At 37.3% G+C, this 1,153,433-nt stretch overlaps 2 protein-coding genes across 2 annotated transcripts; one reads left to right on the top strand and one right to left on the bottom strand.

Moving 5' to 3' along the window:
* Positions 1 to 69,049: 69,049 nt before the first annotated feature.
* NR0B1 (nuclear receptor subfamily 0 group B member 1) lies at positions 69,050 to 74,152 on the top strand. The gene is made up of 2 exons (XM_054215736.1): positions 69,050 to 69,771; positions 71,088 to 74,152. The coding sequence occupies exons 1-2, from the start codon at positions 69,153 to 69,155 to the stop codon at positions 71,330 to 71,332; spliced, it is 864 nt and encodes a 287-aa protein (XP_054071711.1). The 5' UTR covers positions 69,050 to 69,152; the 3' UTR covers positions 71,333 to 74,152.
* A 126,323-nt stretch (positions 74,153 to 200,475) lies between these two features.
* IL1RAPL1 (interleukin 1 receptor accessory protein like 1) lies at positions 200,476 to 953,722 on the bottom strand. Its single transcript, XM_054188558.1, has 11 exons — positions 953,607 to 953,722; positions 862,811 to 862,916; positions 543,837 to 544,116; positions 480,872 to 481,058; positions 479,105 to 479,258; positions 367,396 to 367,470; positions 228,371 to 228,503; positions 226,894 to 227,039; positions 215,883 to 216,026; positions 202,488 to 202,658; positions 200,476 to 201,194 (listed from the first exon to the last, which is right to left on the bottom strand). The coding sequence occupies exons 2-11, from the start codon at positions 862,890 to 862,892 to the stop codon at positions 200,476 to 200,478; spliced, it is 2,091 nt and encodes a 696-aa protein (XP_054044533.1). The 5' UTR covers positions 862,893 to 862,916; positions 953,607 to 953,722.
* Positions 953,723 to 1,153,433: the final 199,711 nt, after the last annotated feature.

Below are 1,153,433 nucleotides of genomic sequence, written 5' to 3'. Positions count from 1 at the left end.
CAGCAATTGGGTGCATTATTCTCCATTCTGGAAATGACAAGAAGTCACAAGCTTAAATTGTCACAAAAAGGTGAAAAGACAAGATGGAGAACTGTGCAGCAGTAAAGCAAATTGCCCTGGGAAGTTGAGGGAAATCCGTCCATGTAGATTTTTAAGAACAGGATAGACATGCCTCTGGTTGGAGTGACATATACAGCTTTAGTTTCCTCAGGCAGAAGAGGAAAACTAATCTGTGTAATTCCCATTTTGCACAGAAGTCTTAATCATCAAACTTCCAGGTGAAAGGGAACGAGCCATGTTTTGTGAAGTCTGCTTCACATGCTCAATTGCGTCTGGAAAGGGAGGTACAGTTGGGACATTATTTGGGACATTGTTTGTTTGTTGAAGTGAGTTCTTATTTTTCTGCTTGGCACTATACAAGCGGGTTTTTTTCAGCACATCCTGAAGTGTCTTCTATGTTCCTGTGAATGAAAGCGGGTAGTTTTAGATGTCCTCAAAGGTAAGGTGAAAGCAAGTCAGAATTTTGGAGATCTGCACTTTGGATGTAGATACTTAGCAGCTTTTGGTCTCCCTGCATCTTTTAGAGCAGGCTGTTTTGGAAGGATAGTGGGCAAGAAGAAGATGCAGGGAACTACAGGCTGCTCAGCCTGATCTCAGTCCTTGGAAAGCCTGGGGAAATCTTCCTTGAAGTCATTTCCAGCCATATAAAGGACAAGAAAGTGATTGGGAGCAGCCAGTATGGATTTACTAAAGGCAGATTGTGCCTGACCAACCCGATTGCCTTCTCTCAGGAGATGACTGACAGCACGGATGAGAAGTAGAGGTTGTTTAACTTGCCTTTAGCAAGGCCTTTTACATGGTCTTCTATAGTATCCCTGTAGTTAAATTGGTGAGTTATAGACTGGATGGTGAGTTGAAAATCGTCTGGACTGTTGGGCTTAAAAGTTTGTGATCAGCAGTAGAAAGTCCAACTGATAGCAGGTTAATAGGTGCCACCCTCAGGGTTCATAATGGGGACAATACTGTTCAACATCTTTATTAATGATCTGGACGTCTGACTCGGGGAGCAGTCAGTATGAAGGAGGAGGGCAGGTTCGTTCAGAGGAACCCAGACAGGCTGGGGAACTTCATGAAGTTCAGCAAAGGCAAAAACAATGTGCTGCACCTGGCGGGGAATAACCCTATGCAGCAGTACAGGCTGTGGGCCGACAGGAAAGGACCTGGCGGACGAGAAGTTGAACGTGAACCAGCAGCAGGTCCCTGAAGCAGAGAAAACAAACAGCATCCTGGGGTGCAGCAAGCAGCTGTAGCGAGATGATCCTTCTCCTCTCTCTAGGCACTGCTGAGCCCACAGCTGAAGTCCTGTGGATGGTTTTGTGGAGTACAAGGACAAGAAGGCCCCAGTACAAGAAGGACACTGGAGCCAGCCCAGCTCAGAGGTATTATATCAGACAGGGGGCTGAAGCACACAGCATGTGATGAGTGGCTGACAGATGTGTGTTTGTTCAGCCTGGAGAAGAGATGGCTCAGGGGCGATCCCACTGCTACCTACAACTAATTGATCAGAAAAGATGGAGCCAGACTCTTCTCAGAAGTGCACAGTGGGAGCACGAAATGGCAAAAAGGGAAATTCTGACACGACGTAAGGATGTTTCCATTATAAGGGCAGTCAGACGGCGGAACAGGGGCCCAGGCAGGTTCTGAATTCTCCATCCTCAGAGAGATGCAAAATATGGCAGGACATGGCCCTGAGCTACCTGTATAACCAGACCCGCTTTGAGCAGCAGGTTGGGCCAGATGGCCTCCAGAGGTCCCTTCCAGCCCACAGGGTCCTGTTGTTCTATCAAAATCACTGGACTGGAGTTTCCTTAAACAGTTTACTTAACATGGGGTTGTGTTTTGTACATCAGGATGAGTAAAGGACAGCAATATCCATGTAATCCTTCTGTTTGAAACTAGTATTTAAATGAAAACTAAATGGTCAGGCAATTGGGGATTAAGATGTTTTTCCAGTATTGAGGCTGCTGTCATGTGGTATAAATGAGCAAAGAATCTACCAGCAAACCCCGATGATACATCCATCTTAATGACATTCACGCTCATATCTGCTCCCTAGCTGTTTGCCTGAGAGGTACGAGGAGAGAGAAAAGATCTCTGACATTAGATGTTTTCCTTTGATGTTTGATTAGGCATGCTCGAATTTCTTAGCCTTTTCTATCCTGGGAGCACGTTGGTGTGCATCCTGTTTTGCAGGAGGCGATATATGCCTGCTAAATGTGCATCTGCTCCTCTGCCTCCCTTCCCTCTCTCACTTCTAGTATAGAATCAGGAATACACAGCATGAGTCCATAAATTTTTTAATATTATTGCATATGTTTCACAACGCAATCTGGCTGGCTTTTCACAGCTAAAATACCAATCTTCAGGTTTCAGCAACATTAAAGTGTATCTTTTACTTGAAACAAGTTTTAATTTGAATCACAAATTCTTTCATGTCTGATTTATCAACAGTGTGTTGTACAGTAAGGGTATCCAGAAGTGAATCAGTTTCCAATTCAAGCTCTACAATGCTATCAGCTTATTGAAACTATGTATATCACACCCTTTAGGCATTTCAAGTGCACTGCTAAAATTTCAGTAGACAATTCCACAGCATGCACTATTAAGATGAGCTGGTGCTTTATTTGAAGTTCATGCCTATCAGCCATAAGGCTGTGCCTGGCGCATGGCTCCGAATGCAAAAAGATTTTTAAAATATTCCTTTTAAAAGTTTTTGAAGGAGGACTACCAGACTGAGTCATTTGCAGCTGGACATAGATGACATGCCATGACCTGATCAGTGAAGGTAACTTCCTCAAACACACACTATAGAGCCCAACATAATCTCAACTGGGATAAACAAAGCTTTAGGAGCCATCCCATGCAGGGTTTATAAACTGATTAGGAATGAGCTGACAGACTCAGGAGCTCCTGTCACATCTTAATTCAAACTCAAACAAAAAAAACCCCAAAAAACCCATAATTCGTGACACTAGAGTTTGGTACATTTTTTAAATTCTCCAGCATAGTTTCCTAGCAAAACGAAGATTTTTGTGAGTTTTCCATCTCCCTGTTTGTCCCTGTTAAACATTTTTTGAATGTTGGACAATTTCAGCAACAGTGATAGAGATTTAATAGCCTCAGAGAGGTTGCGTTTCTGTCTCTGGGCCACATATTTTATCGTCCAAAGCTATTATTTTTGATTGGTCTCATGCAGGATGTGCTTCCTGGGCCAAGAAATGAAAGAGTAGAAATTCCATAAGAAATGACATTCCTATAACATTTCTGAGACAGAAAAAAAAAGTCCCACATATATGCTATTCTGTAAGACTCTCAGCATAATTTTTTAGATTTCTGACCTTCATCCGCACAAAACCACATACACAAACACACAGATATTTCTACTTACTTTCAGTGTTCAGTCAAACGTAAAATATAAGATTTAATTATTAGTATTCTTGGTTTTAGATCAGAGCTGCTGTGGGGAGTAGATACCAATAAATATAATAATTGAACACTATAAAAAATTCTGCAAAACTCTGGGCAAATAAGTCTTTATTGGCAGACCTCCCCTTCCAATTTCTGTCTTGTCTACTTAAATGGTAAGCTTTTCTAGAAAGGGACTGTCTCAAAATACATTTTTGGACAACCCTTAGCATCTTGATCTTGTCCCTCTGGGCATTAAAATAATAACAAAAAAACCCAATAATATTTTTTCACATTATTATGTGGGGAAAAAAGACAAATCACTGATATAGCTAGGATTAATGTTCTGTTAGGGTGGTAGACTCATAGCTTTGTCTTGCCTGTGGCTGACTCGAATGATGTGTTTTCTCTACAGAACATAAATAGACCTTTGTAAAACGAACAAAATAGAAATCTTAATTTAAATCTCAGAAAAAACCCAACTTCTTATTTCACCCATCTATTCTCCCATCTTATTACAATTCAAGTCTTTAGGAAAACCTAAATATTTCCAGGCAGTCGAGATTTTTTTACTTAGTGCTTTCACAAAAAATAAAAATGTAGAAACAAGAAAATGAAGAAGAAAATAATTTAATGAGGATTATCTCTATGAAATCAAAGTGCTTTAATGAATATGTTTAAACCTTTTCAGTCATTAACTGTAAGAGAGGCATGAGTTTTGCAACAATTATTAATTTTAATTTTAGGGACGTGACATGTATAGGTTTGACCCAATCATTTCATGGTTTTTCTTTAATAAATTACTTGCTCTTAGCCTGCGGCCTCTTTGGGATGAGAGCTGTTTTGGAGTCTGGTGTTTGCAGAGCCTAGCAATAAGCAATATAAATAATCATAATTTAGCCTAATCTATCCAGTTAAAATAAAGGTGATATTTGGGTCATCCTGTCCCAGAAACATTTTTCTTACCACTGCTGATTTAAAGCATTTTTGGCATTCCACTTCCTTTTTTTCTGTTTTTGTTGGGAGTCATTTGCCTGGGAAAGATTTCTTGAGGCTTGACTGCTGGGCGTTGCGAATGACTTCTTTTTCCTATCAGGAAAATAAAGGAATGGGACAATATGATTCCACATCATCTCAGTTTTGTGGGACCAGGGCTTGGAAGTGCAATATTCAGGTGACCTTCCATAACAGGTCAGGAAATAGCAATGTGCTCTTTCACTCTCTCAAGTGCCTAGGAAATTAAATAGTCTCTCTAACTTTGTGTAAGATATTAAGATATCTTTGGCAGTTATCATGAATTAAAATATAGTCCCCATGCATACTTTCTGACTTTGGCCTTTTTTCTTTGGGATTTGACATGTTGGACCATGAATCAGACTGAGTCTAAGGCATAACTTGAGGTTGTTTTACTTCAGCCCTCATGCCCTCCCGGAGAAATGTTTAACATGCTTCAATGCAAAGACTATTTTATTTCCGGATCTGAAGGTCTCTCCTGCAGCATTCTGGAAAAGAAATCTCTGAAGTGCTTCCCTGACTTCAAGGTATATCCAACAAGAACCAAAACAAAGTACTGAAGTACCCGAGGAAGTAGCAATTTTTTATATTTGTCTGTCTGCTGAGTTGAATCTCCTTCTTAGCAGCAGACAAAGTCAAAGGTTGGAGGACCTGTGTACATTTTAAAAGGTGTGGAAAATGCCCGTGATGTCACTGCATGAGTGGGATGCATTTTTCTGAGATAACATGCTGTGGGTCGTGCCGCACTGTTATTCTCTCATAGATGTGTGTTCTCCTCTTTGCGATACACTCTGTAATATCCTGTCCTGTCCTTTGTCACTCTGATTATCACGTAGGCCAGTAGAGGCAGGTGGGAGGCTGAGTGTGTAGTTAGATAATAACAAAATGTTCTTTCTAATTTTTCTGTGTGTCCAGTCTTTCTCTGGACAGAAATATGGTGATGAATTCAGGGTTTGGTTTTTGTTTGGATTTTTTTTTCCTTTTCTTGTCTGTTTTGCACTTTTAGCTATATACTTTTATAAAGAAGCATAGCCAGAGATGGACCTGAAACCCTTTCTCTTTTTCCCAGGTCCAACAATCCTGAATTTTGTGCATGTTTAAAATAAAGTCTGTATGTAAGGATGATAAATAATCCCTATTTTTACAAAAAACGCAAATAAAAAGAAGCCTTAAGCTGGAACTGCGCACACCACTGATGTTGGAAAGGATGGAGTTGGGGGTGAGCAAAGCTGCCGTATACTATCTGAGGGCCTTGATCCCATGCTGAAATCCATCAGATTGCACCTTGAAATCCAGATTCATATACCGTGGCTTGTATTTATCTTATGCTTTGTGTGAGTAGAAGTTTTAAAGAACAGAAAGATAGCACCTGGCTATTTAGACCACAAATTTCTTCAGTTTCCTGTCTATTATTAAACTGAGCACTGACAGGGATCTTGTTAGATGCAAAGAAATGCTACATTTTACAATTCAATCCTGAAAGAAGCTGAACACAAGCAGACTGTGTGTTCTTCATGTCAATAGCTATACAGGTTTGCGTAGCTCCCCTCACCTTATGGCAGGTTAACAGCAGCTTCACAGTGTCTTAGTACTGGCAGCAAAATGAGATTGATGTTAGATTGTCTTTCCTCTTTTATTTATTTATTTTTTTAATTTAGTGACCTTAAAATTCCTTCAGAATAACAGTTACTTTGGTTTAAACTGTGAAAGATTAATGCATTATCAGCTCATTCTACTGCTTATGCTAAGCTTTTCAGTTTTAATTATCTCCTGCTTCTTACAAGATTAACCACAAATGAATGAATAGAAATGCCAAAGCGGAGTGGATAACTGTGTTAATCAGCTGACTTTTTTGTTTTTTCTGCTTCACAATTTTTATTCATCCTAAGAGAGGACAAAAAATCATACAGATGCAAACGTTTAAGGCACGAGGCTAGTCTGCAATCTGGACACTCATTCAGCTGCTTGCTTTGAAACACACTGCTTGAATGACCTTAGGCTCTTGTAAAATGAAGATGATAGCACTCTGTAGCTCACAGAATATTGTGAAAATGAATACATTCAATTTTTTGAGATGCTTCAAATAGATGGGGATTAGATGGGCAATGAAGGTAAACCGTCAGGTGAATTTATATCTTGTTTTCTAAGGAGGAAACAAACTCTTTAAGAGCACTGAGGGGATTACCTAATAAATCAGTAAACCTCTGTTTCACAGTTTCGAGTTCATGTAAAGAAACTGGGATCAGAAATTCCATCAAAAGATGACAGGTTTAAGTTTTCAAACCTGTGGAAAAATATACCTTTTTTCTTTCCCTTGTCCCTATAAAATGTGAAAGATGACTTTATCACAATGTAAAAAAAAGTACATCAAGATTCAGAAGGAGCTTAATGCAATTTCAGTTTCCTCCAATAAGTTTTTCTGTAACACCACAGGTAATTTAAAATGTATTTGGACTTGTGTCCTGATAAAATAAACTTGTGCGTATTAGAAGGTAAACCCTGGGTCGGATGAATGTGCAGAATGGAATACAAAAGTCAGTTTATTTGTCCCTTCACGTACTGAACAGCAAAGTTTGGAGTATCAGAGGAGATTAATGAACCGCAGATTACATAAAAATGAGAGCTCAATGCAGAAGCATAAAACAAATGACACAATATACTGAAGAATCACGATTTGTTTTAGAGACAATTTCATTTGAGGAGTTCTGCTAGTACTTGTAATTGATTAAGTACGGCCTCAGCATATTTGTCAGGAGGAAAAAATAATAAGCTTGTTTTCATGGTATCTAGGTGAACAAGGTCAAACCAAAGCATGAAATTAGATAGTACCAATCCTACTGTAAATATGAGAACACTTTAGAGGCTAGTTAAAATATTATAATGACTTTTCCAAACGCTCCCCTCCTATGAGAGGTTTGACTGATATTTCTCTGCTATCTTTAAGGGTATGTGTTATCCACAATAAAACCTTGAAATTGTCCATAATAAAACCAAGATGTTGTAGTTTTAAGCATAATCAATATTTATTATTTAAGTAATCAAACCTAGCTTCTCTTCCTTGGAAAGGAGAAATGCTATCTATTTCAAACCCTTCGAATTCCTTACTAAACAATGCTGCTGATGATACTGTTGCAGGATGTGCCTACTGCTATTAACAAACAAAATAAGAAAGGGCGTGGTCTTCCCTAAAATTTGCCGTTGAGTACTGCTGACGATGAGGATGGCAGCTGAACGACAGGAACTGCAAAGCGTGGCAAGGCGCAGCTCTCCCCTTCATTACCAGCGTGCTGGCTCTGGTGATAGCTCACTCCAGAAGTGCTTCAGGTGAAGGTCCAGTGCTTTATTCTGTAATATGGCTAATGTTAGCCTATAATAGGTCATAGTGAGAAGACTGACTTTTTTGATCATGGCAATTAGTTTATTCTCCAAAGCATTAAGATGAATAGTTACCGAAATTGCTGTTTCTGCTCTGGCAATTGCAGATGCTGTTCTTTGCGCGTTGTAGCCTTTTAAAAATCTAAGTCATTTGCCTCAAGTGTTTTCTATTTTCTGTTTGTTACCTTGTGTTTTTATAAAGTGCCCTCTTGTCCTTCAAAACAGGAAGGCTCGGTTGGCCCTCTCTGTTCTCTTCATTCTGTTGTATAACTGGCTCGTGTCTTTTTTGTGCTTTCTTTTCCCAAACTGAGTAATTAATCTTTTTTATCTTGTTTTAAATGGGAAAACATGCCCCCTTCATTTCTGTTCATCTTCCCACACTCTCATTTTGCTTTTGTTTTGTTTTTAGCTTGGCTTCCTAAGGCTTGTATGTGCACTCTCTTTCTCTGTAGATGCGTATATACCCTTATATGTCAATTTATAATGGCATTCATTTCACTGACCAATTTTATCTCAATGTGTCAGGGGACAGAGGTCTCAAAGACAATTAGTTTCCTATAAATAACTTTTAACCAAATGGTTAAGAAAAGGTAGCAATGGGACCTCACTTTAGCAGACATTAGAGAATTCACACCTGACAGGGCTTGAGATTGCTCCTGGGGAAAGTGTCATTCAGAGGAGCTCGGATGCCCACCTGCAGACAGTCACCAGGACCTCATGGAAGTACCTGTTTTTAATGACGGGCTTAACTGAGAAAGAATGAGGAGCAGCCAGTGTATACTGGAAAAATACTTGTATTTTCCCTCTTCTTCACCTTAAACAGCTTTTGAAGTTTTGACTTTTAGCTCTCTGCTGTGCAGTAAGGGGTCAAATCCACCTATCATCCAGTTCCTTGTGAATTCCTTTAACAAGACGACCCAGCTGTACCAGCCCCACATGGCCAACCTCCTTGCCTCTAGCAGAAAGTGAGACCAGTGCAGCTCTCAGGGGCACTGGATACCTCTGGAACCCAGCCAGTAATGGTGACAGCTGTGAGCAATTCACAGCCGCACTTTGTCACTGCGCCTGCTCCTCAGTTTGCTCCTTGGTAGTGCCAGAATCAGGAACCTGGCAGTCATATAAAAACAGACTAGCAGTCATATAAAACCTGGTGGCTGCGATGGGGACAGTGTCAGTGCAGCAGAAGTGCTGTGTTATGAAATCAGTGCACGTCTGATGTCTAAGTCTAAGTGTAAGTCTAAGTGTAAGCCAAACAAAAAATAGGAGGTCGAAGAGGATGATAATGCTCGCTGTGTTGCCTGTATGCATCCTTAAGGAATATTTTGCACTTATTTTTTATTTTTTATACCTTTTGTCTTTTGTTCTTGCTACTACGAAATTTCAGCTTAGGCAATATACTTGATTATTCCTGGTACTGCTACATGCTTCTTTGTGTTAACCTTCGAGAAGAGATGACTCTAGTAAAAAATAATGCAAAGACAGGGCTTGTGAAACTGAATAAGCCTTACCCATGTGAGCAGTCTCAGCGAAGACAATTTTTCTAACAGTTGACTATTCAAGTACTTTTTGCTTTGTATCAATTATCTTGTTTGCTTACTTTTTTTTCATACAAAACCTGTTCTAACTGCATGTGCTGTTTGACAAGTAACTTGATGTTTATTGAGAAAGGCTAATCCCCACAATATAAGCTGATCGTAGCAAAGAAGATGCTATTTTTCTATAATTGGAAAAAAAAAGGTTGCCTACTTCTACTTGAAACACACTAACTGCTTTCACCTCTTCAGTCACTAATACTCATAAGGCAACGTTATCAGTTACTAAGGTAACGTGGATGAGGAAATATATTTACTTATCTTCCAAGGCCAGTAGGTTTTATCATAGTTAGGAGAAAATGTTCCATTAGCCAAAAATTTGTGCTGTATGTAACAGAAAACAATCTGAATTGTTTTGAATGTTTATTATTAATTATACATGACAATACAGCTTTTATTCTAATGACATCGGCGGTGATGAGGACTTGTAGCATTGGGTGTATTTAAAACTATTCCACCCATTTGTATATATTTATCATCGATTTTTCTTTAACATTAAATGGCTTTTAAAAACACATTATTCTGGTGTGCATTCAATTCCTTTTGTGCAAAATTTGCCAGACAGGGCCCCTCCTCAAATGCCTACGGAGGTTTCGGACTGGTCTGGCAGCCCCTGCAAATGGGAAGGGTAGAGCTGTCAGCCACGGCACCAGTTTACCCTTTGTGCAGATGATTTGCTATCTGCAGGGGCCCCGCTGGGTTCCCAAAGAAGTCAGTCTTACCAGCCTGCTTAAGCAGGTGAGAGTGGCTGTGCTAGGAAAAAGAAGACAGGTTTGACTTCTCTAGCAGTAAAATTGAGACAATTTTCAACATTATTTTTTTTATTTTGACAGCTCCAATAAATGTCTTGCCTTCCTCACAGAGATGCTTCTGGAGCAGCATTCCCTTGAAAAACCATTAGAATGACTATACCCATCAGGGTACTGTGTAAATCTTCCCAAGCAAGTAACATTCGTAGAAATAAATATAATATAATCATGTCAACATCTTTAAAGGGCTCAACAAATCAAAGGCATTTTCTTTGGAAAATAACATTAGGGTCATAGGGTCATTCAAGCAATATTTTCACAATCAGGGAAATTTGAATGTATGCTTTTTTTCTGTACCTCAAACAATTTAAGTGATTTTGCCTTTTCTCCACAGAATTTAGAAGAGAGTCGCATATAAAAACCATCATAGAGCAACAGATTTCTTTGGACCTGTTTCCATAACATGTTTTCATTTAATGTAGTTTTGTAGAGACAAATTCCCTGCTGCTAAAAAAGTCATAGCTCTCCTAAAGCCAGTGCTTCTGCAGTTGACTCCTGTTGAGGAAATGCATAAGATTCTGAGCATCTTCCACACACAGGTAGTAGCTACCTATATGGAGTCCAAAAGGCATGCAGTCCTGCCGCTTTCCTCTGAACAGGAAAACCGTTTGTCTGAAGCCTGTACTAAATGAATCAGACAAATTCGGATCTATTAGGAAGAGCTTATATTTCAAAATGTGGCCATGTGCTTTTTTTGAAATGTATGAATTCAGCATAATTTTATGTTGTAATGATTTAATTATTTCTATTCCAGAATTTTTTCTTCAAAAATAAAAAAAAAATGTTTTAAAAGTTGCTGTAACAGAAAGACGGTCCCTTTCCAGAGACTCAGTGGTAATGCTCATCTGGTCACTGGGTCAACTTTTCTTCTGGCAAGTTAGAAGTTTTTGCATTAGTCAAAGATCTAGGGAAGTAGAGCAGGGAAGAACAGCAGAGTGATGATACTGTTCAGAATGTCAATGACTGAGCAACAATGTGGGTGGATCATCTGGCAGAAATTCCAGTAAGGCTGCAGCTGGCCTGCCGAGCGGGCTGGGACTGTGAGCCTCCTGCCCCCAGAACAAGGTCTAGGCCTACCAGCAGCAACATGGCTCCAAGAAGAACATCTGCAAGACTCTTGTATTGCCAGGGGGAAGCTGTCCAAGTCACTAGAGAAGCCACAGAAGGAACAAGGTGAAATACCTAGAAATGAGAAGTCTTGATCCAATGGCTAGAAAGACCATTTAGGAATCTGTTGTCACTAGAAAATTTTGCTGTTTTATGAGAGGAGGCAAAGTCTGGGATGCTCCATGGACCAACGCTCAGATGTTGTGCTTAGAAGTGCCTGAAAACCACTGTTGGTGTTGGCTGTGCTTGCTTACCTGAGTATGTGATTTTTCCCTCTGACGTTCAGAATTTGACAGTGTTGGGAGTATTATGGACAGCGTGTGTTGTGGATCACACCCAGCCAGGGGGCTGTAAATGCAGACGGATGCATTTGGGCATTGGTCACAGTAAATGGGTATTCAAACTGAAGGAGGGTAGATTTCGATTGGATATTAGGAAGAAACTCTTTCCTGTGAGGGTGGTGAGACACTGCAACAGGTTGCCCAGAGAAGCTGTGGATGCCCCATCCCTGGAAGTGTTCAAGGCCAGGTTGGATGGGGCTTTGAGCAGCCTGGTCTAGTGGGAGGTGTCCCAGCCCATGGCAGGGGGATTGGAACTAGATGGTCTTTAACGTCCCTTCCAACCCGAACCATTCTATGATCCTATGATTCCTTATTTGATATTCATATGACCTATATTTTTAAAAGGATGAAAAGAAACACAGGTGATTCACAGAGCCACACAAAGATTTCTTCCTCTCGGGGCTTCCTGTGAGCACAGTGACAGGAGCCTGCGTCCTGGAGCACTTTTTGGGGGAAGAGTCACAGTCCTCAATTATCTGTGAAATGTTCATAGCAGTCAGCCCTCCACCGCCCACCTTGTATGGTTCCAGGTGTGTCATGGGTGGCTCCTGAGGTGGAAGGGTAAATTTGAGATTTGGTATTACCCATTCTGCTTCTGACACTTGAACTGGCTTAATATCACTGCCTACAGTGGATTGCAATCGTGCACGCCCAGCCTCAGGCACTGAGTTCGGGCCGCTTTTCCTGAGGGGATAGAAGTATCTTTCACCATGAAGAAGCCCGACACCTAGACTGTTCACACCCATGATTCTGCTAGAGAAGGCCTGCAGGAGGGTGTCACAGCGTATCGAATGCTCTCTGTTCTCCAGGAACAGCTAGTGTGAACCAAACAGCTCTGGTGTCCTACATGCTGTGCCAGTGAATATGATCTTTCTGCCTATCCTCAGGAACCGCTTAGGGGGACGGTTGTGCTACATGAAGTACTAAGCACAAAACTTGTGTCCAGATTTTGCACTTCAAGCAGTACCTTCATGAACTAAAAATCCCCGTGTTTTCTCTGGAGAACCTGAGCTCATCCAGAAATGATTTCCACTCTTACTGCTTTTGTGACCACAGTTACATCTAAGTTTTGACTTCTAGTCCATGTATTATTATTTTAATGTAGAATTTATTGAAATTCAGCTGTGGTTACACCCAAAGGGATACTATTTTTTTTTCTGTCTACCTTTCACACGTGTTGCCAAAGGGAAATTAAGAGTGCTCAGTATAGGGAGCACAGACAGAAAATCTATGGCACATGTGTAAGAGCTTACTCTAGGAGACTACAGTGGTTCGTTTTAGCTTCTGTGAACATATGAAGCTATTACTTACCGTTGTAGTACTTGGTAAGACAGCCTTATATTTTCTCTCATTAGCTGTTTTTCAATAAATATCAATGGTCTCATGATGGATGTTACCTTCCCTCCCCTCCGAAGAATTAACCATTAGATTTTTCAGTTTCAGTACAAAAGTCAGGGAAGAGAAAAAGCATACTGTTATGGCTATATTAAAATACTTTTACAGCTGTTTACTTGAGAAGATTTATTGTTTGGGTCTTAGAACAGTCACTTTAAACAGGGCTGGAGGGCAGCTCTGCTGTCGAAGCTCTGCCTATCATGTATAGCATTCCCCAATCTGGGTAAGTTTAAACAAAAAAGAAATCACATGTGTATGTGTTTCAAAGACGTGTTAGCCACATTGACTTTGTTAGAGATTATCAGAGTCTAGAATTTTTATTTTTTTTTAGTTTTCTTTGCACATGGGACACTGCTGCTCAGAGATTAGAGCACAGGCCTTCCTGATAGTGGTTGCCTCTGGCTGCAAGCATCCTTCTGCTCTGGATAACAGAACTGGGAAGAGGGTGTATGTCTCCATTATGTACTCATCCTTCCCCCTGGCAGGACTTGAGCAACAGGGAGGAAAAGAAAGAAGACGTTCCTCATTTTGCAATGTTCGACTTCAACTTATACAAAGATGCAAGCAAAAGATGACATTTAAAGTAAGAAACACTGGAAAGGCTTAAAGTTATGAGAAGGTAAACTATCACCATTCCTTCTTTTTGTTTTTGTCTTTTACCGGAAAGCAGTAGCAAAGTGCTTCTTGGTTGGTGATATTGCTCATCAATCGCTATTGAAAGTCTGATCAGGTGGTGAAGATACCCTTCAGCCTGCAAGAAGGATTACAGTGACAATGACTGCTTTTGGGACACAAAGTAAAATTAACTTCTAGGTTATCCCCGTCAAGGACCATTAAGTCCTGAACTATGAGGGACACTGTGAACAAGTCATATTTTAACCTCCCGTGAGCACAAAAGCAGCAGGTTCTTCTCCTCCCCCCAACAAATCTGACCTTCGCTGATATTTATGGGAAAATGAAAAAATAAAAGAAGGCTGTAGCCCTGCCAAACTCTGATGATGTGACTCATTTTAATTACTGGTATTTGGGAATTAAATGGCCTGAGTTTCATTCGGTAGTTTGTTTCAGGAAGAATGATTTAAGCAAGCTCCAGAGTTGCAGCACCTTTTACAGCAGGTGTGAAGCAAGGCGTTCATTTTTCTTTTAGCAGTGTCCTTGTAAGCATAATAACAATTAGGAAGCTAGGTCTTCATATCAGAATCTCCTGTGTGCTCTGACATTACCTTCTTGGGCTATTTCATCACTTCTCATTTTCTCAACAAGTTTATCAAGTACCAGTTTCAGTAAAATGACATTGAACAACATTAGACGCACATGATTTCTCTAAAGGCAAAACATGTAAGAGACATAGACAGCTAGAACACATGCACTGTTAATGTAAGCTTTTTAATTAACTGAACTTCTTTCCCTTTGAATGCTTTCCCTTTATCAGCTTCGTTAAACCAGAATATCCACTACACCAAAATAGCAATTCTTCATTCTATGTATAGAAGAGCTGAGGAAACAAGAGTTGTCTTATGAGAGCAGTGGTGGGTTTCTTGCTATTGTTATTGCTTTTTTTTACATAGTTTTCTTCAAACATATGGAAAAAGAGAAAGAAAGGAACAGAGGAATATATAGTAGCAATAGTAACACAACCAACTAATTCTTACAGAAGTCACAATACATTTGTTCTTTTTAAAGCTAATCTGCCTATATTTTAAGAGTGACTTTTCATACATCTAGCCTGTCATTAAAATAGCACAAATCAGCTTCAAAAGATACACGAGTTTGCAGTGCTATCTCAAAGAGAGATGATGGACTCTCTTGGAGAGAATTTTCCAGTAGTTTTTACTGTTTCTTATAATTCTTTTGCAGAAATATAAATTCACACTTTCAAGAATATAAGAAAATGAGGCACAGCTTTCAGATTTAGGGTGGGGAGGAGGGTGTTAAATGTTAATTAGCTTGTGATTCTTATGTTTATTAAGGATGCTGGAATTATTTTGAATATTTTAAATACATTTAGACTATAATTTACACTGATGTTTTCAAATATGATGGTAATGATTTCTACTATTTTTATTACTGAGGAAATTGCACCAATTCAGATTGTTAAACACATCTTGTTGTCAGCTTTTGAAACTGTATTCTGTACATCATCCAACAACAGTAGGGGATAATCAAGGTATTTCTAACTGTTTGTTTTGTAAACTATGCTTTCAAAATGATAGGAGAAGTGAAATGTGTACTTTTTATTAAAAGTCATGCTTTCCTCATTGCATATCAGATTGAAGGACAAGACCAAAGGACTGAAGCACATTTTTAGACTGTTCACTAAAAAAGCTTCTTAAAAAGAAACAAACAACAAATCAGATTTATGAATACAAACAATGAAGAAATAATGAGAATCTTTAGATATGAGACAGAAGTGAACGTATATGTCTGATGTGTGTTGTTATTTCATTTTAGGAATCTGCTAATGTGAAAAGAACAGCATATATCGCAACAACAAAGAATATATATTTTGATATGACTCTGTACATACAGGTTTTGCAAAATAAACTCATTTCCTCATTTTCCTGCATCCTCATTTCCATGAGAACAGGAGGTGAAAAAATGTCATACAACCTAAAAAACAGGGAAAGAATTACAAATGGGCTTTGTAAAGAGAGGTAATGAAATAATTTCAGGGAGACATCATTGTAATATATTAGTCTGTATGTTCCTAAGCTTACGCCTGAAGACTAATTAGGAATTATTTATGAAATGAAAGATTTTATGGAAAATCAAACACATTTTACTGACAATACATAATTATCTCATTATAAAGAAGGACCTTTCATCCTCAGTTCCATACAGATTAAAACTTATTTTCTTTAAATGTTCTTCAATACTCTTGCACCATTTCAAGTTTAATTCTAAAGAAGAGTTTATGAGGGTCATGCTGGCTAAGTAGAAGCCGTGGAATAGTACACATTGCACATGAGTCCAGCAAACTGCAGAATCCTGAAGCATCTCCCTTCAAAATAATTTTTGTTCACAAGTTTTAAAAATATTTTAAGCAATATATTGCCAATAGTGGCTGGCTGAGATACGTACTCCCTTCCCTGGCGTTTCTTCATAGTAAGGTCTGAGGAACTGGAGTTGTACTTTTGAGCAACGGCAGCTCAAGACAGGATTTGAAATGGAAATACATGGCTAACAGTTTCTAACAGAGCAAAGATCTCTACTTCTCTGTAGAATGGTTATTTGCACTGTTATCACTATATTCACATTTCCATTCCTGCATTTTTGGAGGGCTGATATTTTCCTGGTGTACAGTACGAATTTTTGGGAAGGTTAGCAGATAAGCACAGAGGAATACACCAACAAAATGAGGTGAGTCTGTTATATGGTAGATCTTATGTTGGGTTGATGGCTCTCGAGTCTCAGCGAGCACCTGGTCTGCTCCCCATCACTACTGGGCTTTGGAAAAAAAACCCCAGAGGGCATTATTTGATAATCCCTTGGGATGGAAACTGATTAAGTAGGAGCATAATTTCCTTTATACAAAGGGTAGCTTAATCATAGTTCTGGTGACTCTACTTTGACAGCTACATCCTCCATTGATTCGTATTTTACTTGTATTCTTTGGCAGAAAGAATTTGATAATCAATTTTGAGTTGAGTCTATAGTTCGGAAAAAGAGTACTGAGCTAGGTCTGATGACTTTGTTCAGCTAGAGATTCATTAGTGTCAGGGGTCTTGTGATGCACACACCTGTCCTCTAAAGCTGTAACTCTGCTCTCAAATTGAATAACCGCATAATTCATTAAAAGCCACTAATACAAGTATCAATGGAGATTATTTCTCCTTTGGTGACATATGAATTAAGGTATTCTATTAAAAATCATGCCACCGTGTTTCCTAGCACTGGGAATGTCAAAAGACTGATAAATTTCGCTTTTTCCACATTTTCTGTTGACTTTTGAAAAATACCTAATTCAGTTCTTGCAATGCAAACTGCATCAGGAAGAAAAGGTAGGGAAGAGGACCAGCCTGTGTTTATTGACATAGTGCTGTGATGAGATATAGCCTGTCAATCTTAGGTGCATACTTATATGGCCATTCTGATGACATGCACATGAAAAGAATGATTTTTCACATGAGGTAATCACCTTGAATTATTCAAAGTGCAAGTTCTTCCTTCCATATCTATCATATATTACTGCTGGGTCAGATAAGTCAGTGTTAGATGGTGGTGACATATTTCAGTCCAAAGTGGGCTTTTAAAGATGAATTATAAACCCCTAAAAATAAAATAGGAGTTTATCATGGGACCTTCAACTACAGAAGCACTAGTAAGCATAATTAATACTGAGCTCAAGAATGGGCAATCTGCTGCAGTCCTCCACTGGAGAAGGAACGTTACGTGAATTAGAATGCCTCGTGTAATGAAGAGAAAGAGATCTATTATTACTATAAACTCTTTCTGGTTCCATTATCTTCACCTCCAAATCTGTACCAACTACCACAGCGGTATCTATGGAAGGAATATGATAATTGCCTCAGGAATTCTGAAATAAGTACAATCTGTGCTAAAGCTACAATATGTAGTGAGATACCAGCCTTTAGTTAACGTTCAAAAAAGATACAAGCACCAGAAATTAATGAAAGGTTAACATCAAGGATGAAACTGGGATAATTCTACCTGTGGTATAGCTTTATGGAGGGATAAAATTGGACCGGCCTTGCCACTCAAGCTACAAGGACTCTGATTAGACAAGCTGAGAGCAGGTAACAGGAGAAGTGCTCTTAAGATCAGGCTGAATCATAGCTCTTTGGAAAAAGCACTTTTAACAATGAAGAACTCTGTACAGCAGGATTTATAAAAGAGAAGCATCTTTTGTTTGGCAACATTGAAACACTGAATGTCAAACCTACCTTGAGCCTCATCCATGGATTCCTGAATAGTGGATTCCAGTCATACTTGACCCATCAAAACACAGCTCTCAGTTTTTCACACACCTTGCATTATTCTTGTATTTGTATCTATAGTTCTATGTGCACCATCACATATATTTCTAAATAAAGAGAAGCACAGATAAAGTTTACTGACTATTGTATTTAAGCCAACTGTAGATCTTTATTACCGTTCACAAATATCAGCACAGGCTATCTGAAATATCTGGCTAAAATGTGGGTAGTTTTTCTTTGGAAAACAGCATGCGCAAAATAAGAAATATATATTTTTTAACACGGCTACATCTTTTTCCTCTTTTCTTCTAAGTTGTCTCTAAAAATTAAGCACAGGGAGAAGGAAAAGTGAATCTTACTATTTGGAAAAAAATGATAATACAAAAAATGTTTTCATTCTTTTTTAAAAAGATCCCCACCAGCCTCTTCTTGCCTCTTCTGTAATCTCCGCTTTACATGGAGCATGTGATCTAGCTGTCCCTCACTTCCATGTATTTTTTATTTTAAGTTGTTGCGTGAAAGGGGCCAAGCAGTTTTGGCAGAAGATAAACCCCCTTGCATTCTAACACTCCTCACCGAGGTGGGAGGCCAGGTGCGTCTGGGTTTAAATTCTGAGTGATGCCCAATTGACCACTATTAGTCCAATTGCGTTTAATATGTATTAAATTATTACGATTTGGATACACTAATAGTGGACTGCACCTTCAGTCTAGTCGTGCTCCTGAAATAGCACGGCCTCTCTCGAGTCTTTGGTTGCGTTCAGTGAGAAACCAAGAAGACTAGCTACTTAAACAGTGCAGTTTATTTAAACAACAGATATATAGGTTCTTAGGTTTGCCGGTGATAAATACACTGTCTGCAAAGCACGTGCAGATAAAGATATTGTTAAGTATACAAAACACGCAACAAAGTTATAAACAGTACAGCCTGGCTATAAATGTAGGAAAGAGATTCTCTAGAGAAATTTCTAAGTTTCCCGAGGAAGGCGTCCAAAGGCGTCCCTATGGGGGGGAAGAGAGACTCAGCCCATCGGCTGATCTCGGAAGTCAGTGATGAGTTCTTTGCGATGGTGTCTTCCCTGGATATCCCCCCTCTCTCGGGCTATTTTTATACTATTTGTTCAAGGTGGAGTTTGAGTGACTTTAGTCATACATACTTTTATTATGATTGGTGTAAAACTCTCTCGCTTCACAATTAAAGGTACAGTTTACGAGAAATTCAGGGCGCAGACTCAAGAAGGAGTGGTCACACCTTGAAGGCGAGTAGCCTTCGGGATGGAGGTGTGTTTTGGTATTATAATGACATTATAATGAGCAAAGTTTGCACAAAGGACAGCATTTCATCAAAATTTGACAAAATGTTGGCTCTGAGTATTGAGCAGGCAGCTAATTGGCAGCTTATCTGTTTCACGGTATCATCCCATTCCCATATCTGCCATACATCATAAGGTAAAGCTGCGGAATAATTGCATCCCGTCCCGTACCTCATGTAGCTTCACAAGCATCCTTATCGGGGAAACACAGGTGTTGTATTCTTCATGCCAGCTGTGGCTGTTTTCTACCTCAGAAGCCTCTTGATTTTATACTTTTCCTTAATGTGTGAACAATGCTGTACTTTTGTATTTTTAGCCAACTTAGTAATTACTCCACATAAGTGTCCTTCATTCTTTTTTTTTTTTCCTCATTTATACTTTCCTTGGCCACAAAACACCAGGATTGTCTCCACTGCACCATATAAAATATATAGCTTGTTTTGTGTGTATTTTTTTTGCTGCAGTTGATACCTATGAGTACTAACTTTTTAAGTACAACTTGTTTTGCTATACTCTTGTAGTAGGGAAGATGCAAGGTTTACAGGAGAGAGATATCTTTTACTAGAAAAGCCGGAAAAAGTGTATGTATTTTCAAAAATAAAATTCTCAAATGTAACCTAATCGCAGAAAATTTCCTTAGATCATTACAGCTGCAGCAACATTACAACTGCAAAATTGCAAACATGGAAGTACAAGAATACGCATAAAGGACAAAGAATCTGAATCAAGTATCATATTTCTGAAGGACATATTTTATATTTATGTTATACTTATTTTTCCAGACATCCCAGTTGGTTTTAGTTAAAAAATTTCCTTTAGTACTTATAGTATGCCTTGCTTTTATCCATTGCGTCTGCATCAATTCTACTACTTTTTTAATATAGCCTTTACTTTAACTGATCTTAATTTCATTGTTCCTCATTTTCTATATTTTATATCTCTTACTATACCAGTAACTTTGTAATGTCTTACAGCTATTTCACCTTTCTAAAGCATCTACATTTTTTTTTCCTCTTTTTTTTAAGCCACCCAGCACTTGAATGTATAAAAGCTGAAGCTTGAATTTTGTTACAGTTTAGTACAGTGCCCTTTTATCAGAAAAGCATAACATAGCTATAGGCTTATGCAACTGTATTATTGCTGTAATAATTTCTATTTGTCCACAAAAACACTGAAATCTCTGCAATCCCTGGAAAAGGTTGAATGCCAAAGGGTGATTTTGAACATTTAAACACTTTGAAATGTTTAAAAGCTCCATTTAGCAGTATTGCTCACCTTGCACCTTGGCACCTTGGAGAAGAGGGACTTGGGTCAGAATGATCTTATTTTAGATCTATTATTACCTCCTAAAATGTCTTAAAAGTTCAATTTGAAAAAAAAAAAAGAACCTCAAGCATTATTATTCTGCTTGTGGTTTATTGTGTTAGGATGCCCTATTGCAGGCCTTAGAAACAAACAAGGAAGAAAAGACAGATGCATGTTCGGTTCTATCTGCCATTTCATGTCAAAGTGAACTAACCCCATGAAAAGCAGTAATTTCTCGTCTCTGCAGATAACATGATCACTGAAATCTCAGCCAGTGCAAAACTTCGGTACTGGCCAGAAATTTCATCTGTCTTTGGAGTTTTAATAAGACTGTCACCAAGTCCCTAGAACTGCCACTCTGCAACACCTCTGTTGTTAACATCAGCAGCAAATTGAGTTTGTTCAAAGCCTACTGAAGATATCACACTGAGAGAGGTGCTGCCCCAGGTGCTCCATCACAAGACAGTTCAGCCAAAAACTGTTCTATCTCCTGAACAGGTTCTATAAATCTCTTCTACTGGACAAAATGTCTTTTTACCTGTTTTTAAGAACTGTTTAAGTCTGTGTTGGACAATAAGAACATTTATTAAATTGCTGCACTGGAAACTTAAAGAATCTCTTCTCCTTGATGAGATACATGAAGCAATTGCTCATACCCCGTTACTGTTGGTCAGACGAGATCTGCAGGAGTGACCCTGTGAACTGCAGTAGCAGCTACACCAGCTCAGTTGCCTCTACGAAACAACAGACATTACTTCTCAGGCCACCACGTCCTTCTCAGAGGCAGTACAAAAATGTAGGGAACAAAAACACTTACAGAATGAAGGAATGCCACCAGAACAGGAATACAATACATGAGAAGACAAGCTCCTAGGATGGGAAGGGGGACTGCCTAAACATGAGACCAGGAAGCACATCCAATTTGGCAGGGATAGGGTAGGGGCTTGAAGTGAATTCTTATGATAGAGGGGAGATAGGGGCTTTTAACCTGGCCATCTCAGAGGTTGTGGATCTCTGTCCTTGGAGACACAGTTTGTCTTTAAAGACCCAACTGTACAAAGCCCTGAAAAACCTGGTCTGAACTCAGTGTTGAACCCAATTTGAGCAGGAGATTGGACTAGAGGTGTCTCAAGGCTCCTTCCAAAATGAATGTTGCTGTAAGTCAATGACAGCTGTACGCGTGCAGGTCTGCAGTGGGAGTGCTGTAGCAGCAATAGGCCAGGGCAGGCTGGACTGCCTGTGTGGATTAATCTGTTAAAGCAAATGGAGTCCTACCCTTACCACAATTATCCAGATGGTAGTGAGACTGCCTACACAGTTAGAAAGGAGACTGTTGTGGCACAGGAAACTGAGTATTCAACATGTGCTATATGTATGCAAGGCATTTGACCTATAGAAGCAACAGAATACACAATTTTCCACTTAGGAACACACATTTAATATCACCTGGGATCTTGGAGGGGTTCTGCCCTTTGCTTCCTGTCTCTCTGGTGCCTGAGTTTGAGAGATGCTGGACTGACAGACCACCCTCTGCACCTCTGATGCAGCCAATGAACTTATTTATGTTATTACTCTACAGACCCAGCTGTGGACCATTTTCCTATTATCTACTGCTTTTCCCAACATTTTTGTGCCGAAGCTACTGGCGCTCTTTTATTTGATGTCATGTTTATATTTCTTGACACATTTGTCAACTTCTGGCTACTGTTCCATTTTCTCCACCTAACCCATTCTCTCCTCCACCAACCGATGTGTTAGTTAGTATTTACGTGAGTTGTATATTTTCCCCCTTCTAAATATTTTTGTTATTTTGAATCAGTTAAAGTTTGTTTAGCTTTCTTTCAAGGATTTCCTCTTTTCCTTTCACCTTTTCTCAGTAATTTTTCAATCACATCAGACTGACACAAAGCCAGTTACAAGTAAGGGTTACAAATGTAAGAAAGCTGTTTAACTTGCCACCCTTCTGAAAGTATATCACCACCTGTGAGAACATATTGTGGGGACCATATATGGCTGCAATACTGCTTAAATTTTATCGTATTGCAGGTAAGATACTGTAGACCACAGCCTTGACTAGAACATTCATAATGAAATGTGACGGAGGAGATGGAGAACCCTGTCATCCTTGTATTCTATATTACACATTGTCATCCTGTCAAGTCAAATCTAATATAAATGAATCACATTAATCAGAAAATGTGAATTTCTATTTGACAAGCTAAAGGAGCATAACATCTTCAATTAGACCGGCTACCTAAAATTAGCTACTGACACAAGCAAGTATACATGGTCAATTTGCCTGCCTGAAACTGAAAATCAAGTAAGACATATTAGATAATAGATAGCCCCAGAGGGAATGCAAGGCTGTAACTCATCCAACAGGCCATGCTGACGTCACATGAAACCAAAATTAATTCCTCTATACATTCAGTTTGGGGTCATATGTTGGTGCATGATTTATAGTACATATTTTAACCTTAAATGCTTCAGGCTCTGTTCATCAATAATTCAGTTCTTTGGTTAGAAAAGATGCTAGAAGGTGAGCTCCATCTTGCAGGTGTATTCTTAAATCTTGTGCTGCTCTAGGATCCCAACTATGGAAAAATGATAACAGGCTAGATAGGCATTCTATTTATGCAGTTCAGTGCACAGTAGAAACATATTTTCCACAAGTTTATTAGGGTGAAATAAATGGAGAAAAGAGAAATAGGGGGAATACACTGCAGATATACATGAGCAAGGGCATAAGAGGCTTGAATGCAGAAGATAAGGAAGAATGGTTTCTAGATGCACTCACCCCGAAGCCGAGGCTAGAAATTGTGGACAACCTCACAAGGCAGGGTGCTAGCTCATGATCAGATGATCGCCCTGTGGCTGCCAAGTATTCTTCAGACCCCAGTCCTTGGAGAGCTGTGGGTATCTGTTCCCTTTTCAAATGGACAACACAAGACCAGTTCTCGGCACCTCTGTGCTCCACAGGTATCAACGTTTAGACTGTCATTAGCTAATTACTGACTTAGAGGTGTGTAAATCAACTTCTCAAGGCTAAGTTAGCTCTTACTATCAGTGTGGCAGAAAGAAATTAAACATACACTAGACTCTTAGCAAAGATTATCAGATATTTCTAACCTACATTCAGAGGATAGATTAATTGCTTTTCTTACCACTTGCCTGCTGAATCTTCAGAAACTAAATGTGTATAAGGCTAAAAATCTCTAACATTTCCAGGTTGATAATAATTATAGAAATAATAATTATAGAAATAATAAATATAAATTAAAAACCAAATAATAGTCCTGTACTTGCAACATCAACTTGCTTTACACTTATGCAGCCATGATTGTGTCTGATGGACACAGAGAGCTCTGTACCACAGCTAAATAAATATCTGCCCTCTCCCTTTTCCAGTTCTCTTTCTTGTCAGGCTTCTTTTCCCTCTCCTTCATGTATTCCTGGTGGCTCACTGTTTTTCACATATTTCTTCTCTTTCTTTCTGAGAGTAAATTCCTACAAGCTGTGACAATCACTTTGATCCAATATAGGCTACTTCCATTTCCAGTAACAGCTCAAACTCCTTGATTAACCTAAACCTCAGTTAGTCTGGCAGCTTAATCACTGCTAGAGAAATCCACTTCCAATAGAGAAGAATAAGCAGAATAAAGATGTATAGATTTTGAGCCCTTAAGGGTCTACAATGATCATGTAGTTTGACCTGCTGCACAATGTAAAACATCACCTACTGATTGCTGCATCAGGTTCCTCACCAAGCTTCAAATCCCTCACTGTAGTCATGTGTTATACAGTGAAGAGTTTTCTCTCTAGTTAGCTTTTCTAGTATGTCAACAGCTCTTCTCGTTGTGTGAATAGCTACTCATCTGCACTTTAAAAGGGAGTTTGATAAATATCAGAACTTGTCCTGTGAACAATACATTAGGAAAAAAGAATGGCCACAGGCAAAGATTAAATACTTTGGGCATAAGGTGGGCAGGCAAAACATTGTTTTCCTTATTGTAATTGGACAAGGAAAACAGATGAATCAAGAGACCGAAGTTCAATACAAGCTGAGACAGTACATGTGTAGATGACCATGCCCTTTCAAATGTCTGTCTGCATCTACCATTTGACAGAAATGCAAGAATTTTGGTCGTGTAACATGGCAGACGACAACAGGAAGCAACTTCAGATGCCAGAAATAACTCATTAAGCTGCCTCTGTCCACTCCAATACAACGTTGAAGGGAAACTTGGAGAACAGAGTATCAGTCCAGTTGTATGACAGAGGAGTTCTTCTCCATCCTGCAGGCTGCAGACCAGTTTGAAGAACTGCTTCAGGGTTCAGGCCCATGAATGACTTACAGTAGCCCACCATGAAATTTTCCAGATTAAGTTTATCACGCTTATCCTAGGACATCAGTCTAGGATAGGATGAATGATGACAAAGGTACCTCTCTCTCTGCACTGAATGGCGCCTAAATTACTTTGATTAAACTGCCTTTTATTTGAGATTAATTCCACTTCATGCTCACATGAGGTGTGAGCTCATCCCTGTTGTAGTTCTCAATTTAAGTATCAGAGATTTGCCCTGAATAAAGGAAGGGTATCATGCAGTTACATTAACCCAGATGATGAGCAGTAATATAATAGGAAGCTACAATCTGACTGTCAGATCCTTACCAAATGGAGTTCTTACAGCCCTTTGAGAAGAATTTGGACTTTTGTCTGCCGTGTCATCTTTTCTTTGAGAGCAGCAGTTCTTTATAGATAACACTTTCTGCCATAATTCTTTTGAGCAGTGTACTAGCAAAACAGATAATGAAGAGCTTCAAAACTGTACTTGTGATCTAAACCCATAAGACCTCTAATAACAATATCATTTATCCTTTTCTTGGCAGGGATATGCAGTATCTTTGGAAAGTTGCAGAAAATCCCACAACTTGGACGCAGCTTGGATCCCATAGTTAAATCATTCAGTGGGGTTCAGGGGAGACTAAAAATCTCACTGGAAAGTTTGCTTTAATATTTAATATTTTTTTCATGTACTTTACTGAGGAAAAAAGATTAATTAACATTAATTGCACACGTAAAAAGGAGAGCTATCATTTTCCATTTCAGTATCTTTACAGTTTTTAATCAAATCCCTCTAGCATCTTCTGTCAGTTTTGCTTATGGTTTTTAACAAGTTAATTGAAGACAGAAACAAGCTTAAACAATTTTTTTACTCCTTTAGACTTTCTCTTTTGTACTTTCTTCTCTCTGTATCTCTCATAAGTATATAATTGTGGGTTGTCGGGACAACCCTCGTTATCAATACAGGCTGGGGGATGATGTGATAGACAGCAGCCCTGTGGAAAAGGACTTGGGGATACTGGTGGATGAAAAGCTGGACATGAGCCAACAATGGCACTTGCAGCCCAGGAGGCCAGTCGCATCCTGGGCTGCATCAAAAGAACCGTGACCAGCAGATCCAGAGAGGTGATTCTCTCCCTCTACTCTGCTCTCCTGAGACGCCCGCCCTGGAGTACTGTGTCCAGCTCTGGAGCCCTCAGCACAAGAAGGACCTGTTGGAGCGAGTCCAGAGGATGACCATGAGGATGACCCGAGGGCTGGAGCACCTCTCCTATGAAGACAGGCTGAGAGAGTTGGGGTTGTTCAGCCTGGAGAAGAGAAGGCTCCAGGGAGACCTTATAGCAGCCTTCCAGTACCTGACGGGGGCCTACAGGAAAGCTGGGGAGGGGCTGTTTGCAAGGGCATGTAGCGATAGGACGAGGGGCAATGGTGTTAAATGAGAGCAGGGTAGGTTTAGATGAGACATTAGGAAGAAGCCCTTTACAATGAGGGTGGTGAAACACTGGAACAGGGTGCCCAGAGAGGTGGTGGAGGCCCCATCCCTGGGGACATTCAAGGCCAGCTTGATGAGGCTCTGAGCAACCTCATCTAGTTGAAGCTGTCCCTGCTTACTGCAGGGGGGTTGGACTAGATGGCCTTTAAAGGTCCCTTCCAACCCAACACATTCTATGATTCTATGATAATACCATTATTACTTCTTATTTCTAGTGCCTCCTTGGCTGACTGCTCCTCTCTTAGGTTCACTGAAGTTACAAGAAACCCTATGTGACATTGCTAGAAAAACAACATAATTTATTTGAACTACTTGTGAGTGATGCCGTTTACTTCTGAGCTATATAGCAGCTCACTGAAGAGCAGACTGTTCAGGAGTTCACTGTTGTACTCCGTTCTACTACAAAAAAATCAGTTCTGGCCAAAAGTCTGGGATATTGTCCAGAATCTTAATTACCTGCATTGTTAGCAACTAATAGGGATTTCTACTGTTTTTATATTAATTTCTATAAGTAGCAGAAGAACTTTGTCACGCCTGTTTTCTGACTGACAATGTAATAGCCAGCTGTAAACATTTGCAATTCTATGCTGTTTGCATCTGTCAAATGATTGCACCTAATTGCATTTACATACTTTTCTGAAAATGGGATAATATATATGTCAACGTAAACAGGACGCTTTACAAGTTTTCTTGCACTCTTCATAACAGCCATTTTATCTTTCATTAAAATAAACCAGACATAATTGTTGTTGTAATATGTTCCTACTTTTTATTTTCATATTCCTTAGACTGATAGTGCAATTAAATTTGTATTAAGAAAAGGAACAGTTAACATGAATCAAAGCGAAATGATGCTTGTGGCTCAGTTGTTTGATTGTTATTACACATAGAAAGGAGAGGATACTGTCTATACAATAATTCATGCTATTATTAGCATGGATCATTATAATACACATTCATCACACAATCTTCACAAACTTCATTTACATCAACAAAAAGAATTCCCTATACCAAAGTCAAAATAACATCATCACGACACTGACAACGGTAGTGGTGTAAAGCTATTCTTGTTTTTTTGGCAAGTTGAATTCTCCATGACAGGAAAGTCAAAGATATTCATAAGCTAGCAAACGATGAGAAAATCATAAAGGCTCTTGCAATAGGGATCTTCGTATTTTCAGCACCCTCAGATTTACCCACTTCTGATTCTTCACAGAACTGGCAATAATAAGAAAAAAATGACTATGATGTAAGGTTAATTGCAAATATCTGAAGTGAACATTAAAAAAAAATCAGAAAATATTATTTTGAGAATATAGCTTATCAGTGGTGTCATTTCACGTAGTTGCTAGGGCTACTATGAAGACTGGGTGATGGGTCTGTAGAATATCACACTAAAGAATAAAAAACTCCATAGAATTTCAGCCTCTTATGTGATACAATCTCATCTGTACACAGTGTGGAGGATCTACTACGTCTGCTGAAATCAAGAGGAATCCAAGGCACGAGCACCTTCCCAGATAAAGTCTCCAAGTCTATACCTTGTTTACTTATAAGGAGAAATGGACAGGCCTGCCCTGTTCCAGTCAGCTCCCTACAATTTTAGCTCATGTTTTAGAAACCTCCCTCTCCTGGAGTCTGTGTGGAAGGATTGCTCTACTATGGATTGCCTAGGTTTCAGAACACTAGGCTTCTGTTGTAGTAAAAAATGAATTTTCCACCGTATTAAGACAGCTGTTAACATTCAACTTTGTCTTCACAAGTATGGGTTTTTACAACCTTGAGAATAAATGCATCAGACTGGAAACAATTAAACATACATTCCTTTAAAATTGGTAATGACTGTACTGCTCAGAAGGAAAAAAAAAAAGCACTTTAACTGCCTTTATGCCAGTTACGGTTTTGAGAAAAAAATAAATACAAGAAAAATTATATTTACTTGACTCGTATTATCAGGCACTGAGGACAAAGGAAGTTTATAGGCTCATTTGAGGATATGAGAAAGTTTGAAGAATTTGAACTACTATTTCCATGACCAGTTTGTTAGATTCTGAGTGCATGGTATTGTGCCAGTATCTGGTCTGAATGAGAGACAACACAGCTATAAAATATATTAATTGGAGATGTCTGAGTGAGTCAGGAAAATCTCATATTTAAAAAGTACTTTTATCACGATAAACAAAATATCTTTAAGTGCATTGAAACACTATGCTTTCCTTCTCCTTTTTTCTTCTGGAAATTCATCTGGCCTGTATCTCAAATTCCAGGGTTGAAGAAAAAAAAATGTTTGGAGAGGAGAACTCAATATATTCTTTCCCCAGAATTTTCTGATAAGAGTTAATCAGATACAGTCTCTGATTTTAATCAAATAGTTCAAAAGATGAGCCCCAATATTTTCAACAGCCAAAAAAATTTAAATAATTCAAATAAGACATTAAGAAATAAGATTTTAAGTAATTTTATCTCTTACACTTATGCATGACTGTGCCCTAGACTTTCACAGCTGTTTTGTGAGGTTCCCTCACCTAAAGAGAGAAACACCCAAGGAAAGTGCTAGGTAGCCCTCCAGATCAGCAGTTCTTCCTGTTTTCCTGACTGTTTTAATTCCGTTCATATTCTTTTTCACTCCTACCCAATTAAGCAGCCTATGCTTCAATTCCTTTAATTCAAAGGGATTTTCATTACAGCTGTATGCGTCTGAGGATCTTCAATTCTCACACAAACTCTGGAATCCATTGCCATGTCAATAATGTCATGGATTAAATAAAGAAAAACCAAGACTGACAAACCAAAAAGCCAACCAGCAACAGCCATAAACATCAAAATAAACTGTGACACAAACAAAGGAATTGCAAGCCTCTGAGCTGGAGCCCACAGAAAGCTTCAGAGATCATATGGAACTGAAAAATTAATAAAACTCAGTGGATATTTCAAAAAGGATGATGCACTTTTCACCTAAGACATCCGCGACCTTAATGATGTGACCATTGATTTTATCTTCATTACTGCTGGATCTCTGATTGCAGTGCATAAAACCAGGAAATATTCTGATGGCTAGTTCTTTTCCACAAGTTTCTTTCCTCTGCAATACTACCCACAACTGTAAAAAGTTTAAACCTCCTCGGCCTCAGTTCCTTGAGTGTACGGTTCCAGCTGTGACCTGTTCATTCATCACCACAGCTTTCCTCTCAGCCTTTACACTTTGGCAATAAATTTTGTTACGCAATTTTTGCCTTTTTTTCAGGAACCTTTTGTACCTATTTAACTAGGCTTACAACAGGGCAAGGGTTGGAGGGCCAAAGCTAAAAGCAGGCATAAAAATCCATCCAAAGTCAGAGGAACCCTAGAACACTGCATAGTGATGAAAGATTACAAAGTGAGCTTCACAGACTGGATGCATCTCAGCCACTGATAATGCAGAAAAGATCCTGTGCCTGTTTGCTGAATAAACATCACATGGAAGTCATAGAAAACCCTGATATGGCTTATGCAAACACGTTTATTTAGTTCACCTTGCCCAGGGATTTTCCACAGTGGGTTTGACAGGAAATAGATTCATTTAATGAGCTTTCCATTCATTTACAATGTGATTATTAAGGGCAAATGAATGTTTCATTTTCTCAGTCTATGTACTTCAGGTAACATACCACAGAATAGCTGTCAGCTCCACTTAGAATATAATCTTTAATTCATAGGAGAACAAATAATGGAGGAGAGGTGTAGGTAACAGGTATAAATTATTTTTGCAACTGACAGTTTTTCTGTCTCAGACACTGGAACTTCTCTCTCCTCTTCACCCCCAGAAAACCAATATATTCTTCAGTCGAGTCTCAGTTTTCTCTTGCTACCTTTCAGAATAGAGGGCTGCTCAACAATGGTTCTTCACAGGAGAACATTTCTGCATCTGCCCTACTGCTTGCTCAAGCTGTGGTTTCACTTACCTTTAAAATTTCTAATAAAATTTCTGCCACCGCTCATAGGATCTCAGCTACAGGAGGAGAAGCCAAATAATGCTGATTATGATTTTCTCTGCTTTGAGGGAATTCTTGCAAAATATAGAATTGCTGAAGCTCAACTTCTGCTTTCACTTTGATAAAAGCACCAGGTCAGTGATCTTTCCTAATGTCGAGGATATAATTAAAAATCATAAAAAAATTTATTTACCTGAGATTAATGGGATTTTTTTTGGTAGCCATTCTCTTTATTCTCTCCAATGGCTATGAATGTCTATACAAATAATTTTGATGTTGATAGAATTTATTGAGTCTCGCAAAAGCAAAGTAATGAAGTTAAACCACCTCGTTAAAACACATCCTTTCATCTGACCACAACACATGGTTTATCTTAGAAAATAATAATCTACATATAGTCTCATCTCTCCTTACTCAGCCTTCTCATCATACAAGCTATTCTCATCACTTGCTGAGGAATCTGGCACAGAAGCATGTTGACCTGAGAGAAGACTGAATGGGAGAGGAAATGACATGAATTTAATGGTCATATTAAGACTAGTATTAGTGTGTGAAGAAAACCTGCTGTTGTGAAACTTTGGCATTACTGCTCTGTGCAGGCAGGTTCTGTGTCAGTAATTTTGAAAGCTTCAAAATATAGTTTTCCATATATTAATTTTTAGACATTTTTTAATGCTTGATAAAGACTTCAGACCTACTGATGTGAATGGATAAAGCAGATGTTGTGAGTAGCTTGGAAAAAAAAGAGCAACGGCTGTCTGGAGATATATGGACCGATAACAGTTGCATATAAAGTCTCCATGAAGTATTTAAAATACTGTTCTGTTATTTCTATCCAATGCCATAATTCTATGTGAAAATTCACAAAAATGATTTTTCAAAAAAAGAACTAGATCTATGTTTCACAGAAAGCCTATGCTGAAATGCAACCTTAGCTGTAGAATCACTCTCAGAACATTCTGCTACCTACATATCTTTGTCAGTCATCCTCCTCAGCATATTGAAGAACACACAGTCAATCCCTTTATCTTAAATAGGATTGTACAAGTTCTCACCTCTTTTTTTCTTCCTTTGAAGAAGTTTGGTTCAGAGAAGACAGCAGAGGTTCAGCTGCCTTCTCAGAGGAAGTTACACAAAGAAATTTAAGAAAAGATTTTTTAACTAAAACTGAGCTGTTATTTTGTTTCGTACTTATTACTGAAACAGTGTTCAGCATTCATTTTCAAAGACCAAACAGGATTTTTACAATCTATTTAAGATTTTCCATCTTGTTTCTAACATTTTTTTCTTTTTTTTTTTTTTTAAAAAAAAGAACCCTTCAGATTTCACTAGATTTTACTTACATTTTACTTCCCCTGTTCATCATTAGGTCTGGCTCTGACAATAAAATATGTACTGTACTGAGAATATAAGAACTTTAGTGTTCAAATATGGCAACGTAAAGAAAAGATCCTAATTTGTTTGTAAACTGATGTACCTCCACTGAAATCAATGAAGCTATGTGAGCTTCCTGTTAATCCTAAAGAGTTTTCAACTGAAATTTAGAATGAAATGAGATTACATACAAACTGGAAAAAATAATGTGATGTCATTTTGTGATGTTATTTCACGATGTTATTTCTTTCAAATAAATTGTATTACCTATCCTTAAAATGGAATGTAGTCTGCTTTTATACCCTACGACAGCAGAGAAAGACCTATTTTAAGGTCATTAACAACAGGCAGTACCTGATATAACACAAACTAATCAGGCTAGCACCGTGAGAATGCTACGACCCTGGGAAAATGCACCCTATAGTGTTTGTTGACACTATATGTGTGATTAACAGAAGTAGGGACGCATAACTTTTGAAGGACACTGCTGCTTGCAGGAATAGTTCATCATATATATATATATATATATCCATCTCACATATAACCGACTGAAAGATAAGAATATGCAGCCTCTCACAGCAAAATATAGGAGCTATTTTGATTAAGGCCTGGGCAAGGTAAAATTACTTCATTATTTACTCATTGAAAGAAAATCAATGGCTGCAACATAATCCTATTGACAAAACCTGCATGGACACATGGCCTATCAACAATATAAACAATTACAACACTAAAATAAATAAGCATTCAGACCTTGAAAAAGACAAACTAGTCATTTTGGTTTTAGCATTAAAACTATCACACTACTATGTCAAACAGCCACCAGGTTAACAAGCATTTATTTCAATTAATTCCTGAGAATGAAAAGAATTCTGATTCATCTCTGCTGTCCTTCAGAAGTACTCCAAGCTATGACCAAAGGACTCTTAACACTGGTTCCTCCTAAAAGGAATACTATTGTTGGTGTCTGTAGTATGTATCACAGAAAAGAGAAAAGGCTATTTTAATTGAATGTGTGCTGAAATAACTAGCGCTTTCCACATCAGACCTGTCATGATCAACTTCTAGAGTGGATAATCCAAACCGGCTTGGCAACACACAAATTTTTTAAGCAACATAGGACTTGGACATTACTGTAACATGCTTTAAAGCAGAATCATTTTGGCTATAATCCAAGGACAGAGGTGTGTGAAATATATGGTAGTCCATTATCAACTGTCACGCCACCTGCATTTTAATCTGCTTCCCTAAGGAAAAAAATAATAATTAGGTGATCACCCTAAATTTGCTCATAGTCTAGTTGGCAGTAGCCCATCTTAGTAACTTTTAACTGTTTGTCCAATTTCAACCAAAGTTGACGCAAGTCACAAAATCACTACATTCCTATAATATGTGAAATAAGAAGGTGGGAGCACCAGGAAGGAACTGTGTTAACCATCCTGCTTCAAAAAGGGCTGTTTATGTGTTTTTCTCTCTTTAGACCTCAGAATAATCTGTACTAGTACTTACTCATGAGACCCAAAGGCAGACCTTGTTTTATTTTTAGCTAACACTGAGAACACTGTGTGGGATGCATGTTTGCGCCACAAACAGGAAGTATTTAAACACTTATTCTGGGGGCTTTTGCCTTTCTGAACATTTCAGAAATGCCTTGCTCTCTGATAATCCTGAAAATGCTTTTGCAGTATCTGGATGTCCTCCAAGAAACTCTTCAGGCAGTCTTTGAAGAAGTAATCTAGAATTTCATCTTGCAAGATAGATTCACTATGCTACTGAAGAAGTTTTTTAATGCATGCATTTAGCAGTTCCCAAACCCGGCAATTTCAGAAATACACCCACAGTATTAGAGAAGTTAAGAGGCAGCACTGTAACTTCATCCTCCAAAGTATAAGATGACTGGAGCAGCACTTTGGGGACTCCATCATCACAGCCCCCTGGAACACATTTGCACTGTATAGCACCTATACAAAGATCAAGCATGTATGGATTTCAAAACTGTCTTCACTATAGAATTCTTGTTTGAATCCTTGACAACAATTAAAACGTTTCTTGCCTTCAATACAAAGGTCACAATTCTTGGTAAGGTTTCACTGTGCTTTTTAAAGGCTTTTGAAAGGAAGTGGCATTAGTTTTGGTCATGTAAAAATGAATAAAAAAATTAATAGAAGTCCATCAGATTTGGAAAAATGATGTGAAGCAATCAGAAACTCAGTCAGCTGTGAGGGATTCTTCAAAAGCCTCGTGAGCCATTAAGTGCTATCACAAAGGCATATTTCTTACAAACAGTAGATTCTAAGCATAATTATATTATATTACAGAATTTACTCTAGATCTAATCCATTTTCTTGTACTACCTGTTCAATGACTACATTTCCTGGATAATTCAAGAAAGTACCTCTGCATTTTTCACACCATGAAGGGTTTTTGGAATATCATACATATGTTCATCTTGCAATTAAGTATAACAGCTAAGGGAAAGAATTGTACTTAAATAGAAATTGGATGTTGATGTTGCATCCATCAGAGATCTCTACAGCATCAATGAGAAATATAAAACGATAAGTAGGACAGCTGAGAATGCATGAGCACATGTACAGTGTTGGATATCAGAAGTTTCAAAGAAGTAATGGTGTGGGTAGTGTAAGGGTGACTTTGGGAGTTAACTTTCTTATTAACTTTTAAAATTAAGGCCTGCTAAAGTTATTAACGGAAAAGTTTTTAATGACTCACAAGTTTAACTAAATTACTTCAATGTACTATAATACTAATTCACTTTGTTGTGATTTATTTCACATAAGAAGCCTTTATAACAAAGACTGTTACTGTCTGTTGATCGATCATTGGAGGAATAATATAATTTAGGAGAAGAATCCAGTTAGAGAAAATACTAAGTGACATGAAAATCTGTGCTTCAGACTCTTAAGGCTGTCCTGAATTTTGAATGCAGCTAGAGTCGCAACTGCTGTCCTCTCCAGAGCTGAACCTAAACTTGCATGCTACCCAATAATATGAGAAAAGAAGGATGGAGATGAAATTTAGGAAAAATTAAAACAAATTTTAAGCTGTACACTGTGGTTGGAATTCTTCAAACCGCCTGGGCTAACCAAACTGGGCTAATTCTGTTCTCATCATCATAAGGAAACCTGGGGATAATGACTGGAAGGGATTACTCAGGCAGTGTGCACTGTTCACTTCTGTTGCAGAAGACATTGTTATACGGCCCTATATGTATCTGTTAATGGATACAGTTTAGGCCAATTCCAATGTGAAGGAAACCATTCCTAATGCAGATTCTGTATGAATCGTGAAGGAGAAGATTATGCATGTGATTGTTCTGGTTCTTCGTGGATTTGCTAATTTTGTTAAGGCTTTTCACAGTGCCTTTTGTTGACTCCATACATTAGGGTTGTTGCATACCTGTCAATTCAGTAAGCTACTCAAGAAACAGTATAACTCCCATATATGTGTTTGTCATTGTGTGCAGATTCCTTAGGGACAAGTAGTAACTGTTCATCTTCTTATCTATATTTGTGTAAAATGTGGCTTCAATAGGTGGGTTACAAAATATTATATAAATATATGGCAACTGAAAAAGATTTAATTTTCAGGTCAGGAGCAGGAAGAATTTATTTGTGATAGATACATTTTTGTTATGATAGTCCAAATTAGAATACCGTTACTTTTTTCATTAGCATCAAGTGAAGGCTAATGAAAGACCTCATCGGAGGTCGTCTTGGGTTTAGTGATCATGAAATGGTCAAGTTTTCAATTTGTAGTGATGTAAGGAGGGGGGTTAGCAAAACCTCCACCTTGGACTTCCAGAGGGCGGACTTTGGCCTGTTCAGAACACTGGTTGAGAGAGTCCCTTGGGAGATAGTCCTAGAGGGCAAAGAGGTCCATGAAGGCTGGATGCTCTTCAAGAAGGAAATCTTAAAGGCCCAGGAGCACGCTGTCCCCAAGTGTCGCAAGTTTAAAGGGCAGGTAAAATGTCCAGCCTGGATGAATAAGGAACCTCTGATGGGATTTAGGAATAAAAGGAGGGTTTACCACCTTTGGAAGAAGGGACAGGCAACTCAGGAGGAGTACAGAGATCCCATTAGGTGACACAGAGAGAAAATTAGGAAGGCAAAAGCCCAGCTGGAGCTCAACTTGGCCACTAACATTAAGGACAACAAAAAAAGTTTTTACAAATACATCAACAAAAAGAGAGCCAGGGAGAATCTCCATCCCTTACTGGATGCGGGGGGGAAAGTTGCAACCAAGAACAAGGAGAAGGCTGAGATACTTAATGTCTTCTTTGCCTCCGTCTTCAACAGTCAGAGCAGCTATCCCCAGGGTGCTCAGCCTCCTGAGCTGGAAGATAAGGATGGAGAGCAGAACAACCCACCCATAATCCAGGAGGAAGTAGTCAATAATCTTCTTCTGCACCTAGATGCACATAAGTCTATGGGGCCGGATGGGATTCACCCAAGAGTACTCAGGGAGCTGGTGGGAGAGCTCACCAAGCCTCTCTCCATGATTTATCAACAATCCTGGTCAACAGGGCAGGTGACAGATGACTGGAGGGTGGCTAATGTGACGCCCATCTACAAGAAGGGTCAGGAGGAGGATCCGGGGAACTACAGGCCTGTCAGCCTGACCTTGGTACCAGGAAAGATCATGGAGAGGATCATCTTGAGTGAGCTCTCACAGCAAGTGCAGGGCAGCCAAGGGATCAGGGCCAGCCAGCAGGGGTTTAGGAAAGGGAGGTCCTGCTTAACCAACCTGATCTCTTTCTATGACCATGTCACCCGCCTTCTGAACACGGGGAAGGCTGTGGACTTTGTCTATCTGGACTTTGGTAAGGCCTTTGATACCGTCCACCACAGCATTCTCCTGGAGAAGCTGGCAAATCATGGCATAGACAAATGTACTCTTCACTGGGTTAAAAACTGGCTGGATGGCCGTGCCCAGACAGTTGTGATTAATGGGGTGAAATCCTCTTGGCGGCCGGTCACCAGTGGTGTCCCTCAGGGGTCAGTTTTGGGGCCAGTTTTGTTTAATATCTTTATCAATGATCTGGATGAGGGGATTGAGTGCACCCTCAGTGAGTTTGCAAATGACACCAAACTAGGTGGGAGTGTTGATCTGCTTGAGGGTAGGAAGGCTCTACAGAGGGACCTGGACAGGCTGGATCGATGGGCCAAGGCCAACTGTATGAGGTTTAATAAGGCCAAGTGCCGGGTCCTGCATTTTGGTCACAACAACCCCAAGCAACACTACAGGCTTGGGGAAGAGTGGCTAGAAGGCTGCCCAGCAGAGAAGGACCTGGGGGTGCTGGTGGACAGCCAGCTGAACATGAGCCAGCAGTGGGCCCAGGTGGCCAAGAAGGCCAACAGCATTCTGGCTTGTATCAGGAATAGCGTGGCCAGCAGGAGCAGGGAAGCGATCGTGGCTCTGTACTCGGCACTGGTGAGGCCTCACCTCGAGTCCTGTGTTCAGTTCTGGGCCCCTCTGGACAAGAGGGACATTGAAGTGCTGGAGCGTGTCCAGAGGAGAGCCACCAGGCTGGTGAGGGGTCTGGAGACCAGGCCATATGAGGAGAGGCTGAGGGAGCTGGGCATGTTTAGCTTGGAGAAGAGGAGGCTGAGGGGAGACCTCATTGCCCTCTACAACTACCTGAAAGGAGGTTGGAGAGAGGTGGGTGTTGGCCTCTTCTCCCAGGTGAAAAACAACAGGACCAGAGGAAATGGTCTGAAGCTGCAGCGGGGGAGGTTTAGATTAGATATTAGGAAGAATTACTTTACTGAAAGAGTGGTCAGGCACTGGAACGGCCTGCCCAGGGAGGTGGTTGAGTCACCATCCCTAGAGGTATTTAAGAAACATCTAGATGTGGCACTTCAGGGCATGCTCTAGTGGCAGAGATTGTAGGGTGGTTTTTTGTGTGTGTATGGTTGGACTCGATGATCTCAAAGGTCCTTTCCAACCATGAAGATTCTATGATTCTATGAAGTAAAAGTATGTTTACCATTACCTAGCTACTGTATTTAGTTGAGTCTGTCTAGCACAAAAGAGCATTTCAAAGTTCTTTTTATGTAACAGACATCCCCAGTATTACAGGATAAAGGAACTGAGACATGAGCTGATGACCCCATGAAATCAGTTATCACATCTAAATAAAGGAAAGTCTATAGGTGTAACTTTATCTTAAAAAGACCCTCTCAAGACAGGGGTACTGAAAAGGGTGCCACATCATGTCCTTTCAGGTAAGAAGGAGGATTTTAAGTATTTTCAGGATTTTCTACCATTAAACACTGAGCTCTTATGACCCTCTGGTAAGATACAAGTGCATCACCCAAGCAGAAGCAAATCAAGCCTCTTTCACCTGGCCCTCCTTGAGGGACACCAATCATTACTGGTTTCTACTTGGACGTTAAGCTGTTAACTGTAACTCTCTGGATGCAGCCACCCAGCCAATTCCTTATCTATTTAATAGTCCACCCATCAAATCCATCTCTCTCCAAATTAGAGGTAAGAATGTTGTGGTGGACAAAAGGCCATTTAACCACAAAGGCTCCATTCACATAGTTCCAAAACACCATTAACTTTATCTATGAATAGGAGCACTACCAAAAAGAGTAATCTTCATATTGATCATTCCGTATCTTCAAAATTTACTGCACTTACTGCAGAAACATCCAAAGAAAGAGAAGTGTTAGGTTTCACACTGCAGTCAGTTGATGATATTGTGAAGGTCTTAGTGATGTTGACTTTGCTCTCCTGGGGAACTGTTCCATGTTTGTTTTTGCCGTGAGGCTCTTGGGTATAGTACAACTGCTCTGTGACTGGGCTACAAGCATTTCAGCACATGTGATATCTGTGGCTTGGCAGGTCACCACACAGACTGATTCTGCGTCTGCAAATCGTGATACTTTTTTTCCAGCCTTCAATTCAAAATCTTGCTCAACACCAAGTTGTTTTTATAACACGTTGAAGAAATATATGAGAAACTATGCATGATGATCGATGCTGCTGAGAAAAACTGCATGCAGAGGAAGAAGCAGTGCCCTTCTATGACTGTCTATTTCCTCTAACAACTTTATTCTTTCAAAAATCAAAATAGAAAGTATTGGAGAAAGCAAAAATATTGCTGGCTTCTGCCTGCATCTATGCTTTTTCTTTTCAACCGGTTCTTGAACCCTGGCCTCGTCACATAAAAATGCTCCTTTTCTGAAGAGTTGTCTCCTACTGCTGATTCATGTCTCTCATAGGAATCCAGTTTATTCTCTTTTTCTCCCTGGATCCTCTATATAATAGAGTTCCAAGAGCATCTTCTACACTGAGCAATTTTAATTCTAATTGTTGAAATGTAGCCTTAACCTTCCTCCCCCTGGAAGGATTTTCTTTCTCATCTACCTCATACTGGGATCTACTACAAGAGCAGTCAGGCAACAGCTGTGTATGAGGGATGGATAGACAGTATTATATAAAGTAGGAATAGAATCACGCTATATCTACAGTAGCAAGTACTGCAGTGTAGCACAGTGGAAGACAGTGTGTAGAATCAAACAGTGCTGAGGATTTGGCATAGATACTATATGCATTTCAGGGGTTTTACTTTGGGCTAGCTCCAGTTTGGTGTGTAGAACCAATCACATTAGCAGTTGGAGAGCATCAGGTACATTTCTGGGGGAAATCTTTCAGTTTAGCTTCACCCAGAAGAATCTAGTTTGCACAATTCAAAACCACTCTGCAATGCAAACTAAAACATAGTCTGTGGGGATATTGAGGAGATGCATTTTGACAATGTTGTTCTGAGCTAAACTACTGACTGGACTGCTGTATTAAGTTCCTTCCTTGAACTTCCTTTCTTCTTCCTTCTTCCCTTCTTTTTATCCTTCAGAACTGGGTGTTAAACAAACTCTCTAAGATAAATCAATACAGCGTTCTCTTTAGCAATAGCACCTGTGATGGTGGAAGGAACAGCTGAGGTAACATTATTTTCATCTCTATTATACTTCTCTTGATTTTCTGCTTAATATTTGCGAAGCACATAGTACAGCACTGTCTTGAAGAACATTGTTTTAAAAAAAGTGTCATGCAAAGACACGCATCACAAAAGACTAGAAGAAAACAGCTAAATCATTGTGAAAGAATATGTATACAGGAAAGCAAAATATATTTCAAATACCATCCTTAAATTTGACATTTATTGTGCCTATATCCTATTTTGAATATTTCTGAACTGTTAGACATGGCTTGTTCATTGGTATCAGAGAATTAGCTGTTTCTTAAGAAACATGATTAATAAATTCATGTAAACTGTCAGAGCTGTCTAACTTAAAAAGAAAGGAAAATAGTCGACCCATAACTGTCACCAACATAAAGTTAACATGGAATGGCATAGCATTAGCTATTAAATGAAGCTAAATTTTTTAAGAAGGAAAACAAGGCAAGGATAGTAGATATGTATTCGTACTCGTTTACCATCCTGGGCAAGGCAAATGAAGCAAAATTCACATTTAAGCTGACACACACAGTAAGAAGGAAGTAGAAAAGTGAGTGTGACTTGAAACTTGTTACTTAAAAGTTCAGGAAACCAGGTACATCAATTAATAAGCAGACAAAGGTCATTTTAAAAGTAACAGTCTGTAGACATGTAGGAAAACTTATTCCCGTTAAAAACAGACTGATCTGTAGCCTCAGGCTCAAAAGCCTGAAAGCTGTTTGCTGTTCTCACTGGAAGTATTGCTTTTACTTTTCATTTCACTTGCACTCAACCACGGATGAACCCAATAGGGAGGATGGCACAAGAAAATCCCAGGACATACCACAACTAAAGTGTCCATGTTTCACCTCAAGTCACTGGAAGAAATTATGAACAAATCAATCCATTAAAAATTAAGTTGATGACTTTTTTTCCCCTTATAAATGTCACTGGCTTTATTACAATGTTTTTTTTAAATTGATAATGCCATTTATTGAAAGATAGCTAATCTAGGCACTGACCTGATTATCTCCGATAGCACTACACTGGGCAGTATGATTGTATTGTTATGGCTCAGCCAAGCAGCAGACTGGAAAGCCACACTGGCAAAACTATTATGGATTTCACTTAGAGCTATTTGGGGTATATCTGTGCATAGCACTTCATTCTCCTGTGCTCTAGCATTTCTGAAGAATTTGACCACATTTTCGTGGAAAAAAAAATAATCAAAGCTAAACCAAAACAACCTTCACTCTGACCAACTCTGCTAGCTAGTCATTAAAGAGATAAGCTTTATAATGCCCATGAAGTGTCTGCTGCAGAAAGAGAACGAAAAGGCAGAAGCATTTTCCATAAGGAAAAATAACTCTTTTCATACACCTGGTTGCAACTATGTCAGCTACCTACTGCTGCCTGTTCCTTCTTCCAGGTTATTGCCCCCAGTAGCCTGGGGGCTCAGCTACTTATCCAATCCCTTCTTCCACTGTTTCAGTCAAGCTGAGTTGAAGCAGTAAGGATCACACATTTGTATTTTATGGGGGAAATAACACATCACGAGGTGGTACTGCAGTAAACTGCCTTGTCCTGGGCATCAAATTTGCAACCCCCTGCCTCTTACTCTTCCCTCCAAAAAACATGGATATTCAGTGCAAGACCTCCTTTGGATCACGTAAAAGACACATCAGAAGAGAAGAAGAGATATATTATTGAATGTATGCCCAATATCTAAAACTATATGAAGCCAGTAGAGCTTCACAGTTCAGGAGATTTGATACTTCCCTTATGATTTTTCTGCTCTCCATTACCTTTCCTTTTTTAAAATACATATAAAATAAATGATTTCCAAACACAAGTTTAGAATAGAAAAATTACATGGTATCATGGTTTAAACATGTAAAAGACAACTCAGGTTTCAAAATTTTGAAAACCTCAATAAAGCTTTACATGCACGTTTACTGATACACTTTTTTATGTGCATAAATACAGGCTGAGATAAGCATGCCCATGACAGACTGTGCTAAGGAAGTAAAGGGATTCAAAACACAGACGTTGGAAAAAAGGCAAAATCAGATTCACAATGCACCAGTGCACATGCATTTCTCAAACAGATAAAAAGTATAAATTGGCAACAAATTTTCAGAAGAAAGATGAGGTCAGCTTGCCCTCATGTGCTATTGAATGCTCTCAGTCATGTAAGGCTAAGAATACTCTAATAGGTTGAACTTGTTGGGTGAAAAACTTTTTCCCTTGATGGATTCAGATTAAGATTTTCCTGGCCTTGACAGAAAGAAGCAATTAACTAGGAGTTTTTGCTCATCTACAGCCAAATTAAGGTTGGTCAGGCATGCTATTTTAGTATCTTTGTGAAGCAAACATAGCAACAGTAGACTAACTCTTGAACAAAAAATTATGTTAGGAAACTGGCTGTGTAATTCCAAGACCTAGGCCTTGCCACAATTAATTTTTTTTGTCTGCATAAAATTTCATAGTTAAAACCAAAAGATCCTAAAACTGCATTTGACCCAAATAATGGCAAGTTCTTTTTCTGTGTATCAATGTGCTCTATAAATTCCCTAAAGAAATGAAGATTTCATATTCCTAATCTTTTATCATAATTACTTTTGAAATAGAGAGAATTAACCACAATCCAGAAAAAATTTAGAAAACATAACTCCTTATCTACAAAAGAACTGGGCGATTTACTGATTTAATCACCTAAAAAGTAATTTCCCTCAGCAGTTTTTAGACATTTTCACTAGTGCAAACATTAATCCATATATCCCTGTATTTTGAGGAGAAATGTGGTGAAACTCTTCAGAAATGCTAAAGCACAGGAGGATGAAGTACTATGCATAGATATACCCCAGATAACTCTAAGTGAACTACCTTATACAGGGAAATTGGTAATAGCTTTGGTGGCGTGGCTTTCCAACCTGCTGCTTGGCTGAGCCATGCCAATACAATTCTATTGCTCAGTGTAGAGCTATCGGAGATAATCAAGTCAGTGCCCAGATTAGCTCTGCTTGTGTTAAGTTGTGCTATGTAGACTATTTCACATTGAGAACCTTAACTCTGTTATTTGAAGCAGATGGAACCCCAGATTCAAATTTTGCCCAGTTCTGGCAAATTTCTAAAGTAAATTCTGAAACCAAGGTGGATTCAGGCAGACTCCATCTGGATTTTCCATAAAATCTTATTCACTTAATTGTTTTCATTGTTTTGTGTTTTGCTCAAAGCCTGGTACTCCCTGCTAAACTTTTTTTTTTCTTTTTTACTTAGGTCTATACCTTTTTTTATGAAACAACAATATTTTTAACACTGCCACATAACAGTTTGCTGTGCAAATACTCCCATCTTTTAACACATTTTGATGCGAGTCAAAAGGCGCGAATCATGAGACTGATAGCAAGAATTTAGGGAATGCCTAGGGCTATTAAAGTAGTAGTAGGTCTCATACTCTCTGTCAGGTATGCAATTCGGAAAGCACTACTAGGAGCAAAAGGCAGTACTGGATTAAGGTTAGTATTCAGCTCTGCAGCTGTGATTAAATGCACATAGAATTGAGCTGCTGAGTGCACTTATTTTTAACGTAGTCTTTCATTATAGCAGACTCTCACCTTGAACTATGCTTCCTCCAGAAAGTCTAATGAATGGTTTTCTCATTATAAGCACAGAGTCTAAGGGGAAAATGCCCATAAATTCCATCCAGTCACAGTATGCAAATATTAAACAGCAGAAATTCTTAACATACCCACTTAAAATATTTCTCTCCAACCTCTTCCTATGTCCTACTGGAAGCTCATGAGCAATATAAACCACAGATATCATAGTGACCCATGACATCTTTGGCCTAATTACTAATGAAAAAAACCTGTGGCTTACAGATAGGAGAAAAATTTACAATAATAAAAAAAAGCTATGAAGCAAGGGATCTGGTGAGGTTATCCATTGTCAGCTACATTTAGAGACATCTTAAGTGTTTGGCCACATTATCTTTTACCTTTGTCTATCACAAGATATGTACTCCACATAGATTTGCTTGCAATCCTTAAAAGGAAAGGTTAGTGAAAATCAAAGGTTTGTAGAGATTGGTAACTGAATTTTCTATAATTAATGCGTCTTTTTCTTTAGAAATTACTAGTGCATAGTTTGGAATCATAGTTCCTGTTAGAAACCCACTATGAAACCTGTGAATTTCAGCCTTCAGACAAAGTCCCAGCTGCGAACAAACTTTATAGTTTTGAGTCTGAAACATTTGATAGAAAAGACTGTAACTGTTCATATCTACCATCCACAAAGTGGAAAATACCTTGAAAAAGATGCATTTCCTTCCTTCCCTACTTCCTTCCTTCTACTGGGGGTGATTTCTGACCCATACTGACAGACCAGCTTGTCTTAGTAGTAAGAGATGATTATTCATCACTGTTTGGAGGCAATCCTTAATCAAGCACAAAGTATACCACTTGCAGTTCCTGTCTGGAGTGTACTCTCCAAAGACATGCTTTTATATTTTGAAGTCCATACATGAACCGCTACCACAAGATAATGTTAACAGTTGCCCTTTTATGTTCTTTTAAATATAATGCAAATCCTTACCCTATTTTGGATTATTTTGGTGATCAGAAGCTAGTAAGACAGCCTGAAAATAAATGAACTTTTGAAGTACCATCTAATGCTGCAGTGTGTTAATATTCATTTTTATAATTGGTCTTTGTATGGAACACCTGTTTAAGATGGTACAGTACCAGCTAAGGCCTATATTAGTCTGACCATTTACATTTACATACACCACCGCAACTTTCTTATTGCCAACAACAGCATCTCTCATCCTCTTGCAGCTCTTGATCTACAAGATGCCGGCCACCTAAAACATGAAGAAACGCAAACAGAGCTGCCAGAAGATGGACTCTGCATAACAGCTAAAAACTTTGCGGTGCTTAGAGAACTGCTCTGAAAACAGAAGAGAAACCCTGCATGTTAAAAGAAGCCATCAAGTTCAGAGATCAAAATTGCTGACCGATGCCTATTAAAAGGCTGACAAATACCTACTCCAAAGTCTATTTTTAGTCACTTGCGTTAGCCACCACTGTCTTTCATGTATTTCAGGAGCTGGGCGTGAATTAACGTCAAAGCCTTAATACCGTCTGACCAGCTTCTTTTAGATATTTCTCACATGGAGAGTGTAATGTTTAATATCAAATTTACTTATTGAAAGATTATGTTAAATGGGATTTCTGGTTTAGCAGAGTGATACAAAATATATTGCATAACACAATATAAATGTAAGTTACGCTTAGCAAAATGCACATATAGCAATTGCAACACACAGTTCAATCACAATACCAATGTGATTCCCATTACTGGTCTCTATGTGTTCACCACCATGATGCTGGTATCCCCTCTCACCAGGAAAGCATACGTCAGTTGAAGCCCATTGCTTTCTTTGAAATTCTTTTGTTAGTTGTTCAGGTTTTATACCCTATGTTTGGCTGAGCCAGGTATTCCCACTCCCCACACTGGTCTGGCTGGTGCTGGTCTGGCTAACTCAGAGAGACATTCACACTCTTCTAGTGAACTCAGGGAGAAACACTTACACCACCAGTTGATCCACTCAACTATATCAAGCTGTTTACCTAAAACAAAGGCCACTCTCTGGCCCCCTTGGTGTTGAGATAAGTCAGCTTCTTTGCAACGGCTGTGGTCAGTCAAACACTGAATTATCGTCTGAGCTTCATGGGCTCATCTCCTTGCCCCTCTTCTCTGAGCCTTCCTCCATCGTAGGTGTTTATTGGTCAGTCATAATTAGTCTTAATTTGTAGACTTAAAAAAAAAATCAGGGAGAGTAAATTCAAATACAACTGAAAAACATGGAACAGAAAGTGTGAGAGTCAGTGGATAAGGAAAAAGAAACAACATAGTATGCATATAAAGATGATAAAGCTGGAATTTAGCCATGCACTGAGGTGATGTACAGGAGCAACCTGCTCTAGTAGGTGGAATACCTCCTTCCAAGGCATGCTATTCATTACCTGAGTCACCGCCTGGCATTACAGCTGGTGAAACTATCTAGTATCTATATAAACCTCACTGGGTAACAGTCTCAGTGTCATGAATAGACATTATTTTCAAAACATGCCTCTGTGGTAAGAAGATATTAGTCCCCCCTCACAGATGGGAAATTGAAGTCTGAGACAGACTGTTTTATCCAAGGTCAGTCACAGTATCTGCTGTCCGAGCTGGGAAACGAACAGACATCTCCACTGTCTTACACCAATACTCTGCCAACATCCCATCTAATTCTATCATTATGTTTATATTGAATATGACCTTAATTGAGACTTGCTATCGGCTTAAAATAAGCTGCTGCTTGCAAGCCTCCTTGCAAGCTTGTAAGGAGTTAACACGGTTGAAGCTAAAATTTTCAGTAAGTGTGAGTTATTTTAATTACAGCCCACAACAGTCTGATATTTTTTCTCCAAACAACAAGGACATATGTCTCTACACAATAACTTTTTCAAATAATTAAAGAGAAAACTAGGTCAATGTCAAGGATTAAGCGGTACAGCAACACGAAGTTAATCAAAGTTAATATTTAATTCACCAGGAGAATAATCCCGTTTTGTTGTGTTCCAGACTATACTTTTAAACAAAGTGCTAAAAAGGAAATATAATAGTGTTTCACTTTATTTCTTTTCAATTCTTAGCAATTCTAACATGAGCTCTGTAATGTCACATCTTCCAGTGCTGTTAACGCACATAATACCACAGGGGTCCGTGATTCCTGTAGCACAGTAGAATGTCTTAGATTTAAAATCTGAAATTTATAGTGCCAAATTCATGTCATTAAGCCAACTATACGGACCTTTATAATCAACATAACTGTTAATAACACTTTCAGATTGTATATCCGTAATTTTCACTTTCCTTGCATGAAGAAAAAACTTCAGAAATAACTATAGATAAAATCTCTTACTTTATGTTTTAAGATGGTGATTATCTAGACAGCCATTAACACATGGGAAAAAAGTACATCACCTAATGACAAGCAGGTGAAATAGCTGGTAAATAGAAATGAATAAAGGTGTCGTTAGGAAAGGACAATAGGCAAATTTAAGTCACTATTATATTATTGTGAATTTCTTTAATTCCTTCAATGCAGTGCCAGGATTTTTGTTAAATGGTGTCTTTCTTTTCCCTCTCTGAGGAACATTATATTTCTAATGTCCTTGGTATCTCTTCAGATTTTGTTATTATGAAATCATTTCAGAAGAGTGTTTCTAGTGAAAAGAACACTTGGCTTGTCACTGTTCTTTGCTTTTTGAATAGTGTACATCATGTTTTTAAAAGTCATAGATGGAGCTTCTAGTAAGCAAACTTTTATTTAGACAAAATCCCCTTACTTAGGTGTACAAAGTCAGAAACATTTTTTGGTTTTCACTTTTCTTTACTAGACAGTCAAAGCATAGACACTGAGATAGAAGATGAGCTTTTCCGACCATAACCATTTTAAATCTGAGAAAAATAAACTCAAAAAACTCTCAATACAATCCCTAAGTCAAGGAAATCAAGGAAAGTGAACAATAAAAGAAATGGATAAAAGATGCCATTTTTCATTGCTGAGTTACAAGGAATAAGGCAAATCACAATATTACCATCGAAGTCCTAGTCTCTGTTGTTGCTGTATGTTATGATGATGTAGCTAATGAAAGTCATAGGAACTTAGGAACTGTTACGCACAACGTCCAAGCAAAGCTCCATTGATGCTACTGGAGCTCCGAGTAGCCTGGCACACCTGTAACAGATGCTATAAACCCCTCTGGACAGCGGCCTACGCTTTTACAATTCTGTGAATTACCACATAAATTTATAACATATTGCAAATTATCATATCATATTTTAAATACAAAATGCCTCTGCTTTGAGTGATTGCTTTTCCATAAAGAAAACATATCAGTCTGTCGTGCACAAACCATTAGATTGACAACCAGGTACCATAAACTGCAGTCTAAAAATATCATTGTTAATGTGCTAAAACATTATCTTGTTGATGTTATTCAGAGCTATAACGTTTCCCTTCACCTTCCCTGTCTCTAAGCTCTGTGGTGCAGTTCTCAAGCACTGTATTTCTATTGTCCAATGATTGTCACAAAAGCGGGTATACAAAAAGGTGAATTTCAAGTAAACAGAAATGAAAAATTCACTCAAAGAACTGTGTCATAAAAACAATAGATGTGGTGCAATAGACATTTATGTGATTCATCAAGGAGTTGTGCAAGCTAATCAGAAAAAAATAGTGATTTTACGCACATTTCATGCAGTATGGATCAACATAAAATTGAAGAAGTGGCTCTAACAAGTAATAAGAATTTATTTGCCTATTCTGTTGCTTAAATTCTGTTTCCTGAGCTGATGGATGAATTTGGTTTTAATGCCATTCTACAGCAGATACAGTTTAAATGATCTGTTATTATTTTCCAAAGCCAAAAGAGACTATAGTCTTAGCAGTGCAAGATTTGGCATACTTAAGACTTTAATGTTCTACTCTGAGACAGTATTTGTGAGTTTCTGGAGGGTTTAATGCACTGAGAAACATGAAACTCTGCTGTATCCTTAATTCTGTTGTTGTCTTGCTCGGAATGGTAGATAAACCACAGGTACCTATTTCTCTTTCTGTAATTTGTTATAAACAATAATGAAAAGGACAGGCTTTGCCTGTCCCTAATTTACAACTTGTAAATAAGGAATGACAAGCAATACCAAAATGAGGCACTGATTTACAGTGAAAAAAAACCCCAACAAATAAAACCCAATAAAAAAACAGAGAGGTAAAATTCCAGGACATGTTGGTTTGAGTAAGGAGAGACTGATGTTGTGTCATCTTTATACAGACACTAGCTACTTACCCTCTACTGGCAATGCTGAATATTTTTCCTAAATATTACTAGCTTCATCACTAAGACTGCAAGTTGCTCATTGTTTTTTAGGAGACATAATCTTCTAATGAATCAGCTGCAGTTTTCATTGGAGCATGGACAAATTCTCTACAAATGGAATTTCAACAGGTAATTTACAGACAATAAGTATAGCAGATTGGGTACTCAGAAAAGGTGCAAGTCACCTACAGTTGCCTATATGCTAGCGCCATGCAGTTTGGCAGCGTTGTTTTTTGCACTTAAGTACATAGAATTTGCCCTTCCTTTGCTGATGTTATGAGAAAAGCTTCATAGGCTTGTATGAGAAGTAAGAGAAAGCCAGCACATTTTCATAATGTGCTGCTGATAAGAACGTCTGAACTATTACAGTCTAGTTGAAAATGTCCTTGGAGCTTTAACTTAAGCTTCTCAGGGGGAAAGAAAAGTCCTAATAGATCATTCTTCTAATAGTAATGATAGCAAATAGAACTGATATCAGTCAGCTGTTGTATATCAGGAAAAATTGCCTCCTGTTTATTTTAAAATTACACAGTCAAACCACATCTGCACTGTCTCATCTCACACATGTTCTGGAGAAAGGGCTTCTCCTGCTCATTATTTAGTAAAAGAACAATAACAATAAGAAAAAGTCAGTGGAAAATGGGCACTAGAAATAACATGTGGAGATTCATAGTCTCTCTGCCTACGGGAACACTAAGTTATTTGAGACAGTAAGTGAAACACACACTATAGTCCTGCTTCAATGGTGATGCACGATGTAGTCTGCATTTCTCTTTACCCAGTAATGACAGGAACATATTACTGTCTACTAACTGAAAAATGGCCCAGGCATTTTTGTTTACAGATGAAATTTTTTTAAGGAGTAAAAAAAAGTTCTCCGTATTGTGGTAAAACAAATGGTTTTGAGTTAGGTTGAGTTAGGCCTGGCTGGAGATAAGTAGGGAAAAGCAAGCTTGAATAGTGAAAGCTACAGAGAACCCTGAACTAGGAATCATGAGGGAAGAGAAAGCTGAAGATAGGGTTACTGTCTTGCTTTGTTTTCTGATTATCACTAGATATTTCAAGTCAAAATGCATGAAGCAAACGTGTCTGACACAAGAAAATGTGGGTCTTTTTCACAATCCATGAGAAAAGCTATCAACAGCATCACTAACACAACAGTCCCTGCTCAGAACAGAACAGAACTCTGGGACAGAGTCAAATCCCTCCTTGTGTGGAGACACAGAGGAAAAGAAATACTCTTTGTTATTGAAAAATCACATAACAGTATTTTTGGCCAGTGACATGCAACAATCTTGCCCAGAGTTTTATATCCAGTGAGAAAAAAGAGAAGCTAGTTCATTTGCTCTTTGCATGGAGACTAACTAAAGTATATGGCCTTTTTTCTCCCCAAACCTGAATGCAGGAGCAATCTGGTTTTACTCTTTACATACTTCATGGCAAAGTCTTGTTCATGTCAGTACACTTCAGAGGAAAGGCTAAAAGGGGAAAAAAAATATAAACCAAGAGGACAAAAAAGTAGTGAATTTGCCTCATGAATCCTCTTGGTACAATTTAACCATCAGCTGATCAAAACTAATTGTATGTGTAGACATAAAAGCTAAAGACTAATGATACAGTATGAAACTGCATAAACAGATTCTGGGGTACCTTCTGCCTCCCTTAGGTCCCTATCAGTACGAGTAGTATTACAGATTTCAGAAGAAAGATATGGAGCAAAGGTTACTAGATGTGAGAAAATTCAGCCTTAAAAATGAGAACAGAAAGTTAAGTTTTTGAAATATGAGAATTCTGCGGGACAAAAAGTACACTCAAATGGAATGGATTTCATCTATACACATTTACAAAATATCATATCTATACATCTCTCTATATATAATTACATACAAACTATATGAACATATTTCAGAAAACTGAAAATAAAGTCCAGCCAAAAAATCACCTAAGAACAAAGTGCTGCAAAGACAGAATGGGAGCAGGAGAAGCAAGACTGAACCCTGAAGAGTACAAAACATGCAAATAGGACAGTTACATTGCCTTCAATAACAATAAGCTGTAACAGCACAGAACACGGAGAAACCTGTAAGCTTTTTCGCCTGAACTTTGAGATGCCAAGAGTGTTTTCAAGGTCCTCAGTGTGGATACATACTCCAGCTGCACCCTGAATCCAAGATATGATGTGATTGTATCAAGACACATTTCAATCCTCAATCATGCCCTCATCCTCAGTGCCCAGGCTCGGTACTCGGTGGCACCAGAACTTGAGGACACAGAGAAGTTTGTACTTGCTGCTGAAGCTATCATCATGTTCTTATTTCTAATCAGTCCAATGTGTGGCAATTTATGTCAGACTTTCTGTAACTGCAGGCCTGAACATCGTATGGATGATAAACTTAAGTAGTAAAAGAAGTATGTGCATGAAACCAGGCTCCGCCAGCAATGATGCAACCTGTCAGCTATGGAAATGGATCTATTAACAGTTAAAAATCAATACTGCCAACCATCAGGGTGGAGAGCATCCAATTAAAACAAGTGAGAACATATAAGAAAGTACTTTATTTAATTTTAGTAAATTACTCTTTCTTTAAAAATGAAATTACTACTCTGATCAGAGCAAAGATGAACATTGATTATTTAGTATACTATAGACACAGCCTAGTGCCACATAAATATGGGCTGGAGGAGAAAGCAAAATTGAGTAGAACTCTAGCTTATCTATTAGTGATCTTGGATTTTTTCATACACAACATATTGTAGTGTTTCTACAGTTCTGAATTCTAAACAACAGAATGGTCTAATGCTGTAATGAATACGCAAACTATCACAGAATCACACAATCACACAATCACAGAATGGCAGGGGTTGGAAGGGAACTCTGGAGATCATCTAGTCCAACGCCCCCGCCAGAGCAGGGTCACCCAGAGCAGGTTGCACAGGAACGCGTCCAAGCGGGTTTGGAATGTCTCCAGAGACGGAGACTCCACCACCTCTCTGGGCAGCCTGTTCCAGTGCTCTGCCACCCTCACAGTGAAGAAGTTCCTTCTCATGTTGAGATGGAACTTCCTATGTTCGAGTTCTTGCCCATTATGTCTTGTCCTGAAAACTATGCATCTTTTGCATTCTTTTGCTAGAGCTTCTTTTGCTCTAAGATCCTCTTTGTACCATTCCCATCTGCTCACAGTGATTGAAGCCAGGGTAGAAAAAGCCCAATAGGACAGGTAGGTTTTCTCTGTTACACTGGTGAAAATGTCTCTAAGCAGAAGCACAGCCAAGAAATTTGGAATAAACCAAGTCAAATATCCAAATTTGTTTGAATCATTTGGTTTGAATTTAGGTATTACAGGACTAAGTTGCAAGGCTATGATAAAGAGGTGAACTGAGAGAGAGAGGTTTAATTTAATTAAATTAAGTCACAAAGGCTTGTTCTCCAACATTCTAAGTTTTCAAACATTATGCTCAGACCAGATTTGTTGAATTCATGGAAAATAATCATATGCCTAACGTTAAACACTGACAGAACTTTCCAAGGGTCTGGGCCTTAAGTAATACACTTAATAATCATGATAAAACACAGAGCGTGAAATGGAAAATTAAGGACTAACTTGACCCCATAAAGGTAGGATGCAATTTATATGAACACTGGTCAAGCTGCTGCTCCCCCCGATTACTGCCTGAGCATCTTCTAGGACTTGGCTCACCTATGAACCTTTTTGTACTGTACAGACTCTGCATAAATCAATAAAAAAACTCACCTTAACTACAGGATTAAGTAGAAACTAATTCAAAGACATCAAGAATATTAGCCATAAAACAAAATACTAGTTATTGAGGGAAAGGAATGGATGGATGCACGGATGCATGGGTGGCTCTCAGAGTCAAAGTAAAATGAGCTACAGGGCAAATCTAGGTGTTCACAACCTCTTAGAACAATTTTCTGATACAACTATTTGTCTGAATCACACTGCAGGTCATGAATTGTTTTTCAGTCACTCTTGTTATCCTGATGTTTTTTTCTGTCACCTCATAATCTGTTTTCTGGGTGGATGGGTTTGGGGAGAGTTTTATTTCTTTGTTTGTTTGTTTGTGTTCGGCCTTTTTTCTCCACCCATCCACCCCCATTTGAACATTGACCTACAGGTTCAAACCATTTACCTATTCATTTTCAAAAATCCTACTCCTGTAACCACTGGGAAATGGATTTGTATTGTTATTACACACTTCCGTGATCTAAATAAAAAGACAACCAAAGCTGGCACAGAAGGTTCTATGAAAAACTTTAAATCTGATAATGAATCAAATGAATCTGTGTTGCTCTGTGATCTTCACTCTAATTGATTAGAGTGTTTTAAAAAGCAATCAACTTTTCAGCAGTCATCAGATCTTGAACTTTTCAATTCATTAATACAGTCATGATCTGCTTCAGAAACATATGCATTGTTTCAGAATGGATAAAGTACATCCATATGGTGATATGTATGAATACATATTTTTGAGGCATATTTAATATCATCCCTGGCATATAAATCTGAAATTTATGGAAATTGCTTCTTTTGCCTTGGCATAAGCAAAAACCAAAAAGCTGGTTTGCTTCTTGAATGAGATTTTCTCCACTGCCCAGAGTTAGTCACTTAATTCTCAGCACCAGAAAAAAGGACTAAGCGCGTACGACCATATGACCATAGAGGTAATAAAGCTACTTAAAGTAGAATATAACTGTACTAGTTTATGGAAAAAAAGTCAACAGAAGAATTCAGTCAGAAGCAACCATTTAAGGGTGAACTTAATGAAAATAAAAAAACGCATAGATTTTTCTGACTATTTGGTGTTTAATTAAAAAAAATCACATATCTCTTACACAAAATTAAACACTAAACAAATCTTTTGATATTCAGCAAACAGTCTTCTCTAGTGGGAAACTATAGATATGCTTTGACTATACAAATTTTGCTCTGCCTACTTATTCTATCCATCTTGTTTCCATTCCCTTCTGCATGGCTCTTGGCCTGTAATGAAGCAGCTAAACAAATGTAAAGCTGCTAAAGCAAAGAGCAATGTTGTTTCTCCAGGGCTCATTATTTTTATACCTGTTTACATCGGTTCACTATGGGACTGTTAAACTGTACTGTTTCACGGACCAAAATTGTTAGGCTGAGCAAAGTTACATGCCCTGACAGTAGATATGCGGTATGCAACAAGGTTATCATGCAGGTACAGCTTTAAAATGGGAAAATAAAGTCACTCCTTCTTCATTAAACACACTATTTATCACCAAGTTAAAACACTGAAGTTTTCACTCATTTTTTGACACTCAAATAAAGGATAATAGCATGCAAATTGTGTGTATTAAGTTGGAGTCTCACAATGTTGGCTTTTTTTTCCAAATAGTATCCTTGAGGATATTAAGCATATGCTTAATTTCACCATTATGCTAGGTTTCTGCATTGGAAAATCTCTGTCGCTTGATCTTCTTCCTGTTTGTTTATGCTTTCATTTAACATAAACAATTTAAGACGAACTAAAATACCACTCTGATGGCTTTAGATGATTATGAAAGAATAGGACCACCTATCCAGCTTTTCTAATCATATTTTCTTCTCCCCCGCCCCTCTTCCCCAGGAACAGTGCATGTTTTCAGGACATGTGACACAGATGAGAGATAGCATCTTCTATGTTTTGGAGAAACTACAAATATGACCGGATCCTGAAGTTAGGTACCCTATAATGCTACACAAGCATTTTCAGAGAAGAACTCAGGCTTTTGAGAATGAACATCCGCATGAAACCACCATACAAAAAAATAAAGAAGATTCAGGAAAGTGGAAGGGGAAGTTTTGCAGAATTTAATCTGCCCTGGAATATTTACTGCGTGCAAAAGGGCTCTGGCACATCATTAGCGGAGGACAAATAGGCCAATGTTCCTGACGGTGGTACTAGAAATGCTGATTACTCCATTGATGTTAACTTCCACTACTTCTTTGAAAGTGGTACTTTGATCCAGAACATTTAATAGCGAACATGATTCAGACCTTTGTGAATAGTGCTCACATTTCTCAATGCTTCATTGATGAGGAAATTGGCTGACCTCTGTTTCAGCTGATTAGACAATCAACTTTCCAATTTGTTTTTGTATGTTCAGTCAAATGAACATACCGTATTGAATATGGCCTGCAATATTTTAAAATTAAGGTGTATGCTAGGCCTGGTGTAGAATGGGGAATGAAGCAAAGAAGCCATAATATGTGGGAAGAATCTTAGCCTTATTGAATCTAGGGGAAAATTTGCTGCTGGCTTAAGCAAAGCCATAATTCCACTGGTAGATTTGTTTCTCAATTCTGTTTTTGATTTGTTAAATAACCTCAGGCAAATAATTTCACCTCTTTGTTGCTTGTCCTCTCTGGCTTTGATCCTCTTCAGTCAACCGTGATAATTGCTGTGCCAAACTGTTGACAGTCCCTTACTACTAGCTACTGAGTTCCTAAGCACAATGGCACCCTTACCTCAGTCTTCACTTATCATCATCCTGCTTAAATGACAGTATAAAAGCAGACTGCATCAGGAAATCCATGAGCACTCTGTATTTTCACTGGGGCCAGTTGCAGAATTGCTGGGGATAATGATGACTACTTACACACGAACGCTCACTGAAGTCAGTCTTTTGATAGCTACAGACAGCAGCAAACACCTAACACAGAAAACTGCAGTACTCTGAGATGCACAGCATTGAAAACTGTATTGATACAGAGTACCTATAAACCAGACAAGGTGAGAGAATTTAGAATAGGCTCTCTCATTACATTCTTTCCCTTGCACTTATAGCACAGATTACAGATGACATGTCTGTTTCTGTGTCACAAAGCCTACTGCATGTCAACACTTACTCAGAGCAGGGCAATTTAGGGTGACAAGTACTACTTGAAATATGTCCTTTAACTTTCCTTAATTGTCAAACTTTAAGAGTTATCTTAAATTTAATTTTGTTGCATTTAAGGTCTAGCTTTACGATGATATAATTTATTTTGGACATTACCGGTGACATTGTTCTGCCTGTCAATGGAAACATGAAAGAATATCAGTATAATGAATATCCATGGACTCACATAAATCACTCAAAATACTTCAGATATGCATGGAGATTTTCCATTGACCCTGTAACGACTTTAATAAAACTGTTTCAACATGAGCTGTGTCAGCAACAGAGATGTGAAATGATGGTGTTTCAGCAACATCACCTCAGCTTTTAAATGTTTCGGAAAAACACTGTTAATTTTCTTTTAGTAGTGTATCATCCTTCCCAAATTACAGTCTCACAGTACAGCATAGACACCATATGCCAGGAACACATGGGATTTCCTTTTTATGTTGCTTCATAACATCAGGGAGCTGTAGTTATTACTTGGATCAAACCAAAGATATTAGGAGTATGTCTACTTATCAAAATGAAGATGCGAAACCACTATCACTTTAATTTAGCCATAGGAATGAAGGTGATATAACTGAGAGCCTGGAGGACTTGGTCAGTGACTATCATTTCCAGCATGTTATAGCCACTCCCTCTAGACTTACTAAAACTAACCTTGTTTATTTTTGTGGGGTGGATAAAACCTTAGAGGATGGACTTTGAACAGTCAGAGGCACTGCAATTTTACATCAGCCCTAACACTGGTGTAATTCCAGTAATCAGAGAAGAATGCCATGAATCAGGGTGCAGTTCAGCATCTACCATGGAAGGGAATCTGACTCTTCATATCCTTTGGTGAGCAAGACCTTTGAAAAAAAAAGCAACCACCACTCACCCAGTTTCAGTTACAGTAAGGTAATTTTTCTCTGTCTTCTTTCCACATTTTTATTATAGACTGACCTGCTTCAGAGCGAACTGCTCTTTGTTACCAGGAAAGACTGGCAAAGAGTCACGATGGATATGATGTAGAAACTTTTATAAGAACTGAACTGCTATGGGATTTGAAGGTGGAAGGGAAGAAGACTCTTGAGAGGAACAGGAGGTTTCCAGGGAACTTCTGGGATTTGTGTGTGTAAAGAACTAACCCTTGTCAAGTTTAGTAAAGAAAATCACACAAGTTGGCTTTAGAATAATTAAAAAGAAGCTACAAAATAACAGATTAAGTTTTGTATGCTTTATGTGGTAACTAGTATTGTAAGGACAGAACATAGCTAATTAAGAATCATACTTCAAATCAAAAGTAAACATGGCTGTTTTACTCCAAACTATCCCTCATGTAATTGCTAAAAATTTTAGATATTAACATCTACAATCAGCAACATCCTCATTTCTCATTCTCAGACCATGCTCCTGAAGTTCTGAGATTAAGAGTCCAAGGTAATGATGTGATTTACTGCGTTACAGGTGTATGGAGAAAACTTGTCCTTGAAAAGAGTGAAAGATTTAAACTGAATATGTTTCTGAATACAAGAAAGAGACAATAAAGTGTCAACGATGACATTTTAGGTTTTGTTTTTTTTTTTTTTTTTCTGATGTGGATCCCCTGCATGGTGCATACTGGTAAGCAAAATAAATAATGAAGGTGTGAAAGAAGGAATTCCCAATCTTCCTCTTCTAAGGTAACCACATTTTCAAAGCCAAAACCTGGAAAGACATGCCTTGAGGTGATAGCAAAATTAGTGAAATAGTGAAATAGCCATATTTTAGTGAAATTTCACTAGAAATAGAGGGGTACATCAAGCATGATTTCCACAGGTTGGAAGGAGAAAAAAAGGATACTTTCCTTCTCTAAATCTAACTCCCTATCCTGTTTCCAAACCCAAACTAACCAACCCCCTAACAACAGGTTACCAAAAAGCAGAATAAAGGGAAATATATTTATCAATCTTTCTTATTTCTACGGACCAACTATCTTTATTCCGTCTGTCCTTAAAAGGTCTCTTCCTCTTGCAAGCTCTATTGTATTTTCAGTTCTTTTTTCTTTTCCTTTCTTTATTTCTTCTCACTTCAAAATTTTCCACTTCTAGTTTTCTAAGCTAAAGTTTTCCTCAACATGCCCACTTACTGTCCTTCATTTTCTATTTCATGTATACATTTTATGGCTACTCTGTCACCATCCAGTAGCAGTGCCTTTCATTCTTCTTTGCAGTGACCTGTTCTTTTGCTCATTCACACATTTCTCCTCCATCATCAATGTCTCTCACCCAGCAACAACATGCACATGTTTCACTGTACCTCGTCCCTCTGAACTAAAGCTGCTAGTATGGACATTGGAGACTAGCAATTTTTTGCTCAGTAACTTTTCTGTTCAATGTTTTGTATTTTCCCAGATATCCAGGAAAAAAAAAAAAAGCCTTCAGTAATGATAAACAAGGTCCCTCCTCTTTTAATTCAACGTTCAGCATCTCTACCTTCTCCTTGTCATGGTCACTGAAAAAAACATAAACCCTTCATATTCACCAAATGTAGGAGTATAACTCTAGTCATTAATATTAATTTAAAGCTAATTAAATCATAAGAACATTTTATTTTTTATTTCTGTTCCCTGAATCAAATTGAAATGAGAAAGGGATATATATACATCAATACCATAGGCTCTTTTTCATCATTGCTTCTAAATGAATCCAAAAAAGATAACACATAACATGCATTATCTAAAAGTTAACACAATAAAAATGGCATTCTCTCATGGAAACACACTAATTTCTAGTTCTAAATTAAGTTCCTTTATTGCTTGATTAGTATTCATGGCAGAACAATCTAAACATTGTTAAACTGATTGCCTATGACACCTTTATTGAACAATTAACTCTGAAATAGCATATGATCCTTGATTCATGTGGGTTTTTAAGTGAAATTTATGCTATTGATTTCAGTGTTACTATCCCAGTATTTAGAGGTTTCAGAATGTTCTAAGAAGTGGACCTAAAAAATGCAGGCCTAACCACTCAAGTCTGTAGACTTGAAAAGCATCAAGAGATCCTGGGCTGCACCAAAAGAAGTGTGGCGAGAAGGTTGAAGGAGGTGCTTCTCCCCCTCTACTCAACTCACGTGAGACCCCACCTGGAGTACTGCATCCGGTTCTGAGGTCCCCGCTATAAGGACATGGACCTGTTGGAGCGAGTCCAGAGGAGGGCTACAAAGATGACAAGAGGGCTGGAGCACTTATGCTATGAGGACAGGCTGAGAGAGTTGGGGTTGTTCAGCCTGGAGAACAGAAGGCTCCAGGGAGACCTTAGAGCAGCCTTCCAATACGTAAAGGGGGCCTACAGGAAGGATGGGGAGGGTAGCGATAGGACAAGGGGTAACGGTTTTAAACTGAAAGATGGGAGATTTAGATTAGATATTAGGAAGAAATTCTTTCCTGCGAGGGTGGTGAGACACAGGAACAGGTTGCCCAGGGAAGTTGTGGATATCCCATTCCTGGAAGTGCTCAAGGCCAGGCTGGATGGGGCTTTGAGCAGCCTGGTCTAGTGGGGGGTGTCCCTGCCCATGGCAGGGGGGTTGGAACTAGACTATCTTTAATGTCCCTTCTAACCTGAACCATTCTGTGATTCTATGATGATTCTACGATTCAAACTCTCACAATTTTTTCTTTTTTTTTCTTTGGTGTTTTTTTTTTTTTCATAATACTGTGTGCATCTTTCTAACACAATGCATTGCATGCAATTTTTCAGTTATGAGGTGCCTAAATAAATTTTCTTCCTCTTCTCTCCAAGAAATTACTTGCAACCTTTCTGTAAAGACAATAGCATAGAGATATGGTGAGGTTAAACCCTCTCCACTGGAAAGTTTTTTTGCAGAAGATAGATGAGATGGCAGGTACCAAGAACTTGTAGCAAAGATTCTACAATGAACAAACTGCCCTTACTACAAAAAATAAAGTAAGAATTTTCTGCTTTATTCATTATTTAGAGAAACTAGAGAATTAGTGCTAAGCAACTCTGCTTTCATCTTCTGTCTTCTAGAAGCATGAACCACTGTCTTTTTAGGTGAGTTCATGATTATTGCTCAGCTAAGCCAACTGTGTGGATAAAGACACCAAAAAAAGATTTGACATGAGAGAGATACTAAAGAAATGCACACTCATGAAAGTATAATACTTCAGTACTACTCCTTCAACAGAAGTTGTTTACAGAATCAAATAGCTTCAGCACACGCCCTTCTTTAAACTGACTGTTTAAGAAGTCTGAGCTTGGTAAGCCAGCCACAGATCTTTCTCCTGTACTCTATTGCCAGTCTCACTCAAAAACATAATCCTTGTAATTAAATATAAAGTACCATGAACAAGCCACAGCTTACTCGCATATCTACCACTCTTAAAGGAGATACTGCAGTGTAATTAAAAATGGCAAAACTTTTGAGACTAAAAAGATAACAAAATGAAAAGATCTTAAAGTATCAGTGTATCACTCCCGATGTTTAATTAATACCAAACAGTAGAGAAAAGAGGATGCACACAGTCCAACATGAAAACAGGACATGAATAAACAGAGACTTCTAGGTCCTGCCATTTTCTCCTGTCTTGTTTTTGCAGCTAGTAATAATGAGAAAGGAAATTATCTGTCCACATGACTCTGCTGGCTTGGCTAACATTTTTTCTTCCGAAGTAGTGCTTATGATGTTCACTAATGATGCAAGGTCACAGAGTAAGCATTGCAAGGTAGTATTAGCGCAAACCTTGGGGTGAACATCTGAGATGGAAGTGCCTGGTGCAATAATATCTACAACCACACATACTAGCAGCTACACAGTAGAAGACACACAACGCTTTTTAACAGCTCAGGAGATGCAAGAGGAATTACACTAAAATCAATGTACTACTGGAAAAGTGAAAGAGGGTGTCTGAGAAATAACACGTTTAGAGCTATTGGCAAGAAGTTTTACAAATGTGGTGGTAATAGTTTAAAAAATAAAGGATATAAGTCAAACAATTAAAGGATTTGAAATAATGAAAGTTACTGTAAAATAAGACATACATTTGACTACTGTACTGAGTTACTGTGTTCTAGCCAAACCATAAAGGTATTTTTAAAAATAACTGGCAAGTGTTGAGTCGGTGTTAATAGTTTCGCAATACTATCCACAGTATCTTAATAGTTATCTGCCTTTTAGACAGTTGATGATTACCACTTTAAGGTTCTGAAATGGCTTGAGTAGCCACATCTTAACGCCCAGCACAAAGTGGGAAGAAGTTTGCAGCTTTGCCTGCATTCTATACCAACCAAGGCGGATTTATAACAATTCAAGTGATTCACTATAAGCTTGCAGCTCTGCTTGTCATTACATTTCTTAGTCACACTCTAGCTGCAGATCTACACAATTGTATCTTAGTTCAGCTGATTCTGAGAATGCTTAAATTGTCAGAGCCAAGAGTTCTTCTGAGATCTTTGACAAAAATGTCCAGCTCTTGATTTGGGTCAACACCAAGCATGCAGCACTTCTTCCTCTTCCCTTCTTATTCCTGCACCTTGGCATCCATGGGAAGTAGCCTTGTTTCAGGAAGCAGAAGGAGCAGCCTTCTCTGCAAGGGAAGGTGAGCTGGAGACTGGGATCACAATGAGGTGGACAGGGGCTGTCTCCTCATCGACAAGGTGTGCATTCCCACAGTACCCCAACAAGTAGAGCGGAGCAGGTCCAGCGATGATGACCAGGGTCAGCTGTAGTCTGATGGTCACTCAGCAAACTTGTAGCAGGTCCATGGTCAAGCCAGGAAGTCAAGGCAGAGGGGTCAAAGTCAGGATCAGCAAGGTACGTGGCCAGACACAGGCATATCTACAACATAGCTCAGACAAGGAACAGAGGTCTGAGCACAAAAGCAGCTCCTGAACAAAGTGGCTTCTTACAGCTCTGATCTGAGGTTACACAACTGCACGTATCAAAGCTCTCTTTGAGCACAGGCAGCTATACCCTAAGGGTGGGGGGGAAGATCTTGCAGAACCTCTTCACCTCACTAAGGGCCATGACACCTTGCATGCATGGATTAAAAGAAAAATACAGGGTGTTGTGGCCAAGTTCCTGATCTGGATAATGTGAACAAGGAGATCATAGAGCACACTATAATATACCACTCTGTCTAGGTCCAGCCAAAAGTAACCCCTCAGATACAACATTCTTTAGATTTCTGGTAAGGCATTTTCCTGAGTGACGTGACATACCATTGTAAAACATCAGCACTATGCAATACACCGATAAAGGACTTAACAAAGTCAAAAATTAAATGGACGAAACACACTTATCTAGAAGAATATTTCCATCTGTAACTCAAAGGATGCCTAGACATTCTTGGATGATGACGATCAATGGTGATGAGAAGAAGTAATCCTAGGCCAAAAAACCTCTCCTCTTGGATTGCTAGACCTGTTTATATGAAATGCATTACAATGCAGCCAAATGAAAAACTGAAACAAGAAAGGCATCCTACCTCTGTTAATAAACAGCTCTCCTGTGGAAAGGAGATCGGAAAACTATTTAGGGAGTTGCAGCAGACAAGCAATCTAACATGAGTTCCCAGTGCAATAATGACTTAAAAAGGCTAATATGATGCTTTAATGTGTGAGGCCTAGAGTAATGAATGTGAGTTGGGGAATAACTGTATCTCTCTACAACACTGGTGAGAACAGTATAATTGGAATACTCCGTGCACTTCTGATGTTCACACTTCAAAGGGTGTTAGAAAGTGGCAGAAGTGTTGCAATGGCCACAAAGGTTATCAATGGAGTAGCTAAAATCTGTTTTGCTTATTAAAAAAGGAGTTACTATTGGCAGGGATAATTCCTGTGTTCTTAAATTAGTAGGGAAAGGTGTATCAGGAGCCTAGAAGTTATAAACTGAATCTGGAAAGTAGTAGCACATTGTTAATTTTATATAGCAAGAGTTTCCTGCAGAGGCACAGAGATAAGCAAAAGTTGCACTTCAGTCAGCAAAAGCTCAGTGTTTAACAGTGCCTTTAGGAAGTCCAACAAGGGGAGCTGATGGTTCCAGCCAGCCTTAAATTCTCTGAATCTCAGACTTGCCAAGGATGTTGTCTGGCTGCAGCTGAGATAGATTAAGATGTTAGCACTTCTCACTGTACTTTGGGTTATCAATGACTGCAAGTACACTAGATGTACCAGCATAACTGCTGGGTCACTCCCTAATCTAGTTTTGTTGAAATGATCTAGGTTAGCAAAATCCTTTCTTTAAAGATGGTAAGCTAACTGGATTATTTTGACAAAACTGAAGATCTCATCCGTCTATCTCATCCGCCAGCAGAACAGAATGCCAAATGACTTTTCTGTTAGCTACAGAATGTGTACAGATTTAGAAACCTAGTGAATTGTGATTGAAACAAAGAATGTAGCCGAAGAGATGCATATGCTATTTGAAGATCACAAATATTTGAAATATAGATTTTAGGGTGAACCTATAAATCATTTATGCACCTGTCAAACTCATATATGAAGAAAGGTAAAAAGGAAATGAATACATCTTCTAATACCATAACATCAATCTGATTTAATGAGAAATTATATCACTGATTCACAAGAAAGACAGTATTTTTAAATATCCAACTTGGGTGAAATATATCTGAATTAAAACCTATGGAAAGATGTATGGATTTTAGAAGCCCTCACATTGATTTTCAGATAAAATGCATGCTAACTTATAAGCCTATTTGAATGTAAATTTTTTATTAGCAGCATATCCTATGATATTACTCACAAATGTAGGTCTATTTTTGAACTTCTTAGTCTCAGTCAATCAGCTGCAATGACATACATATTTATACAGAAATTTCAACTTAAGAATTGATGTAATGGATACATAGTGTCCTATTGCCACAGTACTGCTAGAATGTGTTTTATTCTTTATGTCACAACCTTGAACAGTGTATTGAAAAGCTTAATTTTCCAGCTTTTTGACTGCTATTCCTCTGTTGTTCTGTATCAGCAATGTACTCCTCAAGGCAAATGAATGTAATAAGCTCAATAATTGAAAGTTATTTCTACACTTATATTTTATAACACAATTCCCTTATCCAAGTGTCATTAGCAAGAGTACAGATCAATTTCAGATGGTATTTAAGAGATTAATTTAAAAAAAAAGATTGCACTTGCCCTCTCTCTCCTACCCCTAGTTTTTCTGCTCTCAAACTTTAGGTTTTTAACCTCCCTGAGGGAGCAGTTCCACATGAGGCTGAGTGGAATAACAGCTTGTAGCAGTGGTCCTGCTCTTTCCCCTTTCTCCTCCCACTCCTGGAAGGGAGGACAGGCCACTCCTTTCCACCTGCTCTGGCACTCATCTGATCCTTAGCTGAATGAGTTCAGTTCAGTAAACTGGAAGAAAACTACATGTTTTCTCTTGATGGGTTAGTTTTTTGCTGATTCAGCCAAACAGAATTCTGCCATATCACATGAGTGTTACAGCTTCTCAGGTTGGGCAGAAACTTCAAAAGCATCACTGGGGAAAATAAAGCAAGGAGAGCACATTTGAAGGTATCTCATTTCTCTCCTACCTTTCTTGTAATGACTGTTACAGAAGTGTTGCCAGCTTAGTAAAAAGATTTGGCTCACCAAGGAGTCAGGTGAGTATCAGAGCTGGCACAAGGAAAGCAGTGGCAGCAAGTGCCTATGCGGGAGTCACCTCTTTCAGCTCCAACGAGCTACTAGATTGGCTCAGCCAGTCTTATGGGACTGCATCTTTAAGCATGCCACACTGGCAGATGTTTGGGAACCATATGAACTCCCTTTGGACAAAAAAAAGAAATGATTACTTATATTTAAACACTGAGGTGTTCAACCCTCAGCAGCATAATTAAATGTATAGTTTTAGATTGCTGGGAGCCACAGCTCTTCTTTACAGCAGAGGTGCAAAGGACCCCTGTTAATGCTAACCTGTTAGAGCCCAAAGACTGATTGATCTTTTTTAATGGTAAGGAGCTGAGTGCCTTTAACTGGAAAAAGTTTACAATGTTGCTTCTCTTTCCCTAGTTTTGACTCCCCCAAAACCTAGTTGCATTAGATACTGTGAATTAGCATATGGATGTCAGAAAAAAAGGTCTGGGGTGTGTGAAGGCCTCCTTAAATTGGCTATTTGCCAGTGGAAATATGACAGTGAAGTCCAGTAACAGTAAATTTAAATTCAGAATTCCTACCTCTGTATCCAAAATTCCACGGCCACATGATGCAGAGCACTGATATGACCAATAAAATAAAATAAATTACAAAGAAAAATCACTTTAGCAGGTTCAGACTTGTTTAAGGTATGTTGAAGGGTTGTTTTTGCATCACTACAGTTTGTACCAGACTAGATATCACCTACTTTCAAGCAGCTGACACAAAGATCTAAATCTGGTATAAACCCTTTTTTTTATATACTCTGGCTAATTCCATAAAAATGTCACCATATGCTCATCCTGATCCAGAATAAACACATACCACTAGCTGAGCTGGTGGTGGGATAGAGTAACGCAGTCAAATCACAACCTTAGGGCAGCTGTAAAAGCTCTGTAAATTCAGGTCAGAATCCCTTGACCAAGTGCACATCAACTGTCTTTGGCTCAGGCAGCATCAATCAGGCTTTCAATATGACCCTCCCAAAGAATCCACTTCCCATCAAAGAAGGAGGCAACAGTGCAATCAGGAATACATGGTACAGCGTATAGTATCGTGAGACTTCTTCCTTAATGCCCGCTTATTTTCAAGTAAACATCCCAGTAAAATAGGGAAACTACGACTGGTGGTCAATCTAACAAATGGACACTCACAATGAGAAATGCATGAAACACAACAACACACCTAAAATCCAAACCCTTGTTTTAATGGAGTATTTCTCTTATACAAAAGACCTCTTGCTAATCATATCCTCATAACAATATTCCACAATCAACTCTTTTTTCTCCAGAGAAAAAATTAATTTATCTTGTGCTAATCACCAAATTGAGCCTTAGTTCTACATTTGATCTTAAGATCAAACTTTATTTTTCAGCACTTATACTGGGAAGAATACTAGGTATTTAGAGGATATGAGCATCCAATTCCTCACTGGAAAAAAGCTCCCTCTCAAGCTACTAAAGCACTGACAGCATAAAAACAAATGCTTGTTTGGTCTTGTTCTGAAACTGAAGTCTTGCCCTCTGGCCAAGAACCAAATGTGCTACCAGATGAGTGATATGGAGACAATGAAGAGCAACACCAAACAGTAAGACTGCCAAGACTGCACTGTATCACCTTCATATCCAAGGCTTTTGTTTGGGTTTAAAAAAAAACACACAAAACCACACACACAAAAACCCACCCAAACAAAAACAACCAAAAAAGACACAAACAATTAATCCTTTGTCTGGAAGCATGTAAATCTATTCAGGACCGTACCACAAGAAGCTTGGTAATACTCACATAACGTTAGAACTTTCAGCAGAAACTGGACACATCTGCTTTTTGCTAAAAGTGTTTTCACGGATTTTCCATCAAAACACAATTACCTGTCTGAGAGGGGTTTTGTTTTCTTTTTGGTTTTAAACAGAAAGCTTTGCTGCCTTTAATTTAGCTTGAATGCTATGGAAAGGCTTGAAAATAAAGACTGTTCAAATTGTTAAATATCAATGTGAAAACCACTAACAAATATTTCTAGGACATTCTTGATGTTTTAACTGGGAAAGAGATGATCTACCCTTAATAAAATGTCATGTGCATTAGGATACGTTAAGATACATTAAGAGTTAGAAAGAGAGAAATGAGTGCTTACCTGCACTTATGAGAGAGAGAGATACACTTACAACTACCGTAATGTGATTTGTGGCACTGCATAGTAAATCAAGTTTCAGTTTCAGTATGGGATACTCATTCTGACATAGTTATCAAAGGCAAAGACTTTCTGTGTTAGTTGGTTTAGCAAATGAACTGTGTCAGCAAAATCATTTTACGACAGTAGAATTGCATCTACATTTGAGACTTGGTTGAAAGAGAAATGCCTTGAAAAATTAAACACCTGCAACCAATATTGCTACATCAGGAAAAATTTCTATTGTAGACCTGGTAGAAAAGTTAAATATTGCCTTTGCTGCAAGCAGCATCCTCCCATCAGAAACTGAAAGTTCCCACAATTGGGAGTCCAAGGTTGAAACTGCAAAGGCAATGATCCGAGTCTTGAGTGTACAATGCTTTCCCACAGATACTTTCCAAGTTACAAACTCATAAAAACCACAGTTAGATCCCACAGTCAGTCTAGTAATGTGTACCTCATAGGAAAAGTGCTACTGAAGCCAACTAAAAGTTTAAAGATGCTCATTTTCTAAAACTTGGCAGGATTTATCTCTGAAGTTAGTGGAACACACCCTCCCCCCCAAAAGAAACCCCCCACAACAACAAACCACACACACTAAGAAGGAAAAAGACTAAAATCCTGTAAAATCCTAACATAACAATGTTGAGAAAACACTGATGAATATAACAATCTACAATGGTAGATTGGAAATGTTCTAGACAAATAAACGAGTGTTTTCCTATTACCAGGGATACTACTGAAATGAAAAATTTGGTAAAATTTGATATTATTGAAATTGTTTTGGAATTCTAAGCATTTTTTTTAAAAGGATGTTCAGTGAAACATCATTGTTTCCTGCTCCAGGGACCCAACTGACCTGCCTGCAAGCTGTAGACATCATTTCACTGGTGCAATGTAAGAGTTCTCCACTACTGCAAAGCCAATAAAGGGCTCTATCATATTTGGGTTTGCGGAAAAAAAATGCATTTCATAGGTAAAACCAAAGGTACAATAATTTTGACTTTGGACAACCTGCATTTGGAAAAGAAGATTTACCTGGGCCAGCTAACCCACCAGAGCTTTATATAGCTTTATATAAAAGTGACTTCTGTGTTGTTCATAAATAATATCCCTTCTGAGTCCTATTGTGAAGAAATACTTAAAGAGAAAGGACTATATGACTCTATACCTATGTAAGCTGATAGGGTAGGACTGACTTCACAGGGAAAAGAAATTGCTGAGATCCAGTTTAAAGTTATTTTGTCTCTAAGAAACCCAAAGCGCTCAATGGTATTTGCTTAAAACACACGTATACTTTCATTGAGAGAAAATACGGCTTTCCAGGAGTGATTTAGATATCCCTTGGTAGCAGATACTGATGGAGCAGGCACAGAAGGTTGCTTGCAACTGGCTACTTTCTCTAAACCTGTGCCAAGGTTCTTCCAGATGACAAGAAACATAAAATGTTTCTGGTTTAGCCCATATGCAGCAGGCAGAAGTAACTCTCTACTTTCTGAAGTGGCTAAGCACTCCTCTCTGCTGCATCCACTTTTAGTTTGTCCAATTGAGAAAGTAAATGTCCTTATTTTTCATTCAAGAGTAAAATCACATTTGGGCAATCACTGTTCCCCTATCCCTCCTGTGTAAGCATCAAGGCCTGGAAGGATTATTTTCTTGCTTTGGAGTCAGAGGAGATGGGTCTCAGAAAAGTGGGTAGGTAAGTCTAGGAGGAAAGATTCACTTTGGGACAAGCAAAGCCTGAAAGGAAAATGGAAAAGTTAAACTGATGGATGGAACAACGTGAGATCAGAAACGTGGGCCACACATTGCGAAACAGAGGAAGGGAATTACTCACGGGGGATGGTTTCATAGGAGATCGACATTGATGCTGCAGGGGCACCAGCCCCAGGGCACCCTGATGGAGCCTTGCTTCCACCGCAACCTCACAGAGCCACCCTAGCTTGGTCAGGAACATGTCTGCTTCTCCTTCCCCAAACAACAGCCCAAAGGTGTTAATTAGCCACATGGGGCATCACTCCTTAGGACAGGCATATGCAAAAGCCCTTGGTATCATTAGCTGCATCTCCGTTTTCCCCTCCTGCGGGAATTTTATTCCGTCCCCCCCCTCCCCGGCCTTTTCTCTCTCCTGCCTCATACCGGCCACACACCGGGAGGGCAGCGGGGCCGGTAGCCATTTAGCAAGGAAGCCCCGCAGGGGTCTCGGGGGGCGGCGGCGGCGGGAGCTGCCCTGTACGGTGGCGGCACCCGGCGGGGGCCCGCCCTGCCCAAAGAGGCCCGGGATCATATAAACCGGGACGGGGACCCGGGAAGAGGGGGAGAGAAAGGGCGGGGAGGGGGCGTTTGGCCGCTCCTCACGCCGCAGCCTATAGGCAGGGGCGGCAGGGCTCAGCGGCTCCCTCTAGGCATCGCTGCTTCGGGAGAGGAGAAGGAGGGTTTTCTTTATTCATATTGTTTTTTTTTTTTCTTCCCCTCCTCTCTCTCTCTCTTTTCCAGCCAGTAAAGAGTGTGTGCCCCTTTGAACCACACACACACACACACGCACGCACGCACACTGCCGGCGGCTATAAATCAGTTCGGAGCCGGGCAGAGGGCGAGCAGTGCGTGTCTCCCCGCGGGACGAGGCGGCAGGAAGCGCCGCCGAGCCTGCCAGGCGGCTCAGCCCGGCCGCTGGGTGCCCGTACCCCCGGGGTGCCATGGCCTGCGTGGAGCGCTGCTGCCGCTGCTGTGCGGACGGACGGCGGCACAGCAGCATCCTCTACAACATCCTCAGGAGCCAGGAGCGGGCGGCGGCGTCGCCGGCGGAGCAGGGGTCGAGGCCGAGGCGGGGGCCGGGGCAGGCGTCCCGCGGCTGCCCGTGCGGCGGGTGGCGGCGGCGGCGGGTGGCCCTGAGGAGCCCGCAGGTGGCCTGCAAGGCGGCCTCGGCCGTGCTGGTGAAGACGCTGCGCTTCGTCCAGAACGTGCCCTGCTTCCAGGAGCTGCCCCTGGACGAGCAGCTCCTGCTGGTCCGCAGCTGCTGGGCGCCGCTGCTGGTGCTGGGGCTGGCGCAGGACCGGGTCCACTTCGAGACGGTGGAGAGCGCGGAGCCCAGCATGCTGCAGAGGATCCTCACCACCCGCCGGCAGGGTGAGCAGCCCCCGCCGCGGGGACCGGCGCCGGGCCGGCCGCACCACGGCCCCGCCGGCAGTGGCGGCCTGCAGCTGCCCTCGGCCGGCGAGATTCAGGCCATCAAGGGCTTCCTGGCCAAGTGCTGGAGCCTGGATATCAGCACCAAAGAGTACGCTTACCTCAAGGGGACGGTGCTCTTCAACCCGGGTGAGTGACCGGACGGGGGCGGCGGGGGGCTCTCTCTCACGGGGCGTCGGGCGGCGAGCGGGCTGGCGGGAGGGAGCCCGCCTGTATCCCCAGCGACGCGGGGCCGACCCGGGCTTTTCCCTCAGGAGGAAAGAGGTGGTGGAAGGGGGCGGGGGGGCGCGGAGCAAGGTTTCACCCCGCTGTCCCCTCCTCAGGGCCCCGGCTGGCAGGCGGGCAGCCGTTAACGGCCACCCCGGCTGCCGTTACCGCCTGGAGGGGGTCCGGCTGCGGGTAGGTCGGGGGTCCCGGGGGCCGGCGCCTTCCGCAGAAGTTTTCCGCCAACAGAACAAACCCGAGGCGATGGCTGAGGGGAAGTTAGGGGACGGCAGCCGTGCCCTGCTCGTTTCCGAGCCTGGCGGCCTCTCCTCAGAGCGGGACCCTTCCCGCCGCCGCCGCCGGGCACCGGCCCTCCGAGGGTGGCGGGTCGGAGGCGTGCGCTCCCCGGGGGGTTTACCCGCCGCGGAAAGCAAGCCAGGCGAGACTCAGGGCTTCCAGGAACAAACTGCCGTTTCGCCTTTGTGTCTACCATTTATGAGGGTTTGGGGTTTTTTTGCCATCGCGTTACTTTATGGAGACTTGCATACGTGCAGCTCTGACAAGTGATTGCGTATCATGTTGGCGACTGACCTGAAAGGTAGTTGCCAGGTTGGAAGCGGCGCTTCCTAAATATCCCACTACTGTGTGAAAGTGGGTTATGGCTCTTCCTGCACTCCCACTGGCAAACTGTTAGACCGAAAAGGGCAATTTCTGCACTCTCCGTCCTTCAGTATCTTTACTATAGTTCACCAGGAAACTTTCCCTCATACGTTGCAGTTAATGCTTCTTGCCACTTGTAACCTGGAGCTACTCAGAAACAGTTGTCAAAAGATGCCTTAAATGTGAGCTTTGCGGAAGTGAACACATTAACAAGTTTTTTTTATTGCCTTCCCCACTGTTTACAGATTGCATTTGTCACTCTAAAGGTGTTTTGGAGAGCATTCTTCAATCAAAGTTTTTGTTTTATCAGCTGATTTATTTAACACTTAAGTGAATGTTGGCAAACATTGTATTTCAAGTTTGTGGAGTGAAGAAGAGTATTGAATGTCCAGAACACCAACATGATAAAATTTTGAACTGGCCTATGTGTTGATTTTGCATACAAGAAGTCTTCCAGCAATTGCATTTGCTTCGTATCTTGAGTGATAAATAGAATCTGTAAGCTGATAGTACTTGTTCTGTAGGCATGTTGTTTTATAGACAAAACCTATGTAAACGAAAGAATTTATTTTTCTTTTCAGATCTACCTGGACTGCAGTGTACACAGTACATTGAAGGACTGCAGAGGGAAGCACAACAAGCTCTAAATGAACATGTCAGACTCATTCACAGAGGTGATGAAGCCAGATTTGCCAAACTGAATGTTGTTCTATCCTTGTTAAGATCTATTAATGCTAATGTGATTGCTGAACTATTCTTTCGGCCTATCATTGGAGCAGTGAACATGGATGACATGCTTTTGGAAATGCTTTGTGCAAAATTATAAAGGCGTGTAAAAGAATGAAAATAAATCCAATGCAAAGGAAGCCCTAGAGCAGAATAGTGTAAAGTACTGTAAATAAACTAACTTATTGTTTTTACATAGATAGTATTTTTGTATTCCATAATAAAATATTCTTCAAGTTCTGAAATTTAATTTTTATTAAACACAGTGTTTTTGGAATAAGATTACACCAAAACAAGCTTTAAGGTTGTGGAGAATGTTCGTATCCGAAGTCGACTGGCTTTTCTTTTACCATGTCTCTGAATAAAGATCACACTTACTATATTGTACTTTCAAGGTGAGTAATCCCTCCTCTTTCAAAACAAGAAACAGTCTAGGTTTACATTTTAAACATAGTTGGCACACAGAAGGGGGAATGAACAAGCCGTTTACTTTGCATATTTCAGTAATATTGAACTAGGGTACTACAGTCAGTTCTGCTCATAGTTCAAATACTGGCTGTATGAAGGGCTTACTGCAGCCAGTGAACTACTTCCATTGACTTTAACAGAGTTGAAGTCTACAAAGAATATTAAAGAAAATATTCACCTAACGTTTTCTTCCGTATGAGAAAAATGTGTTGGGAATATTTTGAGACTTAAAGTAGCTTGCTCAACTCTAACACTTGCAGTAAAACATTTAATTTAAGACTTTGGGCTTCAGGAGAATAAAGTAACTCTATCCTCCAAAACAACAAGCAAACAAGAACACCTCTAAAAATACCCAAACAGCAAATGCTGAATAGGATCAGGAGAACTACTGGTGTGGACTCCACACGTTTTTTTTTGCTTTCCATCTAGGTAATTGCTAGCTAGGTTTTCAAAAGGCAGATTCTTCAGACTATTTATTCCTATAGAAACACAAAATTATTATGCTTAAATAGTGTTTACCACTGGTACATCCATCAGAATTTGTCAGCTGGCATGAAGACATTTTAATTAAGCATCCAGTTTTTTTTTTTTTGTCTTGGACTTGATCCTTTCTCCCAAAGCAGTTGTGTTTTTATTGAAAAAAAATCCTGTTTCAGAAGGGTAAATCAGTGATTTAAGGGGAATTTTTTTCATGGTTTTCCTTTTTCTGGGTGCAGTTTTCTAGCCTTTCCCCTGGGGAATACTGGTAAAAAATTGAGAGAGAAGTGTGACAGTGTTCCCAAAGTAAAAAAGATCAGTAACTTTAGGTATCATTCACATAGATATTAACTACTAGCAATAAGAGGTGTTTTTTAAAACACAATTAATGAAGCTGAGGCAGTTACTCTCCCTAATAGGAGGTGTGCAGGGGAGAGAGGCGTGAGTTTGAAGAGCTTTCTTTTGCTGCCACCTTGCGCGGAGGATAATCACAGCTCCTGCACTCAGGTAAGGAGCAGGGGGGACTCCTGTTGTCTTGTACCTACCCTACCTTTGGAGAGGTAGCCAAACATTTCTAGGGGGACAAGTTTGTCCATAAGTATTGTCACGGAGATCTGTATTGCCATGGCAATAAGAACCTTGTCATCGATTAGGCTACTGTCATTGAGCAAACAAAGGAAGAAACACAGCCTCCATCCTGAAAAGCAATGGTATAGCTTAAACACACACTCTTATGGTGCTCACGTAACTCTAGGTAGTGTTGTGTGCCCTGAGGAGGTCCCCAAAAATTCCAAAGAACAAAAAGTGTGTAAGTAAAGTGCTCGTCACTACTGGTCCAGACTTCGGTTCAGGCCATAATAGAGCAGGCTTAGTCTTTATGTTAAGTTGATGCTTTTATATGTACACACACATGCACGTAAACATAGATAGCAAATATAAACATTTGCATATGGAGAATATTTACTGTGTATGTATAAATGTTCTCTGAGTTTGCAATAGCTTCTGAGCTTATCTAACATCTCTGTAATGTAAATATATGTATATGTTTGTCTCTTTCTCTGTAAACAGCATATGAGCTTACAATAGTTAGCTTTCAAGGGTGCCTGACAAAGAAATGTCTTCACAAAAGCACAAAGCATGGTGATAAAACATTTAAGTAGTGATTAGTGGCAGAAGATGAATCCTGGGTAAGGACTAAAAATAATGAGACAGCGTCAGATTACAACTTCATGGCCACCGAGAAATTGTTAGTACGTACACTAGCGTTTGGATTTTCTGCTGAGTGGCAGAGGAGTCTTGTTGGCAGTACCCCTAACAATGAATCGTAATAACTGAACCTTGGTCACAGGCAAGGATTTTCAGCTGAACAGTCACCTTGAGACAGTTTGGATCTATTGTGCCACTAAATACGAAAGTTTTCATGACTTGGGTGGACCTGCTTTCATCTCCAGGGTTGATAAGCAGAAATACCCCACTCTGAACAAATTCTGTATTCTGCTCAGTTTTCTGAAGCTGTCATGAAAAATATGGCTTCTGTGTGCAATGAATCCACCTTGAACTTGCCGTACTCTATCATATTTCTCTTGGACCAGCAACACTGTTAGTCATTTAGCTGTTGTCTATTTAAATGGAACCACCTGGGAACAGTAAGTAGGAAATCTGAACAGGAAAACCAATTTATGAAGGCTTTCTGCAGAGAACTGGTGAAAAAAGTGTCTCTTCATAGGTCAGAGGAACAGGAATGACAGAGCAAGAAATTAAAAAAAGATGTAGGAGGAACAAAGCTGAAGACTTGGAGAACCATGCAGGAATGGGAGAGATTAGACCAGTATGGTTCTGGAACAGAACGGGGAAGGGCCTGATTTTTAGTGTGGGGACAATGTGCCAAGAGCTGACTGGAATCAGGTGAAGAGACTGTAACTCACAAGATAAGCCAGAGCTTGGGCAAAAGGGTATCTGTGGGAGGACTCTGTGTCAAGTCCAGAAAATACTGCAGAGCAAAGAAGAACCAACCCCAGAAGCTGACACAGAGGAGGACACAGGCATCCTCACGAACCTGCTGGGACTGGGTGGCCTGTTCTGCCCTCCACTGGTGCCACTGCTGAAGAAGGGGCCATAGCGGCAGCTATGCAGGTGCGAAGAGCAAGCTGCTCAGCAGTTGTGAGCATCTGGTGCTCACAGAAGTAAGCGAAAGCACACTATTGCTCCAGACCTTTAACCCTGGGTGCTCTACAGCAGCTTTCTACTGGGTAGGAAAAATATTGGGCTAGATCCTTTTCTGCCCCAACTCTGTCCTGTGCAGGGTGGGTGAACTCTGAATTGGGTAGCCTACGTGTCCACTGCCACTGCTGTGACACAAGAGGTGATGTCTCTGGGTATCCTTGTCAGCAGGGGCAGGACAGCCTGCTGGAGCCTTCAGGCAGGCAGGGAGAAAGGAAGGCTGGGCAAGGGATGCTTCCATGGTGATGTAGCCTTTACGGGAAGGAGGGGGGATCAAGACCCTCCTGCTTCAGGCGCCCAAAAGGGTAGTGGATGAGACCTCTCGCTGTCAGCTCCCTGGGACTCCTGGGGAGGTGAAAGCCTGCCTCCAGCCCCGTCTTCTGCTCAGCAGTGCTGCGCTGTGCTGTGAGCTCTGCGCTCTTAGGCGCAGCATTAACATTTCTCCTCATGCCCTTAAATGTACCAGTAAAGATTACTTTCCAGTTCAGGTTTTAACACGATTTCTGAGGATTTTAAAGCATTTTCTCTGTTTGCTTTGTCCCTGGCACTCTGGGCACGAATTTTTTTCATAAGCACATTTTTATTTATTTTTTTTTTCAGCCCTCCAGGGTGTTAGAGACGTTTTAACTAAGAGCAGCCTCCTGGGCAATTTAATCCTGCAATTCCCACAGTGACTGTCTCAGCTAGAGACAAGCAGCACTGTACGAAATGCCATCCCCACCATTCCTCAAAGTAGATGCCTGTTGCTTGTGGTCAGGACAGCGACACCAGCAGTCCAGACACCGGCTTCTAATCACAAAGCACCATTCAGCAGAGGTTACTGCTGGGCGATATCCTTTTCTCTGAAGAGATCTGAGAAAGGATAATTTAGAAACCAACTTGCATTTTTTAGTTAATATGGTTGTGAGTGTTTCTTTCAGATAAGGAAAAGCATGGCATTTATTTATAATCTTACTTTTCCAAGTTTAATATATAACCTTTGTTTGGGTATAGACTTTCTAATAGTTTATTTTAAACTTTGCAGCAGTTTGCTGTTGTGGATAGACTATGAATGTTGTTAATGCCCAATAAGGAGTAACTTTGCTCCCAAAGGTGTGATTCTGCAACTTAAATTTTCTTGTTTTGAAGTGGCATCATATACTGGCTTGAATACATTACACTGTCAGTCATTTTCATTTCTCTTCAAAGACAGAATTTATTCCTCTAGTGGACGCTACGGACATTGCAATATATGGCAAAAATTAAAAGAAAAGAAATTAAAATAAACTAAAACAAAATGTCAGAAAGCCGCTTGGTGATCTGTTTTGAAAAAAAAGTCCCAAGCAGTGTAAGCAAACATTCTATCAAAACATTTTGAAATTTTGAGATGCAGCTTGAGATCTGCATGCACACATAGCCGTAGCACTCTTATTTTAAATTATGGAGGTCTAGTATTTCAAATCTGAAATGTACACCAGTAAGATTCCATAGCTGAAACCACTAGAGACTGGCAGAGGAACTTTGACAAAAATGTCCTTAAATCAACAAGCACTGTGAGGACACAGGGCTATAACCTGTTAGACGGCACTGTGTGCAAATCCACAAATCATTCATGTTGCTGATATAAATCAGTAGTCGTTTCACTGCTTATGTCAGCAATCAAATTGGCCCAACTTCTTGTAGATATTCACACCATGTCTAGATGTAGGTAAATAACCACACAAGTGTTTATACAAGCACACATGGATACACAGACACCTTTTCTTCTGTGTATACTTATGTTATTTACTTATTTTACATAAGGAAAATGACACTAGTTTCAGGTTCAGAAAAAAACAACCCTGTCCTTTCATTTTATATTACCGCTCACTATTTTGTCACGTGGGATGAATTTCACCTTGCTTAAACTGAGCTGTTGGAAAATTTGACATCCAGTCTAGTTGGGACATCTAGGCTCTGCCTGGAGTGGATGGAAAGGCACAAAAGACCTCCAGATGGCGTTTGATCCCAGCATACCTATTTTAGGGTGGAATGGTTGGTTTGTACTTGGCAGACCAGGGCTAGATTCAGGTCGTACACTGAATTGTCAGGCACTGCAGTTCGGCAAAGTGGAACTTGGAGGCTTTGGAGTCACCCTCACCTCTGGAAAAGTGTTAGCCGTCTCCTTTCAGCTGAGACTGCCCTCCAGCTTCTCACATATGCACGTGCCTGTATGCACATAGATGTACATAGCAAAATATAGCAGGACAATTCATACCTTCTTTTTCTAATGAGGCTGGGATAAAAGAAAATACAAAGAAGTCAGTAAAGCCTGCAAGAGTAGAAGAGAGAGGTATTTAGAAAGGAAACTTCGATGTACGTAACTACATTGATGCCAGGAGCCAGCATCTTCCAGGTTTTAAGTACACAATGAATATCTGCCAACTTTAAATAAGAACTAGCTAAAGAAAATTAATCAATTTCTCAAAGAAAGAGAGAATCCAGTTTATTTTGTTTCAGTTCACAGATCTTTTTCTTATTTTTGAAAATGAAATAAGCAGTTAGGACTGAGTGACCAAATGGCCAAAATGATCAGTACTGGAGTGAGGATGCCTTTTATTCTTTTTTTTTTTTTTTTTCTCTTTTCCCATCTTATCATTACCAGGTCGGGAAGCCAGCCATAGGAACAGATATATGACTCTGTGTTCAAAAGGTCACAACTTAGTAGGCTGCAGTCATCCAGTGTGCTACTCCTTTGTCAAGGACTCTGGTGTCCTGATGAACCAGAGCTGGAGGTGATCTTTAGGGAGGACTTCTGGGAAGCTGAGGGGCAGTGTTGCATTTCTACTGTCTGGAACGATTAGGTGGAAACCCTCCTTCTCTATCAGTTGACTCTCAAATAAGGTAAAGAGAGCAAAATCCTGTTGCAGGTGGTATCTCAGCTGATCTGAGCTGGGAACAGCTCAGCTCTTCACCAAACAAGGTGAAATTAGTGAGGGAGCATTTATGACTTTGTACTGTATAAGTTATTTCTATCTAATTTCCAGACAAGCTAGATTGTGCAGAAACTGAGGGATGTAAGAATGACAGCTGAGTGGGCTCTGATAAAAGAAGTCCCAAAGCTCAAGAAGTTGCCACTTTTAAGCTGATTTGCAACACTTCTTTCTATCATTTCTGTGATATCTTAGTTGCAAATAGAAAACTTTCACTGGCATTTGCTATGGACAAATTATCACAGCCCAGTTAACACGCAGTAACTTTAAATTCATCTAAGTGGATCATACAGATGAACTCTAAGACACTTAATGGGAATCAGTTGGAACTAGTTATTCTATGCAAAAATCCTGCTCAGAAACAGCTCAGACATTAAGACTCCAGCTCAGTCAGAAGAGCTGCGGGTGTTTCTGGGCTCCTGTGCCTGGATGCACATGCTGACTACAGTCCAGCTGTTCTCTGGGGAGAAACCACAGCGTGTGTGCCAGCAGTTTCCTCTCAGTTCTCTATGTCCTACTTGCTACCAGTAGTACAGTGCCTTGGTTTTGTAGGAAGGACATCAGATGTGTGGGCTGAAAGTAAGCTGTGACTCTTTCTGGTTAGGTTGTTGAGCTGGACAACCAGGAAACTGGACCCTTGGAGCACGCTGCAACCTGCACTTCTTCCTCAAGATGCATCGTGGAAGGGGCAGGTGACGGCTCTTTTCAGTATTGAGCAATACATTATTCTGTTCTGCGTATCTTTCCCTTTTTGTCACTTCCTCACATGTTGGGACAAACATTTGAGAGTATTTGCTACCTTATTTATGGGACAGACCCGGAGCCTTTATAAGTGTAAAGCAGTTACTGATAGCATGAAGTAGGCACTTGAAGTTTTGCCTGGCTCCCAGAAAATTCAGTATGCTTGGACTTGGTATGCTGTCAATGTTTCCTTAATATAAACTATAGAAGGGTAGTTCAACAAAGAAACCCTTTTTCTATCAGTTATTTTATTGCAGAACAGTAAAGGTGACAAGAAAAAAAAATGAAGAGAAGCAGTAAAGCTGAAACAGGTTATAAATTATAGTGGGTATACGTTCTGTTCTTCTGAATAGTCATATGGCTGGAAGGGATTTCAGGTGATCTTCTAATCCATCCTCCTGTCCTGACAGGATGAATTATTTACCATGTCATACCCGACAAGAGCTTGTCTAACCTGTCTTTAAAAGTTTCAGTGATGGGGTCTCTAAGACACCCCCACTCAGTCTGTTTCTGTGTCACTACCCTTAAAATTCGAAAGTTGTCCAGGCATCTAAGATGACCCTTTTTGCACTGTAACATAATACCCTATTTTCGTAATTTATTCACCAACCACATGGATAAACTTTATGGCAGAAAACCCTCGCATAATTGAAGGCTATTAATCTTAAGCATAATTTTGTAGAAAGCTACTTGCCTGGATTCTTTCAACCACCAATGTTTTCTAGACCTCTTACCTCCTCTGGACACCCATTTGGCCAACATCATTCCTGAACTACAACTTCTAGATTTTCTATTGGAATGGAAAAAAACCCAACAAAACACTTAGGAATTATATTCCTCTACAATTGATTTACACTATTTTGTCCTATTTTTTTTAAACAGCACAGTGAATCCTTTATAAATAATATTTTATACTCATTTATTTTGTATCAGTCTAGCACTTTCTGATAGTCAATAACCAGGGTTAAAACATATTTTCCGGCTGCAGTTCTAAACATTCTGCATGGATATATATTGCATTTTGGTAAATCAGAGCACTTTTCTAACCTCATGGTTGTAGTACTTGATGTTAAAGGGAGATATATTTGAAATATCTCTTGGATTTTCTTTTTTCAAAGTGATCTTGACACTTGTGACATTTAAAAACTAGACTGGTCAAAACACTTAGAAATACCCTAGAGAGACTGTTCTTAAACTGTCAGTGTAGGGGGGTAAACTCGGTGGATGGGTAATTTTCAGTGCCTAATTGCCCCAAGTCTGTGAAATGCAGTGCATGACATCAGTTAATTACAATATCAGCATGTGCCATTGTCTCAATGACCATTATTATGTTTTCCAGAGAGAAACTGCTTCCACTTAACAGTGGATTTTAATTCACTTCCTCAAACTGTCTTAAACAATAGAAGGGAAAGAAAAGGAGAAAAGAAACCAAGTGCTTGTGTAACATAGCTGTTCCGCTGGAATTAGTATGCAGAGAATATGAAAGGAAAACAGCTAATCTCATTTGCAACATGCCCAAAGAAGAATGCTTCACATCAAAAGTTAAACACTATCATTACTGCAGACCTTTTACTTCACAAATAACATAGGCTGTTGTACATCAGAAATTTTGCTAGAGTTGAGGAAAAATGAAATTAAATAAAAAGCAAGCAGAAAGATTAAAGGAGCATATGACGGCTGCTATAGAGCCTGGCAAAATCTGCAACACAGCAGGTCTCTCTGTGTCTGCTCTGCTGTACTCTGTCAAAAGCAGCTCCCAAATGTGGTGAAGGAAATGTTAACATTTCTAATCTTGGAAGCGTTCAGTGGTGCCATCTCAGTTTCATCAAAAACCTGTAATAAAAAGCATCCAGAACACTTTCTCTCGTGAGAGCTCAGCGAAACACAGATGTTGCTGCTCCATATTTTCCTGGAGACCCTCACTGACTCCTTTCACAGAGAGTCTGGGCTTCCCATAACCTCATCACCGCAGCTTGCCATTTCCATCAACATTTTGCTCTGCAGAACTGCTGACATCGTGCAACACCATGCTTTTCTGCACATTAAACTGGTTAAAACTAAGGCAGTAGTAACATGCTATTGCAGGGGAAGAAAGCAGATACTGTTCGTATGCATTCTAAGAAATGAGAAAAAAACCCAACACCTAACTGAAGCCTGTTTCAGAACTTCCTTACAGAAATGTAAAAAAGCAGAGCCCAAAAGGCAAGAAAATTACACTAATCAATATTCACCTTATGGCTGTGAAAGAGCGATTGGGATCCGTGCTGACATTATCAAAAGCTTGCTTTCTTGCTCACGTACTTTTCACTATCAGGCTTATTTTCCTTCTCTCTTGAGACTGGAATAGCCAATTAAGGTTTTTAAACATCTATGGATTTTTCCAGTAATCTGCACAGTGAATATTAATCATCTTCTATATCTTACTGTGCTGTTTCATGAAAGTCAGAATTTTTAGCTATTATGTTCTGTGACATCTTTCAGTTTTTCTTGAAAACTGATTTTTTTTAATCTCTATTGAAGTATTATTTTTATCTTAGTTTAAATAGTTTTCTCCCTCAAAATATTTTGCATATGAATATAACGCAATGATTCCTATTGAGCAACATTTTCCAATATTATATGCAATTACACAAATTTTGGGTATCTAAGCAAGTTATTAATTTAGAAGGGCAATCACTGCTTACAGAAAGTGTTTTGAAAGGTAAAAGTACAAGGCGTACCTTGAAGAACCTTCTTCCATTTGTAACTGAGCTCTGTCTGACCTTTCATAATCTAACCCTTAAATGGCAGGATGTACTAAGATGTATTATTGTACTTGGGTAGCTTTAATGAGGAATTTAAAACCTGCACATTATGGTTGCCAGCACTGATTGAGGATGTCATGGCTATCATGGTGACCAGTGGACTCTCAGGGCAAACATTACTTCCGACAAGTGAAATAAATCTGTCTTGTCAAAGGAAAAGACTGCATGCAGGAAGCTAAGCAGCAGACCTGCTCAGATTTATTAAAAAATGGTGTCTGTTCTGTTAGAGGAATTTGGAATTGGAAATTCGCAATATATCATGATAAAGTATGTCATGCCAGATCTGATAGCTCGAGGCAGGCAAGGCTGCTGCCACTCTGGGTCCTCAGGCCCAACTGGTGGTGAGGGTGAAAACGTATTCCCAGCAGGCACCCGGACACAGAGCACCCACATGCACCACACATACACATATACAGACAGACGGCTGGCCGTGCACGTCACAGGCGGACACTCAGGGCATTCACAAAACACAGGCAGCACCAACGGCCTCATCCTGCTTCCCTCTCTGGCTGAGCAGGACAGAGGACCATTAGTGGGAGTATATATACATACACACCAGGTGCATCCATCCAGCAGCAAGGCTTATTCTCCCCAGCTGATGGCACCTGGACGTAGGAGCTCACAAGACTGCAGTCCCATTCTAGTTGCTGGCACCACAGTCCCCAGACAGATAGACAGACAGACAGACAGACAGACACATACACACACACACACACAGAGTAAAGAGCCCCTTACTGGAAAACAGTTGAAGGTGGACTTTAATAAGAAGAGAGGCAGACTGTGATGATCAAGTGCAGGGCAGGGCCAGACAACTGCACTGACCAGCTCTTGCTTACTTGCAAATGGACCTTTTTACTCCCTTATCCCTCCATTTGTTCCTCCCCAAATTGCCTAAATCCTTTCCTTTTCCTCACCTTTCATTCCTCCTTTAAACATCCCACAGTAAATCCTGTGCGATCCTAAAATGTTCTTCCCTGCATCCCATAATGTGTCCCACCCCTAGACAGCAACCACCCTTAGTCCAAAAAGTGATCCATAGAGCTGTTCCCAATGACTCATGGTGATGGGTTTCACATCTGGACACTGGGACCGAGGCTCCGCTGGGGCAGCCCTGGAAGGGGACCAGACAGGGTGTCCTTCCCTTTGAGTCTTCAATTCAAGTTCCCCCCTGCCTGCTGTTGTGCCCCTGTGCTCCTCTGGGCTTTGATGGGCTGGTGGCTCCTGGGATGGATCTGGCACTGACTGGGCAAGGTTTTATTTGGACTACCCTCCACTGTGCCTCTGAGCCCCTTTGTGGGTGTACAGATGGGCTTATATCAGATAATCCAACACATTCAGTTTGTTTTTTAACTACAGTGACCAAAAATTCAGTAAGACTGAAAAAATAGCTCTGCTGCAAGACAATAAAAGAGATAGGACATCCTAACCACCTGCCTTCTGAGACAGATATGGTATCCCGTGGGCATTTGTTTTAGTGATAGATGATAACTATGATTATTCTATTATGGATATAATTTGCATGTTAGGCTAGTTTAATTCTTGTGTTTCAAAATTGTGGAATCATAGAATGGTTTGGGTTGGAAGGGACCTTAAAGACCACCTAGTTCAAAACCCCCTGCCATGGGCAGGGACACCTCCCACTAGACCAGGTTACTCAAATTCCCATCCAGCCTGGCCTTGAGCATCTCCAGGGATGGGGCATCCGCGGCTTCTCTGGGCAACCTGTTCCAGAGTCTCACCACCCTCACAGTAAAGAATTTCTTCCTGATATCTAATCTAAATCTTCCCTCTTTCAGTTTAAAACCGTTACCCCTCATCCTGTCACTACACTCCCTGATAAAGAGTCCCTCCCCATCTTTCCTGTAGGCCCCCTTGGAAAGCTGCAATAAGGTCTCCCTGGAGAGATGCGCTCCCACCACCACAGAAAATATTTTTTTCTTTATTTCTTTGAAAGGATGCAGGATGACAACATCTCTTGAATAAATTTTGGTAGATCATAATTTCATCACCAAATTACATCAGTTATCATCCTGTCTACATTTGTTAGTTTTGGGGGCGACTTACTGAGGAGATGTGATGATGGTGTGTCAAAGTGTGCAAAGGCAGCTTTTGATTCCTCAGTACTTCTTAAAAGTAATGTTCCTCCATGTAACTTCACAGCGTCATTCTTACCAACTCCATTATACTTTGTCCAGCTCATTTTTACTGCAAACAATGTGAAGAAGAAAAAATTCAATGATCCACTGCGTAATTTCAACGCGAGGTCAGTAGGTTAGCAAATGCAGGCTAAGACCATTAGTTAGTATACATTCATGCAACTCCAATGATTTTTCTACAGGCAGGAGAGGTAACTTGAGCAGAACTTGGCCCAGTGCATGACTGACATTTCACACAGCCATGGTGCCACATCGCCCACCCCCCAGCCCCAGCGGTATTTCAGCATAGCTTCTGAGCACCTAACTCACTTTCCAGCTTCCATGCACAGTTGTGGTGTGAGAGAGCTCAGTAAAAACCTCCTTCATGTTTGAAGAGTTTAACAGTTTCCTAAGAGGCAAATATGTTAGAAGTGGATCTGAAAGACACCTATCCCGGCTTGCAAAGTACTGTTAAAACCAATGGGTACGACATGCTATCGAGCACCTGAAAAATGGCCTTTTCTACTCTGCCCCAGAGCAGTCCATAGTAGTTCTTGTTTAACATTGTGTCTAGCGGGTGTGCAAATGCTTCATAGAAGAGTAAGCTGTAAGTCATGTTATATGCTGACAGTATTCCCAGCTGCAGTGCAGCTTGAACTTGTAATTGAGGTCCTCTGGCACAACTGAAGTCACGGTTCAAAAAATAAAGCTTGATTTGAACAGCAAGACGCAGGATAATTTGAAGAGATTGTAGAGATTATACTAAGAAAGTAACAGTCATAAAGTTAAGAGTTTCTCAACGGACATGTATAAAAGTGAGCTTTTGCAGTTGGTCATGACTCGTGCCCAGAACAAAATCCCCTTTCTTCTAATACAGATAGCCTCAACTAATTCTCTGAAAAATGCAGTCATAGCTGTTTTATATTGACAGCAGTTCTAATTTGCTCCTTTTGAAAATGAAATGGGAAAAAACAGACAGAAAAATAATATAATATAATGCAATTTCTTGAGCTGGAAGCTAGATGGTATCAAGGCTAGTACTGGAGAACATATAATAGGATTTTTGACTGATAAGGAACCGGTCTTATCTCTTATCTTCAAAGGAAATACCTCTAGCAAGCTGGCGTTTGCTACCACTGTGAAAGGCATGGATATAAGGAGCAGACCTGAGGGAAGCATACTGCCTAGTGAGTTACCAACACCTACACATTGCAGCATTTAGATTTTTTTGGAAGCTTCTCACCCAGATACTATCCAGCCCCATCTGTGCTCAGCTTGAGAGCTCTGCTGTAGCCAGAGCTCAAAGCTGCAGGCCAAATTGGAGATGCATGAACTGATCAAAATTTCCTCTAATCCCACCTCAAGAATAAGTGACTGAAATGAATTCCATCAACTCTATACATTTGCAGCAGTGCCACTGGCGCATTCAAGCTGATTGGCTTATTGCCATAATGGTTTCAGAAATATACTGCACTACAAATGCATGAGTTCTTCACAGGAGCGCATTACAATCAAAATTCCTGCACATCTACACCTGCTATAATTTAAATCGTTCACTGCAACTCCATTGAACATGGCACTTTATTACAATGGATGCTTAGCAAGAAAATCAAATAGGAGAGGACAAAGGGATAAAATTGCAAGAGAATGAGAGCACATAATCGAAGAAAAAAATATATAATGCTTTGGGATCTCCACTTTTATCTTCACAATATTAAATCATTCTCTTCTAGTCAGTAGGGGAGAATCTGAATGACTAAGAAGGCTAAATGCAAGTTTGCAATGCTGAAATAGACACTAACGGGGGAAAGAAACCACGTCTACTTAAAAATCATGATCAAGCCTCCCAGCAAATTCAGCATATCTAGGATTTCATCCCAAGTGACTAGAAGTGTCCAAAAAGGATTCCAAATAAGTTTAATACATTTTCTTACTCATAACTTGTAACACTATGCAAATCATACCCTGCTCCTAAAGAGGGAGAATAGATTCAAAAATATCATATGTATCTACTGTATTTTCCAGGGCTACACAGAGAAAATGTCTCTAGGGGGCCCATTCAGCAATCCAGCTGCCTGAAGTCTTCTGCATTTATAGGTAGCACAGGTCTGTGATTCCATTGCTACTTTTGTTTTTTCCTAATATATGGGCCCTAGTGGCTACCTTTCTTAAGACGGAACTTTTCAGTCAGAAGAGCTAAAACCTCTGAGAACGCACAGTTCTATCAATACTGAAGTTTCAAGAATTGTGTACGTTTGATGGTAATTTTATTTGAAAAGAAATCCATGAATTTTTTTTGATAGTCAAACATCCTTCTCAATATCACTGAAACAGGAGATCCATTTTTGTTTTCAAACCTTTTGTCTAGTTTTGTCTTTAACTTTATATTTTAATTGTGATGAGCACCAATATGAAGTAGCAAGAAGTAGGTTTGATTGATTCTTTCCCTCCCCCCTCAATGAGCTCTTTTACAGATTGTATTATAAAATGCTGTATTTCATTCCAGTTCAAAACAAAGACAATTTTGAAATTCTCAGTGAAACAGAATTTCCATATCTTGTACAGCTTTATCATTAGACTTCTCTTTCACTGATTCTCTAAATATCCAGTTTTGGTGCTCTCCTTACACCAACTAGCAGAGAACTGCATGTCTGTGTAATAACCTGCTGTATGCCTCTTCCTTTGCTACATTCATTCCCCTCTTTTAGGAATCCATCTGTATTCTCCGATATGTAAAATGAACATATCAGTTTGTCACTATTACATTTCCATGGCATTTTCATTGCTGACTGTTGTTGAAGACTCAAGGGCCAGAATCACTTTATGCCTGTATTATAATTCTTAGACTGAAAAGACTAAAGCTCAAGTTTTTGTATATTAAGGAAAACATTTTGTTCCTATCTGTGTATCAAATGCAAACAGCAGAATATGTCAGACTCTTTCTTGATTACTAAATGTAAACTCTTTCTATATCGTATACAAATAGATTTATATCTCAACCCTTTCCAACTCCTTCTCTATAGGCAATCTGTCTGGTATTGTTTTTCACAGCTTAAATTGCAGGCATTTATGTCTCAATAATGTTCAAGTAATCAACTTGAAAACTGGAGTTCTTCTCAGTTTTAGTGTAAGTCTCTCCAGGAGCTGAAGTTATGCTGAAGTTATATTGAAAAAAAAATTATGTGAAAAGTTGCCCTTCTCTTTGTATTCAGTAAAATTTTCGCTGCATCAATTTGCCCCCAGGCCTGCCCCCTATTTGTAAAGCACTCGTGGGCAAATCAAATACTTGATGTCTGAATTGTTTAAACTTTTTCATGAAAAAAGTGACATTATTACTTGAACAAATATACTTTGTGACTTGGCAATAAAAAGGGGCTATAACTGAGATCTATGAATTGCTAAACATCATTTGAATTACGCATGCAAACTTTATGGAACAGCCTATCAACTGATCATCTCCTTTTTGTCATTTGATGCATATTAATTTTATGCTCTACTGCTCCAGCTGCTATTTCATTAGAATGTTTACTGCTGTTTAAGGTATATTACTTCACTACAGAAATAAAAGTTGTTGTTACATGCAAATATTCTTTTCCCCTTCAGCATTGTAACCTGTGTAAAATTTATTTCCTTCAAAATTAAATACAAGAAGATAATGGCTACAATGATGTAAATTTTGTGATTATGCAGGTATATTTTTTCTTTTCTTCCAAGTTTTTTAAAATTAATTTAAAAATCAACAATGGGAAAAATCCAGGACCTCCTTCTTAGGTTAAGTTCTGAATAATTTTTTTTTAAAGACGGGAGGTAATGGCAAAGTTGGGAACCAACAGAATTGACTTGAACCTGGCAACACATAGACAGATGACATAAATATTTCACTCAGAGATCCTGGATTTTTTAGGCCTAAAGGAGAATTAAATTAGACATGTGGAATTCATATATATAGATATACCCTACCCAAACACAGTCTGCCTCCAATCCATCCTCAGACTAGTTTAAAATATCTTCAAAGTGATATTGCAAGAAACAAGTAATTTTGCTTTGCACCTAAAAATAACAAATTTCTCTCAATATGGTGCTTGATGTGCAGTCCTATTTTCAAAAAAAGAATTTATCTGAATGTCCCTGTGCCTTCACATATGAGCGGTCAACATTAGCCGTATCATTTCCATTGGGAGTGTACTTTTGAAGTGAGTTCAAAGTAAAGTATCTTTAAGGCCTATAGCACGAACAATAGGTCTTGAGCACAGTGTTTCACTCTACAGGTCCTCCTGTGCTGCTCTACTTCTAGTGTAGGCTTGGTCTTTGACCCTGTCTTAGCTTCTACCACAAGGTTTTGCTGCAGTCCTGGAGGCTTCATTCTTTCCTGACACGCTCTTGTCATCCCCCCCCAGCAATAATCTTAGAGAGCTGGTGGAGAAAACCAAACAAAACTGAACCTGGTGATAATTGGTTAGGTTAATGCTTTACTAAATCTGTTTTGGAGAAAACAGCATTTCACTTAGTCATAGGTCGAAGAGATTATTTCCCTCTCTCAGCTCTGATTTTGATGCTATACCAAGGAAAAGGAGAATGAAAGATCCTTTGATCTTTGTTATGCCCATTTTGTGAGGAAGGGAAGACACTCTTTGCCTCTTTCTTTTCCCATTGCCTTCTCTGAGTGCGTGCACTGAACAGTCCTTCCTGTTGATACCTTGGATAATCTTCATGACAGTCTATCTGGCTTCATAAACAGGCTGGGTCAAAGCACTTGCAAATTTGTTCCTTTAGTGTAGGTATGATCTCCTCCATTTTGTTATATCCTTAGACTGATGGATGGAAGCTGATGCTTCCAACTAAAAAACCTACATGCCCAGAGGGAAATGCAATTACAAAGTCTGCATAATGAGATGACATCTACATTTGCATGATTGCCATAAGAAATTAAAAGAGATAGCTATCATCTACAGAAAGTACATAAACAAGGTATGTAACCTGGAAAGCTGAGATGTCTTGGGGAAAGGAGGGAAGGGAATGCAGCTTTCGGTAATTGAGCACCACAAGTTCTGGTGGTTACAGGGCAGATGTGTGTGTGGACCAGGTCAGTGGCCACCTGCAGATCACCCCACGTTGGCCAAAATGGCTGGGTCACAATGGTTCCCTCGCCAGGAGGTCCACTGAAGGTCACACAGGCTCCCAAACCAATGGAAAGTGACATTTGTATGGCATGCTGAGGCTAAAGGTCCTTGGAGAAGTTAAAAAAATCCCAAAGAAACCTTATGAAAACTGTTTTCTTTTGATAGTTATGCCTAAAACTAGCAGTTCTCCGTATTGCATATACTTCTCTTAGAATATTAGGCATATTCCTGTAAGTGAAAGAAGATATGCTGCTGCCATCAAAAGATACAGAAGAAACGAGGACCATCTTGTTAAATACAATCACTACCCTCAGAGGAAATTTGTGGTATTTTACTGTCAGTGTTTAAACCAAGAAGAACATGGCTTCTCCTCAAGCGGTGCAATTTGTCCCAAGGGAGTTTAACTTTTTATTTTGTTTTCTCACGCAGTATTTCATGACCGCTGTTTCTCTTGCTTCAGTTGGAACACTAAATTTCATGGAAGTGTGCCTTTTCCTTTCCAGTTGAAATACTAGGCAATGTGCATCACAGTCTGTTTCACAAAAATAAGCAAGCCAAAGAGCTCAGAATGTATTGTTTTAAATATAATATTTTCAATTTTTAAAACAAAACTTGTATTTTTAATTTCTAAAGGAAAAAGTTGTCTGAATTTTCTGTTGTGAGAAAAAATCTTCTTGAAATGTTCCTTTTTATTCCAGTAATGTTAATGCAAATGGGAACCACAAAAGGCATGAAAGACAGTGAATCATCTGCATACCTGAATTAGGAATACTTCGGTTTTAATTCTGTATTCTATAGTAAATTGCCCAAATGATCAAACCTGACATGAAATAGTTCTGTCATGGCTGCTTCTAATACAGGGAAGTACTTCAAATACAGTTCATTAGATGAGTGTCCTATGGAGTATTGTTTTTTAAAGTATATGGAAAACATAGCTCTGAAATTTCAAGAAGTTATTTCAAGATAAGCATTTATATTTGTATACTTATATTTACTTTTTCTAAATAAAAATATGTAATGTATTTATGTAAAAATAGCTGTATTAAATTAAATTTGTATAAAGTGATGTGTTTGCCTACGTTTACATTTATATGATACTCTTGTAGTGGCATTTTATTCTAGACTCGGTTTGGACTGTAATGCCTTATAAATAGCAAGCGGCAGGACTAGGAAAACAACTGAGCTTTTAGTTTTGGCCTTTGCAGCCCTGGCCACATGCTGCTGCACTGTGATGAGAAGGTCTGGCCCCTCACAAGTGTGTAGTTGCAGCACATCCCATGCACCTCTCTTAATTGCTGAGGATATGCCAGGTCCTGTCCACTCACTCTCTTTAAGGTCCAAGACCTCTGTTTTAGCTGCAGTGTAAATTTGGCTTTGATTTCTTACTGGAGCATCATCTGTATTTTAGTTCCGCGAAACAGTGATGCAGGATAACGTCACTGAACACGTACTCAGCAAGTAAAACTAGAACAAAACTTATCGCCTGCTTTGGAAAAGTGAAGCCACGCGTTTTGTACACCCACACCTGAAATTTTCGACAAAAAATGTAGAAATGAGCTGACTGCATTCAGGTGTTTGCTGTTTAATTTTGCCTGAAGGGTAGAATAACCTGGCTTCATAACACGATTGTACTACATCGTTCTGGTAAGGATCTGTCAAACGGCACCTGCCTGCAGACAGGCTGCTGAGGAGCAGGGAACTCGAGTGTGTGTGGGAAGGGGTTAGAGGAGGTGGTTGGAGGATGCCTTTGACATCTATGTCTAAATTGTCTGAGGACTCATTCTTGTTTGGCATCCATTTATTACCATTAGCAAAGCCTCCCTGCTTATGGGACACTGCCCTCTCAAGTCCCAGGCCTAAATTCCATTGTCTTGCCCCCTTGCCAGATTTCAGACACTAATATACCACTAAGACACATTTAAGACAGTAATTGTCTTGTAAGCTCTCTGTAGCCTACTGAGAAAGTACAATGATCTTTGCTGCACTCGTAGTAAAGAAAATAAACATGCATTAAGAAGGTGGCAGGGGAGAGAACAGATCACTGATTTTGTGAAGTACAATTAAACAGATTTTCTTCTCTTCTGCTTCAGTGTGGCAGATGTGAAATGTGAAATGGGCAAAAAGCAGGTTTTGTACCTTAGGCAGTGCTTTGAAAAGTGAGCAGGTGAAAGAGTCAATGCTACGCTGCTAAAATAGTGGAACATGGATCAAGAAGTGGGAGGATTTGCGGTATCAACATGAGAATGTACTTGAAGGCCCTGTAAGTACAATTTTGAGACAAACTAACTAACAAATAAAGAAATATATCCCGAAATACGACATTTGCAGGGGACTGACAAGAAATGCTCATTGGCATATGGAAATGAGAATTTTGCAGACATGTTGGAACAAGAGCGACAGTAAATGGTATTATTAAATGGATTGTTTATCCATCACCTCCTCTCCTGTTCACCTTCCTCGATGTTTTTGGATGGCTTATTACAGCAATAAATAAGAGTTCTGTATGCTCAGGAGGATACAAAATGAGCCTTTGACTTCCAAATCTTAAGGATGTTATTTATTGTATGCAGTAGTATTCGGGTGCTATTATTTCTCAAGCATCAGTAAAATATTTGACTCCTCACAGGTAACTCTCCAGATTTTATGCTCATTATTGACTTTAATCTATCTTGTAGGGTAGGCAGGACAATTTTTGCTTTTCATTAGCTTCCTAAATCCTCAGTATTTTTTTTCCCACTTGATCAATTATTCTCATATTTTTTACAGATTTTATAAGAAACAGTTACTGCAAATTATTACAAGTTATTTTATGGTCTTCTTTATCATTTTGTTAGGGTAGATGAATACTTTTATTACTTTACCACAAAGCCATCCTGTTTATACTAGTTAGCTCTCCTTCCCCTAAGATAATATTGTTTCCATATCTACTTTCTAAGTCTATAATTTTTATTTTTTAAAAAAGCAGAATTTGCACATATCAGCAACATTTTCAGAACACAGTAAGCAAGTACTTCAGAGCAGTGAGGGAAAATGTCAAAATGTAACAGAAACTTAAAAATAGCGTACCATTTCAAAGGACAGAGAAGCAACCCAACCTATAGCAACCACACAAGGCAATCACCTTGCTGGCTGTTAGATTTAAAAGACACCCATGAGAACAGCAGGCTGGGAAAATCCCTGTCAGAATACAAAGCCATACTGAAACATTCAGTGATACCTGCAGGGAAAACTAATTAAAGATATGTTACTGGGTTATAGACAATCTAAGTTTGGCAAATTGAAAAATTTGAGATGATTATGTCACTTTGTTTCTAGGTGCTATTATGATTGCGTAGTAATAAAATTTAGATTATTTTAAACGTCTTTTTTGTACTTAAAATTCAGGAGCATAGTATATCTCTTGCTTTAGTATATGAAACTTGCATTCAAATACAGGATGTATCAAAGTCCTTACTTCACTATATGCTCAAATATAGCATAAAAATATCTACTTAAATACTGTATCTACTTGAATACATCATAAAATTGGGTTTTTCTCGTTTCTCCAAGAATCTTAAAAGAATATTTAAAAGACTGAGCAAAAATAATTTACTCCATTCTAATTAATTAAAATTTTATCATTAAAAGTCATATCTCTCTCTCTCTCTAATTTACCATAATTAATAACTTTAAAACCCAATTTCATCAGTTGTAGCCATGATCCTGGGGATCTACACAGATGAGTCTAAAAATTTGGAAGCATATTTGAAGAAATATTTTGGTAAAAAAGTAAGCTAAATAAAACTGAATCTTGTCATAGCAAGCTTACTTTTTCCCCCAGTAACAACAGAATTGTAAAGTAAATTAACATTTCTTCCACCATCTTATCTTTGAACTTTTGTTCCTAAATATTTCACTGTTGGTTAATTATGATGGTGTTGTTTTTATAGACTGTAGTGAACTAAAGTTTTTTATTATCCATTACTCCATACATTTAATGAATTTCTGTCTTTTGGCAACTGTAGACTCTCTAGCTTTTCAGTTTTATAGGTTCACTATACTTTGGCAAATTACTGTCAAATACCTAATCTTCCAGAGAAAAACATAAACAGCCAACACTGTATAATATCATTATCATAACAAGACTTCTATTTACCAGTTGACCTATTACACAGGCTTACAAGATTCATTGGTAAGTCTTTTCATACTGTAAATTACAAAAAAAAAAAAAAAGGGAAAAAAGAGGAAAGCTATCAGCAATGTAGATTTATTGTAGATTGAAAAAGATATAAATTATAGCCTACTAAGCTATCCAGAAAGATTGCTATATAGGAATATGTAATTTAACAATAAAGATATGTGATAATAAGGGGAAGCGTTGTCTCTATGACCCTCTATGACCCTTTTTGATTTCATCTTCAGTCAATTCCTTATGCACGTCTCCTTAGTGCATTCAAAACCTCTTCATGGCTGGCAAGGTTTCACACTACTTTCTGATTCAGAGCGGCCCAGCTTCTACCCTGTGAACCACAATCAGCGTATGAAACTGCACCCTTCAACCCATACATAGCTTCAGTTTTCAAGGGATGTATAGGCACATGCCAGGGAATAGTTATCCATTGCTCAGGTGGTGCCTAAAACCTACTTTTTGGACAGCCTCCATTCCTGAGCTCTGTTAGTACGTGGGGCACCACTGCATCCATATGAGAAGAACGGATGGTAAGGATAGTGTGTCTTGAAGGTGTTCCTAAAAATGCTTGTACTAGTTGTAGTTCCTAATAGTTCATACTGGGTGTTGTTCCTAAAAATGGCACCTAGTTCCTACTAGGTGTAGGTAATTACTAACGAATGACATCGACTTCTGTAGCCCAGAATCCACAGTATGCCTCATAAAATACAAATAGTTGCTTGTTCGTTCCTTCATATCTTTATGTTTCCAGCACAAGGAGGCAAAAACCTGATGCTGTTGAAGCCAAATAGCTGTTTTGCTTTTGCTCCAGCAGTGCCAGCTGTTAGGCTCCCTATTTCCCTTAGGAATGCAGCTCCATTCCTGCCTGGAACCAAAGCACAGATTTTCAATTTAAACTTTGAGATGAAATTTCAGAAAGAACATGCATTCACCCACACGCACACTGCAAACGCCCCCACAAAACTAGTGTATATTAAGCGTGATGGTGGTGTCATTTATTTCTGGATAATGAACAATATTTTAAAGAGGGAGATTTTCTGCTGTAAAAATGGAATTATAATAATGACAGGGGAATGGAAGTAAAAATTGATGACTAGTCAGGAACATATTTGGGTGTGGTGAAAAGATATTCAACTACCATTTATTTCAAGGTTAAACTATCAAATGTTCAAATATGACTGCAACTGACTCAACAGCATTATAGATGAACAGACACTATGTGATCAGAATACATTATATACCTACAGAGGAAGCCCAGGAGGAATAATGCTGATAAACATGCCCAGATTAAGAGGAGTGGCAGAAAGACTAAAAATAAAGGTTTACGACAACGTAAAAGTGCATTTTTCTAAGTGTTTTATTGAAAAAGGCCGCATTGCATCTGCCAGCATAAAAGATTATATAAAATTAATGGATTTCAGGTCCTGCTTCTTGTTCTGACAAAGCATCTGACTAAATTACAGCACCAAGCAAGTATTTCAGGGCAGAAATCAGGCCTCGAAAAATCTTAAGTTGTCCTGCAACGCTTGGTGTGATTCTTCTCACTCTTCCCCCACTCTTCCACTCGTTCCCAGGGAGGTTCCAGAGAAGGCTGTGCAAGGTTTCTTCAGTTGACTGTAGGCAGCTTCCATACGCTCAGGTTTTCTTTCAGTTCAGGCTTCCCTCAATGACACCTTGTGCTGCAAAGGCTCAGGAGGGGCAGAATCAACTTCTAAATTTTCACGTTTTCTGAGGCAGATTCAATAGTGTTGTCTCTAGCCTGACAGAGAGGATAAAATGAAATATTTATAGGTAGGATAATTTTTGGCTAGTGTTAACTTGTCTGGAAAGTGCAGCAGGAGGAATGTAAACTCCGTAAATTTTGTGTGGTTTTTGTTCACTCCTTTTCTCTTCTGGTATAGTTTAGTGTCTCATAGTTCACTCATGCAAATTTTACATAAACCAAAATGGTATTACAGTTAATTTGATAATTGAAAAAAAATTAAAAATGGAAAGGTATTAGATGAGAATGACTAGAGCAAAATAACCAGAACATCAGTGAATTTATAACGTCATCTCGGGATTACATTCTTGTTCTTCAGCGTCTGAGCTCTGGGGCTCACATAACAAACACCTTTGCCCCATTCCAGTTTGGATTCAGTTGTGACTGCAACTGTTTTTTAGTTTCAGTTCCAGTATAAACCCATCAGAACTTTGAAATAGGGTTTGGCCTTGTTCTGGTTCAAGACAAAAAGGAAAAAGAAAAAAAGACTGCTGTTTGCTCAACTCCCTGTTATTCATTGCTCTGAAATTTGACTTTTTTAAACACGCATATTTTTAGGTAGAATAGGTGGTAGGACACCTTACTGTTACTTTAAAATTTGTGTCTGTGGATTGTGTACTTCCAAAGAATACTTTGGGTGAGAGCCAGTGTGTCCCAGCATGGATGAGATGACTAGATAAGTAAAAAACTCTTCCATAAAGTAAGTTTTATCATATTTGAAAGTGGATGGCATATTTGTCAACTTAGATAATAGAACATCCATTCCCAGCTTCTGTTTATATCTCAGATTTTTATTCCTGCAGTAGATTGAAACACGTCCCCGATTCATCAATACAAAGTGTAGTTTACACAATTTATTTACTGTCAGTCATAATATTAGGGATTTACCTTTGCATAACACCGACAGCTTATAGTGGTACACATGCTACTATGAACCTGGAAGGATCTAAGCAATATTGAGGGAAAACACTGAGCTTTAGTTTGGTCAAATTCGGCAGGCTATTAATCATCTACTTCTGCCCCCACAGTCTGATGTCTGAATAGTTGGTTCTCCTGCATATCTCCATGTTTTAGCTGTCTTCGGTTAGCATTCCCATCCAGAATGGTTGCTATGCTGTCATTCGTAGCAGCCGGCGAATATGCGAACAACATTAAGGACAGCAGCAGGAAATGCAGAAATGGTCCTAAACAGAATGTAGACTGAGCACCTTCCTTGAAAAGCAGCGTTATTTTTTCAGTAACCAGAAACATGCATTAAGAATTGAACAAGTCCATACACAGCAAACACTGAGGTCCATCGTCTTTACTGATTACTACTTCCAGACCAGATATATGTAGTTCACAATAGAAAACATACCCTGCGTTACATTTCAATTTGCTCCTAAAGTCCCTAGCAGGGACAAAACGGTTAGGGAAGAGGATATATATAGTCTTTGTAATAAAAATGGCCATTCAGTACTTCTACTGTGCAATCTAATGATAATGCTGAGTCAAACATGAACATTATCGGTGATGAAGATAATAAGGAAGGGAAATAGGGTGGCAACTTACAAACAGAATAAAGCTATGAAATATTTCTACCCTGGCAGAACAAGCTGAGCATAACCCTTGTCCCTAAGTAGTAATCAGCCCTGCTGATGTCAAACCGAGATAGGGCAGTAAAATTTGCATTCTTTTGATTAAGAGCACGGAGATTAACATTGGAAGTCTCCTCTGATTATATCTGAGAAGAGGGGAAGTCAGATGAGAACTCCAGAGGGAATGTGATAGCCTTTAAATGAACACATTTTAAATGGAAGCGATCGGGTCTCTCACTCCTTTGAAGGCAGGAAAAAGAATAGCTTCAGACTGGTAGCAAGCAAATCTCATGCAGCTCATCTGATGTTCACTAACTATTTCAGGGCTGCTGCCATTCTAAAGGCCAAAGGACAATGTGATAGTAAGAAGCAAAACAAAGTGGAAAACACTGGTGGTGGGCAGCACACCCTTGTCTGCTCAGAATATGGAAGAATCCTGAACTGAATAAGAGAAAAATAGAAAGTCACTTTTATGATTAGTTTTGCTGATGTATTTCATGAGTAACAATGAGAATTTGCTTTTAGGCATAAAATGAAATGAAAGGAAATGAAAGAAAATATATAAATCCTATCCAACAACTTTTGATGAGAGAGGGTGTCTACATTTCTATCTCTTACAAAGCCAATTACAGACTCCTCACAACTTTAGAGTTGGGGTAAATGTAGGAAGACATCTATTTTGGTTTCCCAAAAAAGAGGTAATAGACTTATTAATGCAATTGCTTTTATCAGTTCTTTTTATCACTCTGCAATAGAAATTCAGAGTGACAAAATCTCTTTACTCATGTTCTGATATCTTCTATTGCAGCAGTCTTCTCAGCCTCCAAGCCTGCACGCCAATCTTTTCAGTTTTTTTTGGAGAAATAACCAGCAAGATAAACTGTTTCTTCCTGCACATAGAATCACAGAATGGTTTGGGTTAGAAGGGACCTTAAAGATCATCTAGCTCCGACTCCCTGCCATGGGCAGGGACACCTCCCACTAGACGTGGTTGCTCAAAGCCATGTTACAGTGGAGAAAGTTCCATGCATAGTCCATTATTTTGCTTAACATTAATTATAGTTTACTAGACCTTTATTGGCCTTTTTTTATTCCTTTGCATTTGAGATTTTAGTATTGTATTAGGATTAGTTCCTGCAAGTATGCTCTGCTTTTCCTACAAATACAAGTGTAATGGATGCACTGTTAGGAGAAAGTCCACTGTACTTGGTTATCATATCCTTGTTAGCAGCAAATACGGATGTCTAGAGAACAAATACAAGAAATAGTGCACAAGAAGTCACAAAGAAGCTCAGAAATTTAGGGATTTCCTTGAAAAATTGCATCTAGACTATTCTCTTTAATAGCGTTTAAGGACCAGCTGCTCCCATCTGTGAAGCGGCCTAACTGTTTTCTGAAACCATATAACCCTGGCTTCACAGGACCCTGTGGCAGTAAGTTCCACAAATCAGTTGTACTTTTTGTTTATTTAAATAGTCTTCATAATTATCACTTTGGTGCCTACCAGGGACTTTTTTTCTGCTGGTAGGAAATCCTGGATGCATGTTACTGATTTGACATCTCCTCACCACTGAAGATTTTTATTTTTTTTTTAATTTGTGTTATGGAAAGAATTATTTTCCTTTCAGCATTGAAAACTCTTCCTTTCAGAGCACTGTGCAGCTCTTCAAACAACTCAATTCGAAAGTGCAAAATAAAATGCTCTTCCTTCTTCAGAGAAACCCTCAGATTGCTGGGCATGCTAGAAAAAGCCCATAGTCAGAAGAAATAATGCAAACCACAAAATTTATTCTGCGCACCCCCAACAGGTATTCAGGTACATACTGCAGACTGCTGAGAGACACTGTTTTAGTTAGACATGGCTCTGCCTGAAGGAGACGACGGCGGTAACCAGCCCTGTTGAGGGATACAGGAACACAGCCTGTAGATGGCACTGCTCCCTCACTATTTCTCCTCTCCAGTGAGCCATGACTCACAGTTTGTACTGAAGATAACTATTTTTTTTTTTTTCTCCTAGGGAGATGTTTACTTTGTGCATTCCGAGCCACAAACAGAAAAATGAGCTCTCCTTCAATGTGATATTAGAAATGAAAATCCCGTTAAACCTTTAAAGATCTGTATGGGCCATGTTTCACTTACCTTTTGCATCGGGCTGCTCATACAGTTTTAATAGAATTGCTCTCCCTGGTTCAATGGACTAAAGCCCTTGCTTTCTGTGCAGTTTAGTGTGGAATTCCTTTGTTTCTTAAAAAAGAAAAAAAAGGCTTGGAGGAATCCACTTAAAAAGCTTACAAACCTTGCAGTAACATGAAGAATCGAGTGTTCCTTTAAGACAAGTAAAAATAATCTTTCAATTGATGAGCAAATAGGTGCATTAATGAAGGAATAAATTTACACACAGACAAAAAAAATAAGTAAAACTAAACCAATGTGTCCTACTTAAAGCAGCAGCTCATGTTTGATCAGGCTTTCACTGGAGATACAAAGCTAGCAAGCATCCAGTAAATTGGACAAGGAAGAGTTTTCTTCTCTGTTCTCTGCAGTGTGGCACCTCAGTAAACAACACTGGGTAAAATTTAACACTTGATTGTGGCAAGGGAACCAGCATACTGTAGTAATATGGTGGCTGCATGCTCTCCTTTTATTTATCATAAGCAGGGATAGCAGTAATGCTTGCTGCTAACATTTCATCATGTTTTCAAGACTAACATTAGATAAAGAGATGGTTTGCCTAAGTTACAGTATCTCCAGTTGCTTCTTCAGAAAGCCCTATTGTCTCTGTTTTTTAGACAGTGGATTTCTATTTTTGCAGAGGACTAATCTTGAGGACATAAAGGTGGCCATTACTTCTGCTTGATTATTTACACTGATTTGACCAGCTTATAAAGCCTTTCAAAAACCGTGTCCTTACATGCTTAGTAGAACTCTTTAGAGACTTGTTGTAAAGATCTTGGAGCATTCAATTTGCAGGTGGCATACACTCAGCTCTACAGCAGGCTCCGCAGGTCATCTATCTTGAGCATAGCTTAAAAAACAGGACAGAAGCTTGCCGATGCAAGTGCAGCTCCTAACACTGCACAGACAAAATTGCAAAATCTGACTGCCTTAAGTGAACATGCACCGGGAAGGGTACCAGGAGGGGATTTTTACACCATATCCAGATCCCAAGGAGCTGATACAAATAGTTGCATTTAAGGGCTCCTAATAAGGCAGTGACAGGTAACCCATTTTATAAGGAGCCATAACTGGAGAGGTATGTGCACTTTTTGGTCCTTATTACCTAGTAGTCAGTGCTGACGCTGTTGCTGCTTTACCATGCTGCTTATCACAAGCTGTTTGCCAAGTTCAGGCAAATCCATCACCGCTTCTGCTCCTTCCCGTACCCAGAAGAAGAAGGGGAAACCCAAATTCATGACTCCTCACATTTCTTTCATGTCCAGTAAGTTGTAAACCACTGGCAAGTTAGGGGGCCTGTCTCCTGTCGAAGACAGAAACTCTAATGGTTAATTTGCCCGGCATTTAGCCAACCACAACTACAGTTGAAGTTATACTAGCAGGGTAAAGCTGAAAGCAGATTGAATCTAAGATATTCCTGCGGAGCTGCTGAATATTTCCATCCTTTGCCTTTTCCCCTCACGCTCCTATTACTCTTTTTCTGCTCCCTGCTTGATTTCCTTTTTCCTTGTGTTTGCCTAATGATGGCTGCCATTTCCCCTCTCCCCACTCCTCACCATGAACAAACAAGCTTACCATTTTCTTTAATGTTCCTATTTGAATTCTCTCTGCGTAAATTCACCAGGATGATAGAAGTGTTATTTTGCTATCCGCCCCAACTGTGAGTCTTGCTGATTTAAACCCAAATACACTAAAATGAGTTTTAGATGATGATTCTTTGTTCTATCATCTCTACAGAATTCACTGTTCTAAATGTATTACTTTGGGAAGAAAAAAATAATTAATATTCTGTGCATGAGGCACTCTTGGAAGAAGCCAGTGCCTCATGTGTATAACAGGGAGATACTAATCCAAATGAAAATATGTCTGTTAGACATATGAAGACATTCTCTACGCATTCTCCTTTGAAAAGCTGTCCTAGTCTCCTCCACCCCACCTCGTTTGCCTCTGCCTCATTCTAGTTTGACTCCTCTGAAGTTTCCTTGACCCTCCCTTACTATGCTCTCTTGACTTTTCCATTTCACGTCTTTATATACCGTAAATGAACAGTTTTCTTTGTACCTCTGACATCTTTTTTTATAGCCATCCCTGTGGTTTTGAACAGCATTTATCTCGGGAAAAATGGCTTTTAACTGGATTATTTAAACACAGAAAAACAACAAAACAATTGATATGATGTTGCAAACTGAGGTTTTTAAGCAAGGAAAAGGAAAATATTTAGCAGGGCTGAAAGGTAAGCACTTCAGATAATGAAAGCAGATTGAAAATTACTGTTGTCTTTAGAGGGAACAATTGGACTGAGGTACTGGGAACTTAACTGATGCACTCACAAAGGTAAGTGCTAATTACCTTTCGAAATGAGTAGGTTTTAATACAGAGCAAAAGCAAGTCGACAGAGGACTTGACAAACTAGGACATGCACAGAACTATACATACATTGTTTTGTTAATGGTGTATCTAGGGTTGGCTTCAAGCGTACAGAAAAAAGGCAGTGGAGTGGGTCAGCAGACTAAGAGTAGGGAAAGAAAAGAATGGCGAAGTGTCCGTGCCCCACTGACCACTTTGCCTTGGTCAAGGTCTTGCAAAGACAAGGTGACTTCTACTGTGACTGTGAGAAAGCCTGCAGGATGCAAGGCTGTAAATATGGCTGTGAAGAAGTAAAATTCCTCTTGGAAGTGTCAGTTTTTCTTTCCGTCTCTCCTGCCCTACCTCTGGTTGCAGCAGGAGCAGCAAAACTAGTTCTCCAGGATCCATTCGAATCTGCTGCTTCCAGAAAGTAAAAAGTTTTTCCTTCTGCCCTCCTCTGAGACCACCCTCATAGCTCTGCCTCTTCCTCCGGCTTCCTCTATCCCTCTGGCAAAGCAGCCCAGGTTTGACTCCACCGCCTTGCAGAAGCACACCATCAATTCAACTTGACTCTGGATTTATATCTTTGCAACTGCTGTGAATGCATTACACGCTATATAGAAACAGATTATCAAAACTACCAAATCATAGGCTGTCAAATTCGTAGGGAAAGTTGTTAGCAATTTTTTGACATGAATTGTTGCATGTTAAAGTCCAGAGCTTTCTGTAGAATGGGGTTTGTCTCCTTCTTATCTCAGCCACCACTGCGATGATGTGAACACAGTAACTGTCAGGCATTGAGATGCTGTAATGCAGATAGCTATAGAAAACCCTGTAAGGAAAATAATAATGCTTTATTTTCATAGAAAGGATTTAATAACATGCGGTAAACAAAACACAAGGCCATCATTAAACAGTAAAGAGAAATATATAATATATAAATACACACAAATACACACACAGCACTCATAAATAAATACATAAATACATCTATAAAATAGTTGATTCAGTTAAAGACCACCAGTCATCTATTGCTGTTAGTGAGAATGGGTTCCTGTGGAAAAAAAGAAAGTGTGTGCAACATGTAAATAAAGATAATCATAGCTGCAATATCCACATGCAGTAGGCAAATTAAAGTCATACACGGTACCCAATTCTTACCCAATCATTAACAATGGTCTTTTGCATTTTTTAGTTTCTTGAGTTGAAATTGGCATTTTATAAAAAGAAACAAAAAAGAAAAATAATCATCTGGCTATTGCAGTCTGTGTCTCCGTTACAGAGACCTAGGCCCTCTGAGCTGACAGAATTTTGGATAGAAGAGTTATCCCCTCCTCGGCAGAGCAGCACTCAGCTTGGGGCAAGATCCTTTACAGCGGGTTTCACAGTTATCAGCTGACAGCAGAGGAACCTAAAACTGGAGTCCTGTTTTCTGTTCCAAGCTCTGGGCATATGTTCTGCTGGGTATGTGTTCCTCTGCTTGTTTTTCTCTAGTACCATCACCTCTTCTCTGCCGCCTTCAAAGTTTCCCTCCCCTAGTCCTGTCTCCTGAGATGCCTCAGCCTCCCCCTCCAAGGATTGCTCACCTTCCCCTTGCTGCCCTGGGCTTTCCCTCCCATCCCACATCCTGTGGGACCCTTCCTTGGTCCAGCCTCGGACTGCTCCCTCCTTCCTGCATGAGACCATTCTGCACCTGACTCCGTCACAGCACTTGTCAGGCAAGAGAAGGTTTGGGGGAAGAAAGCGCAGGTTTTTATATCACTCTCACAAAGTATGAGAGAGAAACAAGAGGGTAAGTTTTCCACATTTAATTTCATAACCTGAGTTTCCTCCAGCACACCTGGGAACAGTCCCTGCAGGAAAGATGTCCTCAAATCCTCATAGTCCTTTGCTGCAAGCTGCTTCTCTTCCTGCAGAGATGGTGCAGTCACTGTCTCCTCATCTGTGTGGGTTGAGAGGGGACGAAGTTATTTCCAGCTGAACAACCTAAGTAATTCTTCATATTTTCAAAAGCTTATGTTAGTCCAGATGTCAGCATATTTTCAGGAGAAGGCTTGTACAAATCACAAAAGCCACTCCTGATATTGTCAGTTACGAAACCACAGCATTTCAAATAAAATATTTCTGCATTTTTTAACATTTGCTAAATAATGCGTTTTCCCTAGCTGGGAATAGATCAAATTTAGAAAGAACACTACAAGCACTTGAAAAAGGGAATTCTTATAGGGAATAGTGAACAATTTTAACAGTAGAAGTTTCTACCTTCCCTGTTTTTGTTAATTAAATGATGATATATTGATTATCTTTACCTTCGTATCCTTCAACATTTTCTTTGGATTTGGAAGGCATATTTCTAAGCAGAGCACTAAAGCTATGTACTGGTGCTGTCCCATGGAAAGAAGAGGATCACTTTGTAGGTAAAGAACTGTAAAGGATCACAGAAAATTAAGTTTTTCAGCTCCCACAAATATAGACTTAAGAATCTCCTTTAATCTTTCCAATCTTTGTTGCCAAAATACAAACTTTCTTGTATTTACATCTTATACTATCCTTCTAAAATAAAGCCCCCCTGCTGATAAAGGAAAGAAAAGAGAAGTCATTGAAAACTGAGCTTGCTAGCCACAGTTAGATGTTAGGCACCTCATTCCTTTAGGCTCCTTTTGAACTTATAGATCTAATTTGCAAGCTTTTAACAGGAATTACGTTTGCATTTGCTTGTATTTATTTTTTTGGTTTTACTGTCCGCTACTTTTTGCATTCACAGTAGTAGAGGAATGCTAAGCTAAGCTTAGACTGACTCCTATTGCAAAATAAACAACAGACAACTTGCAAGTGCAAATGAGCATTTTGATGCACGCCTATATAAAATCCACCTAAAAATGGAGTTGTATATTTTCCCACAAGAATATATATCTCTTCAAATCGCTGTCACAATTTTAGACAGTCTGCTTGTAGTTGTCCTCAATATCTCAGGTCTTTCAGTCTTCCATGTTTCAAAATATCTTGCTTTTCTATCTTAAATTACAGTATGAAAGCCAACTGTACAGCATACCAACTAAGAAGGAAACTTTGCAAATTACAAATCAAATCACAATCTGACAAGATTGTAGGATTTAAAACACCTGATTTCCGTGTTTATCTACCTGTACTTCTGTATGCCACACTAGGTAATATCTGAGTTCCAAAACATTTCTATCACCTATTCAGTCAATTATACAATGTTCAATATTGTGATGTTGTCCTTTGTAGTTGTATTTCTGTATTATCAGCAAATTACTTTCTTTGCTGTGCCTTTAATAAACCCAGTACCAATAATGACACATACTGTTTCTCTGAGACAGGCTGAGGCTGAGAAATATGCAGAGCATGATTAATTAGCCAAGTGAAAGAAACTACCCAGCTGACAAAAGTAATCATTGGCCTAAATGACCTTTGATGTCTCAGTGCTTTTGGCCAGAGGGTTTGGCAACTGCATGAGGGGGAATGCTAAAATAATCTACAACTAGCACACGTATTAACATTCTGAAGACAGGCTATTTTCACTGCAGAAACAGAGTGTTTTCAGAGAAGCCAGTTCAGTTGTTATAAAGCCTGGTGGATTTAGTATTCTGGAAAAAGAAAGAGGAATTGGTACCTTAGTTTTTAAAAATATATTCTCCATTTCTACCGTAAAAAAGAAGGACCTAGACTTTTTATGACAGTCAATATATTTTCAGGCTCTGACACAATGTTAAGCCTGTGTGATGGTAAAATCCCACCATGTAGTAGTCAACTGTGAGAGTGATGCTCTTTAATAATGATAAACCAGTTTGCACCGAACTGAAATACCACATACTTCTAGAAATGATGAAGTTGAAAGACGGGATCTTCAAAAATGTATATAGTCAAGATACTGATCATTAGCTTCTATGGTTGATGAAACAAAGAAGCATTTCTGGAGAGTGTTTTGATGTACCTGTCTTAGACATAGATTTAAGGATGGACTGAGCACACTTCTGGTGGTGTTTCTTTTCCTCTCCACTGATACGGAGAATGTAGATGTCTCACCAAGACTAGCTACCTGACTTGTAGGCGTAAAGTTTGGTGGGATGAATCCACCCAGAATTGCATTGGGGCAAGGGTCTGTAATGTATACGTGTGTATATACACACTATATATAATTAGTGTACTGAATTGTTATTGCAGAAGGCCCTATGCAATGGAGTCATGACTCTTCGTTGGATCTCTTGTCACCACAGTAAAATGAACAGGACAAAAATATGTAGCATGTAGTGAGGCTAATATTGTGTCAGAACATCTTGAAAGAGTTTGCGGGAATAATGCTGGGAAATTGGCTGCTATTACCACTACAGGCACCTCAAACCACTACTGCGTGCTTCTCACTGGAGTTCAGTATTGGTTCGGGAGTGTGCTTTTGACTTGAATCTCATGACCATCCCCACCCACTGCACTTTTTTTTATAGCGCAGAGCTGTCTTGTCGCATGAATTAGGCTCCTTTGGGATGAAATTAAACAGGAAGGTGTGCTCCAGGACTGCACCCCATGTGCTCCAGCCATTACGGGGTGTTTATTCCATGGAGCTAGAATAGAGCTAGCCTGAAGTAAAACTGAAAAGCACATTCTGTGTGGATGCCATCCAGCTGTTTTTGCTCTTTTGCTCAATAGTTCTGCTCTTGTAGGGCTGAGCAAGCTGATAATGTAGGCACAGCCATAACTTACTGCAGATCATGCTTGTTCAGTCATGCCCATCCAAAAAAGGTTTACTCAGCACTGCATGTGTCACTCAAGCTTGTTTCATTGGAGGAAAGGTGATGTGTAGGAAGGTTATCATTCCAGTGATCAAAAAAGAGCCAGTTTGTAGAGCTGAACCAGTCACTGGGAGGCAAAGATCCTGCTTGCCTATAGAAGCATACCTGATTATCTCAATTTAATCCTGACGTGCATTCAGTGCTTGGCTATCAGCTCCTCTCAAGTATTAGTTATTTATTTCTTAATAAAGTATTTTACTCAGTAATTGGCTTAGCATGCTGCCCAACTAACACCATGTGTTTGGTCACGCACATGCCGTGATGCTCTGAATGAAACACTTTGGTCATTCCCTGGTCTGCACATCTGCCTTTAAGCCCTACTCTTTCCATGGCTGAAAAAAGACATTTACAGGCAGGCATCCTTATGGGATTGGTACCGACTCATCAGTTTGCTGTGCTCAGTGCCTTCCCTCCTCTGTCAGTCAGCTTTAAGGAGTTAACCACATAGATGACTTAAATCCTTTTCCACCCAATGTGTTAAGTCTCATCTCCTTTCTGCCAGTTCTCTGTTAAATCACAGTTGTGAGCGTAAAGTGCCCTGGGCCACTGTGAGTCTGTGTAACTCACCCACCGTATTAAATGAGAGTCTTGGCTTTTGTGTTGCTACTGGCCTTTGCCTTCTAGCCTGCATGGTGTAATGGAGCGACATCCTAATCTGTAAGTATTGAAAGATGAGAAAATGGTAACGTTTGTGACAAGTGAGATAGATAAAAAGTGCATCTAGCTTAGATTTGGACCGTGAGAAACAGGTGGCCACTGTTAGTACTCCAGCATCTCCTCCTGTATAAAATTCGTCCAGGAATGCATGTACCTAAGTGTATATATAATGACATTTGCAAAGTTCAACAGAGTTAACCTCATATTTCTTAGGAATGGCTGACTTACAAAGTGCAGCTCAGCATCATCCTTCCCTGTGACAGCTTAGAAACCTTTCTGCTAAAATAAAATTTAGCCCAAGCGTCTAAATCAAGCCTTGCTGAGGCAAATGGCAGACTTTGAGAGAAGTCAGGCAGTATTTTTACTACAACAAGTAGTTTCAAAAGACTACAGCAAATATCAGCTTTAAACTTTGCATAATGTACTGAAGGACTACATCACTGCAGTGCCCCCATTAAAGAGTCCAATGCCACAATTTTATACCCTGTGTCATCTTTGTTTTACCTTCCCCAAGGATATAAATGCAGTCTCAAAGCCAGCAGGTCCTGAAGATACGCAGTGCAGGAAAGGGTGCCCATTAGCATGCAGCAAAGAGCAACGACTCTTTTACTTGCTTTGTTGCAGAAGTCACAACTCATTAAGACTGAAATGTAAGTGTTGTATTAGGGATTTGCCAATAAACAGGATGTATATTGTTGCTAAAATCCCGAGTAGATCTGCAGGTATAAAAATCAGTAGGCATGACTTGTGGATGTTGTAATAAATCATGATTTGAGAAATTCTGTCTTACTTTAATATCATTAACTGACATTTTGTCTAAGGAGGATTTTTAATTAAGAAATCAGAGAAACTGAAAAAGCAGGGCACCAACTCTTACTGTCCAACACAAACATCTCCAATTCTTTGGAAGTTGACCTTTTTTTGATGACTTATGCCTCTCATTTGCTACCAGGAATGACATAGTGACCTCCTTGGTATTTAGATAAAGGCAAAGCATTTCCGTTTATGTGAAGAAGGTCTTCTCAAGACTATAACATTTTCATCAGTACTGTTGAAACTTGTGGCATAGCTGGCAGATCATCACTGTTAAGCTAACAAAGCTATTTTCTTCTCGCAACTTGTGTTGTCTTAGAACCACAGCCCTTTTATGCTGCCCGGTTGGCCTTGCTCCTTTTTTCCTTCTTAGAAAATACCTGAAATTCTTTAAATATTGAGGGTCAGAGAAAAGCCATTATTTCACTTACCTTAATTGCGTCTCTGAATGCCTATTAATTCCTTCCCTAAACAAACTGACCCACCTCAACCTATTGCTCAGATTTTTTATTTTTTTTTTAAGTTGTGAGAAGGTTCTGCAGAACATTTGATATTTTGCTAGTTAACCAGAGCAATACCTTGGACATACTTCATAATATACCTACAAAGTATCTACCTTGTGAAGCAAGTGAAAGAGCAGAAGGATAATTAGGGTATAAAGAATTCCACTATGCCGGTGTTATTCCAGACAGCAATGTCTAATGAATGAGAACACAAAGGCATGCAGCAGCTGTCAGTTGAATGCATGCCACAGTGTAGAGCAGCTCCATAAATGCTTCTGAAAGATTTATAGACTTCTATTTCTATTCTGGTATTCTGTGAGCGTATTTTATTTGGAGGATAATGCAGGGGGAGATGGGATAAGGGTGGAAGAAAATGAGATCCCAAATTAGATCACAGATTAAGATGAGGGGTAGAACTGCTCGTGAATTATCATGGGCTTCATAATAGAGCTACTGTCTATTCCACACCCCAGAGAATCACTTAATACCTTCTACTCAGTGCCAGGGTGATTTTGGCCAAAAAATTAAAAATTAGATGGAAATCCAGCTTGCCTTAGCTAAGTACACATTCAGTAATTAATGCATATTTGGAAGTGTTGCTCAGGGCTTCGTTACACTTGTGAAGCTGTTGGGCTGTTGTCCTGGAATCCCATATACTGGGATACACATACATGTCACAGTATGTGCGCTCAAAGATCAGAACAGGTGTCTGTGCATGAAGCTGTGTCTGCAGGATGATTAAGGCAGTGACTACGATTGGAGCATATGGCTATGGAAAGATGTACGTGCTTCTTTTCAATTTTTGTTCTCATTTCTGTCTGGCATTCTCTGTCAGGTTTCCGTGCTTAGCTTTGTCAGTCTTCATTTCCCTATTAAGGCTCGCTGGGAGGAATTCAGCTCTGGAAATCAATCTCTGAAACTTGCTAAATCAGAGCTCAACTAAGCCACATTCATCTGTACCTCATCCTTTTTGTGACAATCACCAAAATAATATCTTAGGAAAGGTTAGCAGGAGTTATTTAGTTTATCCCTCTGCACTAGGACAAGATTTGCTCTCAGGATTAAACCTGTACATGTTTTATCTAGTCTAATCTAGAGTATTCCTAGTGGTGGTCCCCCAATTACTCCTCTTGGCAAACCTTTCCATTGTCTAATTGGCTTTGCTTTTAATATTTTTATTCCTTACATGCAACCTAAATTAATTTTTGTTCTTCAAGTTTCAGCCTGTTACTCCTTATTATATTAACCTTAATCACTTGAAGTAATTCCTCCCCATATCTTATGTTACTTCTCCTGAAGTAGTTAAATACAGGTATCATATCTGCTCTTTGCCATTCTTTTCTCAGCTGTACACATTACTTTCCTTTCCTGTCACTTCATAGATCATGCCTACTGAACTATTTATTGTTTTTTGCTTCCTTTCTTGCCATTTTCTCTAATTTATTCCTGTCTTTTTATAGTCAGGAAACCCAACACACGTAGCCAAACTAAAACCTGTTAAACAAAGGAAAAGTGAACCCGGAATCTCATTTCGTAGCAGCCATTTTAAGAAACTGTTTTGAAGGTTTATCAAGGTATTCTGTACCTAATTGCTCACTTTTACGAGTACTAAATCACTGTGTTCTGTGTCAGTGTAATTAACTTATGTTAATGAATCTAATAAGTAGTCTGAATAATCAACCTTCTTAATAGTAAATATATCATTTAAGACGAAGTTTTTGTTTGGAAGTTGCTGGGTTTGTAATTATTCGGAGTTACGCAAATAGTCTTGGAAAGAACAGAAATTTCTGAATTAAGGAGGCTGTAGATGACACTCAACAGGAAGAGAGAAAATTCACAGGTGACAGAAGTCAGCTGGCGCCCGTAGAGATAACTGCACCTATGGCAGTGGGGAAGCAGCCCTCATTTATGTTGAGAGTGTCTTTCATGCAGCTTCAACTTGAGAGGGAGTCATATGTCAGAGAAGTCTCTATTAAAAAATAAATGTTATATAAAAGTAAAGCTTTGATAATCTTATTTTGTATGACCTTATTTTGTCCCGAGGCAGGCAATTTCAGAAACCTGCTTCATATTTCAGAACTGGTAGTCGTGTTTTAAATCCACACCGGCACTCTAGTCAACAAGGTATATGATAAGCAGCAGTTTAGACGGGGCCCGTAGCGGCACAGAAAGGCTCTGGAGATCAGGCAATTGTCTCTAATGCTTCTTGAGCAGTTTTGTATAATCCAGAGTGAAGCTGGGAAGGTTTCATTAGGAAAGCTGCAGCAATTAGGAGCCCTTTGATGTTACTGCTGGACACTAGCATCAGGACAATCTCTTCATTGATGAGTTTATAACCGAAATATAAGACAAGGGAAGATGCTCAGGAGGACATTTGGAGAAACTGCTCATTACATCTACTTTGTGTTCCCAGATTCCTGTGCATGTTGGATTATGTCTCTATGATGTGGGAGGAAAGACAGGTGAGTGTGCATCTCTTCCACTTATAATTTTCATTTCTACTGTCAGAGAGGGGCCATGGTATACTCACAGTATCCTGGTGCTGGAGCCTGACAGACACCATCCAGAGCAGGAGATGTGGCCTGTCATCTAGGAGAGTTCAGAACTGCCGCCGTGCCATTGCAAAGAGCACTTGCTAAATACTTCTTCACTTCCTGTAAATGGCAGTGAAATTTGTAAAAGAGACTTCAGGGATTTATTTTTCTTGTATTCCAGGAACAAGAATTATAAGAATGAATCATAGCTTTACCCCAAACTGTAGGTTCTAGTGACAGGCTCCAGGATGCTTCATTGCATGGCTCTGATCAGAAGAATGACTGTGTTTTATATTTTAAAGAAACAAAACCAGCAAGACATACTAAAGTCAGGCTGAGTTGTATGAATTTGCATTTTGATAAAAATAGATTGTGTCTTCATAAAAATCTTTTCAATGAAAGTAGATTTTGTTTTGGGTGTTCTGGTTGTGTGGTTTTGGGGTTTTTTTTTGTTTGTTCGTTTGTTTAGTTTGTTTTTATTTTAGAGCTAATGCTCATGGAGACTCCCACATTGTCTTTCTTTCAGTGGAGTCATGCCTTAAACATCATCACTTAAATAGGCACCTCTTATAGACCGGTGCAATTACATGGTCAGTCTTGCAGCTCAGAGAATTTGTATGTCCTCATTAGAAAATAAATTGTAGCTTTGCTCTCAGGGCCATTTAATACTGCATTAGTTACACTCCCCAACCGTTGGAAGGTGCCAACTGTATGTGACAATATGCGATTTCTTAATTGAAATCTAGAATATAGCGTTTGCAAATGCTACGCATGGCATTATAGCACATTATTTCACTGCTGTTGAAGCAGTTCATTCAAGAGACACATGCCTGTTTGGCTGCTCACTGGAGCTGGCCTGACCTGAAGCATATGCTACATGGACGAGGGAAACAGGATGAGAATGTGTGGGTGGGAGACCAGACTGAGATTTCCCCAGATTCAGGTCCTTCAGAGAAGCAGGGAGGCCATTTCATCTAATTTAATGGCAGTGTACCATGCTGGCAGCTTGCAGTCATTTCAGAAAACACAGTTGTGAGAAATGAAAAATCAACAAATATTATTGTCCATTTGAAAGCAACTATAATTCAGACAGAGCTCAGCAAATGGATTGCTGTTATTTAAGGTCTGGGGAGAGCTGCTCATAATGGAGAGCTGAGCTATACAGGCTGTTACTCCACAATAGCTGATGTGTTTCACACCTGGCCAGATCCAGATTTACTTTCCAGACCAGATAATTTTATCTAGAACCATCAGTCTGATTCTTCTTGCACATATACCATCAAAAAACCAATGCATCTCATCATTTCCATTGGAAACCTTCTGATTTGACTCAGAAATTTAGGTTACAATAATAATGGCCTAAGAACATGCCTGATAGTTCAAGTGGACATTCCCAATTAGTCTGAAAGAGAAAAGCTTAAAAGAGGAGCAATAACTCCAATATTCAGCAAATAGCATCAGTGGAATTTTAATCCACGTTAAAGTCAAGTTTCAGTAGTAGTAGTAGTATGGATAGAACAGAATGACTATGCCATCACACTGTTTTGAAAAAAATTCTCTACGTATTCCTCTATGTGTGAGTGTGAGATAGAAGAGTCTGAAGGAAAAATCCATAGTGGAAAGGAACACAGTGTTTATCTGACCAAGAAATGCTGACAATACTTGGCCTCCTCTCTGTTAAAAATAACTAATTTGGATAACTGCTTCATAAACTCGATACATGAGAAAGTTTTTAATAAAATATATTTGTAGTTTCATAATTTATGTGAATAATTTTACATGAGAGAACAGACAATAACTTCTGGATTAAGAAAAAGAGAGGAAGCATGTCTTACTGGATAATGTTCTCAATACTTCTCAAATTATTACAGTTAATTCCTTCTGTCATTGTCATCATATTGTCACGTATTTAACAGTGTTTCATTGTTTAATTTCTATGGCATTGGCCCATGTGTATTTAAAACATATCAAGCATATTTCAAAAATTTTTTATTTCGTCGTGGTTTAAAAATCATTTTACTGTTGATCATGACACAGTTTTTCTAAAATTTGTCCTATTTGGAGGTCCAAACTCAATATAAACAGTGTTTGGATATTTGAAAAATTTAGATGATGCTGTCTTTTCACTGGTATCAATAAAGCCTCATTGGCATTGGTTTCTTCCAAATCTTTATATTTATATTTTTATATTTATTTACCTTGTAGTCAACTGCTGTAGTTCTGATAAGTAACTAAATTTGAGTTTAAAATAATCCTTGATGAAGGCCTTGAGTTGGCAAATGCCTTTTATATAAAGTAGCAACTGCTTCAACTTAGGTTTTCATTATTTCTGATGGAAAAGAATTAGTAATACACTGGAACTATGATATTCCAAATCGAACAGATGGAATTGGATGAAAATGACATAAAATTCTGTTTAATTGTATTTATTCCTTTTTTCTCTTTTACTTTGAAAGAGTTTAGTTGTCTGTCCTTTAAATGAAAACAATAAAGAGGATTTTGTAGGAGATAATAAAATTTAATCATATTTAATATGAAATAAGGCATTGCAAGTAACTCAGATATTATTGAGAATAACTTGATAGGGAAGTCCTCCACTGTACTTTCCCTCAAGAATACAAATAGGGTATAAAAGCAGCAGTCTGTATTCTTGTGAAGTTTGTTGATATTTCCACAATAAATGTTAATATGTTCATCAGTCTCAGAATGAAGTCTCTCTTGTTTTCTTTTTCATGTTCCACAAACTTGAAAACATCAATAAACAGAATCATATTTTGATAGTAAACTCTTTCAGAATGATTAAGTCATGATTGTGCTCTCATTTGTGCCTTTATAACTGCAAATTTATAAATCCAGATATCCCAGTGTGCATTATTCCCAGCTTACATTACAGAAGAAAAATTAAAAAGATCTTTTACAGTTCTTCTTCTTCATACCGCATTAAGTAGAAGCCTTAATGATCTATTCCACGGTAACATCTGGAAGTCTCAATTAGATAAAATGCTGTTCTGTTAGGTCTTCTACAAACACACGGTTGGAAAAAGTCCAACTCCGAAAGAGCTCTCACTCTCAGAAATGCTTGAGGAAGGAAAAATAATGATTCACTTTTGGTAGCTGCAGATACGAATCACAGAAAGGTGATGTGACTTGCCCAGGGATATACATGCAACCTCTGGCAGAGCTGGGATTTACGCTTTCATCTTGCTGCTCAGTGCCTTAATCAGAAAAACCTTCATTCCTCTTGCAGCCTGAAAGTGACCCAGCTTTGCTGAAAAACATTTCTGTTTTTGAGGAAATAGCGTTGTCCAGCCCTTCTGAGCCCTAGTGTTCCTCGCGATCTGTCCGCGTGAGTTCCCAGTCTCAAAATCTCCCTAGCTGAATTGGGCAGAATGTAAATTTGAAGGTCGATTTGCGGGATTCACAATACACATTATTAGAGACTGAGGGGCTTTAGCCCAACTGTGAGAATATGTTTACAGCTGCCATCACATACATTAGCTGTAGGCACTGTCTGAGATCTCTCAATCTTTAAATTAGAAAAAGTGACTGAGTTCATTTTAAAAGCATTTCTTTGTTTATCTGCACTTGTATAGCTCTTACTCTGTGTTCTTGGCAAGCTATCTTGTTCTTTTGTAATTAATAAATTTGTATTCTATGGAATATAGCAGCTGGGTTTAGCTCTTGTTATTACAGTATTTCCATTGATTACCAGCCATTGTCCTACAATGAGGTTTGATATCATATCAGGGCAAGGGGGCTGAATTTCTCTGTGGTTGACATGCTAACAGCAAGGTTTGAAAGGGCAGATTTTTAAAACAGTGAGCAAAATGATTAACACGAGACTGAAGGGCAAAGTAATAAAACTTTAAAACCACTAACTAAGCCTGGAGGCCATGTAAGAACACTGTAGTAGAGGCACAGATGGTGTGCATACCGATGAGCGGGAAAACATAAAAGAGAGAGCAAAACTGTATGGCTAAATGGAGAATTACGTAACTTTTACTGGGGCAACAGATGCATTATTTTCTAAAGCAAAACCCCACTGCAGACAGCAAAGAGAAACTCAGATGGAAAGCTATAGTAGATTGACTACCAAAAGAAAATCAGGGAATGTAGCTGTGGAAAGAACAAAGAACAAAGTAATGAAGTGACAACAGGAGATTTTGAGACACAGAATGGAGTTATGCTCCCGGTTAGCACTTCTGGGAGCATACCTCTGAGATTTTGGAATCTCCATTGATGTTGTTGACTCTGTCTATAGTCACCTTGTTGGGTTGTCTTGGCTGAATGCTGAAGTATTGCAGACATCAGCCCATGATCTCTTTTCTTCTAATCTTCTGAAGGTAGTGAGCTGCTTGGCTTCTGCCTTTGGCTCTGAGCTGTATGTGTTGGTCAACTAACGACACAGTAATCACTCTGGGAGGGAAATTTCTAAATCATTCCTTTATTGTCAGTCCAACTAAAAAATGCACAACTCCATCCATGTTATAACAGTAACAAAACATTCTGCCCTCCTACTCTCCTAATAGTGGTATCTTCTCTATTTTAAGATGATAGCTCTTGCCATCTACAGAGATGAAGCTAATTACAGAAGGTAAAGATGCAAATTTCTGGAATTGCCTTGTAATAACTGCCACTGAGCCTGGTCTTTCATTCCAAAAATCTAAAGATATCTGCAACATTTACCATCATAAATATTCTCAGGTGATTAATAAAATGGTATTTATTCTGAATCTATGCTGCCAGGAAGTCCTGAGAGCCACATTATTATGGGACACACTTTTCTACTTGAAAGGCTCAGGTCTGGACGGGAGTACACCCCTGGGAGTCTCAGCTGTACATGTGGGAAGCAGAGCAAGGGGGAAGGTCAGTCAGCTACAGATATTACTGATCCAGCATTTCCCTTGTTTCCAGCAGATCTTCTGAAGCACCTGACAAGCCTCTATTCATTGGTTAAACTCTTAAGTGGCTACTGTCTCCAGGGAGCACCATCAACAGACGTTAATTGCAACTCTTGGGTTACTATTACTTTATCTAGCCTATCAAAGGGCCTGCTTCACAACAATAGAAAAAGATTTTCCATAGAAACGGAGAAAGTATCCCAGTCCTTCTGTACAACTTTATAGATACAGCGTGGCTTGCTTCACAGGCTTTCTTTGAGGCATCTCATTCTAGTCACCAGCTGTGTTCAGATCCTCAAAGCCAGTTCCTAAGTTTCCTTCATTTTTAAGCTTATTGCTAATCTCTGCTAAAATTTAATCAGTTCTTTCATCTCCCTCTTCACAGTTCAGTGCCTACACATGTGGAGCTCTTTTTGCATCTCCAATTTAGAAAACATTAAACATTAGCAATGTTACTCCTTCTGTTCTCAAGCTGACACAGTCAGTACTCCTTGACCCATGGGCATTTTCTGAGCTTCTCAGCTCTGCATCTGAACTCAGCACGGGGAAGTGCCAAGCACAATGGGAGAAGTAAGGAAAGGTGAAGTTAATGCAATTTCACATTTGTCTAATATTATACTGGTAATAATTGATCCGTGTCCTTGTGGATGATGCACTTGGGATCTGCAACTGGATTGTTACCTTATAAAGATGACTCCTGTTTTATTATCCCTTAGCTATCTATGGATGCAAAATAAATTATCTAACTATATGTATGTGTTGTGATTTAACCCCAGATGGACCACGCAGCCACTTGTGCGGTTCTTCCCCTTTCCCCAGAAGCGCAGGGAGAAACGGGAGAAAAAGAGGGGAAAGGGAAAAGGAAAAAACCTCTCAGGCTGAGACAAAGACAGTTTAATAGAATAATAACAGAAAAGGAAAAATAACAATGAGGATAATAATAATAGTAGTAATCATCATCATAATGGTAAAAGAATATACAAGACACAAGTCACTCTCACCACCTGGTAAACTGGTGAATTAGCATAGTCCCAAGCAGTGATTGTGAGTACCCCCCTCCCGTGGATATCCCCATTTGTATACTGAGCATGACATCTATGGTACGGAATATTCCATTGACCATTCCATCATTCTGTCTATGCTCCTTACCAGCTTCTACGGGAAGCTGAAAAAAAGTCCTTGAAAACTATAAACATCACCTGGCACCAACTAAAACAATATGCATTATTGACATTCCTTTCATACCAAATCTGAAACACAGCAACCACTAGAAAAGAATTATTAACTCTATCCCAGCTGAAACCAGGACACTAAGTGATAAACAGTACTGCTGAAATGATGCAAAAGCTTTAGAGATGTCATTACGATCTTTGTTAATGGTCATGTTTTCAGTAGAATTTTATTTTTATGTGTGGCTTCAAATTTCACAACACTTTAAAACAGATAAACAATGTTAGTAGCATGGGTGAAATATACTTAATGAGGCTATTCTGTGCCAAGTTACTCTGGCTGTAGCTTCTGCATGCTTTCCATGTTTTAGGCAGGAGGGATGAGACCCAGTGCTACGACTTGGCCAGTGGCATTTATGGAACTTTCTGCTATTTTGAAGCCATGTGCTAGTGTCTGAGCTCTGAACATACTCTCTGATCCCTGTGCTGAGAAAGTCCAGTTATCTATAGTCCTCTACCTTCTTATAGTCCTCTACCTTCCACATATAGTACAGCTCACTGGACTGTGGCATCAGTACCACTCTGGATGTTGCGGAGGGCTTTCAGCAAAACCAGAGCATATTACCAGAAGTCTGCTATGGAATATGGTAGAGAGCAGTATGAGTTGGGCTTAAATAGTGGAGATAATTATTAACAGTATAAACTTAACTACATAGCTTGCTTGGTCCTTCCACACAACATTTCTGAATTCACTAAATTATACTCATTGGGTGCCTTTTAATAGGCAATACAGCTCTGTTCATAAGCACTTACTTCTAAAAGGAAATACAAAAAACTTTCTTAGGAGACAAAAGTAGCAACAGTATACCTGAATGATTGCTAGGTGAATCACTCCTCTACCATAATACTGACAACAGTCTTTTCACGTGTTTCTCCACCTTATCACAGGCTTTCTCTGTTCCATTTATAAATCACCACATGCAAGCCTATCTCAGATGTCTACCACCTCAGCACCTAGTAATACATTAGGGCAATCCTGCTCTGTTAGAGCTCACTTACGTGCAGCGCGCAGCTTAGCGTGAGAGCCTCCTCCCTGCCGTCCTCCGACAGACAGCCTTCTCGCTGTTGCAAGGCCATTAACGCAGGGAGAGAGCAGTGAGCAGGATACTCAGTTACTAAAAGTCTCTTTCTTGCCACTTCATTTTTTCCTTCCCAATGCATTTTACTCTCTGACCAGTATACGGTGATTTACCTTGGCTCCTGAAGTGGTTTTGAGAAATCCTGGGTCAATCCTGTATGCACTGAGATGTGGGAGTAGTTCTTGGTGTGACCTGTCACTATCCCTGGCCCAGTTCTGCTCTTCACAGCAGGACAAGGCTTCGAGGGAAGGTCCCTGCTGTGGTCTGTCCCATGGCTCTCGCTGCTACCTGCCCTGGCCATGCTGTACCTCGACAGAACAGTCATGGGTTGCAGGCAGGAATCCAGAGTGGACACTGGCAGTTCTGTGCTGCTCATGGACCATGAGGCTCTGTTCACAGTGGGTCAGAAGAATGGCCTGTGAGACAGTCATATAGATTTGCTTTGTCTTAGCCTTCCTTTCAGAATTGCTCCTTATGGTGACAGGATGGTCTAAGCAGGCTAGCCATCCACACACAGAATAGCACACAGAAAAAATACCACACAGAAAGAAGAGAAAAGCATTGGGGGCATGGCGGCTGGTGGATATTTATGGCAAAGGAATGGCATTTTAGAGTGGATTTTGCTGCTTAGTTCATCCAGCTCATAACCTTCTTTCCCTGCGTATCTTTCCCAAGAGCTCCTCAAATACCATCTGCAGGCATGACAAACTGCTCTGCTGGCACTGATACCTCATTCTCTGTCTTCAGTTTTTCCTGGGGTCTTGTGATTGCTCTTGGTCATATGACATGCCCAGACAGGTAGTCATTAAGGAGAAAGGAATAAAGGGTTTTTGGAAAGATAAAGTCTATGAAGGAACTGCCTCTACCATTGCTAAAACAATTATTCTGGGTCTTCCTTGCATTGTGTCTCTGAGTAGTTCCCAGGACAGAGAGGTGCTTGCTGCAGATCATGTGGATTGCTCTGCTGGCTGCAGCTTATTTTTGGTTGCTCTCTACTCTGGTGCACCTCAGACATGGGCATGGATGGATACCAGGATGAGTGGACCTTGTATGGAAGCTCTGGAAATGTCATGGGGTTCCTGTGCACAGGGTTGTCCATGGAAAATGGTCTGTGGCTCTTTCAGATGAAAATTGAGCACACTCACCTCTAGCAGCCCCTAAGAACTACCTTCTGTTTAGACCTCTGCAGTGTCAGGCCCCAAAGACACAGCCCAAGTTCAGCATTTTCTCAATTTGTGAGGGGTCTGCTAAACACTTCATGTTGATTACCCTACCTGAAAAGAAACTGCACCCTAAAATGTTTATCTGCCATAATTTACTTCTCATTGCTTAACTATTTCCCAAGTACTTTTTGTTTCTGGAAAATAACTATTAGATTCCTACCAGTTTGGGGTGTTTCACTTTTATGAAAGGGATGGTTACTTTGCTTTCATAGATTGGCTAAGTGCTGAACCTTACTTGTTAATACAGGTGTTATTTAGTATATATAAAATTAATTTAAATGTAACTATAGTAAAAGATGTATCTTGCTGGTGTGTGTCTGTGTATCATGTATGCACCTTGTTACCTTACAGCAGGTTGTATAGTTTAATATGCAGATACTTTATAGAGGTCTCATATTCATCATTTTCTGTTTGAAGAGAAATTAGTGAGCCAAATAATAATCATTCTAAACACATACAGCAAAACATCTCAACAAAAGAGGTTTTCATGACTAGAGCTGATGAAAACGCAGGACTGTGTGGCTTTGGGAAAAAGGAAAAAAAAAAAAAAAGACTTGGAGGGAAAAATATTCCTGGATCAGAAAAAAGGCACAAGGAAACATGCTGATTAAAAAACGAAGCGTGCCTGCCTTTTGATTGTTCCAAATTCTTTATCAGCCAAAAAAAAATTACATGCCTAAAAATTCTAAATATTCCGCATTAGATAACATTATCTTCTGCAGAACACAGCTACTGTTTCCAGCTGGTGCATACTAGGACTTCCTACATCTTCATTTTTTCCCTGGATGAACTTGATGAAGTATAGTGAATAAATAGAGTTAAAATTTCAAATATTTTAAGCTAAGTAAACTAATTACCTTTGCTTAGTCAGAGTCTAGATATCGATACATAAAGATGTAATTTTTGGAACCAATATGAGTAGTGGTGCCAGGTGGTATATCTTGGAAAGCGCTTTCCTTAAATTTTATAGGTAACATTATGGAATTTCTTACTGAATATGTTACAATTACCTAAATATTCTGCAGCTGTAGAACCGAGAGCCTGAGCCTTCTCAGTTCTTGTTTTCCTTTGAACAGTGTATCTCTGCTTACAATCTTCTAAGATTTTGAAACAGCAGAATAAAATATTCAGTAGAAAAAAATCTTGAAAAATATTGGTTTATGATAACGATATTAATAATTCCAATACTAAACCAGATCTTTTCATCTCTTCATAAAGAATTTATAGGTGAAAACAGCCTTTTTGATTATGCAGTAGTTCTTAGTCCTGCCAATGAAAAATCAGTTTGTGCTTTCGTGTTTTTACAAGGTACATGCTGTGTATCCAAATATTTGAATACATCTCGTCATCCTTTATCTGCATCGTTATTATCTTTATATTTATTTTCAGCCTTCACCCGGCACTCCTTTTTTATTTTAAACATTGGGGAACTAATAAAAAATGTTAGCTTCTTCTATATGCTTAAGGACATTGTTGCTAACTTCATTAATATAATTCATAAAATCTTTAGCGTTTTGCCAAGAAGTTAATTTTTTAATTAATTCAGAAGCATTCAGGGAAGAGGAATTGCTTTTCTTTTAAAGTTGATGCAGAAATTCAAGCTCCATTTGCAAAAAGTTGGTCATTGTTGTCTAAAATTTTTCATTATCCCTACTTTTAAGTCTTGTAATTAGAAAAATCAAACTCTTCTCACACTTCACAAGCCAAAATATTATCATCTTCTGTTTTTTGTGATTATTGTGAAAAATATCTTCTATCCACTTCAAAAAGATAATGTAAAGCCACAGCAGGATTGTTGAACAACTCAAAAATCTTGGACACCTATCCTGCAAGGGGGAAAAATATTACTTACGTCAGTATGTTTTTTGACTCTTAGTTGCAGAGATAACCATCCCTCTTTATATTTTTCGAGCCACAGGGGGAACTGGTTTATAGCAGTTAACGGAGCTGTGGGGTTTGGGGAAGGAGTACCTATTGCCACACTTCCTTGCAGCTGATGGGAGCGACCCAGAAGACTGGCTCAAACTTGGCCTGTCTTGCTCAGCTACCGCCACAGCAACCTCCCAGCAATGGTTTTGGCAGTGGGAGGTTAAAAACGCAGCCGGCAACTGACCTGTTTTCATTGAAGGTTTGACACAACAAAAGGATGGGCTTGGTGAGGTTACATCCTACTGGACCATGGCTTTCAGACAGACTGTGTCTCTCGTTCCGTGTATCTTGCAACGACTGAAAGACTTATCCCAGCCCTGGCTGAAGACGGAAACTGGTGGTGTTTCCTGGGTTACAGACTTAATAGACTATTATAATTTCTGCAGATGCTTCCACCTGGGGATGGAGACTGTATCCAGTGACAGAGCCCATACTGTTATTTGAAATGGCGTATTGCATGTAAAGATTTGTCAGCGCTCAACCTGCCATGTGCTGAGGCAGGAGCTGAGCAGCATGTCTGGCTGAGTGGGTACAGCAGGAAGCAGCATCAGCTGCCAGGCTTGAAAAATACTTCTAGGAGTATCCAGTCTTTGTCTCCTTTGAAAGCGTGTGCCTTCTGAGGTAGGATTGTCTCTAGGGAAATGATTCTGAGCGGGTTTATGCAGTCCAAGGCAGGCCTTTCTAGCATATGGAATTTCATTTAGCAGTGAAAGCTCCAGATAATGGCGGATATTTTTGCCTGAGGATTCCAGAAGCAGACATTGATGGCCAAAATAATGCCTTGTGTGGATCTTATGATGTCCTAAAGACGTGAATCTAGCCAGGACTCTCTATTATGAAATGAACAACTGTGCTGCATACTGCAGGACCTCCAGGCCAAGCAAACTGTGGGATGCTTTCAGAAAAAAACTGATGAAGGCCTGTTATCACCCATATTCCTGTGTGTTTTTAAATGTGGGAAATAACAAAATAGAGCTGAAGCACAGGGCTGAACAGAAATTCCTCTGGTTCGTATTTACAGTCTTGCAGGCTTGTGCTGCTCAGGAAGACCAGTTACAGCTGCACAAGAGGGACTATTCATAAAACAGAATGAACAAGCTTTGATACCAGTGGCAGCTGCCACACAGGTTTTTTGATCTTGTCAGGCGACATTTCTTTGACCCAATGTCAAACTGAAACTAAATAAACCCATCTGTGAGGTCCTCAGAAGGTCAGTGGGCTCTCAGAAGTATTTTTGGAAAAGAAATGAGAGCAGTGCTGGACACGGTGGTGACAGAAGAGTTGGCTAGTGAATGGCAGGGATGACTGATGCCAGGACAGTGCGGTACAGCTCAGTCCCAGCTGAATGCCGATGACACCAGTCCACACCTCACAAAATCAAAAAATGCATTCAGGTTAGAAGGGACCTCTGCAGGTCATCTAATCCAAACACCCTGCTCAAAGCATGCCTCAGGATAGACGTCATATAAACATATGACTGCAGTGAAGATAGTTTATATGCCGAGCTTCCTAAGGAATACCTCCTCCTGTATTTTGTTACACACTACAAGTCTCAAAACAATTTTTACCCTACCTGTGGCTGTCTTGCAGGCAGTAACGGGCACAAACTTGAGCATAGGAATTTCCACCTAAACATGAGAAGGAACTTCTTTACTTTGAGGGTGGCAGAGCACTGGAACGGGCTGCCCAGAGAGGTGGTGGAGTCTCCATCGCTGGAGACATTCCAAACCCACCTGGATGCGTTCCTGTGCAACCTGCTCTAGGTGACCCTGCTCTGGCAGGGGGGTGGGACTAGGTGATCTCTGGAGGTCCCTTCCAACCCTTGTCATTCTGTGATTCTGTGATTCTGTGAAGTGGCATGGCACCATGCCAGGAAGTGGGCTGAGAAATAGATTGCATGTTATGATGGTCAGAAGCTATTTCTACCTGACAGCAAAACTAGTTACATGATCTCCCAAGTAATACATCCGTGCTGATCAGATATTTTGCATGATGTTGGTGGCTGGATTGCACGAAGGATGTGAATGACAAAATTATGAGCCGGCATATTCATTTATGGTCTGTCAGCAGGCAGCGCAGGCAAACCAGCACACTCATTATAGTAATTTTTCCTTAGAAGAGTGAACCTGACAACCACATCTGAATGGAGAGTCTGAGTCTTTGAGAGACAAGCCACATAACTCCATGCTTCTGGTTCAAACGTTGCTGGATGGATAGCAATTCAGGCTGCAGGTGGTCGGCTGGGCATACAGCAGGTGACCCTGCTTACAGCATCCCCCAGCCAGGGGGGAGCAGCTTCCACCTGAAATGGACTGACGACGTTCAGAGCAGGGAAAGGGCTGTTCAACTGAAAGGAGAAGTTCTGGCAGTTCTTATAAAAGGTTCCATACCAGGATACTAGGTTTCAAGTTCTTGTTTAGTTTTGCCAATATGCCTGTTGTGTTCTTTCTTCCTGACCTGTGGAAAACTGGGTTGAGATTGTCATCTTAAAAGGCAGAAATAAAATCTGTCAAATAGCTTTCTTTCCAAATTTCTGTAGCATACCTTTTGCATTCTCACAGTTCAAATCTGAAAAGCAAAAACAACTCAAACAAACGTACTTGTTTCCCAGGAGTACAGCACCTGAGTAGGTAAGCTGATGCAAAAATATCTGAACTTGAGTTGAAGCAACATCTGAGAGAGGAGCGTATTTCATAACACAAATCATCCCAAACTTCTTGCATAGCGTACAGAATTAGTATGCTTATGTCTACACTTTCAGTTTTAGACTGAGGTCTTTCATCACCCTTCTGATGCAGGTAAAATCTTTTCTTTATTGTGTGTTAGGACCTAAAGTATGCCAGAGTTTTGAGGTGAGTCCATGCAGATCTTTCCCACAGAGACCTATTTTGTGTTCTAGTAAAATAAAGTATTTTCCTTTATGTTAGAGGATGATTAGAATGATTAGCTAGAATGATTAAATTAGAACGATTAGCTTTCTGAACAGAGAAAACTAAAACTAACTAGTAAGAAAAAGCAGTGAGAAATGTCTTAAACATGATTATTCCTCTATCCATTGTGTCCTTGCTTCTAGTCTTATTTTCAGTCAGCTCATTGTCTTGCTGAGTTTCAAGAAGCTCTACATACACAAGCTTCCTTCATGCCTTGAGAAATTTGACCTTGAGACCTGGTTTGTTTGCTTCTTGCTGAGAATTTTATTCTCCTGCCACACTCTGCAGCATCTAGAACGGTTTCTCTCCTGAGCAAGTTCATCTGACCTCCAGGGTATACCAGCTGCTGATTTTTTTTTCTCTTCTTTAAGGGAACCTAAAGCAAACAATCCAGACTCTGTTCTTCCCAGTCACATTTTTTAGGAATAGAATTAATTTAACGATGACTGCTGAGTTTATTTATGTTGCATTAGGTCCAAGTGACTTCCCTATTAAAACAAAAATATTCCTATTTCATTTAAGTCTAAAACTACCAAAACAAAATTTCAGCAACTAAGATTCCAGTAAATTATCACATTATGGTTTATCTGTGTTGTACTTAAAAAGTTATAATAAACTGACAAACATACAACTAGGAGTCAAGTAAGGCCCAGGCCCTCAAAACCACTTACAAAAAGCTGCAGAAGAAAGAGCAAATGAAGCAAGGCAAAACCTTCATTACAACACTCCGGGTCTGAATACAAGCATAAAACCCAATCATCCTGCGTTTTAAATCTGTAGATTTTGGTATCATGCCAAGATAATTGAGATAATTGCCAGCTTATTTTTTTCTAACGTTAAAATAAAATCGTTCAGCAAGCTTCTTCATGGTAATCAGGAGCACCTCACATCTGCATTATGAAATGGACAATTTAAAATATTTAGCTTAAAGCGACAATGCAAGGCAAATGGCATCCTGTATTTCACTCATTGAAACAACAGGACACCTGACTGCAAAAAAGAAGATATCATCATATCCAACGAGACAGCTGGCCATCTTACTCTATCATTTGAATTGCAGATATGCTTCTCACTTCAATTTTATCAGGTAAAGGCCAGGAATGCCTTCTCTTCCTTACTTTAGTTTTGGAAATGAGAAGACTTTTCCAAATTTCTGAGAAGAAATATTTCTTGATATCCCCTTTAGGGATGCTTCAGGATATCGTGTGCTTGTGGCTGTGTGGAGGCAGAGAGTGTCTGTTTCTACAGAAAGACCAGGGGCAGGCTCTCAAAATGAGGGCACCTCCTCCCAGTTGGAAGCCGCCATCCCAAGTTGAGATGAAATCTCTAACCTTCTCCTGGCCAAAGGGGCTTTCCTTTGTATTATCAGATAACGTTAGCTCTTGTTGAGACATTACCCAAGTCCTGTTTCTGGAGTTGGAGAGTGGTGTCCGGGATTTTGTGCTCATCCAGATCCCCTGTCACTAAAGGACATATGAAAGCTCCACCTGTGCAGGAAGGTGGTAAAGTCCCTTTGGCACTTTTCCATGCTGCCTAAATAATTATTTCTTGGGTTTGAGAGGAGCTTTTAGTTACTCACTCCATATCCTGATACACAAAATAACCCCTGGATGTGGATGATCTGCGTTCAAATCAGCATTCCAGACCAGAAAGAAGGATTCAGTCCCAGCCCGTGTCTTTTACATGAATGAGTGAGAGCCAGTTGTCAGCCACGCCGGAGTTGCCTGAAGGCTTTTTTGACAAATGTTCATCACACCTGTACCTTTCTCATGGAAAATTTTAACTGTTAAAAGTCTCCACATTTAAGAGGCTATCAGTGTGCAGCATGGCTGGGACGAACAGTGGTGCGGTAGTGGGGCAGGGACCTCCTGCAGTGGCCCCATCCCACCAGAGGTAGTGAGCAGAGTTGGTTCAGGGATGGTGACCAGGGCAGGTGAGGCAGGGGCAGGCAAAGGACTGGGCTGAGTATAGGGTTGACAGTGTCGTAGCTCAGGCCAGGACCAGAGAAAGGCCTGAGCTTAGAGGCAGCTCCTGGGCAAACAGGACAAAGGAGCATGAGAGGAGGCCACTGGTGAGGCTGCTCAGGGTCATCAAGACCAATTAGTGTGCTCAGGATCCTGACAATAAACTTGGTTTAGAAATATTCGTCGAAGTCAGCACCAGACTAAACATCATTTCGTCTCCTACCAAAAGGTGATGGTGTCAGTCAAAGGAAGAGTGCAGAAGAAAGACTGGGACCTCTTGCCATAAATGCAAATTAAAATATGTTCAAAGCAAAACATGTGCATTAATAAAACATATCCTACTGAGATAATTCAGCATATGAGATTATCTGTACAATAATGCAGCTAACAAACTGTCGTCTTCATTTTCATGTAAAAAGAAATAAACTAAAATCTTTTCAGACCAGTATGTAAATCAAAACCTAAATAAAATCATGGAATTGTTGGCCATCTGCTTGCAGAGGACGTTTTTGACTGTGATAAGCTATTTAATGATGTTGCCCATGCTAACAATGCCTATGAATTAAAGGAGTCACGTGCCTTGCAACAGTTTGCCCTTAAGTGTCTTTTCCTAAATACCTTTATTGTCGCTGTTAGACCTGACACTGGAATTTATCCAAAGTAGGGTGTAATTAAAGCTGGCTGAGAGCTCGGTTCTCAGAGCAGAATGTCAAGCTTGGTCAGATGAATGCTGTTTCAAGCTCTGCCAATGACCACTGGCTGATATTTCAGCAAAAGGCAATATTTAAAGTAATATAATGTACCTGGTCATGTTTTGCGGTACTGCCCATGGCTTATAAATTCTTACTTGAACCCAATGTGGTTTACTTTATGCTCTGTCACATAGAGTTTGACTATTCAGCTTACCACATGCAGCTGCAAACATTGCTGGTAAGATTATCCGCTTCTTTTTAAACTCAGCTGTAGCATATGAAGGCTTGAGCTCCTCTAGCAGTGGATTGTGGAAAGCCTATCTGAAAATCATAAGTTATATTCACTTTAAATACACACACTTGTTATTAAATGTATAGCATGGCTTACATGATTGCAAGAGAAACTGAATAAGAGATTTTGTATTTTCATTTCAGGACACAACATCAAAGAAGGTGATATTACTGCCAACACATGGCAGCAGCTGAAGCGAGCCCTAGGCTCAGGGACCTAACTCCCAGGGAAAAAGAGGAATGTCGACTCAACAAAGCAGGATTTCTGAACTTGTGGATAGTATATAGGATGACGTTCTCCAGACTTACCTCTAATCTTCCTAGTATACTTGAGTTTTTACCTGTGGAAGTCAAATTAGTGGGTTTTATTAAAGGGCTGCTTCAGTCACCACATTACTAACAATGGGGAAACAAAACAAAAAGGAAGGATCCAGCAAAACTCATCTCCAAAAGGGTTCTGGGCCTAACACCGTCTCATGCATGCTGCGGTCAAGTCTTGTTGTTAATTACTTGCTTGGCTTGCAGCAGAGCTGAACAAAATGTTCCCAGTAATACTCCAAATGATGTGAAATATGCTTGTTTCTTAGGTTTCATTGCAAATGAAATCATTACAGTGGTTTTGTTGAGATTCACAAAAACCTTTTGAGTGAAAATGCGTCTTTGTTGAGAAAAGAGGAATTGATATTTATAGCAAAAGCACTGAAAAAATGCTAGTCTGCCATTCTGATATGAAAGACAGTAAAACTTGCCTGAGCTTTATTTTGTACTCTCTGATCCTTCAGATGAACCTCAGGAGTCATAAACATAGGTGGAAAAATGAAACATGAGACTTTAAATCATAATTTATCACATTTCACCTTGCTTTATTCCTACTACTTATAACTAAATTAGTAAGAGAAGAGAATTAACTCATTAAAGGGGTAGAGATGTTGCCTTACAGAACTTGAAAAATCTCATTACTTGCATGCAAGATAGACTGGGCTTAATTTGCATTTATGTAAATCTGCTGGAAGAAATGCAATTATACTAGCATAACTTCATGGGAAGATGAATCAAACTTGATGTCTTTCTTTATAGCTTTGGGGAAAAAAGCTGGGTTTCACAAAGACCCTTTAAGGTGAAACAGGGTTTCTAGTTGATGGGTTATTTCAATGTTTCTGCCTCAGGAAAACAATTTAAAAATCCTCTTTTTTTTTTTTTTTTTTTTTTAAAGGTAAAATGGGGGATTTACTGGGAATTACTTTTAGGTTATGTGCATATTGGTCATGTATATTTTGTAACTGAGCTAGCCGGTCAGCAAAGCTCAGGTTTGGTTGGGCTACCCTGCAAATTCTGCCCTTTGCAGCCAGTGACATCGGGCTCTTTTTCGCAAGGGCTGAGAGATATCTGGCCTGCCTGAAAACCACCACATGGTGTCACCTCAAAGTCCGATGAGAGACTGCACAATGCTGGGACTCATCCCAACAGCAAATGAGTGACGCACGCATAAAGCAGGGATCACAACCACAGTTACCCTCACATACTGCCTATGGCTTAACTGGACCAAATGTCACCTCTGAAGGGAAATAACCAAGGACCTGAGTCCACCCTTGGGCTGCTGCAGCCTAGCAGTTGAGCTGCAGCCTTTTTCGGGGATGATAATTCCTGGAAGACAGGGCAGTGCCGTGCCAGCGCGGGGACCCAGAGCCAAGGGTCCTGGCTCCAGGCTGGGTCCTGCAGAGCTGCCTTGTTTCCCACAGCTGATCACAAAAGCAAAGCAGTCAAGGTTTTGGGGGACTAGGGGAAGGAGAAAGAAAGACTATCTAGTACCCACTAGCAATTAGTGGGTAGGTAAATGTGCTCACCCTCTGATAGGATGAGGGGCAGTGGTTTTAAACTAGAGCAGGGTAGGTTTAGTTTAGACATTAGGGTGAAGTTCTTTACAATGAGGGTGGTGAAACACTGGAACAGGTTGCCCAGAGAGGTGGTGGAGGCCCCATCCCTGGAGACATTCAAGACCAGGCTTGATGAGGCTCTGAGCAACCTGACCTAGTTAAAGATGTCCCTGCTTACTGCAGGGGGGTTGGACTAGATGACCTTTAAAGGTCCCTTCCAACCCAACACATTCTATGATTTTATGATATTAGAGTCCCTGTTTGACAGACTTACTCACCAGGAATAGGCAAAGATGGACAGATGCTACCACAAATGCCCCTGATCCCTCACCCAGCACTCCCTCCCTCCTTACAGCCCCATTTATCCCTCTGCCCAGAGTACCTTCCCTGTTGGGCTCTCCGAGCATCCTGTCTGAAGCCCTTTGCACCCAGAGACCAGATAACTATTCATTTCTGTCATTCTGCTTATCCCACCACTGGTTCTACCACCCCTCTCCACTCACAGGGTTTTCTGGTGGTCTCCTGGCCCAATTCAGTGGCTCACCCACATTACATGTCACTTGACTAGATAAGCCCTTCTATCCTGGAGGAGTTTACAAAGGTCATAACACAGGTAATTATGCAAAGTCTTCACAAATAAGACAAGAAAAAAAAAGTTTCCCTCACCATCATTAGTGATTATATCAATGCATGGATGGACAACCATCCATGCAATTTTTTTTTCCTAAGTAAGAACACATGTTCTATATGCCTAAAATAAAAATTTTTGAGAACAGATGTTTGAAAACACCAATCTAGGGAGGTGCGTCTCTCTTCCCTAAATTATCATTGTTAGGGAACAGAAACATGGAAACCTTAGTCCCTGTTTACTGTTCTAAATCTTATAGAAGACTAGTTCTTTAAAAGAGGAGCTCTTCAGGACATTCCTACATATTTTTTGCTTGCTGGAGTTATTATATGGTGTTCTTAGTTACAGCCAGTTCTCAAGGGAATTTTTGAGATGGGGGCAGAATTGAAAGAGCTGTCACTCATTGAAATGACTCCTTAGAGTCAGCAAGGAAGTAGTTATCTGGAGCTATATTATTTTCTTCATTTCAGACCAGACTTCTAAACCATCATTTTGCAGAACAACTATGTTATCACTCTATGTAAGAAGCAAACATTTCAGTAAGTAAATTGGGCATACTGTATTCTAGAAATTAGGGTCAGGAAAAGGATGCATTGTCTCCAATAGACCTAGCCTGAAGTCACACTGATGTGTATCTGTCTGCCTTTTATATATATGTCTAATCTTTATTTAGATACATATAATATATATATATATAAATGTATGAAGAGAGACATATCAACATATATCAACAATCAAATACATCAACATTTATATATATGTGCCTATATCAATATATCAACAGAGATACAATAGTATAAGTGAGAATAGAATCAGCTTCTTGGAGCTGGTTATTTTACCCAAACAGCAATTCTAATGTTTCATTGATTTTACGACCAGAAAGAAAGGCTGTTAAATAATCTCCAGCATAACACAAGAACATTCAGAAGCCACCTGTGAAACTCAGAAAACATGATTGCAACAACAAGCACTAAGAGGCTACTTCTATGTTTCAGTGTAGTCAGCTTTATATTAGTTTAGCTCAGGTACCAGAAACAATCTCTTTGTAAGATACCGATCACACTTTGGGGTTTCCTCAAGGTTTGTGTTGATGAAGAGACACTATTTTTATGACTCATACTGGTGTGTTTATAACTATCTCGGTTGTCTCTAGGTGAGGGTGAGGCGTGGACAGGTTCCATCCTTTGATATACTTGGTTTAATGCATTAAGCCAAGAAAAAGGAAACCTAATTGGCACTCCATCCCAATCACCACAACACCGCAACAGCATCCTTGAAGGTGCTGCAGAATCCAATTAGAGCTTTCTTGTCTATGTATACTAATTGAGCCTCATTTTTTTCAGGAAAATTTTAACAGGTAGGTAATGGTAATCCTGTACATGGTTCGTACATAATGTCAGAGACATAATAATGTGTACAACCATAACTAGAAGAGTACTGTAGCTTGTTGCAGTCTGAGAACTAAATGATGATTAAATTAAGTAACAACAAAAAACTCAACAATAGGAATGTACGAGTCACCTGATCATAAATTGAGTTTCTTACTACATTACCTCTCAGCATAATCCATACACAAAATGCCAGATTTAATCAAGTTAGACTAGTTTAAAACCTCTATCCATTTTATATGTCCTCTTAAACTCATTTACTACTCAAATATAGCAAACATGGTTATGAAATTTTCATAGACTTTCATGTACTGCCTTATACAAGTAAACACTGTCTCATTGTTTTGACTGGTGAAATAAGAAAATGCAGTGCAGAAATCATGGTGGGAGAATAAATGTAATATCCTGCAATGCCATTTTTACTGCCACTTTTCTATTACTGAGCTTTAAAGATGCCCTGGTTTTGATCTGTGACAGAAGAACTGTTTTAAAAACAAACTTTATTTCCCCAATGAAATTACAGGTTTCAGGCAATTCTCCTCTGGCTGCCATTCTGGCTGTCCATATGTAATAACATGTGATTAAGGTAACCTGGAAAACCTGTATTAGCAGATGTAAAGGTCTACTGTTTTTCATCTTTTCCCATTTCTTGTTTCATCTCATCTCAGAACCATTGATATAGTATGTAATACAATTCTTGCTATTGAACCAACAAATATAAATGTGTTATAATACTCAGGCTGTTGGGGCAGAAAGGTTTCTTCTCCAGGTGTGCAGAGAAGATATGAAATGCACAGGGGATTCAGAACACACACATCTATACAGCTGTCTCAGGAATGAATAAGGAAGGTGTTTTTAGGATAGCTGCAATCAATGACAGTTCCAGCTACAACTAAAATGCTGAAAGCAGGGAACAGAAAATGATTTTATATAGCTATACTACAAGAGACTGAGTATAGGCTGATTGGGTTGATCATCACACACTAACCTTGTGTGTGGATGAAAACACCTTCCTGTTGATACAAAGACAAGACTCTGTGGTATGCAAGTTAAGAGCCGACCAGAACATTGATTCAAATACAGCTGCTCTTTTCTAAATAGCTCCACCAAGTTGCCGTGGTCAAAGAAACAACTTGGAAGTTTGATTGGGGGACCTCTTGCTTTCAAGGGCAGGTGGAGGGAAGGGAAGCTGACAAATCTACTGTTCTCCCACTCCCCACAGAATGAGTTGTTCAAGAGGAGAATAGATAGCTACCAATTTCCTGACTTAGTGTCCCCTCTTAGTGACAGTGTGTATGCAGAAGGAACGTTACGTGTCCCACTGTGAGAAGTCTCTGGAAGCCACTGCATCTCCATAGCTGTAGAGCTGACTACTATATCTGTACTTCCACTTACATAATAATTACTGTACAACCAGGCATTGACAATTTACAGCTCAATCTCAACAGCAGACTAAGCAATTGCTTTTGCAAACAGATATTTTTAGTGAAATTACTGTTTCAAACTGCCTATTCAGTCTTCAGTTTGAACTGAAGTGTGGGATATTAGATGGCACATTAATAAGCAGTTGACCAATATTGGCTCCAAAACTTAACACAAAATTAAGTTAAATATAATAAAGAAGGAAAGAAAATGAAATTTTCTAGAAGTAAATATAATTTTCTAATTGTATCTGATATCTGTGGCATTGAGTTACATTTTTTCCAAGTATAGTTTGTTGCAAATTTGAGTCTTCTTGAGTAGGTGTGCAAGAATTATATAGAATTTCATTGAATTATCCAGGCCTACTAAAGCATGGCTCTTCCTACAGGTAATTTCCTAGTGACAAAGAGTACGTGCTACTTCTCAAGGCAGTAGGAAAAGATTAATATAGCCTGTCTATGGCCATGATTCCTGTGTGGATTTGATCTCTGAAGAATCCCTACAGGCCTGTCAAGATCTTAGAGTGAAGCACCACTGAGACTTAATTTATAATTAAACACGTGCATTCCAGTAGTAGCTTTGACCTGAGATCTATCATACCAAAAGCTGTACAAACACAATTTGAAACAATTAATGGAAGAGGTAAACTGAACATACAATGACGGAGTGTGAACTGCATGGTAACATGGTGGGTTTGAGGGCTTTCTTCTCTACGATTCCCAGGGCTCTGCCACTAGCCCAAGTATGAACCTTTCTTAAATTCAGTGTCAGTTGGGGATGTTTGTTCAATTTGATATTCCTCCTTCCCTCACTCACTCATTGTCTGGGTGATTTAAACGCCTAGTTCTCCCTTGCTAGCTTTTCCATTTCTCCTCCTGCCACCTAATTTCCTCAGCTCCTCCTCCCTCCTGCAACCTTAGCTTTCTCAGAAGTTTGAAGCACACATAGCTGAGGAAAACAGAAAGGGAAAATGGAGATAGGAAACACTAATTTAATATCATCTTTTGTCAACTTCATCATTTTAGAAACTCATCAGGGAAAATCATATTGCTTAGGCAGAGATTAACATAATTGAAATAAACTACCCTAGCATAAGTGAGCTGCATGATTTATTCTAATATCTCCAGAGCCAGAAAGAACCCAAAAAAATTAAAGGCCCAGATGGAGATCATGGCTTGGTCTCGAGATGGCTGTGCTTTGAAATGTGGATCTTCACAAATTTCGGATCTTTTCTTCGGCCTGAAACTTGATAAGAAGGACACCCACCAGCATACTGTTTGTATCCCAGAAAAGATTTGAACTTTCCTTGCATCCCACCAGGAAGCTGCGCTGCTCCAAAAAACCTGGATTCCCAAGATATTCAGTTCACCTTAGGAGAATATACTAGTCAGGAGGAAAACCTGAGTTCATACCACAGTATAATACAAACCCCTGGTGCTTTCAAGTTAAGAGTCTGATCACAAATATTTGCTGCTCCCTACCTACAGAGTTGACCATTGAGATTTGTTAGATGAAGGAGAGCTAGCACAGGCAGAAAGCTATAGAACTCATGGTACTCCTTCACAGGAGGAACAAATGGCCAGCACTGTTTTTTTTTTGCTGCAAAGGATGCTGAAATACCATTTCTGCTCCTCCAGAAATCCTCCAGCAGACTCCTGCTCAGCAGAGCAGAAGAGAGTTTCTCTTTTTTGGTAAGCAGGAACCAAGCGATGAAGTGCTGTTGGTGTACTTTGTTTGACAAGGCAAAAAACCTCTAGGGAACCTTGTAGTACAGTGCCAGAAGACAAGCGGGAACTAGCTTCAGAATAACTTTCTCTGCCCTCCATCTCAAAAAAACCTATCCCACAATCCAGTAAGAGGAGACTGTGGGAGGAAGGAAAGGTCTGACTCACAGCAGAAACAAAAAAGTAATGCAAAAAGAACAGCCTCCATATGCCATAATAAAGAGACCTCATATGTCTTTAATTAGCTCATTATAGAAGGGTGTAAAGCAGATAAAGGAACACAGTATGGAATTATTAAATCAAATGGTATTTAAAAAGCAGGGAGGAAAGAAGTTGTTCATGAAACAAGTTGTAGTGTTACTGTGATCTTTTAAGCAGAAGGGAAAAAGAAGCGATCTGTAAAGGGTAAGGAAGAAGAAGGATGAAATGGAATAAAACAGTTTGGACATAATCTGATGTACTGGAAGTGTCCATAGGAAGTGAATGGGGAGATTATATTACTGCCACCATAATTTTGCATGCATGTCTGTATCCCTGAAGAGGACTTCTCTTTCCATACCCATATTCACTTTCAGCTTTCCAAACGCCGTAATACCACAGGTTAAAGAAATGTTAAAAAATAATGTGGTGTAGCACGATGTGTCAGAATGTAGACATCAAGAATGTAACATTATCCTGACATTTAAAGATAAATGACACTAATTTCATGCTGTATCTACCTAGCCTCTGCTGTTGTATGATCTGCAATTCTGTAGCAAATGAAAGGAGATGAGCACTTTATGTACTGTAAGCGTTCTGGCTGCAGCACACAATCAGCATAAGTTATACTTTTCAGCTCTACTCTCACAGAAATGACCTGCTAGATATTTTGGCACATGCATGCTTCGTGCTACTTTATATTACTTTGAGTTGCCAAAACAAAGCAATAAGGCAAATAGGCTTTAGAGAGCATGGAATAATGCATTTAAACAAGTTCAGCAGCTTTTGCAAAAACAAGCAATCACAGAATAGTATAAGAAATGCAAAGAGCTGCCTTTGAACTTACTCGTCTCTACTCAATGCAGATGGAGTGGGAAGGTGGTGTAGTAACCTCCTCTGTGCCTCTCGATATGAGCTATGCTAGATAGTAGTTGGCTTAACTTGGATCCAAGATGGTAGGTATTTACTGCTTTGATCCTTTCGTGGCTACATAAGGGACTCCAGGGTTTGTACTGTTTTACTCCTTTGGCCTGCTGAGCTCCTGCACAGGGGAGAAATGCAGGAGTTCCTTCTTCCAGGCAGGAATGTCCTACTCATGAGTACGTATAGGACTTCTTACAATACTTCTACTATGTAGTACTCCCTGCTGTCTTCATTAGCAAATTACAAACAATACTGAAAAAAATTACCTAAAAAGGGGAAGATGTAAACTCTTAGTCTACGGCAAGGGAAAGCAGGGGAAAAATTACAGTTCTCAGCTGGCAGCATAGCCCTGGGTGCACCAGATCAAGATGGATGACACAATGCTAATCTGTCCCTGTTGTACCCTTTACTAGCTAAATTACAATGCTGACATCCTACTGGAAGGAAACATAGAGCTTTCCACTCATTTTGGGTGTGCGCTTTAAAATAAATAAATGCTGAGGACATTAGTACCTCAGAGAGTGACTTGTGAGGGCCATCTCCTACCCTTCAGCATCTATGACCCTGTCCCTGTGATGCATCCCATCTTGCAAAGGGGCAATTTCTGGTTAGTTATTGAGAGATTAAGCTACATGTGAGCCAAGTGGTATCTGATGAACGTACGGTATCCATATCAGTAGCGCAGGGACTTGGTATGCACATAGATCTGAAAGTATGTGACAGCCTAACACTTCACGTAGATCTCCAAGTACCCTACAGGCTAACCCTTCACACTTGCTCTGCACTGACTGGAAGGAGCTGGATAGTGAATAGGCAGTTGCTGAGAAACGGTGCACTCGATGTTACCCATACATAAATAAGTGAAAGGATGCAGTGCAGATGAGAAAAGGATCTCACAGTCCACAGTCAGGACTCGTGAGTCCCTTGCTACTCTCTACACATTGTGTATCTAAAGAATTAAGATAGGCAAAGCACCGCTTACCTCTTAGCTTCATCTCTATTTTGGTGACTCTCTTTCCACACTCCCTGGTCTCATTAGACAGTTTAACCAACTGTAAGAAGACCCAAAAGAGGCAAATTCATCCTAACATAAAAAACATACAAATTTCACACTGCACATAAAGCAGTTATTTAAATTGTGTGTGTAGCAAAGTATTTTAAAACCAATTCCAGTTATGAATTCAAAGTGTTGTGATTAAAAAAAGCATGGGTATTATATTTCAGAATTGAAACATGATCCATTTGATTTACACTAATTTACTAAAATTTTAGATCACTGTATTTTGAATACTGAATTTGAAAGCTATTATATCTTAAAATTCCTGTCTTTCTTTATTTGGATAAATTTTTCTGATGCTGCCTGGATAAATCTGGAACTTTTTATTCATTCCTCGCATAAGCAATTTAATTTAGCTTTTAACTAAACTGGTTACACATATTTCATGAGTCTCAAGAGAGAAGAAACTCTTCAAACAGGAAAACACAATCTGTGGAGCTGCCTATGAATATGACTTTTTGCTCCCTTCTTTTTCTCCACTCTTCTATCTGTCAGAAAATGGAGATGAAAGGGACTTCCAGTTTCTTCTGTCACTGGGAACTAGTGTTTAACCTGTGTCCAGCCATGGCTGAGAGTTTCACTACTGGTGGTTTCACATCTAATTACTAGATTGGCCCGTCACCCCTCAATTCCCCCCATTCATCTTAGTGCAGTCAAAACCACCAGCTCTTCTTATATAGAACATTATAAACCATTGCCCCCAATTATTGCAGCTATAGGACTTGAAAAACATACATGTATTTATTCGCACAGTTCAGTGCCAACAGTGAAGACCCAGCTTTGCTGCAGCCCACTGCCACTGGGCAGTGAGAAAGCCCCATTTCCACACCCCACTGAATGAGTGGGGGCACAGCCCCATACCTACACATCTTATAGGTGCTAACTTGCATCCTCTTCGTATGGAGCCTTATTAATGCTAGCGTGAAACTGTCTACACATGCCTTTAGGGAAGAAGCTTGTTACGCTTCAGTGGCTCTTACCAATATTTGTGCCTTGTTCTTCCTCCCGTCAAACAGCATCACAGACCTCAAGGTCGGAGTAGCCCGTAGGAGGGTACCTTGCTCACTTCTCACCTGTCCCAGGCTATAAGTCAATATCTCATGTATGTTACAAAAAAAAAAAAAAGAAAGAAAGAAAGAGAGAAAGAGGCATAACTACTTCAGAACAAGAAAAAAGCCCAGATACTTTTAGACATCCAGGAAAAAAAGAAAAAAACATGCTTTGGTATGTCAACTTCTAAAAGAGCTCTTCTTTAAAATGTGCGTATCCTGGGGAAATGCTAGGAATTTGTAGTGTCTTTCGAAACCATGGCACACAGATATATTATTTAACTACATGTGACATTCACAACAGCAATATGGAAAATGTGAGATAAATATCAAGGGCTTGATCCTGCCCTTTGGAATAGCAGCTGAGCATCATTTCCAGTTGTTTAAAGTCAGCTTCTGACTGTATATGCCCTCAAAATGTGGGAGGCAAAACTGGAAAAACTCCTTTGGCTGTGCATATCTCGGCACAAAAGGTGATGGCATTTTATTCGGGAATTGCTGCAAGTGATTTTACCTTATTTTGTTATGTGAGAAATGTGATATTCAGTTTTAATTTACACTGCCAACACAGAGCAGTAATGCCACCACAGCAAAAATCTAAGAACAGGCTTTGTAAAGAAAACAAATCCAACCAGCCAAATGAACACTGCCCACACAACACAGTATCTCTCAAAACCACTGGCATTGTACTTATTTTCTCCCCAGCATTTTTCAGAGATGTTGGTTAGGCTTCTTTTTTTTTTTTTTTTTTTTAACATGATGATCATTCCTGGCACCACTGAGCTTCACAAAGGTCTGTATTTTCAGAAAAATAGTTTTAAAATAACTCATAAGCACAGTTTGGGTGCAAAACAGATTTATCCTTATGCCTGGAGCTTCCGTCTGTGTCTGACTCTATTCTCCAAAAAAACTCCAGAAAATTACGTTTTTCCTACATGTGGCCAAAAATCCATAATATCTCTTGTAATGGAAGAAATATAAAGGGAGGGAGGAAAAAGGAATGAGTGAAAGGAGAAGTGAGACAGGACAGATTCAGACAAGTAACACTAATAAAATACCTAAAGAAAATGTATGGGAACGGGATGAACAGAATAGTGAGCAGAACAAATGATGTACTGAAACAAGCTAAGCAAAGGAGTTAAAAATCTAATACGGGAACAGAGGTGACAGAAACAGAAAAGAAAAATGAAAGAATTAAGTAAAAAAAATCCCAGAGGAGAAGCAGAAATCCAAGTGCCTGTTCGTTCATTTGTGACACAAGCACTATTTTTCCACTTACTTTGATGAGAATGAGATAAGACTCTTAATGAAAAGTAGAGAAATAGAAAGTTTTCTTGAAGATGAAGGAAAGACAAGAAGAAAATGCTCCTAGAGAAAAATAATAAGAATTAATTCAACATTTTGAAGATGAAAAGTACTCTAAACCTGATATATATTTTTATTGGGAATTGTAAAACACAAAACTTGGGAAACAGAGTTTATCACTCTATTTTAACAACTTACAGTGGTTTCTCTTTCTGTCATAGAAAAAGGTCTCTCAAGAAGAGCTGAAGTGAAAGGATTGCAGCTTACAGTTCTACCTCTTGTAAAGTTTTTGCCTTTTGTGTCTTCTTTCTTCTCCCTCTCCCTGATTAAGATCGACGGAAAATGGGTATCAGTCTATGGAATTCACCTGGTACGTTGATCAACAGGGTATGTGTCCTTTTTATGCTCTTAAAGTATACTCAGAGGGCACAGGAGAAAAACTTGCCAGTTAAAGCTGCTTCCCTGTAGCAAACCTGGAAAAAAGACCAGTCCCTGACACGCCTCCTGAGCTGAAAATACTGTTTTTATGATTACCCTCCTATAAAACAGTGAGGCATGTGAACGTGATGAGGAAAAGGTGTTTTGTTGCTGTTACTGTACAGGCGCTCCAAGTGTCAGTGATCCAAACATAAGGGACAGTATAAGAATAGGAGAGAGAAGAAGTAAAGGGATACATCTAATTCAGTCGTGGAGTTCAAAACACACCCAAGCACAATCCTTCCACTGACTCATGGATGTATTTGTATATGTACGTTTATTTATATTTTTGTATTTTATATATTTATATGTGTATGTTCTTATATGCATATGAAACTTCTGTCCTGCCCTTCCCATTGACTTTGCCTCTCCATAATCAGGGTTTTCTCTTTTTTCATCTTTTGTAACTACTTTATTTCCATCATAACGGGTGACAGACCCCCAGAAGTAACGGGGGATATAGCTATCTGACCACACTGGGGAAAACACAACAACCTGAGAAGCCCTGCAGGATTGCCTTGAGAGGGGAGGAAAGCAATGGACATTAGCTGAAAAGGCAGAAGCATGAAATGCGGCAGGGTCTGAGTTGCAGAACGAGACAGAGAAGACAAAGAGGAGTTTGGATCAAATCCCTTTGCTGAGAGGAATGACTATGAGCTGGGTTTAATGACAACACTACTAAGTGAACTGTTTCTGCTGCAGCAAAGAAGCAAAATGTTGTGGGAACACATGTTTTGCTGGTAGGGACAGAGAGGAATGACTGGATTTCTCAGATGTATAAGAAATAGCAGCAGGATTTAATGGCAATACTGAGGGGAAAAGAAATGAAGAGAGAAGTTAAAAAAAAAAAGCACCAACTTTGTGACACTGATGACTACAGGAGATGAGAGAGTTGCCAGCGGTGACAAACAAAGCTGAGGATTTATGTGAAAAATATGTAAGTTAACCTCCAGCAAACTGTGAAGTATCAGCAAAATCTGGGAAAGGAGGTATCTATTGGATGATTTATCTTGCCGAGGATCATCTAGACGTTGTGGTAATTAACTTCTGAGGTCCTTAGCTTCAAAACGTTTTAGACACCTACATTCCTGGGTTTTGCATTATTCCCTGTTTAACCAACAAATCTGTAACTTGACTAATTTTGGTTTTATCTGTGTGACTTCCTGGGTGCCAAGTGAATTGATGAAAGGAAAACAACATCACAGAAGGTTGAACTTGAGAAAGTTCAGTCTCGTAGCGAAAGCAATCATTTTAAAATAACTCCCACTGTTTTCAGTACTTTTTAGCCTAACTTCTCCTTACTGACTCAGTTTTGCTGTGTTTCAAGTGCTCCTTTTTGTCTTTCAGCTGCCATTATTCCTATATGAACTGCTGTCTCGTGATAGGAGGGAAAAGCAGCGATATGGGAATGTCTCAACATGGCATTCGCCTTACTTCAGGAAGCATTTGTGAGAGGGACTTTGTGTTCAGTTTGGGTAACTAGAGTCTCACATAACGAAACCACCTCAGATGTGACCAGTGCTCTGGGCTCTGGTCCCTTTTGTAGTATGCAGTGCTGGAGAGGTGTGAAAACAGTCTAAAATATTATAATCCTTCCTGGGTAAGATCCCCCTAGAGCAGCTAGAAAGAAATAGCAGCTCAGTGGAATCAGAAGTTTTAATGACTCCTTCTGCCTCAGTTTACCATTTGAAAAAAAAAGAATGCTAATTTACTGGCACTTTAGAGATACTGTGGGAGGTGACCTACTTGAAGTTTGCAAACCATTTTCCTTTATAATTTTTAAACAGTGTTATTTAGCTACGGGGAGGGCACTTATGAACAATTGCAACCATAGGCTTGAAATCATAATTGTAAGGTATCTTTTGTTTAATAAATTCACACTGAGAGCATTTGTATCACCTTCACTGTTTTCAAGTACCTTAGTGAAGGCTTCAAACCAAATATATGCTCCCATCTTAGAGAAAGACCCTTCTCCTCTCATTGGTAGCCTAAAACATGAACAATAAAAATAGTAATAGTAATAGTGATAGCAATAGCTGTAGCAATAGCCATAGTAGTGATAAGAATAATAGTGACAATAATAATAATCATCATCATCATAATAATGAAGGACTGCTTTTGGTGACCAAAAAGCTTCCCATTGGTTTCAATGAATACTAGATATAAGCTCAAGTAATCTAAATTTAACCTCCTTGACTGGATGTTTGTATAAAACTTTATGTAGTACTGTTGATGTCACTATTGTAGCAGGAATTCACAAAATATATTTTTCAAAGTCTAATGACGTCTAATGATACTAAAAGCCATAGATTCAATTGAGATATTGGTTTTGTGGCACACTGCAGTTTTTCCCAAGCCGTTTCCCCATACCTCGGTATTCCATAGGTGATAATTACTGATTTCTCTTTTCATCCCACAGGAGCCAATGACCTTATAATCTCTTCCTTTCCTAACAGCCCCTTTTTCCTCACTGGTGCCATCTACGTTTTTCTCTCAGATTGTCTAATTGAGTAGCATAATTAAATTAAACTCAAACCAGTTATTTCCACTCTAGAATTGCTTTGAAATTGCTACTTCTATTCCAGACCTAAAAAATACCTATTCTTTTCCTCTGCTTTTTTTTTTCCCCTTCAAATTTAGCTATGTGGTAGTTCAGATACAGTTATCATCTTTCTTAAAAATCTTGACTCGCTGAAGTCATTATCATCGTAACAGTGTAAAAGAAGAAAAAAAAAAGTATCTATCCATGTTTTCGACTGTATACTTTTTCAAAATGTTTTCTATAGTCCCAGTTGCATTCTGAGCAGTGTTATTCCGGAGAAGGGTGGGAAGGCCCTGTTCTGTAAGTAGTCAGACTTTATATAATGCTGACAAAAAAATGAAAATGGAAATGCCTGGAGATGGTCAATCAGGGCACCAAGTTTCTGTGGAAACCTTCAAAACTCTATATCTCAATGGAGGGGTTTTTCCCTATAGACAAGTACAGTTGTAGAAAGAAAGAAAAATTAGGACACAGATCTAACCCAAAAATATAATGACATTAAATTTAAGTCCAATGAGCACTTCTGATAGAAGTCTAACATGTATAAATGGAGGTATCATATTATTATTATGCTCTATTACATTACTTGTTGTGACCTGAAATAAACATTTGTGAAACTGTCTACTCTGGCTCAAGGACAGGACAAAATGAGAAAGCAGGGAAATGTTAAGTCTTGTAAAGGAAAACCATGTTTTGGACTAACAACTGTTTTCTTGTTTGTTTGTTTTCTCTAAATCACATAGCATTACAATTTTTTTGCTACTATCGTATATCAATTTCTGAGTTAGTAAGTGATCTGGTTTCCAAGCTATGACATTTACATTATTGGTCGTCCTGGTTTCCAGGAAATATTCTTTCTCTACTGTTCCTCAGGGAAGTTAAAGAGCAGTAAAAAGAGAAGCCACAGTTACACTTTCTTTCTCCCTGCAGCTGGTGGAAGGAGCCTGGCTTGAAGTGAACCTCTGGGAGCAGCACTGGGCCCCAGAGGAGGAATTGCCCAGACCCTGTTTATGCCCTGGGCTTGGAGCGGTTTCACGGCAGCTCGGCACTGCTGCCATCCTGGCAGTTTCTGCTGTCAGCAGATCTCTCAAGACTGAAATACAGCCCCATGATTGCTCTCATTATATCTGTTATCCCAGATCCAACCAGATCAACACAGGAATAGAAAAAACACGGTGCTAATTACTCCCTAGTTATGACTGTGGTGGGGTAACAGATTCTTTCACATAAAAAGCTGTATCAGGAAAGCTGGTGAAAGTTTATGGGAATATAAACAAAGTGCTGACTTCCTTAGCAAAAAAAAAATATGTCTCATTCCGCTTTTTAAAGAGAAAAATTAGCAAGAGTAGAGAATATCTCCCATGAGTCTTTATGCCAACCCCATTTATTTACTTTTCTGTCACTGTTGAATGTCCACTAACCCTGCTTCTGAAAGATGTTTTATTTTGGAATCAGACTCTAGATCAAAAACTTCATAATAATTTTTCCAGTGTACCATGAAGTATGGGCTTGATATGCTAACAGGTTAATTCAGACACTGGTAAGCCCACCTATATCAGCTAGGTAATGATTGCCTTCTCCCTTTTAATTTTATTAAATTAACATAAGAAAGAAACTGCGATGCAGAGGCATGGGCATGTGCAAAACATGCTACAGTGTATGAATTTACAGACAAGTAATTAATCTATAGTAACTGCCCTGGGCAGATTCCTCTCCCAAAATGTATTTTGGGGTGGCAAATATATTCACTCAAAGGCCAGCAACTTAACATGAATTTGCAATTAGCACTGAATAATTGTGCAAACGACCCGACTTTGTGAATTCACTCTCTAGCTTGCTTTGTGATAGATTGTTCATAATTTCACATGCTAAAGCCTGACTACGAATGAACCTCCACATCTTCATCTCTCTTAGCAACACAAAAAGTTGCTTATATCGGGAAAGTTTGTATGAGAAAGTGGGCAAGTCATGACAGTAGGAAGCACAGGTACACTGGTATAACTGCATTTTCACTGGAATTGTAGCACAGTATTACTAGCCCTTTTCATGTTGCAATCAATGCAGACTAATGCGAAACTTGTCCATAGATCGGCACTAATATATATGCTAATGTACAATAGAAAACTGCCCCTCCTCTGCTTAAAATGATGAAATAATAAGCACACAGATAACCTCTCTAAGCAAACCCCCTCCCCGCATTTGGCTTTTGAGTGAAGTAATGATGACCAGAACTAAGATGGATCAAAGTTCATTTGCACCTTGTCACCTTCATAAAACTGACTGCTTGTATTTTTCACATGCCAAATTTTTTTTTGTAGATTGAAATACAGTTTAATTTCAAAAAAATTGATCCACAATGTATGACAGTAAATGAAGAAACAACTAATGAGCAGGTAATTTTTCCTCATTGAAAAGCAAACAAACACCAAATAAATATTTTCTTCATTATTTGAAGAGTCACTAACGAACCAGTTCCCCTCAGCTTATTTGAAATGCAAACAAACAGTTTTACTTTACATGCACCAAGTACCAGCAATTTAATGGTATACACAGTCCTAATTTCAGCCCTGGTGTTTTGTCAGTCTAGCACAACGTTCTCAAATGCAGGATTATAACTTTTTCTGGCATCAAGTAAAAATGCGGAGAGCTGCAAAATGTTAGAAAAAGCAGTACTTTTCTATTTGCCTAACGCCTACTTATACCACAAAGAGGAGATGCTGCTGTCATTACTAGCTACAAATATTTACATAAAGATATATCAAGGGTACTGCAAAGTGCCTTGGAGTGCTGCCCCTAGTACAGATCCCATAGGGCAGGGGAATGAGCATTTACACCCACACTGAATATCTGCAGAGAGTTCTCACTTTCCTGCCCTGGGGAAGCTGATTTCCAACCATCCCAGAGATTAGCTGAGAAGGGACTGCACTTCCGGAGAAGTCAGAGATGTTCTAGTACATCCAGTGTAGCCTGATACTCAAAAAAAGTCAGGTGCACGTAAGAGCAAAAAGTCAATGGCAGTGGCAGGTACTTAGGACCTTGGGCAATCAGACCAGAAGGCGTTCAGCTTCTCTTAATCTTCCCACAGGGGGATCAAGTGGGTCAGAGGCCATGAATGGTTCAAAGCTCTTAGAGGAATGGGTGTACTTTGTCACTTTTTCGGTTCTGCACTCTCCCTCACCTCTCATTTCTGACATCTTTTCTAACTAAAACAGCAAGGGAAACAGCCTGCCCTGTAGCTGGTCTCTCTAGTTTAATTAAAAGCTTTATTTCTGCTTTGTACAGATTGTGCTAACTGGCATCAGTTTCAGCAAAGGAGAATACTGTCTTCGGTCCCACCAGTCATCTCCAGGTCAGCAGCAGAGGTACAGTCCAGTGGAGGAACAAGGACAGCTGAGATTACTTTCCATACTCACATACTTCTGTTTCATCTTCGTTTCACTTCTTCCTTCTCCCTTTCTGTGGAGGGTAAAATCTTTTGCTCTGCACGTTTTTTAACAAGTGTAGTGCTTTCTATATGAATAAACACTCATTTCCCTTGTTGCTGCCCAACAACATGTTCTCTTTAGCATGAAAATGATGCAGTGGTTAAGTAGAATTACTTCTCCAAAGTCTCTCAAATGGCTTGGAGTGGTTACAGTCTTTGATGACTCTACAGCTGTTTCATACTCACCGTAACTCTGGCATGCAAAGGTGCTTCTTCCTCTTCTGCATCTCTGAAGGTTTAAAAATAAATTTACCAGGAGCAAATATATATATAAAAAAAGCCCTCAATTGTCTTACCATCGTAAATTCTGTTGCATCCTAATGGAAGCTAACTGGTGTGAGACAATGCCTCACATGGACTGCATGTGTTAAGAATATCTGAAATATTTGCAACAATAATATCACAAATGCCAATGACAGTTTCACGTTTCAGCCCCTTGCCTTCAATCCATGCTCCATTGCAGCTCCATTTTTTTCTGGGCCATGCCAAAGCGCTCATTTTGCCTTACCTAAAGCAGGATGCCAAGTATCATGGACTGGCTTTCTGCTTGGATTTGATATTTTCTCTCTCATAAACATTCAATGTTCACTGCTAGCTTTGAACAGTAAATTCAATATAAAATGATAATTCTTTTTTGGGTCCAAAAGCTGTTTACTTTCTTAGTTTTAAATATGCAAATTTGGCCTCAATCCCACAGATTAATTTGAATAGCATTTATCTTCAGGTTGAACTTCCAGTATGCAAAAAGACTTTTACGATACATAATAGATTTTACAACAGGTTCATGTAGATTAAAAATGAATATTTTTTGCTGGACTAAGAATAAAATCAATAATGTGTTAGCTATTCAAGTCTCTCTGTTTCGTAATCCATTCAAAAGTCATCTAGACATGGTCCTAGGCAACCAGCTCTAGGCAGCCCTGCTTGAGCAGGTGGGTTGGACCAGATGACCCTCCCAGAAGGGACCAGATGAGGTCCCTTCCAACCTCAACCATCCTGTGATTCTGTTATTTTTAAGGATTAAAAGGCAGCACAAGAAACGAAGGGAACATCTCAGTATTCTGAAGATTTTTTAAAAGAAATTGTCAAGACCACAAAAATAGTTGGTTGTTAAAACAGAATCACAATTTTTGTTGGTGGTACCCAGATATTGATGGGTTTTGTGAAGAAGAATGATGTTAAAAACAGGCAGATTAGGGTACTTTTTCTAATCAATGAGGATTTTTAACATCATGACTGTTTCTGTTCTTATCTCAAAAAAATCTTTTGAAGATTTTCTCCCAGACAACCAGAAAGAGAGAGACAAAGTAAAGATCCTACTGCTTAGGATTTTCAGCTGACATACAAGCACATGTAAGTTCTATGCCATATTAGGACTTCCCACCTTTCTTATAAATTGATATACTGAGGGCTTCTTTTGGGTTAGCGATTTCTTTTGCATGACGCAGAGTACACTGAAGCGGACTCTTTCTTGTGATGCAAGGTTAACTGCAGGTAATGGTTCACAGAATCACAGAATGATAGGGGTTGGAAGGGACCTCTGGAGACCATCTAGTCCAAGCCCCTGCTAGAGCAGGTTCACCTAGAGCAAGCTGCACAGGAACGCATCCAGGAGGGTTTTGAATGTCTCCAGAGTTGGAGACCACCACCTCTCTGGGCAGCCTGTTCCAGTGCTCTGCCACCCTCAAAGTAAAGTTCCTCCTCATGTTTAGGTGGAATTTCCTATGTTCAAGTTTGTGCCTGTTACCCCTTGTCCTCTCCCTGGGCACCACTGAAAAGAGCCTGGTCCCATCCTCCTGACACCCACCCTTTAAGTATTTATAAGTGTTGACAAGATCCCCCCTCAATCGTCTTTTTTGAAGACTGAAAAGACCCAAATCCCTCAGCTTTTCTTCATAAGAGAGGTGTTCCAGTCCCCTAATCATCTTTGTAGCCCTCTGCTGTACCCTCTCCAGCAGTTCCCTGTCCTTCTTGAGCTGGGGAGCCCAGAACTGGACACAGTACTCCAGGTACGGCCTCACCACGGCAGAGTAGAGGGGGCAGATAACCTCCTATTCATCCTGTTGTTTCCTCGCATCCTTTCTTTACACTGAAGGCTGCTGTACAAAGAGTTCCAGCCAAGAAAGTCTTTGATTTTTGTCTCCTGAAAAAATGAATGGGATTTCTTACTAGCAAAATTGGGTCTTGCCCCTAAAGGCTTTGGGGACATGGGGCACTTTATCATGGGGCACTCGAGAACTAAAGGCTGCTCCTGGATTTAGTTAGGTTAAAAAAACAGGGATGGAGGACACTGAGGTTCAAGACCCTGGTTTGAATGACAGAATGACAGAATTGATTTGCAATGTCAAACCGTTGGTTTCCTCTCTTATCACTAACCTACTGACTACTATGGAGGTGTCTACTGGTGGGTGGTTTGGTGGGGTGGAATTCCAGGAGTCCAAGATCCAAATTGTGACTATTTTTCATGCACTTTGAAAACAGCTAGATTGTTTTTGACACATCAGCATTTTCTGATTAAAGATTTATTCAATGTTTTCTAATTTCTTCCAAAGCTAAACATTTGGGACTTATGGGATATTCATATTAGGAGATTTTTACAGTGATCATCAGTGTTAATTACTGTTCTAAAAATTAAATGTATGTGATTACCATTCAGAACTGAGACAAACAGGGCATTTCCTACCAGTACATGATATTTATTTTAGACACCAAACAGGTAACTTTCATAAGGTATTTGAAAGGATATTCTTTCTAAAGATAAATTCTGCAGTAATCAAGAACAAAGAAAAGGATTCTCTCACAAAGAACAGATTTTAGGGCAGCTGCAAAATCACTAAGGACAGGGGTAGACACACATTGCAAAATTAAACAATTAACAGTAATTATTTAGAATAACTTTGGAGTACTCTTTTCTGATTTCTGACTTCACTAGTGATTTTGTCTGGGAAAAAAAAGAAGCAAATAAGGACTGAAGAATCTCAACCACCTGCCGCCAAAACTGCAGACACAAAGACTCCATAATGAGTTGCATCTTACTCGCATCTTCTTCAATGAAACTGCTGTAGCTGAAAGCCCTGACTGCAACAGGTCAGCAATCCTATCCATTTAGCCTTACTGGCAATAGCTGAAGAAAATCCATGATGAATACCTCAAAAAAGGTCATCTCTTGTGCTTTTGATGAGCTGGTTTATCCAAGTCTTACCTATGCTGAATAAAAATTTATGTTAACTATGTCAGGAGAAATCTTGCTGACCACTCAAACAGTGCTGGTACATGTAGTAGAATATGGCTATGTTGGTATGTGCAGCTCCTTGCAGAGCAAAGGGACCATGACAGACTCTGCCTTAACTAAAAAAAATAAAAAAGTAATGTCTGCAGCTGCATATGAAAAACAGATATGTTTCTTAGGTAACAGAGCGAAGGGCAAAAAAAATATAAAAACATATTTGTGACTGAGATTGTACCTAACCTCAAAAATTTAGTCACAGATGTATAGATATGTTTCAGAGAAGTCAGAAAACCAAAAGCTGACATTACAGCTCGTTCTGTCTCCCAGTCAGCCATCTGTCCTCGGCCTTTGTTTCTGCTGAAGCCTTGTTGTCAGGCCCTATTTTGCCACTTGAGCTGTGATAATCTGTTTTAGTTCTACATCCAAGACAGCGGTATTTCTTCAGTTTCAATATCTCCAGGTGAGCGAGTCAGTATTTCCGTTCCTACTTATCTTCTGTCTGTCCCTAATACTAGCTGGAAGCTACCTTGATAGCAGTTTTCATCCAGGGCTTGGAAAGCAATTTTCTCAGCACACGGGCCTCTTCAGGGCCGTAAGAATTTTAACTGTGAAAGCTTTTTACCTCCTGTTGGCTTTTTCTCCCTAATGAAGTCCTGATAACATTTATGTGGTGTCCCAGAATGACGCACCTATTTCATGAGATGGATGGGGGTGAGGAAACTACTGAAGTCCTCTCTTGTTGGCCCCTGCTCTGCGCTACTGGCATAATCAGATGGGCATGGTGACAAGTGCACTCCCTCCCTCCTTACAGCACATTTGGTCCCAACATCCCTGTCTTTTATGGGGGAAAAGTTCAGCAAACAGGTGATCTACTCCCGGAAGAAGAGCAGCACGGAGATGGCCCTCAGCCGAACCTGTAGAAGCCAGTCAAGGAATGGGGAAGGAGGGTGGCAAGACTGATGCCTCGATGCATCATTACCAGGGAAGTCCATTTGGGGACACTCTGACTCTGTGAGCATACAGATGCTGATGTAATCGGTGACAAATGAAGGCTGATAATAATGATTATAATTGCATTCAGTACTGTTTTGCTCAGGTGCAGAAGCTTTTAACTTCCCAAAACAATTGTAAATGACTTTATTTAATTAAGTGATTAAAAAAGTCCTGAAAAGATCTGCACATAATGTGAAGCTGTGTGCAGCGTGTGCTGGTTTGGAGGGCTGCCTGCAATCACAGACGGGTTCAGTCCAAGACAAATCATACTGAAAAGTCATTCTGATGTCATCTGATACTTCTCACAGTGTTTGGGGAGACAGAAATGACTTTGGGCATTGAAATAGACATTTTTTCTCCCTTTGCAATATAATTTATTATTCTCAGCACATAATCAATCTAAAGGCTCGTTTGAATACAGGGAGACGTGCCATTGCTCTGCATCAGGAATAATTTCTTAGGCTGAAACATTCCCCCTTGCTACTCCCCTGCCTGAAGGAAAAAGTGGGTAGAGCAGCCTTCGCATGCCTTCTTTCTCTCTCTCCAGCCAATTATTTCACATAAACCTGCAGAAAAATGTTCTGTCTCTTTTCTCTCCTCTCCTTTCCTCCATTTGTTTTTGCTCTGGACTGTATTTGGTGCCTGAATTACACAAAGAGCCCGAGGATGGGGGAGGAAACACATCCTGCTGTGGGGCTGCCCAAAGTCCTGGGTCTGCTCTCATCATGGGTCCAGAGTCCACGCACCACATGTGCTCCAAAAGCAAATTAGCTTTGGGAGTGGAAATGCAGTGGTTTTGTCAAAACGGTACTGCGCTGACGAGCCCTGCACACTGGGGCAGGGCTTTTTGTCTCATGGTTATGCTGCTTCTCTGACTAATATTTCTGCTTGAGCACCAACAAAACTGCCCTTACAGGGAATTTCCAATGCAATCTGTGTTGGTATGCAAATGCTGTTAGTGATCATAATTGTGATCACTGCAAATAAATATATATATATAGTATATGGATAAATTCATGCGGATCTATATGTACACTTATATGTACGTACATATGTACACATTCCTACACACATGTACTGGCATGCTCCCTATCAGTTGTGCTGACACAAGCAAACCAACTTTATGATCAGTGACACAGATTAACCATATATTACATGAACAGAGGCATTTGCCTGATCGAGTGGAACAAGGAATAAAGGTAAATTTGCCAATTCGAGGAGAGCATCTTGCTGCACTTAGTATATTAGATAGGTATTTTTTTCCACCATCTCTTCTATAATGCAGTTAAGTCTCTCATTGATTTGTACTTGGAAGTGTCAGAGTTCATCTAAATAATGGTATAGAAGTTGCGGGGGGGGGGGGGGGAATCTTTTCAGAGATGGTATTTAAAAGCATTTACAGGATTGATTCAAGGAGGGTTTGTTGGTGATCAGGATCTTCTACAAAGAACAGTAATTTCAGTTCAAACAACAACTCCCATAATTGTGAAAAGAGACCACTTTACAGAGGGAAAGCTTTTCTATAGTCCACAAAATCAGTTTTTAAAATTGACTCTAAGAAGTTGAGTGTTTTGTTCTGGGAAAGTTGCTTAGTAATGTTTGAGGTTTCCCTGACCTTTACTTGCCTAAGGGAAACTTGAACTGGAATAAGCACCAACTGTGCATGTGTGCATCGCCATATATTATGAAATAAAAGCTTCCTTTTATCCTTTTATTTGTGCTTGTGAATTAAACATTTATGAAAATATATGCTACTTGATCTGAGGTGTGATTTGTGTTTTGTTTCCTGAAAAAGACTGCAGCTCAATTCATCCTCCATAAAGCTGCCAGATTTGTTAATAGAATCAGCAAATATAAGACCCTGGTACACGCCAGCAGGTATTTTTTATAGTGGCACAGGAATTTGAATGATAAACCCCAAAGAAATCCTCCTGTCCTGCAGATTGAGTAGATATTGCAAACAAGCTCCTTAAATGCGAAGACCTGCTTCTCCCAGGAGAACTGGTGGAATCCCCAGTGGTCGACCCACATCAGACGTCGTCAGCAAAACACTGGAAAAGGTTGTAGTGTAGGGAGGAAGTCTGCACAGGCCAGGGAATAGACTGGTGGACTGAATAGTCTTTTGCAACTCTTCTTTGATGAGGTACCATCAAAAATCTGCTGGAGAAATCATGATGGAATTGGTACCAAGATAAAATTTTAAAGAAGTTTTAATGAAGAAAAATGTAACAATGGAGTCTTTAAATACTCTTTACCTTCTTGGCCTATGGATGAAAATTCAGTGTAACAAATTAAAGTCTTCCATTGGACAAGAAGTATCTTTGAGAAGCATGTTTTGGGGAAAAGAATAAGAATTTCAGATTCTATCTTTGATTTGAGATATGTGCCTTGGGTTGCATCTAATGACTATTGTAGTCTAAAGGAATAGTTTTATTCCATAATGTTTAGTCATTCCAAAAGCTATATGTTAAATTTTCAATCTTTTATGCTTCAGGTTGCATATCATATCACTTGATTTCTATGAAGATGAGGGTTTTTTTCCCACTTTGCTCATTGCTTGGTGAAGGAATGAGAGGGGTGAAGTTTACATACAAGTACTTGATGAAATTAAGACTATGCACATGAAAAATAATTACCCAGATACAGAAATGTTTGTGATGACTGCTGGTACTACAGTGTTATGAAGGTGTGACTAATGTAACAGCCACCAACCTGACCAGCAGAATCACAACTGGAAGAACCACATGTCCAAGAGGAAGGATAAGAGGTCTCAGGAATAGGGTAGGGGATAGCAATATAAGCCTGGTAGTGGAGGTAAGGGAAAGAGTGTCAGGCTGTGTTTCTGCCATGAAAATAACCTCTTTGTTAACATGCCCAGGTGGGAGCGGGAATGCTCCTTTTGCCCCAGAGCAACCCGTGCTCCTACATCCAGCCCTTCTCCTGCTACCACCTAAAAAGCCCATAATCCTTTCCAAAACACTCTAGACCAGCACCCCTTCCCCCTAGAAACTGCCTGCATGACCTGAGCTTGGTCATACCCTCACGGTGCCAGGGGACCTATCACATACTGTCCTGCCCTCTTCCCAAAATCTCTCACACTTTCTGTGCCAGTGCCACCATCTGGAGAGCCCCCTCTGTAACTGTTGGCCGGTGTCAGACCTCAGTGCAACACATAACGTCATGGGTGTGTGGTCTTCCCTGTTTTATAACAACACACACGCAGAGACACAGAGACTGACGGGGTGAACTGGAGGCTGGGAAAAGGAAGTGGTCCAAGTAACATGGGATGTGTGCCGGCTCTGCTCTCACTGATGCTACAAGGCTGCAGACCAGACTCTGTTTTAGTATGCTCAGTGTCGTGGCTTTTAACATTCTGTTATGCTTTTGAAAACTTTCAGTCATGAAGAATATTAATCTGCATTTTCAGACTTTGGTCTGAGAGTCCAATGCAGTTAGACAGAGGGAAGGGAGAGGAGGGGAACTGTGAAGCATCAGATACAGTCAATCACCGTATAATGTGTGACACAGTCCACTGGAGAGGGAACGATAAATTACAGCTCTGTGAGCACCTCCACACCTTGCAGTAAGTTTGTGCCTGCTTCCTGATGAATTGGCACAGCTGCTTTGTACCAGGCTAGAAAAAACCACGCGACCTAGTCCCAGGATATTTTTCCTCATAATCCAAAGGAATTATCATATAAATTCCACTCTAAGGGTAGGGATTATATCCTCACGTAATGTCACCCTTTTCCTTTGGGATTCCCCTGAGTCACTGAAAGGATGTTAAGTATTTTCTAGTAATACCTTTCAAAATAAAAGTAAAATTTTCTTGAAAGAAGCTTGCTTTTCTAAAAAACATGGTGGAATAGCTGGATCAAAACAGCCAAAACCCCCTACTTTCTCCTCTGCCTTAAATCTTTGTACTCCAATTATTTCAATTCTTCACCTTTTGAAATTAAATTAAAATAAATAAAAAAAAAACATGGGAAAATAAGTAAATAAAGACAATAACAATCAGGAAATAATGAGTTGGAAAAGTTTGAATTAAAAAGCATCGAAGCATTATTTTTTAGTTTGCTTCATTTCTCTTACAAAACTGACATTAAATCTTTCTACTGTAAAGGGAAAATCACTACAAATAGTGAAATTTTCAGCATGTTTGAAAAGTTATTTTCCACCAAAGAAAGCATTGGTGGAAAAGCTATAAACTATAGTCTATACCACTTAGTTTGTACCACAACATGAATTCTACAGATTAGCTGTAAATTGTCTAAAATAAACATTTCCTTTCACCAGTTTAGAATCTGAAGCTTTGCAGTTGCATAAGTTGGAATAAAGAGTTACAAAATGATTCATTTTATTTACTAAATACATACATTTTTATCTTGTTCGGTTCATTTCCACAGTAAACAGTCCTTATCTTCTTAATTAATCTGTTTGTGACTTTTTTATGCTTATATAATTCTTATTGTTTGTCACTGAACAGTCTCAATTTCTACTATGTTATATTTAATTTGGATAACCAGAGCCAAATACAGCATTCAGTGTGTGGTTGTACAATTTTATCTGAAGACTTTATGGCTTCAGGATTATTTCTATACCACTATTTATGCTTCTTGCAGATTTCCAGGTGCATGCATGTGATTTTACTGCCACAGCCACAACTGGACTGAGGTTTATTTTGAATGTGAAATGGTCCTTTACATTTATCTTAGAGGTTTGTTAACTTAGACTTCACCAAATCTACTGGGGTATGTCCAATTATTGTCTTGCATTTACCGATATGGAACTACAGCTGCCTCCATACTCTCTACGAGATCTAGCCAAGCAGCTTGGGGGTGACTATTTTTTCTGCTTTGTTTTCTGTCTTTAGCTTTTCCTAATCCCTGACAGTACTTTATCTTTCATATCATGACAAGTTAAGTTCCTTAATAGCTTCTTGTAATGTACTTTTTCAGAAGCTTATGAATAATATCTGATGAATCACAGATTCAAACTGCTCTCTGAACGTGCAGGGGCCAGGAAACAAAAAGGGAATCAGTAGATGAAAGTAATTTTGAATTGTGCCAGTAAATCCAAAACTGACTAGGCTGCTTCCTTAAGGAAATACTCTGCCCACTGCAGAAAAGACATAGGCTCTGAAACATGAAATGGAGTCTGAGGATTTTATTTTGTCATGGGCACTAATGCACCAAATTGTTGATCTCTTTAAAAGCCAATTGAAAAATATTCCACCTAACTGTCTAAGTCGTGTCTCTGGTTTTAACGTGGCAGACCTAGGTCTGTGTGTCTGATGGGTGATGCTGGGAAGGGCATGGAAACAGCATGGGAAATTGAAGAAGGGAGATGAAACACAGTCCTCATACTATCTAAAGCTTAGGTCCACAGATATTAGTGACTGAAAGCCTTTGACAGGAGGAGATTTGTAGAAACACAATGGGAAATATGATTACTGCTAAGGGCAGTCATGTGGTGAACTGTTAATATTCATGTTATTGCAGTGCTTGGGGGGGTCTATTTAGAAGCCAAGTGTGTATTTTGCTCTGTGCCTGCACATAGAAAACAGGTGTCTCGAGGAATGGGTCAGCCACCTGAGGTTTGGAGCCATACCTGGCACAGAAATGGGAGCCAGGAAATGGGAGCTATGTACACCACCGGGTTCATCAGGAAGCTGAGGGTCACCAGAAACTAGAGTGACAAATCAGACTGATTAGGAAACAGTTATGTCCTTCCTTCATCCTCTTCTTTCACAGTTCAGAGAAACTATGACCTTTTGCTAAAAAACCAAACACTTAACAAATCCATGAGGAAGCAAGCGTATTTTACCTTAAGATGATATCACCACGTAATCTGAAAGTTGTAGTTCATGGGCTTGAAAGCCTAGGTGTCCCTCAAGGGATCAGTCAAATATTAAGCTATATGTACCCAAATCCACTGTTGTTTCCTTACTGTGATGGCCTCTGAGACATTGTCAGCCCTGGGGTGCTACAGCCAGCGTGTGGGAAGGAGCGGGAAACCCAGCCCAGAAGAATTTGTTCTGGGAATACACTCGTCTTTCTTCTATTTATACCTCAGGGCAATTTAAAATTTCTTTTAAGCCTTGAAAATGGTATTCATCTCCCTTTCACTGTTCCTTTTTCTTTTTAATGTTAATTCTGTAATGAGATCTTTTAATGCTCCAGCTCTCCTTGAAGATTTTTTTCCCCTGGTTTCCCGAGTATTTATCAATGCAAACTACTAAATGAGAAAAATACAGATATGGCTGCCAAAATAACGTCTGCAGTAGAGACCCTACAGTAGCTGCAGATTACATAGGCATACCCAAAGTAGCTCTAAAATTTGCAAGTTTGGATGGTAATAACAGCTTCTTCAGCTGCTGAGTCTTACTGAGCAGCTTTTATAACCCCTGCAGAATCCGCTGCTGCTGCTGCAGACTCACCCTTGCCCAGTGCTAAAACCGTAATCAGTATTCACTTGGCCGCTGTGACTACACTTCTAGGAGGTGCAATGGTACCTTTGACTACAGTGTAGACATAACCGAGAGAGAGGACAAATCACCACAAGTAGTAAAATTCTCCATAAGTTAAGAATACAGAATAAAGCTGTTCTCACCTGCAAATTTCCATTACAAGGATGAGAGCTTTTCTAAAACATAATCTTCTTGAAGGATAAAAAGACAGTGGTTCGCATGGTGATGAGAAGAAGGATATTGGAATGAAAATGTGGAGATCTCTTGAAATAACTAGCAAACAAATGATCAGTAACGTTGATGTGAGTAAACACAGAACTACGGAAATGTATAGTTGAATCCAAAAAACAGGCACAAGACATGGGCTGCTCTGAGGGTCAGGAAACAGTTTATTTTGTGCTGGTTAGATATATATGACTTCCTTTTGTGTGGAAAAGCTATGTTAAGTTTAAAATAAAAAACATAAACCTCATTTTTATTGCTAGATAGGAATGTATATTTTTTACTTCCAAGTATATTTATCCTGAATTGTTTTGGTTTTAAAGAAAAAAAATCTTAAATTTTACATGAAAGTAGTTTATATTATTCTATTAAAGTCCTATTTTAAAAACCTTTCAGCAATTGCCATAATTATATTGCCTTTTCGAAGGTCATCAAATATATTGAGTCTGAATTTACACATTTGGGATTTCTCGAGATCGTAGTAGTGGTGTAAAGTTTAAGATCAATTCTTGAATCTGCTAAAATTTTCAATATAGTTCATCCTGTAAATGTCTGTAAGCAGACATGTTGTTAACAGAATATTTGTGTAACATTTCTCCCCCCGGTTCTGCCCAAGGAGTTAGTGCATATTAGAGATTGTATGTATTTGGACTTTTAAATCATTTGGCTGTAGCACGGTAAATCACCACCTAAGTTTCAACTTTTCAGATATGTTCAATGACCAGATTTGAGGCGTAACGAAAGAATGTGATTTTGGCAGAGAATTCAGACAAATCAAATATAGATACAAAATAATTTGGTAGAAGGAAAAATGTCTTTTAAAGGAAAGATAAAATCCCTTCCAGTGTAGGTGAGAATGTGACTGAGAAAAAAACCCAGGGAGCTAGAAGAGAAGAGCAACCTGAGATCACATATCCATATCCCTAACTGGTCAAAAACTTCATGGATTAATCTGGCTTTCGACAACATGAAAGAGAACTGTTAAAAACATGCATCCTTTCTTTGAGTCTCCAATAACCTGGGGAGAGCACTGCAGGGATTTGGGTTATCAAGGGTGACTGCAGCCTCTTTAAAATATTAGCTGCTTCCTTGCTTGCCTTATCGTTCCTCTCCTATGAAAAATCCACCTGATTTTGTCTTGGACTCTGTCAGCTGTTGATGTATTTAACCAGCCAGCCTTATTCACATCTTCCTGCTTGTCTGTTCTCCAGCTTTTAGGACCTCATGCAATTCCTGAGAGACAGTATTTAGAACTAAATCTATCAAATGACCTCACACAGGAAATAATCCATTTTATTCAATTTCCTTTGCCATGGATTTAGCTTGCAGACTTGATATACAGAATCCTCATTTTGGTGTACTAAACAAGATCAAAGGTGACTCTGACTATTCCAAATTCCTTTGAAAAGCTAATCTAAATCATTATGCTTTAGACAACTTCTCTCCTAGAAGCCTTTTCTTTAAAGAACCATTATTCTGCATAGCACAGGATCCGCTCAACTAAAATAAACTGAAACATCTTAGAATTTTACAGCTGCTGCAATTAAAGAGACATTGTCAGGCCAAACTTTTCTAAATCCATGGAGCAGAATATTTTTTGTTAGATTTTTATATATATATATACACACATATAAAATTTAGTGGATCAGTCAAGAACATCTTCAGAAATATTTTAAATCCAGATATCATTGTCTGTTGCCATATGCAAAAACTGAATAAGGAACCTAATTCAGTGTTCATTATGACTAAAAGCACTTTCGAGTTCATTGCTTTGTTCAAGCAGAATGCAAGAAACAGTCTTATGAAATTATAGGCCCTGATCCAGTGGATCTGAATTAAATTGAATTGACAATTAAAGTGAATTGAAATCTTTAAGCTCTTTGTCTTTCAGCAGGTGATGCTGCAGGTAGTGGTAGCATTAAGAGCATCTGATTTCTTCTGAAAATATCTCTGGGTAAGAATATCTCTTTAGTACTCCAAACATGGTAGCCGTAGGTACTAAAACATTCAAAGTATTGTCATGAAAATATTCATAAGACTAGTGCTTGAAAAGACAAGAATCCATTTTCCATAAGAGAAGCTGATTCCATTATCTGATTTCCTTTAAGAAAATACATGGATAAGTTTTCATGTTTATTTATAGCTGTTGCTTTCATTATATCTTGCCTTCTTATGTGCTATTCCATGCATTATGCAGGAGTGAAAATGAAACAAGACCCAATGAAAATTTGACTGCAGAATAGCCCTGAATTTCACCAACTTAAATCTCCTGAAAGTGCCCTGTCTTTGAAAAAGGGTGTACTTTCTGTGGCTGGTGAGAGAGGTATGGGCTGAGCCAGGGCGGTACCCAGGAGCTGGCTGGGCTTCCCGTCGGCAGAGAAGGCCACCAGTGCCCCGTCCTCTGGGGAGCGTGCTGAAGAGGCACCACTCGGGGGTTTCAGACAGAGCAAACCCATGTCTCTGTGGCAATAAACGGAGAGACATGTCTGAAATATGTCTGTTTTTCCATACACGAGGGAACATAGCATAGTGGTTTTCTCTCTTGTTACCCAGATAACCTTCAAGTATTACTGCATCTAAACCGATGTATAGAATTTCCAGTGGTGGGTAGTTGATGCCTCCTTGGGCACGCCATTCATGCAGTGCCACTGACAGGACGTCTTCGCAGATTAACAGTGCTGGATATGAGTGACCAACTCTTACATCCCCTTTAAGAGTCTAGGGATACCCTTTGTTTTTAACAACTTTTAAAATATACATTTTTCTCCATTTTTTACTTAGCTGGACTTCCAGGAATTTAAAAAAAACCCACAACAACATAAATCACACCCCCTAATTCACTTGACTATTTCTAATCCTTTTTAATCTGGCCAGACTTCAACCATGAGAAAGATAATTTTATTCTTTTAACATTTGGTTTCACCAGTCTTCTGTAACTTTTCTGTTAGCTGAGAAAGCTCCATAAGGCATTTTATTACAGGTATTAATATGACATCTGACTAATACAGTCACCATTATAATTACAAAACCCTTGTTCCGAGAAGATAATTACATTTCATTTTCTTTTGATTCAATTATATTAGTATATTACACTTGCATATTAATTTTCCATTTTAAAGTGTTACATTATGATAAGAAAGTTTTATTTCTTTGCAATTTTGAATGTTTTTAAAGATTATATTTGATCTCAGTAATTAGATAATCAACAGAAAACATATAGCTGTATATAGAACCTGCTGTTACTGATATTAATATATTTTTTTCTGTAATTTTTTACTTCCAGACTTTGGCCAAAATCCATGAGAGTAAATGAAGTGCCCAATAAAATGTTAAAAATGAGTCACTTTCTGCTATGTGGCAACTGATATTGAGCTGGCCAAGAGACTGTCTGAAGTTATGGCAACCTTCGGTGTAGGTTCTGGGAACAGAATAGGTCTAAATAATCATTTGGGTAACTTTCTGTTAAATACAAGAACATTATCATTAACATTTTAACCTAAGCAAAACAATAAAGTTACTGAGAATAATGTCTCTCATCTTCAGCTGATGTCTTCGCACCGTAGTTACATGTTTGGGTAGAAGAATGATGCTAGTCTTGAAAAGGCACATGCACACACAAGAAATTTGGGGAGAATCCTTTACATAAATAACCTCCCACGAAACATGTCAAACATACAACCTTCACTTAAATCTCAATATCAGGCACTTCTGACTGTGGCAAAGCTTTAAAAGCCAAAGACCTCATGAGAATTTCTCTGGGCAGAATTAACGATGTCAAGATTTAGTAGCAGCAAGTAGCAGCAAGATTTAGTTAAAGTAGCAGAATAGTTAGAAGATTGATGAAATCAAGGTTGTAAGCATCATATGCAAGTTAGGTATTTTTTTAATAACTTGAAGGCTTTTCCTTTTCCTTCCTGCCCACACAATAATTTTTGTTAAAACCCTTCCATAGGGTGTTCTGGATAAAAGCCAAATTGACATTTTGGAGACATTATGGTCTCTGCATCTGCACAGAACAAGAAACAGCACAGAAACAAAAGTACAAATATCAATGTACTGCCCCAGAAATGAAGTGTCGGTCTGACTCTGAACATTTATAAATCAAAGAAGTGCGAGATTACTATCCAGTTGGAGGTTTCCCCTCCAGGGTACCCAAAAGCATGCCAATTAGTGCCAGTTGTGATGACAGCTATTCATTAAGTCTATCAGGAAACCGCTCTGAGATTTAGGGCTTTCATTAATTCCTCTAAAAGCATCAGAGCGGGTGCTTTATCCATAGTGGGAAACCCGAATGCTTCTTTTTAAGATAGCTCATGTATCAGTGTAGTCGATAGCAATTTTGGTGAGGGTCATAAATGGCAGAATATGCTGCTTGACTTGCTCTTGCCTGCTGAACTAAAGCAACTGGCACTTACTGGCAGTTCTGGCCCTGACAGCGAGTCCTCTCTTTGTCTGAACTTCATAGCAGAATCTCACCATGCACACACTGCGCCCCAGCATGGGATGCGATCTGTAGTTTTCAGGCATAAGTTCAGATCATTCAGGCAAGCAAGAAGAGTGACAGGAAGGAAATTTCCACTCTTAAGTGTTTTCCTATACTCCAGGGAAAAGTAGCTGGTATTTTCCTCCCTCCCTGCTTCCCAGATGGGTGCCCTTAGCACCAGCTGGCTCACCCTACAGAGCCTCTTCTCTCGTGAGGCAGCATTCATCAGTGCAGACCTCGACTACTTTGTGTTCTGGGATTCAGCTGGCTAAATTCTCCTTAGCAACAGAAATTACTATGGATGATTTTCCTCTTTAGCTTATGACATGAAGGATGGAAGTTTAACACTCAATGCTTTTTCCTGGCTGACACAGTATGGATGCTATTATTATCCACATAAAGCTCAAAGTTTCTTCTATGCCAAAGTGTTGAGCTTTGAGTCCCAATGATTGCATTCTTCTCTAGAAGTAAAGAAACTCTGAACACTGTATCCAATTTTTACTTATTATCTTTCCATTTTTTTGTCACCACTTTCCCTGTTTTATGGAACGTGTAAATTTGCAATGGCATCTGCTATTTTATGTGTCTCTATCAATGTATATGCCTTGTATGTATCTCTGTCATATAGCCTTTGTCGCATAAGCACATTAAACAGGCTTGGCCCTTGAAATCCTCACAAATAATTAATTTTTAAAAATTATTTTTATTTATTTTCTCTTAATTACTTCTTTTTCTGTGCTATGGCTTAAGGCAGGATGGTAGAACTGAAAATACTACTGGTACTAGGAAAGCAACAATAACAGATAAAGTCTAAGCATATTCATCTAAGATCATCTCTATTTTTCTTCTTTCTTTCTTCAGGTTTGCAGAAAATTTGAGTTAAGACTTGAGAAACAGAGAATAAAGTTTGCCTCAATGGGAAACAATGTATATATGGGTGATAATTTTTTCTTCTCATTTTTTTTTCCCTTTTAACAAAGACATTTCAATTTACTTTTATTCATTCAAATCCCAAGAAATGTGTATTAGACAAAATGATTTCCATATTGTAGTTTTATATTCTCATATTTCAAATCTTTCTAAAAAGAACCAGCATATTTATTATTAATAACGCTAACTTCACAGGCTCCCCATTTGCACGTTGCCATGGTCTTACATAGCTTTAACTGAAATAAGTGTATGTATACACATATACACATATACACATATGGATTACATGAACTCAAGAACTACTTAAGAAAGATGGGCTGCTTCCCCGCCCCCCTCCTCCCCCGCCCCAAAAGCATTAGATAGAAGTATCTACTTTGATGCCATAGTTTCAAAAGCCATTATGTAACTCTTCAGGATACACTGTGAAGTTCCCGTTGACACTAATGGGAGCAGAATTAGTTTCATGAACCAACACTTCTGAAAACTTTGTGAAGAATCCACGGGTACAAATGCTTGCATGAACTCTAGAAGGGACCCAGGGCTTTTATTTTCTCCATCTACAAGTTGTTAACGCATTAGGCTGTAATAACTTTGACTTTTTTTTCCTCTTTCTTGATGTTTATGACATTTTTCTGTAATTTTTCCTCAGCACTGGAAAAATAGACGACTTGAGAAATCATTTAACATTCAGGCAAGTGTAATTGATATCTCTTTTTGTCTAGAATTTAAAAAAAGCTTTAGGTTGAGCTGCTTAGCTCCTTCTTTCTTTTCTTTGTTATTTTGTAATTGTTTATGCCCTTACTTCTTTTAAGTGATTCAGAAAATGACCTTGAAAATTGAGAGAATAAGGATTTTTAAAGAAATAAAAGCACTATATAAGCAGTAAAGCCTTGTATTACTATTTTGAAACTGTGTAACCACCTTACTGTCAGAGATCTAGACTGGCCCGTGGGGACTGGATGCCAGGGAGAGCTCAGCCACTGAGGGTGCATTCTCCAGGGACCACTGCTTTAACTCTTTATTACCTCTGAATCAGATTGTCCTCACAGGCTGCAAATAACCTTGCTCAGGAAGGACTCCCAGGGCAATGTCTTTGACTTTCTCTATGTCTAAGGCCAATTAGGGTCTGTTAACGACATTTCATGCCTTCTGGTCTCCCGTCCCCAAGAGCGTTACCGAAGTGTGAAGTTAGGGACAATTACACACAGAATTCATCCCTTGCTTCTTTGTTTTCGTAGAATCATAAAATAGTTTGGGGTGGAAGGGACCTTTAAAGGTCATCTAGTCCAACCTCCCTGCAATAAGAAGGGACATCTTTAATGCGATGAGGTTTCTCGGAGCCCCGTCCAACCTGACCTTGAATGTCCCCAGGAATGGGGCATCTACCACCTCGCTGGGAAACCTGTGCCAGTGTTTCACCACCCTCATTGTAAAAAATTGTTTCCTTATATCTAGTCTAAATCCACCCTCTTTAGTTTAAAGCCATCACTCCTTGTCCTATCACAACAGGCTCTGCTAAAAAGTTTGTCCCCATCTTTCCTGTAGGCCCCCTTTAGGTACTGGAAGGCTGCTATGAGGCCTCCACAGAGCCTTCTCTTCTCCAGGCTGAACAACGCCAACTCTGTCAGCCTGTCCTCATAGGAGAGGTGCTCCAGCTCTCTGATCATTTTTGTGGTCCTCCTCTGGACCTGCTCCAACAGGCCCATGTCTTTCCTGTCTGGTCAGTAAGACCTAAGTAGATGTAGTCCAGGGCACACTTTCCTGAGTGGTGCTTTCGGGTAGGCTTTTCCACATAGCAAATGCCTAAAAGGATTTGGAATGGGACTGTGGCCGTTTTTGTCTAACTAAAGGTAATTTATGTCCATTTCTTGCTGGCTTTTGTTCAATTGTATCTGTGTACTCAGGTGACATCATGTATCCACAAAAGACCTCTTTATTCTTAGTTGAAAACTGCTTTACTATTGAGAAATATAAAAGCAGAAACTAGCTGTGGGTCTGGTAATATTTTGTTATAACCCTGTTCTTTTCCACTATAGAACAGTGAATTTCAGCTGATCAATTTATTTGTGAAATGCTTCCTTATGCCATAAAGTAGTATAGGGGAGGATGGACTCTTTTCAAGATATGCATGGAAACTGCTGCCAAAATGTCTTTTACTTAAATAGAATTAGAGTCCGCTTTTAATAATTAAAGTGCTTACATGTGACAAAAGGGCATCTATAGTTGCACTGCCTTTCTGATTAATGCTTCCCAGCTACAAACCTAGCTGACCAAAATTATTATAAAAGATAAGATTTACAGTGCTGTAAATCTTTCCCCTTCTCCTAAAAGAATGAAACACTTTGTCTAAAATACTAAAAGCAATAATTTCTTAAGTTCAGTTGATAATGGGCATTTGAACAAAACGTAACCAGAAAAAAAAATTAAAAAAAAGAAAAAGAAGAAAGTTCCCATGAGAGATGTAGGTTTCCATTCTTCTAGGAACCACAGTTCTGCCTCAGATGTCCACATCCTGAGGCCCCCTTGCCACAAAGGGTAAAGGAACAAGCAGAGCCGCCCAAGACAGCTATTAAGAGATTTTGAAAAGCAGGCATCTCATTCTGACTGTGGTTCTTGCTCTTGAATCTGGTTTGAGCTTATGAGCTTGTGTTGCCCTTGTCCTGTAGTATATGGAGAGCTGCGTATCTTTTGAGGTAGAGAGAGCAGAAGTGGAGACGGGCAGAAGAATGACAAATTTAGGAACCCACACCGCCATGGTGCTGTTTACTCAAACAGGGACGCCTTGCCTGCCTGTGTGCATGTGCCTGACTAAGTCATTTAAGAATAGTCGAAGTCTCGGCCCCTTCGTAGCCTATGGGAGTTTATGCACTGACTTTAATGGAAATGGGTTTTCAGTCAGAACTAGGGAACTTTCTTCACAAGGACATTTATTAGATTGGAATATAGTTTCCCATAGGAAGTGTCAAAGGCAATAATACTAATTCACTTCAAAAGCTTTTTTCCATTCAGCTTCTGTGATCCTATGAATATTTTGGTTTCCATTTCACTTACACTAATATATTTTTAACTCCAGCTTTGAGTCTGAGAAATTACATGTATTATATGCCCTATTTGGAGACACTCTTCCTTACTAAATACCACCAGATTAAACGGAGCAACATTTTGTTTAATAATCATGTGAGAATATCCGTAGTGTATATGGTTAAATATATAGCTAGAGCACTAGACCCAGCTCATAGTAGAATATAGTAAAATGGCATTTAAATTCTCAGTCTTATAGCGAATTGTGGTGACATTGCTCAATAGTTGTTACTAAATGAAGAATTTCAATTTACACTCAAAAAAAAAAAATCAAAACTTTCTGTAGAGGAAGTAATAGGTCCAATTTTCCAACTAGCACTGCTTCAGAAAACTTCAATTATGAAGACCATTAGCCTGACCTCATTTACCATTACAGAACTCACATAAAACTGATTATAGTAGCAACTTATCTGTCATGCTCTTTTTAAATACAAAGAACAAGAAAAATCGAATCAATGTAGCAATTATACTAAAATATCTTCATTTTTCATAGTTGTTTCTATACATTAACAAGAAAGAACAATGTAACCAATGATGTAATTACTTGTTTTTATCTGATCCCCATTTTTGTAAGAAAAAAATTAAACCCCTGAACTAATTATTTTTAAATTCTTCTTTTACCCTGCCTTACTTTTTATATCCTGGAGGAGAACAAAAATTGATGTGTTCAGTGAAATAGGTAACCTAAATGCTCCTCTTTTCTGCATATATTCTTGTAACGTGTGTTGAAGAGAGGAAACAACAAACAAGTCAATGAATGGACTACTGTAGGAATTGAAATCTTTCTATTCTTTCCCTCTTGGATGACTTATCCTAGGCTGAAAGGAAGTGCAATTTGATGCCTTTTCTAACACAGTTTTAGGTAGGGTTGCAGCTGGGCCTCACCAGCAAGGCACTTAGAGGTGTTTGCATTCTGCTCCCTTCCTCCTCCTATGAGCTGGTCTGAGAAGAGCAGTACTCTGCAGACAGTGCTTAGACACCCATGTGGGCATCCACACAAATACTGCTCAAAAGAAGTATCCCCCTGAACTGGAATGGCTGCAATTTTATAGGCCGTCATTGATTTAAGCTGAGTTTAAAGTCAGGATTTTCATTAGATGTAGGTTAAGGGAAGTAACCTGTTTCAGGAGGATGCGATGCGCAGGGCAGGATCGAAGTTGGCGCTTGTGTTCACTGGTTTGTTGAACGTTGCAGTTCTCTTCTGCAGTGAACACAAGTCTCCAGCTATGGCTAAAGGTGGTGCTGAATTTTACTGAATGTACAGCTGCAGATACATGTCTCTAGCTGAGTGCTGTACAAGTCAATGTCAGAACCAGGGGATCCCTCTTTGGCTTCCGAAGTGTACGTAACCTGTTTCTGTCTCAGAGACACGGTAGGACTTTGAGAATCCAGCAACAAGTCCATGTTCTGTGAAGGCTGCCAGCTTGAGTCCTACTTCCGCACTTAATAACACAGCCCACCTCAAAACCACTCCTCCCTTCAAGAATTTAAGGAATTACAGATATGATACTCACTTATTCATCTCCTTCAGTTTGGAACTGTTCCTGAAACTTAACTTATATTCAGTCCTAAGTCAAGATTTAACTGTGTGAATGCATACATACATATGTATATAGACATTTATTTTACACATACATATGTCTTTACATATGAACACACACGGAAACACACTCATGCAGCACAGTGACCACTATTACCCTGGGAATGACAACAAAGTATTCAACTTACTGACAGTTGCCCTCATCCAGTCAGGAGCAGCAATGAGCCTAACTCATCAGTCCCTGGTCCTCCAAAATGAATCCTTAATGCTGAATTTACTGCCATAGCCTTGTCACTCCACTCACATGTCCCTCCCTTAAATATTCCTGTTGTCACTAATCCTCATTCTAGTATTAGAATTTAGAGTATTATCCATGTAGGCACTTCTGGCTCCAAGCTTGACTATAGTACACACTACAGTAAAATTACCATTATAGTAGAGGACCTCATTATCCCCTTAGTTAATGGTAATACATCTTTACAAACCCTTACTCTTGTCCTGTGGTACTTGGGTAAGAAATCAAGCATTTCAGGTTCTGCTGAGTCCTAACCCTCGAGTCTAATACCAAGATCAGTATGAAAATCGATTTTTCCAGAGATGCAGTAAATCCTACCTGCTGTCAGAACTATGCCACAACTTTTTTCACTTTCCAACGATGGGCTTCACGTGAGCCCTCAAGTCCTTGCACTTCCCAAAAGGAGAATGATGTCTCTTGCCTTAAACTCGAGCCTCATCCATAATGTAACTTTAAATATAATCAGTCTATAACTTTCCATAGGTTACTACCATACCCCTTGGAATCGGAACAGATTTGAAATTATTTGGTCCTGCTGATGTCCCTGATCCTCGTATTATCAGCTTGAGAGGATCTAGAAATTAATGTGCCTGACCAGCTGCTGCTTTCAGCCTGAGATCTGACCCATGACACTCCAAAATCATAGTCTAGTTGCACCAATGCAAGCTAGAACCATAAATCGTAATCTCAGCCCCTGCTGACACCCAGATTCTCAACCCTATAAATTTAGAAAGATACAGAAAAGAACCTAACTCCTAAACTGTAACCTATGTCTGAATGCCAAGTACCATCCTTTGCTTATTCATAATCCAGCAACCCTTTCTTGTTCAGGACTACCCTTCAAGATGCAACTACACCACTGCAGCTCGGCCCAACCCTGCAAGCCTTCTACCTTGCTTCTATCAAGAAGAAAACACTTTTTCATCTAACCTCTGCCTTTACACCTAAGATTATCATATTCCTTGTTACTAAATGTAAGCCTTTGTTTGACCACAGCAATAATCCTAGCTATTCATTCTTTCCTGACCTGAACCCTAAACTGAAGCTGAGCCACATCTTCCTCATCCAGAAATCATTAGTGATGCATTAATTTTTTCTGTACATTTTCATCATCTTAACCACAATAATATGATTTAAGCAGTAAAACCATTTCTTTAGACACTACTGCCTCAAAGTTTCACTCTGATATGCTTTGCTGACAAGGGGACCTTTCCTGGTCCAGACAACAATATGACACCTATTCCTCTCAACCAGAGCCTTCTCACCAGCCTAGCATGACCCTGTTTATTCACTATTCTTCTTTCTTTGGATTGTATTCAAGACACAAATCTAACTGCAATATTTAATGTAGCCCAGTGACCAAAACTCTCCTAAAATATAAACCTAGGGTAATCCTCACCCAGAAACAATTGCACGTCTTAAACCATTAATTTTCTTTCACATCTATGAACGCTCTTCCTTCCTGCTTTGGCCCTAACCTTCAAGTTAACCAACATCAGAGCCTATCTTAGCCAGTGACGGTTACTTGACTACTACCTCTAATAAACATGCTTGGCTCCTGCTTTTATGAATGCTAGCTGGGTCTTCCCTGAAACTGTGAAACTGAAAGCACATGTTTCTGATTCTGGTAACCTGTTTAATTCTATAAAGCTGGTATGACTGCCTCTGGGCTAGCTGAGGGCTGTGGCAAACAAGAAGTCTGAGGATTGATAGAGAACTGGAGATATTAACAGTAACGCTAGGATTTCATCGGGCAGAATTTCTGTTAGAGTTCATTATTAAGACGGGGGTGCTCATGACTGCTGCCCCTCATGAGAGCAAAAGCTGGTTTTCCCCTTGGGGTCTGTAAGAGCTATGGGAAGGGACTGGTGCTATAAGCATATAAAAATTATATCCTGACTCTGTGTGTCTGGCATGATATAGAAACACTTGGTTCTTTAAATCCTGTTACTTCTAGTCTTAACCCTAATGAAATTACAGTGCCACCACCCATCAGTTCCTGACAGTGTCTTAAAACATTCACTTGTGAAAAACTCCTACCCCAACCTCACAGGAGTGAGCAATAAATCTCCCAGTGCCTTCTTGCTCTCCTGTCCCCTAATTCTGTCTTAATCTATCTGTGACAGTATACAGCAGAAACTGTCACTAGCTCAAGAATTAACATTAAGCCACCCATGTTAGTGCCATGACTGACTTCTGTGAAAAAGCCCGAATACTTTTTGTCAGGCCAGGACCTGGCAGGAGATATCTGCTACTGCTGTTAGAGCTGCAATAAGATTTAGAACAGCAGAGCCGGCTGTATATTTTGGTGCTGCTAAGATCAATAAAGTTTGTTGCTGACATGGGCAAATACCTTACGCAGGAGGATGAATTAGAGTGGTTTTCATTATGGCTGGGGTTAGGTGTGGAACAATCCCATGCTTCTGCCTCCAAATGCTGCACGTCTAACTACGATGAGCAATCCTGTAGCAGGGAAATTAATCCTGGGGTGTTTGAGGACTTCCAGATCATCCCTGGAAGGGGAAGGAAGGCTGGCCTTAATCCTGCAGGACACATGGAGAGATTTTTTTAACCCAGGGTTAAAACTAAGTTATAGCAGAGGCTGAAGAACTAGATTAATTCCTGGATTATTGCTGCCAGATTGAGTTTATAATTGAATCTGAGACTGTAAGGGGTAAGTGCTTCATTGCGTTAAGGCTATGTTTAGGCCTGTGGTTGGGGTTTGGGGCAGCTGAAGTAAGAGAATTAATGTTAAGTATGAATCCTGCCTAGCACACAGAGCTGGTAATTTTAGAAATATTTCGTGGTAAGGTCTGGGTAAAATGGAGATAATAGACTACTATATTAAATGTAGGTTTGGTATTAGGCTTTAGGATCAGAGGGAACAAAAATTATTGTATTGTATTGGGCTAAGTAGCAGTGAATGCCTACGGAGGTAAACGCACTGTGATTTCTGCCAAGGGGAGGGTCGCTGGTCAACTTTGTTGAAGGCAGGGTTACATTAGAGTCAGACTTAATGTCAGTCTTTAGGAAAACAGGCTGAATTTAACTAGGGGTTAGATTAATTGCTTGACTGTATGGGAATAAGCTAGCATCTAGTGAAAAACACGTTTGATCTTAAGATCCAGATGACTGCCACTGGAAGAAGAGTATGACTGGAAAGTACGGAATAAAGGGGAGCTGTGTGTTTGTGATTACTCTTTGGCTTAATCAAGGTCATTAAAGTATTATGTTCTTATACTAATGTCAGAGTTTGCTTTAGGATTAGCATCAAGTCTGACCATTGTGGTTCACTAACAGATCCTACAAAGCCCACAGAGCTAAGATGAAGGCCAGTGTCAGCCGTGGCATTTGGCTTTTGATTGATGCTGGGGCTCAGGAAGGTCACTGCACTTGTGTGTTAATGGTTGTGTTAGGACAGGCATTTGAAACAGCAGAGCTAGGTTTATTGATCGAATTCGTAAGATGACCAGGGCTAGGGTAGGTCATACTTAGTGCAGGGACTAACAAGAATTGCTGTTTGCTTGTTAAGTTGAATGTTAAGTTTGTAATTAGAATTTACTGTGTCAAGGACTAAAGAGCTGAGGCCAGCAGGCTGGAGAGGAATCAAACTGAGAAGATAGGTTTGTTGTTTGTTCTGGACGTAATTATCCCTGGGCTGTGGGATACCTGATAGGATAACTATGTGGATAAGTCTCCATTAAAAAAAAAAAAAAAAAAAATAGGTGGGGTGGGATAGTCCAGGTGATGGAAAAATTCTGATAATACCCATGCCCCGAAACTGATTGCATAACCTTACTTCTAGTCTATTACAATTTATAAAGCTCAGACTACCCTGAATCGCTTTCACTTCAGAGCTGGAAATGTTGCCTAGCTCAAGTATAGTGTAGCAAAACCACATTTATCCTGCTCAGGTACAGCTCTGAATTCTAGCTAATAAGCCTTCTGAAATTCAGAGCAGTGGACAGCTCTGGCTGGGCACAGGCTCGTTCTGCACCTGAAGCACATCAGGACTTATTATTTCAGATGTAGCTGAGATTGCCCTGAAATACTTTTCTGTTCTAAAGCCTAAAGTTCTGGTGAGTTCTGGAGCATATCTTGGGGAAAAACAAAACAACACAAACCACCCAGCCTGTCCCGCCTCCCTCCCTGCCCCCAAAAAAACCCCACCACCACCCAAACCACAAAAAAACCCCATGATACAGAAGTTGAGAACAATTTTTCAAGTAATTTAAGAATAGGTTACTTTGCAACCATAGTGTAACTGTTCTAACTAAAATACTACACCTGTGCAGTACTCAGAGTTGCCTTCTACACATATGGATTTGAAAGAGGATTTCTTTCCTAATGGTTTTTGTGAAGGTAAAATAATAAACAAGAAGAATAAATGATATTCATAATTCCATTACTGGAAACACTAATAAAATATTACTCCCTGGTTTTGTTTCAAAATGAACTTGCACTTTAAAAAAATAAAATAGATATTGCTAAAAGCCTAGAAACTTTTAATTTTGCTTCATCATTAATACGCAATTTGTAGCCATATAGCAGTTGAAAGGATCTGAATTAAACTGTGAAATCAGAGAGGGAAAAAAAGGTCCCAAATACTTTGCAAAATATTTTTAAACACTTGTTTTAAAGAGAGGCAAACAATTAAGATGAACTACTTGCTATTTCTCTCCACTGAAACAAAAACAATTGCTCTACATTAAGAAATAAGGTGATGTAATTTTGGGAAGGTTTTGCTGCCTTTTACATACGCTCAGTAGCTGAAGCCACACTTCCAAACCAGAAAAATTCAGATGGTTAACCAGTAGGGATTCTCCGCCTTTGATTCTGTGGCAAGTGACAATGTACATTTGTACCAAAGCAGCACAGAAAACCCTCATTCCCCTCCATGGTGAAATGATAAAAATACCGGATGATCTCATGTTTAACATTCCAGGTGGGGCAATGAGGTTTAGTACGATGTCCAAGGCAGCAGTTATTACGCTGGTTTTATCTTTTCCCTTTACCATTGGTACCTATGGTGTTGCAAGAGAATTAGTAGAGCAATGAACGTCATGCAATGATCTGAGGATTATAACACCGTAAAAGACACTGCCACCTGATGGTCCACTAGTAGCCCAGAATACCCTGGTTCTTCACTGACTCTGGTCTCATCTGAGCATCAGAGAGCAGCTGACATGAGCATTTCCAAGCAGCTCAGTCAGATTATGAAACAGCATTGATAATCATGTTTAGTTAATGAGGTTTGGGCTCGTTCTAGCTGTAAATTACAGGGACGAGGCTGGGAAGGAAAGAAAGCCAATGGTTAATGGTGAACGGCATTGACCTGAGCACAGAAATCTGGCCAAATGCCCGTTCAAGTCAATGGAGTGATATCATATACTTGCGCCCCTTATAAGTGAAAAAGAGGAAAGAATTTGGGCTGGAAAACAGAAGTTAGCACTGATAGTAAGATTTTTAAGGAAATTTTTTCATCTGCCACAAAAAATTTAAGTAGATGCTGAGAATGCGAATTTTCTTACTGAACTATGGTTGCCTATCTATTCAGCATATATTACAAGTTATGCTCCCTTTTCAACTAGAAGAGAGAGATAGGCATCCTCAGAAGGGGATTAATTCTTCATGTTTTAGCTATTGCATTACATTTGGACAGATTACTCTCTGGAGACACCTTAGCCTCCCAAATTTGTTTAAAGTAATAATGGAATAGGGAAGACAGTGTGTATGTTTTTACTTGGAATTGCCTGTTTGATTGCTGGAATTGAACCATAATGTTGCAGTTGCAAGCACTCCAATATTAGCATCGTAACAAGTTCAAAGAGGTCATAATCCTGTCTCAGACATTTGGATAGTTTCCAAATTAAAAAAAAAAAAAAATAATCTGAGGAACAGGATATATTGTTTTGATCTTTAGTGTAGCTAGATCTTCTGCAGCATGCTTCCTTTCTTGCATTATTAGTGCATTCATCATCTTACAAGTGCATGCAAGTACTTTTGAAAATAACATATGAGGGTTGATGGGGTCTGCTGCCTCTATAAAACCGTTTTGTCTGACATTTTTATAAAACCTGCATCAAAAGCTCTCCCATTACGCTGTACCCATTTAGGTGAGGTCAGTATGTTCCTGTGGCTGTATGGTAAACCTACTCATCTTTCCAAACATGAAATGATTTTCTAAAAAAAGTCAATTGTAAAACAATCTTAACTGAGGTAGTGCAGGGCATGGTAATGGCGGCTGTTCTCCAAAAGAATTTGTGTCATCTTGTTCACTTACGTGAAAAGTAACAGGTACATATATCGGCTATAATCCTGATGTTTCAAAAATACCAGGCCAGCAGATATTAAACAGTACCCAGTCGCACTAATTTTATGAACATATATTTCATATGTATGAACTGTATTTTATTGCACTTATGTTAGTGTAGAACGGTTGGCACTGGCTTTTTCCAGAGTTCATGTTTGCAGGCAATTTCATTTCCATTTCGTAACAACTTTATTTTTTAAGTACAAAGAAGGAAAAGGAGCGGTTATGTCTTTGTTTCCCAATCAGGTGTATCAATGCAAGCAGACCTGGAGAGCAAACCAGCTGGTGCTGAGCTCCCCATGGCCACGGTATTCATAGTTCAGGCAGGGGGAGGGGCATGTTTCAGGCCAAGTCTTCTCTGGTTCCATGGACTGACCTCCCACTCGCATGTGCGGCGCTTCATGTGAACTCCTGGAGAGTTCACTGATGTTAAGTTATATCCAAAGGGAATTCAGATCAAGTGCTCTGAGCCACCTCTGTGATGAGCATCAAAGCATAATAAACAGGGAATGTTGGAGGAACACTTTGAAAGAGTACTCCTGACCCAAGTTAAATGCTAATGGAGACCCTCAATGAGAACAGGCCTCAGGAAAGTACTAATGAGAATAAAACAAACATTGTTTTCACCCACTTTCAATTTTGGAGACGTAAGAGTCAATTTACCTCTCACCGTCACCAGCTGGCAAGTGAGATGAAGCAGACAGATTCCTTGCCTGTTTGCCTATAAACATCGAATTATCTTAATCTTCTTCTTAAATTCCGCTCCCTGGGATTATCATAGGAGATTTTGAGGCTCAGACTAACACTTCTAATTGCAGGCATAATACCAAAACATATCCAGATGTGGAAAAACAGTCCTTATTAGGTAGACAGCTGTAGAAATAGTCACTTTCTTATTGAGAAAATTGCTGATGCAGAGAGTCAGGTTATCCTCTTCTTTGTTTATCATCATGAGAAGAGCTAGGTGTAGCAAGGCACTCTGGTACTCAGGTACTCAAGGCAAGGTTTTTCCATTGTGAACTATTGAAATGCTAATGCTTCCTATTCTATCTGTTCTCACAAGTCTTTGGTGAAATCATCAAACTGGTAGTAACTGAAGAAATGTGTGTTATAAGAAGCAAAATGTCATTTGAGCTGGGTATATAACATCTGACCTGAGGACAAAATAAAATATGAAAAAATGAATTAAAAATATGTTAAGCAGAATAAATAGAAACCATGGAAGATATCTATATGGAAAAGTCTTTTTCTGATTAAAAATTTAATTGAATTTCAAAATGTTCCTCTCCAGCCAAATGCTGAGGAAGCTCTGTTGTGTATTCACAGTTTCCTGGATGCCCTAGAACTGATTGATGACAAGCATGTTATCATTTTGTCACAAAAGATGGTTATATATGAAAAGAAAAAGGAAACATTTTCTCAGCATGAAAACTGCAGGTGTATTTAGCAAGAAACTTGTTTTTAATATAGTGCCATTGCATTTTCTTAATAGGTAAGAAAGACATCTGTAATCAATCACTTTGGCCTGAACACTCAGATAGATTTTGAAATGCTCACATTCAGCAGACTAGCCCGTAATTACACTGGGGATATGAGTTTAAATGCTCTCATTTAGTTAATAGTAACATATTATGGTGTAATCAATACACACAAGCAATTGTTTACTGTTTGTGATAGCTAATGATGTTTAATTCTGAGAACTAATGACTTGGATAAAATGAAGAGTAAAAGCAGAAATCTAATTTGTGAGTAAAGCAAGTTCCAGTTTCATAAAACTACAAACTTCAGAGAGTGAAAGACAAGAAAATGCCACTTCAATCACTACACATACATAATTTCAAATTAGAGGCCTTTAAGTACTGCAATAAGCAGCAAAGAATGATGAAAAGAATATTTATGTTAGCCAGAGCACAAACCAGGTTTTTAACAAAGTGTAACTAAGTCTCATAGAAGCCACTGGAAGGTTGTTTAAAATGTACAGTTTTGCTTAATGAAATTTACAGCTGTCAAGGACATTTGTTTTAAAGGACTACATGTGACTTGCAAGTCACACAGCCAGACATAGTCCATCATGAAATCTGAAGTATAAGCATCTTTACCTGATTTGAGACAGAATCAGGGGGTTTATCATCAGCTCCCTTATTTTTTTGTAGGCGGGTTTGTTTGTTTCTTTTTTCTGCTTTGGGAAGATATGCTGAACAGACCATAACCTCAAATGAAGAAGCAAACAATAGTATTGTTTTTATAGTTACTAAATCATACTTGCTATTCCTCCCGCGTCAACTTCCATTTTCTTTCCCACAATCTACTGCATTCACTTGTGATTTGCTATGAACTTGGTTAGCTATCAAAATAAATCAAACGTGGTAACTTATTGGCACTAGATTGTCATTGTAAATATCAGTTAGATGTGCACTATTTTTAATTTTAAAGGGATAAGTCAATAAAAGCCAACTTCATATGCTACAGTATGTCCAGAAATATAGGCAAAACAACAACTTTTTCTCTCTAATGCAGAAGAAAAATGTAGGGTGCCATTGTGGTTAGTGACTACTGATACACTCTGTGCCTGTGCTTTTCGGGAACTAGTAGATCTGAACCTTTTTGCTATTTTAGGTTTAAACTTTGGAAGAATAAAATCTAAGGGACCATAAACAAACACCAAAATGAGCACGATTCTGATTAACTTTCTCTTTAATAAAGACGTTAACGTCTCTTTACAACAAGCGCACCATTGGAACTTGTCAAGTCAGCTTCCTGTCAGGAAAAAACACAATCGGTGACATGGTACTGGGGTATGTTCTCAGTGTCACTTGTTTCATCTAGATGCTGTGCATGTCCTTTGTAACGTGGATGGTCATAAATGTCAAATTCCACTGTAGGTTGCCTCCCAGGTTGGGTAGGCTGCAGAGGAGGACGGGTGGCTGTGGGCAGCCCGGCCGTGCCTGCCAATTTGCCGAGATGCACACGGAGCGTTCTTCAGAGTCCTCAGCTTTGACAAAATACCCAAGGACTGAAAATAAATACCTCTGAAATTCCCTGTGTTCTAGGAAATTAAAGCAGGTAGCCTTCCATCTTCCCATATCTACCTTAAAGAACTAACTATACAAAATCTAGTAAGGAGAAACATTTTTTTTTCCCGAAACCTTACATGTAAACGCTACGTGCTTTCATGTAAAAGCTATATAACTATTGCCATCACAGTTCTGTCTTCAGGAGGAAGAAGGAAGTTGTGAAAATGAGTAGCAATCACATGACTGCATGATGGCTTTCACGATAACCAGCTTATTCGTGCTTTTAGAGACTAGTTGTATCCACAGTGAACACAAATCTAAGCTGAAAACGACCATGGACAAGAGGAGAGAAGGGAGGGGAGAGCAGCACTGTCCCCACTGCTCTTCCCAGCAACTTCCCACATCCCACCAGTGGCAGAAACGTGTCTCGTGCCTCTCCATTACCCTCGGGCGGATATGTACTGCCTTGGCATGCAGAGAGAGCAATCAGACTTCAAGACCTTCAGGGACACCAAGGCAATCTATGCAGGCTTCTGTGCTTTCATATTCGGATGCTTCTGCTCTAAATCATAAGGATGAAGGCAATGGGTTAAAAGCATCCTTCTTGTAACTGCTCTGAAGTGGAAGCAAATCCTTAGCCAAGGATTTGAAATTACAAATATTTATCCTTTATTCATAGTCTAAGTTCCTCCAAAAATCTGGAAAGTTATTTTTTACCAAAGATTAAAGAGAAGCTAGTCCTGGTGACAAAAAAAGAAAACAGAGGAGGCAGACTGAAAGGGGCAAAAAAAATGAAGATTGGCATGGAACTGGAGCTTCCATCCTCTGCAACATGTATTTGTGCCTCATCTTATTTTTAGTTGGTTTTTCCATTACTTATCTAGATGTTCCTGTTATTCCTAGCAAAACCAGAAATAATACCTTTGCCTCAGCTGCATACTTACCATTAGGGGTTCTTGAGGGATAATTCTCTCTCTGAGCTCTCCATAGCGTATAATGGAAAGGCACTGCCACTGAAGCTTAATTATCTTCTATTTTAAAAAAAGTAACATATTTAATCCAATTATATCTATGATACACTAGGATACATAAATTAACCAGCTTCATATACAGGCTCATTTTCAAACAGATTAAAGAAAGTACTGACGTATGCCCACTGTTGTTGGGATTGTTCCCCAAAAGACCTGTCACATTAGATCATCGGTCCATGGCATGCAGCCTGAGTTCAGCTGAGTTCCAGCTGCTGACTGGCCCAATGTTGCTGCAGCTGATATCAGGGGGTTTCTAGGAAAGGATATAACAGTCTTCTGTGTTGGATGCATCACTGCAAGGGCATTTGGAGGTTTCACGAAGGGTCAGGAAAATCCATTTGGTAAGCGTGTGCTGGAAAACATCCTGAGGGGGACAGAATACAGTGGAGGTTTTCCCAAGGAGTTACTAGCAGGGGTTACTCCAGAATGCAGCTCAAGAGCACTTGTGAACAAACCTGGCAGCTAGCCTGCCTGGAAGGCAAGTCACAGCATTTCCAAAGTATGACCATTAAAATAATAATAATAACAGCCAACCCCCTCCACACACTAGAGACTGCTTGTTTTAGAGCCCACGTTATTCCATTTCACCTAATGCGCTGGCATAGGAAACCATAGGCAAGACATGATAAAAAATTAGTCTATGGAATTATGTGCATATTTCACCTGAACTATACTCCCCGACAGTTCACCTGCGTGTTAGGTTGGACCCTGAATGGCTGCATAAGAAGTAAGGCAGTTTATAATCAGACCCACTGTGTTTTATACATAGTACAATTTTTGTTATTGTTTTATATAGCACAACAGGTGCATCTGATGCTTGACAAGCAGGGAAAGAGCTACTCTGTTAAACCTGTCAGCATGTTCCATACAGCTCTTTTAAAAATTGTGTGGAATTAAGCCACTAAAAAGCAGAAGTTTCAGAGACTTGGCGGTGGGTACAGCCTCGTGCTGAAGATGGCATCCCATTCCGGATCCTTTGAGTGCTTCTGGAATGGCCCATAACCAGGCTGCTCACAGCCCTCCCTTTATTTCTCCCAGACCGAGACCACAGTGTTTTAATCTAGATGGTGACATGGTTTATGGTAATAGTCTATCATGATGTTCATTGCTTTTCTGAATTTAGGCTCTCATCAAAGTTATGCCATTAGGGTCTAGCGAATGTATATCACATTTCCTAGTAAGGATCATGTCTAGGGTATTACAGTGACTAAAAAGGATGGGAATGCCTGTTCTGTTGCCTCTCTCTGAATACAAACGAAATGACAACCGCAAAGTATAGTTTAGTTTTGTTGCTGTTTTTTAAAGGATTACATGCACGTAAATAGATAACATCTAATACCCCTGGCTACTTAAAGGTAATAATTTTTAGAAATATTCTATGTCAGTAACATTTAAATTCAGTCTGGCTTTAGTTCCATTTTCAGCACTGCTGAACTGAAATTTGGATTCTTTATTTTTATTGAAAACAGATACAAACTCTGACAGAAAGTGATTAAGCTATTTGTCTAGGGTAATTTAACATTTTGGAATTTTAGAGGGTTCAGGTTTTAAATAACTATAATCACTTCAATTCTTCTTAAAGTTATATACTTTTACATTTGAACTTCTACCAGTGCTTAAGTTTAAAATTGTGAAAGCAATTAAGTTTTATTAATTTATTAAATGGATTAAAATGTTATATTGTAAAAGATAATCTTCTAAATAAACTCTAAAACCATGAAGTTTGCTCTTCAGTTAGTTAAGTGGGACTACTGAAAATTGCTTAGGTCACGTATGCGTTATAATTTAGTAATTACTGCAAAATTAGTTTGAGACATTGTATTAAAGATGCTTCAGAAACACAATGTACTGGCCATTCATGTGAACACAAGAATGATCACCTAAAGAACTTATGGCTTTGTTTATACTGCTTATGAGGGTGATGAGTTAGGTTATGCTTTCTGTTGGCCTGAGAATCACTCTCCCTCTGTTACCAAAATGGAGTTTTTCCTACCTGCAAGCAGATGACATTGGCAAATATGGAATAGTGAGGGGGCAACAAGGGACAGATCAGTGTTATATAAAAAATCATCCATCTGAAAAAGGAATGAACACAGTTCTCAACAATAGTCTCCTCTGAATTACCTTCAAAGTACATAATCTCTTGTGAAATTTCACTCTGACCGTCCTAATTGGCAGACTCCAACGCCAAGCGTGCTCCTGGGAGGTGCGTTCATATTCATTACAGCTGCAGCAAGAACTGTCAGAAAGAAGAGGGAATGTGGACGCTGAGGCTGAATGTGAACCATGAGGACTAGAAAAACAAAATCATTTAAATACACGTACACATGCATTTTCAGATTTAGTTTTGTTGCTGACTTTATCTAACAAGAGATTATGTGTCCATACATAATGCTACTTAGAGCTACTTTGTAGAGTTCTTTTTGGTATTTGGACACTTACCAAATGATCGTTTCATGCTTACAGCGCTTTAGGTTGATGCTGCATTTGCTCAAATCAGGGTCTGTTCTTTTATTCCCTTGGATTTTGTCATTCTTTCTGTGAACCTTTCATATTTGTGCTACAATAAGCTACTCCTTTACAAGGTATGCCATGTATTCTGCACCCGATAGATGCCAGAGAGCTCCAGCTGAAGGATGCTGTTCTTGGTGTAAACACTGCTGAAATCACTGTGCCTTACTCATGCCAGATAGCTGTCAGATCTGAGCTTGCTTGATAGCACAGAGCTTGGGCAGAGTGTGTTTTACAAGGCTGTGTACAAAAGATATGCAAAACCTAACATAAGAAACATAAGTCTGAATGCAGACTTTATTTGATTTTCAGTTCTCTATTTGTAGGACCAGTACTGTGGTCACCATTAGTGTCAGTACAGTATTACCCAAGAAAACAAGAAGCTAAGTGTGGTAAAAATTAGGGGTTTTCTGAAGACAAATATGAAGTCAGAAGCAAGACTTTTTGTCCTATTCTTACAGTCCATACCATTGTCTTCTTTAGTGCTTTTGCATCTGTGTCACAGTAAGCCTTAATAAGTTATTTCTTCACGTATCTGAACCTAATAACAATGAAAAGCTCATTAAAATATTTATCTGACTCACAGCAAATTACAAATTATTATGTAGTCATCTCCCTCCAGTTTAATATATCAGTTCTTGTGTTTGTTTGCATTATTATTCCTGTCACATAGTTATAAATTCTTTGTTCCTGTTGAACATACTTTTTGCTGTTTAATCTTTCAGGAAATTCAGGAAGGGAAAAAAATCCAACATTAAAACTAAGTCACTTCTATTCAGAGAAAACAGCTAGCAAGAGATTCAGAGGCATTAGAGGCAAAAGGCAGGTATGTCAATAAATGTGAAACGTTCTTTAAGGTAGGTAGTCTCAGTATATGTATATTTTTTTTTAATGCCTGAACTACAGAATTTTTCTCAACTCTAAGGACACTAAATTAATGAATAAGTAAATTTGCTAGGTTTTTATGAAAACCCTCTACCTTTTCATAACAACAAATAAATCAAATGGAAGAAAGCACAATAAAGTAGTATGAGCAGAAAAGAAGGACTCTTGGGAGTTTGTAACCTTTAATCAAGGCTGTAAGAAATCCCTTCTGTTTGAGACAGATTCTCAGACATGCTTCTGAAGAGGTAAAAAGTCCCACCTGTGGGATTTTCTGTATCCTTACCTCCCTCTGAAATCTTTGCATGCTTAAGTATCTCTTCTCAGCTATTAATCTCGTAAGTTGTCCCGTTCAGGTATATATTGCATGGATTTACAATGAAGTTATGAGGAACTTTTGGTAACTCAGCAGTAATCTGGTGTCAAATCATTAAAGTAATTGTGTCTAGGTGTCTTAAACTCCAGACAGAAACAAATTAGGGAAAAAAAACACCAACCCAGCAGTATTTAGCATCTTGTCTTACAGAGCTAAAATTTAATGTTACTAATTTACTTAATTGTTTAGGAAAAGTACATGTTTTCCTATGAAACAATAAGTGGATGAAACAAAGAACATTGCAAAAAAATCCATTTACAAAACAAAATGAAGGCTAAATTCACTGAAAAAACCCCCAGTATATACTGCGATACAATGCCTCTTGGCATTGTCCCATGTTGCTTGAGAAAAAACAAATAGTTAATTTGCTAGGGAGGGTGAACCTGCAGACTTTAAGCAAAGTGGGAATGGAATGAAGGGAGAAGGTATATGAATTTAGACATAAACAAGCTCCTTACCCATAGGCTACAACCCCATTTTTCTTATGCTTTCTTTGGACTAGTGTATATTTAATTACTGTATGTGAAGTAGAACAGCTTCAATGGAAGGGATTTACCCTGCCTCAAAAATCCTTACCTGATAATGCTTAAATGAGTCCCATCACCCTAGGCAGGAACGGAGGAGGAAGAGAACGAAGCCTTCACAACCCTTGTTCCAGTCTGAGTTTGAGAAGTTTTCACAGACGCTCTGCTCAGGGGCTGAATTTCTGTTGAGGTCAGACAACCTGTGCTGGCCTGAAGGGAAATGTCTAACTCTGAGGGAAAAGTACACTATATTACTTGTGTTTGTTCTGATTGTTTCGTATCCTCTGGCGTAGATGTTCATTACTCCATGTTCTATTTTCTGTGATTCGCCTTCTTTAACACAAGGTTTTCTTCCTGCACGGTGCAAAGAACATAAACCCTCAGGAAGGGCTGTGAATGTCAGTAGGTAACTGTGTACTGTAAAGATGGGCAGTATATTGTCAGTCTGCACTCTGAGACTAACTTCTCTTGAGCAGTCTCAAATTCCTCCACAAGGACACGATGTACACCTGTGTTTTGACAGGTGGCAGTGACCCTGGCACTGAAAGATCCAGTGATGGGCAGAGCATGCTAACAAAATTATACTTCTGTTTTTCCTTCTCCGTCCAACTTGAGGTACCAAAATCAATCTTTTCCGACCTCTTTCTTCATTCTTTGTAGTAAGTGTTCTGCAGGTCACATCATACCCCTGTGTATATTTTTGCAACCCCGCTGATTTCCCCATTCCCTTGGTGACAGCTGTGTAGTCACATTACCTTCATTTTATGTCAGCTGTGGCACCTAGGTGACCCGAGGACATCAGTAAATTGGATCATTGCCTCAGATTGTCTTAGACTCCAGTCAGTGATACTTTGGTTATTTCTGTGGAGAAGCCTCCACTTGTACCCAGCTATAGCTGGCTCTGCAGGACTGATAACAGCAGAAGCAATAACTACTACATTTGTTACCACATTTAACAGGTATTATTCTGAATAAGCATCAGAAATGATCCTGCTTCATAGGAAAAAAGAAACATTTTTAATTTAGGCACTTTGCAGAGCCACCTCCCTGTTCTCCGCCCCAGTACATTTCAAGAATTTGATTTAAGCTGACAGAAGATAAGAAGATTTAAAATAATGCCTGACACTTCATCCATAATCCTCACTGTGGTGCCATCTTCTTGCCCTCTTTTAATTTAGTTTAATACAGTGGCAGGTGGCAAGGACATGTTAGGTGCCTTCACTTTAGATTTCCTGATTCTGTTAGACCGCTGCGGTCATTTGCATGTCATTGGTACACTTCATAACAAGAAACATACTTCCACCTGTGTGGAAAGACAATAAACATCGCCACACAGAGCAAATAAATCAATTCTAAACTGTCGGTATGGTGTTAAGATAAGTAGGAAATTAGGTAGTTGAAAGTTGCTTTACCCAGGTGAAGCAAAACAAGATAAAGTTGTATGACCTGTGCACAGATTTTGCAAGAGAAGTATTGAAGAGTTAAAATTCACTTAAAAGTACTTTAACTGATATTTCTTTGCCTGTGATTATTTGGTCAATATAAAACCTAGATAACCAGAGTAGGCACATTTTCTGCTTTCTAGAGAACAGCAATCATCTTTCAACATGATTCTGACTATATAACAACTGAACCTCTGTAAATAGGCACTGTTTTCCTTGATAAATACACAATGACAGTTTAGAAAAGAAAAAGGAAAGCTTCCAAACAAATGATCAGATGGTCTCATTGCAGATCACACTAATGGAATGTATTGGGTGTACCTGGCAAGGTCTTGGTAGCAGGGGGGCTGCGGGAGAGGTGGCTTCTGTGAGAAGATGCAGAACCTGCCCCTGTGTCAGACAGAGACAGTTCCAGCAGGCTCTAAGACGGACCCACCGCTGGCCAAAGCTGAGCCCATCAGTGATGGTGGTAGCGGCTCCGTGATAACATATTTTAGAAGGGTAAAAACTGCTGTGCAAGAGCAGCTGTGAGAGACAAGTGAGACTATGTGAGAGAAACAGCCCTGCAGGCACCAACGTCAGTGAAGAGGTGCTCCAGGTGCTGGAGCAGAGGTTCCCCTGCAGCCCCATGGTGAAGACTGTGGTAAGGCGGGCTGTGCCCCTGCAGCCCATGGAGGACCTCAGGGCTGAGTGAGTGGATGTGCCCTGAAGGAAGCAGTGACCCTGTGGAGTGCCTGTGTTGGAGCAGGCTCCTGGCAGGACCTGTGAACCTGCGGAGAGAGAAGCCCACACTGGAGCAGGTATTCTGACAGGACCTGTGACCCAATGGGGGACCCATGCTGGAGCAGTCTGTTTCTGAAGCTTCTTAAGAAGCTCAAAATTCTTTTCAACATAATCAAATGGTATTTTTATGTAATGGGAAGCAGAGAGGCCACTCATGTCTTGGAAAAGCTTGTTGGATAGAACAAAGGAAAAACCAACCCCAAAACCCTGCTGACTGTTTTTTCAAATACAAAGTGCAAGATTTACTAACATGTGACAGCTTTTTATCTCTTTTTCTCATATTATACTACTAATAATATATCTTTGTTTCAATCTGTGAATTAGCAGAGTCTGAATTTTAGATAAAATAAATCTCTTGTTTGGCTTTCCAGTTTTTTTTGGTTGTAGTTGGCTGTTCTTTGAAACCCAAGAAAAACATATTTCACAATATTACTTGTGTTGTTGCTTTGTGCTTTCAGTTAATCCATAACCTGTCACATTCTGATATTTCACATCAGAAGATGCTGCAGGCTTTGAGAAGTATATGTGCTGGTTCATGTCCTAGTTCAGTTTTCTCTGTAAAAAGCTGAAGATTATAGTTAAATTAGGTCAGTAGTTGCACTGAAAATGCAGAAGAAACTACTGAAAACACTTTTCTTGTTTCTTTGGTCTTGATTCAGTCCACTGGCATAGAAATTAGGAGAAAATAACAAGCAGAGTTCAGAATACCATTCATGGAAAGTTTTGTGTGTATGTAGTAAGTGATAATTCTTTTTCTCCACTGGTAAATTTAAAAAATAACCAGCCTATCAATGACATCATACCGTTGAGCTGGAGGCAGCTACTTTCTGTATACTTTTGAATATAACATAACATTAATTCTTTCCATCAAATCGAAATATGTTGAAATTTTATTGCAATACGATTTCAGCTCTTATAAACAAGGAGAGTGCCAAGGGTTCTCTAGGCTGTTCCAAATTCCTTGCTACCTATTTGGGGACAGAAGATACTACGGCCTTCGTACTTGACCCCTACATACAAAAGAAGGTTGACTGTCGAAGAACTCATCTGAAATCTGCTTGGTTGCAAGATGGATGATGCTTAGCAATGTTGAAGTTTTATGAAGTCTGTAGTCTCAAGTGGTTTACAGTCTCAAGTATTCAAAGTTGTAAATTAGACCCCTCTCATCAAATTCACAAGACTTTTACTATTATATTGGGAAATATTTCAGTCTCTAAAGCTTCAGTATGTTGCTACTTAGTGTTTTCCAGATAATTTTTGAAATCATGAAGATTGGGCATTTTTTTCTAAAAAGGATAGTAAAATTATCCCAAAATATTTCTTCCTGAGTGTTTAAGCTTTAGGATATACTCCAAAATGTGTGAAGCTCATTATAAGATTGTGAGAATTAACAACTTTCTGCCCTCGTTTGCAGTGAACATGAAGGAAGACCTGGGGAACACAATGACTCATCTGCACGACTTAATTAAACATTGCCTGTGGTGCTCTATTATCTCACTCTCACATTGTTAAAAGGTTCTCTGGCATGATTTTGCTCTGGGCCACCAAGGGCCTCTCCTAGTCAGTGCCTGAGCAAGTCTGCGTGACCATTCCTAGTAGAAAATTTGGATAAGGCACCTCTTTTGCATGCCAAGAGAGTTTGAGTATTGATGCACCCATTGGCCCCAGGGCCAAAGAATGGGCCCAGTCACTCTTCAATTTGCTAGTTTCAAGGTGACCAACATGAGGAAGACTTGTGAAAACATATGTGGAAAAAGTATAGGGAAGAGCAGTAGGCTTATTGGGAAAATCCCTTCCTCAAAAAGAATAAACAAAAACCTCACTAAGGAATGGAAAAAAGACCTACATACTTGCAAAGTAAACTTAGAGGTCTCTACGGCCAGATAAAATCAACACTGGCAAGAGACAAGCTGAGTTAGAACTTGCAGATGAACTTATACAATAAAAATAGTAATATAAATAAACAAGAATGAGACATCGCACCCCCACCTCTGCTACACAGTGAGGATGGAGTAAAGATTAAAGGCAGTGTTGGCAAGAATTCAAATGCAAATCAAAGCTTTTCCTTTTTTCTGGTATGATTGATGAAGGTGACTAGCCAACTATCCCAAAAGATAATAGGAAAGACAGTAGGCAAATGGAATTGCTAAATCCAAGACTGAAGTAAAACTCAATTAGAAGATCTCCATCCCAGAGGTCTAAAAAACCTGCGCATTAAATCAAGGTCAAATAGTAAGAGTTGTTAATACAGTCGAGAACTGTACCTCTTGGCTAAAGAATTGGAATTGTACTACCTACATTTAAAAAATGGAGAAAAAGTGACAAACGCATACAGACTCCTTTATCTGACTTCAGGATTTTGAAATATTTTAGAAAAGACTACTGAAAGTTATGGAGGCAAATAAAAAGGAAGTTGAATAATGTGGGTCTATCATCTATGCATTGTGCAACACTGTCCAGGTAAGGCCTCAGTTTTTTCTAGAAAATGGAAAGAAAATAAATCTCATCAATCCAGATTTCAGTAAAACAGTTAGCATGATGCTGTGTGGGAAATTATTGGTCAATAAAGATAAACTGATAAAAGAATGGATAAATGAGATTATGTTAGATTATGTTGAAAAGCAAATCTTTCTGTCAGGAGAGGCTGGTAATGGAGCTTTTAGATCAGTTTTGTGGACAGTCATCAACAGTGGCTTTGCTCTTAGCTGTGCTAAGGAAAAGTTCTGATTCACAACTTTGGGATGCATTTTCAATAAATAAGTCTAACAATAACCTGCATAAGCAACAGAAGACTTAACTAAAAGCTGGAAATTGGTGAGGGATTATAACAACTCCCTCCAAAAAAACAATGCCCAAAACCAACCCGTAACCCCAAACCCCACTGTAAATTCATTTGTAGTTCTGGAAAGAGGGTGAAGTTCTTCCCCTCCTACAGTTAAGTCACCTAAAAGTAGGAGTCAAGAGGAAAACCAAATTCTTTTCTGCTGTTTCTGAGTGGATTTTTTTTTAATGAAGACTAATATAAGGATGAACAGTTGCATAAGTTCCTGATCTGTGAACATAATCTCTCCAGGAACAGAGCTCTCTCTTTCCACATTGGAATAAAAACTCCGTAACACTATCACTTGTGCTCCAGATTCTGCTGATGTACAAAGCATATTAGGTGGAAAAGCTTAAAAAGTATCAACTTAAAGTTAATTCAGCTTCAGACCACAATAGTTTTTGTAAAGTTTTTCCTGTAAGTTTGAAGGCCAGACCTCATTTCTCAGCCCCACAGGACAAACTCTGAAGGGAACCTCCAGCAAACGGCATTTTATTTTAGCAAGAAAACAGAAATCAAGGATGGAATACCCTTCTGTTTTTTAAGTCTGATGGCTTTTGTCACTTTTGAATAAAATTCTTGGTGATATTTAAGTGCTTATTTAAAAGAATTTCCACTTCCATTTTTAATTTAAAATTATAAAATGCATTATTTACTCAGGAGATTAGATCAGAGCCATTCCATCCTATTTACAACAAAGAGAGCCTGTAATAAGTCCTTGAAACCCCTTCTAATCTATTATATAAATATTTATTTAATCAGTTTAAAAATGCTAATTATTTACCAGAGAGACCGAGGCAACTTCTACAAAGTTACTATGGCTGAAAAGAGTTTTTGAGGGTTTTTTGAATGTATCATGTACTTAATAGCTTGAAACTGTTCCTTTACAAGATGTTAAAATCTTTTTGGCAAATGCATATTTAGGTTGCTATCTTTTTATTGTGTAGCTATAATCTAAGGAGATTTTTTTTCCAGGCATCTATTGTTTACATTAATTGCTAATTAACTATTTGCTTATAAGTGTATGTTCTGTGATTTCAATCATCAGAGGAAATGCTGCTCTTCACTGTTACTTATATTGCAAACTAGCCTCTGCTTTCGTACCACCACACCCTCACTTTTGTATGCTCAAACAAATGTACAGTCCTTAACTTTACAACCAGTTTTCCATGATGAGAATGTCCTTGCAGATGTATTAAAACAAGCAGGATATCAAAAGCAAAAACCATCCTCCCAGAAGAAAGCAAAGTAATGCAGTATATTTTTAGTACACGAAATGCTGCGGCCAAGTGGAGTATATCGTTAGGAGGTACATTCAGATGAGTTTTGGAAGTTAACTTGGAGGAGGTCACCTCTTGTGGTAGGGAGTGTACGGGTGGCTGAGCTAGCACTGTGTGGAGGAGTTCAAATGGTGTGGCTTGGCATTGTCTCTGTCTCTCATCTCTCTGGGGCCAGAAACCTGGACCAAGCAAGGCCAGGTAGAGGCAATGAGGAATTTATCACGTGGGATGAGATGTCAACAAGCATAGGAGGAATAGCTCTTTTTCTTGCATCCCCTTTTGTGGTATATTCCTCCTTTCATGCTTTGGTATTCAATCCAGTACATGTGGTGCTACTGTAGGGTGCAGGACGACACTAGCTGGAGTACAAAAAGCCTATGGTTGTTGTTGGCAGCGTACCCAGTGCTGCTGACAGAGAAGCCACAGTGTATTCCCACATCAAATATCTGGGCTATGTTGCTTTTGACAGCTGTCTCCACCATAGCCAATACTAAATCTGATGATAGTCAACACCTAATTTCTCAAGACAGAAATGAGAGTGCCATATAAAGTAATCATAAAGGGCACAGGTTTTGTCCTAGATTCACCTTGCTCAGTGCATATTCCTCTGCAATGTAAGTAGGAAGAGCATACTAAATTGGTTAAGTTTCATCAGCGTTCATAGCCTAGAAGAACAGTTATTTGATTTTGTGGCATGCATATTGATTTAAAGGAACGAACTGGATGTAACTGGAAGTAAATCACTTTAAACACCTCTGACATTTTCTGGAGCCTATTTTTCAATCTCTAGACAATGCATTTAGACATCACTCCTATGTTACTGTTTTATCTCCTCTGCTAGCATTATTCTCAGTACCGTAGCTCCTGTTCTGTTGAAAAATATGCTTACTGTTCATTTTACTTCTGACATTTGCTTTCACTGAGATTTAAAACTAACCTGTGTGTAATCCATGAGCCTATTTCAGGTGAGGATGTGTTTCGCAGATATTTTGGAGAGATTTTGAAAACCTAAACTGCAATTACAGATCAGTTTGCATTGTAACGTTTCTTTTTCTTATTCTCAGCATCACCTTTGGTAGCATATGACTATCAGGCTGTCTTTTATGATTCTTAGCAGGTTGTTTAACAGAAGACCTTGTATATAGTCCTCCGGTTGAAATAAAACAGCTCTTTACTTACAAACAGCAGCTTTATTTGCACTTCAGTGGATATGTTAAATACCTGAGGATTCAATTTTCAGTTATGTACGTATTACTTCGAATGACATTCTGAGGTCCCTGATGCAGTAATTAACACAGGCTCGCAAGCGTGTGAATAGTTGCATTTCAGATCTCTGTTCAAGAACCCGTTTCAATTGCAGATAACGCACTGAATTCTTAAGAAGGCAAACCTAGTACTTAAAAGATGCATATTTTTTCATTTATTACCAAATTCAATTATCTATGCAAAATAAAGTAAATATGAAAAAAAAGCATGTCGGGAAAAATACAGTGGGAAAATAAGTACTCGTAAAGTAGAAGGAAAATCTATAATCCTATCAATGAATGAAATTGATTATAATAATAATTTGGTGATCCAAAAGACCCTTGAAAGCAGAGGTAGTTTCCTATGCTCCAGAACTTTGTTTCCAGTATTTGAGTTACAGCATGCTGAAGAGGAAGACTGTGAGAGGACGAGAGCTCATAGCAGAAGAAAAGAAAATAAGAATGACTCTATGTTTTTGTCAGGAAAAAGCTAACATGAAATGTAGAGTTCCAGGTAACCACTCTACGTGGTGCAGCTCAGGAGTTTCCAAGGAAGTTTTCCAGATGTACTCGAAGTATTTTGATCAGTACTGCAGCTTGTTGGTGCTTTTTCTCTTTCTGTTTGTTTGCCTCTTTCTCTGCCTTTTTCTCTCTTTATTTATTTATCTTTTGGAACCAGGACTCTCGAGTCCTTTTCCAAGCAATCTTCTTGTTTACTTACTTTTTCCTGTGGTTGTGTCTCTTCAAGCATGCAGCCCTATGTGGCTTCCCAGTATGTTTACATATGCATAATTTTGGGAAGGAATACCAGCAACTAATAAAATTTTTGCATTCATACTTGTCTCAGTCACGAGTCTAAGAAATGCAAGGAATGCAGAATAATGCAGTAAAGAATAGAGCCCTTTGTCTTCTTGATTTTTTTTTTTATTAATGTGTATTCAATAGCAATATTTAAAAAACACAACTAAATATTCATAAGTAGTTTTTAAGTAGACACTATATTTCTGTGCACTTGACATGCTGGTAGTTGAGTAATCATAACTCTTATGATGTCTAACAGAATGCCAAATGCATTTTCTGCCACCATACCAGGCCAATGAATCGTGTCGATATTGGCGAAACCATGGTCATTTAATCAGATGATCTTACTGGTTTTTCGTATCACAATGATAAAAATCTCATGAGAAACAGGGCAGCACACAGCTTCAAAGTTCAAAAAAGTGGCTGTCTGTAGAAACAATATTTTGTAATATAGGTCATCTTGACTCCAGGCTCCAGACTCCAGGTACAAAATACAGTGGTTGTATTAAAAATCTATTTAAATATGAGTCACTGCAGGTAAACTGATCCATTTGTCATGTCTTAAAAGTCTTGTGATGCTCATGAGCTACAAAGACACAGGGTGGTCTATGGCCTGAGCCTCCAGGGAAGAAGATCACTACCTCTTTTGCCAACTTAACCTCTAGCTATGGCGTGTGATCAGCCTTTGTAACAGCTGCTGTGCCCTGGTGCCTGTTTCTTATTGCAATGTCCCAAATTCTTGTGTCACAGAGGTTCAAATTTGGAGCAATTTCCCTGGAATCTGAGGGGATACACAATTAAAAAAAAATAATGAAAAAGTGGAAACACGTTAAGTGTTTCTCGCTTCTTTCAAGGAGTTGAGGAGATGAGGGTCTTGATAGAAAAGCGAAAAAGAAGGTGATTGCAATTCATGTGACTGGTACAACATGTGTATAAACCCATTGCCTTGGATAATGACACTCCTGATTTATGACGCTGCAGTTGAGAACCACAGAGCTTACACTCCATTCAGAAAACCAAGGATGGAATCTGTCCTGACCCAGGCATGATGTCATATTCAACAAACTTAGAAAAGAAAAGCATTCATACAGGTTTTCAATAATGCCTTTCTGCACATTTTCTTGTTAGCTTTCATGTGTACAGTGATAACATTACTGTGATTTGAGCTACTTCTGTTCCACTACAGTTCCTGTACCAGTCGGTGTCTTCCACTCTGCTCACACACAGCACACACACATGTTGCTAAAAAAAATTACTCATTACCATGTTACTCTATTCCCCTGTCACCCTGTGGTTCCAGTGGAGCTAAACAGTCATAAAACTGGAGCAATCCAATAGTAAATCAAACACACACGCGTGCACCCGCACACGCACACAAAATCTTTCCCTCAGAGAGTTACGAGACTGCACTACTTGCTTTCCTATGAGTAAATCCAAAACACTTCATATTTTTAAAAGAAAAATAATATGAATAGAATACATATGTCCTAAAGAAATATTCTTAAGACACTAGACAGCAGAATAAGAGGAACAACAAGAAAGACAATATTAATAGAGGGATATTTACTGTTAAAAGTATTCTTAAGGAGAAGGTCAGGTTCTCAGCTGGTGTAAGCTGGAGCAGCTCCATTGCCACCAGTGGAGCTGTGCCAGTTTATCCAATGCGTATGCTCTGGCCCAGTAGGTCCTGAAGGTCAAATCACTGAACTGGAATCTTCAAAGCCTTCTCTACCATGCTATTAAATTTTTATTGCTATTAGCAACAATTTCTCTTAAAAAAAGTTTGCATACGCAAATTATTCACATTGCTTTATTTTTTCTTTGTCAGTTCACAAAAAAAGTATTTCAAGTTGTCATAACCTTGCATTTAGCCAGTGAAAGAGTAATTTGAAAGGAGAACATTTTTTTACAAACTGGACACATACCCTGTTTATTACTCTCTAAAATTTGCACACCATAAAGCAAGTAGGGTTTTTTGTTTTGTTTTAAAACTTTCTTCAGATATTATTATACAAAAATATTCATATGCAAGTAATAAAGATTTTTTTTAAACATCCAACTTTTTTAAACCTAAAGCAAAGTCACACCAAAAGGTTTTTTTGTTGTTGTTTTTGTGGTTTTTTAATCTAGACAAAGTACACCTTGTGCTTTAACAAACCTACGGCATCATGTGCTCTTTACAAGTATTGTGAATATGCTCATGTGTCATTATTCATTAAATAACGCAAAACTTGCCTATTTTGTGGATTTTATTTCCCTTAATCTTCTTTTTTTCCCCTCTGTGTGTCATTTGTGTTTGTATATATGTGTGGAAAAGTTAAGGCAAGTGCAATTAAAGTTACAAAAATCAATATTTCTATTGCTAACATGTGCAGCATTCGTATTTAGTGAGCGATGTCTTTTCTCCTGTAAGAATAAAAATTGATGAAAATACAAAAATGTTTAATATGTTATAGTCGTTACAATAAGCTGTTCAGTTTTATATACCAGGCTTGGTGATTTTTTCAAAGGTTAGGATAACATAAAACATATTCTTTTTAAAGTAACATACACTGAAACTAGGTAACATTTTGATCACGACTCTCTTGTTTCTCAGCAATGTGTATAGTATTACTACAAAAATGCAGTTGCTTTTAGCTATGACCCATCTAATTTTTTTTAAAAAATAAATATAAGTTAATCTCTTTAGGTAAAATATTTAATATATAGTAGGCATAAATATAGGCTGATGCATCTCTACTTAATTCCAGTGCTTATATTTTAACTTCAGTGATTTTGCACAAAGTGTATAAATGAAGAGGCATATTTTCCAGTTTTCAGTCATATCTGTAACCTTAAAGAAAGCCTTGATAAGAATGCATATGTTAATCTGTGGATTATACGCCAATAGTAATGAACATTTGGAAAAGGTAATGATGCTGGATCTTCAATTATAGAATAACCAGAAATCCATATTCACAAATTCTGGGCCTGATTCTGCTCTTTTTTGCACCAGTTATGCACAGCATTAATGATGCTGACTTGAGTTGAATTATTTTTGAATTTTATCAACCATTAAGCAAACTAAGAAGAATGATCCCAAAGCCTAGCTAGCATGGCACTTGTTTGCTTCATTCCATCAATGCAAAATGTTTTAAACTTGGTAAGTATACATTTATATCCTCTGTGTGTGTGCACGTAGTCGATAGGAGCTACAGAGCGTTGCAGATAGGGTTGTTCCCAGAATAACAGATGAGAGTTTTCGTAACAAAGCGCTTTATCGAGATTCTTATCCAGCTATTAACTTTGAAAAGCAGGCTCCCAAGAAGGGAATACTGCTACTTGAGTTGTGCTGTGCACTCTGCTCATGGACAGCCAGCTCCTCCTCAGCTGAGTAAAGGAACTGAATAACGTTAAAGCAACTAAATCCCCTAGGCAAATTGTGGCTGGTAAGAAGAGGCTGCAGTTGACAGTAAATCAAACATTTCTTTACAGGTGCTTATTTCTTTCTTTGTATTACCTTTGCAGCGTTTTTGTAAAAGTGAAGGCAGTGAAATTTTTCTTCTACTATTGCAAGTAGGCACATGTCCTTTCTTGTAAAGGTCTTTTTGGTCATTTTGTTTTCTTATCTTCTGAATAAAGTGCAGTTATGTACAGTTAATAAAAATATTTATCTATGAAATGGTGCATAAGTTTAAGTCTATATATTACAAATAGTCACAGGACACTAGCAACTGCACAGACTTAATAGTGTGCTTTTCTTGCAAAATTCAAATGTGACACAAAATTGCTGAATCACAGCAGTGGATTTTAGATGTAATGCTAGGAAGATAATTTAATTCCATTTTACTGTAAAAGCTACGAAGAATATTTTGTCTTTTAGGTTCCTTAACTCACTAAATGTGTTGGCTCTTTCACCACTGCCCAGCACTGGGCAGCTGCCTACTTTAATTTTATTTGCTGCTGAACAGGGATAAAATAAAAGTGATTAACAAGTCTGCAAACTTTTATGATGAAGCCAAGATGTTATATTAAACTATTTCTGAGTTTGCTGACTAACATAATAATAGAAAACCTAGATTCTATCTTTACAGAACATTTAGAGTAAGTCATAGCTGGTGACTGACTAGGGCAGAAGGACAGGAGGAAAAAGAGGAAAAAGGGGCAGATTTGTGTGTTCTAGTCAGCTACTTGAAACAATCAATGATTGAAACAATCAGTGATTGAAACAATCCATTGATTTACCTTGGCTTTGAAATAGCCAATTTTATTTTATTTTTTGAGTCTTAGGAGAATGTTAGCAAGCCAACAGATGTCAATCAGAAGGCCAAAATGAGAAGGAAACCTCAGAACCTCTCACAGAAACCTGGTCTCTCAGTGAGCATGTGGCATCAGACTCACTGTGTCTGAGACTCCATGTATTATGGCACCTGAAAGCACCATTTTCCCTTTCCAAAGCTCTTTGTTGGAGGGTCTATGAAGTGGAGAACTGACTGAAGTGGGAGCTAAGAAAATCCAGTAGCTCTTTGAACAGGTGCAATAGGGACAGGTAGGAGATTTATTCCTCATGTCTCTTTCTTTATGAAAACAAACAAACAAAAAAACCAACCAAACAAAAAACCAAACCAAAGCAGTATGAGGAGCTACAAGAAACAAAAACATCCTTGAAAATAATATGCACATGCAGTTCAGTCTGTCTCCAACCCTTTATACTCTAGATTGCCTTTTACCAGGGTCTTGAAAGAAGCATGGCAGGTGCGGTGCTAAACAGGGAAATTTTCTGCAAAATTCCATAAAGAACAACTTGACAGGTAGTGTCTTTGCCGCTGTTTCTCACTCTTCAAATATCTAACAGTAAAAAAGAAAAGTGTACGAATGCTGTTTGCTACATGGCACTGAAAGCTTTTCACAATCTCTTTTGTTTAGGAGAGTGAAAAGGTAAGCAGAGAAAACAGATGAACTGTACTGACACTAATTGTTATTTACAATGATAGGAACTCTGGCAGATATTCCTATGATTCAGGTAGATCCTGTCATCTAGAAAAAACATTTCCTACCTCTAACAAGGTTATACAAATGGCTTCAGATAGCACCCAGCAGGTGAAGGAAGTACCCCGTAAATTCGGCTATCTAGTGTCCTACAGGCAAAGGATGTCTCTAATCTCCTGTGGCAGCAGGACTAGCAGAGTGCTAGTCATGTAACACCTACCTGGTTGTGACATGACCAGGAAACATCTTATCCATACTTCCACTCCATGTCACCCCTAGCTACCTACCTGTGTCACAGTGCCACCTAGCAATGGCCTGCTTGCAAGTTTGTCTTCTTGCAGCAGATGGAAAATATGGTCCTGCGAACTAACCCAGGTTTTTGGGACTTCCTTGAACTTTGTGAGACTGCTAATTATTTTATTTTGTTGTAATGTTCTACGATTAAATGATTACAAGTTGAAGTATCTCTATATAGGTATTAAAAATATATAAAGTGCTTTTTGTAATGAAACTAAAATTTGAGAGTGCTTATTGCAACAGTTTTTCCCCAGATACCTGCACATTTTGCAAAGATTCGTGTGTTTTGCTGGGGAAGGCATAGGTGAGTGATCTCAAAGAAGGAGCCTGATGCCACTGAACCGTTTTGCTAAAATAGATGGAGAGACAGTTGTGTCACTGTTTTCCTCTCTGCTTTGTATTTACATAATTGTTCCATTTGACGCTGCCTGGGTTTTAAGAAGACAAATGTACAACCTTCTAATGTGATGCTGAAGGTACCTGTCTAATACTAATTGTTTAAATTTTCTACAGAAATGTCCCTAAGAACTTAATTAGGGCTGCAGTGAGCTGTTCACCAGAGAATATAAACTCTGGCAAACAATTTCTTCTAAGTCTGTAAAGTCATTGCCATTTGTGTTTTAAACTTGCAATGAAGAATGGGACTTTCTAAAAAAACATAAATAAAATCTCCCTGTGATTTACCTGTCATGCAAAGAATGAAAAGAAATTCTAAAACAGCGTCTCACGTAATTTCCTACAAAACAGCAGGAGAAAATAACCTTCCCTGAAAAAAAGATGTTTTAAATAGGTTTTAGTAATTGCATTGCTATTTTGCCTTTCTTTGTTTATTTTTGCTTTTCAAGTGTATTTGCAGGCCCTGCAGTTTAATGGCAGATGCACGAGTGAAGGTACTTTGAGCTCATGACTGATCTTTTTAAGACTTTCTTTTTGCTTCAGAGAAGGTAGAGGACAGTAGCGGGATGTTGCCTTACACGAGTATTCTACAGGGATGTGAAAACGGTGTGTGAACTGAGAATAAAAATAAAATAGTTTTACCAACTAAAGCTTTGCTCCTGTAAGTCTCTTCTCAGGAGAGGAGACATCTACTCACCCTAAACACCTCTGCAAAGAGTTTTCACATGTACCCCAACCTGAGGGCTCACAGGAAGCTTTGCATGCTTGTACTTTTAATACAGCCTGCAAGGTAAATGGAGAGGAGAGGATGGGACGGGATGGGACGGGACGGGATAGGATGGGATGGGGTGGGATGGGATGGGATGGGCTGGAAGCTGCTGTGAGGGAGCTCAGGTGGAGTGCTAGTTGATCAAGATGGCCATTTTCTGTAAATGTCATTTAGTGGATTGCACACTAGCCCAGCTAAGCTAAGCTAACCTCTTTCTATGCCCAATGCTGGCTTTTGCTTTGCATACCAAACAAATGGGAAACATTGTCAGCTCTTTCTACTTTTCTGTCTGCTTTGCAATAGGGTATCTGTGCTCAGCCAGCTGATGGCACTCACGTTTACTGCCACTAACATCAAGGCTCACTGCCCACCTTCTCTGCATGTTGCCTACAGCAGGTAGAAGAGTGATGGTGTATTGAGCCTATAGTTCCTTTTGCACCCACCTGACATAGGAGTAACTAAACACGAAGGCCAAAGGGCCCTGTGCTCCCCCTGCACGGGTGCAGGTGGTCTGCCCACTGTAGAGCTTCTCAGTCGTAGCCATGTAGTGCAGCACCTTCCTTTGGCTTGCACTTCTTTATCTGCCACCAAACGTGTTTGAGAGTATGGGCTTGGTAGGTATTCTTTTTTCCTGGATGATTTTTTATTTTTGAGGGGGATAGAGAGAGAGCTAATATTCGGGTAAACAGAGATAGAGAAAGTTAAAAAGCACATCCATTTTATTTTTGGAGTAATTTGTGTGTTCCTTCTGTCATGCCTTGACGGTTAAGAAAGATATCTTTATAAAAAGAATCAAGAATACCTCCATCAAATTCTTAGCTTTCAAATTTTGCTTCAAATGTTTTTCCTAATACTTTTGACCCAGCAAAGAGATGTTTGTACTTTCTGTAAGTTCAGTTCTAGGTAAAGATTATCTATTTTATTTAACATTTCAATCCTAGAGAATCATGTTACTCTTAATCCATCAAAATAAAAATCTTTTAATTGACTAATAAATGTTTCTGAAATTACATTATCTAGGATATTGGCTATTTAATGTAAGAATGCTGATAAGCTTTTGGAATGTGACTGGTTGTAATAACAAACAGAATACTTTCCTCCAGCAACCCTCAATCTCAATTTACTCATCTTTTAGTAATCTGAGCAGCTTCAGAATTTATACATTTTCCAAATAAGGCATCAGGCCTGCTTTTGTAATTTCTGCTCTAACTACTTCATGACTCTGTGGACTCTTAACCTCCCACCCGCAGAGCTTATTAGTCCAGAGCAAAGCTCAAACTTTGTCTTAAATAGAATTTAAACAAACAAAAAAGCATAGGAAAACTCTTATTAGTTGAAACATTCCTATTAGTTTCACTCCCCAGGGCAAGAATTCCAAGTTCTGGATCTTCAACCCCAGGCCAGCTGGAGAAGTGCGATGCTGCCAACAGTCTTCTTGGAGGATATAGCCAGAGTCGATGGGAAATCGCCCAGCAAAATTACATCACAAATGAAAACTCAGTATCCATACTAAATTCAGTGAATCTCAAAATGAAAGACATAATGGTGTTCTCCAACCTACAATCAATGGACTATTTAGGACGTGAAGAGTTGTGATTATACAGAAAAACGCAAGGGAACTTGCAGCATTTATTACACGAAGAGACTCACTGCTATGAAATTGCTTGCATTTTTTCTGATGCCAGTCACATTAGTCTCTTGCTCAGATGAGAAATGGATTAAAAAAAGTGTTCTAATAACAGCAAACCAGACAAGGGGTGGGTGTGAAGGAATATAGTTACTCTGGATAATAAACTAAACCTGTTATGGAGAATTTTTTTTAGTGCTGACAGATTTCTGCCATCCTCTGTATCACAATAGAAGACACATCAAAAGTTCCCTGTGCTCGACTACCAAGTACAAAACCATTCGGCAGTGTATTAGACATACAGGGACATATTTGTGTTGCTGATCTGTCTGGATGGCCCCCAAAAATCCCAGTTGCTCCATGTAGGTCAGCCAGAGTACAGAGCTTTGCATGACAAAAAAAGCCACAATACAGTCAAAAACCAGGTGATTATTTTGACCTTTCTTCTCCATTGGCCTTTATCCTATTTTTGAGCTTACTTAACTGCTGTGATTTTTTTTCTTCTTTGGATTTTAATTAACCTCTCCTTAGGCTTGCTAGCTTTGACATTTTCTTCTTTTTTTTTTTTTTTTTTTTCAATTTAAGAATGGAGGAAGCCTGTTACCAGGCCAGTTTTCCCCAAATCTTACTGCTTTATCTATAATTTACATGTGTCATTAATGCACAATATCCGAGTAAAATTTTTTGAATTTTAATCAGGCGGGTATAACAAGCTTCCCAATTATTTTGAAGCTGATTATCACCCATTATGTAACATACACAAGGTTTTCACAGCTGTGCAGTAATAGAAAAATCTTACTTTGCATCTAAGCCTCACAGTATTTAGCTCTGAACCAGATCATATTGAAAGTGTTTGATGTTGGCTGCCAGGTGAGAACTGGGTCCGTACTAAAATGCAGAAGATATTTTGCTGCTGCTTTCCTTGCAGCCAAGATTTCAGCTTGTCACAGACTGCAAATATGAATTCCTTTTCTCTTTTCCAATTTTCTTCTCCCACAGAAATCAATCCTGCACTCATTCACCTTTATTAGATTTACTCTCAAATCATACTGCTGCAACTGAGAACAGAATCAGACCCAGCAATGCACTTTGCCTTCAAAATAATTAGCTGCATACTATACAGTCCCCTATTTCTGTCCAGCTATATGTGCTGTCCGGAGAACCTATATACTGAATTTCCACAGGTTGTGCAACAGAGTCCTTCAGTTTTATATCAAGGACTACCCTGATTGGAGAGAGCCTTATAAAGACTAAGCACCACACTTGGATAATTCATGTGCATAGAATCCACACACACACCCGAAGTTATTGACCAGGCAGGGTAAGTTTTTCCGATCATCACGCTGTGCAGTTTTTAAAATAAAGTGCTATCTGCTTATGGCTAAACCTTATATGTGGCTATTGCATGCACACTTCAGGCTGCATTGTCAAAAAACTGGAACACCTTCACCAGAAAAGGATGGAGCCTAAGCACTAGGGCAATGACAGGTTTAGTTGTGGTTTGTTTTTTTTTTTTAAATTTTATTTTGCGTTCCAACAGAACTTTTGTCAAACATAGAGCACGTGAACACACAACAGTTTCCTTCACTGTTTCCCACACAGCTGTTCATAGAGGAGGAAGAGTAAGGAGGAATGTTTCTAAAGCCTTAGACAGCTTCTCCATTTATTTCAGGTTTTGTTTTGTGGTCTGTTTCTCTTTTTTTTTTGTTTGTTTTTCTTTTTTTTTAATATTGTGACAAAACATTATAAGAAAAACTTTTTTTTAAGTAGTGTGAATATCAAATAGTATCCATCAATCCCTGAATCATGCTATTCAAAGTGCTTAAATCTACACTAAAAATAGAACAACAGAAAAGTACTCCCCATGTGGCTAAGGAAACACCTACCAATCGTCTAAATGTGACTGTGGTCAGACAGTTGCATTCTACATTTATTCCACATCCCAGTCTTTACTCCAGGGCATGTAAAGGAGAGGGAAAGGGGAAAAAAGAATGCATTGCTTTCAGAGGGTACTGGGGTATTTGGCATCCAGTTGAATGAAGTTGAATGCCATCAGTGCATCCAGTCGAATGAAGTTAAATGCCATCAGTGCCTGACAGGTGTCTGTAGGAGCAAATAAATAAGAGTGTTCTTACACTATGAAGATAACCAAATGTGCAAAGCCCTCTTAAATGTTTATCATCTGGCCTGGCAGCTTCATTTCCATTTTGTGGATGTTTTTGGCACATGTCCAGAGGGAGACACCATAATAAAGAAGAGATTGTAGAAAAGGACTTGAGCAAATTGTCAGAGGAATAAACATTTTTAAGCAAATAAAAATCAGTGCACATCCCAAAGCTCTATTAGCTTGTTATGCAGATACTGAGATTTCTTTGCTTTCACAACAGGAGCATAGTCATTTCCTCCCACACTGTCGGTTCTGGATTACTCCCACAAACATCCCCCAAACTGCTGTTTACGCACTCTCTACCCATCACTTCTCATTTAGAATACCAAAATTTTATAAGCTGTACTTCATTGTGACAATCAGGATGAACAAACCCCACACATCCATTATATTGGCCAATATCATTCAGCTACCATAAAAATACCTAAAGTTAATTAATTACATAAATAGACTATAAAGGCTGTTTGCCAGGATACCAGTTACATTTCTGCCAGGGTAAATCAAACCCATGACTATATGACAGTGTGCTGCAACCAGTAACTCTACCCCAGCTCCTCTGCTTCTGCTAGCAGAGACTAGCAGAGAGCTTGGCCTGAATATGTTGTAGAGCTACAACACCAGTCCTGTCTCTTTCTAAAACCAAAAGGGACTTCTCCATTATTTAAAACATAAGAGTAAGATGCTTATTTCATTTGTCTTAAAGATGTGCAGATATAAACATAATGGGTTGGTTTTTTTCTTCCCTGGCAGCCATGGTACACGCATTATTTGCAACTTCTCAAAGATAGAATCATACATAAAAAATAAAACTAATTTATTTATTCATTAAAGTGAATAAATTGTTTGTAATACTTCCAGGTCTGATTTAAATATTAATTTTGTATAAATAAAGTTTATTCTGAAAACAATTATATTTGTTGGCAATCATGTCATTTTTTTCTGCCTGAGTTCTTACTGAAATCATGTTGAAATTAATAAAGTTTTACTTATTGTTACAAGCTAAAACCAAATGAAAGACGACTTCTTAATCCTGAATATAGCATTTTAAAGCAAATACAGGTTTTGGAACATTAAAATACAAGGGGACTCTGTAATCCACAGCAAAATAATGTTTTGCTATTCCTTTTTAGAAAATAACACTTTCTATAATACAAAGTGACAAACCATCTACAATATTGTCTTTTTATTCCCCTTTGGTTTGGAAGTCATCACTGTAAATATCAGCAGGACTCTCTGCACTTCAGTGCCTATTGCCTCACTTGTCTTACTTGCCTGATGATTGCAAATGATCTTATTTGCAGGATTTTGAAAGGGGGAGAAGAAAAAGTTAAATGCTTAAAAATAAAATCCACAACCACATTAATACTTTTCCAGGAAGTGTTAAAAATAGGGTTTGCTTTTATATTTATAAAAGGGATACAATCAACTCATTCCTAAAATAATAATTAAAAAAAAAACAAAACAAAAAAACCCAAACAAACCCAAGAAAGCAAAAACCAAACCATCTCTAGTTTCTACACACTCTGTAGTGACTACTGTGAAGCAACCGATACAGATTGGGTATATTCTGTTGTTCGACAGGTATCTACCACGTTACATGTTAGATGATCAGACTGTAGTGTTACCCCAAATGGGGGTCATTGTAAGGGCAGGGAAGGAGCAGTGCACATTACGGGAGTAGAAATGAAACTGGAGCTCTCAGTGAGGGATGGGGTCCTTCTAAGAACAAATATTCTCCAAAAGAGGTGAACTGCAGCAGGCATGGCCTTCAGGAATCAGGCTAGGCAGGCCAACAAAATGGATGGTGCTTCTGATATCAACATAGCTTTGTCCAAGCATTCCCAAGAGAGGTTAAAAACAAACAAACAAAAAGTCTAAAACTATACTAATGAAGCAAAAATGTTTCCTATCTATACAGCAGTCTTTTCATTTAAAAAAATGTAAATATACAAACTCCAATGACATATAAAACAAAGTCGAAAATGTGAATGGGAAGAAACATGGGTAAAACAGGAAGACTGATGCTACAAAGAAATTGCAAAAAACATATGTACAAGACCCTGTTTTTCCTCGTATGTTATCGATTGTAATGCATGTTTAACAGCAGCAGTCGAGGATGTAGTTCCAGGCACCGGACTGCAGACTCAGCTCCTACTCAAGGGGGTTGATGGCCCCTTGCATTTCGGTCACCAAATGACACTTGATATACTGGTCTCCCGTGGCAAGAGGGGCAGTATCGCACTGTTTGTGTGAGCCTCTTCCGGATTCTGCTCCCTGTTAGTTTTTGTCTGTGGCCGCTGCCCGTTTATAAGTGTCATAGGGATGTTGCAGTAGGTATGCTGGTTACCTATTGAGGTAAGCGGCAGGGTGCCAGTAGGAGGTACATCGTATTCATAGCTTCGATAATAGTGTTTCTGGCGCATCTGTGAATGATATGTGTTATGAAAGGTGGAGCGCAGGTCTGGATGGGCAGTGGCAAGAGCAGTGGAGGTGGCAGCAGCCATGGAAATTGCGGAGACTGTCTGCAGTTCCCCAAAGGGCCCCTGCTCACTGACATCTAAAACCTGCTCGTGTGTGATGGGTTCAATCCTCTTAAAAGGCATTTCGTACTGTAAACGTTTCCAGAACTTGGAATTCAACTTGTTGCATTTTGGTCCGTGCCATTTAATGACAGTGAGGAGCTTGATGGTATGTTTTAGGGCCTCCACCTCCTGGTAGTTCATAACTCCCCGTAGTTCACTGCATTCAATCAGTATCACTTTGATTTCGCCCGTGACTAACATGTTTCGAAGCCTTGTTTCCAGTTCAAAGATGCTCCATCCTCTTCTCACCACATAATTTGGAGTCATGACGATGATCAGTCGCTTGCTTTGGTCTACACATCTCGCCACGTCTTCAATGTAGGCTACAAAATAAGACAATTGCTCAAAATCCAATCTAAGAAAACACTCTGCTTCCATAGACTGGGGAGAAACAACAGAGGCAAATCCCTGCTCCCAGAAGAGCTCACTGAAATACGCAAAAACATCACGTGCAAATGTGCCAGGTTGGTTTGCCAGGATGCGGTCCTGGGCAAATTGCTCTAGGTGGCACTGCTTGAGCAGGGGGACTGGACAAGGTGACATCCAGAGGTCCCTTCCAATCTCAACCACCCTGGGATCCTGCAAAACAGCTATTCCTGCATGCACTATGGATTGTGAGTGTTTGTTCATGAGCTGTGGTTTTGTATCAATATCTATATCTTTATTGGAACAAGTGTGTCCATCATCATTTTTTCCTTTAAAAAGGCGAAGTAACCCAGGTAGGCAACAGAGAAGCAACTATGCGCTTCAGGGACTCAGTCTGAAACCCAAATGATACTCTAAGGTATACTATAGGCTTGGATTCTTCTTTTCCTTTCATGTCCCCACCACACATGTTCACAAAAACAGTGTTGGCTCCTGCAAATTAGTGTTTAGTTTGCTGTAGATTTTAAAAATATCCATGTGATTGTTTGATGTTGTGCTTCGCCTACACCAAGCATCCTTTCTTATCATTAGTCAAAGATATTGATCTTAGCGGCTGTATATATGGTTACACTGAAGTTATGAAGAATACTGCAGCAACTTACAAAAAATTATTGTACATAGGTTGGAATATGTGAAAGAAATAAGAAAAAGATCTACTTGTACCAGCTGGAATCAATTCTTGTTTTCAGCCTCTGAGAATGATCCAATACCTCCATTACACATTTATCTGCAGCGGACACTAACAGCTCTGCTGTAAATATTATTACTCAACCTTTGCCTTAGTCCAAACACAACTTTTTCCTTCCTGTCTGAATTTCTGTAATACATACTTAGAATCATGGATATCTTTCCGGGCAAACTCTATGCAATAGAAAAGAAAGATCTCTGTATTCATTCCTAGATATGCAAGCTCTCAAAAAAATCTGTGTAAAAATGCTAGTCTCATTCATTTCCTTTCCTTATGCATGTCCTTTCTGCACTGTCTCACTTTCGATCAATATAATACAATTACTAAAAAATAATCCTCTTATCTGAGAAATGCATATTAAGTGTGTTTGGTGGCTTATCTTCACCATAATGTAGGAAAGATGAAATTCTGAAGGAGCAGGTATAGAAATGATACTAAAACAATCACCGCAATCACTGCATTTGCTGTTTAGAAAACACACAAGAACAAAGACATGACTCACTTCCTGTGGGAATCAAATCTCTGTCTGGTATGAACAACTTGTATCCGTAATGCTTTTCAAGCATATCTGGTAGGATCTCAAGAGCAAATCTTTCTTCTTCTCCCGTTTCTTGATTCCACTGGTCAGGATCCACTTTGGTATAAGATAGATATGCATCGTAGTCTTTGTTGTCTAAGGAAAGAGAGGAAGAAAGTAAGTTCATTTATTCATTATTCTTGCAGATTTCCTAGATAATTCCTCAGGAATTATTTCTGGGAGAATTCCCCAGGAATAGGAAATTGTTTAGATAAAATGGCAAGCTTTCACCCAATCTCCAGATATGAATCCATTCACCTTTCCTCTTTCACCTGGTAGAGGTAATCCTTATTTACACATATGCAATGGAGAAGGGATCCCCTATCCATAAACCGAAGTCAGTTTGTGCATAAACATTTGTGTAAGAGGAAATCCACTCAACTATGGGGTGACAGCTTGTGAGCACAAAAGAAAAAAGTCACTGAAAAGAATTTGAATTCTTCTCTAGCTTTAAAAGGGAAAATAAAAGCATGGAAATATCTAAGCTAATGTGCAATTATCTCTGTTGCACAGCAAAAACATTTCAGTCTTGCCAGATTTTTACTATAAATTTAGGGCCTGGGGCTGAAGTGTTCTAAGCGTATGTGTAGCTTTACTTGTAAAACTTATTGGCTTTCCAGGTCTGAAATTATTGCCAAGCTGAAATCTTTGCAGCATCAGCTCCTGATAATGCAGTTTAAATCTCTTGAATTATGTGCACTTAAATTTGCAAATTTAATGTTGCATTAATGTACATTTCGTTACTTAACAGTGTGTTATTTCATTTCAATATGAGAAATAAATGTGCCTGTTTCTTAAATGTACTTGGTGTGCCTATTTGAAAGACTGAATCAAAAGAGCCATCATTAATTTTCATTAGGAGGTCAATAATGCCAAGTGCTCTGGAACTAATTCAGTGGAATAAGAGGTCACGTTTTGACTTTTGTTGTGAAGAAAGCAGAAAAAAATCAATGGCAAGAGTAATGAAATGTTAACATTCTTCTAACTCTCTCGACAACATTATGCACAGGCTACGGAGAATATCAATTGCTTGTAAAAGAGACCTGATTGAATACTCGACTGTGTGTCATATGTAACGTTCTATTCAGTCAATGCTGACTTCACTTATTTACTGACCCACTCCTTTCCTCATTTTACACCTTCTTGTACTCTGGTAGCATTATTTAGAAAAGCCTGCCAAAAGTAGGGTGGGTGCAAAAAGTATATATGAGATTAATGAAATGGTGTTAACCTTGAACAGTCCACTCTTCCTTCCGAGGAACCATACATACTATGCTCATTAACATTTGCAGATGACAAAATTAAAACTGGTTATACTGTTACTACTTTCAAACTTTCCAAACCCGTGAAATCACCGTGTGCTCATTCTCTCCCCTGCATGCTTTTTGTGCGATATTACCTATTGAATTGTTGTACCTACAGAAAACAAAATAAACAAACAAAAACTACAACAACAAAGAAAAATAAGAAAAAGAGCAGAAATGCTTTCTATGGTTGGTTCATTTTCCATTACTTTTCTTTGGAGTATTTGTGGAATCATGATCTTTAACAACAGACAAGGACCTAATGCCTTTGACAATGCCTTGAAATAACACTGAATGGATCAAGTATGAGATAGAGGGAGATTAAATAGCATATTTTTGCTTCTACAGTAGGACACTGTTAACCCAGCAACTGAGTTAACACACAGAGAGGTCAAGAAATATATGGGGAAATAATGACAACCGACAAAATAATGATGTGTTAATGCCATTTTCTCTTTCACCTTAGTAATGGTCATAACCATAGTACATGCTTGAGAGCACTATTGCTCTGTTGAAAGACTTTGAGTAAAGATGAGAATGTATCATTTCTCAAAGGGATAAATAATAAGAAATAATGCAGTATTCAAACTGTTTTAAAGGCTCAGGGTATTGTCTGTTAAGATGGTTTGCACATTCTTACTTAGAGGGAAAATTATTCATGCTATGCACTGTTTTCTTGCATATGTAAATATTGCACTAATGCATTTATTTGAAATACACATTTTTCATACCATGGAGGCTCCAGCAATTCCACTGACTACAACTCCATTATCCTGTATTGTAGGGAACATTTATTACCACCCTAGTTCCCTAATTTTAATAGCATTTGAAGCGCAAAGAATGTCCAGGATCTAGGGTATGTCTACACAGATGGGTTCAGGCATTCATGAATTTACTGAAACTCCAATCCAGCAAGATGTGTAGTCCAGTTTGGGAAACTGTTAGATCCATTAGCATTGTGGTTTCCCTGAGCTATTATACTCCCCATCTGTCAGTTGTTTTCTTTTTTTTTCATTTTGTTTGATGAAAAGTAAAAAGTTCAGTTTTCAGCAGAATTACCTTATGTGGTAATTTTGTTATCCGATGGTCTCACATACTGACATGAGTGGACAAGTTGCAAAATTTAAAATGCCTGAGATACACAGGGGATGATCACATATGCCTTTGTTTTAGTTCTATGATATTTATGTATTAGTCTGCTTTTAGTTAATTAAATCTATTTGGGTTGCATTGTCAACTCTGTGAAACATTTTAAGAACTACAGCAGGCAGATAGCTATGCAGCTATCTTTTCTGTGATGTGATCAAAGGGCTATGGCATTATTTACTGTTTTATCTAATTGTTTGGGTAGTCAAATAATATAGAGCTTCAGCTGTAATGAAAAATGGGAAAACCCATAAAGTTTTTGAAATCTCCCATCTCGGGGAAAATATTTAAATACACAGTAGATTAGCGTCTCTGCCTGTGTTTCTTCTCAGTTAAATGGTCCCACCTACTCCTGCTTGTAATGGGTGGGACTGATGCCTACATTCTAAAGAACATTTCTGATCTTAATTCATGTTTTTTGATGTGCTGTCCCAGTGGACTGAGAGGGAGAGATGGGAACCTGCAGACATCCAGATCTTACGGCTGGGAGCTGGGGTTCGCGTCTTGCCAGTCTTTTGGCCACGTCACATGGAAGCAGGAGGCCCTCAGCTTTGCTCTCAAGCTCTTTGCTCTCAGGCTGTTTTCCACATAAGCCTTCCTTCGAGCAACACATCCAGGAGTCCCCAGACTTACAGCAAACATGGAGGAAGTCCACCACAGATCTGTGTTTTCTTGACCATTCAGTGGAGCTGATATTTTACCCATGAAAATATTTGGTGTCAGCGCATCTGTCTTCTCCAAGAAAAAAGCCACTCTGACAGAAAAAACTTTCTAATCTGCTCCTAATCACAAATCAATTCATAAGGGACTTGATATTACTACTTATATTATTATGTAGTATGATAATTACATATTTGACTATGCAATAAGTTCAGATACTGGCTGGATCTAATACTCAGTGTCAGAAAAAAAGGACAAAACCCCAAATTGAAAACTAATAAAGCTGGTAACAAACTAAGCTTTTCTTTAAAATGAATATTTCCCTATTTCCCTTCATCAGCAAACAATTAAGTCTTCTATCTGAGAATCCTCGGAATGAAAATGTGATTGACTGTTGTTTGCACTTTGGCTTCAGATATAGATTATGCCATTTCAAAGATTTGTTTTTGTCAGGCTCCTGTGCATTAGCAATAAACCTGAATATAGTTACTCACTACCTGTTTCCTCCCACACTTAGGAAGAAAAATACCTGCTAATAACCAAAGGCAGGGATGTTGATCATTTAATCTGAAACTTTTTTTCTTTCCCATGAAGATTGAAAGCAATTATCTACATATACTTTGGTACCTGAAAGCACTCTTATTCCCTTAACCATTTCAGGATTCTTATTTTAGAAACATACCAGAATAAGTTCATCTCACATTGCCTCCAGGTACGTTGCAGAGCTGTATTATGTAATGGCTGTCCTTTAATTTAGCGAACACAGCTGAGTGTGACATACAATATCATGCAACAGCAGCATTTTGAAACATTTTAGTGTAATAAGTTTCCTCTTCCCATTCTTTGTGGATAGACAAGTAATCCTTTTCAGTTATGTGGCTTGTAGTTGCTTTCTGCTGACTACAGGTAGTGTGCAGCTAGGATGGAGCTCTTCAACTCAACGGCCTCCAGTTCTGTGAAGTTTTGTTGCATACATTAATTGAAAATATTGAAACAAAACCTAAACCAGACCTTGCATGGCCAAATTCAACCAGACTTGGTGCAAAAAAATGTCTTTGTTATTGTACTGTAGACAACCATGAGAGCTGGAATAGTTCATCACAATGGGGTCAAATACAGCCTGTGCTCAAGGTATGATGCATCCAGTCCACAAACTTTTCAGTCAGCCTAAAATTACTCATACTGCAAGGCTTTGGTCAAAACAGACTGTGAGGTACAAACTTTGCCATATGATTTTGACCATTCCGTACCATTGAAACCATTGAAAGCAAGGACACTGAGTATTGGTCATGGAGCTGCGCTCTGCCATAGGTCTGACAAAATTGTTTGGATCCCTCTTAGGGGTAAAAATTGAGGGTGAAATCCCAGCTTCATTAATAATACATGGAAACATTACTTCACTTAGTAGCCCAGGATTTTAGCCAAAACACCTGTTGCATCATTGCATCATGAATTCTTTAATGCTGTCCATTCCTTTCGGTACTCATCTAAATGTGGAATATGGTATCGTACTTCCTCTAACTTTCTACAGTGTTAATCCAGCAGAAGGGATATAAACTTTTAGGGGATGAAGTTGCAAATGCTGCTTGTTATTCCAAGGATGTGCTTAGCAGCAGCCACTTAAAGGCTCGATATAACCATAAAATGAAATCCAGACTCTATACGCATCTACTTTGTCACATGCAAATGGGATCTTTGGGTAAGTAAATTGCTATCAGACATCTAAGAACTCATCTGTATGCATGCTCTTTTAACAGCTACACATGAAGAAATGGTAAGCTGGTGCCTACAGAAACATAGATAAAACTTCCTCTTCTGCAGGGACCAGCAAACCGATTCAACTTTGAATTTGTATTATAGATGTACATGTTTCCTAATGATTTCCATGTTGTCCTTTGAGAAGCCAGCAGTTTGGGCCTTTGAGGGTTTATTAAGCCTTAAACATTGCAGATATTTATGCTAACGGGGGACAGAAAAAATATATATGGATGAAAAATTAAAAATTAAAGAAAAACTTCATAGAGTTGTTTTTTTCTTATCAGCCACGTTCAACTAGATGGAAAACTCTGATTTTCAGCTGGCACGATACGCTTTACCGCAAGACAGATTAATAGATCAAAACAAAGAGAAATCCCACAATGTCGTATTTCATAGTGAATCTTACTTTAATGAAGCTGTAAGACCTAGACACCAGGGCCAACCCATGCCTCTGCGCATCCTGAAATCCTCCAGAGTAATTAGCAGTGCCTTCAGAAACACTCAGTGCACTGAAGGCAGCTGACCATACGCAGGCTGCTCTGCAGCTAGGCGTAGCCAGCAACACATCTGGCTTGATCTGGCTTTATCTTCCATTTCTAGATGTCCTGGTTTGAGGGCAGATCTTCCCCCTATGGGGAACTGGACAGCTGATTCCCCTCCTTTGCCAGAGCACATGCCAGCCTAGTAAAGACTCAGATACTCATTACTGGAGTCCAGGAGCAATGAGCTGATTTAACTTGGAGTTTCAGGATTTCAAGTGGGTTCTTAGAACTGACAGGCTGACTGGATCCTCCCAGTGCTGCAGGGAGCTGGAGTCAAGCTGACGCAGGAGGCCTTCCTCTTTAAAAAACGTGCTGTGTTCAGGACAGTTTGCAAAGTACTGGGCTTTCAAAATTTCCCAGACTGTCATTGCTTCAAAATTACAATGACTATGGCATTTCATAATCTGTATTTGTTTCATTACTTGTGGGGCGACATTTAATGTACACATTGCAATAGCATTCATCATCCCTAATGTAATGAAAAATGTAATTTAAATCCTTAGTTAAGTAAAATGCCCAAATCCTAAGACTTTCAAAATGCTTATACTTTTTCTCACACTATTTACTGTTGCTTATGAAGCTCACCTTAACATTTTCTTTTACTTTTAAATGTCAAGCCCTTTTACTGTTAATAAAAATTAAGAACTAACAGCCCTAGCTTCTTCTACGGCGAGGTATTTGTTAAGTGTAGCATTCGTAATGATAGTTCATATCCTTGTGCAGAGTGGGTAATGGTGAATTGAAGGGAGGTTTTGTAAATGCAACACTGGGGAAGAGGTTAAAGAAACGTAATCAATCCCAAATAGATTCTGGAGTATTCTCAGCACAGTGTAGACCGGGAAAAAAAAAAGGTCCTTTGCTCGTAGTAGGCATATTTATTAAAAAAAAAAAAAAAAAGCAATGGACGTGTTTCTTTCCCCCCCCTCCTTTTCCCCCCTTTTTTCCTTCTCTCCGCCCCCCCTCCGCCCCCCAATAAGCCATATTAAATTTTGGAAGCCTAAAGACCATGAAAAAATAAAAGAAATACCAATTTAAAAGTTGATTTAAAAAGAATATTATTTAAAAAGAGTATTTATGAAAACCCCAAGATATCAATGCTGCATTTGACATTTCATGAAATTTGAGAGTGGTTCCTGGCAGATAAAAATTCATCCAAAATATAATTCAATGGCATGATTTCAAGTGTAAAATAAATTCTCTCTGTAAGCTATATTTTCCCTGGTTTTCTATAATTACAGGTAAATTTTGTCATTGATAGATACATAAGATAGAATATTACTTATTTAAACTGAATAACCTATTATTAAAGTTAATTTTTTGTCTTACATTTAGTTTGATTTTGTATTCCCAACTAAATGAAGAGTGCACTTCAAATGTTTCTCAGTCGTTCTCATCAACATGGAGGTTTAAATTTATTACTACTATTGAAGCCATTCTACTTTCAATATAAAAAACTGATGAAGCATTAATCTTAGAAGTTGCTCTTGACAGATATGAAATGTCAGAAGTCCTTATAAGAGTTTCAGCATATTAAAAAATTATGAAATTTAAAAAATAGTGATAGAAATTATTCTCTTGGTTGCTATGAGTTATTTGCAGGTCAAACACCAAACGAAGAAAAAATGTATTATTAGTAGACATTGAAAGACTGAATGGTGACTACCTAGCTGAAAACATAGCATAGCATAGTAGTTATCTATGAAAGACTGGAAGAAACTAGCTACTATTTAAAAAAGAAGAAAGTATAAAGAGGCACTAATAAAGAGTGTCTTGTAAACCCTGAAAATGGAAGAGTATAATTCTTTTCTGTACTAAAGAAATTTCTTAAATAAAAAGTGTCAAGAAGCGATGGTATCATTATGGTCCTAATTCAACAAAGCAAGTAGTTACCTGTATAAAATACATGTTTATTTTTTGTATATTACTTAGTTCTGTTGAACTCTGATGGTACCTATATCTTATCATTAGGTTAAATATTTGAAAAACTGGAGTTAAGACGGCCTTGATCTAGACAAAAGCAGTGAAAAGTTAAGTAAATCATTATAAATACAAGCAAAACTCAAGGGAGAAATGGTTTGGAAACTGACTTTCAATCTAAGAGTCTTGACATCAGATGCAAATAAGCTGTGTTCATCTCACCTACCTCAGAAACCTGCAATGTGCCTTGGGCTTTGATAAAAAAAACTTCAAAGCTTAAAATGATTTGACAGAGCTGCTGGTTGAGGAACAGGAGATACCTCAGTCTTCATTGTTTTGTATATGGTAGTCTCTTTTTTTTCTACTTTACATCTGGACTTTCTAACCCATAACAATCTTTTAGTTTGGAATCTAAAGATGTTCTTGGTGATATTTTATTTTTTAATATATATATATTACACACGTACTCTAGATGCTATAAAATAGGAAGAGAGAAAAAAACCCAACAGGATTTTTTCTTTGAATTAACAAGTTTCAAGGACAGGACCTAGAAAATCCCATATTCAGTGGAGACATAAATTGAGATTTTATTGTTTAATTGCAATTCAAACGTAAATAAATAGCATAAACAAGAAGAGTTAAGAGAAGCAGTTCTCCAACAATAAAACTGTAATTAAGTAAGAGGAAAATCCCTTTTGTAACCAGTAATATTTAAAAAGATCAATGCTGCATTTTTCTAAAGGTAGTTTTAATAGAATTTGAAATTTGTATTCATAGAGCAGGATTTCTTATTGCCATGATTTGCCAATAAGAATACATATGCAGTGGTGAGGCTGCTATTGCAAACTTATTCTATGGGTCCCCAGGGAAGATTCTGTAATTGCAAAGTCACTAACTTCAGCAGTAATTTCAGTCTAGCTATACCTGCATAGCATAATCATTAACACAAGTGCTTTGGCAGTGCCTAAACCATTGGTAAAAGTTATATTTGAAATTATCAACTAAGTCACACTGAAACATAAAGAATCTCAAAGTGTTGCCTTTCCTTGCTGTGTAAGAGGTTTACTGGGACGAAACTCAGGAAACCACCAAGAGGTTTGTATTACCTGCTCTTGTAGAGTTAATAAGATATTATGTGGGCAATCCCATAGGTCTGTCCATGAACCCTGCTAGTGTTTTGCAGCTAACTAATAGTAAGGACAAAAATCAGTATTACCTCAGGGCTCCCAGGTGCAACAGAGACTTCAAGGCAGAAACTGTTTCATCAATCTCCTAATCTGAGCATTGATTTGCTTCCCCTCAGCAAACAGTAGAAACTCATCTCTTAAGAAAGTGCAACAAGCACAGCCAAGAAACTGCCACTATAGACATCATGTACCAAATCCAAACAAGATTTCCTGAATTTAGAGTGCCCAGCAGTGACACATTTTAATCAAGTTAGGAGCACTTTGTTTTATTTCAGGTGCCTTCCCTGCCTGCCCCGCAGCTGCACAGAGGCTGTGTCTTCCCTCAATTCACCAAGGTTTCCTTGGCAAGGAAAGCTGCGAATAAGATTGAGGACACCACGCAGAGCTCCTGTCCCACATTGCAGAAACAGCTGATGGGACCTACAGGCATCAAGGGTCATTGTGAAGGTCATCATATCAGCTACTCAGCAAAGCTCTCACTTTCTAGTTATCAGCTGCCTATGGGGCTTTTTTGTTCTTGAGCCTAGAGCTTACCTTCTCGTCAGCCTAGCTGTGAGAAAGGATATTTATGTAAATTTCATTAGAACTCTATTTACAGCATATTTGTTCAGACTTTCTCTTTAATTGATAAATTAGATTTTTTTTCTTATCAATTTTAATGCTAGCCTTTTAATTCTACCTTTCTTCTTTTTTATGATAGTGTTCACCCCTTGCTTATTAATTCCTCCATACAAAAGCTTCAATCAGTTTAAAGGGTTACTAATGTACCCAGGTAATGGTAGGGGCTGGTGCCTGCAGAGTGTTTCTACTGCTAACTATACCATGTGGTCTTTTCTCTGAAACTGGGATTTGGAATGTAAACGCGTATATAAGTTCATGATTTTGAGTAATTTTGCCCATCTGATTATGTCCAATGATTTTCAGCCTTTTATCCACAGACTTCTGGGTTTATCCTTAGTATACCTTAAAGCTGAAATACAGACACCTGCACATCCACTCTCAGGTCTTGAAATGTCAAGAAAAAGTGGAAAATAGCTGTTTTGGTGACTTTGAGCCTCCTGGCCACTTTAAGGCAGCATCATAAATGGTGCTGCTTAGAGAAGTGCTCTGACTCCCCTCTCCACCCTCCCTGTGCCTGCTGGTGAGGAGGAGCAGTAGTCTCACAAAGGAGAAAGTTGGCCCAGGTGAAATCCTGGGAAAATTTCCTTAGATTTTAGGGGGCCTGGAAGTCAGCTTGTATGTAGGCAAAGAGCAGATTTCTATATAGTAGTACTATCTCCTCTGATACAAGCAGCCTTTTAAGGTGCAAGGTAGAAAAAAGTTGGGGCATGTGTTGATTACGGGTACTTGTAAATGTCTACTTGCATTTTTACTCTTCTTTGTTAGTTAAAGTACGATACCTGGTTTGTTCACCAAGTCATCTAAAAACTGGGAAAGGCAGCAAGAGGAGATCCTTGGAAAATAAAAATTCATAAACAGTAACTGCTAAAACGCTACTCAGAGGGTGAAGGTGATATAAAATATCTTGTATTGGAACAAAATAGAAGATATCATCACTTCTAAAAGTGGCCTTCACTAATAATGTGTTAGTTCATAAAGTGCACTTTATGGACAAGGCTTTTTAAAATAAGCTTTTAAGTTTAAAGTTGCAAACCTAAAAAGGTTGACAGACATTTAACAATGATCTGCTCTCAGAATTTCTTTTTGTTTGTCAACTTTGATGTTTTCAGAATAATACTGGACATTTCTTTGTTTGCATACCACTTCAAGGTACCATCTTCATTGTGTATGTGGAGAGAGATTGAACTGAAATGCTCCAGTTAAACATACTTGGGATTTTCTGCCCACAAAACTGGTAGGGGCAAGTTATATCTCTGAGATGCAAGGTCTGGCCAAACACCTTCTTTTCTTGTCCCTGTGCTCCAGCTCACAGGGGAATCTGTCAGACTTTCACAGCGAGGTCCCCTGACTGAACACCAGCACGTTGTGTTGCTCCACACTGAAGGACACAACATGGTGTCCATCACGCAGTCTCCTGGGATGGAGTCAGCTCCCAGGCGGCTGGAAAGCAGGGCCACTGAGAGGGAGGAAAAGTGGTAAAATGTGAGCTGCGTTTGATTATATTCCCATTTAGTAGGAAGGGAATTAACCATGAAAATGAAAAAGGGGGCTTCAATGCCCATTCCCAGGAAACAATAAAGGCAACACTAAGCTAAAGTGCTTGCAGGAGAAAGAAGAAGAAAAAACAGAAGGATAGTCTAGTCCCCAGGATGAGAGTAAAGATGGGGAAATTCAAAGCTGCAAGTTAGAGAAATGAGGAATCAGCAGCTGTGATCACTTGCTTAATCTGCAGTACCCATAAAGAAAGTAATAAATTAAGTTGCATTAGCTGTAAGGGTTAAATGCTTTGTTTTCAAATATTTCTCACAATTTACCCATGCCTCCCAAAGAAATGCTTATGTTAGCCTGAGAAAAACTGATGTGTTTAGGGCTTGGAAAGGAAAGAGGAATTGTGATGAGATTTGACATCCTGAAGGGCTTGTTCTCTGATCAGGGAAGAAATGAAGCGTTGCATTTTAAAAGAGATTTTCAACTGAAAATTTTAATTGGACCTCACCTTTAAAGTGTTTCAAATCCTCTCTGGGTACAATACAGTGCACACAAAAAAAGCCTGTGATATTTTGATGTTTGCTTATCTACATGCTGTCCCGAAGTATGACAGAACACGGTGTAAATTATGAATAGCGTGTGGGCGCTCTGCTATTGCACTGCAGGAGATGGGGTTAGGAGAAGATTTTAGAGTTCAGCATTTTGTGTCTGTCAATAACAAACTAAGCCAAAGGAAAGAATCTGGATGTATGTCCGCAATTTATTTCTGCACAAGCCTTGGCTTGGTCTTCTGTGGGGCCTTTTCTCTCTGTTTTCTTGCTTTTGCAAGTGTGTAAGTGAAAGAGACAGCGTAAAAAGTCCAGCTGCAGTAACTTCATTGGCACAATGGGTTTTATCCATGTTGCTAGTATACTGAATACAGTAGATGCTACAGGGTTCCATTAGGAATCTGCAAGTAGTATTTTTCTTCATATATTACTGCGGATAAGTACTCAAGCTATCAGTGTTTGCATTGGTCATCTAAGGAGAATCCATTCTTTATCTTCTTTAACAATGATCATTGGAGGATGAAGGATAAACTAAATGGATATTGGTTTTCCTCCTTTTGAATCCCACAACAGTATCCTTTAGAGGTCACTTTTGTTGTTTAAAATGCGTGATTGAAGTACGGTTGTTCCCAGGTGACCAGTGTTTGGGATGGGAGGAGGAGAGGCAAACGTGTAACACCTGGTAGAGTAAGTTTGCAAATGAATTGAAATTATTTGAGATAACAATAAATGCAATAAATGACGGCCGCAAAAGTAAGAATTACTGATCCCTGAGAGTGCATTGAATTGCGTCTATTTAAACAACTATTAATGAAACTGACTTTTTCTGTGTAATGTAATACGACTATTATTAAATTCACACAATTTATGCAGGTAAGCATGAGCTTTAAACCGGGCACAGCTTTGTGGAGAAGTGAGGATCTCAGCTCCTAAAAAAAAAGGTGTATGCCAAAATCTTCCATGAGTCACAGTCCCTCTGGGCCTCAGTTTCTTCCTCTGTAAAATAAGTAGAATAATCTGATTTTTTCCCCCACTGAGCTGCTATATTAATGCATCCTTTTTGTAAACCCAATAGAAGGATACAAAATGTTCTGGGGCTTGTTGTTCTGAGCATTTTCTATTTTGAATCCTTGTGCATTTTTAGATGGGAGGCAGAAGTGGGTCATTCCCGAGTGATCTTATTATGGAAGTCTTTCCCTTATATAAGGACCTCTAATTCTGCTGCCGCTGTTCTCCCTTATCGGTGACAGATTTGGCCAGCGCTTGTTTATCAGTCCGCATTTATTTTAATGTCACAGTGGCTTCTGCCCATAGGCTATTACCTTGAACTGTAAAATAACTTTTATTAGTATTTCAGTAAAAAAAAAGGTCCTGTCACCAAAGACGTAGTGGTAGCACAGAACATCAGGAACTCTGACCCAAGAAACCAAACCTAATTAATCAGCGCCTGCAGCTCAACCCAGTTCGCTGTTCAACAGCAGTTTTGATTAGTAGGGCTAGAGGCAAAGAAGACTTTTTCCTTCAGTGCTTAAAAAAGAGAAGAAAAGAAAATGCACGTATACCTTTGAAACAAGCTGGTGCATACTGTAAGGATTACTTTTGTTTAGGCTCGCTGGCCTTGAATCACAGAACAACTGTAATGGCCATTAGCCGCTTTCTCAGTGATTAAGTAAATGAACTCAAGAACATGAACTGCTGGGTACATTCCCAAACACTCGGTACAGTTTATTGAAACTGATAAGTTTAAACAAGCAGTAAATTGAGATTCACTTCAACCTCTACCTACTTGGCGAATACAATTAGGGAAGACACTCCCTAGCTTACGGAGAAGTGAAGCTGGCTCTCAGTACTGACAGAAAGCAAAAACCTTTAATGCATCAATATTGGTAATTTACATTCAGTGTCAGGAATAAAAATCTAAAAGACACGTGTGTCTTCTGGAGCTCCAGAGAGCAGCATTCACATCAGCTCAGCTAATGCTAATGTGCTGCGTGAGGATCGCGTATTCAAGTCAGTGCCTAACGCAGTGAGAAATAAAAATTGCAGTTGTTAACACATCTTGAACTGAAATGAAATTTGGCCCTTAGTGGAGAGAAATAAAAGACAGGCATACTTTGAAAGCAGGAAACATACCAAGAAGCTGCCTTACCTCCGTCTAGTTCTTCAGCTCCAAAATGATTCCTGTAGAAGAGCATAATCTCTATCTTGTAACACTTGTAGATAGTCACTAAACAAACAAGCAGCAGCAGAATAGCACCAAGCCCACCAGCAAGCTCAACTGTGTACATCAGCTCTGCAAAGAATTACAAAATGCAATAACAACCACATTCCAAACCAGCGAAAGATTAGCAGCCGACCTCGCGCTTACGTTAAACATTAAAATAAAATAATGAATGATAGGTTGTTTATGTATTTATTTAGTTATTGGGCCCTTGAGGAAATATCTAATTAATAGATTTTTTTTTCATTAATAAACTAGTGTTTCCTCTAGTACGCCATCTGAATTGCTCATTTAAAAAATAACAATCACTGGGGAGGGGTGTGGGGCTGTGTATGTGTATGAGAATGTGCATATATCTAAGAGATATTTGATAACTCCGTTTTTCCTCTCTGTAGATAGATCATAGTTTGCTTTAAACAGATAAAAGTTGACATTCTACTTACAATAAAAGCAGAGGTGAATGTTTCTTTTTTGGGGACTATAATGCAAACAAAACTCCTCCCTTATTCCACACACACATAAGATGAGTTTCAGTCTACTGGATAAGTTTACACTAAGGGGTTTTATTTTTTCCAAAATAAAAATATTTAAAACAAAAACCAAAAACTGAAGAGATATGAAGACAAATTATCCAAGGAACCCCACAGTCTCACATCTCCGTTATGTGTTAATATCTTTCATACAGTTTCCCAATGATCTGCAATTCGTCTTTATTCTCCCCTTTTGCCCATTGGGCTCGGCTTATGTGAAGTCACAGCAAACCACTCCGATTTGCCCATTCTGACATTCCCCTTCAGACCATGACTCCCTGGTGTCTCTGCTCCACTCTGACACTAGAGACTCACATGATGGATTGAGATCGTCGCCATGTAGCTCCGTTCTTGAGGATGAGGACTCCAGTCAAATGTGGCCACAACACACCACAAGTGTGGCCACAACTGTGTCTACCACCAGCAGTGTCTTCTGTGGGGCCACTTACCAGTGCATAAGTAATATGCCGTCATGAGCTTTCACCTCCCCCAGCTCAAGGAAGCTCACACAGGTATGTGGCATCCATTTTGTTGTTACTTTTCATTTGCTTATTGACTGAAAACAGGCAACGTTAAAAAAAGGAGGGTGGGAGGAGGAAGAGCGTTACTAACAATTTTGTAATTTGAAATGAATAATAGATGGCAAATCTTAAGACCACCCATACATTTCCATTATCGCTCCATTTTGAGGAATGCCAAGAAATCAAGTCTTCGAAATCTAAGACATACAGTTTGTTTCTGTAAAAAACCTGTACTGGAGAAAGCTCAGTTCCATGTTATTTTCACAATACCCTCTTACAGTGGGCAGCTTCTGTCGGAGTGCAGCAGGGTAGCCCTGAAGTAACCTTTTTTTTGTGTGTGTGGTTATGCAGATATGATACTCCAGCACAATAGAATTCAATTAGAGGAATAAAAGGTTAGAGGAAAAAGTGACAATTCCATTTATTTTGACTGTGTCTACTGAGAATCGCATACTTTTTTTATTATTTTGAGGCAACTGTAAGAAGATTTCATTGCTCTCTGGAAGACACTAAAAGTGTAATAAAATAAAATAAGGCGGCATTTATATTCCATGTCATTCTCTCCAAAACTGTGCTGGAAACTCCTTTGTGTTAGATATTTTTAAGACCGACATGGTTATTTCAGACTTTCCATACTTTTCTGGTTCAGAGAGGGGAATGTTATTAAAAACACCCAACAAAAATTTGTTTGCATAGACAAGTAATACAGTATTTTAGAATATAAGTGGAAATGGAAATTACTCTGCACTGGCTTACTATACCCTGTTTATCATTTTGTACTGCAGGTGATGCAGCTGTTCAATGGTTACTAGAAGAAAGGCTTTAATATTTTGGGTTGCTAGGCACAAAATACTCTATTTATGTGCCTGATGTTATGACTCATTAAAGGCAAGGAAAAACTTTACAGATGGAAAAAGAAAGTTTTTCCTAAATTAATGATTTTGAGATTAAAAGGAAAAAATAACTGCAGGTAGTCATCTGTTCTCTGTCACTGTGCATGAAATCAGACTAATGCACTGCATCGCTTTACCGTCAGAGTCCCTCTTAGTTATCTTTTTCCCCTTAAAATAGTTCAAAATTATGCCTACATTTTTTACTTCAGTAACGTCAGTCTGAACATGCATAAAACTGTCCTGAATTAGTCAACCAAAGGAAACAACTAAATTCTCTAAGTCACCCTGAAACCTACTAGAAATTACCTTTTCACGTGCTGCTGCTGAGCCCACCATGATCACCTATGAGCACAAGGATAAGATGGTTCTTTCTTACAGCAGATCTGTTTGCACAGTAAGTTTCACGCCCTATCCACCTAGCACAGCAAGCCTGTATTTTCCTCTGTGCTGAGCAACGTCTACCAGCACATGTCCGCTCTCCGTCTGGGGTGCTATTAGCCAGGGTTCAGAGGCAGAGGGGAGCAGTGAGGAGCCCGGCAGACTGCTGCATCCTTACCCCGGGCCCCGCAGATGCCCGAGGTAACCCCCGGAGTGCTGGCAGGGGGACGGCCACATCCGTGCAGCGCGGCGGAAGGCGGGAGAGGTTGGCCTGGGCACGGCGCCCCGCCAAGCCCGTTGCTTTCAGGCCCAGCGTCAGTGTTCCTGCAGGATGCTGAAGAGCGGGCAGGGGCTGGCTTCGAGCCGCCGGCGGGGATTTGGTGAACAGCCTTGCCCTGTGTTGGGCCAAACCGGAGGTGCGAGGAGCGGAAGGCTGGGTCCTGCTGCCGCTGTCGGCCCCTGGGGTGACCGAAGCCATTCACATTTCTGTGCCTCCATTTTCCCAATGGGAAGAGGGGAAGGTGCTTCTGACTCCTTGGTAGGAGAGGTTACTCCTGAAGGTGCTCTGCGAATGCTGAGGGCATTGGTGACGTGTACGTCAACAATGACGTAGTGACTGCTAAAGCTAAGCTGAAGTGTAACAGCAAGGTTGGAGTGTAAGGTTACGTTCACAAAAACAGTTTTTCCTGCTGCTTTATTCTGCCTTTTGCACTGGGATTTGAGCACCGTTGCTGCGGCGGGCATTACACTCCCTTTGAAGTGTGATATGTTTTTCCTGCTGAAATTCAAGTTTCCTGTGGTGGCTCTACACTAAAAAGATTCAATTTCAGCACAATTCCACATCAGAGGGGAGAGACGAAAAGTGCAAACCTTTTAAAATCTATTTAGACCTTGTGTGAGCGTTGCTCAAATTACAGACCTGGCCCTCCTTAAGGAGCTGAAGCTGAATGTAGAAAATAGTAGAGGAAAATTACTTGGCTAACCCTTAGGGGGACAGGCATTCTGTTAAACACAACAAATGAGCGAGTGCCAGGGAGTTACATCCAGAAGCACAGCAATCATTTAGTTACAGGCAATTAACAATAGTTCTCCAGTAGCACAGGAACAGTTCTACTCCAAGGAAAAACACATTGATTACTGCTGCAGTAGTAGATTGGTTTCTGAATAAATAGCTTCAACTTAAAACAAGATTTGTTACAAGCATTTTGACCAATGGCTACAATTTTTATTTTTTTTTCCTTATCGGGAGGCTTTGGCCAAGCAACCCAGTGAAAGAGACAGCTAATTAAAACAAAGTACGCGTCCTCTCCAAATATCCGGCACGATATGGCTGGTAATAAGCGCGCTCTTTTTATACTGATTCTATCCTAATTATTGGGCATATTTGTAGGATATGTCTTTGATCTTCACCTGGCTTCTATATTTGATAAACTTCCTTTCTCAGTGTCATGCAGGTAATTCACTTGTTGTAGCTGGAGTTGTAACAGGAAAGTAAACAAAAGGGTGCCTTCAAAGATTCATATCTTTTGACTTATAAGACATGCTTCAGGGACTTTACATTTAATGATCTGTGATAATTTAAAATTAATCTTATTCTATTCATTAGTCCACACACAGCTGAGCTACTAAGAAAAAAAATTATGTTTCAAACATTCATTTTTTGTGATTTATAACTCTTCGAGGATGTGTGATTTATATCTGTGTATTCAATGTCTGAGCCTTTTTCAAAATCCAATTACAGTCTATCTAAGGTTTCAATTTTGCAATCACTTACGCAGATTGCTTAACTTCACAGACTATAAGTAATCCCTCTGAAGTCAACAGGACTATTCACAGAGCTTCAGGTTAGTGCATACATAAATCTTTGCAACTTTGTGGTCTACAGTCTTTCCCATTCTCTGCTTGTCTTGGACGATTTAACTCACAAGGCTACAAGGTTTGGTTAGAGACAGTTCTCAGTTTGTCTAGGTATACTTTCATAGACTTAAAACATTAAATGAAACATAAAGGTAATTAATATAATTTGGAAGGAGGGCAGTTGAAGACAACACTAAAGCTCTCGTGACAACACCTGAGAGAAGGTAAAGAAGGCAGATACTGACAGCCAACACGTCATAACATGCAGCTTTGGTTATAAAAGGGTGTGTTTCTTCTAAAGAAAGAAGGAGTCTGTCTAACACAGCATTCCTCATCTGAGTCTCATTTCAGACATCAGCAGTAAACCGTAGGCAGAGTTTAGGTTAGGAAGAAAGAAATCTATACGCACAGTTTAAAAATGGAGGAGTACGTGCTTTTCTTCTCTCCCCCCACCCGCCCCCCGCACCCCCTTAATACAGTATTCATTATGGCATGGCTGTAAAACAATTTGTCTTTCCAAAGTATAGCATATGGAACCACAGCTTTATACAGCATATGCATATCTAATATGCATATATAGATATATATGAAATCTATTCTCTATTTTTTAGGATTTGTATTTGTTTGTTTCAATGTGCCAAACAAAATCTGTTTGTATTTAAGGTGTCTTTATGGATGCTGTTGCAGACAATTACCGATTGATATTGTAGGACAATAATACTTCTGATACCAGTAGAAACAAATCTGGGATGTTCATTAGTTTGATTATGAAGCCATTTCTTAGCATAAAGTATATGCTTCCTGCCAGCATAGGCCACGCATGCCTGTAGATGTCTGCAGAATTGACTTAAAGTGGCTAAATTTAGTTACAGTTTTTAATATGGTTTTTAATGCGGTAGTTTCGTTTTATTTATAAGAACTATTGAGACTTAGTTATCTCATTTTATTTTTTAGATCAATATGTAATATATATTCCCAATTCATCTTTGAAAAACAACTAGTCGGCTTCAGGATTCTGTGTACATAGTTGTGCAAATACTAGAAAGGGAACTTGTTAATCTGTTCATTAGTATGTCAGGCAGTATATCTGAGCCTTGGTGCTGTTGGATTTCTCAGTGTTATTAGAATAGAGATAGTAAATTATTGTAATAGAAGTATATTCTTACGAATGACATTTTTATTTCTTCTGAGAAGTGTGGGATACCTGTTTCCAGCAGATGAATAATTACACCATCCCCAACAGTATGTTAGCTCAAAAGAGGATAAGGTTGAAAAAAATATAGACGCTGCAATGTTACTGTAGTTTACCACACTTAAATACAGAACACTGCATTTTTAAGGCAGTTTATATTTCAGGTTGAAGGAAAAAAGTCATCATGGTGCAGAATTGCATTAATCTCTGGTTAGCTTCCCTAAATAAATGAATTGTGTGTGACTTAAAACCTTACTGATTAGGAGAACTTCTATTTGCTTATTGAACTACAGAAATCAGACAGCCCACACAATTACTTCTTTTAGATCTTCTGAAAGAAATGAATGTAAGAAGAACTGGGAGGTGCTAAAATGTTGGAAAAAATGAAGTACCAAGTTCCAAGGATGTAAGATCATCAAACATACTGTTTACATTTTTTCTGAGGATAGCATTAATGAATAATTTAACTCTGCATGGATTATGGGAACAATTTGTGACATTTTATTTTAAAATATTTTCATCCCTGCCAATCAAGGTTAGAATTGCACTTAGACATTATATAAAGAGAAAAACTATGATAAAAGTGGTACAAAACCTGTTTTAAAAAGGAATCTGTTAAACAAACCAACTTGTTTGACACTTTGTCAGAGGAATGTTAGATTTAGGCACCTGCTAAGCAATCTGACTAACCTTTGTACTGGAGATGTCTTTGTCCATTTTTCTAAAAGATGAGAAAAACTTCATTGATGAGGAAAATGGTCTTATCAAGAGTTTCTGTCAGGCAATAGTCTTTAGTATTCTACAAATTTACTGATTTTTAGATGAGATTGAGTGTAAAAAGAACAGTCTCTTTTGGTTAGGTTTGGTTCAGGAAGGGAGGTGATATAAGACTTTTGTCCCAATGTCATAAACCTCTTGGGTGACTGAACCTTTGCACTGCCCAGCCCAGTGACAACCTCAAGGCTTCTTCAATGGCCACAGGGGGATGAAAAATCGATTTCCATCAAATCAAATAAAATTTCAATTTCAATTCTAAAACCTGGTTAGGAACTCAGAAAAGCTTTTTCTGCAGTGCAGAATAAAAACTGAATGCTTTATACACTGGAAGATATACATGTGTAAGGTCTTAACTGACCAAGTGTGTCAGAGTTTTACAACAAGTTTGTTTCCACTGAGACCCAGAGATTTGCTGGGAATGTTCAGGTAATTAGGACCAATTAACAGAAGTTGAAATATAAAGCTCATTGATCTCATTTCTCACATGACGAGCTCCCATTCAGAAACTTCAGAAGCATCGTGAAGCTTTGTGGCAAAGGGAGCTATAAAACCTGCAGTTTCTTTGCAGAGGTTAGAAAAGAACTAGTGTCTTTTCTCTTTTAAGTCTCAGTTGTCACTCATCGGTATACCACTGATGGAAATCGTGTCCTAATGACTGAAAATGCTCATGAGATCAAAAACTTAACTTAATCAAGTCCTTAAGTAATAAAACAGATTTACACTATTATGTGAATTTCACTGTAATTTAAGGTGCTTGTCAGCAATTCCGTTATTGTTAATAACTGTATGAAGAAAATTCAGAATTACTTGCTATTCAGAATTTGCTATTAAATTGTACAGGAAATAAAAATATGGTGTTTTTGCGTTAATAAATTATGAGTTTAAAGTATGCCTACTCAGTTGTATGTTTCCTCAAGATGCACTTGCTATAGGAAATATTAACTTTTTTCTTTTTCAAACATATATTCTCATGGCCAATTTCAAACAGAATAAATCTCTTCCTCTAAACAACTTATTTCAGTGAAAGTCTTTTTTTGTAGCAACAGAAAAAAAAGTTGTTTTAACCATCTCTCATTAGCTTATAGTCAACAAGACCCATATACGTCCATTAAGAACACCTATGACAGAGGAAAACAAACTCCAAACATAAAAGAGGCCCAGGACAGGAAATTAGACAGCACTGAGAAAATGGGAAGAAAGGGAAGGAGATACTTTGAAAAACGCATAAAGTATGTTACCTGCACTTAGTTCTGGTGTCTGTCCCATTAAAAATACAGGTATATTATTAAGCTTTTAAAATCATATCACTAACATTAAAAAAATAATGCCAAGATAAAATTTGAGCATTCTTTCTCCTTATGCATTACATTTTTGTCTGCTACATTGATAGACCATGGGCTTGTCTTCTTGCATTAAAAACCTGTGAAAAAAATGGGATTATAGTGTGTGATCCACCCCTTATATCATCTGCAATTTGTGGTCTGTCGTTAATAAATTTGTGCTTAGCTGCTGCCAGTACCACTCTCAAAATTAATTTCTATAAAATGCCTCTACCTGGCTGGAGATTAACCTGTAACTGCAACAGATGATCAATGATAGCTATCACCAATAAGTAACAAAATCAGCCTTGGATTATAACAAGTAGATTTCTCTTTCCTCACACAAAAGAGAAAATAACTTGATTATTGTAAAGGTGATAGAAAGAGATTGGGCCAACAGATGGAAGAAGAGAATGAAAGTTAAATCTCCTGGGTTCTGATCCCTCTCTTTTTCTGATTATTTATGGATAAATTTTGTAGGAATGGACCAGAAAAGGAAACAGCATTGGCATTGTCATGCTTAAAATGCTCTACTGCCTTTAGCTCTGAGTTAAATGCTCCCTACGCACAGCAACTTAGGAAAGTTAGCAGCCTAAAAATGGTTCGCTGGCTGCACAAAAACATAGATCATAGGTTTTCTCCGCTGGCAGTCAGAAAGTAAAAGAAGCTCAGAAGAAAATGGGGGCTCAGCTTCCCGAGATGCAGAGTGTTAGCTTCTGGGCTAGAAGGAGGTGCCAGTGGCTCCAGCTTTCTCCTGGTGCTGGATGCCCAAACTGGGTTCACTATTCGTGCAAGAGTAGCGTTGGAGTCTGAGGGAGCAGTGTTCTGCTCCCCTCCCAAAGTTCCTCTCAGGAAAGGGCAGGCTCTGGGTTGCCATTCATGTGCCATGTCAGGGAAGGCGCAGAAGCCCCCTCTCCCTGGCAGAGTGCGCCAGGCACTGGTTTGTGGTGGGGACAACCATCGGATGGACCCTGCTTGTGTTTTCTGTGAGGTGAGTGTGTGTCCCTGTTGGGCTGACCGGCGGGAAGAGTGAGGAAGACACATCCAGGTTTTTGCTGATGATTTAGACTCTGAACTTCTTGCCCTTTCAAGGCCTATGTCACTGCAGGCATATCCAAAAGCTCCCCCTGGAAGTTTAAGTTTACAGAGAACATATTGACCCTGGTGAAGCAGCAACTGCAAGGGTGTTTGAAAGGATTAAATTGTGTACCTGAATCCCCACTGCAGCGTTTAGCCCCAAATACCTCTTTTCCCAGGAATGCTCTTTGTTCAGTAACAGAGCTTTCTGCTTTCTTGTCCCTTCTGAGATCCTGGTGATCACGGACCACATGTGAAGTTTAAGAAGGATTATAATTTCTTTTTCAGGTATCCAGTGAACATTTGAGATTCAGCATTTTTGTTGGCTTATACTGCTGGAAAAAAAGATCACCACCTAGAAAACCAGCCAAAACTAATACGTCTGCAAATGCCTCAGTGTTCAGGAAGAAAATTTACCTAACTGTTAGGTCCCAATTGTTCTAAGTGAGCCAATAATCAGAAATTAATAAACAGCTAGCTCATTCCTAGCAGAGGCTAAATGTGGATCTAAACAAGGAAACCTAAAATGAAATGTTGTCATGGTGATATACAGGAGACTAAGCAAGTGGTGCAAAGCTCCTCTTCCTAGGAGACCTGAGAGACTAGCTCAAATTTTTCTCTGTCATGGTTAATTTATCATTTCACTGAAACAGTAGTCAACGTGCAAAGTATGTAGAAGGCCTGTAACAAGTACATTTTGTTTTTTGAGGGCACAACAGATTTTGTTTCCAAATCACAATTTCAGATTCAGCCTTATTTAAAGAGGAAGAAAAAATATTTGGGGGGGTGGGGTGTTTGCTATTTTTAGCTTTTTACCATTTGTAAGGGCAATTAAATATTGAGATTACTTCCTCTTAAGCATGTCATCATGAGGCCACATACTGTGGTGTGTTTGACATACTGATTTCTCTAAGAAAGGAAGCAAGGAACGTAGACCCTTGCAAAATTTATGCATGCACGCTGTTAGATTAAAAAGCTGTTGGTCACAGAACAGAAAAGACTTACGTGCTGGCAGTCTTGGAGCTACTGCTTCTATGGAAGGGAAAATAAGGACTCATCATCAGCATGTGACTTAGTACATGCCGGTTAATTAAGTATTGGGTTTAAAGTATTTTAAGCCTTAAAAAAAATCTTTATTCTCAGTGTTCCATGCACTAATTTCATTATTAAAAAACAAGACATTAGATTTCAGTGTTTGTGCATTTAAGCTCTGGGTTCAAACATCTCTGAATTAGGAGTATATGACTACTAGCTGGTAAATTGTTGAGGTTCAATTACTTAGTAAGTCAATTTCCCATCTCAGTAAATTCTGGAAAATATGGCAAATGCCAGGCTAAGCAGAACATCTGGTTATTTACATCTGCATGTCTTAAGAAGCAATGATAAGAGTTCAGAAAAATGTCTAAAAATTAGTTCTCTTAAATTAATTGGAGGTAGACAAAATACATTTAAATAAATGAGTCACACTACCTTGATTTACAGCTTCCTTTTAAACTTAGCCCAGCTTTGCATGCTACAAGACTAAAACTAGGGAAGATATAACTGCTTTGATGTAAATTGATATGCCACAAGTAGTTCAGCACCACAGTAAGGACCTGGTTTGCTCACCTTTGCAAACAGTCTAAAAAAAGCACAGTAATGACAGCGAAGTACAGACCCTACTCCTGATTATTCTTTGCTCTCTTAAGCCAGCAGGATGCTGCGTGAGGGTGGGGAGCATCAAGCCGCGGCATGTGGAGCACCCTCTGGGAGGTAAAGTGAACAAAGTGGATCCGGGAACCTTGCTTTGCAAGACATTCTCCACCTCTCCATAATTATCTCCGTGGGAGATGGCTGTGGCCGTTAGGCAGGCTGGAATCACAGGATGTGAGTGGTGAGTAGAAACAGGAAGGTCCTTAGAAGTTTCTGTTGTGATACTTCACTTCAGAAACGTTGGTGTTAAACAAATGTGTTAGAAAGAAAATGCCCCTCGTCAGACTATGCAGGAGCTCCCCTGGCATGGGGTTTAGGTGGCATTTCTGATAGGAGTGCATTTTGGTTGGTTTTTCTAATATTTGATTTTATTTCTTACAGAAAATTTTTACAGTTTTATTACCTGTGGCTTCCTATTTTTTTTTCTCTATTGAGCCTTTATGAGCTTTAAAGTTCATGAATTATTAAATGCATCTTTTATATAAATATAATTAAAAGGTATTACTCTATTTTTCCCAGTGACAGCCATAGTTAACAACAACCTTTCTGTTTTATTTTGGAAGTTGTACAAATGCTTGGGGGAAAATAATCATTACATATTAATATCTCAGGAAGTCAAATTGCCTGCTTGTATCAGAAGGAAGCTCTACAAACTGACCACCCCTATAATGTACCATTTCATGGAGAAAAGCTGAATATTTACCCCTTTTATGTAGAAGAATACTGGCATGTCGGCGTCCATTCCCATTCTCAACGTAGCATGAGTAATTCCCCAGGTCTGCCTCTTCCACAGAGTCAAGGATCAATGAGATGGAAACCTCCTGTTCCCCAAGATGTTCCTTGAGAACCCTGAGAATAAAGCAACCAAAGCTATTCTGCTTGTATCATAGCAGAGCATTAGATAATCATGACATAATAATGCTACTTACAATTCACAACTCTCTGTCTTTAAATTTGGCTATGGTTTGATGAAATCTTAATTAAATTATATCATGCCCTTTTCTTCCTCACTTCTAATGAGGAGATTTGGCTTTGTAAATGTTAATGAGAGCTTCAGTTAATTGTCTTTAAGCAAGATGATGTGCACACTGATAATATATTATTGCACACTCTGATGGAGACCTTCATCAGTAGTGTGTGAAGTCTTGAAATGTTAGAAAAGAAAAAAGTGCAAACAGTTATTTTGGGTGACACTAGGCGTCTGGGCCAAACTATTTGGTGCACTATTTGTGCACTTTCTGAGGCTTTTCAACATGTCACTCAGAAACAGCGTGTTCATGCCAGGGTCTGAAAAATTATTTTGAATGTATTATAAAATTTGACTGTGCATTATAAATCATAGGAAGAACTGCAGAATCCCTGCAGATAACACATCTGTGATTATTTAGCTTCCTTTGTAATGCACACTTAGATTTGCCTTCATTTCTGGGTTTATCCATGATATATAGGCACAGTGATACACACACATGCAGAATTATAAATGAAAAAGGAATCTCTTCAGATCCAAGTAGATACTTCATATTGGAAAGGAGTTGGTGCACTATGTCAAGCATGTAATTCCCAATACAAAACCACTTCTTTCTTAATTTGTAAATGAGGCAGCACTTTCAGGAGCAGTAAAAGTACATGATGTGAATTGCCAGATCCTCTCCAAAACAAGAATTTCAGCAGATATAAGCAGCCCACGTAACAGGATGCTTGGCTCTCACAGGCCACATAACATCCCAGGGAACTCAGTTTTTTCCTTGAAGAAAAGAAATCAAAACATTTCAAAAAAGAAGCCAGACTTCAGCGTTTATTTAGGGCTCCATGTTTTAAAAGACTTCTTTTGAGCTGTTTCCCTTGATGTATTTATTTTTCTTTGTTTCATCTCAGTAGCTGTCTTAATGGTTCTTATTGTAGATTGCCACAGCTGGAAAAAGTCACTATGCAAATTCCAGTCGGTTACACTATGGTACTTGTCGAGCAGCTATTCTGCTTTTGCAGCTCTCTAACATCAGGTGTGGCTGAGGCATGCATTTTTCTGTTCTCTGCTGGTGGAGTTGAAAAGGTAAATAATGTATTTTGCAAAACCAGGGATCAGACCCAAAGTGTTCCTGAGTTAGTCCGTGACAACAAGTATTACATTAACTATGAAAAAAAGATATTGACTGAAAAAACCAGAATATTTTTTCTTTTACCTGATGTCACTTTCCCAGACTCGACTGTCATCCAAATCTTCAATAAACTTCTCCCCTTTCATCCAGTAGATTAAAGGACTGACATCTCCACTATATCCAAAGAAAGCTCGGCAGGTTAGATTAGCAGAACCGCCTGTTACAAAGAATGTAAGAAAAGATGTTATATTAAAATTTATAACAAAAGTTTCAGTTTTGAATCAGTTGCTTTTGTTGATTTAAAAAAAAATAATATCTGTAGAGACCCTCAATTTCCAGCTCCTGTTGGAAACATCCAAAAGTATCTATTGTCTTGCCACTAGTGTTAAATATATTTTCTGAAAATAAATACAATAAAAATGAAATTAAATGTTGCATAAGGATTCAACTTTGTATGGTTTCACCAAGTTTCTATGCTTGGTAAGGAAATTAAAGACACTGTTTTTTCAAAAAAAAAGCTAACTTAACCAAAGATTTCCATGTTTTCTCTGAAAACAGATAAAGGTTAGGTAAAATAGACATGCAATCGCATTTGTGATAGTTCAACCTCGCAATGGTTTCTGCAAAGCGGTCGGTAGATTCCTGTGGGGTAACATTGCCATGGGACAGCCAGTAGAAGGATGTGCGCTCATGGCTACATTACCTTTGCAGGAAAGTATTAAACACTGAAACCTGAAAAAAGAACACACGCAAACTCATCCTGTACGTTGTGGGACATGTGTGTGTCTCGCTGTGCGAATGGGAATAACCATTAGGAACATGCAGCAAGGAGCAGAAATTCTGTATATGTGCAGCATTACTTATTTAATTGTTATAGTGAAAATTAAAAATGCAATACGCCTTCACTCTGGTTTATTTTCATTGCGTAGTCTTATATTGTGTTAGTACCACTTGGCTTTGGGGTTTCAGCACATACAGGGATCGAAACGTTACTTTGCACATGTTTTGTGTGTTGGTTAGATCAGATAAAACTAACTAGAGGACAGCCTCATAGTTAAAGATCTCCCACTCACTGCTGTAAAGATGTTTTTCTCAACATGCACTAACTCTTCTACACTGCTATGTGTGTTTCTTTAGTGGATAATTACGCAGTGATTTAAGGAAGTGTTGTGATTTAAGGAGTGTATTTTTTCCCCCCTGAGGAGTGTATTTTCATGGAGTTTATATTACTGCTGAGACCGAACTCATATTTTATTTACACTTTCAATTTTTTTGATCTTAGGATTTTAAAGCTTACTGACCACAGCTCCTGGGGAAAAAAAAAAAAAAAGGCAGAAAAAAAGCGTTGGTGACACTACTTCATTCTGTACTGAGATGACATGACAAGTCCACGTGGGTTCAATGAATTTCCTCAAAAATACACTGCTTTGGGTCAGGACCTGGTCCTTCTCAAACATATGACATTAATATTTGCAAATTCTATTTACTTTTTAATACAGAAATAAATGCAGGATGCTGTATAAAAAGAAGATGAGAATTATTAAATAAATGTCTTATTTATCTGAAATGCTTTTTGGGTTTCTGTAAAAGCATCTGACTCCTCTATCTGGCTTGAACTCTCACATCCATGCCATAAAGTGTGCAGAACCAAATATTCTGTAATCAAAATGTGCAACATCAAGGCAAGTACCACCTATGTTGCTTTCACAAGCTGTTTAGGAACTGAGTTGCTTTTCGTCATTTCATGAACTTTTGGTTGGTGCCACACTCTGCCAGCAGCGCCCGCTAGAGAGACAGGAGTAGCCCAGAATTTGAAACTAGGATGGAGAGGACAGTCTTATTTGTAATTAAAAGGTATGAAATTGAATCTCTGACTAATGAGACATGTTGATAACCTCATCTCATTTAGGCCAAAGTCACCAAATGGAAGCTGAAAATTCTCAGTGAGAGGGCAAAAACTCTCTTTCTAAAGACAAGCACAGCTCCTGTTTCCACACCCTGGGGAGAAATGGCCAGGACACCTCCCTGGAAACCGCCTCCTCAAGCTCTACACAGCTGAAGAAGTGCCATTTAGAAGCACTGGAGAGAAAAATTTTTGCGATCTTGAAGCCATTTGCAAGGAATAACATGAGCCTTGGGACACCGCTTAATGTGGGTCAAGTGCATGAAAACCTGTAATGGAATATGGTAAACTTCCTGGTTGTGCCCAGGACATCTTAACAGATGCAACCCCATTTTCTGACAGCGGGTGCATAGCAGATAGAAATGAAATAATTTTTTTTTCTTTTTTTTTTTTGGTTTTGCATCATAATTATGATAGATGAGCAAGTGAAAATGAAAATACAAAACGTTATAGGATTATGAATATCTCAGCCACAGTCATCCAATCTAGCATGTATTCAGGGCTGTGAAATGCGTAGTAACTGCAGAATTGATGGACTCTGATCACTCTTGAAACAGGAGAAGGTATCTAACGCAAAAGCAGGCTCCTGTGAGAATTGGATAACCCCTATGCCATTATCTACCAATCTCAGAGAAAAGAGTGCTACCTAATACATCACTGTCACTTCTTAGGCTTTTTCTGGAGCTTTCCCACCAAGTCAAGGCCCAGTTGAAACTTTTTAGCTTTTAAGAGCTGGCAAGATCACAAGTAGAGGGACTGTAGCTTCTGGCCAACTTATCCAAGAATCACAGAGATTAGGCACCACAGGTGCTGAACCATCAAAGCTCTCCCGGCTCCTGCAGCTAACAGGCATCCACTGAGAGCTGATTTTTGCACTGTGCAGGCCTCTGAGCCTTTTACAGCTGAATATTAATGTGCACATGTTTTTTTATTTAAAAATAAACATCTTTTGTTAAGGGCAAAAAATGCCAGAAAAAACAGAGTTTGTAAGATTAAGGTTTTTTTCCTCATTAAATTCTTAAGTTTCCCGCTCAATAAAATATGTAATCATATTTTTAAACACAGAATCCAAATTTTCCATTCAACATGAAATATTTACACCTGAGAAATAAATTAGGAAGGATGTAATGCCTCTTAGTAGTACTGTGTCGATTGCGGTCGCTGAGCAAAGGCCATTAGCACGCTGGGTGTTCAGCTATAAATTACCTATAGTGTCTACCTTGACCAATCTTCACAATAAGCCAATGGGAAGTTCATTAGCGGGTCATCAAGAAAGATTCAGTGACCAGCTAATGACCAACTGTGACCATTAATGAGGAGGTCTGTTACTCCAGAGCTCACAGCTCTTTGCGGAGGGCAGCGGAGCTCCTTTGGTGAAGGAGAGATGCTCGCAGCTGCAGGCACATGTAAGTAACGGGCAAAGGCTGACTGAAGGGCAATATTATGAGTGGACAGAGTAGTTTGGGAGCGCAACTTGATCTCTGCTCCAGAGCTGCCCTCATATGAGTGAGCATACTCTGTAGGGTGGGCTGTATTTTTCCCTAGAAGTGCACCTTTGAATCGAGCAGAGAGGATGCCCAGTTTGGCACAGAGCGGCTGCTCTGCATGGGCTGTCTGTTTTTAAGAAGTCTGCAGATTTTTAGAAAGCATGCAAAATTTAAGTAAATAAATACAACAGCTGCTTTGCTTCATGTTTAAGCTGATGTGTAAAACAACGTGTCAGCCAATTAGTAGAAATCACTCACAATTAACCCTACAGAACTACATCCCTCCATGTGTTTTCTGTGCTGAGAAAAACTACCAAAGTGATATGAAAACTGTAAAAGTTTGATGAATGGATATGTAATGCTTTCTATGCCATTAATTTAAATTTTCCTGTAAATGCTGGATTATTACAGTTTTATAGTCTGTCTTTGAAGGACTTTAAATACACATTTTAGATTAACTACATGTTTTAAATTAAATTACTAGCGAAATACATCTCTCTCTCTCTGTCCCCTTTGCTGTGAGGTGTCGTAAATTCTTGAGAATGTTCTATCTCAAGTTATGTCCTGGGTAAACTGATTTTTTATGGACCCTGGAAAAGTCCAAAGGCACGAGATAATTCTAATCTAATTAAGTGAAACTCATAGTGTTGGTGTTTTTATTAACACCTACCCCCAGAAAAAAACCCCACCCCAAAACACACTCAAGAAAGGATAAAAATAAAAATGACGCTTTTGACTTTTCTTAATAATTATCATATTTTACTGTGAAATAATGCAATAGACACGTAGAAGAACACTGAAATGCATATTTCTCCATCACCCTCATTTCTGAAGTTGAATATGCTATCATTGCATTGAGCTGATTTTTGTAAAAATTGGAATATACATATTCCTGCTGCTCGCTGTGATAAAGTCGCACTGCCAACTCTTCCCAACTGGGTTCAAGTTAAATTAATAAAAAGCTCTTTGCCATCTAAACTGACAACAATTTTTGTTACACAGTGCGCTTTCAAGTAGAGCAGAATGCAAGGAGGGACCACAACAAAGTGTACTTCCTCGAAATCAGCAAATCCCTTCAGCAGAGCAACACAGCGTTTCTGTGTCCATTTTCTCTGATTGGCCACATTTGGGGCACTTTGCAAACTACTGCTATGGGAGCCTACGTCCAGGAGAGGGCACTGTCTAACTTCTAAACATTTTTAAAAAAAAGACAAAACAAAAACCAAACAAACACCTCAAGTAAACTCCTAGTGCATAAGCTCTAATTAAAAACATCAGCCTGCTAAGAACCTGCTAGTTGTAATTAGGAAATAGTGAATGTTTTGTGGTTAGTGAAATGTCATCTTGTACGGGCAGTCTAAATTACACTTGCACCGTTAGTCATACAAGTTAGCACACACCATGATGGCACCTGTTCTAGCCTTTGGTTTGACAGATGCTTCAGTGAAGGACAACCATTTTTGTTGGAAGCAATGATAAGTATCAGACGTCTTCTGCAACTGCTTTTTAGAAGAATCCTCAAAGACATATTATGGAAGTGAAGCGCTTGAGACCCACGCTCAGCATCCGGTAATATTGAGGGCCAAGAGAGGGGAAAGGCTGCGTACTGAAATATGGGACTTTCTTTTACTGCACAGTGTAAACCATATTATGCACAGACAATACCTACACACTTATGAGTATGCCATTTATTTGTAATGTCAACACCTCAAAATGAAATTATAAAAGGCTGAGGCAAACACAGTCAAAACGTCTCACACACAAATTAAATACCATTTTTTCCATTCACATTAGAGAAAAAGCACTGAAAAAATGTCAGTCTTCCAAGTGGAGGGGTGTAAAAGCTGTTAGCTTCCTAGATGTGACGGATAGGTCGTAATTCCTCATAAAGTCAATGACCCACTTGCTTTGCCAATGTCATCTGCCGAGTCCAGTGGGCAGATAGGTAGATGCTGCTCATGTTTTCCTAAAACAGTTTTAACAGTTCTTGAAAACCTTCTTGTAAACATGATTAAGAAAAAAAAAAAAAAAAGGAAAATAAGGTACCATGTAGTTTTAGCCATGACTCTTGGTCATATGATCATATCTCGGAATCTGTAAATCTTCCCTTAGAGAAGGATGAACCACAGAGATTCCTCTTGATTCCTTCCTTGCCTACGCAAAGCATAACCTACTGCTGTGCTACCTTCCAGTTTACATACATATTTTCACATCTTGATATCTTGTACGCTCTTACCAGATTGCAACTGTCTTGCTGCATGTTTCATATAGCAGGTAAGGCCAAATTACAATAAATAAATGCTGTTTTCAGAAATATAACTGCAAGCTGGGAAAGGCTAAATTCTAGTCTCATTACTGAGCAGCAAGTTGTGAAGTCTTTGGCGAGGCATCAGGTCTTGCATCCATACTATTGTGAAGACACAATGTGGAAATTCCCTCTACTTTGAATTCAGTGGGTGTAGGTTTGAAAGGGCTGGGTATTATCATTCCGCTAAATATTATCATGCAAGCATCATACAAAGTGGTTCAATGTGATTACACAGCTATATTTCTTCATTAATAGACCTGTCCATATTTTGCTGTGCTGCAGAGCTGAATGTTGATTGCACAGGACTCTGAATCACATATCGAATCAGTTCTTCAGGCCATAAACGTGTAAATTTAGAGTATACACAACCATTCCTCCACCAAAAAAAAAAAAAAAAAGAAAACCAGACATCAGCAGAAGGTTTGTAACAAGATCAAGGAGATATTGTAGCTTTTGAACTTTCACTGAGTTTGTAAATATCTCTATTTATTGGAGAGGTTAAAAAATTACTTTCTTGAATTTCTGATTTATATTTTTAGTTGGGAAAAAAAGCCTAATTCTGCTTTGTTAGGTTTTTTTTTGTTGTATTTTTACTTAGAAAATAACCCTCCTTCACCACAGGGCTAAACTCCCTTGCCCACTCATAGCCATTCACTGCCGTATGGCATATGAAGAGCCCTTTATCCTGCAAGGCTTCCAGCTGCTGAATTGCAGTTCAACAGCGGGACACTTAATGGAGGTGTCTGTATGTTGCTGCTTACATGTTCCCTGCTATCAGCCCTGAGATATTTGAGTCTGCAACGCTTACTAAGGTGCTATGCTGAAACATACATCATAAGATCTAAGATTAACCCAAGAATATTAAAATTTTTTGGTAGACTGCTTCATAGCTTGTGAAGGAAAAGAAACCCAAATCCTTTCTGCTTTGAATGGGCTCTTTAGCAGCAGGGCTGTCGGAGAGAGTCAATGAAGACAGCAACCACTACAGCAGACTGCAGAAAAAGAAGTGATGTATGGGACTTTGGGCTCAAAATGCCCAGGACATCTCTCAGGTATGGATATTGTTAAACTAACCTTCATTTCACAAGAGGTAACAAAACCCCTGAACCAATAATCTTGATTTTCCTAACAGCGGGCCTCTCTTCTTGATAGATGGTAATGTCAGGCTGATAAATTAGTTGTTCAGCAAGTATTTTTCATTCTTTCCTCTTCAGAAGTAGAGGCTGGAGTGGGAGACGACAACTAGCACAAAGCATAAAGCAAGAGTTGCTAAAGAAAGGAAAGTCACTGCAATTGTTTTACAAGCTTGACTTAACTTTTACTCTAGAAGCTCATATTTTCTCATGGGTTTTCTTAGACAAATGCATTTCTCAAACACTTTTTTCCTGTGCCCTCTCTGTCAGATCAAAACCTAATATCTGTTTTAAAAGTCTAGCTGCTTTTAGATATAAGTCACAAGAAAATATCCTAGGTAACAAAATAACTCCAATGGAAAAAAAAAAAAAAAGAAAAAAAAAAAAGAGGTGGATCTAAATGTCAAACTTCACATGGTTTTTGGCTCTTTTAGACTTATGACTTGGGAGCTTTAAATTTGTCCACACAGTGCCTAGCTTAATAATGTTCAGTGTTTTGTTTCGGGATTCTTTTTTCAACCACACTGCCTTTGACTATGGTGCTGTGGCTTTTGCATTTTAATGATGCTACATGGTAAAAAAACAAGCTTAGCTAGCAGCCTGAAGTTCCCTTTGCCAAAAGGAGTCCAGTAAGGAGTCCCATATGGGAGACCATGCTCCTTATGGTCTCTCTCTATGCCTCAAAAGCGAGGCAGGTAGGTCACGCACCCAGGGATGCCACTGCCCCTCAGCAGACTCTGAGCCCCAGAACTGCCTCTCGTGGCTTTAGCTTTGTGAAGTTCTGCTCTGGGTCACGTTTTGGGAAACTCCTAGAAAAGCAGGAGGGGGTTTCCTGTTTATCTTTTTACACTTCAGGAAGGTTAGATTAGGAAAAAAATTAAACTAATTCAATGTGTGTGTCTGTGGTAAAGAATATTTGTTAATAATAAATATATTAAGAACAGTAAACTCCTGAAGTTCTGCAGATGACCCTGGGCCCCAAGCAAAGCTGGAATAATATCTTTATTAGTTAAGGAAGACAGTTTCAAGCCATTGCAGCTCTCAACATTTTCCTCCTTCCCATACAAAATCCAGAGGCAAAGCAGCAGCAGACTGAAAGTGGGATTTAGGCATCCCCTCTGAGTTATAACGCAGCTGTTGCTAAACTTGTTTTGCTAAATGTAATGATAAATCCAGTCCACCCATGCCTACAATGACAATAATTTTCTAATACAGTATACTTGCAATAGCACAGCTCCCTTTTCATTTTGCTGTCTTTTACCTGTGCAAGCTATAGAAATAACTGGCCTTTTATTTTATTTTTTTAACCTGAAGAGTGTTGGCCCAACGGATGAAAACATTCAAATCTCTTGCCACAGAGGTTTTGTTATAAATCCTGTTTTCCCGTTCTTTCTGAACAGAATATAGTGGGTTTACAAGTGGGTCTCTTGTGGGTGCTAGTGCGCGTCAAAAAACCCTGCACACAAATCATGGCAACCAGCTGGAGTCCCAGTACCTTTTCCCAGCCTCCCCCTCAGGTGCACCACACAACACTTTCTGTACAAGGGAAATGCAGACTATGTCCTCGATTCCAGATAATGACAAATAACACACTTTTTTTTTTTCCCAAAGAGGTTAACTCTGGGGAGCTTTAGCAAACAACTTACTGTGTCAGATCACATTTAAACGAAAAATTCAATAATCATAAAGAACAGATTCGGCAATTCAGTTTACACACAAATTAACGGCTATTCAACCTCTTGTGGTTATTGCAGCCCCTAACTGTTCAGCCAGTTTATTTCTTCAGACATAGCACTTAATAAGCAGTGTTAGAAACTGTGTTTTACAAGAATGTCTCGTAATACCTGCTCTTTAACTGCTTTGGGAAGAGGGATTGTAGTGTTTGTGCAATCATTAGATAATTCGAGTACATATAGCAAATTCTCAGCTTTGGAGTCACGCATATATATTAAATAATAAGTTCTGGTTTTATTTTCCATTGGCCAGCCTGACTAATCCTTTCCCCCTTTTTCTCTTTCTTCATAAACAAGCCTACCATGGATTGACTAGGTTGCTGGGAATTATTCAGGCAAGGAAGTATTCTGAAAAATACTGTAGAGATGGGATGCATATGGAAGAGTTTTTATTAAAGTAGAGCTTTTGGAAAGTAGCACACACAATGTCACCTACACCTGCTAGGTAGGTGTTAAGGAAATTGAGACTCCAAATAACGAACAACAAATAGTTAAACACTATATCTTCCTCTGGTGATCTTTACTCTTGATCACACACTGGAAACATTATCAGTTTCATGATTTTCATGAACTAACCAGTTTTATCAGCTCCTACCGTATGATGGAAAATGTCATTTGGAAAGGACCCAGACTAGTTTGTCAAGCACATGGATGGGAAAACTGCCACTCTCATGAAGCAATATGACACAATAGTATAAACACAATTGAAATAAAATGCATCTTTTACATGAATCAAAATATTTCAATTTGGTTCAAAATTATGTGAAACCACTTTTCTGTTTATATTTTCACTAGGAAAGCCATTAAGCACCACTGAAAATTGGAGCCCTGATGAACTGAACCTGTTGATTATTGATAAAACAGATGAATAAAATCAAGGCCAACTTTCCCTTTTACTGCAAGAAAGCCTCTGAGGGTAGGAAGGCAGTTCATGCTTATTCATACTGGGTTTTTCTATGTAAACAAAAGAATGATGTAAGTGTAGTTTAGATGTGCTTCTGCTTTAAATCGTGGTGTTCCCACCTTATGTCAGGAAGATATGGCAAAGGACAGAGAAAATGCTCTTAGCATATCCTCAGAAATAGCTTGTGCTTGCTATTTAATTAAGTATCACATGAACTAATATCTGCTTATATAATGTAAAAGTCCTAACACATCAAATATTTCTATTGCATAAACACGCGAATGCATGCGGTTTCGAACAGCACTAGGTTTTCCATTTTTATATCGCAGTCATTACACCATGTAGTCTTGCTATTTCTCTTGCATGTGTGAGTTAGTCCGCTGTTTTCCAGAGAACCCTTGAAACAAAATCCCTGAAAACAAAACCCTCTCATTCACAAAGATGCAAATGGAGAAATTCAATTGCTTGTCTGTGACAAATACGCTATACTCTTGGACTACACACGTGCTGGAATCTACTGCTATTGATCAGCTTCCTTTCCACATGAAAGCCGACAGCCTTTTTCAGTATATACCTCTATGTAATTGCATATTCATAGATAACACTTACTGAGAGCAGCTACAAAAATGCCACCAATGGAATAAATAGAATCCAGCTAGCACTGCACATGGGCTACTTGACTTTAAAGTGAAAAAGTATAGAAATGGCAGCAAGCTTGATTTCTTGATGTTGGACCCTGCTTTCTGACCTTCAGGCTCACAAGTGGAGTCGAGGACCTGTGTTATAGCCAGAATTCCCACAGGAAAAGAGATGGATCTGTCCAAAAGCAAGATTACTGCCATGCTTTCCTGGCCACATAGCACCTTCTCCCTCCAGGTCCTTGCTCTGCATGAGCTTCTGCTCCATGGCAGGGCCTGCCCGCTGCTCCCAGCCCCAGAATCCTGCCATCTCTCGCTCTGATTTTGGGGTGGGTGAAGACCTGTGATCCCCATCACCCTCTACATATAATAGCTGTTCTTGCACCACATGGCTAAGAGTGGGAGCGTTGTTCTTGCAGTCCTTGTCCTCGTAGGAATTAATCATCAAATTGCTTTGGTTTCTTGGTTCTTTGGTTTCTTGCACATATTTGTCAAAAGGAGATGTTCTTGAGTACTCAGGAGTCTGGACTACAGCAAGGCTTAAATGATTTATCATCTTGCAGCAGCCATGTGGGCCTCATTTCTGTGGTCCACCTTCATCCTCCTCTAGTTGTAATTTCCATAGTTGCACTGTACAGGTTCCTACCAGCAAAACTCCTGAGAGATTTAGGGCTCCTGTATCTGAAGCCAAATACCTGAGGTCAGCAAGGAGAATATCAACCCTCATTACTAGCATAATCGTGAATTTCCCGATCAATTTACATGACCTACCCTCCCCCTACTGCACGCCCACCAATACTGTAATCTTTGTTTTAATTTTCTAAGTGTTCTGAGAGGCACGGGAGTTGTGACATTTCTTAAAAGCGTTAAGAAAGTGAAGGGAAATTTCACCTTTCTTCATTCAAGCCCCAGCAATGCAGAACGTTGTCTACAATGTTGTTTGTGTTTTTTAACAGTTTTTGCAGGTCTCAAAGCAAGGACTAAAAGCAGAGTTTGAGTGACAACAGAAATACAAGGTACGACAGCTGCTGGTTATGGGAACAGAGACAAATATTCGTTATGCAATATTTATGATACAAACTGTGCAAGGAGAGAGGTGACAGGCTGATGTTTCTGACAGCCCAGCTCTCTGCAGAGGTGTGGGGTGCCACCCCCAGCAGCAGCCCCACTGCTCACACAGTCCTCTGCCTCTCCACAGTTGAGGCTGCCAGTCACTCCAAGGTGCACAATGGCTTTTTAATGTGGACCCCTTTTCCCTTATGTCTTGGAGCTAGAATTTTTAATCCAGGTCTGGGGAAGATGAGGAGGGTGTGTTAACCCTTACACTACGTAGCCCATCATCATCAGATCTAAAGAATACCATTGCAGCTACAGGCTTTGATTTTTATTGATGCAATAATTTGTAAATGCTGTTAAAAATTACTGTGTAATAAAACAATGATGGATTTTCAGAAAGTGCTTAGCACAGTGTTTACTTTCAGTCCTTTGGCATCTAAATGGCATCTCTTTAAAAATGTGTTATAATTGCAGACATATGAAAATGAATATTGTTTATAAAACAGTACAAAATGAATGCCCTTAGGCATTAATTATTGCATGATTACATATCCAGCCAGTTTCCTAAATGTATAGTGTACACTCACAATAGAGTTTAAATCCATACTTATTTTAAATGAAGTCATATGGATTATCTAAAGTGAGAACAGTGGGGGGGGGAAAACCACTTTAAAATCCTCCATTACAAAAATTATTTTTAAATGTTAATTGGGGATCATTAATATTCAAACACAAAAAGTGGGAAAGAGTAAAACAGCCATCCATACTGAATCAGAGAAAGATCCACTCTCCCAGCATCCTTTACCTGATAGTATTCAATAGCAGGAGGGCAAATGTCTAGATACAAGAATCATAGTCCCTGAAAGTAGCCTTAATTTTTATGATGAAAACGTTGTCAGACTTTAAGCTACAGCAATGCCAATAATAAAAAGCAAAATCATATGGCTGTCTTCTGTAGGCAATTAATCTGTTCTAACAGGATGCACATATAAAACAGGACTAGTAATCAGCTTCATTAGGAGACAAGAACTGATAGAAGTTCAACAATGTGTTTTCCAACAAAAGCATGTGCATTTATGTGACAAGTTAAAAGATGGAAATGTATTGGTATGATAAAAAGCAGCTAGGTGAACTTATCCAGTTGAATGCTTTGCCCCCAACTTGCTATCTTTTATTTTCTCCAGGTTTCAGGATAATCAGAGATAGTTATGACTAAAGCTTGTTTGTCTTGTTTTGTTTTGTTTTGGTTTGGTTTGGTTTTTATTTCATTAGATTTTGGCTAACAAGTATATTAAACTTTATTTTACATAAATTATTCTCCTAAACCACTTTGTAGTGTGAGATGATAAAGTTCAGGTGTTAAATAAGAGAGAATTCAAGAGGTGTGAAAAAACAGGAGAAAATAATAAAAGGCAAAGGGAAAAAAGCAAAGTTGTTTCTACTCTAGGTGGTCATTTGAAGATGAAGTGAGGATTTTTTTCAGGACTTTGACGGCAGGTAGTGTTTCCTTGGTGTCCAAAGCAGGTAATGGGATGACATGGAGTGGCTGGTCCTGTAACTTTTCTATTTTCTCTGAGTCAGTGTCCAAAATAAATACCTGTCCTGATGAGTGTGAGAGAAAAGCTAACTCAATGGGAACCCTCGTAACTTTTAAATGTCCTCATGAGTTGTATCCCCTTATACTACAATAAGGGATTCTTGTAAAATCTATTTCCATCTTTAATGTTTAAGTCAGTATTGTGTGAAAGGAGTAGCTGGGAAGCAGAAAAAAACTGTTGCTGTTGAGACTAGGCCATGACCTCTTTGAGGGTGTGTATATGGGAAGCCAGAATATGGTAATGAGAAGATATCCTCTTAGAAATGGGTGGCTGGCACCTATCCAGTGACACTGCCATAGCCGAAAAGCAGGCTGCAGTAAAAGGCTGAGATGAAACAGGTGGATATAGTTTTTCCTCCTCAAAACAAAAGCCCACAACACTCCTGTTGCCCTGTGTTTACACAGTCACCCTTTCTCATTCCATCTCCTCCTCCTCATCCTAAGACATCCCCTGCAATCGCCAGCACCTTCCTGCCTGGAGACAACTCCAAGACCTAGATCAGGCGAGAGGCAGCCTGAACACTGTTAACATCGAGATACATCTTACACCTCTGTCTTCACACATAAAGTTATGACGGCTGGAATCTGCTAGGCCCCTAACATAAAAGATCATCAAATATTACAAAATTATTTTGTCTGAGGATTGATCAGGAAGGAAAAAAAAACACCCAACAAAATAAAGCAGAACATTGCAAAAGAGATGTGGGAGAACTGGCTGACGGCAGCTACTTTCCTTCATCCATGAGAAAGATTCTTCTGCTGTAGGTTTAAGAGTGGCATTACGAACAAGAACTAGCTAAGAGAAGCAGTTTGCCATCCTGAACAAAATGAATCATTCCTAATATGATTAGCACATGTTACATATTAGAAAGAAACTGAAATGTAAGCTTGAAAAGAGCATTTGTTGAAAAGGTAGAAGAAAAAGGTTGACATGACATTTTCTTCATCATAAATGAAGACTTTGAAGGAAAATAAAATCTACTTTTTATGTTCATTTTAGAGATATTTCTATTAAAAAGCTATTAGTTACTCAAATGTCACTTTTATGAATAAAAACTTATCTTGGTGACATGGGAGATATTGCAGATGAGCTGTTGTTTGTGTAAAGAGCTGCAAACCCCCAGGTTTTCACTAAGAAAAAAAATGCAGAGCTATTAGCTCACTCTTTCACTAAGTGGGAACATAAAAAGCTACGATAGATGATTTAAAATTACCAAGGCAAATTGTTAGACTGGTTAGACAGGAACAAAACCATATGTCCCATGTAATTTTTACAGTTTTATTTATGAAATGACCATAAATGAATGAATGATTCACATACTGGACACACTGGGTTAAATAGGATTAAGTTTCTGTAGTTTAGACAGTGGGATGGAAAAGCAGAGGTTTCCAGGAGACAGGATTTCTCATAAAAAACACTTGCCATTCTGTTTTCTTGGATTTTTCTTCTGTCTGTTTATTTAATTTGAATAGACTAGCACTTCAGAACTGCTAGCCCAGGATAGTCCCAAGAGCAAGGCTGGCCTCTTAAGCCAAGATGCTGGGATCTCTCCCAGGACTTGAAGGTTCTGAATTCAAATGCTGCAGGAGGAGACCGGGAAACCCTGTTGGACCTTGGCTCATCTATGTTCCAAAAATTTTTAAACTCTCTGTTAAGGAGAGTAACTTAGTTGGGGCTGGGGATCCAAAGGCTTTACTGTTATCATGGTTCACTTCAATGTTCTTGAAAATTCTATGTCTTTCTGCCTGGGAACATGGACCTTGGAAGTCCAGCTCGAGCTTCTTGAAGCTGTAGCTTCTAGGCTGCCTCCTTGTTGATCATCTCAAGACCAGGGATGCAGCAAGATCAGTGGCATACCAGTCATGTTGCACAGTAAGTCTGCTTCTGAGATGATGGTCATAGCCCACAGGAAATTCAGACTTCCAGCCTTACTGATCTGGTGTGAAAGGTCCCACGTGACTGTCGATATTAAAGACTGGGGCATTGTAAGCTTGGGGATCTCCACTGACTTGACATAAATCTAAGATGTTTGATTTGCCAAAATGCTGTGAAGCCCATTTGTTCTTGATAAGACTATTTTTTACCAAAAAATTTCTCACCTTGACATTTAGATGCAATTCCAGTGCTGCTACATGTGTTCTGTATGACTTTGGGATAGTTACTGACACTTTCTATTCTAATTTACCTGCCACCAGGGCTCATAGAAATTTGTCCTCCCATCCTCTCTTTTGTTTTTTGTTTAATTAAACTGCAAGGGCAGCAAGTCAATGAGATTCCACAATCGAGACTCCCCAGCATCAGCTGAATGAATGAGTAGGCCTCGTTAAATTACATAGTGAAACAATATGCAGATATAACAGCTGAAGTCCTGAAAGAAATATAGCTGTAAAAAGCTGTATTAGATCATCCATACTGCTTCTGTACCAGATATCACTCATTCCAAACCACATCAGTGTTATAACTGTAGGATGCATTGCATATTGGGGATGTTTGGCATGGAGAAAAGGAGGCTGAGGGCAGACCTTATCGCTGTCTACAACTACCTGACAGGAGGGTGTAGCGAGGTGAAGGTCGGTCTCTTCTCCCAAGTAACAGGTGATAGGACAAGAGAAAACACCCTCAAGTTGCATCAGGGGAGGTTTAGATTGGATATTAGGAAAAATTTCTTCCCTGAAAGGGTTATCAAGCATTGAAACAGGCTGCCCAGGAAAGTGGTGGAGTCACCATCCCTGCAGGTTTTTAAAAGCCGTGTAGATGTGGTGCTGAGGGACATGGTTTAGTGGTGGACTTGGCAGTTAACGGTTGGACTTGATGATCTTAAAGATCTTTTCCAACATAAATGATTCTATGATTCTGTGATTCTATACTGTGGATCTATCATTACTCTTTATTCTGTAGGAACCAGATTAAAATGGCAATGGGTCCTCCTTCTGGCGGAGGTCAGTAAATGTCACTGTGATAACAAGTATGGCTAGTTACATCTGTGATTGTTCATTTCCTCATCCACTATTTCTTCATCTGTTCCTCAAAGAGGTTACTTGTTTTGGCAGGCTATGTAAAGAAGTGTGAAGAAAGGGGAAGACTTATTAATGCATTTATATACAGTGTGTCAAGTTTAATTCAGTATAATCTGCAGGGCAATATTACTTGCAATTTATTAGGAAAAGAAGAAATAAAGCTTGAATGGCTAGGCACTGGAAAGAGCTCTAAACAAATTGCTAGTGAAACCTTACCAAAAAGCACCCTTGTTATCACTGTGGTCTAGGCTACACTTCTGCACTGAGGAAACTGCTTAACACTCTGTATGCTAGGAGATGACTCATATGCTTCAAATTAAGCATTTACATAACTGTTTATAGGCTGGGGGCGTTGGATCATAAGCTTCATGGGGGAAGAGAATAATTTCTCTCATGCTCATCACACACCTAAAACTTCATTCCTTTTCTAGAAATCTTCCTGCTTCTAGTGGGAATATCTTTGCAATATCTAACATCCCAGATACCTTTTTATGTCCTTTCCTTTTCAGTATTTACTTGTAGCAAACATAGTGCTTTCTGGATGCTTTTGGACTAGAAAGAAAGGCTTGGGTAAAAAGAAAAAAGGCAAAGTAGTAAAGATAAAAATCAGCGAAAACATTTTGTCATTTAATTCAACGTGCTAGAGAAGGAATTATATGTGGAATAAAAAAAAAAGTGTGCTGGTAACTAGTCTGTTAATCTTATAGTGATACTCTATGTTATTAACCTACAATCAAGATGAAAAATCTAGTTGCACGTGATATAGAAATAGGCATACATTCTTATATGGGTGTTCACGTGCTATTCAATGGTCCAGGTACTATGATTCCAAGTTTCTTCAGTCAATACTTGTGTAAGTCTTTTAAAATACAGCCTGGAAGCATAATTACTGCTGTGAGTGGTTTTACAATAGGGATGAATTTGGACCCTAATGATATAATCTGATGGAGTTTTACTGGTTAGAGACAGTATTTGCTAAAAGATGCAGATGTGAAGAAATTGGAACATTCATCACAAAGTTAGAACAGATATTTGTGTGCTCCATATATTAATTCATAGAATCATAGAGTAGTTTGTGTTGGAAGGGACCTCCCAAGTTCATCTCATCCAATCCCCCTGAAATGAGCAGGGGGGTTTCCTATTTTTTCCTGTTTTTCCTTTTTTCCAGTTTCTGCAATCCATCTGGAAAATCTGGGACACCCAAATTACATGAACTTTGACCTGTTTCTTTTCACAAAAAAATTCATTTAATCTCTGCTTTTATGGATAGCATTTTGTATTTCTACGCTGCCTTTGTACGGACCATCCAAGGTATGCTACAGTGCTCTTAAACAGCACAACAAGTTCTCTGATACAAATGGCTGGCTTTCTGTTTTCTGCCCAGTAGAACATAATTAATACACTTTTATGATTGCTAGCATGATGAGAAACCAATTTCTGAAGTACTGCCCAGGCTGACAGCAAAACTCCCATCCTAGTCTGGGATTTCACCTACTGTCTTCACAGCACCGCAGCATTTTGCACAGTAATATGCCATCTGTTGATGGCTGGCAAAATAACCCTCATCATTACCACTGCCCAGCTCAACAGCTGTAGTAGTGTAATGAAATATAAAACCATTTAAGGCTCCAATTGCTGTGAGATAAATGCATGAGGACAGTCCATATTACTCCTTCCATGCAAAAGTGTATCATCTTGCAGTCTTTTATTATGGGTGAGCAGCAGGCAAATGGAATTTGAGTGTTTATGTGAACTAAAAAGAAGGGGTTTAGTCAGTCTTTCATGCATGGGTCACTGAACAATTTTCACTGCTCGCAACAGTTAGTGATGTGCTTCTTTTATTTTTTTCTCGTGTTATCAAGGAGAGCCCTGTCAAATGCTACCTGTCTTCTACCCCTAAATGCATTTTTGATGACCGCACAAAAAAAGAGCGTGGTCAACTGGGAAGAGTAGCTCTATTGAGAACAGACTAAATCTTAGTCAGCTGGAGAAAGTGACTAATTGTGAGGAAAAAAGAACAAAATCAACCCATACCTTTCAAGAAAGTATTTTATTTCTGGTGTTAAGGGGTGAACACTTACTGTTAATCCGAAAGTAGTCATGGAAACACGGTGGTTGCAGCAGAGACCTTTCAGACCACTGAGCCCACATCCTTACTGCAGGATTCATACTTCTAACCTACTTAGTAGATATTAAACTGATGTTTCACTGGAGCTTAGCCAAAAGACCATCAAGAAAGTTGCATAATTATGTGAGAGATTTGGACAAAAGCCAAGTCAAGTGCTTTTGGATTAAATACTATATAATTAGTTTTTATTCACTATAATGCTTTAAAATTCTCTGGACTGTATCTCCTTTATTGGTAGATTGAAATATGTCCCCTTTGGGAGAATACTGGAGGGAATATTTGCCCTCATGAAGTAAATACTTAGTCTATTCTCAGCTGCCTGATAACACAGTTGTGGATTGGTTTGTTTGCCAGCTTTTCCACTAATCTCCGTGGTTTTCTTGGATTCAAGCTGTATCTTCTTGGAGGGGTACGGATAATAATTCAGTTTAAATATTAATTCTTTCTGTGTCTTCTTCTGAATTCACAGAGAACATAAGGTTTCTACACATTAAAGATGAGGTAATAAAATCCTTTGTTTTTTAATGCATAAAAAGGAGGACTATCTAGAGACTATAACATCATGAGAATTGACCTATTTAGTATCCTCCTAAGAAAAACATCTTAAGTGGGTTAGAAGGTTCATGTATATAGATTGCCTGGAAGCATTCAAGGATGATGATAAAAATAAGATGAAATTTGTAATTCTGTTGGTAGAGAGGGGAACTTCTTTACAGATGGGAGAGACCAGAGTTGGTAGAAGGAAGAAATACCTACTAGTCATGAAAGGTAAGACTAAAGCTCATTCAGAAACAGAGAGAGGCAAGGTTTGTCCAAATGCTAAGCAGGGTGCATTAGCTCTCATTCAGAATTTTGACAGTTCCGGTTACTCAGGAGACCGCAAAGAACAAAATTCCCAGTAAAAGACCATATAGACCATGACTAGGCCTCCTTCCTTGGATGTACACAAAGGTTTTATCCAATTCACTTTGCCTTGACCAAGGCAACGTGTTTTCAGTGAATATCCAGTTTTAGAAAACAAAGGAAGAAAGATGCAAAATTGTTTGTAAACTCAGATGGGTTTTAGCTGATAGACTAGAGAAAGGTCGAAAATATCAATAGTGTTCTTTTGACATTTTCAAATAAACTTAGTCAATATTTCTTATTATAATTTATTCTATTTTGAGAAATTACCTAGCCTAACAAATGAAAGATTTTTCAAAGGGGATTAAAAACTGTAAAGGAAATGCAACTTATTGTTTTGTGTTGAATGAAAGAGTTGGCTATTCCAAAATGTAATTCTGCATGACATCGTTGTCGCACCAAATATTCCTGAAAAGATTATTTAATTTCAACCCTAAAAACTGCACTTTTATTTCTTATCCATGTATTGAACCTTGACAGATTGATATCAAGAGGGCTGAACTGTGCTCACTAAGGTGTTAAGCTCCTGTATCTAATTTGTCCTTTCACCATCTCCTAGACTTTCAGGCAAATGGTATTTGGGAGAGCAAGAGGGAAGGGAGAGGTATTGTGTCTCTAGATGTTTGAGTTCTGTCAAGAGATGAAATATGTAAGCAAAACATAACACTCCACGTGCTTTCAAGTGCCTTAGACTTGTACAGAAACATGAAGAACTTTACTAAAAAACTGTATGGGATTTTTTTCTGCCAGCCTTCATATCTCCAGATGTGACAGAATGGAAGTGGTATATACCTTAATCTTGCTCAGAATACACTTACTGGAAAGACCCCAATCTGACAGTCAAGAAATCTGCAGAGCAAGGTTTGTCTGGCAAAACCATCATCTCGTAGTTCAAATTGGCTTTAAAATATGCCATGCAAGTGATTCATAACAGATAACACGTTTGTATGGACATTTTCGTGCTGCTGGGATGAAGAGCAGCATGTGGACATTAAATTACACAGAGCCTAAGAAATCATAGAGGAGCCTGCATGGATTTTACTTGACTGCTCAGTATTCTAAAACAAGAGACTGAACCAAAGGACTTGGAAAGACAATATGGAAAGATTTTCTGTAGGTCCTGGTTTTGTCTGGGCAATGTATCACCAGAACAACAAAAATTTTACATTATTTTAAGCAAGAGAATATTGTCTGTTGCTATCTATAACACAAAAAAAAACACATGAGAAAAAAGCATTTTGGTGATGTATCAAAAGCGAATTGGACTATGAATCCTTAGGCTTGGAGCAAAGCGTGCCCTCACAGAACATTTTCTACACAGCTTACTGTGCTTTCAACACTCAAGCAGAGGTCATTTTGACCTTTGTTTTATCACTTCTATTCTAATAAAAAGCCAGGAGAATTACTTGTAAATACCGTAAGAATAGACCAAAGGTGCTAAAATTTCCTGAGCCATTGAGACAATGGTTTGTATATGGAGTTTGACTTGCATTTCAAATAAAAAATTGTTTTCTGACCTATTCCATGCACCTCTGTCATTCAGATTTAACCATGTCAATCAGAGTATTAACTGGCATGAATGACTAATGCTCACCATGTGGATCATTCTATCTGTTTGTGCCCCATGTACCTACACTATATGAGCTAGATGATAGAATGATATTTTTAATAAAGTTTTGCTTGGAGATTTTTTTTTTAATGTTCAGACTACTTTGGATTCATATTACAGAAGCTGGGTTGAAGAATTGTCCTAGGCACTTGGAGTGCGATGCTGGGATTTCTGCCCTGTCACTCATCAGAAAAGTCTCCACCACAAAATGAGGTTACTAAGAAGTTTTCCGTGTAACTGTTGAACTAATGAAGGGCTTATCAAAATTCTCACGTAATCACATAAACAAAGAGATAATTACTAAAACATGCAGCTGATTTTTTCCTGATTCCAAGGTGCTATAAGGATAACCCAGTGATGTGGTGAAACTGGCAAACAGCCATAATTAATCACAGATGTAGGACACTACCTTTCACACTGATCAAGTCTAAATACTCTGCAGATGAATTCTTGTTTTACAGCTGATCAAGGTTTTGATCCAAAGATGTAAGGAACATGCTTTTCTTTAAACATCTCCCTCCCATCCCTTCTGTACTCACACATATGAAATAAATTAGGCAAAAATCACAGTTTATAAAAGAAAGTATATAATTAGGAGTTAAATTGAACTGTTAGCAAACTATCTTTATCTAAGGGGAAAAGGTAATTTCCATCCACATCTCACTGTTGGTGTAATAAACATTGTAACAACACTACAGAATTATTAAAAATACATTTCACATTTTTGTTGTTGCTTGTAACAGTCCTTATTAAAGATGTTAAACTCATTCATCAAAAGGTTAGAAGTAAATTATAGAAACATACTAAAAGATGTACACAGATGTATGTGTTTGCTTAAATTTAAGTACCCGGCTGCCCCTACTGAATTATTCAGATTCTTTAGATTGAACAATGTTTTATTTTGTTGGTCAGCTATCTCACAATTTTGAATTCTCCCAGTAGAGACTCTCTATAATTAAAGCTACACTGGGCTTTTCAAATTCAGTTGTTCTTAACTTCTGGAAAAATCCTTTCATCCATTTTTAAAATCTTCCAACAGTGGTCTCAGTCCCACTCATGACCATTACCATTGCCTAATTAAGAACAAATGAACTTTATACATTAAGACAAGAAAAGTTAATCCAATAGAAAATTATACTTAATAAAAATAATTATAGGCTATTTCTAGCATCATGAGAAGAAAACACTGTTTTTAAATCAAACTGAAAATTTTCATTCATGACCATTTCAACACTTTTCACTGTGACTTGAATTCATATAGTGAGAACATAGCCGTGGAAAACAAATTTTAAGCATAGTTTACTGTATTAGACATACCATATATCTGAGTATAGCAAAGTAGCACAATCTTTCAAAAAGAATGAATGTCAAATATTTGGTAAAAGTTACCATTTTAATGATGCTCAGGTTAACTAAAAGTGTTTCAGATAATCAAAATACATAGGATTAAGTATGTAATGTAGGGTAGACTCCACTGTTCTTTCATTAAGGATATTTAGGTCGTTCATGTCAAGGAAATACAAAGAAATACAGTTTTATGTTCTAAGCATTGGCTTATTTAATAAAGATTTTCATAATAACAGGAGACTGTCCTTGCTAATCATGAATTCCCTCCAAATCTGTAGTCTAATAATGTTCTTTTTTTCTTGAATGGAGAATAATTAACAACAAAAACATACCTCATATAGCACAGTAAGACTTCTATTTTAGAGATCCCAAAGACAGGAACTTAAAAATAGTAGGCTCAGCTGTGCTTACATGCCTACCCCTTGGTTTCAAATGGAAGTTGTAGGTGAAGAGAGAAAGACAGAGTCTGCTCACATGCAAGTTACTCTGAAATTTTTAATTTGTATAGTTCTGGCTTTCAGTGACTAAAGGCTAAATCTTCGGGTTATTAGTATGTCTGTATTTAATGTGTCCTTTATTAAAATGTGAATCATTTCAAATGACTGAAAAAAGTGTTATAAAAAGCCATTTAATCCTCCTCTATCTTTCCATCACATCCTGAAAGGTATGAGTCTATTCAGATACTATTCACATATGACACCATCTCTGAAAATAGACAGCATTAGGCTTGAGGGGTACTGTCATTAATAAAATTCTGAGCAGAAGGTGATATGTACCCTATAAAAAGGGGATTTCAGGCAAATACATCTGAAAATTTTCCATTGCTTGGAAGTTATTAGCTTTGTTGTTGCTCTGTTAGAAAAAAATAAATAGTTGATTTCTTCATGACCACAATCTGTGTATGACATTGGTTTTATATTGTTATAACAGGAAGTTTGAAATAGATTGACATACTGTGGTAGATACTACCACAATCTTCCTGGCACCAAACACTTGCAGAAATGGTTCTGTTGCTAATGCATGCCATAATTTCATCTGAACACTGGGTACCGTTTAAGCAGGCATGCACTCACTGATTCCTTTTGACTCCTTATCTGTTTTTTCTGAGTAACTTCATAAAAGAGTTTCCCAGGGAAGAAAGACTACAGGCAGCAGCCCAGAAAAACAGGCAAGAAAATAACTACCTACCTACAGTGGTCAGATACTGTATAGCTCATGGAAAGAAATAAAAAAGAAATCTACTAGTACGGAGGAGAATTTTATTCAAAGTAAATTCTACATGGCCACAGCTTCAACAGTCTTCATTAAAAACCATGCTACTTAAAAATAAAGCACCTCACATGGACTTAAAAAACATGGGCTTAAGAGCAGAGCAGCTGTTTTCCATAGATGTCTACGCAATCATGGTCAACTAAAGAGAGACTCCATAACAATTTGAAATCAATTTACGTTACAAGAGCCATTGGACATCACTGTCTCATCATTTGTCACTAAATGAAGAGATCTGCTCTGTTCCTATTATTGAACATAAATTGCAAATCCTTTGCTAGTCCTAGACTTCCTTTGAAGTATGATTTAGGAAGAACAGTGATCTCTAGTACCCTGGGATCTGATCTCTTTGAATTAGAATGCTGTAAACACACTGCTCATAAAAATGAAGAAAAAGAAGACTCCACAGAGGGTAGATGACGGGGAGAGTAAAAGGGGAAATTACATTAAAGAAGTCAAAGGGAAATAGCTTAACACCTTTAAAGATTTGAATGTTTAGACATTTCTAAAAATTGGGAAGTCAAAAGTGAAAGAACTGGGTGGAAATACCATTTGCTTTCTGCGCCCACCTAAGGGAAAAGAAAGCATAATGTGTCCCTTGACTGATGGCAGTTGCTTGTATGTGACAGAAGGAAAGCAATTGTGAACAGATCCAGCTCTTGCTTTCTCATGCCGTGAACGTAGAATGAGTCTAAATCTTGTTATTTTCTTCCATGGCATTTGTGATATCTGCCCTTTCCTAACATCCCTAACCTCTGAAGATCCACAACATCTCGTCTAATTTTTACAACAGCTTTCTCTCTAGCAGTCCTGTAAAACGTTCTCACCCATTGCCATAAAAACCCGACTACTAAAAATAGCTTCTTTGAAAGCAGCGTTGACTATCAAAATCCTTCATGTCCCCACCTGCAGGGCCATTCAAAAGCACTTCCATTTTCTCCTTATTTAATCTTAGCATTTATTTTATTATCTAAACAGTTTGCCACTCCTAAATTGCCCCAAATAATAAAGTCCAGCAAAATCTTTTAATAAGGTAAACCTTTTGCTGGAAAAAGAAATAGATGTTTTGTTTAAAAATGAAAACAAAGTTTTAAAAGGATGAAATCAAAACTATCTTGAAAAGCTTTGACTGTCTGACATATCTTGAGGTTTCAGTTCTTAAAAGCTTTTTTGATTTTGATTTTTTTTTATTCCAGTTGAATAATTTTTGAGGGAAAAAATCATTGTAGGACAAGAAAACTGCCTCTTAGCCAGTTATGGCTCCTTGTATAGATACTTGATTTTAAGTGGATATGTACACTTCCACTTGACAGAAAGCGCTTTTACTACTTCGTTTTCGTCTTAATCCTTTCCATTAACCAAGTTAAGAGGGGTTACACTGGCAGAACAGAAATGATTGATGTATTACCATGGTTTCAATAGATTCAGGATAAAAGTATAAATATCTAGTTCATAGCTTTAATTCCCTCCCTCCTGCCTCATGTTGCTGGTCTAATGATTTGTAGTATCAAGTAGAACTGCCATTTTTGTCAGACTGTGGTGGTGTAATGTTGCAGGCTCATTGTGCCTTCCAGTCTCTAGGTCAAGCAGGGCACTTTGAAAATAAATGTTTTTTACCCAAATTTCCAGTGCTCCAAACTCACAGTGGGATCCACTACACCGCTTTCACGTGCTTACTCTTCAAAGTGGAACAGTGTTTTAAAGGTAGTTTCATGAACTGAAAAATTGACATATCAGGAAAACTTCAGCGTAAGTCCCCAGCTGGATAGTATTTATCTCTGTCACACCAAATATTTGATGTCTCAGTATTCAGCTTCATGCCAGCATCCCTTCACCCACCATGGCCCCTTAAATTAAAATTCATATTTGAACTGCTTAGCTATATTGGTACCTGAGTAGAAATAGATGATATTTTCATTTTTTCCCTCAAAGGATAGCTGTATTGTCACACTATGGAGTTAATCTTACACAAGTTTATCATATGCAAGATAAAATTGGAATTATTTAGACCAGTAGTTTTAAAACTGTACGGTTTTAGTTATCCTGAAATATTTTTTTTTCCTTCATAACAAAACTCACTCAAGGGATATTAATATTGCCAATTTTTTTAACATCCACTTGCAGTTTGAATAAGATGCAAATAGCTACACCCTGAGAAATGAAGAAAACTAGGTTGCCTTTATATTTTACAGCACAAGGTTGAAATTAAACGTGCCATTTTTCACCAAAATATTGTTTCCCATTACTGAAGAGAAGTGATGGGCCTGAGGGCCTCATGCATTACAAATCTCATGTGCTTTAAATTGCTAGTAAATCACTTGCAGTTTTGCCTTTAGTAGTTTCTGCAGAGCTCAGCGTTTATTGCTTACAGCTGAATACAGCCACCTAAATCATCCATCATATTTTTATAACCTACTGTAGCTTTCCATTTCATACACCAAGGAACTGGCACATCTTCAGAATGGGAATAGTTGAACACACTCGATATACACTGAAGAGTACTGCACGTGCAGTTCGATGCAGTGTGTTTAATAGTACGGGGCAAAAAAAAAACCCTGGAGTTTGAGCCATCAGCAGCCGCGGGCGTTTGTGGTCACCTGCAGGGATAGAGATCCAGCGCCTGACTCTCCAGCACAGACCCTTCCCCACAGGTTGAAGTTCACACCTCTCGTGCTTGCTGGCATCACGTTGCTTAACTGTACATGAACACTTCTCGGCCTCAGTGGCCCCACACAGGAAATAAGATGAAACTTCACCCAGTGGTGCCAGAGATGCCAATGACCACGGAATACCAAGCAAACACACTTGGACCTGGTTTGCATGATAGGCCAAGATTTTGCCTGGTTTAAACTTCAGATTCCCTTGGCAGGCCAAAGTCTCTCACTGGTTGTAAAGTTTCTTGTAGCTGGAGGCAGGAAAATGTCTGTCGTTAGCATTTAAGTCTCCCAACAGGAGAGGTTCAGAGGCTATGGTTTTCTGAGGCCTAATAAATTGGTAGATAGCAAAAATTCAAAAGTTTCAGTAGAACCAATGTTTTACCAGGTCCAAAGTTGATGCCACTATGTAGTGCTCGTAGATCTAATTTAGCTTCATCACTTGCTGTTGAAGGCTCTCTTGCCATATATGTATTTTCTTGGGATGCTGGCATATTAACTCAACCACATCCAGTTTATGGGCTTATTGCAAAAAGGTCTGATCCGAGTTCCTAAAATTATTTTTTTCCTCCTCAAATTGCACACCATCCTTGCATAACAGCAGTTGAGTTCAAAACTCTGAGGTTACACCTTATTACTCCAACTCTGAATTTTTCGATGGACAAAACAGGCTGTTGAATTTTTCAGAAAATTTTGCTACAAACATCATTGTAAAGTCTCATCTATCACAGGCTTTAAAAGCTGCCTTTTCATACTGTGTTGAACTGACCTTTTTTCATGAATGGGAAATTAAATGCATAACTTAATGGACATTTCCACACTTCTATTTTAAAATATTACTTTAGATTATTGCAAGTACTTTGCCTGAACAGCAGAATCACATCCTGTTTGCTTAGAGTTGGTAAAAAATTCCAAAAGGAATTACAGAGACTTGATATCCAAATGGATATTGCAGTCAAACCAAAGATTCCATCCATTTACCCAACAATTGTAAAGTCATTTAGACACATTCTTAAAGAGAATAAGGGGTTTACTTCCCTGTAATTTGATTAATCTGTCCTTTAGATGCTACAGGTATAGATACTTACTGGTAAGGGATAAATAGTTTTACTGCAGATACACTATAAGTGGAATTTATAATTATCATCAATAATAATTAATAACTGCTATTAATCATTACTCAGTTACTAATCAGTAATAACCAATCATTTTTAACAATTAATCACATTCACCTAAGTATTAATTATTCATTAATTGATCAGTATTAACCAATTAATAGTTTATAATAAATTATTATTAACTACTTAAAAGCAATAAACTCTTCCTTCACAAAGGGATGTTCTTCACATTTTTCAAAACTTCTTTCACATTTATTTTCTTCATCATACTTTTAAAGGGGGTACCCCTGCTCCCAACGATACGTCCTCTGATCCTTTTGGGTGCACAGTCTGTGTTTGGGTCAGTACCAGCCTATCACAAAAAGCCCTATATCCTTAATTTGTCCTGGTGAATTAACACACTCCAATAGACAGTGATGCATTGAAAAATACGTTAAAAAGTAAAAAAAAAAAAAAAAAGTAAAAAAACCAAACACAGTCACTGAGTCGGCACTTCAGTATTTCAATATAGCTTTTGGCATACTCCAAATAACCAAGTGTCACTTTAGGAAATTCCAAGACATCTTCAATCAAAGCCCGTCAGAATTCTTTGGTTTTTAGTGTTCTGACATACACTTTTAGCTTTCTTAATTCCGACTATCAAAGTAATATCTACAGTGGTGCTAATGGGATATGCCACCCAGAATGCCCCTTTCAATGTGCTATCCAGACAGAGGCAATCTGATGTTTAACAGACCTTGCAGATTAGTTTGTGGAGAAGTGAAGACCAGAGTATCTGTTTCTTCTAAGTATTTATATAGCTTTGCATGTATATCCCAGTGTGCAGAGAGTCTATCAGGAAATACTATCTCATTTTCTCTGGGCATGATAGAAAAATCTTAAATTTGTGGGAGTCACGCTGAGCATTCAGGCTGTACAATGCCTACACAAATACACGAGTCTTGATCAAGAAGACTTTACTAAGGAATAATAATATTGAGGTTTTGTTAAGGAAAAATAATATTGACATTCATTTCCATTCTTTAGTTCAAGCTGCTTCTGCTCACTAAATTCATATAAACCAGGATGCAAACAAAAGGAAAATGGATGTAATAGAACTTGGAACTCTGATTTCAGAAACCAACATGTATTACCCAAGGTACCCAAGGTTAGACTAGGTTCATAAATGTAATAATACAATTTATTGATACTGAAAAAAATTTACATTTCAAAAACCAACACAGGAATGCAGGCTGGTATATGACGACCCATTGATTTAGGGATGAATAAAACCCAAACCAAAACAAAAAAAAAACCTGCACAGAACTAAACACACAAGAATGAAATTTGCTCAGAAAAAAATTCAAATTTTCAATTGGTTTTCTATAAATAAAATTAAGGTTTAAATGATCCTGATTTGCATGTACCTGCTTATATGGCAGATGGTTAATGACACATAGCATGAGGGAGATCTCTGAATCTCCGATTAACTGACTTTCAGTTGTGGTTTGGGTCTTATCTTTTTCTTCAAGTAATATAAATGCTATAGCCATGCTGGATCTGTTTCAAACTATGTTTATTCAACTGCTTTTTAGACCGTAGTAGCTTTTCTGGCTATACGTTCATCCAAATATTGGAAAAAAAAATAGAAGGAATAAACAAGCCTGGTCCACAGCTGGTATAAATCAGCGCAGCTTCTCTGTCTTCAGTGGAATGACACCAATTTATAGCAGCTGAGGATTTGGCTCTTGGAGCCAAATTATGAGCCAGATGAGCACAATGGGATGAAAAAAGAAGGCATAATGTGACCATAAATTTGCTCAAAGGCTCTTCACATTTCAATGATAGTCTCTTTGTAGAATTCAATTAGCATTGCTGTTTCTACTCATAAAATATATGCCCTTCCTGAATCATTTTTTCTTGTTCTTCTACACTATCCAGAGGCCAAATCTTACAGCTGCTACTGAGGCTAAGTTCTATTGATTTCACATGATGCCTTCAGTACATAGACTGGACTATTAGAATATCTATGTTAAACGTTATAAACTTAGAAAGCAGTCTGTAAAGATTCTTTGGAGACCAGAACCTAACATTTGTCAGATGTCTCAGTCCCTCACAGGTTCAACCCACAGTGATGTTTTATTGCAGTAATTTTATTTTTGCAATTTATCAATTACGTTTTATGTCGCGTTAGATTTTATGTGCTGTTTTCCTGATGTTGTTTTAAAAAAGTGTTTTTGTGTGTGTGAAGCATATGCTATAAATCAATAAATAACATAAAAAAGAGTCAGAACCAAGTATCTTATTTACTGTGTTGTGATATTGTAAAAAATTGAGAAAAAACTACAGGACTAGCTTTTTTAATCTTGTTTGTGGTACAGCAAGTGAGAAAGTCATTAAAAACAACCAGTTTCTGTTAGTATGCTGTTCGCAAACACCGCTGCCTTTAATGGTTTATTAGAATTTTCAATATATGTAATGTTCAAAACAGAGACAAAACCCAGCAATACATCATTACTGTTTTCATGTATTTTCCTGCCTATTTAATCTTAATAGCTAGTTTAAGCCTTTTGACTGAGTCTACAGCCTAGGAGGAGCAGTAATTGTGACCGAATTACAGTCCCTTCCCTGTCCTTCCTGGGCTGAAAAGTCATAGCAACTGTAAAGGTCAGATTGTTATCCTCCTCCTACTCTGCCATTAGCTGCATTATTTAGGTGCTAAATCAAGACTCCCTTTCCTGTCCACCAAAGAATGAAATCCCCAAAGTGGCTGATTTTCTCTGGCCTCTTCTATGTACCACCCAGAAAGTTTTGCAAAACTGTACTGTAGGAAGGAGACAAAGCCACCATTCCTTGTGATACCCTAATATTCCATTTAGGGTACATTGTATGTTTGTCCTTTTTCCAAGTACAGCTTAAATTTCATCTTTCAACTTTTCCTGTCCAACTTTCTCTTTCAGTCCACTTTTTCACACACTTGCTAATGCAATGTGTGCCCGGTCTCTCCCCTCTCCTTTCAAATTCCTCCTCAACAACCCTTCTTAGATATCATCCATAAATTCTAGCCAGATGTTTTAATGGTATTACTAAGCAACTGACATGAATTATAAAAATAGTAGGCTAGCATAGTCCTCTGGATATGAACCTTTCTAAGAGCACTAGGAAAGAAGACTTATCAGCATTTCTGTGTGTAACGCGTACGTCCAGTCATTGCCTAGCTACTTTATCTGTAAGTTTTTAGGGTAAGAGCTCTGTCTTCTTTTCTGTTCTACAGAATGTGGAGCTGGTTGTGAGTGCTTCCTGAAGACAGACAATCACAATAAATGACAAACAATGCTCAGACTCCTAAGCAGTCCTTGGGCTGGGAACACACAAAACTTAAGAACATTCCAAAAGAAACTGCAAGATCTGGAGGATGTGACTAAACCACTACAACACAGGCCACCAAACTGTTGAAGAGAGACTAGATCACAGGGTGTAACATTTAGGAAACATACATCCATTAATTTATATAATATAAATATATTATAAATAAATTTATATATAAATTTATATAGATTTTTATAAATTTATTTAAATCACAGAATCACAGAATGGTAGGGGTTGGAAGGAACCTCTGGAGACCATCTAGTTCTACCCCTCTGCCAGAGCAGGGTCACCTAGAGCAGGTTGCACAGGAAGGCGTCCAGGTGGGTTTTGAATGTCTCCAGAGACGGAGACTCCACCACCTCTCTGGGCAGCCTGTTCCAGTGCTCTGCCACCCTCAAAGTAAAGAAGTTCCTCCTCATGTTTAGGTGGAACTTCCTATGGTAAAGTTTGTGCCTGTTACCTATAAATAAAAATTTATAGTGGATTGGAAAATACTTGCCCAACACAGAAAACTTCAGAAAGCTAATTTTATAACCAAACCTAAAAAGTATGAAAAAAATATTGGAAAGAAAACCAAATATTAATTATGACAGAATTAACAATATTCTAACAGTAAAAATAATGACAAAATTAATAGCGCAAGAAGTCATAGTGAGTTCTAAGATGAACTCCACAAGACTTTCTGTTCAATTTTATCTGGGCAACAGAAGCTTCTCAGAAATATTTTAATCAATGAACTTCCCTTCCAAAAAAATGCTCTGGTTTGCAGGAGCGAAGCTGCCATTTGCTTCTGTGGTTTGTAGTTTTTCATTATGTCTCCCAGTCTTACAATTCTTCAAACACACAAACAACTTGCAGATTTTGCATGTTGATTTATGTTAAACCAGTATTCAAAGTGAACCGCTGTTTTTGTTTGGTGCTATTGACTTTGGAACTGGCCAGGCAGCTCAAAATGAATTGCAGCAAGTTTTGGATGGTTTTATCTGGTCAGATAAATTCCAATCTGCCTCTTTAGACATATATATCGGAAATGGTATTTTTATTCTCTTCTCTGACAAGGGCTGTTACATACATAAGCAAAGAGCTACTTTAGCAAACAAAATTGGTTATGTACATGTGATCTTACTCTGGCCTTCATTCTTCATTGCTTGTGGCCATTTAAGTCTGTATAAAATGAACATAATGAAACTGTTTCATCTTGGCAGTATTTTATTCCCATACTGCTCTGTGAGCAGCCTTTAAGCAACAGGGATATGAGCACATCCCTTCCTTTCACCCCATTTGTGCAGCTAGGGTGCTACTCTCAGTATTTTTCCTCTTCAACAAACACGAAGACAATCCTTTTAAAAAAACCCTGTCAGAATAGGAGCTAAATTTCAGTTTCCATTTCTTTTTATTTTCAGTGATACCAGTTAGGCTCAGAGAATCCAAACAAAAAAATACTATACTTCCGTTTCCCGTACTTAAAGCTTTAATCGTGTGCCAGATTCTAAGTGAATTTGTTCTACTGGCACTACCTAGATGCCTGAAAAGAAATCACAGGAGAACCTAAGTATTTTCTCTTCATCAGGCAGAAAAAGAAAAACTATCTCTTTCCCTCTCATCTTAACTTGAACTCCCTAAACTACATTTGGCAAAGAATGTCCTCCAATCCATTTGATTTTTGAATCTGATATTACTAATTAACTAAATTAAATAAAGAGTGAAGAGACTAAGAGTGGAAAATAAGTTATTCGCAAAAACATCAGTCAGGTGAAGATCTGTCTTTTATATTTCATTGGAGGCTAACGAAGGCTATAAATAACATATGGTTAAAAAATATTCAAATGAACATAGTAAATAATTGGGATTCACCAGTAATATGTACTTATGGCAGTTTTCTATGGGTCTGGATTTTGGTTATATGGCAATTTTAAAACAGGAATTTCTCTTATTTTACCAGTTTACTTCCCATTACAAGCTTATACATGAGATTAAATCCAGATTGTGAGTGAAGCTGTCAATTTTCATGTCCAAATTATTAATGTTTGATTAAGAGGAAATATTGATACATAGTTGTGACCTTCTTTTACTAGGCTAATTGTGGCTATATCCTGGAGTCCCACAACTGACTATAAAAATTAAAATGATGATATTTTAATGAATCTTTCACAGAAATGTTAAAATAAAAATTTCCTTTTCTTTTCTTAGAAAAGCCATTAGAGATTTGTCTTTTCTAATGAATCAGGTTATGAAGGTTTTTAAAAATTCTTTTTAACTTAAAGGTATATATAATGAAAGCATTGACAAAGTCAGAGTCCATCATTGTTACATGAGATTTTTTAAAAGAATTCAAGTATGGACTGCTATACAATTACTACTCTCTCTCAGACATTAGAAAGAAATAAATGAAAAGCAAAAATTGAAAGCTTTTGAGAAACAGTTGCCACTTAATCATTTCTATCTGCTCATTATCATCTTGGTGTCTCAACCTCTGACCTGAAGGTAATGCTTTACATCTTTTCTTCAGGTTTTCCCAAGAGACCAGCATTTGGAATAGAATACAGATTCTAAAACCACCACCTTCTGAAGCTCACACGAGTGCTTTGATTCCTCTGCAAGGCTTGGAAACAGGAGAAAATCATTCCCTGGATATCAGAGGCTCTGCCTGGCACCACTGAAATCGGGGTGCCATGATGAATCCCCAGGTCCACGAAAAGTCACCCTGTGAAATCTGCAGAGAATTGGTGTCCCCCTTCCCTGGCTCTAACAAGATTTGGACCTGTGTGTTTGCAGAACAGTTTATGCATTCAAAACTGCTTCCCTCTAAGTTGTTTTAATAAGTAAGTCAAGGATGACCTTTATATTACCAGTCTTGGTTCATTTTCTGTTGTTTGAGTGGTATTATTTCGTGAAGTTTCAAAATAGTTATACACCTAATGCAATTAATTTCTTCACACGGAAACCTTATTTGTCAAGGGACGTTTCTGTGAACAAGAAGACCCTTGTTCCTGAGGTATACATCATTTTGTATTGTGTGAGATGTGAAAGGAGAACACCATAGGTCATGTGCATGCTTAAAAACGTGCTGCTAAACACATATTGAGGTGTTCTGCTAGATGGCATCTGAAATTCCTGTGGCTATAGTAACATGGTATAAACATAAAGGGATAACTAAAGAATATTGGCAAATATTATGCCTTTTAAACAATTTCTAACTTACAAAAATGAAGGAGTTAAACACTGAATTTGCATAGTGACATTTGAGATCCTTACAATAACATTTTAAGTAATAATTTAATGTAAATACAGATTAGGCAATAGTTGGCTAAACTACAAGTTTGATGAGTTTACTAGATTAATAACTGCTTTAGGGGATTTTCTTCATTTTTCACTTTACATTTTTATGTTCTTGAAGTTTTTGTATCCAGTTCCACAAAACAATGTTACTGCCATGCCAGTGAAATCACTCGTATGTTTAAGGCTAGGTATAAGCTTAAGTGCTTTGCTTCATCAAAGCATGTCACACATTGTTACGGTCACACATCCCTGTACTTCCTGTACTTCTTTTGTGCCTTCTTTTTCTGTTTTTACTCATACATCTGTGACGTATTCTGAGATCTGCTCAGTGACTAAGCTCCCTGTATCTGCTTGTTGTCTTATTTTACACTCTAAGCTTTCCTGGGGAATGGTAATATCTCTGTAATGTACTTGTCTGTTGACTAGTACAATTGCCCCAGGGCACTAACACAATGCAAAGAAATACGCAAATAAAAAACAAATACAATGTTGCAAGTCTGTTCAGACCTTTTTGATATGCCCCGTTTTTTTTAAATCTTGTAGACAACTGGGACTAATAATCTGTTGCTGAAGTTTTGCTTCAAAAATTCAGAGAAATATTCCTGTGCATTGAATTATACATATACATCATTTTTTATTCTTAGTTTTGACTCTTGTGCTAATGTCATACTGTCTTTTCTTTTCAAACAGATCACCAGGATGAGAACACTTCTTCTCTAACTCCATGTGTCAGTGTGATTATTTCCAGTCACTGAGTGCCACATAAACTCTGTCATCTTGGTGCATTGGACTCACCAAATCTTTAGGACCCCTGTGTTGAAAATCTGTCTCAGAACAGCTGGATTCTATCCACAGGCCACCGATTTCAAACATGTTTCAGACAAACTCTACTATTTTTCATCTTTGTCATTATATGACACTTATCTGCATGAACCACTAGGGACTCTCCCTTACAAGCTATTTCATAACTACTTTGGCTACTTTAAGCATGAATGATGTTCTAGCAGTATTTTTCAACTATAAAAGTAACCTAATTAAAAGACCTATGAAACTTTTCTTGTCTCTGATTGATTGAACTTTTTGGAGGTAACTTAAGGTAAAAGGATATACCTCAGATGCTTAGGAAGAGCCTTAAAATCATCTCGGTTCCTTTCATTATGGTGTTAAATTTTTTAGTTTCAGGGACCTGAACATTTGAAACCATGCTATTTTGGATGTGGGAGCGTTGGATAAGCTTTTGTCTGTAATAAGCCAAGATGTTTTTAGGGAGCTATAGACTGGCAATGAAGATTTTTTTTTTTTTAATAAATATTTATTAATCTCCTACATAAAGCTATTGATGGATCCTCAAGTGATGCAAGCTGTCTGATCTTTACAGGAGGAATCACACGGTGAAGATATGACAAGATTGAGCAACTGGAAATATGTCCTCCTGACATATTCTCATTTATAATACCTCTGATAGCAAGGGTAGGAAAAAATGATGTTAATAAGATAGAAAATGCTGTTGTTCAGTGAATAATTCCTAAAAGTCTGTAAATTTTACCATTTTTTTTGTGTGTCACTGCTATTTCTAATAAGAGATATTGCTTCTTACCCCCGACCTCGTTTAGCGCTCGATCAGTGCACTGTGAATGCTGTCACACGGGCTCCCGTATCCTGAAGGACTCTGCATGCTGGTAATGCTTGACTGAAAACAGCAAAAATGCTACTTTGGGGCCAGAGCGGTGGGCTTGTGAAGAAGGATGATATTCTTGCCTAAGCAGCAAACTTCTGCCTGGCTGTTCCTGGACCACTGGGGAGCTGTGGTACCCCACTTGCTGCAGGCAGGTAGAGCTACACACTGCCACAAGTAACAAACATATCCATGCCCCAGAGCTAATTATTCCAAATTATTATAGAGCTTTGCCCAAGCTAAAAATCTCTAATTCCCAGCATGGCTACTTCTGCTGCCTGTCCCGGGCGGTGCTGTGACAGCATGCTTGTTTATCTTCCATATCAACTGTGAAACACCTCTTGCCTGCTTTTCATCTGTCACATCATTAAAATCTTCATCTTGAGTTCATCTTTTAAGGCCATTATAGTAACAACCAACCTGAGATAGTCATTAAAGATACAGTTTTACACCCTTTCTACAGGGGGGAGGAAAGAACAGATTGGTATTTTACCCCAACAATTTCGGAACTGCGAGTTCTCTTTTGGAAGACGTCTTTACCTTGCTCCATAAAATCACTGGTTTTGGTAATACAGGTTTTAAATTCAGCTCTCACTGTGGATGATTGATAACTAGAATGAGTATGCAAAACAGAAGGATTATGGAGAAAAATACTGAAATGTGTAAGAGGTCTGAAGGGATTGACGTACAAGAATAGATTAAAATTTTAATATGTGTAGAGTAGCTAAACAAAAACTAAGAAGGGATTGATAGTCATGCAGGGAGTAAACACAATAACTGGAGGCAACTGAAGGAAATTAATCAGAAGAAAAATTAGTCAGAAAAAAATTAGGAAAAGTAGAATCGATTAATTTCCCAGAACAAAAGGGGAATTCCCAACACTTCAAGTCTTAAGTCTGATATAGAGGAAAAACATAATAGGATGTTCTCTTGGGAGAATTCCTGCATTGCAAGGAGATATTACTTTCTGAACTACTAGGTCCTTTTTATCGCTAATTTGTCTGTATATGTAATTAACTTTTGGAAGAATGCCAGAGAGAATACTGCAGCAAGTTCTGTAGAATACTTTCTCCTAATTTTCATATGGGCAAAGGTGATAGATATTAACTGTGACATACTATGGGAAACATGTACTGATTCTGTGATTTTTAATAAAATGATGGTAGACTGTAAGCCAGGCTGAAGACTTCATGAATATTTGAATTAAATTACCTTTTTTTCTTATCCTCCCTACTTTGCCACCTGTACATTGTAATGTCTGTTGCTCAAGAGGTTACCTAAATACAAGCTTTGGGAATATATTGTCCCTTGAGAAATGTAATTAATTACTATTGTTTCCCCCAAAGGATTTCACTTTCAGATCATTTATTTTCTGGAGTCACTGATGAGCTGACTGGGAAAATGAAACACTTGAGTTTAATTACCAGTTAAAATTACAGCTTTCTAAGCAGGTACTTCATCTCATACCCTTTTTATAATTGTCTCTTCTTATGATATAATATGCAGCTATATCTGCTGCCTTTCGCACTGTTAACAATGTCTTACTACCGCTTTCAAGGCAAAATGAATATAAGATGATTGTAAGATGACTTAAGTGTGGCTTTAGAGCTACTAAGCATAGCACAGTTTAATCTCTCACAGATGCTTACAAATTTTCCCAAGACTGGTGCAGAAATGAAGAAAGGAAATGAAAAAGTAAATTACCTGAAATGGCATATTGACATTAAAACTTTAAGGTCTTTTCAAATTTTAGTTTACAAGATCTAATGCAAATGAGACAATGGATATAAATTGCATTATTAATTTCAGTGATATACTTCAGTGACCACTGAATGTAGCACTTGAAGCCAGATTCCCAGTGGAGAGAGTGTGCCCTCAGGACCTGACCTTGCTCTGCAGTGTGAACATCTTCAAGGTAGGGTCATTTATAACAAAACATGTATCAACACTGTTAGCTGCAAAAAGACCAAATATGTCAAGGAGTAATATTTTATTCACCCCTGGTTTTATAAGATCTAATTTTCTTCCTAAAGAAGAATAGCTTTCTTCTTCCTTGCTAGCTTTCTCAGGTATTTACAGACATGTTATTCTTTACATTGCTTATGCCAGATGATTAAATGGAGTTGCAGCTGATTAATTAGCTGAACTAATAGTTCTGCAGTCTTTTGACTTCCATCTTCTCATGTTGACAGCCTGATATTCTCTGGTATGACCTTTGCAGCATTATTCCTTCTCCTAGGAGATGGGAGAGAGGAATTCAGTGCGGATGAAACTGTTAAATTCAGGAATGGAGCACACCAGAAGCCCAGTTTAAAATGCAACATTTCGTCTACTCCAAGTAAGAAAATGTGTATTGCTATGAACTATACCTTATGATTAATTCTGGTATGTATCTAAACATACTTCAGGAGTCTTAGCCAGCTATTTTATTTTATTTTACATGTTTAGTTATGAATTAGAATTACTGGAGCTAAGCAAGCTGCTAATAGGATGGAGTTATCATACAGCTAATTGCATACCTTTAAGATGATAAACATTTTCTTTTTCAGGCATGGATAAAATTTATTCTTATTAATTGCAGATGTGAATTAATGAGACAAATATTATGATTTGAAACCATGTTGTCTTTTCATTTGTGTTATGTGTTGCCTAGGGAGAGCAACATCTAAGAGAAAGACATAAGACCGTGTAAGTGTAAGGTCAATCCTTCGGATGTTTACAAACCATTGGATAATGCGCAGTTTACCGAGCTCTAACAGATGCACTCATAAATCAGAACTGAATATCTCCAATAGCATTACTGTTCATCTAACTGACTTCCAAAAAACAGTCATTTCAAATTATTGTAATCCTTCTACAAATAAGAAAAACCTATGATGCTCAGTTGTTTGCTTATGTACCACTGACTACATATCACTTTACCTCTGTCTCCAACAAGAAAATTATATGTGCTTTTATTCCTCCACTGAGAAAAACTCTGCCCAAATCCACAAAGGACACAGATGTCTCTCCAACGTACTGTCCATTGCTGCACATTTCTTATTATGCACTACTTCTAGCTAATGTACGTGGTCATAGGCCTGTCTCAGGTAACCTCTTGAGTTTTGCTTTTGTTGGTTTTGGGCTAATAGGAAAAAAACCCCAAACCAACAACCCCCCCAAAAGATGACAAAATGCTGAAGTCAGCTGTAGAGACCACCCAGAGGAAAAAAGTAACTCACACACACATTCTCTGCCCCATCTCTCCTTGGTTCTAGGGTGTTTATTCCTTTTATTTTGATGGTGTAAATTTACCAGGATTTTTTTCAGTTGGGATTTTTTGGTTTTTCTTTGGTTTTGGGGTAGGGTTTTTTTGTGTGTCTCACACACACGATATTTCTTAAAGTTTTTCACATATAAAGCTGTTTATTTGATTTGCTAGATTTGAAAGAGTGTACAAGAGTTTCAAGTGAGCAAATGCTCAGAACAGAGAATTTCTCATGGTGAGTAAGGGATGTTCTGGGTAGTTTTGTTTGTCAACCTCTCCAGCCTCCCTGGTCTCCCCTTTAGTTTTCATTATACTATGCTTTCAGATTTCTGATTTTTTTTATTTGACTTGACTATGAATATTTTTGAAGGCAAAAGTAACTTTTTCACTAGCTTTTATATTGTTTTACTTTCAGAAGACAGGAGAGATAACATTATCTTAGCCACCAGGAAGGATACTAAAATCCTAAATATACAAGGATCCAAATTAGGATGACAAGAAGCAGCACATTACATGTGAATGTGTTAAATTAAATAGAACCCTCTGAAACATAAGGTCATAGCATATGATCTATCTTTTAGAATATTTTGCACAAAGAATGGGTTATATATCTATTATTCAAGTTCTTTATAGACTCCAGATAGATCAGCGAGGACTTAAGTAGGAGTCAAAGTGCTCAAGAGAAAACTCCACTTAAGATTTCGATCAGGAGTAATTTGTGAACAGAACAACAGAAGAAACGTCTTAGGTCACCAAATTTAATTCTCTCATCTTGTTGGCAAATAAAGCCAATAGCCAAAATTCAGCACAGTTTCCACAGTTCCAGCATCTATACCTTCAGGTTTAGATTAAAAACTTCACTAAACAGTGGAGACTCAAGAATTCACAGCATTTAACTAAGAGGCAGAAATGAAAGAACTGGAAATGTGATTGCTATCTGCTTCCAGTTATGATAAGAAAATGGTTTTGTCTCAATAGATCATTAATAACCCTTGCAAAATGGAATATCACTCCTTCAGAAAGCAAGAAATTAGGCTTTAGAAAGCCTAATTTCCAAAGCAACTTCTCCCCCTTTCCCACTTCCATTACACCTGCAGTGGTTGAGTACTAACCTTACGGATAGTTTAAAAAATTTTAAAAAACATTTCCAGTCATTGCAGACACAGCAAGCTGGAAAATCTTGTCAACCATTTTGGTACGAAGATGCAACAATGTCACTTGTTAGGCCGAGCTAGAATTGGATATTTCACATTCACCAAATGAGGAATACCTAACTGTGAGGAATTTTGACCTGCCTCAGGCATTTTCCAGTGTTTGCTCAGAACCCTAAATCTGTTTGATTTTTTTTATTAGTCGTAAAATGTGCCAGACAGTAATGCAGCTGTTTATGTTAAAAAAGTGTGTTTTTTCTTTTTATCTTGCCATAATAATGGAAAACAGGGTAACAGCAATTTTATCATTATTATTTTTACTGTGGCAGCATTATTATTTTTACTGTGGCAGGACGACTGCCACATTTCTGTTGGCAGTGCATAAGCCCAGAGACACCAGAGACAGACATATTCCCTACCCTACAATGTCTAACGTCACGTGCCATTAAGTGGTAATCAGATACAGCATCTTCCCATTTTGGAATCATGGGAATTTCAAATCTTAGGTAAGGGATTCTTTGGCAAACTTAGACCTAACAAAGCTTTCCTTTGCCTCCTGTTTTCAGGAAGGCAAACTCCCACCTGCTGCCATGTATTTCTGACCTAACGCGGTTCCTGCATGGCTCACAGAGGGCTGCATTTTCCTCATCCCAACCTACCTCATTTGAATGTGCTTGTTGGCACGATAATATACCATTGTCATTAATAATTAATTGAGGTGGAGTGAGTCAGTGACTTTTCTGTGTTATTCTTTTCAGCTCAGATCTTGCCCTGCAGAGGCAGCTAGTGAGCCATCAAAGGCAGCAAGATGTTACGAGACCCGTAATGCCCCATAACTTTGATATGCAGCTCTCACTGACACCTCATTCAGGCGATAAATATTTTAGAAGGGAAGCAGACAGATAAGTGAATAAGTGAATTACTTCACAGATTCTTATTTATGAAATACTTGCTCCCAGATTCTGTTAAAAATTTACTTAGAGAAATGGAAATTTGCTTTCATGAGATGACCATAAGCCTCTCCCCACCACAGACCCGGTGCTGCAAACGGCACGCAGGCTAGGGCACGATGTCCTTTTGAAGGCAGAATGCTCGCCCTGCATCAGAGATCGAAAGCCCTGACAAAATTGTTCCAGTCTCATCACACGATTTGTGTAAGCAGATATGCCTACCATTTAAGAATAAAAAAAAGTAATTTATTTTATTTATGGCTCATTCTCCTTGGACTTTAATTAACTTATAGAGGGTCAGAAATCCCGTTTATGCTTCAAAGAAAGCTGCGTTCCCCCTCTGAGATAGTTGGTCTCTTTCAACTTGTTCCCTGATAAACACATGGTTGTGTTGAGGCCACCCTTGTATGAAATACTCTTTCTTCTTTGTCTATCTGAGAGTTCCCTCGCTTGGAAGATATTTTTTTCTGCAAAATGTTTATCTATCCCTTCGTTACTGGTTTTGATCTGTCATGGAAACTGAATATATTTCCATTTCTCAAAACATTTACCAGTGAGACCTAATAAAAGATCCTTATTAGAAGCCAAGAGTAATGTATTTTAGACCATTCTGTTACATGAACTGAGTAGGAAAGTCTTCCCCTGACCCAAAGCAACAGGTTCACCTGCACCATCCCATACAGGAATATATCGTTACTTCCAAGCAAGAGGACCTATCTGTACCACGCAGCTGTGCAGGGATGGCAGCTCTTGTACTAAAAGTGTTATAGGCGTGCTGGCAGTTTGTGTATGAAGCCTTCTACCCTGAATGCAGTTGCTAACGCTACCACAAGTTTTTGGGCTAGTCCAGGTCTGTTCATGCAGATGCTGCAGCACATGGTGCAGGTCTGCTCAGAGAAATGCCTTTCCTTCCAGCCAGGACTATTTGCCTGAGTGGTAAGTGGTAGTAGCATAAGCAACATGTCTCAACGTTTTGACTGATTTTTTTTTTCCCTTTTTTTCTTGTCCTTCTTTGACTTTGGATATTTTTAAATTCTTTCTAATGGATATTTCCCACTACTGCTTCCCGTTTCTGAGCTGTGACTCGCTGTCTCAGCTTTAGTCTGTGCCCTGTAACATCTGTCTGTTATTAGCTGTCCCATGGTCCCCCTGTTCCATAGATAATTTTTCCTACTTTCTATTGTCCTTGGGAATCTAGCATCTCCCCCATCTCTCGCCACCTTCCCACAACTGCAATAAATGGACAGTACGTGAAATACAATCAGTAGTCTTGGGAGCCAGAGCTGCTCATCAGGATTTCTCCCTTTGAGGTCAGTGCCCTCATTGCAGGCCGGAGAATCATGCTCTTTCATTTGCCCTCTTTCTGGCGCATTAAATAGTGCATTATTTCTTGACAAGGGCATATAGTTCCTAGGAACTTGCAGCTAAAATCCAGCAATCTTTTGGAGATAAAGGCAAATTTGGACGCCTGGAGTCTGCCCCTACTCCTTCCAGCATGCAACAGGAGAGGTAACAGCAGAAATGGTCCCACCTGCATGTTTCAAAAGAAAAGACTGGTCGTCCACTCCATTTTTTTAAGAGAACGGCTTCAGTTTCAAACTCTGTGAAAGAGTTTAGGTGCACGAATCCCAATCTGACAGGAATGCTTCTCTGCAGACCTGAGTTAAGCACCAAAGCCTCTGAGAAGAGTGACATTTAAGTTAAATCCTGCTCTTCAGTATTCATATTAGGTACTTGAAGTGGCTCTCTGCTGCTATGAAGCTTATTACAAATGTCTCTTTTTCCTCAGATGGGCAGTTTATGGGACCGTGTTTTCCACTTTGGATTCTAGTAACTACAAAATTGGATGTGGTAATGTTTATCTCTGCAGTGTTTAATACACTTTTTGAATTATTTTTGTGTGTTCTTTACATTCTTTAATCTTCATACTACAATCTTAATGTTTTCACTGATTGGTGCCACAGTGGTTTGGAAAATCTCTTCATTCAGTTGAGCTGCACTTTATTTTCCAAATCAAAATACATACCACTGTAGACAGACTGATTAATACAAATAATTCACCAAAAGAAACACCTATAAAGCTCTAATTGGTTTAGTGATTAGGACCATACACTCTAAAAATAAGAATAAAGATGGAGGGCTAACAAGCAGATAATAAACTTAACAAATTTTTAGATGAATTACAGTTCATTTATGTTTTTCTCTGTACAAAGCTGAAGACGATAAATTAATTTTCCATTTACTTTTAACATTTTGCAGCAGAGTGATGTTAAAGTAAATACACAAGCATTATTTCTGTGAGCATAAGTCTGTAATTAAAAGTTTGCATTATTTTATTTGTGATCACATGGACTGTGAATAACCCTACAATGTACAGGGTGCGTAATATTTCCCTATGAGCAAATGTCCCATGGCAAATCTTCTGTCCCTGCAGTATCCCTTCAGCTTCAAAATAGAAACAACTGGGAACAGAGAACCTGAAGCTGAAAAAGTCTAAATTCTGAGAAAATTAGGATTTGGGGTTGGGTCTCTGGAAAGTATGGCTCACATTCTCCAAGTAGGTATTTCAACTGTCCTTTGCTTTCGGAGAAGGAATCGAAGAACTTCCTTAACAGTTGTTCTCACTTTTCAGTCCTGTTTATTTTGTTTTTAGTAAGCCAGTAACATTGAGAAATACTGGTTCATTGTAGCCATCACTCCTTGATCAGTCAAGAACTTTTCATACTTCATCTGTAACCTTCTTTCTTCTTAGGTTGCCTTCAGTTTGCAGCATGGGCAACAAACACATATATTTTTATGTGAATTCTGTAGTTGAGACTTTCTTTTTCTGAACTAACTTAATAGGAACCGTCAGAATGATACAGCGAAAATTTCTGATATTACCTTCATCATGCTTGAGGCCTTTCTTTCACATCCCATGAGGTATAAACCGACATTACAATTTAAAAAGAAAATAGCAGCCAGGATTAAAATTTGTCAGCAGGAAGAAGCAGAAAGCATTGCATGTTTGTAAAGTTTAGCTGGGACAGGGATCTTTGTTTCAGTGATATGAAAAGACAGCAGCTGGACTGATATTGTAAGAGAGAGTAAATGAGAGAATTCTTAGCCAGATTAAATTATTTGATTTTATTTGAAAAGCAGGACCATGAACTCATAGCTACTATGACCAAAACAGAAGAACACCCACATTTTTAGGATAAATTCTCATTCCTTTTAGCAATATATTGTTATTTAAGTGCATGTCAGTCAAATCAGGTAGACACTACCCTCAGCTGACTGAATCTGGGGACAAAGACTGTTCTGCTATGTCAAAAGCAGAACTAGTTACCTCTCCTTTTCCTCCACCTTTATAAGTCTCCACTTGAAACTGTAATGACAGTATCACACATTTTACGTATTTAAAAAAAAAATAAATTCTGCAGATTCCAAATGTATAATGCATACGTACTCCAAAAACCCTGCATGTCAGCTGAATTTTTAGTGCAGACTATCTGTACTTTTAAAACAAACCTTTGGAAAAAGCTCTGTTTTCCGGTAATACTACAAAGCAAAATAAGCAAGACACAGTACAATGACAAAAGGGGAAAATGCCACCTAAAAGTATATAAAAGGCAAAAAATACATCATTGTGAATTCACAGCAATATTTCATTTCAAACAATCTCCCATTCTTGAGTGCTATAAATGACCCATTGTTGAAAACGTATGTGATTTGTGACAGTGTAGTGTGAGAGTTCAATGTAGGAATCTGTAAACACACTTCAATTCCATTTCAGTAATTGCTGAAATGAGTATAGAAGACCATTTTTAAAGATTTGGGATTTTTAAAAATCTTTTTCTGTTTCTTAAATCCAAATTTAAGCAAGCCACAAAAATCCTTACTTTTCATCCTCATGTGGCACTCCTCACAAATGACACCACTCTTCAGGAGAGCATTAAATTGACAAGTTGCAACTAAAGCTCCCCAAAAATAAACACATTGCAATTTATTCAGGGATACAAGCATGTCTCACCTTGACAGCTTTCAGACTGTTGTGCTGAGAAAAATAGGTGCAACTTTCCATTAAAGGTCTGCTTTAAGTCTAGTCATTAAGAACATAAAAATGGTACCTTAAAAATGGTTCTTAAATCCTAACTATGAACTGCTTAGAGCATTGATTTTCTAAAGTGCTGAGCACTCTACAGTTCCCTTTAAAGTCATAGCTTGGTCAGGGCAAGATAACTGCCTAGTGATTTCTGGGTGTCCAGCTTTAGATGCCCATATATATGAGTGCTTTTGGTATTTAGGCTACGTGCATAGGTGCTTAACTAAAGACATTCCTCCCTTCTTACTAAAGTTGTTCTATGGGGATTTGTAGGCTACAATCTGGCTTTCCCAGCTTTTCAAGGTGTCGGTGTGGTCAGCTAAAAAGCCCTGTTAAAAATTTTCAGATGTGAATTCCGTGAGTGTAATCAAGATGAAAACATGCAATAGAAGGATAATGGAGAATGACTGCAATTTGTTTCTCTTGTTTACCTGGTGGGCCTTGAGCCTGCTGATATTCACAGTGGACCTAGCTGTTTACAGGCAATTTTCTGGGTAAGCTGTAATACCTACATAGTGTGCTTGGTGTTTACACAACATTTTACAAATATATTGCAAAGCATTTTCTTAAAGAGCTTGCAGTGATAGTCAACTCCAAATACTGGGCAATACTAGATGGGACGGTTATTCGTGATAACAAGGAATGACCGACTGAAGGAAGCTTGGGGGTCATCTCTGAATACTGGGAAAGAATAGCTGGAAGCAGAGGACTGAGTTAGCCAGGGGACGAGAGGATGATAGGAAGTTAAGCCAAGAGAAGAAGAAAAAGAAACCAAGGGATAAGAAGGAGTAGGGAATGTGCAGATGAAAAGAAACTAGAAATAGAGGTATTAGCAAAGGGTTTTGTCATCAAGAATTAATAGCTTTACCGTGATACAAAGGAGAAAAACAGTCAATAAACGGATTCAGAAAGGAGGGTGACAGAGCAAGAGAGGAAAAGAAGATTCCACATAAAAATGAGAGTGGCAGGCAGTGGGAGTGGATAACTTTGGGTTATCAAATCCAACCATGCTCAGCTCATAGATACATGGATTTCAGCAAAGCAATATAGTGGAACCAGCGGCTCCCAGAGATGTTAGAGGGGAAGAAATCACATATTCTAAGCGTCTGAGTATGTTTGTGTTTTAAAAACACATTGAAAACATACCACCAGTGGGTCCATACTTCACTGGAAGACACGTTTACATTGTAACATTAAATTTCTTCCAAGAACTTTGAATCAGGGACATACTGCAGTCTGTCATCTTGAACTCTAGCCCTCATTACCTTAATGGATTTAACTTAGACCCTTAATTGCATATAAAACTGTCCATTGCTGTAATGATATTCCTCAGTCATAGAAAGAAGATATATGGTCATCAGCCTGCTAACAGTACCATTGGCCACAGCAGGCTGTTTCAGCTGGTGCCATGGCATGGGGTCAGGAGGACACAGCCCCGCTCACAAGTCCTTCTGTTCAGCAAAGATGATAACAAGGAAGCTACACTCTGTTTGGTGGCCTGGAACCTCATTTTTCTATTTGCAAATTCTTTAAGACTGGGTTAGGGAAGCTCTGGGAGAGTTGTAGCTCTTATCTGCAGGAGGTGATGCTGCTGCTGCTGCTGCTGCTCCTGTTTTCTGAGTGAGTGAGTCCCGGGTAACTGCCATCCGCCTTCACGCCCCAGATACCTGCAGGCTTGTATCGCTACTATGGTGGGATTTTCCACAACGGGAAAAGGCGTCAGGGGAAAGAGGTTAATTAGGCAGAGAAGACTTCTGTCCCTAAACAGTGCCATAATGAAAGTCAATGTAATGAGGCAAGTAGGATGGACTTTGACACAGTGATCATGTCAGGTGGGTAAAATTACCCTGCTTTCCTTTGTACATAATAAAATATAATTTTAACTAACAAAAGCCTTAGCTCAATGTAGATCTTCCTAAATATAGATAATAAAGTCGTTCCTTTCCCTTTTTATTAATTTTTAAAATGTTCTCTCCTGTGCTCTGAGGCTATGGGCCACAGGTGAAAGGACGACTGCCGTTTATTCACATCACCTGGTAAAAGACTTGGCTGTTAATAGCGGTGTACAGGCCTTCCTATTGGTGGTGTGGATAGTTATGTTCCAGCTGACAGTTTATGTTTGGGAAACCTTACCTAACTGAAACCATTTGGCTCAGGTGAATTGTCTCTTTTAGCTCTGCTGCTGTCTATAGACGACTTTTCTGTGAAAGTATTACATGTAACTTAGCAATATGGTTTAAATTCAGAGAATCTTTTCCACCTCAGAAATGTCTCTGTTATCCCTACAGTGAATATTATTGATTGTTCCAGTACTCAAAATAAAGTCAGTAAACTATGTAAGTATGTTATTATTTATTTTGTTGAAACAGACTGACTAATTTTTGAGGGCAAAATTAGCAAAGCATAACAAAGTAATAAAGCAATCAAATCCCACCCCTTTTTAAAAAGAAATGGGAGGAGTCATTTTAGTGTAAAAGTAAATGGGGGGGGGGGTAAGTATCTGAAGTATCTGAGGTAACTGGCAGTAAAGTCAGGTACAAAAGCATAAAACCAAAGTCTCAGAAGAATCTGGCCTTCAGGTGTTGTACCCGTCAATTCAAGAAATCACAGAACTTGCTGTGACAAAGCATTGGTACGACATGACAGCTTCTGCTGTATCTGAACCCCAGTCAGGTTTCAAGGTTAAAGCCATATTTGTGTTTTCAGAGTTTTTCTTCGTAATTGGTAAGGTTATATCTATGAATATTATAATATCTAATCTGAAAATTTCAAAAAGGTTAAAAGGCAATCTATCATCATCTTTAAAACGTGATGTTAACAGCTTTATAGTTAAATTAGGCCATGAAAAATGGCTAAAGGTTGTCTGTGAAAAAGCTCTTTTTTATGACAAAGATAATTGAACCCATATAGAGGAAAGTATAAGCTGAAAATGATTTAGAAAATTCATCATGAAAGTGTGTCGTTATATTAATTTAGAGAGAAAATAACTTTTTTTTTTTATTTACCTATCTCTAATGAATTCATCTTTATCCGTACAGACAGGCTAAGAGAATGTCAAAATGTTAATGATGAACATGTCAAAAGTTAGACTTTAACCTTGTCACATTCTGCGTAAGACTGAGCAGTTAAAAACAGTATTTCTGACGTGCTTGTAATGCAACATGAGATGAATCCATGGGCCTTTTTTTTAAGCATAAGAGAAAGATGTTTGGGAAAAATTGAATTCAGTCAATTCGTTAGCTTTTCTTTTTTCTCATTTCAATGTATTATGCAATGAAAGTGTTCTAAGAGCACTGAAAATTTCACTTCAGCCTGCATATAAAATAACTTAAATTATTCTCAAAGTGTGGTTTTTTATCACCACAACATAATGAAGATGACAGAACAGAATACGAAGAAGGGCATTTCAAGTCCTGTTACTGTTTTTTAGCTCTGAATATTACTTGCAGTGCACACTGACTCAAAATTTTTCCATTTTATCTGTGTTTGTCGAGTAATTTGTAGTCAGCACTATTAATTGCCCCAGTAATGAAACCACCGAGCATACCTCTACAATGAACAATAATGAGGCAGAACATCCAAAGAACTAGATGATAACTAAGCTGTATCAGACCCTGGAACACGTAACTTCTTTTTAAAATGAGTGTTCAAATATAATTTAATTGTTCCCTTAGACATTTTTCATAATGAACCTTCATTTTAATTCTTCATTTTCTTAGTGTTCAAAGATAAAAACCATTTTGAGTACCTCCATCTAGTGTTAGGACTCCAAAGAATTTTGTGACTTCTCATAAGAAACAGGCATTTTCTTGTCATGACAAATGAGGGGTTCTAAACAATGAGCATGGGTAATATCTCATTTGTTAAAAAAAAGAAAAAAGAGAGAGAAGAAACTAAAAATTTTATTGAACCTAATGGATATTTTAATGTTAAAAATGTTGCTATTATTTCTTATTTCTATTTTACTGAAGTACTAGTTCAACCAGGAAAGAAGTTCTCCTCCTGAAAAAGTAGACATATATCTGGGGGCATTTAAATTTGACCTTGTATATCTCAAATACTCCATAAATATTGCAGTGTATTACGATGAACTGCTGACACTTAACAGTAGAAAACTGAGGCTGTTTCTGCTCTCATTTACATTGATTTCATATGTGCTTTTACTTCTGTTAAATCTATTTTAATTTAAATGAGAGTATGTGAACGTGAAAAGGGTCCATTTAGGTTATTTTTTTTCCCCATTATGTGCAAATTTCCATACCTTTCATTATAATCAAATCACATCTGAGGAGGTGTTATAATGCACTTGGTCAAAGTTCAGGACTGTTATGCCTCTGCCCCCTCCTCCCCCAGTTTGCTAAATTGAACAGACCAAAAAATATCTGTTCAGAAAAGTGCAGGAAAATAAAATACGTTGTTCTGCTTATGCTTCTGTGTCAGTAGCTGAATGTATTGTAAAGGAATTGCTGTGGTGATCCTGTAACATCTAAGCTTTTCTCCACAGAGAGAAAATCAATACTTGGATCACATCAGTTATTAGGACAGCAGAGAACAAGTTCCCAAGATACAAGGAAGAAAATTTTTGTGATGAAGGTGTTGAAGCACTGGCACAAGTTGCCCAGTAAATGCCCCATCCCTGAAAACGTTCAAGGTCAGGTTGGATGGGACTCTGATCAACATGATCTAGTTGAAGATGTCCCTGGTCACTGCAGAGGAGGTTGGTCTAGATGACCTTTAACGTTAACGGTCCCTTCCAACCCAAACTATTCTATGATTCTGTGAAAATAACTTGGTCTGCAAAAATGGTTACACTTATGCATTGCCTCATTTTTGGTGTGGATGGAATTGTGTATACAGGGACACAAAAGTATGTCTTCCATGCACAGTTGATTTAAATCTAATGTTTGTCACTGGGGTACCTAATTAAAAATACATTTGTAACCAAGTTCAAGTTCATACAGAAGGAAGTATATAGAACAGTACTCAAAACTCTGTCAAATCCCTTTATATAAGTATGTAAAAAAATATGAGCTTGCTTACTTCAAAGACAAAATAGTTCAATGAAAGATTTTAATTCATTATTTTTTTCATAGATGATAAAATTTTGCCATAAACAGAGGGTCAGATGAGCCAAAGATATTATCACAAGTATAATCTGGGAATACCTTCGATTTATTTCCATAACAAAGAACTATGTATTAGAGATAAATGAGATGTTGCACCTCACACTTTTAGATGACACTACCTGTGGAGGAGAGCTAGCTGCAGATACTGAATCAATAGCCCACTGCTCTGTGAAGCTGAGTTCTAAGTTAATACAGACATATATTTTGACATCTCGATGTAAGCACAAAAAAATACATTTCAAAATAAGGTGTTTATCATTATCAGATAGAAAACAAAAATATCACTGTTAAAAATGAACAACTTGTGAAGTGCTAGTGATGAAAAAGGGACCCATGCCCCCAAATTTAAATCCACAAAAAATGGTATAACGCAATAGAAAGGAGAATCTAGTAATTTACAGTAATTCTCTCAAATATGTTGTTCCAAAAGCAATTTTGCTTTTTAATTAATAAGTAAATAACCTTATTAAATAATGTTCTTCAACCATTCAAACTAGTTTTCTCCAAGAAACACAATTGCTGAAGTCTCCGAATGAGTTACAGAGACAATTCCACCAATCAAAAAGCAAAGAAAATGTCATCTTTTATGTTTCATCTTAGGCATACTTTATCAGTCAGTACTGTTAAATTACTTTTCTGTGGATTAAATTCCTGGTAACTGGTTGATTTTTGCATTTCATTAACTCAGATCATTATTAATGTCATGATAAGCGCTAATGAAATACAGCTTCTTTCACTAATAGACTGTCACAGTAATGCTCAGATAGATCTTTTCCTTGTTAATATTTCTCTGAAGTAAGCCTGAAATGAGGAAAAGCCTGAACATGAACATGCTAAGGTAATCAGAATGTATCTCTTAAAGCTATGCTTTCTTTCATAAAGATCGATTCATAGAAAAGCAGGAAAGCTGTAACTTCATTGGTCCTCGAGAAAGTGGAGATAGTACACAACCTCTCCTTCCTGGGTACAATTTTGCTTCTAACAGGGAACGACTTGAGGTACTTCAATCTTTACGTTTCTGTGTTTTTTCCAAAGATGCTTTTAAGCGGATAAACTTCATGTTTTGGAATGTAAAGAAGCTATACCGACAGAGTGGTCATCCTCCCTCAGATGGTCAGTGTCGTAAGCATCTATGTGTATTTTGGGTGTCATGGATCTCTCTGAAAGGCAACATTGTATGTACATATATATCCTCTTATGAATTTTAGACTTGTTAGCATACCTACTAGGAATTACCCCATATCTAACTACCTTTTTAAGATTTTCTTGAACACTTCAGCCATGAAACATGGTTATTTAGTCTTCTTTGCATCTGGCCATAAGCACAAAAGGTCTCACTGGGTGTCTCAGAATGTTGTATTGAAAGAAAAATGGCTACAGAAGCTTAGCTTGAAATGTGTCAGTATGGGTAAGCTTCTAATGAGCCCATGACGTGTTTACCTTTCATAGGCAAAGGAACTGATCATGTACAACTGTTTCTCTGAGTCAGGAAAAAGGCAAAAGATATAACTAGTTTTTACTGGTGTCTAATTAAGAATGAGATGAATAATTCTCTGGAGTCCACTGTGTTGACTATACTTGTATTGACTACAACAGGAATGTAGGAGCTTGGCTCACATCTAGGTGCTCACAGGTAGTTATCTTACTCTGTCAATTAAATATCAATAATGAAATTGCAATGTCTGAAGAATTATTATGAGTGATTTTACGATTTATGAGGAGATGCTGAGCAAAAATTATTAAGCTGTGTAAGTACTCAGAGAACGAGGTAGTGGGCATAGCATCAGAACTTAAGCAGAATATTCATTTCTGAACCTTTTATATCTCAGGTATTTTGTCACAAAAAGTAGGGAAATAAAATGCACGTGCATCCTCATAGTCTTCCAGCTTTTAACTAAAAAAACTCAATGTGGAATAAATTGTTTATTTTTCGCAGGAAAGACAAACTGAGTTCATGCCCAGGATAGTCCCAAGAAACGTATGGAAGAAATCACAACCTATAGCATTTCAAACAACTTATTTAGAAGCACTGCATGTTTATCAAAAATTAATTAGTGACAGAAAAAAATAATAGTAATAGTTAATTCATGTTCAATCTAATAAACGCACATATCCTGTGCCCTTGTAAAACTATCCCCAAACCTGCTTCTCAGAGGAAGCATTTGGACATTTTGCTTATGAAGATACCTGGAAACTCCCAGATTATTAAAAGATGTAGTTTCAAGACATGTTTTAAAAGCAAGATGGCGTCAAAAAAAAACCAAAGTTTTTTTTAAATATTATTTTCTTTCCTTTCCTTTCTTTTTTCCCTCTACTTTTTCACCACCACACCCCCCCCTCCCCCTTCCGACATCCTCTTCCCACCTGCCTTTTTCATTAACTGGAAAAAATGCAGGAAAGTTGAATATTATGTTAACTGCAATTAACAATTTTTCTCAAAGTTGTTGTTATTTGAACTCCTTCAATTACACCTGAAATCATTGTAATCACAGCTGTCCCATGGGCCTTGCCTTTTTGTCTTCTCTTACTCAGATCTCATTGTGACAGTCTAGATAGAGGACGCATTTTGTAGCATTTTTTCGAGCTTTTTCTTCTGCTCTATCTCCTACTGCTCCAAGGGCAGCTTTACCAGTGTATCCCAGCAACACAAGTGACACTGTTTCTTATGGATTTAATTCAGTCTTTCTCTTTGCTTCATATTCCTCTTCCCCAATCTTACTAAGTCTTCAGATGATCCATTTTATTGCCTGCATTTCAGATTTCAGACCCTTGGGTCTGTTGTTCCAACCAAAGACCAGTCATAAAGGTTTCTATGCAACCAAATCCTAAAATGCAAATCCTATTTCTAATAGGGGTAAATTAAGAGGAATTAGAGTGAAGTACTATGGACCTCGGCCAAAGTGTCTTTTGCTTTCCACTTGAGATTTTAAGAACCCAGTTCTCCATATCAGTTCTATATGGCTGGAGTGATGTTGACCTGAGATAAAAATGTGTTCTGCAGAACAGGGGTTTGAGCACCAAATTTATTCTAAATCCTATATTTCCTACACCCTTCTTACAGCCGTGTGGACATTGGAGACATCTAATTCTTTCTGCAGGTGACTACGTTTAACCATGCATGACACAAGAGAATCATGTTCTCATTCTGCCTTTCCCCTTTTTTTGTGCATGGATCACTCCAAAGCTTTTATAATCGTGACATCCTAAAGAAGCTTGTCTGACAAAAGAAGGCACATTTTTTTGACACAGTTACACACTCCAATTAAACAAGTTTAAGCAGGATGTTTTACTGAATGGCACCATTCTACCACAGAACAACTCTAGCCAAGTGAAGATGACTTTAAGTAAGTGAATACAAATAAAGTTTCCCAAACAGAAATATTTAGTACTTTTTTGGTGCATTTCATTTACTGTAACTATTCCATGTAAAATATTTAAGAAAAAAATATTTAGACTAAAATAAATCCTAACATAAGTGGTTATTGAAACAGTCTTTTTACTGTTGTGTTCACCTGGTTCAGACTGAGAAAGCATTGGGAGCCCTATACAGAATCACAGAATCACAGAATCTTCATGGTTGGAAAGGACCCTAAAGATCATCGAGTCCAACCAAACAACCTACAATCTCTGCCACTAGAGCATGCCCTGAAGTGCCACATCTAGACGTTTCTTAAATACCGCTAGGGATGGTGACTCAACCACCTCCCTGGGCAGGCTGTTCCAGTGCCTGACCACTCTTTCAGTAAAGTAATTCTTCCTAATATCCTATCTAAACCTCCCCTGCCACAACTTCAGACCATTTCCTCTGGTCCTGTCATTATTCACCTGGGAGAAGAGGCCAACACCCACCTCTCTCCAACCTCCTTTCAGGTAGTTGTAGAGGGCAATGAGGTCTCCCCTCAGCCTCCTCTTCTCCAAGCTAAACATGCCCAGCTCCCTCAGCCTCTCCTCATATGGCCTGGTCTCCAGACCCCTCACCAGCCTGGTAGCTCTCCTCTGGACACGCTCCAGCACTTCAATGTCCCTCTTGTCCAGAGGGGCCCAGAACTGAACACAGGACTCGAGCTGGGCCTCACCAGTGCCGAGTACAGAGGCACGATCACTTCCCTGCTCCTGCTGGCCACGCTATCCCTGATACAAGCCAGAATGCTGTTGGCCTTCTTGGCCACCTGGGCACACTGCTGGCTCCTGTTAAGCTGGCCGTCCACCAGCACCCCCAGGTCCTTTTGTGCTGGGCAGCTTTACAGCCACTCTTCCCCAAGCCTGTAGTGTTGCTTGGGGTTGTTGTGACCGAAATGCAGGACCCGGCACTTGGCCTTATTAAACCTCATACAGTTGGCCTTGGCCCATCGATCCAGCCTGTCCAGGTCCCTCTGTAGAGCCTTCCTACCCTCAAGCAGATCAACTCTCCCACCTAGTTTGGTGTTGTCTGCAAATACATAACCTTGTGCGTGCTTAAATGAAGTGATCCTTCTTGAGTCACTAGCTAAACCACTTCTGTGACTTAAGTGAAAGTTTGCTCTTTTTCACATTCATGTTTTACTCATATTTCTACTTCATGATCAGCACTTGACCTTAGCGCATTTGCTGTCTGACTGCAGAGTAATGTTAATTGAATAGAGGAGGATCTGGCAATCACACGTTGATGAGAAGTATCTGTACACAACTATTAGTGCTTTGCTCTTTTCAGTGTTTGATCATTCCATCATGGCAAGAGATACTGCCTATGATTCAGTTTGGATGTTAATGCTTGTGCATGGAGTGCCATTTCAGTTGCACTTCCACGAGACACTTTGTGGAATGTGTGTGTTTGATGCAAGAGGTTTGGGAGATCTGTGTCCTTGTAGCTGCAGAATGGATGGGATACCCTAGTCTGTCTAAAAAGTTGATTGAATCCTTCCCTACCTACCTTATAGGGCCATTCACCACCCACAATTTCCCCTTAGTCAAAAGTTAGAATTTTAAGTTGGTTCTTCTGTTTATATTGCAGTAATACTTTGTTAGTTTAAAAAATGGACTGTTGTTTAAACCTTTTTTTAATGGAGATTTTAAAACTCACCACCACCTTTCTCTTCAAGGAAAACGTTCTCCACAATAAACTAGAGCAGTGGTTTTGGTTTTGTGGGGTTTTGCTTTGTTTTATTTGGTTTTGTTTTTAATATTTTGTTTGTTTTGTTTCTGAGATACACGAACTAGAGTATGCTGGAAAAGACATCAGTCATTTCTGGAACTTTAGTCACAATGTAAGGACTATGAAAACAGTACCACTGCCTTCACTGTGAAGGATTACATAGTCAGTAATGAGCTCAGGACACAAATTATACACATCCTATAGTCTGGCAAGCTTTGGCGCTTCTGATGAAGTTCCAAATTTGCAAAACACGATACTAGTGAGTCTTTCAGTGATACCTGTGACTCTCCACACACAATCATTTTTAAAATGTCTGGTTTAAAGGTCACCATGATTGACTAGGGCTGAGACTCCTCATACTAGATCAGATCGAAGTTCCCTCTACCCCAGTGCTGAGGCCCCACTGAGGGTAAATAGGAAGTACAGAGGTCAAAGCTACAGCAGAAACTATGCTTGTTCTGAGATTAAGAAGATCTCACAGTGCATGTCAGGGCATGTAGTTTCTTGCTTGACCCTGCTCTCTATTTAAGCTTGTGAAAGTCTCCTCTTCCCTTAGCATTTAAATCTGAGTTATTCTGTTTTAGCTCTTCCTCTGCTATTTTCTGTATGGTGAATTAATACAAGGAGGGCCATATTAATAAACCATTAATCTATACCCCATTAGAAAGATTCTTCTTACAGATTTCATGAAGCTGTTCAGAGCTGCAGTGCAGTTCTGCGGGTAATCCTCTGCTCTGCTATATTTAGCATGTATAGACAAAGTTTTCAGAGGAGTCTTGATGTGGACAAACTCCTTTTAAAGAAAATCCCACATGTGCCCCAAAACTGCTCCCTTTTGGCAGCTTTGAGCCACATACATGGAGGAGACATGCAGTCACAGGGAGTGGTCTAAATCTATTCTGAAGTAAAACTCCAAAATGCAAGCACTGCCAAAATTCAGGCCCCAACACACACCAGGTCAGTCTATAGGACTTCTGATATTACCCCAAATTGTTTATCAAGGTAGGGATGCTCACTGCCTCCAAGCTTCTGATTTCACTTTATAAGTTCCAGTATGAAAGGGATTTTCAGCTTCTTAAATCTCAGAATTCCCCACACTGAAAGAGGATTGCATATATTGTATCTATCTTTCAGCTGCCAGTATTATTAAACCATTCAGGGGCACAAATACGGCTTTATATTTGAGATGAGAAAACAAAGCAGATAAAAGTGACCCTTGATGGCAAGTTGTATGCTAATAAAAACCCAAAAGATGATTTATGATTTGAAGTCCTTCCCAAACACCTTTCAGATTACTGAATTCACTCTCCATTTTTCAGCGTTCATTTGAGCACAAAACACAGTATAATTGTATGGAGGCTATCAAAGTTGTACTGGAACAGAACATTAGCTACAGATATAATATCTTTAATGGAAACTGGATCAAGATAAAATTGATACATAGGAGACACAAGGGCACTTGAGAAAGCCAGCAGTTTAAAAGCCTACATGTGAAGTGGTCTATGAAGTTTTGAGAGGAAAAAGAATATGTAATACTATATTATGTAGTCAGATCATTGGAGAAGACAATTTTCCTCTGTAGGAAAAAAACATTTGCAAGAATGGTGGTTCACAGGAACTATTTATTCTTTTTTAATTCTCCAGTTCCTATAATTATATTAGGATTGGGAAGTTATGGAAACATCGGTTACCAGCTTGCTGAGTGGCACGGTGTATTCCAGTAATAGCTATAATGCATTTTCCTTTATAAAATTAATTAAGCTTTCTTAAACCCAAAGTAATTTATTTCAGAAAAAGACATATAGTATCTTGTGAAAGAAATCCATATAAATGCTGGAGGAGCTGCAATTGTGAACAATTATATCCAGTTTAGAATAGAATATCAATATCCTGTGGACACTCTCTGATAGCATGAAGAGGCTTGCATTCCCACCGTTTTGTCTGGTGCTAATTCACAGGGCAACAGAGCAAGAGACATTGCAAGAGGAACTTCACATGCCAGGAGGAAAAAAAAAATCGATATAAAAGTGACAGAGCAAAAGGTCACCAAAGAGTGGCAGTTATACAATGGCTTTTGAATCTTAAGTAGCAGCACGAAGGATTAAAAAACCAGGCTATTGCAGTCCTCAGTCTCAGACTTCATCAGTAATGGAGAAACAGGGAAAGTTAGTAAAACTGAAAAAAATGAACAGCACTTTTCTTGGCACCATTCAGATTGAATTAAATGGTATCAATGCAAAGCTGTTTGCTTGTTTATTTTGTTTGTGCTTTGCAGAAAATGTTCAGAAGTAATTCATTGTCATGTTAAGAATTTGCAATTTAAGATTTACTGTGTAATATAGCCAGTGAGATAATGGTTTATCTCTAACCTGAACATCTTAAAGCTTGAAAAGATTTTTCATACTTTTTTTCTCAGAAGAACTCTTTCTTTATTTCTCTCCCTTTCCTTTTACTTTCTGGTTTAGACCACTTCCTATTCTGTACTTGGAAAAAAGAGAGTGTTATAAGGACTCTTAATGACAAAAGCTGGATTCTGTTACATAAATGTGACCATCACCTCAAAGACACTAATCTGCAATCACATCTGGTCTCAGCTGTGAGCCCGTAATGAAGTGAAGTATTAATCTCCTTTATTTGTATAAATGAAGTTTGAAAAAAATCATATCTGTTGTTTTATATCTTTCCGTAAAATATGACTTTTGACAAATGGAAATAATTTCCAATTGAAATATCCATATTGCTGTACTAGGTAAGAAAGAACATTTTACTAATAGGACTTGCTAATTGTTTAAGGAAGAGAGAGAAGATGCCTGAACCAACCCTGTCTAAAGGATATTAGCATTTAAAGAGAAATAAGAGCAACTGGTAGTCCAGGAAGGAAACTTCTTCCTGGTAAATTGTCTGTCAATATTTTCAAAGACAAGAAGAGATTCTTAAGTTAAATAAAAACATAAGCAATGGCGTAAGTATGCAAGTTAGCATTCTCTTCTGTCCAAAAGACCTTTGGTATGAATGTGGTCTGAAGACGTATGGCAGGAAAATGTTCCTGACCATGCAGGGTAAGTACGTGTCTACAGTTTAGCACTAGTCCTAGGGAGGACTTCACCTAGCGTTACAGATATTTGATTCTGAAATAATCCAAATACTTTCTTTTCTGACACTTCTGTCTTTATATCCTTTGCTGATCATTTTTTTGCTTTTGTAAATTAATTTGTTTTCCTAATGGCATGGCTTTTATTTAGAATGCTTTCAAGATACATGGGTAACATATACCTGTAGGATATTGTATACTTCTAAGACATTCCTATGGGACACCAAATTTCTGCAGAGAATCCACAGCATACTTCTGCATAGATGAGTTTGAGAGTCAGTAGTGCAATGTCTAAATGGATGAAACATGAACTGGCAACTATTCTCAGCTAAGAAATTTCTCTGTTCTGAAGGAAGTTACATTTAAGGAGTACACTTAACTCTTGATAGGACTAATGGAGTTTATAATACAAGTATGCAAAATAAAAACTAAGATGAAGGAGTCTCATCAAGATTGGATTTTTCAAACTTGCTGGATTTCTCCAGCTAAGTCAGAGGACAAAGATGTCATTTTATACTTCTGAAATTACATATTGCTAGAGAGGAATAACAGCTACTTTTCAGCTATATAAAATAATGAATCTTCCATACTGATACTAATGTTTTCTTCTGCAAAGGTTTTGTAATGCTTTCTTTTGGATTGCAGTGTTGTTAAAGATGACATGGTAAAACCAATAGTTCTGGGGAAAAAAATATTAGAGGCAAAAGTTGTATTTCTACAAAGACATGTCAGGTACATGAGTGTAAGATATTTCAGAAAGAATTAATAACATAGAAGAAACACTGATTTTTTTTTTTTTAATAGGAGCAAAATAATAATTAAAAATAATTTTGAAGGGGAATGTTTGTAGCTTACATTAGATGTATCAAATTTAAGTGTACATAGATGAATGAATTCTTCACTTTTGTATTTTTATTATTATTATTATTTTTCATCTTATAAGGAAACAGAGCAGTGCAATTGCCCTGCTAAGTAAGCAAATATTTACATTAGGCTATCGAAAGATAGAACAAGTGCATAAGAGAAAGAATAAGAAAGAGCAGTGATATTACTGTCTGTACTGACTGCAAAGTTATGGGAGGTTGTATGAGTGACTGCTTTGGAGACACAGTGTGATTTTTCTCTGCAGAGGAACTGGTCAAGGTGGAGCCAGCTGGGCTGCCTTGTACATGCAACACAGCTAAACCGCAATGTAGATCATCCACCCACAGATAACTGAGAGTTAACTGCTTTATACATCCTCGTTATCACTACAGCTATCTCACTTTCTTTTATATTTAGTATGAGCTAAATATGGGCAAAGAACAGTTTGGCATTCAGAAGATTTAAATTAGGTTGTATTGCTGATTTGTCTATGACTGTCTAATGCATGGGATGAGAGTGGGTTTATAACAATCACGCTCAGAATATGACTAAGAATTAAGACACTTTTAGTTAGGAAACCCTGTGCATTGTGTCCCTAGATATTTTTAGGCTTCTGCTGTTTGATACAAAGGGAAGTACTGAATGTATATGGGATGAGGCAGATCTATTATCGTAAAAAAATTGATGTTTAAAAGCACTAGATAGTTTGAATGCCTACACGTTTGCATATCTAACTTGCTATCAGTTTTTCTAAAGGGCACCTTGTCAAGATTTTGTGTAAGCTGTTCTACCCTTCCCTTAAGTTACCTTAGAAGCACCTTAGTGTAGACAAAGAGCACTTAAGTGCTCCAGGCCATAATCTATATGGAATCTGAAGCATAGGAGTGAGTAGGGAGGATGGCTCTAAACTCACCAAATTAATGCTATGAAATCAAATGTCCTTTTCTTTCTTTTTATTTTTTCCCCCAAAGCTCCCAGTCTCCTAAGGGTGAAGACAATGGAAAAATAATAGGTCACTTCTAATCAGAGTAAACAGGGAAGAACATATGCAAAATTTCATGTCATAAAGAGATAAAAAAATAAGTTACAAAAAAAAAAATTATTAAATTAACAGCGGCTTCTCATTGCTTCAGATTGCTCTCAGTCTCAGTTAAAACTACCACTAGGAGGAGACACCACAAAAGAACAAGAAAATACAAGGACAAAAAGAAAGACAGGTAGAAGTCCTAGAGCAAAAGGCACTGTATGTAAGAACCAATGTCTCAGACAACAGAAATAATCATTATTATTAGCGCAGATTTCCCAGCAGCATCAGGCTCTAAAGCAGATGAATTTGGAAAAGTGACAGTAGTAAATGGCCTGCAAAAATGCTACTGACAGGAGGTCTTCCAGGCTGGTGTCCAAATGTTGGATGATGCCACATCAAAATAAACATTATCTATTAAGAATTTCTATTTCAGAGATCTCCAACTTTTAAATTTTAACATGAACCTTCTGTATATACATAAATCTTACCTAATCTCATGTACCAGTACTGAGCTCACAATTTCTTGAGCCTCAGTCACGTCTTGCTCTTTTGTAGCGCTGTGTAAAAGATGTGGGCAAATCTCCCCTTCGCATCCCCACAGCTGAGATTTGAGCCAAGGCCTGCAGTGGAGCCCAGTCACCATTACTTCTTGATCCAAAAGACTCAAAGGATCTTCAAAAAAACACCTGAAACTGTGTTTTATAAGACAACTACTTCTCTGGATCAGAACCAACCTTGAGTAAGAATAAGTAATGTGTAAAGCATTACTATCCACCTGTAATTCCAGTTTCTAAATCTCAACAGTTTAGAAACTTCCTGAAATAGTTCTTGCATCTGTTGAGGAGCCCTTCCATGAATTTCCTTCTCCTTTTTTGAAATCATTTGTATTTTTGCTCTGAGTCACATCCCAACGCACTAATCTTACAGCTGTTGAGAGCTGGTCAAAAGCAAGTAGTGGGGACAGAAGTACGTTATAGTATCCACCACCATGCAGATAGTAACTATGTGCTGTGATTTTTTCCCTCACAGTACCCAAAAATTGGTTATGTTTGCTTTTTTTTTTTTTAAAAAAGCAACTTAAAAACAAACACAGCAACACCCCTTCCTCCCCACCCCTAATTTCTTGTCTTTAAAAACAAGGACACTATAAAATATTTAGAAATTAGATGAGACCATAGCTCAAACCACTCAATTCCAAATCACATCTTTTGTCTTTCTTTTTGTCTCCTTGATATGTAGGCTAAACCACTACCACTTTGCTGTCTTGAAAAAAACTCCAGGTACAGGAAAAAAATAAAATTCCTTGGATGTTTACTTGAAAATTTTGCAGGTGGGCGAGAGGGGAGAGGAAACTCCTGAGTTTAAGTTAATCTTGCTTGTGACCCCTTCATGAAAAACACTGTAAAAAGCCAGGGCATTTCAATTCCTTTTATAGTAAAGGAATAATTAATACAGGATCTTACTTTTTTAACATTTCCAAATCTATATTTCCAGTCTACCTTGAAGCAAGCTGACCCTTTGTCAATGGAATTAAATAAGCCCTTGTAAGATGCAATTCATCTGACCTATTTTGGACACCCCTTGTGTGTTTCTGTTTACTCCAAAGAACATCCAGATTAATATATCAGAAGAAAATATCTACACTGCAGATTCCGTCATTTGTTTAGATGACTTTCACCCTTTCTTTGGACCCTGAAGAACTTTACTTCACTGTATGGCAGAGATGGTTCTGAGCACGTGTGGAGTTACAGATGTGACTGGTAACCAAAACAAATAACTGCTCCCAAATAAAGCTGAGACATGCACACTTGAGCAATGAATTGCTATTTCAAAGATTACAATCGTCAACATAGAAGGCCTGAAGATTCCCTACACCTTTTAGTGCCTAAATTCTTGTATCTGAGTGTCTTTTGTAGGAGGCAGAAATAGGGTTTAGGATGCTTTTTTGTTTATTACACCTTGTTCTCAACCTCAGTGTCAGAAATGGACACTACTGGAGACAATCAAGTTTGGCAATGTGTCGATACATGGAAGGTGAAATACTCAGAGGTTAATGATTTGACCCTTTCTCCATCCCAAATTATCTCCTGAGGCTGTTATACAAGCATGGTTTTTGTTATTGCAGCTACTTCTAAAAACTATATTGTTTAGCTTTAAGAGCCAAGATGAAGAAGAACTATAACAATCCTTCAGCAACCTGTGTATTTCCTGTTATTGGGCAAAACTCCATTTTTTATTATTTTAATTTTAATATGTAATAAAGGTTAGAAAACCATATTCCCACAGAGATGAGCACACTCTAAAATTGGCACAGCTAGGGTTTGCTGTAGGTTCCAAATAAGACAGAACTGCCTCATTTGGTTTTAAAATGGATACATTGAATACAGCACATGTAGGGAAGAATTAACTAACTGTAGCAAAATGTTTTTCTCAATTGCTTCTCTCTGCTGGAAATCCCGCTATCACACTTAAAATTGAAGATAATGAGAAAGCCTCTAAGCTGAAAAAGGACTACCTCCAATCATTTCAATCTTAGTTTAATATACAGTTTTATAAAACAAAAGAGCCTTCCTTACCCCAAATTCAGATTGAAATATTTTCTCTTCAAATTTTATTATATTATTTTGTTCCAGATTCTTGCAACACATTGGTACCCACACCGGCATCTGAGTAACAGCAAACAGAGTCTTGCTACTCTTGAGAGACAAAAGTGAACATGAATCATAGAATTGCTTAGGTTGGAAAAGACCTTCAAGATCATCGAGTCCAACCATCAACCTAACACTGCCAATTCCACCACTAAACCATGTCCCTCAGCACGACATCTCCATGGCTTGTAAATACCTCCAGGGATGGTGACTCAACCACTTCCCTGGGCAGCCTGTTACAATGCTTGATAATGTTTCTGGGGAAGAAATTTTTCCTAATATCTAATCTAAACCTTCCCTGGTGCAACTTTAGGCCATTTCCTCTTGTCAAGTGTACAAGAGCTCAGTGAAAAAAAAAGCTGGAGGTAAGACATGGGGTACACTTTGAGGTGTGACAACAAACAATACAACATGCCAGCAAAAGGCAATGAAAAGATCACGTGGATAAACACATTAGCAGGACTTAGTCTGAAATAGCTGGGGTAAGTGAGAAATACTGCCAACTCCAATGAGAGTTCTACTTAGTTGAGAGGAATACTCCAGTATTGCAGAGGTGGTGACCTTCCTTTTCTGTTTATGGCATCAGGGGGCACTAGGGACAAGCACAGAGCACAGAAGTATAGGATTTTCCAAGTATGCTACGTATAGTGTCTAACGTTAGCCATTTAAAGATAGGGTGTCCAGTTTAAAAAAATCTAGGTTTCTTCTGTTATCATAAGTAAACACTTGCTCCTTGGGGGGAACTTAGCCTTTCCAGGTTCATGTTTAAGGTGTGGTAATCCTCCTTTGGGAGATGTTCCTCCCTTGCCCTTAATTGCTATATATTAGCAATTCTAAATGCTTAACTTTCAGATAGTCAAAGCTAGGAAACTGAGCCCTGTCAGGTTTGGGGGCGGGGACCAGGAAAGCAGAAGAAGGGATGGAAGAGAAAAGGAAACATCTTTATATTCTTTTCATCTAGTATCTGATACTCAACTAGTAAATATTAATATTAATTCCAGCTAATAGCACATATGGCACATGAAATAAATAGTACCCTCAAACATACTGAGAAACATTAGTATTTTGACGTCATGAAGAAGTGAAGAAGTTCTGCATTCCTGAAAAACCTGGAAGCCACTTTACTTCACAGTCTATTGACTGAAAGTAAAAATAACTTTCAAAATCCATTTCTGTTCCACGCATTTTGTCCTATGAAGTGGCAAAATGGAAGATGGAGTGTATTTCAATAATGCAGATGAAGTTTCTGAGTAAATCCAAGCCTTTCTGCACACTGTGCCTTCCTGATGTCCTGGACCACTGTGAGATAGCATGCCAGGAGTCTGACTGCCATACTGGGATATGGACTGGAAATTTATTTATATGTTAAGTAGATCAACCTGACTTTCTGACAGATGTGAAATCACTTCTAAACCACTTTCAATGTAGCTGAAGAGAGTACTGAATGCTAGACATTTTGGTCTTCATTGGTGGGCTTGAAGGATATAGCTTTCATAGCCTGATAGCATAATAACTTTTAAAAAAAAACTCAAACTTTTTTCTCACCAAGGGGCCAGTGTTTATAAAAGTTTAATTTCACACTGTATTTGCAGAAACTGCATTACTGATCTGGATTATTTCATTATTGTAAAGTTAGACAAAACCATGTTTTCTCCTTGTTTTGGTTGGGATAGAGTTAATTTTCTTCTTAGGGGCCCATAAATTGCTGTGTTTTGGATTTGTGATGAAAACAGTGTTGATAACATAGGGATGTTTTAGTTATTGCTGAGCAGTGCTTACACAGTGTCAAGGCCTCCTCTGTCTCTCACACTGCCCCACCAGTGAGTGGGCTGGGGGTGCACAAAAAGCTGAGAGGGGACACAGCCGGGGCAGCTGACCCCAACTGGCCAAAGGGATATCCCACACTGTATGACGTCGTGCTCAGCAATAAAATCGTGGGAAAGAAGGAGGAAGGGGGGATGTGGAGTTATGGAATTTGTCTTCCCAAGTCACTGTTACGTACGATGGACCCCTGGTTTCTTGGAAATTGCTGAACACCTGCCTGCCAATGGGAAGCAGTGAATGAATTCCTTGTTTTGTTTTGCTTGTGTGTGTGGCTTTTGCTTTACCTAGCTTTATCTCAAACCACGGGCTTTCTCACTTTTATCCTTCTGTCCCACTGCAGGGGGAGTGAGGGAGCAGCTGTGCGGTGCTTATCTGCCTACCAGGGTTTAACTGTATGCTGTCTCATTACCGTCTTTACAGAGGCAGAAGTTTTACATCCAAACATGCTTTATGGAGTGCAATATCTAGCGTGAATCTAGCCAAGCTTTTGATGGATAGATTCTTGTAGTCACTTGTTTGCAGAACATTCAGACACAAGTTGATATAATTTTATATAATTATGTAATAATATCCAAATCTGAGGGTATTATTATTGAATTGCACAACAAACGTTTAACAAGATCAAATCTTTATGTAATAATTTGACTCTTCATATTTAGAAAATAAAATAAGGAATAATTAAGTAAACTTAAATTAAAATAATGATTTAAGTTAAGAATAAAAGAGATATCATCTGCACATATTAATATATTGTATACATATGAATTGGGCTAAACATTACATGCTTTAGATAGAGCAGCATTATAATGCAAGCATAAAACAGGGAGACAAGTTAATAACATTTGTGCAGTATATTCTTTTAGAAAAAAGTGTATGAGCTATTTCAAAAACATGTTGGCGGTTTGCTAGTTATTGCTTCTGGAAATAGTCCCGTAAAATGAGTGCAAGCTGCCCTCTAAATCATAATGTAATTTTCTTATTTTAGTGAAAGGTAAGCATTTGGAATACCATCTTGTTTATCACAAACAGGGAGCACCACATTTGCTCAATGGAAAATTTTAATCAGTTAAGTGAAGTTTGTGGATTCAATTTAACCTTTGTTAGGATTCTATTCCAAATATTATACTACAGAATACACTCCCGTTCAATTGATGAAAGTGACCCGTCCGTAGAATTATCATTATTGCAAATGTGAAGCTATGCGCTGCATGAGAATTTTTGTACACTGTAGTATCAACTCTGCCTACTGGACTTATTTTAACCAGTTACAAGGAGAACATTCCAGAGTATAATAAAATAGGCTCCCAGAAAGGATAAATAGTATCCTCAGATCCAACACATAGCCTTGTCTTTCATCTAGTTTCCCTAGAGGGGGAGAAGCAGGGATCTGGCCATTTCTCCCGTTACTGCACATTTGAATACTTACTTGTCTAAGATGTTACTAAGGTATGTTGGACCTACTGTCCTTATATGACACTGAATAATAATTATAATTATTCGTATGCAGTTAATCCAATATATTTGCCCAGGCAAATTTAATGAGCATGCTAAGATCACTTTCTTTGAGAATGAACAGCTACAAATCCCCCCAGATATATCAAAGCCCTCTTCACTATAGAGCCCTCTTTATTTTGTACTTGTGTTGCACATAAGAACTAGGTCTTTTTTGTCCCAGCGTACAAGCTCATTATATATCCGCTACTATATTCAAGTATAGAAGCTCAAGGCAGAAATATGTTAATCCTATCTGGAGAAGTTCTGGGCCCCTCTATACAGTTCTGGGGGAGCATGTCCAGAGGAGAGCTACCAGGCTGGTGAGGGGTCTGGAGACCAGGTCATATGAGGAGAGGCTGAGGGAGCTGGGCATGTTTAGCTTGGAGAAGAGGAGGCTGAGGGGAGACCTCATTGCCCTCTACAACTACCTGAAAGGAGGTTGCAGAGAGGTGGGTGTTGGCCTCTTCTCCCAGGTGAATAATGACAGGACCAGAGGAAATGGTCTGAAGTTGCGGCAGGGGACGTTTAGATTAGATATTAGGAAGAATTACTTTACTGAAAGAGTGGTCAGGCACAGGAGCAGCCTGCCTAGGGAGGTGGTTGAGTCACCATCCCTAGAGGTGTTTAAGAAACGTCTAGATGTGGCACTTCAGGGCATGCTCTAGTAGCAGAGATTGTAGGGGTTTGGGGTTTTTTGTGTGTGTGTGGTTGGACTCGATGATCTCAAAGTTCCTTTCCAACCATGAATATTCTATGATTCTATGATTCTAAGCTGAATCACTACTCTGGACAGTCATATCTGGGTGAACCACAAAAGGTGCCACTATGCAGCTCTTGTAGCACTGAAGTCCAGAGTGAAGGAAAGATTTCCCTGTAAAAGGAACATTCCAGTGGCTTCATTGGGTGGTACTCAAGATGGCTCGGTGGCTTAAGTAATCCTGGGTAATCAGGGCTAAAAAAATCTCCAAGGGCTTTCTTCTCAGTGAGCAGTGGTCAAAGATTACCTTGCCCAAAGGTGTGCAATGTATGCAGGCAAATAATGAACTAACACTAGGGACAGTGCAACGATTTCAGTTACAATCATAATACACGTGAGGACTATGTGTTTTACAAATTTTAATGTTATCTATCTTCCTTACTAGTGCTAAAACAGAATGAGTTTGCAAAGCAGTATTCCTGAGAGCCAGAATCTGTTACACACATTGGACATGCAGTGCCAATGGCTTCAAAAGAGATTAATTGCAAAGGAAGATAATGTTCAGTATGCGAAAGGACAACAGAAATAAACCTCAGAAGTTTACCAGGTTTTTATCCAGAGGGAACCATTATGATCGTCCAAATTTGATTCCCAGCAAAACAGACCTAAAAGCTTCAACCACTAATTCCTTCACTGAGCCCACAATTCTAGTGGAGTTTGGGCATATCTTTTAAAAAGACAGGTAATCTTAATTTAAAGACTTTAAATGATGGAAAGTACACCACAACCCTCAGCAAATTGTTACACAGTTTAATTACGTTTTACTGCTGAAGAAGTCTACCTCATTTCAACTCTGAATTTATTAAACTTCTAATTCCAGCCACTGGGTCTCATTCTCCCTTCATCTGTAAGATTAAAGAGCCTTCTACTACCAGAAAACTTTCCTCATGTGGGCAGCTGCAGACTACAAACAATTCACCTCTTAACCTTCTTTTTGTTTAGTTAAATACATTAACTTTTTTTAGTCTTTTACAGTTGAGACAGGTTTTTCAACCTTACATTATTCTTTGAGTTCTTTTCTAAATAATTTCCCAACTGCTGACATCCCTTTTACACTCTTGAAATGAGAACTGTGCAAAGAATTTCAATAAGCTCTCATTAATATCGTTGATGGCGCTAACCACCTTACGCCTACTTGTTACTCTCACCTTTATAAAAACAAAGTCTGTGTTTGGCTTCAGAGCCACAAAATCACTTATGACCTCAGGTTCAGATGCTTGTGCCCTGTGGCCTCCAACTGCTCTATTGGAACGGCTAATGGTCCTTTTGAAATTCTTTCATTTTAGATAGAGATCCTGTTAAGCTACACTTCTAAATAACTTTCAAATAGAACCATATTAAGAAATGCTTATATATATATATAAAACTGGCAGACATGGAAAAAGCCATCTGCTCTTATGCATGTATTATCCCAGGAATAAAACCATTCATTAGCTGAATAGACAAAAATACAGTGCTAGATATAATTAATATATTTATTAATTATAAAAATTTACTTAATTAATCAGAAAAAAAATCAACTGGTTATAAATCATTGTTTACTATAAACAGTTTCCACTTGCATAACGTTAAAGCTAAAACCAGGGCATTTAGCTGAAGTTCTTATCCATTAAATGGATAAAGAACTTTATGTATCTTGAATAGTTCTGATGAACAGAGGTTTTAAACTACAAACGCCAGTCCAAGAAGTCAATTTATGTTTTTAAATATCTTCTCTGTATCTAGAAATTTTCCACTTACACTCAAACTGAAAGGAAAGCATTACTCCTCCTCCAAGTGATAAGCAAGCCAAAAGGAAAGCAGGTATTTTCAATTTTCTCTTTTACATTTATACCACCCATGCTTTGGTCCCTAAGCAGCAGAGAGTTGCTAGTTATAGTGGTTACTCACAGCAGGGCTGTTTAGAGCAGAGTTTCTGTCTTCACAGAATTTTTATGATTTATGCTACAAGACAACTTCTTAAATATGAATTAAAGTTTGAATCAGTGGCCGAATCAGTTTTGTTCCAATGCAAACAACTTTAAACGTGATTTTGCAGTTGTTATTTCTAGAGATAATGAAAAATTGGTCTTGGCTTCTACTACAATGATTGTCCATTTTCCTGAGGGCCAGACTGATCCTCTCCTCAGCAACATTTTGGTGTTTACTTCTTGTGAATGAGAATCTAGGGAATATATTTTCCTCTGTATCATACTTCTCCCAAATTCCTTCTTACTCTGCTGCACTGTGTCTTGGAGGGATGGGCAAAGGGCAGTAGTTATTAGCCTACAAATTCTCCCTCAACTAAGTTTGTCCAGAACTTGGAAAGAGAGTCATCTCCCTTACGTTTTTTTTTCAGATTCCTTATGGACGCACACCCACACAAAGTTCAGTACAAGAGCCACCAGGAAGGAACATTATTACTTTCCTATTCCTACTTTCCCTCTTATTGTAGACATCCTAGGAGAACCTACAGGTTAGAAAAGCCAGGCTTGTGCTGCCCCATCCTCCACATGTCTGGTCTGGTCCTTAGAAAGCAATACTATGGTTGTTCAGCAGCTTGTATTTCTTCAATGTAATTACTGACATTTTGATATTCTGAGATATCCTCTTATTTTCACAGAGGTGAGAGAAACTGCTGCCTGTCTAGGGACTAGCGACATTTGGTAAATGAGCTGTGTTTTTTCTGTTCTGTTTCTAAAGAAATTAATAGAAATTGCTTCAATGCCACAAAACTGGGCACATTTTCCTTCCCTTCCCCATGACTTCTGTCAAATATTTAGAAAAAATATTAGCTGCTTTCTCAGCATTTTGTAGAGCTGTGTGAAACTGAATTCCTTACTTGCTGGAAAGAGTGTATTCAGGGTTTGGGGTTTTTTTTATTTTTTACTTTTTCATTCATGTTCTGCTTGTGCACGTTGAGATCTTCCGTGAAAGCCAGATTATAACAGATCCTAAACCTCAAACAGAATTGACAAATTTTAGTTGTCTTTGCATATATAACTATGTAAAGCCCTGAACTCCTCGCAGAATTGCAAACAGCATCTTAGTACACGGCTCACAGGCTTTGCAGAGCAGAGCCAAATATGGATGAATTCCCAGGGTCTGGACAGCCCTCCAGCTCCCCTGTAACTTTGTGAAATTACACTTGTCATATAAAGTTCTGCATGGTGCCAACAGGTAACCCTTTTCATAGACAAATATGAGATTTGCAACCCTGTAGAGTTTTAAGGTACTCCCTGTGGGGCCTATTTTGCAAATATCAATTGCAATTGATTAAATAAAAAATAATTATAAGCAATGCCATAGTTAGAAAGATATCTTGATCTTGGGTCCTGGTTTTAGTAATAGAAAACAAAGCATTTCTGTTAAGAAACATTCAAAACCACTCAATGAATTCCGAGTATAAATATTTTCTGCTATTTCTAAGGATTACTTATCAAAACACCAAAGGATGCTCATCTCAGAGCAGTATCCTAGACTGAATGCATGTTCTGCACTGCTCCATGCTGAGATATATATATATATATATATATATATATATATATAATGCCTGTCAGGCTCAGAATAAAGCTTTGTTTGCCTTCTGAGCACTTGTATTACATGGTAGATTGATTTCACCCACTGTCCATCATTATGGTCTCTGGAATAAATTTTGGAATATTGCTAGTCTGATTCCTGTCCTTAACTGATAATGTGCTATTTTGCTGGAAGTGTATTTGTTCAATTTTTTTTTCAAGTTCATATTTTTAGGCTAAATTTCTAATCTCCGTACATATACTAAATCTCAATATAAATTTTATTATTTCTTCGTAGTAATGTTACCACTGATATTAATTCTCTCTCTTGTTTTATATATCATCAGTAAAGACCGTTCATGTGAGAATCATTCCAACTTCCACAGCAAAAATTAAGTTATTAATCAAGATGGATAATAAAATCTATTCCTGTGGAAAGCCACTAGACACCTCCAGTCAACAAAATGCTATTTATCCTAACAATTAGCTTAGCTGTCTTCTGAATAACGTAAAGCAATTTGTTGGCATTTCCTGCACAGAATCTTGCACTCCATAAAACAACCAGCATCTGCTGTCAGGAAAGCAAAAGGAAAAAATAATTTGTGAGAGTACCACAATCAGCTATTTATAGTTACTATGGAAACAAAGCAGAATCAAATAAGCAGCAGAGCTTGTGTGATCACACTTTCGTTCATTTGACAGTGTATTGAACCATAGGCCTGCTTCTAATAGCATTTTCTTTCAAATATTAATATAATATAGTGTGATGGATTTCACATTCAGGAGTACCTTATTTGATGATAGTAAGTGGAAAGATAGAAGATAGGAAGGTTTAAATTCTGCTAACCTATAAACACGAGCAATGTGCAATGTAGGAAGTTTTATGTGTCTAAAAGAACAAATCCCAAAGTAGGTTGTAGAACAGAAAATGTTGCTCCTCTTTGCCAGATGTTCTTTGTTACAATGAAAAAAAGATATTGTTTTTCAATTTATGAAGATGATTTCACTATCATGAAAAAAAAGCATTTATGCAGACCTTATTAAGCTGCATGGATTAACTGTGTCACAGATAAGAAGTTGGAAGCTTCTCAAGCTATGCTGAATCTGAAGAATATTTTTATGAATGGAAGAACTTAATCAAAATGCTTCGTCCATTTTAGCTTCTTTTTGCTAATAATACAAACATCATAAAGACAGTGATATGTGGTGGAAAGATTCCACACAATACTTTTGTTCCAGAATATGTTTTTGCTTGATAATGAATACTAATCTGATCATTGTCAAGCCTTATTGCAGATGCTCATGAAATTAACTCTTTAACTGTGTAACAAATTGACTGAGAAAATTAACTCCTTAACTGTGTGAGAAATTTATAGCAACACTATAAAAAATTGCTTTCTTTGTCATACCTACCTATCTACACACTTTCAAACTAAAAAAAAGTCAGTTTTAGCTTTTCACATGGTTTTCAGACAAAAGACAATATACAAAGTGTATAAACACATACAAATAAATTGCATATATAATATAAAGATTGCTTTGTAGTCCAGTTTTCAAATAATTCTTCCTTTCTCAGTTTATATTCTTTGCTTGTACTATATTTTTGTACTATATTTTTATACTATAGTAATATATTATGTGGTAGCATATTATTTGCGTACATAACTTGTGTGCAGTAATAATGTGTGTGGAAGTAACCAAAGAAAAGTTTATCGAGTAGTTCTGTCACTGTCACTAGTACAACTATTTGTCTCTGATCCCTCTGGCCTCTGTTGATTGTTTGACAGGAGACTTATTGAATGATAGAATTTTGAACCATAGTACTTCTAAAACTGTGAAGGATACTAGTGAGATTCGTACACAGGAGTCTTTCCTGTAGACTGCAGAAATTGTTACCTAGTAAGGAAATTAGGGATTTTTGATTTGGATTTTTTGCATACATTAATTTCTCTGTCAGAATTTTAGGACTATCATTGCCTATCATGCAGGATTCATGAAGAAGTTAGATTGCATCATTTCTGGTTTGATTCTTGAAAGATTTCAAACATCACGTTAGTGAAATAAGGCCATAAAGAATACCTAAATCTTTTTGTCTAATGGAAATATTTTGTGATATAATGTTTTCACCAATACTTTAGGAAGGAATTTGCCATCTAATAACTTCACAATTTTTTAATATTCTGGTAACAGCTATGATCTTAATTTCAACCAACTATGTAAAATGTAGCAGCAATATGATAGTAATTTGATTTTTGGATTAACTTTTTTCGCCAACTGAACATTGTCTGAACAATGCATGGATATTTTACTTAAATATAACAAAAGATTGTGGGTTCACTTCCACAATAATCAATGGTCTGTTTTTTTTAATTCAAAACCCTCATATAGCTCTTGGAAAAAGTGACCCCACAAAGAACGAAGAAGACTGGAACTCTTCCAAAAAATTAACATTGATCATGAGCAGCTGCTACCTATTGTAAATGTTAGCTCAAGCCCTGGAATATGGCATTAACTTGAAAGGGAAGTTACGTGTAAAAAAAACATCTTAACATCAGTATAGAAAAGGTTTTCTTAAGTGTGGGAGGAGGGCTTAAAATTTCATACTTCCTGACACCTCAAATACATTTGCTTTTTTTGCACTGAACAATTTAAGTTGATTCATAATTTAGATTATGTATTTTAAAAATTTCTAAAATTTTACATTGTGCCTTTGTTCATATTTTTCTAAGCTCAAGATAGGCAAAGGATGTGGCATGGATTTTTATTTTGGGACAGGGGCAGGTGTGTCCAAATAAAAGGCTTGGAAAAATACTGATGTGTGAGGTAACCTAAAACACGTGGTGCTAATGCTATGTAAATGAGTTACCAATTGTTGAGGAATCCAGTGTTGTTCCTCACATAGCATTACACCCTGTCACTGATATGGCCCATGTAATTAGTACATCTCCTCCTTGGGCCTGAACAAGAGTATCCAGTTCATGGAAAACAAGGAGAATGCCATTCTGTTTCTTTGTGTTTCAGGATATTTACATCGTATGCACTTTGTGTACTAGGCTTCTGCAAAGCATAAACTCCAGGATTAATGCTTAGGGGGAAAAAAAGTACATGCTTTAACTATTTGTGTTATGGTACAGGTGAAAGTATGGGTTTACATATACAATTGATGCACCCAGTCATGTCACTAAAGATGAACCAAGCGGCAGATTAAAGGGAAGATGTACTTGGTGACGTCTACGAAACATTAAAAAAAAATGTTAAGAGCACAATTTAAATGTATGAAAGTAATTGCAGTATTTTACACGGTCCTTAGATGCAACTAATTTTAAATATATGAATTATTTAGGAAATTATCTCAATTTAAGGGAATTCAAATATGAAAAAGACATTACTGTCAACTTACTGCAATTCATATGTCCAGGCAGGCACAGGAGTGACCCTGATATTCAGCACAGATTCAGATGTATTACATGTATTTACTGCTTTCACTGTTGTTACTGCTCATGGGCATTACCATGGCAGTAACCCCTGGGGATCTGTATCATGAAGGACAGTCAGCAACAGTTTGCTGTCTCACACATATGCTATCCATCATCCTGCTTTCCTGAGACTCATTCTAGCATCTTAAGTAGCTTCTGATTTTTCTCAGTTTTATCTTTACTCCCTTACTTGCAAGAGGAGGGAGTTCATCTCCCCACTACTGACAGAGAAGCACCAGGATGCTGCTGCTGCACTGCTTCACTGCTCCTTCCACAAAAGATCACAGTAATAAAATGTTCTAAAGGAAAGACCACGTTATGGATCAAAAATGGTGCCCCCACACACAGAGGCCATGAGTTGTAATTGTAATGGCAGCTTTATGGCAAGAAGAAACAGAAGGTCTTGGTTGCTAGAGTCCAACTTGCTCCCACACTCAGAAAGATTCTGACTACAGCCTATTCTGTATTTCAACTAATCACCAGTTTGAAGATCTCTTTCAGACACGTAAAGTGAATTACAGTGATGGCAACACCTAACTTTTCTAATTACAAGGGACTTGTATGTACTAAGATTGTAATCAAAGTTTTCAAAAATATTTTGACAGCATATACAGTGCACACATTACTGTGAAGTGGTGTACCACTTTTATTGTTATGACTTTGGAGAGCATCCTATCTCCCTTCCCTCCCTTCATGGTGATAAAAACATACTAACTCAGATTTCTTTTTCTTTACCACAGCTCTTGGTTCTGGTTGTCAACTGGGCTTGTGAAAAGGTCTGTATTTAAATCAGCTTTTCTATTAAGAAGGAAATTACTTTATGGATGACATCCTGGTTCAATTTACATCAATAGCAATATTCCTCTCCCTTCATTGGAGCCAGAATTTCATAATACAAGCTCAAATTAATTTTAAAATTATTACTGTAAGAAATGCAGCTTCCAGAGGCAGAATTTGTCTTGTTTCCAAATTCTTTTAATAACATAATGATGCACAATTCTTCACACTTTCACATAAGTAAAGCATATAGTTGTCCAGAAAAAAAAAGGACAATGAAAGACAAAAAAATTCTCAATTTTCTATGGTGATACCATAAAAAGGGGAAAAACAATTATTTAAAGAATAAATTTAGAATAATTGTGTACCACAAATGCTATACCACACTAATCAATCTGATGGTTTTTTTGTAATGCTATTTCAGAAGAATGCTATGGGTTTATCTATGACATATTTCTGTATGTCCTGGTTTTCCATATTTTAATACATTGGATTCATTTTCACTATGATTAGAACTCCTGAATTTCCTCACTTTGGAAGTGTCATAAAATCCTTGTGATGTACTTTCCAAAGAACAACAGCTTTTGGAAGCCCTACTTGAATTCTTTTTTGGAAAACATACTTTTATATGTTTTAATGTTACCAAATGTTGACATCAGTCAAATCCATGCTTGAAAAATATTCCTATCATTTTGGTGATGAAATTGCTTTGGAAGTGTTGCTAATACCTTAATAAATAAATCACTTAATATCAGATTATTTTAATATTTTTTTTTTCCAAACTGGAACTGACATGCACACAAAGGTCTTTGAAGGCCTGAAATTCAATAAAAATAACTGCATTTCTTCACCTCTCTTTCAGGTCTTTTTCACATTTGATTCTCATTTTTCTGTCATCTTTCTCCTCTAATTTCTGACAACATCATGTTTGATGAAAGTGAGTGAATCAGTAAGAAAGAATGTGTTGCAGAGTTCTGTTTATAACCCAACATCTGACTGATTTATAATATTAGAACATCTTGTCAGCTATGGAAGAAAGTATACATAATGTGTTTGTTAGCTGGATTCTTCATTTAGAGTGTTTCTGGTTTTGTTGATAAAAATCATTATTTTTCCAAATCCTGTATCATGAGGGAAAGGAAAGAGAAATGTTTCCTCATCCTATTACAATTAAAGAAGGCCTTCTGCTGCCAACAAATGTACATGTGTTTGCTTCTAAAGGCACAGTTCTTATGAAAGAATTACAATAAATATATTTTGGTTGGTTTAAACAACAGATGGGTGACATGTTTTACGCTTTCATTTTTCCATGGTATTTTACCACCATCTGAAAAGCTTGAATTGTAGCACTTCTTGCGTTTTTGTTGATTTTGCAATAGGAACCAATCTGGGAGTAATGACATCTCTGTGAAGGGTAAATGTTTTGCAGCAGTTTTCTGCACGTAAAGTCTGAGATAGTGAAAAAGAATAGGTAATCTGAAGGGTTTAGCTTCAGTTATGAAGCTCAGCTGGTGAGAGACGGGAGCGAAGAAAAACTAAGTTGGTAGGAAATTTCTAGAAATGGCAGTGTGCCTCTTTTTCTCCTTATTGAAAAATGTGAGAAATTGCTGTAAATGTCCAGTTCTTATTGCTACACCAAGACCTTTGACTTTGGAAATAATTGACACTGTAAAAGCTCCTTTTTTCCTCTCTAAGCAATTTAGAAAGCGGAAAATGTGATGGAAAGCAGAATAGGGATGGAAAAACTGAAAGGTTTTTCGATGAAACAGAAACGTTTGGTCTGAACTCAGAAAGTCCTTAGGCGTGGAGTCCCCAGTGAAAGCATTCGGATCAATCAGTAGAAGTAAAAATCTAAAACTTTTTCATAGTAAACAAATGTTAGTCTGACAGACCTTCCTGTGAAAGGAAGTCATGCTACACATGACTACTTTCATCTCATGCTTCGAGTCAGGCAGTGTTGTGCTCAAGCGTAGCTCTGCAGCAAGCAGAGCTCACGTGTCACCACGAAACATTGGCAGCAGAGAGAGGCTGGGCCAAGCTGCCTCCACAGGCAGGAGAAGGCACCCCACCGTCACCATGTCCTCCCACCCCTTACCTTCTTCTTCCTCTCCACCACACCCCAAGCACCTTGCACACTTCTGTAGGCTTTAATCCGTCACAGGTTATGGACCCTGGCGAGGCTTACACAGAGTACATCATTGGCAAAAGCAGAATAAGTTGCTTTAAAGCAGAGTTAGTAAAAAATTTTTGGCAAGTGAAATTCCATCAAAATGTTGTTTTTTACAAAGCTGTAAAGCTGCCCAGAGATGTGTCAGTTTAGACAAAGATGAAATTTTTTAATAAGAAGCGTGTGAATAGAGACAGAGAGACAGAAATGATTCAAGGTACAGGCATAAATGTACCCACATTCTCACCCAAAATGCTCAGACAGTATAATTCTGTCCTTTGAAAGTGTTCAGGGAATTTGTTTACCTTCCAACAAGCAATTTCAAAAGAAAGAAAAAAACAAAACCAAAAACCCCCAACACCTTAAAATTTGATACAAAATAGAATTGAGACTGCTCAATTTTGAACAACTCTTCTTAAGGTGAGACAACTGAAAAGAAAAAACAAGAATTTTTTTGGCATCTTGCAAAAAATCCTGTAGTAATTTACCTGCAGCAGTATTCAAACAGACATTTTTAAGCTCAATTACTACAACCTTTAAAACTTTAAAGATTTCTCTCATAATTAAGAGAGGAATCTTAATTATATTATTTTCTTACAAATACAGGGGAAAATATCCAAGTATTACCTCCCTGTAAGTGAAAATTAATTTAAGATTGTGATAATTTGAAAAATCATGTAAAGGAGTAGGATGAAATAATATTGCATTTGAACATATTGACATGTAGCTGCTTTCTTTTCTGGTTCTTTCCCCTGTTTCTTCAGCATTGCTCCTTATCAAAAGTATATCATGTTATCTGAGCTAAAGAACAAGCTGGAAAGGAGCTACATATATATCATACTCTTTATAAGTTGTCATCTTTGGGGCAAGGAAAACAAGAAGATCGAAGCACTGCAAAGTGCTTCAGTATCCAAAATATCCATATTGATTCAATGTAAAGATGTGTTAGGAGCTATGGTAAGTGATGTGAATTTACAACTCACTCAGCAAAGGAAGAAGTATCTTGGAGCTGAACATTTCCACCGCTCATTTCTCCACTGCTCTGAGATGTATAGTGACATTTTTTAATGGAAATCAATTGGCTTTAAAGACATTGGATAAAGGAGAGCAATATGGTGCACTAATCTCTCAGAAGTACAACATTTTGCAGAAGCTTTTGGGAAAAGAAGTCAGCCATATTGATTTGGAAGGCAAAGAAAGGAACTTCCCAGTAGGAAGAAAGGATAAAGAATATGTACACAACTCAGAGACCAGGGTAGAATCTGGGCTGCCCTATACCTATGCATAGTCATGGATATACACTGTTTTTCCAGTGAGAATTCAAGGTAGCTCCTAATGTTTAGTTAAAACAGAGATAAATACTCTTTCAGCATTATTTTGGTTTTGTGCTATATTGTGTAAAGCTGGCTTGCCTCCCTTCTTGACAGAAATTAAGAGAATGAATAGCAACGGTTGTAGAAACCCTTTACAGGTACACCCTGAGAGAGGCTTGGTGCAGTGGCAACTAAGACAGCTACAAAGAGATCGCAAAAAGAGTCTGTCTTCATAACAGATGAGCTGTACCAATGTGAATTGGCCATCACAGTGATGGCAAAATGAAACAAAGAGGGACACGCTCTTTCCATGACATACAGAACACAAGCCACTTTGGAAGGCCCTAACTGGAACTCCAAAGCAGACCCATTCTCCTCTTTTCTGTAGGAGACAGATGCTACTCCAGATGCAGACTCACAGATGCCCAATGGAGGGGGAGGATCACTTCCATGAACATGCTGGCTCCACCACTGCCAATACAGCTCAGAGTGCTGAGGCTGCCTTTGCTGTGGGGCTCACTGCTGGCTCATGTTACACTTGATTAACACCTGGGCTCTCTGGACCTTTCCTTCAGAGCAGTTTCCAAGCAGTCAGCCCACACCTTGCGCTGCACCATGATGTTATTCCATTCCAGCTGCAATGTTTTGCATTTTGCTTTGTTGAAATTCCCAAGATTTTCTCCTGCTTATTTCCCCAGCCTCTCAAGTGCCACCTCCCAGCCCTGCCCTCCAGCAGATCAACTGCTCCCCAAAAGAGAGATGGAGGTAACAAGACTTCAAGCCTGATAACAATGTGTTTTCCAGACCAGGGCCTGACATTGATGGCTATGTGCTTGTGCTGTAGTAAACACTGCAGATAAAAGGTGTTTCTTTATTAGCTGTTAAACTTAAAAATAATTCTGCCTTTCCAAATCAAACCATAAAAGGATTCACGCTTTGCCCATATAAACCGTCTTTCAGTGCAGCACCTTCAGCTTTTCCTTCTCACCTTAAGAAGGGTCCATAGGTCACATGAAAGTAGGATATGAGAAAAAGCAGGAGGCAGCATTATACCAGCCCCAAGCTAAAGTTACCAGTTTGTTATGCGTACAGCCTCTTTAGTACACAGAGCACAGAATGGATTCTGCAAATAGTTAGATGAAAGGCTGTCTGATGGTACCTTTCACCCAACATCTTTCCACACAGCTCTGGGAAAATGCATTTTGTTCTGCAAAACATGGCCTTACAGGTACTGGGGGGTACTTGCCTCCATAGATCCAAACTTTTATCCTTGGGATCAGTGAGCAGTGAACAATGGTTTGAATTCATTGTACTGCTATTTGTGCATGAAACTGTGACTACATGAGAGAATGGGCATGTGCAAAGCATTTTCATTGCTTCTTGTTAAAGCTCAGGACTGTCTCTATTTCTGTCCCTCATAAAAAGATACTGGATAGAAATTCCAAATGTAATATGTTCTCCACAGCTAGAATAAATTAATCATAAAGATATACCTGTTTTTAGCAACTTTTTCATACTGAGGTAGTATTCCTATAAATGTTTGTTTTAAAGTGTGGGAAGTAATGGAGTACTTTTATTTAATTGTGTCTGGATTTATTCAACAAAAATATACAAATTAAAAAGAGAAAACAAGAAACAATATGAAGTCTTGATGAATATAACGCAAAGGAATATTTTGATTTAGAACTTTAAAAATGAACTACTTCAGTACTCTAGTGTACTGAAGTTATCAAAATTATTAATAATGACACACAACTACTATTGTAATTGCTGTACCAATCATAGGGACATTATGCAAAATTCTTTAACAGGAACAACATCATTTACATGAGTGCTATTGCTAATTAGTTTGATGCTTTCTGCTAGCAGAATGATCACACACTAAGAGCATATATTTAGAGTATTTGTAACAAGGAATTTACTTAAGTATAATCTTCTATGTTTGGTTATGATGGAAGACTTGGGAACTTTGTTGAACACTGAATACTGTCATTGCCCTTTCCCGACTATGATAAAGGAGGGCAATGCATTCTCTGTAGTGACTGATGCAAAGTGGTGACAAGAGCCATTTATGCAGTTAGGAGAAAATAACCCCTAGCACTTTGTAAAAATTACATTAAGCAAACAAACATAGAAAACAATGACAGCTACAGGCTGTTCAAATTCATATCAATAATATCCTTGGTTTTCCTTAGCAACTAAGAAATAAAGAAGAAACACAGTAAATTGGATTACAGAAAAGGTCCTTCTAAACCTTTGGTTCTAGGGAAGGACACCATTACCGGGAGGGTGAATTTGGGTTGGTATATTCAAGACATTCCTCCAGATGTAGGCTACATCCAGATAACTATTTAAAAATGTTAAGAAGATATACAAAAACATCATGCTGCCATTAAAGAGTTTTCAATCTACTTTCAGTTTTGCAGAAAGCAGGGTAACATTAAATTAAACATACATGCTTACAGTTACTTTGAATAAGGAATTGATTGTTGTTGCATTGAATATTTTAATAACTTTCATGAAGTAAACACTGCAAAGAACATTATAGCAGTCTCATTCACTTTAATTAGTCATATTATAAATTATGCGAGTGACACTGCTCAGCTGCCTAGCAGTAAGTTAAATGCCGTTTCTGTATTCACATGTAAATAACTGTGGGTGACAATTAAGAAAATGTTGATAAAGGAGTATGTAATTACTGCTATTAACATCACATCTTGAAAACAATTGAGGACTGAGTTATACCTGTTAAAATAGAAAGGTCCTTTGAAGACAAAACCCAAAAGATTCTTTTCACATGCTTGTTTTAATCTAGTTGATTATTATATGTTTAATGAATGCACAATACAAACCAGTATGGAAGACAAAGCAATAAGGAACAAAGAAAAATATTTTCATTTTCCTGATGACTGCATAGAATGAAGTCTAACTTACTGTAATACAGATTTTAATAAGTCTATGTCTGATACAAAATGTGGATGAGAGGCAACTGCCTTTTATTTAGGTTTTGCTTTTCTGTTGACATATTTGATTTGGTAATTGTAGAAGCTTGTGAATAGATACGGACCAAATTTCCGTAACCAAGAAATATTTTGTTAATCCATTAATGAGAGACACATGCTATCTACTGATTTTCCCCAACCCTCCCTCCTCCAAAAAATCAGAATAGGATGAAGCCACAGTTCTTTGCCAAGCACGCTAAGCCCATCTGCATCTAGGACATCCTAATTGCTTCTTACCATACCAACAATGCTATCATGACTCACATGTTATTTATACTCCAACAGTTCTGCCCTGAACTTCTGCCAAATTTTCTTCATCACATCAAGTCACAAAAACACACTGAGATATTTCTCTTGATGTGTAGCAAGGATACATTCAGCTATGTTGTACATAGAACTATAGAATCATAGAATGATTTGGGTTGGAAGGGACCTTAAAGATCATCCAGTTCCAATACCCCTGCCATAGACCAAGTTCCACTAGACCAGGTTGGTCAAAGCCCCATCCAACCTGGCCTTGAACACTTCCAGGGATGGGGCAACCACAACTTCTCTGGGCAACTTGTTCCAGTGCCTCACCACTCCCACAGTAAAAAATTTCTTCTTAATATCTAATCTAAATCTACCCTCTTTCTGTTTAAAACCATTACCCCTCCTCCTATCGCTACACTCCTTGATAAAAAGTCCCTCTCCACCTTTTCTGTAGGCCCCCTTTAAGTGCTGAAAGACTGCTTGCTATAAGGTCTCCCTGGAGCCTTCTCTTCTCCAGACTGAACAACCCCAATGTGCTCAGCCTGTCTCATAGGAGAGGTGCTCCAGCCCTCTGGTCATCTTCGTGGTCCTCCTCTGGACCCGCTCCACAGGGTCCAGAGCCGGACACAGTACTCCAGGTGGGGTCTCACGAGAGCACAGTAGAGGGTCAGAATCACCTCCCTTGGCCTGGGGGCCATGCTTCTTTTGATGCAGCCCAGGATGTGGTGTTCTCTCTGGGTTGTGAGCACACATTGCCAGCTCATGTTGAGCTTCTCATCCACCAACACCCCCAGGTCCTTCTCCTCAGGGCTGCTCACAAGCCATTCTCTGCGCGGCCTGCATTTCTGCTTGGGATTGCCCTGACCCCTGTGCAGGACCCTGCACTTGGCCTTGTTGAATTTCGTGAGGTTCACACGGTGCCACTTCTCAAGCCTGTCAGGGTCCCTCTGGATGGCATACCATCCCTCCAGCATGTCGACCATGCCACACAGCTTGGTGTCTTCAGCAAACTTGCTGAGGGTGCACTCAATTCCACTGTCCACTGTGTCAACACAGATGTCGAACACCAGTCCCAGTACTGACCCCTGTGAAATGCCACTCATCATTGGTCTACACTTGGACATTGAGCCGTTGACCGCAAGTCTTTTAGTGCGGCCATCTAGCCAATTTCTTGTCCACTGGGTGGTCCATCTAACAAACACATGACTCTCTAATTTAGAGACCAGGGTGTCATATGGGATGCATGACATTGTGAAGGATGGAACACTCTGTACCACTACTGCATTTCACTCATCTCTTAGCATATGGTATGCTGAACTAGTCTAGTTGGTATGGGTCCACACTCAATTATGGGACATGAAGCTATGCCCAATCACCACATTAAACCTGATCTGTAACTATTCCTGAATGCTTAAGGTGTTCTATCTGAAATATATTTAGAAATACAGTAATTCACTCTTTTTCAAATTGCCCTACATTTATTTAGTTGTCCTTAAAAATCTGATATCAAATTGCCATTACTAATAGAAGTGTAGAGGAAGAAAATCTGTAGCAATTCCAAATGGAAGCACTTCAAGTAGAAAGATATGGGAGCCGCTGGGAGCACTTGCAGCAGTGACTGATGGGTAGAGATTGATCTCTTCTGTGCAAACCAAGCCTGCTGTCAGCAATAGCTTGTCTCTTTTTTGGCTGATTTCAAAAGCATTGCACAGAAAATTAGGTAACATGAAAGGTGATACTTCTCTCTTCTATATCCCACACCATGCACGATACAGAGCTTTATGTGATCTGGAAAATGAATGCAAAGCAATGAACTTGCAGGTAAAATTTGAGCGCACAATGGCTTCTAGCTGGGGAGCAGCATTAGAATTTACAGTATCTGTAGAGACAAAACAGGGTTGCCTGTGTCCCCTGGAAATATGGGAGTAGTTCAGGTAGGGCTACAGTAGTCCCTGGAGTAATTAATGATGACCAAGTAAAAAGAAATGCAGGAAAGATAGTCGAATATCTGATTTTGAGGACAGAGTGACAATGCCAATATCCTTGTGGATCATTAAGCTCCCAATTCAAGTATCAATGGCAGTGGCAGCAGACTTTTATTAGCCTTATCTTACTTTTTGACATATAAAACCCAAGTTTTTTGGAAGACCTTGTTGGAAAATTATTTATCTTAGGTGTTCCTTCATATTCCTTTATTTTGGTGGAATTCAAAATCTTTGGGAGTGGGCATGAATAACAAAGTAAATAAGTAATTTGGTCAGTAATTTGACACCTTTTCTTTGCTAACAAATGGTACAAACAGTAACACCAAGACATATATTGCAGCACTATACTATCCAACTTAATTTTGGATTCAAATGAAATGGAAAAGAAAATCAGTATAAATTCTACTTGTAAACTTTCTGCAAAAAGCAGATGAGATGTCATCCTAAAAAGTATTATTTCCATGTTCTTTCTTTTCTACAGAGATGGAAAGGGATCATTAGGAATATATATAACCCAGCAAGCAAGGGATTGTTATATACCTCTGCAAATAGCACATAATAAATCAGTGAACAAAACCCATGAAGACTCCACTGTTCGAAATATTTTTTTTTTTAAAATACCTACCCCTGCTATGACAGATATGACTGGGTGGTCTAGCTTAAAAAAATATCCCAAACAAATGAAAAAGGTTCTTCCCAGCAGCAGAGTCCTCTCATTACTTCAGAACTCAGGTTTGAGGCTTGAAGAAGCAGCAGTAGGGTTATTATCCTCTGTAAGATTCAGTCTCCTGTGACAATTTTGTGACAAACTCTAACAGGATAACAAGGTATGCAGGGCTAACACAGGAGGATGATAATGCACTTGAGATTGCCTTTTGAGTAATTATGTGATCCCAATTAAATTATTCTAGTTTAGAAAGTCTTAAAAGGCAGGTCAAAATTTGGTATTCATTGTCCATCTTTCTCTAGGAGTTGAAGTCCTGCTCAATACACTGCATAATTGCCATGAAAGTAATGATTACAGCCTCATTGTCAGGCTTCATTACTGAGCTTCCTTTGCAGCACTCACAGCTTAGGTTGCTCCCCAGTTTTTCTCACATTCGAATGCATCAGGTTCTGGTAATAAATGTCATTTAGGATATATAGAAAGGTACTGCCACACCAGAGATAATTCAATCCTAATTAAGCACTTGCAGTATTTCTAAAAAAAAAAAAAAAGGGGTTACTATTTATGCTGGTTCTTTTAATAACTTATGAGTCTGGACTCTACACAGTCAGATACACCTTCTGATCATAATCAGAATGTGGATGCACTTTGGGAAAAGATATCCTTTGGTTAAAAAGGAATTGCTTTGCCAATTTTGTCTCAGAAGAGTTTTCGCACTAGTATTCCAGAAGTAATCTTTCAAAGAAGCACATTTCATCATGCAGGCATTTTTGATTACTTTTCTACACAAAGTACATAGAATATTTGTCCTAAAGGACTGCAACTGACAGTAAAGAGACTGTTTCATTTACTTTAAAGAAAAGGATTAGCATTCAAAGTATCATGGGATCTTGGATGCTCTCTTTTTTTAGTGAGAGAGCAAATGACTTGTATTTGAATATATGCATAACTGCTATCTAATTATTTTGATCAGTGAAAAATAACTAATCGGGTCTACAAGAAATGTAGGCCAGAAATGGTCAGTTAATTTGTTTTCGCAATTAACTGTACCCTCCTATGGTTCTCCAATTTTGCTACTAGAGCCCAAAAATATCCTTTTATTTAGCATCAGTTATATAGTTTATCATTCAAGTAGAAGAAATCGGTCCCTCTAACCGCGGTGCATTTTCAGCTCAGATGTCAGACAACGAGATGGCACCCAGCTATTCAATAGCAAATTGGATGCAACTCCCACTAGGCATGCAGTGTCAAATTGGTCAAGGTCCACAATTAGAACTTCACTTAAATGATGCCTTTCTATAATTTGAATTCAAAATATCAAAAGCTTCATCAGCCTGCTTGTATGGTGAACAATGTTTACCTCTTAGAAAACCCTCAAACCATTCCTCAGATAACAAGACAGAAATGTGAAAAGGTCACTGACAAAAACCTATGAGGGGCAATCGAAAAGTATTTATTAACATTTGCATTAAATAATAACTTCTTCTGGAAGGAAGAGCTGCTGACCCTTTTTGCGAATAACATTGTAAAACTGACTATTTAAAAATACTAGCTTCTCACAAAATAAATCTCAGCAATTTCTTTTTTGTATATGGGTGTATATATAATCTTACATTAAAAACATAATTTGGCAGTGTGCTATACTGTTTAAGCAATAACTATCTACAACAGTTCACACTTCTTAAAAAGTTTTCATAATCCCAAGTATCCTGTTAGATGAAACAAAACAATCACAACATTGTTTAACCAAAAGCTTTTCTGAGTACATATACCTGGGCTGCACAACCTGAAGCTTACACCAAACTCAGAGACAGTGATGGAAAGGGCTCCATGGGCTCGGGATATGGCTTGGTACAACCCTTGAAAATGAATTGCTACCATTGATTTTATAACTCACTTGTGAGTTGAAATCCAGAGGTGAAGCTAAGGGCATCTTCTAACCCCAAAGACTGGAAAGCCAAGTTTGGTACGCTATTGTTATTTCCTTAAATAATTTTTCAATTCTATTAAAAATAAATAAAATCCATCTTTTTTTTGGAGCATGTCCAGTGTGTGCAGCTGGAATTTTGTGATGGAAAAAGTATGGTGTAACATTTGAGTTGATACAAGATTGGCCTTTCCCCAAGAGAAAATTATAGATTTTTCCACCAATCACAATGTAACACACAGTTTGCCAGGCTTAAAGTGCTTAGCAATATTCTTGGCAAAGGCTGATATATAATCATCTGTCAATTACACCACTGCTGTGTGTGGGAAAAAGAATTCATTTTGACTACATTAAAATCTGAGCTCCTTAATCCAGGCCTTGATATCTTTGTTCTACAGGAATACATTTTTCTATGCAACATAAGACAGAGATTTCAAGCTTTTCAGATTATTTCCACCATGTATTACCTGGAGTAAAAATGAAAAGTGAGGGGAATACTTTGCCATTCAGGTTACAATAAAGCAAACTACTAGAAGCATAATTTAAATTTTTTTTTGACAGAAAAATGCATCAGTTTTAGTCCTAGCCTGTCCCAAAGAAGGAAATCCAAGATCCAAAGCTTAAGGGAAAAAAGCTGTTGTTCACAGTATCACTTCGCAGGCAACAGAAAGTAGCCTATTGCAACAATAAAACACATTTGTGCCAGAAACAGAGCTTTTTTCCTCTTAGAATTAAATAATGTTTCCTTAATGTGATTTATGTCCATTGGTATCTGTGGAAAGCTTTGTGTTTTTCTGGTTTTGTGCCTACATATGCAAGCACCCCTCTGTACTCATCTCTAATAAACTAAACCTGTTCCTACTCCATGCTTGAGTTTCACACAGTTGAAGAGCTTGTGAATCTGCCATGGTGGTTGCATGTTAAACTTCTGATCCAACTTTCTGCATTGAAAAATATTAATGTGTCCTCAATATAATGTCATTGAGGAATTCTGAACTCTCCTGAGCCTCCTTTTTTTCAAGATTTAGATTTGCCTCTTATAATCTAACATACCAGTCCTTGGAGTTTTAAATTTGCTTTCTTTAAGCTTGTTGTCTCTGCTGTGGTGTCCTTTCTCCTTTTTTCTTTGAGAATCATGAAGCCTCTTGAGTCCGTGGTCAGTAGTCAACTAATTCATTTCAGTGATCAGAGTCAAACTGAAAAGGTCTTCCTGTCCCTCCCTTCTGCAAAAAAACCCAACAATTTCAAGCACTGTCAGACACTTTGTGCTTTGCTGCATTCTCCATCTGGTAGCTGTCTGTCAAGTCCCCTCTTACTACTTAATCATGGATTTCTTTAATTGCTGGGAAATATCATCTTCATCTGTAAGATTCCTCCCTCCATAGGATTCTCCATTTTAGCATAAACACACATCTTCTGTTGTACTAATGAAATGAGAATTCAGTGTTACTTCGGGGGGGGGGTGTTGGTGCACACAAAAAAATAAATCAATAGGTAATTAGGAGCTCAAAAGATTTTAAGTAAACTTTAAATGGAAACCTCAAATATTTACCTTAGCACTGGAAAGAAGAAAACATAAGTTGGGGAAAAAAATGTCTTGCTCACTCATTACACTGAAATAGTATGTTTAATAGTCTATTTCATTTTAATCTTGCGGAGTGTTAATAGTCTTTGCATACATATTACCTTAAATCCTACAATTTTATTTGCTTGAACACTATTCATATAGTGCTGAGTTACACAGACTATTTACATGTTGTATAAGGTAGAACATCTCATTTTAAACATGTTGCATTTTAATTTTGAACAGCCTCTTCTTCTGGTACTGAAAAGGGTTAATAGAATTTAGTCTATATCATTGATGATTTTATATATCACATCATGTAAAGTTTTGCTTTTCTTACCACAGTAAATAGGATTAGTCTACATAATCTCATAAAATAAAAGCTTCTGCTGTTCCTGCCTCCAGACATATTTTTGCAGTACTTTTCTGAACTTTTCAATTCTATTTCTTTGTGAAATTAACTAAAATCAAACATGTTTTCCTATGAAGACTTGCAGTATTTTAGAAGAGGCCATCCTACTAGTTGAACGATGTTTCTGACTGTTGTTTGTTCAAGGTGGGTTATTTTGGAAAATTGTGCTAGTAATAATTTTCATCTATAACTTCATAACAAAAAGTCATTTTTTGTGACAGTTATTTAACAGACTAACTTGTAAGTGTAAATCCCATTGCAAATCACTGAGACTAGGGATTAATGAAACTGCTGCCTCAGGTATTCCTCTCCTTGCAAGGTGAATATAGTCTAGCATCTATTGTCATGGACTAATGAACTTAATTTCACGACTAGCATGTTAATTTCAACTGCCTTCTTGCTATTAGTCCGTCTCTTTTGAAACGAAAGAAAATTTAGGATTTTTAGAAAAACAGGAGATGGGGTACTGGACTTCAGGCGATTGAGGTCCAAATCACAGATGCAACTTGAAGAAGGAAAACATATTTCAAACTCTACTTCTTTTATTTGCCAATTTCTCTAAACAGCTTAAAAGGTCCCTGCTTGCCCTTTCAGTCTATTCTTTCCAGGATGGCATATAGTCAGTCCCTTCACCTGAACCTTATTTCCTCCTCGCTAACTGTGAAGAAGGATCTGTCCCTTCCTTTTCTGTAAGCTTTCTTTTTTGTCTTGAAGAGAGGGCCTCTTTGAACTCTCACCTGCATGCTCAGGTCTCTGTGCCACGCTATACAGGACTGAGGACCTGCAGGAGACCCATGCGTATCCAAACAGTACGTGCTGTTACAATAGAAGCATAGAATTGCCCAGGTTGGAAAGGACCTTTCAGATCATCTGGTCCAACCATCCACCTAACTCTGACAGAAACCATCACTAAACCATATGCTTAAGCGCTATGTCTACCCATCTTTGAAATACCTCCAAGGACAGTGCCTCAATCACTTCCCTGGGCAGCCTGTTCCAATGCTTAACAACACTTTCAGTGTAAAAATTTTTCCTAATATCCAGTCTAAACCTCCCCTGGTGCAACTTGAGGCCATCTCCTCCTGTCCTGTTGCCAGACTTCATGGTGTATCATGGTATTTACAGTTGTACTCAATGATCTTAAGGGTCTTTTGTTTTTGTAGTTCAATTCCTTCTTGAAGCTTTCATCAGGTGTGCATATTGGCTCCCTCCTAAGAATAAGTAAACTATATAATAATAGACAACAAATGTGCATCATTCAAGTATCAGTAAAAGGAATAGAAATAACATATTAAGCAATCCCTTCCTTCACACACATGAGCACAAACACGCACAAACTGCACTGAAAATCTTGGTTTCCCCTTACAAGTAAACCTCACATGAAATCTCCAGGACAAATTCCTGGATGAGTGACTGTATATATTTTCCCGAGCCACTTTGTTAAAATATAATAAAAATAATAATTATTTGGATTTAAGTAACTCAGAAAAGCTGCTCATTGTTTAATATTCTGTCATCACTAATGTTATCTTTCAATTAATTTTCTGCCATACGGTTATATGAGAAAAATATTTGTATGAAGTCATCTTTTTAAAATTCATTTCATTTTCCTAGCTGAAACAGACCATCTGCACAAACACGCTGAGAAAATGAAAGGAAAACTTCACATATTTAATTTTATAAATCAGAATTATTCATACGATTAAGCTTTGTTGAGTTTAAATAACAAGCTGATTTGACATGCCCCTAATCAATTTGCATAACTGTTATCTCAGGAAAGTAACTGAGATACAGACTGCCCGACTGTACATGGAATTAAGCATAGGAAGCCTCGCCGGAGGAGAACAGGGGTGGAGGGAGAGAGGGAGGGAGGGAGAGGGCCTCCACTCTTTCTCATTGCACAGGATTTTATATTTCCAAGGTGGGTGGTTGCCAGGAAACAGTAAATACAACCGAAGAAATGGATTCATTTGACGTGATTCCCATGAGTGGGGCGAGGGAGCAGAACAGCATGCAATGACTAAGCTGAGGATCAGTTTGAGAAATCCACATTTGTTCAGGTGATTACGGAGCAAGCTACCCACAATAATTTATTTTCACATCCTTTCCTATTCTGTGTCCGTCTCCTGCAAAAAAGCAAGATGAGTGTAGCGCTGGAAGCCTCGTGGATTTTGAGGGCAGCTTTTCTGGGGCAGCTTTGCCTGGCACCAAAGAAGCGCCTTGATTGCTCTCACATGCCAGCGGGGACCTGGGGAGAGAGGAGCTGCCTGGCAGTGCCGATGGGGCAGCAGGGAGCTCCCCAAAGCCCCAGCTTCACTCCCACCCCTCTGACTCCTCTCCTGCCTACCCTGCTCTTCCCTTCTCCCTCATCTCTTCCTCCTTCCCACACTTAAAACTATGGAATTAACATCACATTTGCTTCCAGCTCTGCTTACACAACATTCATTTCCCATGTGTTTGTTTCATCCAGACTGAAATCTGCTGGATACAAAGCCCATATCCTTCTTGATATTTGGTTTTTTGGGTTTTTTTTATCTGGTACAATCAGGCGCTATTCTTATTTGTTTCCATGCATCATCACTGCAATAAACGTAAATAATAACAGTATGTGCACAAATTATCCATGATTAACTGTTTCTGGGGTGAGATTATCAGTTCTCTGGGCTACACTCCTCCCATAAGAAGTCTGTAATCTTATAGTAATATTAAATCATTGAAATGATTCAGAAATGTTAAAGCAGGAAGACTTCAGCAAGGGAAGCTGAAATCTGCAACTCCCTAATAACTGCTGTGACGTTTTTATGTAAAATTATGATGATAACTGGTGAGAAAATCTTGTGTCATGGCTCATATTTCTTATTTGTCTTTATTGTAATGTTGTAGACATAATGTCCTAGGAAAGATGTTTTGAGTTGGGTAAAAGTATATCTCTATCTCAGCAGCTAAAATTACAACTACTTTTGCTCCCAGAGTTACCATATTTTATTCAAACACTCTCAAAAGTTTAGTTAGTAACTTTGACCTAAGTAGGGATAATATCCTTTATGTATTCAACACTTACCTGTAATTTACACAGACTGAGGACAGTAGGATCTTCTTGACCTTGAATTATTTAATCTCAGGAATATCAGGTTTAAGGAGTAGTAAAAGAGAAGATTTTTCTTTAGTTAAAAGCTATATTACACCTATAAGAAACCAAGTTTTTCAGAGAAATTGGAAATTGAAAAGTGTAAATATATTTTGCACTGCGTAAACAACATTACATCAGTTTTAACATTAATGCATGCCCTCTTTTACTGCACACATTTTGCAGAGTTTAAGACTTGGAAAGGAGGATCAAAGCATAAAATCTACTCAGTATTTATACAACCCAGGCCCATGAGAAAGGGGGAAAAAAAAGCATAACTTCTCGTGAAGTCTGGATAAGAACTGCTTGTATGTCTTTGGTGGCTCACAGAGCTGAAAAAGACACCATTTCCTGGAAGTGGTACCTGCCTTGCCGCCATAGGACTCTGAGCTATGGAAATCTGGCATATGCTCATACCCTGACTAATGTGGATGTCTACCAAAATAGAGAGATGTCATAGATGTATGACTTACCCCAAGTGACTTTCCTCATGTCAACGCATATACTGACAGGAGCACAATGACCAGAAATCAAAATTTCCTGAATTGCAACCCTGTATTACTTCTCTCAAATCACATTGCCAAAAGTGTTTACAGTCTTTACAGTAAGATTTGCCATAGGGAACTACTATCAAGGTAGGTCACACTTCAAGCCTAGCAATTTTGACAGTATCCTTTCAGTATGTTTCTTTTTTCAAAGGATCAGTGTGAGCGACTGCCACTTTTTATCATGTAAGAGCACTTGCTGATTTTACTAGAACCAGCTTCTTCATTGCTTGCCTTACTGAAAACGTGGTGACAAGGTAGAGCTGTCAGGAAACCATGTCCTGTAAAAATAGCTGACTTTAGCAAAGTACTAATTCATACTAATTCCATACTCTATTCGTATTCTATAAATATATATGTTCCAATGCATGCTTAATATACAAAACTATTATTTATACAATACAAACCACCATGGAAAAATTGTTAAAGTTTCATGATGTATATACATAGTTGCGCAAATTACATCTCTATAGTGTTCTGTTATTGCTATTTTTGTTGGTGGTTTTGTTGTTCTTATTGTTATGAAATCTTACTTTGCAAATTGCTTGTAAATTGTCTCTTTAGTGTATGCACATGTGTGCATATACACAAATCCCTGGAATTACAAGGACAAGAACCTAAGAATAAAGCACCTTTTTGGTACCTTTGATGTTGTCCTCTGTTTATCATTGTGCTCATCAGGCTTTTCAGAATACCACCCATATTTTATTTCATTTTTTATTTCATTTTTAATCTTTACACATGAAAGTACTTCAAAAAAGAGCTCACCGTTATTGCCATTTAGTTGATAGGAAAAACGAGGCAAAGGAAGATAAACTGATCTATTAATGGTCATACAATGTCAAGCATGGCATTTGTCATGCCAGAGGTTCACCTTTCACTCTTCCACACATGTCAAGGTGGTGCCCTCCTCCCTAGCTCTGTCCTCAAGAGTTCAGCATCTTTTCTGGACTGTCTAGTAGACTAAGTTCTTAAAAATTGTTTAGGACAAGAATCATGCAGAAAATCCTGGTCTAAGCCAATTCCATGGGAGTTTTGCTGATGACTCTGATGTCTTATTTTATTTTTTTTTTAACCTGTTTATAATGTCCAGATGCCTTTTAAAAACGTTTAATAGCTATTTAAAACAGGGAAGGTGTTTCCTTCCAGGGAAGAGAATTCATTCATATTTGTATGTGTTTTCTTGTTCAGTTAGGCATTAGGCAGTTAGAATTTCATTGATTCCTTTGTTCCTGATAGTGCTCTTTTCCTAGCATATGTCACAAGAACAAGGCTGTGCATTCTTTCACTCATTTTTTCGTCCCTGCAATATAGGAAATACAGTGTCACAGCTGTGGAAAATAATTTCAACTGCCTGCCTGTAGTGGAAAAGCCTGGATAGATTTGGCTTCAATAATTTGGAGATGTGAGCGTGCTGAAGTGAAGCAGATGTGGGATGGTTGAAATGCATTGGAAGGAATGTGAAGGGAACGAAGCAGAGGAAATGGGGACCCCCATTTACTCTGGCACTTTCTTCTAGCTGCTAAACCAAGGATACAGATGTCAATAGCATTCTTAGACAGTTCAAGCCATAAATCTATTAACTGCTGCCCTGCCAGAGACACTTAGATCCAGGACAATCTGTTCCTATAGTTATTCCCATTGGCAATTAAAATCAGATGCCATGGAGCTTGATGGTGGTAGTTTCTTTTACTATTGGTATAACCTAAGGCTTATTTGGTAAAATAAAAATAAAAAAGCTATTATTTGCAATTTTGTATTATTTCAGAATACACTTTGAGAAAAAGATACTTCTGCTGAAAAAGAAACTAAACACAGCCATATGCTAACTTAAAAAAGGAATCAGTTTTGGGTTTTTTTTCCAACTTCCCTTTACAAATTTTTGAATCTCTTTGTATTTTGGAACACATGTGTCAAATCAAGAGTGTCTCTAGGTCAGGACACCCACATTTGTATGTGTATCCACATGTGTATCTAATATAAAGAAGAGTAACCTCAGTCTACGTACATTTTATGTTCGTGTACCTTTTCTGTAGTTAAACTGTCACTTGCTCTTACTTCAAAGACCTTCATAGAAAAGCCAGATGATGTCATCCTCTGCTGAAATTTGGCATAAACATCAAATGTTTCTGATAGCACATGCTGACCTTGCATGTTACTTTTACTTTTTCTTAATGTAGTATATAATCAATGGCTGTAGCATGGTTCCAAAGCAATTTAAACTACATCCCGATTTTGATTAACCCGGGAAAAGAAAAACATACAAAACTCTTTCAACAATTATTTTTTTTTGGTTTAAATGATCAATTTCTGTCTCAGTAATAAGGGATGGGAACTTAAAATAATTCGATTATTTTAAATATTTATGGAAAATTAGGAGGTAAAATTTGCTTGCTTTAAATGAACACTTGACACAAAATTACAGAAAAAAATAACAGGTCTCTGGGCTAAATATAAATACTCAGATAAATACATTTGCATATATTTCAAAACATCTGTAAAAGCATCAGTAAATGTGTAACCTTAGCTTTCCAGAAACATACCCAGTAAGGAAAGTGGGGTCCTTTTATGAACAACTTTCCTCTGTATTATGGGCTTAAACTGCTTATGATACTGTAATGTAATGTGCAGTGAAAGCAGAGAAAATATAAACCAGCAAGACTACTAGAAAAAAATATGTTTTTCTTCTGAAGTCTGCTGAAAATTTATTCTGGAAAGGGGGTTGCAGGCTGACCTTTTGCAGTACCATACTATCAGCTTGATGTAAGGGATGTAAGTCAAATTCATGATCTCACTGGTATACATGTTTGTGTCTCACCCATTGAAACCAGTATTGGAAAACCTCAAATAAAAATCATGCCGATATAAATCTGGGAAGTGACATTGGTTTCACTGTTATCTATATGGTGTGAAACAAAAAATACAATGACAAACTTTTTTGGTATCAGTCGAGTTTAAAGGATTGGCTCACGTGGTGTGTTGATCCCAGCCAGCACCTAATCACTCACATAAGTGCTCACTCACTCCTCCCCCATGGTAGATGGAGAGAGAATAGGGACACAAAAAGCAAGAAAAGTTGTGAGTCGAGATAAAGACAGTTTGATGAGCCAAGGAAAGAGAAAAACATTAGCATTGCAAACTGCAAAAGTTGAAAGCAGCCGCTAACAATCCCTGGAATAGAATGTACAGTAAGAAAGGGAGTGAGCAACGGATGAGGTAAAGGAGCAGATAGGTCAACATCGGGACCAGCAACAGAAAGTAGTAGCATGCCAAGTCACAGCTAAACAGATATAACAGCTATACGTTCAGTCTAGCACACTTTGATCAGGTCGGTCATTTTCTTGAACCCCTTGAGCAGCACTTAGGGCACCAAAAAGAATTGTGGTGGGTTGACCCTAACCAGCAGCCAAGAACCCACACAACTATTCATTCACTCCACACTCCATGAGAACAGGGTAGAGAAAATGAAGAAAAAACAGCAAAAAAAAATTGTGGGTCAAGACAAGACAGTTTATCAAGCGAAGGAAAGAGAAAAAAACATAAGCAATGCAAAGGAAATTGCTCACCATCTCCCATAAGCAGTCTGATACCCAACCAGTTCTGAGCAAAGGCCACCTTGGAAGCCAAACCAAAAATCCATTTTCCTCTACCTCAATTTTTGTTGCTGAGCATGATGTTGTATGGCATTGAATATCCCTTTGACCAGTCTGGAACAGTGGTTCAGGCTGTGCTCCTTCCCAACTTCTCACCCACCCCCAGCTTGCCTACTAGCCTCAGGGGGAAGGGGTCAGAGCGGGAGAAAGAGAAGGCCTTGATGTTGTGCAAGCACAGTTCAGTGAGAGACAAAACATTTGTTACGAATACTGCTTTAGTCACAAATCCAAAACATAGCACCATACCAGTTGCTATGAAGAAAGTTAACTCCACCCCAGCCAGAGCAAGTACAACTTGCTGCAGATGACACTTAATCACTTATATTGCAAAATGAACAAAAAGATTAGCAATTAGCAAAAGGGGACTGTTATATATGTCTATCAATGCAACAGGGTTTGTAAGCAAAGAGGGCCAAAGCAAGATCTTCCTAGGCCCTGGACAAGTCCCAGGAGGTTCTTGGACAAGTCCTGAAGGCCCCATCACCTGCAAAGGAGGGGGTTGTTTGAAGGAAGTACTTCCCCATGTGGCAGGTGCTTGGATGACTACAGCATTAGTTGACCAGACCTCGCTCACATCCTGCTACATAAATATCTGACTTGATACAGAGTCTGGATTCTGGGCTTTCTTGAATTTGAGTGAATTACACTAGACTCTTTTAATGGGAAATGCAGTGCTAACGTCACCTGACTTTAAGTGCCATCTTCAAGCTAGCATATCAAGGACCCCTCTGTAGTCATTGAAGGGTATAATGTATTTCCTTAGGGAATTCAGCCAATTACTTCACAGAGCTGTCTTAGGATGGGATGAATCACCCACTTTAGGTACTTATTGCTCTCCAGGTATTGAGGTTAAGTGCCAAAAAGCAGTATCAGAAAGAGAAACTGTGAATATCACTAATTGAAGAACTATCTTGAAAAAAGGTACAGCTCCAAAATATAACATTTAGCAAATCTGCCCAACGTAATCACAGTTTATGATTGATTAGGGTTTATTTGCTTTTGCTGGCTGACCTTAATGCTTTATTTTATTTATTTCTCCAAAGGGGAAATAAAACCCAAAGAACAACAACAACTCAACAATCAGCCAACAAAACCAGGTCAAATCCATGATCAAGAAAGATATATATAAATGCAAAACCAGAAGGCAGTTGAACTTTTCCAACTATAAAGTAAATTTTGGCCACCATTTTCTGTCACTTGAATGTGGTTTTGCAACACTAGCAAAATGTAGACCAGTCCTTTGTATATTGTGAATTTACTTCCAACAAACTGAATTGAGAAATTGTACAAAATGAACTGTTATCAAAACCAGGTGAAAAAGAATACTTTTAGGCTTATTACCCAAGACATAACATTTCAAAAATTGAGTTAACATTTCTAAAAATGAATTAACTCATTTTGCATAAAGAAATAGATGACAAAAAGTATTTCGATGGTTCTTATCAGATTCCTTTATTCCAAACACCTCAGTGCATTTATTGCCACTAATTAGTATGCTGCAATACTGTCAGAATAGCAACTAACTTACACAAAATACAAGCAAGTCTGGTAAATAAAATCACTGGCTATGACAATGCTATAATCATTAAAGGTGAGCTGGCAAACAAAGTTATGAAATTTTCATCCACTTAAGTAATGCATACTCACACGGGCCTGGTGAAGACAGCTGTCCAAGCACATAACTGAGACAGACTGTTCTTTCCTCAGGCTTAGAAGATTTTTTGTTTTCACTACATTAAACCCCTGTTCTGTTTGGAATTAACAGTATCACATGATTGTAAAAATAATTTGAATTATTCTAAAGGATGTAGCATAGGGCTGGGACTGAAAGAGGATAGGGAGTAACGCCTAAAAGTTTATGAATATTACCTCAGTGACCACTCCTTAAAACCATGGGCAACTTTAACCTGGCTCCAGTCTCCTTTCTTAATTCGAGATAGCACGGAAATGCTCACAGGAATATACAGTGAGGGGATGCACCAAGGCTAAATGGAAGCATAAACTTTTGCAGTCAGCCTGTACAACAGGGGAGAGCACCTATCTGCAAGCTGTGATGCCGGAGCCATGCAGATTTGCCTTCTGGCCTGCGCTGCTCTTCCATTTAGTTTATATCTTGCTAACCTGAACTGGGACTGACGATAGAAATTACAGGTATGGGCAAGGTTTCTTCTACCAGTTGTGTTTTTTATATCAATAATATTAAAATCCTTATTCACAATTAACCTGGATTGTTTTTCTGGTAATTTCTTGGTTTTGAAGAAAATGAATAATTAATAGTCACAATTATAGCTAATAAAATAGCATTAAAAAGGGATAACAACATTTTTACAAATTAGAGCTGAAAATTTTTCAGATGACAATGACAACATAGATGCTTTACTGCTTGTAAAACATAAAACTAAATCACAGCATAGAAATAAGATAGTTTTTTTCTTAAGTGAAAGATTTTTCATAGTATTGTTTTCAATTATAACCTCATCAGTTTTATTTTTATTTTCATTCTTGGCATTATTTTGGGGGGAAAAATATTCAGTAAAAGGTACAATGAAGGAAAGAACAAGTCACGGTTTCATTAATATGTACTGCTGTAAATACGTAACTCTGGAAAAACAGTCTGTAGGCACAAAAGAGACAATGAGGAAAATAGAAAAAATATAATCTATACTGTTTCTGTAATATTTTCCACAGTTCTTTCAGAAGTGTTACATGGTCTGTGAGAACCTGCAAAAGTTGCAGACAAAGCGTAAATGGTCTAGTAAATCCCAAACCTTTCATTTCACAGACTATCAATTGTCAAATGCGTGGGCTGAAATATAAGCTTTACAAGGCAATAATTCCATTGCAGTTTTTTTTGGAAATGTGACATTATCACCTGTCTCCCTTTTTTTGCTTTGGGTAAATTGAATAAAAACTCAAAGCTTTTTCCATGATGCAGCCTTTATGAGAACTGTTTTCCATAAAGTGGTTAGTACTATATCTAAAATTAATGGTTCTCTTCTATGCAAATATGCAAATGATGTTATTATAATGAGAGTAGAAGATAATAAAACACTTAAAAATGATGTGACTGAGAAACTACACAAAGCTCATCATACTCCCAGAGAAGCTGTTCAGCAACTACTAAAATGAAAATCAATCCTCTCCATCTTGAAATTTATGGCCTGCTGCTTCTGCTGTCTTTGAAGATACCATCCTCAAGGGTCAATGTATTTCCATGCAATGTTGGCACTTGTTTGAGAATAGGCTATACTGCAACTCCTAAACCAGGCAGCCACCCCACGTGAGCTCCAATCTTTCCTGTGTTCTTCACTTTTCGCTACCTGGAGAACCCAGACAGAATTTAGGATTTTAATTTAGACTGTTTGGTAGTTATGTGTGACAAAAGAGATAAGATTTGCTAATTAAATTTACTTTATTTTCAAGGGCAGGTTTCTGAAATATGTTATGGATGTTCTTCCTTTTCATAAAATTTGTAGATAAAACAAATCCAGGCCTAAACTAAGGCCATCTTTAAATTGCTGGTCTCTTTCCTCACCTTTTGAGATTTACAGGACAAGATCAGATTTACATTCTGAAAAAGAACGGTAATTAGTATTTCAGTGACTATTCATTCTCTTCCAATGAAGGATACAGCTCAACCCCAGTCAGTCTAGACAAAATATGAAGTGGATGGCACATGAACAAGCAAATTTATTCCTAGCCAGTCAGAAAGAAACCAAGAAGATTCTACGGGAAATTAACAAACCACTACCAGTTCACCTAGGATTGATATCCTCTGCATAGAATTTCTGAATCATCCTATAGAGAGCATACATAACTACAAAAAGGCTGTAATTTTTAAATGAATGTGACAGGATCATCAAAAAAGTTTAAACTACTATTAAAAATCTTTTGGATGTCTGTGGGCTTTTACATGGAATAACACAGCTCATCGAATTTGTGAATTTGGGTCCAATTATTTCAGTACAATTAATGAACATTACCTTGTTTTACACCCTATTAGTATTTAGGCTATCAGAATATATTTGGTACTGCTCTGCAAAAAAGACACATGCAGGACATTCTGGTGGGGGTGCGTGCAGAGCCTTATGTTCTCTTCATCTTTCTCATTAAAGCAAAACAGGACAAATGAAACTAATTGACGCAGGCACCATGAGATCACTGCACTGGTTTTATACATTTCCTAGGTATTAAAAGAGAAAAACAGTGCATCATTAAGATACTGCTTTTGATAAGACCAGTAAAGTCTTATCTGTTGTTTTCATCTAGAAGAGCTTTATTATTTCAGTAAAGGTATTAGATACCTTCCAAAATGAAGTTGTTATTCTCACCCTTGAACTCAAAAAACCACATAAAACTGCAACAACAAGTTTCTTGGCAAGATTTGTCTTAAATTTACATATAATGTAAACACCACAGACACCTTAGTTTTCCAAAACTCAAAATTTCCTTAGTATCTCACATTGACCTCTGAGCTTATTGTTCCAGACTCTCACAGCTTTTGCAGTTCCTGTCATGCCACATTCACAAGACTGAGGAGCTGAAGGTTTTCTAGGAACATGATTCTAAATGTTCATCCCTTACAAATAGGATTTCCAAACCTCAGCACGTTCCTGAATGTATCAAAACATTGAGAACTTTGCAAAGGAAAGGGAATCGGAGCTGTAAGCCGGTAATATTGGCATCATCCTGGCTGACAGGATAGTGAAGTGCTTATGAGATAAGAAAAGCAAAATAGTATGTTTTTAAACTAAATTCAGGATTCCACAGCAGAGAATGAGTGGTGGAGTCCTGCATCTGCAAATATCAGTGGCCTGGGCCCCTGCAATGGCTCTAGGTAAGCTCTGCAGTCCTGAAACTTGGAGAAAGAAGAAAGGGTCCAGGAACCATAGTAGAGTCTCTGGGAGAAAGACATATGTCTGCATGTCAGGGAGATCCAGATAGTCACCAGTCCTGACTGTTATCCGCTTACCAAGTTGGAACAAAACATTGGCTCAAAGTAAAACAGAAGAGTTCTGTTCAGGAAACAAAAGCTGAGGTTAATGTTATCTAACATTAGATGGGCACACTACAGACATTTACAGCTGAGCTGATAACCCTATTTTGTCTCTACAGTGAATCAAAATAATCACATTTAGACTATCAGTCATCTGACTTCTTTTAGTCATCGATATTAGGATGAAACATGTATTTCTTTCTGTTGGTCATACAGAGTCCACACAAGTCAAAACTCTGCTTTGCAGCAGTCCATATTTGGCCAAATGAATGACCTTCATTTCTAAGGTCACTTTCTATTTGGTGCAGTGTGGAATAATTACTAAAATAGCCAAAAATACAGCATTGTTCACACACTAAGGAAAGGTATAAAATCAAAAGGCTTCTAAGGTAGAATACAGCCGCAGCTGTCATGCAAAGAATTCAGCATCTGCGATTCCCTGTACAATATTGCTTGCAAAGCTACACGGGGGATGGAATGGAATGTGACCTTCTGTGGCCTTGCCCTGTGATGTATAGCAGATATGGGAATGAGCTGGTACTATGGAACCAATAAGCTGCCTATTTGCTACCCTGAGACAACATTTTGTCAAATTTTGACGAAATGCTGTCCTTTGTGCGAACTTTGCTCATTATAATGTCATTATAATACCAAAACACACCTCCATCCTGAAGGCTATCCGCCTCCAAGGTGCGACCACTCCTCCTTGAGTCTGCGCCCTGAATTTTTTGTAAACTATACCTTTAAATGTGAAGCGAGAGAATTTTACACCAATCATAATATATATTAAATGCGACTGGACTGATAGTGGTCAATTGGGCATCGCTCAGAATTTAAACCTAGCTGCACCTAGCCTGCCACCTCGGTGGGGAGTGTTAGAAAGCAAGGAGGTTTATTTTCTGCCAAAACTGCTTGGCCCCTTTCAAGCAATATGCTGTTACAGGAACTAGAGGGATACAAAGTTCAGAATCTTCCATAGGCAAAGTCATTTCCTTATAGAAGAAAATCAAGAAAGAACATTTGTAGCGAGACATGTCTCAAACTCAACAGAAATGTAAACAGTTAGGGAATACAGTAATTTTTTCATATTTTGACTTTTGAACAACATATTGAACATGTTGAGATTCTTGTTCAGACTCAAGCTATTATTTTACAAATTCTGTAGTTCCTAGAGTCATTTTGCAAACTTCAGAATTTTTCACTAATATTTCTCTGCTTGTATATGTTTACTTTTCTTTGTGCTTTTCATTATATATTCAGTTTATATGCATTTATAAAAATAGGTTTCATCACATAATTTTCTGGGTTTAACATATGTCTCAGCTGTATTTCCTCCTTTGTCAAATATACTGATTGATATAAAGTCCCAGCATTCACCAACAATTAAGGATGTTCACGCAGTTTGTAAGAAACCAATATTATATATTTCAGACACCTGAAACAGAAGTCATAGATTTAGGACACAAAAATGTATCTGAGTAATATGCGTATTAATCCTTCTTTACTTCATGTGAGTCCTGGGAGTCTTCAGTACTTAGAAAACATTAGGATTCTTGAGTAAGTAGTAAGACAGCAGTGTAAAGCATTTATCCTAACCAGAATACTGTGACAAATGAGCTACTCTTTAGAGTATTTTAACAGTTTCAGTGAACTGCAACAGAAGGTGAAGAGACACCCCATTGTCCAACCTGTATATCTCAGGGATAGACATCAGCATGATTTATTGCAAGAGCTTGAACTGAGCCTGCAGCAACGGAGCAGCAGTTTCTGATCAGTAGGGAGGGCTGGGCTGGGATGACTAACAACTTCACTGAAGTCGATCACTCTTACACAAAGCATCTGTCAGGACTTTGCTACGAGACATTTACAAATCGCGGATCATGACAAGTACAGAATGTTCTGTGCTTCTACTTCTGTTTTTTGCCTGGCTGAAGTTAGCAGTAAGATGATTTGTATTCAGTACACTTGTTTTTCACTATGTTACGCCCTATTTTGCTTTAAGTACAGTTCAAAATTTCTCACCACAGCATAGCCAAATTAACTCAAATTAGCCAAATTAACTCAAGTTCTTTCCTGATTTTGCTTATGTAAAGGTATTATAGGAGGGACCACTGGGAACAGACACACTGCACATGTGCAAAAGTTTTTTCCTCTGCCACCTTTGCCCTGTAAACTGATTTCGGTGGATCTCCTGAAGCCAAAGTCTGCCACAGAGTGGACTTCATAGGTCGTGGTTAGGGGAAAAACATACTATATGGTACCAGTTACTTAGCTTCTCCCTAAAAAATATCACCATTTTAACATCCACATTTAACATCCACATTTACCAAATCCTCTGTGTTCCTCCGTGCTTTTATCTAGTTTTCTTTTTTTTTCAGCAACTTCTGAATGTGATAAAATATAATTATACATAATGAGATACAAAGTATAGCACTATTACTTTATGATGGTTGTCAAAATTGCATTTAGAAAACCATATGGGCTGCACTTCCATTGCTGCCCCAGTGAATTTGGCACTAAATTTTGCTAGTGATGCTTTAATGGAAAATCAGGAGATGAGGTATCAAAATATAAGAACTTGTATGACCCCCAGGTGTTTTTAAATGAAAGATGGTGACCCGGCCAGAGATTTTCATGGCTAAAGTTCAAAAAAACACTTCATAATTAATCCATTTAAACTGTGCTATACTTCTAGTATTTCACCTTTTTTTTTCCCTCTGTTTATTTGAATGACAAACAGTAGGAAGAGAATTGGTATGGCACTTCCATTATCATTCAAAATGCGGTACATATTTTATAAGGCAATGTACCATTTATTTGGTATGATAAATGAGTGATAAATGCCTATAATAATGTAGAATGAATCATGCTCGTTATCATATTCTTGATGTAAGAAATAAGAATGTTTTAACAACTACTAAAGCAACAAAAACAGATTACATTTTCTAAAAGCATATATTTACCCCAGAAAGAGGATGAGAAGGACAGTTAATTTCTATTGTTCTTATACTGGGCCGTAAAAAAGAACTGGAAAATTAGGTATGAAATAGTTTTATATTCTTGATGGATTCATGAATAGTAAACAATTCTGAACCTGGCTGAATTACAGAATACAGACCACAGTTCCTTCAGTGTGGATGATAGCACCTTTACTCACTCTGAGTCTGTAAGGACAGGAAAAGGCGACAATTGTCAGTACTTATGCAACACTGTCAAACATTAAATGTGCTCCCTGCCAGGATTTGTCTTTTCAGTATAACCTCAAAATGTCAAAATCTCTCTGTTTCCCAAGTTTCCTGATCACCCCTTTTCCCAGTGAAGCCTGTTCCTAGCAGAAGAAAGGAAAGAAGAGTTTTAGTCTGAAGCAGAATGTGTCTAAGAATAAATATTCTAACACTGATTTCAAGAGCTTAGTTCTTGTCTCCTTTACACCGATTTTATAGTCCCGTGGTACTTTCAGCAGTGATCTTTGGGCCATTAAGTATAAGAACATCGCAGCTTGAAATATATATAGTTGCTAAAAAGTAAGCTAATGGACAGAATATAGTGTATTTCTTGCACAAAAGATGATAAAGAAGAGCTGAAGGTTTTGGTGGTTTTGTGCTCTAATTGGCAAAAGCGCAAAGTGTGCACTCGAATTTTAAGAACTGCATCCTGATTTCAACTAAGACATCACATTAGTTTGAGACAATTACCTAATTGACCTTCTCCCGGTGTCGCCAACAGATGAAGTATTCATCCCAAACTTAGACACAGGGAAAAAGATTGACAGCCAATAATGCTGTTTAAGGGTTTTCTTTTGTACTGTTTTTTGTCCTTAGTAATAAGACTAGCTTGCTTTCTATTCAATCTTTAGTACACAGGTTACATTGCAGTTAATATTCTGCGCTGGCAGATTGAAAGAATAAGAACTACAAGAGCTATGTTCTCAGGGGTAATCCCAGATTTCATTCTACATAAGATCTTAATTAGAAATAAATAAAAATGATGGGCATTTCAACAGCTGAAACAGCTTTTCTAAGTTGTTTGGATTTACCTACATTAAACAAAGACAGAGTATATTATTCCTTGTGAAAAACGGAACATGTTGAAAGAATTTGCTTTTGTTCATCCCTCACGCACAAGCTTTGGAATGAACATAGCAGAAAGAGAGGTAATTCTATAGAGAAGGTTTGGATTTTTCTACTGCAAACCTAATGCCAATAGGGACACAGTAAAATATAACCAGGTTATCAATAATCAGTTTTGTACAATGGAGCCAAACTTTTTTGCTCTACGCTAGAAAACAGGCTGCAGCACTGAAATCACTGCAGTCGCACAGATTTATACCAGCTAGAAATATCTACCAGCTTTTATTAGGCTGCTAATATTACAGCTTTCAATATGTGCCTTTTAGGCTCGAATCTGTGTTTTACAAAGAAAAACCTTCCCTAAATCTGCTCCCAAACTGATGTTTTTTAATAGGATTTTTTAAAGACTTTTGAATGGGGGAAACATCATGCATATTTTTCCCAATGGGATATTTGTAGAATGGCCTATATTGGCTGATACACCATATAGCATTATTATTAGTAATGTATTATTAATGATAATAGTTGTAGCACCACTGATGTATATTTGTAAATCATAGAATCATAGAATTCATAGTATATTTGTAAATGTTTGTATTTATTTACACATACAAACATATATGCAAATATACATACCATATATATACATACATATATGTATACATATGTATGCATGTGTATGTCTACGTATATGCACTTATATTTACATAGCTAGAAAAGCAACTATATGTTTAACCATATATATGTAGACAGATCCCAGGACCATCAAAGTCCTTAATATGAGGAAATGTGTAAAAGCAGACACATAATTCCTGTGGCAGCCTAAATTATACACTACGCATGATAAGAGAGTCAGTATTACATGCATCTGCGACATGACAGATCACAGCTTCCTGGGGCTTTTACAAGCCTTTCTTATTTTGTGTGTTCACTGTATTTAAGTGTAAGTGTATAGTATTTCTCAGAAATATGTCAATATTAGAAACTAAAAGAATCTGCTGAATTTTATGGAAGAAACTTATTACTAACACTAAAATATTTCATTTTCTTCCATTTTGATTTCTAAATGAATAATACCATAAAATAGTTACTTCCAACATAACCATAATACTGACATGCAATATAAACTCTGGTAGAAAAATACATAGTATATATGAAATTTCCCATCAGAGAGACTTTAAATCTTACATAAATGACTAATCTTACATTTTGTCTTTTAATGTGATTTATGACAATCGTTTTTCTTACAGAAATAAAAACATTATTAACTGAAAATGAATTTATGTTAATAAACACTGGTTTGAGTAAATGTTCTGACTCTATTATAATTTATACATATGTGCTTATCTGAGAATTTAATAAGTACTTTCTTCACTATTAATTAAATATTATATGAAAAGATAAAAAGCCATAATAATAATAATAATAAAAAAACTGAATTAAAATATTATATAATTCTTTATTTAAAATTTTACTTGAAGAATAAGAATATACTAGATACCTCATTCTGTTTCTTTATAAATTGGCTTTTATGTCCAAGGAGATGGAAACTATAGCACAGTGGGGAAAAAAAAAAAAGGCAAAACAAAGGATGCATCTTCAAACATAATTTCCTTAAACTGAATTCCAAAAGGTATCTCTTTTCCACAACTTCATAAACTCTAGTAAGAACATAAAACTGGCCAGAAACCATTTCAGTGGTTTCTCTTCCTCCTAACAAATTGAATTTCCTTTGTGGGCAATGGCTGCTAAAGGAGTCCCACTTGCTGTCTTGAAAAACAGGACACCTCAGTAAAGAGCTAATCCTGGCTTCCACCAAATCTCTGGGGGAACTGAGAACCAGCTCTGTCAGTAGTGAGTAAGATGGAAAAGATAGCAGATAACAGTCATATTCTGAACAGAAAATCCTTGACGTCACTATCATGGAATCATAGAATCATAGAATGGTCTGGGTTGGAAGGGACCTTAAAGATCATCTAGTTCCAACCCCCCTGCCACGGGCAGGAACATCTCCCACTAGACCAGGTTGCTCAGAGCCCCATCCAGCCTGGTCTTGAACACTTCCAGGGATGGGGCATCCACAACCTCCCTGGGCAACCTGTTCAGTGCCTCACCACCCTCACAGGAAAGAGTTTCTTCCTAAATAAATCTCCCCTCTTCCAGTTTAAAACCATTACCCCTCATCCTATCATTACACTCCCTGATAAAGAGTCCCTCCCCATCTTTCCTGTAGGCCCCCTTCAGGTACTGGAAGGCTGCTCTAAGGTCTCCCTGGAGCCTTCTCTTCTCCAGGCTGAACAACCCCAACTCTCTCAGCCTGTTTTCATAGTACAGGTGCTCCAGCCCTCTGATCATCTTTGTGGCCCTCCTCTGGACCCACTCCAACAGGTCCATGTCCTTCTTGTGCTGAGAACTCCTCCAGAGCTGGACACTGTACTCCAGGTGGGGTCTGATGAGAGTGGAGTAGAGGGGCAGAATCACCTCCCTCGACCTGCTGGCCACGCTTCTTTGGATGCAGCCCAGGATGCGGTTGGCTTTCAGGGCTGCAAGCATACATTGCTGGCTCATGTTGAGCTTCTCGTCCACCAACACCCCCAAGTCCTTCTCCTCAGGGCTGCTCTCAAGCCATTCTCTGCCCATCCTGTATTTGTGCCTGGGATTGCCATGGCCCAGATGCAGGACCTTGCATTTGGCCTGGTTGAACTTCATGAGGCTTGCACAGACAAACCATTACGTTACACTATATAGTGCTACAATCTGTAATATCACATCAGGGATTGCGTACTGAGGGGAAGTGGAAGGAGGATGTTGGTCACTGCAAAGAAAGTTACCTCAGAGGTGCTTTTGTGTCTGGCAAATCTCTTGTTCTTACATTATTGATAAACTATTTTTGTCCATTCTGACAAACTTTAAGCAATGGTTCTTAGTTCTAAAGGAACAAATTTGTTCTCCGCAGAAGCACAGAGTTCATAAATTGAGGGAGAAAGTGTTGCAACAAGTAGTTCTCTACTTCTTTTCAGAGTTGCTTATTTTTATTCGACAAGAGTACTGAACTGAAGTAAAAAAATAAAATTTTCCTTCACACACAATAACAATCAGTTCTGGAGAGATTAGGTGCTTGAGGTTAAAACCATATACAAATATTCCTTATTGTACCCTAGGAAGCATCTTATATCCACATTATAGAGCCGAGCACTTGGCCTAGGGATGCTGAGGTGGAGGTTTTATAGGCTTCAGAATTACCTTCCTTAAGGTTATGAATTTGGCTTTGGGAACAATCATGAACACTAAGAAATACTTCCTGAATCCTATAGAATCAGGAGTATCTCAGAGGATGCTCCATGGCAAAGGTGAAAGGAAACTTTCTCATTCCTCTGGAAGGCAAGAGTGAGGAAATTAGAGGGATTTGTAACTCAGAGAAGATACCTGTTTTCTTGCCTAATCCTGAGACTAACTCTTTTTGTTCAGAGCACGTTGTAGTGTTGTGAAGTATCCCTAATACTTTTTCTTATGCAACAGCAATATAAGGAAGCCTCTTGTTCTGGATGATGGTTATAACAGGAATGCAAACAGGGATACTATGGTTATTATGAGAATGACCTATCTTTCAAAAAGAAAAAAATGTTGGAGGTGTTTCATTTAAACTTTTTAACATGTTTCAGAAATGCACAGTTGTTTTTCTGAAACAAAAATATACAAATTTCCTTATTGACTATTAAACACTAGTCTGCTCCAAATGCTTCAGGGAAAGACTGTTAAATATGTTAGTTATTTGAGAGATCATCTGCTACACAATAGACATGTTTCATATCTTTTTGTGAATGAGTGGTTTGATACCTGAAGCATAAGATTAACATCTTCTTTTCTAAAATTCAACTTCTCCAAAATTCAAATTACCATTTAACTACAGCAACTCTGGATATTTTATTTCATAATAATTTCCCATTGCTTTTCAGTTACACAGCATTAATTTTTACAGATCTACATCATTCTAACCTGCATGTTTTGATTAAACTGGATTTCAGTTTGTGAGCTGTCTCAAATGTTTGATTTTCCTCTAGTGTTTAATTCGCTGTCTTTGGATCTTGTCTTTTACTTGAATCAATATGTTTATATTCCTCTTCCTGAACAAAGCTGCTAATTGATACATCGTTTTTCAACTATTAGCTCCTCAAAAGGCAAGTGTTTAAGGAATAAATAAAACTGATCATTATATTTATCTAAAAGAGGAGGCTTCTTTGCTGTGGGAAATGTGTCAAGCACCCTGTGTGGACAATGAGTGTGAATGTAAAGAGGGACCCTGAGGTTGGAGAGAGCAAATTCCTTCCTGCTCTTCAGGACGCAGGTAGATGCCAGCCTTTCCTCCTTGAAGGGGCAAGCACCTCCCAAGCACAGGGAAAGCAGTCACCAGCACTGTCAGGACTTGCTTCCTAAATTGTCATGTCAACTTGTAGATACTATCTTTTAGGAGCTTCTTATGTCTAGGTTAACAATTTACAGTTAAAAGCCAAAATTTCTGATTTGATTACAGACCTTCTATAAACATGACCTGATAGTAAAATATAGAAAATTAAAAAGATTTTTCAAGCAATTTAAACTGAACATTCACATTAGTTATCTGTGCATGAACATTAGAGTATCTATTCTGCAATAATTATTTGAAAGAAAACCAATAAATTGTACATAGGAAAGTTTGCAGATAAGAAGAAAAATACAAACATAAGTTTTTAACTGAACATGTGTTCATGCCTTTTTTCCCCCCTCAATATTCATTGAACTCTGCTGGCAAGCTTTAGAAAACCTTGCAGAAATATAAACAGAAACAAAACCAATTCCTCTGTGTAATTTTGTATACATCCCTTACATCTCTGTACACTGTGTAAAAGCATGTTGCTGGAGGGTTTTCTGTAGCTCTTTTTAAACTGAGAACCTTTCAAAACACAGTGAAACATTTCCAGACTGCTGGGTTGCAAAATTTGTTGATTTTGGAATATATTATATATTCTTATACTTAATTTATATAGCCATGAAAACCATAATAAAATAATAAAACCCCTGTTATTTTGCAGTTATTAAAATATTTTAATATTAAGTATATGTCTTTTTAAAAGGTTGAGTGCATGTGATTTTGGTATATTCTGCCTGAGGCTCTTTAAGTGCTTTTCAGACATTGATTCTTTCTCACAACACTGCAACAGAGATGACAGCAAATTATTTTCCTCATTTTGTCACAAAGCAAACACATTAAAAAAAACAGATACGTTTTATTAGATGATGGAACCATTGTATAAATTTGTGATGAAAGATTTCTATATCAGAACAGAAGCTTTTTATTTAAATTGTTAATTTTAACTTTTAAAAATCTTTTTATCGTCTGTTTTTTTTCTTGACTGGGAAGGATGGAATTCTGGCCAAATAAACTTCTGGTATTCTATAGGTCTGCATATAGAAATAGCATAGATAGATATAGCTTCATGCTTCTGTTTGAATTTGTCTCCCTCCTCATGTCTCTTTTAAAGATATTTTGCTGTGTGTGAATAAAAATATCTTTTTTTTCTTTCTTTTTTTTTTTAAACTAGAATCCGCCCCCCACATCACACAAGACTTTTCAGAATGAGGCAACTGTGATGAGGCATGATCCTTCCTCGTTGCTGTCTTTTCCACAAGGTTATAAACAGCTTTCCTCCCCAGTGATGAAACCTTAAAACATTTTATGAAACAGAATTCTCATTTTATATATTCCAGCTTTCAGCTGTAAATGCAGGGGAAAAAAAAGTCCCGGAAAAAAAATCTCTGGACTTTGACAAATGATGATAATTGGCATTACCATAATGTCTAAGAATTCCAGCCATGTAGCAGAGCATTATCATGGCAGACACTCTACAACACTCATAGATGGTTTTAAGCTTGGTGATCTTAAATCTATAATCTACATTTAAGATGAGAAGCAACAGATTGAAATAGGCAGATGGAAAAATGCAAGGGAAAATGAGGCGATGGCATTAAAAACAGCAGTTTTCACAGACTAGTAATCTATTTTCCAGATTTCATCCAAGCATCATAGTAAAGAAGAGTTTTAAGGAGGAATTTGAAAGAGAATGATAACGTAGCTCTGCGGAAAACCTCCTTAGCAGCAGCGACACCAAAAAAAAAAAAAAGGCAGAAAATATGTTCTTGATAATTTGCACCAGGGAAGTGAAGCATTCAGCTGAGGGAAGAAGAAAAGGTCTGAAGTCAGGGCATTACCCATGGTCTTCACCAGCCAGATGAAAACCTACACTGAATTGAAAGGCAAGATATATTAACTTACTCACTGTGCCAAGTGCAGCTGCATTTCTGGCTAAGCTGACATTCAGGCAGGTAATGTTGGCCTCCATTTAGAGGATGGAGGACATGGCATTATGTTTCTTGTGAAAAGACCTTATAGATGTGTTATAAAAGTCCTGATTGTCTAATGTCCAGACTACATTCTTTGTGTTTGGTATTTGATTTCCCTCACAAAACAGTTGAATAGCACCTAACACTAGCACACAAACAAAAAAATTTTTTTTTTCTTCAATGTAACTGTCAGCACTTGACAGAAAGGTGCAGGGTTTGACTTGACCTAGGGTGATGGATCACTGCAGGTGAATCACCGCTACTTCTCCTTAGTAGGTGGCAAGGTACTTCTTTGACTCCCTATGGGCTTAACAGTTTCATCTGAACACAGGAGAGGAGCCATCTGCCAAAAGGTAACTAGTAGTTTCCATAGAATATACTGTATGTCCTACTTGATAGCTGAAAAAGCATTTACTTTTCATTTTCACAGCACTAATAAATACACTTTGTACTTATTTCCCTCTTTCACCCTTTTTCACTTAGTTCATCAGTGCAAAGTTTATGAATATACTTTTTCAAATACTGAGTATATGATTTAATTGTAATTACAAAGTACATATTTGGTAGAAATATTGGTAGAATTGACTTACAGCAGAAAACATGAAGCAAAGTTTAAAAAAATGTTTAATTAATCATTATCACTGCCACTGAGATCCTTATTTACATTGGCACTTGCATTATCATTCAAATGAAATTAATTCTAATATAAAGCAAAGCAAAGGATATATATGGCTAATACTAAACATTCATGATACTGCTAATATTTAAAAGGCCTCACCAGCCCAAATGCTTGACTAACTTCCAATTTTTCTTGCTTTTCCTGGAAATTCTATTAGATGTTAGGGAAAACAGAAGCATAATCCATTAACTCACACTATGGTACTCTGACTAATTCAGTGAACACAAAAAATGTCTGTGCTTTTTTCCATCTAGTTCCACTTGTATCTTAAAAAGATGGAATTATTATTGTACTCCAGAGGGTCATGGTCATGGATGTTAAGGAATGCTTTCTTGTTTTTTCTTTACTGAAACTTTTAGTCAGAAAACTTTAACGGAATTGAAGATTTTACAATTTGAGTTATGAAAATTTAGGTTCTGAAAGGAAAAATAAATGCTTTGTTACTGTGTTTGTTCCTTTGAATAATAAACCTGGACCCCCTGAATACTTCTTTAAAATGGCAAACTTGATTATTTGGAGCTGGAAGGAGTCTATTACTGCCTTGCAGTGCAAGTGAAGGTCCTGTAAATGTGAAGTGCATGTATCAAGGTGAGAACAGATTCTTCTTACATGTGGAGCGATGAAGCAAATTACGTATACCATCTTGCATCAATACTGATAGGAGAAATATACGAAATGTATAATTGAAGCTTGCAGGTGAAGCTGAAGAAATCATAGGAGTTCAAAGGTGCAATTTATGTGAACAGCTTGCTCTTGATACTAAAGCGAGAGTTTGTCACCCACTCCCACAGACTCCTACTAAGAAAAGTGGCTTGATTTAAGCTTATCTCCTATCAGCATTATTCTGTATTCCTACACACTGGACTTCATCCATCTCCTTTTCTAGCATTTCAAAGCTGACATCAACCCTTCTTGATAAAAGATGCTCTACTGGATCCTTACATGTGCCTCATTTTCCACCCTTTTCTACCCTGTGCTCCTTATCTCCCTTTCACAGTATGAGACTGTGTCTTCTGAGAGAAGTGGATTTTACCTTGAGTTAGTCCCTTCTAGTATAAAGGGATGTTAACCTTACTGTAGGGCTTATATATGGGCAGCTACACTCCACTGTGAGAATGTGCTGATCTTTTCACACTGCCTGCAACATTGCTCTGTTCACAGGCATACTTCCAGCCTCTGCCATCCAGGGCCAAATTCCAGTCCACGGTTTCCTAGTATAAGGTTTACTTTCCCATTGCCGCCTTGCTTAACCTTTACTTCACAAGGCTGTCTGAAGAAGGAGGCATGGTGTCTGCACAGCCTTTCTCATGGATCTAGCCTCTATCTGTGAGCCTCACGCAGACAGTGACAAATTCCCTCTAACAGGTTACATTCCTTCATCCCACAGGTCACCATGTGGTGTGTAGAGGATGGACAGCTAACAGAGAAAGGAGTAAATCTACAGATTATTAACATAAGAAAGACAAATAGCTGTGCAGTTTATGGGCCTAATGTAGACGACCTAAATAAGTACTGGAGAGGTATTTCCAGAGAGGGATGGAGAGTAAGAAACTACTCAAAATGCTCTGTGCTACTTTTTGAAAGTTTTTGGCTCTCAAGGGAGATGAGGCACCTAAAGAGCTGCACAGAGGAGCGAAGAACAAATATCCAAAATCCTTCTGAACTGTGAAGAAACAGCCCATAGCATATCCATGGGTGAGAGAGATGGGTGAAAAGGTCATATATAAAGTACTCGGTAAAAGAGCTTTGGGCTTTCCTTATAATAATGCAGTTCATTACTGACTGAGAAAGAACCATGCTCTGTCACCTTCCCTAAGGACCAGACACTAATGTGTGACATGAATCCATACATTATGAAAAGAAGGTAGATAGGCAGCCAGGGCTTGTGGGCTGTTTTGACTGCTGTGCTGATGTTGCTGGCTTTTTTCTGAACTGTGAAAGAAGTAATGCCCCCTGCAGTGTCAGCATGTCCCATAAAACTCAGTATAGAAAGTTTATGTTCTTGAACATTGAGCATGAAAAATCATTTAACTGCTAAAAAACAATGGAATTTGACCTCAAAGTTAAAAAATCACTTTAAAGTACAGTGTTTATCAGTTGTCAAAATACTGCATGTTCTCAGTGGTAAAACGATATTATTCTCTAATTGACCTAAGTTAAGAATTATTATTGATGACTGAAATTTATAAAGCAAAATCCCATGAAAGCAAATTCCAAGCCCTAGTTAACAGACAAAATGAAATCTGAAACCTATCTTGGTTATGTTATCACAATAGCAAGCAGGGATTTTTCTTTTGTCATTCTGTGTTGTGTTGCAGGGCAATGCATCATGTAGCCTAGAGCTGAGGAAAGAACAACCACAAAGCAAGAAACTGTGTTTTGTTGTAACCTCCAGTCTGTATGTCTCTTCTAGTTTCATTGTTGGTTTCCAGAGTACAAGGCATTCTTATTCTTCCTCCCTGAAAGGTAACAGTGTCATTTCTTGATAGTATATCAAATATGCTCTCGTAAAATCTATTTTAGTTTTGCTGGCCTTCTTTTCAGACTTGAAGGCTGCAGGTTTGTCAACTCTTTCCAACCCCTCTGCAGGAAACAGAGAAAGGGTGATCGAAACATTTCTACTGCCCTTTTTGTTCTGTCAAGGGAAAAAAAATCTTTAGCATTCCAAAATGTTCAGGTAGACCTATTCACTGATCTCATGTTCTCTGAAATGCAGCAGCAGCGCAGTACAAAGATTCAAGCAGACATTGATCTTGTTTCATTACTATCCAGCTCTGATAACTCTGGGTCAGAATAAATTCCAGAGGGATTTGAACATACACTTTCATTTGCATCTTCCAGCTCTGTAACTTCTGCAATACGCTATTCATGTAAGGCCAGAATCTATGCATTGAAATCAACAGCGTTGTGTGAAGAACAGTGGAATTGGCCTATAAGTCGTCCTCATTTAAGGTTTGTTGGTTAAGGAGATCATCTTCAGCTGAGTGACTCCTATGGCCTACAGTGCTAATACTGAGGTGGAATATGTAAAGGCCCCTGTGATGTTCGTACATGGTGAAAGGCTTGCTTTTACCAGTGGAGGTACAGTCACTAATACTATGGAGACTATAGCTACAATGTGAACATGTGTACAAAATACTTGTGTGATTCAAAGAATACTCTGTCTCTTACAGTTTGCGCTGAATGACTTAAATTCAATTGATGGATCACATAATCTGCTCAGTTTTTTGCATTTGTGTCTACATTAGAATAACTCATTGTCTGTAAGTTTCATTTATAAATGTATTATATTAATACTGAAATAACTGTATAACAGTTTGCTCAACAAGGGCACACCTGAACTTTGAAAATTCCATTTCTATTAGCCAATAGATAGTACTTCAGTCTCAAAAACAAGGCACAAAAGAGTGCCTATGAAGGCAATTGGCCACAAAAAGTAGTTACACAAAAGTGGTTACGTATTTTGCCTATGTCTAAACCTAGGAAAACCGAAACTTTTCCTTAATCTATTAATGCTAGTCAGATAATATAACCGTGCCTATCTCATGGTTGCATGTCTAACTAACAATAAATCAAAGAAATATCTTTCAAAGAATGCAAAGAAACCGCTTTCAATTACTCCGCAAAAAGAATTAGGTATTGCTGACTTAGTTTTCAAATCTACTGTCTTAAGCAGGGAAAGACTCATTAATATTGCATTCTAACTTAACAGATTTTAAATTAATTTTTCAATTATCTTCATGCATTGAGAACACGGGAAGAGCTTACAAAAAAGAAGACCCCTTAGGACAATAAACCTAACATACTTAAAGGATGTATCCGAGAGCTACATTCAATTTTTTCAATTCATGCTTGTGATATGTGTTATTACATCTGCTTAGGCAGCAATTAAAGTCTAATTAATCTGTCATTGCAATTATACAGAGAAATTAGAAAATTTAACCTGTTTAGCCAATGGTGGCTTTCTGTCAACTTTAGGTATGAGTCCATTTTTAATAGCTTTGTTGTTGTTTACTTAATCTGTTGCTCTGTTCTTTCCCTTGAAAAATTATCTCAACCTCTGAATAACGCAAGTCCCTCTTCTTTTCTTTCCTGTCTTTTAGTTACATTGGTGCTGCTAGCAAATACATATGGACTATATACAGGTAGGAGCCTTCTCTGATGTTGTTAAAGACTCTTCATGGCACAGAACAAAGGAAACAAGCAGTTACCCAGAATAATCTGCATTTTCTTGTTATCCACTGAGACAATGTGTTTAATTTTCATGACACTTCTGATTTGAAGTAAAATCTGTTGTTATATCCTCATCCATTCTTCATTTTTCCCCCCAGTTTTAAATTCAAATGGATTTTGATTTTAAAGTGAAAGGACACAGTACTTGAAAATGGTTAAATATTTTTTGGGGTGGTGTGATATTTTACATCATCGTAACAGAACGCATAGGAAAAAGAGCCCAAACGATCAATAGCCCAGTGAGAAACATTACTGTCCCATTATGGGAATGAACTTTCAAGTGTGTACTTATATTTTTTAAATTTGTGCATTAATATGTACAAAAAAACCACAGTTCTCTCTTTTGTCAACCTGATTTAGTTTTTGCTTTTTTCTTTGAGTTATCCAGAACAGGGAAAGCTCATCACAGCCACCACTGGCAGGTAGACAGAGATGTTCCTACCTGTGCTTGGTGCTGACCCTCAGCCCATATGGCCTTTAACAGCATCACAGTGGTATCATCTAGCATCTTCTGTTTCCTGCTCACCCCATGATTGCACGGGCCACTAAACACCGTGTCTTTACAGTGACCAAAGACTATGGATTAGTGAAGATACAGTCCTCAGAAGCACATTTGCACATCTTATACCACAAGATAAGGCTGAGCACCATGCCTCTCCATTGGGCTAGCAGAGGAGACTTGTTCTTGCCTCCTGGCCCTGAAAAATGCATGGCTTTTAGAGAGACTTCCCAAGATGGACACCTTAAAAGCAGCTTTTCCTGAGCTGAAAACCAGGACTCTGCAAAGAAAGCCAACATCATATACACTTAGAAATGTGAGATCTGCTTTTCGGGATTTCAGTGAGTTGGTTGTAAATCACAAAGCTCCAGCTTCCTGACAGGGCTGTTCAATGCCTCGTGCAAGATCCTCCAAACCTCAGCCTTAGTACAGGCTGGCCAGTACAGCATGGAACCTGAACAACCACAAAAAGCCTCAGCAGCCTCTTGGTCATTTTTAAGTCCCTTTTTGCTTGCTGATGGACAGTCCGAGGGTACACACACATAGTCACTAGGGTATAAGCACAAGTCTATCGTTTAAATGTGCTCAGGGTAGTGATAGGATGTCACCACTGAGATGTTTCTTGACTTTCATATCCTCCCAAACACCCATGACTACAACCACTGATGCTATCAACATTATTTCTTGTTGAACTTCTTGCACAAAGTACTAAGCTAGGTCAGGGAATGATGGTGTACTGTGGCCAAGGCCATGTCAGTCTCATCCCTAATGTCCTTAAGAGTAGAACATGCTCCAGGGGTAAATTTCTCCCATAGCCTATGATGGCACTGGGGGTCCCTCCTTTCCCACCAAGTTATTGAACTCTACACAAACCATCCTCAGGACCCAGAATCTCCCCTGTTTGTGCAGCAGCTCCAGGATTTTGATGAGGACGAGCATTATTGCAGCAAAGGGGAAACAGCAAATGTAGCTTCTGCATCCCCAACTCCTGGTATGGGGTGGGAGTGAGAGGGTTATTGCTCTAGATCTGGGGAAAGAGAAGAGGCACAGGGCAAGGCTAGCCTATGTGGCAGAGCATGGGACAAAAGCTGAGTGGGACACAAACTTTCTTTATCAAAGAGCAAATTGGGTGTCTTTCAGCTAATTCAAATTTAAAATCACCTTGTCGGTAGATTGCTTGTCACTAGTTTAACAGCTCTTTGAGACAAACCATAAAACAAATAATAAAAGAACAGCTTAAGAAGCAGCCATAAAGCCAAAGAAAGTAATAGGAGAGCAAATAGGAAAAGAAAAGAAATCTCTCCAGGATGGTGACAAAACATGGTATGAATATAGTGGAAGCATCCACCACCTCACTGTTACTGAGCAGCTTGTATAAATAGAGCATGTGGCTACAGCATTCTATTAGAGGAAGCCAGTAACTATTCAGCTGACACAAACACTCAGAGATGCAAATGGAGCAGGCAGAAGTATTAAATAGTTGTGAAGAAAAAAACGACTGCAACACAAGTGTTGATTCTATTAATTTACAATATGAAATTATTGAATACTTTGAATGCTTATCTCCTCTATAAAAATAGAAAGACATTGTTATAGTGTGAACTACTGAATTATGATTTGTTGACCCTTTTAGAGTGACAGGCAGTTCCTGTAGCTGTTATCCATGAATGGCCACATTGGACTTCTCTTCCGCAGGCCACTCTGACACATGAAACTGCAGACAAATCCTTTGGACCTTGGATACGATGGAGCAGATGGAAGTTATTTGCTAGTATAAGAGAAACACTGACATCAGGTTCAATGAGAGCATCAGCATGTGGGCTTGCATAGGTAGAGCTGGCGTGGTTCAAAAAAATACATCTGCTACTCCAAAATGCAGAAATGTAGGCATTAGCATGCCGCATGTGGTGACCGAAACTAAGGAGTGTGAGCCGTGTTTACCAATGCAGGTGGCAACCTCAGCTAAGCAATAGGAAGAATCAGATTAAGGTAGATCTACAAGGCATTTTTTTTCCCCATGTTTTCCAGCTACTTTCTTTCACTCCTTCATCTGGAATTAGGCATAGATTTCAAGAAAATATTTCGATTGTAAAGTCTAGAAATATCTATGGGGTTTAAGAAAATCCAGGTGCACACAATACGTGCAACCGATTCTTCAAATGAAACTGCTTGATTTAGATTCTGTAGGGAAAATTTGGCTAAAAGCTGGAAGACTTTAAGGTTTTATTTAACTTTAAAAACAAGGACCTAATATAAAAGATTTATCTTTGCTACACTAGTATGTGCAAAAAGTAATTTATATCCCCATAATTCAGGACATAGGAATTGGAAAATCCCTAAACTTTTCTGCTATAAAGGAAGGAATTTTGTCAATGCATCTGGGGAAGCATTGTTTCAAATGCTAAGGACAAAAGTGAATAGTGGTCTATTTTTCCATGGGGAGGCAGCATGCCCATAGATTCTCTAATGTCTTTCCATGCTGCGTGCACAATAGAGCTTCATGTCCCAAGTTTTCCCAGCACCAGCATGACAAGTGAGCTTTCTATCTCCTTTTAACTCAGATTTTTACTCTGTGTAAAGAAGGACACATCTTTCACATACTGTAAATCAACAGAGAGAATGCTATTGCCCCCATTTGGGTCTTTTTTGACCTTAGATCACGTTTTAAGAATTCATTCTTCATCCTCTGAAAATCATGAAAGATCACAGAAAATATAGCATATGGACAAACTAGTTGATAGTTATTCCACCTACAGACAGGCACAGAAACCCATAAAAGCCTTGTATTAAAAATGAAAAGAATTTGTAAATATTTAATTGAAGTTTATTTTCTAATTGCATTTTTAAAAGAACTTTTTACTGTCTGAGGACATCCTACAATAAGTAGCCACACTAATATAACTGAGGCTTCCCATTGTGCTTCTGCACTGTACTTCTCTGATGTTAGCCCTTTATCCCTGTAATGGAAAAGAGGTGAGTTGTTAAATATGTAGCTTTTATGTCTTACATTCTCCTGACAGAGATCTGTAAAAGCCACACAGATTACAAAACCCTTTGAAATGTTGCATTTATAAAATCATTTTCTAAACATTTTAGCAATTAAAAATGGGAAAAAAACCCAGTAATTTTATATACTGTGAATATTTATTAAATTATGTTTAAATCAGGAGGATAGAGTGTTGCCAGTAAATATAATATGGCCAACACTATCTCCTATAGCTTTTAATGGACAAAAATTTCCCAGCTATCAAACCCTGCAGGTATAAGAGGAAACAACTACTTAAACATGATTTTCTAGTATTTTTTTTCTTTCCTCCTCTTTTAAAATATGTGTTTTTATTTTAAAAGTATGATTGTCCATTAAAACTATATTTATCCTATTTAACCACTTAGACACAAGCATCAGTGTTTCTCTTTCTGACATATCTCTTCCATTGTGTCTCACAAAGGTATCACCGCAACCAAACCTAGCGCTACAGGGCACTTTTTCATCAGGATTTTTCAAAATAGATTATTACGGGGAAACTGAAGAATGACACCACTAACCTTAAAGAGCAGCACTATGCAACTAATTAGTCACCAGAAGCTCTGCAGCGGGTCTTTTCTGCTCTATCCTCTTTTCTAAGAAGGGGATAGCCCTGTATTTGTACAATGGAAGTGGGACTGTGGTAGGAAAGGGAAAGTCGCTTGCAGTCCACCACCAGCCTTGCTGCGGAAGTGTCTGCAGCTCCTGACCCTAGCCCATCTTGGTAGGTGACAGTAATTAATTTTCTCTATCTAACCTAAGTCTTTGCCTTTCTGTGAGGACTGCAAAATGAATGCTGATGGCTCACAGTTAGATCCCATGTAAAAGCCTTCAGTTATTGCCTGTTGATTTACTGAGTTGGATTCATACAAATGACTCCCAGTAAACGTATGTCACGTATTTCTCAACTGTTCCAGTCAGATGGACCGAACCTTTAATGAAGAATTAGCTCCTGGAAATTCCAGGACTCAGGTTATCAAAGCTTTGCTTAAGTGAGGATTAACATGACAAATCTGCTGACACAATTCCTCTTTATTTAAGAATTGTTTGTGTGTGTCAGTGGGTGAATACATACATACAAAGGGGCAGGGATGGATACTGAAATGTTAGTAATGGACTCCCTATTGCCCTCTAAAGACATTCCTGGGCTGCATGGATTTGACGTTTGCACAGATTTTGCTAGCAAATACAGAAAAAGTGTGAGTAACATAGATTATCCAGTAAAGACTATCACAGTTCCATACAATATCAAATGCAATTTCCTATGGTCGATGTAATCCAAAGAGGTACACAGTCACTAGAAGGCAAGCATACCCTTTTGTAAAGGCTAGTGCGGAGTTCTCCTGGGCAGGGTCTACATCATCCTGCATAGTTGATTTTACTCGTGAGCAGCCATTCTTACAAATCTTACATGACAGTAATAAGCTTAAAACTGAAAATGCATAGTTAAGATAAAAGTATATGGAAATGCTAGTGCTTCAAAGGCCAAATGAAGAGTGCCCTATCAATCATTCTCAAAAGACAGAGCACTTGCTGACTGTCTTTTCCATCTTTTTTCCTTTTTCATCTCTCTTTATTTTTTTTTTCCTTTTTTTTTCCCTGGCCAGGAAATAGAAGAATCGTACTTTCTGACACATGCATCATATTTTCTGATACTTATACTTACTGAAATATGCTTTTATGTATAAATATTCATCAGAAACACAACTGGATAATTATAACCCAGCATGGTCTAATATAATTAGAAAATGAGTATACTTCATCCAGCAGAATTTGTTTACATTTCTTTCAGTTTTCATTTAACAAACAGAAGGAATCAGTATTAGCCTTGCAGGCTGGCATTAACCCAATTAGAAGATTATTAAGGAATCTCTTACATGATATCTGTTGTAATCCTGGCAGCATGAGCAAGAGAGATTTTTTTCTGCTATGACCTTATGCCCTTCCATTACAGGCATCATGCAGTCCCCCAATACATATCCTCCTTCCCTTCTGCATTTTGCTGCTTCTTGTGGCACCCTACACCACCTCAATGAGGCAGTCTGGGGATTTTCCTTTCCTCTGTCACACAATGGGGACCATGTGTTGTCCTAATGATATTCTCCGTAAAGGGCTGTGGCTATGTTTTACATCACAATTCCCTCCTCTTGTTCTGCTCTTTCACAGTCTTTGCTTGTTTTTCCTCAACCCCTGTGAGGACCATTTTCCTTGTTAGCAGAGGGTTTGTGTTCTTGCATTCTCACTGCCTGATGCCTGAACTTTTGGTTTTGAATAGCTTTGATTTTTCATTCTCCTGGAGGCTCTCTGTTTATGCCCGTTATACCTAGTCTCCCAATCTACTTATTTCCTACACTAATTACCAGACACATCTTTTTTGCTTTCTCAGAGCCAACTGTTTGGTTAGAGGTCTTTGAAGGATACCTTGATTATCTTTGAAGTTATTTCTAAAGTTCAGGCTGTTTACTGAAATTTGGACAGAACTCCAGACATAATATATTGCAAGATTTCAATTCTAAATATCATAGCTATAATTAGAAATCAATGTCTGATAACAGAGATAAGGAATACACAAAGTACTCAGGGGAAAAATCTGCCATGAATATGGAACACAGCAAAAGATGCTGTGAGCATATAAAAAGCGCTCACATGTTTCATTAAGCATTTCTACACAATGTTTCTTTCCATAACTACGTAAACTGCTAATGAGGAAATTTGTGTGTGATGTCTCACAAGTTCATGCATGCATAGCTCATTAAGTCACAGAAACTATATTGCTGATACAACGTGGTCTAACAAAAGGCAAGAAAGTGCGCTGAATTCAATAGTATGCATTTTAGCATTTCTTATCAGTTTAGTCCATTCCAGAAGTGAGGTAGCGCCAGAGATGGGAAGACATTCTCTGTGTTGGTGAAATATGAATAGGCTTCTGCCTGCACATAATGATCATTTGGGATCAGTGTGGAGAAGAGTACTAATAAATACTGCCTTGAAATCTGTAATCACTACATGTATGCATGAAAAAGATTTTCTTTACATTTTATTTCCCATGAAAAATGGTAGTTTGGATAGATGATGGATGCACCCAAACACATGGTCTGATTCCTTGCAAAGCTGTTGAAATAATAAATGCAAGCTATGCTAAACAGCATATTTTTGTATCTTAGTGCAAGGACTCCTTAGTTTTGTATCTTAGTGCAAAGACTTACGCTATGACCTGACAGAGTTTTCAGTAGCCAGAAATGTCAAATGAACACTGCAAAGGATCACTGGTGGCTTCTCTTTTCATGGAGTCCTGTGGGGTGACTGGCATTGCAACATGCCTTCTAATAAGAAGGTTATTCAATAGATCATGTAGATTTTTTTATTTATCTAGTATCATTTCCAGAAATATTTGTACTGTATGGAATAAATTTTGCCCTTTTCTTCTTTGCCTTTCTGTTCTTGACTGGGAAGATGATAGTGAAGGAAGAAGGAGAAGACAGCGTCCTTTACAGTGTTGAGGGCTTTATAGGGTTCATGGAAAGGTGAGCACAGTGGAGAAGAGACTGAGGAGCAATAACTGTAATCTAAATCTCTTTGCCAGGAAAGAGCAAAACAATTATTGCTATTGTGATAACAGCTACTATGACCAGGTGTCACTAGTTGGGCATTGTTGTAGACAGTCCATACACAGTAGAATAGAAGTCTTTCCTCCAAAAGCTCACAGTTTTTGTTTGTGACAAACCAAACATATGTAAAAATATGTGGAGACTGTGAACCCAGAAAGTTTTAATTATTTCAGTTATAGTTTGCTCTTCCTGGCCGTCACTGGTAAATGTATTTCAGCAACGAGTAGTCTGAAAGAGGATGATACTTGCATTAGCTTTTTTTTTTGCCATGTATGAAATGTACAGGTATCTGAGTGTTGGAGGATTTTTGATGCTCCTCTGGTGAGTTCAGGTAAGGATGTGCAAAGATGAAGAGGCTTCTGAGAAAATGACTTCCTCTCGTTCAATGATTTATCTGTCACTTTTATGGAGGATCCTGGAGAAGGAGAAAGTCTCTTCTACTCTCAGGGTATTTGGGTGAAACGTCAGCAGGAGGGGAAGCCCCTTTCATCACAGGAACTACCATTTATGAAGCTTTTGCTGTTCCAAAAAATGTTCTTTCACGCAAATCTTTCTTGCTTTACTGCTGCCTGTCCCAGCTCTGCTAGCGGTATAGCCAAAGACTAATTGGAAACTGAATAGTTGTCTTTTAAATGTCTCTCAGATAGAGAAGTGGAGAGCAGTCCATCACTGGCAGGTATGCTAGGAGTGCAAAAGGCACAGTGCTTGAATCCCAGATAATCCTTTGCAGTTACACTAGAATAACTCTCGGGAAATAAGAGTAATAAGTAAGAGAAGGAAGAGCCCAGACTAGAAAATCATCATTATTCAGCACAGGAGAAAAAAATTTATGATAATAAAATTGATTGAAAATAAATTATAGTTTCTGTGATAAGGAGGAGGTAGGCACTGTCGTAATAGAGAAAGCCAACTATTTGCAAAGAGAAATGTAAGAAACAGAACTGACAGAAAATTTGGTGGCTTTGGCCTTTATGTCAAGGATGCATATGTCAGCAGTATTGTATGTAAAAGTCTCTATTTCCAGCATGCAGGGAAGATTACCAAAGAGAAAAGAGTACAATGCCCTAGAGGGTGAAGCCTGGCAAGGAGAGAAGCCATACTTTACATATAGATCGAATAAAATATTGACAGTGCTTTTTAAGTCTTTTTAAAGAAACAATTATATTGTTTTTCCAGTACAGAAATGATTCATTTGTCCTCAGGCTTCTGAATCATTTACATCCGTAGAGAGATGCAAAATCTTAAATCTCTATGTATCTTATGTAATTGGAAAGGCTTTAAATTGCAAAGATATCTGAAGTTGATTGGCTAAAGAGAATCAGAGAAGTTAGGGAGTGGAGAAACTCTTAGAATTCCTTTCAGTGCAGTACTTCTGAAATTAGTTTTATCATTACTTACGTATGCTAGACTTCCACCTCACTTTTTTATTTTCAAACTTATTACTGCAACCAGTATGTTTTTAAAAAGTGAAGTTTTACAAGAAACATATATAATTTAAACATCCTTAAAAATATTATCTACTTTAATCAAAATTCTTGCAAAGATTCTGCCAGAGACACTTTCTCCCAGCATTAGTCACTATTAGAAAAAAACCCTAACATTAATGCAAAAAAATTATTTCCTTTAACTGCATGTAAGAGATTGTCCCTCAAGCCACCTACTTTCAGTTTATTTCTGTTATCGTGTTTGATTTAGAGAGACAACACAGATCTTTACATCTTGACCTTTACTAATGATTAACTGATTCTTGATTCTTTTTCTTTCTTTCTTTTTTTTACCTTCTCCAATCTTTACTTAGAGCAAAATAAACATTCTTTCGATCAATGTTTTAAGTAGGCAGAACTCAGTAGCACAGGTGCATAAGGAAGAATGAAACCTATTGTAAAAAATTTCCTTTTATTGTCTTTCCCCAGTTTAAGTTCCCATATTAAACTCCGTATTTAACAGTAATGTATTTATCTTTTTTCTTATTTATTAGAAAACAGCCAATTGATAAAATCCAACTTCTTCTTGTCTCTTAAAACATTTTTGTTGCTTACTACCATAAGGACAATGATGCAGGATGTGATTTCTCATCTGTGTGTAAGATAACATGTATTTTATGGATTTCTTGCTATTCCACACAGCCCGTAAAATCTAGAATTACTGTAATCTGCTCCTACTTGTGCCTTGAATCTACACTGGCAACATGTGGATGCCAGAATTCAACATTTTACCTTTAAAAAGCTACATTTAAAGGTAGACTGCTGGCTTTAAAACAATATATCCTTCTATATCCTTCATAAAAAGAATAAAAAATATTCTTATGTATAGAATTTACTAGGGAATAAAACTGATGACACTTACATATCATGTTGGCTTTTCATTATTTAGACTGTATAGTTTTACATTTCCTCTAGTTTGAACTGTAAAATTATAACAAAATACCAGTTTTACTTTTATTCCGATTTTGTTACTTTTATCTTCTGATCTAGTAGAATATATTTCAGTGCTGCAAAATATGACCTACAAAACCGCCCTGAAGGGATGCACCTGAGAGTGCTGAGGGAGCTGGCGGAAGTCATTGCTGGGCCGCTCTCCATCATCTTTGAAAGGTTCTGGAGAACAGGTGAGGTGCCTGAGGACTGGAGGAAAGCCAACGTCACTCCAGTCTTCAAAAAAGGCAAGAAGGAGGAGCTTGGGAACTACAGGCTGGTCAGCCTCACCTCCATCCCTGGAAAAATGATGGAACAGCTCATTCTGGGCGTCATCTCAAGGCATGTGGAGGAAAAGAAAGCTATCAGAAGTACTCAACATGGATTCACCAAGGGGAAGTCACGTCTGACTAATCTGATAGCCTTCTATAATGGCTTGACTGGATGGACAGATGAGGGGAAGGCGATAGATGTGGTCTACCTTGACTTAAGCAAGGCGTTCGACACGGTCTCCCACAGCATCTTCATAGGGAAGCTTAGGAAGAGTGGGCTTGATGAATGGACAGTAAGGTGGATAGATAACTGGTTGAAAGACAGAGCTCAGAGGGTTGTGGTTAGGGGCACAGAGTCTAGTTGGAGGTCAGTGACGAGTGGTGTTCCCCAGGGGTCAGTACTGGGTCCAGTCCTCTTCAATATATTCGTCAATGACCTGGGTGAGGGGATAGAGTGCACCCCCAGCAAGTTTGCTGATGACACAAAGCTTGGGGGGAGTGGCTGACACACCAGAAGGCCGTGCTGCCATACAGAGAGACCTGGACAGGCTGGAGAAATGGGCAGAGAGGAACCTTATGAAATTCAATAAGGGCAAGTGTAGGGTGCTGCACCTGGGGAGGAATAACCCCATGCACCAGTATGGGTTGGGGGCTGACCTGCTGGAGAGCAGCTCAGCTGAAAGAGACCTGGGAGTCCTGGTGGACAACAGGATGACCATGAACCAGCAATGTGCCCTTGTGGCCAAGAAGGCCAATGGCATCCTGGGGTGCATCAAGAAGAGTGTGGCCAACAGGTTGAGGGAGGTCATCCTCCCCCTCTACTCTGCCTTGGTGAGGCCGCACCTGGAGTACTGTGTCCAGTTCTGCGCTCCCCGGTTCAAGAAGGACAGGGAACTGCTGGAGAGGGTACAGCAGAGAGCTACCAAGATGATTAGGGGACTCGAACACCTCTCTTATGAAGAAAGACTGAGGGATTTGGGTCTCTTCAGTCTGGAAAAAAGACAGCTGAGGGGGGACCTTATCAACACTTACAAATACTTAAAGGGTGGGTGTCAGGAGGATGGGGCCAAGCTCTTTTCAGTGGTGCCCGGGCACAGGACAAGAGGTAATGGGCACAGACTTGAGCATAGGAACTTCCACCTAAACATGAGAAGGAACTTCTTTCCTTTGAGTGTGGCAGAGCACCGGAACAGGCTGCCCAGAGAGGTGGTGGAGTCTCCAACTCTGGAGACATTCAAAACCCGCCTGGATGCCTTCCTGTGCAACCTGCTCTACGTGACCCTGCTCTGGCAGGGGCTTGGACTAGATGGTCTCCAGAGGTCCCTTCCAACCCTATGATTCTATGATTCTATGATTATTGTGTTTGGTTGGGTTTTTTTCTAATTAACTTGAAAATAAAGCCAAAAGTTTAATTCAAATACAATATAATGTTATATTTTAATAAACAAAGTAAATTCATGTGCACATTATTTACCCGTACGATATATAATGCATTTGGGGGTAGGTAAATTACAAATGTTTACGGTATGGAAATACACCCTTCAAATCTGACATATAAGTTATCATTGTGTATGCAAAAGTCATAAAAAATACATATAAATAGCCTCCTCTATTGAATGCATTTTTAAGATAGAAAGACTTAATGGTATGACTCTGCTTTAAGAAGAGCTAAGAAAAAAAAAGGAACTTCCTAGAAATCTCATTCATGTATGATAAATTGCTGTACTGCTAGCAGATAACAGAAATGAATATGAAAAAGATTTTGAGGTTTCAAAGTAGAATATAACATCTGATGTACTTTTGATGTACACAGCAGCGTGTGTGCACTTAAAATTCAGTGCTTTCCAACAGAAGTAAAAATGGCCCAGTCATTTCAACTATTTATCTTTACTGATTGTGAAGGAGCTGTATCTTGTTACATTCTGAATAGACAAAATAGATATTAAGAAAAATAATTCAGTATGGATTCAGTATTATTCTTTAACTCATAAATGTGTTATCACAGTTTAAGGCATTGCATAACATCTTCTGTGCCACCGTAAGTGATAATGTGTACTGTTACCCATTTGAAAAGCATAAAAAATCCTGCTGTCTTAAACTTCATCAATGCTTTAGCTTGTATTTACAATGTACTAAATACATATTTCAGGAAATGCTGCTTGGGGCCAGTTACTGAGGCTCAGTTGATCTACAACAACTCAGTCACTTTTGAGACCCTGATTAAGTGACTTGGAAATAACCAGCAATTATACATATGCCACAGTTTCCATCTTCAGCCATGTCTAACTAATGAAGTCCTACTATTCATCCGTGATTTGCTTGTAAACTGCTACTGGCAGTCCAACGCTTTTCTCTGTGTGTGTGGGTTGAGGAGTTGTAGAAGTAACACCTAACACACCAGGCACTTGTACTGAAGTAGAATCAGCTCCACTCCCAAATCTCTTTGGTTTATTCCTTACCTACATCTACCTGGGATCAAGATTACCAAGGAATCTTACAGTCGCTAACCACCACTGTCAGCAGTCTGGTAATTAAGGCTTTTCTTATGGCGCATTAGATTGGTCTGCTGTCTCTCTCAGCTTTGTCTTTCTACTCTCTTCTCCATCTGCCTGAAACCTCTACTGTCCTGAGGATTTGGACAACTCCTTGAAAAGCTCAAACATGCTGAATACAGACCTAGAAACAGGCTGCTTTAAATTCTCTTCTTTCCAAGAAGTTATGCTCATTTCAACCCTAAAGCATGGGCTGCCATCTGGAGGGTAATCCAGCCCCCAGATTAATATGGCCTTTTTATAAACCATGCTCCAGTGGAGCCTCCTCCACTGTGGCAGTTGAGAGCTGCCTCCAGGCACAGCCTCAGCAGTGAAATATCCGCCCAGTGGGGTGACGGCCCACACAGATCCCCTCATCCATTAGGCTAATTCTGAACGAAGCATACTGAATTTAGGACACAAAACCTCATGAATTACATTTCATGCCTTGGGATATTATGACAGCTCAGAGGAGTTGGTCCACACCCACACTTGTTAACAGATTGCCACAAAGCAAAAAAGGAGATAGGGGCAGGGATACTTCAGAATACTAAGTGATAGATCGGTCAGTGGCACCATCTTGCCATAATAAGGCTAACGGTTCTAAATGACAAGCAAAGTTCAAAGGAGGAGATGTTCAAGCTCTGAGAGATACTGACTTCTCTTGGTACAGTCTTCTCTTTTGATCTACTTCAGGCTGGAACTCTACTTCTAATTACACAAAAAGCTTAAGCAAAATGGAGTTGAGAAAAAGGATGTGTGCAAACACTCGCTGAAGGCAGTGAGGGTGGGGGTTTGATAGTTTGGCACGTACGATGCAGACCACAGCAGCTCACTATTCTTACAGAACACTCTGGTTTCCAGTATAAAGAAAAAAAGGGAAGAATTTCAAAAGCAAAGTGACTTGCTTTTAAAATGATTAATTTGGAACCCTTTTCACTGATGATTGCCTATAACATAAAGTCAGACAAAGTAAAAATAAGATAACCCACAATCCTCAGATTAGTCATACAATAACTTTTCAGTGTATTGTACAGATAAAGTAGAGCCAATAACCTTATTTGTGCATGTTGTATTAAAGTCAGTGTATTTTTTTCCCATAACAAAGGAATATTTTAAAGACAGGAACAATCTTGAGATTATTTTTTTCATGCCACTAAGAGGAACAACTAAAAAAAAGTCTGAAAAATAAATCTTCTGACATGACAATATTAAAAGACTGAAAGTTTACCAGTGAAAATATCATCTGCTAAAATTAAAATTGTCTTTGAAGTTTGATGAGCTATATATGACTAAAATCAACTCTTAAAAAGTATTTGCTATGTTGTTCCCAGTATCACTAATTTATCATGTATATTTCTGCTGAAAAACAAAAACCATCAACTAGTATGCTTTTTACTTATATACAAAGTACAAAGTACAAAGAAGATGAAGCAAGAACAACTGATAAACAAAATTAACTGAATATCTAATTAAAGAGTTTATATGACTAATATACTTTTTTCTTTTATCACAGTAAAATGTGCTCGTTGCTCTCAAGTTTCTGTAACTGGATACCAGATAGCCAATTAAGCAACACTGTGATTCATGTATAGCTTTAAATTACATCAAAATAATAATGGAATTATCTCTTGTGTTTGGTCATGGTAAATCATTAACATATCTCTGTTTATGGAGTTACATTTCAATGAATTTATCAGTCAAAAATACAAACATGCTAAAAGACCTGGGCTATAAATTTCTACGATATACCTTACCTATGACATTTCCAGTTACAAAATTCATGGTGTTCAAAGCTCTATTTAAAATATTTTTGAAAGCCTAGCATTCACCTCCAATGTATAGGTATCATGAAGGAAGATATTCACAAACTGCAACTTCAGGTATGTCATCCCAGATGTTTAAACAGAGTCTAAAATCCTATGCAGTGAATGGAGTGAGTTCTCAGTGTGCCAGAGTCCAGACAAAAGCCACCTTGATGGGAAGACAGGTAGCTGCAGAGCAGTTCCACTCTGATGTGACACGATTTATGCCACACAGGTGCCTCTTGATTTATACCGACCCTGTGGGGAACCTATTGTGACCAACTATTGAGTGATGTTTCATAATCAGTTTGGGCCAAAATACCTTTACATTATCTTCTCCCCACTTTTCTCCTGGCTGTGCACTCCCTCTCTCACCATGTCTTGTCACTAAGGTTTGTTGCACCCCTGTCACCATCAGCATAGCGAGCCACGTAGCAAAAATTGTTTTGTTTTGTTTTGTTTTTTTCCTTTGGGATTACTTTTCAGCCTTCTCATAATCCCTGTGAGGATGAGTGCTGAAGCTGGCTGAAAGAAGAGGAGAGTGACAGGGGGCAGGAGTCAGGGCAGCACAGATTTACACCCCATTAAAGCAATGGTGAAACATCACATCATTACTGGCTAACCTAGCTGCCAGGTAAAGTTGTGTGCCCTCGAGAGGTTCCACTGACCAATTCAAGAACCTTTCGAGCCAGAAGTCTCAGGCTGGACAAAGTGAACAGTCTTCATAACATATAAATAGCAGGAACACAAAGGTATTGACAGCAATGGAAGTTAGGCATCTACATATTTTTTGTGCATCTGACTCTAAATGGTTTTTTATGTTTTTGATAACTTCATCTTTCATGGTGACTGTGTCAGAAGCATTTTAAACAGGAAAAAAAAAAGAACAAAAAAACAACAAAAAAAAACCACCAAAAAAAGGAGTTTTCACATCCAGAGATTCCAGGAAACAGTACCAAAATGCGCCTCTTTCCCAGACTTCTCTCTTCTGTAAAAATAGAAGTTTGTACAGTCCTTTTTCTGTTGAACTGTTGGTGTGTTGGGTCAGGCTGCCCTGGAAGCCAAACACCATTTTCTGATTACCCTGTTCTCCAAACCTCAAGGAGAGACTGATATAAGGAACTCCCAGAATAAAATAACGCTGAAAAAGGATGCAGTATCCATATAACTAAATCAGCAGTCAGGGTACCAATGCTTATAGAAAAGTCTTTCAAATATACTGAGTTATTCTTTGTATGTGCCAATCCAGTATATAATACAACAGCATTTTAATCCTTATTTTAATTTTTGACTTAAACTAGGTCGAACTGTAATTGTTGGCAATGCATTTGCATATATGTCTACTATAGTAACTAAATCATTCTGAACACTCTGGGCCAACTAAAGATTTTTCATTCCTCAACAGTAATTCCAAATAGTTTCAGTTTTGGACTTTGCCCTTTTTGTTTGTTTATTTGTTTGTTTTTACAATGAAGAATAAACTCACTGATTTGTGTACTCCCATGATGGGAGGTATTCATGTTTATAATAAATCTCTTGTTTCCAGTGATATTTTACTTTCTTGTGTGGAAAAAAGAAAAAGTAACTAAGTAGTCCATTGTCAGAATTATACCTTAGGCAAAAGTATAAGAAATTAGAAGAGGACAGATTGTGGAAAATACTGTTGTGTAATCTTTTTCTTATAGCTGTCCAGTGCATTCTGAGAAGGATCTAGGGCACAAGTTATGATTGGATGTAAGTGTTAACACATTGCTGTTAATTTTTTGTCAAATATGAAATTTGGGCGAATGAACATATGTATCCTGTTATTCTCAAGCCTAACCCAAAGCAAAGGAGTTCACTGACCTATAGTTCTTAGTCATGCATTCGTCATTAGCAAAGTGTTACATGAAGGTTTACAATACATACCGTAAATAAACTATTGCTGAAATTCTTTTTTTTTTTAATCAATTATGCTATGTAGCATGAGTCTTTTTTTCATTATTTACAAGTTCTTCAGATATTAAATATAATATAAAATTAAATAGCTAGTGAATTGGCCACTATACGGCCACAGATTGAGTATGTCTGGAGGTACTATATCCTGTGTATTCATCCATAATATGCTACGTAAACAGACAAGAATAACACCTAGATATGAACAATATGAACTTTAAGTGTTACACATCTGTTAGTAAATATAAAAAGGATCCTGTTTAATTGATTGTTTCAGAATATTCATACTACTATCAGAATATTCATACTACTATGATGTTCTAAACTGTAAGAATTTATCACAAGTATTTAAGTCCCTCAGTGTTCCTCCAAATAACTTTCCATTTTGTATTGACATGGCATACTCTCAAATCCCCAATAATTATTACCGTTAAGAATGCATGCAGATATAGATGGATTTTTCAGAATGAAACCTGTGTACAGCACTAAACCTTAATACAATCTACAAAGCTATGGTACATCTAAGACAAAAACAATGTTCAGAGCAGCTTCTTGTAAAACCACTCCTAATTTGGAATGCATGAGCACATGCTTACTTCACCAATAATGCTGGAAAGCACTTACTCTAGAACTGGAAAGCAGACTAATTCTTGGGGAAAAAAATCTGTACTAGCATTTGTTGTTACACCACTAGCCCAAAGGCACCTTTACTGAGATCAGCTTTATATGCGAAGACCATTGCAGCTCACAAGAGATCTGTATCTCTAAAGCAGAATATTCTGAAGGACTTCATTAGTTTAAAATTGTTATCAATCATTAACTTAAAATAGATATCAATGATAAGTACTTAGGACACAGTATTAAATTTTGATTTTGATATTCACTAATTAACATTTTAATGTTTTTCCACAGTACCATTAAGCGTTGTTTGTTTTGTCTGCAAGGAAACACTTGGGTGTCTTTCAACATTAGATATGATGAAGCGCCTACATATAATTTAGAAACACAAAGTGTAGCTTGAAGCCAAAACTCTGGCAAAAATGATCGCAGAATAATGTGACTCCTGATGTTTCAAATTTATGCAATTACAGTCTTTTTAGGACTATAGTTTCACACGGCGTAAATCATATACAGTATGCACCTACTTCTAAACTGCATTTCATGGTATATACTATTTTGTATTTATTATGATTCTGGTTTCAAGAAGTTGTATCTTGCTGTCTCCCACAGAGAGTTATTGTAAAAGTTTTGCTGTACCTGACTATGTTTTATTCTGCTAGTAAGAGACATACGATTTTTGACTGTTTAAGAAAGTCTTTTCCAATCATCCAAACTTTTGGATGATTATCCAACTGATATGGAAAATCTTTTGAGGTTGCACAGTTTTCTCTCACATTATAAAAATAACTGGATGTTTACCACTTTAATGGGAAATGTGAAAAATTGCACAAACAGTCTGAAATAGAAAATTCTCATATATCTAATCTGTACATAAAGAATGAAACATACATAGTCGCAGAGAGACTGAACAGACACTTTTTATTGCATTAAATCTTATTTAGATGCTTAACACAGAAAGTACCTCAGATAAGTATGGTGTATAGTGCCCTGTAGAGCTGACAATTCTCAATGGATTATAATCTAACATGAATAAAGAAGTTTTATTATTCCATCATTAATTCAGATAAAAGTTTTCTAAAAAAAGCATTAATAAAGTGAGATAGAATTTGTACAAATGTACTGTCAAGTTTTATCTATATGGGAACATATATATGTTACATATATATGGAGAGATTAGGTATAGATGTATATGTATTTATTCTCAGATGTACATAGAGATGGAGAAAGAGAGAAAAATAAACATTTTAAATACACAGATATGCTATTTCTAATTATCTTAACTACGATCTTTTAGGGTTTGATTAAATTAGGAAAAAGAGTGGAAGGAAAAACTGTTGACAAGTTGTCACTGAGCTGTAACTGCAAACTTTTCATTTAGTGCATTTTAATGTCTCTGACTCGCTTATTCTCTGTTTTTTTGTAAACTATGTTTGGCCATTCATGGACAGCCTCACCTACAGAATAGTTGGATTAACGCAATCTGAAGGTTGAAAGTCTAAAGAAGGGTCTGTAGGGTTCCTAGGAAACATATTTCTTTTTTTTTAATAATAATCAGATCTTAGTGATTAAATTCTCCCTTATTATTTTCTTCCACACTAGATTTTTTTCTTTTCTTTCCCCCTGAGCCAAAAACTTTGGAAGTCCTCAGTCCATTTTTACTTTGGGAACATACTTCTATGCTATGCTTCTCCAATTGGAAAGCTCAGCTGAAAATGCCAAGAAAAAATTTGAAAATTATATTCTGTCTTTCCAGTAGATTGTGTAAAACAGTAGGGACCTGGAAGAAGTGCTCACCACGCCATTTTCCATCAGCAGTCCTGGCTAACCAGGGAGGTCCCAGCTGACTGGAAGATAGCAGATGTGACCCCCAACCACAAGAAGGGCCAGAAGGAGGATCCAGCGAATTTACAGGCCCCATCAGTCTGAACTCGGTGCTGAGGAAGGTTATGGAGCAGATCATCTTTAGTGCCATCACGTGGCACACACAGGACAAACAGCCCATCAGGCCCAGTCAGCATGGGTTTATGAAGCGCAGGTCCTGCTTGACTAACCTGATCTTCTTCTATGACAAGGTGACCCACTTTGTGGATGAGGGAAAGGAAAACCCCAATAAAACAAAAAAATATTTGATATGTTTGAAGTAAATTTTGAATTTACAGTTTTGATTATTCCCACGTGAAACTGTTGTCCATATTATGTTAATCTAATCATAGAATATATCAAAGAACTAAAGCATCCAACTGAATCACATGATTGAAAAAAAGATCAATTTGGTTTAAAGAATGTGTGTAATCAAATAGATAAACTTAAAAATCCCTATATCATAATGAAAAAAATTCTATTCCTGTTACAGAGTGAATACAGTGTTTAGATGAAATATGTAGAGACAAAAATTAATAATTTTAGATATTATTTAATTTTAATTCTTATCCTGAATTGAGGCAGAGATTGCTAGTTCTTTCATATCACTTTAGTTAATTTACTTATACAGCTACTGATTAAGCTAGGTAAGAAGGGCTTTTATCATTAACAAGGCCAATTTGTAAGGAAGATTTTTTTGACAACATAGTGCTATAAATGAAGTAGCATTCTATTCTCCCTGATGATTTACCTCTGGAACGTCTTTGTATTCTTACTTTTGAAATAATACATTAAAAGCTATTTTAGTGATATTTTTTTCTTGAATGTGTGTGGGGAAGGGGAAGAAAGAAGGAAGCTCCAATTCACTAAGTAACAGTCAATTTAATTTTATTGAAATAATGCACTAAAATCACATAGGAAAAAGCATCCACTGCATATTTGGTCACAAGAATAATTTTCTCACGTTGGATGAAATTCAGGAAAATTCATTTCATTCAGATGACAGAATAAGTGCTTAGGTGCCTGTCCAAACTTATCTTTTATGTCCATTCATATAGTGTTGGAAATCCTTTACTTCTTTTTAGTTTTCTCTAACATCAAGCCTAGCTAAAAGTAATTCAACAATTGCTTTATTTTTCTAGGTGAATTTTGGCATTTCACATTACAGCCTTGTGCACAACCAGGAAACACATTGAAAAACGGGGAGGACAAAGGCTGACAAACTTGTTAGGTGTTTAAAATAATTATTGAGTTTGCTTGATTGTCTTTCTGTTGTGTTTTTTTTTTTTTTTTTTTAATTCAGATCCATTACTGTCTGTTGTGGAGACACACCTGTCTTCTTTAGGAACATGAAGATGGACCAACTGGGTACTAAAATCAAATTTTCTTGAGTCAGACTAAAAGTGTTCTTCCTGTTTCCTTGAGGAGGACAGATATTTCACAGTGCTGATGGGAAAAACAATGTTGCCTGAAAAACAGGTGAACCTGAAAAGACTCAGAATTTACCAATATAGAAAAACAGAACATAATTTTTATATAAATATACATATCATGGATATGATATATTTATATCATAAATATGTAACATCTACACTAGTCTACAATTAAAAATAAACTTATCTGAAGTTTTAGGATTTTTCATATGTAAGAAACAATATTAGTTGATTCCTTTCTGAACAGGTCTGAACTGAAATTTTTGTATTTTTATTATTATTATGAGGGGGTTTTATATTAGAAGGGACCTGTTCATTTGAGTTTTTTAGAGTGTTGAGGGTAAGAGGAAGAATATTGTGGAATGCAGTTCCTTTGGTCATTATGTGGTTCTTTACCTGTGCCTTGCTTCCCCTTGCCTCTTGTTCCTTGCCTGCTTTTCTCCCCTCCCCAGCATACGCTGCTGCCAGCCCACAGAGCGTCTCAGAGCTGAGTGGGAAACACTCCTCATCTCTTTATAGCTCCAAGCTTCTTGTAGCCTGCATACTTCTGAATACTGTATTTGACATAATATTTTATCTGGGGTCATTATTTCCAGGGAAGCAGTTTATATTGAGGTCACCACAGCTACGTAAGAACCCTTTTAACAGGAGAATAGCTTAAAAAGAAAACAGTACTTTAACCCTTACAACGGGATTAAGTTATTGATTAAAAAACTGGAAATGAAGTTACACACAAAAAACATTAAATGCAGAACAGGATAAGTGGGGAACAAATCTTTCGTTCCTCATCTAGGATTTTTCTGCTTTGTGTCTTGGCTGTGTCATGCTGTCTTTTAAGAAAAGCCTTTGAGAAATGAATTTCTCCTTCAATTTCTACCCTGTGCTTCCACCTTCTGCTTTTCTGGTTACTATTCAATGTGATAAGAAGATATTTCAGACGAGCTCTCAAGATTTCTGTGACTCTCTAAGGTTGCTTGTTGCAGTGCAGCCATTCTTAACGCTCTCCCAAACATCAGGTGAACAGCAGGACGCCTTTCCCAGGACTGACTGCAGATAGCAGCAGTCTGATGGGAGCCTGTAGGTTCATGAGACCGAGGAGTGCAGATTCTATGGCTCTAGTTTCTTTCCTTTTGTCTTAGCAAGTCAAACTGCATTTGCTTGTGCCATAGCACTCTATCAGTCACCGCTTAGAGAAAAACATTCCTTCCTCTGATGCTGTTCTATGGAAGCCATGCAACACAATAATACAAGTACTTGGTCCCATGACATTAGTTTTAATTGCTGGTGTATAGAAGAGACTAATGTACCTCAACAATAAATATCAGATATCTCTGTCGCTCAGCAGTGCGGGAGCCAAATGAATGAGATATGCCTGGAACCTTCCCACCTTGCCTTAGACACTGCATGGAAGTACCCTGTTTAAGAACTGAACTCCAGTAGCTCCTTCAGCAGCAAACACACCGGAATTACTGAGGATTTCCTCAAAAGTGTGCTCAGCACCATTCCCCAGAGGCCTGCCAGCAGGGGAAAATTTTGAGGTGAACCATCACTATTGACGTTTCAGCACACCATGTACACCTGCGGAAGCACATCCCTGTAAATCATGTATCCACCCCCAAGGGCATGCCCTGACACTTGCAACCTGCTTCATTTCCAACTCAAGGTGGAGGACTGTGAGGTGAGAAGCAGAGAAATGTGGGGGTGAACGGGGATTGCCCCAGCTCCCCACCGCACTGACTGGTGACCTGCTAATGAAACCCCAAACTACCTCAAGCTTGGTTCCTTGCCCTCCCTTTTCTGTGCCACCCATTCCACTTTTCCCCTTTCCACCAACACGTTTATTATCCAAATAAAGACAAACACATCATCCCAAACGCATTCTGGAGGACCAGCATGTTTTTTGGCAGTGTCTAGACCAGTCTGCAACATGTGGTCACCCCTAGCCTCTATTGAGTAGGAGGCTGCTGGCTTAGGTTACTGTCTAAGGTTTGGCTAAGTGAATCTTGATATCTTTCCAACATTAAAATATTTTGCATTTTTTGCAGGGTATGAACTGGCCCCTGGAAATGAACACTAGTTTTCTTCAGTGAAAATGAAACATAGACCTTTCAAATGTTATCCAGCAGAACCAAGACATTAAGTCTAAGAGCGGAACAACATGATTTTCTTGTCAGGGAACTATCACTTTTTTGCACTTGCTTCAGTTCTCACAGGCTTTTTTACAGGCTTTTAATCAACAAATTAATATATTCTTGTAGCTTCTTGATATAAAGCTAAATATTATAACTTCACATTCATTTACGGTCAGACCTTACCATCTGTATCTGAAAGTCATGTTTGCAAATTAACTCTTTCATATTCTTCAATAGCTATTTAGTTTTCTGAAATGTGTCTGTTACAAACCATGCACTTCTCAAATTATTTAATCTGTTTCTTAGAACTATGAGAAATCAAATATATGCTTGATTCTAAAAATCATAAATAAAAAGCCTCTAGTTAGCCATTAATACTTGCACTCTTATTGAAATATTCTCATGCATACAGTATATTTAGCAAGACAACATCAAACCCTAAAAAGGTTCTGCCTTTTGTTTTCTTCATCAAAAATATCTCAGTAAGCAACAGTAGTTCAGAATAAAATGTGTGGAGTCACTTCGCTTTCTGTTCCCCAGGCTTATGTGCAAATGAAAAGGTAAAATCATCTAGGATTGTCATACAGGAAAAGTTTTCTGAGTTGGTATTTCAGAAAAAATACTTCAGAAGAACGTCAGAAATTAGCTCCAGAAGGAAATATGTTACATCTCTCCTTTTATATAATTGTTTCTGAAAACATGTATAACAGGATCTCAGAATATTGCTTCAACAGAATGAATCATTTAAAGTAATATTTTATGAAAATAAAAAAAAAATAATGATGTATTATTCTCTGGCCACTATTGGCCATAGGCTGGCAAGCAGCATAAAATGTTCTGCCAATGACTGTCAGAATTAATTTGCAAGCCTTCTGCTTTTTCTGGTGTTGTGCTGCACAACGTACTGAGTTTTGCTTGCTTTATTTATTTTTTTTTTCCTATGAGATTTAGACAACCACCAGATTTTCTTCCATTTGTTTCTGTAGCTAACATGCTAGAAGATCTATCAACAGGTTACTGTTCTGACACCAAAGCCTAATTCCAGTGCAACCTACCGAGGATTGTTTGTTTCTTACAAGTTGCCCTCTGTGTCAATCCACAAAGGAGATGGATTGTTATACCCTGCAAACTCATGCACTTAGCTTTGGAGCCTTAATTACCTGTACAGCAGCAGGAGACCAAAGTGACAAAACATAACCACCATCAACTAGGCTAGAAAAAGTGAAACAAAATGTTCTTCGTGCATCAGTTTCTCTCCACTCATCTTTGCATATATATTTGTACATTCAGAATAATCAGATGCTATTATGTTAACTTCTGAATGTTTGCTGGATGGTTTTAGACCAGCATAACGTTTATAATTACAGAACATCTTTGCAATTCCGTAAGTAATCGCCAAAGTAAAATTTAAACCACAAAATCCCACAGTAAATATATATATATAAAAATGTACAGAAAAGGGGAAGTTTACAAAGAAAAGTTCAGGTACACTTATAACTATAGATTTTCAGCAAAGGTAAAAACCAGTATCAGTAATATTAAAAAGCTTAGTATTCAGTGTTAATTACTACCATTTTTTTGCGAACAACAATCATCTAGATATTATATGATACCTGTCTGCATGGAAATAAAGTATGTTTAATGCCTTTTCAATTAAATTATTAATGCCAACATACCATCACATTACCATCACACATTAACGTATCAAATACCTTCATACAATTTGAATAGAAATGATGTGTTTGCTACTTACCTAACTGGGTCTCCTGAATTGTTAGCTTAGTCTCCAAGGGGTGTAAAAGCTTTGGTGGTTTATCTGTTAGTGGTGCTAGAAAAGAAAGAAATTCACATATATATTTTTCTGATTATGATTGGGTAGAATAAGACTTGATTTTATACCTAATGTTTCAGGAATGCTTCAGTTTTTCTTTTTTTTCAATAATGTTCATGCCTTCAGTAGCTGTAAATGTTTTTGCTTAGAGAGTAAATATAGCACCAAAATTTAGTGTCTTTCACATGCTAAGGTATTGAAGGCATTTTTGTTAAAAAAAGTAATCTCTTTAAACCTTCACAAAAACCATGCATTGACATGTTACAATTTTGTCTTTTCATAAATATTATCCAGCATTTCCTAGTTTGTTATTTAATTATTTTTTTATCAAATATAGTAATTAATTGAGAAATAATATAAACTAAATTGCTGTCAAAAAACCTGAATATTTGATAAAATTTTTATTTAAAAATATATTAGTCACTGAAACTTTTGAAAGTGGAGTACTACAAAAAAGCTCAGTTTTCAAAATCCAAGGGATGGATATAGTGAAATAATGTCAAGATTCCTAATAAGATGACTTCCTTCCTCCCTTTTGATCTACCCTGAAATGATATTAGTAGACTTAAGCAAATTGGGAAATAGGAGTTTTGTAGTGGTCAAAAATCTTCTGAAGATTTGATTGAAGCATGTTCAAACCATACAGCTAAATAGTGCAACTATTCTACTAGATTCATCATCTGTATACTTAATTCATAGAAGTGACATTGATTATTACTATTTTTGTTGTTGTCAGCAAGCATACTCTTTACTGATCTCTGACAGATGAGTGTATACTATATGAAAAAAGGACATTCATTTATTTTTTCTTTAAAATTGATAGTAAATGTTCATGGGAAAGCTCCAACTTTTGTAGTCACCTGGAACATTTTGATATTTTGCTTTTCAACATTAATTTGTACTTCAATCTTTAACACAGATTATGGGCTGTCAGAGATTTAAAGTACATTTGACATTTTGATATAACTCTATAATATTTGTTCCCTCCAACTTGTCAAAATCACTGTTTCCTTTCTTACTCACACACACACATCCACGTGTGTATGGGTTTAATCTACTAAACACTCTCGTCTCCTGTCAATTGAATTGCAGAAGAGGTTTAGTTCTCTTTACTATGTTTCCTATGCTCTTTGATTGAATTATCAGTGCCCTTCAAAATCTACAGTATTAATTTCAACTCTGCAGCAATTACAGAATGGATCCATTATCAACTCATATGTTTCTGCTATACAGAGGTTCTCCTTTTTCTGACCAGAGCATAAACCCACCCAATTGGTGTCTGGGATGTTGATCCATCAGATCTAGGACTGAATCAACATATCTCTTCAAGCATGGGAAAAGGACTGGATTTGATCCACAGACCCTCTTTCAGTTCATTTTTCCAACAACAGCTTCTACTCTCTACAGGAAATCATTCTGCATTACACACTTTGGAGAGAGGCACAGCTGTGAAAGACTTTTCAGCAACATCTCTGGGCTGTTACTTCTCTTTACAACAATTTGAATGCTTTTTAGCTTTCTTTGTCTCTTTTTTTTAATGTTTCTTTTTCTTGGAGGCTAAAGTGGGTGGAAGGGAAAAGGATTCAAAATATACTTTTTCTTAAACTGCAAAATTAGTCATTCCCATTTCTTAACTTCTCTGTAAAGGCTCATAATTTATCAGCACATTGCCATATTTTAAACACCATCCACTATGAATTTAAATTTAGTTTTGCAGTTCTGTCATTCTCAACTCAATTACCATTCATCAGATAATGTCTTCTGAGTCACTGTTGTTCTAAATCTGTTTTGAAACTCTTCGAGCAAACAAAGTTCTCTCATTGTAAGTAAAGATATAGTAACTGATGATATTATAGTAACTATAATAATCCAAGTGTAACAAATAAGTAGATTATAAAACAGTATTTTCCTCAATTTAAGCAAAGATCGACATTATTTTTGTGGTCCTGTACTTCAGGTCTCTAAGAGGCTTCCTACTTTTAAACGAATAGGCACAGAATATTAATATATGTATTATGAAGTTATTATAAAATTTGTGCCCAATTTAATTTTCCCATAACTTGTGAGATTCAATAGATAATATAACAGAGAAAATGTTACTGAAAATAATAAATTACACGCATAACTGATGTATCAGAATCACAGGAGCATGTAGGTCAGAAAGACCCTCTGGAGGCCAAGTGGTCCAACCTTCCCCTCAAAGCAGGTCCAATAGAGCAGGTTGTGAGGACCTCATCCAGTCATATTTTGAACATCTCTGTGAATGGATATTTCTCCACTTCAGGCATTCCAGCCCCCAACCACCTTGTGGCCCTGAACTAGACTCCATCCACTATGTCCATGTCTTTTTGTACAGCAGGGAGCCCAAAATTTGACACAGCATTCCAGATGTGCCCTCACAGATGCTAAATACATGTGAAGGATCATCCTCCTGGACCTGCTAAATTCTTGCCAAGAGCTGTGCAGTTGGCCTTTGCCAACTCATGTTCAACTTACTGTCCACCTGGCTGCCAGGACCTTTCCTGCAAAGCTTTTTCCTATTCAGTCACTCCCTGGTTCTACACTGTGCGCAGGGTTATTCCAATTCTAGAGCAAGACGTGTCATTAGGCTTTGTTGGACTCCATGACTTTCTGCAGTTTGTCAAACTCTCCCTAAACAGCAGCCCTACCCTTCACTTTGTCACCCATTCCTCCCATTTTGCTGAGACTGCACTCTGTCCCATCATCCATGAGTACGTGAAAATTCTAATCAACATTAAACCAAGATACACCAGAGATTAACTCTGTTGTATACTTATTTTATAGTGATAGTTACCAATATTTGTGGCCAGGAAGAATAATGCTTAATACAGCAGTGCATCTCTAAGCTCTCTAAATTGGGGCAAATATCAGTATTTCAGTGTTGCATTCCCTATTGATGCCTACCAACCTAACAGCGTGGTGGGTATATCTATACTACAAGCAATCATATCCCCCAGAGCCAACTCCTTCACCCATCTGGAAAAGCAAAAGCATCCCTGGGTGTTCTGCATTCCAGAGTTTTAGGCTGTAGAGGAATACTGTGAATGGGAGTAATATAGGCAAGGAAAATAATTTTAATAACTCGGTACTTTTAAAATATCAGATTTTCAAAGGAAATGTGTCCTCAGTCAATCAACACCTTTAGTGTCTGTTATTTTATTTTTTTATTAGCCTGCAAATGTATGTATATGGACTGAGGCAGAGGTGGGAATTTTGCCAGCTCCCTTTTAAGTTTACACTCTCCACAGATAGCAACATTAATGGACAGCACAGAGTTTCTGTAATCCTCATGTTGTTTAGAAACTCTGAAGCAGACTTATGTGTCTCCTACAAGCTGTTTCATATCCTTCAAACCATGGGGTGTGACTTCTCGACTTGGTCAACCAATGCAACAGGCTATTCGAAATTAATATAATTTTCTGATGGGTATATAGAGGCACAGTTATCTACTAAACTGAACAGCAAAAACAGCTTTTAATCCTTTCTTCCTAAACTTCTATGAAATAGCAAGAATCCAACAAAAATTACAAAACTCACAACTGGTCTCTTAAACAGTTACAGATGGTCTCTTAAACAAGTTAAATACCTTTTTTTCTTTTTTATGAATAGGTGTAGGAAGGCAATAATTTTCACATCCTACAAAAATATCCATGATATAAAAGCACTTCCTGTTCTGTACTGTATGCAAAGAACCAGAACTCTTTTGAATGTATTGAAAAAAATAAAGAGAGGGTCCTCTTCCCACCAGGTAGTAGTTATCAACATGGTTGTCATACAGGAGGAACAGCGTGTTCAGGTTCCTATTCTTGCATAAGGGAATTCTCAAGTGTCTTGGCAACAATCTTAGTTTCTGGATGTTATTATCTACTGATGCATGCGTGCACTTCTCCCTCCTTCTCTTCCCATGCCCCCTCCCCTTTTCCTTTCTCTCTTTCCCTATTTTTTTTCCCTTTCCCGTTTAAGAGTAAAGAACCTTATCCAAGAAAAAGCTAACAAAAACTGGTATATTCCTTTCAAAAAAATGGGGTTTGACAGGTCAGATTCTTTCAAAGAAAAGCTGTTGGATCATAAATCAAGTTTGCAGCCCATCTTATGTTTGATTACTGAACCTTCACTGATGAATGGTTTGAGAACAAATATGTGTCAAACTTGTTTTTCATTAGAAACAAACTACAGTAAAAAAACCCAACAAGCATAAGTGAAGTAACCAATTCTGAGGCCATATTAACAATTAATATTTAACTTCAGAGATACCGTTCAGCTGCAGAAATATTGATCTTGCTCAAAGAGAAAGTGCCTAAATTCACATTCCATGTCTATCAGATTGGATGTACACTTAAAACACATTCAACAATTTGTCTTGCGGTGATGAAATTGAGAGCCACCACAATCAGTCACCCACTGGAAACTAGCCAGAAGGCAGTATTTTTACATCAGCCACCTACTTCCATACATTTGCTCTATGCAAAATTCTGTTATTTGAAGAGACCAGCCACCTGTTAGAATTTAACACAGCTAATGAAGAAAAGCTTAATCCAAACTGTACCTCAAAATATCACTAATCTGGACATCAAAAAATGGAACTGCCTCAAAACCCACAAGCTTTATAATAGAAAAATAATAATTCCAAAGATCTATGTTCATGTCTCTTCTACAAAGTGCTCTCAGATTCTTCTTTGCAAATTGTAATGATTACAAATAGTCTAAGTTTCTTAGAGGTAGACAGGGCTGAGTGGAATTGTCTGCAACTCAGAAAGGCAGTTTATTGGCTGGACACTTCCTGCAAGGACAAAAATTCACAGAAATGGCTCCCTTACCTGGCCAGTCTGCATTATTTATATTTTTAGAACATTTCTTCTTCAACTTTTTATTGAAGTAAAACTTACTTTCTGAGGATGAAAACCCTTCTGATCTCTCTGAGACTTGAGATGATACAATGAGATTAAACTTCTTATGTTTATGAACTTAGGCCATTTTTAGAACAAATGAATGACATCTCCCTGGAAGACACTGCAACTATAGCACAGGTTAAATAGGGGAAAGAATTAATTACTATGATAAGGTAAAATATTCCTACATTTTGAAATCAAGGGAAACCAGAGAGATGGAGTTCTTTTCTTGAAGTCCACACTGTTTGTTTGAATTCACACCACAGTTCAGAAAGATCCCCCATCTCTTAGCTTGCCTCTAGAAACTGAGAGAATTCCTCATTACAATTTAATTTCCTGCTGATTTTCTGAGCCTGGGTTTCCTTTTGTCCTTTCTTATTCTGCTATTTTTGGCACAGGCAAATGACCTCAGGGGACAAGGCAGCTCTGTCAGAGGAGGGTTATTAGGTCTGATTGACTAAAAAGCTGAACCTTCAGGCACTTCTCAGCATAGTGCCTGGCACTGCTGCTGCTCCTCGTGCCCTCAGAGTTGGCCAGTGCCTGGCTATGAAGCGCATGTGGTGTGCTCACCCCTCTAACCACTGCATCTCAACATTTAACCAAGCATTGTCAAGCATGATGAACTCATACCAAGGGCAGTGGAGAGGATTTGAAAGGAGTTTAAGGCAACAGATTTTATTTTTTGGTATGTTAAAATGTCCGCTCCATGCGAGGGCTCTTGAAATAAAGCACTGTCATTGGAAAGCCATCATTTATGAAAAGCTGCCGTAGATGGCAATATTTAGCAATCACAGGTAAATTTAGAGAATAGGAGGAAAAAATATAGCTTTTCAGCTGATAACTGCAGTACCTTGGAAAACACTGGTGTATATTTTCGGGTTTGATTTCTTTTTTTTTTTCTTTAATAGTGATGTCTGTAAAAGAAACAATGCAGTAGCGGTAGTCTATACTAGGTTGCAATAAAATTAATTATGCGCAGCCTGAACCTGCAGTCTTGAAACATTAATATACACAGTCACTATCCAGATGAATATTAATATTGAGATCTCTGAGGTTTCTCAGAGCAATTGTGAGCAGAGCAAAACTGAAGTTATGCAATGCAAGGATGTTGAGTTTTTCTTTATTTCTCCTAACACAGGTATATATCACTAGAGAAATCGTTGCCTTTTAAAAAATAAATCTATGGCAAAGTCTTTCATAAAAAGGAAATTCTTTGTACCTGCTTGAGACTTCTAACAACGTTAAATCTTATTTTTCAGTTACAATCAGATTAGTTTTCATCCACAAGGGCATAATTTAAAATCACGTATGCCATGAATCACACATCAGCCCGGTAAGAATATTCTGCCTCACAGTGTGAACAAGCCTGGTTATACCCTGAATCAAGCAGTTCAAACTGAGGGCAGACACATATAAGGATACTAAAGATACGTGTGTGAAGCCATAGGCATATGACTGTAAATGAGCTGCTTAATGTGACTTAGTTATCACTATGACTGATTGAAGATCAGCTTTTATCTTCTGAAATGTTCCCAAAATCTTGCACTGAGAGACAAAAAATCTGCCCTCTTCTTTCAGTTTATGTCTTTCTTATTGTCTTCTCCTTACCACATTGATGTCCCTGCCCATGGCAGGGGGTTGGAACTAGATGATCTTTGAGGTCCCTTCTAACCCAAACCATTCTATGATTCTGTGGTACATATTAAAAAAAAAAAAAACACCAACCCTACAGCTCTGGGCATACAAATGAAAAAGGTCTTTATTTCTCATACCTAATCCTTTCTTCTAATGTTTTTCACAAACTGAAGTTATAATCCTCAATTCTTTTTACCTAAGAAAATTTTCCTAAAATAAGTATGTAATGCAGTAAATAGAATATTATCACTTCCTAGGAGAAGGTGCAGAAGCAGTTAAAATGTAACTAATAAAGAGGCCATTGTTATGTAAAAGCTTCAGTGGTGCATATTGACAAAAGAAGAGGCATTGCTAAAATGGAATCTTAGAAATCTTAGAAGATGGGAATAATATTTCCAAGAAGCCTTTTAAAATGTTTTAAGCTTTGAGTCCCCTGTGATTAAAACCAGGTTGTGTACTGGAGGAGAAGAGCAAATACAACCAGATGCTGGGGTTTTCATTATCTGCTCATCTCTAATTGAATCTGACGCGACATTTGTGCTACACCTAGGACTTCAGAGAAGATGTATATATTGCTCTTTTGCTTTTTTCCTGTTAGTTTTGTTGAACACACAGTGGCAGTTCCCAGTGGTCTCCCAGGAAAAAGTACAAATAAGCAAAATGCTGTCATCACAGATGCTAATGCAGTCTTGAAATACAAAAAAAAACAACAACCAACAAACCAGTATATGCAGTTAAAACTATTGTGTGAAATATCAGTCGAACATCTTGACAGTATCAGTCTCTTTGTGTGGCAGATTTAGAATTTATATTTCGATCTTACAAAGAGGAAAGGAAGGAATAAAGCAAGGCTTTGATCCTAGAAGACTTTTTATTATAGGGACAGGACTCCTTCTCCCCCACAAAAAAGAGGAGACACAAAATACAAAAAGACAAATAAAAATATTAAAGGATCAAAAATATCCAAAATTTTTTTTTTTATCTCTTGCATAAAGTTCCTTTGCATTACACCATTGTTTCTGTACAAAACTAATCCCTGAAGCAAGATAATGGAAATCAGATTTCCTGGGCAGGTCTCTGAAAAGCATGTCATGCTGAAACTTGGTCTGCCTGCTTGCTCTGTTAAATTTGTTCCTTCACTTCCATCTAAGACACATCAGATCATCTGAAAAAAAATCTGAAAAATGGTGAAAAAGATGGTTGCTGCTGTTTTCCTATAAACAAGCATGTGATATATTATCTGTGCATTTAATTAAAATAAATACTCTTGTTAGCAAAAGAATGAAACTATGCATCCAGGGGCACTTCCACCAGGAGATGCTCTGATGTTTCAGCTTAATAGTGAAGCTCACCACCATTTCATTCAGCGGGATTTTTTTTTCCTGTTTTGTCATGTTTATACTAATGGCTCATGTGAGTCCTCTAGGCTAAAATAGCCACGTGTCTTCCTGCCAGATCGCCATAAGTGGACGCTTTGTGTGACCATTTTTATACTCATTGAGGAGGGCACCCACACCTGTTGCTTGTCACGTGTAACAGGGCACTCTTATAAAACGTGTCAATGGAGTCTGACATTTTGTGTGGTCTCAGACTCTACCTTCTCCCCTTGTAGTGGCAACACCTCATAGAACAAAATAGGACAAGGACAGAGAAGACCACTACAATTGGCATATTTTAGTTCTTGTGCACTGTGCTCTTGGTTCAGGTTCAACTTATTGTACAATTTTATCTACATGGACCTTTGCCTAAAACATCCTTGTCTTTACCACTGTGCGAGAACAGGATTAAGCTAATCCAGTTCACCTCAGTTAAACTGTATATGCTGCAGTTTCTGCTGCTGCTCTATTCCAAGACAAATGAAAAATTTGGGGAGGTTGTTTCCTAGTACTTATTAAGTCTGGAAGCCCATGCTAATGATTTTTGGAGGGATCTACATGAACCATGACCTTTACTGTAACTACTTGTAGACATATTTATTTGCAGTTAGAACCCATAAGAGTATTTTTTTGCTCCTATACCTGCATGTTAGGTTATGCCTTTGTTTAGAAGAGTCTTCGGTGAAGTGGTGTGTTGTATGAATCTTGTATAAGGCTTGTAAAATAAATAGAAACATACGCAGTGTTCTTAACAACTGGGCTACCTGAATAGATTACATATTCACGAAGCAAAACAGAGAGTTATATAAATCATGAGGTTCGGGCAAACATGTAAGAAAAGCCAGACTCACACATTTCACAGCAAGCGTGCGTTCTGCAATACACACTATTAAAATTTCTCTGCATATCATTATAGATTCCCTTTTCACATCATTCGCCTTCCTCTATTCTCTTTCCTTTTCTCTATAGGTTAAAATATAGGAAATATAGGGGGGACAGGGGGAGTATCACAGGGTTATATTCTCTGTGACTAGCCCAAACACACATTTTCTAAAGAATTACTCTATTATTCTTACTGGATGACTCCCAGAAAATCTCATTTATATTGTCCGATTAATTACGTATACCTAGATTTTCTTGTTCTGCTTCACTTTCATGTTTGCCAGTTGAATTTTACTATTCACTGTTATTTCTTTTCTTCAATCTTTTCACAATCATTAAAATTTTCCCCTGCATTTTATCATTAGTTTCCACTTTTGGCCTATTACTTTGTATACCCTGCCTCAGATTTAGGTTTTAAACCCAACTAACTGGAGTGTACTTTCCCTCATTTAAAGTCATCTATTGTAAGACACTGATTTAAGGAAGCGAATAGTAATACGTGTGAATCTCTTCCTGCCTTGCTTTTATTATTCTCTTTTTTTTGAGAGTTAGGGCAGATAGTTCTTGGAAATACTGTAGCTCATGACCTTTGAACACGAATTCTAGATATTCTATGCTTTTTTTTCATAACTAAATCTTTCTGCTGATAATGCTGACATTTCAGAATAAGATTTCTCAGCCTCTGAGGAGGCCTTTTAAAGGAAATAGGACCCTATGCACCCTGACCACTTCAACCCTTCCAAAGAGCTGACATTTAAAGGCTTTGCAATTAAAGTTTTTAAACATTGCATAGAGTTTCCTCTTTCTGGATTTGCAGTCAACCTTTTAATTCTGTTGCTTTGTTTCAAAATCCTCCGATATAAAAGGCAACCTGTTCTCATTCTCTCTGTTCTGGTTCTGTCATCAACCTGCACACCTCTTTCTCCAAGTAATTTCAGTATTTTAGTCTTATGAATCAAGGAAGACCAACAGCACCCTGGGCTGCATTAAGCAGAGAATGGCCAGCAGGTTGAAGGAGGTGATCCTTTGCCTTCACTCAGCTGTGATGAAACACATCTGGAGTGCTGGGTCCTGCGCTGGACTCTTCTATACAAGAGAGATGTAGACATACTGTGATAAGGACAGTGAAGGACCACCATGATGATTAAGGGATTGGAGCATTTCATACAAGAAGAGGCTGAGAGATCTGGGACTGCTAATCTTGGAGAAGAGGTGGTCTAGTGGGAGACGTCCCTTCCCATGGCAGGGGTGTTGGAACTAGATGATCTTTAACGTCCCTTCTAACCTAAACCATTCTATGATTCTATGATTCTATGGCTCAGGGGGATCTAATCCATGTGTAAAAAATATTGATGGGGGAAGTAAAGACAACAGAGCCAGACTCTTATCAGTGCTGCCCAGTGACAGAACAGGAGGCAATAGGCACAACCTGAAATACTGGAAATTCCACATAAACGTAAGAAAAAACTTCTTGTTTCTTGGTCACACACAGGAACAAGTTGCCCAGAGACGTTGTAGATTCTCCATCCTTGGAGATATTCAAAAGCCAATTGCACACGACTCTCAGCAACCTGCCCTCACTGACCTTGCTCTGAGCAGCGGATTGGATCAAATAATCTCCAGCAGGTCTCCACTTGCTTTTTCAATTTTAGCAAGTATTTGCACTTACAATCAGGTTTAGAAAGTCTGGAGAATTACCAGGGTGTCCTGGGTGGTTAGTGACTATGCAGTAGACAGGATGGGGATGGAGTTGGGGGACACGCTGTGCAAATTGCACTGCACAACTCTACAGTTTATCATACAGATCACAGAATCACAGAATGATAGGGGTTGGAAGGGACCTCTGGAGACCATCTAGTCCAAGCCCCTGCCAGAGCAGGTTCACCTAGAGCAAGCTGCACAGGAACGCATCCAGGTGGGTTTTGAATGTCTCCAGAGACGGAGACTCCACCACCTCTCTGGGCAGCCTGTTCCAGTGCTCTGCCACACTCAAAGGAAAGAAGTTCCTTCTCATGTTTAGGTGGAAGTTCCTATGCTCAAGTTTGTGCCCATTACCTCTTGTCCTGTCCCCGGGCACCACTGAAAAGAGCTTGGCCCCATCCTCCTGACACCCACCCTTTAAGTATTTACAAGCATTGATAAAGTCCCCCCTCAGCCATCTTTTTTCCAGACTGAAAAGACCCAAGTCCCACAGCCTTTCCTCATAAGAGAGGTGTTCCGGTCCCCTAATCATCTTGGTAGCCCTTTGATGTGCCTTCTCCAGCAGTTCCCTGTCCTTCTTGAACCGGGGAGCCCAGAACTGAACACAGTACTCTAAATGAGGCCTCACCAAGGCAGAGTAGAGGGGGAGGATGACCTCCCTCGACCTGCTGGCCACACTCTTCTTGATGCACCCCAGGATGCCATTGGCCTTTTTGGCCACAAGGGCACATTGCTGGTTCATGGTCATCCTGTTGTCCACCAGGACTCCCAGGTCTCTTTCAGCTGAGCTGCTCTCCAGCAGGTCAGCCCCCAACCTGTACTGGTGCATGGGGTTGTTCCTCCCCAGGTGCAGCACCCTACACTTGCCCTTGCTGAATTTCAGGTTTCTCTCTGCCCAGTTCCCCAGCCTGTCCAGGTCTCTCTGTATGGCGGCACAGCTTTCTGCTGTGTCAGCCACTCCTCAGTTTTGCATCATCAGCAAACTTGATGTTCTGCCTGGTTCTGTACTGTGTGTACAGACTCTCCCATTGTAACGGCAGACATCCTGGCACAGGGGACTTCAGGTTTGCATTATTTTTATACAAATCTTGTCTGGAGTCTAAGCCCTGAAGTTATAGTTTCCATAGCTTTTCTGTTTTGTAACACATTAAGAAATCAAGGTCTACCATAGGACATTGAAACCAAAAAATTTGCACAGTTCCTGTAAGGAGAGGGAGGGAAACATGCCTGAGAACAATAATATCTGGCACTTATTGTCCATTTGATGTACTAAGCTTTAAATAAGGCGCTGGCTAAACAAACCCAGTATGGCAGATGTTATATTAGCACATATCACATGGTTACTTGGCAACAAACAGAGATTAGACATCATAAACATTTGGTCTGCAGAAATGTTACCAGAGCTGGTGGTTACACAACCATAATTTAATGTTTGGTGCATAAAAATACCCGAACCCTAGTTGTAATATCTCTATATACTCATAAACTAAAATATCTGTAAAATATTTTTTTTTAAATAAACACAGTACCCCCCCCCCTTTTAATTACAAACAAGTTGATAAAAAGCACCATTGCTGGCAAACAATGTATATCACATTGGATTGCTTGTTTTTCAGATACTGCAATTGGGAAATGATGACAGACTTCTATCTCTTTAGTTGACTTTTTTTTTTTTTAAAGAAATCTTCTCTTACTTTCCTTTGGAAACAGAAAGCAGTGTTCGGACAAAGTTCATTTTATGAATTAAGGCAATTAATGCTTATTAAAGGATCTGCACATCAGTTTTCTTTGGCCAGAAACTTATATGTTTTCTTTGCTGTCCTATTTCTTTGCAGAATCACTAGCATCATGCATTCTCAATAAGTCTTTTGATTGCCGTTACTCACTCTTCAGAATCAAACATCTTAGGCCAGAGGAAGTGGGAATGGAAAGCTTCCCCTTAGTTTTCCCCAAACCTGTTATTTCTTCTGAACATCAGGAGGACTTTGTAATGAAATGTACGGATTGTTTACACAGAAAAGGAAGGGTTATTCAGAAATTTTCTAGTTCTGAAATTTTCAGTAGACATGTCTACTTTTCTTGACAGAAATATCTAAAAAAAAAAAATAAATCTCATTACACATTATTTTGGGGTCTCTGGGGTTAAAATAGAAGTGTTCATTTTGCATACAACATTTAGAGTAAACTCTCCTTGATACTGCTCTTCATCTGCCAAGGCTTCTGCTTCTTGGTTCTTGTGGTACAAGCCTTTCATATTTCATAGTATTTTGGTTTGAATCAAGGCCAAAGCTAAAAGACCAGAAATACTATAAACACAAATTTAAACTGAGGGACTACCTACCTATGTTAGAATTTCCTAATCTATCTTGGAGTTTTTCAACAAGGCACTATTCAGTGTCATAGAGAGATGTATATGCACCATTAGAAAAAACATATTAGGACACCATTGTGTCTGGACTAAAATACTCTATTTCAGAAATTCAATAATCTGTGCTGGTGTGCAAGGGAAGAATGCCCTGCTAACAAAACTATGCTGCTTCTAGCGTGCGAGCTAATTGCAGGTGTACAATACTTCACTGTAACGTATCATTAGTGATTTAGGAGTCTTAATTCAGTTTTCAAAATTGTATAGGTAATTAGGAGCCTAAGTGTCATGCCAGTTCTCAAAAACTCTTGACTTGATACGGATCCTGTTTGTATAATTCCTGTGCTTTTATAAATCACACTTGGTACCATAATCCCTGTATATATCTAGAAGCAGGAACCTAAATATCTGGAAAGCAAGTGAATTGGCTGAAAAGCTTTCTTTGGCTGAAAACCCAGCAAACTAGACTCTTTCCCAATGAATTAAAAATCTGTAATACAGAGTCTGTGTAGAAAGTATCAGCATAACTCATTTTGCACACAAATATTCTTTGCTCTTGGCTTATATGGCTGACTTCCTTTGCATGTTCAAATAAGTGCATAACCTGCCATGCTGGAGAAATGAGAAAAATAGTTGTCACTTCATCCACAAGATAATCAAACCAAACCTATTTATAACCTAAAAACGTAGAGCTGTAGCAACCTCTTAACAATTGAAATTGTTTTTACTGGAAACAGAGAAAGAAAAAGATTGAACCAGAAATATTGTACATTTTACAGATGCCAAACAAAATTGTAGAGAGAATAGGAAAAGTTTTTTATCATGAAAAAAATCCTCATTCTTATATTGATCGGAAGATTGTTCCTTGGAAATATTTCATTCTTGTGGCTTCTGTGTTCAGTTTTGATAGCAAGGAAATTTTCATCCCACAAACAGCTGTGAGAAGTAGATATTACATTACATGGCTCCAGCTCCTGTAGGCAGAGAAAGGCAGCAAATAACATTTACTATCCAGCTGTAATAGCCATACCTTTGCTATGCAGTGCACTGGCTAGGAGCAGTCTGACCAAAAGACTGGCATCTCAGAAATCAAAGAGACTCTATGTTACTATTAATATTTAGGCAGTAAACATTAGGACACAACACTTCCCCAGACAGGACAGCAAGCTACTACATTGGAGGAAGAGAAGAGGATCTTCTGAGTCAAATGAACAACAGATGATATCTTCTGCTCCTACATTACATTCCAAGACAAAGGAAAATGAATTCAGAAAGAAGTAATGCAGCCAACAAAACCAGAAGACTAGCCTGCCCACTTTTTCTTATACTTTAAATAAAAAGAGGTATACTCTAAGCATGACTTTATGGATGTTTTATATTCATAGTAATTATATTAGCAACTTCATGTACTGACAAGGGTGAGGGAAAAGAAATAAGCATTTTAAAGGTGTATGTTTCAATTACTAAAGTATGCATACAGACACCTAGGTGGATTCTCAAATTCTCTGGATATCACATTCCCACTGTAGCCCACAGGTACTGGGTGTTTAGGAAAACTAGGCACTCTGTATCATGTACAAATGGTCAGAATATGTGTCAAAAGCATAAAGACTGTTCTAACATTTCCTTTCTGACTCAGTTATATCTCAGTTATGTATAGTCACAATATTTGTTGTTTTCTTCCATGTAACTTCTCCCACAGAGGATCCAGAAATTATTGCCTCCGTCAGAAGTTTAATTTACCTGTAACACTTGTTGGTGGCACATATGGATGTTTTCTCCTGTATTGTGTCATACTACCATCCATATCAGATGGGATAGTTTTTACTATTACAAGTGGGTTTCACTTCGACTTCAAAAGCTATCACAGGCCCTTCTCATGACTGATTCATAATATATAACCCTGGGAAGAAACACTGAAATTATCAAATCAGTGCCAAAAGTAAATAAAGACACTATTTTTCAAAACAACTAAAAAAGGTAATTACTGTTACTTTATTTTTTTAGCCGTTTGAGAAGTGCCATGCTTACAGTGTTCATCTCTGCTTCCTTCCCCTCTGCTCAGCTTCCTTTTTTAACTCTGTTAAAGCCTCATTATAGTTGTTTAATGCTGATCACTGGGGAACACACAATAAAAGGTGATGTAACAAGGAATGATACCTCAGCTAGGATGGTGGCAAGCTTAATGGGCTGTAGTGCACTAACTTAAATTAGTCACTGGGTGGACTAATCACAAATCGAAAATGTAGAGACTGCCACAATGGAGTCTCAAAAGATAGTAAAAAAACACGAGTATACTTTCTGTGTTACAAATATGTATCTTTTTCAAGCATACTCAGTGACAGAGAGTAAGAGAATGAGAATGGAAAGCAAATCACTCCCAAATTCACTTTGCATAAGGAAGAGTGGAAGAAAGCATGATAACATCACACACTTCTGCTGAAATTAGCTGCTTCGTGTATAAATGCAAAGCTTCAAATTCTTGCATCACTTGAAGCTTTCTCCCCTATCATTACTTTGCCACTTATTTTGATACAACCAAATTTATCAAGTGTTTGTGGCGTCCCAAACCAATTCCGTATGTATGTATTTATCCTTCACATGTATTTAAAAAAAATTCATCAATATGCTATAAGTTAAGCATTGTTCAGCCAGACTCACTTCTGATAAATTTGAAATGAATACATTTCATGTATGCCAGCAACAGAAAAGCAAGTAAAGAAACAGATAATAAAAATGGTATGAAGCCAGATATATTATTCCGTGTTTCAGTTCTGGAAGTATAACTAGTTTTGAAGAAGTACAAGGTGGATTCAAGCTATCAGAAATCAATAAGCAAGAAATTGGAAAAATTTGTGGTGTGGAAGAACCCTGGAGCCGTGCCATAGTCATTTTCTTGGGGAAAACCTTATGCTAGGAAGCAATGTGGAAGGCAAAAGAAGTCACAGTGAATGTGTGTCCCTTGATGTACGCACAGCTTTCCTGCTCTCCTCCATCTCCTTTTTTAAAGGGAAAGGTGAGAAAGGAGGAGAATTAGACTTAGTACATATTTCAAAGCAAACCAAACCGTATACACCAGAAAACAAAAAATGCAGTTGAAGGCAAAGCAAGGATGAGTATATAGCAAATCTTGCTAGGAAATTATCATGTGCAACATTGGACAGATTTAAAAAAAACACATTTCACAAACAAATATTGTAAAGATATTAAAAGCAGGCTGCAATAAGTCTTTTTGAACAGAAAGTGTTCCTGAAAGATTTGCAATTTTTGCAAGTATATGGTACCTTATTTATATATTAATCAGAATGCCTCATCAATATGTGGATATTTCAAAGAGGGTTTCTAAGAGTGTGTTCATTATGTGAAATATCAGAATCACAGAATGGCTGAGGTTGGAAAGGAGCTTAACCTGGTGGTCATCTAGTCCAAAACCCCTGCTGAAAGCAGGGTGAAATAACCAGCTCACTTTCAAGGGACCTTAAAGAAATAATCTTTGTTGTATTAAAAATTTGTTATCTTCCTAATCGCCTTGCTGTATTTTCTATAATACAGATGTTTTGGGTGAAGAAGGGAGGCCGTTTTGTTCCCGTTCACCTCTGCTTTGCCCATGCCAGAACACCCTCGCATTGGAGTTCTGACACAAGAACTCACACCAGAATGAGACTCTTTCAAACTTTTCTAAAACAGGTTTTTGACTGCTAAACTTTTTGCAAACAAAATAGGAGCCAATTTCCCTGCCAAGTATTGTCATTTTTTGAAAAAACAGACATACTAAAAGCTGCTTGTAAGTGATAGCCAAGTTATTAATAGCTGAGCTATTGGCAGTGGGACTTAGGAACATCTAAAATACGTTTTTAAACTCAAAAAATACTTCATACAATAGACTTTCTTAATTTTATGAATCAACACCAGAAAAAGGTACTTTGAAGTTAAGAACAATCAGATATTCATTCAGACAATCATTTGCATGCATCTTAGCATTTTTATTATTGTAAATGCACCTTAAAATGCACTTACTAAAATGGATTTACCTCATTAATAGGCATTTGCACTTTTATACTCTTCTGTATAAACCGCTTTCTTCACAGTCTGCGGATATGTTTTTGCTTCTCCATTACCAGATATTTAGGTAGCTATAATATGCATTTTTATGGTGTTTTGGAAATACACAAATGGAAAAAGACAGGAGTTGAACATAGAAAAGATAGACAGATGTCTATGTGCTGATTCTAAAATAAATATTAAGCTGTTAAAATAAATAAAAGACGGTCAGATGAGGTTAGCAACTACAATGCCACATTTCCGTAATACCAGGAAGGCTAACAGTTGGAAGAATTAGTAGACAAATCCTACCGACCTCTAATGAAAGTAAGCGACTCAAGGAAATAAAATAGATTTTCTAATTGCTTCTTTCTATTAGCAGAAAGAACAGTTGTTTATGAGAAGTGAAATTTAAAATGTGCAAAATCTCCATCATCCTTCTATCTGCTGAGAATTATTTGCTTATAGAACTATGAAACTACTCTGTCATAATGTAACTACTTAAATACATTCATTTTTCTTAAAGATTTTCCTGCTGCTCAGCACTTTTGTCTGTATTTTATATTCAACACTATAAATATTCATAGCAGTCCATACTGAACTCCTCAGCAGAAGTAATTTACACAGATTTTTACAGTGGAGCCATATGCAGGACCCACAGCCCTACCCGTGGCTCTTTAGACCTAGAGAACTTTGTACTAAAATCACGAGCAGTGCTTACAACTTCCCTACTGATGCACAGAGAACAAGTCCTGCCTCTGGGCCAGTTGGTCCAGGCTGAGACCACTCTCACAATGTGTTAGCTGTTGCAAACCCAGTGGTCTGGTCTTCCTCTGTATCATCTGTGGGTAACAGGTCCACTGAGCAAACTAGCTCTTCAGCATGGAGCTCTTCTTAAGTTGGTTGTTTCACTAGGAATGGAAGTCCAAGGTCCCAGAACAAAATAAAAAGGTAAATACAATGTTAAGAGAGAGAGATGCACACTCAAAACTTATTTTCCTAACCATACTGCAGGGGCAAAAGTTGAGGGCAGAGAGGAACCTAATGAAAATCAACAAGGGCAAGTGTACTGTACCTAGGGAGGAATAACCCCATGCACCAGTACAGGTTGGGGGCTGACCTACTGGAGAGCAGCTCTGTGGAAAGAGACCTGGGAATCCTGGTGGACAACAGGATGACCATGAGGCAGCAATGCGCCCTTGTGGCCAAGAAAGCCAACAGTCTCCTGGGGTGCATTTAAAAGAGTGTTGCCATCAGGTCGAGGGAGGTCATCCTCCCCCACTACTGTGCCCTGGTGAGGCCTCATCTGGAGTACTGTGTCCAGTTTGGGACTTCCCCATTCAAGACAGACAAGGAACTACTGGAGAGTCCAGTGGAGGGCTGTGAAGATGATCAAGGGACTGGAGTACCTCTCTTATGAGGAAAGGCTGAGAGACCTGTGTCTGTTTAGCCTGGAGAAGAAAAGACTGAGAGGGGATCTTGTCAATGCTTGTAAATATCTAAAGGGCAGGTGTCAAGACGATGGGGTCAGGGTCTTCTCAGTGGTGCCCAGCGACAGGACAAGGGGCAATGGGCACAAGCTGGAACACAGGAAATCCAATCTCAACATGAGGAAAAACTTCTCTACTTTGAGTGTGGCAGAGCACTGGAACAGGCTGCCCAGAGAGGTTGTGGGGTCTCCTTCTCTGGAGATATTCAAAACCCACCTGGATGCACTCCTGTGCAACCTGCTCTAGGTGACCCTGCTCTGGCAGGGGGATTGGACTAGGTGATCTCCGAAGGTCCCTTCCAACCCCTACAATTCTCTGATTCTGTGAGGGGATGGATTGAGGAGGAGAAAAGTCTTAAAACCACCTCAGTGAAATCAGAAGTGATTGCCAGAAGTTAGCCCCATTTTTTTTTTCTGGTAGGCATCACTGGCTTAGGCATTTTGAAAAAAACATACATAACAAATGAAAACCAAATCCTAAATTGGAATTTGGACTGATGAAGAATCATCAAGAGATCCACATTTCCAAAAACTGGGAACAATACGGGGCTCAAAGCTTAAAAAAAAAACGAAAAAAAAAAGTTCCCAGTTTGGACTCACAGTGAGAATATGGGAAATACTTTATAGGTCTTTTCTACAAATTTCTGGATCTTTTTATTCAAGCAATGAACATGATTAAGTACAGTTTTCCCATTTGATTTAATTAACTGTAATCATACCAAACTATTGTAAGTTGGGCACCAAAGATGTATGACACATCTTTCCAAATACGTGTACAATTATTGTGAAAATGAGTGTAATAGTAGCATTCACTAGCCCAAGGCAATTACGAGAAGTGCTTGTTTGGTAAAAGGTCACAATGGGATGTCTTGCATTTGCCTGAAATAGTCTTGTCACTGCTCAAGCTCTAACAATGAAAGCATAATTTTAAGAACCACGATTTAATAATTTAACTTTAGAACTAATTCCACGTGCTTCTGAATATTTTAACAGTGAAAATTTGCAATATATTATCTTGAAAGAAATGATGGCTTAAACTTTTAAACTGTTTTTATTTTTGTACTCAAGCAGTTTATACCTTTACCTATAGGCATATTGCAGAATAAAGTATGCCAGTTTTATGAAACAGCAACGCTATGACAATAATTCCTTAACGCTATGTGAATTGCTAAGAACTTTTTTAACGCCCCTTTCAAAAACACATTCATCTTCAAGTTTCTCCCCACCGTCTCCTGATTAATTCACTTGCATTTTGCTGGAGGCTGCTTGCATAGAGCCTTTGCCTTCAGTGGAAAGGCTGGGGAGGCTGTTTTCCGTACAGTTCACATCACATCAATCAAGTACCAGCGCTCTTCCTCCACCCAGCCACTGTGTATTAGTGACCTGGTTCTTGAAGCCAGGACTCTGCCAGAAACCAGTTTTCTAGCCTGCACTGTAACACACTACAGCTGCAGAGGATGTAACGTAATTAGTCACTTTAACATTTGCTGCCAGCAAGTTGTCAAACAGCATTTGGGGAGAGAGGAAGAGGAATAGTATAGAAATTGAGAGAAATCTTAATGTAGATTATTATGAAGATAATTATTTTTTAAGCATCATGTGCCTCAAGAAAGAAATGGAATGAAAATGGAAACTAAGCTGCCTCCTGTTTGAAAATCATGCATAAAATGACAATCCATAAAGTTCCTGTTTCACATAATGAATTAACCACAATAAACCCAACAAACACATTCAATATGTAAAGTCTAATGGGGGGGGGGAGGTGTTTATGATAAAATGATACTAAATTGATGAAGCATCCTTACTACAGCAAATGCTGGTTATTTGTAGTTGATTTTGCCAAATCTGTAGTAAACTACAAACTCCTTAGGAGATGGTTTCATTGCTTGCGCTTTTTCCCTTTTGATTTATGAATAAAAAGCCAAATAATATGCATAATTTAAAGATGTCATTACAAGCTGCCAGCAAAAAGTGCTGCAATATAAGTGCATACTGCAAAAATATGCTTTACCGCTTGCTAACTACACATACAGGTGAAATACAACACGCAGTGCTGTGTTTAAACAAGGCGTAGTCTACTAAGGCACAGTACAGATATTTGGGGTGACAATGTATCCTAACTGCACAAATAAGCAGAAGAGAAGAAAGAGAATACAATTACAGAATTTACATATTGGACAAAAGAAGGGAATCTACAACTTACTGAATTAAAAGTTTATTACCTTGAATAACATATCACAGGTGGTGACCCGTGTCATTATTTTAAGGACATTGTTTCATCTGTTTCACCTCCTCTTTCATTTTTCTTTCCATGTAACTAGTATATTTGACGCCACCTGCCTTCCTATGAAATCCTGGATCCTTTCAAAGTTCTGTTTTGATGAAAACCCATACACTTCATTTTCCTTTGGAAGAACGATTCGTCACTATCTTAAACACCTCTGTAGTCTTAAAACCTAAATATATCCAACATTTAATACACAAAATGCTTTAACTTGTGTATCAGAACAAGCAGCAAAATATATAAACCCTCATATTTTAAATTTTTCCAGATATTGCCCACATATGTCCCCTTTTTCAATGGGATTTTTCACACAAAGGAAGAAGCAACAAAACCAATCTGGGGATTTTGTTTACATCTACATTTTCTGAAATACAACCAAAATGTAGACTATTTGCCATTAAACTAATATAAATGTCTGGCTAATTTTCTCTGTGATCAAACTATTTATTGATTCACAGACAGACACACTGTAACTAATAATAGCCTTCTACTTCCCTCTGTACTTTCCTGTAAGTAAAAATAACATCAGGAAAAGTATTTAATCTTTCTATAAAAACAATTGGCAATGACATCTGAATGCTTTACTACCTCAACAAAAACAAAAAAAAAATCATCTTTTTCGAAAGGATATGTTCTTCTGCATAAGAATCTATAATCTCTGTTTTCACTAAAAAATAGGCTTAATTCATGCATGATTTATAAAACTGTTTTTGTATTTTGAAATCATTTATCTTGCTTAGACACCCGGGACAAACAGTGATTAGTGTTAATGCACTTCCTATTCATAAACATGAATGACAAGTATTACTGGGGTATGTAAGTGAGAGCAAATTCATGAGGAATACAGGAACATCAGAGCAAAGCTACACCAAGTAAATTATTTTACCAACTTCTTTATGTGATATCCAAACACCTGGTCTCATCTGGAATTGCTGGAACTGGAGCTGTTAAAAATTTTATTTGAATTAAAAGCAGTTGTAGTTCGTCTATATATTTGAAACCTTTCCTTAGTCATATTTACTTTTCTGAGCTCAATATTCACAAGATTGCGCCTTAAGCCTACACATTTGTTCACTAATTCAAGTTAAGCAATCGTTGAAGATGTGATTCTCCCATCTTTACCAGGTAATTAATCTGAGCACAAATGAATCCTTTCCAAACAAATTTTAGATACAACAAATATTATCAGATTGACCTGTCTTCTAAATAGCCAGGTTACAATCTTGAACATGAGGTTGCCTTTATTCTGTCACTCAGAGAAGAAAGACAAAGCTGTCACTCAAGAGTTTTTTCTTTTCTTCTTGGGAAAAAAACCAAACCAAAACAAAAATCTCCTGACAAATAATGTTTTTTCTAACACTGAAATGTCAAAGCTTATCAGAGTGCTGCTTATCAGTATTAAAACTTTGAATTTATTTTCATAGGTATAACAGATAGGAATGTCAAATGTAAATGTAAAAGTAAGTCAAACAAAGTAAGCAACAAAACAGCAAACAATGGAGGACAAAAATCCTAATATACTTCCTGTTCCACACAATATCCAAGTTCCATATTAGTGTTGAAATCTATATCAATGACAGTGCTGAAAAATATCATCAGCGCATGCACAAACACGTGTTCTTGGGGCAGATGAAAAATTTGGTAAAAAAGCCATAGATGATTAGTAACAACCACGTGATTATAAAATGGAAAGGACTCGTGAATCCTTATCGTAGACAACTACCCTTACCTGATGTGCAGCGAGCCTTTTTGGGGAGTTATATTTTTAGCATAATTTTATTTTACTGCTAGATAATTAAAAACCAGACAAATATATATTTCAAAACCAAAATATACTATGTAGATTTCAGGAGCTCTGTTGCCTGAATGTAAGCCCTGTTTTTCTTTAAAGAGACTCTAATTGAGAGGAGACCATGACGTTAGAAAAAACAAAACAAACCCAATACTTTAAGTACCAACACTGGGAGCATCTTTTCCATGGAGTGGTGGGGAAGCAAAGACCAGGAATTGTTGTAAGGAAATATGTAGGCACACACACACCTGCTCCTAAATCAGACATTTTAAGGGCGGGATGTGAGAAGCAGGTTGCTGGCAGGTTCCGAAAGATGGTTAAAGACAAGTTCTAGAACTAATGTTGCTTTCTATCATCGGCCACAGATTTTGAAATGCAATCACTACAGACAGGAACTGACCGTCACAAGGGTGAGCAGGAATCTATGAAGATTTGTTCCACTGCACAATATATATAAACACTCAGGTATGTATATATATATGTATATGTATAGATATATATGTATATATATGTATACAGGTTCAAAAGCACATTTGCACAGGAAGTTCACTGCAACTCAGATAACCCATTTTTTGAACAACTGAAGATCAGAGAGATTTCTGAGCACTGGAACTACTCTGGATTAAGTCCCAAACAAGGTATACTCCAAATTTCTGACCATGTGAGAGGCACAAAGCTCATTTTTAAAATATGGCTTTTCTTTCCAAAGAAGATTATAGAACTAAGGTTGGGATACCTGGCACAAGGCTTTTTCAATACATATCTCTCTACAAATTTTCCTCCATGCATCACCATCCCTTGAAATAAACAAGCTCCTAAAGTGTAAGATTTCTTTTAGAATAAGAAAAAGAGCATTCTCTCTCTTGCAATTCTGAAATAACATACAATATGAATCAGAAGTAAACAGAGCAACAAAAGCAGTCACGCCTCTAACAGCCTGAAATCATAAATGCTGAAAGTATGTGCTCTGATTCATCGCAATGAATTTCACCAGGAATTTGAAAAAGGTCATTCAAATATTAAACACGCTACTATTTCACTGAAGACAGACAGCCTCAACTCAAAGCGCGCCGTGCCTCTATTCAATAATCCTAAAATGGTATCTCAGCCGACAAATGCCACCTATACTCCCAGTTGCAGCTTAACTAATGCTAAGCCAATGAAACTTAGTTTTCTTCAGTACTGCCAAAACTACAGCTAAACGTTATGAGACTGCCAGTGGTTAATATGCCTGACAGGAACAATTTATGCATTTAAATCTGGGGAGTTATTTGTAACTGAGAACTAGAAACGCATAGGCTGAGGTGCACCTTCCTCCCTTCAGGGCCAGGAGGGTGAGCCTCTAGAGCAGCAATCTCTGGCATGGCTCACTCCCCACAAACTGACCACGGGTCACCCTGTATAAACAGAAATTAAATATGCTCTGGGCTAAGGAAGCTTGTTCCAAGTTTTATAGGATTATGATATTCGAAACCATACGCGGTGCAATAGATGTCTGGCGGCAGGACTCCCCCTGCCCTCTCTGCCCAGGGACTGCAGGCTGCACACGGGCATGTGGAAAGGTCAGGCGCCTTTCCAGCTTTGAGCAAGTCTGCCTGAAGACACTGGCCACACGGACCTGAAGTGTCCTGTTGATCAGGTTAAGTTGTCTGTTACTGTCTTAGACAGATGACTGATTTCTAATCACAGTCGCACTGTATTAAACTTTTAAAAGGTTCAATAGATGAGCTTGAGTAGTTTTAACTTGATGAGACATTCTCAGATCATTACATCCTCATCAAAAAGCCAGGGAGCATTATACTGTCATTCACTCATCAACAGGTTGGGATGGAGACAATAGGAAACGTCTCGAATACAATTTCCTTGATTGCTTTCAAATCTGCTGCCATATACTACACACAGATCACATTCATTTAATCAGCTAATTAGATGCCAGCAACCTTTGATCTTTGCTACAGATTACAAATTATTAAAAATATATTTGTTAGTGAAAGCTGTCTTTAATAGAGCTCTTTGGATCTAAAAGACCATGATGTTTTTATCAAGTTTACCATGGAGACCGAATTTCTACAGTTGTAACACTACTATGTCCTATATTAAAGTCCAACTGATAACCGTTGCCATGGTAACCAAAAAGCTTCAGCGAGCTTTAAGAGTTTTCATACAAGACTTTCATAATAACAACTTTATACTTTGTTTGGTTTTTTTTCCCCAAAGACAATCAGGTCTAAGCAAATGGTTGTTTTATATAAGTATATATATTTATAAATATATTAAAATATGAAAGTGTCTTGCCAAATTAATTCTGTTCATTTATTTATTGGTAAAGTAGGTAGTTATGTAAATTCTTATTTGCAATGAAGTTAAAAAGATGTATTGTCTCATTTAGTCCAATAGGAAGGTACTTATAATTAGCTCAAAGCTAATCTTCCACCATTTGTCGCAGGCAGTTAATAATATAAATATTATGCAATGATATTTGACTTAAGTGGTTGTACTGTTTGTCATCAATTACATCAGCAGACTGGGGATTTTTTAGGTTATCAAAAATTATTTAGGCATGCAGTACAAAACCAAACGGGATGAAGGTGTATGTCTTTGCTGCAAACACTTAGCTTCCCATCACTTTTCTGTTTAATGTGACCCCAGTTGGGAAGAAGAAAAGTTTAATAATTTGATGTAAAGTTAACTACCTCTATAAATCATGAAATTCATTATTTAACATTTCCTATTGGCGCATTTTCAGACCCTCAGCTATTATAATAAAGGAATAGACTGGTTCCAGCTTCTATTTAACTTCAGAAAATACGTAAGCCATAGATATATTTTCAACATTTTTTTTCTCCTCCATGAGTCATTGTAACATATATTCTGGACTTCACAAGGTTAATCTCCTTTTTAAAAAATCAGCAACAATAAACATCTATACATTATATATAAAGTCGAGTATTGTAGCTAAAACCAACCTTGCATTTTTTATCTATCATGTTCACAGCTTTAATAATACGCCTCCTGTAAAGCATGTATAATACATTGTATGCATTATATTTATATCCCACACAACATTCCCCATACATACAACTATACATTCCTAAATTTGATATATTCTGTTTCAAAATTGTAAGCATCAAGGCATAATAATTTATATTAAAGCTCAAATGAATACAATAAAAAATTCAGTGTCGTACAGTGGTTCTAGATTATTTTATCAAACGCCCATAAAATGCAATGTTTCTATGCATGGGTAAAGAAATTGAGTAGAATAAAATATGGAATTCACCTTGAATGACCAACCAATGTTCAAAATGCTTGAATAGAATTTTAAAAAATAATTCCTTTCATATTTTCAATTCTTCCTTGTTCTACTTCTCCTTGTTCCAGTTTAATGAGAAGTGAAGGGAAAATTGTTCTTGAAGGATTTTCACATTCATGCTGCAAAAGCAGTGGTTTAGAGTAACATCCAATAAACATTCTATATTTTAGATGTGCATTGAATCAGAAAGATATCTAACTCTGTGAAAAGCAGACTAACAATAATTTCTAGATATGCAATAACTTACATGATGCAGATGAATACAGAAACTTTACTTTCTTTTTTTCTGAAGTCAACACTGTCACTCAACAGTGTTAAAAGAGTTGATACAGGCAAAAATCATTTAACTACTCGATTCCTGTACTTCAAGCTCTTCATACAGGTTAAAAATAAGAGCTATTTCAATGACGTGGTTTTGATGACATTTTAGACAAACAGTTGAACACTCATGGTCTAAAATGATATGGTAAAAAACATAATGAAATGCTGAAGTATTACAAAATTATGACTCATTTAAAGAGCAATAAGCTGAAATCATACCATCATGCATGGCAACCATATCTAGAGATTTCCTGTATTTTGCTTATAAAAAACTATTGCTGCGTAACATTAGGAGTCTAATATAAATGAGCTCCTTGCATGTTCATTAACTATCATATATGCAAGTGGAAATGAAAAGAGTTTAAAAAATATGACCATCTATCATTTTCTATCAGAAACCCACACAGAGTTCCCTCCAAAGTAGACATGGAGGATTAACTGGTTCTTGGCCTCGTGACTCCCCCCTGTAAAAATCTCTCAGCTACCAAATCATGATTGCCAATGAAACCTTGGTCCACCTCAGAATAAAGTTTACCGGGAGGCTGTCTTCACATCAGACAAGACATAGGGAATATTTTTTTCCAAACTTGCCCCCTCCATTCATCTTGCGTGCATCTGACTGCAAGAAGCCTCAGTGCTTAACATGGACACTCAATACAGATGTCAGTGCTTAGGGCCTATTTTTGGGTGTAGGAAGACCTGAGTTAGCTGCTCAAATCAGCTACTGTCTGACAGAACTGTCTGTGCAAAACCCAAAGTCAGTAAGGTGCCTTCTTCTAACAGAAATGAAACACAGTCCTTAAGATTCGTTCTTTCTCAGGTCATGCACGCGACAGGTCCACAAACAGGCTAACTCAGAAAGGCAGTCAAAGGAAAGATGAGAGAAAACAAAAGCAAACAGAAATCCAGTTTCTTTAGTTTGGGGAGATGTTACAAATACGCAATCAAACATCAAGCAAACAAGCAAAAGATAATTTTTTTTTTTTTTCCAGAAATGGCTGGACCAAATAGAGTATTAAAAGCTGTATGTTAAAAGTGGACCTATTACCAGAGTATATGTTCTTAAGTCAATATATGTTTATCTTGTGCCAAAAAGCAAAACATCCCTGAGCGGCTCAACACACTCACTACATTTGTGTAGTTTGGTCTTTGTAAGTACTCTGTTAATTAGCTAATGATTCTGAATTATTTTTAAGTGTTATGAAAGAGCCAATTACCCGTATGGTTATATTATTATATTATGGATCACTTAAAATACACATGTATACATGGTTTTCTTTGTTTAAAATTTTCTAGTGGGTTAATTTTCTGGTTCTGATTTGCAACAGGAGAACGACAGGAAGTTGAATTCCCTCTGAAAACTAGTGAACCCAGTTCTGTTCTGACAACAAACCTAATGATGCTTTTCCCATTATATTTGTTTAGCCAGTTTGTTGGAATAGATATATTTGAAGGAGAATGATATCCTTTTCTACTATGTCCTGTACAAGGCTGAAATCACTACTATATTTGAAATTTTACATGATAATAATGCTTATACTAACAGCAAAGATACATAGTTAGACCTATTTGAAGAGTAATGTATTTAATAACTAATACCATGTATAATAAAGGATGGTAGACAACAGTTAAAAAGAGGGCATTCTAGTTCTAAACTCTATCCTGCTAGAAGCAGATTTCTCCCTTATACCTCCAGTCATCACAGAACGTGGATTATTAATTACTCTTCACTATAATTCCCAAAATAATCGACTTCTACACACTGGTATCTTTGGTCTTATCAAAATATCATTGCTATTAGGCTCTTAAAAGTGTGAAACTGTCTTTGACCACGTGATTTAACGTATCTGAAATGAGAGAAGTTACTTGTACTGAAGTATTTGAAAAATCAGATGTTTTACACTTATTGGAATGCTAATGTCAGAGTTGCTGAAACTAGATCAGGGTACGGGACTGTATGTGGCTATGCACAATGTCCAAAGATGTATCAGTATGGTGTCCAACCCAAAGAAAACAGGAATTTTTGTGATACCAAACAGTTGTAATCAATAAAATCCCTGCCACCACGAGACTAACTCTCCATGTTAGAGACCAGAATAGATAAATCCCCCAGATATTTCTCCAACCACATTACACCGAAAGTTACTATCAGTATGAAATCAGATAGCATATTATTTTTATTTTTTATTTATTCTAATTTTAGTTCTAGGCAGAGTAAATGACAGAACTTATTTTTGCTCTATGGCTTTTCAATTTGCATCCTTTTTTCAAACTAGTTCTACTCATGAGCATTGCCTGTCAGAGTTCAATTGAACATCATTAATCGTAGAAACATCAATCTTATGTTTTAGATTTTCACTAAGTTATCAATCCACTTTTAATGCTGCTTGGAAGAAACATTCTGCTTTTGAAAAACATAAAAAATTGAAAACACGATGACAGTCATAATCATGGCAATCTGTACTTTTTTTTTTTCCAATTAATTATTTAAGGAACTCTTCTTGCACCACTGTAATTGGTGATCACACAGTGCTGTTAGCATATCACCTACCTTGTTCTGAATACCCTGCAGCAGATTTTCTATGTATCATCTGCTGAGGTGATCAAGCTGGGACTTTTACTTCTTTCTCCTAGACTTTCCAGCATATGTGTAAAATCAAACTGGCTCAAACAGCAGGAAAAGTACCGGATTTTTCTCCTGTTTGAGCCAGTTTGATCTTAATCCCTTAAATTGTTCGTGAAATCCACAATGAAAAAAGAACAAAGCTAGCTTTTTCATGCTGGAGGATCACTGGAACATTAAGGGCAGCCATCAGGATCATCTCTCATCATCTCTCAGCATAAGCAGCAACGTTGCTTCCACTTCCTTCCCGGTTCTTTCACAATTTCTGGTCTTCCCGTCCTGATGCCCAGAATTGTTCCTTTCCTACTGTGAAAGAACTTGCTCTAAAAGATTCAGCTGTGTACTTTGAAACACAACCAACTGCTCAGCAATCCTCTCTGAGTTTGGAAAGATAAATATATAAAATATTCCTTAAAAAGGGTCACTCGCTATATGAACAGTTCATTATTCTCCTCCCAGACAAAAGTAAAACTGTAAATACCACACCAACCACTTCTCTACACTATTTTACAGTTTGAAGGCATACGTAAGCTCTGTCCAGAAGCAAAAAACATGGACATTTACAAAAACTGTGAAAAGAAATGTTCCAATGTTGGCTTTCAACATCTAAATGAAATATGTATTATATTTAAATAAAGCTTTAATAAAGGATTTGTGCTGAAGAAGGGCATCTAACAATAATATTTGCTACTCAGACAAATGTTATAGGTGAAGATGTTTCATTAGAGAACTCATATGCCATTTCCTGTTTCCTACTCACATGGCCAAATCAATCCTACTTAATAAAAGTCTTTTCTGGAAGTTTGGGAGAAAGGCTAAAATGATACTCTTTCCCGGGTGGTTTCTCCACAATTAAGTAGAAGTGATGCTCTGTGCAACAGCTGTTTTAAAGCACAGTATGTGCTTACATTAAATGGAACAAATAACCCATTTGGGGGGATTTTTTAAAGTTGCCAGTGGCCAGTAAAAATTGTATAATATAACTACAATCATTTTACAGATGTGGTTTACATTGAAGAAAAGTGCATTAGAAATACATCTAATTAAATACTTTCGTTTATTAAAGCAATTTTTTTTTTTGCACTAACAGAATAGTATTTCCTTAGTTGCTCAAAAATTATTTGACATTTCATTTAGATATCATTGTGAATGATTTGGCACAATGAGATATGAGCTGAAAGTAATAATTTGGAGGTCAAAGGTAAAACCTTTTATACAGCAGCATTGCTGGATATTCTTTGTGCAGAAACAATACTGAAAATAGGATATACAGCTAGGATATATCTCAAACCTCCTATGAAATATTCATATTTTGTTTCTTACAGCTTATAGTGACAGGAGCTTGTGTCATGAACCACATATTCTGCTTGCTAAAAGTCTATATAACTTGTCTGTTGTTGTCTCCTAGATGCAACTGTCTCCCATGTCAAATACTCAATAAATCTGATGAAGTATTTTCAGAGTGTAGTATTCATCCTGTGGAAGTTCTGCAGAAAATAAATAGTAATTTCTGAATTGTTTTTCTAGCTCTCTGATGCAAAGGAGCTCTAAATTGATTTTGTACAGCTTTTCCTATTTACTTGGATTGGACCTATTGTTGCCAACTGTGTGTTAATAGTTCCGGGAGACACAGGATAGCTACTTGTAAAGTTCATCACAAGGCAGGTATTTCAACTGTACCAGTGTCCTGTTGGTTGTTCATCAATGGCGGCTATTCTTAAGTAAACGTAACCCTGCAAGACCAGTAGGAAAGTTGCAGAAGAAATTCTTCACAGCAGTTTTTCTGAGGAAAGGAATAATGTCTGCCAGCATGACAGATATAATGGCAACATTACTTTTATCTGCCATTTGTGTCTGAACTCATTATTTTTTTATTCAAGAACTTGCTGAACACTGCTTGGTTTTTTTGATTACATACATTAAGCAAAAACAGTGAATTCCAGCCTTTGAGTAACTGAAGACAAATATTAAAAAACCCTCGACTTTATGACAAATTTATGAATAAAAATCTCACCAATACTGTGCTGGAAGAGATTATGTTGGCAATCTAACCATTTTTACTCACTGTGAATCAGTTAAAAGAAGGGAAACAATAAATCAGAAACACAAGAGACTGTCCCCATCATCACAAAATCTAATGCTGCGTAAGCTGCAGCACTCTAAAATGAGTGGTAAAAAGATTAAAGATGAACAATAAGCAAACAGCCAAACACAGTGATATGGCAGAAAAATGTGTACAGTAACAAGTTGCTTAAAAAGGCTAGCTGGAAATAGAAGAACAAAATCTGAGCATTGCCTGTGTTTTCTACTTACATTCCTAGGTGAGCTTCTAAACAACCTCAGACTTTTCTTTCTGACCCATGCATTTCACTGAGCAGTATGCAATATGAGTAAACCAGGTCTACGTGCTCCTTCTTTCATGAAACAGTAAAAAAAAAAACACGTTATGATGTTTTCAGAGAATGAAAAATCATTGTAAAAATAAGTATCTGACATTCCAGATTGGGAATGTTTCTGTGCTCTTCTCGGTTTTCTTCAAGTAGGTTGATTTTCACAGGATGATCATCACAGAGGAGACATATTTTAAAAGCTTTCTGAGAGCCAAATCTTGCCCCTTTGCCTGCATTGACTTTTGGGTACATTTGCCATGCAGAAAATGCAAAGGAAAATAGCGCCCACAATTTTTGTTGAGGGAGGTAATATAACCCCACAAACATAAATGAGAAAGTCTGCTTGAGACTCTTCCTTAAAGAATATATTTAGGTTACTTTGCTTCTGGAGAACCCCTAAAATTGAATGCTCTCACTGAGACTCGTGTAAGGGATGCTCATTTATGCCATAATTTTAAAGATTCAAATACACATTACAAATGTGGGCTGAGTTTAGGCATCCAATTTTAATTTATCTGTGACCCTATCATACCTGGACTTTGTTACAATCTGTATTCAGACATACAGCATAGCTGATGTATCGGAGAGAAATCAGGGAAGACGCAAGTCACAATTTTATTCAGTTGATGTGACACATTTTGCAGAAATTTGTCCATGATGATCCCATGGAATTTTGTACCATTTTACTTCTTTTTTTTTCTCATGTCTGTGCCAACAACAAAAGGAATGAGACTGCCTAGAACAACTGTTATAATAGCAACAGAAAAATCCCTCAGGTATTATGGTACATTGGAACTAAAGCAGAAAGTAATCACTCTGTGTGCACAAGTCTGTATACATTTATGCATATGGTACTTTGCCCCATGGACTTCAGACTTATTTTGCTTTCTATAAAAAAAAACCAAACCTATAATTTTACTTTAATTTTCATGTGTGAATTCACTGCAGTGTAAGTTATTACAGAAACTATGTAATAGAATTTTTAAAATGCTATCAGTTCTATCTATCCTATTTTCCATCTGTAGCCTGTTCCTACAACCCTCTCCAGATGAAGGCTTGCTGGGGAATTGAGGGGAATAGAGTGACTAATTTCAAAACCGTAAGCGATAAACAAAGGACATCACACTCACAGCTCTCTGCTCCTGTTACAGCTAAACGATAAAATTTTATGCTAATAACTGATGGTGCTAGTATGGCAAAATTTTACCACATAATAAGTTTATTTTGATAGTATTTTTTTTTTATTTTAGTTTGTCTAGATAAAACTATGCTGTAAGGCTCCCCAGCTCCTGTACCATAAAACAACCTTCACCAAGCGTTGCAGGACAGAATCTTTGGATAATCTGTTCTGGAGTATGCATACCAAATACCTCCTTTTCAAGTTGTATTACCACATTATTAGTAAAATCTCACAGCCATGTTGTGCTGTAATCAACTTTGCTGTGATGTGCTGCTATTAAACAATGGTATTATGCCTGCTTTCTTTGTTTCATCTCTGAAGTCATTTACACCACCAGGATACTTAAGTGCAGCTCACAGTTCATCAAAGCTTTCCATTTAGATTAAAGTAGTTGCAAGACCTGAATGTGACCGGGGTGGAAATCCGTGGAAAAAATATGCAACTTAATAGTGTTTCTCTGTTAGAGCCAATGAAGCTGTTATCAAGAAGCGTCACATTACACACACACACCAGGTATTTCTTTGGTTATCGGTTTCTGGGGTGTTTCAAAATTACTTTCTCAGAATTGAGAGGGCTTACTGCAGTACAGAGAGGAGCAGGGGAGGCTGAAAAGAACTGTGAAGAGAGGAAATCGAAGACTGAGAGGTCTCCTTCTGAGTCTGTAGAACCTGCTAAGCCCTACTGAAGTACAGCTGGGAACATAAAAGGAAAATTGCCAGGTGGGGAGAGACAGAGAAGCTGTCCTACACATTAAAGAGGATGTATTTAATTTCTAACCAGTATAATATTTATTTAGCCAGTATTGACCCTTATAGAGGAATAACGTGTGTGAAGTCACGGGGACACAGGGTGTATATGAAAATGTAAAAAAAAGGTTTCTTTTTAAACAAAATTATTTTACAAGGCAAAATCCACCTGCTGCTGCCAGACTAAGGCATTCCTCTTGTGGATCTGCACCTCACCAGTTTGTTAATCTCTGGAGAAAGAAAACACAGTGGACACTTTCTGTTGCGATGGGCTGACTGAAATCACAAGAACTCATGTTCTCTGTTTTCGCAGATCCTGGAATCACGGAATCACGGAATCTTCAGAGTTGGAAGGGACCTCTAGAGATCATCTAGTCCAACTCCCCTGCTAAAGCAGGATTGCCTAGAGCACATCACTCAGGGCTGCATCCAGGCAGGTCTTGAAAATCTCCAGAGAAGGGGACTCCACACCCTCCCTGGGCAGCCTGTTCCAGTGCTCTGTCACCCTCACTGTAAAGAAGTTTTTCCGTGTATTTGAACGGAACTTCCTATGTTCTAGCTTGTGCCCATTGCCCCTTGTCCTGTCACTGGGAACCATTGAAAAGAGCCTGGCTCCGTCCTCCTTAAACCCACCCTTTAGGTACTTGTAAACATTAATCAGGTCCCCCCTCAACCTTCTCTTCTCCAGGCTAAAGAGTCCCAGCTCTTTCAGCCTTTCCTCATAAGGGAGGTGCTCCAGTCCCACAATCATCTTGGTTGCCCTTCGCTGGACTCTCTCCAGTAGTTCCCTGTCCCTCTTGAACTGGGGAGTTGAAGAAAATCTCCATCTGTACATTTCCAAAAAATCAAGCTTAAATTACATATATTTTCAGAATGTAATCACACACTACGGGTTTGTCAGCACCAGATAGAGGGTTCTGCACCAGGTATCTCCTAAAAGTAGGCAAAATAGAAAGGCGAGTTATCTAACATCGTGCATTGACACCTAGGGACAAAGTGGCGCTTTGATTACACTCTGTGTTGCAGTATGGAACTAGAAAAATCAGAGATTGTATGCCGAAAACAGCAGTCTGGTATGTCCAGTAAGGATGCTTCATTAAGGTATCGATGGAAACATAATGAGATAATGAGTATGCAACCTCCATAGCAGGATCAATGACTGTCCACACGCTAGCTTGTGTGCTAATCATCAGTGAAGAAAGATGGATCCAGACACAGTGCTGTAGGTTCTCTTTGTAATGACAATAAGATATTAATTCAGTTTTAGATGAGAAATAAATTATACTGGTACAAGCTACCTGAGAAAATTAAAATAATCAAGCATAGTATCAAGATTTATATAATCTTCAGTGAAATGAAAAAGGAACCAAAATGCTATGACGTTTTTTCCTCACAGAGGAACCCACACAAAATATGGGTTTATATGATTTTTAAAAAATAAAATTAAAAGAACCTGAGATGCCCTGAATTCTGCATTTTGCAAGTCCTTCAGCAAATAAACAAATTTGGTCCTCAACAAAATTACTCAAGTATATTTGGATAACACATGAACTTACGGACCAAAGTGATGACTCTCTGTTTCCACTTTGACAACAACTCACACAATGTACATTTGAAACACTCTGATGACACAAATAAGCATATATGTTATACAAGCACACAGCGTATCATAAAATGTAGCAGATGAGCTTCACAGCTGCATTACTTCCTCTTTGTAATGGCAACATGAAATAAATACACAATTATGATTAGTGCATAAACAAAGGCCCCAGATTCATTAAATTGATTGTTAATGGCAAATTTCTTCATTTTCCTCTCTGATGGGCACTGAGAGGAGTTTTCCTCACTGCAGGGCAGAATTTAAATACGTCTCTATTCCTTCACATACTTTAGATTTTGTTTCCACTTAATCTAAGCAATGGATTTTCCTCAACTTACAAGTAGAGTTCTACTAATAACTACTTTATGGGTTTCCCTTTTCATTCACGAGCAGTTCCATCCGTAAAACAAAGGAGATGGAGATGTTGTGTAGCCCAATATGCATAGCAGTCATAAAGACAGTGTCAGGATGAGAAGGATTCCAGGCACTGTGACTGGAACATCTGGCGTGGGCTGGAGGATATCAGGATCCCAAACCCTGTTCATGTTAATAACTGGACACTGCTAACAGCAAGTCTGCATCAGTGACAGTTAGTTTAAACTGAAGAAAGTTTTGCCCCACAGTATTGGGGAAATTGCTATTGACAACTACTTTAATGTGTATTGTAGATCTAGATTGATAACTAGATTTATTTTTTTTATTATTTCAATTAATTAAATAATTTAATTAATATGAAAATTATTTTTAATATTTTAGGAATCCCTAGATGACATTTAATAGCCTGAAAACAATTAGGAGGAGTGCAGTCATGACAGTTATATAATTATTTTTTTTCAGTAACCAGTACTTAAACATGAATAAGTAATTAAGTAAAGTTTCTACTAGTCAGTATTTTCGAAGAATTGTTTGTTCACACACATATCACTTTTAAATGCTTGATTTAAGTAGAATTGAAACTACTGATACATGATTTCAAATCAAACTTTGTCTTAATAGCATTTTTTTCTTTAAATATACTGTAAGACTACTGAATATATTTGCAATCGATATAAAGTGGAAACAAACGCTAAACCTTCCCTCAGAAGACGTGCACTCAAGTGAATAAATAGATTTTTATGAACTCTTTGGACATTAGTCAATTATTTTAAAATTACTTAAATGTATGTTCAAAATTCCTAATCACTTTATTTTAAAGACCTATTTCTAGCTGTCAGAATTGATGAATTTGTAACTTCTGTCTAAATGTAGAGTTACACTTCCTTATTCAATAACGTAACAAATTTCCCGCTGAATAGGAAGTAAACTGTCGTATGCAAGAATAACGAACTAATGCAATATGAAAGTGATGAGAGACATCAGTTGCTTTACTCTGTTTATAATCAGCTTCAAGGCTTCAGGTTTTCTATAGCAGTACTTCATCTGTTTTCTACTTTTTATACATTAATTGAAACAGACATATCTGGACATGCATCTCAGGATGAACAGAAGTGTGAAAATTGAAATAAAAGCTTCATTTTGGTCTTTTAAAAACAGCAAATCCTTTCAGGAGACTTAATCAATATTAAGAACGATATGAAAATCGTAATACCTTGACTGAGAGTAATAGATTGATAGCTAAAGCAGGATAAAAAGGAAATTTCTCTTTCAGTTTGAGTTGTGGGTATGGTATACACCCAGCTGCAGAAAATAATAACATTGATTTACATTTGCTTGGGTGAACTAATGGAAATTCTGATCAAGGCAGTGATATTACCATCTTCTGTTTGACAATACACCTTTACATTTGTCAAGAAGGCCTGGAAACAGGAAAATAAAAATGATTGCATGTTCAGAGCCAGACATAAACTGTAAAATCTTTGTACCTATATAATTAAATGAGAAAGTTCCCTTTTAGGCTAATTGCTGAAAAACAGCGCTGTTTTTTACCACCTTCCAAAGGCTGAGATTACCATGCGCGTTAGTCTCTAGAAGATAGATGTCCAATTTTTACAAGACACTGACAAATTCCTCTGTTCCTGTAGTATTCATAGCAAATCAATCCCTATAGCAATTGGGATGAACACTTGCCACTCAGTTTCTCTGAGGCAAGGAAATAAGATATCAATTAAAGGCTTAAGGAACAAAAAATAAAAACCAGAAGATTTTGAAGACGATTATGGCTAACAGACATAAGCTAAGATAATTCATACTTTGGTGGAATTAGTTTATAACATATTGTCTAAATTCCACAAAATGCTGTAGTTCATTTAACAGGACTTAGAAAAGTTGAATGCAAAGACTGGTGGGCCAATGTAACAAGAAAGTCGATGAATGAACCTGGCATGTTACACGTCTTCAGTTATTAGGTCCTTTCAACTTTTTAATTTGTGTGTGAACAAATGTCTTGATACAGACTAGAAAGAACCAAATTAGAAAGAACAGAAAACACTTAATTCTTTATGAAAATTCTGTCCCAATCAATTAAACCAATTCGAGATTGTCTGCTTCAATCATGGAGCCCTTTTTTGGACCTGACCAAAATAAAGGTAGTAGAACAGACAAAAAGAGAAAGCCACACAAAATCAAGCTAAAAGGAAAAGATAAAATAGGTGTACAAGTAAATTGATTTTTCCATTTAATAAAATAAGAATTTAATCCTAATACAGGTTTTACTGCCAAAACCCTAACTGATTCATTACACACTCACACGGCAAGTGTTTTTTTGTTTCACTCCTAGTCATGATGGAGGTGCTTGGAAGCATGTGAACACAATAATTTTCTTAAATGAAAAGCCACAGTCTGATAGGATAGATTCAACTGCACCTTTAAATAAAGATTATACTATTATACATATACACACATACTCCCTGCACACATTACACTGTCACAATGCTACAATAAGTAACATGATAGAGACCTCATTTGCATATATTTCAGATTTGTTCAGTACAATCAAATATTCCTCTGTTGCATTGTCCTACACTGCAACACACCAAAATAACTAGCAACAAGAAGGTACCCACTTGGATGATTTCGAACCTATCATTTTCAGCATGTTTCACTCAGTGTTTACCAGACGTGAGTATTCATCAGACAGTATTGTTCTTTGTCCTATCTTGTATACAATACGTGGATTTTCTATCACAATTGCATAATCTGGAAAAACATATTTTGCAACAAAAAAAATGTTTATGTTGAAACACAGTAGCCTTCTTTCAGCCTTTCTTCTACATTCATTACTACCAGAACTCAGTATTACTAAACATTCCTATATTTTAATAGCACACTTTCTTTTTATAAGATGTCCAGCATGAAAAATCTAAGAGTTACCAGAAAAGGTGGAGATTGCCTTTGCACGTTGTTACTGTGCCAGCCTGCAAGAAAATGAAAAGGGGATGGCAATACACACATTCCTGCATGAAAAAGACAGTAAGACAATCTAAAGAGGTAAAGAATAATTGAAAGACCCAGTCATGTGAAACTATAATAAAATTAAAACTCTGAAAACAATCCTTCCTCTACCTTCTCAGGTTGAAATATAATTCCAAGAACAAATGCTAGGATCAAATAAAATTATTTTGTCTAGAGTTCAAATTGTGTAAGAAAGTTTTCTAAAAAATAATAGGAAAATGAAGATTAAGATCAAGATCCTGATTATTTTCTTCACACGTATACCCAGATTTTAGTAGGCAGTAGTTTTATAGCATCAAATACCATTTAAATGCGATATCATAATTTCTAAAAGAAACAAGCAATATGAGAATTCTGAGATTTAAGTAATTAGGTAATTAGATTTTTACAAAAATAGAAATACTTTGTTCGTTGTGTTTGGATGCAGTATTTTTATTCCATTATCTTAATCAAGTATTCTCCCTGGAGCTAAAGGAATAATAGTGCAGTGCATTTTTTTTAGATTTCTCACTTAAAAATGTTTTTAACACACACATCTTGATGATTTATTAGAAACATGATTCATGATTCCCTTAGACTGGTACTGGGATTAGTATGATATGGATACCATCAGATACAACTAATTATAAAGCCTGTACATAATCTTGGATCATTCTATGATACTCTCATTAATATAGTTATAACACACAAAAAAAAAATCTCACATGAATAGTGTGAGGTGCCCACGCCACCTCAGGGTGTGTCCAGCAAGACCAAATTTCTACCTTGGCAGAGTGGTGAGATCAGTGTGTGCTACAGTACTCAACCATTTGATCTCTCCTGCTGATTCATGTAGAGGAAGAAATTTTGCATTTGTTTAGAACTTATAGTCTTTTCTCCTTTGCAGCTGTGCAGTTTGGGAAGTTGTATTACAAAAGAAATCTGACAACAAAATACATATTAGAAGTATAAATTAAAAGTGAAGAACAAACATCATATTTTAAGTGGAATAATCAGAGCACTCATAAAGTCATATTGCCTAAATAACTGTCCTTTAAGAAATGTTTTAGGTGTTTTTTTATTAGTTTGTTTTTTTCCCTCCTTTAACTTGATAAATATTGATAAACAGTCTCACACCTTATTTACAATTACATTGAATTCTCCAGTTCAATAGCTGGATTTTGGACTCATATCTTGGAGTTACCTTTATACATTTATACTTTTCAAATCTATCTCATTTTTTGCAGATGGAGTAATTCAGTTCAAATAAGACACGGCCTGGACATAAGAATTCTCCTGAGACTTCTCTCATCCCAGTTTCTCATGGGCAGAACCCTAAGTCACTACATTTAAACATGGTTCAGTACTATACGTTTTGAAGTATCTTGTCTCAGGAGAGACAAGGCTAAAGTGGCATGAAAATAGGATTGTGGCTCAATAGTATCTGTAACTTGTCTGCTTCGCTTCCTCAGAACTGTGATCCCAGGACACAAAATCTAAAGGTGCTCACCCCTAACTAATCAGAACAAAATAAATAGCAACAGAATATTTTTGCCATTTTCATGCTTTAGTCTTTGAAAATAAAATTGTTTGTACATAATACAAAAGTCATGGAAAACCAAACTGTAGTATTTGTCTGCTCAGAATTGTGAAGAAAAGACATAAATGAAACACAGGACTTAATACAGGAAGAACAGCGTATAGTAACTTATGTGGATTTAATTTCTCCAATTCAAGTTTTTTACTTATTGAACATCTGCTGTCCACAAATTCTAAAATGAATCTTTTTTCAGTGCACCTGCAGGATGACTCTCTCTTAAATAATGATTTGTTTGGAAACATATGAAAGGGAAGTAGGATTTAAGAGAGTATACACAAAATGTTCCGAACCAAGATTTCTGGATAATTAAAGAGAACAGAAATGTCACTGAAGGATTTTTGCACTATGAATAAGAGGAAATATTCCAAGACATAAATCTCACAGGTTTTTTGACATGAACTGTAATTTTTCAAGTTCTAGTCTAATTTATCTTGTGATAATTATACATTGTTCTGGTAAATAACAACCATTAAATTCTCCTACAAGATAGTGACGTTGCTATGCTCTTGGTAGAACATCATAATGCCTTCAAACAGTTAAATTTGATGGATCTTGCTGAAAAGTTAGTTACATGCCCATATATAACCATGGTAACAATGAACATGTTTATCTAGCTAACAGGTTCAGAATTAGAAAACTGTCTTCAGGAATGAAAATTTTACTCTTAACCCACTAGCTTGATGTTTTATAGGAATAAGCTAATTAGGAAAACGTTAATATTCAAATTAGAACATGATTTGCATATGCATTCCATAGATAAAAATGTCAAAAAACTAATTGTTTAAGGTGTTAAAAGATAATTGCAAATTATCTTGTAGGAAGTGAAGATAAAACACAAAACAGAAGAAAATGCAGAATGATATGTTTACGGTGCAGAGCTTTCAGAAATTAACTTTAAAAGATTGTCAGTGTTTTTCCCCCTCAATATGCCAGCTTCTTTGTAGCAAACATAGAGGAATGAATGGCTCATCTATCCTTCACATTTCTTATTGATTCATTAGCATTAAACATGAATGGTTGTGACACAGTAGCAGTTAAAGACTATTTTACAAGGACACAATCAACATTTTATGTAGTAGAAAGACACTAATAGAATAGATGCTGGTTTGTTCAAGTCATTTCACTATTACTGTTTTTATAGTAAAACATGAAAATACGGTACAAGATGTACATATTTGCTACAATGAGTTTATTAGTTCAACAAGTACTTTCCCAGGTCATTTTTATATACAATGGACATTTAAAAATATTTTTTCGGCTTGCCTTAAGGAAATTTACTTTCTTTTTTTTTTAAAAAAAAAAGCAAAACAGAACAAAAAACCCAAACAAATCTTGGACTGTACAAGTTGTACAAGACGAACAAAAATAATTTCCACACTGTAAACTTAACCATACAGGTATTTAAAGATAGTCACCCTTACAGGGATAATTTCAGCTACATAAATGTCACTCAAATTCATTTAAAAATGGGAGTATCTTAATTAAATTTATGCAAACATCAAAGTATTTTTCTATTGAGCAAATATTTTGTTTTTGTAGGAAAACATATAGTTCATCTGTGCCATAATAAATAACATTTTATGGTCAGAGTAACCATCAGTTCAAGAAAGGTTCAAAATAATGCCATATTCAGGTCTACAAGTTAGAAGAATTTAAAAAAATATATGTTTATTTTAAAAGTTTTTTCAATAAAACTATTTTACAGTATAGTAGTATTTTATAGTATAGAAGTATTTTTATACTTTAAAGTACTTTTAAAAAGTATTTTACTTTAATAAATGAAATAGTAGCCATAAAATTAATACTAAAATATTGAAAAGCACTAGTCAAGGCAACAAGATCTTACCCTTATGTTATTAAGCTCAAGAAGGCATTTCAGTGCTCTGAATTCATAACTTCCTTTTACTATTGAGGTATGTAGGGAGTTGTGGTAAAATAAATTTGCTGTTATGTTTAGTCCTTAAATTTTCCTGAGTCTTTTTCAATGGAAATTATGGAAGTGAAACTGGTCTCAGTAGTTTATTACCCTTCTATGATGAATAAAATGTTAGACAACTATGATGATTTCACATCTGTCAGAGACTTCCATAAATTTTTAATAAAATAGCATCAATATGATGAGTCTTCCACAGTTAGACGGTATTTCTCCATTCTTTTCTCCAATAAGATCTTGGAGGATAACAATGATCACTTGCTCAGAAGCAATGATATCTCCTGAAGTTTGGGAGCTGTAGAGATTGCATCACCTTTCTGTTTATTTCCTGTATGAGGCCGTTATTTTTCTAATGCCCCTGTGTGTTGGCTAAATTTGGGTGGGCCTTCTTAAGAGTTGAACTGGGATGGATTCTGAACTGAATGATAAACCAGTGAACTGTGATGAAAACATAGAGGAAAGTTGTTTTGGCCATTTTTTTCAAAAGGACCATCCTCCTTTTGAACACATCAAATGTAGTGTTAGATTTTGGTATGAGCCTTTTGGCATCTGTGGACATCTATCTCTTTTATCAGTTTTGAAATTGCTTGAAAAATTTGCTTATGTTGAAGGCTTTTTACCAAAGCCTGCTAATACAAACATGACAAAGCAGACATGATAATACAACTCAGTGTCATGGCTGTGTCTACCAATAGCCAGGGAACCAGTGTGAAGCAAAGCTGCTCCAAGAAAGATTTCAAATACAAGTAATGAACTTCAGCTATTCCAAATCTGAGAGAAGTTATAAAAGCACCTTGCCTGGCTGCAATCCCTGAGTCAAATGTGCAAAGCACACAGTGGAGAGACGAGATCAAGCAAATCTCGCAAAACAATAGTATTCTCATGGTAGACCAGCAAAACTCCCTTTGGTTAGAAGGCTTCACTTCAGACCTCCAGGGTTCTCGATGGCTGATGCACTCTTCCACTTATTCCCCAGTCTCAAATACATAGATTGCATCTAATTACTAATTTTCCAATACAAAAAATCCTGTCAGATCCTTCCAAAGTTTGCTTTGATGAACATCACTTTCTGCATCCTACAATACAAGAGATACTGGCAAAGAAGGAAAGGATTACCTCTTTTTTTGCCTATTACTACAGAACACAGCTGATCATGATCTGAAGCACTGACCAGCTAGATTTTCATGATTTCCCACTGACATAGACAAAAGAGGTCACTGGAACATATTCCCATCCCTGTACACATTTGGAAGGAAATGGGAAAGGAATGAGAAAAGAGGGAAGGACAGTGTGGGCAGAGCTGTGGTAGTACTGGCACATTATTTCCTGCCTGAGTGTCCCTCTCTTACACATCATCCATTTAAAGGAGAGGAGAGGTTATCAAAGACTTACTAAGGACAAACAGCAATTACTGTTTTGACAAAACCCAAACACTTCTGATAATTCCACTCAAAGGGCTATGCTGAGTCCTGTTCACGTTTTTTTCCTAATAAAAAACTACCACAATCAAACAACACAGAAGTATCCCATGAAAAGAAGGATCTACAGGGGGACCAATCCTCTCCTAAACAACTGATTCAAGAAAACATAGCAAATCTCAAAATTATGTGTACATTTACACATTTACAGTAGACAGAAAGAATTTGGAATTTGCCCAGCCATCCAAAGAACAGTGCTGCTTCCCTTTGTTTAGCAAAGATTTGTATACTTAAGTTGAACCTAGTGGAATGACCTTTCCTAGATAACCGACAACATGAGAATAGTAAGAGGTGAATAGAGTGGAAAACAAACTTTCCTATCAGTCCCAAGTCATAAAAACCATAAGTATCTCTGTTACGGTGCTGCATGCAGGCAGGAAAGTCTCCCATGGTCCACTCTCCAAGCGCAGAGCAAGGAGAAGGTCACATTTATTCATGTACCCTGGCATTAAAGAGGAACAAAAGAAAGGCAGGAGGCACCTGTGAAAGCATAAGGAGTTGGCAGGAGGGCAGCAGCAAATCATCACGTATGTCTGCAAGGCTGAAGGGCAGGGAATATATCCCCCCTGTTTGTGGGGCTGCGCACCCATCACGGACAGCTGGGGACAGGTGGGACTGGGACAGCAGCGGCGGAGGGTGGGACACCCTCAGGTGGTCAGAAACACTGTGAGACACTGTGAAAGAGAAATGCACGGGGGACATAAGGAAAAAGGGGAGAGAATGTGCAACCTAAGAAATGGAAAAGAAGGAGGCAGAGAGTTCTTCTAAAAATGACAGTTCTGGTATGTAAACAGGTTTAGCGCTGCCTGTACGGTTTGTACAACCCCCAGCTATAGACGACTAAATGACAGCACCAGGTACTCGCCAGTATTTTCTCCAGATTGGATTTCAGTGCAGAGCTACCACTACAATGCTTTTAGCCCATCAGACTCAGAAAATGGATGAACAGTTCATATTTAAAACAGAATCAGATACTAATGTCATTCTATGTCCAGGGAACTTCACAACGCAATATTTGTTTATCTCAGACATGAGGTAGGAAATTCTCTGACTGAGTTTCAGAGACTTTAACTCATGTACCTAAGGTGCTACAGGAAGTCTTTGGTAATGCCGGAAAGCAAGATACAAGATATGTCACGCTCCTAGGCTAGTGTCCTAACTACACACCAAGCATTCAGGACAGACATGGTGTAAACTCAGTCAAGCACTCTCTAATCTATTTGTGGCTTTTCCTCCATGCTGTGGAGACATGTATTTTACTTTCTTCATTTAGATCATAATGTAATGCAAAGCACACAAATCTTAAATGGAAATTTGTCAAGTATAATTTGAAGGAAGAAAAGGAAAAAAAAAAAGTTATACTCTCATGGAATTGGCTTGCACTTAAGTTGACCTTATTGTTTATATGTCAGAAAAAAATCAGTGAGTAGGAATTTTCTGACAAGACATTTTATAATGAAGCCCTTGGTGGAAAACACTTGTCCTATCAAATGCCTGGTAATAAGTTCTGCAGCCAGAAACAAGCACAAATTTGTCACTAATCAAAGGTATCAGAGATGCTGTTTGAACTGCCAGTAGATTTTATCAGAAGAGGAATATTAAAAAAAAAAAAACCAAAAACAAAAACAAACAAACCCAACATTACAAACTAATTGTAAAATTCAGTGAGGATGGTCTCCAGAATTCATTCTCATGTTCTCTTGTCACAGACATGGGCAGATAAGACCTGGACCAGAAAAGTTTACGCATCTTTCTCCAGCTGCAAGGTCGTATGCAACACAGTGCTACGTACGTATGCAGCTCATGGAACTGCTGTGAGGAAAGGTGGACTGGGGATACAAGGCGACATCAGCAGGCAGAATAAAATGACAGAAGGAAAAGGACCTTACTGTCACATTGAATCAGGATTAAACTGTGGCATATGGAGTTGTACCCTCTTGGCATGGACCCTGGATACAGAAGTGGAAAGGGAGAGTCTGTGTTTAGTTATTGCGCCTTGCTCTGTATCAGGGAAAGAGAACTGGGTTGGAAAAAAATAACTAGCAGAAGATTGAAGTATTTTTAAATCACTTGTCAGAAAAACCTGAAGAACTTGAAAAAAATCCCTCTCTATTTCCTTTTTATTTCAACTGAGGAAAATTTTACTATTGGACTCTCCCAGCCATCCCACCTCATTAGAGTTTGAAAAGGGAAAGAAAAAAAAAAAAGTCATTTTTTGCTCTGCTTTCCCCAGGGGAGTGTCCGTACGAACAGCTTTTGCAGGCAGGGTATCGCTGCACCTGAGACTCCTGAAATTAGGCACAGCTGGGTGACTGAAGCCAGCTTTCAGGAAGTGGCTGGCAGAGTGCGTCTCTCTAGGCTAAGGAGGGAAGGAGCAAGTGAGATGAGAGTGAACTAAACCAAAGTTGCGCTGGAAAGCCTGACTTCTCCATCTGTCTTTTGCTTAGCTACAGCTACACTTTCATGTTCACTTCAGTAGTTATGGACACAAATAATCATTCCGTTTAGAAATAACTCCAGTCTCTTTAGCGGTACTAAGTTTCTAGCAAGCTTATCTTATTTCCAGTGGCCTGTGTGTTATTCCTTTTTGGCACGTGTTTAATATAGGATGTTCAAGATTCACATTAACAAAGTAATTAAAAAAAGTTCAAAAACAAAAAATAAAACAAACCTGGAAAATGGATCAAAACCATCTTAGTAATATCAAATATCTGAAGATAAAAGAAATAACAAATTTAGGTAGTAAGAACGCAATTAGTACTATGTGACGTGGTGAGATTTCTGGTTTTGATTGTTAGTATTCCTACGGCTTTGTCAGCTCAGGAATAACGAGCATAATGGGGTGTTTTTCTCTGACTGCAGTCACAAGGTATGGAAATTAAAGAATTCTCTAGAAAGTCTGAAATCTGAAACTACAAATAACCATGGAAGTCCTTCTGGACCCTGGAATTAACTAATGACGCATGCACTTTTTCTGAGAGGAAAACAAGCTTGCTAAGTGTCTTGCTACTGGTGTGTAAAACACTCTCCAGCTCCCATTCTCACTCTTACTATGGAACGAGCAAAAGGTTTTACATGGCAAGTCTATCTAGTTCATATTTTCTGCCTCACGATTTTTTTTTCCTGTTTTCCTGTATAGGTCATTTGAACTAAGGGTCTCAGCTCTACAGGAAGATGGACACAAAAGCATGGACCCAAAAGGTAATTCTGAACATGGTGTAAATGTGAGAAGAGGGCGCTACTGAAACCTCTCCTTAATTCTCTGAGGTGTGATGACTCATTAAGGAATCATTTCAAGATTAGGTTGAGAGCAGGGAAGAGGCACCTGTGGCTCATTGTCAGGAAGAACGGAGAGATTCTAATAAGACCTTGGGTTGGAGACTGTGAAGATAACAACCTTTCTGATGCACAATGTAATTTTTCTATTTCTTTTCTGGGAATTTAAACAGCTGTCTTCCCAGAACTGTTATACACCATATATTTTAAAACACCTTTTCATTTCTGAATTGAATTATTTGCTATAAAAGACTCTTTAATGACATTTTTGGATGCCTCTGTAAGAAATAAGGCAAACATATTATTGCATTCATGACATATAAAATGTAATTCTCACTGGACTTTTGGAGTTTCTTCATCTGCCTATTATCTTTTCCTATGAACGATAGCAGGAATTTAACATTTTCTCACCAAGATTCTTATGCAAACCATTTTTAAACGTGTCTTTTCAGACAAAAATAAAAGAAAATAAGGGGATTCTAAAACAATTACATAAACAGCTTCCCTTTTCTACTTTTTCCTTAACAAAGAGGTAGAATCAAAAAGTACCCTTCAGCCAACAGTAAGATTCTAAAGGTGTTTTTAGTGGAGAGATTTTTGGGAAAACCCTTACTTGCAGAGATAGAAAGGATGGAAAACAGGCACCTCACTGAATGCACTTTTTGCTCTTTTACTTTCTAATGTCTAGGGAATGCTTATAAATCAAATGAACATCATACTTGGTCATCTAACATTATTCCTTATCATTTGAATTTTGAATATTGCCTCCATTCACATATATTTCACAAGACCCAGCTCGCTCTAACAAGGCTAAGCAGTCATCCGAAAAACTCGTAAACAGTAATTGGAAGTAATTTTTTAAAGAGTAAAATTAGCTTAAATACACAATTCCCAATGAGTATTTGAGAAAATAACCCATTGGGCTCGTAACTTTTGCACAGCTTTGATTTTGGACAGCAGCACAAAGAATTCCCCCATTACACTCAGGAGTCTCAGACTTTTTGTGGAAGTGTCCTCTGTAAATATAATATATATATGCTCAGAAAAAAAACCCTAGTGCAACAGGACAGAATATGAGGTAAAAACTGTAACTGGAAGCAGTAAACCATGTGGCGGCTTGCCCACTGGGAACCCTGGGGAAACCATTCACCTGATTCCACGCGTGGCTAATGCATCTCTGCAAAGGTTCCCCAAACTAATTGGTGTGTGGGCATTTTGATTGCAAGTATAGTTTTTAGCAAACCTGCACTTTTACAGAGTTTCTGTTTAAATAGCTCTTAAAACAGGACATCTAATTTGTCCATTTTTTGTAACCTTGTTTAAAAAAGTTTGTGTCAGTAGTGGAGGGAGTGCAAAAAGCCAGTGAAATAATAAGATAATATAGAAAAAACCTTGTAAGGATTACAAGACAGGAATACCTCTGAAATACCTCTAATGAATGACTATCGCTCTAAAGGACAAGTTATGTTTTGGACCAGTGCACCATTTCAATTCACAGCTGCAAAACAAAAAATAAAGTAGGAGCAAATACTTAGGTGTACATTTATGTGTAACTGATTCACAACAGATACATAACTATATGTACACATAACTATATAGATACATAACTATGAGCTCAATTCTGACATCCAGTCACCTTGACCTCTTTTTCTCTGATTTTACTCTCATCACAAATCATCTTATATTAGTAGAATCAGACATATTAAGCGTATACCTCAAACTAAATTGAATGCATTTCATCTTAGGTGTACATTGCTTTAGTTTATGTTTGTATACGTACATCCTCAAAAGAATTAAACGTCGCAATATTAAGATTTTTAAAAACTACTGGAAATAATGTGATTCCAATTAAAAAATCAGAGAATGACAGAGTTGTAATTGGGCATGTGCACAAGGTGTAGATGAAATGGAACAGTTTTCATTATTATTTTATTTTTTCATTTGCACTTATTTATTCTATCCCCTATCTTCACTTTTCAAATTGTGGAGTGTTTGGACAGTAATCATTGATTTCAGAAGTCTGGACAATAGTGTTACATTTAGGCTGCATCTTCTAACTTTATTGACTAAAAATAATCAGGATATTCTGAAAATACATACTTAATCTAAAATATATTTTTATATGGCTGTTGAAAATTCATGAAAAAGTATAAATTATTAGGAAGCACTGTTTGATACTGAAGAACAGACAATGGAAAGCAAGTTGGATAATTATTACAACGCTAATGGAAGGAAGGTTTTCCACTTAATTTCTGGTTTGATAAGGAATGGAAATAAAGATGGCGCCTTTGAATATACTACAGATGAAGCAAATTTAACAGATACTAAAAAATTTTGAAGTTTTGTCGTAGTTTGACCTTTCTCTTGACTGCCTTCATGGTATTATCTTTGTGAATCAAATAATTCACACAAGTTCAGGAAGAGGATTACTTTTGTGTAACAAGGATTTAATCATGTAATTTCACTGAATTGGAACTAAGTTGGTTAAAAAATATATATAGCATAGAGAAACAGAAAGAAGGCAGAATTAAAGAGAAAATTAATCTTTTCTGTGGAGGTGATGTACAATATTATCATAAATGCAAAAAATACTGTTTTGCTGCAATAATAATTCCTATTAATCACCTGATAAGCATTTAGAAAGTTCAGAATATTTCTATATACCATCTAAGTTATCCTCTACTGATACAAAACATGAAAATGTTATTTGGCATGTTGTTTTCTCAAGAGTTAACATTTGCAACCATTTTGAACCATTTAGAATAACATACCTTGTCTGAGGCATCCAACGATACCTTCACTGAGCCTAGTACTTTCAAAGTTGAGTGTAAAAGTGGCCAAGAAAGGATACAACAAAGGATACACAATAGATGTGTAATTATTATTAAAATTTGAATGACACAAGTAAAGACATAGTAGGTAGACAGTGTAACGACACCTAGTGGATTGAGTTAAAAGAAAAACCTTGTCACCCAGAGGAGATACCTAATTCAATAACATTCAAAGTAGTCCCATGACTCTATTACGTAGATACACCGTTTGGAAAGCTGGTTGATAAGGTTGCTATATCTACCACAGCAATTTAAACCTGAAATCCATAACAAAGTCCTTGGACTCATTCTGGAGATAGTTTGTCTTAAATGGACAAAATCCATAACTACAAAGCAACTAACAACTGCTTAACAGACAAGACAAAAATCTTTTGACAGGAGAGCTGGGTGGCTCTGCCATAAATTCTTTGCTGCGTGTCCTAAAAGTGCATTGGTGCCATTTAAACTTTAAAAAGAAGTTTAAAAATTATATAAAATATCATTACCTTTAATTCAGTTCAACTGTTCAGCCCATGTATGGGTTGTTGGGTTTTATTTAATATATTTCAGTATTTCAGTTACTTGATTTTATCATGTTTGTAGTTTTGATTTTGTTTTATTTTTTATTTTGTTGACAGTTTTTAGCATGACAAAGCATGCCCCTGCTGTGTGTGGGTTTTCCTACAGTGCGGAAGGGACTGAAGTGTGTTTCAGAAAGTGGTGGAACTAGTATGATGTAGGTGGCTTCAGTGGTAGGGCAGTCTAAAAACGGCTGTGCGGAACTCACTATGGGCAGCAGAATTTTCCTTCTGAAATTAGTGCAGTGATATAAGGAGGTTTAACTGAGCTGGGAACAATTTGTCTTTGCCTGAGCATACAAAGGGAAATTCCTGAAGGTACATGGCTTTGTCTTCAGATGCCAAAACACGTTAACAATTCAATTCTAGCAGACTATTGCAGGACATCTGACAGAAAGCTTACAGCAGACAATGGCATTGTGCCCCAACCCTTCATACAATTGTCTTGTTTGTCCATCTGCTGGAAATTCTTCTTGAAGTTACGGGTTTCTATGGGTTAAGAAGGCTTTGTACATTTTATCAAAACTATTGCATAAGGTAACACTTAGTGATCTAGACGTGTGTGTCTTCACAGCCATATAAATATAGTTGTCTATGAGCAAATATAGAATATTCCTCATATTCAGACTCTTGATTGACTACATGAATCAGTGCTAAAAATACAGTTAATCACTTTCTACTCTTCTGCAACTGACAGACCAAATGTGGCAAAGATTACCCCATCATAATGTGTTAAACATGCTCTAAAGTTCCCACTGAAATGTATGATTCAGCTGCTTTGATATGCACATTTTGCTGAAACAGCACAATTAGTTATCTTCAGAAAAGTGTACAATTGAAAGAGCAAAGTCTGCTTTTGATCACCACTTTGAAAGCTTCATTAGCACATTTTTATTCAGAGCTGCAGCTGCTTCTTTTTGGTGGTGGAAACTAATCAATCAAACTGCAAACTTATACTTCTGAAAGACTACAAAGCAGCATCCAAGTATCAGTATATTTTTGGTGTGGCTTTAAAGCACACTAATAAGGATCAGAATATGTAATTCTCTTTATACTAAATACACTATTCACAGCAATGACAGTTAATTAGCAAGTAAAACACAAAAGTAAATATTTGGCAAGATTACAACTTTTAAGAAAAGGAGTATAAATGAACTGCTGGGGCAAGTAACAGATGTTTCCATATTGTGTACCTGACAGGAGGGCTTTTTAAATGAGGTCAGTGACAAATCCTTTAAATTATGGGTTTTGTTTTCAGTAAGGTCAGAAAGGATTACTAACTTGTCCCCTGTGATAGTCTGTAATTTATTAACTGGAAGCTGCTCTATGGTTGTTGGTTTTTATCTCTTGACTGCCTCAGGCTATAGGCATAATTGAGACTGCCAAAACCCAGAATTAACAGGAAGGAAGTTTTGAAGAAATTTGTCTGGGTTTTCGTCAGTGCATGTCTATGTACTAGCATGATCAAAAATTCTAGTGTGATCTTTGGCTGGACAAAGTTGACTTCCATCACTTATAAGGAAGATGATAACCCTTTATACAACATTGATGAGGATTTACAAATATATAGCAAGCAGCAAATTCTATTTTGGATACTTCTTTGCATGAAAATGTTATATAATCCCAATTAGTTCAATGGAACAGTGCAGATGTCAACTCTAGCTATGTATTAACTGGTTATGATTTAGATATGGGACAGGTACAGGTTTCTCTATATGGCCAGGTGGTGCACAGTGGAAACATAGTCCTTGCTAGACAGAATAGGGCTGGAAGTAGAGACACATTTTGCAGGACACAGCATCCTCAGAAAAGGGAATTATAAATTATTCAGGAGGGGAAAGTATTGTAATTTTGAAATAATTAAGAGGGGCAGAACTAGCTTGATCAATCAGGCTTCAGCTAACTCTTCTGCAGCACTCAGTAAACACTATTTCACCAGTAGAAAGGCAAACACAGCCACAAAGGGAATTCAGTTTGATACAGATCCCAGCCTGCACCTGGCTGTGAATAGAACAAGCTTGGCTGGGCCTGCTGGCTGTCCTGCGATGCAGGGCGTACCATCGCCCAGGGCCCTGCAGCAAAAAAGGCCCATGGAGTCTAGGTTGATTCCATGATGACTTCCTTGGGATGCCACTGCAACACACCTAGCCATTTCACCTGGGCGTCTCAGCCCTCTGACTTTATACAGCCAGATTCGAAGTAATGAAAAACAGCAATAGGAAGGAAACTTCACAATGCTAATCAAGTATCAAACACTGTAGATAATCAGTGCAAAACCATGGTTGCATAGAAATTTTGGATAATGTAGATGTCTCCTTGTTTTCATTATGAGCGTTTAAAATAGTTACGGTAAGACTGAAGACAGCTGAGACTGCAGACGTTATATTCCTTGCTCTAAAGCATATTTAAAGATGCGAAAGAAGCAGGTATATAAATTCATAATTTTTAGGCTGGTCACTGAGAAGTTGCAGTGATTTTAGCAAAATTTTTAACATTCTGCAGTCACTGAGCAAGTTGATAGCATGCACTATGAAATCATGTGACACGGCAATAAATTCTTTTGCAGCTCTGCAGGTCAAAATCCTTGTGTATCCTCGCCTCTATTCTCTGAAAACAAACAGTCCACTGATGAGATTTCCTTTATGGTAATCTGCTTTACCGTACCAAACCCACAAACTGGTAGTGATTTGTGGTATTCTTTTCTCAACTTCAGCAAAGAAGAAATAATACATCACCTGAAACTAAAAACTGTGGCCTGCACATATCAGGAAGTTACAAGGCACTGAAAAAAGCCTTTCAAAATGAAAACAGGCAACATGAAATCCAATAATACTTTCTTGAAAGAACATATGCAAGTGAATAACCCTTGTTCTGATATGTAGTTCAGCTAGCCCCTGGGATAAGTAAATGCTATGTGAATGAAGAAAAATTTGTAGCATCTGAAATAGTGGTTTTTATTAATATAATAGGCATATGAATAATGAGATAAAGCCCTCCCTTCTATTTCCCTCTTCAGGACTGTTTTCAAACAGTGATTTGGTTCTGTCATAGGCAATCTAATAAAAGAAGATATATTTTTCTTTAGATAATATTAAAGTAGCCTGTATAATTTTTTTAAAGCAATTTGCATCAGACATTTTATTGTTCCAGAATTTTCATAGATGCCAGCTACTATAAAATAATGGTCATGTTACTCACAAATACAGGCTGCAGACAAACAGTTTTTCCAGAAATCCTGATCTCATTCTGTCATTCAGAAAGAACTCCCATTTTTCTAATATGTAGAAATCTTCACATTTAGCACAACGTGTACACCTATGATCAGAAGATGTGTTAATTTAAATGAACAGCAAGAGGTCCAGCAGACTTTGACCCTTTTCACTGATATTCCTTTGAGGATAACATAAGTAATGAACGGGGGGAGATTTAATTAAAAAAATGAACTCTTCCTGGTTATGCATGATTAAGTTCAGAGACCAATAAAGATTAACACTTAACATTTGCTTGTTTTAACAATGCTCCACGGGTCTGTAGAACCGTGTGAGGACAGCATTTTCTCCTGTAAGAGCTAACAGTATTACAGTGGTGAATCCAGGCTGATTCTGAAAATGGCTGGTAGAAGACTTTTAAGGTGAAAAGTTATCACGGGCATTCAAAATCATTCTAAGATTTTAGAAAATTTATTTTCAGTTTTGAAATAAGGAAAAAAAGAACTACAACAAAAAAACAAACAAGCAAACAAAACCAGTCAGGCTTTTGATGTCATCCTTCCCATAACACATCTCACCACCAAAGTTACAGCAGATAGAACTGTGTCAATGGGGCAGGGTTCCTTAATCTTTCCTATTTATGTGCAATTTCATATATATGCTATCAAGTCTGTATTTACAAATGAAAACCCCATTTTTTTGGTGTATATTCATTGTATGTGATCCAGATATAATTTCCAGCAATAGAGACAATCCAAATTAGATTTGGATTTTTTTTTTAAACATATATAAGGCTAGGTAATGCTGTCGTCAACACATGCAAATAAGAAAAACATTCTTTCCATATGAAATTAAATAGTGTTTACAACCTCATGAAATGCTACATTGACACAGAACTCTAAAGCTGTAGCAAAAAACCCTAAAATTAATGCATTTTTTGTGCCCTTCAGCTTCAGGGATATAAAAGGTAACCAACTAAATTAATGTAATCAGAAGGTTTTCTACTGGAGTTCCTAGCATCTTAACATCCTAACAACCTACTACAGGTGTAGCAGTTAGATATTATTAAGGCCTTGTAGAGATGCCTGTCTGCGTCTTGTGAATATCGCAGGACTTATACACCAGATGTGTTCAACTCCCATCACAAAAACATAGTCCTTAAGACTCCTCAAACATATTAGACTATTAGACTTTCAAACATATTAGACTATTAGACTTTCAAACATATTTTACTACATATCAGACTATAATACACTAATAAATAAAATTTGCGTAGCTTACAGATTCTATGGAAAGCCTGAGTTACTGTTCCCAATCTAAAGATCGTTTCTGAGTATGAAACCATTGTTGAAAAACAATTAAAACTGCTAAATTATGCTGTCTCTAAAGAGGCTCAGAAAGTTTGTCCCATCATAAGGAAACCTGAAGAGATTAGCAAACATCTGAAAAAGTCACAGTTGTGACTCAGCAGCTTCCGCAGGAAATTTCAAAGTACATAAAGTACAGCAATAATTCAGGAATACACTGCAATATTTGACCATCTTGAAAAGTCTCTGCTGCCTCAGGTGATGGAGAAGCTCAGGAAGGAAACTTGCATGTAGCCCATATAGCTCCAGACCAACCAGATCTTTCACAGTAAACAGGCTTTTCTGGGAGTTGGTGAGTGCACTGCATTCAGCTTCAGAAAGTATTTTGCTTTCCGGTGAACTGAAGCTAGACCTACAAACAAATTATATGCTTACTGGAGGATTTTCCATACTGGACTTTAAAATTGTACCATCCATTTCACGCACTTTAAATGAAGAACAAAATGTACACTAAGTACTTGTGAGGAGTTCAGTTCTAGCTGAAGCCTTATCAGGATTACAGAGCTCCTTGCAGCACTAATGACAGAAATATTTGTGTAGGAAGGGGCTTCTCCCCAGTAAGCTGCTCTCAGGATTCATTTCCATCGTATTCTGCCAATGATAATTTTACCAATGCAACCTTCCTTGGTAACATGATCTATTGCCAAAGTGTTCTTATTGTTATGAAGACATTCTTAATATTATATCTAACATTTGATCTGCAGCTCAACCATATTACTTCTTCAATGTATTCATTGGAAAATTAGAATGACTGATCACTCGCCCATTTTTTAAGAATCTTTTAGGCATATCATCCCTGAAGGGAATTAGTTCCTTTAACCATCCCCAAAAGTGGTTTTTTTTTTTCCTTTATTCAGATGTTATACCATTTTGCTGCTAAACTCCCTTTTTTTTACACGCCTGAAATGTGGCAATCAGAATTGGATATAGTGATATAGTGGATGTTTGATATAAAAAATAGAGAAGTACACAACACAGAAAGCTATTTAGATGTTGAGTTTTAGAATTAAACATATTTTTCTGAGTATGTTGATCCTGAGGAAAAAAAAACAACAAAATACTAATGAATCTAAAATTCAGTGCAACTTACGGAAAATCTGTGTGAAAATGATACTACAATTAGACTAAAATGTAGAATTTTTCAAATGCTGTCATATAACTTCTTTTTAAACCAGACAAAAGAAACCAATATATCAAGAAAAAGGAATGATTTCATAGAATCATAGAATCATAGAATCGCTTAGGTTGGAAAAGACTTTCAAGGTCATCAACTCCAACCATAAACCTAACACTGCCAAAACCACCACTAAACCATGTCCCTCAGCACCACATCTACACGGCTTTTAAATACCTCCAGGGATGGCGCCTCAACCACTTCCCTGGGCAGCCTCTTCCAATGCTTGACAGCCCTTTCATTCAATAATTTTTTCCTAATACCCAATCTAAACCTCCCCTGGCGCAACTTGAGGCCATTTCCTCTCATCATATCACTTGTTACCTGGGAAAAGACACCGACACCTGCAACAACATTTCACAAAATTTTCATATCCCTGTCTTTGAACTACATCAGCATGGCAGAGATTTCATTTTTATAGACTGAACATCTCTATCCGCACAACTTCAGTGGAATAATGCTAGGTTAACTGGGATAGACCAATTTACACATACTGAGTATCTTGCTACATTCATGCTGATCAGGCATGAATTTTGAACTCTAAATCTTCCTAACCTAATACAAAAAGAGGTCTATAACTGTTTTTATCTAACAATCACAAAAGGTACCACACGGTCATCAATTGCTTGTTTGCTTGCCTATCTGGTGAAACGAAGTGTGATCCTAAAGTTATATATCAGAAATCCATAATACCTCTGAGCTGCTGTGGCCACTTCTGTTAGCTTCTGGTATTTTTGTTAGCTTCTTGCCTAACTGGATTACAGTTAGGCACATTATGCACTTGCTTGACAGTGAAAGTATTTTCAACGGTAATCTCAATAGAGGTTGGTAATCAATGGAGACATCTCCACATATTTAAATAAGCAGCACAACCCTGACTGTGTAATGCTGTTAGCATGGACAGTCCTCTGTCTCCTTTCTTCACTGCTTGATGTTATAGTGATTCAAAGGTGTATGTTGTTAAAGTCAGACAAGGAAGGCAAGGGACAACCACAACCAAGGTTGACCCTCTGTTCTTCTGCAGATTTTTTTATGTTTAATATACTGGTCCACCTTTGAGTTTGAATTTTAAAAAAGCTGCCAAATTTGATATGCCACTAAGTGAAAGTTCTGAAGTACTGCAAATTCCTACTAACAATAGAAGACGTAGCTACAGAACCCTAGTGGGAAACCCAAATGAAGGCAAGTTATCCCAGTGTCAGAGACCCAGAAGCCTGCAGGATGGAGATGGGTTCCTCTGGACAGGGAGAACTCAGAGGAACCCAAACAGGAGCCTAAGCCTCACTTGCTGAGCTTTGTCCTGACACATCAGCTGAGCTGAGCTGCTAGCAATGTCTGGGGGAAGCAGATCATAAGAAGCTGGGCTACAAATGGTTTTTCAAGAAATCAGCAAATCAAGTATCTTACCTAGGTTCTGATGAGCTAGGAAGAAATCAAGTACTCTAGGAAAGCTCAAAGAAGACTCAAATACTTAAGATTAGTTTAAAATAATATTTAACAAGAATTAGCATCCAAATTTTTACAGATTATGCTATTTAGAGAGTCATCTATGTATCATCTATATACCATGCATACAAACAAAGATTGTTGTATACCTAAGTTCACCACACTCTCTTTCATTGATTCACGTGCTCATTGATAAAGTGTGTGTGGGGGGGAAATGGCTAAAGACTAATCTAAGTTTTGATAGAGACATAAGAATTATATTTAAAGATTTCATCAGAGTTCCTGCTTCCTCACAAGAAGAGATCCCACAGCAACAGCAGTCTAAAGTTTTGCTGACTTGGCAGAAAATTCAGGAAAACGTTTTGCTGCAATACAATTAATAGTTGTGACAGCAAAGTTGACAAGCCCAGTTACACTTACAGCCTCCCTCTACTTTGTGTGTTGAGAGAATGAAAGGAACTATTACTTTCCAAATAAACTAATAAATATTAAAGTTACAACATTAAAACAGAACTTTCACTTCTCTAACTTAGACCCATTTACAGAAAGAAAAAAGTATAAATTGGTACAAAGTTGCTTATAAAGGTTAAAAAGTGTACAAGAGGACCAACACTAAACACAGTGATGGGACTATTTTCTTTTCCCTCTGATTTGGGATGCTATAATTTTGGGATGCTATAATGGCTGCTATAATTTTAATTTGCTCCAGATTTATTATTTATGGTGCCAAAAGATGATTCAGAAGCCCTTTTAATCTCTTGCTACAGTGCCTTTACAAATAAAGTTAAAACTCTGCAGATTTAAAATTGACCGAAACTTAAAACAATAGATATTAACCATTCACTTATTTTTTTAATATAATTTTTTTTAGGATTTTTTTCGGGGGATCAGACCATTGTTACCAAAATGTCTTGTTCAAAAGAATATGCCACTTTTTTGATTAAGCCCAAACAAATTACTGAAAGCACAGAGTATTCATTACATATCTGAAATAAATTTTAAAAAAGCAAAACTCTTCCCAATAAAATAACTAAAACAGCCAACTGATGTATATCTCCAGAGGATGTCTTTCCATGAATTAATTTGACAACTGCTCTTATGATGAGGGAATACATTCTGTTCATGTAGGTACAGATTTTACGTACTCAACAAGACAATTTTCACTTTTTGCTTGCTCTTCCACTGGGAATATTGAAGCTGATGGGGAAAAAATGTGGTGAAAAAAAAATAAAATCCCTGTAGGAAAAATGAAAGAAGTTTCACTGCCTGCAATATTTAACAACTGCAGAGGGCACAACACTAAAAACTACAACCAAAATAACTCTCTCTATAGATGATTTTGATCTTGCATTCCTTTAAATAAGTGTCTACTGACTGAGGAAAAAAAAACTTGCTATCTCAAGCCAATATTCAGCAAGATGATTACACAAACAAGCGAACACATTTTTACACTATACAGATCCCATAGAGATTTGTATCTACTTACCATCTTATACAAAATTGTACCTTTATCTTCCTCTCAGATTCTAAGATGACTCTAGGAAATTAACTACCAGAAGAACATTTGTTCAAACCTAGACAAGCTGTGATAGTATTGGTGTTTATGGAAAGATTAGGAAACATCTTCTAAGACAATGGCAATGGCCTAACTTTCAAAGATGGTTATGGCTACACCTGCCCTGTGACATCTTCAGGATAAGTTGAAAGTTTTGCGTCTCAGTTCTGCACTGCTAAAGGCTACTCAGGCATCAAAGACAGCAAAGCAACAGCCCAGGCCTGGACAAGACTTCACCCCTTCTCGTATCAAAGTCCTGAGCAGACCACGTATTTTGTGCCACAAGGCTTGATTACTGCAGCTCAGCACACCCAGGTACAAAAGCACCCATCTAGAAGAAAAGCCATAATTAGCACAAATGCAAAAGGCCATCTGCTATAGCAACCATGAGAACACATTATCCCTCCTTCTGTACACTTTCTCCCAGATGAATTGAGAGATCAACTCAAACTATCCGTTCCGATATCTAAAGCCATCTGTAGTAGTTGCCTCCCCATGGCAGCTATCAGCTCTCCCCTTGTAACCTGCTGCATTCTCCCATAATAATCAAGCTGTTGACCCACACAAAAGCCCCGTGAGCGCAAGGGGCAACCTTTGTATTTCAGATGGAGCGGCGTATGACATTTCTGTTGCTAAGATGCAAAGAGGACGCAAAGTTGCACAACTCCCAGAACCAAAAATTCAATATTTCCAAAATTCAACTGTCCTTTCAAAATCTTTACATAGAAAAAAAACCAAACAAGCCTCATCGTGCCTGACATAAAAGATCAAACAGTGAACTAATAAAGCTAATTTTATAGGCTAGAGAAATTTCTATTATAAATCCAGGCAGCAGAACTTTGTATAATATAATCTGACCTCTCGCACAATACAGGCCAGGAGACTTCATTGTATTTCCTTCCACTTGAAATAAAAATTATCTTCTGCACATATTAAAAAATCAAATCCTCATTTAAATGGTATTAAAAAAAAATTAAAAAGCTCTAATCACTATTCTTTCCAGTCAAAAATTCATACATATTACAGGAATTCAATACTCTGATAGATTCACTTTATTCTCCATCGCACTGCTCTTACGTAAAATATTATCTGCCAATTAAGAGAAGTATTAAAAAATGACTACTTTGTAAAATCAATTTTGTATATGCTAGACTTCTAATCTACACCCCTCCTGAACTGGAGGTTCAGAAAGCACGTGGAAACAATATTAAGCTAGTTGCAAAATAAGTTTACTTATTTACCAGACAAAGAACATAATTGTTAATTAGATGTGTCTGTTCAAATGGAATGATGCAGCAAATCTGAAAACATTTTAACTTAAAAACAGGAAGGTGAGGACTATGTCTGTCCTAACCAAAACTTCTAAATAATAAATAAATAGATTATAGTAAATGACTGGACCCAAATACATTAAGATCTCAAAAAAACAGACACCTGCCCCCGCTCCGGTCCTCCATCCAACGCCCCTTGTTTTTCAACTCAGAAGTGCTTTGCTTTATTAGATTAAAGCTAGAAGGTTTAGTTATTTTCAAATAGAAACTTAAAGTCATTAGAGAAGACAGAGATGCAGCAAGCGGTTTTCGTCCTTCTGTGCCTTTCTGCATGCTAGAAAGCCCCGATTTCCCTGTCTTAGTCAAAGGAAACTTCTCTTGACACCTGGGGATGGATGTCCTGCTCTCCGTAGCCCTGGGCTGTGCTGGTGGCTGCCCTGGGCATGGTTTGGCCGCTTCCTCTGCCGTCTGCAGCAGGGACCACAGCAAACCCACCAGAAGCTCCCCAGACTTTTCAGACAGAAGTGAAAATACACACCCATCCACCGTCATTTTAATGATAAATAAAAGTCTGATCTTATATTCCACACCAGTCTTTTAGCTTGTCATTTTTGAAATACCGTGCTACTCAGAATTAAAGCCAATCTTTCATCTTATTTATTTTTCTGCGGATTTTTTTCAGAACACAAATATACAGTGTAGCTCAATCTAAGTATATTAGGATAAACATAAATAGACGACAAAATAAAACTGTTTCTAGATTTTCACTGTAAGGATCTAAAAGTATGGAAACATTTACTCAAGTGAAGAAGTCTTACAACCTTAGTATCTGTATTGGTACTGATTTCTTGTCCTACGAAGACATTAACCATGAATAAAAATGGGCCATGCTATTAATGATTTACTGAAGCTGTTTTTTATTATATTATTCCTGTTTTCATTTTGAGGAGCTTCATGACTCATTAAATCAGCCAACAGTGCGAACACAATAGAATGTCAAGAGGAAATTATTTAAAAGAGATACAGATTTGTTAATAACAACAACAACAGAAAACTCACTATAAATGTTAACTTCTCATTAAAAATTGCTTTTGTCTTTATGATGACTGTTAAATCTTTTTCTATGCACTGCATAGTCACTTCTCCATGTCAACATAGGATGCTGTACATCTGATTGTTGGACCATTTGCAATACACACTGTACTAAAATGTAATCACATTTTAACTTGTAAGGAAACAATTTTAAAGCAAATGCAGAAATATTGTGCCAACCTGAGAATATTTTTATTTAATTCTTTAGACAATTAATCTGCATGATATAAGTATCAGCATTTTGATGTAATAAAGATTATAAATAAAAACTGCTTAGGTTAATGCAAAGCCTGGATGGTGGCAGTGCAATTATCTTTTGCAATGAACTGTCATTCTTGTTTCATTCAAGATAAGTAGTAGAACTTCTAATACTTTTGATTTCCATACAGAATTTTAGAAGAAAAAAGGCAAGAGCAAAGTCAACAAAATGCACAAATAAATCTGTTGTATTAATAGTAGTGATTATTTCTTTTCTCAAAAATTTTACCAACATTTGTCATTGCAGATACTGATGTTAATATATGAATACCAGAACTCAGTAGTTTGTTTATTTAATTGTATATACATTTTAAATAAAAATGGGGGAAAAAATGTTATTAGGTATTCAGAGGGATACATTCCTAAAACAGTTTTAGTGTTAAATATCCAACTCTCCATTGAGTATTATATACAATTATTTGAGAGTCCTTTCAACATTTCCTGGAGGTTACATTAAAAACTCCTTGTGCTTTTATAATTCACTCTTCATTTAATTCATATAATTCATTCTCTCCTACAGAAATAAGAATTTGGCATGCATACTAAGATGTAGAAATATAAGACAGATCGCTCCTAGTAGGAATTTATGCAGAGCAATAAGTGTAATATGGGCTTGGGGAAAACTTTGCAGGGTAATAGATAAAACCACAGAGATATTCACCAAAGACTAAAATCATTGTTATATGTAAAGATGCGTTTATTGTCATTAATGCAGCCTCAAAAAAGTGGGTATTAAATAGAAGCACGCTCGTGTAAATTAGCTTAGGAAAAACATTCTGTATGCAGGGGATGACTTGGAAGAAAGCGTTTCGTATTTCCAGACTGATGCTGTGCCTAGAATTCAGAAAAGGGGATAAATGATACTGTGAGACATAAACTAAGTGCTTTTTTCCAATTGTTTCCAATTAAAATATCTTTAAAAAAAGATAAAATGAAGTGTTAGATATGACTATTATGTGTGGCAGACAACTGAAGTTAGAGTGGATTTGTTTATAATAGATTAATTTCTGTTTAAATGGTAAATGGAGGCGTTTGTGTAGATCATAGCCTTGTTTAATCCCTCTTTTTTTTTTTTCCTAATGTAAAAATCTGGATTTATCTGGATGTAAATTCTCAATTTGGTAGTAAATATCTGAGATATAACCAAATACTCCATAATAATTTTCAGTCTGCGTAGTTTGGTCTAACTTTTTAGACTTTTCAGGTCTTAACTTTAACTTGATTAATAACATGAATCAAGATCTTAGAGACTACAGATATTTTCCCCAATATATTTACATTATCATGTAAAAAATCAATGTGTAATTTATGTATGTTGATCAAAATTAACAGAAGCAGTCATTACATCCATACTACAACAAATTTTACAAACAGATGAGAGAAGAGCTGTCAAATAAAACAGCTGGTGCTGAAGACCTGACTTGAGCACACACACCCGCATTTCAGGGTTCTGTTTTGTGTGTGTGGATGACTGCCTTTTTTAAAAAACAAACAAACCCCCTCAGATTAGCCGTATTCTGATCCCATAGATTGAATTACCATTAATAGCTTTAACAGCTGCAGTGCATTAACATGTGCGATGCAATGCGAGAATTAATGTTCATTGGTTGAAAGAAGACTTAAAGTTCCTCAGGTATTTTTTGTAATCTTTTTCTCATGGGTGTAGCATTTAAACTAGGTAGATAATGTCAGAATTCTTTTTTGGCTTGTTTGGACTAAGATGTTTTGGACATTTTTGTCATAAATCTGTATGATGTCCCAGACTTCAAGGTTACTGCTTGATCAGTCACTGTTTAACAACTGTTTAACAACCCCAGCATAAAAACAGTCATGGCAATATGTATTGTGAAACATGGTGAGCACAGTGTCACTGCTTCTTCAGAGTTATACAGATGATAAAGAGTTATTAACAATTTTTAGGGTACTGTAGTCTAAATATGGAAATCTGCTATGGCATTTGTAGTTACATGACACTTTTAGTCCAGTGCATATTTAGTGAATTATCAACATGTGAATTTCTACTTTTGATATTTTTACATTTCACAAGAATAAAAGAGATAATTTTAGTTTACTATGATTATTGCATAATAGTACTGCAGTAATGTAGGTTTGAATCCAAAGAAATTACCAAACTTAAGAGTTAATTTAAAATTAAAAAGTGAAGAATACTCTAAACAAATTGTTACAGAACAAAGTAACAGAATAAATAAAAAAAAACCCAGTTTTTTATAAATAACTAACAACTATTTAAATGTAAGCTGCAGACAATAGTTAAAAAATGTATAAGAAATACCACTCTATAACATGTGAAACATACTTATGGAGAAAATTACCCCTAAACCCACTGTTTTAATTGTAATATATTTGAACTGTAGTGAGTATTAATTAGTTTCCACTAAATGTAAAACTAACATTTTTTTAAATAAAGAAATAAATGGAAACATTATTTTGCACTATATCTATGTAACTATTCTATGTCTATATTCTATATTTTTTGTGCATATTGGATAATATAGGCACACAGCCAAATAACAAGTAATACTGATCTAAAAGCCAGAACACAATACTTTAAACCACTTTCCCTCCCTTCTTTCCAAAGAGACTATTTTAATGTAGTGTCTAAATCTTCCCTCCATCTCATCTAAAGCCCTTAGGTTAATCCAGCAGACAGTTATGTTGAAGCTGATAGTATGTTCTGCTCTGGATTTATGGGGCGCTAGCAGTCTGTTTTGTTGAAAAGGAAGAAAAAGAGAGATTTATCAAATGTGATATTTTGAAATGGCACTGATTGCTTACCTAGTGAGAGCTGCACTAGAAGCATAAATGTTATAACACATACATAACATCAGTTCCACGAAACCAAATAGTTTTCTGAATACATAAATAAAACTACTGGACTGATGTAGACAAGTTTAAGAAAAGCCACATATGAGGAAAAAAGGTCAAAAACTCTGACTTATGAGAGAAAACATCTGAAAGATCATCGAATACAATATTCTGCTGACAAACAGAATTTCCCCCCTTCCCTCCAATCCACTTCCCCAGCAGCCACATCTCTGGCTTTCATCACATTTGTACTCAGAGTGGCAGTGACTGCCCACTGCTCCTGTGAGATCTCTATCGCACCATCAGAAGAAAAGATTTTGCTCAGTGATTTTCGCATTCTAAATTATTTTGCTCTAAATTCATTGTAATACTTGTGCTGGACAATGAATGGACAGCGTCCATGCATTCTGGCACTTGATTTAAAATCTTAATAGAAATGAACACAATAAATAGGAATAAAATATTTTAAAGCACTATTTCAAAACAGTGAAACTTCTCCAAAAGCTACTGAAAGAAGATATTTGAGATGCAGTTTCCTCTTACAATTTTTTTTTAATATTCAAGTTTTAAAATTTAATTATTTACATTGACTATATCACTGAATATCCCTGTTATGACTAGATGTGACTACTATTGTCACTAAATATCACTGAAATATCATTATTTCAGATAACTTAATTAGAATAAATTAAATCATATTAGTTTGTCATTTGGGGAATAGTGTGGACTGGATTTTATTTTCTAATCCTGACTACATATAATAAATAATTTATGCCAAAATGAAAATGTGACTCGATCTTATCTCATTACAAGCTGTATTGTCACAGAAGTGACTGCTTACAACCTCTTCCAAATTGGATCTATTCAGAAAGTGATCAAATCTGACATCTCAAGAATCACAATATGTTAGCAGCACAGTCCAAAATTATTCTTGCTGCAATTTCTGAAGGTTATTGCAACCAGCTACAACTTTTAGTACTGCACATCAGTACCTAGGAAAATGACAAAAGCAATGATAATCATACTTTACAAACCCAAAAATATTTTTGAAAATTATTAAATGTTTATACTTAATGTTAACTTCATCTATTTCACTATAAATGTGCTCGTCATTAGTTAAGAAAAACTATATACTTAGTTTTGCAAAAATTGAATGAAAATTCAAGTGTACATTTTAAGACTTGAAGTATAGCAGAAACTATCCTTCAAACTTTATGAACCTGGATGAGCTTTTTTGCAGTTTCCTGACTGAATCAAATAAAGCACTTAGCCAAGAGCAGATGTGTAATGCTGCCATGGCAGTGGGGGCAGGAGAGCTGAGAAGTAACATTATTTAGTTGGTTTTCTCGTTCATAGTCTAAAGAATAAAGTCTTTCATTGACTGCAGTACTCATGACTCCTTCAGAATTTCCAAGGCTAATTATTTAACAAATAAGTTATAATAAGTTATTCAGACATTAGGCTGTACAATAGATGCAAACCCCAAGGGTGGAAGAAACTAAGTATTCTATAAGACAGAAAAATTTCTAAGTAATAACATCACAGTTTCAGTGTGACTCCATGAAGATGTGTTTTTTATTTGTACATTTAGGAAACTGTGTCCAGAGAAATACAACAGTCCTCATTAAAAAAAATCACACAAAATCTGCATATATTGCAAATTTTATTCTCGAGATAGTAGCTTACCAAAGCATTGCACAGAAATTGTTCTAGAAAAAAAAACCATCAGCATCCTCGCCTTAAGTATGAGCATTTGAAATTTAACTTTAAGGGTAACAGAGCCTCCATTCAGGGTTACAATAATTCATCCACCAGCAGGTGTTATCTATTTGACAGGATGCTTATACTCCAAACACAACTGCTAGAAAGAGTGAGAGAATACACAGTGCTTTAGTGCATCTGAAAACTGGAAACCAAATGAAATTCATATGGGTTCATGCCCTATTTAGGAGATGCATTTTTAAAGGCTACTTGGAAATAACTAACAGAATCTTGGAAGACAAAAAACATCCACTGTATGGCACCACTGAATAATGAATTATCCGATAACATGATACTCTAAAAGACCGCAACTTATATAGCCTGGATGAAGCTTGAGCTGCAGGGCGTTTTGGACTGCCCTGTGTGGGTGTGTGTCCAGGAGGGAAGTGGGGAGATCCCAGCAAAGGCTCACATTGAAACCCTATGCCACAGTGTGTCAAATTCTAATAGGCTTTCCAGGAAGAATTCATCTTTCCATTTCTACTTTTCTGGTGAAAGCAAGAAAGGGAGAGAATTACAAACAACCTTGGAAAACAAAATAAGTGGGTTTGGGTTTGGGTTTGGTTTTCTTGGTTTTCTTTTCTCCAACAAACAACTGTGGATAAAACACGGAAGACATTAAATCCCACTGTGCCTGGCACACCTTACATGACTCAATCTGGGTCTGCCAGAGCACAAGTTCGTGCTGTTCCCCACACAGCTCATTGATGGATTTTTGAGGGATTTTTTTAATGAGAGTTTTTGGGGGTTTTTTTGGTCAAAGTTTTTAAGAACTATTCATATTAGTAAGTTTGCTGGGCAAGAAAAAGAGAGACCTATAATTTGCTGGCTAAGATACCTCACTAAAGAAGATACTATATCAAGTAACTACCCTACTTTTTAAATATATATATATTACCATTTAAGAAGGAATGAGAGACATCCATTCCAGAACAGCAAATCTCTTGTGCTTAGTGTAGGAAGTTTAAGTTCAGCTCTTTGATATGAATTTCTAACGTGTCTTTTAGTCAAACAATTTTTTTCAGGAAACTTTGTCCTGCTCCTGGGTTCCACTAGCACAGTTACTTTCCAGGTTGTACTAAACAGAAATAAAATATTTTCAGCCTCTCCAGGTTTAATTTTCTAATCCTTTCATGATATGTTTCTAACTTTCCCATCTGTCTTGAAGCATAGACCGGCTCCTGGACTTAGTCTGTTCTTTTTTCTTCCCTGTCTACTTTTAAAAGAACGCAAAGGCAGCAGACAGTAATACTTTCATTACCTGTCCATATTCTTGTGCTCCTGAGAAAGCTTTTCTGGCTCCCATTAACCTTTCCTTTCCCAGTGTGGGGATTAAGCACTCAATCTCTTTCACTCTAACACATATTGCTTCTGCTCTGACAAAGGAAAATGTTGCAACCTTATTATTTTTTTTTAACATTTGCTAACAGCAGAATCGATAAAAAATGGCCACAGAAAAGGTTCTAAAATAGCTGGGTTTAAACAAATTTGTACATACCATCTTTATCTTTTGGAGGTGTAAAGCCTATAATAAACATAACTGCAGCCTTGGTAAAATGCTGAGATTACAAACTGTTTATGATGATGACTTATTATACAAAATGCATTTTGCCATCACTCCTTGTAAACAGTACCATGCTGATTCATTGGTCTTTTTGTCTAACTTTCATATCAGGAAAAAAACATTTCGGTAATTGTATGTTCTCTGAGGTGCTTTCCAGAATAAATGTACTCTGTTGAAACAAGAATATGCTAGAAGATCAGTGAACTACAGTGGAGGAACAGGAAATAAAGCAAGTTTGACTAAACGTGGCTGCTTAGTCAGAGTCTCGTGTCTTCTAGAAAGGTGACTGGAAAATAAGGGAAATGTACACTGTAATCTCAACACATCTGTAATGTGAAGAGAGTTACATGTTTTGTACACTTAAACGTACCTCCAATAAATTATTCAAATACGTTCTTTCCACTTAAAACTTTTCAAAAATATGTCTATGCAGAAACTTAGTGGTTTAGACTAGGTGGCACTAAAGCCAGACCAAGCCAGCCAGAATTTCTGGGCCCATCAAGTGTATCAAATTACATTTCAGAAAGATGATGGTCAGCAGTAAGCTACTAATGCTAATTCTTCCAATTTTGATTATAGATTAGATAAAAATATTTCTTAGGTGAATCATTATTGTTATATTTTTCAATTATTTTTTTTAATATGAAGACAGAAGGCAGTTGAGACAAGCTGCATATATATACTGCATATATGTTTACATCAACTGTCATTATGACTGCCACTCATGTCAATCAGAATCTCTCCTATTTTTCTGCTAGTTCCATCCGGCAAACTTGTTTCTTGCCTGTTTCCACTTTTCATTGTAATCTCCAATTCACCTTTACTGCATGTTTCTTTGTCCTCAGAATGTGTTTCAGTTAGCCTACCTGCCTCAAGAACCTTAATGAAACTGGATCTTAACCTTTAATCTTTCTATAGCTTCTATAGCCTCAGTCTTGAAAAAAATCTCTACTGCCACAACCTTTCCATGGCAAGATATACTTTCCCAAGTGTCAGCTTTGTCTCTCCTTTCTCCTGCTCTCACATCATACTCTCTTTAAAGAGCATGACTCCTTTACATGCCATTTGCATATATTGTGGCCCAATAAAGTGGCAGCTATGTTTATGCAGTAATTTAGCAAGCAATGGTTAGCTTCTGTCTTGTCATGATCATTCTCACTTTGTGCTGAGTTGACAATTTGTTTGCAGACCCTCCTCACTTCAGCAGCTGCCATTTCCCCAAGTATGGGTCAGAGGCCTTTCCCGACATCAAAGTAGATTTAAATTTCCTATTGCCACTTATGCCAAATCTAAATTCCTCCCCTCCTCTCCTTTAATTTTCACTCTCCTTAATTGCGTCTTACTCTAAGAGTATAAGAGATGTCCAACTGTGTCAGAACAATGTTGCATCTAGCTCAGCAGCCTGGTTGCTTCTAGCTCGGCAGCAGCAACAGGAGATGTTTTTCAGAGCCTTGCCACTTTCTACAAACCATTCTCCCACAGAGATTATCCCTTTGTCCCCTTTCACATCACAGCACAAACATGCTCAAGTCCCCTCCACTTTCTAAAGAAAAAGGCATTCAACTTTCCTCTCCGGCAACTTTTTTTGTGTACTTTCTTTTCAATTTTTACAGCCACAGAATATTACAATGTCTACCCCTAACTGAGTTTCCACATGTTCTCCAGAAACTATTAAAACAAAGTCCTTATGATTGTCTGTATATTCTAATATTGACAATTGGTGCATTTTCCTTCTTTCATTTACTGGCTTCCTTAAGCCAACATTATTCTCCTGGTTTTGTGTTTCTTTTGATTTTCTATCCTTTTTGAATTTTCTTTTTACCTCACCTGAATCACTATTTCAGTCTATCCTAAACACAAAAATATGAGCTCAAATCCTGTGGCAATTTTCTCCATGGTTACCAGAGTCCTCTTGGCCTTGTACATTTTCTCTTTACATTATTTCTTTCATGAAATCTCTCCAGAGTAAACAAATTTACCTTCTATTGTTACATGGCAACACATCCCAGCGCTGTATTCTTGCTGAAAATTTATGACGCGTAATTTCAGGTATCTGCAGTTTACATATCTTATACTTGTATTAGTAAACCACATCTCTCCTTACAGTTATTTCAGAAAAACCACATTTTTAGGCACTGATCTGTTTTAATTGACTGTTTTGGAAGGAATGGTTTCCTAGTTTTTTCTTATTACTCTCAGCTATAAAAGAGTTTGGGTGGTTAGCTCAGATATTAATGTCAGATAGCCCCACTCAGATTATCAAAGCTAAGAACTCTGTTTGACTTTTTGATACTTGTTTTGCTGGATGCCTGGCTGTAAGCTTAAGTTCAGTTGCCTAAAACAAACTTTCCCACTGTTCCTCCTTGCTACCTTGTTCTCATCACCAAAAATCTCTCCTCATCTCCATCAATCCAGGCTTTTAACTTGGATATCATCTTCAAATCATATTCCTTACCTGATTCATCACATTGAGTCTATCTATGTCTTGACAAGTTTTATTTTTACAACCAAGACAATTTTGAATTTTTATCATTGTAATCTTTCTTAGCATAAAGCTGTCTTTTCCTTCTCAAATGCAAAGATATTCAAGATGCTTGTGCCAAATTCATAATTCACTCTTATAACTTTGACAATATGAATTCCCTTTTTTATTTCTCTGTAGAATTCCCCTCTCTATCATATCATAAATGAAAGTGGAGAAAAAAGGATTCACAGTATATTGACAGTCTTATCATTTCTCCTTCACTATCAAGGATTCACCTTGCACTTCCCACTTATTTACAAGGTACTTCCTGCTCTGTCTCCCCAAGGGCAGTTAACCATTTATAGTTAACAATATCTTATTGTTTCCTTCTGACCTATTATGTATTAAACATAATACTATTATGGATGTTTTTTCACCCTTATGTGGCAGGATACTTAGGGAAAGAAGAGCTTTTCTTCATTATACAAACACCTGTTAAGTAGACCTGGACAAAACCTTCTTCTAATGTGAGAAGTACAAAATTATATAATTATATAATTAAAATATATCCCATTTTGATGCCTAATTTTTGGGTGCATACTTTGTATAACAGGAAAGATTCGTACCAAAAGGTCATTCCAAGACAAGGGGAGCCATTAGCTCTCTTCCAGCATGCCCAGAGGAGAGCTACCAGGCTGGTGAGGGGTCTGGAGACCAGGTCATATGAGGAGAGGCTGAGGGAGCTGGGCATGTTTAGCTTGGAGAAGAGGGGGCTGAGGGGAGACCTCATTGCCCTCTACAACTACCTGAAAGGAGGTTGCAGAGAGGTGGGTGTTGGCCTCTTCTCCCAGGTGAATAATGACAGGACCAGAGGAAATGGTCTGAAGTTGTGGCAGGGGACGTTTAGATCAGATATGAGGAAGAATTACTTTACTGAAAGAGTGGTCAGGCACAGGAGCAGCCTGCCCAGGGAGGTGGTTGAGTCACCATCCCTAGAGGTGTTTAAGAAACGTCTAGATGTGGCACTTCAGGGCATGCTCTAGTAGCAGAGATTATAGGGGTTTGGGGTTTTGTGTGTGTGTGTGGTTGGACTCGATGATCTCAAAGGTCCTTTCCAACCATGAAGATTCTATGATTCTATGATGCCTCAATGGATGTTCCATGGCCCATGGCTAAGTGGATTAGCTTCACTCAATTGATATTGCCCAGCCCTATATTTAAATTCTCAGTTGCTATTGGAAAATTACTTTAGTTTTAGTAACACTTACAAAATACAATGCACAGGTATTCTGTGAGTTTTTCTACTATATTATGGCAATTACTTCCATATAGATATTACATATTAATATAGTATTGAAAACGAATTAATAATCTTCTCACATGAATGCAGCATTTTAACTTTCTAGGGTTCTTCTCATTTGCAGGAAATGAAATCATTCCAGTATTCTGAGAGTGAAATGAAATACAAGTTCTTTTTGGTTTCTTTTTCCAATAATTGTGATGTAATTTTGAATACTAAAGTAAAGGGTAAAATAAGTGGAAAACACTTAATTGTTTGATTAATTTAATGAAATTAGAGAAAACAGTCCAGAAGGGAAAAAATGCTATCTCAGAGTGAAGAAACTTGTTATAATCTGTGTTTCTTTCCTATCATTGGAAGGGTACAGTAAAAGAGTGTGGGATCAATAGGCTGAAATCATGGGAAGGTTTGAAACTATTGCATAGGGAGATTATATGAAACATTTGTTTGGGGAATAACTCTACCTTGGCATGATGCAATACATGGATTTGCATGCAAAAACACAGAAAGGGCAAGTCACTGTACACTTAGATCACCTCTCGCCAAATTCACTCCCTTGACGGCTGACATCAAAGAGCTGTCATATGCAGGTCAATTATTGACATTCTGAGTGGAACTTTATTTCTGGTAACTACCTTTAAATTAAAAAATTCACAACTGGATTTAGTTTCAAGGCAGTTAATACAGCTTATGAAGAAATAACCACAAGATTGCCAGCCTGGCCATCACTATGATGGAGGAACAGTTCATATATGACTAGTGTCATATAGTTGCATGAGGCACTCAAGGAACATGTACGTGAAGCACAGCCACGTTTTGCGGCGACAGAGCGGGAAAATAAGTTTTAACTAAGAGCTCAGGAACCATTCTTGAATGGCAATCTTGATGGCTGGTTCTAATTTCTGAATCCTGGTTAAAAAAAAAATCTGCTAAGAGCTGAAGAAGGGGGCACCTATGCAAATCAGATCAATCTCTATACTTAACGTTCTGTGGGAGATATCAGTAATGAATCAATTGATATTTCCCCTTACAATTTCCTGAGTAGGTCGTATAATGTACAAAAGCTGGCTCTGGAGATAGGAGGTAGGGACAGGAGGTATATCAACTTTAATATACAAGTTTCTGAGTTTTCAGAAAAACTGAAAAATAAAACTGATGATTGATTACAGATATTTTCTTGCAACTTGCAGGTTGAAACATCTCAGTATATTAAAACTATGAGTACATTCCTTAAAACTTATGCCTGTTATCAACCTAAGGTTGAAATTAAGAAAATTATTACTTTCTTTAGAATGTTTTTCACATATACATATAAATTAACTTTTATCCCCATCACAGTTTGTTTTCACAGCTGGTCTCTTGACTTCTAATCCTCAATTTGGCTCCTGAACAGAATACACACATCAGGTTTTTTATTTAATATTCAATCCCCTTCTCTAGCCCCTGTCAGAAACCAACTTTTGAAAACTAGGATTGGATAGTATATAAAAGAGTATTTTAATTGTTCATTAAAAGCTTTCTGTGCAATTTTTTGAGTACTAAGAGACCAGCAAGAAAAACCTGTGCAGTCATACCCCCTTCCATGAACTTGTGGATTCTCACACAAAAGTAATTTTGCAATCTTTTCTACTAACTGTAATAGTCTATTCTTAAGACAACATATAAATGAAAGGTTTTCTTCTTAAGTACTTCATTTATATAAACTATGTCTTTCACAAGATGGATTAATGAGTAGACTATCGAGAGATGATGAAATACTCTCAACAATATTTATACAAAAAGTTCATTAAACAAAGAAAGATGCACAACAGATTTTGATATTTTTTTTTCTTTTTATCAGAGCCCAGCTATCAATATTTATAAACAATTAAACTCTAATAATAGCCATTCTGTAAAAGCCTGTTGTGGTATTGCAAGGCAAAGAACTTTAAAATTTCAGATTTCAAAATAAAAAATAGCTTTAATTATAAAAATTCTCTGTTAGTGGCAAAAAGACTCCTGAGAAATAAAATAAGAACAATGGTTGTGAGATTATTTGATTCACAGACTTATCAAATATCACTTTTAATTATACAGAATATACCAATAAATCCATACTTACAAGATAATGCATTATTACTTTAATGACTTATTGTAATAATCACTTTTGATAAGACACATGAACTTTATTTATGTTCTTTGTTTCAATTTGTTAGTTCTTCCTTTTCATCAGCAATTACCAAAGTAGAGCAATAATACAAATGCATCATGTTACTTTACCCTATATGAAATACATTACGTATGTAACTTGTCAACTTCTTTCAGATGATGAAGAGAGATCCAGAAGTTGTTAATATTTTCCTTAGTTATTTTAATGGATAATTTTTCTCTTCTACCAGCTAAAAAAAAAGTTTTAATTTTCATGATGCAGTTCTTAAATTGCTCTTTTTTTGAACCATAAACTAGGAATTGAAGAAAAATTGCCCATTCTTTGAGAGTCAACATCTGATCAACTTCAAAAATGATACCATGTAGAGAAAAAAATTATTTGGTTTTTAAGTATATATTCTTCCATCATTATTTTCCAGTTTTTTTGTTTAGTTTTTTTGTTTTGGTTTGTTTTTTTTCTTAAGTATAGCTATGCCTACAGCATTTCTGCTTTGCTCCTCCAAAGGCACTATGGGAGCTGAAACTCATTAATCATGAAGGGGCTGTGCTTTACATCGTGACATTGGACATGCTAGCCCCTAATCAACCAAAAGCACTGGGGGGGCATTTAACTCAGTTGGAGGTCTAGAAAGGAAAACCATACATTATTCAGAGATGTCTGGAACTCAAGGGTCAGGAAGATAGATTGCACGAAGAAATACAAAATTAAAATAGTCTTAGGTTTTGGACATGGATGCAGTAACTTCAGAGTAGATGAAAAGTGTGGAATAACAGTAATGGAAACTTTATCTATTGACCAAAACCACTGTAGTACAAGTTTCCTATCTTAGTGAGCTATCAGATAATAATGATCTTCAGATGCAATTGACCTGGGCAAATTTAAACTTGTGACCTGAAGGTGACAGACCATATATCCCACTATGAGTTCTTGAAGACAGCAATTTGACTTTGGGGATTACTTTTTTGAAATAGATAAAAGCATAATAAACTTTGTGTGGCATAAACAGGGATCACACAATAAATGCTAAAAGGTTGATTTTCAGCAACTGTTTTTGATAAAGATAAAAGATTAACAAATTGAGAAGCGGCAATTGTATAACAGAACTATTAGATGTTTGGTCATGTAAATTATGAGGACACAAGTTGAGAAGCATTCATAAAGCCATCAGATAAATTCCAATTATTTGTTTTATACAGCTACTTAGAAATACTTTAAAAATTCAAAGAAAAAAAAAGATCCATGGAAGAGGGTTATCTCCCTTTTTTTTTTTTTTTTTTAAATCTCTCTTTTTACCTTTTCGTTACCATTATTTCCTGGATTTTCCGGGCTGCAAGTCTGTGGAGGCACCTGGTCCACCCATGTTACAGCTATATCATTCTGTTTTTATTCTACTCAAAAAAATTGTACAGATTATAAGAAAATAAGCAAATTGGTATTTCTGTTTGAACGGAATTATAGGAGTGGCATTTGTTACCTTATTGGACAAATAAAGATATTTTTCCCAAATGTCTTTAATATGATGTAGAAAAAGTGGCAAATGGAGACAAAAAATCCCCAACAAAACCTCCAACTACCATCCATTCATTCTATCTACTTCTATAAAAATCTACATAGAAGTACTAATGAATATGTTATATAGCTATTTTAATAAGTAAAAGTAATTATATTAATAGAGTGATTCCAGCGCCTAGGCAGTGTCTTACAAAGGCTGTCAAGATATTCAGGTCACTGCTGCTCCCTTGTAAGGTATAGCAATACCTTGACCAGTGTTGCCAAAATCACAGAATCTTAGAATGATTTGGGTTGTAAGGGACCTTGAAGATCATCTTGTTCCAAGCTTCCTGCCGTGGTCAGTGTCACCTTCCACTAGATCCAGCTGCTCAAAGCCCCATCCAACCTTGAACACTTCCAGGCACAGGGCATCCACAACTGGGCAACATGTTCCAGTGCCTCACTGCCCTCACAGTAAATAATTTCTTCCTAATATCTAATCTATATTTACCCTCTTTCAGTTTAAAAACCATTACCCCTTCTCCTATCACTACACTGCCTGATAAAGAGTCCCTCCCCAGCTTTCCTGTAGGCCCCCTTTAGGTACTGGAAGGCTGCCATAAGGTCTCCACGGAGCCTTCTCTTCTCCAGGCTGAACAACTCCAACTCTCTCAGCCTGCTTTCATAGGGGATGGGCTCCAGCCCTCTGATCATCTTCATTACAGATCCTCTGGTTACATGTAGTTATGAGAATACTTTTTGTGGGACTGATTCGTGCCTGTTATCTGCCACACCACTAATGGGAGGCCCTGCAAAAACAGGGCACAGAACAGAGAGTTAGAGGGTGGTTGCTTGCCAGGATTCACATCTGAGGGGCCCCTGGGAGGGCAGGTGGCCAGGTGGGCACAGCCAACATGATGAAACACTCTGATGGGTCTTGCAGGGCCAAGCCATTGCCATGCCAGACACTCAATGCAGGTCACACCAGTGTAATATCCCTCTTGCAAGGCAGATTTCAAAATCAAGATTCATTTAAAGTATAACTCCATAATGGCATTAGGTAACTTGTCCAACTTGAAAGCACAAACAAGATCGATGCATTACAAAAGAGTTTTGGGTCCTCTACAGTTTTAGTGAGTAAAGAAAAACAACATAACCCATTTTATGTAATTTTGCCTGATGAGTGTTCTCTAGATTTGTGTTTAAAAAAGGCCACTAAAATATAACTACTAAGTTTATATATATAACCAAAAATCTAGGTCTTTCCTCATCTGTCTCATCACCCTTTTTCATTTACCAGGCCCCTTCTTATAACTATATCTCACTATGCTACACATCCAAATGAGCTTCACAGAAGCAGTTTTATAAAAGTAACTAACTCTATATTTCAGACTCCTTGGCTGTTGCATAGTACAGAAATTTCCACCAGTGCAAACAAGTATTTCAGAACGCCGTGTTGCTATCTTCCTTCGAAGATTAAAGCTGATAATTTTCTCTTCTTGTACAAAGCTCTTTCTTTACCAAATTTCAGTGCTTGACCTCTCGTGTTATGGCTGACAAGCTTGCCAAAACTTTTTTAATGTGTTTTATTGAAGGGTACCTGAGGTGATCATTATCTTGGTCTGATTATATTGAATTAGTCTACTTCAGCATGAACAACCATTCTGCTATTCCAGTTATTCTATTCCTATATGCAATTTCTTTAATTGGCAAAAATGGACAGAAATTGACCTTTTCAGCCTCCAGAGAACATTCAGCACTCCAAATGACTTAGTCTGCTTTCTTACTGAAAAATTGATGGTACCAGCTGACCAGTCATCTCTGATCAGGTAGCCCATATTTAAACAAACAAACAAACAAACAAACAAACAATCTCTCTTCAGGAAGATTTGCATGTACAACAAATAAGGATATGAGATAAATCTGAAATGAAAACATGCACATGGTAAACATTTAAGACATAAGAAGTTATATCTCTCAATTTGTCTTTAGAAAAATTTTACTAATTCCTTTGCATATGTTAGAAAATGACTACTTAGCCTCCCCAGATTTTCTCAGCTAGTCTGCTTGTTCTCATTTATTTATTTGTGTCTGTATTACTATTGTTCATTGATAAACAAGTAAAACATCCTTTTCTACACGTTTCAAGGTCACCAGCAGCACTTAAAAAGCATGGATACCAAACTGTTCTTCTATCCTTCAAGTATACAGGTTGTCCTACTACAGATTTTTAATAGAAACTTCAGTTGAAAAAACTCAGGTCTTTATTTTAATCTCATTTCACTTCTAGTTGCTTGGTTTCTTGTTTCAGTTTATTTGACAGACAATGACTGATTTTGTTGACTGTTAAAAACCCTGATCAAATCTTATCCAAGAGAGCTGGACCTCTTTCTCTTCCTGTGACGCAGAATTATGCATAAGACGACAAATCTTGATGCCTTCCAGAATTTTCCTGTAACCCATTCTTTTCATTTGCTCTCATAAATGGTGTTGGTAATGAATTGTCACTCTTCCAATTTACAAAACAGTAAAATAGCAAGTGTTTTTTTTTGTTGGTCACTATAGGTGAAATCCCACCCTAGGATGATCCAAAGTTTTCATTGACTGCTTCTGATACAACTTAAATGAGAAAGAGATATTTGGGTAGGCCTTTCAGCAACCATTTAATTTGACCAACCAGTAAACTCTCTCCCACGAAATCATCATTCCCTATTCATATCCTCAAATGAAAATCAGTGGGCTTTTCAGCCAGCTTTCAAAGCACATTATCACTCAATATATACTGTGGCTTTACCAAAGCTCTGAAAGTCACCCAAGGTACCTCTAGGTATCCTCTGCTCTGCCTGTGCTTTACAAGCACCAAACACTCGTTCAGTGCACAGTAAAACCACTGTAAAAGACAAAAGTTAGAAACGGCCACACGGTTGGCACTTCTTTTTCTAGTCTGCGTTTCCAGTATTTGGAAAGTTTCACAAAAGTTTAATAACCCCACCATTAAACCAGGCCCTCTATAGTAGCACAATATTTCTCTGACAGAATTTCTTGCAGCTTGGAAGATGTCTCCAAAATTCCTGTAAGTGAATTTCCATTTAAATCACTGTTATTTACATCCTTAGGATATAGAGATGCAAATACTGAGAAAACCTCTTTCTTAAATAAAGTATCTTTACATGATAAATTGATGAACATTTACAGAGTTCAGACAAAGCTCAACAATATTAACATTTGTGAACTAAACTGCGCTAAAAATTAGTAACTGCTTCACCTTCCAAGTCTTGGGAGATTTTTCATGAAGCAAAGTCTCATATATGTATGGAATATATCCATGAATATATCCCTCATATATACAGAATATATCACTGAATTAATTCCGAAGTTAAAATCTTTCAGCAACTGCTCCCATAAATACAAAGATGTACTTAATGATTACTGTCACATTAATGCATTTACAAACTACCAACAAAGGAGCCGCACTGGCATACAGAGAGAGAAAACATGTTCCTTTAGTCATTACTAATGAAAGGTCAAATGAAGTGCATGTCCAAGTTCTTGTTTGTGCAGTACTGAAGAATATGGGATGTGTTTCTCCATTTGTTATAGTGGGTGCCCTATAATGCATTTGTTGATTTATTCCATCTTTGTTTAAAAAACAAGTGTTTCTTAAAAAAGACATTACATGATATTTTATTATTTAAAGGGTTCTAGTACAGAGAACATGAATGGTACTAAACTCGTCAGTGCCCTCCTATCATCTTTAAGCAGAAGGATTATAGCAAAGAAATATTTTTTTTCTGTGCCTTATCTGCAGTCTCACAGGGAGAGGACCATGGCAGACCTAATTATATTCACAATGAACTCAGAGGAAAGTGGTTCAGAGGTGAAATTTTCATTAAAACAATTACTCATATCTCCATATGCTAATTCACATACAGATGCTGAACTGTAGAACAAGGAGTTTCTAAAATATGTATCAACTGTATTTGAGTGTTAATGAGCTTTCTGAATACTTGTCATGAGAAGTCATGTACTAAGAAATTTGATAAATCCCAGTGACTGAGAGGAATAGACTCATTCAGACAGCGAACCTTCAAATTACATTCAAAGCATGACATTTTCCTCTATGACGTATCCAAATTACCCATTAACCAAGGTAAGTGGAAACAATCTGACACCAAATGTCACCAGGAACATGCATAAAGGTCATTAGCTTGTTAATGTTGTACTAAGCACCAGTGCAACATAGGATGCTATCGCTTGCATTATATGCCACAAGAAGGGTATGTTTTTTTAAAAAATGTTTTCTCTGAAGTGACAGAGAACAATAAAATATCAGGAGAAGGAGAGTTGCAAGTGAGTGTTCAATAGTAGAAAAGAGAATGATAATTGTACTTCACATTCAGAAGTTAAAATTGAAGACACAATTTTTTACATAAAAAACCTCCACAACTTCAAGTTAAGAGTTTGTTAGCATTTTCTTCATGGTTATCTTGAATGGTATTTAGTGATATCTAATATTGCATGGCAACATACATATTTTTTATCACATTTGAAACTCAGGTCTAATAGTTATTTCTCATTGACATGACTAGGACATTACAAAGTTTTGCATCTCTCTTCAAATGAAGTAATCCCTTCAGCCTAGTTGATATTGCAAAATCTGCTCCAGGCATTTTCTTTTTAGCACCATAAATGAGACAGTATTCAGCTCTCTTGCATACTTATGCTGCATATGAAAGTGAGGAATGCTTATAACATGCTGAAATAAAGTGATGCTAAAAAGTTTAAATTTAACCTTAGAAAAGTGAAAATCGATACATCTATTTCTAGATTTGCACTCAGACTAAAGATGCTTACAAAATACAGAGGATCTGCAAATGTCTGGGTGAGTTCAAAGAAGGATTAAGGAGTCCTGATGTCCTTAGCTGTATGTCTATGACCAAAATCATAAATGGGATTAGGTTACCAAGAGGCAGGGAAATAAGTTGTTCCTACATTTGTAAAGTTTTTTGTTATTGTCAAATGCATATAAAATAATTGAAAAATATGCCATTTCTTTAAAAAAAAAAATAACAACTTATAAGTTTTATTTCTTATATAATCATTTAGGGTCAGATCCTCAAATGCAATAGGCATCTAATATTAAACTCGGTTTAAGCAACTGACTCTCAGTAAATATAGACCGCAGTGGAAGTTAGGCATTTTGGTATCTTTGGGGATTTGAGTCATGGTAAACAATAACAAAGCAAATTAAATGAGGTTCACAACATCAATCAGAGACAGCTATTTCAGAGGAATTAAAAAAACCAAACACTGTGGATTGTGATAAATACTGTTATTTTTTCCACCAAAATCAGCATTCTTACTTTAGGGACTCTATTGTGAGCACTTAAGCACAAGCTTAAGCCAAAACATGCGGTTCCTGAGTGATTTATATCTTTGGGAGGAAGCACACAGACAAATTTCAGAACAGGCTCAATATACGTAATAAACTTTCTCTATACTCATCTGTGTTGGAAGTATATAGTTTTGGCCTTGTTTAAAAAGATAAATTACTTTTCCCCACCAACCTCCCCTACATTTACCCCTGCAAATCAGTGGTTGATATCTATGTCCTCTCTGCTATTTAGATTTAATTTTATCTTCTATTAAAAATGTACTTTGTCTAAAAGTGTTCTATATAGGTATAGAGGTATTGTAGTTTACTGCAGTATGGCTAAGGTTGTGTCCTCTAAATATCAGTTTCATCAGCACAGAATGAGAAGACTTTGAAGTGGCCAGTGAGATACACAGATGATGCAAAACATTACTTGCATTTTTCAACAACGCTGCTATAACTGTGACACAGCTAAGGAATACCACTCGTATCATTGAATATAACTAAAACATGCCATGCTTTCTGCTGCTGGAGAGCTGAGATATTGCCTATTCCACTGCCTGCTCTCTAATTCTCTTTGATATACTCGGCAAGGCAGTGAATCTGAAAATTATCAAACTATGTATCCTAAATAACTGATAAGATATATAACATTTTTTATTTACCAATAGCTTGTAATAAGAGTAGCCAATTATGTTAATAAATATACACACATGTACATCCAGAGGGAGAGGAGAGGGCAAAGGGAGGAAGGGAGGGAAGAATCATTTCGTTTTCTACTTCAGTAGAAAATACAGATTTCTCTGGAATGAAACGAAACAATTAACAACCGTTCGCAAAACTGTGTAAGACCGGAAGTAAATAACACACCAAATTAAAAGTGCAGGGGATAATTACACTCGGCAGACTGTAATTACCCCTACCGGAACCTGTCCAGAGCACAGGGTCCAACCCAGCAGCTCAGTTGGCCTGAAATCTGGCAGCAAAGAGGAAGTGCCCAGGGTGACTGTGCTCAACACCAACTTTCAGGCAGGCAGCTACTGACTCCTGAGCTCAGAGACAGCCCCATAAAGCCTGGCCAGTAAAGCCTGTGACCAGAACGGTGCAGCAAAAAGAGACCATCAGCTTCTATAAGGCAATGATAAAACCTCGTCTTTTTATTTTTTTCAGGCACACCCTTTCCGTGCAGCAGCTAACTAAATGATAACTGTCACAATTAAAAATTGCTTCAGTTAATAGACATCGCATCTGTTTGATAATTTCAGTCAAGTTACAAAAAGCTGCCACTGACATAACTTCCTCTTTTTCCAACTGGTATCACCAAATTCTGGAAGCTATTATATTTACAACCAAGTTTAACCTAATATTTTTTAAGTGCAGCTGTCAGACATTTATTTTTTGTTATAACATTTACATCTTATTTGCTCTGTGTATGGCTACCTAATGTCTGTAAAGAACTTACCAAGAGAAAAGGAACATAAAAAGTTCAGACATAACCTAAAGTCAGAACTTTTTGTGCTTTTCTACCTGCTTTTGTATTTGCTTGGCCCTGACCTCAGCAGCCTCTCATTAAATAAATGAAAAGGATGAGGCAAGAAGCAAGGCACAGGGCAATGCTCAACAAAGTCAGGATTTTTGGATTGAAACTTGTGATCCACATCTATTCATTTTGCCATTTTTGGCTCATTAATAGATTTTCAAAGATTCACAGACCAGATGAGCCCGGGAGGCACCTCTGGAGTTTGCCTGGTCCAAGCCTCTGCTCAGAGCAGGGACCATGACAGCAGGTTGCTTAAGGCCATGTCCAGTTGAGTTTTGAATACCTCCAAGGACAGAGACTCCACAGTATCTCTAGGCAACCTGTACCTGTGGGTGACCACCTGTGCAGTGAAGAAGCTTTTTATGTTTAAGTGGGATTTCCCGTGTTTCAGTTTGTGTCCACCACTGAGAAGAGTCTGGCTCTATTGTCTTTACCTCTCAAACAGGTATTTATGCCCACGGATAAATCCCCCTGAGCCCTCTCTTCTCCAGGCTGAGCAGTCCCAGCTCTCTTAGCCTCTCTTCATATGTCAGATGCTCCAGATGCTTAATCATTGTGGCCCTTCACTGGGCTTGCTCCAGTAAGTCCATGTCTCCCTTGTACTGGCGAGCCCAGCACTAGCTTTATTTTCTAAGGAAAGAAGTAAAGCTGCTCTGTCATAGCCATCTGAGAAGTAGCTACAACTTAATGTTATGGTCTGAAAACTGCAACAACACACCTAAAATACTCGTGCTGAAATTCCTTCATACTGTAAGTAAAAACACCATAATATTTTACTAAGGATTTTTCTAAATAAATGTATGAACATATTTTGTATGTAACTAAGTTTTTTAACAAAGTTTCTATTTTTGTTATCCACAGTTACTCATTTTATTGTGAATCTCTCTTAATTTTGTAACTTTCTTCTGGTTTGCTCCTTAATGGGACAGGTACTTTTGGTACTGCCGATTTTGTATATGCCACTACGTATGTAATAAGTTATTCAAACCTCCCTGATTAATTTTATTTTCATAGAAAAAAAACTTTACAAAAGAAAAGGCTTAAAGGGTATTCAGTCTCAAGGTATGTTAAACTGTGACAGCTTTATGAGTTTTCCTCCAGTTTATTGCTGAGGTAAAAGAGTATTTGTAATGAACAATGAATGGGTTTGGCACTGTAAAAATATATTGATTATATGATACCTGAAGGTTTATTAATATGTTTCAAGTTTGGATTTACTAAAAAAAATCATAGAAGTATCTACATAATTTTCTCATGTAAGCCCCGGTGTTTTGTTTGCCTTTTGCCTGGAAGTTTCAATGTTTCCAGAGAAAGAAAGTGATTTGAGGAGGAATAAGAAAGGTAAAGGGATAAAAATGCTTGTTATAAAGTAACCATATTGATGTATTCTAAAGTATGTAAGAACAATATAATTATAGCCATGTCTCTTTTTTATCATGTTTATTCAAAAAGCATTGCCAGAATTAATTACCATAAGACCTATAAGTGCTGGTAAGAAGTACCATAAGTGCCGATAAGAAATTAGGTCGTTAATTGAGTCAACTATGGGAAGCTTTTCTTTCCATTCCAGGACGGATCTAGCAGAGTATTTTGGAAAATGCAATAGGTATAAGGGTATGTACTGCCCTATGTGAACCCCTTTGACATACATATGGGAATATATTTATGAGAAGATGCAGTGTTGCAGAACTGGAGCAACAGTGTCCCTTTCATGCCCTTCTGAATGTCATCATTGGTGTGACAAAGCATAAGGAAAGACATTTCCACCGAAGGATTTCAGACACTTTCAGTCATCAGCCTCAGGGAGAGATGCTGCAGACTGGAATTCCTCCGTGAAAGGGAGTTAAGTGAGAAGGATGAAGGAAAAATGGGGTGGGGGGAAGGAAAAAAGCACACAAGGGAAAAATAAAGGAAGAGTTTGAAAACTAGTATTAGGAATTTTACTGCTAAACACATCTGTAACATTTATCGGAAATTTCATTGCTGCAGTTAAAATTATTTCATATGGCAAATTCAAGCAGGACTTTATGTAACGTTTCAGGATGGCATGGAAACATTTTAAAAATATGTTAGAGAGCTTGTAGATTTCACCCTACTGTGTTTTGTGACTAGCTGGGAGGTGTTGCTAGTATTTATGAAGTCATCATACCAACTACAGACCCCTACTGGAGACTATATGCCCTCTGTGAGAGCAGGAACAGAGCTACGTTGCTCTGTACAAACAAGAACCCATTTTCTGTGGGTGATTCTAGAGTATCACCAAAAACAGGTCACAACTTCCATCTAAAAATGCCAATAAAACTCATGTTCTTAAACACGTATTACAATGGATCCATACAAATAAAATGTTGTTACTACATAACCTATTGAATTCACTGTTACCTTCTCTGAAAATCACGTACAACTCCATTTGGTTTTGCTAATTTGATCATATTTTCAGTTGCCCGGTAATTCAACTTTCTCATAAAGGTTAACAAGGACATAAATTGTAATCCTAATGATAAATCAGCCGTTAGGAAAAATATTTGTACTATCTTCAAGATAGCACTAGTATAATGGAAATACCTTGTAATTCATGCACTTTTACTTAAAATTATTTCATAATTTCATTTGAGTAATTAATGAGAGTAGGGAAGTTGTAGATTAGGACTTTAACAATATGAAATATATTGTACTTTGAAAAAAATAATAGTATCTCTCCAATCCCATTTTCTTGTCTTTCTGTAAAGTTATTGGAGAAAGAGGACCATCTTGACAGCATTCAAACCCTTCACAGGCTCTTCATTCTGAAAATGTACTTGTTGCTCAGTACTTTGCAGTTCAGTCAGAAGATGCTCCTCCTACCCACTTAAACAGTAAAAAGCACTGGGAATGTATAGAATATATTTTCTATTTCCTTTAACATGCAGCTAAATCCTTAAGAAATCTTACTCATCTCACATCAGAAACTATACATGCAGAGATGACAGTTTGGAAATCTGGACGTTGGATTGCAAGCACCTCTAGACTGCTGCATGTTAATCGGCACAGTGAGTTTAAAAAGATGCTGCACAGAAATTTACCAGGGATCTTGTGTGGGAAGCAGAGGAGTCATGTGGAATTCTGCCATTGGTCTGTTATTGTATTGCAAGTTAGGAGCGCCTAAGCTAATTATTTCATCCCGTGGAGCCCAGTTGATAATATCCACTTTGTTTTCAAATATTACAATGGAGAAACCAAATAAGAGACCTCAAAACATTTTTTTTTCCTGACAATGTTTTGTACTTTGTTGGGAAAAATGAACCTGCGTTTACTATTTAACTGATTTCAACACATAAGAGTTCAAAAGAATTCATCAAATGACTAACAGTTGCTCTAAACCTGTAAGACAGTCTTTTTCTTATACGCATGACACTCTTAAACATTCATGCCAGCACCTGAACTCAGTTTTTGCAATTTGATTGATCCCACTAAGAGATATACACTGTTTAGTGTTCAGGAGATAGATATACAGGAGGCAACAGTTGAAAATATGACATAGGCATTCAGTGGTTAACCACAGAAACTAAACACAACTAGATAAAATTAAAACTTTTGTGCTCATACGATTGTCACCAGATGACTATTAAGGAGTAATGACTAAAATTCAGCTTGTTTGTGAACTGTCTTTATTGTACTGAATTTTATTCTACTAAAAAAAAAATAAAATCAAAGTTTTTGTATATCATGCAGTTATTATAAAAGACGATAAATTGCATTTGAATAAAAAATAGTGCATATTGGTAAACTCTATCTAAACACCTTTAAGAGTGACAAAGGTAAACAGCAGGGTTCACAATAAAGATACTTTGAAATCTTCATAGATACTTGATTTTCTACTCCTAGCAAATCTTCAAAGCCACTTCTCCATCAACTGCTTTATGAATGAAAAATTCCATCCCCTGCAAATAACCACAGCAAAGGAAAATGGTGAAGAGAGAGATGGATTTGAGCACTGTTGTTAACACCACCTTTGATTTTTGAAAGCTACTGCATTTCCAAGAAGTCTGCATGCTTCAGTATAGTTTACAATTTTGTATCTGGAAAACACTGAGAGGAATAGCGTTATAGTCTGAAAGGACGATCAGTGAGAGCTGGTAGGAAAATATACATTCTTTGGTCCCAACTGCATTTTTTATCCTTTATGCCATATGAATTAATCAGCCAAACTAATACGATAAATTTATTAGGAATGTCAAGAATTAAAATATGTCACAGTTGTAATCCTTGAAATTCTTATTATTGTCTCTGCTTTTATTTGGAACAGATTTAAGGTTTCCATTACAGAAATTCTCCAATATTAGTTGCACCAAGTAGCATCTTTTGTAGGCATCAGTATTTAATTTTCAGACATAAGCCTGAGCTCCATTCATTGAGTGTTTAATGAGGTTAAGATACATATTACCAGATGGGAGTATTTCTTATTAGTGTTCTCCTCATAATAACAGTGTCATACAACAGCAACACTGTAAATTGTTGATCAGTTTCAAATCCTGGGCTAATATATTCTCTTTGAGTAGTCATCTTACGGGACAAGATCTCAAAAAACCTTTAATTCCTATATCCCATGGCATCCCTACATGGGAAGTACACGGCCTACATCTCTCCAGGGTGCTACTACATTTATTTTATGCTGGTCTAGGTATATGAATGACAGTAAGAGTAGAGCAGGAAAAGGAGGAAACTGCTAAAATAGAAAAGCTTGTTCCAGTTTTACCATATGCTGGACCTCTTTTGTCTTGCTTAGTGACAGTTGTACATTGGTCACTTTTAATGAACAAAAAAAAGGTGCTTCATTTTTCTTCATTTGATGCTGACTCCTGTGAAATCCTTTCACAAAAACAGCATCGAAAACTCAGATTATTTTGTGGATTTGGACATTCAGATATCTGAATAATTCGCTGTGAGCAACTTGATATTTAGTTTCTGGGTTGGGAGCAACAAGGAAGAGGGTTAGATGAAATATTGATGATTTCTGAGGAAGGTGATGTATCTTCAATCCATCGTGTCTGATAGGGAAGACTCTCACTTAGTACTTATGTTGCAGAACTTGCAAGAAACCTCAAACACAATAAAAAAGTAGAGAGATATACTGTCTGACAAGCAGGAGAATGAAACTACAATTGTGTCCTTTTTTCAAAGAGAAACAGAAGTATAAGAAAGGTAAATGTCAGAATGAAAAACAGTAGCAGAAAGCCGAGAGCACCTGGGTACTTCAGCCATGAGTATGCTCTTCATCTTATAAACAAGAATTGAGTTGCCATCAGTTCTAAATGACTGATGATTTCTGCTTACCCCGAATGGATATAATTGCACTAACTGCAGCCATGTAAAGTGTATACAGTCTCCCCTATCTGAGGTAAGAGAGAAATGGATGCCTCTAAGTGAGAATCAATCACAAGATATTCCCCATGATCCTTTGTTGCTCTCCACTGTCTATGGCAAGAAGCTAGATGACTGCCTCAGACTAAGTACCTAGTGTTTTTCTAGCCTAGTGGCTAGAAAAAGGTGAGACAAAACTACACGTTGACTACCAGCATACACATTATGTGTGTTTGTCTGTACTTTTGTGGAGTTTATTTCTCCTGAAAGTCTTCAAGATAGCTTCAGCCTTTGGGAGCATATCTAGGTGACTGACATATTACTGGTATTTTAAATTGATCACTATCTTATCTGTATGCTTTAACTTCTGTGGCTCTAAAAATAATGAAAATTTTAAGTAAACCTGGGCATAAATGCTGACAGATTGAAAAAATCCAAACCTGACAAACAAATACTGCCTTCACTTCCTTCTTGAGCACATTTAAAAACCCAGGGTACAGACTTCTTGAGAGATAGTTTATAACTCACAGAATTATAAAGTATTTTAATTGGTTTCAGCATGCTGTGCACTAACATTTAGTTGAAGACATTTGAAATCACACACTTTTAGATCTGAGAACCAGAATATTCTATAACGTCAGATGCATGTCTTTGAAGCCTCTGTTACAACTACAAAATCAACTTTGTTCTTGATTTTCAGCAATGTAAATTAGAATACAATCATTCGCTGTCGATAACTATTGACAAATTTCCTCAGAATGGCTTGTACTGATCATAAACATCAGTTTTACAACTAGCATGCCTTCAACAAGTGTCTTAAACTTTAAGAACTAAAACTGACCTGTCAAGATATTCAGCTAGACAGAATAGGCACTTAGGACCATGTATACATACTATATTATTATCTTATTCTATCCTAAAGATGATATTGGAATCTCTCATGATGAGAAGAAAAAAGTTTTAGGTTTTTCCACATGAATTATTTTCACCATCAAAAAATCCTCAGCTACACAAAACGTGAAAAAATATATTAAGAAACAGTTCAGAAATAACTTAAAGTATTAATTTGATCACTGAAAGATTACGGTAATATAGAAAATTAAAAAGAAAAAGAAGGCACAGGTAATGGAAGAAATGGCAAATCTCAAGTAACATGTTTGATCTTGTATAATACCTTCCTCAAATATTCATTTTCAAATTTTTATACCTGAATATTGTTTTACAAACATATATTCTTATATTCTAACATTCTCTTCAACATAAGAAGCAATGTTCATATGAGGAATGAGTAAATAATCTGAGATTTTTCACTCAGAGAAGAGATGGCTGAAGGCAGATATTAGAGAGGGCTACAATAAAATCACGAATGGCCAGAACAGCTCGGAAAGAACATTCACTAGGTTTTCTTATAGAAGAACTGAAGAGCATCAACCAAAACTAACAGAACAAAGTTTCAAAACAAACAAAAATATCATTTTTCACAAGATGCTTCATTAAAATAGTGGGATTCCTTCCTGCAAGATATTGTGGAGGCTTAAAGGGTACATAGGACTGGACAACTAAGTGAAACAGATTGGAAAGACTATTAGGTACAGTGAGCAGTGAAAGAATTCCCTGAACTTCAAGTAAGAGGAAACTGGAAGATATTCTCAGGGAATATCCTGGTCATACTTACTCTGTTCTTTCATTTCTCCTTATACAACTACTATACTCCACATGTGAAGATATGGGTTGATTCAGAGCAGAATTAATATCTTTAAGAAACGCTTCTGAAGAGTTCTGTAATTAAATCCCAGAATCCTCTAACAGAAAAACCTTTTCCCAAGACTAAAAAGGAGAAGAAAGCCTACTTCCATGAGCTACAGTACATGATAAAAGGAGTTTTAAATATTAAATGATATATGCAACCAAGCATAAACAAATTCTTTAGGAATACGTGCCCTATTTAAATTTCTCAGCATTTGCCTTCAATGCAGAATTCAGTAGCTACTTCATTTGTCTTAGACAAAGCTTAAACACACACTGTAACTGTTTTCTTATTACTTCAATGAAAAATTCATGCCTTAGACTACAAATCTATGTTTTGTTCACTAAGTTTGTTATCTATTGGGAACTTAGAATGTTGCAACTCTGCATATTGAATATATTTTGGTATTCAGGGAGAAGGTTAAGTGAGAACACGAAGGAAAGATGATTATTCATCTCATTTTACATACATTTAATCCAATACCACTCATACATACTATTTATCTATAGCTCTATGGGCAGTATCTCTGGTCAATACTGCCAGTTTTAATATGAAATCACATATTATTTAGTTACCACTGAAATACAAGATATCCTTTTTTTTTTTTTTGTAATCAAAATGTTCAGAGTTATTCAAAGATTCTTAACCATGCTAAAAATACAGCAATCAGGACTTCTGTCTAATTAGAAAGTGAAAGAGGTGCACATGAAAATTTAAAAAATCAGTTACATCCCTTGAAACACTATTATGTTAGAGCGATAAATAAACCAGGAAGACTTTATAAAAATAAAACCAAAACTTGAATAAATAAGTTTCTGGCATTGCTATGAATTAGTATCTTAGCATTAAATATATGTTTGCTTTTGTATTAGAATATATTGTCTCTCTAAGTCATGTCATACCTGCTGGTCCAGAAGCTACTAATTTAATACAGATGGTCAGTATTAAAATATATCAATTTGTTCCCTATAAATTATTTATTTAAAAGTAAAAGGCAGGCTAGCTTCCTTGTATTTCTCTTTTTCACTACTTTATACACTACTACCAATTCACAAGCAGAACACATCCATATTGTTATTACAATAAGTCTAAATTTACACTTTGGTTCTGATTTAACTGAAAGAATAAAATGGATGGCAACAGGGAAAATAAGGAAAGTAAAAAAGATGAATATACAATGCATATAGTAAATACAAATATTATGCACCATTAAAAGTTATACTGCACATCTATTCAAACAAGTGGTTGCAGTTTTACAAAAGCTCACATAAAGATCGTTAATGCTTTTTCTTCCTTAACAAAGTTATCTAAGAGCCCTTTCATACTTTATGATCTGTACTAAAATTACTAATATATCTCTATGTGTTACACATCTTCTGGTTGAACTAAAAAACTAAAAATCAGTAACAGCTCAAATTCATGCCAGCTATTGGCAGCAGACTTTGTGATAAGAGGGGCTTCTACTCAGTTGGATCATAGATTTATCTCCCCAGTGAGGATCAAACCATGCTGGAAGTAACTGATAGATGCAAATATCAGTCAATTCCAGGGCCAACTAACAAATAAAACAGTATCACATCAATACAAACCTTTAAAGGTTCTTTTGCACAAAAATATTTTTTTTCTAATGGAAGTTTAACAGAGTACAGAGTTTCTGATGAACTTAAACACCTCATGAAGGATGCTGGTAATTGTAGCACAGATATCAGTATAAACAGGCAATTATGAGGTGTTTTTTTTCCCTTCTTATAGCTAAACCTTATAAAAAATCACAATTAGGGCCCAGCTAGAGATCTTACAGTTTGAAACATAATTATGATACATACAAGGTAGTAAGTTCAGTGCTTATAAGGAAGCAGCCACCAATCAGTTATGCCAGTGAGATTTGGCTTGTCAAACCATGGCCCTACTGTCTAAAATTGACTCCATAAATTCCTCCATAAAATATGCTGTTGATACTAACATATACTCATCTGAGGAGCAGTAACTTTTCAGAGAGGAAATGCCCTACTGACTTCCATCTCTCACTATGAGGAAAGAACTATCATTTCTCAGATACTGCGAAACAGTAACAGGGAGAAAGCTGTTGTCAAAGGGACCTTTAATGCCACCCTATTTTTGGCAGCATAAATTTCTCTTCTTTGAGAATACAGGTAAGATAATACACAAACTCATGCTCCTTTTTTCCCCCCTCTCTGTAGACCACTATCATTACTACTTTAACATCTATACCTCAAACAAAGCAATGAGAAAGAAACTGCTTGGAAAACTTACTGTATAGTCTCCTAACAAAAATAATAGTCCAAATTCAAAATGATTTATATATTAAAAAAAACACAAAACCCAAAACAAAAGAACAACAAATGAAAAAAGAATCACAAACCAACAAACTTCCTTGGAATTTCAGTTGTGATGGTTATTTTTAGAAATAACAATTTCAGCAGCAGTTTAGTATCTCTAGTTAGCTGCAGCCTATCATATTAGAAAAGTATTTTGCCAATCTGAGACTTGTTTTAAATACCAAATACAGAGGAAATAGCCCTTCTACTTTCAAGAAGTTCAAGGAGTTCTGCTTCATATTTTCAGTTAATTACATTTTACTACAATTTTTGTGTAGAGACCAGAAAGAAAAATGTACTTTCTTTAAGGAATAGAAGAAAATGGTGAAGAAAATATATTTAGCCTAACATCATGCCATTTTTCCCATTTCACTCTATTTTTGGATTTTTTTTTTGGTTGGTTGGTTGTTTGGTTTTTGTGAGGAACTGGAAAATATCGCAGACAGAAAAAAGATGCACTGTTTTGAAAAGATAGGACTGACATTCTACTTTGCTGCATCACCGCTTTCCAAGGTTTATTTTTTTAAATAACTTCCTTCTATGTTTATAAAGCTTATTTATTTAGTTATTTATTGTAAAGCAAATTTTAAAAGATCAATCCCTTTTTCAATGTAACGGATAATGCTACTCCCCTTTGATTATGTTCTGCTCTTTTATGTGAAGACAGTTCTAAACCAATTCCATGAAAATTTATTTAAACAAAATCATAAGAGAATACAGTGAAACAATTTTATTTTTTTTAAATTTTTATTTTGCTGGTAGGTTATTCTAAACAAACCAGCAGTGCCGTAGTGAAGGGAAGGACTAGAACCAACTGGGTATTTAGAGTTATTATATTAAATGTGAGAATGATTGACAATTTAAAAATGTTTGCTAAGAGCCCAAATTAACATGACTAGCACCAGAGATGACCAGGAAAGATGTAGTCTTTTCAGTTTGGGTCAAAACTAGGGGAAAAAATTGGGTTCATAGGAAGTACAGGTTCAAACAACTGTATTATTTATTCTTGCTGTCTTGTATACGAGTGCGTGTCTTTGAATGCATACATGGATCTATGAATCTTGTGCCTGTTTTTCACTTTATAAGGTATCTAGTTCGTTGATAAGCAAGAGTCAGAGAGGAAAGTATTACCTGAAGAAAAGTCAGAGTTTACAGACATCTTGTTCCTGATCCAAGGGTCATCTTTTGCTTGCCCCAAAGCAGCACTAGTGGCAGAGAGAGAGGTATTTTTTTTAATGCTAAGCCTTGACCTCCTGGGGAAGCACAATGACAGTTGCATTTGGCCAGCCTTTTCATTGCTGTGTGAGAGGAAGGGAATGTAGTTCTAGAAATGGTCTGAGGGTCAGCGAGGGGCTAAGGGTTTTCCATGAAGGATGATGAACCAGAAAGGAACTGTAGCATCCAGGCAATGCCTACTGAGTAAATAAATTTGTAACTAACTGTCCTGTGGCTCTTCATATTTCTTATCTCTCCTCTTCTATGCCCGCAGTTCTGAAACTAAGAGTAGTATTAATTAAAGATCCTTTATTTTTTTAACTAGTTGGTTCAACTTTTAAAAATAAAAGGTCTTTCTATAAATCATTCAGGGTGAATGCTACATTACTTTGATGCCCACATCCTGTTTGGAACATAATAAAGTTATGAACCTAGCTGGACTTACAGAATCTGAAGTAAGTATCTGGAGAATTTTCTTTCCCTCAGAATCCGATCAGAAGAATTTGTGACTGGAAAGACAAGCACACAAAGAAGCATTGCATGTCTCTATTTGTAATAAAGCAATTGAAAGATGCTTCAGAGAAAATTTTCTGCATTTTACTGAGTACAAAGCTAGTGGTCAGTCCATCCAACCTGTCGCATCCAACCTGTGTCCATGAAAGCCTGCAGCTGGCTAGAAAAATCTAGATTAGCTAGAAATGAGTGTCTCTTTCCTGACAACACCACTCCTTGAGGTTTACCTGTTGCATCAACTGCAAAAGGTTTGACAGCTGCAGGCAACTGTGTATTGTACAGTTTGACATGTTGCTTGTCTAGAAGCACTGGCATCTTTAGACAGAGAAACAATTACCAAGTAGGTGCTGCCGGGAAGCAATTTGCAGAGCTCGCCTCAGAGGAGCGGGGCTGTGGGCAGCCTGAGATCCAGCAGGGAGAGAGACTGCAGCGGCACGGGAATATTTCAGCTGACCTTTCTGGAAAATTTCGATGCCTGTCTCAGATCTCACAGCAAAGTTCAGTGTTTCGTCTTGCAGTAGTGTTGATGAGATAGGAGCAGTAGAAGTGTAATGCAGCCGTGAACTTTAAGGCAAAGACTTTAAATTTGGGCAGAACACTGACAGCAGAGTACAAATGTTCTACCTTCCCTTCACATTTTGGGATAGGCAGGACTGGCTATCAATAACAGTTATTCTGTTAGTTGGTGGGGTTTTCTTGGCTTCTTTGTTTGTTTTGAAGTAATGTTGCCTTTCTGAATGCTAATACTGAGTTTCACCCTATAAATTGCTATTTGAAAACAATTATCTAAAAACTGTGTAAAAGGACTAACAATTAAACCCGTTTAACACCATGAAAAATATATATATACCCACACTGATCTCATAACTGTCTCCAACTTAATTTTAAACCTGCAAAATTATTTTGTGAAACAACACCTCACAGAGCCTCCAGAGTATACCAAGTGAACTTCAGAATTCTGATTACAGCAATGATGAGTTTCAAATGCAAATAGCAAAGACCAATCAGCTCTTCAGGTCATTGTCAAGAGTCAGTGCACAAACTAATTCCTACGGTCAGCTGCTGAACTATGTGGCTGCAAAGTACAGCTGGGCTGAAGGATCTCCTAGTGACATAAGGGAATACCACAACTATTTTCTTCCTTTCTCTGTGAAAAAAGATAATTTGAACCTAGGCAACACTTTAATAAACATCTCGATTTGACATTTGAGAGTTATTTTTTCAATTTCTGTAACAGCCACAGGCAAACTATTGAAAAAGTTTAGAAACAGGACACAGCCCATTTAATTGTAAATGAAGTTATTCGTCCTAAGTAGTGAATGATCACGATATTGCCAACCAAATTATTTTATTTATCTACAAACCAGAGCATAAGAGAAGGTTTCTCCATTCCTCCATGGCTAATGTACATTTGGGAGTCTGCCTCATAGAGAGGCTGGTAGCATAGCCCCCAAATCTATTCAAGTTTCATTTTCTCTGCTGAGATTACCAATGAGGGTGCCAATTATTGCTGACTGTAATGGTGTTTTCTGTGATGTAGACATTAGTCATACAAGAATCACAATGAGTCAAGCCTGTTTATTTATAAACAGAAATGTAGCATCCTTTGCTCTCTCTCCTTATGCATCTGCTACAGATGACTGAGACATTAAGAGAGATTTTGAGTTTTGAGTCTGGATTCATCAGCAGTGAACTTAAAAGAAAATTTTTTGAAAGATCTCCAAACCTGGAACTGTCTAGACACATCCAGAAAGCTCCTGCCTATTACTGCTCTTGTAATGCAGTATTATACCAGCTGCTTAGAACATGTTATTTATTTGTTTCGTTGGTAAAAAACCACTGTTTTTCAACAATAATTGCCAGACAGGGGTCACACTTCACCGACTTTAGCAGTGTCACAAAAGTCATCATTTGATGGAACCACTGTACAAGTAACAGAATTCTGTCACTCAGAACAAAGACTTTGTGAACAGTGTGATCTTTCAAGCAGCACATCCTAATAATTAATCACCAGTAGTATTACTAAAATTTTTTGAGCCTCATTTGCTGCAGTATCTGCCTTCTCTAACATATGACCTCCTCCCAAATTTCCTCACTTCCACACAGTTTAAGATCTTGATTATAATTTTTTCCATTTACTTCTGCATTCATGTTTCATTGACCATTAAGACTTGACTCATGATTCTGAAAAAAATGACATTAAATAATTTTACCTAATTTTTCCTGCTGTGTTAGGCAGGAATAAATCTCCTAGAAAGAAAACAAGGTATTAGCAAGGGATGTTTAAAAGCCTGATTTATAATGTAAGCATTCACTTTCTTACAGATGAAACATGAAAAAAAGATTAGAAGAATTCTAAGTGCTTGTCTAGTCGTCGAGCTGCTTCGGACTCACATTTACAATTTTTGCATCTTGCAATCTAACCCCTATAACGATGCCTGAGTGGAGTACCAGACATGTGGACTGAAATTCCAAAGGCCAGGCAAGGTTATTTTAAAACAATGTGATATGTGGACGCAAAAATACCACCTTACTTTTATCAGACAAAGTAAAAAATATTTCTCATTTTGCCTAGCTAAAGTGTTGGGCTCTTTTTTCAGTGTAGCAGGGGGAGGATGGAGGATGGCTTACAGGCTGTGACAGGCTATTTGTATAATAAAGCCACATTAAACATTAATTTCATCTTTTAAAAACCTGCTCTGATATTCTTTATGCATTTACATTTCTATTTTATTCAACATTTGTGTGTAAGATGCACTGGTATTTCTCAAATGTCTGTATAGGTAGCCAACAAAACCTTAGGGAGGGAGAAAAATAGGTTCATATATTTGACAGTGGTGTATGTTTTGCCATAATGCCATTTCCAGATTAAAAGCAACTAAGCAAGTAAATCAAAATCATGCAGTACGTTACATAGTAACAGTTTCAAAGGCCATTTGGAGCTTCTCACTTCTTATGTTACTTTGATTGAGGACAACAATTATAAAGCTTTTCAAACAGGAAAATGCTGCATAATGCAGTTGAAATATTTCATGATGACAGGTAAAGGCAAAGCTGACAGGTAAAGGCAAAACTCCAATGGATTTCACATAAATTCTAAAATGATTGTGAAAACTACCCTTTGGGAGGGAAAAATCATTATTTATTAAATAAGTAAATGATCCTAGCCCTGCTTTTAGCTGATGCTTTCACTGGATCAATCTATACAAACCTTGGGCAGTAAAATTACATGGAAGCATCATTTCAGTGAGATTCAGGTAGAGTACATTCTTCACCAGCTGAATGCAGAAATACATAACAAAGAAACTTAACTAAATATCCATCCCCTTTGAACTGCTCCCAGAATCTGAATAGTCATAATTCAACTGATAAAATCTTGTAAAATACTTGTCATAGAGCCTGTTGGTACTAAAACAAGAAATTAAAAGCCTAACATAACCTTTTTTTTTTTTTTTTAAACAGAAATTGGAATCAAAACTCAGTGTGATATCTCTGATAATCACAACAGTATCTCAATATACAACCTTCAAAACCAAAATCCATTTAATAGTTTAAAGAATGCCAAATAGTCTTCACTGTAGCTGTAGCAGTAATTTACTCTTCCCAAGTATTCATATCTTTAATTACTTTTCACAGCAGTTTGCCCTCTTGTTTTTCTCTCTGCTCTTTCTTTTATAAATCAGTTGTACAGAGTTAAAAGAAATCTAAGCATATTCATTCCACTTGTATTGTTTTCTTTAATGGAATGTGGACAACTATTGTACTTCTGGAGAGTTCCATTGTACCATGGACTGTTGAAAACTACAATGGGTTTTAGAAGCTGTGATTACAGCAGCCATTCACGATGGCAGATACAACTGTATTCACTTAAATGTATTCCCAACTTCTGGCTAGTTCACCACGGTCTTCGGTGTCAATACTGTCTTGTGAAAAATGGTAAAGATTTCCACAGTAGGGAAAATCATAAACACATTTACAGTAGGCCTCCTTCGGAAAAAAAGTCTTCTCTATGTGTATTTTTCTCATCCCTACCAGTGGAAGCTTCTTACTCCTTCCATCTTTGCATATTCATTTTCTCCCATAACCACTAAACTTTTCATGATGTATTGTTAAACTCTCCCGAGCTCCTTTTCCATGGTAGAAGGAAAGATATGTTTGTCTCAAACAAATACTCTGTTTATCCATTCTTGTATTACTGTCTTGCTTTGAATTCACAGCAACAATTTCCCCTGCCAACAGCAAAACTGTCGTCTTATTCAGGAAAAGGAGTTTGTGCATCACTGTAGGCATGAAAATATGGTTCTTATCTCATAGAAGAGCTTTCTAATAATATATTTTAAGCAAGATTTTTAAATGATCTTTCTCCTGTTAAAAGTGTCTTTTCCTTCCAGGACAGAAAGTCCCATATATTTCTTCAAAGACATTTTACTCAAAATTTGGTAAAGGTTAAATACAGCTAAATACTGTCAAAAATATAAACAAACACACACAAGCAACTTATTGTCCTCTCCTCTCCTCTCCTCTCCTCTCCTCTCCTCTCCTCTCCTCTCCTCTCCTCTCCTCTTCTCCCAGGTAAAAAAAGTTTACAAAGATTTTGGAGAAAGAAAAGAGGACTTGTTTGAACCGGGAATGTTTTCTGTTGACTGGTAATCAATAAACTCTATCCAGATTGAGTCAATGGGTATGTGCATGTGTTTAATTCTGAACACTTAAATATTTTTAATTAAAATTACAACTGGTAAAACTAATTCTGAAAGTCATGTGATTTTGAAAGTCATGTGACTATGCTTTATATTTGAATAAGTAAAAAACCATCAAATGTCTCTTAGTTGTAGAAGAATGCACTTTTCAACCTCTTTCAAACCTTTTAACACAACAGCCCCCCCCTGCAGTGCGAATGACTTTATTTTTTATTTGAAAATCCTACAAGATTTTGAAATAGACTACAAGACTACAGAATACAATAAAGCAAGAAAATGCATATAGTGTCAATGCTCACCCACCTTAGTATTTTTATTCTATGACAGACCTATTCCAGCACTGGCCTAGCTTCTCTTTTAATGCCTGAAATTGCAGAAAACAACTTTTTTCTATCCTAACATGCTGATAATGCTAAAAGGCCTCTAACAAAATAAATACCCTTTTGCTATGCATGGTGAAGAAACAATCCAAAAATTTAACAGTATTTCAGTTAATTTAACTTGATGCTATCAACTGACATAAACAAGAACTAAGACCTCCTCCAATGCACTTCTTGAGTCAGAATTGCAGTTTGCACTCTACTCATTTCATTTGCTCTTCCATAATGTACATGAATAGGAACTATAAGGACTTTCTACACAGGTAGCTATTCATTCTGTAACAATTTACTTATTAAAAAAGTCTCCTTTCTGCTCACAAAATCCTTTTAAAAATCCCAACAGTAGATTCATCATTTTCCTATTGACTCAGTATAGTATTTTTAATCAAGTTAATGCAAGTTTTCTGTCCTTTGATACTACGAAGCACTCAGTTTAATAAGGAAACTAGGTCAGCTGGCATGTTTTTTTAGAAGAGTTACTTTGCCATACATTCAAAAACGGAAATAAAATTTTCAAGTCATGAAAGTCTTCTAATTTGGCCTGGAAGACCTAAGAGCATCATTTATATTGTCTGGGTTTATATTATCATTGCTGAATTAAGTAACATTTTTCAGAATTGTTGTTTTAAAAAGATATGTCATAAAAAAAACAAGTAACACTGATGACTAAAAGAAATTATCAAGTTTCTTATGGAATTATTAAGTAATAACAGGACCCTGAACTTGTATTTAAAGATAATATTTTCTTCCAACTTAGATAAACTACAGCATAAAGTGAGATATTTTCAGTGCTTTATGTTTTCAGTCCACCTCATAGCAGGCATATATACCTGTTTAGCTTCCTGAGTGGAGTTTATAAATCGCTGTACCCTCAGCTTTATGTGCATATCAAATCTATTATGACAGATCATGAGGATGTTCATGAACCACATAGACAAGAAGACACGTAGAGCAGAACAGTACAGAAATTACCTTTTGAAAATACGAGATGTAATCTGTCAACTAGCATTTATAATACATTAAAATAAGGCATTACAGAGGACATGCAAAAATATTTTGAAATGTCCTTGACTTTTCAGAAGCCAGAATAGCTCTTTCAAATATTTTTCTTCTTCAATCTTTAGAGCCTGCCTTTGTCAGAACAATAGCTGTATAAGATTACTTCTTATTAAGTGTACAGCTTATTTGTGCACAAGAGTAGAGAAAAATAAATGCTTTTCCTGTTATGATCACATAATTTCCAGTAAATGTCACATTATCCATATTTTTCAAGTGTCTTTTCTTCCTTAATCTCTGTTCCTGTCCTCTCATTCATCCTAAGAAACTGTCATTCCTCAAACGTGACCAAAAAGTCTAGATAGCGCTAGCTGTACAAAAATGACAAACGGTTCACCTAGCCTTATTTTCCTTTTTTCCTGAAGGTGTCGGAGTAGCTCCTCAGAAAACTGAATTTGCTCATAAAAATCTAGGTTTTTTTTTTAAAGCACATGCAACCCACACAAAGGAATGAACCTATTTCTATTTAAATTAGCTTATCACAATGCATTTTTTGCCCTTTGCCAAGTTATTCATGAGTGACTTCTTGAATTCTGAATGCTAGTTCAAAAATTCAAAAAAACTAATGGAATTGTTTTGAAGGAACAAAACACCTGAAAAATCAAAATACGATTTCAGCAATGCTCTACCACTGCATGGAGGGGTGACTGCTCAGCCAGAGACTGTGGCTCCTCTGTTTCTCAGATAGAGGTGCGTGGGTGTTCACTTCAGCCCGGCAGAAGCAGTGGTCCCTGAGGTCTCCATCTGAAGTGGATTATTTTTGCACTGCCTTCCTACTAACCCTTGGCTTGTCCACTGTCGCTGTTTGAGTTTCACACAGGGGCAGATTCCCAGAGGAGTGGTTTGCAGGAGGGCAGAAACAACCATAGCAGTGTTTGTAGTGAGGCAAGGTGGCCCCTGCGGAGGTCCCCACTGGTGCTGCTACTGAAACACATCTCGGAAGCAACACCAAGACCCAAAGTGCTTTCAAAGGGCAGGCTTGGCAATGTGAGAGATGCCCATTTTGGTCATTGAAATCACAAACTGTGTCAGATTCAGAGGGGCTGTCATATTAGGACAAGTCCAGCACGGGATGCTATAAGGCAGCTGATGCTTGGGCTCTAGCGCCAGGCACAAAGCCGTGGAGGAAGTAGGAGGAAGTTCATGGCAAGTGATGCTTGCCTCCCATGCTGAGTGTGGAAGAGACAAGGTTTCCTGGCAGAGCTATATGACAGCAGAATGAAAATCACACCTCTCTCCAGGTTCTTCACACACCTAGGCATTAATGCCAATTGACAACGACATTAAAAATGCCCTGTTAGAAGACACACGTAAGTAGTGAACGGAAGTAGTAGTTTAAAATAAATTTACCATGTCTGCTCTGAAACATCGTAACCCACCTACTTACTAATAAAACACTTATTCTGTTCACTGCTGCTCTGAAATCAAAACCTTTGCTTTCAGAGAGGACTCAATTTTCTTTATGTTTGGTTTGAGTTGTATTCAGAATAGTGAAACATAAAAGGAAAGCTTTCAGTTGTTTTGTAACCACAATCATCACTTTCAAAGAAAGCACAGAATGGAGAAGGGTTGCATGTGAAGCACAGTTTATTCTAGCTGCCAAAAGGAATCAAAACAATAATATTCTAATAAAACCCCCTATACTTATTTTGCACAATGCAGCTAGCTTAAAGAAATACATGCTGTGATTCCATCCTAAGAAAACTTAAATACCATGAAAAACAATAATAGTAATGTTGTTGTAGACAGGATGGCTTAGACAAAACAAGGTAGAAGCAATATATTTTATTAGACCAGCTGGTGTATTAAGCCCATGAGATCTGAAGACAGCCCTGTGCACCCAAAAGCTTACTTATATTTTTCAGCTGTACATCTATGTCGAAAAAAAAAATAACATTTCTACTACAGATTTGTTCTTGTCTGCTTCAAAAAGCTGTCATTAATTTTTAGGCTTGTTTTATAACAACAAAAATATTATGTAGAGCCCGCTTACCATTTCCAAAGATTATAAACATACCAACTGTGAAACCTTAAAGTAGGATTTATGTAATTTAGATACCTATATTATAAATCCACCTTTGAGTTTCTCACCTAAAGTTCCTTTGAGAGTCAAGAGATGGAAGTGGGACTTTGTGTAACACAACTCACCTGGTATTTTGTGCATTGGCATTAGGAGGAGACAAGTCATTCCACGGAATTGCTACGAAGAGCAACTAGCTCTTGGTAGATGCAGATGGGTGGAAGTATTAAAGTTAGGTGAGAGGAATCTTACCTCTAGAGAAAAAACACACAACAGATCATACACTCACCATAAATAAACCTCCCACAGCTTGAGTAGAATTATGCTGTGGGACCGTTAACTCCATAAAGGTCTTATTAAGGACTGTGTCTGGAGAAATATGATTGTCTTGTTTAACATAGGAAGGATGCAGTGAGGAGAGACAGAATGATTTAAAAAAGGGAGAAAACTCAACAGGCATCTTTCTATTCTGGTTCCTCCCTCTCCAATTTACTTAAAGAATATGGAGGAAATCCACTGATTTATATCACTCCTCAATCTTGTTTCTATAAAGTTATATCTCATATTTTTAAATTAATGCAGTTCTGGATGTGAATATAATACTCCAAAGTGAAAGGAAAAACTGTATTAAAGAAATTAAAAATGTCATTGCTAGTTCCAATTTCTTTCTCATATCCAAACAATTACCGTGTGTTATCAACTTCCCACAGAAAAAAAAAAAAAGCTGGTGAAATTGTTTTCCTATATTAAGCTCTCACACAGATAAGTAAAACATCAGAAGTTAAATTATGATATAATTTTGATTTACTCATTCCTGTTCCTTTTCACATATCTTTCAGTTTTAAACTTTTTCAGATAAAGTACCCTAGAATGGAAAATTTGTTCTCTTGGCTGATTTATTTTATCCCTGTACTTTTTCCAGTAAGCCAGTAGGTATTTTATCCATACTGATTCCCGTAAGAATAGGATTAAACTATTCACCAAGTGAGTAAATTAAGAAGAACTATAGTTTCAGCCAGATCCAAAATTAAAACCTGTATTTCAGAGTCATGTAGAAATAGATGGGCAGGTTTCCCCCTTTTACTGTGGTAAAAAATATTTCATCTACTGTTCTTTCTGTTTTGGATGGTCACTATGCAGCTATTGTGCCTTTTTTCTTGTTAATAAAACATAATTAAGGTATTCTTAAATTTTGTTTTTAAAAGTAATTGATTAATTAACTAAAAGAAATTGCATAAGAGAATAACCAGTAAAACATCAAGGTGATTTGCAGAGTTGGATTTTTTTAAAATCTGATTTCACTTTTCTAAATGAGCTGGAGTTCTGATCTTTCTTAATAAAAAAGTCAAAAGATTAAATATTGGCTCTGTTAAGTCAGTGGGCAAATTACCACTGACCTCAAAGAAACCAAGATTTCACTCTTGATTCAACTTGTAAGTAAGACTTGCATTTGAGATGCACTGTTTTGCATCATTTATATACTGTGATGTTTTAGATGGTTAATCAATACTGAGGCAACAACATGAAAAAAAGCCTGAGCACTTATTTTTCTTGGGTGTGGTGAAGAGGAGAGGGCAATATTTCCAAGGTTATCTCAAGACATGAATACTATAAGTGTACTTTTGATACAGTGGGATACATCTCAGATACTTTCTACATGATTTTGAGGCTACTATTCTCTTAATGCTGTACCCAAGCAGGTAATGCTGCAGTAAAAGTGAGATGTCTTTCTTCTTCTTTAAACAAAGTTGTTCTGCCTGTAATAACAATTGCAATGGTTTCAGATACACGTATTATCTGGAATTTCTTGATGAACATATGTACTACCAATATTGTTTCACTTAGTAGCTCTGAGTTAAGAATTTGACTTACCTAATTAAAAGATACTGAAAGCAATGGAAAATTGCCCTCGAATTTAAAGCTAAATATTCAGCTAGTGTAATTGTGTACATATTGTTTTTAAGGATATGTACACATTTTTTTAAGGCTGGAGGCAACACAAGGCCTATATGCTATTGTACTTACACATTTTATACTCTAGTTTATTAAAATACCACCCTGGAAGATCCACTGTACACATAAATTATTTAAAGCTTTCAAAGAAAAGCTAGGGAAATGATAAATGCTTGGTTAGGACAATATTGTTGGATTTAACATACTCTAGGGGAACGTAAAAGTAAAATGAAGTCTTCTGATTCCATAGCAATAATACGAAACATTAACATTGAATGTCATTTAACTACATTTTAAAAGGTTGCTTAACAAGCACCTTGGGTGCCTTAAGAACAGATTTATTTAATTTTTGTAAGATCTTATTGAACTAAGGGTTTATAAGTCTTTTATGTCTTTAGTAGTCACTAAAACAGTTTTGTGATGAACATTTTTGCCTACAGTTTCTTTCTCCTTGCAGAATGGAGCTCATCTTAACTCCACCACACTGAACTGAAACATGGGAAGCAGCACCATGGTAACAACATCCACTCAAAATGTTTATATTTCAATATTCTGATATGACTCATGACGAAAGGGAAACTGACTCACACAAACAACCTCCCATCTCACCAGGAAATGGCATTTCCCTAATTTTTTCTCAACTGATGTAAAAATCACATTTGTTTGGAGGTGTTTGGGTTTTTAAGGAAGTTTTTAACCTTACACACATAGCCACAATTGAAAAAAAAGTATAACATAAATTTAAAAAGTCATCAGGTTTATAATAACAATGCTGCAAATAGAAATAAGCAAAAATGTCATAATTTAAACAACAGTATACACAGCAACACACTGAACTTGTTACATAATATCTAATTTAAGTGGAATTTTTCATTTTCGTCAGGGAATAAGAAGATTTCTTCTCCTGATTACCAGATGTTAAAACAACCCCTTAACTTTTACCGACACCATATTTCAAGAGGGAGTACAGGACTCCAAAAGAAGTCATGACTGCACCACCAATTACAGTGTTTTGTAGCATCTGCCCAAGTAACTATCACAAGTTAGACATGTTTTCTTCTATTTGTTAACATAATATGAGATAAGCAGAGGCATCAATGGGCATGACACACAGTGCAAAAGGATGATTAAAATAAGTTTTTAAATACTGAAATTTACTGTAACATACTAAACCTAAAACTTTCTAATATATCTTAGGATTTTATAACTAATATTCTATTTTTACATTATCCACATAAAAAGCCACAAGAGACTGATCACTTCTCCTCTTCTGAGCATACATTATCAAGTAGAGAGGAAGATCTAAATTATAGCAAAGGAAGTGCAAAATAAGGTGTACTTGTATAAAAAGCATTAGTAAAATAAGAAAAGTCAGCAATAGCGGCCATGTCCTAAGGGATTTTTTGATAAATAGCAGAAAAAGATAGCAAGTAAGAAGGAAAGAATGTTATAGAAGGTATACTGTGCATGAATTAGGACTTCGTCCAGACTGACAAGCATGTAAATGTATCACCCAAAAGGAACAAGTTATTCATCAGATCTAATTTTAAGCAGAGGAAACTCTACTCCTCCTAAAGCCCACAGAGACTGACTTCTAAAATAAGTTCTGACCACCCAACTCTGACTACATCTCTGAATTACTGTCTAGAGGAGCTTCTCTCTCTCCAGTGACCATGGATGGGAATGATCTCCAATTATTGAAGCTGGCCTTTGTGAGCACCCCGATTTAGCATATCACAAAGGTAGAAATGTCAGAAGCTCACCAGCAGCAAGGTTCAAAATAGAGCTGGGAGGCTTTCTCCCTTTAACTTTTGCATCCATTCTTTCGTTAAGTTGCTGAAGTTGGCTTTCTAATTCGTAACTTCAACCTATCACATAAAGTACATGACATGATTTGCACTAACTTTGAATTAAAACACATAAAGCTTTGCTCATTGCTGTCTTCACATAAGGCTGATTTTGAATAACCCACTAAACCCATTTACAATAAATATGTTAAATGACCATTTATAGAGAATGTTTTAATCAAATCTCTACATAACATTCTGATTATTATTACTCAAATGCACACGGGAGATTAATTTAGACCCTTGTTTTCAGCCACACAAAAATGATTGCACTGTAAAAGAAGATCACTCATTTCTAATTAAAAAAAAACCTTCCAACACACTCTTCAGCCATGAATTTGTTAAACCTACAGGATTTTATGTGTTATAAAAATGCTAGGTTGGTATTTTGAACATTCTGCTTTCATAATGAGTCTATTGTTTGCTTTATATTTTATTAGTCTTTGCACAGAATAATGGTAAATAGAATTTCGATCTGAATATGTTCTGGAGTTGAATTAAATTCATGATGAACAAAAGGAATGAGCATCAGCTCTGATAATTATTAGGATCAGCTGAAGCAAGGAGGGGCTGGGTGCATTCAAAATGGTTCATCCCTGTCATTAACTGCAGAAACCAAGCGGAATCTGTTCTCAACCTCTAAATGCTTGGAAAACAACTCCCTTTGTTCTTTAACACTTTTCTCGCTTAGCACCTGCTAAAAATAAAGAGGTACATGCTTATTGCAGCACCTTTCTGCATTCCAATGTACTGAGTGAGAAAGAGCAGCAGAACTGGAAAGATTTAAAGCCAACATTTTTGGGGAAAAAAAAAGGTGCACATTTTAATTAATACGGTCAGAATACAGACTACTTAAAGCCGGCTAAAACCTTCAAAGTTGTCCACCCCCCTTTTAATTTTCTTCAAAAAATATGGTGACCGGCCATGAATACAAGTTCCGAAAGTAGTGAGCTGTGAGGCTAGGTATATAATTTAATTATAATTATTTCTTCACACTATTTCTTTTCACAGTCGACTTTTCAGCATTAAAAATACATACGTACATATAGTCATTTAAGATTTCCTACTATGATAATGAAGATTAATTCCATCAGAAATCAAAAGAGACAAAGTTTATTCAACAAATCCCAACCTTTAAGCAACACTAACAGAGTCAACAACTGTATAACTGTGAAACAGACAAATTGCATTCCTTTTTTTGCCTAAAAATCTAAAGATGAAAAAAGTCGTGGGTAGCAGACAGGAAAGAATAAACTGTCACTTTCAAGATTATTGCATAAATAATTTAACCAAGTAGGCTAAATTGAAATAATAAAAAGACTTGTATCAATTTACATTAAATTTCATATTGCTGTGGCTTGATTTTGAACACGCTCAAATCTCTAAATCTAAACCCGTGCTAATTCCAACAGGAGTTGTTTTTAAGGAAACTAATCAATGAATAAAGACAATAAGGGGTATCTCTGAGGAAAGGCTTCAGGAGTAAGAACCTACTGAGTAGCTCTGATTCCATCTGCGAGGTACAAGGGCTTCTGACTTTTAACAGAATGGAATAAAGATTTTAATATTTAAAACTAAAAAACTCATGGAGGAATTGAATAAGCAATGCTCCGACTGCAAGACTGATGGATTCTGTTTGCTTTATGACGTTCATCATGGAAAACTATTTGGTATTGCAGTGGGGACACATATACTCTCTCTCAGAGCCAAGCTGGATGTCAATTGACCTGAATGACATTCTGCAAAAGTGGAAAGAGTTTGTGCTTGCAAATGTCTTGGTACTGTAAGTAACAAAAAGATTATTAAACCTAACATTTAATTAAAAGAAATCACTGCTGGAAAATATTTTTGACCCATGTTGTGCACTATGACTAAATTAATACTATGCTGTTAAAATATGATTCTTTCCCAAGTCTGAACATACACTTAATTAACTATGTCACGGAGAGCAGGTATGCCTTAATTAAAATCCTACATATAAAAAGACCCCTGCTAATCTGACCAATGTGAAGGCATAAATGTCTACAAATGCCTTTGTAAATTGCAGGACTTTTTATAACATATAATTACATAACCAGAAACAAACAACTATCAATTATGCTGTTTATGTGAATATTTTCATTAGTTACAAGCTAGAATAATCAGTGCATAGTTTGCATTTTGCAAAGCAGAAAAATTCTAAGTCAGATCTCAGAACAATAAGGAAATTTATTCAAATCACTTTGGTGATAAAATATTTTCAGTGTGAGATACAGATATTCCAAACAACATTAGAATCAAAGCAAAAAGAATTACCCTAATAAAAACCTGAAAGATACATCCATATTATAAGAAGAAATCATACTCTGGAAAAGAAGTACATACTTATTCTTGGTAAGGAATAGGTACATAACATTTGAAGATTTTGTGTATTATTTACAAATGTTAGTACAATGTTGCTGCCATTAACAAGACATTTTTCATAAAACCGAAAATGTGAGCAGTAAATATGGTTGTCACTTTAAAGGTGTACCTAAGGTGGCATTCAGTGCTTATAATTTAAACTAAGAAAGGGCAATTTGTTTTCTCATTCTTTAAAAGGAGGGAAAATGATCTTTTTCCATGGCTTAGGGATTTTCAACAGCTGTACTTACATGAGATGGATACCATCTATAAAGTGAGTTTGGCCTTTTTCAAAATGTGTGAATTTCCTTCTCTTTTTTCTTTTTTTTTTTCAAGTTTAATTCTAAATCAGAACATGAACCATTCAATATTTCACTATGAGGCGCATAGGTATGTAAGGTGTAAAGCACTGAGGTTATCATAACAAGCATACATAAGATCAATATTGAAAATAATGTGTGTATGTAATTATATCCATAGTTTAATGGTCTGCAATAGCAAAAATGGTTTCCCTATAAGAGGCAGCAGGGCTGCCAAAGTGCATTGTGTGGAAAAATAAAGGGGATCCTGAAGTTAGCAATCTTCCACAGTTGTCCGGAGAGAAGGAGAGGAGAAGCGAGGAAGGCAGGCTGCTGCCTCGTCCCACCAATGCCGTAGCTGGCTCACCCTGCCTGCCTGAAGTAACACAGGAGCTCCTACTTAATTTACAGTATTGCAGTTGCTTGTACATATGGCCCTGTTCTTCCAACAAACTCTTGCGAAGATGTTCTACCTTCTGCTCTAATTCCTATGCGTAATACTAGAGAGAGAGTTTTTTACGACTGTTTATAAGGTCAAGAAAAACATTTCTATCCTTTCTTATATTGTCTGAAGACATCCTATCTTTTCTTCTTCAGTAAGATTTATGTTATTCTTCCTTTTTTATTAAGGCAGCAAACCACTCGTGTCTTACCAATCACTAGGAACTTCAGGTTACTCTGAACATCAGTGTACTTTCAACATACTTACAAGATACTTTCCTCGTATGTAGTTATGTGTGCATAGCACCTCAGTATTAGGTCTGCCATTCTAATTTAGGTAGATCCATGGTGCCCATGACTTTAGAATTGGAGATTCAAACTTGTGCGTATTTGAAACAAAGAACAGGTGTATTATCTGCATAAAGTAGCACAAGTAGTCTGTGAGAGAAATTTTTAGCATCTCTCCTACCCCACAAATTCAGCAAAGGACCATTCTCAGGAGGTCTCAATAGCTTTTTATTTCATTTTTAGAACACCTAAATTATCACTTGCAAAAAAGACTGTTTACAACATCTTTGAGACATTTGTACAAATGACCACCTAGACCCAAACTTAGTTTCCAATTGGAAGGAAAGTCTTCAGTAAAAATTGTTCAGAAATAGGCTATCCACTGAAATAATGGTACTTTCCAAAATCATCATTTTTATGTTTATTCCAATCTGAGTTTTCCAGAGCCAAAGGAAGAGGAAGAGTATCCCTATAATTGTGTAACTCTGTGGATATTCTGCCTGTTTCTCCTTGCCTCTGCTAGGTAGAAGGAAGGATGAGAATGCTGCTTTAATCCAATTCTATGCTCTGCTTAACACACTGAACCCTGGTATGTCAACAACCAGATACTTATGATTTCTTAGCAAAATAATTAACCATTTCATTTCTTACTAGTCAACAGTAATTAATTTCTTGCAGCAGAGGTGGGTTTTTTTCTGTTCCTAGAGGAAAGGTAGTATATTCCAGGGGAGAAATGTAGAAAGTCCAAATTCCAATCTTAAACACAGACATAGCACACAGAAAATGGAAAAAAATAAGTGACTGTGTTTTCTAGTGATGGGTGTATGATGGTGGCACACCCACCATTACCATACAAGATCATACTAACAAATACAGAGAGCTATTTTTCACAAATTCCATTTTGATAAGCACATTACAAGTTGATAAAGACACTACAACTTTCCGTATGTTCTGAGAAGTCTGAGGCAAATTGGTAGTTCTTACTCATATTTTTTAATTTCTTTTATTCTAACTAAAAAGTACGTTTGGCAGAGAAATTTCAAATGTGTCAGAAATAATTTTTTCACTCCTTGTGGAGCTGGGATTTATTGATGGAATTTGTCCTTAGCAATGGTTCACACAAATGTCATCATTTATGGATACTGCCTGGAAACACGTTGGAGACTATGTCAGAAAGACACATAATTCTTTTGTTTCAATTAATTGTTTTCATTAATACAGTAAAGCAATCAAATATCAATTTAATTTTCTACTTTTAATTTTCCATTTGCAACATTTATTTTTCAGTTCCTGAATTAAAGTTTAATTCCTTTTTCAAAACAAAAAAAACCCAGACCCTTTCATCCCCTATTTATTCTATAAATTCTTGAATGTACGTCCAGGGCAGCTCAAACTCTTTTCCAGCTCACAAAGAAAGCATAAGACAGGTACCAAAAACGTGAATCTCTTCCTACAGGTCTTATCAAGACATCAATACAGATGTAGTATAAAATTAGTAGTACTATGAGTAATTCTGTTTGTTCTGCTTAGCCACATAATACTATAAAGATGATATGAAGACCTAGAGTACTACCCAAGCAGTTTACTAATATGGAGGTTGTCCTTACATCTGCTGGGTTTTGCAGAGGTGGAAAATGAATAATTCCCTCTGTATGTATTCATTCATTTTTAGCACATCAAAATCAGCCAAGTGTCTTTCTGTCTCCGTCTAGTTAAACATTAACCACTGAACTCCTACCTACACCACAAGTGATGAATTACATTTTTTGAACTATTACTGCAAATAGTAACATGCATTTGGTTCCAATGCCTTTTTCTTTCTCCTTTCTGTCAATCTGAGTCTGTTTGAAATACTGCTGCGCAGTGGAGCACCAAACATAGGGGCAGAAGGGATCACCTGAGGATTGAGGGAATATGCACTCTTCGAATTCATACATCATATATTGCAAAAGATATTTGACAACATCCTTCTGGTATAAATCAAATTTCTGAAGACTCTGTCTCTACTTTCTTCATATAAGAGTCAATCAAACAGAGTATATGGATGTTTACTGTGAGGTTAATCACTAGACAGTAATTGCCTGTCTGTAGAGACCAAATAGATCAATTCCCTACCAAAAAAAAATTATTAAGTGATCGTGGATATTGAGCTTAAACAAATATGATTGATTACTTGAATTGTCTCAAAACAACATAAACAATATGATTTCCAGACTAATCTACTGGAAGAAAATTACAAACCATAATTCACTGTAATTTCTGTTAATGTGGAGGGCAAATGGGGTACATCAAAATAGAAAGCAAACTTTTCACCATAAAGGAAACTGTTGCAATTCAGCCTAATGCACAACTTAAGTGCTGTTACTAATTGTCGATGTGCAATAGATTTATATATTGGATACTAAAAAGGAACATGAAAAGCCCACAAAACTCCTTCTCTAAGATTTGTTTCTTGGTTTATTAAGTATTTTGAAGGTGCGAGAACTTATACATGCAAGACTTTTTGCCAAACATATGGATCTAGTTCACCTCCAGCTTGCCAGGAAAATACTGTTTCTGTCTTCTTTCAGGGAATGTACTGTGGAACTACACTGCATTACATAGATCATAATTCTAGAGGCTAATTTTCTGCCTTAGGTATATATTCAGCTGTATGCTTTACATGCTTGTAAAACAGAGGTTCGAGGTCTGGTGAGGAATTGAAAATTTAATGCACCAGTCTTCATACTGTTCTGCCACTGCGGACATCACTATTACAGTATGCATTTTGTTTTCATCTATGATGGATTTTACATATTGACATGGCAGTTTTAAACGCAGATTACATTAAACGCATCTTCTTCAACTGCTGTTTGCTAAATTACAGACTTTATGTGACACAATTACTCTGTGGAATTTGATACTTCAAAAGGTTTTTGAAGGCAAGAATAAATGGATTAAAAAAATAATCAGACTAATGGAAAATATGTTAATTTGTAACCACGGCACATGACAATTGAGATCAGGAAGTTCTTGAACTATAAACTACAAAATGCTGGGAGAGAATAGCAGAGGAAGAATGCTACCATCCTACAGTCATGCGCTGCTCAAACACTAACCCTTGCATACTTGTCACCTACTTGTCTCACAGGGCGACAGCTACTGCTATTGGTTCTAGCTATAGCTATTCTCATGTCCAAAAGCAATTAGAGCTACTGCTATTGAGCTATAGCTGCAGCTATTTTTATGTCCCAAAGCATTTAGCCACATGAAGAAATATGATAGACTTAATGATCTTATTATCTGTTAGAGGTCGCGCTTGCTGAAGTTACCTGTTACTTGACCACATTTTCCATTCAAAAACAAGACCTACACACAGGCTTTTGCAATAGACCAAAACTCAGACTTGTTCGACATGTTACACATACTACTGTGAAGTATTCAGGACAGTTTTAATTTATCAGCCATTGACACCTAGGCACACAGAAAACTTCTGCACAAAAGTGGTTTATGTAAGTACGACTCAAATATGCACAACTCAAATCACAATATTCAAGGTTTTTTTCTAAATATAAGAGATAGCAAGAGCCTGTAATTACCTGTAACTGTTAATTCCGTAGTTCTTCTGACAACAAAGAATCCATATTTTAACTCACAAGTGTAATTTCCAATGTCATCCTCTCTAACTTCCCGAATGACAAGAGTGTCCTTTTTAAACACAATACTTGATCTCCACGTCTTTGACTTGCATTCCTGTTTAAAGATAATATAACACTTCAGTGATTGTGTTCTTGCACTTAAATTAGACCACTGTTGACAATGCTACTCAAAGCCAAAGCAGCTAGGCAAGAGCCCAGGCTAGTTACGAACTTTGCATACACTAAATATCTAAAAATCCAGTTCCCTTAAGCGCTGATTAAAAAGAAAAAAAGACTATAGAACTTTATCAGCTGGCTTAATACTTGCCCTCTGACAAGAAAAAGAAGAGGAGCTGATTCCTTTGATGGTTTTCTTTTGACATTAGTTTGCTAAGGGGCTCCTATTTATTTTAGTTATTTGCCATTACTCTTATGTCTGTGATCCATGACTGTTATATTACCAGAAGCTACAGGTTGCAGGGGAGATTTTTTTTAAATCTAATCTAATTTAAAAAAAAAATCATAATTAAAAATGTAGAGAAATGGAAAAATATGAGAATGAGGAGAAATGAGGATAAGTTATATATCTCTTTGTAAAAACATCTTAGAATAGAAGTTCTCTGAATTCTTAGTGAAAGGTATCTACAAAATAATATTTCAGTTATTACTACCAAAACATTACATTTTATGTTACAATAGAAAATATACATTTTTCCATGCATGTTTCTTAGGTCCCTAAAATGATTAACTTGTTTTTACTTATTAGTAAAATGGTTTTTTACTTACATGTTTTTACTTATTAGATAGCATGGTCTTGTGTACAATATTTAAAAGCATTTATGTTATCAGGTAAATTATCAGACTTTTAAAAAATAATTAGAATGCATACCAGCACATACTTAAACTAGGACTTCTATATACACAGACATCTACAGATTTTGTAGACAGAATACACATAATCTAAATTTTACATTTCCTGAACTGTTTGGGGACTTAAACTTGTGTGCATTACTGTACTGAAGTACTGAGTATTTCCTGCAGACAGTAAGAAACCCAGAACTCAAGCTGCTGTTCATGGGAGCTCTAGAGCACTGCCCACAGGCATCACCTTTTGCAAGAACTTGTCCCTTAAGTAATGATCTAGAAATCGCTACACAATATTGAAATAAAGTTACTGATAAAAACAATGAAATGATATTTGCAAGAAAAGCTCATATGTAAAGACCAAAGTTTTGGAAGTCTATGCTGAATTTTATGCTGCAAAATTAAGCCATTAATTTAGATAGTAGCACGCATAGCTATCCTATGCATAGGTATCTAATTATATTTTTCCAAATAGATTTTACGCCTGAGTTTTTAGAAATAGATTCTTTAGCCTGGTATAGCACAAGCAGTTGCTGCACAAGCAGCTCACATGGCTTTACCTTAGCATATCAAACTGGCCCAGACTACTAGCACTTTTCCTTTTTAGCCCTCTTGTTAGCAGAAAGCTGCCAATTTTTTGTGACATCCATAAATGGATATTAAGAAAATACCAGCACTGAAGTTTACCAGAGGAAGCATTTGCATTTCTCTCACACTTAGTTCATTCTTTGCTGTCTTTTATTCTGTTGCTTGTTCTTAACAAATTTTAAAACAACCTAAGCTTCATACCATATTTAGATCATGAAAATCATAAGAACATTGCATAATATCTAGTTGAAGGTGAAAATCTTTTGCATTCCTTACCTTATACCACAGAATTTCAGGCTCCCTAAATGGAAATAAAAAATCCTCAATTTCAGGGCATGAGATTTCCTTGCTTTTGCTAAGTTCAGCTTTTTCAAAATATTTCATCTTTGAATTGTAGCAGAGTCCAGTGTCATTTTCACCCACCGTCAGCGAAATGGACACTTTCATACAGTAAGTTGAGTTTCTGTAATGCAATAAAAATAGAAATAAAAGTCTAATATGAAAAAAAAATAAATGCCAATGTACATGACATTGTTTTTAAGTCATTATTTTCATTTCAGGCAAAAGATATAAAATCAGACATTGTATTTTGTGTATGTTTTATAGCTATTCATGACAATTTTTCTTCTTTCTCAGCCACTAATTACAATATTTAGAATGTGTTTGTTGGCCTTACTCTATGACTAAGGGCTCATCTCTCCCTTTTGTCAAACTCCTCCTAACACCACTGTATTTGAGAAAAATTTCACCAAAAGTAAATGCACAATAAAAGCTCCATGTATTCAACAGTGACACTAGACAACCAACTTGCTGACAGATACCACTGTGACAGCTCTCAGGGGGGAACAGATCACGTTGCAGTACCGCGGGCAAATGCCAAATTGGAACCATGTGAAGAGCCACCTATTCATCAGATCTGAGCATGCTTTAAAGTGGAAGTGGTAGATTTTTTGCAGCCTTTAACTAAAATGAGTCTTGCGACCCTTCCAATTATAGTATAAAGGATGTTTTATCCTAACGGACCGCTAACTCGTTTACCCTAGCCTTCAATCCCCATACTCCTAGGCCAAAACATTGCTTCTGCATTACCTACAGCCTTTATTAGTTTCGGCTCTCTCCTGAAACTTGTTACTTCCTCTGCTGCTGGATGCTGATGTGCCAGGCAGCCAGAGACTAGGGAACAGTCTTCCTTCCCACATTTCACTATGCAGTTTAATTAGGCTCAAAGACAAAATTACTTGAAATGATTATTTTTTTTTTTTCATTTGAGTTTCCAGGTGGGCAGCAAATGAATGTGTAAAGTTGAGTACTCCCCAGGAACACACTGTGACAATGCAAGATTTCTCTCCTACTGTTTTGTAAATGCATTTGACCCCTGATCTGCTGAAAGAGGATCCTGCAGAGAGCACTGAGGAAACATTCATTTTCTTATCTCCTTTCTCAGACTCTATGAGCTGATTGCTGATTTGCAACAGTCTTATGTGTATCGGACATGGCAGATTCTGAAAGATGGCTACATTTTCTCATTGTCTTTAGATTTCTTCATATCTGTTTCATTTTCCTATTCAAGAAGAGGGGACAGAAATGCTTAAGGACAAAGAAGAGGAGCTTCATTCAAAGAACTCTATTGTCCAATTTTCTAGAGAAAATGTAAACCTGAAAAGGAAGCTACATAAGTACCCATCAAATTAGAGAATATTCTTAGAAATGTAAATTCTGGAACAAAATGACCCTTAGCTATCCAGCGATTTCATGGATTTAAAACAAACACAAAATTACTCCCTTATAAGGAAACTGTAAGTATAATTTATTACCCCATTCAAGAATCTGGCTGTATAAAGCAAATAAAGTTGTTTGAACTTTATGCAAAGCAAAGAGTGCATCTACTGAATATGGGTCACTCTTGCTGCTTTTAAGCTGTTTAAGAGCCAATCACCATTCTTACCTGTACATGCAATTTAAAATCATTCATTTTTTTATAGAACATATTTTCATTACTATACATTATTCCTCAGTTAAGGAGCTACTTGGAATACTTATTTATTATGTGGCTTTAAAACATCATAAAAAGTCATCTAAGAGAGTTTTTCCAAATCTGTAAAATTCTCTTTTTCTGTTCTTGAAAGACCTATACCTTGGAAATAGGGAGAAAGTGTAACAATTCATCTAGCTCTGAGGGTCAAGGGTACACTAACCAGTGTAACTAATTCTGTTATTGAATGACAGGGAGCAATAAATAGGGAGGTAGTGGCTATTAATTTGCACATTTAGATATTCTCTTTTATTCCTTTCCAAGTGTTTGAGCATTATGTTGGGTTCACATTACAGAATCTCACAATTTAAAAACTTGTAGAAAGAGTTGGGAGGGGAAAAAACCACATAAAAACCCACTTAACTGTCATTTCTGTCTCTGAAGAAGCAAGCTAAGTAAAATTGTTATATATGTTTTTTTGTCCTTCTTCAGTATTCAGAAAAAAATGGACAAAAATTCTGATTTCTGTTTTGGTCTGCCAAGAGCTCTGTTCTGCAACAGTGGCAATGTGAATTGCCAGAGCTAGAATTCCTTCTGAGGCACATCCAAGTTTCCATCGCAATAGCAGATCCTTTACCAGATGCAGCTTAGGCTTCCTGCTCCATAAGAAGAGAGGTATTGTGGAAATATCTCAGAATGTTTAAACCCATTGTTTGAAGAGGATATTGGCATTTAATGACTCAAAGTTGTGTGTGTCTGATTTGAGTCATATGGATATAAGCCTCCTGCAGACAGAAACACAAATTGAGTGGGCTTTAAGGCAATTATGTTCCAAACTGTCAGATACAAGGTACTGAAACATTTTGGGTGGATACTTTGTCAGCTGCGTTCCCTAACAGAATTTTCTCTCAACAACCCAAAGTATCATCTAAAGAACCTAAAGCTCCAGATGCCCCCCAGTGACACAGACTTCCTTATTGCGACTCTAAACACTAACTGCACTGTCAATCTGACTCATCTCATACTCTGTCAGAAACTAAGGCTGTTGAGATGAAAGAAAACGCAAAAAGAATGATATAAAAAGGCAGAGCAACACACAGTATGAACAAAGGAAAACATGCTAATAAGCTCACAGAACAGAAAAACAGAAAGAAAATTAAACAGTCCCCAAGTACAAATGAAGAAGAAGAAAGGGGAGATGAGTTTGCTGGTTACAGCTGGAGCGTGATGGATACAGTAGATGTGGAGCCCCTCACGTAGCAGAAAAAGTAGCAGGCAGCAGAGCCCTCCAGCAAGCATGCATATACTGCAGAGGGTAAAAAATGCTCATGTGTTAGAACTAAGAAAATTCCTAACACTGATGAACAAAAATTATTTCACATGGTATGACAGAGGCGCCCCAGTATTTGACATGGACCCATGTGGTCATCTTCCCCCTAACATGTCATCTATAAACTACTGGTCTATAAGCATTAAAGTAAAAACAATATAGCAATCATATCTACTAAATACATTGATTCCATCATTGGGCTTTTACTTTTGTAGTCATCCTTAAAATTTTAGGTCTCCATAGCAATGGATGTGTGATTGGATCCTGTGATAATGATAGGACAGAAAAGTGTATATATAAATGGCTTAAATTCTCAATGACTTCTATATCCCAGGAGCAGTCACTCTAATGCCCAGCTTCCCACAGTTCCCTTGAATCAATGGTTCACCTTTTCTTATCGGATATTGGTTGTACAGTTGAAAAGGTCTTCATAGAGAATGAAAAGAACGTGGTTAAGTTTTACAGAAGACCATGAAGTATGGAAAAGTCTTGTAAAGAAAACAAAAGTACAGTTGAGTAAAGAGAAGATCGTGACGAAAAGCAGGAAAATGTAGGTTAAACAGCCACAAATACTGCCACATTACAAAATCTCTTCCTTCTCCAGACAGTGACCCAGAAGTCATAGCAACACCCTGAAGACTCTGCTTAATTCGTGACCCAAGTTAGTAATTTCTAAAATAAGTTCAATGTTTATTTACATTCTTCTGAAATTCTCATTAGAATATACAGTTATATCTGCCTTGAATTAAATGGAGTTATAGCAATTTGTAATAGACGGGCATCTGCAGTGCTTTACTCTTGCAGCCAAATTCATTAGGTAGACGGCTTTTCAAAAACCTTAAGATTACAGTTAACTATTTCTACAAAACAAACTTAAAACTTGAAATGACTATTAGCCTCTGAAACCGTTTTACAGCTATCACACATTCATCAGCTCAAGGAATTGCAGTACTTCTTGCTATTTAAAAACTTCATCATATTACGCAATTAGAAATCAAAGTGAGCCAGTGGAGTAAAGCTTCTCATCTACCTACATAAGCCATGTTTCATATCAGTATAATTACCAACAATAACATTATTGAGAACCTCCTGACATTTTGAAGAAATTTATTCTTTTCCTTCCTCTGTTCCTTTTCTCTGCTTAAGTTGACATCCACTTCAGGATGCTGTTTCTTTGAGATGTAGGCTGGAAAATACACACATGCATTTCATGTTTTTTTCTTAATTGTAGAGAAGATGGTCAAAGTATAAAAAAAGAAAGGAATGCATCTTGTCTTTTAGGAACCTAGTCTAGAACCATGGCCAACGTTATTGATGTGGATTTCTACACAAAGTAAAAAACACCTAAAGGAAAGATTGTGTGGAAAAGTGTGGGACTCTTCTGCTAAAGTATCTGTCTCCATTGCTATTCATGTCTAGCAAAACAAAGACTCTTTATAGAGTTTATAGAAGCTTTTAGAAGTTTATAACAAAATACCTATGAAATCAACAGTGTCCCAAGATCTAGAGACTACCAGAATGCACACGTAAAATTCTCTAAATATTTTTGAAGTCTTAGCTTTTGAACATTTTTTCATATCTGGAAAGGGAAAGATGTACACATTTCACACGTACGTATTTTTCTTTTGAAATAGCATTGTGATTATGAGAACATCGCAGAGGATACATTTGATCACTATTAGTCAGTCAAGTAGCAGAAGAGACATTGTTGACAAGAATCATGGATGGTGAATGGACCTGCAAATACAAACTTCCACTGATTAATATAAGGCTGAGATCTTGTCTATTCAAATATTAGTGAAGTGGTTCCTTGTTGAGCACAAATGATAAAAGCGTACAAATGATAAAAGCATACATGTGAAAATCTTATTTACAATGGATTTTTTTTGTTTTTTTTTTTAAAGCAAAAAGGCAGAAGTCTGTACTGTAATCCAAAATATCCATGAATGGACATAGATCAACTTGTCAAACTCCAGACAAAAGTCTATACAAAGAATAGCTTTGAGAAGCTTAACGAAGGTAGAACTTCAGGAATAGAAAGCTTGAGAATGAGTTTGCTTTAGTAAGATTAGATTATCTTTGATGGTTGTTTTAATTTCTTTGGGGTTTTCCAAAAGCTTTGCATTTACAAAGACATGAAAAAAACGTCTTTCTACTTGATAAAATCAGATTATCTATCTTTTTCCTCTAATACTAAACAACGTAACACATAACATTAATTCACTCTTAAAAGCAAGAATTGAAAAATAACTTGATGAATAAATAAGACAGGACATTGGAAAACTCTTCAGAACAGCCTGTGAGGGCAAAGTTCACACACAGCTGAAAATTACCTTTGCCTCCTTCTTCCCCATGGGAAAGAATACAAGGAATATGGATTAACCATGTTTTTCTAGAAAAACAGGAAACTTGTCTTCATATTTACAGCATTAATATATACCTCACTTCTCTTTTTAAAGGTAAGTATATAAAAATCTCTTATAGCTTATATACACTCTTTTTATCCTTTTTGTAGTTCTCAGGAGGCTTCGTGTATCTTTTCCCCTGCATTTTTCACTCCATCCTGTATTTCACCTGTACACAAGAACTGATCACATGGAAAGCATCTCCTGTAAACTTGGTGAAACAGCAAGCAGAAGAGAGAACAAAAAGGGACGGATTTATCACTCCGCAGAGAAAAAAAAAGTATCTCTGAAAAACAGCATTTGACCGAGCAAATTGTCATTTAATTGTAGTAGGGAGGAAAAAACACACACAAACCCCCACAAATTAACTTGTGAGCCATCAAAAAACATTATCAACTATTTTTTTTAATAAAAAATCAATAGGCAGATAGCCAACAAAACAGTAGAAACAAATCTCTTACAAATTACGTATTAAGTCACTGTATTAAATTCTTTGTCATGTAGGCAATAAACAATATTAACATAATACTTCCAGGATAAAAAAAAAAAATAAATTAAAAAGAGAGTGGTATATAAAAGTTAGGTATGTTTTTTTCATTTGGCTTTGCCTTGTCTTTTTACATTGCTTGTGAGTCCACTGAACTCTATGTAATCAGGAACATTCTGCATGTCACCTTCATACTTTATTTTTTGCCAGGCTGCTGAGTTTTACATGGCACTGGAAGATACAGAATCCCACAACACTGGATGTGGAATGTACAAATGTATTTTTTGCCCTCTTATGGAAACCATCTGGGGCCAGCAACTTATGCATCATCACAAGAAAAACCTGGGCATGAAATTATTCCAGTATTTCTAAATTCTACCATGTCAAATATCTCCAAGACCTTTTTGACCTTCATATAAGATGTTGCAATTACATTTTCATACACTTACATATCTTGAAAATAAACACTGGTCAGCACTGACGGTTGCAGTAGTGCCAACACCATTTTGAAGTTAATACCTTCATAGGCCTGCCACCATGCAAAAAACTGTTTCTACTTTCCCTGTCATTATCGTAAGCAAAATTAAAAGCAAATAAAAAATGCTCATAGGCACAGATGAGAAATTCATAGGCAGTAACATCAAAAACCTTGGTGGCTTTGATACAACATGTTACTTCGGACTTTTCTTTTAATACTATTGTACATAGGCCAATGTGGTATCAGTTAATCCAATATAAAAGTGTCAATACATCTGTACAACATGAAAATACAATGAATGAAGGAACATTAGGAAAGAAAAAAACCCCACATTTTTAATTTCCTACAAAATTCAATTTTGTGTATAATAGTGTTATAATATGTAGCGTATAAAAAATTAAAAGCCATTGTAAAGTCTATATAAAAACAAACTAACGAAAAGGGGAGGTGACAAAATTATTACAAGTCTCATGGTCAGCATAATGTTCAATGTTTAACAGTTGCTAATGCACTAAAGACTCAACCAAGTTGCTAACTTCTGTGTCTAGGAACAGAAGAAAGAACTATCAATCTGAATTAAATTTATTTCATTTTTGATACAGATAGATAATGAAGACAATCATCACAGCACACTAGTAAATGCTAATAATCTATTACTAATAATTTTTTCCATCAATTACTACTGCCTAGTGATACCTGTACCATGTTACCAAATGCAGTTATGTTTAAAGCAGTAATAGATCCATTTCATCTGAATTCAGTTACATTCAAATGCTACAATATTATTAATAAGTTTTCCATACATACACAAATGTATCCTAACTCATCGACTGATCGGCGATCATTTGGGTTGTAATACGATTATTTGGGTTGTAATAGTAAAGAGCCTGTGGGGCAGGGAAAGTCAGAAACTAAGAAACTTAATATTTAATTTTTTTTTCCCCCACAATGTCTAATCTTGGATTTTGTCTGTTCCCAATCAGTCTATCTGCCATGATGTGGTTGCCGTGGAAAAAGGGCACTGGGTAACCTGTATTGGCTAAACTAACTGTGCTTTAACTCACTTACCACAGGATACTTTTAGGAGGTTTCTTTTGTTTGTTTGCTTGCCTTTTTTTTTTTTTTCCTGAACAGTGTAATAAAAAGACTTGACAAGCTAGTCAGTTAATTGTTTCCTAATCTGTCCAGTCACAAATGTTCAGAAGTGTAAAATTACCTAGAACTTTTTCTTCCATATAAGTGAAGCTTTTCATTTACCTATTTTATTCAATAGATTTTCCAGCACTAAAAAAAATGAGATCTAAATCATACAAAATACAAAAACAGGATGCAAGAAGCTGCTTGGGGATTTTTATTTAAGACAACAAATCCATTTAAATCAAATCTATCTGCAAAAGAAATTAAATCAGCAGGTAATTTGTCAGAGAGAAAAGAACAGGAGGAGGAGGAAGAGGAAACAAGGGGAAACCAGACAAGAGAACACACAAAGAGCAAGAACACTTTCTCTAAACTGTAGCACTTACAATATTGACAGCTGCATTTAAAGGAATTGCTTAGAGAAATAGGCACTTAAAGCATAATTTCTTTATAAAATAGATCTAAAACGGGCCAGATGGGTTACTCTTATGAAACTGCTTTTTTCCTGCATTAAATAAGATCTTGTAATAGTCAATCTCCTCTTCAGCCTCACCAGAGAGAACATGTTGGTGGTTTTATACAGCTCAGTACTCCTCAGCCAGCATCCCTCATCATCCCTATTCATGAGAGAAGGCGGGAAACTGGGACTTGTCCACTCCCGTGCTTTGCCATGCGGATAAGTCGGGGGGGATAGCGTACAGCTTATACTGAAGACACACTGTCTTTGGGACTAGAAAGAAGTGCTCTTTGAAAAGTCCTCACCACTCTCCTGAAGAGGGAATTTTAACACAACCCCTGTTTTGTTTTGTTTTGTTTTGTTTTGTTTTGTTTTGTTTTGTTTTGTTTTGTTGTAGAGTGCAGCCAGCTTGCTTCTTTCTGTGTAAAGAAGCAGTTCCTCTCATCAAAGGTGTTCAGGATAAGACTACCCTCATCAAGTACACAACGGCAGCATTTGAAGGAGGGATGAACAGGGCAAATAGACCTCTGTTGGTCCTGGCATTGATCATCAGGCACAGCAACATCTTTATGAAGTTCCAAATAAAGTGTAATGCAACAACAGTACAATAACGATACCTGCAAATGTAGCTGAACCCTCTAACAATGGTTTTCATTTAAGACAGCAGTCTTAAGTCTTTGCACTCCTCTGTATACCCTTTATTTCTCCTTCATTTTAAACGGATGTAATACTTGTAGTACACGGCCTATCATGATTTTTGCAGGGTGTAGTAAACATGATGACTAATCAAGAAGTTAACTGGCAGCAGAGCAGACATGTTCTTTCAGAGTACATCAGGACAGCAAATTCATTTTTTACCTTTTAGGTATCGCTGGAAAAATTGCAAGTTTTGCATTAATAGAGGTCAGTTGTTTGTACTGAGTTATGCTATAGTATGCTTATATACCAGGTTAAATGAAGTGGAGAGCAAACAGGAAGCAAAAAAATCTCTTTTGTATTTCCCCTCATCATACAGTATGAGTGGGAAAATAACTTTATTTCCAACTCCTCCTGAACTGGACACTAAAAAAGAAATTCTGAGAAACGTCTTTTCTTCACAGTATTTTAAATTTTAATACTTGGTCACTGATGTCAATATCCACTTTCTAAAAATGGTCCACCCCATTTCAGGGTAAAATTTTTGTTGACTTCATTAATTTGATTTTTCATGTTTTTGCAGACACAATTCGGTCCTTTTTCAGTCCAAATAACTTCTGTTAGAGTTATTCGGATGCCTGAAAGCTGGAGAGAAAAGGATTCATTCAAGAGAAAAACAAAAACATGTTATTGATAAGCTACTTGTGCTCTTGGCCAGTGGCTCCAAAGGCTCTTTGTGAGCTTTAAAACTTTCGCACAAAAATTTTTAAAGCCTTTAGGTAGCAGTGGGGTTGTTCGAGGACATGCCTGAAGCTTTGGACCACAGGACGAGGGAGGAAGGCCAGTGTACCCTACTGCAGACAGAATTGCTGCTGTGCACTGAGGTCCCCTTGGTGGCAGGGTCTGATGCCCTCAGCAGTCTATGGCTTCTGGACAACTTTTTCAGGAAAGCAGTTTTCAAACTTCTTTATGAAAGGTTTCCTTTTGTTGTTTTGTTGGTTTTTAGACCCCCACACCCTAAACTCTGGAATGGATGGCTCCCACACTCCCTGCCTCTGCAAGCTGAAGTCACAGATTACCTTTTCGACAAAGCTTCCAGAGCTAACAGAGCTGCAAGTGCTGGGGAGTGCTTCAGGAATCGGGGAAGAGTGAAGAAAAGTGGAGGGAGACAGACAGAAGCCAGGTGGAATTTTCCTCTGTGCTTTAGAAATTATCTCCTTCTTCCTTACCCTGGGGGGCTAACCCAATTTGAAAACTGCTTTTGACCTCAATTGAATTACATAAGCGCTGATTTCTTCCCTCAAGGGTCACCTAATTATGTGCATGATACTATGAAATAACCCACTGCACATGAGCCTCCAGGACTATTTGAATATCAATGCTTTGCAAGATACTGGTATTACTATGTTAGAATTAGTCGCAACAAAAAATATTGTTTGGTTTTAGTGCCCGCTCCCATCCTTTTTATCTTCTGACACAAGTGTTATATGCTGACATCCCAAGTTTTCCCTTCTCTTCCGAACCATGCCAAAAGAGAATGTCAAAGTACAAAGTCTAACTGCGTTAGAATAAGGCTTTCCTTGTGTTAGAGAGAGCTACTGACTGATGTGAAAGGCCTTTTATTGATGTTCTGGACAATAAAAATGAAATACAAATTAGCCTTTAGAAAGGGAATTGAATTTTCTCATCCGTATAATACCTTAAAGCTTCTTTTGTGAGTAAGCTAGAAAAAATATATATGTGTACACTTTTATGTTATTGACTTTTCTGTATAGTCTCTGCCTTTTTTAAAGTACAAGTAAAACCCATCCCTTTGTGAGAGCTGGAATCAATCCGAAATTGATTTCAATGTTTTAATAAAACCTCACTTTCTTAGTACGAAATGCTTGAACACAATTATGACAATAATCTTAATTAAGAACTTGTACTGACAATTAAATGGAGGGCAAAATTGCATAAAATTAACTAATTTCCCCCTAAAACATTTTCCTTAAAATTAAAGCTTCCTTTCAGATAAATTTAAAAAAACCCAAAATTCCATACTCTTACAGAACAGGAATATCTAAATGTTCCTACAGTGTAACTCTACTCCTACAGTATAGGAATATATATCTAAATACATTTTATTTGAAGTTAAAGCTTTCTTTCAGGTAAGTTTAAAAGAAAACTCTCATATTCTTAAAACATATACTCCTATAGTCTATGTCTATATACATATATATGTATAAATCAGTCATATGGGTATATTAGGGACTCCAGAAATTATAAAACTAACTCAGAGAGAGTATGCGATTTAAGAAAGTTATCATATAAAGGTTTGTAAAGCATATTAATACTATACCTGTATGTTATTTATTGTGAGTAAAGCCCAATTTTTAAAACAGCTTTCTATTAAAATGTTTGGTACGTGAACTCCTTCAGAGAATAGCGCTTACATATGGATTGCAGGCAAAAATGTTACAGGTGGTTAAAAAGGATGGAAATAATCAAAAAAACATTGTACTTCACAAAGTATATAGGGTGGGTACTATATGAATTACCACTAGTCTGAATTTAATAGTACATTAAATATTTTAATTGTGGTTAAAAATTTATTTCTAAATTAGCTACCCCTTTCAGTGAGGCTTCTGAGGTTTGTTAGTGAAGAAATTTTGGGCCAGTGAGTCATAAAGGGCTAAAATGGAGATGTGTCAGAATGATACTGAATGTTTTCTCTGCAGCAGATCAATGTATATTCCCAAAAGAGAGAGAATTACGAGGAGCTGTGCGAGCGTACCTTATAGATGAAAATCCCTTTAGTTTTCTACAAACTGCAGTAGGAAGACAACACCTTAGCATGAAACGCCTCTAGGTAGACTGTCTCCTCATAATTCAGGAGATGATAGCACTTGCTTTTTCTTGAGAACCAATGATCATCAAGAGTAAATTTTATACCTTACCATACGCCAGGATAGCAGAAATGCAGTACTATGGCTTCTTTGGAAAACAACAAGTTAACAGATTTATTATTCCTCCCATTTCTTTCATTTATAGAATCACAGAATCACAAAACGGTTGAGGTTGGAAGGGACCTCTGGAGGTCATCCGATCCAAACCCCCAGCTCAAGCAAGGCCACCTAGAGCTGCTTGCCCAGGAACATGTCCAGATGGCTTTTAAATATCACTAAAGAGGAAGACTCCACAATATGTGCCAGGGCTCGGTAACCCTCACAGGAAAAAGTGTTTCCTGATGTTCAGAAGGAACCTTCTGTATTTGTGCCCATTGCCTCTGGTCCTGTCACCAGCACAACACTGAAAAGAGCCTGGCTCCATCTTCTTTGCACCCTCCCTTCAGATATGTGTATACATTGATGAGATCCCTCCTGAGCCTTCTCTTCTCTAGGCTAAACAGTCCCAGCTCTCTCAGCCTATGCTCATAGAAGAGATGCTCCAGTTCCTTAATCATCTTCATGTGTCTTCATTGTACTGTCTCCAGTGTGTCCATATCTCTCTTGTATTGAGGACCCCAGAACAAGACACTGTACTCCAGGTGTGGCCTCAACCAGCATTGAGTAGAGGGGAAGGATCACCTCCCTTCATCTGCTGGCAATGCTTGTCTCATGCAGCTCAGGCTGTCGTTAGCCTTCTTTGCTGCAAGGGCACATTGCTTGCTCATGTTCAGCTTGGTTTCCACCAGGACCCCCAGGTCCTCTTTTGCAAAGCTGCATAGATTGCTATTCATGGAACATGTGTTTTCTAGGTTTTTTTTTACTGGCAGGGAGTGGAGGGGAACTGTTAAACGAAAATACTTTTTCCAAATATTTATATAAAAGGAACAGAAAAAAATAACGGTATGAGAATGAATGGAAAAAAATGCTTACTTATTGAAGAGAGAGGCCCTTCAAATGATGTCTACCATTTGGTGCAACAGTGCATGCCCAAGCAGCTGTGCCTACACGGGGTTCTGCTTTCAGGAACAACTGAGTATTACTACATCCTGATGACTCAGAAGGTCATAAAATATTGGAACATCTTCACCACAAAATCATCACTTTTGCAAATGCAATCCGCCTTCTTTTATAGTACTAAAACTGAAAGCATTTTTGGAAACAAAGATGCTGAATGGCTTCTCCCTTGTTCCCTCTCTTTGCTTGATGAATTAGCTCAAGTGCAACCTATGTTCTCACCTCAAGCTAGAGGAGGACAGATCCTATCATTCAGTCTCAAATGCTAAGTTAGATTCTTCTGTTCAGCTGTAAAGCAGCTGCATAAAGAATATCCCTTCAAGGTTTCTGTCTTGTTTCTGAACAATTAGATATTTATCTCTTGATAACTCTGCATGTGTTCTTTTCTGAATAGAGATTTCTCATGTTCCATTATCAGCGTTACTCATTAAAGGTAGATATGGGCAGAGATATCTAACAATTGTAATATTTATTATATATACTAGAAGAAGGACATTTGCACATCAATAAGATTGCTTTGAAATTCTCTCCATAACTGTTTCCGATATCTACCCAGTAAAAATGGGAATAAGTATGACATGCTTTGAAAGCAGACACTAAACAAGAGAAAAAAATCATCACATTTATTAGGTTACTGCTTCAAGGCTGACTATTTCCTAGTATACTCATGTCACCTCTCCAGACTCCTGGAAATTCTCAAATGAAATTGTATTGCAACTCTCAATACAAAAAGTAAATAATTACAATACTCATGACTGCTACATTTGTTAAGAAACAATTTTAGTTATTCTTGTTTTACACTTACTTTCCTGTGAAGAAACAACAATTCAGAAAACAGTCAATCTTGTCTACCAGAAGCAGAATTAGAGAGAAAAAAGTCTCTTAAGTAGTATGACATCCCACAGATGAATGTAAGAGCATTGTTCTGTGCAGATGGAACTAGAACTCAAAAGAAAGTACCGCGTTTCTGCAGAAAAGTCAGTTTTTGGCAACACTTAATTCTTCTACCAATGAAAGGTGCAAGAACTTGATGAAATTTATACAACTGAATGCCTCAGAGGAAGTCCTGAATTCTCAAATGAGAAATTTACATGCTGAAAAGAGAGCAGGATTTGAAGAAACAGGTTAATAAAAAAGGGAATATAATACAATTTATATGTGTCTGTTATCCAAGGACCATAAAGTACACAGGAAATGTATCTATTAACTATTTTTGGCTGTATTCATATGAACAGCTTTACCACAAAATAGTTTCCAAAATTGCCTCAGTGTGACCTGTATCAACATAATAAATATTTTTAGTTCACTCCAATTTTCAGCCTTAAAATGTGATCCTGATCCACTTCAGGCTATTGCTGAAGATCAGAGTCATGGAAGCTCACGAAACAGAAACCCAAACTCAAATTGCATTCATACTATGTTCATATCAACAGCATCCCTGAAGCCAAACATAGGCAAGCAAGCACTTCCACCCACCCCAGCTACCTACCCCTTCCGATGTTGAAAGTATTAGTTCTCACTCCAGCCTCCAGTGTTTCTTTCCAGTCTGCCTGTCTGCCCTTAAATGTACTAAAAGCTATCTTTATGCCCACAAGTTCAAAAGACAGTGCAGAAATGCAAGCTTTAGCAAGCACTCTCTCCATAGTCAAAGCCATAAAATCTCTTTTGCCAAAGAGACAGAGCGTCATTATTTCTTCTCACACCAAGAGGAACTGTTGCCCTATGGAGCACCTCCTAAAAATGTGATACGTATACCTGCACATTGTCCATGGTCTCCAAGACTGTAAGCAGAAAAATATACAACACCACAGAGAAGAAAACAGAGCTCAGTGAGCCATTGTAGGTAAACATTATTCAGGGATCGCTTGGAACTAATTTCTTGAAGTGGCTAGGACAGCCAGAGGGGCACACTTTTTGTTGCAAGGCTCTCAAAGCACAAGTGACTTAAGACTCCGTGTTAAAGAATGAGCAATTCCCTTCCTTTGTGGCATCCCCAAATAAATTTGTTCTTGTTTTCCTGATCTTCTTGACAAAATGTAAAAAACCAACAGCTGTGCACCTTCACCCCTCTCAGTGCCTGGTTTCCATCTCCAGTGGCCAGCCCCAAGGAGAGTGTGACGCTTTTGACAATTTAGCAGAGCCTCAAGTTTCAAATATATGAAACCATGCTATTCTCTGTCTCATATTATTATCAGCCACCAAGGCACATAACTCTGAGGTGAAAAATGAGAACGTTACAGAGGTTTCAGCTGCCCCAACAAACACAGAGATATGGGGATAAGGTAAAGACAGGTGCCAGACACAATAACTATATATTTTCATTTCTTGTTTTAGTTTTCAAGCTTGCTGCTAGCTCTCATCCTCAGAAGCATGAATCATCCAGACATGAAAATCCAAACTCATGTGAACAGTGGCAATATGAATGTATGAAAGCATTTCTGCACAGACAGCTTTGAATGATTTTACCAAATTCAAGCGTGCCTGTGTAAGCTATTTTAGTTTGACGAAAATTAGTTTTGCTTTAAACATTTTAATTCACATCTCAAATTTAAAAGGTAAACTGAACAAGCCTAAATACATTTCAGAAAACTGAAAGTCACTGTCTCTTCTTTGTCGCTTGGACCCTGATCCAACCTTTTTGTGTCAGTATCTTTGTACAGTGCCTTTCAGCACAGATATGTGAGGGACAGTAGCAAAGACCTCTCACATATTGTTTCTTGGTGGTGGTCTCATAGAAAAGTCCACTTCATTTGTCAGAAATGCAGAATCTCTATTTTGGCTTGTCTGGCCGCTTCCTCCTGTAGCAGGACACAGCTTCCAGCTGGGCTGGTGCTGCCAACTTAATCATCTGCTGTCTCTTGTAACCTAGCTTCACCCCCAAATTCTCCACTATCTAAATATAGGAATAGCTGTATAACACAATTTAGTTCAGTTTATAAATACACTACGGCTCAAAACCCTGCCATCAATTTGTATAATCGGTAGAGAATTGTCTGAATATATAAACTCCTCCTGAATAGAAAATTTAACCCATATTGTCATTTATGTACCATATTTTCTGTTCCACATTTTTGTTTCTGTAATCTATTTCAGTCACAATTTCTTTCTTCAGGATGGGAAAGAACAAAGAGACACTGTAAATTCCTGTACTGATTAAATATTTTGTCACATTTTTCATGGATGAATTCGTATCTATTTGCAAGTATTTTAATATCCAGAACAATTTGGTTTAGACAGCTATTTTCTTGCCCTTTGCTCTAAAGCATGACTTCTGCATGCACTCTTGATGTCTTTCTTAGAGGTAGCTCAACCCAGTAACCAGGTAGATGAGAAGATGCTGCAGCTCCGCGCACCAGTGTACACACACAAACACACACACAGCTGGTCACACAGACACCTCCACAGATGCCCAGTGCTCGTAGAAACATGAGTTGCAGAGCTGGCCCAACCCAGTTGCTCCCCTCCACTTGGTCAACTTGAAGTCAGCTAGTGGAATACGTACATATACATGCACAAAACAACATGGGTGCCTCCAGCAGCTGGCCTTGGGCACGCAGCCCACGAGCAGGCCCCAGGTCCGCCACTCTCCCCAATTGCTGGCACTGGCACATGAGGCTTGCAGCCCCCACCAGCTGCTGGAGCTCAGACATCTTACCCTGCTCACCAGCCAGGCCAGCCTGAAGTTCAGTAGCATGCACCAACACCTGCTTAGCATAGGCAACACAGCCACGTGGAAAATAGAAATGCCCTGTAATAAGATGGAACAGGCTACAGGGCTCACACGAGAGTACTCACCGTCAGCCTATTTACACTGCACAGCCTTATATTTCCTTTTCCCCCTATCCCTTTGCCTTTTATCCTCTATTCCATCTATTTCCGACACTTGTTCTCAATATACCTTAGTCTCTTTCCTACCTATGGTCCTTCCCCTAAACATCCCAAAATAAGTTCCATGTGTCCCCAGAATCCCTTCAAAACATCATTCAGCAATATTTTTTACATAAACAGAAAACGCTTTTCCTCCCTGCATCCTATAGTAAGTCCCATGTGCCTTTCAGCCTGAAGATCTTTCCAGGAAGGAGCCTCTCCAAGTGATTTCTCTGGGTGGTTTCCACTCACAGGTCACAGCGGTTTCTTACCCATCACTGCTCCTCTGTTCCTATTTGAGCCTTTGTGTTTTCTGCAATCATCTTCAGGCACTAAACAGTCTGACTAACTTGATGCTACATGTATGATAGCAGACAAGATATCAGTAGACTTATGTTAAAACTGAAGGCCACCAACCAGTTCTCAGAGACGAGACAGGGTGACATTCTTGACAGGCTGTAGGTATCTTCCAGGTCTCCTTTGTTTTCCCAGCTGGGTTTATCCCTGCCTCTCTTTCTAACTGGTCTCTTCTGCTCACTTGGTCACTCTCCTGGACAAAACTTCCCTCAGGTTTCTCTCTCAGACTATTTTTTCTATAAATTTTTCACTGTCCCTTCTGTGCCATTCAATCTAAAGACTTTCAAATCATGGTATCTTGTGATTAAAGTAGTCACAATGTGTGCGTGTGATCATAACTACTTTTGAATGCATCAAATTCTGGTAATCCTGTTGTCTAATGATTTTCTGAAACTTTCCAAAATCTAAAGTAGAAGCCTAATCAGTTTTTGCTCTTCCTAGAAAACGCGAAATACAACTTCTGTTCTCTTAATGTTCAGTTTCACAGTAGTATTTCTTCTACCTGATTCTTCTCTGAAAGTTATGATTTTCTTTTTACCTACCATTTTTACCCCCACTCTAATCTAATTAAAAATAGATTTGTTTATGTCTCTCATTATAAATATATAGATAATGTATCATTATAACTTCCTGAAGTCCTAAATATTCTCAAAACATTTATTTCTTAGTGGCCAAGAAAATAACAGAAATATTTATCTTCTAAGATAATCAGTTTTGAAATTTCATTTCAGTTTTGGAGCTACTACAAAAAACAAATACAAAATAGAAGCAAAAACGCCAGATAACATTTCAGGATAGCATAATTAAAAATGTCACCAAAAAAAATTGTACTGTGAGGAGAGAGAGAGAACATATTAAAAAAAAATCAGAAAAATCTGTTTCTTTCTGAGCAATTTAGGGGTTGTTTGTTTTTTAACAGAGCTTTTTATGGGAAATCTTCCATTGCAATTATGGATCAGCAACTGGTACTCCATAATAGTGAAGTTTTCTGTATAATTTCCCTTTTCTCTTTCCCTTTTTTTAGAGGAGAAAAATAACTCATAAATATTTCAGTTTCCAATTACTGAAAGATAAAGAGCAACACTGAAATGCTGAGATCTTGAATAACAGCACAAATTGTAGTACACCAAACAAAATACGCAAGGAAAGGGTTTTGTGGAACTGTGCAAGGCACTGATGCAACACAAATGTTTTAAGGAACATGATTTTGAAGCCCTCACATTATACCCTGCTTCCTTCTTCTGCTGGTTGAAATTTCTGAGAGACTCTTGCTGCTATTGAGATCAATAGTAGAAGTCCTACAGTCTTCAGTCTACAGAAGGAGATTTTTCCTTTTTACGTGTATGCATTGGTGTTAGTGACAAGAATATCGTATATTATTCTAAAATGTGTTGACAACAGAATATTTGGCCCTTAAGAATTTATTTGTAGCTTCTTCAAGGAGCCACATAAAATTACAGACTTTTTCTGTTATTATATGAAATCATTTTTGAAATAGCTAATTTTTGAATCTTAGTCATTACAAAATACCAATGACTGTAGTACAGCTATTAATCAAATGCATAAATATATGTATATTGAAATATAGATTATCTCAGAAATGAAGGATTTGTTATCAAAAGTGGAACACTAATTGGAAGTTTTCTACATTTTATGTATGTTTGAGCCAAGGAATGAATAAGCTCATTCCTCATAACACAGTTAGAACATCTGAAACATGGCAGCTTTATGTAAGAAGGCCAGAACTCAAAAATATGTTCAAATATATTGCAGCATAAAAAGAAGCATCAATTTTAACATATGGTAGCTCTGATAAACATCGTTGTTACCCCAAGAGCCCTTTAGCATGACAGCAACCCAGTCTCGTATTATGAAAGGAAAATACTTATAAAACCAAAGTTGTTTTCACACAACAAAAAGCACTCATAGGAAAAATGTATGAGAATAGCTTTTGTGGTTTCATATGTGTTTTTTAGTTTCTACAGCTATTTTTTAATGAGTGTTAATGGTATTACTCTTTCACAATAAACACGGGAAACTGCAAAAAACTTAATAAACTGAAAAAAACCTGTACCTATAAGTACTATTAGCACTCGAGTATTATTTGTTACAGCAAGATGGAGGTTCAGTAGAAATAGAATATTTGATTAATCCGTACTCCTGCAGCTTCTCATTGCAGACTACCCAGCTAAACCAAACTACTAGGATGACTTAATTCCACAAATTGTGATTTTCGGAAGGTGTTCCTACAGAGCATCATTATACACAATTATTCAAACAAGATGTATGTTCGAAGGAAAAGCCATATCCCGTGGTTATACTTTGGTTAGAAATAGTTGAGGCTGTCTCAGCTGTCAGTATTTATAACCTAGTCCCAGAAAGCTCTTGAATTTCAGGCAACTGTCCCTCATCCTTAAATTAAGTGTAAGCTATCATTTCCGGAGAAGCAAGACTGAGCAGAAAAAAGTAAGTCTTTTTTGGGTAGATTTTCCTTATTTGAGCAGATCTTCTCCATTTTGGTGAAAGCTAATACAGCTTCATATCAGGAGTTATGAATTTCCCTGCAGAGAACAGAATTGAATATTTTTTTTCATGGGAAAAGCTGTGTAACAGAGTTCTGTTTCCCGTATCAGTTCAGTGACAGCTCATCATTACTTTGTGACTGAAGGCCGCACTGAGCACACTGCAGAACTGGGCTTACTCTGTTGACAAAGCAGAATTTTGCTGCAATCTGCTGAAATGCCTAACCAGAGGAGGGGTAGGCCACCTCTTCCCACACACAGGTTCCTCTAAGACAGCTTCCTGCTGTAGTTTCCCTGGACAGTTAGACTTGTGGCTTAAATAAAAATATCATCGGTGGTGATTTCAAACAGCAACATGGTATGTGATATTCAGAAGCAGAGGAAAGTCCCTACAGTGTCATGCAGCATAGGCACATTTATATATACAGATATTTAATGTTTTAAAGGTAGGAGAATTTTTACAACATGATTTGTAAAAGCATTGCCTTCATTATGATGTCATCAATGCAAAAAATAGGAAAGCCCTGACTTAAATGAATACTATATAGGAAGAAATTCTTTCCTGTGAGGGTGGTGAGACACTGGAACAGGTTGCCCAGGGAGGCTGTGGATGCCTCATCCCTGGAAGTGTTCAAGGCCAGGCTGGATGGGGCTTTGAGCAGCCTGGTCTAGTGGGAGGTGTCCCTGCCCATGGCAGGGGGTTGGAACTAGATGATCTTTAAGGTCCCTTCCAACCCGAACCATTCTGTGATTCTATGATTCTATATGCTTTTAGCTCTTCCTTTCTGCATACTTACAGTATGAATCAGTTATTAGTTATACGATTATACATTATTTTTCACTGTGAACTTAGCTCATTTACATGCCCAGTGTAGACTAACATTTCCTAACTTTCTAATGCTTAACATTTCCAACTATGAAACATTCCTTTCAATACTTTCTCTAAAAACATAATTCTCAATTATTAAATCACATTGGGCATGTTGGAATTCAGAGATGTGGCTATCAGACATGCCATGGTGAAGCTCAGGAGCCCCTACATATAGCTTAGTTTATTCTGCGGGGGAAAAGAAAAAGGAAAAGGGTAAAGCGAAAACGGAAAAGCGAAAGGGAAAAGGGAACAGGAAGCTACTTCAGAGCAGAGAAAAAGTCACATTATTCTCCAGAAGGTCCCCTGGGCTACTGAGGCCCTCAAGTTAAAATACAGACATGGAGAGACCCTATATATCAAGTGTAGCTCAAAAGAGAAGAGAGTGGTTATATAAACCTTACATCCTCTTTCCCCACCAAAAAATCCAAGAATAAGATTGTTTTTGTGGAGAGAGTGACAGATCTGACTGCAGCACCACTAAAATATCATTCTTTTATCACTTGCCCTCATTTCAGTTTTAATAAGCTCTCTTGGCTCTCTTATCTTTTTATGTTCACTCCACAGCAATTAAACAGAAATGCAAATGTCATACCCATTTTTATAACTGTGCCTCTTATAAAACTGCAATAAAGTCAAGTAAATGAAATATTTGTTAAATGATCTGTTGTCTTTTTGTCAACAAGATCCAGCTAATATAAAGATAATGCCTGTGTATGTACCATATGTGTGTTTGCATGTTGTATAAACATGGGAAGATTATTAGTTACAATTCCAGCACAACTTCGGAGGAAGCATTAGACTTTGAAAGCACAAATCAGTTAAATAAGGCAGGAAGAGAGTTTATGAATATTCAGTTTGGATTTCAAAACAGATGTTCTATTTGACCATTAAAAAAATTACCCCCTTTTTATTTACTATATGCAAACATCCAGTAAAGTGAGATTGCTTTCACACAAATATCTGGTAGCTACTTTAATTCAGATGTGTTTTCCTACAACCCTCTTCCCCCTTTAAAGGGAAGCCTCATCATAGAGCAAACAAGTGAATTCATATTTATTTTTCTCTGTTTTTCTATGAAACGAATTTAGAATTCCAATCGAGAGAGTATAGCACACAAAATAATTCATTGATCATCTATCTTGAATAATGAACTACATGCTGTCACAGGGATGACAGTTGATCACTACCAGCAGTAGAAAAGACCTCACCCAAAGTATGAGGAGTGTGCTTTGCCGATCCACCCACCTCCAGCTCAGGTATTTGCCTGTGACCTCAACTAAAGGCAGCCAAGTGTTTCACACTGAAATACATTTGCCTCATCATCCGTGAAGTTTAAAAGTGTTATTTTGCAGAGGAGGAACTGACATGGAAAGACTACATCCCCACTCATCCCAAACAGTAATATGACTAAGTATCACAAAAATAATTTAAATCCAATTCTGAACACTTACTCTCTGTAATCAACTCCCTTTCTGAATTAGCATGTTACAGGATGAAGGGGCAGGAGCCAGAAAGAACATATAAAAGAAAAAGCTACATTCCTATTTTATTTGTAGCATATAAATACAACCCTTCCTTGTGACTCCGTCATTTTTTCCTCCACTTGTTCAGCCTTTACACAAACTATTCACAGGCATGCATAACAGCAGGGTGGTAACATCAGGAAAATGGCAGAGGTGAAATCAAGATGCAAGTGGCCTAAATAGCAGTGACTGAGCCTGTGTCAAACAGCAACACATCAGGGTAGATTAGAAGAACCAGGCAAAACGTAGGACCGTATTGGGTTTACATGACAAGGTGTTGGCAGCGGAGGGCTGCGGAGGTGACCTGTGTAAGAAGAAGCCAGGGGCTGCACCATGCCAGACAGACACTGTTCCAGCTGGCTCCAATAGACCTACCTCAGGACATAGCTGAGCCCAGCAGCCAAGCTGGCCATGCACCTGGGAAAGCATATTTAGGAACGCATTTAAGAAAATCACTGTGCAGCAGCTATGAGAAAGAGGACTGACAAAAAAAAAATCTGTGAGAAAGAGCCCTGCAGACACTAAGCTTGGTGAAGAAGGAGGGGGAAAAGGTGCTCCAGGTGTTGGAGCAGAGATTCCCCTGCATGGAGAAAACCATGGTGATGCAGGTTGGCTCCCTGTAGACCATCGATTATCATGCTGGAGCAGATATCCGCACTGCAGCCTGTGGAGGACCCCATGCCGCAGAAGGTGGCCATGCCACAAAGGAAGTTGCAGCCTGTGGAGATTCTGCACAGGAGCAGCAGGTTTTCTGGAAGGGGCTGCATCTCATGCTATAGCAGTCTGTTTCTGAAGGACAATACCCTGTGGAAAGGACCCATGCTGGAGCAAATCTTGAAGAACTGCAGCCCATGGGAAGGAGCGAAATTGGAGTAGCTCGTGAAGGACTGTATCCCTTGGGAGGGACCCCACACTGGAGAAGGACAAAAGTGCGAGGAGGAAGGAACGTCAGAGATGAACTTTTACGAATTGACTGCAACCCTCATTCCCCGTTCCCCTGTGTCACACCAGGTTGGGGGGGAGGAGGTAGAGTTGAGAATGGAGGAATGAAGTTGAGCCTGGGATGAAGGAGGAGACTGGGGGAAGTTGTTCTTAGTTTTGCCTTTGTTTCTTACAATCCCACTCTTTTTTTTTTTTTTTAATTGACAATAAATTAAATTAATTTTGCCCAAGCCAAGTATGTTTTGCCCATGAAGGTAATTGGTAAGTGATCTCCCTGTCTTTATCTTGACCCCCAAGCTTTTTAATCTTATTTTTTTCCCCCATCCTCTTGAGAAGGGGGAGAGAGAAGCTGGGTATCTGACAGCCAGCCAAGGTTAACCTTCCACAGAGGCAAATCATTAAGTCCCTACTGGCACTCAAAGTAGTCTTGATTCCCAAAGGTATGAGAAAAAAAAATTGGTTTTAATTTTTACTGCCACTTATTCTCTAATGATATTTTATTAATCTCACTATCCGCCTCAGCAATATCCTCATACACTAAAAAATGGCTTTGTTTTAGATAGGCTATTATATACTGTAATCTTCAAAAAGTATATTCATTAGACATGAGTTGTATGATTTTCTGCAGACTTATAGAAAAAGAAGACGGAACCAACACAAAGATGACATGGTAGGCAGGAGTAACACTTGTTTAAGCATCACTTTCGGAGACTAGACAAGAACATCACTTTGATGTACCATACCAAGTATTATGTTATAATTTTGAATACTAAAAGGCAGAAAAAGACCATAAAATGTAGCATGACTGAAAAGCTGTCTTTAAAAAGATCAGAATAACACTGCATTGCAAAAGAAATAGTTTGAATAAAATGTGGGGGCAACTATGAACTGAGAAAGGACTATAAAATACATTACCTACGGACAAACCAAACCAGAGTTCGTCTTTTCTAAATTCAAAGTAATTTATTTTGTCTATTAAGTTTTAAATGTGTTTGCTACTTTCTCTTCATCTTGACTCTGATGTGACATTTTGTCTTCACAAAAAGCTAGTCTTCTCTGCTTTGCTCTCACTTTTTTCTTTTCCTTTTTTAAAATTTACACGTCATCAACAGCAAAAACATTTTGAATGTAATCCTAATCTGTCATATAATGCAATGAACAGAAAAATAAATGCAGAATCCCACAAGTTTTCAGTAGTACTTCTCAAATGCTTTCAAAAGCAGTGGTAGCACAACCTCAAAGACTCTGTGCCTTGAGGTAGTGGAGCAGCTGGAGGTACAAAGCCATGTCTCCAGTATGCAACCAACTATAATAGCTCATTAACAGATGTAGTGAAAAAACCTGGGGTTTTGACAGAATATTTGGTGTTTCTCATAATAGATTTCAACCTTCACTTCTGTAATTAGTACATAATATAATAATAACAATAAACAACTAAAAGGCATGAAAATAATTCTAATCAACGCCTCGTCCAAAATAAACCACTTCCAAAAAATGGAGCAATCCTCCTTAGCCATACTTCAATGTTATCGTTCAAACACATTGCATCTGTCCGTGAAACTTCTATTTCTTCTTATATTCTGAGTAACACACAAGAATAACTGAAAAGGAAGCCAAGCGGGATTACTCTACAGCAGAACTAGCACAGAATGGTTACTGCTTTAGGTCCCGAGAGGTAGCAGTGTTAGACTGCATGCAAACAATCCCGAGAGAAGACGACTGAATGGAACGTATCGTTCAGTATTTCTGAAAGGTTGAACCAAGGGTTTGGATGCTTTCATTGTCTCGCCAATTGAAGCAACTTGAATGCAGCTGCTATTTACTAAGCAGGCTGGCCTTTATGATCTCTTTAATAGGTCACAGTTAGATACTTAATGGTAGAGGCATATAAATGTTTACAACGGAACATAGATTTTACAAATCTATACCTTTCTGTACACATCAATTTTAAACCCACACTTACAAATGCCTTTATACTGAAAATAAACTTAAATCCCATGTTTTTCCTGTAGTTCAAGTCTTAGAATTGTAACATATTATTTGTATTCTAGTAGTGTCAAAATGTTCTGGTCAAAATGAATGCCTCCCTGTTTTAGGTGTTGTGTATAAACACTCAAGAAGAAAGCCCATGACTGAAAATTTTACATTAGAAAACAACTGACCTTTCAAAAAGAGGAGGAAGAGTGTTTAAGATACAAAGTTACATGGTTTTTTACTTCTTGTTTCTGAAACTTTACTTCTTTTTTCCTAAAACTGAAAAATAAATAAGGACGACTGTGCAGATTATAACTGCTGACAGGTAGATCACTGAGAAAAAAAATGAACTTTTAAAGTGTTTGAAACTGTTTGTATTTTGAGGAGAAGCAGAATGTAGGCAGGCCAGGCAGAAAGGCTGGCAGGAAGGGAGGCCTGAAGGAAGCCCGGCACGGAGATGAGTGATCTCTTAAGCAACACAGGAAAGGATTAAGGTCACTTTGTTCCTGATCTAAAGTCGGTTTGCAGTGAACAGGAACTTTTCCACTTAGTTCAACAGACTTGGAGCAGCGCTGGTTTTCGGTAAGTTTCTTTCCTGTCTGAGGAGGAAGAAAAGGTGGAATAAATTCTTTAAGAAGTCAGTCAGCTCACAACCATGTGCCTTCACAAGGGCTTAATTAGGCTTCAGGTGTCCTCAGCTCACTCTGCAAGAGCCGACATCCAAAACAGGAGTATAAAGTCTCCCAATTCATCTCTGTGCATCTCGTCCTGCAGATGCCATAACGTCGGTGCACTGGGGCTGCTCTGAGACCAGGCTCCCACTGGCACGCACCGTGCAGAGGAGACGGCACTGCCTCATGTAAACAAGACCTAGGCGTCTTTGAGGCTGTTTCTCAGGTTGCCTTTCTGAGGCTTTCAATATCCCAAAGTGAAATAAGTCTTGTTACAACCGGTACAGTGGTAGGGAATCGGATTCTTAAGAAAAATATTTCTCTAACCCAAGGAGTCAGGAGAAGCTGGTGCATAATATCCTCATTTCCAACAGCATTTTTGCTGGAAGAGCTGAGGACAGAAAAAATGAAAACCCTTAAAATAATATTAAATTGGTTTATAAAATAACTCCATGAAAAGTTGTTACAGAACGTGAAGACCAATATACCACTTACATATTTTAAGTAGATAGGAACATGATCAGCTGCAACATGGAGCAGACAATGTGTTCCAGAAACAAGGAGGAAAATATGTGTTTGTCTGGTGTGTAAGTTATAATTAAGTCAGCATCTCATGAGACACAAGTTAAAGAGAGATTTACACTTCCAGATAGGATACTTATAATATGGGAAAGAGAATACAAAGATGGCAAAGATATCCTAAAATAGCTTGTTATGTGGAATAAAATTTTAAATACCTTTCTGTATCATGTTAGTAAAAATGCTGTGACTATACAATTTCTTGTTCTCAGAGAAATGAAACAAACAGCTTTGAAAGCAGAGTGAAAAAACTCACTTTGAGAATTATTGCCTGTGTCAGCAGCTGTTATTCACATTTCTTACATATGGTGCCAAGAAAAAATATGCTTCTTCAGACATATTATAATACTTTGCATCATTGTGTAATTTTGACAGTCTGAGAGATATTTGTTTCTTGAATTCTGTTTAGAAGAGCACATATACCAAAGCTGAGCAGAATTTAAAGTGAACAGAGTAAAGACCCTTATGCCAATATACAACCCCGCCCCCCAAAATAGCAGTTGTGTACACAGACACAAAATCATACAGGACATACTAGGAAAAACATGTCTTGAATGACTGCAGGCAGACACTCTTCCACGGAAAAATCAAGGATTAAAAAGAATACTATTTTTTCATAAGAAAAAAATTATCTGCAATTACTCTGATGAAAACTATTTCCAAGAATATAAAAAAAAACAACCCAGACTGCTTTGCCAGTAGTCCATTCGAGTATGCTTTAGAGTTATCTGTGTGAAGACCATTCCCATGATTTGCAGCAGAAGGTACTCTCTAAGGGAAGGTGAATAATTTCAGTAACCTGGGATGAAAGCATTAACGAGGATTGTGAAGCTTAGCTATGGAACTACTCAGAAATCAATACAGACTATGGAACAAAAATTCAAAGTACAACCAAGCAGACAAATGGTGAAGGAAGCACGATAGCTCTAGGTGATAAGGTACAGGCTCACGAGACCTGGGAGTTTTATACATTTTTTCCTCCACTACTTCTGCTGGTCTGTTCTATGATAATCTGCTTTTCAATTTTCTTATGAATATATGATTAATATTAATGCTTACATATTTAAGATAATAAAAAGAACTATGCAATAGTTGTGACTGTTCAGTCTTAATCTTCTTCAGTTTATACTGAAAGAAAAACAACTTACAACCTTGCCAAATGCAGAAGGAAAAGGAAACTTCTTAGCTTTAGTAATTATTTGATCAGCTAAGAATATAATGATAGTTAAAAAAAATGCACCAAAGCATTTTCTTTGGTGACAAAACTTGTTTTGCAAAACTTAACTTAAGTATTTCTGGTTTTAAAATGAAATAGGATCCCTAGGCTTTGCTGAGTCTTGAGTACAGTAGTCATAAATGATGAAAACTACGAAGAAAAAAGATCACTAGTTATTAGAAGTCTATTTGCTTTGACAGACCTATGGTGTTAAAAATCTAGGGTACTGGGAATGTGATATTAATCATCAGATAGAAATGCATTACTAGTATTCAAATACATACAATCTAAATACTTTGTGAATCTGTGACTAATGTTTCTTAAAGCCACATAATAGGTGGTTTTCAAAGATACCAAGTTATAGTCTCATACGTTCTCATAGACCTCTTTGGTAATTATAGCAATTAAATATAGTTCTAGAATATGTTAGAGACAGAAATGTAAAAAATTGAGTATTTATAGTCAATTTCCATAGATTAAATTATAATACATGCCTTGAGTTTATTGAAAAATTTAATTTAAGATTTTAACTATGTTGTATATTTTTCAGACTGTAAACTCAGAGTATTGCTACTGATACGAAATACTAATTGTAAATAACATTTTATTTATTTTTCTTTCAAATAAATGCTTGAAAGGAAATTATTAGATTCTTTCTTTTTTTTGGCTGTAATGTATAAAACAGAAAATACTGGTTTGCCAATGCGTCTTATTCCTTTCATAACCAGACTTCATAATCTCCAAAATTTTCCACGGAGAAGCAGTGTGTATTTCTTTAAAACACATTTCCACGAGTAGAAACACTGAAAAACACACTCCACTACAATGATATGAGCACGGCCACTGCTGCTGAGCCATAGCTGGGGAAAGACATCTCATCTGCCAGTACATATTTCCTTGTTTTGTATTGTTATGTTTTCTCATTGCCCCAAATGCCCTTCACTTTGAAGTGGAAAGGACTCGTTACAATTATTGTCACTTAATCTGAGAGTACTAGGAGTCTTGCACCATCATTTATTAGCAATGTCCGTCGCACCTTGCACAGTTTAATAATAAGTGTGAAGTTTAATACCTTTCAGTGTAATAGCAACTTTGTTCATTCTCAAAGTGACTAGCACACCAATTTTTTCAACAGATGTCTAATAGTACAGTGGAATAGCATCATGATGCATGTATGACATAGGACTAATCTGATGTAATGAACCATAATGGACAAGACAATACAACATAGACTTTAAAAAGGGGTATGGACATATAATTTACATGATGCATAGCATCATTGTAGTTTATGGAATAGATGATAAAACATTTTCAATTGTTTACGTGCTTTTTTCTAAAAAAAAAAATCAGTAATTGTTCTGAAGAACACTACCCTTTCTAAACCATAACCGTGCACCTCAGATTGACAAGTCCTTGAATAAACAGGAGGCTGCCATTTGTATAAGCATCTACCTGAACAATAAAGGAGATCAAATTATCTTGTTATTAAATAATACCCACACGTATGACTAAAGAACTATACTTCTGGAATTCTTTTAAATACTACCTAAGTGTAAGAGAATTGTATTAACATCTAAATACCCACCATCCCACCCCCATCGTAGAAATCAATATGTTTTAGTGACATTTTGAATCTTGATAAACATTTCAGAAATTGTTAAATTGCAGGTGGTAAATGACACTCAGAGTATTTCAATACTTAAGGATCATCATGCCCTTGGGGATGTAGCACTTGAAGATTGTATCACTGATTCTGAAATCATGCTTCCTTCAAGCCAGGTTAAGCTAAAAACAAATAATATTTCTTTATAAGATATAAAAATAGAAATATATTCAGAAAATACTATCAAAAGGGAGTTTTAAAGGACTGAAAAGACACTTAGACATAGATCTAGCTTGTACTTATATAAGTTCCAAACAATCCTTTCACTTTTTACCTGTTCAGCTGACAATCTAGGAAGAAATGCTTCATAGTGCCTTGTCTGAGAAGACTGTTGTTCAACAGTCCACGACCTTCGTGTTACTCTCATTAATAATGTCCATTTTTCGGATAAATACAGCTTTCCAAAGCCTAAATTAATCTTTAAGGTTCCTCAGATACTAGATCTGTAGTTTTCTACATCAAGTTTCTGGCTCTTTAACTTTATAACCAGAAATTTCTACCTGTAGATAGAATGTTATCTGCTCATTCTAGCTTTAGAAGTCATCATGCTTTTATATGACAATGTGCAATTATTAACTGGTCAGAGAATAGCAAGGATAAATGCCACAGCTTGGAGACTATTAAAAAATCATTAAAGAGGTAAGACTGACATTCTTGTCAAGGCAATATCAAAAACTCACTCTGAAGCCTTTCAAAATTTAATTTGATTTTTTGCATAGAGAAGGAAACTGACATTTTATAAGCAAAAAAATGAAATTAACGTCCATAGTTAATATATATAGAATATGTTAAACTCAGGAGAATAAGCGAGCATTTGAGAGGTGAGGCACTTGGATAAGTTGAGCAAAGCTGAGTTAACAATAAGGCTTGTTTGGCCTTTCCTGAACATTTCTGTGCATATGCGTTTTAGAACGTCAAAACTACAACAGCTGAACTATGAATTAAATACCCTTTTGAACTATGAGATCCTTATTCCCTTCCCAGAAAGAAACCAAAGCAAAAGAGTGCCTACAAAGCAAAATACTCAGTCTTTTAAAGTCTGTATTGCGGAACTGAAACTCCCTTTAGTAGCTTTTTGAGTGTTGTTATTATTAGATGGAGAAATTTCAGACACAGCTTCTTATTGCAAATTTTTTTTTTTTTTCCATTTCAGAGGAAATTTCTGAAAAAATATTCCTCCATTTTCCTCCGGAACAAAAATATTAAAATATTGTCAGTTTGTTCAAAATAGAAATCACAGCTTTGGAATTTGTCAAGTTTGGATTTTAGTATTGCTTGATTCAAATTACTTGGTCTTATGGTTGAAGAGTTTAAGAAAAGCTATCTGAATAAAGTAACTCAGTTTTTCAGAAGGAATGGTATACTGGGAATCCTCAAAGGCAGTTGAAACACAGTATTTTCCTCACTATGAATATTCCCTATTTCCCCATTGGCATCTGAATCCCTTCCAGGGGAAATTGGATATATGGATAATGTTACACAATACTTCACTAGCATAGTCTGAATTTTACATTTTGTTTGGAGCTCCCTGCCATCCTCAGACCAGGGATTCAACTGCCTAATCCATAGCCAAATGTGTGCATTGCAGCGTTGAGCCTTTGGCTTAGTTCTACTGAGAGAATTGTTTTAAGATGTGACAGTATATGTAATCTAAAGCCATACAAGATTGGAAAAATAACTATAATTGTTGAGAAAATAATAGCCTACATTCTGCTTCTCATCAAAATTCCAGAGGAAACAAACTACCATGAAAGTTGTGATATTTTGAAAAAAAAAAAACAAAACCAAAAATACCCCAACCAACCAACCAACCAACCAACCAACAACCCAGTAACAGAGCAACTCAGCATGCCTGAAGATCAGCCCACCTCAAGGAGCAACAGAGGCCAACTTTTCCCTAACCCATGGCTGTCTCACCATCAGTATCTCACATGTGTCAGGGGTCTCATTCACGGTGTAGCTACATTAAAGGTTAGCATATTACTGCCAGTTGTCTACTGTATGCCTTGGTCAATAAATAACTGCTGAACTTCTCTGCACTCTTAACTTGTGCATACACCGTATGCAGAGTCTGCATGTAACAGAAGATGTCTTACTAAACATGACCCACTCACACGTAATTTCTCTCTCCTCAGTGAAATCTTCTTTGGAAAACTGAGGCCTATTTGTGCAAAATACAATTAACCGGATTATTAGATACGTAAAGGTCTCTTGAAGATCTGGATTTTAGTAGGAAAAATTACATCTCTGTATGTTTCACAGTCTTGTCTTAAAAGTTAAGCTTTTCAGCAATATTTTTTGAGAGGGAGGAAAACTACACAGTTAATCAAGGTGCTGGTCTAGGGATTTAGTAGAGGCAGTTTCAACTTCCTCTGCCACCATAAATTTTCTGTGCAATTTTGAGCTAGTTCAGTTAGATACTTTTAAATGTTTAAACACTTGAGGTTCATACAAAGCAACAGAATTTAGGACCCTAAGTATCTAATTGCAAACTGCCCTCTCTGTGGTTCAGGTCCCTCTTCACTCTCTCTGCCTCAAATGCTTGTTGCAAACGTGAAAGATCAAAAGCTGTTCAGATAATGTACAAGAGCACACACTACATTAAAAGTACTTAAAATCAACAGTCTTGTGTCAGGATGTATTTTGAATGGTATTTCAGAAAATAAGGTTTTTCAAACCACTAGGGGAAAAAAATAAATATCTAAATACTGTGTTGCAGAAAAAAGTTGCCAAAGGAACTCAGATACATTGTTTCTAATGTTTACAAGCATAACGAATACAGTCAGTCAAAATACAGTAAAGTGATTGAGACTCTTAAGATCATCAAGTTCAACCATTAACCTAACACTGACAAAACCACCAATAAACCATGTCCCTCAGCACCACATCTACACGGCTTTTAAATACCTCCAGGGATGGTGCCTCAACCACTTCCCTGGGCAGCCTGTTACAATGCTTGATAACCCTTTCGGTGAAGAAATTTTTCCTAATACCCATTCTAAACCTCCTCTGGCACAACTTGAGGCCATTTCCTCTTGTCCTCTCGCCTGTTACTTGGGAAAAGAGACCGACCTCCACCTTGCTACAACCTCCTTTCAGGCAGTTGTAGAGAGCGATAAGGTCTCCCCTCAGCCTCCTTTTCTCCAGGCTCAACAACCCCAGCTCCCTCAGCCACTCCTCATAAGATGTGTCCTCTAGATCCCTCACCAGCTTCGTTGCCCTTCTCTGGATCCGCTCCAGCACCTCAATATCTTTCTTGTAGTGAGGAGCCCAAAACAGAACACAGTATTCGAGGTGCGGCTTCACCAGTGCTGAGTGCAAAGCGGACAATCACACGTAGTTGAAGAAACTCTTTAAATTTATAGATAAAAACTGTAAACGGACTTAAAAAGACAGGAAGACCTGATCAGAGAGAAGCCACCAAGTTCATCAGGCTGGATATCAGATTCAGTGAACTTTCATAAAGTGAAGCTCATTCACAAAACATAGACCTCAATGGAGAATATAGTGAATGAGAGTACTATTTCTTTGCAATTTAAAGGATACACGAATGTTGCAGTCATCAGAACAAATAATTTAAATATTTTAAAAAATGGAATAATAGATCTCACTATTTTCTTTCTTTTTTATTTTTCAATATTATTACTTGCAATTTCCATCTTTTGCAAACACAAATACTTAATTTTAAAAAATTATTGGAGAGTACAATTCTAATAAACTATGTTCATGAGAATCTATAATGTTGACAGGAAAAATATCTCAATTGTGTTTGCTTGTCTGTTTGGTTTTAAGCTATCAGGAAGAATCATAAAAAGCTCAGAAAAAGACTTATATGTTAATGAATTTCCGCTAATTCTTCAGCTCAAATCACATCAGACTACTTTGTACATTATATTTTGATGCTTCATGATATTTAAAAATTGAGATTTAGCATCTGGTCTCACTTTTCAGTATATTTTCTCTAGGAAAATAAGGAGACATTATCATATGCCTCTGTTTAACGCAGCTTATCTACTTCATGGACAAGTGAAGTTTGTCAGTGAAAGGCTTGCAGATCCTTATCTGCAAGGTACCGTATAATACAAATTACTATTACTGACAATAATTTTTGCTGACAGTGTTTATTCACTGCACTAACAAACAAAATTCTTGAGAAAGTTTGGCTATCGTGTTTAAACCATTAGCAATTTAGGATTCTTCAACTGCTAAATACAAAATGTGGGCAGTTCTGAGCACTCTCTTCACTTTGATTTTTTGAACTAAAAGCCTTCAAAGATGGCTTAGATGGAGAGAATATGTTCTTTTTAAAAAACAAACAAACAAACAAGCAAACTTTGGTAATATATTGTCTCAGACTGCCTAGAAAACTAAGCAACAAAATCACTAGCATATGAATAATTTTTGTCCAGTACATACTTCTGTCTGTTTCTTTCTTTTTGTTTCTTTTTCTTATATAATAATTACGAAAACTTGAGAACTCCATGCTGGTCCTTTCCATTAGGACAGGAGAAAGTAACAGTTAGAATCAACTAAAACCCTGAAAGATACCCTGCAAAGCAACAGAATGTCAGCAGCAGCAGAAAAAGCTTTGCTGACTGGGCTGCTGTCTACTTCTGCAGAAGCCTATGCTCACTATATATATCAAACTGTGTGCTGGTGTATTTTGCTCCATGAAAACTGTTTCTTCTGTCATTATTCTTCCCTGAGCATACACTTATGACTGCAGCTCCTATTGATTTTCCCAGTTAGGGACAGGAATCAGGCTGTACACAGAAGTACTGCATTATCTCCCCTCATTCCTCAAATAGGGAAAGGGAAAGCAACTCAGGGAAATCAAATTATTGTTGGAGGTAAAATGCGGAAAAAGCAAGAAGGATGAGGGTGAAAAGTGAAGTGTTAGGTATGCCCAAGGATCTGACATAAGAAAAGAGCCGAAGTGAGACTGTGGGATCTCCCCACTCCTGCTCCCTGCCCCAACCCTCAAGCTTCTTCCCTTTTGTCCTATTGAGACCCAACTTTTTAAGGCAAGGAGGAAATACAAGAGATGATGGGCTTTCAAAGGGAAATTAAAAACTAAAAAAAAAGGGAGGAGGAAAGCACAGCCAGCAACTCAACAAGAGGTCCTAGAGAAAACAGTAAGGAAATACAAAGCAGGATACTCAATACCTGTGTGCAGTGATTAGTAAATACAGTGGAACAGAATATAGTATTGAATAATTGAATTGCACACAGACAGGTGTATGCTGTAGCTTTGATTTTCGTAAACAGAAATTTTATTTAACTTTTAGAACATAAAAAGGTATGTGATCTCTCTGCTGCTATATAGGTAAGCAGATCATTGATAGTAAACAATGATAAAATTGTTTTTCACACAGGCAGTTCCACAGTATAAAGCTGGTTCCATGCTGAAAGAAACATTGGATTTCCCTCATGTAATTGCTTTTACAAAATATATTGAGTGGTAATAATTGACTGATAACCTCAGAAGCTCAGTGCACTATGGTGAAAAGACAAAGTACACATTTTTGACTGTATGAAATAAAATTTTCTTTAGGTTATCAAGTGACTTACAAAAGCATCCGTTTCACAAGGGGCCTGGTCATAATTCAAAGACAATATGTAGATTGAGAAACAGCCACGTATGGTATTAAATTTGTATTGCCTATACAGCTGCTACTGTACTGATTGGCAGTTGAGCGCGTGTATTGCATATGGATAAAAAATAACGAGTGCATTCATTATAATGAGTGATTCACAATAAAAGATAATTAGGAGGTAAAAATCATGATGCAATACCTAAGGAAGAGTATGCAAATAATAGAAAAAAGGAGGATTCCAGGTTTGAATCCCGGCTGTTGGATAGTTTAGACTTCACTGATCACTACTAATTTCATCCTGAGAAAAGAAGATAGTATGTACGTTTGCTACTAGCCATTGTGTCTGAATAAGGTGCCCTGTGTGACAAGTCCAGATTTAAACCTGTCTTTAAGGTTTACCAAGTAAGCTTAGGATATTTTTTTAGTGTCAGAACAGAATACTGGAGCGATCGGTATTGACAGTAATTATTTTCCAAGTAGCTGATCCTGAAAGATCCCAGAGTAGTGCAGGATCTTCAGTATGCTGAGAGAAGTACCAGCCAAAATCCTAAATTACAATCCTATAAAAGGACTGCATGAGAAAGATAAGCCTGAATACATATTAAAAAAAAGAAAAATATTTCAGAATTTAAAATTCATTATGATGAAAAAAATTTCATTAAGATGTTAGTTTAGGTCCTGTCAATACATCATTACTGCTTGTGCCAGGAGAGACAACACCCAGGCCATCTGTGACTTCAGAAGTGTGGGCTCCACCATTACTAGAAAAACGGCACACTCATACCCCAGCTACAGCTTTTTATTTTAGGTTTCATGGCACAGCTCAAGAGAAGAACATCTCACCTTGCCTAAAAAAATACTTCAAGGAGCAGATATTGCAAACTGGAAAAGAAGCATGTTCAAATCATGGGAAAAAGCAATAACTGTCATGGAATATTTCTCAAGATTAAGCCATTCATTTTTCAAAATCTCATAAAACTTTTTTTAATCTTCATGTTTTCTAGGTTGCCCTCAAGATCAATCAATTTCTTAAGGTTGTATGATGAATTAAAGATGAAATTGCTGCTATCTGATCCAAAATTATAAAAACACACCCCCCGTGCAAGTAAATATACATGTAAATGGTTATGACAAAATTTGAAAAATGTAAGAAGAATTTATCATAGTCACTTTATAGACTTGCTCTAAATGCCTCCACTGACTGTACAGGCAATGTCATTGCAAAACTATGGAGACATCATTATTTGCATGCTTTTTAGAACCATTTTCATGTAGCATTATGACTGAAAAACAATTAAAATTCAGGTCTTCAGAGACCCAATGGCAATGCCGTCACAATGCAATTTTAGAAAATTCAATTTAGATGCAGCAGCTGCTTTTCAATGAGATTTTGATGTTTACCCAATTTTGCTGCTGGGTTAATTGAGTCATATTGAGGTCAAGTGGCTTGTCTGCAATCACCTAGATGTAGGCTCAGTGAGAATTACAGCTCAGGACTACCACAGCTATAAACTTCTGTTTCCTCTAATAGGGCAAAAATACAAACTGAAATAAAATAATCAATGAAACTCTGTCAGTAGAAAACTATGTCAGCTGCCACAGCAGAAGATTACTTGGGTTACTTGTATTACTAAGGAATAACTATTAAGTAAAATGGAAGAAAATACATTAACATGAAAATAAGAATAAAAAAAGAGCTAAATACTTTAGAATTTATCTCATCTTAACAAACTGACGTATTTTAAAACATGCCAACAAGTTAAACTTGAGTAATAACCCAACCAGCAGAGCTTAAATAAAATCTCTTCCTTTTGCCACAGGACAAAACAATTTCTTACTGAACTCATTACATAAATTGACTGCTCCTCTGTCTGAAAGCAGCATCAAACATTGTAGGCAATGTGAAAAAACACATGCTCAAAGAAAAACTTGAGCTTCTCAAATTCATTGCTGAATTCAGTTCAGCTGAAACTATTCTGTGAAAAGGTGTCAAGGAAAATGGTCCTATGTGCAGCTGCAATCTCAGCTGCAGCAATAAATAATTAAAAATTGTAAGTTTTACAGTGGCACACATAAATAATTAAAAATAGCATATTTTCACTCTGAGTATCATATTGCTCTCACAAAACCATATTTTAAACTGTCAAGTAATCCTAGTCTGGAATTTATCTATCTATCTATCATTAAGCTGGAAGTTACAGTATGCATTTCTAGCGACAAGAATTTTGATAGGGTTTTGGAGTGAGGGGGGGAAATTTCGAATGAGTGTGTTCCCATGCACAAGTACAGGTAAGCAGATACTCCAGGACAGAACTGATGGGTCAATTAATAGCAAACGTGATGGAAAGAACATGGCTAAAAAGTCCAAGGTCCGAGAAGGAGAAGTGGTATATTTTTTAGAGGAAGAAAAGGTAAGTAGGTTGGTAGTGTCATCAAGACAATAAACTAGCAGTAGTGGTATTTCAAAATGCCTTAAGATAGGTGACACAGTTAACATCAAAATGAGGAAAAGGAGTCACAGAGATGAGGGAAGGGGAAGAGCTGCACACCTACATTACCATATTAATTTGGATCAAGAGTGCACTTTCAAAGATAATTTCTTGATCATGTCAATTGCTGTCTCAGGGTGTACAAACCAGGCTTTTTCAGAAAAAAAAAAAACAACCCAAAACTGAAAGATTGGTCCAAGATCACCCTTAATGTTCTCTGACCACCACCACCAGAAGTTCAATTCAAGGTGCTGGACTGCATCTAGGTTAAAATAAAACACCAGAAATACATGTAATGTAAATGTCAGATCCACAGCACGAGTTGCTTTGTTCTACATCAGACCCTACAGCCCTGAATTGTTTGCAGTCAGCCACAATCCTTTAAGAGCACTTAGGAATAGGTAGAACCTGAAATAGTTTCATTTTGAGAAAACTAGAGAAAAGCAAGGCAAAATTCTTTGCAACTTGGGATGACCCTCATCTTTTTAAAAAATAGAAAAGGAACGATATTAACCATACTTAATGTAATCATAACTTAGGATGACCTTCAGAGGCCATCAAATCCAAACCACTATTTACAGTGAAATTTAATAACAGACAAATTTGCAAGAATTTGACCATCTCATTTATTTCTGAGTGCAACAGAAGCCTATTAGCCCATCGTAGCCTACTCTGGCAGTCGAATTTTTCACGAGTAACGTTCATGTTATATGTGTATTACCAGTCTACCATACACCTATATGTACATTCCTCAACACTTATTGAAAGCTATGGGTTTTATTTCTTTCTTAAGAAAAATAAAAATCCAACTTTGTTTGAACAATTATTTAATCACCCCAAAGACACTTCAACCTGCATGCTTCTGTAATTAATGACTAAAAATTATACAAGAAAGGTTTATTTCAAAAATCTATTAAGAGCCTTCCATAATAAAGCAAATATACATCAACATTCTTTTGGAATACTTTTATTGCAGCAATTCTTGGAAATAGTGCTGAATCATTAAGTAATGCTATTCCTTAGAGACCTACCTGTAACACTGAAACATTAAAAAGTTACCATAGCAATTATATTTTGACATAATAACACTTACTTTTTACTTGTTGCAAATCAATAGTTAATACACTGATGAATACAAAGCTATGCACAAGAGGCAAGGATATAACTAATAAAGAAGCAGAAATCAAAATCTGCCACTACCTAGTTTATGTTTTCACACACACTTATGTATACACATATTAGAATACATATATAAAAACACACATGCACATATATATACATGCGTTCTGGTCTCATTGAAGTCAATGAGGGAATATAAAGCTTAAAATTCATTAATCAGACAAAAAAAAAAAGTCATTAATTAAATAACTGTGGTTTCTGTTTCATTTCCTGGTATAGAATGTTTCATCAGTTGAAATATTCTTAATCACAGATTTTAACATTTACTTGTAAGCATGAATAATAAAGACAAACAAATGAGAAATCATTGTATTTTCCTGTCTTTGCTACTTTATTTTAGAAGATACTTTAAGAGTTATTATAATAATTTTTGGGGGGTGAAATTGGTGCACTTGAGAACTGGCAACTGACAGAAAGAAGTTCAACTATTTCCAAATCCTCAAAAACGCCCTCGTGTGCAAAGAATCATTAACAATCTGTTGTTGAAATATGCTTTTAACTAATTTACACTATTAAAGTTTCTAGAATTTTAGAAATCTGAACTACTAAAACTCTAAAATGCTTCTATCACAGAAACAGATGCTGTAATATCATACAATGAGTAAATATCACCTAGACTGATAGTAACATGACTGTATATACTGGGGAGAAAAACTTTCAAACCCCCTTTCTCCTCCCCACTTGCACTCACTTTGGTTAGTGTTAGTAGTTTAGTGATTAGTTTTCTTGAATCACTCAAGTATTGTCTAAACTAATCCTGAAATTTCTTGGTGTTCCTCTGAACAAAAAATTTCTCTTTTTCAGGTTTTCTATTTTTGAAACACCTTCCAAAAAGCTTTATGGTAAGGTAATGAAAGTCCTTATTGGGAAATGATGACCAAAGATTAGAGAGGCAAGCAGATCAGAGAAGCTATTACAGACTTGAGATCAGAGACTGATGATGCACAAGCAGAATTATTAGTGCATGATCATTATTTCACCGTAACTTTACGATAGCAAAACAGATAATCAAGCTTTTAAAAATGATATGGCCATTTCATTTTTCAAAATCCTCTATGTTTCTTTAGTGATTTTAGTTACTGACAGAGGAGAGTTTGAAACTTTGCTGTTAGAGAAATGTAGGAAAAAAATAAAAGTACTTGCACAAGAAGACCTTGTCGGTTGATAGGGTGCTGTTTACTTCATTCTTTGGCACAGAGTTAAGCTTTCATGACAGCGGGAAAGAAGAGGAATAGAAAGAATGAAGCCACTTTGTTTAGCAACTGAGTGAAGCAGAGTCCCTTAAGAAAATATTGGGAAACTGCAGGCTAAAATAGCAGACAGGTTCAGAGAAGGATGATAAGCTATCAGTTATTTTGTTTAACAAATGGGCAATCTGCAGGAATACCTTCAGTCAATTACAAATCAAAGAAAGACCCTTTTCTTCTAGTTAAAACTTGTACTGCTTTGAGTGGAGATTCTATCATTCCTTCCATGCACCCTGTGACACCTCTTCCCTTTCTAAGGTGGGAACCATATCCTTAACTATGGTATTGCTCTAGAATATGACAGCAAAAAGTAGTTTCCATTTTAACTCTTCATTTGGTAGAAGAGGGAAGAGAGGCAACCACAAAACTGTTTTATTTCAAGAACACTTAGCCACAGTAATTTAACAACTTTTTCTTTAAAAAAAAACAACAACACCACAGCAAAAAAAACCCCAAACCAAAACAAAAAGACCAACAACAAACAAAAACTTATTAAAAATAATAACCTTATTCATATCAGGTCTATATTATTTAGTCCAACAAGGAGAAATGAAAAGTCCTGCAGCTGAGGAGGAACAAGCCTGGGCACCAAGATGTCGTGGTAGAATGACCTTGGCTGGATGTCCTCCTCAGCATGACAGGGTGGGAAGAAAATAAGATGAAAAAAAACCTCATGGGTCAAGATAAAGACAGTTTAACAAAGTGAAAGCAAAGTCTGTGCACAGAAGCAAAGGAAAACAAAAGATTTATTCTCTACTTCCCATCAGCAGCCGATGGCCAGCCACTTCCCAGGACGCAGGGCTTCAGTACACGTAGCTGTTCTCCAGAAGGCAAACATTGTAAATAATGAATGCCCCTGCTTCCTTATCCTTTCTCTTAGCTTTTATTGCTAAACAGACATTATATGATACAGAACATTCCTTTGGTCAGTTTGGGTCAGCTGTCCTGGCTATGTCCCCTCCCAAGAACTCTTGGGAATGTTGGAGATACAGCCTTGATGCTGTGCGAGCACTGCTCAGCAGTAGCTGAAACACTGGTGTGTTATCAACACCTTTCTAGCTACCAATACAAAGCACAGCACTATGAGGCCTGCTATGGAGAAAATTAACTTCACCTCAGCCAGACCCAATACAGATGTGCTGAGGGACACCCAGCTGGAAATTAGCGTAGTAGAAAAGGACCTGAGGGTCGCTGGGAACACCAAGTTGAACACGAACCAGCAATGTGCCCTTGCAGCAAAATAGGCCAATGGTATCCTCAACTGCATTAGATGAAATATTGCCAGCAGATCAAGGGAGGTGATCCTTCCCTTTCTACTCAGCACTGGTGAGGCCACAGCTGGAGTATGGTGTCCAGTTCTGGGTTCTCCAGTAGAAGACAGTCATGAACACACTGGAGAGAGTCCAGTGAAGGTCCACTAAGACGACTAAGGGACTGGAGCACCTCACATGTGAGGAAAGGCTGACAGAGCTGGAACTGTTTAGCTTAGAGAAGAGAAGGCTCAGTGGGATCTCCATGATGTATATAAATACCTGAAGGGAGGGTGCAAAGAGGATAGAGCCAGGCTCGTTTCAGTGATGCCCAGTCACAGAAGAAGAGATGGTGGACACAAACTGAAGCACAGGAAGTTCTGTCTGAACATCAGGAAACTCTTTGACCGTGAGGGTTACTGAGTCCTGGCACAGGCTGTCCAGGGAGGTTGTGGAGTCTCCATCCTTGGAGATATTCATAAGCTGGACATGGTCCTGGGCAACCAGCCCTAGGCTACTCTGCTTGAGCAGGGGGTTTGGACCAGATGACTCCAGAGGTTCCTCCAACCTCAGCCATTCTGTGATTCTGTTATTCTGTGATCTAATCTAAACTGATATCTAATCACACGTAGGAAAAACATTCTCGCTCACATTAAAGCCTGCATTGCTAGACATGCTCTTAGGAGTCTCCAGAACATCTATCCTGGCTTAATAGAACAAGAACGCTCTCTTTTCTTTTCTGATGCAATTACAGCATTATATGTAGGATATCAAGCTGCATCAGGATTCAGGAAACATGGCTTCTATTAAGCCTCCTCCACCTGCTCTCTGATCACAGGGAAATCAGTGTACTTTTCCTCTTAATGCTAACCTTTATCTATCTCAGTTTTTATGTCCCATGCTCTTGAAATCAAGGCTGTCATTATGAGTCAGGTCCCCATTTGGCATAACATGTCAGCTGCCACAGGGTTTAGTTATAGCAGATTAGGATCTTTTGCTTGCAAACAGCTTCATGTCAGTAGTTTATAAGTGTAACTGCAAGAGAAATAAAGCCTAACATTAATTGCTTGTTCTTAGCACATCACACACACTAATTTTCGTGATACATGCTTTATATCTTTTTTGGGGTAGTTTGATACATTGAAGAAGCTCGGTTATTCTGGATGAGAGAGCATAAGCTGCTATTTTATTTAATGTTTGCCCTTCTAACTCGTGTTGCTGATGCCTCAAGACTTGGATGGGTGCCTCTTCTTTTGTCATTGAAATTAATTCATAAATTTCTGTGTCAGAAGAACCAGTTTCAACCAGAAGATGCAATTGATCACAATTTTTAAAAATGTAATAGGAAACGGGGTGGAAAGCTTATCATTCTGACCTTGTAAGTGAATCATAAAAATAATGTTCAAAGGGATCCTCAAGTCCAGTGCTACATAGTGCATACCATGATTTTTTAAAGTTGTATTATTAATATTTGAATTTAACTTTTCAGCTGCAAACTTTGATCTCTGCTAATGAGAAATATGGTAACAGTAGTAGAACTGTTCTGATGGAGAGTAATTTTCTTTATTAATGCATCATGACAGCACAATCTTATCTTGACTTTTATGTACGGGCAAATGTATGTATACACAGACAGAACATATATACTCAAGCACTTGATTTTTTTAGCTTGCTAAGTCCAGAAACTTTAGCATTTGTTTTCTCTGTACTAGTAAGATTAAAGGATAATAATCATGTTGCTTCGGTATGCTAGGCAATAAATTGTTCTGGCAGTTGATTAAATATTAGACCAAAGCCAAGACATTTAATCAATGCATAAAGCCCTTTGTTGCCTGTACATTCCATCGTCATGAATTTTACTGCTACTCTGACAAAAATAAAATACTTACGGATAACATGGTTTTATAAGCTCCCTCTCTTTACAAGCTCCCTTTGTTATTTTCAAAGCTTTAAATGTGATGTGATAGTGACACAATTCGTAATCCACAAGGTACTCCACAATCCAATCTCAAAAGATGAATCTATCCGCATACGTAAGATTTTTTCATTGATTTCACATTATTTTTGTCCCTCGCATATACTCTCACATGTGTAAGAAAAAAAGAAAGTATATTTTCAGGTAAAATCACAATGAATCAATCTACTTTATTTGTTTAATTTCAAAAATCCATAGTCTATCTTGGCTGCCCGTCCATTAATTTAAGTAAAGCATCTTGTTAAAATCACCTATGCAGTTTTGTCTTTTCATCTGTAATATGAATTATGTGCAGATCACAAATAACACACAACATGAGACAAATGCATATAAATTCAGGATCTGTCAAATATTTGCAAGGATCTGCCTTAGAACTCCTGAATTTCTTCAAATGATGTAGGAAATATGTTCTATGTCCTGGAATTCTTTGGATCCTTTTCTTTTTCCTGTTTATAATTTCTTTTTTCATCTTGTATGACTGGACATTTACATGTTATGATACATACATCTGTCTATCAAGGTTCTCAACCTTATCCCCATACTTTCCCCAACATAAATCAGTTTATTAATTACCTCTGCTGGCCATTATATAACTGGTGCACTTCAACACATACTTGATTTCAACTGAACTCCTAATATTTCCTCATTAAATAAAAAATATATAATAATAATTAAGTAACTACATATGTACAGTCTTGACTACACACTTAAAATTTTTGGAAAACAAAATTTTCAAGTTAATTCCAAGATCCTTGTCTGCTACTTTTTCAAGTTTGTAATAGTGGCAGCTGTAGTAGTGTTTGCACAATAAAGGAAAGCCAAAAAACATGGACCACAGTATGGTTATGTAAAATAACTATTTTCATATTATATTACTTTGAACTTAACATATCACACTCTTGATTTCACTTGGACTCAAAACAGCAGTGTATAAATGACCAGACTGTTTTCCACAATATATTACTAGATGTTTAGCCAGATATTTTTGTTTTGTTTTCTTTACTGAAATTAAAATTGTTTTGAGACATGATTAAGATACACTTATAATATGTTTTTAGGGTCCCTAAAGCTCATTCAAAAGCATTAAAATTAAATAAGACCATCGTCTCTAAACTGCCTAAATCACCGCTTAAATCATCTTCTATGAGAGTACTACATACTAGAATAACTAACGGGCTGTGCACTAGAAGAGAATACCTGCAACTGTCCCTATTTCAGTGTGTGTTAACAACATAGACATTCTAGAGAGTTCTAAACATGTATATTCTCCTCTCCCTCCTTACCCATACATAGCCCAGAGAACTGGAAACTTTTTGAGTTACTATTTGCAGCTAGATAACCTGTCATATTTACAGAAGATAATCAGGACTGTGCATATTGCCTGATCTCTGAATCGTGAAAGATTAAAAAAGGAGGAATCATTTTCATTGTCTCTGAGGAGAAATTTTATCTCTTCTAGGCTATAGGAAGAAAATTCCACAGAGATCATAGAATATCTCAAATTGAAATGTATCCATAAGGATTGTGTCCAACTCCCTGCTCCTCACAGGACTACCTAAAACTAAATCATATAGAGATACAGTGGTAAACATAGGAATTCTCAATAAATATAAATAACATTAATTAGGATATCCTTATTTTTTGTGATCTTTGGAGCTTTGGCTCATTTTGAACAAGACGTAGATTATTTTTTGCATAATTTCCACTTCCATCACTTATCTAAATGCATTAATTCATATAAAGTTCATGACCTAGCCAGGATCACAAATACCGTAAATATGGAAAGACTTTTTTGAAATACTCTGCATGTCAAACCCCTCAAATTTCTTTTAACTGAAGTGATAATTTCCTAATTAATGAAGCCGAAATGACTGGAAAAATAGATCCCCTTAAGCATTTAAACTGAGAATAGAAAAATGAACTGCAACAATTCTAACTGTAGTACAGGATGAGTAAATCACCCCCATTTGCTTGTGATTGCTAACTATATTGCAACATGAAAATCACTCTAAACAAATGAAAATTACTTCCTTACCAGTTTCTATCAATTGTTGCATAACAGTTATTGAGTACCAGATAATGGTCCCCTTACAGTAAATATTTTATCCTTTATTTGGTGACAGAAAATCAAAATCATCATCCTACTCACAGTGATTATTTATACTTTTAAAAGAAATAGCACCCATGATGCAATTCAAATTTACACAAATACAAAGATATATTGTTTCTATATTGTAACTTGAAAAATTTGCAAATTTGATATACAGTGCTTCAACCAACATAAATTTGGCTCTCACATCTCTTCCAGACAGAGCTATTGAAGAATCAGAAAGGTTTAGATGTTAGTGCATATAAAATGCTCAAGAATTTATCACTCGTATAGCTGTCCACTCAAAAACATTACTCCCTCTTTAGCAGTCTTCACACTGTTTAGAGAAGAGAGTCTATAATAGTAATTCTGTCACTCAAATTAAATTTCTTTGATGCATTGTCTAAACACGAAAGAGTAAAACATGGTGGTCAAAGTAAGTACTGCACATCGATGATCTTAGTGTCAGCGAAGAACTGAAACACAAGCAGATGGCTTAGTTAAAGTCACTGTTTAAATGAGACTTCGAGAAGAGAGACCAACACCAGCATTTGCTGTAGTTTCCCAAAGTTAAGGTTTTCATGCAGTCTTTGCTGTTCTGTTTCATGCAAGAATGTTACACTCTAGTGTGCTATAGAGACTCATCCACAGTTTTATTCACCCCTCCCAGCATTTTAGAGGGAAGACATACATGCTTGGACACCCTCCGTACCCCACATAAAACAACACTTGCTATCCCATGTAAATCACTTTATGTGAAGTCTTATATGTGAGATGCAGCAGGCACAGCTTAACTCATCCAGCAACCAGCCATACCCGCTCTGCCCTGGTGGGACTGGGAGATTCTGATTTTCAGTGCTTGAAGAATGCCTCAGAAAAATCAAGATCATAACATATTTTTCTCATATTATTTTGTCCATGCAATTGCATCTTACTTTTTTCACTCACAGAATTTAACAGTCTTGAAAGCAGGTGCAAGTTACATTTTCAGACCCTACCAAATCCACAGAAACAGCATATACTGATTAATCTCATTGGTCTTACTATTTTGAATATAACTGCATATTAGAAAAAGGGAGAAAAAAAATCATCCAAACTCTTCTGGTTTAGCTGATTTCATTTCATTTAGCCTTTGCCAATTTTCCTCATGCACTGAACACCCACAAGATTTGAAGACATGTGGGAGGATTTTTTGCATAAATAGGAAAGTACAGTTTAAAAGTACCACTCTAAAGAAATTGTAGATTATTACATACACTGCTGGTTTATTGCTCTAATTACCAACTAGGTATTTTCTCTCTTGTGAACAATATGAGAGGTTAACAGAGTCCCTGTTTTCATTCATTCCCTGTTGGAGACTCCCTGTGACCAAGAAGTCTAATGTTGGGACCTGTACAGTTTTAGGATGATTTCCAAAATAAACTTTCCTGCAAAAAATAAACAAACAAAAATCTGCTCTGATAAGGAAAACTATCCATAGTGGAAAAACTGACCAGTTTTTCAAAAGCAAGGGGCAACATTTCAGGCCAGACAACTGTTCTAATATAACACCCCTTGAATAATGAACGGACTTGAAGTTGAGTGTTCCTGGGGCCCATAAAGGAATCTGCACGCTGTTTTGGCTTCAGTGCTTGAGACCCAAATGGAAATTTGTATAAGTATGAATGGATTATTTACTGTCAGTGTATTGTAACAGTCCCATCTATCTTGCATTTATCTGAGGCCATTCTTCTCATTTCAACTGATGAATGGATCAATACGGCACTGCTCTCAGCAGGAAAAGCGATGCTACTGTGAAGGAAATCTTGTGGGGAGAGGGTATTTTGGCATGTAGCAGCCAGCGCTCTGCAGTGGGGAGATCGGACGCACCCTCAGTGCCACCACTGGCATCACATGTGCCTGCCTGGGAACACTTGCCCTGCTCATTCCTATGCGGAGGCCTAAGAGAACAACACAGCCTAGAAATGGGAAAGCTGCGTGTGTTGCTATTAAATCTCATCACCATCTTAGAGAAGTTTTTTAAGAAGGACAAGGACTCATTATGATTTTGTATAACATTAATTCTATACAATTTTTTAATAAATTTTCTACCTTTAGTGCTGTAGAGACTGCAGTAAAAATTCATAGGACAGAAGAATCGGAGATGACATATTAATTTTAACAAGGTATACACACCCCATTAAAATTAAAACCATACAATTTTACTGCCATGCAATCTGTAGATTTAAAATGCACGAACAAAAAATGTGAAGTAAAAAAGTTAGATGTAAAGGAATGCAGTAATTAAAGTTTCCTTAATCCTGCTGCCCTGTGTGCCTGTATTACAATGTTATCTTTAAATAGCATGAGCACATTTCTTTTTCCCGTCTTTCCTCCACTCAGCCACTTCCTCTTCATATTTGGTACTCTGGAAGTACAATGGATGTACAATCCCCAGTAAATGTGCTCTGATCTCATCTTTCTTTCTATCTTGCCACTCAGTATGCAGGTCCCGATTTTACTTACTGCATATCCTGAACTGAATACAAAGGATTTAATTTCCTTATAAACTTGTATATAGTTTTATCACTGTACTATCAAAGTTTTTCATTAACCTTTCAACTTTCAAACTAGAATATTTGACTGCAAACTCGCAAGGAAGTAATTTTTCTTTTTTCTGCCCCATCCTGAAAATGAGAGCCAAAAAACTCATATAAAGCTACTTGTTTTCACTGGAGAGTTAACTGAAATTTTCTATTCTTAGATTAAATTCTCTCAAATAAACCTTGACTGAGTGAAAGTGAGCATTAAATGACATGTACTTGGAATGACTGCATGAGCAGCTTAAAAATCTTAGCTTATTCCATGTGTAACTTATGTAGACTCAGTTCCTGAGTTCCAGCTGCTTAAATGAGTACCCTTACATTCAAGTTAAGACCCTACGTGGTTAACAAGGACATTACCAGCAACACTTGAATTACACTTCAAATGAGAAGGAATGTGTTTGTATTTTATTAACAGCTCTGCAGGTTTTAATACAAGCTGATAACTGAAAATCCAGGTTCCACTGGAGTTATCAGCCAATTTCCAGTGACTAAGAAGTCAGAATCTTAGGCAAAACTCACACACTTTGGGAGGGAACATTTTTCTATTGAGGAGTACTCATATATTCTGCACTTTGGCAATAGCATAACCCCTTGCTTATTGGGGAAAGAATTGTTCCTAAAGTAAATGAGATTCAGGTGCCTTGAAGCCAGAACAGTGGCTACAGTTAAAGCCTTTATTTTGCTGCCACATTAGTTTAAGTGCACATTCTCAAGATACTCTTTTCCAGCTCAGCTGGGAGTAGTGGCAAAAACTAATGCCTGTTAGTCCTGGAATATTGCCTATCCAGTGCTCCTGTAGTGAACAGAGTGAAGATGTTTGTTTAGAAGCCTCCTCTTTTGATTTTTACACTTATTATTAGTGTTAGGGCAGTAACATACTGCAGGACGCTGCATACCATGTTTCTTGTCTGTGTTCTTATAGAAAGACCTGGGGTTTGATGAGACTGAGGATGTGCTCTGTTCAGGAGGATCTGCTGAACAGATATAAAGCCAGGAGGTCTAGGCCTCCTTATCTTTCCCCCTTCACTGAGTGAAAAGGGATTCTGGAACCACATTTCCACTAAAAGGCGAGGTTTTTGGTTTTATTTTTCATTTGCCTGAAGTTTAAATATTATGCTGAAATAAATTTATTTTTTGCCAAAATTTCTCTTTTGCCAAAAATCCACAAGCAGAAAAACAATATAAGAAAACTGTAGCCAAAAGCAAAGATGTTACTAGCAAAGCTATTTTTAGTATGTAACACTAATCACGAACACAACTTCGAAGGCATTTGATTCAGTCTTTGGCAGTAAAATACCATATTAATAGTCATACTTTAAACAATACCGAAGATACAATGAGCCACAGTTATTTTAGTAGATATAATGTTACATCTAGAGAAACTGCCTGTGACTGCCATTTACCTATTACCTGTAAAGAAAAAACTGTGCAGGTGTATTTGACTATGTGCTCTCCATTTAATAACACACCACAGCTGGAGGTCACATACTCCTACTGGTAAGAATAATGTTCATGAAATCTAGATTGAGAGTAGCTGTGAACCTGAGCCTCAAAGTCATTAATCTTATTATTGCCTGCATATACATATGCATGCATGTGTATCATACATAAATGTATTTATCTTCAAATAATATACATATATGCATATTCAAATCAATGCATGAAGGAGAAGAGTTCCAGTTATTAAGGAAGCAAAAATGCAGACGCATTGTGGGGGAAGAGAAATAGTTCTTGCTGGATCAAGAAAAGCAACATTAACTGAAGCCCACTTTCTCAATGGGAGAGCACAATGTTAAATACAAGAATGCAGAACAACAGATGAAGTAAGAAGAACTCAAAATGGGGTCAATGGCAGCTGCTACGCACAGGTGAAAACCTGTAGTTTCTTGAATTTTGCCCCTTGTCATTGAAAAGATTTCTCTTGAAGTGCCAAAGAAATCTTCACTCTCCTTTTCTTTACAACCATTGATACCAATGAAACACTTTCCCTCCCTGAATCATCCCTCTGTCTTCTTCTCCAGGTCCTGGATAAGGCTGACCTGCCTATAGAAGAAAAATCACTTGTATCTTTCCTAATATCTTATAACTGCCAACACTTTTCCCTGCTGCTCTCTGCAAGCTTTTATTGAAATATTGTCCCATCAGTTATTCAGGACATGTTTTGGTGCTACAACACACAGCAAGACAAAGAGATACAGTGCTGATGTCTTGCATGTTGGACTTCCTCCTCCTCCCCTCCCCCTATGGGGTTGTTATAGTCATATTATTTGGGCCTTGAATGCATAATCCAAACGCTGACTAGTACCATGCAAAAATCCCCAGCCTGCCTGGCCTTGGCGCCACACATTAGAAAGAAGAATTCCTTTCAATTGTCATAAAACTTCATAAAAACACAGTAGATATTGAGGCAGAACTACACCTGGGACCAAACACTAAACCGAGCTGTTTATGTGGAATGGGGTTAATTGTAATGTCCAGAAAAGGTGGACAGACATTTCAGGGAAAAAAAAAACCACAGGAAAACATAACAGAAACATGTCATGAAGATGTCACTGAGAAGACATTAGTACTTGTGCTTGTTTGAGCAATTTCTCTGTCACTTTAGTAACCCACAGTTGAAGGTGATGAACTTTAATCTGTATGCTCTGCCCTTAGAATACAGCCAACTTGGTCTTAAAAAAAAAAAATCAAGAACATCACAGAAAGGAAGCTGATTGTGCAGTTGATCATTCCTTGCTGCTAAACCTATCCAATTCACCTTGTGCTTGAAAGTGGAAAGATTTGTTTGAAAGGCAGGAAAAAAAAATCATAACTGTCCATTATTTGTTCTTTTCACCACATATTGTAAATAACTGAAAAGAGTTTATATAAAAATCAATTTCTGTTCTTCAAGGCTATCATAAAGAAACTTAACATATCAGACAAAAAGCAACCTTTTTAACTTTCCTTTTTAGACTACTTTTTAAAAAGTTTATTTATTTTTACACACAACCATCCAATTAAATTTCATTACCTAATTGCATTAAATATAAAACTTTGGGATCTTTTTCACTGTCAAACAGGGATATGCATGAAAAAGAATCCAGATGAAACAGCTAAACCAGAAAAGCCACCTTATCTCCTTACACGTTGCCATGTATTTTAAACAGTTTCTGTCAAGATTTAGCATGCAAGGCTGAAAAAATAAATGCCAAAATCATGGAAAGGTCATAGTATAAAGATTTCCTGCTGATTGATAAGTTTAATCTGCATAGTTGTTACTATTATATCAAAGAAATTGTTGAAATAATGCCTTACAGGGGTGCAGCCTGAAAAAGAGTGGCCAGAATCCACAGCGCAACCTCAAAAAGAGAAAGGCCAAACTTGTTCCAATGACTTGGCCATATTCACATAAGAAGCCTGTGACAGATAGAAATTAAATCCAGCTTTCAAGCATGCCCTCATCAACTGTATTCAGACCATCCCCTCTTGTCTTTAATTCTTTCTTGTTTCACTATGCACATATATACGTATGCATATGCTGGCATGCAACTATGGATATGTGCGTATATTAGTCCTCCTCACTGTCCAATCTTGATTAATTTTCTAAATGAAGTCCAAGCTTAGCACTCAAAGGCTATATCATAATGCTTCCTGCATTAAAAGGCTGCATTAAGATTATAGAGACAATCTTGACCTTTGATCATCTTCTCAGCCTCTGCAATTAAATACCTCAAGATTTGTTGGGTCCGTCTTGGCACCTTTGAAATTAGCAGCACCAGGCTAAGTTACTTTGACAGACGGTAGCACTAAGGAAGGACTAAATATGCAAGTGTCATTAGTTTTCCTCTATAGTGGGAATATATGCACAATATTATTTTCAGTTACAAGTAATTTTTACTTGCTAAGTCTGCTTGTAAGCTTTATGTCTGGAAGACATTAAGAAAATAAATTGCAGAGTCACTGATTTCAGACTACCATCAAGTCTGAACATATTTACTAGAAAAGAGTTACACTGTAGTGATTTTACATCACCACTGGAACTGATGAAAAAATTCATTATGAAATATATTCATTGCAAACATGGATCTTTATTTGTCTTATGCTTACATGTGAACTCTGACTTTATCGTAATAGAACAAGAAAGAGAAACATTATTCGAATCCAAACAATTTCGGTATTACAACATCTCATTTTATTACTTCTAGCACATCAAACCTGAAGTCACTTTGAGGTCTCGCATGACTTGTCCAAGTACACTACCCTCTTCATGCTAGACTATTGATTCATGTGCATCAGCACTTCTACGGAAAACCTGCCACTTGACATTGCCAGACTTAGTAACTCACTTCTCATGCCCTACATTTCCAAGGCAATATTTCATTAACATACAGGCTGCGTAAATGAGTATCTGCTTTTTTTCCTCTAGTTACCAGCTATCTCATAATGAGATCGTGAACCATTTGGGTCAAACATTTTATCCATATGTACTTTAATGGAAATGAGCATTTGCAAATGGATGCTACTAAAACAAGCTATTATTAACCAAAATATTTTTAAAATATATTTAATTCAAATCCCCCTCTTTCTCAGTCCTAGGAAATACACAAATGTAATAATACCCATTAACTGTTTTTCAAGATGTTTGTTATTTTGAGCGACTGGATCTTCATTTTTCTTCAGCAAGAGTATTAATAAATAACTATACCATCTCCGTGAGATGTGCAGCATCCTTTTTTTTTCAATAAGAAAAAAATTACACTTAAGTGTTAAATGTTATTTTTAGCAGACCAATGATGTATAGTGTTTCCAGTAGCAGCAGTTTATAATTATATATAATATATTATCATCATGATATATATTTATATATATTGTTACTTAAAAATGTGTATATAACACAGACTTGCTTTAACACCTATTCTCAAGTTTCTATTAGTAGACTTTCAGATAAGTAAATTTTGATGAACCCATCTGTGACTATTGGAAGATAGCCTTAAATACGGGATAATGAATCTTAATAGCCATCACTGTTTAAAACAATTCTATGTAAAACCCCTTGCCACAGTGAAAATAGATAAAATTCACAGGCTTCATCAATATAATCTATTCGAAAATTGTTTAGAGACATGATTAGAGAAACAGAGGGATTTCTTTATCTCTTTGAGACTTTAGAGACTGAAAAGACAAGCAAAACAAAATTAAGTCAGAACAAGGCTTTCCAATAAGAGAATATTGATAGCTTGCCTTCAAATTCTATAGGCTAACACATTTATTCTTCAGTTTCTTCATCACTTGTTTATCCCCCTCCCCTCCCTGCAGCTCATGTTGTTCCATCTTTTTGATGAGAGATACTATTTTTCTTCCGAAAGGATAGGCACAACATTTTTGGATGTTCAAAACCAGTGAGATAAGTCCTCAAAATAATCAAAACAGTTTTTCAAGGTCCCAATTACTCCGTTTATTATTATTTATTTGGTCTTCTTATATTAAAAACTTTGCATTTTGGTCATGTAGCATAGCTGATCAATTTTCACATTAACTTTTTTACAATGTCTTCTCATTAGCAATGAGTAGCAGGTACTTTTCTCCCCAAAAAAAAACCCAAAACAAAACCACACAGAGAAATCTGGAGCCATGTGTATGAGCTGAGAGATATCTTATAAGCTTTCTACAGTTCTTACATTTTTATTTTTTTTATGATTCACTGCTTTCAAGATTTTCTCTGGAACCATATTATTACCATTAAAAGTTGTTTTTAAACAAATCAATAAATTAAGAACAAAAAAAAGAAACCCACACCTCAAAGTCTCTTACTAGTGCTTTTGCCTAGGAGCCAGAATTTCAGTAAAATTATTTACTGGACTACCAAAACAAAAAAAAAAGTCTGTTAGATGTACAGGAAAACTTAGATAAAAATTATATTATTTCACTACAGTCTACTTATTTTTGCTTGATACTTTTACCGCTGTTTTCCCCCTCAATGACTTTGTTTTGACTATAACAAGTTTCTAAATGTCCACCTGATTTGAATCCAAATTTTCTTGAAATATTTCTCAAAGGTAATAAAAAACCCCGAACATTTTTCTCTTTTTTTAATTTTTTTCACTATGCCATCCTCTTACATTTACTGAGTATTCCACAGCATGAATGAACACCTCCTTGAGGTGTTCATAAATAAAACCTCAGCCTAATGACTTGCAACAAGGATGTTTCTCCTTTCTTCCTATATCAGATAAAGAGAAAGTCATAGGATTTTTTGTGATTTGATCAAAAGAGGGGAGAACCTTGAAGAGAACAGAAAGAGGGGCAAAGGCCTCTACCTTTCCAATCTTCTCTGCACTAAGGACCACACAACCTTTTCTTCATTTTTTGGTAATATTGGGTGCCTTTCTCTGATTTATGAAGAAAGAGAAGATGAGAGAGAAAGAAGAATCAGAACAAGGACTTATGACAGAACTTCTGAACACTGATATGATTGCTTTAGATCAGTCTTGGTTTGGGGGAAATAGTGTAATTGCTGTGGAAAGCAAGAGTTGACGGAATCGCTCCATAAACATCCTGAAAACATAGCACCTTCTTCCCATCTTTACTCATTCCTACCATAGCAGCAGCAGAAAGTAGCCAGTATGCAGGTTCTCTTCAGTCTCATGACTGTATTTGTAACCTTTCTGGGTAATGGCACACACATTCTTTTCAGATTCGAGCCTTCTGAAAATATCATGCAAGATTTCACCACAGATCATCCAATATTTGATGCTTCTTGGAGTCTGACTAAAGAATCGCAGCTGCTGCTTTTCTTTCCCTTTTCTAAAGGAGCATTTGTAATATTTATTTGTGCAGAAACCTTGGAAATGTTAATCTAATTACTAAGAAAAAGTCTTGTTTGTTGAACTGATGGTTTTTAAGTCAGTTCGATGAATTTTGGGAGCCTCAACCACTATTTTAGATTTGCATTTCAGAAGAGTTTAGATTATAAATTAAATCAATGACATTACATTCTTACATTATAGACTCTTCAAATAAGTTTAATATTCTAAAATGTCAGTTTCGTGACATAGCAATGAGTACAGAGATATATCCCTTAACTTTCACATCAGCCAGTGCATTTCAATGTATGTGATATGAATACACAAACAAAGCTAATTTAGTTTGGGATTCATTTTAAGACATTTCAGTTCTGTTATACCCTTACATTAATATACCTGTATATAATAAAGTCCTACTGTAGCTGTCAGTCTGGCTGATGGAGCCTAGCAAATGGTTTAGCTGAAAATCCAAAAAAGCTCATTTTATTTGCCTAAAAGTGGGTGTGTAGTGGCATGTGTCTTGCCCAAATGTATCCCACATTCACTCTCTTCCAGATCCAGTGCCATATATGTCATTTCCTTGCAAATGTCTTGGAAATGCCCTTAGTGCCTCTAAAATAGTATTAGAGACCTATCTCTTTGTAACGTAATCAAGTCTTGGCTATATTTTAACACCAGCTAAATTGCTCTCTGGCCTTAGAAGAATGGGAATTAAAGAAGGAAAAAAAAAAATCACATGCATCTGTGAAGCCTTACCTAAAACAATTCTCCAGACTAACACTTTTAATTCTAAAATTTGCTTACATCAGTCTACCGAGGCTCTTCCCTTAGAATCATAACTCTACCCACTGTAAAGATCATATGGCTCCTTTATCTACTTACCACCATGCTTTGCTTGTTTTTCAGTGTCAAGTTCTCACTGAGCCAAGCAAATACACATTGGAATTTAGCACTATGCACAGCTTATATCACCTTAACAACGAGAAGAGTTACCCTGCACTCACCTCTTTATTTCTTCAGTATTCATTTTGTCCTAACTGACAGGAAAGGTATTTATCACGTACAATAAAGATGCTAATGTCAGACAGCTGACCTCCTGCAGGGTCAGAAGGGGGGTGTGGGGATGGGGGGAATGGAGAATGAATAGATTTCAATCACCTGACTTCCAACCAGCATTAACTTCAAGAAAATTCCAGATGTCATTTATTGCTAGGAATTAGCAACTGCTTTTTCGCATCTGTACAGGACACTTAATGTAAGCTCCAGCAACCCAACCTGTGTAATTTCCTAATGTTAGAATGAAGGCTTTTTCTACTCACCAAGGCATCCCTAAGTTACAGTGAAAAATTTCATGGATGTCTTTTTCCATATGAAAAGGAGATGGATCAAACCTTGATTACCGTAAGAGACATTCCTTGTCATGGTTACAAAACATTTTCACAGAAGAAAAAGACCTTGGAAAAAGCTCAGACAAGCTTACAAATGGAGTGTAGGAATACTGAAGGCACAGCCAATTGCCTCCCCTACTGCCTACAAACCAAATCAACAAAAAGGAGGGGGCCAAGGAAAGTCCATCTCCTCTGGGCGATAGATGTTCTCCTCTACTTGCACACCACTTCAAGAGGCTATCAGAGTTGTTGACTTCTGTACAAAGACCTGTGATGGTGGATCAAACATTTAAATAACTCAAATGGTGCAGACATCTCCATCCTTATTTTTTTTCTGTTTTCCTTTTCCATCCCCTCAGCCATATGGTTATGAATGCCTATTTGCTAAAAGCTTACATAACTACTTTCTTTGTGTGGGCCAATGCTCTAAACCAGGACCTCTGGGCTTCACTCACAAGCGTCCCAATAAATGCAAATCATGAAAACTTGCAAATCTGCATTCCAAACTACTTTGGAGCAATTTTAAATCTGTTTCTAGTGCTCTTTTTCTGTTAATTACCTCTGTGATGATACTTACTTAAAGAAATTAATAGAATAGCAGGCTCTTCTGGGAGTTATTTCTGTGTATCGCTAGCACATTTGGTCTTCCTTTAAGAATGTTTATTTCTCTCATCCATTGTTGGATTTCTTTTTCACTAACACAATTAAATGTAACCAGGGATCCCATGCAGATCTAGGGAACACCATGTTTTTGAACTTATGAGATAAACTGCTGAAAGGCTTAATTTTCAGATATTTTCTCTTTTTCATTGTTTTTGATTTTCATTCATATTTAACTTCTAGTTGGTATCTGAACACTTACTCTTTTCTTAAGATAATAATTGGTAAAAACTGTATAAAGAAATGAAAATATTTATAAGCATATATGTCCAGGGTAAAAGCCTTTCCTACAGTAAGACAGACTTTAAAAATGCTTGGTACAATGAAATGGTAATTCTCATTTGTAAACATGCTTTATATTATTCAAGATGACAAAGAAATTGTGCTTGCACAAGGTTTATGAAAAATTAATTTGCCTTCTTCTTTGCTCGTCATTTCCTTCTGTAAAGCAAAGATTTCCTTACATATTCTGTATTCAGGATTTCTGATAATGCATTAAACAATTCTGTGCATACAATGCAATGTATGTTTTTTAGGAAACAACAAAAATATATAGAAATGGATATTCTTCTTAAAATGAATAGGAAAAGACTTCATAATATCTGGAAAAAACCCACTGGTAATTCAACAACTTAATGTAGAGGATGGTTAGGCTCTATAGCCTTTTAAAAAAAAAAAAAAACAAACAAAAGACTAAGGGAATTTTCTCTAAAAATAAGTTGCATACATTATTATTTTAAACTTCATGTTTATTACCATGTTTATTTCACAAAATAACTATGTGCTGATAATAGTGCATTGTTCATATAACTGCAATTATTTTATCTAGCCATACATAAACAAACAGTTAAACAGCTACATTTGTTAAGCTATAATTGACACAATCTGTCAAAACTAGGTCTGTTAAACTACAGAAAAACAATATTTTTTAATTTGAAGATGATCAGCACAGGAACACATCCTACCTAACAGAAGAAATTTATGTTATCTTAAATTACAATTAATTTTCATATGATGAAGATAAAGGACTATTTTTCATAAATTCACAGCTATCTCTGGATTCCAATCATTCCTAGGAAAAAAAAAAAGTATTATATATTGCCCTACACTGTGATGCTTTTCAAAGATAATTTGAAGCAATTAGTTAAAAATTTTATAGAGAAAATTAAAGTTCTTTTATCTATATGTGTATATTTATATGTAACTTTAAAAAAAAGACCAAACCTGCTGCAAAGTTGAGTATAGATATTTAAAATACAGCTAAATCGCAAAGATTAAAGCTCACCTTAAAAAATTAGTGAGAAACACTGTTATATCTGAAGCCTCAACCTTCAGATGCACAAGGCCATAGCAAGGATAATAAAGGTAAATACAAGACTAGAAAATAATATGACTTCCTTCCTTCTCTCACTCTCTTTCTCTTTCTTTCTTTACTGCTTTCTCTCTCTCTCCCTTTCTTTCTCTCTCTCTTTCTTTCTCTCTTTCTCTATTTCTTTCATTCTTCATGCACTAAACGCAGAAAACTCTTAAATGCTTCACTGTATTTCAGTCTTTACGCTGTCTAAAATGCTAGATTGTGTGTGACTAATAGAAATAGTGGTAGACTCTCAAGCAGATGCTCAGGTTTGTTACTGACTGAGGCTGCAAATAGATTTGGACCATCTCTATAGTTGCTGTTATTCCCTGTTTGATTCTGGCAATCATCTGAATTTGAAATTTTAAAGCTGAATATCGTTGAATGAACGATATTTTTTTGGCTGATAAGTACATAATTAATTTATTTAAATGTGTTAAAGCTGGAGAAGGTTTTCATCTGTAATATAATTTATAATCATAGAATCAAAAAATCATGGAACGGCTTGGGTTGGAAGGGACCTCAAAGACCATCTAGTTCTGACCCCCCCTGCCATGGGCAGGGACACCTCCCACTAGACCAGGCTGCTCAAAGCCCCATCCAGCCTGGCCTTGAACACTTCCAGGGATGGGGCATCCACCGCTTCTCTGGGCAACCTGTTGCAGTGCCTCACCACCCTCGCAGTAAAGAACTTCTTCCTCATATCTAGTCTAAATCTGCCCTTTTTCAGTTTAAAATCATTACCCCTCATCCTATCACTACACTGCCTGATAAAGAGTCCCTCCCCATCCTTCCTGTAGGCCCCCTTTAGGTACTGGAAGGCTGCTCTAAGGTCTCCCTGGAGCCTTCTCTTCTCCAGGCTGAACAACCCCAATGCTCTCAGCCTTTCTTCCTAGGAGAGGTGCTGCAGCCCTCTGATCATCATTGTGGCCCACCTTTGGACTCTCTCCAACAGGTCCATGTCCTTCTAGTGTTGGGGGCCCCAGAGCTGGACGCAGTACTCCAGGTGGAGTTTCAGCAGAGCAGAGTAGAGGGGTAGAATCACCTCCCTCGACCTGCTGGCCACGCTTCTTTTCATGCAGCCCAGGATGCAGTTGGCCTTCTGGACTGCAAGCACACATTGCCTGCTCACGTTGAGCTTCTCATCAACCAACACTCTCAAGTCCTTCTCCTCAGGGCTGCTCTCATTCAGTTCTCCTCCCAGCCTGTATTTGTGCTTGGGATTGCCCTGACCCAGGTGCAGGACCTTGCACTTGGCATTATTTAAACTTCTATTTTTACTTATTTTTGTCTCGATCTTATGCTTACTTTATAGCCACTCTCATGTTTCTGAACAAGACTTCATTGCTTGTATGCATTTTTCTCCACTAAATATTACAGCTTACCAAAGCAATTAATGTTTGTAAACATCCAAACACATTAAGTCTGCACAAAGGCTCAACTACAGAAAAGTAAACGGGCCACTACTACTACCATTATGAAGAATAAATGGAGGACAAAGGAAGATGTTACATGTTTTAAGTCCAAACTGGTTTCTACAAGGGAAAATACATCATCTCTAGCTCTAACGTGAGAACAAAGTCATTAGTTGGTAAGAACATACTCAGATTCAGAAAGATGCTGTAATTGCCACATACATTGTATGTGGTGGTAAAGATGATTTCTAAACACTAACTGACATACCAATGCAAAACTCTAGATGAATCTACCATAAAAACCTATTTTCTCTTTTGCAATAGAACACATTCTATTATTTAGCATAAACCCCAGTCCAGCCTTCTTCTCGGGCCCTAATGACCTCAGCTGATTTTAGGTTGGGCCATTATTGGAGATACTGTAATAGAAGTTTCCGGGCAGGGAAGGAAAAATGAAAACACAATGGAAATATCTATTTGACAGGAACAATATTTCATCTTTTTTGTAACGTTAAAGCAGGCAGAAAATTTGACAGAAACTACTTAGAACATACATAGTTATAAAGATGTATGTAGATACATAATTTCTGGGAGCTTGAGTTGAATATATACATTAACTCTTTGTGCAGCTTATCTAGTTATATTTACTGACCATATATGATAAACAACAAGCAACCATGTGATGTGATGTCCACTGAAAGATTTAATATATCTTTTACTTCCTTAACATTGCAGCACACAGACGTTGCAGCAGAATGATAGAGCGCTGTACCTGAAACAAACTACATTATTTTCGTCCTTGAAAGCAGAGTATAAGCCCATATATTTTGTACCAATCATCTCATTGACTGTAGTAAGCTGAAAGCTATTTCTAGCTGTCTATCTCCTCTTCTTCAGCTATGGGTGTGCTGCAGTGCCTTGATAATAAGGCTGAGTCTTGATTTTCTCAATTCGTTTATGGCAGCCAGCTTCCCAAAGGAAGAAAAGCAGGGATGAGAAATTAAAGGTGAGAGTATTGCGAACACTAGTGAATGAGGTTGTCTCTTTGCTTCTGAATGAAAAAGAGCCAATCTTCACTACTATCCGTTAATTTCACTGAAATGTAAACATTTCTGCTCAATGAAACCCCTGCTCAATGAAACACCATGTTTCTACTGTGATGTAGTCACTGTAGAAATTAATTTGGTCCACTAACTACCCTTTTAATATTGTTCATTTGAGTCCAGACAGACTGTTCCAGCATGTTGTTCCCTACACGTCCTGCGCAATGGATACATTTCTCTTCTTTACTGTTGGCACAGGTAGCAAAGGCATAGAACTGTGAAGAAGGGAGCTTCTGAGCAAAGAAAATAGCAAGCACTGGACTGTTCCACCCCTTCAAATAAGTTTGAAATAAAAAACTAGGCAGAACCATTTATTCAAAGTGCAGTTCTGCTTTTGCCCATTTGCCCTTTACTGCCTTTCTTCATTACCTCGGAGGTACATCTCTTCTCCCTGCTCTCCTACTCAAGTTATTGCAAGCATCACACTGCACATAAGTTTGCTACTGGATAATTTTAAGCCTCTCAACTGAACTTCAAAACTACAATAGCTTATAACATCATTCTGAAGGCGTTTAAAGCCCTTGTCATTAAAATAAACAAAAAACTTCAAATCTGTTCCTAAATCCCATCCCTGCAATTTTCACTTTGTTCCTTGAAAGAAATTACAGCTCTTGTTCATGAATCCTTCTCCAGATTCTTTGGTATATTCTACCAGTATCCAAGCATAAAGTGACAGCGGGGCTGAGTATTCTCATTTCAGTGATGAGACTAAAGAACAGGAAAGAGCAGTAGGCAACTATTTGATGTGAGAGGGTTTTTTAGGTATTTCTGTAGCAATAACTTTGGAAGTACAGATAGAGTACATAATTTTGCCAGATGGCATCAGTTCAGCCTCGCTTTTTTTTTTTTGTCAGGTAATCACTTTATAGTGTAAGAATCTGAAGGACTGAGGGAAAAAAGGGAACCATTATGTTGTTGAGTAATTAATTTTATTTACTTCAGATTAAAATATCAAATACATATTTATCTCTGGAAAACAACGGATTGTTTTAAATTTGATTCTAAATGGGCATTCAAAATTATTTGAATGTAACCTTTGACTGTATGTACAAAACATGCATAAAAATATATTTCTTTGATACTGAACTGAGGATTGTGTCTGGTACCAGTAACCTTCTTGATCATATGTTTGAAAGGTTCCATCCAACAAATCTAAATCTGAAACACTGATATAACAAGCACGGACTTCTTAGTCCCTTCTTAGATCCTTTAACCAATACTTTCTTATTCTAGTGGGTCTCCTCAAGGTGAAAGGCTTTGTAACTGTTCATCTTCAGGATCACAAGGTAATTAGGAATGTATTTTTTAAAATCTATTGTCAATCTGCAATGTATAAGCACTGACAGGTGGAAATTAAGCATGTGCTAAGAAACCAGGATGTAGTTTAAAGGAGATTAGAACATGCCCTTACCTAACTCCAGAGTAAAAAATCCATTTAGAAAAAGCATGAATACAGGTTGACATGATAAACACATTTTAAATTATGACTAATTATCTAAATTCAGCATTTATCTATAATTGCTAGAAAGTGCTATATTTATTTTTTTCTTTTATTTATTTATCTAAACAGAGGGGATTAATTATTGTATTTTAAATAACACTGGAGTAATTAAAAAAAGTTGCCATTTTCATGGCTACTGTTATACACTTACCTGAAAAAATATTAATCTAAACATAATTAAATATTCTCAAGTAGCATAACGTGCAGGTTTTTGTCTTTTAAAGAAAACCATCATCAGAAGAAGAACCATGTTGAAAGTGCTATTGAACAAATGATGTGATACAAAATGTCTCACAGGTTATGCAAAGAGCTCAAAGAACAAATGTTTTTAAAAACACATCATCTAGTAAAAATCTCTTTCGCCGTACACAACCCAAGCAGCATTCCCCCTGACCCCGCAAAAAAAAAAAAAAAGAAAAAAAAGAAAAAAAAAGAAAGAAAAGAAAAAAGAAAAGAAAAGAAAAGAAAAGAAAAGAAAAGAAAAGAAAAGAAAAGAAAAGAAAAGAAAAGAAAAGAAAAGAAAAGAAAAGAAAAGAAAAGAAAAGAAAAGAAAAGAAAAGAAAAAAGAAAAAAAAGCAGCAGACATTAAACACCTCCAGGTGCTGGTAAAATAATTTTCTTATTTTCCTTGCAACATCAAAATAGCTTCATTGTGTGTTCCTTGTCTAGCCACTCAGTTGCCTTACTCTTTCTTTTTGACTTTCTCTACTGTGTATGAGTAGCAACATCATTTTTATAGATATGCAGACGGAGAGAAACACTGCTTCATCTGTTCAGCTGCAATAATCAATTGTTTTAACAATTTGAATAATTAGTAGCAACTCTTCTCTGTACTTTTTATATCCAAATTCTAACTTGCATAATTTCATATCTAGTGAAAATCTAGTCTAAGGCTTTGAGACAATATGATGATCTTTTTTAACTGCAAAGGGCTGGAAAAAATATCTCAGTGCAAACCATTTTAAAGATGCAGAAAGAATCTGAACACCTCTTTTAGGAAACCGGAGGAAGAATCTAGTCCATGTTATGGTGATGGAGCTTGACGCATCAGAAGGTTAAATACCTTTGGAAAATATCTGGCACCCAGCTTCTATTATCAGGTTAAGCCAGATGTGACTATAGAGGATATATGTCTGCAAAAATGCTGAAATTTCACCTTCCATTTTCCTTGATGCATTTACTTTACATCAAATAACAATTTTTTACAGAAAAAAAAGTGAATTAAATGAAACCATTACATAAAATCCACATAAAATTAAATCTGAATGTGAAAAAGAAACTTTTTACTCTAGGATAGTGATTGTAAGTGTTAAATTAGAATCAGAAGCAGGAACACATGACATATATATCCACTTCCACCTATGTCATAAATTTTGGATTTTGCTATAAATGACCTAAATTTTTACCAAAAAAAATTTGAAAATGTTCAAGAAATTAAACTGTAATTTCTACTTAGGCATGGAACACTTCTGGGAAGGGAATACCAGGAGGAGAAGAAAAAGGAACACACTCAGAAAACACGTTTCTTTGACACTATTATGAGCCGTGTTTCATATCTGGTTAATTAAAATATAGTATATTGAAATACAGTACCTTATAACACATGCATAGAGCCCGCTGTCTTGTACCACTGTTGGTCGGAACCAAATGGAGTCTTCTTCTTTGCTCATTCTCGTTCCGTCAAAAGCTATAGGTTCCTCAAAATCTCCAGGTCCAGAGCTTTTGTACCACATCAAACTAAGTCCAGCACTTTGGGCTAGGGAGTAATTAGCCCTAATATATCCGTAAAAGAGCGCACATTTTATACGAACGGGTTCTCCCACTAGAACTTGATATTTCTTGTAATCCACAGACCAGTCAGTGCATCCATCAGCTAAAAGAAAAGAGAAAATGACAAGAGATCATCAAAGGCTTCAAAGACACCTATTCAAACAGCAACCTTTATTGTGGGAAAGCACTGCCTTTGAGAAAAGTTCTGCTTAGCGAGCAGTACACTTTTGATCTCTGAAAAATTACCTGCATTTTCACACCGTTAACGTAATGTACTTGTCTATGCAGAACAGAGTTATTACGAGATTTTTGTGTTAAATGCTCATAATTTCTGAAATAACTGAGTAACTGCCCTTTTTTCTTTTGTGGAACTCCAGCGTGACCAGTTAAAAAATACTGGAGTGAAATTAGTGCAACACAGGTGCCATGTGGTATGCAAAGTGTCACAATCTGTGAATTGCATTAAACAAATACCTTCAGGGTAACCATATAAATGAAAGAAGATTTTAGTCTCAGAAAACATTAGGACAAAGAGCTCTGGCCTGAACCAGAAAGTGTGAAAGTTCAAGTTAGATTTGAAGGAGGAAAAGAGACCGTCTTAACAATAAGAGCAATAAGAGCAAACGTGCAAAAAGACAGTGCCAGGAAAATTATTTTCAGTGTTTTTAATGGATTATTCAAGACCAAGTTCAGATGATCTTACTTGGAATTCCTGACTTTCTAGAAGTACATTACAAATTACTTTAAATTAATAATGTTTTTGTTTATTCCCGTCCTGATTAGCAATAATTCTAGAATAATTTTCATATTCTCCACTTTTGAATAACATCAGCCAGTACCAATACCATCCCACAATAACTGTTCATTAGAAGGCAATATTAGATTTGTTTGACTTTCAAAAAAAACCAAACCCCAACCAAAAAAAATTATCCATTATTTTTAGTTGTAGCCCCATTATTTTTAGTTAAGAACACCAAAACAACAAAAGGTATAGAGATACAATGGTTTCCTTAAAAAAAGCTTATGTTTTTTTACTAAGGAATTTCAACCATGGAAATACACTGTTAAATTAATTCACTTAAAAACTTGATGCCCAACCTCAGCTAGGTAATGAGGCCCCCATTCCAGTCAGTAGAAAGCAATCAGTAACGCCAAAGAACAACTTATTTCATCTTAAAATGCATGTCTATGACTCATATAAATATTTGGTCTTTGAATTTGCCACTTCTCTTTGTTAACTTCAAAAGAGCTTGGGCAGCTAGCTAGTTTAGAAAACCAACTTTCACACAGCTAAAGTCAAATGCCTCTCACCCTGGAGTTGGTTGAATACTGACTTTAATGGAGAATTCAAGCTACTGTGCATGATAAAGCACTATTACCACTTTAAAGATAGAGAATGTTTTAATCTCTTAATTGGGAGAATAGCATGCCAGTTAGTGACATTTGGATAATACCACAGCACTTATTATATGTAGTAAAATAAGAAAGACACAAACATCTGCACACATCCTGAAAGATGGAGGAAGTAAAACACCAAAACTTTAGAATCAATTTGCATTGTGAACAGAATTCACACAAAGAAATATTTGATATGTCTTTGGATTGTCTCCTCCTGTGTTTACTTTAAGACCAGGAAGGGACAGCAATATGTCCCTGTTCCAATTTTCCTACCCAATAGTCCCTAAAAATCAGTAATCATTACAAGGCCCTAATAAGACATAGATGTACTCTTGCAGAAATTGAAGTGAACCAAGACAAGGCTATGCTATTAGCATCCCCATAGGACTTAAAAAACTAACTTCCATTTATTTCAGAATTCATTTACATCTTTGATCATTTCATTTTTTACCTTTCTGAAAGAGCATTCTCTCTCTGATCTGATTCTATTTCTCTCTGGTTCTAAATCCCCATGCCAAAAATGAATTAACATGCACCTCAAAGCAGCATTAATTCCATTATATAAGTTACTAGGTAATAGCTTCTTCATCATACTTTATTATCAAATTGTAGTCTTGCCTTTCACTGCCTAATTAAGTCAGTACACTTTAGTTTATAATATTAGTCTGCTAGTCATGTTTTCATTCTCAGGATATTCAGTTCTAATGGTTCCCAGCTCCTTGAGCTTGGTGAATCCATGAGAACATATTGCAGAAGAACACCAACTCTGTTTCGAGCCTTTGTATTGAATGAAGGATTAACTATTTCAGCATGCTATTCCTCATTAAAACGTGCTACAGATCACCTGCAGTCCAGTTTAATAAGCTTAAGCAAACATGCTAGCAGGTATTCTACAATCACTTGCAAAACCAGGGAGAACATTACCCAGCTTTTGAAAATTAACATTATCAGAGTTCAGTTCCTGAGTTTTAAGGAGAATGTTAACAATAGTTTGAATATGTAGGTATTGTATTTACATTAATGCTCTGTGAAATAATTTCTATCATTTCTATGATTTCTATGGAAAGAGCATAGAAATCAAAACCTCTTCAATGCATAGAATTGTCTAAAGTTTCACATTAAGACTTCATATCACAAAGTACAACCAACATTACTTTTTAAGGTAACTATCTGCCGAACTATTTGGTCATTTGTTAGCACTAACTACATCAGTATTTCTCACAACATAGCTTAAGAGAACATATTGCCAGCAGACAGATGGAGGTGATCCTTTCCCTCTACTCAGCACTGCTGAGACCACACCAGGAGTACAGTGTCCAGTTCTGAGCTCCTCAATACAAGAGAGACATGGACACTGGAGATAGTCCAACAAAGGGCCATGAAGATTGTTAAGAGACTGGAGCGTTTCTCCTATGAATACAGGCTAAAAGCTGGAACTGTTCAGTCTGGAGAAGTGAAGGCTCAGGGAGGATCTTACCAACATATATAAATACATCAAAAAAGGGTGCAAAGAGGACAGAGCCAGGTTATTTTCAGTGGTGCGTGGAAACAGGACAAGAGGCAATGGGCACAAACTGAAACATGGGAAGTTCTGTCTGAACACCAGGAAACACTTTTCACTGTAAGGGTGACGAAGCCCTGGCACAGGTTGCTCAGGGAGATTGTGGAGTCTCCATCCTTGGACATAATCAAAAGCCAGCTAGATATGTTCCTGCACAAGCAGCTCTAGGTGGCATTGCTTGAGCAGAGGTTTGGACCAGATGACCTCCAGAGGTCCCTTCCAACCTCAACAGTTTTGTGATTCTGTGATTTATTTCAGCTACATTCAGTGACAGTCTTAAGAAAACATTGTCCTGTTCTCAATGTGGTCTTTCATAACAGTGAACATAACAGCGTTTCTCTTCCTACTTATAGAAATATACCAGTTAAACTCTGCCAACACTGACATTCAAGTCTACTTAGATCTGTATTAACCTTATTAGAGCTGGAAGCTTTAATACCTTCAAAATCTTCCAGGAAATAACTCACATGACTCCTCAGCTAATGTGCCTTCATCTATGAGAAGGTGCTAATGCAATTTTGACAGATATAATACACATTCATCATTCTCATCATAAGACACAGACACCCTTCTGTGATATTTTGTGGTAACAGTGATATTCCAGGAGATAACTGTCTATCTGTGCTTGAAATGCTCTTATTCCACTGTAACTGAGGAGTATAAACAGAGGCTTAAAACCAAATGATTGGAAGAAAAATAGACCATCATGTCCTTAAAAATGAGATTACTGTGAACACACACAGATGATAGCATGCATGCACTGTAACTGACGCTTCCTACATACAGTCTGCATGTGGTGTATAGAGTACATGTGCATTTTTCATTCTAGGAATGTTTGGATGTACCAGAAACCCAATTAAAATCCTGATTTCCAACTTCCCTGAAGATACATTTTCAAAGAACCAAAGACTAATTGTACTCATGATGCCTTTTGCATTCATAGAAAGCTTTAGATTTTTCTATTGACATTTGCACCTTAAAAATGTTACATATTTGCATGTTGAACACCTGTGTTACTGCATTCATAAATGGATTTTTTAAATCAAAGGATTCATGTTCATCACGATTTGTTAATATTAAATAGATTGAGGGATTTATATGCAGTTTTGTATTCTAACAGTGGTCCATTTCTATTTTGACTAGATTTTCTTTCTTTTCTTTGTGTATAAGTAGGGTATTAACTAAAGAAAATATCTGGTGTCTCCTTTCCTAGTTATGGCTGCCACAGACACATAATTAACACCTAAATTTATGCCATCACAAAAACAACTGTGGAAAAAAAAAATCACTCAAGATTTATCAATATTTTTTTTTTTATTTCTATCATCACATCATCAAGCAGTCAATCACCTTTTATTTTATTTTATAAACTGGAAGATACTTGAATAATTCAACAGCTTTGAAATTTCAGAACTGCCTTCAAATGAATGGTTGTAGTCCCTGATCTCTATTTTAATATGCTACCGGTTATTGCTACACATAATAGCACAATACAGGGTCCAGAATGTCATTTACTCAGTTATTTTCTTGAGTGATTTCAGGGTATGAGCTAAACCACACTACATCACTGTCCTAATAATGAGATTGTTCTGCTGGATAAACGAGCTTCTTGCGGGCTGTACCTGCTGATACGACCCATCACACTAAAATTTTAACATCACTGAGAAAGTCTTCCCCTTAATGTTTCAGGATCATATGTATCGTTTTCAAGGATGAAAATGAGAAAAAAATAAAGCTAATGACTCCTGGGTCCACCGCTACAGCCTGGATTCATACAAAAGCTTAATTTCAATTGATAGGTTTCAGAATTAGTAGAGGTCTTCAAGTTTCCAATGTATTGGTAGAAATCTGAATTCTGGAAATCTAAATGATCTAGGTCTGACAGTTGAAAACAATTCTCCTAAAATATTTAAAACAGTAACAGTAAATTCTCCTAAATTTATTGCATTTAATGCTATTTAAAAAAATAAAAATTAACACATCCATTTTTTCCTGCTTATCTGTGTTTGTAATTCTGTTCTTAATGTAATTTCTTTTGGAGAGGTTTATGCAAAGTCACTGTGATTTCTATTTATTTGTCAGCCACTTCAGGATTTTTGAAGACATTAGCAATTGGCAATGAAATCTGACAAAAAAGTGATCTCATAAATTTTGAGAAATGGATACCTAAGGGAGAAAGCACTAGTTCTTGTTCCTAGAGCCAAGAACTTGTGAAGGGCATTAGCAGATGCAGAAATAAGATAGTAATACGTAGGGACAGTAAATATAATAGGTAGAGAAAGTGAACAAAGGATATTGTAGCAGTGTGGCTAAGATTTTGGGGTAGGGCGGAGAAATATGGGGCATAATCTGTAAAGAAAACAGCCTCTCCTTTACTGGCTGTTCATAAAAAATAAAACTTTTCAAAAGTTTATCAAGTGATTCATAAGATTAAGGATAATTTCCTTAAAACAATTTTCACAGTATTTTACTATCAAAAACACAAACTTAAAACTATCAGTCTGCCCTGGATTATCTCTTTTTACCTTGGCTGTTTCTTTTTGCTTTTTGCTTAGACTAGCTAGCATTAAACCAAAAAAAAAAAAAAAAATTAAGATTTTATACTTCATACGACAGTCATTACAGTGTCTGAGCCAATTAGCTCTATGCAGCATAGCACATGGTATTTTAGTGTGTGCTCTCATTATGAAGAAATGCAAAGGTTGTCTATTTTTGGTTTGTGTACCTTTTTATTTGCTATAAAAATGAACTCCAACAGGAATGAAGAAGCAGAGGTAAGAAACGCAACACACTATGCAGATGAGAAAGAGAATGCAGTCAGTTCCATTCTTAGACCACTTAGATTTTGTACTTTCAAAAAATGTACTTCAAAAAACAGTATAAAATTGGAAACATGAAAAAATATGGATTTATCATTAGTACTAATGTTTTCAAATGACCACATCAAGTATATTTTATACATGATTAAATTTCCTTTTGCACTATGACGGCTATTATAGCTTTGCACATTACTATGCTACACTTCCGTTTGAGATAGCACTTTCATTTTGAAAACCCATTTTTCGTTATCTCAAAAACTCTTGCAAAAATTATGTTGTAGGCTAAAAACTTACACATTTCCTTCTCAGTCTAGAAGTGTGTAGTGGCTGGTATGGAGGGCTGACAGTAAGCGAAAAAGAAGATGTTTACAGACATCTGAGGGAGACAGAAAAATTATTTTGGATACCATTGTCTGTTAAAGAAGTTAGCTCCTAAAAATTGAAATTGTCTCAGCCCCACCTGAGACAAGTTTTAAAAGTGTTAGATTTAGTAGTTGAGGAACCTTGTCAAATGAACTATCCCACAGGAAGAGTAGTAATGAAAAAATAAAGCTATGATTTGCCATAAATTAAGTAAAAATGCTGTATGTCATGGTTTCAGAATACTGCACCAACATCAAACAGATTACATATGTCCAGGTATTGGACTACTTAGAGGAAGAATAAGGGTGAGAATACCTTTATGTCTGCCTGGTGGGAAGTTTTTATGTCATTCTCTCTTTTACCTAAAAATAAATAGTATTTTTTGTCTGAATTAATACTAATTCTTTAATTATCGCTATCATGTTGTAGAAAAAGTTAAACCATGAAAGTTATTTTTAAGAAAAAAGTAGCATAAACATACTATGCAAGACAGAAGCAAAGGAAAAGCAAATGCCTGTGGAACTTCCTAAGTTCCTACTGTAAACCAAGAATTTTTCCTTGATGCCTATTCAGTCCCTCTTTCTTCTTTCAGTCCCTTCTTTTCTGGTTCACTATATTAGGTAGAGTCTTAGTAAACACATAAAGGTAGCCTAGCCCATACTGACCTACCAGGTTATGACGGGTTGACTCCAGCCAGCAGCCAAGCACCCATACAGCTTCTCAATCACTAAGCCCCACGTGCAACAGGACAGGGAAGAGAACAGGAACAGCAAAAGCGAGAAAACTCATTGGTCAAGATAAAGATGGTTTAAGAAGTGAAGGAAAGAGAAAAAACCAAACCAAGTGATGCAAAGACACTCACCACCTACACAAAGACTAATGCCAGCTAGTCTCTGAGCAAGGGCTACCTTGAAAGCCCGAACCTCCTTGTATTTATTGCTGATCATGACATTATTTGGTGTGGAATATCCCTTTGGCCAATTCAGGTTAGCTGTCCCAGCTGTGTCCCCTCACAATCTCTTGCCGACAACCTCCAACCCTACTTCTTTTGGGGAGCAGAATGGGAAAAGGAGAACCCTTGATGTGGTGCAAGCACTGCATCAGCAATAGTCAAAACACAGGTGTGTTATCAACACTGTTCTAGTCACAAATCCAAAACGTGGCACCATACAGGCTGATATGAATAAAAATAACTCCATCCCAGCTAGACCCAGTACACAGGTCCCTAATCTCTTGTGTGCTTCTATGTGCTACCTTCTTTCAGTTATTCATTTTCAGCTCAGAGACCATCTGTACATTCACAGTTACAGCATAGAGATGGCAGCATAATGTCATCAACAGCCAAAAACCACAAGAGTTTGTTTACTAGATTAATTTCCAAAGCCTGATATTAAACTGCATTAATGATCAGTGCCCCTCTGAAATGAATTGTTTTGTCCCTTGTTTCTTGTTTGTTATATCTGCTATACATCCTTATTTGAGGACAGTTCTACATCCTCTGTTTCTTATGTGGCTATGCTAGAGTGTCTGCAGTTCTTTTTGGGCCTTAAGAATACAAGTCTCTCTCCTCCCTGCTCCCCAAACATGCTATGATTTATTTTGAAAGGTAACTTTTGCTCAGTGCCACTGTCATAACATTTCTAATGTTCGCTATGTGATTTAGATATGGAATCTCAACATTACTATGTGAAGAAATTAAGTCTGGTACATATTGGTCTTTTATTTCCCTCTGGAACTGCCAATGACTAAAACAAAATACTAACCCAACCTGAAGACAAGCTACCATGTGAAGTGGTTACACTAATTCCTAACAATTGAACATGCACACATAAGGATGGCTTTTAGAAAGAAGATTTCCAAGAAAAGAGAATCTCTGGACCATACTGGTGTATCACGTTTCATAGCAGATGGCAAATTGTTTAATCTCTTCCATAATCTCTTATTATTTAAACTGCTTCTGAAAATACATTTGTTCTCCAGTAGCTTCATTCTGTAGATTAAGAGGAAGATCAAGGATTTCTTCATATTGGAATTTCAGCAGCATTTGAACAGCAACTGCTGAATATCACAAACAAGTTGCTGAATATCAGCTGAACTGTGATAGCTAAATATGTGTAGACTATCCACTTGGAGTAAATATGAGAAAATTCAGCAGATTAGTTCCTAATACAAGAGGATTAAAATTAATCAAATTACGACATGTGCATCGGAGAGTGCAAACACCTTGTTGCTGTAACTTAGCTGCTAGACATTTCTTAAACTGCATTATCGTGACTACATGACTAGGACCATGCAGAAAGGAAAAGAATTGCAGTGAGCGCTTCAGAAGAGCTGAGACCCAAAGAAACACTATTTCTTTCAAACAGACTTTGAATCAAAGGATCATTTTTTACTTTGAGGTTTCAAAGATTGAAAGATCTAACCATATAATTATTAAGTATATAGAGGCCATGAGGTTGCCAGCAATAGTACATATTAAATTTTTTTTTTACATATTTCTGTTTATTAATCTGTTCCACATTACTTTCACTCTTAAAATACTGGGAGAGAGTTAACATATTGAAACTGTGATCTTGGATTGACAATATCAATATTCTTTGTCAAAGCATATGTTAACTGCATACAACTCCTAGTGATTTTGATGACTCAAACTGTAGACACAGATTTATTTAAAGCCATAAATGTGTCAGACAGACATTTGTATCTATACCTGCAATTAAATAGAAGTTAAAATACAGTATAACATTTAAGAGCATAATGCATATCTAGGAAGGGTTTTCTTTTTCTTTACTCAATATGACAAAGTTATTTATTTCTCCCAAGGTTGACAAGGATTTTTAAATAATCTTCAGAGCGCATCACTGCTTCAATTCAATTAGCTGTGTGTGCATTTGCGCACAAAAGACCTGACCGAGTAATTATGGTGTTCTTGGACAGGGACATGATGTCAATATTTACATCAATAAGTTAATACAAAAACATAGTGCCATCAGAAATCCATTAAGCAAGGCTTTGGCAGCCAACAGTGGTTTTGAGACACTCCAGAAACATTTTAAACACTGGAGGAAAAAATAACTTCCCCCCTAGACGTTCTTGGGCCAGTAAGTGGAGCAGAGTTAGACCCAAAGTCTGAGCCTGGGAGGCGGGAGGGAGGTACGGGGGCACAGAACTCTGGAAGGGCAGCTGCTTTATGGCCTGGTTACGGCTGCCATGGCACCAACGTGTGGCCTGGCAATAAGCACTGTTGCATTGGGACACAAAAGGGTTTTTCCACAGGATAGGTCAGACCAGGATCTGTGCTGCCCTACCTTCAGACAGGAGGAAATAAAGATTAAAGACAGAAAAAAAACAAACAAAACCAAACTGCACCCTCCACATAGCTGTCTCTTCAGCAGATGACACATTTGCTTTAAAACATAGCTGTCCTTTTCAACAGAAATAGGTCTATTCTATGTTGTGTAATTACATATCTTAACAAGTTGTAAAAAAAATACACTGCTAACAGATATTGCTAAATTTTTGGCGGACTACTTTGTGTATATGTGTATATGTATACAAGCATCCAAGGTTCAGAAAGGGACATATTTCCTTTCTCTTTTGCATTTCTTTTTAATCCCGAGAGCCCTTTAAAATTTTCTGTGTGAATGGCTCAGTGGAAAAATAAATTCTTGATACTGCTCTGAAAGTTACTACTAGGACACAATACAGCACCCAGTACCACAACAATTAGAAAACACATACTAGCCAAAATAAGAAACTTCTCCATTACCACTTTGGAATTTGTTAATTTAAATAGATTCCCTTTTATATTAAAACACTGTTATTTAATGACTACCAAAAGTGGAATACAACTGAAAGGGGAGAGAAAAAAAAAAGTATGCTTGTTCCACAAAACTAGAAGAAAATCTTCCATATATGTGCAACACTGGGGAAATTTATCATCAAACTGCTAAAGAAAGAACACATTTACTTGTGAAATAGAAATTAATTTTTAATTGTAGAAGTTTTATGACATATGCTCTTTTCCTGCAGATGCTACCAAGTACAAAACATGGTACTAATAGGAACCTCATGAAAGACTTAGCAAGGAACAACAATATTAACTGAACTTTAAAGAGAAAATATTAACTACAGTAAATCTGCACTCCATGGATTACAAAAAGTCATTATAAATCTGTTTGTACACTTTTTTTTTCCGTTTTAGAAGAACCCATATTATTATAGCATCTGGCATTTTCCTTCTTTTTTTTTTTTTTGTCCATATTAAGTCTAGAAGCTGAAGCTTATGAAAGATATTAAATTTTGTAAATCTTTGCTCCCCAGTTTGACATTTCCTCTGTTCCCATATGCCATGTTTGCCACACTTGAGACAGCTTACCAAAGAGAAAGAGGTCACTAGAGTAATACAGTAGTTCAGTGCTTTAATCTCATTAGGCAAAGGAAATGAAAATCATTACTATTTGAGTTTAAGAAGAAAACTTTGCTGCTTTCACCAAAGCTTACTTTAAAGCTTAGCATGAATGTTTTGGTTGAAGCAAATCTAAAGAAATAGAATGGATTTAATTGAGTTAAGAATCCAAATCCCACAAGACTCAGATAAAAAGCTTCCTCAGGTACCTTTATATATGTGCCTAGCTGCATTGAATTTCAAAGGCAAAATCGAAACATCAAATCATTTCCCTTTCCCTTCTTATGCTATATCCCAGAACATATCCAAAACAAAAATAAGAGTTGCTAGATAAAGCAAACAAAATAAATTCTAGTATTCAAATACATTTTTGCATCCTGACTCAATGAATAGAGTAGAAATATTTTTGGAATGAAAAGTTTTTAGAATGAAATACTGAGAACATTTTCGATCAGGAAAATTTGTCATCTTCAATTGAAAGAGAAATTTTTGATACATTATAAAATAAATTTTTCATTCCCATTTAATTAATAGACATAGAATATTTATCTGATCATGGGACTGCTTTTTCCTACAGCTCCACTGGGACTCATGATCAGGTCAGATGGCTTAGATTTGCCCTAGCAGCCGTGCTTCTTAGTGGTTATCTCATGCAAAATCCTTGCAGCCACAAACCTCATGATGACTGATGAAAACTGAATTACACAACTAGACATAGAAAGACATAGCATGAAAGTTGCACAAGAGAAGGGATTTGGACTTTGGGCATCCAAATCAAAACTTCCAAGGTAAACAAATAATACAATTTTGTGCTGATTTACTTGAAGAATTGTTTCAATTCCACTGAACATAAAAGAAATCTATATTAAAGGAAAAAAAAAAAACCTTGCACTGTCTCCACAGTTATAAGTTTGCATGCCAGATAAGCAAGTGCATACCGAATGCTTATTGACATTTCTCAACGCAAGAAGTAAAGAATTCAGCCCAGTGGTGTTCTCCAACTTCAAACATTTTCCTGGGTGTTTAACCTCTGCAATCAAAATTTGTATGACATTTATGTGGTATTCGTTACATTCCTATATTTGTTGTTAATCATCAGGATTCCAAAGAGAAGGTTTTTCTTTCTTGGTGTAACAATTTGTCTGGGAGAAGGGACAGCATTTGCCAGGAAAGCAGTGGTAACTAGCCATAGACCAAAAGAACACAGGACAAGAAACACAGATACCTCTAGAGAGGGTAAAGTTCCCCAGATACAAATTCGTGTGCCAAAATTGAGATTAAATTCATAGATAAAATTGGCATCAAGATTTATATTTCAGACTAAGGCTGAAGATATTTCTTTACTACAGAGTAGGCACTATGCGTGACTGCACTGGATAAACTTCATAAGAAATTTCTCCCTCTCTGTTTTTAGTTAATTGTACAGCATATGCTCATACTTGAGTTACATGAAAAACTCAGCTACTTTTAATAAGTGAACAACTTTTCTGAATATGTTCAAAAACCTACTAGTGTAAAAGATTAAATAGAAATGTCTATGTTTTAAACTAGAGAAACTGGCCTAGAAACTCATATTACACCTTTCCAGTCACTGAAGGAATGAACATTTTTATAGAGGAATTCAATGAAATTAGAAATGGTTGTAAGAGCACCTTATAACCCAAATATTCCACTGAGAGTAACTTTTATTGAGTGATGCTTCACTCTGTTTGATCTCTGTGCAGCCTTTTTGCTACCTCAAATGCACCGAGGTAAAGAAAACGCTAGTATATTTTTCAAGATAAGGTCACAGAGCTGAAACAGATTTTGATCTGTGATTATTTAAAATTTCTTCAGGGATTGTTCAATTTAGTGACTAATTCACCTTCTATCTATCCTCACTGTCCTCCTCTGCACATATAAGCACACTTAAATGCACAATTTAATTATTAATGGTGAATTTTGCCGCACAGTATAAAGAATACCAATGAGACTGAAATCTGAGTGAGAACTGGAGCTGTGTAATTTGAGGGTCACTGGTGTCATAGCCTGATGCTAATACTGTAGGAAGGCAACATGTGGAATGTACAAACATAGGCTCAGATTTATGCCAGAAGAGAGGAGATTAAGTAGACAAATAGACATAGATCCCATGACCTGTACAGCCAAAGATTAATTTCTGTCTGTATGTCCAGACTGAGAAGAAAAAGGACTAGGGACTTTTTCTGTCAGAAAAAGGAAACTGATTCCCTCTTTTTCTCTCTAAAAGGAATACAACCAAGGGGAATTAAGTAGAAAAAAGGGTATATTAAAAGTATCAGAGAGAATCAAGACTGGATAATCCTGAAAGGCAGAGAAGATGACATTTGAAAAAACAACACAGTTAATAAAATTTCATGTTTGTTTATGAACACCAGTGCTTATACTGCTCCTTATTGTTTTGTTTTATTTTGTTTCTCCTCAGCATCCAAGTCTTTTTCATATACATTCACCAACAAGCAAGTGAAGTTCTCGGAATAGTTCATATTTCCTCCCCAAATTTCCTTTTCTGGGGTAAATAATATATATCAATTTAAAAATGTTCCAACACTAAGTTTATGCATGAACAGTTTGACCGCTTTATGATGTGTTAAACTTAAGGTGTCTCTCATTTTCTTTCTGGAGAGGACTGCAATTTCTGGTAGAAATATATTAGAAGATATAGAAGAGCCTAAAATTGCAACATTCACTTCTGAATTTATGGCAATTCAAATACAAGGAGGAAATTTCACCTGAATACAAGATCCTTCTTGATAATCCAGGTATTCATTTTGCTTGGACTTCCTGCGGTTCCTATGCCTTTGAATGAAAATAACTGTGACATTCTAGTTGCTTCAACGGGTGCCTACACAATAGTTTAACTGCCTGAAATGAGGATACAGCAATAGAGCGACAGACTACCAGGCCTCCCTAAGGAGCCAGGAAAAAACGCCCAGCTTATGTAAAGATAGAGATATAAGTGTTTTCTTTTTTTTAATTGCTGTTCCCCTCCCGCTCCCTGTATAAATATTCATACCTATTCCGAGTGAAAAAAACAGCATAGACATATTTATAAGGCAGGGTGAGGTTGGTTCACTTTAGCCTGGTCTGAGTTGACTGGACATGAAGCAGCCCCATATTAGCACAGAAGAGTGCACAAGCTGTTCAGTTTTGTACTACAGGTTGGGAGCAACTCTGTGCTAATGAGACTGCACAGCTTCCAGTCTGGAGAGCTGCAAAGCTCACAACTGTCAGTCTAAGCATCTCCAAGTAATGCATAATTTCTACTTCCCTTTCGAACACCAGCTCGGTCTCTGAAAGCAGTCAGAGAAGTAACATCAATCCCTCATTCATTTTTTCACACACCTCCCCCAGGGTTCTGTGACTGGTGTCACTCATTGTACCATTTTATAGTAATAAATTAGTGCCACTCCAGTAGCTCAGGATGGCTGTTCACATGGTATTTTTCGGCACATTAGCCAAACAGTAGGAGAAGTCATACGTGTCTCCCATTTGACACTTGAGTCTCATTTTACACTTGGGTTTGTAAACAGACTAAGAAATAATATTTATCAAGCTTCTCCTCAATAAAGTCTTCTTAATGTCAAGGGAAACTTGTCTTTGAGAGTAAAATTGTCTCCAGCTGAGCAATGTTTTCTACACTGCTGTGTTGCAGTCTGTAAGTAAACTTAGCTCTTACATGGGTCATCAGCAGTTTAATTACCACCTTTCTCTAAGGCTTGATCTTTAATAGCAATAAACATACCTAAGGAAAAGGTTTAATTCTATTCATGGCTTAGCCATAGCAAACAAAGTCTTCTACCAGCATAAATATAAAGATTACAATTTTATAGAAAAGGTCTGATTAATATGAATGACCCTGTTGTGGAAGATTTTGGTAAGAATCTCATTTTTTTTCAGCTAACTTCTGAAATTAATGCCACCGTTTTTCTAAAGGATTATTTTATTTAGAAAATTTCACATTAGGATACCCAGAGCTACAAACAGCAAGACAGAATAAAGAAAATCTAAGGTAAGATTATATGCCTCCTGAAATGGCAATGGCAAATCGGTTCTTTAATGTGTCACTAACCAAGAAGGGTAGTGAAGGAAACAAAACCAAAACTAAAACGTGTTTCCTGTGTAGCACGTGTGAAATTTGATGCAATTAAACCTCACTGTGTGGCATATCGTGTATTATTTCACACATATAATAGAGCAAATAAATAGGATGAGGCACATAAGTATTAATCCCAAGATTCTCACAGCCTCAGGAGTCTTGTTTTTTGTTTCCTCAGAAGAGATTTTGTAAATGGTTACAGAAGAAAGAAGGAAAGGCTATTTTTAATGGCAGGAATTGAATGATGAAAATTAAAAAATTATTAACTTGGAATACTTTACATCATTATATATGAACTCTAGATTATATTACTTTTTATTATTATAAAAATGTTATTACTAAGTCCATAGTTAAGGCCACATTGAGATTTGCGCTGAGAGCAGGATTTTAATCCTTCCATTTCACACTTCATTGATTGACGCTCTTTTCCAGACTTAACACAACATCTTCAGAGCAGAACTGATTTTTTTTTCCTGGAAAATACTCTGTCTCAGAGAAAATACTATAATACTAAACAGGTCAGTTCAGGATTTCTCTATCACCTTCTAGATGCCTGCCATTTTTCTTCTCAAAATTACAATAATAACGCAGTTCAAATTTACATCATATATGCATGTATATAGCCACATTTTAGACGGGTCACATTTCAAACCACATTTTATTCCATTTATGCATTATAACCCCCACATAAACGCAGAATTAGTGATTTAAGAGCTTGACTTCTCTATTCAGCATCTGACCCTATCTCTATGACCCTCTCTCTATGACACACTTGCATCTTCAGCTTTTTGAAGAAGAGATAATTGCAGGAGCTTCAGCAGAATTATCTGTTCATTTCACTGAAATCAGGGTGCCTGTGAAAGGGGGTCAATCTTAATAAAAATTCTTTTTTGAAAGAAAGTTGGGAAAAAACCCAAGCAGACAATATTAAACATTAAACTCAAAAATATTTTCACTTTTCCTTTGAAATAATTATATTTTGTATTTATAATACTGCACAACAGAATTTAATGTAAAATATCAGCGCTTGAAATAAAACATTTACTAGAAATGAAATTTTTTTCTTTTTTTGTGACAAAATGGTCAAACATTGTTATTCATAACAAATTCAGATTTTAAAATGAACCCTCCTTCACAAAATTGTATTACCAGCTTCTGGACTCACCTTATCCAGTAAAAATTCCTGCATTCCTTTCATTGGAAAGTTCTTTATCTATGAAGAAGTTCCCTGACTCGACCCTCAGTCAGGAGTCACACGACTACCTCCATATGGACTGCACAAGAAACCAGTCGGCCGCTGAAGAACTTTCTTTTTCCTTCCCTCTCAGCACCCTGCTTTTGACAGGACTGTCCTGTCTGTATTGGAGTGTGGTTTCTAATTAGTGGGAAAGAGGACATTCAGATTTTGCAACTATTACAGGCATACAGGTATGCCAGGCATACATCTCTCCTCTGTTGTCTTACATTTTGCCTATTCTGATGTTGCTGAAGGGGATCATCACAACAGATAAATTACAGCCCAGCTAGCTGGCAAATGTATTAAAAAATGTACTTGTCTAAAAAAAGAGAGGAGCCCACTGCAGCCAGGTATAGTAAAACTGTCAGAAAAGGGCAAATTAATAAGTGACAGACACGCTCATGAGAGACTGGGGTTTCACTTTGGCAAAAAGGTTTTAGAAATAGAATGTTTTTCTGTTGCTCTTTGTTTTCCAGGCATATTGGAAATTTTCAGCTTGACAAGAAAATTAATTGATGTATAATGTTTTCACTTCATCTTTCACTTCTCCACTTTCTTTTTAAGGGATTCCTATGCTTGTTTTTTTCTTTTCCACCAGATATCCAACATAGCACTAAAAAGTTACAAAATATTGCCTGCAATGAAAAAAATTCAGTAGAATATCAAATAATTCCTATTATGATACAAATAAATACCTTGACAAGGAAACAGAAAAAAGTTTTTAGAACTAACCAACAGTGTTATGTGCCAGATATTTTGTTTCCAGACTGAAATATCCTGAAGATCTATTGTGGAAACCATGTTTAAAAGACCCATTTGAATATCTAGTCCCATCAAGGCATTCAAACTGTAGAATTATTCAAATGTAGAATTATTAATTCCTTTGTGAATTAGGACCTATTGAAAAAGTCACTACATAATGTAGTAGTAGAAGTATTAACCACTGCAGACAAAAGACATTGAAATTAAACTCTAAAATGTTAGAATTAAAAAAGTTACATAGTAAACACATGGTGATGCAAAATCATCCAAAAATAAATAAGAAAATGAAGATTTCATAAATTAATATTTCAGCCTTTTCCTTGAGTTGCCAACAGCTGTTTAGCTTTTAATTTAATCTGCATAGAAACGCATTTTTCTGTCTTTTATTAGACAATTCTTGATATCATAAGATCCATTTCACCAAAATTAACATGTAGAGATACTGGAGGTTAATGAAAACAACTTTTCACATGAAAACATGCAATATCTACTTGAATACTAAATAAAATGAAGTATACACAAATAAAAATGAAATCCATCGAGATGTATCAGAGAGTAAAACTACTCCTAGACACTATTGTAAAGTGTGCCTACTAGGTACAGACTTTGAAAGAAATAATAAAAAAAAAAAACACTTTTTCTCTCCTTTAATAAAACAGCCTACTGTTCTTAATGACAGGTCTGGGCCAGGTCTTCTGGGTCAATGGTCCTAGTTGTCTATCATCTTAATTTATATAAATTCTTATCTCAAGACTATTTATATACATTTTCTTAAACTCCTACTTGAAATTGCTTCATAATGTCCTTCCTCTAGTGTTTAGAAACTATCTTGTAACTCATAGCCCAAACCGTATACCTTCCATTTTTCCGTAGTCAATTTAGATTTGCACTTTGTGCAAGTGTACCTCATTTATTTTCTCTGATTTGTGTCCAGCAATTTGGAAAATTCCTACAACCACCTTATGGTCATCTCTTATGCTTATCTGAAATGCAGAGGGGAGAAAAAATATTTTCATTCATCAACATCTATCTTGATTACTGTAGTACGAGGACACTCCCCTTTGAACAGGTGGGATATTACTAGTAGTACCAAGAAGCATATTTGTAGCATAAAATTCTATTAACAAAACAATGTTTTATCTTTTGAAGGCACATTAAAAATCTTGGAAAAGGTGTACTTTAAAGACAAAATTACAAAACAGCTGCACTGAAAATAATTTCTTCAGCTACTGATGCTACAAGTTGGCCTCTATCAGATGGGTCCAGATTTGACAGAACAAAACAACAACCTTACTAATTTTAATAAATCCTTAAAGAAATTCTTAACAATATCTTTATCAATCCTCAATATGGTCACATTAGACTATATTCAGTTATTTCCTTTAAGGGTTTCTCCATTTTGATTAAAACAATTTGAGTTTATACTACAGTCTGTAGAGTCCATAGAAAAATGTTGTCATGTCTCCTTTGCTTATTTTTTCCCTTGTGTCCCTAGCTAAACAGATTCACAAATACAGTTTCATAACTGAAAACATGATATGATGCCTGGAAGAATTTGAGATCCCTCCAAGAGAACAATTACACACAATTTTCATTCTCTGTTTGGTAATTATGATATATTATTGACATTTTAGATCTATTGCAAAAGTACACACAGAGAAGCAGTGGATTCCAATACAGAGAGAAAACAACACCATAAGCACTATATTTCCTTTATTTTACCAAGACGTAATTCTTAAGCCCGATCCAATTCAGATATTGCAAAACATATGGAAAATTATCACATTGGGGACTACTCAGACTGTCTACTTTAGGTATCTAAGTTGAGTGCCTAACAGAAACTTGGTTTCCTGTCTACTCAATAGAGAAAGAGCTGTGAGGGGGCAACCTGGAATGTGAAAATTAAGCACTTAAAATTAGGTGGTGACTACATTGCCTGTGTATGCAGATGGAGACCCTGAGCACTGAATCCTGTGAGGAGAGACCTCACGTTGGGGTGGCAATGGCAGCATCTGCCCCTGCTGTCCTGTGCACCTCTGCTGCAAGGACAGATTATCTGCCTGCATAGAAGCGAACGAACAAAGAAGAAATACAGCACAACAGATGAATTAAGACCAAGGTCGTTGCCAGTTTATCCAATGATACTAGATTATGAACTGTGATAAGTCCTGCAACGAGGATAGGAAACCACAGAAGATGGTTATGCTGCGTAGCCACAGATAATAACCACTGCAATTTCTAAGACAGAGGGTCAGCACTTGTAGAGCAGAGCAGGTACCCATGTTTGTGAACAGACTTTTCCTTCTTGCCAAAAGAACATCGTAACCCCCAGTTTCCCAGTGAAAGAAAATAATCTCTTATCTTTTTTGTTTTGTGGTCCATACATACTCACTAACGATATACTTCCTCATCCCTTTCCCCACACCCTTGCCAAGAGGAGGGTTGGAAGGGAAGAGAGAAAACCAAGGTGGCATTGCTTCTGAGAACCACTGGTTGAGCATGTTTCCTCTCCTTTCAGCAGAACACAAGATGACTCCCTGCTGTGAGCATGAGTCTCCCAAAATCGGCTCTCAGCAGCTGTCAAGCAAGAGTCAAGCTAGCTAGGCTGTGTGAAGAAATCAGGCAACTGAACCAACCCAGGGGTTGAAGTCATCCCTCAGTGCTCCACAGATATTCTGCTCAAAAACATTTCAAAATCCACACACAAACACATTACAGCAGATCGGTTTCACCCGGTGAGAAACAAATTAACATCTGTCTAGAAAATGATGCTCTGTTGTACACTTTGTCCTTCTCTGCAACTCCCCCTCCAGTTTTCATTCAATTTTAATTCCTGTGCAGTTCTGTTTTTCTGAAGAGTGAACAACTGAGGGATTGCAACTCTGAACTGCATGTTTTCTAGCTAGTGAAAAATATATGTGTTCTAGTAGGTGTTCTTGCCAAGACAAATACAATGTAAAAACATAGCGATTTTCATTAAGCCTGCTTTGTCAGATATGGGATTTTCAGAGTCCCTGAATTCAGTAATAATATTATCTGCTCTAAGAGATTAGGTAAGCAAGTGCTAATTAAACTGCTGGACCACAGCCAAGCTATCACTGCTAGACAAGAGTTACCTAAACAGATGCATCTCAAAAAAAAGACAAGAGATGCTGCTCTAAAATCGTGTCTGGTTTTTCAGTTCACCAAACCATGCAGATGATACAGTCATGAAGCCTGCAAAAATAATGGATTTTGTCTTTTTGTTTGGGAAAGAATTAATGAAAAAGTTGAACTAAAAAAACCCCTCACAAACCAAAACTCTTAATGGCATCAAAACTGCAACACAACAAACATGATTTCTGTAAACTCTGTAAGTTTCTGAAGATGGTCCCAGTACTTTGCCCCTTTCAGCTGCAGGAAAGGTTTATCTTTCACCCCCCTGTAGATCAGTGTAATACAATTAGTTAGAGACTCAGGATATTACCTACTAATTCTAGTATCCATAAATAATAACAACAATAAAAATAGTAATATAAATTAGAAGACAAACTATAGGATAGTGAAGGCAAAAAATCACACTTTCACAGACATACGAGCTACCTCACTGCATCTCACTGGCTATTTTAGAAGGGTCATTAGCTCACATGAATTCAAAGTCTAAAGATACCTGTGAGTAAAGTGTTACAGGCAGCTTCCTGTTACCCATTGTGAAAATCAAAAATGGGATTTCAGCACTAGGATCATTTCAAGCCTTCTAAAAGGCCTTTACAATATTCAACTGGACCTTCACTTTGATGGCTAGATCTGTTCAGCACTTTTTACGTGCTTTTTCTAAATGTGATGCAGCTCTGGTAATGATGAAAAGGAGTACTTCAAATGTGTGGTACTCGCTTTCTCAAAGAGTAAAGCTGCTACATACATTTTTTAAGATGGAAGTTTTATTTACCATTCCATCAATCTCATCTGTACCCAAAGTATAAAATGGTATTTAATGAAAATGAGTGAGAATTATTAATTAGGAGGGTTTGAAAACCTGTTCCAAAATATGCAAATACAGATAAATCAAAAAATTGTAAAAAAAATGCATTGTTGCACAAGGCTGGCAAAAACATCTCCAAACTTTTATAATAACCAACAGTACTTTTAAGTGCCAACTTTTATTCTGTATTGGCAATGCGAAGTTTTACTTTTTTAAAAAAAAAAATATATACTGTGATTAGTATTTTCCTTTTTATACTTGGAGAGAAGGATTAAGAATAATTTAAAAATTAAGTTTCTGTTGCTACTGAAGTATTTTCTTAACCTTCATCTATGCTTTTTGACCTTCATTGGAATAATATAATAACGGCAGAGTAAGAAGTAGCACATGGGTCTTGGTTCCTTAGTATCTTAAAATTTCTCTGTGAAAACTTAAAATTTTCAGGAAAGAAGTATTTTGATGATCTTAATTTTCTACTGAATATAAATCCATTCCATGACATTTCCAGCTATTAGGAATTCATAACAAGTCCTTTATAATGGGATTTAAAAGGAAAAATAAGATCATGCATGGATCTTAGTGTTCACAGGCTACAAATGGAATAAATTATTCTTACATCGCTGTTCATTGTAGAATAGAATGTCTTAAGGTAACAGAAGAGACAACCTCGATTTTCAGACAAGAAAGCTTTAAAAGGAAATATTTTTCTTAAAACAAAAACCCTCAAGTTAATGGTGTAGCTATGCAGCTCAGTAAATTACAAAGTCACAGATGAGCTGAGGCTGGGGGGCACCTCTGGAGATCATCTAGTCCAAGTCCCTGATCAGAGCAGGGTCAGAGAGAGCAGGCTGCCCAGAGTCCCGTGCAGTTGAGTTTTGAATATCTCCAAAGATGGAGACTCCACAACTTTGATGAGCAACACATTCCAGTGCATGACCACCCTCACAGTAAAGAAGTTTTTTCTTATGTTAAAGTTGAATTTCCCGTGTTTCAGTTCTGTCTGAACTCTGACTCTTGCTCTGTCACTGGGCACCACTAAGAAGAGTCTGGGTCTGGGAAGGAACAAAAAGAAATAACCATATCTGTACATATTTTAGTTTTGGTAGAAAATCAATTCTTCCTGTTGGTCACCTCCAGGTACCCAGTCCAGTGACAATAAAAGATATACTTAACCAGGAAAAAAAAGGTATAATAGATAGCCTTTACAAAACAACGTTGCTCCAATGTATGTGAATATTGCAATATTAATTAAAAATATCAATGATTACAAATGAATAACTGCCATATATTAAACATATTGCACACGAAGTATCACAAAGGAGCAGTAATACCAAAACATACTTTCTCTTCTTTGACAGAGAGGTTGAACTTCACGGGTATGGTATTTTAGGGTTACTAACTAAGGACTCAAAACCTCATAGCTTTTCCTTGCTATCTACACTTCATAATTCCATTTATCTTCTGAGGGTTCAGAAATCCCAAAACTGAACATTTCTAACCCTTCAGATTCCATATCTTATTACTTAAAGGTAAGCGACAACTTAAAAGTTGCGCTACTTACCTGTTTTTTAAACAACAAAAAAATTCACAATGCATGTAAACAAGCTTTTATCTGTATTCAGTTCCCCTTTTACACAGGAACGATTAGCTCAATTTTCATAATTTCAGATGACAAGCTGTCAAAAACATGCTTTTCCCCCTCCTGATTAATCTTGAAAAAGCACTACCTCTCTCCTATTAAATTCTACAAAATCACTAACCAGAATATTTAGTGCCTTTAAAAAAAAAAAAAAAAAAAGAAAAAAGAAAGCATGCAGTACTTCATGACAAAGCTGCTTATGATGTATAGGAGTTTACATAAAAGTGCCATTTTTCTTCTCCCAGGCATCTGATCAAGTACTGCACATATATGACAGAATTCTCAGAGGTTATTAAAAGAGTATTGATAGAGAACAGGTGAAGTAATGTTTAAAAACATTAAGTATTGATTTATAAATCCAGTAAAACAAATTAGTGAATCATCTATTTCTTGAAATAATTCTGATCTTGCTTCTTTCCCTAACTTCCTAAATAGACATTTTTGTTAACAGACGAGACACTGTGCAATGCTGATACTCATGTAGGGGAAAAAACAGTTTATTCCCACTTCAGCTGTACTATGCTTGTAATTCAGGAAGCTTACAAAATACTTGGTGTTCATTTCTATTTTGCTTTCCAAATTTCTTTCACTTCCCTAGAAAGTGTATTTCTGCTCATTGAGTTCTGTTCTTAGTTGTATGAAGTTTTATTAACACTTTTCGCCTGGCTTTGTCACTTTAAGGGCTTGCTGAAGCCTCTCCCAGTGAGATCAGAACCTGACAAGGAAGAGGAGGAAGAGACGGATGCATAGCTGTCAGCGAGTGCCACTTTGCCATAGACTTGGCAGGTCTTCTCTAGATACTGAAAATTTGTTCCTGAAATACTTACACAAAGGCTTATTTTTAAGAAATTCCATGGCTAAAGTTAATAAGACCTCCCACATGCTGAGGGTTATTCAGACGTCAAACATCTGCAAAACTGAGACCAAGCAGACTCTCCTCTGCTTCTTTTTCTTTCCGGCTTTTCCACCCTCCATTCTACCATTTCAAGCAGGTAAGAAGCTGGGAAGTAGATTTGATGTAGTAAAGCACGTGAACACAAACAGCGTGTTAGTGAATGATATCTACAATTTATATTTGACAGGCAGAATGTGGTCTTCCTCTCTTGTATCTTTGGCTTACTGAAACCCACACCGTAATTCAGTACGCCGTTGGTGAGGAGTCCCATTTTCTGAAGCTTTTGCCAGAATAGGCACGAATGAGCCAGCATCGTGCAGCACAGAGGCTCTCAAAACCTTTCAATGCCTGAAACATCAGTAATTATTTAGTCAGGAAGCACACAGAGGAATTAATCCCTACCTAAGAAGCATTTATTGTTGCGGCAATAAATCCCCTTATATCAGCATGAGTTGTCCATACTTTCATAATTGAGCTCTTTTTTTTCCCCTGTAAGCTTCATGTAATTACATATTCAGAAAAATTCAGTGTAGCAGACTTCAGGTTTACCTATCATATGTCTTACAGACCTCATTAGGAAAAAAAACGGGCTGTGTGAAGAAAATAATTCATTTTAAGGTTTCAAACACATTAAATTTGCAGGTGGATCTTAGAATTTTGTATCATTTTTCTCTGGCATATATATTCATTGTGTCTATATAAGTGTAAGTGTAAGTATGTGTATTACATAGCTTAAAGAGTGTTAAGAATGCTCCTAATCTGGTAACAATGAACATTAAAGCTAGCAGATTTTTTTCTATTTCCTTCTATTTGCTTCCTAATTTCAAAGAAGGCCCCCTCTCCCCTGTGTTCATAAAGGAACAAAGAAAACTCAGAAAAAAACCCAAACACACACATACACCAAAAAACCCAATCACCAGGTCTAAGATTCAGAAATTAACCCCCTTCCTAAGTCCATCAAATGGAAAACATCTACTCATATATAAGCTTTTCCTTTCTTGGTGCTGTTTTACACACATACATTGGGTTTATAACTTGGATTATGATTAGGTAAATACATAACACTTAACTACATTTTTTCCTTCCTTTATTTTTCCTCCTCCTATTATATTTAAACTGTGCCTCATTTTGTACTATTAGTTTTAATCACAGTTATAAAAAATCCACAAGATTCTCATAGTCTAAGCAAACATGGTCAAAAAAAAAAAAAAGCTCATTTGAAATGCTTCATTCATCCAACTCTTCCAGTAGCTTTTGTCAGATTTAGAGCAGAGGTATCAGTAGCAACACCACAGTTAATGCTGTATCGAGTTGCACACTTAAAGTAGGAATTAAATTTTCCCATTTCATCCTTCGGTGATTAAAATTAGACTCCAAATGATGTAGAAACTCTTCAAAAGATAAGTATGTACCAGGCAATTTACAGATGAACATTTGAAAATAATTCCCTATTAAACATTTTCCCCAAGAGCCTTAATACGCTGAGCTGGCATCACCTTAATATCACAAATGCAACGATTTTTCACAAATATACCCTAGTCTTAGAAACTTTCAGATTCAAAATGCTTTTTAGGTAGGCGTTTAAACATTATTATTGACTTTATGTCTCTTTTTTCACGTAAAAATCAAACAAGATCATGTGCTGAATCATTCATCTCTGCCTAGGCCACGTAAATACCTCTGTGCTTTATTTGTACTAAAGCCTGGTCACCTCCGTAGCCCTGACTGTAGCTATTACTATAGTCTTCCTCCAGATTGATTATGAAAAGAATAAAATTGTGTCAGTACTACTAAGTCCTTAGATGTTCCCAACTTGTTTTACTGGAAAACCCAGAAAATTCTTGCAGTTCCTTAAGCCAAGGAAAAAAGTATCATGACAGGCATCCTTCAATTAAAAATAATAATAGTTGTGTATTTTCCGTTGCCTTCCTCAAGTACCTCTTTCTCTCTCAGCTGAGGGGTGTTCTGAGGTAACTACATGGGCTGCAATAGCCCAGTGGGATCTGCAGGCAGCCAGAACAAACCAATTGCAATTCACCTCAGCCACAAGGTCATATATTTCCCGTGACCCAGATATCTTCAAAACCAGTTCTAACATATTTTAAAAGACATTCAGTATTTCATAATAATATTCATATCTTTTAACTAGTTACAGGGTTTTTCTGTTTCAGAGTGATGGTATCTTTTGTGTTGTGTTCAAGTAAAGAAGCAAAGAATACTGGATAAAAGCAAAGCTTTAAAATTACAATGTTAAAATTAATCAGAGGTATTGAACAGATTATTGTGAATAACTTCAGCAAATCCACTTTGTTGATAAAATAATTACAAATAAATCAAGGTATTTTTAAAAATCTTCTTGCGTCCCATAGCAGAAGGGCTTTTTCCTACAGAAAGACCTTACTAGTTTTACAAAACTACCGTGAAGCACATTTTAATGTGATTATATTTTCCGTCCACAGATACCAACATAATTCAAATGACACAGGTGTGCTATTGAATTTGTACTGTCCTTTAAGTTGAAGCCCCATGGTGTTTGCCAAAATGATTAAAAATTAATACCAAAGTAATATATTCCTGCAAAATTTATAGGACCTTGTCTAGCAGAGTTACCAGTGGTTCCTTGAGCATAAATCCTAAGTGGAGTTATGCTGTGCAAACTGTCATTTTAATCTCCTTTAGCTTCTTTTACAAACTCACCCTGCCTATATTATTTGTTGAAACCTCAACAAGTCTCTCTCTGGGCGTTGTTCAAGATCACATAATAGTGTCTTCACAGTACCATCTTACTGTTTAACAGATGGATTGTTAGCACAGAGTGCAATAATTTTTTTCCAATATACAATGTCTGGTACGCAAACATTAAAGCCATGAAAAAAAAAGTGACTTTGATACGGTTATTCTGTCATAAAATAAATTTTATTCAGTTTAGACACTCTTACAGTGTAAGCACCAGGGTGGAAATTACCAGTAGCGTGTATAAAAGCCCAACCTAAATATTTGCAAGACCAGAGGTATGCAGCATTTTAAAAAGAAAGATGGTGGTTCCTACTGAATGGTTTGAAAGAACCATTGCAGGTTGGGAATCTTAAGTGCTGTATAAGAACTCCAATTACTTAACAGTCAATATCTGACTTCACACTGAGGCAAACCCATCAACAAGATTGCAAAAGCTAACTGGTAAGCACCTGACTGTTGTCAGATCCAGCTTTGCGTTTTGCATGAACAGTCGCAAATTAAGCTTTGGGCTTCTCACAGTGCTCTCATACATGGCTTCCCCTAGACAAATGGTTCTGGTTCAAGACCATCTGAAAGAAAATTACATAAGCTGAAAGACATTTCATTTTATTGACTTTATTTAATTTGTAGCTTATTTGTGACCTGTAGAGGTAGTTGGATCATCTTTTTCTCTGAGATAAAGTTCCCTGAGTATAAATTAGTTGGAAATCCTGCCATGATGTTCTTTCCAAGGGTTTCCCTGCTCTAGGTCTTCTTAAGCTTTACAAGAGTTTTAAGCAACCTAACACAAAGACAAACAACAATGTACTTGACTCGACCAGTACCCCAGAGGACCCCAAAGTGTATTTGCTATAGCTGTTCCCCAACAGTGATGCCAGACAGCTCGCTGATGAGTATTTGTGAAACTTTCCAGTATCCCAGTCTGCCTCCCAGCCTATTCAAATGCCACTGATTTTGAGTACAGCAAAAAAACTAACATGAATTGGCCTTACACGATTAATAAAGTACTTAGCCATCACAAAAAAAGTTTTTTTGGTTTATTTTGCTGCACTCAGGCATTCATGCTGCCAAAAAACAAATGATTCCGCTGGAAATCATATAATGTTCCATAGAGATGGCAGGCTTTTTTAATTGTATTTAGGGAGAAGTAATTGCAGAGGCTGCTCTGCTTTCCAAAAATAGATATCTGCAAGACAAATTAATTTCACATTTGCATTTTATAGCCTCTTCACTGAAGTATTTTCCCTCAAAATATGTGAGTTCAAGAAAAGTAACACATTATTAGTCACTTTTTCAAAAACACCAAATATGCAATATATATTACCTAAAAGCCTCTGCTTTATTTTGTAGCATAAGTTTCTTCTTTGAAATGTTTTACATGAAATACATGACAGAATTGTCACCTTATTTTGGAGTTTATGATATAAACAAGGTCACTGTACAATTCAGAGCACAAAAGCTTGTTTTCTGATGGGGGAAAAAAATGAGTCTTAGTGTCACACTATAAAGTTAATTGGAACACTGGGAAAAGATATTTCAGGTAAGTAGCTACAGTAGATATTTCTTTGCCACCATGTATAGATATTTTTCTCTGAATCCATCAGTTTAGTTACATTTTTTCTAAGAGAGTAATTTAAATTATGCATAAAGCTTCTCTCTAACCTATTCTATATTGATATCAATAGAACATGCAGATCTTCATCAAGATGCTCTTGCTGGGAAACAAAGTTCACTGCAAAAGGCTAAGTTTACAAGGAGTTGTGAAGGCCAGTTTCTTGTTTTCTGGACCTGTTCTTCTCAGCACTAATTGCTCAAATCTTTGTTTTCAATTTGCTGGACAGGATAACTGTTATAACATGCTTACACAAAGTGCTTTGCACTCATTCTAAGCGGAAGCACAGCGGTTACAGCCAGATGAGTCAAGCTCAAAGCAATTGTTCCTCATTTATTACTTTCAGTAATAACAACGTTCCACAACTTCTGATTATTGGTCAAGTCTTTTGGTAAAGTTGAAAACAGAGGAAGAATTAACTCATGATAAGAAGACAGGTGACTGAACCCTTACCAGGTATGGTTTATCTATGGATGACTCTTGTGACTAGGATTAAAATTTACAGTAATGACATAATCAGATGACTCTGATGTTTCTTGTGATGAGTATTTAAAATCAGAAATGCTAGCTTAGGCTAGGGGCAATTAGCCAAGCTTTATAGTTCCTTTATCTCTACCTGTTGATCTGATTTTAGCCTTATCTGACTTGCTTAACTTGTCAGCCTCCAGATGCAAATAACTTCCTGAAGAATGAAGAGGAAACACAAGCTTTATGTTTTCAGCAGAGTAAAGCAGAAGATGGAAATAAGGATAAGAAGTTTTACACATCCTGTAAGAGAATAGGAAGGATAGATTACTCAAAAGGATTTTTTTCCAAAGCACTGACAAAGCTCTTAGAGCTTTTGCCAAAATACACCTCTGAGCAGCGTTAAAAATGTTCATACTATCCTTTCAGAAAGTATTAAACAATCTGTACAAATACAAGTACTTGTTATGTATTAGCATACATAAAAGAGCATTTCTGGTGCTAATTGTTTCAACTAGATTTTTCAATAATAATATTGGTATAACATTATGAGGTGCAATCTGGAATAAAAAGAATGACTGTAAGAGTGAATAGTAAGTTGCATGACAAACTACTTCCAGCTGGCAATGCTTTGCCTTAAGTGACTCCTTGAAAATGCAATGTAAATTAGAGGCCAGCTTCTGTAACAGAATTTGATATTAGTTCATTGATACACTTTTAATAGAAAAATTCCTGTCTATGAAAGGTCTTGGGTAAACATTTATTTTTAGGCAAACATGCATCTTCGCAGCCATACAAAATAAAGAGGAAAACAAAACATTGTAATAACGGATAAAAAATTAATTTACCTTCCATTTTCTACACACATATGAGAAAACCACAAATCATTTTATACAGGACAGTGCTTTTTATATATGTGTACATATAAGAACAGTCTCTTAACATCTTTGCAGTTGTTTTTCTCCTCTTCACTCAAAAGAACCCTTTCAATATTAAGACTGAAATATCAAGCAGTGAAGATCTAGCTCTATTGCTAGAATTGTCATGCATGAAACCCACAGATCAGCTGCAAACACCTTCTGGATAAATAGTATTTCTTATGTACCTTTGAAAGTCTCATCTGCATTATAATAATTAATATATGTGTGTGTCCCCCAAATTATTGTAACAATACCAATCTGTCTGCATCTTTTAGAAAGTATCCTATTACCAAACTATTTTGCTTTTTCTCTTCCAAATTTTGATTTTTTTCCTCCCACCGATTCACATTGTTGTGAGATCTAGGACAGGCATCACTCAGCCCTGAGCCTGAAAAAAAACAGAGGATCTCTTGATCCTGCTGAGTCAGAAAATGTTTCTTTATGCCACAGGAAGGGAGTAACTGGCAGCTTTCCAATAGGATTCACTACAGGATGTAAACACAAAGCAGAGGAGTTACTTCACACTAGGTACACTAGTTTGCTGCTTTCAATTATATAATGTTACTGGCACAAAAAGAAAGAAACTCAGACGTGAAACAAATCCTTTCCAGATTACTGGAGAATATATTTGTAGAATGAATTATCTGATTACTAAAACTACATTCACATAAGGAAGTTCACCATTAGTCCCTTGCTGTGAGGCAATATAAAATTAAATCATCTAACATCAAGCACCTCAAGGTTGAGACAAAAAATTTCAAATTTTATGTTTGACGGTAAGTAAAATGAATAGTAAAGGTACTTCTGGTCTTATTACCTTCAGAAGGATGTCACTGCTGGCATTCAGTAGAGTCTGACTACGGCAAGGTTACATTGCAACCTTCAGCAAATTCTGCCCTTCATCGTTCTTCATATTGAAAATCCGTCTCTCACAGCTTTGTTTCATTTTGTTCCATGTGACTTACAAGGTATTTGGGGCCGGGGCAGTGCCTTTATGAGTATGTGTACAGTGCTGATCACTGTCAGATTCTGAGCTGTACCAGACACTGCATGTGTACACGACACATGTACACTGTACATGACACAATGCTGTGATTATCACTTAGCATACTTCTTTCATCCATGAACAGTGTTACAAAATGACTTAAATTTATCATTGCTTTCGATACCCTATTTTTTTTTTATTATGACAAATATGGTAAGACACTTGTAACTTGGTAACAACTTCTTGAGACACAAAAAAAACCCCTGAAACCCCAAAAGACAAAATGAAATGGTGTTTTATGATAAGAACACAAGTAGAGAATTATGAGGAATAGAACACTCCTTTTAAATCCCCCTCTGTCAAACCCAAGAATTTTTTTTTATTTATTTTTTTTTTTGGGTATACAGATGAGAACTATTACTCCAATAAGGATAGAATGCCTATAAAATGGTATTTCTGTGAAAAGAAAGCTCAGGTAAAAAGAATGGTACTGAAAGAAATGTTGTGTAACATGGATTCTTTTTTTAAATAAATTTTATTGTCTCACTCCTTAATTTCCAGTAATGTACAAAATCAGTCTACAGCTTCAGCGCTCAGCAGCGTTCGTAAATTTGACCTAGAACTGGTTTCCAACTGAAAAACAATGTTGGATAAAAGCCGCCTTCTTGCTCTCTTCTTACCCACAGAGATGATCTATTTCTGCAAGTCAAGCTGTACATCACCTGTGCTGTGTCAGAAAGCGCGCTCATGCACTGACACTGTGTCACATAAGTAAACAAGAGTAGTTACACTACCAATAATGCAAGACACCTCCACTCACTAATATTTGAACTTCTCCCTTGATTTGCCTTGAAGGAAGGGGAAAAAAACCACATCAGTTATTGGCTCTTACTGTGATCATTTGACATAAGACACTCAGGTTCAGCAACATCTTACTTCACAAGTAGATTTTACTGTTATATATCCCTTATCAAGAGCATCAGTGTTGTAAAAAATTCAGCTTATCACAGTACATATTTCTATAATCTCCGACCTCTCTTGTGCTCTGAGCCCAGAATAGTCCCATATCCTTCAGCAGCAATTCTGTACTTTCTTTCACCAGGTATGATTGTAATATACCATCCTGTCAGCTCCTGGCAGGCTGCGCGGTTGCAATTTTCATTTGAACTATAAATCTTTTTTTAAGTAGGTATTTGTTTAGCTTATGTACTCAATAAGTTGGTTTTGGTTTATTTTTCTTTTTCCTTCCCCTCAGAAAAAGCGAAAGTCTGAAATAGATATTCTGGAACATTTCCTTCTTGTTTCTCTTTTTTTTTTTTTTTTAAGCAGTGAAGTCTGCAAACATTGTTGACATATGTAAGACTATCAATTTGCCTTCATTGTAATCTATCATACCAACCAGACTTGTTTAACTTTTTCTTGGCTCTCCTCCTATCGTTTTTTTTAAATAACATGCTGCTCTCATATTTTGGAATTTCAACCCTGTCACCGGGACCACCTCTCTGTGTATACATTCACCCCACAGCTATCTATAACTCTGAATGTACTAACACAATATAAATATCAAAGTGTAAGAGTAATGTTTAAACACCTCTTAACATGTTTGTCTCGCAATTTTGATCCTATTTGTCTATCCACATTCAGTAAAGCGGATGGTTTGTAAGCATTTAGATTATGAGCTTTACCACCAGCAGTTGTTCACAAGTATAATCAAAAGCACTGAAAAAATGTTCATAATTTATCATCAGCAACCTTCTAGGAAATTAATCATAGTTTCGTGAAAAAATGAATCTTCCTTCCTTCTCCTGTATTTCTTCAAGAGGTCTATCATCTTCAAGACAACACCCACAAAAGCTACTGAATCTTTCTTCTATAGTTTGAAAGAGACATTGACTTGAACTGAAATTTGACTCCATATTTTCAGAAAGGTTTGGAGGTGTCCCATCATTGCACTTGTAACTGGGTTGCTGATGCAAATCTGAGTACACAAATCTGATTTGAAAGGCAAAGCATTTTTCTGCCCAAAGTTAATTTTATCAGCGCAAAAATTAAGGTTAGAAGGAAACTTCCATCCCTCCTTAAGTCTCAGAATGTCAGAAAGCACAATGTTTATAGTGCATTCTCCACTTCAGCTGACTACAAAGTCTTCCGTTACAAATTCTGTATTTTTACCAGAATGCTAACCCTGCAAACCATAAAGTCACACAGCTCAGTAAATATCTGTACTACGATACAGTGATGTACTACAATTCCCCAGATTCCCAGTTCTTCTTGTTACCCAAGGCTAAGAGGTAATGTTACAATAAATTATCTATGTAACTTCTAAGAGGCCCACTGGACTCAATGATCATTTCTCTTTTTATGTAAGAATAATGTGTACTATGGAAAAAACTTGGCAGGTTTAGGATTTTAAAATGTTGACAAATTATAAATTATTACCTACTTGTGAAGGATCCTTCCCAAATAAATAAACTCCTTGGGTTTATTCAATTCATTTGTACTTTCTTAGTTAATTTACTTTGCAATTTATCTACTGAATTTATTCTTGCCTGTATACAATTCCTCCCTTCCCTAGGCTCCCTTCACAAGGCACTAACAATTTTGTAATATGACATACCATACCACATCTTATCTCAGCATTCTGCCTATAACTTTCAAAATTAACACCCAGGAGAAAAAGAGATTGGTGATGCAAAACATATATTTGCAGTAAGAGATATGCACATACAGAAGACCTGTATAATCCTATGCTGTATAGGCCTATCTATCGCTCCATCAAAATTCTATAAAAAATTCAGAGAGACAAAATTCTCACCTGTCATCCTCTTACATAAATCTTCATCCCCTGCTTATCTGTTTAAAGTTACCAAAATTGTGGACACAGGGTAAATCTAAATAACTGAATTTTCCATACTATATCCATAAACTAAATAACTAACCACACTTTTAAAATCAATACGGGTAGACTAAATTGTTAGTGATAAAAACAGGGCTTTGTTTTCCACAATAATGTGGAATCATAAGAGACGTGCCTAGAAATTATCCGATTATCCTGCGTAAAATGTTAGCTTTTAACCGTAGTGGAAGTGTGCTATAGCGAAGAAAACCCCCACATTTACATTCCTTATAATTCCGCTTCTTGTGGGCACACTTTAAACAAAAAGTTTTTACTCTCAAAGCTAGCCTGCAAATGGAAGGACAACTTGTTATCTTCAACAACTAATTATCTCACACACAGATCTAAAAAGCTGATAACCAGCTGTTGAGACTTCAGTTGTAGCAAGTGAGAGGTTTCTTCATTGTAAATAGCAGAAGATTGGGTATTATGTTCCATAAAGAAAGACTGGGACAATGAAATGCTCTTACCAGAAAAGTGAGAAAACATCTACTGCAGATTTAGGGTGCTCAATTTTTTGTTTTCCCCGAGGAAAGAAAAAAAAAGATCTAGGAAACGATGTGCCATTCTGCATGCATAGAGGTATCCAATGGGATGCTCATAAAAGAACTGTTAAAGAACAACTTGTCCTACGCAGCTAAATAAAAGAGCATAAATAGGCTCTCACGATGAATCACAGCCATCTGTGCAGGCCAACATATGTAGAATTAAAAGGTGGTTCTGGAACTATTATAATATCCCATCTTCAATCTATGGAAGAAAAGGAAGTGACCTACTTCAGTCTCTCCCTAGGTGGATTAGATTGTCTTTTCCTTGAAAAAATGGAAAAAAATAAAGACATTAAAATGAGTATTAGAGAAATGCTTTTCTGATTTTTAAGATCATGTACAAAAAAGCATAGCTGTCTCCCTCCACCCATATAAGCCTGGATACCTGCAAATTTGACCTAGTCGTTTTAATATACTTGCAGAAAACCTTCCAGCCTGCATGTTGCTGCATAACCTTAACCCAAGACTGCTTTGGCCAGAGGAGAGCACTAAGGCTTTGAAGAAAATGTTTTCGTATTCGTATTTACATTTATGTTTACATTTATTTAAATATGTCACGGACTGAAAATTAGCTTTCATTATTTTTCTTCAGCTATGTTAGGCTACAACAGAATTACATTCTTGCTCATTTGAGAAAAAAAACCTCACAGACCTTTTCTTTAAAGTTAAATACTTAAGTCCTGGTGGATTGTATGACTGATGAGAAGCTAAGGAAACTCAGAAATGAGTTATAATTTCTTAAATTCAAGCACCTGTTCACAGCTCAAGCTTTCCAGCACTAGTTTGAGGTCCAACTTTACTTTTCTTCTAATCAAGCTCTTCTAATTCAACATCTTCAATGCTCAGAAGTCTCCACATGATGGCACCATAAATATCTGAAACTGCTTTTCTTGACTGAAATAACGCGGAAAACCTGGTGCCAGTGCATCGAAGTGTTGAGATCATTGTTACACCATACCTGTACTCCACAACGTTATATCCGGCTACTGGTTAGTCCCTAATATTTTTAAGCAGTTTTGAATGTTTCTCTATAGTCAAGAAGCAGAGTATGATCTTCTTCATGCTTTTTTGTTCTTTGACCGAAATACTTGACAAGCAAACCTTTTTCCTCTTCAAAGACAAATAACTTCAGTAGTTAATGTGAAGATTTTTTTTTCAGTAACTGTTATTATCCACAAGGTTTTTGACAAAATGAAGCAGGTGGAATAGTTTAAAGGTAAAGTCATTGTTTGAATTACACAAGAGGATTGTTTAATATCTTTTAAGATAGAGAAGTTGCTAAAAAATTCAATTCACTCCAAGCCTCTGAAGTCGGCTTTGTAACTATTTCAAGCAATAAGGAAGAACTAGTTATCCTTCTGCGTGACAATCAGGTATTTTTTGTTTGCTTATTTGTTATGTTTCTTCTGATTTTGCATTACCTAAACTATATTTAGAAGTTCCATAAGTCAGACCTTATCTGAAGAAAATTCTTTTCTTGCAAAGTTTTAGAATTTCAATTTAGGGAAAACAAGAGACAAGTTTTTTTTAAAATAAAACATGGAAGATTCCTGTATTTACAGCAGGCTCCAGAAGGCTTCAGAGAACTTTCATCGAAACAATGGAAACGGGTAACTTTCACTGAAGTTACTCAGTCACTTTCACTTCCTTCATTCTCCCAAATACACTCCACCTTCCACACTTGGCTTAGAGAAGTAGAAGGTGATTAAGTAAAACTGTTTTTAAGGTGACACCAGAAAAATGTCATCAATGGCTTAAAGAATTTATATTATGCTACTGTAACAATGGCTGGATCTACCAGCAATAAAAAGCATGCGATTTACTTTAATGAAATTAGAAAGTGGTTTGAAAGAAATCCAACAGTCTGTTTTAACCCAATGACAGAGCATTAGATCTTCTGATGCCCTGTCATCTTAAGATCCAGAATGAACATTTGGTCTACTCTTTTCCTCCTGTCTTTTTTTTTTTTTTTTTTTTTTGTGGTACCTTCATTGGGTTGTGTGAAATTCCCTGTCGGGAAGACTAGATTTATTTAGCATCAGTAGATCTTTCAAGAAGGAAGTGACTTATGAAGAAGTGGAATAAAAATGTTGATCATACAGTTCCTCAAGCTTACCTGCTTGTGTGATCTTGAAAATCAAAATACTCTGCCCTCTCTGTCTAGGTTCAGAGCATAACTTTCCTACTGACCTTTACATTTCAAATCCTTTAGGCCTTTTTTTTTTTTTTAATTATATAGGTACTGTAGGAGCACCTCAAAGAACAAAGTTCATTATAGTATTTATCATCACTGAGGACCATGTCAACACTAAGAGAAGAGTCCTATGTATACCTAGCCTGTTTCTGAAAACTAACCTACAGTTGTTTCCATCAGAGGAGCAGAGCTGTTGGAGAATGTTCACATCATGAGATATAGCACCCTTTTCCCCCCTCATTTATGACATAACTCAGGACCTTTTAGCATAGCCTACAAACACAAACCACTAGAATTTCCACCCTGAAAATATTTATACAGACTTCTAATAGCCACAGCTAAACCAAGATCTGACATTTACAGTTTCATAGAACTGCAGTGAACTCCCTGGTCCCGACTGCAAGAAGCACTAGTTCTGTCTCTTTGCTCATGATGAGCTATAACATCTCCTCCTACTGAGAGACATGTGTGAAAGCAGGGAAGACTTTCATACTGTTCCAAGAAGTTATTCAATAGTTTTAATCGCCTCTAGTGTGTCTGCAGGGCAGTAAGTAATTTGTTTAAATGCCTGCAATGATTTGCAATATAAGAGGAAAAGCCAAAATGGAAACAGGATATTCATTAACTTGTTGAATATATTTACATTAACATAAATTTCAAGGAATGTAAAGTGTAGTTCTTTAACTCAATATACAAGGAATTATCAAATATATCAGTACAGAAAGCATAGTGACAAAAAGTTAATGTCAGTAAAACCCAGTACAACTTATTATAAACTCACAGGCAATTTGGAACATGAGTTTAAAATAGACTCTTTCAAATACAGTTGCTCTTGAGTGACTTATTTTATTTTTGCTAATGGAACAAGGTTAAAATGACATGATGATAAGGGGTCTCAACTTTTTAATTATGTATCTCCTCTCATTTTAAGCCTCCGTTCTAATATAATTTCACTGACATACAGGCTCTGGCTACGCTGATGAAAGCAGACTCCATCTGCCGGTATTCATCAGCTGCACATTCACCGCCTGGGCCTGGGCACGGGAAGGCTGGTGCCATGGGAATTAGAGTGTGTGGCTCAGTTCTGGAAATACAGCCTTGTTCCAGTCATGCCAGGTCTTCTCTAGGGACATCATGGTCCTCTTCCTCACTGGACCTGAAACAAGTAACTAATGTACTCCCTTAGGTGGAAACCTCACACAGTCCTCCTTGCTGGAGGGTATATATGAGATCATCAGCCATTAAAACTAGAAAGGGTTAAAAATCAGTGCTATTTTTATGTCAAATGCAAGCATTTAATCATTACATATAGTGCCAGGACAATCCTGACTTCATACTTGGGTAAATTAGCATATTTCCTAACGATTTTTATTAAAGAAATATTGAATTTTTATGATTTATGCATAGACTTCCTCATTAATTATCAATTCTCAATGAAATACTTCTCTTACCAAGTGGCAAAAAGGTATATTTTAGTTGAAAAAAGGTTAATTCACACACATTTCTGTCCCTCCCCTCAGGAAGTTGAAGGCGGGAGGGAGAACAAGGGTGTCTTTTCATTCCACATTTTCCCTCTCACATTTTGGGTCCCTTGGTCCCCCCTGCAGTGACAAAACACTTTTTTAAGTCATCCTTAGGGAAGCTCCTAAGTGTGAGAATGTAGAAATTCAGGTAAGAGGTATTGGGAATCAAGGGCTGTACTTTGCAGAGGCTGGGATTACAGATCACAAGAGTAGTTAATTCTAACACAGGACACGGAACAGCTCTGAGCAGCCCAGTGAACCCAGTGGTAATCCTTGGCTTCCCCCACTTCATACCTTACAGGGACTGTGCTGATTTTGACAGGCCATGCCATGGGGCACCTTGACAAGCCAGTCTGCCAAAGTGTCTCCTAGGACACTGTTCTAACTTACATAAATGGGAACAATCTGTGACCTAGAAACAGCAAAAATGACTGCCGTCATCCCACCCAAGACAAATGCGAGCTTGCAATATGCTATTGACATATTAGCTGTTAGAACATGTGTTCCAATATTGTATTCCTTGAAGTAATACTTGCTGACTCATTTTTCAGTCCTGTGCAGCAAATGCATTCAGCATGGCTTCTCTAGAAATTGATTCATATCTGAGAAAGTCAGAGTTGCTAAACACAATGCTGCTTTCATGACTGGAAGCCCTATCTGTTTTCTTTAAAACATGATTAAATTAGTCATTAGTGCTTGTCAAAGGATGGTTCCACATCTTCCATCTACTCCACAGAAAATGTCTTCCTTTCTGTGAATAAATGGAAAAGCTGAAACATTGGGTTTGTGATGTTATTTCTATGGCTTGTGGGAGTTGCAGTTCAGAAAGCAGCCACACAGCTGTGAATGGCTGTTTCCCAGATGGACAAACATCTCTTGATTTACAATGAGTTACGGGAGAGACACCGGATTCCAACGCTAGAATAAAACTGAGATAGTTGTGTAAGGTAACATGAAGACGGGCATGAATACATACATTACCTTTTCTTACATATATATAAACATTGTTCTCCCCAGTCAGCAAAATTTGCATTTGATTTTATGAAACTTGGAGGATTTGTTCTGATGATTCTGGTTTCCTTTTTGTTTATGCTCATATTTTCCTTTAAAAAAAAAACCAACAAATCTCTGAATCTAATTCTTTGTCAAATATTACTGCAACATTAAGAAAATAAAATATCAGCTCTACTTCAAACATTTCATATTTTGCTAAGACTTTTTATGTTTCCATGCACTTCTAAATATCATAATGATTTAATTGTTTAATTATTATGCATATGAGAATTAAGTGACTGGTGTAAAAAACTCCAACATATCATATCACTTTTGGTTTGTAAAAAATAAATTCCATTTATTCCTGCTTCAATCAATATATTTACAGCTTTTAGGAAAAGTTATTGTATTTTAAAAGTTTTCTCCTATGAAACAGTAATCTTAATCTTGACAGAGAAAGAGAAACCCCTAACAATAGAAGTAATGGCAGTTCCATTGATGTCAACAATCAGTTTTCATTATTGGCTGGATATATAATTTCAGTTATTTAAATCCAGATGTTCTTGACCTAGTTTCCTTTTATTTTTATCCTGAAAAACTCAAATATCTAGGAAAAGGCTGAAATGTTTCTGTAGGGATTGACAACATCAAGTATATGATGATATGAATATTACATGCATATATTTACTTATATGCTGCCACCCTGTTTGAATACAGAAAGCTGAATCAAATGAGGAAGGTAAGAAAAAGGCAAAGCAATGTCAAAGATTACATTCTCCACACTGTTTCATGAGGGACACGAAATAAACCTCAGCCTGATACCTCCTCTGGTGCTAAATTTTACTCAAATGCAAAGAAACATTCCAGCCATAAAGACGCTGGTCTGAAAAGCAACGGAAGAAAAGAGAGGTGCACCAGGGCTGAGTTGCAACCAACCCATTGCAAGAGAAAGTCAGTCTATCCAAGGAAGAGATGGGGTTAATTGCGCTAAAATGAACTGACAAAACCAGGCAAGGATCTCATTTTAGGTAAAACTTGTAAGTATTCTGTGCTTTTTGGGTTTAATTTCTTTGTTCTGTAGGTTATGTAACTTGGGATGAATGAATAAACCACACTTTATGTGGGAAAATCTTGTGGTTGGTTGGCTGTTGAAAAGCTGTTTCATCACACATTTATTTTTGGAAGGCACACGGGGCAAAATTGATTTGACCTCAGGCTAACGGGTTTTAAAACCAGCAAGATTTCAGCCTAATGATGCATTCAAAAGCAGCTAGGTGGTATGTCTTCTACTTAGAATGAGGAGAAGAAAACAAGATTTGTCATTAGAAGGTGCACTCAAGAGTAATTAAAAAGAATTTGAAGCATAGCCCTCTCTGGTACTGTAACATCTGTTTTGTATTACCATGTATTTGGAATAACAGTTGGTCTTTGCTCTTCACGGCTTTCATAATGAAGTGAACCTTAAGAGCTAATTCCTAAACATCACTGGTTTGGATTCCTAAGCATGCTCAATTATAAGCCTTCCCATACACAAAAAGGATTACTATTTTCTTGTTATGGATAAAACATAAATATGGAGGGTACTACCACTTTTGCCAAGAAAGAATGCTTTAAAAGAAAGATTCTTATGTAATTTGGACTGCATGCTACAGCTGCAACTGCAAAGCAGCAATAAACACTTACATCTTAAACCCCTTCTCTTTTGCTAACATGAGGTGGGAATAAGCTGTCATTTAATCACATGAGTTAGAGTGGGGTATATTCTGGTAAAGCTTAATATTATGAAATAATGCTAGCTGCCAGATGGGTTTTAATTGGTATACATTTTTAAGCCAGTTCCAAGCAGCATCTTTTAGTATCTTTTGTCTAATTTGAAAATGACCAATGGGTTTTCTTAAACTATGAAAACCTGCTGAATGCATGGCTCTTTGTAGAAAGCTTCATGTTTTTTAGAGTATCCATATAACTTAAATTCAATGTTTCACACATCATTTTTAAAAACTAATGAAATACAAAGATGATCTCTTGAAATACAGGGGGACAGTATGATGCTTCTGCTTAAGGAGTCACAGTTCACTTTTCAAAACACAAAATCTTTAAAGAAGAGAAAGGCAGAAAAAGGAAAATGAAGTCATCATTTTAAACTGATTTAGTTAGAACTTTATTTTATATTCATTGAACTTCACAGCAAACTCCCACTGGCATCAGTTTTGCTGGATTAGATATTAAGTGACACTTCTACACCCTGCAGTTAGACTGCCAAAGCCAGTGTGGTTTCCTACACAACTTTTAATCTTTATTTCATTATTTCTGACCATTTCTTATTGATATTCCTTAACCACCAATAATAGTTCCCCAGTTTTTAAATTGCTGAGGTCCCAGGGGCTTAGTTTCAAATAGTATTACTCTGCATCAGTTACCAGCTCATCAGTTCCTCTTTTTCTATTACATTCAGTACACACAGTGCCTGCCATCATCACATATTTTAAGGAGTTTCAGACAAACCTTTACTTCTTGCAATGCTTCTATTTTTTTAATTTAGATTTAAAACTTGAGTTTTGATGTAATTTCAGAATGATAAACGGAACTAAAGCTTTCTTGGTTTTGTTTTTCTTCCTCTGAAATGAAGAATTATATCCAGATTGGAAAAGAGTGTTCCCTTCACAGACTGCCGTCATGACACTTGTCTTAAAAAATGAAAAACACAAAATAAGCTACTTAAGAAAATCTGAGCGTCCTGAGGGAACTGGCAGATGAAGTTGCTAAGCCACTATCCATCATATTTGAAAAGTTGTGGCAGAGTGGTAAAGTTCCCACTGACTGGAAAAGGGGAAATATAACCCCCATTTTTAAAAAGAGATATAAGGAAGACCCATGGAGCTACAGGCTGGACAGTCTCACCTCTGTGCCTGGCAAGATCATGGAGCAAAAACTATAGTGAGGCACATGGAAAATAAGCCAACGTGGCTTCACTAGGGGAAATCGTGCCTGACAAATCTGATGTCCTTCTATGACGGGTTTACAGCATTGCTGCATAAGGGAGGAGCAAAAGGACTTGTGTAAAGCATTTGATTTTGTCCCACATAACATCCTTGTCTCTAAACTGGAGAGAAATGGATTTGATGGGTGGACCACTCGGTGGACAAGGAATTGGCTGGATGGTCATAGTCACAGAGTTGTGGTCAACAGCTCAATATCCAGATGAAGACCAGTGACAAGTGGTGTCCCTCAGGTGTCCATACTGGGATCAGTATTATTTGTTAATAATAATAATAACATCTTTGTTAGTGACGTGGACACTGGGATTGAGTGCACTCTCAGTAAGTTTGCAGATGACATCAAGCTGAGTGGTGTGGTTGATACTTTAGAGGGAAGGGAAGCCATCCAGAGGGACCTTGACAGGCTAGAGATGTGGGCCCATGTGAATCTTATCAAGTTCAACAAGGCCAAGTGGAAGATCCTGCATCTGCATTAAGACAATCCCAAATATGTATACAGGCTGGGTGATGAGTGGATTGAGAGCAGCGCTGCAGAGAAGGACTTGGAAGTATTGGTGGATAAAAAACTGAGTATGAGCCAGCAATGTGCACTCACAGCCCAGAAAGCCAACCGCATGCTGGCCTTCATCAAAAGAAGCATGGACAGCAGGTTGAGGGAGGTGATTCTACCCCTCTACTCTGCTCTTGTGAGACCCCACCAGGAGTACTGTGTTCAGCTCTGGGGCCCCCAACATAAGAAAGACATGGAACTCTTGGAACAGGTCCAGAGGGGGCTGGAGCACCTCCTCTATGAGGAAAGGCTGAGACAGTTGGGGTTGTTCAGCCTGGAGAAGAGAAGGCTCCAGGGAGACCTTATAGTGGCCTTTCAGTACCTGAAGGGGGCCTACAGGAAAGATGGGGAGGGACTTTTTATCAGGGAGTGTAGTGATAGAATGAAGGGTAATGATTTTAAACTGAAAGAAGGGAGATTTAGATTAGATATTAGGAAGAAATTCTTTCCTGCGAGGGTGGTGAGGCACTGCAACAGGTTGCCCAGGGAAGTTGTGGATGCCCCATCCCTGGAAGTGTTCAAGGCCAGGCTGGATGGGGCTTTGAGCAGCCTGGTCTAGTGGGAGGTGTCCCTGCCCATGGCAGTGGGTTTGGAACTAGATGATCCTTAAGGTCCCTTCCAACACAAACCATTCTATAATTCTATGATTTTATGATTCTCCTTTCTTCTGCTCCCTAGAAGTGGCTAATAGAAAAAGAGAACACAAGACGATTTAAGTTACATCTGAAACCAGTTTAGAAATTACTCCAGAATCTCACCTGGACCTAGATGCTGTCACCTTTTTAGACAGATAAAACTGGCTAAAAATCTAATTTCTCCAGCATATATAACATGAAGGGGATGCATATGAACACTGATTCAAAGGACCATAATGATTTCATTAATAAATACATAGGGTTAGGTAAGTGACCAAATTCTTCCCTGAGTTACACTTAATATGTGGGATACAGAAAGCACACACAATTTCTTCAGTGAAGCCAGGTAGTATTAAGACCTGATCATAAATCACTAAGGCTACATATACATAATTACATACTGGTATTACAATACCTTCTCTGGAAACATAACACCTGTTTTTGAATTAGACTTGTTAAAATGAGACATCTAATAGATGTAGGAAGTAGACTGTAGAAAATACTATAATAATTATTTTTTAAAATAAACCCATTAATTCACATCGCTCAGTCTAGTATAGAACTCCCAAACTGGACACATCACAAGGTATTCCAGTGATCTCTTAGCATTTCACTTAGTAGGTGATCTATGATTTACTACACTGATCATTGTCATAAAAATCCAAAATTCTTAAAAGTCTTGCAAGTCAAGCCTCCTTGCATGGTTAAATCTCAAGATATTTTTTATTAGTTTTCATTGCTATACTTCAATCATTCATTGCATTTCATTGCACATAGTCTAACACAAAATGCTTCCCCCACAATGCATTCACCAGCTCAGAAAGTGCGTTTATGCCAAAATGATAAACCAAACTCTTTCTGCTGTCAAATAACTGGTGCTTCAAAATGTTATCTGCATGATATCTACAGTGCAAAGAAATCAAAATCCTAACCTTTTGTGAAAAAAATTAAAAAATAGCTCTTCAAGAGCTAGAAAGTTTGTAGTATGTACTATGTGTACATAGATGCTTCAATTAAAGTTGGTACATTGCTTTTAGGAGAATTTTTTAAATGGGCAAGGAATATTAATAGCACCCTTCTACTAATGTAGACAGCCAGAAATTATCTAATGGAGTTGCACGTGGTTCTCTGTTCTCTGTTCTAACTCAGCAGAAAAAAATACTCTGAAATCAGAAGTACTCAGTTTCCTCAGCAGAAGCACTCCTTTCCTGGCTCTCTCTCATCTTCCTCTAACACATGACAAACTTAGGGAGCTTAATTGCTTATATGTTTTTTATCCACGATATATTTATTTCTACGACAACTGCACTGGCACTCAAAATCCCATTCTTTTCCCTCTAATTTAGTTTGTACACTTTCCTTATCGTATTCCTTTATAGAAGCTCATTCCAGTCTAAGCCTCTGCAGCTAGAAAGATTTCCTCCACCATATTTTCTTCTTGTGAAAATATCTTTTCCTAATTGTAATTTTTTTTCACCCCAAGTTTCTTTGCAACCCAAGGTTTTATTTGAAAAGCATTAAAGCATGCTCATACAGAGTTGAAAAGAAACAGACAGGCAAAGAAAAAACATCCCACAGAATGACATGATGCCCAGGACACTTGCATCAATGTACCAACTTTGTGACCTCCATCAAATATGTTAAGTTTGACAAAGTCCTACACAACTTGTCTTTAAATCTCCAATGTTATAGCACACATACAGGCATCTTTCCCTGACTTGAATACATAAATTTCAATTTCTAAAATACTGTGTATTTACTCATGACTCTATATCTCTGCTCACTTGCAGTATCCCCAGTAGGGAGATTTTTGTAGAACATGTTAAAAACAAAAGGAAAAAAAGCCTCTCAGAACTTAAAGCAATATATTTGGCAATTAATTGAAGCATACATGAATTAATTGAAACATACAGAATCTTCAGCTTCTGTCTGTTCTCCTGAATTCTGTGGATGGGTTTTAAAATGAGAAACTTCTCTCATGCATGTCATTGTAAGAAGTAACAGTCATAACACCCACCCTAATTCAGCAACTGTTTATAGGTGCAGGTCTGTCCCGCACTTGCTTAGAGCTCCCTTGACTCAGAAGTGCTCAGCATGGATACCACATCTTATACATGCTCTGTTAACTACAAGTCCAGAGCCTTTGCCAGAACAATTCTTCAAAGATGTCAAGATACAAGAATCCTTGCCTTTTTAAATATACTGGCAGAAATCCCACCAATTTTGCTTGAAACAGCATTTCACCCAAAATGTGGCAGTTAGTAGGTTAAAGAGCATCATTCTGTGTTTGTAACATGCTAGTCCAAGAGAGTTGCATGAGCTGAAGTTAAATGCTTTTACTTTCTGATACTAAAATATAGTGTTAGCACAAGGTCCTTTGAAGTCTCAACCTTTCTTCTAATGTTCTGAGATCACTCTTGTTTGAAAAGTATAGGAGAGAAAAGAAATCAAATAGGCATACTAAAATTACTGTGCCACAGTATTTTAAATGCTGGTGTTGAAAAATGAATGCAATTCCTTTTTCTGAAAAAACGAGTTTCAAACTTGACACGATCCTTTAGTCTTTCCTGTGGTCATTAATGACAGCATAAGAGTTCTTAGGATGAAGTTATTTTAATTACACTTTTGTCTTTTCCTGGGAGAAAAGGTAATATTGGGGTTTGTGGTGTCAGGAATGATCATAGTGTTGGTGTTCAGCATAGAAAGAAAAGCATTTATTAAAATGCAAAATGAAAAACCATAAATGATCAAACACCAAGTTTGAAGAAAAAGGGCATTGAGAATATGACAATGACAAAAACAGGTTAGGAAAGGTTTAAAAATGTCTTTTGTGAAAGAAGAATTCTTGATTCCTGTTTTGATTCCTCATTTCTCAACCACAGACTTTTTAACATTCCTAAGCGTTCAGTTTTTATTAGAAAAATCATAGTGAGATCAAATTTGGCTTTTAAAGAAGTGGATTTTTTTAACCCCAATTTGATTTAAATTTCAGAAATGGGAGAATACTTATGTTATGGTTTTAAGGTTTCAATTATTTTGCTTTGATTTTGTTTTGAACACAGAACAAGTGGCACATGTTCTAGTTTTAAAAAGGATTATGCAACAATTCCACAGAGCAAAACAAGCAATCTGGAAACCCTGTTGTTACATGAAAAGGAACAGAAATGAAAGCGTCAGTAAAGGTCTTCCTGCTTTAATTGTTTCACTTAAAGGTATAGGCAAAGAAGAAAATTTATTATACACCACAAGTGGATACAAATAACTTCTCTGATTGCTGTACATATAAAAGTTCCTTTCAGGATAATTCTGGAACAGAAATTGAGGAAAAGGACACAAAACTTCAGTGATGGATATTCAACATATCTGTGTCTAACTCGTATTTAAAACTGTAGAATAAATGAGCAACTTAGGCAATGTTACAAAAATGACAGCCAACGACGTGCAAGCTCTTAAATACAGTTGATGCTTGTGCTATAGTGAACGATGATAGGATTTTCCCTTACAATGCAGAACATCTGCATACAGTCCAGTGACAGCTACTATTTTGCGAAAAGTACAAATACTGCTCTTCAAACAAAGCAGATCATTATTTCTGAGGACATGAAAAATAGCTTATCAACATTTTGTAGTCAAAAAACATTATGGATCCAAAAATCCCCATAGGAAAACACACCAGCAGCATTGCTGCTCCAGAAACTTTATGTTGAATAGCTTTGTGTTTAAGACCTTGCAGAAGATTGCTATTTAAAAAACTCTTGCCAAATTTTAGTAAACACCAAAAACATTTTTCTTCTACATTATGAGCTGAATTTCCTTCTACATTTTCTCCAGGATGAGTGTAGATTGATTACGCAGTCAAAACCAAACACTAACGAAATAATAGTGGAGATAAGCCTCATATTAAAGAAAGTCCATTTCATTTTTCTTAAATTATAATGGAGTGAAGAAATCCTGAAAAGGATTTCTTAAAGAAGGGTTTCATAAATAGGTGTGAATCTTCTTAACAGGCAGAAATGAAGTGTTTTTCATTAAAAGAAGCCACCTCACCGAACACATTTTTTGTTAGCAGCTTTTTGCAGGTTTTACTGGAAAAATGTGGTTAAAATCTAAATATAACTTTACTTTTTTTTTTTTCTTCATACCAAAACACCCTACAAAATAGATATCTCATTGCCTGTTCCCGAGGTGAGTAGACCAGAGAACTTGGCGAGCCCTGCAGACATGCAGCACGATGGAGCCAGTCAGTTTTGGGGTCAGCCAGCAGAAAAGACATCCTTCCAGGGAACGTCTGCTCAACAACCCAGGTGCCTGAGTCGCTTTGAAGCTTGATGAGATTGCAGCTGTGTGCACCTGGGGACACCTTCTGTGATGCTGGGAACAGAGGAAGGCTTCCTGGGTGCGACTCAGTATTTTTTGTCAAAATAAGTTGTAGGGAGGCGCTTGGCTTGGGGGGTGTGTTTTCCTGCCCAAGAGCAAGTGGATAAGACTGGAATCAGACTTCATGGTTGCTACAGAAATCCTGGATGGAGATGACGTGGGGCAGGAGGACTTCCTGACTGTAGTGACTGTTTTCTGTGTGAGTGATCGTTTCTTTCTCCAGTTATTCTGATTACTTCTTTGTAGAGTAAATGCCTAGTACAGACACCACTGGCTCTGTACTGGTTTTTAACATTCCAAGATCTTCTCTAGGTATGACTGTATAGCCCCCATTAAGCAACACATGAGTACCTCATGATATACACTTAGGTTATACAAAAAAAAAAAAAAAAGGTTATACAAAAAAAAAAAAAGGTTATACAAAAAAAAAAGTTGCAGCGACTGACTGGAGCTGTGATATGATCACACTATCCTACCATGTTTTTAGTATGAATGAAGTGGCTCAATCTTAAATTCAGAAAATAATAGTAGTCGCTATAAATGGGGAAAAAAGGTGTACTTCTTCCACCTCTCCAAAAAAAGGTTTTGGTTTTGTGCGGTTTTTTTTAGCATAAGTTTTCAATACTTCGCAATGCTATATTATGAAGTAGATGAGATTCACCATTTTCCCTGATAAATACGTTTGTTTGCAATAAGAAAAATTAAACTTCCTTTAGATTCACTCACAAATTCTGTGGCAAAGAAAAATCCAAATGCAAAATGAAAGCACATATTGCATTTCATCTCTAGAAGGAATTTCAAACAAATGAAAGTACAAGACTGTGTTGCTATAGTTCTAATTTTAAAGCTAGAACTACACCTTGAATATAGCTGCTGTTACAGAAATTATAGAATGCTGTCTTAGAATATATTATGAAGAAGAGTACCAAATGTGTTAACGTTAAATTAAGAGAATTTTTAATCTTTCGAAAGAAAGAAAAGCTATCCTTGAAGGTTAACTTCGGTGAATAAAAAAATTGTAGCCCCTCTTTTATTTTTCAATAAAAGTCAAATAATAAGGTAATTGCTTATGACTGTCTTTCCAGCTTTCTAATTTCCGAGCCTCCCTCTCAAATGTGCTATTGGGTTTTATATAAGCACCAACAGCAATAAACACTACAACACTTGTTTCAGTAACAAAGCTAGAGTTTTCCTATGATCATAGTTTCCAAAATGGTATTAGGAGTCTATGAGATGAAAAAAAGCATAAAACTAGAACATAGTTTTTCTCTTTTAGCCATTGCTGGCTAAATGAAATCTCTCTGCTTACCAGCAACTCATTAGCTACAAGTTTATGACTTTTCAAGGGCTCAGAACTGTTATCCACAGGACACCAGAAAGATGATATAAAGATGAATGCTACTGACATGAGAGAAAAAAGATCTCTTGACTGAGGAATAGGAGATTCAAATAAGTTGTTCATTTCATCATCGCCAATATAACAAAAAATTAGACTTCCCTGATTTTCAACTTTCTTGCAATTTTCCTCTAAAAAGGACATGCAGTTGATCAACACACACACACAAATAAAACCCTCCAGCAATGGAGGAAAGAGAAGACTAGAAGACCTTAGTGCCACAATGACTTTTAAGAAAACCGGCGAGAACAGCAAAGGCGCAACCCCTGCCTGCACACATATGCAAGTTTATCCCATAAGGACGGGAAGTTCAAAAGACAATTGGGTTCCATTTCTTAGTACTTGATAGCCAAGGCCTCAGTTTAATAGTAAATCATTTTATCTATTGAAAGCATTATGTTTATCATACAGAAAGTATTCTGTTTGGCACACATTCTTTAGTAAATATTTTTCTGCATGCTAAAATTTCTGTAGAAACTGACAGAAATGTTAATTTTCAAATAATGTTTGAAACATGGGGAGTCAATCCAGATTTTAGATATGTAAAACGTAAAATGCAAAACCACAGCAATGCAGAGCTAAGTGTTCCCTAAGCCAAGAACGAAAAACACAACCCAAAATCTAAATTGTTATGTTTAATAACAGAAACATTATGGAAACATAATCTACAATAGAATCTAACTACAGTCCATGTCAGTACATTAAAATATTTTAATGCAAATTGAACTGATAATAAATCTGCCTGATAAAGAATCAAAATCGTACTCTTAGCAATAGTTGCATGCAATGTGCATATACATTATTTATTTCCCAAGCACTCTTCATTGACTAAAAGTAGAGAGTTTTTTAAGCTAAATGTGTGTGTGTATGTATATGTGTGTGTGTACACATAAAAATCCCTTAATAGAAATATGTTAGTAAAGAGTATATGAAAATTGGTAATTAAAAAAGTTTAGTATTAGGAATATAATTATGTAACAAATGCCTAAAAGCAATATTACAATTTCATTAAACAAGAATATCTAAAAGGTTAGCTATATTTACAATGCTGCAAATGAATATATTCTAGTAATGCTAATACTATTCTCATTGGGAAGAAAAAAAAAGTCATATGTATGTTTTTAGAACAAAAATGGAACAAAGTTATTAAATTGGCTACGTTATACTCTTCCCCTTTCCGCACAAGATCTTGCTTCTTGTAATACTCTAACTAATGATCCAGGATATCGACCTCTGTGCAATTACAAACAGTATCAGCTGGCAGTTATCTGAGAGAAGTAGATAATCCACGTTCACTTCTATTACAGCCTAAAATCTATTTTTTCTTCTTTTTTTTTTTTTCCAGTCAGATGCTCTGTGTCATCTAAAGGAAACAATTTGCATCACACAGGAATGAAAATCACTATGAAACATAAGGCATGGCAAATGAAACAGACAAGTTCCTCATTTATGAATATTTTAAAACAGCATGACTATCCAAGCAATGTCTTTCATGATTTCCATGACTTTTCATATTTCTCATGTTTCCTTTTTTCTCTTTACGTTTTCTTCTCTACCATGTCTTTATTACCAAAACAAAAAACAGCCAAAAAACCCCTCAAACCACCCAACCCCCCTCCTAACCCAGAATCACAGAATGGTAGGGGTTGGAAGAGACCTTTAGAGATCATCTAGTCCAACCCCCTGCCAAAGCAGGGTCACCTAGAGCAGGCTGGACAGGAACACATCCAGGCAGGTTTTAATATCTCCAGAGAAGAACCAAAACCGCATTTTTGTAAGAAGAGTTGCTGTTTAGTGTCAATCTTATATTCTGCTTAATAGTACTGGGTGCTTGTTGGTGAGTTATTTTCATGAGGCAACGTTTGCATATGCCAAATACAGATAAGAGAACTCCCACAATTAATCATCCTCCGAAATGCCGCCTTTGTAAGCCAAATGTCAATTCTTTAGACATTGTCCAAATCCATGCATTTTATGGGAGATACCTGAAGAAAAAGCTTGCAGGAGGTCATGAAACCAGTCACTTATGTCCTCGTAACGTTAGGAGAGACACATTGTAGTCTGCTGCTTTTGAACAGGTTGAAGATGCTGATTAAAAGTTTAATTCTATTGAAGTCACAATAGGATCTCCAATATTAAATACCTAACAACTTCACCATTCTGCTTTCATCTGCTGTCTTTGAAATGGAAAATAAACTTGAGACCCTCACACACCTCATCACTAAAGATGTCAGAATAGTTCTGGTGTTGCAAGACCAGCATATCCCTACACAACAGAAGAGAAGAACATTCTGTTTCTTATCTAATTTTAGCACACAACTCCTTATTACTTGGAGCCAAGTTTTCAACTAGCTATAAACTTTCTAGAAATAACTAAGATGACATAACACCTGGTTGGAAAAGCACTCAAGATTGACTTTAAATTTCCCAACAATGAAGAAAAAGAAAATTTTGGATGTTATTCTAATCTGAAAAGTAGATGCTATTAATTGACTTTAACCCTTTTATCAAATGTCTCTAAAGTGTACAATGTGCGAAGCTGTCAGGTAAGGAAGCAACCAGAAACAGCAATTTGGATTTGATTACAGCCTAATTCGCCATATTTCTCAGAGTGATTTTTCAGGCAAATTGGGAAGCCTGTTAGGTTGGTATGCACAGAAATCAGTGCAATCATGGTATCATTTATGTAAGCTAATACATATGTGATTGATCTACGGACCACACATAATGAAAACTTTACCAAGTGTGTAGAAATTTTAAAAACTAAAGAAATATCTTGTCATTGTGTATTCAATACCACTAAAATTGGGATTTAGCAATATGTATAGAGAGAATTCTGGAAATAATAAATCAACTAGGTTTCTTAAATGTTTAAGAGAAGGGTATGATAAAATTAGCTTACTGAATTCAAGACTGTTTAAGGGAATCTACTGCCACCAAGCCTTCTGCAAGAGATAATACAGATTTCATCCCCTCCCCACCATTATAACTGAGGAAATGTTAAGGCCTAGGAGGATAAATTTAATGTTACATTCCAAATCCTTTTCAATTACTTTCTGCCACTGACAAAATATACTGAGATGACATTTATCTAGAGGACAAATATAAATGTAGGTTTAACACAATGTGTTTCAGAAGTAAACCTGAAGTTCAGTGTGGGATAACACAATAAAAAAGTAAGTCTAAAGCAGCGAGAACAAGCCAAAATATTTTATGTGTGTGACTGACGGGAAAACACAAAAGGAGTCTTCAAATGGCAACGTCAGCCTATTTTTAAAGCATACTTATAACCTTTGTTGCATTTACATTGTTTTACATCTGAAAACCCTTGTTTTGAGCTAGCTGTGTGACTGTTGTGATTCTCAGTGATGGATGAAACAAAAGATGAAAATTCAGTAGAAACTTTTTTTAAAAACATAGGGGAATTACATACATTCTTCCAGTTTGCTTTTAAATTCACTATGTTTGCCCTATAATTCTTCTCATAACACTGTTCCAACACTTTTAATGCTAGGAAAATTTGTCAGTTCTAACACATTTATGATCAATTTATAGCCACTTGATCGTGTACCAGCATTGCGTTTTTAAATTATTTATTTCTTTCTTGATGTTTACCTTTTGGACAGCAAATCATATAAACACTTAACCTTTAAGAAGGCTAATGACTTGACTGTCTCTTCTCATATGAAGAGCCCTGATCAGTCCCCTTAACCTATTCAGTTTAAGTTAATATTTTTGATTCTGAAAACCTGTAATTGTACATAAGATTCCAGATAAGACCTTGCTAAATTTAAACTTATTCTACCTAAATTTACACAGTAACCTTCTTTCTATTATGGCAAAATATAGCAACGTCTACACTAGAGAGGAGATTCATGCATTTTAACTTATTTAGTATCTTCAAAGAAAATCACAAAGAAATCTAAAAAAGCAGTGTAAGGAAGTGCAGGTTTCTCAGTGGATGGCATCTTCCCTGAACATGCAAAGTTATGTCTTGTAATTTTATTTTCATCTTAACTCAGAAGCAGCAGGAGATGTTATGAAAATAAATTATTTCTTTCTGGTTTTAACTGTCAAAGAAGTATTTGGCTGCAATTTAAAATCTTAACATAATGCATTCCATGTTATAATTATGCATCATTCATGTTCAAAAGCAGTATTCAGTTTCTTGAAACTTACAAGGTTAAATTCTAAAGTTTTTGTATCACAAGGATATGAAATTAAGAGATCTAACCTAGTACTGCAGATTAGCCACTTCTCTCCAGATATTAAAAATAGACCTAATAATGTTTGGTTACTTATTTGTGACATAGTAGGTATTTACAAATATAAGATATGGGGAATGCCTGTCTAAACTAACAATTTATTTTGTTTTGAAACAAAGGACATTTTCATAGGCAGACCATAGCAGAACACACAATGCAAATTAAATAATCTATTAGTCATATTTAACATCATGTACAGTCATGAAACAAGTGTAGAAAGTCTTTAATTTCCTTGTATTTCCTTACCATTATTATGTTTAAAACCTGATCTCTTTCCAAATGGATATTTAAGGCTTACAATGTGTTTTTAGCAACCAAGCCTTTTTTAGCTTGATTTAAGAAAACATAAACTTAACAGGAAGGACTAGAAAAAGTGAGGGAAAGTAAAATTTATTTTTAATGTAGCAGGTTAGAGATATGCAATATATAAGCACTTTTTAACTTTCTGCTCACAGAAATATCTCTATTATGACCTTGAAAATGTAATCGTGCCATGAAAATAATTATAAAACTGAAATCTACAAAACTAAAAAATATTTCTGTAGGTTAAGAATTTTATCTCCAACACTGACAGATCTAAAACTTTTTTATATTTTTTAAAAAATATTTTTCCATTTCAGATTTGTTTTTTTTTGGTTCTGTGCTGCTGATAAAGGTTCAGATCCATTACCTGAAGCTTTCACATATCTTGATATCTTGTTTAACATATTTCCAACTGCTTCTAAATACATATCTCAAAAAGTAAAAATTGCATGGGGATATCAATGCCAAAATTTCCATACTAAAATTTAAAACTGAGAGTTGCAAAATCGTTTCAAGTTTCCATCCAAGTAAAATATTGCGAAAGAAAAAACTAGATACACATTATTGACCAGTGTTCTACATTACATTTCCAGATCTCTACTAGGACATATGCATAGATGAAACTCTCTCTTCTCACTCCCCTGTACTTTTTTTTCCCAGTCATACCCATATTATGAGAAACATTTCCTAGACAAATAAAAAAATAAAAAAAAAATAAATAGGGCTACTTTTACAAGGACCAAGTACCTCTGTAGCAGGGAAAAAAACCCGAATCCAAACAAAAAGTATTACCTTTTCATGTATTTGTATGAACAAAATTTTGTAAGTGTGATTTCTCTTATTTATTCTGATACAGGAAGAAAAAATCAAAGAAACAGCTTCTGAAACAAATACTTTCATTAAATGAAGTAGAATCAGTATGAGTCCATTAAATTTACAAATTAATAACACCATACAATTGTGATACGGAACTAACACAAAAATTTCTCCACTATCTCTGAGTAAGAGGAATTTAATTAATCTTTTCAAAGAACTGCAAGAATTTGTTACAGAATTGTGGTAGGCTTAACCAAAGATTTGGTTAAGCTATTCTTTAATGCAGTACTCCGTAATGCAATACAGTGCAAATGACTGAATAAGATCAGATTAAAAGATAAACGTGTCCAAGCACTTTTTGTTTTGGTTTGGGTTTTTTGTTTGTTTGGGAGTTATAAAGCACCAGAGAAATTTATTTTCTGTTTTGTGACTAGATATGATAAAAAGTATAATCTGAAAGCTAAGGAATGTAAAAAGGGAAGGTGAAAAAAATAAATGAAAAAATAAATTGCAAATCTTGTTTATATTTTCAAAGCAGCAAAAAGCCACTAAAGATTGAATTCAAAGAACTAAAAAATGCTAACACAAATTACTGAAAGAATTCAACATTTATACAATCTTTAAGCATAAACATGATCTTGTAATAAAAATTTTTCTATTAGGTCTGTTTATCTCATTAAATATATATTTTTATTGATATGTCAGCTAGTAGTAATATTGGGTCTAACCTTATAAAAGCTTTACAGTCTTAGGAGAGTTTTTAATTTTTTATTTTATAAACATCTCCAAGTATGACATTGTAGCTGTATCTGATAACAGATATTATCAGTTTTCCAGAGTAAGAGATCTCCCAGAGTAAGAGACAGCACCTAAATTCATAAAGACTCTAGAACAGAACAGAAATTATATTCTCAGTATCATCTGAAAGCCACTATTCAGAAACACGTTCCTAACACCAGCTCTAGAAGAAGGTAGAGAAAATGTTTCAAATATCTGAACTTATGATCCATCATGCAGTATTATTTCTTTTATGTTATATTCAAAAGCCCTTTGGACTCTTTTCAAAATTACTAGGTTAAATTTGTCCTGTCACAGCTCTCTTATTAATGTAATACAGATACTTTATTCAATATATCATTCACCAAATATTGGAACAAGATGTCCAAGAAATCCGTAAAATCTTTCTTTAACAACATCCATGACATATTATGCACATGTATAGCTTTCCCTTTTCTTGTGTGAATAAGTGGTTTATAACAATACTTTAAGATAAAAATAAAAAAATACTTAAAAAAACCCCAGATATAAAAAACCCCAAGTACTCGGCCTCTGTTAGAATTGTAGGCACTGTGAATTAAAATGTTTTCATTGAAACTTCCTAGCTTAAAAGTAGTTGTTTCCAATTCTGCCTCCTAAATGCCTCCCACAGAACACAGATTGATCTGTGGACACCTGAGGTTTGTGATAAATATCTAATGAGAATAAATACACCAGGATAAATCATGCTGAGAGTCAGTTGTATTTACTTCAGCTTCTGTCAAACTCTGAAACCCAAATGTGGACACAGTTCATACATTTTATGCTACAAAAGTGTTATAATACAATGACTTAAATTGTTAGTTAATTGCAATTAATTAGAAAATAATTTGGCAAAGTTATAAGCAATCTCTTCCAAAAATGTTTAGTAATGTTTATATGCCATAAGCAATCATCATGCACTGTCTTTGTAGTTGTCCAGAGAGCTTCATTTATTATTATTTTTAATTGGGTAAAACAACAGTTGACATCTTTTTGAGGTGTGGCACATGAAAAGAAACTAAACTTTCTGTTTTGTTTTGAATGAGATGATTTACTGTCATCCTAAGGTATTAACATATTAGTATTTATTATACAAATATCAAGGGACTAAACTGAACAATTAAAAAATTATCCTCCCTCAACTGTAACAAAAGACATTTATTACTGAAATTTAAAACATTCTTGTGGGTGTTTTGTTTTGTTTTGTATTGTTTTTGTCTTGCGTTATGCGTTTGTTTTGTGGGTTTTAAGGGTTTTTTTGGGTTTGTTTTTTCTTCCTTTCCTTTCCTTTCCTCTTCCTTTCCTCTTCCTTTCCTCTTCCTTTCCTCTTCCTTTCCTCTTCCTTTCCTTTCCTTTCCTTTCCTTTCCTTTCCTTTCCTTTCCTTTCCTTTTCCTTTTCCTTTTCCTTTTCCTTTTCCTTTCTTAATTAGATCTTTATCAAACAGAATACTCATCACCTGTAGAAACAGGACTATCTCTGCTTTGCACCTCAGGGCACTTCAATGGTACTACATGCTCAGGACCTTTATTAACAAGGCTACACAAACATAAATGGTCCACATAAACAAATAGTTGAATAAATATTTGTGTTTGTACCTGTGCTTCTGAAAAATGTGTAGCAAAGCTCTACCTTGGCAGGGGGCTTGTCATGAAGCTCCCTATTACCCACTGTTTCACCTGTTTTCATAGCCTTAATCATTTCATATACAGAAAGAATATAAAACTAGTTTTTTAAAGCGTCAAACAAACCCTATAGACTAAAACTTCATAAATCTAAAAGTGAGATAAGAAACATTTCTCTAATTTGATAGCTAGCTTTGAAATATTAAATTCTGAATTCCATTTTTGTGAGACAGGACAAGCATGAGCAGGTCTTATCTAAATGTGACATAAAGTGACCAATATCCATTATTAGGTATCACTTCAAAAATCAGGTAGCTCCTGCTGAGTTCTGTTAAAAGATGTGAAAGATTCTCTTTATACACTAAGGAAAAAAAAAAGCTGTCGCTTTATCACTTCAGCTGCCTGTGAGAAAATCAGTATCTTCTTAACTCTAGTCTGGTACACAAATGCCAAGATCAACTCTCCTCAAAGATTATTCAATTATATCCTTCTAAAAACCATTAAAAATAAAACTTTTTCATAACACAGTCCTCTTCAGAACTAGCACAAGAAATCATTAAAATATGTGATGAAATGAAATATTTACTCTTACATGCAAGAGAAAGCATACTGGTATTTTTGACAAGAAAGTGCAACTGGGAGGTGAGCTGAAAAAGCACGGGAACCTCCTCCTGTACATTTTCACATGCATGTAATTACTGCATAGGTATGTTTCTCAAAAAAAGATTTTGCAGTTAGAATTTCAATTCTGGCTGTTCAATTGTCCCTAGAATCTTTTTGACAGCTTCAGTTTCCATTGCTCAGGATAGAGGCCATGAGGCCATGCCACTATTTCTTTTTTTTTTTTTCCCCCCATTGCTTTTATTATGTAAAGTAATTAGATTAAACACAAACAGTGGTATTCCTGGCACTTTCACCTTTAACTGCCCAACTGGACTGACCCGCAAAGCGTAAAAGTGAGCTCTGGGAGCTGCTGGTGATGACAAAGAGTTACGAAAAGGAGATGAAGATGGTCATGACAAATTTCTGTAGATGCAGAGACCAGATTTCCTACATGATAAAGGTGGTACACTTATTTTTAAAATGATGAACATAATGATGTGTTTGCTTGTTAATTTACTTTTATTTCAATTCATTGACATGGATAAAAAAATGGCTTGATGATGTACAAAAATTACACTTATTGACTGTCCTTCTACTGACCTACTACATTCTCACCAGTTGAGATTCATCCTGCCATTAAGTGGAACATGACAGTGTGACCTGTCATACATCTTAGCTACTCAGAACAGTTAGACTGTGAAAAGCAGATCCAAAAATCATATACTACAGGTGTAAAGCGGAGATGTATGAGAAAGATGACTATACAATCATTAAAAAGTAATAACCAAGCAATTGTTAAAGACCAGTTCACATACAAGTGAATTCAGTGGAAATTTTCTAACTGATTTCAGTTTGGAGTGGGTTTTAAAAACAGGTATTAAAGGATTGGTCATGGTTTCAGTTTGGGGATATCAACAATAAAGGAAATATTCAATTTTATTTTAAATTGTGCAATGATTTCTATTGAAAATTGGCAGCTGCCCACATTCCAGAAAATGAGACTGCTAATTTATGTGCCAAAATAGGAGCATTTAGCTGCTGAGAGACTTGATAAATCTATCTCTAAATGACTATTTGCTAAATCAAGTACATATTTCTAATTGTGTAAGATTATATTATTTTTCCCAGTGTGAAACTAAGAATGAGAAAGGCTTCCGCGTAGAAACAGATCCACTGGATTTAATCTGATCCCTTGCTTAATACTATAGTGCTTAAAACTTTCTAATGATAAGATCCAGCGTGAAGTTACCCAGATCTTTTTTTCCTATCAAAATAGCCAAAGAACACTTTATTATAACAATCAGGGATACTATTTAATGAGGCAAGATTTAACTTAGAGTTTAGACTTAAGGAATAATGTTAATAATATTACTTTATTGTCCTTAATGACACGCAACATTAATAATGAAGAATGTGTCAAAAGACATTAGAATGCATTCTCCATGCAAGTTACCGTAAAATTTCTCTGGAGGTTTCAAATATAATATTTCATTAGCTAAAAAATACAAATAAAGGCACTTTGTTACTTTGGAAATATAAACAGTGACAGAAAACATGTAATGTACTGGATTAGAGTCCCTAAGCTTAAAACAATTTTTTTCTTATTACCTCTTCTAGTGATTAGCATCTGCAGAATAAATTGAAGTTAACAGGATAAACGTACAAAATCCAATTTAATTTTCATGCATGTAATAATTTTGTATCAAATTACAGTGGTAATGATGAATGTTAAATTCTAATGAAATTAAGTTAGTTTTTATAAATTAAATATGTTTAAGTTGTCAAACAATAATACCCAAATATTTAGTATCTTAAGAAGATGAGACAGTATTCTGCTAGAGTTCTCTAGTCATACTTTTAAGCAACAGCTAGTTTAAACGCTTGTTGTTATAGCAACCTTAAGATGAACTTTTCAACAAGTTGGTACTAAATGATTTTCATGTGCAGTTAAGTTAGAATACTATTTTATTTTTTTTTATTTTTTGTGTTCCTGGTTTAACTTGAAAGCTACTCGCACCTAAGACCTGAGTTTCACCAAATTCCTTTCACCTCATTCTATACATATAATATCAAACGTGAACCAGTGGGCTTATGGTAAAGCCAAAGTTGCTATGGAAGCAAGGGAGAAGAATCCCTAACTAAGAAGTCAGGGATAATTATTTTTTATTTTTTTTCACCAAGCTTGACTACAGCAATAGTTTCCATAAGTGTCAGAAAACACAGATGGTTTAGTAGCATGGCTTGATATAAATAAGTTACCTTGCTTTTCTGCATTGAATTTTCTGACTTCCCAGAATATCCTCTCCTTTGTGAGAGCTATTAATAAATGGTCTCTGGTGATCCTATGATTTCACTTGTTTGCATAAGTAAAGGTGCAGTCAAATTTGATAATCGTGACTGGGAGTTGGTCAATTGACATCCTTTCTTGCAATAACTACTATCACAGAGAACAAAAAAAAGCCCTGCACATTGTTCCCTCTCTCTCTCCCTCCCCAAATGGTTCTATCATTGGCCTATTAATTTCACTCAGGATTGTAAGATCACAACTCATATTGTACAACACAGAACCAGCAGTTCATAATTCCACTGTCAAACATGTACCGTCCTTGATAAATATATGCACACACATTCAAGCAGAAGAAATACAGGACTTACTAAAGAGAATGCAAGAGAATGCAAAGAGAATGCTGTGTGTGTATACAAACACATTTCACCCTTCTACTGATGATTTATGGAGCCTTTCTTCTAGAAACCTGATGGCATAAACCAGCTTGATAATGATCTGTTGAGCATCTAGGTTAAGACGAGACTTTAAAAGAAGCGTATAGACAGTAGTGAACTTAGCTCTGTTTTGAGTATTTCAGTGAATTTATGCAAATGGTTTAAGTAAGAAGAGTACAGCAATATTTAATTCAATTACATTAATAATTTTAGACTGATGAAGATTAACTTTTCATAAATACTTCAGAATTCATATTAGATATTTGGATTTCGCTACAGTACCAGCTCTTGGCATTGCAGCAAATATAATGGCAACTGCTAAAGCCAGTGCATGACACGAGGCAATTGTTTTCAGTTGTTTCAGGGACAGCCTATTGCTACTTAGGATGGAATTTCAGTAGGACTTTTCTTTAAAATGGTTAAAACTAAGTTTCTCGGGCAAATTAATTTTATTCATATATAATTTCAGACAAATTTTAGATTTTATTGTTGTTGTTTTGACTTAGCATTTTCTCTGCAACCTAATACAGTATATTTTTACAAGTTCTGTGTTCCTCTTTTTCTCTTGGCAATACTTGTCTTACTTCTAACAGATTCTATTCCTGTTTTTCCTTCTCTTTTCATTATCTATACTAACTTTGCAGTATTTCGTAAGTTCTGATTAGATGTATTTGCAGTGCCAACCTTTTGCTTAAAAGATCTTTCTCTTTCCAGTCTCCATAACCATAGAAAGCCACTGAAAGGTATCTTACAAATATAGTCTTGAGTATTTGACTTTCTCATCTTACACAGACCAGTGTCCTCAAAAATTGTATCTAGCAGAGTCTCTATTTCTTTCCTTTCTTACCACATTTCCTGCGTTTTATGCCTCCCAAGTTTTTCTTAAACCAACATTTCAAAAGATACAACTTTCAATTTGACAGCTTATGAAAATCCCTCAAATTTGTGATTTCTCAGAGAACTCAATGTTCTCTTAATTAAGTTGACCTAATTATGACAAAAATTGAAGAGAAAATACTTCACTTTTTGAAGTGTCTTTAAGGTACTTTAGTACTGAGCTGGTATTTAACTAAGTCATTACTGATGAATTCAGGTATTTAAGCCCACCCTAACGGTTCAGGATGTTTTAGGAGCTTAATACCTAGGCACAAGTTACTTAATTCTCATGGAATTAATCCTTTTATGAAAGCCCTTTAGCTCACATTGTTTCAGTTTAAGGCTTTAAGGAATCTGTTTTAATTTAAATTAAATGAGTTCTTGAGTATCCAAAGTAGTTTATCTGTTATTTTTCAGCTTTTGGGAATTCTAAACTTGAGTCTCTTTTAATAGCAGTTATTATAAATTGCAGAAAAGGCTCAATATATAGTTCAAATGATTTACACCTCAAGTTCTACCAATGTTAAACAAAAGAAAAAAAAATAAAAATTGCCCTGCCTTCCTCTCCACGATTAACCTGATCTTCACCCACAAATGCAAAGCCTGTTGATGCCGGACAATGCCCTCTACACCTGTGGAACCACAGAAAAACCTCCCAGCAGCACCGTGCAGGGACAACCTGCAAATACAGAACCTTGTTAAAAACGCCAACAGGAATTTGACGATTCATAAGCTAAAAGAAAATTCTTCGTACCATCCCTGAGCTGAGCTAGATCTATAGAGTTGATTAAGTGACAACTAATAGTAACATTTTATTTCTTTCTCAAATAAATTAGATGTGATTGATAGATAATACACAAGGAGCAGATCTGATACTGCTTGTGTAGGACTTTCTTAATTAGGTCCCCGACTGCATATCGGCTTAATTTAACATGGTGAAACTCAATTAAGCTATTTTAACTCAGCCAAGTCCTTGAACCAGTTTAAGTCCTTAAAATGGTGTACAATCTGCTTTAAAAGTTTAATGAGTTGTAAGGTAGTGATTCAACTCCTAAAATGTGTCTATTGACATTTGGCATTTTTCTTTTAAATAGGTCTTACAAATACAGAATCATCATTTATCTACTCATTTAACTGACTAAGCTAGTTTTACTTTTTTTCCTGTTTATTTCTGATGGCCCTGCATAGCTAATTTGCTGATGGGAAAGACAGCTGGAACCTCTTATGTTTTATGAGTGGTAAGGCAAAACTCTGACCTCAGTTTAAACTATGCAGGATTACTGATACCAACAAGAAAAGTAAGAACGTAATTTAAAGACAAGCATTCTGCAGTTGAAACAGTTTAGATAATTTGGCTTGGTTATCTACTTGTCTCACAACATTTTGTAGTTTTCCATGCAAAAGGAGCAATCCCACAATTTATTTTGAATTATCCCCCCCCCCCCCCAAAAAAAAAAAAAAAAAAAAACCAGCAGAAAAGTGAAGCTCTTGGAGGAGAACACAAACTGCTTTGAACAAAAAATGGTTGTCTGCATCTAGAGATAGTCATAAAACACGATACCAGGTTTATACCATGAAACGCATTGCAAAACAAGTCAGAACACAGCAGGACTTTTCTTGGTTTCTCTGCAGGGAAAACAGTTAAAAAACTTCATAATATCAAGTGCAAATTCCAACAGCTTTGAGCTGAAAGTCAATGACATGCAGCAAATATGCAATCCCAAAAATGCCGAATTAGGAAACACTTTCAGATGAGAGCCACTTGTGAGCAGGAAATGCTGTTTTAGTATCTAAAAAAAAAAAGTACAGCTTGTATTCAAAATCATTAGCTTCTTCTGAGGACCTAATAAAAGTTGGGACCACAAGACTGAGAGATATAATTCAAAATACCCATGAATAAAAAGACCAGACAGAATTTTTTGAGTCTGCATTTTTTTCCCCCTTAGAAACTCAGAATTCTCTGATTTATTTTTTTCTACCTAATTTTTACACTTATAAACAAGTGTACCTTGTATATCACTCACATGTCAATACCTGGAGAAAACTATGAAGCTTATACCCATTAAAAACCAATTTGTACTGTTTCTTTCTGTCCTCCTTTCCTGCTCTTTTCTGAGCCTACTGAGAACCCCACACCCAACTGTGGAAAGAGAAGACTGGGGGGCTAGGTGCAGGGATGCACACCGTTCTTCTAATCCCATTAGAAATTTCAGTGAAAGCCACAGCTTGCATCAAATCCATTCGTAGCTGGAGAAATACAGCAGTCAAGTCTCTAACAATACTGTTTGACTGAAACTGTAGTACTGAGAAGGACCAGTCACATCTACAACCTGCCACATTTGTCAGTCTCATGAAGAGCCGCAAGGCCTTCCCACATCCATCATGCTCAACAGAGCTCTGTAGGAAATAGCAGGAAGGTTTCTTAACCATTCGTGGTCACACTTTAGGCAACGGCTAGGGGGCTTTACTAATTTTCTGAACAAGACAAATCAGACTTGGGCTGAGGGTTCACAGCATGAGCCAGTAAAGTATCAGCATGTTTTAATAAAGACTTACAGTGTTGAGGCTTTTAAGTCACAAAATTTAGACAAGTTCTTGAGCTTTAAATAAATTTTTCATATAATTTTGAGTTAGAACACGACACTGAGTGTACCCAGTGTCTTAGAAAACTTAACCACCTACAGCAAATTCCAAATTTATAAGAATTCCCCAATTGTGAACAAATTCTTACTGGATATGCTAAATAGCTGAATACCACATTCTCTGAGGGAAATTAACAATTTTAGAGCAACATTTTTCCAGAAGCAGAAATAGAAGAGAAGATAAAAGATTGCATTAGAGGAGTCCAATAAAAATAAATCTGGTTTGTTATTTGGATATGGGAGAGAAGAAAATATCCTCAGGACTTTACTAAAATCAAGCATGTTTCTTCAGTTTATTTTATTTTTTAGTGATTAACACTCCTGTTGACAAACCCCTAATATGCAAAAAACCCCCATGTCTTATTAACCAAATAAGAAGTTCCATCCAGAAATATAATTTTATCATATGCAAATTGTGTTCCTTGAAAAATGAGAGTTGGGAAAGTAAATCATGCTATTTGTAAAGTCTACAAAAACCCAATGTCACTCTTAGTAGTTGTATAGACTAAGACTGTTACATAGCGTTTTAACTACCAACTTTACATGATAAAAGTGTCAAAGAAGAAGACTGATTCACACATTTGCACTAAGTATTTAACCTGTGTAAGTATAGTAAACCTAATAGTAAAATGACTAACCTACTGAGGATAAAGACCTACAGTCACACTAAATGTTAGGGTTTCACTCTCTTATCATGGTATGCTTCCTCTCCTAAGCTTTTTTTTTTTTTTTAAGTAACTCAGAGAAATAATTCTCCAATGAAGGGTCTTGTTTTCAAGTCTTATCCCATACTCAGTGAGGGTTAACACATCTTCAGGGAGATTAAAGGAGGTTTAAGAGCCCTTTTTACAGACGAGAACCAAGACACAATATAGCCTTCACTTTAGTTGTCATGAGGATGAAGCAATTGAGATTTTTCAGACATTTGGATGCTTTGGCAACAGAGGCTCTACCAACTCATAGCTAAATTGCTGCAGTAGATAGCTTTCTGCCTCTGCCAGTGGATGCTATCTCCTGTGATCACACAGGGAAAACAAGCAGGTTAACCAAATGAAGCTTGTCATGTTTCTTTTTTTTTTTTTGACAGTTTCTGGTGTCCAGGCTCATGTGAATAATTCTGAAAGCCTCTTGCTTATTATGCAGTATGAATTTCTACTTAGTTTCCCTGAAAAATCCGTAGGATTTCATGATGTGGCTTGGTAAAAATGCACTTCATATCTTCTATATTACTCTTTCTTTCTTTTATAATCTATGTCCTAAACACTTTTTCAGTTACTGTGTTCTAGCAATAATTGTTACAGTGCTATGCATAAGCAACTTATTAAAGTGACAAAGGAAACCTACAACAAGAAAAATTGGTTTTAGGTGTCTGAAAGGCAAACATTTACAAAGGTAAGTACAACTCACGGTATTCTATTTTTCCCATAAGTCTGTGAACAGGACGAGTTCCTGTGAGACAAAAATAAGTTTGAAGATTTCCATCCAGACCACACCAAGTACATATTTTACTTTACATTTTCCTAAGTGCCTTTTGGCATATGCATGACTTTTTTCATTTTTGGAAACCTTGAATAGCTTTCCTCCTCCCACCTTTGGTGAGTCTTATCCAACATTTTCAATTTTCATTTAAACGTACCACAGAAACACATTGACAGAATTTTCTTGGTCTGTCTTTTAGGTCATAAGTATCGGGGAAAAAAACATCCTGGGACATTAAAATGAATGTGAGATGCTTCCTGTAAATATAATAATGACCCTAATTCTGAATGCCTTTTTTTTTTCATGCAGATTTTCATTCCCTTTCCAAGTAATCACTCATATTTAAAAGGAACTGAAGCAGCATGGTGCATTATTAAGTGTAAGAACAATAAAATAGCCATTTTCTAAAACTCAGCTGTTTCTCTCTACTCAACTATTCATCTTCACCTTCTTTCTCACCTCTTCCCCTTCCAGTCATTTGTGAGCCTTTCCGCAAAACAGAAAAGTTTTACCTGGCATCTTAAACTGTGTTCATGCTCAGGTAAAATGCAGAAGAGAGAGAAGACAAACTGCAAATGTAGGACATATTTTTTTTTAGAATCTGTAAAATGTTTCCAGCAATTACTTTTAAAAGGGTTGAATGCTTTTGGTTTTCTTTTTAAGTAAACCAGCAAGTGCAATGCCAACAGTTACAGTATTCTTTGAACACACAGGTGTGCAATAAGGGACTGTAAAAGGTGGCGAAGATTTGGGCACCACCACCAGGAGGCTGGTGAAGGAGGAGGGAACTACAGCCACCACCGACCTCTTGGTGCTCCAGCCCACCACCTGCTCCAGTGGAAACCGAGAAGGTTTCTTTTCCCACCAGACACTTTTGTTTGCTAATAAGATCCCACCAGACCTCAGTCAGTACAGAGCATCCTCTTACTGCTATTACTCCCATTCACCTGCCTGAGCTTCTGCTGGAGCTCACCGGGATGAGTCTCTAGAAACCATGTTCATTTTCTGTTTGGAAAGGGCCGTGTTTCTGTATTTCCTTTCCCCCACCATATTCACAGGCAGCTGTTACGGCCAACATGCACGAAATTCTCATGGATTCCCAAACCACCACAAACATCAGAGAAAAAAATATCTTTATAAAAAACAGAGCAATCCTGTACAGTGTGTTATTTCTAGTCTGAGAAATCGATGGACACTGCAGAAAAACAATAGAGCAATTTTTTTTTCCAAGTTGCATTTTAAAAATCCTACATGTTGAATGAATTAACCCTTAATTGCGTTGTCTATTCCTCCTCTGTTTATGTGGCAATGAGGCAAACAAAAAATGGGGAAATGGACCAATGCCGCCTACTAAGGAAAATGTAATTGTATTATCTAAAAGTCAGGTGTAGAAAAGTTCTAATATTGGAAATTAAAACTAAATTTTATAAAGAACTTGAAAAGGGCATCTATGGTTTTGTACATTTTTTTGTTTTATAGACAAAATAGTTACTAAATATCTGCAGCTAATCTGGTTTCAAACATTTTTCACCTAGTTCAGGCCTGAGCTTTAAGCTATATTAACCGTGCCCAAATTCCAAAGCAACATCGTCTTCCTCTGCATACAAAAGACATGCAAAAAAACCCCCACAGGTTAGGTATTTCTTGATATTAGCAGTGTAATTTTCTATTTCCAGTTCACCAATGCCTTCAGAAAACTAGCTAATCAAGAAACATCCAGAGTTTTTTCCAGTCCATTAAATCATTACCCTATGATTTTATGGGTGATAAATATGAAGTTTTATTTTAGACACACTGTCAGGAAGATGTTTATTTATAAATTAATATTTATATATGCATTCATTGCATAGTAAATTCTAAAATGATGGTACATGGTGCCCATAATTTAATGAGATGACCTTGTGTTTGTGCTCGCTGAAGGGACAAAAGGTGGAACTTTGCATTTTAAGCCAGGAAGCATATGATCACCCTTTTATAAACCATGGTTCCAATACAGTTCCCACTTAATTCATTGTAAAATTTCTTCATGCTTTGAAAATTATAGAATTTTCTATACATTACTTCCTTACACCTTGTTTGTGGACTGTATGATTTGGAAGAGAGGAAAGAGAATTTGTTCTCTGTTCTGTCCTCACCAGCATTATGAGGCCTGAGGAAAGATCACCTTTGCTTTTGTCCTTATATAGGGACATCACAATACCTATTCAGGAGAGTTTTCAACATCAACAAAAAAATTTTATCACTACTGCAGATAGGACAAGTAGGCACTTTAAGCTCCTTTGAGTGCCACTACAGGCATCCTCATTCCTCATGCTCTTCCTCCAGAAAGCTCCAACCAGCTCGTATTCTTCCAGTTCCACCTTGGTTACACATTATAAACTCAACACTCAACACAAAGTTACAACTTATAAACTCAACACAAACCTTAACGCTTATTTATTCAGAGTTTCTATTTGTATTTGATATGGGGAATGCACATATTCAGCGACGGCAATCCCCATTCAACATGGTTAAGCAAAGGAAAAGAATCAATTTCTGTCTGATTAGAAGATCAAATCCTTTCATTGCGTTATGTGATAATATGAAGGAGGACAGAGGGACCTGGGCAAGGGGAGGACCCTGCCCTGGCCTCTACCCAGGATGTCACAGGAGATGACCAACCCATGGCACCTTTGGGACTGAGGCTGGTCTGGGGAGGAACAAGTGTGGGAAAATAGAGGGATAAGGGGGTAAAGAGATCTGGTAACATGTAATCAGGGGCTGGTCACTGTGCTTGTCTGGCCATGCCCTTTGCCTGGTCTGTCCTGTCTTCTTATTAAACTCCATTTCTCGCTATTTTTCTGTCTGAGGGGCTCTCTATCTGTGTGCACATGGGTGTGGGGGTGTCTGAGTGGCAGCAATTGGAGTGGGATCAGGGCTTACTGGGGCCTGTGGGCCACCGTTGGAGCATGGGAGGATATGTGTGTCACCAGCAAACATCAGGGTGGACTGGCTGGTGACTTGGGTAAGTGGCCCGGGATCCAGGGATCAAAGAGGCCATAAGCCTGAGTGTAGCAGTGGAAGAGTCTGAGAGGTAGCTACTGGAGGGGCCAGGGGCTCTGTGCCAGCTAGTAGAGACACATGAGAGAGAAGTGTGTGTGTACACGCACATGCGTGTGTACACGCGCATGCACACATGTGAGGCAACTTGGGTTGAGAAGAACCAGGGCCCACTACTGGGCAGACTAAGTCTGACCCTACATCTATAGGCCAGTTACTGGGCGCACACACGCATTCTTGTATGTGCTTACCCTTGGTAGCATCTGGACCTGGGGCTTGGAGCTGCAGCATCTTCACCTCTACCAGATTCAGCTTTCACACAATTTATGCATGGCTTCTCTGCATTTAAGATGTGTTTGCTATTTCAGTCTTGGAAGATTACCTTTGTTTTTAAATCTTTTAAAACAGAAAGGTTCTACTTGGCACACAAATAATTGAAATAATTCATTAACTTCTTGACCTTAATCAACACAAAATTATTCCTGCTTCCTCCTCAGTACAGCTTTTCTTATCTTCAGATATTTCACTAGATCATGTGTTACAAAGAGGAATGAAGATGAATAAGCTCAGTAAGATACACCACCAATCTTAACTAACACATCTCAAAATAAAGGACAGATGGCCTTCCAGAACATAGGAGACACAGTTTTCTCTCACAGTTTTTATTTGTGAAAAAGACCTCAAGGCTCATGAACAATTATAGAAGGTTGTCTTTTCAAAGCACCCAGGTACCAATTAAAAATTCATTTTTCCTTCAAAATCCCACTGTCTCCGGAAAGAAGAAATGCTAAGACCCACATAAGAGGCACCTTACCTTGCAGGGTAAATTTTATGTTACTGCTGTTCCACTAGTTCCATAACCTAACTTTCTCACTTCCAACACGGCCATCCAAAACAAACAAAAAAAACATCACTTGCTTTTAAAAAGCTATAACAAAACAAAACACCCCACTCTCCAAGCAATTAAAGTATTTTATCTGTTCTGGCAACTCTGCTATAGCTCCTGAGCTGTTCTTTACCTGGAAAATGATCCAGAATCAAGGACAGAGATGTTGTAAAATTAAAGCCTTTTATGAGAAAGGGCTGTGCTAATTACAATCACAGCCATGCCCAGTAAATGCAGCAGTGTCCCTGATTACAACCAGTCAAGAGTAACTTTGAAGAACACAGGCATCATTAGACTGCTGCAAGTATGTAGATAAATATTTATGCATATACATATATATGTATACACAGACACACATACACACACAGTAAGATTGCAGGTAATCTATGGGAAAAATTACTAGTAAGTCTATTAAAGGCTAAATATACATTTTTAGATTTATAACATCAATGTTTACATTTCTACCTCTGCTTAGTAAGTAGGCAGCATGTATTCTCTTTTTGCCTTGTTTCTGTTTGTTCACATCAATTTGTTAGATCAATGACAAGCCAATGCATTGAATCTCGGATCACAAAAACACAATAACATTAAATTGGGCCCATCAGGAATAAAACATTTGAACTGCCTTATAGATGGTCAGTCGGACACATATCAAAAATTTCTGTGCTAGGGAGGAGGGCAATGATTTGAGGAGGGTGAGAACCTCCAAGGGACCTGAACAAAGATTTCGATTAGTAAGAAGTTAGTACTCCTTTCAGCTCCTCTCTCTCTACTGTTGACAAATAAAAATGTGAGGAATTGTTGCAACTTGAGGAAAGGGGAATACATGGTCTCCTTCACTTCATCAGAGATTGTCCAGTGTCTCCAGGTCTCCAAAGTTCTTATTAGAACAAATCAGATAGGAACAGGAGTCTCTTCCTCTTCTGGACAGTTCTCTTGTTCATTATTAGTAACTGCACCAGCTAATTTTCCTGCGTATTCAGCCACCAAAAGGCTTTCACAAGCTGATTAGAAGTTTTATTTATTCTTTATTCTTTCATTTATCCTTCACTTCATCATGGAAAGAATAATAGGATATGGGATATTTGTAATGGGATAACCTGACAATAGAACATCTAAATATTCATAAATGATAAGCAGAACTTGGGTCTGACAAAATAGAAGTGCCTGCATATGCAACGCAAGGAGTTTAAAAGTGAAGCTGTTTTCACTAGGAATTCATTGAAAAGGGCAAAGAAGCTAATAAAACCAGCTGAATATTGAGTACATTTTAGCCTTCTCCTATTATTAAAACAATTACGTATAATATAATGGTAGCACTCAAATCATGAATTCCTTTTAAACAAAATTGCATACTACCACAGCAATTTAAAGCAGACAGTTGTTTTGCATATCTCTTGAGATCTCTAATGTTTTAACTGTGTTTGTCTTGAGCAGATACTGTGAACTGCCTGCTTTGAACTTTTTTTGTTTTACAGTACGTCATGCTACAAAAAGGCTACTCTAGTAATCTTTTTTTTACTTTAAAAACAAAGTCTTCAGACTGTATTTAAGACCAATAAAACTTACACATCCTTACAATTTTTTTTTTTTTTTTAGATCTTGCTTATAAAATATTTGGAGTATTTTTGCAGACCTTTCCATACATGTAAGCTCTTGGTACTTACAAAGGGGTTATCTAGTAACCACAAGGCAGGAGATATTAATTTTATTTACTTAGGTTAAGAAGGACCCTCTTAATGAAAGTCAAGAAGAGATTCAGACTGCTGTAAAGGGAAAAAACATAGGAGAACACTGAGCAGAGAATGTGTGGGGTTTTTGTTTTATCACACCAGAGCCAATTCTCAGTGTGAAGCCTCCAACAGCAACAGTTGTAGAACAACTGCCTAGATGTAGTGGTTCTGACCAAGTTAACTCCAGGAAAGCAGAAACAACTACTCGTCTGCCATAAGAGTTTCTACCCTAATTATTTTTTTTTAAAATCTAGAAATAAAACATATAAGAAGTATCAGTAAGAGCAATCAAAATGTTTTATCAGTTCTAGGAGGCACAATTTCCAATGCATCTCACTTAAGTCATTCTTGTAGAGAAGAGTTTTTACATTTTCCTCCATAAAATACTACATACTTTAATTTCTAGCATTTTTCTCCAGGAATACTTACTCAGAAATGCTCAGGTAGGTGTGCATTTTTAGCCAGGGTATGTCATTCTCTACAGTATCTTTGCAAGAGAGCTACATAGTGAGTGTGTGTGTATATTACTGAGTGCCTCACTTCTGGACCACCACTCTGTGTGGTGTCACCCTCAAGATCTACCAAGTCTCCCACCAGAGCCTTTCTGACATAAGACTCAGCACAGCTGTGGCAGAGAAAGAGAGTAAATTCCAGTCATTCTTCAGTTGGCTACCACCTCACAAATGGATGAGTAGAGGGAGCAATTTTCCAAAGAGGAGTTAAATCATAACCTTCTTTATCATGTCACACTAACTCTTTCTCTAGGAGGGAACAGAATGAATCCTCTGCCTCCACCATTATTAGTATAGGCAGAGATATTGTTGAGGGTCAAGGTCTTTAATACGGTCAAAATCCATGCCAATACACTGTGGGATTAAAAAGAAGTTGAATTTGTAAGCAGACAGGCATTTGCTGATGGCATACGTGTGCATCATAACAGAGATTGTTTTAGAAATTCTGTTCTGCTTTACAGTATAGAAAGGTTTTGCTCCTCTCCAACATGACCTGTTAGGATGTCCTATATACATCTTTTTCTTAAATACAAAAGAGAAAATTATTGTATGGTAAATTCTCCAAAGCAGCTTACAAATTGAGTTTTATGGATGTAAAATTTTTTCTCACAAATATCTACCGATGTTTTTTTTTGTAATTGTTGTTTGTTAACATCATATACATATTTAGTGACTTGATTTACATGCATCAATAGCCATCCCAAAATGACCTGACTATAAATCTGGAAGGAGGCCATGAAGTTTGGTTTCCCAAAATATAGATCAGTTCTTCTCTGTTCAATCTCTTCAACTTTTTGACAGCAAAGAATGCTTAAAAATGTGGTGCTTTTATTCTCTACCAGCTCTATTAGTCTATCTCTTTGCAAAGTACTTTCACTCAGACTTCGTATAAATCAGAAAAAAAATTATTCTGTTCTATCACAGTTAACAAAATTCTTCCCTTTCGGTGAAACTTTGCACAAAAAAATAAAAATTAAAAAAGAAGCTGCATTATTTTCACTCAGTTTTCTTTGTTTGTCTCTAATTTGGAGATATTTGGAAGTATTTTATTATTAACATCTATCTGTGCAGTCATTACATTTTTAAACAATAATTTCCTGACCATATCTCTATATATGTGTATGCATGGAAATGGAGAAATAATGATTAAAGAAAACTGACAAATTAAGTTGGAGAAATAGTATTCTAGGAGCAAAAGTCCCTGTGTCTTCAAACGTGCGAGCCCTGTTACACATCTAGACTGCAGCTGGACTCTAAAAGGTGTATGGTCACACAACTGACAAATTAGACCTGCCAACAGCTACAAGGAGAGGAAAATGGAGGGGATTTCACGACACAAGAAAACGGCATACTTTCTTCTTTGAACTGAATTTACATAGAAACCTAGTGTGTGGTTTAAAACAAGCATATGTAAATAGAGTACTTTACAGAAAACAGTCCTCAGACAGAAACCCTTAATAACAAAAGCCTAATGAATGGAAAATTGAATCGACCTGAGTACAAATAGCCTGCTATTGCTCTCTCCTTCTTTTCCTGCCGACCCAGCGAAGCAGAATAACACCTCCCCGCCTTTACAGTCTTTCTGTTCTAGGCTGGGAAAAACATATACTACCTGACAGAGCACCAGATTCCCTGGTGCCAACCTTCAATTTAATTATACAGACAGAAAGGATTCTGAAAAGACTGATGTGTCAGTACCTATCAAGATCATTAGATCCAATCCCTATGAACAAAATGTTGAGTAATTTTCAAGAGGCTGAAATGGAATGGCTCCTGGCCTTTATCAAATAGGTTTTGAATCAGCGCCCAGTCAAACTATGCTTATCGCATACAGAAACTGCTTTTATAAAAATTCGAGCTGAAGAAAAGTGTTTGGGCCCCGTGTGAAGGAAAGGCTCCAGGGCTGCAGCCTGCACGCTGACAAGTTATTCGCCAGGTTTGCTCTATTTGCATCCCACGCTTAGATGAGCTCATTTGGTAGCAGAGCTCCCAGATGTACATTACTTGGGTTTCTGGACCCTGTGACTAACCCACATGCATCTTCTAAAATAAAAATGAATAATGAAAGTCTGCTTCCATTTCCTGACTTTAACATTTCCAAAACTAATACAAATTCATTATTGATTAATGAAAAAGTCATGAAAAAGTTTTAACTCCTGATTCCAGTTTCATCATGATGTTTCTGCAGTATATGGCCATTAAGACTATTGCAGTCGCTCCTGACTTATACAGACACATATAAGAAGATTTCTGACACTACATTAAGAGCAAATCTAAGTATCGGCCAGAAAAAAACTATTTTCGTGCACAAAATTTAATTGAAGGCATCCAAGAACATATTGGCATTTAATCAATGATTCAATGATATGCATCCACAAGCCTAAGAATATATAGGTTTTTATTTAAGTGAAAAACTGAGTACCACATAGTATCACAGAATTCCGGATACCATGTCTTTATTTCAAAGCTTTAAAATACTTTTGCTATACACAGCAATAAAAAAAAAGACAGTATAAGGATGATCACAGGCATATTTTCTGAAATGTGAGAAAGAAGGCACAAATAGTCAGTTAAATTTTGAAGTTCACGTTTGCTTACTGCTTTTCATATGGTTTTGTTGCAATTTCCTTTTACACAATTTTAAAGAGAATGACCCTGAATATATTTGAATGCATGACTTCCTGTCACAATTATCCTAACCAAGATTTCACAGTTTTCAGCTTGAAACCTATAGACGTAAATGAAATGTGTGCCTAACTTCAATTAAAATCTCTCCAGCATGCCTGCAGAAGATTCAGAGAGCTGAGTCAGTATAATATAAGCAATATGCACACATATTACTTGAGGCCATAAATGGTCTGCCCGCGTCAGCCCTCTCCTCTAATATATGAAGACAACAAAGGAAGGGAAGGTTGTATCCTGTTTCTCCTTCTTTTGTGAAATACCTCACTCCAGTAACAAACCATTAACATGAACTAAAATGGAGGTTAGTCTTTTTTCCCTATGGTATCCTTATACTCAGTATGGGAAACTGACATCATTATCCTAATAGAACAAGAGAGCTTTTTTTAATGTTAATTTACCCCAAAAAAATAATTTCAAAAATTTGATAATTACAAGGAAAAGAAAGTTTAGTGAATGCATCTTGCTTCTACTATTTTTGTAACACGATTGTGTCCACAACCTTTGACCTATTTATCCTTGCAATGAAAGCATGAGATGATTTTCCTGTTTTATGAAGACTGTAAAAGTTATAGAGACTACATCTGAGTTACAAGGTGTGTGAGTTTTCAGCCACATTCTGTTTTCATAGCAGAGTAACCCATGACTGCACAAGTTCCTCCACCTCTCAGCTGAACCATGGTTTCTATGGAAAGGAAGTGCAAATGTGTGCCTTGGAAAAAAATCTCAGAGGGTACATGCAGATGCCGCTAATGATGCTAAATAGCATACCATAAGTGTCTGGAAGTACTGGAAAAGGAAGCTGGTCACATGTAACCCAAGTTCAAAGTACATTCTTCCGTATGCATGAAGAAGAACTTGAAGCAAGTAAGTGGAATTTCTCCAGAATTAAAAATGTGTGAGAGCACAATTAGACTTTCTTTGTTCTCTGCTGTGAGTTACCAAAATAAAAACTGTCAATATAGATTTCATTTTAAATGCATCTAGTTGAGATTACAAAGTGTGCCAATCTTTCACCCCCTATAGAATAGCATCACACATTAATGGAAATTAGGTCAAGAAAGAACTTTGCATACCTGAAAAATCTCATATATTACAGGACATTACATTTCAACAATTTATTTATCTATCTCTTAAGTTTAATAAATGGTAAGTTTTCTCTAAGTAGGTAAATACACTCAGTGTTAAAAAAAAATAGGCCTTACTTACTGTTTGAATTTGGCACCAGCTTGTAGGTACTGACTCTTTCTATATCTTTCTCCTGTATATTTCCTCTATATTACTTTTCTCCATAAAAGGCTATTTATACGATGAAATATAGTCACTACTTCATTCATTTCTTTTTTAAAAAAAAGGAAAAGCTGAGTAGATAGTGCCCTTTCTCAATGGCATTTTCACTGGATTTGTTGACCTCTTATGTGGGTTTGTTTATCCTCTAGTTTTCTAAATCCTTAAAGCGATCTGATGGTCATAAATGTGGAAATATTAGCCATATTTGTGCTCTGCAGAGACAGAGAACAGAGCATGGATTGCAAAGTTTTCTTTTGGTTCAAAGTTTATTTTCAACCTGAAATTGAAAATGTTATTTTCAAGCTTTTTTCACCAATGTATTTAGATATGATACTTATTATTGTTGTTTTTATGTTATTCCAGGATACAATAATGTATATTGCAAAAGGATATCATGTCAGGGTTGTATAATATGACATAATATAATAGTCAAAATATTATTTTATTTTAAAAAAATAAAGTAGCTTCCTGCTGGTATGACTCTCCCCTTATTTTCTATTTCAAATTATCTATAATTTTTAAGTGATTAAATATTATGTCACTTTTATATTTCAAGAAAATAAAAATGTGCTGAGGGGACTAGGAAGTGGAGAAGTAGTTTTCAACAGTGAGGAAAATAATCCAGGTTAACACAGGTATATTGACAACATCTGTTCTCCTAATTAGTCTATTTAGTGATTCTTCTGCTACACTGTGGAAAGTGTCAAGATGTCAGAACAATTTCACACCCAGTTCCAGTAGCTAAATGCCTGGCATTTCATGTCTGTCGCTCCACTCTTCCATGAACTGCCTCCAGATGCTTCTCGGTCTTCACCTCTCCCCATAAGAAGCCACGACCAATGAGCCCTTTTTGTATTGCTTAATGGACTGGTGGAAATAAAGGGAATACGCTTGAATTCATTATAGAAAGTAAGATCCAAATATGCAGAATTTGAGTTCTACTGTCTGCCTATCTGCCCTCCAGCCCAGGTTTTCTCAATGGATGAGTGTCTTTCTGAAACCAAAATATTATGCCCTGGCTAATCCATGTTAAAAGCAGAGCTTCAGAATGAAATGCACTATTAACATGATAGGAAGCATTCATGTATGCTTATTGACTTCAAATCAAGCATCACCAAACAGTTAAATCAGTGAAGCAAAAGAAGATTAAAGGCAGGGGCTAAATTTCCAACTATGTTGTAGAAGAAATGCTGATCTAGATGTTAACATCTCTTGTCAAACTGCTGGCTAATGAGAAATTTTCCACCTATAGAGTTTTTATACAACACTGTTATTCCCATGCATTAAAGACAACGTGTTACATGCGGCTGTGAAGAAGATCTATGAGTAATGGACCACTGTGTGAATCAGAAAAGAAATCCCTATCCATCAAATTTTTGTCCCTTTTTACATTTTCTGTTATTAGTTAATTATGCTGTACATTATAAAACCAACAAACTGGAAATGATGAAAAGAAAAAAATGCAAACAACTTTGATGTTGCATGAAGTTGTTTCGTTATACCCAGGCTATTGTAAAAGTAAGAGATAAACTATATTTTGTGATACGGCCTCTTGTACTGACCCCTCAAGAAGCCTACTCTCATCCAGTTTTCAACAAGTCATAACTTGCTTTACTCTCGCTCTTGCAAAATAAAGGTTCAATTCCTCCTTTACCTTCCTTAAAATTATCTTTTGAGTCTAGTGAATTTGTGTTTCATTGAATTGGAATCTTAGAATAGAAGTTTCAAGAAATTATCTTTCCTTGATGGCAAAAAGAACTTTGGGAAAATTAAGAAACTGGGCAGTTTCTAAAAATAAAAGGTAAAACTGATGACATTTCCATGGCTTTAAGAGTTGGGGAATGATTCTATTATAAAGAGGAAGAGAATACAGCAATCTCTTGAAAAATGATTAAAACCAGGTGTAGTTTCTCCTTCTGACACAGGGAAGGACTTGCAATATTAATTTTGTAATCTATGTATTAGTGATCCAATTTCTAAAACAAAATGCTAAATTAATGTAATGAAAACTAGTCTTCATTCTGTATTGTGTTCTCTTTCTTCATATTCAAATAATTCTATCTAATGCCGCATGTTGATTAAAGACCTTTAGGCAACTTCAGACCACTTGACCAGAATATTACAGATCTCAATGTGCGATAAAACATGTAAATGACATTTACTTTTTATCCACAAAATCCTTCAGCTAAAGTATAGATCTATTTGAACTCCTGCATACCTTTATTTTCCAAATATGGATAAGATAAAACACAAAATATGTCTATTTTAATGTCTTCTACGTATCAGGCAGAAGTATCTATTTCTTCCTTGTTTTTTTTTTGGGGGGGGAGGGTGACCGGCTGAAGAAATCCTTATTTTAATCATCCTTTTCTTGTGATGGATTGGAGCAAGTAGGTGCGAGTAGCAGCAGCACTGTTCGTTTTCTTTTCTCCTGGACCATATAACTAATTTTCTATTATCTGTGGCTATAAAAAATATTATTTTCATACTGACGTGTTTGATAAATATACCAAACAAAAATGAAAGATATTTATCAACTACATTGATATAAACTAGTTTGCACTGATCCAACACATAAATAAATAAGTAGATGACTGAGATTTAAAAAAAAGGCAGGGGGAGGGAAGAAAACTATTTAGGCTGTATCATTGTAACTGTGAAAACAGTACATCAGTAGTTTATCGTTTGGAAATGACATCTCTGGTTGGGAGATCAACATGTTATTTTAAAATGTACTAACCTTTTGCTTGTATTCCATATGAGCTACTTAGCTGCTGCAGCAAACTTACATAACATTCCTGTTTGATGAATAGAAAAGTACTTATGCTCAAAAAAATGCTCAGAAAACCGGCTTGCTAAACAAATATGATTTGATTACACTATCACTAGCTATAGGTAATATGCTAAAAAGAAACTTTCCTGGAAGAATCTTCATTTTAAGATATTTTGGCAGTATTGCATGTTCTCAGCTGAAGTTCTCAGCTGAACTATAATACAGGCAAATGCAGGTTTTAACCAGCTCATGCAGTAAGTGTTTTCCAATAAATAATTTCTGGCTCTAATTATTTTTGCTTCTTCTCATAAATAAAAACATATTTTCTTAGAGTCATTTTATTTTTTTCTTGGAGCCTTTAATACACATAACATTAATATCACCTTACTTTCAGAAAAAATTCAAAGCAGGACAATAAACATTTTTGTAAAGGAATAGCCCACTTTCCTTATCACAGATGACTTTATATATGATGTAAGTATTAAATACTACTAACTTATTACCAAAATATTAAAATAATATTTATCAATCTTTATTAAATTATAAGTAATAATTATATAATAATAAGTTATTATTAGTAGTAAATTATTAAAATTTAATAAAGCAGGAGCATCCAGCATGATCTGAGGTTCATACACATGCAGGTAACACTATGCATGCTCCTCCCCACTTCACAAAGTAAAAACATTTTAGAGAAGTATGTCCTTCTAAAATTTTTAAAATATAAGTTCCCCCCGTCATTGTAGTACAAATATTCCAGGATCCCAAGGATTAATTTTATTGTTTAATAGATAACTTTATTGCCACACACTCCCAAACCAAGAGAGTTCAGCTAATTTAATCTGCCATTCAAGTTTCTCGAGAGGTCTGATACATTTTACCCAGGTGGCAAATAACTCTCTGGTTCCGACAAATTCATGCATCTAAGAAAATAATTTTCTACCTACAAATTGCCTTCTTACAACAAAAGTACTCTTTTGAATAACTTCAGTGAATGAGGAATGATCTTTTTCTTCTACAGCATGAATGGTATATTTGTATTAACAGGAAGCTTCTTCATGACTTTTGACATTTAAATTGACTGCGTTCTTTTGATCCACCCCCTCCAAGGGGGTGAGTCATGAACTTCCCTGTGCTGTCAGAACAAGCTATGTATATATTATAAAACTATCATCTTCACCAATACTTATTTGTTACTAGTCTTTCATCTAATTTTCTCAATAAGCTTTGGTGAAGATAGTTGGCTTAATCTGCCCCTGTCTCCACAAAGCCCACCTCAGAGTTGAAGAATAGCTTATATTATTCTGAGAAACACCTAGCTCTGGGGTTTTTTCTCACATTATGTTTTTTCCTTGCCATGGTTCTTTCCACCGAAACTTTTCATCCTTTTTGTTTCTCTATAGGGGACATTTTTTGCCATCTTTCCTTAAAAGTGTTTAGTAGATAGAAGGGGTCAAATTCCAACAACAAATGGACGGACACACAACTCTAATTTGAGACCAGAGCTTTGCTGACCCTCATTACTTTTTCAGATATAAATGCTTTGCTTTCCCGCACTCTTTCAGTCTCCTCTGTCTGCCCCTTAATGTCAAAAGGAGGATGTTCTCTTATCTCTCTCATTAATCATCTCTGACACTCTGCTAGAAGCCTTATCCACAGCAATCTTTCTGTAGCTATAAGCTGGGTTCGCCTCACCATAGAAGAGGACACAGAGTCTTTGACACTGTGATCTACAGACATAGTCTAGGTGTACTCTTTTGCTCTGTCAGTGATTTTTATGTGGAATCTTCATCATACAATGTCTTGTCTACCTACATTACCTAAGCGTGACAAGATTAAAGAACATCAGCCTTGAGCATGACGGACAGGAAAAACTTTCACACTGTTGTTTGATGACATTGACTGATAAAACTGCTATAATGAAAATTATCAAGCTTTCTTCACAGTAATTTCAAGAAAAATCTTATTGCAACTTTCAGTGCTCTTGCAGATTTTTCTTCCTCTTACAGACGGGTAAATAAGGTGTAATAAGAATGTTATTATACATCACATAACACAGCTGCTTTAGTTGCTGAAAGTTGCAATATGTATGTTTATAAATCTATGTATGTATATTTGTGTATATAAGTATGTAAGTATATAAGTACACTTATACTACTTGTATTTATAAACATATAAATTTGTATAAATGTCACCTACCAAACTTCTAATACTGCAAACAGCTTTATGTACTTAAAATGCTTTTTTGTCATATGTGGGATGAAATCTCACACAATCTCTGTCCAGGAAGATGTCACAACTACTACAAGTTTGGTATAAAAAGGAGAAAAATATGACTAACCTATGAAACTCAGGAACATAACCTTACCTGTAGCAAAGGATAAAATTCACGGTCTTAATACTATTTATTAGACTAAAAAATATATCGCATATTTAACATGTTAATTAGATTTTCTTCACCAGTTTACTTTGTTCATGTTGCAGGAGAATACTACTGAGTTGGTTAATTAGTCTGAATGTTTGCAATGACAAAAGCATTAATGCCCCTGAGTGGCATAGAATGCTCATTGGAAAGCTATGTCACAGCGTTTATTACCGTACAGTGTTTCAGAGTTACTTTCTTTAAACTTAAAAAGAAGCACATCATATCATCTAGATATAGTAATTCTGATATTTGTCTAATAAAACTATTTGACTCTTAAATGAGTGTTTTAAAAAAAAAAACCCAACAGTAAAAATGCATTTTTGAAGAATGTTGAAAAAGAAATTTTCCCAATAAGGACATGTTCACAATTATTGTGCACAGAAAGATGTTATGATCACTAATAATGAGAACTTTCCCTTGTATATGTTTGGCAACCGTAGGAAAGACTAATCTGCAAAGACATAGGAAATATCTAAAGTATTGATTAGTATTTAAATAAAAGAAATTCTGTAATAGTCATATCTAATATTTCGACATTAAGAAATAACATGAACACAGTCAGAAATTATGTATGATTTTTGTCATGGCCGTTGCTCCAATGTGCTTTTTACTCTTGCCCCAGTTGAGCTGTAGACCACCATCCGTGAAATGCAAAACTCCAAAAGATTCTGTAAAACAGTGTCTTCTGAGAAGAGTCTGAGCTCTGGAAGTGGGGTCTGCTGTAAGATCTTAGTGAATGAAGGGAACCTGCACCAAGCATATAAAGACCCAAGCTAGCTCTGTGTGAGCTAGTGCTGAAAGCTGGAAATGAGATGCAGATCCCTTCAGCTAGCTCTCCTTGGACTGCCCCAAACCTGGAAGCAGACCAGGTGTGTCCATGCAATGCTGAACAGAAGCCCACAAAACTAGACTGCTTCCAGAAACATACTGCGCCCTCTGCAAGATGCTGGGCTGGGTGGATTTACCAGCTCAGATTGCTCCTAGCTAAAGGTCGGCAGAGCAGCTATGTAAACCAACCTCTTGCATACGCACTGGAGAAAAGCAGCAGTGATCACCCAGTCCATTAATGAGACTCCCCTGTGGGATTGGTAACAGACTACAGTGAAAATAATTTTTAGACACACAGCATTGTGCTTTAGCATGTGAACAACTGTTGGTGAACAACTGAAAATTCATCGTTAGTCCCAAGAAGCCAAAGAAGTATAGGATCACCTGGCTTTAGCAATCTTCACCTGGACGTCATGAAAACTAATACTGTTCGTATCTGTATAATCAATTTCTAATGGGAAATACCAATCTATCGCTACGTGCTGAAACAGAAAACATGCTGGTTTTGTACAGAACTAAATGTAATGGCACTGTATTGATAATATTCCTAAAAGTATAAACCAGTAAAGTTTAGGCATTTTTTTGTAAGTATATTTTTCAAGAAATATCCTTACATTAACTACTTAACAATTTTTTTAATGTATCTCATGTTAATCCTTCAAGATACACAAGGCAGGTGAAAATTAATATCAAATGGCTATTAATCACAGAATTTACACTGACTGAAAGATGGAATATTTTTTGGTGCATCTTGAAAAAGGCATAATTTTTTTGTGGGTGTAGAAAAAAAATCTTACATTAAATTTTTCCTTTCTGTGTGCTTCAGGACCCTGCCACAGTCCATGCAGAGTCTTAAAAAATATAGTCCTTAGCAAAAAAACCCAACCCAAAACCAGTAGCCCATACTGAAAACAAACTAATAAACCAACACAACAACAAAAAAACCCATCTCATGATATTCTGTATTGGCAAAGGGAGAGAAGGGACTATAACTCACACCAATATTATGACTGATGATTTCTAAAATATATCACATCAGAGCGGCCAGACAACTATATTTATCCCTTTGAAAGAAGAAAAGACATAGTACATAACAAAAAATTCTGACTCATTATGGACCTATCAAAATGTCATTAAGAACTGCAATATAAATAAAAAATATGGCTCACAAGTGTTGCAGAAGAACTTCCCGTGGACCATACTAAATGTAAAAACAATGCTGAACAGTGATAGAGAATCTGAAAATCCAGTTTCCCACCAAGGACATAGCAAAAGAAATATACACTGCCTAAGCTCCATAACTCATGATTCAAAGCATTTCTGAAGTCTTTGCGTTTTCCCAAACTAGCTGAAGTGTTGTCAGTTCCTAAAATATATTTCAGAACTAGGCATCATTTAGGAAATATGCAGTCATTTCGAAATGTAGTGACCTATGGCATATTAAATCATGAACATTTTGACCTTTGGTCTATTAAATAATACATCTTTGTGTAATGCTTTTGGACAGTGTCTCCAAAAACTATGTATACAAGGGCATAAGTTTTAGACTAGAAAACAGAGAGGCTTTTAAAATATAAGCTGTTATTATGGAACCTACCAAATAATTAAGAAAAGGATGGGGACAAGTGTCATGTAACAGAAAAACTGCTAAAGATTTTACTGCCTGCAATATAGACATACTCTAATACATTACAATCTGTTTACCAAATGAAGAATATAGAAATGGATACTATGCATTCGTATTGAGAATAATAAGTGACAGGAATACAGGATTCAGACTTCACTTTTGAATTATTGCAACCTGTGCCTGAGCTACAGAAACGGAGTTCAAGAGTCTATAGTTTCAGTAGGTCAAACAAAACATTCTGTCCAATTAATATTCTGATGAAGTACCTCTTCTCTGGAAGATGCTTACTGAAAATAAAATCCTGTATAATATTAGCAGCTTGTATTTAACAGTTTTAGATTACTTCACACTTTCCAGTCTTTCTCAAATATTATGCACATTAGTCAGTTGACATGAATGGACCAAATAACATGGTCCAGCTGGAAGCAGATGTCCTCAGAAATGTTTTTCCCCTGTCAGCCTGGTTCAGCTGTAAGTCTGATCAACAGGGCCATTCCCAAATGCTCCCAGAAATTGCTCCATATTCTGACAGAACCTTTAAATAATAAGTCATCAAAAACAGATGACTTAGATGTTGCCCAGCAAAATTGTTTCTGTCGGACATATCTCCAGTGATCCCCTACTGCAGCCTGTGAGTATCGTGGCTTGCACACAGCCACACTCCCAGTGACTGCTCTCAGAAATTCTCTTTAAAAAAGGGTTCTCACACAATTACTCTCAGTCTGGCCCCGGGCTTTATCCGTTTCAGTTTCCTTAGTTTCTCATGTGAAGTAGTTCTATGGGAAAATCAATATGAAATCCAAAGATAGGACACGGTAGGATCAAGGAATTTTGCCTTCTTTACTTGAAAAATAGTGTGTACAATATTTTCTCTATATAGCTGGGCAAATGGAGTCACAATCTGGTCTAACACTTACAGGGCAGTCATAAATAACTCACTAGAAATACATTTTGGTACCCGTTTTTTCCAGTGTTAAACTGATTTTGTTTCTTTAAAGAGGTCAATGTAAAGTGTTCGCACGGCTGTATCTAAATATTTTCCACGTGCTTCTGGTAACAGTGATGAAAGAAGTAACAAAGTGTGAATTGTGTTGCAGACATCAGTAAGATGTCATTTCAGTATCAGAATTTTTTTAACGAGAGAGTTGCATTTCCCAGGAAACGGAGGCAGGAGAAAAAGTCAATGAAGTTAGGTTTAATGCATGAGTCATCTAAGCAAATTAACTGTTTCTCCTGTATATAAAACATTACTCACTTAAAGCCATAAATATATCATTAAAAATATAACAGTCTGCAAATAGAAATGCAAACACGTACTTCAAATTTTCTCAGATAGCTCTGACACCTTACCTTAAAATTTCAGCAAGCCACTTCAGTAATTTCAAAGTACGTTTTGTGTAAATATTATAAATGCCGTATGGAAATCTATTCAGGGTATTACATGACCAGTAATACATTAATATGAACAAGTTTATTCACTTGGCAGAAACCGAAGAAACCCCAGAAAGCACCTGTGTTTCAGTATGAAAATGCAATTCTGTAGCACTAAAAGTAAGCTTATACTACATTCACTGAGTTGTGAAACCACAAAAAGGGGCTAGAAAACTTGAGCCTTTCACATGAAGGGGCCACAGAAGGACACAGCACCAGGGCCTCTCTGTCAGCGCTGGGTTTTCAAAATTGAATCCCCCTGGGACAGCTGGCCACGCACTCACAGGGCGTGACGGTTCTCCAGGCAAAGCGAACCAAACTCGGATTACAACAGGTAAGGCAGGAGAAAGCAGAGTGGCACTGGATATAGAGACAATTACGTTTCTTCCCCGAGAAGTGTCTGCACTGCTCCCTCTTTTCAAGCTGAGAATGGGGAGGGTGGAGAAGGAAGGTCAGCATCTCGCTCTGCCGTCCCCTCCTCTCCCTTGGCTAGCAGAGGTGCCAGACACACCGGCAGGGCACCCTGCACCGCGCTCAAAGACAAGTGATGCTCCTTGCCTACACTGAGCAGCTCAGGGAGATGCCCTGTGCTTCCAAAAGGCAGTGGCTCCTGGAGGCCTCACAAGGCAAAGAGAGGTCTGCATCACCCTGACTTGATCCATCCCCAACCAGGCACGGTCTGGCACCCCAACAACCAAGGGGCTTCCAGAATGCAGCATGAGCACTCTATTTCAGTGAAAGTAACAGGTTTATCTAATTCATAAAGAGAAAATGAGGTGAAAAATTCCCACAGAACAGGTTTTCGTTCTGAAAGCCACCGCTACCCCATGCTCTCTGTAAGCCAGTCCACACCAGGGAAAGAATGTCCGAGTCTTGTTAAAGAAACTTTATTTGAACAGCTTGATTTCTATTATTGCAGTGGGAGTTTGGCTCCCACTTACTACATATGTGAAAGTAAGCATGGTGTGCTCTGCTTTATGCATATAAGCAATTTCCCCACAGTAACGTAGTAAACATTGCACAAACTAGATATGGCCATGAAACCCAAGCACCTCCTTTCAGTGCCTAGCGCTTTTGAATGATTATCCTTGCTGATCAAGTTTTGAAACAGAAAAATCTTTCAATGAATTGCTATTAAAGTTACTGTGGGTATAGAAAGAGTGGATATATTTGGGGTAGATAAGGGGAAGGCAAGAAAACATAAGACAGATCTCTATCTTGTTGTGACAAGACAAACTGTTGATGAGGGGAATAAACAGACCACAGTGTAGGATCCAGAACATTTATACAGTCTTGATAGGTAAGACCACTTGTACAGAAAGACTTTTATGCTGGGAAAGAGCCAAAACTGCCTGCATGGAACACTGCCCATGCTGCAACATGAGAGTACCGCACGGGGTGCTCAAGGAAGGTGCACTTCTTTTTTTAAAAAGTATGTAGTACCTCGTATCTATTAAGTAATGCAGGATATCCTGATGCAGAGAACGTTCATAGAAGAAAAATCAAAGGAGATGTTTTTAAGGGCTTTTAGGGTCTACATATTTCAGAAGTATTAGAACATTGTCACAAGCATCAAGAGTTCTTGTTCTGCGTTACTGGATTGCCCTCAGAAAAGGGCAAGGAAAGTGATCTCTGCTGGCACTGTCAACAGATGCAGGGATGCATCACAGTTCAAGGCTCTGAGGATGAGAATGCACATCCACAACCGCACGTGATTTTGAAGTGAGTTAGGAGCAGAAAGGTTTCCTTGAATAACATAACAGGCATCTATTCAACCTTTGGATGGCTAAATATCTTGTAATATCTGTTCTACCCTACCAGACAAAAAAACAAAACCAGATAACTTTTATGTATTTCATCGCTAGCTACAAAATTGCTCTGAGATGGTGTAAACCTTTATACCTCCGACACAGAGGATGGGCTTTGCCAGATGCCTACAAAGCTTTCTTCAAAAAGGCTGCTTACAAAAGATTAAGAGACTCCAACAATCTGAAAACAGGACACCTTTATTCTTTGAGTTGTAGGATCAATAATTCATTGTTACATATTGTGCCGCCTGTATCACCTTTCCCTTTTCCATGATTTTTATTTACTACACAAGCTTCTTTTCTTTGTCTGCCTTTTTCTTCTTTCATAGGATCTAATGGCTTAAGAGGATCTAAATGGGTCACCTAGTTCATCCTGTTGAGTCAGTGTCAACTAGCCAGGCCCTGTGGATCACTTTTTCTCCCTTTAACTCCTTTTCCTGAAAAATGCTTCTTCCTTCTCTAGATTAACTGGTAAATTTTACAGCTTTACAAAACATAATGAAACTTTTCAATCACTTATCTGCATATTATGAAAAAACACTAAAAATCAGATTATCAAAAATTCTGCATCCAAAGACATACATGGCTTGTACTTTATTAAACTGAACAAAACAAAACAAAACAGAAAAAAAACCTCTCTGAAATAGGTTTCAATGTACATAACGTATTTTGCACACATTCTTCCAGTAACAAAGAAATATTCATTAACATGAGCATCTCTGTGTTTTCTAAGCAAACATGTTACAGGCATTGCATAAAAAGATTTCAAATGTGCTCTGTTGCCCTAGTATCTTCAAGCAGTAGAATAACCAATGATTTATGGACTGAGAGAATCTGAAGAACTTACACAGAAAACAGAGAAGAATAAACAATGGCAGAAAAGGTTGACAATGATGTATCAGTCAAGGCATTTTTTTTTCTTTGTAGACAAGGTACAACCATTTTTCTTGTAAATAAGAATTTCATCATATCTCTGATCAACCTGGTGATATCACCCTAGCCTTGATAAAAAAGTCTATAATATGCCTGAAGAATAAGTATCAGACACTAAATCAAGGCCCCTTTGTGGATGCACTGTAAGACAATGAAATATCATCAGAGCAGTATTTCCCAGTTTCCTTTTCTATTTCTAGTTCTTTGAAACAGAGTAATTTAGATTTGTTTAAAAAAAAATATAACTTCATAGTAGCTTCCAACTACTAAAAATAAGAATAAAATAAACATTTTTCTATATTTTGTACAAGTTTCAGTTTTCATTGTACTATATTTTGTATAGGTTTCAACTTTGTACTACTTTATACAAGTACAGGGAAATTGTAAAAACTCACCTTAAACTTTACTTAGTTTCCCTTTCTAAAAAAAACACTGATGTGAACTCACTTCCACATGCTGAAAAGCTTGATGTATGCATAAGCATTATGATGGATTAAGGCTGTGATTAATTAAAGCTGCAGGCTTAGCTAATGATCTCAAAATTTCGTATTCTTCACAATCCCTCAAACTTTAATAATAATATTGGAAAGAAAAGCTGACGTGACATCTTTTTGTTTATTTCCCAATCATCCAGAATGAGGGCCTTTTGTCAGCAGTTTTCAGGCAGGAAAAACTGATGAAACAGGGAGAGTTTGGAGCAATATCAGAAAAGCAAGAGTCGGATTTTGTTAGACAAACCCAAAGAGATGATGCTCTCCAAAGACAGAGAGAGGCAGATGTTTCTGTCCTTTAAGGTTCTTGGAGCAATGCCTTACTCTTCAGTCATACAAGTAGCAAGAACTAACACCCCTAATCTGTCTGTGTGCCAACAGCAGTCAACCTTAGCCTAAACGGTCAAGCGGACAAAGTGAACGCTCCTTGGTACAGAAGAAAAAATTAATATCTCCAGAAATTGCACCCATTTGCCATGTGCAATAGTTCTGAAAGCAATGCAGTGCTTCCTTAGGCATTTTCCATGTCACATGTATGCCTGTATTCTACACCAGGTTAGATATATAACTATGTATCAAAATGAAGACATGCGTTTTGACAGATCAATGATTATTACAATTTGGGAAAATTATGCAAAATTGTATTTATTTTCAAAAGTGGGTAAAGTGTCAAAGTTTCATAAAATCTTAAATCCAATTTTGCATTGGATTTAAAGAAAATCTGAATTTTTTAAAGTGAATATATAATTAAAAGGTATTAATTTGTTTTTGTGTTGGAGGGTATTTATACAAAGCAAAACCAACATCCAAAAATAAATGACAGCAGGTTCACTGATAATGTAACATTATTAATGATAACACTAAAGCTAACAGGCTCAAACTGGCTGTTTTCCAACCAAAGAAGGTAGTTGTAAGTTTAAAGTATGTCCAGAGAAAAATATTTTGAACTAAACTTTTAGGTAGTTCTGATTAGTTCAGTGGGTAAAGAACAAAACCTTTCTATTTTTGGTGTACAGAAAATGACAATAGAAGATGCAATGGCACTAAAGGAAAAATGGCCCATTTGATTTCTGCTGCATTCTTTATTTCCTGAGTCCAAACATGACTACAGTTTAGGTGTCAAGTAAAATTACGTTAGACAGGTTTTCCTTGTCCTTGTTTGTTCACATCACAGAATTGGCATGTTTCTCCAGTTCAGCTGGAAAGAAACAAGAGACTTGAACTAAGGGACTCAGGTTTGAAATGATGACAGTAAAAGAAGAAGCCTGAGCAGTATTTTTCTGCACCATACTTAAGTGTAAGTACCTTGCAAAAATGTCTACTTTATGGACAAAGGCTATTTCAGAGTGGCCAATAACTACACCCTGAATCCTTGCATGAGGCAAAACATGACCTAAATGCTTTACTTTGACCCCATATGGTAAAAAGCATAGCAAAGCCAGGATTTTTTTTCCCCCCAGATCCTACAGATACGTAGGAGAAAGGATGCAATGCTTGACAGTGGCTCTGTACAACATACTGTTTCTCATCCCACCTCCAAGCAGGCAGTTTGGCAGAATTCTGACACGTTACAGTTTTGAGATCTTTCTAACAGAGAAGTGAAAGTTTAATAAACCTTAATCTAACTCTAGTAATCTTTGATTAATCAGTCTTTTCCTTCTATTTTCATTTTTTTTTTTTCCAAAAACCCCAAATTTATTATCATTCAGGTTTTTAGAACAGCCTAATTTCTTTGAGTTTCCAGGGCTTTTTACCCCCTTGAAAGTGTGCAAGTAGCTGCAATTTAGCATCATTCTCCTGACACGTATTTCCAATGTAAGGGACCAATGGAGGGTGTACCTAGGTCTAGGTCTACCTAGATAGACATACGTCGAGATAAATCCAGGAGAGATGGGAGAGAGGAAACCTAGGTGAACAAAGTGGCATAAATTTCACTGCATTCACGGTTTTCAGCACCTCCCTTAAAGCGTGATTGAAATCTTTACTCTTGTAAACTTTAGTGAACTTCACTCACTAAAAACATGACTTTCCATCCCCTAAAAGCAGAATGCTACTGCATGTGTTTAAAAGTTATTTTACTATCCTGATGATCAACACTCTCATATGCTTCTGCCCTGCAGCCAATAGTGGATAATACTAGAAGATATGTTTTGATGTTAAATGCTTTCCCTGACCTGTGGGGGAAACAAAATCTTGTTAATCATAAATATGCTCTCTGATAAAGTGATTTCTTGAGTTGACCAGGCCTTTTGTTTGTCATTGCTGACGATTGACTTGGATTCTCACCTACATTATCTGTACAGGGTATTGAAGAATATTTCAATAATGAATATGTTTCATTTATAGACAATGTTAGTTCACAGTCACATTAAGTCAAAAGAAAATGTTTTATTACCTCTGTGGTAGTGGGGTGACCGATTTTTTCAATATAATCCTGAAAATCATTAAGTATTCTCACACACAATATTGATGTCTACTCTAGAAGTTCAATTTTGTTGTATAGAAATGTCATTCCTTAATATTTTCAATGGAAAATGCACAGAATACCAAGAGCAATTGTTTTCCCTTATCTCAGTAAACATCTCGTCGCTGATCCAGTCACATCAGAGGAAGGTTCTCTGTATTAGACAATCATAGAGTAGCTGTGAGAAAGTTTCCTCTTAAATTTGAGAAACCAGAGAAAGTCTGATTTATGCCCTATAGCTTGTTTTACACATTTCCACATCATCAGTATATATTTTTTAAACACCATATCGTTTTGCATTCCATATCAATGATGAAGCCTTTTCTAAATGCCTGATAAGACATAGTGGCCACAAATTGCACATTTCGTGGGAAAAATGCTTTAAAAAACCCCTTCTTTTAATTACAATTTTTTTCTGTTATTGTTATGGGAAATAATAATATTCTTTACCTTTCCAATTACCTTTCTTCTTTCTGATGTACAATAATATCATCTTGCCAGTTTTATTTCCTTTGTTCCTTTCTTTCTAATAATTTTATTCTTATTTCTCTATTTCTTCTATACCTTTTTAAAGTGAAAGATTTAATAACTACAAAATATTTGACGTGTGGACTATGAGGACTACTGATTTATTGCTTATTCCTCCCCCATCCCGATTGTTCTGTATGTCACCCACATAGCATATTTTGTGGATGAATGTAACATTAATTAAATTTCTTTCAGCCTGATGAAAGTTCTTTTTCTAGCAACTAGTCAGACTCTAGATGATGGGGAGAATTTTCTGTGTTTGATTCACAGATTCTTCATTTTCCAAAATTACTATTTAACATGGAAAATAAACTTTTGAAGTATCTGTTTATTAAGAGGAAACTGATATGGCATTACAGGAAGGAATGAGTAGATTTGCACAGAAACACATCTGAAAGACACTCTAGGGATTTGAGGCTAGATAGACGTTGATGTTGATAATACTGAGATAAGTAGAAGAGAAGGAAAGAAATTATTTAACTGAAATGGCTGAAGTATATTTTTCAGTGTGATTCTTGCTGCTTTTTAAAACTTGAAAACATAAATCATCATCATTAAATTATAACAAAGAGTTGTGTAAATTCTTTGTTCCTATTCACTTTTCATCTATCAAGAGTGAAGTTTTTCACTCAGCATTGCCAGCGATTTCATAACTCGAAGTCCTTACGTCTGGGTATCTGTGCCTTATGGATAGAGCAGTTCTGAGAGCTGCTGCCCCTCTTAGACCAGCCTGTAGGTCATTATTCTTTCATTTTGCAGCTTTAAATTATGGTGTGCAAATTTGGACTCAGCTGTTTGAAGCTCCTGTAAGGTGGGTTAAAGCCAAACAGACCCTGTGTGTATACCTTAGAGAAGATCTCCGAGGACACATGCCTGAGACAAACAGATGAAGTTGTAATCTAGCTCTTTGAATGCATCAGAAATTAGTGCATGATAGTAGAAGACAAAATTTTGGTTCTAATTCTTTCTATCAGCCTTTTTCAATGGCTTACTGCATAGGCTTTTGCACATACCTTAACTTTCCCTAACTTATTTTCCCTATCTGTACCACAAATTATTCTGAAGAACTTTTTGAGATCCTAAGTTAGAAGGTATCTTGTAAGTGCTAAACATTATTATAATTACAGCATAATTATACATGGTAATATTATCTTTTTGTCACTATGAAATTACCTTACTACAGCAGAATTTTCTTAATTGCCATATAATCTGGTGGAATCAGGAATTCTCCATTGGACCAATTGTCCTAATTATTTGAGATCCTGAGAAGTATATTATACTGGAAGATTTTTTTAATTACTATAAAACCAGGCTTAGGTGATGGAACAAATACCTTTCTCTATGTACATGCCTAGTAACACCATAAAAACAAATCACAACAAAAAATGAAATCAGAAACAGTAATCCATTTAAATTCATTTACTGGGCTGAAGTACGTTTTATTCGATGATCTTCTCAACAGAGTGGGGAAGAGCTGAAGTAAAACAAAGGGCCAATAAAGTAGGGTATTTATGACTATGTAGGAAGTTGTTCCTGTTAACTTCAATGAATTAACTTTTGCCATTTAATCAGACCAGCTGTCACCTTCATCCATTGCTTTTAATTAAACTACTCACTGCACTGTTACTTCTTTTGCCTCTTCACCTATATTTATTTCTTCTGAGTGTTTTGCCTGGACCGGGTGCTCTCTCATTTAGGTATCTTTAAAGCACTGACAGCTGCAAAACCCTGTTATATTACGTGTAAGCAGTTGCAGTGCAAATAAAGGCAATACCAGAGTACCTTAATCTCTTCAAAATAGTTCTCTTTATTAAGGTATTGCATCAGCTTAATTATTTTATACCAAAGGACTGATATATTACTCTAAGTAGAAGTAATACCACTTTGTTTCGTTACTATCTTGCTTCTAATATACTAGTAGCATTCTCCACATATCTCTCCTGCTTTTCCTCTCCTCCCCCTCCCTCCCACTTTCCCTCTCTTCCTCCCTTCCTCCTTCCCTCCTTCCCTTCATAGCTTCTTTAGGAATTATGGGAGTCCAGAAAGAAAACGAATACTAAAAGAAGAATAAGCACCTCAGAAATTCATTCTGATGTTGAGACTGGGAAATCAGAGACATGTAGACTAAGTCTAAAACCTCCTAGTTTTGTTATGAAGAAGAAAAAAAAAATGTTTTTTTGTACAGTCTTACAGACATGAAGCAGCCCAAAATACCCATCAAACCAGGGCATTAGCTACTGCACTGCTTTTGATGGGTAAGCAAATAGAGAAATGGTTTTCCTTCACACAAATGGGGACTTTAAAAATCTTCATAAGGATACTAATTTCTAGATAATGCACAGGGACCTTACTCAGGTTTCCTCCACCCCTACCCCCCACCCTTTAAAACTAAATACTTCTTTATTATTATTCTGGACAGTCATTCTAAAGCAGGGAAATGCATTCCTGTGCCATACCCTAAATTACACAATTTAGTTCTAATTTGCATGAGCTGACTCCTTCAGAGCAGGTGGGATGAGTGCCTGTCTACTAGTTGCAGGAAGCAGAAAAATACAGAAGGGAAGGCCTGGAATATGGTTTCTATAAAGCATTCAAAAAGAATAATTTGTTTAAAATTACATTTTACTCAGAATGAATAAACACTCGTGTTCATGAAAAAGAATGAAGTTAAAACCCATTAAGTCCCACACAAGTTACAGACAGTACCACAAACACCTTCCCATCCTGCTATACATGTGAGAGTATGACTATCAAAGCAAGCAGGCAGAGAGCTCTCTAAGAATGAGGCTTCATATCTTTACTCAGTGATGGGTCTTCTCTTTTCCACCATGGGATACGTTGCTATTAATTTCTGTTTCCCCTTTAGGAGTCATGCTGCAGTATCAGTCACAGGTTTGCATAATGTGTTACAGTACCTGTTCTCACAGACTAAAGGGAACCCCATCCTGAAAACTGCCAAAAAAGTCCAGTTACAATCACATATGTCCATAAGCTCCACAATCTTAGCTCCCAGTCTTAGGGGAAACACCCAGAGACCCGAGGTCAGCATAATGGACTTCTTAACCCAGCAGCCTCCTGAAAGAGGAAACCCCTTCCCCAGACAGTGTGACTTTTGCTAGACACTACTGTTTAACAATTTTAATTGGGACCATGATCAAAATACCCAAAGTGGACTTCAGTCATCCCTCTGTCTAGGCTCTTAGTCTCTCCTAGTTTGAAACTGAGTGTCTTGATAGAAAATATGCTTTGGTCCAAGTACACGTACTTCGTTAAGTTAGGCTCCAAGATCAGTGACAAGATCCTGTGATTTCAGTCACACCTCAGGTGAGAGAAGACATCCCTTTTTCTGGCTTTAAAAAAACATTACTTTTTGGCCTGTAGATATAAAATGAGCTGCTTATATGCTGGCAGTTCATTTGAGAACAAGAATATGTAATGTCTGCAAAGAAAATTTTCAGTTTCCTTCTACCAGATTTTTGCTGTTGCTTACCAACCACAAAAAGCATGCAAACCCAGGACCAATCTCTCTCTGGCAATTTAAAAATGGGGAATACAGAATGTCATGCTAGTTAGTTAGGAGAAACACAATACATTCCTGATGCACATAGAAAACATATGATTATTCCTTCAATCTGAAAATAGGACATGAAAATGATCAAGCTAAGCAAGTTTATAAAATCACCTGTTGCCTGTTAAGAAAGCCAAGAACAAGAGATGCCTGGAGCTATGTTACAAGCCACTTGTACATTATCTAGTAGATGCCCTTTTCCCCCCTTTCTTTCTTTTTTTAATTCTTTGTCTTCTTCACAATCTGAATTTTAGCTCAATTCCTCTCTGCTTGCCTAATGTATACATTAAGGATTAAGTAGATCTTCCAAAAAAGTGGCATAAAGTAATTGCTTTTGATTAGGAAGTATCTGGTGAATTGGCTAGTTACCTTTCTTCCATTCTAAACATCAGCTAAAATATACAACTAGTTGGTTAATTCTAATCTACTATTTCATACACTTAATTAACTATTCATAGGTTCACGCAGCTGCTGAAGTACTGAAAAAGTTTAAATTTAGCACTCAGATGGTACATGTGGCATCTCAGCTGTTATTATTTTTTTGGAATATGGCTTTTAATTTAAATTCATATGTGATTGATGTGATATGACACGCTGAGAGAACAACAGATAGTTTAATCAACAAATGGTCCTTATGAATAATGTTGATGGAGAAGTTCCCTTCAACTTCATGTCACTTTCCTCATCCTAAAAATGAGTTTCAGTTCTTGTTCAGCTCTTGACATTTAAACGCGTTGTTTTCTTTCATTACAAAACATCTTAAAACACTGAGGGAGGATGGACAGAAATGCAATTAGAACGTATGATTTCCTGTTATTTATGATTATTATATGATATTTATGAATATGATTATGGATTATGATAATATTTAGTGGTTTCTATGAGTTTCAATTCCATTTCTACGTGTTTCATTTCCATTTCTACTTATTTATCTTCACTGTCTTGGACTTGATCCAACATTTTCTACCAATTACAGTAAGGTTTTAGATCAGACCCTATGATCTATTAATATATATAAAAATATGGAAGACAGTTGCCCTATTTGGCCTGAATATTTTTATTTACCATTCTAATGAGGGTTAGTAAAGTTCCTTAATTCATAATGGTTGAAATATCATGAAAAGGCAGAGCACTTATTTTCATGACACTGGAGAGGGGTTTGCTTTCAAGATACTATGGCAGCAAGAACCAAATTCTTAATAAGCTAGATACTTCCATGGAAACATAGAAGTGGCAAATGTCTTTCACACCAACTTTTGTTTTGTAAAAGCTCAATCTCAAGTACCTATTTCTTCAAAAAGTAGAGCAGAAAATAATGGTAGGATTAAGCTTCTTAGCTTGTGGCCTGGTAAAGGTAGAAATGCACGTATGATCTTCGCATATGCGGGCTACTGGAGATGCAAAATGTTACCTCCAGCATAAATGTTATGCTGTCATTTATAAATGAGTAAATAACTGGCAACCACAAAAATACAACTCTAAAAATGAAGATGAATACAGATCTCGGAAAAAAAATCACAGAAAGTGATTGACAAGCATTATTACTATGCATTTTGCTCACTGATAATGTGTAAAGACATTAGATAAAAGACACAGTAGGCTTTAATTTGCCCTTCGAATGCTGCCCTGAAGACATGCCCCCTCCTTCTGAAACCTCTTCCCCCAAGTGGGAAGGGAGTTTCCTACAAGCTTGCATCTGTACCCTCCTCCATCCACTGCTCCGTGTAGGAGCTTGTAGTGCTCCTTGGTGGAGGTGCTGGAGGCACTTCCAGGCTCTTCGCTTCTCTTGTCCCCACTTTACTCCACCCTTGCTGTTGCGCTAAAGCATGTGACTGGCATCTTTCTCTAAGAATGAGAACTAGGGTTAAAATATGCGCTTGGTATGTTGCTTTTTGTTGTAGGTAAGTGTCCTATTAAACGCCATCATTTGATGTTTTCAGTATGACTGGAGAGTTACACATACCACCTTTCCGAGTTATGATAGATAACGAGGAACTAATTGGATTTAAAGACATTATAGTGAAGACAAATTCGTTGGTGAGGGCAGATAAAGGCTAACGGTCTTTTAGGTATTGCTTCTTTGAGCAAAAAGCTAGCAAAATGTTTTTAACTAGCCATCTCGCTGTTCTGTTCCATTGGTAAAATTTAACTGTTCTAGGGAGTTTCTACTCAAATCAGAAAAACAAAACCTATTTCCTACGTTGACAGGGAAAAAAATCCCATGATCTTCCAAATACCTAAATTTTAAGAATATGTAAACTGATCTTTCACAAGACTATCTTGTTTTTCTTGTTACAGTTGCTGAAGACTTTATCACAGGTTACACTGAATATTAAACAGTGTTTTATTAGTATTCAGGCTTCAAAAACATGAATAAAATTTGAGAATCAAATAACGAGGAGTCACATTTTTAGACTAATTCTGCTCCTCTGTAAGCATCTAGATGAATAAGACTCTTTTATGAAGACCTTATTTTTCTTCAGTAACAGTGCTGCTGGAAATTTTGCTTTTGCCTAGAGATAGATAAAAGATGAGTATTTCAAGAAGTTGTAGATGTTAAATATTTTTTGAATATATGAGCCTTAGCCTGCCCAGAACAAGGTAATCGAGTGTAAGAATGATCTTGAGATCTTAATAGCCACTGTTATTATTTTATAGCGAGACATAAAAAAAAGTAGAGAAAGACACTGAACTCTACAGTTGTCTACCATTTGCTCTTTGGGAGCAGGCACTTAGAGCATGGATGTTCTCCCTCTCTCTTAGAAAAAAGTACCTATTCAAGACACTGAAAAATGAAATGCCATAATTTGCTAGTTAAACTGACTTGTTGAGAAGGCACACTTGAATAGGTTGAAAAATTGTTCTGCATGGGGAGTCTCTCTGAGACACAGAGACTCCTCAAGCGGAGGAGCAGATGGCATGATCTACACTTCAACATAGGGGCTGCATTCTCTGCAGAAACTTAAAGTGTACTTGTTATTCTCAAGATTTTTCTATTGGCAAAAGGAAAAAAAAAACACCTCCACCTTTTATCCAATGTCAAGAATTTATTGGTTGTGTAATTGAAATTACACAAAGGAAGAAAAAAAAAGAAAAAAGAGAGAGAGGGGTGGAAAAGAAAGAATACAATTTCAGGGAAAAGACTCATTAATAATACAGTTATAATTATTATGCAGACACTTCTTAGTTTGTACTCCTTTTTGTGGGTTTATTCTCACCCTTCCACTGCTTCTATAAGTCCTACAGTCTGCAGCATTAGTCTGGGAGTAGGGGACTGTAAGATGTCATCAGCATCCCAGATCCTTCCTTAAGGAATGTCATGTTGATGTTGATAGCTTCTTACTCCTCATTTCAGGGTCAATTGTACACATTTCTAACACACTTTTTTGCAGCTTCTTTGCTTTTTGGTTTTGGGTGGTATTTTTTTGGTTTTGTCTGGAGGGGTCCTACTATATCTGAATTTGCTATACATCAAACATCTTTTATATCTTGTATCCTCGTTCCTTGTTCTCCATGTTACTTCTAAAAAACGGTTTTACTCAGCTCTGAAGGCTGCATTTCTTTATCAATAGGCAATTGACCACTGATGAGTTGTTTATAGCCCTAGAACTTCTAGCATCACCATGTGCCACCTCTATTACCATCCGATCCCCATAGTCTCTCTACACTGCATGCTGTTTCCCCACTTTTAAGGGCTCTGCTTCATTCCCATGCTTTTATTCCATTACACTACATCATTATGCTAGGGTCATAAATAGTTCATTCTACACAGAATAGTTACTCGGTAGTAATAGCTATATAAAATTATGGTTGTACTACACAGTTACACAAAGCTCAGCAAAAGTAAAACAAATTAGGAAATAGCCATCTGGTCATTAGAATATTGCTTGTATAGCTAACAATGTGAAACAGCTCTGGGCAGTCCAAGAGAAGTCCTGACAAAGCCTGAAAAGTCCTGAGGCTTTGCAGAGCCACTATGAAGCCCAAAACCTGTTATTAGCAAGGTCAATACTGTATTTATTAGGCTACAGGCTTCATTTTTGGATTGTCTCATATACATTCAGAATAGCAAGATTTGCCCAGAACATATGACTGATTTTTGTAGGTTAATATAAATACATATTAATTGACTTGTCAATGCAATGGAATGATGCACAACAAATAATTACTGAAGGTTCACAATTTATGATATGCTACTGAAGAAAAAAGATAACTGAATGGCTCATCTACAGTATAAACTGAATAATTATAACTGGCAATTTTTGCACCAGAAAATGATTTTGATTAAAGGCCAAGCTTTGCCCTTAGTTACAGGTGCACAGCTGCTACTGATGTCAATTGTAGTTACGGTTGTGTGTATCTGAGGGAAGGATCTGTTTCTGAATAGGGATGGAAATTGTATTATTATTTGCTTTCAAGAAATAATAGCATTCTGGAACCTCAGATATTTCATATGCAACAAAAGGAATTGCTTAGAAGGGCTAAAAATCAATTGGAACAGATTCTATCACCTTTGTGGAGTAGTACCTATCTTCCTATCTGAAAAATAATCTTTCTGGTTCAGTAGAATTACATCCTATATAACAAGTATGCAACATGAATAACAGAAAGAAAAAAGAACTTGATCTTAGTAGCTATAAATGTTTTGCAAAGTTTAAGATGTATTATTATACAGAAAAAGCAGAACACTTTAGAAGAATTCATTTCTGAAACTCTTTTTATAAATGATGTAAATGCAGATTCAATCATTTTAGATTCAGATAGCACTCCCATGAATTTAAAGCATTCCAAATTTGATACAAAGCCACTTTGCGACTCACATTATGTAAAATTACCAGTACATATCTGAGTTGTATATTGACAAATTAGGCATTAGAAACTCAGGTGACCAAGAAAACAATAGCACAAATAATGAAAAAGAACTTTCAATTAAAAACACATAATCATGCCATTCTATGATTCTATGTTCTTACTTGCATTTCTGTGATAGAAATAATGCACCAAAATACTCAGTTTTATACAAGCAACAATGTAAACAAGCAACTATGGAAAGTACACCTAATTCACATAACAGTAATTTCAAGTCATAACATAAACATATATGTTATATAAATATGCATATATATATACACACATATATATATACAGAAAACAAGTGTTAACATTTTTCCTCTCCTGTGAAGCTTTCTGCTAGCTGCTAGGAAGAGAAAACCACAACTTCCCTACCTTTCTTTTAAGATCTGTTATGTTCCTCCTTAATATTTGCCAAAAGTCTGCAATTTGATCCTAATGCAATTTGGTAAAAACAGTCACATTCTAACGTGTAGCCTGTATCTCTATTTTCTCATAACTCAGCTTACAATGTCAGCAATATAAGAATGCCTATTTGCAATGCAATGTATTAAAAGCATTTTAATACAAACAAATCAGATATTCAGTTTTCCTTCTTCATATATAAACATCACCAAAATCCTTTAAATCCAAGCATTTTGGGAAATACAGTTGCTATATTGCTGAGTGTACCACCCTTATGCAAAACAATCATGTATTTCAATCACTGAGCAGGAAGTCGCCCCCAGCAGTACTTCGTAATTCAAAGGTTCTCAGGTATAATTTGTGCTTTCTTACCTTTCTGAAATATACCTACTCTTCTTTCATGTGTGCTTTTGCACTGGAAGCATGGGCCCCTGAATTTACTAGTAGTTTTTCTGTAAAATTGAGAGGGTAACTGTGGAGAGGTAAAGAGTAAGGTTCAGCAATGCTCAACCAGTTTGCACCATTGCACAGTCTTCTTATGCTTCTCCTAGGTATACTGAAATAAGGATATAGGTGTAATAATTTGCTGTACTCATAGTAAAACAATAAGGATTTATTTTTAGTTTGTTTTTACGCTGGTCATGAGGATGAGAAAGACCTTTCTGTGTTCTCAGTGTAGAAAACCATAGCATTGTCTCAGGAAAAGGGGCAGGCTCCTGCCCTCTCCCTTCAGTTTCCTTGGGCTATGGCTGAAGGGAGCGTAGAACAGTTTTCTGGCCTTTGCCTGGCCCTTCGTTGCAATCCCAAGTTACTGTTACCTCCTGTCTTTATGAGTGGGAATTTAATTCAGTGGTAGTGTCAAACTAGTAGAAGTGAAGCAGCACTTTGGGACCGATACCAGTGAAGACGGGAGGAGCAGTAAGACTCCATTGTTAGTGGTGGTGAGCTGTTGCAACAGCTCAGTTGTTTGCGGAGCTAAAGTCTCAAGTCAGCAATGCACCTCAGTCAACATGAAATGTGATGGAAATAATAAAAACAAAGAGTATTTGTCAAGCTGACTGACACAGCTCATTCCAGAGATACAGCTTTTATGTCTCATTGGGCCTCAAATGTTTAAGGCGCTGAGATCGTTGAGTGTCAGGGGCATGCAGTCACTCGTGTTACCATCCACCCTTGTCTGCATTCTTAACTCTTGAATCAATTAACAAAGGGAAGGAGACATGACTTTAGGTCCAATGCCTGATTTGTCCGTACTTACAGTGAAAATCTGTCCTATGACCTTCAGCACGTGCTGACCATGGAGGAGTAATAGGCTTGGTGTGCACACCAGCGTTAGACAGAGATTCAGACTGAAGACTACTTAAAAAAAAAAAAAAAAAAAAAAAAGGAAGTGTTTGAAAGAATGTCACTGTGAAAGGGTGGAAAGGGGGAAGCTAAAAAGAACAGGCTAAGCAAGTTTGCCATGTTATTAATGAAATATCATTTCTATGGTAATACCTCGCTGAATAGATCTGCAGCACTAAACTTCAGAGACAGTGCATAGCCAAGGACAGGGCAGTTCATTACACACCCAGTAATGCTTCGGTTTACCTTTGTTTCCTCTGTGCTTTCTAGACATGCTTCCACACAGGCACAACTTAAATATTTTGGAACTTGCCAACTGACAATCCCAAAAATAAACCCTTATATTTTATCGAGTCCCTCAGCTGAAGTTCGTATCAGCCGAAGCTGGTATAGTCTTTCAAAGCATTACATCTGTAAAGTAACAGCAGGAGTTTGGGTATTTGGTTGTTAGATTTCTATTTTCTGTTTTAGCCACCTAGATTTAAGTATGATATATCTCATTTTGAAGAAGAAAAAAAAAAGAAAAGGGAAAAAAAAAGTGAGGCCAGATGTATCCAGCTACCCAGAGGAAAAAAAAAAACAAAAACCGCAGACATTAGGCACTTGCTAACTTTCTAGCTTAGCTACCAGCACCAGTGTTTAAAGCATGTGAATGTGTATGTAACCTCAGAATCTGGGAGCTGCACAGCTCTCTTCTGGCATTTCACTTTCCAAGCAATTAATTTGTTCTGGGCTTTACTATACCGTGCCAAAAAAAATGTATATTACTCCTCCATGACTTACTTCATCAGGCTGCTGGGAATGTTTTACTGAAATATGTAGAGGACTTTAGAAAAACATAATGATAGAGAAAACTTCTTATTTTAATTGAACACAGAAACAGGATATTGAAAAACGGAAGGGAAGTTTACCGCCCAGAAGAAAGTCAGCGGGCTGCTTCTGAAATTCCCTCAATATTAATTTGTCACCTTAGTCTGCTGTTGATAGCTAAGAAGTACGAAAAGCAAAGCTCCGTAGTCAAGGGGTTTTGTAATTTTGTTTTTGTTTGGTTTTTTTAGCCTGCCATAACTTCCTGTATCTTTTCAAGCAAATAATTTCAAAGCCAAAGTACGGTCCTTTATCTGCTTCTGATGCTTTGAAGCACTGACCCTAATAAATTCCCAACAGAATAAATTTAGATGTTATAAAACAAGCTATTATTACTGTAACCTCACATACACAAAAAAAGATTCCCATATGTATTTCTAAGACAATCTAAAGCTCAAAAATTACCACATTATATTCTATTGTTTGGAAAAATTACACAGATAAATCCAGTTGAGTGTCCTGTGGCAAAAGGTACTTATTTCTCTGATCCTGAGAGGATACGACTACCCAAAAAGGCAAAAATAGGTATTAGAAAATATTCATAGCACCTGGTTACAGGGGGTTTTTTGTATGCTATTAAGAGTTAAGGATGCAAACAGAAAATTTTCAGGAAAACTTATGCTCTGAAGAGAGCTGACGTCATTCTGTTCAACAGTAGAGGATAATCAGGTTAACATCCCACTTGGTAGTAAGCCACTTAGAGATGTCAACAAATATATTTATCTCGTTAGGGAAATTGCCTTGAACAACTGTGATCCTGAGATACGGAGAACAATCTCTCTGGACTAATCTGCTTTTAGAGATCCAAGAATCACGGAATCACAGATTTTTCAGAGTTGGAAGGGACCTCTAGAGATCATCTAGTCCAACTCCCCTGCTAGAGCAGGACTGCCTAGAGCACATCACTCAGGGCTGCATCCAGGCGGGTCTTGAAAGTCTCCAGAGAAGGGGACTCCACAGCCTCCCTGGGCAGCCTGTTCCAGTGCTCTGTCACCCTCACTGTAAAGAAGTTTTTCCGTGTATTTGAACGGAACTTCCTATGTTCTAACTTGTGCCTGTTACCCCTCGTCCTGTTACTGGGAACCACCGAAAAGAGTCTGGCTCCATCCTTCTTCAACCCACCCTTTAGACACTTGTAAACATTAATAAGGTCTCCCCTCAGCCTTCCCTTCTCCAGGCTAAAGAGTCCCAGCTCTCTCGGCCTTTCCTCATGAGGGAGATGCTCCAATCCCTCAGTCATCTATGTTGCCCTACACTGGACTCGCTCCAGTAGTTCCCTGTCTCTCAAACTGGGGAGCCCAGAACTGGACACAGTATTCCAGTTGTGGCCTCATCAGTGCAGAGTAGAGGGGGAGAATGACCTCCCTTGACCTGCTGGCCACACTCTTCCCTGTGCAGCCCAGAATTCCCTTGGCCTTCTTGGTGACAAGGGCACATTGCTTGCTCATGGATAATTTACTGTCTACCAGGACCCCCAGATCCTTTTCTTCAGAACTGCTTTCCAGCACATCCGCCCCTAACCTATACTGGTGCCTGACATTCTTCCTCCCCAGGTGCAGGACCCTACATTTGTCCTTGTTGAACCTCATTAGGTTCTTCTCTGCCCAGCTCTCCAGCCTGTCTAGGTCACACTGGATGGCAGCACGGCCCTCTGGGGTGTCAGCTACCCCACCCAGTTTGGTATCATCAGCGAACTTGCTGAGCGTACACTCTGTCCCCTCGTCCAGGTTGTTGATGAATATGTTAAACAATACTGGTCCGAGTATTGATGCCTGGGGGACACCACTGGTTACAGGCCTCCAACTTGATCCTGTCCATTAATCACAACCCTCTGAGTCCTGTGACACAGCCAGCTCTCTATCCACCTCACTGTCCTCTCGTCTAGTTGACACTTCCTCAGTTTCCTAAGGAAGATGTTATGAGAGACAGTGTCAAAATCCTTGCTGAAGTCAAGGTAGATGACATCTGCTGCTGTGCCCTCATCCAGCCAACCAGTTATAACATCACAGAAGGTTATGAGATTGGTCAAGCATGATTTACCCTTGGTAAATCCATGTTGATCACTTCCAATGTCATCTACACACAAGCACATCTAAGTGAAGAGCAACTAAAGACATATTGGACAAGCTTTTTGAGTATTTAGTAGTATAGCTTTAAAATTCAGATACTGAAGGATAAAGATAAATAACAGCTGCTGGTTTTGGAGATGGAAACTCTGTGCATTTGAGTTGGGAAAAAAAGCCTGCACATCCAGGAGAAGTCCCTGCTTCTGGAGAAGCAACATAAAACTACATACAGTTAAGCACAGCTCAAATCACTCAATGATTCAACACAAGTAAACACAATTGGCAAAGCATTTTGAGAGTGTTTACCTGAGGAATTCTAATAAAAATTATAAATTAGGCCAGCTTTCTAAATGTATATGTTCTCCTGATGGAACAAAGGTAAGCTATACCTATGTTACATGTTGGAAAACAATGACAAAGTAAAAGTAGTAGAAAAGGACAAAGAGAAAGACAAGGGGGGGGAGGGGGTAAAAAAGAGCACTATTACAGGTTTGCTTTAGTAACAGCCCAAAGTTTTTCTCCTTTAATCCTCTGTGATCAGTCCATATGTTTTTGCCACAGCCAGATGATAAACTGTATTTTGTTTTGGTTTGTTCTGTTCCAGTAGTCTGGCCTATTTAGTAGTCACACTAAGAAAACACCAATCCTCCAGAGAATGACAGGAGCCATTCAAACAATTCTATTTGGGAAATTATAGAATCACAAAAAAAAAATAATTCTAAAAATAAGACCAATCATCATCATTTTATTGAGACAATTCAGAACAAAGTATTTAATCTAATCTACTGGAATATCTTTTCAGGTTTTATTATGCTCAAGTTTAGAATGTCAAGGTTTTCAGGGTTTCTTGAAGAATCAGTAAAGTCAGAAAATTCTTTTGTAAAATTCTGCAAGTCAAATTACGAACTTTGGAAGTGTTTTTTATGTTGTTTTATGTTATTTTATGTTTTGTTTTTATTTTATTTTATTATTTTATTTTATTTTTATTAAAAGAAAAATCAGTTCTAAATGCAATGTTTTATAGTCTTTCCATATTTCAGGCTCCCAGAATTGCCAGTTGCTATTGAAAACAGTCATTATCTTATTCCAAACTTTAACAGGTAGCTTACCATTCCTAAGTCCAAGAAACTTAAAAACATATTATTTCTATTGGATAAGATTATTTTTTCTCTAGGTAGTTTACAGAAGTTCTTTACACCTTTATACACTTTAAGTAAGCTAGTACGGCATAAAAGTTCAAATGAGATAAGTAGAATCTATTTTCAAGATACAAAATGAAAGCTAAGCGTTCAATGTTTATCATGCTAAGCAAATCCCACATGATCTTTTTGCACCCAGAAAATGGTATATGTATCTCTATCCTCTGATGATTTGTATCAACAGGCAGATAAGCAGGTACCATTTCTCTCTATATAAAGGCTGTATGTACCAATCTCAAGCAAAACATGATACCTCAAAAAATGGCACTGAAAAATTAAGTGTGTGTGCAGTGTGTCAATGTTGCTGTTTTTTTTCTGTCCTTAAAAGCATCTCTTAGAAAATAATTAAAAAAAAAAATAAATCTCAAAAGGGCTATATAGTAAGTTCTGTTCCGTATACAAAAATCAGAAATATATGGCAATGGGGAAAAGGTTAGACAAAAAAGAAGGTTCTTGTTCCGATAAACCACAACAAAAATAGAGAAACAATCTTTCAGAACCAGTGTATTACATGTATCGAAAAGAAGTAAAGCTTTTTTTACAAAGGTCGGTATACAAAAAATGAGGAATATGCGTTCTGTGAGTTTTTGTAAATTTCCCATATTAAAAGGCTGACAAAATTCCTTTGATATAGTGAAGAAAGAGCACCAGAAAATTACACTGCATTACTTAATTTTTTAAGGTTCTAGCCAGCTAATCATTACAATAATGCCAATATTAATAAACAGTCAGGCTGACTTTCTCCCTTGGAAAGAATAGACCAAGTGCTAAAATGTATCTAAACCACTTTAACAATGCATAAACCTAATCCAGGTCTTTACAGCTTTTAGGCACAATGGTCTCAGAGGACCTACAGTGCAAAAAAAAGCTTATCAATGTTTAACAGACCTCAGTACAATGTTGAATATAGGATTAGAGACAAACAGGAACACACATCACAAGATCCTTAGGGTTTCTGGCCACCAGCAGCTAAATTTTTCTGTAATTGGTGCATATGGAATAAAACAGAAACATAAACATGTTTATTCTCCTCCCTCCTCCTTCTTTCTTTTCTTTAACCAAAAAGAAAACTTTATCTACAAATTATTTAATTCTTCATTCATTTTTCACAAATTTCAGCAATATGGGTGTCAAGCAAGAGTAGAGAATGACAGAACGGCTGACCAATTCTCACTTTAGAAAAAAAAAAATGTAGCTTTATGCTTTGTCATTGTTCAGGCTCAATTTCAAAGTAGCATTTATTAAAGACTTTTTAACAAAGGTATGTTCATTATAGCTGTACAGCACAATGCAAAAGATGATGCCTTTGACAGCTAAGAACATATTTTTAAAAGATATAGGACTCTTGAAAATACTAATAAAGCTGAATGAAGCTATTTGCTCAGAGATGATAAAAAAAAAAAAAAGCTTGTAAAGTAGTTTTGGGTTTATTTGCAGCATTTTCTAAATGCTCTGTGCTACGGTTTCCTGCCCCTAACTGTGCCAAAACTAGGTTTTATTTTTGCATGTGAAATTGAAAAGCAAAATTATGTGTTTCTTTCATTAAATATATCCTGTCTATGTAGATTTTTCTAAATGCAGATATACATGCTTGGTATTTGAAATTCACAAAAGGATATACTCCCAGAGAAGAAAGAGTTAAAGAAGTAAAAAGGTTGAAATTACAGCAGAATTATTTCAAATTAAATGATATCTGGAGGGTAATATGATAATAAAATAAATTTCTGAACACATGAGAGGGGACTGAAGTTCCAGGAAATTTGCTTAATTCTCCTAATATACATATTTTTTCTCTTCAGGCTTTATACACGTTCCACTCTTAGTAGGAGGCAAAAGTGCTGCCGTTGCTGTAAAACGCATTTCTGCAGTGTTTCAAACTTGACCCCAAGGAGGGAATACTATAGATCACATGAATTAATCCTCCTAACTTTTTAGGTTAGTTTTGAAAACTTCATCGACCTGTGACATTTGGGTATAATTAGTGAAATCTCCAAGCTTTGGATCAATAGTCTGAATTGCCATGCCTTTGAGATTTGTTAAATCATTGTCTTAAAATGTCATAAAAACTGAAGTGCTTGGTGAATAATTTATCCAAAGTAACTTCAGCAAATCACTGTATAGTTAGTCTTATTGATCTTGACAGCTTTGTGTGAGACATATTTTGACTTGGCTGAACTGTTCTAAAAGACATCTCAGAAGCATGAAGGTTTCTTCTTTCCACTCTTCTTCCCTGTTTGAGAAAGAGATGATGCTTGCCATGATCTGTGTTAGCTTTAATTTTTGATAGCAAACTTTTCACATATTCTGTTTTGCATATTTTAAGACAGAAATTCTGTGTTAAAGGCAAAAGTAAATATTTATTGTACTAATGCAATGAAATATCTTAGTGAGAAGAAACTTAGGAAGCACACCATCAGTGCTTATCCTTTTATCTCTTCAAAGTTATTGCGAAGGATTACAATTACCAAGCTGAAAACCTATTTAGAAAAAAAATCTTTTCACAAAATGAAGATCTAAGATTTCATTTAACATCTCCCTTTTTCAATCGTTTCTTGGGTGATTCTTTTCCACTGGTTGCCTGTTTAAAAAACAGAACTGTGGGATATAATTTAATTTTAATTTGAGAAGTGTTTCAAAAGGATTTGTATTTATTTTAGTTAGGCTTAGGAAGACTGGGCACTTTTGGTTATTATGTTTGGTTACAGGCCAGAGAAACAGGCAAGAACATTCTCACGTTGACAAATGTGAAGAATTTTTCAAACTAGCTTAATCCCTTATATGTTTTAATTTTTTTTGAAGTCTCTGTGCTCATCATTAAGAACTTACTAAGCTCATTCTTAAGAGTCTAAATTCCAGTTAGCAAATGGCAGCCAAATACTAAAATCCTGTTTATAATGGGAGGTAGTCTAATAAATCACTTATATGCTATTGAAAATATTGTCCTAATGAATAGGTTAAAGAGGACTTTTCTCCTATAGGCAGATGATGCAGAATTATCCACTACGAGGTTTTCCCTTTCTTCAAAAGAATCACCTCTGACTCCTGTTCCAGTTTTTCACTCAATCTTATTTTCCTTATACTTCCTTAGCAGTGAAGGTATTAGAAATCATTTTGATACATAGAATAATTTCCATGTGAGAAGATCAACTGGACATCAGAAGATCATCTGGTCATCAGAAGATCATCTGGTAAAACCTTTCCTCAAGGCAGAGCTAATTTCAAGGTAGAACAGATTACTTTCTGCTTGTCCAGTTGAGACCCAAGTAAGTCCAAGAATGAAGATTTCACAAGTTTCTGGGACAATGGAGGGAAAACTGAATATGTTACTGCATTAGCAATGCCCTGCATTAGCCAAATAGTCCTCTTATGCCACGACTAGTGGAAATGCTTCTGCTTCATCACTGCTTAGGTGACAGTTTGAACACAGACAATAATCACTAAACTTTCACAGATTTCAAATTATGGGCTGTGTTCCAAGAACCGTACTTAAACTTTTCTACATACTCCTCAGTCCCTCAAGCCTATTCCTGTCTTTCTATTCCAGAGTTTTCTCGTTGAAACAACAATATCAGCTTTATACATAAAAACTCATGCCCTGCCCTTTCTGAAGGCCAGAGTTATGGGCGCTTGTTTTAATCTACATTACATGGAGGTATAAAGAGAATTTAATCTATAAAAGCTTTAACATATAAGGGCATCTAGTTCCTTTAAGTGATGAATATATGTTCTGGTTTATTACTAACCGTATTCTTATAAATTTTGTATTCACATAAGCAATTTCATATGCTTTTATTTGGACTGAAAAGGGCTGATACTGATAAAAGCTATATATTTGCAGGTAGAGAATGATCAAGTCAAACTTCTGTTATTTTTTCAAGAAATGTATTTTCTTCCTTCCATCTGTATCGCCAATACAATGTTGAGGAAACTAGTATATATGGATCAGATATGGTAAGAGACTAATAGTTTACTGATGTCTTTATCAAGAATGACTGCTGTCCTCAGAAGATGTCTTTAAAAAAAAATAAAATAGACATTTTTACTTCACCTTTTATTTCTATGTCACTTTACATAGTATTATTTATAAAACTTTTAAATGCAAGATGAATATCGCGAGTTCTGCAGACATGATATAAAGCATCAGGTCTGGTAAAAATCTGTGCCTTTATTCCAAATGAAATTACCGCTCATGAAATGTGCTGGATTGATGGAACCTGGAAGGAAGTTTTTATATTTATCAACAGAAGAACTTTCACAACAGTAACAGGACTGTAGCATATAGTTATTCTGCAAACCACATATCAAAGATTCAATTCTATCTCCGGCTTCCACACATAAGGCACAAAAGACGGTTCATCTAAACCTCTTGTGGTCCGCTTCTGAGAAGACCACTAGGGCACTGAATAGAAACATCTGTGATGATGATTTTTGTAGCATGGATCAGGACAATATTGGATTTCAAATTATGGCAGGATTGCAAACAGATAGTAGCGACTTTCAATTATAATTTTTAATGCATCTGAATATATTTAATGTGTGAATTCTCCTAAGCTTTCTTAACTCCATTTATTCAATCCACTTCAGAGAAATTTAATTTAAAAAAACAAACAAACAAAAAAAACCCAAAACCAAAACTCTCAGTATAATTCTGCACATAACTCTATTGCACCAACACTGCAATAGAGATTGGATGGACAGATATTACAAATGAAAGTATAAAAGGATATATTAGCAATTAAAAGTGATTGTTATCACTATTGTGTGGCCTTTCCCCCTAAGAATTTGCATAAATTTTCTTCATATAACTTTAATACTTAGAGAAATATACTCAAGTCGTAAAAGAGTAGAGCAAAGAGAACGTACAAGAGAATGTATTTTAGTCATTTGAGTTAGCAGGTGGAGTGAAAGGAAGAAGAAAGCTAGAATACTTTTTAATGTCTTATGGGCTTAATGGAGTCTCATAAACAGATATAGTTCTGAAATGTTTATTTCTACAAACTTATGATCCAAACAGAGAAAAAAAAACACAACAAATGTCTTTTAGTAAAAATGAAAGTCACTTACATAGGCTCCCTTCTTAAAGTTGGAAAAAATAGCTTTGTAGCTAAAGTTTATTAATTATTTGTGACCTAGAAACGGGGAGAAATCATTGGTCATTGTGTTTCAAAACTGTCCTGAAAAGTTGTCATTTGGGAATGCAGGAATATCTTTGGTTCTAACTTTCTAAAAGGAAAAACAAAGAAAGAGCACCGTGCATTCTCTCACATCTACCACCATTTAAGAGAATCAGTTCTCTTGAACCAGTTTTTGACCTGATGAAAAGAAGTGATCAGGACTCAGACAAGCTGTATAAATTCCTCAGCATTGATTTGCTGGTGGCATGCACAGATCTCAAGTTTCCTCATTACAGCACTTGCATGCTCTGATAGAGATGGAAGAAATAATTAGGAACATCTAGTTGATTTTCAGTCTTTTCAAATTCAAGGGCTATCTAGTTTAAGTATAGAAACATGCAAGCACATAGATATATAGTGCATGCATGCAGAGACGCACACGTGCAAACACACATATACACAAACATCCATCCATAATATGAAATAATGCCTAAAAAAGTTTTGATTCCTGCTGCACTGAATATAGGCTACATTTTCAGTGTTCCTGTATTTCTTCCATATCACTCTGCTTCATTTATCCATCTTCATAAACGTATATTACGTACTTGCAAAAAAAATGGCATTTTGCTGCACTCCTCCTGAAAGCTTACGGACCACCATTGATCCGGAAATCACAACCCAACAAGCATTGCTTTACTCAGTTTGATGAAAGTATCTCAATTTTTTTCCTCTGTGAAGCCAGTACACTGCACTATTTAAATATATCCTTCATAATAATAGACCTTTCAGTTGTCATTGCTGACTGGTATTCCCGAGGTTTAAATCCAAAACCTAATCCTACCAAACTACTTGGAAACACAATTCTTATGCAAGCCCTGCAGGCCTTTCTCATTGCACAATGACAGAGAGCAGTGTCCCGTGACAGTTTTTAGGTAGAAGGGGAGGAAAGAAAGCTGAACTATGGATTAGATGCAAGCAGGGATAAAGTTGGGATTTACATGGAAATGGGGACGTATATTTTCCTTGGCATCTTTTGAAAATTTCCTTCAAACTTTACAGACAAATGCTGAGTGACCACCACTTAATTTCCAGGAAAAAAAAGAAATACTAAGTCTATGAAAACAAACAGAGCTGAACAGCTACAGTGGGCTGTGCTGGGTTTAAGTGGTACTTCATTTGTTTACAAGTTTTTAATAATTGCAGATATTTTGAGCAAAGACACTCCTGAAGTCTACAAATGTGAGCCTCTTCCTCTCCCATTTTTTCTCTATGCTGTCCATCTTCTTAGATCGGGAATGTAACTGTTAGCCTACAAGTCTCTTGAGAACTTGAATATATAAAAATTGATATTAGCAATGATATTACAGTGTCTGTACTTCTCTGTTTGCATGTTACCCATGCGTAGAGCCACTGACACAGTACAGAGGAGGACGTGTAGGGTGATTAAAGAAACAGAAAACACTATTAAACGAAAGAAGGCTAATAACGTGGCTAGAAGGCTATCTTCAGCTACAAAACCAACAGGGAAAGACGTCTTGTGACATTTCCTTCTGGCAGGGAGTGGGAAGGAGAAAGGGTGAGAGGAAAGAGAAGAGCAACGAACAGGAAGCGAAAGCTGCTGTTTACATTAAAGGACCAAAGTGGCACAAAAATAAATGGGTGCAAATAGCCAAGAAGACAGGACAGTGACTTTGGACGAGTCTTCTAATAGGCAGGTAGATGATAAAACTAAGGTGGAACTTTACCAACTGGAAAAGGTGTGATACTCCAGAGTTCAAAAGAACTGTACTTGATTACCCTGAATGTCCTCTTGTCCTGAAGAAGAAAGGTCATCCAAGTGTCTCTTCTTTTAGATGCCAATAAAAAGCCTAAATACTGATTGCCTATATGCTGATTTAAGTATACTTGCAGATGTACAGTATATGTGAAGCATTACAGTGGCAATTTCCTAAGATGATTTGCTACCTTAAGCAGTTGGATCCTGCCTGGCCATGATGCCATGAAATGCCGAAGACTCAATAGCCATGGTGACTATTAAGCAGGTATTCTTTATTGCAGTGCCGGATACACAGGGGATTGCTCCACCTAATGTGCACTCTCACTGATTTAGATGTACAGTTTAAATACATACTATGTATGCATATACACTAGTTTTCCAAGAAATTATTACCTATTCCTTCACTCATTATTACAGGTTACTGCCCACTCCCGCATGCGCACTAGAGTCTCTCGGTGGTCTTCAGAGACGTCTGGTGGTCATTTACTTCCTCCACTCCTCTTCATCGTTGTGACCTTCTGGGTGAACTGCAGGCCTCTACTCTATTTCTTTATTCTTGCTGGCGCATCAAAAGTGTTAGCTTTGACTAGTCTCTGCATTCCTCAGTAATCCTGGGCCCCTTGTTTTGAGAAATAAGCTTCTACTACAAGGTTATGTTGTCCTAAAGCTTTCTGTCTTAAAAAATAGGAGATAAGTTCTGACATTTAGTACTACAACTGCTGCATCTGCTCTTTGTACAACCTTAAGGCACCCAGTCTCCTAAATTAAGCTCCTACTGTAATTTACAGTTCTAATGTATTAAACACCTACTTCAATTAGTTTACAGCTTTAATAATATCAAACCCTACTTCAGCCATAAGTCATAAATACAGTACAGCAGTAAAACATTGTGTACTTGGACAATACATGCAGACGAAACAACAGTTTTTGTAAAGAAAGACTCGTGGGCATCACAAGGAGCAGGGCTTACTTGAAGCTTGGTACTAAAACATTTTTCCGATGCTGAATTAGCAGTATTTACAGATACTCATAGTATTTCCTTTTATTTCTGTTGTCCCTTCCCTCATTATTACCTTATCATCTAGCACATTGTCATCTTTGACAGACAAAGAAATCTTTGCTCATGTTTGATTTCCAAGTGCGCAATATGAACAAGAGCAGAAAGAGCCATTCAAGAAGATAGCAGCTGAATTTTAGTCTACTGCAAGAGCTCTAGCAGGTAGCATAAGGAAGTTTCACTACTGAAACATCATTGAACTTCGGCCTCTGGGTATCTATATTCGCTTTGTAAATGACAGCACAGCTGATGATGAAATAAGAAAGAGGGTTGTGAGAAAAAGTGTCTTAGTGCAAAAAAGCCTCACAAATATACAGTCACCCAACACAACAATAGACGAAAAGTCAAATTGGCTCATTGCACTTGGAAAGATATAGGAGAATAGCACTAATGCACATTTATAAATGGTGGAAAAAGACAGCCAATCCAATAAATGCTAAATGCTCCCTCCTCCTGGGTCCTCAGGGAACTCATCGCTTCATCAAAATGCCTACAGTACTTTGCAGAACTGAGTAAAGTAAATATAAAAGCATTCTGAACTAAAAATACGGTGACCACTGAACTCTAAAAAGACTAACATAAACTATAATAACTTATCTCTTTATCATTTGACAAAAATGTACCTTTTAGATGACCATCTAGTGACAACTTATTGACTGTTGTATATTACTGAGTTAAAGAGGAAGGAAGAAAAGAAGAAGAAAATAAATCCTAAAATCAATTAGTGCAGTATAGAACCAGGGAAAAAAAAAGGAATCCTACATGAAATCAACAGCGAACAAAAGTATTTGTTTTTATTTGTTCTAGTGATGTCAATAATTATCATTTTATAAGAGCTCTCTTTTTTTTCCATTTTTTTCTTAAAAAAACACCAAACATACGTAGAAATAGAAATTATGAGAATCTGAGCTTTTATTTTCAAGGCTAAATTTCTAATTTTTATAGCTTTGGGTAAAAGCTTGAAATACAGAAAACATAAATCCTAGAAGCTCAAAACAAAGTCCAACACAAAGAGCATTAACAATATGATTTCATTTTTTCATAGATTAAGATCAATATTATGCTAATTAGTTCCAAAAATTACTGGTTTGTGATTTTTGGACAGTATTATTTTTTATCCATGTGGAAGAAGAACTTTCTCAAAAATGGCAGAAATGGAAAAGACAACTCAAAAAAACTCATGGAAGCATTTGAAACTGATAAACAAGATGACAGGCAGACTTTTTGTAATAAAATGGTCTGAGTATTATCTTTTTGTAGGCAATGAATGTTGGTTCTACAATGACACACAGGTCTTCTCTCAGGAAAATATACTTGTGCCTATACTGTTCGGCATTATCATTAATGATCTGGTTGATGGGACACAGCATACCCTCAGTGAGTTCACAGAAGATACAAAACGTGGAAGAGTGGCTGATGAACCTAGTTGGTGTGCTGCTATTCAGGGGGATCTCAACAGGCCAGAGAAATGGGCCAACAAGTGCTTCATGAAGCTCAACAAAGGGAAATGCCAAGTCCTGACCATGGGGAGGAATCTCAGGTCCCAGTATATGCCCCATCTGGAAAGCAGCTTGGCAGGGAAGTCCCTGGGTGTCCCAGTGGACACCAAATTGGACATTAGCCCGCAGTGTGCCCCTGCAGCAAAGAAGGCTGCATTAGGCAGGTTGGTGGAGGTGATCCTTCTGTACTTAGCACTCCAAGACATATCTGGAGTGCTGGGTCCAGTGCTGGGCTCCCCAGTACAAGAGAGACCTTGATATACTGGAGTGAGTCCAGCGAAGGGATATAGGGACTGAGCATCTCACATACAAGAAGCTGCTGAGAGAGCTGAGACTGCTCAGCCTGGAGAAGAGAAAGCTCAGGGGAACATAATTATGTGATGGGAGGAGTAAAGAGAATGCAGCCAGACTCCTCTCAGTGAGGAGTGCCCACTGACAGGACAAGAGGAATGGCCAAAAACTGAAACATAGGAAATTCCATTTAAACATATGAAAATACTTTTTTACTATCAGGGCAGTCCAACACTGGAGAAGGTTGTCCAGAGAGGCTGTGGAGTCTCCATCCTTGGACATATTCAAAACTCAACTGGGCATGGCCCTGAGCAACCTGCTCTCCCTGACCCTGCTCTGAGCAGAGGGTTGGTTGGACAAGATGATCTCCAGAGGTCCCTTCCTGTCTCAGCCGATCTGTGAGTCTGTGATTCTGTGTTTTAATAAACAAGCTGTACAACTCTCCAACTTCTTTTCCGGAGGACTAATTGTATCTCTAAATTGCAATCCCTTCTTCTATGTTTCTCTCTCATCAAACTTGTCAGTATGACAGATGTTTTTATACTGCTGACAGCAAATTTCTACCCACCTAATGCAGACAGTATTGCGTAAGTCTGAAAAACCAATTCTGATAAACAGTGGCAGCTCCAAAGCCACTACACCTTCCTGCTTTCCATCATCAAAATGAATTCTGATGATTTATTATCTAGAAGAACATGAAATGAATCTTTTCAGCCCTCTTTTCTTTATGCCTTGTGTTTCAATATTTTGATGCTATATCCACAGTGGTCACTGGCAATGTATCTGCACATAGGAGAGGGAATGCTCAGGTAGGCACTAAGGGAGACTTACATGGGCATAACTCTGATCTTTCTCAACAGATTTAGTTGCCAGTGTAATATGAGGACACAATGAGTCCCTCTAATGATTTGTAACATAAAAAAAAGACTTCGGAAGAAGAAAACCTTTATCTTTTTAGAAATTTTTTTTAATACCTAAACAATTAAAAATAGTTTCACTTGATTCAGAGCTAGAGATAAGATATATAAATATACATATATAAGTACGTATGTGTGTAAAAAATACCAAAGTTATGGCAAACTCCTGGAAGTGAAATTGGGAATTTGAGCACCACAGCAGGTGGAAGAGTTGAAAGAGATTTTTAATGTAACACCACATTCTGGGTTTTTTTCATCCCAATACAGTAAGACTAAGAAGCACTTTAGTCAAGATTTAAGCCACGTTGTTTTTTGTCCATCTGACTGATCTCGGAAGCCGGGACACTAGTCTTGAGAGCAGGGCTATTATTCCCAGAGGAGCAGAACTTAGCTTGGTCTGACTAGAGACTTCATGCTGGCAAGGTAGGTTGCTCAGATGGACATGGTCCAAGTCTCAGATCAATCTGAATTATCTTGTGCATGTATCTGTTAAAACAAAATGAGCTCGTCCGATGTTTGGAAACAGCTGTTGCAAGTGAAAAAGTGATGTTTGGATGTCTGTCTTCTTCAACAAGCTCTAAAAATTGAGAAAGGAAAAGGACAACCTAGCCACTGTTGTATGAGGCAAACATAGAGACAAGTTGTGAGAAATCCAGGTTAGTCAGGACATGATGATTCCAACTAGTATGAAGCTGTTCATAAGTTTACCTGATTGAAGAACTGCTCACAGCTTGTCAGAACTTCAGAGCTCTGTAACAGAATTGAAATGAATATGTACCAGCTTTCATTACACAGAAGCAAAAAATAATTGACATCGACCACCTGCTGAGAGAACATCAGCACTAATGTAATGAATTTCAATTTGCAGAAGACAAAAAATGCTTTGTCACAGTGATGAACAGATACTACTATGCACTTGACTTCAGAAAGTGTCATGAAGAGCTGGAGTCCTTGAAAAGAACACAGAAATAAATTTATGCTCCATGATAGCTTTACAGAGCTAGTCACCCTGGCAGATAGGGTCTGTGTGCCTCCTTCTATGCCTAAATATGCTATTATGAATATCCATAAATGCATATTCTAAATATGTTATGAATATATGCATGAGTGTGTATACATATCCATACATATGCAAACACTCATATACGTGTGCATATACATATACACATTTGTATTTGACACACAAACTTATGTAGTCACAGTATATATTCATTCAAGAGGCCAAGCCGGAAAGCACAATGAATGGTCATGAAGAATTATCAAAAAGAGTTCATCGTTCCCAGAAAATCCTTGAAAAAGAACTAAAGCATACATGAAAATATAAGAATTTTCAAAATAGATGAATACAAATATGTGGAGCTTTGCAGAGTCTCCAAGTGCATGAGGAGTTCCAGTAATAAACATAAAAAGTAAAAAATAACATCGGTGTTGGAAAACCTTGGTATGCCCTGATAAAGGAAGGAAGATTCAGGACGAGTGCATTCCGTGTAGCTCCCCAGAACCACCACACAAATGCAAAACTAACAAACTTACAAATCATTCTGTGGAAGATATTGAAAGAAATTACTCCTGAGCATAAAAGGACACTAAACTGTTTAACATTTAGTCATTCCTTAAACCAATGGCAATTAGAAGACAGAAAGTATTTCAATATTTGACTACACAGGTCCATGGGCTGAATTCGTTGGACTTTAGATGATGATGACAAATAAATCTATGTCACAGGAGCATCAACTTTACACTAAATAACGATTTGACCCACTAATGCTGAAAATGTCTCACTAAGGATGAATCTGGAGAATTATACTTGCTAGAAAGTCAGAGATTTTAGAAAACAATGGATTACAGCCTGTGTCCTTAACAGTGTATTGTCAAAAAAAGCATCCACGCGGTTCTGACGGTGGGCTCTAATGCACGAGCTGCTAAGAGCCACCAGCATTCCGCTAAGCACTTCTAAAAAAGGTTAGGACTGAAGCAGCAAGAAAAAAAAAAATTTTTATTTTATTATACACCATTCCTTCATCCGATGTTTCTTACTTGAGCTGTGCTGCTTATTCTGCTCTACGCATTGAAGACCATCACAGCGGAGACCCCTTTTTTACAGAAATTTCATACAGACAGACCCGTTCTGTCCTTGAACACATACAGGGGAGAGCAAAATTCGGATGTATTTCTTCACCAACAAGGGAATGTATACAATTTTTTTGTATTCTGTGCACACTATGTTGGGTAACAAGACTTTGAATCAGTCTTTGACAGTTAGGCTACCTTTTGGTGCAAAATTGTGAACACTTATTCAAGTTAGATATGTGTTTTTTCTCTCTGCACTCTGCAAAGAAGAACTAAGTCCAGACATTTGTGTCTTTGGTGGAATCACAAGCAACTTTGAAAACTAGAGAACATAGAGATAAGGTTAGTAAAAGTATGTTACATAAGAATACACTCTTAAAATAATAATTAACAGTGTGTAATCAAAAATGAAGACAGCCACCTCTGAGCATAAGGTGGCTTCTGGCAGAAAAAAAATATCACAGTTCAGAATTATATGAGCACTAATATTCTAATCAACACCATACAAATGGTCAAGAAAGAAGTGACTTATTTACAGAAGACTAGTATTGTCTTTCACAAGCGTACCTAATTCTGTATAGCAATGATACCTGGAAATGGAATTTGTTCAAATTCCCATATTATATAATATTCAAGATAATTTGCATAATTAAAAATCTGTGATGTGGCAATTAGGTGAAAATCTATGTAGAAATAAGCTGATCATTTCCATGAATCCACACAGGTTTAAAAGGCGTCAATAGTCGCAGAAGTTCAACCCAGAATTGCACTGCACCGCCCTGCCCTAAACTCTCGCATAAGTTATTTTCAACTCTTTATTATAAGGACATGAAATTTAATTAACTGCAGATTAATCTACAAGAGGTATGAAGATACTTGCAGAGCTCTGGAACATGTTTTGAATATATATATACGAGAAAATAAACAGCAAAATAGTCAAATGCAATAGGAATATCTTGTTGAGGTACACGTTGCCTGAATTTTCCAATTCAGACAGAAGGAAGGAATTCAGGTTTGGAAGTTATGTAAGTTTTATATATGTATTTCTAGAGCAAGAGAAACAGCCGATGGACTTAGTTTATTTTTTTTCAAAATCTGTATTCCTTACAAATATAATTCTAAGTGTCTTGTGTTGTTTTGAATTTAGACATGTTGCCATTTAAAGCTGAGACTGTATCTTGCATGGTACTCCCTCCTATTCATTGGTCACACTGGACATTTTAATATAACAATACCCATGTCAATGCCCTTTTCCTTCCACAAAAATTGCAGTGCACCTGTTTGAAAATGTTGTCACACTGTGTAGAAAAGAAAACACCCCATATTTAAATTTCCTCTCCCGAGCTCCTGTAATTCACATCCATTCCACAGAAAATGGTAAATTCTCTCCTGGTAGCTTAAAATGCAAACTACAGTCTTTTTGGAAAATGTGTGCCAGCCAAGCCATGAGTCCTTCTGTAGTCGGACAAAATTTAAAGGATTTCCTGAAGGAGTATCTTGATGTATCGTTTATAGGCAGTTAGATGAAGTGGCCTAATGGTCTTTTCTGGACTTGACTCTGTAAGACTATGAATACTATAAAACCATTTAAAAAGTCAACAGAGGAGTCAAAATCATTTCAAACATTTTGAATATGATTCATACTACAGCCCCAAATACATGCGAGCTATCAATATATTTGACATTTCTGGTGGATTATTATCTCTTCTGAAGCAATTTAAATAAAGGACAGTTGAGGATTTTGACTGAGAAAACCATGCTGAATTAGGATGATCACTGGTCTCAGTTCTTTAATCAGAGGATCAGCAGTGCTGTTAGTGGCTTTAGTGTATCTATCACACCACCTCTGCTAGTTAGAAAGGTAGCATTGTCCACATTTTCAGTTGGCAAGAAGGTGCTAAATGATTTACTGAACACAGGACATAGATTTCCTCAAGATGGAGCAGGAAACGGAACTCTCCCAATTTTTATTTGTTTGTTGAAAATATTTTCAGTTATTAGACTGGCACTTTTAAATTAAAGAAATAGTGACAGCAATCTGCAATTCCAGTATGCAGTTGTGTTGTCCATTCTGCACAGTCAAGGAAAATAGTTATAAAAATAATAATTTCAGTGGCGCCCCGAGACAGGACAAGAGATAATGGGCACAAACTTGAGCATAGGAACTTCCACCCAAACATGAGGAGGAACTTCTTTACTTTGAGGGTAGCGGAGCACTGGAACAGGCTGCCCAGAGAGGTGGTGGAGTCTCCGTCTCTGGAGACATTCAAAACCTGCCTGGACGCCTTCCTGTGCAACCTGCTCTAAGATCACCCTGCTCTGGCAGGGGGGTTGGACTAGATGATCTCCAGAGGTTCCTTCCAACCCTATGATTCTATGAGTTGTAAAGCTTTTTCTCATAAGGCATTTGTGTGAAAATAGAAGAAACAACAAACTTAACTTCCAGCAAAAAAAATATTAATGGTATGCATTAATGGGTATGAAATCCAGTATTATATAACTGTATAAGGCATAAAATGACTTTCAAGTACAGTCAACTGGCTTTTTGATATGCATTACCATGTATTTTCAGCTGGAATTAAATTCTCGTGTACTATAGACAGGAAATACTGTGCATCCAGTGGATCATCTGCCATCTTATAGGAACTGCTATGCTGGAGCAGACCTGTGATTAGTTCGGCACTCTGTCTTTAACACTGGCCAGGGCCACATACATCAGAGAAAGATGCAACATACCCATGGTGGAAAATGATGGCATAATCTGCCATTTTAAAACATATCTTTGTGCTCTTCGCAGTTAAAGATTACCTTGTGCCCTGAAGAGCGATGGTAATGACTTGAAGGATGAAGGATTGAAGCTTCTTGTTTCAAGCTCTAAAGTGTGACAAATATAAAAAGAAATATACTCTCCAAATGGGTTGTAGCGAATACGCCTGCTACAGTATTCTCTGAAACACAATTGCTTTCACCAGTAACAGAGCGAAAATACTAGGTGAGATGGACTGGTCTTGTCTGGTTTGTATTTCCTTTAAAATATGGATAATTACTTCCTATCCTTCAGGTATTTTACTATACGATTTTGGTTTGTAGACAATTATCTTCTAGGAACTGGAATATGATATGCCATGTTTCTTTACTGACTGCACGAAAAAATTGCTAATGGCAGAGTTAAAACACTGAACCAAAATGCCTCTGTTTATTTTTAAATTCTGAAGCCCATACTCAAACCTGAAATAAACAAGAATTTTTTATTTTTTTTTTTATTAAATTAATAGTCAGAATGCTGGAAAAAAGTGTCAAAAGGTGCAGAAGAGTAATGTGATAAAAGTCGATAGTACAACAGTTAAATACTGAAAATAATAAAATAACAAACATTGGAAAAAACAATCCTGATTTTTTACATGTAAACACTTAAGAGGAGTTACTGCTGATAGTTAATAACTAACAATTTTTAACCTTACTACTTTCGACAAACATCTTGCAATTATAATGAAGAGTTCTATGAAAATATTAACTAAAGAGTAAAAAAAATAAAGACTGAAAAATAAAAAGAAAATGTTTAAGGATGATAAGGAAAGGAAGAAATAACAAAATAATTCTTGTCTTCATATCCCCAAGAGGATAATAATACTTGAAAAGAAACAAAGAAGGGCAGCAAGGATTCCCAAAGACATACAAACACTTCCATATGAGAACTGACATTTAAACTTCAGGCATGTACAAGAGGCCTGTAAAATCATGGATACCAAGAAGAAGCTGAATAAGGAATGAGTGTTTGTTTGTTATGAAACAAAAATGGAATTAAAGGACTGAAACAATCAGACTAAAGTTCAAAACAGGAGATATGCTATCACTTTGCTCGTAGTTAAACTCTGCATGCAGGTAAATGATTGCCTTAGTTTGCACAGGCTCAAAACACTTCTCCTAATTCCTGAGAGAAAAAAATCATAAAGAATGATTCAAGACAAGAACAGCTGTCTAATGAAGAGTATGAGTATACTTGAAAAATATATTAATATGGTTGCCCATTGCCTCTTCCCTGTCTGCTACAGTGTGATGTCAACATTAAGGTACTGAACTAGATGTAATTTTTTTCTGACCTGGTATGGCTAATGTCGTACAATATTATAGTAAGTTTAAGTGATTGCAATGCCTTTTCCCAATCTCTGTTTCCTGGACTGCTTCCTGTGTCTTGCCCTCTATGAACATATCATCATCCTTGCTTTATTTCCTTCTTATTAAGATACTGTATTTAATTCAATATTTAGGGCTGTCTCATTTTCAAATGTTACCATAAATTTATTGATTATATATATTTTATACATATATTTGAAGGCAAATATATATCTCAAACATATATGTATATAATATATATAAACACTAGAGTGTGATTCAACTTTATACAAATATAATTATTCTTAGGAATTTTCTGCTTTTTTGAGGGACGTTTTCCTAGGAACCACATTAGGTAGTTTGACGATAACAGGTATGGTTATAGAATTCAGTTCTGAACTTTACAGAGGAATTCATATCCTTGTTATATCAACTACTGAAATTCCAAGTGTCAGAAAAATAACTAAGAAAAACAAAGTCTTCCAGTCATAAGATTTTGGTTTCAGTTGCAAAACTTGACACTGATTTGAAGAAAAGCATTTTCCCTTCTGGCAAAATATTACTGCTCCAAAATAACAACCATGAATGTCAAGGAGATTCTCACAGCTTCCTGTAAAAGAATTTGTCCTAAATTCTGACAAGACATGCAGCAGAGTTGGTTTATGACTTTCCTGGTTTATGACATAGTCATATCTACTATTGATACTCTAGTCCAATATTTTTAAAGATACATATGCATTTTTCTGGCTCAAAAAAAAATTAATATATAATCTGTAGGTAGAATGAAAGAAAATTTACTTATTCCATTGCCTCTAGACTGATAAAATAAGCCAAAAAGTTTAATGTGAAACTTCCCCTTTCAGGTAGGAGTTCCCAGCTTTGTCTATTGTTCTTTTGGAATAAGAGCCCATTTTTTAATTAGAAACAATATACAGCTTAAATCAGGTGATGCAAACATCTAATTTTCCTTCTTGTTTCTCTGGTTTATATTTTAAAATGACTGTGGTACTTATAGAAGTTGCCTGATGCATTGCTCTGGAGATTGTGTTTGAAGGTATGACTTCAATGTAGTCTTTATGCTATTTGTAGTAATCCAAGACATACCACTGTTCACTGTTTTAACAATTTGAAGAAGCAGCGATACATACTTATTAAAAAAAGCCATCAGTGCAATTGTTTCATTATAGGCAGTGAAATTATGATCTGTAGAGAATCTTATGTTTTCTGAAAGCCTTCTCTGTTACGATGTTTATTATACATATACAGGGTAATACTGCTTGTTTAATTCACATAAACACACAAGTATTACGTGTCATAATCATTGTTAAACAATAATGATACCTGACAATCTCAAATCACTTAAAGTTTTATGGAAACAAAGCACTTAGCATTCTCAAGAAGACACCATTTTTAAATATACTAAAGTACAAGCTAGATTAGGTGAGCAAAGCACATACACATTCATAGGTGACAAGCTATACATAAAAGAATGTTTTTAGTTAAGACTAATTACGACACAAACTCAAATGTGGAAAACTATCATGAGCAAAACGAAGTAAGACTACTACTTTAATTCTATTTTGTTCACACTGGAACAAAATGAGACATGGGTAACATAAGCATGTTTTGCAGAATTCATATTTTAAATAAACCTAGAATTTCTACATGGAACAAAGCAAAGTTTTGGTCCAATAATGCAATCAGGTGAGAGGTTTATTACATGCTTAGGCAGCTACCATCCTTATCAGGAACAACCTACACCAGGAACAAACTCAGCCAGCTTATAAAAAAACCTATCCGAGCCAGGTCTAAACTTCAGTGAAAGAATTCTTCCCTTATTCTCCCCTTTCCACCTCTTCCACTTACATTCTCAGAGTATACCAATTAGTTCCCATCAAAAGCCTTTCAGAAATTCTTAAAGTTAATTCAATGGTGCAGCGCTGCCCGGTCGGGAGCTGGCAGATGGAGACCATGCTCCCTCCAAGCAGCCCCGCCGGCCACTGAGCCGCCTCAGGTGGCTGCTACCTGTGCGTGGGTGAGAGCCCCCGAAAGATGGGCTCCTGTGAAACTCCCCATGCATTCGACTTGCCACTCCTTCCCTCGCTTTTGCCTTTGAATGCACCGCTGCCTTGCAACCGCTTTTCAGTGGCACAGCACAAATGTTTTCTTTTCATTTTCTTCCTTTTTTTTTTTCCTTTTAATCTTAAGAAAATTGAAAGCATAAAATTGGGTAAGGTTATAAAAACTAACTTCCCCTTTTGTTATTGAGAATACGCAAGAACATATGAAGAGCATACAGGAGGACTGTTTTTCCCTTTAGATGCATACACACAGTATTGCCAAAAATAAACAAAAAAACAAAACCGCAAAACAAATAGCAAGAAAAAACGACATTCCAGATCCCTCCTAAAAAGGTTTGGTTTTCAAAATGTTTATATTTATAGAACTGCCTCTATATTGCTGTTTTGTTTTCGTTTGTTTACTTTCAAAAAATAAATTTAAGAAATCCATCTGTCTAGTTACCTGGATGGTCTCTTCCTGGCTTTGATTTCGCTAAATATCATTTTCCAAGGAAATTCATATATCATTTTATACTCAGTAGGGATTGACTGATGTTCTTTCCTCAACCCTGACAACCCAACATGACATCTAAGTGCCTGATGCAGCATCAGAAGTGACCATTGTTTATTTGCCAGGTGGCTTGTAGCTTTGCAATTCTCTTTACCAGCTCCAACTTAGCACTGAGCTGTGCTCAAGCTGCACGTCATAAATGGCTCTGCAAAAACTCCTTTCAAATCCATCAAGCTCTTTTTCTGTGAGAAATATCCATCATAGCTTTTTGTCCATTATAGTGGACATGGTCTCACAAAGGCCATCCTAGATTACATATTATGGTCAGCTACTTCTTTTTTTGAGTTAGCTTATGCTGGCTGGGTGAAAGTGCTTAAAGCAGCATAGTAGAGCAATGAGACAGAGCTGATGCATGTTTTCCAGCTCTAAATATGTTTTTTAAGATTGTTGTTTGTTGTTTTGCCAATTCAGTGGGCTTACATTCCAATGCCATATAGGGGAAAATGTAAACATGTCAGTGGTGGTCGGTTTGATAATGCCAAAATTTAACTTCCCTAACAGAATTTTGTAACTTTTTCTCCACTTGAAAGCCTGACTTCCCACATAGAGGTAAATAGCTTATATTCGATGCTGTTAATAAAGCAGGTTTTTATTCTGAAGTAATTTATGCTTAACAGTATTTCCAACGCCAGAGAATTGCTGTCTCACACGATAACCCCAAAAAACAACTGAAAATACACTATGATAGTGAGTGATTATTTTTTTCTTTGAGTTCAAGAAGTCATGTATAGAATTCCAATCTAATGGATTTATTAATGGTAAAGTGAGAAAGTAAAGGGTTAAGAAATTGTAATGCCTTCCCCTTCTGTTACCCATGCTGGATGTAGTATATATACTTTCATATTAATTGTGATATTCTCTACCCCCCATGATTTTAAATGTCACCACATAAAAAATTTACCTTACATGTGGCTTTAATCATTTTGGTTTTCAGTTGAGGACATCAGCATTCCCAGTGCAAAACAAGCTTTCACTCGAGAAGCCTTGGTCAACACAAAATCAGCTGCCATGATGGCTGTTGCTATTGCTTGGCAGAATGATTTTTTTTGTCTGATTGCTTGCATGGCACTTAGGCAGAGTAGCAAAAGATTTTATGATTGCAAGTCCTATTTCTTGGACTCACACAAAAACAAAATATGTTTTTTAACATCACAAAGCTAACAGCAGGATAAAAAGAACTATTAAGCAGAGAAACGTACTGATGAAATAGGAATATGAAGGTTAGGTTTCAACCCTCTCAGTTCGGTCAGTGTAGCCATTTCAAGCACAAGAGTTTTTGATATTTAATACTTGTAAGTATCTGCTGCTAAGTGTCTAATAGAAGTCACTGATTAGAGTGTCCTGAAGGAAAAGATTAAACACCATTTCTTTGATTCCTCACTTCCAACATAATTTCAGCATTTAGGTTACAATTTTCCTTTCTAAAGTTCAGCCTATGGCTCAGAATGAAAGCCATGGTGAATGCATTTGTATCTACTGTCTATTTGAAAGTAACTGGTAGCCTGCCACGTTGTAATTCAGCATTTTAAGCCTCAATAGGCACTAAACTATTTTTTTTGTTGTTGTTGTTATTATTATTATTAGTGGTAGCTGAAGGAATATGTGCATAGAGGTAGGTAGCTTGTCACTAACAGGGAAGAAACTGCAGGTGATGGCATATTTGCAGAACAGCTGGGAAGCTTACTTATTCAAAAACTCTCCAAAAATATAACAAACGAGATAATCACTTAACTATGCACTTATGGTAAATGACTTCTGGGAAACGAGTATGAGCAACTCACATCAAAGATTTATAATCCTTATTTTCATAATTCAATCTGCAAATTTCCCTATTTGAAACAAACGCACTCAAAGGACAGGATTTCCACATTCAAAGGTGGACGCTATTCTTTGCATTCTGGTCTTTGGGGTGTTACTTAGTTTAAAAATCTACCTTCAACAAACAGAAATACACACATAAAAAACCCACAAACTGCTATTTCCTCATCGTAGCTATGCCCACTCCAAAAAAAAATAATTGAGACCTGACAGCGATGGTTTATCCTTCAGTTCACCCACCTCCATCAGTCTGTTGGGAACAGGCACTGTTGCTACTGGGGTACAGAAGACAGAGTGGACTCTACTCTCCTCCCCAGTCACAGGGACAGTATATATGATAGTGACAGTTAATTAGAATCTAATGATAATCAGATGATAACTAATTAGAAAAGTGGATTACTTGACCTTCTGGAAGCATCTACAGGATTTTGAATAATGTTATTAAAAGGGCCCTGTGGAATAAGAAGCAAGTTTCAGGCTGATGATTTATTATAAGAAAGGATGATTTATTTATGTACATTAATAAATCTGCAGAATTTTATAGACTAACCTAAGAGGAAGATAAACAACTTCTTTACAAGTATTCAGAAAAAATAGTTAAATTATCTCCAAAATAAAAGAGCCATATCTGAAAATACCTTTATTCCAAATCCGATGTTTTCATCTTAACTGAGGTAGGTAAGCATTGTGACATCTACTTATGTTGATTAACTTCCATTTTAACACATCTCTGAGGACAGTACCAGGAGTTTCCTCTTCCCTCAGCTTCACTGCTTACTGCCAATATGGTCACAATGTAGAGGCAAACTCCCATAGCCTCCTGGGGAACTTCAGCCTGCAGCTGTAGCCATTCTTTGAGGAAGCAAGAGAGGAGAAAAGATTCCCCTATTGCTTTCTTGCTCTTTCAGCGTTTTGGACCAACTACATGAGTATAAGTTCCTTCTTTACACAGGATTCTCCTTAGGGCTCCCTGACTCCCAAGACACAGAATCTCTGCCCAGCATAATCCTCCAAGATTAGCACTGTGTATACAACAGTCATATTTGTACTTCAGAGTTCTTGCATTTTGTATAATATCGTATACACCTAAAATACATTATATTTTATCTCAGAATCCCATCTTTGAAAGTTTTACGCCAATACTCCAGCATAACTTGTTGTCTTTTAACCAACATACTGCCAAAGAGTAAAAAAACCATCATTTTCAGAAGGGCTATTGCTGTTAACACCTTTATTGACATGAGAGCTCAGCATTTTTAGAGGTGGACAAGGAGGAAGAAAAAGGACCGACCAGCAAAATAAACCAAAAAATAGGTGTTCTTTCATCTGCCATCTTTGCTACATTTCAACACTTATTCACATATTCTTTCTGTCTCCCCATGTATTTTCTATGCTCCTTGAATTTTCCACTTCCTGATTTTTGTATTCCTCCATCATTTTCTGTCCCCTGTATTTGTCTCTTTATCTTCTTTTCCTATGTCTCTTCATCCTTGGTTTGCAGTTAACCTTAAGGCCTTCTTTAAGACCAGCTCCTTCCAGCATGTCAGCTCCCCTGACACTGCTGAATTATCAGGCAACAGAGACAGGAGGAGCGATGAACGCCACCCAATCGAGCACTGGCAAGGATGGGCGAGACATTTTTGTTATCAAATGCACAGAAAAAACTTGAAACAACCAGAAAGATGCAAAGAAGGCATTTTCCTTAACCACAGTTAAATACGAAGTTAATATTAAGAGCAATTTGTAGCAAAATAATTTTATTCTTTGTTCAGCTCTAAATGTGATTTCAACCTGATAGTGCTCTTTTCAACTTCATGTCACCCCACATGCTCTAGGCCCCGCTGGTTTATTTATGTTCAGTGTTTCCAAATCTGATTATCATTATAATTTAAAGGTTAAATTTGTGTTTGCTGTTTATCTCCTTATGGTTTAAGCTTACTCAAAATATTACTCTGAATTATGTATTGCCTTCTTTCGTGTATTATTAAATTCAGAAAGTGCTAGCTTCTTCTAAGAACTTGAGTGGTGAAACTTTTGCCCTTACTTTTTAGCGTCAGATTACAAGCATCAGACAAAAATTCTAACACAAGCTATTCGCTATTTCACTCTGTGCCTGATGGTTAAAAGGTTTTTTTGCAACCTGTTCTGTGTTAGTACATGAAGAACAGGTGACTGGTTGAGAAAATAATTTTATTGCTGTTTTGAATCAAATTATACTGTTAGTACAGGGGAGTCGAGTGTTTCCAGACCCATTCCCTGTAAAATATTCTCCACTCTCTTTTTGGTCTAGTCTGACGACATGATTATTTAAGGCATGACTTTTCTGCATCAGCTGTTTTATTAGATGTAGGTTATATATATATGTATATATACATATTTATATGTATATCTAAAAATAATAAAAAAACCCCAAATAGAACACTAACTTTTCTCATAAGAGTTTGAAAAAGCTGAGATTGTAATGAAATATGTAGTCATGCCCCAATTTTACCTTTCCCATGCTGAAGTCAGCATATAACGGCTCATAGAGTGGAGAATACTGAGATGCCAACTTGTCAAAGAATAAATCAGGGATTATCTCAGTGATGCTTCTGTGTCTTTGAACAAGACTCTCTTGGTGCTTAGCCAAGTAGTTGTTTAGTTACATATTTCCATGTCTATCTGTTGGCCTCTTTTAGAACATAATGGACTACGGAGTTTTGTGAGATTTTGAGGACTGTGATTTTTGCATCTTTCCCTACATATTAGGGAAATTATAATTGCATCCTTACATAAGGTATGCAGCCTAGGCTCTTTTTTTTATTATTATTATTATTTTAGTAGCTGTCACAAATACTATAGAATAAAATGTGAACTCATTATCCTCTCTACGTTGCACACCAGGAATTGTAATTCTGGAATGCTTAACAACTCTACCACAGAGTTTCCTCTACATTATACTTCACATCAATACATATCATCAGGATCAAGCTAAACAACATAGGTAGTGTCTCCTCCTGAGCATGGAAAGAAACAGATCTACAAATGAAATTACATTATTCTCTACTCACACTGCACCCAGGAAAGTCTCTTTCTGAACTTGAGTCATGCCTTCACACAAACCATACCTTCCTCTGTTATCACACCCTGTTATATTACATATGATTTCTAGACTAATTTTCTTCTGTATGCTTTTTTTTTCTTTGTTTTGCAGAGGAAAGAAAACCATTGTACTTCACAGAGGTACAATCCAGCAACTTTCCTAAGTGAGATAGGATCAATGCTATTTTTCTTACTTACGCACAATAGAGATTTTTCAAATAAAACCAGATCTAGATGACATTCCTCTATCAAAATTGTAATCATGTGGGTTTCAGTAGTTTTTTACTTGAATTATAATGTCCTTGCCAGTGAATCCTATGCTTTAGTAGACAAAATGTCATCCAAGTACATTGGAGAATAAATCATACCAGCCTACCCTTCTGAAGAGTAGATGTTAATCCTCATTTTACTGTGATTCTAAGGTGAGAGAGCATATACCGTGCACATAAGGGATAATGCAGAGAGAGTGGGGGAGAAAAAAAAAGAAAAAAAATCCTAATTTTTCAAATGCTATTTACGTTTTAAAAGCAACCACGGAAATTAAGTCTTTTTTTTTTTTTATTTTTTTTATTTTTTTTATTACGCCATGCCTCAATGGGATAAACTGAAACAGGGGAGATTTTACCTGGATTTAAGTTACAAAATGTCCTTGTGAGGATAATGAAGCACAGGATTGGGTTGTGCAGAGAGGTTGTGGAGTATACATCCCTGGAGGTCTCCAAGACCTGATACGACAAAGCCCTGAGTGGCTGGTCTGAATTCAGTATTGTCATTGCTTTCAGCTCCTGATTGAGAAAACGCTGGGCTAGAGACTTCTGTGGTCTCTTCTCCCCTGAGTGACCCTATGATTTGTCAATGAAGAAAGGTGTTTACACCATTATTCATATCATTATATGGCAGTCAGGCAGTACTTCAGCATGGCATCAGGTATGAGCTGCTGTAAGTTTAAACTGCAAGAAAGAAAAAAAGCTTTTACTGGAAATTCCACGTTTCCATCATCTGCACTTGTAAATTCTTGTTCCATTTTCCTAGTGCTTTGATTCCAGACCCGCCTCCACCACTAAATTCAGTATGATTTTAAGGATGTATACTCCCTGGACCAGATGATTATCTGTTTATGTGCACATGACTTTCTAACTAATAAGAGTGATACCCATGTTTTTAAAGCTTTTTGAAAAAAAAACGAACAACAAAACAACAAAGCAAAACAAAATAAAAAAAAATCACTTCAAAATAAAATGAAAATAGAAATACATTAAGTACTTATCTAGTATGATTCTTTCTGTGACGATTTAAAATAAATTGGGAAAATTCCTGAGATCTGAAGGTCATATTTTTGCTGAGAAATAGATGACTGCAACACAGTTAGATACTGGGCTGTTTTCCAAAGTGCCTAATTGCTAAGATTCAATGGGACCTATTTGCTGACCTTATTTGAGCTCTTGTGTAAAATACAGCTATCCACTTACCTTCACTTTAATGAATGTATATACATTTCAAATTATCCTTAAAGTAACTAGTGTTTGAATTAAAGGCTTAAATTTTTCATTACTAATTCTATAATCCTTTTTAAAAGATCTAATTTTTTTAAATCTACTGCTATAAAATTAAGCCTTTCTTCTGTCTTGCATTGACTGTTTAATACAAGCAATCGAAAGTACTACTTAAATTTGAAAAAAAAATTAAAAATTACCTTGGCCTATAATTTTAGGTCTCCCTGAAACAAAAGTGAACAAAGGACATTTACTTAGCTGCATTGCATTGTCTTACACTTGGTAGCCCATAGATTTTTCTCAAGCAACAAAGTTTGTTACACAATCATCATGTACATCTTGTTATCACAAGACACAAGGATGACCCTTGGACACAAGGATGAACAACATGAGCTGGCAATGTGTGCTTGCAGCCCAGAAGGCCAACCGTATCCTGGTCTGCGTGAAAAGAAGCGTGGCCAGCAGGTCGAGGGAGGTGATTCTGCCCCTCTACTCCTCTCTGGTAAGACCCCACCTGGAGTACTGTGTCCAGCTCTGGGGCACCCAACATAAGAAGAACATGGACCTGTTGGAGTGGGCCCAGGGGAGGGCCACAAAGATGATCAGAGGGATGGAGCACCTCCCCTATGAGGACAGGCTGAGAGCATTGGGGTTGTTCAGCCTGGAGAAGAGAAGGCTCCAGGGAGACCTTATAGCAGCCTTCTAGTACCTAAAGGGGGCCTACAGGAAAGATGGGGAGGGACTTTTTATCAGGGAGTGTAGTGATGGGATGAGGGGTAATGATTTTAAACTGAAAAAGGGTAGATTTAGACTAGGTATTAGGAAGAAATTCTTTACTGCGAGGGTGGTGAGGCACTGGAACAGGTTGCCCAGAGAAGCTGTGGATGCCCCATCCCTGGAAGTGTTCAAGGCCAGGCTGGATGGGGCTTTGAGCAGCCTGGTCTAGTGGAAGGTGTCCCTGCCCATGGCAGGGGTTTGGAACTAGATGATCTTTAAGGTCCCTTCCAACTCGTAACAGTTCTATGATTCTATGGTTTAATTAATCTGAAGAGCGGGGTTCAGATGCTAATGCACAGATTAGTCATGTCTGATGCTGTTCAGAATTGCTGAGGTATCTGGTAGACATGGACTGTAGTAGTACCTCACCTTCTGGGCAGGCAACTGGAGACGAGAAAAGGCACTGTGGAGTGTCTAATACAATGCTAAATGCTTACGTTAAGGCAAATGAATTGCTCACTAATAGCCCTTATGCAAGATTAACTCATTAAATATAGTGCTAAACAGTGGAATGTTAGTTGACAGACTTTGTTTGTGACTTAGCAACTATTTTACTTTCATTACAGAAAAAAAGACCTGACCCTTGATATCATCTATGTGCGTTCACTAAAAAAGAAGTAATATACCTTAATAAATATTTCTTGTTTATATCATCTCCTTGAAAAAAATAAAATAATGAGACTCTAGAAAGAAGGTATTCACCTACTAGTCTCCCTTACAGGCCATCTTTTGTAACTCCATTGGTTTTGTAGGTGACCACATTTATTCCAAAGTTCCTGTAGTTACACAGAATTACATAACAGTCCCCAATTGCTCCAGTAAAACAACCATATTTAATTGTGTCAGTTTTAGCTTTTGTCAACATTTTGCCCACAAAATCTTAATCAGCAAATGCAACCACTGTGGGTTCATCCAATGGATAATACATCAGGATCCATCTTTTCTGTGGTGGAAGATGCAGCAAAGTGCTCTTTCATTAATAATTCCTTCCATGCTTCATGGGCTCGTAGTGTATGCATAGCAATGGAGAATTTGTTCTGTAGTAGCATCTGGAGACACATCGCGCATTTTTTCAACATGTATCATCAAAGAACATAATATTGTAATTTCTTTGCATCCCTGTTATGAGTTTGTTAGGTCATATATTTACGTGGTTCCATCCCACATGACAGAACATCACATAAAATGAAATGTTACATCTTTCTTCCAATGTATGCACAGGCACTGAGTGAGGTTCATCTCCCCTTCAAGTAAGCCATCCAGGTCTGAGCTTTCTTTTTAACTAAACATGTGGAGAAAACCAGCCAGTGGCCCTGCTGACCTTTCTGTCTGTGGGTGGCATGAGCCGCCTTCTAGAGATGCCTTCTTTTCCGTGGACTATACAGTGAGCATCAGGTGGCTACATTTTGTTTCCAGATTATTAAATTTGGCCAAATGAACCCTACCCATACCTTCCATACCACCAGGAAGGCATCACAAAAATGGCTTCTTACAGTAAACATTACATTGAGGCAGAAATAAAATATCAAACATAGTAAAACTTGGTGGTAAAAAAATCTAGATTTGAATATGTCTTTTTTGTTTGTTTTTTTTTTTTTGTGTCCCTACTTTGAATTGTTTGCTGTGGTGACACCACTGGACTATACTGCAGATTACTTACTTTCCATTCTTTCAACAAATGAGGAGCACTGATGGTGAGGGAAAAAAAAACCCCAACAATTCTCGCCAGTTGCCTGCAGGGCGCATACTCTTCACACACTTATCATTGAGACATGTGTGTGTATGTTTCTCTGATATTCAGGCACATAGACAATGATTAATTCATTTCAGAATATGAAATCAACAATGTCTGGTGAAATTATTATCTGTGCCTTTCAACTAAGAGTTATCTCCCCAAATCAATCAATCAATCGTGAGACTCTTATTTCCAACAAATCTATCAAATCTTAATTTATTATTCCACCATACCACTGTTGTCTATAAAACCTAGCAAAACACTTCTGACAATAATGCAAATTTTTTAAGTCCCTTTTGTGTTTATTGTTCCATGAACCACCAACAAATAATAAATAAAGTTGTCTCGGGGCAAGTAGATTTCTGCTGTCTGCAGTGAAGGTATAGCTCAATTAAATGATATGGGCTTAATAAATGGAAGTGTAACTATGCCCTTCCAAATATAAAACGATAAAACCCCAACAACCCCAAGAAGACATTGCTTAAGCAAATGCTTAAGCATTTCTATCCAGATATAGAATTTTTAAAATTACTCTTTAAGGAAATAAAATTATATGATCTCCCTGGTTTTGGTGGTGATGGTGCTTGTAAGTGATGGAGATTTTTTTTCTATGAAAGTAATATGCCTTTTCTTCTAAATGGTGATTTTCACATTAGATTCTGTAAATAGGAGGAATATTGTTTTTTTTTTTCAGTGATGCCCTTTTGTGTTGTATTTTAGTTGATTTTACTTTCCTTTAAATAAATAAACCGCATTCATTTAACGTTTAATCTGTATGCAAATCTGTCCTATCATTTGCTTAGATGACAGAAGCTTTATTTATGGTAACATTGACGTCTGGCCCTTAGTTTTCTGTGCCGGAAAAAATTGCATTTCCTTGTAACTTTTTACAAGTTCCCAAGTACTCCTAAAAAGAAACTGGCCTTGAAAATTAGAAACCCCTAAGTGCTAATTTTCACTGCTCAAAAGAATGACGTCAAATTCTTTTGGTGATCGGCTTATCTGAAAAAAGTACCAATCATTACTTTCTTAAATGCCAACTCATGCCTTTCAATATGAATATTTTATTTAAGCTTTATAAAAAATCCTAAAATAAAATGAGGAAAAATGTTTTAATAAACAATTTTAACCACAAAATAATTACACTAGCATAAGGTGAAGTGAAATTTCTGTATGTCATACATAACTAATTTTTTCATAACTCAACCTAGCTAATACAATAGATATGATATACTTATTGGATAAAGTTAGGTATGATGCTACACCTTTAAATACAGAGGAAACATATTTAGGCACAAATCTTTGGTTTCAGAAAGGAATTGTAAGTGAATCTATAGCTTATTAAAATAAACAATTAATAGATTGAGAATTTTCCACAATTTTCGTCATTTCTTTTTCATCTATCTGGTTGCTCCTGTAAGTTACAGAGACATACCATATAATGTAACACGTTTTCTGAGAAAACAAGGAAAACATGCATTTAGAAATTAATTTTCTGTCTCACCCTGTCCACAAACAGGAACTATTCAAACAGTAACCAAATGCATTAGTGAGCATACTCAAAGAAAACTCAGGTGCTGTCTCTGGCAGATACTGGAAGAACTTTACAGAAGTGACAACATGTGTATCCTCCTACCATATTCTGAACAACAACAAATCCTCCTTTCTACAGAAACTTTAATAACCAGAAAATATTTTGTGATTTTATTTTTTTTTACTTGATGCCTCAAATAGATCTTAAAAAACTAACAAGAAAATTACTTTTTGTCCCAGGTGAAATATCATTTGGAATTTGTATTTTCAAATTTTTGAATCAGGAGAAGAATGAACAATTTTGGAGTTGATCACAAATTGAAACGAAAAAGAAATATTTCAAATCAAGTCAATGTTTTTGATAAATTCAGCATTTTTTAAAGATGTATTTGGATTGACTTAACATTTTCTTATACAGTACATAAGGATGATGGCTAATGTGTGCGTTCCATAATAAGAGTCACTGGAGCAGTGGATTCTACATATACTTGCAAACCCCCATAACTGAAAAAAAAGCCACAATTTTTACAAAACAGATAATAAAAAGGATTTGGTTTGGTTGGCAGCATGCAAAGGAGAGCTCTAAAGACATAATTTCAATTGCCACCATTCACTTCTGGAAGTACGCAGTCCCTGTTGCCTCACTGGGAAAACAATAGCCAAAATGTTACTATGGAATTTCTCACACACCCTCCCCGCCAAAAATGTGAAAATTGCTCACGCACCAAAGAGTCTGCAAGGTGCATTGGTGACAATGCCAAGTGCAAGAGTACAGAGAAACCATATTAACAGAAGACGACTGATTCCTGAAGTTGTTCCAATGGAGCCAGAGCTACATCCATACACCAAAGTTCAAATGCCGTCCCCCGCAGAAAGCTGGCTAGAACCTGTGACATGTTATGTTGCACTCTATCTTAACTGTTTCTTCTGAAAAATACACCTTGCTAAAGCTAACTTAAAAGGAGTTTTGGCCCTTTTACATAAGATAACAAATTAGATATGCTCTACACATAGAATCACTCTGCACAGTGATACTTTTCCAGCTGGGTAGTTGCTATAGCAGAGTACCAATTAATCAATTAACTTTAATTAACTCAGAGAGAAAAGGAAAGACAACAGAGTAATGAAAACACAGTTCCTGCAAAAGATGCAAAACCAGGGGTTAGCAGAGGATTTTTAGGTTCTTTGTGTATGCCTGTTAAGGGTATGGGGGAGGTCTGGAGAGTAAGGGAAGATGGGGGCACAAACTGGGCAGATCACATCATGAAGTACACCAGCCTGCGAATAATACTTGCTGAGATACATGTGAGAGTCAGAATGGAGGAGTTTCTTAGAGGGCATGCATTTTCTGCCACAGTGATGGGAAAGTCAGGATTGGAGATGGAGATAAACAGAAGGGAGACAAACCAAGTGATGTAGGCCAGTGGGACAGAGCTAAACACATGGGAGGGAAATGAGAGCAGATGATCAAAAGAGCGTTTGGAAACACCAATGACAGCAGCTGCTGCTATTGCTTCTTTCTGTTCTACCATCTGCAATGGTGTCCTAGTTTGAGGTAGAACAGAACCAATTTTCTTTTCAGTAATTTTAGTGAAATTTCAGTAATTTCAGTGAAATTTCAGTAATTTCAGTAAGTTTAGTGGCCAGCCCAGCCCAAACCATGACAAATGTCTTGTCCCTTGAGAAGTGTCAGCATTTTCATGGGTTAAAGCATGCAAAAAGCCTACCCTGCACCTTTATTGCTGTGAATACAAAAAGCAACACACAGTCATTGGGAACGAATCCTGTGCACCTCCAGAATTAAAAATCCACGAGGTGTTTGGTCTTTTCCACGAGTTAGAAAAGAGAGGTCAACTCAACTGCTTAAAAGATAGTAAAGAAAATAAATATAACAATTAAGAAAAAGATAAAACATTGGAGGTAAAATGACCACTGAACTCCAATAGGGGAAAGAATAGCAATGAGATTCCCATACCTTCTAAAAGACGAAGAGATGAGCGAGTCCTCCACAGTACATGCGTGTTCATAAGCTACAGCCAGAAGCTCTTGGGAATGCAAGTAAGAATAACCCTAACAAATTACCAATTTAAAGGTAATACACATCAGATGATGCGACATTTTATTAGCTTTGTGAGGGTTATGGTAGGAGTAACATTTTATAAAGGATAAATTATCTTGATCTGTTTTTTCTTGTTTTAGCACCAAGAAATAGTCAGATAATTTGGTATTTAACAGAATGAAATGAATCTTATCAGAAGTAAACATCCCTCTTCTAAATAAAAACAAAGAAATATATTTCCTTCACTTGCATTAATAGAAAAATTATTAATTAAAAATACATCTACTGTAACGCATGTCATCACTTTTGCTTATATCTCATTCTCTTCAGAAGGTTGGTTCTACGAAGTTTGGTCTAAGGCAGTGTCTTTAATTTTTTAAAGGAAGTCCCAGAATCTCCTGCGATATCAAATAAAAACAGTACTTTACTGCACTGAATGTCCTTCTCCCCACCATCAAAAATGGTAAGAACCATTTGCACCAGCATTTCATCCCAGGTAAGGATGAAACCACAGGGAGTGTAACAGTAAGAGCTTTTCATTCACTGGGGTGACCCATGCAATTTACGTATGCCTAATTTCAAACAAGATAAATGTCTATATATAGAAGAAAACCATCAACTGCAGAAAATTTTGAAGGGCTTTCTTAAATGGGCAAACACATTAACCAATAAATGGAAAAAGAATGTTTGTCTTTATTTTACTACGCATTGCTACATAACATTACTATATCTGAAATATATCTGAAGTTAGTTGCAATTATTTGTATAAATTTTGTTACTACACAAAAATCAAGTAGTTTTATACCATGCAAGCCTTTCTGTAAAGCTTATGGGATAATGAATATCTGGGATACTCTCTTTGATGTCAGAATTCTACTTGTAAACCTTGTATTTCCTATGAAGTAGGAAAGTGATGGTGTAGATAGTAGATAGTGATGGAAGTGTCATGTGCCTAGACATTTCCACTCTTAAAAAAAAAAAAAAAAAAAAAGAATAATCCCTGTTTGGGGAATTCCTTAGCTGACAGCTGACTTCATCATTCTGTAAGGTTTGTATCAAATATCTAAGAAACATTATTTCTTGGTTTCATGTAAACCCATTGAGATTTGATGAAGTAGTATTTTTCACTTTCATGGATTGGGAAAGTACATGATTAAGCAATTAAAGATTACAGTATAACGCAGCTATTAAAGAAATAAAAAATTTCAAGAAGTGCTTTCCTTTTAAGGATTTCTCTTTGTAACTATAACATATTTATCACATTTTTTTTCCTTTTTCCCATCCTAGAGCATCTCTGTGCCTGTACTTCCTCTTCCTGACCGTATCTAGAGATGCTTTTCTGACAGAAAAATAGCTTATCATTCCTTAGATGGGATAAAAGACTGCTCCAGTGCGCTGCTCATCAAAACAAAACATGAAAGGGAAAGCCTGCAAATGTATTACAGAAGAAATTCAGTCTATTAGCGCAGGAGCAAAAACTATCACCCTATAAACATGGAGAGACACTTGGCAAACAGTTCATTCAAAAAAGAGAACACAACACTAAAACTATAGTTGGTAAGCTAAATTCTCCTCTTTAAAAGCATGGTATCCACATTGTTTCCCTTCTTCTTGTCTCCAGATAACTTTGTGGAGAAATTTTTATACGAACGCACAAACACAAACACTCACACACACGACCCTGTAAAAGTGATTATTGCCAACTGGTAATTTTAATTTTAGATCCCTGAGATAAAAGATCCTTGGTCTCTTCTTCCACCTTAGTTCACTTATAGTTGAAGTACTGGTGTTTTTTCTTCTTTAAAATTACAGTGCTCTGTGTAACAGCTGGGATTTTTTTTTTCAGATTTGCTAAGAATAGTGAAGAAGTGCCACTGTCCCTGATTTTAGTCACAAAGATGAGGGAGAATTTTGTAAACTGTGTTTATAAAAATCAGCATCATTCTAAAAGATCTTACTCTAATTTGTGTTGTGACAAGCAGAAAACAGTCTACACCAAAATAGTTTTTGTACTTTACTCATAAGACAGACAGAAGGAGAGGGAAAGTCCACAGAACTCTCTACAAGTTTACAGCTGCAAGTTGTCAGATAGAGTGGAACTGAGAGAAGAGGTATTTTGATAAATGAGAAATTTTCTACCTCAAGATGCTCTTGGATAAAGATGACTCTGCATCCCTTTTGCCAAAATTGGCAGATAAGCAATGAAGTTCTGTGGCAGCTCATATATGCAAATGAAAAGCAAACATAGTTTAATGCTGCAGAAATGTCAGTACCTATATTTGGCCCACAGTCCAAAAAAGATGTTGAATAATTATTTTAAAATTTAGCACGCACTGGCTAATCCTTTCAAATATTTTGCTTTCCACACTCTATATGTTCCTAATCCATTTATGTTTGGTGAAGATTTTCAGAGTTAATGCTAAAATAGTAGAGATTGAAATGTATCAGTAACGACCAAATTGCACTGTACCTCCTTTTAAAACTGTATAATGATGTAATAATAATAGCAATATAATAATAATGTTTTTATTGTACTCTAACTCAATTGCATAAAAACCGTCATGAAGTTAAGATTCTAATTCCTTATGTACAATCCATTTCTGAAATGAAAAGTTATAGCAAGGAAAGCTGAAATTTCTCAGTTTAATTTGCCTAATATTTCTTTAGTAGTACTCTATGGGCAAGGCCCCAAGTTCCCTAAATCTGAACACTAATCTAACATGCGCTGCTGAGTAAGTCCAGTACCGAATGCATGAGCTTTTTAGGACAAAGTCCAAAAATTCAGTGTTACTCCTGACTACATTTGGCCTACACAATCTGCACATAAACCACTCAAATGCAATGTTCATACTCTTTCACTACTGTACTCAGAGTTGCTGCTGGGTGTTAATCTTTTATATATATATATGTACACACATATGTACATTCTATGCAGTGCTCACTAAATCCTGGATAATGTCAATCTTCATGGTAAGATCCTTATATTATAGTAGCCAGCACCAAAATAGGCCACATAACTTTCTTTAATACGTGTTTGCGCCAACTGCAGCAAAAGTTCTTCTGTTCTGTCTCTAGTGTGTCCATCATTCAGTATGGTTACACCTCAGAGTAACGCATCTGTAATATATGTTACTATCAGTTTAAAGACTGCCTTTCCTTTGTATTTCCTTCTATATTTTTCACATTGCTTCACAAGTTTTTCTAGCTGGTAAGCACAACTAGTTCATTCTATCACTCAGCAGAGGCTGTTGAATTATTACTGGTTGTATGTGTTAAACTTACCACTTTCTGACAGCCTATCTTCCTGATATGAAGGCTGCAAGAGATGAAGAACCTGTCATCAACTGGCAGCTTTTTAGCCTTTGAACCTCTTCTTGTTCCCAGTACCAGTTCCAGAGGACACAGGGGAAGGAGCAGTGTTTTCCCTAACTTTGTATTCTTGGAGTTCTATATTTGTGTTGCCTGAACCGAGGTGCAAATAGTGACCAGGAAAGAAGAGAATAGTGAAGCTGTGTGGCCATGAAGATATTCCCGCAGTGCGTAAGAAAGAGCATAAGTAATCGAGCAATGCTAATGGTGGGGAAAGATGTCAGTCCAGATATAAATTCTTACATAATACATCTGTGTTTGCCTTAATATTTAATTTTATGCTTTTTAGAAGTTTAAATTTAATAATCTCTTGCCCTCTAAGTGTGCAAGACATGACTGAGCAATTTTTTTCTGTGTCAACAACATTTTAAAGTAACGATCGAAATGACAGGCTTTTATTTGGATTTTAATCCACAATGCGCTTGTAGAAGCGATTAAAAAGGAACATCATGAGGTTAGTATTACCATTCCTTCATATGGCAAAAAATATCTATTTTTGGAGAGTGCTGAAGAGCAGTTGATTACATGATCAACATTAAATTGTTATAAGACTCTCATGTGTAACCAAGTAAACCACTAAACAGAGTCCCTAGATGGATCTGAGAAAATCTGCAATTCTGCAGTTGTGATTTGCAGAATGAGAATAAGTGGGAAAAAAGAAATAACAGCAGCTAAAAATACCCATCACCCAGGCAAAGGGCAAACAAGGCTCCCAGTTCCTTGCTAACATGATGTTAGGAACCCGACACTGTGTATGTCCTGGAGGTAAAAAGTGATCTTGTCACATATATGGGGATGGACATGATTCTAGATGCTGGCAAACACCTGTAGAGCTGGATGAAGAACGAGCCACGCTGCAGAATAGCAGCTAGAAGGGAATTAATAGGGAGTGGAGAAGGAAATTAATGTATCATGTCTAATAATTATGCACTTCTGTTTCTAGGAGATTTTTGAACATTAGTATTTTCCCTTTTTGGTATGATTTTGAACAGTTCAGCTCAAGCTTTCTGAAAGTGCTATTCCCCTTTTTAAACTGCCATCTTTTTGTAATGTCCTAACGTCTCAAATTCATAGAATGTCACTGTCAAATGATTAATGGAGAAAAAAATTGGCTTACTTGAGGGATTGATATATATTTTAGTTGTACACGATAGCCATAGATAAAAGTTATATATTTTTCTTCTTAAAAAAAAAAAAACAAACAACTTTTCCAAATACTTGCAAGCACTTTTGAACCCTTTTGTGACCTTATCAAAGAAACACTGAAGTGGAGTCACCTCTCTGAGACCACTGCTTTGCAGTCTAGCAGGAGGGTCAACAGGTATTTCAGATACAGTAGGCAAAGTAGAAAAAGAACACGCCAAAAGCAAATATACAAGGTAGGGAATGTATTTTGCTCAAATGTGAGTTGACTCTATGTGTCTTACATTTTTTCCCGCCATTTTTTTTTCCTAACAAATATATTGTGAGCATTCAATGAGAGGTCAAAGGCTGCCTGATGAGGTAAAACCTTGCATTTCTTTAGCTTGCCAGGGCACAATATGCAAGGAACAACATTCTCAGAAAACATGAACCCTATTTTAACGTGATTCATTGTTACAAACTTGCTTAAACACAACATTTTTCTTATACTAACATCAGAAAAAAACTTAAGATACAGCATTTAAACCAAAGTTTTCTGACAAATGTAATTTTTCAAATATTTGCTTGTAAACTCTAAGCAAGTTTAAGAAACTTTTTACACAGAGAACAAATATTTCATGATGTTACTTATTTTATAATGCTCTGATCACAGAGATTGCTCATCAAAAACTGATCTATTATTTTATCATTTTAGCTTTTCTTTTGTCCCTCAGACATTCATAATGTCCTGACCAAAAAGGCTGAGAAAGTTGCCTATCCTAAAAGAGTTTGAGATCAGCTATCCCAAACTGTAACAAAAAATGAACAAATAAAATGAATTCGGTAGTTTACAATTTTCTGTTACTACAATTCAGAAATGTTTCACACAGATATTTACCCTTTTACTTCTTTTTTTAGGCATGAAGTAACCCTACTACCAAGGTAAATTTGACCTGGAATATAATTAACCTTTGATTTTGAAAAGTAAAAGTTTGCATTTTCATTACTTCAAGACTTAAAAACAGTGGCTTGAGTTACAAGTTGAAGGAAAAATGGCTTTTTGAATGAATGGTATCTCTTTTCCAATGAAAAATGTACCATAAAAATTCCTACCCATCCTTGTTACCCAGTGTTCACTTCTTTTCTTTGACTTGTTAATTTCTAACAATGTTTTCCTCAGTAGAACTAAATTCTATCCTATGGTTTCCAAACTAATGAGGAAGATAAATGGCAGGACAATACTCAGAATGCTGGAAGAAGAATGCATGGTTCAAAGAGGGAACGTGCAACTTTTCACAGTGAATTCCTAGACCTGACTTCAGCTCTGACGGTACTTCCAGGCTCTATATCTATCTTTCACTTAAATATCACATTAAATATCACATTTTAATTTTACATAAATGGAAAGCAGAAATAAAAAGCAATATAAAAGAAATATAAAGCCACTAATTCCAACAGGAAATATACAGAAGACTCAAGGAATGAATACAAGAATAACTGTACCCATGAATGGTAGATTTTACATCAGTTCTTTACAGAAGTGTAGAAAGAGCAGGAAAGAGCGTCTAGAAAGTGGAGGTTCTGCTCTGCAATGGTAGAGTAGCAGACAGGTAGAAATAGCAAGATTAGTGGCAGGATGATAGGAAAAGTGCAACATTGGCACTGGCACATACCACAGAAGTAACAGAAATGTCTAGAAGTACAGTAATAAAAACAAAGAGGATTTTTTTTTAAAAAAAGAACATTTTGCTTTTTTTGAAAATGGAGAACTGACAAGGAGAATTTCCCTTAAAAAAGCTATCTCGTGGCTATGAAAAAGGCTATATTGAGGAGATACGATTCTCGCTCTGATGAGGCCGATAGGGGATGGCTAGGACACTGGGCTAGAGAGGCCCTTGTTCAGGAGGCAGGTCCCTGTTTGTAGCCTCTACAGTGAGCCTGAGAATGGAATGAAAAAAGGATTATTTATAATAATCCCAAGAGGGAACTCCCTTTGGACCATGCAAGGAGCATCAGTAGGGTAAGCTCTCTCCTTGACTGTTACAGATGAGCTTGTTTTGGGAATAGACAGGAGATACTAGTCTCGGACTGACACCTGCCTGGAAATTTCCAGTAGCTTTATATGAATTGGCATTTGAAACTATTATAAGAAAAACAAAAAACAAACTTTATGAGAAAGTTCACAACACTAGATGGTTTTTTTTGTTTTCTTTCTCTCTTCTCTCTCTTTCTTTTCTTTTTCCTTGAAGCTTTGCTTTACATATGGCCTACACAAGATCAATCTCAGCAAGAGGTGTTTTCTAAGAGGGATTTCAGAAGTACTATAGGTCTTTTGGAAGAAGAATGTATTTGCCATTGAAAATTTACTGGATTTTATTTAAAAGGACCAGAAAAAATTAGTTGTTCACTATTCATGAGAATTCTGCTCTAAACACAGGTTTCTAGCTTATTTTCAGCCCATGGATTCCCACTAACGCAATACGCTTTGTTCCAGAGTTCATACTGAAAGCCTCATATCTTCACTGTTAGTGTTCCAAAACCTCCCTTTTGCAGGTAAGCTATTTTTCAAAATCCAACCAAAGCCCTAGAGACCACTTTTGAACTCCAAAACATCTAGTTTCTTATCAGTTTTTTTCTTCTTGGTACAGGTTTGCACCAATTTTTACTCTCAGCTTGTTCCTTAGGCAACCTACCGTTTGAGAAGATTTTGGCATAAAATACAACTCAGGAGAAAATAATGTACATTAAAAATAGCAGGGATTTAGCAGACATGAAAGGCCAGCACTCACTTGTATTTACTTGGATTTACTTTTAAAGTCTTCATTCCAAGTTGTAGATGCTTTTATGAAACACAGAATAACAAAATCATAATATACAAACTTACCAATCACCTTTAACTGCATGTTCCCCCACTATGTTTCACATAAAGCTACTTCTTACAGAGACTAACTGGTTTTTTTCTTTCATATTTTTCTTAATACCTCATTCTAACCCACCATGGGAAAAATGAACAATGTTATATTATACCTTGAAGTAATCAAATCTGAGTTCTGTCACAGTAGAATAGCAAATTCCTAAATCTAGAGTACCTGACAGAAAAAAAAAGCCATCCTAAAAAGCAAATTAATACCATGTTACTTATATTTCCTTTTGAATGCAGTATTGAAATAATGATGATCTTATGCAGTTACACAGTTTGCACTGAAAGGAATTTCACTGTGTGAGAATTTTAATATTGTAATTTCTTTTCCATTTGACACTTTTTCTTCCTCTATGCGTTAAGTTTATCAAAAGGGTTTTTGCTTTGTTGTACTTTAACTTCTTCCTTGCTCTAATGTATCTTTGGATCCATTATTTTTTCTACTCTGATGGGCAGCAGTCATTGGCTTTTTGTTTATTAATAGTCCTAAGAGATGTGGGATGGTCACGAAGTCAAGTCCCAAGGTTATGTGTAGGCCTGGACCTAATATTTGGTAATGAATTTCCGAAAAATTTTCAAAATAATTTTCAAAATAACTACTGTTGACAGCTATCCTTTCAGAAATTACTGAGAAATAAAAAGTTGTTTAAATCTTATCAAGACATTTCCAAAACAGAAAAAAAGAGAAAGGTTGAATTGCAAGATAATGAATAAAAGCAAAAAACAAAAAAAACCCTTGAATTTTATGTGTTTTCATTGGATTTTTCTATTGTAGCAATAGGCACAAGCTTTTAGAAAGATATTTTTATTTTAAAGGCTTCCAGAGGTCAGGGTAGAGTGAAGCAGTCCCAGCATCCTTGTTCTCTTTTCTCCCCAGTGGGGGGTGGGGGGGGAAGGTAAAACTGTACAGTTTAGTATAATGGTTATAGAAATCTTGTAGCTAGACACCACTGACAGTTTTTTCGGGAGTGTGGCACCACCAAAAAGGCCCAGCTGACCCAACAGAGCATGGCTTTGGGCAATCGGTGTCCTCAGCAGACAGTGAGATGGCGTAAAGCAGATTCTCTAAGCTCATCTTTTATTTTTCAATCACTTTGAATAAAATAAGCTCTTGATCATTCCCGCCCTGTGGCTAGCAGGGTGCACATCTTGCCGCAGCTCGTGCAGCACAAGATAGCCACAGCGGTGTGGCACCAGCAACAACATCTGAGAAACAAATCTGTCACCTGGTCACCTTCTGACTCTTCCCAAGCATTCCTCTCTCTTACTTAGCATGCCGACTCCCCCAGTGCCTTTCTATAATCAGTGATTGAATTATCCTAGTACCTACCCTAATTAGCAAAGATTGATCAGCGTTAAAATGTGGAAGTTATGTTACTATTAATATAAATCATTTGGTTCCCTCAAATTTAATCAAATTAAACAGAGAACCGGATTCACCAGTGATTAAATTAGGCAAAAACCAAAACGCACAGTAGAAATTCACACTTTATATTCAGTTCCTTACACTGAGGAAAAAAATATAATGTAATTGCACAGCTTCTGTGTTTTCACCAGCTCTTACTAGAACTGAAAGGAATGTGATTAAATTTCAAGAGAGATGAAAAGTTTTCACTGGTGATAAAACACGTATATACACATATGTATTCACCTCAGTCCAACAAAGCCATAAGCCTGGATTTAAATTTCTCCCTGCTTGGTAAACTACATAAAAGTGCGTTTACCTGTTTAAGGAATGCAGAATAGCTATTTCCCTTGCTGCTGGCTCATTTAGTGCTCACAGGAAAAGTAGTTAAATGATTGCCAAAACTCACAGTTCCCACACAGCTAGTACCAGTTAAAGTATGTCCAAGATGTGTGAACATACATGGGAGTGTGTGTGTGCTGGGAAAACCTTAACCTGGCTTCAGTCTAGTCATTGCTGCATTTAAAAAACATTTCAAAAGTCCCTGACAAATAGCAAAATGACACATCCTATTTGTATTTCAAGAGCTTCCTACAACCAGGGAACTGATGAGAGAGAGAGTGTGTATATCTATCCTCTTATCCTTTGCCAGGTAACCTCTACTACCAAGACAGAGGGATTATTAAGTTTTAATTCTGAGAAGAATTCAAGTTCTTTTAATTTGGACAACAGAGTTTATCCATCTTCCACTGCTTGACACCTGCAGTGCCAAAAGCGCTTATCATCAGATTATTGCGTTTATGCCTCTTTGCCCTACTTTAACCTGGTCATACAGCCATGCTGACATACTGTTTCTGTCTGTGCATCCCACGGTCCCTTCTTTCACCCTTTCTTGCTGTGCAAGTTTGCCCAGCAGCTTAGGAAATGTTGTACCTGACCTTTTCAAAAGCCAAGGCTATAGCTTTGTTTATGCCACAGATCTCAGAAAACATGTCCTCCTCTGTTTCAGCAGAGCTAGAAGTAAGTAACTTGCAAACTTTAACACTGTTCTCCCAGCTAAGCAACCAAACTGTTAAGGTGATGTGGCTGTCAGACTTTTTTTACCCTCACACTGAACTTGCTTTGTACAAATGATGTTCTTCCAGAACACAAGAACATCTTCAACTTTGTCAACTAAATTCTACCCTGCAGTTCTTCCTGTCACTTATGCTATTTTTACCACTTTAAGTATTTGTTTGTATTGCATCTGCAAGAACTCTGTATTTGCAGTTTGAAGGCATGTGTATTTTACAGCCTATATTAAAATACGAACTTCAGTGAAAAAGCAATAACATATGCTATACTATGAGACACCTTCCCTTCAATCTTCCTTCCCCTAAAATGTTCACAGATCCAAGAGTTTTTGTCAGGTGGGCTCTTTTCTGTCCTTCATGTGTTGAAGGTGACAATCCATAGTTTGAAAGTCTTTTTCATTCAACTGGTATCGAAATATGTGTGTGTGTGCATGCGCGCACATGTGTGCATCTGTATAAATATGTATGTCAGCTGAGGAAATAAAACCCAATATTTATCTTCATAGAAGATTGCAGCTAATTAGATACTAACAACATAGTGGGAGGTGTCCCTGCCCACGGCAGGGGGGTTGGAACTAGATGGTCTTTAAGGTCCCTTCCAACCCAAACCATTCAGTGATTCTGTGAACATTGAGGAGGAAGTCAGATCAGAAAACCATGAACTGCAGGGCTAGGCCAAATGCATAATATTAAAATACAGTAAAAGGCACATCTAATCTTGATGATTAATAATTAAATAGGTGATCACCCTCTCTATTTTTTTACTTTTTCTCACTTGATACAGAGTCATAAATGCAAAAAGGAAAAAGTCTCCCCCTCCAGCCATTCCAAATGATATTCAAGGAAACTAACCCTCATATTTGGGCTTGCTTATCTGATTTTTTATATATTTCTTGTTCCCAGCATTAAATATGTTATGACACTGTAGGGGAAAAAAAAAAGCCCTTCAACAAATTTAACAAGAACTATTAGCGCTGAATCTCTTATGGAATGGTTAAAGGCTAAAATACACTTACAGGGGAGTCATAGGTGGTGATCCTACCTGGAGGACGATTGTACTTTGTGTAATTAGTGACCCACAAAGCAGTTGACCTGAGCAGGCATTGGACACAGGATAAACTTATTTGACTAATCATGACGGACATGAGTGTACATGCTCCCACTTGGCACCTGGCAGTGACACCAACATCATAACCTGTCTTTATCTCATGTTTGTGTTCATCTAAGAAAATACTACAAAAAGTCGAAAGACCGCAGTATTTTGAACCCCTTCTTGGACAGGATCTGTGCAGCATGCTATGCCCTGAGTCTAGGTCCATCCAAAGCTGCACAGATCAGAGTTCCCAGCATCTGAAGGGACATAAGTTACTACCCTTTTTCTCTTTCTCATGATAGCTCAAATAAATAGTATTTTAATCCAATGGAGTACCTTTTTTACCGGGATTCATAAGGAACACCAGCATTGGTGCAATACCACCACATCAGGCCTCTTATTGCAAGTCTTACCTCACAGAAGGAGAAAGAAAAAATTTCAAATATTCAGCAGGTGATGTGTGCATGTTTGCTCACACATTAACAGCTCATCTTGTATGTTAAAGAATATCTATTCCTGCATATTATGTGCATATAATTATTTATAAATTATGTAAAGGCAAATAAATAAAAGATAGATACTAACAAACACATACTATGAAGGAATTGAAGAATTGTCATTTCATCTTAGCAAATCAAGTTTCCTGGAAATGATTTGCTTCTATTTTAAAACTTACCAGATCACTTTTCAGTCAAAAGGTACAGGAGTTTTTAAGTTATACTGAGTACATTCTATTAACTAAGGAAACGCAGCAAGCAATATGTTTTATTTAGATTAAGTAAAAAACAACCAAAATAGAATTGAAAAAAACAATGAATGAGGCTTATGTTGGCTGTGAGCTGTAAGTTACATACGAAGGATGAGCAGGTAATAACTGAAATGAAGAAATTCCATGGAAAAAGGGTATCGCCTCATACGGTATCCCAAAATGACAATTTTTATACATTTAAGTATATAGTGCTACCGTCATATTGAGATATAGTATACCTTTCAGCAAAGATTAGAAAATAGTGATTTATCACATGATTAAACTTTTTTAAAAAATGTCCATGTTCATATACAATGATATAACCTTTAAGTCTCAATGAATTTTCTCACCTATAGAAAAGCCTGACACCTGGAGAAAAGTAAAGTAAATGTGATATTGAATAAGCTGTTCTATTTGCTAAAATAACAAAAAATGGTTAAAAAAATGAATGAGTCTTCATTTGCATGAATACATGGAGTTACAGACAAATTACCATGCTAATCTAATTACTACTGGACAGATTTCTGAGTACAACTGCAGACTTTTTGGTCAGAACTGAAAGAGAAAATAGGGAAAAATGTGACTACCTTTGTATTGTCTATATCCCTTGGGCAGCTGCAGTATAATTTGTTTTGTAAGACAGTGCAACCACAAAACTGCTCCAAATTATTTTGCCTAGTAATTGTCTCACAGGGGCTGTTACATTGCCCTCACCTACCAAAGCATATAGGACATTCGCTGCAATGCCTTCATTTCAGCCTCTAAGGAATTCTTAGTTTCCCTATTTAGGAAAATTTCTGGCTCCACATGCCATCAAGGTTTCATATAATTTTGGCCTATTCGACATTATTTCTCTTTTAAACTTCCATTTCATTTCTGCTTGTGAAATGGAAATAGGGCAAGGGAGAAAACTACTTCTTCTGTGTCATACTGAACAATACAATTTTAAGTGCTTAACCTTTCCTAATATGCTTAAAGCATCAAATCTAAATAGCTGCTGCCCTTGTTTTAAATGTTCTTCAATCAGATAGCATGCTGTACAGAAAACCAGATTTTATATGAGATTACATCAGATTAAATGATTCTGAAGCTATTGCAGATATTTTAAAACTATTTATTATTACTTAAAAGGAAGCATTTGTGAAAAAATTCAACATATACTTAGCAAAAGCATCCAATGTATGTGTTTGTTTTAAGGCTGGATTGTGTGTATTAAACCTGTTGGATAAGATCCATTTGCAGTCTCAAAATCAGGGATCGAAACTCACTTCTAATGTGATAAATCTAAAATTTGTCCTAGATTGTCACATGTTTCTTTGTTCCTCTTCTCTTCGGCACTTGGTATTTTGCATTTTTGCCTTTAAAAAAAATCACCCATCACGGGTGAATACATGCTCCCACCTCAGAGCAGAGAGGGGGCAGGTATGGGCTTCAACCCCTTGTACTGAAGAGGGCAGAGTCCAGGTCTCCCACAGCGTGGGTTAATGTAACGCACCATGAAGCTTTCCGATGGTAGCAGAGGGACAGAGGACTAAAGAAAAACAGTACTAAATTCCCATCATGGTTTAAAAGAGACATGCAATTTCTGTTCTGTTTTTTAAAGAAGTGACTTATACTCCTAAATTGAGAATATTACCCAACAGCACAGGGTATTTCTACACTCACAAAGTCTATACCAAAGACCCTCAAAGATGATAAAGCATTAAGACATACCTCCGTGTCTGACATTTCTTATTGACTGAGAAATTAGCATACAAGCTGTTACGACATTCTTCCTGAAATCACACTCTCCAGACCTTGTAGAAGAAAGGGCCTAATTAGCCTACCTTGTTCATAGATGCCTATCCCAGTCTCAGTGCTCCAGAAACAGTCAGACCAAACATTCCCAAAAGTCCCCTTCTGAAGGCAGGAAGGGTTCATTGAATCTGCACAGCAAGTGCAGGTCTGTTGTCCCACGGTTTTGAATTTTCCCACAAGCTGTGCACCACTTTGGGCCCACGCATCTCTGTGTCCTTACAATAGAAACCACGCCACCCAGTCTTGCCTGCATGGGGACCGGATGCAACCCAGACATTGTTTTAAGAGATAGAAGTTGGAAACTGTTCCAATATACACAGTTGAAACCATCTTAGAGCATCGGATTTTTTTTAAAAAATATAGAAATACAGCTTTATTAACAGGCTAATAGGTCTAAAATTTTAGCAACGAGAAATACCAGGTGAAACTTCAGAACTTCAGTTTAGCTGAGCATTTCTCTTATGCAGTTTATGTAATATAATTCTAAAGCAAATGTACTGCACAGACTAAAAGCTAGAATTGATTTGTATTCTATCGGGTTCTGTTAAAAGGGAAAGTATTAATAAGTTTCTCACTCTTATCTAACTGACATTTTAGCCCCAAATGTTGAGAGCACAGCTTTCTTAAGAGATCTAAGTGTGATCTAATACACAATAAGGAACTTAGCAAATACAGAAAGAAAAACTGGGACCAGTCATAAAATCAATATGAAAACAGAGTTTACCAATACTGTTCCTACAAATCCTTCCAGGCAACGACAAGCTCAGTAATTAGGTATCTGACCTTTCCTGTTGTTCACACTATTGAGTGTTAAACTTCCCACATTACACATTACTGTTATTTTTAATGATTAGGTCATACAGCTGTACAACATATTAACATTCTGCCCAGGAATCAAAATGTTCTTTCTTTCACCCACTCTATTTTTAGTAGTTTATCAATTTGCATATGACAATATTCCCTTTTTACGTTAAATGCCCCCTATTTTTGGCTCAAATTTGCAATCATTCAGAATAAATTTCTTGTGTGCATTATTTCATTGCTGCAAGTTGTTGCACCAGAAAAGAATAATGAATTTGAGATTAGTAGAAAATATTATAAAATAATAAATCATTCATTTCCCTCTAAACTCCTTATGTTATGACTAATTTTGGTATGCAGCATACAAAGTTTGCTTCCTCAGATAATTGTTTTTCAGATGAAAAAATGTTCTGCACAAATAGGAAATTCTTACTATGAATAATAATTAATATTATTCAGAAAGTAGAAACTGCAATAACAAATTTTCTGTAAGTCACTACATAAGTATGAAGGACCATTTATAGCAAGGAAATGCAAGTGTAATACACTTCCAACTATTCTGAAAACATGACTTGCAATTTGCACAATGAAGTAAAGTTTTCAGCAGTAAAAGCTGGAAAAGGAATACATATTGCAAATGAAACAGGAAATTAAAAATAAAAAGGAGGTTATAAACATTCTTGCAATCTGTTTTGTCCTTATACCTCAACTCCTTACCCACTCTGAGTTTCCCCATCTCATTTCTCCATTTGAAGACATAGCTGCAGCACAGAGGACAAATTATGCCTTAGGTAAGGAACGGTATGCGTATGACTTATTGTACAAGTTTAATTTATTTTATTTATTGTGCACAGTCCTACCTCATTTAAGGTTTTCTGCATAGACCATTACTTACGTTGCCTCTGTAGACTAACGTACCTATTAAAGGGAGGAGGAAGCTTAATGAGATTGATCCACACACAAAAGTGAATAACGTTTTCCTACATAGTTTGACCTCAAAAGTTCATTATTCTTAGAGACTTAGTAACTCTGGAAACATGGAACTCTTTTTATCTTGACCACTTCTATGTTCTTGAACATTTAATCAGTATACTATGTGAAAGGGAAAATGTAAATGAACAAATTTATATTTTATTAATTTTATTATATTTGTTTGAGATTTGTATGCATACAGACACGTACAGACATACACCTTTTCATGTCTTGTTTTCATGGACACCCATCAAGATCAATCAGAATTACCTTGTAAAATGGATTAGTTAAACTATATTAAACTTCAGCCTGGACACTCTCATTCAGAATTAAAAAGGCTTGATTTTGGTTTAATTTAATTTATTCAGGATGTGAATTCACTAATCTCCTTTAATTATGGTTCTCTGAATTCACAACTTTAGTCAATTTGGGTTAACTTTCCTGATTGCCTTTATGTAGACAAGTCCTAATGCAATTTCAAACCTAAAGCAGGATTACCCTATAACCAATTTAACTTATTCTCACTGTACATCCAAAGTCAAAATAAATTTCATGGGTTAGTGGATGGATTTCATGCGATCGTGCAGCTAGAAAGGCCAAGATGCAATCGAAATTCACAGAAGGCACACCATTTCTCTTGAGTCCACCAAAAAAACAGTTGAAACAGACTGTATTGAGGTAAATGTTTCCATCTGCAAGATAGGTGTGATGGACACTTTAACCATGTGGGTCACTAAGTATCCCATAACACTTTTCACAGGATTAAGAGTGTTATTCCCAAGATACCCTGAGTAATTACCTTCTGTCTTCCTAACTCCCCTTGCAATCTCAATTGAATGCAGTATTCTCTGCTCAGCAGTGTAAGAGAGGAAATGCTGCCACGCGCTCTTGAGCAGCTGCCACTTTGTGTTTCAGTGGCGGATGGATCGACCTGTATAACCAGCTGAAATATGGATAGCAGCCTCAGAATCTTTGGGAAGATGTATTTCTTTATCCACATATTTTTTTCCTTTTTCATTTGTTACATTCCCTGAACTGAAGAGCACGGCATATTGCCATTTCAGTAAGGGGGAGATTTGATAGGGATTCTGTGCTTTACGGTATATCAAATACTTATCTAGATATGAAAAGAAGCCTAAATAGGCATTAAGGAAATCACTATTAAAATTAGATTAATTAATTGGAAATTTAATTAATGTTTTAATTAACATTTCAATTACGTAAGTATCAATGCTTAAATTTGGTAAATACAAACTTCAGGAAACTTCAAAGGTTTAAGCAGCATTTTTAAATTCCACCAGCCGAAAAACAACTGAGTTCTTCTCCAACTACTGAAAATAAACATTTTTTCTTTCACACCTGTATTTTGCCTTCTGTCTGTCACTTGTACACCACATTTTGATGTTTTCTTAGGCTGAAGCGTTAGCTAACACTATACCTGTTACATCTAAGCAGCAGGTGTTATTGTTTCAAAGTCAAAAGGGATTTTGGTTCTTGCATTTAATCACTTAAATTGATAAAAGGAATATAATGTTATATGGCTAAGCATAATGGCTAAATGACTGGAAAAATATACTAAAAAAATTAACTGTATTTACAGATAAAGTTATTTAAAAAGTGAATTACTATTCACATCCTGAGAGCCCCAGGATGACACCCCCCTATACACACACACACAAACACAGAGCATGGCATTCTAAATGCTTTTTTTTTTTTAGAAACAAAGGCATATTGGACTTCAAACTTTCAAAAACTCTTCCATGTTGCCTATAAAAATAGGTTATTGTTTTCTTCACATGGAGACAGCTAAAAGCAGCAAGGACGCTGAAGTCAAAGTCCCCCCCCAAAAAAATCACCTGTTTGATGATTTTTCTCTTTTCTCTCCTCCTAAGTATTTAACTTACTGACACTAGAATAGCTGATTTTCATCCAAGAAACAGTCAGGCATTTTTTGAATTGCAGCTAACATTATTAATAATGTGTAGTATAGCACTTTTTTTTTTTTTTAATGTATTATGCAATGACATGGACATCACAGTATGTTAACGTTTAGAAAATTGGTTAGGTAGTAGGCAAATGGAAACCTTGATCTCTTAAAAGCCTAATAAAGGCACTACCTACCTTTGAAATTTCTGCTACGAATGTCTTTTCATTATATATGCAGGGATGGTGAATGTAATTCTTCTACTTTTACAGTGCTCTTTAGTCCAGAGATCTGAATATACTATACAACAACGGGTGAGTAATCTGTATTTTCTTTTTAAATACAGAGTAACTGCTGCATGGAGATAAAACATTTAATCCACAGTCAAACTAAATGGCTTATTCTCCGTCACAGAATAGCTCAGTGGAGGTTATAGAACAGGACAGTATTCCGTACAACAAGAATCTTCATTTTCCTACAGAAGTTGTTATCATCTACCTGTCACATAGCGATGCTGCTGGGAACAAAATTCCAGTTTAAAAAGTTTAGGATGCAAGCATCTTTGAGTTAAAAACTTGTTGCATGGAAACTGCTCTATCAGCAAAATCTCAGAAAGGTTATTAATGGTAGCACTTGAGCAGGTCAGCTCTGCTAGGGACGTGACAAATCCTGTGCAGAACAACTAAATAGGTCCCTTGTGAGCGACCAGGAGAGGTCCGTGAACATAGTGCAGAGATAACTGAGGATTTGTAACCGGAGCACTGTGAACTATTATGAATCTACAATATTGCTTCAGATCTAAGGCTTATACGCAGGTCTCGCTGAAGAAGTCAGTGAGACATAACAATGTTTAAGACCTGATATTTTGAATCTAAGTTCCCCAGATGGATGATATTGGTCTTGTATTTTTAAAAATGACAGGGGGACCTTTTGCCTACTTTTGTCACTCTACCACTTATTTATCATTTCCTGTAGCATTTGAAGGATTTACAAGGAGGTTCTTTTAAAAATTTTTCTTTTAAGTCAGTCTAAAGCTTCTGAGCTCTGCTGTATCTCTAGGCATTGTGTGGTGCTTGGTTAGTCATCTGATCCGAATGTTCAGAAGAAGACAAGCTCCCATTAAGTACAGCTGTAACTCTACTAGGCAGTGAACAGAACTTCGTAGGCATAGTAGGTGGGATTTTTCTGGATAATGACTTTTCTACTATAAAACCTGAGCATACAGACCCTTGAGGATTTATTTTATAGATATTTTTTGATTTAGATGAAATGTCACTTATTTTTAATGCAACTGCATAGGACCTTGATCATATCAAGTAGTGCTAACGTGGCTTTTGCTCTGTAAGACCCTGGGAACAGGGAGTATTTTTTCCTCTTCGTGTGATAATCAAGAATGAGATATCAGCACTTCACAGAAACTTTGGATACTTCTGTATTAATTCTGTACCTAAGCAACCATAACTCCTGCAAGTAAAAGCTAAGTAAATATATAATAAGTAAACATATTGGCATTTATGTATTTATTTATTTATTTAAACTTCCAAATTTAATGTTTAAACTTGCTTTAGCAAACTACATATTTACATATTTCTTAAAATGTATTGTATTTCTGCGATGCATGTGCATATGTGGGAGGCAAGGAATTAACAGACCTGAAAAAACTTTAACAGAAAAAGGCACTGTATAATAATATTTTTTCTATTATTTTGATTTTCACAAATAGAAATTCATTTTTTCCTGATGAGCTATTGGTTATAAGATGACCAAATCTATTTAAAACAAAGAGAAAGAGAGAAAGAAAATCAAGAGTTCCTTGGTGTGATATTCTGATTTATATTGTCAGGAAAGCTTATATTTGTCCTTGTGTCCACCTATTTTAGCAGCTGTTATTCAGTGTAGAACAGATCTTCTAAACACTCATATGCAAAATCAATTTTAAATAAGGAACAATGGGAAATTCTAAGTCCTAAATTCCAGGAAGTGAAAATAACTGGTTGCCTGCTGAAAGTAATCTGTATGCTTATTTTTGGTTGGCTTGGTCCTCTTTGGAGAATTTCCATGAACAGCTGAAACTGTTTGTAAAGTGGAAATGCCTTAAAGTGCAATGGAAATAGGGAAACATTTATGTAATGATCATATCTTTGTAGTGACTCTGTAGATAGTACATTGAGATTGTATTGCGAACTCACATACATCCTATATACAATAAATTCAATCAACACATTTACAGTCTTGATACAGCATAGATCACTGATGAAAAAGCTTAAAGCCACTCAGGATTATTTTTTCCATTCATTAAAAGTACCAAGAGGCAGGGTGAAGTGAGCTTGTTGAACCATTGTTTGGGATATCACAACAACATTCTTAAAGTTCTAATTATAACACAGTGCCATGAATTATTCTTACAAAGTCTATGACTGAAGCCTTCCTTGATTGACCACAAGGACTTCTCAGGAGAAATACAATTACATGCAGCTGTAATAAGTACACTTTTCATTAGAGCAGCAGGCAGGAGAAACTGGTTGCTTAGCAATAGTAGCATGGAAGGAAAAGCGTCTGGTCCTTTAAAAGTATATAGGGGTATGCGTGCATTTGTGTGGGTGCACATACACAGATATACATATATCCCCTGTTGAAATTTGTATGGTATTCACACTTATTTTTAAAGACATGCTTAAGGGGTGGGGGGGAAGAAAAGAAAGAAAGGAAGAAAGGAAGAAAGGAAGAAAGGAAGAAAGGAAGAAAGGAAGAAAGGAAGAAAGGAAGAAAGAAAGAAAGAAAGAGAGAAAGAGAAAGAGAAAGAGAAAGAAAGAAAGAAAGAAAGAAAGAAAGAAAGAAAGAAAGAAAGAAAGAAAGAAAGAAAGAGAGAAAGAGAGAGAGAAAGAGAGAAAGAGAAAGAGAAAGAGAAAGAGAAAGAGAAAGAGAAAGAGAAAGAGAAAGAGAAAGAGAAAGAGAGAGAGAAAGAGAGAGAGAAAGAGAGAGAGAAAGAGAGAAAGAGAGAAAGAAAGAGAGAAAGAGAGAAAGAGAGAAAGAGAGAAAGAGAGAAAGAGAGAAAGAGAGAAAGAAAGAAAGAAAGAAAGAAAGAAAGAAAGAAAGAAAGAAAGAAAGAAAGAAAGAAAGAAAGAAAGAAAGAAAGAAAGAAGAAAGGAAGAAAGGAAGAAAGGAAGAAAGGAAGAAAGGAAGAAAGGAAGAAAGAAAGAAAGAAAGAAAGAAAGAAAGAAAGAAAGAAAGAAAGAAAGAGAGAGAGAAAGAGAAAGAGAGAAAGAGAGAAAGAGAGAGAGAAGCAGAGAAAGAAAAGAATGAAGGAATCTTAGTTCAACATGGTTAAAGGCAATTATCCTAACTAAAGAATTATTATCATCAATAATATTTTCCCTTAAATACTCCTGTAATCTAATATTGCTGAAAAGTAGAGGTTCGGGGGTTTTTTTCATTTTTAAGCTTTTAAACTATTTTTTTAGTTTAGGACATAGATTTTACTGAATCTTCACACACACACACACGCCCCCCCAAAAGGTAAGTTTTGTTACAGAAAGGCGCATTCACTTCAGTGCTCACAAGCTCAAAATAACAGGTACAAACTATAACCAAACAGTACTTGCTGGTTTTGACATAGGCATATACAAGATGTTAGGGTTGGGTTTTTTTTCTTGTTGCTGCTGTGATGAAGATCCCTAAATCACCACTGAAGCAACACTAAACAAATGAATTGAGGATGATCACCTACAGCAATGCTGCAGTCCTCGACAGGACGCAGAGTAGCTTTAAGAAGCAAGGAAAGTAACAGAATATGCACCAAATTGAAATACTAGGAAAAAGGTTTTCTCTTTCACAATAGCCTCGGGCAAGACACTTACTATTCTGTCACAAGGAGTTTTATCAATAGTGAATGTAACAAAGTTACAGATAGCAGGGATGGCTTTTCCAATCAGTGATTGTACAAATCCATGTTCGTTAGTGATTTGCTGCAAAAACGGAGGCAGTTTATCTAATTTCCTTTGTCAGGCAGTTTATTGCTCTGTACTAGAAAAAGTTTAGGGCGAACTCCTCCTTAACATTTTGAGAGTGCAAGATGTCATTCTGCACTAAATTTTAAAATTTCAGAACAGAAGCGATCTTAAAGGTTAGCTGCCTCAGATTAAATTATTTTGGTTATTGTTCTGCAAAATGGCTTTGCCTAGTCAGCATCAGCCTTCACCTGTCCCGGTGCAACTTGTACCCATTGGCCCTTGTCTTCTCCAGGTGGCTTCTTGTGAAGAGAGACCCTCCACCCTCTTTGTAGCCACTCTTTAAATATTTTGGTTTTGCTCCTCACTGCACTGATCCAACACACTATATTTAATTTATTTTCCAATAATTTTGGACCAAATGCATCTACACTGAACAGTGTAAGTGACATCAAAGCCTTGAATATCTGATTATTTTAATTTACTCTTTTTTATTTACAAATTCGTTATAATAATTATTTTTTTTCATCTCTTTTTTAGCTTCAGAGACCAGAATATACACAATTCCATAAATGAGGCCTTATCAGATTTTTTGAGAGGTATTTTATATTTGCAGTTCGGTCATCCATAAGAGATTGATTCAACCAGAACTATTTCCTGAACTGCTGCCTCTAAATGATGTGCTTTTGGTTTGTATTGTTTTTCCTGATTATTAGCTATGAACTGCCCCAGTTCTCTTCAATATTACCAAAGTCCCCATTGGCATATTTCTTGTTCTTTCTGTAATGTCATTTATCAACACACTAATGAGGATGAATCTGAAAATTTATCGATGAAAAATTTCATTACTAATCCCTATCTGAAGAATTCTTTTAATATAAACTCTGCACACTCTTGTTTAGCCAGTTCTTTATCTCCTTTATATCTCTTCTCTTTGTTTACATCAGCTATAACTTCCAGTTTTTCAAAATTTCTCAAAATTGATAGCATTTTACAAATTAACTTTTCTTCATAAGTAGACTTGTTTTGGTAACACTTTATGAAAAATGGCCAATTTGACTCTTTGTTTTCTTTTAAAATTATAGAAAATCAGATTAATAATCATGATTTTGAGAACAATTTCATTAACATTTTTTGGGGGAAGCACAAAATAGGGGATAGAAAAGCTCCATCTGAGGGTCTAACTAGCTTATAAATGATGTGACCAATTGAACATGAGATGATATGTCCAATTCAGATACAAACTGAAACTTATTTTCCAGTTCTTTAGCTGACTGTAATTATTTCATCAGTAATATGTCATTTGCAAGTTAAATTTTTCCAAAGTTACAGAGGCTGAGCTGAAGGGTTGCAGGTCTTGCAGAAGCAGAAAAATATTTTTGTATATTCTTGCCTTTGTGTAAGACCTCATACTCAAATACTGATTAGAGTAAATTGAATGTTAAGTAATAAGGCATAATTACATATCCAGAGAGCTAATCATAAAGACTGAAGTAAAACAAACCGTAATCCAATCACAAAGGCAAAGCATGCAAATGAAACAATCAGGTTAAAGATGCTGAATTGGCAGTGTTAACAAAGATTTATAGAGAAAGAACATCATTTAGCATAGCAGGGAAAAAAAAAATCTATTAGCAAATATAATCTCCCTGATGCACTTCTTTTTTGGTACATGTTAATTCTTCTATTAACAAATCTCCAGCGATTTTGCATTGAATATTCAAGGGAACTGAATCAATATTAGGGAATCATATTATTCCCTGCCAGAAAGGAAAGGATTCATTACAGCTATTGAGAATTTATTTAAACATCTGAAATAAAAAACTGCCAAGACACTGTATCAAGAAATACAGGATCCAAGTTCTCAAGACCTATGGAGTTCTCATGGTAACCACCAACCCTGAATCTAGGACGAATGATGTCTAATCTGGAAGCAGTATGCCTCATTGCTCCTGTCTGTCTTAAATTAGATTTTTGTTTGTTTCATTCAAATATTATGTTACAAAGCACAGCCAAGCTTTATCTGTACAATAAAGCCAAGAGATCAGAATATTATGTATTAGATCCTAATGAGGAAACCCTTACACAGCTGTTGTGTGAGGTGGAGTACCATGCTCCGTTTCTGGTCTGGGAAGCTTTAAAAGACCCTTAACTAATACAAAATGACATCCCTACCTCTTAAAATGAGTACAAATAACGCACTTTGTTGGATAAAGTATGAGTGGCTGATTGCGCACAGATGATCATAAGGTTACTTTTACATTAAGTTTAGTTTTGTATTTAAGAAAACGCAACTGCAAGAATTCATTATACACCCATAGACTATCCATATTTGAGAAAATCTGTCAGAAAATCCTTTCCCTTTTTGTGTATCTCTATGACTAGATTTTGACTCATTGCAATTAAAACACACCTAACTAACAGTACCTAGAGTAGAATACAGGTAATTTGGTTTTTAATTGGCAAAAATGACTTGACAACAGTAGGTATTAAGTTTCTACAGTGATGTCTAGAATTATTTATACACACTGCAATATGTTTCTCACCGTTGATTTCTAGCCAAAATAAGCATTAATTACCTCCTGAGAACATTTATCATACAGTTACTGGGATTCTCCACTAACAAGCGATACACAGTGTTTACTGCTTCAAAAATCTTCAGTCTCTTCAGTCTGAATTAGGGAAGGGGTCTGCTCCGTAAGGTGTTAGCATTTGAGGTCCAAGCTAATAACCACAACTGACTTACAAAATATGATTTCCTAATATAATTTGTGCCACAGTTGCAGAGGGAATATAATTTTAGCTGGAATTCAAATGCTTGAATTTGGAACATGAGCTGGTTTATAGTCAGCACGAAACTGAAAGCATTTAATCTTCCTGAGGGACCAGAAATTATATTAGCTTTTCAGATTGTGTCCAACACTGCCAGACCGCAGTTACTGCTGAAAGACTCAGCACAGGACCTGAGCCCCTTGAAACCCACGGGCGATACTGGGCACCAGTGCTTTGCCATTCCCCAGGCAGGTTTTTGCCCACTCCTCGGTGCTTCTAGTCCACACCTAAACAATGAGAACCCTCACTTTAACACTTAATGACTAGGGAAAGGGGCAGGTGAGGAGTAGAGAGCACAAATTATAATTTTTATATCTCTAATAAAGCCAAATATGTCCATCTGATAATTTAGTTATTAAAAAATGTTCCCTCTACAACCTTGTTCAGAAAAGCACTTAAACATTCAAGATGTCACTCTGAAATTTGTGGTGTTATTCACACTTTATAGCTAAGTGCTTTGTTGGACAAGGGTCTTCATACAGATAATAAATTTATTTTTCCTATTCCCATCCAGCAGCTCAGGAACTTTCTTTTTGGAAGAACTAAGAAAATTTTTTTAGAAAGCCTTTTTACTGCAACAACAAAAGCTATTTTGACTTAGAAATAGGATAGAAAATTTCTGCCTTCAGTGAAAAGGCTAACTGAAAACCAAACCCCAAATACTGTTTTCTTCTCCTTTGAGGTGCCTGTTTTCTGTCCCTTAGAACAAAGGAAAATGTTTTAAAGATATTTATTTTTTTTTTTATTTTCAGCCAAAATTTACATTTCATGGGAAGGAGGGAAGAAATTATCTGACAAAGACCTACTGCAATCAATTAGAAATTGTAGATAGTGGCTTTGAGAAGAATTTTTCATTGAGCTAGTTTTATTATGTCAACAGTCTTAGCTCCTGTAAGAGTCATTGTATTGCTACCATGGTGCATGTGTTTGAGAGTCTGCACGTGCTTTCTGCTTTTCTTTCTTGGTGGGAAAGAGGAAGCTTCTGTGCTGTGACAGCTCAACTACTTACAGTCATCCTGAAGTCGCACACAGAGAAACAGTGTATTTGGCAGTGACTTGCCTCTCCAGCAACTGGGTTGCTAAAGCCAGAGTCGTAATGTGGAATCACAGAGGCAGAGGATCAGCAAACAGTAAGATATTCTGATATTGAAGTAATTTTTCACACCTCTAGTATAGCGAAAACATTACATTCATTCATCTGTGGCAGACCTTAATTGTCAACCTGCGTTTCAGGGCTTACATGGCTTCTAAAAATATTTGTCACATGAACACGTGCACTGTTACAAATTTCATTAAAAGCATATTTAAGACATGCCAAATACAGTTCTTGGTCACCAAAATTTAATGGTCCATTGCATATTTATCTAAGCAGCCAGCTAATCAAATGCAATGAAAAACGACACAGCAATGCCTCGTTGGTGAACAAACACGTGTTTTTAAGATCGATAAACTTCTTACAATACTGACTACAGTCAGACTTAGCTAGTGATCAGAAATAAAAAAATTCAGCTCTCCTTACTGGTGTGGAGCTTTATTCGCATACATATATGTTTTATTAACTTGAGTTTTCTGTATTTCTTAGATGTAACAAGAACGTAGTGAGTTGGTGATTTTTAAGATGTTCTTCATGGAAATATTTAGTATTTCTGCACATAGAGATGAATCTCCTAGCTGGTACATTCTTTGCACTGCGTTCAGTGTGTACTGTAGTACAATGTACCATACTATGTAGTTCTACATACTGCCTTAGTGCAAGATAACAAAACATTAATCAACAAACCAGATATACTGTACCAAGCCAGAATATACTCAGTATAAATAAAATAAAAATAATAAAAATGAAAATGAAAATAAAAATAAAAATAAAAAATAAAACTCAGTATATTTCATGCACGTAGCTATTAAGAAACTAGTCTGCAACTGACAGAAGACTTCTATCATTAGGTCCATATTAAAAATCTCCCTGGAGTAACCTTTCTAGCAATAAAACTCCTTTGAAGTGGTATTCAAACAGTGCTGTGGGAATGAACCTTGGTAGTGTGCACTTTCCAGAGTTGGAATTATGAAAATATAATATAGATGCAATTTCATGTATGTTTTTGTAGGCAGCTATAGTCTAACCATAGGACAGATTTCAAGCCACTTCATTTCAAGGCAAATCAAAGCACAGAGGCATAATTTCCTGCCTCTTTGAGAGGGACGCAAACTCTGAACAGACTACAGTCACGTTCTCCCTGGAAACTGTAACAGCTGCAGCAAACATATGGAGCTGCCGTGGAAGAAAAGCTGTTTGGTTTGTGGAGTGAGACCCTAATCAAAGTGATTGATGCTGGATATGATGCAGAAATGCAGCAGATATCCCTTTTGTAGGAAGACACTCGAGAGATAAATACAAAATGCTCTAATAAACGGGACAGGCTGAAACACCTGTAATACCTCTAGGGTAGATGTTGAAATCACTTAACATTATATTAGCAATGAATCATTTTCCCTAATACAAAATATAGAAGATATAAAGTAAAAATGAATCGCTGATCCAGTACTAACCACAACATCTGGATTACAGTAATTCCATCTTCCTGCCATGCATATCTGATTTTTTACACTATTATTTTATCCTTTTGTGGTAGTCAGAACTGTTACGTTACTTACATGTTGGAAAAAGGTGTGATATAGTAATTTATTTTTAAAAGGATACAAAAGTAGGATGTAGTCATTGAATCTTGTGTTAAAGGCCAGATTCTGGTAAACTTGCTTGCACTGAATAATACCATCAAAGAGTAACTATATTAAAGCCATTGGAACTTTGCCATTGCTGTTGAGGGAACCCTCCTTTTCTTTTTGGGTAATTAAAGCAGGATTCTGAAGACAGAAGGCAAGATTTCCTCTTAATGAATCAACTGTACATAGGTATGATCAGTCATGCTACTTTTTGTCTTTGTTAAATAGACAGTAGGATGAGCGATAGCAGTTGCAGTTTCAGAAGTTCATTAGAGACTAAGAGAAGAGCTGAGAAATGTATTACTGACATATTATTTTCATTAAGATTTGGTGAACTCAGGAGCCCTCTGTTCCACACATACGTAAACTGAAAACATTATTTTTGTGTGAAAATGTCATGTCTTCTAAAACAGTTCTGACTGCCTTTCATGCTGCCTTTTTTTTTATCGCCACATCTTGTATTTATTATCCTATGTAAGGAAATGATAATTTTTTCTTATTAGGTGTTCATCTGACTGGATAGGATTATATTTAAAACAGTATTTGGAAAAGTCATATTCAGAAAACACTATTTTTTAGTTTCAAGTATTATTTAACATACTTATAAACTGCAAGACCTTAATCTAACTATAAAGCAAATTGTATTAGTTCAAGTAAATGACTAAATAAAATCTCAAGTATCAAGTATAAGAAGTATTCTACTGTGTCTTCAGGTCTGAGGCCAACAGGTGGGTCTGGATTCAAGCAGACAATGTTCTGTGCATCCTCAGACCCTCAGAAAGTGCCACCTTGATGATACACCTGCTGCTCTGCTAGCAATAGCAGGCTATAGGTGAAGAAAAGACATTTAGAAACTACTATGAAACTGGAAAAGCATTGCAAGAAATGTGGCTGTATGAATGCTAGGATGCCAAAAAATCTGAAAATTAAAAGTACTATATTTAGTTAAGGTGAAAACTATCTGTTATATTCCAGGCAGGAAAAAAATAACATGGATACCTGTAGAAGTTAATCAAGCATTATTAGGATTTCATGACAAGACTCCCTACTGTGACACGCAAAAAACGTTCTGTTTCTCTGTTGCCTTTATCTAAGTTCTGATCCTTGATTTTGCAATATGATATGGAAACAAGCTTCTCAAAAATAAAAAAAATAATAATACCCAGACTTTATTCATATGCATTAGATCATGCATATGCACTGAGCCATAAAATATGACAAGCACATAACTACAAATACATACTGGTAATTATGGAATTTTCAAAGAATGTCTTCTCTAATAAAAATGCAGAGTAATGGATGTTTCAGTGTAAATAATTAAAGTGAATTCCCAACAGTAAATATAATCTATAACAGACAGAAAAACGTGTGCAAATTTCAGAAAACTTATAAGAAATCTGCCAGTCAAATGAGTCTCAACTCCTATTAGATCATTCTAGTATACTGCTCATTAAGTTTCAAATTAAAATAGTCAATTACTTCAGCGACAGGACAAGAGGTAATGGGCACAAATTTGAGCATAGGAAGTTCCACCTAAACATGAGGGGGAACTTCTTTACCCTGAGGATGGCAGAGCACTGGAACGGGCTGCCCAGAGAGGTGGAGGAGTCTCCAACTCTGGAGACATTCAAAACCCGCCTGGACGCGTTCCTGTGCAACCTGCTCCAGGTGACCCTGCTCTGGCAGGGAGGTTGGACTAGACGGTCTCCAGAGGTCCCTTCCAACCCCTACCATTCTGTGATTGTGTGATTCTATGATAACATTCAGGCTGCTAACTTAGCTTAGTTCACTTCACCTAACTCTAACTATTTTGTTAAGCATTTAGTCTAAATTGTTTTTTGAAGTATTCCAGCTGTTTAATAAGGACCAAGAAGGCACAGAAAACAGAGTTGAGATAGCTAAAATGAGAGATATAAATTTTCCTTTTGGAAGTTCTAGTCTCTCTCCTTGATTTTAAAAGACACCTACACAGCTAACTTAGAACAGACAACTAACTTCTAAATAGCTCAATTCAGGGAAGATATTTCCCAGTCACTATATCAGAATTTTATGCTGTCTTCAGGGAGTTTCCTGTATGGATGAACATGTTTTCTGTTGAAATAGTCCACCTGGTAAAACGATTGTCAATAAAAACTAGTGCTTCCAGATACAGTAGATCTCTTTTATATATTTATATTTGGCAAACGTACTGCTTTTAAAATTCTGAATGTATTTACCTCCCACTGAAGTAATCGAAACTCAACAATTCTCAGGATCAGTACTGTCAGGACTGGTAACTATAGGACTCCATAAAATTATTTCAGTTAAGTCCTTTCTTGTATAAGCAGGCTTTACCATATCCAAAATGAATTTTATTTCATAAATATTTTAACCGCATAGCAATCCGACTGACACCAAGACATCTTTGCAATCAAAAGCAGCAAAGGCTTTTTGGGCAACAAGCAAAGGCTTCAGTTTTTCCTTGCAATACTTTTACTGTATGCTTCAAGCAATTATATATAATTTAACACTTATTACCTTCTGAAAGGGAAGTCAATAGCTTGCCTGTCTTTTGAACCTTTAAAATCTGATGAAAAATATCCATGACAGTTGCAATAATCCTGTATTTGGCCAACCATATATTTATGGATGAGACTACAAAAAGGTTTATGCTATAATTTTTCTCCACCTCATTCCTTTAAAGAGACTGATTTATTCAGAGATATGCAATTGCTAGTTGTGCCCTCACTGCGCACACACTCATATGCTATCTTCACCTGAGCAGAGAGCAAAAAGAAATGCTTCACATCCTAACAGCAACTGCTGGAACTGTCTCATGACCATGGGACCCTTGTCGTGTCCTTTCACTAAAACGAATTTAAATGTCAACTAGTAAATTGTATGTAATTTTTGAAGTAATGTTTTTTTAAAAAAAAAAGCCCCATTGCAGAATTCTGCAAACGGAAGGAAAGATAGACAGTCTAACTCTCAGATATCTAAATTTAATTTTAAAAGTCCTTATTGCTTTTAGAGTAATATGTCTGTAATAGGTTGTCATAAACCAATGAGTTTTTAGGAACCTGAATCAAATTCATTGACAGGTAGAAATTACATCTGTGACCCTATCTAAAGTCTAATCCCTTCCTAAGACAGTTCCTTTTTACCTCAATTTTCAGCTGCTTATACAAGCTCCTATATCTTGCATTGGATTGATTTCCTATGTCCAAGATTTCCAGTTTTGCAATACAGTTTTTTTTCCAAAATTCCTGTAGGTTTGCTATCTTGACCTGTCCTCATTGCCCTCTAAATGTTAAAAAAATTCCTTAGCAAGGTTCCTGTCTTCAGGCAGACTTTCAGTTCCTTCAGACTTTATCCATCCCTGTCTCTCAAATATAATTTACTTTCCCAAATCAACACAGACAAAACGTAAGTTCTTGTCAACTCTTCCTCTTTCCATAATGACTAGGCTTTGGATCATTCTCCTCCAAGGTTTTATGAAGTTTAAAGATAAACAAATCTCTACTTACAGAAGTTTACAATAGTGCTTTCAATTAAATATTATTCTTTTTTATGTCCTAACATATGATGAATATAATTCTCAGATATGTATCAATATCTCAAAGCTTGAGAATATTTTGATGCTAAAAATCCCAGTGGATATATTTAAAATGTGCTAGGATATTGACTGTTTGAAGGACAATTGAATATGGCTAACATTTCTGAATCATTGATTCTCCTTTATTTGTTGCCTATGTAAATATGTAAATTCTCAGGGAAGTCTAAACTTGTGTTAGAGCCTCTTTTTCCTCTCTACTTCTATTTCAAAGCTTCCTAATCAGTCTTTCTCCTAAACCCTTATAATTTCCTGTTAAGTAGAGTTTTTATTTGTGAATGGTTAAATGTCAGATATATGATTGCACCTTTGAGTTAACATATGCTTGTCATCCATGACTCACTCAGGTTTCAGAAAATTGGAAAGCTGACAAATTACACCACAAACTGAACTGCATTATCTCTGTCTAAGGAAAGAATGTACTGTTATGATACACAGTTTTATATATGTACTTTATGTATTATTATTATGTGCAGTTAAAAAGATGTCTGAGTTCAGTGTTTAAAAAAAAATATTGTAATTATGTCTTCCCTATGCTTCTGTAGAAAACAGAAGTTATTGATTAATTTTCAAGAGAGTTATCATTAACAGAAGAAAGGAATGTGAAATTCATAACCAGCAAAATAAATGAGGAAACTGATATTAATTTCGGTAGGAGTAGAGATGGATCTAAGTCTGATAAACTAGTAAATACAAGATCATATAAAGGATTCTCAAAGAACACTGAAGTTAAATGTCCAATTGTTTCCATCTGTTTTATTTACTTGGCTTCATTAGGAATTCACCCTCTTTTGAAACAGAAAGCAAAATCAACATACAAAATCCTCTAAACCTCATCAAGAAACTCATGAAAAGTAACATGAAAATAGCCACACTTTGATTTGGAACTAGGTTTCTGCACACATAAGTGAGAGGATAATCACTTATTTGAGAATTACAGCTGTATTTATTTGTCCTTGCAGATTTTGCACAAATGAGGCTTTACATTTATAACAGTTTTTGACAATGTGCTATCTGTATTGTAACACCACACAGATCATTAGCATTCATTTTTAGCCACAAACACAAGTCATACTGCTGAATATATCAAAACCTGTAAAGCCTATTAATTAGTAACACTAGCAGTTGTGTGATATCTTATTGTCATTCATCAAACAGCTTTATTTTGGTTTCAAATGATATAACTAAAGGGCTTTTTTCCTCTGTCATTCTTCATTTACAATCTCATGCAGGGACAAACCCACACAGACACAAACCCACACATAATATGGCCTTATTAACTGAAAGCGAATGCATCTGAAACAAACAATCTCTGCTCATAAAATAATATTTTAGCAATTTCTGGCAACGCAATAGATAAATTGCTAATCCAGCAATTCAAGATGATGCACATGCTAGGAACAAGTGACTTTAGCTGATAACATTGTAAATCCTAAACTTCTTTTGAAGCAACATTTACAAGAGTTCTTATTATCAGTACATAAGCCCCAGCAATATAGCCTGACTGAATGCTGACTATAATAACATCAGACGTTTCTTTCTCTATCCATTAGAAAAGTTTCCATCTGTTTGGTTTTTTTTTTACTTGGCTTCATTAGCAATTCTCATCTTACCTTTTTGAAACAGAAAGCAAAATCAAAGTAAAAATATTCTGAATCTAGTCAATTAACTCAGCAGCTGTACGGAAAGGAAACCCAGGTAGGTTGTAAAGTCAGTCCGTCAGTTTTAACATGAAGTCAGGAATATAAAATCATGCAAACACAAGAAATCAACATTTACAGACGCTGCAGTACGTGCTTCTAATAAGAACACACAACTCATTCTAAAGTCACAACCCGCTTTCACTTGGAGATGAATAATCTTGTCTAACTGGAATGACAGAAGCTTCTACCACAAAACAGCCATATACCTTTAAACAGACAGTATTAGGTAGCAATATTAACCAGTGGATCAAGCATTGCCTTGGTAGTAAGGAACCCCTAAACAGTAATCTGATTCAACCACATAAGTATATGCATCTACTGCGAGATGAGAGGTATCCCTCCCTGACATCACCTGTTGCTTCCAGAGAGGAGCAAGTCTCTGCAGGCTGTGTCAGACACACCAGCACCAGGGTGCCTCAGATATCCCAGCACACCTCAAATGGCAATAGATGGCTACATGCAAATCCTACCCCTAACCAATACAGGCAGTGGACTGAGGCAGAGATTCACTTTACTACTCCATGTGACCACTTCAGAAGGTGAGGAATTACTCTTTAAAGACAATGATTTCATGTACCAGGTCTCCATTTGTGATAATGAAATTTTGAACACATGGCAGAGCTGTAGCTACTCACGTAGACACCTGAAGACAGGTATCTTATTCTTGAATTGTATTCCTGCCTCAGACATCCAGTGTCTCAGTAGCCTACCTAGAAGCCCCAAAATAAAGACCCATACCAGCCAATGAATCTTAAATACAGTGAAGATTAATGAAATGTTTGCAAAGAGGTGTCAAAAAGAAAAGTGAAATTATATAAATTGTAATCTCTAATAGCACCAAGGATGAGTATGAAAGTCTAAGTGAAATGAACAGAAAATAAAAAACTCCAAGAATGAATGGTTTCCAGGCTATGGAAGAAAAATCTGTTGAAAATTATCAATGCAATTATGAAATGTTGAATTGTGAAGGAGCTGGGGAAAATTACTCTTTTGAGAAGCAGAAAAAGAAGTGTTATTTTCTTCTATTTATCTTCAGAAGTCATACAAAGTGTAAGTATTTAGAGTTTGAAAGGTCAAAGTAGATTCCCAGTGCCTTTTTCTTCCTCATGAAGAAGACAAAAGTTGTATTTACCATTTTAAGTCTAAAAGACAAAGTAATTTTGAAATATCACATCAGAAGTTCATTAGAGAAGCTTAATTTCAGAAAAGTCTTCTTGCTGCAATATATCACTAACACTTCTCAAAATAACTGTCTTCAAAAGAAGGAAAAATTCTTTCTTCTAAGGAGTAGAAGCACATAAACTATGCATAAAGGTTATTTGATAAAATCCAAATGGTGGATTCCCAGCTAAACTTCTTCAGGTTTTTGACCCAAAACATATCATTTGGTGAGAACATACCACCACCTAAAACAAGCATCTCCATATTGAGATAAAACTTATAAGAGCTCTCCCTCTGTAGTGCTAAGAAAAATAAAAATGTTATGAAATGTTTTCTACTAGAAATTAAATATTTGTACTTACCCAGCAGTTGAAATACCTCAGCAGAAAGAGCTTTGTATTGATCAAAAATGTATACTTACACACAGCTAGAAAAAAAATCTGCCCCAATTTACCTGTCCTCTATGATTTGTATTATAGTTCAGTAACTACCACAATAATATTTGAAGTTTCATCTCATAAAATCTCTGTTCTCTCTCAGATAGCTGTTCTATTTTACAGAATATAAAACATTAACTAAATAATGCCTTGTGAATCTCTATTTTACCACATTGTGCATAATCTCTAATTTCCTTATGACCTGTTAAATGTCATTCAGTGCATAAGAAGCAAAAACACATTTGTTATGACAAGTATTGCCTGTGGGCTGTGGAGTACTCCACTTTCTGCATAAGTTTTGTCACTGTGTGTAATTTTTAATATTTGACTGGGAGTTGTCATAGAAAAAGATTGAATGTGTGATCTTGCACAGTGACATTATACTGGCTTATTTTCAAAGATGAATATCTTGAATTCCATTTAAAATGAGATGATGTTCCATGGCAATATATAACAGCCCATCTACTGGACAGGTGGAGGAAAACAAAGGCATTCATCACAAAGAGATCTGATTGCTTAAAGAGACAAAGGAAAAGCACCACTGATACATGGATTTATGTGCACTGGTCCAGAAGCATCATTGGTTTTGCTCAAGTCACAGACTTCGAATTTGAGTTATTCCTAAAATGAAATGATGAAGTGGAATCATGATCCAGTACTCTCAAAGCCTGAAGTACCTCATTGTCCCAAAATACCTGCCTTTTCTCCGGAATTGCTCTAGTATATCTGTCTCTCTATTTTTGAGATGGGACAGAGAGAGGAGAGGAGAGAAGATATTCTTTAAAAAGTTGATCTTTGCCTTTGAAACCATTTTAGTCAACTGAAATTATGAACATTAAAAAAGGCAAACTGAGACTATATTCTGCTGCAACTCCACAGAGGAAAAACCTAGTGAAGAGGAGTAGAGGCACTGTCATGATACACCATAGCATGAATTCAGAATTTATTTTCTTCACTTGCTGGACAAGAGCACGTTTTTATACAAAGCTCTGTTCATGTCCCATAGCTATTTAGGGTCTGTAGGAGGAAATGTTGACAGTCTCTTTCTTAAGCCTTCTTGTAGCTAATACTGCAGCCACTGCCAACTTGGCATTGCTTGGCTTCTATTGGACACTGTGTAGGATTTGTAAAGCCCAACAAATCGAGAAAAATACTTGCCTCACAGCAACTACAGGATTTTCTCTTAGGAGACAAGTATTATGAAATGTATGTTGCTTTAATGATTAAAATTTTCTAGCATTTAGATTGGCCACAAATCTATGGACTTACAGCGATTAAAATTTATACTTAAAAATATATCTTTGTGTTGGTAAAATCAATTTTATATCATTTAATATCTCTGCAGTGAAAATACATGAAGATTTGCAGTGATTCTCAAACAATGAAGAAGTAACAAGTATAATTTCAAGATGCTAAACTATGTATTTTTTTAGTTAAATTTACAATTAACATTATAGTACAGTTTATAAACATTTAACTTTTTCCTATTTTCAGTAATACTAGTCAAATGGGCCCTTGAAACACAGATAACTCCAGATCATTTTAGATGTTTTAAACATTAGTCTATAGGAGAAATACAACTTACAAATATTGCCACTAACAGCCACTGTGCTGCACGCGTTGTTGAGCTCCAGAATGGTAAAGTATTTTGCATTTTGAATAGGCAAAAGATTCATGAAGAAGCAGAAAGTGAGGAGAAATTAATTATATTTTTGTTGCAGAACTTTATTATATATTTCAGGATTTTCTTTTGCCTCACGAAAGACACTCATGAAAGATCTGTTCTTACTGTACTTAACACATTTTCCGAAGGCACAGAAGAACACAGAAATGGCTGTGTTGAGTCGGATCAAAAGCCCGTCAAGCCCAGTCTCCTTCCCACAGTGATACTCCTTCCCAATAGCAGATACCTAAATAAGAAAAAAGGCACCGGAGAATGGTATGTGCCAGCACTCTTCAAGCCTCCAGTTCTGCTCTTCTGCAAGGAAACCTTTGGTTCAGATTTCATGAGAAAAGAAGAAATGTCTAGGCCGAGTATATGAAGCCACTTAACTATTCACTGTCACAAAGCAATTGTTGGCCTCCTTTAACACCAAACTGGAATTGAGCACTAACAGATGACAAGAACAACATTGCCTATTGTAAAGGGAAAGGACAAAAGCTGTTTCTTGAGTTTGTATGTCGGAGCAGTGTTGTGTCTGCAGGTTTTCATTTATCTGTAAAAATCCTGGGGGAGGAGCCACAGCACTGAAGGGAGAAGAACCCTGGTGCTGGTGGAGTGCTAACTGTGACGACCCTTGTGGCTTTCCAGGCGCTGTGTGTTCATTCAGGTGAACTTTTAATGTAATACAGTACTCTTGCTGATATAGTTTAGAATGGACTTAAATCAAATCACTGGAAACTGTGGCATATGGTTAGGCCGTTGATCCTCCTCCTGGTATTCCAGTGAATACTAGGATGCAAACCTAATCCTACACTGTATTTTCAGCTATGAAACTGGTATTTTCAAGTACTGGTCTATTGCCATTCAGAGAGTTAAGCCATTTTCTGAAATGCTTACCACTACTCAAAAATGTTTTCAGTTACACTATATTCAAAGTTTTGTCAGATCATAAAATCCTGGGCTATTGATTCTCCTCATAGTCCTACATTTTTTTCCCTTTTTTGTTAAAGCTGCTGCTGTTACAAAAATGAGATCAAGCCGTTAGAGACACTGGAACCTGTATTTTGCATAGAAAAATCAGCTGCTGCTTTTACATGCCCTTGTCTCTTCAGAGTGAAAACCATTTGTGTTTCACTCTGAAACCATTGTCTGTTCAGAGTGAAAACCATTAGTGGCAAGAATTTACCTTGATATGCACCTCTACTTTCTCAGCAACAGAGTTGTTTAAAAATTTGAAATGGAAATTATTTGTGAACAGCAACAGTAAGTGGAATTGAAAATGAAAATATCGCCTTTATTAGCTCTCTAACAGCTCCTGTCTCTCTGTGCAACTTCGGCAATCTTGATACTTTTTCTTCCAGGTGCTAGATGAATGTTTCACATTTGTAGCATGGCGAGCGGGAGGAAGGGGGAGGAACGACAGCTTATTATCACACTAAACTAGGTGTCTGAATTAAGAAGCTAAACTAAATCATCCACTTCCATCACCTCCATCATGGAAGTGATTTTATTTTTCCATTGTCTATAGAAAGACTGAAATGACATTAGACTCATAATTCCATTACCAAGAGTGTGAATATGTGACACACTGAAACCTGCTTAAACAACCATGATGATGCCAAATAGGCCATGTAAAGTTCTGCGCATCTTGCATCCCTATCCTGGTTTTGGCTGGGATACCATTATTATTCTTCCTAGTAGCTGATATAGTAATGTGGTTTGAATTTAGGATGAGAATAAAGTTGATAATACGCTGATGTTCTAGTTACTGCTGAGCAGTTCTTACACAGCATCAAGGCCTTTTCTGCTCCTCACACCACCCCACCAGTGAGTGGGCTGGGAGTGCACAAGAAGCTGGGAGGAGACACAGCAGGGACAGCTGACCCCACTGGCCAAAGGGATATTCCATACCATGTGATGTTATGCTGAAAAATAAAACCGTGGGGAGATGGCTGGGAGGTGGCAGCTGCTGCTCGGGGACTGGCTGGGCAACTGTCAGCGGGTGGTGAGCAATTACATTGTCCATAACTTGTTTTGTATATTCTTTTATTCTTTATATAATTTATTATTATTATTTTCCCTTCCTTTTCTGTCCTATTAAACTGTCTTTACGTCAACCCACGATTTCTACCATTTTTCCGATTCTCTCCTCTGTCCCACTAAGGGGGAGTGAGTGAACAGCTGTGTGGTGTTTATCTGCCTGCTGGGTTAAACCACAACAAATGCATTAATGTTTCTGGGCACTCAATAATCATGCCTAATTGTACATATACATGTTTACAGAAGACAATAGCCATGAAAAAAATAGGAAGGAGAGATTTAGTGTCTACAGTACTCTAAAATGGAAGGTATGACTCTGAACTGTAAATTTACTTTTATGTATATAAGATTAATATATACATATATATATATAAAAGAAGGCATGACTACAGAAATATAAAAATCTATGTGATACTTATGTTCAGGCATACCCCAAAAAGTTATCTGATGAAACAGTTACTTCAGTGTTTCCAACCTAAGCTCTCCAAAGACTATACATATATTATGGAATGCTTGCTTCATCATCTTGTCTAATAACTAAAACTAATTTAAGAATTCATAAGTTCCATAGAATCATAGAATCTTCATGGTTGGAAAGGACCTTTGAGATCATCGAGTCCAACCATACACACACACAAAAAAACCCCTACAATCTCTGTCACTAGAGCATGCCCTGAAGTGCCACATCTAGATGTTTCTTAAATACCTCTAGGGATGGTGACTCAACCACCTCCCTGGGCAGGCTGTTCCAGTGCCTGACCACGCTTTCAGTAAAGTAATTCTTCCTAATATCTAATCTAACCCTCCCCTGCCACAACTTCAGACCATTTCCTCTGGTCCTGTCATTATACACCTGGGAGAAGAGGCCAACACCCACCTCTCTGCAACCTCCTTTCAGGTAGTTGTAGAGGGCAATGAGGTCTCCCCTCAGCCTCCTCTTCTCCAAGCTAAACATGCCCAGCTCCCTCAGCCTCTCCTCATATGACCTGGTCTCCAGACCCCTCACCAGCCTGGTAGCTCTCCTCTGGACACGCTCCAGCACTTCAATGTCCCTCTTGTCCAGAGGGGCCCAGAACTGAACACAGTACTCGAGGTGAGGCCTCACCAGTGCCAAGTACAGAGGCACGATCGCTTCCCTGCACCTGCTGGCCACGCTATTCCTGATACAAGCCAGAATGCTGTAGGCCTTCTTGGTCACCTGGGCACACTGCTGGATCATGTTAAGCTGCTCGTTTACCAACACCCCCAGGTCCTTTTGTGCTGGGCAGCTTTCCAGGCACTCTTCCCCAAGCCTGTAGCATTGCTTGGGGTTGTTGTTACCAAAATGCAGGACCTGGCACTTGGCCTTATTAAACCTCATACAGTTGGCCTTGGCCCATTGATCCAGCCTGTCCAGGTCCCTCTGTAGAGCCTTCCTACCCTCAAGCAGATCAACACTCCCACCTAGTTTGGTGTCATCTGCAAACTTACTGAGGGTGCACTCAATCCCCTCATCCAGGTCATCGATAAAGATATTAAACAAAACTGGCCCCAAAACTGAGCCCTGAGGGACACCACTGGTGACGGGCCACCAAGAGGATTTCATCCCATTAATCACAACTCTCTGGGCACGGCCATCCAGCCAGTTTTTAACCCAGAGAAGAGTACACTTGTCTATGCCATGATTCGCCAGCTTCTCCAGGAGAATGCTGTGGGGGATGCTGTCAGAGGCCTTACCAAAGTCCAGATAGACAAAGTCCACAGCCTTCCCCGTGTTCAGAAGGCGAGTCACATGGTCATAGATAGAGATCAGGTTGGTTAAGCAGGACCTCCCTTTCCTAAACCTATGCTGGATGGCCCTGGTCCCTTAGCTGCCCTGCACTTGCCGTGAGAGCTCACTCAAGATGATCCTCTCCATGATCTTTCCTGGTACCAAGGTCAGGCTGACAGGCCTGTAGTTCCCCGGATCCTCCTTCCGACCCTTCTTGTAGATGGGCGTCACATTAGCCACCCTCCAGTCATCTGGCACCAGCCCTGTTGACCAGGATTGTTGATAAATGATTCCAAAGACCTTGTAGACTGTCAATAATACATCAGAGAGTTTCCTTAATAATATCTACATAATGCAATAATTGCATTTATTTCTTTACTGTTTGTGTGTGCAGGAACAGATTTAATTGTAAAAGCAAAAATATACAGCTTTTAGCAAATTACTAGTTTCATTCATTAAAGAAAAAAATAAAACAAAATGTAGGCCAAACACTCTTGAAATCACAAACCCCTGGTTTCCTAATGCTACAACAAATAAACACAGCATTTAGTATGCATGTACATGTCAAATAGAAATTTGCGGACAATAGCATATTATGTGTTGCGCACCTGATGTCTATAATACAAGCTTTTTTGCACGTTTCAGTTTAGACTGGTTCTAGTCTAGCTCCACAGGCTGAACACAAAATCGTGACTGAAGATTTTGGTTTAGTTTTACGCAAAAAGAAGCCCAACTGTTCATTTCAAGGCTGTCCAAAGATATGTATCAAAGTACAGTGAGTAGGGAAAATAAGGACATTCACTTAAAAAGATCCCTCCTACCTTGGACTAAAACACTAAGGTAGACACAGACTAATTAATGTAACAACTCCTATATTTATTGCTGCTTTAGTACTACTGTAAAATGAAATGTCCTCACTAAGTTATTTCATTTATTTTTGGTTTGCTTTTAATGAAAGGGGAATTATTCTAACCAATTACAGTTTACAGCATTTGATTGAACAGCTCTTGTCTATTTACACCGCTTTGACCGTGACACTTAAATTATCAGAGCAAAGGCTAAAAGTCACAATACCTGAGTAAACATCATCTACTTTAAGAATAAATAAGATCCATACGCTGTAAATCTGGAGTGTCTGAAGACTTGCCAATTTGTACAGAAAAAATTGCGAACTATTTTGAAAAAAATATGCTGCATTTTATTTGTAATTCTGCCTTTAAGCACCAATCAGTTAAACGTGACTCTAAATGAAGACAGTATATGAAAAGACTAATTTTTCATTCACAGGTTAAGAAAAGGAAGTTTTAAATTTCTTAGACCAATTGCTGAAACCAATTATCTATTTTCAAATCTATGTATAAAAAGTTGAAATGCTCATCTTCTGAAAATATCACTAAATTTTCTGGAATAGTCTCCTAGTCAAGCATATGACCCAAGGCCTAGAGCATATTCCCATGATCCACCATCCTCCCAAGGGGCACCCTTGCTGTCAGTTAAGCCATGTGGACCCCTAATGATGCCCATACACCCTTACAATTGGAAAGAGTAATTTGATGTTCCTTTTTTTATTCCAGTGCCAAAAAAGATCCAACCTCGCAATATTCTTGTACTAAGCAAAAGGTCTACTAAGGCCAAATAAAATCATACAAATGTCCAGTTCAGTAGGACAGAAGCAAATTAATGTCCAACCATTTAGTGAAATGAGTCATCATTATCTGCATCCCAAGTCATATCTAAGACTGAATATGATCATTTAAGCCGTTTTAGCACAAAATCATATAATCAAATATGTGTGAGTTTGTTTGGGTAAGGGGAGAAAACCAGAAGTTCTTTCCTACTTGATAACACTCTGCTGAACAGACAATACCTGTTGGTAGCATTGAGAGACACAAGCCTTTTTTCACAGGTAGTAGTAGGGTCCTGATTCTTCTCCATGTGCAGGAAACTTTGAATGGCATGCAATTAGATGTCAGTTGGAGGGATGGAGAACTGAGATCAGTTATCTTTATCTGACTGTGAAACATTTCAATTGTTTACAGGTCAGGATACCATTTGGGGTAACTGATATAGGAAAAAAGTTATTGACTAGAGTAATTTTCATTATGCCGTGAAAATGTGGACTGATAGGAGACTTTTAAATGCAAATAGATTTCACTAAACCTAGAGCCTGGGAGCTACAGAGGCTTCAGTGATTTAGGAAGCCTGATATAGGATTTTTAGGACGTCTGCAAGGGAGCCATGTGCTCAGCCAAGCCTCCGGAATGTGAATATTTTGACACACCCTGAAGTGCAGCCATAGTGGACTTCCAAACTCCATGCTATGAGCTGGGAAGGTCTTCCCCCCTTCCCCCCAGCCCAAGAATCTATGACACTCAAGCCAAAATATTAAAAGCCTTGAAAGCATTTCTAGTGCCTCCAGATCTTGGGAAGCCTTGCCATAAAGGTTCTTTTGGCATTTTAGACTTACAATACAGCTGATACCCTGCGGTGATTCCACTTTGGCTGTGGCAAAAAAGTACAATTGGCTATTTTCATAACCAATTTCCCCTTTCAGAAAGGGGATGCTCAGTCAGAATATTGAAGCAAAGTAAAAAAGGAAGCATGACACTACTTGTGCACAATTAACTAAAATACCCCATATTTTTTTTTTCTTTCTTATAAAATAGTACAGATCGTGTAAATCTTGCTGCCTTCAACTTTGGAGTACAATATATTAGGACTGCCATACGAAAGCATCTAGTTTGTTCTTTTCTGTTTTCCAGGTGGAAGTACTAATAGTATTATTCAATCCATATAAAATGTAATAAATACATAAACAGTATAAAGGTAGTGCACACAGTAAAACATCCATAAAGAACTAGTAGCTACATTTTCATTGAAAGTTACATGTTCCAGTTCCTAGTAATATAAATCTGCAACAACAATTTCTTCCAGAATATAAATATGCAATTCACACACACACATAAATCTTACAATAATATTGGTTTCTATTTATTCATCCAATCTTCCTGACAGAAGACTTCTATATTTGACTCATTGTTAATGAGTAAAAAGTCCTAAATATAACTCTATTTGATAGTCAGATTATAACTAGGGGGAAATTACCATATATTAATGTCACAATAAAATGTAAAAAACTACCAAACTGAAATTTTATTTTCATACAGTGCTGAATCATTATTTGTTCTGGCTATTACCTATATTCTATATTAGACAGTCTACATTACGTATTCTACCTCTATATTAGACTGTGATTTGAATACAGAGAAAAGACATATGGAATTTTACCATGAAAGGCATGCATAGATTTGGAAGATTTTGTGAAGATACCATTGTGACAATCTTTTCTGATTTTCTGTTTAAAATTTTTATTTTAAATGTAACATACCATTCAGAAAGTTTCTGAGAAATATATAAAAAATAATCTAGTGCCATCTCAAGTTTAACTATCCAAGTATTTAATTTCTATTACCAGGAAAAAAAGGAAAGAAAAAAGTGTTTTATCTGGCCTGACAATGCAGTAATAGCAGTTCTCATAATTAGATATTATTTTATTGCTATTTGAAGTATTATTACTCTCAGACAACTCTTTTTCATTTGAGTGCTTACCCTCCTTGTGCAAGGTAGCTATCTTGTGTAACTTTGGATGCATTAAATAGCCTCTTTAGTCTCCTGCTGTTTCATTCTTTTCACTTTCTTATGAGACCTATATCGACATGCAACTTTTTTTTAGAGTAGCCTGACTTTTGTTATATTTTCTTCTATATGTTATTACATGATAACTGCAGTTTCTTTGAATTTGTATGATACAACTTAAAAGCCCCAAACTCATGGCAAATATTTTTTAACACAATGAACTGTGAAAAATTAAGTGTACAATAAGTATTAATGACCACACACTACATTTTGCATTACTCTGTTAAATATCCCCAGAAGCTAACTCATAAACAGGAATTACATGGGAAGAGAATTTGTTCTTTTTTTTGCGAGATGGTACTTGTCTTTAAAGTAACTGCCTATTTGGGACAGTTTTGAAACAGGTAATTGCTAGAAAGTCTATTCCTGCCTTTAAATTCAGTCACCTTATGTGCTAACAGGAACTGATGTGCAATCTAGTGATCCTGTTACATTCCAGTTGGTAGAATTGTTATTAGTGACTTGAACTGGAAAAAGGATTGAATCGCGAATAAACATGCTGTAGAAACAGATTTTACACGCACCATTGAAACTTATATAACGTCCTACACCCACACAGTCACTAATACAGAAGTTTACAGAACATTACAATCCAGTGATTTGTGCTAAAATACGTAGAAAAATGTCATGGAGCATCAAAGAAACAAACAGTTCTTTTTTACTGAAGGTGCATAATACAAAAATCCTACATCATCTACCCTTTTTTTGTGCATTGTACTCTGGTCTAGTACCTAATAAAAATAATATTGCTTTGAAGATGTTATATGAAGACATTCGGTACTTCAGTTTTTATTTGTGTAGAAAAAATTAAGAGCTTGATGCTCTATTTCTTTCCATTTGCAGATGCATAAAGCAGTCACTTTAGAAAATGAACCCTGCTAAATTTATAGCTAGTGTGTTCTCATTTAGTCTAATCTCTGCTGGCTCAGCGTAACATGATGCTTTTACAGAGTGCCTACTAGTAAACGCACCCTAACAGATTTTGTAACCGCAAAGGAAGAAAAGGAAAATCCTCCCTTTAAATGTTAGTATACTTTATAGAAATACAATGCATAATTTTATTATTTGCATAATAAAAGTATCATAAGAAATAAAATAAAGAAGTTATAATGCGTCTTTTCATTTAGTAGCTAAGCACTTGGACACAGAATTGTTCATTTCATAGCAGATTGATGTCAATGTTTACCTTTTTATATTAACAAGGACGGAATTAATTTTGACAAAATCATTACAGAGCCAGATAGTATACTGTCAGTTGTCTCTTATTCTCAGATAAAGTAAACTGCAAGCTTACATCATCTATAATCCATGGAAATTCCTTACATAGTGCTACGTTGCAACTCTGGAAAATTACCTTCATGAATTGATTAAACTATCTAGATGTTGGATGCCACTGGTTAATCTGAAAACCAAAATTTTTCTTCCAGCCTTGGAATATGAATAATGTTTCCAGTGAAATGGTTTTAATTGGTAAGTACTGAACACCTCTGAAAAACTTTTGCATTTTAGAAAATTTTTGCATACTGGAATGTTCACCTTGCCAGAACGCATGTCTAAATAAGCACATCAAGCAGCAACGACATTTCAAAATAATGTCACTGGTTGGATCAAAAGCCGATATTAGTACAAACATCCTTAGATCTCTGTTGCATGGAGATAAAAAGCTCAGCAAACGTTAAGTACGGAATTGGCTTGAACTTCAAAGTTTTCTGACTCCTGCCTATGTATTTCAGACTGTACAATTAAGAACTCACATTCCTGCAAATCCCCTTTTCATATAGTAAGTTGCTATGAGCATCCTGGACTCAAGCCCTAGCTAAAATTACAATTCCTTCTTTATGCCCAAGCTTGCTAAACAGTTTTGGAATCTTCCTCCATAAAAAACCCAGACTTCTAAGATCTGATGGGGGCAGCAGATCTGATACGGTGCAGATCTCTTATAACTAACAAAAACGTAGATCAGAAGAATATTTGTCCCAGTATGAGAACAGTCTCTGTTTATTCATTTGAACATCAATGATGCATTTACAGTTCTGATTATTTGCTTATATGAATCAGAAAATACAGTTTAAATTCATGCAATAAATCTTGAAAAATTCAATTCTAGATTCCACATGCGGGGAGAAGAAAAGGTTAAATACCTTTATCTGAATAGATCCTATAAAAAGAATACTAAAAGAAAGAAAAAAAAAATTAACTACTTCAGCTAGAAGAGAAAATGCTGATTTTTTTCTTAGAGAACATAGACTTGAAATACATCCTTTCATTTATCCTCATATTATGTATGATTGCCGGTCTAAAAGGTAACCATTGATTTCTAGGTATATGAGTAAGTTAAGCAAGCCTCCTTCCTCAACAAGAGACTCACCTAAGGGGTATTTATCTTTGTTTAAAAAATGCTACAACAAAAAACCAAACCCCACCTTTCTGCACTACAGAACTTCAGCCTTATAAAATAAAATGTTCTCAGGCATGCTTTCCTGCTATTTTCCACATTTCTGTATCTAAACTACATACTAAAAACATGATCGGTTTTCATAAACCTATAGAAGGGATGCTTGACTGGGAATGCGAATATTTAGTATCACTTTTCCAATCCTTTCAATAGACCTTGTTTCTGTAATAATTAAGTTGAATTATCATCTCTGGTAACTAAAACATCAAAGTAATTCTCTAATTTTGGAGACTATCCACACTAACCAATCTATGAACACTACAACCAATTAATTTTTTTCTCCTCTTAGCTTTATATTTTTGAAATCTGTAACAATCAGACACCGTTTGATTAAAAATACAATATTTAATAGATGTATTATCACTAGATCATTGCTCTTACATAATCACAATTATTTAAGCCCAGGAAAATTGCATGACACATGGTAGTCTACTATGCATATTCTAGTAGTGGCATAAAAAAATCTAATTTGATTTTCAATGGAGTTTGATAAGTTTAGGAGAAAATACATACAGCTGTAGCAAACTGAACTTGATGACTCCTTTGGAAGGAGATTCATACCAACTTCAGACTTTTTCTCCCCATATATTTCTCCATCTCCATATAATAAAAACCACTAGAGGTTTAGGGTGACATCAAGAGACATATTAAGCGTGTTGGAAAAGTAAATCCTTAAAATCTTACAATTCCCTAAGCAGAACCTAATTAAATTTTGTTGTGTGGTTTTCTAGTCTGTACAACAGCTATGCAACTGTAGGGAAAGAAGAGGTAGCACCTTATGGTTAAAGGAGGAAAGAGCAACTCTACACACACGTGCACACACACCCCCAACCCACCCCTCCCCCCTCCTCCCCCAGAGCCTGAAAACAAACCAAACATGAAAAAAGATGAATGTTGAGTCATCTTTGTCATTTCTTTTCTTAATTTGTCTTTTGCGGGGAACATACTGTACACATTTCTATTAACTTATTACTGAAACAGCTTCTCCATGCCTCCAGTATACAAAATTGATATGTCTGACTTAAGTATGGAGACTGAGTTTTAAATGGTCTCCCAACATATTTTTGAAGAGAAGCACTATCGATGTGGGCCTTTAGAGTGAGATAAGTTCTTCTGCTTTTAAGCAGATAAATTTTGAATGTAAGTGATGTAGGAAGACTACTTCACCCTTCCCATAGTTAGGAAGGTTGAATTTTGGCAATGCTTGTGGATTACATAAGGAATAACTTCTAGAATGAAAATGTCTCAAAGACCAAGTTCACAACACTATTTGACAAGAGAGGATGGATACTACTGTGGGATTGTAGTAAAACAGAATTGAATAATATTACAAATTACTTTTAAAAACAAACAAAAATGTCCACGTATGGTACTTTTACATTACATTCTAGGTCCTCAGACTTGACAATAAAGAAAAGCTGAAGTAATAGTGACAGTGATGGTGATGGTGATGGTGATAATCTTATTTGGTTCTTCTTATCTTGCAAATACAAATTAGGAAGAGGGGAGGGAAGAAGGTAGAATGGAAGAAGCAAAGCTTAACACATGGAATATGTCCCCTTATCTCAGTAATCTGTCTTTCAAAATAACTTGACCTCAATTACATGTTTTTAATAGGGTCTGCCTACCAATATATTATGTCTTTGTTTTTCTCTTGTCGTGGATACCAATATAACCATCTGTATTGTGCATTGGGGAATGTTTCCATGCTGTATGTCCGTTATTTCTTTTTAATATTAGATTATTTAAATCCATAGCTGAAACAGAAAACTTAAAAATTGCTACATACATCTATGATAGCAGACAAAGGACAAAAAGCTACTTTTTTATTCCGGAGAGATGTTACTTTTATCTTATTTACATGAATTAGATTAATCTGAAAAACTGAGTTACAAATCTAAATTTCCATAGATTATAATTTCAGGTCAAATAATGAGACTGGTGACATTATAAAAGTTTAACACTAGAGAAAAGACAATCTTATGGTTTTGGTCAGTACACTTTGGAATGCAAAAAATTTAGGAATATTTATTCCAACATCATCAGCCAACACATCATGATCTGAGGATCTATCAGATCTACCATACCTGCTCTGTGAAATACATTTTTTGGTTCATAAATGTGTAAGAAATACTGAAGTAAGTACATTATATTTTACAAATAGATTACCCTTCTTCTTAATTATATTTTGGTTTAGAGAGAAAGTTTTCTATTCCATAACAACTTGTTGCCCAGCTGTACCTGGGTACAGCTAGGGATGACCAACAGTTGATCTACAAACAATCAAATTAATGATCAATAAATGATAACCAAAACTTTCCATAATGCTGGTTTAGGTCAGGCACAATTCATTCAATCTCTTAACAGTTCAGTAACCACAAAGCTATTAGTAAAAGTATGTGTATAAAAGTATACGGGTCAAAATCTGCTGATTTGTGCCTCAGTATTTTTGTGAAATATGGCAGTAGTTTTGGTCCAGTTCAAAATATGTAAGTATCCAAGCCATGATACTTGGATTGGCAAATACTGTGATGACTGAAACAGAGTTTGCACTTGTACAAAAGAAAGCTCTGTTACTTCACTATTAATTAGTCAGCATTCATAACTTAGAGGTGGCAGTAAATACTTCTGATCTTTCAGAAGCTAGTGCTAGGAAAAAAAAAAAGATTAATAAAATGCTTATTATTGTTGTGGCAGAGTTAATTAAATAAAATTTCTCTTATATGAAAGCCTATTTTTCTAAAGCGCACAGTAATATATTTACCAAAAGACAATGCGTAGCTCCTTAAAAATATTGATCAAAGCTTCTTGCCTTTGAAGGCACAAATAATATGTACAGGCTCATGTAAAGCTTTCCTCTTCTTTGTTTCTTCTGCAAGACAAAGAGGTCTTGACCTCAAACAGTTCAAACAGTGACAGATGGAAATACCTACTTAGTTTCATATCTGAGTTTCTGGAAGTAATTTATTTAGATCTTCAAGGGTAAGTGCACCAGACGTTATGTGGCACTCATAGCAGCAACACGGAAAGTGTATTTGTGCAAGATAATAAGAATCAAGACCACACGCTTCTGTTCTTAGTTTTGACTTCTGTATAGCCTTGGGCATGCAATTTCATCTCTTTACATTATGTTTACAATAAGTAGAATAATAAAAACCTGCTGAGTTGAGAGACTATAGGATTCTGAGAGAGTTGAAATGTTCAGGTTGCATTCCCAAACTATCACAGTGGGGACAGAAATCAACTCAATCCAGAAATCACTTATTAGACTTAAAGTAAATTGTGAAAAGGATACTCTGTTAACCAGCATCAGTCATGAATTCTGCAGAAATTCTGTGGTATTGATGGATTCTGAGGCCTTTTACAGGATTAATTCAATAGAAGGTGGCATTAAGTGCTGTTTTCTGTGTCCTAGAATTTGCAAGGCATCTGTGTTTGGCAGATATGAATCTGTGAGAGACTGGCACTGCTCTGGAAAAGAAACCAGAATCCTGATGGGATAACCTAGGGCATCTAAGACACTAGACACTGTCTTAGGGCAGAGCTCATAATCTCTTTCTTTTACACTAATATTTACTATATTAGTTTTAAAAGTTTCAATTAAAATATCTCATGACTATTTGTTCTAGCAAACAGGAAGGGTAAACTCGCCTAGAAAAATTTTATTTGCTATGAATTTTCTGTCTTCTTCTTGGCCATCAGCACCCATGCTGCAGGTTATGATAATGCTCAACGTACACTTGAGACTGAAATACAAGAAACAACAGCATGGATCCAAACTCCTTTTCTCAAGCCCAACTGACACACACACACTGAACCCCCCACACACCCACACCCTCCCAACAAAAAAACCCCAACCAAGCAATCAACGAACCAAAAACCTAAGTAGCACGTGTAGCTCTAACCAGTAATAACCACTGGTATATTCCATTTACATACAGTAGCCAGAGGTTAGTGAATATGACTTCTGTGGAATGTGTGTTCACAAGAAAAAATAAAAAATGAACATGACCTGCAGATTTCAAATTTCATTATTTATCCCATATTTATGGTATGAATTTCTTCCCACTGATAGCATTGGACTGAGAGAGGTTTTGTAAAAAGAAAAGATGAAAATAAAAGCTAAATACAATGAGGCCTTTTAAAAGGCAGCAAGACATAAAAAAAATAATGTTAGAAATAGACATGTATTTCTCCTCCCAAATTTCAATACCACTGAACTGTGAGGCAAAGCTTGGATCTGACTTTAATGACAGGATGATTCTTTTAATTTGATTGCAAAACTAATTCTTGGGATCCAAATTTCTGAAGAGTGAGTTGTTCTGGGTTGCCAAAAGTGGTCTCATTATTAATATTTTACTCCAGTTCTACCTGCTTATGATAGCTTTAGTTTGAAGAAAATTATGTAGCACCCAGAAACCAGCTGTACTATCTAAATCTGTAGCTATTCTAGTGGGAGATTTCATTATTTAAATCCTGTTCTTTAATTTCTTGTAGGAGTCATTATTTAAGCTGAAATCTCTGAAGTCAATACAATACGTACCATTGCATTTCAAATTCTACTTCCAAAATTTTAGAAAAATCACATCTTTTCATTATGCTGGCAGTACACAAATGTGTCTTTTCACTTGCATCATCTTGTTTTCTCACCTGCAGGCTTGCAGAAAGCCTTACAAGGCGGAACAGATACAGGAACAGGGAGCAGTGCGATGAATTTAGGGCATTCACACCTAAACCTTCTACGGTTCTGCTTTGTGGCAGCTTCTTTCCTTAGGGGCTGGAGTAAAAAAAACAGCTAGAAAAAGAACCAGATGATTTATGAATCCAGGATGTTATGGCTGTTGATGGCCTTAAGAGGATTTTTTGCAGCATTGGCATTGCTGCAGGGGTCACAAATGATTTACTTGTATCATCACTCATCTTGGAAGGATATGTTCTCAGTTTGGCTGCAGCAACTGGAGAAATGTATAGACACTGAACTCCTTGGAATATGTTGGAAGAACATAGTTTCCACAAATAAGTGCTTAAATGTTATACTTTTTGGAAATCCTGCCATCAGTTTGAGTTATATGGATATTACATCTAGCAAAATCAGAGACTATTTCAACAAACAGAGAATGAATTTAGCAATAAAAGAAGCATATAATAAGAAACAAACAAACAAAACCCCAAACAGTTTCTAGGAAGTGACTTTGTTCTCAAGCAAATATCATGCCAACATGATCCCTGAAAAAGAGGAGGTAGAATATATCTTAGAATATGCAGAGGAAAAGGAAGTCTTTGTGTCACCAGAAGCAACGAAGAGGAACAACTGAACCTTTAAATACTCTATTTTCTTCTAGATAGAAGAAAAGGACGATCTCTAGCTACCAGAAAATAAAAAATACCATGGGAAGAGCCACCAATCCAAATGGATACTGGGAAAAAAACGTATAGCACAAGCAGCTGGAGCTGGATGAGTGAAGGGTCTGTGTATGGCACCTGGTTAAGGCATTACACCTGTCTCAGGTCTTAACACCTGTCATCACTTTTTATATGGAGATAACATTGTAAGAGCCATTTTTCCAGGAAGTCTTATTAAACTTAATTTTTTTCTTGAAAAATTTAAAAATTAAGCATGGATTGATAGATTTATTGATTGATTGATGGGAACTTCACCTTCACCTTTCCCACCTGAAAAGTCTGCAAAGTCTGTGAAGGTTATCTAAAATAATAAAATGACAAGAAAGGTAAACAGGTAAATAATGATATCTTCGCTAAGGAACGAGTAAGCTTCATTACTAAGCAGAAAGTTATCTTTATCATTTAGTGGAAAAATTATTTTAATATATAGAAAAATAATATAATTTTCCCTGATTGATGTAGTACTAACATCAAACAAAAAAGAAAAAGGAAATTATAAAATATTTACTTGATAAACACTTATTTATTCCCTAGAACTATACTCCATCACAAAAATATTCAATCTGAAGCTCTTAAGGTGTAACAATTGCTTGCATTTTGAGAACTATGACATATGAAAAGGATGTTAGTAACCTAACCAAAATGGACAGGATATTTCATGCTTAAAAGAAAATAAAAAAATGGGGTCTTTCAGAAAATAAAATGAATCATAACTGGAAGATATAATCAAGAAATGCCTAGTTTTGTACTCAAGCCTTTTAGTGTAAATTACAGATGGATAAATAAAATATAATAGACTGAATTATGTGAATCTGAATTATTCTTTTAGCTGTGAAACAGAAAGTTGCGGAGTTCAATGTTCAAACTTTTATAAGTATCAATAGCAACGTGGTGGCACCATTCCTTTCAATTATCAGAAAAAAACCTTTACCTTTAAAAACATGAAAATCTATCAAATTATTCTCTGAGATATTGATGCTTACAACTCTATCCTCTGCCCACAGTACACAAGAGCTGTACTGCTAATGTAGCTGAAAGTTCATGGCCAGATTCTCCCCTGCAGGTAACAAAGGTTGTCCACTTTATGGAAGCTAATTATCTGGCAAAAAGAAAGCCGTGCTCTGATAACCATATTGTGAGAATAATCTGGAGTGCCTTTTTTAAGATACATCTTAAAACAAAAGGTGTGATTCTGAGATATTCAGCTTATCTTCTGTCTAACCCTGAAATACTGTACTTAGTTATTAGTATCATTACTGTTACCTGAGAAGCTTCATGGCAGCTTCTTGTTCTGATGCTCCTTCTATGTTTGAACTTGTTCAAAAATACCTTGGTATTTGGGAATAAAATTAGATCAGGATCCAGGAACCTAAATTTTTAATCCTGAGGGAATGTGGTATGGTATTATGACAATTTGTAGTATCAGATACAGTTGTATTTTAAAGCAAAGCTGTAAGAAACGTTTATAACTACTAATTAGTATTGTCCTGTAGAGGATATACATATCACTCCTCTGTCTGAAATTAAGGGTGGGTCACCTTGCTGAAAGGAACACAAGGATCAGGGTTACAAATAGTGGAGAAACAGGAATCTGACTTCGTTGCTTACTGGTAAATATCTTTATCTGGGAGAAGGGACACATGGGATCTGTTTCCTAGCCTCTTGGACTACTTTCAAATTAAACTACTAAATTTGTATAAATTTATCAACGTCCCTGAAAGCAAGGCATAGAGCTGATAACTCTCCTAATCATCTGAGTGATCCAACCATTACACTACTGGGAAAATGACTGTCATTTATATTCTCTTCCTAGCCTAATGAAACTTCCCTTCTTCTCCAGCACAGGAGAGCTGCACAAAGGAGCTGCAGACCTTTTGCACAGTTGTGGGACGAAATCCCTCCCAAATGCGTCACATATAATCTGAGCCTCCTGGATGAAAGCTCAAGCTTCCAAGGAGCTTTCAAGGAGCTACCTGAACTGTGGAAAAAAGGAATTACAGAAACACATAATACATTTGTGTCTTACCGGATAGTTCTAATAAACACACTCATTTTGGATGGTTCTCAGCATTTTTGGTGATTTATGATCCTACTGTAACATGCTCAACCATTCCCATGCAATGTATGGCACAGTTCTCTAAAAAAGAACTCTGAATTTCTTTCTAGTGATTAGACTCTATATATACTATCACTACCTTTCAGGAATACAGAATACTGGATCTTTAATGGACTTAACTGGAATTATTCCTGTATTGAACAGCATCACACTCTGTCCTACCAGAACTGCAGCGGTCCCTCAGCAGCCCAGTTAATAGTCATCAGGATACCTCAGCCCAGTGGGATGGTATGTCACCCATTCTATTACCTTTCAGCTACAGGACAGAAAGGATGTAAAACTTAACAGCTGAATATCTCCGTTATGCCTGGTATTCATCACCGTATTCATGTAGCCCTAAGGTGGGATCTGGCCCTTCTTGCTGAACAGATTCCCAATAGTACGCTAAAGGATGATGACATCCTTTCTGAAGGCACTGATTCTTATTCAAAAAAAAGAACATTATTTTTGTATGACTACGTTCCTGATTCCTGCCGCATTACAGATAGAAATACAATAGATATTGAAAACATCCTGATTACTTGCATTCTTTACTTGTTTAGGATACCCAGAAAATTCCCATGCACATAAGCTTAGAAGTATGAATTCATGAGAAGAAATTATTTTCTTTTCCAGTCTTAATGTTGTTTTAACATATTTAGGGGTTTTGAAGTTAATTCTCAAGTTTACAGTCTGCTGTTAAAGAGAGCGCTTGGAATAGCACACGCTTTGTCTTCCACGCTGTAAATCTTAACAGTGCAGAGCACTCCATGTTTCACACACAACGTAAAAGATACATCATAGCCATTAACCTTCCCCTTAGTTGCTGATAAAGTAAAATAGGCCCATTCTTTACAGTAACAGTAATGTATCTGTTCAGATAAATATTCCTCTTGCTGCAATAAAGTGTAGTATTTTACAGCTGCATACCATCTTTGCAAACTATAAAGTGGCAATTAAAATTGAATATGAACAGAATACTAAGTGAAGATTTGAAGGCAAACAGAGACAAAAGAGCTTTTCCTAAAACTTCCCTTAGCAAAAACTGAAGTTCAACATATAAATTTATTTTTGCTTATGTGATTTTTTAATCTGCAGCAAAGATATAATATTAAATAAATTTCTGGTAATCACTTTCTGAAGGTTGTTAATTTGATATAGTTAAGCATCCAACATTTATATGCCTGCTACTTTTTTTATTCCATGCAAGCTAGTTACATCTGGAGGCTCTAACTGAAGGACTGGTATAACTTAAAATTTAAGAAGCTGTTTTGTAAATATATAAACAGAATTATACTTAACAATATTAATAATGTAATAAAATGCATTATTATTTCATAATTGTTTATAAGTTTAAGTCTAGCAAGAAACTGAGATTCGGGAGGTCTAGCTTTGTCTTGTTTACCGTGTAGCCTCGTGCAAATCACTAACAGTCAGTTTCTCTAGATTAACAAGATGTACTTTAGCATCTCCCAACCAAGAAGCATATTTAGAACAAGATCAACACTCACTGTGAGGATCAGCTCATCACACTCATACATAAGAGTTAATTGGTGGCCTATAACAGTGAGATCCACGAAGTTACATATCGCCTCTTTCTTCACGTTTATGCGTACAACGTGCATTCATACATGACTGATCCCAGCTAAAGATGTGTGATGCCATAATGCCTGAGGAGCTAAACATGCAAGATTTGCACTGTATAGTAATATTAATACTCCTGAAAATTAATACTAGTGGAACAACTAGGAAAAACTTTCAGCTTCTGTGCATCAACTGTCACTTTTTCTTTAAGCCTTACACGATTATTAACTATTATTAAACTACTATATCAACAGTTTTCTATTAATCATTTCCCAGCACTGTGATGGAGACTGGAATGTTTATCTCTTAGCTGTTGTGAAATACACTGGAAATTAAAGGTGCCAAGAATTATAATAACTGTCATTCAAAATTTCACGGTTTGGCTATGTTATACTCGTGATACTATTCCTAGCTGTGAGTAATGATTTGCTTGCAGCCCGTTATCTCTGAGAGCTTACTGATGCTGGCTGCCTTATTGCTTTAGGGTGATCTACACCTACAGCATTGACCGAAAGGTAAAATCTGACTTCTTCCCTTGTGCTGGCATGGGCACTTGCACACCAGCCCACTGAGTCACATTAGAGACCTGACATGGTACCAAATAATCTTCATTTCTTTTCCATTCCTTCTTTAGTTTCCAATTCAGTTTTTCTAATAAGGTCTTTTTGGACAAATTAAAGTTAAAATGATATCTAAGAATGAAACAAAACTCAGCTGTAAAACCTATGCTGTTTTTACTTCATAATTAGCAAGAAGTTATATGTGTTAATCACAGACAAAAATGTACCCCAAGGAGTTAGAGAGCATCACTAGTTATGAAATTGTTCTAATGTTTTTATGAAAGCAGCCAAATAGAATGAAAAACCTTCACAAACTGGTAAAATGCTTTGGAATATATCATTATATGTAATTACTGTGGAAACGCTGGACATCTGATTGGTAAAAAACCCAAAACTTTTACAAGATGACAGCTGCTCCAATCATAGAAGGAGAAAGAACAAAGCAATTGTGAGCACTGAAATGGAAATCAAAATAGTGTTTTCTGTGGTTAGGATGGCATTTTGGTAAATGCTACCAGCACATCAAAAGCCTTTTTTGCTTCTTGTTTTTGTTGTTCAAGAAAAAAAAACGTTCAAGAAAAATATATGTATATATGGTATAGTTATTTATTAGTTCTACTGTTCATTGATCTTACTTATTGAGAACGTTTTATTCTTATACACATTCTGGCGTAAGCAGGCCTAAGTTGCAACATATCCTTCAGATGCAAAATGTTAATTACTGATTCAGTACCTATTACATTGCAGTTATTCATAAAACCAGATTAGAAAGGATCAAGATTAAAGGATAATTACAAAAGGGAGGCATCAGACCAACTCAGTGGTTGGACCCCACAGCATTCAGTAGTTTAGCAGAGGCAGATCAAAACAATGTGCAATTTCCTACGTTAGATTTCACTCATTGTAACATTTTGTGCCTCTATCACTTCTTCAATTTTACACTTATATGTAACAATTCTACAAGACTATGTGGCTGTAAGTAAAGACCTAAATAATTCTATGAAACACTCATCTCTGCTTGAATCACAGTTACAACTCGATGTTAGCATCTCACAAGTACGCACATAAGTCTATAAGAACAGTATCACTAAGGTGGTTGAAATACAAAATTCAAGGAAGACCGCAAGTCTTTCAAAAAAGAACTGTGTGCATATTGGTAAAAAGTAGCAGGAGTATTTTTCATTTTTTCTTTTCAGTAGAGATATGGAAAGAGAAGAGTTGGGAAGCAAGAAGAAGGAAGAAAAACGCAAAAAATGAAAAACGTTCTGGTTTCTGTATCTGTGATTTCCATGTAGCTTCCCACCAGCAGATGAGGGACTGATTAAGTTTGAATACTAGATACATTCAGTTTGTTACAGGCAGGCAATCCTCTGTTGTTTAAAATTAAATGCAAATATACAATAACCACATTTAATTTAAGATAAATTGTAGCTCGACTAGAGGGAAAGGCTCGATATAGAAAGATCTTCAAGAAACTCCATCAGTGGCATTGTTCTTTGTATGCTGCTACATTCTTGTGTAAGGAAAGTTTGATTAAATGCAACTGCCTCTCAGTTTAAATGTTATAGATATGTAAATACCTGACTGTTTTACTACATCTGTATTAAAGGCTAGATCTAACTCCATTCCTCACTTCCACTAATGTCTCCTTGTTGGCTGTTAAAAGGCAGGGTCCTGATGCTGTAATTACTTAAGAAAAATCCTATTTCAAGACAGACTCAAGAATTTCATGCTTAGAAAGACAGTCACTTGTATGAATGAGGAACTTCTAGCCTGGAATGTTACATTCCACACTCCTGAGAAATGCCAAAATCAACTCGCAGCTAAGCTATTTGAACAATCTTTTTCAACTTCTTTGAACTGCATTATTTTAAAATTTTATCATAACTCATTTAATGTAAGTTTATAGAAAGTGATTTTGTTACTGCGCAAGCAGAGCATCTAACCCCATATTATTTAAATGCTCAAATACATAGGAAATTACAGGTTATTTCAGACCTATATTAATTCTATAATAAACTTTCTGAAATAAATGTGTAAAAATAGGTATAAGAAACTGTGAAAATATTTTAATTTATTATGGACAATTTTTAATATTTAATATGTAAGTCACAGTTTATTTCATGTCTTTGTCAAGGCAGAAAGAAGTGAGGTAAGCCTTCCTTTGAGTCTTCACTTTTATGAAACAAAATCTTGCAATAAAGTGATCCTTTTACTGATAGTGATTAATCGTACATGCTATCAGAAGGCAATTTAGGAAAAAATAGCTAGAAAGAATCTTTGTTTATAAAGATTTACAAGACTTTGCATCGTTAGTCACGACTTGTGGAAAAAATACTGAATGACAACGGATAGCTTTTAATCCAAATTAAATGTTTAGTTACAATTTGTAGGCAGTTCTCATAATCTTTCAGCAGTTTGGAGGCTTAGTAATTTTTCTCATTTAACAAGATCCTTTCCTACACTTCAAAACAAAATGATAATAAAAAAAAACCCAAACAAACAAACCAACACAAGCTCTGCAATGCCCTTTTATTCCTCTTACCATTACCTGGAAATATCCTAAATGTCCATTGCAAGCTGGTTTTGGAAGCATTCCTAAGACTGTACAACAGTAAGGCTGAGCGGGGGAGGGTAAAAGGGCCAGTGACTGATAGTTGAACAGTTACCTAGTGAAAGATCTGCGCTCTGCAAATCTGTTTAAGAAAAGCAAAGGTTTTCATTTAACAAAGTCCAGATCAGATTTGCAGAAAACAGAAATGAAAAAATGGTAGATAGGTCATCCACTCCTGTGGAATGCGAAGAAGTTTCATGCTTACTTGCTCAAGGCTTATGGAGTTCATGTGAATAAGGACTCCACTTTATTCTCTGTTTATTCGTGAAAGTGGTATTTTTAGGAGCACGTTAAGTTATTTTACTGAACAACCTTTTTAATCTCATACAGTCAAAGAATTTAAATTTACATGAGAATTTTTAATCTTCCTATGAAAAATTATTTTTACACTGTTTTTATTGTCAGGTATACTTTCTTATATATTTATGTGGATTTTGATTTATCTTGCAAAATATTTATGATTCTGATTGTACAAGGCACTATAGAGATAATGAATTTTAGCAAATACTAAACATCAAAGTGAACAATATGTCATAAACTAGGAATATGTCTTTCCCCTGTGATATTTCTATCACTCTTTATCTCTAAATCACCATTTTTCGTTCTAAGTCATCCCAAGGTTTATTGCCTATGACAAAAATCTGATTCTAGAAATACTGATCAACGGTGATGGCTATTTGCTTCAGTTTTTGCTGTTTTCTCCTCTTTTGCTTTCTCTAGTCATTGAAAAATGGCTTTCGTTGCCAAAGTTTGCTCTCTCAATAGTATTAGAAAAATCTGTTACTATAGCTGTCGGTTTACTTTGTTGCAGAAGATAAGGAATAGCATAACTGTTCCAACAGTTTCCTTTTTGAAGGAAAGAAAAATAATAAATCTTTATCCAAGACTGACTGTCAGTGGATTGTTTGCTAAGAAAGTAAACTATTAAAATACCAGTAGCACATAGCATGTTACAAAGTTAATGGTACAAGGATAATGGGACTATCATGAAGTACAAGACATAGGAGTATGCTGTAAATGACTTCTGATACAGATGCCTGGCCATTCAAAGTGACCATACCAAATTATTCATCAATAATAAATTTTAATTCTGACGAAATAATATGGTCAAAATAACATTTTTCATGAGGGGTGATGAATAAGCATTCCAAAGATATTTAAGATACGTGGGGAACAGTGGGGATTTTGTAACAAAAGAAAACAAGCATTTATAAAGATATAAAATTCTAGTTTATAAATCAAAACCTGCAGGGAAAGCTCCATTTCACGTCTAATGTTGAAGAACTGTAATTTACATAATGCTAGGAGAAACCTAGAGCTGGGGTTGTACAGTAAAGAACAGCAGATAAAGAGGATACCTGAAGGAGTAACTGGTCAAGCTGATGTATTACCCACTAAGGGTCTGACAACATTGCCACTGCAAAGCAAAAGTCCCATTTTGCAATTTTTAATCCATGAGTAACAAACGAAATGATGTTCAATTCTCCCAGTTTTGGAAATAAAGTACATACAACATTGTTCTTAAGTGTTGGAATTATTTCATTTCAATTAATTGGAACCATAAAATGGTATGTTGATAAGAATAACATATGCAGAGATTGAAAATGAAAAATCCACAGATTTAAATTTTATCACCACAGAAAGCAGAAAATACTTCAAGGAGCAACTTCCTACCTGATTTGTGAATAATGGGAATATTTGCATTATATTTATTGTTATTGTGTGCCTTTATCACTTTTATTGTTGTGCTGCAGTATAGCTCTTTGAAGGTCTGCCAAAGCACTGCGGCTTGCTCAAATGCAGGGCTGAATTTTAATTAAGCTTAGCAAAATACTCATCAAATTTGCTGAGCCTGATTAGGCCAGTCATCCTGATAGACGTGCAGAGGGCATCTTGCTTACTTGTTTTAATAACTGACATAGGCAATTAATAATTTTTGTAAAATAGTTAAACGTGAAAAATACAGGCTGTCATCACCTCTTTTCACTGAGAACCTTAGCTTTTTTGAATTTAACATGGCTACAAAAGATTTCTTGGAATTACGAATTATGAATTACTAAAGAGTAATTCAGTATTCATATTTGTGAAGGGTAATTCTAAAAGATAAGCATTTTGTTTCACTAAAGAATTCCCCATAATATCACAGTCCAGTGAAGAGGAGTTTCCATGGTCTCTGCAGAGTATCGTTAAATATGCATGCAAGTGTATGACTTCTCACAGATGACTTCTGACTTTTTACTTTTTCATGGAAGTAATACTAGGACCTACCTGCATCTTATGCAGTTAGAATATCCACTATATGTATATCTGTATCTTCAATCATTCCTGTGAAGCATGACTACGAATTGCAAAAACAAATATTCTTCTTTATCTCTTTCCTCTGTGAAAGTGACAACTTCACTTCTTTAGAAGTTTAACAGTCAGGTGGGTTTTGATATAGTAGCAATGTCCTTAGGACACTACTTAGGAATGTTGGTTTTGCTTTTTTCTCCTACCAATTTCCACACTAAGTTTAGTGTGAAAAAAAAGCTTGTGATGTATTAGAAACAAATGTACGATTGCTGTCCAGACAACCAACCAGTTCCCCATAAAACATTGTAAGAAAGGAATAAAGCACAAATACAGGCTGGGTGAAGAATGGATTGAGAGCAGCCCTAAGGAGAACGACTTTGGGATGTTGATGGATGAGAAGCCCAACATAAGCTGGCAATGTGCGTTTGCAGCCCAGAAAGCCAACCGTATCTTGGGCTGCATCAAAAGAAGCGTGGCCAGCAGGTCGAGGGAAGTGATTCTGCCCCTCTACTCCTCTCTCAGGAGACCACACCTGGAGTACTATGTCCAGCTCTGGGGCACCCAACATAAGAAGGCCTCTTGGAGCAAGCCCAGAGGTTGGGCGTGAAGATGATCAGAGGAATGGAGCACCTCTCTTATGAATACAGGTTGCGAGAGTTGGGGCTGTTCAGTCTGGAGAAGAGAAGGCTCTGGAGAGACTTTGTAGCGGCCTTCTAGTACCTTCTAGTACCTAAAGGGGGCCTACAGGAAAGATGGGGAGGGACTCTTTATCAGGCAGTGTAATGATAGGACAAGGGCTAATGGTTTGAAACTGAAAAAGGGTAGATTTAGACTAGATGTTAGGAAGAAATTCTTTCCTGTGAGGGTGGTGAGGCACTGGAACAGGTTGCCCAGAGAAGCTGTGGATGCCCCATCCCTGGAAGTGTTCAAGGCCAGGCTGGATGGGGCTTTGAGCAGCCTGGTCTAATGGGAGGTGTCCCTGCCCGGGGCAGGGGGGTTGGAACTCGATGATCTTTAAGATCCCTTCCAACTCTAACCATTCTATGATTCTATGAATACTAGATAAAAAAGGCAAAGAATATGTAGAAGGATGATGTGCGACAGCACTCACAGCAAGATGTTCTGGGTCCTAACTCAGGTGTGAAACATTACTAGGGTGCTGAAGTACCCTAACCTTTTGTATAGCAAGCATGACCATTGATATGTTTTGAATTTAACTTCAGTATTTTTGTCATGAAAGGATATGAATTGTACACCAAAATTAATAGAGAGAATTTGCATTCACTTTGAGGGGCTTGGTAACAGGCTATAACTAAAAAAAAATTAACTATAAAATTAAAGATTCCTTATCCAGTGGCTGAACTTCAGTGATAAAAAATCCCAGAGAAAACAATAGTGGCTCACAGCAGAAGCAGGAGTGGTAAATAGATTACCACAACCTACAACACTTAAAGACTGAATTACCAACATCTAAGAGCTGTCTTCCTTCTAACTGGAAAAGGTAAGAAAAACAGTAATGGAGATGTAGAGTTGAAAGGGGGAATATGTACAGTTAAAAGAAGGACAGTAAATTCATGGTTTAACATCCTTCAATACAACTAACAGTTTGCCTATGCTCACAAAAGTAAAGGGTGGAATAGATGGTGCTAGTATTTGATTTCACTGCTTAGTAGCAATTTTCATAAGTTTTGGTGTGCGAATTCTACACTGAGGGTGCCAAAAAATACAGAAGCACTTGGAAAAAAGATTCCATTACAGGGCTTTGTCTCGGTCTACAGACAAATGCCAAGAAAAGAGAGTAATATGTCTTTCAAAAATATTGTTCATCACACACCTTTCCCCAACCTCTTGTAATTAATCTTCTCTGTTATTAATCAAGTTAAGAAGACACAAACCTATGTTGTCCTTACTATTATCTTATTAATTGGAATGTTAGTATGTCTAAGCAAAGGATTTGCTTTTAATAAGCATACCAGAATTGGACAAAAACAACATCAGAAAACAAACAAAAGAAAAACCAAATGCAACAACACAAAGCCCTTTTACTGATTACTTAATGTACTGATAGAGATTAACTATATCATGTGACTTATGCAGAAGCTAGGATCATGTGTATTATACAGAAAATTTCTCGAAACATTAGCTAACAGAAAATTTTGCTTGGGCTAGGAGTATTAATCTTATTTTCTGCAATTCTATTGCCACATAAAAGGAAAAGAACATTTACATGTACTGTCATCACTGTGTTCACTGCTGCTACCCATGGCATCTTCACGTTGTCACGCTTACAAGGGTCAGCCATATCCCCAGGGTAGTGTCTTAATTGGGGTGAAGTGTTTATTGTTCAAAGGACTGGTGGAGTGTAGAAAATAATAAGCATATTCCAAACTCTGACTTTACTATGTTGTTTACAGGAATTTCCCTTTAAGAGCTTTATCAATAATATGCAAATTCATTCCTGTGTCACTGCCTAGCTTCACTGATATCAATCTGAATTTATAAAGCAAAACTCACCATTACTGTTATTTTATCAAGATATATAAGCTTTATTGAGCTTAATGCAGCTCATTATTTCAATTTTTCACCTTATACCTTATTGCCACAGAGATATTATGTATTTTTTAATTAAAAAAATCTACACGATTAAGATAAATATTACATTTTTCATTAGTCAGATGAAGGTCACACAATACATAAAGAAAGTAGAAGTAACATTACCTTCTCAAGAGGCCTCAAATAGATAATAATTGTTCAACCTTATGGGTTTTTTTCCCCAAAATGATCTGAAAAATGCTAGCATTTTTGGTGTATGTCTAGAAGAATGATGGCGTTATCCAACATGTTTAGGAATCATTCATGTAGAAATTAGTTTGATACAGTTATAGATACCTTTGCCAACAGTAATGCTTTATGTTTTGTTTTTCCACAAGTACAAATAAACATTTTTTTTCAAGAGATGTTGTGAATTAACTCAGTAGGTTCTCGTTGAACATCAAAATACTGAATCTTCTTTTTTCCTAAAGCAGCATTGTTTATTGTAAATTTTTTGAAATCTAGTCAGCTATCAAGCTATTTGTTCACAGTAGGTGCCTGCCCATCACCATCATTATAATTTTGGCAGGCTTCCAAGACAGATACCTTCCATCTGTTACAGTTTCATAGAAATGGTACCTTGAGGTCCACTTGACCTATGACCTCTAAGACTGTTCAGCAATTTAATAACAATTTTTTCTCAGTCAATTAAGTTGACAAAAAATGCTGCATGGAAGCACCTCAGGTTCTACACTTTATCCATAAACAATTATCCGATCCTGGAGTTTCCAGGACCTCTCTGTCAAGCCAAGACATTCAGACTGTCCTTTGGGGCAAGAGTATCGGGAAGCCCCAACAAAAGAAGGCGTCAAAATTTTCCCTGAACCCTAAAAAAAAAAATTAATTCAAATGTTGTAAAGCCTGGGGTCTCATGGTCAAGGGCTGTGACTGACAGACTCAGCTGGAGGCTTAGGGCTTCAGGGTCCCTCCTTTACAGCCAGAGGCTTGGAGATTGGCTTTGATAATGTGAATAAATGTAGTTTCACAACTCATACATTTGTTGGGACTACTTGAGAATTACAAAGTTAGGGAAACGAACATAAAAATTTCTGTTACCACAAGCATGAATAATTCACAAGTGTGATGGGATGTTCTGCTTCCCAATGTTTAACAGAGAATAAAATAACATAGTATTTTATTCAAAAATACTAATCGTACTAGTACATAACAAGAGATTTAAGATATGACACCACAGAAAATGTGCTTTTATTGTTCTGATAATAAAAAGCATAAGGCTTATGCATGCATGACACATTTTCTGGTCATCATTTCTTTTGCATTTATAAGTCAGAATCTGTTGATGAATACATATTGCAGAACTCTATTTTCGGAGGAATTATCATGTCTTGGGTTCAACTAAGCAACTCTAAAAGCTGACACTTTGACTTGGAACATCCCTATGTTAAGTTTCTGATTTGTTGGCAAAGGCTAATTGTTTGATTGTGGCATCATTTGTCAAAGGCTGTGTCCTGAGTTACCTGGTTACCGAATTAATCTTAAAACTTCCAGTTACCCTACAGCAAAATACTAGGAAGAGAAAGACAACAGTAGGAATGAAGGTTGATTGTTTCGTTCTTGTCTTTTCTCTGCTCATTTCTGAAGGTCTGGGGAACCATGCTGGATTGGATTGGATTGGATTGGATTGGGAAGGGAAGGGAAGGGAAGGGAAGGGAAGGGAAGGGAAGGGAAGGGAAGGGAAGGGAAAAAACTGAGAAAGAGAGAGGGGAAATAAGCTGAGTGTTTCATCTTGTAATTTGGAAATATTATAAATTACCACCATTAGAGACAAGTTCTGGAAATAGAATGTGTATTTTTCAGCATGTCTACTTTGTCTTCAGAGTATCTGATGTAGCCTAGCTCCAATTATATTCATGAGAAGAGAAGCAGTCACTGACATTCTGATATATCTCAATACTATCAGCCTGCTTGGCAAAAAAGCAAAGAGAATTTGCACTATTTCCGGATAGCAAAAAACCTCAAAGAGGGAAAGGCTCACATACACATGCACATACAGATGCACACGCTGATTATCTGCAGTAAGAAACTGTATTAACAGAGTATTTGTTTCACAAGTATTAAAGGCACATCTCCATAGAGTGTACATTATCTATTGCCAATTGTTCTGAAGAGGGAAGTCTTAAAGCTATGAAACCAATTTTTCTTGAGGTCACTCTTCTTATAAAGTCACATGGAAAGTTAAATAATTTTCACAAATATTTCTAAGCTTTTTTACCTACTACAAAACATCTTTTTACTTATGAAATAATATGCATAAGTCAAGCTGAAGTACATATAACAACACAAGGGAAGCTGAAGTAGAAATTACAGTAGACATATTTTGGGTTATCTATTTTTATACATGTACTTGCATGGTTGTGCGCGTCTTTGTTCACAAAGAAAGAAAAAGAGAAAGAATGCTGCTGCAGAAGCTTGTTCTGAGGAGATGTGGGAAATCATGACTTACATTGCAACAGCCATGTAAGAACTGCATCTGGATCTGCAAATAAGTCCCCAAGTCTGACATAAACAGAAGCTAGTCTACTTTTCTGAGCATGAGTAGTCTTTTTTTGGAAATGTCAGGGAAGAGCACTGACATTTCAAAAGAGTACATGACAAAGCATTATAGCTTTATTTTCAAACATACGCAGGAGTTTTATTCAAAAGAATTTCCTTTTGGTTACTTATATGAAAGTCCTTTTACTTTAGATCTTACCTCAAAATGTCTTGTTGATCTGGCAAATACATCAGTACTATAGGAAGAAGCAGAGGAATCCAATCTTGTTTAACGTGGCTGTCTGGTTTTGGACTTTATAAACAGAAGTAGATGTTCCTGAATTGAAATCCTGTCCTCATTCAAGTCAACTGCAAAATGTTATGTGACTACCTTGTCATCCAGACTTCCTAACAAGACCCTTTTCTAAAAACATTGTGACTGACCAACAAACCCCTACAATGGAAGAAGGCTCAGAAGAGAAGGGCAAGAGGATGAGCCCATGAACCTCAGGAAATAATACAAAGTGTGACTGGCCACAGCTGTTGTAAAAAAGCAGACTTATCTCAACACCAGGGGGACTAGAGAGTGGCCTTTGTTTTAGGTGAACAGCTATCAACAGCTGAGTTGATTTACACAGGTGATGTAAATGTTTCTCCCTGAGTTCATTAAAAGAGTGTGAATGGCTCCCTGAATTAGCCAGACCAATATGGAATGGGAGTGAATACGTGGCTCAGCCTAAGGTAGAGTACAAAAACTGAAATACTAATAAAAGAATTTTGAAGAGAGCAACAGACTTGAGCTGGTTTCAACCAGGTATGCCTTCCTGGAGAGTGGGGCTGCCTAGCATCATAACAGTGAGTGTGTTATAGAGGCAGGCAAGGGGAATTGCATTACTGTTGTGATTGAACAGTGTATATTGCTATATTTTGCTAAGTGTAACTTACATTTGTATTGTGTTATACAATTTGTATTCTGCTAAATCAGAAATTCCATGTAACATCAACTCAACTGTCTCTGTATAAGTAAATTTGATATCCCTCCACATATGGAATACCTGTAAGAACCTGGTCAGGCAGTATTGGGCTCTGACAAACATATGTGAAGAAGGTACTACTCAAAGGAGTAAGACAATTATTTACAAAACGTGCATCACTCAATTTTCCATGCAGAACAATTACAGCATATTTGGCTTTCTTAGGGAAGTGCCATGGACAAGACAGACTCATTACTTGAAGAACATAGAGAACGCATTTCTATACTGAATGACAGAAACCTATGTCAGTCTCTAGATAAAGCTTAAACAATATACAGCAAAGGTTTGTTCATGTTATCTTCGCAGAGCTACACATACCTCCAAGGGAGGGTACAAAACAATTCTACCATAATGGAAAGTCTGTAGTGAACACTCTGATACTTGTTACAATTTTCAAAAAAGCAAACAAGATCTACTGTAATATTAAATGCCAATATAGAAACACTTTTTTTTTTTTTTTTTTAAGCTCTGAGCTATCGTAATTACTGACAGGTTATAGAAAGAGTAAAAAAAAAAAAAAAAAAGGTGTTTGAGGCCTTTCAAAATCAGACCTCCATGCTATTTCCACTGCAGTCAGTTTACAATATTTCACCTGACATTAATATGAACAGCACCAGTTCGTCAAAGAAAAAAGATGCTGGTGTATCTTAGGATATTAGTGTATCACAACAGAGTTTTGCTCAGATTTGCTTCTGCTTTATATAATAGTTTAAACATAAATAAAGAAATTATGGTCATGAGTAAATTGTAGGAATAATGTTGATTGACCTCAAATAGATATGGATGTTTTTTTCCCTCTTGTCTTCCCTTTACATCCTTGGGATAAGGGTTAAGTTTCAGGAAAACATTGCTAGAGACTTTTTTTAATGATTCATCTGATCTTTCTTTTATGATTACTGCTCCCTAACTCCTATAATTTCCCAGAATTCTGTAGGTATCAGCTATGGTACACTTTTTCAAACAATTTCAGTACTATATTATCTGAAATACTACTGCTATTTCTTAGTTTAGCTATTTAGAAATACTGCAAATATGATGCTGGGGTAATTGATAGCAAATGTTGACTTTTTAATAGCAGCTACAAAAACAGGTGAGACTAAGGCCAGAATAGATGAGCTATTACTTCTGCAGCCTAGATATAAATGACATTCCTATGATTTAGGAGTAAATGTAATGCCTTTCCTATTTACTGTGCTTTGTAAGGAAAAGAAGTTAAAATGGAAAAAAAAAATTGAAATTCACACAATACAATGCTTTCAAAAAATCTAAAGCTAGAATATTCTCATATCCTTTTAAGAAGAATACAAAGTAAGATTAAACATTTTTTTTTTCATTGCTGGTTAGGATAATGATTGCTTGACAACTTGTAAATGACAGATAATGAGACAAAACTTTCCCTGAATTTGTTTTTCTAGAAATAAGACTTAATTAATGTATTCCATTAACTGTTCAGTACCTGGTCTGAAAACCTCTTAACTGTTCCATCTTTAAATACAAAACACCCGTAGGAAACATCTCACGAAAACTACTTAAAAATGAAGTAATACGCAGTGTCATACTTGCCCGTAGTACACTCAATTTCTGTCCTACTGCTTGCATAAATGCATACTCAATGCATGGCTGTGAATGCACAGAGTAGGGATTGCTTTTTCTTCCTCCCTCCAGTATTTTTTTTCTGTGCCTGGAGCTTCCGACATCATAATAAAAATAAAGAAAATTAAAAGCTTATCTTACTCCCCTTTCCAAAAAGCTTTACTTACACACTGCATATATCAAATCAAAGGCAAACAAAAACTAAATCCATTGTTTTCACCACATAGGGGACAATTTCATGATGAACTAACTGGTAATGAAGTAACGTGCAGCATCCAAACATGATCGTTTGATTTGGTCCTCTATAATCATTTGAAAATCTGTGACCATTTTATCTCTGACTGTAAGTAGCAAGAAGAACATGACAAGAAAAACAAGCAACTAAAAGGCACACAGGTATTTAAGATGGGACCAATGTATTGAAAAGGAAGCAGTGTGGATAAGAAGAGAAAGCAATTTTTAACAGGGACAAGAATCTGCCTCAGTTCTGATCAGTCTTTCAGAGAGATGTACTATAAGCCTTGTCTGAAGTCCATGTCCACAGACTCACAGACAGGATGAAGCAGGATGGCACCTCCAGAGATTACCTAGTCTAATCCTCTGCTCAGAGCAGTGTCAGTGAGAGCAGGTTGCTCAGAGCTGTGTCCACACAGGTTTTGAGTATCTCCAGGGATGGAGACTCCACAGCCTCTCTAGGAAACCTGTGCCAGTGTTTGCCCTTACAGCGCAAAAGTGTCTTTTGTGTTCACAAGGAATCTGATGAGTTTTGTTTTGTGCCCATTGGCACCTTGCCTGTTAGTGGGCACCACCAAGAAGAGTCTGGTTCCCCCTGTATTCCCTCCCATCAAGTATTTACACATGCTGGTAAGATCCCCCTGCGCTTTCTCTTCTCCAGGCTGTCCCAGCTTTCTCAGCCTCTCCTTGTATGTCAGATGTTCCACTCCCTTATTCATCTTTGTGGCCCTTCACTGGACTCACTTGGCTATGTCAATGTCTCTCTCGTACTGGGGAGCCCAGCGCTGGACCCAGCACTTCAGATGTGGCGTCACCCAGGGCTCAGTAAACTGGAAGGATCACCTCCCTTGACATGTTGGCAACAGTCGGGCTCATGCAAACCAGGAGGCTGTTGGCCTTATTTGCTGCAAAGGCACATTGCAACATCGTGTCCAACTTGGCGCCTGGTAGGGCCCCACAGTCTTTCTCTGCAGAGCTGCTTTCTAGCTACCCCAGTCTGTAACGGTGGCTGGGGTTATTCCTCCCCACGGGCAGAACTTGGCACTTACTTTGTTGAGCTTTGTACCGCTCTTCACAACCCTCTGGGCCCAGATCTTCAGCCAATTTTTAGTCCACCTCGCTGTCCACTCATTTAAGCCATACTTCATCAGCCTGCTCAGAGACAGTCTCAAAAGACTTGCTAAAGTTGAGATAAATAATATCCAGTGCTCTCCCCTCATTCACCAAGCCTGTCATCTCATTGTTGAAAGCTGTCAGACTGTGTAAATGGAAGGAAAGGTTTAGTTCAGGCCTTTGGTTTCTAAGTGAAAGGAAATGAATGGATGAGGTGAGGACGAGAAAAAGAACATTCAGACCAGTTACATATTTTGCAAACAGAATTTTGTATTGGGGAAAAAAAATATTAGAGGGGTTTCTCTTGGCTGTTTTCTCAGCCTTGAGATCTCCACCCTGCATACTTTTTTCTCAGGATCACAAGTCTTACTAGAAGTGGAGAAAGTCTTTAACCTTTGGAGACATGGTGGAGATAGATTTCGTTAAGTCTCCAGGTCCCTGGGATGAGGGAATTAGATTGATTTTGGTTTAGAAAAAGTAAGATTGCAGATGTGAAAAATCAAGAATTAAGCAAGAGAATACATTTGCTGGAATATTTTACTCTGCAGAAAGTGGATATGAGAATCTCACACACACAAAAATGTCCTTTAAGTAGGAAAAAAAAATAGTCAATCTGTAAGCTTTTATTTATTTATTGACAATATACTAGGACGAAAATACTAAATTTTAACTCAGCTTGTATATGACTCATATATAAAAAAAAAAAGGAACATACTAGAACTTCCAGAATCAAGCCTGAAATGTATATTATGCAATTTTTATTTTTTTTTAATGCACATACAGGTCAAATTGCTGAATATTCACAATATGTCCCAGTGATTTTAACTTCCTGCATGTTTTATAATGTAAGTTATCCAGGAAAAAATAACTCCCCCTGTCTCTATTATAAAGATATCTATGTTTCTTACTGGAATTAGAAATTATTAACAATTGAAACAATAACAACATAAAAAAGATATGTTCTTTTAATGTGAATAGCCCCCAAGATGCAGTCTCATTTATTTAAAATATAAAATGTGTAATTCCTGTCTCTGTTTTCACATTCTAAAAGCAGTTAAGAAAAAGAATCTCTTGGAGTGAAATCCTGTTACTAGTGACTTGTTTCAAGTTCCACATGGATGTTAATGGAACCTGGATTAAGTGAGGTATTAGCAGTTCCCTTCTGATATGAGATACATATATCTGTTTAGTTGTGCCTGTGTAAAGGAGAAATTAATTTTTCTTCCTCTAAACACAATCTATGAGTGAAGATAGAGTGTATCATCAGTAAATTTAGAGTGTATCATCAGCAAGTTTGCAGATGACACGAAGCTAAGCGGGAGTGTTGATCTGCATGAGGATAGGGAGGCTCTACAGAGACACTTGGATAGATTGGACCGATGGGCCAATGCTAATGGAATGAGCTTCAACAAGGCCAAGTGCCTGGTCCTGCACTTGGGCCACAACAACCCCATGCATTGCCACAGGCTTGGGGAAGTGTGGCTGGAGAGCTGCCTGGCAGAAAAGGACCTGGGGGTTCTAATTGACAAGCGGCTGAACATGAGCCAGCAGTGTGCCCAGGTGGCCAAGAGGGCCAATGGCATCCTGGCTTGTGTTAGAAATAGTGTGACCAGCAGAAGGAGGGAGGTGATTGTCCCCCTGTACTCAGCACTGGTGAGGCCACGCCTTGAGTATTGTGTCCAGTTCTGGGCACCTCAATACGAGAGAGATATCGAGGTGCTGGAGCGAGTGCAGAGGAGGGCAATGAAGCTGGGGAAGGGCCTGGAGAATAAATCTTATGAGGAGTGATTGAAGGAGCTGGGACTGTTTAGTTTGAGGAAGAGGAGGCTGAGGGGAGACCTCATCACTCTCTACAACTACTTGAAAGGACATTGTAGAGAGGTTGGTGCTGGTCTCTTCTCACAGGTAATTAGCGATAGAACAAGAGGGAATGGGTTCAAGCTGCAACAGGGTAGGTTTAGACTGCATATTAGGAAAAAATTCTTCACAGAAAGAGTGGTCAGACACTGGAATAGCCTGCCCAGGGAGGTGGTGGAGTCACCATCCCTGGATGTGTTTAAGACTCGTTTAGATGTAGTGTTAAGGGATATGGCGTAAGGGAGAACTTTGTAGAGTGGAGATGATGGTTGGACTTGATGATCCCAAGGGTCTTTTCCAACCTAAATGATTCTGTGATTCTAAGATATATCTATTAGATATAAACCAACTCTTCTCAAAGAACACTTACAGTACTGCAAAGCTAACTCAGGCCTGAATATTCAAACTCCTCTGCATATGCACGTTTTATTGACATGGTAATACAGTATTTTTTTCCATGGAATTCCTACTGCATTCCATCATATAATGGGCGGTGGTTGTTTAATGACAAATTACTCAACACCCTCTTTCCTCCTCATTGTGAGACCCTTCAAACCATTTCCTGAAAACAAACTGCAACATCTCATCAACTTTTTTGACTCTTCACTGGTATCAATAAATTAATTTCTGCACCACTAAGACAAGAGTGCATTACAATCCCATTCTACAGAAGAGAAACAGAAGCACAGAAAGAAAATTAGAAGTATCTGCTAATTTCAGGTGTCTAAATTTCCAACAAGCACTTGATATTTTCAGTGATATGTTGCCACTGGTTACTAATCAGACTTCAAGATCTGAAGTTCAAAACTTGAAAATAAGGAATCATTACTTAATAAACAGCAAAAAAAGCAGTTCTAAGAAACTAGTCACATAGGTACTGTCTGGCAGAGATGGAAAAAATCTAGCTCTCCAGGGCAATGGTTGATTTCCTTAACCATCTCCTCTTTTTTTTTTTTTTCTTGTACTACTTTTTCAGTAATAATGACCAATACAAACCCATAGACCAGTAGCTATCTCCATATTTTTTTAGATGAATGTGGACTTTATATTTTAGGAATTGCTTACTGACATGCTCCTACTTCAACAATCATTAAAGTCATGTGCTTAAAAAATGCCTCCTCCAAATATTTTTCTTCTTGCTCTTGCATGCAGGATCAGCTTGAATTGGACCATACTGATCACTCAGATCTGTACAGAGTTAGTGTTTTTATGAAAGATTCATAATAAATATGCAACTGCAGTAGAACTGAAGCTGTGAACTTCCTAATGACTTCCGATATTTCTACAATATTAATTTAAACAGCATTAAATCTATTGTTTTAGTACATTTTATACACTTAATTTCTATGATTTTAATATCAGTAAGTTAGAGAAAATACATCAAATTAATCATGGCTAAAAATACAAAGTATTCACAGATTTCTGAAACAGCAACTGGCAACAGTAGCAACTTACTGTCTACAAACGACATAGTGAGGAACTGTGCTTTATATATGTCTATCTTCTAACAACAGAGCAATAGTGAAGCATGGACATAGAAGTGTCTTCAAATAAACATAGATTCTTCTACCCCATTTTCTCCAACCTTTCACTCAAGTCTAAAGTCCTTGCCTCAGACTCAGGCATTTTTCCTTACATGCTTCATCCAAACACAACTTTTCTAGGTATCATACTGTTTCCTAGTTTCTCCCATTTTTTTATATGGTTATTCCCCCATTTTTGTCCCAAATTCCTTGATCCATGTTCATTTGCCCAGATCCCAGGCCTATTCTTGCATCTGCTTTCCCAAAACTGCCTCCAATAGTTGCTCTCCTGCTCACATCTGCCCTTCCAGGCATTACCTGTGCCCATTCGCTAACATCAGTCTCAGTCCCTTTGGTCCATTTGTCCATCTGGATCTTCCCATCAGACCCACCCTACCGAAAAGCTCCTTCCCTTCTCTTGCTCAAGTTTCTCTCTCAGACTTCTAGGATGATTTCAAGGAAGTCTCCCATGTCTCCCTGCTCCAACCCACCTCCCATGAAAAGGGTCAAGATTGCTCCCTGAGTTTTTCAATCCCTTTAAGCATTGTCCATTTCCTCACACCACCTTAGGGTGCCTCAGGATGGGCTGTTCCTCACAGCCTCTCCCTTGAGACTCACAGACCTCCTCTCCCAATCACGCTTCAGAGAGAAATATCAGTGGCTGTGAGAGAGGGAAGGAGACAAGGCTCTCCTACAGCCTTTCCCTGTTCACGTAGCTCCAGAGTAACCCTACAGAGATGGGGTGGGTTGCTTTGGAAAACAAGGAGGCCATGCAGCAAAAATACAGAATTGCTGAGATTGGGCCTGGGCAGGTACAGCAAGAGAGCACAAGGACTGCAATCAATAATATTTCATTATTAATCTTGTCAGTATCTAATACACTAGATTATCATAAGTATTCTGTACACTGAGAGTGAGGATATGAATGCATGACCCAAGGAAAGCCTCCCTCCGTCCCAGTGGGCCACACTCCAGGCAATCCAGGGTTCCAACTGCACCAGCACTGTCTGCACCCTGTGCAAAGCTCATGCCTTCGTCATCTAGGCTGCGAAGTCCTGGGGAAGGCCAAGAGTGCCGCAGTCTACAAAGTCCCTGACAAGGTTCAAGTGTCTCTGTAACGTGTGCTGGACCTTTCCAACAAACAATTGCCAGAACTATTATTTTTCAGCGAGTAAAGCTGTATCTTTTTTTCCCTGCTTTTTGTCTTGAAATCTGCTCACCAGTTTGGACCACAATGAGTCAAAACTGCCTTGAGGCAGATTAGCAGTTGAGCGCTAATCCCTGTGCCACAGAGTCTGGAAAGTAAGTAAGAAGGCAAGGAAAGAACATCCTCCGTTTTACCGCAGTCAGTTTCATTTTCCTTAGATATTTACTCCATACGGAACACCTGTACACCTATAAAATCCATTTCAACAGTAGTGGCTGCATACTGGATCAATAACCAGTAATCTAAAGAGTCTCAAGAGGTTTGCTTTACATCAGTGTTACATAGACACACAATGTTTTGTTTCTGTATTTTCACTTAGATCCCTCGGTTTCAGGATTAGGGAGTGCACGGGCCTGCACTTAGGGTTTTTTTTCTTCTTTATAAGGATATTTGAATTACTCAGCAGAATAAGAGAAATGCCATGGATTTTACTTCCTTTGCTAAAATAAAAATAATGAAATATAAAGCACATTCTCTGCAAGTCTAGCAGACTGGTGTTGGTCCCCACAGCATTAGTATTTTTAATTCTTCCGACAGCATTCCCTTTTTTCAGCTACTGAGTGCATGCTATTTTCTGAAGAATATTTTCTTTTAATCATTGCACTGATTTATACCAATAGTTTTGGTACATGTTCCTCAGTCACAAAACTTAACTTAGCCTCTTGTAATCACCCTGCTATAGACATTTTCCTTTCCCTACATGCTCATGAAATTTGCACATATTTCCATTATTGTCAGTAAATTCTAAGTTGTCTTAGAAAAATAATCAGGTTTCTCTCTAGCCCCACTATTATTTTAAGATAATAGTCTATATTTTTTAATTTAGTATTTGCAGATTGAATAATTTAAAGTAGACATGTCCTATGACTCACGGTTAACAACTCAAAAAGCAGTAATTAATATTCTGCAAATTCCACTGACAATTCCAATTATATAGCACTGTATTCTCATTTGACTACATCTCAGATTATGAAGTGGAAGGAAAGGCAGTACTCTTTATTCTCACTTTGTTTTGGGCTCAGGAGGAATACAAGGGTGGCTACATATTTATATCATTGTGATTCTACGATTTATAACTCCCTGGGTGAAATGTGAATAATCAAAATTCTAATTTCAGAATCTCTAACTTTTTTGTTATCTTCCCCATCATTCAGAATAAGAAAGGCACTTGGGGACCTCCATATAATTTGGCATTGTCAGTCTGTTTTCTCAATTCACAAGTCTTTAATGTTATTTCCACTACCATTTTTGATATGCGTGATCTAAATCTGTTGAGACTGGTCAAAAAGAAAAAGGGAATTATGAAACTTAAAAATGGAAGCTCAAAATTCAAAACACACAAACATGTAATAAAAACAACCAAATATGTTCAATAAAATATATTTTCAGTATGGCTTTTCTGTGAGTCAAATATCAAATTTTCAATATGAATCCAATTTTTTTTTTTTTTTTAAATGACTGTCTTCATAAGCTGCTAGTTATATTTCAATACATACAATGAGCAAAAAGACAGGGTTTCCACTCTCTGCGTGTGTGTGTTTCATCTTATTGGATGAAGTCTTGTTGATTTTGTGAATTTATTCTTCTGCATTATGCTAATTTTTACTCTACTGTTTGCCTGGCTCAGGCATTTGTTGTTTTGTTAAGTAGAATAAAGGAAAAAAGTTTTATTTCAGTATTTGAGCATTATTTCAGGAAAGTTGGTACAATTTAAATCTGAGAACAATGCTGCAAAACTGTTAAACCCCAAAAGTGTTTCACATTAGTTTATCAAATACTTACGACAAAATTATTTACAAGCAAAATGTACATCTTTTTATATATTTTCATCTATAAATACTAAGAAAGAAAAGTTGTCAATAAAGATAAAAATTGGTAGAAGTTTAAAAATTCATGTCCCTTTTTAATCTCACACAAACATTAGGATCTCCAGTGAAGTCAGCAGAGTATTTCCAACTTATGTCAGTCAGTGCTCTGCCTATGAAAGGTAGTATTTTTTTCTTCCAGCATATCTAAAACACACATGAAAATATTTCATGATTATAATAGAGTCTTTTAATAATTATTACAAGAACAACATACTTTGTAAACAATATAGCCTAAAGTTCAGGAAGTGCACCAATGTTTTGTGGAATTTGTCGGTACTTCATTCATACCCAGTGATATATTATGCTGGTTCTCAAAATGTTTTCATAAAGTTCTCATATTTCCATTAAATCCTAAGGCAACATAAAAAGATAACAAAGTCCCAAGATAAGTATGTAGTCAAAAATCAACTAACAGAATTCCAAGTACCTGTGAACTGTCCTGAATATTCATTAACTGTTCCTAACCTCCTATTGTAATAAATAGCTGTTAGAAGAAGTGTTGAGATTTTATATGAAGGCACACATTTTGAAATGCTGAGGAGGTAAGCAATCACCTTAGACAAAGGCTTTTTATTCTTTTTCTCATAGAAACTTTCATGGCTTTTTCAACAAATAGAAGAAAATACCATATTATGACATCAAAATAGTATGTTCTTTTGGTATTTACATCAAACCAATTGTTAAAAATAAGACCTGATGTAAACATAACACTTTGCTTAGTAAGAAAGAGTTGCATTGTCATGTTTAAACAGTCATTGGTTTTCTTCATAGAACAGGGAGGTTTGTATTTATGATGGTTTATGGCCTAATAGCAACCATGTTTGTTTATTCTATATTTCACAGCGTGGATAAAAAAAACCCCTAATTTAAATAACTGACTGCATTATTTTCCTATATAAGAATAAATATCTAAGCTTGAATAAACCCAATAAATAAATACTTATATAACTTATAAATACTTAAAGGGTGGGCATCAGGAGGATGGGGCCAGTTTTTTTTCAGTGGTGCCCAGTGACAGGACAAGAGGTAACAGGCACAAACTTGAACATAGGAAGTTCCAGCTCAACATGAGAAGGAACTTCTTTACTTTGAGGGTGGCAGAGCACTGGAACAGGCTGCCCAGAGAGGTGGCGGAGTCTCCGTCTCTGGAAACATTCAAAACCCGCCTGGATGCATTCCTGTGCAACCTGCTCTGGGTGACCCTGCTCTGGCAGAGGGGGTGGGACTAGATGGTCTCCAGAGGTCCCTTCCAACCCCTATCATTCTGTGATTCTGTGATGCCAACGAGGGTTTTAAACTATATCATTATTTCATTGTAAATCACAGAATCATAGAATAGTTTGGGTTGGAAAAAGGGACCTTTAAAGGTCATCTAGTCCAACTCCCCTGCAATAAGCAAGGGACATCTTCAACAAGATCAGGTTGCTCAGAGCCTCGTCCAACCTGACCTTGAATATTTCCAGGGATGGGGCATCTACCATCTCTCTGGGAAACCTGCTCCAGTGTTTTACCACCCTCATTGTAAGGAATTTTTTATATTAGTCTAAATCTATGGTCTTTTAGTTTAAAACCATTACCCCTTGTCCTGTCACAACAGGCCCTACTACAAACTTTGTCCCCATCATTCTTATAAGCCCTCTTTAAGTATTGAAAGGCTGCTATAAAGTCACCCCGGAGCCTTCTCTTCTCCAGGCTGAACAACCCCAGCTCTCTCAACCTGTCTTCATAAAAGACGTTTTACATCCATCTGATCATTTTTGTGGCCTCCTCTGGACTCGCTCCAACAGGCCCATGCCCTCCCATCGCAGGGGGGTTGCAACTAGATGATCTTTAAGGTCCCTTCCAATGTAAACCATTCGGTGATTCTTATGTTGGGGGCCCCAGAACTGGATGCAGTACCCCAGGTGGGGTCTCATGAGAGCTGAGTAGAGGGCAGAATCACCTCCATCGGCGATGCTTCTTTTGATGCAGCCCAGGATACAGTTGGCTTTCTGGGCTGCAAGCGCACATTGTCTGCTCATGTCCACCTTTGCATCCACTGGTACCCTCAAGTACTTCTTGGCAGGGCTGCTCTCAATCCATTCATCCCCCAGCCTGTACTGATACTGGGGGTTGCCCCTACACAATGTATCTCACTGAAACACTAACCAAATATATTCATGCAAGAGAGATGTTTAGCCTGTATTTGCATACTCTGTAAATATTGGCTTTTTTTTTTCTTCTTTTTTACTGGATTGTGATTTAACATCCCCAACATTAAAATAGGAAAAAACCCTAAAAAATGACAAAGTGTGTTCCCCTTATCACAACAGTTTACATGCAGATCCAGTGGTGATGCACATAACTTCTCTTTGGGAAGGCACCTCCCAGGTATCACCTCATAGTATAGTCAGTGCTGCTCTACTCTTCTCACATAAATTTTTGGTTAAAATTCTGTCTCAGAGTAGCACAGGCACTTGAAAAAACATTGCACTTTGCTTCAGAAGTCTTTCGTTGCATTTTGATTAAGTTTGCTTAAAAACCAAAGGTTGAAAATGCCATGTTACACATCAATTTGTATTGAGGACTTGTATTCCCAGTGAGGCTGAGTATCTTTAAGCTTGAGTGCAGAGATTTGGGGTTTGTGGCTTTTTTCCCCTGAATTTTATGAAGTTTAAATCTTTGTGATGCCTGGTTGCACAGTTTAGAACAACTACAGAAGAGTTAGATAAAATACAAAGAATAGCAACCAAAAAGGATAAAGAGGATAAAATGTGTTAGAAGAACTAAGAGATGAAGGAACAGAGTGTGGTCTACAACACCTGAAAACTCCAGCCGATGGATCATATCTTCAACGTAACAATACAAATGAAGGAAATAAATTATCCCATTTCTGAAACAGTGAAATAAAGAGCAACCACACACAGAAGAAAAAGTGGACTGTGGTAAATTAAAATAAAAAAGAATATCATAATGAAAGCAGATGAAAAGCACCATACAAAAATATTTACACACGGTATGGATGTAGTCACTTAACTGACGTTATTTTCCTTCAGCAGCCAGGACCACAGACAAGAGACCTTCTCTCTTATGTTCTAAAGTCAATAGGTAAATCCTCTATGGGCACAATAACCTTCAAACCATGACAGCTCCCACTGGGAACAACAGCATCTCTTATGAATTGGGCACCACAGCCAAGTCAGAAATACTTGCTTGTTACTTGAATCAACTCAGGTAGAAAAAGGAAAAAGAAACAAAAATCAAAATAAAATATGCATTATCAAAATGTAATGACAGTTCGTGACCCTTTTCAGAAAATCACCTGAAAGCGCTTTGATGAAATTAAACTGTGGCATGTTTTGTAGACTAGAGAAAAACTGGTCTCAATTTTATTATTTAAAAAATATAGAAGAATAAGTTTTCTAAAGACTCTTTAAAGACTAAATACTTAAATAGGCCCCTGAATCCCTCTTATTTCATCGTTAGCTATTTATAATACTAATGTTTCAACAAAAGTCATACAAAAAATGTGCTATTATGGACTGCACGCTGGTTTATCATGATGTCAGTATTTATATTATGAGTGCTACGGGGAACCCACACAACCCAATTTTTACATGTCTGTCTTTTCTGGACCTAAACTTTCCCAAAATGATACCTCAAAGGCAGCTCAGTTCTAAAAAAACATGATTCTAAAATCCCCTGACAGTGCAGATTTATCTGCTTTTATTTTATCTTAAACTTTATATTGAATTTTCTTATTTTCCCATGGAGAAGATATTGAGCTTTTTGGACCTTTAAATAATATGGCAAACAGCAAAGATCCACAATACCTCAAGATTACAAGAAATAAAGTTTTAATTTAAGTTGTACCTCTTACAATATTTCTGCAATCTTATTCTATCAAGACATCTCACCTGGATAATCTTTCAGAACATCTTAAAGGGGTACTTACGACTAAGGCACAAAAAATCAGTATTAAAGGAGACTCTCGTGAACGTTAAAAAATTACCCTTGGGTTAATTTACAGCTGGTTGATAGTTATCTGCCAGGAAGCAGAAAAGAGTAGGTTATAGTCCCACTACAATCGGCCTTAGTGAATGGGAACACGCAGCTAAACTGTGCAGGCAGGACACTGGAGAAAGAAGCGTGAAGCAGATTGAGAGCTCTCTTGTGCTTTCTTCAGCTCCCTGTGCATCCACACCAGCACCGCTACCTCTACTGATAAATATGAGATATTTATTATGTAAAGTAACTGCCCAGCTGCTGTTCGCTCTGTTGAATAATAAACTAGAGCCCTCTAAAGTCACTTTAATTCTGAATGAGATAGTCTGCGTATGTTTTAATATGCTTAAATTTATGTAGATTCACTTCACATCTTAAGTGTTTAAAACAATTTTAACTAGGCTTATTGACTTTACCCATGAAGGTGATTCAGCTGATTTCACTGAATTTTGGTCTTAATAAGACCAAACAGTAAGGTATGTTTACGTTCATTCTCCCCATAAGAGAGTGCTAAAATACTTATTTCTTGTTAATACTTAATTAATCTCATAGGTGATGAATAAGACAAATAAGATACAGCAAACTTGGAAGACTGGATCTGAAGAACTATCATGACACACAATTTAAACCAGTATCAATAGAACTACATTTATAAAAAACAATCAAGCATGCATACATTTTATGAGGGGAAAACTGTATGTCACAAAAATCTTGTTTTTCAGGAAAGATATTTCCTTCCCAGTTTTTGGAATAAATTGTTTAGTATTACTTGTTCAACGTGCAGTTACTATATGTGCCAACTATATTGAAAAAAAAACAGAAAATCTATTTGCTTGAGATTAAACTAATATAACTTTCTATTATTTTATATTTGCAATTTATTTTGAAAATAACACAGAACATAAAAACTTCTCCCTGTGCCAACTATTTTGATAAAATGGGGTATTTAATAGACTAGCAATGGGAGAAAGAGTTCTGTTTTGGCTTAAGAATTCCTCTGACAATATAAACATTCAGCTGGCTATTTCAAGAGATGGCATAAAGAGAGCTCAGCGTAGATGTTCTCACCATATTTTCTGTTGAAAGTATAAGGACTGTCCCCACAGTCAGTATCATCTCAAAAAACACCCTGATATTTTACTTACTACTAGTGACTGATTGGTTAGTGTAATACTGCTCAATTTTATGAATATTATGAGGTTTTGAAATATGTTAGCATTCCAACAACAGTAATAGGGGAAAAAAGGGACCAGTGATCCATCTCCTGAGTACACCTTGCTAATCACCATACTGAAGGATTATGGGGTATTGTGACTCTCAATCAATTCCTTAGTCTCCCTCCACATCCTTTTTAACATATACGTTACAAAATTACATCTTGGACCCAAGAAATTATCCTATCATATAAAGAAACACATCTATATAAAACAAATTCTTTGATAAAATGTAAGTTCAGAATTCCTTGCTTAATTCCTTGCTTAATTCTTAACTTCACAATCTTGCTTCAAACCTCAAATAACATATCATAACCATTTAGTAAGGTTTAAATAAATGCAAAATAAATACATAGTTCTCAAACAGCTCTCTCAAACAGTTTACAGTTTAATGATTTATATATAATTTATAATTTCCATGTGTTTAGTTATGATAACAACTATAGAGGGTTGCATGAGTTTTCACCAACTCTACTGAAAGAACAGGATGTGAGAAATGAAGATTAGGAACTGTGGAAAAAAATTAAAAATAAAGGAACAACTTATCAGTGATTCTGCCCTTTTATTTCCTGGAGGAAAATGCATACCAAATTAAAGACTAGCCCATGATTGGATCATAGCTCTCCACAATCTTCAGTACCTGCCTTTCAATTATTAATGTCTAAACAGTGTCAGGACAAAGTCTTTGAAGTATACATCTGAACGAAAGAAGGGAGAGATTGTGCTTGGTAGCTGGTTAATTATATTGGTATTATGGATTATTCCCATTTGAATTTTCTTTTTGCGGTAGGGACCATAAAAGAACTCTAATGCTAGCTCCAATACGAGTAGCTGAAATGTCTGAAATTTCTATATTGAGATCTACATGGTCAATTGGAATAAAATCTTTTTTAAAGTATTTGCAAGCAAGATTGGACTCAAATATAGGAACATTCTATTTATTTTGTAAGAAGCACAGTATGTTAGCAACAAACATGGCACAAAAAGTATGCCAACTGATGTTTTGTTTAACGTAAATTTTAACATAAAATATGTTTTTCTATATTCTTTGCTGACATTTTGATGCATTTATTAAATATCAATATTTTAATCTGTGAGGGTTTATTATAAAGCAGGATGTACATATTGCATCAAGTATAGATATACTAATTCTGGAATGCTTATACTGCAGCTCATTTAGCTGTGTAAAACACTTCCTTTCATATATTGCTCCTTCTTTAAAATTTGCCCAGTAGCCAGCCACCAGCAGCAGGAAGAAAGAGGAACTCATTTCACTATTCAACACTAGGTAACAAAACATTGCCAGGGATTTGCCCTAAGGTTTGTATTCCTTTTAAATCTTACCCTGGATCTTACTCCATTTCCATAATTACAGGAATCTACTCTATGTACCATAATTTCATTATTTCAACTATTCAAGCTTTCTGAATTTAGTTCCTACAGTGAAATTATTTTCTACGCAGTATCTTCTGAAATGCTTATTACCATAGTATTTGAACACTTTTATTAAACCAAACAGTGTCTTTCCCCAAAATGATGCATAGCTAAGGAAAAAAGGTTTTAAAAGCGTACATTTGGTCATAATCTCATTATGGCAACTCACCTTCTGGGAAGCAAAGATATACCATTTTCTATTTACATGCTGAATTTTTCAAAACCAGACTTTGGCTTATTCTGGTTCAATTCACAGACATATGTTAAAAGTTCTTTTAAGCTGTATATTGTTGTAAAAATACATTATTCTATGTCCCAGAGGAGACATAGTCTAAAAGAATAAGTTTTTAGGGAACTTTCAATAGCTACTCTCAGTTGCCTTGGCCGAATAAAACCTGTCTGCCTTGGAATTCCCCATACATAAACTGAATTACAAGCAACCATGGGAACATAGTTTTGATTTTTCTTTAGAATTTTCTATTTTAATCATGAGAAGTCCATTTCTGTAACTACTTTCTATAGCTCTCTTATTTCACAGTGCACCTGTTGCTCTAATACATAAGCAGCTCTAATTGTAGTTTTAGTAAAGTTCTGTCTTTCTAGACCTTTCAAATATATGTTGGGTTTGGTTTTTTTCCTTCTTTTTAACTAAGCCAGAGATTATACAAATTTAAACACTATGGTATGTGATTTTAGCAACAAAAGGAGATTCACTACAGTTATGTTTACTGGTACTTCCATTTTTCAGGCTAGATCAATGTGGAAACAAATGAGTCACTGTCATTCATAAGTGTTCCAGGAACATGTCTCTGGCCCCTCCAGAAACAGTGTCCTTAGCCAGCTACATTGCAATCACAGTCAAAAATTCAACAGAAAATAACAGAAATAGGGCAAAATCAGTGCGAATGGAAGATCCCATTGCTAGCCTTTCTGAACTTGGCTTTGCTTTCTAAATCTTATACATGGAAAAAATGTGATTTTGACTGAATGAAAAAACATTAACATGATTTTAAATTCATATTCTTTTTTCATTCTCTGTGGATTACAATTCTTTTTGGATTTCAAATAGCTGCACTTACTATATGTTCTATTACTGATTTCAGAGGGAGGTTTTTATTATATTTATGCATTTGATTATTACTTACTAACACCAAGACATCTGCATGCTATAAAAAAATCACTCATAAAATAAACGAGCAGTATATGAGCAGAGGTTGCCAAACCAAGTTCTACCAGTGTACTTGGCAGATAAGTTCTTAAACGTTGCTGCTGCTGCTTTGTTTCACCAGGGCAGTGGAGATCTATACAAAACTAGCAGATAAAGTACAGGCAAATCCCTAGACGAAAGAGGAATATGCCTGCTTCACAGTTCCACAGGAAATTAGTACGCTTAAATAAGAATATTTTTCATTTCCATTTTGTTTCAAAATGTACAATGGATCAAGTATTGGGGATATAAGCTAAATCACAAATTATAAAGTAACTCAGATGTTATCAGGTACTAATTTTCAGTAAGTTCCCTAGTGTAATGCATATGTAATACCAAAGGACTCTTACATGTAACTCTAATCCTCAATTTCTTATTTAAAGCCCTTTTTTTGTTGTTTCTGTGGTGTTTTGGTGGGTTTTTTGTGTTTTGTTTTGGTTGGTTGGTTTTGGTCTTTTGTGGGTTTTTGTTTGTTTTTGGTTTTGTTTTTAATGAGCCATACTCAGGCTTCCTTCTTAAAATGAAGTTTCCAAAAGGTTAAACTTCATGACAAACTTTACAATATTAGAAAAACCTCACGTATCTAGATTAAACATCATTTGTTATTTAAACCCATTATGTACTGACTAGAGGTAAGACAACTGAGTGCTTTTTAATGTAATTTTAACATCTACTGCATATATAATGGGCACTGAACATACTTATAAAGGAAAAGAAAAATAAGGTTTTCTTAGAGGCTCTGAAAGTGAAACAAAAGCCTGAAAGGTACATTTGTTTACAAAAAGCTTTTTTTTTTAAATATTTCTTTTTGCCTAGTGATGAACAAATACGCTAACAACTTAAGAAAAGCACAACATACTCTATTATATTTTCCCCCTTGGTTCCCTCTCTTTCATTTAAGTTTAACCTTGCTGGCTTAAGGTTGATTTCTTTTTGTTATTTTTGTCACTACGTAATATATGAGAGTACCCATGCGTGCTTATATTTGTTTCTCTAGGATGGCTCTGAAGGGCCTATAGGCTATACATTTACTTTCTGTTTGACCTCATGCCTAACTTGTTAATTTGCTTTCCTTCAGGGGCTTTCTTCTGCTTTTATTTCTAGTTTATCCTAAATTAATTGAAATGTAAATTACATCAAGGATATGAAGTCTGGAAAAAAAAATCTGCCTTAAAAAATTAATACATTCATGTACCACGGATAAACTGTGCACATGGAACAGCAAAATTTATGGAAAAAAGTATTTTTCCCATCTGCCCAGTCCTGTAAAAAAAAAAGTTCACTTTAAAGAGATCCTAGAAAGACCAATCCAGAAAGGGAAGAAGAAGAAAGATATTCATAAAATATATGTGTTTCTGCCAATAACTATCTGAATAAATTGATACTAGAATTATACTGCAAAATTTAACAACTGTACATAAAAATTAAACAAAAGATTCTGAAACATAATTTACAAAAAGAAGTAGGATGTGGAATATTCTGCAGCATTTACAAGTTATAGAGACAATTTTTCAGTTTTCAACACTCTTTGAAGAAGTGTCCGCATCATAGCTGAATTTGGAGAAAATAATCTCAAAAAATTAATGGATGAACTGTAAGTAATCATATAAAGTTTTATATATGATTTTTCTGAGAAAATTGTCACCACTTCCAGAACAAAGTTCATGTAGGGCATTTTGTGCTCTGACACCTTTGTAAATTTGTTAGGATTCAAAACTCAGCAAGAACACTCTGTAATTAAAGTATATAAAGTTTTCAGTTGTATTGCACAAAAGCATAGCTCATGGATATGCCATTGATGTGGCAAGCCAAACGAACAAATATTCTTGCATTTGGAAAAGCACGCTAGGGCTGCATGTGATTAAACTGCTTTGCAAGGGATTGCAAGCTTCAGCAAATTCTGTGTATCACTGGTAAAGAGTATGACAACAGTGTTTCTGGGTTAAAGACCTCTCCTCAGAAAGAACAGACAGGGCTTCAGGAAAGGTGAGGATACGGTAAACCAGCCACACAGATCCCACTATGGAACAGGTTACAGGTGCTGTATAGTGTAAGTGTATATATCACTACTGTATTGTGCTATTAATACCAAGAAAAAAAGACACAGTGAAAGGTAACAGGGTTAAACATGTATAGAGGTGTCAATTAGGGAATTGCGCAAATTGCAAACATACCTAATAAGAACATATTACTGAGAGAAAATTATGTCTAATTCTTTCTTTTCATCAAAAAGTATGATTTCTTTTTGAAATGTGTTTATAAAATGCATGAGATAGGAGGAGGGATTTAAATGTTGTTAAATATAAGGTGAGGCTTCGAAAAAGACAAGCAGTAGTTAAGCTGAAACCTTCAATGCAAGTCATGCATCTGCATTTTATGATTCAGAAACATTCCCCAGATCCAGTTCTGAATGGGTCTGATGATTACTTAAAATGTGTCCTATAACAGTACTTAATTTCCCACATCAGAAACTGCTCCCTTAGAGTAGCTAATATAAAAACTCTAAAATGACAGTCTTTATCCCAAACAGATCCTAATCTACTGATGAACACTGCAGGACTCAAACTTGATAATTTGCAATAAACAAATATGGTTAAGAACTGGTATGTCAAGGGAAAAAAGGTAGAAGAGGTCAAAATTACAGTTAAAAGTGTATAATGATTTACTACCTGTCAGAAAAATGTTACCAAAAACAAACGCATTGCAGGACTTAAACAAATTGACCAGAAAATACCTAAACTCTATGGTCTTCAGCAAAAACAGTGTGAGATTATTTTTTTTTTAATTAGGACTGACATGTTAACCTTTAACTCATACGGTCTTAAACTTATTTCTGTTAAAATATGGTAAATATTAAAATTAACCCCCAGGATGGCGGAGACACCTGGCTATACATTAACTTGTGGGGCTGTGACTCTCAGAAACATGACGAAGAAAACCCAGACTAAATATTCACATACTGTGAATACTAAAAAGACAAGTTTCCTTCTCCACCCATCTCCGGTAGACTGCCTCTTTGAGAGGCTGTTTTGGCTAGACAGTACAATTATTTTCTTATGACTGCCTGTCTGTGATTTATAGTTCTGATTAATCTCTGTTGAACCTTCCAGAATGAGGAAATGAGTAAAAGAAAAAGGTGTATTTTGTTCGGACAGTCTTGGCTTAGGCAGAATTGAAGATGATTTTGCTGAAATGACAAGAATCAAGCTAGTATAACTTGAATGATTCCAATTTCAAAGGAAGGGTGTTTACCAGATGCTACCAGTTGCTAGAGATGGAAATGATAGCCTCCATACCACCATGTCAAGATATATGCCTCATCCAATAGCAGCTGGGACTTTATAATATCTGCAACAAAAATACCTGTTAGAATTAGTCTAAAGTATATATTTTTAAACATTTGGCCATGATTTAACTTTTAGCATGTGTTTGAAGTTATTTGGTAAAGAAGTGAAATCCCATGCTCAGCCCTGTAGCTGGTTTGGAGCGCTTCACGGTAGCTTTAATTGGGCACCTAAAAATGAGCAAATCACAGACATTTTTGAAGTATGTGGAAAATTGAACTGTAGAGAATATAAGTGATAAGTCTGGATGTCCTGGAATCTTGTAGCTTAACTTCTATGGAATACCCAACAAATGTATGCACATTGCTATGCAGAAAATCTCAACAGTAATATGACATTGCCAAATATCCCTGTAGTCTCTGACTTCTCAGACAGCAGTGCCTAATGTCCTCCCACACATACTAAAGTGTATTCTCACACCTTTCCTCTCATCTGGTTCTTCCTGTTGGAAACCCAACACCTCACAGCAAAACCTCCAGGCCCTCCTCTGGTTTGGAAAAATCCATCCCCATGCCTCACGTTACATCCTCCCTCTCCCATGATGAATTAAAAGTTCAGGCCCCAGGCAGGGATACGTAAGGGAAAAAGTATATCCACTCAAATAAACAGTGAAATGAAAGGACCAAAGTTTTGCACCCAGCCATCATCTTATCCCTGCTCTCCACACACTTATAATTATAAATGTACATCTCCCTTTTACTCCTGTTAAACTTTACCAGAAATTAATTATATCTCATTTTATTTTCTGAAAATGTTCATAAAGAGCTATATAAAATCCGTGTTCCTAGTTCAATAAAAAATAGAATTAAATTTGTAATAGATGATGGTGTCTGTAATTTCTCCCCTTTTCATTTTTGGAAGGTGAAAATAATATTCTGGATGAGAGAAATGTTTATTTTCAAAGTTTTTCTCAAATATTCGATAGTACATCAGCTAGCTTTACCCTAATCAATGCATACAATTGCATCTTTCAAATGCCTTGAGGGGAAAAAAGTCTGACCTCTCCTTGCAAATCCAGAAAAAATCCATGATGAGAGTAAATGGTTATCATCATACTCCACTAAGTGATTGCTGATTACACCTATGTTTTGAGTCCAGATGCTTTATCCCTGAGTTCACAGTTTAATACAGAAATATAGAATGAAGATACTCGGCTGATACAAATCAACAGAGCCCCAACAATCAGGGGGCTCAATCAGGAGGTGGCTGAGCGCTGGGCTTCTCTCCCCTGGGGGTAAGGCCATGACAGCGAGGACTCAGCTGGCCGAGCACCCTGTCTCCATCGCTGGCTAGTGGCTTGTGCCCAGCAAAAACTACGAGAACAGTCATATTCCAGCTGATCTCCAGTTAACCTGTCAGCTTCCAGCCACCGGTGGCTCAAAGACTTCTCAAGCCAGTGGTTATATTGTCTGGGTTTTTTTAATGGACTACTCTCTCATGTGCTAATCTTTTTGCACCCAGGCAAACTTTAATGATGCTCTGTAATGAATTGCTTCCTGTACCTTTACTCTGTGATAAAAGATCTCTGAGGATGGTGACGAGGGTCCTACAGAAATCAAAGAATATAATATTTTGTGATCAAGAATCTAAGCACAACCTTTATAAAAGCATAAAAACTTATTATTTTAGTGTAGGAAAGCAGAGTGAAATGAATGAAAACCCAAAGATAACTTTGGCATCCAGTTCAATTAAGTGGTGAAATTTTAGTAGTACTATTTCAGTTTCATATAGCTACACATTCTATGATGTGGGAGTTACATAGAAAATATTTATGATGTGGGAAAGTATTACATGAATTTCAAGATACTTTACTTTCAATGCAACAATGAAGAAACACCATAGTGATTTTTAGCTGACACATATATTAACAGCAAATCATTGCACTCCTCTAAAACTGACTTGACGATTTTGATTACTAAGACTTCCTAAGCAAGGCTTGACATGAGTGATATGATACAACAATACACATTTTAAAAACTGTCTAATCTGTCTGAATCAATGAATGAATTTTACTTCTTTAAATCTTTATTAAGTATGTAAGCTGCATATAAGTTGAAAACATAGTAAAGCATGTGCAAAGGAAAGATTCAATTTCAATCTCTGCCTCCAAAGACAGATATGTCAATGTATAAAAGAAGGTAGAGGTGAGGAGAAAAATGAAGTATCAGTGCAAACTCTGCTCTGAATTTCAATATGCTTACTAAATGACTCTACTATATTTTGATGGGATTGCTTCAAGGACAGGTGCTTCTTATTAAAAGCAAACAAGATTCTCTGTTGTAACACTTTACTTCACAGCAGCTAATCTGAGATAACTGACAGAACATGCTTGTACCATGCTGTAATTCTGCTAGTGCACCAGTGGTACGGCTGTAACTGCTAGATGTTAATAACAAGATGGTACCAAAGAAATCACAGAATCACAGAATGACTTAGGTTGGAAGGGATCTCTGGAGGCCATCTGATCTAACCCCCTGCTCAAGCAGGGCCACCAAGAGCCGACTGCCCAGGACGGTGTTCAGATGGCTTTTAAATACGTCCAAGGACGGAGACTGCACAACCTTCCTGGGCAATCTGTGCCAGGTCTTGGTCACACTGATGTTCAGACGGCACCTCCAGTGTTTCAATTTGTACCTGTTGCCTCTTGTCCTGTCACTGGGCATCAGTGGAAAGAGCCTGGCTTGATAATCTTTGCACCCTCCCTTCAGGTATTTACATTGACGAGATCCCCCCTGAGCTTTCCCTTCTCCAGGCTGAACGGTCCCAGCTCTCTCAGCCCTTCCTCATGTGTGAGGTCTCCCCAGTACGCCCATGACTCTCTTGTACTTAGGAGCTCAGAACTGGACACTGTACTCCAGGTGTGGCCTCACCAGTGCTGAGTAGAGGGGAAGGATCACTTCCATCGATGTGCGGCATTACTTTGCCTAATGCAGCCCAGGATGCCATCACCCTTCTTTGCTGCAAGGGCACATTGCTGGCTGATGTCCAACCTGGTGTTCACCAGGACCCCCAGGTCCTCTTCTGCCAAGATGCTTTTCATCTGGGTGTCCCCCAGCATATCTTGTTGCCTGGGGTTATTCCTCTCCAGGTGCAGGACTTTGCACGTCTCCTTGTTGAACTTATTGTACCTATATATTTCTATGTGTCTTCTAATGGATCATTATTTTTGTAGTCCCTAAAAGTATGAACATAAGACACAGGTAAAGGCTTTGAATCTGCAAACAAAAGATGAGATCAGAGGCCCCAGGGCTATAGACACAAATCATAAATGGTCAATTACTGGTTAATAAAGGACCTTGAGAGACTTGGTAAAGATGGTTTTAGGGATAACTGCTAAAGAAAGACCAAGCAACCAGGCTGCGTTATCAAAAGCATAAACATGATCCCAGGCAAATCTGCAGCACCCCACAGCCACAGCACGCTTCTACTGGTCAAGGACTGGGGACACAGACTATTTGCTGAAACTCTGCCCCTTTGCAATTCTGCTTCTCTGTGGAGAAGGCTGTTGCTATTGAATTTGAGACGCAGAGGATCCAAAGAAGGGTAAGCATAGCAACAGAGAAAGAATGAATATGAGAAAGTTTATCACTGTACCACTGTTCAGAATTAACAACATTATTAGTTAAGACAATCTGGAATTTGTTAGTTTCATTGCAATTTGTTGCTCTAGAGCAATTTGACCTCCACCTGCCTTCTCCTAAGGCCTGTGGCATGGGGACATTGACCTGAAGCAGAACTGCACGCAGCAAGCATGTTTCCTGTGTGCAACAATTCAAATCTGTTTTCCCGTTTTGTGTTAACGACCAGCAGAAGAACACATGAAATTAGATTATGTATCAAGGAGTAACGAGAAGATGGTGACCACTTACGAAAAAAGCAAAGAAGCAAATACATGAGGAAGAAACCTCAGCCAGGTCAAGTCCGGATTGATATAAAACCTTGTCTACATGACAACTTGCAGAGCTCACACTGTGCTGAGGCTCTGCCTGCCCACACAGCCCAGAAGGATCTAGGGATTGTGGAGTGTAGGCAAACAAGATCGAAACATCAGAAAAATCATGAATTGCAAATGGCAACATCTCCTTTGTTCCTGAAGTAAAGAGAATCCTCATGCCCTAAGAAACTAGTTTATTGAAATTAGCACTGCTTGGAGCAATTTGTACTAACAGTAATTCTTTGATTAGAATAACATTGAATTCTCAAGTTTGCATACAAGGTATGCTTCTTTAGTTATCATAAATTAGACAAGATACTTGGTTTGGTAACCTGCCCACAAGGATCAGTTGTTAAATCTGAAAGTAACACCAAACCACGTGGCAAATCGCAATAGCCTGCACTCCTTTTGGCTCTAACAGGGTCTAGTTCAAATATAAAGTGCCAAGATGTTAATTTAAAAATTACTTACAGTCTTGAACATATTTTCTTCAACAAATTTATACTGCATCATTATTATTACATGCATGCATACACTCCTTAATCAGAAATAACTGCGCTGAAGTCAGTACAAATACTACAGATGCAGACAGGTATAATTCAAAGTGAAAAGTTGTCTTTCTACTTTTTAAACAACAGCATCTCTATATCATTTCTCAAGACAACAAATACTGGATTTTAGCAAACACATTACAGGAAATTGGAATTTTAAAATTTAAGGCAACCTAAAGTACTAATGGCTGGCACAATTTCTGGATATACAGCAGACAGTGAACATATGTTAAACACTGCGTGTTTGACAATTTTCGAAGTTAAGAATGATGTGACTACCAGCATTCCAAGGATTTAAAAGTCCCTGATCAGGAACCTGTTTTTATGATGTGTATATATATATATATATGACTAAGATCATTTATATACACATATAGTGTATATAACACATATTTATAGCATATATAGAGAGTGCTGAGGGAGGTGGCGGAAGTCATTGCTGGGCCGCTCTCCATCATCTTTGAAAGGTCCTGGAGAACAGGAGAGGTGCCTGAGGACTGGAGGAAAGCCAACGTCACTCCAGTCTTCAAAAAAGGCAAGAAGGAGGAGCCGGGGAACTACAGGCCGGTCAGCCTCACCTCCATCCTTGGAAAGATGATGGAACAGCTCATTCTGGGCGTCATCTCAAGGCATGTGGAGGAAAAGAAAGCTATCAGAAGTACTCAACATGGATTCACCAAGGGGAAATCATGTCTGACTAATCTGATAGCCTTCTATGATGGCATGACTGGATGGATAGATGAGGGGAGGGTGGTAGATGTGGTCTACCTTGACTTAAGCAAGGCGTTCGACAGGGATAGGGATAGGGATAGTTCGATAGGGAAGCTTAGGAAGAGTGGGTTAGATGAATGGACAGTAAGGTGGATAGATAACTGGTTGAAAGACAGAGCTCAGAGGGTCGTGATTAGGGGCACAGGGTCCAGTTGGAGGTCAGTGACGAGTGGTGTTCCCCAGGGGTCAGTACTGGCTCCAGTCCTCTTCAATATATTCATCAATGACCTGGATGAGGGGATAGAATGCACCCTCAGCAAGTTTGCTGATGACACAAAGCTGGTGAGGAGTGGCTGACACGCCAGAAGGCTGTGCCGCCATACAGAGAGACCTGGACAGGCTGGAGAACTGGGCAGAGAGGAACCTTATGAAATTCAATAAGGGCAAGTGTAGGGTGCTGCACCTGGGGAGGAATAACTCCATGCACCAGTACAGGTTGGGGGCTGACCTGCTGGAGAGCAGCTCTGTGGAAAGAGACCTGGGAGTCCTGGTGGACAATGGGATGACCATGAACCAGCAACGTGCCCTTGTGGCCAAGAAGGCCAATGGCATCCTGGGGTGCATCAAGAAGAGTGTGGCCATCAGGTTGAGGGAGGTCATCCTCCCCCTCTACTCTGCCTTGGTGAGGCCGCACCTGGAGTACTGTGTCCAGTTCTGGGCTCCCTGGCCCCAGAAGGACAGGGAACTGCTGGAGAGGGCACAGCAGAGAGCTACCAAGATGATTAGGGGACTTGAACACCTCTCTTACGAAAAAAGACTGAGGGATTTGGGTCTCTTCAGTCTGGAAAAAAGGCAGCTGAGGGGGGACCTTATCAACACTTATAAATACTTAAAGGGTGGGTGTCAGGAGGATGGGGCCAGGCTCTTTTCAGTGGTGCCCGGGGACAGGACAAGAGGTAATGGGCACAAACTTGAGCATAGGAACTTCCACCTAAGCATGAGGAGGAACTTCTTTCCTTTGGGTGTGGCAGAGCACTGGAACAGGCTGCCCAGAGAGGTGGTGGGAGTCTCCGTCTCTGGAGACATTCAAAACCCGCCTGGACGCGTTCCTGTGCAACCTGCTCTAGGTGACCCTGCTCTGGCAGAGGGGTTGGACTAGATGATCTCCAGAGGTCCCTTCCAACCCTATGATTCTATGATTCTATGATATGTGTATATATATATTTAAATTAGGAAAAAATTCTATATTCTCACTGAAATTCAAAGTTGGCTTCAGGAAATAAATGATGGGAGCTTTATTATAAATATTTTCTATAATCAAATATTTTGTAAGACATTTCAGACTCAGATGTGTGCATGGCTCTGAACTCCACCGCACACTTAAGTAGTCAATTCACATATTGAATACAACACACAGAACAGATAATTTTATGTTTCCCACTTCTCCTCTGAGTAATAAATACCACAAAGTCCATTAACCTAAGACAAGAACATGAGGGAGCAAGTTAAAAAGTACATTCCAGCAATATTATTTTTTTCCATCAGTATTTATTTTTCCAAAGGGGAATAGTAGAGAAGTGTGGGGATTTTGTTTCTTAGGCTCCGCATGTCTTTGTTTTCTCAAATGACCATAAAGACAGAGAGTAAGTATGACAGGTCTCCAGCAGACTTGCAGGGTACTTTAGCTCATACTGACATCGAAGTTGAAACCCTAAGCTATCACTCTTGAAATGAACTTAATAGACCTTGCTTTTCTCACTGGCTTTGCGCAGAAATTCTGCTCAGAGAATCTGAGAAGCTTCATCATGGAAATCTCGAAATTCTCTCTGAGGAAATTTTCATTTTGATAAAATAAATTCTCTGGTGAAAATTCTTAATATAAAGAACAAAACAAGAAAACTAACGCCAATATTTACAGCAAAGTCTACTCAATAGTTTAAAAGAGTAACCTTCAATATATGCTATTTCCTCACCTTCCACCAATTGTAATAACGATTCTATGATTCTGTAAATACAAGACTATTTATACCTTTTAAACAGAAAATACAAAATAAAAGCATACATAATGGTGAAGAGGGCTTTGGGCAGGCCAACTCAAATTTAGTCTTGTATATTTTACCAGAGCTTTAATCGTTTTCCCTCATGGACAATGACATATGGAACATATGACATCTTCTTAATTACTTCTTGGGCTTAAATTAGTTATTTTATTATGTAGAGTGTTATATTGCTAAGTTGTGTTTCATACAGATTTATAGATCATTAGCTAATTATATCTAATATGAAACATGGTAATTAAATTCTTATTAATGACAGTTAATTTGATGTTATTAAAAAAGTTATAATTCTATTTTACATAATTTTAATGCAGTAATGAAGTGCACTATAGCTTAATTACAGCTAGGCAAATAATTAAAATAAACTACGAAGTCAGAAGTGTGTTAATAATAGTATCTTTTCCCCTTTTAAAGACACATTTATTTATTTTGGTCTTAGTCTGAAATTCAATAACTTGCATTGTACCTCTTTAATTAATGAATAATTCAAGAAATCACAGAGCAAGTAGTACTGAAAGCACTGGAGATAAAAGAGTTCTGGGATAATGTATTGCTTTAAGCATTTCCATATAGTAGGGAACAGAACTGCTCTCTCTCTGATACATCAATTCTATAATCTGTTATTTGTAAAGGAGTATTTCAAGCAACTCTCCACCTCTTAGAAGAACAAATATATAGTAAATACAGAAAACACAATGCAACGTAGATAGCACTTAAGACATTCAATGTTGTTGTTGTCATTGATTATTCCAGGAAACTTGTTGACATGCCCTAAAAATTTGTATTTATTTGTTTAGGATCTGATTCTGTACTCTTCTGAGGAGCAATGCATTGCTCCTCCAATTATCTTCCTAATTTCTAAATCAAAACTCTCTCTCAAACTTAATGCATAAATCAACTTTGCCTAAATGAAATGACCCAAACTCTTCCCCTGCATTTACTATCTAATTTTTTGCTATTTATAATGCCATGACATTATAGATCTGCAGAGCTCTTTAGGTCTGTACAACACCTTACGAAATCAATGAGTCTGGCTGTGTACATACCTGCTCCAAACACTAATTCTCAAAATTCCAATTTGCAATTCACTACTTCACTTACTGCAAAAATGGGCATTGAAATATCACCTCAGATGATCTAATGAAAGATAAATCAATATATCTACTTTGTCTAAGTATACCAACCTTCATATGTAACATTAACTGTTAAATCTAATTACTGGGAATTCACCCATGAGGAATCTATATAAAAAGAGTTTCTACACAAAAAGTAACATTTCATATCTATATTGAATATACATGATTAATGAGATCTGTCAAGGTGACCTCTGTAATACAAAGAGTTTCATAATGAAAGAGCCACATGTATAATGAAATCCCACCATGTCCCATAAATTCAGTAAAATATGCATGCTTAATAAAACTATGCATATAAACAATAAGCAGGACTCAACAGTATAATTAATTATTATTTAGTAATCATCCCAAAGATGGTTTAGTGCTTTCAGAATCCCTCTTGATCTATGAGGATTCGGTTTTGTGACAATCTTTCAGATAATATTAGGAAAAAATAGAACTTACTACATTTATGGAAAACTGGAAAAAAAATTCAAACATATGACAGCTGCAGATCAAAATCTCTCATTAAGCAAAATCTATCTGCACTAAAAAAAGAGTAATGTCATAAGCAATGTTTTAATCCAAGACTGGCTAAGGACTTTAGTTATGCTACTGATGCTGAAAAGCAGAAATTTCTTATAAAAACTAAAGGAAATGGATTTACAAAAAAACCAAACCAAATCCACAACATTTTTTTTCAATGTTAAATAGGCACAAGAGTTCCCTATGAAAAAAGAGAATAGCAACTGTAATTCAAACATTCTTACCTAAGTGTTCAACAATGAAGGGGAAATTGTATTTGTCAGAATACAGTTTAAGCATCAATGTTTCATACTGAAATCTTTTGTAAAATTGTGCTTGTAACTTTTTAAATGAAAGAAAGCATCTATCTTTAGTGATTGCATGTAACTAAGGATGTAGTGTTTCCCTTTTAAGAAAATAATTTTTTACAAGCTGCTTAACAATTACAAATATTTCAGCACTTAATATTAAATAAAATATTTTACTTTGTAACAATAATTTTTTCATACTCCTTCAATTCACTGAACATTTTCAGATAATATAATTCAACAGCAAAGACTAAGTAAGCCTGCTATGGCATAGTTCTCATCCCAAAACAAAATGGTCAGGCTGGGTGCTGGCAGAGAGGGTACTTGTCTCCATGGATCAATGAGAGAAGTTTTTTTCACATTTTCAGAGTTCAGGACCTGTGGGCTGCAGTTTTTCTTTCATAATGAGACTTGAACATCTAATTATTTTCTACCTAACAGCTTGAAGCCATGAAGTGTGCTTCAGTAAGCTAAAGAATGGTGAACAGTAGTACTGCAAACTTATCAACAAATCAAGCATGAAGAGGTCCTCCATATAAAGAACTTGGTTATCATCACAGCTGAAACTGGAGAATAAAATTTATACTGTTGCAACTGTATTTTGTTGAAATGTTTTGAAAAGCAGAACCAAATTCAATTTCTTGAAACTTATTTGGCAAAGCAGTTGTGGCTTAGTTAATTTCACAACTTTATCAAAAGCTCTCATCTACTTTGAAAGCAAAAACATTTTCAAACACAAAAAAACACTGGTTAGGCAGAAATGTGTATGTTGGGTATACAGCAGCTCTTAATGACCTAACAACTTCAAGGCTTCTTGGGGATCAAGGCTCTGGTTTAGAATCTTAAATAAAGATAGAACATTTCAGTTTATAGCAAATAATACAAAATAATCCTAGGGTAACCAGTGAAGCAATATTGCTGTTACTAGTATTTTCAAAAGCATGGGTTGCATTTTGGTAAATCCATTTTACTAATCAGATTTATGGGCATTTTTGCAGCGAGTTCTTAGAACTTAAAATTTTAAAAATGAAAGCATATCAATAATGTAGCAAGGAAAGAAGAAAAAGAAAGCAAAGGCATTTCTGTTTTCTTGCATTTTATCTGTTTCTTTTCCAATTTAATTTGAACCAAAGATAGCATGGCCAGATCCTCATGCACTTCAAATAAGCATAAATCTATTAACATCAGCAGGTCCACGCTACAGAAAGATCTTCCTTCCTTCCTATGGCCATGAAAGAAAAAGAAGACACAAACAGAACATTTGCATCCAGAAGCAGTGAGATGCCACTATGCAATACTGGGAAGATATGTATTCTAAGCACTGCAAGGATGCAGTAAGACAGGAAGAGTTCATAATTCATGGGGTTTGATAGGGCTGAGCTACATGACCTATACTTCAAATACTGCAGAAATCTATAGATAACTTCTTGGGAAAGCAGTTACCTGTAGAAAGAATTTGGACTTCATCTTTGTTTCCTGGACTAAATTCAGTCTACTGTGTGGCTACCAGCAGACAAAGATAGAAAAAAATAATGTCATCAACAAATGTCTGCGTTCTCCCTCCCTTTTTCTGTGCAAGAACAAAGAAGTCAGTAACAGATTTTTGTATACACATTTTGGAGGCATGGTTTAGGACTATGTTTATAGAGTACACTCAGGCTCAAAAATACAAGAATATACAATGCTTTGTTTATCTTGCTATGATATTTACTTTCACAGCTATTCTCACTGTTGAGTCAAAAGATTATAAAACACGTTTTAAATAATTAAGACTAAATTAGTGTTTTTATTGTGTCACTGTAATCTTTTGTGCAGTGTTCACCTTAATTTAGTAAGTTAAAAGAGAAATTAACTTATCATAACATGAAAACTAGATTTTTCACGGTGTAATATTTTTTGAAGTTAGTTATGTATTCATTAAACATACTACTGAAGGTCATCTGAGAGATAAGTTCATGAGTGTCTAAGCAGCTTTGGAAACTTCAGTTTACATGTCATCATGTTTGTGTTCTTAAACTGGTAGAATAATCATACACTTCTACAATGAATGCATGTAACTTTATGTAATTTCTGTACACATTAACATAGACTTCCTTCTTGAGTCATTTCACTGCAACTATTTCTTTCATTAGATAGATCCTGGAGGAACAAGGACAAGATCGTCAAAGACACTTAGGCACTTAATGATGCAGTTCAGCCATTGCTAGGTTTTTGAAAGTATGAAAGTCAGATTCCTACATGTAAGTGCCTGAAGGAAATTGTTTCCTAATAGACTATGGTATTTTACCCATTTTCAAGTGAACCTTCAGGTGTCTAAAACCTCCTGCAAATCTATGATCCAGTGAGCCTCTGATAATTTGTAAGTGCCTAAGATTTTGATTTTGTTACACTAGTCGTTTCCACAGCATACCAGACAGCAGCACTGTATTAGAAGAAATGCACAGTGTCAAGTATAGACACTGACACATGTTACTTATGCCTTTTTTCTTGTTTTTGTTTGAAGTAAGGAGAAATCTAACATCTTGCAGTGGCAACATAAACTTGAACCCTGACAAGGTATTACCTGAGTGTGAGGTTCTAAACCAAATATAAACCTTCTACAAGTTGAAGTAATTGATATAAATTAAAAGAAACATTGATATAAAGGAAAAGAAACAGTCCATAACTACTTGTAAGTAGAAAACGTTGCTCTGAGATGTAAATAGATACTTTGCATTGAAATTAATGATCTTGACATCATATTGCCATGACAAAAAGGACAAATGAAACACAAAATATTGTGAAAAAAATCTCAGGTAGCAAGGTTTTGGTTTGAATTTTGAGAAAGTTGGAGTTGTTCAGCCTGGAGAAGAGAAGGCTCCAAGGAGACCTTATAGCAGCCTTCCAGTACCTAAAGGGGGCCTACAGGAAGGATGGGGAGGGACTCTTTTATCAGTGAGTGTAATGATAGGACACGGGGTAACGGCCTCAAACTGAAAGAGGGTACATTTATATTGGATATGAGGAAGGAATTCTTTACTGTGAGGGCGGTGAGGCACTGGAACAGGTTGCCCAGGGAGGTTGTGGATGCCCCATCCCTCGAAGTGTTCAAGGCCAGGCTGGATGGGGCTTTGAGCAGCCTGGTCTAGTGGGAGGTGTCCCTGCCCAGGGCAGGGGGCTAGGAACTAGATGATCCTTAAGGTCCCTTCCAACCCGAACCATTCTATGATTCTGTGTGATTCTGTGAATTGAGTGCACTGGAGTCTATTGGTATTCATGAATTCAGAAAACTTCACAACCCACCACTCAGATTTGGCCAAATGAACATTTGTCATCATGCATATATTTTCTACTTCTTCCAGTCTTAAAACTAAGAATAAAGCTGAAGTGCTTTGCAAATCCTCAGCATATTGAGCAAATGCTTTCTCCACCAGAGATTCAAGAGCAAAAATTCATTAATAATCAAAAAGCATAAGAAGTGAGGGTAGGATGAAAGTGGAAAGAATGAAAGAAGGAAATTGGTAAGCATTACATTTTACTAACGACTAGCTCATTTTTTTTTGCTTCTGCATGTGCACTTTTGATCATCTGTTCAAGACACACCCCTAAACAAATCCACATACCTTTACTGAAGCCAGTTACGCTTTACAGAAATCATAAGATAATCAGATCCTCATAAATCCTATAGCAATTTCCTGTTGGTGCTTTTATAAGTGGAAATTGAAAGAAATAAAGATTACGCATATTTGTAATGCCATATTTATGAGGAGAGGAAGACTGGGGATGTAAGAACCAGTCAAGTTTCACTATACCACACTGTCCTGCTAGACATATATGCCCCTTATCAGCTGTGAAAACGGATAAACAAACATGCGAACTAGAGCTTTTATCAGACTGACCACTAATCATAAATCAACCTACTCAAAGGGTTTTACAGATCAGTAGAACAAAGGCTTCTTAACCCTATTAAAATAGGTTTGATTAATAGAAAGAAATACTGAAGATGCAGAGGAAGGAGCTGAACTATTTTCAGTAAGAAGCCCAAATCAAAGTCATTTTGTAAAAATATTGTTTACTGATTCAGGAGTAAATGATGGAACCATTAGGGGAAAAATGAAGAAGCAGCAAATATAATGATTCAAAAGATGACATAAAAGACCATTGTAAAATGGTACATTATATATAAAACATGCCTCGGGCATTACAATTAAATGAGTGTTTTTGTTTTTGTTTTTAAAAAAAAATGGATAATGCAATTTGTCTCAGGATGGTCAACTGCACAACATTGTTCAATAACTTCAAAATAATTAGAAATTATAAAATTAGGCAGCCAGTGAGATTATGAAATTATGCATTAGTTTAGAATTTATTCTAAGTATGTAATGGGCTACGAGTTATTCAGCACTATTTGCAATATAAACATTTTCTGTCTAAAAGGTATGCTTTATAAAATTCCTTATAACAGTGGTCATCAGTGGGTTTGGAGTACTTTAATTATCCTTTGCTGTTCTAGAAGTTTCGGCTTCCTGCTTCGGTGTTCATTTTATTTCTCAAACTATAGTCTGGAATGCATATATGTTGTGTAATTTTTCATATGGTTTGCCATATTTTTTTTTCATTTACTTATTTTAATATAGCTATACCTAGGAAGCCTGCTTTACAGAAAAAAAAAAAAAAAAAGTGGATACATTTCAATACCTATCTAGATTTTATACATTGGTGATGTTTCAAATGCAGGCTAATTAAAAAGGGACACAACTAAAGATGAGGAATTACAGAGATGAAACTGGATGGTTTGTGGAGTAAAAGTGTTTCAGTTTTGCTTTTCTTTTTTTTTTTCCCCCCAAGTTGTCTATGCTTTAATCTCCCTCTTTGTGATTGTCATTAGAGCATGACATTTTAGAAGATATATTTATTCTTTATAGGAATGAACATAGCAAGCGTCTTGATAGTTAAAAAGTCAGTGTTATTTTATCTATATTCAAGTAATCTCTTAGTTTTTCTTCCTCTCTCTTTTTCTTTATTTTTTAATTTTTATATTAATTATTGTTAAAAGCCCAGTGTGTCAGCTGTGCATTGATTGTATGACTACATGAGAAAATGTGGTCAATATAACTGCTGTTCTAAACTGTAAACTACAATACCGGTTCCACATTAAGATTTGGACTACAGTGTGCTCTGAAAAATATTAAAGAAAATAAAATCTATTTTCATGAAAATATACACATTATGCATTTCATAGCCTCCCTAAACTTATCAACCTGTATACCATTGCAATGTGGACACCACCTTTTGTGCTCAGTCATCACAAAAAAGGTTCCTTATCCATTTTTGTTATGGATTTATCATCTGGATGACAATTATTATTGAGAGACAAAACATATTGTACCATAGAGTGTTAGGACCTATACACATTTCTGAATATGATTCGTAAGAGTTCTCGTGGTTTAGCGTATTCCAGGATTAGTCCTGTGTGGAAAGAGCCCAGGTCTTCCCTGGCATTTTTTAGTTCAGAATTAATTGTGCCTTATGGAAATTCTGTACAGGAGAATGAAGCCTTTTTTATGCTAAATATCTGCAAGGGGCTGCACTGAACACAGACGACTTCTCATTCAGTGGCTATGAATTCATGTGTCAATAATTCTACTATTTTAACCCCCATTATTTCATTCTGATCAGGGAAAACTTTGGCTGTACGGACAAAATGTAATCATGCTTCTCTGTGAGGAAACTTCTTTCTATTTTATGCAGCTGTCATAAATAAATAAAATTCTTCCTGAATTTGTTCATCTTTTGCAGGTGAGTGCTGGTCTCTATTACTGATGGGACTTTGGCATTTCCCTAATAGGATGAAATTTTATTCTTTGAAATAGGCAGCCCTTTTCAGGGCCTTAAAAATGGAAAGGATATACAAACACTTTTAAAAAGTTATTGTTCTTTGAGATACTAATAAATGATACATCAGCAATGATACACTGATAGTCCTTGGCCCTGGCAGCAGAACTTAATTAATCTGTCTAATTTATTGATCAATTTAGATGTGAAAACCCTTCAGAGATAAAATTAGCCTTTCAGTCATTCTGAGTTATGAAGTATAATTTATTACATACCTTCTATAAGAGGGAAATTAAAAAAAAAAAAAAAAATTAAAAAATCAGTCATCTAAAAGGTGCTAGCCAGGCTGGTAAATTTGCTTCTAAAAGCTATACCGGACTCTTAAATTCACAGTAGTTTCTATTTCATGGCAATTTGTAACAGAAACAGATCTGCTAGATCAATTACTTTCTATACCTTCTAAATGGTATAATAGCTAACTGCAGTGTTACTCATGCTTTCCGGTTTGGAGGTTAAACAGCCACTCATAGGCCTATAAAAGAAAAATCTCTGAGCTATCTAAAGTTTTAAATTGTATAATGACAGAAATGGTTTACAGAACTTCTGATACTCAAAAATTCTCAAGAGAAGCAATGAAACCACACGTCCCAATACACCTTGACACTTAGAATAGAGTTTGTAGTTTAAGAGAACTTGAATCCCAGCAGTTTCATGTACAGATGAGTCAAATAAATTGCTCTTCAGCAAAAATAAGGCATTGTCAAAACATGCCTTTTATTGTGAACACTTATCTGTGGTTCAGTTCCAAATGCATTCCACCAGAACAAGTTTTCTTCAAGTATCATAAGCAATTTTAATGATATATATGAAGATGCAATAAAAATGTTTACCACACATAGTCTTATGTATTAGATTAACACGAAGATAGGCAGATAGCGTTTTAAAAAAAAACTACATATAACTTTCAGCATTTTGATTTAATTAATGGAATTTTTTAACATTTAAAATCAGAAAGAAAAGCATTTTGTTTTCTTTTTCTTAACAACTGTGTTCTGACACACAATTTCAGTTAAAGCAAGATAAGTAACATCTTTGCTACACTAGTTAGCACTCTTCACGTAACAGGTAGGGAGACCTTTAGCACTGTTCAGGTTGTTAAAGGATTTCATCTGCTCTAGGAAAGATGCAGTTATATGACAGAAAGTAAAGGCCAGAGGTAGTTTTCAAAGGCATCCCTAAAAGAACTAGATGGCTTTGTACTGCTAGTTATGTAGTAGATTTACTTAACGGCCTTGAGCATTCAAGACTGTATGAAATTCTTCTTTCTTTCAGGCATCTTCCTTCACTGAATTGTTTCCACAGAAGCTAGGAAGAAACTGTGGGATGCATCCTTTTGAAAGGGAGCCTACAAGGTAAAAAGGAAAATCACACCAATAGAAAAGGTGGCCAGGAAGAAGGGAGGAACTTTACCTTCTGAAGAAGAGACCTCCTCAGAGCACAGCCAGAGGAGTGCCTCAATGGCTCTGTACAGCCAAGTCCCAGCTGTACCTGGTGTGTGCTCCAAGGTTGCCTGGACTCGTACCAGCCTTCAATGCTAGAACCACCATTAGCATAACACTAGATTTAAGTTACAAGCCCTTCATATGTCAACATGTGTGTAATCTACTACACACTATAACTTATAAAACATTATAAAACAACTTATAAAATATTCTGCCTCTTTTGCTTGTTGTTATTTAAAAACTGTTTATAATACTTTACCTCAATATACCCATCATTCTGTCACAAATACCTAGATGTGGGAGATCAACTCTAGTGAGTAATAAAGAAGTTACAATATTTTATCTATGTGTTAGAACAGTAGCTTTAAGAATTCTTGACTAAGGAGCAGCAGAGTGAATATTAAGCAGAACTACACCCCTCTTCAAAGAAAATACAGTCAAGGGAATTGTGAAGACAAGCAAATACATTCTTTTATGATAGCAGACGTCCACACCAACCTACACATCAGGATTAAAACGGTCAATGTCCTTGGAGAAGCTGAGCTGACACTTATCAAGAACAGCGTAGAAAGTGATAAGCCTTATGTTGCTTACACAGAAATCTATGAGGAAAGAAAAATGACATGGTGAAAAAAGCTGGTGTATTCTTCTTCGTTTTTGATGTTTCAGTTACCATGACGGTAACTCATCACTAACATTTCTGGAAAGGCTTCTGCTGAGTGTGAATGAAGCAAAATGAATAGCAGCAAAATGACAAGCAGCAACTTAAGTTTATTCTTCACTGAAGAGAGATACATTTTGTTTGCTTGCTTTACCGGCTGGTAACAACAGACAACTTAAAAGGGAAGAAAATTATAAATAAATAACATGGAGGGATATAGAATTCTAAACATGCTCTCAAATTATTTGTTTTTTCCTAACATTATTAATGAATAAACCATGATGTAGTCAAACCATCTAACCTGGTGCAAAACAGCAAAGACAGCTATAATGAAACATTCTTTCACTATGAATTAGCACAGTGTAAGAGATAATTAGTGTTTGATAGGTATGCTCCCTAGAATATAGTTTACATTAGATATTCCTTTGCCAGTATATCTGAGTCCATAACTGCCTGAATATAAGTCACTTTGGGTGAAATATCAACAGCAGTGATGGATCCCTAGAGCTCTGATTCTTGTATCACGAGTCAAATCATCAGTTGTTCTGTATAGGCTTAGCTGACTTCAGAGAACAGAACCCTACATCAAGGGACTACTGTACATTCCCATTCTCTTCATAATGTAGCCCTCCATAGCCATTTTTTTCCCAATATCAACCTGAAATAGAATTTATTTCCCTGCAGATAATTTCTCTTAGCATAGTTGCACATACACAGAAATAGGATAATTTTGTTTCTCTTTATATACGTAGAGCCTTGCACAATGAAGTTGTTACACTTGACTATGACAGCACCACAATAACACTAAGGAAGGATTTCTCCAATTTCTTATCCCATGAGAGAGCAGCAAAATCAAAGCAAAATTGTACAATCCATTACAATTTAAGGTTTTTATTTGTTCCTAAAAAACCTTTCCTATCTGTTTGAATATCACACTATTTTCCCCTACATTACTTCCTCTAAGTCAGAATATATTTACAGTAATATTTAATAACTGAAGGAAAATACTATTAATATTTTTCTCTATTATTCTAGGGTGCTTATCAGCAACAGTAGATGCTTGTATACAGGTATGAAGATGGTTCTCTTTTGTAGTCCAAAATTACACAAAACAAAATATCTTAAAACCAAGTGAATTTTCTGGTTGTGTTTTTGACCCTCAACATGATAAAACTGAAAAAGATCATTATTAAACATGAGCAGGAAAAAAAAATGGTTTTGTTTGGCTATGACAAATCTATACTGGGACAGCGATAGATTAGGCTTACACCAAGCACATCTAAGAAGCAGAGACTATCATAATTACTCATCTGTTGCATTTCCAGTTTTCAAGATTTGAATGCTATGACAAGGAAAAGCTGGACTGTCCTTTTCAAAACCTCACTATTGCAGCTGAATCTGCCTCATTGTTTTCCTCACCTACATTAGAAGAACCCTGGTATTTCACCTACAAAAAAAAAATACATTACATGCTTAAATACAGGAACTGAAAGAAGCTGAAGTAAAAACTGAGTCATAAGTAGAGAATTAAAATAATATTTAAGACCATCAGACAAACACAATCTTGTCACAGAGAAACTTGCATGAACAATGATGACCTTTCTCTTCATGCTGGGATACTTTGTCATACAGCAGAATACCGCACTGCGCTATTCCAGGTTTGGAATGTTCATCTTTTGTTTTCCAGATTAAGGCGATTTGTTTGTTCTGGTTGTGATGCACCAAGGTTGGAGTTCTGCACTCAATTCATTTCAGCAGCTATTGAGCATAGCCCTACGTCTCTGGAATTTTCTTTTTGGTATTTTCCCATCTACAAAATGAGTAAGAGTTTAATTTTGGGAAAGAATGCTAGCCAGAGAAATAAAAAATTACTGTCATTAGAGAAGAGATAAAACCAAAAGGTCTAAGAAAGGAAAGGCAGAATAAAGAGAAACAGAACTGCAGGACCTAAGGACATATCAGATCACTCAGGAAAACTAAACATGTGGAAGAGAAGCTCCAAAATTTTCACATTTAATTTTTGCATTATTCAAGTGAATATAGACTCCCATTATAACATGGCGGAGGAGAATAAGGAAAAGGTATTCCCTACCCGCAAAGACTCTGCAGAATATATAGAATTAAACATTTCCATTAACAAACAAGCCTAAACAACACAGGAAATGTTGAATCATCTATTTAGAAGACTAACAATAGTTCTGCAAAAAGGCTTTCAAATACAAACAAAAAAGAGTTTGTACAAAACATAGAATCTCCCGACACTGAAAGAATATGAGGACGAACAGAGCTTTTTTTGTTTGTTAGCTTGTTTTTTGTTTAGGACATCTGTGTCCAGTATAATAAGCTGTATTGAAGAGACTCCTTACCATAACAGAAATTTTATAGATATTAATGAAATCCCAGGCTTGTGTGTTATGTATGTACTTATACAAGATACTAATTTGCTACCAATCCACACGCATACATCACACACAAGCTTGTCACCAAGATGGTGATTAATAGAGTGCTTCTTATTAGCATTGGCCTGCTAACTTTTTCTGACTCATGTTGGCAGGTGTGCCTCTATTGCTGGAGGCAACTGTGATAAAGACAGGGAGATCTAGAAGGAATCACTGAAACAGCCAGGTTTGGGAGTGAAAGTAGAGATTTGCAATCTGTTATTATGATTTCAGTGATGAAGGAAATAAATCCAAAGATGTGAGTTTGAACTGTTGCACCATTCACAGCCCTTATCAGTATGAGAATGTAACCCGCTCAGAGATTTTTCACACACGGGTATTGTGAAGCTTTATTGTTTCTTTTGATAGCACAGGGATTGTGAGACTCCATGTGTCTCTATCCCAGAGGCAGCTCTCAAAAGCCCTACTGTCTCAGCTATGAGTCACTCAGACTGCCTCTGGCGCTCAGAAAGGCTCAGCATTGCTGATGATACCATGACTCTTTGCCATCCAGATGAGATCAGTCCTTCAGACTGATGCAAAATGGAAAGAATGAAATGTGTTTTCGCTAGCATCCTACTTACGTCTCACTGTACACACTTTGGCCTGCATGAGCAAATGAAAAGCAGAAAAGCAACCACTTTTAACCCGAAAAATGAAATCACGGTAAGCAACACGTGATCTACCTACAAACCACTATGTATAAGCTATTCATACTATTCTGCTCTTCTAAATACCTCGGAAAGAGACTTCTGATGCACTCGGAGAGAGAATACCTCTCTGAATAATTCAAATTGAGCTTTTAAATGCCAAGCTGACGCGCAGTTACCCTAGCTGGGCACAGGAAGCACTCATTTGGCTACGAGGAAGACCAACCACATGAACAACAGCTGGAATTTACACGTGTGTTAATCCTACAAATAGTAACAGATACCATCAGTCTGGTGTTTTTTTCTGCGAGATGCAGCAGACTGTTGGCTCAGGAGACAAAGATGGTCACACTCCTCTTGCATGCTCAAGCTGTGCTTCACAAGCCATATTGCCATTTACAATGAAAAATAAACTGACATTATGTAGAGTGCTGTGCAACCGAAGACATTACTTATTGGTTTTCTCCTTCTGAGTTTTAAATTTTACATGGGAACACACAGTAATATAGGCCTATATTTGCTTAGGTACCTGAGGAAGTGCCACTGCATCTTTAGAAATGTTAACCCAGTTAGTAAACTTCAAATCTCAGAGAACTAAAAGAAACTGTGAAAGGTGTGTATAAACAACGCACACAGATTGAGCTCATACAATAAAAAAAAAAAGTCCATCAAGTTCACATGCTGAAAGGTGACTGAGATAGAAAGACTCCCAATTAGCATACACTGCTGGCATGCCATTATTATCTTGTAATGAAGGAACTATCTTACTGTTCAAAACTACTTCAGGATTTCATGTGCAAAATATGGTCAACAGAAATAGGTTTTACTCCCATACAAGAATTTTAAATATATATTTAAAATGTATGTCAATTATAACATAGGAAAAAGTTTGAATAGAAACTTTAATATTTTTAGTCATTCATTTTTCTCATCATACAGGAAAGATGGGAGTGCAATTTTTCTTTTTGTCCTTGCCCAAAGACAAAGAAATAATCAGGAGCACTGGATGGATACACTTCCATTTACAACCATCAAATAAAAGACACTAGCAGTTGCTTGAAGGCATGAAAGACACCTTTGGGATTAGCACTTTGTAAAATTCTTTTAGCTTAATAGACAAATGGCTGTTTATATACAATATATGTAAGTTCCTATTCCTCAGACACTTAAATCCTCTTACTCAGAGAAAAGGTACATGCTTTGTGATTACAAATCCATTGTCACACTTACCAAGCCAACAGTCATAAATAAAAGTGGAAGAGAAGGAAGGCTTTGCTTCATTCTTGCAGATGTTACCCAAATCTGGAGGTAAATTTCAGCCACAGTTACTCACACTGTTCCCTGCAAATATCTATTAGTTTTACACAAATCGATTGCTTGTCCTATATTTGGCACTGAAACCTCTTTCCACTGTTCTTTGCAACACTATAACAAAGCCAAAAAGGGAAAATATCACAAACTTCAAACCCTAGGGTTTTATCTGAATCTCAGTCCTTGAGTTCTTGAAGTGAAATTGCCTGAGAAGAATAGGAAGAAAAAAGATGACAGACCTCTAATATGTCTGAGTTGGAGAGGGAGAAGGGGGTGGCAGGGAAGAGGAGGAGCCTATAGTTCAAGTCTAACAATGCATTTAGTCGCTTGCATTTGGAAATATGGGAGAATGTAGGGATGAAGATGAAAAAAGGAGAGAGAGATTAAATGAAACCAGCCAAAAATCCAATAGAATAAATAGAAAAAGGCAGATTTATTTTAATCTTGATATTTCTAATAAAAACTTTAATTTCCAGAGGTATGTAAGATAACCATAGAGCTTTAAAAAAATACTGAGAGTCCACCAGTGTAGTATTTATTATACATCTTAAATATAAATATACTTTTTCAACAGATTAACAGACTGAATTGGGAAAGGAAAAAAGTTCTTTGACAATTAGAAGTATTTCCACTGAAAATACAGGAATCCAGAAACTATTTTATCAGATCTTTTGACACCCTTTATGCATGTTGAGCAGAGTGGACAAAGCAATGCTATATTCATTCTACCTTTTAAAAAACTAACATATTATTAAAAACTGTATTAGGGACTACATTATACTGGAAGAAATGTATAAAGGTAGTTTTGTAATACTGAGGAGTACCATCTTCAGCTTTGAGAACAACCTAAAACTGTCAAAGTGTGCTGTTGTGCTGTGTTTAGCAACAATTCATAAATCCTGAAACAGAAAAGGGCCATTAATATGTCAACATATACACAAAACTAGCTATAGGACACTAGTTTGAAATAGTTCCTACTTGAACTGGAAAATATTTTTAGGAGGAAAAAATTCCTTGTAGTGGGTTGAACTTCGCTGCCAGACACCCACACAGACATCTTCATTAAAAAAGAGAATCCACCACAATCATTCTTCCAAAGGTTAAACACTCATACTATGAAAATGTCTGCCTGATATCTAATCTGATTTTCCAGCTTCAACCTTCAGCCATGTTGGAACTTTCAGTATTCATGATTTTTACTGCTACATCACAGGTATTTGTATTCATAAATGTCAGGGCATATTAGAAAGAATGATGCTTTTAAGCATTAATTTTCATAAATTCATTTGGTATTCACTGCAATAACAGTAGTCAGAAGAAATTTGTTTTGTAGTAATGTGGATGTCATATCTGTTTTAAAAAAAACTTTGTTCCAATCTAGCATTATTATAATATTAAAATTAGGTGCCAGCAGACACTTCAATAAAGATTTATGATGTAGATGTGTAATGTAAGCAAATCATTGACTGATTATTAGTTAAAAATGATAGCACAGAGGTTGTGTAGGCCATCTCAAAATTTACCATCAGGAAGGTTTAACTGATTAAATTCTGGAATAATTTCCTGTAAGAAATAAACACCCTGCAGCACTCAAAAATCCATCCCTGACTGTTCAGTTTCTGCCTAACAAATCTCTGATTTCTTTGCAAGTCTGCAAAATATACATATAGAATTATCAGCCTGTCAGCTTTGAAATGCTAAAATGCAATACACCTGCCCTTTCCTCTGAGGCTGTAATGAACTCCAAAGATCACATCCACTTTAATGAAGAAAGTACTGTTCTGCCATACAAACACTTAAAAAAAACCCCAAAAAAACCCAAAACCACACACAACAAAACAAGCAGACAAGCAAAAATACAATTTGTTAATGGAAATGAAGGAATAAGGATTATTAAAAGTCTTATTTTAAATACCATAGAAAAGTGATGACAGATCTCTGAGATTAATTTTTGGAGAATTTTCAGTCTTGAAATTTCTCTCATTACTTCAACATACTTTTTCAAACTTTGTCACTTTAAAAAAAAATAAATGAATGATTAAATGCTAGTGGAATAGAAGGTTTTGGTTGTGTTGTTTTTTGTTTTGGTTTGGTTTTTTTTAATATGTAATTACCATCCCTTCAGAATGATTTAAATGTCAATGTCATGCTTGTTTTAACTAAATCTTTCACCATCACACAGTCAGTGAAGAAGAAATCAGGTTGTAAAATAAATGAGGAAAAACCTGCCCTCTACCAGCTGTTGCAGTGATTCACTGATTAAAGGTTTTTAAAAAAAGAACAAACCAGAATTTCATGCCAGATTGCTCAGGTTAACTAGTTTCTCTGAAGAGTCAGAGTACACCCTGAGTGACAACATTTAGAAGGATCAGTTATCTTTTTACCCCAGAAATCATTAGGATACAAAAATATACAAATCTTATGCACGATAAAGACTGACAAGAAGTGGCAATAATTCCACAAAAGGATCAATCAGTTCTGCACGTCAATAGAACAAGCAGTACAGCAGAACAAACCATAATGTACTCCAGTGACCTGAAGGCTTATTGACATTAGATATTGGCGGTAGAGGAAGGAATAGAACAACAACAAAAAAATTCTCACATTCAAAACAGCGAAGAAGCGAATTTTTACAATAGTGAGGTTGTGGATCTGCTGTCATGATTTCCAAAGATGAGAACACCTCCGCTGAGCAGGAAACCTACTACAACAGGCTATAAGTAGAGCCTTATCCAACAGCCTCCAAGAACCTTTCTATTACTACAGTCCGCTGTGGATGTTTTTGATTGACTGCACATCTACATCTTTTAATGGACATTTTTATTCTTTGTTGAATTACAGGCATTTATGGAAGTATGTGGAGTTAACGGAAGATTTTTATAAGCAAACAACTTGACTGTGTCTCAGGAGGAACTATTTAGCTCTTTCAGTACTTAGGAACGCCATGTATAATCACCGAATTTAGATTTAATGCAGCCTATGCGCCTGAAGTGGTTAATAACCAATGAACTTCATAAATCTCTAAAATCTGAGTTGCATAAGTTTAACATTAAATTTCCGCTATTTCAGAATCTTAGCTATTGTTCATTGCTATTCAGAGGTTTCATAAACAACCCATTAGCTGTTCAAAGGATGAAATACAGAATTGAATGGTCAGACCAAGTAATTTTGGTTGTCTTAGAAATATTGATGATTTAGGGTTTCTGTTAATGACAAAAACATCAGGCTTCCCACAAATGGCACTCTATTCTCTGCCAAAGCACGACAAACAATAAAATAAGATGTTTTGAATATTAACATACCCTATGTCCCAGATCATAGCAGAGTATCGCCAATCCAACAGGAACTCCTGTTTAAAGATTACTATGTGCTTATTGCAAGAGCTCGGGATTTTGAGTCACAGTTGATTACCTTTCTTTAGAGTGAATCAGATTAAAAGTTAGGGGCTTTGGGGTTTGGGTGGGGTTTTTTTGGTTGGTTTGTTTGTGGTTTTTATTTTTTTAACAAGCACATAGCAGTACATAGGGAAAGTTTCTCCTTTGTGATACACCAATCTAAACCAAGCTGCTAAAATGGGGAACTTACTGGATTTGGACAGGACAGATGCCAAAAAAAACCCAAAGATAATTTCTGCACAATGAAAAATATTAGCAAATTAAAATACTATGGGGTTAGTGCACAATGTTGAAACAAGACCACATTAATCGTACAAATAGGCAAGACATAAAGCAATAAGAAATTATAAACAAATTAAAGGTATTCTTATTCTAGATCTATCAGGACTCTGTATGTTGTTAGAAAGGTAAATACAGAATACAAATTGTATTACCTTTAATGAAGGTAAGTGCTGTCGTGTTGCAATGTATTTTTATGAGAAGGGGATCTATTTGACTTGTGCATACATTTCAGATTCCCAGTAGATCTCTAAACTGCATAATTTCTGTTGAATCTATTGAATCATGACAGACAAGGAACAAAGAAGCCAGAATATATATTGTAGCAATTGTTTATTAGGGTCACTGTCTCTTGTCATCTCTGCAAAAAAGGAACATACCAAATTCCATAGAAAATTCTCCCCCAAGGAAAATTAAGCCAAAAAAAACAAATTTAGATTTCACTCTCTCTGTTTGCAGGTAATTCTAATGTTAAAGTAAAATGGAGGTATGGGATAAAAAGATGTTTGCCTAGTTTTCTTTAGGAATTAAGTACTGTTTGAGGAAAGAGAGACATGAGACAACTTATGAAGGGAGAACTAATCACAGATACAATAACAAATAATTATTTGAATACAGTATCATTAACCACAAACCTATGTGGATTTTATTTCTCCTATTACTATGTTTCCCATCTGGTAAAAAATAATTTCCATGGCATTCAATTTATATAAGCCAGAGTATCTTTCATGGATTTTGTTACAGTTGACACAAACCTCACTTAAATTCACAAACACACTGTTGCAATATGAAAGCCTTCTGCTTAAAAATCACTAATCAATAGTGATGCTTTCAGTTTGTCTGAATAAGCGAAGAAATTTCATCACATAAAAATGAAACCTGACCAGAAGAGGTGTCAAGCCTCAGTGCATTTGTCAGAGAGAGTGCATGATTTGGCTTCATAATTGACAGACCTTGTAGTGATCTGGAAAACATGAAGGAAAAGATAAAAAATTGGAATCTGAGCACATTTTCTCATTGCATTCTGCTTTTCCTCCAACGGAAGTTAACATTTGATAAACAGCTATCTCTAGTGAAACAATAAACCACAGAAATGCTGTCTGAGTGGTTTCTGATTGAGAAATGTGTTATAATAAAGGCATGTGTTGCAAGATGAGATGCCTGGAAATATTTTTTTACTGGTTTTCCCCTGTATTTTTAGCATTGCTGAATGTGCTTTATGTCTGATCAGGTGTTTTTTGTAAAATGCCTCTTCAGCACCTCAGGCATGGGGAAAAAAAACAAACGAGAAGTTAGGAGTGTGTTGGAGGGAGAAAGCTGTGGTTCCATTTAGGATTTGCTCCTTAACTTTGGGATAAGAAATCTAGAAAAAGAGAGAGAAATGACCTACAGCACTGGGCCAGTTGTTACTACTCAAAGAACCAGGGAAGCTGTGGGATCTTGACTCTCACAGGCAAGAATGAATAAACAAGAGAAATGTGGGTCATGGGAATAATTCACAGGTTGCCTTAAGGAAATTTGAAGAATGAGAAGAATGAATGTCAGAAACAGATCTGAATATGTTCTAGGTTTATCAGACTGTGCTGGATTACATTATTTTAAAATCTGGATAGTTAGTATAATCAAATTGACCTACCAAATAGATACAGAGAAGGCTTAATTAAGTTAAAATGTGAATGGACTTCAAGAACGTGAACTGCAGTACAAATCCAGAGAGCAAAATATGTGATTATGAGCAATCTGACACTATCTCAATAACTAGTCCTCCTACTTGCTCACAACTGATTTGTCCCATGGTGTTTAGCATGAGTTATACTGATAAATACTCATGGATTATCAAGTCAGCAATGACTCTGAAAAGTTGCTGTGAGCTTTTTGAAAATGTTCCCAGAATTGTTTTTAATTTACTCCAAAGAGCTATACTGCTATCACGTTTATACAATCAGTTTAGTACTTAATAGGTTTTAATGCATTTCAGAGGAAATAAATCTTTTCTATGATTTGTCCTATTTTTCGGTATAAATATTTTACTGCAAATTGTCATTGCACCAACAAACTTGAAGCAGTTACTGATTGGATCTAGGTTATCCAAAAATCTGACTAACATACATTTAACTTTGTCTTCAGCTCATGTTATTCTGAAAATAAAGCTTTAGGAAAGATGATGAAATATTTTTTTATTTTGTATGCCTGCATGAAAAACAAATAATAATGTTCAATGGCCCACTGTCATGGGACTGGGTAGAGGGGGTGGGAGATCAGAGGGGAACTCTGTTCTGCTACTGTTTATATTGAGGTAACCAACCCTGTGGCATGATCCAGTAAATATATCCAGAGGATTTGCCAGTCCTGTCATAACAAGGATTTGGAAGTCAACTTTGTCAGAAAGCAAAGAGAGTCACAAGATGATAAAAATTTTAATCTAGCATACACACTTCTCTCTTCCTCAACCCTTAACCTTAATATAAAGAGAAAGAAATGTGTGCAGAAATATGCAGGGACTGAGTCTCATACATTTTCTTTTGGGGTGTTCAATTATTTTCTCTGTTATTTCTGAGAGCACCTAGGCACCCAGTCTGTAACATCAAGTCTAAAAGCAAACACTATGCAGGCAGAAAAAAAGCGATGATGTATCTCTAGTTGTATGTGAATTATTCTCAAATGGGTCCTAGGTGAGAGAAGTTAATGATATTCTGACCTAGTTAAATTACAGGCTGTGAATCCTAACTTTCTTCCCAATTTTCTAGTAAAAAAGAGAGTCCCTTTACCAAAGAATCTACACTCTAATCAGTGATTTTTATGGCACTATTTTACATTTCCCTGTAATGGCATTAGTTGCAAGCTGATAATAATTCTGTCCAGAGCCCAAGGTTTTTGGTAGGACTTGCTCTCTCAGCAATACAGATACTTTAGAATTGCCATCTTCACAGTAGCAGTTCTGTGCACAGGTAATGGTATCAATATTCATAGAAGAAAATCATTGAGACAAAACCAGCACTCTATACAGATACGCATTATGTTGCAAAACATAATGAAATGCTAGGCAAGACAGTGAATGCCAAGGAAAAGGCTAAAGATACAGATTTCCATTTGACTGGTGTTCTACAGAAAGTAGAAATAAGAAACAAGGGTTATGTCACTGTTTAGTAAAAGCAATTTTTTGGCCCATTGGCTCTGTATATTTTATTGTAGAGTTCACAACTAAAGAGTATAAATTTTTCCTCCTTCTCAGGCTGCCTTAATTTAATTTTTTGTCTTGGTTTTTATGTCTAAGTAAAATGAGTTGGTAATTATTAGCAATGAAAGGAATAATTATATGTTCACAATTACTTCAGTGAATAAACTGTAATTATTGAGCCTTCTATGACAACACATTGGACATTAAGTTCTTCAAGTGTAAGTTATACCACGTACTCTTAAACACATGATTATATTTCTTTCTGAACAAGTAAAGGGAAGTGTTGATTGGATTTACAGTCTATATATTTCTTATATTTACAACTGAAGAAAAGCTTGATGTCCCAGCCCTTAGTAATATAAATTGACAATATTTATTGCAGCCTATAAGGACAGTAGATCTATACCAACTGAAGATGCATTCTACCTTATTTAAATGTTGATTTATAATGTAATGTATAAAGGAATTAAGATAATCTAGTTGTAAACTTTGTTTTAAAGCTTTGAAAATATACCAGATTCCTCTGTGAAAAAACAACAGCGAAAATTAACAAGAAAACAAAAAGTAGAAATAGCGATGGATATTTATACACTTTTTCAGCTGAACCATAAGGTAGTAAAAGACAGGTACCATTTTAGGAATTTAACTTTTGAGTAAAAACTTTTCTTTTAAACAGCCACATTCAAAGGAACATATTTTCACCAGCTTCTTCTGTTTCCTATTCTCTCCTTACTTCAAGAATACTTTGTAAATAAGCTAGTATCTTAAGTGTGCTCTGCAAGCCTATTTTCACATTCTGCAAAGTGAAGGAAAAGAATCCACTTGAATGCATTCATTTCATAAAGACATCCTCTATTACCACCTAGGAAATAGAACTTCTTGAGTAAGTTTTTGCAAAGCATGTGCTCTGATAAATTGCTTTACAAAGGAGAAAATACGACTCGTATGAAAAATGTATAGTATTAATAAATAGAAAATACGTAGTTAAATGTTTAAATGATGGGAAACTTTTTGCTGCATTAAGAATACGGTTTCTAGACTAGGTTGCAATGACATAACAGCAGTACATTGTAAGTATTATTAATTTCATAAATGTTTTCTTTAAATCTTACCATAGAGAAGCCCTAAACCCCAAGAATCCTGATCACGTTCATACTTAACCCAGCAGTTTGACCTTAGAAGCTCTTTCTCCTTCTCTGACCTCCTCCCATTCTTCAGAGTGAGAGAAAAAATGCAGGAAATAATATAAAATTTGACCTCTAGAAGGACTCTGCTTCACCATATAGAAAGCATACTTTGCTTTGGTGACAGCTTTATTCACACAGCAGGCTGGAAAGGGGCAACATGTATCCTTGGCTGAGGGCTGTCTCTGAAGGTTTTTCTTTCAGTGTATATGTATTGGGTGTACCTGGCAAAGTTTTGGTAGCAGGGAGGCTACCGGGGTGGGTTATGTGAGAAGATGACAGCAGCTTCCCCCATGTCCGACAGGGCCAATGCCAGCTGGCTCCAAGACAGACCTGCCACTAGCCAAGGCTGAGCCCATCAATGACATTGGTAGCACCTCTGTGATAACATATTTAATAAGGGTAAAAACTGCTGCACAACAGCAGCTGGGAGAGGAGTGAGAATATGTGAGAGAAACAACTACACAGACGTCAAGGTCAGTGAAAAAGGAGGGGGAGGAGGTGCTCTGAGTGCCGGAGCAGAGATTCTGCTGTAGCCCATGGCGAGACAGACTGTCCTCCTGCAGGCCATACAGGTTAACAGTGGATCAGCTATCCACCTGCAGCCCATGGAGGTGAGCCCCATGCTGAAGCAGGTGGATGTGCCCTGAAGGAAGCTGTGACCTTGTGAAGATCCCATGCTGGAGCAGGCTCCTGGCCCTGTGGAGAGATGCCCACACAGGAGCAGATTTTCTGGCAGGACTTGTGACCTGACAGGGGATCCATGCTGGAGCAGTTTGTGAAGAACTGCAGCCCTTGGGAGGATCCACGTTGGGGCAGTTCATGAAGAACTGCTTCCCATGGGTTTTTTGATCATAGGCTGCTATACGAGACACCTGACCTGCTAGTGGCAGGTGGGATGCACCTGTCCCAGAAGGGGAAAAGAATTTTGGGGCAGGAGTTAGCAGGGCCCACTGACAGGGCTTTAAACTAGATATGAGGGGGGAAGGGGAGATAACTGGGCCTATCATGAATAAACCCAAGGAAGGCATGCCAGAGCTTGAAGGATGGTGGACTAGTGAGGACTCTCGCTCTGCCATTTCGTTTGAGAGAAGGGACAGATGCTTAGAAATCATGGAAGCACCTGAGAAGATTCTGGTAGGAAATGGGGCCCACACTCACAAAAAGGTGTTGGAATCATTAGCTCATCTGAAGTGCATTTATACCAATGCACGCAGTATGAGCAACAAACAGGGGGAGCTTGAAGCCACGATGTGCCAGGAAAACTATGACATAGTGGCTATCACAGAAACATGGTGGGATGCCTCACATGACTGGAGTGCCACAACTGATGGCTACAAGCTCTTCAGCAGGGACAGACAGGAAAGGAGAGGCGGTGGAGTGGCCCTGTATGTTAGAGAATGCTATGAGAGCTCGGAAATCAAGTATAGTGATGATGGGGTTGAGAGCGTTTGGATTAGGTTAAGGGCCAATAAAGCTGATATTGCTGTGGGAGTCTGCTATAGACCTCCCAACCAAAGCAGTGAGGCAGATGAATCTTTCTATAAGCAGCTGGGGGAAATCTCGCAGTCACTTGCTGTTGTTCTTGTGGGGGACTTTAACCTCCTGGGTATCTGCTGGGAATACAACACAGCAGAGAGGGAACAATCCAGGAGGCTCCTGGAATGTGTGGAGGATAACTTCCTCACACAGCTGGTAAGTGAGCCGACCAGGGAAGGTGCCCTCCTGGACCTGCTTCTTGTGAACAGGGAAGAACTTGTGGGGGAAGTAAAGGCTGGTGGCCGTCTAGGGCACAGTGATCATGAGATGACAGAGTTTTTGATTCTTGGAGAAACAAGGAGAGGGGTTAGTAAAACTGCCACCTTAGACTTCTGGAGGGCAAACTTTGACCTGTTCAGAAGACCGCTTGACAAAATCCCTTGGGAGGCTGCCCTGAGGGATATAGGAGCCCAGGAAGGCTGGACATACTTCAAGAGAGAAGTCTTAAAGGCACAGTAGGAGGCTGTCCCCGTGTGCCGAAAAACAAGTAGGCGGGGAAGGAGACCCGCCTAGCTAAATAAGGACCTTTGGCTGGACCTCCAGAACAAAAGGAGAGTCTATGACCTTTGGAAGAGGGGGCAGGTCTCTCAGGAAGACTGTAAAGATGTAGTGAAGCTATGCAGGGAGACAATTAGGAGAGCCAAAGCACATCTAGAGCTCAATCTAGCTACAGCTGTTAAGGATAACAAAAAATATTTCTATAAATTCATTAACAACAAAAGGAGGATTAGGGAAAATCTCCCTCCCTTATTGGATGCAGAGGGAAACATAGTCACAAAGGATGAGGAAAAGGCTGAGGTGCTCAACGCCTACTTTGCCTCAGTCTTTAGCAGTGGAACTAGCTGTTCCCTGGGCACCCAGCCTCATGAGCTAGAAGACAGGGAGGGGAAGCTGAACGAGGTCATCACAATTAAAGAGGAAGTGATCAGTGACCTGCTACACCGCTTGGATGCGCATAAGTCTATGGGACTGGATGGGTTACATCCAAGAGTGCTGAAAGAGTTGGCAGATGTGCTCGCCAAGACTTTCCATTATTTACCTGAAGTCATGGCTAACTGGGGAGGTCCCAATGGACTGGAGGGTAGCAAATGTAGCACCCATCTACAAGAAAGGCAGAAAGGAGGATCTGGGAAACTATAGATAGACCTGTCAGTCTGACCTCAGTACCAGGGGATCAGGCCTAGTCAGCATGGGTTTATGAAAGGCAGATCCTGCCTGACAAACCTGATCTCCTTCTATGACAAGATGACACGATTATTGGACAAGGGAAAGGCTGTGGATATTGTCTACCTAGACTTTCAAAAAGCATTTGACACTGTTCCCCATACTATTTTCATGGAAAAACTGGCTGCTCATGGCCTGGATGAGCATACGATCTGCTGGATCAAGCACTGGCTCGCTGGACAATCCCAAAGAGTGGTGGTCAATGGAGTTAAATCCAGCTGGCGGCCAGTCACAAGTGGTGTTCCTCAGGGCTCAGTGTTGGGACCATTTCTGTTTAACATCTTTATTGATGACCTTGATAAGGACATAGAGTGTATCATCAGTAAGTTCACAGATGACACCAAGTTAAGCAGAAGTGTATCATCAGTAAGTTCACAGATGACACCAAGTTAAGCAGAAGTGTTGATCTACGTGAGAATAGGGAGGCTCTACAGAGAGACTTGGATAGATTGGATTGATGGGCCAATGCTAATGGAATGAGCTTCAACAAGGCCAAGCGCCAGGTCCTGCACTTGGGCCACAACAACCCCATGCATCACTACAGGCTTGGGGAAGTGTGGCTGGAGAGCTGCCTGGCAGAAAAGGACCTGGGGGTTCTAATTGACAAGCGGCTGAACATGAGCCAGCAGTGTGCCCAGGTGGCCAAGAGGGCCAATGGCATACTGGCATGTATTAGAAATAGTGTGACCAGCAGAAGTAGGGAGGTGATTGTCCCCTGTACTCAGCACTGGTGAGGCCACACCTTGAGTATTGTGTCCAGTTCTGGGCACCTCAATACGAGAGAGATATCGAGGTGCTGGAGCGAGTGCAGAGGAGGACAACGAAGCTGGTGAAAGGCCTGGAGAATAAATCTTATGAGGAGCGATTGAAGGAGCTGGGACTGTTTAGTTTGAGGAAGAGGAGGCTGAGGGGAGACCTCGTCGCTCTCTACAACTACTTGAAAGGCCATTGTAGAGAGGTTGGTGCTGGTCTCTTCTCACAGGTAATTAGCGATAGAACAAGAGGGAATGGGTTCAAGCTGCAGCAGGGTAGGTTTAGACTGCATATTAGGAAAAAATTCTTCACAGAAAGAGTGGTCAGATACTGGAATAGGCTGCCCAGGGAGGTGGTTGAGTCACCATCCCTGAATGTGTTTAGGAGTCGTTTAGATGTGGTATTAGGGGATATGGTGTAGGGGAGAACTTTGTAGAGTGGGGTTGATGGTTGGACTCGATGATCCCAAGAGTCTTTTCCAGCCTAAATGATTCTATGATTCTATGTCTGGGACCCCACCATGGAGCAGGCGAAGAGTATGAGGAAGAAGGACCAGCAGAGACAGCATGTTATGAACTGACCGCATTCCCCATTCCCTGTTGCCCTGCGCTCTTTGAGGGGAGGAGGCAGGAGTGAAATTAATTCTGGGAAGAAGGGAAGGACGGGAGTAGGGTGTTTTTTAGATTTGTTTTTATTTCTTATTATCCTACTCTCTTATTAATTAGCAATTAATTCAATACATTATTTAAAGTCATGTCTGTTTTGCCCGTGACTGTAATTGCTGAGTGATCTCCGTGCCCTTATCTTGACCCATGAGCTTTTTATTGTATTTCCTGCTCCTGTCCAGTTGAGGAGGGGAGTGATAGAGCAGCTTGGTGGGCACTTGGCACCCAGCCACGGTTAACCCACCACAGTATCATATTGTTAATCTTCTACATTTTCCTGTTCTGTGTTCTATTATTTCATCTGGTGTTGTGAGACACTTTCCACATTAAACACACATTCTATTGTCTCCACTTTTCACCATACAAGCTATTATCTCTGATAAAGTTCTATGCGCAATATTCTGAATTCAAAACTTGACTGCTATATTTTGAATTCAGATCCTTTGTGGATTTTTTGCTGTGACAAAGAGTAATTTCCCACAAAGCTCAAAGAGCACACTTTAAATACAGTGCACACACACCTCACTCCCAAAAAAAAATCCCGCAAGTCCCACAGCCAGAAGACAGGAAGAGAGCCAATTATTTTACAGTATTAATACTGAACATCAGTCAAGAAGCAATGAAAAATGGACATAAAACTAGTCATATTTGCAATGAATTACCCATTCTTCTATTTCAGCTCATGCTGAACTGGGCCTTAGTTAATAAGTATTGCCACCAAGATGAATTCACTAAACACTTAGAAAGACTATTAGCAAGACTCTGAATTTTCTTGGCAGTAGAAAAGATTTGGCTTTGATTCCTCTGCTTGTCCAGAACCAAATGAAATGGAAGGTATTGCTTTTTCCCCCATCTCTTTTTCTAACATCATTCTTACATACTTTTATCCCTACTAGTTCAAATAAAATTCTTCAGATTTCTTATGCTTTGTCGATTTACTAACTTTCCCAAAGAACGGACACAGGAATTGTTATTTGTCTTCCTTACTATGCATGATGCACTTTCATACTACAAAGAAAAGTACAGATTTCTCAGATTAATAGGTACATTTGTTGGCTTTCTCATATTTGTCCAAGATCTACATCACTGATTATACAACAAAATTATCTCTTAGTGTTTTTTAGAACCTGTTTCATTCAGGTTCTTATTTACAAAAGTACACAGAGAGCAAACAGCTTTTAGAGAAAATTGTAAGTTCTCTTTCCTTTAAATATAAAAAAGATTTTGTCCATTTGTATAGAATGTATGCATATTGCACCAGGAACTAATTGTACTTAGTGGCATTTTAGAGAACACATCAAGAAGACACTGATACATTAAAAAAAAATATCTGTGATGGTGATAGCCTTTTTTTCACCCAAACATCTTTCACTAACTAACCCATCAGAGACCTGTCATTCCTTTTTCTTTCTTACTGTTAGTATTGAGGCATTTGAAAAAAACCTCCAAAACTACACAATTATAGATAGTAGTGGTACACCAAAAAATGTAAAAATGTAAATGTAAATACAAAAGTTAGTAACCTTAAGTTCTAAATCTGAATATTAAATGAGTCAAAGGTTAAAGACCCAGTTTTGCCCTCTGATTTTACAATGCAATGTATTTTATAACCCATTTGCACATATTGATTAAGATAGGAACAGCACAATAATCAAGAAATCACCCTTTCTTTCCTAGGTAGTATCTAGACTGAAATGCTAGGAGGCCTTTTTTAGCTTCAGAACCCCAGTGATTGAGAAATCTTCACAGAATTTTTGCATAAAATAGCGAGAATAAAAAATGTATAAAAGTCATCTTGTCTGTCTGATCAACAGCAAAGGAAAGGAATGGACGATAGAGAAGCCACAGTAAGATTGTTTCAGTTCATTAAATTAAATAAAGCCAAACCCACAGCAGGGATCGATGTTTTTGATTTTTGAGAAAGTCAACAAAGTTATACAGATCAAACTCTCAAACACAAAATGCAAAACCTTCATGTTATGGATTAACTGCCCACACATTTAGTAATGGTGAAACACCACTTGAGTGGAAGTTTATCTCACTGACACGTCACTGAGTTGGAACACTGACCTGCTTTATTTGTTTGTTCACCATTCATTCTGTAAGTACTGACTTTGTTTTTTCTTTTTAAGGGTGAGGCTAAACACCAGAAAGGCAAGCTGCTTTATGCTGGCTGCTGCCCTGTGGCTCAAATGGGACACTTCTGGGAGAAAAGGGCATAGTTCTCTTCTTGAGAGTAACTGAGCGAGCTGGGAAATAACTTCTGAGTACAAAAGCACAGCACAGAATAAAAGACCATAAACATGGGATCAATGAGCCAACACAGGTGAGAAGTGTCCTGTGAAGGCCATCAGTCCCAGAGGTTTCAAAAGTAATGAAGATCATGAAATTTTCCTAGGGATCCAGAGGAGGCTACAAAATTTTTGTAAACCAATGAGCCACTGAAAACCACTGGAATGAGAAGGACCCATCCTGAAAGGACACAGTGGATTGGGAAGGTTTCTTTTCAAACATTTGCATTAAACTGCCAGATCCAGAAGATCTAGGATTTGTCTATTGACAAAATTGCCTTTTGAGGTTGAATTCTAATGAAGATGTACTTCTGGTGATTAGCCTCTTTCACAGTGTTATTGGCTTTCATACTTAAGGGAAAGGATGGGGCTCTTCTCCCTCAGAGTCTGGTGATTCATGTTCCCATCACACATCAATTTTAGTAGGATAAGAACATTCTTAATGAACTGGAAGATTTGGTAACGGTTAACAGGTGCCCACACTGGTATAAGAAGCCTTTCCACAAAAGGGCTGTGAGAAATTAAGTGGAAGCATCTATTCTTCTGAAAACAGAAATTTTCCCTATATTATCCTTAATTTTTATTTTTTAGCTAAACAAAAGTAAGTCTTAATTTTTTTTCCAAGAAAAAAAATACCAGTTTATGCCTTTAAACTTCACCCATGACACAAGAAGGTCACTGCTTTGTAATGAAGCAGTTGCAATGAAGCTTGATGCCAAGCTGAGGACAATATGGAAAATGTGACAAAATCAGAGGCTGCAAAGTCGAGGGATAATCAGTGTGAAAGCTGGGAATTCACAGAGGGAAAGTAGAAAATTGGCTGAGACAAAAGTTTGGGAAAGCAATAACCTCTACGAATACTGCAGTTGGTAAAGGCTCTGTGATGTGCTTCATCGTTAGATGACAATACTTATGTAGCCTTTTATACTAAACATCTCTGTAACTTTTTTAAAAGAAGTTTTATCTCAAAATGGAAACAATCAACCTGACACACTGCTGAATAAAAAAGACTTTCCTCATATCTAAGTATGGAATGTTGACCTCATCCTAATCTTCTCCTGTATGGAGAAGGCCATGGAAAGAAATCACACTCGTGAGGTAGATACTTTTTCATTGCATCAGATCTGTTTGTCCATGAGAGTTATGAGATGGCCAGACACTCTCTTGTCATCCAACAGTGAGGAACAGCAAGTCAGTATGGCCCCTTCGTACTGGGAAATCTAACACACTGACTTTCTGTGCAAGAACAGCAATAGATTGATCTATGGAACAGATTTCTTCAAATGGGCTCCAAAACTCTCACAAAAAATATCATAAAACAACTGTATAAAGTTTTTCATACAAGTGGTTTACATAATAAAAGTTTTCACATCTATGATGAAGCAATATGCTGCAATGTGCTACAACAGAAACCATAGATAAGCTCTTGATCAAACCTTTGCAAACCTAAGGTCTTCTTGGATATTGATGTATTCGTTGATACATAATGTATTAGTGACTGCTGTGATCTGGACTGGAAGATCATGAAATGAACAACATGAGCAGAAATATAGTTTGCCACTGTCACCACCAGTTATATTCTTCAACCTGGCATCCAAGCAAAGACTGATAAGCCTCAGGCTGAATCTTCCTTGCAGTTTGTTGTATTGGCATAATAATATGCATGCAAATCTTATAAGGAATGATCTCCTACTAGCAATTATTAACAGGATCTGTCTCTTTCCACTTTTGTTAGCACTCCTTTTTTTCCTGGCAAAGTCTGCATTTTCCAAGTATTCATCTGTACCAAACTTGGCCTGCAAGCAGCATAAGGAAAGAGACAGGCACTAAGGAAAGAGACAGGCACTAAGGAATGATTCACTTCATCCTAAAAGTAGGGTAGTCTTCACCTCTGGATATAATCTTCTCTCTCCAGCCTTCAAACAGGAAGCTGGGATGACTTGCTTAAACCAAAATTAGGCAAGATCTGTATCACCACTCAGAAACATCTGTTTCCATGGGCTGATCAAGCCATCCATGAGACATGCTGATTTAGGTATAGTTTCAAATAAATGTACACAATTTCATATACATATTTCTACAGAAGACCCCTCTCTAATTTGAATACTTTCTTTAAATGTTTATTTTCAATTCAGGCCTTTCCAGGATGTCTGCAAAACAACCTCAGGTCATTCATATCAGCCGTATCTGGGAGGAATGTGTGCATCAGTGCATTTGATCAAGATTCCTGACTCCCTTCAGAGGCTGTTTTTAGGATGCCTGTTTGCTGGGAAGTGGGCTCTACTCATTTTATACATGCCAGTAAACAGTTGTCAGTTCTGAGGCATCAATAAGCCAGCCACATTTGAGGGTCAACTTTTCTGTGAAATATGTAACCTATAACATTTAAGTTAACCAACAATACTGTTAAATATTATTTTTCAGACAACCTGAAAGGAGCATTATACCATGCATTTCACTGATACAGTCAAAGCTATTTGGAAGTAAATATTCATGGCTATTTCCCACATCTTCTTTGTGCCAAGACAGTGAGAAAAAATATATGTAAATTACTGCCACAGTAGGATTGTTTGAGAAGTGAGTCATAGACGAATCAAGACGAATCCACCACCTCCCTGGGCAGCCTATTCCAATGTTTAATAACCCTTTCAGTGAAAAAATGTTTCCTAATATCTAATCTAAACCTCCCCTGACGTAACTTGAACCCGTTTCCCCTCGTCGTATCACTTGTCACCAGGAAGAAGAGGTCAGCCCCCATCTCTCTACAACCTCCTTTCAGGTAGTTGTAGAGGGTGATAAGGTCCCCCCTCAGCCTCCTCTTCTCCAGGCTAAACAACCCCAGCTCCCTCAGTCGTTCTTCATAAGGTTTGTCCTCCAGACCCCTCACCAGCTTTGTAGCCCTTCTCTGGACACGCTCCAACACCTCAATGTCCCTCTTGTAGCGAGGGGCCCAAAACTGAATGCAGTACTCGAGGTGGGGCCTCACCAGTGCCGAGTACAGGGGGATGATCACTTCCCTAGTCCGGCTCACCACACTATTCCTGATACAGGCTAGGATGCTGTTGGCCTTCTTGGCCACCTGGGCACACTGCTGGCTCATATTCAGCCGGCTATCAACCAACACTCCCAAGTCCTTTTCTGATGGGCTGCTTTTGAGCCACTCTGCCCCAATCCTGTAGCGCTGCATGGGGTTGTTGTGTCCCAAGTGCAGGACCCGGCATTTGGCCTTGTTGAACCTCATACCATTGGTCTCAGCCCATCGGTCCAGCCTGTCCAGATCCCTCTGCAGAGCCAACCTACCCTCAAGCAGATCAACACGCCCGCCCAGTTTAGTGTCATCTGCGAACTTACTGAGGGTGCATTCGATCCCTTCATCCAGATCATTGATAAAGATATTAAAGAGAACCGGCCCCAGCACCGAGCCCTGGGGGACACCACTTGTGACTGGACACCAACTGAATTTAACTCCATTTACCACCACTCTCTGGGCACGGCCATCCAGCCAGTTTTTTACCCAGCAAAGAGTACACCTGTCCAGGCCATGAGCAGCCAGTTTCTCCAGGAGAATGCTGTGGGAAACGGTGTCAAAAGCTTTGCAAAAATCCAAGTAGATAACATCCACAGCCTTTCCCTCATCCACTAAGTGGGTCACCTTATCGTAGAAGGATATTAGGTTTGAAAGGCATGACCTGCCCTTCACAAACCCATGCTGACTGGGCCTGATCACCCTGTTCTCCTGCATGTGCCGTGTAATGGCACTGAGGAGGATCTGTTCCATGACCTTCCCAGGCACCGAGGTCAGACTGACTGGCCTGTAGTTCCCCGGATCCTCCTTCCGGCCCTTCTTGTGGATGAGTGTCACATTTGCTAACCTCCAGTCAGCTGGGACCTCCCCAGTTGTCCAGGACTGCTCATAAATGATACCAAGTGGCCTGGCGAGCACCTCTGCCAGCTCTTTCAATACCCTTGGGTGGATCCCATCCGGCCCCATAGATTTGTGCACCTCCAGGTGCTGAAGCAGGTCCCTCACCGTTTCCCTTTGGATTACGGGGGCTTCATTCTGCTCCCCATCCCTGTCTTCTAGCTCAGGGGTCTGGGTGCTCAGGGAACAACTGGTCCTACTGCTGAAGACTGAGGCAAAGACTTCATTAAGTACCTCAGCCTTTTCCTCATCCTTGGTCACTATGTTGCCGGCCCTATCTACTAGAGGACAGAGATAATCCTTAGTCCTCTTCTTATTGCTAATATATTTATAGAAACTTTTTTTGTTGTCCTTGACAACAGAAGCCAGGTTTAGCTCTAGCTGGACTTTGGCCCTCCTGATTTTTTCCCTACATAGCTTAACTACCTCTTTGTAGTCGTCTTGAGTGGCCTGCCCTTCCTTCCAGAGGCCATAGATCCTGTTTTTTTCCCTAAGTTGCAACACTAGCTCCCTGTTTAGCCAGGCCGGCCTTTTTCCCCCGACGGCTTGTCTTCTGGCACATGGGGACAGCCTGCTCCTGCGCCTTTAAGACTTCCTTCTTGAAAATCATCCAGGCTTCCTGGGCTCCTTTGCCCTGGAGGACTGCCTCCCAGGGGACTTTGTCAACCAGGCTCCTGAAAAGCCCAAAGTCCGCCCTCCGGAAGTCCAAGGTAGCAGTTCTGCTGACCCCTCTCCTTGCTTCTCGCAGAATTGAAAACTCTATCATTTCATGGTCACTGTTCCCGAGACAGCCTCCAACCTTCACATCCCCCACAAGACCTTCCCTGTTTACAAACAACAGATCCAGCAGGGCACCTTCCCTAGTTGGCTCTCTCACTGCCCGATATAGTAAAGTAATATAAAGCACATCACATGTTTCCTCTTAAAAATCATTTTGGTACAAGCAAACATACTTGCCAAATCCAGGCTGCAAAGTTGCATTATATCTTAATAAAGATGTACAAAAATCTTGTATTCACTCATCAACACAACAAAGTAAGGAGCTCCACATACCAGGGATATCTTAAAGTATGTAAATGGATACCACCTGGTGGTGAAATTCCAGGCAATATCAGGTTCTTTTGTTAATTTTGTTAAATACTGTATTTTCATCCACGTTGGTAAAGACACTGGTAAACATTTTGACAGTCATCCCTAAATATAGCCTCAGAAGTATTAAAAAAATCTCGAAGGCTCTTTAAACACTAGAAATCTTCCAATAGGCCTCTAGTATTTTTTGGATCCATATTCCTAAAGGCTTTTTGGCAGAGTGACTGCCAACTGCCAATATCCAGCTGACAAAAACAAAGAAAAAATAGCTTAATTTAAGTACTTGTTTTTTTCAAAAAAAAACCCCAAAGCAAATCTGCAGGAAGAGAAATCCCTACTTGTTTAATGAATACACTCCACAGGACTTCATTTAGCAGGTAATCCTGAACCTTGAATTACCATTGAATAGTCACTTTAAACATATTATTTTTGTTTAAGTCAATGTCAATATTAGTATCCATATCGACATCAAAGCTGGATGCCGAAAACAACTTGCAAAGGAAAAAAAAAAGACACATGGATGGCTATTTTTACTACTGGCAGACTCATCAGAGCCTGCTATATTTTTTTTTCCTTATTGGTCTATAATACCTTTTTCTAGCATGGGTTAGATGGTGATATTTTCAATGACTGAAATCAATAAAAAATGTTATTTCTTTCACAGATATCGGTAAAGAAGAATAAAGATAGATAATTTATTTTCATTGAGATCTTTTCACTGGGAAAACTGCTTCCCATATTTACCTTGAGATGCTATATTTGACTTTGAAGGGCCTGACCAAGCATCCACTGAAGTGTACTACATTCATTTTTAACAGACTTGAGTTTAGCCTCTAGAAAACTGGCAACTTTTACTCAGAAAATGAGTGCATTGTTACACTGACCTTCACATTTACAACCATGTTTGATTGTTTTTTAATTCTCAAACTGTTTTTTCATTACCTTTCCTTTCTCAGCTCAAAGCTTTCAACCTACTCGATAGCCATTCAATCCCTTCACAGAAGTATATGTTCGGTATCAGAGAACACCAGTTTAAGAATAAATTTGACAAACTGAACTCTTTTATCTGAGTTAGCGTAAATTCCCCTCAAAAATTTTAAAAGCAGTAAATAATAAGACAGATGATACAAATTTACTGGAACCTGTGTAAGATCTCAGTTTGTTTGCACCTTATATGGAGACAGAATTTCCAACATATTCCTTTATAGAAACAAAAACTTAAAGACTTATAAATAATTAATTTAGCAACAAAGATGGAGATAAAAATGACAGCTATTACAGTTCAACAATAACTTTCAAACAGCTATAATTATCTTAAAAGCTAATTGATCCGCTTTTGTCTTAGAAAAGAAAATTTAAAGTCTGGAGAACTACATATTTTTCTTTTAATAAGTTATCTTAGAGCCTTTATGCTGCACATTTCAACATACAGGGTAGCACTAATATTACTGTGTTGACCAAATGCAATAAGGAAGCAACTGTGATGTCTGCTGCCCATGTTGAACAAGCAGCAAGTGCTAACTGTATGGTTTCTGTATGGAACTGTATGGAACTCTATGGAAATTGTATAAACAGTGCTTGAAACTAGAAAGAATGTAATGACCTATAGACACAAATGTAAAAATATATAAAAGTACTTAAAACTTTGTGTTCATTCCCAACCCCTCCTTTTTTTTTTTTTTCTTTTACCCAGAAGCAAGCATTTTAAAGTTAGATATTAACCCCTATTTAGGAACCTTAGTAAAGTACATAATTTTCAGAAATGTGCAAAGAGCACTTCTAAGATGAAACAAACTTTTGAGTTGAAGATTTATTTTAGTATCAAATTTGATTTACTAAAAACCTCAACTGAATTCTGTCCAAAATTAAGATCGTCATCATTACTTTAAAAAATGGCATTTTATCATGGAATTAAGTTTCATAGGTAACTCAGCAAAGTCTGTGGATACCTTTTTATTGACCTCAGAGAATACCAAAACAAATATTTATAGTGGACTGATTTTAACGTTTGACTTAAAAAATTCAAGACATGGAAATATCAGGAAATGCTGTAATCATCATGCAGTGCATACAATTTGATAAAATCTAACAAAAAACCCTCTTCTAGTGACAGGTAGCAGTCACACTTACATCGGATAGCAAATAAAAATTGCAACCATTAAAGCTATACGGTCTAGTGGCACCCACATTTTAACTTGGATAGAAAGAACTGAACTGATACAGAACGAGCCTCTCCATGGGAACTCCTGTTGGTTAACAGTAACTGTGTAAGTAGCAACTGATTAATACAGAGAATATAGAGACTGGACCAACACTGAAAGCATTGAAAAGTTCTTTGAAGAAAAAACCAAAATAATCAGGAAACTGAAGCCAGCAGAATTCAGTCTCCAATACCACTGTTGGAGAGTGTAAATACTGATAACAGCAGAAAAAAAAGATGAAAATAATCAGGTTATAGAAAGGGTCTCTGAACACTTTAAACTGACACTATACACTACCCTAGATAAAAAAGTTCCATGTTCAGCACTGTCGTTGAAAGGTACAGGAGGTACCAGGGCGTGTATGATGATGACACATTTGATACAAAACTATGCTAGTCAAATGTCATTTCTGGCATTTTAATGAACCCAAAATTCTATTTTCAGACCTGCAGATGTGCTACTTAGATTATACGGAACTTCCTGCACCATTGCTGTTTAAGATCTTCCCATCTACTGCAGAACCTCAGGGTAGTACTGCAACTTTGTCTTCTTTGTTTGCCACTCTCTACACAGTTTCATGCAAAAGTCAAAAACTTTAGGCCACAGTTCCATATAAATATTAGAGGGAGGATTTTTTGCCTTTTGAAATTTCTGTTTATAATGTCAAAGGTAAGACTACCTCTTTTATAACCGGCAAAGGGGATACAGGATTCCTCTTGAAAACTTAGGGTACGAAGAATGTTATATTTACACAATGATAGAGAAACCTAGAAGCAGCGTGTCATATTTTTCCTTTAAGGATTAGAATTTTACAGGGAGTTTTAAAAGGAAATGGCTTGTTTAGCTCCAGAACATGGAGATGATCTCTGTTCATTTATGAGCAAGGAAGAGCCTCTATCACAGAAGTTAGAGCCAGAAATTGATTATAACTGAAACTTTTTTTTGGCAGCTTCAGCAAACTACCCAAGGAGTAAGCAGGAATAGAAATTAAACAGTTCATCAGTCATGCCTCGAGTACTTTGATATGACAGAGCTATGTATTTGTGAAACAGAAAATGATAGAGTTTGCATTTTTAACTCCCTTATTTGCCAAAGAATATCCTTAATCTCATTTTTATTCTACTCTTGCGAAAGTGTAGCAATTTTTCTTCAAAACATAAATGTGATACTGTCATGTTGAGTTTCACAAGTAAAAGACTGAACACACGGCATGTAGATGATACATGTTTGCTTCAGGAATTAAAGTACACAGGCACAGAGGTACTTACTAAGTAATTACACAACTGGAAAATCTTAATGATTAGGCTTGTACAGGAAATGTATTAAACATATTTCAATATATCTATTAATATATATTAAATTATTAAATTATTTTTTAATAAAATATTCCATTAGATTATTCAATTATTATATTATGCTTTTAAACATAACAGTACTGACATTAGATAGCTCATTATATATATGTAATATGCTCTTAGATATAATTCATTTGGAATGCTATTTTCCTTACCGCTACCCACACCCACTATTTCTTTCATTGGAGGATGGAAATTACAGCAGCCTCCTTACTGATCAATGTAAAAGAAATCCCTCACTTCCTGGCTTCATGGGAACCTTGGCTGCAAGCACATTCACTCCAGGAGTGCCAGACAGCGTGGCAACCCTCAGTGTTTTCCTATGAAGTGTTAACTTCTTGTGATCACTATGTTGTGACTAATCTATAAAGCATGTATACACATAGGGTACAAGCAATTAATAAAAAATAAATTAAAAGTTGTAAATAAATTTCTATACATTAAAAAAACTTCAGAAAAAAAGCTAACAATCTGAGATTGGTCAAAAACTGAACAGTAGTCACCAATTAATTACTATGAATGATAAAGAAGTTGGGATTATACTTCTTAACTGTATCCTGCAGTCATCTAAGGTTTTCCTCTCCAATTCTTTTGTTGGCTAAACACAATTAACAAGATTTATTTCCCTATCTTTTCTTTTCATTCAGCTTTCCAGAAAACAAGGATACGACATCCTTGTTTTCATTACTCAGTCTCTTAACTTTCTTAAAATGTACTCAGATCTGGTAAAACGGCATCATGGGCAAAAAAATCCAATCTGACTAGTTTGTGCCATAGATCCTACATAGCAATAGTTCGTAATTGTAATTTACCCTTAAAAAAAAAATAAAAATCATTGCTTTACTTGCTTCAAACAAGCAGCATCCTAAAAAAAGTTAAGTATTCAATCATCTGCCAGGATGCTGCTACAGCAAAATGCACCACCAGAATTCAGGTACTTGTTTCAGCAAATAAATCTTGCATTTACTTCTTGATATTTTTATTGTTGTATTTTTTATTTCTTCCATTTACAAAATATTGCTACCATAATCTATAGTAAGGTGAAGTATGACATCCATCAGAAAGAAAACATCAGCACTACCGTTACCATGAATGTTACCATTCTGGTGTGCCTACCTTATTATATTGATTTATTTCTTCTTGGTTTGGTGCCAGAATTTCAGGTCAAAGGGGAGAACTTGAGTGGGTTATTTATGAGCTGACCACAGGGCTGGGTACTGCTGTTCCCTTTCTCAAAAAAAAGGAAGGGAAAAGAGGAAGGGAGACAGTAATGCACTAAATGTAATCCTGCTTTGTGGGGGAGCACTCTGTTGAATTTGTTGGATATAATGAGAGAAAGAACATATGGAAGTGATCATAAGGGAGCGATCATTCTATGATAATAAAATAATAAAACTATTTTAATCAACACGATTCTACTTAGAAAATACCTCCACAACAGGGATAAAGGTAAAACACCAACAGAAAACTTTCCACCAGCTCTGAGGAAAAGACTTATATAGTAACAGAAATCAATGTAAGATAACAACTATTTACAGCTGTGAAGAATGATAGTGCTCTGTTAAATGTAATTCACATCATTCAACTAATCTGGGCTAAAACAAAGGTTCCTAAAACTCTACTGTTGGCAATTAGAGCTGGGATTACCGGATTACATGTATTCACTCATCCACCCAAATGTGTCAGAATATTAGAGATAACTTTCTTTAGCTTTAATAGAATTTTTATTGAAGTATTTTATCCTCAATGCATGAAGTTTGAAGAGCTCAACTCTGCCTACAAAAAGATTATCTAGAAAAACAGAACGCAGCAGACTCAATTTACCGGGAATGAGTGATTTTGTAACTGCTTTGATTGGGATTTTAGGACAGGGTCATGCAGAGATTGCCCCTTTCCCACATTCCCCAGTTCTTCCCTAGTTACTCAAAATAAACTTCTACTTGACGGCTGAGTTAGCAAGTGCATTCTACATCTAACAGTATATTAGTTTCTTTCAGGAAATATAACATTAGTAGCAGAACTGCATTTTATTGCATGATCCTCAACCATTTCATAATGATGTGACATATTCATTTCATTTGTTCTAAGAATATGCAGTGAAATTATAATACATGAGCTTTTCATATTGACTGCAAAAGTAATTACTTAATAATCTCTAGTAATGTTTCCAGCAAGGATCTCAGTTACATGGAGTTACATGTAACAGAGGTACTTACAAATACTTGCTCAGGTGAAGAACCATGAATATTCAGATATTACGTAGTATTATAAGAAAGGAAGGGGAGTATTTTCCAGTGGATCAATACCGAGCAGTATACTGAAGAAAGGAGAGAGAAGAAAAATGAGAGGCAAAAATCAAAGTAATGAGAGGGAAAATAACGGCAAGAAGTGGAAACAGAGGCAAGGCAGAAAAATCTCAATATTTAAATAGAATTGAAGAAACAGTACAAAACAAACAAGTGAGCGATATCGATGAATAAGTTAAAACAGTGCACAGAGTGTATAAAAGCAGGTGATTATTATTTCAGTAAGGTTTCCAGCAGAGCCTGACCATTTGATATACAAGCCAGAAGAGGAACTGAAGTAATGTAAAAACAGTTTACTTGAAAGGACCCGAAGGAATGGAAATTTGCCAGAACACTTTTTACTACAATACTTTAGAAATTTGAGAATTTCAATATGATGCAAAACTGCAATACTATCTTGACAGAATGCTTAGCTATTTCAGACTTTTTTTAGAGGTTGTTTTTTTTTTTCCCCAGATATTCATGTTGTTTCAGTAATCCAAACACCATAATACAGCATTTTACCCTAACTGAAAAATCCTTTTTTTTTTTTTTAGGTTAGGTTTTGCTTATTTTTTTATTTAAGGAACAATTACATGGTCCCAGTTCCTCCCCCACATTATTTCAAGGTCTCAGTTTTCATCAAGAGGAAGAAAAAATAAACAAAAAAATTTAGAAAATAATTTTCTATTTAAAACCAAAATTTAAATGAAATACTTAGGACCAATGCCAACAACAGCACTGGACGGACAACACAGAACCAACAAAGCTACAAGACTTCCAAATGGTCCTTCTCTCATAAAGAATTTAAAGGACAAAACATTAAAAGTGAACGAAATTCGTTATAAATTTCATCTTAACAGGACAAGAAAGGCTGTCCAACACTTGCAATGTTTCAGATATGCACACCAGATGTGCATAAGCACAGAACATTGCCCTAATCTTTAGTTTGGTATTTGATTAGAGGTTGGTGTTAAGATAGCTAGGCTTCTTTTCTTCTTAAATATAATTAGATGTTCACACCAAATATAACTACCTTCCACGCTTGTAGAATAAACTACGTTAATTTTCAGACCTTCTAAAATATGAAAGTTGACAAAACACTTTATCAGGTATACTGTTTGAACTTCTGAGTGACTTCAGCAGAAAACATCTGCTTTTGGAAGATTTCATTAACAGCCCCAAACTTATTCAGTTTTATTTGCTTTGTGAATAATCACTGATGGCATTTCCACCAACTTTTTCAGGAGTGGGAATATTAACTCTTACCTACTGGCTCTGTTCCAAATAATTATATTATCCTCCTTATGTTCTTTTCTGGAGAACTTACTCACATATTACAGAGTTCTTCAGGGAAATTACCCTGAGAACTTACAGAATGCTCAGCAATTCTGTCATCAGCATAAAAACCACCCTGTTGCCAATTTATTGAGTGTCCTATTATCAATGTAGTTTTTTAAATACAAAGATGCTATTCATTGGAACTGAGTACGTACAAACTTATTTTCAATGAATGACAGGTGAATTCTAAAATATCTATTTCTATTAAGTACTAGTAAATGCAAATTAAATGTTTTTTAGGCACTTCTCTGAGTTAAAATTCTTAGTATTTATCCCTGGGAAGGATTCTACTTCTATATTATTTTGGCATCCTTTGTACTTTCTGTATTCCTATAGACCAGCCCAACTGGCCAAATACAAATGCTGCTAAATTCCATTACATCTATTATCTTTCCTAAACTAAAATAAAGAAAATGCACATACCATTAATTACACAATAGGCTTTTAAAGCAAATTGCCTCTCTTTTGAAAAGGTTTTTATTAATACAGGAAAATGGATTTCTTTCAGAGAAATATTTTAAAATGATAAGAGTAGATATTTCAGTCTGCCATTAGAACTAGAAATATAATAATATTGCTTCACTCTCAACCTAGATCTTCAGACACTTCAGAACTTTCTCATATTTGGAGACAAATAAACTCTATTTTGAATGAGCTCAATTTACCTTACCACCCTTCTCATTTCATCTTTACAACTTTACAACTTCTACTCGGGGAGAAGGGGGGTTGGGGGGAAGGCTCCCAAAAGTTAATAAGTTATTGAAACTTGATAAAGAAAACTGTATGCCAGCAACAGTTATCTGAGGGTATGCTTACTTAAGATTTTGGCTCGAAGAATTTTTATTTTTTTTTCCTATCTTCAAAGCTATGACTCAAGTCATATATTTGACAATGCTTTCAAAGTTTTTATACAGAAAAGCCTATACTCCCTTCTCTCTTTCAACATTGTGAACATGGCCTTGGATTCTTTATTCCCAATATGATGACAGCAAAGGTAAAAAGAGTAATCAAGAATGATGTGAAGATAGTTGTAAAACTGAAAGTAGAACTGCAACTGCTCTGAGGAAACAAAAGGCACCTTATGGCCACTACTTTAGTATACTCTCCTCTCAAGGGAAATTGCTTTTGCTACATTTTTGCCATAGAAGACTTCTGTTAGAAATGTAACAAAAATCTTCACATCCAAATTGTAGCTTATGTAATGTACATTATAGTCAAAAGGAAAGTTTTATTCATCTATTCAATGGAAGATTAAACAACTTTATAATGACTTCAAGTAATTAGTAGAAGGGTTTAATTGAAGTGAGAATTATTTTTGTACACTATTTTTAGGATCTTAACCTCTTGGGCCACTGCCTACTGAAGTGCCCAAGAGAAAATCACCGCTATAAAATGCTAGAGGATAATAGTAATGATAATAATAATAATATCTTTCCAAAGCACAGAATTGTCAAAAGGATATTTCACTACTTGTCACTGACACAGCTTTGAAAATGTGCTCAAGCTAATTCAGAAGACAGCGTCAGAAAGTAGGTTTTGTATTCTTATACTAAAGGGTGGAAGCTCTTTGCAATTTCTTAGTAGATCTTGCCAGCTATATTTACTAGGTAGAGTACTAGTGTAGTTAAACAGTAAGAAAGAAAATGTATGCAAACTATTCAGATTCCCAGTTGGAACTTAGCAATGCATGTAACAAAGTCCTCAGCCGTAAAGCTTATTGCCTTTAAGAAAAGATAGCCCAGCTGAAGTTAAACAGGTGTCCACTTGACCCGATTTTCTGAACAATAGCTCAAGCCTAATAACGAAGGCTTTCTTGTGACCTAAAGGAATGGAAAAAGGTGCAAGAGCATACCAAATAGTTTTGAATTATTCCCTCTGCCATGCTCAAAAGAATCATGGAGTTTTTATGTGCACAGATATTAATCCATTGCAAAAAAATAAAACCAACATATTCTCAGAGTTTGTTTAACATCAGCATCCTTCCTTTTCCTGTTTTTACATGGAAATGTTAATCTAGAATTCCCTTCCACCAAGACAAACCAAAAAGAATTTGTAACTCACAGATGCCACCAAAGTCAGCTAAGACTGCATTCTTGTGTCACACAGCTAAATATTACAATTTCTGTGACAAACATTAGCTCTTTATTTCACCCCCTTCTTTCTCTAAAACCACACAGCATTTGCTTTCCTCTTAGAATCAAAGTGAGACAAATAAATCATTACCTAGTTTCCATAGCAATAGGAAAACCACTCAGAAACACTCAGAGTACAGTAATTCCTCTCTTGCTCTTATTTCCAACATTTTTTAAATTTTCCTTTATTTGAATACTATGTCTATGATTTAAATATTTTATGCAAATTAGAAGTTAGCAAAAGAGAGAAAACTATCTAGTTCACAAATTATCCAGTTCCAAGCTCTCTCTCATTATTCACTTCAGAAGAAATCTGGTTTTTTTACTCCTCCCTTTTACTCCTTCTTTCCTCTGATTCAAGAATGGGTAATAGGGAAAAAATAAAACAAAAAAATCACCAGGGCTACAATCCGGCATATACCTAGCTTTTCACTGTCCTTAGAGTTATTTGTAAATGAAAGCAGTGCGGGATGTGAAAATTTGTAGGATATTTGTCCATAATTGTCCATAATATTTGCTGGAAGTTATCTAGATCAGTAAGAGCTACCAAGATTAAGGAGGTAAGTTTAAATATATATATATTTTTAATGAATCAATTCTAATTGCCACACTCCTAATATTAAGAACATGCTGTCTGTCTCAAAAATCATACATTTAAAAAAAAAAAAAGAAAAAAGTTTTGTTAAAACTATTTGCGTATTAGCAGGTGAAAAACACAGGCAAACTTAGGTTTTTTTCACAGCACTCCAATTACAAAATTTAGAGTCTTAGTCCTTCAACCATCATTTCAAACAGGTCTCCTATTAATACCACTGAATCTTCGTCTAGTGGTTTGTATCACTACTGGTTAATAAGTTAATCCAAATCAAATAACTTATTCAGTTACGAGTATTTTGTAATATAGGAAGTTTTCCTATAATGTTTATTTCAATAATTGCTGGCTTTGCTAGAATAAAAAGTACACATAAATAACCATTACTTAAGGTAATCTTTATCACCTGGTAGTCAACACATGACTGTCTGTTGTTTCATTTATATTAATTCCTGCCGACCTAAACCAACACAGAGATACCACAGGGGATAGTGCAATGGCTTTGATGGATGGACTTTTTCTTTAAAAACCCAGCTTGCTTTTAGGCATAAAGTGGGTTAAGTCATGCAGAGGTTGCAATATTAATATGTCATACAGAATACCCAGAGAGAATAGATGTCATAATATTTTCAATGTGTATCACTAATTTAGTAAAATATTTATTATATTCCAAATTAAGTCCAGTTAAATCATCAAAAGGCAACAACTAAAATGAATGTAAAAATGACAGAAGTTGAAAGTGTATTTTATTTTTTAATTTTTATTTTCTTTTTATTTTTTTTTAGGCTGTAAATCCAGAAAAATTAACAGTTTTGAGCAGCATGAGTAGTGTATCACCAAGGAAAAGCGATTCAAACTGTTCCTGACTCTGAGAGGAAGATTTTCAAGACCTCGTAATTTTATTCCTTGCATTTTTCATGTCAGTATCCATGGGTACTGCAGCTTATCTATATGTACAGCAGTGATAATTTACTGAATTTTGAATTTCAATCATTATAAATTATTTTAGTTGTTGGATTTATAAAAGAATTCATGCACTAAAATAATATTTAGTCAACATTAAGGACGTCTGAGTAAGAATAAATCACTACCCCAATATCGAGTCAGCAGTTCTATTACCCTGAGGTAAACTGCAAGTAAATATTGTATAATACAGCCATCAGTAACCTATGGGTCTGAAATGCCATTTCAAAGTGCACAATATTTTTTTCTAATTTTAGTGTCTGCATACCTCTTGGTGAAATCTCTAGGTTTTGACAGTAAAATTACTGACTGTAGATTGGTATTCTCTGGGGTGATTCATGCTTGCATTACATTTTTCATTATTTCCTCAAGCTCCCATTAAACATGGTGGTTACAGGCCAACTGTGACTTTTTCAATTTTCCTTCTAAGAAAGCTAACTGGGTTTTACAGAGGCTTCTCTGTGAAAAACATATATTTAACAAATACCTGTACTTCCTTAGACCTTTAGTGAAAAGAACTGCCACCAAAAAACCCGGTATTTGTCAGCACAAAAACCAGCAGATAGATCCGCAGATGATTGCACTGGGCTAAGGGAAGCATTACATGCTACATCACGGCCGGTTCACACCCAGAAATGAAGCTAGATCCTGATTTTAACTACACACATCCTTCAGAGGTAAATCACAGTGTGGATGTAGGGTTCACTCTGCACCTCATAGCCATACTAACTGATCCATGGAGGAAAGTAGTAGCATCCTTGCCTCTGACACATTCACTGCAAATTTTGAGTAAGTAAGCTTATCCAGGAGAAAGGAATTTTGCTCTGAGGACCCTGACTGTCTTTTTTCTTCCCAGAAGTAACATGGATACCCAATGTGCAACAGGAAAAATATTTTTTGTAGGAAAAAGCTAATAGCCAAGTCTCTGATAATTGGCCATGAAAATCAGAATTGTATTCCAGGTGGATTTCAATACCAGTTTCCATCATCTGTAGTCAAACACAAATGTCACAACGTTAGTTCTTACCAGTCTAAAGGCACTCCTGCAAACCAGACATTAACTTCAGCAGGACTGGAATATCTTAACGTGCTTTGAGACAAAGACACAAATCCCTGACATGCAACTACTATATTACAAAGTCATCAAGATCCCTGATGTTGGTGAATCCCACTGCCCTTCAGTGGGAGGAGGAGTGTCTGCATGCCCCAAGTGAAACAGCAGAAAAATCCAGTCCTAGGCCAGAGGGGGCTCAACTATCAGCTGGAACGTATCTTAGCAAGGATGATGCTATTATTGTGCAATCACTATTACCAGAAGGAAATTGTGTCACAGAGGAAAGACAACTAAGCACCCGGTGGATTTCTACCACTAAGTACAAGTTAAGTCACAAGATTAGAAAGTCGGCATTTTCTTACAGCTGAGACAATGAAACTCGTGCCTTTCCAAAACAATGGTACCCTGACCTTTCTTTTCTGTTTTAAGAAGATACTCATCATAGGCTCTTACAGATGAGGCTGTAGTGTGAGAGTGTACCTAGAAAATATTATAAAGGTCACCTGTAAAATAGTGTTCTTTTAGCTTAGATCACAGATATTTGTAATTAAAAAGTGAGATCAGAACACCTGCTCCTCTATCAATTGTTTTTCCACAAATTTTGGTGTAATAATTATACCAAACTAGAAAAAATTCAGATCACCAGATCAGTAGCAAAGCAAGCCTCACTATTGCAGTAGTAAAGTATAAAACCAGCATTTTTATTGCATCAGGAATTGCAGTGAGCTTTGTTCTCAAGGTAAAATACGCTTAGTGTTTAAATCCTACAGTACAATAGTAGTTACAAAGCCTTCACAGTCTCCAACTTCATAAAATGCTCAAGGGTGAATTGAGTAACTGTAAATGTGTCTGCTCTGCAGCCTACTGGAATATTAAGCATCACAGTAGACTTCGATACAATAGATACTGAAAAAAAGACATTTTTTGGAGGGGTCAGGGGGGGAAGGAAAAAATACAGGTCCTTCTCCGTAGAAGCTTGAAGCATCAAAAATACTCAAATACCTGCATTTTGACTACAACTCCAAACACTCTTTTCCATCTTATTGAGAAGTTGTGCTTCCTCTAAATCTCTCTGATAATTTTCTAGCATGTTGCATGCAACATAAGAAAGCCAATGGAAACAGAAAATAATTTAATACAAGAATATGACAGCATATGCAACAAGACAATATGTTTGAAATACACAAGCCTCTGACACAAATTGCATTAATAACATGTATAATTAAAAAAAAAAAGAAAAAGGAAAAGAATCACATTTGTTTGCATATATATTCAGAGTTTTATCTGACTCATCAATATTCCTTTTAATAATGGCACTATCTCTGCCGGGTAAGTGGCGGCCATGAATACATCATTTATGAAGGGCTGCTTTGCCATAGTGGAATGATTTTCATCTTTTTTAATTGGAATGAAGAACAACAAATTCCATTTATGCCTTCTATTTTTAAATGCTGTTGTGCTTATTTTCTATTACAACTGCAATTTTATCCATTTGTTACAGAGTGGATTTGTTTCACAATGAAAGAAATATGGTGCAGTTACTTTGGATAATGTGCGTCCTATCCAGCCAGAGTCCTCTGGCTACTTCTTCTTTGACCTTGGGAAGTCACAAATACTCTGAATAGGGATTTCCAAACAGATTTATGAATAAAAAAATTGGCCAATCCCTTCCCCACTAGTTTTCTAATTATTTCTTTTAAACACAAGTATCTAGTTTACACAGAAATGTCCACGCTATTTTTTTTTTCCCTTAGTATTTCTAATTTTATACATTGCTGTAGAGTTTCAGGCAACTCTATATTTGCTGTTCCACTCTTCTGTTCTGTTTTCTATAGCATGCTTCCAAGGTAATCTATGTCGTATCCCTTCATGAACCCTGGAGATGTACAGTTTTCCATTTTGAGCAAAGAAGATGGTTTGGTTCAGAGTAGAAGACAGGGACTACGTACATGATGAATATGGAAGTACAGATCTTATAAACTACTAAACACCCACAAGGAATTCTTTTCAAGTTTTGACTGTTATATTCTAGTAGAGGAAAATTTAAACACAAATGTATATATATTTATATGTACAGATACACAGTTCAGCAGAAACTTAGATCTCACAAGCTTTACTTAGAAACACATGAATTAAAAAAAAAAAAAAGCCCGGATGTAGTACTGATCAGAAAATCAATATTCTGTTACATAAGAAATATCAATGTTTTAGACTTTTTTATAAATTCCTAGTAAGAGAAAACACGAAACAGATTTATGGGGTTTGCTTTGCTTTGAATTTATCATTCTTTAAAAGGGCTACTGCCTACTACCTCAACCATTTACATAAAACATAGGAGACTCAGATTCATGTACCTGTTCTAAATTAGCCAATTAAAAATTTCCTGCATCCTGAATAAGCGTCCTAAACAGAAAAAAAGGTATTGGCTATTCTGTGCCATATTTCTTTCTTTTGAACTAATATTCTATTTCAACTCTGAAAACATTTCCAATCAAAATTTTGAATGTATATATTAGTATTTCCAGTCAAAATAAAAAGGAAACCAAAAATCTCAGAACAACCTCCCCGAACCAAATAAAAGTATATAAGCTATACAAATATGCATCATATTTAGGGTGCTGAAGGTTTGTGGTATTTTAATACTTGAATTTTTTCTTTTACTGGCCTCTTTCTAACATAAAAGATACCCAGTGGGGACTGGTTTTTTATTGTAATTAAACAGTAAAGTGGTTTTTTAAAGCTTTTTTTCCCCCATAAATAATTCTGGTTCCTAAGAAGATTTTTTCATATTCATGCTCAATTATATGTGACTACATCACCTATTTACCAATTTTTAAACAGGGAGACATAAACTTTTGGTAACAATTGTGTTTTAAATTCATAGTTAATACATACAAAACCGATGATTCCTTTTTGCAATGGAAGTTGCAAGAAAGGGACCAGAGACTGCAGAAGTTCATGTACCTAATATTATTTTTCTTTCCACTAAGTTAAATAGATCTAGTCTTGTGCATAAATTTACTTACATAATCCATTTATAAGGATCTAAATTCAAGCATTAATAAACTGGAGGAAATGAGACTAGTAGAAGAGGGTGATGGATTATTCTCTATTCTATCACCTCTTCCTGCTCTCCTCCACAATAGTACATTTATGTAGCACTTAATATTTTCAAAGACCTTTAAATCTTTAATTCTTCCTACAACATTGCTTTTAAGAATGTCTGTATGTTGTATATTTCTGTTTTAAATCCAAAGTGCTGAATTTGAACTTTTAAATCCATAGAGAAAAGTAATACTTTCCTTATTACTTTACTTCAGAGACCATAGCTCTCCAGAGAAGTGCAATGAAGCTAGTGAGGGTTCTAGAGCACACGTCTTATAAGGAGCGGCTAAGGGAGCTGGGACTGTTTAGCCTGGAGAAGAGGAGGATGTTAGCCTGGACAATTACCTGAAAGGAGGCTGTAGAGCGGTGGGGGTCGGTCTCTTCTCACAAGTAACAAGCAATAGGACAAGAGGAAATGGCCTCAAGTTGTGCCAGGGGAGGTTTAGATTGGATATTAGGAAAAAATTTCTTCACCGAAAGGGTTATCAAACATTGGAGCAGGCTGCCCAGGGAAGTGGTGGCTGCCATCCCTGGAGATATTTAAAAGATGGGTAGATATGATGCTTGGGGACATGGTTTAATGGTGATTTTGGCAGTGTTACGTTGATGGTTGGACTTGATGATCTCAAATGTCCTCCCAACCTACATGGTTCTATGATTCTTAGGCGAAAAGATTGTCTTCCTTCTTGTGTTTCACATATAAGAGAAGTTATCTAAGGGAACCAAAGGTACACACAAACTGTATTAGAATAATGTTATCTATCTGAATGGTGTCTTGATTTTGGGGGTATATCTAAGGTTGAAAAGGCTAAAATTGAGTACTAGAGTGAATGACAAGACCATAGACATTTACTGGAAATTATGTTAGAGAAATACACTTAAATTATTACTAAATTAGTTAATTGGTAAATCTGTTGTGATTTAAGAGTATTATACAATCACAGGAGCCACAAAATGTCTCAGTCTTAAGCTCTGACTTAGAGGTTGCTTAAATGAATATAATGAAACTCGATCTTGAATATAAAGATGACAAGGCAAATATTTTTTTTTCTTTTTTATTAGTTGCATCAAGATTTTTTATTAAATGGAAAATGTCAGAATTTTACACATTAAAGTATTAGCTTTTCCGCTATAAAACTACTAGCTAATCCTACTGGAAATACACTCTGAGTTCCAAATATTCTATCTATATGTAGATCCATTTCTATTTCACTCAGGAAGAGATCGTCTTACTCTAGTCTTGTATCTCCAATCACTTAACCAAATGTGCTGGTATTCAGACAATGGAAAAGTACAGTGATATTAATCTATGAAGTAACATGTAAAAATCCATCTTACTGAATTACGACAGGTCCTAAGAAGATACTTTTTTGTTCCCATACATTATGAGACAAAGTTTTACAAATGGTTTGATATTATCTACCTATTTCTTCTCCCTGTTCCCAATCCCATCCTTCATGGTATCTTTTGGGTTCTCCCCTCCTGTCAGATTAGTCAACCTGTGTGACCCTCTGCATGAACATATGAATTGCCAGTGCTGATACTTGAGGTGGCAGGTGAGGCAGAACCTTCTCCTCCAGTAGTAGCCTTAGATCAACAAAAATACCCCAACCTTAGCTGTGTCATCAGGGATAAAGGAATAAGGCAGAATAAACATTGAATTCTCTAGGGCATTTGTAGAATCTAACTCAGCACAGTATGAACAATGGTCATTATAACATCTTGGCTATAAAACAAAACAAGCAATCAATCTACAAGCCATATTTTCTGCAGAAAAAAAAAAGAAAAAGTGAGATATGCCACAATTGACACAAGCAGCCTAAGAGAAGGAGGCAATCAGCTCCAAGTCTCCCCAAATCCCAGGCTGGTTCCCATTCCACTACAATATTTAGTGCCAATAAATTGGCACTCTTAACTCACCCGTGCTGATTCTCAGTGGCTGTGCCAATGATTTAGCAACAAGCAAAGGGTGATGCCAGGAACATCAGGAAATGGAAACCTATCCCTAACAACTTCTGTTTTGGTAGGTGGCTGACAATGAAGTTGTTTACTTTAGAAGAGGATTTTCTAAGGAGAATACTCTTTTCAATTTTAAAATCAGGAGGTCAAAAAATGGTTAGGAGCCATGACACTTCTATGACTCACTAAGTGCATTTCAGTTTATCTTTCTCCCTACTTCAGTATTTCTTTGGTTACACATACAGCTTCAGAAGTTTGTAAAATACTTTTTTTCCAAATTGTAACTGTTTAATTATTCATTTTCCCTATTAGTAAATGCAAATATGCATCCATATATGCAGTGTTTACAGTAGTGCATTCAGTTGATGTACTTAAACGCCAACTAATACTAATTACGAATGTACACACATATTAATAGGAATATTGAATAAAAGAAAACATCAAGAGGTGATACAACATATCCACTAAAAGAGAAGAGGCTATAAACTAGGAAAGCAGAAGAAAGTTTTACAACATTTCACCCTTTTGGCATACTTCCTGGCAGTCTCTAGTAATGACTATCCTTATTCTGAATTGCCTTCACCACACTCCTGTTCAGCTTCCTGGATTCTATCTAATCAACCTGAAAGCAGCTGTTTTAAGCACCCTACTGATTCTTAGTTTCAAGACACCTAAATGCTTTTTTTTTTTTTTTTTTTTAAAAAAAAAGAAGAAAGGCCCCTGAAACTCAAATACCTATGTGCTTATAGTTGTTACCTTCATACGAGCATTTCTAGAAGAAAGCTATTTAGTTTAGGGTTTTCTTAAAAACTTATTTATCCTAAAGTATTCCACTTATAAGAGTATCAAACCAATTTTTATCTTATAATATATATAATATCATATAATATTCTACATTAGGTTGTGAAAGGTCAAGAAAATGCCTAATGTTTAACAAAAGAGTTAGTAAACTGGATGGCATGAAACTCTTGTATTTTACCTAGAAGCTTTTCATAGTCATAGCACCATTGGTCACTGTTCTCCTGAACCAGCTCCAATCCCACAGGATTATTTTACGACACTAAAGAGCTCAATACATGAAAACAGGAATGGGCTATTAAGGAACAATATCGTGAAAAGCAGAAAAGTCTACATAGGATAGAATCTACTTAGAGACAAACAAGCTTTTGTATTAAAGTATCAAAGTATTATATTGTATATAACTATTGATGGAAGAGAGAAGACAACATTTCTAAAACATCCACTTTAGTGACCTGCACATTCTTTTTGTTAAACTGCAATGCAAACATTAAGTTACAAATGCATTTTGAAGAAAGAGTGAAGGTAATATTTATTATAAAATACCTGCCTATAATTTATTATTTTTCAAAGAGATGTAGCTTCAGGGCTGAGCATATTCACGGGTTTTGTTTAAAATGATGATTGTTCCTGCTCCCCATTTTACTGAAAATAATCTCTAAATGTATATGCTGTCTGCTTAGACTGATCAAAAAACTCAGCCTGAAATTCTTGCAAGGGACTTAATATGTTTCTTCAGAATGCTCAAAAGCTTATTTTAATTATAGAATTTTAAATATGTCGACCTACAGCAAGAAGTTTCACCTTCATGAATCAAGATGAAATAGTTACATGTTAGGGAAAAAAAAGTCATCATATATAGAAAAGCAGATGGTACTATGTATAGGATTCTTGGTTGGAATTCCCAGTAGTAGCTGATCTGCTTCAGCCAGCAAAGTTTTTACAGGATTACTACCTTTAATTTTATTAGTCGATGACTGTCTATTTGTTTTTTGTTTGCTTGTTTCAGAAGAAGCATTAGTCTTTCGCTGTCTCTGAGATGACAGCCTCCCTATTCTTCTATTTAGCTCTCCAGCTCCAGCCTGAATACTGCTGGCTCCTGCCTGGGGGACTCTATAGCTATCATCTTAGTGCCTCATCCTGCGAGGGAGGTGCAGCCTGCTTTAGCACCGCCATTTAACAGTGTGAATTAGAGAGCAAAGAAGAGACTGGAAATCAGTCAGCATAGTATTTTGGCAAAGCACTTAATTCATGCCATCAGCAGAAGGAGAAAGAAGAAAAATAGTTGTGTGTCCATCTCTCCTATGGCTTTGTACACTAAAATGTAGCACTGCTTTGTGTTTGCCAGTATAGTTACACTTTCTAGGGAGGATTCATTTTTTATTAAATGGTGCTTTATGGACACATGTGAGAACAGGAATTATGCTGGTACACAACTCACTTTTACTTATGAAAATCTTTCCATATTAAAGCTCTTTCAGTATGAAGGAAAATTGAATTACACCACTGTTTAAATTAAACAGCAGTACTTCAAATACAGACACTTCATTTAATACAAGGGAGGCAAGAAGTTGGTATGTGAACTAAGCATTGAGTTTATTACTAGGACTCATTCAAAAGCAAGAAATTTTTACCAGGTCATTTGATTATCTTAATCATACCATCTTTGTAAATGTGTAATTTTATTAACTGAGATCCACCATAAATAAAAATGCAGCAATAAATCTTTGCTTTATGCTTTCAAGAAATTTGAGAAAACATCCTTCCTTGGTCAAAAAGAATATTCTTGGCTTAGCAATAAACTTTGTACAACATGTGATAAACAACTCTCTTTGGCTCAGGAAAATCTGTTGGAGGCACATATTACTTCAGCTCTACAATTTTACATAGATTACTTAAAACATCCTCAAACTGATTGTGAATACTTTTAATACTTCCAGTCTTTGAGTTGAGTTCAAAAAAAGCTATCTCTTGTTGCCCTAACTGACATAATCTCCAAGGCAGAAAAAAGTATCAAATCAAGTTTAGTTTCAAGGAGTCTAAGCATAAGAAAAATTCAACTAAAAAAAGACTCATAACTATATTTCCACAAATAACATCAATCTTTATGCATTTGGTGTTGGGTTAGACTCTCAAATTCCCACTCTTTCTTGAAACACTTGATTTTTATTCCTCTTTTATGGCAACCTTCTAGATAGAATTTTTTACAAAACATGCTGCAAAACATTCACAAAAACCCAAAAGTTTCTGAAGGATAAAACCCTAATTTGTCCCAGGCAACCTTGAAACACCTTTGTGAGTATAGTAAATGTAGCAATGAAATCTTTTAGGCACGATATGCATAAATTGAATTACAGCATCTTCAGTATAATTTCTTAACGCAAAAACTTTCATCCTTTCATCTTGTACAACTTTTGAGCAAAACCACTTTTGCTGAACATGAAGTTTATAATTTTGCCTTCCTTTGCTTTAAAAAAAAAACAAACAGATCAATTAGGCAGCATATCTTACGCTTTTGGGTTGATTAAAAGAATGTCATAATCTGGGATGGTTTGTTTTACAATAAAAAAGCAATTATTACCTAAGACCACTATCACAACACATACTGAGGACAGAACAAACATCAATTCTCAAGCAAAACAATTCTTTGTACAAGTTAGCTCTGAACAAAATTCAGTCTGTACTCTTTCACAAAAAGCTCTGTTTATTTAATTTGCCCTTTCATGGTCCCTTCAGCTATACTGATAGCTTCTTACTTCAAGAAGCTATAATAAAAATAATTCATTATGATCTTTGTGAGTGATGAAATGCATGTTTCATGAAAAAGAGGACATAAATTAAACAAGTTCAGTTACATTATCTAATTTAACTCAAATCAAAATATCACCATATGGCAGATTCAAGAAGTTTTGAGAGCCTCAAAAGTGGAGCATGGAGGACATCCCACAGCTCCAAAGCACTGCCAAAAGTGTAATCGCACTGTAGAAAAAGACCCGTTAAACGATACTCAATCTATTCTCAGCAGTTCTCTCAAAATATGCTTGGTATGAGTCTGGGAGAAAAGAACAATACAGAATTCAACATGAAACATACTAAAACAATGGTCTCTGCTGGAGTGAAAGAAAAGTAATAAATCATTTAGTCTTGCTGACGAGCATGAGAACTGATGCAAAGGTGACTGGTGCAAAAAGCTCAGTACATTTGGGAATGCTACAAGCAACTCCTTTTACGTTGGTGGTATACATGTGATTTTGCTCCAAGAAGTCATACCCTGACAGAGTCATACTCTGAAAGTACATTCAAAACAGGTGTATTATAGTGTTTCTGGAACTGCCTCAAGTAATTGCAAAGAAGGAAAATGAAACCCTTCTTTTTGTTACAGCCTAAGGTAAAGGTTTATGAATCACCTGCGAATTTTTGGGATGAAAAAACAATGAATTTAAGCTCCTCAGCTAGGTCAAATCTGTTTAAATGTACTGATTTTAGTATTTCAAAGTAAGTTAGCATCATACACTTCTTCCTAAAGCCGAGAGAAAATAATAGAACTTCATAAGCTCTATGGAAACATTTACATTCATTAAATGATTCAGCATGGCCAAAGCACTCGAATATGTCTACAGCTTAAGGAAATGATACTTATGCCTTAACATTCCTGGATTTTTAATCAGTCTTGAGCCTATAAGCTTTTCCATTCAGTATCTAGTGGACTTCAGCTCTCATAGACCTATATGTAGTCCAAGGCACTTCAAGAGCACATGGAAAGGCAAAAATGAACATTTACTGACCACAAGTGTTTAATAATTCAAGTGACAGCGTAAGTCTGACTGTGATATAGTCTGAGTAGAAACTTGACTGAGAAAGTTAAACATTTGGAGAAAAATATAAGTGAAGCATTCACTCACTACAAGCATGAGAGAGTGTAAAAAACTTCCCAAGTTGCCAAAGGCTGCTAAAACCCTACAACCAATGCTATACATTACATTGACCTATGTATAGACATATTTCAATTTAAAACACAATGCATTTATTTTTCAAATGTGCAAAGCCAGCAGATTACTATTTGAAAAGATGACTGACAAGATACTAATATATTCCCGAAAGCCACATGTAATGCACTTTAACTTTCTGCTACTATTTATACAAGACACGACTGCACCAAAAGCTGCAGATGTGCCCTCTCATCAAAATAAACAGAACTTAAACTCTTTTTTTGTTTTGATATTTTGCGACTTTATTTTTTACTTTTTTCTTTTTTAACTTGTTAGTGGGGCATTAAAAGATTAACAAAAAGAGTATACTTTCCTTGTCCCTTGAGTCATCAGCTCACTGTTTCTCTTATCCTCAAAGCTCAGCAATTTTAAGACATGCTACTTTTGTCTTATTTTCCCTTTCTTTTGTCAAAAAAGCCCAAACAACTAACTTGTGTGATTACAGAGAAGAGCTTAAAAATTGAACTCTGAAAATTCAGAACCAGAGGAAGACAAAACAGTAGCTATAATCCTGGAAAATACACTCCCATTACACAAGCATGCAATTGACTGCAGAAGTGAATACATGGAAATTTATAGTTTGCACCATAAAAGATCAGATAATGTACTATTCCTCTTCAGGCTTTAATTTCAGAGGTTTTATTAAAACAAATCTTTTAACTAAAAAATTTCACCCAGTCTCACAGTGGCCACTGGGATTTCATACAGTTATCTAGACAAGGTTATTTTTTCATTTTTCCATGTAGAGTTTTACTACTAAAAGCAAACTATCAGTTGAGGATTCTGTCTTCAAAAAATGAGTTTGTCTGAATCCATTTCTTCTGCACTACTAGATAAAAAAAGCAACAATAAATGTATTTTTATCATCATGCATGATGACAGCAGCCTAATTAGGGAGAATCAGGCAGGAAAAGATGACACCACAAGAACATTTTTTCTACATGTGAAAAGAAAAAAACTCCACGGTCGTTACTGGGTATATTGCTACTTAATGAAATTTTAATTACCTAATCAGAAACATTGCTTAAGTGAGTTACTTTTAATTAAGCTACAAAAAAAAAAAGGGGAGAAGATATGCTAAAATATTAACGTAGCTGCACTTATCAATAAATAAATCTTTTCAATACTGCTGACAGGAGGGTTTAATTAACTGTATGTATAGCAAGAGCATAATATAAAATGTTTTCAAAGACCTTGCCAGTAAATGTAAAGTTATGGGATTTTTTTTTTGCAGATTTCAGGGAAATGATGAAAAATGATGAAGACATCTTCACATCCTTTGTTTTTAACAAATGATTGAATAACCTAATTAGGTCATGCAAGCTCTCTACACACTATATTGAATCTATTCTTACTTACATTAAATCCTGAAATAGGGCTCTTAAAATCTAAGTAAATAGTCTTTAATCATAAACCACACGTGATCAATTTTGTATTGTAGTGGCAAAGTCTAAATAAAAGGACAGGAAAGGCTAATTTACTGCTGCGTAGATCTCAGGCAAACTAAGATACTTAGATTGACAAATTCTGAAAAGACAGTCTTACCAACTGAACTCTATAATATCAGTAATATATAAACTGATTCTGATACTGATTCTTGCAAAAAGAGAGTACAAATTAAGTGTTAAAAATTGCATTCTGTTATCATGTATATAAGATTCAATTTTTATTAGGATAATTTTTATGCAAAGCTACTCTGATTCAGTCCTTAAGTATTTCTGGACAAATTTGTTTATCTCCCAAACTGAATCTATTTAAAATTCTGGATTTCAACAAGTATTAGCTGCAAGTTAATTTATTTATAGACTAGCTCAGGGTATCAGGCCTTACACAGGTATAATTCCCAGACCATGCAGAAATGTATTGGTGGAACGAGAGGTACAATCTTAGACAATCCTTGGCCACGTTAGAGCAAATCTCACTGAGCTATTAATTTTCCAACAGAGCTAAAATGTATTGTCTGTTTTCTGGCAGAACAAAGAGTTTTTTTTACAGTAGTAAGGGTCTGTAGTGCAATACTCCTGAAATATATATTGTTTAAATCTCAGGAGAGGTTACGAGGACCATGTAGCAACACCAAACTGGCTACATATCATTTGAGATGTTGCTAAAGAGGATGAGAATTTTAATTTTGACAAGAATTACTTTTTTTAATTCCCCTACCTTCAAGTTACCTAACATTTTAAATTACTCATATGCTATTCATTAAGCATAAAAGCATAAAATATTTTAAAACATGACCAAACACCAACTCTCTATTTTTATAATTTCCACTGTATATAAATAGACACATTTGAAATATTTCCATTATCAGTAAAGTGTATACCAACTAATTTGACACAACAATACTATGAATAACATCCATAGAGTAAACATTGTAAGTTAAACAAATATAGTTTCCTGAGTATCATCTAAAGAATATTACACTATCCAGTGTCAATTAAAATCTTGCATATGATTTGGGAGTGGCCCAGCATCCTAATGAAAAGAGACTCCTTACCCTCCTCCAGCAACTACAAACAGAATTGCCACAAGTAGTTTATACTGTACTTTTTCTCTCCCATAGTAAGTGCTAGGATCCATAAATATTCCCTGATAGCAAGAGTTCACATGATTGTCCTACTTATCCTAAAGCTGACAACAAGCCCATGCCTTCTTTCCATGAAATGATTTCCTGATTACTGGTGCTCATATCTTTCTCTGAAATCTAGAGTCCTAAAAACTGATACACCTGAATCACTCAAAAACATAGAATTATACAGCATCTCCAATAAGAACACAGATTATAAACATTTTTATTGCAGCACCTCCAGCAGCTCATTAGGAGTTTGAGGATACTTTGACAAATGTCTGTCTTTGCTAGAATTGCATTTTCACTGCAATTTACTGTAAGACGATGAAAAGTCCTACAGGAAGTTTAAAAAAAAAAAAAGAAAAAGTTATTCTCCACTTAATTTTCCACAGTGTTATCTTATCAGCTTCTTGGAAAGAGCAGGTACATAGCCATGATGCAACCGAGAGAACCAAGCTTGTACCCACACTGTGTCCTTGATCAAGGCGAAAGAACAGGAGAGTGGGAATTATGTGAAGTATGAAGAATGCATTCTGTTTCTATTAGCAAATTTTATAAGTAAAGCTGTTATAACTTTTATAATAATCAAAGATTTGAAAACTGTTTTAATGATGACAACTATGGATGGAATTTGGGAATAAGAATTCAGATTCCAGATTTTCCTTGTGATAGTCGTTTTTACCCTAAGCTTGAGAACGCCTCCATCTACCAAAAATTAATGTTAAAAAAACAATGAATCAAGTAAATGAAGCAAATAATTAACTTTGCATTCATGGATTCATATTAATGATCTAATTTAATTTTATAGTAAAATGATATTCATGTAAGCCCTTCCTAGAAAAAGAAAAGAACAGCTTCTTTAAGTGTTTGCTCTACAACCTGAAAGAGAAGAGAAGAAAGCCAGATAACTAATGTATCCTAATTTAGTGACTGTTTTATAACAACTTTGATATAAGACATACAGTCTGGTGGGGGCGTTTCACCCTCAGTATTCATGAATGTGTGTCACACTTTTTTTTGCCCATCAAATGTTCTCTACCTTAAATGAAACCCTTCAGAGGCTCAAATACATCGAATTATCTTTCTTTTTTTTTTTTTCTTTCTTCCTTTTCTTTGTCCCTACTGAAAAAAGAAACATAGTAAAAATTACAAGATGCACTGGTAGTGTCCATTAATTTTGAAGCAGCTGCAAATAACAGAATTGTACACTACAAGGAAAAGGTGAAGTAAATCTATTTTGAAACGTAAAAAGTAAGTATTTTAGGCTTTCATATTTGGCAACATAATACTGTAAGACTTAGGAAGAGCTTTATCTTCCTCATTTTCTCCTCTTCACTACAGAGCAGTGGTATGAGTAAGACCATAGTCAATTTTCTGTGGTGCACGTCAGTGGAGTAATGCTTTCTTTACCTCCAAGCCTTTATTCAGCAATTTCTTCTTGCCTCTTTTAAAATTAAGAAGCAAATAGCTATGTCAAAATAAAATGTTTTGTTCTGTGCTCAGGCACAGTCAGCAGTAAAAGCTCCTGCCCCATTCCCAGAGCTATAGTATCAGGGTGTAAAAATGGAAAAAGGCCATTTTAAGTGACTTTTGATTTGCATTCCCTCAGAAAGTTACAAGAATAAAAAATATCTTCAGAAGTTCGCAAGAAGGTACTATCAATAACAAAGTACAAATACAGTCTAGAAAAAAATAGTATCTTGGCACACTTTCAAATTATGTCACAGAGTTTTGAATTCTCCTTCTACAAAAGGTTGTAAGCAAAGATTGTTACTCTGTTGTTTTTCTTTAAGATATTGAATAAAGGAAATCAGGAGTCACTAGTATTGTATAAAACAGCAAAAAAAAAAAAAGAAAAAAGAGATTATAATAAAGACTACAGAAAAACATGTTCCTCCTTCTGTTGTACCCAAATGACAAAGACCTGTGACTGAAAAAGAAGCTGAGAAGAATGTAGAACATGTGTAAGTGCTGGAGTGAGTTATTTCCATTTAAACTGCATGAAAAGAAAATTCACCTGTGATGACAAGTTAAATCACCAACTAGTCATCTAGCCAGTTCTGAGCTGAGCAAATGGGCTTTATAGCTTTTATTTACTGCATTCACTGATTCACCCAAAGATAAGAAGGAGAGGTCATATATTCTATAGAAAAACTCAGAAAGAAAATGTTTTAAAACAGTGAAGATTTGCTATTTTCTGTGTAGAACCTTTAAATTACACTCATATCCAGGGGTTATTCTGGTGGAATTACCTTAATATAAAAAGTCAGTGAGAGAAAAATAGGATCTAGAAGGCAACAGATCCATACATGCATAAAAACACACGCAGGAAGAGAAAGACTGAATTCAAGCATCTTGACAGAGCAAGTACAAATTATAAATATATAATATATAATGTTCTATTCTAAGTCTCTTTCCACAGTTACGAAAATTATAAAAGGAATGAATGGAAACAGGTAATAGTATTAGATTTGCTGTATACTTTCGAACATGTCTTTGCTGACTCAACAAGACTGCAGTAGGTTTTGTGTATACTGTGTATTACTGTCATCTGTTGGCATGTACAGGGTTTAGGTCAGCGTAAATTTGTCCTATACAGCTATAGTAATTGAGAGAGGCACTGACATCCATTTGGCCAGAACTGTTTGATCCCTGGATTATTTGCTCCAATATTCTGTTATTGTAGTGCTCCAGAAATACTTTCTAATAACAATCTCTTATTTTCATTGTTTTTATTTAATGTCCTTAAAAGTGCTAAACTTTTACTAGTGTTTAGAATATCTTTTGTTCACTTGTAATCCCATGGAGGACAAATAAAGCTAAATTGAATTCTTACGGTTTCCCCTAAAGTAGTTTCCTTGGCCTAAGTCTTAGGACCTAAATACAGAGCCTACCTTTTCAAAAAGTCATCAATGACAAACAGCTTCTTTTTACTTCCAATTCAGTTAGTGACCGCAAGCAAAATGGTAAAAATGAATCAATTTACATACCTCCCTAAATTCAGTCTTAGTCTACCCCTGTGCACAAGTTTGGAGTGAGAAAAATAGCCAGAATATTTTATTCCATTTTTCCATGTTGTTCTTGAATAACATGACTAGTATTCAGAACAAAAAAAATATGTATATTTATAGCTTTGTAGAATCCTTTCTATTAGTTTATGAAATGCTAAGGGATGATTTTCCGAGAGAACAGCAGACCTTCCAGCGTACTTAGGCCCCTAATTTCCTGGCAGTTTCCTGACATTCACTGCCTTCTAGAAAGGAAATTAAGCTCTTCCTGGGTGTTATTCAATTACTCTCATCATTCATGATGGATTCCTGCTCTTTGGGAAAAATCTCAGTTTTAACTACTCTAAGAGGGCAGATTAGCAGATAAATGATTCAAGGTTGGGGCACTTTCCCAACTTTTGCCACTCAATTTCCCACTGCACTAGAGGTAAAACTGACAAGTTTCTTCTCGTCTCTTTCTCTTATGGACAATTGGAAAAAGCAAAACTCTAATCAAGCTGAGAAAAGTTTTAAAACTGTTTTCAAAAAGTTTGATGAAGGCTTTTAGTGACATTCAGGAAATAATCACTGGAGTTAGAATAAATACTAGAACGACTTTACTCATTTCAATTTTTATGATCCATCAACAAGAAAAGAAAGTCAATAGTTTCACATTGCAACGCTAACAAAAAACACAGAAATCTTGTTAATAATAGAAAAATATGTACCTTGAAAATGTACTCAGTAACAAAGGATCTTTCTTATTAAAAAGGTAAAGCTGAAACTACAAGTCCTGCTAGTTTCATATTCCAAAAATGGCACCTTCAGGTCAGGCATAAGACTCACATTTAACCGCATTTATGATAATTTTCAGTTTCCTTCGATTTCTCATACGCTTTTTCTTTCACCAAGACAAAGAGTTGAATTCTGCTTTGAAATATGAACATCAGTTACTGACAAAAGCAAAGACCATGCTTCTATCAAAACCTATTCAGCCAAGTCCTGAATTGTCCTACCACTATTGCAGAACTGTATATTTGTAGGCAAGGAAGAAAGAAATTCTGATTCTTTAAAACAATTAATTAATTCTATTATTTTGACACCCAAATTATTAATATGCCTTTTTTCAAATACAGCACTATTTTATTTGTTTTCCAGAATTAACTGTGAAAACAATCATGCTGAAATAAAAAAAAACAGGAACTGCATTAGTCTTCTCTTCTCCTTAACCCCTGTTTCAATTTAATCCTTGAGAGGAAACACTGCTGTGAAACAATTTGACATTCATACAAGTAGAAGAGTGACAAGCTCAACTGTAATGACCTCTTTAAAAGCACTAGAAAACCAGAGATAACAGAATCTGGATTTGTCCTCAGATTCTTTAAAATTCCACAAACTATTCTGTTTCATTCAGGTGGACAAGGATACAACATTTTTCATTCTAGTCCTCAGTTAATGAGATCTCAGAGACTGTTATCGTGTATAGAACAACCTGGATTTATTGCAATACTGTTTTTACAGTTATGAAGATTAAGTTATTTCTATTGACTATCACAGAAAAAAAATTAAATCCCACTCACACACTAGCGGATGGCTGAAATAGTAATGGTTGTGTGACTTAGCACATTTCTGTAAGAGGAACTTTGAAATAAATAATCTTATAATACAATACCCTTAGGAAAAGAAATTAAATGAATAAATAATTAAAGTGTGTGATTTATTCTTCCTTGAAATTTGAATTAATCTTCATCTTAAATTAATAAGATGTAAAGGTGTTGCATTTCATTTTCCAATTTCTATTAGCTTTGAAAGACTTTTTTAAAAAAAGAGTCATTCTATTGTAAAAAAAAAGTAATGATGCATACTTACTGTAGCATCTCTTATTTCACTAAAACATGAACTATCAAAGAGCTAAGAATTTTTTTAATTTCTAGAGCCATACACTGAGCTTGCATTACCTAAATCTCTTGGAAACAACACATGTCATATTACCAGAGATCTCTCTGCTTGTATAGCAGAAAATATTTATGTTAAAATATCCTTTACAGACTTTTTTTCCCCCTAACCTTTCAAAATTAATTCCACAGAATAATTTGTTGTTTGTTATTTGTCTTAAATTTACCCTTGTTAAAAGGATTATTCACAAGTGTGCGCATAGTTGTTCAGAGTTTGATTTAGCAAGAGCCCACAGCTCCTAGAAACTTAAAACAGATACATAGAGTATAATTTTATCATGAAAGTGTGGACAGAAATGACACTGGAACGCAGTTTTTATAAATGGTTCTGAACACACAGAAGCTAATATCAAAATCCATTTAAAAAAATAAAGTACTCCAATGAATTTAGTGGAAAAGTAATGCAGTTCTATTCAAAAAACTACTCTATAAAATCCATTTATATTGTTTAGCACAGGAATTACTGATATTTTATGTGCTACAGAGCGTATACATGAGAAACAGAAGCTCCATAAAGAAAGGTAAGGACCCATATAGAAACTGGATCAAGCATGACTGAAACTGTGCATCACAAGTCAAAGTTGTGCCAGGCATCATCCTGTAAATGACAACATATGCTGATGATACTGAAACAGCAGTCACACTAAGAAAAGGGAGGAGGCAGTAAAACACAGGATGGTTTACGAGCACAGGAAAATAAGTAGCCCATACAAATCATCATAAAGAAATTAATGGAGACTGGGGAAAAAGGGGGAAGGAAGTGAATTCATTGTTTGTGGTACAGACAGATACTGGTAGACAGAAAAAAGGATCTGGGAATAGAAGCAAAATTCACAATTTTTTGCACAGTGCATAAAAGCAGTAAATAAAACAAAAACATAATTCTAGCATAAGTAAATAATAACATTGAACTACCCATTCTATTTTAGGACTCTAAGAAATAGTAGCCAAGTAAAACAAGAAATACTATGTTCCAGTTTTGGCATGTGCGTTTATGCACATTAAAATGAAAATCATAGGAATAAAGAGCACAGAAGACGGAAACTAGAGGCTTTTAACTAACTCAAGATTAAGAAAGGAAATAGGATATTTTAAAGAGGTCTTCCAGTTTTTCTAGAAATCTTGGAAACTAAATGTAGTTACTACTACTAAATTTAGATGCTTACAAGAAATCCAAGGATCACCACTGATGGAAAGAAAAATGAGAACACTGGAAATGTACTGGTAGCCTAGAAATGTTATATCTGCTGATTAATAGAGATTTTAAGATACTCTGCATGCACATTGGGGAAAAAAAAAAGTAAAAGAAATAGCCTAATAATTCAAGACCTTCCTGCCAAGACACAGGCTAGAACTATGCAAGGAAAAGTTGGAAAGATGGAGAGAAAGGATCTCCAACCTATGACATCCTGTAACCATAATTAAACGTGTCTGTAGCAGAAAAACTTCCTACAGCTACTGTGCTTTACACCATAAAAGGTGTAAGGATTTAATCATTGTGCACAGTTATGAATAACTACCTTTAGCCTGGCCCATCTAGAGCAAACTACAACACAAAAACACAGGATGTTTTCAAGTACCTTTGAAAGCTTGATAATATGTAGTAGAACTGTGCTTATTTGATTACCTTCAACACCTTCTAGTGTGTTTCCTCAGGGCACAGGATCAGTCCTCAGTGTTAAGATAAGTTTTTGGGCATGCAGTAGATAAACACCTGCAATCAAGCACTGGGGTATCAAAACAATGAAATGGTAACATTTTCCAAAAGGATTTATGGAAGCATCCAGAAGGAGAAAAATCAGACCTGAGTGAAACTACAAAACAGAATAGTTGAGTAATCCTCAGATTGTCTCTATTAAAATACATTTTAAAAGTAGCAATAACAAGAAGAAATGTATGTCTACATTAAAAAATCTTCGTTTTTCTTTTAAGACCATGTCTTAGACATGCATATTCCATTTCAGGATTCTATTTCTTGTATCATTTTCTCCTCTGAATTTCAGACAAAAACCCTTGAAATTCACTATGAAATGATTAAATTATACTTGCTTGAACATTATTTGATTGCAAGCCATTCCAGTTCATTTAAAACCCCTAAAGATTAAGGTTAGACTTTTTTTTTTTTAACCAAATCACTGGTATCACAGTAATGTTCATTGAGTTGTCTCTAGCACTTATTAAAATACATAATATAACAATTTAGTTTCCTATTAGCATTGCCATATCAGACCTTTGTCTGAAGGTCTGACTCATGAGTAATCAGTAGATAATAACTCCATGAGAGTCAGGAAGACCCTGTTAAATTGGTACAAATTAGGAGAATCAGCCTACACTAGAGTGGTCTTTTAAAACAAGTCTCAATTATTTTTCTTTTCAAGTCTCTGAAACTCTAGGGAAAGCAGAAATCAGAAGACTAAATCTGGCTTCCATTATAGCATAATAAACATGAAAAATCTCCATGCGTTGAAGGAAAAGAAAACATAGGAAATAAAAAATTGCCAGAAATAAGAGCAGAAATGATTGAAACTTACTGGAGTATATTTAGACATAGAAGTAATTTGCATAACTGAAAAACAAAGTGTTCCATTATTTTCAGTGAATGTACTTAAGTGAAAGAGTATGCTAATACTGACTGATTCCGGAACATAGAACCAAATACAGCAGCATGTAGAATCAGATATCATATAAAGTAAAACTCAATTTCCATAATTTCAATATAGTCAAGAAAGAAAAACCAAACCTAAAGAAATCATAATTCTGTGAATTTTCTTACACTGATTTTGACATCAGTGTGAGAAATGAGTACCATGTCCTCTTTAGCATTTGGTTTACAGCATAAGTATTTTTCCAAGATTGAAAGGATCTTTCCCTGAATTTTTTCAGTGTCTAAAATATGAATTAGGAAGAACAGGGTAAATTTACTGGTAAAAGTTGAACGAAGAAACTTCCTGCTTTCTACTGGCTATTAGCTAATGAATGCCTAATTAACTGTAAAAAATCATCCCCACAGGAATGATTCAGATGAGCATTGGTCTTGTGATGAAGCTAAATTGGCTGAAGATAAATTTAAATAATTTAATCAAGTTCACAAGAAATTAGTGGAAATTAGAATGGGTGGTGTCCTCCATTCATACTGAATGGGAGGTCTCTGTGGAGAAGGCGACAGAGTATGTTGTAACCAAATCAATCATAATTTGTTATTTCTGACTAAACTAATGTGCCAAGTGGTTCTTCGATGAATCCGTCTGTAACTTCAAGTATTCATCTCTTTTATTTACAGCAGTGCTCAGATGGTTTTTTTCTGCCTTTGATTGAGCTTCTACCAAATTCTTTGGAAAGATTCTTGCACAAAACACCTGTAAGTGTTCAAGTGTGTTCTCTGTGTTCCCAGGTTAAACATGCATCATCCTTACTGAAAAGATTCTTGTTGCTTTCATTCATATACATGGGAAAGTACACAATCATAATCACATTTTATTACCTTGAGATGTCACTAAAGCTTGTGTTGGGAAAATAAACACATGCTTTCTTTTCTAAGGGGAGTAGGGGGAAGAAAGGAGGAAGGGAAGGCAAAAGTGTTCATTGTTCTGCATCATTATAAGACTGAACTACAGTTGTCTTCTTTCTTCCAAACGAAGTGAGAGAGGACTGGACAGATATTCCCAGAATACACCAAAATAGACGTGATTAGGCAACATAATGCTAAGGACACACAAGTGACAGAAATCTGGTTGGATTGTAAACCTATTGGAATTTTATATACATTAGCACCCTATGAAGCTACTTACTGTGCTTGGAAGTAAAGAGAAAACTACGAGCATCAAACTTTCCAAAAAAGAAAAGATACTTTCTGTGGAGGTAATTTGTTTTCTATTTCTCAGAATCTAAAAACTGATATTGATAGAAAGATGCAGCTTTTAAAGACAGTTTTGTAGGTATGCTTACTTCAAAGATAGATAAATTAAGTAATCAAAAAGATGAAAATATTGACTTAATTTCTCAACCTTTTAAAGAAAGCATGGATTTTAAAAATTTAAAGTCAACTTCTGAGGGTTTGAATAACTGACAGTTAAAATTAAATTGAGATATTTTCAGTGATTTTGATCTTCTATTCACTCTATGCATACTTCATTTAAGCAAGCAGGAATGGATGTAGTTATTATATAATTACAGTCCAGGAAAATATTTTAAAATAATATCATATATTTATAGTACGCGAACTCTGAGAACTGTAGCTGAACAAGGCAAGCTGAAAGGCAGACAGATGCATGTAATAGTCAGTCCCCTGCCTGGGGAAAAGAACATAAAGCAACGTGCAACGCAGTCAGGAGGTCAGAGGGAAAAAACAAAGTAATTTTTTCCTTGGAGCACTGAGATGAAGTATTGCACCATATTACTAAGCAAAACATCACTTTCATTAGACCACTCAAAATTCTTATGTGCAATGAGACAGATGTTACATGCTTTAGAAAATGCTAGTAGGGCTCACACTGCTGATGAAAGATGAAAAATAAGTTTGAATTAACAGCATTGTTTTCTGCTTTGCACATACATCATGGAAGAAATGTTTCTTCTTTGCAGACAATCAGATGGTTATATCAACTGACTAAATATTGGAGGGAGGGAAGTACCTCAAACCATTCACAGAAGTGTACGATACTGGCATCAATGAAGCTTAGATTTGTTATGGCATGTTGGGAAGCCTCCAAGGCTAAAGATCCATAGAGGTGTTCTGTCATGTTCCGCTCTGAACAAGGTGCCTCTTGCATGGCATCTTTTAGCCTTTGTGGATTTGAATGCTAGTGTCTAAACTGGGCTTTGATCTTGATGGCAAAAATCAAGAGCTTCCACAAAACCACCATTGCTTAGACCTCAGTCACTTTTCTCTGCATTTCTGAACTTACTTTGTTGAAATGAGGATAAAATTTTGGAAGTTCCTAAAACAGTTTCATATATGTGATAGCCACATGCATTATAAAATATTTCATCATGTCCAGACCTAAAAATAAAATCACTGCCTTTAAGACGAGTAATCTTTAATCCTTCTCTCAAAAAGAGAAAAATCGCTCTTAGTGTATGAAGCCTCCTTTAGTAGATTTTGTCACATTATTTTTAGTACAACATTGGAAGTGAAAATCCGCTACAACGCTACCTGCTTAACTTTGTAAAATTAGGATTGATAAAATTTATCTCTAGACCAAAAACAGTCCATATCCCAGTATCATACCAGTAACGCACTGAGAAGTAAGAGAACTCTGAAATATGTAAAAAAATTCAGTGGAGCTGAAAAAGATTTTTTCCTTCATGCATTAATTAACTCAATGCAGTAACAATGTCTGTTGGTTTTAGGAGAGCTTTTAATATTGCAGTTTCGTATCTGCTTTACGTGGACTGTGATACAGCGATTTTTTTATAAAACTGCAAGCTTATGCCCAAATCCGTATTCCAGTCTTTTCTTCCCTGCTCTGTTGAATACAAAGTCTAAATTGAATGCCACCTTTATTTTTAGAAATTACTATGTCAATTCTTTAGCTGTTGGTAATTGACAGGGTCTCTACCATATGAGCTTCCATGCCAGAAAAGGATCAAAAATAGTTGAGAGGCGTGTTCTATCTGAGATTATTTAATGTGAGAAGCACCTGACTCCAAAATGCTATGTAACATATAACATTTAATGTTTAAATTTTGTCTCAAAGTATTTTGTAGAAACCACCTTCAGCTGAAGGGTGTTTGCTTAACATCATTCCTTAGTAACATAATGCTGCACGGTCACAGCTTTGAATTATGGTACATTTATAAAAGTCAAACATCAGAAAAGAAAATTACTCCTCCCTGTGATCATAACAGAAATTTAAAAGTGGAGCCAGATTTTATGGGCTTGAAAATGATGTGGCTATTAATTTAATACAATGATTTTGTAGAAATGCCAAACATGCATGACTGCAGCACTGCCAGTCCTCTCCAGCACAAATTGAACAGGTTATCCCATTGTGTTATTTTTGATCTACTAACATATTTCATACTATAAGGCACAAATATACACTACACTGAACAGAGTCAGAAGAAATAAATGTGATGCCATATAATGGAATCTCTCCTAGAACCATAACATTACAGGAAATGTTTTATTACTTTAGAAAAGTTCTCAAAAGGCATACCAGGGATGTGCAGCGCAAGACAGTAAAATAAATTAAAAGGTATACAACCATGCCTAGAGAAACAAACAGAAAAATCCTCTTTCATGGTCAAAAGGCAAATTTCAGAAGTCAAATAGTGATTTCCAACATTTGACATTTATATCAACATTTTGTTTTTAAAGCAGTGAGTGGACTCAGTTCACAGCTCCACTGATTTAAACCTGTACATGCTGTTTTGCAAACACAGAAGGAAACCTAGCCCCTCACTAAGGTTTAGGAACTGTCTTTAAAGCATTAAGTAAACACACGAAAAGTGCAAAAGTTGAACATTCATTAATAATCTAGTTGAACTGCAAGCAAAATTAATTTAACTCTAACATCACCACTTCATTATTTCTCATACTCTATTTTTCATTCTCTCCTTCTAGAAAGAAATGAGAATCGAGGGGCTCAACTGTTACAGAACAGGGCACATTCTCAAGACTAACATAATGCAACATTTCCCCTCATTCTTCGTTAAATCTGTCAAAAATGTGGATCAGGGAGCATTTCCTGGCTAGTGTATCAAAGCTAGAAAGAGAGGAAAAGATGGTAGAGGAGAAACTGGAAACTTTGTGATGGTAAAATTAGGCCAGCAGCAATTATACCCTCCTTGCCCAGAGCAAGAATGACACAGGAGCTGTGACTCAGATACGTGCCCAGATTTTGATGCCTCTAGGGCATCTCATGAAATGATGCAGTTCAACTATTGCATTTGTTACGCTTAATAAAGGCAATACAATGCTAGAATCATTTATTGGGAGAAAATATATAAAAGTTCAGGATATTTTAAAATATATGGATGATCCCTAAGGGCTATAATTGATGAGTAATTTGCCATTTTGTTTCTTCTGAAGTAAAAGAACAAAGTGGCATACAATTCACTGGAAATCTACTGAGTTTCTTGAAATGGAAAAGATTTATATCTGCTATGAACCTATTCTAAAGATTCTTGAGGAATTTGATTGTCAAGAGCAGTGATCTTGAAAAGCAACTAGAGGAAGTACTTTCTATTCACAGAGATTGTCATGTTGAGAAGCTCAATAACAACTCAAACGCGAAGAGGGAAACCTGCCAAAAGAAATGGATTGTTGGATAGAGCTATTGTTGTATAGAAACAAGTGAATAGTCAGAAAGGAGGAAAGAGCACACTTGAAAAAGTAAAGAATATTAACATGCATTTAATTAAAATCTGAGAAATTATCTTAGTAGACTAAAGATTGAGATTTTTACGTCGTCTGCTTTTTTTTGTTAATCTTTTTTTTTTCTTTTTAATACATGTTCCTCATGGAAGTACCCAATTTGGTAAGTTAAAATTTTCTTTATAAAATATTTCATGTGAGAACACATTTTTCACGTTCAACTACACTCAAGTCAACATGTAAATTAGACCTTTTATTCATTCAGGATAAATAGTGTTTCCGGGATCTTCCAACATCTGAAAGGAATGCAGCTGGCTTTAAATAAGGATGGCTTGGCTGATATGCACAACTTATTGGAAGATTCGAAATGATTGTATTGGAGATCTCTTCAAACTAATGCTGCACTTGTATATCTCTCTCTCTCTCTAAAGCTTCAGCTGGTTCATTACATAGATCTGTCTCACGTGAAGCAGACTCATGCCACTGATGCTCTGTGTGGGACTTGCAGTTCAGTACAAGCCAAGTTTAAAGTTGCTCATCCAGATTTTGTTTTAAAAAATCAGCTCCCCCTTCATCTCAGAGTGCTTCACCTCCGCATAATCCCATGCTAGCTGCATTCAGCCAAGACTGAGAGAAAGTCAGTAAATGAACACTTCTAAAAAACAGTTCAAACAGTTATAATGTGAACTACTCTGCTTTAGGACTGTTTTGTTTATCATGTTCGTATTTTATTTTAAAGTGTCTTTCAAGACACAGACCTATAACTGTCTTTGGAATTGAAGAAAATAGAAAGTTACATAAAACAAAATTAATTCAGAATTCTCTTTTCCATTTTGATTTGTCTTTTTGTTTTTAAATCACTTCCTCTTCTACCTCTGGCCAGAGATTTATCTCTTTTTTCCAGTGGAAGCAATTCAGCCCTTCTTTAAGACTCTGAGTTTAGCTATATATGGATCAAATTGATTACCTGTGATTAGCTTCTGAGCTGACACACTAATCCATTTGGATGTCAACCTCAGAAGGAAAGCAAAACTAACAAACAAAGAAAACCCCACAGAATCTGACCACTGTCTCAAAGGTCCATCCTTGAACATGATATCCTATAGATACCCAGCAGAGTCCTGAAGAAGGTATTAGAATCTGGAACATCCCATTCAGAAGACCCAAAAAGGTCTCTTTTTACTTTTTAAGAAGTTTAAATTATAGATTAAAATGCTATTGAAAAGTGAATCGTGGCCAAGGAGATTTATCAATAAATATTTTAGTGCTTACCATGAAAAAAATTATCCATTGATCTAATCTGAAACAGACAACATCCCTAACCATGCTGGAACTTCTCTGTCCCTCCATGCTGCCACAATTTCCATCAGTCTGCACAATTCCATAGTTTTAAGTTATATATTAGAAAAAAAGATCCTAGGCATGTAGGTAGAGATATTAGAAAAACTAAGATATTAAAAAACATAATGTGCAGAAAAATAACATTCAGAAATATTTACTCTCTCTAAACAAGAGATGCGGGTAACTATAACATAAATTATACAATATTCAAGGTAAGTAAGCTTTTGCATGTTGAAGAATGCGAAAATTCTGTTTCTTAGGGACATGAAAGTCTTCCTTACAGTAATAACATACTCTTAAGGAATGTAAACTTGACCATGGTTACTTTTGAATTATAAAGACCAATAGAAATGGAAAAGTTTCATGAAAGTCCAGCTTCATTATTGTCTCCACTGAATTTGGGTTAACCCCTTAACAATTTATTTTACTTTTCCATACATCCATGAGTTACATACACTCTCCTCTAGGTGATCTGCTTCCCCACATGACCTCACAGTCAGAAAGAAGCACCCATTCATCTAATTCCTAACAAACTTTTCCTTGTCTATATCTTTAAACAACCAGTGCTACAACACTATCACTACAAGTTACTAAAATTTACATATTTTAATTAAGAGTTATAATGGATTTCACAAAACAGTAGCTGGTATTGCTGTCCTGTTAAATATTATGAACAGAAGCTTTACTGAAACAATAGTAACCAATGCTGTCAATACAGCTGTAGGCCCTTATTATGACTGGATATTTTATTGAAAACATTATTGTTGGATTCCTATGAAATTAAATACCTTTATATGTCAAAAAAATAAAAAATGGAGGGGTCCATCAGGTTTTTATTCACATAAGAAACTGAATTTCCACCAGCCTTTAACAGAAGCAGTAAATTGCCTTAAGGAAAAGAAAGAAAAAAGCTTAGATATAAGCATACATACAGAAACAAATTATGCAGAAAGTTGAAGTAATCAAATATTAAATTATCTCTTTTGATTTCGTCATAGAGCTTTTTTAAAGAAAAATTTTCTATTTATTTTAAATTTTTGTTGGTATTTTACTGCAGATGAGTTTTATCCATCAAGCCTGTTATCAACTAACTAATCTTGCATGTTTTCTTGTTTTTTTATGTTTTGGTTTTTTTTTATTTTGAGACCTACATCAGGCATAGTTTTTAATTCATGCATTAGCTCATTCTGAACTATGAGAGAATATTTCGTAATAGGAGAGCACTAGCAGAAGGCAAGAGTTCAAAAGTAACTGAGTCAATCGCCCAAAGAATCTATGCAAGCTCTATCCCTGGAGGTTTTAAAAGACTCACATGGATAAAGCCCTGAGCAACCTGGCCTGATCTCAGAGCTGACCCTGCTTTAAACTTGAGACCTCCAAAGGTCTCTTCCAACCTGAATTATCCTAAAAAAGAAATCTGAAGAATCAAAAGTACTTGACTCAGCCATCTTCAGCTCATGCCTAAATCTTTGTGCCAACAAAGTCACCTAAATTTGAAAAAAATCTTTTATTGTGGTCAAAAAAGCCATCCAAAAAGCCCTCCAACATTATTCTAATAACAACTGTAGCACAGGAAATCTACAGCAGTTACGTATCTCACATTTAGTCGCATTTCCAAACAGACCTATTTTTAAATCATGCTGTTTAACCATATCCTCATGACAAAAATATAAAGATGCAGTGTGCAGAACAGTAATACAACAAACCACCTCTTCTTTCACTATAGGATAAATTACTCTTCTATAAGCAACTCTTGCTGATGTTTTCAAAATGTGATATATTATACTTACAATTAGTATATTTGGGAATATTTCTATTAAGTTAGCATCATTACATTATCTTGTTTCTGAAAAGTTTCTCAAAGAGTATTCCAATAGTTTACTTATGAATCAGGTTGCTTTTCTCTTTACCACCATCGTGACTCATTTTGAGAAGATATGTAAAAAGAATAAAAAGAAGCGTGACCAGCAGGCCGAGGGAGGCAATTCTGCCCCTCTACTCTGCTCTTGTGAGACCCCACCTGGAGTACTGCGTGCAGCTCTGGAGACCCCAGCACAAGAAAGTCATGGATCTGTTAGAGCGGGTCCAGAGGAGGTCCACAAAAACGGTCAGAGAGCTGGAGCACCTCTTCTATGAAAAAAGGCTGAGAAAGTTGGGGTTGTTCAGCCTGGAAAAGAGAAGGCCCTGGGGACACCTTGTTGCAGCCTTTAATATATAAAGGGGGCATAAAAGAAAGATCAAGAAGGACTTTTTATCAGGGCCTGAATTGACAGGACAAGGGGCAACAGTTTTAATCTAGAAGAAGGTAGGTTTACATTGGATATAAAGAAGAATCTTTTTACAACGAGGGTGGTGAGACACTGGAACAGGTTGCCCAGAGAAGTTGTGGCTGCCCCATCCCTGGAAGTGTTCAAGTTGGATGGGGCTTTGAGCAACCTGATCTAGTCAAAGATGGCCCTGCCCGTGGCAGGGGGGCTGGACTAGATGACCTTTAAAGGTCTCTTCCAACCTAAACCCTTCTATAATTCTATGTTTCTAATTAAAACTAATATATTTTTTCAATTAAAGTTCTGTGCATATATATATATAACATATATGCAGTAGAAGATATAGATTTATAACTCCTTTTGAAAAGCTGTACAGCTTTCTACCAACAACCAACCTCATGTTTTTCTATTCTAATATATAATCACAGTCTTTCAAAATATTGAAAGATGTTTTCAACATCATTAGGTTGAAAACTGGAATGCACTGAATAGGGAACAATGTGTCAATATAAAATTCCTAACACGTATTAGAAAAAAAAATCCTCAGGGTCAGAATGTGGACCTCTTGCTCAGGTTAAGTAACCAACTATAAACAATCCTACTGAAGTTAAGTTATACTTAAAAAGTTACCTAATCTTAATAAAGACATCAGACTTACTGCACTAAAAAAAGGCCTAAGGAATATGGTTAATGATAATTAAATGAGTCTGCATCCATTAAAATAAAAAGCTAAATAAACAAAGATGTGCAAAAAAACCAGTAATGGATAATCTACTCTTCTGTCTGCAAAAAAACCCAATAAAAGGTCATCAATGACTGAAAAAAATATTTATATTTTTGTGAACTCTGTTTCTCAGAATATTTGCTGTGCATACATCTTATCTTTTTGTCCTAAATCTTGCTGTGCGAATTTTTGTTACTCATGACTTCAGGTTCAGGACTACACAATGCGCATAATTTATCAATAGGTATGAGCTGAGTGCTTTCCTATCTATTTTGACAGAAAGATGCACCTTAAGGTGGAACTAACCATCACAAGTACAAAATGAACAAAATAAAAAATGTAACATTACACGAGAACCTGTCATACCGTTACTTCAATAATGTTATAAAATTACAAACTTAACTTCAGATATAACAAGTAGCTAAAATTAAATAATTAGTGGTAGATTAAGTACTTTATCCATTTTCACCTCACTCAAGTGGAAATTATCTTACCCATTCATACAATCTTACCAATTTTTCATACACACAGGCAACTTTAATCATTCGTATTTACAATATGGTTTATGCTCCTGTAAATCAGAGACTTGTTCAGCAGGTATTACAATTTCCCCCCAAAGTGAACAAAATATACAGCACTGTATTACTTATACCAAAGCTAACTGTAATAAAAAAGAAATCCAAAACCAAAAATAACCCACAAACACACATTAAAGCCCAGGAAGAAAGAAAAAGGTCTTTAAGAAAGAAGGAAATAAGCAAGTTCACCTTTGCTTTGACCGAAGTAAATGTAAACAGAAATTACTCTCACATGTGACTTATCATTGAGAATTCATCACAGCAGCGAAGGACTGTGAACAAAGCATACATAAGACATTATTCTGCTCTCTTGAGTGTGATGGAACTTGATGTCTGACCTTTCCCATAACAGGGATACAAGATTTAAAGCCTTCATACTAAATTTGGCCTAGAAATTAAGATCAGCCAAATGGGAGAGAAAATAAAGAGGTATTTGCAATGAACACGTTAATGGAATCAACCTAATAAAACAGAAATTCAATTAATTTCCTTTTAATAATTGCAGGTAGAAAAAGAAAGAAACTGCAAAGTTTTCAGAGCATAACAAAGCATCTTTGATGTTAGCAAACAATTAGAGAATCAGATACTTTTAAAATTACATGGCAGGGAGTGTCACAGAAATTCACTTCCAAGCATTCCTGTTACTAACAGTTACAACTGTCTCTATCAGAAAACTAGATTCCTGTGATTTTAAGTTTAAATAAAGTTCTTGACAAAATTCAGAACTTGGACATAAAATCCTCAACAGCAATGTTTTTGAGGAGGACAGTTGTTACACTGTCTAGAGCTGTGTAGGAAATTGTGTGCGGGAGACAGGCCTCTCTCTTTGTTGATCACAATTGTCATTACCTTGAAGTTGATGAAAACATCTTGGCACAGAAAAACAGTTTTCAAACCCTTTCTACAGTTTCTCAGCACAGGAACATCTAACAATTTGCTGTTCAGTGATGGGCAACTACCATACCTTGTTACATCTTTCACCTTGTGTATCTATACTGAAGGAAGGAAATGGGAAAAAGTGTTAAAGTACCATCGAACGTGTGTTTCTTCCTCACCTACCTTTTAGTGAAAGACTGAGTCACAGAGAACAGCTAAAACCAATCAACCAACCAACGAAATGAAGCCTCTTCTCTCCTCAAAATTATTAATTCTGGAGACTTAGCACAGGAGTTCTTATGGCTAGATTTACCAGAAAGGAAAATTTTACGTTTCAAACACACAATATGTTGATAATGAGAAAGCAACTCTGCTGAATGGTCACGTTCAAGCATGGTTTGAAATGAATGGATTGTCCCCACTGAAAACAGCAGCATTCATAGGTATGAGCTACAGTGAGTCCTAAGTCCAGCACCTACTCTAAACTTGGTATCAAGAGCAGCATTTTAACATAACTGTTTTCAATACCAAACACATACAAAACACGCTGACTTTGTACATGTATGAGAATAGCATGACCTACTTTGAAATGCAGGTTTATTACACATGCATTACTTAACAATGACAAAGTGAAACAGTCATGAATGAATAAAGCAGTCCACCTGGTTAAATATGAATAAAATTTCAGTCCTCTTAAGTTTGCCCTGAATCACAGATGGCATTGCACTAGTCAGATGATAGCAAGGACAGCTGCTTTTTAGTGGAATCTTATTGTGAAGAAGAGCTAACAGCTTCTCTAGGCACTGTAAAAGTGTAATCACACTGGAATTCAATTACTGCATTACCTCCTAAAAATTATCCTCTGCTTTTTATAGCAGATTAAGTCTTTTTTTTTTTTGGGGGGGGGGGGGGTGGGGGGGGGGAGGGGGTGGGAAGGGTGGAGGGCCATTTTGATGTACTGTTGTAGTAAACTCCTACACTGATAAACTTTTACCTTATTAAATGACACCTTGTCCAAACTATTTTTATTAAATCATCTCATTATTTTTATGTCATTGCACAGAACTCTGATAATTTAACTAGGAATTCTAAAAAAGAAAGTTCAGATGATAGTAACAGTTAGCAGGTATTTCAAGGGAATCAATAAAATTTATTAATAGACCAAACTATGTTTGTCATGGATTTGTTTTCTTTGAAAATTTGAGAAAAAGAAATAATAGGTGTTTTCCTTATCTCAAATCTTATATATGAATTATTTTCAAGTATTTTTTATGGAATACATTTCGAATATATACAGAAAATTGTTATCATTAAAAAATATAAGCCATCCTATCCTATCATTCCTAATAATCAGAAGAAAAGAAATCTCTTTATTTTGGTTAAAATTATACTTCTGAGCTCTAATGCTGAATTTCCTGGGTTTGTAAATAATTAAGTTTTTCACCCTCTGAAAACTGTTCTACCCAACGTTGCATTTTGAGGCCTAATACAAAAATTTAGAAATGGACTACCAATGTTATTACCCTCAAGACTTCTATTTTGAACTTACTAAATACTATTTATTACAAGTAATCTAACACACACCCACAAAAGTCTAAGTCAAGTACTTTTAAGACATGCATTGATTTAATTGCTATCAAAACTCATCAAGACTCTAGACTGCAGATGAGGTACATGTTTTCACATGAGTTTAGGCAGAAGATACATATTTTTTTTATTTTCTTCAAAGGTCCTGAAATGTTTTGTGATGCCTACATTTTGATCCACAAGTAAGTGGATTTTGCATGCAGGTCCTATACAAGTGTCCTGTTGGCTGGACAACAAGGGCTGGAGGAGTGTATATATAGTAATTTGAAGTACTCAGAAGGAAAGACAGTAGATAAAGGTGTTAAATGATAGCAGAAAAAAAAAACCCACAAATCTCAATGCGAAGCCATCAGGGAAATAAATTTAAATAAGTTAAACATTCTGTGCTTGAAGGCATTATGTTATGGGCATTATGTTTTGGATGAAGTGTTTCACAATTTGTTCCTCCTCTCCTTGACATGACAGTTCCTTTTCCCAACAAAGATGCATTTTCTAACAAACATGGTTTGCTATTTCTTCCCAGACTTTCTGTTTTAAGCTTCCTACTTCATCCATTAATAGTCACGTTTTGCTAAAATTTCACAGCAAGTAGTATACCATAAAATGAATGCATGCATATTTGTAAAATTAAAACAGCTTGCAATTCTGCTGAATAATTGCTTCAAAAACATTGATTAACCAACTAGAATGTTCTGTTACTGACCCTTATTCAATTTCCTAGAAAAATACAAAGCTTAAAATTTGATTTTGTCTCTCAAATTATAAAAATATAAATTATATTTAAAACACTGCCACTGGCAAAAATAAACCTATGATACAAAAAGTGATTTTGTTGTAAAAGTGGTCTGGCGCAGTCAGCAGAATGAAAGCAGGGCATTCGCTGGCCTCCAGGAGGCCCCTTGTGAACACAAAAGATATGCATTAGGCAGGTGAACTCCTTATCATACTTTGCTCAGCCTGTTTGATTAGAAAATGCTCAGAGTATGACAGTATTGCTCCACGTTCTCCACCCTCCTTTTCTGTGCTGCACCCAGGCAATCACCTATGCAACAGTTTAGCAGCATCCCTAGGAAGAAGTTGACACTTCCGTCATGGCACTGATATCTATGCATACATATATAGAGATTTTGCATTGTTCCTTGCCCGTCTCTCTGTTCTGCCTTCAGGATTCACTCTGGGTTATATGGCCAATGACACTGAGCAGAAAATTTGGAGTTTCAGACATGCTGACCTTGTACTTTTTTGAAAAAAAAAAATAGTATTAACAACAGCTTTACTTCAGGCTGCACTCATCTTATCTGGACAACCCATGTATGTTGCTACTTTTCTCGGAAAAGAAAAGTTAACTTTATGGCCTGCTCTTTAATTTTTCATATCCCAAGTCACTGTCTTTGTTATACCTACTATGACAAAACTCATTAAAAAAAAGATCATAGTGAATGATATAAAAGTGTATGAAGGTAGCATGCCTAGTATTAGCCAGTTACTTTTCCCAGAAGAAAATACTATGTTTCTTGTATTATCAAGGATATTAACTATGGTTAAAAGTGAGGTGGCAAGGGAATGGGAAAACACACAGTGCGTACACTCATTTTTCCACGTAGCTTGACACATGCCTCAATAATTGTCTTACGTTTCAATAAAGTTTGAATATCTTTGTAATTCCCAAGAAATAAACAATTTTACTGTGAAAGAAACTGAACATCCTGAATAGGTACCAAGTAATTTTAACTAACGCAGCCTCCGTGTAGGTCAGATTTTAGACCCTGACATGACAGAGGTCCAGGTGTTTCCTTGGTGTGTTGCAACTCCGCATTAGAGCAATTCAGAGCTACCATCCTAAACATGCCACAATTTCCACTGGGAAGAGAGGCAACCCATGACAAGAGAGATGTTTAGGGAAGTTCTAATCTGTAAAAACCGAGGGTCAGGAACTAGAGCATGTACATATACCCTCTAAAAGGTTTGCCTAAATTCCTTTAAAAAAATTGTTTGAAGAACAGTCCTGAAGTTGCTTAATTCAACTGCACACAGTCCTGAGCAACCTACTGTTACTGACATTGCTTGAACCAGGGAGGTTGTACTAGATGATCTTAAGAGGTCCCTTCCAACCTAAATGACTCTAACGCTGGAATTATCAATTGGAACTATTTTAATTGGAATTAATATAGATTTAAAAGAGAATAAAAATTGCTCCTTTTTGCAAGGATGAAAAAGAGTAATTTGTGGAAGTGGGCTACTCCAAATGAATTTGCAGATTGCTTCAACGCAATTGTCTGCTTTGCATCTGTACACTTGACAGTTTCCTGAAATGAGTTAAGCGTTCAGAGCAAGGCAAGAAAATTACAGAAGCACTCATCTTTCAACTAACATAACTGTCGTAATTTACCATTATTGCAGTCTGATAATTTTCCTTATAATTGCAAAAACCTGTTTTGAAAAACAGATAAAAAGATAATCTTAAAGTAATAATGGAGGTTGTGAATTTTGCATTTGAAATAAAGACATAACAGGAAAAACAAGTCTGAGCAAGAATGGATGAAGATTTCGGTACTGCAATCTAAAGGACGACCTTCTCTTTTCATGCTAAGTTGCTTCCCATATATCTGTGTATGCAGCACTGATAGCACTTTCTCCCTCCATCTTTCAGAAAGAACAAGTCAGTATTTTAATCGAGGACAGATTTAATCAATTTTAATTTGCTTTAAGTGTAGTAACAAAACATATTCTAATGGGCAAAACTTATTATCACAGCTCTTATTTCTGTATTTTAATATTTCACAACTGAGTACACTTAAATAAAAAAGACAAATCTATCAAATGGCCATTACTTGTCCTTGAGGTTTTTTTGTCTCCTTATTCTCAGCAGTCATTATTCTACATAAAACTGACAGTGTAATATTCAAATAAATAGATCTTCTGCAACAGCTATTTCTGATCAAAGGTCACTTGTTCTTTTACATCTTCTAGGCCATTTGCCAACAGATGCCAATCAGTGAAACAACTGGTAACCATTCGCCCGGGAAAACAGGGACTGTGGAAGCAGAGAATCATTCTAAACAGCTACTAAAACTCAATGACCAAACTATGTAAGAATATCTATTACTGTCCTTTTGGCTTTAGTTTTTGTTTTGTCTCCTCTACTATCATTAGTCATTTCTTAATATGTATTGCACACTATAAAACATTGACCCTTTGCTACTGCACGGACAGTCTTTTCACATACTGTGGTATTATTCAACATCTCCCAGGACTCCGAAAAGTATCACTATGGATCCTAGCAACAACAAAAGGTCATATAACTATTTTTAAAATGCCAGCCATCCTGTTCATAAATGCTCACAGGACAAGTAACAGTTACTGCTTTCACAGTGTCTCCAAAGCAAGTTATGTGTCACAAAGGATTTATGCTTGCAATGCAATTGTTCCTTATTGCCCAAATCCTCTAGCGGCACAGAACTGTGTTTGTTTCTTTCTTTATAGTATAGCCCCCAACCCTGTATAGTAAACAATCTGCATCATTGCTGTTCATCTGACATTTTGAACAGTATCCTTAGCTTAAAGAAAATACAGACAATTGGAGCTGAACCATTCCCGTGGCCAAGCATCTGTTTAAGCTTACTAACAAAACTAGTCTTTCCAACAAGATTATTCTTCAGGGTCTTTCAAATGAGAACTATATGTTGAAAATTACTCCATAGCAATGCAACTCATACAACATTCTGTAGCTAAGGAAACATGCACTATTGTAAAGTATTATTCTTTTAAAGAAAAATGCACGCTTCCCATGTACAGTTGTCATCAGCAAAAAAACAGGTTCAAAACCATATATTAAAGGAACCCTCTAATTTCCAGAATATGCAAAATGTTACTAAATAGTTTAATTTTTAACTCCTACTTTCTTCCAACAGTCCTTGATTCACAAAAAGCAGGTCATGCCTTTTCTCCTAACAATAATCAAGTGGTTTTCTGCCTTCATAAATGAAGAAAGAAACTGAGGATCATATCAAGACTGGTGTAAAAGGTTTTGCCAGAATTGTCTACGTGATGGGGATATAGATACTTTTGCTGTCTAAATAAGGTGCTCAAGGACACTAATTGCTCTTTTGACATCTTGGTACCATGTAGAAATAGCAATTTCTTTTTTTCAGTGGTCTATATTAATTCCAGGAGGCCTCTCAGTTCTGTCAGATAGACAACAAAAGTTCAGGACAGAGAGTGAGAGGGTTGAAGGAGGCAGAGTATTTACACAGTCTTCGCATCTCTAGATCATCTAGACCTCCCTCCAAGCAGTCACAAGCAATCATTCATCTCAGTTGACCCCATTACTATATATTCAAGGGTATTGTTGTTGAAGATTTTCTCTTTTAAAAGAAATGTGCAAGTAAGAAAGCAAATAACATCCTCCCCCACTGACACACACTATACAAGCTGTGTAACTTGTGAAGTAATGAGGCAAAATCCAAGAAAGTTGACACATCCAGTTAATTCATTCTTCAACTATGAAGGGAAGGTTTTATCATTAAAAATAAAACTTACTGATTTCTACTACACGTTAAAATGGAGAGGAACAGCCATCTTTAAATTGGAACACAAAAGGTGCAAAAAATAAACTAAAATATCTTTTATTCTAAGGATAAGAAGTAGAAGAATATTAGCGTTAATAAAATCAATATGGAATGACTTAATAGATCAAGATATAAGAAAATTGCCTAAGAATGAACAATACCATTTTCTGTTTATCTCCATTGTGGTTTTAATTGCAAAGGTTTTCCCTCATCTTTCTCTCTCTTCTACCTCAAAAAGAAAAATGTTTCACAGTTTTCCCCATTCAGTCCCACAGCTACAATCACAAAGACGACTATATATTTGTATGCCAATTCAAAATGAGTTTTTTGAAAGAATCCTCATATGAAATAAGGTTCACTTAACCAGGTCATGATGCAAAAATATAGTCGTCCCCCCAGTGCAGTAAGAAAGATACATACGTCTTAGCTCATGACTGTCTTTCACTATACTTTTGCTTCTTGTCACCAAAGAGAAATAGAAAATGGCTTTCATAGTAATAACAGTACTCTTAATTGTTACAACTTAAAAAGTACTTGCTCATAGAAGTTAATCTTGTACATCAGACAGATAGACATAGATAGACTCTAAGTATTATTTCAGGTTCTGTGTAACCACACAACAAGCCACAAGCCTCATCAATTAATAATGGAAAACTAACATTCTGTAGCAGGGTGGAAACAACAGCTAGGGGTCATTAATATCAATTGACACAAACTCCTATGGCTTGCAAGAAGCATGTCCTTTAATTGCTGTAAATGCTTTGCTCCAAGCTCAGTGTACTTGGAGTACTGTATATGTGAGTGTTCTGCCTATAAATTTTGTAAGAAAAAAAAAATAACAGATATATGTCTATTTTTTTTAACCATCTGATTACTATTCAGTGCATATCAGATCCAATATGACATTCATCAACTAATTACCTTTTGACAAGGATCCAAAAAAAACCTCCACAAAAACTTAGCTAATACACAGACAGCATGAAAAAGAGAATGACACCACCGAAGGAAAGACGCTAAGAAGAACAGGATGATTTATGTAGTAACACACTTATAACACTAAGTCTCATCCAGAAGGGTTATAAAAAATAAATATAACTAAAACCTACAAATACTCAAGTACTGGTTACCAGACCTCTGCTAAGCCTCAGCACTTAATTGCATGTAATTTCCTCAAAGCTGGATTCTAGATATAGCTATTAAATTGTTTTCTGTAAAATAGTGACAATTCAATTAATTAGGTACAAACAAGTAAAATAAATTCAAAAATTCTTCCTACCTGAAGAGTGCTCAAACTGTCTTGACTTCTGTAGATACACTCTTTACATATAGCACAGGTGAAGAATTTTCATTCCATGGATTTTATTTTTTTTATTATTTTCATTTTAATATATTGTTGAGTTCTCATTGTGACAATTGTCAAGAGCTGTAAAATTTTGGCTTTGTTGATGTTAAGGCCTACATTGCACAGATCATGTGGTCCTTTTCCAGTTAAAAGAAGCATTTTTGAAAAGGAAAAACTGTCTTGTTTGTGCAGAAATATCCTTTATACATCTGATATTATTCTCTAAAACATACTAAATCTTACATGACAAATAATTCATAAAAATTTGTAGAGAGATATAAGTTAGAAAAAATATCTGCTTATAGCTCTAAAGAGTATGGAATTTGTCAAACAGAATAACTACTTGAGATTTTTAGTATATATTTCCAGTCTGTTGCTCAGAATTCCCCTCACTCTAGAACCAAAAGAAATAATCTTGAATTATTTTTATCTAGTTAAAATTCATATTTTTCTTCTACAAAACTAACTAAAATTCAGAAATACCACCATTGCAATGTACCAACACCACCAGCATTGCATGGCTCTTTACTTCCTTTTTTCATAACGTTGATCTTCCATACAAGTACAAGAACTCGAACCAGCCATATTTATTCATAATAGCTAAGGCACAGAAATACTAGACATTAAAAAGCGAATGCGACATGACAAAATACATCCATAGACTGTCATTTCATCATGATGATGTGAAGGTTCTCATACATATCCTAATAACCCATCATTGGAAAGATTGTCCTTCCAGTAAATTATTCTATCAGAGAATAAATTCAACCTAGAACAGAAAATTTCCATTCACAGTAGCAGAACTGAATACAGAATATTAATTAATAGACTCATGATGTATAATAATCTGTGGAAAAACAGAGAACTACAGACAGTAATAGCAACTTTCACCTTTTTTGAGACAAGGCAACACCAGATTGCTAGTAGGCAATGTGAGTGTATAATATGCCACTACACTAATATTGTCTAATTATACTGATCAAGTCATAAGTCTTTATGTAATAAAATCTTTTAGATACATTTTTCCCCCATTGTCCCTTTTAACAGATTTGTTTTTTAAGAAAAAAACCCTTTCTTTCCTTTGTCTACTCATCATCCTTGGAAAAAACCACCAGATGACAATGCAGTGTTCAAGTATTTTATTTAACATACATGTTATAGGGAAAAAATCTGTATGGATCAGCATGAGGCTCTCCTAACCTACTCCCTCTTTGATGAATATTAAATAATTCATAAGCAAAAACTCTTCACCACAAGTAACTGATCAACTACCACTCAACCTCAAAAAAAACAGACTTCAAGAAACCTAGGTTTCTAAGGATGTAAAACCACATGGCTAAAAAAAACCCAATTCTGTTCAAACTATGAAAAAGTATATTTTCCAGAAAAATCACTGAAAGAAAAACATTTAGAAATGCATTACCATAAAGTTCTCAAAATACTATCAAGGTGTGCATTGAGCAACAGACACCCAGTGGACTGCACAAAAAGTAGATCTACACACTTTTTAAGCATATTGTAAATTTATATGAATTTTGGCATCATGCTAAGAAACGGGCATTATTTCCTGTGCTTTTAAGATTTAAGCCAATTCCAGTAAAATCATGTGCCGAATGAAACAAAATATATAGGCTTTAAGTATTTATTCTTCCTTTGCATCAAGCAGGACATGGTGATCAAGCAGAGGAATTGTTTCATGAAGCAAGATGCTTTGGTGATACTTCAAAAAGCTGAATAGTGTAAGAGTCAGTTTCCTGTCTAACGGATCACATCTGATATCCATTATGTGCCAAATCAAAGTTCATCTTTGCAGTTAACTGTTGCCAGCTCTGAAGCCTCTCCAGAAGTTTATGGGGACTCCACTGACTGCCTAAAAAACCCAGTTAACAACGATTACATCTATTCTGAAGTCAGTGGTTAGAACGCTAAAGCTTAAGGCAAAGGATCTTTTCTTTCTTGCTTGAGAAGGTATTACAACTTGTAGGTGGTGTGCATTCAACTATAATTGACAAGGAAAGTTTACGTGTGCTTAAGTCTAACTTGATTTTTGCATTTGTGGAAGAAGGTTCTTGCATCATTTGTATTTATTAATGGAATTGTTACTGGAACTGCTCATCCAGCCTTTCTTATGTAACAAACACAGTTATTACATGCTCTAAATGTAAAATAATTCCTTTCTATGTTAAAAATTAATTTGAAATTGTTCATTGTATTACAAAAATGATTTAAAATATTAACTGGAAAAAAAGCTGTATCTTCTGTCAGATAGAATCATACATACAAGATAAAGTGTTGAAGAGGTACTTCACACAGCTGTGAGCAAGCTAATTTAAAGTATGTTTTCCTGACAATCTAATAAATATTTGATTAATACTCTTCCCTTTATACCCTATATTATTATATTTAACTGATGAATAGAACACAGTGATACAAAGATTCAAGGACTGCCTTTAAGTAATGTCATTTAAGTGCTTTTCATAATGACAGCTCTCATGATCAGAGCTTTAATCCAACACAGCACAACCTCAGCTTTCTCTTGCAATGTTTTTTTTAACCTGTTTTTAAATCGACACAAAGACAAGAATATTATGTTGATCCTAACTGTTTACTTATATAGCTAATTATTTGATATAATTTCAGTCCTGAAAGGCAACAGACGGTCATTTTTTGAAATAAAATCATAATTTGAGCCTAAAAATTACTCCACATTTTTGGCATGCTGTGAATCCTCACTGATTTTCTGTAGGTAGGTTTTCATGTTCTTGATAGATCACAGAAGTGGTTGGAAATGTATTTCTACCAGACAGAGAAACTCATACTTTTATTAATCACTATCTTTTTAGCACAGCTGATAAAAAACCTACAAAGGAAGAGAGCTGAAGTACTCTAACGGGAAAAATCCAACTGACAGTATAGAAAAGACATTTTCAAGGATAGATTTTTTTAACATAAAATAATGAAGGTAAATATATAAAGAACACAAGATTTGTGGTTCCAGGTTTAGTACTTAGAAATAAGCTCAACAAAAGTGAATTAGAAGGAACAAGTCACAATTAAGACAACTATTGAGCATACTAATTCAACAACTGGTTTAATGCATTCCTTTAATTCACATCAGAGAAGAAAGTACATAAAGGCAACAAATCTCTAAAAGGTGGATACTGCTACTCCATATTTATAATTGTAACACCTCATAAGTATAAAAATATGCCAACATTTTTATTTTGCTATTCATTTTACTTTAATGCTCATACTTCAAGGACAAAGTGCCTCACAAGTAGAACTGACTAAAGAGACGTAAGCCATGTCCTCACCATCCTCCGCCTCTGGTTAATATGTTCACGTAAAACAAAAGTTCTATTTTCCAAGTTGATTTTTTTTCCCTACTTCCAATTATAAGTTGCATTAGTTTTAGGAAACCATTTCTATTTTCACAGTACAGATAAGTGAATCTTATTTTGCTAAAACTTCTGTTAAAGTAAATAAGGATTGTAAAAGAGGCCTCCTGAGCACCCAAGGGAGGACAAAACCAAACCAAAACAAACCAAAGGATATCAACAACAAAAGTAAGCCAAGCAGCATCACACGTGTTATTACATTCCACCTACTTCTCCAGAAGCTCTTCAAGTCTGAAGTCACTAAACAACATGACCAAAGGCAGTAGGATCTGAGATTTTAGTAAATCAGAGATTTTTCCTTTGTACATACAGTATGACAAACAGCTGCCTTGGTGATACAGCTAATTGAAACTATATACAGGATAAGTAGATCTCATGTGAAAACATCAAGAACCCCATGTTACAGTAAGGTGTGATCCAAAGATTTCCACTACAGTTTTTCCTTTTTATTACAACATCACAATGAGAACATATTCTATACATCTTTAAAAGTACTGTATGCTCTTTCTTTTGCTGGACACCAATTATTTTACTTTCCCAAACAGAAATATTTACCAGTTTTCTTTGCATTGGTTAATCAGAGGAAGAGGATACAGGAAAAAATGATGAAATAAAATGCAGAGACAACCCAAATTGTTACTGTCACATTCAAGCAACAGGTATCTGATGACTATTTTTTTAGTTCCTTAAAAATGGATGTCATTGTAAAAGTTACTGTAAGATGAACAATAATGCTTATACTAAATTTGGATTAAGGAGCATCAACTTAAAGCTTACAAGTATTAAATCTTAATTAAACAGAACAACCTCACTCAGACACATTCAAAGGATACCTATGATATCTATCTCGGCTTCAACATCATCATATCACAAACACACCAACCCATCGCCAACTCCTTTGCTCTGCACCCAGTCCATATATTCCAGTTTTAATAATCCCAAAATATTTTAATCTCAAATCTTGGTTGAGGAACACCTTACTTTATAGTGATACTCCTTATTTGCTTTCCCTCAATCTACATTTCCAGTCACTAAAATATTGGAGACATAATCGGTTTCCTAATGTTAAAATATAATCAATCGAAAATACAAGATATACTTTAAGCTGTTTCCCAAAACGTATACAGACCCGTGTCCTCCCTAAGCACCAGTTACAACTACCAACCAACTCCAGTTGGAAACGGATTTAAAGAAAACAAAAAAAGAAATCAAAGCCAGACTTCTGAAACAGTACAACAAAAACTACCTAAAAACTCCAATGCCAAAAGGAAAATGACTACTAACAACAAATCTAATTAACTAACTCCATCAACATGGGATTAAGACTTCCATTAAGGATTTAGTGTCCTTTAGTGCCATAGAGCAAAATGGTTTGCAGAAGTAGTAGCCTATAATTTTTTTCATTATCCAGTGAAAAGTGAAAGAGGGGAAAATTAGAATTTCAGGGTGACAGACAAAAAATGAACCCAAACCCACCCAACTGTCTCAGTATTGGTGTTCCTTTTATTTACATATGAGGATAATTCATCTATAGTAACAGTTTGAAAGATGTTTGGTAAACATGTCACCCTCTGCTTACTTTCTGAAAAACCGCCTGTATTTTCTTTGCTGAATTAAACTCTTCAACCATGTATCAGATAGCCCTTTTAAAAATACATTTTGCTGTTCACCCTTCATGGTTATTAAATTTAACGTGCTTGATCTATTTGTTGCATTAAAAAAATTAGTAGCCTAAGCCAAAACTGCATGATCTTAATTTCCAAGAGATTCTTAACCATAAAGTATATAGTCAAAGAGATAAATCTAGTAATCACATTAACAACACTGACTGCAACAAAGTCTTTTAAGTAAGTTAGGTAGTTCTGGGAATAACTTTCCTTCAGCAGATGAATTGTGACATTGATTGTACATTCCATATCTGATTTTAACATTTTTGTTTTCTTCATCAAGTTCACATGACACAATATAGTCTAAAAATATATTGAAGCTGCTAACTTTTTCTGCTGTGGAATTTGAAATCCTCATAACTATGATCCAAACCACCATAACAACATCTTAGTATACATTTGCACTTCTTTCCAAACCACATTGTAACCACAGAGATAAATATTTACTTACCTGATCCCCTTTTGGTCACAACCTTCAAGCTCTGAGTTAGAGTAGCATACAAGAGTATCAAGTTGGGAATAGGAGCTTTCATTTTCTGTCTTTCCGTGGTCACTTCCTAGAGTACCAAAAAGAAGAAAGAAACACTCATTAAGCATTGGAACAGGCTGCCCAGGGAAGTGATTGAGGCACCATCCCTGGACGTATTTAAAAGACACGTAGACATAGTGCTTAGAGATATAGTTTAGTGATGATTTTTGTCAGAGTTAGGTGGATGGTTGGACTAGATGATCTGAAAGGTCCCTTCTATGATTCTATATTGGTGCTGAAACAACCTTGAAGTAACTCATCATAATACTGACATTGTAGAAAAGCTGAATACAGTATTTGTGAGCAATTTAATGCACAAAAATAATCTATTGTTCCTGAAAAAAATACATCAACTAAAATCATCATAAAACAAACACATGCACACACCACATTTAACCCTGGAGCGTTAGTTTCAATTTTGCCTGCACATTGAAAATTCATTGTGTTCCTCCTGAATGAAATAACTTTAATCAATTTATTTTATGAAAAAAGTGTGATCTTTTCACTAAGCCTGCAAAATAACATCTAGTTTTTTTCTTTTTATCATATAAGCTATTTCTCCTCCCCACCAACAGGAAAAAGAAAATAAGGTCCTTCTTCACTAGTTTTGCTTCCATTTATTAATTCCACAGATTGAGAACAAGATTCACAATGAACAATTAATTAAAAACAAATCTGGTCATCATCTTAGGAACAGCGAAAAGGGAAACGTAAGAGCGTACCGCAGGAACCAGCAGAGACACCTGTAACTTCCTTTTAAATGAGCTGAAGTCCCATGAGCAAGTTCAAACTAACATATTTACTGCACTAAATCAGAAGTGAATGTTATCAGGATGTGAGAGGTGGATTGCAGGTTGTGGTTCAACCTTCACCTCCAAGATGTGAATAAAAGTTCTGGATTTCTATAACTTGTGTCCCCAGGGATTAAGTGGCATGAGCAGCTGGTGAAAGCAGGGACTAAACATTCTGTTAATTCCCCGTATAACTACAAGGATGTCATCTAGTCATGATGATTATCAGCTTTGTTCTGGAATGGTTGACAGGACTGACATCTCACATTACAATGTGCTAAAAGGGGAAAGGGAGGCCAAATCTTCTGCCTAGTCAAGCTAGACAGCAGAATCTATCTATTCTATCTATATTCATTATAGCATTTTATGCAAAAATATTCTTATCTAATGGGGTAAAAAAAAGGGCTGTGATCAACGGTTCTTTAGTATTATAAGTAAAGACCCAGACGAAACCAACGTGGTTTTGATATTGACCTCTGTTAATCACAGCACTGTACAGCAACTGAAAAAATTCTCCAAAGGAACCATATAGTACAAGTTTTGATTTCAAGAGAGACCATGAATCTTTTGCACTTTCACTGACAGTCAGGTTACTGAGTACCCAAGACATTTTTTGAAAGCATTATCTTAAAATACCTTCATCTTGGAAAAGAACAGATTAGAAATAAGAAATAGTGGGGGTGTAAAGGAGCACATTATGTGAAGAATTACTTAAACAGTGATGACTACATATAGAATCGATCTTACAGCTTTACATTTTAAGACATTTGAGAACTAAGCACAAACCTACTGCACTCATGATCATGGCTTTATTAAAGATGAGGGAGTGAGAGAATACAGTTTGACAACATTTTGTGATACCTTATTTTTTTTAACAATATTTATACTCACAGAAAAACACACAAGCATTAATATGTTTGCTCATTCATTAGCTGTGAACAAACTTTAGTATTTTAGCATCGCGGGTGAAGGACTATCATTTACCTACATTCACATGCAATTTCAGAGAAATTAGGTGAGAAATTAGGCAATAAATTGCTTATCAACATAGAAACTAAAATAGGAAATACAGAATTTCTGTGAGTTAAATTTAGTGCAATGCAAACATTTTTACTTAAGTTTAAAGTTTAACTAAGTACCTTGACCACTAGCAGTTATAAATAATATAGACCCTTAGAATTTTAGAAGCTAGAAATGAAGGTTAATTTTCCAGGGGCAGAGTGGGTAGATATCACAAAGTGTTACACCACATTTTACTGCAGACCTGAGTCAAGCTTTCTGAAATCAAAATCTCATTTCTCAGCCACTGCACGAACTGATGCCGCAGGAAATCCTGAAGCTGATATCTTCAGCCTGCAGGGTACTAGCGAGAGTCAGCTCCTTGCTCTGTGTGAGCCCAATAAATACAGTCCAAAGAACCTCAGGATCTTACTATGCAATTACAAATTCACTAAATAGGTTCTGACTGTGAAAGCAGATCCAAATGCATCTTTTTTGACCATGCATCAAAAGATGATATTGCTGATTACAGTGAAAGAAATACTAATATATACATACATTTGCATATATGCATTTATGTATTCATATGTATTAATACATATTTTTAGATAAGCCATATAGTAGCTATAAAGCTTGAAATTACCAAAGAAAGCCTCAATAAATACAAGAATATCAATAAGAAACTGTTTAGTCAACTAAATCCTTCTTTTGATCCATGCGTATATCACTCATTTAAGTCGTCAAGTCAACAAGGAGAACCATATTTGTAACAATGGTATAGCAAGGTTTTCATCTTAAACACGTGATGCCACTGTGGAAGCCATTCTCATGTACATTTATTGTCAGAGATTCAGGTCTAGCTTAAAGGCATAAGCAAAACTGGCTGTTGCCTACATTGTTTGTGGTAAATCCCCAGAAAGTAAAGTCTGCTACTGTCTTTGAGATACCAGAAAGCACTTACTGCTAGAAGGAGGAAAAAAAAAAGGGAGGGGTGGCTCCCAGCACCAGCCACTGCCTCTTTGCAGCAATATGAGTAACAAATCAGATCTTACAGGGGCTCTCTCCAGAGTTTTCCAAGCCTTTTCTTCTGTTTCCACTCCCTTTCCTGCAGAAGTTTTTCTTTTCTTAATTTTAAGAATCAAAAAGCTCAAATGAAGGAAATGGAAACACTTAAAGATCAGTAAAGAGGAGCTGGTGCCTTATGGCTTTGGAAGTTGTCTGGGAGGTTGGAAAATCTGCTTCACATCATTCGTATGACGGATTCAAAACAGATCCTTAACATCTCATGTCCCCTGTTCCAGGTGAATGCGTCAGCAATTGACTATTCTAGAAAATGTCACCCTAGTGAAACTGGTTGTAAAAACAAAATAAGCAAGTCAGAACAAAATAAAACAGGAACATCCCAAGGAGGATCCCACAAGTTGTCCACAGAAAATGCCTTCACTGCTGCAATGAGTAGGCCTGAAGTTAAGATGCTGTAACATATTGAGTTACGTTTTAAATTGAAAAACAAAATAAAAGGCATAATTATGAGAAGCCAGATTCTTAACACTAAATGGAGTGTGATATCTCATGAATTGGAAACAGCCTACTTTCAGCAATGAATTTTTTACAGAAGAAACTGTTTCAAGAGTCATCGAGCTGTAATTTAATTTTTAAACAATATCAAGAAATTCTGATTTTAATAAGTAAAACTAGTCTTCTGTTTCTTTAAGCAATGGGAGATTAACAGCCTACATACACATCTACAAAAGTCCTTTTTACTTTTTTTTTTTTTTTTTTTTTTTTTTGTTCTGGTTTTCAGTTCCACCAGAAAGCTAAGACAATATATGGGAGTTATAAACTTAACTACTGCCTTTCAAGTTGCATCAATGTTAGCATGTTTTACATATTCTCTGGCTATAAGACTGCTAGACTCCATGGGTGAATAGTAAACTAACGAAGTCTTTTAGAATTAGGGATTTTTGGTTACTTTTTCTTTATATGATAGCAAGAATTGAAATATTTTTCATCTTTAAGCAGCATTCACAACTTTAGATTTTTAGTTGTGGATTATTTGTTTGCATGAACCACAAAACTGAAAACACATTCAATATTCCTGGGTAAATATATTCCACACAAATTTTAATTGGGTATATGATTAATTTTTTAAGAAGTCTTTTCTCTAGAAGGTGTCATTGCTTGACATGAAAATGACATAGAAAGCCTCTAGTATCTGTATCTCGTCACCAAGTACCTCATTTTCCAGCTGAGACAGAAACAGAAATACAGCTGTATCTCAACACTAACATTCTTTGGGGAAATGCCAAGAATGCTTTTTTCCTTAAATTGTCATAAATACTCACTGTGAGGAAAATGCATACACATACAGACATGCTTCCCAAACCAGCTCAGCAGAGATTAAATTAACAATAGTAAGGCAATTCCTGATAAGGCAGGAATATGGAAAAGAAACTTCTCATTTGCTAATTTTACTTATGTTCATTTTGGGCCTTTCCCAAAACTTGAATTAAACCTAATTGAAGTAAGAAATTTTCCATTGGCTCAGTCCCTTACAATAACTTTAAGGGGTTGATTTTAAATTAGCCTATAAATGCTAGCTAGCTTCCATTACCTAATTATCTGAAAATCATTTTTCTTCCTGTGCTGCCTTTATAACTTTGAAGAACTTTCTTTTCTTTTATACATATTCAAAACTACTTCATTATCTTACTCCATCATATCCCCTTCAAAGAAAAAAAACAAAATTTAAGATATTGCAGGATCCTGAGAACCCTGAAAAATACTTCATGACTGTTCTGTGTCAATGTCATGAAAGTGCTGTGTTAGCTAGAAAGATTAGTCTGCTTTAAAACAAAGAAAAAAAACAAACAACAACAACAAAACTACAAAGAAAACAAAAGTAACTCTTCATTTAGGCCTGTGTATTTTCATGTGGCAGAAAAGCCTTTAAGCAATAGTAAAAAATCTCAGTTTTCAGTTTCCCTTCTTGACAAGTAACAATGAGGTAAGCACTGGAATTTTCTTTCTTGGTACCAGTATTGTGGAATAAGGCACAAACCTGTCCCTGCTAAATCATGAACAAGTAACAAAAATTACAAAAAACATCACCTGAATACATAAGAAACAGACAAGTGAACAAAGATACTTTTCAGTAACAGTCTCTTTTCATGTGGCAGTTCTTCACAAACCCCAGAACAGCATGTCATTAGATCTTACAAAATGTAAAGGACAGTATAAAATATTAATATAGTATTAGTATGTCCAGAACTATCGTATTAGTACATCTGGTATTGGTACGTCCAGAACACAACTCAAACAGCTTGAAAACAAATAGTTTAAATTCTTAAATTGCAAGGATAAAGTAAAATCAGAATCAGCGTGATTTCAAAAACAAGTGTCAATTTGTTGTCATGATCTGCTACATTACTGTCCTGGAACAGAAGGAGAGCCCTAACAATACTTAAAATGTTAGCTAGAGAAAAATACACCTGTTTCAAAGACTAAAGTCTGTAAAAAATAGTCCCTTCCAGAGTCCCAGAAAACAAAAATATTCAGCAATCAAATTTTGCAGAACTCATGGCAAATCAGTCATAAGCACCAAGAAGGCAATGAGGTATTTGGTCTCCTTTGCAAATCGCTCCTAGTCCTCCATGCTAAGCACCATTCCTAAATTCAAGACAGTTGTGACTGTTACGACAAAAAAACAAAAGGAGATAATTAAAAAAGCAGCAAAGGTTGAAGGAATGGCGACAGTGTTTTAAGCAGCAATAACCAAAAGCCAAAGTGCCACCTGTCCAGTGGAGCAGGCTGTGAATAGGAACTCAGCAGAGTCCTTTGGAGAGGTTTCCAAGCAACTGCATCATCACATTTCCCATTAAACTTGACACTCATTACTGCCTTCTTTTAAAGATACTTTTTATTGCTAAGATTTTAATCTCCTTAAGACTCCATCCATCACGCAAGGTACACATGGCAATATCACTGGAGAAATTTAAGATCGTTCTGCGTATCTCTCTAAAAAAATATAATCTGCCATTCCCAAAAGTTTCCGTTAAGAAAAATGCATCACTTAAATGCATAAGGTAGTTAAAAGTTATTCTACAAGCAACAAACCTTTTGTCAGAACCAGAAGAATCCTGATGTCTGGCTCAATATTTATTTTCCAAGACTTGTGTAAAACAGTAATGTAAACAACAGGATTTGCACTTAACGTGATTGACTAGCAAACATATTTTGCACACTGTTTACATTGCTTAAGGTGTTCCTGATTATTTCATTAAGTGACTTTTTTGTGTGGTAGGTAAGTTTTCTTGATTGTATTTTTTCTATTAAGAGACAAATAAAGTGCAGCAGATTGCAGGTACCTGAAGTGTAACATATCATATGCTTGAGAATCCTCTACTGAAGAAACAGTTGAATATCTCATCCCACTGAACCATAGATTAAAATAGTTACATAGCTAAAACCTATCTGACACATACTTTGGGGAACTACTGTGGCTAAGAAGAGAAAGTACAATGTCAGGAGAGACACAAAAAAGGGAGTTGACAGTGTCTTTCCAATGGTCTCATAGCACCTTGTGGCGTCCACATCAGTGGGGCATCCTTCTTGGTTCCAAATAATTAACCAGGGTTAGCTCAGTCAGTCAGAAAGGCTGATGGTACAAAAGGGGCAGGATCAGAAAAGCTTGGATAGTATGCCAGTGAGTTATTCACTCTCAGGGTAAGGGAACAATGGATGGACAGGAGTCTCCGTTCATTCCTAGGAGCCTTTACATGAGATAAAGGAACACGTCAGCCTAGGTTTAAAACAATCTAATGTTGTTAGTACAAGTAGATGCCTTCTCCTTAATAGTTCTCAACTTATGATGAGAAAGAAAGAAGAATCCGAAACTGAGGAAAGGGTTTTGCAACGAAACATGCAAAACCAAACTGGACTGAAATACTCAATGGAAACAATATATCTAGCAGAATACATAAGAAATGTGTGCTCATGATGCTAATTAGGCCAAAGGGTTAATGGAAAAATCTAAAACCATAATTTCTTTTTCTGGAAAGAAAACAAAAAATTATAGCAATCAGGCAGCAAAGTTACAGACAATACTCAGAACATTAGCTCAACAGCTATGTCTACAGAAACCTAGTTGGAAAATGGTTGTACTGTTACTTAGTTTCTGAAGGGAGATAGACTAGCAGAATAATTCCCCCTTTCCATAGTCTTAAGTATGTAAAGTTAGATGTGAAGATGAAAAATTCAAAGATCTTCAGTTTGGCTTTGAAACACTGTCCTTCCAAAAGGTAAAAAAGCCTTCCTTCCAAATCCATGTGCATGCGTAATCAGAAGTCAACTTATTGTGGCATGGTTTTGGCTTGTGAGATATCTAACCTTAATTATTTGCTCCTGCATTGGTTCCTTGACCACTCTGTATCTTTGCTTTCTGGGGATGGGTAGCCTTGTTCTTGTATCCAGCTGAAATTCCATCCCTGGAAAAACTGATGAAATTAAGTTTTAATACTGCAAATATAACTTTATTGGAAAATTCTAACTGGCTGTGTTTTCAGGCAACTAAGTGAGCTCCTGAAATATTTACAATAGTGGTAGAATAACAACCTTGCTCTGCTAAGTATATTCACTATATGTGTTTGTGGAATTCAAACTCCTTTTCTACATATGGCAAATTTTCAAAGACTAGCTATTTGCAGCAAAACTAACAGCACAAAAGCTGTACTACTGTAGTTTCCAATATGAGTAGTTCTCTCCCATTTTCTACGTAGCCAAGAGTAGCAGTTAGGTACTCTGTTTGTACTCAGTTATGTACTATGTTTGAAAAATAAACTTGCAGGATGTAACTTAAGGTAAGAGAAGAACTCTAATTCTGGGCTTAAGTTAGGATAAAAACATTTTTTTTAAAAGTTCAGTCTTCCTGAAGTTTTCTGAATAGTTACTTGAAAAAATAAGTATGATGTTCATCAGACATTGACAGAAGACACTAGGTACTTTGATTAGCAATAAGCATTACAAGAATATTTAGTTCCAAAAATTCTCTAAATAGTATCTCCCACTTGGTTCACTAATGAGAGAGATACTATCCCTCGAAATGAAGAAGGAGAGAAGGATCTGGAAGATGAAGCTCCACTGTGGATATTATAGAATCATAGAATGGCTTAGGTTGGAAGGGACCATAAAGATTATCTAGTTCCAACCCCCCTGCCATGGGGTCTGACAGACATTTACACAGAGGATAATAAACCCCCCTCACCATCACTAAGATTATCGGTTTACGTAATATTAACATCACTGGTTTTCTTTTCTGTTATATACAGTAGGCTATATATTTTCCTTTTTCCACAGTTGATACTTGTAGCATAATCTTACTAATGCAATGTAATCTTAGACCCTTAGAGCATGACTTATTCCTAATTTAGTACTTTACCCTGCCATATTCAATGGTAGGTAAGTGGTCGGAAAGTCATCCGTAATTTACATTACAATTCATGCTATATGCCCTCACTTTGTACTTTTAGAGTCATGAAAAGGGAGAAGTGTGTTTCATTTATCCCTTCTCTTTCACAGTCTAACTGACAAACCCTTTTCACTTGTCCAAACCAGATTTTGGACCAGACCCTGAGAGCCTGAGAGCACTTTTGGGCCTGACTGTCCCTGCGCAGCCTCCCCTGGGGCCTCCCACCATGGGCCCACGACCCCATTTCTGCTTGGCCCGGGGCTGTCAGTCCCTGTCTCAGTGATGCTGTAGGAGTGCTGGTCTCCAGCTCCATCTCTGGCCCTGTCTCCTGGATTGTATCTACACTGGAGCCAGCCCATCTCAGCATCTCATCTCAGAGCGTACATACGCTCTTTCCATCCTTGCCTCTGGTGTCATCTCCTTGTGCTCCTGGTTAATACCCCGGATGGCCCCTTGCCCTGGCTCACTGCTTGCTGTGACAGGGGCTGTCAACAGAACCCCATAACCAGCCCCATGGAACTGCACCCTGGGGTGAGGGCACAGGCTATGCCAGTGTCGCCCATGGGGCTCGGCTTCCCACAGCAGCAGGGCAGTCAGTCCACACTGCATCCTGGCACCTTCCTCCTCAATAGGGTCTGAAATCCAGAATAACTACTCACAAGTGTCTGTCTCAAACCTGTTTTGTTTCCAATGGGAGAACATTTCTCACATTTTAGTACTATAAATAACCTGGCAAGAGGCACTACTTCCCCTTGAAAATGCAGGGATTGTAAGTAGTTTTGTGTTTACAGAAATAATAATATAAAGCTTTAGAAGTTCACAATTTTACTGTTTTTTTTATCTATGATAGAATTATTTTAAGATGTCAGCCCACTATAAGAAAGAAGATCACATATAAAAGCATTCAGGTAGCAGCAATTCAGCCTCTGTGTGGCATTTCAAAGGCAACCTACTGCCTGATAAAGACAAAAGAATCCATATGATGAATTTACTGTTTGTACAAGAACAACAAGGACCTAAAGAGAAATATGCATACAAACGATGTCAGCTTTACCATTCAGATACAGCATCTTGTATATAATAATTAAAAGCAGAACAATTTCTACAAGGATTATCATCATTAAATTGGTTTGTAAAGCATTCAAGCATTGATGATATATAATTATAATATATACCTTTGCAGTTTATTAAAGTTCTAGGGAGAAAACTTCAAGACTGGGTATGACTAAAATTTGTTCTGTCTACATGACAACTTGTTATGCCATGTAGGACTACTCAACACAGTGGCTGGAGACAATAATTATTTCAAAGGAGAGGGAGTCTTCAATTTTGTTTTATTTTCCTACAACAATGGTGGGTGTAGCCACCATCACAGCAGCTTTTTCTTCTCTGTTCTGCACCCCATCCCTGTGAGCCAGCTTGTGTACAACACTGACAATCACATCACAATTTTTTAAGTCCCGATATTTTATTATAAAAAAAGAGCAGAAGGGTAAAAGGAAGAAAGTATTGCAAATGGTGCTAAAGCTTCTCCCATTAAAACTGGAAAGCGTTTAGCTGCACTGAACGAGATAACTTTGAAACTGCCCAAGCCCATCATTCAGTTTCGAATGACATTCCTTAATCCTGCTTCATTTTTAGTGTTGAAGTTGTTGCTTTGTTTGGCTAGCTTTTGAAAAGCATCTCTTCATGCTTTTAATTTCTTAGCCAAACTCTCCTCACTACTTTACTGTCCTCGCGCCAACCAGCTACCTAATAATCCCAGTGCTAAAGAAACTTTAATTGCTTGAGTAGAAAGTAGCAGACCTATGACTCTATTGCTTACCTTCAGCTGTGACCTAAAACTATACTGAGATCCAAGGTTAGAAAGAGATGTCACTGGTCTAACCAACTACAACTTTTAAGTGCTGCTGAATAGCACTGCTTATTAATAGCTGCAATTTATGATTTGACACAAAAGGAAAGAGGACATTTTCAGATGTAATACCAACATGTGGCCATGAAATATGATATCCAAACTTAAAGCTACAACAATCTGATGGATAACAATGGCTGTTCCAAAGCCTCATAAAATTAATATCAGGTTATAACAATGGAAAATATAGATCAAGTAAGGATTTACATATAACCAGGTCACAGGCTGACTATTGCACTGTAATTGCAGTACATTCAGCATGTTTCTGGCAATTTTTATAGCAGGGAGCTATTATAGTGACAGTCTTCAAAATCTTGATTTGAGAATAATGTTCAAAAATAAAAAAACTCTCAAAAATAACTTTCCTCTGGAAATTAGGAACATTGTCTTCCACCGTGACAGGTACTCATCCACCCCTTCAGAACTGGGATTTCAAATACTCATGTATCAGGAGAAGACTGAGAACGACTTTGGTCTCAGCTGTGGTAGATAGACTTGGGATTCCAATCCCCCTAATTCAAAGCTTTTTGTCTTAAAATGGATGCAATGCATAACAGAAGAAGAGACTGGAAGCCTGGGACTCTTCCTTTCCTACAAAAGTGTTATAACTATTAAGCCAGAATTTGTCTCCTTTTGCTTCTTTTTCCAGGCCCCTGAATTTAGTATGAACAGCTGCATGGCGCCTTGTTTTCCCCAGAAATTATAGAGATCGCTGCCATCAAAATAATTAGATGAGGCATTTGGGAAATGTGGGTTCAAATCAACCTTCAAATCAAGAAGACTTACAAACTAATGCTCCCATTTCCTGAGCATGTGCTGTAACTCCATAACACATATACACATTGTGTGCTTTCAAAGGAGTAGTTTGCGCCAAGTAAAATGTTATCGTGTAAAATAAATGCAGCAAATGTTTATGGGTAGCTCATTCAAAACTATTCAGTTAATTTCTACCCTGTTGCACAGGGTAGAATGATTCTTATCATATTCACTGAACATAAAAGTAGAGCATTCCATAAAACTTTATCAGCTCCTATTGTGAAAGCCCCCAGGAAGTTTTAAAAGCTCACTAGAAATGGATCTAGTTTCCACAGAATTCAAAGCTGAGCATAAATGCATTTGTCCATGAATCTATGCTATTGACTGACTAATATTATACCAATAAAATACATATATAAAATCTATATTCAGGAAAATACTACTGAGGTTTATCTCTTGGAAAAAACAATATCTAAAATCTAAGATTTTAGGTACATTTTAAAAATATATGCATCAACAGATGATGCTTTTATTATTTCCACAGGATTTTGAATTCAAGCACATACTCCCCCCATGCATGCTAAGAAAGACCATGACCTCTCACTCTCTAATAGCAGCCATCCCAGCCTCAGACAATGAACTCGGAAGGCAGAAAATATTCTGGGTTGCTGCAGAAGTAATAGGAGACCCCCCCAAGAAGTGACAGTCATCTGTCCGTTCCTGTCTCTCGATTGTTCGAGGCTGTTGTGCTCACACATTAACTGGGGGATTAGAAGTGGATGCATATGCAAGGTACATTTATATCATGGACAGTGAACTTGATACCATACACACAAATCTTATTAACTCTTCACTGCTTGTAATACCAGGATACTAATAAGAGTTACTACAGGTTTTAAGTAAGCTAGAAGTAGAACAGTTTATGGAGTTCCAGCCCTTTCTTTTTCTTTCCTTTCTTTTCTTTTTACTTTTATTTAAAGGACGTTATTCTGAGGAAGGAGTTTGACCTAGGGCTTCCGAAAACGAATTCTGGCATGAGAGCCTCACAATTGTTTCATCAGGATGCCCAAAGGACAATAGTTTGGAAGGCCAGATACCAAGTGGACTTCTACACAGCCTGCTGTTAGCTCACTATTATCCATTAATCATTTACGTGACGGGAAAAATACTTTGTTTATTACATTTACAGATTAAACAAGGTGGGATGAATTGCAGAACCATTTGAGGTCACGGTCAGTATTGAAATTTAATTTGACAGACCACAGAAATAATATGAAAAAATAGATAAAACTCTAGAGAAACAAGTGTAAATTATCAAATTAAGCAGATGTAATCAACTAAATACAGAAAGGATGAAGAACAGCTGCCTAGGTATTGGTTCTGTAGAAAAGGATCTATAAATTATAGTAGATTATAAACTGAATACCAATCATACTGCATTTCCTTAAAAAGTTAATTGCTATCCTAGGATGTGCACAAAGTAGTGTGCCTGTGGAATCTTTATGTGTAAAGATCTAAAGATCTTTAAAAAAGTACGTTTAAAGTTTACACACATTGCCTCAGTACAGCTGACCTTGACATTGGGCAGTGGAATAGTTTTATTCCATGCTTTTGATTCTATGAAACTTCCTCTGAAAATAATGCATCATTTAGAAAGAAACTAAGGTCCTATAAGACCTTCAACAGCTAATGCAGCCAACACAGGTTGAAATACTGGTTTTGTCTGATCTGTTCAACATTATTCAAAGACAAGCATTCCTAGAATAGATACTGTCACTGCTGATGTTTGCCCACAGTTTTGGGATAAGAAATTCTGAGGTGGATCTAAAAGCAACATGTGTGTTTCCTTTGTTATGGCATCATGCCTCATGACAGTGATAACATTAAAAGAAAAAAAAAAATGGGGGGGGAGGGGGAAAGGGTGAATCCTGGTAATTCTTTGTTTAGAAAACAAAGAAACTTTATGCTGAAATCAAAGAACGTCGAAATAAGGAAGTCTTCAATGCCTGGCCTATCTGCAAAATTAAAGCCTGTGAACTACGCAGCTTAGCTAGTGCACCACACTTCAGCAATTCCACACTATTAGCTTGTATTTTGTGGTAGGAAGGTGACCTTCACAGGATTTCTTATTTAAAAAAAAAAAATATATATATGTAAAAAGAATGGCTTAGAGGAGATGAAAAGACGTTCAAGGAAGACCTTTACATCAGTGCCATTGTTTTATGGTAAAGCACAGGAACATGTGTCACTGTGAGTCCAGGCATTATAGAGTGTAAGGGGCATAACTGGTGGGTGAAGAAGTAGGCGTTTAGCTCTGGAACTGTGAATCAAGCAAAAAGTAGCATGGAGGAAATGTGAATTTGGAGAGTGAAAAAATCAGAAGATTTGCTAAATTACAGATTAACAAACCATGAGGCTTTTATTTGTGGATATTGTATCTAGAAGAGACCATCATGCTTGAAACGCCCCCGCAGTAACTTCCATCCTTAGCCATGCTGGAGAGAATATAGGGAGAATGGAAGAAATACAGGGTGAGGTACCTTGCAGATCTGCATTAGATCCACTTTAAGCAAAACGTGTAAGTATAACATCCTTGCTCCTTGTTGGTATTTACATCTAGCCGTTGTCTTATATGTCCTGCTCACAGTTGTTCACACTTTACTATGTAATGCCTAATAGCTGCAATCATTACACACAATGGGGCCAAGCTAAAGAAGTCAGGAGAGTACATCATTACTGACTTTGGTCCATTCAGGACAGAAACCTATTTTCTGTTTAACGTGCATGCAGTTAGTAATTATGTGCAAATGAACTGTCGATGGAGACAAGTGTAATAAGAAAATCCTGAAGTATGCAGAGGTTTTACAAGTGCAGAATACTAGCACAGCTCTAATGGAACAACTATAAGATACTCACTGAGAAGCTTTTAGCTCTAATATATAAGACATATCTCACATATAAGATATCTGCAAAAGTTAGATGCTGTAGACACTGATACTGTAAAAGCTTTGGCTATCATCTTGTATCAATCAACTAACTTGAACTTCAACTTTTAATACAAATATTCAATAAAATGTCTTTCGGTCCCATATGAATCAGTTCATCTTCTGCTTTCAAAGTAGGGGACATGATAAGGGTTTAGCATTCTCTGGTATACTCTATTTTCTGCATCTTCCGTCAGATAGTTACTGAAACTTTGTATTTTACACAGAGTCTTCTCAGCACATGCAGTATTTCATGATATTTCATGAAGTCTATATTATTTAAAAGACATTAATTTTCTGTAAGGATAATTTTTTTCTTTGGAGTATATATATTCGGACAGGCAAAGTAATTATTTTAGTTTTATACTGTGTACAAGTTTTAGGTTTCTTGAGAACTTGTCCAATGAACAGACTGTCAAAAAACTTTGCTGAAACACATACTAGTGTGAACAGAGGATGGTTCCCAAAGAAAGAGAGAAGCTGTCTATCCTGACAACAAAACCTTTGTTGTAAAGTTAGTTTTAAGCAAGTATAGTTCTAAGCGTACTCAATATTACCTACGCAGAATACATCCCCTTTCAATGCTACTGATTTTAGGGCTTGTCAATACTACTTACTTTGTCCTGAGAGTGCAGGGGTGGATGAGGAGCGTATGCCTCCTACTTACCGAGTGCTGATGGCTTATGTTGGGCGCTGCTACTAACTCTGATGCCCACAGAGAGGCATGACAGTAATTTAATTATCTATGAATGATCAAGTGTTCTTAATTGTTTAATTATTGCAGGTCAGGCAACAAATAAAAAGGCTGCTTCCTGCACAAAAATCCTTTGCTATTTTGAAGAAAGGGCCTTTTTTTACTTCTTTTTTTCAGGAGAACCTGTTTAAAGTATAGCTAACATAGGACAAAGCTACAGTTTCAGGGATGAAGCAAGCATCCCAGCTTGTGTTAAGACAGAAATCCTCATTTTCTCCTTCTCAGTTTTATGGTACGGTGACACAAAGTCTAGAGGAACATACATGACAGTAAAGAGGTAAGGAACATCAAAATAATCTTTAAATTGTTTTCTAAACTGTATTTCTGTACTTCTTTGAAAACATTAAGCAAATTGTGCAAAACAGTATCTTCTGCTTTGACTGAGCAGACTCACCCATGTCTCAGGGCTCCATGAGGGCTGCAGCTCCCCACAGGCCAGGACCAGGAGGGCTCCCCACGCGAGGAGCATGAGGGCAGGGCCTGGCAGCCTGGGCCTGTCCCACCGCCCCGGCCAGGAGCGGGGCAGCCAGGGAGCTGTTTCGGTTTGGGCTGGGCTGGCCACTAAGATGAACGACAGATGCTCTCTTTAATCTCTCTCCCTTCAGAGAAGGAGAGAGAAAACAGGAGACAGACTTATAAGTTGAAAAGAAGCTAAACTACTTCAATGAAATATTAATAGCAAAATAATAAAAAGGAAATGATTATAATAAGAAAATAATGAAATATATACAAAACCTGGTATTGAGCTCCCAGGATGCCGATCATGTCACTGTCAGGCACTGGGAAAGTCACAGATTGGACTCAGCGACGGACGGGAGCTGAACTCAGGATTTGGACTCAGGAACACACAGATCAGGACTAAATGCAGACAAACAGACAGAGTCCTTCTCAGACCCCTGCCACTGAAGAAAGAAGCCTGATCCTTTGATCCTTCAGCTTTTATACTGAGCATGGGGCAGATGGGATGGAATACACCTGTTGGTCAGTTTTGGGCCACCCATCCTGTCCCCTCCTCCCCACAGGTGCGACCCCTCTATGCTTTTCCATTTCCAACCCTCCAATGGGGCAAATAACGAAATTATCTGACCATGGTTGTTATAGCTGTATTATAAGGAAGGGCCTCTATGTATATCCTTCCTTTGCATTAACTTCAGACCTTATCTGAGAGAAGCTGACACTGTCTGATGTTAATTGCAAAGAGTCAGAAGAGGCTTAAGTGAAAAGTAAAATTACTGAAAGGAAAATTGGTTCTGTTTTACCTCAAACCAGGACAGGGGCACGGGGGCAGCCCCAGCCCCCGGCACTGGACACCTCCTGCGGTTGGGGCCAGGCCGGGCCCTGGGTCTGTGGGTGGCCCCGGCTCAGCAGGGCCCACGGTCGGGCAGGGCTGAGGTGCAGCAGGGGCTGTAGCTCAGGCCCCGCCAGGTCCCACCATGGAGCCTCACCTGGAAGCAGCGCCCACAGGCCAGGGATCGGCCCCGGCCTCCCCTCAGCATGTCTGGGAGCCTGTCCCCACAGCCACCAACAGGAAGGGGCCATCCCAGGCTGCAGCCGGGAGTACTGTCGGGGCGCAGGGCCGCTCAGTGCCCGGGAATCGAGCCCGAGTCCATTGCTGGATTCCTCCATGCATCTGGACACACATCATTGTGCTGGCCCGTGTATAGGATAGTTGCATCCGTGTCAAGCCTCTTATTTAAAGCTTTTTAGAACACCATCAAAATGTTATGGAGGTTTACAATCCACTACGCTATTCTGTAAGAGTTAATATGTTCAAATCACATGAAAACATTAGTTTATGGATACTACTGGATAAAAATCCAGTGTGAAAGGTAGATGGGTGTACACACTGAGGAAAATCTGTTTCCAAATTTCAGTTCGATTTAGTGAACCGATAGTCTTACTTCTAAGTCTTATTTCTAAGACTGTTTTTACTCTGTCCTCCGTCATGCTCTGTAAGATGAGACAGGACTTGTACCGAGGACCTTATCAAGGACTAGCCCAACAGCAGCATAAGTATAATTCTTTTATACTGAAGAGTGTAAGATTAAAAGTAGTAAGCACATTCCAGAGAAAACTTATTTTCTCCAGCCTGTGTCTGCAAATATGCTCCAAAGGACAGCACTCCCCCAAAGCAGAATTTAAAACTGCTCTTTTGAAGAAAAAGACATCCTTCCCTCCCAAAAAGCTACAGGACTTGCACAGGCTGAGAGAAAGGACTCTAACAATGTAGGCATGAATATGGCAGAATCGGAGAAGGCACAGATGTAGGCTCGAGGCACCGCTGCAGACACTGCACAGATCAGCAGGAGTCTTAAAAAGGTGTCCTGCTCCATCACCCTCTGCCTCTGGTTCCCCTCATTGCATTTGGTCCTTGTTAAGAAGTTCTAAACACTTGAAAATATTTTCTTTGCTAGCATTCTAGTGCATCCCCAAAGACATGGCAAGTCTCCACCATGACAGGGATCGATGTGGTGGTGTGGTAGATAATTAAGAAGCTTTGCAGAGAGGTCTTAAGAGAGGGTGGAAGGCAGGAAAGTCGGGTTGCAAGATCACACTTCAAATGAAGTGGCTAATTAGCATTGCATGTGACAGAAGGCATGGCAGAAGCCAATGCAAGATGCCAGTTAATATGATGAAACTACAGCAGTTTGACAGGTGTCCACAAAAAGAAATTTCACTTAAATTGTCACAGGTAGATTAAAAGATTGATTTGTTAGAGTAAAACAAGTCAGATTCAACATCGCGATTATAGTGCAGGTACATCCCTATGCTTACTTAATTAGACGTTTGTCTTTCAAGCACATTGTTGAAGGGACCCAAAGCTTCTGTTGATTTTACCTCTTCATTTTTTCCTCATTTGATTCTACAGTTGAAAAATATCTACTTAGCAGTTCTACTTCCATTTTTGCCCCAATCCAGCTTTGTGCCAGCACTTAGCATACATTTCACTAAGCTGTGCAAGCATGCTATTCACTTCTGCTATGAACAAGGAATCTTCAAGGGTTAGATGTTAGATGTGGGAGGGAAAGCGGAGATGGAAATAGGTAGCATAACTGCAGCTGTCAGCACTTTGGTCTGCTTAGACTGACACTGAACCCCTAGCTTAATTCACCTATAAAGTTCATGATGCCATCCTTTTATCTTGCTGTCTGAGTACATCTTTGTATCAGCAAAGCAAGTTAGGTTAGTGTGCAACACATTTGTTAATTTGTTAATAATGAATGTCCTGTGATATCAGACAGCATAGTTAACAAACATGAAGTTAGTTGCAGACAAAACAGTCACCCTGGAACAGAATTATATAGTCAGCTGGCTGAGAGGCCCAGATCACGTACATAAAAAAGGGCTCTCTCCAAACATCCAGCAAATGTTTGTGAAGTGCAGTTTCTGAAATGAAAAGACTGCATTTGGACTGACTGAGCAAAGCCCTTTAGCATGGATTTAAGGGCATGCTTAATTAGACCATTGTTAAACTAAATAATCTTAGTTCAACTAGTCTGCAGTTTTTCCACTTTGTTAGTAGATGAGACAAAGTACTTTTCAATAGATGCGGCTTAAAGAAATTTTACAGGGGTATGAATCAGAATCAAATCAGAATGCTTCTCAAAGTCAGATTTCTTTGTTGAATTTTTACTTTTCAATAAGACATAAAATTTGAGTAAGACATTGAACAATTAATTGCTTGTGACTATAAACATGTATTTAAATGAGGAAAAAAATCGTAACCTATCTAAAGTTGCTGCTGTTGTAAGAAGCATTGTTAAGAGTATTGCACAGTCTTACAATGCCAATAAACTACAAAAACTTTACTGTAATAATTTAATGGAATAATTCCTTTACTGGAATAATTACTACTGAAGTATTAAACATATATATTAGAATTAAAATATACAAGTTTTTTGTTGTGTTACGTTTACCTTAGCTGGAATGCTTCGTGCATCTCTTCCTCTAAATTCCACACATTAAAGGGAAGCTTTGCATATGTTAAGTATACTGAGCATATGCAGCTTGTATGCTAAGGACATTCAGTTAAATATGCCAGTTAAAGAATATCTAAAATGTGGGTTGAATAGTTTATCCTGAGAGTTTTCTGCCGCTGTAAATCTGTCATCAGTAAAGGTTAGTTCTAATTTTTGGCAACAAGAGTTAAAAAACACGTCCATATATATTATTTTCTCTGGTTTATCTTTCATATCAATTTACCAATAATTTTGTCTCCCCCCTGTGAAAATATCAGTATTACAGCCAAGAAAGTCCTTCCTCTGACTGTTGCTAGTTTAAAATTATTTGTTTCACAATGTTCTCAACAAGGCTAATTCTCCTTTCTTTGTGAATATGTCCAATTGTCTATGGGAGTTTTATATATAAAAAGGATGACTTGCCTCAAATTGTAGTCTCTATTCATCCGAGGTAGTTGAAATTTTGGGCTGGAGAAAAGCAGACTGCAGCTCTCATTTAAATTCATTAATACTACTGTGAAATCATTTCGCTTTCTTATGTATTACAGTAGCTGCTAGTGTCACTTAAAATAAAATGGGAAGGGACCATTTTGCTTTCAACGGAACAGTCTTTACAGGCTTGAATTTGGTAGAAACATCATGCTATCCTTTGATGACTGTTCCCTGGATGACTGTCTCCCTAACAACAGATGACGCTTGTGTAATATTGTCTAAAACAAAAGGGCTTCAGTTTGTAATCCTACTCTCAGCACAGACTGATTACCAAAACAGGCAAGACAAGGAGCCAGATTACTGAAAAGTATCACCCTCTCACCACCACTCCTAAAAAACCCCTGAGATTCTTACTCAGAATATTGTATCTCACCTTAACGACCTCACTTCTTAGAATACAAGAGACCGGTTTTAGGATTAAGAGATCTCTCTTCTTGCTTCCCCTTACCATTTTTTAACAGCAAATTGCTTCAAAGAAGATGAGAACTCCTGTTTTATTCCTATAATCTGCATGCTCACCAAAGTCTCTGCAAAGTTTATACAGACAACCATCTGTATAAACTCCACCAGAAAATACTCAACTACTTCACATGAGAACATAGATATAAAATCTCAAGGACTTCTTCACAATTGATTTTCATGTCATGATCACCTTTTGGAATTACAGAATCACAGAATGGTAGGGGTTGGAAGGGACCTTCAGAGATTACCTACTCCAACCCTCCCTGCCAAAGCAGGTTTACCTACAGCAGGCTGGACAGAAACGCATCCAGGTGGGTTTTGAATATCTCCAGAGAAGGAGACCCCACAACCTCTCCGGGCAGCCTGTTCTAGTACTTTGACACCCTCAAAGAGTGTTCTTCCTCATGTTGAGATGGAATTTCCTGTGTTCCAGTTTGTGCCCATTGCCCCTTGTCCTCTCACTGGGCACCACTGAAAAGAGTCTGGCTCCATCCTCTTGACACCTGCCCTTCAGGTATTTATAAGTACTGATAAGATCCCCATTCAGTCTTCTCTTTCTTCTCCAGGCTAAACAGACCCAGATCCCTCAGCCTTTCCTCATAAGAGAGGTGCTCCAGTCCTTTGATCATCTTTGTAGCCCTCTGCTGGACTCCAGCAGTTCCCTGTCTTTCTTGAACTGGGGGTGCCCAGAACTGGACACAGTACTCCAGATGCGGCCTCACCAGGGCACAGTAGAGGGAGAGGATGATCTCCCCCAACCTGCTGGCAACACTCTTTTAAATGCACCCCAGGAGACCATTGGCCTTCTTGGCCACAAGGGCACATTGCTGCCTCATGGTCAACTTGTCCACCAGGACTCCCAGGTCCCAGGAACTAATATGTTCTCAAATGCATCTGTTTTCCAGGTTTCTTACCCTGCATTTAAAATAGGAATCTGATAAGGGAAGAAAGGTTTTAAAATATCAATGGTACCTATTAATTTCTTTCTGAATATCTAGACATTTCCTTCATTCATTATGGTTCAGATATATATCCAAAGATGTACCCTCAAGCCACTAGTTCATAGTTCTGCTGCTGAATATGGCTCCCAATAACTAGAACTAGATCCATAATATTTATGATTTAATATTAAAAGTCAATTTTTAATTTCTATAAGGGTTGCACACCCTCTTATTTATTATAAATAGTAGCCTCTATCCAGAACACAAAGGGCAGACTTGAAAAGAGTATGGAAATGCTCTCTGATAGCTAAAACAAAAATGGTAAATTAAAAAGAATAAGAAGGGAAAAAAAAATCCTAACAAAATACCCTGAACAGCACTATTTGCCAGCTTCACACTTATTCAAAGGTTGGAAAATAAAAGCAAAGCTTATTTGAATATATTCAATATTGAATATATTGAATATATTTGAATATTGTGAGAGACTGAAAGGAGTTCATGAGGTTTAATAATTAACCTTCACAGAGGATGTACACCATGCCAGATTTCTACTCTTCCTATGATCTGTCTTGTGCCTTTAGATTTTTACACTTCAGGCAAAAAGTCAATGAGGCACGGAATTCTCTGAGAACCCACTTAGAGGTCCCATTTTCATAGAAAAATACATTTGCCAAACAGCATCACTTATTCTTAAGCCAAAAACAATGAGTCATTTAGGAGTCTAAATTAGAAAAGATCAGAGTAATAAAACCTTTACAAGCTGTCGGATGGTTCAGTGTTTGGGTATATGACTTCTATGAGGGTGAACTTGGAAAATCCTGAATAATTCTGCTATAATGCTGTTTGGAACGATCCTTAACCTTTCAACAAAATCAATTATTTATGAAGAGTGAATGTTTTGTTTACAAATGCATCTAGTTTTTTAGGGTGTGCTGGAGTAAACTTGATTTTGGTGTTTAATACCAGCCTAATAAATCCTGAGTGCTACAGCAAAGCGGACAAGAGAGAGAATAAATTCTCAGAAGTTTTAATTAAACACTAATATGTTTTAAGATTGTAAAAGTGTTTTGATAAATTGATGAATACAAAACAAAGAATTCAATTACCCATTCTTGCTTAGATTTTAGAAACTCGGTAAGTGTGTGTGGAAGGAAAAGAAATTAAACAACAAAAGGATGTCATCTATCAGATCTACCAGGGACATAAGGGGAGGGACGTGCTGAGCCTTGCAGGGAGTCTCCATTATGGTGCATCATTCCCTGCAGGCTGTGCCATGGCATCTGCAAGAATGCACTCTGAACTTTTATACCTAGCATAGTTCTGAGTACACAATGTTTTCTATAAATGGGAGAGGATTTTTAGATTCGTGTTAAAACGCCCAATTCTGACCTGACTTTAAGACAGGCGTTCTACATTTAGAATCAGAAAAATAAAAAAGCAAGTTTCTTTTCAAACTTTTTATTCCCTTTTCCTGCTTGTTCAAATGAAAATGAATAAATGGTGAACTCAGTTTCACGTTTAGAATTATAGAAGGATTTAGTTTTAATTTCGGGTTAAATTGTACATGTGCACCCATCAGCTATTAATTTTAGAATTGACCATTTCCCTTAATGTTTCTCTGTGTCCTTACAAAGTTTTCTTATTCTTTAAGATCTACTGAACATCTCTCCAATTACAGAGTACATACATTTTGGCCATTTTACATATTTTTTTTCATATATTATATCTATTTTATAAATATATATAAATATAATATATAAATATAAAAATATATTCATATTCATGTAAAATATTCATATATTTTACATATAATTGGGGTTTGGCCGTTTTACATAATTGTCCAATTACAGAGTACATACATTTGGCCGTTACCATAGAGGTGTAAAAAGGAAAGCACATGATCTAAGTGCTACTCTTTCTACTTTGTTGATACTCAGAGATAAAAGACATAGTCAATAGTAGATACTGGAGTGAACAGAAAAGCTCTGTAGTCAGAATTGGCTTGGTGCAACAGAGAAGCCGAGTTCTTTTAATCTGCTCCTTAATGATTACAAAGGGCAGAATGGTGGGCTGGCAAAGTAATATATTTGTCAACTCACAGGAACTGTCCTCATGGGAATTAAGAATAACTTCCATACGATGCCCTATTCCCAGATAGTCCCTGCTAAATCGAAATAATTTTATGCCATTTTAACAACCCAAATCACACTTTGTATTTCTTCTTGTACATAGCAATAAAAAGAATACAAAAATTACTGGGATAAGCTTTCAGAAAATCACCAATGACCCACTTTATAAAAGAATGCTACTACATTGTCTTGACATGATTGCTGGGCTTAGAAGTTTGAATAACCTCAGTGATTTTCGTAAGGAAGCGTTAGTTTAAATTGCTAAGCCCACTGAATAGCCAGCAATCATTAAAAGGTTTTGTAGTTTAATGGCATTATTTATCTTCATGCTGTGAACTGTACTTGGCAGCAGATTTCTAATGTTTAAAACATACACAACTTCTCATAAAAGCAGAGAATAATCTTCTAACATAGGAAATGTCTAACTTATTTATACTAGCAGCTGTACACTCTTTCAAGGGCTATAGCAGAAGGATGAGACTGTAGAAATCTAATAATAGGAACAAGAGAAATCAGCTGGAATCGCGATATTCCATAACGCTTTCCAAAATGCTTCTTTCCACAGGATTGTATTAAAAAAAAAAAATGCAGAGAGGAAATGTTAGTCTTTTTAAGGTATAATCTCTATGGCAGCACTAACAATAGTTGTTCATTTCAAACAATAAATAGTTTCTAGACCAATCTGGTTTTGTTCATTCCTTTTTCGAAAGAAGACCATTATGCCCTCAACTCCTGCAGCAGCATAACAATAGTAAGAAACACCCCTGCATATACCGAAGTAGGTGTGAGAGAGCAGAGTCAGATAATGGTCCAGCAGAGCAGTTGAGACATTCCACAGACAACACCTCCTTGATGTCCTCTGGATAATACATTCTTCTAGGATAGGTACCAATTTCAATGTATTCCTCTACAGAAAGCCATACAGCGAATTGCTTGAGTGTATTCCCTTTTCTTTCATTTACATAGCAATTTGACCACAAAGATTTGGTTTCCTCTCCCTCTCTGTATCGTCCCAAGGAGACAAAAAATTGAAAATCATGTTGAAATAGTCAGAACTCCCTGCCTTCCTTTAAAAAAAAAAAAGAAATTTTCTGTTGGGGGAATAAAACGTACATGTTTCTATTATATTCTTGCAAATGAAGAGCTGCTTCCCAGCTCCTGAACTAGCAGTTGTCTTCCTGACTTCTGGCTGTCTTACTTAGAAGTTGTTGATATAAAATACAATTTTTCCTGTTCTCCCCAATTCTTTCAATTCCCAGACTGTATCCCTGGTAGTGTGTGTCCCATGCGTTAGTGCAAAGTAATTGTACTGCGTCACGAAATAGTGCTGAAATGGAAGTCCACCAAAAGACTAAGATCATGTCAGAAGGGATATAATTGTCATAGATGCAGGTGGCTTGGAAACTGTATTTAACTGTCTGGTTAAGCAAGGAAAGCTACATCAGATTTCAAGTATTCAGAATCAAGTATTTAAGCTACTTGAGCCCTTTGCCCAGTGCCACATGTACCTGTACTACATGTTACATGTTTTTCACATGTTGTTTAACCTCCTGTACACATGGCAGTCCAGTCTGAATAATATTGCAATGCCTTTCATTGACTGACTCCTCACTGAACAGGCCGATATTCTCTGATTTATGTATTGAGAGGGAGGACTGCAACATCAAATACAATGTAAGGTATGACATAGCACCAGGTCTTAGCACCACAGTTTAGACCAGAAAACCCCTCTGGTCAAGCTGTAGACCTAAGGAAGATATTGAGGGGATGCACAAGTGGAGATACAGCAGGAGACACCTGAGCTGATACAGTCCCCGAAGAGACTGCGGTTCGTGGAGGAACCCATGCTGCAGGAGTTGAGTGACAAACAGGGAGCAGCAAAAAGCAAAGGAAACACAAAACTCTGACCCCCACCTCTTGTGCTACCCATCGACTCACCGTGAGGACAGAGTATAAAGCGTGGTGAGGGAACTGGAGATGAGGAAACAGGGAAGAGAGGTGCCGGGAGTGAAGCTGAGGTATTCTTCTCTAAATGTATAATTGCTTATCTGTTTAGTAATGCCAGAATCGGTAATCAAAAGTTTATGCTAACTGGTAATAAATTAAATTTAATTAAATTAAGTGAAATTCCCTAATTTGAGATTGATTTTGGCCCACAACAGGTACTGCGAAGAAAAAGGTTGAAGACTATTAATGTACTTTATTTCGTGACTTTTTTACATTGGAAGAAAAGATATTTCACTTCAGAAAACCTGTTTAGTTCAATTATACAAAAAAAAAAACCAAACCCTAAAACAATTCCCCAAAATCAGATTAAAAATGTTCTTAAGTACCAGGGGGGACGGGGGGGAATCATCCTGTATTAAACACTCCTAAAAACTTTTTTCTCTTGCACTTCAAAGGCTATAGGGTCCACCCCACAAATGCTCAGATTTGAAACAATGACCTTTTATCCACTGTCTTAAATTCTATGCAGTTTAATATTCCTATTTAGTAGCCACACCTATCTTCTTTGAAAAAGAAGAAGAGAGAAAGAAGAATGGGGTAAGGGTAAATAATCTTTCTCAAATTATTCTTGCAGGTCTATGATATTTACTGAAGTTTTAAAGGCAAACTATAACAAAACCATTAAAAAGATAAGTACTATTTAGGTGAAGCTACGTGGCTGGCATTCAATATAAAAAAATGCTAAGACTGCTTAAGCAATTCTGCTGGTCACAGAACTCTGCAAATTACATTTTACAAGCTGTCTAGTGCAGATGGGCCAGAAAAAGCTGTATCAAATGATTTGTAATACACATAAAGGACTGATATTGAACAAACAATAAATGAATCCAAGTGAATGAGACCTGATGTGTGCAAACAATGTCATTCAGCTGTCCCTATACAGTATTTCTTTCCTATGTTACAGTCAATTTTCTGACTATTATAATAAATTCTTTGTGAAGTAAATAAATGGTTAGAAGATTTCCATTTATATGTCAATTTTTTTAAAAAAAGTGTTTAAAACAATAAAACATTTCTGAATTACAGAGCACAGTACATTGCAACTTAATTCAGATGGGCTTTATCACACCAAGAAAACTAAGTTTTGTGGGTAGGAGGACACAAAAAGAGAGGAAGAAAATGGTAAAACTTCCTTTTATTTATTTATTTATTTATTTATTTATTAAGGGGAAATGGGATAGGCGAACAAGATATTATCACCTTAGGACAGTCTTGACACATAGAGCAGTAATTATATAGCCTGCTAAATCAATACATAGGCTAAACAGCAGCAAACATGCTGCAGCCAGCTGATACTAAAAATCCACAGTAGAAAGTGTACATGTAATGAGATGACATGTAGTGGCTTAACAAATATTTGGGTCATAGTGTTATTGGTATAAATTTGTGCTATTTTGCTGACTTGAATGGAGCAGCAGAAATTTCTGTGAGCTAGAGTGCGAGCCGAGGTACGTGCTCATTTTACAGTGAAGTAATACACATTTGATTCAAACAGCCATGCAAAGACAAGATGCTCTATAAGCTCACTTTGCAGAGTATAAATAAATAGTAAAACACTTAATTAAATCCGTTCCCCTAATATTTTGTCTGATGTACTTCTGTATCGTTCCTTTGGATATTGACCAAATCGGGAATGGTGTTTAGATACCTCTAGATAACTCCCATGCATCATAAGACATCCTTGCAAGGTAAGGGCACAGCGCTTCCCTCCATCAGCAGTACATCTCTGTCTAATACTGAGATCCCATATGCTCCTTGCTGGCTCCTGCCAAAAATCCCACTGTACTGTGGAGAGAAATTCAGGATGGATTATTGGAGTCCCCGAAAGACAATGTTTATTACAATAATACTCTGAGGGGAAATGCTTCGTAGGTTTGGCTTGCAGAGTTGGATATTTGTGGGAAACCACTCACAAACTCAGTTTGCTCGAATAACAAAGACGACACCCCCACTCCCAGCACCGCTCCCTGTCTCTCACACACACACACGCTCATTCACTTACAAGCATAACTGTGTTCCAAAGACTTCTTGACTTCATAATTTTCTAAGAATCATTTCGTTACGTTCAGTAGAGGATGAGGATATGGGTATGTAGTTAAGTAATTGAAAGGAGAAACAAAAAAGGAAACTCAGTTTCTTCTTCATATGGTAGCTTTGTCTAAAAGTAAGGCTGCAGGTAAAGCACATCAAAAATCCAGATAATATAGTTAGCTAATGGCCACTATTGACATGTAAAATCAATTTATGACAGCTACCCTAGCAAAGCCAAGCCAGTGTAATGCAACAGATTCTGCACCATTCACTTTTAAGTTTAATCATTGTTAATATCATAAGGAAGATACATTATGCGTATACACTCAGTATGCATACATACAGTAGGTACCCAGAAGTCATGACACAATATAACCTAGAATATATCCAGCCTACGTGTTGTCCTTGAGAGAGTAGAAAATTCAGCTTTGTCCCCGGTGTTTTGCAAATAGCTGTCTCCAGTTTTAAGAGCAGAACTCTTTGGTAAAGTCACGCTGGGACAGAGCACTGCTGCAGAACAGTCTGGGGCTGAGTGCCAAATATGACCTCAGTTCTTGCCCCAACAACGAAGGTCATTGTTAAGGCCAGTATTGACGATGTTCAAATTTTCTTTATTCTTTCTCTTACCATCAGCAAGAAACCTATAATCAGCTGTGTCTTTCTTGAGAACAAATGCAGTAAAGTGAGGTAAACAGCAACGTTCTAAAACACTGAAAAGAGAGTTACGGTATTAAAAGCATGCTCGATTTGCTTTTTCATAAAAATTGTTTGTCAGTTTATAATTAGCCCTAAACTTCTTAAACCATATAGTTGTCAGCTTTCAAAATATATATTCACAGCAGGGAAGCACTGAGCTGGAAGGTTTTATCAGGTGAAACTGAAGCAAGCCTTTAGCTGGGGGGCAGAATACAATTGTCAAGATCCATGCAACCTTAAAGCATGGGAGTAATTGCATTGTATCCAGGAGTTTTAACTTCAACAGGATTGCTTGTGCAAGGAAAGATTATACAAGTGAATAAGCATTGGTAAATCAGTCCCAGTATGCATAATCTTTGAAGTGCGTGCATTTCTAGAATAGAACTGGGAACACATCTCTTGCATGCAGAAGTATACTGTAGGTTTTTATTTTGCAACACTGAAGGTGTGCTAAAGCCAAAGATTTTGCATTAAATTATCATGTTATTAGAAACTGTATGACAGAGATATTTTTTTTTCCAAGCATTTTAAAAATATTCTGTAATGCTTTACGGTTACAAAAGTTACTGGGACAAGTTTAGTACTGATATACGATCTCCAGAATTCTACCTATTTCAGTGAGATAGCAGAGGATATAAACCAGCACAAAATATGTTCTTTCTGCATTCAGTAGGCACGAAATTAAAGTATCAAGGAGACAGGAATAAAGTTTTTGAAAGCAATTAGGAGAGGGAAATAGACATATATCTGCTTTGTATGTTACGAATCTTTATGAGTGACAACATTGACCGAGCACTGAGTAAATGATTTAATTCTCTATGTACATTGATTTTACTCAGCTTTCAGATTTGTGTTGATAACAAAGCAAAAGATTTCAATGAAAACTAGACTAAAGATATGGTGTCCCTAAAGCATGGAACAAATCAGTGCCTTCACTGGGAAAAAGCTATATAGCATTCAAGAAAGTAAATTCCTCACCTTGAAACAGCAATACAAGGCGAGTATACAGAAAGGTGAAAAATAAGAATCGATACAGTCAGACAGAAGAATTAGAACTAAATGCTAGTGTGCACTGGGGTAGAACTCTCATCTTTTCCAGTGTTTTCCACAAACCTTTGTCTGTTGAGAAATAAAGTTTGCCTGTGGCTTTTTTTTTAAGACTCATGATGTAACAATTTACATTCTCTCCTCAGGGGTTAAATATGTTTCGTGACACATTTCTACAGAGGCAAGAGAAACAAATTGTTGCCTATTAATGACAGCTGTTCTTCCTGTGACCAGGAACATCTCAAAGGGCAAAAGTACTTACTGCAATTCTTCCTGACATGCACAAAAGGCAAATAAAAAAAATATTTCCTAAGTGAATTCTTACAAATCCATGAGAAATTTTATCTCCAGACAACCACAAAAGTTTTAAATTCATGTTTTATTTACCATTTCATGTCTGCATGAAACATTATTTTCCCAGACCTCTCCCTCTCTCATATCCCCTTGTGATATGTGCCTTGTTACCTCCATGGCACCTTCTGTTCCAGCTTGGAGCATCTGAGAAACAGAAAGGCCCACAGTGTCCCTTAGTCTTGCAGGTGAGCGTGTAGGTGAGTGGAATGCACTTCAAATCTAGTATTCCCTAAATTTGTCTGAGCTGAGCTGAGCTGAGCTGTGGCTCTCTGAGAAATTCAGTTAAGCCCAGTTATGTTTTCTGTGTCCTAAGGACTGGAACACCCTACAGTTTACCAGGTCATTCACAGATGGGTTTATCAGCATGTATCAAAGATGACTGTTACTTTTGATTTATCAACACAAGCTCTGAAACGAATATTGAAAACAAAAAGTAGAAGACAAGAGAACAGATTTCTAGACTTTATTTCATTTTTATCTGACCTTGCTGCTTCAGCATCACCGCTTGCAGCTACCTGGCCTCCCTACAGTACCCCCCAAGCTCCCACCACAGCATGCCTACAAGTACTCCCTCCAAAGTTCTCAAGCAGTAAGGCAGATTGGAGGCACTATACAAAAAGTGGCCTTCTTACTTCAACAGCTAGACTCTCCCAAAGTGTGTAAATGGAGCTTGTAAAACAAACTTATCCAAAAATTATTTGGAAACTTGCAATGGAATTTTAATTTTTTTTTTTCATGTAAAACAAACTTATTCAAAAATTGTTTGGAAACCTGTAATGGAATTTTTTTTTTCTTGATGGATATAGATACTAGATACAAATGAAATTGCATACTTGGCTATATTCTAGAATAGTGTACGATTTTAGTTATTTGTGCTAAAATGACATCTTAACGTTGTTTAAAAAGACTCAGGGGACATAAAATTTATATTCTTTCTTCTCTGTTTTAGGCAAAATGAAGCAATGACTTTGTTAACATAGAAACATCCTAACCTTGAATAATCAGGTCAGTGGACTTCATGTCAAAAAGGCAGTAAAAGGTAGCAGTACAAAGTTGCTAACTTCCTTCGTGGAGATCTGCTGGAGTGGCAACAAGAGTTTTGCCAGTACATTTGACAGCTCTTTAATGGAGCTACTCACAACTCCACGTTTCCAGGGCTTGCAAGTATCAGTGCTTTATTATTTATAGAAATCTCTTCTTCAGTTTCCTTCTCTCCTAACCTTTTCTGACATCCATGGCTCCTGCTTAGTCTGTGTCATCTGCACTTCTTAGTCTTCTGTACTTCTGACAATATTCCCAGAAGCACTTGCTACTGATCTCATTTCTGTCTCCATCTACCATAGTATTCATATTTCCTCCCTTTCTTCTGCCACTAGACAATTATTTTTTTTTTCTATGTAGCCACAAATATCCTTGCCTAGATCTTCAAGTAATGCAGGACCTCCTGCAAGGAAGAACTGTTCAACTCCTGCAGTCATAAGCCATGTGAGGTCAACATAAAAACGCTTTACTAACGTGAAGCATCAGTAGATTTTTCAGAGACTTTGAATTACAGAAGTCTGTGTAGCTCTGTAGCATATACAGACTGATAAAACATAACAGGCACTTTCACAGGACGTGTTATGTATGAGGAAACTACATTTATCAAATTTCAGGTTCCTTTTCCAAAGCACAGAGGTACTAGAACATTTAAAATTATATGCAGCTTTTAATATTTTTTTTTAACTTTGAGTATTGCATAGCCTTACTAAAGGGGATTTTTATTATCGAAATAGTCTAAATATAAGTAATTTTATAACTACTTGTATCCAGGCTCTCAGATATGACTCCGTAGCATAAACTGGACATAAAAGTCCCACTAACTAAGCAGCCATACACACAGATGACATGCAAGCTATATCAATATTTCATTAATTGTTTCCATTGTCCCCTGTTTCTAAACTTAGTCCTTTAATATAAAATAAAACATAGTTTTCTCTCCTTTAATAGGAGAATAAGCAGCAATAGAGTGATCAAAGCAATATGAAGTAGTATGATTTCACTCAGTTCCTGGAAGCAAAACTAATTTTTATGTGGTACCTGCAGAGGCACGTGTACTCTAAGCATTTTCTTTAACATATTTCATGTTGTAACTCAAAATACAAAAGCTGGAACCTGAAACCATCAACCTGCAGTGGTTGATCAAGACAGAAGTAGTTGAAATCACATATATACAAAATGCATTTTATATATATAAAATCCGTTGTCTGTTTTCTGCATAAGAAGTCATCCGCATGTAGACTGATATTGTTTTAAGGATAAGTTTATTGAAAAGTAAATGAATGAATTCAATTTGTTTTCTTTCCTTACAGCTTAAGAGCTAGTATAAGATTTTCATAAACATAGTTTGTCCTCCATTTAGGCTTTACAAATCTTGTCCTTCTGAGGGGGATGTCTGTTCTCTCCATACTGTTCTCCCTCTTCCAAAGCCTCACAGCATCTCAAGAGTCACAGGTGTAACTGAAGCTAATTCAGTGTGCTCCAAAATCACATTTACACCATCTTTCCCTTTTCCTCCAGTTCTTTATCCTTGGTTGCGCGGGTGGAAGCTGGATGGGATGATGAAGATGGAGGAAGGCTGAGGATTTAAATGCAATGCCTTTTTTTCCAGGTCAGTCACCACTCATCATCTTTCTCAGTCATCAGCTCATGATTCACTGATGACTTTTTAGCCAGCTTTTTTTCCTGAGGGCAAGCAGATTGTCTCCTTATCTTTGCCATTACTTCCATGCTTTCTTTACACTAAAAAAATGCTTTTTTCTTGTAACTAAGCCTGAAGGTTATTACAATCTGCCATGCCCATCATTAACAAAAGGGGCTAAGGCCAGCCATAAGGCTTCCCATAAGCCTTCTCTCACTCTCTAATAACTTGCATAGACGTTTGCACACACCTGGATGGATTTGCAAGCTTAATTCTTACAGGTAAGGCTTGTTTAAAACAATTTCTTCCTTTGCATTTTCCTGCTGTACTGTATCGCTCTCTTTTTATTTGAGTGATTTAGAATAATAGAGCTTTATCTTAAACTGTGTCAGTTCAGCAGAAGGATGAGTTCTGGCAAGGATCAGCAGACAGTAATAGGAATGGTGCAGCCTTCATTCATTACCAGAGCCATTCCTGTGATTCAATACAAAATGGTTATGAGAGGGAGAGCTTAAGCTTACACAATGCCAGAGAATGAAGTTCTTGGAACAGGTAACACATCACCCCAACAACAGCACTAAAGGCAAGCAATGAGTGGGCTTGTTATTATCCATCAGTTTTTTTTCACCCAACAAATATTCACAAAGATAAGGGACTGCATTTCATTCCTTCCTCTGCCTTCAAAAGGCCTGAGTCACTGCACTTCCTAAACCCTTACCTTCTTTCCTGGTGACTTCCACCTGTCTGAAAAGCTCTGTCTTTTTTTCTGAGGTTTGGGAAGGAGAGAAGAGCAGGAACCCAGTAAGTCTTTAAACTTATTATTTAACACCATACACAGAGAACAGAGCACACAAATGCATCCCCAGTTTCCACTGAACCCCTACTTTTTGAAGTACCTTCTCACAATTTAGATACCCACCACAGTAGTAATATAAGAAATAAAGTTCCACACGTTCTCCAAGCCGTTTATGAGGAAAATATGGTCAGCTCGCGGTGCAGCCTGGTAAACGGGCAGTGCCGGCAGCCTCTGGACCTGCTCACTCTTAGAAAAGCTTAGCCATACCTGTGCAGTGGCACAGGCATTTTAAGTGTTACGTCTTGTAAGATGTCAGTGGGGAGGTTTAATTCAGAGGTGATGCATCAATCAGATTTATAAACAGCAATCTACAGTGAATTGAACTGGGCATGCAATCTAGATCAGATGGTACAACAACTGGTCTAATAAGCTGCTTCCATACAGCTCATTGTAACTCTATTGTATGTTTCATTCCAGTGGAAAAGACGTAATAGCAGAACAGCCAAAGGCCGGCTGTTGGTTTGCTCCTTTTACTCTGCTCCAGCGCCAAAGAGAAGCATTTGCCACTCTGAGAGCAACTTTGCATCATGTCTGTGCATCCTTCCTTTGGAGAAACCTGCTTGGGAGGTGCAATAAGCAGAGGGCCTGTACTGGAGGTATGGGCAGTACTACAGTGCTGCAGAAGCTAAAGTAAATCCATGTGTGTACTGCTGTTGTCCTACCCATACTGCTGCTTATTTGAACTGCAAGACTTTTGAGGGAAACAAAGTACTGCCTGCAACAGGGAGCAGATCCACAGGAAATTTTCAGAGGCAATGGAAAGAAGGTGTGATCCCTGTGGAGCTGGAGACATGGCACAGCATTTGCTAAAACTAGAAACTCATAGCAAGTTTTCAGTCTGAGACCAATACTGAAGGAATGGATTTTCCTTGCCGTGACAGAGCTGACATAGGACAGGCTGGTTTTCAAATTTGCTGTTATACACAAAAAAAGGAGAAAGCGATCCTTCAATAATTTCCCTACTCAAGCAAAATTGTAAAGCTAAAGCTAATAGAATGTATACGTTGCTGTGGTACTATCCACCTCACTGCTATTTAGGTAACAACAGTGTCAGAATAAAATCTTCTCTGATTCACCTTTAAGTTCAGACCTTGCCAAGAAGTGAGAAAACAATACTGTATTTTCCTTCCCAGACTGAAAAGTCAGTGATTTCATTACGGAAGTGGCAGAATTACTTATTCTGATGAAAAAATTCATTATTTGTTGCTAATGATAGTAAAATGTTGTTCACTGTGGTCCTGATTATAAACAGGAAAGATATGCTAAACTATTCTTTTCTCCTAATTAAATTACAACTATTTCAGCTTATAGTTTTGAAACAAAAGAGCAATTGGAAGTCTGCTACACTCCTTTATATCATTCCAAATCACAGTTCTGTAACAGCACAGCTACTGTTTTAGTTGACTTAGGAAAAGGCAAAAGAAGACAAATTAATTCATAATTAAATCTCAATGATCAGGCAGTTAATATACTGTAAAATGTTTCTCAGGAAAGCGTGACACCTGTGGAACATGGCAAAAGCAGTGTGGTGGTTTCACACTATTTTATACATTAGTATTTTGTACCACTGCATGAATTAGTTGCAGGTTCATTAATCATTTTTTCAGCTGGAGTGTTAAACTTAAATTACGCCAAAAGTGAAAATGAAATAATTAAATAGTTACAGTCCTTTTGTGAAGAAAACAAGTTAAAAATGGTGCTACCCATATATTCAGTAAATTGGGTGTTTTGTTAATTTATTGATATGTTCCACTCTATGAACTATGTTATACAGTTCTGTGAGATATGTTTTAGAGTTACCTCCGATGTATAACTACAATTCAGTTCTGAATCTTTACAGTACCCCTGTGAGACAGTTGATTCCTGTTCTACCTTATCAACAGAGTTGCTGCACATGATTTTTTTATTATTATTATTTATTTTAAGTCTGAGTGCTTTAAGCAGCCCAAGTAACCTATACACAGCAAGACCATAAAAGAAAATGAGAATTTATGACAGCGTTTCAGGGTCAAACACATCAGATTATGTTGTTCTAGGCAGTCTTCACAGGTCTGGTCTGTTCAAGGCTATTTACAACTGGCCATACAGTGTTGGTCATCTAATTTAACAGAGCTCAGCTCAGGTATACTGGAAAGCTAGAAAGCTACTGGGAAAGAATTATGTTTTTTGGTGGGTTCGTTTTTGTTTTTTTTTCCTTCCCCCATTTTTCCAGGTATGCACTATTTGAAATTAAAAGGATGAGGAAAAAACCCCAAAAAACTTTTATGCAATTGTGGTTTTAAAGTTACTATTTTAAACACTTCAATTAAAAATTATGAAGTCACAAAATCTGTAGCTAGATACATAGATTATCCCAAGTCAGAGGTAAGCCAGAGAAGTTTGGGTTGTCTGCATTTCATTAATTTCAATGACATATCCAATTACTCTCTATATACATTATATAACAACATATACATTATTCTCTCTTTGAATCAGTTTAGTATTCTTTATTTACCAGAAAAAAAAAACATATTATAAACTTCTCCTATGGGAGCAGTAAATTATAATATATTCTAAAAGATCAAACTACTGTATGTATTTGAAACGGAATTCAAATTTACTGCCTACTTAGCTGTAGGACATTTGTCATAAGCTGGTGATGGAATCTTTCTCTCAATATTTGAATATTTTCAGAATATTTTCAAGGAGGCAGAGGGAGGAGATAAATATGTTGGCCAAGAAAGACACATCCAAAAAGGAAAACAATCTTGCCTCAGAGGAAGTGGATTTGAGTACTTCCTCTTATGTGATAAAGATCTGAGTCCCCTATTATGCTTTTTTTAGTATCAGCCAAAGACTTATACACCTAATTAGCACTTTGATGATTTCAGAAGCATTCAGTTTACAAAATTAATAGATTAAAATGCTCTACCCTCAGTGATCCCACATTTGAGTAGGTAAATATCTCTAGAGAATATTATGATGTTTATTAACCAATAATGCTATGCAAGAGGAGTCATCTTTTATGCATGGAATGTCTTCCTTTTGTTTATCTTCATTTTCAATCCCCAGTATTCCTCCTGTTTCCCTAGTTCTCTTCCTGGGTAACCATAACACCTGAATCTTGCCTGCTCTTTTATACAGAATGCACTATGCTTTCCTTATTAAAAGGTATCAAATGTTTGAAAACACTTGCTACAAGGCAACCATAATGACTTGAGTAATGTTATCAGTATATGACACATGTAGAGAACGTTTTCACAGGCGCAGAAAAGATTAATTCATATTTCTTACACTTTCAGAAGTGCTACATCGTTATTTCCTATTGCTATAGAAAAAAAAATATTAAAAAAGAGACCCTTGCCCAACCTTGAATTTTGAAACATAAACCAGGCCAAATCCTGACAGGTACTGAGCTCTTCTGTCTTTTGACTGGAGCTACTGTTAGTACTGAATGCTCAGGACCTCTTGAAAGCTTCATAAGGATTGGGAAAATGATGGCTGAGAAGTAAGGTGTTCTCCAAGTAGGGTATTGCAAATCCAAACCCATTATTATTCTGTTTCTGCATTAAATAGCACATTCGTATGTGTTGTTTCATGATTGTATATGAATGTCAAAATCTTTTAATAAAGATGTTGTATCTGATTTCATAAACACGGACTTGCCAGGATGCTGAGTGCTATGAGCAGAAGCCAAAATACAGGGGAATCAATCGCAAGAAGTCAGTTGTAGCAGTAGACATATTTGGGTTTGTATTATAACAACTTCTGAGCTACATGTAGCTTTTTATTCCTATCTGTCAAGTTCTTGTCTAAATTTTCCACCACCAGCAGATTTACGAGTTCAGGCTTATTTTTTTTTTTTGGTTTTCTACAGCTACGTCTTCCTATAAATCTTGATTACATTTCTTTAATATTTGATTTACATTTAAAAAAACCCACAAAACCAAAACCAAAAAGAAAACATAAACCAACCTATCAACTGTTTCTTTCGCTTGAAACTAACTCCTATGCTTAGAAATGCTACAGTCCACCTTCATGTAGAAATGTGTGTTATTCAGAACAGTTCTCTCCCTTTCTCTTCCCATGCAGACTTATTTGTTGTATTAATTATTCTTGAACATCTAAAATTCAGACATCTCTGTTACCCCTTTGCTGCCTGGTAACATACCTATCTCTTTCCCTCCCGCTTGTCCCTCTTCATATGTTACTTTTTTGAATAATCTATGACAAAAGTGTTCCAAAGATGACTTCACTCATACCCATTGTTACGTGAGAAGAATGGCAATCTATAGTTAATAGCTTATAATGGGGATGGAAATTTAGTTTGGTTTTCATAATCTACTGAAGACACGTGCATAATTAAGAAGCTTAAATTATACTCAAATCCCGGAACATACTAATCCTGTGTAAGAATAACACCAAGACTGTATTCCTTTCTTTTTGTTAGTTGCGATCCCACTGGGGAGAAGCCTGAAACCCAGTGCTGAGCACTTCAAATCTGAGTTAAGATTTGAATCTAACCAAGCCTAACCTGTATTTGAGTTGCCAGCCATGCTCGTTTAGCTATTCTGAAGTACAAAGATGTTCTTGCTGAACGATGCAGCTTTTCTTGCCTCTTCTCTGAAAGGTGAATGATGACCACAATATTCATTTTTTTGACATTTCACCAGTCACCTTGCAATCCAACAAAGTTTTCATTCATAACCATGAATGAAATATTTCTCCATTAAGGTGGATAGCAGTCCATCCTTGATATGATACTTAACTGGCCTGGCACACAAGCCTTTTGTGCGGCGCTGTATCAGCGCTTTTTGAAGTCCATGTACATTCTGTCCATGCTCTTCTGTGCCCTTGCTCCCTTTTCACATGCACACACACACACATACACACACAGAGACACAAGCGTTGTTAAACATGAGTCCCTCTGTTCATTTTGTACCTCTTCACCTTAATTATATCCTACCTTTGGGGGGGGGCGTGGGGGGTGGAATACCGTGATCCCTGAATATTTCTTTATTTTTTCCATTTTACTGCAGGTAAGGGTCTTTGTATCCCTGCAAACTGTTTAGTTACAGTGAAATGTTATAGATAGATAACTCCCAAAGGTTGCTGCAATATTTTTAGCATTCTGAATATGCCTCGTCTGTCTTTGTCAGTCATTAGACACTTTCTTGATCACCTTTTTTCTTCCATGAACCTGATTACTGTAATTATTTCCCCATATTTTTCTTGAGACAGGTATTACTTCTTTTAGTATATGTCACTCATCACCAAAATTTCCAAATACCACAGCAAATAACTTGCTATTTTTATTCCAATAAGTAGATGTCATGTTTACATGAGAAGAATCCCAAAGCACCTAATCTTTAAAACAAACCTACAAATAGGCAAGATGTCTTTTCCCAGTGGACAAAACATCCAGAGAAAATTATTCATCTGCTGTCCATTCTCCTTTTTCTCAAAGACTCAAGTTTTATTGCAAAAATAAATTACTTAAACACAAGATCGCTGCATCAGTCATGACCTTTCCTCTGTGGCATGATTCCTACATGGTAATATTTTTACTATTATCTGCCTAAGGCACTTGCTTTGTCTCTTCTTCTTTCTACCCTGCATCTAGAACTGCTATACTAGCTTCACGTGCTTAATTTTAAGTGCCTTCCTGAATCAAGATCCACATGTGCATTTAATTCACAAGTATAACAACTGAAGTAAAATCTTCAGAATTCTTAAATTTCAGAGGAAATTTGAAAATTGAAAATCAGAATTGAAATAATGTAGTGGTTTTACAATGTACAATATCAGAAATTAACCATAATTTTGCACATCATCAATTTCAGGCTCATTTTTTGTGACTGAATGGAATTTAACTGAATCAGTGATACCTAAATGATGTGTGTTTTGAGGAATATAGGAAATACATTAACTTCGTCAAGTTAGAAAGAGAAAAATGCACTAAATGATTGAAACTAAGAGACAATTTAGCAAGATTGAATGTAATTAACAGTGTGACTAGGCCCTTCTTTAAAAACTGCCTGGAGATTCTAGCAGTTTGGATCATGTAGCTTTTTCCCCCTTATGTTGTATTAACCCTGAATATTATTCCCGTCAGGAATCCCACTGACTTATCGCAATCATATAAGCTATAGAATTCAAATAGTTCTCAATTATTGTAGTTGAACATCTTTTTCTTAACATGCTTGCTTAAATGTATGTTGAACACTGACTACTTTGAACTGCAGTTTCAAATAATATTTGCCCTTCCATCTTTTGCATGACAGTCATGGGAATTCATGTAATAGTCTACCTGGTTTGGTACAGGTGTTTAATACTTTTCAGTACGGTATATATATTTGACTGTGACTGACCATGAAAGGTGAATTACTTGAAATCTCTAACAAAAGGAGTCCAAACCCCCTATGTTTGCCTACTTCCTGTGAAGCTACTCTTCTCTGCTGGGTCCAGCTCTGGAGCCCTCAGCACAAGAAGGACATGGATCTGTTGGAACAGATCCAGAGGAGGGCCACAAAGATGATCCGAGGGCTGGAGCATCTCTCCTATGAAGACAGGCTGAGAGAGTTGGGGTTGTTCAGCCTGGAGAAGAGAAGGCTCCAGGGAGACCTTGTAGCAGCCTTCCAGTACGTGACAGGGGCCTACAGGAAAGCTGGGGAGGGGCTGTTTGCAAGGGCATGTAGCGACAGGATGAGCGGCAATGGTTTTAAATGAGAGCGGGGTAGGTTTAGATAAGACATTAGGATGAAGTTCTTTACAATGAGGGTGGTGAAACACTGGAACAGGCTGCCCAGAGAAGTGGTGGAGGCCCCATCCCTGAAGACATTCAAGGCCAGGCTTGATGAGGCTCTGAGCAACCTGATCTAGTTGAAGATGTCCTTGCTTACTGCAGGGGGGTTGGACTAGATGACCTTTAAAGGTCCCTTCCAACCCAACACATTCTACGATTCTACGATTCTATGATTCTGTGATTCTGTGGTGGGTTGACCTTGGGTTACCCACCAAGCCGCAATATCACTCCACCCCCTCAACAGAACAGGGGGAGAAAATACAACAAAAAGCATGAGGTTTGACATAAGGACAGGGAGATTACTTACCAGTTACTATCATGAGCAAAACAGGATCAACTTGGAGAAATTAAGTGAATTTATTACCAATTAATAAAAGAGTAGGATAATGAGAAACAAGAGCAAAACTAAAAAAACCCTCCGTTCTTCCTGGGCCCAGTTTCACTCCTGACTTCTCTATGTTCTTCCCCTGAGCAGTGCAGGGAGATGGAGAATGGGGGTTGCGGTCACTTCATCACTCGTTGGGTCCGCTGATCATTCCTCCTCAAGCTCTTCCCCTGCTCCAATGTGGGGTCCCACCCATGGGAGACAGTCCTTCATGAAGTGCCCCAATGTGGGTCCTTCCCATGCACTGCGGTTCTTCATGAACTGCTCCAGCATAGGGTGCAGTCCTTCCAGAACAGACTGCTCCAGTGTGAATCCCCCATCCGGTCACAAGTCCTGCCAGAAATACTGCTCCAGCATGGTCTCTTCTCTCCATGGGGCCACAGGTCCTTACAGGAGCCTGCTCCACTGCAGGCTCTCCATATGGTCACAGCCTCTTTTGGACATCCCCCTGCTCCAGCATGGGGTCCTCCACAGGCTGCAGATGGATATCTGCTCCACTGTTAACCTCACCATGGTCTTCACCATGGGCTGCAGCAGAATCTCGACTCTGGTACCTGGAGCACCTCCTCTCCTTCCTTCTTCACTGACCTTGGCGTCTGCAGAGTTGTTGCTCTCACATATTCTCACTCCATTCTCCTGGATGCTGTTGCACAGCAGTTTTTACCCTCTCTTAAATGTGTTATCAAAGAGGTGCAACCACCGTCACTAACGGGCTCAGCCTTGGCCAGTGGCAGGTCTGCCTTGGAGCTGTGTGGAATGCCTCTGTCAGACAAGGGGAAGCTTCTGACATCTTCTCACAGAAGCAACCTCTGTAGCCTCACTGCTACCAAAACCTTGCCAGGTACACCCAATACATCTGGTTTAACTGCTATAAAAGACTTGGCCTTCTAGTCATTAGAGCCCTCAGAAACTACAAGTTTCAGGGTGGAAGGACTCACCACTAGTCAGTACTAGTCAGTCTGTCATGAAACCATCAGAACTCATTGGTTTTTTCATTATCTGTAATTATCTGGTTAAATAGTTATCTATTTCTGTCTTTACATAAAAGGATGTTTTCTTCATATCTCCACGAACAAAGTTTTACCTTGAGAAGATGGTATATTCCTGCAAATACTGCCAGTCTATCTCACTATAATTTTTCAGATTATCTTTAAGTCTATCCCTCATCATCTTTCAGAAATTGGCAAATTAAGTTCTCTGTTCTCAGTGACAAGGGTTGGAGTAATTTTTTATTTTTTTTTTATTTGTTATCACATAAAATAAAACAGCTTATTGTTACCTTGTAGACACTTCTGTCAGTTCCATCCTGCCCTAAAAGGAGGATGAATCAGAGATGGATATCTTCTCTGAACAATCACCTATCCAGCCCTCCTACAGAGAGCAAAAATAAGTCATTATTCCTGTACACTAGCCCAGGAAAAATAGTTCTGCATTACAGCATTGCACCACAGCTGTAGAATTCTAAATTATTTTGTGAATTGTTTCTTGTGACTAAATTTCATCTCTAGAAGACACATACAGAAGTTAGAGGGTTTCCTGTGCATCAAGTTTCAAAGCAGTTCAAAGTCAGGCAATGCAAAGTTACATACAAAAGCAATCAAACAAATACAGAAATATCCAGTATTAGAAAAATTTCAGCCCACTGTTCCAAAGAACTGATGTCAGCAGTCGGTAGACTGAGAGTAATTTACCACTGAACAAAGCATCAGAAATCTTTGTACGACTTCTAACAAGCAGTATGGATCTAATTGTCTAACCTTTTTTCTGTACTCATAAAAAACCACCTTTCCACCTGATTGATACAATCTATCCTTCATGTTGTAGCTCTGATGCTTTCAGCTATGGACTGAGCATCATTTAATTGCTTCATCTGTCAACCTTTACTTCTCTGAAACACTCTACTGAGGCAGCTTTACTTTCAAATACTCTTACTTATTCTTGAGTCGAATAACACATTGAAGAGTTTTCTCTAAATGTTTCTATCCAAGGAACACTTCTGTTTCCTAGAAGTCTGTAAAGCATATATTATAAAGATTCTATATACCCCATTCCATAAATACATTTTGTAATAATTAAACTACAGCTATGGGATGTGTAAAATACATACTAAGCATTTATTAAAATCTTGGTATGTAGAGAAGGAAAAGATACACCTGACAGTTTATCCAATAATTTGGAAATGACTCATTTGGTTACAAAACTTCCTTGCTTTATCAGTACCTAAAATGGGCAGGTTGACATGTTGATTAACACTCAACTATCATTAGTTTTGAAATGTAATAAAGATGGGCAAAAATATAGATAGGACATTTATATTATTTTAGAAAAAAATATTGACTTCACTTCCGTGCTATTTATGATACTGTCTAATCACTGAATATTCCCAGAGATGATTTACTCATATAGGAGTAAGTGTTGAATTCAAAAAAGGTCTAGTAAGAAACGAGTATCCATATGAAGTTTTGCACCAGAGGACACTTCGTTTTCTGTTCTCATAAATAACTCCTCTTGCTGGCATTCCTAACCTTCTATTCTACAAGCAGAAAAAATATGGGATGTTATATAAGGCTACACAGACTACAAGTAATAGTAGTCTAGAATTATAACTGAGATAGCATCACACTTCCCAAGTTGAAATGCATTCATATAAAATGTTTAGATACCAATTTTCAATGCATTACAAATCTGATCCTGTTTACTTAACCCCACCATTTTTTAATATATGACAAAAATATTTCTTCTCTCCAGGATTTTCGTTAAGTATGACTTGACCAAGATCAGGCATCATGAACATTGTTTGTGTTTGCTCTTAAAGGAGATTTGAATACATTGCCTTCAAAACTTTATCCTTGGGTTTGTCGGGAGGAATAGTTGATTTATTATTAAATCCTTCTGATTGTCACAATTAAAAATCTCAACCATTACCTCAATTTTTCTGTAAATCTTTCAAAGGTTCAAAATTGTAAAACACTTGGAATTAAATTCCAAGGGAATGAAGTAGTGTGTGAAGCATTTCACACTTCTTAAAGCCACCCCAAAAGATACAGAGAAGCCGATTATAGTCAAGTTCCCTTTCCTTGCATTCACTGTGCATTCATTTTACACTTCGTATTTTACAATCTACCTGTATAGTACCACAAGTGCCAAGAATGTTAAGTAGTTATCTTCTGTTGAATTTGACAGAAGCTTAACTTCTGGTGTTATTCCTGAAGTCCAAAGTGAGTGCTTAGTTGAATCTGATCTGAACAGGCACTCAAGGGTGCACATAGTTAAGCTTTGAGAAAACAAGGGAGGTCATTCTCCCCCGCTACTCTGCACTGGTGAGGCCACAACTGGAATACTGTGTCCAGTTCTGGGCTCCCCAGTTCAAGAGAGACAGGGAACTACTGGAGAGAGTCCAGCGTAAGGCAACAAAGATGACTGAGGGATTGGAGCATCTCCCTTATGAGGAAAGGCCGAGAGAGCTGGGACTCTTTAGCCTGGAGAAGAGAAGGCTGAGGGGAGACCTTATTAATGTTTACAAGTATCTAAAGGGTGGGTTGAAGGAGGATGGAGCCAGACTCTTTTCGGTGGTTCCCAGCGACAGGACGAGGGGTAACAGGCACAAGCTGGAACATAGGAAGTTCCGATCAAATATGAGGAAAAACTTCTTTACAGTGAGGGTGACAGAGCACTGGAACAGGCTGCCCAGGGAGGCTGTGGAGTCCCCTTCTCTGGAGATTTTCAAGACTCCCCTGGATGCAGCCCTGAGTGATGTGCTCTAGGCAATCCTGCTTTAGCAGGGGAGTTGGACTAGATGATCTCTAGAGGTCCCTTCCAACTCTGAAATTCCGTGATTCTGTGATCATGAGATGAAGTCATATGTGTGTCAAATATCTAACATGTCAGGCCACCAGCTGGAAAAAAATCTTGGTCTGTCTCTAAGGTATATGACTTCACATCAGTCAAACATATACTGAAGGAAGGAACCATTTCATTGGGAACAGGCAAAGTTCAGTGTCATCACTAAGATTTCCAGGCTCACTGAGGAGCTGATCAGCAGTGCAGCGAAAGTCACTAAGATGGCCTCTCAAAGAGCTGGCACCAGACTGGAGGGGACACACAGTTTGTGGAGTTCTGAGTTATTGGGGTTTTTTGAATTAAAGAAAAAAACCTCAACATAATTTACTGCTGCCTTCAGGACAGAGAGATAGAATCCTTTCCTTTTAAAGAAGGTAAGAGAAAATAACATTGACATAACACTGATAGTATTGCAAAATATATTATCAGATGGAATCTGAAAATCTGAACCAGAGTACTGCTAACACTCTACTGTCCAGATTGTTGTTCATGCTTCAAGTCACCCAGACATAACAAATCCACATGGGAGCTATCTGATTTCCTTTTCTTGCAGCTGCTTATTCTAGGAACATAATATTATTTAAAACATCAGAATCTCACCTGCTTTAAATTCAGAATTTTCAACATACCTACATGAAAGAATGAATTATTCTGGTTCTTGATATATTGTGCAAGAAGTGCCAAACTATGCCAGATGTGATGCTTGATAGGAAAGGGTGCTTAGTATTCTTTCTAATTCATTCTCGTAATCTTTGAGTATCCTTATTCAGTTGATTTGGAAGTTAAATGTAGAAATTAGCGCACAGTGGTTTCACTTCAGAAAACACAAATTCAGCTTTTAATTTAGGTCACTTTATCTCTGCTTCCTTCCCATGTACTCACTTTCAGAAAACTGGAACATAATGTGACTCAGCTTGACTCTTCTGGCAGTATCTCCTCAACAGAGGTTCAATGTTAAGACATTTGCAGGTCAGGGCTGTTGTATACTGGTGGAGCGCTGTGAGCATTAGTGTCCTATCTGCTTTCACTCAGGGCTATTGGTGCTTTGCTTTTTATCAGGGAAAAGTTCATTCCTTTTCCGATTTATGTTTTGTTCCAATAATTAACTTCATAACGACATTTCTATTTGCTTAATGGCCCTTTTTTGACCCAATTCCAAATATTCCTGCAATCATTAGCCCTTAGCCTATGTTCCAGATTAGCGTCTAAAAGACTTTCTGCAGCTTTAACACTTTACCAGTCAAATGCATTATTTCTGCTGTTAACTGGCTTTTTAGCCTTGAAGTGGGTCAAGTGCATCTGCCAACCTAAATTGCTTTCTTGCAAACATGCACGCACAAATGCAGGTGCATTTGCATGTCTCTGACTTCTTTCTGGAGCAACGGGTTTTGGATAGTTAAACTACAATTCAGGTCACTTTGAGAGCATGCTCTTCTATGGCAGTGATATTAAGCAAATATCCAGCATGTCACTTTTCACAGCCTTCTCTTTTTAGCTTTTTCTGACATGTGCCTAAAGGGGTGATCAAGATACAAATGTCTCTTTAAAGAGAAAAGTAGTAAAATGACATAAGTGAGAAGAGGGAAAAGAGACATCAGACAATATACATCAAATAGAAGCTGAAAAGCCACACAGACTCCAGCAGCACAAAGCAACATCAGTACGTGGTCGCCCTACACTGAAAAAAAGAAAGCTTCAATAGAACACTGACAGCATGAAGTAACAAAACAGAGTTTGCACAGTAATGATTTTATGATTTCCTTTTAACTTCACTCAGGGACAGGAGTGAGCACTCTCCTGCTTTTCAAAACTGAGCGCTCTGCATCGCAAAGAACTTGCCTTTTTTTTTCCTAACAATTTCATTCAGTTTCTCATTCTGAAAGATAATCTCAACAAAATTTGTATTTTTAATCTTTTTTTTCATTTCTCTTCCTATCATGTTATTTTATCTGATCGTAAAGTTGAAACTCATCTTCTTGCCTAAATGCATTAAAACTCCAACCAGTAAAAGCATGTTCATGCCAGTAGATGTACAAAAATCTAATTCAAAGTTTTCCAAGTAAAGCCTTGAACTTTACTTATTTTTTCTTAATTTTGAGATAATCGAGTTATAGTAGTTTGATACTTTTTTCCTTGGGATTCATCTACTGGCTGAATTTTTATATTTCTGTGTTTTCACGTATTATCACAAGTTATGTCAACCTATAAAGGCCTTCGGTTATGTATTACATGACTTATCTGCATGTTCTTTCACAGTGGGGCAGCAGGGCCACAATGTAAAGAATAATACAGGGCCCAAAACACCCACGTACCGCTGCTGAAACAATCCATCTAATTTCTGTACAGTGCCTCAGGACTTCTAACTGCTGAGAGTCAGCATAGTGAACCTACACATTGAAAGCTGTTGCACTGGGCTTTTACAGCGCTGCCTCTCTTCACTGACAGTTTGCTTTTCTAAATCTCACTAGGTTCACACTATTATTCGTCATTCTCACTAGCATGTCACTATGACTCTTCAAGATACCCTTCCTACATTTCTAAAGCAAATTCTAAGTTCTACACGTCGTCTTCTTGATACACTTCTTGACCTTATGAATTCTACAGGATTAATACCTCTGTGTTTGTAGTAGGCTACGTGAACTATTTTCGTAAAAACTCTGGGTTTGAAACCAAAATGCGTTAGAGTTGTCTCAAAATACATTTACAACAGTGCTCTAATTATAAGAACAGCTGAAATGCAATGCCCTGAGATCAGAAGAAAGATCTTACCAAAGCACCCCTGTGTGATAATTTAAGTTTATTTACCAAGGGCAATTAAGTTGAAGGTGTATTTTGACAAAAGAAACTGCAGATTGTTAATATGCCCATATAACCAGTGCTACTAAAGAACACTTCAATAATTGCAGTATAAAATCAACATCACGCAGAGCAATTAGTTTCAATGAAAATAAAATATAAGTGAAGATCTAAAACATATACTCAGATCCTTAAAAAAACCCCAACCAACCATTAAAAAAATGCCAAAACCCAAACCATAGAAAACCAGTAAAAATAGCACTGCCTGTTATTCACCGTCACATCACTTAAGTACTTCTCCTTTGAAATACTAGTCCAGTGGAACTCACGTCTCTTCTGCTCATCGGGCAGGTGTAGCCTTACTTCATCTATTTAAGGCTTACTGCGTACCTTCTTCTATGTTCCATCAATTTTCTTCTAGCGTAGAGACCAAGAGGTGAGAAAAACGCAGGGAGAAGCTTCTTCACAATCACTCTGATAGCAAATGTAGCCTTAAATCAGGCTGGCATTCAGGTAAGTGGGAAAAAATATGATAACCCCATTCCCTGAGCTATGAACATAAATTACAGAGGAGCTAGGGAGGAAAAGATATTTTTTTACATCCTTTTTTTCTTACATACTTAAGAGATTCATTTTAGAAATAGGCCCCCAAAAACTATGCTTGCAAGAGCATTTACTGTAGTTTTTAAGGATATTACAACTTGCTAAATAGGCAAGGTAAAGATCATTTTCTTTGAGCTCAAAGTCCTGTTTGCAGAGATCTTTGCAGAAAGCTAGAGCCTCAATTTCTACATGAACAGTTTGCAGTTGGTAGTTTTCTGACAGAAATAATTTGGAGCAGGTTCTTCCCTGTCACTTTCTGTTTGCATGTGCTTAAGCCTTGTTGGTTTTAGGATGCTTAAAATGCTGGTGAAGTTTGCACGGTCTGGAACAGCCGAAATTTTAAGTGTTTCACTGGAACTCATTCCACACCCTCTACTGCCTGAAGGAGTTCGTTCAAGTTTATTATACTGTAATGTTATAACAGTTCCTACTCCTACTCTATTTTCCCCCAAACTGACTACTTTTCCCCCAAACTGACTTATAAGATTTTATAGAGAACACAGTAAGACTTTCATCTTGGTAAGAGGTTGGGTGATTGAGTAAAATCTCCATTTCTATATGACTAGATTTAAGCCTACTCAGACATTGACTTAGACACTCAAACATTGACAGAAACTAAGGTGCAACTATATTGCAGTCTGCAACTTTATAATCATATAGGTGTAGTCAAGCAGTCATGTGCCTTATGGAATGAGTATAGACAATGAACATAGCTGAAAGCTGGTCTGCTTGTTTCCTGAGGTTTCCCTCCTCTCCTCTACTTTGAGCAAAATTTAAAGTCCACTACCCAATTTCCCAACATTTTATTCTATTGTCTGTATCTTGGCTCATAAGCCTACCACTGAATCTCCTACTTCTTAGGGTTGGCCCTTTGCCATTCAGCTGAAATGCACTGCGTACTGCACAGAAAACCTCCTTATTGATACTATGCTTGGACAACCTTAATTTTTTTCCTTATATTTAGTAAGTTCAAGTGGTCATTACACAATTTAAATAGATTTCTTTTTTTTTTGCTTAATCTTTAGCTGATAGATGAACTCCATCATTACTAAATTTATCCAGTCAACCACAGTGTATTTCCTTGCACACAATTTTTGTCCTCAGCCACGTTCGCCAACTGGTATTGAGTGTTTGTCACACTCTGATGATGAATCCCTGTCATCCGGCACAGTACCAACCTCTCTCAACTGTATCACTGACCACAGCACTAATGTAACACATCCTGAGCAATCCAGGAAACTTTTCTTTCCCACTTAATTCTATACCAGTTAGCTTTCTGAAGTTTTTCTCATCCCATTGAAAATCTGTGTCAGTTATAGGACTTCATGGCAGTAAATACTGATGTTGGTCCTTTCATCCCATGAGGGAGACACAGCTGTGATCTCACCAGCCATATGGACACATCACTATTTAATGTTTAAAGAGGGCTTTTTTTTTTTAATCCAGTTCTTCCTACAAAGGTATCCCTGCTACCAAATGGAGAAAAAACATCTCTAATTCACTTGCTTACTGATGGACTTTTATGAGCACCCCATTCCTCTTTAGAAATTTTGAGACCAGCATGACCTGAAATTCCATAACCCCACCAAAATCTGACCATTGCTTTTATTGCACAAAATATTATATTATAATGATAACATTATTATATTGACTCAGGAGGAACCCCATGGTTCCTTGTCATCCTTCATAGCTCTGGTCACACTGAGATGACAGCGTATCCCTGCGCAACAGATGTAGTCAGTAATCTGCACAGACTACCTTGGTGAGGTGACACTACCAAGCAAATGCTCCAGTAGTACTGTGACTGGCAAAGAGTTTCCTAACTGCTTTCCATCTTGAAAATTAATTGTTTAATTTGCATCATGAAGGAGGTGGTATTTATCCAGTATTCATTGCAAACCTGTTCCTGCATATTTGCTTTTGTGCTGACTCCTCAAAGTTGTCATCTCCTTTCCCTGTTTTTCTTCCTCCTCCTCCAGAAATGCTCTGCCTGCACCGAGCCCAGCCCTTCTCCCAGGACGCTAACTGGAAGTCTGACATCCAAACAGATTAAAAGCCAGACCTGTAACTGACTTCTGCAGAAAGCAGAACAGAGACTCAGCGCTGCACTTCACTAGGACCCCAATTCCTGATTGTATCTGCAGCCAAGTCAATGAATGATGAGTAATAACCTTAAGTAGTTGTGAATCAATGCCATCACTTACTGAGGATCTGCAGAGGTAAGAAATGGATGTGGGCTCCCCTGGCAGTGTCATTCGTTAAACTAGAGTCTTGTAACTTTAAAACTTTGACCGATTTCCCTCCCCACAGATACCTCTTCCCATATTTTCTCAATGTTCTATTGTTTTTAGCCCTTCCACTGACCGCAAATCTCTAGCCATAATGTGATATCTGATCTCTTCATGTTACACTGCATAAGACTGTCTCAAGGCTTGCCAATAGAGAGAAAATTTGTGTATCTGTTTTTGATGGCACTTTTTCCCTTCCTGGTGGTTGTCATCCTGCCAGCCCCTGGGAAGAGCTCTGAGCCCTACCTGCATTTGCTCAGCACCTTATTCCTCACTCGGTGTTTTGATTTCCTCTTTATTGTCTGGAGTACTAGTTGGGGCAGAAAAGTGTACCTTCTCATCCTGAGGTTGAATGGTTTGCCTGCTTGACAAATAGCCATCCCAGTAAAGGTTTGGGAGCATAGGGGAGGCACATTTGGTTGGTTATACACCATGCGATTTTACTGTGCAAAATTCTACAGTTATTGCTAACAGAAATTGCAAGGACCACATCTAAAATGCCATTGGAAGTACATCCTTCTAGTGTCCTGGTCAGCTGAATCTCAGTTGTTGTGCTGACCAAGTCAGAAAGATTTGCGAGTCTTGCTCACAAGGTCTTAAGAGTGTCAAATGAGACTGGTAATACTGATGGTCATGATCTCCACATTCCTCAAGGCACCTCGTGTCAGCTACTTTGACAGGGGTGACCCTGGCATTAACCCCAGTGAAATACTGCAGTTTGCTTATCCTCATACAAGTATCACTAGAGGCTTATGTCTGTAGTGTCTCCTGAAGAAATAGGAGTAGCATTAGTAGCCATGCAGCAAACATATGGCGCCGCAGAGCAGCTGGGAAAACACTGTGCTCCAGCTTTCTTGATGGAAAGCACTTTTCCTCTGCCAACTGCATTTTGTAAAACAGTTCAAAGCCTTTTACCAGCTTTCAGGGAGCTGCTTGCCACAGGGAAACGCTTGTGAAAGGAGTGGGCAGGCAGGCACCCAAACAGCAGAAGTCATAAGATATCTAGCTACATCTCTGCATCTTCCAGCTTCTTCACAGAGTGCTGGGAATAACTGCTGAGAGTGAAAATTACTTGCAGTGTCTGGATACGAGTAAGCCCCCTACAACCACAGGATGGTCAGTTCACATCATCAGATAAACTGAGCATCAGCCTTATAAACATGCATTCTCTAAGAATGATATTGCTAAGTCAGTCTCTTCCTGCCATCCACCTCTTTTGACTATGTCCCATTGAAATCAAGATTCTTCTGGGCCCACCTTTCTTCTCTGTGGTCAAACATCTCCTGATCCAGTATCTTGCCCAGTCTGTATTCATACTATTAACTTCAGGTCTAACATTCAAGCAAACGAAACCCCTTGGTAAATCCAAAAGGTCAGATGATTAGCATCGAAGAGCCCCCTTTTACCTTCTCTTCCACAGGCAACTTCATTTCTCTACTAGGTTCTATCAAATACTGCAGCTGAACTTCAGGTAATGGCACTGTCTGTCTGATTTCTTGTCTGAGTCAGACTTAGAAGCACAGAACCACAGAACAGTCCAGGTTAAAGGGGACCTCAAAAGATCATCTGGTCCATCTATTGTGGGAAAGAGAGCCTAGACAGAACGGACAACTTTAAGAAAGGAGGAAGAATGTTATGACTATCAAGTCTATCAAGCCTTGCTGAACATAAAGGACAGTGTTCCCTCAAAATAAATGAATATATCCCATGATAATAAAGCACCACTCTATAACGTTGCAGTGAGACCAGCATCTTTATCAAACAATGTGTTAAAATTCCTCTTCTCTCTCAAAATGTTAAAGAAAAGGAGAAAAAAGGATAAGGTACTGCTGAGTCCTACATATCAAGAGATACAGGCTCCAAGAGATTCAGGGGGCAATTCCTTGGAAAGCAAGCCTTTCCTCCTTACCATCAAATAATAATGATTAAAAAAAAAGATAGCTTGCCACCAACTTATCCTTTCTTAAGCAGGGGTACTAATTTCAGCTGTGACTGCACCGCATGTGTAGCCCTGAAACCAGGCCTTAAATCATATTGGGTTCTGTAGGTTGAGATTGGCATCTTAACCTCTGTCAAAAATCTAATCGGCAGTCAGTGAAAGGTACACAGCATTATGTGAAACAGATCTTAGAAACTGGCCTTCCGTATTCTCAACTAGTTCTATTTCCCAGACAGTGCCAAGATTCTATCTAACCACTTTGTACAAAGAAGAAAGGCACTACAAGTATATTCAACTGAATCGTTACAGTGTGAAAGCAGCTATTTTCCCTCAATACCTCACAGATCATATAATGTACATTAATACATTTATTTTGAAAAGAATCTGGTTCTTACACTTACAAATTGTGGTCAGGAGATCAAGCGGCATCCTTTCTTGCTCAACAACTACTAGTAGTAAAAACTGACTAACCCAGCTCTTACATTTATCCAATTCAATGTAATCTTTTTCTTCTCCTAAATGTTCATATGAGGGGAAAAAAATTAGATCTTAGTGTTATGGTTTGAAGAACCCACAACAATTTGTTGTCATTTAGATGATTATTCTATCTCCTGATGACCCCTCCCCACCTGGGGAAGGGGAATCAGGAAAAAACAAAGAAACGCAAGGGCTGAAATATAAACAGTCTTAATAGAATACTAATAAATAATTAACATTAATAATACTAAAGAACAAATAGTGATACTGATACCAATATAAAATATATGAGGATTATACTCAGCCAGTTCTATACTCAGCACAGTAGGAGGCTGTGCACTCCCAGCAGTGGACAACAAATGTTGGACACTGTGAGCGCTACGGCTTTGGGAGGAAGGGAAGGGTTTCGGGGGTTTGGCACCGGGGCAAGGAGTTGTCAGGACCGCCACCATCATGGAAGAGGAGAAACTCCTCAGCAAACTTTCTAATTTATATTGAATGTGATGTTCATAGTATGAAATAATCCTGTTGGCCAGCTTGGGTCAAGTGCCCGGGTCTCGCTCCTCCTCATCCCTGCACCGGGCAAGGCTTGAAAACACTGAGACCTTGAAACCTGCACATCATAGTTGGCTATAAAGTAAATATTTTCACAAATTCAGTCACTAGAGTCTTCTCAAAATGCAGTTTTCCCTAGCATTAGAAGAGAACTTACTGAAAAGTAAAATTACTGAAAGAGAAATTAATCCTGTGTCTCTCAAACCAGGACACTTAGCATGAAAACTTAGTTAATATAATGCTAATTGTATAAAAGAAGGAATAATATCTCACTTCAAACCATATTGTCTCTGGAAAATTAGCATGAACAAACACGTGTATTTTTCCTTGAAATGAAACAATAGGACTGAAAATCAAAGTAACAGGGAGCCATCTTTACAACGTGCCTTTTAGAGAAAAAGTGCTCTTCAACAGACAGATTATGTCAATGCCTACAGGAGTAAAAAAGGAGTGAGTGTATGACGAACCTCATTCTCCCTTTAGCACTATTAGTAGAGGAGTCGTAATTCAGGTAAGGTACAATATGAACCCCATAAGGGAATGGTATGGCAAATCTGCAAAAGCTTTTGTCATGGATGAGTGTGCCCCATAGTCACATTTAGTCCTTGAGTGCTCTGCCAACTTCCAGGAGACCTATACTGAGAGGTATGCAAGAGCCATGCTGGAAACGTCATTATGCTGTATACTGACATTTCATGTATCTCCTGATCTGCTTCTGCGCTCCTCCTAGAGCACTCCCTTGGGTCACACCGTATCCCAGTGTGCATCATTGCAGGAAAACTGTATGTTTCTTGTTTCTTTTACCACTGGTAAATATATGAAAAGCAAACAGACAAAAGATAAAACTTAATGGATGACGATATTTCAAAGCTGCATGTGTGCACATGTCCATACACTTCTAAGAACACACATATCAGCTAGTACTGATGGCACTAAAGATTTGTGTGTTTGGTTTGGCTGGTCCCAAATATTTTGTGTTTATACTTATACTGTCTTTTACATCTCATTTAGTTAAAAAAGAATACAAATTGTCTGCAAAGTGTTTGGGTCTGTGAAATAGGCCTGAATTTCTGTTAGTTACCAGAAGAAGTGTTTCTCAACTCTTGAAATGTCAGATCACTTTGATGACTTCGAGGAAAACAGCCTTTTTTGCTAAGAAAAGGTGAATAAACTTCGTACAACACCTATCCGAACAAAAATACTGTGTTTTTGTAATCCACTCATTGTTCTATGATCCTAAAAACAGCCAATACATAATCTCATAACTACTGTGTTGGAAGGACGTGTATTTGCTTAAATTCATTGCAATAACTATGTTGAGAGATAATGCCATTGTTTCAAAGACAACAAAAACTCTCAAGATTTCGTAAAAGGAAAGACACCCAATTGAAATAACGGAGGAAATGAAAGCCAACAGAATACAATTTTCTGACATAACAATTGGTTAGGGCAAGCACTATTCATCTAAAGCATCCCATACAATCTATAATAACCACTTGAGGCCACCTCTTTATTCCAAGGTCCTTTTAAAAGACAACAGCTTTCAGAAGCAACTTAAGAAGAGATTTTGGTGCTGAAAATATTCAAAGGAAAGACTGCCACCTACTGAAACTTTCTGTCCCTATTACTCGATAAATCCTGAGAACATTTCCCATCCTTTAAGCACTGGAAGGTCCAACCTGTTCTTTGCTAATCTTATTCATTGGGCAGGATAATGCCACGACTAAAAGAAAAAAGAAATAATTAATTTATTTTTATCCTATTGAAACTTCTATAAAGAGTTCAAAATTAAATATCGCACATGTGACCTTGGTTATTAATCAGTTTCTCTTTCATGACTAAAAAATACTACTTCAGGATGTAGATACATTATGTGCTAAATATATGTACTCTTAGTTACATGAAGCTAAAAAAGCCTTCCAAAACCATAGTACTTCTCCAGTAACTTCAAAGACTACCTTACAAAATAACCCATTTAGCATCTGTATTTATTTTCCTTGATTTAGTTTTCAAAATTAGGCCAAGGCCATTTTTCAAATAGTGGCTTGGCATATTCTTCACCTTACATTCTTAAAAAACACCCACAGTTCCAATAGGAATTGTTACATCACAGCTTCTTAGCAATAAAGACAACAGCAAGATTATGAGAAGAAAAACCGACTAGATTGGCTTTCACCATCACATAGATAGTATTTATCAAAAGAGATTAAAACTGAAAGTACAAAATGCATTATATGCTTGTAAAGTGTTACATAATACCCCCAATCTAGAGATTACTGCTCATTTCTCAAGATTATAGATTCAGTTATAGAAGGGCTGTTACTGGGTTGAATGAATGTGCCTTGACCTACCCAAGTTGGGGAAGCCTTTTCTTTCTGTTAGCCCTCAGGCGGATGTACTGAAATATTCAGATCTCCATGAGTTACAATAATTTATTCATTATCTAACATATAACCAAAAAGCTATAAAATCACTTGAAACTGTTTCACATTAAATTCTATAAAAACATTTTCAGGGAAAAGGCAGGATTTTTCACAACAAATCTATAACGCAGGCTCTTTATATTTTATAACTCTGATATATCCATATTTAAAGGAAGAAGTAAATGTTTCTTTTACTCTCTAATCTGAACAGAAACATTATGAAGCTTTTCTTATCATCTTTCATTTGTTTCTACTAGTGCCTAGACAACTTGTATCAAATTAAATAATTTAAAGCACTGACTTCAGTCAAAACAAACTAAATAGCCCTTTTACTACTCCCCTTTCTCTAGTTTGCACTGTAGACATTAACAAGAAGACCACAGAGTAGGTTTCATAGCTGAGGAACGACTAACATTACTTTTCTTCTACTTTTTTTTTCACCTTGCACTTATGCTTATCATCAATGCATAGCTCCTTTACTTAAATACAGGCTACACGAGACAATGTTTATACAGAATAAAAGCCGTCATCTTTTTCTATGGAGATTGCATCTCATAAATAGATCTGGTAAAATAATTTTCACATTTGTGATTATGAAAACTTTCTCTTCAAAATATTAAATGGTGGCAAGGAAAGGATAGACAGTATGCCCAAAGAAAGTTGTTGTGAGCATGAATAAGGATGGAAGACCAGAGAGGGCAACCCTCTTTCTAGAATCAGTGATGGTGTAGAAGCATTTTTACTGGATACATTTACTGGAGAAGAGCTTTAAATTGCAATTACCCTTTCAGTGATACTGTGGAGAAGCTCGTCAATAATGTCAGTAGAACAACAAATGTATTACTTGAGAGATGTGATCTGATAGCTAGGAACTGTTTCGGTTAATCCAAGAATTCCCTCCAAATCATTTGTTCCTAGACTCTACACCTTCAGAGTCAATGAAACCCAGAGGCACTCAAATCAACATGTAGATACTGTGATGTGCTCCTTTCCTGCGTTTCCACAGGGTTCATCAGGAGCAAGACTTAGTATCTCTGAAAGTAATATTACGTAAAGGGATGATGTACATGGAATGAAGAAATCTATCTTCGCCAAAATTGTGATTTAATAATCTAATAATATTTCATGGATATTCTTTTGCCTCATGGACCAATATATCTGACCAATACATCCTAAATATATCCTATTATTTTCTTTATCTATATCCTATATCTATATTCTATACTTCTCTTTCTTTAGGGGCTGGGCTAGCTTTCCTTTTTTTTTAGAGTCCTTCCCCTCAGAGAAGCCCAGTCCATCAAAGAGTTTTCAAAACATGAAAAAAAAGGAATTTCCGAGTACTCTGACAGAAATAGACTTGCAAGTTTTTCAGTCTGAGTGATTTTTCTACATAAGAAGACATCCTTTGAGTTTCTACCTTATCACAGACCCACATATTGTAGAATACAATGATTTTGAATTGAAGCACATTACCGTAGCTCTGTTAACACAATTATTAAGGTCCACTTTCTCCAGATTCCTGACCAGGTAGCATGCATTAAGTTGTAGATAATCATTTCATGATTCCTTCATCAGACATATTCTGTTGAATATTCTGAAAATCATTTCTGTGCTTAGCTAGCTTTCTCTTCTTATCAGTCACTTTCTTCCATTGCTCCCTTTTACAGGACAATTCTTGAGGTTTAGACCATCTGCAGGTCTACGTTCAGCTCACTCAGATGCAGACACTTCCATCCAAGTACCAATTTGCTCTCTAGCTGGCACTGACTGTGTCAACTGGATCTCTTCTGACTACACTGGAAGCATAGGTGTTCAGTCTACCTAAATCTGGAGTTCAATCCCATACATACTGTCTTTTCTTTAGCTGGCTTGTAACAGTTTTTATACTGGAGGGGGGAGAGCCCAGTAAGGAGGGAGGGAAAGGGAAGGGGTCTGACTGGCAACCTCTTAGTCACCATGAAGACCACTAGACTTAGTTAAACCTTTTCAAAAAAGCTAGCTTATATATTCCCTGTTATAATAACATATGTTGCTTAATTTGAAAAGTCTAAAATATCAGGTGCCCCCAAAATTAAGCATTGCAGTACTATAAACGACTTGTAGATAAAAGAATGTGGTTCCATTAATTGATAGGTCCTATATACTTCTACGTAAGTACAACAACATATCATCAATATCGTGCAAATCCAACAACTCTGACAAAAGGCCATAAAGTTTACATAAAATGGAAAAAAAACCCTATAGTAAACTCTATACACATATACATGACCAGCTCATGAACATTGTTCCAGTCTTACCACACTCTACATCTAAACGGGACTAAGCAAGGTACACACTTTATATTGTGCCTAGCAAATGCTTTGTTCATGAGGTCAGAGCTGGTATCTGGACAGTGGCTGATAAGAGCTGGAAGGTGTTAAGATCTGAAAAGGATTTATGCACTGTAAACTCAGAGAGAAGGTAATCTTTAGACGGTGATATACCGAAAGGCAGAACCAAATCAGACAGAAATCCCAGTCAGCAAAGATACTCAGTTGCTGTAAACCAAGACTTACAGTGTTTCCCGTTTGGCAACCTCCTGCCTAGCAGAGTTTGCATGCCTGACTTAAATGAACACGTTCCTCACAGGCTATAGGGAGATACTTTCTGAATCCTAAGCCTTGCATGTAGAAAAATGTAAGGGGAAGGTAGTATTCTTAGCCTGCTCATGGATTTAGGGGCCACAACCAAAGTAAGAGATTAAAGTTGAAACATGGAAGCTGCAGTTAACACCTGGGAGGAACCACGCTTAGATCCTATCTCTGCTTTTGCCTGAGTTTACATCACTCTCCTGCCAGATTAATGGTTTAACCACCAAACCGTTTTCCCTAAAATACTCTCATATCGTTTAAAAAATTCCATATCTGACCCACTGGGCCTGACAGATAGTAAGTATTTTTTAGTCATTGTACACATCTGGAAGAGCTGAATTCCAGTTCTCGCTGCGAGCAATACTTAAATGTTTTATTCAATGGAGACTACATTTAACACATAATGCTAAAGAAATTATTACCCAGAATACCCTGCTATGCAGGCAAACATTTAGGATATCAGTGATCAAGTTCAGCCACTCGATCCACAGTTCTTGCTCCTTTACCTAATGCAGAAGGAATATGAAATGTTAGCTCCATGTGAGTGCCTCAAGCACAATGTGAAGAAATTCATCATCTACCTCTCCTGAATGTTTGTGTCCGTCTGAGTCATGCTCTCCTTAAGGGCATGCAACAGGAGCAAACCAGAACACGGGAGGTTCTCTCTGAACATCAAGAAACACATTTTTACTGTGAAGGTGACTGAGCCTTGGAACAGACGGCCCGGGGAGGTTGTGGAGTCTCCATCTTTGGAGATATTCAAAAGCCGTTTGGACATGGCTCCAGCTCACCCTGCTTGAGCAGGGTTGTTGGTCCCAATGACCTCCAGAGGTCCCTTCCAATCTCAGTGCTCTGTGATTCTGTGATTCATTACCATTACATTTGCCTTCTTTACAGTTTAGGTGAAGTGGAATGTCTATTCTGGGAATTTTGACACTGGGCTTAAATGGCAGATACCTGAGCTTCAAGATCTTTTGTTACTTCCACTAGGCTAATCACTTGAAAATCTTAGAAATATGTAATGTTGCATTAAAAGGTTTGATGTGACTGCTACCCATAGAGTTTGTAGTGGATTTATCCCAAAATGAATGACAAAGAAATCAGAAATATTTATTAGACTTCAGTCTGCACAACCAAAGTACGTATGAGGAAATATACAAGATCTGAAGGGAGAAAAGAGAAATGGAAGTTTTACCTTCAGGGATTCTTTCTCAGATGTAACACAAAACACAATGACAATTAAACATATTGCAATGTTCAGAGTAATAATGCCCCCGTTATATTTCTCTATATTCTGCTCTGATCTGCTCAGTCCAGAAGAGATTTGTGTTTGATGACGGCAGGCAGTGTTAGTGATGTCATACTACAGTAATTTCTCTATTAGAAAATACCTTAAAGTTACAACAGGGATTAAAATGAATTTTCAAGCCAGACTGCTGTAAGGAATGGGGACACTATCGCTTTGGGCCATTCCCCAGGCAGTGAAAGGGCATGGCACTTCTAGGGCCATGAAAGGCTGCTGCAGACCTGATTGTGATCCTTCCTCCGTTTAGCTTTTCACTGCCTCAGAAATCCTATCCCACACAAGCAAACTGGCAGAAGCTGGAATTACCAAAGACTGAATGTTAATTGCCTGCTGTTGTATTCTGCGCCCTTTGCATTACAAGACACACAAATTCCGTCTGAAACTTGAGGATACACGATATCTTGATATGAGTGCAGAAGAGTGACAATGTCATTGCTGTTCAGGGTTCCAACAGTTCCTTGACTTGCTGGAGCTTTTTTCCTTTTCTTGCTTGCTTGCTTTCCCTTCTTCTTTTTCTTTCTTTGTCTCCTTTTATTTTTCCTTTCTTTCTTCCTTTCTCTCTGTACACCTTGATTACTTAAAGGATATGCAAAATCACTCCATCGAGCACTAAATGATGCATGAAAAGGAAATGGAAATATACTTGCCCTCTGTGTGGTGCTATGCAATCACTGCTCTGCTGCTAGGCACCGATTCATATGTATATATCTGCAATATTAAGCAGGAAAAAGCCAGAGCCCTCAAGACTCATATGTAAAGAAAATAACTGCAACTATTTTCTCATCTCTCACAAGCAGCCAGTCTAAACTCACTCTGCAGTGTTCCAAGCAACACAGGAGTGTAAGACAAAAATGCCCTTCACTTTTGGGGGAAGAGAGTAAATACCTAAATCCAAGAGATCCTTCTTACAGGTAGTGAAGTCGAAGTGACTCCCTACTTCTCGGTTAAACATTCTGAAAGGTATTTTTCATGCTTGCATTTTGAATTTGGTTCCATTTCTAACAAATACTAGAAACAACACACTTGCTTGCTTACAAGCCGAACAGTGACACAGACACATTGTCTGGCCAGTCTGCAAAAAAGGGAGCTTTTACACATTCCTCTGCTGTTACACCCATCCATGGCTGGATGACCTGTTTGATGAGCATAAACTAAAAAAAGGCTAGGATTTTTTTTTCTTTTTCTTTTTTTTTTGGAAATGCTCTTCGTGTACCAACATTTACTAGTCTGGATTCTGACTGCAGTCAGTACTATATAATTATACATTATTACAGCTCTAATGACTTCTATAAATTCTCTAACAGATGTGGAAATCTAGCTTTCTCCCCGTCTCCTTTAGTTTAATGTGATGGAATTTCTTAGACTTGTACTAAGAAAACTGAATTTAATCCAACATAGTAAGAATCATGAATAAATATTTTAAAAAGTGTGACACAGCAAAAAATGTCCTTTTGAATGGAAAAAGGGAAATCTTATCTCTTGATTCAAACAATAGCTTTTCAATCCATGTGTTTGTTTGCTTTTTAGCTTTCACCATGACACAGTCTACTTTTATAAATGTGCTCATTCTCTGCTTCTTGGTTTAGCTTCAACCTGAAGTACAAAATACCAGAGGTGTGTACATTTCTCATCTGCTCACTAGACCAAGAGAAGCAGAATGCATTAGTAATCTGGTGATACTCCCACACCAATTGGCAGGTCTGAAAGGCTTTTGACAAACTTTGGCAATGGGCTTCCCAAAGACACAAATGAATAAACAAAACCTTCAGAGGGTCAACTATATCTCAAACAGGCAACATCCATTACATGTACTTAATAAATTAACCATCAATTTGTAACAAGCACTTAGAGAAAACGAATAATATATGTGTGGGGAAAAAAACCTCACACAATGTTTGCAAATGCAGAGAAAGCACAGAAATAACCTCCCTGGGGTGATATCCAGATAGCTGTTGTGATTTGTGTCCATACAGTGAGACACGAAAGACGGTGAGTGGTTTTGTCATCTCTTTCATGAAGAAAAACCAACAATAAACACGTAATATATTTTTATCATGGGAGAAGAAGGGGGGAAGTGGTGGGTGCTGGTTGTTTTTGTTGGTTGTTGCTGCTCTTGGTGTTCTTCCACAGAATTACCTCTTAAAACTGAAAGTTCAGTACATTCATAAAGAATGTGTCTGTGTAGCATAGCCTATATTTCTTAAGGTCTTGACAGGAATTTCTTTGAACGTGTAATAGAGCATCCATTTCTGGAATTATAAAAGTACACTGGAAAATCCTTCTGGGAGAAAAAGAAAACAATGGTCCATAACACTCATCTTGCTATGTGAAAATAAAAGCTTCTGGTAGTATAATGAGTGTCTTGTTGACTCAGTGCAGTTGATCATCTCTGTTCTCACAGGTACATACACTCCAGTCAATGGAAATGACTAAAGGAAGTACCGGGGGATGCAGTGAAAATTTGTCCACTCAAAGCGTGTATTTTCTTCAGTAAAAGGTAAATGTTATGAGAAAATACTGGAACCCTAGCTAGCAAGCGTGTATAAAAGAAATTCAGGTTTTAAATGACTTTGAAAGCTGGAATAACTGATATCTCACAACTATTCCTATTGATAGAAAACTGAGAAGCTGTTTTAAAAATAAGCAAATGAATGGAAAAGTAAATGAATGAAGGACGTAAAGTAAATAAGTCACCTTTACCCCAAACCTTGGAACTCTATACAGAAAGTTGTAGCTGAGGGATTAGAAGAACAGTCTTATCAGTTTAGATGTAGTTCATCTTCTTCCTTCTTCTAATTTAGTGTAACTAGGTAACAGCTGCTTGTATTTGCAATTCAAATATATCTCTAGTCTGAAAAGTGATTAAAATGGTGCAATATAATTGCAATTTTCTGACCAATTATTTCTTACCAATTGGATTTAAACTAGAAATATGGCTTTTTGAATTGCTAGCCCTGCGTATACATCCCTAAATCTGAAAGCTAGACACTTCCTCTCCTCCACATCTCCCTAACCTATGTTTTTCCTTTCCTTACTTACCATCTTCTGCAGGTTTTGTACTAGTATCTTATCCAGAAGTTAAATTCAGTGGCCTAGAATAGAACCTCGTGGTTTTGCCTGAACTATATTGAATCCATAGTGCCAGTAGAAGTAAAAAGTAGTCAAAATTATCTCAGCGAAGTCAGCAGAGGTGACATACATATACACAAAGGACAGGCCTGTTACAGAAGATTCCCTTTTTGTACAGCATCTATCTAAGGAAGATTAAAATATTTCTCTAGAAAAATGCCTCCTTCTCAAAGAGAAGCAAAACATCGTTGCTCAAATATTTTCAGAAAAAAAAATAAAGTGATCTTACTAGAACAAAAGATACCATTGCTACTGTCTGAATCCATTATCAACATGGCATTTGTAGTACCAGATGACTGACAGATCATAAGTAAATGCATCTAAATAGAAGATTTTAAGCTTGCACAACATAAACAGTTTGATACAACATTTAAGAGTAAGACCAAACTGATTTGGCTTAAAGATTTCTTGAAACGCTACACACCAGTGAAATTCCTCTTCTATCTAAGCAGTCCTTCCTTACTGCCGGAGATCAGAGCCAGAGCAGTCAATAAGCAACAAAGATCAGTTTGATACATTCCTGAGCACAAGCCTGGCTTACTAACAAAAAAACCTCCACATTAATTTATTTTCTGATCCTCTAACTTATCTGTACAGTGACAGCGAATGCTGCTACTGGAACAAAAGACACAAAGGGGCAACGGATTTAAACTAAAAGAGGGTAGGTTTAGATTGGATGTAAGGGTGAAATTTTTTACGATGAGGGTGGTGAGGCACTGGAACAGGTTGCTCAGAGAAGCTGTGGATGCCCCATCCCTGGAAGTGTTCAAGGCCAGGCTGGATGGGGATTAGAGCAGCCTGGTCTAGTGGGAGGTGTCCCTGCCCATGGCAGGGGGGTTGGAACTAGATGATCTTTAAGATCCCTTCCAACCCGAACCATTCTATGATTCTATGATACAACAGGGTTTATCAGAATCTTACCTTTTGCCCAAATGTTGTCTCTGCAAACACTATGTGTATACATTGATTTTTATATACTTCTAATTTTACCATCTATCTATACCCACAGTTTCCTTCACATATATGCTAATGTTGATTCAGAACACAAAGAAAGTTAAGCATGCACTTTGCTGGATCCTAGCCATAACTTTTAGACAACTACAAGAAAATAAGCCTTTCTGCTAGAGAAACTCTTTGACCGATAGAGTTCAAAAACGTTATTCTTACCAATTCTCAAAGTGGAGTTCTTGCCTAGAATTGTTATATTTCATGTTTATAGGTTCAACCCCTAATGGCTGTGAAGATGACAGCTGTGATGGCAGAAAAGGATGCTCTAAGATGTTTACCAAGCTATGGGGATCCTGTCCTTGGAGACCTGCCTTTCTGTACAGAAGTGTGTGGTCCGCTGCCCCTTCTCCACACACAACAGTCGCGTCTGATACATTTATGAAGCCTTATTCCTTAATGCAAGCTGTGGAAATTGCACTGAAAGCCTGATGTACCTACATGAGCAACCACGTTTACTCTGTGTAAAACAATATCAAGCAGGGGATTTTAATATGTTGCAACCAAAATTAGCCATAGTATGATAGACAGGAAAATGTTAACAAATGCTGTAACGGAAGTTTTACCTTACGGAAGATAGTCCAATATTTGCAATTGACGTGTTCTGGTATGAAAAGGTAGATATTTTTCATAAGGAAAATAATTAGAAAGCTCAAAATAAATAGCAAGCTGATTAAAGAAGTGGCAAGAGAGGGAAACAAACAACAAAAACCAAGCAGTACATGCACAACATCTATGCAAATAATAAAAGCTGCATTACTCCCTGGAAAATCAGTCTATAAATGTTTGCGTTTGGGGGAGGCTAATTCCCACCTTATCTAAGCATCTCTTGAAAATCATGCTGTAACTGCTGGTGCCTAGCACTGTGAAAAGGAACTTCATGGTTTTGTTTTCTTTTGATGTGATCTGTGTAACGCAGAGCTGCTTGGAGAATCCACATTCCTTTCTAAAATTCCTGAATGCTGGAGGAAAGTATTATCTTATTAGTGTAGGGAACAAGTCCCTGCTATTATTTGCATTTTTTCTATGAAATTAATAGCTGTCAGTACCTGGGAATGCTAGCTACATTCTTTTGCCACTTTCTGGGAAGACGTGAGAGATCCTCTTTGCCCCCAGAGACCTATTCAAAATACACACGGTGGTCAAAGAGCAGCAGAAGATTACTTAAGTCCTGATAAACTGTATGTCATATGTTCCAGTTAAAGTACCGCTCCAGAGCACAGGCCATTAACAAAAGACACATCTCCCTCTTTTCAGACCTTTGCATCATCAGTTTCATGACACTTTGCCTTGGTATGTATCATTGCTTTGCTCTATATGCTTACAGCAAAACATATGAAAGACTCTTAGCCTGTAACATTTCACATTGGATGCTTTGAAAGCATCAGCATATATAGCCAACTATGGGAAAAATAGAGAGATTTCTCTTAAAATCAATAAACATTTAGGAAAAGATTATGAGATAGCATACTTTAACACCGTTTGTACAGTACCTTTTAAAAATGACGCGATTGCATGCCTTTTTAAGAATGGCAAGGCTGAAGCTCCATGTTGTCCACGAAACACTGTAGATGTTTTATATCAGTTGCTAAATACTGGTCATATTTTATATGAACTTGTATTTAAGATAGGATAAATATGCATATTCCTGGACAGGAAACACTGCTAAGCAGCAGTATAATAAAGTTGGAACCAATAAAGCATCATGATTCATTACTGTTTTAGTGTGTGATACTATAATTACTCTGCTATAGCATAGCTATCTTGACCTGTTCTGCTTTTTTGCTATAAATTTTCATTGATAACTCAGCTGTAAACATACGCTGTAGGAAAAAAATATAATTGTTAGAGAGATCATTGTTAAGACCCCTTATCCTTTATCCTTGTTTAAAATTTTAAATGAACATATTTGAATGTTTGAGCATTTCAATTAAAGGTGTTTAATTTTTGGAAGGATAACTTTTCCTATTTTAAAAAAATACCAATAACAAAACAATAGTATGAAAGCATACATAAAAACACCCTTTCTTCAAATATTATTTGCATTGTTAGTTCAGAAGGTTCTTCCCCACCATGATAAGCTGCATACAAAGAGTTTGTCCTCATCCTCAGATACCTTTCACTCTGAGCATTACCAATTTAGGCCTAAACAAAAGAAACCTAACTTTCAGTGAATTTCAGTTAAGCTGTTTTGGGAACCCAGCCTACAACAACAAAAAATCACGTCTAGAACTCTCTGCCATACTTTGCACTAATGTTTGCAGCCGAGCTAAATTCTTGGGAAAAAGGAACGGCTATCTTTCTGTTTCTTCTTTTTATTTTCTCCTTTTACCATTGACGCAAGCTAAACAGAAGCTCACTGAATACAGAACCTGAATATTGTGCTCTTGCTGATCTCTACTGCATGAAAATAAAAGGCAATTTCTCATCTACTAAATATTGTCAATTATCAAAAATCTTCAGCTACAGAGGTAGCTGCTGAAGCACTTAATACTGGGGAGGTGCATGACTCTGTGAGTCATGCCTTTAAATCTCTTTTGGAAGGACTTAGGTGTTTGTAAAGACACGAGGCCTTGGCCCTATAACCACTTATCTGCATGAATAACCTCAGTTACATGAGAGAACCTGATGAACTTGGCAACGTCATTAAAAACTCATAAAACTGGCTCTGAGCCAACACACGAAAGCCAAGCTGATATTCACGTTAATAGTAATGATCCTCACTGTTTTTCAAAGACATCAAATGAAAGGATGAACGTATTTACCTAATCTGTAAATAGGTGACATGAAACAGATGCTGTCTTTTGTTTTAATTAAAACACCTCTGTCTTTTTCCAAAATCATCTGCCATACTAAGTGCGAGCTCCGAGGAGTTGCTGGGGATGCTCCTGCTGGGGTGGGAGAAGGAGTGAGCCTGGTCTTCTTCCTGCTCAGACCACGGCTCTCTTTGCCCATAGCTCTTCCTCCGTCACACTATCAAGTGGGGTGAAGGAGGCACACACGGCACGGTCCTCGCTTCTTCACCTCCCGTTTTGCCTTCCGTTACCTTGTTTCACTGCCTCACTATCTCTCTGGAAAGAGATATGTCTACAGAGAAAATGCAATAGCAAATATAGATACAATTGCAAGACTTACATGTATGGCAAATTGTGTTGGAATGTATAGACGATAAAACCAGCATGAAGAATTAATTGCGAGTATCCTTAAAGATTTTAGTAATAGGATACACAAAACTTCCTACAATAGTAAGTAAATAAAAATAGTGCTATTTAAATAAAGGTATCCTGCTCATGTCTTAAAGGTCATAGATCAAAGTAGACTTTCTTAAGGGGCCAGAGGCAAAATAAAGTCCTCTGCTCTATCTGTAAAGGTAACATGGGTTATACACAATTGTGAAACTTTCAAATGAAGTAAAACTGACTAGGTTTGCTAGTCCCTAAACAGCATTACTCTTCACTACTGTGTAAAAGACTGTAATATACTTAAAAAATGATCATAATCAATGCAGATTAAAAAAAAGTATCAGGACATACAAATACGTGAACTTGTAGCCTGTGAACCCATCAGCCGCAAAAGCATTAATTTAATCCATTCTCCACCAGTAAGTCTTGAAATTCATACTCTTCACATTACAAAAAATGGTTTCATATTTTTTTTGTTCAGGCCTTCAAAACTTACTTTCAATCTTAATTCTTTTTAAGTTGAATTATATTTTCTTTCTCAATTATGTTACTTTATAGCAGATATTTCAATGCACTTAAATAAAAGTCATAGCAGATTAAATCCGCAAAATTGTCACCTTTTGAGGTCTGGAAATGTTCTGCAGAACATAAGTCTCCACTAATTCTTGCATGTTTCATCAAGGGTGACATATTTTCATTAGCTATTCATTATATCTGTTCATATATTATACGTATATTTCATTAGCTATTCAAAGACCAATAATATGTGTAAAATAATATACATTGAAAGAATTTCGGCAAGAGACTAGTTTTTGACAGCAAACACAGACGATCTTCAATGTAAAATTCATCTTCAATATAAAATGCAAAAACTACTTCAGAAAGTCTTTTACAAGGTATTTCCAATGTGAATACAGGAAAAAAAAAGAAAAAAAAAGTTCTCCAGGATCAGATACTGCAAACCACTTGCTCTGCTTTGTGATAGTAACAGGGAACCACTAAGCGTATCCCCATCCTTGACTAATTAAAGTCAAAGAAGCTATAGGGATTCTGTCAAACGGCTCATCCTAAGGCAGTAAAGTAAATGAAATGACCTTATTCTAGTATACTAACTATACAAAGAAATATGTCAGGATTATGATTCTTTGAGAACTTTATTCATATCTCCGCCCAGCAAAACCTTCTTCATCTGCTTAACTCTAACCACAAAGAACGCCTGAAGGCTTGAGTGAAGCCATTTAATGAGTTGAGCATGTGCTTTGTTGCATGGAAGTTAGAGCACTTGGCAACCTATAGAATCACTCTTTCACATGTAAGAACAACAACAACAAAATCCCCTGTTCTACTGAATAGTTACAATCAACCCCAGTTACAGTTAAAAATCAAAAAGAATTAACTAGGAATTATTAACCAAGACATGCTGGATAAGTTCAGGCCGCTACAGTATTGTCTTTGTTTCAGGACTGTGACCTATTCATCACCTCTTTCTCGAATAGTCATTTTTGAGCATAATGAATACTCACCAACTTTCTTCAAGAATATTGACCAAGTATAGCATAGCTTTCTCTGAATGGCTATTAAATAGATAAGAACAGATTCTATACTTTTCATTTGTGAACTAGACCAAAAAAACTATGCGTGAGAACTATTTTGAACATTTTGTATAATGCTTAAATACATTTTCACTTTTATACTGCACGAATTTCACATAGTTCAATTTTTTTTCCTTACTTTTCTATAAAATATTCTTTAAAAACATACTTTTTTTTTTTACCATGAATTAGCATTCTTTAACTCATTAAAATGGTTGTCATGGTTAAGTTTCCTGGTTGGAAATGTGTCACACTGGACATCCCAAGATCCTGAGAGTACTGAACAATATACCAAGACAGTACAAAAATGCTCTAGAGCTTATGATCCAGGTAAAGTTACTTATTTTTGGCCAATGTAAATACAGTTTAGCTAACGCAAAATCATCTTTAGAAACCAAACAAAAAGAAACACACAGAGAATCAGTCTCGCAGATTTTTTTAGCTCCTGGAGCTATCCCATGCATGTGCAAATTTGATTTCCAGTAAGAGGCAGTAGGGCAGGCAGTGATAAACCCAGGGCTGCTCAGAAAAACTCCTGCCTGTTCCCGTGATGTGCTGGGTACACCCCTTTCCTGCTGGGCTGCACGGGAATTCAGGCTGCTCTGTAACTGGCAGAAGCAGGACGCACCTTCTGGATATTTTTCTTGTCTGGAAGAGTTTTATAGTAGTTGCTTAGGAATTTCTTTAGTGAGACTACAGCATGGCTGGAACGCAAAGAAAAATGGGCCGGAGAAATCAAGTGTAACTGAACAGACCACTTAACGGGAGAATCGGATGTTCCATGCACACAGGGTACGAGGTGCCAAGAAACTACTATGTACTCAGGGCTCAATAGCTTTTATTAAGGCAATAATAAAGTAAGCCTTGTTTGTCTATGCAGCTGGCGAAGTCTCCTCAAGTCGCCGTCTTCCAGTTTCTACTCTAACATCTCTTCCCCCAGCTTCCCTTCAGTAAAGGAATGACCGTCGACTAACCTTATTAAGACAAATGGCATTTTAGAGTTAAGTTGCAAGCAGAAGTTATGTTGATAAATTCTTATGCATAAGATACCATTAAATTAACATAACTGCAACTGGGCTTAGCTCATGGCATTCAATAAAGCAATTACTGCAATTAAAATAACGGGGAACTGTCATTTGAGAACAAGCAAAAAAAGTTAAAATTTAATACATGCTTTGTATTTTTCCGATTAAGACATCATTTGCTATTAAGACAGCAGTGACTATTGGCTAATTCTTAAATTCATGTGAACCTAAACTACAGACCAATTTAGGACTCCAAATTTAAATTTGGATATGAAACGTACAATGCAAATAAATGCAAACTTATTACATAACTGCATACACCTCTCCAAAATTTCTTAGGTCATTGTAGGTTCTAGTAAGTGGTGCTACTTGAAAAACAGTCAGAAATGAAAACAAGCAGATGCAATTTTGCAATTAACATATTAATTGCAAATATCATAGTTTGGCTGTACACAGTTTACAGCTGCCAAAATCTTTTGTCTTTTAATGCTGTTATTCTAATGGTGCAGGTCAAAACCAGCAAACAGCTGTTCAATAGCTGAGGATTTTACTAAATAATGGAAGACTACACAAACAATGCGATATGCACTGAAGCAGCCTCAGAGGAAAGCAGAAAATGGGAAAATAATTATTTTTAACCCTGTTACGGATTAACGGTCCATATTATATAATGAATTCCTTATGAAACCTGACAAAACAGTGCTAAGAAATGTGTAAATCTCCTCTTCCGTTTTTGAAATTTTTTTCTTTCTTTTCTTTTCTTTTCTTCCTATGCCAAAGTGTGATTTCAGCTGTTTTAAAACTATTTGCAAAACTGGCTCAAATTCAATTACCAGTTTCTGCTTAAAAAAGTTTGGCTGTCAAATTTTACAAACCAGCTGAAGAAGTGGAAACCTCCTTTAACCTAGGAGGGCAGTGGGATGAGGCTGGAACACGCACGCGCTTAGCTGATGCTCCTTTTTTAACAGGAGCAATGGCAGCTCTAGAAACAAACCTCAGGCTGAGCTCTTTAATAAGACTAGCCCATGTGGCAGTACTTTGTTAAATTTTTATTTAATTTGTTGACAGATGGTTTTCCGGAATTATGTGAATCATAAAAGCACTTACTAATTAGTACTCATTTTCATTTTCTAAAAAGTTAATTTCTTCCATAAAGGTAAAGGTGGTTCTTCATTTGGCTCACTTGACTTTATTATTTATGAGAGGGGTTTCGATCTGCGTGTGCCCAAGGTGCAGAGGTGGAGGGAGCCACCAGTGGTGCCCCATCCTCCAAGGCAACCTGCTTGGCACGCTCCAAAAGCTGCCTCGGAAAATGAACAACTTACGGGAAGTGGGAACAGCTGAGGGATTTGTTGCAAGATTGTGCCACTGCTTCGAACCAAAGTGCTAAGGTAGACAGAGCCCAATGCAACAGGTGTAACTGAGAACTTCTTTGTGACCTTCAGCTTAATTGCCATTCATCCCATAGCAACATTCACTCCGACCCAACACAAGAACAGGCAGGCTGGTTTGTTGTCGGGGTTTTTTTTTGTTAGTTGTTCTTCGGTGCGCTCTTTGGTTTTATGAACTTTGAATAAATTATCTCTGAGTGAGAAGTGCGTTAATTCTCTTTAGAATCCTATGTAGACAAAACATCGTACTTCATCTACAACATAACACTTCACTTTTTCTTCTATACAAGAGCAGTTTAAACTTTACTTCATTGAACAATATAAATCCTCTCTCATCTTTGCAAACTGGAAAAGAAATATTGTGAAATTACTACTTGGGGAAACATACTCATTTCCTGTATTCTCTGTGTAGTTTATTTCCTCTAGTGATATGGAAATGTGGATGTTGTTTACCTTGAAAATATTCAAAATGATGTGTAAATACCGTGAATACGATAACCTCGCATTTATTAACTTGGCAAAATGCACAATATTAATTTCTGCAGTGGAAAGTAAAACCAATCGAAAATAAAATTTAACAACCACCTCTCTATTTTTTTCCTGTCGTTTTTCTTCAGGTAGTGTCGGGGGAGATTCATTCGGCATGGCTGTATTACTACTTGCAAGTGACAAAATCGTTTTACCCAAGGGGAGGGGGAGAAGACATAAGCCTGAAAAATTACTGGCCTTTCCCTTCTGGAAATACTATTTCACCCCTGGCTAGCTTCTCCACACTTCTGCAGCAGCAGCCTTAAAGCAATCCTTCCTCCCCCCGCTGCTTCCTTAGGCAATTATTACATCTTGTGCCAGGATGAATACACCTTTGCTTTGCTGATTAAATATACTTGAGATTAGTAAGAAAAGCAATTTTTGCTATGTGCCCAGTAGTGAGACGGAAGGGCCTGTGAAGGTGCTTCCCGTCTAGATGTGTCTCATTTGGCTCTCCTCTGTCTGATGTAGGTAAGAACATATTGTTTCTGGATTGCTTTTTCCTATCTGTCCTTTCCCATCTTACACATTAATGAAGAAAAATGATACCATTTTTATGCAACATGGGACTTGTTCCTATATTATATCTTTAGTAATTTCTTCTTTAAAACTTCCTCATTTACTTTAATAATGTTACGTCAGTATTCTCACCGCTGCACCATATATATATATTAGGACATCCCTAATGCCCTTGATTTCTCCTGCTCTCTTTCTGTGGCACATTGTAATTTCTGGGGCTTTTTTTATTCTAATTAATTATAGGATGTTGAGAGTTATTACCTTGGAGCTCGTGACATGCAAGTGGTGTGGGGTTGGTGCTCTCTAGTCCTTTTTAAACTAACTGTGGATTATATTTTTGCGGTTAACCAGACTCCTTGGCTGCACCAGTGCTAAATGAAATAAAGCCAGGAAGGAAACTCAAGCGCTGGATCTGCAGCCGTCCCCACTGCTTCCCTTCTGGCACACTCCCTGGTGTGGCTTTGTGTTGGGGGAACTGAGGCTCCCTGCCCCAAAGTTGGGGTTGTTCAGCCTGGAGAAGAGAAGGTGCAGGGGAGACCTTATAGCAGCCTTCCAGTATCTGAAGAGGGCCTACAGGAAAGATGGGGAGGGACTTTTACAAAGACATGTAGTGACAGGATGAGGGGCAATGTCTTCAAACTGGAAGAGGGTAGACTTAGATTAGATACCAGAAAGAAATTTTTCATTATGATAGTGGTGAGGCACTGGAACAGGTTGCCCAGGGAAGCTGTGGATGCCCCATCCCTGGAAGTGTTCAAGGCCAGGCTGGATGGGGCTTTGAGCAGCCTGGTCTCGTGGGAGGTGTCCCTGCCCATGGCAGGGGGTTGGAATAGATGATCTTTAAGGTCCCTTCCAACCTAAACCAACCTAAACCATCTAAACCTAGATTCTATGATTCTGTTCCATGAAGTGCAGGCAGGGTGCAAGGGTAGCACCAGGGGGGTGGCAGTCAGGGCAAGAGTCCCTCTGCCCTACAGACTCTCTGACCAACACCCTGCAAGGTCCCGCATGCAAACATCCCTGCACGTCATCCCATTACACAGCACAATTCTTTCATTTACGCTACGGAAACACCAGTCCAAAAGGCTGCAACAAGGCCCTCACATCACGTCCAACATCTTCAACTGCAAAAAAGAAACACCCTCACAAAACCCAATAATGATATCTCAGGGAACAGGAGCCTTCCTCACAGGACTGCCCCTTTGGGTCATAAAGTTACTGAGCATAAATACAGCCTGGCCTAGGCACTTGGCTTCAGGGCCAGGGAATGGCCCATGACTCTGTTTTATTCAGCAGCACAGGCACGGACACTTCTCCAGATGGTTTCTGGCACCTTAATCCTACAGTTCAAAATTATCTGATCTCCCTCCCAGTCTTACTCCTATACTTCAAAGCCATCTTGAAGCACTAAGTGCCTAACATAACTGGATTTTTTAACACTGGTTATGCAAATTTGAGATGATGAAATCAAGGCTGGGGGTTCCTAATATAGTTTTATTCTTGTGTCTGACAGATGTCACTGTTACTGATGATCCTAACTCACATTGGCTATACTGTAATTTTACATCCTCAGTAAAGCTTAATTGTATGTAAGATGGAGAGTTTTTTAACAAAAATTTGGTACATGATGAGGCCATGAGGCTGAGGAGCAGCTAATGAAATAGTTAAGATACTAATGAAAGTGTTTGCCACAAATACTCCATATAAGATAATTTACATTACTTCTAGCTAAACTTATCCAAAACCTGTTTTTTATACTTAAAATCATGCTGATACTAGACTTCACAATCTCGTAACTTTCCTAGGATCCCTTCTTCTGGAAGCTAATACTCTTCCTACACCAATTGTAATATTCTTCTATTTCTTGACTAGTTAATAATGATTATCTATCCTAAACATATGCCATGTAAAGTTTCTGTAAGTCTGAAAGAAAAAAATTGAAAATTTTCTTAGCTGCATTTGTGACTTGCGTTGGAATGCCAGATTTGCTGGCACGGTTTTATAGCTGAGAGGAGGGGATTTTTAAATAGTATCTGATAACTATAGGAACCAATGAGAAATACAGTGTCTTGTTATGGTAAGGTAAGACGTATTCTACGAGGTCTCTGCCTCACGCATATAATTATTTCTGGTGATTTGGTGAAGGTGCTCACACTCAGTAATACTGACCCCTTCCATCTTATGTACTGAGACATTAGTAGCTACCGTGATATCCTTTATAATATATACAGGAAACAGCACTAAAATCTGCAATCCTTCTGGTACCAGGATGAATTTTAAGCAGGCTTAAACTATGAACAATTAATGCCATTTCCCACATTGCCAGAAGAAAGACCACTGTTAGGAACACTTACAGGAGCAGAGAGAGCAATACTTTTGGCTACTGTTCAGATTCTAGGCAGATTCTCAGCATTAAACACACACTTAAGTTAGAGTAAAGCGTTACAGATTGTCTGGGGCAGCCACAGACTCTCAGAAAGCTATACGCCGGATGTCGGAAAAAGCGTATGAGACAAGTACAATCTTCTAAATGACAAATCAGAATGACATATCACTGAATAGCTGCAAACTTAGTATCTGTATTTTAAGACAGGTATGTGGGAGAGCTACTGCATACGGCACTAGTGAGACCTATTCTGGCATAATGCGGAGACTTCTGGCCAGTATTCTCCAAAAGATGAACTCAGATCACAAGAAGTGCATAGATGGCTGCTAAAGGACATAAAGGGAATAGGAAGTCTAACCAGAATAGAAAATTTCAGCTTGTTTATTGTCATAAATGTCAGAGAAGTTATGACTGCTTTCTGTTTACCACCAGGGAACAGACACCAGTCAGAAGAAAAGCCATGTCAATTAAAGGGCACTAAATCTTGGCTGTCCAGCAATTATTTTGGCCTTGAAAGTGAAACCAAATAGAAGGACAAACCTAAAAGAAAACTGTTTTAAGAGACAGTAGGGACTGCATAACAATAAGGCCCTGTCCTCTGTTTCTAAGGATGGGTACATACGTTCAGAACTGGAGTATATCCTGAGTAGCAAATGACAGAATTTACAAAAACAATTCACAATTAAAGTTTATGACTCATTGTAAAATAGATCTTAAAAAATAAATACAAAGATAACTTGTTCCAGGAATCATTCATCTGCTGAACAATTTTACTGTATTCTGGGTAAAACTTAATGTGGCACCAGGAACATTTATCTATAAATTCATGTAGTGGTTAGTATATATTCCACCAGTGTCCTGTCTTCCATGGAAATAACTAGAAAGAAAAAAGAATATTAATTAACTATATCTGTCATGTGACGTGTTAATTCATAGTAGAAATAGAAAACTCTATTATTTTTTTTAAGGATCTAACAAAAAGCCTCTAAAAAGGGGCTTTGAAATATTCACCTTCTTACTCAGCTTTACTGTGCAAACACCAATCATTCAGAAGACATCTTTATACAAATTTCTTCTAGTAATTCCTGTCTAGTCTGGGGATGGCTATTGGAGGACAATTTATAGGTCAATGCATTTTTCAGAAGCAGACATCATGATCTATGAGCAATACTCACAATTCAATTAATTCTTTCTGACTGATAAAGGTAATAATGATGATATACTCAATTTAGATTGTCATAAGGTGTTTCAACTGATACCATGTGACCTTCTGATTATTAAGAAAGTAAAATGACACAAAGTCTGCATTAAAAATTAAATATCCTTTAAATTCAAATAGATTAAAACTTGCTTATTAATAAGAGGTCAAACGCCCAAATTCAAACTAAGAGCCCAAATATTTTATTTAAATACTCTGAATACTGTGTAATAGGAAATTATGCTTACCTCTCCTCACTGATAGTTTAGTTTTCTGTTTTCTAAACTTAAAATGCCGGGATTTCACTGATGGGGGAAAGATTATGCCGCAGAGTTCCGAAAGGCTCACAGGAATTTGTGCAGAAATTTCTTCTTCCATAGGTAAAACCACCTTGCAGAATCAACATGATTTTGAGCAAGTTAGTTGTTTTCATAGCCAAATGAAAACTGGGCTGTTGACTGATTTTTCTTAGGTGACATCTGCAGGTGTTCTGGCATCGTAGAAGCTTTGTCCTCTTCCTAGAGACAGACCTCACCCTTTGTAAGAACTGGCTGCTACAAAATTAAGCCTGAGGTGGCTTTTTAGAGCCTTCCCCAATCATTCAAGCAGACAAAAAAGACAGTGAACTCCAACCTCTGTTCCTTGAAATCCCTTCTCTACTGTGATGTCTACGAAAAATTGAGAAGGAAGTGGTAGCTGACAGCTACTGTCAATAGTGTATGCCAATATGGTTTTGTTATTACCTTGTGCTCCCCAGCCACTCCTATCCAATTTCTATCTTTTCTGAGCTGAACAGAATGGGTTCTGAGCGTGCACAGCACAGAGGGAAATGGAAACTGGGTGATTATGGGCAATCTTGTAATGGAAGGAAATAATTCCTCCACCAACATTAAAATCCCTATTCCCATCCAAACCCTAACTACATTGTCTGCCTTTTCTCATGGCAGACACTATTGCCAATTGAGACAGGGCAAGGTAAAAGAAATTTTTCCACAAGTCCATCATAAAAGCTCTCTAAGGATATGGGCAGATGCACATTGGGTCTGTACGAAGTCATTGTAGGGAGTAATGTATGGAGAGGAACAAAAGAAACCCAAACAATTGCTGTGGAAAAAGCCCACCTTGGCCTTTAAAAGCAATAACACCTTTAATTGAAATCTGCTGAACAAACATGATGTGCTGGAGTGCCAAGGGCATTTCAGTTCTTCTACAAATGGGAAATATGGCTGTGGCGAATTCTGTTTTTCAGTGGAATTGTTTCACCAAACCTTTGTTTCATTGGTTCTTTTTTGTCAGGACGATTTGTGGAAAGGAGTGTACAAGACCAAGGAGGTTCATAGCTTACTTCCAAAGAGCAGCTGTGTTGCAGAGGGATACCCCAAATGGGACCTGCACTGGAGACTCCTTTGCCTTCCCGGATTTGCCATCGGAGAGCAGGAGGTGCACATCTGCCCATCCGGACCTGTCTCGACAGCGTGTCAGGATGGGAGTCAACTTTCTGAGGCTTTCCAAAGGGCAATAAAAAAAGAGGAACAGGCATCTTATAAACACAGACATAGCCAGACAGAGCTCCAAAGTGTAAGGTTAAGAGTGAGCTAATTTAATCTCAGGCTGTCCTGGTTTGAATTAAAACAGAACCAACTTTCTGTTCAGTAATTTTGCTTCTTAGCTAGGCCTCTTTTAACTCTCTGAAATTAACAGCATGTTGTGTCTGAAACGGTTCGTTCAGAGTGATAAGGCAGTTTGTGCCAAGGAATGGTATGCAGCAAGGCTCTTGCTCATACTTATTGCTATAACAATCAAGGTCAGCTAATTTCATTATTTGCCCCGTTAGAGGGTCGAAAGCGGAAAAGTGTAGAGGGGTCGCACCTGCAGGGAGGAGCGGACAGGACAGGTGACCCAATACTGACCAACAGGGTATTCCACCCCATCTGCCCCATGCTCAGTATAAAAGCCGAGGGATCAAAGGGTCAGCTCTGTTCCTTCAATGGCTGACATCTGAGGAGGACCCTGTCTGTTCATCTGCCTTTGATCCCGATCATTGTGTTCCTGACTCCAACTCTGAAACCTGGTTCCCACCCATCACCGAGTCCAGCCTGGGACTTCCCCAGTGCCTGCCGGTGACATCATCCTGGGAGCTTAATACGGTTTTGTATCTACTATATCTATTTCATTATTTTCCTTTTTATCTTAGTATTAATATTTCATTAAAGTAGTTTAGTTTCTTCTACACTCGTAAATCTCTTTATCTCTCCTTCTCTCCGTGCACAAGAGGCGGGGGGGAGCGTCTGTTGCCAGCCATTGGCCAATTTGGCCAAAACCACAACACAGGCAAAAAAAATGTGTTTATAAATATGCTTTTCATATTTAGTTAGATTACCCCTCTCTATTTCACTCTTCCCTTTCACGTGTGCATGAGTTTCACAATGTAATAATTAGAAAATACCATCTGCATAACGAAATCCCCAGAAACAACTGCAGAGCCTGTGATTATTAGCTCGCATTTCAGAGGAGGAATACAGTGTGCATTAATGCTTTACTGAAGGAAACCCATCCGTCTCCTCAGACAGGAGTCTGTCTTTTGTGCTCTCCTCAGACCGCAAAATGCCGTATCTTACCATATCTTAACATCTCACAGTCTCTAATGTACCCATTCCCCTAGTGAGCCAGCGAGGTGAGGACTGCTATCACCCCCTTCTGCTCATGGGAACTGAAGTCAGGCAACACCTCTGCGCTGCCAAGTAATGCAGTCCTTGAGTGAACCCCCTCCCACAGCTCCCAGACCATCTACACTGCATAATGCCAGTTCATTGCTGGTGCCTGTTTGGAGTCAACAGATGAGGGAAGACAGTTCACTCCAAAGACCGCCTCTAACACCAAGCTGAGAGACTTGGTCCAGTCTGTATTGAACCATCCTCTGATCCCATCCCATCCCAAAGCTTATCCCTGCTCATGGTCTAGGAGATGAAACATCTACTACCAGTTGCGTATATGAAAAAGGCATCATGCTTGGGGGGGGGGGGGGCCTGCACTTCACACAACTGAAACTAAAAATACCCCCAAAACCTACAGAAAAGACCAACAGTAACAGTAACAGCAACAGTAATAGTAACAGTCACAGTCATAGTAATAACTAAGTGGTGGTGGCTGAGAAGAGACTCAAGGCCCAATACTGTGCTAAATACTGTGGTCCTGGCCAACCTGCTTGAGAGGACGGGCACTGGGCTGTGTGGCTGTGAACTGCTCTCCACCACTTGGTGTCACCTCCTGGAGCGTGCTGTTCCCCCCCTCTCGGTGCCTGGCCAGCTGGCCCCTGGATGGACAGCCCCCCCAGCCAAGCCCCCTTCTTCACTTGGGAGCTGATGTTAAGCCACGGCTTGTTATCGAGCCTAGGAGGCAGGGATATCTCCCTAGGGATGATGTATGCAACAGAAAAGATCGTGTTATCGAGCCAAAGTCATGCCAGAGGCCACTGACTAACACTCAGGATTTCTCAGTTTCGTAATTATTAACAGCCTTTCTTTAACATCCACCCTAGAGCAGCCTTCCCCATGCCCGTCGGCTGTTACACAGCACATGCTGTAACAACAGGGCCAAACAAGACGGGGAGGCAATGCTCTGCCGACCACCACCTGCGGCTTTCCAAGCAAACCCTCTGCCCACCCGTCTGAGGCTCCCGATGCGCTCCCTGGCATTGCCTGGGCACAGGGCACTTGCCTCTAGACAGAGGCTGAACTTTATCAAAGCCAGCCACATGATCTAATTATTTCACCGTTATTATTCATAGTTATTTTAACTGGCAGCTATACAGCTAATTTTCCATCTGCGTTATGAAATCTCAGGAACAACGTCCTATATAAATACAGTATTATCCTATACTATATGCGTTGAGTGCAGAAGGAAGTCACAGTCACTGTCAGTGACTGGTGATGGCCAGAATATCTCAACTGGTAGAGTTAAATAAATTCCACATTGCTGAAGATAATTAAAGTATTTGTATATCACAACACATAAAATACAGGATCATTTAAGGATGACTCCCCTATGGCTTTGTCTTCAAATAAAAGTTAGTGTTCACTTAAAAAAGATGTGTGGACGGCCAAAGAAAGTGAAGTCCCTATTTGCTCATGGAAACTGATAAAATAGTTCTTGTTTCATCCATGTATTACAGACTGTGGTCACCTTCAAAGCTATGCATTATGCACATCATATAACAGTAAAAGTGGGCTAGATTTCCAGACAGCAACAAACAATTCCTGCTGAAATCACTGATTCTGTAGGTCAAACACAAACAACCCTGTGTATAATAAAACTTTTGAGTTCCATATACTAAATTTTATGGCACCCCCTAGAAGTCTATACTGGTGTGATACTCAAATCAGTGATGGAGCTCCCTTCTGTATTTTAACTACTTCTGAACATGTAAAGGAAAGTGAGTGTTGCTGGACAGCAGGTTTTGTTTCATTTCATTCTTTGATAAGGACTGAGCAAAGATTGGGCCCCTTCATACTGAAGCTATTTTAAAAATAAGCTTTAAATAGTAAGAGGGACTGTCTGCCCTCCAAGATAAGCAGAAAGACAATTTGCACTTTAAAGCAAGTTACAGCCTTAAAGAAATGTGTATCTAAATTTAATTACAAAAAATTGCCTTTTTTCTAGTGTGCCCTTTTCCCTTATTTTCTGCGGGGGGGGGGGCAGGAGTTAAGTCTTAATCCTTAAAAAAAAAAATCAAAAGTCTGTGGGTGTAAAAAAATAGTGTTATTTAAACATAGTCTTACTCTACTATTTTTCCTCCATCCTGCAATAACCTTTAGACTATAAATTTCCAATAAGAGAAAAAAATAAAGAAAAAAACCTTCCTTTTTAAGCTAAGAATACTGTGCCAACTTTGGTAGGAAAAAATACAAGATAATGTGGTGAAGAACACTCTGTGGGGTGAAATCCCAGCACTAAAAATAATAATAAAAGCAAGGATTGTAGAACCACAGTTCCTGCTAAACAAACACTAAATTCACTTACTCCCGTGTTTTAGGTGGCACTGATACAGCCCGATACACTTTGGACTGCATTATATTTATTTACATTTCCGTTTTTGCGTTCAGGTTTCATTATTAGATAAACTGCAGTCTGACTAGATATATTGCTTCCAAGCAATAGTTTTCAGAGTCTGTGTCAGTGTGGGATTAAGCACAGCAAAATATGTGTTAAAATCTTGACTCCCACTGTAATCTAAACCCATCTACACAGCCAGCAGCTCCTGCCAATCTCTGAGATATACTGCCCACAGCTTCCCCTGTTGTACGACACACAGACTCCCTCTGAGTTATGAATTCAGGACTAACGCAGAGCCAGCGGCCCATCTTGCACATGTCAAGATACTGTCATTCAGCTGACTGGTGGCCTCTTGACTCCCCGACTTTCAGAAACTTCGAACCAGCTCACGTGGTGATGCATGAAGGAGCCCAGATGGAAAAACACGTGTAGGTCTAAACTAGACCTGCAGGTGAGACTTTGCGCAGTGGGTCTTGGTCAAGTATTGCAATGTCCGATGCAGCGTGCTTGAATTCGATAAGAACAAATTAAAGGAGCATTTTCTGCCAAACAGTGAGTTGGAGCAGGCAGGAAAGCACAATAAAAGTGAAACTCTCACGGTTAAACAGCCCTTAACTTTGCGTAAATACAAAGATAAAAATAATAGTAAAGGTAACATAAGAAAATTGACATTATGGTTGCATTTTCAATATTAACACCTTTGATTTTATAACAAAAGACATGCATATACATCTATACCTCTGCTTATATTTCTATATATGCATATATATATACTGCAGCATTATTCGAAATACATCAAAATTAACACAGATTAAAGCTAAAAGATTAATTTTGATATGAGGCATTTGACATGGCTGGCAAGCCTTATTTACACATTTCCTGTGTGTTATATATTTAAAGAAACATCAAAGGTTTTTAACAAGAAAATTATATTCTCACAGCCATAAAGTATACTCTTGTGATTGCATTAGAGTGGCTGTACAATATAACTTCTTTGCTTGCTGACAATGGGTTTTGCGATGTTAATTAAATAAGTAATGTGTCTGTGATCTTTATTCATTAAAATTAATGCAATAATATCTATGTTGAAGGTTCATATTGGACTCAGTCTGGCAAGCCGAATGAAACGGCTTCACTGGAGTTACTCTAAGCTTATTCTTGATGTAACACAGAGCTCTGACAGGAGTTTCTGTGTGAAATGGGTTTACCCTTGCTTCACTTAATATTATTCCCCATCAGCAAACATGAGTATCTTTGGAGCAGACAGAAATGTCGTGTATTAAACAAAGCTACGGAGACCACAAGTCTCCAGGCGACAGGTCGTGCCGGGCACGGAGCCCACTGGCCGGCTGTATTCCTGTGGCCGGCTGTGCTGGGGGAAACGCTGCCGGCATCACCGCTGAGCTCTGTGGTCCGGCCGTGGGTGAAAGCCATCAGCTGGAATTAGCCCAAAGGATGGCACTGAGCACGGCTTGTCATTCCTAGTAACGAGGCTCAAAACAAAGGGCAGAGGTTTCGAGTATGAAACCTGAGATCCCCTCGCCTCTGGGATTATCTCCCAGCAAAATGGGAGCTGCCCTGCTTCAGCGTCCCCTTTGGAAAAACTGCTCTTCACAAAGGCAGTACCCGTCTGTGTAGAACAGGTGATGGTCCTGCACCGACAGGCAAATGCACTGCGTGAAATGAGAGAAACTTGCTGCTAAGATTTTAAGATTCCCGAATCTAATTCGCTATAGACTGAAACCTACAGCAAGCCTCTTCAGCAGCTCCCCGGGCACTGGATTAAGAATTGATGAACAGGAGCAAACACAGGGTCAAAATTCAGCATCTAAACCATAAAAACCTATTACTATGAATATTTTTGTTCTGTTAACAAGGCGGGTTACACCTGAACCCTGGCAAAAAGGAAGAACGCAAGCTATCTTTGATTTATACGCATCAATATTTTACATACAATTAATTCAGACAACATGGAAAAAGAAGATGATGAATAGTGAGGTAACCTTAAATTAAAAAGACTGATTAGTATTTAGGAAACAAGCAGCTGACCCAGCCACCCCCAGTAGTATGATTCATGGTACTATTTTCATATTTGTATTATTTAGCGTCTAAAGACCTCAGCTGAGAGTTCTGTTCTGCTAAGAACTTGCATTAAGTACTAAGTACTCTGAAATTATCTTCCCTGATTAATTTTCTACAGAAATCTAAGTACTAAATATAAAAAAATATGAAAAAAACCCACCCTCTAACCAACGTCGAAACTACTTTTTTTTCCTGAAAGAAAGCAAATACTTTCCATGATTTTCAAGGGCTGTCAGAAAATTCAATTCCACTGAAGCAGTGAGAAGAAATTGACATTAACTCTTCCTCTAGCCCTACTCTATGTATAATAAAATAGAAATCTTAAACAAAGAGTTTATATTACATATAGATGAACTTAAAAAGACAAGAAGGCAGGAGGTGTTTTTGTCTTCCAGAGTTCTGAGGCAGAAAACTGAAGCATGGGTAAATTTTGTAAAGCTTTACAGAGAAAAAATATTTGGAACTCGTGAAAGGAACTGATTTCAGGCCTTGGAGGTCCAATACCCTCAAATTAATTTTATTAAATATCTGACATCCTGGGAAAGTAGTGTAGTAAAGCAGTAACTGGATTAAATGTCACTCATCAGTAATTTCATTTTTATTTTTCTTATGTTGAAGTATTCAAAATTCATTGCTAAGGACTTGTTTCTTTGATCCTCTCAGGAACATTCAGAAAGGGGAAAAGTTCATAGTGATACCACAGATCCTAGGGCTGGCATCCGTCTCTCAGTTGCCCCTGGAAGCATGTCTCCCTTCAGTAATGACACAGAGGGCATCAAGTTTTGTAAGCCTTTGTGGAAACCCATCTTCCTTTGTTACCTACCCTAATTATCTCTACCTTTGTTCCAAATCTGCAAAACTAATTTTAGGATGTCAAAGACATAAAAGACATACGTTACGTTAGCTAATATGGAAGTCTTAAGCATTAAGTACTACCACAAATGGACACAAACCAGAGAAAACACTAATTAAGGAAGGTCCCTTGTATGTGAACAGTCATAAATAGATGTACAGTATCTGTCCATTGAGCATGTGATTGTCCTTTAACAGAATATATATTATAAAGCACTAAAGAGTCAATAGGAAGGAGGATATGTTAAACTAACTAAAGATTAAAAAATATCTGTAATTTGATTAACCTGCCGAATTTTTAGAAGGAACTAGCTCAGGATGTACACCCTATACTACATATATTTTTAGTAATTATTTTTAAAGGGCTTTATGATTTTCCCATCATTGCAGTTGAAACCACTGGAGACCAGCGATGGCCTAACAACCTCTCAAGAATCTAGACATTCCTTTCTACGAAGAAACAAAATATGAGGGTTGCATATCTCTTAATGATGGAAATTGATGGAACTGACTATGCTGTCAATAGCATAGTGAAGCTTTATTGAATTCTATCAAAGTTGATAAGATTTTCTTTTTCTAATCAATGTTAACCTATTAAAGATAAGAAGCAGCATGGGTTTTTTTTCACAGAAACTAACAAAACCACAGAAATTAGATTATAATGCTGGAGATTGATGCAAAACCTACTGAGTGCAGTGGGCGTCTTTCCATTTCCTTCAGTGGTTTTTGGATCAGAACTTTAGTAACGAGGACTTAAACAGCCAAATTAGGTTGCCCAGTCAGCACTAATAAAGTCTTTATGAAGCAGTACCACAACTGCCAGATTTGTAAACTGAACAGGCAGCGAAGAACAACAGTCACAAGAACACACCTACAGTCCATCTAGTTGGATAGTAGACCTCACAGGGAAGACAGCAGAAAATCCATTGGAAGAAGCATCCTTTAGCACTTTAGAAATCACAGACACACACATCCATTGATTGCACTATAACTGGAAGATAGCAGGTGGTCCTTGGGCTACACAAGTTGATTGCCGCCTTATCTAACTATCTGTTACACAGGCTGATAATCTTCTTATCTGTCTATGTATTACAATGTAAAATTTTAAAATTTTGTTTTTATTCATGGACTTAAACTATTCTATTGTACTAGACCTTTTTCTTCACTGTATCTTTGCCAATAAGAGCCAAAGAATTTGAATGAACTTTTAAAGGAGTGCTTTCCTTTGATTTGTCACATTTTAATTTTGTTGGTCACCAGGAAAACAATATGTAAGAGAACCCAAAGTATCTTTCAATAGCCTTCAGTATTTCCCACTGCATCCCCTATACCCCCATATCATCTATTCCTCTTTTTTCTGAATAATACAAAACCATCACCTCTTTCTTCAGATGGGAATCTTTTCATGTGGAAGTCTTCCTTTTTTTTGCTCTCATTCTCTGGTCCTTCCTTCCTTAATAGCTTTCTGGATAAGAAGTGACCAAAGGCAGACACATTATTCATATAGAATATGAGAGTCATCAGCTGGTAAAGCAAGCATTACACAAGAAATACTAAACCACATTTTGCATTCCTTTTATAATACATACAGTTTCTTCTGCTATGAACTGAGCAAATACTCTGATCAAGCTTTTCCATAATAATGGACAAGAGATTTTCAATAGTATCTCGTGTTCTGTTGGGGAGGTATATGGGAAACATTCAGATTGCACCTTCCAAAGTGTGTATTTCTAAAATTGCAGATGATACCATATAGCCCTGACTGGTGATCTTTGATAGTCCTTTCAAAGTATGCTTCATATTTTGCATTCCAAAATAAATTGATGTTGCCTTCAAATATGCTGCATTTACAGATCATTAAAAAATAAATTAATACTACATCAACCCTCAAAACCAGCTATCATCTCATGGTCTGTTTGAATCGTGTTATGTTTCCTACATTTAGCATCAGAAATAACTAGAGTACTTTCTATTTATGACCTGCTCTCTTTATTCCTCTGTGCATGTATGTGAGTAAATGCACAGGCATCTGAGTAAATGCGTATGTATACGTACACATACGTAGGCATATGTTTTTGTGCATGTGTGTGTGTACATAACTAAATATATGTACGTACAGAGAGACATTGCCAGTCAGTGAACCTGATTTAACAGTGCTGTAAGCACACCAACTTCAGCTACACGACACCCCAAAGAAACATACAGTAGAAAGCCAAAAGGCCTTTTCTGCTTCATAAGAGGAGATGCTGAATAAAGTAAACTCTACGTATAATATATATGCGGATCTTATTGATAAATTGATACATAGACATACACATACATCTCCATTATGCATACAATTTGCCGGAATGGAAATGCCATGCATTTCCAGATGTGTTATTCTAAAACGAGCAAAGGTAAGATTTCCTGGAAAAAAAAAAAAAAAAAGTTTAAATCTGGGAGGAGACAGCCAGGAAGCATTGAAGAGAAGTTGAGGATGCAGGAATGCCAAGGTGCTATATGGTAACAGCTGTGCTCTGCTGCCATCCTGAAATTCTGTGCACTGAACAGCAACCTGACAGACACAGGGCTAAAACTGTTGCCAGGGATCAGTGCCACACAAAAGCATCCTGGCCAAACACATCCCTCTGCAGACACAGTGGCTCCATCCCAAGGGTTCCATCATACCGACAGATCTTCTTGGTGTAGGAATTATCCTTGAGGCACACAATCGACTGAGCTTAGAGTCAAATCTGGTAGAGATGCACTGCCAAATGGATGGAGGCAGGGATGAATGTACATGCAGGTCCCTTACACTGTTCAGGCACAGAAATTCTCATTCTCAGGCAACTGGTCTGGGAACCAGGTAGGTCACTGCCAGTTAAACTTATTCCTAAACTCACCTGCAGAAGCCTTTCCCTGTGCATCATAACGATGCACATTACTATGACTTCATTTTCCTTGAAATAGTCGAAACTTTTGGCTGTGACTGAGTTTACAGACATGGCTACTAACAGTCCAAGCACACATTATTAAGTGGAACTTAACAGGTGGAACTGAGATATCGAGGTTTTACGCAGCAGTTGCACCAGCTTTGTAAGAGGCAGTCTTGTAAGTGCATTGTGAGATTTTTGCTGGAAATTACAAAAATTTGTGCTTTGTGAGAGGAAAATTTGATTCGTGTAAAATATCTGTATTTTCTAAAACAGCCAACAGGAAACACTTTTCTCTCCTGTTCCTGACATTAATTTATTGTTTTATGGAGAAGCACCTCAAGTTACCTCAACAGGTAACATGCAGAGGAAACATGCATGTAAACAAAAAGGTGATGGCCCTTGCACTGAAGAGTTTAAGAATTCCAAAAAAAAAATTAGAGCACTGGGACTTGGGAACTGCAGTAATCTTAAGCATCTGGGTCTCACTAGTGAAGAAAAGACAAAAGGAATATAGAATACACCCCATCTCTGAAGAGACAGGAGCTACAGCACCAATGTCTGTATATTTATACGCTTTTCTGCCCCTTTTTTTAACCCATTCTGCTGGTCTCCATCTTCTTCCTCTTTTAAAACACACTCTTCATTGAGGACAGGTGTGAAGGACCAGAGAACAGAAAACTTTCTGACACCACTAGCCATCCAGCCACCAAATAGTATTAGCCCTTGTCTGCCTGCTGATCGTATAGATTTGTATAGATTGTATCGACCTTCTCAAACCTAATTAAGGTTTCTATGTTTCTTTTCAGAAGCTACACTGAGGACCTCCTAAATTATGCCCCAATCTAAAAATAAAATGGAAATAATATCTATTGCATTGGCAAAAAATCTAAATGTTTTCACTTTTTGCCTTTCTCCTTCATCCACTATCAAAAAAAAATCTTTGTGGGTAATTGCTGCAGTTGATGCTACAACCATTGAAGGATTACTGTATGCCTGTGTGCTGTTGTTAAAAACATGAAATTTCTAAGTACAGAAGGCAGTAAGACTGATGTCCTTGGTTCGTTTGTTCAGACCTACTTATTGAGGCATAAATAGTGTGCTGTATAACACCATGAAATGACATAGGAGTACCTATAATACACAGGTACAGTGAAACCTAGAAAAACAGAGTACCCAATGTTACAACAGAGAACCAGCAATACCTGATTTCTTTGCCCTGGTGTTCCATAGCTTTGGCAAATAACACGGGATTTTCCCCTGTTGCAGTAGAATGGAGTTCCCTGTGTGTCCACCTTAGAGGAACATGCAAAGCTTGACTATTAGCATTAAAAAACCACAACCTTTCATCTTCATTCTTCCCGCCTCCAAAGAGATTTCTTCCAAATGTGCATTAATTTTAAGCTCTCACAAGTAAAATTCACTGCTGCATTTGGTCTGGTTATGTTTTAAGAATAAGAAAACAATACAAAAGTGCATGAAAAATGAGAGGTTAAACGCTCCCTCCTGAGTCACTGTGGTCCATCATCTCATATTTAATTACATTTTAAAATAAAACAAGCATAAACTTGAACTGACAGAGCATAATGGCTGCTTTGGTGCTGCTGTACATGTGCATGTAAAGACTTAAAGAAACACATGGATTACTGACCTGACAGGCCATGACAGTAATCCAAAACAGCCGTTACAGTCTCTACTGTAAATTCTTCTTATTTCATGGACCCCTGACACAATGGATGGGAACGAGATAGAGGTTTATAACAGAAATGCTGACACAACCTTATCTATAGCTGTGCAAATGGTGCCGCTATAATTAAACTTTACAACTTGAGCACCACTAGATAAGTTGCTAGTTTTTAATCATATTAATCAGAGCTTGGATGTTTCAATTGCCGTATATTATCATGCAGCGTGCACTATAAAAATAAGATTCCCAGCTGCTAAAGATCATAGCTGTTATGAAACGCAGAAGTATATTCAAACACTCCCCTGTAAGTGCAAATATACTGAATGAAAACCTCAGTCGGTTATCCATTTTTTGCTTTGTTTCCCAATACATGGGTTTGACATAATAGCCACAGAAAGTATTCTGAATACATTACAAGAATATCACTGAATAGCAAAAAAAGCTTCATTAAGATCTGCCCTGTATGTTTCAAATTTTCCTATCAGCAGTGAAACAAGTCTACTGTCTTCAGTGATAACGACAGTCAGAAGCCTGCTCTTTCAGAGGCAGGCACTGAGATTATTCTTCATGCACTGCTGTTTTCTTTAAAAGCCGGCTTCCCAGCGCTAGCGAGGAGTGGGTGGCAAAACTCTCACTGCTTTCAGTGGTCTGAGATGTGGAGCCTGGGAATGTTTTATGTAAATATTTCTCTTCACATTTTCTCTTCATTTGTCCGAGTGATTTACAGTTTTACTTCAGCAAGGAAAGTTTCTCTCGGAGAAGCTATATTTGGTGCAAACTGAACGGATATTGCATTGGAGCTGAAACCTTTTATTTTTACCGTCTGGGTATTGCTAACTACAACAATGAAATTAATCTATAAATAAAACTTGCTCACTTACTGCTCTCTCTATTACCCTGAATTTGCAAATCTTTGCATGCTGCATGCCAGTTTACACGTACCATGCGATACGTTCCCACAGTGTCAATGCCTGCTCTTTTTACAGCACCAGTTTTGTAACACTTCCTGTAGACAATCGTGCTGTCCTTTAAGATGGGTGGTACAGGTATGTAGCCTGTATGTCACAAGAAGTCCTGTAAGGAATTCAAGGGAAAGAGTCTGCCTGTAATCGTGTGTGGCGGAACAGAGTATGCCATGGACATTTCTGAAAATTGTTAAGAGCTGTAGCAATGCATAGGAGTTGCCATAGTGTTATTCTGACCCCTGAAGGATGGAAACAGAGTTAACTTCATATCCTTTTTTTTTTCTAATTTACTCAGTATACTCTATGAATGTCAAACTCCAAACTACATTAGCAGGATTTATTAGTGCTTGCCCAGACTTATCCTCAAGAAATATGAAAATAGTCATGAACGAATGGTGAACCAACTTTAAAATACTGATGTTTTCAGGGAAGCAGAGGAAAAAGTGATTTTTCAGGCTGGTTCCATGGTAAAATTACTGTGTGTTTGATAGTGCATTAAATCTATGTGGAGATCATGTTTATCAAGAGATATAAAACCCACTCTGCCCTCACCTCTTCTTAACTGAAAAGTATTTTAGTGAAATTTTGCTAGAATGAATTCAGAGTGAAGTGGGGAAGGACATAGGCCAATGATGATAAGATCACTCATTTCAGCTGAGTTAAGATTTCATCAGGCTTACATTCTTCAGAAAATGCATCCATTAGAGGTATGGGGCCTCAGCAGTGCCTTTGCAAGCTTATCTGTCTTCAAGGAGTATTCTTCCCCCCCTGCTCTTCCCAAAGAGATAGGAACAGTGATTTATGATTCTAAAATGGATATTGAAGTAAAGTATATCCTGATAATACTATCTTTTGAACGATTCGCTAAAAAAGTCCGTCTGAGTTAAACCGATGGGACCCCTGTCACACCTTTGCTCTTCACCTACTCACAGAAGATGCTTGAAATGTGTTAACAGACCACCTTTTGGGTTCCCTGTAAACGTACCGGGTAGATTAGGCTGTTATATCTGACAATACTTTTTTCTGAAGTCAGTCATGCTGTACTCTGAAATACCGAAGCAGCATCCTGCTGAAGCTGCCAGGCAGTCACTGCACACACCAGGAGGGACAACGCTATCTACATTAAGCGCTGCACACACTCCAGGTGAAACAGCACTAGCTCTGCCTTGAGCACTGGAAGAGGGTCAGCAGAACTCCGCGTTTGGAGGTAGGCGACAGCGAGGGGGGGGGGGAAGGAAGATCAATTTTAATTTCAGTTCTGTTCCTCCTCCGCTCAGCTGTTGCCATGCACTGAAGTCCCAGGTTGCCGTGTGACCTTGCCGAGGAGCAGGCAGCCGGATCTGCTCAATGGGACCATTGTGCAGCCTTGCAAGGGGCTTTTCTGGAGCCCAATCCACGGGTGTGGCTGAATGAGCGAGGAGGCAGCCTCCTCCCTCCTTGGTGAACTCCCCGTCCCGGGGAAACTCCACCAGGAGCACGCTGATGCAAAAGGCAGCCTGCAAGAGGCAAACCCCTTGTCAGGAGCTGAGCGAGGATCTCTCCTCCTCTGCCCAGGTCTCCATCCTTCTCCCGCTGCCGGGAGCGCTACAAAGTTAACCCAAGTGATTGATACGCTATTTGAGCGTATTATTTCACTATCGGCGACTGATGCCACTGATGTAATCAAGTTACATAATCGCTGTCTTTGCACGAATACATCCATCTTCCTACAGATAGATCTGCATATCTTCTTCCATCCATTATGCATGAACCCACCAGCAGTACATAAGGGTACATATTTTCGCACACACTATATAACTTTAGCATTGCAGTGCATTGCACTGCACAACGTCATCACTATCGATTCCCTCCACCTTCCCCCATTCCCTCTATCAGAATTGATTTTGCAGAGAAAGATTACCAATGTGCATTGCTTGGATCCCTTTAAATCTTTAAAGGCTGAAGTGCCTCCCTTGCTCGCTTCTGTTCTTAAGACGACGATCTTTTCTATCCTTTTTCTCCCTGTCTCGCTTCACACCACAACTAACAGAGGAATTAATTCACACACAGTCCCTCAGCCAGATGCATATATGTATGAAATACCGAAGATAGCATCTCTGTTTGCAAATCTTCCACTGCCATACACGTGGTCTGAGATTTCAGTAGGTAAGTTATTGGGTGAAAAAAATATAAGAGCAGGTGGATGAGAGATTTTCAGGCTAGTGACATTTACAATATTTCTCTACTATCAAGATGAGATTTTTTTTTTCTCTTACTGTCCCTCAGTTTATAATTTCCTTGCAGGATTTACAGGCACAGTTGTAATCCCAAATCACCAGTGGCATTTAACCCCCTTAGCACCAGAGCACTGTACCACCATTAATAAGGATTGCCACCTTAAAGTTTAACAACTTGAAAAGCAGGATTTCTCTCCCTCCATTGCAGCTATGAAATGCAGCAGAATGCTGCACAGAGTTGGAAACATTTGTTTTCACCAGCGGATGGGATTCGTTCTCACACTAAATAGATTCCATCACAGAGACCTTTACTATCAAAAACCCTTTTCAGTCAAAAATATTACAACCGGGGGTGAAAAAAAATAAAAGAAAAAGTGGTAAAATTAAAGACTCCTTGCTTTTACAGCACTCTGCCAAATCCAGAGGGTGCAAGAATAGAGAGGGAGGAGGAGATTTTTAATTATTTTTTTTTTTAAATTATCGCAAAAAAGCACTCACCAGAAGACCTACTGCAGTTATTCCACTCAACTGCCAATAACGGCTGGAGCCCCTCGCATAAGGATAATGCAGCAATCCCCAAAGTACCCCATTTCAACCACACGCCACCAAGTTTATCAATGCCGGGCTTTCGCCGGGAGAAAAATGACCTTACCCCACAGGAGCCTCCTGAAATATCCCTCCGGTGCGATCGGTCAACGGGGCGAGCGCCGGTCACCACACTGCGCACTCGGCCGGAGAAGCCCCGTGTTTACTCCTGGGGCTGAGCTGGCCGCCGGTGCCGCGGACGCGGCGCCCATCCATCCAGCGGTGCCAGCTCCGCCGCGGGCGCAGGTAATTCCATAAAGACTTCGGCGTCCCCCCACCGCAACCCCCCCCCCCCCGCACCCCTCCAGAGTCGCCCCTTCCTTCCTAGTTCAGAAAGTGCCCGAGTCGCCGGCGGGAGGTACCATCCAGGTGCGGCGGGGGGGGGTGGGGGTGAGGGGATAAGGCGGGGGGCGGCCGGCCCGGGGGGCCCCCCGCGGACAGCTCCGCGCCCAGCGCCCCGCCGCCGCCGCCGGGCCGGATCCGGGCTGCCGCGCACAAGTATCCCGGCGAGCGGCGGTCCGGTGGGGATTTTCCTGGTGCTGGGCGGCTGTGGAGGGGGGGGGGAGGAAAAGGGGGGAGGGTGCTTCCCGGGTCCTAGCACCCTCACCGCCGTGCCAAAAAAAATAAATAAGAAAAAAAAAAAAATAAAATGGGGAGGTGGGGTGGGAGGAAGAAAAAAAAATCTCCAAAGGGGAAAAAAATCGGTTGTCCGCTTGCCCCGAACGATACTAATCCCCGGTGAAAATGACAAGTGATCAGCAAAAGAAGAGGAGGTCTTGATTGATAACCACAATCCACCCAAAATATCCTAAGGAGCAGAGGACGAGAGGGAGCGAGGGAAGAGAGGCGAGGGAAACTGCAGTGCATAAATGATTCCTGTGTTTCTACGAGACGGGCTCGCTCGGCGGAACGCGCCCTCCGCCGGGCCGCCAGCCGGCAAGGAGGGACCGTGACTGCCACCCCATGGACACCCCGGCGCTCGCCCAGCGCCGCTCTCGCAGGAGGGGTGGTGGGTTTTGCGGGGGGAGGGAGCGAGAGGGGGAGGGCCCTTCGGAAGGGATCCTGGAGAAACTCCTGGGAAGCGGGCATCCCTCCTTCCCTCCCTCACTCCTTCCTTCCTTCCTTCCTCCCTCCCTCCTTCCTTCCCTCCGCCCCGGTGCTGCCCGCCTCCCCGCGCCGCCTCGGCCCGCAGCGCTGGGGCTGGAGGTGGGGATGGGGATGAGGATGGGGCTGGGGAAGGGGCAGAGTGTGGGGCGAGAGGCTGAAGCTGCGCGGGCGTCAGCCTGCTTCTCTTTTCCTGTTGTGGTTTATTTATTTTTTATTTGTTGACCGCGCCCCCGCCCCCCCCCTTCCCCAACACACACGCTTTCCCCTCCGGTTTCCGAAGTGAAGTGTTGTTTTAGGAGAGATGATACATTATCTATTCTTGGATTTTTATAAGGCAAACTGTGGGCCTCGCTGTTGCCATGGGATCTTCTTTGTGCGAACTCTCTGAACTGTGTGGGAACAGTTTTATTTCCTTCCCTTCAGATTTTTTTTTCTTTTTTTTTTTCCCCTTCTCCTCTGTAACTCTTCTGAAGATATGTATCAAAATGTAACTGCGTTATTGCCAATTAAGATTAACAGCAGCTGCAAGGTGCACCTAATTAGGAATGTTAATTACTTCATGAAATAAATAGTCATTTGCAGATGTTTATAATACTAAACAAATGTTCTATAAAACGTAACTCTGTATAGTTCTGACACTCCCCCCAATAAATTCGATCACATTCCTGCATGAAGGTGTGGGGGAGTGGGCACCCCCTCTTCCATAGCCCCTGCCCTGCAGGCACACGCTTGCAAGAAGAGGTGCTCGGGGTGGCCTGTTCATACGTTGGGTCAGAGGGATTTCCTATCCTTAGAGTCCATTGCGTGGGGAGGGAAGGCGGAGGAGCGAGGAATACCTGAGCAATGTGAGCTAAATGCTTACAGTCACGTACCTGTTTATGTCCGTGCAAACGGTGCTCTCCGAAATGGGGGCAAAGAGACGAGGCGACATTCAGTGACCGCAAAATCCACCCTGGCTTCTTTGTAGGGCCATAGGGAAGAATCCAAACCGCTGCGTTTTCTAAACCCCCAACATGTTACAGGAGGAGAGAGAAAGAAAAGAAAAGAAAAGAAAAGCAGCACGTGGGAAAGTGTGATTTTATTATGGATCATGATAAAGGATTATCGATAGGCAGATAATGTGCCGTGCAGAGTCAGTGGGCTGCGGGAGAGGTGGGAGCTGTTGCAGAATTTGTGGAGCTCGCTCACACCCCACCTCTCTTCATGATAACAGAACAGCATTCTTCACGTTGGATAAAAAAAATAGAAGAAACTAGAAATGAATGCAACAACCAGTAGTCAAAATTCAATTTTAAAAGACAGAAATTAATGTGACTGGTTAAACCAGGCATTCCGATACTACTATGATGAGTGATCCCTATGCGTGGGTAGGTAAAAGAGACATGAAAAACTTTATGGGATTCTCTTTGTGGATCAGTACAGGGCATTTTAAGTTAGCTAAATGACTCATGCTATCAACTTTAGAGCGCTGGTTTTGGGTGCTTGATTTAGAAGCCCAGGCGTCCCAGCTGGTTGAGTAAGGGAGAGAGAGGGAAAGAGAGGAGGGATCCCAACTTTGATTCTCACCATTATCCTTTTGGGAGAGCTGCTTTCTCACCACTGAGGAGCAACACCAGACTCCAGGCCCGCACAGGCTCCTCCATTACGTGACACCAAGAGTCGTCTTCGCGCCCAGACGGAAGGACAAGTGCTCGAGACCATTTGTGCTCTGCAATGGGCAGAGAGTAGGAAGGAGGTACTTGGGGTTAACATGTCAGCCAGGCACTGGGCAAATTTGCCTTCAGTTCCTGATGTTTTACAGATTTCTCCTCCACTGATAAGCAAGTAATTTAATCTCTCTATGCTTTTGTTCCTTCTCTGTATAACGTGAGTTGACACTGTTCTTATTCACAAGCGTGTGGTGAAGGTAAAGAGGCATTAATGTTTGTGAGGTGTTCATATACAGTGGTCATGGGAGCTATATAAGTTCCCAGAGAGGCTGATTAAGTGTCTGGCAGGAGAAAGGGAAAATGAAAAAGGGTGGAAGCCAAAAGATGTGAATGAAATACAGTGTAATTGCTAAAATGGCTGAAACCAGACTAATACAGAAAAGCTGTAGACCGTTCACACGTAAAGAATACAAACCGCCTGTGTTCTTGGGTTAAATTCATTCCTGGGTTAAGGAAACTGGATTCAGTTTGTTTCTCACTTACTGAGTTGCTATGAATGACAATGCAGCTGTATGGACGCAAGTAAAAGAGAATTTAGATATTATTTTTTTTCTCAGCTACATACTGAATCTCTATTTGGCTTTGTCCTCCTATTAATAAGTATGGTGTGTATAATATAGAAGGGGATGTCCTTTCTCCTCATGATGACTTGAGTGTTTTCAAGATATTTCACCAAAGAGAGAAGCAAAATCTTAGCTGTTTTCTAAACATTGTTTTAATTCCGTAGCATTCAATGCATGCTGAATGAGTTAATATGAATAGTGTACCTTGTGCCTGCACCGTGTGTATCATCTTGAGGCATCATGTCCCTTGAAGTAAGGGAGAGGCACAAACTGCATCCTCGTCTATACTTCAGTAAGTGACTTTAAAAGGATTATCCCATTTAATGTGTATAAAGGAAAGCAAAACAGTGCAGTCAAAGTAAACTTCCTTTTCTAAAAGTAATACATATTTAAAATGAAAGGGCTGGCAGAGTACGTGGCTCTGAAGAATGCTAACATGCAGAATGGTTTTATTTAGTAAATTCAATCTGCTCAAATGGGTAGTACCCAAGAGCTAATGCCATCCCTTAGCTGCATGGTGTCCTTTGAAACTTTCTGGCCTTGTGCTCATCTTGCTGGTAAGTCTGTCCAGAGGGTTCAAAGACTGGTGGGGCGTGATTTCCCGCTACCTACCTGTGGACCTTATTTAATACATATGGTATTAAATAAAGTTTCTGTTTGTAAATAATGTTTCTGTTTGTGTATTTATGTCCCACTTTGTAACAAATGCAATGGCAGAAATAGGCTAAGTAAAACATCAGCACTCACACATTCTCTTGCTTAGAGTGCGTATACAATAGGACCATGACATTGTATCAGTCTAACAGCATGGAAAACAAGAATAGTTTTTAGGATGAAAAACATAATAAGATCAAAATTTCCAAAATATACCTTCACTCCCCCACTAAAAACTCCAAACAGAAGCCCTGCTCATGTAAAAATCTACATGTGAACCCTGTAAACTGCAGTCTCAATCTAATTACTAAACAATTTCAATAAAGCAAAAATGTCTATCATTTTTTTCTGTTCCCCTTTTGCAAACACAATTGCATTGGTCTTATTAAAAAACAGCTTCCCTTTTGCTCTACTTTTGGCACGACTAAGTAGTCTGGAATGCTTCAGAGAGAACAAGGTAAAACCTGAAAACTGCTATCTGGTTAAGTTCTCAGAATCTCCTTGAATTCTTGTGTATTTTTTATATTTTTAATTTATCTATAGTTACATTTTATTTATGTTGTGTTCTTTATGTATTGTACATTACATATTACATATTTTTAGTAGGTCCAGGCAAGAATGTTCAAGAGAGCAGATCTTTTAAAAAGAATAATCTGTAATTCCACGTCATGTGAAAATTTCAATAGCTATTTCCTTTACAGGGGAGCCTGATGCTAAAGAGTACGTGTCTAGTCAGGGAATAATACTCACTTCATAACTAAGAGATTTAATCACAACAATTCTTTATTATATTATATTATATTATATTATATTATATTATATTATATTATATTATATTATATTATATTATTCTTTGCATGAAATACATATACCTTTCCGTAAGTATAAGCATTGTGTACTCACTGCTGAGCTACGTTGTCTCAGATACTCCACTTTTACCATGTTTTTCTTGTTGGTGCCATTTTTGTGTGACTAACCCAGCCTCTGTGTGCAGAGCACATCAGACAGCTCAGGCTATTTGATGCACAGCTCTGCCAGGCCCTTGCTGTCTCTATAGGCAGCTGAGACAAGCCTTCCTATGTCGGGTAGGCATCAGTTGTGGGTGGCCTGAACAAAGCACTACGACACCTATAGATGAAAAGTGACATTACATAAAAGCTCAAGTATCTATCATGTTACTACTTGAGTGGGAGGATACTTTCATTCAGAAAGCCATTCCTGCAAAACATGCATTTCATTGATTCTGAATGTTTAAAGGAGATGGAATTAGATATATGTAAAAAAACTAGGTTGGTTGTCCTGCAACTTGCCGCTTTAACCTAATTTAGCAAAGGATAATGTCAAGATAATTAAATGCTCATCTCTTGCACATTTTAAATTTTGTAGAATAAATGATTACTTGCTGTTCCTCTAGTCTCTCATTAGGGTATCTCAAATGAAGATAATATCCATCCATAAGCTACTTAGAATATATACCTCATCTATTTAATTAAATAGTACTCTATCATAAGACGAGAAAACTAAAAAGATGGGGTGCATTCATGCATTAAAAAAGATTTGTGTATTTCATTTCAGAGTTGCTGCGTTGGTTTTTTTTCCCCAAGAACTCACAGAAGGCAATAATAAGGGATTATTTTCCCTTGAGGATCTGTTTACTTTTAGAATATTCAGCAATATCAATCTCATCCAATGCCTATAAAGTCAATAGAAAGGCTCCTACTACTTCAGTCCTAGTTACAGCAGGTCTTGCACAACTGTTACCCAATCAAAGATCATAAACTGGAGATTTTAAATATATGCATTATTTGGAAAAAAGTTGCATAAGAATGATTGACCCAGGTTAGGTGGGTAATCCACCTCTGCCAGCGATCTGTGCCCAGCAGTGGCCAGGACTGAATGATGGCAGTAGACAAAGACAGGGCTGATGAAAAGCAAAAATACTCGCCTAATACACCTCCCGACTTGTGACAACCATCAGTTCAGGGGTTTTTCACTGTTTTTTTCATGAGAAAATGCCAATCACGGATGTGAAAAGTGTTAGAAATTAAGAGAAAAATGTGATCAGAATTGAAGGAAAAAAAAAAGGAAAAAGCAAGAAAGCAGGCAAAACCTTGTCGAGTCATCCAACTGCTTTGTGAAAAAATGACTCGTAGTCTTTCAACTGAGTAATTTATTTTTTTTTTTCATTCTGAAAATTGCCACAAGGTGGAAAATGTGCCTTGAGAGCAGGTCCTGTGGGCCGCAGCTCCCTTCCCGCTCTGCCGCTTCCCTGCCCGGGACACTGCCTGACACCTCCTCCAGCCCGGCCCACGGAAAACCCTCTGTCACTGCAAGATTTGCTCAGGAGTAAAGGGATTTTTTTCATGGCCTTCTGCCTGCCTGCGAGCAGGCCAGGGCGGGCAGCGGGGGAGCAAGCCAGGGCAGGCTGGGCTGGGTGGTAACGGAGCAGGCCGGGGCAGGCCAGGGCTGCGGGGCGGGGACCTCTCCCATCAGCCCCATGCCACCATGTTCAGAGGCAGCGAGCAGAGCCGGGACAAGGACGGTGTTGTGTCCCTCCAGCTGCCTGCTGAACAGCAGGCAAAGGCCAGGGCTGGAGTCATGCCCCAGGTCAGTGCAGGCCCCAGGAGGCTGGGCAGGGACAGTCAGGCCTGCAGCTGCCCTCAGGGCCCAATGGCGCAAGTGCCTGGGTGTGGGTAGTGGATGTTATACACAATTTAATAAATATTTATAATGCAGTGCTGGATGTCTATCAAAACCTGCCCACCGTCACTCTGAGATGCCATATGGGTACTGTTTGCATCATGGCGCTCATCATGTAGTTAATGGGTGCGTAATACTCATTTTCTTCCTTTGACTGCTGGGTCTTGCATTGAAGTGCTTCACTCAGCGCTAAAAAATGACTTCTGCAGCCTCGGTGCAGATAGACCAACCAAAACATGAAGTCCTGTAGGTCAGCGCAGTGGTGAGAATGTCATGAGTAGGGTGGTAAGGTGTAAGGTAAGGCAAGTAGGTGTAAGGTGCAGCTCCATATGAGCGAATTCCTAAAGAAGTACAGTTACTTCCATCCTCAAGTACATTAAGTACTGAACTTTCATATATCAAAGAGTGATTGACAAAAACAAAATCAAATCCAGAAGCTGCCTATGTAGATGTAAACCACTTTGACAGGAACAGACTAAAATTTAGCTGGTTTAATGTTCCTGAGTATTTTTATTCTTTGGAAAGTTATGAAGCAGAATAAGAGATCACTAAATCAAAGCTGTGTGCATTACCTACCCCACAGAGCTCATGAATCAATTACAATAAAGCTATACATGTCAAAAATAATTTACCTAAGAAATGTTTGTTATTCAGTGTTGCTGATTTTCTGTCTCCCTCCTGCATATACACATGTGTGCATACAGAGGCACTTGATTTTGTGCTTACTAATGCACCCAATTTAGCACCTGCAAAGATTTATCCCAGTTATTAATATAAATTACTAGGATTTATCTGCAGTAAACATGTTTTGTTGCTTCCTTTTGCCATTTGGATGCCATGGGGAAATCTGAATGTCTTCATTCAGGTATGGCCTGTGCATGTGGAAGTATGTCCCCCTCTTACCTGAGGGCAAGACAGGGACAATGCACACAATGGAAAAAGGGAGGGGAGAATCAGGGTCTTTGTTACATGTATGACAGATCTTGATTAAAATACCTGGACGGGAAGAATGTACTAGTACAGCTATACCATGGACCACCTACCTAAGATGGTGACAATGACCGTAAGAGAGTCTAGAGAGATTATAAAGGAAAAAAAATAAAAAGATGACAGTGATACAAAACCTCAGTTACTGTATGGAGACTAGGTAAGAGTTATGGTGGAACATGACATGGTGATTAAAGTTTAGGACATAATAATCAGTTGCTCTTTGGAACGACTAGGCAGAAAACTCACAAGAAGAGAAGCAGCTTTTCAGTTTTGAACAGTGCACAGGACCCAGTTCAAGAACCAATTATTTAAATGCCACTGTACAATAACCACTGTGAAGTATTCAAATTCCTGGAGCAAATCTCCTCAGATCTCTCCAAAAAGATATTAAAACAACCTCACCTTCTCTTATTGAAGTATTGCTTTACTGTAAAGAGAGGCAATACCTAAAAATGTGGATGATAGTTAAAATGAAGTTTAGAAAAAACACCCCAAAGGGTAAAACTGTTAGGTGGTGCAAAGGAGACTGTTCTAAGACATGATGTTATATGCTCAATGAATGAACCCATCAGATCCTGAAAAAAAGCTAGATTGATTCAGCAAAAGAATAAAGGGTCTTTTAAAAATTAAAAAAGAATTGTTTGAAATATGTATATCACAGCCCAATAATTGAAAATTATATGTAGTAAATTAGATATAAAGCTATAGCAACTCAGCCCTGACAAAATTGTTGAGAATCAGCCCACTAACAGCATACTGCATAGAGAAAAAATATTTTCAAACTCATTAGAAGATGAAGCTTGTCATCACCGGTAACAGCAGATGATTCAGTAGGATGAGAACTAGTAGAAAAAAATCAGTGAACAGAGCTGTAACAATTTGCAAAATATCAAATTTATAGATAATATTTTTATTGTTCTAGTATGTAAGAGATAAACAACCCTAAGGGTGTTAAAACAATTATTGCTACCACAGTTTGAACTATCAGTATCAGTATCAAAGTTTCTCGAAAATGTCAGCTTAATGTCTAACAGTCTTCAACAAACAATCAAAACGTCAGGAATGATTGGGTAAGAATTGAAAACAAAACTGGAAAAAAACATGCCACTGTATTAATCCATAGTGAACTTTGATCTTGAATATGACACATGATTAGGTCACCCTGTCTCAAAAAAGTTGTAATTAGTAATTAGTATTAATCAAGTAATTAAGTAATTAGTAATTAGCAAGGGAATAGCCAAATACAGCACGTTTACCCTGAGAGATGGAAGAACCCTGAACAGAGTAGGTCTGTTTGGTTTGCAAAAGATGACACAAAGGGAAATACACGTGAGATCTGTAAAGTTACAAGTAGTGTAAGGACAAATGTTTTTATTATACAAGAATGAGAAGACAGCCAGTGAAATTATGATGTGGCATGTTCAAAACAGATGCATAAAAAATAAGTAAATTGTGTAATTCATTCATTGCCTCAGGATGTTTTGAAGGCATAAGTATAAATCAGTTCCAAAAGATTAAGTACATTCTTGTTGGAGAGGCTCCTCTTTTGTATTAAACAATAATCTGACCACAACTTCCAAGTCAGAAAATGCCAAAACTACGTACGGCCAAAGTGGAAGGATATATCAGAAAGAGCTCTCAGTCTGCTTCATTTGTTTCTTTCACACTTTGCCAGGGCATCTTCTACTAGTCATTCCTAGTGAAGGTTTTGTGTTATTGAAAGAGTTAATGCAATTATGCAGAGTTAACGCAACATAGAATCTGTAAAAAAATTACTAGGAATGTAGCTTGCCTGGGTTTATTGTACAGGAATTTCATTTTCCATTGGTGTTTACTTAGAGCTTTTTGAGTATAAGGAGTAAAAAACTGCTACAGAGAATTCCTGTATTGATTCAATGCTCATTTTTACAGATGTAAGTAAACATGCAATAGGAAGAAGGGCAAGAGATCCTGAAAAAGCATGAAATTCAGGATGAATTTCAGTTCTGTCTGTCAGGCACTGTTAATAAAGATACTGAGCCATATTAGGTACGCTAGCCAGTTCAAAATGACACACGTTACACTTTTACATGTTTGTTTGTTTGGTTTTTTTAATCAGTTTGTTCGGTTTTTTTAATCAGTTTGTTCCTGCCCTGCAACCTGTAACCTTACAAGCAGAGCTTCTAGTATTTCAGGAGGGTTAAAAATGCTGTTTGTAGGACAGAAACCTTCCTAATACATCCTCAGGTTTGGAATGACTAGAAGTGCACGTGTGGGTGATGGCAGCGTGGCGGGGCCTCCGTGGCATCAGCCTCAAAGGAGTTAAAGAAAACATGGCTGTGGGGGGTTTTCTGTTGCTGTCTGAATGTTTCCTCAAGTCTATAGAGAAACATGAGAGCCTTGGTGGGAGAGTATTGTATGTTACTGAAATGCGTTGTGGCTACAGAACAACTTTACAGCATAAACAAATTTGAGGCTTCACACAGCTCAATAAGGGGGTAGCTTTTCCTGATGTGAATCTATAAATGATTTTGGCAAACACTTGTTATCCATATTCTGAAATTCAGTTTTCCCAGATCCAACATTTTCTTTCTTCTGTCTTTATTTCTTATGTTAAATATTCTCTTGAAATAAGAAACAGCATAAAGAAATGCTACACTTTTAGCGTGATTGTTGCAGAAGATCTGTGACAGCACAGAAAGCAAGCTGCAGACGATGAAAAATGGAGGATCAGCAATTACTAAGATTTACAAGAACACTCCTGTATAACTTTGTTCTGTGCGCCTGGAAGAAACATAACTTCCATTTCAATGTGCAGTTTTGCTTTGCTTTATCTTAAAAATGCCAGTTTGTTTCAAAGGCCAGCGTTCTTTCTTCTTACAGGGGGCAACAAGCTGTTCCTTATGCGAGCAGCTGCGACGGTGTAGCATTTCCTGGAAGAAGAGAGACGACTGTCAGTGCAAAGGATGAAAGTTTTGTTTTCAGCGGTAGAGATAGATGAATCAGAACAAGAAAGAAGAATAAAGGCAGAGGAGAGTGGCGGGGTCTGAAATGAAGGCAATGTGATCCGAATGTTGATGAAGAGGCATTGACAAGATGAAAGATCTCTCTCTGTCGCGCTCTCGCCCTCTCATTTCCAGTGTGTAAAATCTGTCCTGTTGACACACTCTTGTGCTCTTTTTATATCGCAAAACTGGAACAAATGGGATTCACAATCAGTGGTGGTGGCACAGCCCCTGTGACAGGTACTTGCTAAGGGAAGGACTCAGCAGCTGCCTTGTATTCTCCCCCCTTTTTGAGACCCTTCAGTCCATGGAACTGGACTTTATCAAGATTTGAGAATCCTTCTCTGTGTAATTCAAGCTGATTAAAAATATGGAAGGTTTATGAGGTACTGACAATTCACATCGACTCTCCAGGGAAACATACAGTATAGTTAAATACATCAGGTATTTTACCTATATGTTTTTTAAGTTTATTCATAATATAACATAGTTCTCTGTTGGATGTCAGTACTCAGAGAAAATCCTGTTTTAGGGAAAAAAGAAAAAAAGAAGCCGAACAAGCAGACAAGTCATGCTTGAAAATAAAAGGTTGACAAACTTCAAAAAATGTAAAACACCTTTATACTGGATATACCGAGAACTGTGAAGTTCTTGCTTCAACACATGCTGCTGTACTGGGGAAAATGCTTCCAGCTGTTGAGCCATCAGCTTTGATGGCGGTTCATTTCAAAGAACCAGGGTCTTCCAGATGAGCGTGGCTGTTGCTCAGAATAGTGTGTATTCTCCCAGTAAATATTTTTTCCCAGTGTAAGTCCAAATATAGTGACATATATCAGTCTGTGTATAACATGGACCTGAATGAGTTGTCGTATTGTGAAGTACGCAACGTACAGGCCACAAAATTGTACAATGAGATAAAAAAATAATTTTCTAAAGTTTACGTGCTATCTGACGTAGTACCATCTTAATCGTCTTACTGAGTAACGGCTTTTTGTAGTACATCTGAAGCTTTTTGTTTTCCCCCCTCTGTAGTACAGCTACAGGGAAACTGTGATTTCATTGGAATCGATCATGAAAATCAGGGAAACCAAAGTGCTATTTCAAACCCGGCACTCTTTCATAATAGGCATGTTCACTTTTGTGGCTAATTTGCCTGACTAAGAAGTGAAGAGTAAAAGTTAAATTATACATTTACCTGCATGATATATAGGAGTCATGAGGTTTAGTTAGTTAATACTCGTGTTGCTTTTCATAAGGTAAAGTACATTTGATAATTGTTGCATATTTAACAGTAAGGAGTAGGCAGAACAGCTTAGTTAGAATTTTTCAAAGGGAGTTACGGTAGGTTTCCCTGAAATTCAATAGGTCTTGGATGCGTTAAAGTCTGATATACTGAGATGCCTGAATCAAAGCAATTAAATTGGTTTTAATTAGCAGATTTGTTACCTTGATATATATTCACGTGTAAACGGTTATTTATTTTTTTAAAAAAAAAAGGTAGTTTAAATTTGCCTATGTATAGTTTTAAAAAATAAAAAAAAAATACTGCAATGGATGCAAAATAGCTAGGATATCCCAAACTGCTGGAAGGGAGTTGCCTGGAGCATCAGACTTCTGAGTACTATAAAATGGTTGTAGACTTTCTTCCTCCTTTGCCACGTTGGAGCCTTGTGAAGACCAAGTTTGCTGCTGGTAGTGACCACGTGGTAATGTGGATGTGTGGAAATATTTTGAGTCTGAGCCCTTAACTTTTGGGGAAAAAAATTAAAAATTAAGCATTCCACTGAAAAGCATAAATTTTCTCTATCAGAAACTATAACTGCCTAACTTCACCTCCGTCTCCTTTCACACTTAAGACCACACTTTCCTGACACAGCTGGTGATTAAGCCAGCTAGGGAAGGCACCCTGCTGGACCTGTTGTTTGTGAACAGAGAACGGTGATGTCATGATGGGCACAGAGATCATGAAATGATAGAGTTTTCGATTCTTGGAGGGGTAAGGTCAGCAGAACTGTCACCTTGGAATTCCAGAGAGCAGACGTTGGCCTGTTTAGGAGACTGGCTGACAGAGTCCCTTGGGAGGCAGTCCTGAAGAGCAAAGGAGTCCAGAAAGGCTGGACATTCTTCAACAAGGAAATCTTAAAGGCACAGGAGCAGGCTGTCCCCATATGCTGAAAGACAAGCCAGAGAGGAAGCAGACAGGCCTGGCTGAACAGAGAGCTTTGGCTGGAACTTAGGAAAAAAGGAGAGTTTATGACCTTTGGAAGAAGGGGCAGGCCACTCAGGAGGACTACAAGGAGGTCATGAGGTTATGGAGGGAGAAAATTAGAAAGGCCAAAGCCCAACTAGAACTTAATCTGGCTACTGCTGTAAAAGACGATAAAAATGTTTCTTATAAATACATAAGCAACAAAAGGAGGGATAAGGAGAATCTCCATCCTTTATTGGATGCAGGGGGAAACATAGTGACAAAGGATGAGGAAAAGGCTGAGGTATTTAATTTCTTCTTTGCCTCAGTCTATAATAGTAAGACCAGTTGTTCCCTGGGTTCCCAGTCTGCTGAGATGGATGACAGGGATGGGGAGCAGAATGAAGCCAACATAATCCAAGGGGAAATGGTTAGTGACCTGCTGCAGCATTTAAACGCACACAAGTCTATGGGGCCAGATGGGATCCACCCAAGGGTACTGGGGGAGCTGGCAGAAGTGCTCACCAAGCCATTTTCCATCATTTATCAGCAGTCTTGGCTAACCGGGGAGGTTCCAGCTGACTAGAGGTTAGCAAATGTGACACCCATCTATAAGAAGGGCCAGAAGGAGAATCTGGGGAACTACAGGCCTGTCAGTCTGACCTCAGTACCGGGGAAGTTATGGAGCAGATCATCTTTAGTGCCATCATGCGGCAAATACAGGACAACCAGGGGATCGGGCCCAGTCAGCGTCGGTTTATGAAAGGCAGGTCGTGCTTGGCTAACCTGACCTAACCGCTAATAAGGTGACCCACTTAGTAGATGAAGGGAAGGCTGTGGATATTGTCCACCTTTGACACTGTCTCCCGCAGCATTCTCCTGGAGAAACTGGCTGCTTATGACTTGGACGGATATACTCTTTGCTGGGTAAAAAATGAGCTCGATGGCCAGGCCCAAAGAGTGGTGGTGAATGGAGTTAAACCCAGTTGGTGACTGGTCACAAGTGGTGTTCCCTAGGGCTCAGTACTGGGGCCAGTTCTGTTTAATATCTTTATCGGTGATCTGAACAGGGGATCAAGTACACCTTCAGTGAGTCTGCAGATGACACCAGGTTGGGCGGGAGTGGTGGTCTGATTGAGGGTTGGAAGGCTTTATGGAGGGGTCTGGACAGGCTGGATTAATGGGCTGAGGCCAGTTGTATGAGATTCAACAAGGCCAAGCGCCGAGTCCTGCACTTGGGTCACAACAACCCCATGCAAGAGTGGGGAAGAGTGGCTGGAAACCTGCCTGGTGGAAAAGGACCTGGGGCTGTTGGTCGACTGTTGGCTGAATATGAGCCAGCACTGCGCCCAGGTGGCCAAGAAGGCCAGTAGCATCCTGGCTTGTATCATGAATAATGTGGCCAGCTGGACTAGGGAAGTGATTGTCCCCCTGTACTTGGCACTGGTGAGGCCACACCTCAAATGCTGTGTTCAGTTTTGGGCTCCTCACTACAAGACAGACATTGAGGTGCTGGAGTGCATCCAAAGAAAGGCAATGAGGCTCACGAAGGGTCTAGAGCACAAGTCTCATGAGGAGCGGCTGAGGGAAGAAGGGTTGTTTAGTCTGGAGAAAAAGAGGCTGAGGGGTGACCTTTTCGCTGTCTACAACTACCTGAAAGGAGGTCGTAGCGAGGTGGGGGTCGGTCTCTTGTCCCAAGTAACAAGCAATAGGACAAGAGGAAACAGCCTCAAGTTGCACCAGGGGAGGTTTAGATTGGATATTAGGAAAAAATTTTTCACAGAAAGGGTTACCAAACATTGGAACAGGCTGCCCAGGGAAGTGGTGGAATCATCATCTCTGGAGGTATTTAAAAGCCATGTAGATGTGATGGATTTGGCGGTGCTAAGTTAACAGTTGGACTTGACGATCTTAAAGGTCTTTGCAAACCTAAATGATTCTATGATTCTATGACCAACGTGTTACAGTACTATTAGTGCAGCCTCTTATCCAAGTCACACCTTAAACTGATCACATCTGTGTTGAGCAAAAGGCATGAATTACAAAAGAAGCTGTTAATTTTAATGCCACACTGAATTTATTAGCATAATTAAGAAATTCTAATCTTTGTTTTTAACAGTGTTTTGAAAACAGGGAAAATGCAGCAAAAAAACCCAACCACAAAGCAAGCTCTCTTTCTTTGGATTAATGCCTATTCACATGGTCAATTCTGAACTGAATACCCGTCAGGTGGAAGGACAAATTCAAATATTAGTTTTAAAAGGCAGAATGTCATCAAATTGGCTGTTGTTGTGTTTTCTATATCAAGTTATGATAAGGATAATTATAATTTCTGCCAGGCTGAGAACACTTAACAGCAATAACCCGTTTACAAAGAAAAAAAAAAAAGAAAAAAGCATAAATCACAGAAAGATAAAATATATATCTTTTTTATAACTGCACCTAGTATTAGGGTTTGGTACAAAAAGCATTTAACTAGCAGTGCATTTTCCCAGAACATGGGAGTTTGGAATTAATGTGTCAATGAACATTTTATATATATGTAATAATTTTACTATCTTTGGTCAGTATGTTCACACTGTATCACAATACATTTAAGTATTGTGTAGTAGGGATCTCTTCTTGCTGATCCACAGAGATACAATAGAGAAGGATTTAGCATTAAAGACAAATTGAAGGATTATAGACTGAGAATTGTTTTCAGGTCATTTGTTTCCTCTCTCCTGTTTCTTTTCCCTGCAGTTCTTCCCCATAACGCCTTATCTCTCACATATTTATTTTGTATGGTTTGACACTACATTAAAAATAAAACCACTGAAATAAATGGCCAAGATGTTACTGCCAGGTTGTTCCAAATCTATGACTTATGTTTGACCACATCTCGATTAATTTTTAAAACAGAAATACTTACATTAAAACTACCAAAGAAAAGTACAAAAAGCCCAAACCAAACCGAAACCCAACTCCACAAATCAAAATCTGTTTTAGTGCTATATCAACAATGATGGAAACAGTTTCAGGTGTTTCCACAAAGGCTTATAGTGTAATCCAAATATATGTGTGTGTGTGTATATATATATGTGTGTATATATATTTATATATATGAAGAAATTAAAAGGCAGTTTCTTAAGAGAAAAAGTGAAACATTCTTAAGCTAGTCTTCAATTTTAAGTAGAGACACGACTATCATTAATGACAGTGAAAATATTAAGCTTCTTTGTCAGAGGATCACAAGTTGAATAGTTACTTAAATTGGTTTTAAAAGATTTGTCAAAATTAATACCAAGAAAACTTTGCAATGTATTGTAACAAATGAAAACAAATTTTCCGCCACCACAATTTTTGATGCCAACTCTGGTAATTAGGGCAGAACCAATCTTCTATAACTTTAGGCATTTGGAGTGTCGTCATTGTACTGAGATCATCATCCAGACTACCTTTGTTGGCACTGGGGAGAAATAGGAGCTATTTTAAAATGATTCAGCTCATTCTAATGTATACATCTTAAGTGAATCTCACCTTTGAAGGACCTATTTCTCTCTCTGAAGTAGACAGGAAAATGGATGAAAAGCTTGGAAACTGAAGGTATGACAGATACCTAAGTCTGTGTGAGGTTATTCCCATCATTAATTTGTAAAGAGGATGTAAAATAAGTAGAGGTGAACTTGCAATTTTAGAAAGTGATTTTCCAATAGTTCTTGGTACCTGGTAGTGTTTGAAAAGGTTTTTTACAGGACGTTAAAGGTATCAACTCTTTTGAGTCAGAAATTGAAGCCCTGTGTGCCCGAACCAGTGCTTCCACACACAATCTGATCAAAATAGAGCCTCTGCTTTATACGGCCAGCTGCCACCTATGCATGCGGTTATAGCTCAGCCTCTGGGGCATGACCTTAAACTGTTTTGATGTGAATTTGTTTAGGCAATGACCACTGACTCCACCGCTTTTTCTCATTTACTCCATTTCTCTCATATGCAACGCATCTGACATACCTCAGAGACAAAACCCAAAGTGCTAGCAAGAAATACTAGTAAAATATATGGAGATTATATTAAAAAAAAAAAAAAACCAACATATTTATACCCTTGTGTGCAATGCATTTTTCTATTGGATTCCAAAGGGTTGCTAAAAAACTACTTATTTGCAGAAATACCTTCTTTTATGCGTACAAACACAGAAAAAGACAAACATTTTTTGTTATTGTTTTTTATGATGCTTTATGATGGCACCCTTATACAGACATTGAACAGCTTTTGCAAAGCCCAACTCAATACTAATATCCTGAAATCTCTGTACACCTGAAGGGCGAATAGAGAATTGTGACTAATGGCCATCAGATCTAAAAATAAACCTAAAAGCACTTCTTTTTTTTTTATCCACAAATAGATCTCTTCCTATACCTTCTGATTACAGCTGACATGATGCTCAAAGTCTTATAGGAGAAATCTATGTATTTCTTTAAAAAAGGAGAAGAAAATAAAGATTATAAAGTCTTTGTAAGCAGTCTCACAGTTGAAGTGTGCTCCAACATGTACTGTCCTCTGTCACTGAAACTCAGGGAAGCATTTTCACTTGTTTCAGTGCTTACTCCATCTCCAAATGGAAAACAACTCAAGTCACTCTCTTTTCAGGAACAAGCTGTTTGATGCACTTTCCCTGATGTCTTTTAATTATCTATGGCCAGGGAATGTCATTAATTCTGCCCTCAGCTCCTGTACTGAAATTCCATTCATGGCAACTCCCTTAACAGCTTGTTTACATGGAACGTGCAAGAAAGTTAAGACAAACTAGCTTAAGATACCTATTTTAAATTATATGTATGCTAAAGCACATTGTACGGATGGTTTCCATCAGAAAGTAGGTATTAATTATGACATACTTCTGGGTTCACAGAAGTATGGGATTATTCCTCAGGGATTTTAACTCATTTCCTTCAAATTTACAACTTAAGTTGCTTTAACTTTTACTAGTCATTCTAAACACTTATCTAAACTACATCAGACATGATAGAAAATAGAACTGGAGAAAGACTCATGCATCTCTTGTTAATGCCTACTTCTTAGGACATGGTCAAATAATCAACAGGCATTACTTTTTATTGGGGTTATGTCACTTTGGCTGGTATATTTTATTTACTTGAATTAATTAATGAATTTTAATTTCTCTTTTAAGTGTCAAGGTGCTGCAGTCTTCAATGAGACAAGAGAACAAAACTGGAAACATTCATCAATAAAGAATATTTGTTGAGTCACTTTTTCTTTTCCCTCTTTTTGAGATTGAACTTGCATTTGCGCTCAGATCATTTGTCTAGCTTCAGAGATAATCACTGCTTGATGATATAATGCAATATTGGATGTAATGAGCTGGTAGGAATCGGCACATAGAAACAAGGTATGATGCTGGAGATTATACTTCCACATGACATAATACTGGCATCTAATGGCATCTATGGCTGTTGTTTCATTATGAAAAAAATAGCAATCTTTATTACTTGAGATTATTAATTTTGACACTTGTCACTGTAATTTTTCCCTGTATCTATATTTTCGGATACTCTGAAAGGTAATTATAAGAGAAAAGGATCTCACTTTTTAGGGGGGATGTCACCTTTGTCCGTAAGAGCCAAGAAAGAAACCCAAACCCTAATTAAAAATCTTTCCCCAAATTTCCCTCCTCACCAAAAGGACAAGATGACATAGCATAAATAAATTCTTAACTAAGATATAGTCTGTCAATAAACTTCCAATTTAATGAAGAAGAAAGACATCAAAGCTAAGGTTGTAACTCATTTGTTTTGTCAAGAAGTGGTTGAAAGAGCTTAAAATATCTTTGAATTGTAATCACTCTTCTCTCACAACTGCACTTTTTTTTCTTGTGGTTACAACTATTCAGTCATTAACTGATTTTTTAAAGCTTGTTTAATTGTAAAATTTACCTATAAAAGTAGCAAGTTTAGACTAAGGTAGAGAGACACTCTTCTATTAAACAGGAGAAGGCAGAAAAAAAGATACTTTGCAAAAATGAATGTATGCTTATCATCAGGAGCTCAGCAGCAGAGGTCTAGAAAGAGAAAAAGAAATTAAGGAAATTCCTATTTCACGTTTGACATTTTTATAAGTCAGGCCTTCCTCCTTTCTTTTTGAACTCTGAACACACAGACACACAGACACACAGACACAGACACTCTCCTTATATTAAACTAATTCTATTTTTCACCCAATTAGTGGTGAAAAGTGGTAGAAAGGACACTCTTAAGAAGAAATTCCACATTGCTTTGTGAGAGAATCTGATAGAAAATAACAGGTGAAACATGACAATGAGATAGAGGTATTGTGAGGGTATAGGTTATCTGCTGGCAATGTCTATCAAAGCATTTAAGCTTTATATCACCTGGCCAAAAAGAAAGCTAAACTGGTGACATGTAGAATAAAGTAAGTACGAGGCCTTATTTCAGAAAATGGTTTGTAAGGTGTTATTCTAAGTTATTCAAAGCTGAAGCGACTTGATAACTGAAGTGGAGTGACAATAATTTTGTAGTTTGCTATTCCCCATTAATTGTATTTAGAGCAGACATATTTGCATCTGCTCCCTTCTCACGTTGCCGAACCTTCTGATTTCTCTGATATCTAAATTTCCAGCACACTTTGTGAGTCCTGAGAGTGCTGAAATTTCCCATTCATATCCCTAAGGACACATGGTACAATTTGCACATATTCTGCCCTAGTATTTTGTCATGAATGCTGTGTACTGTTCAGAAACTTGAAGTGCAGGCAGGATGTGCAGCGCTCTAACACCATCACGGTGAGTATTGTATCTGTTTCTTACAGTATTGAATCTATTACAAAGTACTGAACAGTTTTCCAGTCTCTTCTCCATATTGAAGGAGGATTTAGGACTTCAGTTTTGGAAACGGCACCCTCAACAGGCTTTGGGCTAAGCAGGCTCTGGGAAAATGATAAGCCACACTTAAGCCAATGCCAGAGAAAAGAGAAAAAGTGTAAGATTGCTTAAACTATGAGCGTGAGATGTCTCAGAAAGTCCTCATCAGGGAGTCCAGCGTACAGCCTGTGGTCATGCATCTCTCCACCTGAATGGATGAGTGGGAAGTGTGTCTCTTAGAAGAGAGGGGAGACAAACAGTGCCTGCTAGCCACTTGGCCCATCACAAGGTTGAGGAGTGGCTGCTCTGCGGTTGGTGTTCAGGCTGGTGTCCCTGAACACCTCTCTCACCCTGGAGAAAAGGGAGCAGAAGACACTATGACAATGCTGCTTCTTCACCTTTGATAAGAATTATGGCCAAACCCATAGGCATCCTTGCAGCTTCTTGTCCCTGTTTGTCCTTTTGCAGTTTCCCAAATGACAGTTTGTCACAGAAAGGATGTGCAGCAAGTTCTGTGAAGACACTGATGTGCAAATACTTTCTATTTAGGGGAAGACATGGGACTAGGTATGGACCTAAAGTGGAGTACAGCGTAAATGCTTGTTCGATGTCCTGGTGGAGCCACAAAGGCTTGTGCAGTGTGTATAGCACCAAGAGGGGCTGTGCCATCAGTGTTTCAGATCTACTCTGCGAACACATGATGTTGATCCAAGTGGAAAGGTCCAGACTGAGGCAACTACTACTGTCTTTGGGAATGTCTTCATTGCCATGTTCAGCTCTCTAAAATTGAGCTGAAATTTGTTCAGAGACCTCTTATGGTTCACTACCTTTACTTACAACTCTTCCGAGAGCTTCTGAACGGGTGATGGGGTAGAGGAAGACACCAGTATCCTTATTTGTACATGAGGATGAAAGAATTTGATAGCACCAATGTAGAACCAAGTATTCCCCATGTCAGCTAAATGCTGAGTAGGCAATCTCTGTTTACAAGAAAAAGATTCAGCCAAATCATTATCACTCTCCAGCAAGCACACTGTAACTCAGGATGTTCTTGGCCCAGTTAAGCAGTCATGCCTGCCCTAGATCAGTGGGAAGGCTGAAGCCAGATTGGGTCTTCTCATTTTTGTAATATTTAAAATAAGCTACATTTTGAAAAAAGGGCTTGTAGCATTTTTTAAAAGGCTGCATTTGAACCGCTGAGAAGCAAATGCCTTTTAATCCTTTTTCTCCTCATCTTTCCCTTGGAATTGTTAGCTCAGAACACATAACAAAGAGAAGATATAAAACATCCTTCAACTTTTCTGTGAAGCAGCAGGGTTGCCAAAAATTCATGCTCAATCCATCCCCAAATAATTCTCAGTAGAGGAGCTTTATTATCACCTGTCCCTGAGGAAAAGGTAGCTGAGAGTAAGGCAGCTACATAGTAGCTCTCCCTCCCTCAAGGTGTCTTTAGAAATTTCTCACTCAAGAGAACCAGGCCTAAGTGACCGGGGGATCAAGACAAAATGCATGGCTTCATTCGGCTCCATGCTATGGATCTTCCTACCTAGCCCCAGGATTTGTTCCACGCCATTTAAATTAACATAACATTAAAATATGACAGGATTATGTTCTACGGACTCATTAACACATTCCTCTGGTGCAATGGGAGACAAGGAGTGCTTGAACATTCAACCACCCGAGGCATGTATTAATGTGACTGACACCCCCTGCAATGTCTCAATACATTTAAATACAACTCCTATTGAATACAACTTTGCAATTTACATGCAGTTTTCCAAATGCACTGTGAATGTATTTATCTTTTCATTCCACCAAGTAATTCTCAGGTTTGTGATGGGAGAAGCAGCTCTTTCCTCTATGAAGCTACTATTAGATTATAATATTTTCCTCATTCATGTGCCCTACCCTTCTGTCATCATTTTATTGCCTAACTCACATGAATTTAGCAAAGCAAGCTATGATACTTCAGGAATTTCATTTTTTTCCCTTGATGCCTTTGCCCAGCTGCTGCACTCAACAGCCCTTCAAAGGCAGGCTGAGATGCTTTCAGGCTTGTTTGTAGTTAGAAAGCTCAATGGAAAGATGATGACTGTTCCCCATTCAGCTTTTAAATAAAAACAATTCTGTATTTGTATTTGTAAATACAAACAACTGTGAAATCAACTAGCCACCTCTGAATGTCTATTAAGCCTACAGGCAGTGGAGGGTGCAAAAAACTTGGAACCAGAAGACAACAGCTGTAACCTGCACTTACCTACAGATCATTAGGTGGCACTCTTCCCTCTGTCTTAGCCCTGAAACCAGAAGGTCAGAAAATGCAGCCTGGTGTTGGAGCAGCCATTGTTTTAAAAATACTAAGATACAGAACTGAGATTATTAAAATGTGTAGTTATTAAAGATGTCCAACTATTTTGAAAAGAATAAGTATCTTAAGGGGGCCTGCAAGAAAGCTGGTGGGGGACTTTTTAGGATGTTGGGTACTGGTAGGACTAGAGGGAGTGGATTAAAACTAGAGATGGGACGATTCAGACTGGATGTTAGGAAGAAGTTCTTCACCATGAGGGTGGTGAGACACTGGAACAGGTTGCCCAGAGAGGTGGTGGAAGCTCCATCCCTGGAAGTTTTTAAGGCCAGGCTGGACGGGGCTCGGAGCAACCTGATCTAGTGGGAGATGTCCCTGCCCATGGCAGGGGTGTTGGAACTAGATGATCTTTAAGGTCCCTTCCAATCCTAACAATTCTATGATTCTATGATTCTAAGGTTGTTTCGCACAGTATCTTGACCACGTTCAATTAGAAAGTTCCTCTATGCCTGGACATACCATTTTGGCCTCAACTCTTGTGCATGCTAGCACAGGTGATCATGTAACAAACAGATGAACATGTAGTACATGAAATATGAAAATGCATGGCTGTAACTTAACACCTAAATACCAATTGTTACATATGCCTATTATGAGTTTCATGTTCAATTTATATTGTTATAACCAGGCAAGAGTCCCCCCCAAACAAAAAAGATATTCTTTCTAAAAACCTAAAGACATTTCAAAACCAAAAAAGGATTGAATATATTTCAGAGAACAGTTTAAAATAATTGTACATACTTTTTTGTCTACACACATATGTACACAGAGAGCAAAACAATTCCTGTAAGCCATAATTTTCCCCCAGTATAGCATAATTTGAAGCCAAAGGAATGCGTGAGCCTATCTTCTTCTAGTCCTTAGGAGATAAGATAGATTATCCCCGTGGTCAATCAGATAGTTTGTAGCAAGGCCAGGACTTGAAGCAGGCCCATATATTCAGGTCTCTCCTTTCCTTACCTGTTATTCCCTATGACAAGGAAGCCTGCAGTGCCCTCTGTAAGATGTTATCCAAGTAGAACTTGATACTGCTTGGACTTTAAGTTTATGTTTGAACCCCTGGGTATCTACTGAGCTGTTTTATCCAAGACTGAGAAGGAAAGTTCGTTTTCTGTCTTTTGCTGTAAACGCTGTCATTTACAACTGTGTCTTAAGTCTAAAATTTATCAGTGGAATCTGGGAAGTTTTATTTTAGTTCGACTAAATCTTTTCCTGCACCGTTACCTGTGACTGCAAAAGACAGGAGACCTTGAGCCTTCTGGTAAATTCTAGTCCTATGTTTCTGTGAAAAAAGTTTTTCAACAGATTTGTCTTCCATTATCACTTTTTATCCTGCTGTGCAACACAGTCTGCATCTAGAAGAGTGCATGGCAAACAGCATCATACTTTGATCTTCCTTTGGGTTCACTTTGACCTTTTGAACCTTGTGGGCTGTAAATTGTACTAGAGGCTTCATAGGTTGAGAATTGTCACCTGATGGAAACAGGTTCCTGGAACTTCTCTTTACAACACAGACAGAAAACTGTGAGTTAAGCATCACAGGGGGAAATCACAGGATAGGACAGCAAAAATGAATTGGGCCCTATAGTGTTAGTGAATGAATAGTTGAAGGACATACTGTGTTGGTGACATTTTTGCACTTGGTTCCCCTCATCCTACATTATTACCTGTAATACAAATACATAAAGAAGCATAAAGTCTGTGATGAAATTAATGTCTCAGTCTGCTTCTGAATTTTTTTATTCCACTGTGAGTACATTTTATTTTAAAATCACACCTATTGGCTTCAGCATGTGCATGAAGTCAAAAAGCTGTGATATTGTTTGCAAGTTTGAGCCAAATGTAGAGCTTAAAGATTTCTAGCTTTCATTATACACTGAAAATTTTTAGCCACTTCTCTCTGCATTTCAAAATAATGAAGGTGAGAACCTACCCTTTTGCCATCAACAGGTGCTCATTTTGCAAACAGCTGCTTCAGTTAAAGTCTTTAACACCATCCATATGCCTATCATCTTCAGCTGTGATGGTAGAAGGATCACATGAGCAGCCTGTAACCTCATTTACATGAAGCCAGCCAGCTAAGTTTATATACCTAAAAGCTAATTTGATTAATTTACTTGACTTTGTCTGAACTACTCACAAAGGATTTTATACTACCAAAGATATAGAAGTATAATGTCCTGTAGAGCATGGTGTATAAAAATAGAAGTAATATCTTTAATCAGCTATCTATCTTCAATAAGATATTTATCTCCTGAATTATTTATCCCTTGCTATTATTTATCTGACTGTAAATGGGGAAAGAAAAACTTATCTTGCCTGAAAATCAAAGTTTTTACTTCATGGATAAGGTATTAAGTAGATGTTAAAAACTGCGAATATGTTGCTTTTATCCTTATGAATTTTCAAGACAAGAGCTTTGATTGGCTTCTAATTCATTACTACATACAACGATTAATGTTTTTATTTTGTTCTTAATGGGGAAATTTCATCAAATTTTGAGATGATGATTGAGATGGTGGAATTCAAGATCCTTAGGGTGGTGAGGGGGGAGCACAGTAAGATTACTACTCTGGGCTTCAGGAGAGCAGACTTTGGCCTCTTCAGGGATCTGCTTGATAGAATACTGTGGGATAAAGCTCTTAAGGGAAGAGGGGCCCAAGAAAGCTGACTAATATTCAAGGATCACTTCCTCCAAGCCCAGGAGCGATGCATCCCAACAAAGAGGAAGTTGGGCAAAAATGCCAGAGAGCCTGCATGGATGAACAAGGAGGTCCTGCAGAAACTCAAACTCAAATGGGAAGCCCACAGAGGGTGGAAGGAAGGACAGGTAGCCTGGGAGGAATACAGAGAAATTGTCCCAGTAGCTAGGGATCAAGTTAAGAAAGTTAAAGCCCTGACAGAATTAAATCTGGCCAGGGACGTCAAGGGCAACAAGAAAGGGTTCTATAGGTATGTCAGTGACAAATGGAAGATTGGGAAAAAAGTGGGCCCTCTGCAGAAGGAAATGGGAGGCCTGGTCACTTGGGATATGGAGAAGGCTGAGGTACTCAATGAGTTTTTGCCTCGGTCTTCACCAGCAAGTGCTCTAGCCTCACTGCCCAAGTTGCAGAAGACAAAGGCAGGGACTGGGAGAATGAGGAACCGCCAACTGTAGAAGATCAGGTCCGAGACCATGTAAGGAACCTGAAGGTGCACAAGCCCATGGGACCTGATGAGATTCATCCGCGGGTCCTGAGGGAACTGGTGGATGAAGTTACCAAGCCACTATCCATCGTATTTGAGAAGTGGTGGCAGTCCGGTGAAGATCCCACTGACTAGAAAAGAGGAAACATAAGGCCCATTTTTAAAAAGGGAAGAAAAGAAGACCCAGGGAACTACAGGCTGGACAGTCTCACCTCTGTGCCCAGCAAGGTCATGGAGCAGATCCTCCTGGAATCTATGCTAAGGCACATGGAAAATAAGGAGGTGGTCAATGACAGCCAACATGGCTTCACTGAGGGAAAACCATGTCTGACAAATTTGGTGGCCTTCTACGACAGCATTACAGCATTGGTAGATAAGGAAAGAGCAACTGACATCATCTACCTGGATTTGTGCGAAGCATTTGACACTGTTCCACACAACATCCTTGTCTCTAAGTTGGAGAGACATAGATTTGACCAATGGACCACTCAGTGGATAAGGAACTGTCTAGATGGTTGCATTCAAAGAGCTGTGGTCAACAGTTCAACGTCCAAGTGGCGAGCAGTGAAAAGTGGTGTTCCTCAGGGGTCAGTACTGGAACCAGTGCTGTTTAACATCTTTGTTGGTGACATGGATGGGGGAGTGAAGTGCACCCTCAGTAAGTTTGCTGACAACACCAAGCTGAGTGGTGTGGTTGACACACTGGAGGGGAGGGAAGCCATCCAGCAGGACCTTGACAGGCTTGAGAGGTGGGTCCATGTGAACCTCATGAAGTTCAACCAGGCCAAGTGTAAGGTCCTGCATCTGGGTTGGGGTAATCCCAAGCACAAATAAAGACTAGGAGGAGAATGGATTGAAAGCAGGCCTGAGGGGAAGGACTTCGAGTTGTTGATTGATGAGAAGCTCAACATGAGCTGGCAAGGTATGCTTGCAGCCCAGAAAGCCAACTGCATCCTGGGCTGCATCAAAAGAAGTATGGCCAGCAGGTCGAGGGAGGTGATTCTGCCCCTCTACTCCTCTCTGGTGAGACACCACCTGCAGTACTGCATCCAGCTCTGGAATCCCCAACATAAGAAGGACATGGACCTGTTGGAGTGAGTCCAGAGGATGGCCACAGAGATGATCAGGGGGCTGGAGCACCTCTTCTATGAAGACAGGCTGAGAGAGTTGGGGTTGTTCAGCCTGGAGAAGAGAAGGCTCCGAGGAGACCTTATGGCAGCCTTCCAGTACCTAAAGGGGGCCTACAGGAAAGCTGGGGAGGGACTCTTTATCAGGGAGTGTAGTGATAGGATGAGGGGTAGTGGTTTTAAACTGAAGGAGGGTAGATTTAGATTGTATATTAGGAAGAAATTCTTTACTGTGAGGGTGGTGAGACACTGGAACATGTTGCCTAGAGAAGCTGTGGGTGCCCCAACCACAAGGTGTTCAAGGCCAGGTTGGATGGGGCTTTGAGCAACCTGGTCTAGTGGGAGGTGTCCCTGACACTTTCTACTAGATTAGGGGGGTTGGAAATAGAAGGACTGTATTGAAAGTCTTTGAGTTCCTTTCTAACTCTAACCATTCTATGGATCTATGAAATTTTAGATTGTAACTAAATAAGTAAGTCTTATGTAACAGTGAAACAGTGAAACAGTGAAAAGTGGATTGCGTACCCATCATCTCAGTGGGCTTTTCTTTGACAACACATCCTCCTCCAAATTCATAGAAGTATGCATGATAAAGCAAACTTTTCAAAACACAGCCATGTAGACTTAGTTGTTCTTTATTATTTAAATCTTTTTTTGCTTGTCGTTTTGTTTGTTTGGTGGTGGGGTTTTTTTTTATTTTTTGATGGTATCAAACATTGGTTCCTTGTAGTTATAGTACATCCAATATCCAAGGGCAAAACCACTCCATCAGTTCTAATGCTTCTTGAAATGATGTAGACTTATTCTAAAAAGCTGAAATAAAGTCTAAAAAGAATGAGTCGGAATCACGTGTATGATGAAATACTAGATGCCTTTTCCTTTTACTTTGTGTGCTTTTAGGCCTTGAGCTGTTATATATAAATTCAATGATTTGTAGTTTTGAATGTCAGTTGTACTTCCTGTCAGCAACAGAAAACAGTAAGCAGGAAATATTTTTTCTGATTAGATAAATTAGTTAGAATTAGGCTGATTAAAATGTCTGCTTGGCATTACAGGTACATACACAGCTTGTACAATGCCATGTTGGGAACTGATTCATGATCAGACATCATGGCTGTTGTCCTCTTTTGGATTCGGTACCATAAGACCCTGGTTATTCGGTGTACACCAGCAGTTTTAGTGGGGTTCCCTCTGCAAGAAATGCTTATTTTTGCTAGTAGAAGAAGCAAACAGTGTTGAGGAAAAAACCTGTTTTGGGGGACAAACCATCAAGCTTCTTCATATGTGGTAAATATTTCACTCTTTTTTTTTTCAGTAAAATATATTTCTGTATTTCTGCACAGTCTTTTCATGAAAACACTTAAAGTTATTTTCTAAATCAGATTAGGTTTCAGAGTACCTTGAATATTCTCTACAATCTGTCTGGAGATACTACATCCGTGATGACTGATGCGTGAACACATACGCTTTTCCCCATTCACGTTAGAAAGGAAAAAAAAATTATGGAAGGTTTTCAGAAATAGTTACTAAGAGACATTCTTTACTAAAAATATTATTACTTAAGTGCTAAAGAAAATAAATGGTTTTCTTATGGATTTATGTATATAGAGATGAAGAGATAGATATATATGTCTTTGGTTTGTATATATGCACAAGCTTATCCCCTCCTTTTGTAAGCAGCGAAGGAGAGAAAAAAAAGGAGAGGAAAAAAACAAAAGAAAAGAAGAAAGAGAAAAGAAGAGAAAACAAAAAAGAAAAGTAATACTTGCCTGCCATGTTGTCTTTTCTCCCAACTGATACAGTATGATCCTTCCTGTATTTGCCATACATTATTTTTGAGTATGATAAAAAAACATTTTGAAGCTTGCAGTAAGAAAAAAACCCTGGATATTATTTTATGAATATAAGAGAAATAGTCTGTAGCAGAAAGGTAATTAAACCTTGCCCTGGCTGACCTGGCTTTTTAATTAGTACATTTAACTATATTTGGTAGAAGTACTGTAGCACAAAGTATCTTGACTAGCAATATATCATTTAGACATTCCAGTGCTTTTATCGACTTTAAAACAATGCTGGTTTAATTCTAAAAGAAGTACTTCTCTTGTTCTTTTTTCATCAAATTGTTCCTCCAAGATTGGTTTGGCCCCCCTTTCTCCCAAAATTTCCATAAAACATTTACATCTCTAACGTTCAAAATAGCCTTTCAAATATTTATCCTAAAAGGAAACCACAAAAGGCAAGATTTGGCTACCTTCAGGTGACTGAATATTATAAAACATTCCCATAAATTTGATAAAATTATTTATTGACTAACATTATTTGCTGTGAAGAGAGGTTGAAGTTTGTAGAAACTCAAGAGCGTAAAAAGAGGTGTTTGGCTTCCAGCTCAGAGTTAATTTTATTCCTGTGCTTTTTGCTTGGGCCCAGGCATGAAAGAGCAAAAGAAGGGGAATACAGTTAATTCCTTATATACTGTGTAACAGAGGAATATGAAAATTCTGTTTTTCGGAAAAATGTCTTGGAGCAATTTTCAGATCTGTTTTTGTATACTACTTCTCATTGATCATGGGTAGTCCTCAATATTTCCTATTCCTTCCATGCTTAAAGAACAAAATGCCAGAATGTCTTATTACAATCATCGTTTCTTAAAGCAATCATGGTAAATTATGGACCTCTTCAATCTTCCACCAAAGAAAAAAAAAAGTTAGAAAGGAAAGATTACAGTTCCTGCCAGGGATCTGACTAAGTGTCCAGCTGTTAGGACAGATGGAAAATTCTATAAGTCTTTGCATGGTAGCCCTAAGAATTGTGAATTTATAGTCAACTTTTCATATTTCCTTATTCAGCCATCCTTGACTGAAAAGATGAGTAAGAGGAATAGAGGTAAAAAGAAGAATATTTAGTATTGTCATTCCATACCATTGTGGCAGATGAAGGAGAAAACGAAGACAGACTACTGATAAATCCTTTACTTTAAGACGTCTGCTGTTAATTTTGAAACTAAAAAAAAAAAAAGATAATTAGGAAAGATTATTGTAGGCTGCAGATATAGCAAACAGAAATTGGCTGGTTTAATCAACTTTAATTGATTTATATGAATTTTTATCAGATGAGAATATATCCCATTGCAAAGATTTCTGGTGCAAAGCATCAACAATGTGTTTCTAGCAACCATTTCTCCTGAAAAACAGGACAAATAACAGAAAGATAACAGGAGATATAACAGAAAAATGAAACAGCTTCTACATTCCACCTCACTGTAAAATATTGTTGTATATCAATCTGCAAGTCGTATTGTATAAACATCCAACAATGCCTGGCATCTAATATCAGCTCCTGTTTATAGTTCTCATCCCATGTTAGTTATTCTAAAAAGACTCTTACTGACTCAGTAAAACTGAAAATAAAGGAAGGAGAATGTATATTGTTGTCAGATAAAATGCAGACACTCTTGCAGTTAGTGGATTGTGACATGCTAGCAAGGAGACGGCTCTGTTGCTTTTCTTAATGTGTTTTTATTGGAACAGTGTGATTTATGGGGTTTTTTTTTGGAAAAAAGGAAAGAATGTTATGACTAAAAGTTGTTAAATACGCAAGGGACTTAAAATGTTATATCTGTTTAGTATATAAACATGTTTTTGATGTATGCTCATGAATGTATTAATGCTTTTTTTCTGACCCTTTCACTCTCACGTATCTTTCTGATTAATTAAATTCACTGAAAATCTGCTTTGGACAAATAAGGTTTGTTTTAAGACCATGTTTTTAGCCTCATTGTTAGATTTGTTTAATTCTAGACCATCAATTCACAAACAGTGCACTTAAATTTTATTTCTGAATTCAGAAACTCATACATGATACTTTATTGGCTGATTTACTGGACATGTCTTTTCCCTATATCTTTAAAGGCAACCTAAGGTCATTAGTTCAGGCTTTGGTATTTGGAAATTAAAGTAGATAACTCTTTGGTTAGCTATTTTGCTCCACTCTTTTATTTTCTAATTATAAGAAAATTTCCACACCTGTTTGTATTTGGTTTCGGTTCCAAAATCTCAGTGTGTCTCCCATGTTCCTAAGAACCTTTAACTGAGGTTCATTTCTGCTTTTTTTGTGTCGTGTTTTATTTCTTTGTTCCATGGGAAATTGCTACCATGCAGTCACTAAACATAAGAATTAGCAATAACATTTTAGAATAGCTGTAAAATTGGTCAGCCTAGTCTGAGGAATTCCAGATCGATTACAAAAATGCTACTATGGATACACAGTGTCTATCTGTGCTTCTTTGTGGCAGTGAACATTCTTTCTGTAAATTGCTTTCCCTTCATCATTTTTCTTCGTAGTTTTATAACATGTGCTGTATCTACAGTGCCCATTTTCTCCCATTTTTCTCCAAAGACAGGTGGATAGATTTCACCGTAAAAGAATTTCAGCATATGAAGGAGCAAAAAGTGCACTAGTACAGAAATCCATCCACTAGCTTGGATTTGTTTCATTGTTTCATTCAACCCATTCCTAATTTCCACAGGTCAAATACACAAACTTCAAATTTTTTAACCGTTAAGAAAAAGCAAGTTGGCTAAATACCTCAGTTGATAACTCCTGAGCAAACCTAAGCACAGAATGGGCTCCTGGAGGTCACCTTGCCCAGCCCCCCCTGCAGGGCCACCTGGAGACGCTTTCGAATATCTCCAATGACAGAGATGATGCAACCTCTGTGAGCAACCTGTTCCAGTGCTCAATCATCCTCACAGGATGACAGGCTACTAGTTGTCTCTTAATTGAATGCTGAGACTTGAATATAAATTAATAAAAACACATAGAGGATGTAATCAATTAATAAAAATACATAGGCTGGAATAACAAGAAAGAACCTGCCAATCCAATAACTGCTTTAGTAAATTAAAATTTTTTCAAAGTCAATCATCTCTGCAATCTCATGGGGTTATTACGTGTCATAGACAGCACTATGCAAAAATAACCACATTTACCTTAATAATTTACATACAAGAAAAAAAATAATAGAAATAACAAAATCCAAAAAGAATAATAAAGTTACTGAAATCTCTTTGTATGCGTCTCCAGAGAGACTATTAGCATAAGTCTACCTCACTGTCAGATTTAGTAGGCTGTAATTCAAATCATAACATATGGAAATAAACCAATTTTCAAATACTGAATTTGAACATGTCACTACTGAAAAATCTTTTGGACTACTTGAATTAACCTGAAAAACTGTAATCCTTAGGTAATCTTATTCCATGGTATAACACCATCAAGGGTGTATAAATTAGGTAAAATAAGTCACACAAAGTGTTGTCTTGAGATGATAAGAGGGGAAGAAAAGAAATAATTTCAAATTAAAATCTTGTAATTTACTTTCTTTCAGATTTACTTCATATACCTTCTCCTGAATTAGAAGATGTAAAGTAATATGTTTTTTGAAACATTAAAATCTTCTCCATTAAATTACAATAACATTTCTGTATTTAATTAGTTATTATAGGCAAGACAAAAAATCAGTACTATGGAAATGCACCGCAGCCTCGTCTTAAGCAACACCATTGAAGTCCCAGCAATGCTCTGAATCAGGAAGTTGCTTTCCCTTGATGTTGAAATGTACCTTTTTTTATTCTCTCTTTTTTTACTTTCCGTGTTGTTACTTGCTGACCAGTGAATATGACAAGCTTTGATAAATGTGGTAGAGTATAAAGTAGGAGCAGAGTGGAGACTTCTTGTTGAATTCTGAGTTTTCATAGCCTCTTCCCAACCTGTTTGTCTTTTATGGAGGAGAAAGAAAGGTACACCTGTGTCATACTAGAGTGACTGCAAAATTAGTTATTTTCACTCTCTTGTTAGCTCAACACCTTCTTAGGGGTTAACATTTTTTCAGTAGCACATGCATATTTTCAGGAACATGCGTAACTGTGATAGAAGGATATGAGAAGAAGAAGAAAAAAAATTATCTTTAGTTCTAATGAGATCCCCAACACATGAATGAATCTATAGTTTGCTTAATGATGCTCTAGCTGATTTTTAATAAGCATTGTTCTTGTAGAAATTTTTCAGGGTATTCCAATGGTGAAAGGAATGAAAGAAAATAAACTCTTTCTTAACCATTTCTTACTCTCAAGACTTCAGCAGGAACTGAAAATCTATTTCCAGTGAGTCCAAACAATCTTGCTTTTATATAGAATCCCCTATCTGTGGGGAAAAAAGTCCTTGAAAGAGAAGGAGAATATAATACTTAAAACATTTCTTGAAAGTATTCTTGACGTTATCTGGAGGTGACTGAAGTTTTTCTAAAGGAAGTAAGGGGCTTAAGTGTTGTCATATTTTTTAGCATTAAGAATTAATAATGTAGTTTTCTACCTAAATGTCTTCCATAAAACCACCTGTTGTGACTCTATGTAAATGTACATGAACCAATTAATTTTTATCACAGATGATGAGAAAAACTAAAATTTGAATGTTAATGTGATGTAATACAATTATTTATGCATTTTGAAGAAAGGCTGCAATCTCACACACAGAAGTACTAAGAACTGCACTGTGGCTCACAGATATCAAACAGGTGGAATAATCAACATCTGTGAAAGATTTCTCACCACAAATTTTCTGTTTGCAAATTAAAGATGCTTAAGTGCTTCACTCCTAACTGGAGTATATATATTTATATTGGAAATTTCCTATATAGCTCAATGACTTGACTATATATTATTCTTCTAAAAGACAATATCTTATAATAAGAAGTTTTTTCTTTAAAGATGAAAAGGTTGGTTATTTGCATATTCATATTATTTAGGTATTGATACAAGTTTTTATTTAACATTCTATATAGGTTGCATAAGTTTTAGCCAGTGTGTTTATACGTTTTTTCCTAAACTAAAAGTTGAAAACATTAGTGAAGAAAAAAATAATTAAGATAGAACTTATAAAAGCTAATTTCAGTGCTTGCATAAATACATTTGGGTGTTTTACAACACTTGAGACTGTGTTTGGGTAGCAAAACAGAACTCTCCTAGGATGAGTTTAATTAGCTATAACGTTTGCCACCACATTTTGTAAACATTTTGTATATAAGAATTGTGTTGGCATCCTCACTGAACTTCAGTGGCAGTTTCTGCTTATTTTAATGTGTGTGCGGTTGTGTATTTTTTTTAAAAAGCAACACTTTTTAAAAACATTGAACTTTTATCCTAACACCCAATCAAGAGCTTTCAAATCCCTAAGTAGTAGTGGAAAAATAAAATTATTAATCATACGTATTCTACTTGAATATCTTTAATCTAATTAATCTCTTTAGTGACAGATATAGTTTTTGGAGGGATCTATTGTTTTGGCTATTTAGCATAACTGAAATTGTACAGGGTTAGTAATTAAAAAAGAAATATTAAGACCACACTTATTCCATTTACCCTTGCAATAGTATATTGAAAGATTGTGAAAGTGACAGGAAGGACAGTGAAAAAATATATTAAAAAAGTCAGAAAAAGCACTGGAAATATGAATGAAGAACAAACCAAGAAATTTCTCTGGTTAGTTCACAATATACCAAACAATGTGAAATACCTGTTTTAATGGGAGAGGCAAATAAGATTGAAGACAGAGTTTAAGTCAGTAAGGGACTTGATTACTGCATACAGGAAAAGGTCGCCTCTCAAAAGAAGAGTGAGAAATGCCAAGTAATTCTAACACTGAAAAAGACGTGCAAACATGTTCAGCACACCTGAAAAAAAAGGCTTTCTGCCCAAGAGGTGTTTTTTTTTTTTCCTTTCTCTCCAATTATCTTAGCTGAACTTATGAAAGATGTTATTTCTTTACGAACATTTCAATATTTAGCTTAAGGTATTCCCTTGGCACTAGGTACAATTAATCAAGGTGAGGACACTCTTCAATGTTTGCTAGATTATGACATAATATGCAAGCAAGGGGTCAGCATAAAATATAGTTTCAAATGCATTCCAAAGAGCTGTGTCAAATTCTTTGCAGTGGAACTACAGAGACTAATACAGAGAAGTAAACAGTTAAGATAATGCAAGTTATTGAATCCCTTAAAGAAATCACTTTTTCCCCAGGTCTGCAATCATTGAAGTCATTAGAAAATTTCTTTAGTTTTAAAAAGAACTCAGATTTGAGCAATACCTCTCCAGTACCCTGGGAGATGTTTGTCACTCTAGTTTGTAAATCTATTGTGGATAAAGGATGTAAGACTGCTCTGGGAAAAAATTTTTATGTGGTTCTCTGTAGCCCTCTTCTGCATCTCTAGTTCATACTGGTATAGAATAATGCAGACTATTACCTGACTTAGAAAGCACGTTCACTGGGAATAGATTACAGTGTGATGTGAAACCAAGTGGAAGTGAGCTGTATAAAGAAATATTCACGTGTGAGGTTAGAAAGTACTGTCTGCTCAACAGTCTTGGGAAAATCCTTTCAAAACAGTCTTGTGTGATTGAAAACATATTGGTAAAGATGATAAATGCTTTTTTTTAATCCGTGTCATAACAGCTGTAACAGGATGCTATTACTAATATGAGTATGTCTGTTTGAATGTATTATTATCACAATGTATCAATGCTATTAAAGTCACCAAAACTGCAAATAGTTTGATTGAAACAAATAATTTCGAGTATAAGATACTGATGTAATTATATCCTCTCAAACTGTGTCAGGATATGTTCATAGAATCAGAGACTGCTGTGTCTCTGCTGAAATATATACCTACGCATACAACTATGATAACCAAATGTGTTACACACTCACTAGAAGTAAACAGAGGTATGTACATGGTTACCATTGCCATTGGCTAAATTCCAGGTTAAATGTCGTTTGAGAACCACATTTATTTAATTTTGTATGATCTGCTCTTTAAAGCCTAAATTGAGCTTATTTAATAAGAATAAACTATTTTATTTAGTAAGGGCAATCTCCAAATTCAGGTTTTTTATCCTCTCATAGGGAAGTCTGTCTTTATTTCAGTTGCTCTCACCCACCTTGGTGCGACTTAATCAGCAAAGGGTGCTTGTGGAAAGATGCAGACATCCAAAGTGAATAACAAGAGACCTGAATTAATGATTCCAAGCATTAAGTGTCTTACTGATGTTGAAACTTCAGACTTCTAATGAAGACCAAGTTGTCATCTAGAAACAAATACAATAACCAAAACCACAGAGATTTCTTCCTGTAGGTAAAAAAAAAAAAAAAGGTTTAATTTTGATTAATGTTCTATGGGGCCAAAAGTCTTGGGTATACAATTTTTAATGTAATTTATATGCAAATAACCGAGCCATCTGTGCCTTGATTTCCTAAACTAGGAAATAGTTTTAACTATATTCATTCTAAATGTCATTAACCTAGGCACCTTTGCAATATTGAAATATGGTTTTGATGTTTAGCTTCTACAGCCATATTAAAAGCAGCAAATAAATGTATTGCTCCACATTGAATGCACAGGCTTGTATTTTAAGGTTCAGACAATTCTTACCTAAGAAACAGTTACCAAAAACTGCAGATGAAGACAAGTTTTGCCAATAGAGCACCAGTACCTATGACTCCAGATCAGTTATCCTGCTCCAAAGCGTTCATTCTGTTCCATGAAAAGAAATAATTCTTGTTCTGGATGAATTCTTAGTGGGTTTTTCGTTGTTTTTTTGTTTGTTGCTATTGTTTGGGGTTTTTTTCTCCCTGGAGTATTTGTTTTAATAACCCTGTATTTATTGCCTTTTTGAAGGCTTTCACTTGGTGGGAATATGAGACGCAGCTCTGTGTTGTAGTCCTCACTAAGAGCTCTATTTTACCCGTTACAGTCCTATTTACTCGGATCTTGGAGAAAGTCTGAAAATCTTAGTACTGTTTCCTTTCCCAGGGGTGTCCCCTGAATCACAAGGCTGCAGTTATACTCATAGGTTGTCTCTCCTCCTTTTACCACCAGCTTTGCTTAATGAATCCCTGACTACTAGCAACTTTTACAATTGGCAGTTGTAAGTAAGTAAGTGCACATCATTTTCCTTATTGCTGTGCTATGACCTCTTGCTAGCCAGACATTTTCAAAGAAATGTGTAAACTTATTCCTGATACATTCTTCCTCTAGCAGATAAACTGGTTGATTCTGTACTGACTTACATAGGTACCTCCTGATAGCTTTATTACTGCATTTGCTTTTACATTCCTGGGCAAGGAATGAAGAGAAATGTCTACCCTGATTATGGTTTGGATAGTATTTAAAAATAACAGAAAAATAAAAAGCTGCTTTTCAAGAGGACGTTCCATGTTTTGAACCTGACAACTGCATTTGAGTCAACCTGGATAACAGTGATTTACCGCAACAGGTCTGACAAATGTACAAATATACAAAGATACTACAACATGATATTCAGGGTTGGGGCTAGTTTGAACTATCACTGAAGTCTCTGAATGCGTTTCTAAACCATAGTTGAATAAATCAGTGAAACTGGCTCAATTTTGTTTTAAGAACACTTCCTCCCCCATCCCCAGAAAGGCGTCGTGTGGTCTCTAGTTCTTTTTAGAAAGCAGATATTTTCTCTCTAAGATTTACGTTTAGCTGTTAATGTTTCAGAAACATTATTTTTGCAACTTCTTTCCACCCTAAGATTTTAACGCAGAAGAAGCTGCCATTGGAGTTTTAAAAATAATTGTCCTGATTATAATTAAAATCTCATCTTAGTTACTAGATCAGAAAACTAAATTTTGAAGCCCTTACAATACCTATTTTTAAGCAGTCAGTTTCTGAAAAGAGTTTGGCTGTGTTGTTCTTCTTTGAAATGCTGAAGTCATAAACCATGAAACAATTAATTGGACTACAAATTAAGTGAGAATCTTTTTCCATTGTTGTAGTTAATTCTTGAATGCCAGCTCAACAGGTATGAAATGGGCTAGTAGTGTACCTGTTACAGGCAGTAATAAACCATCTTTCAGCCTTTTGCCTAACACAGTTAAGATTTAGGTAGCTGATTTGGCCAAACCTGTTTAAAGCAGTAACATCTTTTTTTTAGGTTGAACAGTACATTCCACATGAGCAATGAACTGTTTCACTGATTGTGAAGAGAATACAAATAAGTATTAAAAATAAATTAGAAATATTTTGCTAGTCCTTAAAATACAGTACAACCCAAGATTCACAATCTGTTCCCTTTACAGTATTCATTTGGGTTCATTAAGAGACTATTTTTGTATGTAAAATGCTAGTTAATATGAATAGAGGTGATACACACAGGCTATACCTCCCCTCCCAAATATTAATAAATTATGCAGTATTTGGCAAGAATGGGAGCCTATTCCCTCCATAAAGTGTTAACATTACTGCGTTTTTGTAACTAGATAACAAAGTCCAGAATAAATACAACTGTTGGGTGGGCTGTTGCTTATAGTTAAATGCTAAAACGTTGACTTGTATATCCAAAATCATTCCCTCTAATCCCCGACCTGCCTGGTATTTTATCTCAAACCATGTTATTCATGTTGTATGATTCAGTTTACGGGGTGCTGTGGTTCAATTGTTTACTATGCACCTTTCCTCTTTGTAAAATGCATTTCTCCAATATTTGACAGACATAAATGCAAAGAACTCAGAACATTAGTATCTGAAATACTTTAAAAGTTAATTTATACCTGGGACCCATGAAGTTGGATGGAGAGGCAAGGGTAGAAAACCTTGTCTCATGGTAGCTTTTGGAGTTATGTCTCTTGTAAATTAAAAGCTTAGGTATGAAGTGGATTTGTATCAAAAGGGCAATAATGAGCATTTTTAGTGTACAGGATCCCAGAAGTACATATCGGGCCCAATCTAGCTCTCATAAATGTGAATAGAAAGCTTCCATTTTATTTCAGCAGGAGATGTATCAGGCCCGTGCTGCTAATTTCATTTTAGCCTGGAGCAATGTTGGCCTGAAAGTTAGCTCTGGGCACTACAGAGCTCCATTGAGTAGCTGTAGGAGTTCAGAGACTTGGATGCACACATTCTTATCCATTTTGACACAGATAAATTGATGATTAGTCTCATACAGAAAATAGACACCTGAATTCTTCGTTATTCAGCGTTATGTCCTTTGGCGGGGAAATTTACTCCCCTTGTGTTTGGCATTTGTCACCTCTTGGTCACAGTTTTACCTCAATTTTTATTTCTGATCTAGTGATTTTTACCTCCTCTTCATCTATGCTTCTGACTTTGTCTCTGTCCAGATGTCATTTTTTGTGATTAGGTAATGAAAGCTCAGCTGCAAGCTTTTATGACAAGAACAGTGCTCTCTCATATGTATTCTAGTATCCTGCATCAAAGCAGACTTTCATTTCAGCACAACAGCAAGATGGATTTATCTTATTTTTCTCCATCTCTGTAAGTCAAGGAAGTAACCCACACACCTTTTTGGAAAAGAAAAAAGCCTTTTAGACAAAGATAAATATACACGCCTATAAGCAGTGCTTGCTGCTTTAAGAAAATCTAAGCTAGTTCTCAGTGAGGATAAATCACGCAAAGTTTTGTTATTGAGCAGATATTAATGAAATAGAAGTTCAAATGAAGAGGAAAAAAATCTCAAATTACTTATGATTTTAAAAGCTTAATGTTAAAGCTATAGGAAAAAATCTGAAGAAACCTAAAAAGGGAAAATAAGAGGGAAGGAAAACCGCCCACAGATGCTACATCAAAGGAAATACCTCTTCAAAAATTATGTGATTAAGTCTCCTTTTACTCTAATCTGCACTCTTGTCACTCAGTATATAATATTTTTTATCACCTGATTTAACCTGCTGTGAACTGGGGAAAAAACAGGTCCACCTGTCAGCACAAAAAGATTTCAACTGAGGATTTAAAGATTTATTCAAATTGAAAAAAATGAAAAATAGAAAATTCCAGAAAAAAGTTTCCATCCTCCTTGCTTCTTTCATATCACTAGGAGTTCTGCCTGTATTAATATATAAAATAAAGTGTTTCCTTTCTCTAACAGATATTGAAAAATGCAGGGCTCACTCAGTTTCAGTAGTCTTATTATCTAGTAAGTACTTATTTCACAGCAGCCAGAAGAAGAAATCATCACTACTTTTTCTCCAGAGGTTAAAGCGCTCATCCTGAGTCACTTTCCTCTTTCACTTGAGAAAATTCAGGCAAATCATAATGCTTACCTATAAAATAATGCTCTAAAGAGGTGATTAAATGAAACTAAACTGCTAGGTAAGCACGCACACTTCCTGCTTTTTCTGGTGTTGTAAGAGAAGCAGGTGGAAGAATCCTTGAGCTCTGGAGGGGATGCAGAGGGAAAACTAATTTAGCAAACCCAAAATGAATAGAGAATGAACTAGACTGGAATATGTCAGCATCTGTGAAGACTGAATCATGTTTCCGGGCTCATGCAGAAGCAGAAATTGAAGTGTCTGGAAATTTTGTAGAAAAGTTGAATGCGTCAGGATGACTGCTCAGAGTCACTTCCTCCCTTGTGATATGAACTGTTACGTTTCATGTGCCATGCTGATGCCTGTTGGTGTCACAGGTGGTGTGTTTCTACTCTCCAAGTGCAAAGTATCTGTAAACCCCGCCTAACTTGAAGATACATGCTTTTGCAATGGCTTCTACACCATGAGAACAATGGATTTCTGCTGGCATGGTCTTACAAATTTGGTCCTTTTGCAAGAAAAAGGAACTGATTTGGGCAATATGTTTCACTTTCTGTGTGCTTAATGTAATAAATTGAGTTGTTCTGCTCTTCCTCAGTGGATTGGATTAAGTCAATTCACCACTTAAATTCACCACTTTCCTTCCCAAGAGGAGCTCTGGCTGACTGGTACTGAAGAGATGCTATCAGCTACATTTACCATACTCTGGTCTGGCCTCTACTTAAATAGAAAAATACCCATGAAGTTCCCTTTTCCATGTTAGTTTTGGCAGCTGATGATTGGTTTCCTTATTTTTGCAAAGCACAGTGAGATCTTCTGATGAAAAATCAACCTAAATAAGACTGTGTGAGTAAGTCTAGTTGCCTGAGATGCTGATAAGTTCTCCTTTTTGTCAAAACTAAAACCAAAAATCTATTCTGGCTGACTCAACAAATGATGAAAGTACATACTCAGATTTCTAAAATCTCCATTGCAGTAGGCAATGGTTACTACATGCAACAAAAAGGATTAGTGTGTTCATCTAGGATACAGAAAGCCTAGATTCTCTTTTCATTTTTGCTTAATTATTCATGTGTGTTTTCCTAATGAGCAGGAGTAACCTCAAACCACTGTGTAAAAGACTATGGCACCACAGAGCTCGCCATCGCTACTCTGTTTTGTACAGATTAAAAGCGTTTATTGAAGAGATGCTTTTTCTGTTGTCAGCATACATAGTATAATGTAATTAAACTGGGAATTCAAGAGGAAGAGAGTACCTTATGTCCCACAGTTTCAAAAATCTAATCCCAGTATAATTTTTCAGCTGAGACTTCTTGGCCCATAGATGCCAAATTTGCTAATAGATTCCAGGGAAACATACTAACTGTTTTTAATAGTAGAAGGCTGGAAATCGGTTAGTTGATATATGTATAGATACATGGTTCTCATGCATACAAATACATGCATATATACATAATTGGCGTGAGAGCAGCCCTGAGGAGAAGGACTTGGGGATGCTGGTGGACGAGTAGCTCAACATGAGCCGGCAATGTGCGCTCGCAGCCCAGAAAGCCAACTGCATCCTGGGCTGCATCAAAAGAAGCGCGGCCAGCAGGTCAAGGGAGGTGATTCTGCCCCTCTACTCCACTCTCATCAGACACCACCTGGAGTACTGCATCCAGCTCTGGAATCCCCAACATAAGAAGGACACCTGCTGGAGTGAGTCCAGAGGATGGCCATGAAGATGATCAGAGGGTTGGAGCACCTATGCTATGAAGACAGGCTGAGAGAGTTGGGGTTGTTCAGCCTGGAGAAGAGAAGGCTCCGGGGAGACCTTATGGCAGCCTTCCAGTACCTAAAGGGGGCCTACAGGAAAGCTGGGGAGGGACTCTTTATCAGGGAGTGTTATGATAGGATACGAGGTAATGGTTTCAAACTGAAGGAGGGTAGATTTAGATTGTATATTAGGAAGAAATTCTTTACTGTGAGGGTGGTGAGGCACTGGAACAGGTTGCCCAGGGAAGCTGTGGGTGCCCCAACCACAAGGTGTTCAAGGCCAGGTTGGATGGGGCTTTGAGCAGCCTGGTCTAGTGGGAGGTGTCCCTGCCCATGGCAGGGGTTTGGAACTAGATGATCTTTAATGTCCCTTCTAACCCAAACCATTCTATGATTCTATGATTCCATGAATTCTTGAATAATTCAAGCCAATGTGATGCTTGAACACATCTTTAGTAGTGATTACATAAAAAGGATCATGACAGACATGTGAAAAAAAAAAGGTTATTGGTGTTTTATCCTTAGCTCTGCATTAACTTTGCAAAACTTAACATGAGTACCGTGCCAGGCAGTGAAGTCCTCATCACTATACCAGAGCCAGATGCATTGTAAATGTTCATAGCTTCTTTGAAGAGCAACGAGTTCAGTCTAGCTAGAATTTATCTCCACTGCTCCCATGCACTTTACTAATGGGAACCAAGTACTCTTTTTCATGCATGTGACAATGAAGAATTGATCCCTAGGAGTCAGAAATGTTAGATTCATGTAAAATGGATGAGGTGTTGTACTGACTCTTTTTTTCCTTCGTTTTATCACTCTGTATTTATGCCATTGATCACTTCTGATGGTGCTTTAAGTTATGTTTACTAGTAATGGCAGAGCAGCCATTCCACTGCAGGCTCTGTGTAAAAGAGTGCAGTTCACATCAACTATTATTCCTTTTGCTTTCATCAGCTGAGGTAGTGGCTGAAGCTTGAAAACACTCCTCACTATGGGCAGCTGCTGGAAAGAACATGCCTTATACATATCGAGTTTCAAAGCTGAAGTCATCTTCAACTATTTTTGACTTCTGACTAGAATTCTAGGAATTAATCTACTGTCTTTCAAGTGCATTGGGCTATATGTGCTGACTCCGACAGAACAACCTTTTGTCATTTGTGTTGGTTCATTTAAGATTCTCAATACAGTGCAGTAGCAGAGAGAAAAGGTTTCTTTTAGCAGTTTTTATTTGGGAGATACATAGCCTCTTAAGAGTGAACTTGGCAGCTTGCATCTAATGTAAAATGATTGAATTTAACTATTACACTGAGAATTACTGAAGTCTTTGAAGCTTTCTACTTCACATCAAATCAGGGATGATTCCAACCATGAAAAATTGATCCGTAGAGATCCTGTACTTATTGTTAAAAGCAAACTTCTAAACTCTGCTTCTTGTTGGGTTACAAAGTACGTAGATTGAGATTTATGAGGTGGGGGAATTGCTCACTTCTTTAAAGCTTAGATTTAAAAAAAAAATATTTACTTTCAGTGGTAAATGCAATTTTTAAAAACTATGCAACGTTAAGAATAAAAAAAACAGAGAAACTGTGCTAGTACCATTTATTAAATTAACAATCAAAACAAACGGAGGGTGCGCTGAACTTGTACACGTGCACACACACTACTGAAAAAGGGATAAATTATCAGTAAATGTTCAGAATATGTTTTTTTCCTGCTAATTTACTGGTGCAAAAAAGAATTTCCTTCTAGGATAGTTTGTCACAACTTAAAGTAGGTCTCAGTAAGGACAAGCCAGTTGCTTACAGTGCTGCCCATGAAACCGTGCAGGTTAAAGCAGCTGAAAACCTAGCCATTGTATGGATGAACACTTTAAGTTTATAAGGGTAAGCTTGGTGCTCTAATGCTAGCAACTTCAAAGGAATATTACATGACAGAATACTTATCACACAGCTTGACACTGCACTGTCAACTGTTCCTCATCTCTGGTATTTGTTGGTGCTATTGCTGATGTTTTCTTGGTGGCTTTCAGCTGCTCTCTATATTATAGAAGCTAGCAATGATTCCGTTGCATTAGTTTCTCAAATGACTTCCTGTTGCATTAGCAAACTACAGAGGAAAACAGTACTCAGTAAGAGGCACCAAAGAAATATAGAATGTCATTAGTGCTATAGGCTGTGATTTTCAGGTTGTATTTAAAAAGTGCTTAAAAGCCACAGTTTTCTTTTGTGAATCTGCTATCTGCTACACTCCAACAACTCTCCATTTCTGAGGCCACTGAGAAGGCCTTAGCCATGTAAACGAGGAAATGAAAACCAGTGCAGACCCAGTGCTTTTCCTTTATATGTCTATACAGCACATTCTCTATTGCTTAAAAAAAATCAAAAGTAAAAGAATCACTTTTAATTCTCTATAGAATTAAAAATGAAGGCTTTAAAAAGCCTTTGCTTTATCTTAAATAATGAAAAAGTCCTTTTGCTTTCCTGTCACACAACACACATCTTCAATTATTGCCCACTGTTACAGAGTGTACTCTTACTGGTAGCAATGTGATTCTGCTATCTCAAAATTAAAAATAAAGGTATGTTTTCTCTCCTCTGCTGAAGAGCGCTAAATACATGCATGCACATGCAAAAGCATATTACGAAACCTCACCTTACTGCTTTTTTCCTATTGTTCTTTGTCTTAACTAGCAATCCTTTCTGAATACGCTTGGCTTCACATTCTAGGTCAGTGAGAATCACTTTGGTTGGTTTGCTATAGTTGCAACTTCATCCTAGTAGGGTGGTGGCTGACAAAAAGATACTGTCATTACATGCTTTTTTTTCCTTAGAGCAAAAATTATTCCTTTTCCTTGGCTTCTTTAAATTAGCAATAGACAACACTGCAAGGATTAACATAACTTTTCTTCCAAACGTACATTAATCTCTGACCTCAGTCCTTCCCAAAGTTCAGAAGGGGTGGTCACAATGTGTATGTCCAGATTGGGAGTATTTTTGAGATGTAATTGATGTCAGACAGAAGACAAAATGCCTGATTTTATGCAAGATCAGTGACTCTTAATTTACCAAAGTGCTAATATTGTACAACTATTTGCTTTACTCATATTCTTATTCCTTTTACTGAAAATTTCTATGATGGTAGTTTACCAGCATAGACTGAGACTAAGTACATGTGCACAACTATCTCTGTGGCCTTACATAGGCTCCTGAAACACCTCATATATACCGCGTACAGACCAAAACATGCTCCCATCCAAAAAAGTCAGAGCATGAAGATCAACTAAGTGAAGCAGTATCTTCATGTCTAAGTAGCATGGAGGTATCTTCTGAAGTTACTCTATAAGATGGCTAACAAATTATAGTCCTAACTAAGAAATTATAGTCCTAACTAAAACACATGGGTGAAGTTAGGAAGTGCAAATATTTACCTACGGTACAAGAGTGCTTTCAACATTAAGCCCAAAGGTGAAGAAAATGTAAAGGAAACTATGAAGGGAAGGAGAGTAACTGCCAGGTTATCTGATGAAAGGCTATGCAGATGAGACACAAAGACCCTGAAAGGATCAGGAAAACCACCACCTGCACCACCGTGATAGGTAGAGGAACTCTAGTAACCTCATTGGTGAAAATCTAATTAGTGAAAATTACAGAACACTGAATCAGCTGCTCCTAAAACTATCAAAGGAGAAGGACCGGACCACTAAACCTGGTGTGTAACCCACCGATATGAATCAGTGAAAGAAATTCTTTTTGCAGTACCAGGTAAACTGGTCTATTGCCTATGGGATGCAGGAGGGAAAAGCATTTGGGCATTGTGTAAAACTTTTTATGGGGTGTTTTAAGGGGATTGTTTGGGGGAAAGAGCAAGATAGATAAGAGAGGCACAAATATGAGAAAATAAAAGGAAAAGGAGATTAAAAGGGGCTGGTGATTTGCAAACAGGTTACTGGTCAGCGTGATTGTGTGACTGATCCATGCACTTCAGCATAGTTTATCCTATTCTCTCACTAAATCTCATTTCCAAGTGTTTTCAGTGCACATGGACTCTGTGTCATGGGTCTGTGTGCACGAGCACTGAGGGACACCAAGACAGATTAGCAGGGGGTATGGGAGGTTAAGCTGAGTGCCAGCTCTGGAAAGAATCATGGGGCTGCATGAGCTGTGGCGCCCAGGCCAGCAGCTGGAGACACCCGGCTCTGGGGCCAGCTACTGGACATACTGCGTGTTCAAGACCAGAGAGTCTGCTGCGTGTGTCTCTGTTGGGCATCCTTGATTCAACGTGAAGCAAAGAGCTTCAAAGACTTCAGTAACTCAGTGTAACAGTTAAATGATGCAAGCTGCCAAGCTCACCCTTAAGAGGCTATGTATCTCCCAACTAAAAGCTGCTGAAAGGAAACTTTTTTCTCTGCGCTGTACTCTTTTGAGAATCTTAAATGAACCATCAGACGGGGATGGGAAAAATTACCTGCATCCTGAACTCCACAGGGTCTGGGTACTTCTAGCAGTAACGAGCCTGTGCAATTACTTCAAGGGTAATGTTGGGGAAAACGGAACCAACTGATCTTCTGATTCACACCATTACCTAGTACCTTTGTATTTATCTTTTTTGAAAGTCAAAGTCAAACTGCACCTTGAATGACTAGGTAGACCCAAAGCTTTAGTGTTCAGACCTCAAAATGTGTCTATTTACAAAAAAAAACCAAACCAAACAAATTGACTAAAATTCCAAGCATAGATGACTGAGAAAACCTCAATCATTAGTTTTATTAAATATTCCACTTAACTTCTTATACCCTTGCCTTCAGGCTTCCAGCTAATATAACTCAAATGCCATCAGTGTAATTATTCTGATTGAGGCACTGATTCAGCAATGTACTTAAATATGCTGCAAAAAATAAGCAAAGGTTAAACTGTGATGCGTATTGAGGGAGAATCTCATTCTGTGAATCACAAAGAAAATATTATACTTATAATAGTTTATGAATATATTTGTACTATGGATGGACACTTGCTCCAGCAAAGCATCATCAGGTGGGGTACCTATCCTTTATGGTGTTAAATCTGGGATACTAGTCACCCAGTAATGATATCTTCTCATTATATGAAAAAACGGTGATCTGCATCTGAATGATTTTTAAGCACTTACAGTTAAAACATCGGAGAAAGTTCTCAGCTGCCAGATCTATTGTCCTGTCTCACTACACTTTAGTATCCTATTGACATTTTGTAACACCCATCTTAAACGGAATTTTTTGCAGTTCTTACAACTTAAAAAAGTATTATCATATAATGAAAGGTAAGATTTGGGAGAACATACAGGGATTTCAGATATGAGCGTGATAAAAATACTTTTGTACCACTTTGGAGTTTTGAATTTGTATGTGCAAGTCAGAGATTCCAATGAAGTCATATAGATTATGTGTGTGCTTAAAGATGTGACACTAAATACTTCCTCAAGGAAATATTCCTGTTCCCCAAGGACCTTTCAGTGACAGGAGACTTGGTTCTGAGATATGATATGTTAATATATAAAGATACTACAATTTCACACTGATAAAGTTGTTATCCAGTTTTTGGAGGAAAAAAAAAAAAAGATTGCAATTTAGAAATAATAAGCAATGCTATGTGAAATTAGAAATAAAACCTCTGTCATTTTTCAGGGACCAGATCTAAAGTGTTGTAAAGCGTTGTCCTTTCCTGAACTACAGATGTTAACTGCAGCTGCCTCATTCTCTTCCTCTCCACCTGCATAGATATACACAGATACAGAAATAGACCCACACATACATCCACAATGTCACTTTAAAAAAACAGATTGGGCCACTATTAAATGCAGCCAAATAATATCTCTGCTTATGCTTCTGCAATATACTTACATTCCATTTCTATACTTTAAGTGTAGATCCTGTCCCTATTCAAATAGAATGCCCTGTAACTTTACAAAAAGTTAAAAAATAGACACAGCTTGAAATACATATCATTATAAAGAACATCTCATACACTGATTACAAGATAAAATATCATCATTAAGAGGTGGGAGACCTGCATAGGAGTTGACTGATTAAAACCAAAAGACAAAACAGTTCTAAGACATAATTGCTTTCAATTAATTTCCCAAAATGAGCAGAAGTCAGTAGAGGTGCTCATTTAATGGAAACAATTCAGTACCCTAGAGATTAGCCTTAATTAAATGTTTTTTATTCAATATTTTGTCCTAAGGGGCAGGAAGAAAAGATATTGCTTCTTATTCAACTTCAAATGATTTCCAGGCATCTAATCTGTAGTAACAGAATTTTTCAATTTGTGATTATGATGTGGCCTTGGCCTTTTGCAATTACCTTGATTTTTCAGACATGATGAATACTTGCCATTCACATTAATGTGGTGTTTCAGAAAATGAAAACAAAAATAGAAAAATCAAGCTTGCTGGATTATTTAATAGCATAATCTCTTGATAAAGCAGTAAAATCTATTCACAGCCATTTGGTCAGATTAGAAACAGTTCACTTGTGCAGTTGCTGCGATGAACACTCAGGACACATACCCAAGACAGTCCTTAGCTGTTGGATTATAGGAGTGCTAGAAGTCTGACAAAAAAATTAATAGCAAAATCCATCTGTAGCAAGGCAGCTCCTGAGAGTTATTGTAACAGTTTATGTTGTCACCTTCCACTCTTACTTTTAAAGCTACTCAGGGCAGAGTGGAAACACCCAGATTCTGCTTAAAAGCAGCGTGATTTCAAGGGCAGATCAAAGTTGGGTAATTATTCTCCTGTCCTTTCTCATTTAATGCAGCGTAACTCTTTACAGAGAAGCAACAAAATGGAAATATACAAATGTCCTAATGTTGAAACAAAAAAAATAAAAAATAAGATGGCAAGTTTATCTTTTCCTCTGACACTCTAGAGTGACATATGCATAATTCAATTTCTGAAGTGAAGACTTTCACACAGTATGGCTTAGCTGCTAAACAGAAATGAAACAGGCACTACCAGGGCGTTCTGAAAATGCTGCTCTGGTTTCAACTCGGCTGTTAATATAGAAATAAGTAGCTCAAATTTTGTCTTGCTTCATTTTCTTCACAGAAAAAAAGGAGATGAGGAATTTGCTTTCTCTAAATACAGGCTGTGCAGCTATCTCTTGTTATCAGAAGGCAAAACAACAGGCTTTGTTACTTACCGACCCACTTCCCTGTGAGATCTCTGTTGCCCTTTGCTTACAATAGTAATATGTGGCATTTTAAGAGACTGTTATCTTTAAATAATTTCATAGTTATTCATGTGTGACATTAATATTCATTGGTATGTAGTACTGATCTAATGCAGTAATGAAGACCTAACAAAGAATTTTATTTGACAGGAACTGTGACACAAGTTAATGGCATAGTTCAACGTAGATTTTAACGGATGCTGGAAGTCAACACTAGGTATGGAGCCAGGTTGTGCTTAGGCCAAGATATATAATTCTTTACTGTGAAAATGTCAATTAAAATTAGAGATGTGGTCTCTGCAAATAAAACTACAGACGACTACTCTTCAACACTTAGGTCATTTTTCTTCCAGTTCCTCATTTTGTTTGTGACAATTTCCACATTTACCACCACTTTAGCAATTTGATTAAATGTTCAAGGTAAACTATTTTAATTTTGTCCTCTTAAACCTACAAAAAATCAGAATTTTGACTATATTATCTTCCTACAAATTGAGCTATACCCAGCAGTATGTATTTGTCCCCTAATATTATTGAATATCTTGATCTGTTGGATTTAATTTCTTCGTTGCTTGTGAACCAGGGGCTCCAATGATGCCTCCATAACTTGTTATTCTGTTGCTATATTAGGACTGACCTCATTCTATGACTTTTACCATCATATTGATGACGCTTAGATTTCTTGTATGCCAAAATATTTCTGACATCATCTTTATCAACTGAAATCTGAAAACTCTTGATGTCTCTAACACCATTCTTTCTGTCATCCAGGCCTGTAATTGATAGTGTTTTACATGAACTTTGGCTTTGACGTATGCATCTGAGCAATCTTTAAGTATTTTTTGATCCATCTGCCATAAGATTTCCAAGATATGAACTTTGTTCTTTATGCAAATGCATTTTGCTCTGAGTATTAGAACTGTTTTATGTAAGTGTTTCAGGTATCACTCACTTTCTTGGCCTTAATTGTCTTTATGAAGTTTTTTTCTGTAAGATTTGAAAAAGCCACTCATCTCCACGAGGCACCTGTTGAACATCCACTTCTCTCCTCTCTCAGCATGCATTCCTCTGAAACTACAGTTCCCCTGGTGGCTTTAGATGTGTCTAGCTTCACTCTATTCAGCTGAGATTTAATTTTGCCTGAATTACAGGCAATCAGGAACTTCTAGTACACTTTTCCTAACACACTGTGTGCCTATTGCACCCCAAATAGCAGCCCAAAGCTGCAATATTCTTCAGGACTGACCTGTGCCACATTGGTCTTTGCCAAGTGTCAGGAGAGCCGGCCGTATCACTTCCCTTACCTTACTACAATGCTGACACTAATCATTTGCATCAAAAGGCATCTGAAAATACAAGAATGTATTTTTCCATTAATGACTGAAAGGACCCATAAGCCTAAAGAAAGGAGAAGAGTTATATCTTTGTTTTTGTTTTCTCCTATTCAGTTGTGTCCTTTAGTTCTGCCTCCCTTCTTTTAGATAAGCTCTGTGGATAATAAAAAACCACAAAACACTGTAGACTTCTCCTTAGAGATAAAGAAAGTGCTGTAGAAGTCTCTTTAGAGATAGGAGGAGAAGGACTGGAAGATCTATATGTACCCAGATATTATTTTTATGGACACATCACTGTTCTGGTTGCATTGTTTACTATTTTTATAAAATACATTTCATAAGTTCCTGTTTCTTCCAATCAACTGAAAAAGAAATCTCCACAACTGGAGAAACTGGTTTCCTTCCTAGCAGAAGGCATTAGGCAGGTGCATACCACTAGGGGTATCTGAAAGGAGATACCTTCCTGGCATCTTCACACCTCTTAGTGGACACAGGTCCTCTGCCCTCTTTGGCTTTGTCGTGAGACACAGGCAGTGGTGCAGAGTGGGAATACTCAGCACTGAGGCATATGTAAGGGTAAAGGATCTACTAAATTGTCTTTAGAAAAACTTGGGTGCAAGAGCTGGTGCCAGGCCTGCTTCAGTCAGGTCCATGCTACCCAAAGGGGTAGTGAACCAGCCCCTCCAGCACGTGTGGGTTCCTCTGCCACAACAAGTTGCTGGTGTAAGCTAAAGCACACAGTGTCAGTTAGATGGTATGCCTGACTGGAACTGTGATGATACAGATGTTTTGAGAAGAAAAGTCAAGTCCTTATGTCATACCATAAAATCAGACTATAAATACTTTTGCCCTGAAAAATACGATCTCTATTGCACCTAACCAGATACGGAAGTAATTTTTCCCTAAAAACATGAGGTCTAATCCTTTGTTCTTACTGGAAAGAGTCTCCAAATCTTCAGTGTGTTTCAGTCCTTGTAGTTCTTAAGGGTTTGGGTGTTTTTTGACCCCAGAAATCTTTTTGAGGTTGAAGATAATCATTGAGTTGAAGACAGTCTTCGCCCCATAGTTCAAAATGGACTTTGAATCGCCTCTTCTCCTGTCCCCCAGCTTTTTCTGTATGTGTGAATGTTAAAGGTCATAACATGTTTTTTGAACTTAATACATCAAGTGCTTTCTGATGCTTACTTTGTGAAACACAGAACTCCTAAATTATACATTACTTCATAGCTATTTACATGGTAATTGTCATTGTATAAAGCATGAAAAATCAGTTCACTGAGCTGAAATCTGGTTTTCAGTATGGTTCTGACATATATTTTATTATTAAAATGATTTTTAAATGCCCTTTGTGTATTTGTGTAACAAGTTTTTTCACAGAGGCAATCTGAGCTTCTACACTGCAACGGAAGCTACAGCTTTGTGGCATCCTGCACGATTTTTTTCCCCTTGACCTCATCTTTCCTCATGGTGGCACTTAATGCAGCACAACAAAGGAGACACAGACCAAAATTTAAACACTGCATAACACAGATTGTTGCTGTCCCCACAGCCCTTTCCTTTGCACCTGAGAACTGAATACAGAAGAGGTATAATGCCTGACTTCGAGAAGAATCTCATAGCTTCGGAACATTGAATGCAGTGCATGGGTAATTGATTTTTTTTCTGTATTGGGATTTGAAAGGTGGAGTGTACTGACATAGGTATAATGTCAAGCTTGTGCAATGTTGTTTTTTTTAATATTTTAAAATTATTCAAACTGTTATTTCAAGTACACACCAAATATTTTTGGGATCTTCCTTTTTCTGCAGTTAAAAAGTATATCTTGTCAAGTAAATTAATCAGCTTATTTTCCCAGGCTTAACATGAAAATGAACACAGTTGCTATCTTTCCTGGAGAGGCATATGCCAGTAAGAAAAAGGAACCTCAGAATTTTGTGTAGATTAAAGGAAATGGTCTCTCAGACTTTTCCTTATACCTCAGCCTCCACTGCATACAAAACACTAAAGAAAATCATATCTGAATATTGGGTTATGAGAGGAAAAAGAAATTCTACACCTTCCCCTGCTGCTGCTAACTGTGCCGGGAGGAAGAGGCAGTTGTCTTGTACATCTGCCCTTCTGAGTATGAAGCTCTCTTCAGCTGTGGAGCAGCCTTACTGCCCTTCATTTGGAAATACCTTGAATTACGTTTCTGGTATATCACAGTGATGTCCAGCTCCAAGATTCCAGACTCAGGACAGAATTCTCTGAAAACAGCGTGTCTAAGATTTCCGTTTCTTTTCTTTATGTATTTATTTATTTTTGCTTTCTTCCCACTCTCCTCAAAGCCTGTCCTGAGTTATTCAGGAGTAGGAATTGAACTGAAAGTTCGCAATCGTGGTAAAAGCTGTTGGATTTTCATCAAGCTGATGTATCGGGTCCTCAAGTGCTGAATCTTTGTATGTTTGCCTAGATCAGTAAGCAGTTCCTCTGGCTCCATTCCCAGGCATGAGTTTTGTTTTTCTGATCCCTTTATGAAAATGAGACTCTAGAGCTGACTCCTCAGGCCTTTGGGGAACAAGCTGACTTGCTTTCCCTGGCTCACTGTAGTTAATGTTATTTGTGTAGATTTTCTTCAGTGATTCCAACCATAAGGATATTCTGGATACATAGTTGAAGAACAAGTTCATGACCTAAAAAGAATCCTCAAACATAATTACTTTCCCAGCTTTACCTTTACAGAGAGCTGTAACAGACTTTACATCCAAATCATTGGCTGGAGTTGTATCGCTAAATAAATGCATTTTTCTCTTTTCTGAGCCTAAGCGACCTAAGATGGTACACGTCCACAGAACACAGCATTCAACTCTAAGACAGCGCCCTATGTGCTGCCCCATGGCCCTAAGATATAAGTAATTTTTGTGAGTTGTGTTTTCAGACTGAAGTACCTACGATAATGGGAGGGCAAAGTTTCAGCTTAGCAGGGTGTTGAAACAGAAGGGAGGGCATGCAGCCATGTGCTAAGATACTGGCATACTATTAGAAGACACTACAGAGCAAAGAGGAACAAAGCTGGTGCACACTTGTCCACTATGCCTAGTGAGAACTGGTATCCCATTCATTTGCTCCTACTGGTGCACACTCTTCTGTGAATCACATGCAGGCAGTGTCCTGCAGAGAGCCAGTTTTCTTCAACCACACTCATGCTCCGTGAACGTGCTACTAATTAAGATGTAGGGGTGATCAGCCCCACAGCATTCAGCTTGCTCCTGTTTTAAATGTAACCACTCAGCTTGTCACCTGTCTCAGTGCTGCCCCCTTTTTGATGGCAGTTGGCTCCTCAGGCTTCTGCGTGTGTGTGCCACTGCTCACCCTGGGATCCTGGGCTGTCCAGTGCCCCCCGATTGTAGGTTATGGCCACTGTATGCCCAGAGGAAGGGTGGAGTTGCCTTACGTGGAAGCCAGAGTGCAAAGCGAGAAGGCAAGGTGCTAGACTCTGCCGCTGCCCTGGGAGCAGACACAGCCAGGGTATGCCCCTATAACCAAGAAATGAAAAACACATCCAAGGCCAGAAGTGCAGACACTGTCACAGTGAATCAGCAAGAACGTGTGTAGACTTCTTCCTTGCCCAAAGCTTCCTGTCTTACTCTGTCAGCCCCTTGGGTTTATGTCCTATCATGCACATCTGTTTCCTTGCTTTGCTTTTGTGCATTTTCTAGTGCCATTTCCTTTCCCTCTAGAGAAACCAGGGGAACAGCATCTCCTAGATTAAGCTGACTCATTACTCCAAGGTGTTTCTATTGAAAAATGTTGCCTTATTCTTTGTCTGACAGATAAATGACACACCTGTAACACACAAAGACTGACAGCTCTCTGAGATCTTCTGTGCTGTAGCGTTATCTATAACATCAGCAAGTCTCTATAAGCTGCTAATAGGTGGGTTATGCAAAGCATTCAAGTTACAAAAATCATTACAATTTTTTCTCTGCAGGTTGTGCTGCGTGCTTAATATAGATATGAATGCCACAAGGTGCTACAGAAGTCTTGGCAGGATGGGCCCCTTCTTCCATTTTCCCTAATAAAATGCAAAGTTAATATACTGAAACTTTGCACTTTTAAATCCATCCCTGTTCCTGTGTTTCTATTTCTTTCATGTTTGTTGAAATCATTGTTTTGCTTACTCAGGACAACACGTGAGCATGGTTCAGTGTCCCTCCCCATCTCTGACACCAGCAGCTCATACAGCACCGGCACGTGACTCCTTTCAGGGGCTCAGGGACACATCCTTGTGAGTGCCTCCTTCTTGGCATCACATCACTCATTTTGGATGAATTGTCATCATTACTTAACTGCGAGTGGACACTTCTTTAAAGAAAGAATGAGCCCTTTCAGAAGGGCTCATTTACAAAATCGTTGAACATTTTGAACCTATCAATTTCTCCATCATCTCATTCCACCTCAGTCAGTTTAAAGATGATTTGTGACTGTAGAACTGCCGAACAGGAATCTCATCACAAGGTGTGCTGTTGCTGTACTACACATCCTCTCCAGACCAGGATTTGTCTTTGTTGCTTTGGGAATTTTTTCATGCGAATAATATTTTTGGACTGACTGAGCACACTCTTTGTCTCCTAAGTCCCAGGGTGGCTGTCATTCTGTGCTAACACAACCCTCTGATGTATCTCTCTAAAGATAAAATTATATTCATGCAATATGAGAAAATCTAAAGTTATGAAAAAGGTCCTTACAATGTTTAGTAATGACTATCAAAAAAATATTTTCTGAAGTGGTGTAGTTTTCTTTATTTATCAGATATAGAAGAACATTTTCCCCAGAAATAATTATCCATAACGTGCTGTTTTCTCTACTGTGAATAAAGAAAAGCAGCAACAACTGCATCAGTAGTATGAAGTCTTGAAAGCAATTAGATAGGATATTTACCAAAATGTATTCTTGGTTGTAGACTTCCCTTTTTCTTAATATCTTGGTGGCAAGGAAAGAGGATAAAGATATTAAGGTGAGTAATTCTAAGCATTCTTTATTTCTCTTGATTGTCTCACACTTCCATGCTAAATTTTGTTGTACAGTTATTAAACTAGAAATTGTGTTTGACCACCTATATGTCCAGCTGAAGCAGTTCCCAAAGTGTGACATACTTGCTTGGAAAAGGACAACATTTAATGGTACATCTATTTATTGGCATTAATCTAGAAAGTTGTTTGACATTCAGTTATCTGGATAAACAGAGAACCTGGCAGTAGTAACTCTATTATGTCATAATGTGGCAATTTTAAGAAGTAAACTCTGGCTATTGTGGGTGCTACTGGTAAACTCATTGCCCAATACTTATATCCTGTAGTCAGCAAATCCTTGTTAAAATCTTTAATGCGTTTGAGAGGCCAGATAAAGCGAAGCAGCAATAGTCTCAGCAATTAAGTGAGTGACTCTTATTAAAGTTTTCTCTCACTGGAAATTAAATGCCAAGTGAGTGAATGGGAATCTATGATGAAGAGAAGTCAGAAGCAAAACTGTATAAACAACTTGGCTGTGCCTACACTCGTCATTCCTAATATATTTCTCAGCATAATTTTAACAGTACCAGAAGTGTTTGAGAAAATGTTCAAATGTTAAAAAAAAATTCCAGACACACCTGCAGAAAGTTAGTTAAGACAGCAGTGAAGAGACACAAGTGTCTGACAACTTGAAAGACTTTTATGCCTGAGAGTTTCATGAGAAGCAATTAAGATTATTTTGTTTTTAATATGGAGCATCCCTATATGGAAAAAAAATTCTGAGCTTGTAGTTTTCTAGTTTTCAGGGGGAAAAAATAAAGACAGATGTTAAAGCCATTTGAGCAAGAAGATAGCAACTTCCAAAGCTGAAGAATTTTTGGAGTACAAACAGGTTACCTAAATTCTAGATTCTAATTCATGTATGCTGGACTACATTCTTAGCTCCTGTATTTCAGCTGAACAACGATCTTGGCCTGTAAAGGTTGTAGAAGCCAATTTATTGAAAGATATAAGTGCAAATAATTACCAAAAAAGCCAGTGTTGGCTGCTGGACAGACATCCCAGTGGCAGTGCTGAGGCTCCTGATTCCAAACAGAACATGTTGCATCACCCATTGGACAGCAGGTGCTTTGGCATCCAATTGAGCTAGGCACCATGAACTTCTCCAGCTCATACTTTAACGTCTCTTTTTGCAAGTGCACAAAAGGGAAGAACAGTGGCTTTTCCTCTGTGTGAATTCCTTCCTCTTCTGCCAGCAAACCTGTGGGTGATACCCCTGTATAATAAATACAATCAACTGTCATTAGCATTTCAGTCATTGCCGAGACCAGAAGCAGTTATGCAGCCATTTCTCCACCAACCGGAGGAAACTACAGCACCTCATCTTTGGTTCTCTCCTCTGTTAATTCAATGGCATATATCTGCTTCTTAATAAAGGCAGTTTTTGTGAAGTAGGCTAATTGCCATAAGAATGTTATAACTGATTATAAATAGGAGTTTTATGTTTAAACTCTTGTCTTCATTTGGTGTTCTGTATCACTAATGTACTGTTATCTTTTACATGGAAGAATGCATTGCATGGGTCTAAAATTCTGCCTGATGCTTTCAAATAGTTTTCAGGTGCTTCCATGCTGTTACTTCAATTTACTGTAAAATTGTTTTTTGTTCCCTTTGCTCATATTTTGCCCATTGCAAACCATTTATTATGAGTTGGTTTTTTTCTTTAGATTTTCAAATCTGAACTACGTTGGGTAGATGGAACTGGTGATGTGGCTTGACTTGTATTCCATGACTGGGTAAGTAGATACCAAACCAGGAGCAGAACTGGATATTTCAGATGGAAGAGCCACCATACAGGGATATATTGACAAGCTGGAAGATCTGCAAATCATACAAATGCATGATGTCTAACAAAGAGAAATGCAAAGTCCTGCACAAGGGTTAGAATAATCCCAACAGCAGTACCAGCTGGGGGATCAATGTCCGGGATGTAGATCTGCTGGAAAAGACCTGGAGGGCTGGTGAAAAGGTGAACACGAGTCACCTGTGTGCCCTTGCAACAGTGAAGGCAAACTGTGTGGTCAGCTGTGTGTATCAGTGGGAATATATCCAGCAGATGAAGAGGTATGATCACTTAGGCTACACATGAAATAGAGTGCCAGTTTTGGTCCACCCTCAGTTCGAGAGACAGAAAAATTGGAGAGGGTGTGACAGAGAGCCACCAAGATGGTTGGAGACGTAGACATATGAGGAAAGTTTGAAAAAATCAGTACCATTCAGTCTAGAGAAGAGAAAGCTCAGGGGGGCCTAATCACAGCCCTTGAATACCTGAAAAGTAGCTACAAAGAAGGAGGAACTTCCTTCACAAGGATGCGCTGGACAAGAGGCTGTGGGCACAGGGAGAAATTCTGTCTAGATACATGAAATAATTCTTCACGGTGAGAACAATTAAGCATTTAAATAAGTTACTGAGAGAACTGGTGGGATCTCCTTCACTGGAAATATTTGTACTTGACTTGATAGGGCCATAGATAACCTGATCTAAGACCCTGCTTTCAACAAACAACCAGACCAGGTGTTGTCCAGGGGGTCCCCACAGTCCTGGGCTGTTCTGTGATTCCGGGGCTCAAAGTAAAACTCCAGCATGGAAGAGGAGGGTTGAAGAGTTCTCTTAGGCCTTTAATCAACCAGGGGAGATATCAGATAATCAGGATTAATTATTGTTTTAAATGGTCAGAAACTTTTCCAGTCTGAATCACACAGGCCTTGCCTGAGGCACCAGTCCTGGAAAAAAATGATTCTATGTTTATTGGCAGCACAGTTTAAATGTAATTTTCTGTTGTCACATTGAGATCAAATAATTGCTTACACATTCCCTGGTTACAAAAGGTTCAGTAACATTCTTGCCTGGCTCATTTGTTTTATTCTGTACTAATTCTTTGGCAATGACAACAGGACCATATCCACAATTTGTACAGTATGTAAGGCATTTTTCCATCCAACAGAAAATATATCAAGGGTGTTTCATTAGTTGGATTATAATTTTCTGTCTTTATCCCAATCAATGATCCAGAGTAATTGCATGAGAGTTTGAGGCCCCAGTTGTTCTGGATGTGGCTGGTTCCTTGCTCAATTTAATCAACTCTGTGTAAACCTAAACCTAGTGATTTTTAAATCTGAGTAATTTAAATCTCTGTAATTTCAGAGGGGCAATATATGTTTTTTTGGGAGAAATAAGAATTAAAAAAAATGTTTGATTTGAAAGATCATATCAAAATCTCTTTCATTTTGCAAGGCTCTTTTCCTAACCATTTGTATTTCACATTGTAAATTTTTTGGAAATGAGCGTTGGTTTTCTATGTCAAGGTTTTCTTTTTAGTTTTGCTTTGTTTTGTTTTTCCCTTTTACCATCCATTCTACTTATCACCTTTCATTCCAAGTGAAAAAAAGGAGAAAAAAAGAAACAACAAAAAAAGCCAAAAAACCCATCAGCACTGAAAGTGTGGAAACTCATGTTTTTTCCCTCACTTTAATGTTTGAAGAAACAACTTTAAAAGAAGTGCAATACGAAAAAAGGGAATCTGTCCTGCTTAGTACCTCAGTAACCTGGATGGTGGCATAGAGTACACACTTAACAAGTTTGCAGGTGACACCAAATTGGAAGGGCCAGGAGAAAGGCTGGATATGGTCAAGGGCAGGGTTGATGTTCAGAGAAAACTCAGGAAATCAGAGGGATGGGTCTGCAAAGACCTTATGCAATTCAACAATGACAGACGTTAACTCCTGCCCTTGGGAAGGAAGGCCCTGGGGCAGCTACAGGCTGGGGGCTGAGGGTCTGGGGAGCTGCTCTGTGGAAAAGGCTCCGGGGCCCTGGCTGGCACCAAGTGGGACATAAGCCAGCAGCGTGCCCTGGCAGCAAGGTCACCCAGCAGAACCCCAGGCTGTGTTAACAACAGCACGGCCTGGAGATCAAGGGAAGGGGCCATCCCTCTTTAGACCCCACAAGGGGTGCTGCCTGCAGTTGGGTCTCCCAGTAGAGAAGAGACTTGGACAAACGAAGGCAAGTCCAGGGGAAACCCCAGGATGTTCAAGGTGGGAGCTGTAGCCCTGTGAGAAGGTGCCTGGGGAGCAGGGCTTCCTGCAGGGCCCCAACAACCACCTGCTCCTACCCATGGGGAGGCTGCTGAGACCTAGGACCCCAGCTTTTCTCAGGAGGGTGAGGGACAGTGGGCAGAAATCACAGGAGGTTTGAACTAGTCCAAGTGGTCAAGAAGTTAAGTACGTGGTCCAGGGAGGTTGTGCAGTCCCCATCCTTGGAGATCTTTCACGAAAAAGCCCTGAGCAGCCTGGTCTGATCTCGTACCTAACAATGCTTTGAACAGGAGCCTGGACTAGAGACCTCCTGAGGTCTCTTCCCAACTGAATTATTCTGTAATTTTATGATATGCAAAATAAAGAGACCACATTAAATGTGAAAAGGAGAAAGAGAAGTGAGTTTAAAACAAACTTATGTGCACATATACACCCATCCCGCAAAGGAAATAGCAATTTGTTTCTGCTTTAAACTTTAAAACATGAAACAAAGCTTTATATTCTAATAAAAATGGAGCAAAATTTTCCATTACAATATTGTGTTTTAAATTAAAACAGCTGCTGGAGAAAACAAATGTTTCTCTTCACGTCTAGTTTCCTAGTGCTTACTAAAACCACTGAAAATCTTGTCTTGCAGTTAGACTAATCATGCACAGTGAGATGATCACAAATAATCTGGGACAGGCACAGACCCTTACCATTTGGTGCCTCTGGATGTTCTGGCTGTGGACCATATTTTCTTAAAACTTTAAGTGGCTTCTTTGATTATTTATACTGCAGCACAAGCGTTTACACCAAATGAAATCTTGTACTTCTGAATCTTTTTGCAAGCAGTTGTATTTGTATATCCCAGTGAGCTAAATATTTTCAGTGAAGTGGAACAAGCCCCAGCTTTCCAAAATAAACATACTGAATCTTTGAGTGAAGAGAGGTGGTTTTTCTTTTAATCTTGTTTGTTTGTTTAGGTTTTTATTTGTTTGTGTGAATGATAAAATTCAGCTGCTGGGTGGAAATTGATAACATTTAAGATGATTTCATAGATTTCATAGATTTTTCACAGCTGGAAAATACATTAAAAAATTAAATTGAACAAAGTGTGAAGAAAGTGTTCTCATTTTTGAGTGATAAACCATTCAATCGAGCTCATTCCACTGTAGAGTACATCAGGCATTGGAAAGTTAGACAGATGGCATTGAAATGGTATCTCGATGATTACTTCTCACAATTTTTTTTAGATATTTCAAGATTTGTTTTTAACAGAGTATGATTTTTATGGAAACCTCCCTTACTGAGTCATTTGCAAGCAAATTATTTCATTCTTACAAGAGAAGTGTGGTGCTTCTAAGACAATTACCTGAATATGTGATACTGCTCTCAGTTTATGCAAGGATGTCACACAGAATTCTATAGACATATGAGCTCCTTCTTCTCTTCTTTCATATGAAAATGTCTTCCAAGCATATCTCCTATTTTATGTCATTTGCAAACAAGACTCTTCTAAAATCACTACATACAGTAAAAAGCTAAAGAAAATGGAAAAATGAATTTCCCAGTGGAATTCTTTAGATGAATGATTTTGTATTGTTACAATTTATCATATCAAGTCTTAGCATAAAATTTCACAGGATGATGTGAAATGATATTAGATTTCACTTAGTAGGGGACAATTTAGATTGACTGAAAAGTGTCCTGAGACTTCTTGTAAACTCATGTATCCTCTTGTAAGTCTTATGATTTACACTTTCACTCCGCAAAAATCTATAACAAAAAGATTGAAAGAAAATATCTAATTTTTTTGTGACCACAGAACTTAAAAGCAGTTTCCATTTCTGTCATTTGAGTTGAGGAAGAACTTATCTGAATGCATCAAATAGAATATTGGTATCTTTTAACATCACATGCGTCATATTGTGTCTGTGGGTAAACATGTATCTTTGCCAAAATCTGATGGATTGTTACTTTTTGCATTCCCAAGTCAATATCTCCCATGAAAAAGTCTCAAAAACCTTTAGAGACAAAGTAATATAAAACTGTCTTATATATCCTAATATATTGTTGGGGTTTAGCCATCATTTTTTGAGACTGTTAGCGGGAATAATATGATGTAAATGAATATTTGGTTTTCCCATTAAGAATATCTTTTTTAAATCTTCAAATTTTGCAGGTTTTCCTTTGGCCAGTAGCAATTCTTTTAATGCTTTCTGATAGTCACAGGGAAAAAACCTGTTCATTTCACAAAATCTAAATCAAATCAGGATCCAAGCAGTATATTGATTTCTTAACAACATGTAAATAACTGGCAATCAGTGAACAATGCATTCAGGACTGATATCAGTAATATAGTAGATAACATTAGACACTTGCAAATATATTAGACTTTGCAAACATATTAGACACGTGCAAAATACATAATAACAAACAATAATAATAATAATAATAATAATAATAATAATAATAAAAAATAGTTTCCTAAACATTCTTCTATATCTAATCCTAAAACGTTCCTATCACACACGCACACACACTCACACATTTATGTTCACAGCTTGCTTCCCCCAGGACAGGTGGGTTAACAGTAATCCCTCACCCTCCCGGGCATGGGGGCTGCCCTGCTTGCATTGCCCTCCTGTGGGAGACGTGGAAGCCCCATCTCTGTGTGTACCCCTACAATCTGCTAACACACACACACACTGATGGGAAAGGACCCCTCGATGTTGTTTGCCCACACCTACAGTGGGGTCGTCACTTGCTGTCCCTACCCCATGGGGAGCAACCACTCGCAGGGGCAGGACCCGCACGGCATCAGGCAGGGAGGATGCTCCCTCTGGTCTGGGCAGGGGCTGTGATGCCACAGGGCAACTTCTGGCAGTGCCAAACCAGGCTTCACTCCTGTCCTTTCCACTGCAAAGCCTCTTCCTCTGGTTATGAATTTTCATGCTTTTTTTATACTACACCCAGTGACTCCTTCTTTGTATCAAAAAACTCTTTATAATTTCCCTGTTACTATTTAATCCAGCTGACAATCATTTTCTTCTTGAGCATGATCAGTTTTGAGTGAGTGTTACAAAGAACACGCTCTCTATTCAGTATGTACACACGCACATGCACACACGTGCACATACACATCTTCTCTGCTCACACTCACATTCTCACCAGAACAGGTCACTTGCCAAAGGTGGGCTGTGCTGGCACTGATCACCATGGGAACAGCATGCGACTTCTCACCCTGTGCTGAGTTTATCAGGATGTAGCATTTGGCATTAAGTAGTCAGGTAGCTAAATTTGTGAATTGTTCAAAATATTTCATTTGAAACCAGATTTTTCATCTCTTTTCTTCTTCCCAGGAGGAAAATAATCTTTTTTTTTATTTCCACCTATTTCTCTTCACCAAGGTTACCAAAAATTTCAGCACAAGACCTAGGAAAATATTTATTTTCTTTACTTTCAAGAAAATAGGGTGAAAATACATTTTGTGACTGGCTTTCCAGTCAGTTTTACCATGTAGCAGGAACAAGAGCTTGCAGGAAGAGCAGCAACACCTTGTTGCACCCTGGCCAATACGAGTTGCATGAGGAGGGGGCACTGGGGCAACTCGGACTCCCAAAGGGGCTGTAAAGACTTCCGTGGAGCCCTGAATGCCTCAGCTGTGATTGAAACCTGGTTTGGTTTCATCCCTAATAGTTCTAGTCCAAGTGGATTATGGTTATTTAAATAAACAATGCGAGTAATTCAAGTTATATACCTGACTTGCTGCTCTTTTTCTGCATTCAGGACAGACATATCAGGGCAATTTCACTGCAGAAAGGAGCTGCAGGATAAAGTCATTTATACTGCCCAGTGGGACCTTTAGGTTGCTGGTAGGATAACCACATAAACCTGTTCATCTGTCCATATTATTTTGTTTCTGATCCTAGTAGTAACTCTGGCATCACATAAAAATCCCTTCTGAAAATCCTTGTGGTTATCTCCATATCAAAACTGAGCAGTGAAGCAGACTTGACACTTGACTGGAAGGCATAGATTTGTCAAAAAAAATCTTCAGGTCTTCGAAGTACAGTGTAATGACTCACCAATTTCTTTCTAACACACATCAAACACCATTTAAAACTCATTTCCATGCGCATTGCTGAAGTGAGAGGCTTTCCATCACTTTCCTAAGAGAACATTCCACTGTCTCAAAGGTCTTATTGTTAAGAAGATTATTTTCTCCATGTTTGGCTTATGTTTGCCACTGTATTTCACCCTCAAATCCTAGTTCTATTTGCTCCATCTAATTTATTCCCAAAATATGATTGTCCTTTTCCCTCTTTGGTTTTTTGGGGATGCAGGAGGTGTAACTTGAAGACTAACACATTTACCTGTAGGACTTTCTAATTTAACTGTAATCAGGCCCACCTGTGAGCCAGTGCTTACCTTATTCCAGTTTAAGATGTGTCATGGTGTCATAGATTTGATATGATAAGGAGCCTATTTTTCTCAAGGCCATCTCTGTTGCATTCTAGAAACTCCCCTGTTAATAATAATGGGTGTCTCTATCTCTAAAGTGAAAGCTAGACTGAGCATCATAGAATCATAGAATGGTTTGGGTTGGAAGGGACCTTTAAAGGTCATGTAGTCCAACCACCCTGCCATAAGCAGGGACATCTTTCACTAGATCACATTGCTCAAAGCCCTGTCCAACCTGACCTCGAACACTTCCAGGGATGGGCCATCCACAACTTCCCTGGGAAACCTGTTTCAGTGTCTCACCACACTCACAGGAAAGAATTTATTCCTTATATCCACCCTTTTATACCTTTATATCTACCCTCTTTCAGGTTAAAACCATAACACTTTGTCTTGCCACTACAGGCCTTTGTAAAATGTCTCTCTCCACCTTTCTTATAAGCCCTCTTTATATATTGAAAGGCCACATAAAGGTGTCCCTGGAGCCGTCTCTTCTCCAGGCTGAACAACCCAGGTCTCTCAGCCTTTCTTCATAGGAGAGGTGTCCCAGTCCTCTGATCATTTTTGTGGCCCTCATCTGGATTCTTTCTAACATGTTCATGAATTTCTTGTACTGGGAGACCCAAAGATGGATGCATTACTCCAGATGGGCTCTCACAAGAGCACAAGGGGCAAATCATCCCTCCTGACCTGCTGGCCACACTTCTTTTGACACGGCCCAGGATACAATTGGCTTTCTGGGCTGCAAGCACACACTGCTGACTCATATCCAATTTTTCACCCACCAGTACCCCCAAGTCCTTCTTGGCAGGACTGCTGTCAATCCCTTCATCCCCCAGCCTGTATTGATACTGGGAGTTGTCTGACCCAGAAGCAGGACCTTGCATTGGCCTTGTTGAACCTTATAAGGTTTGCACGGGCCCACTCCTCAAGCCTGTCAAGGTCCAGTCTGAAGGTTACAGTCTTTTACCTTTTTTGACACTCTTCTCTTTCACTTCTGATATTTTCTAGGGTAGAACGGAGTTGACTGAAGTATAGGAAGAAGGTGGTTTGAGTCTTGATTCTGTGTATTAATCGCCATGGCGGCTGAAGTATGGAGCCTGAGATTGAAATGGGGGAAACACACCAAGAAGGCAGGGCATAAACAGTGGTGTCCCTTTAACAGAGCTTGATTGTGCATCTAAATTTGCTTTTACATGTACAGTGGCTAAAGAAGAAAGGAATGAGTTCATTAGATAATATGTACTGATTAAAGTGAAAGATACAGAGCTACTTATTTTGTTTTTCTTTTAATAAATAACTATTCTCTAGAACCATCCATTTTCATTACGGTAGACAGATTCCAAACATGTTTCATTTCCTGAGGTCTAAATCTCATAATATTTTCATGTTTATAAATCCATTACTAAAAGTTGACTAAGTGTAGGAGCCACGATTCTCCACAACAGTAAAGGACAAATGATTCCACAGTGTAAACATCACAAGAATATCAAACTTAGTGCCCCAAAGAACAAAACACTAATGTACAGATAAGACTTGTCCCGATGCTGCCAAATCTGAAGCTACAGAGGACTGGCTGAAATACCAGCTGATGTTTGCTGCACCTGCTAATTGTCTTACATACTGTTGAACACTGTTTTTTCATTTTGTCTGAAATATCTGTAGTAGCTAGTTTTATTCTTAGGGGGGATCAGGACACTCCTAGGTTTTCCTTGAACATGGCTGGATCCCGCAGTGAACTCTGTTGCCCACCACGCTTTGTTTAGTATTAGACTTTCATTCATTACAATATTTCTATAACTTCAACAAACACACAAACTCCTCTGGACTGGCTGTTTTAATGGAGACCTGGGAAATGGGGACAGTGGGATAGTGGAGGCAAAATCAAAGGGCTGGGGGTGGGAGCTGGGTCACGGTGACAGAGCTGTCATGCTCACCTCATGGCCAGGAAGGCCATCAGTGTCCTGGCAGAGCATCACCAGCGTGTAGAAGGAGGTGATCCTTCTCCTCTACTCAGCCCTGGTGAGACACTTCTGGAGATCTGTATTCAGTGCTGTCTTCCCAGTATGAGACATGGACATAATGGAGTGAGTCCAGCAAAGGGCCATAAAGATAACTCAGGGACTAGGAGCACCTGTCATATGAGGAAAGGTTGAGAGAGTTGGGTCTGTCCAGCCTGGAGAAGGGAAGGCTCAGGGGGACTTATCCATATGCTTGAAGGTGGGAGTAAAGGCAACAGAACCAGGCTCTTCTCAGTGGTGCCCAGTGATAAAAGGAGAGCCAATGGGCACAGACAAACACAGGAAATTCCACTTAAACAAAAGAAAAAATAAATTTTTACTGTGAGGGTGTTCTAACACTGGAAGAGGTGTAGATTGTGGAGTCTCCATCCTTGGAGTTATTCAGAACCCAACTGGACATGGTGCTGAATAGCCTAATCTAACTGACCCTGCTCTGAGAAGGGGGTTGGACCATATGATCTCCAGAGGTGCCTTCAGCTGTTCTAGGAGTTGTTAAAACATTTGTTTAAGATATAGGCAAGAAGCTTGGCTGATATAAATGAATATAATTCTATGGAAGTGAATGCCTCTATGTCATTTGTACACAAGACATATATTCTGTTACGAAAACATCTGGTGAAAACTTATGTAAGCAAAATTTTGAAATAGATTAATATTGTATCCATTGTTACGAAGAAACATACAACCTTTTATTAGAATTTCTGCCTGTACATCCCAGTCAACCATGCACACTGAGAAGAGGTAATATTGCATTTTTTTAAACAACAAATGCCTGTGGGTAGAGTACAAGCAAAAAAAAAAAAAGGTTAAAATTAAAGCAAGGCATGAAAACTTGCAGTAAAATTTTGATCACTTAATTAACTGTTCAAGAAAAGAAGCAGAATTGTAAAAGGCTACCAAATTTTGCAGAAAATACCCCTTACATTTACAAAATGCTTCACCTTCTTTACAGACATAGATAGGATTTTTTGCCATCCATATGCATGAAACCCGATACACCTTACAGTTATTATATTTTCTAAAGATATTTTATCATCTCTATATATCTTTGTATGTTCTTTTTTGATTTTCAATGTGGGTAATAACTGTAAAACCCCTGAAGAATACTATTTTTCCATGTAAAAGAAAGTTCAACCGTGTCAGTCCCATTCAATTCAATTTGTTTTATGTAGAGAAGCAAACTTTCATATCATACTAGCCCAGCCAGACTAGAGCTCTAAATTGGAGGGCTATAGCCCAGTCACTAAAACCCTGTGGTAAAACAATAATGTGTTGCATATGCTGCTGTTCCATTGCTTCTACCCTGTTCACATTCATTTAATCAAAATGTAAGAGCTACTTTGTTGGCACTATCAAAGAAAGTAAATAATCCAGAGAAAGTTATAATACAAATAATTATGTGATAATAGAGGTTAATGCACTTGACTTGGTCTCATCTTGAAAACAAATGGGGAAAATAAAAAATGTGATTTACATACTTTTTTAGAAAAGAAATAAATAGCTGCTGTGACAATATGTATTAAGTAATTAGAATTTTAGAGGAAAGTCAGTCAAAAGTGTCTCAAGAGATAGCTGTTTGCAGGGTCCCTGGACATATTTCCCACAGCACAGTAGCTATCTTTTTTTTGTGTTCTTCTGTACATTGCATGTTTTTCATCTACTATTCTCCTCCATTGCAAGATTGTAATTTATATTATGATGACTTGGCTTACAGGGAACTTCTGTTGATTTGTTCATATGACAAGAAGTTGCTAAGAATTTATCTTATTTTTTCCCCTAGATGTTCTTTAATTTTAGTAGTACATGCCTTCAACTTAATCAAGGACAAATTTTTCTCAGAATGGGCCCGTAGAGGTGGTCTCTATCCTTCAACATTGCCTAGATTTTCCACAGTTACTGTCTGAGGGATAAATATGGGAGATGAATATATGGGTGTACATGGTTTCCCAAAATCTTCCATAGACATCACACAGCATTTGGTAAGAAAAGCTTGGAAATGTGGTATGAGACTAGAGTCATGGCACGTCTTGTGCCAGTGTTGGGAATTTAGTAGGTCCAGCCACACAGATACCATGAAAATTAATGAATATGGATTTAATGCTTTCATCTGCTCCTTCAAGGGTTTGTACTACTTTTCCCCTTAGTAAGAGAGAAATATTTTCATGCCATAGGGAAGCACTCAAGGTGTCCTAGGAAACGTCAGCTAGTTCATCAGTCTCATGTGATCCCTGTGAATCACCGTCTCTCCCTGTCTCCTCCTCTCTCTCATTTCCTTTGTGTTCACTCTCAAAAGGAATTGTATTACTGCACCGAATATGAAAGCGTAATTGAAAAAGAATGATTCTTCCACACGTAAGATGAAGGACTAGATGACCTAGTAAGTGCTTCCTATTTCTCTTCCAGAAAGGAAGAAACATAAAGACAACTTCCATTGTTTCTTCTTTAAAAAGACACCAAAAATTCTTGATTTTCAATGCTAAATATATTCTTTTAATGTGTTTTACTGTTTTTTTTTCAGATTTTATGTATATGGGAATATTGACACACACGCTACTTATTCATCTCTAGTGATGAACACATGTGAATCACTTTTCTTTTATAAATTCATCCTTCTATTTACTGGTTTTCTTTTGCTGTTTCCCAATTTGATTTCATACAGTGGAAAGACAAAAGAATAACAAATGAAAACAAGTCATGTAATGCTGCACTTTTTCCCTGCTTTTTAACAATACACTCCTATCTTGAAGGTTGGGCGAAAATGAGAAATTATGTATGATAAAAATCTCTTGTGTAAACTGTTCATATTCACTATGCTCTGTGAATTCACCTCTGATGCTGCAACCTCCAACGTTATACACAGAAGGATTCAGCTTCCTGCAGCCAATATTGAGCTCATCATATCTTTTTAAATGAGTCTGGAAAAATTCCCCAGTTACGCGTATGCCTGCTTTTCTAACCCATACACCAGAGGGTTAGGCTGGCTCCATGTATTCCTTGAGAACTGATTTCCCTCACTCTCTCTCCCTCTTCCCGCTGAAACATCTGCGCATGATTTCTATTTGTCAGCTGGCAAAAGGAAGCTGAAATACCTCTGTGGCACTTATTCACAGGCACACAGTTTGTATGATCCATCTGTAAAAAGTACTGTGTGTCATCTGCTTTCCACTGAGTATCAAGGACAAGATTTGCAAAACTATCTATCTCACACTATAATCGATCATTTTTGAGATTACAAATAACTGGCCCAAATCTCTTCAGTTTATACTTGATCACTCTTTAGATTTCTACTGAGGTTGCTGTGAAAACATTGCAGGGTTTGAATTTCTTTACATTAAAGAAGAAAATACAGAGGAAAAGACACAGAAAGGGGGAAAGAATGTATCTGATAAGAAGTGAGACTCATGAGAACTAAAATGTGTTGATGGTCATGGGGTGTAAGTAGTTCTGAAATTAATGTTTTTAAAAACAAAGCTCAGGTTCTAATATTTATTTTGAATAATGTTAAGGTGAACAAAGTTTTCATAGGGACTGAATTTTCTTGACAACAAGCTTTGTTACGCTTTCTATAACCTCATGCTCACAGGATGCAGTGAAAGGAAAACTTTTTTGTGAAGTTGACTACATCATACGTGAGGACAGTGATCTAAAAAAAACGACAATGAGCAGGATCTTTCCCACATAGGCTCATTGAACGAGATATACTTCCTGTTTTAAGAGCCTGCACTGGGTTTAAGAATTGCGTGTGACAACTAATTGTGAATAATAATTTTTTAAAAAAGGTAGAAGGAAGCACAAGGTTTGTGGAGTGATCTAATCTGAGAGTTTTGACTGGATTGAGATGGGGAAATTGAGAAAGAGTCGAAGGATGCATGTATGAAGGTCAGAGTAAAGAAGTTAGTACAATACATGGAAGGGAAGTGTCCCTGGAGTGGGTGATGATGAAACAGCTTACCTGAGTGACAAGGCTGCATAGCTGATCATTACTGGGTTCTGTTCTGTCTGGTATGTTAGTATAAATCTATAATAAAAGCGATAATATGTTGTCTTAAGGGATGTTATCTCTGAAATAAATATTAAGCCGTCTTCTATCTTAGGTACAGGTCATTATTCCACCCAAAAAGATGGCACTGAAGTCAATTCTCAGTGGACAGAGAAATGATCATAATTTTACTCCCTGACTCATGCTACGGGAAAGGTTGTGAGTGTCACAAATAATGATAGCACTAAACACAGTACTGAACACTGACTGAACCTCAGTCAATTCATTTTCTAACTGGATGTTTCTAAGCCTTTACATTACCCAGCTAAAAGGAAACAGTAGCAAAAGTGCCTACATACACTTTAAACTGTATTAATCTGGACTAGGTACTTGATCTTCAATTGTTGTACATCCTTGATTTTATGTTAGTTGAAAATCTAAGTGTATTAAAGATTTGATCAATGTCTGGTGTTTACATTTTTTTACTCTTAGTTTCTTTGATTGAACGATGACCACAGTGGATATTTTTGCTGTATCAAAAATGTAAAAGAGAAAGAACTGCTTAAAGCAAGCCTCTCAGAAGTTGTTATCTTCTGTGAAATAAAATTAAAAACTGCCACATTAAAAACACTTTCTAAGTATAATCTATTTTCCTTGGTTCATTAATATATACTGTCAGAATTTTGATTTATGCACATTAACTTTCAGAATCAGGTATATTACTCTGATTTATGTATGCTGCATATAAAACTTATTTAAAAATCTTAAACTTTGGAGTACTGATTTAGTATGTGAGTATATAAATCTTCCTGTTAAACTTTCAGTTTAGTTTCCTGATTTATATACACAAGATTTCATGCTATTTATGGATCGTAATGTTAAAACTCTAATTTAATACTGTAGTTACTGTAAGAAGCATTAGTACAATAAAATATGCAATAGGTAAGAAGCTAGGACGAAAGTAATCAATGATTTCTGCAGACTGCACCTCTGGCCCAATTTTAGCTGGTGTAAATCAAAATAATTTCTTCACTTGAGGAACTTTCTCAGGCTCACGGCGTTTATGAATCTTGCTCTTTAGTCATAATATGCAAATATAATTAGAAGCATTACATTTGGAATGGTTTAATGAAAGGAGATGTTATATCATAGAAATACCTTTTCTCTTTGATCTCAACTCTTTATGATCTTCATTTGCTAGTCATCAAGGAAAATATACCTAGCAGAGATATGCTGTTACAGATGCTCTCATGAATATTTTGGTACATTAGCGTATACTTCATTTCAGATAAATGAGATGTTTCGATATTCATCCACTTTTTCATAAAAAATCAAAATACAATTCTAGGTCATAATTCACTGTTATGTTCAGTTTGCCCATAAGTTGAACTACTATATTGCTAATGTTTCCTACATAATATGATACAGTATAGTATAATAAACTGTCACATTTGGGTTTAAATAGTAATATGAGTTAGTCAAAAAAACAAACATGAAATCATCCTTCTATGCAAGAAGAGATATTAAGAGAGTTTGGTCTGAAACACTTAAGGATTATTTGCCAAAAAACAACTACTTTCTTCTCCAAATCCATCCCACAGCCTGAGACCCCAAATAGCTGAGTGTGTGAGGGTCAGCTGTGAGGTCCCCCAGGCTAGAAGGACTTTCCTCTCTCTAACAATAATGTGCTCAGAGATTGACGTAGAGGCAAAATATCTCCCATTCCCAAACAACTATATCTTATATAAAATAGTCAAGGAAACTAAGAATTATTCCTGACCCGTAAAATGTCATACAACCTCAATTTACTACTTTTTGTGTATGATGTATCTGGAGTACTTTTTGTCTCTAAACAATAATTTTACACAACAGAATTTCCACGTGCATACGATCAGTTTCTTTATAACTGAAAATATTTCTCTTTATTGAAAACAGGGTGCTGACCGTAGTCAAAAAGAAAGGAAGAGCATGATGTTCCTCTGTATTCTACTGAACAGAATCACAGGATAATGGGGAAAATGTGTTTTGACAAATTAACACTTCAGAAACAAGCAGAGATTAAGTTATCTTATCCCAGTTAACTTCCATAGCCTAATAGAAAAAAAATAATGGTAGCAACAAAATGTTCTTTAATTCCTTTTCTCCATTATACTTATTTTCTGCTAAGGATCTTCTTCCTGATCCCATGTAAATGTTCTAGATATTTATACATTCCTGTATTTTCTGTAGGCAGCTGAATTACTTTGTATGTTTCTAACCCCTGGGACAGATTATCTGGCAGGGGTATCCCTAATTCTTGTGTTCCTTGTTGTATAAACAGATGCCTCTTCTGTGGGAGTTGCAGGCTTCCTACAATGACCAAGCATGACAGGTCCTCTCCTTCTTCATGAGTGGAAGTGGCAGTGACAGAAAATCTTTATCAACCCTTCACTAGTGTGGCTGCAGAGGTACGACATGCTCAGCTGGAAGAGTTTGACATCATGAAGTGTTGTTTGTTAGACTAAACTTGAGGCCCTGACAAAAACACTTTGGAAGCCAAAAAGAAAGTAACCCCAAAATGTGTGTGTTTGTCATGTCCAGTTTTAACTAGCAAGGATAACTACAACAGATTACAATATGGTTATTTGTTGTTTTTTTAATGTTAAAACTTTGCTGTAAACAGCCCCTCAGAGATGTGAAAAATGGTCATTATTAAGGGTGCACCTGTGAGTAAAAATACAAGAGGGGCAGGATAGTGCTTTTTGCAACTTGCTTGCATTTTTCCACTAAGCAGTCTTTAAATCCTCTCCTGCTTTATAAATTTGAAAGTCTCCTGCATCAAATTCAGAACTTCACATAACTACAGAAACATAAAACTGATAGCCATGAATTATACAGTAATAGTGCTTTGCTTAGAAGCTTGATTAGCAGCACCTCACAACAGCCATTTCGTGCAGTCTTTTCAGGCATTCTCATGCATGATTTCTGGACCAATAGTTTTGCCATCATCAAAAGCCTTAATTAAATGAAGCAAAAAAAAAAAAAAACCAAACCCCAAAAAGCAAACCAAACCCAACCAAATGACAATAAGTACATGGGCTTAAAGCTGTTCCTGCATAAGCATGAGCTGATAATGTAAATAATGACTCGAGCAGAAAACATGATTTCTGGGACGTGTATATCCATAATATAGAAGTAGAATATTCCAGAAGACATCGTAATAACCCTGCCCTGCCAATGTTTTATAGGTTTAGTCATGCATAAGCAGACACACATACACAGGCACACAAATGCTATCTGAGACCTAAGACCAGATTCCAGTGATTCCTGTGAGGGTTAATTTTAAAAAGTCAGCACTGCCTTTTGTGTTAGAGCTCATTTTCAGCCAAAATTTTTCCTGACTTACCACTGGAAGCTTCAGGAAAGCCAAGTATCAAAGCCTCAACAACCTGGTCATGCACCACCATGGCTCCCCATCCGGATCCTTTAATATCTGGAGGTGCTTGAGCCAGGAAGCTCCCTTCCTATTGCCCATCAATTGTTCAGAGACAGTACTGGATCGCGTGATTCCAGGCACTGCTCTTGTCTAATCAGGATCAACAGCCAGACTTGGGGAAAAAAATGGGAATAGACTAAATGAGGATTGAAAAATAAGGAAGGAAGGAGTAGAAAATATTACATTTGGCTGTGAAAAGAATAAACAACAGGAGAACTTCCAGAAAAGGATAAATTGAAGGATAAGAGATTGATGCATGAATGGATACTAATGGGCCAGGGAAGGAAAAGAAAAGAAAATGATTTATTCACTAATTTTTAAACTACCTCATGAATTTTATGAAGTGTATGAACACTTTTAGCACTCAAGAAAATTGAAAATTCAACTTTAAAATAGTATTTCAGAGTAAGCAAATAATCTTTGACTGTGATACTTCTCATATTTCAGATTGTCACCAAGAAAATTCAATAAAAACATACAAACATTGAATTTATGTTTAACTTGCATTTCTTTTAGGCTGAGTAATACAAATCTAGAGTATCAGCATAATTATCAAGGTTTCTAATACTTTCTTATTAAACACATTTAGAAACAAGAACAAACCTGCTTGAGAAAAAAATTCTTGGATCAGAATTAGACAAAAATAATATTTTCACCAAATTTGGAAATGTTTTTTAATGACTTTTTAAATAAATTCTAAATAATTCCTTTTGCAAAACTGTCAGTCAAAAAGCAAGCAGATATATTTACTTATGTCTATGGATGTACGTATGTGTGTGCGTTTGGGGGTGGTGTGGCTGCATACAACTGAAATCAGTATCAATGAAGAAAGTAATTCTAATATTTTTTTTCTGAATTTAATTACATATCCTCTATACAGGGTAATTCAAGATACTTAATTCAAGTTAACACACTGCATAAATAACAAGTGGTTTAGTTAAACCACATAAAATCACTGTGTGAAAGCTATAATGAACATTAAACAGGGTTTAATTCAATCAGTTTAAATCACTTCCAAAGTAAATCAAGCCAAATCAAATTAAGGTCATTACAATTTTCTATGAGACTGTCCAATCAGGGGTTCAACCCCGATTAACGACGTCACCTTAATATCTAATTCAGAATGATTTTTTTCAAGTGTCCTTCCCTGTTCAGACAAGCCTTTTGGCTCTGTCAGTGATGCCTACCTCTGGGGGATGCCCAAGCAGGCCTTCTGCCTGCTGGGTCACCACCACAGAGAGGGATGCCACAGGAGGCAATGCTGTTTTGTCAACATAATAAAGTTCACTTAGGATGCTGATGGATTATTTATACAAACACTGGCATCCCAAACTCACCTCGATTTCCCTTTTCAAACCCCAAGATTGCCTGTATAAAGGCAATTAAGCTAAAATGAAAGAAATGCATCTATAACAGCAGCATTCTTTGAAATTCAAGTATTTATAGAATCATAGAATACCAGGTTGGAAGGGACCACAAGGATCATCTGGTCCAAACTTTCTTTTCAAAAGAACAGTCTAGACAAGATGTCCCAGCACCCTGTCCAGCTGAATCATAGAAGTATCCCGTGATGGGGAATCCACTGCTTCCCTGGGCAGATTATTCCAGTGGCTGATTGATCTTATTGTGAAATATATACTGTGTCCAGTCGGAATTTCCCCAGGAGTAACTTATACCCATTATAACTTGTCTTTTCCATGTGACTCCTGGTAAAAAAGGAGTCTCCATCTTCTTTGTAGCCACCCTTTAAATACTGGAACATGGTGATAAGGTTTCCCCTAAGCCTTCTTTTTTCAAGGCTGAACAAACCTAGTTCTCTCAGCCTTTCCTCATATGGCAGGCTTCCCAGACCTCCGGTCTTCTTTGTCGTCTTTCTCTGGACCCTCTCCAGCCTGTTCACATTTTTTTTGTATAGAGGGCACCAAAATGGAACACAGTATTCCAGCCTGAAAAGCGCTGAGTAGAGTGGGATAATGACTTTGTCTCTTCTGGTGATGCCCTTGCTGATGCAACCCAGCATCCTGTTGACTTCCTTTGCCGCAGCAGCACGCTGCTCACTCATATTGAGCTTGTTGTCCACCAGGAGCCCCAGGTCCCTTTCCGTAGAGCTGCTCCCCAGCTGAGTAGATCCCAGCCTGTGCTGCACTCCTGGATTATGTTTTCCCAGGTGCAAGACCTTACACTTGCCCTGTTGAACTTCATAGAGTTAGCCCACTCTTCCAGCCTATCCAGGTCTTCCTGCAGGGCGTCTCTCTCTTCTGAAGTGTCCACTTCCTCGCTGTTGGGTATCATCACCAAACTTCATCAGGGTACACTTGATCCCATCATCCAGATCACTTATGAAGATACTAAAGAGCGTTGGGCCCAACATTGATCCCTGAGGGACCCCACTTGCGACAGGTTGACAGTTTGAAAAGGGGCTATTTACCACCACCCCCTGGGTGCGGCCTGTCAGCCAGTTCCCTGCCCACTGCACAGACCACTTGCCTAGACCGTAACACTCCAGTTTCTATAGGTGCCAGCCCCCGGGGGGGTTTCTAAGGCTGGAGCAAGGGCACAGCCACTGCAGGGAGCGCCTGGGGCAGGGCAGGGGCCGCCCTCGGGGCTGGGCACAGAGGGGCCCAGAGCTGCCAGCCACGGCCAGTGCCACTGGGGGGACTGCAGGGATGTGCTCCCGTCCCCGCAGCGCTCAACAACCTTCCCCTTGCTGCCTCCGAGCTCCCTCGCCCCCTCTCCCACCTGTCCCTGGGCCTTTGCGTCTCCTGACCCCCCCTGCCCCAGCTGCCATCTCCCTCCCACCCAGCCCCACTGAGCCCCTTCTCTCCCTCCTCCTCCAGGCCATGGCTGTGGGCATCACCCATGTCCTGACAGTGCCGAGCATCATCCTGCAGTACACACTGAGGGCTGGTGACCAGCCAAATGTGGCCACACAAGCCCTCCTGAGGCAACACGAGGAGCTTCAGAACCAGGAGATGATTTGGCTGCTGCAGGAGGTGGAGCAGCGGAGCCAGGAGCCATGTGAGCTCTCCCAGGAAGGTGTGCTCCTCACCGCCTGCCAGCATTGGTGGCTTTGGGCCTCTACCGAAATCCTGCTGGTGTTCTTTGGCCTCTACTGGCTGCCCAGGCAGAAGAGCGCTGATGCTGACAGCAGCAGCCAACTTGGAAGCTCCAGCTGTGCAGAGGAGGAGGAGCGGGAGGAGGATGACTGGGAGAAGAAACCAGACCCTTCTGGCACTCTGGGTCAAGAGAAGTCTCTGGATATGGTGGGGACCTCTGCTGTGTTTGCCAAGCCCTTTCCAAGAAGAACTTTCTGACAGGGCTGAATCCAGCCATGGGAGCGGGCAGCGCCTATGAAGACCTGGCTGAGGAATACTTCCATGAGTACCCATGGATATTTAGGACTGTAGTATAGTCTTGTAGACATAGATAAGGTAGCTAGGAGCTGTTTCTTGCCAGATGCCAATACATTTGCTTGTTTGAATAAACACTCTGTCCCTGTATGTCTGGGCAAGTGTTTGTTGGGGAATGTGGGCCCCTCTGGGATGCTGCCACGCTCAGCTGCTGACAAATCAGGTGGGCGTTTTGTGGAGACGCAGGTTCGGAGACACCGTTTTCACCCTCTCTGTAACTCAGCGTGGTGGTTTAGCCTCAGCTAAACTGTGGGCTGCTCATTCACCCCGCCCAGCTGTGGTTTGGAGGGGAGAATCTGAAGAAAAGGGCATAACTCGTGGCTTGAGAAAAAGGCAGTTTTACAGAACAGCGAAGGAAAGAGGAAAAAACAATAATACTGATAGAGGAAAGGACAAACATGATTACTGTACCACCGCTCACTGACCTGACCCGGGACGCCCCAGCCCGCTCCCAAGGGGTGAGTTTCTGCTTCCTCCCTGCAGCCAGCTCCGGGGCTATAGTCTGGGCATGGCAACACATGGTATGGAATACCTGTGTCCTGTGCCAGCTCCTTGGCAACATTAACCCTATCCCTGCGGGAACCAGGACACTCAGGTTCCCTGCCTGCTCTTGCTCCTCTGTCAGGGGGGAAAGCTGGGTGGGACAGGCCGGCACTGGCAGGTCCCGGGAGCTGGCAGCGCTACTCCCTGGGAGTCAGCGTGTGAGCTCACCCGCCTGCCAGGGCTCTGCTGGGCTCCGCTGGGAGGGGAAAGCCTCCTCCACCTCGGCTCTCTGCTGCTCCCACCGCCCCGCGTCCCCTCCTCCAGCCCTTCGTGCTGCTGAGAGCTGCAGGTCTGGGCGATCAAAGAGCCGTCCACAGGCACACGCTCACTTCCCCTCCTACGGCTGGGCAAGTCGTGAAACCCTGTACAGGTCTGTCACAGCTCCATTTCCCCCTCTCTCTGATGGGACTGTACGTGTCAAGTATCCTCTGGTCATCCTATGCCTCCGTACTCATCTTTAGGATCTTTGTTCATTTCCACCTTTGTAAATAGCATGAGCCCTGAAAGAGAAGGGTGAAATCATGGAAAAGTACTACTGCCGCATTGTTGCATGGGTATGTCTTACCTGATCTGCCTCTTGTGTGTCTATATTGTCGTTTCCAATTAACGTACACACCCACACCTTTCGGTCCTGATGTTTCCCACAGTACCCTGAGATCCTATCCCTGGCAGTTTCTCTGCCTCATGTTATTCCTCAATATTTTATATAAAATATTAACTGATGTGTCAAAGGTTTTGGCCCAGTTTTTGTGAAAATGCAGAAACGTTGTCTGGGGGCTGCTTTCGTCTCCGTCTAGATCCAGAACTTAGCCAAAGTAATTCACGCAGGATGACTTTACACTGAGTTGTGCTACAGCCTAGCTTGTTTCTGTCTTTACCATACTTTATTGATGTATCCTAGAAGAGTTATATTTAAAGCCATTACAATTTGAATTACTCATCAGTTTCAGAAGCAAACTATATTTCATCATTCTTATTTCTATTGCAATACTAAACATAATCATACTTGATTTTTAATGAAATGCTCCTTATTAAGGGTTCTTTTTGTTATCCCTTATATTGAATACAAATGATAGCCTAGCTCTGTATGGTTTAATACTAGCTATGTGTGAAGAAATATCTGAATACTTAGTAAAATATTTTTTTTCTTTAAACAAATCATATTATATCTAAACATAATTACTATGTTTTTAAACACTGCAATTTAATAATTTCATTAATTATTCATATTTTACTATACATTTTTTAACACGGAAACTGATATTAACTTTAATATACCTGTGAAAAGAAAGATTTTGTGGAGTTTTTTTGTAGTTTATTATTTGGTTTTGTGTTTTTTTTTTTTCTTCTACAATCCCACATTGGCTCAAATATTGTATAAATTGAAGACACATGCCAGATATTTATTTTGACCTTTAGGATTTAGCAGTCTGTTTTTAATCTATTTGAACAATTTAGTTTTGTAGGGGGACAAAGGTCAGTTCCAACAACCTCTATTTAATTTGAACAGAATGTCAGTGAAGCTTAGGAAATGTTTCTTCTACTACTGACAAAAGCTCAGTTTACTTATGTTCTTTACTAGTCATGGAAATCTTGTACAATATTATTCCAGAAAGCCATTATCTACTGAGACTAAGTAAACGTAACAAAACTGCATAGAAGGAACTGAAACAGAAATTCAGAACAGAATAAAATGTGTCACCGTGTTATGTTTGTGACGGTCAATTATTTCTGCTTTTGCCAGAATTGGTCACAAGTAGTATTCACCAAAGTTTGAAACTACTTATTTGTTATCAACACACATCTATGGACAAATAGTTCAAGAGGAAACTCTTATAATACATAGCCTAACTATATAGTAAAAATTTGCATTATAGATCTGTATCAAGGAATTGTTGAGACATCTGGATGAAGCTAGCACTTGCCTAATTTACTCTTAGAAGTTTCTGAGAAAAAGAAATTCTATGGACTCCTTTGGACTGTATATTAAAGTGTTTAACCATTCTTACTCTTAGAAACATTTTGTTATGTTATATTCAAAATCTTCCTTGGCATAAGTCTGGCTGCTACTGCTTATCCTGTTCAGAAGGGTTCATGGCCAGCAGTTTCTTTCTTTCATCTTTGCACCTACTGTTGTCAGTCCATGTTTTGTCTCCTCTTCTCCAGCCTAAACAACCACAGTTTCTTTCCTCATAGATCATCGGTTTTACAACCTGAAGCAAGTAGTCCACATTAAATGATTAGCAGTTTCCCAGCCCTGCAACTATTTTTAGTTTACATGATCCTTATATAGCAAGTAAATAAAAGACTCATGCTGAAAGGCAAAGTCATATTTGAATACAGATGTGCCTATTTCAACTGGAATTCAGTCTTTATTTTGTAGAATCTTAGACTTAGTGTTTGTTTGTTTGCTTGGATATTCTCCAACATGGTAGTGTTTGGATTTTACTGTTAATCCTAATCTTGACTTTATGACAGTATCACTATAACGGAGTATCCTCAAAATGACTACTCTTAGTATGGTGCCCTATGACAGCAATTTGACACATTCCTCTCCTTTGGCCACTAAACAGAGGAAAACCAAATCAGTGTGTTAAATATCATTGACTATATAATTAAAATACATGTATGCATTTTTATTTTTATACTTTCTATACTGAATGGAATGTATGTATGAGATCTCGTACATTCCACATCTGAAGGAAGTCTTCATCGATCATTAAAGACAGAAAAATCAGAAACTAAGATCTGAATAATGTGTTTGCAAAACAGCTTGTGCCATTCTTGAGTTTTGGTTTTGAGTTTTCTATTCCCTAGCAACTGTAAGTCACAACATTACACCAAAGAGCAAAACAAGAAGTTCTGTATGTTAAATGGATGCAGACCTTCATGAATCTATTGAAGCCATGTTTAGAAATGCATTTTGAAAACATTTCCTTTTTTTTTTTTCCAGAGACAAGTGCAGAAAGGAAAAATTAGTATCCAGTTTTCATGTTTCAGCATAAAAGAGTTATATATTAAGTGATGATAATGGTTTATGCAATCACTATAGGAACTTTTCAGGAACCATGCATTTATTTATTACTAAAGGATATTTTTTCAGTAACATGCTTCCTGGCTTTGACTACATACCAAAACAAAAAAAAATAGCAATATCCAGAATGCTTTATGCAAATATGTGTAGAACTACCTTGCCTGTGAAGAAAGTTAAAAGATATAAAATGAAATCTATTGTTATTCCAGGATGTAATCTTCAGGGAATACTCTAAATGGGGCTGAAACACAAATAAAATTTGGTTATGATTGTCTGAAATGTGTTTTCGGGGGGGGGGGTTATTTCATGAGGTAACACTACTGACTATATACTGTTAATCTACACTATTACTAGTTGGCAAGCAGAAAACATTCTGCATAATGCTGCGACACAAAATTCAGTGAGATTATCTGTTCTGGATGGAGCAGTGTAGAAATTCAAGTTCAGCTTTGACTGAAAACTTTGAGTTTTTTGTGTATGTATATATACATAAACATATGCATAAAAATATTTTTACATATATACATAGTAATTTTGTTTAATATCTTTATCAATGATCTGGATGAGGGGATTGATTGCACCCTCAGTAAGTTTGCAGATGACACCAAACTAGGTGGGAGTGTTGATCTGCTTGAGGGTAGGAAGGCTCTACAGAGGGACCTGGACAGGCTGGATCAATGGGCCAAGGCCAACTGTATGAGGTTTAATAAGGCCAAGTGCCGGGTCCTGCATTTCGGTCACAACAACCCCAAGCAACGCTACAGGCTTGGGGAAGAGTGCCTGTAAAGCTGCCCAGCGGAAGAGGACCTGGGGGTGCTGGTGGACGGCCAGCTTAACATGATCCAGCAGTGTGCCCAGGTGGCCAAGAAGGCCAACAGCATTCTGGCTTGTATCAGCAATAGCGTGGCCAGCAGGTGCAGGGAAGTGATCGTGCCTCTGTACTCGGCACTGGTGAGGCCTCACCTCGAGTCCTGTGTTCAGTTCTGGGCCCCTCTGGACAAGAGGGACATTGAAGTGCTGGAGCATGTCCAGAGGAGAGCTACCAGGCTGGTGAGGGGTCTGGAGACCAGGTCATATGAGGAGATGCTGAGGGAGCTGGGCATGTTTAGCTTGGAGAAGAGGAGGCTGAGGGGAGACCTCATTGCCCTCTACAACTACCTGAAAGGAGGTTGGAGAGAGGTGGGTGTTGGCCTCTTCTCCCAGGTGTATAATGACAGGACCAGAGGAAATGGTCTGAAGTTGCGTCAGGGGAGGTTTAGATTAGATATTAGGAGGAATTACTTTACTGAAAGCGTGGTCAGGCACTGGAACAGCCTGCCCAGGGAGGTGGTTGAGTCACCATCCCTAGAGGGATTTAAGAAACATCTAGATTTGGCACTTCAGGGCATGCTCTAGTGGCAGAGATTGTAGGTTGTTTGGTTGGACTCGATGATCTCAAAGGTCCTTTCCAACCATGAAGATTCTATGATTCTATGATAGTACTAGGTAATAATGCTTATGTTAGCAAAATAAGAGAACTTCCAAAATCTATTCCAAATTGACAAGTGTTCTATGTCCCTTGCAGATATGCATTCAGAGATAATATTTATTACCATACTCTTCATTACCATAATCATCATCATCACTAAAATATTGGTTATATTTACTGTTTGGCCTTTCTCTTCTCTCTTAAATAAGTTCTCAGTTAGAGGCCATATGATGACGATATTCTGATATCTCTGAGCTCTTTCCTCTTTACACTGATTCTATTCTGCCTCATTCCTTTTCTTTGTGATGTGCACTTCTTCCAAGAGACCTACATCACATTTAGTGTTGCAATTAAATATGGATTATACTACCACAAACAGTGTAATGGAACCTTGACTGATAGAAAGCAGTTTCCCAAAGCACTTGCAGTCTAAGTCCCCAGTATGGCAGTTAGATCCTGAGAAGCTTTCATGAAATGGGAACAGGCAGGAAAAGACTCATAGGTGGGTATAGTAAACTCTTCTTTTGTTCTTTTCCTTTTGCCCTTCTTTGGCGAAACTAAACTCCAGTTAACAAAGTTGTTAATTTTGTTGACGGACTCACTTACTACTATTTTGTCTAGCAGTTTCTGTGCTTTTCTCACCCAGTTTGGGCAGAAATTACATCAGAGAGACAATTACATTACTTCTGGTTTTCGAACTGACCATAATACATGAATAATAATAACAAACACTACTACCTTTTGATAGTGATAATGGTGAGACTCACAGATTAATATCTTGATTAAGAAGAGGCAACACTGTTCACTAAGATTTATGATTAAGTCCATTAGCATTATTTATGTTATTTTCTTACACACTGTAATTTTATTTCACTCATCACAAACTCTTCTCCAATATTAAGAGTTGACAACGTCTTACTCATGATATTTAATCATTAGAATTTTTCCAGACAGAGAAATGAGTAATGAAAATAAGTTAATATAAAAGTCATGAGACAAGCACGATACATACTAAACTTTTCTTTTAGTTAAAAAAATATCCAATACCTTGAAACTGCAGTTACTGGATCTCTCAAAGGCACCTCATGATCATCATAAAAATCAATGGTAGCTTTACAGAGCAGACAGCATAAAAATCTTCTGTAGATTATACAGCTTTAGAGGAAGAGATTTAGATTTCATGTATCCTTTCTAAAGCATCAGATATATTGCTGTTTTTTTATATAAATAAGCAATAGAATAAGAATAAAATATTAATTATGCCCCTGTGTTAACTCAAGGAAAAATTTTATCTTAAAAATATTGTATCAAAAGTGCACTGAAACTACAAATGAAAATGACAGATAATAAGATACTAAAGAATTTCAGGAAATCTCATCATTTATTACCCCTTTTTTTGCATATGGCTCATCAATTTTTTGATAAATCTTTAAACATGGAAGAAGTACTAATACATAATTCAGAGCTCTTTTTGCTTACTACATGGAATTTATTACAAAAATCTTGATTTTTTGTTGGTGAAAGATAGATAATTTGTGGGACAGAAGTTCAAGTTGGGTAAATATCAGAAACATAGGTTTGAATTATTTTTTTTTTCTTAATGACGAAGTCTATCCATTTAAGAACATTCATACATATCAGACTAACACAGTAGCTAGTCCTGCACCAGACCAATCTGAAAATGTGCCATTTGTATAATTAAAAAAATCAAACAAAACCCGCAAAAAATCACAAACCCCAAGCAAAGCCTAACAACTTTTAATTATTTTCTATGTATGAAGAAACAGAAGCACTGAAAACTGTTAGAATAATAGGAGAAGGGAAGAGAAGGGGATAAATTCTTACTAGGTTAAGACTAGTTTTAGAATGATCTCTGTGTATCTAAGTAGAGAGAGATACATCTAGCAGCATTTGCAAAAAAAACCACAACAGCCCCCTTAAAAAATATATGGACAGTCTAAAACTGAAGAATTGGTAAATCTGTTTAAATCCTTGCTATGTCAATAGTTTCTTGGATGGTAGTAGTCAAGCTCTTTAGGATTAAAAGAGTGCCTAGATAACCCAGAGGGTATTTCATTTAAACAGTTTTAGGAGGGAAATAATCAGCCTTTGAGGAGACACTTCTTTCCACTGATTAAAAGGCTTAGACCAGATGCACAACCATTAAAAAGCTGGATTAAATGAGTCCCACTCCAGGATTAATTAACAGATGAGTTCCAGGGTCAATGTTCACAATTTATTAAGCTAACCTGAAAACTAAAAGGTCTTACTTAGAGATCCTTGAAGTTATAATCTTAATATTATAGGCAAAACCATCTTGTATGATGTCAAGATTTAAAGATAGGTGTGACTTTTGACATATCTGTGGGTAACTACATAGGTTTTTATAATAAGACCTGTAAATATTTTCCTATGTTTTTAGTTAAAAAAAAAAACCAGAACCAAAACGGCCCTGATTGCTCTCCGTATTTTTTAAGCCAAAATTATGGGGTTTTTATCTTTCAGCCTTACTTTGACATTGCCTTTAATTAAGGTACCTACTAAAATTCACTATCTAGGCTCAGAAATTAGTATCAATGGCTTATATATTTGTAGCCAGATGTTTAATGCAAGTAGGTTCTCTGTGTGTTCTTGCTTTTAATCACATAGTAAGGTTGACACACCAAGGTTAGAGGGACAGTGTGCTAGCGAGGGCCTGCAGCCTGTTGCTCTGAGACGTGCTGGCTACACTGCAGCACATGTGAAGTCTTACAGAGGTGAGACAGGGGCTCCTGAGGTAATAGGAGCCAACAGGGAAATGCCAGTGAAATACCCAAAAGGAATTAAGGAATGTTCCTCTAAGAAGGTGATTCTTCTGACAGCCCAGCTGAAGTGCCTCTACACCAATGCACACAGCATGGGCAACAAACAGGAGGAGTTGGAAGCCACCAAGCTGCTAGAAAGCTACAACTTAGTTGCCGTTACTGAAACTTGGTGGGATGAATCCCATGAATGGAGAGCAGCTATCGATGGCTACAGGCTGTTCAAAAGGGACAGGTGAGGATGGAGTGGCAGAGGTGTTGCCCCCTGCATCAAGAAATGGATTAAATGCGAAGAGTTGTCTCTGAAGAATACCCATGAGCAGTTTGAAAGCCTATGGGTAAGAATTAGAGGCCAAGACAACAAGGGAAAGCTTGTGGCTGGTGTCTAGTACAGGCCACCTGATCAAGGGGAGCCTATTGACAAAGCCTTACTCCAGCTACTACAGGCATTGCACTGGCAGGCTCTCATCCTGTTGGGGGACTTCAACCACCCCGACATCTGCTGGAAAAATAGCACAGTGAGTTATAGGCAATCCAGGAGACTCCTGGAGTGCTTCAACATGGTCCCCCACAACATCCTTCTCTCTAAATTGGAGAGGTATGGATTTGATGGGGGGACTGTTTGGTGTACGAAGAATTGGTTGGATGGTCGCATCCAGAGAGTAATGGTCAAAGGCTCAATATCTAGATGAAGATCAGTGACCAGTGTTGTCCCTCAGGGTTCTGTATTGGGACCAGTACTGCTCAATATCTTCATCAGTGACATAGTAAGATCAAGTGCACCCTCAGCAAGTTTGCAGACAAACACCAACCTGAGTGATGTGGTTGACACGCCTGAGAGATGGAATGCCATCCAGAGGGACCTGGAAAGGCTAGAGAAGAGGGCAGATGCAAACCTTATAAGGTTCACCAAGACGAAGTACAAGGTCCTCCACCTGGGTCAGGGCAACCCTCAGTATCAACACAGGCTGAGGGATGAAGTGACTGAGAGCAGCACTGCCAAGAAGGACTTGGGGGTGCTGGTGAATGAAAAGCTGGACATGAGCTGACATTGTGCGTTTGCAGCCCAGAAGGCCAACCGTATCAAAAGCAGCATGGCCAGCAGGTTGGGGGAGATAATACCCTGCCTGGAGTACTGCATCCAGCTGTTGCGCCCCCAACATAAGAAGGACATGGACCTGTTGGAGTGGGTACAGAGGAGGGCCACAAAAATGATTAGAGGGCTGGAACACCTCTCCTATGAGGACAGTCTGAGAGAGTTGGGGTTGTTCAGCCTGGAGAAGAGAAGGCTCTGGGGAGACTTTATTGAAGACTGTCAGTACTTAAAGGGGGCCTACAGGAAAGACGGGGACAAACTTTTTAGCAGGGCCTGTTGCAAGAGGAGAAGGGTAAATTTAGACTAGCTAGAAGGAAGACATTTTTTACAGTAAGTGTGGTGAAGCACTGGAACAGGTTGTCCAGGGAGGTGGTAGATGCCCCATCCCTGGAAACATTCAAGGCCAGGTTGGACGGGGCTCTGAGTAACCTGACTTAGTTGAAGATGTCCCTGCTCATTGCAGCGGGGGTGGGACTAGATGACCTTTAAAGGTCCCTTCCAACCCAAACTGTTCTATGGTTCTGTGATTCTATGGCTTTGCTTTTTGACATTTTGGTGTAGATCAGTAGCAGAAATGTCCAATCAATTTTTCATATTCCAGAGCTAATGAAAAATTAACAGCTATGCATTCTCCTTTCCAATAATGTATATTAATTTGCACTAAATTCAAGTATACACTTTTAATGTATGAAAATTCTTTGCAGTGATGATATAATTTAAGGAGGCAGAGTGACTTACCAGGTAGAGGTGTAATAACAAAACTCAGGGGATATCTGTTTATTATTTTATTCCTGAGTTCTCAAAAAGCAAGATTCACTGAAAAGTATATAGTAATATAAAAAAGGCCATAAATCCTTGAAATACTGTCCATGCTCCAAACTCCAAAACTTCACTTGACTTTCATAAAATGGTTTTCCACTCTCAAGACAGTCTGTAACGTGAAGCAAAGACTTCACCCTTATGTATTCCTAAACAGAATTATGAGTGCTGACTGATCTTTTGAGGCTCACAGCAATGTAACGTTCCTAAAAATAGATTTTTCATGATGAGAAATGAGAGAAAAATTCTCACTACAGATTACCATCTTAAACACAGTACTGGATGATTTTATGTCCTTTCCACCCCCCAAAAAAGATGTTTGTGGATTGTTTCTTATTCCCGCAAAAGAAGTAGAAAAGATAGACTGAGTTTCTCCCCCACCTCTCCTTTATTTTTTTTTCTAAGTAGCAAGCTCTTGCCTTCTGCCCTTTGTTTATACCTCACTTCCTGAATAGGTCATAATGAAACTTCATTCTAATACTATTATGCTCTTTCATTCAGGAACCAAGAGCTAAAAATGGTATACACAAGAGATTGCACACTTGTAGAATAATATTGAATGAATTAGAGTATGTCTGATCTACCTTTCTAAAAAAAAGTCCCAAATTATCACTGACTTAAATATATTTAACTAGATAGTTTTGCTGTTCTGGGATACCATTTAGCAACAATTCTAACTTCCAAATTTTTACTTAGATCAAACCAATTTGTGAAAATAAAACCACTAGCAGTATAGTTTTCAGGGTGCTAACTTTAAAGTATCTAGAATTCTCAAGGTAGAGAACTCTTCAAATTGAAATCAAGAGATAACAGATAAAAAAATGTATTTTTAAAGCTGCAGCAAAGCATTTGGTAGAATTTTATGCACTGCTAATGTAATCTCTGCAGGATTAGAAACTGCATCTGTTTTTATCCTTTTTTCATTTGTCCAGAAGAGTAATTTATATGATGTTTAGAGAACTGGGGAAGAAGAGGGAAGAATCATATAATAACTATTTCAGAATATTGAGAGCAAGGTTCCCATTTTATTCTGTATGTCTCTATATATTGTAAACAAAGGTTGTTTCAGTTTGTAATTAAAATTTTTAGTATCAGTAGAACACTTGATATATTAAAGTGCACACTGGAATATCAACTCCTGTACTACACTGTGTGCACAGCCAGTCAAGCCCAGTATTCTGTCTCTGACAGTGATCTGTGGCAAAGTCATGAAAGGAATATGCAAAAATGAACTCTGTAGTGGCCAGTAATGAAATAATCTGCTGAGAGGTGAAGTTTCTTCTTCATAATCCCTATCAGTTAATAGAATTTGTAAGGTTTAAATCCCTTCATAAAAAAAAGTAAATTATTCTATGTGAAATAACTGTGAATGTTCTTATTATCCACATATGTGTCTAATCCTTCATTGAATCTTGCTTAGCTCTTGGCCTCAATTATATCTCGAGACAATGAGTTTTCAACATATTACCTTCCATTTTCACTTAATTTATTTTTTTCATTGTATAATGAAAATGTTAAAAGAGCTAGATTAAGATTTACCTATGATTTCTGAACCTCTGTAGCATTATAGACCTGTCTACATTAACAATTTGGAATGAGGCAATAGTATGGTTTTGAATAGAATCCTGCGGTTATCTCCATTTCCTGCATTTGCGTTGCAGAGTGTGCTCGCAAAGAAGCTTTGCTCTATGGCACCTATTCCTTTGTGAAAAGAGCTAAACAGGAATCTCACCACAAAAAACAATCCAAATGCTCTCTACTGCTCAGCTGGGGACACCAGGCCGTGAACTGGGTCATAGGCACACAGGCACTGGGCACTCTGACACAGACTTTGTGCACATGCCAATACAAGGCTCTTGAGCTCCTGTGAAAACCAGAAGTGATTCCTGTGGGGCAAGTACTACTTCCATTGTCTTTCAGCCTTTATATCATTTATGAGCCTGGAACTGCTGTCCAGTTGCCCTGTCATCTCAGAGATGTTGGTCATCACTTGGACTATGATACTGTTGCCCACTCTAAGATGGCATGCCACTGAATGATAAGAGCCATGGGCTGCAAAATTCACCAGGAGAGCAACCTCCCTCTTGAAGAGAAATTTAGGCTCTGGAAATTGGAAGGGAGGGTGACAAAGACCAGTTCATGGCAGGGGACCTCAACTGTTCTGTCACCAACAAACATTTCTGCACCAACTGGGCTGGTACCTCCACCATATCACTAGAAAGGCAGATCTAGAAACTACTGTTTTGCTTTTCAAACTAAAGGAAGTATAACAGAGCTGGCATCAAATAACTTGGTGTCCTGCATTAGTTGCTGCAGTCAAAGGATGAAAGCTCCACTCTGACTCTTTTCTTTGGACACTGGCAAACTAGAAGAGGACAGTTGTGTTGGGCAGCAACTACCATGATTTTTTTGGGAACACACAAATGCACTGATGTGCTAGTGACCTATATAAAACAGATGAACAGACACTGTGATTTCCTCAGCAGGTGTAAGGAAGTGTGTGCAGTCAAGGAAACAAAGGTTTGCAGGATAAGTTTCCATCAAACCATACATGTAAAGAGACACTTGATGTAAACTCCATGACCCACATACAATAGGAACATGAGGAACCACAGAATCATTAACTTTTACCTCTTGATCTACTCCTGTTGGATCAGGACTAACATTTCAACGAACTGCTAATACAAACATAGGCTGCACAAGCATCTCTCTTCCTTTTTCTGTGGTAAACATTTCAAACATCTCAGTTTCTGGAGATACTCTAAGCCTTTATTCATGTTGTCACATGATCCTAAAACTTTTTCATTTCACCTACCACTTTTCCTTAAATAGAATGAGAACCAAGCAATCTATTTCAGATGCAGATGCCTCACAATGGACAAACTTGTACCATTGTTACTATTATTTTCTATTCTCTTTTACATCTGTCTTATCTATTATGACATCATTGCCATAATGCCCAAGTCTCTTTAGTTTCTGTTATTTTACAACTTACAATAAAGTATTCTTTCCAATACGAACTGACGTGTCTAAACACACACTTTTGCATGTCATGATGGTACTCATTCATTTCATTTTGATGAGTCCCTTAGTTACCCGTCCAGTTTGTCTTTTTGTTTTGTTTCATTGACTGTCACTGGTCAGCTACTTTTCCAAACTGCTGACAAATTACATAAAGAATATGCATGAATTTTACCACTACAGAATTGAGAGATATGTTTCATTTTTCTTAGCTAAAATGATTCTTTTTCTTTGTTTTCTATCTGCTACAATTGCATCTAGTACCTCATATTATACTGCATTACATTTTACTTTCCTTCATATAGTCTTTTGATCTCCCTTCAAGTATAAAAAAAACTTCAATGAATTGTCAGCTTTTCTGAGCACACTCAGGTGATGTATCAAATACTACTGGTTCAGAACCTTATTTTACTTCTGTAAAAGACTTATTTTGCCTCACAACATTTTATTTTCTTTTTTCTCTCTGGAAGGTTTCAGTTAAAATCCCACCATTTCATAGAAGCCGGACTGACTTGACCTCTGAAGAGCTCTGTCAAGTCCTTTGTCCAAGTCCAAGATGCAACGACAGTCTTTCTCTCAAAGCCATTATCAAAAGTCACAACTGCTTTCTTGAAGTGTAGAGAATATTCTTTCTCCTAGCATAGTCTGCAGTCATGTGCGCATCTAGATCTGTGCTTCTTCATATTCAGTGTAAATGTCAAATTAACACATAGTTTAAAGCATTTATAACAGTGTAATTAGGGAGGAATCCAAGTATTTACTACATGTACTTAACACTTATGTAATTATTAAAAGTGATACTTCTTAAATTACAGCAATATTGTGCTGGCAATGAGGTACTCACTTACGGGACATGACATAAATTATAAATGCCTTCCCAAAGCATGATCATCAATCAAAACTACAGGTGCTAATATTGCCAGCAAAATTAGAAACGAGTTGTCAAGCAGCAAATCCAAAAATCATTAAGAAAGAAACTCAAGCAAATTAATCTTGGAGAATAGCCCCTAAAAATGACCTTTCTCCAGCAATGGCAGATGATAATTTGGGGACTTTTCTGTCAGATTTAGGGTCATTTTATAATAAAAATTGAATATTTACCAATGAACATAATGGCTAATGAAATATTTACTACATAGATATATTATTAACCAGTGGTAACTTGGTTAAGAAAAAAGGCAGGAAGGGAAGGAATGACTCAGGAATGTATCAAGTTTCAGCAAACTCTTCAGAGATTTCTAAAAACAGGAGTAGAAACATTGTTTTTAATGAAAAAAGTAGGCAAAAAAAAAAAGAAAAGGAAACAACATTGACTTAGTCTCTTCAACCAACTGTAAAAAAATGGGTTTCTATTAAAAAGGTCAATTTTTTTTAAATCCAAGACAATAAGGAAGAATTCAAACCCTCTGCTACACATAAGATAACAACATTTTTGAAGACTCAAACTACTGTCTGCCAAATTTTCATTGAGAAATGATTAAGCATTAAATATGAGAGATGTGTGCAGATTGTTTCTTGTTTCAAATTGTCATTTGTCTTAAAAATTTATTTCTACCTATAGAATGTATATTTTCAACAAAAGAAAGGAAAAGGAGAAGACAAAAGAAAAAGGAAAAGAAGATAAAAGGAAAAAAAAAGGTTGATTACTATACTTGTTACAACTATCACTTGAAAAACAGTTTTTGAGGCTTGAGATTTTCCATGGCCTTAAATAATTAACTCCAGGTTAAAAGCCTGTGCAAATATGAATAGTCAATTAATAAATGTTATTGACTTAAAAACCTGGTAACATTCCACAGTGCTATTTTACATTATGTACTTAAGTACATCTAAGTAAACATTGCTCCCTAAAACTCCTTTTCGCCCTTAAAAAAATAATATAAACTAATCTAGTTTTGCAATGATAGTTCTTTAATGAAGAATATAGAAATATTCAGTTTCTTTTTGGATTGCTAGCTAGCATACTGTATGCCTACTGGGTGGTTGTATCGTAATAAAATCAATCTCATCTCTCAAATGTGATATGTAAAGTTATGATTTCTTTTTAAAATTGAGGACATTCCCAGTAGTGTTTTAAATAAATAGCTCTTAAGAAAATGAAACCTTTTGTGAGCTTGGGCCTTTACTTGCAATCAGCATTTATTCAGTACACTAATGTTTGGAAGGCCTATTTAGCATCAGCTTCAACAAATATTGAAACAAAACAAAACAATTGAAAAAAAAAAAAAGGAAAGCAAAGGCAGAACAGCATGCTATGGTATCTACAGTTTATCTCAGCTGCAGTTATGTAACTTTTTAACTCATGTCAGTTTTACCTAGTGAGAAAGATTAAATGTCATGCTTCTCCTACCAAAAGGAAAATGTGTAGTATTTATAAAGAAAATAGAGAACACTGCCAGTGAAAGATGAATGATACATCTGAGTTTAGTTATAATGCTCTCTTTGTGATGCCAGCTCTTTACCAAAAAATTATTCATATAGTATGATTCAGCTAACCAACATAAATTCCCTCCCTGCCCGTAAAGCAAAATTTATCCAGCCTTGCTGCTGAAGCATCTCCAAGCAGCAGCCCATGTTAGCACTTACAGACCAATGAAAAAGCCCAATACTATTCAGTACAAAACTAATAAATAAATAAAAGAAATTAGCCAAAAAGGTGAAGTCAAAGAAGAAACCTTTCAATCACATCATTAAAGGTATTATTTCCACCTGAATCTTCTTATTAACAATGCCATTATATTCTTATATCTGGAGTTGCATCATGGATACTTCTTTTCTGGTAAATTTTCTAAGTGTTAGTATGGATCACTTTTCAACAAAAATTTGTCATGGTTCTAACCTTTTTACATAACCAACTGCATAAAAGTTTAGATCCAGATTAAGTGGTTTAGCATATTGTTTCATTTACTTGCACTGTAAGAATGACTTAGTCTCACATACATCATAAAACATCAGCATTTAGTTGACTTGGCCTTTTTCTTCTGAGAGATTTGTACCCTTGCTGTAGTGCCTCGTCTTAGTTAACTGCCAACATTCTAGAGCACAAACAATTTTTACCTTGCCTTCCAGAGGGCTGAATACAAAAGCCCTTGAGAAATTCTTGAGAGAACTGCTGAGTAGTTTGAGGTTGAAGATTATTCAGTTGCATACTGCTCCCACAGTATTTCATTTCATTCCTAACTCCTGGTCATCTCATCTGATCTCCAGCCAACACATATGATTGTGTCGTCGTGCTTATCTGTAGAACACAGCATGAACAGAGAATACTTTTAAGTGCAAATGATTGCCAATGCCATCATGAAGGGGTGCATAAAAACCTGTTGTATTTCTATTTGATCGTTTTATTTTTGTTCTGCTAAACAGAGAAAAAAAATAGTATTATTCATGTGCTCATACAATGAAGATACATAGTGTGTGTAACCTAATACTTTACACACCTCTTCCAAATCAAACCATAGTGACTTTGGAAAATAAGTACTTACGTGGGCTATTGAGGACATTTTTAGCATCTCTTTATGCAGCTGTGAGTCCTCCTATTTTCTTCTCTAAGTCCTGAGATAAATGAACAACCAGTGAAGTCTGTAATGGTTTGGGTTCCACTCTGCCACATAGGGTTATTAATATAATTTGTTCTGCAAAGGGCATGACAGGATAAGAGGGTAGGATCTTCACCAGGGCTGTGAAACAGAAGTGACTGTTGAAAGTTGATGTAATGACACAGGCAGTAAAAGGAAGCTGCAAAATTCCGGTGCTGTGATTGTTCCATTTAAAAATAGAGGTTATGGTTTTTGGCACCTGGGGAAAACGGATTTTTCGGATAGCTCTAGAGATGATGACCTACAATTGAAAGACTGGAATAGGTAATGGTTATTGGTACAACCCATGAGAAAAAAGGTAGTGGTTCTGTGAAGTGTAATGGCACCTAAAACTTACAACCTGCTGTGTAACCTCGCAGCTCCCAATAAACCAGCAGACAACATTTTTAGGCATGTAGAAATTTTACAAAAATAACCTATTTCCACAGAAACTGGTGCCTGCAGAGTTATTTTACATTTTTAAATGGAGTAAAAAGAAGGGAAACTACTTTTAAACATATAGTGGAATTGAACAAATGGACAGAGCCCTGTCAGTTTTATACAGGGCTCTGGTCAAGCCAGGAATTTATGCAGCTTATGTTGGAAACTGTTCCTGGGGAGCAAACAGGATGGAGCTGCGTAGTGAAACTGGTCTGCGCATAAAATGCACATCAGCATTGTAGTTTTATGGTGGGCTAGTGAAGAGGCCAAGTATTTGCCCAGTATCCCATAAAAGATTAATTCAGTGGTTGGAACAGAAATTACACAGAGTAGGACGAATTATTTCTTAATTCTGTGTTAATGAAACACAATATTTGAAATCCTTTTTTTTGGTTCAAGGTCAAATCCTTTAGAAACTGCAAAAAATGGAGAATAAATGTTGCTCAATTCATTGAGTCAAAGCACAGCTCATTACAAGAGTACAGCAACTTACAGAGGATAACACCTGACACTTTTGAATTCATTTTTCCAGAAAAATTACAAAAAAGACTTCATGGTTGGTAATTTTGAACTTCAGTGCGAATCAAAACCTCTTCTCAGGAGTCTGTCAGTAATTTCAGAGATCTTTTGCCATTGCTAGTGACTCTGACTTTGCTGTTTCCTTTTATATGAATATGGCTGCTGGTAAAATGCTAAAGCTGCTTAATTCCTACTTGGAAGATAAATCCATATACCAAATAATTTAAATATTATTTTTCTTGAGATTTCTCATCTATTCCTCACAGGTACCTTTCAAATATCTATATATCATCTCTAAAAAACTACTGAATATTTTTGGAAGGTATATTAAAATATCAGTCATTAAAAACGTTAGATGCTCTGAATTCTTACCTACCCCAAATTGATTTTTTGATCACAGTTAGTATGGGGTGAACACAACTTAAAACTGAAATGTAGAAAAAATAACAAAGCCTATTGATACAGACAGAGTTTAGTCATCTATGATTAGTACTGCTATCCTGAAAAACACCAGTACTATCTGTTCCCTAGCCTTCCTTGTGACTAAATCTATGGAATGTAAATAATAATGGAATTCAATTTTTTCCTACAGCTACACTCATGAGGTACCTGAGTATCCGTACAGTGTTGTGATGATCAGCTCCTTATGGGAGCATTGCCTTACATAAAAAACCCAATAATTTATTATATAGAAAAAAACAAGAAGGTGTAAATCGGTGTCTTGAAAGGTATTGCAATATATTTCATCTCATCACTGCCTTTTTGAAGAACAAAAATAGTTCTTATACAAAGCCTGTGAAGTAATTGTGAATGCTTCTGAACTAGGACAACTTCTAAATCAAAATGTGTAAGTGTAAATGATGTTTTGTCTTGCACTTTCTTAAAAATAATTAACCAAGAATGAAGCTTAAATATGTATTATATCTCTTCAAAGGAAAATTGAAATAATTATAAATAATAATAAAAAACCAGAAACAAATCTTTAAATATCATATTTTCAGTTTTGCGTCACCATGCATTTTGGTGTATTCTATTGTTGTCCACATGCTTTTCAGCTATGATTTATATACATTATTTTCATGTATTATATTTCATTTTTTCTTTTCTTTCCGAAGGGTTTCACAAGGGCCAATCAGCTGCCTTCCACCCCCTACCCCTACCTTCCAAACCTCACCAAGTATTTTGTTCTTTTTGAATAGACATATATGTTATTTAACAGTGTATATAAGTATACATACACATACATGTACATATACATATATGTATATGTAACATTGTTAGTTTCTCAGACTGGGGTACTTCTTGATTTCCAGCTGTCTTTGTATCTATCATCATCATATTTCCCAGGACTTAGGCAGTTTAGAAGCGCTCAGAACTTGCTCATTCATTCTTCCACTTCTGAGTTGCAATGTGCAGAAAAAAACTCTCCTCAGACTTTATCCAAAAGCTTCTCAGCTTGCTAAGTGAGTAAAAGGTAGTGAATGAAGAATTAAAAATATACCCACTGGCCATAGGTCAACTGGCAGAAACCTCAACAATTTAGGTAATACGTTTGACAACAGTAATAAGTAGGAAAAAAAAAGAAGAAAGGTGTACAGTGAAACAGAACCTTGTGATGAGTTTAAGTAAAAAAAGAAGTAGGTGAAAAAGAAACTGAACTTTTCTGATAAAAGAAGTAATATCAAGGAAATGAGATCCTCAGAATATCATCAAAGTCAAAGCAAAGCCAAAAATCATTGAACATTTAACAAAATATCACTAGCAGAAAAATGCAAAGATTCAAGCAGAGCTGCTCTCCCCATGAAACCATGAAATCAAACAGGGCACGAGGACAACAAAGGAAAGACATCAATAGTATGGAGCACTTTTTAGACCAGATGCACAACCAGCCCACTGGAAGGTTAGCACAGTGTTAAAGGAAATGCCAAATAAAAAGTGAGTATATTAGCTCTGCCAGTCATAGAACAACATTGTAAACTTTGCATAAGGGTAAAAACATCAAAATTTGAATGAACTAGATATGGAACAAAGCGGGGAAGGAGAGGTGGAGGGAAAGAAAGATGGGGAAAAAAGACAAAGAAAGAGGGAAAGAAAAAGAAGGGGAAGGGGACAGAGAAAGGAAAAGGAAAAGGAAAAGGAAAAGGAAAAGGAAAAGGAAAAGGAAAAGGAAAGGAAAGGAAAAGGGAAGAAAGAGAAAGTGTAGGAAAGGGAGGGAGGGAGGGAGGGAGGGAGGGAGGGAGGGAAGGAAGGAAGGAAGGAAGGAAGGAAGGAAGGAAGGAAGGAAGGAAGGAAGGAAGGAAGGAAGGAAGGAAGGAAGGAAGGATGGATTTAAGGCTTTTTTAATGCAAAAATTAATAAAAATATGTTTAATTTGGTAATCAGCAAAAAGGACATATCCAGATGTTGACAGATGACGGAAACGGATCTTGTGGTGTTTACAGTGATATATCATGGTAAAATCTAATTCTTTCAATATTCTGTGTAATGATTGGCAAAAAAAAAATAATCAGTTTAAGTTCTGATGGGGAGACAAAGAGAGAAAGATAAAGAACCAAAAGAAGTTTGTCTGGAGAAGCGGAAGAGGAGGAGAAACAAGAGAATAAATAAAAACAGAAGTGAGAAAACAGGGAAAAAATGGGGAAAACATTTTTTTTTTAACCAAGCCGAAGACATTTTTACGAATTACCTGTATGGCTGTGTTTTAGATGTTTGCAGTAGGGGCACTAAAATGGGAAAAGAAGGTCTAATATCAGATTTTCAAAAGCCAGTCCAGGAATCTTGCTGATTGTCTGCATCATTCAGCAGCAATGTTTCCATGAAGGCAGCAAGCACACTCCATCTGAACTTCTAGTGGGATCATTTCATTCTTTAAGGACCACAAATTGAATTAAGGCCATTTCTAGTCAATGAAAAAATGCATAGTAGTTCATGCTACTGGTAAAATGACTTGCCTTGAGATTCCTGTATCATGCTATTGACAATAGGGAGAGTAAAGACTAACCTCCTAGTCAGCACCTGCTATAAATGCTGTGTTTCTAGGGAAATAATCTAGACATCTGACTCCACAAATTTTAGATTAGCATACTAGATTAGGATACTTCAGCACAGGCATTAATGTAATGTCAATGTTTGTCTGTCACCATCTAGATTATTGAAAAAAGAAACAATGGTAGGAAAGGAGAAAATGTACAAATACAAGTTTTTTAAAAGTTCTTCATAGCAGAAACAAAAAAATGTAGCAAAAAACTTAATGAAGTGAAGAAAAAAGGGAGAACTAGACAGAGTGACATATAAAAAAGAGAACAATAGAGAAAGCAGTAAGGGGTGAAAATGATGCCCTTAAGCATGATTCAATGTAAGATAGGATGTCAATAATTCATATAAAGAAATGGCTACTTAGAAATGCAAACATTACCTCAGCTTGGTATGGAGATATAGTCAGTATACAGGTATGACGGGGGTCTGAGATCTGTCAGTAATCAATCAGTATTTTATACTAAATTAATAATTAAAAAAAAAGCTTAAATAATTTATACTAAGAGGTAGAAATTATTAGAGGTATAAACCTCTAAGAGGTGAACATAGTACCTGGAAGCAGCTGAGCTGATTAAATCATGAGCATAAGGAAGATGCAGAACAGAATTATGTCAATCTGACTCATAAGGCTGCCTGCCTATAGCATGGAAACATGTATGGTTGTGCCTATATTTGAAAACAAGAAGATGAAAATACATTTCCATGTCTAGCCTGGATTGAGCAGAGCCTGAAGGTTATCAAGAAAGATGTTGACAGTGTGCCTCGTCTGTATGAGGATATATTACCAACGATGTATCCAGACCCTCTTTAAACCCTCAAAGTAGGACCAATTTCTTCACTTAACATTTCCATTCTCATCAGGTAAGGCAGTATCATGTTCAGAGAGAAGCAAAGAGTGATTTCCTTTTTAGAAAGGTAATGGTGTAACCACTTGTCATTTTCTACTGAAGCTAAGAGAGTACTGTCAGGTTGGATGCGTGGTAAACCTGAGAATGTTACCTACAATCTAAAAAAAGATAATCTCATTTAACCCATACTTTGAAAACATCTTGCTACTAAGACAGCTGCTTTTGTGTAATTGCCCTGAAAAAAAGATAAATCGTTCATGTCAAAGGTTACTAGAGAGTATATATCCCAGTCAGCAGAATATGAAGAGACACATCTGACACTGGAGTTGCAATGAGAGGACATAAAGACACAGCACCTAGTGATGAAGGATTATAACAGTTGTATAGTGCAAAAATGTAGCTCTGTGCAACCATGCATAACGTTTAAAACCACTTTAATTTTAATAACAGGAAAAAAATATTATAATGATGAAATATTTCCAGATGTTAGGCTTATCTAGACAAGTAAGAAAGAAGTAAAACCATAACCCACCACTTTTGCTAAGGGGAAACATCAGGGAGTAGATTTCATTCTGTTTTCTCAACCATAATTACTAATTGTGCAAAGCTAGTTGTGCATTTAAATATCTTTCTGAATAAGAAAATCCCAATACATTAAGTCTGCATGTGTACTGGGTAACGCATATTGATTTTCCATCTTAATTTGATTTTGAATATTAGGATTAGGAGCAAACTCACTGTGTAATGGTTCTAATTTTTATGGCTATAAATATCTTTCAAACGCATAAGGCAGTTGTAGAGAAAAAAAGTGTGAACATTATGAATATGACTATTCAGCACTTGCTATTGCACTTTTACTAATTAAAGTTATTTTTAAAGATCTGATTTAGCTCATTATTTCTGTTGCAGTATTTTTGACAAAACTTAATTGTTCTGAAGTGACAACTTGGAATTGGAGTCTCAGCGAAAGTATTATGTTGACACAGTAAATATATTTAATATTATATTGCATACATTTCTGAGAAGATACTTCTTTCTGGTTTTGGTGTTATATTAGCAATTCCACAATGCGTCTCTGAGCAGCAGTTTTGTGAGTGTCTTTGGTTTTTTTTCCCTTTAATTCTTTTGGTTAACATATGTAAAATAAATTAAAAACACCATCAAATCTGATGCTGGGATATTTGCACAATGCTCATCTCAGGACAGTCTCTCTTGTCCCCTGTCAACCCCCCATTCTCCTCTTCACCAAGCTAAGCAGAATATAAATACATTCCATTTTCCAAATATTAAAGTATGTGAAAAAAGTGCTCAAAAACGATCCCTTTGAAAAAAATGCATTTCACTAGTTTACTAGCTTTTATGATGTTGCTGCATGAGAATAGTAATGACTGTCTTCACTCTCCAAATTGCGCTCAGAATTCCTATGTAGTTGTTATATTTTGCTTTGAATCCACTAGCAGATTTCAAGCCAGCCATCACTCTCAAACCACATAATCACAACAGACAATTGCTCTATTTCCTTTCATACTGAAGCAGAATTTTTAATTTTATTGGGTATTTAAGCTTATCATGACATAAATCTATTCCATCATTACTCCAAGGAGTGTTAATGCTAGCCTACCAGATCAAATTTTAGCACCTATTGAGGCAAGCTTGTTTCCTGAGAGTTAACAATTAAAATAAATAAAACAGGTGAACAGCATGCTGCAGATGATTCATAAACATGTGAGTTATATTTTCTGTTTTCTTTTTGTTTTTTAATGTCCTCAATAACTGTCTGCATGTCTTTCCCTGAGATCAGGATTGTCAGTCACTTTCAGAAGAGTTTTACATGTTTGGGAAAAGTCATACTGACATTTTGAAAAGAGCTCATTTTTTTCCAGCAAGGAACGTGTTTTGGAATTAACTCTTTACAGGCCAATATTCATAACCTAAATCATTAGAAAGATGAGCTTCTTTTTCTAAGGTACAAGGCACAGAATATCTACAGAATATAGCTAGAGTTTTATACAGATTATCAGAAAGCAGAATGGAGTCAGAAATTTATTTGATAGGAAAATTAAGGATTTGCTGACAATTTGTATAAACTGCAGCTGAAATTTTAAAAGGTGGACAGGGTGTTATTTATTAAAATTCATAGCAAAAAGTATTCTGAGTCAGATGTGATATGATGTCAGTATTGGACACTAGTCATTCTGCTAGTACAGTAGACAAAGTAAAACTTACTTTCTGACAATTTATGACTGACCAAGGAATAGGCTCTCAGTGTTATTTACCATGTCACTTTTGAAAGAACTTCTTGCTTTCCCTGAGCTGGCACACATTCTTGGGAAGTAACATGTCCTAGAAATGTAAACAAATCCAAACTTCATTGAGCTTCATCATAAGAAACCTTGTGGCTACTCTGACATTGCTGACATAATGTCTAATGACTTAATCTGATCAAGAATTTAATTCTACTTCTTTCATTGAGAAAATTATTTATCTTCTATTAATGTTCATATCCCTTCAAATGCTTCCTCCTGCATTTCTTTCTTTCACTTCCTATTCTATTCTCCCAAAACTCAACTAGATATCTTGAGTTTATAAAATGAGACATGTTTATAATAGTCTGAAGACTTTCTTTCAAATCATGTTACACAGTTATAATCAAATGCTGTGCAACCGTTATTCTACGTTAGGTCCATTATTGATAACAGTTCTCAGGGCAGTACCACTAGCTAGGACTGATGGAGTCTTACTTGGTCATTGTTATAAAAATGAAAATACACTTATCTATGACAGCCTTTGAATTTTTCTCCTTTTAATATTTGCATATTATTTATTTACTTCACTACAACCCATGGAAATATTTTCTTACAAGCTTAACTTCTAAGTGTATGACTGATTCTATTGACTTCACAGTTAGGCATGATGTAAAAACTTCAGGTCCTCTAAAAGCAGGAAATAACTTTCAGTGTGTCTACAACATGTACTGTTATTTGCCTTTTGTTAACACACATTCTAACCCTTCACTGAAGGTTACAGAAATATGAAAGTTTAATAAACACCAGTCCATCCATTATCAATATTGAATCCATTCATAAGAAAATCCCGCAGCACCGCATTTACCATCTAGCTGAACTAAAGCCTGGAAAAACAAATTGCCTTGGCATCTGAATAATTTTTGTCAGTCACATTTGTCCTCAAATCTGAACAGTTGATCTAAAGCTCAGACTAACTCTTCAATTCCTAGTAAGTCCCCACCTTTCAGAGGATGCATTCTTCCAGAACGGGATCAAGATCACTGCTTAATTCTTCAGGGCCTTAAATAGTCATTATATGCTAACTTCAGGCACTAACAGCATGGAATCGTTTGGAAACCAAGACATGAGAGGAAGTGTATTTTATTGGTGATCCCTTGATTCATCAAAATGCGTCAGAACAACACTTTTATAAGATAATAAATCCACTGGAGAATTATCTAAAAATACCCAATTTTCATTAGATTTTTTAATTAATTTTCTATATGCAGCATTGATACTAACAGCACATTAAATATTAAAGAAAATATTCAAAGTATCGTATGGGAAAATGTATTTAACATAATATCTTGGGCTTATACTATTGGCTGTCAAGTTTAATATCCATAAATAATATTCAAGTTCAATTTTCAGTGAAGGATTCTTAAAACATGTTGCAGCAGATATAGATTTCTAACATGGGTTACTGGGAGTGAGAAGTCTGCAGCAGCAAATAACATCAAAATAAAAAAGGTTTTGTGTCAGTTCTCTGGTTTGTACACATCTCAGAATTGACAGGAACCAGACAGTCCCATAGACTCATCTTCCCAGGTACTGGGTATGTAGGATTCCCACTGAAGGCACTGGGACTCCTGCTACTGGGTACATACAAGGTCAGTCCCATGATATCGCTTCAATAGTACTCCAAAAGACTTGGAAAATACAGAATGAAATTTATTTGAATAGTCTTGGGAATTCCTGTCTTCCTATGTTTCTGATTGCTTATTAGACAACGGTAGTCTTAATTTCCATTTAAATTTCATCCGTGTAATTTTAAAATGCCATTTCTTTTAATCTAAGATGTTTGCTGGTAACTGAGTTCTAATTGCTTAAAAAACAGGTTCCAGTGCAATTATTAAAGAAATCTTTGATTGCCTGAGGAAGATAGATATAATTTCCTAGACTGTACAAATTAGTTATCATTGATCTGCTTGACATTCCATGCATATCTATATATATGTGTGCGTATATATATATATAAATTTAAAGCTCATTTAATAGCTGAGGGTTATTAGAATAATTTCTGATCATGATGATTCATGATATACATTGATAGTTTTTCTCAGTGGAAACTGACACTGATTAATAGGTAAGCTTAGAATTTGCTACTATCAATGTGTACATAGAAGCAGCAGATTCCTTTTTTAAGGTGAAATAAACTCATGGAACTCAAGGTCCTGAAACAGAAGCAAACTGGATGACTGAGTCTTGTTTATTGCTTCTCTACAGTGTTTCTTTGGAAATGTTTTTAATTTTTGATGTTATTTATGGTGACATGTTGGCATAAAGTTCGCTAACACCAGGCCATTCATATCTGAACTTTCTTATAATTGCCTTCAGAGGTGAGAATTTTCAGCATATGTACCTCATTCTTTTTTCTAGGGAAATATTAATTTACCTCTGTTTGATGCCATAGTCCATACTGGCTTCTGTTGTTTGCCTACTGAGTGGGTAACACAAGTGAAATGTTTTTATATTGCATGTGCATGAACTTTATCTGAAGTAATCTTTGTTTAATGTAAGTCTATATATCTCCCATATCTCCTCATTATCACCGATTCCTAACACTTCACAAGCTCCCTGTTTTGGTTTGTATTGTCACTCTTTGTATTTTTTGATTCCAGCAGGATATAAAATGACGTAAGTACCTAAAATAGTTCCAGTGTTCTCCAGGCTGAGACACTTCTGGGTGTCTTCAGAGGTAAAAGGGAAGAATTTTAATGTTTTAAATGTGTTTTATGAATGTTAAATTCCCCTCTCTTTGGCCATCAAGTAAGCAGAGTGTTTGAGAATTTAAGCTTTTGATGATTAAGTTCTACCAATATCCTTGTGGGGATCTGGGTCTGAGTGAATTTGTTAAGGACACAGAAGGAAACCCAACAGATCAGGAATTCTTACCACTCTTAGACTAGTGTTCCCAACAGAGGAACTCTGCATTTCCTTAGTTTGGTTGTTTTTATAAACTCTGTTCTGACTTTGCCAATTCGGGATATTTGCAATCGTGAATTTGAAGGACCTATCCATTGGACACTGTGATAAAACAATTTTCTATAAACTCTCTGACAGTCATCAAAACACTAAAAACTTTTAGATGCTCTCAGTCTATTGTAGAATCAATGCAAATGGTTTCCAGTCCATTGAGAAAGTGGCATTTCAGAACTCTAATTTTATCCAATGTTCACTTGGAACTTGTAAAAGCTTTTTGCGTTAGTTTTTGTCTAACGCTTTGTGCTAGCTGTCTTTTACAAGGTGTCTAATTTGTGTCCATTCTGTATACCACATGTAATGATCTGAAAAGGTCTTCTGAAGAATTTCTGATAGTGCTTGAATTGCACACACATGGATGCTGGGCAAGCTTTTTAAATTCTGTTTTCTCAGTGACAGTCTGGAACATAAACAAATGCATTTGAATGGTTCAGCTGCTGCATTTCCTAGCTCATTTATTGCTCTCTATATAGAAAAGAAAAACCTTAAGAGATTTTCGGAGTCAAAGATCCCATATTTCTTTCTAAGCTTGATTTCATGCAAACTGTTAAATTGTCTCCTACATACAGATTATGCTGTGCAGTCTTACTTGGTATATACCATAACCAAATTTCAGTCCGACTATAACCTGATGGTTGTGGGTGTTTTTATCAGATTTATCAGGCCTGTTTATCAGGGATATTTATCTGTGTTGAATTTATCCATTCTGATGTGATATAGTGGAGGACTTCTTAGTGTTTCTAACCGTTCATGTTTCTTAGGCTGCCACACCCACAATTTTGGATAAAATGTCAGGCTTTACCAGCCTTTCAGGTGCTGTTGCAATCACTCTGGTCTTGAACCAGTCTTTGAGTGATTCATGTCAAGATTCTTACTAGATTTTTTAGTGTTGAGTATTAATTTATTTTTCAATGAGAACCAATGCAAAGCTGAGCTGTGTTATTTATGTAGATTCTCTAATCATTAATGTAACAGCTGAAAAATCACGTTGTTTGAAATAACCCATTGACCGATTTTGTCTCATATTTATTCTGCATTCAGGTCCAACCATGTTGTCTTTTTTTTTGGGGAACAAAACAAACTAAAGCTATGCGAGACAAATTCCTAACTGAGATAAACTGACCTATTTACATGTACCCAGGCTACATAAATGAAAACGAAGCGTTTGCAGCAGTCCAAAGAGGGACCTCAATTTGTTTAGAAATGAAAATGGAAAGTTTCATTGACAATCTCAGTTATACACATTGAACAACGAAATAATATTTAATGCTTAATAGAAGCAAATATTTAATAGTATTTGCTTCTATTAAGCTGTCAATAATAAAGATAGTGTTAACCTGCACGAGCATTGTCATCAAATTAAGCTCTATGACTTTTCTCTGTATTATTTATTTCTTTTCTGTTCCATTTCCTCTTTCATTTTCTACTGCCATTTTCTACTTTGTAGTAAGCGAAGCATGAACACTCATTTCCGCTTGCAAAACAGACCACTTACCTAATTGGAATATAAAGAGCTTTAGTACATTTACCACTGTGTTTTTCATGTAACAGACATAAAATATAGTGTGATCAAAGAGAAAAGATGTGGGCTACCCACTTAACTCTGTCTTAAGCATTTTTTATAGAAAAAAATGTATGTAAAGAAAAAGATAGTGTAATGAATATCACAACATGGACCTTTCTTCTCTGCTTTTCATTGCTATAGTGATGCAGAATAGCCATAAAGTTGTTCTGTCTAACCCTTTGAGAACGGTTTTGACTGATGAAATTTCCAATGGCAGATAATCAACATATCATATTCTGGCTTTGAATCATTGCTGGGAGAAAAGTGGCATGATAAGGCTTCTATTTTTGCTTTGTATACACAAATATATTCTTCCTTAGATAGTAATTTGGGATAGCTGTGAACAGGATGTTCTTGTTCGCTTAATGATATTGAAAATATTTCTTTTTACCATTGCAAGTATCCTTATATGCATTTTCTATTTATTTTCCAAACTGAAGCTGGTCAGTACACAATACATATGCATAGTTTTATGAAGGTCAACTCCAGTAAAGTACTGAAAGGATCATGATTGTCCCAACATGTTCTTGCTCCACAGGCCCTGCCTGCTGCTCTTGAAAATTCAAAACAAAAAGGGCCTTTACTTTAGCTAGGCCTTCAACATGGCCTTCACTAGTATTCACATAGCCAACTTAGTGAAACACAGACTGATAACTGGGTGCAAAATTGGCTGAACTGTCAGGCTTAAAGCTTGTTGTCATCAGCGGTCCAGTGTCCAACTGGCAGACCCCTCATGGATAATACCGTTTATCAACAGCCTGGATGGTAGAGTGGTGTGCATCCTCAGCCAGCTCACAGCTGATATCAAAATGGGGGAAGTGGTCCACTGCTATTTAAAGTGACCTCAACAAGAAGGAAAAAAAAAAAAAAAAAGTGGACAAAAAGCTTGTGAAGATTAACAAGGGTAAATACAAAGCTCTATACCTGGGACAAATAATCCCATTCAGCAGTACAAGCCAAGGCAGACTGACTAGGAAACAGCTTTGCCATAAAAGACTGGGTAAACATCAAAGCTGGTCATGAGCTAACAGTGGGACCAGGCACCAAAGAGAGCCAACCACGTCCTGGGCTGTACTAGAAGAATTGTAGCCAGCAGTTCCAGGGAGAAGGTTCTTTATCTAACACCTATGAGACATTTTGGATACCTTGGTAGAAGAAAGACTTTGATGTATTGGAGTAAGCCCAGTGGAGGCCACCAGCATCATTTGGTCCTTGAACAGATGATGTATGAGGAGAGGCTGAGAGACCTTGGTTTTCTCAGTCTCAAGAAGAGAGGGCTTAGGGGAGTTGTTATGTCTGTCTTCAGCTACCTAATGGAAGCAAATAGAGAAGGCAGGAGTTCTGTCAGAGGTGCACAGTAACAGGAAAAAAGGGAACAGATGTACAAGGTAACAGCAGTAACAAGGTAAATTGTAGGTTAGTAAAAACCCAGAACATGTGCTGAGAGGGGTTCTGGGATCTCTTGGAGGTACTCAAAACTCAATTGATAAAGCCCTGAGAAACCTTTTCTAACCAGACATGCTCTGAGCAGGAGACTGGACTAGATAGCCTCTGGAGGTCCTCTACAATATACATGATCCTGTGTTTCTCTTCACAGTAAAGGGCATAAAATGTCTGGACCCAGGGTGAAATCCAGGAAGCGTGTAGGTTCCCAGCTTGACATATGGAGGGAGGCAGATGCTGTGCAGAAACCTGTGTGGTCTGAGCTTTTCAGGGTTAGCTAATCAGCTACCACAGAAATCGAACACTTGAATAAAGCAAAGGGGTATCGATGTCCATGTTATAGATAGTGATGATGGCTTTCATTGGTGTTACATGCCTAAAAATGAAAAAAAAAACCACAAGGTAAAGCTTATTCACAACACCTCAGTCTTGTGATACTGTTTAGCACCTAGAGTAGTTATCTTAGAAACAGAAGATGGGTTCTGGGTCTTCTCTGCCCCCTAAGGAATTTTAAAATCATGTCTCTGATCTTCAAGAGCATGCTTTCACCTGATTTCACCAGGCTCTAAATCTTGATGTCATGGCTGGAGCTGAACCACTGTTACTGGAGATAGAGTAGGTTGGTTTTTCAGTATGTCACAGAAAATGAAAGAGCAAAATAGATGGTTGAGATACCTGGATGTCTTGACTGAGAAGGCAATATATGAAATACATTGAGTGTTAATAGGTAAAATAATCATAACTTTGCAGATTCTTGACTTATTTACCAAATCTTTCCTTTTTTCTTTTTTTTTTTTAATTCAAAAATTCTGTAGTACTGTTCCCATAAGAATATGACTATAGGTCAATTATCTTACTCCGTAAATAGTGGACAGCCCAAGAGCCCTTTGAGCTCTCCTGCACGGCAGCGAGCTGCACGACAGGACGTCCCCTTGAGTGGGGATGCTCGCTTAAGGTTCTTCTCCTCGAGGTTGAGAGATTCCTTGCCGCAACAGATTCTTGGTAAGTGACTAATAGCATGCTAAACTTTGAAATCTTAGCTAAGTGATATAAGGATTGATTGCGCATAGATAATCCTTTAGACATAAACCATTGACCAAGTCTAGGACTAGGACTGCATCCAGCCGCACCTAGACTCCTCTCTGAGAAGGAGTTTAGAAAGCAAGGGCGTCCTTTCTGAACCTCGTGACTCAACGGGAGGGTCTCCCTGAGACCTTGTCTGACCCTGGCCTCTATGCAGTAAATAATAAAGTGTACCCTGGCATTGAATCTCATAAAACACTGTCGCATTCACTACTAACTTTGTTAAATCACTGTTCTATGTTAATAAACATTTCACTACTCTCTTACAAGTGCAGTTATTTACTCCGCCCACGACAAGTACATCATAGAATCATCATGGTTGGATAGGACCTTTGAGATCATCGAGTCCAATCATACACACAAAAAAAACCCCTAAACAAACAAACAAAAAACCCCTACAATCTCTGCTACTAGAGCATGCCCTGAAGCACCAAATCTAGATGTTTCTTAAATCCCTCTAGGGATGGTGACTCAACCACCTCCCTGGGCAGGCTGTTCCAGTGCCTGACCACGCTTTCAGTAAAGTAATTCCTCCTAATATCTAATCTAAACCTCCCCTGCCACAACTTCAGACCATTTCCTCTGGTCCTGTCATTATACACCTGGGAGAAGAGGCCAACACCCACCTCTCTCCAACCTCCTTTCAGGTAATTGTAGAGGGCAATGAGGTCTCCCCTCAGCCTCCTCTTCTCCAAGCTAAACATGCCCAGCTCCCTCAGCCTCTCCTCATATGACGTGGTCTCCAGACCCCTCACCAGCCTGGTAGCTCTCCTCTGGACACGCTCCAGCACTTCAATGTCCCTCTTGTCCAGAGGGGCCCAGAACTGAACACAGGACTCGAGGTGAGGCCTCACCAGTGCCGAGTACAGAGGCACGATCACTTCCCTGCTCTTGCTGGCCACGCTATTCCTGATACAAGCCAGAATGCTGTTGGCCTTCTTGGCCACCTGGGCACACTGCTGGATCATGTTAAGCTGGCCGTCCACCAGCACCCCCAGGTCCTCTTCCGCTGGGCAGCTTTACAGGCACTCTTCCCCAAGCCTGTAGCGTTGCTTGGGGTTGTTGTGACCGAAATGCAGGACCCGGCACTTGGCCTTATTAAACCTCATACAGTTGGCCTTGGCCCATCGATCCAGCCTGTCCAGGTCCCTCTGTAGAGCCTTCCTACCCTCAAGCAGATCAACACTCCCACCTAGCTTATTGTCATCTGGAAATTTACTGAGGGTGCACTCAATCCCCTCATCCAGGTCATCGATAAAGATATTAAAGAAAACTGGCCCCAAAACTGAGCCCTGAGGGACACCACTGGTGACCGGCTGCCAAGAGGATTTCACCCCATTAATCACAACTCTCTGGGCACGGCCATCCAGCCGGTTTTTAACCCAGCAAAGAGTACACTTGTCTATGCCATGATTCGCCAGCTTCTCCAGGAGAATGCTGGGTGGGACGGTGTCAAAGGCCTTACCAAAGTCCAGATAGACAACGTCCACAGCCTTCCCCGCATCCAGAAGGCGAGTCACATGGTCATAGAAAGAGATCAGGTTGGTTAAGCAGGACCTCCCTTTCCTAAACCCATGCTGGCTGGCCCTGATCCCTTGGCTGCCCTGCACTTGCTGTGAGAGCTCACTCAAGATGATCCTCTCCATGATCTTTCCTGGTACCGAGGTCATGCTGACAGGCCTGTAGTTCCCTAGATCCTCCTTCCGACTCTTCTGAAGTACATCACTGAAAGGAACATGGAACTTTCTAGGAGAAGTTATCTGCTAGTTATAGAACAGGAAATTAGTGCAGTAATGCCTAAAATAGCTTAACACAGACTGCAACATAATAACGCTTATGTAGAGGAAAATATTAACTGGAAAATATAAATATGGCTCTTAGCTAGAAGCTGCACTGAGTAATGGAAACCACAACAGCTCAAGCGATACATTTTATAATTTTAAGGTCTGCTACTTGCTTATTTTCATCACTTACTTAATTTCTTTGGAACAAATTTGATTGAATTACCTAGGATTTAAGTCTATAATGACTAAAGTTGGTTGATTAATTGGTTGATTTGTTCTATTTATGCTTTTTTTCTACTAATGTAAAATATTTTTATTATTTTGTCCATCCAACATTTCTGACACTTTATAATCTGAAATGTAAGATGTCTGCAACACCAGCTGTCTGACACTCAACATCTTCTAGTCCCTCCTGATTAGAGAAGTGCTGCAACCCCATTCTATTCATGGAGACATAAAGTTTTAGAGCGAGAGTTAGTGAAAGCTGTAGGGAATGGCTTCATTGTGCAGTCTCAGAAATAACCTACTATAGAGATATCTGAGTTGGCTTTGATTAGCTAGCTTTAGTACAAGCAGCAATCCTGTAGACCTGCCTGTCGTAGATCTGTGCAAGATAATTTGTTCCGCTACTCAATGTCTTCTCATAAGATGTTTATAGGTAGGTAGGCAAACATTTTAGGCACCTGAGTTCAAGAACTGTGATCATAAAAATAGCCATTCTGAATTTTACATTATGTAGTTATTGATTACTATGCCCATGGGGTTACAAGAACAGAATAAGAATCTAACACAATCTTCTCCAGCTTCCCCCTATACCCATCCATAAGTGCCAAGAAAACTAAACTAGCGAGTATTTGAACACTGTCTGGAACTATGTGAATCTTGAATTTCATTGTGTATATTGATTATGTAGAGCTTTGCACAGAGCTTGCATGGGCAGGATACCCAAACAGAGGTTTTTCAAGGCTTTGTTAGCTTTCTGACCATGAACTGACCATCCTTTCTTACTTACCTCTTTTTTACAGCTCTATAATATCACCAAAATAGTGTCTTTATTACATGGGACTGTTTTCTGTGCTCTTTACTTAGTGTTTCAAGGCACTTTGAATATCAGTAAGTGGTAAGTACATTTAGGCGTGCATAAGTAGACACTTTGATTATGTAAACTCCCATGTTAAGAGATTTCTAAGTATCTCCATAAATAAAATACAATTTGCTCCTCAGAAGAAAACATTTTATGTCAGTCCCTGGAATGCTGTAGTTGAATGTTACTTGTTTTCTTAATTGTCTGCTGGTATACCTAGATTTCTCTTGTCAATTATTCAAAATGAAATAAATTATATGAGCCAGAACTAATAAATTTTAGAGATTTCTCCTTGTTCCCAGAAAGAAAAGGACATCTGTGCACCAGAAGTTCTAACCAAATGGACAGAGAAAAGACTACTTATCAAAAAACACTAGGAGACATCCTACTGTCAGAGCTGATAGCTTTGCTAATATATTCGAGTACGTAAACTGTTTAATCCGTAGTAACACAGGAGTTTCCTAAGAAGTGTCCCATGGTGTTGAACGTTTTACTTCATGAAAAACTTGGCAAAACCCCATTCCAGGCATGAATTTAATTTGAAGAGAAAGTTGCATGTCTATTTCTAGAAAATGAAAAATACTTTTTCAAATGTAGAACCATATGCACATAGCAAATTAACAAATAACAACTGCAAAAATTTTAAATTTTACATAAAATAGAAATTCTAAGAAACCTCATGCTTCCAATTTCAAGCAAAATACTGAAAAATCTACTGTGATTACCCCAATGCAGTGTATATTACAGTGAAAAAATTGCTATACTTACCTCTTCATTTTTTGGAGGGCCGTGAAACAAACTTAAAATCTCCAAGTTGTCTGAACTAGATATTTGGTGTATTTTTCACCTTCACTCTTCAGAATGGTCTTTTTAACTTTGTAAAATTCAGTAATATTACCAGATAGCTAGAAAAAGTTAAGGAAATTAATACAAGAAACAATTTTTGTAAATACAAATTTGTAGTTCTCCTAGGCCAGTTGTATGTCTTGGCCAAGAAAATCATAGAATCATAGAATACTTTGGGTTGGAAGGGACCTTTAAAGGTCATCTAGTTCCAACCCCCGCTGCAATGAGCAGGGACATCTTCAACTAGATCAGGTTGCTCAGAGCCCCGTCCACCCTGGCCTTGAATGTTTACAGATACGGGGCATCTACCACCTCCCTGGGCAACCTGTTCCAGTGTTTCACCAAACTCATTGTAAAAGATTTCTTCCTTCTAGCTAGTCTAAATTTATCCTCTTTTAGTTTAAAGCTGTTATGCCACCTCCTATTGCAACAGGCTGTGCTAAAACATTTGTCCCCGTCTTTCCTGTAGGCCCCCTTTAAGTACTGAAAGGCCGCAATAAGGTCTCCCTGGAGCCTTCTCTTCTCCAGGCAGAACAACCCCAACTCTCTCAGCCTGTCCTCATAGGAGAGTTGTTTCAGCCCTCTGACCATCTTTGTGGCCCTACTCTGGAACCGATCCAACAGGTCAATGTCCTTCTTATGTTGGGGACTCCACAGCCGGACAGAGTACTCCAGGTAGGGTCTCAGAAGAGTGGAGTAGAGGGGTAGAATCACCTCCCTCGACCTGCTGGCCACGCTTCTTTTGATGCAGCCCAGGATACAGTTGGCTTTCTGGCCTGCGTGTGCACACTGTTGCCTCATGTCCAGCTTTTCATCCACCAGCACCCCTAAGTCCTTCTTGGCAGTGCTGCTCTCAATCCCTTCATACTCCAGCCTGTACTGATACTGGGCCTTACCCTGACCCACGTGCAGGACCTTGTACTTGGCTTTGTTGAACCTTATAAGGTTTGCACGGGCCCACTTTTCCAGCCTGTTCAGGTCCCTCTGGATGGCATCCTGTGCCTCAGGCATGTCAACCACACCACTCAGCTTGGTGTCGTCTGCAAACTTGCTGAGAGTGCACTTGATCCCACTGTCTATGTCATTGATGAAGATGTTTAACCAGGTACTGGTCTCAATATGGGCCCCTGAGGGCTTTTGAGAAAAAAAAAGTCTTTTCGTCCTCTGTGTAAGGATTCTATTATGTTTTCAGTCAAAGAAAAGAAAAGACAAACTGTAAAGTTGTATTGCATTTTCAATAGCGTGCCTTTTTAGAAGAAATCCCTGGCATGAAATATGCTTGATTGTTTTCCTCCATATAAACGGTCATTGTTAACAATCAGTTGATACAATAAATGTAAGTGTTGGTATTAATTTGCTAGCTATTCAGAGCATTGTTATATATGGTCTAACTCTTTCTATAGAAATGCCTGTATTCTACCTGTGTATTTAACATTTGTCCAGCGTACTATAGATTGTGGAGATTTGACATATTAGTGAGCTGAGTAGAGTTTCATCCTAATGCCCTTAGACTACTAGCTGCTGAGGTCAGAGTTACCCAAAGCAGTTTTGTTTGCTGATGTGGTCTTCACAACATCTCAAGAGCTGTATTAGCTGTATTCTATAAACAGCTTACTGTTTTAGTACCAAAAGAATTCCTATTACCATTGGATAAGCTTGCATTTTCTTGTCATTTAACTTTCACTCCCCCACGTACGCATATTTGCTAAAAGTAAACTTTATATGTAAACTTTCCTTTAACAATGTCTATCCCTAGATATTGATGGAGCAAGGGTTTGGATTTAGCACTTCTATCATCTTCTGAATCATTCCCATCTGCAGTGCAAAGTCCCTCACCATCTGTACTATGCTTGATAACTTATGCAGGCAATATGAATACTTGTCTCTTATTTCCATCAAGGGCATATTTTTTTAAACATGGACCATTTCTTTTGTAGGTCTTAATTCAGTAAAACACTGAATCTATACATAACACTCAACTATTCTTCATCAAACTGAATGACTGATGAGGGGTTCTCTCAATTTGTTTTGGGGAAGGTTCCTGTCTAAGAATGAGACTAGTTAGAATTGTACGTGAGATAGATATTTTCTCCTCCCTACACAGAGGACGCTTCTTTGGAGTAACAGACCATTAACTTGGCTCACCCTTCTGGTGTTTGTGGGGCACTGTGAGTATTAGGACTGACCTCAGAAAGGAAAATTTTGATCTGAGGATCACCAACAAGTACACAGGCTGAAATTTCAGCCAGTGCTTCTAAGCATCCTGAGATAAGGGAAATACCAAGTTCAGGAATAACCTTAGATACTAGGTGTTACTCATAGGTCAACAAAATAATCCACTTATCCCTAAAAGCATTTCTATAAAATGCAAGATTGGATAAATATTATTGGACCATAATGTGTCCTGTTCTTTCTTCTGCACAACAACAGGAGTGAAATGCACATTTAAGTACCATAAGAAAAAGAGATAAAAATAAAACAGGGGAATGTGAACTTGTATAGTCAAAAAATCCTACATTTTCCAGTCATGTTGAAGGTATAATAGGAGACATGGATAATATGTTTTCTTTCCTTGTTTTGTTTACAATGGAAAAATTGCGCCTAATCATTAGTCTTGTCTTGTCCGAAGAATTAAATTTTAACCCCACAGGAACTGGAATCTTATAAATAAATCACTGAGAGAAATCCATTCACTGGATTTACTTTGCTTCACCTATCTGGGTCGTAACCCTCAAGCCATCATATGTATAGCCTCCCTTTGTACTTGGCCTTGGGTGCAATAAATGAGTACACTATGACTACATCACAGACATCTAGGTTTTGTTTTCTTAATGTGGAGAGTTACAGAGGTGCTAAATATTTAACAGTTTACAGACTTCATTAAAAAAAAAAAAGGATGAATGAAAATGCTCTACTGAGTGAGGTGGGACATTAGCTCATCCCTGTTACGCTTATATTTCTCAGGGGTTGCTGAATCTTGTAGCTCTGCTGCAGCTCCCCACCCCAGGTCCAGTCAGCGATGAGGCTAGGCACATCTTCGTGATAGACACACATACAAACTGAAGTATGCAGCACATATGTACATGTCTACATAGGCTGCTGCAAAGATCTACACAACACAGGACACACAGCACTCACGCAATCACAAACAGCACCAGCAGCCTCATCTCACCGTCCTCTCCATCTGAGTAACGATGGAGGTCTTCCTTCATGAGGATGAAGGTCTGTCGATGGGAATGTATACTTATACATGTCCAATGTGGATTCCCCTGGGAGCTGGGCTCAGACACCTGTTGTCTCCAGGGGCTCTGGTCCCCTGCCTTGCCCAGCTGCTGGCACCTAGCACACAAGTCCCCATGGCTACACTCCAGCTGCTGGAGCAGATCCCCTGCACCCAGTGACACAGGTGGTGCACATACACACACATGCACACACACACACATGTGCAGACAAGACATTGATCCTGATGCAGCTGGCCTTCAGCACATATTCCACCTGTTAGCTGCCCTTGGAGCCGCTTGTCTCCCGTCACCTCATGCACATACAAGTGGGTCTCTCAGGCGACGCACCCCACCAGCTCCTGTGGTCTCTCCAGTAGCTGGCATGGACCCTCTGACCCCTCTGGTAGTCACCTATTCCTGTTGTCTCATGTACGCCTTTACTTGGCAGCCTCACGGTATACTTGACCCACTCTCCAGCAGGTCCAGCCAGATACTCACTGGTGACACACACTGACACATGCACGTTCACAGCAGCAGCCCACAGGCACACAGCCCCTGTAAGCTCTGGTCCCACTCTGGCTGCTGTCACTCAGAGATTCCCACATCCTTGTGCACACAGATAGAGAGCCCCTCACCCAGGAAAATGGTCAGATATGGAGTTTAATGAAAAGAAATGACAGACTGCGCTGATCAGGCACAGGGCACAGCCAGACAACCATGGTAACCAGTCCCTGCATACACATGACTAACCTCTTTTATCCACTTGTCCCTCTGTTTCCCCACACTTTTTCCTTCCCCAACCACTCTAAATCCCAAAGGTACCTGCAAGCCTTTCCCTGGCCACATGGTGATGGGCATCCCCCCCATGATGTGGGGCTGGTCACCTCCTGTGACATCCCAGGGAGGGGAGAGGAGAGGCTGAGGCAGGGTTCCCCTATGTACCTCTGCTCTCCTTTGTATGTGTGGTGACAAACTTTTTATCACATAACCTTACAGTGCTATCCATAGGTAAATCAAAGCATTTGAGAAGACAAAAATATTATGTTCTGAAGCACCGGGGAGATTGAAGTGTTGCAAACTTTTAAGGCACCAGAGCATAGAGGGAAGCAATGAGATGAGATGTGCGTGGATTATTCCAGTTGGTGATCAGCACAGATTGTGTCTGTGCTGCTCATGAAGAAAAAGCCTTCCAACATAGCCTACAGCAAAACTGTTCTCTTCTTCTAATCCAAACATCAGTTTTATTCTTACATTGAAAAAAGAAGTAAGATGTCAAAGAGGTGGGAAGGAAGATTTCCTGTTCTACCTCAGAACATTAATTCACCGTGTTTCATGGTCTGCAGATAGCATCTCAAAAACAAATACATATGAGAAATATATAAAAAAAGAAAATAAGTAGATATGCTAAGGCCAAAGCTATTACTGATGGTGAATGGAAGATAAATATCTCACTGCTGGGATGCAGCGTATATGTATATACTGGAAAGATACATTAAAAAAAAATCTTGCAATCTTAAACTGTCATAACTAACAGATACTCCAATAATTTACAGCTGTAAACACAATTATCCTCACTGAGAAGATAATAAATCTTTTTTTTCAAGACTGATTCATCTAAATTCAATGTGCAGACATTTCTATGCATTTGTCAGCAAGGCTGAAAGTTTTTGTTATTATTAGACATAATTTTCACAGAGATCAAGTAATCTTCAAACCCTCTCTCAAATAGTCTGAATTGATTCAGTCTTAAATTTGACATCCCAAAATTTATTTTCCTAGCCCTTCAATCATTATTTTGAATCTTCTTTGAATGTTTTATAGAATTTCCATATAGTTTAACAAATAATTGTGCAGATCTCCAATTAAAAAAAAAAATATTGTTGGATAAACAATCAAACTATGTCATACATCTCAATATCGCTGTCATCATTGTATTAGATAAATTTTGGAGTTACAGAGATTTTTGAGATGGCAGCACCCAGGTCTGTTACTGTCCAACATACGCCTCTGATGTCTGCATATGGCAAGTTTTAAAAGAACCTTGAGATACGTGATCAGAGTACAGTAAAAGACTTCTAACAGGAAGTTACAAGTCCCCCCTCCTCACCAAATTATAAATCAGACTCTTTATGAAGAGTGGCCTTGGAAGCCATGGAATACGGCTTTTAAAAGCCCACAGATTGTCACTGGATTTCAAAATTTAATACTTTATTGTTTTGTCTGTGTTTAAATTGGCACTAATTCCTACCAACTTAAATATTTTAAATATTGGCAATATTCAGTCTTTACATCTTTACTTTTAAAAAACATTATAATAAATATTGGAGCAATACTGGGACAATTGGGAAAGAGCAAATGTCTTAATCTGAATGGAGGACAGATGTTTGACACTTTCCAAAGTGCAAAATAGGGCACTTCCATCATGTGTTGTCTGAGCTTCCTATTTAATTCATAATGCTATCCACAATGGATGTGTCCTCACATTTTCATCCAAGTACAAAGCAGAATTTAATGAGAGATTTTTGCTTTAGTACTTTTAATTTTATGATCTAGAATTTGCCAGTTCTCTAACGAGGCCAAGTCTCCATTTGATTTTATTCCCTCCAAAAATGCTTTCTTATTTTCTTTGTCTTTATTAGGTATTGGTTTTCTTTCACTTGTTTTTTCTTTTCTCTCTCAGGAACCTTTTCCTTATTTTTACTAGTTTCGGGATCTGCTGAACAATGCTGAATTATTTTCAGCTTTCACTTCTTTCTTTAAATTTTGTCTCCCCATTTGCCAACAGTTGCTTTAAACTTTATTAAAACTCTGTGTTTAAAGTTCAAATACTAAATTTTAATTATTGTAATGAGCTACGAATGCCGAGCGCCTATGACCATAGCCAATATAAGACTTTCACTTCAGTAGAATGTTCCGTTTTCTCCTCTTGCATGCCTTCCCCAATACGAAGTTTCTTATTTCTTTGATCAGCTTTAGAACAACCCTACAGTCCTTCTGAGGTCTGCCTTTTTCAAAGTGAGGGTTTTTTTGTCTTTTCACCCCTGTCCGTAGTTTTGTTTTGTTGTTTGGTTGGGTTTTTTCATTTCCTGCAACCTCTCACCTTGCTAGCCAAAAGTTTCTCACCAGAATTCCCACTTTTTCCTTTATTCAGGCTATTGAAATACTGTTGGCCGAACTACAGACAGTAAATTATAGGTCTCCAGGAGTTAAGACTAAAACATAGTTTAGACCCCACTCCAAAACATATATATATACATATATCTTGTTATGTTGTATCGTGTTTGCTAATAGGTCAAAAAAATGTGCATACAGTAAATACATGGAAATTCACATTCATGTAAACTCATATATACTTAGGGTCCCAAAAAAATCTGTGTCCTTCTCTTGCATCCTTGCTCTGTTTGGCTAATATGGGTTGTAAGTTAGCTTTTTAATGTAGATGCAGTAAAAACTCGTTTCACCTGGACTAGAAACATCATCATGTGTGTGCTCTAGACTATTAGCAACAGGCCATATTATTAGCAACAGCCTGCTGCTAATATTATTGCTAGTATTATGGTGTTGCTGATATTATTGCTAACAGCCTGTTGCCTTAGTGTATTATTAGTAACAGCCAGCGATGGCCAGAGTTATAAAGAAGGGCAAATAGAGCCTGTCGTGGAATAGTGCTTATTATGACTGTTTCCAATCATGAAAACTTTCTTTTGGCACATTGTAAGCACTGGTAGTATTACATAGTAACAACTGGAAATGTGAAGGTAATGGCAATCAATGCTTATTCACTAGCCCAATGTGTTTTCTGAGCTTGTTTGGTTTTCTGACAGAGTCGTCTTAGTGCGAGTGTGTAAAGTGCTGTCCTTTCTCAGCTCAAGATGCATTAAGTGTTTGTTTATAAATCACACTTACTTTTACAAACATGTAACATTTTGAATAGTTATATAGCTTTTTACTGAGGTTTGGAGATACTGCTTGAATAAATACTAAAAGTTTGATGTCTTTTCAAAGCTATTTGGAATCTCATGAGTCTGCTTAGTTGTTTGAAAAGTCTATGTCAGTCTCTGGCAGCTTCAAGAATTCATGTAGGAAGTGCCAAGATATTTATCAAATGAATGAATAAATAGCATATCAAAGATTCGCTGGCATTTTATCTTAAATGAAGTTTTTATTTAATTTCAATTGTTTTTCCAGAATAGTCTGTTCATCCAGAATTTAAAGTTTTCAGCTGTTTCTTCAACTCCAGCTTTGTTGAGACTAACTTTCTTGTAAAACCTCAAAAGAGGCATTAAAAAAAAGAAAAACATATATCAAAAGGTATACGGAATATAGACACATTCCTCTGAGTAGTCAGATATATCTGATTTTTGTTGAATCAGATATCAGCTTCTTTTTACCTCTGTCACATACAGTGCATCGGTTTCCCTTTTACAGGAAATACTTTGTGAAGAAGCATCTGATCGTTAATCTGTGCACACCCAGAAAAAAGGAAACCTCATTCCTGCATTAACAACCTAATATCCAAAGAGGATTACTCTCATATGCAAAGATCAATGAAAGTATTATTAAATCTCCTGGCCCTTGTGCTTTCCTGTGCAAAGCTGATGTTGCCAATTATTTTAAAGATGTCTAACTCTAATTTTAGTGGAATATTTTTGGCATGAAGTGGAGGGATGTTGAATATTTTATATCACACTGGTCTCAGAAGGAGTTCTAAACTATTTAATACCTTATAAGATGTCATTGGGCTAAAAGGATTCACTTTAATAACAATCCATCTCACTATCAATTTTGTCAACTGTATGGACAGTTTAATTTTTTTCCTAACAAATGCTTTCCCCTCTTTTCCTCTGATAAAACAATGAATCAATTGACCCCGGGTACTAATATTTCCATACTTATTCTAATTCTGGAGCATTTGAATAGTCTAATTTATTTCTTAGCTCAGAAAGTGCCTTAGATTATTTTCCCCTACAGTGTAAAAAGAAGTACTTGTGTCTAATATGCTTGAGCAAATGCATTGAAATACTTATGATGGCAGAAAGTATTTGGCTTACCTTGTACTGCCGACCCATGACCATGTTAACCAGTATGTGACTTCAGTTGCTTAAAACTTGAAATTTTCAAGTAGCTGGTTTCTTTATTTAGTCTATCTGGTTTTAGTAATGAAAAACATCCAAAAGGGGTAACTGAATTTGCACTTCAATATATTACACTAGTATGGGTCATCTGTACTTTCAAAACAGTTAACTATTTCACCTTGACTGGAAAGACCTTATGACTAGGTTCTACTCAAGGACTGACAAGTCTTGAGAAAATGAGTTCTGCCATGAACAAAGATGAGTTAAGCTAGTTAAGCAAGGAGTAGACATATAGCAAGTCAAAGGACAGCATAGGTAGTATTCGTCTATCCAGATTTGGACATCTACATCAAAGCTACTAATTTGGTTGATTTTACTTTCCATAGAGACTTTGAGAGGCTGATTCATCTATGTTGTTTGCCTGTCTTAGACTGATTATCTATTATACTTTAGTCATGTTCATTCCTCTCTCATTAACTATAGAGGTAGTCAAGACAACAATCTCAAATGCACATTAAACTGAAGTGAAACAAATCTCAAATTATCAGTCCTAAATATCTACTTCTACACATCCTGTAGAAATATCTCAACCACTTTCCTTTGTTCTTTGCATACTGGGTAATAGTAAAGGAGCCTTCACCTAGCCGAATACTTCTCTTTTGCTCCTTTCTTCTTAGTAGTAAATCCTTTCTATACTTTTCAAGACAATCCCACACATTTCCAAATCTTGTCAGTCCCTGAGAAGGCCAAAGGAAATTTTTAAATGATTGTTTCCTCTGTGACATATGACATATTCTGAATAAAGATAAGCTATCAAAGAAATTTTACAGATGTCAGTGAAATATAATACAAAATGGCACTTGAATAAGATAAATTAAGAGGATCAGCTTTAATACCCAAAATATACAGTAGTCCATAAAGACACAGTTTTAAAATTATACTTTGCAATACCTGCACCTCAAATGTTAGGGGAGGGTAGGAAGCAAACACGCAAGCAAGCAACATCCAACCATCTTGGTCAGAAGAATGAAACCAAAACCAAACCAAAATAAACCCCATGGATTTTGGCAATTACACATTTTCATGATTTTATGCTACCATAATTCCCTTTTGATTTACTTAATCTGGCATGTCCTCCCTTGTGAAATACATTCCAGTATCTGCAAAAATGGAAATAATTTCCCACAGGACAGTTAACGTTTTCACCATTTCAGGACTGCATTTTAAATTAACATTTCCCAGGGGCTGTATGTACTGAGACAACAGTCCAGATGCATAATATGCATAATGTCGGTGGCACGCAGCTTGAGTTGGTGTGTCCTCAATCAAGTTTGAGAATAGTTTTCATTTATTAGAGGAAATAAGGAGGCCAGCTTGCCAACTGAAAATACATGCAATGGTGAACTAGAGACACCCATCTTGACTTCCAGCACATATCCTACAAAAGAAGTTTCTGTGGCATGATAACCACTCTATCCACCTTTTGTTAGCTGTAAGTTTATGTTAAGAGAAACTCTGCTGGAGGAGAAACAACAAAATAATGGATCATCTGAGCATCACAAAATAAATAGAACAAAACAAAATTATATTCCACAGTTTTTTTCTTAAGCTAAACACACAAATTTGAAATACAATGTATTTCTTAATAATTGAGCACTTTGGGTTGCAGGTTTTCATTATTATCTGCAACATAATGATTGTCTTATAACTAAAGAAGAAAATAAAATAACATTAAAAGAAAAATCTGATCATGCTGAGGGACATTTTGTTATTTCTCCTTTAAGACACACTATTGTTCCAAATTTAGCAAGTTAGCTTAATTAATAACTTAATTCATGTTTTCAGGAAGGAATCTTTCAATTCCATTGTTCTACCCTATCCAGCGACTCTTCTTATAGCAATAAAATCTTTCAATGGAAAGCTGCAGACTAAGACAAAATAACTTGCCCTAGTAAGCATGTAATGAGTCTTTAAAATTACTCTTTCAAGAGATGAAATCAGATCTACTTACAAAATAAATTACAGTTAAGGGGATTTGAAGGGGGGTTTATGTACATATTTCTGTTGTGATCTTTGCTGAAATGATTGATACAGAGTTATTTTTTATAAATTTTAAAAAAATTTGTTTCTTTACTTTGTCCAAAAAAGTAAAACTGTGTCTCTCTTGTGCTGGGGAGCTCAGAGCTGGAGCCAGCATTCCAGATGTGTCAGCACTGAGTAGGAAGGAAGGGTTATCTCCCTTCAAAGGAATTTTCAGAAGAACACTTGTAAAACTCTTAAGAGTACCTATTTAACTGGAGAAACTTTGTTCCAAGAGACAGTTTGCCTTACCACAAAAATGAACTATCTAAGCTGAACTCTTCTTTTGCTGCTAAATAAACATCAGAAAATTTAGCAAAAAATTGGAACACTTTATAAAGCTAATCCTATGAATCGAGACTTAAAACAGATTAGAGTTTAGAAAGAAGAGGTTATTTTATTTTCTTTTTTTTTGCAGAAAGAACAGATCAGTTCCTCTAGACTTGAGATGAAAAACAATACTCAGGAAGAAGGTGATGAAGGTAAGATCCTTGGCTGACATAAACAACACATACCTTCAAGCGATATGAAAAAGAATGCAATAAAACATTCAGATAAATATTTTCTTTTGGATCTGAGTATTTTGTACCTGTTAAATTCCAGAGTCATTAGGTTTGAAACCATTTATAAGCTATAATTTATTTCCTTTCTGTATCATGTGTTACTGAAGAGATGACTAAAAATGGTATTCAAAATAAAGGAGTACCAAAATACTTAAATGCATGCTCATATCTGAACCTAGACTCTAGCCTAGTTTCACTGTATGGCATGAGACTTACGAAGGGTATAGTGCAGAGGAACAATATCCTCTGCAGGCTTCTTAGAAATGCAGTGCTGCACCTAGGCTGTAGTCATTCTTTGAGTAGTGACCACCTTGCAAGAGGACATTGCCTAAATGGTATTAATTATGAAAAATAAAGAGCTGCTGAAGATTATTCAGCTTTGTAGATTTGTTTTAAACCTAACTGACATTCATGGCTCACCTCTAGTAAAAGCACATACACAGTATAAGATGTCTTGTGGATTAGCTGAAATATTAGTGATCTAGGGCAGTGAATAAAGGATTAGCTATCTCATTAAATGCATAGAAAAGTATTCTTTTCCTGTGATAGCTTGCACTAGAGCATAATTTGAGATTGAAAGCTTCTAAGCAGGAGTCTTGATTCTATTCACTCAAACTCATGCGCGTGGCGTTTTGAAAATATTTCAGTGTTAATCATAACTCGATCATAGGTTTCTAAGCTTAAAAAGAGCTCTGGTCATTAGAAGTTACCGCATAGCAAAATTGTTGGCATACCTGTACTGTACAATACCATCTGGGTTTCCTTTACTCTTCCTGGAGGATTATAGAAAGGGAAATTTTTGATAGCAATGGTGATCAAAAGAATGGTGTTTGTTGCAAAGAAGATCAATTTATACTCTGGAAAAGCCTCTTTATATTTAATATAGTCACCTACATTAACAATACATGCACAGAACTTACAACCGAGTGAAAATAATGTTGCTTAAAAACAATTCTTTAGCTGAACAATTTTCCCTTGCTTTGGCCATTAAAATTTACTCTGAAAGCTAAGGTGCTTGGTTACTGCTCATACACAGGACACTACCTAGAAATACAAGGTACTGTGAACACAGGCTTAAGGAACTATGAAAAAAATCAACAAGCCACCAAACCCCAAAACCTCTCAAAAGACAAAAATCCCTAAAGTAACAAATCAAAAGGTTCCTCTTAGCAAAGCTAATAGGATCAAAAGGACTGATGATGTAAAGGATGGGGGACACTATTTTTCCTCGTCAGGAGAAAACAAATTTTTAGGCAGAGATTTAGCTATGTTGTACTACATTTTGATGTGTTTCATGGACCTTGGGCAAGTCTTTTTAATTCTCGGCGCTTCAATTCCTGCCCAATACATATCACATTCATGGTCCCCTCTGCCTAACTTTGCTTGGTTTCTTTATCTAGACTGTGAAATCCACAAGACAGAAAGATTTATTATTTCAAATATAATACACATATGTAGCTCCTGTAGTGCATTGCGTAACGTTCTTCAGAGCACTTTTTAATTATTTACAGAATTTACACATTGTTTAGAAGCAGAGCTAGTGTTTACATAGCCTGAAAAGTCTACGTATTTCTTTTATGAGAGTATACCTCAGTCTGTTTAGCAGCCCATGCTCTGCTGTGTCCTACCCATTAGTCCTAGAGGAATGTTGGCAGAATAAATAGGAAAGACTCCAGGAACTTTCACTGGTGCAGAGCCACTTCCTCAGCACATCATGCAGGATGTGTCCAAATATCTGCAATGCAGCTTCATGAATTTGGATAAGCCAAAATTCATTTTTCTCAAAGCTGGAGAGTTGAAACTAAGTCAGTACTTTATTGTGGTTGCCATTTGGATTTGTGCTTATTTGTTTCACTTTTAAGTAGTTAAAGAGAAAAATATAATTCAAAAGTACTGGAATTCTGTCTGCCATTGAAAGCATAGTATGGAGCCTTTCTGCTCAGCAGCAGTCATAGAACCAAGACTTCAGTTTTCCTTAATCCTGAAAAACTGGAACTGGTGACAAAATTTTCTCCATATTGGATTGTATGTTCCCCTCCAGACTTCCTCAAAACAGATTTCTCATCTGCTTCCTACAGGAAAGGACCAAAGATCTTCACAAAGACCTTCACAAAAAGGTTTTTAATATTTCTATATAAATCTTAGAATCATAGAATGGTTTAGGTTGGAAGAGACCTTAAAGACCATCTAGTTCCAACCCCCCTGCCACAGGCAGGGACACCTCCCACTAGACCAGGCTGCTTAAAGCCCCATCCAGCCTGGTCTTGTACACTTTTTTTCTCTTGTACTTTCCTGGGTGCCTCCCAAATATATCTGCATTTCTTATGCATTACAATTGTTAATTAGTATTAGTTAATATAATGATTTTGTCTTTAAATTGATGAAAGTTTCAGTTGAACAAAGAAGCCTAGTTAGGTCCATAATATTGTTCATGTTTCTGTTTCTAGAGCTCAGACTGTGTGTAAGTGGTCATCGGCTGTCAGTTGCACTTGTGCTACTAGGAACATGCATCAGTCAGTGAGGAACACAGAGAGTCAACACCCTGGGAAAGAAATAGTCTATTTTGTTTAGAAAAAGCTTGAAAAAGCATATAGGTAATGTACTTGCAGTGTACTTGAAGAGTGTTTATACACTGTATTTATGGATTTCTTCTGAAAATTTGAGAAAATATTTGTTTCCTGATTTCCACCACCGCCCCCCCCCACCCTCCCCCAGGACTAGGTGTGTTCTCCTGAGGAAAAAAAGAAAAGCATTTGCATTAGGAAATGTTAACGTAATCATTCTAGATTCTGGTTTTGGCGAGTTTTGGAAAAACAAACCTAGACAACAGGAAGGATGTATAAGTAAGGCATTATTTTTTTGTAGCTATGTTTAAGGTGAAGGAGCTTCTCCAACAAGCTATTCCTTGAAAAGCTCTTAAACCATGTTATTGAAAAGGAGAACATAGTGTGCCATTGCAATGCAGAAACGGAATTGGCCCATACTCTGCGTATGTGCATATAGGACATGGACATCCATGATCTGATTCAGCTTGAAGGCAAAAATCAAGTCCTTAAGTGTCCAAACCATTTGCATGGAGCTAGTAGAGCAGCTAGAAGACCAATAGATGTTTCAGATGTTTCTGGAGTGGCATATGGAAACAAGAGGGGAGAATCTAAGACATCTAGGGAGGTACTGGAAGGTGGTGCTGAGGCCGAGGAAAGAAACAGATCTCATATTAAGATATCTATATGTGTTTCCACTCAGGCGTTGGATTCAGGTGCCTGGTGACATTTTATACATCTCTCCAAGCATTGGCCACCGCCAGAGGAGGGCACAGGTGTCCTGCAGGTTCTGCACACCTGTCAGCATCACGTCAAGGGCTTGGATTCCCAAGGGTATTTCAGATGTCACTAAATGGGTCTCTTTAGGCACCTAAATTACAACCTGAGTGCCTTCATGTGATCTAGGTCATGTTAAGTTCAGTGGAGATATTACTGATGCAGGAAACAGATTATTTTATCATATTCATCTGACCAAAGCCAGCTGTCTACTTTAGGGTAAATTGAACCATGCTACCGACTATAAATTCACTGAGTAACTCTTAACTTTAATGAGAGCTCAGACATATGGAGGCACGCAGGAATTTACTAAGAGCACTAATAGTTTTTCCCAACTTCATATGTATTTATAAAATGGTGACATGATTAACAAGTAATAATAACAATTTAAAAAAAAAATAAATTAAAAATACCCTGAATTAGTGGGCTGAAGACCTGGGCAGTATTGGCTACACATAATCAAGGAAACCTTGTTCTTGCAGCAGCAGCAGCACTTCAACAGTGTCTGTTTTAAATCAAGAGTGCTACTTATTGGTAATGAGCTTTCTTCTAGCCCAGAGTTAAGATGCTTGTACAAAACTCTTACACTGTATGCCATAAACTATAAGTTCTCAGTTAGAAAAAAACAGCCTGCAGCATTATAAACCAATATAAGATCTTTTTCCAAAAAAATATAAAGTAATAAAATTTTAAAACCTAATGGTACTGATAGAAAAACAACAAAATTATGAGGTTGGTTTTATCTATTTCATTCGTATTTAGATACATTTAGTTGAAGGGAATTAGGTTGCAGAACACAGTCCTTCATACATTAAGCAATATAATCAGTATAAAGATATACACAGTTTTGGATTCATACTGCTGCCATAGAAATATTATGGTGATGTGTCTATGGCCACAGCAAGGTCTACTCCGATTGAAGAAGAATGTCCTAATTAGCTGGTAATTATGTAAATATATTTAAAAAAATAGTAAATAGGTTTTCATGTGATGAGGTCAAGATAGTTGCTTTCCTTGCTTCTAATAATTTTATTAAGTATTTACAGCTTGCACATTACATCTTCAGACTATTTATAACTTTGATAAACAATTCATCATTACATGGTTTGACTGCTATCTTTGAATTAATCAGATGAATTGCTTGAATTTACTTTGAGCAGAATGGCACCTATTGTGGAAAACTATTTTCAGTTAGGCAATGAGCTGTTAACAGTAATGTTTGGAATAAATACATTTTATCAACATTTACAAAGGCACCCTACTAGGTAGCAAGCGGAAGAGTACATTTTCACTGTGCAATCTAATTTCCTTGTCCTAAAAATAGCTTCTTTCTTCCTCTTTCAAATTCATGAATTTTGAAACAATGTTGCATTTTTTTTGCCCCTAAGTACAGTTGTAAGACTTCAAGGGATGACATTTTGCAAACAAAATGGATTAGTCTACCTTAGAGAAAGAAGTGTATAAAGCAGTTCACTTTTGAAAATGTATTTTTGGCAGAGTATATTTTGGAACATATAGATTTTGATGGCTTTGGAATTACAGTTTTAGATATATAGACGTTTACAAATAAAGAGCGAAAGACAGTAAGGTATTGAAAGGTACTGTAAATTCTGTAGACATTTATAAACAGTCTCTGAAGGCACTCGAAATCTGCAGCATCACAAAAGAGATGCTCGCTTGTATCTTTGGTGATGAAAAGTTCGACACTTGCACGCTTGGAAACTTTAGTGGAAAGAGCTCAGAAGACTGTAAATTTGAGATAAGAGGTTCCAGTATTGTTCAAGTATTGTACTACAATATTGGAATTGTGATATTTTTAAATATCTTGATATAAAAGTGCTAGCAAAATCTGTCTGACTGTCACAAAGACTGGGGTGATAAAGAAAGGCCAGATGAACTACTAGTGACTTGGACTTTGTCGGTTTTGCTTGCCAGTAAACCAAATACTTCTGAATGCAAATAGATGATACTGCATGGTTAAACACTTTGTCTAGCACCCTAGCCTCTGGTACAAATAATGTAAATCAAATAAATGAATAACTTTGGGGGGAAAATAAAAAAGAAAAAAGTTAAAGGAATACAGAAATAAAGAATGGGTTTAATTCAATGCTTTTTCTACCACCTGATAGCATAGACTTATAACATGCCTGAAGTTTTTAAATAGCAAAGAACCAATACAAATGATACTGAAATCCTGTGAAACTCATATTCTATATTTTTAATTTTGAAAATGCCACATTACCTGATAAGACGCCATCACCATAGGTGTTATATTTACAGAGGTCTGCGATACATTGCATTTCGTATGCTTAACTTATTTTTTTATAAACAGGAACTAGGGCACGAAGCTAACACAACTTTCAACCTCAGTTCAGGAATATTTCAGATCTGAGTATGTGAATACTTAACCTTACGACTATATTATGTTTTATGTTATGTTAGTTTATTTTGTTGGAGTTAAATTATTATTTCACATTCTCTCCAGATTTTATGTGTATAATGCTTATTACTGGCTGCGTACAGAGACAGAAAATCTAAATATGGGCAAGAATAAGAAGCAGTGAATAGGGCAATGATTTTGAAATAAATACAGCCTATTCTGGAAATACATGCTATATCTAAATAAAAATAAAATTATGTTGCTGAAGCCTTATATAGAAAGAATACAAACCCCAAAAATTGTTTCCACAGGTTTAAGCTAAAGACAAGATAAAACCTAACAAGCATGCATGAATGCAAAGAGCTAAATGATACACTCTGTACAAATGAAGTCAGCAACCTCTGCCTCCAAAAAGCAAGTTAAAGGTGAATGAAACCCTGTGAGGATACAGCAAAAAATAGTGAAAGTTCCATACAAGCATGACATAAAAATAGATAACCAGACCAAGACCAACTACAGAAAAGTATCCAAACAAATGCAATAACAAATCGTGGTGAACAGTAAAACAAAAACCGTACTCTTTTTCAGCCACAGCAGAGGGAGGATCTGCAGTGGATAAGCAGCAGTATTGATGAGACACGGCATCCTGTGTGTGCTGGCAGTATGGTGTGGGAGTAGTTCCTCTCTTTCTATTTTTGCTTTCTTTCCATTCTTGTATGTTTGATTGTCTTTTCTACCCTCTTGCTGTCTGTTCTATGTTTTCTGTATGTTTTTTTTATTTGTTTGTTTTTTACTGAGTCCATATGCTATTTTTTTTTCCTTTTCAGTTGCCTCGAAATAAGTCCGCCCTGATTCTCTAGGCTGAAATCCATTATTGACCAGCTGTTGATCATTTGTGATTTGTGTGATTTATAGCATTGACGTCTGCGATGTCCCGGTACTTTCAAGGCCTCTGATATCAACCTATGTTTATACTCTTGGAGGCCCCTGCTGCGGTATTCAGTGAATAAAAATGATGAAGGAATATTGATAGAACATGATTCTATGTGAAAATTTGGACTCAAAAGGAGACATAATAGCTAGACTACCTAGACAGAATAGTGACCCAGTCTGTGGCATATTAAGAAAAATCAGAAAAGCTGTGAGTGCAGAAAATACTCAGAAAACCTCAGTTATTCTCGTGAAGATTCATTCATGTCAGAATGGACATTATGCATAAATAATATTTTTAAGGCATTTCTTCTTAAATGATCTCACCTTAAAACAAATACTTGGAAAATATAAAGAGATGAGGTAGTCTTGATCAGTGTACAAGACCTGGATCAAGAAATAATTAATAAAAAGCTAACCTAAAGGATTACCATCATGCATTCAGTGTATGTGTAGGAGTAAAGAACTAAAAAGTAGGGAAAAAAAATCTAATATATTAACATGTCAAAAATAACATCCTTGTAAAGATAAAGAAAATAGAATGAGCAGTCAAAAGGATGAAACTCTTGTGAGATAAAATGCTTGTATTGAAAATATTACTATTATATAATAATGTTAGTCTAAAAGTATACTTCTTATTAAAAAAAAAATATATCTTTTATAGATGATGCCAAAAAGATGGTATGGCTAAATACAAATTGCGAGAGAGCATTAGAAATTAGAGAACTCTTATTTAAGAAAGAGAAATTGTATACAAATAATGAAACTTAACTGTAACTTAACTGTAAATTGCATTGTACTGCAACAGCTGAAACAAGACTTTAAGAAACATCTTGTTCTAGGAAAATATTTAACCCCCATTATACTTTATTCAAACAAATTCCAATGCCAAAACCAAGAAGCTTTCCAAAATTCTATATGGCCAAAGATTAATATGCTATAAGGGGTGTCTAACTAAATGAGGCCATAGGACAAAACCAAAATGAACTAATTACCTCACTCTGCAAGAGCTTGGGAAGGTCACACCTGAAAGCTTTTTGTAACAGAAGTCAGTGCTCAGGAACCGTCTCAGATGAAATGTCAATAAAAAGAGTTTTCGAACAAATTAATAAAATGAATAGCAGCAAACTTCCAGAAACAGATGTAGTCACGTAGAGTTCTAAGAAAAATGAAATATGAAAGTGGTGAACTGTTAACTATAGTGTGTAATTTATCACTTAAAATGTCCTTTGTACCAGAGGAGTTGAAAATGGCAAAGGCGATACAAATTTTTTAAAAGGCCTTTGGAGAAATATAAAATGGAAAGTCTATATCTGCACTCTGCAAACTGTTGAACCTATGAGTAAGAACAAATGAGTAAATATGATGTAGCAGGAAGTCAACACAGGTTCTGTAGTGTTGCCTCACAAATGTAGCATAATTCTTTATAAAGAAGGCGGTAAAGTAGGCAAAGATAGTGATTGATGTATCTACTTGGTTTTGTGAAATAATTTTGAGAAAGCCCCTCTGTATAACAGGATGCCATGGGACAAGGGAGAAATCTTCCAGTAACCCTTAATAAGTGGTTAAAGAAGAAAAAGAGTGGTTGGAAAAGATGGTTGTTTTTACCATTATGGAGAGATCCATGGGAATCAGTGTTATTCAACATATTCCTAAGTGATCTGGGAAAAGGTATGATGGTTTTGACAAGTTTATTGACATGGTATTTTTCAAGGAAGTAGGAACTATAATTCAGTATAAAAGTTTATGAAAGATATTGTAATAGTGATTGAGTGAGGGATGAAATGCCTAAAGTAATTAAAAGCAAAGTAATATGAAATCATAGGATCTACACTAGCTGTTGGCATTCAGGAAAAATTTGAGCAGTTGTGCTCAGATTTGCAAAATATCAAATGGATGCTCAAAACTTCATAGGAAAGGAAGAAACAAAAACTATCATGGTACGTATCACTGTATAAATCCACATAGCACATTCCTTTCACAGTTCTTCCCCAGGAAGTTCTCATTCTTCTACGTCAGGAAGGATGTAGTAGAGTTAGGCACTGTACACAAAAGAGAAACAAGTATGAAACGGGTTTTGAATGAGAAGAGACAAAAAAGACAAGAGCTCTCCAGCTGAGAAAAGAAATGATTATCACAGAAGAGAGCTGTATATAAAATCAGGAAAATCAGGGAAAAAGTGTCCAGAGTTTAATACGCAGTAGTACACAGGAAGGACAGTGTCATTTCCATATTCTTTTCCTAACCCTCTACTTCTGCTCAGTATAGTTTTAAATGAACTTTCAGTCCAAATTAGTATCGCAGTTCTAGATAAAAAGATCTGAAAAGATGAAGGTACCATTTGATTTCAAACTGCTTTATAGTGTTTCGAAAGATTTCCTGGTGTTAATTCTATATCTTTTTGAGCTTCCCCAGTTTGGTATGTCTGACCTGAAGAACCATGTCTTTTGGGACAACAGTCTGACGGTACTGTGTGCACATACATGCCATCTCACCCTAAGGCCATCAATATGCTACCCCCATTCCAGTGAGGGTTTGTTTTTTTTTTTTTTAAACACAAAGACCTGATAATTCCAGATAAGACTTCTGTGGAATTTGTAGATTATAAAGCGACATGAAGGGAAGAAAGCCAACAGAACTTTAAATGTAAACCCCATGTGAACTTTCTATCCAGACAACAGATTGAATTATTAACCAAAAGTAATGTCAGAAAACAGGAATTAGCTCCCTGGTTTAGTTGTAACACATAGAGATTAAGAAGATACACACCTATTACAGAAGATAAAACGACCTCATTTTTTTCCGGTTTGGAAAAGTATTTTCATTTAGTTCATGTTGCCTAGTCCTCCAGGTTTAACACCTGTGTAACAGAAAGATATTTTTTTCTTCGATGTATAAATAAAACTAAGCTGATGATTGCTGTAAAATCTTTAAAAATTATTTTATTGTGTGATATAAACTAATTACATCATAATGCTTCTAAAAGGATTGTGTACTGAATTGTGATGAAGATTCCTCTTTCCCCTCTGCCTTATTTTGCTTCTAAAAAAGCTTTAGTTTTTAATTCTTTCCCATTTCTAAAGGTCTGAATATAAGAACGGAAGCAAAACCATACAAGTTTTAAATGTAAAAAAACGTAAGGGCCAATTTTCAAACACTTTTTACTCCAATTTCCATATGCTATAGTTAAGATCCTCCCAGTGAAGTTAGTATTAGGCAGTCATGTAACTGGTTAAGAACTAGCTACTTCATAGTTTCCCTTGAATTTTGTGCCTGTAATTGCAAGTGGTGTTATACACTGTGGTTTCTTTAGTGAAAAAGGACAAACACTGAACTTAAAAATCTGTAGTCAAAGTGTAACCTGTCTTTCTATGTCACTTCAAATCTGGATTATGCTAAACTATTCTTTAATGCAAAGTATGCTGCAAAATCTGCCTAGATCTTATGTGGATTTTTTTTTTTATTAAACTAGTAAGTTACCTTTTATATTTTTTGTGTTTGAATGGTTTGTATTTTAAAAATAAGAGTTTTCTGCAGGAATTCTGGAGGCATCACTTGTAAGCCACTGAAGAACAGTTGAGTAAAATTTGCAATTTAGCCTGAATTGACTCATCAAAGAGGAAATCAAAAGGTTCCTGTGTAACACATTTGAAAGTCCCAGAATGTTGCCATAGTAAACTGAGACAGCAGCCACAGTCCAGGGATTTCCACCTGTGAATTACGGTACTAATTCACTTATATGTATAGTGGAGGTGTGCAGGTGCAAACCAAGAGAACGCAGGCTTTAAACACTTTATGTTTCTATTTTTTTGTAACAGAAGTACATATACAATTCTGACCATAACCAAGAAATCTAGCTCATGTGTATACCAGGCACTTGTACATACATAGACAAGTTCCTCAGAACTGGTCCTGAGAAATGCCAAAATACCAGGAATTCTTTCTTTGTACCTATATCACAATGACAGAGTCACATTCAATTTCTGCTGAAATCAAGACACGTTCTCTTGAGCTATTGAATATTATGAAATCTTCTATAGTATTTTTGGCTTTCTAAATATGCATGAATAAATAAAACAATTGTTGACATACATCATCATTAAAATATATCCAGTATTTTGTATATCTTGCTGTTTGATTAATTTTTTGTCTAAGCTATTCCTTCTAATGAATAATTATTATGCAATAATGCAAAATTTGTTTATTATTTTAATGTATTGCTTATATTATAGCCCAAGGACCCAATCAGAATTTCCAGTCTTTGTTAGACTGAAAGCTATTATATTAACATAAATTCATATCAGTCTCTGAATTATCTTGCATAATGTTGGACTCAATAGCATAATTGGAATAAGTAGAATGCTTTCCTGTTGCCTAACTTTTGCCATATACCCATTTTATTTCTGGACCGAGTTAGTTATCCTCAACTGTTTCAGTCATTTTAGTCATCCATTGAAAGATTGGAGAAGTTGCCCTGCAGAAAAGAAATAATTCAGTATTATATGTATTTGGTATGCAATGACATATTTACATGTATGAACTATGCATAAATATAAACTTTAATGTTTATGCAATTTGATGGACTTCAGAGGAAAAAAAAATAGATATAGATAGATAACAAACAATTTTATTCAAAGAAGCTTATATATATAGACTGCATTTTGAAATAATGTTTGCTATAATTTTTCTATGAATGAAGTAAGATTCATTTACCTGTTGGGGCAACTTTGTTTAATTGTTAGGGCACACAGATTGTGAAACACGGATTGTTTCCTTGCACTATTTGCTATGATTTCTAAGCTTTGTCCTCCAATACCTGTATGGCACGGTGACAAATCACAGCATGGTAACTGTTCCTCCTGCAATTGCAATGCCTGTATTTTTCAGCCAGGTCAAACAAAACAACTCTTTTTAAGGGAGTATACATACAACTAAAATTACATGTCCAAACATAAACACTGCTTAAATTGAGATATCTACCTTCTGTAAATAATACTGCTCATTACAGATAATACACCTGAGATCCCTTTATATTCTGTGGGCAATAAAAGAGGCATCTGGGTGATTCTTAGACCTCACCTTAAGCTTTGCACCCTCACATATTTAATGTTGTTAGTTACAGCCCCCCACATGAAACTACACTTCCCATGAAATCTTATTCTTCTGAGTGAGCATATAGCCTGTCTCCTCACCGCCACTGGCTGAAATCTCAGGCATCAGCTTAATCTTGTTGGCTACAAATTTTACCTCACACCACATTTTGCTTGATCTGCTTACTGATGATGTCATCTAAAGCAGCAGCCTGTTGAATCTGACCATGCTGCCCATCCAAGACTCCACTGAAAACGCAGCAGCTCTCTTCCTTGGCTTCCCAGCACGGTTTCTTCTTCACCCTTTACTCACTCCAGGCAGAGAGTTATTCACCTGCCTAGCACCATGGTTTGTCAAAGAGAGACAGCAAGAGGAAAACTCACAGGGAGTAAGTCAAGGGCTGTGGAAACACTGTAGCCAAGCAGATTTTGCAGAATGAGGAGTTATGTGTAAGTTCAAGAGAGAGCAAACAAGTAATGTGCCGGAAGCTCCCAAATTATCATTAATATATGGTTCCTTTTCTCCAGGTCCCAGCTAGAGGTAAGAAACAGCAAGTGGCATCTTTACCAGGAATCTCCCTTGAGTAGATCTCAAAGACTTTAAGGGAACTTGTAACTAATGGTGTGATTCCAGGTTTGGACAGTTGTTTCACGGTACATCCGTGGCTACACCCTGGCATACCTAAAATACACCACAATTGACTTTGGCTTGAATACTCTCCAAATAAGCTTTCATTTACTTCTTTCCTCTTAGTTGTTTCCTTGACTAGTATAAAGCAATAATTAGTCAGATGTCTACTTGGTTCACAAAGCCTCATTCCTGTGTGCAAAACATCTGCTCTGAGCTTTGTCAGGTGTATAGAAAAAAATCTAACTACTTCTGTGGGGTCAAGGAACATCTTAATGTAAATCTGGGCACTTAATAAGCTTGGACAACCATGTGGTTGCAGGTAGCAGCAGTGTAAGTGCAGGTACATCTCAGGTTTTGGGCTCCATGTAAGGTCAAATTCACTCACAGTGTGTTAGAACTGTAAAATGGGCACACTGGATTACTTTCTAAAACTAAAAGTATCTAAAGTAAGATCTCAACAAAACTAAATGTTAGTGCTGTTCTACCTTTTGTATCTCAACAATACATAATAATAACAGTAGAGAGATTCCCATTACAGATTTCCCAAAAGCCCATGTGAAAGTGTTTTGTACAGTTTAATATATATATATTTAAAATGGCAAGAACAACAAAAAGAAAGAAACCTTCAACACAGAATTGTGACTGAAAACTGAAGTTCAGGTAATTAGATTCTGTGTGCTATTCTATTCTGAAAAAAATGGGTTTTCTGATAAAATACCAGTAGAACCTGGACTAGAGTTGCAATGCTATGAAAAGGGAGGGAAGAACTCTTTGCAGAGAACAAAAAGAACTTTGCAGAGAACTCTCTTTGCAGAGAACAAAGGTCATCACTATAAAAAATGTGATGCATGTAATGTGATGTGATTTTAGTAAGGCTTGTGATAATGTTCCTCACAGCGTCCTTCTGGACAAGTTGTCCACCTGTGGGATGAGTGGCTTAATGGTGTGCTGGGTAAAGAACTGTTTGAAGAGCTGAGCTCGAAGGATTGTAATGAATGGGGCTACATCTGGCTGGTGACCTGGCACCAGCCATGTTCCTCTAGGTTCAATTCTAGGCCCAGTTCTGTTCAATATATTTATCAATGATCTGGATGCTGGAGTTGAATGCACCATTAGCAAGTTTGCTGATAATGCTAAAGTGGGAGGTGCTGTTGACTCTCTTGACTGATGAGAGGCCTTGCAAAGGGATCGTGATAGATTGGAGCCCTGGGCAATCATCAGTGGCATGAAATTTAACAAGAACTAATGCCAGATTTTGCACCTGGGAATGGAGTAACAGCGGGCAGAATTGTGAATGGTGAGAGGAGCAGCTGGAGAGCAGCCCTGCAGAAAGGGGTCTGGGGGTGCTGGTGGGCAGCAGGCTCCACAGGAGCCAGCAGTGTGCCCTGGCCGCCACGAGGGCAAACCGCATCCTGGGGTGCATCAAACCCAGCATAACCAGCTGGTCAAATGAGGGGATTATCCCACTGTATTCAGCGCTGGTGCTTCACCTTGAGTACTGTGTGCAGTTCTTGAGCCAACCACTTAAGAAGGATGTGAAGGTTCTTGAATACATCCAGAGGAGGACAGAAAAGGTGGTGAAAGGGCTGGAAGGCATGTCTGTTGAGGAGCAGCTGAGAACTTTGAGCTTGTGCAGTTTGGAGAAAAGGAGGCTAAGGAGAGACCTCATTGCTCTCTGTGGCTTCCTGAGGAGGGGAAGTGGAGAGGGAGGTGCTGAGCACTTCTCCTTGGTATCCAGTGACTGGACATTGTGGGAATCGTTCAAAGCTGCATCAGTCAGGGGAGATTTATACTAGACATTAGGAAACATTTCTTTACAGACCGGGTGTTCAAACACTGCAACAGGCTTTCTAAGAGGTGGTTGATGCCCCAACCTTGTCAGTGTTTAAGAGGCATTTGGACAATGCCCTTAATAACATGCTTTACCTCTTGTTCAGCCCTGAAGTAGTCAGGCAGTTGGACTAGGTGATCCTCATAGGTCCCTTCCAACTGAAATAGTCTATTATACTCTATTCTAAATGTATGTGATTACAAAGTTTCTAGTAAACAACAATGGGATAAAAAAAACCTTTCTAAATTTTCATCATGTTATGAAATCATACTGTTCAGCTGAGTCGTTCAAGGCATTACTGATGAAAGAAAGCATGGAAGAAATTATGGAGGAAATACTGATTTTGCTAGAGGAATACAATGGAAATTTTTCTAATGCTCTTCACTCACTGGCTTTATTTCATGTCTGAAAAACTACTTTATAATTCCTCCACTGGAAGTAAATGCCTAATGTAAGAAGAATTACTAGGGCCTTATATCCTACAACTGAATTAACATCTTTTTACCTACCTAAACACATCTAACTCCTGAAGTTTTCCTGGGTGGATATTAGTATGTTGGCATTATACCATTACTGAGAAATAAATTATTTTCTTTCATATCTCAGCATATGAGCCGCTTTGCAGTCCCATTTCAAATTAAATTGAAAGCTTTTGTACAATAGCTATTAGCATTAACTTGGTACGTTCTCAGCAATCTGTGAACCTTTGCATTCACAACTACATCACTAATTTTCATGAAATAGCTTTTTTCATAAACATGGAATAAAAAGGAAAAATGGAAGGAAGGTGACAGACTCAAAATTAAATGTTTAATTTATTTCTGTTATATGTCTCATAGTATGTTTTTGATATAATATTCTCAACAGTAAAAATATCTAAAGTATACTCTACTTAATTCTAGAATCAGCAGCTAAGATGAAAATACCCAATATATAGCTTACAACAGTAAATGGCACCAGTGCAATTGAAGAGATAAAATACCCAAATATTTCCACACCTAGATAATCTAGGAAGAGGGATATCCTTTATGCCCAGAGGATGTGAAAAACCATGACCTGTGACAAGGATATGAGAAGGGGAACAAAATACACTTTGACTCTATAAATCGGGTATTAGCTTCCAATTTAAGTTTGTGAGCTGGACCTAAGAGGCCTACTAAGAATTAAACCCCTTTAGAAGCAAATATATAGATGTAGTCAATAGCAAGTACCTGAGAAGAGATAAAAAAAACCCAGAAACCTCACTGTGGATCAAGGAAAGGAGGATTCCTTCTATCACCAGAAAGCAACCTATAAAAAATTTGAAGATCAAGTTTAATGGCTTGTGAATGTGATACAGATTAGTCAAGAAATATTCAGAGTGTAACAACAGTGTGGAAATATCCCAAATGTAAGTCATCTTCAGGCATTCTCCTTTTAACTTATATGCACTGTTTTCCATAAGTTTGTCAAGTTACATTCTAAAAAATATTTAATTAATTTCTCTCACCATTGTATTTAGAAGACTATTCCACTACTTGAATGATTAAAATCTCCTTATAAGATGCCTTGCTAAAAGGAGGTAAAACACATTTGCTTTGTCATATGTATTTCTGAACAGCATCTTATCCCTTCTATACTTGTTTGGTTAGGTTTAACTGAGGCATGAACAATGCTGTGGTACCAATGAAACACATAGGTAAGTTTCTCTGCCTTTTTTGAAAAGAGGGGTTTTCTACACCAGAAAGTGAACACTACACCAGAAGTGTACCCATACAATTTAAATGAATAACCAAGATTTAAAAAATGCATAAATGGATAAAAAGAATAGTATTGATAAGGCATGTGTGAAGCAAAACTGTATGAAAACATTACATGCAGCAAGTATTCTTCTCAGGGTTCTCATGTATTAAATGCAGCAAAAGGCAGATAGTGCTTGTACCAGTCAGACAGAACAACTGTGTTTATATCAGCCATTAAGGAAAAAGCCTGTTGCACTTCAGCGAGATAGGATTAGTAGAAAAAAACGTAGCTACAATCCAAATTAACTTCAAAAAGCATTTCCAAAGCTTGGGGAAAATGATCTGATTATATCATCTGCTAATATCTCATATTCTTTCTGATATTGTTAGTATTTCTTTTCTGTCTGATTGACTAAAATCAGTTGAGCTTACTTTTGAATATTTTTCCCGGGCAGCTAATTATTTAAAGTTATAGACTGGGTAGTAAACAGACCTCACGCTCAGTTCCACACATAACTATGTGGAACTTTGGGACGTACAACATTAAAATAGCTAAGGCTAAAGAAAATTGTATATATAAACTCACAGGAACTTTTAGGAGATTAGGGATTTGGTTTTACTGTCACACTATATGCATACCAGTTAACACTTGTAGAATTATCCTTGACTTGACTAAAGAAGACAGAAATCAGGCCTTGGATCTTGTCAAAGCTTCTACTGTTCTCTTCAGAATTGGAACTCATTTAAAACTAAATTTTATTTTTTCATTTCAAAATAATTTCAGGGTCAGTTAATTTTTCTGGGCCAGTTAAAGTTTTGGTAGGTACTTCAGGAAATGGGATATATGCATGGTGCAGGATATGTGGGAGTGAAAAGTTCAAGTTTTTTTGTTTTAATTTCCAAACAGAATTAGTTCACCTGTCTCCACTTAGCATTTCAGACCCTGTTTTCTCCTCCCACTGTCTATAAAACATGTTTTTGCTATATTACACTGATTGCATCTATACAATAAGCAACAACATAAGAAAAATAAAATCATATTTTGAAAGTCTCAGCTCACTTGCAAAATTTGCCCTTGATGTTGGCATTTGGACATATCATTGAGAGTTAATTAGCGATGAATTTGGGACACAGTTTGCAATTTAAAAGATTTGCATTTTAATATACCACAGGGAAAAATGTGGGTACTACTAGGTACCTATTACCTAGAATGTCCTGAATACTTTTTATGGTCATGGAACTTACAAGGAAAACTTTCGTATAGATTTCAATTTAGAGAAAATCCCAAACTTTACATCTTTTTGGATGTCCAAGAATATTAGCAATAAGCAGGACATTTGTATAGTTTTCAAATATTTGCTTTCTAAAAGCATGCATTGAATTAACCAGATTAAATGTGTAAGAGCCACAATGGCATCCAGTAGATTATTCAACTGGATGGACAATTTTCCAGTACCTTTCAAGGGCACTTCTCAAACTTACCTTCTTCTATGGGTTGGAGAAAAATAGAGACATTTGTTAGAATATGTAAACAGTATTCGAGAGAAAGACTATGGAGTCATCTTTGGTATCATTGTTACCTTTTAACACCTGCTATAATTATTTCTATCTATTAGCACAAGGCACTCAAATGCATGCGTGACTGATTTACAACTCTGACGTTTTTAGAGTCTTTTCACAGTTTTTCCCAGTGGAACCATTTACAGAAGCTCTGCATTGATTGGTGGTCATCTTGAGCAGGTATGAGTTGTTTAGAGAAAACCAAACTGTATCACAGTAGCTACCTATTGAGTTCACATCCAGTTCTGAAAGTAGAATAACGTGGACGTGCAGTGCAAAACTTAATGAAATATTGTAAAGAAGTGAAAGTACACTGCTATGGACTGGATTTCTTTGGAAAAGAAAACAGAATTCATCTGGAGGTCAAATCCTGGAAGAATCTAATTTTCGTTACTTACCCCCTCCTTCTGTCTGTTGTGCTTCTAAACCTGTTCGCATTTTAAGAAACGTGCAAAATTTGGTGCACTTTGTTTGTTACTTAAAGTTTTCTCTGCTATTCAGGTAATCCCTAAACCTGACATAAATATCAAATAAAAAAATAAGAACACCTGCACCTTTATCTCTAAGATGCAACTCTCAAAATGCAGTCCTTGCTAAATCATGTAAACACCACATTTTTTGATTATCAACAGATCCAATTTTTCATGTAACTGACAGCAAAAATAAAAGTTACTTAGTCTTCCCACTCCTGTTAGAACTGTAGAAACAAAACAACTCTCACAGCATAATCAAGTTTCTCGCTGACTCATTTGCCAGCAGCAGAATTATTAAACTATGCAAACAATAGCCTCAGTTCACTTGTCTGCATTGCAGCCAAGGGCAGGATTTGGAAAGGTTACACACAGAGTCAAAGGGTAGTGTAAGCACTAAAATTGTCTTTCTTATCATATTGAATAATGTAGAAGGGTGTAATGAGACTTTCTTTTCCAAACTAATTTGCGATGGGAATATTTAGGAAAAAAAAAATCTAACTTGCGAGACAAACAACAATGAAAGCAACAGAATCACCAACTGAAGCTGATTTTACTCAGATGAAAAAAATCACGGAGTTCAATAGTGAAATTTCTTTTATTATTTTTTTCTTAAACAGTGAGTCAGCTTCAATGAACTGTGACGAAGTACAATATGTTGTAACTGATGTTCTGAACCTTTAAACTTTCATCACCTATAAGTTGTTGTATTAGAACTCCCTTTCATTTCACAAAGGAAGAGCAAGTAACTGCTGTAACCAATACAAAGAAACATAACACACAAAAATGGGAAAGAAAATAAATTCTGCTTTTCCTGCATAACATATGAATCTCAAACCAAGGCAAAGCAAAATAAAACCCAGATGCTTGCTGTAAGTGATTCTAAGCCACTTGTCACATGTCATTTTTTTCTGGGCTCATTTCCTACTACTTATTAACTGCAACAATGAATATCAATAAAAGTTTTGGCAGAAATGGTATTGTATTAATAGGAAAGAATTCAGACACACTAAGATAGGATAAGGAATCATCTGATGAACCTTACACACTTCTTGCTGATCTACAAGGTTCTGTGAATGTTGGCAAAATCATGAACAGCTGAGGCTGGAGGAGATATAAAGTACTTCAAGGTTCAGACATGATAATAATTGGGTGTCTTGTAGCTGATCTTTTTCAGAGGTGTCACAGGCCTCTGTTGACCAAGTCCCTAGAGTAAACCCACAAAGCCTCACTTCCATGTAGGGAAAATGGGAGACGACAACTACATTTTTCCAGTTTTGTCTGGGTTATGTTTCAGTGGTCACGTTCTAGCTTTTGCATAAGGGCAGACAGAAGGATAAGCAACAGTTTTACTAATAACAGGCATATTCCTCTCTGTTACTATGAGCTAGGAGCATGTTATCTGTCTCAGACAATTACCTCATGTAGATTAGGTCTTCAGACAGAGTGTCAGGGTATTCACTGGATGTATGTATGTTTTTGCCTGGTGTTCCCTTTTTTTTTTTCCCACCTTGTCAGTAAGTGGTTTCTTTTTCTGCCACTTTGGTCTGGGATGCAGCTGGCAAGTGATGGAAAAAGATCATGTTTCCTGTCTCTTACCTCTCTAAATAGGTGCATTTAGAGGACTAAACTGTCACCTTCAGATTGAGAACTCAATCTAATGTTGCTATGCATTTATGTAGTTCTTAGTCCCAGGAGGCAGGCTCTCAACATGCTCTCTAAAGTGCATTGTATAATGGATAAGAAATCAAGATGCTAATAGTCAAGGGATTCTGATCTATTAGAAAATCATGTTCCCGAATATTGATTTATTTTGTCAAATGACTTCAATTTCCCATTTCTGCAAAACTGATTCTCGTTTAATTTTTTCTTGTTTGTATTTCTCCTCAAAACACTGAAATATAACTCAAAACTTATGAAAATACTTTATTTACATCATTTTAGTTGTGGACTGTTGGGAGATTAGAGGAGATGACAAAATTTATCTCATTTTTTCTGAGTCATGTCTCAGAATCATACTCCATTCTCCTTTGTTCCCCCTTCCCTGGAGGCCCTTACTTTCAGAGTGCGAGAAAGAGAAAACAGAGAAAGACAATCAAAACTCTAAAAGTTATTGTAAAACCCAATGCTTGTCACTCTCTGGACATTATCTGTAAAAATTCAGCAATTGAGCAGTAAAAGAGACAGCATGCTGATTTGGCTCGTTTCACACTACTGACAAGAATATTGTTGATATATGGGCTACTTTAGGAACTCGTTTTCTTTGTACAGATTTAACTGATAGGCATTATTTTATTTATATTTTATTCTACTGTTTTTCCTACTAGATTTCTTTCATTAAAATTAAATAGTAAAAAAAATTAAAAAGAAACCTACACCAAGATATCATTTTCATTTTATAGTCAGGTATGACCACATTTTAACATGTTTCCACACGTCCTCTACACAAAATTCTTATATACATGTTATAAACCTGCTATCCATGGTTCTTTCCTAACCACCATCTTTCCTTTCCTCCTAAACCTCTCCCAAATCCATGCACCAACCCAACAGGAGTACAATAAATAATGATGCAAAATAAAATTTATGACTTAAAGCGCTATGCAAAGTCAGTATACAGAGTTGGGAAGATCGAGTGAAAATTGTGTTTTATTCTGTCAGTTGGAAAGATACAGAACCTTGTAGTTATATTTTATTATGTAATTAAGTAATTATAAAAATGTAAGTACACTGAGTTGCTAATTAGCAAGACAAGTAGGTGACTTAAAAAGACTTTAAAAGTACATAGAAATAGGTGACATAATTCCCTTATGAAAGATCACAGTCAAAATGCCAAGCAGTGCCATTATGCCAGCAGACATCTGCTTCAGTCAAGTCTACAAAAAGATGGACCTGCAATATACAGTGAATCATTCAGATGTGTAACATAATTTTTTAAGTACTAAGTTACTTTGTGATACTTAACAATGTGCGCTCCAGTAGAGATATCCTACTCTGTCGATGTTCCTGACAATTCAAGTAAAAGAAAATTTGTCACTTGTCTGTATTTTTGGAGTCTGCAGTTAAATGAACAATACATTTCTTAAAGTAAGTTTTCTAACAGAAACATTAATGCAAAATTAATTCCAGAAAAAATCAGAAATGAAAGACCTTCACTTATGAAACAGTAAAACACATATTTCATTTTACAGTATCTTTTGGAATGGATTTGGACTAAACTTTTCAACCAAAAACTAGACAAACATAAAATAGATGTAGTTACATGGGGGTATGTGCTTGGATTGTTTCTTTTAATTCTAATAGATCATAGGTTTTTGTTGGTAATTTCTCAGTGGATATAACCACAGTTGCCATCAAAAGAAAAAAATAATTAGAAAAGTACAGATCACCCAAGGCTAATTCTCTGAGCCCTCATTCAAAATGCACAGATAAGCAGTTTATTTCTGAGCATTAAGAAAAAATGGTTGGAACCAGGAACAAATGTTACGGAAGACTGAAGGAGGGGAGGATGATGAGGGAAGACTTGAATGGAATAACTTTTTCCTATTACTGAAGATTATACAATATGTGAAGAAGGGCCAAAAACTAAGAAAAATCAATACGTTTGTGCCTGTGCATGCATATTCTTGCCTATGCACAAAATATTTGTTTATGCACATGCAAACATGTATGTAAATATTCATACACATGCATTTATATTTGTACGTATAAAAAGAAAACAAACAAACAAAAAAAACCCGCAGAGATTGGTGCAGAAGGAATTCACACCCTACTTGGGAAAAAAAAAAGAAGTTTTTGTAACTGAGAGTGAACAGGAAATTTGGAGGGGTAACTGATGAAAATCTAAACAGAGTGCTAAAATGTCGTGAATGACTTCTAGAAACCAAACAGAACACCATTGTAGGGCTGAAGTATTTACCTGGGTTCTCCAGGTCAACTGCCTGATCCTCTGACTGTACCATGAACGATGTATTTACAATCAAATGGTGATACATTTCCTGTTTTGCAATCACCACTGAAATTACAGAGATTACAAAACTGACAGGCGTTGTCTTTTAAGGAACTTCCTATTACTAGCAGGTCCAACAAATGCATAATTGCTGAAAAAAACTAGAAGAGTAAATTACATGAGTGTCAGAATAAATCATTAATTTTCCAGATATGTTTTCTGCTTTGACACAGTTTAATTTTTTTTTTTTAAATGATGACATATCAAAATGTGAAGAAAAAACATAAAAGATTTTTTTATTTAAAAAGGCACTCCTTAGACAGAAGAATGACAAACTGTGCAATAAAATGCTATTCTAACAAAATATCAGACTGATTAAAAATACCAGAGGAACAGAACATTGTTTCATAAGGCCTTCTTTTCCATGTGGATCGTTAGTGTGGGAGAAAATCCTTGTAATTCTTTGCAAGGCTCCCACACATACACCTACACATATCATCACTTGACTTTCAAACTAACAATAGAAGTGTTAGTAGAGCTATCACCATCTGCAGAATGAACTGTGCATTTTTAAGGCTGCAACAGTCTCAGACATTAGCAGCAGTAGTCATATAGACGGAAATACCCTCTTTCCACAGGAAGAAGCATGTAGAGGTTGGTCAATAGATATATTATCCCATTAAATCATGAATATAAGTTACTCAACATTAATGAATTAATAAGTTGGAAGCTCTTTTTCAGTTTATGTGGTTTAATACAAAAAAAAAGAGCATTCATCTGGTATTGGTGGGAGCAATGAGATACACCAGCACAGAGATCTCTATACTCACACAGGCTGGCTATTTTGCTCAGTATTTTAATGACCTTGGAGAAAACCTTACAATGATCAGCTGGCGATTATTGCAAATAAAGCCGTGTGGGGAGTGGAAATTCAGTTCAGTAAAGGATTCCTGTATTTATTACCTTTTCTTTTTTTTCCAGTTAGGAATTCTGACGAATCTACTGCCTGCTGCCCGCAAGAATGAAGTCTCTGGTACTCATTCTTTTCTCTAAATGTCTGCGTCCTCTGGTTATTTTGAAGAAAAACTTAGGGCTTCACATGTTTGAGTTCTCTAACTACATGTAAAATTCTTGTTGCAGGGGGTGAAAGCTTTATGGTGCATATTGCAAGACTACTGGTGTGGCAATATAGGCTGCTTATTTTTCCTTGCTATATTGAAACCATCAAGAAATCCTCAGAGGAAATAAATTTTGTCAAAATATTGGAGTCATGCAGGAAAGGAATGCTCAGAAGTTTACAAAGACGATTACACAGGAAAAAAAAATGGAGAAACGGAGTAACAGATAAAAATCAGGCGGCTAAATAACACAGCTGGAACATAAATTCAGTTCCAGAAGGCTAAAGGACAGTGGAGAGTAACACAGGCATATGATTTCAGGCCTAGAACAATGTACGCCTATCTACCCTGAACTGTAGCACACAGCGTTCCCACATACTTCATTTGCAGACTAGCAGTGTAGGATGATGGATGTGCCTATCAGGATTATTTGAATTGAACTGAATAAATAAAAATATTGAAATCCTCCAGTTTCTAAGCATGCTTTCCGAAACATCCTTGAGGATATGCGTGTTAATTATAAACGTATTCTTTTCCCTTCTTTTCCCTTTCCTTTTTTCTTATCTTTTTTTCTGTATCATCTGTAATCAAGGAATGAAACCACTTCACCGTGCACTTAAGAATCTTTACCAAGAACAAAAATTCTGTAATATATGTGAAGAGCTTAGAGGCCACAATGTTTTGAGAGATATGTGTATGGAAACTTACACTGCCTAGAAAGGTCTTCTTTACAGCTGGCATTGCTTTGAAAAATTGTGTTTCATTTGGCTGCTACAATGTGGTATACTTGATAAAGTAGGCATACAAGTGATATCAAGGTTATCTTGTGTTCAGCAGTCTGCCGCGCCTCTTTCTGTTGACCTCCCTCTTCACTGCAACACAATCTTTCCTCTAGACCTGTTTTTGTTTAGGTTTCCAAAAGAAGTCAGCCAGTTAATGATGAGTTGGGTGAATAACAATGTAATACATAAATACATACATATACATATACACATATATATATACATATATATACACACACATATCTATGTATGTATATACATATATATGATATAGGGGCCCATATATATATATGGGCTAGGTTTTATAAAATTCAAATGTGAAATCTTTCAGATTCTTAAAGCTAAATAGCTGTATCACACCAAACCCCCCCTATTTCTGTTCTTCTTTATTACTCATTCTCACTTCCATTTACACCAACTTGTGTCATGAGTACTGCTATGCAAATGGAATAATTTTTTTTTTTTTTTTTCAGATATAGGACTGGTACTATTCACCAAGTAAAGGCATTTTGAAAGAAACAAAATTATTTACTTTGTGGGTGAAATTAATTGAATTCAGACAGAAGAAAAGTTTTCTTTTTTAAGGAATTTAAAATGTCTTCTGTTCCCATCTCGTCTGTGAAGAATGGAAAAAGGTTTTAGTCAAAAATGAGAAAAAAGAATAATAGAAGGCTTATTAATGAAATAAAAACATCTATGTGCACTCTTATCTGAAATAGTTGTGGATTTTTGTTTTCTTTATTTTACTGTCTTGTTTTGATGATGCAGTACCTCCCTGTCTTTGGGTTGATCTGAACTGAATAATTTTTCAGTTTGCTCAATGAATCAAAAAAATTATGAATGCTGTTCTTCTTTTAGTATCTCAGAAAAGTACTTGGACTACTATAGAAAAAGGAAAGAACCCATTTAATTTGAAATGTTTTACCTTTGTTTTACTAATATGCAGATCAATTTTTCCTTATAATTTGGAAGATCTGTAGTTTTGACTAGTTGTAGTCTAGGGTTTCTGTGTTCCAGAATCCAAACTCAATACCAGAGGAAGGTGCTGTAATCATCCATGTAGTTATCAGTTTCTAGGTATGTGAATGTGACTGAAAGTTAGGAAGGAGAGCAATAAATCTTATGTTGTACAAGGCTTTCCTCAGGAAAAACCTGTTTTGAGGAGTTATACGGACAACTTGACTGGAGAAGGATGCTGACATGCCACGTTTGAGGATATTCACATTAGAAGAGACCATGATATTGTACCTTGTCATATCTTATTCTTTCAAAACTCCAACAGTGATTATCACAATAATATTTTCACTTGTAAGTCTGGTTGACTTTCTCCTCTGGGTGTCTTGGAGCAACATTCCAGCAAGGGACCTTGGGCTCAAGCTATCCAGAACATAGCTTGCCACTGTCCTTAAAAAGACAGACACCCTAGCTGCCAGTCGTATGTGAGTTGCCAGTGGTAAGTTAATTTCTGAGACCCCCAATTGCCATACTCATAAGAGTGAGGGCTAGCTGTTGTTACTACAGTCACAATTTTAAGGAGATTTTTCTATTGATAGAATAGGGCTCCACAAATACTCCTTTTATTGCCATTCTCTGTCCCTCAGTCTCAGTGGCAGCAGTCTTTCCCTCCGCAGTTACGTTTTTTTTTACTATGACATTGTTGACTTTTGCCAGTGGAATATTGTGCAGTAAGCCACCGCCTTCTGCTCACTGCATAAGTTGGTAGATGAAGAGGAAGTTGTAGCTAAGCAAATGTGTCTGTTATTATGGATAGGAAGATGGATTTGTCATTAAGGTGAACCTTATGGTGAACCTTGTGAGACCTAGATTCAATAACAAAATCACACGCAAATCTCTTAACTCCAAGTAAGTCACAGAGGCCTCAATTATATTAACTAATTCCCAGAAGGAGATCCTTGGGAGGAAAGGGACTGGAGAGAACCTGATGACAGGGAGTTGAGATGAACTTGTTTCTCATCATTATAGGACACTTAGAACAGAGACAAGTAAACTCAGAGCTCCTGGATGTGGCAAGAGATAGATGCACCCTGCTATGGCAATGTCAGCTCAATCACTCCTTGCATTGCTTAATGTTTGAATGAATTCTGTATTGGACAAGGACTATAAAAAATACTTCTCCAATATCAGCTAGGGCTGTGTGAAAAAATAACATTGGAATCCAGTGTCCTATGCATTTATTTTAGAAGTATAATTGGATGGAAGTACAGATTTTTCATGTAAGTCTGATACAGAAATTTATAGCTTTGTAAAACTAGCAGGAGTTTTATATAAATATATATAAATTAATAGCAGTAAGTTATTGTTGACATTGGTTATGGAGCCACAACATGTGAAACACAAATTATAACTTATTTGAATAATTTCCTGTTGATATTACAAAAATACTATGAGTTTTACCCAAGACAACCCAAGAGCAAATACTTGACTTAATATTTACAGTCCTATTTTTATCTGTTGGAAAACATAATTAGAAAGAAACATACAGTGTAATTCATTTTTTTTAAAGACTATATTTCACGTCATTTGTAATTCAAAATATTATATTGTATTTGAGCAACTAATCTCAAGTGGCATCAACTTTCATAATTTCCTAAATCTGCCCAACATGTCTAGAAATCAGAATTACATAATTGAGCGTTGGGGTTTTTTTAAATTCTTTCTTTCATATCCGTGATCGACACTAAAGGCAATAGGAGTATTTTCAAAGTGCTTGCTAATCTCTGCAGCAATTTACTAGTAAAGGAGAAAGAGGTGTCATTTAAACATAAGATACAGGTGGCATTTAAGATTAAAAATATTTCCAGTATATCCATATCTTTAGAATTTAGGATTACTGTTATAAAAAAATATTCAGACAGCATCACAGTCAACATTATCTCCAGCAGAAATATAAAAAGTTTAGAATAAGTTTGCAGAGAAACTTTATGTTAATAATCTGTTGGTTAGGAAGGAGACACTTGATCTAGAACTGGATTATGGTGAAGGGGACTTTACAAGACAAATTAACCATAACTGTTTAGAAGTTAAACTCTCCTTCACACAGGATGGTGAAAGAAAAGTGGATACATTCAACCAAGTATAATCAATCTAGTCTGTACTGTATCAGATGCTTAAAGAAGAGGTAATAACTTCAGTCAGGCACCACAACTGATCTTTCAGGCTGAAAGAACTATTGCCCGAAGATCCCTGTCATCAGGGAGAAGTGATGAAAACCAATGTATCAAATCTCCCTGTATCTGAAGCTATATTAGGATATGAATAAGTAATACAGAAATTTCTAACGTGCAACACCCATACACAAACATGAAGTAGTCAACACCAAAAAATGGCACTCATTCTGTTTCTTAAAAGTAGACCAATTTAAGAAATTTATATTTCTTCTTTTATATATATATAATTTATCATTTTCTGGACTAGAACAGAAATGCTTGCAGCTGGGTATTTACTGAACAGATACCTCAAGGTGAACGCCTTTTCTTTTTAAATAATAACCAGGGGCCCTTTCTACCATTTACTAGACTGAAAATTAATTTAAAAAAAATTTAGTCTATTAGCACTTACATTTATTTTTAATCAGAATGTTAATATAATCAAGAAAAAAAATGCTCCTCAGAATTTCAGGTAAATCTTACATTTTTATCCTAATACTTTTAATGAATAAGATTAAGCTATTTGCGCGGCCACATATACTCCTGCCCCAAGAACATGCCAGAAAAAAGTGGAAACATACATTAATGACTTTCATAAGGCAAATAAGAATTGAACACTTTTGTATGAACAATGGAATCTCTCAATGCACAAACCAAAAGCAAAACAAACAAACAAGAACCCAAGAACAACAAAAAATTTTCACCAAACTTTTCACATTTGTGTGATTAAGGAAGGTTGATCAAGAGCAGCATTTCAGAAGATGGTGAAAAGATAATACTTATAAAGTTTGTTCAAGTGTTTAAAAATAAATATCTACTTGTACACATAATGAGAGCACTTTTTTTATTAACTTATTCAGATAGACATGTATTACTACTAAAAGAAGCATATGTTGAATATATAAGATCTCAAAGCAAGATTTTTCCCCGACAAGGAGTACTCTAACATTGCAGTCCTCCACTTAGGTTGTACCATGAATTGGATTTGATGTAGACCTACAAAGATTAACATGAATAAAGATTGTGGTCATAGGAAAACAATGAGGTTTTCAGATAATTACACAGGTCTGCATTATCCTGTATGAAATCTAAATTCATTAGATTTCTGGAGAACTCCACATATGCAATTCGTAGAAATAAAATCCGTAGATTATTTTGAGATCTAATTTTAAAAACCACACAGAAACTGCATTTTAAGAAAACCCTTGGTTATTCATATAACTGTTTATAAATACAGAAAAAACCCCACATATAATAACTTTCAGAAATGATGGAAATGAAAGTTTTTCCTTCCCTCATATACACATCAAATTAGAGACAAATTAATGTAAATTACTTGTATGATCTGTTCTTCTGTTCCAGGATTGTATATACAGAAGTACGAAATCTACATGAACACAATTAATTTTTTTCTAGACAGAAGGTGTCAAGTTTCAAAATAGCTTCTGAGGAAATTTTATAACAGTCTGGCTTTCATTTCATATTGAAGGTTTTCTTTAAATAGAGTAAAATAAAGATTTACCTATCCAATGTCAGTATCAAACAAATCAGTGACAAAGATTTTGTTTGGTTTCAGACTTTCTGCTGGGTTTTCCATTCCTCAGTAGGAATAATCAAAATATGCTAGGTGAAGATATGTCAATTTCCATTAAAATCCTTACAATTGTTTTTAGTCATTAAATTATTTTTAATAATTAACATTAACATTTACTTATGTATAGGTCTTCACCTTGATAGACAAAAAGAAACTACCAAAGTAATAGATGCAGTTGCACGATAAAAACATTCACTAGTACTTGCTCTGAAATAGTAAAAAAACTTATTAGTATTAAAGCATTAAACTGAGAACGGCTTAAAATAATTTACTTTCTATTGTGTGTAATAAATTAGTGCATAATAGTGTGCTCAGGATCCATGCGATAAAGAAAATTTTGTTTTAAAATGCTTCTGTGTGGTTTCATGGTATAAATCACAGAATCACAGAATGTTTCGGGTTGGAAGGGACCTTAAAGATCATCTAGTTCCAACCCCCCTGCCATGGGCAGGGACACCTCCCACTAGACCAGGATGCTCAAAGTGTCATCCAGCCTGGCCTTGAACACTTGCAGAGCATTGACAACTTCCCTGGGCAGCCTGTTCCAGTGCCTCACCATCCTCGCAGTAAAGAATTTCTTCCTGATAGCCAATCTAAATCTCCCCTCGTTCAGTTTAAGGCCATTACCCCATGTCCTATCATAACACTCCCTGATAAAGAGTCCCTCCCCATCCTTCCTGTAGGCTCCCTTTAGGTACTGGAAGGCTGCTATAAGGTCTCCTCGGAGCCTCCAGGCTGAACAACCCTAACTCTCTCAGCCTGTCCTGATAGTATAGGTACTCCAGCTCTTTGACCATCTTTGTGGCCCTCTGCTGGACCTGTTCCAACAGGTCCATGTCCTTCTTGTGCTGAGGACTCCAGAGCTGGATGCAGTACTCCAGGTGGGGTCTCACGAGAGCAGAGTAGAGGAGCAGAATCACTTCCCTTGACCTGCTGGCCATGCTTCTTTCGATGCAGCCCAGGATGTGGTTGGCTTTCTGGGCTGCAAGTGCACATTGCATGCTCATGTTGAGCTTCTCATCTACCAGCACCCCCAAGTGCTTCTCTCAAGCCATTCCCCGCCCAACCTGTAAATGTCACTGAAAACTGAAGTATCATACCCGTCAGCATCACCACTAGACACAGTCATGCAGAAACTTTGTGTATCTTAAGGTAATCTGAAGAGGAAGGGTTTATCTGGGTACAGACTTCTTTTTTCTCTGTCTTTCACCTCCAGATGTGGAAAGGTAAATTTAGGTATCATCAATGTAGATTTCTACAAGTGGGTACATCCCTTATCTCTCTGTTATAATTAGTGAAGAGGTGTTCAATTTACCAGAAGAGGCATTTGTCTGACTAACTACTAAGGTATCCACCTGTAGGTAGCTCAGTGTTTTCTCTAGGATCTATTGACAACTATGATTAGATCTCCACTGGGAATAAGGAGATCTTATGCGGGAGCATGCACTGACACTTCTGTACAGAAACCTAAATTCAGGGTGCAGAATCTCAGTAGAACTGAACAGTGATCAGGAAAGTAAAAGAAAAATCTTGCAATCCCCTCAACCCCAACTATGCAATGCTCATAAAAAAACACAACAAGAAACAAACAAACAAACAAACCACCACCCCCCCAAACATGTAATGACTCTTTATGTCAATAAAATGCAAGTAGATCCAATGTCAGGGTAGATAATCCGGAAATAAATTCACTACCCTTCACTGCCTTATTCAGTCCAAGTCATGGTGAGTTTGTTGTTTTCTCATCTTCAAATTACATATTGAAATGGGGCAGCTTTAAACAAATCTATCATTATCTAAAGCAGAATGCTGAACAAGTTAAACAAAATAATAGTCGGATGGCTTTCTCTCAGTTTGAAAAATGCAACATCACAGTTACAGAAGACTCTGGCTTTAATATTGGGAAGTAGGTTTAAAGGGAAGAGCTGTAATATCTGTAAAGATCTGGAGATAAAAATCACTATTGAAGTAATTCAATATCACCGAATATGGTATGTCCATCATAACTGACTAGGAGCTTTATTTGCAGATTAAATAACAATTAATGAATAAATCCCCATCTGGAAAGGGTGGTTGTTTTATTAGCTAAACTACTTTTTTTTCAGTGATTGCAAAATTGCTCAGATATAAATAGATAAACCTTTTATGGAAATGAAGGACTAGAGATCTGTTGTTTTCATAGGATTTTCATAAAAATGTTCCCTTGGATTTCTTTCTTTATTTTATTTTATTTTATTTTATTTTATTTGTTTTGTTTTGTTTTGTTTTGTTTTGTTTTAGTTTAGTTTTAGTTTTAGTTTTAGTTTTGTTTATTTTTTTTTCACCATAAAGTTAATTTGCTTGTCAGTCTATTCACAATTTCACATACTGAGCTACAGGAGGAATTGCTGTCAGCAGCATTTGCTTTTAATGTGGCATATTTAAAGAGAGTTGTTTTTCAGTCCTTGTCTGAGTGAATATGAATCTCAGTAGCTTAGAGAACACATAATCTTGCATGCAAGTTGTGCATTTATTAGAAGACAGCTATAAATTTATGTATACTAGACCTTAATTTTCAAATGCTGTCATTTTAACCGTGATCAAACTAAAATAAGTAAGACAAATAAGCCAGAGCTAGCTTCAACAAAGTCAAACTGTCTACCAGCTGTTTATTTGCTTTATAAGGCACTTAAGAATAAGCAAAAAAAAAGGGATTTGATATTTACTGGCTTTATGTTAAACAATGTTGGCACTTCACCTCCTTATAGCTTTATACTGTCCCTTACACTGTCAAGGGTAGCAAGTCACAACAAATGTCCACAAGTTTTACTGACTGCAGACTGGGCAGAAAAAAATGAAGCTCATTATGTGTACTAAGTAACCAGATCTACAGAAATTATTATTGTGTTCTACAAAAAAATTTAATCTAATGAAGTATGCTAGTGGAAGTTCTCACAGTATTGGGAAAAGCCTCTGTTATCAAACCCTTGTTACTGTAATCCTGATGGTTTTTTTTCCCTCCCATAACGCTTTCCCATAGAAGAGAAAATGTGACTGATTCAACTACAGCAATAATTTGGAAAGTAGGTGTAAGAAGTCAGATACATCAGTTTGGCAAATAGGTTTGTTTTTATAAGTTTGAAATATTGGAAACCACTCATGAATGTTGATCAATTTTCCAAACCAGTTTTACAAAGATAGTATTTATCATCTATGTTTGCTTTCACAAAAAAGCTTACAAGTTCATAGAAAAAGTGTATTTAAAGTAGCATGTGGAAATACCCAGGTACAACTGTTTTAGGAACTTAAATGTGCATATTTACACTAGAAACTTAATTGTTATAAACAACCCAAACATTCTAAGTAATAAATTCCTGCAAAATATGTTTGCCATCTTTAATAAGTCTCGTACCAATGGCCTAATGATGATTTATTTTGCTCTGAGTGATAAATAAAAAGAACTTTTCTCAAATTTGTGCACTCTATGAAAAGTGACTAAGTTAATCAAGCAATTTATACTATGAAATACTTGTTGATGTAAATGATGAAGTAGAAGAAGAGACAGGGAAATTCTTCTGTGCTATTTATCTCGGGTCTTGGAAGCTTGCTTTGAAATAAGTAATACAATTTTGTTTTTCTAAAGCCAAATATTACTGAAAACAAAACTCTTAATTTTCTTCAAAATATTTTTGTCAAGCATCTGGAAATTGAGATACTCAAACTCTCTAGCTCTTATTGAAAATTAATTTGATATCTTCCATCCATTAATTGTGCCATATGCGCGTACCTTGTTTCTTGAGATCCATTGACAAACCAGGGAAAGAAATTTGGCACAATGAACACCTGCTTCCTTAAACTACCTGCAACTATGCATAGATCTGCACTTAGAAGAGGTCATGTGAGTGTGCAATAAGGGTTGCAGTCAGTACATCATGGGTAGATGAGGAGTGGCTGGATAGCTGGAAATGGCTGGTAACTCTGTGATAACCTGTGCTCCTTCTACTTCAGCTTTCAACGCAGACTGAAACAAATGTATCTTATCTCCAAACTCAGTGCCTAAATGGTAAAATGTACCCTTTGCTGGATAATTACATTAATAAAGGAGTATAGCATCTTTGAAGACACAGAGGCACCATAAGACTGTGTAAACGGCAAGAATGACCTTTAAGACAATATCCAAATGATTACATCTCTCTTAATGCAATCTTCTCTGCTAGGGTTACCTGGGCACAGACTTTATAAGAGTCTTTTGGGAGATGCAATTCCATTCTTCTTGAGTTAACGTCTAAAAATAACATAGTTGAGTTCAGGCTTTTTGTTTTCTCCTCTGCCAAGGGGACTTCAAAAACATTGGCTATCTTTTTCAAGATGTGCAAACTCTAAATCATTTTCAAACAGAGCACCAAAGACAATGTATAATGTCTCTGAATCACTGTTCTTTTTAAAGATATATTTAATATTTAAGCAACATATACATAATCAAGCTTAAGTAATCAATGAACTTAGTAAGTACTGTAACTATATTATGTGGTTTCTCTGAAATTCCTTTGTAGTTCTGTTAACAAAACCCATTTTGGAACAGCAATAAAATGCAACATATTCATTATTCAGCCTGCAGTTCAACACACAGATGAAGAGACGCCCTAACTCTTCAGTTAGGTTAGAGCACTTGCGTTCTCCACATAGCTGACAGAGCTGGATGCAGCCAGTCAGTTCTACACAGCGTTGATTACGCATTTTGTGCAAGAAAAAAAATTGAGAGAGCAGAAGTGTATTTTTTAATATGTCTCTACTATACACACCATGCCAGAATAATATACAAATAAATAAATAAATAAAATACAATACAACTTTAAAACAGGAGTAGAGGAGAGGGATATGCTCTCTCATGAGATATTTTTGATGAATTAGTTATGTTCTCACTGACAGCAGTCTGGGAAGCATACTGATCATACAGTAATTTTAATTGGAAAGCAATATATAAAATACTTGGAATAAAACTTCTGTTCTTTTCTTCTTGCAGGTAGGATACAAGAAAAAGGTCAAAACAAGGTTCTGAACAGCCAATTTTTGAAAAGCAAAAATCCTATACAATGTTCTGATTCTCTCCTGTTTCTATTCTCCTCCCGGTCCTTCTCCGACATTTGCAGATGAAGCTTCCATCTCATCCCATCCTTAAGCGAATTTATAAATTAGCAGCTATAAAGTAAGCAATTCATGTTTAATTCAATTTAGTTGAATGGAATTCAGTTTAAATAAGGCAGCAGACATGCAGGGTATATGCAAAACAGTTTTCATGCATACTCATGCCTATCTGTAAGATAGCCAAAAGATACTGGGGCATTTGGCACTGTGAGATTTACTGGCACAAAGTAATTCACTCTGTCCCAGTTTGTGGTCACTTAACAGTACGAGAGGGATTCCTAATTACCCTTCAAAGCCTCAGCCTGGAAATGTTTTGAGTCTTCTGATTGGCACGAGCCCCATTTGTATCATGTAATTTTTACTTCTAAAGTTTATGTATTCTGCATACTAGATATAATTTACACTATTTTAATAGCATAGATCAAGGCATCCTAAGAGATGAGTTTTGAAGCAGAAATTGATGGGAGAACAGCTTCTTATGGGAAACCAGTTGACATAGGTTCTTCTTTTTCTTTGAGTTATATGCTTTTCTATTTGTTTTCAACCACTCTTTGGGATCTAGGATGGCATCCCATGACTGATAAAAAAATATAGGATTAAAAGAAATGGCTTGCGAAGAACAAATACTTTGACCACAACACTCTATGTAATTTAAAGAACTGCCTTCCTAGAAAAGCGTTGGAAAGCAGTTTGTTTTTTCTTCCCTACTTTCACAAATCAGATTTGGTTGATCTATTGTCATTTTCAGGAGTCCCATTCACCTCTCTACTGCTTCTCATTCTGGACATTGTGGAAGACATAGTCACCCTTAAAATTTCCCTTGACTATGTGAATGAGCAGTCAGTGTGACTGTCCATTTACTGAGGTAGTGTAATTCTCCACAGGAGGAAGCACAAAGGGAGAACAAACTATTCCTTCTGATCATTTACCCATATCTCCTGGAAAGCCCAACTCACAAGCCCAGTCAGTAGCTTTTTTCCCTGTTCCTGTTCTCTGGCTTGCTGCTACTGATTCAAAGAATTGACAAATATTTCCTCCAGTTATACCTTTTTTCTCAGTTCTTTCTGGAGAATGCTTTCTACTTGGGCACTTTTCCACCCATATATCCCAAAATTACTTTATCAAAGTGTTTTTTTATTTGTTTTGTTTTGTTTTGTTTTCCCCAGTAGTGCACACCACTCAATGTTTCCATGTAGACAACATGGAATACAAAAAGTGATTTTTATTTTTTTTCATGTAGGATGGTTTGGGTTTTTTTGAAGAAAAGTAGAGCACAAAGCTTTAGGGAAGAACATTTGAAATAAAGCAAAAGAAACTGAAGCAAAGCAGAGCAACTTTGCTTGAAGGGGCCAAAAAAGTCCAGAAGAATGATGAAGTAACAGGAAGTCCTCAATAAGCTCCCTGAACCTGTTTAGAAATTGTTGATTATAGGCAGGCAGGTCTGAGTGTTTTTCATCATATGCTGCTTAAGAACTGAACCAATCAGAATTCAAGACTGGAAGAGATCATAAATCTGCTCATAACACAGAACGTGATGGATTTAAGGAAGGTACATAAAGCAGCAAAATTAGAAAACGTAGGAGAAAACAGTTTGGAACTTGGAGTAGTTTTATTTCAGTTAGAATGAACTTACAGCTGCAGAAAGACACTGACTTTCTTCTTATATCTGTGCCTGTTAAATTTCTCCAAACTTTTTTCCTATTGAGAATTTGGAGCTTTTAAGAGCTGGAGAAGCTACTGTTTAAAAGGGGTGGGGAGTGGAAATTGCTGACTTTTTGTTAGAATTAGAGTGAACAACAATGAAAAGTATCAAAAAATGAGATTTCCCTTTTAAGAAAATATTGCTTGCAGGAAAAATCTTGGTTTCCGGCTGTCTAGAAAACCTTGATGTAATCTTCATCCCCGTAATTCAGGTGTCTGTGATCCAAGGTTTAGTTTGATGTGACTTAGCTCTGTGACCTTGTCTCAGTTTTATGTAGAAAATTATTGTTACAATGTGAGGTGTGCAAGCGGAAACCCTGCATAAAATAGATAAGTATCGTTACTGAGAGAGTAATTAGGAGCTCCAGGAATCAAGAGGAAAAACATAGGCATGAAATTTATTGTGGAAAAAAATGTAGAATTTAAAGTTGTCGATTCAGCATCATCAAGTCTCAGCACATTTCAAGGGGAAATGGTTTCACAGGTGACTTCCTGGCTATCAAAGATTCTCTGTCTATCTCACTGGGAGCATATTAATCTTTATCTTCCTACCTTATTAGGTCTACATATTTTTGTGTATTCTTAAATTAGGTATATTCTGCTTGGGGAGTTTCTCTGTGCATCCCTGAACAAAAGGGACCTAGTGGGTATGTGAGTGCTACAGTGCAGTTGACTTTACCTGTACTCTCCTGAATATTTTACAAGGCCACGAATATTTGTCTATCAATAAATGGCATCTCCTGAAAGCATCTTTTGACCAATGCAACTATCTAAGGGGTTTTATGCCGAGTAATATAGGAAACTACTAATTATAATTGTTTCTTTTGTTCAGTTTTGACCTGAGATCTACAGATGTAAAAGCAATCGGACTTTTTTGTTACACCTGGGTCATGTCAGTAGTATTATTAGATGAAATAAAATTAGAGAATTAGAGTTACCTAAGTAACTTTCAAGCAGTCAGCTCTAATTTCATATGCAAGCATTCTAACTCTTAAATTTGAGTTTGAAAAATTTCTTAAAGAATAAAAACTTTGAAAAGTATTTATGGGAACACTAAGGAGGGACACAACCTATGTGCCTGCATGCATCCAGGGACACACATGCAAGGTAGCCTTTACTTCTGATATCACAATAGAGAAACTCACCTTGTTCACATTAGAAGCAGTTTCTGCCTTAATGCAACCATATGTCATAAATAAAAGGAAAGCCCTCATGAATAAATTTGTGTGTCTCATTTGCATATCTGATGCAAATCCTCTCCTCCTGTCTTTCTATATGCTGATGCATGCTGTGAGAATGCTGATACTGCCTTTATCATCTTTTTAATGTTGTTTCTACAACTCTGAACCCTCCTGTTTTATATACCCCTCCTCTACCTAATCTATCCACCAACTTTTTTATGCCTACTCCTGGACACTTATTCAGGAAGTTAAATTTAACATTGCCAAAAAGAAACCACTGATGGTATTTATAAAAAAATTTCTCTGTTCACTTTTTTCTTTATTTTTGGTGATTATCGACAATATCATTGCCCCTGATCATCCAGCTGTTTGGCTCCTGTTCTGGTAGTTCAGACATATGCCTCCAGAAGTTCTGGATTCTTTGAAGCCAGTAATTCTGCATACTTGCATTTTCTTACTCAGAGCAAACAATAACAGCCATGCGAACAATTGACTCTTGCCCACATCTTGTCTTTACCTTCTTTTTTCTTGTTCTGTGTACTAACCTGAGGTACTCATATTCCAGGCTATCCAAACTTAGCTTACATTACCTTGTTGTCATTTCTTTCTTTCTAATGCTAGTCTACATGGCTCACTAAATCCGGCTATTACAATTGCTGCACTGGTGGATGCTGTCAGCCTGTGTCCTCAGTCCAAAACAAATTTTGCATGAAACCCTGTTCTCTGTGAGGTCTCTGCTCATTATTCTGTTCATGCTTGACACTTATGAATGATACCTAATTATAGTTGCAAGCCAGAAAAAGAGTGTAATACATACATATACATACATGTGTATATATATGTATGTGTGTGCGTATAATTGCTGATTTCCTAGTGGTATGGGGACCATCAAGGTGTGTTTAACTAACCGACACAAATGCACTTGATTATATAGCCAATACAATTGCTTGTTTATAGCTGTTGTTATTCTATTCACTTCTGCTCTACCAACATGTTGCGCTGTGCCCTTCAAAGCAGGAGACATATTTTCTTGTGTATTGCTACAAAAACAAACCCAGTAGAATATTCACTTTTATGTCAATCTCTGGATGCCACAAAGACAATAGTAAGTAAATATAGATGCCATTTGGGGAGGGGAGTTCAGCATTTACATATGTTGATTTGGGAAAATGAAGGCTTTAATAAAATGAGAGCTTCAATCAAGTTGCAAGAAAAGAATGTATCAAACAGCTGGTGTTGAAATAGCTATCATAATCTTCACAGAAAAAAATGTAACTGTTTTATAATGCGTGTTGTGGTTTTGCAGGTGACTTGGCAATGAAGAAAAAGTAATTTTCTCCAATGAACTGCATGTTATGTACTTGTCTATTACATCTATTGAAAGATAATGACTGTTTAATTCTATTTACTCTGACCATTTCCACTGTTGATGATTTTTATGTACATTTATTAGCAAAAAATGCCATTTTTCCTTCTTAAAAAGAAGTAATAAACATATAAATATTAGAGTTAAATCTTTTGAGTTACTGTTGTAACATCAACATTAAAGGTCTACTGCACAGATGGGATCATCACAGTGAAATTATCTCTGTTCCTATGCCTATTTAATTCTGAAGGTCTGAGAGGAAATTTAGGCATCCTTTGTGTTTTGAGTCTGTTACTCAGCTTTGCTCTGCTGTACCAGTTATTTTGGACAGCTATAGGTTCTGATTTTCTCCTAAAACATTACTTTAGACAACAGAATGAAAAATTATAGCAATCCAAGGTGATCTAATGATCTAATGATCCTTATATAGAAACATCATCCATGGATCAAAGAGCATTACTAAATAAATTATACATTAGAACTGGCTAGAAAATGAAAACTTTGTTTCCTTTCACTGCCTCAAGTGAGCACTTTGCTGCTTTTTTCCCCCAACATTTCAATCTCCCACATTTCAATGTTTTCATAAGATGGAAAAAATTTGAAGCACACACCTCCAGATTGAAAGAAGGTCAGTATTTTCACTCAATTCTCTTTGGATAAGCAACACAGGGATTTTACTTTGGGCCTCAAACACTTTCTATCTGAAACTTTGCTGAGTTTCATGAGCTTTGAAAGCTCAATATCTTAGCCTCAGCATATTTTGATGAAAAGGCATTTAATCAAAAATTCTTCCATCTGTGCTAGTAATTTTCTATTGCTTCTCTTCTACTGAGAAGAAAACCTTGTTCTCTGAGAGACGAGGCACCCTGAGAAAGATTTCTCTATGTTTCTCTCTCCAGTCAGACAAACACAAAAAGAATTGTAACTGGATTAAATACAGCCTCAAAAAATGCCTAGATTACTGCAAGGTGTCAAGTGGGCCAAAGTACTTTTACAACCATCTTTCTATCAAATACTTCAAAGTCTGTAAGTTCTGTATGAATAGTGTTCAATAACTGAAAAATGGACCTCTACTTGTATGTAATAACGAAATGGGCATTTTGGAAAAGTTAATTTTCTTAAAGATAACAAACTGTTGCAGGCATCATTCCACAAAAGATGTAAAAACTATTACTTTTACAATTTGAGAAGGTTAGATTTAGCACTAGAAGATATATTATAGGATTGGCCAGGCTTTGTCTGAAAAGGTGTGAATGGTGCAAGGTTTATACAAAAGGATAAAATGACTTATGCTCACCAGTGGAGTGGACTTACCATTAGTATTTTAAAAAAATAAAGACATGCCAAGTTTTTGCCAGTGACTAGTGACTTCAGGTAGATTTTCATAAAAACCGGGACAGAAAAAATAATTATGGAGCTATTAGAACAGTAATCGAGGAAAAAAAAACATCACAAAAACAAACAAACAAACAAACCCCAACCCCACACCCCCACACCCCACCAAAAATAAACAAAAGACCCCATAAGAAATGCTCATATACACAATCAGCATGGAACATTTTAGAAATTTTGCAAGTATACAAACATGTCTGAATAATGAATAGAGACTAGAGTACAATTTCTTCCAGCAATAATTACAACACTCTTCTCGTATATTTTTTTTTCTGGAAAACGGTGTTGCTTAACAGTATGAAAGGTGGTTAGGGAACTAGAGTGAGTCTGGGGAGTGATTTCAAAGTTGCTCTGATTATTCAAAGACACAAATTTCTGATAAAGGGAAAGAAAATACGGGAACTAGATGAACTTTAAGGTCCCTTCCAACCCTAACAATTCAATGATTCTATGAAAATATGTGACTAGCATTATGCCACTGGCTTACTGGGAGATGGCCACAATGAAAACCTGTGTGTAACTTCACATATTAATATAAAAGGTACAGTTATTATTCCCTTGATGTTAGGCTGGTCCATTAAGAAATTATTTGCCTCTTTTACCTTTGACCTGGCAATGAGGGAAATTAATGCCAACCAATAGAACTGTATCTATAGAACAAAACAGTTAGTGCTAATGGCTTGATATCCACGTTATCAGAATTTCAGAGAGTTTTTACTGCTACTGGTTTTGATGGATATGAGTAGTGGAATGGCTCTAGGTGTGTGCTGCTGGAAAACACCTGAATTACTTGCATCCAAAGGAAATCCAGACAGTGCACTCTGAGACTACTCTGTGGTGTGTACTAAAATATGATGAATGGGAAAACCAAGCGGTTTGCTTCAAATAGTACATTTGATACAAGATAAAACACTAATGTAGATGTGTCTATATCAACATTTTCAAAATTTTCAGCTCCTATTAAAAAATCTAGTTTCAGAAATGTTACCTAAATTGGTAGAAATAGCTTTTAAAAGCATCAACTATACACCAAATCAATTTGTTGTAGTCATATTCACATGGAAGATGTAACAAATATGCCACTCTCAATCTTGTTCACAGTAGATTCAACATTTAAGGGAATTAAATTTGTAATTATACCTAAGAAATATCACATAATAACACATCTCATGATCTCACTCACAACTCCAGACATTATGGAATTCACACTCTAATTAAACAAGTAATAACTGCAGAAACCAAATCCCAAAGTTTTGCTTAGCCCTTACTCAGGCAACTCTAAAAGGCAAAGGATCAAAGAAAACTTCTGTCTCTCATGCTAATTCCATGACTCAGTTTTTCTTTGTTCTTTTTTTTTTCTTCTTGCAAATGTAATAATTTTGAAATAGTTTTTCTGCAGATTTCCAAGATACATTTGTATCACTGAGACAGAAAATGTGTAAGATTTTTGTTTCTTAAAAAAAAAAGACTGATAAAAATTTAAATATGACCTTTTGATTTCATCAAAGTGGGCAGAAATCAAAGGTAGCACAATTGTTCTTCACTGATGTGTTAGGTGAAGAGGATCTCAGTGTAAAGTCCACACGTGAAAATGTCAGAAAGTAAAAAAAGACTATGGGAAAGAAGAAAAAAAATCTGCTTAGCTCAGGCCACCAATACGTAGCATGAGAAGGTTCATTCTGCAGTGAACACTCTTTCATGATACCTAGTTATAGCAATCAGGAGCAACAGCTCATATAAGGTTGCTTCATTGCAATTAAAATCTGCTGAATTACCTCAGATAAGATTCTGTTCCAAGTGACTAAGAGTTAAACTCCTGCATCAGCTCTGGGAGAGTGAAGCAGCTCAAATACCATGCACAATATATTAATTTCTTATGCAACTACAGAGTGTAAGCAAACTTGTCCAAAGAGGACATGCAGAGTAACAGGCTTCCTGTTCATCCCTAGAATACAAAATTAGGGCCAGACTCAGCAGGGAATAGATTAGTTAGTAATCTTAAATCCCTGAATGAAACGTCTAGTCTTCTTAAAAGTTTATGTCAAATTCTAGCAGGATCATCTCAGTTCCAAGATTCCTTCTGTTCAACAGGGACATTAGTGTGAATGTGGCTTTTTTTCATTGATGTAGTGGTTTGGCATGATACTATTTAATCAAAAATGAACCTCCTGGTTCTTTAATTACTGTGTTGTTACTGTCACTGGCTGTCCTTGGACTTATTTCTGTGGACTAATAAGGACAAAGCATAACAACAGGAGTTACATAATTGAAATAATAGTATTTTTAAACAAATGCTAGTACTCTGCAAGACAAGAAATGTACTTTGTGTATGAATAATATAATACCTTTTGTGGCTACTATTATGGATGCAGTATAATTATCAGATAGATCTTTTGAGAAAATACATTTCACATCATTTTCTATGAACACTAGGGGAAGAAGTTCTTTAGAAAAGAAAACCACCCCACCATCCTGAGCACTCATTCCCTGTAATTGTGTGCACTCATTATTGGTTGGGGGAAAGGTGCATGAAGCTGATTAGATATTTCAAAACAAAAATTTCTCCTTAACAGTGTTGGTTTGTCAAAATAGAAACTGCTCACAAAAAATGTCTAGATGACACTTGTTATAGGCTTTTCATTACTGGAAAAGGATTTCTGCTAAACCAGTAATGGATGAACAGAAAACCAAGGCAGATGATAGCTTAAAAAGGGTTAAATCACCTTCTTATGAGAGTTAAATTCAAGTCCTTGCTCTTTCTAAATCACCGGACTGATTTATCTTCACCAATCATGATGTATTCTTCCTACTGTCCTTGTCTGACTTCACATTGACCTAACCTCAGGGTCTTTTGAGGTGAACCAGGTATGGGTACATCAGTAGATATTCCAGCATCTTTCATGACTTGATAATTCAAAACCCTCAAGCATGGATACTCTCTTGGGCCACCTGCTTCCTTGAGAAGCCTCAGGTGATAACAAAATCAGTGCAAGAAGTAGTGCTGTTTGGAGACGTGCTACCACTCGCTGGCAAAAACGGTCCTCACAAAACCTCAGCTACTGCAAGTTGGAGACCTTTCAAAGTAGGTTTGCCTCATCCTAAGCCTGCTGCTGATCCAGATAGCTTTTTCCCCCTCTCCCAAATGCACATATTTTTTTCAGGCTGTGGCTACAGTCCCACTCTAGTTTTCCTGTCATCAAATTTTGTATAGGAGAGTAGCATTTTCCATTGGGACTTAACACCATGTTTCTTATCATGAGAACACGTGTGAGAGAGGAGTATAGAACAACTATTGGCCTGAGACAGTGTTTCACAAAAGCTATAAGCTACCATAACAGGATGTAGAGGATAATCATACTTATCGTTCAGTTACTCTGAGGAATGCTTTTACTGATATCCAGTACAGGACATTTCACTTGTGTTATGCTGCGTACTTCGTATACTGTTCAATTCTTGCTTGCCCAGAATTTTGTTGCAGGGAATGGGGAGGAGGTATGCAAAGAACAAGCAGTAGATACATTTGGAAGAAGTTAATATAGCAACAAACAGATCAAGTTTTATATGCTGAATGATTGAAGATCCATTAAACAAGCAATCAACCTCCTACCCCTCAAATACCATGAAGGAATATGCTAAATGAATCACACTACTATTTTGCACAATGAGGTATTACAAACTGTTAGAACATGCTTTGAAATGTTTTAGTTGAAAAATTATGTTTCAGGATGAAAAAAATTAGTCATAAATCCTAGTGTTTAGAATCCAAATCTGGGCCTACATTTTCAAATAACAGGTTTCTGTACAATGTATGTACGGTTGTACATTAGGTTATGAATGTGCAAAACAGTAATTAAAATGCTGAACTGCAAATCACTGAAGTACTTATATGCAGGCATAATTAAATGTGTAAAATGAGGTTGATGTAAGCAGCCATAAAGTTGCCCTTGTTAGGAGGGGGAAAACAGGCTGGACTGATGGGCCGAGGCCAATTGTATGAGATTCAACAAGGCCAAATGCCAGGTCCTGCACTTGGGTCACAACAACCCCATGCAACACTCCAGGCTTGGGGAAGAGTGGTTGGAGAGCTGCCTGGCAGAAAAGAACCCAGGGGTGCTGGCCAAGAGCTGGCTGAATATGAGTCAGCAGTGTGCCCAGGTGGCCAAGAAGGCCATCAGCATCCTGACTTGTATTAGAAATAATGTGGCCAGCAGGACTAGGGAAGTGATTGTCCCCCTGTACTCAGCACTGGTGAGGCCACACCTCAAATGCTGTGTTCAATTTTGGGCCCCTCACTACAAGACAGACATTAAGGTGCTGGAGCGTGTCCAGAGAAGGGCAATGAAGCTGGTGAAGGGTCTAGAGCACACATCTTATGAGGAGCATCTGAGGGAACTGGTTTTTTTCAGCCTGGAGAAAAGGAGACTGAGGGGAGACCATATTGCTCTCTACAACTGCCTGACAGGCGATTATAGAAACGTGGAGGTCAGTCTCCCAAGTAATAAGCGATAGGACAAGAGGAGATGACCTCAAGTTTTGCCAGGAGAAGTTTAGTATGGATATTAGGAAAAATTTCTTCACCTAAAGGGTTATCAAACATTGGAACAGGCTGCCCAGGGAAGTGGTTGAATCACCATCCTTGGAGGTATTTAAAAGACAGGTAGATGTGGTGCTTAGTGACATGGCTTAGTGATGATTTTTGCAGTGTTAGATTAATGGTTGGACTCAATGATCTTAAAGGTCTCTTCCAACCTTCCAGCCCTTCCAATGATTCTATGATTCTATGATTACTGAACAGAAGAAATGTCTGCTGAAAAATAAAGACAGAGATGTTGTCTGTGAGCCCAGGACTAGGCCTGGGAACCAGAAACAACCTTGAAAAGTGCAGGTGGCCTCTCTGAATTACAACTGGGTACCTAGAAACCAGAGACATCCTCAGATATCATCGATAAGTGCAAAATCAAGGAACTGTAATGGCAACTTACCATCTGAAAAAGTGGAAACAGTCTGAAAGAATAGAAAACAGCATAATTAGAGGCAAAAAATCAAAATTAATAACATCTATTGACTGTTTGAAGTAGAGATGTCCTCTTCTGTCTTTATAACAAGGATTTAATTTTTACACAAATGAAGACTCTCTGTGAGAACTTCCTGAGCTGCATGGACTTTTCCTTTCCTACACGGGCTAAACTCTCTGCATGAACTTTCAACGAGATCTTGGACTCTCACCAAACATGCCTGGCTTACTCCAGGCTCTGTGGTGTGGATCATCTCTGAAGTGAGACTCTGCCTGCTGGCCTTTTGGGCCCACTTTTGTGGTCGGTTTTGTTTGTCCTTCTCCCCTCTGGAATGGTTTGGCCCCTTCTGAAATCTGTCTAATTCACTTGATACCGGTACTACATATCCGTATAGGTAATCCATTGTAAATATATATGCTGTCATATTGCTGGTAAGTTTGCTTCAATAAATACGATTTTGTAGTAACCTGCAATATACCTTATTGGTTTTGGTGTTATTCATTGTTGCTATAGTATTGGTTTATACTATATTATCAATTGCTGAGAGTAATTTGCAATAGCTTGATATCGATCAAGATAATCATAGATATACTTGCTAGTGGTGATTGTATATATTGATTATATATACATACATACATACACATGCTGGTTTATAATTTTCCTTGGTTGCTATTACAAGAATTGGAGTGGTAACAGATCACAAGCCATGGAATCCAGGTGTTCTGAGTTTTTATTACAAACATAAAACTTGAGAAAACTAAATAAAAGGAGATCCTTGAACTGCTCAACAAACTAAAGCAATTTTAGGGACACAGATGACAATCTGTGGGCAAGTTGGCCACAGTGACAATCACATTGTTTTATCTGTTTTGTGAGTAACAAAATAAAGGATAATATTTTCTCAATAAAGAGGGGGTTTTGAGCTTTCATAATATTCCAAATTAAATCTTAATCTATAACTAAGGAGACATTTACTTTCATGGAACAAAACTAGAAAAAATGATTCCTGCTATTTTTTAGAAACTTAAGTCATCGGTTTTTACGTGTAAGAAGAATATGTACATAAGTTATTACTTGGTAGAGAGTTTATCATGAAGGGTGATGGCTGACCTACAGCTCACTGAAATCACTGGTACGTTTCCACTTACATAATGGATTTTAGATTTCACTGTGTGACAACATAATCTCCTGTGGAAATAACTTGTAAAGCAGTAGTCTTCTAGAAATACCATTTTAAAAATGCGATTATTCATACTAGTGATCTGTAATGCCATCATATTACTTGGTGCCATTTTCATCTCTCAGGAGTCACTTGATTTGTGCCAACCCAAAATGAAAACAGATTTTTCTTCTCTCCAGTTTTTTACATATATGGATGAATTATCAGTTTTGGAATCTCTAGAGGCATAAATAAGTGTTGTGCTTTCTGGCTTCAGCCACATGGTTACCCGAGGCAGGAAAAAGGAACTTCTGCACATTGACTCAAACACAACCACTGCAAATGTAACATCCTACCCTGAGCAAGATAATTGACTCCTAATCTATTTTTAAATTCAGTTTCGTTCTAAAATTGGTAGAGACAACACAGTATAAATAATAATTTATCTCAGTGGTTTTGGCTTTGCAAACAGATTTTATAAAGACAAATGAGAATTACTCCAGCAGTGAGAGACTCACTCAGCAATACACTAATATTTTGTGTAATTATAAAATATTTATTATGATGGAAAAAGAGAGGAAGTGACAGAGAGAGAGCATGACATTTGTTTTCAAAATATGCAAATATTTTTGCAAAATGTCACTTTGAAATAGAAAGAGAGAATAAACCACAACTAACCTGTTATGTGATCCATATTAAGAGAAAAACAGTTTCAAATTCAGAGTAATTGTTCTATGACAGAACCAAAATTGTTCTAAATGACCATGAAATTCTAAACCTTTCAGCCTAAATTCTTTAGCAATCAACACTTGAGTTTGCTAGTTTGCTACTTTGTCCTTCTGTTCTTGGTTTTGAATTGATGTTCTTTATCCCATAAAAGCGATCACTAGCAATGAATACTACAGCTTTCACAAGTGAGGCGAGTGGAGAGATTTTAATTGAGTCAATCACCCACAAGGAAATGTAGAGATGAGATCTCAATGTGCTGGTTTTCATAAAGCGTAACAGAGTTTAAAAGGCTGGGAAAACAATAAAGCGTAATAAATATATATAAGGGTGGGAGTGTTTTTCTTTTTTAGTAAAATATCTTTGTTTTATTGCTTGTCTTTTTTTCTTCAAAGCAAGTAAATTACGCAGTATTAGATGATTCTACCAGTCACTCCAAAGAAAAATGACCCAAGGCAGGGAATAAAAGGAAATATTTCAACCTTATCTGATGGGAAACGTCTGAAGACAAAAAAAAAGGTGATTTTGTATTTGATAAATATTTAGCCTTTAAATACAACTTCTGCATTTCATCTTTCTTCTCTAACTTTCTGTTTCTTCTTATCTGAGGAATAAATACATCTTTACTTTTAATGGTTTGTCTTCCCCTGACAATGCATAGCAGGACCAAAGACAACATAAACTGTCAGAGAAGAAAAGTGCTAAAATGTTACAAAAAAGCAAACAAACAAACAAGTCTTTCAATAAGATATGCCATATGTCATTGGTTGAGCATGTAGGGCTATCACTTCTTGAAAGTACTGCTTGAAAATACCGCTAAGAATAGCTGTCTTATTTTTGCGGAGGTCAGCATTCACAATTGAAAACACAGTAGTAAATGAAAGCTTCCATTCAGCTTATCCAGGACATCAATTTTAACTGATACCAGACCTCTTTCTGTGCCTATGTGCAAAGGGGAAAGGAGAATTAGACTGAGGTCTCCTCTTAGACCTGGTTGGGAAATTATTGTTTTTCTTAAGACTAATTTTAAATCTTCTTGATTTTTTTTCCTAGGATATGTGTCAAGAATCTGAAAACTGAAAGCGTTATCTCTTTCAGCTTTTATTTTCAAGAGAAAAAAATGATTACCAAATGTTTTTAACAAAAAAAATAATTTTGTTCAAAAACCACTTTACAAAAATCATTATTTTATGGAAGATTTTCTGTTAATCTTAATTGCATTCTGTTAATATATGTGAGATAGTCAGATGCTACAGTAGTTAGTGCCACAGAGATACCTGTAGAGACATGAAGCAATGGGGGACAGAGAGGAAGAGTAGAGGGAAAGGCATAGTCAAAAAGGGAAAAGAAAAGGTTTATATATTTTTATACATAAGCACAAAGGTTTTCCGTATTCAAACCCAGTTCAGTGACTACATCACAGGCAAGAATTGATGGAGAGAGGGGTCTATTATTTCATTATTTGGTAATTCTGTAACAATAACACTAGTAGTGCTTCCATATATATAAAGAATTTATAGTCCTATTATTTTGTGGGGGACATTTTTCCTCATGGGCAGTTCAAGTTTATCATAGAATGAAGAAAGGCTTTAGCACACAGTTTTCAGAGACTGGATGCTCCTCTTCAGATTCCCTTTTTCCTCTCAAATAAACAGAATTACTTGCTTTTTTTTTGTGTATGGCACTCTAATCTGTCTTGTTATTTGAATACACAACCACAAGTCCTGTATTTCAATGAATGTACAGCTTTTCTTTTTTTACCACTTATGAGCATGTTCTCTTCTTATACACAGAGCCATAGGATTTTGCAATGATTTAGTGAAGATTTACTGTGCTTCAATGGTAGCAAAAGAGAGGTTGGGAAATCATCTCAACGGTCTCTTGTACATGGTAATTTATTGCAGTGGAAGCCTCAGTCATGTAAGAGCTTTGAGAAAGAGACTTTTTGGCTCTTGTCTATACATGGCGACATCTTCCAGTTCCTGAAGGCATGCACAAACTGTGCTCCAGAGCTCATCACAACAGCAAGTACTGGCACACATTGCGGTTCTATTACAATCTGAAGGAGGAATGATATTGGAACAGGCAGAAAAACAGGTTTTCTCTATTCAAGCTGTAAAAACATAGCGGTATATTTTACATGAGAACAACTGCAGAAATGTGTCATAGGATAACAATTCCTGGCTATTTCTAAGGGGGCAATCAACAATAACAGCTAATTGTTTAACGTAAGCACTACAAAACCAAAATAACGTGCTGTGCTCTCTTCTGTTTTATATCACATAGAAGACCACATAAAATAATTATTCTAACATACTGGGTTTTTTTGAACACCACTAGCTCTACTCACATGTTTAACTATTTAAGCTTACATAAAATTCAAACACAAATCAACACATATTCTTGTAATTATAAGCAGAAAAAGAAAGATCTAATACTGTTATGGCTCTTATGTCGAATGATGTGCCTATCTCATACGGTAAAAAGGCTTGAAGGAAGTAAATGGATGTTGTATGTATAGTCTAATATTCAAGTTGGTAGACAAAACGGAATTCTATCAGAGGTTTCTGTCACTGTCATTTCACTCGACTCTACAGAACACTTGTGCATCCAAGACATCTTGTTTTCCTTAAACCTATTGAGTTAGTAATTATTTCAGATTAGCATGTCCCCTAAAAATACTGTTCTGTTCTTTTTTTGTTGTTTTTTTTGGTTTTTTTTGTTTCTCCCCCCCCGGAATTTGCCATTAACAGTGGATCTTGATCAGTTTCCTCACTTGTAGAGATTTTCCATCCTTCCCACTGATGGAGACTGCATTTTTGTAAACCCCTTTTATTAGAACAGACTTTTCTTAATAACACTGTTTCCCCCATTCCTTCAAAAAAGCTGCTGTTTTCTGTTGTACACAGAGGCTTTTATTTAGTTTATCTACTTTTCTTGCTGTTGTTTATGGTGAATTTTATTCACATCACCTTTTGCTCATCTCATACGAGGATATGAAACCCAATTTACAGTTTACTGTCCCCCCCAGTTTTTAGTATGACAAAAAGTAAAATAACAGATTTGCCTAAATGTGTACAACGATGCTCCACAGACTGTACAGGACTCCAATTCTATTGTCTGGTGAGCATAGTGGACTCTGCATCATATTCTTTCTCCTCTTAACTTTAGGTTGAGGAAAACTTCATCCTTTTCAAAGATTTTTGAATATGTAAAAAAAGTTGTGATGGGTGAAACCAACACAGCAATTGTTTAAATGCAGATTTGCATATTTATGTTCTTTATTTTCAGATATGCATTTGAGTTCCACAGAATTCATAGTGCATTTTTCTCCTTAAAATCATCCCTCCAAACTTACAGTTCAAAGATAATTAAAGCCAAAATGTGACTTTTGCCCTAAAAAATTGTTACCAGCTTGTGATAGAAGAAATAGATCAAATGAAATTTATTTCTTCTAAACAGGTAGTTTTATATATGATTCTTTTAACTTTTGAAATATAGAAAAAGGTCATTAAACTGTTTTGGAGAAAGACAAGATAACACAGCAAGATGTTTGCATTATTAGCAATTGGGACCACAATTGGGACTCTCACCACTGTCACTTGAGAACTATGGATCAATGGGATCTGTTGAACTCCAAGGACCATCAAGACGCTGGTGGGCCTGTGGTGGTGACTATACTCTTGCTGTGCTCCATAATACTGCTTCTCTCTTTTCCACCTTTTCTCTACTTCCTCCTTTACTCTATCACTCATCTCAGTGACTAATGCTGGGGAATAACAATAAATCTGCAGTGAGCAGCATCTGACCTCGTTCATATCTTAATCTCACACTCGGAATCAGTACAAACGCCTCCCGGACCAAATGAAGTCCGACTGGGACATAACACCATTACAACTCACTTCTATTCAGTTTCTCTTCTTAAAAAAAACATTTGACACAGTATCAGAGAAAAAAAATAAAAAAATCATTATACAGGACTGAGGGCACTGATCTCCAAATCCAAGTTAATGTTCCATCTCACTTGCAAAAAGCTTTCTATGGAGACACCCAGAGAAACACAGAATGGTTGATGTTGGAAGGGACCTCTAAGATCATGTTGTCCAACCCCCCCAGCTCAAGCAGGATCACCTAAGATCAGGTTGCCCAGGGCTATGTCTGGATAGCTTTCAAATATCTCCAAGGATGGAGACTCTAAAACATCTCTGGGCAAGCTGTGACAGGGCTCCGTCACTCTTACAGTCAAAAAGTGTTTTCTGATGTTTAGACTGAACCTCCTGTGTTTCAGTTTATGCCTATTTCTTCTCATTCTGTCACTGGGCACCACTGAAAAGAGCCTGTCTCCATGCTCTTTGCACCCTCCCTTTGGGTATTTTTAAACTTTGACGAGATCCCCCTGTCCCTTCTCTTGACCAGGCTGAACAGTCCCAGCTCTCTCAGTCTTTTTTCACAGGAGAGGTGCTCCAATCCCTTCATCATCTTTGTGATCCTCCATTGGACTCTCTCAAGTATGTCCATCTCTCTCTTGTACTGGGGAGCCCAGAACTGGACCTAGACCTCTGGATGTGGCCTCACCAGCACTGAATAGGATCATGTCCCTCAACCTGTTGCTGGGACAGTAAGTCCCACTTACTCCAGGCTTTCCCCCTTGTCTCAAGTGCCTGGGAATCCTAAAGGCCAGTCTTACTACTGAAGACTCTGGTGAAGAAGGAATTTGGTAGCTCAGCCTTTTACATGCCCTGTGTCACTGGGGCCCCTACCCCTTACAGCAGTGGGGTCACATTTTCCCTAGTCTTTCTATTGCCACTTAAGTACTTATAAAAGCCCTTCTTGGGTTTTTGGGGTTTTTTTTGACATCTCTTGCCACATTCAACTGCAGGTGGGCTTTGACATTCCAAAATTCTTCTCTTCATTCTTGGCCAGTGTCTCAGTATTCCTCCAGGTTACCTGTCCCTGCTTCCACCTTCTGTACACTTCCTCTTTATGTTTGAGTTACAGACAGGTGTTTCAGAAAACTGCACTATTTGAACTGGGAGTTTGACAATAAGGGTCACAAATGGGTGTCTTGCTCAGGCTTGTCACATGGTACTTAAATAAATTATAAAAAAAACAAAATCACAAACAAAACTGAGAGAAAAACATTTCCATATCCTAAAATACTGAAGAAGTATGCTTTTACAGGCAAAGTTTATCAGGTTACATAATGTATAGATGGGCAGGCAATGAATTTCATATAGACATTTTCCAAAAAGCTGTAAATCCGGTGCTTTAAGAATAAGTTTAATTAAAATCAGAACTGATACTATGCCTTTGTTTCTCCCTTTTCTGTCACATTATTCTAATAGCAATAAAAGTCCAAGTCAGGGGCGTTAGCAAGTAAGAAAGAACTTTGAAGGCTGTTTGGAAATGTCAAAGAACTTTGGGGAACACTGAATACAAGTTTCAAGGTCTAGCTTGACCACATTATGTTATGATGTCTAAAGAAGAAAGGTGCCAAACTAGGTGTAGAATGGGTATGAAATACTGTAGCTTGAAAGACTGAATGAAGATGAAGAATTATAATAATTTTGGAACCAATGGAATACAAAAATTGTTTCCATACCTGGGCTATAAAGGGAGATTACCTTTTTTTGTGTGTTTTTTATTGAAGTTTGTTAAATGGGAAAAAAAAAAAAAGAGGGCTAACCAGTTGCTAGGGCTAAAATTTAATGGTTTTATACAAACACTTGTGCATTGTCCATACAGCTTTTGTTGAGTTACTTCTGTATTACTGACACAGATATTAAGTGAAACTGGATGTTGCTAGTCTAAATTACATTCCTGACAAGAAATTAGTATCAACTAAGAAGTTACAATTAACATATATGGCATTAATGTGTGAGAGATAAAGCAGTTTATAGAGAAGTAAAGATGAAGATCAGCTTTGTAGCAGGAGAAAAAAAAATATAAGAAATGTGGTCTTCCCAAGTTCAACTACATAACTTTCCACTTGAGTCCTTTAGTAATCAAACCATTTGCACTATAAGGCAAGAATTAATTCAAATTTTGCTGTATGTACATGGGGAAATAAATACCTTTACACGAAAAGCTGCAGAAAGGCAAAAGCATGATACTTAAAGCAGTCTATGAAAATTCTATTGACTCAGTTTAGGCAGCATGGTGGAATATGTATATTTACTTCAACACAGAAAGGATAAAATTAAACCATTTTATAAGGGTAACATTTGGTTAAACAAGTCAAAAAAGGGTTTTAAAAAACGTATCATCTATTAAGCCACAGGATCTTCCATTTTGGAGCATTTAATTAAAAAGTTGGTAAGTATGTCTTATTTCCAGTACATTTAAATAATTTTACCATCTTATTATTATTTTAGAAGATATTTTCACTGGAACTCATTTTAGTTTTGCTGATACACATATTGTCTGTTATAATTATTACGCAAGAAAATATGATAAGCTTCATGTTAACTACATACATATGGAAATAAAAGTGCTAAAACCAACATGATGAAGAAAGAAAAAATTTCCAGACTTTATCACATTTTAAAACAATCAGCAACAAACACACATGAAAGGTATACAAATACAGAAAACCAAGTTCTAAATAAATGATGAATGTTGTATTGCAATTAACTCTGCCAGAATATGGGAAACACCTCTATAAAAAGAATGCCTTTTTGCAAAAATAATGTATGTATGGCATCTGGTAGTACAAAGGACTGAAGAAATATATAGAACAGGCTGTTCAGATATTGTGGCAGTGTGGGCAAGTGGAATTTCTTATTCATAGCTTGTGAAACTGCCAACTTTTAGCAAACTTCACTGCTGAATATCACAGACTACGACATTAAGAAATCTTGTGACCTCGTCCATATGCTCCACAAAACTGCTTCCTCGTGCTGAAGAACTCAGTCATGTCCACATTACAAGAGGCTTTCCCACTGCCCTAGTTAAAAACAACAACAGCAACAAAATGCCATGTGTGGAAAATGTGCAATTGCTGAGCTCAAGACTTACTTCACAGAAGTTTGTGTCAGTGCTAAGGAGTCTGTCTTGCACCCCCCTCTTGTTCTTCATTTATGCCTTTGGCTCTGACATGCAGCCCTTCAAAAAGGGCCCCATACAACAGTGTCCTTGAAAAACCTTACATGGTTGAGAAAATATGAAAAAGGAAAAAGGGAACTCCAGAGTTGAAAGTAAATCTGGCAAATAACAGTTTCTCACTCTTTTTTTGCCTTGCTTATCATGGTCTTCTTCTACCAGCTGTATTGCCATCATACAAAATAATACTTTGCTGTTCTTCAACTTTTTAGTAGTAACTTTGCCAAGTTGCTGGCCATGCTGCTGTCACCCAGCTTAGACCTGATAATATTTTTATAATTCAGGTTGTGCATCAAAGCCTCTACTTGTTTTTGACCAAGGTGAGATGAGCAACAGCATACAACTAATTTCAGGATATAGAAAATCACATGAGGTCAGGTGTCAGAGCTAGAACTGTCTTGGGAACAGCAGCATACTCGTTTCTGGTACCTCACTGCAGCTTTGGAAAGTGTCATCAATGCTTCCTGGAATCCAGACTCACTAGACATTTACAGGTTGTTGAAACAATGGTTTAGCCTCAATAAATCCACTTTAAATCCATCAATACATTATATACAGCAGCAAGCCTGTAATTATTTTTATTTTAAATGGTTTTATAGGTTGTACTCTACTCAGCCCCAGGATTTTGTCAGTCAGTAAAGGTAATTTGTTCCTTCCAGTGCTGGCTGAAATGTCTTTGGGATCGACAGTTGTTTCAAAAGCACAGTGTTTAAGTTTGAGGACAATATTATACAAAGTGACATCAAAATCGGGGATTAGAAGATGTCTAAATATTTGCATCAGTGGTGATAATGCTTTGTCCTATCATCTTGCTGTATTTGGTCTTACTATCCCCCCAAGTAATTCATGAGCATCATCAGTTGCTGCAATTGAATTAATAATTGGTCATATAAAAGTCAGCTGCAGATTTTCAGTGTTAGGAGCTGCCAAATCTGGTAGCCTGATAGAGGTGAGGCTGCTGTGGATCCATAACCCCATATGTGACTGGGGTCCCCCCAGCTGCCCGTGTACCTCTGTGTGTACAGGGATCAGACTTTTCTCACACAACCTAACACCTAGGAGACGGCTTTGTCATCAACATAAATGTATATAACCAGCACAGATATCAGCAAGACCACCACAGAAAGCCGTGCTGCTCACAAGCTGTGCAAGAAAGGATCCCTGAGCAGTCCCAAAATAAAGTTGTTTGCAGTGTTACTGGGACTCCTACAAAGGGATGGCTCTATCTGACACCATTCACAAACACACTGTGAAGACCATACCACTTGTATTTTCCCCGCTTGTGTCTTCATTTCGTTCCACAGTTCTGCATGAACCTCCTCTCCCAAATCCTCTTTCCCCTTCAAAACACATTTCTTCATTTCTCCCTTCTTCGTTGCAGATAGAGGGCTTTCTTTCTGTCCATCATGTTGATGGAAACCTCCCCAACTTAATGTCTGGAACATTCCCAGAATAATTTGCTTGTATCTTGGGTAGAGCTGCTTTACAGAGCACTTCATCAGAAAAGTCATACTTGGCTTTGTATATTTCTCCAACCATCTTCGTACTCAGCCTATCCTTCTTCCACATACTGTAGGTTCAGTTTTTGGCCTAGGTGAGAAATGGGAGAGCCATGCCACTTCCTAGTACTTAGGTGACGATTAAATGATTGTCTGGTCCTTATATTTTCCAAAACGTTTACCCTTTGTACTTCCTACTTCTATTACTTTCTGGTTTTTTGTTTTGAGTCTCACTGGCTGGCCATGCCCAGCATCTCAGGAACATGATTTCATAGAATTGTAGAATCGTAGAATCATAGAATCATAGAATATGTTGGGTTGGAAGGGACCTTTGAAGGTCATCTAGTCCAATCCCCTGCAGTAAGCAGGGACATCTTTACCTAGGTCAGATTGCTCAGAGCCTCATCAAGCCTTTTCGTCCTCTGTGTAAGGATTCTATTATGTTCTCAGAAAGAAGGATGTGGTGAGGGACCGTACCAAAGGCCTTACAGAAGTCCAGAGAGTTGACATCTATAGCTCTTCCCTTGTCCACTGATGTAGTTATAACATCATAGATGTAGTAAAATACCTTTTGTGGGAGGTTGCATACAGAGACAGTGGAAACATATAATTGAAGGTTTGTCTGTGGATCTACACTGAGTTGTGGAATAACTGGCACATTTTCCCACAGTTCTTCACTCTGTCCCATTATCCAGATCACTAAGGAAGATGTTGAACTGAATTGGATTTAGCACTGACTTTTAGTCTGCACTGCTAATTACTGGCCTCCAACTAGACTTTGTCACAATGAACACTACCCCCATTGGTCATTGCCCAGTCATTAATTTCCAATTCACCTTACTTCTCCTTGTCCAGCCCATACATTAACAGGTTGTCTATGAGGATCTTGTAGGAGACAGTGTCAAAAGCCTTACTGAAGTCTAGGTAGACAACACCCACTGCTCTCCTCACATCTACCAAGCCAGGCATTTCATTATTGAAGGTTCTCAGGTTGGTCAGGCAGGAATTCCCCTTGGTGAAGCCACGATGACTTGTGTTTCATGTGCCATGAAACGGTTTCCAGGATTAGTTCTCTATCATTTTTCCTAGGGATTGAGGTGAGCCTGTAATTCTTTGGGACCTCTTTCTTGCCGCTTTTGATGATAGGAGTGACATTCGTTTTCCTCCAGTCTTCAGGCACTTCACCCAGTCACCATGATCAAAGATGATCAAGAGTGACCTTGTGATGACATCAACCAGCTTCCCCTGCTCTCATGGGTGCATCCCATCAGGGTCATGGATTTACATATGTCCAGTTTGATTAAGTATTCTCTAACCTGGTACTGAAGTAACTCCTGCTTCCTCTAGCCTTTCCCCTTGTTCTCTGGGGCCTGGGAATCCTGAAGGCTGGTCTTACTATTGAAGGCTGTGCTGAAGGAATTCGGCAGTTCAGCCTTTTCCATGTCCTGTGTCACAGGGGTCTCTGCTCCATTCAGCAGTGGGGTTATGATCTGTCTTTCTGCCCTACTCCCTCCTCTCATGATCCAGAACTTTAACATCTTAATGGTCACTGCATCCAAAGCTGCCATTGGTCTTCACATCACCTATGAACCCTTCCTTGTTGATGAGTAAGTGGTCCAACAAAGCATATCTTCCTGTTGGTTCCTCTATCACTTGGGTCAGAAAGCTGTCATCAATGCTCTCCAGGAACATCATGGAAAGAAGCTTATTCCCCACTTTGCTTTCCAGCAGATACTGAGGTGGTTGATGTCTTCCATAAGTACCAGAGCCTGTGAATGTGAGGCTACTTCCATCTGTCTTTGGAAGGCCTCATGTGCTTATCCTTCCTGGTCAGGCAGTCTGTAGCAGGCACTGATTACAATGTCACCCATACTGTTTTGCTCTTTAATCCTCATCCATAAACTCTCAGCTGGCTCATCACCCATCCATAGGCAGAGCTACATGCATCCCAGGTACTCTCTCACATAAACGGCAACTCTACCTCCTCTTCTTCCCAGCCCATCCTTCCTAAAGGTCTTTAGTCCCTCATTTGCAGTGTTTCAGTAATGTAAGCCATCCCAACAGGTCTCCACGATCCCAACAAGATCATAGACCTGCAACTGTGCATAGATCACTAGTTCCTCAAGTTTATTGCCCATGCTGTGTGCATTACTGTACTGGCACTTCAGAGAGGCACCCCAACAAGCTGTTTTCACATAAAGGGTCTGTTGTTTTTTTTTCATAATGTTGTCTTGTAGGCAGTTCCTTTCTTACATGTCAATGCTTGTGGTTACCATGCTTAAGCACTGTTTTGTTGATTTTGTATCCTCTTTTGTGTACATCATCACCCCAGGCCCTTTGCTTGTCAGTCCTGCACATCACTTCCTCACAGGGCTGCTGGTAACGCTCTCTCTCCCTTTTGGTTCCTAGTTTAAAGCTCTTCCTACCAGGTCAGCCATCCTGCTGACAGAGATACTTTTGCCCTGCTTAGTGAGGTGCATCCCATCTATCCCAAGCAGATGCTGATTCTTAAATAGGGTCCGGAGTCTTAGAAGCTAAACTCTGTGCCTGACATCAGCTCTGCAAACAATTTTTGGCATACAGTATCAGCCCCCTCTTTGCACCCTTTAGCCTCACCAGCAGACAGGATTGAGAACACCACCTGGGCCACCAGAGCTCTGTAGTCGCTATTGATACTCTGCAGCTTGCTTCATTGTTGCCCACAAGGAAGAACATCTTGGGGTAATAGGCAGAGGGTTGGACACACCTCAGCAGTCTTTCCATAACAACCTTGGATTCAGGCACCTATAAGCAGCAAACTTCTTTAGACAAAAGGTCAGGTTGGCAGATGGGTTCCCCTGTGCCTTGCAGCAGGGAGTCACCTGCTACTATCAAGCGCCACCTCCCCCTGATGGCTTGCATGGGTCAGGGTCAGTTGGCCCAGATGCCTTGCTTGAAAGCATGCCTGGCCCTTGCCCAGCTTTGAGGGCAGTGAACCTGTTCTGTAGTGACAAGCCACTTATTTTTTGCGCTGCTTCTATTTTACTTTCCTAAGTTGCAGAGATGTGATTTAACCATTTTCTGAGCAGTGTAACTTCTCACTGCATCACATTATTATACATTGGCATGTATTGTTTGACACATGAAATAAGTTCCTTTCATTGGTTTGTCCTCCTGGCCGTTGGCATGGCTGGTGATGAGACGATCATCAGCCATGTAAAGTTTTTGTGAGTGTATGGCAAAATAAAAAGTGTAAGTAGTGGCTGGTATTAACAATGTTTGACGGTGCAGGAAATTTACTTATTTGTGGTTTGTACATACATTTTTGATTACCAAATAAGTTGGCCAGAAATACTGTAGCTTATAGCTAAGCTAAAGCATTCGTGAGCTATCGTCCCAAAGAATATCTTTTGTTTGAGACTAGACAGAGGAGAATACAACTGTACTCTCAGTTTCCACATGAATACTTCATTTTCCCCTTTTGGAGGGGTTTTGTCATTCATTATTGCTGTACGTGGACTTGCTATATGTCACTCCCACGTCCTTCATTAAATTTGTTTCTTACCTTGAGTATTTCAATGTTGTTGATCATCAAGGACATAAATAAAACTATCCCTCCACTCTTTTTGCATTTACTTCCCCTGCATATTATGTTTTCCCCGCATCTTTTAGTTTTCCTAATTGTCATGAGTTTTCTGATGGTTTTCAGCTTTCAGATTCAGACCTTTGCTTATACTCTAATAAACCTTTTGCTTCTATCCTTGGAACAGCCTCCTTTCTGATGAAGAAATACTTTCAAAAATAATTTTTCTTCACACACATGAATAGTTATACAGTATGTTCTCTTCTTTTGATGTGTCCTTTCTATTTTAGATTAAGGTACTAAAAGTTCAGTCTATGTATCATGGAAATGTATGACATGATTAATAAATCAGTCATGCAAGTAACCATGCCAGTCCTTCCTAAACTTCAGAATAAGATATTCAATAAATCAATTTAAGTGAAGAATTTGCCATATTGGCAATAGGTGTGGAATGTGTTATTAAAAAAAAATAAATAGATCTACTGCTTTAATAAAGCTTATAATTGTTGAAAGAAGTTTCTGTTGTTTATTGTGATACAGTTTAACACATATCTAAAAAGAATAAAAATTAAGTATTCAAGCTGTTCAGGTAAAAAGAGAAACATCTGGTTTTATTCACTGTTTTGGTTGTGTTCAGACCTTCAGAGATAATTATGAAAAAAACCCCAAATATAGTTAAGATGAATGGAGCAAAATTGTTGTCTGTTTACTGTTATTATTCAGTCTTTTTATGGAATAATGCTTTTTCTGTATGTCAAGTGAGAAATAGGAGAATTTATGTTAAAATCCCTGCTAAAATAAAATGTGTTGAAAAGGTTAGATTCGTGTTCCTGCATCTGAGTCAACAAGTGTAGCTTTGTATCAATGGCACCATCCGAAGCAGGAGGAACTTACTTTATGTATCTCTATCAGACCTGGATATAGAGTGGAGCATAAATAAAGCACAGTTAGAATTCCATTTTTTCTTATGATAATTGAAATTACATTAAAGGTCATCTGAGGAAAACCCTGTAAAAAGATTTCCGTTATTAGAAGAAAAGTGTTAGATTAATCATTTTTGCACTGAGTTCTATCCTCAGTACCTTTACAATAGAATGATATATTCAATCAGACTTAACACAAAAAAATCACAACTGTAAACCAGATTTACTCTACATTCTTCTTGTTCTCTTTCAATAACGTATCATAAGTTACTTTAAAATAAGATACTCAAATTCCAAAACATTCCTAATATTTTAAATTGCATTTGCAGCTTTTGGAAGATTCATTGAAATGTCCATTCTTGGCAAAACAATCTTACTCCTTTTTATGATATAAATCCAAGAAGATAATGCTTTTGTCAAAACTTTTATTTCTGAAAAAAAAACCCAAAGCATTTTTAGTGCTATTTCTTTGTTGTATCCTAATATCTAAGTTTCTCCCTTAAGTCATCTTTGCTGGTGATGTGTAAACACTTTACATGTCTCAGAGGCTTGTCTGAACTACCATTGCTCATTTTGCCCTGACGTTTATGCAGCAGTATCTACTTGGAGTTAATATAGTTAGGTTAATCTGGGCAATGTTCCAAAAGGAACCATTTTGCTTTATGATGAGGCAATCCTCACTTAACATGATTCCAGAAATATCCATCCTTGGCTGGATGGCATATTTATGATTCTTCAATGTTATTTTATTTTTGTGAGTTCCGCCAGTACTTGTAACATCAATTGTAACTTATTTATTTCAGTCAACAGCATCAAGGCATTTGTGAGGCCTTCTGTATTCTCAGACTTTATGAAACAAATCAATACAAGGAAAGGATTTTTACTTTTTTTTCAGAACATGCTTCTACACTGTATTCTGACAGAAGTTCCTTCCAAACCAAATGAGCATTTACCCAAAGAAACTGTATTTTGATTCTGTGTACTTTTGAAAATGTGACATTTCCAGAGTTTAGTAAAGAGTTGTGCAAGCTCTTTCCCTTTGGCCACGATCACATATCAGCCACTAAGGACTAACAAACCTTTCTGGGATTTCTAGTTTCTCATGAAAGAACAAGTTTAAAGAACTCAGTCCCAGACTACAACAAAAGGAAAACGCAGTATCTCCGTAGCAGTACTATCATTCAGAGATATTACAGCTGTCTCTTAATCCAGGGAGGTATTTGGATATAGAACACTACATGCCAATCAGCAGCTATACAGAAAGTCATGTTTTCAGATATACATGGGTAAAAACAGCAACAATGACAAAAATAGGGAAGCACAGATATGTTGCTAAAGGATGAACAAAGCCAAGGGACCTTATTTGTAATCTCATCAGCTCCAATACTGATTCTTCTGGGGTGGCCCAATGTCAAGTCATTTAATTTCATTATCAGCATTACTTTAGGCATAAAAGGTAGTAGTCATGCTTAACTACCCGTTTGATAAGATTCATTAAGATTCACTAGATCATACGTGTAGATATGAAGATATGAATTTTAAATAAATACTTTCTCATTAAATACTAACAGACTAGTTTTATTTTAACTCTAATAATCCAGCTAACAGAAATTTCTGTGCATTAGTCCTCTCCAAAAGTGTCTGCTTTAAACTGATAAACATGCTTCTAAGTACTGTAGCTGGAACACAGTAATATTTTAACAGTGTGCCCTGTACTCCAAGCAGTATCTGGGTTCAACTTCTCCTCAAATGTATGACGACTAAACTACATTTCCACTTGTGGTTACAAACTTTTATTCTTTAGTTAGTTAGCAGAGTATCTCTGTATGCTTACTGGCACCTGTCCAACACCTCTCAGACTCTCACATGCCACCCTTATTGGGGATTTTATTAAACACATCAAATTTTCAGGGATATAAGAATCAGGTGTACGTTTTGATTTTCAATGGACTTTCAATGGACTTGGGTATTCTTTAAAGTTATTAAATCTCCATTTAATTTATCATTTTTAGTAATCGGTACATATTAAGTAGTTTACATTGATAATGGAATGGTAAAGAGGTGGTAAGTACTGTTTACAGTAATGGCCTACATTTTGGAGGAAAAATAAATGCACATAATAACCATTCCGTTCAATTTTTTGGATTAGCCAAAGTGATTGTAATCTTCATCTGTTAGTAGTCATTACGCACTTGATATATGCATTACATAACCACTACACTCACAATGAGACAATGACTGACTGAACATCTACAACAACAAAAAATAGGATTTTACGCGTTATCCTGAGCATCAACATCCATACACAAATCCCAGTTTCAGAGTCAAAAGCAGGCAAATGTATTAAGTAAGATGTATTATGTAGCTTGTAGCTTGTCATTCCTGGCTGAAGCTTCTACTTCAGGTATAACCACAGAGACATTTACTTCCAGTGATGAAAAATTTCTCTGCAGTAGAAAAAAAAAATCAACAAAATAAAAAAGAAACCGGGAGAAAACGCAGGCATTCATAGTGTTTTGCAACTATAAGATAAAGCAAATTAGTTATTTCTTGGCGGCATATATTTTATTAAATTCTATTGACAGCATACATGAGTGGGATTTCAGAATTTTAGACTGTTTGTTGGTTGGATCATTGATGTACTCAGTAAATATTAGTTAATACAGGAAGTATGAAGACAGATCCAATCTGCTGATATCAAAAGAAGTAACTAAAAATCATTCTTAAAGACATTATGGTTTCTGCTGTTTCCTTCTGAGATTTGGGATGCTGTTCCTCTGGGGTTAGTCTTATGTCAATTTTTAACAGCTCTAATTGCCTAATTAGCTGCTCCAATGGAAAGACAAAGCTTCTCTCAATACTCAATATTAATTTTCCCATTAGTATAAAATATCATAATTTGGAAATTCTTACATTGGATTCCCAGAACTCTCATGAAAATGTATCCCTGCCTGTTCTTTTCCTTTATGCAAGAGCTAAAAATTTCTATAGGTCCTTAGTGACATCAAGCTCATCTGACATTAATTTGAGCACACAGTCCTTAATACTTATATATCAATACAGTGAGTTGTTAGCTTAACTCTTTCACATTTAAACAATAGATACCCATTCTAACTCACACTTTGTTATTTTATATATCCATAAATGTTATTGGACATACAGCACCTGTTTTTCCATTGTAGTCATGTTACTCAGTGCTACAGCTAAGTTGAGGAAAGTTGAAAGAAGTAAAGCAACTTGCCTGAAGTCAGAGAATGAATGAACCCAGTGAAAGTTAGAATAAAGCTAGCAGCCCAGAGGCAAAATATCAGAGCAAACTCCTTTCTAGTGTCTTATTTCAAAATGTAGCTTCATTTATTTTATACATCCCATGTAAAGGAATCAAGGAATTTTTACATGTTCAACTTTTCTTTATTTTTTTTTTTTAATATGGATTGTGAGTTGATTCTTGAATCTGAAAGAAATAGTCTGGTGATTTAGACATCTTAGAGATCAAAGTTTAATTCAACATCTGTGCCCTTGTGTTTTTATTAAGTTTTTATGAGCTCTATGCTCTGATCTGTAAAACTGACCACTTTGTATCTATTTAGTACAGACTTAAAGCAGCCTTGAACAGTTTTTATAGAAAAATATCATGACAAATATGTTGCTGAATATTAACAAGAACACTTAATCAAATTTGAATTTATTGGCATATAAAAAAAGACCAAAAAAGACAGAAACACTCAGAATCAAAATTTTGTCTGGAAAGCCTAAGAAATAAAAGTGCATATTTATCAGTGATAATGCATGCTTGTAAGTGAATAGTGGTATCGTTGACTGAAAATTTCTTTGTGGAACCTCTCAATCACACATTATGTTTTAAGAAGCAATAAGAATCTTGAAAGAAACTGAAACCTATGTGCCCATTTACCTTATATTCAGTTCCTAAGCATATCAGAAAATTAGACAGGGTAATTTGCATTTCTGCCTCATTTCAAATTAAATACAAGCACCTCTTCATTGACAATTCTTCATTAGCTTGAAGTTTAAAAAATCTTTACTAAATATTGTATCACCATGATACAATAGGTAAATGTAACAAAATGTAATGGAAATTAATCTAAATATGTCTGTTGTGGCAATACACATGTGCTTTCACTTATATGTATTTGGATGTCATAAAATAGCTGCAATTTTTTTTCCAGTTCACAGCAGCCATCGTAAAGACTTCATAGAGCAGTATGAACATGATTGCTGGAGAGTGGTGTCCATAGAGCTTGGTTCACACTCAATGAATACATTTTGTTAATGTGTGGCTATAAATTGACAGAAGGCTATAGGTTGCTTTCAAAGCAGATGGAACTGTGTGGAGAATCCTAACAGAAGAGGCATCACGGAAAAAGGGGAGTGGAGAAGCTGTTCAAGACAAAGTATGGTAACATAGTACTAGGAGGAGTGTTTCGAGGACTCCATGACTGAACAGTGTAGATATTCCTCATTGAAATCCCCACTTTCCAAATGAAAGGTGAGGCAAATCAGCTCCTCAAATAAGTGTTCTTGATTTAAAATATATTATGAAGGAGTGAAAAATGCTGTATATATTTTTCTCTTCATCTTTAGCCACTGGTTCATGTATTAACAGACCGTTTATAGACTTAGGCACTTCACCACAATTAACCATTGACATGATCATTGACATAATTACAGTGCTCATAAATCACATTATTTATCAATTTCTTTTTATAAGAATATTTGAAGAAACTTCCAAAGGTTCTTCCTGACCCCAAGAAAAACAAAGGAAAATCCAGATTTGTTCAACAGTACCTTTATAGTGGACTTTTATGTATTTTAGCATCTTTTTTATATGAATGATTATATAAATTATTTTTCCTACTTAAAAAGATATATTTTAGTATTCATATATCCTCCCAGTCTTAATTTATGCAAGTCTCAGAAGAAAAACAAAAAAGAACATCCTTGAAGAAAGTATTGGATTTTATTGGTTAATATTTTTAATTCTACTGAGTTATCAAAACTATGAAAGCAAGAAATTTTCGTAGAACAATTTCCTGTGGATACTGTTGCCAAAATCTAGTAATGGGATACTATCTGGTATACTTCTCAAAATCTTATATGAAGACCCCATACTGGAAACTCAACATTTCTTAACAAGAATGTAACATTCATTATTTTATGTTTATTTTTAATAGTAACTCTTGTGGTCAACATAAATGCATAAACCCAACAGATTTTCAACTAGAACTAAATGCAATCCTTAAAGCAAAGAACATATGAGGTGGACATTGCATTCTGCATCCAGGGACTGCAGAACACAGTTACTTTGAATCAAGCTTAATCAAGTGTTTGATTAACCGCATTGCTTCAGGGCCATTCACGGAGTAAACAATGGTAATTTTTGAAGTTATTTATTTTGTTTAATTGTGATCTATTTCAGGTCCCGAATTAAGTCAGCTGGGAACTGCAGAGACAAAGTGAAAAACAAGCTGAACATAAATATAAAAGGATGAAAATCAGTTTATTACCACTAGTAGATAGTGGATCTAAAATGATGACACAATAGGAGTGACAATTGTGCTTGCACGATTAGACTAAGAATATAATAGTCAAACCTTCAGGATGATCAAACTTGAACTTGAGTAAGAGACTAGAGTGAGAAATACTTTTTATAATTAACGAAAAATTAGGTAAATTTTTTCTCTAGCCTAATTAATTCATGAGTGTTTACCAATTTTTAATTAAATTGTATGTCCCTATATTGAAATATATTTAAAACTTATCCATAAAAAAACAAAAAAAAAGAAAACAACAAAAGAAAACCAACCAAAACCAAACCAACAAAAAACCCAGAAAGATAAATGTTTGAAATTCAAAATTAAAACTAAAATGATATAAACTTCCATTATGAATCACAAAATCTGCTGGAATCTTCAGCATCTCTCCAAAACTTTTTTATTTCTCTACATTTTCCATAAAATATTTAATTCTTAAAGAATTTCCATCTTCTGTCCATGGGAGCAGCAGATTTCTGCAGCTCTCATTCTAATTGATGCTGTCAGTGATATTACAATAATACTCATACACAGAAAGAGGTAACTAACAGTATATTTATAAGCATTCCTAAGAGAAAATGTTTTTACATATCTTTCTGTGTGGGAATTTACTAACAATCTTGAAATTTAAGTTAATCTAACACTGTACAAGATAATTCACATACGGATGACTACAAGAAACCAAGAAACATACCGATATAAGCAAAACTGTTTTGTTCTGTGGGGGAAGAAGAAATTATACAGAGGCATAGGTTGGATAGGGAAGAAGAAAGATTTAGAAGAATTTTTTTCCTTACTTTAGCATACAGGGCAATGGTCTTTAAGACGAAAAATGACAATTTAAGGGACAGTCAGTGTGGATGAGTGAGGACATATATTTGCCATCATTTGAAATTTTCATGAGAGAACCCAAAATAGCCAAAGCCTGTTCAGTTTTGACATTCATCACACCATCATTGAATGGGAAGTTGAGCCTGAAGGAAAACTTGGCATATAGGTTTGCTGGACCACAGGGGCCATGTCAGCCCCAAAGATTTGATTTGGTAAATTAAATAAGGGTATACCTGTCACTGGAAAGATATGAAGATGGATTAGGAAAAAGGAAGGGAGCACTGAACTTTGGGAGCAAAAGAATAAAAACCTTGGATTTAGTGGATTACACCTCCTGCTTGGGGAGCCCCAAATGGTAGGAGCACTCCTAAACCTTTGTGATAGAAATTGAATAAATCTGCCTCTGCGCATATGCAATCTTACTAGTCAAGGTGTAGGAAAGCTGAATTAATATCATTTAGATTAAACACCTAGTAGAGGCTCATGTAAATCTAGAAGGAAAGGAAATTTTTAGATGTGATCTTAAAACAGATTATTGAACATTTTTCTTCATTAGTGCTGCTATAGCTTTAGAAAATGTTGTGGGTGAGTCTGGTTTTAATTGAATTTCTTAAATAAGCCTTTTTCTTTTTTTTTTTTTTTGACTGACCTAAACTGATTTGAGTGTGACTGCAAGGCGACCAGCTGTTATTAAGTAACCCTTATACAAGACAACTAATATTAAACACTGCTCAGCTTCTCAAACTTTCTCAAACGTAATTAAATGGTAGCAAAGTATTTCTTCCCTTAAGTGTTGTGACTGAGTGCTGTTAATACAAGAATTTCTGTGGAAGAAAAGGGTTCTCTGGGAAACATCACAAGCCAAAGAAAATAAGCCATGTTAATAGGGAGAGTGTATGAACTGGAGTGCCTGGGAAGAGTTTGTGCCAGCAAACAGACATTATTCTGGTAAAAATATTCAGTTTATTTGGTCTTAGTAAACCTAATTTCCTTCTTTGGTCTTATGTAAAGTGAACTTGATGTAGAGCTTGGTAGGGTTGAGTGTTTGTGGGTAAGAATCAGAGGAAAGGCCAACAAGGCAGATATTATGGTGTGAGTCTGTTATAGACCACCCAACGAGGATGAGGCGGCAGACAAAATGTTCTATAAGCAGCTGAGGTAAGTCTTGCAATTGCTAGCTCCTGTTCTCATGGGGGACTTCAACTTACCAAGTGTCTGCCGGAAATACAATACAGTTGAGTGGAAACTGTCTATAAGGTTCTTGGAGTGTGTGGAAGGTAGCTTCTTGAGGCAGCAGGTGAGGGACCCAACGAGGGAAGATGCCCCCCTGGACCTGTTGTTTATGAACAGAGGACTTGGGGGTGATGCGGTGGTTGGGGGCCATCTTGGTGTTGTAAATGGAGTAATGCACTTCACTCATAGAGAGAAAAGGCAATACATGTATGGATATAACAAAGTTTGTGATTTAATAAAGTTTAATGGTAAATGCAACAGTGTTTTAACAAGATTCGAGATGGCAAGGCACACTTAGTTATTTACTGCATAGAGGACAGGGTCAGACAGAACTGTCAGGGAGACCCTCCCAATGAGTCAAGGTTCAGAAAGGATACCATTGCTTTCTAATCTCCTTCTCAGCCAGGAGTCTAGGTGCAGCTGGATCCAATCCTAGTCCCAGATTTGGTCAACGGTTTGTGTCTAAAGGATTATATAAGATCAATCAATCCTTTATATCACTTAGCTAAGATTTCAAAGTTTAGCATGCTATTAGTCACTTACCAAGGACCTGCTGTGGCAAGGAATCTCTGAATCTTAAGAAGTAAGCCCTGAGCTGGAAATCAGGGATAGGGAGCAGAATAAAGCACCCACAATCCCAGGAGAAATGCTACAGCACTTATACAAACACAAGTCTATGGGGCCGGATGAGATCCATCCAAGGGTACTGAGGGAGCTGGCAGAAGTGCTCACTAAGTCACATCCAATCATCTATCAGCAGTCCTGGCTAACCGGGGAGGTCCCAGTTGACTGAAGGTTAGAAAATGTGACACCCATTTACAAGAAGGAGGATCTGTGGAACTACAGGCCTGTCAGTCTGACCTTGGTGCCTGGTAAGGTTATGGAGCAGATCATCTTGGAATGCCATCACACAGCACATACAGGACAACCAGGTGATCAGGCCCAGTCAATATGGGTTTGTGAAAGGCAGGTTCTGACAAACCCTATCTCCTTCTATGACAAGGTGACCTGCTTAGTGGATGAGGGAAAGGCTGTGGATGTTGCCTACCTAGATTTTAGTAAAACATTTGACACCATTTCCCACAGCATTCTCCTGAAAAAACTAGCTTTTTATGGCTTGGGTAGGCATATGCTTTGCTGAGTAACAAACTGGCTGGATGGCCAGGCCCAAAGAGTTGTGGTGAATGGAGTAAAACCCACTTGGTGACCAGTCATAAGCAGTGTTCCCCAGGACTCAGTATTGGTGTCAGTTCTGTTTAATATCTTTATCAAGGATCCAGACGAGAGGATCGTGTGCCCCCTCAGAAGTTTGCAGACAACATCAAGTCGGGCGGGACTGTTGATCTGCTTGAGGGTAGGAAGGCTCTACAGAGGGATCTGGACAGGCTGGATCAATGGGCCGAGGCCAATTGTATGAGGTTCAAGAAGGCCAAGTACTGGGTCCTGCACTTGGGTCACAACAACCCCGTGCAGCGCTCAGCATTACAGGCTTGGGGAAGAGTGGTTGGAGAGCTGCCCGGCAGAAAAGGACCTGGGGGTGCTGGTCGAGAGCTGGCTGAATATGAGCCAGCAGTGTGCCCAGGTGGCCAAGAAGGCCATCAGCATCCTGGCTTGTATTAGAAATAATGTGGCCAGCAGGACTAGGGAAGTAATTGTTCCCCTGTACTCGGCACTGGTGAGGCCACGCCTCAAATGCTGTGTTCAATTTTGGGCCCCTCACTACAAGAAAGACATTGAGATGCTGGAGCGTGTCCAGAGAAGGGCGACAAAGCTGGTGAGGGGTCTGGAGAATAAGTCTTATGAGGAGCGGCTGAGGGAAGAGGGGTTGTTTAGTTTGGAGAAAAGGAGACTGAGGGGAGACCATATCGCACCCTACAACTACCTGACAGGAGGTTGTAGCAATGTGAGGGTTGGTCTCTTCTCCTAAGTAACAAGTGATAGGACAAGAGGAGATGGCCTCAAGTTGCACCAGGGGAATTTAGATTGGATATCAGAAAAAAATTTCTTCACTGAAAGGGTTGTCAAGCATTGTAACAGGCTGCCCAGGGAAGTGGTGGAGTCACCATCCCTGGAGGTATTTAAAAGACATGTAGATGTGATGCTTAGGGATGTGGTTTAATGGTGGATTTGTCAGTGTTAGGTTAATGTTTGACTTGATGACCTTAAAGGTCCTTTCCAGACTAAATGATTCTATGTTTATATGATGCTATGATTTGCATCTGACAAGACAGAAGCTAGGGTGTAAAGTAGCTCTTACTAGTCTGCAAAGGTGTGGGAGTCAGATAGAGTCTTACAAGGGTCACTCTGTTGAACTGATACACACCTCTGCTAAAATAAGCAGAACAGAGAGTACCTGCTATAGCCAGAAGCATGGTTTGGCTTGTATTAGGCAGTTTATGGCATGAATAAGACAACTTTAGTACCATTTATTTTGTAGAACTAAGAAGAAAGAAGCTCTAACATCACCTTCAGGTGTTCTTCATAGTATGGCTCCTACAAAACAAAAGGCACAGTAGGTCTGCTGTGTGTCTGCCAAATTTCAACACTAGTATTTACATTCAGCCTACCTCAAATTCCAGCTGACAGTAACTGTGCTGCTGTGCACTGTTGAACAGTATCTTCCTTCCATCCAAGGGTGGCTACATTTCAGCAGTTAATCAAGAGATCCTATTATTATGCTTTGTTTATATAGGACATACTATTTACAGGGACTGTGTAACTTCAAAGAGGAACTATGCAAGCACATGTTTACTAAAGAGCTTGAAGCGTGTTTTTTAATGGATGCAACACTTTCTGATGACAGCTCAGGCCCAAATGTATATTTCTGGGTGAAACAGAGCAAAGAAGAGTAACTGTCCACAAAATATCGTATAATACACTGGGAAAATTTTCCCTCAAAAACCAAAAATGAGCAACAAAAAAACATCCAAAACTTGGAGAGATCAAATGTCAGAAGAATGTAGAAATAAACTCATGAGCAACATCTCAAATATTTTGTGTCTTCTGCAGCTTCCCAGAAGTAGGTCTTTTCCATACACCAGATTTAGCTTTTATGGATTATGGAAATATTTTTTCTCTTCTTCTTCTTGTAAAGAACCTAAAGAACATTAATGTTTTCGGACAAGCAGGAAAGCTATGGGTGGATGCGCACAACTCAGAAGTCGTGAAATGGTAAGAAAGAGTATCTTCCAATGTTTTTAAATATCCTTGTTTCCCATTCCCCCTTCAAAATGTCACAGTTAGGGGTTAATAATCAGAGCTGCAGCTTCCAAAACTAAAAATGGATTTAAGATTTTTTTAAAAAATAAGTAAACCCTATTCAAAACAAAACCCTAGTGTATACAGCTATCTAGTACAACTTCAGCGTGTTGTCTACTTAAGCCTTCCTATCTTCCCTCTAGCACCCTTTTTCCTTAAAAATGCAGCTAGACAGTCCCCACTCCCCTCCCCTACCTTTTCATAGGCCTCCTTAATTGGCTCATTAAGGTTACAGAACACATCTGCCCACACTAACTGAATCACAAAGCACTTTAGTTGCCTTTTCTCACACCTAGACCCACCAGAGAGAAAGGAATTTGCAATTACTCACTCCTTAGGAATTCAGCTCTGTGGGATATCCAGACCCCAGAGGGAACCCATGTTGATCACCTCATTTATGTTGTAACACATAAAACAGGTCTGAAGTGTCTTTAGCAGTCTAGTTTGGTTGTAGCTGATAAATTAAAGAAGATTTGCCTGAATGGCAGTATAAACTACCAGAGGATTTAGTGTAAGGCTGAGGGCAGAGAAAACTGAAAGCCCTTTTTTTTCCGCTGTGTGATACAAATAATGCTTATTAAAGTCAGTGGAAGTTCTTTTATCCCAGAAAATAGGACTCTGTGTCATAATCTCTTTGCATTGTGTAGCTTTTGATTGCTATATGTCTCAGATTGCCATCTGTAAAATGGGGATAATAAAGCCTAATTACATTCCACCTACAGCTGTTGAGGTTGTCACCTTTCATAATAATATATGTCAGAGAAGTGCTGAATATAACATTTTTGCAAGAGTTTTAGCAGCTTCCAAATAATAATTAAAAAAAAAAAAAGATATTTTTGTTATCAGTTTTATTTTTACCTTAAATTTAAGAAGGAACTCCCTTTTCAGGTTGTGGACTCCGCTACCTTTAATTCTAATTCAGCAACAGATTTTGCCCAGGCTGTTTCATATTGTGTCAGACTGAATTGTGAGAAGGCTTGTACATTCACTGACTGTGATGACCGACATTGCTAGTGAAAAACAGTGATTCCAAGCATGCATTTATTACATTTATTAATGTTTTTCCCTTTCTTTTTTTTTTTTTTTTTCTGGTGACATGGACCACAAAATCTCTTTGGAAGTTCTTCCAAATAAGGGATTTTGTCATACTCCATGCTACAGTAATGACACCTCTGTTCTGGTAATGTCACTGCTACCCACAAGCATCCATCTGATTCACTAATAATCACGATGAACTTTTCAAAATGAAATAATGCACTGAGTGCTTGAACTGTATTTACTTTTTGTTACCAAGTTTTTAATTAGAATGAGAAAACACTTTTTCATTACAAATGGCTTGCTATTAATTAGCTTAAAACTAAGTTGGAATGACACAATCACTTGAACAGAATAAAAAGATGGAATTTTTAATTTAATTTTAAAGGCTGGTTTCTTCATGTTAAAAATGGCCAGAATGTCCAAGACCAAGCTCAGTAGGAAGAATTTTCAAGAACAACAAAAAGAGACAGAAAAAAAAAAAAGCCCTTTAAGCTTCTATCTGAAGTTAATTTTATTGGCTAAATTGTACACCCTGGTAAAAATAGGGGTGTGTGTGTAAATATATACATATTTATAAAATGGAATAACCGACAGAGCTTAACTATGGTTATGATAGTGAAATTATAATTATAATTTCAATAGACAGATTACAGTAGCAGAAGAAAAAATTATTTCAGCCATGAAAGACATTAAGTCTAATATATTCAGTACTTATCTGTGCTTTATTTTTTTACCCACAGAAGATATTACAAGAGTTATAGAAGGTAAAAACCAGAATTAAACCCAAACCCATAAGTTTTTGCCTTATTTTCCTTCTGGCCAAAGACATCGCTGCAATTAGATTGCCGAAACCAATGCACCGTAATTTAATCTACCCTTCTACAAATTAAAAAGAATAAAAATTTAATTAGGATTCACAATTTTCAGTCATTTTAAATCGTTCTGTAAGTACCTTTGAAGCCAAATTCCACAAGGGTTTGTCTTCGTCTTTGAATATGCCTGACCCCTCACATGAGATCTGCACAGCCCCTGGAATACCCGTTCCTGGGCCGTTCCACATTTAGAAATACATGTCTCATTAAGTAGTAGCATTAAAATTTTTTTCTTTCTACACCGTAACTTTATCCTCATAAAGATTCCTGCTTTGGAAAGGCTGCCCATAGCCAAGATACCTACATCCGTCATTCATTGAACTACCAAAGGTCCATATGTGCTGGTGTGCTAGCCACAAGGATTGTTCTAGGTGAAACTTTTCTATGGAAGGGACTCTGCATACAGCTATGGTCAGAGGACCATCCCATCTCAACACAAAGCTGCGATGAGAAACAGCTCCAGGTTCCTCATTCCCTCTGCTTCTTGTTTTCAAAGATAAAACTACCTTTTCCCTCCCTTCCTCTCACTAATCTTCCTCTCCCTAGTTCCCTGCTATGACAATGCATCTGATTTAGTAATTGCCAGGTAAATACCAAGACTACCTAATGCTCATATCACAGCTCAGGGCAGCATCGGCCATAGCACATGTGTAAAAAATTTAAGACATTTGCTGTTTGGTAAATATGAGATATAATGATTATTATATCACATTCCATAACTCTTCAGCCCTAGTTCCAGCTGTGTCTACAACCATGCTCTGAATTAACTGACCTGACATACTTTCCTATTAACTGCAAGGAAAATGTAATACCACTTCTGAATATGTAACTATACAATAGCTATCTTTTATAGCTACCTTTGCTGCCTATGCCAGGGAGATGGTTTGGGAAAGAAATTTGTCAGCTGTGCTCCTCACATCCAGAAGCAGCAGGGTTCAGGAATTATGCGGATTCACCAGAAATATAAGTTTAAGAAAGTCTTCTTGCTGTAGACCTCTCCAAAGCAAGCTTTAGCTGGTTAGATTTGAGGAAACCCAGAATGCATGACTTTCATTGGATTGTCATAAAGGAAGTAAGTAGACAGAGGCCTACAGGGCTCAAGAAATCTTTTAAACCATTGGTATGACTGAAATTCACTTTGAAAGGCAATTTGATGTGTCCTTCTATCTAGATCATTTAGCTGAGAACAAGGACAGGCAACTGTCCATTGTGGTGGGACGGCTAATGAAGAAGTCTTGAAAGGCTGTGGCCTTCTCTGCTGAAGTTCTTGTTTTGTAAGGTCAAAAGCTCTTCACAAAGGGCACAGCTGGTTTGGGTGACCACTCTTGAGTGTCATATGTTGATAAGCTCTCCTTATCTTAGTCTGTCATACTGTTTATCATAGAGTCCTGATGCCAGGGCCTGTCAGTGAGCAACGAGGGTGGGGTTTTCCCTAATGAATGGTGAGCCAGAAGCTGAGCAAGATCCCAGCCTGTACAGTGTCCTCAAGAAAGCTGTACTACCACTAAGATAAGTAAAGGCAAAAGAATTAGTTTCTTCACAGAGAAATGTACTCTTCTGATTCTTCTTTTTCACAGCACATAGAAATAAATTCTTTTCTGAAGTGACTGAAGATAATACACATTCTGTCTAAAAGCTGAAGATATGTAAGTGGTCCAAAGCATCTCAAAATCTTAGAAAACTCCAACAGTAGAACTGAGGACATAAAACCTGTATGCTGCTCTGAAGTTGTTCCAACTATCAAATCTGTGATTTGATTTTCAGTAGTGCGAGGATTGCTTTGGCACATATCATGTCATAGAGTTGTGCCACATCTCTCTGTGCTTCTCCTGCACAGAGCCGGCTGCATCTCTGTACATCTAAGAAGAGTCTTACACACTTCATTCCAATATTTGCAGAGCAGATGGCAAGACTTTATAGTGAACAGCAGGGCTTAAACCTGAAGTTCTCTAGAGTTACACATCTCCACATTTATACTCAGGCTGGCGCTCAGATGCAATATGGGTTTACAAGGTGTCTACAGTTTTGAACGTTTTTTTGACCTACATCCACTTTTTTTGATCCAGATGCCATATTCTTGGAGAAAATAGGGTTGTTCACTGCTGCGACACAATTGTAAATGCATTTCAGTAAATTCAGCGTATTTTCTTTATTTCATAAGTAGTTAAATTCATGTTTGACTCTCTGGATTTCTTTTCTATTATTTACATTCAATAGAAAATGTTGCACAGAATAGTTTTATAGTGGAAAAGTGAAGATAGCAGAACATAAAATAATTACATGTTCATCAATGTGAACATTCCTAATGAAGAGCTTGAAATAAACACATGCATTGGAATATAAAAACTCTGCCTTTCAGTTGGATTTTAAATACAATTAAACACACAATTTCTTTAAAAAAAAACCCAAAAAAACCCCAAAAAACACAAACCAAAACACTTTAACATAAAAAAGAAATTATGACAAGCTGTATTTTGGAATAGATTTATTCTAAAGTCATTGGTAAGAATCTTAACAAAAATATTATTCAAAAAATGCATGTAAGCCACCATAGTTTCAAAGAAATAAGTCAATAAATTAAGAATATTGCCTCCACAACACAGTTTTTAAAAGCTGTAGCTCATTTTCAGATAAAGGCATGATCTTTGTTTCCTTTTAGCTTTAAAGTTTCTTGTGGACACACACAAAATGAAAGCTTTGTTCCCTTTCCCAATCCATGAGTAAAAAGTAGGTTAGAAATGCTGAAACCTGAGATTTGTAGAATTATGTGATGAGAAAACTGAAAATAACCCAACTCTGTCAAAAACAGATGAATTCATTATTATTTTCTTTTAAATACTCCAGTTTATTTAAAAATCAAAATATATTTTGCATTTGTTTTGTATCCAGAATGCTTAAATTTTATTGAAAAAACAGCAATCAAATTTTAGATTATTTTTTTTCACTTCTAATTAAAATACAATTTCCTTTCAGAAACAATTTGTAAAGATCACTACAAAAATAAATCTTAAAATAACATTTTTAAGTCACCTTTTGTCAACATTAAAAATATATAAACTGAAACAGCCAAATATAAGTTAAGCTATGTAATTGCTTAAATATGTAAATAATTAATCTTCTTTTTAGCAAACTGATTATTAATTTTTAGGTAATGAGACTAAAAAAAAAAAGAAATTAATACTCAAATCACTTACTGAAATCTAGATGGGGTGGGGTGGGGACTGATACATCCTGCTTTTCCCTAAATTGTGAACTACATTCATAAAACCTATTCAGTCCTGAGAAATATTTCTCCCCACTTTCCAGAATCACCTAGTTCTATTTATATTTAAATTCAAACCCAGGAAAAAGGATTTTTTTTCTTTAAGAAAAAATCTTATCTAAAATACATGTCACTGTCTAGCTATTAACATAGATGCCGAACTAGGCATAGGTAATTATGCTAAGAGCTGGGATAGAGTCAGACTTTTCTATATTTGTTCTGTTTGAAATTTTTTGCATATCTGTTCAGCTTCATTAGGAGAGGAGGAATATTACCTGAGAAGAAAGGCATGTTAGTTTGATCAATTTTCAGGAATGAGGAAGGTAGAAGCTCATTTCCCCAAGAATAGTGAAATCTAAAACCTAAAGTCTGAAATAGTCCTTCTAGAATGTTTTGTTTCGTGAATGAACTGTTTTGTCAAATACAGGCATCAAAAGTTCCAGCTGTTAGGAAGGCTATATCAGAAGACAGAAAACACAACCAAAATCAAAAGTCTTTTTATACCTAGTATTTATATATAGATATATATATATATTCTGAGTGAAAAGGAAACAATTTTACTTCATATTGACTAGGTGACCCATTGCAGCTTTCATGCAGTTAGTTGCCAGTATATGTAGGGGTGTCTGTGAAATCCCTGGTGCTGCAAAACTGAAGATAAATGTCTCTGCCAAGATTTGTAACTTCAGAGAGGCAGTTAGAAAGTTTTGGCATGAGAATTAATTGGAATTAACATCAGAGACTGATGATTTTTATCAGTTGTTCAGGAGGGATATGTCTAGATTTTGTACATGGAGAAAACAGAGAAATGCTCACCATCACTATCACCATCACTACAGCATTCTTTGATGATGAGTAGTGTCCTAGAGAATATCTTTTCTTCTCAAGTTATTTCTTTCCCCTATGAATTTTCATTCTCTATCCCAGCTGCTAGGACTCATTATTACCAGAAACTTCTAAATACCACTAAAGAAGCAAAGTTGCAGTTTCTATTTTTAGATTACATGAGTAGGTTTTCAAGCACATGTATTGACTCCTGGTACTAATTGCTAGCTGAGTGTAGGGTATAGCAGGCCAAGAAGCACAGATAAAACTTAGATATAAAACAGGACATAAATGCAACCTACCTTCTTTATATTTCAAATAATTACCAAACATACTTTGATTTTGTGCTAATGTGGGATGTTCTCTCGAACACTCTTTTTTTGTTTAATTGCATGAGTTGAATTTTCTTTCTGTATTTAAATTCTTTTCCTTAATTGCCAGTGTCTTGCATTACAAAAATAGCACTGTAATGATTTCCACATGAATGTACAAAAAATTTAAGCAGTTCATTGATTTTAAATGTCCTGTAGTTTCTTAAGTCCCAGCTGTAGATGCTGCCAAGTTTTTCAGAATTCTGAAGAGTTCTTAAATTTTGTAACTGAATAATCTTAATTTTTTCTGAATTTTTATAATCTATTGCTTCAGTAAATATTAATGCAAATTTACATCAAGACTTTTTACTTTAATTTCTTCATATAAAGTTCTAATATTGCTTTACAGATGTTTAATACTTCCTCTTTACAAAGAAAAGGAGTCGTTAGGATTAAAACTACACATTTGGCACCCTTACACTATCATAATGGCATCTACAGGCTCTACCAAAATGGGACTTTACTGTACACATTGTAATAACATATGATCCTACACACAGTCCATTGAAATAGGTAATATGCCCCTCCTCCCCAAACCTTTTGGTACTGTAGAGCTGCAATAACAGATAATTTCAGAAGAAATTTAGAGAAAAAGTACCGGTGAGATGCAGGATGGGGTTACTAAAGTATGAATCTATTTTGCTGTACATAGAATTTGCAGATGATGGTCTTTTTAGTCATGACACTGGTATGAGATTACTTCTTTCCAGTGATATTTTGGAAGCAGTAAAAAGCCTCAAAAGGCTCTAAAGGCTAACTTCATCCTTTAAATTCTTTTATTCTATACAATATCTTACACTTCTCATGATGATGGCCTGACACGGTCTTACACAAGGAGTAGAAAGATAACAGGAATTTGTACACCAGATATAGGATGAGATGCGAGTGAAAATTTGAGTTTGACCTTAAATTTAGCAATCTGATATTTGAATGCTGGTAGTTGAATGAACCCTCACCTTCTGAGTGTTTGAATCAGAGAGGAAGTGTCTTTCTAGAAGATAATTTGACCTCCAGTGCCAGGTATGAAGGAAAAAACAATTCCTGAACCCATCTTATGTAGGGAATTAAACATGGTTCCAGCATCAGACTTTCATGCCATGAAGTCTTCTGAATGCATGGAACTTTTTACTCATCTTTCTGATTTAGATGTATAGGAAGAAGCATTATGAAAGAAGCTTGGGTATAAATAGCAGTTGATGAAGCTGTATTAATGAGGCTGCATGGTCAGGGAGAATAATGATATTAAGCAGGAGGAACAGGGAATCTAAACAGGAGCTGACACACTTAGATATTGAAGCTACGTAAAAAGTGGGTTTTACAGGGGGTTGGAGAAAACCTTGTTGATGGCTTAAAAAAATAATAGACAAAGCAACTTATATTTAAATAGAGACATAGGGAAAGAGACAAAGTTCAAGACAAAACCTAAATGCCCTCCCCTTATTTCAATTATTTTTGTTTCAATCTAAACATACTTACTTAATTCTAGTATTATTTAAAATGTGTTTACAGTTTTCAGTTTTTGCTGCTTGCACTGTTTTTTCTGATTGGCATTTCAAATATGAGGACAAGGAGGTCTACTTTTGGGGAAAGAGCATTAGCAGCAGAAGGCTTATTTCTGTGCTTCATTTGTGCAATTACATGCTTTTATTATATTATTTAAGAGGCCACAAATGTAATCCCTTCCAAGAAGTCTTATAATTATAATAAGTTTTTCATTCTGAATTGATAATAGTTTTCCAGAAAGCAAACTTTTTCTTTAAAATATTTCAGTTTTGCAAGCAGGATATTTTCCGCCAGAGAATCTTCAGATATGCATTTTCTATCCATTTCTATTGCTTATGTTTGTAAAAGGCACTTACAGTCAT

Source organism: Rissa tridactyla, chromosome 1, assembly GCF_028500815.1.
Source record: "Rissa tridactyla isolate bRisTri1 chromosome 1, bRisTri1.patW.cur.20221130, whole genome shotgun sequence".
NCBI classification, from domain to species: Eukaryota; Metazoa; Chordata; class Aves; order Charadriiformes; family Laridae; genus Rissa; species Rissa tridactyla.
This window is presented reverse-complemented; position numbering and strand designations above follow the sequence as displayed.

Coding starts and splice junctions, on each gene's coding strand:
- NR0B1 (XM_054215736.1), top strand. CDS start 69,153: ATGGCCTGCGTGGAGCGCTGCTGCCGCTGCTGTGCGGACGGACGGCGG. Junction 69,772..71,087: donor GACGGTGCTCTTCAACCCGG/GTGAGTGACCGG, acceptor TTTTCTTTTCAG/ATCTACCTGGACTGCAGTGT.
- IL1RAPL1 (XM_054188558.1), bottom strand. CDS start 862,892: ATGAAAGCTCCTATTCCCAACTTGATACTCTTGTATGCTACTCTAACT. Junction 544,117..862,810: donor TGTGACCAAAAGGGGATCAG/GTAAGTAAATAT, acceptor CTTTTCTTTTAG/CTGATGGATGCACTGACTGG. Junction 201,195..202,487: donor AGATTTGATTCCCACAGGAA/GTGAGTCATGTC, acceptor CTTATTTTGTAG/CCTACATTGAAGACGTGGCG.